At 48.4% G+C, this 1,065,137-nt stretch overlaps 294 protein-coding genes and 5 non-coding genes across 299 annotated transcripts; 157 read left to right on the forward strand and 142 right to left on the reverse strand.

Moving 5' to 3' along the window:
* Positions 1–8,037: 8,037 nt before the first annotated feature.
* On the forward strand, positions 8,038–8,841 carry J7337_002278 (uncharacterized protein; the record flags this gene model as incomplete). The annotated part of the gene is made up of 1 exon (XM_044820010.1): positions 8,038–8,841. One exon carries the CDS (start codon positions 8,038–8,040, stop codon positions 8,839–8,841), a length of 804 nt encoding a protein of 267 aa, XP_044684310.1.
* Positions 8,842–9,405: 564 nt separating this feature from the next.
* On the forward strand, positions 9,406–9,639 carry J7337_002279 (uncharacterized protein; the record flags this gene model as incomplete). Its single annotated transcript, XM_044820011.1, has 1 exon — positions 9,406–9,639. The coding sequence occupies one exon, from the start codon at positions 9,406–9,408 to the stop codon at positions 9,637–9,639; it is 234 nt and encodes a 77-aa protein (XP_044684311.1).
* A 1,489-nt stretch (positions 9,640–11,128) lies between these two features.
* Positions 11,129–11,545, reverse strand: J7337_002280 (uncharacterized protein; the record flags this gene model as incomplete). Its single annotated transcript, XM_044820012.1, has 2 exons — positions 11,129–11,390; positions 11,436–11,545. 2 exons carry the CDS (start codon positions 11,543–11,545, stop codon positions 11,129–11,131), a joined length of 372 nt encoding a protein of 123 aa, XP_044684312.1.
* Positions 11,546–12,599: 1,054 nt separating this feature from the next.
* J7337_002281 (uncharacterized protein) lies at positions 12,600–13,616 on the forward strand (the record flags this gene model as incomplete). The annotated part of the gene is made up of 1 exon (XM_044820013.1): positions 12,600–13,616. One exon carries the CDS (start codon positions 12,600–12,602, stop codon positions 13,614–13,616), a length of 1,017 nt encoding a protein of 338 aa, XP_044684313.1.
* Positions 13,617–13,753: 137 nt separating this feature from the next.
* J7337_002282 (uncharacterized protein) lies at positions 13,754–14,294 on the reverse strand (the record flags this gene model as incomplete). Its single annotated transcript, XM_044820014.1, has 2 exons — positions 13,754–14,185; positions 14,241–14,294. 2 exons carry the CDS (start codon positions 14,292–14,294, stop codon positions 13,754–13,756), a joined length of 486 nt encoding a protein of 161 aa, XP_044684314.1.
* Positions 14,295–15,265: 971 nt separating this feature from the next.
* J7337_002283 (uncharacterized protein) lies at positions 15,266–17,779 on the reverse strand (the record flags this gene model as incomplete). The annotated part of the gene is made up of 2 exons (XM_044820015.1): positions 15,266–15,478; positions 15,728–17,779. 2 exons carry the CDS (start codon positions 17,777–17,779, stop codon positions 15,266–15,268), a joined length of 2,265 nt encoding a protein of 754 aa, XP_044684315.1.
* A 4,023-nt stretch (positions 17,780–21,802) lies between these two features.
* Positions 21,803–22,888, reverse strand: J7337_002284 (uncharacterized protein; the record flags this gene model as incomplete). Its single annotated transcript, XM_044820016.1, has 1 exon — positions 21,803–22,888. One exon carries the CDS (start codon positions 22,886–22,888, stop codon positions 21,803–21,805), a length of 1,086 nt encoding a protein of 361 aa, XP_044684316.1.
* Positions 22,889–24,924: 2,036 nt separating this feature from the next.
* Positions 24,925–26,021, reverse strand: J7337_002285 (uncharacterized protein; the record flags this gene model as incomplete). Its single annotated transcript, XM_044820017.1, has 4 exons — positions 24,925–25,454; positions 25,510–25,622; positions 25,854–25,925; positions 26,008–26,021. 4 exons carry the CDS (start codon positions 26,019–26,021, stop codon positions 24,925–24,927), a joined length of 729 nt encoding a protein of 242 aa, XP_044684317.1.
* Positions 26,022–26,611: 590 nt separating this feature from the next.
* Positions 26,612–29,045, forward strand: DRS1 (nucleolar DEAD-box protein required for synthesis of 60S ribosomal subunit; the record flags this gene model as incomplete). Its single annotated transcript, XM_044820018.1, has 2 exons — positions 26,612–28,225; positions 28,275–29,045. The coding sequence occupies 2 exons, from the start codon at positions 26,612–26,614 to the stop codon at positions 29,043–29,045; spliced, it is 2,385 nt and encodes a 794-aa protein (XP_044684318.1).
* A 461-nt stretch (positions 29,046–29,506) lies between these two features.
* Positions 29,507–30,192, reverse strand: J7337_002287 (uncharacterized protein; the record flags this gene model as incomplete). The annotated part of the gene is made up of 2 exons (XM_044820019.1): positions 29,507–30,000; positions 30,054–30,192. The coding sequence occupies 2 exons, from the start codon at positions 30,190–30,192 to the stop codon at positions 29,507–29,509; spliced, it is 633 nt and encodes a 210-aa protein (XP_044684319.1).
* A 3,189-nt stretch (positions 30,193–33,381) lies between these two features.
* J7337_002288 (uncharacterized protein) lies at positions 33,382–35,506 on the reverse strand (the record flags this gene model as incomplete). Its single annotated transcript, XM_044820020.1, has 6 exons — positions 33,382–33,492; positions 33,544–35,130; positions 35,188–35,230; positions 35,286–35,350; positions 35,403–35,439; positions 35,499–35,506. 6 exons carry the CDS (start codon positions 35,504–35,506, stop codon positions 33,382–33,384), a joined length of 1,851 nt encoding a protein of 616 aa, XP_044684320.1.
* Positions 35,507–36,187: 681 nt separating this feature from the next.
* J7337_002289 (uncharacterized protein) lies at positions 36,188–39,639 on the forward strand (the record flags this gene model as incomplete). The annotated part of the gene is made up of 2 exons (XM_044820021.1): positions 36,188–36,330; positions 36,810–39,639. The coding sequence occupies 2 exons, from the start codon at positions 36,188–36,190 to the stop codon at positions 39,637–39,639; spliced, it is 2,973 nt and encodes a 990-aa protein (XP_044684321.1).
* Positions 39,640–39,811: 172 nt separating this feature from the next.
* Positions 39,812–39,893, forward strand: J7337_002290. The gene has a single exon. It is a non-coding gene; the product is annotated as a tRNA-Ser (tRNA).
* A 373-nt stretch (positions 39,894–40,266) lies between these two features.
* J7337_002291 (putative NRPS-like protein biosynthetic cluster) lies at positions 40,267–46,074 on the reverse strand (the record flags this gene model as incomplete). The annotated part of the gene is made up of 3 exons (XM_044820022.1): positions 40,267–41,107; positions 41,157–45,757; positions 46,015–46,074. The coding sequence occupies 3 exons, from the start codon at positions 46,072–46,074 to the stop codon at positions 40,267–40,269; spliced, it is 5,502 nt and encodes a 1,833-aa protein (XP_044684322.1).
* A 1,804-nt stretch (positions 46,075–47,878) lies between these two features.
* Positions 47,879–50,389, forward strand: J7337_002292 (uncharacterized protein; the record flags this gene model as incomplete). The annotated part of the gene is made up of 3 exons (XM_044820023.1): positions 47,879–48,423; positions 48,478–48,637; positions 48,695–50,389. The coding sequence occupies 3 exons, from the start codon at positions 47,879–47,881 to the stop codon at positions 50,387–50,389; spliced, it is 2,400 nt and encodes a 799-aa protein (XP_044684323.1).
* Positions 50,390–52,357: 1,968 nt separating this feature from the next.
* J7337_002293 (uncharacterized protein) lies at positions 52,358–54,156 on the forward strand (the record flags this gene model as incomplete). Its single annotated transcript, XM_044820024.1, has 2 exons — positions 52,358–52,399; positions 52,684–54,156. The coding sequence occupies 2 exons, from the start codon at positions 52,358–52,360 to the stop codon at positions 54,154–54,156; spliced, it is 1,515 nt and encodes a 504-aa protein (XP_044684324.1).
* A 316-nt stretch (positions 54,157–54,472) lies between these two features.
* J7337_002294 (uncharacterized protein) lies at positions 54,473–55,336 on the reverse strand (the record flags this gene model as incomplete). Its single annotated transcript, XM_044820025.1, has 1 exon — positions 54,473–55,336. One exon carries the CDS (start codon positions 55,334–55,336, stop codon positions 54,473–54,475), a length of 864 nt encoding a protein of 287 aa, XP_044684325.1.
* A 1,249-nt stretch (positions 55,337–56,585) lies between these two features.
* Positions 56,586–59,105, forward strand: J7337_002295 (uncharacterized protein; the record flags this gene model as incomplete). Its single annotated transcript, XM_044820026.1, has 1 exon — positions 56,586–59,105. The coding sequence occupies one exon, from the start codon at positions 56,586–56,588 to the stop codon at positions 59,103–59,105; it is 2,520 nt and encodes an 839-aa protein (XP_044684326.1).
* Positions 59,106–59,627: 522 nt separating this feature from the next.
* On the forward strand, positions 59,628–59,717 carry J7337_002296. Its single transcript has one exon. It is a non-coding gene; the product is annotated as a tRNA-Arg (tRNA).
* Positions 59,718–60,395: 678 nt separating this feature from the next.
* J7337_002297 (uncharacterized protein) lies at positions 60,396–61,591 on the forward strand (the record flags this gene model as incomplete). Its single annotated transcript, XM_044820027.1, has 3 exons — positions 60,396–60,499; positions 60,574–60,707; positions 60,768–61,591. 3 exons carry the CDS (start codon positions 60,396–60,398, stop codon positions 61,589–61,591), a joined length of 1,062 nt encoding a protein of 353 aa, XP_044684327.1.
* Positions 61,592–66,586: 4,995 nt separating this feature from the next.
* Positions 66,587–68,959, forward strand: J7337_002298 (uncharacterized protein; the record flags this gene model as incomplete). The annotated part of the gene is made up of 6 exons (XM_044820028.1): positions 66,587–67,495; positions 67,555–67,636; positions 67,685–68,032; positions 68,085–68,547; positions 68,598–68,685; positions 68,735–68,959. 6 exons carry the CDS (start codon positions 66,587–66,589, stop codon positions 68,957–68,959), a joined length of 2,115 nt encoding a protein of 704 aa, XP_044684328.1.
* A 924-nt stretch (positions 68,960–69,883) lies between these two features.
* Positions 69,884–71,743, forward strand: J7337_002299 (uncharacterized protein; the record flags this gene model as incomplete). The annotated part of the gene is made up of 1 exon (XM_044820029.1): positions 69,884–71,743. One exon carries the CDS (start codon positions 69,884–69,886, stop codon positions 71,741–71,743), a length of 1,860 nt encoding a protein of 619 aa, XP_044684329.1.
* Positions 71,744–72,568: 825 nt separating this feature from the next.
* J7337_002300 (uncharacterized protein) lies at positions 72,569–74,341 on the forward strand (the record flags this gene model as incomplete). The annotated part of the gene is made up of 1 exon (XM_044820030.1): positions 72,569–74,341. One exon carries the CDS (start codon positions 72,569–72,571, stop codon positions 74,339–74,341), a length of 1,773 nt encoding a protein of 590 aa, XP_044684330.1.
* A 419-nt stretch (positions 74,342–74,760) lies between these two features.
* Positions 74,761–74,992, forward strand: ARL2 (ADP-ribosylation factor-like protein 2; the record flags this gene model as incomplete). The annotated part of the gene is made up of 2 exons (XM_044820031.1): positions 74,761–74,819; positions 74,878–74,992. The coding sequence occupies 2 exons, from the start codon at positions 74,761–74,763 to the stop codon at positions 74,990–74,992; spliced, it is 174 nt and encodes a 57-aa protein (XP_044684331.1).
* A 1,752-nt stretch (positions 74,993–76,744) lies between these two features.
* Positions 76,745–81,762, forward strand: J7337_002302 (uncharacterized protein; the record flags this gene model as incomplete). Its single annotated transcript, XM_044820032.1, has 3 exons — positions 76,745–76,880; positions 77,178–81,337; positions 81,388–81,762. The coding sequence occupies 3 exons, from the start codon at positions 76,745–76,747 to the stop codon at positions 81,760–81,762; spliced, it is 4,671 nt and encodes a 1,556-aa protein (XP_044684332.1).
* A 641-nt stretch (positions 81,763–82,403) lies between these two features.
* Positions 82,404–83,364, reverse strand: J7337_002303 (uncharacterized protein; the record flags this gene model as incomplete). The annotated part of the gene is made up of 2 exons (XM_044820033.1): positions 82,404–82,600; positions 82,650–83,364. 2 exons carry the CDS (start codon positions 83,362–83,364, stop codon positions 82,404–82,406), a joined length of 912 nt encoding a protein of 303 aa, XP_044684333.1.
* Positions 83,365–85,199: 1,835 nt separating this feature from the next.
* Positions 85,200–87,157, forward strand: J7337_002304 (uncharacterized protein; the record flags this gene model as incomplete). Its single annotated transcript, XM_044820034.1, has 3 exons — positions 85,200–85,594; positions 85,650–85,909; positions 86,049–87,157. The coding sequence occupies 3 exons, from the start codon at positions 85,200–85,202 to the stop codon at positions 87,155–87,157; spliced, it is 1,764 nt and encodes a 587-aa protein (XP_044684334.1).
* Positions 87,158–87,800: 643 nt separating this feature from the next.
* On the reverse strand, positions 87,801–90,059 carry J7337_002305 (uncharacterized protein; the record flags this gene model as incomplete). The annotated part of the gene is made up of 4 exons (XM_044820035.1): positions 87,801–87,952; positions 88,007–89,606; positions 89,665–89,976; positions 90,030–90,059. 4 exons carry the CDS (start codon positions 90,057–90,059, stop codon positions 87,801–87,803), a joined length of 2,094 nt encoding a protein of 697 aa, XP_044684335.1.
* An 852-nt stretch (positions 90,060–90,911) lies between these two features.
* J7337_002306 (uncharacterized protein) lies at positions 90,912–93,274 on the reverse strand (the record flags this gene model as incomplete). The annotated part of the gene is made up of 2 exons (XM_044820036.1): positions 90,912–92,245; positions 92,296–93,274. The coding sequence occupies 2 exons, from the start codon at positions 93,272–93,274 to the stop codon at positions 90,912–90,914; spliced, it is 2,313 nt and encodes a 770-aa protein (XP_044684336.1).
* Positions 93,275–94,010: 736 nt separating this feature from the next.
* SAR1 (COPII coat GTPase) lies at positions 94,011–94,861 on the reverse strand (the record flags this gene model as incomplete). Its single annotated transcript, XM_044820037.1, has 5 exons — positions 94,011–94,351; positions 94,407–94,472; positions 94,525–94,564; positions 94,676–94,779; positions 94,843–94,861. The coding sequence occupies 5 exons, from the start codon at positions 94,859–94,861 to the stop codon at positions 94,011–94,013; spliced, it is 570 nt and encodes a 189-aa protein (XP_044684337.1).
* A 942-nt stretch (positions 94,862–95,803) lies between these two features.
* Positions 95,804–97,957, reverse strand: J7337_002308 (uncharacterized protein; the record flags this gene model as incomplete). Its single annotated transcript, XM_044820038.1, has 1 exon — positions 95,804–97,957. One exon carries the CDS (start codon positions 97,955–97,957, stop codon positions 95,804–95,806), a length of 2,154 nt encoding a protein of 717 aa, XP_044684338.1.
* A 7,981-nt stretch (positions 97,958–105,938) lies between these two features.
* On the forward strand, positions 105,939–106,418 carry J7337_002309 (uncharacterized protein; the record flags this gene model as incomplete). The annotated part of the gene is made up of 1 exon (XM_044820039.1): positions 105,939–106,418. One exon carries the CDS (start codon positions 105,939–105,941, stop codon positions 106,416–106,418), a length of 480 nt encoding a protein of 159 aa, XP_044684339.1.
* Positions 106,419–106,595: 177 nt separating this feature from the next.
* J7337_002310 (uncharacterized protein) lies at positions 106,596–107,153 on the forward strand (the record flags this gene model as incomplete). Its single annotated transcript, XM_044820040.1, has 1 exon — positions 106,596–107,153. One exon carries the CDS (start codon positions 106,596–106,598, stop codon positions 107,151–107,153), a length of 558 nt encoding a protein of 185 aa, XP_044684340.1.
* Positions 107,154–107,315: 162 nt separating this feature from the next.
* On the forward strand, positions 107,316–108,263 carry J7337_002311 (uncharacterized protein; the record flags this gene model as incomplete). The annotated part of the gene is made up of 1 exon (XM_044820041.1): positions 107,316–108,263. The coding sequence occupies one exon, from the start codon at positions 107,316–107,318 to the stop codon at positions 108,261–108,263; it is 948 nt and encodes a 315-aa protein (XP_044684341.1).
* A 372-nt stretch (positions 108,264–108,635) lies between these two features.
* On the forward strand, positions 108,636–109,454 carry J7337_002312 (uncharacterized protein; the record flags this gene model as incomplete). Its single annotated transcript, XM_044820042.1, has 5 exons — positions 108,636–108,755; positions 108,811–108,840; positions 108,956–109,109; positions 109,188–109,366; positions 109,422–109,454. 5 exons carry the CDS (start codon positions 108,636–108,638, stop codon positions 109,452–109,454), a joined length of 516 nt encoding a protein of 171 aa, XP_044684342.1.
* Positions 109,455–111,323: 1,869 nt separating this feature from the next.
* J7337_002313 (uncharacterized protein) lies at positions 111,324–112,484 on the forward strand (the record flags this gene model as incomplete). The annotated part of the gene is made up of 2 exons (XM_044820043.1): positions 111,324–111,975; positions 112,120–112,484. The coding sequence occupies 2 exons, from the start codon at positions 111,324–111,326 to the stop codon at positions 112,482–112,484; spliced, it is 1,017 nt and encodes a 338-aa protein (XP_044684343.1).
* Positions 112,485–114,643: 2,159 nt separating this feature from the next.
* J7337_002314 (uncharacterized protein) lies at positions 114,644–115,653 on the reverse strand (the record flags this gene model as incomplete). The annotated part of the gene is made up of 2 exons (XM_044820044.1): positions 114,644–115,125; positions 115,230–115,653. 2 exons carry the CDS (start codon positions 115,651–115,653, stop codon positions 114,644–114,646), a joined length of 906 nt encoding a protein of 301 aa, XP_044684344.1.
* An 8,529-nt stretch (positions 115,654–124,182) lies between these two features.
* On the forward strand, positions 124,183–125,046 carry J7337_002315 (uncharacterized protein; the record flags this gene model as incomplete). Its single annotated transcript, XM_044820045.1, has 1 exon — positions 124,183–125,046. The coding sequence occupies one exon, from the start codon at positions 124,183–124,185 to the stop codon at positions 125,044–125,046; it is 864 nt and encodes a 287-aa protein (XP_044684345.1).
* A 4,132-nt stretch (positions 125,047–129,178) lies between these two features.
* J7337_002316 (uncharacterized protein) lies at positions 129,179–131,025 on the forward strand (the record flags this gene model as incomplete). The annotated part of the gene is made up of 2 exons (XM_044820046.1): positions 129,179–129,316; positions 129,376–131,025. The coding sequence occupies 2 exons, from the start codon at positions 129,179–129,181 to the stop codon at positions 131,023–131,025; spliced, it is 1,788 nt and encodes a 595-aa protein (XP_044684346.1).
* Positions 131,026–142,003: 10,978 nt separating this feature from the next.
* Positions 142,004–146,461, forward strand: J7337_002317 (uncharacterized protein; the record flags this gene model as incomplete). The annotated part of the gene is made up of 4 exons (XM_044820047.1): positions 142,004–142,023; positions 142,073–142,175; positions 142,226–145,024; positions 145,076–146,461. 4 exons carry the CDS (start codon positions 142,004–142,006, stop codon positions 146,459–146,461), a joined length of 4,308 nt encoding a protein of 1,435 aa, XP_044684347.1.
* A 1,370-nt stretch (positions 146,462–147,831) lies between these two features.
* J7337_002318 (uncharacterized protein) lies at positions 147,832–148,587 on the forward strand (the record flags this gene model as incomplete). Its single annotated transcript, XM_044820048.1, has 3 exons — positions 147,832–148,047; positions 148,114–148,281; positions 148,336–148,587. The coding sequence occupies 3 exons, from the start codon at positions 147,832–147,834 to the stop codon at positions 148,585–148,587; spliced, it is 636 nt and encodes a 211-aa protein (XP_044684348.1).
* A 457-nt stretch (positions 148,588–149,044) lies between these two features.
* J7337_002319 (uncharacterized protein) lies at positions 149,045–150,577 on the reverse strand (the record flags this gene model as incomplete). Its single annotated transcript, XM_044820049.1, has 2 exons — positions 149,045–150,468; positions 150,520–150,577. The coding sequence occupies 2 exons, from the start codon at positions 150,575–150,577 to the stop codon at positions 149,045–149,047; spliced, it is 1,482 nt and encodes a 493-aa protein (XP_044684349.1).
* Positions 150,578–151,541: 964 nt separating this feature from the next.
* Positions 151,542–152,495, reverse strand: J7337_002320 (uncharacterized protein; the record flags this gene model as incomplete). The annotated part of the gene is made up of 2 exons (XM_044820050.1): positions 151,542–152,134; positions 152,192–152,495. 2 exons carry the CDS (start codon positions 152,493–152,495, stop codon positions 151,542–151,544), a joined length of 897 nt encoding a protein of 298 aa, XP_044684350.1.
* Positions 152,496–156,203: 3,708 nt separating this feature from the next.
* Positions 156,204–157,860, reverse strand: J7337_002321 (uncharacterized protein; the record flags this gene model as incomplete). The annotated part of the gene is made up of 4 exons (XM_044820051.1): positions 156,204–156,665; positions 156,722–157,302; positions 157,357–157,618; positions 157,678–157,860. The coding sequence occupies 4 exons, from the start codon at positions 157,858–157,860 to the stop codon at positions 156,204–156,206; spliced, it is 1,488 nt and encodes a 495-aa protein (XP_044684351.1).
* A 2,533-nt stretch (positions 157,861–160,393) lies between these two features.
* J7337_002322 (uncharacterized protein) lies at positions 160,394–161,481 on the reverse strand (the record flags this gene model as incomplete). Its single annotated transcript, XM_044820052.1, has 2 exons — positions 160,394–160,493; positions 160,544–161,481. The coding sequence occupies 2 exons, from the start codon at positions 161,479–161,481 to the stop codon at positions 160,394–160,396; spliced, it is 1,038 nt and encodes a 345-aa protein (XP_044684352.1).
* Positions 161,482–166,611: 5,130 nt separating this feature from the next.
* Positions 166,612–169,730, forward strand: LOS1 (pre-tRNA nuclear export protein; the record flags this gene model as incomplete). The annotated part of the gene is made up of 2 exons (XM_044820053.1): positions 166,612–168,160; positions 168,211–169,730. The coding sequence occupies 2 exons, from the start codon at positions 166,612–166,614 to the stop codon at positions 169,728–169,730; spliced, it is 3,069 nt and encodes a 1,022-aa protein (XP_044684353.1).
* Positions 169,731–171,968: 2,238 nt separating this feature from the next.
* Positions 171,969–175,721, reverse strand: J7337_002324 (uncharacterized protein; the record flags this gene model as incomplete). The annotated part of the gene is made up of 4 exons (XM_044820054.1): positions 171,969–172,550; positions 172,607–175,479; positions 175,537–175,648; positions 175,716–175,721. 4 exons carry the CDS (start codon positions 175,719–175,721, stop codon positions 171,969–171,971), a joined length of 3,573 nt encoding a protein of 1,190 aa, XP_044684354.1.
* Positions 175,722–176,430: 709 nt separating this feature from the next.
* J7337_002325 (uncharacterized protein) lies at positions 176,431–178,767 on the forward strand (the record flags this gene model as incomplete). Its single annotated transcript, XM_044820055.1, has 2 exons — positions 176,431–176,772; positions 176,821–178,767. 2 exons carry the CDS (start codon positions 176,431–176,433, stop codon positions 178,765–178,767), a joined length of 2,289 nt encoding a protein of 762 aa, XP_044684355.1.
* Positions 178,768–179,010: 243 nt separating this feature from the next.
* On the reverse strand, positions 179,011–179,850 carry J7337_002326 (uncharacterized protein; the record flags this gene model as incomplete). The annotated part of the gene is made up of 1 exon (XM_044820056.1): positions 179,011–179,850. One exon carries the CDS (start codon positions 179,848–179,850, stop codon positions 179,011–179,013), a length of 840 nt encoding a protein of 279 aa, XP_044684356.1.
* Positions 179,851–180,744: 894 nt separating this feature from the next.
* J7337_002327 (uncharacterized protein) lies at positions 180,745–181,235 on the forward strand (the record flags this gene model as incomplete). Its single annotated transcript, XM_044820057.1, has 2 exons — positions 180,745–180,764; positions 180,788–181,235. 2 exons carry the CDS (start codon positions 180,745–180,747, stop codon positions 181,233–181,235), a joined length of 468 nt encoding a protein of 155 aa, XP_044684357.1.
* A 1,968-nt stretch (positions 181,236–183,203) lies between these two features.
* On the reverse strand, positions 183,204–184,741 carry J7337_002328 (uncharacterized protein; the record flags this gene model as incomplete). Its single annotated transcript, XM_044820058.1, has 3 exons — positions 183,204–183,529; positions 183,573–184,299; positions 184,532–184,741. 3 exons carry the CDS (start codon positions 184,739–184,741, stop codon positions 183,204–183,206), a joined length of 1,263 nt encoding a protein of 420 aa, XP_044684358.1.
* A 12,391-nt stretch (positions 184,742–197,132) lies between these two features.
* Positions 197,133–199,364, forward strand: J7337_002329 (uncharacterized protein; the record flags this gene model as incomplete). Its single annotated transcript, XM_044820059.1, has 2 exons — positions 197,133–197,186; positions 197,247–199,364. 2 exons carry the CDS (start codon positions 197,133–197,135, stop codon positions 199,362–199,364), a joined length of 2,172 nt encoding a protein of 723 aa, XP_044684359.1.
* A 1,067-nt stretch (positions 199,365–200,431) lies between these two features.
* J7337_002330 (uncharacterized protein) lies at positions 200,432–201,573 on the forward strand (the record flags this gene model as incomplete). Its single annotated transcript, XM_044820060.1, has 3 exons — positions 200,432–200,447; positions 200,473–200,609; positions 200,659–201,573. The coding sequence occupies 3 exons, from the start codon at positions 200,432–200,434 to the stop codon at positions 201,571–201,573; spliced, it is 1,068 nt and encodes a 355-aa protein (XP_044684360.1).
* A 1,787-nt stretch (positions 201,574–203,360) lies between these two features.
* J7337_002331 (uncharacterized protein) lies at positions 203,361–204,826 on the forward strand (the record flags this gene model as incomplete). Its single annotated transcript, XM_044820061.1, has 6 exons — positions 203,361–203,432; positions 203,607–203,625; positions 203,754–203,909; positions 203,965–204,069; positions 204,122–204,185; positions 204,238–204,826. 6 exons carry the CDS (start codon positions 203,361–203,363, stop codon positions 204,824–204,826), a joined length of 1,005 nt encoding a protein of 334 aa, XP_044684361.1.
* Positions 204,827–206,402: 1,576 nt separating this feature from the next.
* J7337_002332 (uncharacterized protein) lies at positions 206,403–206,751 on the forward strand (the record flags this gene model as incomplete). The annotated part of the gene is made up of 2 exons (XM_044820062.1): positions 206,403–206,616; positions 206,726–206,751. The coding sequence occupies 2 exons, from the start codon at positions 206,403–206,405 to the stop codon at positions 206,749–206,751; spliced, it is 240 nt and encodes a 79-aa protein (XP_044684362.1).
* A 223-nt stretch (positions 206,752–206,974) lies between these two features.
* Positions 206,975–208,801, reverse strand: J7337_002333 (uncharacterized protein; the record flags this gene model as incomplete). The annotated part of the gene is made up of 3 exons (XM_044820063.1): positions 206,975–207,820; positions 207,866–208,325; positions 208,428–208,801. 3 exons carry the CDS (start codon positions 208,799–208,801, stop codon positions 206,975–206,977), a joined length of 1,680 nt encoding a protein of 559 aa, XP_044684363.1.
* A 644-nt stretch (positions 208,802–209,445) lies between these two features.
* On the reverse strand, positions 209,446–211,793 carry J7337_002334 (uncharacterized protein; the record flags this gene model as incomplete). The annotated part of the gene is made up of 3 exons (XM_044820064.1): positions 209,446–211,552; positions 211,602–211,680; positions 211,754–211,793. The coding sequence occupies 3 exons, from the start codon at positions 211,791–211,793 to the stop codon at positions 209,446–209,448; spliced, it is 2,226 nt and encodes a 741-aa protein (XP_044684364.1).
* A 985-nt stretch (positions 211,794–212,778) lies between these two features.
* On the forward strand, positions 212,779–214,317 carry J7337_002335 (uncharacterized protein; the record flags this gene model as incomplete). The annotated part of the gene is made up of 5 exons (XM_044820065.1): positions 212,779–213,084; positions 213,166–213,242; positions 213,294–213,323; positions 213,377–213,853; positions 213,912–214,317. The coding sequence occupies 5 exons, from the start codon at positions 212,779–212,781 to the stop codon at positions 214,315–214,317; spliced, it is 1,296 nt and encodes a 431-aa protein (XP_044684365.1).
* An 899-nt stretch (positions 214,318–215,216) lies between these two features.
* J7337_002336 (uncharacterized protein) lies at positions 215,217–215,945 on the forward strand (the record flags this gene model as incomplete). The annotated part of the gene is made up of 1 exon (XM_044820066.1): positions 215,217–215,945. One exon carries the CDS (start codon positions 215,217–215,219, stop codon positions 215,943–215,945), a length of 729 nt encoding a protein of 242 aa, XP_044684366.1.
* A 4,543-nt stretch (positions 215,946–220,488) lies between these two features.
* On the forward strand, positions 220,489–222,414 carry J7337_002337 (uncharacterized protein; the record flags this gene model as incomplete). Its single annotated transcript, XM_044820067.1, has 3 exons — positions 220,489–220,741; positions 220,790–222,066; positions 222,115–222,414. 3 exons carry the CDS (start codon positions 220,489–220,491, stop codon positions 222,412–222,414), a joined length of 1,830 nt encoding a protein of 609 aa, XP_044684367.1.
* Positions 222,415–227,910: 5,496 nt separating this feature from the next.
* Positions 227,911–230,061, forward strand: J7337_002338 (uncharacterized protein; the record flags this gene model as incomplete). The annotated part of the gene is made up of 1 exon (XM_044820068.1): positions 227,911–230,061. One exon carries the CDS (start codon positions 227,911–227,913, stop codon positions 230,059–230,061), a length of 2,151 nt encoding a protein of 716 aa, XP_044684368.1.
* Positions 230,062–231,081: 1,020 nt separating this feature from the next.
* J7337_002339 (uncharacterized protein) lies at positions 231,082–231,436 on the reverse strand (the record flags this gene model as incomplete). The annotated part of the gene is made up of 2 exons (XM_044820069.1): positions 231,082–231,101; positions 231,181–231,436. The coding sequence occupies 2 exons, from the start codon at positions 231,434–231,436 to the stop codon at positions 231,082–231,084; spliced, it is 276 nt and encodes a 91-aa protein (XP_044684369.1).
* A 5,789-nt stretch (positions 231,437–237,225) lies between these two features.
* On the forward strand, positions 237,226–238,713 carry J7337_002340 (uncharacterized protein; the record flags this gene model as incomplete). The annotated part of the gene is made up of 2 exons (XM_044820070.1): positions 237,226–237,476; positions 237,528–238,713. 2 exons carry the CDS (start codon positions 237,226–237,228, stop codon positions 238,711–238,713), a joined length of 1,437 nt encoding a protein of 478 aa, XP_044684370.1.
* A 1,012-nt stretch (positions 238,714–239,725) lies between these two features.
* On the reverse strand, positions 239,726–240,912 carry J7337_002341 (uncharacterized protein; the record flags this gene model as incomplete). Its single annotated transcript, XM_044820071.1, has 3 exons — positions 239,726–239,991; positions 240,047–240,719; positions 240,781–240,912. 3 exons carry the CDS (start codon positions 240,910–240,912, stop codon positions 239,726–239,728), a joined length of 1,071 nt encoding a protein of 356 aa, XP_044684371.1.
* A 48-nt stretch (positions 240,913–240,960) lies between these two features.
* On the reverse strand, positions 240,961–242,133 carry J7337_002342 (uncharacterized protein; the record flags this gene model as incomplete). The annotated part of the gene is made up of 2 exons (XM_044820072.1): positions 240,961–241,837; positions 241,898–242,133. The coding sequence occupies 2 exons, from the start codon at positions 242,131–242,133 to the stop codon at positions 240,961–240,963; spliced, it is 1,113 nt and encodes a 370-aa protein (XP_044684372.1).
* Positions 242,134–242,496: 363 nt separating this feature from the next.
* On the reverse strand, positions 242,497–242,995 carry J7337_002343 (uncharacterized protein; the record flags this gene model as incomplete). Its single annotated transcript, XM_044820073.1, has 2 exons — positions 242,497–242,724; positions 242,807–242,995. The coding sequence occupies 2 exons, from the start codon at positions 242,993–242,995 to the stop codon at positions 242,497–242,499; spliced, it is 417 nt and encodes a 138-aa protein (XP_044684373.1).
* Positions 242,996–244,824: 1,829 nt separating this feature from the next.
* Positions 244,825–245,429, forward strand: J7337_002344 (uncharacterized protein; the record flags this gene model as incomplete). Its single annotated transcript, XM_044820074.1, has 3 exons — positions 244,825–244,864; positions 244,915–245,017; positions 245,069–245,429. The coding sequence occupies 3 exons, from the start codon at positions 244,825–244,827 to the stop codon at positions 245,427–245,429; spliced, it is 504 nt and encodes a 167-aa protein (XP_044684374.1).
* Positions 245,430–245,957: 528 nt separating this feature from the next.
* On the reverse strand, positions 245,958–248,564 carry J7337_002345 (uncharacterized protein; the record flags this gene model as incomplete). The annotated part of the gene is made up of 4 exons (XM_044820075.1): positions 245,958–246,325; positions 246,347–246,591; positions 246,644–247,811; positions 247,904–248,564. 4 exons carry the CDS (start codon positions 248,562–248,564, stop codon positions 245,958–245,960), a joined length of 2,442 nt encoding a protein of 813 aa, XP_044684375.1.
* Positions 248,565–251,613: 3,049 nt separating this feature from the next.
* Positions 251,614–252,609, reverse strand: J7337_002346 (uncharacterized protein; the record flags this gene model as incomplete). The annotated part of the gene is made up of 3 exons (XM_044820076.1): positions 251,614–252,044; positions 252,098–252,539; positions 252,607–252,609. 3 exons carry the CDS (start codon positions 252,607–252,609, stop codon positions 251,614–251,616), a joined length of 876 nt encoding a protein of 291 aa, XP_044684376.1.
* Positions 252,610–253,997: 1,388 nt separating this feature from the next.
* On the forward strand, positions 253,998–256,645 carry J7337_002347 (uncharacterized protein; the record flags this gene model as incomplete). Its single annotated transcript, XM_044820077.1, has 3 exons — positions 253,998–254,822; positions 254,935–256,176; positions 256,226–256,645. The coding sequence occupies 3 exons, from the start codon at positions 253,998–254,000 to the stop codon at positions 256,643–256,645; spliced, it is 2,487 nt and encodes an 828-aa protein (XP_044684377.1).
* Positions 256,646–257,076: 431 nt separating this feature from the next.
* On the reverse strand, positions 257,077–258,041 carry J7337_002348 (uncharacterized protein; the record flags this gene model as incomplete). The annotated part of the gene is made up of 3 exons (XM_044820078.1): positions 257,077–257,160; positions 257,209–257,313; positions 257,373–258,041. The coding sequence occupies 3 exons, from the start codon at positions 258,039–258,041 to the stop codon at positions 257,077–257,079; spliced, it is 858 nt and encodes a 285-aa protein (XP_044684378.1).
* A 9,138-nt stretch (positions 258,042–267,179) lies between these two features.
* J7337_002349 (uncharacterized protein) lies at positions 267,180–267,713 on the reverse strand (the record flags this gene model as incomplete). Its single annotated transcript, XM_044820079.1, has 3 exons — positions 267,180–267,300; positions 267,354–267,620; positions 267,673–267,713. The coding sequence occupies 3 exons, from the start codon at positions 267,711–267,713 to the stop codon at positions 267,180–267,182; spliced, it is 429 nt and encodes a 142-aa protein (XP_044684379.1).
* A 347-nt stretch (positions 267,714–268,060) lies between these two features.
* J7337_002350 (uncharacterized protein) lies at positions 268,061–269,622 on the forward strand (the record flags this gene model as incomplete). The annotated part of the gene is made up of 2 exons (XM_044820080.1): positions 268,061–268,142; positions 268,202–269,622. 2 exons carry the CDS (start codon positions 268,061–268,063, stop codon positions 269,620–269,622), a joined length of 1,503 nt encoding a protein of 500 aa, XP_044684380.1.
* Positions 269,623–270,054: 432 nt separating this feature from the next.
* On the reverse strand, positions 270,055–271,781 carry J7337_002351 (uncharacterized protein; the record flags this gene model as incomplete). Its single annotated transcript, XM_044820081.1, has 3 exons — positions 270,055–271,461; positions 271,509–271,639; positions 271,706–271,781. 3 exons carry the CDS (start codon positions 271,779–271,781, stop codon positions 270,055–270,057), a joined length of 1,614 nt encoding a protein of 537 aa, XP_044684381.1.
* Positions 271,782–273,589: 1,808 nt separating this feature from the next.
* J7337_002352 (uncharacterized protein) lies at positions 273,590–274,630 on the forward strand (the record flags this gene model as incomplete). The annotated part of the gene is made up of 1 exon (XM_044820082.1): positions 273,590–274,630. The coding sequence occupies one exon, from the start codon at positions 273,590–273,592 to the stop codon at positions 274,628–274,630; it is 1,041 nt and encodes a 346-aa protein (XP_044684382.1).
* Positions 274,631–275,010: 380 nt separating this feature from the next.
* PFS2 (pre-mRNA cleavage and polyadenylation factor (CPF) complex subunit) lies at positions 275,011–277,215 on the reverse strand (the record flags this gene model as incomplete). Its single annotated transcript, XM_044820083.1, has 3 exons — positions 275,011–276,672; positions 276,723–276,838; positions 277,140–277,215. The coding sequence occupies 3 exons, from the start codon at positions 277,213–277,215 to the stop codon at positions 275,011–275,013; spliced, it is 1,854 nt and encodes a 617-aa protein (XP_044684383.1).
* Positions 277,216–278,542: 1,327 nt separating this feature from the next.
* Positions 278,543–280,255, forward strand: J7337_002354 (uncharacterized protein; the record flags this gene model as incomplete). The annotated part of the gene is made up of 3 exons (XM_044820084.1): positions 278,543–278,816; positions 279,025–279,987; positions 280,035–280,255. 3 exons carry the CDS (start codon positions 278,543–278,545, stop codon positions 280,253–280,255), a joined length of 1,458 nt encoding a protein of 485 aa, XP_044684384.1.
* Positions 280,256–280,445: 190 nt separating this feature from the next.
* Positions 280,446–281,294, reverse strand: J7337_002355 (uncharacterized protein; the record flags this gene model as incomplete). The annotated part of the gene is made up of 1 exon (XM_044820085.1): positions 280,446–281,294. One exon carries the CDS (start codon positions 281,292–281,294, stop codon positions 280,446–280,448), a length of 849 nt encoding a protein of 282 aa, XP_044684385.1.
* Positions 281,295–283,334: 2,040 nt separating this feature from the next.
* Positions 283,335–285,392, forward strand: J7337_002356 (uncharacterized protein; the record flags this gene model as incomplete). The annotated part of the gene is made up of 1 exon (XM_044820086.1): positions 283,335–285,392. One exon carries the CDS (start codon positions 283,335–283,337, stop codon positions 285,390–285,392), a length of 2,058 nt encoding a protein of 685 aa, XP_044684386.1.
* Positions 285,393–287,547: 2,155 nt separating this feature from the next.
* Positions 287,548–288,584, forward strand: J7337_002357 (uncharacterized protein; the record flags this gene model as incomplete). The annotated part of the gene is made up of 5 exons (XM_044820087.1): positions 287,548–287,577; positions 287,629–287,706; positions 287,762–287,839; positions 287,888–288,052; positions 288,105–288,584. The coding sequence occupies 5 exons, from the start codon at positions 287,548–287,550 to the stop codon at positions 288,582–288,584; spliced, it is 831 nt and encodes a 276-aa protein (XP_044684387.1).
* Positions 288,585–288,977: 393 nt separating this feature from the next.
* On the reverse strand, positions 288,978–290,953 carry J7337_002358 (uncharacterized protein; the record flags this gene model as incomplete). Its single annotated transcript, XM_044820088.1, has 2 exons — positions 288,978–289,474; positions 289,531–290,953. 2 exons carry the CDS (start codon positions 290,951–290,953, stop codon positions 288,978–288,980), a joined length of 1,920 nt encoding a protein of 639 aa, XP_044684388.1.
* Positions 290,954–292,997: 2,044 nt separating this feature from the next.
* J7337_002359 (uncharacterized protein) lies at positions 292,998–296,413 on the reverse strand (the record flags this gene model as incomplete). The annotated part of the gene is made up of 2 exons (XM_044820089.1): positions 292,998–293,547; positions 293,598–296,413. 2 exons carry the CDS (start codon positions 296,411–296,413, stop codon positions 292,998–293,000), a joined length of 3,366 nt encoding a protein of 1,121 aa, XP_044684389.1.
* A 789-nt stretch (positions 296,414–297,202) lies between these two features.
* On the forward strand, positions 297,203–298,366 carry J7337_002360 (uncharacterized protein; the record flags this gene model as incomplete). The annotated part of the gene is made up of 3 exons (XM_044820090.1): positions 297,203–297,319; positions 297,389–297,520; positions 297,575–298,366. 3 exons carry the CDS (start codon positions 297,203–297,205, stop codon positions 298,364–298,366), a joined length of 1,041 nt encoding a protein of 346 aa, XP_044684390.1.
* Positions 298,367–298,506: 140 nt separating this feature from the next.
* J7337_002361 (uncharacterized protein) lies at positions 298,507–302,694 on the reverse strand (the record flags this gene model as incomplete). The annotated part of the gene is made up of 3 exons (XM_044820091.1): positions 298,507–299,267; positions 299,315–302,588; positions 302,644–302,694. 3 exons carry the CDS (start codon positions 302,692–302,694, stop codon positions 298,507–298,509), a joined length of 4,086 nt encoding a protein of 1,361 aa, XP_044684391.1.
* A 345-nt stretch (positions 302,695–303,039) lies between these two features.
* On the forward strand, positions 303,040–303,381 carry MIC10 (Mitochondrial inner membrane organizing system component; the record flags this gene model as incomplete). Its single annotated transcript, XM_044820092.1, has 2 exons — positions 303,040–303,117; positions 303,184–303,381. The coding sequence occupies 2 exons, from the start codon at positions 303,040–303,042 to the stop codon at positions 303,379–303,381; spliced, it is 276 nt and encodes a 91-aa protein (XP_044684392.1).
* A 4,997-nt stretch (positions 303,382–308,378) lies between these two features.
* Positions 308,379–310,912, reverse strand: J7337_002363 (uncharacterized protein; the record flags this gene model as incomplete). The annotated part of the gene is made up of 3 exons (XM_044820093.1): positions 308,379–308,536; positions 308,623–309,139; positions 309,272–310,912. The coding sequence occupies 3 exons, from the start codon at positions 310,910–310,912 to the stop codon at positions 308,379–308,381; spliced, it is 2,316 nt and encodes a 771-aa protein (XP_044684393.1).
* A 2,043-nt stretch (positions 310,913–312,955) lies between these two features.
* Positions 312,956–314,080, reverse strand: J7337_002364 (uncharacterized protein; the record flags this gene model as incomplete). The annotated part of the gene is made up of 2 exons (XM_044820094.1): positions 312,956–313,964; positions 314,049–314,080. 2 exons carry the CDS (start codon positions 314,078–314,080, stop codon positions 312,956–312,958), a joined length of 1,041 nt encoding a protein of 346 aa, XP_044684394.1.
* Positions 314,081–319,780: 5,700 nt separating this feature from the next.
* Positions 319,781–320,449, forward strand: J7337_002365 (uncharacterized protein; the record flags this gene model as incomplete). The annotated part of the gene is made up of 1 exon (XM_044820095.1): positions 319,781–320,449. The coding sequence occupies one exon, from the start codon at positions 319,781–319,783 to the stop codon at positions 320,447–320,449; it is 669 nt and encodes a 222-aa protein (XP_044684395.1).
* A 3,632-nt stretch (positions 320,450–324,081) lies between these two features.
* J7337_002366 (uncharacterized protein) lies at positions 324,082–325,400 on the forward strand (the record flags this gene model as incomplete). Its single annotated transcript, XM_044820096.1, has 3 exons — positions 324,082–324,455; positions 324,519–324,764; positions 324,815–325,400. 3 exons carry the CDS (start codon positions 324,082–324,084, stop codon positions 325,398–325,400), a joined length of 1,206 nt encoding a protein of 401 aa, XP_044684396.1.
* A 1,811-nt stretch (positions 325,401–327,211) lies between these two features.
* Positions 327,212–328,255, forward strand: TPI1 (triosephosphate isomerase; the record flags this gene model as incomplete). The annotated part of the gene is made up of 4 exons (XM_044820097.1): positions 327,212–327,249; positions 327,397–327,467; positions 327,569–328,171; positions 328,224–328,255. 4 exons carry the CDS (start codon positions 327,212–327,214, stop codon positions 328,253–328,255), a joined length of 744 nt encoding a protein of 247 aa, XP_044684397.1.
* A 376-nt stretch (positions 328,256–328,631) lies between these two features.
* Positions 328,632–329,153, reverse strand: J7337_002368 (uncharacterized protein; the record flags this gene model as incomplete). The annotated part of the gene is made up of 3 exons (XM_044820098.1): positions 328,632–328,923; positions 328,982–329,064; positions 329,115–329,153. The coding sequence occupies 3 exons, from the start codon at positions 329,151–329,153 to the stop codon at positions 328,632–328,634; spliced, it is 414 nt and encodes a 137-aa protein (XP_044684398.1).
* A 348-nt stretch (positions 329,154–329,501) lies between these two features.
* On the forward strand, positions 329,502–331,002 carry J7337_002369 (uncharacterized protein; the record flags this gene model as incomplete). Its single annotated transcript, XM_044820099.1, has 4 exons — positions 329,502–329,763; positions 329,816–329,943; positions 329,996–330,101; positions 330,335–331,002. 4 exons carry the CDS (start codon positions 329,502–329,504, stop codon positions 331,000–331,002), a joined length of 1,164 nt encoding a protein of 387 aa, XP_044684399.1.
* Positions 331,003–331,686: 684 nt separating this feature from the next.
* MRT4 (mRNA turnover and ribosome assembly protein) lies at positions 331,687–332,532 on the reverse strand (the record flags this gene model as incomplete). The annotated part of the gene is made up of 3 exons (XM_044820100.1): positions 331,687–331,750; positions 331,814–332,293; positions 332,342–332,532. The coding sequence occupies 3 exons, from the start codon at positions 332,530–332,532 to the stop codon at positions 331,687–331,689; spliced, it is 735 nt and encodes a 244-aa protein (XP_044684400.1).
* Positions 332,533–334,390: 1,858 nt separating this feature from the next.
* On the forward strand, positions 334,391–336,124 carry J7337_002371 (uncharacterized protein; the record flags this gene model as incomplete). The annotated part of the gene is made up of 4 exons (XM_044820101.1): positions 334,391–334,594; positions 334,647–334,721; positions 334,774–335,790; positions 335,843–336,124. 4 exons carry the CDS (start codon positions 334,391–334,393, stop codon positions 336,122–336,124), a joined length of 1,578 nt encoding a protein of 525 aa, XP_044684401.1.
* Positions 336,125–340,969: 4,845 nt separating this feature from the next.
* Positions 340,970–342,280, forward strand: J7337_002372 (uncharacterized protein; the record flags this gene model as incomplete). The annotated part of the gene is made up of 2 exons (XM_044820102.1): positions 340,970–341,544; positions 341,593–342,280. The coding sequence occupies 2 exons, from the start codon at positions 340,970–340,972 to the stop codon at positions 342,278–342,280; spliced, it is 1,263 nt and encodes a 420-aa protein (XP_044684402.1).
* A 741-nt stretch (positions 342,281–343,021) lies between these two features.
* Positions 343,022–343,871, reverse strand: J7337_002373 (uncharacterized protein; the record flags this gene model as incomplete). Its single annotated transcript, XM_044820103.1, has 2 exons — positions 343,022–343,316; positions 343,549–343,871. The coding sequence occupies 2 exons, from the start codon at positions 343,869–343,871 to the stop codon at positions 343,022–343,024; spliced, it is 618 nt and encodes a 205-aa protein (XP_044684403.1).
* Positions 343,872–344,362: 491 nt separating this feature from the next.
* J7337_002374 (uncharacterized protein) lies at positions 344,363–345,609 on the reverse strand (the record flags this gene model as incomplete). Its single annotated transcript, XM_044820104.1, has 3 exons — positions 344,363–344,641; positions 344,693–344,923; positions 344,977–345,609. The coding sequence occupies 3 exons, from the start codon at positions 345,607–345,609 to the stop codon at positions 344,363–344,365; spliced, it is 1,143 nt and encodes a 380-aa protein (XP_044684404.1).
* A 1,019-nt stretch (positions 345,610–346,628) lies between these two features.
* Positions 346,629–349,063, reverse strand: J7337_002375 (uncharacterized protein; the record flags this gene model as incomplete). The annotated part of the gene is made up of 4 exons (XM_044820105.1): positions 346,629–346,960; positions 347,010–347,565; positions 347,614–348,884; positions 348,949–349,063. 4 exons carry the CDS (start codon positions 349,061–349,063, stop codon positions 346,629–346,631), a joined length of 2,274 nt encoding a protein of 757 aa, XP_044684405.1.
* A 6,551-nt stretch (positions 349,064–355,614) lies between these two features.
* J7337_002376 (uncharacterized protein) lies at positions 355,615–356,196 on the forward strand (the record flags this gene model as incomplete). The annotated part of the gene is made up of 1 exon (XM_044820106.1): positions 355,615–356,196. One exon carries the CDS (start codon positions 355,615–355,617, stop codon positions 356,194–356,196), a length of 582 nt encoding a protein of 193 aa, XP_044684406.1.
* A 1,253-nt stretch (positions 356,197–357,449) lies between these two features.
* J7337_002377 (uncharacterized protein) lies at positions 357,450–357,872 on the reverse strand (the record flags this gene model as incomplete). Its single annotated transcript, XM_044820107.1, has 1 exon — positions 357,450–357,872. One exon carries the CDS (start codon positions 357,870–357,872, stop codon positions 357,450–357,452), a length of 423 nt encoding a protein of 140 aa, XP_044684407.1.
* A 2,003-nt stretch (positions 357,873–359,875) lies between these two features.
* Positions 359,876–361,893, reverse strand: J7337_002378 (uncharacterized protein; the record flags this gene model as incomplete). Its single annotated transcript, XM_044820108.1, has 3 exons — positions 359,876–361,342; positions 361,403–361,606; positions 361,657–361,893. 3 exons carry the CDS (start codon positions 361,891–361,893, stop codon positions 359,876–359,878), a joined length of 1,908 nt encoding a protein of 635 aa, XP_044684408.1.
* A 4,619-nt stretch (positions 361,894–366,512) lies between these two features.
* J7337_002379 (uncharacterized protein) lies at positions 366,513–367,568 on the reverse strand (the record flags this gene model as incomplete). The annotated part of the gene is made up of 1 exon (XM_044820109.1): positions 366,513–367,568. The coding sequence occupies one exon, from the start codon at positions 367,566–367,568 to the stop codon at positions 366,513–366,515; it is 1,056 nt and encodes a 351-aa protein (XP_044684409.1).
* Positions 367,569–371,750: 4,182 nt separating this feature from the next.
* J7337_002380 (uncharacterized protein) lies at positions 371,751–373,758 on the reverse strand (the record flags this gene model as incomplete). Its single annotated transcript, XM_044820110.1, has 4 exons — positions 371,751–371,780; positions 371,838–373,150; positions 373,198–373,367; positions 373,418–373,758. The coding sequence occupies 4 exons, from the start codon at positions 373,756–373,758 to the stop codon at positions 371,751–371,753; spliced, it is 1,854 nt and encodes a 617-aa protein (XP_044684410.1).
* Positions 373,759–374,677: 919 nt separating this feature from the next.
* On the forward strand, positions 374,678–375,897 carry J7337_002381 (uncharacterized protein; the record flags this gene model as incomplete). The annotated part of the gene is made up of 3 exons (XM_044820111.1): positions 374,678–375,037; positions 375,217–375,430; positions 375,479–375,897. The coding sequence occupies 3 exons, from the start codon at positions 374,678–374,680 to the stop codon at positions 375,895–375,897; spliced, it is 993 nt and encodes a 330-aa protein (XP_044684411.1).
* A 155-nt stretch (positions 375,898–376,052) lies between these two features.
* J7337_002382 (uncharacterized protein) lies at positions 376,053–377,126 on the reverse strand (the record flags this gene model as incomplete). The annotated part of the gene is made up of 3 exons (XM_044820112.1): positions 376,053–376,819; positions 376,869–376,962; positions 377,058–377,126. The coding sequence occupies 3 exons, from the start codon at positions 377,124–377,126 to the stop codon at positions 376,053–376,055; spliced, it is 930 nt and encodes a 309-aa protein (XP_044684412.1).
* Positions 377,127–378,594: 1,468 nt separating this feature from the next.
* Positions 378,595–378,957, forward strand: J7337_002383 (uncharacterized protein; the record flags this gene model as incomplete). The annotated part of the gene is made up of 1 exon (XM_044820113.1): positions 378,595–378,957. One exon carries the CDS (start codon positions 378,595–378,597, stop codon positions 378,955–378,957), a length of 363 nt encoding a protein of 120 aa, XP_044684413.1.
* A 249-nt stretch (positions 378,958–379,206) lies between these two features.
* J7337_002384 (uncharacterized protein) lies at positions 379,207–379,942 on the reverse strand (the record flags this gene model as incomplete). The annotated part of the gene is made up of 4 exons (XM_044820114.1): positions 379,207–379,391; positions 379,442–379,739; positions 379,789–379,822; positions 379,887–379,942. 4 exons carry the CDS (start codon positions 379,940–379,942, stop codon positions 379,207–379,209), a joined length of 573 nt encoding a protein of 190 aa, XP_044684414.1.
* Positions 379,943–380,534: 592 nt separating this feature from the next.
* On the forward strand, positions 380,535–382,975 carry J7337_002385 (uncharacterized protein; the record flags this gene model as incomplete). Its single annotated transcript, XM_044820115.1, has 7 exons — positions 380,535–381,022; positions 381,067–381,127; positions 381,174–381,689; positions 381,740–382,131; positions 382,182–382,393; positions 382,447–382,910; positions 382,958–382,975. 7 exons carry the CDS (start codon positions 380,535–380,537, stop codon positions 382,973–382,975), a joined length of 2,151 nt encoding a protein of 716 aa, XP_044684415.1.
* A 462-nt stretch (positions 382,976–383,437) lies between these two features.
* J7337_002386 (uncharacterized protein) lies at positions 383,438–385,072 on the forward strand (the record flags this gene model as incomplete). The annotated part of the gene is made up of 3 exons (XM_044820116.1): positions 383,438–383,916; positions 383,962–384,636; positions 384,685–385,072. The coding sequence occupies 3 exons, from the start codon at positions 383,438–383,440 to the stop codon at positions 385,070–385,072; spliced, it is 1,542 nt and encodes a 513-aa protein (XP_044684416.1).
* A 424-nt stretch (positions 385,073–385,496) lies between these two features.
* On the reverse strand, positions 385,497–385,917 carry PAM18 (mitochondrial import inner membrane translocase subunit TIM14; the record flags this gene model as incomplete). Its single annotated transcript, XM_044820117.1, has 3 exons — positions 385,497–385,635; positions 385,686–385,813; positions 385,867–385,917. 3 exons carry the CDS (start codon positions 385,915–385,917, stop codon positions 385,497–385,499), a joined length of 318 nt encoding a protein of 105 aa, XP_044684417.1.
* A 268-nt stretch (positions 385,918–386,185) lies between these two features.
* Positions 386,186–387,057, forward strand: RLP24 (ATPase-activating ribosome biosynthesis protein; the record flags this gene model as incomplete). The annotated part of the gene is made up of 3 exons (XM_044820118.1): positions 386,186–386,190; positions 386,360–386,447; positions 386,506–387,057. The coding sequence occupies 3 exons, from the start codon at positions 386,186–386,188 to the stop codon at positions 387,055–387,057; spliced, it is 645 nt and encodes a 214-aa protein (XP_044684418.1).
* Positions 387,058–388,300: 1,243 nt separating this feature from the next.
* Positions 388,301–390,139, forward strand: J7337_002389 (uncharacterized protein; the record flags this gene model as incomplete). The annotated part of the gene is made up of 6 exons (XM_044820119.1): positions 388,301–388,408; positions 388,584–388,611; positions 388,666–389,001; positions 389,051–389,689; positions 389,796–389,878; positions 389,921–390,139. The coding sequence occupies 6 exons, from the start codon at positions 388,301–388,303 to the stop codon at positions 390,137–390,139; spliced, it is 1,413 nt and encodes a 470-aa protein (XP_044684419.1).
* A 217-nt stretch (positions 390,140–390,356) lies between these two features.
* On the reverse strand, positions 390,357–390,877 carry J7337_002390 (uncharacterized protein; the record flags this gene model as incomplete). The annotated part of the gene is made up of 2 exons (XM_044820120.1): positions 390,357–390,746; positions 390,794–390,877. The coding sequence occupies 2 exons, from the start codon at positions 390,875–390,877 to the stop codon at positions 390,357–390,359; spliced, it is 474 nt and encodes a 157-aa protein (XP_044684420.1).
* A 7,757-nt stretch (positions 390,878–398,634) lies between these two features.
* On the forward strand, positions 398,635–400,102 carry J7337_002391 (uncharacterized protein; the record flags this gene model as incomplete). Its single annotated transcript, XM_044820121.1, has 3 exons — positions 398,635–399,103; positions 399,318–399,335; positions 399,435–400,102. The coding sequence occupies 3 exons, from the start codon at positions 398,635–398,637 to the stop codon at positions 400,100–400,102; spliced, it is 1,155 nt and encodes a 384-aa protein (XP_044684421.1).
* Positions 400,103–401,218: 1,116 nt separating this feature from the next.
* On the forward strand, positions 401,219–402,349 carry J7337_002392 (uncharacterized protein; the record flags this gene model as incomplete). The annotated part of the gene is made up of 3 exons (XM_044820122.1): positions 401,219–401,487; positions 401,538–401,619; positions 401,678–402,349. The coding sequence occupies 3 exons, from the start codon at positions 401,219–401,221 to the stop codon at positions 402,347–402,349; spliced, it is 1,023 nt and encodes a 340-aa protein (XP_044684422.1).
* Positions 402,350–404,012: 1,663 nt separating this feature from the next.
* Positions 404,013–404,613, forward strand: J7337_002393 (uncharacterized protein; the record flags this gene model as incomplete). The annotated part of the gene is made up of 3 exons (XM_044820123.1): positions 404,013–404,233; positions 404,284–404,433; positions 404,481–404,613. The coding sequence occupies 3 exons, from the start codon at positions 404,013–404,015 to the stop codon at positions 404,611–404,613; spliced, it is 504 nt and encodes a 167-aa protein (XP_044684423.1).
* Positions 404,614–405,644: 1,031 nt separating this feature from the next.
* J7337_002394 (uncharacterized protein) lies at positions 405,645–408,377 on the forward strand (the record flags this gene model as incomplete). Its single annotated transcript, XM_044820124.1, has 1 exon — positions 405,645–408,377. The coding sequence occupies one exon, from the start codon at positions 405,645–405,647 to the stop codon at positions 408,375–408,377; it is 2,733 nt and encodes a 910-aa protein (XP_044684424.1).
* A 244-nt stretch (positions 408,378–408,621) lies between these two features.
* Positions 408,622–408,703, forward strand: J7337_002395. The gene has a single exon. It is a non-coding gene; the product is annotated as a tRNA-Gly (tRNA).
* Positions 408,704–409,899: 1,196 nt separating this feature from the next.
* Positions 409,900–410,410, forward strand: J7337_002396 (uncharacterized protein; the record flags this gene model as incomplete). The annotated part of the gene is made up of 2 exons (XM_044820125.1): positions 409,900–410,095; positions 410,160–410,410. The coding sequence occupies 2 exons, from the start codon at positions 409,900–409,902 to the stop codon at positions 410,408–410,410; spliced, it is 447 nt and encodes a 148-aa protein (XP_044684425.1).
* A 2,072-nt stretch (positions 410,411–412,482) lies between these two features.
* On the forward strand, positions 412,483–415,964 carry J7337_002397 (uncharacterized protein; the record flags this gene model as incomplete). Its single annotated transcript, XM_044820126.1, has 2 exons — positions 412,483–412,580; positions 412,658–415,964. 2 exons carry the CDS (start codon positions 412,483–412,485, stop codon positions 415,962–415,964), a joined length of 3,405 nt encoding a protein of 1,134 aa, XP_044684426.1.
* Positions 415,965–416,409: 445 nt separating this feature from the next.
* Positions 416,410–416,904, reverse strand: J7337_002398 (uncharacterized protein; the record flags this gene model as incomplete). The annotated part of the gene is made up of 3 exons (XM_044820127.1): positions 416,410–416,595; positions 416,699–416,779; positions 416,902–416,904. 3 exons carry the CDS (start codon positions 416,902–416,904, stop codon positions 416,410–416,412), a joined length of 270 nt encoding a protein of 89 aa, XP_044684427.1.
* A 404-nt stretch (positions 416,905–417,308) lies between these two features.
* Positions 417,309–419,915, forward strand: CWC22 (pre-mRNA-splicing factor cwc22; the record flags this gene model as incomplete). Its single annotated transcript, XM_044820128.1, has 1 exon — positions 417,309–419,915. The coding sequence occupies one exon, from the start codon at positions 417,309–417,311 to the stop codon at positions 419,913–419,915; it is 2,607 nt and encodes an 868-aa protein (XP_044684428.1).
* Positions 419,916–422,579: 2,664 nt separating this feature from the next.
* J7337_002400 (uncharacterized protein) lies at positions 422,580–424,155 on the reverse strand (the record flags this gene model as incomplete). Its single annotated transcript, XM_044820129.1, has 4 exons — positions 422,580–422,885; positions 422,941–423,387; positions 423,444–423,553; positions 424,086–424,155. 4 exons carry the CDS (start codon positions 424,153–424,155, stop codon positions 422,580–422,582), a joined length of 933 nt encoding a protein of 310 aa, XP_044684429.1.
* A 516-nt stretch (positions 424,156–424,671) lies between these two features.
* J7337_002401 (uncharacterized protein) lies at positions 424,672–425,105 on the reverse strand (the record flags this gene model as incomplete). The annotated part of the gene is made up of 2 exons (XM_044820130.1): positions 424,672–424,961; positions 425,012–425,105. 2 exons carry the CDS (start codon positions 425,103–425,105, stop codon positions 424,672–424,674), a joined length of 384 nt encoding a protein of 127 aa, XP_044684430.1.
* A 3,373-nt stretch (positions 425,106–428,478) lies between these two features.
* J7337_002402 (uncharacterized protein) lies at positions 428,479–430,053 on the reverse strand (the record flags this gene model as incomplete). Its single annotated transcript, XM_044820131.1, has 2 exons — positions 428,479–429,876; positions 429,925–430,053. 2 exons carry the CDS (start codon positions 430,051–430,053, stop codon positions 428,479–428,481), a joined length of 1,527 nt encoding a protein of 508 aa, XP_044684431.1.
* Positions 430,054–431,173: 1,120 nt separating this feature from the next.
* On the reverse strand, positions 431,174–433,597 carry J7337_002403 (uncharacterized protein; the record flags this gene model as incomplete). The annotated part of the gene is made up of 4 exons (XM_044820132.1): positions 431,174–431,221; positions 431,280–431,668; positions 431,716–432,631; positions 432,749–433,597. 4 exons carry the CDS (start codon positions 433,595–433,597, stop codon positions 431,174–431,176), a joined length of 2,202 nt encoding a protein of 733 aa, XP_044684432.1.
* Positions 433,598–440,258: 6,661 nt separating this feature from the next.
* On the forward strand, positions 440,259–440,963 carry J7337_002404 (uncharacterized protein; the record flags this gene model as incomplete). Its single annotated transcript, XM_044820133.1, has 1 exon — positions 440,259–440,963. One exon carries the CDS (start codon positions 440,259–440,261, stop codon positions 440,961–440,963), a length of 705 nt encoding a protein of 234 aa, XP_044684433.1.
* A 4,819-nt stretch (positions 440,964–445,782) lies between these two features.
* On the forward strand, positions 445,783–446,122 carry J7337_002405 (uncharacterized protein; the record flags this gene model as incomplete). Its single annotated transcript, XM_044820134.1, has 2 exons — positions 445,783–445,869; positions 445,925–446,122. 2 exons carry the CDS (start codon positions 445,783–445,785, stop codon positions 446,120–446,122), a joined length of 285 nt encoding a protein of 94 aa, XP_044684434.1.
* Positions 446,123–448,019: 1,897 nt separating this feature from the next.
* On the forward strand, positions 448,020–452,918 carry J7337_002406 (uncharacterized protein; the record flags this gene model as incomplete). The annotated part of the gene is made up of 3 exons (XM_044820135.1): positions 448,020–450,878; positions 450,925–451,200; positions 451,248–452,918. The coding sequence occupies 3 exons, from the start codon at positions 448,020–448,022 to the stop codon at positions 452,916–452,918; spliced, it is 4,806 nt and encodes a 1,601-aa protein (XP_044684435.1).
* Positions 452,919–453,208: 290 nt separating this feature from the next.
* J7337_002407 (uncharacterized protein) lies at positions 453,209–454,293 on the reverse strand (the record flags this gene model as incomplete). The annotated part of the gene is made up of 4 exons (XM_044820136.1): positions 453,209–453,526; positions 453,575–453,901; positions 453,953–454,146; positions 454,200–454,293. 4 exons carry the CDS (start codon positions 454,291–454,293, stop codon positions 453,209–453,211), a joined length of 933 nt encoding a protein of 310 aa, XP_044684436.1.
* A 328-nt stretch (positions 454,294–454,621) lies between these two features.
* J7337_002408 (uncharacterized protein) lies at positions 454,622–455,524 on the forward strand (the record flags this gene model as incomplete). The annotated part of the gene is made up of 5 exons (XM_044820137.1): positions 454,622–454,655; positions 454,726–454,783; positions 454,833–454,873; positions 454,922–455,402; positions 455,452–455,524. 5 exons carry the CDS (start codon positions 454,622–454,624, stop codon positions 455,522–455,524), a joined length of 687 nt encoding a protein of 228 aa, XP_044684437.1.
* Positions 455,525–455,882: 358 nt separating this feature from the next.
* On the forward strand, positions 455,883–456,539 carry J7337_002409 (uncharacterized protein; the record flags this gene model as incomplete). The annotated part of the gene is made up of 2 exons (XM_044820138.1): positions 455,883–455,975; positions 456,072–456,539. The coding sequence occupies 2 exons, from the start codon at positions 455,883–455,885 to the stop codon at positions 456,537–456,539; spliced, it is 561 nt and encodes a 186-aa protein (XP_044684438.1).
* A 199-nt stretch (positions 456,540–456,738) lies between these two features.
* J7337_002410 (uncharacterized protein) lies at positions 456,739–457,713 on the reverse strand (the record flags this gene model as incomplete). The annotated part of the gene is made up of 2 exons (XM_044820139.1): positions 456,739–457,304; positions 457,356–457,713. The coding sequence occupies 2 exons, from the start codon at positions 457,711–457,713 to the stop codon at positions 456,739–456,741; spliced, it is 924 nt and encodes a 307-aa protein (XP_044684439.1).
* A 79-nt stretch (positions 457,714–457,792) lies between these two features.
* J7337_002411 (uncharacterized protein) lies at positions 457,793–459,367 on the reverse strand (the record flags this gene model as incomplete). The annotated part of the gene is made up of 4 exons (XM_044820140.1): positions 457,793–457,809; positions 458,023–458,146; positions 458,195–458,917; positions 458,966–459,367. The coding sequence occupies 4 exons, from the start codon at positions 459,365–459,367 to the stop codon at positions 457,793–457,795; spliced, it is 1,266 nt and encodes a 421-aa protein (XP_044684440.1).
* Positions 459,368–460,174: 807 nt separating this feature from the next.
* On the forward strand, positions 460,175–462,969 carry J7337_002412 (uncharacterized protein; the record flags this gene model as incomplete). The annotated part of the gene is made up of 6 exons (XM_044820141.1): positions 460,175–461,021; positions 461,158–461,326; positions 461,526–461,591; positions 461,639–461,834; positions 462,024–462,094; positions 462,231–462,969. The coding sequence occupies 6 exons, from the start codon at positions 460,175–460,177 to the stop codon at positions 462,967–462,969; spliced, it is 2,088 nt and encodes a 695-aa protein (XP_044684441.1).
* A 6,943-nt stretch (positions 462,970–469,912) lies between these two features.
* Positions 469,913–471,082, reverse strand: J7337_002413 (uncharacterized protein; the record flags this gene model as incomplete). The annotated part of the gene is made up of 1 exon (XM_044820142.1): positions 469,913–471,082. The coding sequence occupies one exon, from the start codon at positions 471,080–471,082 to the stop codon at positions 469,913–469,915; it is 1,170 nt and encodes a 389-aa protein (XP_044684442.1).
* Positions 471,083–471,838: 756 nt separating this feature from the next.
* J7337_002414 (uncharacterized protein) lies at positions 471,839–472,732 on the forward strand (the record flags this gene model as incomplete). Its single annotated transcript, XM_044820143.1, has 1 exon — positions 471,839–472,732. The coding sequence occupies one exon, from the start codon at positions 471,839–471,841 to the stop codon at positions 472,730–472,732; it is 894 nt and encodes a 297-aa protein (XP_044684443.1).
* An 8,848-nt stretch (positions 472,733–481,580) lies between these two features.
* On the forward strand, positions 481,581–484,183 carry J7337_002415 (uncharacterized protein; the record flags this gene model as incomplete). Its single annotated transcript, XM_044820144.1, has 2 exons — positions 481,581–481,613; positions 481,673–484,183. The coding sequence occupies 2 exons, from the start codon at positions 481,581–481,583 to the stop codon at positions 484,181–484,183; spliced, it is 2,544 nt and encodes an 847-aa protein (XP_044684444.1).
* A 3,123-nt stretch (positions 484,184–487,306) lies between these two features.
* J7337_002416 (uncharacterized protein) lies at positions 487,307–490,884 on the forward strand (the record flags this gene model as incomplete). Its single annotated transcript, XM_044820145.1, has 3 exons — positions 487,307–488,755; positions 488,807–489,834; positions 489,885–490,884. 3 exons carry the CDS (start codon positions 487,307–487,309, stop codon positions 490,882–490,884), a joined length of 3,477 nt encoding a protein of 1,158 aa, XP_044684445.1.
* A 3,713-nt stretch (positions 490,885–494,597) lies between these two features.
* On the forward strand, positions 494,598–495,810 carry J7337_002417 (uncharacterized protein; the record flags this gene model as incomplete). The annotated part of the gene is made up of 4 exons (XM_044820146.1): positions 494,598–494,777; positions 494,901–495,302; positions 495,373–495,672; positions 495,727–495,810. 4 exons carry the CDS (start codon positions 494,598–494,600, stop codon positions 495,808–495,810), a joined length of 966 nt encoding a protein of 321 aa, XP_044684446.1.
* Positions 495,811–498,943: 3,133 nt separating this feature from the next.
* GNG1 (Guanine nucleotide-binding protein subunit gamma) lies at positions 498,944–499,280 on the reverse strand (the record flags this gene model as incomplete). The annotated part of the gene is made up of 2 exons (XM_044820147.1): positions 498,944–499,064; positions 499,120–499,280. 2 exons carry the CDS (start codon positions 499,278–499,280, stop codon positions 498,944–498,946), a joined length of 282 nt encoding a protein of 93 aa, XP_044684447.1.
* Positions 499,281–503,302: 4,022 nt separating this feature from the next.
* On the forward strand, positions 503,303–506,657 carry TIF32 (eukaryotic translation initiation factor 3 subunit A; the record flags this gene model as incomplete). Its single annotated transcript, XM_044820148.1, has 3 exons — positions 503,303–503,305; positions 503,431–503,694; positions 503,757–506,657. The coding sequence occupies 3 exons, from the start codon at positions 503,303–503,305 to the stop codon at positions 506,655–506,657; spliced, it is 3,168 nt and encodes a 1,055-aa protein (XP_044684448.1).
* Positions 506,658–509,430: 2,773 nt separating this feature from the next.
* Positions 509,431–511,464, forward strand: J7337_002420 (uncharacterized protein; the record flags this gene model as incomplete). The annotated part of the gene is made up of 1 exon (XM_044820149.1): positions 509,431–511,464. The coding sequence occupies one exon, from the start codon at positions 509,431–509,433 to the stop codon at positions 511,462–511,464; it is 2,034 nt and encodes a 677-aa protein (XP_044684449.1).
* Positions 511,465–512,523: 1,059 nt separating this feature from the next.
* Positions 512,524–513,536, forward strand: J7337_002421 (uncharacterized protein; the record flags this gene model as incomplete). The annotated part of the gene is made up of 2 exons (XM_044820150.1): positions 512,524–513,094; positions 513,145–513,536. 2 exons carry the CDS (start codon positions 512,524–512,526, stop codon positions 513,534–513,536), a joined length of 963 nt encoding a protein of 320 aa, XP_044684450.1.
* Positions 513,537–513,559: 23 nt separating this feature from the next.
* On the reverse strand, positions 513,560–514,095 carry J7337_002422 (uncharacterized protein; the record flags this gene model as incomplete). Its single annotated transcript, XM_044820151.1, has 2 exons — positions 513,560–513,925; positions 513,967–514,095. 2 exons carry the CDS (start codon positions 514,093–514,095, stop codon positions 513,560–513,562), a joined length of 495 nt encoding a protein of 164 aa, XP_044684451.1.
* Positions 514,096–516,041: 1,946 nt separating this feature from the next.
* Positions 516,042–520,728, forward strand: J7337_002423 (uncharacterized protein; the record flags this gene model as incomplete). Its single annotated transcript, XM_044820152.1, has 3 exons — positions 516,042–519,843; positions 519,895–520,121; positions 520,174–520,728. 3 exons carry the CDS (start codon positions 516,042–516,044, stop codon positions 520,726–520,728), a joined length of 4,584 nt encoding a protein of 1,527 aa, XP_044684452.1.
* An 818-nt stretch (positions 520,729–521,546) lies between these two features.
* On the forward strand, positions 521,547–523,295 carry RBG1 (GTP-binding protein rbg1; the record flags this gene model as incomplete). The annotated part of the gene is made up of 6 exons (XM_044820153.1): positions 521,547–521,567; positions 521,635–521,655; positions 521,782–522,064; positions 522,276–522,666; positions 522,752–522,998; positions 523,110–523,295. 6 exons carry the CDS (start codon positions 521,547–521,549, stop codon positions 523,293–523,295), a joined length of 1,149 nt encoding a protein of 382 aa, XP_044684453.1.
* Positions 523,296–531,636: 8,341 nt separating this feature from the next.
* On the forward strand, positions 531,637–533,000 carry J7337_002425 (uncharacterized protein; the record flags this gene model as incomplete). Its single annotated transcript, XM_044820154.1, has 2 exons — positions 531,637–531,809; positions 531,872–533,000. The coding sequence occupies 2 exons, from the start codon at positions 531,637–531,639 to the stop codon at positions 532,998–533,000; spliced, it is 1,302 nt and encodes a 433-aa protein (XP_044684454.1).
* Positions 533,001–534,152: 1,152 nt separating this feature from the next.
* Positions 534,153–534,829, reverse strand: J7337_002426 (uncharacterized protein; the record flags this gene model as incomplete). Its single annotated transcript, XM_044820155.1, has 2 exons — positions 534,153–534,579; positions 534,795–534,829. The coding sequence occupies 2 exons, from the start codon at positions 534,827–534,829 to the stop codon at positions 534,153–534,155; spliced, it is 462 nt and encodes a 153-aa protein (XP_044684455.1).
* Positions 534,830–535,836: 1,007 nt separating this feature from the next.
* On the reverse strand, positions 535,837–537,149 carry J7337_002427 (uncharacterized protein; the record flags this gene model as incomplete). The annotated part of the gene is made up of 2 exons (XM_044820156.1): positions 535,837–536,609; positions 536,657–537,149. The coding sequence occupies 2 exons, from the start codon at positions 537,147–537,149 to the stop codon at positions 535,837–535,839; spliced, it is 1,266 nt and encodes a 421-aa protein (XP_044684456.1).
* Positions 537,150–537,846: 697 nt separating this feature from the next.
* On the reverse strand, positions 537,847–539,241 carry J7337_002428 (uncharacterized protein; the record flags this gene model as incomplete). Its single annotated transcript, XM_044820157.1, has 3 exons — positions 537,847–537,874; positions 537,931–538,588; positions 538,641–539,241. The coding sequence occupies 3 exons, from the start codon at positions 539,239–539,241 to the stop codon at positions 537,847–537,849; spliced, it is 1,287 nt and encodes a 428-aa protein (XP_044684457.1).
* Positions 539,242–539,731: 490 nt separating this feature from the next.
* On the forward strand, positions 539,732–543,741 carry MSP5_2 (Pre-mRNA-splicing factor rse1; the record flags this gene model as incomplete). The annotated part of the gene is made up of 4 exons (XM_044820158.1): positions 539,732–539,975; positions 540,111–542,190; positions 542,371–543,658; positions 543,715–543,741. The coding sequence occupies 4 exons, from the start codon at positions 539,732–539,734 to the stop codon at positions 543,739–543,741; spliced, it is 3,639 nt and encodes a 1,212-aa protein (XP_044684458.1).
* A 199-nt stretch (positions 543,742–543,940) lies between these two features.
* J7337_002430 (uncharacterized protein) lies at positions 543,941–544,786 on the reverse strand (the record flags this gene model as incomplete). The annotated part of the gene is made up of 2 exons (XM_044820159.1): positions 543,941–544,594; positions 544,658–544,786. 2 exons carry the CDS (start codon positions 544,784–544,786, stop codon positions 543,941–543,943), a joined length of 783 nt encoding a protein of 260 aa, XP_044684459.1.
* Positions 544,787–545,334: 548 nt separating this feature from the next.
* J7337_002431 (uncharacterized protein) lies at positions 545,335–546,537 on the forward strand (the record flags this gene model as incomplete). The annotated part of the gene is made up of 1 exon (XM_044820160.1): positions 545,335–546,537. The coding sequence occupies one exon, from the start codon at positions 545,335–545,337 to the stop codon at positions 546,535–546,537; it is 1,203 nt and encodes a 400-aa protein (XP_044684460.1).
* Positions 546,538–546,784: 247 nt separating this feature from the next.
* On the reverse strand, positions 546,785–547,100 carry TIM13 (protein translocase subunit; the record flags this gene model as incomplete). Its single annotated transcript, XM_044820161.1, has 2 exons — positions 546,785–546,958; positions 547,017–547,100. The coding sequence occupies 2 exons, from the start codon at positions 547,098–547,100 to the stop codon at positions 546,785–546,787; spliced, it is 258 nt and encodes an 85-aa protein (XP_044684461.1).
* Positions 547,101–550,898: 3,798 nt separating this feature from the next.
* J7337_002433 (uncharacterized protein) lies at positions 550,899–552,060 on the forward strand (the record flags this gene model as incomplete). Its single annotated transcript, XM_044820162.1, has 3 exons — positions 550,899–550,991; positions 551,150–551,220; positions 551,280–552,060. 3 exons carry the CDS (start codon positions 550,899–550,901, stop codon positions 552,058–552,060), a joined length of 945 nt encoding a protein of 314 aa, XP_044684462.1.
* Positions 552,061–555,355: 3,295 nt separating this feature from the next.
* Positions 555,356–557,236, forward strand: J7337_002434 (uncharacterized protein; the record flags this gene model as incomplete). Its single annotated transcript, XM_044820163.1, has 4 exons — positions 555,356–556,411; positions 556,469–556,722; positions 556,780–557,157; positions 557,209–557,236. The coding sequence occupies 4 exons, from the start codon at positions 555,356–555,358 to the stop codon at positions 557,234–557,236; spliced, it is 1,716 nt and encodes a 571-aa protein (XP_044684463.1).
* A 1,789-nt stretch (positions 557,237–559,025) lies between these two features.
* J7337_002435 (uncharacterized protein) lies at positions 559,026–560,360 on the forward strand (the record flags this gene model as incomplete). The annotated part of the gene is made up of 4 exons (XM_044820164.1): positions 559,026–559,131; positions 559,189–559,826; positions 559,875–560,064; positions 560,116–560,360. 4 exons carry the CDS (start codon positions 559,026–559,028, stop codon positions 560,358–560,360), a joined length of 1,179 nt encoding a protein of 392 aa, XP_044684464.1.
* A 470-nt stretch (positions 560,361–560,830) lies between these two features.
* Positions 560,831–562,432, reverse strand: J7337_002436 (uncharacterized protein; the record flags this gene model as incomplete). The annotated part of the gene is made up of 1 exon (XM_044820165.1): positions 560,831–562,432. One exon carries the CDS (start codon positions 562,430–562,432, stop codon positions 560,831–560,833), a length of 1,602 nt encoding a protein of 533 aa, XP_044684465.1.
* A 1,017-nt stretch (positions 562,433–563,449) lies between these two features.
* HAT1 (histone acetyltransferase 1) lies at positions 563,450–564,991 on the forward strand (the record flags this gene model as incomplete). The annotated part of the gene is made up of 3 exons (XM_044820166.1): positions 563,450–563,468; positions 563,522–563,803; positions 563,853–564,991. 3 exons carry the CDS (start codon positions 563,450–563,452, stop codon positions 564,989–564,991), a joined length of 1,440 nt encoding a protein of 479 aa, XP_044684466.1.
* Positions 564,992–565,532: 541 nt separating this feature from the next.
* Positions 565,533–566,666, reverse strand: P5CR (Pyrroline-5-carboxylate reductase; the record flags this gene model as incomplete). The annotated part of the gene is made up of 2 exons (XM_044820167.1): positions 565,533–566,485; positions 566,603–566,666. 2 exons carry the CDS (start codon positions 566,664–566,666, stop codon positions 565,533–565,535), a joined length of 1,017 nt encoding a protein of 338 aa, XP_044684467.1.
* A 1,157-nt stretch (positions 566,667–567,823) lies between these two features.
* J7337_002439 (uncharacterized protein) lies at positions 567,824–568,720 on the forward strand (the record flags this gene model as incomplete). The annotated part of the gene is made up of 3 exons (XM_044820168.1): positions 567,824–567,979; positions 568,032–568,208; positions 568,280–568,720. The coding sequence occupies 3 exons, from the start codon at positions 567,824–567,826 to the stop codon at positions 568,718–568,720; spliced, it is 774 nt and encodes a 257-aa protein (XP_044684468.1).
* A 334-nt stretch (positions 568,721–569,054) lies between these two features.
* Positions 569,055–569,687, reverse strand: J7337_002440 (uncharacterized protein; the record flags this gene model as incomplete). Its single annotated transcript, XM_044820169.1, has 2 exons — positions 569,055–569,381; positions 569,469–569,687. 2 exons carry the CDS (start codon positions 569,685–569,687, stop codon positions 569,055–569,057), a joined length of 546 nt encoding a protein of 181 aa, XP_044684469.1.
* Positions 569,688–570,370: 683 nt separating this feature from the next.
* Positions 570,371–585,145, forward strand: J7337_002441 (uncharacterized protein; the record flags this gene model as incomplete). The annotated part of the gene is made up of 1 exon (XM_044820170.1): positions 570,371–585,145. One exon carries the CDS (start codon positions 570,371–570,373, stop codon positions 585,143–585,145), a length of 14,775 nt encoding a protein of 4,924 aa, XP_044684470.1.
* Positions 585,146–585,958: 813 nt separating this feature from the next.
* On the forward strand, positions 585,959–586,737 carry J7337_002442 (uncharacterized protein; the record flags this gene model as incomplete). The annotated part of the gene is made up of 2 exons (XM_044820171.1): positions 585,959–585,992; positions 586,181–586,737. The coding sequence occupies 2 exons, from the start codon at positions 585,959–585,961 to the stop codon at positions 586,735–586,737; spliced, it is 591 nt and encodes a 196-aa protein (XP_044684471.1).
* Positions 586,738–587,085: 348 nt separating this feature from the next.
* Positions 587,086–588,946, reverse strand: J7337_002443 (uncharacterized protein; the record flags this gene model as incomplete). The annotated part of the gene is made up of 2 exons (XM_044820172.1): positions 587,086–588,752; positions 588,802–588,946. The coding sequence occupies 2 exons, from the start codon at positions 588,944–588,946 to the stop codon at positions 587,086–587,088; spliced, it is 1,812 nt and encodes a 603-aa protein (XP_044684472.1).
* A 2,088-nt stretch (positions 588,947–591,034) lies between these two features.
* Positions 591,035–592,000, reverse strand: J7337_002444 (uncharacterized protein; the record flags this gene model as incomplete). The annotated part of the gene is made up of 3 exons (XM_044820173.1): positions 591,035–591,616; positions 591,667–591,791; positions 591,829–592,000. 3 exons carry the CDS (start codon positions 591,998–592,000, stop codon positions 591,035–591,037), a joined length of 879 nt encoding a protein of 292 aa, XP_044684473.1.
* A 1,159-nt stretch (positions 592,001–593,159) lies between these two features.
* On the forward strand, positions 593,160–598,683 carry J7337_002445 (uncharacterized protein; the record flags this gene model as incomplete). Its single annotated transcript, XM_044820174.1, has 3 exons — positions 593,160–593,536; positions 593,590–597,730; positions 597,778–598,683. The coding sequence occupies 3 exons, from the start codon at positions 593,160–593,162 to the stop codon at positions 598,681–598,683; spliced, it is 5,424 nt and encodes a 1,807-aa protein (XP_044684474.1).
* A 1,212-nt stretch (positions 598,684–599,895) lies between these two features.
* J7337_002446 (uncharacterized protein) lies at positions 599,896–601,266 on the forward strand (the record flags this gene model as incomplete). Its single annotated transcript, XM_044820175.1, has 1 exon — positions 599,896–601,266. One exon carries the CDS (start codon positions 599,896–599,898, stop codon positions 601,264–601,266), a length of 1,371 nt encoding a protein of 456 aa, XP_044684475.1.
* A 584-nt stretch (positions 601,267–601,850) lies between these two features.
* On the forward strand, positions 601,851–603,607 carry J7337_002447 (uncharacterized protein; the record flags this gene model as incomplete). Its single annotated transcript, XM_044820176.1, has 5 exons — positions 601,851–602,136; positions 602,204–602,339; positions 602,397–602,715; positions 602,773–602,984; positions 603,034–603,607. 5 exons carry the CDS (start codon positions 601,851–601,853, stop codon positions 603,605–603,607), a joined length of 1,527 nt encoding a protein of 508 aa, XP_044684476.1.
* Positions 603,608–603,795: 188 nt separating this feature from the next.
* Positions 603,796–604,618, reverse strand: J7337_002448 (uncharacterized protein; the record flags this gene model as incomplete). The annotated part of the gene is made up of 2 exons (XM_044820177.1): positions 603,796–604,442; positions 604,498–604,618. 2 exons carry the CDS (start codon positions 604,616–604,618, stop codon positions 603,796–603,798), a joined length of 768 nt encoding a protein of 255 aa, XP_044684477.1.
* A 1,876-nt stretch (positions 604,619–606,494) lies between these two features.
* ALV1 (5-aminolevulinate synthase, mitochondrial) lies at positions 606,495–608,424 on the reverse strand (the record flags this gene model as incomplete). Its single annotated transcript, XM_044820178.1, has 2 exons — positions 606,495–608,026; positions 608,097–608,424. The coding sequence occupies 2 exons, from the start codon at positions 608,422–608,424 to the stop codon at positions 606,495–606,497; spliced, it is 1,860 nt and encodes a 619-aa protein (XP_044684478.1).
* Positions 608,425–610,292: 1,868 nt separating this feature from the next.
* Positions 610,293–616,110, reverse strand: J7337_002450 (uncharacterized protein; the record flags this gene model as incomplete). The annotated part of the gene is made up of 3 exons (XM_044820179.1): positions 610,293–610,520; positions 610,637–611,191; positions 611,260–616,110. The coding sequence occupies 3 exons, from the start codon at positions 616,108–616,110 to the stop codon at positions 610,293–610,295; spliced, it is 5,634 nt and encodes a 1,877-aa protein (XP_044684479.1).
* Positions 616,111–618,128: 2,018 nt separating this feature from the next.
* Positions 618,129–619,832, forward strand: J7337_002451 (uncharacterized protein; the record flags this gene model as incomplete). The annotated part of the gene is made up of 4 exons (XM_044820180.1): positions 618,129–618,430; positions 618,478–618,559; positions 618,603–618,751; positions 618,809–619,832. The coding sequence occupies 4 exons, from the start codon at positions 618,129–618,131 to the stop codon at positions 619,830–619,832; spliced, it is 1,557 nt and encodes a 518-aa protein (XP_044684480.1).
* Positions 619,833–620,323: 491 nt separating this feature from the next.
* On the reverse strand, positions 620,324–620,847 carry J7337_002452 (uncharacterized protein; the record flags this gene model as incomplete). Its single annotated transcript, XM_044820181.1, has 3 exons — positions 620,324–620,373; positions 620,422–620,510; positions 620,570–620,847. The coding sequence occupies 3 exons, from the start codon at positions 620,845–620,847 to the stop codon at positions 620,324–620,326; spliced, it is 417 nt and encodes a 138-aa protein (XP_044684481.1).
* Positions 620,848–622,232: 1,385 nt separating this feature from the next.
* J7337_002453 (uncharacterized protein) lies at positions 622,233–624,029 on the forward strand (the record flags this gene model as incomplete). The annotated part of the gene is made up of 3 exons (XM_044820182.1): positions 622,233–622,854; positions 622,918–623,416; positions 623,468–624,029. 3 exons carry the CDS (start codon positions 622,233–622,235, stop codon positions 624,027–624,029), a joined length of 1,683 nt encoding a protein of 560 aa, XP_044684482.1.
* A 587-nt stretch (positions 624,030–624,616) lies between these two features.
* Positions 624,617–628,013, reverse strand: J7337_002454 (uncharacterized protein; the record flags this gene model as incomplete). Its single annotated transcript, XM_044820183.1, has 2 exons — positions 624,617–627,615; positions 627,665–628,013. 2 exons carry the CDS (start codon positions 628,011–628,013, stop codon positions 624,617–624,619), a joined length of 3,348 nt encoding a protein of 1,115 aa, XP_044684483.1.
* A 4,908-nt stretch (positions 628,014–632,921) lies between these two features.
* Positions 632,922–634,458, reverse strand: J7337_002455 (uncharacterized protein; the record flags this gene model as incomplete). Its single annotated transcript, XM_044820184.1, has 2 exons — positions 632,922–633,942; positions 634,007–634,458. The coding sequence occupies 2 exons, from the start codon at positions 634,456–634,458 to the stop codon at positions 632,922–632,924; spliced, it is 1,473 nt and encodes a 490-aa protein (XP_044684484.1).
* Positions 634,459–637,123: 2,665 nt separating this feature from the next.
* Positions 637,124–639,188, forward strand: J7337_002456 (uncharacterized protein; the record flags this gene model as incomplete). Its single annotated transcript, XM_044820185.1, has 3 exons — positions 637,124–637,564; positions 637,627–639,024; positions 639,081–639,188. The coding sequence occupies 3 exons, from the start codon at positions 637,124–637,126 to the stop codon at positions 639,186–639,188; spliced, it is 1,947 nt and encodes a 648-aa protein (XP_044684485.1).
* A 2,675-nt stretch (positions 639,189–641,863) lies between these two features.
* On the reverse strand, positions 641,864–643,393 carry J7337_002457 (uncharacterized protein; the record flags this gene model as incomplete). The annotated part of the gene is made up of 2 exons (XM_044820186.1): positions 641,864–643,292; positions 643,350–643,393. 2 exons carry the CDS (start codon positions 643,391–643,393, stop codon positions 641,864–641,866), a joined length of 1,473 nt encoding a protein of 490 aa, XP_044684486.1.
* A 1,730-nt stretch (positions 643,394–645,123) lies between these two features.
* J7337_002458 (uncharacterized protein) lies at positions 645,124–645,915 on the reverse strand (the record flags this gene model as incomplete). The annotated part of the gene is made up of 2 exons (XM_044820187.1): positions 645,124–645,725; positions 645,795–645,915. The coding sequence occupies 2 exons, from the start codon at positions 645,913–645,915 to the stop codon at positions 645,124–645,126; spliced, it is 723 nt and encodes a 240-aa protein (XP_044684487.1).
* A 1,156-nt stretch (positions 645,916–647,071) lies between these two features.
* On the forward strand, positions 647,072–648,024 carry J7337_002459 (uncharacterized protein; the record flags this gene model as incomplete). Its single annotated transcript, XM_044820188.1, has 2 exons — positions 647,072–647,626; positions 647,710–648,024. The coding sequence occupies 2 exons, from the start codon at positions 647,072–647,074 to the stop codon at positions 648,022–648,024; spliced, it is 870 nt and encodes a 289-aa protein (XP_044684488.1).
* Positions 648,025–648,210: 186 nt separating this feature from the next.
* J7337_002460 (uncharacterized protein) lies at positions 648,211–650,144 on the reverse strand (the record flags this gene model as incomplete). Its single annotated transcript, XM_044820189.1, has 4 exons — positions 648,211–648,869; positions 648,925–648,967; positions 649,026–649,272; positions 649,327–650,144. The coding sequence occupies 4 exons, from the start codon at positions 650,142–650,144 to the stop codon at positions 648,211–648,213; spliced, it is 1,767 nt and encodes a 588-aa protein (XP_044684489.1).
* A 1,779-nt stretch (positions 650,145–651,923) lies between these two features.
* Positions 651,924–654,165, forward strand: J7337_002461 (uncharacterized protein; the record flags this gene model as incomplete). The annotated part of the gene is made up of 3 exons (XM_044820190.1): positions 651,924–652,210; positions 652,270–653,923; positions 653,980–654,165. The coding sequence occupies 3 exons, from the start codon at positions 651,924–651,926 to the stop codon at positions 654,163–654,165; spliced, it is 2,127 nt and encodes a 708-aa protein (XP_044684490.1).
* A 592-nt stretch (positions 654,166–654,757) lies between these two features.
* J7337_002462 (uncharacterized protein) lies at positions 654,758–657,765 on the reverse strand (the record flags this gene model as incomplete). The annotated part of the gene is made up of 3 exons (XM_044820191.1): positions 654,758–655,720; positions 655,771–657,521; positions 657,666–657,765. 3 exons carry the CDS (start codon positions 657,763–657,765, stop codon positions 654,758–654,760), a joined length of 2,814 nt encoding a protein of 937 aa, XP_044684491.1.
* A 3,736-nt stretch (positions 657,766–661,501) lies between these two features.
* PTR8_1 (transcription factor TFIIH complex ERCC-3 subunit) lies at positions 661,502–663,979 on the reverse strand (the record flags this gene model as incomplete). Its single annotated transcript, XM_044820192.1, has 1 exon — positions 661,502–663,979. One exon carries the CDS (start codon positions 663,977–663,979, stop codon positions 661,502–661,504), a length of 2,478 nt encoding a protein of 825 aa, XP_044684492.1.
* Positions 663,980–664,456: 477 nt separating this feature from the next.
* On the forward strand, positions 664,457–664,909 carry J7337_002464 (uncharacterized protein; the record flags this gene model as incomplete). The annotated part of the gene is made up of 2 exons (XM_044820193.1): positions 664,457–664,508; positions 664,590–664,909. 2 exons carry the CDS (start codon positions 664,457–664,459, stop codon positions 664,907–664,909), a joined length of 372 nt encoding a protein of 123 aa, XP_044684493.1.
* A 189-nt stretch (positions 664,910–665,098) lies between these two features.
* Positions 665,099–666,130, reverse strand: PRE6 (Proteasome subunit alpha type-4; the record flags this gene model as incomplete). The annotated part of the gene is made up of 5 exons (XM_044820194.1): positions 665,099–665,429; positions 665,490–665,877; positions 665,933–665,985; positions 666,034–666,040; positions 666,100–666,130. The coding sequence occupies 5 exons, from the start codon at positions 666,128–666,130 to the stop codon at positions 665,099–665,101; spliced, it is 810 nt and encodes a 269-aa protein (XP_044684494.1).
* A 3,710-nt stretch (positions 666,131–669,840) lies between these two features.
* J7337_002466 (uncharacterized protein) lies at positions 669,841–671,529 on the reverse strand (the record flags this gene model as incomplete). Its single annotated transcript, XM_044820195.1, has 1 exon — positions 669,841–671,529. One exon carries the CDS (start codon positions 671,527–671,529, stop codon positions 669,841–669,843), a length of 1,689 nt encoding a protein of 562 aa, XP_044684495.1.
* A 3,073-nt stretch (positions 671,530–674,602) lies between these two features.
* J7337_002467 (uncharacterized protein) lies at positions 674,603–676,735 on the reverse strand (the record flags this gene model as incomplete). Its single annotated transcript, XM_044820196.1, has 4 exons — positions 674,603–675,464; positions 675,525–676,504; positions 676,558–676,624; positions 676,677–676,735. The coding sequence occupies 4 exons, from the start codon at positions 676,733–676,735 to the stop codon at positions 674,603–674,605; spliced, it is 1,968 nt and encodes a 655-aa protein (XP_044684496.1).
* Positions 676,736–679,150: 2,415 nt separating this feature from the next.
* J7337_002468 (uncharacterized protein) lies at positions 679,151–679,898 on the reverse strand (the record flags this gene model as incomplete). Its single annotated transcript, XM_044820197.1, has 2 exons — positions 679,151–679,689; positions 679,748–679,898. 2 exons carry the CDS (start codon positions 679,896–679,898, stop codon positions 679,151–679,153), a joined length of 690 nt encoding a protein of 229 aa, XP_044684497.1.
* A 133-nt stretch (positions 679,899–680,031) lies between these two features.
* J7337_002469 (uncharacterized protein) lies at positions 680,032–681,436 on the forward strand (the record flags this gene model as incomplete). Its single annotated transcript, XM_044820198.1, has 3 exons — positions 680,032–680,047; positions 680,132–680,261; positions 680,332–681,436. The coding sequence occupies 3 exons, from the start codon at positions 680,032–680,034 to the stop codon at positions 681,434–681,436; spliced, it is 1,251 nt and encodes a 416-aa protein (XP_044684498.1).
* A 126-nt stretch (positions 681,437–681,562) lies between these two features.
* Positions 681,563–682,734, reverse strand: CYS17 (Cysteine synthase 1; the record flags this gene model as incomplete). The annotated part of the gene is made up of 2 exons (XM_044820199.1): positions 681,563–682,560; positions 682,617–682,734. The coding sequence occupies 2 exons, from the start codon at positions 682,732–682,734 to the stop codon at positions 681,563–681,565; spliced, it is 1,116 nt and encodes a 371-aa protein (XP_044684499.1).
* Positions 682,735–684,227: 1,493 nt separating this feature from the next.
* Positions 684,228–685,646, reverse strand: J7337_002471 (uncharacterized protein; the record flags this gene model as incomplete). Its single annotated transcript, XM_044820200.1, has 3 exons — positions 684,228–684,317; positions 684,338–685,578; positions 685,634–685,646. 3 exons carry the CDS (start codon positions 685,644–685,646, stop codon positions 684,228–684,230), a joined length of 1,344 nt encoding a protein of 447 aa, XP_044684500.1.
* Positions 685,647–686,731: 1,085 nt separating this feature from the next.
* J7337_002472 (uncharacterized protein) lies at positions 686,732–687,676 on the reverse strand (the record flags this gene model as incomplete). Its single annotated transcript, XM_044820201.1, has 2 exons — positions 686,732–687,462; positions 687,535–687,676. 2 exons carry the CDS (start codon positions 687,674–687,676, stop codon positions 686,732–686,734), a joined length of 873 nt encoding a protein of 290 aa, XP_044684501.1.
* A 1,152-nt stretch (positions 687,677–688,828) lies between these two features.
* On the forward strand, positions 688,829–689,560 carry RER1 (retention in endoplasmic reticulum protein 1; the record flags this gene model as incomplete). The annotated part of the gene is made up of 4 exons (XM_044820202.1): positions 688,829–688,897; positions 688,952–689,069; positions 689,125–689,424; positions 689,475–689,560. 4 exons carry the CDS (start codon positions 688,829–688,831, stop codon positions 689,558–689,560), a joined length of 573 nt encoding a protein of 190 aa, XP_044684502.1.
* A 731-nt stretch (positions 689,561–690,291) lies between these two features.
* J7337_002474 (uncharacterized protein) lies at positions 690,292–691,768 on the forward strand (the record flags this gene model as incomplete). The annotated part of the gene is made up of 2 exons (XM_044820203.1): positions 690,292–690,562; positions 690,615–691,768. The coding sequence occupies 2 exons, from the start codon at positions 690,292–690,294 to the stop codon at positions 691,766–691,768; spliced, it is 1,425 nt and encodes a 474-aa protein (XP_044684503.1).
* A 380-nt stretch (positions 691,769–692,148) lies between these two features.
* On the reverse strand, positions 692,149–694,239 carry J7337_002475 (uncharacterized protein; the record flags this gene model as incomplete). Its single annotated transcript, XM_044820204.1, has 3 exons — positions 692,149–692,236; positions 692,296–693,931; positions 694,206–694,239. The coding sequence occupies 3 exons, from the start codon at positions 694,237–694,239 to the stop codon at positions 692,149–692,151; spliced, it is 1,758 nt and encodes a 585-aa protein (XP_044684504.1).
* Positions 694,240–694,797: 558 nt separating this feature from the next.
* On the reverse strand, positions 694,798–695,476 carry CRP27 (40S ribosomal protein S22; the record flags this gene model as incomplete). Its single annotated transcript, XM_044820205.1, has 2 exons — positions 694,798–695,057; positions 695,344–695,476. The coding sequence occupies 2 exons, from the start codon at positions 695,474–695,476 to the stop codon at positions 694,798–694,800; spliced, it is 393 nt and encodes a 130-aa protein (XP_044684505.1).
* A 697-nt stretch (positions 695,477–696,173) lies between these two features.
* RPS12 (40S ribosomal protein S12) lies at positions 696,174–696,699 on the forward strand (the record flags this gene model as incomplete). Its single annotated transcript, XM_044820206.1, has 2 exons — positions 696,174–696,513; positions 696,575–696,699. 2 exons carry the CDS (start codon positions 696,174–696,176, stop codon positions 696,697–696,699), a joined length of 465 nt encoding a protein of 154 aa, XP_044684506.1.
* A 290-nt stretch (positions 696,700–696,989) lies between these two features.
* On the reverse strand, positions 696,990–697,450 carry PIN4 (Peptidyl-prolyl cis-trans isomerase pin4; the record flags this gene model as incomplete). Its single annotated transcript, XM_044820207.1, has 2 exons — positions 696,990–697,271; positions 697,325–697,450. 2 exons carry the CDS (start codon positions 697,448–697,450, stop codon positions 696,990–696,992), a joined length of 408 nt encoding a protein of 135 aa, XP_044684507.1.
* Positions 697,451–698,492: 1,042 nt separating this feature from the next.
* On the reverse strand, positions 698,493–699,400 carry J7337_002479 (uncharacterized protein; the record flags this gene model as incomplete). The annotated part of the gene is made up of 3 exons (XM_044820208.1): positions 698,493–699,037; positions 699,090–699,186; positions 699,359–699,400. The coding sequence occupies 3 exons, from the start codon at positions 699,398–699,400 to the stop codon at positions 698,493–698,495; spliced, it is 684 nt and encodes a 227-aa protein (XP_044684508.1).
* Positions 699,401–701,186: 1,786 nt separating this feature from the next.
* J7337_002480 (uncharacterized protein) lies at positions 701,187–703,389 on the forward strand (the record flags this gene model as incomplete). Its single annotated transcript, XM_044820209.1, has 2 exons — positions 701,187–701,312; positions 701,368–703,389. 2 exons carry the CDS (start codon positions 701,187–701,189, stop codon positions 703,387–703,389), a joined length of 2,148 nt encoding a protein of 715 aa, XP_044684509.1.
* A 627-nt stretch (positions 703,390–704,016) lies between these two features.
* J7337_002481 (uncharacterized protein) lies at positions 704,017–705,753 on the reverse strand (the record flags this gene model as incomplete). Its single annotated transcript, XM_044820210.1, has 4 exons — positions 704,017–704,161; positions 704,216–704,877; positions 704,926–705,654; positions 705,709–705,753. 4 exons carry the CDS (start codon positions 705,751–705,753, stop codon positions 704,017–704,019), a joined length of 1,581 nt encoding a protein of 526 aa, XP_044684510.1.
* A 2,558-nt stretch (positions 705,754–708,311) lies between these two features.
* Positions 708,312–709,931, forward strand: DBP8 (putative RNA helicase; the record flags this gene model as incomplete). The annotated part of the gene is made up of 1 exon (XM_044820211.1): positions 708,312–709,931. The coding sequence occupies one exon, from the start codon at positions 708,312–708,314 to the stop codon at positions 709,929–709,931; it is 1,620 nt and encodes a 539-aa protein (XP_044684511.1).
* Positions 709,932–710,168: 237 nt separating this feature from the next.
* J7337_002483 lies at positions 710,169–710,263 on the reverse strand. The gene has a single exon. It is a non-coding gene; the product is annotated as a tRNA-Ile (tRNA).
* A 5,407-nt stretch (positions 710,264–715,670) lies between these two features.
* J7337_002484 (uncharacterized protein) lies at positions 715,671–716,423 on the forward strand (the record flags this gene model as incomplete). Its single annotated transcript, XM_044820212.1, has 1 exon — positions 715,671–716,423. One exon carries the CDS (start codon positions 715,671–715,673, stop codon positions 716,421–716,423), a length of 753 nt encoding a protein of 250 aa, XP_044684512.1.
* A 3,102-nt stretch (positions 716,424–719,525) lies between these two features.
* J7337_002485 (uncharacterized protein) lies at positions 719,526–720,713 on the forward strand (the record flags this gene model as incomplete). Its single annotated transcript, XM_044820213.1, has 1 exon — positions 719,526–720,713. The coding sequence occupies one exon, from the start codon at positions 719,526–719,528 to the stop codon at positions 720,711–720,713; it is 1,188 nt and encodes a 395-aa protein (XP_044684513.1).
* A 1,278-nt stretch (positions 720,714–721,991) lies between these two features.
* J7337_002486 (uncharacterized protein) lies at positions 721,992–722,755 on the forward strand (the record flags this gene model as incomplete). The annotated part of the gene is made up of 2 exons (XM_044820214.1): positions 721,992–722,267; positions 722,321–722,755. 2 exons carry the CDS (start codon positions 721,992–721,994, stop codon positions 722,753–722,755), a joined length of 711 nt encoding a protein of 236 aa, XP_044684514.1.
* A 1,498-nt stretch (positions 722,756–724,253) lies between these two features.
* On the forward strand, positions 724,254–725,102 carry J7337_002487 (uncharacterized protein; the record flags this gene model as incomplete). Its single annotated transcript, XM_044820215.1, has 1 exon — positions 724,254–725,102. The coding sequence occupies one exon, from the start codon at positions 724,254–724,256 to the stop codon at positions 725,100–725,102; it is 849 nt and encodes a 282-aa protein (XP_044684515.1).
* Positions 725,103–725,189: 87 nt separating this feature from the next.
* J7337_002488 (uncharacterized protein) lies at positions 725,190–726,326 on the reverse strand (the record flags this gene model as incomplete). The annotated part of the gene is made up of 1 exon (XM_044820216.1): positions 725,190–726,326. One exon carries the CDS (start codon positions 726,324–726,326, stop codon positions 725,190–725,192), a length of 1,137 nt encoding a protein of 378 aa, XP_044684516.1.
* Positions 726,327–726,901: 575 nt separating this feature from the next.
* On the forward strand, positions 726,902–727,885 carry J7337_002489 (uncharacterized protein; the record flags this gene model as incomplete). Its single annotated transcript, XM_044820217.1, has 3 exons — positions 726,902–726,946; positions 727,007–727,609; positions 727,655–727,885. 3 exons carry the CDS (start codon positions 726,902–726,904, stop codon positions 727,883–727,885), a joined length of 879 nt encoding a protein of 292 aa, XP_044684517.1.
* Positions 727,886–728,554: 669 nt separating this feature from the next.
* J7337_002490 (uncharacterized protein) lies at positions 728,555–729,339 on the forward strand (the record flags this gene model as incomplete). The annotated part of the gene is made up of 3 exons (XM_044820218.1): positions 728,555–728,789; positions 728,854–729,204; positions 729,254–729,339. The coding sequence occupies 3 exons, from the start codon at positions 728,555–728,557 to the stop codon at positions 729,337–729,339; spliced, it is 672 nt and encodes a 223-aa protein (XP_044684518.1).
* A 148-nt stretch (positions 729,340–729,487) lies between these two features.
* Positions 729,488–730,912, reverse strand: J7337_002491 (uncharacterized protein; the record flags this gene model as incomplete). Its single annotated transcript, XM_044820219.1, has 4 exons — positions 729,488–729,675; positions 729,725–730,563; positions 730,626–730,783; positions 730,871–730,912. 4 exons carry the CDS (start codon positions 730,910–730,912, stop codon positions 729,488–729,490), a joined length of 1,227 nt encoding a protein of 408 aa, XP_044684519.1.
* A 606-nt stretch (positions 730,913–731,518) lies between these two features.
* On the reverse strand, positions 731,519–735,914 carry J7337_002492 (uncharacterized protein; the record flags this gene model as incomplete). Its single annotated transcript, XM_044820220.1, has 3 exons — positions 731,519–731,722; positions 731,773–735,741; positions 735,822–735,914. 3 exons carry the CDS (start codon positions 735,912–735,914, stop codon positions 731,519–731,521), a joined length of 4,266 nt encoding a protein of 1,421 aa, XP_044684520.1.
* A 1,304-nt stretch (positions 735,915–737,218) lies between these two features.
* Positions 737,219–738,925, reverse strand: J7337_002493 (uncharacterized protein; the record flags this gene model as incomplete). Its single annotated transcript, XM_044820221.1, has 1 exon — positions 737,219–738,925. The coding sequence occupies one exon, from the start codon at positions 738,923–738,925 to the stop codon at positions 737,219–737,221; it is 1,707 nt and encodes a 568-aa protein (XP_044684521.1).
* Positions 738,926–739,835: 910 nt separating this feature from the next.
* Positions 739,836–740,852, forward strand: SWC5 (swr complex subunit; the record flags this gene model as incomplete). The annotated part of the gene is made up of 2 exons (XM_044820222.1): positions 739,836–740,167; positions 740,195–740,852. The coding sequence occupies 2 exons, from the start codon at positions 739,836–739,838 to the stop codon at positions 740,850–740,852; spliced, it is 990 nt and encodes a 329-aa protein (XP_044684522.1).
* A 514-nt stretch (positions 740,853–741,366) lies between these two features.
* On the forward strand, positions 741,367–742,318 carry J7337_002495 (uncharacterized protein; the record flags this gene model as incomplete). The annotated part of the gene is made up of 2 exons (XM_044820223.1): positions 741,367–741,717; positions 741,776–742,318. The coding sequence occupies 2 exons, from the start codon at positions 741,367–741,369 to the stop codon at positions 742,316–742,318; spliced, it is 894 nt and encodes a 297-aa protein (XP_044684523.1).
* Positions 742,319–742,800: 482 nt separating this feature from the next.
* On the reverse strand, positions 742,801–745,083 carry J7337_002496 (uncharacterized protein; the record flags this gene model as incomplete). The annotated part of the gene is made up of 4 exons (XM_044820224.1): positions 742,801–743,083; positions 743,274–744,779; positions 744,834–744,933; positions 744,987–745,083. The coding sequence occupies 4 exons, from the start codon at positions 745,081–745,083 to the stop codon at positions 742,801–742,803; spliced, it is 1,986 nt and encodes a 661-aa protein (XP_044684524.1).
* An 8,063-nt stretch (positions 745,084–753,146) lies between these two features.
* On the reverse strand, positions 753,147–755,367 carry CRN1 (Coronin-like protein crn1; the record flags this gene model as incomplete). The annotated part of the gene is made up of 8 exons (XM_044820225.1): positions 753,147–753,965; positions 754,016–754,130; positions 754,182–754,218; positions 754,276–754,697; positions 754,749–754,895; positions 754,952–755,094; positions 755,187–755,275; positions 755,334–755,367. The coding sequence occupies 8 exons, from the start codon at positions 755,365–755,367 to the stop codon at positions 753,147–753,149; spliced, it is 1,806 nt and encodes a 601-aa protein (XP_044684525.1).
* A 778-nt stretch (positions 755,368–756,145) lies between these two features.
* J7337_002498 (uncharacterized protein) lies at positions 756,146–760,519 on the reverse strand (the record flags this gene model as incomplete). Its single annotated transcript, XM_044820226.1, has 4 exons — positions 756,146–756,604; positions 756,657–757,393; positions 757,435–760,366; positions 760,421–760,519. 4 exons carry the CDS (start codon positions 760,517–760,519, stop codon positions 756,146–756,148), a joined length of 4,227 nt encoding a protein of 1,408 aa, XP_044684526.1.
* A 2,009-nt stretch (positions 760,520–762,528) lies between these two features.
* Positions 762,529–763,405, reverse strand: HIS7 (Histidine biosynthesis bifunctional protein hisB; the record flags this gene model as incomplete). Its single annotated transcript, XM_044820227.1, has 3 exons — positions 762,529–762,818; positions 762,870–763,059; positions 763,106–763,405. The coding sequence occupies 3 exons, from the start codon at positions 763,403–763,405 to the stop codon at positions 762,529–762,531; spliced, it is 780 nt and encodes a 259-aa protein (XP_044684527.1).
* A 690-nt stretch (positions 763,406–764,095) lies between these two features.
* On the reverse strand, positions 764,096–764,986 carry J7337_002500 (uncharacterized protein; the record flags this gene model as incomplete). The annotated part of the gene is made up of 1 exon (XM_044820228.1): positions 764,096–764,986. The coding sequence occupies one exon, from the start codon at positions 764,984–764,986 to the stop codon at positions 764,096–764,098; it is 891 nt and encodes a 296-aa protein (XP_044684528.1).
* A 215-nt stretch (positions 764,987–765,201) lies between these two features.
* Positions 765,202–765,290, forward strand: J7337_002501. Its single transcript has one exon. It is a non-coding gene; the product is annotated as a tRNA-Val (tRNA).
* A 674-nt stretch (positions 765,291–765,964) lies between these two features.
* On the forward strand, positions 765,965–768,211 carry J7337_002502 (uncharacterized protein; the record flags this gene model as incomplete). The annotated part of the gene is made up of 1 exon (XM_044820229.1): positions 765,965–768,211. One exon carries the CDS (start codon positions 765,965–765,967, stop codon positions 768,209–768,211), a length of 2,247 nt encoding a protein of 748 aa, XP_044684529.1.
* A 3,120-nt stretch (positions 768,212–771,331) lies between these two features.
* J7337_002503 (uncharacterized protein) lies at positions 771,332–772,767 on the forward strand (the record flags this gene model as incomplete). Its single annotated transcript, XM_044820230.1, has 2 exons — positions 771,332–771,525; positions 771,579–772,767. 2 exons carry the CDS (start codon positions 771,332–771,334, stop codon positions 772,765–772,767), a joined length of 1,383 nt encoding a protein of 460 aa, XP_044684530.1.
* Positions 772,768–773,115: 348 nt separating this feature from the next.
* Positions 773,116–774,717, reverse strand: J7337_002504 (uncharacterized protein; the record flags this gene model as incomplete). Its single annotated transcript, XM_044820231.1, has 4 exons — positions 773,116–773,149; positions 773,211–774,048; positions 774,109–774,381; positions 774,432–774,717. 4 exons carry the CDS (start codon positions 774,715–774,717, stop codon positions 773,116–773,118), a joined length of 1,431 nt encoding a protein of 476 aa, XP_044684531.1.
* Positions 774,718–780,170: 5,453 nt separating this feature from the next.
* MDM34 (ERMES complex subunit) lies at positions 780,171–782,172 on the forward strand (the record flags this gene model as incomplete). The annotated part of the gene is made up of 2 exons (XM_044820232.1): positions 780,171–780,437; positions 780,814–782,172. The coding sequence occupies 2 exons, from the start codon at positions 780,171–780,173 to the stop codon at positions 782,170–782,172; spliced, it is 1,626 nt and encodes a 541-aa protein (XP_044684532.1).
* A 901-nt stretch (positions 782,173–783,073) lies between these two features.
* Positions 783,074–783,927, reverse strand: YAF9 (NuA4 histone H4 acetyltransferase complex and the SWR1 complex subunit; the record flags this gene model as incomplete). Its single annotated transcript, XM_044820233.1, has 2 exons — positions 783,074–783,642; positions 783,690–783,927. 2 exons carry the CDS (start codon positions 783,925–783,927, stop codon positions 783,074–783,076), a joined length of 807 nt encoding a protein of 268 aa, XP_044684533.1.
* Positions 783,928–784,367: 440 nt separating this feature from the next.
* J7337_002507 (uncharacterized protein) lies at positions 784,368–785,290 on the forward strand (the record flags this gene model as incomplete). The annotated part of the gene is made up of 2 exons (XM_044820234.1): positions 784,368–784,471; positions 784,525–785,290. 2 exons carry the CDS (start codon positions 784,368–784,370, stop codon positions 785,288–785,290), a joined length of 870 nt encoding a protein of 289 aa, XP_044684534.1.
* Positions 785,291–785,378: 88 nt separating this feature from the next.
* SYF2 (pre-mRNA-splicing factor syf2) lies at positions 785,379–786,173 on the reverse strand (the record flags this gene model as incomplete). The annotated part of the gene is made up of 1 exon (XM_044820235.1): positions 785,379–786,173. The coding sequence occupies one exon, from the start codon at positions 786,171–786,173 to the stop codon at positions 785,379–785,381; it is 795 nt and encodes a 264-aa protein (XP_044684535.1).
* A 4,130-nt stretch (positions 786,174–790,303) lies between these two features.
* On the forward strand, positions 790,304–792,172 carry J7337_002509 (uncharacterized protein; the record flags this gene model as incomplete). The annotated part of the gene is made up of 2 exons (XM_044820236.1): positions 790,304–791,022; positions 791,074–792,172. The coding sequence occupies 2 exons, from the start codon at positions 790,304–790,306 to the stop codon at positions 792,170–792,172; spliced, it is 1,818 nt and encodes a 605-aa protein (XP_044684536.1).
* An 11,745-nt stretch (positions 792,173–803,917) lies between these two features.
* Positions 803,918–808,119, reverse strand: DRS2 (aminophospholipid translocase; the record flags this gene model as incomplete). Its single annotated transcript, XM_044820237.1, has 3 exons — positions 803,918–804,098; positions 804,151–804,818; positions 804,874–808,119. 3 exons carry the CDS (start codon positions 808,117–808,119, stop codon positions 803,918–803,920), a joined length of 4,095 nt encoding a protein of 1,364 aa, XP_044684537.1.
* A 1,780-nt stretch (positions 808,120–809,899) lies between these two features.
* J7337_002511 (uncharacterized protein) lies at positions 809,900–811,593 on the forward strand (the record flags this gene model as incomplete). The annotated part of the gene is made up of 2 exons (XM_044820238.1): positions 809,900–810,859; positions 810,913–811,593. 2 exons carry the CDS (start codon positions 809,900–809,902, stop codon positions 811,591–811,593), a joined length of 1,641 nt encoding a protein of 546 aa, XP_044684538.1.
* Positions 811,594–813,256: 1,663 nt separating this feature from the next.
* On the forward strand, positions 813,257–816,880 carry J7337_002512 (uncharacterized protein; the record flags this gene model as incomplete). The annotated part of the gene is made up of 5 exons (XM_044820239.1): positions 813,257–813,744; positions 813,794–814,676; positions 815,033–815,472; positions 815,908–816,385; positions 816,617–816,880. 5 exons carry the CDS (start codon positions 813,257–813,259, stop codon positions 816,878–816,880), a joined length of 2,553 nt encoding a protein of 850 aa, XP_044684539.1.
* A 673-nt stretch (positions 816,881–817,553) lies between these two features.
* Positions 817,554–818,764, forward strand: J7337_002513 (uncharacterized protein; the record flags this gene model as incomplete). The annotated part of the gene is made up of 2 exons (XM_044820240.1): positions 817,554–817,577; positions 817,694–818,764. 2 exons carry the CDS (start codon positions 817,554–817,556, stop codon positions 818,762–818,764), a joined length of 1,095 nt encoding a protein of 364 aa, XP_044684540.1.
* An 842-nt stretch (positions 818,765–819,606) lies between these two features.
* On the forward strand, positions 819,607–821,011 carry J7337_002514 (uncharacterized protein; the record flags this gene model as incomplete). Its single annotated transcript, XM_044820241.1, has 2 exons — positions 819,607–819,673; positions 819,777–821,011. The coding sequence occupies 2 exons, from the start codon at positions 819,607–819,609 to the stop codon at positions 821,009–821,011; spliced, it is 1,302 nt and encodes a 433-aa protein (XP_044684541.1).
* Positions 821,012–821,948: 937 nt separating this feature from the next.
* Positions 821,949–824,282, reverse strand: J7337_002515 (uncharacterized protein; the record flags this gene model as incomplete). The annotated part of the gene is made up of 5 exons (XM_044820242.1): positions 821,949–822,897; positions 822,954–823,121; positions 823,172–823,794; positions 823,848–823,927; positions 823,985–824,282. 5 exons carry the CDS (start codon positions 824,280–824,282, stop codon positions 821,949–821,951), a joined length of 2,118 nt encoding a protein of 705 aa, XP_044684542.1.
* Positions 824,283–828,871: 4,589 nt separating this feature from the next.
* Positions 828,872–830,304, reverse strand: J7337_002516 (uncharacterized protein; the record flags this gene model as incomplete). The annotated part of the gene is made up of 2 exons (XM_044820243.1): positions 828,872–830,111; positions 830,165–830,304. The coding sequence occupies 2 exons, from the start codon at positions 830,302–830,304 to the stop codon at positions 828,872–828,874; spliced, it is 1,380 nt and encodes a 459-aa protein (XP_044684543.1).
* A 1,479-nt stretch (positions 830,305–831,783) lies between these two features.
* On the forward strand, positions 831,784–833,471 carry J7337_002517 (uncharacterized protein; the record flags this gene model as incomplete). The annotated part of the gene is made up of 4 exons (XM_044820244.1): positions 831,784–831,798; positions 831,890–831,977; positions 832,050–833,291; positions 833,344–833,471. 4 exons carry the CDS (start codon positions 831,784–831,786, stop codon positions 833,469–833,471), a joined length of 1,473 nt encoding a protein of 490 aa, XP_044684544.1.
* A 2,266-nt stretch (positions 833,472–835,737) lies between these two features.
* Positions 835,738–836,354, reverse strand: J7337_002518 (uncharacterized protein; the record flags this gene model as incomplete). The annotated part of the gene is made up of 4 exons (XM_044820245.1): positions 835,738–835,813; positions 835,892–835,994; positions 836,088–836,193; positions 836,262–836,354. The coding sequence occupies 4 exons, from the start codon at positions 836,352–836,354 to the stop codon at positions 835,738–835,740; spliced, it is 378 nt and encodes a 125-aa protein (XP_044684545.1).
* A 542-nt stretch (positions 836,355–836,896) lies between these two features.
* Positions 836,897–837,823, reverse strand: J7337_002519 (uncharacterized protein; the record flags this gene model as incomplete). The annotated part of the gene is made up of 1 exon (XM_044820246.1): positions 836,897–837,823. The coding sequence occupies one exon, from the start codon at positions 837,821–837,823 to the stop codon at positions 836,897–836,899; it is 927 nt and encodes a 308-aa protein (XP_044684546.1).
* Positions 837,824–839,543: 1,720 nt separating this feature from the next.
* Positions 839,544–841,096, reverse strand: J7337_002520 (uncharacterized protein; the record flags this gene model as incomplete). The annotated part of the gene is made up of 3 exons (XM_044820247.1): positions 839,544–839,669; positions 839,730–841,022; positions 841,073–841,096. The coding sequence occupies 3 exons, from the start codon at positions 841,094–841,096 to the stop codon at positions 839,544–839,546; spliced, it is 1,443 nt and encodes a 480-aa protein (XP_044684547.1).
* A 519-nt stretch (positions 841,097–841,615) lies between these two features.
* Positions 841,616–847,471, reverse strand: MOT1 (TATA-binding protein-associated factor mot1; the record flags this gene model as incomplete). Its single annotated transcript, XM_044820248.1, has 2 exons — positions 841,616–847,274; positions 847,461–847,471. The coding sequence occupies 2 exons, from the start codon at positions 847,469–847,471 to the stop codon at positions 841,616–841,618; spliced, it is 5,670 nt and encodes a 1,889-aa protein (XP_044684548.1).
* Positions 847,472–849,735: 2,264 nt separating this feature from the next.
* On the forward strand, positions 849,736–853,502 carry J7337_002522 (uncharacterized protein; the record flags this gene model as incomplete). The annotated part of the gene is made up of 4 exons (XM_044820249.1): positions 849,736–849,773; positions 849,845–852,668; positions 852,720–853,155; positions 853,204–853,502. 4 exons carry the CDS (start codon positions 849,736–849,738, stop codon positions 853,500–853,502), a joined length of 3,597 nt encoding a protein of 1,198 aa, XP_044684549.1.
* Positions 853,503–853,929: 427 nt separating this feature from the next.
* J7337_002523 (uncharacterized protein) lies at positions 853,930–855,102 on the reverse strand (the record flags this gene model as incomplete). Its single annotated transcript, XM_044820250.1, has 3 exons — positions 853,930–854,223; positions 854,274–854,962; positions 855,054–855,102. 3 exons carry the CDS (start codon positions 855,100–855,102, stop codon positions 853,930–853,932), a joined length of 1,032 nt encoding a protein of 343 aa, XP_044684550.1.
* A 945-nt stretch (positions 855,103–856,047) lies between these two features.
* J7337_002524 (uncharacterized protein) lies at positions 856,048–858,133 on the reverse strand (the record flags this gene model as incomplete). Its single annotated transcript, XM_044820251.1, has 2 exons — positions 856,048–857,723; positions 857,788–858,133. 2 exons carry the CDS (start codon positions 858,131–858,133, stop codon positions 856,048–856,050), a joined length of 2,022 nt encoding a protein of 673 aa, XP_044684551.1.
* A 2,436-nt stretch (positions 858,134–860,569) lies between these two features.
* On the reverse strand, positions 860,570–861,236 carry J7337_002525 (uncharacterized protein; the record flags this gene model as incomplete). The annotated part of the gene is made up of 3 exons (XM_044820252.1): positions 860,570–861,098; positions 861,132–861,149; positions 861,205–861,236. 3 exons carry the CDS (start codon positions 861,234–861,236, stop codon positions 860,570–860,572), a joined length of 579 nt encoding a protein of 192 aa, XP_044684552.1.
* Positions 861,237–862,035: 799 nt separating this feature from the next.
* Positions 862,036–863,539, forward strand: J7337_002526 (uncharacterized protein; the record flags this gene model as incomplete). Its single annotated transcript, XM_044820253.1, has 4 exons — positions 862,036–862,093; positions 862,364–862,709; positions 862,765–863,327; positions 863,382–863,539. The coding sequence occupies 4 exons, from the start codon at positions 862,036–862,038 to the stop codon at positions 863,537–863,539; spliced, it is 1,125 nt and encodes a 374-aa protein (XP_044684553.1).
* Positions 863,540–864,481: 942 nt separating this feature from the next.
* On the forward strand, positions 864,482–866,171 carry J7337_002527 (uncharacterized protein; the record flags this gene model as incomplete). The annotated part of the gene is made up of 3 exons (XM_044820254.1): positions 864,482–865,639; positions 865,695–866,046; positions 866,098–866,171. The coding sequence occupies 3 exons, from the start codon at positions 864,482–864,484 to the stop codon at positions 866,169–866,171; spliced, it is 1,584 nt and encodes a 527-aa protein (XP_044684554.1).
* Positions 866,172–866,530: 359 nt separating this feature from the next.
* On the reverse strand, positions 866,531–867,509 carry J7337_002528 (uncharacterized protein; the record flags this gene model as incomplete). The annotated part of the gene is made up of 2 exons (XM_044820255.1): positions 866,531–867,091; positions 867,213–867,509. The coding sequence occupies 2 exons, from the start codon at positions 867,507–867,509 to the stop codon at positions 866,531–866,533; spliced, it is 858 nt and encodes a 285-aa protein (XP_044684555.1).
* A 1,289-nt stretch (positions 867,510–868,798) lies between these two features.
* Positions 868,799–870,683, forward strand: CCT8 (T-complex protein 1 subunit theta; the record flags this gene model as incomplete). Its single annotated transcript, XM_044820256.1, has 4 exons — positions 868,799–868,857; positions 868,996–870,388; positions 870,438–870,611; positions 870,666–870,683. The coding sequence occupies 4 exons, from the start codon at positions 868,799–868,801 to the stop codon at positions 870,681–870,683; spliced, it is 1,644 nt and encodes a 547-aa protein (XP_044684556.1).
* An 835-nt stretch (positions 870,684–871,518) lies between these two features.
* On the reverse strand, positions 871,519–875,045 carry J7337_002530 (uncharacterized protein; the record flags this gene model as incomplete). Its single annotated transcript, XM_044820257.1, has 3 exons — positions 871,519–873,694; positions 873,769–874,462; positions 874,514–875,045. 3 exons carry the CDS (start codon positions 875,043–875,045, stop codon positions 871,519–871,521), a joined length of 3,402 nt encoding a protein of 1,133 aa, XP_044684557.1.
* A 7,659-nt stretch (positions 875,046–882,704) lies between these two features.
* On the reverse strand, positions 882,705–883,580 carry J7337_002531 (uncharacterized protein; the record flags this gene model as incomplete). The annotated part of the gene is made up of 2 exons (XM_044820258.1): positions 882,705–883,176; positions 883,231–883,580. 2 exons carry the CDS (start codon positions 883,578–883,580, stop codon positions 882,705–882,707), a joined length of 822 nt encoding a protein of 273 aa, XP_044684558.1.
* A 949-nt stretch (positions 883,581–884,529) lies between these two features.
* On the forward strand, positions 884,530–885,111 carry J7337_002532 (uncharacterized protein; the record flags this gene model as incomplete). Its single annotated transcript, XM_044820259.1, has 1 exon — positions 884,530–885,111. The coding sequence occupies one exon, from the start codon at positions 884,530–884,532 to the stop codon at positions 885,109–885,111; it is 582 nt and encodes a 193-aa protein (XP_044684559.1).
* Positions 885,112–885,282: 171 nt separating this feature from the next.
* J7337_002533 (uncharacterized protein) lies at positions 885,283–887,257 on the reverse strand (the record flags this gene model as incomplete). Its single annotated transcript, XM_044820260.1, has 2 exons — positions 885,283–887,026; positions 887,088–887,257. 2 exons carry the CDS (start codon positions 887,255–887,257, stop codon positions 885,283–885,285), a joined length of 1,914 nt encoding a protein of 637 aa, XP_044684560.1.
* Positions 887,258–893,524: 6,267 nt separating this feature from the next.
* On the forward strand, positions 893,525–894,940 carry J7337_002534 (uncharacterized protein; the record flags this gene model as incomplete). The annotated part of the gene is made up of 1 exon (XM_044820261.1): positions 893,525–894,940. The coding sequence occupies one exon, from the start codon at positions 893,525–893,527 to the stop codon at positions 894,938–894,940; it is 1,416 nt and encodes a 471-aa protein (XP_044684561.1).
* Positions 894,941–896,218: 1,278 nt separating this feature from the next.
* Positions 896,219–897,769, forward strand: J7337_002535 (uncharacterized protein; the record flags this gene model as incomplete). The annotated part of the gene is made up of 7 exons (XM_044820262.1): positions 896,219–896,236; positions 896,333–896,380; positions 896,450–896,522; positions 896,575–896,654; positions 896,704–897,033; positions 897,093–897,581; positions 897,635–897,769. The coding sequence occupies 7 exons, from the start codon at positions 896,219–896,221 to the stop codon at positions 897,767–897,769; spliced, it is 1,173 nt and encodes a 390-aa protein (XP_044684562.1).
* Positions 897,770–899,249: 1,480 nt separating this feature from the next.
* J7337_002536 (uncharacterized protein) lies at positions 899,250–900,983 on the reverse strand (the record flags this gene model as incomplete). Its single annotated transcript, XM_044820263.1, has 1 exon — positions 899,250–900,983. One exon carries the CDS (start codon positions 900,981–900,983, stop codon positions 899,250–899,252), a length of 1,734 nt encoding a protein of 577 aa, XP_044684563.1.
* Positions 900,984–901,520: 537 nt separating this feature from the next.
* Positions 901,521–904,105, forward strand: BRE1 (E3 ubiquitin-protein ligase bre1; the record flags this gene model as incomplete). Its single annotated transcript, XM_044820264.1, has 5 exons — positions 901,521–901,649; positions 901,956–902,099; positions 902,158–902,215; positions 902,272–903,875; positions 903,932–904,105. The coding sequence occupies 5 exons, from the start codon at positions 901,521–901,523 to the stop codon at positions 904,103–904,105; spliced, it is 2,109 nt and encodes a 702-aa protein (XP_044684564.1).
* Positions 904,106–904,553: 448 nt separating this feature from the next.
* Positions 904,554–905,441, reverse strand: J7337_002538 (uncharacterized protein; the record flags this gene model as incomplete). The annotated part of the gene is made up of 1 exon (XM_044820265.1): positions 904,554–905,441. The coding sequence occupies one exon, from the start codon at positions 905,439–905,441 to the stop codon at positions 904,554–904,556; it is 888 nt and encodes a 295-aa protein (XP_044684565.1).
* Positions 905,442–909,097: 3,656 nt separating this feature from the next.
* Positions 909,098–913,651, forward strand: J7337_002539 (uncharacterized protein; the record flags this gene model as incomplete). Its single annotated transcript, XM_044820266.1, has 5 exons — positions 909,098–910,139; positions 910,262–910,419; positions 910,543–911,161; positions 911,367–911,933; positions 911,988–913,651. 5 exons carry the CDS (start codon positions 909,098–909,100, stop codon positions 913,649–913,651), a joined length of 4,050 nt encoding a protein of 1,349 aa, XP_044684566.1.
* Positions 913,652–917,216: 3,565 nt separating this feature from the next.
* On the forward strand, positions 917,217–918,229 carry J7337_002540 (uncharacterized protein; the record flags this gene model as incomplete). The annotated part of the gene is made up of 3 exons (XM_044820267.1): positions 917,217–917,242; positions 917,301–917,580; positions 917,636–918,229. 3 exons carry the CDS (start codon positions 917,217–917,219, stop codon positions 918,227–918,229), a joined length of 900 nt encoding a protein of 299 aa, XP_044684567.1.
* Positions 918,230–923,644: 5,415 nt separating this feature from the next.
* On the forward strand, positions 923,645–925,027 carry J7337_002541 (uncharacterized protein; the record flags this gene model as incomplete). The annotated part of the gene is made up of 1 exon (XM_044820268.1): positions 923,645–925,027. One exon carries the CDS (start codon positions 923,645–923,647, stop codon positions 925,025–925,027), a length of 1,383 nt encoding a protein of 460 aa, XP_044684568.1.
* Positions 925,028–931,904: 6,877 nt separating this feature from the next.
* Positions 931,905–933,564, forward strand: J7337_002542 (uncharacterized protein; the record flags this gene model as incomplete). Its single annotated transcript, XM_044820269.1, has 2 exons — positions 931,905–932,251; positions 932,343–933,564. The coding sequence occupies 2 exons, from the start codon at positions 931,905–931,907 to the stop codon at positions 933,562–933,564; spliced, it is 1,569 nt and encodes a 522-aa protein (XP_044684569.1).
* Positions 933,565–934,312: 748 nt separating this feature from the next.
* On the forward strand, positions 934,313–936,197 carry J7337_002543 (uncharacterized protein; the record flags this gene model as incomplete). The annotated part of the gene is made up of 2 exons (XM_044820270.1): positions 934,313–934,513; positions 934,572–936,197. The coding sequence occupies 2 exons, from the start codon at positions 934,313–934,315 to the stop codon at positions 936,195–936,197; spliced, it is 1,827 nt and encodes a 608-aa protein (XP_044684570.1).
* A 2,987-nt stretch (positions 936,198–939,184) lies between these two features.
* Positions 939,185–941,508, reverse strand: MCM5 (minichromosome maintenance protein 5; the record flags this gene model as incomplete). Its single annotated transcript, XM_044820271.1, has 4 exons — positions 939,185–939,677; positions 939,734–941,142; positions 941,191–941,317; positions 941,372–941,508. The coding sequence occupies 4 exons, from the start codon at positions 941,506–941,508 to the stop codon at positions 939,185–939,187; spliced, it is 2,166 nt and encodes a 721-aa protein (XP_044684571.1).
* A 554-nt stretch (positions 941,509–942,062) lies between these two features.
* On the forward strand, positions 942,063–945,533 carry J7337_002545 (uncharacterized protein; the record flags this gene model as incomplete). Its single annotated transcript, XM_044820272.1, has 4 exons — positions 942,063–942,154; positions 942,209–942,351; positions 942,400–945,268; positions 945,317–945,533. 4 exons carry the CDS (start codon positions 942,063–942,065, stop codon positions 945,531–945,533), a joined length of 3,321 nt encoding a protein of 1,106 aa, XP_044684572.1.
* A 2,289-nt stretch (positions 945,534–947,822) lies between these two features.
* Positions 947,823–948,323, reverse strand: J7337_002546 (uncharacterized protein; the record flags this gene model as incomplete). Its single annotated transcript, XM_044820273.1, has 1 exon — positions 947,823–948,323. One exon carries the CDS (start codon positions 948,321–948,323, stop codon positions 947,823–947,825), a length of 501 nt encoding a protein of 166 aa, XP_044684573.1.
* Positions 948,324–954,495: 6,172 nt separating this feature from the next.
* Positions 954,496–954,903, forward strand: J7337_002547 (uncharacterized protein; the record flags this gene model as incomplete). The annotated part of the gene is made up of 1 exon (XM_044820274.1): positions 954,496–954,903. The coding sequence occupies one exon, from the start codon at positions 954,496–954,498 to the stop codon at positions 954,901–954,903; it is 408 nt and encodes a 135-aa protein (XP_044684574.1).
* Positions 954,904–955,728: 825 nt separating this feature from the next.
* Positions 955,729–957,887, reverse strand: J7337_002548 (uncharacterized protein; the record flags this gene model as incomplete). Its single annotated transcript, XM_044820275.1, has 4 exons — positions 955,729–956,919; positions 957,004–957,136; positions 957,189–957,734; positions 957,808–957,887. 4 exons carry the CDS (start codon positions 957,885–957,887, stop codon positions 955,729–955,731), a joined length of 1,950 nt encoding a protein of 649 aa, XP_044684575.1.
* Positions 957,888–961,361: 3,474 nt separating this feature from the next.
* Positions 961,362–962,476, forward strand: J7337_002549 (uncharacterized protein; the record flags this gene model as incomplete). The annotated part of the gene is made up of 2 exons (XM_044820276.1): positions 961,362–961,481; positions 961,553–962,476. 2 exons carry the CDS (start codon positions 961,362–961,364, stop codon positions 962,474–962,476), a joined length of 1,044 nt encoding a protein of 347 aa, XP_044684576.1.
* Positions 962,477–963,051: 575 nt separating this feature from the next.
* On the reverse strand, positions 963,052–966,360 carry J7337_002550 (uncharacterized protein; the record flags this gene model as incomplete). Its single annotated transcript, XM_044820277.1, has 2 exons — positions 963,052–964,890; positions 964,954–966,360. 2 exons carry the CDS (start codon positions 966,358–966,360, stop codon positions 963,052–963,054), a joined length of 3,246 nt encoding a protein of 1,081 aa, XP_044684577.1.
* A 1,401-nt stretch (positions 966,361–967,761) lies between these two features.
* On the reverse strand, positions 967,762–968,960 carry J7337_002551 (uncharacterized protein; the record flags this gene model as incomplete). Its single annotated transcript, XM_044820278.1, has 3 exons — positions 967,762–968,126; positions 968,186–968,638; positions 968,693–968,960. The coding sequence occupies 3 exons, from the start codon at positions 968,958–968,960 to the stop codon at positions 967,762–967,764; spliced, it is 1,086 nt and encodes a 361-aa protein (XP_044684578.1).
* A 2,874-nt stretch (positions 968,961–971,834) lies between these two features.
* On the reverse strand, positions 971,835–972,301 carry J7337_002552 (uncharacterized protein; the record flags this gene model as incomplete). The annotated part of the gene is made up of 2 exons (XM_044820279.1): positions 971,835–972,206; positions 972,266–972,301. The coding sequence occupies 2 exons, from the start codon at positions 972,299–972,301 to the stop codon at positions 971,835–971,837; spliced, it is 408 nt and encodes a 135-aa protein (XP_044684579.1).
* A 372-nt stretch (positions 972,302–972,673) lies between these two features.
* J7337_002553 (uncharacterized protein) lies at positions 972,674–975,498 on the forward strand (the record flags this gene model as incomplete). Its single annotated transcript, XM_044820280.1, has 2 exons — positions 972,674–972,848; positions 972,977–975,498. The coding sequence occupies 2 exons, from the start codon at positions 972,674–972,676 to the stop codon at positions 975,496–975,498; spliced, it is 2,697 nt and encodes an 898-aa protein (XP_044684580.1).
* Positions 975,499–976,105: 607 nt separating this feature from the next.
* J7337_002554 (uncharacterized protein) lies at positions 976,106–977,722 on the forward strand (the record flags this gene model as incomplete). Its single annotated transcript, XM_044820281.1, has 1 exon — positions 976,106–977,722. The coding sequence occupies one exon, from the start codon at positions 976,106–976,108 to the stop codon at positions 977,720–977,722; it is 1,617 nt and encodes a 538-aa protein (XP_044684581.1).
* Positions 977,723–978,186: 464 nt separating this feature from the next.
* J7337_002555 (uncharacterized protein) lies at positions 978,187–979,319 on the reverse strand (the record flags this gene model as incomplete). The annotated part of the gene is made up of 3 exons (XM_044820282.1): positions 978,187–978,376; positions 978,433–979,233; positions 979,285–979,319. 3 exons carry the CDS (start codon positions 979,317–979,319, stop codon positions 978,187–978,189), a joined length of 1,026 nt encoding a protein of 341 aa, XP_044684582.1.
* Positions 979,320–981,313: 1,994 nt separating this feature from the next.
* On the forward strand, positions 981,314–981,957 carry J7337_002556 (uncharacterized protein; the record flags this gene model as incomplete). The annotated part of the gene is made up of 2 exons (XM_044820283.1): positions 981,314–981,613; positions 981,670–981,957. 2 exons carry the CDS (start codon positions 981,314–981,316, stop codon positions 981,955–981,957), a joined length of 588 nt encoding a protein of 195 aa, XP_044684583.1.
* A 343-nt stretch (positions 981,958–982,300) lies between these two features.
* Positions 982,301–983,878, reverse strand: J7337_002557 (uncharacterized protein; the record flags this gene model as incomplete). The annotated part of the gene is made up of 6 exons (XM_044820284.1): positions 982,301–982,444; positions 982,494–982,622; positions 982,682–982,796; positions 982,841–982,955; positions 983,010–983,157; positions 983,327–983,878. The coding sequence occupies 6 exons, from the start codon at positions 983,876–983,878 to the stop codon at positions 982,301–982,303; spliced, it is 1,203 nt and encodes a 400-aa protein (XP_044684584.1).
* A 4,292-nt stretch (positions 983,879–988,170) lies between these two features.
* J7337_002558 (uncharacterized protein) lies at positions 988,171–990,018 on the forward strand (the record flags this gene model as incomplete). Its single annotated transcript, XM_044820285.1, has 2 exons — positions 988,171–989,720; positions 989,775–990,018. The coding sequence occupies 2 exons, from the start codon at positions 988,171–988,173 to the stop codon at positions 990,016–990,018; spliced, it is 1,794 nt and encodes a 597-aa protein (XP_044684585.1).
* A 902-nt stretch (positions 990,019–990,920) lies between these two features.
* J7337_002559 (uncharacterized protein) lies at positions 990,921–992,435 on the reverse strand (the record flags this gene model as incomplete). Its single annotated transcript, XM_044820286.1, has 1 exon — positions 990,921–992,435. The coding sequence occupies one exon, from the start codon at positions 992,433–992,435 to the stop codon at positions 990,921–990,923; it is 1,515 nt and encodes a 504-aa protein (XP_044684586.1).
* A 1,992-nt stretch (positions 992,436–994,427) lies between these two features.
* J7337_002560 (uncharacterized protein) lies at positions 994,428–994,820 on the reverse strand (the record flags this gene model as incomplete). The annotated part of the gene is made up of 2 exons (XM_044820287.1): positions 994,428–994,627; positions 994,676–994,820. The coding sequence occupies 2 exons, from the start codon at positions 994,818–994,820 to the stop codon at positions 994,428–994,430; spliced, it is 345 nt and encodes a 114-aa protein (XP_044684587.1).
* A 3,916-nt stretch (positions 994,821–998,736) lies between these two features.
* Positions 998,737–1,001,013, forward strand: J7337_002561 (uncharacterized protein; the record flags this gene model as incomplete). Its single annotated transcript, XM_044820288.1, has 4 exons — positions 998,737–998,892; positions 999,024–999,081; positions 999,232–999,938; positions 1,000,033–1,001,013. 4 exons carry the CDS (start codon positions 998,737–998,739, stop codon positions 1,001,011–1,001,013), a joined length of 1,902 nt encoding a protein of 633 aa, XP_044684588.1.
* Positions 1,001,014–1,002,410: 1,397 nt separating this feature from the next.
* J7337_002562 (uncharacterized protein) lies at positions 1,002,411–1,004,507 on the reverse strand (the record flags this gene model as incomplete). The annotated part of the gene is made up of 1 exon (XM_044820289.1): positions 1,002,411–1,004,507. The coding sequence occupies one exon, from the start codon at positions 1,004,505–1,004,507 to the stop codon at positions 1,002,411–1,002,413; it is 2,097 nt and encodes a 698-aa protein (XP_044684589.1).
* A 490-nt stretch (positions 1,004,508–1,004,997) lies between these two features.
* On the reverse strand, positions 1,004,998–1,006,616 carry HAT2 (Histone acetyltransferase type B subunit 2; the record flags this gene model as incomplete). The annotated part of the gene is made up of 6 exons (XM_044820290.1): positions 1,004,998–1,005,172; positions 1,005,226–1,005,711; positions 1,005,764–1,006,279; positions 1,006,356–1,006,389; positions 1,006,443–1,006,520; positions 1,006,580–1,006,616. 6 exons carry the CDS (start codon positions 1,006,614–1,006,616, stop codon positions 1,004,998–1,005,000), a joined length of 1,326 nt encoding a protein of 441 aa, XP_044684590.1.
* Positions 1,006,617–1,007,757: 1,141 nt separating this feature from the next.
* Positions 1,007,758–1,011,993, forward strand: J7337_002564 (uncharacterized protein; the record flags this gene model as incomplete). Its single annotated transcript, XM_044820291.1, has 3 exons — positions 1,007,758–1,008,061; positions 1,008,111–1,009,421; positions 1,009,469–1,011,993. 3 exons carry the CDS (start codon positions 1,007,758–1,007,760, stop codon positions 1,011,991–1,011,993), a joined length of 4,140 nt encoding a protein of 1,379 aa, XP_044684591.1.
* A 308-nt stretch (positions 1,011,994–1,012,301) lies between these two features.
* Positions 1,012,302–1,013,085, reverse strand: J7337_002565 (uncharacterized protein; the record flags this gene model as incomplete). The annotated part of the gene is made up of 3 exons (XM_044820292.1): positions 1,012,302–1,012,548; positions 1,012,619–1,012,882; positions 1,012,940–1,013,085. 3 exons carry the CDS (start codon positions 1,013,083–1,013,085, stop codon positions 1,012,302–1,012,304), a joined length of 657 nt encoding a protein of 218 aa, XP_044684592.1.
* Positions 1,013,086–1,014,312: 1,227 nt separating this feature from the next.
* Positions 1,014,313–1,017,529, forward strand: J7337_002566 (uncharacterized protein; the record flags this gene model as incomplete). The annotated part of the gene is made up of 2 exons (XM_044820293.1): positions 1,014,313–1,015,403; positions 1,015,459–1,017,529. 2 exons carry the CDS (start codon positions 1,014,313–1,014,315, stop codon positions 1,017,527–1,017,529), a joined length of 3,162 nt encoding a protein of 1,053 aa, XP_044684593.1.
* Positions 1,017,530–1,017,928: 399 nt separating this feature from the next.
* On the reverse strand, positions 1,017,929–1,019,677 carry J7337_002567 (uncharacterized protein; the record flags this gene model as incomplete). Its single annotated transcript, XM_044820294.1, has 1 exon — positions 1,017,929–1,019,677. The coding sequence occupies one exon, from the start codon at positions 1,019,675–1,019,677 to the stop codon at positions 1,017,929–1,017,931; it is 1,749 nt and encodes a 582-aa protein (XP_044684594.1).
* A 498-nt stretch (positions 1,019,678–1,020,175) lies between these two features.
* Positions 1,020,176–1,020,866, forward strand: PCB4 (putative proteasome subunit beta type-4; the record flags this gene model as incomplete). Its single annotated transcript, XM_044820295.1, has 3 exons — positions 1,020,176–1,020,272; positions 1,020,336–1,020,585; positions 1,020,665–1,020,866. The coding sequence occupies 3 exons, from the start codon at positions 1,020,176–1,020,178 to the stop codon at positions 1,020,864–1,020,866; spliced, it is 549 nt and encodes a 182-aa protein (XP_044684595.1).
* Positions 1,020,867–1,023,984: 3,118 nt separating this feature from the next.
* Positions 1,023,985–1,026,108, forward strand: DED1 (DEAD-box ATP-dependent RNA helicase; the record flags this gene model as incomplete). The annotated part of the gene is made up of 3 exons (XM_044820296.1): positions 1,023,985–1,024,184; positions 1,024,243–1,025,552; positions 1,025,606–1,026,108. The coding sequence occupies 3 exons, from the start codon at positions 1,023,985–1,023,987 to the stop codon at positions 1,026,106–1,026,108; spliced, it is 2,013 nt and encodes a 670-aa protein (XP_044684596.1).
* Positions 1,026,109–1,027,584: 1,476 nt separating this feature from the next.
* J7337_002570 (uncharacterized protein) lies at positions 1,027,585–1,029,370 on the forward strand (the record flags this gene model as incomplete). The annotated part of the gene is made up of 3 exons (XM_044820297.1): positions 1,027,585–1,027,987; positions 1,028,037–1,029,226; positions 1,029,278–1,029,370. 3 exons carry the CDS (start codon positions 1,027,585–1,027,587, stop codon positions 1,029,368–1,029,370), a joined length of 1,686 nt encoding a protein of 561 aa, XP_044684597.1.
* A 2,599-nt stretch (positions 1,029,371–1,031,969) lies between these two features.
* Positions 1,031,970–1,034,297, forward strand: J7337_002571 (uncharacterized protein; the record flags this gene model as incomplete). The annotated part of the gene is made up of 1 exon (XM_044820298.1): positions 1,031,970–1,034,297. One exon carries the CDS (start codon positions 1,031,970–1,031,972, stop codon positions 1,034,295–1,034,297), a length of 2,328 nt encoding a protein of 775 aa, XP_044684598.1.
* A 1,091-nt stretch (positions 1,034,298–1,035,388) lies between these two features.
* Positions 1,035,389–1,037,813, forward strand: J7337_002572 (uncharacterized protein; the record flags this gene model as incomplete). Its single annotated transcript, XM_044820299.1, has 2 exons — positions 1,035,389–1,035,937; positions 1,035,990–1,037,813. The coding sequence occupies 2 exons, from the start codon at positions 1,035,389–1,035,391 to the stop codon at positions 1,037,811–1,037,813; spliced, it is 2,373 nt and encodes a 790-aa protein (XP_044684599.1).
* A 3,843-nt stretch (positions 1,037,814–1,041,656) lies between these two features.
* J7337_002573 (uncharacterized protein) lies at positions 1,041,657–1,043,872 on the forward strand (the record flags this gene model as incomplete). Its single annotated transcript, XM_044820300.1, has 2 exons — positions 1,041,657–1,042,653; positions 1,042,731–1,043,872. The coding sequence occupies 2 exons, from the start codon at positions 1,041,657–1,041,659 to the stop codon at positions 1,043,870–1,043,872; spliced, it is 2,139 nt and encodes a 712-aa protein (XP_044684600.1).
* Positions 1,043,873–1,047,446: 3,574 nt separating this feature from the next.
* J7337_002574 (uncharacterized protein) lies at positions 1,047,447–1,050,411 on the forward strand (the record flags this gene model as incomplete). The annotated part of the gene is made up of 6 exons (XM_044820301.1): positions 1,047,447–1,047,629; positions 1,047,703–1,047,830; positions 1,047,883–1,047,947; positions 1,048,011–1,048,373; positions 1,048,422–1,049,658; positions 1,049,709–1,050,411. 6 exons carry the CDS (start codon positions 1,047,447–1,047,449, stop codon positions 1,050,409–1,050,411), a joined length of 2,679 nt encoding a protein of 892 aa, XP_044684601.1.
* A 1,892-nt stretch (positions 1,050,412–1,052,303) lies between these two features.
* On the reverse strand, positions 1,052,304–1,053,338 carry J7337_002575 (uncharacterized protein; the record flags this gene model as incomplete). The annotated part of the gene is made up of 1 exon (XM_044820302.1): positions 1,052,304–1,053,338. The coding sequence occupies one exon, from the start codon at positions 1,053,336–1,053,338 to the stop codon at positions 1,052,304–1,052,306; it is 1,035 nt and encodes a 344-aa protein (XP_044684602.1).
* Positions 1,053,339–1,056,617: 3,279 nt separating this feature from the next.
* Positions 1,056,618–1,058,237, reverse strand: J7337_002576 (uncharacterized protein; the record flags this gene model as incomplete). The annotated part of the gene is made up of 3 exons (XM_044820303.1): positions 1,056,618–1,057,350; positions 1,057,401–1,057,538; positions 1,057,585–1,058,237. The coding sequence occupies 3 exons, from the start codon at positions 1,058,235–1,058,237 to the stop codon at positions 1,056,618–1,056,620; spliced, it is 1,524 nt and encodes a 507-aa protein (XP_044684603.1).
* Between the last annotated feature and the right edge of the window lie 6,900 nt (positions 1,058,238–1,065,137).

Consider the following 1,065,137-nt stretch of genomic DNA (forward strand, 5'->3'; position numbering starts at 1 on the left):
AAAAATAGTAAATTATTAAAATAATATATATAGTTTAGCCTAAGTATTAATTAGCTATATTTACTTTTAATTTATATTCTTTATATTACTTTATATTACCTTATAATCTAATTTAATCTATTACTAACTTACTAAGCTAGCTTTAGCTTACTAATATTTATAGTTTTTTCTTTAATACTAAAACTTTTATTTTATAATTTACTTTTTTATTTCTTTTTTTCTTTTTATTTCCTTTCCTTTACTTTATAATAGCCTTTAATTCCTATAATATAATATTTATATTATTAATTTAACTACTTTAATTATATATTTTAACTTTATAAATTATATCTAGTATTAGCTATTATTATTACTTAATTTAATAGCTATAATAAAGGCCTATTACTTTATTAATAAATCTTAATTTTACTTTAAGTAATTAGCTAAGTCTTTTAAAGCCTTTAATTTACTTATAATAATTAATATAATAAATATATTTTATATATTTAAAAGCCTTATAATATAATTAAAGATTATAAGATTAACTTACTATATTAATATTAATTTATTAATATATAGTAAGTTTTTACTTATAATATTTAAATACTAAAAAAAAGTATATAAATTACAGATATTATTAATATTAGTTAAATTACTATTTATATAAGTATTAACTACTATAATAAGATAGTTATAGCTATTAATACTAATTATATAATATAATATCTTTAAATAGTTTTTATAGTTTCTAGCTTATTTAAAATTAGGCTTTTAAAATTAAAGCTTTAATATTAATTACTTTAACTAGGTAATAATAAAGAAAGCCTTTAGCTTACTAAAGCTAAGGAAAATATCTTTTTATACTTATAAATTAAAGCTACTTATTTAATTAAATTATAAGGTTAAAGGCAGTGCTATATAACCTTAATACTTACTTTTAAAGTTATTATATTTTTTAATATTATATATAATACCTTATATATAATATATTAAAAAATAAGTATTATATTATATTATTTTTATTATAAGACCTTATTAGCTATACTTTATATATTATTATAAAGATATTTTATCTTTTTAATATATAGTTTAAGTTTAAAGTATTTTTAATATTACTAAAATTACTTTTATAAAGATTTTTCTATAAATTAGCTAAAGGCCTAGATATAAAAAAAGGTAATAAATTAGTAAATAAAGCCTTTATTAAAATATAAGTAAGTAATTATATTTTATTTAATATAGTATTCTTAGTAAGAATACTATAATATAAAATATATATAAGTATTTAATAAAAGACTTAAAGTTAAAAGAGTTAAAAAAGCCTAGCTAACTTTAAGAACTTATTAAAAAAAAAGAGCTTACTTTAGCCTTTAAACTAATTTAGTATAAAAAAGCAGGAGATTTAAAAAGATAAAATAAGCTTTATATTAAATAAGGAAAAGGAGCCTTTTATTAATATATATTAAAAGCTTTTAAAAAGGCTTTTTAGCTTATATATTAATATAAAGAGTTATCTATATTAAGATATAATTTAAGATATAGAAAAAATATACCTAAAGAGTTATAAACTTTCTTAATTATAAGTAAAAGTAGCTAAAATTATAGTAAAGGGTTATTAAATCTTTAAGTATTACTAAATATATATTTATAAGTTAGATAAATATAAAAGATTCTTAAAGATTAAAGTAAGGCTAGTAATTTAAAAAGATTAATAAGTAAAAGATAGCTAAAATACCTATATAGCTACCTTAATAAAGATATTATTTAAAGTATTAATAGTAATTATAACTAGGTTTAATTATAAAATACTTTAATATAATATAATTAATATATTTATATAGTTAATATTAAATAAAGAAATATATATAGAAATACTAATAAGTTACTAAAAGCTTAATATAGTCTTAAAATTATAAAAAGCATTATATAGATTAAAAAAGTTACCTTTCTTATAGTAAAAGCATTTTAAAAAAAGCCTTTTATAAATAGGCTTTTACTAAGTTTTTAATAAAGATTACTATTAGATTTAGGATAATATAATATTTTTTTTTTATATAAATAACTATATTTTATATTATCTAAAGAAATAAGAAAATAAAGTAAAAAGCTATATAAAGAAGCTATAAGATATATATTATATTAAAAGAAAAAAGACCTTATAATAGTTTTTAGGAATTAAAGTAGTAAAAGATAAGCTAAATTATTACTTATAGCTCTCTTAAGGTATATATATTAATAAAATATAATAATTATTCTTAGAAACTTTACTAAAATATAAAATACTAATCCTTATAATATAAAAAGAGTTATTACCTTATATAGAATTATTAAGCCTAAAAAGTATTAATAGTTATTAATAAAAAGTAAAGACTATTATATATATAGTAGTAATAACTTAGCTAAATATTGCCTTTATAATAAGCTAATTAGCTAGATTTAATTAAAACCCTAAATTATAATATTATAAAACTATAAATAAAATAATTTAATACTTTACTTAAATTAAAGACTTAATTTTATAATTTAAAAGTAATAATAGCTCTCCTTTTAATAGATTACTAGTAGCTTTAAATATAAGCTTTACTAATAACTTACTAAATAAGTAAAGCTTATAAGCTTATATTATATAATTATTTAAAGGAATAATAAGTTAGTAAGTAAATAAGTAAAATATAATAATAATATTAACTATAGAAGCTAAATTACTTACTTTATTATAAGTAATAAAAAAAGCTATATTTATAAGCTAATTTATATCTTTATTATAAATTAACTTAAATGTAAAAATACTTTAATAAAAGCCTATTAAACTATTAAAAGTAATTATATAATATAATAACTTATAGATAATTTAATTAATTAAAAAGGAATTAGTTAAGCTATATATAAAGCTATAATATATATAAATCTATAACTATTAACTAAAATAGAAAATAGTAAATAGAATAGTAAATATAATATATATTTTATTAGCTTAGCTAATAGCTAATAGCTTAACTAAAAGCTTTATAAATAAGAAATTCTAAAACTTTTTTAAGTAGCTAAAGCTTACTAATATTTTTATAATAAAATACTAATAAGAGGATTTAAAAATAGTTATATAAAAAAGAAATAAAATATATATTAAAAAGATATTTAATTTTTTATTTATATATTTATTAAATATAAAAAAAGTAAAGCCTTAATAAGATATTATTAACTTAATAATTATATTACTTAAAAATCTATTAAATATAAAAAAGATAAAGCCTTAATAAGCTATTATTAACTTAATGCTTATATTTTTAAAAAGAAACTAATTATAAAACTTTTAATTTACTATTTAAAAGTTTAGGGATAGTTAGTAATAGTAAAGTAATAGTTAAGTATAAACTAATTAAGATAGTTAATAGAAGTAATACTAATAAAAGTAATAAAAATATTAAAAATAGGATTTTCTAAATACTTATTAAAAAGAATATAAAGTAATAGCTTAGCTATATAAGAAAATATAAAAAGAAGATTATTATAAGTCCTTTTACTATTAATAAAGATATCCTTATAAATACTTAAGTAAAAGATTATTAAATAAAGGTAAGTTATAGTAATAATATTTTAAGTATAAAAAGATATAATAAAAGTAACTTAAGTAATAACCTCTTTAAGTATAAATTAGATATTACTTTAAAAAAAGGTTAGCTAATAAATTAATAAAGATTTAATAAAAATATATAAAAATAAAATACTAAAAAGTCTAAAAATCTTAAAAAGATATAATATTTTAAGCTTAAAGAGTAATAGCTAGATTAATACTATTACTAGAAATAAGATTATATATATATTTAATAACTATTTATTAAACTATATTATAAGATTTAATTATAATATAGGCCTACTAAACTTAAATAATATTAAATACTTTATTAATAAAATAATCTTAAATATATTTAATACTTAAGTAATAAGCTTAAATAGTATTAAAGAATTTATAAAGAATTAGTAAAATATTAATAAAAGCTAATATTAAAAGTAAAAAATATATTAAGCTATATTTTTTTTAATTATTATTATAAAAAATATAGTATTTTAGTAAAGTATTAATATAATATTAAAAAGAAAGGTTATAATAAATATTATAAATATAATAAAAATATAAAATCTTACTAATAGCTTAATTAATAAACTAAACTTCTAGGTTATAAGTAAACTTTTAAAGAATATTTATATAAAAGGAAATATAAAATATAATAAAAAAAATTAGTAAAAAGTTAAATAAAGTATTAATAAAAGCTTAATAAAGTAATAGAAAAATTAATAAAAGATTTTAATAAAAACTAAATAAAATATTAGTAAGAGCTTAATAAAAACTAAAATATTTTAAAGCTATAAAAAATAAATATAAGAAATTAATTATTAAAGTAATATAAGTATAAACTACTTTTAATCTTTTAGTAATACCTTAATAAAAATATACTTAATATAATACTTATTATAAAGAAACTAGTATATAATATTATTAATTTTTATATATTAAAGAGGGGTATTAGATTAAAATAATAAAATAATTACTTATATTTAGGTAATACCTTAGCTAGTTATTAATAAGCTAAGGAATATAGATATAGAACTTCCCCTCTTTTTAAGAAAGGGAATAGATAACGAGCTTTTTAATAAAAGGAAGAAGGTCAATATAGCTGCTAAAGGACCTACAGGCAGTACTTATACTGCTTAATTAAGGCAGTAATTACGCTACTTAAGGCAGATAAACCTTAACTAATATTAACTCCTATAATTCTAGCCTATTATAGGGGCCTTACTGTTTAAGCTATTATATAAAAAGTTAAAAGCTTAATAGCTTTAAATAAAGCTAATAGTAATTAAAAAAAAAAAAAGAGTTAATAGTATTAATTTAATAATAGTTAAGTAAGGTATTAGTATATATATATATATATATATATATATATTAACTACTTATAGAAGTATTTTAAAAGAATTATAGCTAATAAGTATTTTTTTATTAATTTTATTTTAAATTAAATTACTATTTTATATCTTTTTATATTAATTATATATATAAAGCTTTTTAAATTTATATATATATAAAATATATATTATATTTATAAATAATATAATAAGTTATATATTTTTTTTAATTAGCTTTAAGTCTTATATTATTAGCTAGAAATTTATAAAATAAGGAGTTATATTTATTTAATACTATTTAATTAATTATAGCTTTTTAAAAAGCTTTTTAAATATAATAATATTAATCTTAATACCTATTTACTTTAAGATATAATTATAATATATAAAAAGATTCTTAAAAAGCAGATTTTTTTTAAAAATATTTTTAAAAACTTAAAGCTTTTTATATACTTATTTTTATAAGTATAATTAAAAGTATATATATTTAGTAAAAAATAATTAACTATTAGTTTTTTAAAAATACCTATAAGTAAAATTAATTATATATAGTCTTATTTAGTTATATATAATATTAATATATAGTTACTTAATTAAAAGACTTAAAGTAATATTAATTAAAATAAGATTAATTATAAGGTAAAAAGTTAGCTTTATATTATTCCTTAAACTTTTATAATAAGGTCTTTAATTATAAAAAGCGCTTTTTAGTCTTTTCTTATAATATAACTTAATCTTATTTTTTTTTATTTTCCTTATTTTTTTAATCTTTATTTAATATTATAAATTAAAGAAATACTTTAAATATATTTAAATCTTTATATTATCTTTTTTCTTTACTTTTTATCTTTTTAGCCTTAACTATAGCTTTAATTTTAAGTTTAATTTTATTTTCTTTCTTTTTATATTATATAGCTTTTTTTTATTTTTTATTTTTTTTTTAAGCTTTATTATATACTTTAAAGTAAGTATTTTAGTTTTTACTTTAGCTTTTATTTATTTAATTACTTACTTATTAAAATATTAAGTATTACTTTTTTTTAAATTATTTTATATATTAAAGTATAAAAGTATAAGAAAAACTAAAACTTTAGCTTTTATAAAAAGTATAATACTTACTACTTTAAAGAAATCTTTTAGCTATATAATTTTATAAATAGTATTACTATATTAAAAAAGATAAAATATCTTTATAGTAATATATAAAATATAGCTAATAAGGTCTTATAATAAAAATAATATAATATAATACTTATTTTTTAATATATTATATATAAAGTATTATATATAATACTAAAAAATATAATAACTTTAAAAGTAAGTCTTAAAGTTATATAATATTACCTTTAACCTTATAATTTAATTAAATAAATAGCCTTAATTTATAAGTATAAAAAGATATTTTCCCTAGCTTTAATAAGTTAAAGGCCTTTTTTATTATTACCTAATTAAAGTAATTAATATTAAAGCTTTAACTTTAAAGGCTTAATTCTAAATAAGCTAGAAACTATAAAGACTATTTAAAAATACTATACTATATAATTAGTATTAATAGCTATAATTATCTTATTATAGTAATTAATACTTATATAAATAGTAATTTAATTAATATTAATAATCTTAATATTAATAATATCTCTAATTTATATACTTTCCTTTAATATTTAAATATTATAAGTAAAAACTTACTATATATTAATAAATTAATATTAATATAGTAAGTTAATTTTATAATTTTTAATTATACTATAAGGCTTTTAAATATATAAAATATATTTATTATATTAATTATTATAAGTAAATTAAAGGCCTTAAAAGACCTAGCTAATTACTTAAAGTAGGATTAAGACCTATTAATAAAGTAATAGGCCTTTATTATAGCTATTAAATTAAGTAGTAGTAATAGCTAATATTAAGTATAGTTTATAGAGTTAAAATATATAGTTAAAGTAATTAAATTAATAGTATAAATATTATATTATAGGAATTAAAAGCTATTATAAAATAAAAGAAAGAAAGTAAAAAAGAAAAAAGAGGTAAAAAAATAAATTATAAAATAAAGGTTTTAGTATTAAAAGAAAAACTATAAATATTAGTAAGCTAAAGCTAGCTTAATAAGTTAGTAATAGATTAAATTAAGTTATAAAGTAATATAAAGTAATATAAGGAATATAAATTAAGAGTAAATATAGCTAATTAATACTTAAGAGTATTACTATATATAATAAGTCTATTTAAATATATATTAATAATATAACTATTAATAAGCTTTTATTTTATTAATAAGAACTCTTTATAATAGCTTAATATAATAAAATAAACTATTTTATTATAAAATAAAAATATAAAGCTTAATAAGGCTATAATTTTACTTTTAATATTTTTACTTTTAACTTTTTTATTATATTTTAATATAAAAATACTTAAAATAACTTCCTTAAAGTATCTTAAAGTAATATAAAATATAGCCTTTAGTTTAATAGTAATTATACTTTTATAGCTTATTATTATAATATTATACTATTAACTTTTAGTAATTATATTAATAATATTAATATATATAATAAAGATTAATTATATTTATTTAATTTAAATTATTATTAAACTAGGCTTTAAAAGGCTACTTAAAGTAAAGTTAATAACTTTAATAGCTTTAGTAAGTTATTATTAATAAAATAAGTAAAAAATAGCTTTTTTAAAGGCTTTTAATTTTATATAAAGTTTATTATAACTATAGCTAGTTTTAAAGTAAAATTTAATATAATTTATAGTAATAAAAAATAAAAGTAAATATTTTAAAGCTAAATAGTATATTATAAGCTTATAAAGATATATATAAAATAGAGCTATAGCCTTTTTTCTTTAGTATTATATTATAGTAATAATATTTAATATAATAATATTATATTACTTAAAAGCCTAATAGGGCTTTTAGTATTATATTAAAGTAAATATAATAAAAAAAATCCCTTAAGATAAATTTTAGTATAGATATTAATTTAGCCTTCTGTACTATCAGGTAAAAGCAATTCCCTTGGCCCAGTGAGATTTGGCGGTTAAATCCAAATCTGATATTCTCGCAACTTCAAACTCAGCTCTTATGATTCCTTTGTACCTCAAGCGGAAATCAGAGACAGCCATAACAGCACACAAGCCATGTCAACATCTCCTAAAAAGAACCAAATCTCTGCTCAATATCTTGAAGCCGACAAAAGATGGACGGAGGGTCTGATCCTTGCGCAAAGCCCCTTTTGGGTCATCGCCGTGGCATTCGTAATGATGAGTGGTATCATCAACACCTGGAACGACGTTGATTATATGCTCTTCTCTATCACCGTCGCCTCACCCACGATACTTCTCCCAGCGCTCTTATCGAAGCCTGGTGGTCGTCCATGGTACCGCCGATACTGGGTAAAGCTCAACTTATGGGTATCAATCATAGTCTTCACGGGGACATACTTCATCTCACACTATTTCTTCGATCTCATGGGCATGCGATACATGTTCAACAACAAAGTGAATTTCAGCTCTGCAGTTGCTGGTCGAACGGGCGGCGAAGTTCCTTTGTTCTTGTATCCGCTTACGCATGCATACTTTATGAGTTACTTCACTTTCTTGCTGGTTGCAGAGCGCAAAATCGTTCGTCGACTACAGCTTGGAAGTATTGGACGTGTCTTTGTGGTGCTCGCGCTTTCATATGTCGTCGCGCTCGGAGAAACATTCTTCATGGCTAGCCCTCTTCTCTCAGACGTGTTCCTCTATGAGAAGAGAGATCGTATGATGAAAGTAGGAACTTTTGGGTACATGATATTCTTCGTCACTGGCTTGCCTATGCTCGGACGCGTCGATAGCCATGGCGAAGATTGGTCTCTCAGCAGAGTAGTCACCGAAGCCCCGGCTGCATTCACGTGTATAATTTTGTTGTTTGAGCTTTGGGCAAAGATAATTGGGCCTCTTTAATGGAGTTTTTATTAGCTGAGATGTTGGACAAACTGAACTCTGGGGGCAATATGGGGATACGGGGTGAGATCGGGGAAGTGGAGGAGCCGGTTCGACCAACAGACAGGGATTTATTACCATAGATTGCTGGCCAAAACTATATTCATCCTGTTCAACTTGTTGATGGTTACTCGGTTTAGTCTACAGCTTCAACAGCTCTTGGTTCAAAATAATTAGGAGGTGCGTTGGGGCATCTAAATACTAGCCGGAACAAGGCCAGCTTGTTACAATTTGGTGAATGTGTTACAATCCATCTAATAGCCAAAGTACCAGAACCACGCATGTTGATGAAGTGATGCTGTATTTAAACCCCACGCTACCACGGCCCAGGAACCGAAAAATATGTTTCCGAACCGATTCCCCGGGACGGGAGTGTGGGGGAACAACGCCATCCAACTTGGTCCAGATTCCCCCGATCAACGGACCTATTTACTAAGAATCACCAGCCAAGCCCTCTAACCTCTCACCTCATAAAGAGCCTCAATGAGCCTCAATCTCAGCCTCTAAGCCAACTTCAACGTCACCATGGCCGAGAAGTCAGATTTCCCAGATCTCGCAACAATCGCCTCAGCAGGCCACATCGAGGACGAGAAGAAGGCACACACAGCACACGATGGTGGTCACATTGAGGGAAACGCTCTTCTCGTTAACAGGCAGGGCGAGATTCGGAAGATTCCCGTGCCGTCGTCGGATCCTAATGATCCGTTACATTTCAAGCCGTGGGAGAAATATGGCCGGAAACCCTGCTCAGCATATTGAGCGCAAGGCATACGTTGAGCGTCTCCGACCTTGGTCTACGCCATCTTCTCAACCACTGCGTGTTATTCTGTTGAGCTGGAAGTACATGCTCGCGTCATTCTCGTCACCAGGTATCTTATACGCCGTCCTCACATCCTCAATCGCTCTTGGCTGTGGTGTTGGTATGTCCTTGACTTATAACCAAGTCCTCATGCAGTATTATCACTGGGAGGTTGTTCTTTGATCGGCCGAGGTAAAGAATGGAGTAGTCAACGCCAGCCTCTTTCGCAGCTTCGGCCATTGGTATGATCGGTGTGATTCCAATACCCCCCGCGATGAATATTGTCTTGCCAGGCCCAAACTCGAGACTGAAGTGGTTGCGTGGTCCCCGAATTAACACCTGGCTCCCCTTAACAGTGTTCTTGTGTATCCAATTCGAAGCACCAGTATCGTTTTGTCGAAGTACCGCTATTTGTAGGTGCTGAGCTTCAGAATGTTTTGAGCAGATGGAATATTGGCGATAACCAATAGTACCAGCCTGAATGTCGATATGTGATCCAGGAGACCACTTCGGGACCTTCCCACCATCCTTGGGATATAGCATCAGGCGGATGATCCTCTCTGTAACTCTTTCGACATTTTTAACGACCATCTCCAACTCTTCTGTCTTTGCAGAAGCTCGAAGCGTGGAATTGGCATTGGCTTGTCCAACATTGGCACGCATCTCATCCAAAGACGGCACATCCCATCAGATCTCGACTCTTTCTGGCCCACGACCAGCATGAACCTTACAATATTGAATCTCTTCGTATGGTGTCGTGGGCCTCAAGTTTGGTAGTCTCTCTTTCAGCACTGCAAGCTCAGTTCGTAAAAGAAGTCATGCAAAAGGTGCACCAAGACAAGCATGAATACCTCGTCCAAAACCAAGGTTCTGGTACTTATGCTGTCTATTAAAGTTCGGTTTGTCGGTGTTCTCGAATTTCGTAGTGTCTCGACTTCCGGAATTATATGCAACGAAGAGCTTCTCACCAGGTTGGACAGCGTGATCTCCGATCTTGGACTCTTCTTTGACGAGGCGCTCCATTCCGGTAATGGCAGGCTCATATCGAAGAAGTTCTTCAATCTCAGTGTTTCTTAATTTTTCATCTTTTGTGGCGGCGTCTCATAGATCGTGGTGTAATAGATGCGATATCCCCATTGAGAGGAGGTTGGTGGTTGTTTCGTGTCCAGCCAAGAGAAGTCCTGGGATCATGCTGAGATGCTCATAATCTGTCATCTCTACGACTCCAGCGTCTCTTTCATTCCAAATATGACTGATTAGATCGTCTCTCCGGTCTTTTTTGCGCTCTTGGATGACTTGGGCGACGTATTCGTGCAGATCCAATACGTCTTAAACTCGCTGCTCAATGCTCAACTCCTTGTTCATCTCAGTAATTCCTCCAAATAGAGATAGACATCTTCCAATCCATTGCCATCTCGATGGATCAAGGCCAGCAACTATAACGATAGTCTATAGGGGTAATGGAAGTGCAAAGTTGCTCTTGATATCAGCACAACCCTTTTCCACAAACCCGTCTATCAGATCATGCGCTGTTGCTCTCAACAAAGGCTCAAAACGCTCTAGTCTTCTAGGCATAAAGAATAATGCTACGCTCTTTCGCAGTCTATCGTGATCAGGGTTGTCATACGCGAGCAATGTCCCCCTTTCCGGGACCTTGTTTGCAAAGATTTGCTTGACTTGTGGTGGGAAATCGGGTACCGTGGGCCTTGAGCTGAAAACACTGGGTTTGTATAGAACTGAGACTATATCGTCGTACCGAGAGATGGCATAGCCTCCTAGTTTCTCGCTGTATTCTATACTTTGTGTTTCTCGGGCTATGGCGAGGTCCTTGAAGAGGTTTCTCGGGTTGCTGAAAGGGCACGTCATCGTGAGAATTAGAAATACTAACTTACCATTTCTTTAACTTATATATTATACAGTACTTTCTTATCAAACTATCTTATATGATTGACAGCGCCGATACTAAGGTATCTTCTCGTCCCGATCAGTTCGGCCGGAGCTATTCGTCGGAGTAGAGATGTGGGGCCGATTCCGAGAGTGTCGACCGAACTGAAGCCAACCGAACAATAGATATTGAGACTGGTGAATATCTTTTAAGTTCCAGTATCTATTCTGTTCTCTTATACGTTAAAGGTCGTTCTGTGGGTTCCTTAGCTCGATCTGTCGCCTGAAAATCTTCCTTAAAGAACTGTCAATGATCTCCGTATAACCAAGCTCTGTGGAGGTCTCGGCCAAGGTGTACTCCGACAAACGAGACTCGTAAGATATAATAGTCTCTTTTTCCCTTGATATTCAGGTGATAGATAAAGACTCTAGAGGAGGAAGAGTGGTTGCTAATTGGTAAGGAACCAAGCTTCCCAAGCTAACCACGCTGTCTTATCTCAGTTGAGAGTGTGTGTGTGTGTCAGTGAGTAAACTCACCATGCCCAACAGCGCTTCTAAATGTCTTCAATGCTCGTTCTTTGCGGCGGATATCTCCTCTTACTGAAACCCATCTCTCACTAGCAATGCATTGAGGCTGTAATTGGCTAACGTAACAATGTCGAAGTGTCTCTGAGGCACAGAGCTCTCCTACGTACTAAAGCTACATAGAAACATCGTTATCTCCATTGTTACCGATCGTCTACCTAGGGCTGAATCTTGTTGCATGAGTACCTGCGTCTATCAAATGTCTGTGGTCTTGGCGGCGTCTACGGATTTTGGGCAACTTATATCCGATGTCGTACATTCATCCATCCTGCGCTAACCTCGTCTCGTATTCACTCATATAAACCCAACTACACCATCGTCATGGACATATTCATCAATATTTCGAGTGTTTATAATCTAACAAAGAATATTTTTTTTATAAAAGAATATGATATCCGTAGTCTGTAGACATTAATCCAGTACCGTCAAACAATTACCTCTCAAAGCCATCATGACTGCAAACAACGCTGCATATCTCGTCGCCGAAAAAGCACCTCTCGAGGTGAAGCCAGCACCATACCCAGAGCCAAAAGATGACGAGATCATCATCGAGAACCATGCAGTAGCTCTCAATCCTGTCGATTCAGCTCAGCAGAGACTTGGGCCCTCCATCTTCCCATGGCTCAAGTTCCCAGCTATTCTCGGCTGCGATGTCGCGGGACGTGTCGCAGCTGTTGGCTCTGGCATCACCAAGTACAAGCTCGGCGACCGGGTTATTGGATATAACATGGGTACCTTTCAGGAGTATGTTCCTGCGAAAGAGTATCTATGTGCCAAACTCCCAGATAACATTGGCTTCGCAGAAGCAGCTGTGCTTCCGCTTTGTTTGAGCGTTGCTGTCAAGACTTTGTTCCATCCTGACTACCTTGCGCTTGACCTCCCTACCACAGAGACTAAAGCCAATGGAAAAGTCGTTCTCATATGGGGTGGATCTACCAGTGTTGGCTGTAACATCATCCAACTTGCAAAAGCAGCCGGTTTCGAGGTCATAACCACCGCGTCGCCCAAGAACTTTGACTACCTCAAGAAGCTCGGGGCCAGCCAGACCTTCGACTACAACTCTCCAACCATTAAAGATGATCTTCTCGCTGCAGTCAAAGGAAAGGCCGTGGCCGGAACTATAGCCAATGGCGGCTTGAACGTCTCAGTCTATCCTTCAATCGTGGAAGCCTGTGCAGCTGTAGCCCTGAGCTCACCAGACAATTGTAAGCTTGTTCCTCTTACAATGGTACCCCGATTTCCAGTCCCTGATAGTGTTGAGACCAAGTTTGTCATTCCCCTGGCGACTGATAAAGACCTTGCTTCGTGGATCTTTAATGATTACATCTCGGAGGCGTTGGCAAATGGAAGTTTTGTGCCGGCCCCTGAGGCAGAGATTGTTGGCCATGGGCTTGGAGGTCTCCAGTCTGCTTTGGACACTCTTGATGCTGGTGTGTCGGCCAAGAAGATCGTTGTTACTATGAAATGAGTAGTTGAAGAAAGTGCGGGAAGTGGCCTATCATTTGGTAGCAATGGAAAATAGTGCGATGCTTCATCATCAACTCTTTACTTGAGCCAGTATCTTCCCGTGACGTTCAACATGTTGACCTACACCCCTCAGGTCGATCACTTCTCACTAGCCAAAGCCTTAACAACAGCCTCAAGCGCCCCCCGATCCGCGCCCCTAATCCTATCAACCCTCCCATCCTTCGTAAACGCAACAGCCCTGCTCTTCACCCCCTCAACCTGCACACCCTTCGCAACGCCATTCTCAAAGAACACAAAAGTCGGCATAGCACTAATGCCATACTTGGCTGCAACGTCCTTCACATGGTCAGTGTTGACCTTGGCAAAAGCAAGTTGTCCCTCTGAGGCGTGAGCGTCTGCTAGGTTTGAGAACACAGGCGCGATGGCGCGGCATGGCGGACACCAGTCTGCGTAGAAATCTACCACGACGTGTGTGTTTGATGCGAGGACTGAGTCGAGCTCTGATGGGGCGGAGATCTTGTAGACTTTGCCGGATGTCTCGGGGATGGGTGAACGATCCGCGAACACGGCCTGAAGATGAGTGAGTTTTGGTGGTTACAATTGATTAGTGAGCTGGTTTACTTACCTGAGCAATCATGAAGAGAGCCAAAAGGCCGAAGACGATATAAATTGTCTCCATTTCGTTCCAAGACTTCGGTTACTACGTTGTTGAAGGATCACAATGAGACTCATCATGAGGTTGTGTTGTTCACTAAGGTAGCTATGAACAGGCATGACAAAGGTCGTATCACATGACCAACTTGGCACGCCATCAGCCAACGTCCAACAAGCAGCATCCCCATCGTGGTACGTAACATACATGGATAGAAATATTTCTACTTTACAAAGAGCTAGAATATTAACAATTGTTATTTGTCTCTTATGACAACATTGAGAAATAGTCAATTGTGTTTGTTTGGTGCATTGAGTGGTCTTAATTAGACAGCATTCCAAAGACTCGAAGACGATAACAGCGCAAGAATTTGCACACAACGGCAAATAATGTTGACATACAACCGATCTTGAAATGAAAGGACTTAATCCATGAGAAAACACAGTACTTACTCTAAGCTATACTTCTATCGCCTGCTGCAATTAAAATTGGATGTCATACGGCAGAGAGGAAAGGATTACCTTATAGAGATAACATTTGTCACTTGTTGACACGCAACTTGAAAATTGAGAAATTAAAGTCCTTTTATTATGGTCATGTCTTTCATCGTAAAGTCTATCCTTGATCCAATTTTTCAAAGATGCCAAAGGGGTATGATGAACAGAATCAGAATGCTCGCAACAAAACATAAACGCCTGGGCCGACCTCGAGCAGACGCACTCGCAGAGTTGGTAGTTGGCCAGCACAGTCAGTCAAACCCAGATCCGCATTGCCCCGTACTCCTGTCTTGCTATGCAATTCACTGACATTCCAACAACCATGTCGCCCCAAATGCTGCACTCCATCGTTTTTCACCCAGGTAACCGCTGGTTTTCCTGGCTCCCCATAAATCCTTGCGCTGTCCACCACTTTCTACATTTCTATTCTTCCTTCTGTATTGGTACCGTCTGACCCAAAAGTTATGTACCGAAGCGGGTATGTACTCCGGAAAGGTCTCATTAGGCCCAGCCCAGCATCTCGAGAGTTCCTCGAGCGTCCGAAGCCGCCATGCCACTGACTGCAAGCTGCTGGGCAAGAGGGCTCTTTCGAAGGCGCTGGAGCCCGGTGGATATCTTCCAGCTCTCCGTCTCATCGATAACGAACAGGTATCGCTTTCCTTCTCGGTTCGTGGCCCGTAGTAGGTGAAGGCCTTTGGATTTCCACTCTCCAGTCTGGCCAGTCGAAGACGTAATGTTAGTATCTCGAAATGTACGATTGCATAAACCAAGACGACAACAAGTTTTGCATGCGCGCAGCATCTCGGTCAGGTAAACGTCGGCTTCTTCACCTACGAGAGGTTGAGTTGCTCCACGATCGCGTGCCCGAGACGAGGCCATTTTGTAAAGCAAAGGGTTCGGTTTGGTACCGGGGGCGGGGGAGGAAGCAGCAGGCGATTTCAAGCAATGCGGGGGGCACCATACCTCTACTTGTTTCAGCGTCCAAGTTTTGACGTCCCATTCCCGCTGTGGTACATTTCGGACGTCATCATCGATGAAAAGACCTTCGGTTGTCACACGGAGGATCAGTCCGTCGGTTACAGTTCCAACACCCGAGATAAGTTGGCTGGCGGGCGTCTTGGAGAATTGGTTCATGAAAAGGTAAACACCTGAGATGACAATCTTGTCAGGATCCTTGGTTGAATAGGGACCAGCACGTGTCGAAAGGGGCGGTGTTGTTCGACCAGTAGTCTGCGATGCCGCCCACGACGACTCAGAACCAAGCGAAGACACAGAGCCTCTACGCTTCGGTTGCTGCTTGGGCTTGTCGTAGGGTCGATACGAGTTCTCCGTGCTGACACCAGAAACATTGGACTTGGCGGCTGAGGGAACAGGGCCAGGCTTTCGTTGAGAAGAAGCGGCGCTTGGAGGAGGCTTGGAAGTAGAAGAGGTTGTAGACTTGGGTGCAGCTGGTGGGCGACCGTTGGGCCACATGCTGATCTTCTCGCCAACGCCTGAGTAGGCATAGCTCATACGTTGTCGATCAGCAGTTTCCCGTGCAGCTCGTTCTCTTTCAGCCTGCTCCTTCTCAGCCTTTTCTTTCTCGGCCTTTTCCCTCTCGATCCTCTCCTTCTCAGCCTTCTCCTTTTCTAATCTCTCCTGCTCTCGCTGTTTCTCCAGCTCCTTTTGTTTCTTCTCTTCTTCTCGTCGCTTGGCCTCCTCGGCTTCCTTCTTCCTCAAAGCCTCTCGTTCAGCGGCAAACTTCTTGCGTCTTGCTTCGCGCTCTTCGGCTTCCTTTTTCTTCTTCTCCTCAAGTTCGCGAGCCTCCTTTTCTCGTTGTGCTTCTCGCTCACGGGCTTCCTTAGCTTCCTTCTCCAGGCGTTCCCGTTCTCGTCGCTCTTCCTCGAGCTTGATGGCAAGTTCCTTGGCCCGCTGTTCAGCTTCGAGGCGCTCCTTCTTATCACGGGCCTCTTGCTCCTTGCGCTGCCTCTCCTTCTCTCTTTCTTGTCGTTCCTTAGCGTCCTTCGCCCTCAGCTCAGCAAGTCTCTTTGCGGCCTCTTCACGTCGCTTTTGCTCAGCTTCCCTGACTTTGCGCTCTTCCTCCTTCTTCCTCATCTCCTCGCGAGCCTTTTCCCACGAACCCTTTTGCTTTTCACGCTCAGACTTTTCAGCTTTGGGTACAGGAGCCGGCTCTGGTTCTGCCTCTGGCTCTGGTTTGGGTTCAGGTTTGGGTTCCGGTTTAGCCTTGGGCTTTGGTGGAGGAGGGGGGGTCTCAGCGCGAGGCTTTGGTGGAGGTGACGGCTCTCTTGGAGGATCTCTTGGAGGGTCTCTTGGTTTGGATTTGGACTTCTTCGATTTCGGTTTCGGGGGTGGCGTTTCAGGAGGCGTCTGTGGTTGAGGAGGTCGAGCCTGGGGAGGTGGTCGAGGTGGCTCGGGTTCATCTCGCGAAGTGGGTTGAGGCTCTGGTTGCGGAGGAGGAGGGGGCCGTTCTGAATGTGGCGAGCCATGCCAAGATGTCTTGGGACCATCATGAGGCGGTGGCCTTGGGGGGGTATCATGATGAGGCGGTGGAGGAGGAGTGCCATGAGGAGGAGGGGGAGGGGGCGCTCCAGCATTTGCTGAACGGAAGCCCGAACTCCATCCGCCTTGATTATCACGGCCAGAATTTCCCGGACCGCTAAAACCACCTCCACTACCTGGAAACCCCTTATCCTGATTTTGGAAACGACCAAGAGCCCACGCACCGAAGCCAACACCCACAACCAGCATTGCCATTGCCATGTTTCCTAATCCATGGAAGCCTTCCCACCACGTACGGAAAGCAGGCGCCAAAGTCTGGCCAAGGACCACGAGGATCAGAGCTGAAGCGAATCCAGCTGCGAAACTGTTCACATTCGGCTGCATAGATGGTAGGTACAAGAATCCGCCTCCAGAGGAGTGCTCGGGAATAACAAAAATGTCATATTTTCCCGGAGGCAAGCCAGAGCCCTTTGGCACTCCGCCATGAGGCGGAGGCGGCGGAGGGGGACCGCTCATTCTCGACTGTCAGCTCGAGTAGGTTTTGTTCTAATATTGGCTCCTCGGACTATGGAATTTTTGGAGTCGCGAACGCAGACGAAATCGATTGTTTAGGGGAGTCTCGAGGAAGCCATTAAGGCTATTCAGTGTGATTGGAACTACGAACAGGTCAGCCAACGCCATCCACATGTTTCGACACAATGAGCGGCAACCTCTCAAAGCGACTGAAGTCGAGAAGAGAGGATTGAGAGTCGACAAAGACTTCCGTTCCCGAGTGGCTGGGGCTGGGTTACGGCAAATGAAAACGAGGTTGGACAAGACAGGACTCACGCAAGACAAAATCGGGAGTGCAGGGGATTGGATCTACTCGAGGATCCTGAGTACAAAAAACCGGACGTTGCAAAAAGTATCGGACAAAGAGCAACGAAACAGAAGCGACCGCTTGTGATACAAAACGACAAAGCCCTACTTGCTCCAACTTCGTGCAGGTACTGAAGGTTTGTACGGCGAGTCGGTCAGGTCAGGAACGGACAAGCGAGGCGAGGGAAAAAAAAACCAGGATGTCGAGAGTTACGAGGAAAGGAGGAAGACACAGGAGGGAAATGGCTCGGCGGTCGTTGGTGGAGATGAAGATGGAGAGCGGAGGCGGAGGCAAAGGCAGAGAAGACAAGGTCGAGGTAGCGAACAAGAAGGAGTGAGTGCAAGGAAGCACCATGAGGTGCCACCTCCCCAATTGTTTACTTCCACTTTGGGGAAAGCTGGCTGTGGCCCCGGGCGGGACGGGTGATGGGCCTGAAGGTATGAGAGTACATTGTAGGTACTTTCAGCCCCTGCTGCAGTTAGTCCAGGGCCACGAGACGCTTGAATGCTAGCCCAGCCGCGCTAAATTTCACCCCGCCAGCGGTGCACGTCTTCATCAGCCCCACCTTCTGGACATCGTCACTCACTGGTGGTTTTTAACTGGTGATGTCTTAACCTATCAGTTGGGAGAGACTAGGAACCAGGATCCAATGCCGCGGTTTTCAACGACTCGAAAGGTGGCTTTTCTGTCCACGCAATTTGGCGAGGCCACTCGTTCGTGGTACGATGTTTGAACTGGGCTGAGTGGACAGTACAATGACATGAGTTTGATCTGTCAGGTCAACTCTATCTTAATGGGCAAACCGGCCAGGTTCTGTCTTTGTTTGATCTTGAAGAATCTCATGATATCTCGCTTCTTACCCAGGGCGAAACGATCTCAATATCTGATTTACGTATTGAAGCTCGATAGCCGAGAGGTATTCCTCACAGGAGTTGAGAGGTATACCCGTAATCCATGAACTTTGAACATGCTTTTTCCATGGTCATTTCCGTTACTTCCACTGGTCCAACGGTCAAGCGGCCTTTTAGCCCCCAGCGTTCCTCGTCTTCATTTCCCCTCAGAACATGACACCATTCAAAGCTGGGTCTCCCCTGCTTGTCAACCTCTCAACATCTTCTATTCTCAAGTCTATTCCTTCGCACAGTTCCTTGTGCAACTCCTGTGGCTTACTTTCACGAGAAGCATTGACTGGACCCTGTGGATCAAAGGTACGAACAGAACAGAGCTCGAACGTAGAACAAGCGAGAGCCCAGGATCAAGAAAGAGGGGAAGTTGAAGATATCTGGCGTCTGGCTCCTTCGTAACTCTGTGGCCAATTCGCGCTGCAGCAAACGGGATTGTCCCCGCCTGCCGATCTCATCAGCAACAGTATCGTGATAGGCATCCAAGCTCTATGATTTGAAACGATTGGGCTGCCATTGATATCGCTCTCTTGTTCTGCAGCAGTGGTGCACCTTTCTTCCCACAGCATGTACGCGTGTTTTGCCTCAATGTTTTGACCAAAAAACCACTGCAGGATCTCGTATGTATCCCCCGCCTCAACGCAGATATCTGTCGTCGAGCAACATCCGTGATATCTCCCGCATCGGCAACTAGGCACTTGATACAAGTTCCACAGCTCGTGGGTAAAGAGTCCAAGCTTCGGTACCGCCTGTCAACCCACATGTGCAAAGTTTGCACATCGTCACCGACAAAACGCAGCAAAGAGACTTCAAACTAGCAATGTCGGCATTTTCACCGCTCTGAATGTTGAGGTAACTGATATCCGCATTGGTGGTCTAGGCCTCACGATACCCTTGTTACGGCTTAGATGCGATGTCGCGGCCTCCTCTTTTTTTTGCCGACTGCCTGTCCACGGTTACATAGAGATTGTACCACTGGGTACTACAGCACCAATGCCACGGATGCGGTGCTTGTTCTTGTGGAAGTGGTAAAGCCAACAAATATACTTCCACTTCCCCGATTCCCGCGGTAGTAACAAAGTCTACAGTACGGTGTAGAGTTTCGTCCCTGAAGCCGGCAAACTCTCTTGGAGGCGACCAATTGCCGACGTCATGCCGCTTGGATGCAACCCAGAGGGTTTGCTTTCTTCAGAGGCTAAAATAGCTGTTACGAAAGGTCTCAGTGCTCACCAGTTTCAGTGCCTAGTGATCAAAATATTTAGGTAAATTTAGCTTAAGCTTAGGGGACTCTTTGCTAGATTTATTTTGACACCCTATATCAAGGTTCGGTGTTTTCTTGCCCTGGTCTCAGTGCTCAGAGTGCATTTCTTTCGGGGCACGATTTGTGAAAGAGGAACAATGCATTGTGAAATGTCCGCAGCTTCCGCAGTGCCAAGCAAAAAGAGGAGTGGCTGTCCGTTCATCGCCTCACCGCTGAGGCCCTCTATCCACCACCACCCACCTCATTTTTTTTCTCTCTCTGTATCTTCAGACATAATTTCCCAGCCACTTCTAAATGCAAGTAATCAATTTTACGAGAGGATGCATTGTTCACTGCGTGGCTCCAATCATGACTTGTAATTCGTTCAGTTCGGATCGAGTCCTTTTGTGCAACCAATTGGTGACTGACTCGAAAGCGTTCAGTTGACCACGTTTATTTCGCCGTTGCCTGGCAACCAGAGATCAGCAAAATACAACACTGTTGAACCCAAGAAAAAGAAAAGAGAAACGCGCTAAGCTCGTGACGACGTCGGCTAGTGACGTAGCTACGCCACTAAAAAATTGAGCCTAAAGGACCGGTGGGACGGTCTGAGTCTCAGTTATTCCGCTGTATCTGAGCATGAAGTCAGATCTCATCAGACTTCGCCAATTCATGCGAAGAGACCAAGGAAGAGGGAAAAAGATGATAGTATTTGTTGTTTACTCATTTCTCTCTCATGTGATGCTCATCTCATAGAGCGGCAGACATCACTCAGTCACTATCACTCAAAGGTTGTCACCCTGTTCGTTTTGGTTAGGTGGGCTGAAGTGACAGGCTCAAGTCACCATGATGTACCTCTGTCGTACCCTCTGCAACCCAACCCAGGCCCATCCTCATGCAACGTGGAACGGTCCGGCGCGCCAAGGAGAGCTTGACTTGTCCATTCTGATTACCCGTCGAGTCGGATCATCTCCTTACGAAGCAAGCTTTGTGAATTTTTGTTTTCACTGTGACGGTGATACTGCGATGTGAAGTGGTTGAGTACTACTAAAAAAGCACGAGATGTGATGAGAAACAATGGCTTTGAGATTAAGACAAACTCGCGCTTCAAGGAGGAGACACACGGCTGTCTATGGAGAAAGGGTCCTGGTGGCATTAGCTCAACATAATCTGCTGTAGACAAGGAACAAGGTTTCACTTCACATGCTGCGTCCTGTAAACTTCCATGTGCTCTCAACGGTGATGCATTCAGCCTTCATTGCCTGTCAATCTATTATTACTTTACTTTACAAACACCAGTTCGGTTTATAAAGCACCCTACAAATCAGAGCCCCAATTCAATCCAATTCAATCCAAAGCCACACAAGACGCCTTGCATGCCCATATCAAACGTTCCCCCATCGATTCTGTACCAGGAATGTCGCAATGTCTGCAACCCATGATAGCCCATTAGATAATACCCTTAGAATCCAAAGCCACCAAACGGCGACTTGTACCACAAATAGAACCAGCTTTACCAGTAGTAGGAGAGGTAGCTGTCACATTTTCTTGATCCGGTTGTTCGCGACCTTCAGTTTGGCCCCTGTGCGATCGGTGTCCTGGTCCAGTTCATCCAGTAGACGGATCTGATCTTCGACCTCTTCATGGATTCGCTCGCCCATCTCTCTTTGTCGTCGAATAACTGCAGTGAGCTGTTCAACAGCAAGATCTTGGTTCTGCATTTCCTCCTTTTGTAGTTGTAGCACTCCCTCGTTGCCCAATTCTCGTGTCTTATCAGTCTCTGGCAAAGGAGCACCAAGAACACGACCAGCAGGACGACCTCCCTTCAGTAGTCCAGCTTTGTCGGTTGCTGAGGCCTGGCCTTGACTTAAGCCGCCTCTTCCTGAAGCTGATGTGGAATTGGGCATGCTGTTGGAAAGCTTATCTAAGCCCTCGCGTTCCATTCGAGCTTGGGAAACTAGATCCCGGCGGCGCCGCAGCTCACCCTCGCCGAGTCGTTTTGCCTCTTGTATCTTTCGTAGCCCATCCGCAAGTGTTGCGATCAACGTTCCACTTCGGACGAGAACCCTTTTGGCCGCTGCGCCTGCTTCTGCGGCGACTGTTGAATTGCCATTATCTACAGCAGCATCTCGTCGCGATAGACATTGTCTAGCCTCGTGAAGATTCTGCTTCAGGTCTCGGTGAATATCCAGCCATGTTCCTGGATCAGCAGCACCAGCGACGGCACTCTTAATCATACCGCCCGCTGATATCGCCGAGTTGGTGGTGCTCGAGCTTGGCAGGTTCAGGAAGGCTCTCCAAGCTGATGTGTCGCGCCATCGTCGATCGGGTGACTCCGCAATGGCTCGTAGATATTTCTCAAGTCCTGCCTGGCGGTCTCGGGTCAATTCGACTGAGTTGACAGTCGACTTCAACCAGTGTTTCGCTGGTAGGGGTTCCGGTGGCGGAGCTCCAACTTGTTGCGTCAGAGCCTGATGGAGGGCATCGAAGTCTGAGTATCGCTTTTGGACGACAAAGGAGCGCAGAGGTAGTCGAAGAGTGATATTGTAGAGTGTGTAAGGTTTCTTGGAGCCTTCGTCGGAAACGCTCGTTGAAGGAATGGCGATTTCTGGCGGCGGTGCCATGTTGATTGAAGCTTGGTTGTGGTGATGATTCTCGGAACTGTAGAGTGGTTCTCGATTCAAATAAAATGTATGAAAGAAAATGATACTGATGCTCGGCTGTTACGTGGTTAAACGGCGAATGTTGTTGATTGTGTGAATTAAGACATGAAAGACGATAAATGCGTCATGGTCATGGCGTCTAAAAAGAAGCTGCCTGACGTATTCGTACAGCTTATTATGCATTGGATGCCCGGGCCCAGAATGTGTTTTAGTTAGTCCTGGTGGCTGACCGTCGGTGAAGGTCACGGCGCTCGGCAATTGGCAGCACTAAACTACAATTGGCTGCGCATGCGACCTGTTGCCAGAGTGATCCACATCTAAAGTGAAGGCCTTTGAGCCTCAAAATGCAATGTGAACAAGGTCATGTGAGAACCCATGATGACCTATCATGGTGATAGCAATGATGAAGAAGACTTTAGTTCTCATTTTATTATACGTGGTCTTGTGCAAAGAGTTGTGGATGCTCCAAGCTTTACTTTTATACCTGTGATTTGACAAATTGGTATTGAACATGAGCTAAAACAACCACCATCTCCGCGCCAATAGTGTCCGATGCCCTTCAGTGGTTATTTCTGCAATAATGACGAATCTTGGAGTACCTCCGGCTGAGGTATGTGAGTCATATCTACATCTAGAGCAGAGGGCATAGATACTCCTGTTAATCACATTTACAGACAAATACGTTGACTGTGTGAGTCAAATAATGTTTCAATTGAGCGGCCATGGTCGAAACTCATGAGCTATCAATGCCATTATATGCTTCAATCAGTAATAGCCGAGCTGTATATGCCAGTTTTGTGATTGTAACTATCTGAACTAAATTCTTTGATAATGTAATCTGACATTGAGCAATGTTCTCGTGATCGACTGATACAGCACAATCATACACAACACCCAAACCGGTTTCGAATCATGCACTTATCTTCAACTACAATCATTCTGATGTTAGATACCTGATCATAGGTGATATGAAAGGATTTCTGATTACGAAACATTGCGCTTGAAGAATCACTTCATAGTTTCATAACAAATCGCTTCGCATCCTGCCATTGTTCTCAGGCTCTAATTTACATATCATACGATGGTCCCTCTTTGGTGGCCTTGATAGAACACCCAAAAGAGACTTGGTTTCTCTCGGATCCGTTCTTCAGTATAGATCGTGAAATTACATCAATCAACATACCTTAAGATCGAATGGTCGTGGCAATACCCGAGAGACCTACATGAATGATAATAGGACTTGGAGGAGCAAAGACAATTTGAAGTCTGTACAAGTGGATAGACTGATCTCACTCATATCATGGCCTTACAGGAATATCCTGCATTTATCGCATTTTCCCAGGGTTCTGGTGGCATACATAACGAGCGTGGCTTGTAATGGGCAACTGTCCTGTGCTTCAACGTGTTCTTCGTCTTTGTAAACGATTCTATAGCTCTGACAATCTGAAATTGGGCAGAACTCTTTGGGGCAATCGTTCACCTTGCGCTCAAAATGTATTGGTAGCATATTATTCCACAGGCTGTCAGCTTGAATATCATTTATATCACACTCCAGCCCAAATAATGCTTACTTTGGGTATCTCGACAGTTTATGTACAAAGTCATCACATTACGCTAACAAGTCAGATCAGCCATGCTTGTTTCTATACTTCCCCAGTTTGACTTTGACTTTCATGGTCTCGGCTCGTCCCGCTCCCAGTTGCTGGCCACAACGTTACCCGTAACACGGCGACACAAGCTCGAGTGTCCAACAAGATCAATTTTTACGCTCATTCTCGAGTACTCTATGTGAGTCCCGGAACAAGTACAGACACAACCTTCGCTTCTAGAGCCAAATGCTGTCCTCCATCAGCTCAGCGAACTCCTTTCCCAAAGGGTTTGGGTCACAACTCCATATCCATGTCCTGTTTAACTCGTGCCAGAGAAACCAGTGTCACCCCAGCCCAAATCGTGGTCGCGTTAAGTACATCTTCCAGCCTTCGATGCCATCAACAAGTCTAAAAGGTCTCTTGGTCATCGAGACCCTCGCCCTCAGCAGGAATCTCGAATCCTTCCTCTGTTGAGTAAAGGATAGTTTGGATCTGCTTTACGAGGCCATCCTCTTGCTTCTCCAGCTCAGGGTCCTCGTCAACGGCCTGTTGAACAAGTAGCTCAATATCCCGCAACTTGCTGAAATAGAAATCTCGTTCCCTCTCCAGACCTGTGACGGTCTCCTTCAATGTGGCATTTTCTTGCTGAAGAGCTGCGGTAGCGGGTCCAGCGGCCTTTGCAACTCGGGGTCCACCACTGGGGGTACCGCTTCCCACGCGGCGAGCGGCGCCAGTGCTAGCAGCAGGTCGGGGTGCGGCGGCTGCGGGAGGCATTGAGCCACCTTTTCGGCGGGCAACGGCATCGTACTCGTGGTCGGGGAAGTTAAGATCCCAAAATCGCTTTGTCCACTGGAGGAACTCGAGGTTGTCCTGCATCTTGCACTTGATAAGTGCGGAGACAGGAATAGGCTTGTCAATTTGGTGCTTGGTAAAGGTGTCTAAAGACACGTCAGCATGTTGTTTGTTGGCAAAAGTGTAAAACGAATGACTGACTTTGCAAGACCTTGAAATTTTGAATATACAAGTATTCAGAGTTCACATTGAACTTGACCTTTGACATGGGGACGTCCATGTAGATACTGTCAAAGACCTGGCAGAGGGCAGCACTAGAAAGGCGGTGTTAGAAAGTGTCATGATGTAGATGATGATGCGTGCTTGTGTGGTGGTTGATATATCAGGATCGACATCCATACGAATCTCCCCGGTAGTGGTCGTGATAGTGATCGCGGGGTTGTTTGGTGTTGTTGATAATCCCTTGCTTCGATCATGGCATGGTGCAACACGACGCAACGATCCGTGACGAGGGGGCGGGGCAAACAAAAGATGGATGGACTCACCCAGTACCGCATTGCTCAACCTTCGTAATGTTAAGCTGAAGGAGGCTGTTGAGCCATGCAACTAGCTCTTGTCTGTGGCATTATGTATTAGTATGTAAACAATATTTGGAGGTAGCTAGCTGTCTTGTAAACAGCTCCAGATGGCATCACCAACCTCGACTCGCCCATTTTGATCTGATTGTTTATTTGTTGTAGGGTGTAGTGTATTATTCGAATTCGCGAGAGCGCAAACAAGCGACGTAGGAGAAGGGCGAAAGGCGTTCGTTTCTAGAGGATATCGAGTCGAGAAAAGAAAACAAACTGAACGAGGGCGCAAAAGGGAAGCTAAGGAGATTGCGTTCGTCGGGTTAAGTTGGGGAGAAATTAAAAGCAACCGTCCTCGCGCTGATTCCACGAAGTTGTTCATGGGTAGCCTGTCGCCCAATCAACCAACCGGTCGTTGGTGGGGGGTACCCAGAGGGACCAGCGCATCCGCTGTGTTATTGCTGATTGTGTTTGGCACAGAAGGTACCGCCACGTACCGCAACGCTAGAACCCCTCCTAACCCCCGCTACGTCCCCTAGAGCTTGCTCCAGTCAGTGAAGTCACGTGTCGAGCCGTCCATCGACGCTTAGGAAAGTAGCAAGCTCTCACCGCCAAAATTTCGAAAAGCGGCAGAAAAAAAAGTTCGAGATTTACTGCGAAAGGTGCCCCACTGCTTCTGTCGCGTCTGCAAATCTTGATAGAAGAGCTGTACGAGTGCCTTTTAGTCCGACAAGATGGCGCCCTCACAGAAGCGAAAACCTGCGCAAGACGATTTCATCTTTACAATTGACGACAATGACGATATTCCCGTCGAGGAGGAGGAAGTGACCGTGGAACCTCCCAAGAAGAAGGCCAAGACCAGCAAAAAGTCAAAGAAGTCAAAGCGTGCAGCCAGTCCTGAAGATGACGAGGAGGAGAATGGTGTAGAGGGTATTTGGGGATTCAATGATGACGACGATGGTGCTATGGACTCCGAATTCGAGTTTGGCGCTGAAGAAGCTGCCGACCTTGGTACAGTAGAATTCGAGGGATGGGGTTTCGATGGCGCAAAGAAGGGTATGGCTGTTGAAAAGAAGGGCGTTGATCTGGATGAGATTATTCGAAGGCGTCGCGAAAAGAAGCTTGGCAAATCTGACCCCGAGGAGACTGCCGATGCTGAAGAAAACGAGGCCATGGATGTTGATCTGGACGACGATGATGACGAGGTTCTCGCAGACGACGCATTCGGTATGAACGTTGCTTCTGATGTTGAGGAATCTGGTGACGAGGAGGACGAAGATGATCAGGATGAATCTGGAGCCGAAGACAAGGATGAGGAAGACGACGAGGAAGACGATGATGCTGCATCAGACAACGACTCTGTCGCTACTCCCACAGGTCACCCAGATGACGATGCTTCCGACGATAGCGACGATGGGGAGGACGCCGAGGAGGAAGCTAAGCGAAAGGCTTTCTTCGCCCCGGAGGAAGAGGAGGCATCTGGCAAGAAGAATGCCTCGTCTTTCCAGGCCATGTCTCTGTCACGTCCAATTCTCCGTGGTCTTGCTACAGTAGGCTTCTCCAAGCCTACGCCCATTCAAGCCAAGGCAATCCCTATAGCACTGATGGGTAAAGATCTTGTTGGTGGTGCTGTCACTGGTTCCGGAAAGACTGGTGCCTTTATTGTTCCTATTCTGGAGCGTTTGCTATACCGACCCAAGAAGATTCCCACCACTCGCGTTGTTGTTCTCACTCCTACTCGTGAATTGGCTATCCAATGTCACGCTGTCGCCACAAAGCTTGCTGCCTTCACTGATATCAAGTTCACTCTTGCCGTCGGTGGTCTGAGTCTCAAGGCTCAGGAGGTTGAGCTGAAGTTGCGCCCAGATGTCATTATTGCTACTCCTGGTCGTTTCATTGATCACATGCGAAACTCTGCCAGCTTCAACGTTGACACTGTTGAGATTATGGTCCTTGATGAAGCTGATCGTATGCTTGAGGACGGTTTCGCCGACGAACTTAACGAAATTCTCACAACGCTCCCCAAGTCACGTCAAACCATGCTCTTCTCCGCTACCATGACATCCACCGTCGATCGCCTCATCAAGGTCGGTCTTAACAAACCTGCCAGGGTTATGGTGGACTCTCAGAAGAAGACTGTTACTACACTGGTGCAAGAATTCGTTCGCCTGCGCCCTGGCCGAGAGGAGAAGCGAATGGGTTACCTGGCACACGTCTGCAAGAACATCTACAAGGAGCGAGTTATTATCTTCTTCCGACAAAAGAAGGAAGCTCATCGAGCTCGAATTATCTTTGGCTTGCTTGGTCTCTCATGTGCTGAGCTTCACGGTAGCATGAACCAAACACAGGTTAGTCTTATTCTGTCTCGCAGCTATGACCATCACTAACACTATTTAGCGTATCTCAAGTGTTGAAGACTTCCGAGACGGCAAGGTGGCGTACCTATTAGCCACCGATCTTGCTTCCCGTGGTCTTGATATCAAGGGCGTCGATACCGTCATCAACTACGAAGCGCCTCAATCACTAGAGATCTACGTCCACAGAGTTGGTCGAACAGCTCGTGCTGGTCGTAAGGGTACTGCCTTGACATTAGCTTCTGAGAATGACCGCAAGGTCGTCAAGGCTGCTGTGAAGTCTGGCAAGGCCCAGGGCGCCAAGATTGTCAGCCGACAGATTGAGGCCGCCGAAGTTGATGCTCTTCAAGCTCAGATCGACGAGATGAATGATGAAATCGAGGAGATCATGCAAGAAGAGAAGGAAGAGAAGCAGCTCGCCCATGTCGAGATGCAAGTCAAGAAGGGTGAGAACCTGATACAGCATGAGGCTGAAATCAAGGGGCGACCTAGGCGAACATGGTTCGAGTCTGAACACGACAAGAAGCAGTCCAAGCAAGCCGGCAAAGATGAGCTCAACGGCATGAGAGAGGCGATGAAGAAGAAGACGGGCAAGCTAAGCAACAAGGATAAGAAGCGCCTTGACAACAAGCAACTACGTGCCGAGGGTGGCGGAGAGTGGAGGAAGGGCAAGTCGTCAGAGGCTGACATGAAGGCCCGACATAAGGAACAGGCCAAAGCAAGGGCCAAGGGCCGGGCGACTAAGGAGGGAGGCAAAGATGCCGCCCCCAGCAGACCCAAGGGAAAGGGAAGAGGCGGTGGTAAGAGGAGATGAGCTAAAAGTCTAGAGGAGTTTATTGGCAGCGATGTATAGGTAGTTTTAGGTTAATTATATCCATGACCATACACAATCCGTCTTCCTCTTCCTCTTTCGAGGGGTACCTAGCCTGATTCGGCGCCTGTGAGGAATGTTGCAATAAGGTTTGAAGGGACTGGACGTGCCTGTAGATCTATGCAACCCTGATCGGCAATCTGACGTTTACTTGACGCTAAGAGGTTGACGAATCCGTCCAACACTCGCACTTTTCAGGGCCGTACATTACGTATTATCACAATTCATTGGTTGAGAAAGTTCATAAACAAAATTTACTATATTAAGTAAGTATCAAGGAGTGTGTAATCGCTCGCTATAGCGCTAGCACCATTGCTTTTGTCGTAAGAAGCACGGTTGATATTGCTTTCATCATTTGTAAAAAGAATGTCCTCATAACTTCATTCGTAAAAGGGGGTCCAAACTTAGAGACTAAGGGCAGGAATGCCGATGGACGCCGCGACCTCGCTTTGGACTCTGAAGAGGTTGACAATGGCATTGTCGAGGCCAGTGATAGTGGCACTGCCGCCAATATTCGCAGCCCGCACAGCAGCCGCGAGGAGGAGAACAGGGCTAACAAAGGGATTGATGGCAGCCTTGACAGCGTTGATCTCAGACTGGAAAGCAGCTCTTAGAGCGGGAGTCAGGTCTGTGACCGTGATGGAGATAGTGGCTCCGAGGTTCTCAAGGATGCCGATAACAACGAGGATAGAGGCAGTGAGTGTGACGATCTGTTGGTTGGCGAGGCCAATGGCTTGGGCCGCAACACCACCAGCTGCTCCTGTAGTGACGCTGACAATCGTGGTTGTGGAAGTGGTCAGACCTTGGGCGATGGCTTGGTAGTTGGCTTTGAGAAGAGCCTGAGCTTCTACGATGACTTGGGCATCGACGTTGTTGCTGATCAAGGCGACATTATCGTCTATAAGCTTGTTAGTAAAGAGAAGGTTTGAATTATGAGGAGAAATGACTTACTGATCTGGTTGAGAGTTACCAAAGAGGCGTCATTTACAGTGTCGACTGAAGACTTGATGGTTCCTGTGACGGTTTGTTGCCGACGGAAAGGAGAGGCCGTGGCGAAGGAAGCAAGAGTGAGGAGGCTGAGAAACTTCATGTTGATTGTGGGAGTTGGAGGGACTAAGGTAAGTCTTAATTATGTGATGAGTTAATGAGTTGTGAGTGAAGTGATGATAATGATGATATTTCCATGCGCCAGACCAAGCAGGTTATATAGACTTCGCTTCGACACCAGGTCCAGAAGCCATCGTATAACTCGCCACCTCGATCTCAACAACCATCCCAAACTAACAGGTTTTGGGCAACCCTCCGGAGCAACATTCCAAAGCCCGGACACGCATTGCAGCTCTAGACTGGACCCCATTACAGCACCTCAAAGTTGATTGATTGATTCGAAGCCATCATCTTCCCGCCGCTCGGTGAAATAGATCTAGGCGACTCGGTAAAAATAACACATTAGCTTTTCCTCCTCCAGGCACAATAGACTCTATTCGCCTTGTGTCCAATATCAACTCCCAATAAATAAGCCACCTAATCATTAGTCAACCATTCCGTATACTCAGCGCCTCATAGTTAACTTTGACAGTTTCCTCCGATGACTCCTGGGACCACGCCGTTGCCATCGGGCCGCTACCAGGAGGCGCTTGTCCAGGGGAGGGAGGGAGATGTGCATGCGGTAATACCCTTTTGAAAGAAACACGCATGTTGGTGAGGAACAAATTGACGTCTGGAACGGTCGATCGTGTCTTGGTTCTCTTGAGTTGGGTGGGAGGCGGCCTTGGAGAAGAGAGGAATTCCCCCATGCCTGAGACAAAAGTGATAAAGCAGAGAAGGTGGCTTGGGTTTGGGAAAGGCTGTTACAAAAGTGCTCCGGCACTACCTTAGTTCCTGGGGTTAGTTCAAGACGTGCCGTGTTATCTCCCGGAACTAATGTCTACATGTAGAGAGTTGGATTAGCCTGAACTCGTGGTTTCTCAAATCAACACTTCGATTCTAAGCATAAGTTCAGCCGCCTCGATCGAAAACCCCATCTCTCTGCTTCGTGTCTCGGAGAAAAGATGTTAGGTCATGCTCTTTCAGCCACTTGACTAATAAACACAATAATCTTCAAGGTCTCGAAACTTGGAGCACCTGTGCAATCTTGGCGCTGCACAAGATCGCAAATCGGATATCTAGATTGTGAATACTGCTGCAGCTCTAGATATGTGATGAATACCCTGATGCCACCTGTAAAGGCAGGGTTAAAAGAACCAGTCGGCTCCCGAGTTGTCGTGAGGGCTGCCTGTGTGTCTTCCACAACCGTCACTTTGCCGTTATTTGACAACCGGGAAATATTCCGGAACTTTCCATTGTCTCACATATAAGCTATCTTCGCGGTTGTTTCACTACTTGTGGAATATGTTGCATCACAGACCTGGACCAGAACAACTGCAGCTTCACGGCGCAGTGTGTTCTAGGCCACGGATGGAGAGTCTGACTTACATATAACACCTTGATCATATCTGAGACAATTCTCTCACTCCAATAGATCTGGGAAAAGTCAGATCCAAGTAGTCAAGCTGTAAGAATTCGGAGATATGTTTGAGGGTGTTCAGCTTCGTCTTGTGATCGATAGATCGGTGAGATCGAGATGTGATATCGAGTCTAGGCTTCATACATATATGTTGGCTGCATATGCCACATCTGAAGATCCGCAAATAATATACGGATGGGCGATATCTCTGTTTGAGACTGCATAACCTGTGAACTGTAGGCTCATGCAGGGCAGACATAGTCCCTATTCAGTAATGGCCAGAAGCTTGAGGTCTGGCGCTCGTAACTCATCCAATCTACGTAGCTTGGCCTTCAGCAGCATGTGTATGATAAACATTCATAATTATTCCGGTTTCTATTGCTTAGAGTCGGGCTGAGTTCGTCTCTTGGTGGTGCATATCGACTTGGCCTACCAAGAGTTGTGCTGCATGTTGACTTACATACTTGGTCACTCCAAATTACTCTGATCCCTCAGCAGCATTGACTTTAAAAACACTTCCCACTAATTAGCCACATTGTTCAACGGGTACTGTTTATCTGAATGGGCAGAGAGTCCGCAGGAAACCTACAGGTAGTCTTCAAGCCGTGAATTCAACGTGTCTACCTCGTTAATCGACGGAGAGTTACGCATGAATCGGGAAACAGTATGTGAATCGTCAGCCAAAGTCTCTATGTGATCTGCCAAGAAAAATTGCATCTATGTTTTATCTCCCTGCGTCAAGCTGAGCAATAGTGCACAGTAAAGGGGGTGGGAGCTCCTTTTCAGCCATCTCGGAGTGTACACACCATAAGCTCGATCAACTCGATGAAGAGTACCGATGTCAGTTTGTCTTAATCCTTAGCAATTAGAGTCTCTCGGGATGTTATACTTCAACTTCCTAATCACCGGCTGGCATTCCAATGGCCTGAATAAGCTCATGCCTCGTAGATCCAGATCTTAAACCTAAACTCTATTGCAGTGAGATCGACATTGCCACCACATCACATTCTCAGCGGTCAACCAAGCCTCCAAGCCTCTCTTGTCTTGATAGGCTTCCTTGGAATCTTGATGCTCAGCTGATGAGTGTTTGAGACAGGTTCTGGATCAGCTACTAGGAACGGTATAGAAGCGTTGACCACTTTCGGCCGTTTTGATGTGGTGGCGGATAAGAATCTTGATCTATCAGGCCAAACCACAACCCTACTATTGAACGTAGAGAGTACTATGTTTCATTGCATTGGTCACTGCCTCTGAAGTTGGATGTCCATGGTGGCAGTTGCGTTCAAGAGGCGGGGGCATCGTCACTTGTTCCAGCCCCTTTAGCACAACGGGCAAAGATACTCGGGGGCCATCAGAGACACCACTGGGCTTTTGCTGTAACGTGACATGCGCCGCCGTCATTCAGTAGCTTACTTACGTTTGAGAAGTTTTTGGAGATTATCGAGCACGATTGAATCGAAGACATATGATGATGAAGCATGATGCAGGAATCAAAGCAGGGTACGGACCAAGAAAACAGGAAGAGACACATGGCGTAAATTCCATCTAGCATGACGATATCGAACCTTTGATCAAGTCAATTATCTTCAATCTTTGACTAACTCCTCAAGATGACAAAGCTTTTCAGCACCCGCGCCCCCTCATTCATATGAACAACATGAGCTAACTGTACAAAAATGCCAAGCGGTTCGCGGCAGATCGAGAGCCAAGCCCCCTTTTCAATTTTTCTTTGCTTTTCTTTTCGTTTCTTTTCTTTCTTCGGTTTCATTCACTTTACATGCCATTGGCCTTCTCCTCCAGAATAGACACCACACTAGGGGTCTCTTGAGGAGCAGGAGCATCAGTGGCCTTCTGAACAGGACTGGCGGGTCTGCTAGTGACGAACTGCATATCACGTCAGTATTGATTTCCTGATAGAGGTTGTTTAAGACTTACGTTGCTAGCTGCGCTCAGGAGAGCGATCAGAGAACTCTGTACCACATCCTCGTGGATGCCAACACCCCATACTGACTGCTTGCTACCAACGGGCTTGCACTCGATGTATGAGGCAGCCTTGACACCGCGTCCCTCGCCAATGGCGTGCTCCTTGTAGTCATTGACATCAAACTCGATGTTAAGCTCCTTGAGGGCGGAAACCATGCTGGAAATGGGACCGTTACCACGGCCACGCAGCTTCAACTCCTTGCCATTCACCAGCAGGACGCCATCAAAAATACGGATAAAGTCCTTGGTGTCTTGGGTCCTGCCGTGGGCTGCGGGGGCAGGAGATCGTGATCGGTCAGGGGTGATGCTGTAGTCCACCAGGCTGAAATGAGGGTTGTTGTTGAGGAAGTATGTGTTCTCAAACAGAGAAGTGATCTCGCTGGCTAGCAGCTCGCGTCCGACCTCCTCGCTCTTCTTCTGGACGACCTTGGAGAAAGCGACTTGGAGACCACGGGGCAGATCAAGCTGGAGCTTGGTGTGCACGATGAAAGCGCTTCCTCCCTTTCCAGACTGAGAGTTGACACGGATGATGGCCTCGTAGTTGCGACCGATATCTCGAGGGTCCAGGGGTAGGTAGGGCATACCGTTCCAGGGGTCCTCGTGGCCCAGACCCTTGGCCTTGCGGTCCTGGAAACCCTTCTTGATGGCATCTTGGTGGCTGCCAGAGAAAGCAGCGCATACCAGGCTGCCGCCGTAAGGAGCACGTTGGTGGACGGGGATCTTGGTGCATGACTCGACCATGTCGATGACTGAGTTCAGGTCGGAGAAGTCAATGTTAGGGCTGACACCTTGTGTGTACAGGTTAAGAGCCAGAGTGACGAGATCGACGTTTCCGGTTCGCTCGCCGTTACCGAACAGACAACCCTCTACTCGGTCAGCGCCGGCCATTTGAGCAAGCTCAGCAGCAGCAATACTGCATCCACGGTCGTTGTGGGGATGCAGAGAGATACAAACATCCTGTCTGTCGCCAATGTTGTTGCAGAAGTATTCGATCAGATCGGCGTAGACGTTGGGTGTCGCCAGTTCCACTGTGGCGGGGAGGTTCAGGATGATCTGGTCGCCCTTGGTCGCATCAGGTCCCCAAGCAGCCTTGACAGCCTGGCAGACTCTCACAGCGTAGTCAGGGTCTGTGTCTGAGAAGCACTCAGGAGAGAACTCGAATTGCCAGTTGGTGCCAGAAGCCTCGGGGTTATCCTTTGTCAGAGATCTGACCAGCTTGGTGCACTCTACAGCAAGCTCCAGGGTCTGCTCCTCAGTGTAGCCAAAGACTACTTGACGGAAGCATGCGCTTGTGGCAAGGTAGATGTGAATGATGGCGTTCTTAGCTCCGCGGACAGACTCGACGGTTCTGCGAATGAGATCGGGTCGGCAGGGAGACAGGACTTGTAGGAAGACGTCGTCGGGGACAGCTCCTGGGGTCTGGATCAGGCGCTGGGTGAAGTCGAAGTCGGTTTGGGAGGCAGAAGGGAAAGAGACCTCAATCTCCTTGTAGCCTAGATCGCAGAGCATCTTGAAGTATCGCCACTTCTCCTCGCCGTTCTATCATGAGAGGTCAGTCTCGTGTCGCAATTGGGCGCGTGGATGGGGAGAACGTACCATGGGATCGGGCAGACTCTGGTTACCATCGCGCAGACAGCTTCTTTAAGGAAATTAGTATTATTCAAGGGTCTCATGAGTGTCAATTAGCGACGTACGAAAGCCATCGAGGGGCCTTTTCGATGGTCTTGTCAGGCCATGTTCGATTTGGCAGTTTAGGAGGCTGAGCACGTTAATTAAAACATCACCTGAGATTGATTGAAAACAAAACTCACATTGAACGGCTTGTATTTCTTCCAGGGTTCCTTGAGCCTGGTAAGGAAAAAATGTTAGTATCATGGCATGTCTGAAAGGCCGAGATCGCAACGTACATAGTCATATTGGCGATGGGATGTTGAAGAGCAACTTGATCTCAATTCCAAGCAGAGTGTGTCTGTCAAAAGTATGGGTAAAATTAAGGAAGAAGCTCGAATACAAATAGTTTCTGAGAATGAGACGTCAAAAAAAAGATTGAGTCAGTCAAAGTCAAAAAGTTTGAGTCACGGTAGCGGAGGCGGGGTAGTACGGAGTTACAGTAGGTAGATTTGATTTGGAGGCGCGCCCTGAGGTGGGTGGGAGGTTACAGCGAGTGAAAGGCAAGGTAATTGACATTTTTGGAGGGGCATTCCCTTGCAAGATGATACAATTGCTCTGCAGCTCTGCTTGTTGGTTTGCCTGTACCTTGTTTGCCCGCTGTTATCCGAATCCGGAGTCGGAGGAGGACCCATCAAAGGTTTACTAGTGAAGACTGGAGAAGAGGAATCCTTGTCATATTGAAGATAAACACGATTATTTGTATGTAAGTAACTGTAGAGAATTCATAGACTGGAGAATGAATTCATTGGAGGTGTTTTCAAGTTGAATGAGTGTTCTGTAAAGAAACAGCTGAGGTATAGTCTAAAGACTGACATTGTTTGAAAGGCTGTTCTTTTTGTTTTACTGATACTCAGAAGCAATATACTGGTTGGTATCCATCCATACTTGAAGCAAGTACACGGCTACAATTAGCCCTATTAAAGTCATGGTAACACCGATCAACGGCATCGGCCTCAAGAAGACGGTCCGGTCGGTATCTACCTCAAATTCTCGGGGCTCAAAACTGGATCTCGGCATATTATGGATACCTCCGATTTTATCACGGGAGCCCGGTCTCACTGTCATCAGGTACGTACCTACAGCTATCTACCTTACCTTACAGGCCCCATCTCATTAAATGGCCATGACTGATGACGTAAGGTCTGATCGGCACAGAAGAACTGCAACTGAGCTTGCAAGGTCTAGACTAGACAAGACTACCTAGACTAGACTAGGGTCACGAGCTACACTGTCTCTCTCTGTTGTGTCTCGGTCGGTATCTGAGAGCAGCAAAGTGAGCAAACCATCTTCAAATACACTGAGACTCGTCCAAATCATGTGCTGCCGTCATCATCTCCGCCGTTAACTGACAGCCCTGCCAGTGCCAGTGTCAGGCTGAGCAACCCCCCATCAGAAGACTCAGCCGCCTGAGATCTGTCCCTACCTCCACTCCAATAAATACATACCCCAACTTCCACTGTCAGCTGCCATCGCAACCTCGAGAGAGCCTCGTCTGACTCTACCATAGCCCAATTCGCATATAAAGTCGACAAGCTGGCGCCGTTCAGATTCTTCGGCCCCTATCGCCCTCATCCGCGTCACAAGCAGAGCCTCGCACGCTTCCTGTTCCCTCGCGCCGTAAGAGACCGATACCGTGAACGACTGCTCAATTTCCACCTCAACACTCTTCCGCGTCTCAAGCACAGGTTCCAGTCCCGAGTTTACCGATACATTCTTGAGCGCCAACGGAGGCGCGCGGATCAATCGCGCATTTTGGATATCGTGAAGCGGCAAGGGAAACAGCTCTGGCTAGGATCACAAGCGAATCGCCCCGTCAAGCATGCAAGGACCCGATCCAAGGGTTCAGTGGCGCACAAAACGCCCCAGACAGCAGGAATCATGATGGGATATGGCTCTGGCCGGGCTACGAGCCCTGGTGATGGCGAGAGAGGTTATAGGAGGAAGCGCTTGGCAGCTATGGCAGGAAATTTGTACAGAAGCGGCCAGGCCGCAGTGTCCGAAATCAAGGAGTCATATGCCCAGACCAGGGCAGGGCCTGCGGCTTCAGGACACGAGAACCACGGACGGATACACATCCCCGGCGCATTTCCAGATGTTGCGATCACAGTAAAAGGCGACTGCCAGATGGTACTGTTTCCCTCGTATGCGAAACAGCACACCAAACGTGATTGGGGCGAGATGGTGATGCACGACTCGGATGCGCCACATGGAAGCATCAGAGATGAAGGCTTTTGGCGAAATGAATGGGAACGGAACGAAGATGAAAGAGCAATCGTTGATGTCGACGTCCGAGGCTGGATCTATACACCTCACAGTGGTCCAATGACAAGGAGAAACAGAGTTCTCATCGGCCTGGCACGGCAGCTCAGTGGCATCCCCGCGCCAAGGGCAGACCAAACATATAATCCAGAGACTGGACTTCCACGTACACATCATCAGATACACGAAGAGCAAAAAGAGCAAGAGAAGATCAACTCTGAAGCTCGGCGCATTGAAAGAGTAGGACAGCGAGAGAAGCAGGTTGCATACCAGGGAGGCTTTAGTGAGAAGACGCCTGACAACGATGATCCTCTCACGGACAGTTTCTACTATCCTTCTCGTCAGGGTAACCAATCTCCAGATTCAGCCCCTTCCAGTCCAACGATGCCAGCCAAAACTATGACATCGAATACCACTACCAGCGAGATGAGCGAGAGTGATCTCATTCTGGCCAATGCCAATCTCATGGCTCGAATCGCCCCTTTCATGACAAATCCCTCTGTTGCTCTACCAGTCACTTTCTTCTTCTACAACAGCGAGAAGTCTCAATCAAAGACCGTCATGACCAACGATGCGGGCCATTTCGTCATTCGTGCTGCTCTTGACTTTGTCCCAACACATGTTAGAGTTCTGGCGGATGAAGACCTGTCAGCTATCCAAGAGATCAAAGTCATTGAACCATATGGAGTCAGTCTTATTAGCGACATTGACGATACAGTCAAGAAGTCCAATATTTCTGCGGGCGCCAAAGAGATCTTCCGCAACACGTTCATCCGAGATCTTGGTGAGCTCTCTGTTGAAGGTGTCAAGGAGTGGTATAATCGCATGGCCGACATGGGCGTAAGCATCCATTACTGTTCAAACAGTCCGTGGCAGCTTTTCCCAGTCCTAGCCAGTTTCTTCAAGATGCATGGCCTGCCACCAGGATCTCTTCATCTAAAACAATACAGCGGTATGTTGCAGGGTATATTTGAGCCAGTGGCAGAAAGAAAGCGATCTACACTTACTCGCCTACTACGAGATTTCCCTGAGAGGATGTTTATTCTTGTGGGTGACAGCGGAGAAGCTGATTTGGAGGTTTACACGGAACTTGCTCTTGCGAACCCAGGACGGATTCTCGCTGTCTTCATTCGAGATGTCACAACACCAGAGGAGACAGCATTCTTCAACTCCAACTCAGGATATGACTTTGGCCGACCAAAGACCCCAGCCACTTCTAGCAACGCTTCAAGAAACGTCTCAAGAAACCCTTCATACCAGAACCTCGGGCCTGGTGGACACCGGGGAGAAAACAAACCTCCTCCAGGCCCTACTATGGGAACTCTGATTGACTTCTCAGACGAGCCAGGAGAGACCAAGATCGATCGCAATGCGGCTCTCTCTCAAGTTCGAAATGCCAGTGCCAATGCTAACTCCAAGAGTGCCAGTACGACTGATCTACTTGGCGGACGTAAGCCACCTCCGCCCAGACCAGCAAAACCGGTTGCGTTGAGGAGTGCCAAGTCGATCACCGAGTTGAACAAGGGTCTCAGCAGGCAGAATTCTGATGAGATACCCCCACCGCCTCCGCCTCGAAGGCCAGCAGTGCAGGTTCGAGAGCCATCAGTGCCTCATCCTCTGAAGCAGATTCACAACTCCTCGCAGCAGAGCTCAGGTAGCAGCAATGGCGGTTTCAAAATCCCAGCGCGCTCTAATTCGGGAGATCGTCCTCCTCCACCTCCGCCACGACGACGCGGTACGCCCTCAAGCATCACCGAGTCAAACCAAAACCCACGTCTTCCACCACGACCACCTCAAAACATGGCCAATCTAGACGTAGACTACGATCCGCTCCCACCACCATCATCAAACCCCCCTCCGTCATTTGGTTCAGGAAGATCAGGGTATCAATCAGACGGCGGCAACACATCAACAGCAGGCTCGCCGACACTGGGTCCACAAGCAGTAAACAAGAAATTAGAATTATGGAGGAGGAGATTAGCACGAGCACACGAACAGTTAGACGGGCTAGGTGTGGCCCTGTATACATGGCGACGAGGAAACGATGTCATTGCAGAAGCAGAGGGGATAGTCAAACGAGCCCTCGCAGATATGGAGAGAAAGAGAAGGATGAGATAATAGCGACTCGGATATATATACCAAGCATTTGCTATTCTCGATTCAACTTACACCGTTGTATACTACTATACTAGCGTTAGGATAGATGGGGAACTGGAGTTGGGATATCCACCACACTACGGATGCATCCACAACCAGAACTAGACACGACGATCACTATTCAATCAGCTAAGGCGCAGTGGCAGAGTGGTCTAATGCGATAGACTAGAAATCTATTCTCTTCGGAGGCGTCTGTTCGAATCAGGCCTGCGTCGATTGGTTTATCTTTTGTCCTTGTGCTGTACAAGGAATCATTTTTACTCCAGTCCCTGTTTTTCCCAGATGTTTTGCCACTCAACACTTAAGACAGATAAATCCCAATACATCTCATCTCCGTAGCTGATTCCTGGCCACCAGGCTCATCATGGTCTTTCAAACACAGTCGCTTATGCATGTAATGCTTCTCGCTATATACTGCAAAGTTTCAAATCAAGTAGTAGACTCTCTCTAGATATTTAGACTGAGACGATGTTCTGATGAAAGCAAATAGATGACGGCCAGAGGCCAATAAGTACAATTGTCTGCTATATTCGTTTCTAGATGAATCCAAACTCCAACTCCGCTTCATCACGTTGCATGTCGTAATTATCATCGAGGGTTCATATCACCTGCCAGATTCATATGCATGATGGCTTCAGCTGTCCAGTCCTCCTCGCTCTTCTCTCCCTTATTCTGCTGTTGCCAAAAGCTCACCTCTTCACGCCCGTCCACGCCTGGTAGCCGAATCTGGGGCGGCGCTTGACCGTTCCCTGGGATGGGCTCAGGTGGTGGAGGTGGTGCGTGGCCAGGAACAGGACGTCTGTGAACAAGGCCCTGCCCTTGCTCGGCACCAGTATACCGTGAAAAGTCAGGGATGTCGAATCCTTGGTCAGGCTGGTGAGAAAGATTCAGCTGCGTCGGTGGTCCAGAGCCTGCAGATTGAGGTGGGTGCTCAAACTGTGCGTGCTGGAACCCTGTCGGTGTCTCTTGATCTGGAAGCTCAGAGACCATCGTCTGTGTTGGCTCATATTCATGACGAGGAGTTGCCTGGTCATATTCCTCCTGCTCCAAGATCTGAGGAGCTGGCTCGACGTTTCTCAAGCTGGAAGATCCTGGTGCTGCACCGCCTCCGCTTCGTACGCTGACCATGGATGCCCTAGCCTGGTCCATAACGTCACCTGCAGTAGATTCCGCATCCATATCGCGGATGGAGAACTGTGCGAGGGTTCTAAGCTTTCGGCTGACCCAGCCGCCAAGAATCTTGCCGCGCTGTTTCTCTCCTAGTCGAGATCGTGGGAAGTCTCCCTTGTTCACAAATGCGACAATATCAACAATGATCTGATGCTCATTCAGGATGGCATTGACGATAACAGGGACAATTGATGCCAAGTACGGCTTGCGGTTGACTTCAACGAGAACGACCACTAGACCACCAGCTTGGAATACAGCACTGTGTTTTGTCAGCAGGTTTATTCATTGTTAAGAGCTTCATAACTTACCAGCCATTCTGCACAATATTTCTGTGGCATCGCTCCACGGAGTTCTCGATATCCATCGGGAAATGGCTCAAACCATTGATCTCGAAAGTCTCACCGATATTTCCGAGAACAAACAGAACCTGCATATCCACCAGAGCGCCGTTGGGTCCAATGGGTCGGCTAACATTGTGAAGGAATCCCAAGTCGCCTGTACGGATGTACTGAATGTTCGGATCTCCATCAACAGCTCGGCCGTCAAAGCGCTCAGCATCGAAAGCATCCTTGGAACCGTAGAAGGACTTGACACAGGCTTCAGAGTCAACCCAGATCTCACCATACTCGCCATCGAGACAGTGGACTCTGCTCTCAGGGTTGATGATGGCGATTTGTGTCGATACAGGAACCATACCACTGTCCTGTACCAGCAAGGCAAGAGGATCTGATTCAGGGTCCACAGGAATAACCAAGCCACGACGAAGGGCTTGTGTATCAAGCCACAGTTCGATCGGCTCAATGCACATGTAAGATCGCGATGCAACCATGGGGTTCAGGACGTGCGAATACACTGTGTTGATAGCGGTTCTGTCCAGACCAGCTCCAGCAAAGTGAAGCCTGACCTTTTGGAAGACATCAACTCTTGGTCGGCTCTCCGCAGTGATCATCATATTCTTGAGTTCGTGCAGCGTGAAACCCTTGGCTTGCATAGCAGCCATGGCATGGTCAAGCATCTGCGGTGTCGCATAAGTATCCTTAATCTTATATCTGGACAATGTGACAAAGAGAGACATGGGATTAGCCGCAAATTCCACTGGTGATAGGAGGTAGGTCGGTGTTCCGATGTAAATGCCCATTAACGCTGTATGGATGAAACCGAGACCAGTCGAGCTTCGTACACATCCGAGCACAGGCCTTGAACTGGTCATTTGGCAGGTTTCCTTCTGGACCTTGCACATGCCCATGATGGTGTCATGACCAAGCTGAACTGAAATACGTCGTTGGTCAGGGGTCCAGTATGTCCAAACAATAACAGGATAGCCCGGCCGGATCCAGGCTGGGTCAATGGTGAATCTCAAATCCCTCAGTCCACTGCTCTGCTTCGGCGGCTTGGTTGTGTTGTAGACCGAAGGGCTGGTGATTTTCAGAACCTGCGCTGATTGCTTGATATGACTGGCCACAGGCTTGACCTTGATAAGATGGTCCACCTCGGAGTTGACCAACACAGCCTTGACGTTGTAATCCGCCACGATATGGAGGAAAGCAGGAACATCCTCATTCAGTCGGTTCTGGTCGAGGGGCGCAATGGGAATGATGATGGCGCCCAAGCAGATACACGCATGGATGGCAAAAACAAACTCCTCTGAATGCGTATACATAAGGATGATATGGTCTCCAGGTCTCACCTTGACCTTGTTCTTCAGATACATAGCAACGGAGGCAACCTTGGTATCAAACTTCTTCCATGTAACGCCCTTACCTTCTCGACCTCTGCCGTCGATTGTGCAGTAGGCCAATTCTTCTGGCTGGCGGGCTACACGCCATTGAACAAGGTCAGAGATGCAGGAGAAGTTGTTCAATGGAGTTGATGTCCGGTCGTCAATAACCACTTCTCTTCTATCGACACCCGAGTATTGTTTGTCTGCTGGCAACAGAAACTCGGCACGCGAGTCTGAGGCCAATGGTGACCAAATACCACCCATAGGGTCCACGCCAATAGGAAGGTTAAGAACTGCATGTTCCACGCCAAACTTGACGTGCACACATGGAAGGTTGCCGAGATCGAATTCTCGGCGACAAAGCATGTTTCCAATTTCGCGTCGTCCATTTTTGACAACACGTGGCAACGTATTCGGTGCTGTGATCATAACGCAGTACAGTCTAAGATGATGCTCTCCAATGAGGACCTCCATACAACGCTCGGCCAACGACTCCAGGAGGGCAGTATCCGGTTGTCGTGGAGGCCCTCCAGAGGTCAACGGTGCCGTCGAGGCGGCTGCCGATTCCAACACCACAACTGGCAGGTGTTCATCATTGACAAAGACGTCAAATGCTGAACAGTCGTAGATCTTTGGAACATTCTTGACTATGCTCACAACGATATGTTGAACAAAGAAATACCGGTATTCGGCCAGTTCGTGCCCATGCTCAACCCACTCAACCTTTTGTCGAATGCGGTCTTCGTAGAGGCCTAGAACAAAGATTTTACCCTCAATAACGGTACCCAACAGACCAGTTCGAAGGAACTCGGGCTCCACAGGCTGGGGCGTGGGGTCACCTGGGTCGAACTTGTAAGGGCGGGCGTGGAAAATGAGCTCAGTGTTCTTTGGCTGTGCCCAGAAACCACCAGATAGAGAGGGAGAGTCTACCCAGATCTCACCCACAGAGTGGGGTGAAGCCAGTAAACCTGTTTCAGGATCGACCACACAGAGTGTGGCATCTGGTATGGGATATCCAAAGGCACCAACTCGAACCAACCTTGGATCTTCCGTCACCCTCTTGCGGGCCTCGTTTCCAATGGCCACTACCACAACTTCATTTGTTTTTAGAGCCTCGCGGTCCAAAAGAACCTCGCCAAGCTCATTCTTTGCTCTTTCTTCCGTTGTGGTGGTGCCTCCGCCACTCAGAAGGCTGCCAAAGCCATTGGAAACTGTGGGCTTCTCGGTTTCTTCCTTCTCTTCGCCATCTGAATCTGTCTCGTCTTCTAAGTCGAGCTTCAAAGGACAGCCCATGCGTTCTTCTCCTCCTAACCAGTCACGCACACTAATAACCATACCTCCATGCTCAGGCAGACAAAGCATGGGAGCAACAACCTCGCGAGCACGAGGGTTTCTTAATGGTCTGAGCCATCGATCAGCGAGAACTTCGTGAAACTGGCTATCTACTGTCAGGGTATCGATCAAGCAGAGTTTGATCATCTGGAAGTTTGGTTCCATTCCCTTCTTGAAGTTTCGGGTTATCAACGGCTCTTGCTGGTAATTATAAGCGGCTCGTTTCAGGCCAGGGTAGTCTGCGATCATGATGGTCGATTTGTACTTTGTAAGTAGATGGGCGTAGAGTCCGGGAACATCAACGGCTTTGTTGTCGAACCAAACAGTAGTATGGCCACCATACACCGTCAGCAGCACGCTCAGAATCATACCAATGCCCTGACGGGGGTCAAGGTATGAGACCAGAATCTCGCTACTTGCGCCACCACCAATCAGTCGGCCGTTCTTATCCCGCAGAGACGGATTGAAGGTATCCCCTGGACCGTTGCCTGGAATTGTAGAGATAATGGCGCTAAGACAAGCCATTTGGTGCATGATGGTTCGGTGGCTGAGAACAACGCCTCTCAAATCTCCAGTTGGTGCCCTCGAAAACTCGATGTATGCCAGATCGGGGACGACCAAGGGCGGGACGTCATCTTTCTTCTTAGGGTGATAACTACCGAACTCGTTCGTCTTCCACCACTCGACACCCTTTGGCCATGTCAACTTTTGAGTTGTGATATCTCGCTGGAAGGCTTTGAGGTTGTTGTCGGTGGTTAGGGCCAGATGGGCTTGTGTTGTGGTAAGAATGTGATTCAAGCGTTGGTAGTCCTGCAAGTCGTTGATGGGCACAGCAACAACTCCGGCGATGAAGCATCCCAGCAAGGCAATTGCAAAGTCAATGACTTCAGAATCGCGATAGATAAGCGCAACTCGATCGCCACGGTATAAAGAGCTCTTGTCTCTGATAACTTGTGCCACCTTCTCGGCTCTGGACGCCAGCTTGTCCCACGTAATTGATGCAATTTCCTTGCCCTTGCTGTCCAGTACCCAATATGCTGGTTTCTTGGCGATAGTTCGGCCTCTATGTCGAAGGACAGCTGCGATATTATCGAACTTTGACATTGGCGTTGAATCGTCATGGGGGTCTTGAATAGCGAAGGGGACCTCGCGAGGGTCTAGTGGTAGTTGGTATTCGAGGGCCTCGGGAGGTGGGAGATCGTTGGTTGTGAGCATTGGCGGCGCCATGGCGGCAGTAGGAGAAAAGGCATCGCTGGAAGAGTATCGCTGCTGAGGTCCTCCATACTCGATAGTTTGGCCCTGATCATAATGCTGCTGTCCCGCGAAGTCCGAGAAATATCCTTGCGAGTCGAGTAGCGTGGTTGTTCGTCCATCAGGTTGCTGCTGCGGTGGTTGTTGATACTGTTGCTGCTGATACTGCTGATCAGGGTATGCGCCTTGCTGCTCTGGTCTGAAAGCGTAGTCCCCCGATCTCATGGTACCGGTTCGGGTTTCAGGCTCAACGACGTGAGAGGGGGAGAAGAAGAGGGAGTCTCGGTGGGCAGCCGTTGATCCCGCAGCCATGGGACCTCCCGGTCGCAAAAGCGACGCCGGTGCCTGCTCCGGCGGAGGTCTCGGTGATTCTGAAGACGGGGCATAGCCAGAATGTGGTCGGTATATGGGTGAGTCTGGTGTATCGGGGATCGGGCCGCTGCTGGCGCCGAGAGAGGCATATGCAGCGGCGCGGTGGCCATCACCTGAAGGATGGGCCGAGTCATCGGGAGAGTGTATGCGTAGGCCAGACTGAGGTTCGGCGAGAGCAGCAATTTGAGGTGGAGGAGAACCGAGGAATTGAGAGAAGAGCTGAGTTCGTCGCTTCTGGTAGCTTTGGGCGCGTTAGTTTGAACGGTAAAGGTTAATGCCCGAGTCGCAGAGTTACTTGCCCCTTCTGTGTAATATCACCTTCCTACAGAGAACTCAAAGTTAGCCATGATATCTCGAAAAGATGATTGTTGATCGCATGCGACATCAACAAATGACCTTGAACCAAGCTCCAATGGCGTGCCGAAGCGTCCAAGCCAATGATTGGAATAAAGGTAGGAATTTGGTGAGCAATCAAGTGGCAGTTTACATACCTCAAGCTCGCGATCCAACTCTTCAAGGCGTTCTTGAAGCTCTGGATTGACTTCAGCCATGATGGATGGCGGTGTCGGGCGATGTGGCCGCTGCAAAGATGAAGGTTGGTGGGTTTATTTGAGGTTAGCCACGGACCTGAGTCTCACAGGTCCAGTGCCAGTCCGTCCAGTTGAAGGGACCCGACGGGATAGCAGAGTCTCGTGACGTAGTCTCAACTCAAGCCTTGGAGGGCGGGCAAGAGATTGCTCTTATTGGTTCTGTGACAGGGCCCGTTGGATAAAAGGGCGGGGTGCCCCTGGACTGTTTTGGCTGTATCACCATTCTTACCAGTTTTTTTAGCTGAGAATACGGTCCCTTGCGGGTTCATCCTCCCGTTGCCCCTCCTCTCTTGCAGCTCCAAGCATATGTTGGCCGCTAAATTTAGTGGCTGGTCACTGTTTTAGCGTGGCATTGGTTGCAGGAAGCAAGATATATATCCTTGAACTGAAGCTCCTCTTCTCAACAGGGTCGCAATCGTGGTATTCGGCAGGCTCGGTGCTTTAGCCAGTATCGTATCACTGAATCTAATATCCGTTTAGGAAATGCGCGCCGTTGTATATGTCATTCTCTTGGCCACATCTACTCCGTAATAGCTGTTACTTTTTGTATGGAGTATTCTATTTTAAGAAACCTGAGTTGGCTGTGATAGACCGCCTATGACTGCGTCGCATCAACCACACAAAGCAAAGTCCAGAATGTGTGAAACTGGACCTTATCTTCCTGATAGATCACCGCGATGTCAACAGATATGCAAATACTATATGTGCATTTTCATTTTACGACACTCGGATCCCCCAGAGCTCAGATGTAGGGTAAGCTATTTGAAGATCGGATGTCGGTGGTTCGAATCTCCGGGTCCACATTACACCTCTTCCCTCTCAAAAGCTCAAAATTTCCTTCCATTTTACTATTCTCACCATTCAACATGTCTTGCACTTCAACACAACCAGTCGAGTGCAGCGAACTTAAAACCTCTTGAGGGACTCTGAGGCATTTGCTAGACACCATGAAGTCATGTGTTATCTGGGTCAGCCTGGCTGATATGAACCGCGACATTTGCTGAAATGCAATCGAATCACCTACATGCTCATCACAATAGTATTTTCATTGGCATCGAACTTGCTTAATGACCTAGTCTCATGGTATGTCTATTGTTTATTTCTTTCATCGCAATTCTATTTCCATATGATGAGACACACATAACACAGACCTGTTCTGAACACTTGTGTAGAAAAACATGTTTTTAATCTGATCAAACCCTTTAAAATTCTCTTTGGCACTTGTTCTATTTCAGAGATCCAGTACTAACAAGGCCTCAGGATCTAAAATTGATAGAACATAGAAACCAAAATGGAGTCAGGCTTCGAAGCTTCGACTCTACTGGTTTGTTCTTCTTTTGTTCGCGGCTCCAAGTCGGGTCTCTTTGAGACAAAGACGGTTGAACGTCGAACACACCCCCTCCTCTAGTGAGGAGATGTCCTTGTTCAACTAAGAACCGCCCATCTTTTACGATTTACTCATGTTCGGGGCCTCGTTCTTTCGCATTGAACAAAGCCCTCGACGAAGACAATGTGCTGTTCCAGCTCTTACTGTATCTAAACTATCTTGTAGTAATAATATAAAGGATGCCACAGACTCGTTTCCTTAGTTCATCTTTCGTCCTCACCCAAGCAATTATCTGCTCCTGAACGCTCTTCCGCATAGCTTGAACAAATCGTCAGTTCTGGCAACAACGCATATCGATACCACTTCGCCAGTCCCAACAAGATCTGAACAGTCACCATAAAGCCTAGTAGTACCCGGCAAGTCTCAGGACATTTCCAGATGGATAATCTGTACAGTTCTGCCCCAGAGTATATGGGCAACACCTTAGCAGATATCAACCAACAGGTTTTGAATGGTATGGGTGATGACTACGACTACGACGGACTTTTCAACGAACAGTTCTCATCCGAAGATTTCATCAACTCGTGGGACTTTGGGGCAACCCAGGGCGTGGCTCCGAATACAGTCAAGGAAGACGCTCAGCTTCCAGTTGATCCTAAGCTCGAATCGACCGCCGACATTCCCGCCCCATCCGACCTAAACTCCATGTCGAATATGCCCAATGACATAGTAGCTCCTAAGCCTCATCAGCTACAGGATCCAGTTCCCATGCCAAAGACATCTTTGGCGCAGCAGCCCCGAACAGTACGCCAGCCTCTGGCACTACCCGTGCCTGTACCGGGAAATGCGTCCTCAGTTCATCAGCCTTTGGCACTACCTGTGCCTGTGATGGGAAATGCGGCCTCCAGTAGAGTTTCTCAAAGCGTTGATCTCGCAGCAAATGATCAATTTTCACTCTTTGACACTCGTGAACAAACAAACTCGTACTTATTATCCCCTTGCACGTCTTGTGAGAAGCACCAGCTAACCCGAACAAGGCACATTCCTCCCAATTATAACGCTTACAATTCCTATCAACCGAGTTATCATTACCCGGACAATGGTATCCAAGGGATCTACGGCCCTCAGGGCATGGCACAGTATCCCCTTCAACCTTCAGCCGCAATCAAATCTCAGTCTATGCACAAGATAATCCAAGTAAGCAAATGCGCAAATTGTCGTCAGGACCCTCATCCTGGCCCATGCTTTTCACAGACAGCTCCCCAGACTCCTCCCCAGGCTCGTCGGCCACCTCAACAAAGACTTCAGCAAGAACCACCCCAAGCGCCATCCCAAGAAACAGATGGACGACCAATTTGGTTGCAGACACCTCCTAAGCGCAAGCGAAATGTTGCATTTGACAACGATGAGGATGACGACTCCGACCTGGAAGGTCCCCGGAAGAAGCCTGGTAGAAAGGGACGGACCCTCAAGACTAAACGCGGAAGGGATAAAGATTTCGAGATTGGAATCAAGATGTATGGAATGTTCCGATTCCCGGAAATGGACTGGGTTTCGCACAGAAGGTTCAAATTTCTGTACTTGCCCACGGGACAGTTGGAGAAGAAGATTCTATTCTCGGCTGAGGACTTGAAGGACTATGTCTACAACTGTCCTCGAAACCCAAGGCTTTGGATCCAGCAAAATCCAGCGCAGTGCACAGAACGAACTATCGATGCTGATACTATGTGTCGATACGAGAACTGCCCTGATTCAAACAACACGATAAGACCTGGCTGGGTGCGCGTGGCGTTCGACGAGTTCCATCAGCTTACCTCTTGTGGTCAGAAGGATCCTTTCAAGATGGCTGGTGTTATGCACCTTTGGTGCTTCGAGCAGTGCATCGACCCCGTAGAGGTAATGGCAAATGGGAAGATGATGCCAGATGATCGCGACGACGAGCATCTCATCAAGGAAAAGTCGAACAAGATGGCCATCACTCGGGATTCTGACACAACGATCGTTAAGCATACGATCAGACCTTGGTTCAAAAAGCATGCAGGTCAACCACTACAAGCTCCTTACGCGAACTATACGGAGTCTCTCTCCTACGCGCTTGTCAAGCACCATCTGGATCATCAAGTCGGTGCTCGTGCCAGGAGCCGCGGTGGTCGCAACAAGGATAGACCGGAAAGCGAGCTGAAGACCATTGACGTTCACATGGGCCGCCTCGACTTCTGGGCCGCTCGCGACACTGCTTCCAGGAAGAAGAGGTCGGCGAAGCATTCTCGTGCTGCTGAACCTGAGCAGTTATATATTCCGGCGACCTCCAATGGACTTCCCCCGACACAAAAATCTGCTGAACTGACGCCATATGGCTCGACGAAGAACTTCAGCGATGTGCTAGAGAGTATTTCCGTTGCCAATAACTATGAGTTTGATTATAACGGAGTCATGCCGGAGGTGAAGAAGGAGGAGGAGCCAGTCAAGGTCGAGGATAGCTCAAAGTGGTCTGAGCCTGCCCCAGGGATCCAAAGAGTATCGATATCAATCAGCGATATTCTATCTCCCAGTGTTCTCCTAGAGCAGGAGGACGTTGTGCAGCCGAGCCCCAAAGCAGAGACTGGTCGCAAAGATCAGCCCATCTCGCCACTACGACGAAGCCCCCGCCTCTCAGCTGGGAACATTTCTGATTCTGTTCAGACCGAGACCAAGGCTACCACTTCCCCAGAAAAGGCGCAAGCCTCCGGCTTGGCTTTCCCTACGGCCCCTAAGAAAGTATCCGTGGCTCTGCCCTCTACACCAGAGGGCCAGAGAGCTGCTTCGTTGAGTGATAGTCTTTCCGAATCGCCATCCGCCCGACCAGTCAAAAACAAATCCCCTCGAGAAGGGTCTGGTCACGCTGGTGAGGAGACTCAGGGCTCACCTTTGAGGAGAAGCAGCCGAGTGAGCCCTAAGAAGAAGCTTTGAGGCAGCAGGTGGTGATGATCAAGGACTATTGAAAGTTGCTGGAGTCATGGAGTGGATGTAATAGTACGGTATCCCTGCTGGTTAGAGGACTACACAGGATATGGAGTTTTTATTGGGTTTAGAGGGTATGAATCAAAATCTATGGAGCCATGGGATGTGTCGTGTTTCTGCAATACCCCATTTCTCATGGTTCAGGATAACAGCATAACATAGCAATCAGTGCATTAGACTTGGCTTAGTATTCAGTCCGGAGTTTGGAGTTTATGTTCACCTTCCTGTTTTAGTATTAGAGAATCAAATTGTATACACGAATGAATAAGCTATGAGTTGCAGTGAGTGAAGTCGAGTGATCATGGAGATATCGAGAGAGTTAGTCTTGGTCGAAGAACCAGTTGTGTCGAGAGAGAACTTTGATCACCTTGACAAAAGGCTCTATAGATAGAACATTGCTCTTTATATTAAAGGCTCAATTCTTTGTGAATGGTTCGAGTATCGGGTCGAGTCTCTTTGTTTCTTCAACAATAACGACACCAGCATCATAGGACCTCTCTTTCAAGCCACAAGCTATAAGCGACAAAACGCACGGCTCAACTCAAGGTCCAGTCCCGATCTTCAAAGAAACCCAAGCCAAGCCAGGTCAAGTCAAGTCAAGGACAATCAAATCGTCTATCAGGCAAAAGGGGCCCAAGCTTCAACAAAGAACCTCGAGCTCCCCCAGGCTCCAGCTCGCCCGTTATAGCAGTGACGTTGTCCCCATCTGGTGGGGGAAGGGGAAGTAAGGGAACGACCCGTCCGTTGAGAGGGGTCGTCGGGGGGAGGGGGGTACGGGAACGCCGATGCAGGCTTACAAGCTAAACAAGGTTGAGGGCTGCTAGGACAGATCTGCGGCCTTGTAGCTGAGCCGGCATCTGTAGCTGTGAGTTGTTCGATATTGCTCTTTTGGGGGAGGAGGGAGAACGGGACTTGAGAGGGTGGCATGGATGCCAAGAGAGGAGAGTTGCGTTTCGGCGAGTGCGAGAACAATAAGTCGTGTGCTATATTTGAAGCTCACGTCTCTTGTCTTTGGGGCATATTCTTGACCTTCTTTGTTCAGATTCTTCAGTTCTACAAGTGACAGAATCATAAATATCGCTCTGCATCGCCCATACCCTGCCAAGCAGGATCAGAGCAAGGATCAACGTGGTCAAGTTCAGTCTATCGACAGGCGATATTCGGCGAGAGCGAAGCTATATCAGCACATCCCACTGCAATACATACATAGTCTGTCTACCTACTGTATCAGCTTTGGTAGCACACGGCATTGAGAGAGAAACGTTTTACGGCACAACGATAAATCCAATCACGTGTGCCATACCTTTCTTCCCTTTTGTTATTTTTCCGGTTTCCTCCAAGAGCTCGCCTGAGCTGTCGGTATTTGCATCACACATTCCACACATACCAGAGCAGAGCAGAGCAGGCCAAAAGAAGGGTTGCATCCCTTATCTGTCGGAGAATAACAGAGAGCTATCAGTGGTTAATTCTCGAATCAACTACTGCAAGTTAAACAGCTTCAGGTTCGTGGATCAACTAGATCCATCCAATTCCATCTCTCATTCCGGAATTTGTGGTCGGTCCTAACTTATTCTACTAGTTACAGCGGCTATAGCAGTGACGGAGACGGCGCGCAACAGGAACAGGTCCACCGTTTTTACTTTGCAGCTTGAACCTTTCAGGCGGTACCTTACAGGGCTTTTAGTGGGGCGACCACCTAAACCATCCCATTCTCCAAGCATCTCCATCTCCATCTCCATCTCATCCCGTCTCCCAGGGCCCTCCACATCCACATCCACATCCTAGATTCCAGGGCAGGCATCAAATCGGCCGAGTTCCATTGATACAACTGTCGTCGCTCAATTGTCTCTCTCTCCTTCTCTCTCTCTCATCTCTACTCTCTTCTTTATCTTCTTTCTCTTCTCCCAAAGGCAAATCATGGGAGCCGAAGTCAAGCCTGCTTTGCAGGTGATTGTATTGGTACGTATCATCAAACGGTTAACAGCCTATCCCGATCCCTCGTTTGTTTACATGTGCACCGTTACATCTCCAAAAACCAACCAACACCCACTGAGGTTCACCTGTGATATCAGAACGGTTTTTGGTGCATGACGACCAGAAACACAACACAACACACCGGATCATGTCGTGATTCGTGGTGGCGTTTGCCTTGCCGCATCCTAATACCCTATTTCATAATTCGGCTTCTCTCCACTCACTCATATGAATAATTCAGCTGAACTCTAGCTAACCTTCTATCACAGGGCTCAGGAGGTGGTCCTCAAGAATCAAACACCACTGCTTTTCTAGTCCGATCTGTTGCCCAAAAATGGCATCGTGGCTCTATCGTCGCCGTCGATGCTGGCGTCCATCTCTCTGCCATCACACGTATCATGGAAGAATCGATACCTTCTCCGCCACCTCCTCCTCCCTTCACACTCACCACTGGCCCCTTTGCAGGTCTTGAGCTACCTTACTCGTCACCTTCTGCTAATGCATCCCACATCACTCGATCTCTTGTCGACACATATCTCATCACTCACCCTCACCTTGATCACATCTCTGGCTTTGTAGTCAATACTGCTGGCTTCCCAGGCACAAGGCCAAAGAAACTGGCTGCTCTACCAAGCACAATCCAAGCTTTCAAGAATCACATCTTCAATAATGTGATATGGCCAAACCTGAGTGATGAGAACAACGGAGCTGGTCTGGTGACTTATATGCGATTGGTTGAAGGTGGTAGTCCGACACTCGGCGACGGTGAAAGTAGGGGTTACATCGAAGTTGCAGACGGACTCCTTATCAAGGTTTGGAGCGTAAGCCATGGGCATTGCCTCGAGAAGCATAGCCACAGGGGCTCGACGTCAAGTGCATCTACTCGCTTCAGCAGCCATGATGCATCCATGCCACAGGGCCCCATCGCGCGCTCAGCATCTTACTACCCGGGATCTATTTCCCTGCATCGAGGGTCACTCATGATCCCCCAAAACAGCTTCAGCCCTGTAACCAATGTATCGGAACAGGAGCAAATTTGCGTCTACAACTCAAGCGCCTACTTCATCCAGGACCCCACCACCCACCGCGAAGTCCTGATTTTCGGAGACGTTGAGCCTGATAGTATATCGCTAAGCCCGCGGAATCTGCATATTTGGCAACAAGCTGCCCCAAAGATCGCCGCTGGTAATCTCAAGGCTATCTTCATCGAGTGCAGCTACGACGAGTCGCAGGCCGAGGATCGTCTGTACGGGCACCTGAAGCCCCGTTATGTCATCGAGGAGCTGCGTGCCCTGGCTCATGAGGTCGAAATCGAACGCAAGTCGCATTACTCCGAACCTAAGAAGCGCAAGCGCATGGGCAGCACGACTGACGAGACTCCACGACGAAATCCTTCTATCGCGAATCTCACCTCTGAAGACCCCGTGTCTCCCAGGACCATCAAGGCTTCGACACCGGATTACGTTCACCCTGGTATTGAAACACCTCCTACACCGCATCTCGCTTCGCCGACGGCTGAGTTGACGCTCAACCCATCTGATTCCTTCACATCTGTGCCCAAGATAAAACGGCCCCTCGAAGGTCTCAAGGTTGTCATCATCCATGTCAAGGATCGACTTGATGATGGACCTAATGTTGGAAACACCATTCTGAAACAGCTGCATAATTTTGAGAGCGAAACGGAGTCGCCCTTGGGATGCGAATTTATCATCTCCCATTCTGGTCAGAGCATCTATCTCTGAGCACTTCATCTACAGGCGTTTGCACTTTTTTGCTTTCTCTGGCATTTAGCCATATATGATTTCTTCTGTTCTATAGCACCTGGCTATAAGCTCCGTGGGCTTGTGCTACTGTTTGGGTTTATGTTTGTTAAATATTTTGCTTATTTGAGGCGACGGTTTGGTTTATGAGTATAGCTCAGGGAATGAAAGGTGGGCATGTATCACTCCTAGGGAATTGTATTGCATGATTGTCATTTTGTTATTAAGCCTGGTTTCCGGGCTAGTTTATTCTATGTATTTGGTGTTTGGTCATGAATGAATATATACCAAGTCTGGCTTAGTTCTTTTGCTTTTGTATCCTTTCAACTCCCTCTTGGCCACCGACGTCCTTATCAAAATCTGTTCTGGGGATCTCAAACGCCTCAGTAACCCTCGCATATGTGATTCCTCCTAACCGGCTGACTGGCTTCAATACGCCAGGATCAACCATATTCTTATCCTCATTCAACGCATCCTCTCGAACCCAGAAGCGAGTTCCCTCGAAAACGGCCATGCAGCCCGACTTGTTTCCAGGTCGTGCCTTGCTGTCGAACTCCTTGAGCATGTCGAGCTTGCACTCAATGCTGACAATAGCCTCGCCCACTCGAGCACACTTGACGGTCTCACAGTCGTACTTGGGTGTCAGGCCTGAGATATCCCACTCGGATACATCAGCAGGGGCGTTGACACTAGCTGAGTTTGCGGCTTCGATGAAGTGCTCTGAGATGATGTTGATAACACACTCGCCGGAGTCGGAGACGTTGCGAAGTGTATCCTTCGCATTTTCTAGTCCAGAGGCGAAACCAACAACAAACATGGGCGGGTCGTGGTTCATCATGTTGAAGTAACTGAATGGAGCGAGGTTCTTCTTTGTACCGTCGGGAGCTTGGCTGCTCACAAAAGCGATAGGACGCGGTACAATAGCAGAGATGAGAAGCTTGTAGTTGAACCCCGCAGGGCGACCCTCCTCGTGGGGATCTATGGTGACATGTTTCTTATCGCCATCATCCTTGCCCAACTTATTCGCACCCTCACCAAAAGTCCAATCCGCGTCAACAGTCTTGGTGTAGCGAAACTGAGACTTGGCATCCAGCTCCGGTCTCGAAGCCTCGACCCCCTTAAAATCCGGGTGAGGATTGCGCTTGATGATTGCGTCACCCATGATGAATCGAGAGGTTGGAAATATCCGCGATGAGTGAGTTGTGAGCGGTTTAAAGATGCGACGCATGGGAAACTTGGCTTGGGTTAAAATAAAAGTATGGGGATATTCGGAGGGGCTCGGGGTTAGATGTTGATTCCGGGGTATCTTTTCTATGGAAGTTCATTGGTAATGTTGCTTGCTAAGATCGTTTGTAATGCGTGATAAAGCAAGTGGATTGTCTGTTTTCTCCACTGGTACTGGCTTTGAGTGAGGTAATTGATTGAGTACATTTCGAGTCAGGTATAGAGCCTTAGTTCTTAACTATGATTCGAAGGGAGCTTACTAGTTTCGGAAATACGGAATAAGAGATGTGCTCTTATAAGTGGTGGTTACTTTAATAAGAGAAGATCACTTCCTTGATACATGATGTATGATGTAAGTCAATCATTGTTGCTCGTGGATATTCTCCTGCAACGGATGAAGCCAATACTGCAATACCGTCGAGATTGCTCACAACCTGACTAATTACTAACTTTGGACCACCATCAAGATTCTTGTGATCAATCATCATTGGCTATCAACTCCAACTGTCCTACTGTGTGGTGTGCGATGGATAGTACTTTGAGCTGACATCAGAACTCAATATGGATGACTAGATATCACCTACATGCTTAAGAGCCAGATAATAACAAAGGTATACGAACTCCAATAACAACATAAAGAGAGAGTGATACCATATCAACCATATCTATTTAGGGGATCATAATCTATTCATATTGATAGATTCGCAAGATTATGGTGTTCCAAGTGTAGGGTAGCCACCTTACATAATGCAATCACTGTAACCATTTCATGTGACAGCGCGAGCTAGTGTAACGCGGAAAGAGGAGTCATTCGCCGCGTCTGACTCTAGAGAAAAAAAAAGTTGATGGTAGATTTCAAGCCGAAATATTATATCGATTACCTATGACTTAAGCAGATGATGCATTTTTGTATCACGCCGAATTCCCTCTTAACTCTTTAAAACTCTCTCATGCAAACATGGGGCACTCGACGCCTCGCACATTTATTCAATTCTTGTAGCCGTCCATTACCACCCACTTTTTCATCAACTTCACCTGGACTTTATTTCTGCAGACGAGCCTGGAACGGTTCAAAGCCAAAAGTAAAGTCTCGAGCTTTCAGAAAACCCCGCCTATTCTCTGAACCTATCGTGATACCAAAACCAACCCCAAATCCAAATCTAAGCGAGAATTCTGCTGGTGCTCCAATGACGACTACGGTTGAGATCGCTTCGGCGCCCACCGTGGATACTCCCGGAACTTGTCTCTTTGTCCACAGCGATAAACGGGCGTATCTGTTTGGCCGACCCGAAGAAGGGACTCAGCGCGCTTTCCAGAGCAGGAGACTTGGAATGGGAGCAACAGAGCAGGTCTTTCTCAGCGGCAGTGTCTCGTGGGAATTGGTTGGAGGTCTCTTCGGCTATGTTCTCACAGTTGGTGGCGCTCTAGAGGCGAGTAGGGAACAGACGGCATTGATCAATGAGGAAAGAAAGAGCAAGGGCCAAAAGTTGACGAAGCAAGCTGCTTTCGAAACCATTCACATCCATGGTGGCGAGAATCTAAACCACACTCTCGCCGCATGCCGTCCCGTCATTTTACGTCAACCGATCTCTGTGCGCACGCATGAGCATAGAGAAAACACTCGGCTTGAGACAATCGAGAGCATAGAACCCGACTGGAAAGACGACGTGCTCCGTGTGTGGAAGATTCCGATTCAACGAGATCGCTCCAGCAGCCCAAAGAAGCGTCGCAGGTCGAGCGCCATCGCCATCAGTGAAGACCAAGAGGAAGCACAGTTCAAAGAGTGGTCACCACTTTCAGACCCTGAATATGCGACCACTCTTGTTGAGAAAGTCATGTTCAATGGAAGACTCAAAGGAAACGGCATGCTCATCCCTGTCAAGCTGAGCGAGGTCAAGCCCAAGGATACTACTATCTTTATACGGGAGGAAGGCAAAGCAAAGCTTTACAAGGGTCCTAGACCTGGCGATGGGTCAAAATTGACAGAGCCGGATCAAATTGTTTGGGTATTCCCCGAGAAGGAGACTCAAATCGATCGCAGCGGGGATATCCTCAACGTGACACATCGACCACTGCCCCCAACAATCTACAGCCAAAGCTCCATGTGCTACATCGTCAAATGCCTCGACCGCCGCGGAAAATTCAATCCTCAGAAGGCGAAAGAGCTTGGAGTACAGGTCACTGACTTCAAGCAACTGACTGCGGGCAATACTGTAGTGACAAAAGATGGCGTTACTGTAACCCCTGAGCAGGTCCTTGGCGAGACTCAGCCCGGACAAGGATTCATTCTCGCCGACATCGAATCTCACGACCTCATTGACTCATTCATGGAGCGACCTGAATGGTCTAACACGGAATTGATGTCTCATGTGGCTATTGTGTATTGGATTCTCGGCCCAGGAATGGCAGACGATGCTAGAATCCAGAAGTTTGTGGATGAGCACCCCACGATGAAGCACTTCTTCTGCGCTCAAGACACATGCCCCAATATGATCTCTCTGGCTGGACCTGGGCAGTTACAGACCAAGCTACGTAGGGTCGACCCTGAGAGATTCACTCTCCTCAAATTCGATAACGATGTCAAGGGAGCCATGCCAAATGGATCACAGGTTGAGTCTGGCCGGACAGGAACCAAAATTGCGCTCATGCCCCGACTCAAATTCGGCGAGGGCGAGATTGCCCCGTTTCCTGATCTCATGGAGGCAGCTCAGTCTGTCAGTGATGAGATTCTAGAACTGGCACGAAAGGCTCGTGAAGAGACATCTGATCCCGAGTTCTTGCGAAAATTGGAAGAGGACGAACAAGATATTCCCAATCGTGATGCTGAAATCATCCCCCTTGGGACTGGCTCTTCAATTCCAGGCAAATATCGCAATGTTTCGTCAACACTGATTCGGGTACCTGGTATTGGAAACTATCTTCTCGATGTTGGTGAGGGCACCTTGGGTCAAATCCGACGGCTCTTTGGAGAGGAGGAAACTGGAAATATACTCCGAGATCTCAGGTGCATTGTCATCAGCCATCTTCACGCTGATCATCACCTCGGTACTCCCAATATGATCAAAGCCTGGTACGAGCACACCATCGAGGACACCAATGCCAAGCTAGCTATATCCTGTATATCAAGATACAAGGCGCTCTTGGAAGAGGTCTCTCAAGTCGAGGATATTGGTTTCCACAGACTCCATTTCCCCCATTGCAGCAGCACCAAGCCCGATAAGTACAACACCGGCCCCTTCATGATCGATAACGGAGACTTTGGGCTCCGTGTTATCAAGCGCATCCCAGTTCCTCACTGCTGGCTCTCCTACGGAACAGAACTCGAGCTCACATCCGGTCTCCGCATCGCATACTCAGGTGACTGCCGTCCCTCAAACGAGTTCGCTCGGGAGTGCGAAGGTGCCCACCTCCTTATCCACGAGTGCACGTTCGACGATGACATGCTGGCTCACGCTAAGAAAAAGGGCCACTCTACAATGGGCGAGGCACTAGAGGTTGCGCGCAAGATGAAGGCTCGAAGGACGCTGCTCACGCATTTCTCGCAACGCTATGTCAAGGCTGATTCTTTGAAGAGAGATGAGAGAGGTCAGGCTGGTGAGGCACTCATGGCTCTTGATCTTATGAGTGTTAAGCTGGGCGATTTCAGGAAGGCTGCTGCTTTCCAGCCTGCTATTGCTATGCTCATGGCGGATGCAGGTGACAAATAAGGTCCTCGGTATGAATAGACTTGTATGATAAGGGAAAGTATAGAGTTGTAACGCTATATATGACCTGTTGATGATGACTGCTTATTGTTCGAAGTAACTCGGGCTGTTCATGTCTGCAGAGCCTTAGGAACAGAATAGATGCGAGTTTCTACTATAGGAACATGTCTCGAACTGTTCACAGCCGTCAACACAACACAAACTTTGAATGTACAATAATAGCTTTGTAAATTAGAAGCTCACTAGATGTTGATTGATAACTAATACCAATTATACGTTCTATCCATATCGAGGCATCTCCTCTAGGGTGGCCGCATATGCGACTGAACACAGAACATTCAGCATCACCACAACTCCACCCTCGAAACAAGCTTTCAGCCAACTCACAACTCAAACAATCGTTCATCAACAACATATCCAAGACATTCCTACCATTCAAACATCAACAACAATGATCTTACACGTCACTGTGCAAATCTTGGAAGAGAATAGTGATCCCGCTCCTCATCGGAAATAAAAGGTTCCGGCCGCGTGGCCTAATGGCTAAGGCGCTAGATTTCGGTCTCCAGCTTCCGAACTCTCTAGAGATTCCAGGTTCGAATCCTGGCGTGGTCGCTTACTTGCTGGAATTCATCTTTTGCTGAATGGAAACTCGTCGGCATTGTATTTTTGCAGATCCGGTACTCAGAGTTGGGGACTCGGGATATCAACCCGCCAATCGCGGCTTGTTGATTTGCTGCTTAGGATTTTGGTATCTCTTGGGTGACTGATATCATTGCTCCGATAAGGGACCGACCCCGATACAGATTGACCCTGATATGTCTTTTGGACTTCAAGCTGTGTCTATTATACAACAATTTCTACCAGAAATTCTATGTTAATTCTAGAGATATTCAGAGATATTCATCTCTACTCGGGACTCGTCCCGATTCTCCTTATGCGTAACCCCACGATTTATAGCCCGGGCCGGGGTTGTATGTACGTAAATTAAGCCATGTGCCGGCTCCGAAAGCGGGGACTCTCCTGCGGCTACGTTAGCTTATCGTCGCGTTTATTCAGAGCAATCCCCCTCCACCGGATTTTTTTGTCCCACGAAGTGGTCATTCGGGCATTTCTAGTCCACAAGAACCCCTCTAGCGGTCAATTAATAGTTTACCTTTGCCTCGCCTTGCTTTGCTTCAGGTCAGGTAGAGCCTTGTCTGTTTTCCCCTCCCGCCGCCCTCTTGCTCGCGAGCAACTCCCCTCGTTATCTCGAATCCGACAAAGACTCCGTCCCGTATCTACACACAGAACATGTCGGCCTCGCTACCAGGCGCGCGGGAGCTTCCCGCTTCCCAATATGACCTTGAAACATACATGGGACGGGTACGCCATACAATGGGCATTACAGACCCTACGTAAGTCCAATTGCTGAAACCCTGAGCCTCCAACCTCAAATATAATGAGCTGACCGTGCTGGCGCATTCTCCAGGACCCTGTTCGCGGGCAAGACCGGACTCGAGGCGGCCAAGAAGCTGGTGACGGATTACAAGACGGGAAAGATCGAGCACATGTCCCCATCTTTGTGGCATGCCAAGAAGGTTGTTGACTCTACGCTGCACCCTGGTATATATGGCCCTGGCAGAGTGCAATCGTGACGCCAGCTGACGAGATACTGTGCAACAGACACCGGCGAGCCCGTCTTCTTTCCCTTTCGAATGTCCTGCTATGTCCTGACCAACCTCGTCGTGACCGCCGGTATGCTTCAACCTGGCATGGGTACAGTCGGCATTGTTGGATGGCAAGTCTTCAACCAGTCCCTCAATGTCGCATTCAACACTGCCAATGGCAACAAGTCCTCCCCCATGTCGACCGAAGTCATGATCAAGTCATACCTCTCCGCCGTGGGAGCTTCTTGCTCTGTCGCTCTTGGTCTTAACGCCATTGTGCCTCGACTCAAAGTCACACCCTCCACCCGCCAAATCCTCGGTCGATTGATTCCCTTCGCTGCCGTTGCTACAGCCGCTGGCCTCAACACCTATCTCATGCGCCGGGACGAGATCGTCAAGGGCATCGATGTTCGACCTGTACTGTCGGATGATGACAAGCAGAAGCTCATCGCCGAAGGCAAGTCGGAACGAGACGTACCCTCGCTGGGCAAGTCTCAATCTGCTGCCAAACTCGCTGTGTATCAAACCGCAGCCAGTCGAGTCTTCACAGCGTCTCCTATCATGGTTCTTCCTCCTATGGTCTTGTACCATATCGAGAGTAGGCAAGCTTGGTACAAGAACCTTATGCAAAAGGAGTGGGTGCGCTCACGACCAGCACTCGTCAAGGGTATTCCCCTGGGTATCAACTTGAGCTTGATTGCCCTCACCTCCTTCGCCGTCCTTCCTTTCGCTCTGGCTGTCTTCCCACAGCAACAAGAAGTGAGCGCTGAGTCACTCGAGCCTGAGTTCCATGGCAAGGGAGGTAAGAATGGCAAGGTTGTTTTCAACCGTGGCCTGTAAACAGCCTCTGTTGCATAGCGCAGAAACCCCTTTAGCATGATGGTCGTGAGAACGATTGCACATGATGCCCAATCTCTCGTGACACCATGCTGTTTGAACAACAGTAGAGAGGTTTCCCTGAGATCTTGTTGAGAAGGCAAGTTGTCGCTGGTTAACAAACCAGAATAGCCTCAAACTTGCACGAAAGAATAAAAGGGTGAAACAGCTTGTCCCCTGGTTGGTTTGAAAATACAAGAGACAACGAGAACCGTACAGGCGGCGTTTATAGTGTAGATAGAGATTCTTTGCAACTTTGAGAGCGTGCTAGGTCTGAAATGTTATGCAGGAAACACAAGTAAAGGAGCTTCTCAGAGCCAAAAGTTGCTCGCTTTAGCCACTAGAGCTAGACTTGACTGTATCATTAGATATTAGATGAATGGATTCATACAACACCCATTATAAAGAGCGCAATATGTTGTAAACTATACACTTCTTGACCTAGATCTTACGACCTATGCTGACTGGCCCTCTTGATGAACATAGACAGCTGTTGAAGTCTAGGGTTAGCTATAAGGGTGCAGTCGGCAGCCTAAGGTTGCTCTTTTTACCTGTCATATTAGAATAAGACAAAATGATTCTGTTGAAACACAGCCAATAAAGTATTGGTGTAAAGTTCACCAAACCAATATCATCAATGCCGGAGAAGAGCCTTTGAAGTCTAGTGATTGCACATTTCGGTCAGACAGTCAAACTATCGCCACCGGGATCGACAAGGCTAGCCCAGGCTAGATGCTGAGCCGACGCGTCGCGCCTGTTGAAGGAATGTAGCCAAGCAAATGGCAGGACTACATATCTTGTGATAACCAAAAAAAGAGAGGGGTAAAATCTCTTTGCTTTCATGTCGACAAGAACAAAACACACTCATGTTTGAGATAGGACTCCACAGGAATATTCGTGAACTGTCTAGATAAGGGCTATTCAAAGTGACATGGCCATGGAAGTTGGTGACGATTCTTGGTGGGGCGTATTGGTTGGTAGGTTGGCAATAACGGAGTGGCAGTGGCCTTGGATGGGGCAGAAGTGACCACTGCTGAGACTGTTAACACAAGGCGAAGCAGGAAACGCCGAGTCAAAAGCTCATCCCGTTCGTTGTCTTCTGGGTTTGATGAAACGGGGGTGCCTAATACTAATTTGATGAGGAGGATTTGGTCAAGTACCGTAGCGTCTCGGTTCGGCAAGGACCACCTATGAATAGCAACGGAATGATGGCCGTGATGAGACTGAGGATGCGAAGTTTGATGTCCTCATAATAGACCTATCGCCGTCAGTAAGGAAATGAGACCCAGCCAACAGGAAACCGTATATTGAGAACCCCAATCAGGTTCGTGGCGCACAGTGGGGTGCCCTTGGGCTGAGAGTAGCAAGGAACGCCCTCCGCCAGAGTTGTCACAGTTAATTCAAGACATACATAGAAGATGCACACTGTTGGTTCATCTCTAGAGATAACGCAGTAACGAGAGAAAATATACCTGAGATGCAGTTCACTATCACGGTACAGAGAATCATTGGCAGCCCACCAAGGGCAACAAAGTCCTTGGAAAGAATGCATTTGGGGTTGTTGGCCTCCATAACTATGCTCGAATCTGTAATTGGAGGGTCCAAGTCAAACATTCTGGAGCCGGGGAATAGTGACTGGCGGATAGGAGGGATCCATCGCCGAGGCGGGAGACGGGCTAGACGGGCATGTGCCGCAAGAGTGGACGAGCGTGTGCACCTGAGTGAAATGGTACGAATAAGTTCTCGAACACATTGTTCAGTAACCAAGTCCAGCCAAGGTTGTGAGTATGCTCGTGCTTCCCCCGAACAAGACTCGGGAAGTGACATGATCAATTTTAACGCTATTGTTTGTTGTATGAGCTCCCTTCAGGCTCCTCTCAATATGCGGCTGGCTGCGACGAATGATGTCGGAGGCCGTGGGCTGACTGAACCTCTCATCAGCCCAAGACATTGGGTCAGCAAAAGTCCGGACGGTGTCCACTGTCGACTGATCACTGGTGGTTATGCTGAAGTGTGGTGCAGCGAGGCTCTGGAATTGTAACGGCTGCATGCCCGGAACGATTCGAGACAGAATTGGTGGCATCCGTCCCCTCTCTGCAAGTGTGGGGTGCCTTGTCCGGGGTCTTCAAGGGCTGAGACGACGGACAATTGTACTTTCAGAGCCATGGATAGCAGGCATACAGCCAAGCTGAAGGTGAAATAGGGGGGCTATAGTGACACAGAGCACTGCTTGTCATGTAATGGATATACATACCAATGCCAACAACCTTGGCCTCAGACAGTTCTTTCCGACATCAACAAGTGTCAGCAAAGAGCGAGCACTTCGACATGCACCAGAAAAGGCACGGGGTTGTTGGAGGGTCTTGGGTTGGCTAAAAAGGCCCACCGCCAGCGTCACCCTGCCCTGGGGCGAAATGCGTACCAGATCTGATGCTCTTTAAGGTGCGCAAAGAGTGAAAGTACAGAGTGCTAGATTCTTCGAGACGATTAAAGTTGAACTCTCTTTCAAGCGGTAAAGAGGTACCAACGGGCAAACCGAACCGTATTTGCAATTGTCCCTGACTTGCCTGTAAAGGGGTTCTTTTCCCCGTCATCAAGCAGTCAAATTCCAAATCCTGCACGAAGGAATTGTATGAACAGACACCTGTGTGATTGTTCTTGGTCACCTTTAGGTTAAGTGATAGTAGGTACTGTATGGATACTGTTTGGTGTGCATGCTCCGTAGGGTGTGGGTTCTGTGTGTGTTTCTGTGCAGTAGGGTCGCGTTTATGGCTGCCCTGTGAATGGATCTCTCATGACGTATATCCGATATGTTATTAACTGCTTGTTCCCATCAAATCGTCGAGATAAGAAGAAGAAATTGTTGATTTTGAAGACCGTGGGTGGATGAACACAAGTCGAGTTTTGTTTCTCGGCAAACTCTGTACAAGCTCAAACGAATGATGATGATGAAAAGTCCCAGTGTCGGTCCAGGCACAACCAATTTTTCTTTCGGAACACAGTCTGAGTGTCGGGAGGGAGCGTTGTGTACTTCCATCATGAAACCTTGGAGGTACCGAGGCGTTTAGACGCATGCCAGAACCATACGTGTGATACAGTAGTAGTACTTTGTGGGCCACACCTTTGTTGTACCTAAGGCATCCGTCACAGAACGGGCTCTCTTTCCAGCCTCTCAGGTCATCCTCACACCTGCCATCATGACACGAAAAGCCAATGACAAGGCACGTCAAGTAACGATGAGGATCTACCTGAAATACTAAAGCGATCAAGGGATCAAACTGGTTTGTTTGTTATGTTTATTAAAGTACCGAGATCTGTACGTGTCATATCGTCATCTGGACTGATTTTAGTGGCATCCAATGTTTCTGTTCACACGATGGTCCCTGCTCTTCCTCACATATGTTTGAAAGATTTATTCCAGATTGCCTAATAAGCAAGACAGCCGAGGATATTCTAGCGACATTGCAACGAATCTCATCTCAGATGATATAGAGAGTACTCTTGTTTTTATTTCTTTTCAGATACGGGATACCTCTTCGAGGTCAAGATTAGATATTACTCGTTGTTCTTCCACAGCTGAAGTTACCTATCATTCCGCAGCCTCAACCTCAGGAGCAGACCTTGGCAGAGGATGGCGTTATAAAGTTTTAAAATATCATTCTGAATTTTTCACACTTTACCTAAGTCTTTCTCTCTTTTATGATCAATACCCTAACTTGTGGCCTTTCGTTTACCTCGAGAATTTGAGCCAAAGTGATGAATCAAGTATCCGAGCTTTGTCACTCACTGACAAGCACAAGCGTTTAGCACTTTGCCTCACTTGGCCGGGCATCTTCCCCAAAACAACCCTTTCCACTCAAGCCCTGTAAGTGATGGACCCTGGTTTTCCGACTGAGGTGCCCTGGGCCTGGAGAGCCGAATCGCGACGTCGCCACGGTACGATAAAGTACCTCTGTACTCTGTATTTCCTGCCCAGTTCCACTGGAATTCCGCCTCTTCTTCTTCTTCTTCTTCTTAACCCCAAAGTCGTAACCCGAGAGGAGAAGAGGAGAGGAGATAGAGCACAACACAAGCATCCATGAGTGACAAATCCCACACACTCCTTGATGGGGACTGAGCCCAGTCCAGGTGTTGAGGATGACGCCAAAAATACATGCTACCACTAGACGTCACCGCCTGTAGGAAATGTACTCACCAGCAAATCTTTATCTGACCAACGTCACCCAAAATGGATCCCCTCAAATCTGCCCCGGCCACCCGTAACTTTGGCCAACGCTTTTTCCAAGACAAATGGGATGCCCGTGACGCCTTCAATCGGGCTTGGATGGACTCTTCAAGTCACTCCACTGTCTGCCTGCCTTTTGGCTATGACCCTCGCCTCGCCCATTTCATCCCCACACATTAGTCTCAGTTCTCGAGAGAAAAGCAAGAATATTCTAAACCCAACGAGACGTGACCTGCGATAAGCTGAACTTAAGTGGACTGCCCGGGCTCCTGCTACAGTGCCCCTTCGTAACCTTGACCCCTAAATCACACGCTGAGGCCACTGTACCTAGGTCACTGGCCTTCGCTGGACGAGCGCTTTTTTCCCACCCTTCGCCCTTGGTTTCTCTATTCCGTCTGGGCACACCTACCTATCCTATCCTGTCCTATCCAATCCTCCACCCTCACCACCAAAACGATTCACCAAACTAGGAGGTGCGCCCCCCCGGGTCCTTCCCCAGTCCCGTTCCATCTCGCCTTTCTTCGCTCATCGGTTGTGTCCTTCTCCTCTTCACTCACGATTCCTCCATCGTACATACATGAACCTCGAGAAGGCCTACACATACGAATCGACGCGACGATTTGATCGGTCGGCTGTACCGTTCGATACAGCGAAACTGCACCTCTCTCGTTTTTGTTTTTCGTGATCGCTACTGCCGTCTCTAAAGCCCTTGGGTGGCTTTGGCTTTCCCCATCATGTCAACACCAACTACAGCGACGGCTACGCTTCCACACTACAATCCTCACCATTACCAGCCCTCCTATGCCCATTCGCACACGCATCATCAGACCTATCAGTCGAACCCCAGCGCCAATTTTCGTTCTACTGTCTCGAACCAGAATATCCTACCTCCTCCCGTCTCTTCGGCTGTGTCGCCTTCCCACAGTGCCATTCTGCCGCCCCCCTACCAGCTGTCGCCTTTGGGATACTCTTCATCGGGTTCGAATGGAATAAGTTTGACCAACTCTAACTCTCGCTCTGCACACCACGCTCAGGAACCCAGCCCGCGACACGACGCGGCATACTCTACAGGAAGTATGACGGAGCGTGCCCCTGCCACTCGCGCTGAGCAACCTTCGAGAAAGCGTAGACGCTCCAGAGAGCCCGATTGGGGCACCTTCTACAAGAATGGCCTGCCAAAGGAAATCATCGTCATTGACGACACACCCGAGCCTGAAGCAAACACTAGCCGGAAAATTACGAATGGTACTGCTGCTGCGCCCAGCGATAACACGAGCAGTCAGGTGGCTAAGAAGAGGAGACGAGAAGACGAGTCCGGCACTGTCCAGGCCTCGGGTTATCACATCAAATACCTCGAATCACAACACAGCACTCCTTTGCAGGTGTCAACACCAGCGGGCTCGTCCAATTCCAGCAGTGACCGCACCAATTCGGCACTTAACACCACCGCCCCGACATCACTCTCATCCAACGGCCAGTATGAGGAGGGACTGGCTCCCCTTAAGCGAAAACGCACCCGTCAACAGGTGGCGAATGAAGCCAAACGCCGCGATGTAGATGGCCTCGGGGACTTCTTCACATACAAGCCTCCGCCCTTTCCTCCAAAGAAGGCCTCTGAGGTTAACGTACAAGTTATCCATGACGTGAGTTTTGACGCCACATCACTTAGCAGATTGAGATGAGATTATTAACAAATTGGTAGCGACATTACAACAAAAATGTCAAGGTTGATGATGACGATGGCCATTACATTGTCGTCCCTGATGCTGAACTCACAGAAAAATGTAGGTTTATCATATTCTCCTTTGAGACTCATCTAACCCAGTCCACAGACCAGATTGTCCGCCTACTGGGCCAGGGAACCTTCGGCAAGGTCGTTGAAGCCCACGATCGAAAACGTAACAAGGCCGTGGCGGTCAAGATCATTCGATCAGTTCAGAAATACAGAGATGCTTCGCGGATAGAACTTCGTGTTCTCGAAACCCTCAAACGAAACGATGCAGAGAACCGTAACCGATGCATCCATCTACGAGACTGTTTCGATTATCGCGGTCACATTTGTATCGTCATGGACTTGCTCGATCAGAGCGTTTTCGATTTTCTCAAGGGCAATGGATTCGTTCCCTTTCCCAACAGCCAGATTCAGAGTTTTGCCCGACAACTCTTCACCAGTGTTGCCTGTAAGTTGGACTAATGAACAACCTTGCTTGGCAGTATATTGATTTGACTTAGTTCTGCACGACCTCAACTTGATCCATACTGACCTCAAGCCTGAGAATATCTTGCTGTGTAATCACGCCTACCAGACCTTCACATATAACCGCAAGATCCCTTCGTCCTCTTCAACTATCAGCCGCCAAGCTACACAGCGGCGTGTTCTACTGGACACAGAGATTCGGCTCATCGACTTTGGCTCTGCCACATTCCAAGACGAGTACCACTCCTCGGTGGTTTCAACACGCCACTACCGTGCCCCAGAAATCATCCTTGGACTTGGGTGGTCGTTCCCTTGCGACATTTGGAGCATAGGATGCATCCTTGTCGAGTTCTTTACGGGTGATGCTCTCTTCCAGACACACGATAACTTGGAACACCTGGCCATGATGGAGGCTGTCGTCGGATCAAGAATCGATAGTCATCTTGTCCAGGCTGTCAACAAGATGTCTACAAGAAGTGGTGGTAATGCCGCCTCAAAGTCAGTCTCCCCTTGAAATGTTCCCTGATTTACATGCTGACACCTTTCAGATACTTCAAGAGACTCAAGCTTGATTATCCTACGCCAGACACAACACGCGGCTCCCGTCGCTTTGTGAAGGCGATGAAGCACCTCGATGTAAGAACCTTTTGCATGACTTGACATTGCTCGTGTTAACAGATAGTAGCAAATTATTCCCGGAAACAACACTTTCCTCAAGAACTTTGTCGATCTGCTAAAGAAGATATTCGTTTACGACCCTGCCCATCGTATTACTGCAAAGCAAGCCTTGCAGCATCCTTGGCTCAAGGAGATGGCCCAACCTGACGACGGCACCGAGGCGGCTAAGATCCGCATGGAGCGGATACGCATGGAACAACAGGCTCAGAGACATGGATATGTCCGAAGTTGATGACCTAAGTCTGATACCCCTCACTAACGACATATGAGCATGATCACGGAGTTCTGGTTTTCCAAGGCGTTGCATTGAAGGATAGGTATCAACGCAAGGAGAGGAATGCTTGATGCCGATTCAATTTGCTCTTGTATTCTAGTGCCACAGCCATCGTATTTTCGTCGCCCTTTCTGTTTACTAGGAGTTATCTCTGGCAGTTGGTTTGTTACGCAACGCTACGACTGGAAGGACTGGTGCATTTTCGATGGACAGCGTTGATGAGCCCAATACGGCTCCAGCAGTATGTGAACAACTTAACTGTTCATCTCGTTCCCTTTGTCAGAAGAAATATAAATCGGACAAATGTTCCACGAGAACCTTGTTTTCAACTCGATCGAACGACAAGCGGATTCACCTATTCATCCATAGCACTATGTTTGTTGGTAGCCTGTGGCTTCTCCGGGTTGCCTCCACACCTTGGCTCCTCTCAACAGTTGATCTTGGGAGCCATAGGTAGGTGTGCAGAACAACACAGCAAGATTTCAGCCCTATCTAACACTTTGTTTGAGAGATAGTCCAAATCGGTACCTTGTTCGCACAAAGCCATTCACTTCGAGAACAGCAGATCCATTCCACTGGTACGGAGTACTCCATTTTGTTGAAGAATTTGTTACCGCACTGTTCGCACTGAGGACGTGCGTCGCGACTAAGGAACACATTGACGATGCCCTCGAGTCACTGTCTGTGTTCGCCATTCAAGATTTTTTATATAAGGCGTGTGGTGCCAGTGAAGGAAGCAAGCAACCAGGATCTACGGTTTTCTACGGAGCAAATTGATGGTGATTTTGCTTCCTCTTGAACAAACCTTTTGAAAAAATTGATGCGGCAGCCTTGTGTTGAACTTCTTGTCTTCTACTAAGAACAAATCTCATAGTGTTCATAATGGTACCCCATCGTACATATCATGACCCTGATGAGGAGATCAGGCATATCCCACTACCTGATATATCAAACCATCAGCTTGACGAACTCACGGACCTGTTGTGGATGGATCCAGGAGTCAACATAGCTGTGCCAAATAAAGAGTGGTTGCTAGACCAGCAAGCTCGTGTAGCTAAGCTCGACAAGTCAAACCGTCGTTCCACCAAACTCTTGGCCCGTCTTTCTGCCAAACTTGAGAGCCTGTCTTATAGACTTGGTGCCGACGGTTCGCCGACAGCATGTCTGTGCTCAGCCCATCATGGTCTTCACCCTAAGCTGATCCGGCGACTTATGCTCTTGATCATCGCCGAATGTACAGAGCGTATCCAGACTCTGCGCACTTGGCGACAGCGTATCGCTTATCCCAATGCTGTTATTGCATGGCTGGATCGCATTGATGCCGTGACAGGACTTTGGATCGGTCGTAAAGCTTTCAATGCCACCTTTGGCTACGAACGTGTTTCGCCCACAAACCTCGTGGTAAAAAGCAAGTGCGAAGCTTGCATCATGTCGGTCATTGGTGGTAGACCTCAGGTGCTGAGCGATCTGCGAGCGACATTGACCACGCGAAGGGATCGCCATATCGAGCAAGGTGGTAGAGATCCAAGACTTCTCCGAGTTGTTGAGTCTTGGATATCACACCAGCATCCTAATAGTCGTAGGGCTATCTACACAGGAAGTGCTGAGATCAGTGAAGAACTTACCAATCTGATCAATGCCATTAACTCCCTGAGAGGGCAACGTCCAGAATCTCATATATCTCGATCTTCATCTCGATCAGTATATGGCCACCCATATAGAGTGTATGAAGAAGACGGTAGCCGCGGCCGTGCTCGTGCTCGGCAATCGATTCCTGAACACTCGTCTCGGCCAAGCTACAGCAACCACAGCCAGGAGGACAGAAGCATGTTTCTTCGTCCAGAATCAAGATCCAGTTACTTGAGTGCTCCGTTGCAAGAGGGCGAGCAAAATTGGATGGATGAGGACGTAGACTGCCAAGCGTTGCTGTGGATGGATTGTCAGATGCAACAGCAAGGACTTACGGCCGATGAACGAAGACAACTCTTTGAGGACGATGTGCATCCCGCCTTCAGCGACTATGCAGAGAGTGTTCGGAACATGTCTCTCGATAATCGACTGCAGAGGGACTTTGCACCTGAGCAGCAGAGGAGAGACTCGACCGCTACTGTCACGAGACAGAGTGTTATGTCAAACCAACAAAGAGACTCTGCTTACAATGGAAAGAGAGCAAGCATCGTGCCAAATGAGCAGATGGAAATTTCATCTGTCTACAGTAACCCAAGTGCCGTGCCACCTCCTCTCAGCTTCAGCAGAGGACCGACACCCCCTGATACTACTGCCAGTAATAGCCCTACGGAAACTGAGTGGGAGCCTGCATCGGTATTTTCTCCCCCAGAAAGTGCTGCAGGGAGTTCAACTCCTCGTCCAGACACTGTAGAGCCGACCAGTGGAGGTACTCGAGAGTCTACCATAAACGCTCAACTTCAAGCACATATAGATTTTTGTCGGCAATACGGATTCAAGACGGGCATCCCATCTATTGATGGGGAGCCGTCAACACCTCGGCCAGCACGGGGCGGTAAGCAAAGAGCCTCGGCCGCCCCGTCAATTGCAGCGTCGAGCATTTACTCTTCGCATCCTGGGTTTAGACGCTCACAAGAGAACGTGGGTTCATTGGCTCCAGGGGGTCAGACGAGCCGTCGAACATCACGTATGTCGAATCAGGGGCAGCCCCAGAAGAGTCTGTTTGATCACGTGCGGGAGAATAGACAACTGATGGAGGACAGTGATGAGGAGTAGTTGGAGTTGATGCATTCCATGGAGTATGGGGTTGATGTTTTGTTGTTAGTTTAGATATACCATGGGAAACAAGCTTGTAGGACAACACACGGCAGAGCTCTGCAAATATAATTCCATTTGTTTATTAGATTCATTTGTTGATGTTATTATTCATATCCTAATTGTTAACTTGTCACACCCGAACCGCTGCAGCCACAGGTCCTATTTGTGTTGAACCACAGAAAATGCTGTTGATCTTGTTGAAGATATGCACGTAGCCGTGGTTTGCGCGAGTATTGCCTCATCCTTCAGTAGTAGGTAGGTATCTGGTATGTTTAGTAGGTATTGGCACAGAGCCCTGTCAGTGCTGTAGGTGCTATCTGCTGCCACTGTTGACAACTGGCAGTGGCCTCTGATTCATTTCACTCAACTCTCTCGTTGCCAGGCAAGAGCTGACCGCGTGCTTCTCTTCTTCACACGGTACCTTACTTTGTCTAACCTTTGGCCACTCGCCTTCATCTCCTCTCTCTATCACAACAAACAAAAGCTCGAGTTTCTCCCCTTCCTCAACACAACCGAGTCTCAATATTTACTCGCCGGCCGAGAAGATCGTTGATATTCTTTCACTCTCTCCTCTTCCTTTGTATTGTTTTTCTTCATATTACTTTTCGAACTCTGTTGTCACGCGCCGTCCTTCGCGCTGTTGCTTGCACCGCTGTTTCTACGCATCACTGTGTTTCTAGTAGTACATCTGCTTGTTTCGCCTTTATACTGGTTCGTCTTCATTTGCTGCATTTCCTCCCATTATCCGCAAGAACTAACAATGGAAAGTCGACTTTGTAAGCCATGTCGTGGGCCCCCAGCAGTCGAGGCGGCGGGGGCAGCACGCCTTCGCCTTCGCCAAATCTCAATAACTCGCTGCAGCGCATCCAAGGCATGGGTAAACTCGTTGGGATCCAAAACCAAAACCAGCAGCTCCTGCCTGCGGGCGCCGTTAAACAGCGATTCCTCGGGTCTCAGGGGGCATCGAGTAATGGACATCCCACTCCTATCCAGCAAAGCTATTGGAATAGGGAGAAGGGTCTTCGCTCTCCTCTCCCTCTCCAAGAAAGTGCGAAAGAGGCGGTTCGTATTCCTCCGCATCGAAGGCTTTCTACAAATGTCGTGCATTCTTCTCCTGCTCCGTATCAGACGCCCGTGCAGGAAGTTGTTCGCGCATCCTTTCACCAAACACCTGAAATCGTGGATTCCGAAGGGACAGACGACTTTGAGCACAGCTCTGCCGGCACCTGGAACTCACCTAAGGAGCAGTCAATCGGCAACAACTCGTCGGAATTTGAAGGTGCTCCTTTGCCAGCACCCCTGCATATCATCCAAGCTGCTACACCTTCAACCGCCCTCGTTCTCCGACAACGATCCTTAAGCACCGCCTCCATGGCGCTTAGTGCTGGCCCAATGCCTTCAGATGAAATGCCCGCATGGAACAGTCCTAGACCACCTGATCACGAAAATGATGATGATATGGCCCTTGTCCAGGTCGATCCGAATTTATTGACAGCCGTGGGGAAGTGGGAGACACAACACGAGAGCTATCCCATCGTCAACCTTACCGCAAACCGTCACCCCCGGGTGGATGATTGCGATATCGACCCTGCGACAGGTAAACTCATCCCTCCACCACGATATATCAAAATTCAGAAGGACTCCCAAGCAAAGCACAACTGGCGCCGCGCGATGACCAATTCTGAAGGCTATATCGCCCGCGAGCTGGATCTACGCAAATCGAAAAAGGAAGAGATTGAGCGTAAGATAGAAGAACAGAAGTATGCCAACATTACGAAGGAGGAAGACAAGTGGCCCGATGCAGATTGTACTCTCCGGCCCGTTCAGCCCGAGGACTTCCAGGGCATCGCAAACATCATCAATAATGAAGTGCAACGACAAGATTCGCAGGTGTACCTACCCAAAATCGACAGTGCACAAATTGCAGAACTTTACAGCGCTTGCACATTGAAGCGTCGCCCTTTTATTGTGGCGATTGAGTCTTCTTGCGAGATAGCCGACCGTTCTGGATGGTCCAAGGTCGATGAAAAGCGCTATCAGAAGCTCATTGGAATTATGAAATCCCATGGAGTTTCAGAGAGCCCAACCATCCTTGGCTTCGCCTTTGTCGATGATTCTCGACAGGACTTTCTAGGCCACGCATGCCAGGGAGCCAGATTCTCTGGGAAAATCAAGCTCATCGTTGACCCAGAACATCGCCAAATGCTAGTCGGGTCGGCACTGCTGGACAGAATTATGTTGTCCACGTCCATCTACCATCGTAGTCTTGTTGACTACACCTGGAAGTGCTCGGAGACCCGAAAGACATACGAAGTGATTCCTGCACACAATGAACGAAAATACAGCAAGCTGTACTTGGAGACATTCTTTGATGGCGAGGACGATTCTCGGATTGAGTGGATCACTCGTCTCCTCGAGAAGTACGATTTTGACAAGGTTGCGACTTTCAAGGAAGCTGTTAAGCATGGGAAAACCCCAGGCGTCTGGAAAGACCTAGTCGTATGGGAACATGAGGCGCGCCCAGCGTCAGAAATGGTGGAGGAAGTGAAGAATTGATGTACTGGAGCCCTGGCTATTGAGTTTTGAGTGTTTATCGCAATGGCAATTACATGGCAGGGAATGTTTAGGCCAAGTTTGAGTGTATGGACATGTAAAGTAGCGCATGTAAGCAAAAATTTCGATAGGATTCACAATGTCCATGGGAGTCAGATTATGTAGATTATCCATCAATAGTGGCGGCTGAGGCATAGCATATGAGAGTGGTGAAGCTGGAGGGGTGAAGGAGATCAAGCGAGCACCAATCACGTGGAGTCATGAGAGCCGCAGGCAACTGAATTCAACGACCTCCATTGTTTGGTGATGAAGAAAGAAATCCTCTAAAGACCAAAAAACCGGCCAAACTGCTGAAGAGAGAACTTAAAGTGCTTTGCTTGTCCTACTATCGAGTCAATTCGACACACAACTTGTGAATCAAAATGTTGTCAATCCTGCGAAAAGCCCGACTCAAGGACAAAGAAATGCGAATCCTTATGCTGTGAGTATTTGGCGTTGCATGACCTGCTCCATGAAGTATTCTTACTAACTCTTCATAGCGGACTGGATAATGCTGGAAAAACCACAATCGTCAAGAAGGTTATGGGAGAGGATGTCAACACCGTAAGCCCAACATTAGGTTTCATCATCAAGACGATTGACTACGAGGGGTAAGAAGGACTTTATTCGTCATGGAACTCCGCTGACAGGCCTTACAGATACAAATTGAACATCTGTGTGTGACCTAAATATACCAAGTCCATGAGATGAGCTGACTCCCTCAGGGGACGTGGGTGGGCAGAAAACGTTGCGGTCATACTGGAGAAACTATTTCGAAAAGACAGATGCTTTGATCTGGGTTGTTGACGCAACAGACCGTTTACGCATCCAAGACTGTAGAGACGAGCTTCAAGGTTTGCTCTTAGAAGAGGTGCGTGATATGACACGGCAACGGTCGGATAGCTACTGACAAGCGGTACAGCGTCTTGCGGGGGCAAGTCTGCTTGTTTTTGCCAACAAAACAGATGTCGAGGGATGTATGGCGGAAGAAGAGATTCTCTCAGTATGTTCACGTCACGCCATGCCATGTGAATATGACCAACCGAGCTCACCACAACAATATCTAGGAGCTACAGCTGGAATCGATACGGACACATCGATGGCACATCCTGCCATGCAGCGCTATGACTGGAACCAACCTTAAAGAAGGCCTATCATGGGTTGTGGAGGATGCAAAGAAGCGACTATTTCTCTACTAAACGAGACTGGCTCAACCAAATAGTTCCTGTTGGCCTCACAACAGGAAGTCCTTTTGCAAAAGCAACAAACAAACCACAGAGTGTGGATAGCCGTGAGACTTGGAAGCAAGCAACTAGCCGTATCGCATAAGAAAGTCAGCTAGCTTAAACGTTGAAACCCGATACAATAAACTCGTTACGCCGGGCAACGTAAAACGTCCCGCAAAACTCTCCAGCACGCAATCTTTACAGGCCTCTCGCCTAGCGAAGCGCAGGGGAGCGGGAGAGCATCACCAAGTGCCGCGTGCAGCTTGTGTTAACCTTACAAGGTCGTATTGTCGATCGGGAAATCTGAGATAACCTGCTTCTGTGGTCTGAGGCATGAGAAGAGCAAGATACGTACTGCTCACTTTGGTAGACGAACCAAGATGTGACAAGGTTTAACGGATTCAAGCCATGGTTTGGGTTTGTTGTTGTAGTGGATCGCCCGTGGGGAAAAGTTGAAAGTAAACAAAGGATGACGTTTGATATTGGTTCTTTTGTTTATAGCGCATAGGAACACAACATGTGAGCTGGGTGAGGCTGAGTTCAGGCTGCCTGTGATAGTAATTGAATCTTCACCGTTCCGATTCTGCATCATGCAAGTGATGAGACGAGGTTCATGCATATCTTTGCATGAGATCGAGCTCTGATATGCACCAAGATTCAAGACAATTCATGGCCGCATTTGGGCCGGAATCTGTCAAGCAGTCCCTCCCTCCCTAGCGAGCGGGAACGATTGCCCCCTGAGCCTTCGGGTTGCATGGGCGCTACAGCGGCCCCCTCTCATGGCGGGTTTTAGAGACAGACACACCTGGGGGCGGTCATGAACCAATAAGATCGCAGAAGCGCCATGTGAAATTTCCACTGCAGCTAACAGACATGATCCCATCCCAGTCGAGTGACCCATTATCAACTTCCCACCAGCACCACATCCATCTCAAGGCTACGTTAGGCTCTTGGGAGATAGCAGCAAAGCAGTCTATAACACCTGCTGCAACCTTGTGCGTAGGATTGCATTGTGTATTTTCCTGCTCGCGCTTACTGTGTGTGCTAGCTACTATCCAACAAAGCCAAGGGCCCACGCTGCGCCGTCTTTCTTCTAAAACATCCACCCCCTTCCGTGTCATGTCCCCAAGGCCCCAGAGCCATGTCCGACGAAGTCTCCCAGTTTCTCGAGCAGGTCGAGCGCCTGCGTGGTCAACAGATCGAAGAAGACGAAACGAGAGCTCGTGAGCTTGAAGAATACTTGGCCGCCAAGCGAGAAAGACAGGCCCGTCGTGAAGGTGAGAAAAATAACCAAAAAAACAAAGAAGAAAGAGAGAGAGAGAGGGAGCTTGGGCGTCCATTGTTGCTTGCAGCTTGACTCCCACCCGAGAGGCTTTGTTGCTTGCATTGATGGCGTTCCCTCCTCCAATTTCCAGGGCAACGTCCTCCGTCGTACAGCCGTTGTTTACTTTCCCTTGCTGTATTCTTATTTTACTGGCTTATTCATGGTCTGGTCTTGGCTTTGGGATGCATTGATGCTGAAATCACATAATCACTGATGGTGTCCTCTTGCTAACCACAATCACCACTGACAGAACGTGCACGATCAATCTCACCACAAAAGTCCTCCCCTGCAAACACTCCCTCACCGCGCTCGAGTCGTCGTAGCGTTCATCTATCCGAGGCATTGAGGCTCGACTCCCCCGGTTTGTCCAAGGACGACGCTGCCTCGCCATCATCTGAGCCTGAAGCAAAGCCCGAAGCTCCAATGGATGTCAGCTCCTCTCCGACCAAGGAGAACGAGTCTCCTGTTGGTGTCGATACCAAGCCCGCGACTACACCCACCCGTTACTCTACATTATCATGGCAGCGGCGGCCCAACTCCCGCAGCGGCTCTGCACGCCCATTGAGCATGCTCGCAACCCAAAATGCGACCCAGCGGTCGTTCATTGGGTCGCAGGAGTCTTCCCCAGCTCCAGCCTCCGCCACTGAGCAGACTTTCTCGAAGGACCAGATTGCTCATGCCCTTGGATCCAAAGACCCTTCCTGGTTTCGCCAAACAGCCGACCGTGGAGCTAATTCAGCTGCTTACCGAAAGAACCAAGTCGAGGATACTGATCGGTTGGACATGGCTTCTGTCAAGGCGCAATTACCAGGCATGACAGCCGAACAACCAAAACCAAGCCCACCTGCTGAGGAACCCGTTAAGGAACCTGCTACTCCTACTAAGATGAGGTTGGCAAGTCCCCCAACGCTGAATCCGCCAGCCTTTGACGCCGGTGAGGATAAGTCTGTGGGAGACCGCTTCGGAAGTATGTCAGGGCGTGTATCTCCTATTCGATCCAACTCACGATCCAATTCGCCCACCAAGGGTATGGGCGGATTCGTCCAGAGTGCCATGATGAAGAGATCAGATAGCGTTAAGCGATGGAGCGTTACGAGCCCTCCTGGTCTGAATCGCGTCAATTCGATCCAGTCGAACCAAGGGGGCGGTCTATCTGTCAACGCGCGACCCCAGAGCAAGGGACGGCCTGAATCAACAACGCCAAACTCGAGCCGACCAACGTCTCGACATGGAGAGTCTGATAACGAGGTTACACCAAAGGCTCCTACGATTGACACTGCCATGGAGGGAGCACCAATTCCTACCAGCCCTTCTAAGACTATGGATCCTCGAAGGTGGAGCCCTACCAAGTCAAGTTGGCTTGAGAGTGCTTTGAATAAGCCGCCTGAGTCACCCAAGACTCACCACAAATCGAGTTCATCGCAGCCAGCTTGGATGGCAGAGCTGAACAAGAACAAGGGAGGTTTTCCTGGCGCTGAAGGAACCACACGGCCTCGCCCAGGGTCTATTTCTCATAAGCACCAAGTTAGTATCGGAGGACTTATGAGGTCTACGCCTATGGGAACCGCTACAAAGACCAATACTACTGGCCTTGGCGGCATCTATTCTCCTCCACCTGGTGGTAACCGACCCTACAACCACGGTGCCAGTTCGAGCATTTCCAAGAGTGCCCCTAAGCTTGAGCCTGGGACTCCAACTGAGGACAAGGCTGCCAAGGTTGAGGCCGAACCTGTTCCTGATCCTGAGCCAGTCCCGGATCCCGAACTCACCGAAGAGGAGAAGAAGGCGCCGGGGCCTGCCAAGGATGAGCCGGTCATAAGCCCCAGAGAAGTAAAACCCTTTGCGCCTGTGCCTAAGCCTAAGCCCGAAACACCCCCAAAGAAGGATTTCCGTAGCTCCTTGAGGCATCGGCCAACAGGGTCAGAAGCGCCAAAGGCCCAAGAACCCGAGTTCAAGAACGTTTTTGGTACTCTTCGCAGAACCAAGACACAGAACTATGTGGCTCCTGATGAGCTGAAAGATAACATTCTTAAGGGCAAAGCTTCCCTCAGCCAGACAGGTGGTCCACAGAAGACAGAGAGAGTGGATGAATTCAAGGAGGCTATTCTGAAGAAGAAGGATGACTTTAAGAAAGCTCAGGTCGAGGGTAAGGGTATCTCAAGAAGCAACACTCCCACGAATGATTCGCCACTACCAGAGGGCCTTGCCAGAAGGGCTGAGATGGCAAAGAGAAAGTCAATGGCTGAACTGAAGTCACCATCTACCCCGAGTAAGCCAAGTTCGCCCAAGCCGACACCAGGCCCCAAGAGGATACCCAGCCAGACCCTTTCTTCGCCCAAGCCCGCTCCTGAATCCGCCCTAGAACCCGCTGACGAGGGTCTAAAGCGAGTAGTTACCGAATCTAGCGCGAAACCGGAGGAATCGCGGGCCTTGCCAAGCCTGCAAAAGGGAACGAGCTCACCTGCTAGACTACAGGGACGTGTAGGAGGTAAGCTCGCCGGACGGTTCAACCCAGCCCTCGCCGGCATGCTTGCACGAGGACCGCCGCCCATGACTGCCAATGGGGGAAAGACTTCGGATGAGTCTGATTCAAAGGGAGCTTCCATCGAAACAGTTACAGAACCTTCTGCTCCGGGCCCGCAGCTGACACATATGACTAAGGGTCGAGCACGAGGTCCCAGAAGAAAGGCCCCTACTTCAGCTGCCTCTAAAGCCGCCTCTGCAGCACCTGCAGCCGAACAAAAACCTGTCCAAGAAAAGCCCAAGCCTGCTACACCGAAACCCGTTGAACATGTCAAGGAGGAGGTAGCGGAACAAACACATCCTGCACAGAAGGTAGAGGAGTCAACCACTGCCCCTTTTTCTATTCAACAGCAAGTTGCTGCCAAGGCTGCCGTACGAGGAAAGCCTACACCCATAAAACCCACCTCTATCAAGCCTCAAGAGGATGAGCCTCGACGACTTCAGACTCGAGATGAGAAAACATCATCGTTCTCTTCCAGACAAACTCCCAAGAGTGAATTCCTCCCAAGTGATTATCCCTCGCCACTGAGGATCCAAAAGACCGGTGACGCCGCTTCACAGCCTGGCTCACCTAAGAAACTTGACAACAACCGCATGTCTCGATTCATGGACCGCCCGTCATCAAACGGCACATCAGAACCTGCCAAGGAGCCAATCCGTCTAACACATCAGCGAACAGGCTCTCGGTCTCCTGTCAAGATGTTCCAAAGGCCACTGCCTGAGCCTGAGCCCTCGTCCTCAACAAAGGTTGACAGTGACCCTGTTGTCTCTGTAAAGAATGCGAAGGCCATGTTTGGCGGTGCTACTCAAGCCCCACCTCTGGTAGCGAAGCCCTCGTGGGACAGAATAGAGGCATCAGGAGTACATACACCACCAAGAGCTTCTCCTCGCCCCCTTCCCGACCCCGGACGATCTTCCCCTCTACAAATCAACAAGACTCCATCTCGAGCGGCCACCCGTCCCTTGCCTACACCCTCTTCGAAGGAGCCTCAGACTCCTCAGGCCCCAGAGACTCCCAAGCCTCAACAAACAGCTTCGACCGCACCACCAAAGACCCCCAGCCAGGGCAGCGATGTTGCTAGTCTATTAACAGACTTCTTTGGGCCAAAGCCCTCAAGGTCTGAGTACAAGGTAGATGCTGCAGAGCTTCTTGCAAACCGACCACCCACAGGCCCCCTGAAAATTCAGAGCCTCAGCTTCCAGGTGTTCCAAATATCCGCAGAGGGCAAGAAGACGCCTGTTTCGGCTCACAACGAGCGCACATTGTTTGAGCGAGAGATGTACATTGCTCCCCACAGCTTCACAAATGAGGCTGGGTGGAAGCGCTTGGAGATCTATTTCTGGGTTGGTGACCAGGTTCCTGAGTCGGCTGCTGACGATGCCCTTCTTTTCGTGCAGAAGGAAGCCAAGGCATTGGGCGGTAAGCTTGTCAAGATGCAGCAAGGCAAGGAGACAACGGAGTTTTTGCAAGCACTCGGTGGAGTTGTTTTGATTAGACGCGGCTCAAGCAACAAGTACGACTCACTGGCACCCAACATGCTCTGCGGCCGGCGCTATCAGGGCCAGGTCGCTTTCGATGAGTGTGATTTCAGCCCGTCGAGTCTCTGCGCAGGATTCGTCTATGTTCTCACCAGTCAGGGTAAGGCCTATATCTGGAAGGGACGAGGATGCGATGTAACAGAGCTGAGTGCGGCGAAGCTCATCGCCATTGAGCTTACACTCACTGGAGAACTAATCGAGGCCGACGATGGCGATGAGTCTGAGTCATTTTGGAAACTTTTTGAGAGCGGATCAAAGCCTCACTCGGCTGACCATTGGAGGCTCAAGCCCAACTATGCCAAGTACTGCAGCAGACTCTTCTGCTCGGATGCAGACACACGGCAACAGGTATGTTGATTCACATTGGCTCAAGCTGTCGGCGTACTAATAAGCACCAGGTTTTTGAGATCGCCCCCTTCAACCAGCATGACCTTTCTCCTGAGCACATCTATGTTCTTGACGCATTTTTTGAGATGTACATCATTGTTGGCGCCCGTGCTCAGTCACAATACTCGTCTTTCCGCAACGCTCTCGACTTTGCTCAAGAATATGCTATCCTTGCCGCGGGCATGGAGGACCGTCCTTTTGTGCCCATCTCAACGGTCGTATTGGAAGGTATTCCTCGGGATCTGAAGCGTGTCTTCCGTTTCTGGCGAGATGACTTGAGCCCTACAGCAACACACACGAGCTCGGCTGCTATGGGAACACCGAGACGGGGTCGAAGTCTGAGGGTCGTGTCTCTGACGCAAGCACTGCAGGCGCTTAGAGAGTAAGCCTGTCGGTGCATTTGCTATATACAAAAGCTGGGCTTCATTGATTTCTTGTGTGGTTTTTAGTATAGCGATATTTCCTTGTAATTGGTCGGCCTCGGAGCATGGCGGAATATAAGGGCAGGTCGGGTCTGGCGATCTGGGAGTTGAATCTCGTTTCTGGTTCTCCGGTTTTGGCGTGCAGATGATGATAGACGATACCGAATGAAACTCGAGAAGTGTACAAGTTACATACAGATCTGTATGCATGTGAATTCCTGTGACACTTGGAGGGGAGTGATCGACATCCGCATATGCAACGTATATACGTCTATTCATTCCGTCATGTGACTAAATTTTGAAAACATCTTGTGAGCCCGCCTCATGAACCTAATCTAGGTAAAACAAACAGGCGCAAATCCGCCAGCAAGCAAGCTGCAGTAACGAAAAAGCAGAAACAGTACACCAAAACAGTTGGGCTGAGCTCAAGCCCGTAAACCTAGCGAGCACAAGCCGCCTCATGCATGCGTCTATGGGGGTATCAAAAGGCTGCCTCAAGTCTTTGCATCCGACGTGACTCCCCGTATGGCAAACTCCTTATCCCTATCCTATCCTACCCAATCCTCCTCCTCCTCAATGATTTCTTTTTGTTCAGTGAGATGCGCTTAGTGCGCTGAGCCATTTGTATCGATGGCCGAGCTCTTGCCAGTTGTTGAGTCAAGCGAAGCGGGAACAGCCATGGGTTGGCCGCGGGCCTTTGCTGTGAGAGTGACGAGTTCGTTGAGCATGAGCTCCCGCGTTGTGCGGGTAAGCTCGTCAACGTCGGCGGCGGTCAAGTTCTTGGTGGGAATAGGCTTGAGAACTTCACACTGTTAGATATTTGAGCAGCTGAACAGATGAGTTATACATACCCTTGACGGGGATCTTTCCAGATTTGAAGGTGAGAGTCTTTGGGTGCATGATATGGCTGTAATTTGCGACGACGCAGGGAACAATGGGCACGCCGGCCTGGATAGCAAGGTGGAAAGCACCCTTCTTGAAAGGCAGCAGCATGGGCTCCTTGGCATAACTTCGAGTACCCTCGGGGAACATGTAGACGCTCTGACGCTTGGACTGGATCTCACTAGCAGCGCCCTTCATAGCCTCGCGGGCATCCTTGCTGTTCTTGCGATCGATGAAAATGGAACCGCTCAACGACATGAACCAGCCGAGGAAAGGTACCTTCTTCAGCGAGGCCTTGGCAGTAACACTGCAGTACTTGGGGAACACGATTCCGAGCATGAGAACATCGAGTTCCGTCTGGTGGTTTCCGATGAAGATGGCCGGGCGCGTAGTACCGAGGACGTTATCAGGGTCCTCGACGACGAACTCAACGCCAGTGGTGTAGCGCATAACATGGTGAAAACAGCGGCCGACAGCCCATTGCGCGATCTGCTGCTTTCCGACAACGGTGAGGAAGATGGAGGCGAGGACTCCGTAGGCTGCGACGGCGAGGAGAGAGATGTAGGAGGCGAGACCGCGGGCGGCGAAGGCGGCTTTTGGAACGACGAGGGACATGGCATAGAAGAAGATTATTAGGGCGGCGTAGCCAAGGAGGAAGTAGAGCAGGATATTGGAGATGGACATGATGGGCGACAAACGGAGACTCTACTGAGGAGAAGAGAGGAGAAGAGAGGAAAAGAAAAGACAGGTGATGAGACAGAGTGAGACACCAGTAGAGGAGAAGTAGGTAGAGTTTGTAGGTTAAAGACTATGGGTAGGTCAGCTGGGTTATGGATATTGGAATGGATGGATCTGGTGGATTGTACTGTATGGGTTTAGGTTCGGGTCTGGTTTGGTTTGGCGGGGGTTGGTTTGTTGAGTGGATATCGATATCAAGTGTCAATTCTAGCGATGGATGATGGCGGGGTCTTTTTTTCTTTCTGTCTGTCTTTCTGTCCGTTTTTCTTTGTCTTTCCATGTCTTTAGACACTGAATAGACTTACATCATTGTTCTTTACAGAGGATGAGGGATTAATGTACAGATATAGGTACTGATCAGATCACATTCACTTCTACAGACGCAACTGAGTTGTTTAACTAGGTAATTAATGCTCTTCAACAGGCGTAGACACGGGACGGGAACGTCTTTGATTGGGAGGTTGTCATTGGTTGGGTGATGTCACAGGCACCTAGGCTAGGTACAGTACAGGGTGCTCGTTTTTATGGCTTGTGAAAGTCGGCACCGAGGATGAGGAACAGATGATGGCATCCAGTGGCATGGCCTAGCATGGATCATGCCTGACTCAGCGGATTATATGGGTGCTAACTCACTTATATCCGGTTGGGACAGTAATAGTTGGGGATACCGACTTATATCCATAACTCACACCATATAAAGAATTAAATGATATGATCAAAACACCTGTAGAGTTCTTCTTTTTTCTTCTTCATGTCTTGACTGTTGATTCGACTTGTATTGTATCCAAAGCCAAGAGTGATCTCGTCGAGTATAAGAACAAGCTGATTGTTGCTCTCAGCTAATCTAGATTCATTTGAATGTTGCACCACTGCCTTCAAAAATCTCTACTTTAGGAAGTGTCAACTTGATCGTTGTTGTTATCTTTTCATGTGCTCTGAAGCATCTGAATCTCCGTCATACTTTATGGGATCGAACTACACGGGACAATATGTCAGCTTCATATAGAGTATGTGGCAGCCTAGAATAACCAGACTTGTTCATTTGAATACTTGTTCCACAGTCAATGGCCAAGTATCATCACCCCTCGATTTCAAGCGGCCACTCCAACAATGCAAAATAGATTCATTATATAGAGACACAAAATAACTGTATCTTGGCCTTGATCACGGGATTGTCCGACCACACTCTTCTTGGCTCCCTTCCGTGTAGTACAGTACCATCTGAGTCTGAGACACGAAACTGACAGAAAACGCTTTCTTTCTATAATAGCATACTTATGTCTTGTCAAGGTAAAATCTCATATTAAACATGGATGCATATCAACTTGAACACGCCGTATCACGTGGGCCCTATCGGATAGTCTACCGGGTTTCGATAGCTACCTGGAGCTAGGGTACCTTAGCGAGCTAGTTCAGGTAGGTAGGTAGGCACCTAATGTAACCGCTGTAAGCCAGACCAGACCCAAACTCAACTCCACCACGATCTATCATCACCATTCATTCATCCTCTTGTTCTCCTTGGAATCTTTCATCCCATTGTAGCAATCGCTGGCTTCTGATTTCTGCCTCGATTACTCCATTAAAGTTCCGTACAAGTCGTAACAATCTCTGGCTCGACTTTCGAAACTCGCTTCAATTCGCTTGTCATTTGCTTGCTTGCTCGCCTATCTCCTCTCTTGACTCTGTTCTCCCCTCCTAAACTCATTTTAAGCGCACTCTGCCTGCGCCTTTGCAAGTGTTCCAGCCGTCATATGATGCGCCCATCTCGATAATCAATCGCCATGGCTTCCTCCCGCCGAGGACAACCGTCTCTTTCCGTCCACATGCCTTCGAACCAACCTCTCGATCGTCCTCCCATCGATGCTCTCTTCCTCATCCACTTCGACGTCAAGGCCGGTTATACAATTCTCTGGAAACAGAATGCTCCTGGTGTCGACCTCGAAGGTCTTGTCGAATACAAATCTCTGCCTTCCGGGCTACACACGGTCTCCGAAGATCTCATCTACTTCGTTCACGACAGCGCCCATGCCGGACTCAGCGCCTTTGTTAACATGCCCTGCGATGAAGAGGAGGCAAGGAACGCGAGAATGTTCGCCGTCGGAGTTCTAGTTCCCCTGAGTTATGGTCGTCTGGGGCGCGCTTGGAGGCATGCTGAAGGACTGAAGGAGATGGCTGCGTACGCAATCCAACGTTACCCCATTCACAATGGACGTGGCTGACGTGTTGAACAGGAAACTGGCCGAGGATCGCAAAAACACAAGCATACTCGAGGAATATTGGGTTGCCAATCGCGAAAAGTCTGGAAATGGCAATCGTCGACTCTCAGGAGAGACCCCCGTGTGCTCTCCGTCTCTCAACTCATCACCTTTCCCCCGCAAAACCCACAGCCGCAACCGATCAGCTTCCGACGGTGCCTCTCTAATACCTCCCGGTAACAAGCTCTCACCGTATCACCCTGCTTGGAGTTTGACTAGCCTCCTGGACAAGTTTGGTCCGCTCATCTTTCCCATACATCGCGCAGCCTTACTGCGGAAGCGTATTCTAATATCATGTCATGCACCAGTCCATGAAGTTTGTGATTTTGGTAGGTCATATCCCTTCCGTTCGTAGCTTTTCATTAATGTTTCCAGTATATAACCTCTCTGTTCTTTCCAATATTCCCCTATCTGTCACCGATATACTCCCTGGATCAGCTTCAACACAGCGTTTAAGACCGCTTTTCTCTATTGGTGTTCATGATATACCTTTTCTCATGGACGACTTTGAGGCGTCCAAGAGACCCCGCAATGACGAAGATGCGATAGATGACGAATCAGGCTCTGGTTGGATTGCGTGCACCACTGACAGCATTCTCGCTATGAAGGACACACTATGGGATATGCTCGTCACTTTGCCTCCCGACTACTCCTCTAATGCTACGGAGCGAATCTGGCCCGTGGTCGAATGCCCTCGCGGACAGCCTATCAAGGCGACCCAGCGAGATCTTCGTCGTTTTACCACTTTAAAGAACGGTCTTGCCCGTCTTGCAGCTGCTAGCCAGGTCCCTAGCGCGGTCCCAGAGTCTCCTGAAGAGGAGCGTGCTGCGCGTAGATTTTCTACCCAGTCAAGTCATATCGTCCGTGACCCACGAGACGACGCAGTGGAAAAAGTCGTCGAACCGCTGACATGGGCAGCTTTTGCCTATAATGGTTACATGTGGTGGGCCAGTGCCGGTGAACAATTGCGTCAGGAACAGCAAGAGGAGGCAGCTCACGATGCCTCTCTGCTCGCCGATTTTGGACCCTCTATGACTATGCCACGACCAGGTTCTCGCTCTGGGCAATTATCAGACTCACTTGGGTCTCTCAATACCAGCAATCGTGCCCCTGATGGTTCTGGCGAAGCCCGATTCGAGCTTGCTATCATTGCCTACTTCCACCGTCTCACCACACAAATACTATCAGTGTTAGCTGATCTGGCTGACAGCCAGGACGAGCCATATACTGACCGTGACGATGATGACGAAGGCCTGTCACAAGCTTCGGGCGAAAGAGCACCGCTTCGTCCATCAGACTCTGAGCTCGAACCTGACGATGCTGATGCTATCCGTGTAGATAGTCACGCCGTGGAAAGCATGGGCCTCGACGTCTGGAGCGATACCGATGCTTTGTTCATTCGTGAATTGTCCATCCTGTACTTTGGTCGTCCCGCTCGTATTGAGGGCAAGGGTGTCGAAGTCTGCGGTGTAAGAGTATGCTAAGAAATCAACCCCACTCACTGTTCGAAAGATATGTACAAGCAAGACGAAAGCTGGTCTTGCGTCTTTGGAACCCTATATATATACGCATAGTCTATATCCCGAAAGGTCCTGAGAGAATCTGAAAGAAGCGATACAAGAGGTGTACATAATGTATGGAAACAAGAACGTCGCCTCACGGGCAACTGTTTCAAAGGGGATGAAGAATGTTAATACGGGCGCTTGTTATATTATACAATGGTTGCTCGAATACAAGGGTTTTTGCTCACTGGAGGCTGAGATGGAAACTGGAAAAGGTGTCTCGGTGCTTGAACGAAACAAGCCGGCTGTGGAAATAATTTGAAGTTGAATGAGAATAAGCACAACAAGAAAGAGTTATATACTGAGTGTATGTGTGTGTGTACCTTAAAGAAACCCCTAAACTCCCAACTTGTTTCTCGATCTCGATAGAGAAACAAATGCCCAAGCTTTAAATTGTTTGTCATCCTCCTCCAGACTCCCCCCCTCCCGTCCTAATACATACATACACAGGGATTATATCGCTTCCGTACACACACATCATGCTCCTGAGAAGGGCAGGGTTTCGTTCATGATTTAGTGATTACAGTACTTTTTTTTAAATCCACAAAGAGAGACTGGTAGGCCGTTATGACTCGTCCTCAGTATCGGTATTTGTTGCGCTGGTGTCATCCTCCTCCTCATCTGTTCCACTCTCATCCTCAGAGTCGTCAGAATCCCTTCTGCGGGTCTTGGGAGTTTGGCCAGTCTTGAGAACGTGCATCTGTCCAGCGAGGGAATCTGAAAGGTTGTTAGCAGAAACTTTCGATAGTTCGGTTTGCAATTGAGACTTACCCTCTTCGGGCTCGCTGATCTCGTCCTCGGCTTGCATCTCGGCTGCCTTGCTTGCTTCCTCAACTACCAAGGTTACTTCCATCTTGGTATCGAAGCCGACATAGGAGTCGCAGATGACGTGCAAAACAAAGGTGTAGTGACCAGCTTGAGGAGGTGCGGCGAATTGAGCCTTGAGAGTCTGCATGTTGAAAGTAGGCTTGCCCTCATCATCGATAATAGGCTGGTCGAACTTGGCGAAGTGGAATGGAGGAACAGCCATCTTGCCTTGCTTGGAGTCGCTAAGGAAAGCGTGCCATTGAGGAGAGTGATCACGGGCATAGTAGGGGGCGTGTGTCAGAGGGGGCAGGATTGACTCCTCCTCGATAGGAATGAGCTTGCCATCAGGGCCCTTGATAGTCTTCTTCTTGCGTCCGTTGATAGCCTCGATATCGTCCTCAGCCGGGTCAATGTCCTCGAGATCCAGCTCGTTGACAGGAGGAATGTTCTCAGTACCAGGAGGAATGAAGCGGCCCTTGATGACAAGAGAAACCAGTGACGAGGGGATAATAAAGCGCTCGCCAGTAACCTTGAAGAAAGCCCTGGATACACGGAAGAAGGGAATCTGCTTAGCGACACCAATCGCGGTCTGGTATTGCTCCTCGGTCAGGAGGCCCTTTCCAACAGCAAGCTGTCTGCGCTGAGCGTCTGGTCGATCCATAAATCGGTGGACAGGCATGTGCGTCTTGGAGTCACCTTCGATAGCACGAGCAATCTCGGGAGTGATGTGGGGAAGCTGGAGGAGAGGAGAGGCATGGGGTGCAACAGCTTGAATGAGGTTCTGGCTGGTGTAGAACGAGTTGGCAATAGGACCAATGTTTCCGTAAGCGAGAGTGATGGCGTTGAAGGACTGGTTGAGGGCGCGGGCGATAGGGCCAACCTGGAACTTGGCCTTGGTTAGAGCAGGGTCGTCGAGCTCAACACGGCCGAGGTAAGCCCAGAGAAGGGCGAGGGCCTTTCGACGAACACCGTTATCAAGATCCTCCAGAGCCTCCTTGTCCTTGAGCGACATGCCAGAAGCAGTGGGCCCGACCTCGCTTTCAGCTGTAATTCGTGACTCGATCTTGGAAAGACCAGATTCGCCCTTGTCGCCCTTCAGAATGTCCTCGAACTCCTTGCCAGCACTGAGGGCAGTGATGATGCCGCCCTCCTCGATTTCGTCGTCGTATTGTCGGAACAGGTTGTTGGCGCTCTCCATCAGGACACCTTCCTTTGACATTCTCTTTGTGCCGTACCACCATGATCCAACAAGCCAGGGTAGAAGAACTCCAAGAAGCATAGTGTACAGAAGAACGACATACTTGCCGTTGCCATCGGAGACCATGAATTGAGGAAGAGCAATCCCCATACTAAAGCTCTGCTTTCCATCGGGGTGACCATATTGGATGTAGTTGTTGCGCACGTCTTCGTCGGTGAGCGCTTGGTAGGCCTTGGTGAGTTCGACGTAGAAGTTGTTGAGGGATTCAACAGTCTCGTTCTTTGCTGGGTCAGGTCGAACCTTGTCGGGATGGAACTTGAGGGAGAGTCGCTTGTAGTGCGACTTGATTTGCTTCTCATTGAGAGACTGTAGTGATTGTGTCAGCAATGTCACTTGAGAATGATATAGCCGTCACGAAGCTTACCTCTGAGATGCCAAGAATATCGTAAGGGTTCCAAAGCTTGGGGACAGTTCGCTGGGTGACCATGATCAGGTAGGCCATGCCAGCCATGAGGGACCAGCCGATTATCACGAAGATGACCCGCTTGACCCTCCATTGGCTACGTTTCTGCGCTGACTTGAGCGACTCGACAGTAGCTGCATGCTCTGACTTGTAGTTGGTCTTGATCCGTGGCGCAAGCGCATCTTGGTCGCGATTCGGGCGAAGGAGTGTGTAGGTAAGGGGAACAGTGACGATGCCGGTGAGGGTCAGGATAAAGAAGGGGAAGAATTGGCCCTGGTTATTCGAGTTAGCCGGTGTCGAAGCATAGAGACAATGCCCATTCTTACCTGCTCGTCATAAGAATAGTCGGAACTCATCTTGACGGGTTGAAGAGAGCCCCAGGGCTACTCTCAAAGCAAGCTCGAGGGGAAACGTAGCCCACAAGTCGAGGCGATCTATCGATGTAATAGAAGACAGATAGAAACAAAGACACACAAAAGGGCTCTAATGAAATAAAGAGAAGGCTCTTTGCAAAATCAAGTTCAAGTTCTCTGCCCCAAAAGAGTGTATTTTACTGGCAGATAATATTGTGCTTGATTGTTTGGGGAGGGGGGGGGGGGAAGGTGAAGTTGAAGAAAAGTGCTGGTGTCGTCTACTACCTTAGTTACGGCCACGCAGCGCATTTCCCATGGTCGACTCTGGGTTGGTTGGAGTACCTAGGAAGCGGGCGGGTTGACGGCTGCCGGTGATCGGATTATCTGTCACTCCCCACTTTCACTGCCGCCTGCACTGACTGAATGGCTCCTTTTGCCGTACGCGCCACCGTGTTCTCAGTTTCAGAGGACCCAGACCCTACCTAAACAATTTTAGAAAGGAACAGCCACTGTTTCTTAGTGTACTCAGCCCTGCAGTCTTTGACCTTCTCCACTAGCGCCAACCCCAACTCTATTCTATTTCGAGCCCGGCTAAGGTACAGCACCTCCTCAGAACGGAGCAAGTGAATTCTATTACCTAAATAGGAACGAGACCATCTGGCCATATAATTTGACAAATGGAACGCTTGATGTATATTAAAGACGCTTATAATGATAAATGATCTACTTGTTCCTCCCAGTCCTAATTCAATTTTTAACCCCAAACTTATAAAGCAACCTTAGAGATATGTAGAGACAGACATTCAGTGCTGCTCGTATTATATCCACCCCCATCCATCTTACACGATACTCAGCTCAACTGCTAACCTCCGAGTCACTCTTCTCTCCGGGCTCCTCGTAAAGAGTATTCTCGTCGAGGGTGGTCATACCAAGACCAAGACCACTGAGATCTTCCACATCGGTCTCGTCCTCTGTGGTGGCACCATTGCCCATCTCCTCCGCCAGAATGTTTCTGATATCCTCCTCGCTGAGAATAGTTTGAATGCTGCCCCGACGCACCCACGGTCTTGAGTCAGAGCGTCCGCGTTCCACCAGTCGTTCAATCTTCAGTCTGTTCTCAATGAACTTGAGTTTGGGGAAAGCACTTTGCTTTCCTTCGTGAATCATACGGGATAGTCGATGAGGGTCAGGATCTGATAGAATACGCCAGAAGTCTGAAATTCTCGACTTTGGCCAAATCGTAATAGTACCGCTGAATTGTTGAAGCCAAAGCTGACTCCAGTCTTGACCAAGAGGCCGGGGCAACAACTCGGCATGACGGATGAACTTAAGCCACTTATTCATGTCCAATTTGAGATAATGCTCAAACGCAGACATCAGGTAGCCGCCTCGCCACCCACGCCCCTTGCGATGTGTGACTGGGTGACCAACTGAGCCTCGAGAAGAGAAAAAGAAAAGGTTGATATGTGGGTTGACTTGGCTGACAATTGTAAAGTTGACGTTAAAGTGTGTGTTCAAGGCCTTGATAGGAATATCCGTTCGTAAACTGCCATCCTTCCACTTGTGTCCAAAGGAGTACGGCTCTAGAGAACCGTCTCGAGTCTTCATCATGAGAACGACGGGGTTAATAATTCCAGGTACAGCGGCCGATGCTAATACCGCCGACCAGATAACACAATCGGGGCTTGTGAGGTAGTTACAAAGAATCGTCGGCGAATGGGGGTCGGCTGGCACACAGGTAACATTGAGAATGCGACCTGTTCGTTCATAAGCTTCTCGGAATGTCAAGGAGCCATGTGTCCACCAGCCGCATCGTCGCGCCCAGTCAACGGAGTCAAATCGAGCTCCAGTCTTCCACCATCGAGGAATCCAGACTGTAAAGGGTTCGCGGCAGGCGTTGATCCGCTCAGAAAGTGCTGGCACAAGAAGTTGCTTGAGCTCATCATTCGTTCGCGTGGCCACCAAAGCAGCTACCAAAGCACCACCACTGGTGCCTGTAATGACATCTGGTAGGAGATCCGCATCGAGCAAAGCTCGGACAACACCAATGTGGTAGTAGGCAAAGGCTGCGCCTCCGGAGAGACAGAGAGCTGTTCTTCCGTAGTTCGCATAGACGTGTTTGAATAGCACTCGCTTCTGCTCCATCTCGAGCTGTTTGGTATTTATCAGAAATTTGATGCACTTCTCCTCTGCTTGCAGTTAGAATGTTCGAGTATCTAAATAGGGCAATGAGACTCACCTTCATCGAGGAAACTCTGTACCAGATTCTTGGTTCCAAAGTACGTTTGGCTGTATAACCTCGCGTTCTCAATGCCAACAAAATTATTCTTGACGCAAGCTTCAATCAAGGTCTTCAGCTCATCCACCGCTTTACCTCCATCACCCTTCTCGCCCTTGCTTTCTTGCTCTTCAGCGCGCAGTCTTGTCTTCTTCATCTGCTCCCAAACTCTTCGAACAGTCTTGGAATCGTAGTATGCGAAATCGTTCTCTTCCCTCCATGTTTGTCGACCCAGATAGTTGTCGAGCTCCTTTGCGGCACTTACCCAGTCCTCATACTTCGAGGCATTTCGCAAATTCCTTCGAAGTCTTTCTCGCTGGCCGCGCCATGTGAAGAAGTGCTCATACACCCAGATATATAGCCTCGTCGACAGATATGCAACGGCAAGTCCACCGAGCCATGCAAACACGAAGAAAAGCAGAGGCCACTTTGAAAGTTGGTATAGATATCCCTCTCGAGTCTCATCTTTGGTGCGGGTCCCTAGAAGGCCTTCAACAGCCCCCTTTCCACCCCTGCGCTTTCTCTTGCTTCGCCTCGAGCCACGGCGACGGCTATAGATCTTCTCGTTAACAGGCGCCCAATCGTTCTGCGCCGTGATAAATGTCCCTTGACTCGGTGTTGGTGGAATAGGAAGATCTCCAGAAGCAGCGTCCGCAGCGGCGGCGACAGCAGCGACATCATCCGCAAGGCCAGATTCGACCTGCGAAGGCCTCTTTGTCACACTGAACGAGCTCGGGCTGCGTGGCGACCGAGCGCCGTTTTCATCGGCCGGACTCTGAAGCGGATCAGGAGCCTGGAGCGCCTTCTCAAAGGCTTCCAAGTCTTGCGCATCGACGAATTCAGTGTCGACATCAGGGAGAAGGGAGGGGTCGAAAGATTCCGGTGGAAATCCGTAGACTGGATCGCGAGGCAGTAGTGAGGAATAAGGCGAGGACGACATTGCGATCGATTTTATGCTGTAATCTCTAACCCATTGCTGGCAGAAGAGAGAAATAAGCAAGTCAGATTTCTCAGAATCGTGAGATGTTGCAGCGGGTTAAGGGAGAAATTGATTACTATGATGCGAAGCTCTGTTGGGTTGCCTTGTGACGATTCTAGTAACATGACGTAGATTCCGTTGGGGAAACAGTACCTCAGAGGTACATTTCCCGGGGATCCATACCACTCCCAGGTCCGTCTTGGCGAACCGAGGCCTCTATCGAACACCTGGTATCACCACCTACAGCGACTAGAATGAGCCCACGAGCACTAATCATGAGATGTGATGAGCATAATCTCTCTCTAATTCTTGCCACCTTCTCTTTTAGCTACATTTAAAGTTTAAACTAGTCGCATCACGCATCATGATGTGTATGTGTTCCGACGATGCCTAGGCACAATAATGTCGTTCATGAGCATCCAGCAGCCCCTTGTAAAACACCCTAGCACATAACACCAGGGGTCTGATTTTTCCATCTTCAGGAGCATTCCCCAATATGAGGCTCGGCTAGATTTCGTAGCAAGTAAATATAGTAGAATTGCAGGACCAATGTTCGCCTAAGGGAGAATTCTGAGTCTCATAAAACAGGAAATCACTTGTCCTCTCTACCTCTCCCCAAAAGGACTCGACGTAAGGTATACCTCTCTAGCTCCATGCCTCACTTCTTTCAATCTCATCCCATCTTCCCTACTCCTCTTTATACGTACTGCGACAACCAGCGTATACCTTCGCCGTAGCCTTGTCGCATAACCACTGAGCACATGAAGAGCTCGATGGGTCGGATGCCCTCGAGAGGGACCTTGCCCTTGCCGGTTGTCTGGTAGAGGCCGAGCTGGTGTCTCATCTCATCCTCAGAGATGGCATCGGGGTGGTCGATCTTGTTGCCGAGAATGACGAAAGGAACCTTAGAGAGCTCCTCCATGGAGAGGAGGGCATCGAGCTCGGCCTTGGCCTCACCGAATCGCTCGTGGTCCTTGGCGTCGACAAGGAAGACAACGCCGTTGACCTCGGGGAAGTAGTCGCGCCAGATACGTCGGGCTACAGAAGTTGTTAGATATGTTTGCGGGGTTGACGGGGTGGTATATCTGCGTACCCTGCTGGTGACCGCCGAGATCGAAGGTGGTGAATCGAACGTTGCCGATGGCAAGCTCCTCGGATGCTGTGATGTCTCAGTATAATCGCATTGTTGATGCTTTCAAAGAATATCTTACTGGGGTGGAGAGTGGGCTGGAGGATAGCAACACGGTCGTTCTGTGAATCCATCATCAGTCGTCATATATCCCCAAAACCGCCACCGCTGGTAACAAGTATCCCAGCTGACAACCATCCATCCAACAATCCAGCAGCCTTGTGTCGACGCACCTTCAGCATATGAAGCAGAGTAGTCTTTCCGGCATTGTCGAGACCCAAGAAGAGCAGCTTTGCGTGCTTGTTGAGCAGTCCCAAGGAGGACAGCACATCATAGACTATACGCAGCACGTGTCAGCCCATTCAAGTTTCCAATTATTTAATCGTAACCGGTTACATACACCAGTTGACAATCCACATGTTGTGTGAGTATTAAAGTTGAGTATTAGGCTGAAATAAAAGGCTGTGGTGTTATTATCTTGCACTGGAGAAAAAGAGTCGTCGTTATCGTTGGCGTCGTGGAATGTAGCTGCTGGTGGGTTGTTAGGAGGCGTTGCATTGAACCAAAAGCTGGCAAGAAAGGGACGCCGAAGTGATGCCTGAATTACAAGGCATTGTCATCGTGCATCTCGCGCCGTACTGTTCCGTCCATCGATTTCCGAGCTGCAGGTCAGCTGGCACAAAGAACCATAGGGGCTAAAATTTGTAATCTACGCAGAAGAAAGGTATTTGTTTGCTTGCTTTTATTCCGGAGTATTCACGATCCCATCGCCAGATTGTGGTGAGTCGAAGCCCGTCTCCAAGACTCACTTACACCAAAGTGACCGGCTAGTGACAACCCCAATGGTCAACGAGACTTAAATCACACTTGCTAATCAAATCAAATGACTGTGTGTAGCTTAATTCATCCAAATACTCTACATCACGGGAAGCGAACAATATATGGCAGATAATCATTGTCGTGATTGATATTCCGCTAAATGCATTTATGTCATGATAGCCTCTCATCCAACGCCGAGCATGTAACCCAGTAATACCAAATGCTGTATCGGGTATCCAAGCAGTTCAAAATAGGCTCCTTTCCGCCAGTAGCGAGCGTTGTCCGGCCGCTTTATGCAGTATGACAAAGAAAAATAGAAGAAAGAAATATGTACAGGAAATCCCGAACATTGCGAGCATCCAGGGTCCATTACCAGTATATACAGTAAAACAATCTCGGAGACCTGGCCGAGAAGGTGTAAGAAGAAAGGACATTTGAGTCGTCAAGTAAAATCGTGTAAGATGTATCATCTTCGTCGTAACGTGTCTCGCAGTCTAAATTGGAAAGCATCGATGTTCTCTTGTAAAGACAATCAAGCGTGCTTAGATGGAAAGGACATAGTTGGTCTGATCCTTCTTGCCAGCCATGAGAAGGCCTAGTTCCCTCATGCGTTCCGTGCCGCGACCGGGAACAGGCTTACGCTCGGGGATCTGGCCTCGTCGAGCGCGGTTGCAGTACTTTTGGTGGAATTTCTCTTTGCGTCGCTGACGCTTACTCTCCAGGCCCTTGACAATATCGATAGCGCCACGAATATGGGTATCGTTATCGTATTTGACCTTGTGTCGAGCCTGCTTTCGCTGGTGGCACATAGCGCCACCACGAGGAAGAGACTTGGTGTGAGTGAGTCCAGGACGACCAGCCAGGTTGAAGTTGACTTGGCCGCAGCGAGGAGATCCAAGAGGGGTAGTGATGGGCTTGCGCATAGGAGCTGGGGACTTGGCCTTTCGAGGTGATTGACGGTCAAACAGAGGCTTGGGTGATCGGCCTCGGACCTTAGGAGGGGGTGAGTGATGACGCTTGGGGGGAGGAGAGCGGAATCGCTTGGGAGATGCATGCTCGCTCTTGCGGCGGCGACGAGGGCGATCACGCTCCTGATGAAGGTCCTCCATTTTGCCTTGGAAGAACTCATCATCCTCGTCACTCGAGTGGTGAACAGGGTTGAAGATCTCACCCTCGTTTTCCTCCTCAGGCTCGGAGGCAGGGAAACTGGGATCGATGTCCTGAGGAATGACGCGAAGCTTCTCATTTCGTCGAGCTGCGAGGCAGGAAAGGTAAGCTTCCTCAAGAGGACGATCCTCGTCCAATGTGCCGCAGACAAAGTCAGTGCTGTCGGGAAGATCAGGAGCTTCCTCGGCATATCTGACGCGCTTTGAGCGACGGTTGGCACGCTGGTTGTCCACGGTAGTGATAGAAGAGTCAGACTGTAACTCGTGAAGAGAAGGGCGGCGCATGAGAGTAGCACCGGATCCGATATGAACGACAGATTTGGCTCCAGGAGTCCAGAGACGCATGTCATCATCCTCATCATCCTCATCCGAGTCGGCGAATCCGGTCTCTTCATCGGTGTGATAGCCATCGGAGTCGTCATCGTCCTCTTCGTCCTCCTCATCATCCTCGTCGAGCTCAACATCGAGTTCATCGTCTTCATCCTCATCTTCATCCCCTTCCTCATCATCCTCGTCGTCGTCAACGTCGGCGTCCTCCTCATCCTCAAGCTCGTCTTCTTCCTCTTGCGCCTCTTCCTCTGCCTCGGTAGCCAGACGTCGAATGTTGTTCTCTTTGGTCAGAGTGTCATTGATTGTCAGTTTAGTTGCAACAGCATTGCTATCACGTCGGATCCAATCGTCCTCTCGGGTGATACCACTAGCAAACTCGTGGAACTGTGAACTGTCCGTGACAAGGTCAGAGGAGTTGGCGCGGAGAAATTTGGGACGAGACATGGAGTGTCGGCGAGGTGTGACCTGGCGAGGTGCGGCAAATGCCAGGGCTGAGGTTCGCTTAGGGGTTGAGGGAGATTCGGCCTTTGGTGTTGCGTCCTTCTTAGCGCTCTCGGTGTACCGGGGAGGAGTGTTCTGGGTAGAGGCGGGTCGAGCTGGGCATGCAAACTTGATGCACGACTTGCGAGGAGCTTCCTGAGCAGAAGGTGCCTTGACCATAGGTTGGGATCGAGGGGGTTGTTCCTGGACCACGGGCTTGCCACCGCATGCAAACTGAATGCTTCGCTTGCGAGGCTCCTCAGTTTTGCCCTGCTGTAACTTGACAGCAGCACCTAGCAAAGAAACATGCGTAGGCTCTGCAGCACGTCCATCATGCAAGCGCAGCATGGCCATTTCAGGAAGAGGAGGGCTTGGTGTGTTCGGTCTCGAGGGGCTAGTAAAACCAGTATCGCTCGTGAGGTCGGCTGTCGAAGCGAAGCTGATGTTGCTGGCAAGGGAGCGACGTCGCTGGGTGTTGGCCATGGGTCGTGAGATAGTTTGGGGAGTGTAGAGGTCGTCGTCTGAGTTTCCATTGATAGCCTTGGTTAACAGAGAGGACTTCTCAGTGGGAGGTCGGATGGTAGTTCGCTGGAAATCGTTGGCAGTAAACTGCTGTTTCTTGAGGGTCATCTCAGGCGGTTCGTCGGCCTCCTCGAGCTCTTCTGAACCGTGAGCCACCCATAGGGTGTCTGGGTTGTTGGTAGTCATGTTGGTCGTCATATTGGTAGGTAGAGTTCTTCGACTTTGGGGTGGAAGTGTGGGGATTGAGCTGGATCCAAACAGGAATTTCGAATCGTGATCAGGAGATTAGGATAGTAGTCGTTGAAGTAGTCGAGAAGGCGTGTAGTTGTGTGTGTCGTATAGTAATTGAGGTGTAAGACGTTGCGGTTGTGTTATTGCCTGAGCAATAGCAGCGTCGAAGGAGGTGTAAAAGTGTCCCTGAGGACAGTGGTGCTATAACAGCAAGACAAACATCGTCAACTGCAATAGAGTAGAGTAGGTTGTTGGTAGGGGTGGTTGCTTTGTGCGTGAGGGTGCTTTGATATGGGTCGATGGCAGAAGTGAGATGTAATGCAGGCCCGGGCCGGACTGGGCTTTTGAGTAGAAGCTAGAAGAGGAGTAGAAAAGGCGGCTGATTCCCAAGTTGCAGGATTTCCCCAATCTCAATTCAGGGTGGCGTCTGTGCTGTGTAGGTGGGTGTATGGATTGTTGTGGGTGTGTGAGTGTGAGCCGCTGTACTGTTTATTGCGCGTGGAGACTGCTGCATATGACGTTCTCCGAGGGCGGGCACGAGTACGGCACCGTTTTGTAGTGTAACTCTATGTACGGAGTGCAGTACAGTACAGATCAAGGTCTGAGACAAAGTTGCTCGACAGGGACAAGGGTGGGAGGGATAATGGCTAGGCGGATGCTTTGTAGATTGTTTTAGAAGAAACAACTAAGGACACTGAGCAGAATAGAACAAAACAAAACAAAACAAAGAAAGGGCGGGAGAAGGGCGAGGCAATTATTTGAGGGAGCAGAGAGAAAAAAGAGAGGGTGGCCTCGGGTCCCGTCTTTTTGATTTATTAATAAGGTAAGCCTTGTTAATCGGCGCGAAGCAACGAGAATGGAAAGAAAAATGCAGGTGGAAATGAACGAAAATCGACGGGAATACCTGACGCTACAAAGAAGACGTGAGCGAAAAAAGGTACCGGCCGACACTGGGCGGAGGTCACTCTCAGGTTGGGGCCAACGACGACAAGGAACGGGATGAAATTTAGGGGGGCCCGTTCCCTGAGATACCCTAAATTAAGAGGACGATGGGCGATTTGCCGTGCCAGGAGCGGGTAAAAAATGGAGTCCTGTTGACCTGGGCCAAAAGAAATTTTACTAGCACGGGTCAGAAGCAGAGGAATTGACTGGCCTGACTGACTGGCTTGTTACATTTCACAGGGCGCCATGGGCTAAGGGCTCAGGGCAGGGCTCCAGGTAATACGCTATCACCAATTGATGCTGAGGTGTGAGTGGACATGACTGACTTTGTTACTGACTGAGTGACTGACTGACTTGAAATGACTGACTGATGGAAGCCAAGTTTCGAGTAAGCCCCAGCCTTAGCCTTCTGAGGAAGATGAATTTCTGGTTCACGGCATATTTTTGCGCCCTTTTTTTTCGTGTCCTCCTGGGGCTAGGCATTTCGATGCCTAGATCGATCCATGGCTTTTTTCCCCTGCTGGCTGGCTGACTGTCTTGTCGCTGCAAGCACCTCGAGGGAGTAAATCATAGTGCCAAAATAAACTGACCTGAACTTTCGCTGAGACACACTAAGCTTACCTAGTCCTTTTTGTCGCTTCCCATCAGGTACTGAGTTGCTAGTAACTTTTCTCGTCTCCCCTAGCCGCGAAAAAAAAATAAAAAACCATGCCCTGTAAGTGACTGCTCCGCTGCTGACGCTCCGAATCGAGTCCGCTTTTCCACAGCGCCGAGAAAACAGAGCAGCCGTATAGGATCCATTCCGATTCAAAATTACAGATCCAATTCTTGAGGCGAGCATTTACGTTCCGAGGTCCTAATTTCGGTACGCAGACCGCTCTCAAGTCCTTCAGCCAAGTGCATTTCTCCCTTTTCTCTACAGTACAGTACAGTACGTGGTCGACACATCCCTCAGAGGCTTTGTCCAGTCAGGGTCATTTCAATTGACCAGTGGCGCCTGTCAGCGACGGCCAAAGTGAGATAGAGCGTAGATCCACGCTGTTCAATAGCCGAAAACAGCTCGCCCTGATCTACTGTGTGTCACACCGTCCTGACTCTGTTTTGACTCTGAGAGGCCTGAGGGTTGTCGGGCAGTTTCAGGGTCACGACTCGCCGCTTCGTATACCGTGTGAAGATGACTAGAGAGGCGCTACTTGCACTGCCCTCCTCCAAGCCTCATGCTCGCATAATCGCCCGCAACAAAATACGGTACATTAAAGTTCTGCATCTTCTTTTCCAGAAGCAAACCGCCACAGAATTCTTGACCGTTGATTCATCATCCACCCTCGGCAAGGCCCACAATGGAATCGTCGCTTGTATGTATGTACTTGTAAACCTCCACTTCCCACCAGTTACGAAGCGTGGTTTTGGTCGTACTAAGCAAACACCAGCCGCTTTCATATTCGAGGCGGTGTATCTGTAAATCGCATAGCACAGCATTAGCTGTTGTTGATGTTGATGTATGTTTGCTGTCGTGTTGTGTTGGTCATTTGAAGGCTTGTGACTGACAATCAGTCACTTTGCCAACCAAATCCTCAGATGATAGACATTGACTTGACAGACAACTTGCTTGTTCCAGTACGCAGTCACCACGCGCAAGGGACCCATTAGCCTATCTATGCAAGAAGGGTTGATACGCAAGATGCGCCACAGGCCGCTTTGTTGATCTTTTGGCTGGAGGTTTGGGCTGTCTGTTACAGGCGTATGTAGAGGCGTCGGCAAAGCCTTGTCTCCCTTTGTCAGTGCAACCAAGCACAATGCACAAAGAACAGCAACACGAGTTGAGTTGCCTTCCATCGCCTACCTACTTTCTTTGCCTTCTCAATCAGGCTTTGTTGCACTGAATATTGCACGTTTCTACTCTTGGCTAACCCCAAGCCGTGGGGGTACAGGCCACAGAGCACGTACAGCAGAGCAACAACTGATCCAGACCTGATGCTCGCCTCGTCGCTCTTCAACTTCTCCACAATCACCTGTTCCGTTCATGACAGGACTGCCTTTCTACTGGTGCCATTTCCGCTCTCGCAAGCTAAGCTGCCGTCTGCGTCTTTGTCTGCGATCTACCCTTGCTACAGGGACGCACGCAGTAGCCGCCTTAGGTGCCATGTTGTCTCTCCAATCTGCATCAACAGCAACCCCTTCGTCCATCCACCAATTGAACTCTTCTCTTGCAACCAGGCTCGTGAGCTCTCCCACGCCTGGCCCACTTGCATATGTGCAGAAATGCATGCAATGCAAGCCAGAAATCCCCCGATGACGACAGTTTGGCATGGACATGGATGTCTCTTACTGCTAGCTACATAGCCTATCAAGCCTATCCATGTGCCCGCGGAATCAATCAATGGACGCATGAAATCAGAGTCAAGAATCCTTTCAGATCCTAAAAGATCATCTCTCAGGTGTATTAAAAAGGACCCTGAAACCGACTAATATAGCAAACCGAAACAATCGTCTCTCTCTCCTATCTCTCAAGTTAACAGATGAAACGACTGAAGGGTCCTTGTACGACCTAAGCTGCGCGATATCCCCAGCTTCTCGTGACTCGCATCACTTCGTTTAATACTGCGACGATCATGGAAGGTGTCTGAAACTGTCCAATCTTATCTGGCGCTGTTTACTGATCACCAATTGCCTCGGTCTCTTCCCGTGAGTTGGAGCTGCATGCAGGCAGTGCAACCCCCCCTTGAACTTGCTCGAGCAACCTGCAACCAAGGAATGACAGTCGGGGTCTCGGTCTTTGCGATAACGGACCTGTCTGATTTGATATCAGTTCTCTACTGGCGGCTATGTCAATTGGTACGCGTAGTATCGTACATACAACAGCACATTGGCCAAGACTGGACAAGCTGGGCTCACTCTTACTCTCTGGCTTCCTTGAACATTGACGCTCCTCGTCACGTTGACCCGTCCTGCTGGGCACTAACCCCGCGTTGTGAAGTCAAACCCCGCATCTTAAAACAATATGACAGTCAACGCGGTATCAGCGCGTAGCTGTTAAATTCGCATGTTACTCTGCTGTGCTTATGCTTGTTTGAGAGGGTGTCTTCTGTGCTCTCGCTCATGCAGCCCAGATAGCCTTCTGAAGTTGACTGTCCAGTGTCCTTCACCCACAGCCCACCCACTCTTTGGACAGGGCTCTGACAACGCAAGACTCCGGCGGTGAACATGCTATTTCTTTACGTTGTTGAAATTACGGCTGGGATCACGAACAAGAAAACATCGAGCTACAAAGAGGATAATGATCACGAGATGACCGCCATCATGGCAACAATGGAGTCAGCTCTGTGCATTCAAGTTGCTCAGCATATTACCGCTAAGCAGTATATGGGATAGCGATAGCCATTAACAGGATATCCTGAGAAGTCGTTTCGATACACTTCTCGAATTCTAACTGCATCCAACATACCTACCTACATAGACTTTGATCTAGCTGGTTTGGAGACCGAGCACATGGGTCTCAAAAGTATCGCATTGTGACACTGGTGAACGCTGAAGAGGGTGCAGATGCATTTATCTACGGGAGATACATTGATCAACTAATGCTCATCAAAGCAATGTCACCACCGTGTAAGTCCTTACCCGCACCTCGCATATCGACCCGCATGCCGCAAAGCTCCATCTCTCTGCATCGTCAAACAGACGCAGGTCTCGGCCGGTTATACCACTGGACTGGCCCGACTTGAGGACCCATCATCTCATTGATTTTACGCCGAAAACAGAGAAGACAGGTGCGCGGTTTTTTGGCAAAGGAGGTGTGGACTGCTGCATGATGGGTTGTACAGCATTCGATGGAGTCTGAGGAGGTGGACTGAACTCTCATCTCATTTTCCCTTGCCGTTCTCCCTAGCCGGTTCCTTTCATCCTGAGAAGAGCCGACCGCCCGTGAGATGACTTGATGTTGATACAGCCGCGGGATATGGGTGCCCATCAGAAGCCACATCTACAGATTGAGGAACAAGCATTCTTCGTCATGCAAGATGCATCCTCTATGACGATGACGGTACCGGTCTTGTTGCCGGTTTTGAATCTTTGCTTCCGTAGTCAAGTTGCCGATCAGGGACGGGACTTGTCTTGACATGCCCTCCTAGATCTCTGCCAAGAGATTGATTTTCTCCGAATGGGGCCAGAGCTTTTACAACCTCAGCTATAACTCTCTCGATACGGCGGCTGATGAGGCTGAATACCGACGGACAGACAATAAATTACTTTTGAAAAGTCTAACGGTCATTCATTAACTACTCTAGCTACTGTACTTGGGCGCCGGAAACTTCCTTGTTCTCCCTGCTCGAGGATGAAGCCATAGTGGGTTCCTGAAAATTTGCTTCCCGTCCAGACTTTTCTAGACCAACAACAGCTTCAAGCTTGAACCTTTTTTTGATTGACTCTCTTCATCATTCTCGGTCCGCTAGTGTCGCGATGAGAATTGGCTTGAGTACTTTACGATACCTCCCCAAGCCCAAGGCTTCCTCCACTTACCGACAAACCGTCGAGGCAGAGCTCGTAAAATGCTAATGAAAGTCAATCGTAATTTCTCACCAAGAATGAGGTTCAGCCACAGTCTGACCGCGAATTACGGTCTCGTCAGTGGAGACCTCATCACTTTTTTCCAGCTTTCAGCCTTCTTCTTCGAGCTCTGTAACTGTTGTTGAGTTCCCACACCCGCTTAAAGGTTCAAGTTCTGGCTTTGCACACTTTGGTCTCCTCCCATATTTCCCTGTTAACATGGCTGAGACTGTGATGCAATTCACTGCTCAGAGTGTCTTGGCAGGGGCTGGGTTTGAGAAACGTTGATTCCACTGCAGGTACTGTACGGTAACATGCTGTAACAATACAATACCGTACTGTATGTATTGGATACGGGCTGAGGTGTGTTTGCCAAGAAGGAATTACGCAGTAAGGTGAGATAAGCACAGCTGAACTTGTTTATGCTGCGCCAGGTTGATGATGGAAAGTGAGGATCCGTGACGCCATGAGCCACTCCTGTTGTCACGACGATGCCCAAAAAGCTACGTGTATTCCGTGGCAAAGGACAACTCTGCGAGTTTCACTTCTCGCCCATCACCGCGCAAAGACGCACATGGAAGATCTCGGGCCTCACGGATCCCGGGGATCGTCAACTGCCAGCGGACTCTCGAAGGCCCGAAAGTCCATGGAGTACGGAGTACGTACGAATGGCGGGTTCCAGCGCATTTGATGGGTTGGATGAAAGCAGGCACAAGAAAGCATAAACGTTACCTAGCCGACTTGTTTCTGCGACGTGTGAGGTCATGACAGCTCAGGTGATCGGCAATCGTACAGTACGCGTTTGAGTGCCGAGTCAGCGAGTCCAGATTTTTCCTGTTTATTTGAGCTTTTGCTTTGGTGATGTCTGAGAGGGAGAACCCGGTTCCTCCGAGTCATATCCGGCTCGGTTATACTTTCCAGACGGAAATATCTGGATTTATGGTCGATTCGACATATTGTCGTCATGGACGGAGGGGAATTCGAGGGGTTGTCTAGTGGATGAAAACGACAGAAACTGAGAGACCTATTCTTGGGTACAGGGTAACCTGTTTGTCACAAATGCTTCACATCACACAGGAAAGGTCATTCACCAAGTTGGATGATTTGTGCACCGTCTACTAATGTCACAGTCAATTGGATCATCTCATAAGACCCTTATGATAGATCTCTTTCGTATTACGTGAGACTCATGAACGTTCAGGGTCCATATTCGTATCACATGAATGCTGTGCTTATTCTCGAGCGTTCAAGGCATATGGTCAGACACAACTGACTCTGTTGCTCCAAAAAGATATCGTTGGGGGTTGAACGGAAAAAGTAACAAACACATGAAATATATTTCCATATGGTGAATAGACACAACTACGATACCATATTGATCTTATCTCGGATGAAAGAAGCTTTATGTTTCTGGATTATTCACTGCAGAGAAACCAAAGAGTTCAAGCATAGAAAAGCTCATGCTCTACGTATTCAGTATATAATATCACCACAACTGACGTCTCACCTGTGAACCCAAGACTGGAATCGACGTTGCCTTTGTTTTCGAGCAACTTCATACTCACAAAGCGAGCCACAATGGTAAGGAATGAGTGAGATATCCCAGGCAGTATGACAGGGTCGCCATAAGTACTTACTAGTTGATTCACATAACTTGGTATCCATGAGATTGTCATTGAGCGTGTTCTTCAAAGCATAACACCACCAATGTTAAGAGGGAAAGGCCTGAACCAACTTCCGTCGACATACGGCATCGGATACTGTCACTATTACTAACTTCCTGCCTACAGTGAGATTAAGTACGCCAAGAGAAGACGGCTCGGAGTGAAGTGCCAACACGAGTGAACATTCTTAGTATTGGTGGTTGTGTGCATGGCAGTCTTAGACAATCTCATGTCAGCACCCTCACCATGAGATACAGCATGCCTAAGAGAACGAGCTTGCCCTGATGCACATCATTGAAAGATGTCGAGAACATAACAGGCAACAGACTGTTCACTCAAAGATCGGTTGCTTCTTAGCTAATTAGTATTGATTCTCTATCAGTAGTTGCCACTTTGCTATATTGATCACACGTGCATGATGGGACGTTACAGCATGCAAAGCATTGTGATCTAAGAAAGATTCCTTAAAAAAGAAAGCATTGTCATTGCACTTGATACAACCTTTGATTGAACCAAAGAAACCCTGGTTGACTATACTGGAGTTTGTGTTATGGCTTACTTATTGGTTGTACTAAGATCTACTAGAGGTTACACCAATATCTTTGCTTCTCCTAGGCTTAAGCCACATGCAACTAAAGCTTGTACCTACAGACAGGCTCCCCCTCACCAACTGGACTCCGTGACTCCCTTGAGAAACAAGTCACAATTATGATAAGGGTCACCAGAATTTGAGCAGTACATCATTGGTACCATTGTCACCTTCGAGTCTGAGATCAGTCACACAGAACGAATCGCGCGCCATGGTGTCAATGGAGACCCTTCCGATTGAGGCAATCTACAACATTGCAGACCTCGTCATAGAAGAGGCATTTGATGAAAACGTCTTCGCAAAACCCCAATTGGCTCTAGCCCAAACAAATCATCATTTCTATGATATCGTCAACCATCGACTTCGTGCAGCAAGCTATTGCTGGGCAGCTCAAGAGGGGAGAATAGATATCCTCAAGAAGGCACATGAGCATGGCGCCAATCTAAGCGGGACTGGGACGATGAGGCCTGAAGAGAGAGCAACACCTTTGCACTATGCCATCAAGCATGGGCATCGTGATATCGTCGAGTACCTCGCTGAGATTGGCGTGGATCCCCATGTGCCAACGAGAGAAATCTGCCATTGCTGGAGCGATACTGAGCCCGTAAGGCCTTATGCCCTTCACATGGCCATCCGACATAGTGGTTTTGAAGGGGCTGAGAAAATACTGGTCAAGAAGCTAGGAGCATAGTGGACATTTCAGGGAACACCAGCTTTGGACCATGTTGATCCCCAATATATCAGTGACAGGGAAATCATTGACTTGCTCGCTGGGCTGCCTGGATCAAGACATGCTGCTGATGCATTACGATACGCTCTCAAGTGGAACGAGCCTGAGCTTGTGAGCCGTCTGCTTTAGAGGTCTGACATGGACGCCTCTGTGCCTGATTCTGAAGGCCAAACTCCTCTTCTCTGGGCGATTCAGTACAAACGAGTGGATATTGTCAAGTTACTGCTCCAGCGTCAAGATGCCAATCCCGGAACACCTAGCAGGAGCGGCGTCACCCCCTTACAGGTGTCCGTTGGCGTGAGAAGCTTACCACTTGTCGAATTGCTCCTCCAACGCGAAGAAGTCAATGCTCGCTTGACTGACGCAGGAAAAGCCAGTGCCCTTCACATTGCTGCCGCGCGTGGGGAACTAGAGATCGTGGATCTCCTCTTGGAGCAAAACGGTCTTGATGTAGCATCCCCTGATTCAACAGGGAACACTCCTCTACACTGGGCTGTCAGAAGTCGTGACAAAAAGTACCATCCAAGTTTGGTTCCGATATACGATGATGATGATGATGAAAATAACGACGGCAATGGAGACGACGACGACGATAGTTATACTTTCGACGAGCCACCCGGGTACAGAGAAGAAAGCCTCGACATCATCAAACGATTACTAGCCAGACAAGAGGTCAACGCGGGAGGCTACGATTGAGATGGACTCACCCCTTTACATCACACTTGCTTGACAGTAGATTACGAAGTTGTGGCGCTCTTGCTTCAACGTCAAGATGTTGACCCCAAAGCTCGAGCTGTAAATGGGCAGACACCTCTCCATCTGGCAGCATCGCGTCATCAGCGAAGTGCAAAGAGGATAATGGATTTGCTTCTCGAACAGTCAGATGTTGAGATAACCGAGGTCGATCACGATGGTCGGACTATCCTGCACTACATATGTGGCGGGCTCGACAAAGAGTACCCAGTCCTCGATCTGATCGAGACCGTGCTTCAAGCAGGCGTCCCGCTTGACCAGGAATCTGCGACTGGTTTGACGGCTTTCCACCAAGTACTCTGCAGTGGGTATTGGAGCGTCGCCCTGTTTCTACTCGACCGCGGTGCAGATCCCATGATTTCAAAGCGTTTCAAGTACAATCACAGCCTGCTGCATATCATCTTGAAACATTCTGACAGCCACGATGGAAAATGCGAACTAGTCGGCAGGCTCATCGAGAAAGGCATTGAGGTCGATACTTACACTGACTCGCCTGTTTTCGATCCCCGGTTCAATGAGGACGACAAGATCGAAAACGTCATAGGTATACGATCCCCAGATACTCTTGTCAGCTCAGATTGTACTCCGCTCTTGTTGGCATCAACGCGCGAGTACAGCCTCAACAACATGAAGATGCTCCTTGCGGCGGGAGCAGACCCGAGTGCGCACGTCATCATCAGAGATGTAGAGTTTGAGGGCAAGACAAATGGTAATCGTCAGGTGTTTCTATCCGGAGTGTTTCGCCATGTCTGGGAGCCTCTTAGCCAAGGCGAAGGTGAACTCCTGGAACATGTAGATCCCATCGAGGTGTTGCTCCAATTTGGTTCACGGCTAGATTTTGATGGCCCAGCGGATAGTCCGCTCCAGGAAGCCTGCAAAGTAGCAGAAAAGGGACAGTTTGCTTTGTTGAAGATTTTGCTGGGCCTTTCCGAGGCAAGGAATGTTAGCGAAAGCCATGTTGATAAGTTAATCTCCGCGTACAAGGACAAGACGGAGTACACTAAGATTCACGAGAGGCTGGAAATTTTTAAGAAAAGGGAATTCATCGATTAGTGTTGTACTTTGGCTGTTTGAAGTCGTTAGTGTTAGTTAGCCATTGAAGTACCGGCACTTTATTGACGTTATGTAATATATATATCAGTATAGCAAGAAATAGGATAGTAAATCTGGCAAGAAATGTTATAGTTAGATAACTTTGTTTCACTTCAAATCTATAGAGAGAGAGTAGCTGCTCTCTGTCGAAGGACTCTCTTGGGTCGGTTGCAAGGATAAAGGGTGTCATGTGACATAGCACGTGCCCATCATGGAGATCGGATTTTCCCGCTAGCCGAATCGCGAATTGCTGCTCCGGCAAAGATTCGTGCCAGCGACCGACCTCATTTGAGCTCACCCAAGCAACAACCTCATCCACCAGCTCAGCCCATCATGAACTCCTTCCGCGTTGCCCGTGCGGCTCTCCGAGCTCGCCCCTCCGCCATCCGAGTCCCTCTCCAGCGAAGAACCTACGCCGAGGCCGTCCCCGACAAGGCAAGATTCAGCGAACCCGTGCCCCGGCTACGACTGGGTTTTGCGTACCGAGCCCGACTGACCGTTATCGCAGATCAAGCTGAGCCTTGCCCTCCCTCACCAGGTATGACACCGCCCGCGCGATATCCGGATCGACGAATACGATTGCAATTGGACCCTTACGATGATGGCACCGTCGCCAATTGATTGATGCATGGGAGCTAATTGCCGCAACGCAGTCTATCTACAAGTCCCAGGATGTCGTCCAAGTCAACATCCCCGCCGAGTCTGGAGAGATGGGTGTCCTCGCCAACCACGTTCCTTCCATTGAGCAGCTGAAGCCTGGTCTGGTTGAGGTTGTCGAGGAGTCCGCTGGCTCCAAGCAGTTCTTCCGTACGTCATAACTTACAGATCCAGATCCAATATCCAATTGCTCGAGGTCGACAAATCGCTGATGGAATTTTGTCTTAGTCTCTGGTGGTTTCGCTACCGTTCAGCCCAACTCCGTCCTCAGCATCAACGCCGTTGAGGGATACCCCCTTGAGGACTTCAGCGCCGAGGCCATCCGAGCCCAGATCGCTGAGGCCCAGAAAGTTGCCAACGGCAGCGGAAGCGAGCAGGATATTGCTGAGGCCAAGATCGAGCTGGAGGTGGGTTTTAGACGACGACATACGCTTGCAATCGAGTTTACTGACGAGGGAACAGGTTCTCGAGACCCTGTCTGCGCACGTGAAATAAGTGTACAGCTAGTTTGTTGTGACGGAGGCCCTTGTACATCAATATTCTACCCATATTTAGCACGAAAAGCTGTGACAATTGATACCAGTTCTGGTTGTGCTCCTCCTAAATTACATGGACCACTTTTCCCTGTTCAGTGACTCCTTCCTTCTGGATTATCTACCATTCAGTGACGTTGATAGGCAATGAATACAATAATTAGTTGACCCAGCGCTGTAAGGAATTCCACAACTTCCACTCCTGCAATTGCGAGGTAGGATGGACTTTTCTCTCCCTGCCATTCACCTTATGCTCCTGATTTGTGACTCCTACCTACAACATGCCACCCCTTTCCGCACCTCGCATATTGATACTCTATACCGACTACTCGAACTTGTGGGCTATCGTCAGTCGCCGTCTTTCTGCTTCGTAGCAGTGTCGCATGGCTTCTGAGGCGATTAGCCAATATCTTGAATAGCATCACTTCCCTAAACTCAACAACACGTTATGATCCCTCCGGGAGTCGTCGGTGATCGTGTTCGCCAGCTCCAGACACTTACCGAAACGCAAACCGCGAGTGGGCGACCTTCTGGCACTTCTAAGCGATCGAGTAGAAGCACTACGATCGGTTAGGGACCAGGAGTGGCCAGTGAGAACAAGACTCGCACATCGAGAGACACACTTCCGAGACAAATATCCTCAACTCTATCGCAGAAAGATAATCCAAGGCTCAGTGCTGTCAGGGGCTCCAGGGGAAGAAATGGATCAACGAAACCAAGTGTTGCTGGCTTCCGGCCTAGGACGAGCTATGGACGAACTACCTCGAATCGGCCGAGCCAGGCTCTTCGTTACTCAGCTAGTACAGACATGCTTCCTTCAGAATCTTTCATGTCCTCATACCTTGACTCGACAAACCGCTCTCGTACTGCAAGCTCCACAGAGAAATGCCAAGATGCGATGGACATCCTTGAGCAGTATGGAATCTCTAGACCCTCTGGATGGTTCTCAGATGGCGATGCAGGCACGCCCGATCAAATCAAACATACGAAATCGATGCTCTCGCAAATCTGTCACTCGTGCGGTAACCCTCTCGCTTTTGAACGGTACTGCCCTCACTGCGGCCACGATTCTTGTATGAAGTGTACGGGACAGACCCCTGGACAACCCCTTGGCCACAGGGTTCTCAACAGTTCAGTACAGTATCAAGAACACTCTTTCATAGGCAAGATACCTGAGCTGCCAACACAAGGTGAACACCCCGAAAGCGAACACAGTCACGCTGCACGTACTACAGTTGATACTACTCATCGTCGTAAGCTCTCAAGGTTCGCATCAGAGCCAGATACACCAAGGGCATCCTTTAGAACCAAGAAGCAATCTCGCCAAAGACCGAAAACTGATCACAACACCTTGAAGCCCACTCGGAAGAAGACGATTGCGGCACCAACAGAGATCTCTAGCTCTGTGAAGAACAACCCCTTTTTTGTGGCAGACAGGGGAATGAAGAAAGAAGCCCCAGAACCTGAAATCACGACGAGATCAGTACAAGTGGAACGTAAACCCAGGCCCTCAGACTGTGTACCTAATCGTCTCAAGTCCAGCTCGCCCCGTGTTTCTCACATAGAGGAACAATGTCCCGACCCTGGTTGTAGAGCTACACACGATGGCCACCATCCAACGCGGCATAGCATCGGTTGTGCGACCCGGCGTAGTCAAGGAGCACAAGTGGTTGACGGCAACGATTTGGATATGATTGATACAGATAAACATAACCCTGAAGATAAGGAGCACACACAGTCACTGAGGGACTCACCATCCCGAAGCAAGTTACAGATGAAAATTGACCAACTCTATCACCACGGACAAGATCTCCATCACTCACAGCATATCATGGAGCATCTATCAGCTGGCGTGCAGACTCTTGAGTCTTCTACGGATGAGAAACTCACGAACGGGCAAGACGGGCGCATGCGGGCGGATGGCTATGGGTTGAGGGTACAGAGTCAACCTGGCATTGGCATTGATCACTCCTTGAGTAGAGACGAGACTGTCACAGTGGTAAAAGACACTATCGAACACAATCTGAACAAAGAACCGGCAGTGCCTGACGAGATTGAGCCACAGCCACCTAATCTTACCGATTATCACAAGGGGGATCGGCATCCGAGCCCAAAGTCTCATGAACCCCATGACGATACCCAACCTAAGGATGCCCATTGGATAAAGCATCCTATCAACAATAACAAGACCCATGACGCGCCGAGTGACCACACGAGAATAATGAACTCACAAACCGCTAGTGAAAAGCCTGTCTCTCAGTCCAAAGGACCGGAGAAAGGCCTCAAGACCTCGCCAGAGGCAAATGAAAGGATTGCGCCACATGCTCAAAACAAGGCCTTGTCAGAAAAGGGCCATTATACTGATCTCAACTCCAAGAAAAGGCTTGGCAAACTTGACGAACCCGTTCTTGAGGGTAAAATAATGCCCAAACCAGCTCCACGTATCAACAATGACACTGAAAGGCCGAAAGCCGAGGCTACCGGTATCTCGTCATAGAGGACGCAGTTAAGGAAGGTCGATAGGTCTTCAGAACAGCCACGAAGTCAGCAACTAACCCTTTCCCATGTCGAGAACTGGAGGCGTGAACTCAGCAGTGTAAATAGTCGTACGCCACTACCTGAAAAAGACAGGAAGGATAGTTGCTTCAACTGCAATCCTACTCAGTCATCATCACCTAAACAAACAGAGGGTGGTTTTCAGATCTTCATTGAAGATGAGTCACATAACAAGACTGAGAATGAATTGAGTGCTGCCTTCGAGTCACCTATGCCTCGACTCAAGGTAACAGACATTGAGCATTCCCTGGCTCGCGAGAGCGTCGAGGAATTGTTGGCCAAGAGTCCACAGCCACAAGAGATAGCAGCAGCAGAAGAGCCAAAGAGTACGAGACTCCCGAGCATAACAGAGGATCGATCTCGCAACGACTCTGAGATGTCAACATTGATCTATGACCCTAGACCTGTGATGCCTTACAACCACATGTGTGCTTAGCGAGCTCGCTACATGGACCTCAAGAGCCAAGTTGACGAGCTTGGGCTCGAATCAGGTCGCCCGTCGCCAGCGAAACAAGCCCAGGGCGTGTGTTCCCGCTCCAATGGCGATGTTGACATTGAGGGCCTCACAGTAGTGATGCATCTCAGAGGCAAGGATGACTTGGTTATCAATACAGACTTGAAAGGTGGTCTACAGGAACACATGAGGCCGCGATAGAGCAGAGCTCCGCAAGCGTAGGAAGGCTAGAATGGTCAGCATAGACCAGACCGGACTGGACGGAGACGGAGAAAGTATTGCTTCTTTGATAGTTTATTTGTTATTAACTTCAGTATTGATACACATTGACCTATAAAGTTGGAACCATCGGTCTTCATTGGCCTTGAGGCTTCTTCACAATCACATCGTGACTTGAGCACATGAGAGCAGTTCGTTCGTATGTCAAAAGCCACGACAGCGCACTGACAACAAGTCAAGGACGCTATCGGCGGAACAACATCCTTCTGCTCCATCCTTCAACCTCAACGGCGTCACAGTCCAACGTCAGCAACCGTAGCGAAACTCTAACTGTCAGTAGCAGTCAGCCAACAGGGACGATTCCACGGCTTCCCGGTCTAAGCCCCGGGCCCTACTGCAGCCTCCCCTCTTCCCCGGTTTGCCAGGCTCTGATGCTGAGAGGATGTGCCAGGGGGTGGCCCGGAGCAAAAATCCTCTAGGTTCTGAGAAGCGGTGACAGGGGGGTGCTGGTGTTCTTTTGGGGTTTTTTTTGTATGCATAGGTAGGGCTAGGGTGTTGAACCTAGGGCAAATCGACCTTTTGGTTTTTGACGTGATAGACCCCTATGTAACGGAGACAGGATTTGGAATGTGACTGTTGTCTTGTGCGTGAGGCGAGAGCAGGGTGTAACCTAGAACAGGATCGACCTGTGCTGCGTTTTGGCGAGCATGTTTGGAGATAGGATGCTGCCTGTTTGACCAACTAGGGGCATACACGAGATGTCAAAAAAGCAGTGTGATCTCACTTGGGAGTAGGGATGAAGCGGATTTCGTCATGTTCGAACGAAACGAACCATTATAGCAAGACCTCCCATCAATTCCACTGTCGCCATGAGTGAATACTTCATTTGAAGCGGTGAGAGAAAGAGAGAGAGACAGGAGCTGAGTTGTCGGTGAAACCCCTTCATTGTCTTTCCTTGCGTGCTGTTAGCGAAAAACCCAACCTCATGCAATGCGTGCTCGCTATGTGCAGGAGAACTTGTAGTACATATGCAGCCGTCAAAGGCACAGATGCCAGCATCGAATTCCAAACTGCATCTGCATCCTTTGCCAGGGGGTCCCATGTTTGCTATACACCTAGCCATCACATATACTTCTCTTATGCACGTAACAACGCAACAGGCATGGGAAAAAGTTCCGACCACACAGAGCTTCACAATGTGAGTGAAAGCGGTCAAGGCGTTGAGGGTGACAGCGGTGTAAGGGAGAACTACGTACACGCGAGTCATGCCCTGGAAGTGTTACTCGGTAAACAATACACTTGTAAGAGTTAGTGGACCTTGGATCCGGCAGTTGATAGAGCTAAGCAGCTCTGTGTCTCATGATAGGTACTCAATCCATCGTGCGGCGTTCAATAGTCAGAAAGAGAGAGCAAGAGGAAATGAAATTGGGTTCGCAAACATCACAAGACCCCCCGGATGTGCTCCATGGATCTCATATGTAGGCAAACATTGGCGAGAGCCACGGTTCATAAGCACTGTGTAGCATCCATCCCAACGAGCAAGCAAACAAGGTTGCCTGCCCAGAAATACGGATGTCATGGAACGACCCAAGCGCCAGGGACATGGTCCGTCTGGGTCCGTGGTTCAAGTTCCGAGTAGGCCCAGAGCTTGAACCACAACGATAGAAAAACAGAAGCGAGGATAGAACATGTCCATGAGAGGAAGATCCGGGCGCTAGCAGATTATCAACCTGGATGGGGTACAGAGGTACGTATGTATGATTGTCAAAGCCTCAGGGACTTTTAGTGTGCGTTAATCCAAACCTCCTCAGGCATTGCACAGGTCTGTGCTTTCGTTGCTCTGCCTCTGCGTCTATAGTCGGGGATGAGCTGTAACAAACGATTCGATGCCTCTCAGCATTTGTCGCTGTCAAGATCGAGTTCTATAGCTTGAAATCGTTGAGCCTCAATCCCCGGATTCCGACGTCCACCTTGAACACATGACCACCGTTCTCGCGGCTCGATCCCTCGCCCTCGTCGTCCTCGGCAGTTGTTATGACAAGCTCAGTACCGACAAAGTGCACGCAAGTGGTGTTCTTGGTCGGCACTTTTACCTCTCCAACAATCTTGGCTGTGCTGGGATCGATTCTAATGACACGACCCTCTCCATATACAGCTTGCCAAAGGAACCCGTCTACATCTACACGGAACCCGTCGGGCTCGCCTGAACCATCATGGTTGTAGAAAACGCGCTTGTTGGAAATTTCCCCAGACTCGGTATCAAAGTCAAAGGCATAAATCTCTCTGGCGTTTGAGTGTGTAACATATAGTGTCTTTCCATCAGGAGACCAGCCTGGCGTGTTAGGAATTGTCATGTTAGGTAGCTTGACCTCTCGTGACTTGGCGTCCATTAGATAGACCGCTCCTAGATCCAATGTGTCAGACTTGATGAACAAGAGATGCAACGTAGAGTAAGTAGACAGGGTCCTGATGTTGGTGCATCGTTTTGCTTTGGGCAGGGTAGAGTACCTTCGGGCTTAAAGGGACCGAGTCCAAAGTCAGTCATTGTACCCAGCCAAAATCGACCAAGAGGATCCACGCCGCCATCGTTACTTCGCATACGCTCATTAGCGGGTTCTTCGAAAGGCTGAATAAGTTCGTATGTCTCCTTCTTAACATCGAGAATAGCCAGTCCATACTTGACACCAATGGCGATGCGTTCCTGGGGATCAACCCCAGCAATGTTTGCTGTGACAGTAGGGCATACGTCTAGTTGGATGGTTTTGAGAGACGACGGGCCTTCAGCCACCTTCACATAATGCAGCCTCTTATTGCGGATATCGACAAAGCGCAGATTGCCCGTTGCTTCCTCATAGAAAGGTCCTTCGCCCAGCAGACAGTGTGTCTCAAGCCAAGGCTTCTCAGCTGTCCATTGCTGAATATTGGCACTCATTGTCAGCAGGCTCTGTACGGGTCTGGTATCCTGTTAGTTTTTACGGCAGATTCACTTGGAAATAAGGCTTTATACCAATCAGTAATGGCCAATGGTGGGCGGGGTTGAGGTCAGGATGATGCTCTATGATGTATGTATATATGAGGGGAAATCGAGCGGGCCAGAGCAAGCGAAGTTGAGAGTGGGGAGCTCTCGTAATGTGTTTGGATATACTCCGTAGAGGACTAAAAAAGCATTTGCGAGCGTATCAAATTTAGGAGAGGGAGGAAACAAATTGAAAGTGAAGCAACTCCAAAAGTGAAGATAGATTATCTTTACGGATAAATCGAATGAAAGGCCCTCATCCGGTTCGGCACGGATGCCGTTGAGTGTGCTCCGAAATCAACTCCGGGCCCGCCGGGCCTCAGATCCGGTCTTTATGTATGTTCTTTAAATTGCCATATGCAGACAGCCTGCATCGATTTTATATCTCGCAGAGTATGGATCTTGGTTCCTGCTGCAGTGGAATTCCACTTTCAGTCTCTGGAAGGGCCGTAGTGCCTGTATGTCACTGAGGTGAACAACATGGAAACGAATATGGAATGGACTCGGCCACACAAGTGGTCCAACCAAAATGTTGGCTTATTGTGGCGTTGTCTGACCAACACGCTGTAACAGTCGATCTTGCTTGGTGAAAGCCGCGAACCAGACTGTCGGGACGTATGGTGTCGCGCAAGAAACATAATTGGGCAGCAGAACTCGATTAAATTGTGCACAATCGTGGTGCGCGCTTGCGGCCGTGTGTGTCGGGTCTCAAAGGCGGCCGCAGAATGCATACATAGGTACGGAGTAGTCGTAGGTATTAGACGCGGATTCTCGAGTGCGGCAGCTTGGTTAAATTGCGGGGCTCATCACTGGACAGTAGAACGATAAATACTCAGTATGGTAGCGAAACCAACCATCGCCTCGACTGTTCACTCTTTCTTAGACTCGAGCCTTCGTCCAGCAAGCCTCAGTTTTACTGTGGGCTCTGGAATTCTGGTGTTATTCTTCTTCGAGTTGTTGCGCGTGGGGCATCATCAAGATCGTCATGGCCAACCCCCACGCTCTTCAATACTGCAACATAGTCATACTCGAACCTTTCCCAGGACGAATACCGAAACTCCTTTGCATCCTACTTCAATGAATGACTCCTTTCACCAGTATAGGTAGCTTGGTCAGGATTGTAAGCGAGCATGACCAATGAAGGCCTTCTACTCCAGTTGAAAACCTTCTCGCATCCTCACATATGCACGCCAACAACGTACTGACGTGGTCCAATTCACCCGATTCGAACAGAAAACACACATTCGCAAAGCATCGTGAGTTGAAACCAAGAACGCGTTCAAAGGCTTGTCAGATCTTCCCTCCGGTCGCGGAACCATCAGGTCGTCATCGGGCAGCAACACCACCCTCGTGGCGAGCAAACTGGAACGTCAAAGGACAACGCATCAAGTACAGCTCAACCCGCAGTTCTCACGCATCTGTCGGCCGGTCAAATGTATGCAAGCGAGACACACACTCACACCGCCCTGCTTTGAAGCAGCAAAGATGCTGCAGCAGTGAAAAGGAGTGAAGCGGACGCGGCACCGTTGGCTGACAGATGCCTGCCAACTTTGTTACCCGCATTCACTAGCTATGCAGTGTGTGTGCAGTCGTTGGTTAGTGGTGCATCGATGCTGTGCTGCTGCATGTCGTAGATGGAAGAGTGGGCTTCTGCATGAACCAGGCCCAAGCCATATACAACTTACTGTGAACTATTTGGCCTCGGCTATATGACACCTCTACCTGCTTGGCCTTCAGTTGTTAGGGTCGTGTGGGTAAACTCCAAGAAATACCACGCTGCCAGCACATCCTGGGCCACGACAAGACGCAACGCACGACAGGGCAGGGCAAATTAGCTGCAGATGCAAATGCATGCCATAGCTGTGTACAGATGTTCGTTGATTAGCTAGAAACGTTTTGCCTGGCTCTTTGACCCCTGGCTGCTTTCCCTGACCGCTCGTGGTCACGGGGGGCGTCGTGGGTCCACGATCGCCGCTGCTAGGCCGGGGAGAGTTGTCGAGGCTGAAGGGCCAGAACATTGATCTCCTCTGCACCCTCTTCCCTCCTTCTCAGCACAAGCGCGAAGCGGTATAGAGTTTCGGGGAATAAGGCCACGTCTGCAGCGTCTCAGCATGGGTTATGATGTCGTCGGACTTTAACGAGGTGATAGCTCGAAAGGACAAAAAGGTTGGTCATCGCACCAAGGCAGGGGTAGGGAGCGCAAAGTAAATGGCGGCGACTTCATGAGAAATAAACCTAGGATGCCATCATTAGCTTTTGGAGATGGGCGGAGGCCATATCATACGAACCAAAGACAACTAAAGTAATTACTAGGGACGGGCCGGTGTAAGAATGGGGAGGGCATTAACATGGGACGTCTGACATAGCAATTGACAAACATGCGTTTCGGGCTGATTGTAGAAGCCGTCTAGGCCGCCCATAGGCATCAAGGGATGGGGGCTGATCCTGATCCTGGCGACACACTTGACTTGTTTCATGCCTTCTCTTCAGCCTCGCAGCTTGAGTCGTCCTTGTGGGCTCTACTGGCCTAGTAGCCAAGCCACTACTTGATCGAGTCCTGCAGGTTGATATTGACGGTGACAGCCACGCAGATGTCTGTAGTCTAAATGTCGAACTTCATCTGAATCTGTGTATAATTACACAACAATCCGAGGAAGTGATAAGATTTCACCAAGAATCCTACCCCGCACTGATGAGACCGCCACCTCATAAACTTTTTAATTATCGCGTCTTGTTGATTTTCAAGGCTTTCGGCTACCTATTCTTTTCAACGATGTCTCACACCGTGATCGACACCATGATCGAATTTGAAGTTGTTGTAATACCCCACGTCGTGCGGTACGTATCTATGGCCATGAAAATGAACGAAAACAGAAGTCATGCCGGAATGGTTGACATAAGCACTTTTCAGTAGTCAGGCTGAAGGATCAAACTGATGTAGCAAGACTTGAGCCAGAGACTCCAGTCTGGCCAGGGCGCTTGGCCAGACGGCATTCACACGATACCAGACGCTAAATACGCCCCGTCCCGAGCCTCTCAGCGCTGCATCGTGCCGCTGAGCAGAATTTTGCTGCTCAGTGTGATAGCGTTTCAAGCCAACCTTTGTCCAACATTATTGACGTCTAGTCCACCTCATTTCGCTTTCGAGGCGGATTCATTTCCTGAGGAGTCTGAAATAAATCACCATGGGCGCAATCACAGCGACGTCACACCATCCCTGGGCCGCACGCATCTGTGCGAGTTATGCTAATCTGAGATCAGCTAGGTAAAGCCAGCCATGTCAATATCTCTGATTGTTTGCTTTTTGTCTATTCTCATGACTAGTCAAAGGATGTTGGAGTGAGTTGTGCACGCTAGTGCTTCACTTGGTAGTCTTGTGCTTGCAGGCGAGGGCCCAACTAGGTATTCTGAATTGTCTGATGGTCCACAGGTTTGTTTTTGCCGCGGCAGCGCTGAAAAAGTCTGGCTTAAGCCTGCGGTGACTTGTAATGATGACCTAGCATTCTTGACTGCGGCACGATCTAATCCGCCCGTCCTGCGCGTGACATTGTCGATAGGTACGTAATATCGCGTCTGATCGTGGAAGCTTGCTAGACTCCAACCATTGCCCCGGTACGCGCGCCTGTGCCAGTAAGAGCTCCGACATCCACTCAACGCAGATTGGCTCTTTCCACTAGAGACAACTGTCATGGATGGTTGCATCTGCACGCTGGCGGGCCTTGCAGCTCTGGACCAGGACCCCTTCCCCGGTAGAGCCCCTGGCTATGCCTGTCGTCGTGCGCAATGCCAGTGCATCCAGGGCCCCTCGTTGCACCCACACCCACCCCTCGGCCAATGTACCGTATATCAACGCTCCAGGGGTTTTGGGGGAAGAATATCGTGAGCACGGAACGGTCAACAAATATCAAGAAGTTCGCATGGCCTCTGCCATGATGGGAGGAAGATAGTGAAAGCCCTCACGGCATTATGAGCGCAGTCTTTGAGGCATCCTATAAATGAGGTCCAGGAGAGGGGAAGGACCGTAGACGAGTTTTGGTCTGTGAAGACATGAAATGCGTATTGGAATCAGTCTTGGCGATGCCAACAACACGGCGTCGGAGTGTTTATCGTAGAAATGGACAGTCACAAGAGTCCAGGGGGGTTCCGTCTTTCCGCGCAAGAATTGGTGCAAGACATGGCATGTCGTGGCGTGAGACGCGTGCAACTTTGAGTTAGAAGAGCTGAAGTTGAATTGTCGTTTGCTGGGGATAATGATTGAGATGCTCGGAAAGGGTTTTCCATGATTGAATGCATGGAGTACGTAGGCGAGTAGATCTTGAAGAGGTGAGGTTGAGGGGAATTGCTAATTACGGCACGAATGTACCTGCTCTTCTCATTTCATTGATGCCTGTACCACCTAAAGGTACACAAGGTAACGACAGCTCTTGCGTGACTGCCAATTTAGTAGACAGCGGCTATAGACGAGTTGCCTACCGTAACGGGTTCCTTCCTTCCCTCAACCAAGCTCAATTGATTGACGATTTGCTTCCTCCCAATCGAATTTCTATCTCACATCTGTTTTCGTTGATTGATTCTTCGGCAGATGAATACCTTGGGAGGCATTTTCGCTTTTGATACCATCGTCATCGTCAATATGGAACGGCAAATTATCAACTGAGTCGACTTCTCTTCCCTCACCTCAAGGAGTGTCTCTAAGAATGCTTACAGTACGGCCTTGCCTCCATCTGCAGCCCTGCCCTACCTTGGCTTCCAACGTCTCTTTTATGTCTCAGTCACACATCTTAGGGCAAGCAAGACAATGCAAGTGACTGCTGTCTTGTGCGAATTCATGGGTCTCTGTTATTCCGGTTTGGGTTTTGGTGGGAGACCCTATATGCAATGCCATGTCATCATGAACGACAATGATCTACTTTGTATGCGAGCTTGCAACGTCTGCATCCCATTCGAGGCCTGCAAAGCTTGCCCACATCAGTTCGAACTCCGTGGATAATAACAGTTTGCACTTTTGCGCACTTTGGCTTTGGGTCATGAGGAAGAAAAAAGGAAAACATGTCGACTAATGTAACACCAGTTAATTAGAACGCAATCAACCGCTCAAGGAACCAAGACCTTGCAACGACTAGCCAGGGTCAGTTAGACTAAGGTCCGCACCACCCAAAACCACGGACACGGGGCGCAACGACGATCTTTTGTTTCTTTGTCCCATGCGGGCCTGGGTATTCCCGTACTGTACTGCAAGTATGTACACTGTATCTTGGCTAACATAGCGGTATCTGTACAGGTGGGCTCGCCCTTGTCGTCTCTTTTCCCGCCTGCTTTGCAACTCATGCCCAGCGTTGCTTTTTGGATTTACACAAGGCGCGTTACTGTTACCGCGTCTATGTACTACGACTTTATCTTGGCCAAGAATCTCGTCCTCAGACTGACTTACAGCAGATCCATGGTCCACTTCTTGCATTGACTAGTCGCCCACCAGAACTGACAATGGGACCTTGCCATCCTGTCACTCACTTCATGTCTACTATGTCTCCTGGCATATATACATCTATCTTCATCGGAACCTGAGAAACAAGATACGTATAGAAGATGCTGATGGCGCTTGGGCTTGGATATAGACGGGCCGCAGTTGATCTTGCACGGGATCGATGCAGTGCTCTGATCGGAACATCACAATCACAACCGTGCCCACAGCTACCGCACATACTGCGGATACGTACACATGGCATTCCCGTTGACCGCTCTAGCTTCCCTTGGTCTCCGGATGCTTGGGTTGCTAGCCCGCCAGCCAGTTTCTAAGCTAACTATCCGTAGACTGATGGCGGTGTCCAGCGAGTTCAGTTTAGTTAGCTGCCTTTGCTTTGGGATGATGCGAAGCATCCAGAATTTTTCGACTGAGGCCTGCCTATTTTCCCAGCCTTGGTGGCCTCGTATGGTTCTGCGACCATTGAGCCTGCAGTAGAGATTTTAACATTTATTGATACATCCGCAACCTTCCAGATATCATCAGTTGCAGATATTAAGATCCGAGAAAGCATGAATTGAGCTCAATTCGCTTGTAGACTACACCGACTACCCTGACAGAGAGACCGAAGGATTGAAAAAAATTGACATGACGGCAAAGCTACCGGCAGCTCCCCGTCTTTAGGGACCCCCAGTCTCCTAAGCCTTGCTGAGGACCTGATGTCGCGGAGTCTTGGTACGTACACACTACTCTTAGTCTTCATGAACCCCCCTGGTCAAAACGCTCCCCGGCATTAGCACCATTTCATCTCATGAGAGCTTGGTTAGCTTGGTCACAGTTGGGCCCTAGCTCTGAACCCCAGCTTAGTCTCAAAAGCTAAGCACGGCTTCTTTCGCTAATGTGTTGACCGTGGTCATTGCGGGACTTCTACTTTGGATGCCCGGGCCAGTTCTGGGGGCTTGATAAGGGCTTGTTACCGTACCAGGACCAGCTCAAGGCTTACATGGTTCGTACCAGAGCAAATAAAGAAATACCACACAGTGTGGCCCTGGATTACAATAGCCCCATCCTAGGACAGACTCGCTTCTCGTACCTAGATGTTTTCTCTTGCTGGCGCCGAACAGACACCTTACATCACTAGAACTTCCCTGTGCCTGACACTGCTCTGTTCTTCCTCCATCTTCATTACTCTTTTTCCTTTTTCTATTCTTACGGCCTTACGATACCAAGCTATACAGCTCACTCACAGTCTTCCCATCCACCGGCAAGGCTTGTTCTTCGTTGTTTAAGCCACGAAACTACCGTCTGCATCTGTCCAAGTTCTTCGCATTTCATCTCAAGCAGCTGTAAGATCCTCTCCAGAAGAGGTGACGTGGGCGACGAAATACAGTACAGCATAGCCAATAATTGGAATTGCAAGGCGAGAGGATTGCTTGAGACCTTGGCTCCATCCATAGCCACACAGCATCGGCCATTCAGAACCGGAAGTTGCCTTTGAGGTGTATGATTTGCTGGCAGGCCTGTACATTTGAGATATATCCCTGCCCCCAGTATTGGCTTTCGGCAAGCACACTTGCGTGGTTCATCTTCACCTGCAACCTACTTGCGAGTGTGCTGAGTTGGCTTTCCTTGAATCAAGCAAAAGTTCAGACATCGCGTTGTGCGGTTCATGGTCAGGACTTGTTGCTGATTTCATCCCGGGTGACGTATTGGCTTTTCTATTCTCAGTACCAATCCCCTGTTTTAACTCTGCTTGCGCAAGAGTGTTGATTATAGGAGGATTCTCAAAACTCTTATAGCATTGCGACTCGCTTGCTTCCCCTCTGAAGCTCTGAAGAGTCTGCCTTTGGTATTGCTTCAAGAGAGGACTGTTTGGGTTATCTTCCCATCCCGTCCGCATCAACAAACCATCCAATCTGGCGATTCAATCGACAAGCCTGTGGTCGCAGGCACAAACATCTCAGAGCAGACCCGGATCTGCCGCAACAGATTCGACCGGCGCATCGCCTAACTCTCCACGGACACCATCGACACCAACCTGGCCTTCCAGAGACTTTAGTCTATCGAAACAGGCTGCCAGCCAGGACAATAAACTACCATCTTTAGAAAGGCTCGGGGAGGGTCAATGTGCCGGCCCTCGTGGCCAGGTGTGCACAGGCGGTCTAGTCTCAATGTCGCATACTGGACCAGCATCTCAACATGCGTCACGTCGTTCTTCGAGGTCCCCCTTGGGAGATGACCAAGTCTCGCCTTCCTCAGTTCGACACAGACAGCTCAGTGACCGCGATCTGCGCCAAGATGTGAGCAACGTTCCTTATACAAATGGCGACGAAAGATTACAGCAGGTTCCCCAAAAGACCCTTGGTGTCCATAACATACTCAACCCTATGGAGCCACGACTACTGGCTTCAGGGGGTAATGGCCATCTTGCTCCAGCAGCTCGTCCTTCTGAATCCGTGATACCAGTCCAGGCAGTTGGCTCAGTCTCTGGGTCTTTTGCCGGCGCACGAGCTTTCCCGCCAGCCCACCCTGCATCAATTTCTCTTCCAGGTACGCCCTTAGGGCCGATGACACCTATCGGAGGACCTTCGTCAGGACGCAATTCCCCAACAGCTTTCCCATTTCCTGCCGTGAATAGTGCAAGACCAAGGGCGAGCCCGACACAGCATCCCCGAGCCATAAGTGTTAGTCATGTGCCATCTCATGAAGCTGATGGGCGGCAGTCTTTACACAGCTTTTCATCTGCCAAGCGGCCGTTTGAGGACATAACTCCGGAAGACGCCAGAACTCAATATCCCCATCTACATCCTCTGACAGGAACACCCACTGGTCCTCCCTCAGCAATGTCGGATCATGGTAGGATGCATTCACAGCCGCTCGCTTCTCCTGGGACACAAGCCTCTCTCTCTACTTTCCCCTCCAGCCATGCGCCGGGTCGCACGCAACCGTCTCTGGGACATTCTCAGTCTTCATATTCTCCTAATATGCAGGCTGGTCGGCCTTTCCCGAGTCCGGGGCCCCCAAGCGAGTCTGCCTCGCCATGGTCAGAAACACTGCGGAGACATGGGATGGGAGGGTCCCTCTTTGGCGTCGAAGGACAGCAAGCCATGTTGGCACTTCCGGGAAGCGAGGCACCTATCCCTGTGCATATGGACTTTTCGCAAGCGTCCAAGAAAGCAGACGAGAAGAGACAGAGAAATGCAGTGGCTTCGACAAGGCACAGGAGGAAGAAGAAGATCATGCAGGAGGAGAACTCAAAACAGCTACAAGAGCTTCGGGATGAAAGGCGTCTCATGGAGATACGGATCGACGAGTTGACTCAACAGCGGGACTTCTACCGTGAAGACCGTAACCGTTTACGAGACATTGTCGCACAAACGCCATCAATAAGTAACCTTGCTGCTGGACTTCCTAGTCCTACTATTTCAACAAGCAATTCTTATGCAGAAACCGGGTCGTTAGCATCAGGGCCATCTGGATCCATGAGTTACGGAGATGTCCTATCGAACGAAAGACCAGCCCAACGCCGTCGAACCGATGACCACCCTGAATATTCGCTTCCACCATACGGGTCCCCTGCGAGCGGCCACCCGAGTGCATCTCCTAGTGGACTACCTCCGATGCCCATGCCAGGTTATGGCGGGCCATCACGGCCATCATCTGCGGCATCCTCAGCGAGCGGTGAAAGGCTGCCGCCGCTGAGAGTAATGGAAGGTCGACCTCCTACTGGCCCACCCCCCGGGCCAGGTGTTCAAGAGCAGGATCCGCGAACTGGTCAGTGGGTTCCCGTTCAGCCTCGAGTTCCAGAGACTGGGTGGGCAACAAGGGACACTCACCGCAGACCTTGATACAATGGGATTTGAGATTTGAGACTTGCAAGCGTTTGGTTACGCATCACAGTTATTGAGACACAGTGTTCTCGTCTATTATATAATATCGGAGTGGTTCAGGTTTTTGGCATGATTTTGGTAACTCGCGGGTGGGACTTTTGGAAGACGCATCTGTTGGGCAACCGACGAATTTATTGCAACTTGTAATGTTGTCTTGTCTTATCTTGTTTCCTTGTTCTCCGTTCTGATTACGTGTTTTCTGTTGTCGAGTTCAGCATTGTTTGCATACATGGAGTGCTCATGACAGTTGTGTTGGTGTAAGCATGTATCTTTACACTATGGACATGTTTTCACTGTTGTTATTCCGTGTTTCTTCTCCAGACATGGGACGAACTGGACTTCAGTATTGAGGTATCAGTCGAAGCTGGGGTTTCTGTCTGCTTTTACTCCTTTCTACTTGCTTCAGACTCCAGTTGTCTTGAGCTGGGTGATGAGGCTGGGCTCTTCTGCGACCGGATACCCCTGGAGCCTTTGCTCCTCAAACAGTACATCGTCTCGAAGGCGATGGTATACTTGATCAATAAGTACAGGCAGCTGCGCTTGGCAAAAGCACGCGGCAGAGGAATACCTTGAATTACAGTTATTTGGGGGCTTGCAGCTCAAACCGATGTCTTGAGTAATGGCATAGGTGCGAGTATGGACGAGGACCCATTTTCATTTTGTTGTTTCCTTTGTGATTTATGAATGGTAGCTTGTTTGTTTGTTTGTTTGTTTGCCTGGTTGTTTTGTTGTTAGCAAGTCATTTGATACCAGATTGGAATTGTGAATTTAGCTTTGTATCCAATATTTATCTAGCGGGAAGTGGTTTGGGATGAGGCAGGAGTTTCCTCGGCTCTTCTTTGGCTTTCCTTTGTTGTGGGAGAGTGCTTTGGTGAGTGTTACCTGATACCCCGGATCTTTCTAAGGATCGAAAAGCTCTTGAGTTACATAGTATAGTATAGGATAGAGTGAGAAACACTAGAAATAAGCGTTTATGCAAGAAGTATTTCCTGCACATAATTACAACTTGGGTACTTGGTCCCTGTGAGAATGAATGACTTTGCTATCTGTCGAGGTGCTATGGCTGTTACAAGCAGGTTGCATACAGCGAGGTATCGAGATGGAGAACAGAGACAACAACGTATGTGAGTGAGAATGAATGGCCGTGATATTGTCATGCGTACGGATACTAACTATGTCAGAGATTTCTATACTGGGATACACAAGTGACGTGTCCGAAACACTTGATGGTCTCTTTTGTTGTCTCGCTCCCACCCCTCTCACTCTCTGACTCGCCTTACCTTGGGCAGTGGACAACGGGCAAAGCCACCTCATGCAAACATATGGCGTTGGTGCTGTCCGTGACGGTTGTTGCATGCTCCGAAGTTAGCGGCAGTTAAGCCAACGGGAATGTTCCCAGGGACAGGGGTGTTGCAGTACATACATGCATACATGCAGCTACACTACGTGCATATACCTACCTACATACAGTACGTACAACATGCGTGTGCTTACACCCATATTAGCTTTAGTTAGTAGATGCATGTGCTTGGTCTTTTGTTGCCTCTGGTCGTGTTACAGTGTGTGTAGTCTGCTGTCGTCACATCCTCCAATCTCGGCTCTTGGCCAGGGGTGCAACGAGTAAAAGAGGGTTTGACTTTTTATTTTATTTTTTGGCATTGGGCGGCTAGCGGCTAAGGCACATTAGTTTCCTATTCTGTCATATTATGTGCATGGAGATGGGTGGTGATTCACATTAGATCACACTTCTTCAGGCAGGGGTTGTTATTAGTCGCACTTTTACAAGATTGTCGTAGTGAGAGTGTGTGAGAGTACGTATACATGCAATTGGGCACCTACAGGGCGGGCAGTACCTACCTCTTCGGATTAGGTATCACTCAGTGCCCAATCTCTAATGTAAGGTAGGATCATGCTGTAATCTCGGTTCAGTGTCTGATAGACCATGGACTCGATAATCTGTGATAGAGTTGATCTTCATCAACATACCTCACTAACGCAACTTTTAGGTACGTAATCCCGTGGTATTATCATCTTGTCATACCCGGCCCCCACACTGTGATCGCGCTATCCCGCGTTATCGGGTCATGTCATCTGCTTTAGCTGAGCGAGATATCTGATTTCCTGCCTGTATTTCCAGCATCATCCTGGCAGTCATCAACACCATCTCAGCCCGCACTGTGCGCTATAGTCCAGGTATTGTACTAACTACAATTTGGGATCAAGGGGGAGATGCGGACTTGGCGATAGGTGCATCTGGTTTTGTTTTCAAGTTGCAACATTGCCAACTTCTGGAGTAAATATCACATTCAGTGACCTCAGTTCACCGATGCACCATGGCCCAGATGCCGATTGTTCATCATACCTAAGGTAGCTCAAGTAAGGTAGACTAAAGATCAGGCGATTTACGGAGTACTTGTATAGAGAGTATACAATTTACAGTATCTCATGGGAGATTACAGTGCTTATCAGGCGGACTCGTTCTGCATACCTAGGTACTGTGGCGCCAGGTACTAGATTGCGCAAACACCCATTAGTTAGTTTATAGGCTATACTGTAGAGAATTGATTGCCCGATGACACCAATACTCATCGATTAATGACAGAGGGAGGCCTCGTATGCAAACATTGCTTACATATCTTACGTATTCATGTTGCTTTTCCATTTCCTTTCTTTGTTGTCTTCCTTTTCTTCTCCTCTGCCTCACAATCTGCGGTCCGTCGTTGACATGTCACTTATATATATGCACAACGCAAGGAAGGCTTGCAGCTAGCCGCAGTCGACTGACACCGAAGCCATGGCTGCGAGAACAACGCTAATAAAGCAGCCAAATCGGAGAACACGCGGAGATTCCTTTCCAAGTGTAACTTAACTTAGCCTGCTTGTCTCGCTCCTCATCTGGCCTCCCCTGGCGCTGGCACAAGGGGTAAAGAGAAATGGGATGGGATGGGATGGTTGTTTACTTGACGCCTCGCTCATGCTCAATGTTCCGAGTCACTGTGATCAGCCAATCGAGGAACTGCCCTGGATTTATGCCTCGCCGTGATGCTTATTCCCATTGACCGTGTCTGAATACGGGAATTCGGACTAAATCACCTTCTATAATGAGGACCTTGGCATCAGGCTTTCTCGCCACTGGGTAGGGAACGGTATGTATCATTCTCGTATAAACAGATTGTACTCATTGCTACTGTGACATGCATGATCTACAGGCATGAACTTCAAGGTTCCCATGTCATGTCTTGCTGATTACTGTGCCATGTTCTTTTGGTTTATAGATGTACGCCTTGGAGTTGTGCATCTAATCTTCCGCGGCTTACAGTATGTCAATAGCGTTGTATCTTGTCGCGCAATGTATCTTTGCAACAAGCTTACCTTGCAAAGTCTTATGTTACGTCTAATTAATATTACACCCTCTGATGAGATGAAGCAGTTAAATTCTGAAGCCACAAAACCAGTTTCAATAACATGTCGATCCGTACTAGATAACCCGATATAGCTTTGACCAGATGATAAACGATTCGCCAAGAATACAGATTTCAGAGAGATTGAAATCAAGCACAACTAATCCATGAGCTAGCTACTCAATTCAAATAACAGTCACTATCAATCTCTCGAAGGACATCATGACTGAGTCGTGCTCACTTTATGCTTGATGAATATCAAACCTCGCCTAAGTGGCCATGTTTTATCGAAATCCGATGCTGTCAAGAGCTAACAGAGATCAGCTGCTTCCAGATACTTATGCAGATATCTGATCAAGATGCGAAAACTGTCCCTCTAGCTTTAGTTTACAGCTATATTAATTAAACCCCCTGGTTAATTCAAAATCCGTTGATCTGAAAATGAGTCTCAAGATTGTGTAGGTCAAGCCACACCATGTGGCCGCCACGTGTGGCTGGAACCTGTCCTGGCCAACCAGAAAGCTCCAAGCTCGACATCTGGCCTTGAGCGTCACCTCAACACCAAACACCCCGCGATCAACATCACGTCAACGCCTGTCAGGCGCATTGCGAATTTGGCTTCATTGAAGACGCTACCTCTCTCCGCAAACCCCCAGATATCATAAGAGAGGCATTGCCTCATCGCCACCATGGCCTCACCATTCCCTCGGTCGAGCATCCAGCTCGATTACCCCATCTACACCATCGACTTTGACCCTGAGGACTCGACTCGAGTGGTTGTAGGTGGTGGAGGTGGTGCTGGTCGCTCTGGTGTCGGAAACAAAATTGTGAGTCGGGGTCTAGAGGTGGTGACTGGCGCAAAGCAATAGACTAACAAGATGCGCAGACTGTCCTCGAAAGTGTTTCTCAAACAGAACTCCGAACAGCTGGAGAGATCAATCTTTCACGTGATGAAGACAGCGTCATGTCCCTGGCAGTTGGCCCTCACAAGGGAAAGACAACATATCTCTACGCCGGCGTCAACTCCAGCCCAGATAGCATCGCAAAGGGCAAGAATGAACACCTCCGAATCCTAAGCGTCGACCCTTCGAAGCTGCGCACTGCCGTTGGGGCTAAGACACCCGATGCCAACATCTCAGAGGTCGCGCGTACCTCTCTCTTTGAAAACCCCGACCTCGATACATATCAGCGACTATTGCGCATTGCGGGATCGACTGGTGCCGCGGCTACAGCGATGGGCAAGGAGCCCCAATTGGCTATCTTTGACGTTGCAGGTGCTACAGCCAAACTACGAAGTGTGCTGAAACTCGATAAGGAGGCCGAGGATTTGGATATTGTGCAAACAGGAGAGACTGAGTTTCAGGTTGCTTACTGCTACAAGTACGAATTATATCTTGTCAAGGTCAGCGCAAAGGAGACCAGCGAGCCACAGCGGGTATACGTTATGCCAGACGACCATGGTGAACGGCCTGCTTTCAGAGCAATTCGTTATCTAAGCCCTCACTTCCTCGTTGCTGCCTCCAATTTACCCAAGCGAAGTGGAGTTGTGATACAGGCTTTGAGGTTACCCAAGGACGGCCAGCCAGATGCACGCCTGTCCATCAACGCCAGGATACCAAGGAAGATTTCTGCCACTGCTCTTGCTGTCGCGAACCTATCACCTCCAGCTTCTCCTCTGAACGCCCTCGGCGATACACAGTTCATCATTGCTGTTGCCGGCCACGATTCATCCGTTTCACTCTATACATTGGAGCACACAACAGGCGGCACTGTTGAGCTGCTTGCCAAACTGTGGCACCTACATACTCTCAAGGATGTTCACGGAACAGACAATATCACTGGAGTGGCATTCTCTCACTTCCAGACACCCAAGAACAACCTTCGCCAACAGTACATCAAACTCGCCAGCACATCTTTACAAAAAACCGTGGCTGTCCATAGCATTCCTCTTGCGAAGCACGTCGATAAGTCTCCCCGCAATCCGAAGGGACCTCCTCGTCCTGTTCGCTACGTCACAGCTATGAAGTCTCGTGGTGTTTCTTCTCGTGGTCTTGGTATCACGATGGCCATCATGGCCCTTATCATGGCCCTCGTTGCGCAGACTATTCTCGAGCTCTTTGGCCGATCTCGCCCAGTTCTTGGTGCGCAAGAGATATTCCCATCATGGTATGGCAGTCTGCGCAGCCCCGATCACCCACCCGCCGCATTCTTAGCCGACGAATTCCTTGCCAAACTTGCAGGTCGCGATATCGCCAAGACTGCCACTGGTGAAACTCTGGTTGTTTACGAGGGTGATGTGCCTCCTGCAACTACTGGTGAAGACGGCCAAGCCCCGGGGCTCAAGCTTGATATCCACGAGCCATCCGTCCATGGCCCAGGCAGGACTTGGGAGGAGTTGGGTGAGGAGCAGAAGGAGGCCTGGAAGGCTCGTCTCAAGGAGGCTGGCGCCTGGACTCAGACCATGGGCGAGAACGTGTTCAAGGGCATTCTGTTCGGCGAGATTGCTGGTGCTGTCGGCCGAGCTGTTGCCGGTTGATATAGCATCACTAGCAGTTCTAGAAAGAGACGACTTTGAATCTTGTATTGTATCATAAGTTTGTGCTTTATTTACATGTTCTATATGATGGCGAGGGAGTACTCTGGGAACTGGTTTGCCGTTTTAAGCTGATCATGAAAGGGGCGGTAGCGCATACTGAAAGCCTGTTACGTAATTAGGAAGATAATGTACATGTGTAGTTATAGTTATAGTTATTGTTATTGGTAATGTATCCTCTGCATCCATGTTCTTCCCATCGTGTGTCGTGTGACTGGTCATGACTTTCCATCCATATCACTAAGCGTGAGTGATGTTCACGGAGTAAGAGATATCGAAAGATCGGGGATATGCTCCAAAAGATCCGGTTGATAATTAATGACCACCTCAGGTACCACTGTCTCGGTATGCTTACACTCTGTGTAGTCTTCTTGAATGAGAAGCACGTAGGAGTGCGACTATTATCCTCTTGTTCGTCCCGCTAGGTCACCACGGCCTGGCACATTGAGGCTGCCAATGATCGTTTGCTCACTACTGATGAATCGTCACTCATTAGCAGTTCAGCTCTGGCTTGAACGTAGAACATCAGAACCTAAAACCCTCAAGTCAGCATTTGGTGGTATTCGAATTGCTGTCTGTAGAGGTTGAAGAGGCCCATGGAATGCCAACTACAATATGCGTTAAGATTAGCATATGCATTATCCTCTCCTACTTGTCCTTATGTATCTGTGTGTTCCATTTAAAGCCCTATTTGACAATGTCAAGGCAATACGACTTGAACTCTACACGTAGAGTCTGGCTATGCAACGCTTGCATACGCATAAGCTTCCTTGAAACACACGTCGAATCTTTTTTTTTCCACGCAACGTAGCAGATATGAGATCAGCTCAACTATCCTGGCTAGCTTCTATGGCTATATCTACGGCAGTTATGTCGCTTTCGTGTAGATCCTATGTCAACCGAAACCAGCGATTATCTTAGACGAGCGTCACAGCAACTTGACAACAGTCAGTAGATATTACACACTTTTAGCATATTAAAGTTCCCCTCGACGATAGTATACATCGGAGCAATATATATCTGTGCATGTGCATGAGTTGAGCGCCTTTGAGGAGTAAAACTTCGAGGGAGTTCCTGCTCTCAGCATGCCCCGGCCATATCAAAACTGGGATGAGTTCGTTACCAGCTCAGCATCAGATTCAACAAGCCGGCCTTTTCTCATAAGCAAACAGACCAAGCATTTCAATACCAGGGCCATGTTACCCGCGTATTGGCTGGTGGTAATCGAAGCTGGCTGTCCCTCTGAAGTCCTCGATGTTTTAACGGGAATCCCTTGTAGTCCCCTTTACAACACAACATCACCTATGCACGTTTGGGCGCCTACTGCTGTCAGAATATAGTTTTCTTGCGTACCTCTGCGCAGATCGATTTCGTTTACCTCATGTCTACCAAAGATATCTCAATGCTCAATGGCTGTAAAAGGTATTGTCATCCCAAACAACAACTTATGTAGTCAACGGAACTTTGGTCCCGCAAACGTACCAGCTTGACAAGTCTAATAAAACGTTTCGGAATGTTCCACAATTCTTAGAGAAGTTAGGCGATCATGGTATCAGGAACGAGCGACACTATCGGGCTCCCGCATTCCAGTCAAGCCGATCATTTCGATAATGTCTCTAGAGGCCATCGCAAGTCAAAGGATATGCGGGCGTTGGGAAAGCCACCTAAGTTGATAGACCGAAGGATCACTTGAGTCTCAAAATCGCCAAGAGGGAGCTTGAGAAGCATCGTGGTCCCTCATTCTCACACAGCAGTACCTGTTGCACCAGTGTCGACAGCACAAACACCTGGGCATCGCAAGTTCAGGCCATAGCCAGGTCTAGCCCAGGAACTGAATTGCTTCACGCCGTTCAGACCGGCCCAGCCGATGAAGGCCCCTTGCAGAACCATTCAGGGACTCGAACTCTTCAACGTCCGTCTACAAAACTTTCGGTAAAGGGCTTGACAGACGAGAACCAACGGTGCTCATGATTGGTACAACGTCAGTGATGGCTTTGCCGTGATCAGTCCAAGGTTTGGTCCAAAACCTGTGGCGCTCCCGGATTCGGTCGAATCTTGGAAACTGGCTTGTTTAGTGATGTCAGGTTCTCGTCCATTGCAAGTCGAATCTGTATGATAAGCTGATATTGATGTAGATTGTGTTTGTGAAACCTTGGCTCGGTCTTGATGTTACAGAGAGAGACCAGACACCGCGAGATCACGACTGAGGGTTGACAGATGACACTGTTACAATGTCGACAGTGATGCGTTACAGGATCAAAGCGTTGTCTATTACAAGATGAGTTGTGCTTTTGCAAAGTTTACTGCAGACATGAGACAAGGGCTCTCCTTTTAGACAGTACTACTTGTACTATCATGGTCAAAACGTGGCAGACCAAAGAGGTTGACAGGCATGGAAATAACAGGAGAATGGACAGACCAGGCAAACAAACAAAGTCGGCCTCTGAAACGAAGAATGCTGAACACTGTGGCAATTGCAGCTATTGAGCCCTCTGCCTCTCTCTCTCTACTGCTACTGCTACTGCTACTGCTACTGCTGTGCCCCTTTTGAGATGAAATGTTGTCTGTGGCTCAATTTGATTGAAAATGGAGCCCCCATTGATTGATTGACAGATGCTCATGGCGTCTACAGGGTTGTTCCCTGTCACGGAACCCTGATTTTCGCTTCTTGGCGACACACCCAGCTACAGCGATAGCTCCCAACACGTGTGAGAGGCTCGTTCGTTGTCTCTAAAACATCCTCCGTATGTGCCGTTTGTCAAACAAACTCTCTTTTGTGGGTGAGCCTTTTCTTTTCTTTTTATCTACAACATCGCAACCGCTTGAAACAAAGAGCCCAACTCTGTCTGCTTGAATCATGTGAATGCGTCTCGATGGAACTTGTTAAGATGCAGCACGACAAAAGAGGAAAAGCAAACAGCTAAATCGACATGGATTGGCCTGCCCCTGTCTGTGGCAATATTTTGGAGTTCCATCCACATTCCATCTCCATTCCCACAGGCTTAGAGGCTCCCGGCTAGCTGGGTCGATCGTTGAATGCAATTAGACTCTTTGTTATATTCAACGTTGACTATAGCCTCTCATTTGCAAAGCACAGTACAATGCCTTGAAATGAATGCTCTTCATACACTCACTAACTTTAGGTCTGCAACATCCCCTGATTCAAAAGATCAGCCTGAAGCCGGAAGAAACATGTCAGGGGCATCAGCCACGTTGGTGCCCCCAACATACGTAGTTGGCTGACGTGATCGATTCGGCATTCATGCTTCTATCGTGACTCGACCATCAACTCGGGTCCTGAGCCTGACCATAGTAATAAGTGAGAAACGATATTTGCTGGGCTGAAAGTCCACTGTACATTTACGAGTCCTTGTTGTTCGTCCTCGTCCTGTTCAGGCAGGTCTCCCAAAAAGGGCGAGAAAAATATTTGGAGACAATAGCTCCAAAAGCCTCCCGGCGCCAAACGGCATCGTCTCTGTCTAGGACAAGACCATCGCGAACTAGGCCACGAACTATTCCGTCCGTGGGCGTCGCCAACCGGTCGGGGCGTGATTACAGGCGAGTCAAGATGTTTACGCATACGCAGATCAATAATAATAGGTAGATCTCGTCGATCTGGAGAGACATTGATGTTACAGAGAGAGAAAAAGAAACAGACACATCCAGCTGAAGAAACACGAACGAACACGGATTTGTCCGGACATGGGTCGATGTCAAAGCGCACGGCACAGGCTGATTCTAGGACCAGCTGCAGGGGCATGGCATAGATAACATGGCATGGCATGGCATGGCATAACATGGCTGAGCGGCAGCGGACAAAGCAGGGCAAGACGAGGCGAATGAAGGGGAAGGGCAGAGGACTCTTCAAGCAGAGAGGAGCTGCAGTGAGACATTCTCCTCCATAACTTTTGGGGCACACACGCAATTCATTCAATTCAGGCAGCGGCTTGAAACTGGGGTAGCACGAGTGATATTCTTGGTGATGAGGCAGCCATAGACTGATATGGTGAGATTACCACAAGGTATGCCATTGAGCTGAGATACCAAAGTTTAATAACGGAGCTCAGCTAAGACCAACAAGAGTAACGTTTCGTCGTGAGAAACAAGAATCATCCGAATCTCTTCAATAGAGTTTCTTAGGGCCAAAAGTCTCCATTTGGGGGAAATGGTGGGGTTGGCTACGTTGGTTGTCAGATCTCACCAGCCACATGTTGATGCGGGAGCTAAAGCGGATCGTCGCTGGGCAGAGAGGGACAGAGAGAGGAAGAAGATGGCAGTAAATACAGCCTATACTCTGTAGGTTTGTGTTTCTGCAGTCAAAGTACTGCGAAGAATCATAACGCCTCTGCTTCTGATCATGGCGATCATACGAGTCCAAGGCTGTAAAGCCACCTTATCGAGGCGGTGATGGTTGATGGACGGCACTTGTCAGGGCATGCGAGTCGCGTGAAGAGGACAACATCGCTCGGTGAATTCTGACTGGATATTCGAGATATTTGCCCCTGCCCGTACCAAGAGCTTGGGTTAACGCAAGGAGCATCTGTACATCAGCTACACAATAATCGTATTACGAGGCAAGACGAACGCCCAAGAGTCCAGCTCTCTTCACCCAAGCCAAGATCTCTCTCTCTCAAATTGTCCATCCGTCTTGGCAGCGTCAATCAAACAATGTCGGATGCAGGGTAGATGCCATCCACTGGATTCAGTGTGTCGGTACCTTGCAGCATACTCTGTGGCCCTCTCAAAAGAAAGGAGGAAAATACCCGCGAGAACATATATTCCTATTGGATGGTTCGCGATCAAAGAGACACGACACGATCTGGTTCTGTGTAGAGACAGAACCGCTGATAGGATTCCCGGGTGATGTGTGTCTCGGGAGATGCAGCTGGATCATGTGTTTGGACTGGTTTGATCTTTTACGGGGTGGATGGTTCATCAGCTGGGCGCTAAAAAAAGGTTGCAGTGGGCTATCTATCAATCAATCAATCAATCACTTGCGAGGAAAAGGACACAATAGAGGAGAAAAAGGAAGGTGAACCAAGACTTGCATACATATACATATACATATACATATACATATACATACACATGAATGACAGCCAAGTTAATTCGACTTCAGTTGTGTCTTAACTAGGTATTCATTCACCACTGTAACAACCGCAGTTGATGATGAGAAGACAGAGAGAAAGAGATACGCCACAACGGTTGGATCGCAAGCGGGACGATCTAGAATCCCATTTCGAGTCCCGTCTGTCTGGGTCTTGGTCTTGGGAGGGCCGGCCCCCAGTTCATCAAAGTCAAGCCAGACCAGATCAGAAGTGCCAGGGTCTGGGCGATTTTAGAATTCGACGCTACCAGAGTTATTCCCTTTGATGGTCAGCAAGGGGAGCAATACACCATGCAAAGTTTGACATTATTGGACTGAGGCTGAAAAGAGACATCCATCGAACGACGCAATTCAGGTGTAAAGCTGACAGACGAAGAGGAGAAAGAGGAGAGAAAGAGAAAGAGATTCGTGAGTGAGTGACTAAGGATGAGATGAGATCAGACCAGAGATCCACATTCAGTGGTGCTCCAGCGGTTGAAACTCGATTTGGAGTACTCTGTACAGTGACAGCTGCACCGAGGACCTCTCCGCCTCGAGTGAGTGGATGGGCTTCCTCACCTCGTGAGGAGAGCGAGTTGGGCAGGGCTGAGGTGCCCAACTCAATCTGACAAGTCATTGACATCCATATCTAACTATCTAGGTACTGTACCCATCTGTCAAGACATTCATGATAAGGGTGAGACAAAAACATGGTGGTATTGCTGCTGATACCATATCACATTATCACTGTAAAACATCCATCACAGATCAAGCACAGCAATCAGTATCAGTCAGAACTGACTGACTGACTGACTGAAGGAAGATTGATTCATGAGGACCCCTCGACTGCCCTGGTTTTTCTTCATCTGGCCAATTGACCTGAAGCTAAAGCGGTGGCACTAAGCCCAGCCAAGCTTAGGACCCAGGAGCCACCATTTACCACCAGAACGTGAATGAATGAATGATTTGGTGGTGGTGGTGACGGCATTAAGCCAGCCTGACCAGGGACCCTCCCACCTTTTTGATCCTCCTCGATGTCAAGTTTTTCTCATCTCAAAGGGCCAAACACACAAGATATCTCCAATTTTGAAAGTGAGAGCAATATAGATCGTCGATTTTCTTCACAATCGTCTAGTAAATCACGCGCCGACAATTCACACTATCACATCCATCCATCGAGAGCAACAACACTGAGAGCGCGCTTCCAAAAAAGGTGTGAGCGGACGGGGGTCTTCCCAGATCCACATGGGGGCATGTGCAGGGGTTCTAGGACCACGCTCCCTGCTGAGGTGACCAAGGGCGGGAAGAAGAGGGAAGCTCAAGAGACTTCAAAGACTTCAAAGACTTGAAAGATTGATGAGAATGGATTGACTTTGCATGGTCTGGGATATATATTCACATTGCCTGTGCTGTCGGCATACACATACTTTTATAGGTGATGGAGAGAAAGGGTCTTTCATGCCCCTTTATTGATGAAATGAAAGGAGATGAAAGAAATGACTTGCTGATGCTCAGTCAATATGTCTGTCAGTGCCCGGTGTGAGTGAGTGTATGTGACGATGACATCCCGGGCCTCGTGGCATCTCCGCATCCAACTCTTTTTTTTCCAAGGAACCGTAGCATTAGCAGCATATGCTCATAGATTCATGAAGAGTCCGGGGAATTGGTATGATCATGATGTATCTCACTGAGAGTATATTTCCAAGCCATAGTATCCTTCAAGCTCTTTCTCTGGAAACTGTTTCGTGTTGGAGTCTCTGGCTTGACGGACGGTGTGTCGTCGAGGTCGTTGATGAGGTGGAGTTTGGACTATGAGATCCCTTGACAAGAATGGGTCCCCTTATTGTTTACCCCCGTCAATCTCTCTCCATTCACAAGCACCACTGTAAACAAGATGCTGAATAATGAATACCTCATTCAATTGCCCTCTGGGCATCAGGAACTCTCCCATCTTTCGACCGTCATTTACTGGCGATTCATTATCTGGTCAGAAGTCGCACCATGTCCTGCTGAGGTGACGGATGATCCACGAGCCAAGGCCAGTGACTGACAGCCCACCACCACCACTAACTATCAATCCCACCACCTTCAAACGCTTCCCTCCTGCAAGGCAAAGTACGTGGAAGTGAAAGTGGAAGTGCAAGTCTTCCATACATTGGACCCGGGTGGGCCGCCTCTCTCTTTTTTTACCTTGCCTTGCATTTCAGACATGCCGCTGCAGCCTGTTGAAAGTGCATCTTGATTGATCATACTCAGACTGTCCCTGTCCTTGGAAGCCAGTTGAAATGAATCAGACCCTATAATAGAACTGTGTGTATGTGCATGCAAGAAACACAATGCAATGTGCTCAAGGACTGACTGACTGGCTTCAAACATGAGAGACCAAGAACAAATAGAGATCCTCTGTCAATGCTGGCGCCCATCAAAGTACCTGGTACCGTACCTGGGCGCCCTCACAATTCCCCAACCAGACTAGGGGAACAGGGATGTCTGCCCTTTTCAAACAACCAGGACTTCTCCAGTCCCCATCCCAGTCCCGGGGGGTGCAATGAGACTTGTCCTCGACCTTTGATATGATAAGGAGAACAAAAAACGTTCAGTCAGGGCCTTCGCTTTGCCCAAGCTAAATTGTCGAGATATTTCTTTCAACTTCGATTAGGTCTTCTTTCATTCTTCCTCTCTCCGACTCGACGGGGGGACTCGGCCAATGACAGGGCCGTCGATATGTGAATGTGCCTCTTGTTCTTGTCCCGTCGTGCAAGCGTGTCACCTTTGTCTCCAATGCTTTGCCGCAGGTTCTCCCTCCTCTTCACTTCCGTTTGAGATTCAACGTCTTGTCTACCCCACTGATGTGCGGTACATCCTTGACCAACACCTTGTTTGGCGATATAAGGTTGATCAACGTTGAGTGAGAGATAGAGAGGGAGAGAGAGAGTTTATGAATTGAAATTGAGCAATGCCATGGGTTGTTATTTTGACATTGTTGCAAACCGTTTTGCTAGACCGTGCATCGTTGAGATCAAGGGTCGTCGTTACTCTGATGCTCGGTGCCATTTGTTTCAACTGTCGCCAATCCCAGACACCACAGGTATCCGTGGGTAGGAAAGACAACACAGCACAGCACGCAACAGCGCGCACGGCAGAGACTTTCATCATACTGTTCTCTACTTGCTGTACTGTACCTTTGCGTCCATTGATTTGGAGAAATGATTCTAGCGGCCGTCCAACGACGCATAGACGCCGCCCATTAGCTCATGCGACCGACGCCTCGAATTTTGGTGGATATGGATACTCAAGGGAAATACCTACTAGTAGGCCTCGGTAGAGTGGAGGATGAGTTGGAGGGGTCGCCCACAAAAAACCTACATGCCACACTGGGCTGAACATCTGTGAAACAGACAGCAGACGTTGAAGAGAAACAGGTTGTAAGCTGAGAATGAATGCCGCATACACCTGAAGAAGCGGCGGCAGCGGCAGCGGCAGCAGCAGCAGGCAGTCGACATGCGTGGTTCAGATGGCGGTATGGTTACGTACCTGGACGAGGCCATCTCCAAGGCTGTGCAGTGTGAGATTTCCTCCAAAGCCTCAGGGTTCTCTCTCTCTTTGGGTCTGTCCTCGAGAGAGACAGACACAAGAGACAAGAGACAGACGGTCAGGTACTGGGACCGCACACCAACGGAACCAGGCCAACTCAGGGATAGCCTCCCTCTAGGCTCAGGCCCAGGCGCCCTGCCGACGCTTGTCCATGCCCCCCCCGTCGTCTCTTCTTGGCTCTAGTGCGACTCTGCCTTATCCACCATGACCTTGGAAGTTCCATCGACCTCGTTTTCTGTCTACGTACGTGGTTGAAGAGCTGCTCCTCTCGATTTGCGCGTGTGAGTGAGAAGGAAGATGGAGATAGGACAAGAGAGCTGAATATTTGAAACATCTGATGAGTGAAGAGGAGGTATCTACGGGGGGTTGAGGGCACACATGGGGGGCGTTTCTTGGGGTTAGAGTTTGATAGTGGACTCGTGCCTGGAATTGGAATTCGTTTTGGCAGCAGTGCCGTAACCGTGAGGACAAGACAGACAGGCAGTGGAGGCACAGACAGGACAGGAAGAGGCGAGGAGAGACAAGAAAAGTTGAGACCTTTATCCCAAGAGACAAAAAGACTCGGGTAAATGTAGTATTGTGTAGTAGTTATTCAGATTAGTTGTTTTTTGACAGTTCAGTTCAAGGGCATAGGTTTTATTTCTCCCTGCGGCGGCAGGTCCCTTGGAAGCAGGCACGGCCTTGTCGAATATTGGATCATTCACTCCCGTCCGTCAGTGAATGAGCATCCACCCCAAAGAGGAATTCTCTCGCTGCCACTTCTGTATCGTCCATCACATGGTCATTTTTTCTTATCTCTCCGTCTGTATTCATGGCCTCTACTGCTTCTGAGCTCTTGAAATACAGTGATTGACTTGACTCATTGCTACCGTCATCAGTATCGAGATCAAGTCGTCGTCATTCCCCAGTCAAGCTCAGCAGTCCAGTCCAGTCAGTTCCATAAAAGTGAATTGCTCCAACTCGGCAGTCGCCCTGACCCTGTATCTCCTCTGGCCTATCACACTCACAGCAGATTGACAGAGTGGGAAAAGGTATCAGATACATCCCATACACCAGACTTGACCGGGATGGCTTGCGCGACCAGGATCCCTTGGTAGTAAGGCAAGGTAAGGTAAGGTAGTGCTAGTGGCCCGGCGCCGCCCAAATTCCACAGCCCACACCTCACCCACCTCACTAAGGTCCATGCCTAGGTCTTGCTCTGGTGCTGCTGCCATCTTGGAACCCCCAACTCGAGGCGCTTGCGACCTTTTTCACCAAAACAACACCAAAACCGTTGACCATCACCGCCCTAGGTCGATCGGCGAACTCGACTCTTTCTTCCTTCTCTCCTCTCCTCTCCTCCCGCTGGGCTTCAACTGTCACGGCGTTTGTCGTTTGTTTGCTTGACGACCATCGCAAACACCCACTTCAGCGATCCTTCTTTTTCTTATTCGACTTTATTTGGTTACTTTGCATTTTCTAGACGCTTCACATCACCATCCTCGAATACCGCGAGTCGATCCGCTCCGCTCCGCCAGTTTCGACGATAAATCCTTGACTGAATCACGCCTCGCCTGGCAGTCTTCCACCGCCTGTTACGCCTTGTGCGAAAGATAAATTTCTTTAATACTTGAGAGTAATTCCGCCGTCGCCATCTCCCGAAACGCTTCGTTCGCGACGTCACAAATTCGACCCGGCTTTGGCACTGAATGCACGGCGACGTTCGACGAAAACCCGATACTCGAACAGATTTTCGACACGCGTAACATATTTCATTTTTGGCCAATTTCAAGGGTGAACAACTGCCTTGTTGCACAAACGACCGCCTTTTTATGGATCGCCTTGTGTTCTCGTAGGCTCCTTTGACACAACCTCCGCCCGTTCGTCAACCACTGTCCAAACGGACCCCCCGGCCAATAACTTTGCACCGCCTTGCCCGACATACTTTTGTATCTTTTTGATCTTGTGATCTACCTCAACTTTTAACCTTCGCTACCTCACCTTGGCCAACTTACTTCTCAAACGACGAAATTACCAGTCGAGATACCTACTGCTTGCTAGCCTGGGTCTTGTTCCCTCAACTTGAAAGCGGCCATGGCGGCCAATATGCAGCACATGGCTGGGGCCGGGCAGATGATGCAGCAGCCGATGCGCAAGCCGACCCCCAATCAGCTGCAGCAGATAGTATACCAAAACCTTGTCCAACATACACAGCCATTCACTGGCATATGTTGGCAAGCCAATGTTGCCATCAGTGATCGCATGGGTAAGACCATGAACTTGTATGGCCCTACTTAAACCCTGCTCACGAACCTTACTGACTTATCAAAGGATAACTAACATTTCTCTGGCCATGAACGGAGGAGACTACATGAAAGGGGCTGAATGGGGCTGCAACTTTGAGCGTGAAGCATTTCACAAATCTGCTACAAAGGTACGCACATTTGATTTTCTCTTCTCCGAACCCTAAACATCTTCCTCCAGACAGGTTACTCACAACCATTCCAGGAAATTTACGACCAGGAGATGGGTAATAAGATCATGGAATTCTTTAAGAGACGCCAGGCCAATGAACCCACACTCCAGAACAGTATCAATGTCAGCGCTCAAGCGCAGGCACAAGCACAAGCACAAGCGATGATGAACATGCAGATGGGACGCGGCATAGGCCAAGGCCCACAGCAAGGCTTCCAGTCTATGCAGCACCCGATGCAAGGTGGCCAGATGAACCAAGCACAACAACAGTTGCCGATGAATGCCGGAATGAACATGGGCATGCCGAACCAAGCTGGTCGTGGGATGGGCCCCGGCCAGCAGATGGTAGGTATGGCTGGAGGTCAGAACCGACCTCAAGCAACTTCATTCCCTTCGGACATGGCACGGCTTTCGCAACAAGACAGACTCAAGGTTAGCGAGCTTGCACAAAAGATGTTTAACACTGCCTCGGAGCAGCAGAAACAAAACACCCGAGTGCAACTTTCTCAAAGGATATCCCCCACGCAGATGAACGAACTCACTGCCTCAGGCAAAGATCCTTTGATGTGGTTTTATCAGAACCAAGCCTTCCAAGTTCTTAAAGCGAATATGGCCCGAATTCAACAGGGCCAGCAGCCGCAAGGGATGGGACAGAATCCCAACAATAATCAAGCTCCCATGATGCAACAGCAGGCAAGTCAGCAAGGACTTCGCCAGCAGCAGGGTCAGATGCCTCAACAAGGACAGCAGCAGCATAGTATGATGAATGGCAATCAGGGTAACAACGACTATAACTCCTTTGCGCCCAATATGGATAGCATCGAGAAACAGCAGATGAATGGTTTGATGGCTCAGCAAGCCGGTCAGATGGTAGTACCTGCCAGTGCCGGACCGAATCGAAACGCAACCCCCCAACCGCCGATGGGCCAGAACGCACCCAACCAGCAAGGTCCTAATCAAGGCCAGCGACCGCCGCAACAACAGCAGCAGAACATGAATCTTCAGCAAATGAAGATGTCGAACCAAGTCTCGCAGCAGTCACAGGCACAACTGCAGGCACAGCAGATCAAGCAGATGCAAAACCAGGCCGGCATGGCTGCCAACATGCAGCCTTCCCAAAGTCCTGCAATGAACACCCTCAACACACCTGTTTCTCGGCCTGGCAACATGAACCAGGGTGCTGGACAGGGCGGTGTTCAGTTTGGGGACCAGCGTTTCAACCAAGGAGCACAACGGCCTAACAACCAGACTTTCCAGAACATGCTGGCAAGTCTACCGCAAGAGCAACGGCAGATTGTGAGCGGTCTGACTCCAGATAAGTTGAATGAGGTAATGCAACGTTGGCAGTCAAAGCGCAATGAGCAAATGGGCCTAAATAATGGTGGACAACTTCCTCCAGGGCAAATGGGGAACCGACCTCCAAGCCAAATGAACCAGATGAACCCTAACGGCGCTGGACAAATGCCAGTCAACATGCAGCAGCAGCAAAATGGAATGCCTATGAATGGCAACCCGCAGCAAATACAGATGCCTCGGATGGCCGCGAACCAGCAGCTGGCTATGATGGACTCTATGGATTTACCTCCTCAAGTCCTCAGTCAGCTCCAGAACCAGATCCCCCCAGAGGTCAAGAAATGGGCACAGCTCAAGATGTGGCTTCAGCAAAACAACATTCCCCAGCAACTACGGACGCAACTGGTAACCGTTCAGCAAAGGCAGTTCCAAATTGCCCTTCAGCGACGCGCTAGTGCCATGCAACAGCAGCAACCGGGCCAGCCAGGACAGCAGCTTTCACCTCAACAGCAAGGCCAACCGCAGCAGCCAGGACAAAACAATGTCAACCCTGGCATGCAAGCGCCAGGTGGACCTGGACCCAATCCTCTCCAAGCAGGACGACCACAGATGCCAGTCAATATACCAGCACACATCCTGCAGGTTTCTCCGCACGAAATAGCCACACTTCGGAATAGACCTCAGTTCGCTCAAGCATCTGAAGAACAATTACGCAATGCGATTCTCCAGATGAAGAGGAGTTCCTGGGCGAGCCAGCAGGCACAGCAAATGCGAAATCAACAAGCCCAGGCTCAGATGGTGCAAGCTCGTAATGGTCAAGGCCAGCAAGGTATGCAGACACAGATGGGTGTTCCCCCGACACAAATGCAGCTTCAACAACCACCCCAGCCAAACCAAGCACCGCAGGCCCAGAACATTTCAGGAGCCAGCAACATGGGGCCGAATAATACTGCTCAACAAGCGGCCCAGAAACAACCAAGCGTGACTCCAGAGCAAGCACGAAATGCTCGCCCGCAGCCTACCAACAACCGAGCACAGCCTCCAAACCCATCGCCAGCATCCGCCCCGAAGAATCTCAAGCGCCCGAGCAGCGACGATGCCATCGATGTACCCGAGACCGCAAAGGCAGCGCCCGCGAGACCAGCGTCACAGCCCAACCAGCCACAGCAGGCACAAGGCCCAAGAATGTTGACTCCTCAGCAAATTGCACAGCTCACACCAGAGCAGCGAGCCAAATATGAAGCGATGATGAGGGCACAGATGAACAAGGCAGGCCAGATCCCTCCTCAAGGTGCAAGCGAGATACTGTCGCGTCTTAAGTTACTCGGACAAGAGGAGCAACGACAATCTGTGAAAGAGAACGATCCTGAGATTCCGATGTCACAGCAGGAATACCAGGAGACAGCTGAGAAGCTCAAGAAAATTGTGGTTGATATGAGCAAGATCGGCCGTGGTTTGAGCAGATGGTATGGTCTCACGCGTGATGACCAAAGAGCGAAGATGTTCTTCCGAACTGTAAGTCTACGTCCAGATATATCATGGATGGCATGCACTAACTCAAAACAGCGATGGAGGATTCTCAAGCAGTTCTCCGATGGCGAGAAGATGTCCGTGCCTAAAAGCGTGTTCACGATGCGAGCCGTGGAAATCGATCAGGCTCGAAATATGCTGGAGAGCATGGCGAAGGATCTCGCGGCGAGCGTGTATGCTAGAGGCCTGAATCCTGCTAACAGACAAGCCACACCCCAAAATCAGAATGCCCAGGCTGTCCAACAACAACAACCATTCTCTCAACAGCAGCAGTCTCAGCCCCAACCTGACCAGCCAACGCAACCTCCAGGAGGACAAGCAGCTCCCGCCAACGCCGAAAACGGTCGTCGCAACTCTCAAGCTCAGAATACTACTCCTAAGGGAGGCAACAAGGGCTCGCGGGCCCCAGAAGCTCCTACAAGCGCTCGGCCCCCCTTCCAGTTGGCTCCTCATGGCAACCCAACTTATGTCACACCGTCAAGGGATATCAACCTGCAGCTACCCACAGGACGCAAGAAGCAAAAGACTGGACAGACTCCCCAGGGCGCTACCCCTTCGCCTAAAATTAGCAAGAAAGGATCCCCTGAGCTTCGAAGGACGTCCGAAACACAGTTGCCACCTAAGCCAGTCTTTCTTTGCAAGGAACCCGAGTGCGAGTTTTCCACCACTGGCTACAGCACTGAGCAAGCTCTTCAGCAGCATGTCTACGAGGAGCACACGAAGCCTCGAGAAGATCCTCTCAAGTTTGCCCAGGAGAACCTGGCCTTGGCCCTCGGACTCGAGCCCGATGGCACTATCAAGCGGGAGCCAGGTACTGAAGCCGCTGCAATGAGCTTGACCAACTCCAAGCAAGGCCAGACACCTGTCACTATGGCGGCAACACCTGTGTCTATCACGGATGCCGGCATGAAGCGATCAGCCAGCAGCATGGGTAAACCTCAAGACAAGGCCGGCCTCAAAGCTGGTACAACCCCCAAGATGGCGGATATCAAGCCGGTTGAATCGACAACAGTTGATCCTTGGGCCAACGCGACTATCGACACTGAGATGCTGGTGAGCAACCTTGGAGTTGAGCGCGGGTACGGATTTTACGATAACCCCTACTATGACCTCAACGCTCTTAGCTACTTGACACCCAGAGATACACCTGACTCGGTCAAGGATAATGGTAGCAGCGAGCCTAACAGCGATCTTCCAGAAGGTGCAGCCATCGACATGAATGCGGATTGGCATAACATGGATACAGATCTGCTTCTGAACATGACCAACACTTTGGACGCAAGCGGTGTAATGGGTATCGACCCTTCGGCCTTATTCGACCCGCCATCGTTGCAAGAACCGGACTGGGAAGATGTGAAGATGGACTTTTCGAAACCTTTCCAATTCGACACTAGCCAACATTACTATATGGCAACCTCATAATAATGGCAGCCGTTGAACGGCATTATACTACAGACGAATTGATTACCTAGCCACCACAAATCGGCCGGTAATTAGGGCTTTCAGGTCCGGGAGATATACCCCACGCATGATGTTTTGTTTTTGTTTTGTCACCACGACCCGTGGTAGTTTTTGTTAATCGCATTTTGTTATTGGATAACACTTTAGGGATGCGGATCGAAGCCAGGTGACGGCAGTAAAAGGTGGACGCGGCTGAAAGCATCATGGAGGGCGCTTTGTTCTGGACCTAGGACGAAAGGCAGGGTGTGATTTGGCAGAGGATACACAGGAGTTCGACTGGTAGGAGGCTTTGTTTGTTAATGCATGATGCTTGGATTTATGATGTTATTCGAAGCGCGTTGTGGTTGTTTTAGTGTTTCTAGTTGAAGCTATCAGATGCTTCTTTTTTTGCAAAGTCGGAATTAGTGGCTAGGGCTTATGAGATTCATAGACATGGACTCTGAGCAAATGATACCCAGCATTTTGCTACTTGACAGTTCTCGCACGAGTGAATGAGTGATACTCCTTATATGAGCATATATTCGCCTGTGTTATGTTAGATTGACTTAAGGTCCGGCCAACACCCGTTCCTGCATCCGGGCCGCACCGGGAATTATGCCCCACAAGGCACGCTCCTCCCGTGTCCGGAGGCACAGGCGCTAGGCCATCTTTGGCATAGACTGATGGATCCTCCGACACGGCATGCGAATCTGCAGTGTTGACGGCTGGGGAAGATTATGTAAGTGTCGCTAGACCGTTTCGGGAAATAAGTAAATATGGGCGAGGTTGGCCGAGATTTAAGACAAGGATATAAAGCGCGACCGTGTCGGGCGTAAGAGGCTGGGTTGGGGTTACAGACGTGACGGCGGGTGAGGTCAATTAAACGATGAGTATAATGCTACACCGTCTGGGGTTTGTTGCTAGTGGGGGATGATATATCGATGAGTGTCAGTAGTGCTGAGGGAGAGAGAGAGAGTCATTAATGTCAATAATTGAATATAAAGAATCGAGGAACAACAGTATGTTTCAAAGTGTTGATCTCCTTGCATAATATTTACTGTTGTCGTGTTTCGTTGACCAGAAACGACGCCATCTAGACCAAACTACCCATCCCATCCCATTCATTTTCCGTTTTCTCCAATCCAAAAAAGCCACCCCACCTTATCTTATCGCCCGCGTCCCTTTAACAAAACTACCACTTTACTTGGCTCGACTTTACCATTTCCCATCCCAACGTCTTCCCACTAACACGCATTGACACGCGACTAAATCATACAAACTTGAGGCTCCATCTTGCTCATCCTTTCGTTTCTCCCTCTCTCGTGTATACATAGGCAGTGCTTCAGCTTGCAATGGAGCAATCAGCTACATCATCCTCTACATCATCACCTACGAAGCGACGCGCCCTGGCTCCCTTGGATTCTAACGCGCTTGCTGCACCAAAGAACTTGTTCAAGCCTGCATTGGGTCATAGTCCTGTAAAGATGGCTATCGAGGGGCGCAAGAGGTTGCTCGATATCGAGGGTAGCGCGCCTGCTCCTAAGAAGGCGTGTCTGGGACGTGATGAGGTATGCTCTATTACTTCCAAGATAACATGATGGGATATGAACATATATCTAACATTGATTGTGTAGGACGCGTCTGAGAGGAGTGCCAGTCCTGATGTTAGCTCTGTCTTCGACACGTCTGCCAACGATAATTCATGGGCCACTGCTGCAACCGAGCATGATACAGCTGCAGCTCCTACAACAGTACAACCTACACAGCAGACTGCAACACTTACACGCCAACAAATAAGACAAGTCAGTTTTTAAACCCTCTCCACTTACCAAGATATATATGCTAATATCATACAGAGAGCAGAAACACTTCGTCTCCGTCTGTCCCTCGCAAACTACAAAGTCCGCACAGGCCAAACAACCGTGCCCCTCTCCGAACTACAACATCGACCGTTACCCCGCGAGTCACCACGCGTCGTCCGCGTACAAAGCCCCGAGTCCGCCAGCGAGTCCAAGCCAGAGGAAGAGTCAGAGACAAGATTGCGAAGAGACTCGATAGATTCACAGCAGACGGAGATCATGGAGGAGGAAGACGAGGAGCAAAGTTGATGAGATATCGGGATGTATAAAAAAGGGAAAGATATGATGGTGTTGGGGAGTTCTTGATGGCTTTCTTGCTTTTTATGAGCGGGGCATGGCGGGCATGTGAAGGGAGATATGTACGATGGAAAGGCATTTGCTTGGGAAAGCATTATTTGATTTGACGATCATGGGCGGTAACTGGATAAGATTCATCAGAGATATCCTAAGGCGCTATAGAGGAGTTACATTGCACAGACTGAGGTTGCAATGTCTGGATATGGTCTTTCACACAAGGACAAATCCAAGCCCAGTTTCAATGATAAAGTGACATTGCTCATTCATCTATCAAGCTATATACAAGTGAGACTACGTCCAACCCATGGCTGTAATGTTGCCCGGTATTTAATCATTCATTCATCCACTCCACGCTTCTACACCCAACTCCAATGACACCCGACGTCATATGATGCTCCACTTCTAATGTTTAATCGATGAGAATCTTGGGCTCCAGGGATCCATAGTTCTCAAAGAATCCCTTGAACAGCTTGATACCGTAGGCGACATCGGCAGTACCCCCCGTCTCACGAATGCTGTGCATGCTGAGCTGTGGGTTTCCGAGGTCCAGAGTCCTCATACCAAGGGCGGCAGCGAGACCGGGTCCGATGGTGCTACCGCAAGGCGAATCGTTGCGGACGACAAAGAGCTGGAGAGGAACGCCAGCTGCACGAGCACACTCCTGAAGGAGCACTATTCCTGGGGAGTTGGTAGCGTAGCGCTGGTTGGCGTTGATCTTGATAACAGTTCCGCCGTTCATGGCTGGCTGATGCGAAGACTCGTATTTGCCAGCATAGTTGGGATGCACAGAGTGGGCCATATCAGCAGATACGAGGAAAGATCGTGATAGAGTCTGCTCGTATGCTGTAGCCTCCTCGTTATCGTGGTGGACAGCCTCATAGCTACCTTCACTGGCCGTGTCCTTTCCAGGAAGAACAGACAGACGGCGGATGACTGATGGCAACAGGTTGGAGTTGGCACCCTGTGCTGAGGTCGAGCCGATCTCTTCGTGATCAAAGCAAACGATCAATCGAATGGTGCTGTCTTCCTCGAGCGAGGACTCATCCTTGACGGACTCGATAAGTCCCTCTACGGAGCAGTATGTCATGCCAAGGTTATCGAGACGAGGAGAAAAGATAAACTCGTCGCTAAGACCACCGATGCATGACTTTTGAGTATCGTAGAGAATCAGTTCAAAGTCTACAATCGCAGAGACCTCGACTCCTGCCTCAGCTGCAATAACGTCAAGGACCTGAGGGTGGTGTCTCTCAGTGATGACCTTGAGTGGCCTGAACTCCTCATCTTCCTCATTGTCATCCTTCTTCTCCTCGGGCTTCTCATCCTTTGTTCCCTTGTTAAGCTCAGCTGCAACAAGACCTGCAATGGGGAAAAGCTCGGTCTCCTTGTTGGGGTCGAAGTTGGTCTGTCGGTGGAGGTGAATGGCGAGGGTTGGGATTCTGACCAAAGGCTTGTCAACCTTGACGAGCTTTGAAACAAAGTTGTCACCCTCCTTGACCAGGACACGGCCGGCAATACTCAAGTCACGGTCGAACCACGAGGTCCAGATACCACCGCCATATGTCTCAACGCCAATCTGGAGGTAACCGACGTTGCTCTTCTTGGATACGGGCTTCAGTCGTAGACAGGGAGAGTCGGTATGGGCTCCAATGATGGCGACAGGGTTTCCAGGGCGCCACTTTCGACCGATAGTGAAGGCTACGATAGTCGAAGCATTGCGGGTGAGGTAGTATTTGCCGCCAGGTCGGAGGGTGGAAGCCCAAGAGTCGCGCTCACGGATAAGCTTGAAACCGGCCTTTTCGAAGCGAGCCGAGGCGGACTGAACGGCATGATAAGCTGTAGTATGTTAGCAGGTATTAGCATTGTAGTGACATTGGGGTGACGGACGAGTTGGCGACTCATTGACAAACTCAATAAAGTCGAGAGCTTCTTGAGGAGGTGCCATGATGGACGAAGAAGTCGAGAATGAAGCTGCGAATAGACGCGGGGTAGTATCAATTGAGGTTCTGAAAGGCGATGCTCGACGTGAAGAGATGCGAAAGAGCGCGAGCATCTGTTGACGAGATGGTGAAGGAGTCGAGAAAGCGGTGACTAACTAAGGCAAAGTTAAATAAGTAGAGAGATCAACGAAGGACGTCCTTTTAGTGAGTGAGTGAGTGAGTGGTCGGTCATGTGGTGTTTGCTTTGGTTAGTCGTCATCTGCATTCAATCCGCACCTGATGCCGTTAGTAGTGGGGCTTATCTTATCGTCCATAGCATGCATGGGCTTCCTATTGCGGAACCAAGTGAATGAGACACGAAGATGTTAATTATCATTATCATGATGCTCAAACTTGGTGTTCTTGCTAAAAGTGTATAAGAAAATATGCAAGTCTGCACAGCCTGGTACATAAGCAACTGTAGCTCACCATCATTGGTCAATCTCAAATGCAGGCTGCGCTGTGTGTCCAACATATACCAATACCATTCGCTATCCTGGCTCGTGACATCCAGGCCAATTGGTTGACATTTCACCAGAAGTTGCACTTTCAGACAACCAATCAAGATATATCATCAAGAAGGATGAGAAGTAGCGCTGCACTTGTTCATATCCTGGGTTGCGGACTGATGGAAAACAAAGCATTGTTCAGAGTATTTCTATTTCTAAATGTCCAATCATATGGCATATACCATCCATCTATCCCATTCTGAAATCGTTCAATAACTCATCTAAAGCTCGATGGCAAGCCCTCATATCGCCAGAGCTACAAGGTATCCAATATTCCTATTCTATCAAGCCCAAACACAAGCAAAAGGGAATCGAAATCAAAAAGTGACAACCACATCGCTATCCGCTGAACAAAAGAAAACACCTTCGACAATCATAGACCAGAAGTCCCAATTTTTGGAGAGTGTGAGTGACTGGTAGCTTAGTTGTTGCTTTCAGAGCCGGAAACAACACCCTTCTCAACCTGAGAGACAGAAGTGGTGACTTGAGGCTTGTTAAAGACAAGACCAGGGTGACCGAAGCAGAGAGCCACTGCAGCAAGAATGATGACAATACCCTCAAGGATGATGAAAGGGATCTCGTGCTTGATCAGATCACCATCATAACCCTCACGGAGCTCAGCAACACGGTAGATGCATCGAGTGAGGACAAGGATGATGGCACTAGAGAGACCAGCAAAGAAGGCAGTCTCTCGCCAGCCGAAGGCCTTGGCATGACCAGATCGCCAGTATCGAATCATGTAGTCAGAGAAGGCGGCGATGAAGACGACAAGGACGACAACCTGGAGGACAAGACCGGCCATAGAGACATCAACACCAACATTGCTATCAGACTCGGTAGACATGGCACCACCAGCAGCCTGGAGGATAAGGCAGACGATATCGAAGGGGATAAAGATCCAGTAGAACAATGCTGGTCTAAAGCGAGAGAGCTCGGGGCCGAAGAAGTTGATTGTCTTGGAGAGTGTGACATAGATGGAAGCGGTATAGAAGACGGGAGCGATCGTGAGGCAAACTAAGACAAGCTGTCAGATTGTGGTTATAAAGTTGGATGAGAAGGATAGAGACTAACCAATTTGGATCATGAAAGCGTTGAAAGAGAAGGGGTTGTACCACATCATGATACGGCCGACATAGCCAACAATCTCAGAGACGCAGCCAAAAAGCATACCAGTCATGAATCCCCAACTCTTCCATCGGAAGCCAAGATATGCGTGGACAAGACCAATGAGACTGAAGAGAACGACGAAGACAATGTTGGCAGCAAGAGATGGTCGGTAGCTGTAGATACTCCACTCAACGGGGCAAGTATCCAAGTTACAGGGCGAGTCGGAGCCGAAGGCATCTTCGGGTCGGATGGTGTAATTGTAAGGCATTTTGTTGGTTGATGTGTGTTGTTTTATACGTCGATATAAGCGTATAAGTCGTGATGGCCGAGCAGAAGCGAGTGGTGTATTTGTATTTGTTCTCGACCGGACAAAAGTAATCTTATTTATATGTTACAAATAGGCTTTGTTTGTGGATTACAGTAGATGAGATTGTAGGAATGTAGATGCTGATGTGTGTGTGAATGATGATGAGAAAGAGGTGTTGTTGGAGGGGAGGACGGGCCATTGATATAGACATGACGAGAGCTGCAGAAATATGCAGATTGATATGTGAGAATGGCTATGATGACAGCGATCAAGTCGGACTCGGACTCTCAAACTGCAGCAGACACGGGGTAGCAATGAATGCAGTGCATTTGCAGGGTAGTCTACCTAGGTAGTCTGGCACTAAAACACAAGGAGGCTCATCTGCTAAGCAAGCATATCTTAGTGGGTAGCGGGTAGGCTTTGCTGTTGCTGTCGCTCTCGCTCTTTTTAGCGCGAAGGGCAGCCGATGCGAAGGTCGATCATTGAGACCAATAAGACGAAGGATCATGGGCATCTTTAGTGGATGGATGGGATAGCATAGCATCAGCCTCGAAAACGGGGCAGTGTCAGCAGTAACAAAGCCGCATGTAGATCCACGCTCTGGATGGTATTGCCGGTACCTTGGGCGTCTATCAAGGTCTGTAAGAATATACGAACTGTATATTGGCTTACACAGCAATACTCGAGATCCTCAGGACTTACAGAAAAGTGAATTAATATGTCCTTATTCAGTATCTTTTTGTGACCATGCCTTCTGACGCTTACAGCTGAAACAGCATCAAAAACAAATAATAGTTCCCTGCAAGGATCAATCCAAAGGAATGGTCAACGGGGCAGATCAGCCTATCACATCACAGCCCAAAGATAAAGATAGCGCGGGAGAACCACGCACGCTAATAAAAAGTCAAAGTGCGAGAAGCGAGTCCGAGTGAGATTGATCACCACGATCCGACCAATCATCAATCCCGGCCACGGAAATGAGCGCTGCGAAGGACTCGAACCCGTTAAGTGAAGTTAATGATGCGTCATTCAGCCCTTTTTCTTTTCGAATCGTTTTCTCTTTCAGTCTTGCCCGTGGAGGCTTGGAGAGAATATCCTTGACTTTACAGCCTGACTTGCGTCACATTTCTTGAAACAACACAAGTTCAGGATAATGACGAATGGGACTAATGTCGATTTACCTTTAGGCCTATTTTTCTTTATTTCCTGTAAGATTTGTGGAATTGACCCGGCTTACACCCGCCATTAGCTCAGCACTCGAGACTCACTCCCCTACTTCTCCTGACATTTGATGTGTGCCTTGTACGAAGCTCACGTTGCATATTCAGCTCTACAAACTCTGCATTGTGATTTACAGAAACTGGTCCTCGAAATAACACCTTGTCTCTACAAGATATTTATCTGCAGTACAGTGCAGTGCAGGTTGAAACAGTTATCTAAACGCCAGCCCATCAACATCCACAATCCACCAAGCTATTATCTTACCACCCACTCAAGCAACTTGAACCTCGCTGACTTCAACACGTGTACGCGTAATGATTCGTACTTCAGCCCAATCTCCTTGAAACAATGCATACAATCACAAAGATTTATCGTAAGATGTCTTCTCTCCGCATTCTTACGTGGTACGGGCCACGCGGTTTAAACTGGTCAGATTCCTGAACACGAAGCTTAAGAATCTGACGAGGCTTGGCTTATTGGTAGGGGAACCGCCTACTAGTGAAATTCTTTCATTCACTAGTTGCAGGCGATTTGCTTGTACGACTGTATTCCGTACGGAGTAAGATGCATGTCACTTGGTCCGAACTCCGTGTCCGTACCGGTGGGTTAAATGCAGCCTGGTCGTTTTATAGCTCCGATCCGGCTGTGAACAGAGCCTCACACTTCCGTCTCAACGTTGTTTACCTAATCATACTCTTCAATGAACGTTATCATCTCTTGTCCCGCAGTCAACACTCTGGGAGCCTTGCCCCTCCCAAGTTCACAGTAAACAGCCTTCTCCAACGGCAGTCGGTCAAACTCCACCGCAACTAAAGACAGCTCTGCTACCACATTCCCGCCGCCGTGCTGAGAGTCTGATGTGCATATCTCGTGTATGCCAAATTCATCTACTCCATGGTACCATGGGGGAGTTTATAAATGGTAAAACAGTCTTCGCAACTTCACAACCCACATACTATCAGTAGCTTTACAAATATTAAGAAAGCTGCCAGTCATGGCAAATCGGCATCTAAGCTTAAAACTTGGGTACCAATACGACCCTCGATCGAATTCTTCAACAGGCAATTCCGCTGTCCAACTGCCATCGGGTCTCTCCAAGTACCACGCTGCCATTTCTCCTAACGAGGCATTATCAGGGAAACATTGCTAATACAACACCCCAGATCCAATGCAAGATAAATAGAAACACAAGAAGTCTATGTAATATCTCCAACTCAATTGGCCGTGGCTGATGCTCGGCCCGATCTCGCACAACGTTCTCGTAACTCAAGCCTTTCCCCGCGAGAATATCCCGAAGACTATTGGATGCCGCCAATCTCAGGGTTAAGACAGTTCTCACAAACTGCAGTGTCCAAGTCTGAAATAGATACACAAATTCAAGCCAAAAGACTATCCTACCATCTTCCCTACCGTCTTAAGCCCCTTATACGAATACAGCTGGAATAACAACCCCAACTACGATGAGACACTGCATAAACTCAGCTGGTCTGATCCCCAAGAGCGTCCTCGGCCCTACGGCCCTCACCGAGATCTTTAGCCGTGGCGATACGGGCATTGCTTCAGTGGCAGGCTCATCGTCAAGTCATCTCGGCCCTATAGCTTGGACTCGTGACGGAAACTGAGTTTTCGGCTTTGATATTCGGCCAGTATGATAGCTGAAGAGATTAGAATCTTCTCCAGCCTCATAATCTCTCATGGTAGCGCCCAAACACAAAAGGGATATATACTTTTCCTCTCCTCCACAGGGAGTCTTCGATGGGCTTCATGTTGACGCCCGACGACGATGGAGGTTTAACGTTTATGCAAATAATTAAATGTAAGTAGATAGCCAAGAGTGTAATCATCCATGTCACTGTGCCAAGGTCTTGGCTGAACCCCAGCAGATCTTGAGATGCCTATTCGGGAATCTCGCACCTACCTAATGATCGATGCACCCCTGCCAAGTAGCATCAAGTGTCGGAGAATACATGATTGGTCACTGGCACTTAGTTAAGCTTAAATTTAGATCAGAGCAAACCAACATGGCTTTGGGGGGGCAAGAAAACAGCGAACCTTAATCTAGGGTGCTAAAATAAACTCATTAAAAGCTTTCCTAACCTTAGACTATATTACCTAAATCTTTCTGTCATTTAGGATCGAGGTTCTGTGTTTTCTTTCCTCGCCTAGCATGGCCAAAGACCTCATTCTCGATGACCCGGGTATTCCTCTTCGAGCATGCAACCACAAAACTCAATTGTAGCCTATCTTTCTAAGAGGTAACATGGATTCTACTGCAGGGAATGTCTGCTTGTCACGAGGGCAAGCAAGTTCCAGAAGTTACGTTCTGCAATGGAACCAGAGTTTGAGAAGTGAGATTTTATCTGCAGTTTCCTCCAAGCCATACGCATACAGAATATCCTATGATGTATACTATCAATGTGAGAAGAGGGAAAAGAGAGCTAGCCATGCTTAGGGAGTGGCCGTTGAGGTGGTGCTGGCTGTCAAGTTCACGAGCTGAGGGCCAGGCCTAGAGTTGTCCGCGCAACCCCAAGCTGCGCCATGTCCATTAGTAGTGGCAATGATAAGGCCTTCAACAGAGCCAAATGTACCGCCAATCATGAGGAAGGTGCCAATAATAATGATGAATATGCTCCAGGCGAACTTTCCTCTCCACCTGAGGCTACGGTTCCGGGATCTCCAGTTGTCGTGCAGCCACATGCATCCGAAGGGCTGGAAGCAAAGGAAGACACCGAAAGATGCACCAATTAATGACACAAGAGGATCAAACACGGGGATAGCGCTGGCTATGATGTAGGCGAGGATAGTAATGCCGGCAGTGCAGCCAAGCCAAGTACCCCAGTGAACAAGACTGTTGCGGTGGAGGTGATCAGAGCCGCGGAGGACACGGAGGAAGATGTACTTGGCAGGTAACTATGATTGTTGTTAATAATCAAATGACGAGGTGCTGGGTTTTTGGCAAGCCTTACATGAGTGACAATCATGGCACTGACTAAAAGGCCCGGCAGAGCAAATCCGTAGCTGACCTTCTTCATGATTTCACCTGCAGAACCCAGAGCAGGAGAGGCAACATTGGAGCCGACGAAGCAGTATATAACAACACCAATCACAACGTAGACAGCAGTCATAATAACCTGCGACCAGATGAGCGCTGATGTGTAATGCTCCGGCTGTTGCATCTCGGCGATGATGGGAAAGTAGGCGGGCACCCCGGCGTAGGCGAAGATGTGGCTAGAGACTGCTGCCATGGCGTCGGCAAATGGAGGGTTGTTGATGGCCCTGAACGCCGTGGAGTTTCCCGAAACAAGCGCCGGGCTTCCTCTTCTCTCGACTCCAACAGCGATGGTTACAGAGAAGATGGCGATCATGATACCGGTAATGCCAACCCATGCAATCCATCCTATATTGCCCAGGGTTCGGATGCTAGCCAGGAGACCCGTGCTGACAGCGGCGATAATGACCCAAGACCAGGTGCAAAGGGCGTGGTCTGATACAGCATTGAGCCCAACCGAGATACCGAGCATGGCTGATGCAGAGATGAAGACCCAGTCTGTATAATATTAGCAGCGTAGCCTTAGTATCTATGGGGAAGAGATATGTTTACTCAGCATCAAGATCGCAGCAAAGATTTCGCGGCCAATCCTGCCAAACATCACTCGTCCAGCATCATCTATGGCATACACTTCTCGGTGTCTGAGCTTGAAAGTACCAACAATGTAACCCGACCAAGATGTCATGCCACCGATGGCTACGAGGCAAAAGACGCCGGGGAGGAGGCCGAGGGTATGGAACGTTTTGGGAATAGCCAGGACACCGAGACCGACTTGGGTTTTCGTCATGAGGGCGATGGTACCTATCCACGAAAGCTATGGATGCATACCTACATTAGCGCCAAAAGAAAATCATGGTAGAGAGGGCTAAATACGCCGCGATAGTTGGGGCCTGCTTCGCCTGGGCCAACATGACCAAAGACCTCATCCTCGACGACCTGGGTATTCCTCCTGGAGGACCAATTCGAGTTGCTCGCGGCAAGAGTGATTTTCTTCTTCTCGCTTTTAGAGTTGGAATCGTTTGCTTCTTCGATAACTGCGATTTCGTCTGAGGGCATTCTGAAGTTGTGAGTGTATACTTGATAGGGTATACGGATGGATAAGAGTACAGAACGAACGTGTCGGAGCAGATGAGATATTGAACAAAGATAGAACGATGAAATCAAGGCCAGGGGGGAGAATTCTGCTCTTTATCCTTTGCGGATTGACTTTGTGGCAGGTCATACCTTGACTGTGGCATTCGTCAACCACGCTCGAAGGGTACCTAAGGTAAGGTAAGGTAAGGTACCTACCTTACCTTAGGGAACCTTATTCAATACATCGTGACAAGGCCCACAGTAAATGCCAAAGTTGGATCTCGCGATGACGAGATGGATTTTGTTGATGCAGTTGCGTGATGCGAGACTCCCTATTTGACATTCTTCACTACTAGGTACCTACCTTATCTAGAGCTGCACACAGAGTGGCCCCTTCTTGTTTCCATACACTCTAATCCTTTACACAAATCAAGAATAGGTAAAGACTTATTGAATACTCCTTTTATCATCAGATTGGCTAAACTTAAGAGCATCATATCACTAGATAAGAATGTTACAAACTGTTCTAAGCATACCCCTGGCCTTATAGCCAGCATTGTCTCTAGATTCCTCTCAATCCCGAGTTTAGGTTTCTCTCCTCAAGTTTCAAGCCCAATCTCTAATAAAGACTAGCTTATAACTAGCCAAGAGCCTTTAACATACTCGTCAAGCTCATTCTGAAAGGGGCGTGCTCGAATGGCTTGGAACTTCTATCTCCTGGAGTAGGTTGTGATATCTGTGGTACGTACTTTTGTTGTGGCGTCGAGCTTCCCCAACTTCTCCAAGAATTCAAAGACATCCATCCATCCATAATTGGTTGCCTGTGCTAATTCGGAGACACCCGTCTTACTGTACATGACGACTTAGAACAAGAAGCCGAACTAAGGCCAGGCACTCACGCAGTTGGTACGTGAGGGCAGACCCTTGTAAGTGTTGATTGCTGCGAAATGCCGATATTTAGAAATACAGTTCGATTGGGTGGTTTTCCATCTTACACAAGTACAGCATGCTTCAGAGAAGTATTACACAATATTCTCAATGACAACGGGCAAGACCCACAACACTCTGAACGGCCATATATAATATGGTTGTACTTCTTTATAACTTCGTATTATTTGTTGCCTTTAGTATACCCTTCTTTCTGTTATGACCGCCTAGATGCGCTCTCACCCAGTTTTTGTTCTATATCCCCCATCCCTAAGTGACAAGACCCAGCACTGTGGCTTGATAACTGTCGCGAACACTCTGGTGACCATGGGATAGGGTAAAGGGTTGGTGTATCGTTAATTTATCGGAACGCAGTACTTTTTTCTTATCATTTTTCTTCTTCTGACTTGACTAACTGGCACCACTAGCATGCCGTAGATTGTGATGCTTGGTCATATTATCAAGCAACGGCTCTAGAAGACGCTGGGCTCCGGAATTGAGGATTATCCAGATCAATTTTGCTTGATAAAGCAACCATTGATGAAGGTAAAAGTAGTAATAGATTGCATAAGAATACATGTTTTTGTTATCATAAAATGGTCTCGACGGATATTCAAGAGTTGAGAATACAGGGTAAGTACCAGTTCTTGACTTCTTATGATATGAGAACCTTACCATGCTAGTAATTCCCACGGTACTGAAATGCCAGATAAAATAACTAACAAAGCACCATCCTTACGATTTATTCGAGTGGCACTTAGTATAGTAAAGCCAGAAAGCCCCGAATACTACGGAGTAATACACATCAAAGGGCTTCACTGTCTTGCTAGTCTGCTCACTGAACTAATTCTCTAAATATGGAGGTTTGGACGAAAATCGACCCCAGGTACATATCAATTCACTCTCTTGCTCATCTAATCAGTTCAATTCCAGCAGACACCAGTATAGACACCTTGTAGCAAACAAAATGAACTTCCCTTCAAGAGTCCATGTCAAGCAAACCATCTGACCCAAATCACATGCCACGCCAAATCTAGACCGAGCGATCTTCCTGTTTGATCGAGATGCATTGAAGACGAGTTCCCTGAAGCGACATTTGGCAATTTGCCTCTTCCCATTTGGATAATCGACGCCGTTGCTTCAGATCCCAAGTGGTCAAGGTTGGGAAATTAGATGGGTGGAGCATGTGCATTGGCGAACCCTTCACCCCGGATTTGCCAGGGTCCAGAATCGGGTGGCTTGATAACACTCCTTGGCGCCAAACTAGTGTCCGCCCCAATACAACGACATTCACTTTGAGAATTCATGAGTTGCGAGCAAGTTGAATCACAAAGTTCCCAAAGACTGCCATATAGAGATATCATGTCAGAATTAAACAATAGCAAATAAGTTCCAATCGCATATCCCAGACTGCGGATCAGATATATCCAAGTACATAGAAGTAAGCCAAAAAAAAAAAAAAAGAAGCAATGTATTCAAAAGTCTACTCGAGTACTATACATTCCAGCAAGACCATTAAACACAGAAGAGTTCATAAGTTGCCATAGCCTGCAGGCTTCAACAGATGCTAGGAGAAAGGGGAATAGTTTTAGACCAGGGTGAAAGCGGCGAGACCAGCAACGGCAGCGAAGAAAGCAGAGCCGGCGAAGGTAGCAGCGCCAGCAGTGACGGCAGGAGGAGTAGGAACGCTTGAGGAAAGTCAGTAAATTATACAAGTCGGGATATTCGAGTTACTCACGTCTGGTTACCTCCGCCAATGGGGGTGGTGGCAGGAGGAGGAACAGCAGGTCCGGTAGGAGACTCAGGCTGGCCGGGGTTGCTAGGGTTGCCGGGAGTGGTGCCAGTAGCGCAAGGAACCTGGATGGTAGAGTACTCAACGCTGGTGAGGACGGTGGTGTACTCCTTGGTGATGGCAGTCACAGACTGAGAGGGAACGCACTGCTCAGGGTTGCCGGGGTTGCTGGGGACGGGAACAGGAGTGGGAGGAACAACGGGCTTCTCACCACTCTGAGTAGCGGGAGGGTTGGGGTAGACGGGGACGGTGCCGTTACCGGGGTGCTGAGGCTGTCCAGGGACAACGGGCTTGCTAGGCTGAGCAGGCTTAGTCTCGGCAGGAGGGGCAGGAGCGGAAGGCTGCTCGTAGCCGGGCTTGGTCTCGACGGGCTTGGTCTCAGCGGGAGGAGCGGGGCCGGAAGGCTGCTCGTAACCGGGCGAGCTGGGCTTTTCAGGCTTGCCAGGCTGCTCAGGCTGCTCAGGCTTTCCAGGCTTCTCGCTGCCACCAGTAGGCTCAACGGGGCAGATGGTGGTGGAGACAGCAATGGTCTCGGTGACAACGACGGGAGTACCAGATCGGGCAGGGCAGTCAGGAACCTCGGGGGCGCAAGAGGTGATAGTCCTGATGTTGGTAGAGTAGATGGTAGAGGTGGTCAAGGGAGCCTCAGTGGTCTCAGGAACTTCAGGGACCTCCTCGGTGGTCTCGCTGCCCTGCTCAGCAGAGGTGACCTGGGGAGGGACAGGGTAAACGGTGTTGCTGGTGACAGTAGATCGAGCAGGGCAGTTGGTGACCTCAGGACCGCAAGAGGTGATGGTAACTCGCTTGGTCTCGTAGACCTTGGAGATCTCGGTGGCCATGGCACCAGAGGCCAGGAGAGCGGCGGCAGCAGTAGAGTAACGCATCTTGAAGAATTGGAAGTTGGTATGTAAAGAAAGGCTGAAGCTATAAGCTTAAAAATATGTTGTTATATCGAAAGTGGTGAAAGAATGGACGACCGAGGTCAAAAGTTTCTGAAACTGGCAGCTTAGAAATGGCTTGTTGGGCTGAAGAAGAAAGAGAAGAAAAGTCGAGTTTGAGGCCGCAGGATGGTCGCATATTAATACCGATGTCCATCGACACAAAGAGCATCAACTCCTATGTACGGAGATTACGTACCAGATCATCCAGGAGGTCAACCTTTCTGGGCCCAAGGGGGTTCCGTAAAGGCAACAAACATGGGATGAAGTGTGCGGCCCTAGCAGATGGTCCATCAAAGCTGGGGGAAGCCATGTCGCTGCCCCGGTCTTTCAAAGTCGGTCGACCACCCATGGGCGTTTCTGAGGTCCGTGGATCCGAGACCCATATCATCCTTGAAAGATGGCGGTTGGATCACCATTGAATCTGGGTCACGGACAGTTGTCCATGACTGGGAGCACCGTAGATGTCACCAATGCATTTTCGTACTGTGGTCTCGGACCGCCGAGTTCAGCCTTCAAAACAAGAGCGTGGTGAGGCTTTCTCTGAACTCTCAAGAGAATCTCTGTCCGAGAAGCAAAGACGCTCCGAGATCAGACCGTTTTGGGAAGAACGTATGGTTCCTGGTATCAACTCCGAAATGTCAGTGGCCAACTGGTGGTCGGAAACAAGGTGTGGACCAGTCGAACGCCGTCCTTTCACCCTCTCTTCATCTCGGTCGTCTAAAGTGGATTCCGCCACACCCATCGATCGCCAGGTATGTTTTGACTTCTGAGTGGCCGTTTTGAAAGAGGGGGGTACTTCTGCGGCGCCAAGTCTAGCGAACAGTTTGTTGAGGCTTTGATACAGGCTGTATCTTTAAGCTTGTTAATCTGTCGCATGACAGCTCGACGAGAGGCTTCTACGACGCATGAATAGTCGGGGTGGTTGTCGAAGCAATATCCAACACTGTGTCTCTCGAGTGTCCTTCCATTGTGTCTAGTCGGCCTCACCTTAGAGCGCGGCATATGAGGATCGATGCTTGGTGCATGCTGATCAGGGATAGGTAATGAAAGGCGAAACCAGGGTGTATTCTATTCCCTGGATTACGGATAGAGCAAAGGTAACTGGCCCCGACGGAAGTTGGTGCTGCGTTACTACCTAATGCGGTAGGTAGCCTCTAGTCTCCCTGGCCTGCCTGCTGATTTGGAGACCGACCGCTAAGATACAAGGACTTGTGCAAGTGTATAAAAACTTTTATGCAGGGGCTCAGAATCCTTTGTCCGCCCTTGCCTCACTGAAAAGGTCGGATTTGCATAAACGTTCTATGAGCTAGGGATTGTCGATAGGTTCCATCTTGATAGGAGGCCAAGACATGTCTTGTTTCGCCTTGTGTGCAACCTGGTATGCGGCATATAGATGGTTTTAGTATTATCTTGAAGCTTATTTCTTGTATTTTATAGCTACAACGTTTTTCGAAGTGTCTGGGTCACGTTGGCTCTACATCAAAAGACGGAACATGATGTCTCAAAGCGCAAGTTGTAACAACCAATGAATTCTAGAAATTCATCTTGGATCAGCACTGCGCCATTGTGACTTTATCCAGGGCTTGCATGATTCATTTGATTGGCTTCATCTTCCTTGCACAAAATCTGATACAACACTAAACGCTTCGTGGGGCAGTGTTCCCAGCGCCACTCCTCTAATGCAGGAACCCACAGAGTATGTACTGCAACCACCCTCTAAAATTCCGCCTCGGAAATGGATGCCATGAGCATCTCATCTCTTGTAGAAACTTGGCATTGATTTAACTATTGCGTACTTCAGATTGAGCTGAGGCTATCGGAACACTATGTTGAACAAGCAATCCCCAAGATAGAAACACCATCTGACGTTCGTCACCAGATGCGTGAGCTAGTTAGGCTTATCAACAACCATGTGGGTATGAGGGAGGGCCAAAAGTGCAACATCACAATATAACCAGAACCGAGATCAGAAGTTCTAATTCTGGATGAAATGGACAGCGATAGACCCCGAATTGCAGGCCTTTAAAAGACATATCTCGGTTACTTCACTGGGATCGATTTGGAGAGATTAATGCTACATAATGATTGTAAATACGAAAATGTGAGACAAAAAGAAAATTGAGAAGATTATCGAGTTGTTTCGGTGAGTACCTTTGTATTCAGCTTCTCGAGAGAGTGTTTTCGAGGCGGTAACGGTAATATCACATGGATTGTAACATTGCATCATCACAAAACTGTAAAGAGGCCTCAAAACTCAAGAAGCATGGATGATGTCGCTATGGTCATTTAACTCACAAGCGCAAATTCAATCTCGTCCAATCTTGGGCTTTGGATGAATGCTTATTCCCGCGATGCTCGTGCCTTGTCACACCATTAGTAGCTAGGTAGATACGTACAACACTGTAGTTTGCTGGTGTTGATGAAAAAACAACATTTCAAACTCATGACGTCGATTTGATTTGAAACAAAGGACCACAATATTGGCATCTTTACGCGGCTCGCTATCTTAAAGGTCCACTATCAACGATATGATCGGACTGTCCGTATTCGATCGCCGATTACAATCACAGCTAGAGATGCTTCTATTCTTGTTCGATATGCTGTGGGCGCTGTACTCTCTGCTTGCGTAACAACAAAGATACATCCTAAAGATTCTTGCGTATAGAACACCCCTGCTGGACCCTTGCTTCTCCTTGGTTGGGTGTTGGCTGGTTGTGAGCCAATGCCCCAGCCGGTAGTGGCTTGCCGCCTCCTCCTGACAATCATGCCGCCTGTCATGGAAGCTTGGCAACGAATCGTTAGTTGCAGCGAGAGCCCGCGTATCAAAAAACACCCGCATTTCAGAAACAGCATAGCCTATACCAAGGTATAATAAACCTCTCCGCTATAGGAGACTTGCGACACTTGCTCTTGTTAAATAATGCAAGATAAAGAGTGGATTCTCAATGTTTGGCAATCATACACAGCTCCAACTTGGCACCAACAAGGAGGGTACAATACAGATGGGGAAATGAAGCTGACGACTCTTCTCTGTCTTGGGCAACCTAATCCATTGATAATCGCCCTCATGCCCACCAAAGAAGGCTTTGCACGTGTGTAGCGCCGAGCGCCTGTCGATCTCTGTTGTTTCAGCGCTTGAGTTGACGATCGTCACTATTTCCCAGGAACTATCGAGAAACAAAGCACACGGCCCACAGACGCTGGGTCCCGAATTCACGTCATGCGGTCTCGTAATGGACCAGCGATGCTTGTCGTCGAGCAAGAGATTCGTTGTTCCAAGTTTCAGAGGGCGGCCATGCCGACTTATTCTCCGAACGAAACATCGGTTATTTGATCGGCCCTCCGAATCAGTTTTCATGTCAAAAGTTCAAACCGAGTGTTGCCATGCGAAGCGCTGACCACCATGAGTTGGCAATATCGCTGGTAATAAGCCTTTCCAGACTCTCATGTTCCGGCCTCTTACCCAACCATTATTTCAACTTATCATACGATGAGACTCGTTGTTTTTGCGATCAGCACTATGCAAGTTGTTGACGCTGTCCATTTACCGCGGGGTTTAATCGGTCTTCAAGAGATTTTTATTGACATCCATTTCAGGTCTCGAGGGTCTTATACCTGATCATTTTGAGCTTTCGGAAATGCTGTTATAGCGTTGACACAACCTTATCGATACCTAACCTTATGACAACTAACAGACTCATATACTCTACTTCCATTGAAATACAGTTGAAACGGCTGGAGCTTGAGGTATATGAGTGTTTGTCTCACAGCCACTCACGCTCGTAATGCGAGTTTACTGGCATCAACATATGGCTTTTTGGTATAAAAAACACCTCGATGTCTAGAGCGTGTTGAGAATTCGGGCGTATCTGACATCCAAGTGGTTGGTGCTAATGAGTAGAAGTCTGACGCACAAGTTTGGCAACACCTTGATCGATTCAAACAAACATGGCTGGGTGTACGAAGGTCTAGTTCGTGCTTCACTGAAACCTTGAAGAATCGCTTCTATCTGATCTGGGTACAGAAGAAGATGGAGATTCAGTTACAGCTTGCCTCGATTGCCCTACTCCACTAGTAGGGCTCACGTAGCATGTTTGACCTGACATGTCGAATCTTGGAAGGTTTCATCATGGCTCACATCTGCTCAGAGGATGCTATTCGATATATGTTTAACTCACGAAATAGAATTGTCAGAGCGTTGAATTCTTCTGCGTCGAATAGTGTTTGGGTTCAAAAGTAGCTCAAGCTGTCAAGACTGTCGGCATATGTATGCGTTTCCAAGCAAGGTTAAGTGCTGCATCGCCATAGAACTAATGCAGTATCTCGTTACATGAGATGTCAACGAGGGTTTAGATAGGGTGGTACCTTGCAGCTGATGAGCTTGGTGATGGAGGTTCCTGAGATGGTGATGGGGGAGACCCTTTTACCGAACATGTGCCGAGGGAGTTACCCCACATCGACCCAAGAAGTTCAGCGCACCGACTTTTAGAAATAGCACGTCTCGATAAAAACGCAGTCTTCACACGCTATCCAATCCAAAATCAGCATCAACGTCTCAAATCGCCTGTTTTTGTGCACATTTCGGCTCTCTTTGAAGCTCCTGCCGTTGGGATAGCTCCAGATCCATAACCTATACCCCTGCCTGTTGCACAGGCTCCTTTTCCCCAGCTTTCAATACCAACCACGTTTAGGCATGACCCCTCGGTAGCCTTGTTCACCTTGTCCGTTTATTTTCTATCATAACTATGCTGGATGCTGTATATCTGAGGCTGCCCGAGTTATAGCAGCATCGTCCATACTTGGAATACCTCTCACTCTAGCGTTTTCCACAACCTGAATCTTTGATCATGGAAGCTCAGGTGAGTTGATGCGTTGTTCTTCCATCATCTTCCTTCGTCTTTGTCCCATGACGCTCGCTGGGGTGCTCTCGTGCCCCGCCATTTCAACTGTCACTTTTGGATGGCCAAGCCGCATCGGCCCAATGTCCACACTTCCCAGGCCCGACCCGACGGAATGGTTGTTATCTGAAGCTTATGAATACATGATATCGTCTCTTTGCTAACTCTGGTCCCAATGGCTCAGGTCGAGAATGCCGTCGGGATTCTCTCGAACCCCACCTCCGATCAATCTCTCAAGGAGCAAGCTTTCGAATACCTAAACCAACTACGAAACGATCCCTCAGGATGGCAAGCTTGCACTACCCTCTTCGCTCGAACCCCCCAAACCTCAGAAGTCGTCCGCATGGTCTGTCTCGAAGTGGTCAACTATGCGGTGCACACTCAAGGTCTCGACCAGGCAAGCCTGGCTTTCCTCAAAGACACCCTTCTCCAATACTGTCGCCAAACATACGGTCCTAACGCCCAGCAAGAAGCCGACCCTTATCACCTTCAGAACAAGCTCACACAAACATTGACGTACTTGTTTGTCTTTCTTTACCAAGACGGATGGCAGAGCTTCCTCGACGACCAACTTGAGTTGACCGGCCTCTCCACAAATACCGACAACGTCCCAGGCGTCGTTTTTTATCTTCGAACTCTGGGATCCATCCATGACGAGATTGCAGATATGCTTCTGTCACGGCAGAGCAACGAGACCAAGCGAAATACCGAGCTCAAGGACCAACTTCGAGCTCAGGATATGCACAAGGTGTCTGAGTCGTGGAAGCAGCTCCTAACACGATACTCGAACAACGATACCGTCGTAGAACTTGTTCTCAAAGTCTTGGGCAAGTGGGTTAGCTGGATGGACATCTCCTTGGTTATCAGCCAGGATATGCTCGGGCTGCTGCTGCCGGTAGTTGGCCGACCAAGCACTAATGTACAAGACAAGGTCCGCGACACCGCCATTGATACCTTGAATGAGATATGCGGCAAGAAGATGCGTTCGGCAGACAAGATGGAGATGATCTCCTTCATTAACCTCAGGGAGATTGTTGAACAATTAGTTGCTAGCCCCCCGTTGAGCGAGTACAAGGGAACCTCTCGTTACGATACGGACCTGGCCGAAGCAGTGGCCAAGTTAGTTAACACCGTACTCTCCGATATCGTACGGGCCCTTGAGGACAACCAGATCAGTGATGACACTCGCGCTAGAGCTAATCAGCACCTCCAAGGGTTCCTCCCTTTCCTTCTGCGCTTCTTCTCTGACGAATATGATGAGGTCTGCTCGTCTGTCATTCCCGCCCTGACAGACCTTCTCACTTTCCTCCGTAAACTCACTGTTGTTCACCAAGACTACGGCGGTATGCTTGCGCCAATTCTAGATGCCATCATCCACAAAATGAGATACGATGAGACTACCACCTGGGGTGATGAAGATGAGCTCACAGATGAAGCTGAATTTCAAGAGCTACGTCGCAAGCTACAGAATCTGCAAAAGTCAATTGCAGCCATTGACCAGCCTTTGTACATGGATATGCTCAGCAACTTGGTTGCCACCACTTTTCAAACTCTTGATCAGCAGGGCTCGCAAATGGACTGGCGAGATCTTGATCTTGCGTTGTATGAGATGTACCTCTTTGGCGAGCTTGCACTTCCCAATCAAGGACTGGGCACCAAAAACCAGCCTTCTACTGAGGCCTCGGAGAGGTTGGTGGTTATGATGCAGAAGATGGTTGAATCTGGTGAGTACTTCAGTGAATCCGTTACAGTTTGGTGATGCTAACCAATGTAGGTATTGCCAACTTCTCTCATCCCGCCATCCTTCTGCAGTACATGGAGATTTGTGTGAGGTATTGCGTGGTTTTCGAGAACCATCTCTCACAGTACATCCCTCAAGTTCTAGAGAACTTTGTGCGATTGGTTCACCATGACCACGTTCGGATAAAGACGCGATCGTGGTACTTGTTCCACCGCTTCATCAAGCAGCTGCGTGCTCAGGTTGGCAATGTTGCAGAGACAGTCATCCAGTCGATCGGAGATCTCTTGCCCATCAAGGCCGAGGTCCCTGGTGATGATGCCGACGATGATATGTCATCAGACGAATCTGACCACTCCGCGGATGCTCTCTTTACAAGCCAACTGTACCTTTTCGAGGCCATTGGCTGTATTTCCTCGACCCAAAGTACACCTGCTGATAAGCAGGCCTTGTACGCTCGATCTGTTATGGACCCCCTATTCACCGACATGGAAGGACACCTCCCACGAGCCAAGTCTGGAGATGCGCAGGCTACCCTTCAAGTGCACCACATTGTTATGGCATTGGGCACATTGGCCCACGGGTTCTCTGACTGGACTCCGGGTATCACCTCCGCTAATGCTCATGGACCTCCTGACAAGGCTGTCTCGGATGAGTTTTCTCGCGCAGCCGAAGCCATTCTCATTGCCCTCAACCAGCTGAACTCGTCTTCTGAGATCCGAACTGCTTGCCGATCAGCCTTTTCTAAGCTGTTGGGTGTCCTTGGTGCTGCCGTGCTGCCCCAATTGCCCCAGTGGATTGAAGGACTGCTGTCTCAGAGCTCATCTAAGGACGAGATGGCCATGTTTCTTCGTCTGCTGGATCAAGTGGTGTTTGGCTTCAAGGCTGAAATTTACGAGGTCTTGAACATGCTCTTGACGCCTTTACTTCAACGTATCTTCGGTGGGCTTACGGAGCCCATTGCTGGTACCGATGATGAGATTCAGCTGGCCGAGCTGAGGAGGGAATACCTCTCTTTTCTCCAGATTATTCTGAACAATGGATTGGATGGTGTTCTCGTCAGTGAATCTAACCAGGGCTTCTTTGAGCCTATGATTTCCTCTATCATTGAGCTCGCCAAGACTCTCGAGGGGAACATCGGTGGTAGCCGTCTGGCTTTCACTCTGATGACAAGGATGGCAGCCATATGGGGAGGACCTGACGTTGCCACTATTTCGCAGAACCCAACGGCTCCCTCTGGAAGCCCCAACCCCGCATTTCCTGGCTTTGACCATTTCATGATTCAAAGGTTCCACTCGACTTGCTGGGAGGTTATGAAGAACCCCAGCTTCCGGCCTTACCAGGACGCTCAGACTAAGCAAATTCTCACAGAGATTGCAGGTCTAGAGCAGACCATTTACACCAAGACGGGCGAGTCTTTTATCCAGGAACTCCAAAACAACATCTTCCCTAGCCTTGGGGTTAACGGTGATGACTTTTTACGATCTCTTACGACGTCGACGGACAAGAGGCAGTTTGCTTCATACCTGCACAACCTGCTCAAGTCCCGACAGTAAGTACTGAAGGAGAACATACGATTGCAATTTAAAGGGGACACCATGTCTGGAAAGCATGCATGGTGAGGTTGAACTCATGATGACGACGATTGGAGACCAGGGCGGATGTATGGATGGATGTATGTATGGATGGGAGCCTCACGGCGCATGTTCAGGGAGTTTTGCGGACAAACATATTAGAGCTAAAAAGAATCGTCTTCTTTGTCATTCGCAGTCAAAACAAATATTCCCCCTTTTTTAGTTATTTGATTTGGGCGACTGGATCTTATGGAATGTGGAGAGCTGTTGGGAGGAGGATAAGGGCGTAGAGAGGCTTGGACAAGGATGAAAATAAATGAACTTCTACATAAGCACATGAATTGTTTGTTCTGGTTGATTAGTTCCTCGTGATGATATTGTTTGACATTTCTCGGAGTCCCTCGACTCTCGGCTGAAAGTAATAAAAGTGTTCATCTGATAAAGGTACCCCTGACTTGAGGCACGTCGTCTACAGTGGACTAAGATATGGCGAGAATGAGGCCGTGAATCACTTTCCTGATCTGATGATGAGCTTTGGTGTTTCCGTTTCCTCGTTTCTTGGTCGCTACTCCTTCACAAGGTAGCGAGGCGAGTAGCACTTTCTACATGGCAACTTGAATCTATGAAAAGGGCTAGTCCCTACCTACCTACAGTAGAGCGTCACCTAATAAGGTACGATATCTCCTCCTGATCCCTGGCCTTCTTCTAGCGTCATCAGCTTCACAGATACTACCATCATCATTCGATTCCCATTCTATTCTGCTACACCTTCACTCACTATTATCTTTCTTGAACATCTTCATGATTGCAAGTTTAGAGCAACGCACCTCAATTTTCCCTGCTTCACACGAAATGAACGCCTCCACGATGGCATCGAAGTCGCTTTCTATTTACTCTCAAAGTCTTCCAGCCTTTGCTGAGCAGGCCACGTGCATCAACCCATATTGGTCCATAAGTTCAGATCTCCTACCGCAGATGTCGTCCTCGGCTCGACCACCCAACGAGGGAACCCCCCAAAGAATTTTTGAAGATGAAATTCAGGCCCTCCTTGAACGTATCGACAACAGCATCTACGAATAGCGTTCAGACGATGGTACGAACCAAAACATCGGTACTGAAGAAGTCATTAATGTCCCATATGCGCCCGTTATCCTCGCTGAAGAAAACGCAGAGGCTGATACGCTATTCAGTGGGACACAACCAACAACTGCCTGGTCAAAACAAATGGATTGTCTGGCATTTTACCTACGGAGAGGGCGTGACAGTTTGACGGCCATCTCAAATTGCTTACCCGATATCATGTGGATAATTAACATGGACAACAACGTGGAAGAAAACAATAGCAGCGGTGATCCTTCCGGCGAGTCATTCCAATCAAATGGTACAAGTAGTGGCCCATATCAGCAAATGGGACAAAACAGAAGCAATCCGACAACTAAGAGCCGAACTATCATCTTGATAAAGGCCATGCTCATGCTCATCGATGAACGGTAGCTCCCCTTAGCTTGGTCAAGGCAATTGTCTTCCGCCACTTACTTGCCCTCTTCCTCTTTGGTCTCTGCCTAAGCATGGTCTGTTGTACAACAGCCATTATACTCCATGTACCGCCTCTCAAAAAGCGGGCACCCATCTCTACTTCTTCTGTTCATGCTTGCTTTCACGAGGTGCTTCAGGTTCGGAGCTTGAATGGCACACAGAAGGAATCGAAGGGAAGCGAAGACAAATGCGAAACGTCAAAAAGCAAAAGGATTCTGCTTGGCTTGATCTGTTCTCTTCGTCAGCAAACAATTTTTAGTCCGAGCAGCGATAACATAGCGATATACTGAATCAATTCAATTAATAGGGTTGAACAAGAAGCGTATTCAGAGTACAACCAGCTCCTGAACACTATTATCCAGACTTCTCGAGTAGGAAGAGATGGATTCCATCAGCCGGGTCGAAGCTTGTGACTAGCTTATGCTTAAATAGCCCCCTAAGTTCTAGAAGTGACAAGATCTTGTTAAAAGTCTATGAGGCAGTGTCTGCTGAGTGTTTGCACGAGGTCCACAAAGTAAATTATTCAGAGTGTTTGTATCGAAGAGAAGAGAAGAGAAGAGTTATAAGCGCAGTGCCACTCCATGTAGCACAGTATAAACGGCTGAGAAACGAGCAACATAGGCCATTGTTACTTTTCTCCATTCAAAGATCCTAATGGATATTGTCTGAGCCCTTTGGGGCTCATCAAATAATGTAACCTCCCCCAGTCAAGCAGCGCCAATCCCGAACACCAGTCCCCTCTTCAAGTTCCACACACCACCAAAGCACCTCCTTTGCTTTGTCAGGCTGGCCACTCTCTTCGTAGGCGCGGCCCAGTGTGAACCACGCCTCAGATGAGTTCCAGCCGGAACCGAGCTTGGTGAGTGTAGAAAGGAGCGCATAAGCACGATCACGAGCCGCAAGACGGTCGACAAGTGGTAGACGGGTGGCCTTGTACGCAGCAGGAAGTTCGTCGTCATCCATGGGTTCCTTGGGAGTAAATTGAGTTTCTGGTGAAGGGCCCAGACCGAGAGGTGTCGAAGGCAGGGGAGAGACTGCTTGACTGTCTGAACTTGGCTTTGAGCTGCTTCCTATGTTGAGGTTGAGCAAAGCATCCTCCAGAGGCGGAATCGGAGGTGGCGGGAGGAGATCTTCACTGTAAATATCGAGCAGAATGTTAGAAAGGCCGACGATTGCAGTGGGATGGTTTGGCGTATGTGTGAGGGCGGTTTCAAAGTCGTTGCGAGCTGCATAGGGGGCTCCTCTCGACAGAGACAGTTGACCAAGCTACGAAGAACATTAATACACATCACATAAATTGCAGTTAGGGGTCGGTATCTTACCTCTGCGTATAGATCACTCCATAAATTCTCTACGGTCTTCTTTTCGGCCCAGCTGGGAGGCCTGAGAGCACCTGAACCAGATGGATCCCTGGCCAAGTCGGCCTCCAGGCTCTGAATAAGTCGCTGTGCTTCTGTGATAGCTCCCTTGGCGTCCTCCCTCATACCTGCTCTGCGGTAGAAACCAGCAATCGTGAGCCAGACTCTTATCAGAAGGACCACTCGTTGAGCCCTCTCCTTATCCTTGGGGAAATGGACAAGTGGTAAGATGCAGGTGGACGCGTAAGCGTTGTCAACTGATAGCTCAGAGTAGTCGGTTGACTTCGTTTGCGTCGAGAGATACGAGTTAAGGTGTCCTATAGGCCGCCTTGAGAAAGGTGAGCCTCTCGTCGCGGAGTGTCGTTTACTCGAGTAGGTAAAGAAGTCCGATTGCTGCTCGTTTTCTTCAACCTCGCCGTTTGGACCAGCTGGTGTGAAAAAAACATCTCCATCGACAACTGTAGGTCCATGGGCAGATGAGATAGCCCCGATGCTGGAGGATCGCTGTCGGCTATGGCTCCGATCGCGCTTCTTTAGACTATTGCTTCTACCCGTAGCGCTTCTATTGCGACGCACCGAAGATGCTGATGTCCTTGGTCGCGACTCTGCTAAGGATCCATTATCTCCCGTAACCTGAATCGTCGGTGCACTGCTGCGCATGGTCGCTGCAGTTTGAGGTCTGGGGTTCCTGTCACCCGCAGCAGTGTAGACCTGCCTCGTAGGTGGTCTGGATCGATCATTGCCGCCAAAGATGGTTCCCCTGATGCTCCTAAGCGTGCCAGAAGTTTTTGGTGGTTCCACGGCCTTGGGAGGGTTTAGAGTAGGTTGGGCTGCAACGTTGCCAAACAGTCTCGAGAAGAGAGTCAGCAATTCGAAGCTGGCATTTACAGCCACGTCTGGGCCTTCGAGTAGCTCGACCAATGCAAGTTGTGTCATCTTCACCTCCAGGATGCTCTCCTTTTCACCATCATCCATATCGTCGACGAGGCCATGTTTGTCTTCTGAAGTATCTTTTTCCGCCTCGTTGAGGTGCTCGCTTCTATAAGCTTGGTCGGCCTTACCAAACAAAACTGTAGTATCTTTAAATTGTTCCAAAGCACCCTCGCAAGCCCTCGCGGCCATGCTATAATCTTGCCTAGCACTGAGCAGGAGAGCGAGCAGATGCCAAACAGGAATAAGAGAACGCTCTTGCCAATATGGCCCATATACCAGATCGTAATTCTCTTCCTGATCCTTGCTTGCTGTCAGGGCAGTTCTGACAGTCTCAATTGCAGCAGTCAATTCTCTTCGCTCAGCCAATAGGAGGCCAAGAGCATAAAAGCTCCTAATATCTTTTGAGCGTCCAAGCTCAGCTGCAAGAGACTTTCTTAGACAGCGAATAGCCTTTTGTTGAATTTCGGTTCTAGCCGAGGCTTCATATGTGATTCTTGACCAATGAGCCTGGGACAGGCCAATAGCTTGCCATGCAAGGGCAATAGTATGCGGTGCCACGGGCGGATGTGAAGCGCTAAGCTCATTGTGTTCCGAAATTACAGGCGTGGGGTTGTCTTGCGAGGTGATCTGCGGTAACTTTGCCAACCAGTCTTCGAGCTCGGATCCAAGCTGGTGCGCTTTTTCGGCTGCAGATCGTTGGCCATATCGACAGAGGGCTAAAATACACTGCGAGATTGTTTCGAGGACGGTCGCATCGTCGTCCAGGCTAGGTTCAACAAGCCCGGTTTTGTCAACACGAGCCTTGCCCTTTTTGACAATCTCAAGGTAGGAGTCGAAGGCCTTGAAAGCGAGGTCGAATTCGGCAACAGAAAGGTGAACAAGGAAGAGAGACCGAAGAATAGATGTCGAATGGTAGGTCTTCATAGCCGCACTGTAAAGAATATCGAGAACTCCACGGCTCAGGCTGCTGCGCCCACCCTGGCCAAGGTCCTTTTCACTCCATCCTCGTCCACAGAGAATAGACCAGTTTCGTAGTACCTGATTGACAAACGCTTCGACTTCCTCACGCTCCTCGTCGGCTCTGGGGAAGGATGTCTCGCCTAGCAAAAGTGTCTGGTACGTAGCCTCGGCATGCTTGAGCTCAATGCGCAGCTGATTCCGAGGTGAGAGGTCGCCCGCTGTGTTGCTCACAAACCCGGTAGGGAAAGGTTGATCGGTATCGACAATGGATGAGAGGGCAAAGTAGTATTCTCTCCATACCGTTCTTCGAGGTACGGAACCCTTGAAGCCGTATCCTCCTGTGACAGGAGTAGACATAGTATCCCAGAATCTTGCCCACGCTCGATAACCCGCCATAGAATCGGCGTCGACCTGTGTGATTTCGTTGCTTCGGTATGCTTCGCCTGAGAGCATGCAATATTCTGTGAGGAACAGCTCTGACCAGTAACGGAGCTGTCTTCCCATGCCTTGTTCTGCCCAAACTCGTCCAAGTGATGGAAGACCAGCTCGGTAGGCAGAGAGTGCCTGCTTCAACTCGCCGCTGCGCGCAAGGCAGTTAGCTTTGAGATACGCAGCTTTAAGTGAGCAAACACTCGTCCATTCAGCACTTCTGTCAGCTGGGTTGATCTCGCTTTCCTCCAAGTTGTTCTCGGGTAGTCGACTGACACAGAGATTATAGTCTCCTAATGTCCAGTGCAACCAACCCGCGCATACCTCAGCCTGGAATCGGTCGTTCTCGTGGGCGGCTTCCTCGTCAATTGCCGCTTCGAGCTTTGGTAGTTGATCCGTAACATTGACATCGCCTGTGTTCACAGCAGTTGTTGGCCGACCTTCGGTGTTAGTGTGAGCTGCAGCTCCCGTCGTTTTAGCAATGGCGCATTCGGTTTCGGCCGTCAATGCGAGACCTAATTGAACAGTATTAGCTTTGTGGCTGATACGAAGCTATTCGGAGAATGACGTACAAGCTCTGTCGGGAGCATGTTTGCGGACTTTGCGAACAAGCTCCGGGACCAGATCCCAGTTGCCGTCGCAGCGGGCATGGTCCAGCTGATTAATGTATTGCACGGCCTTGGGCTATAGAGCAGCAGCAATGCAGAGTCAGCTTCGTTATAATCGGCGAGGGCGTTTTGTTTCGTCTTACACCCATGGTTCGTTGGAAACCTATTTCAGGGTTTCAGGAGATCGGTCTCGGACTTAGACTAGCAAATAGATGGCGCCAAGCGCATGGCGAGGAAGATTAATCGCTAAATAGATTTTAATCCTCTGACGAGAGGCTTAGGAGAGTTACAATAGAGAATATAACGGTCACAAAAGTCAATCGTGATGTTTCAGAGGCCGCCTGAGGTGAATGGTATAATTGCGGTCTCTGCCCGGACTTTCAAGGTGGTCAAGGTTGGGTCGTATTTGCTGGAGATGAGAGCTGCTGGGACGACGTAACTCAGCTCACCAGCCAATCAGTGCCATTCAATACAGCACGGTTGGATCCACCGTCAGGGGTCTTCCCGCCAGTCAAGCTAGCCCGCCTTTGGTATGCTTGTTGCTAGGGACCTACTGGGCTGAGAGCAGAAAAAAAGTTTCAAATGGAGTCTTTCTTGATGAATCTACAGCTTCATCATAGTTCGAGGTTACAAGCCGAGATTTCCAGTTGAGCAACAGAATTAGATACGGAATCTTCGTCCAAACATACCTGAACCTCTTCTGCGACTGCTGTACTCGCATTTCACACGTGACGGCTCAGTATCAACCTTGAGTTGATCTACTTTTATCTCGGCCAATATCTTCAAGCTTCAACTTGTCGCAAAGCATCTGAGACCTCGCAAACTATCCCAGAAACCCTCATATAGAATCCATTACTCATGGCTGCCTCACTACCACCCGATCTGCGGGTTCTATGCCGCAAACTCACCTCAATTCCCCCAACTCAGCTCCCTCATGCGCTGCCATCTCTCATCAACCACATCCTACACTGCAAAGAACCATTGTCAGCGCCTTCGGACCGTAAGGTCAAGGATAGCTCCTCGGAAGGCGCTCAGCTTGTCCATAAGCTCAAGGCCAGCATTACTACTCATCTCAATGGTCGAAGCCGTGAGGCTAGGTTTGCTGCAGTTGCTCTAATCAAGACTGTGGTTGACGTTGGTGGATGGGAAATCCTACGAGGTTGTCAACCATGGGTCACTGGACTCCTGTCTGTAGTTGAGGTAAGTCAACGCATCCATATCTATAGGCTCACTACTCACAAATCTCAGAAAAGTGACCCCGTTGCTTCAAAGGAGTTGGCCATTGTGACTCTCACACGCATTTACATCTCAGTCCAGCCATATCAGACCCTTGTCCGAGAGATTGCCACACCAACAATCCCAACATTTGTTACAGCTTGCATAAAGCTCATCAGCTTGCCCAAGAACGGCGAGAAGCTCCAAACACCACTGTCTGTCATTGAGACTATTTGCGACGCCTTATCGGCCTTGATTCCTCTTTACCCAACAACCATTCGGCCTTCAAACTCCAAGCTCAGAACAGCAGTCAAGCCTTATCTTGTTCCTACACAATCAGATGAGAATGTCATTCCACAAAGTCTTCAGCGAGCTTCGCGAAAACTCGTTATCTCGCTTCACCAAGTTGCTGCCAAGTCAGGAGGTAGTGATGAGTGGGCCAGGCTGATTGACACTCTCCTGAAGGAGCTACACTCTACGGCGGACCAAGTGCTCAGAGCCGTCGAGGAATCATGGGAGGGAACAAGCGGCTTCACTCGATCGCAAGTTGAACTCGATAATGAGCCGAATGGCGGTGGCTCATCTGCGGAAGAGCTCCCAGCATGGGCAGGAATCAACGCTGGAGCTGATCGTTTAATTGGCCTATTCCAGTATCTGTCTGATTGTCTGCGATATCCTACCAAGGCTCCCGTCACGATACCTACAAGCGCCCTTGTCGACGCCGCATCTAGGTTACTTCTCATAGCCAGACTCTCGCCCAAGTCCCAAACTTGGGATCAAGCGCTTCAGACCAACGCTGCGATTGCCAGGGAAGAGAAGGATGAGCTTTGGGCTGCGCTACCAGATATTCACATCGCTGCTCTGCACCTCATTGAAGCCTTGTTCCAGCGTCTGGGTCAGAACGCTGTGTCTATTGCCCCAGAGGTCCTTGACCACCTTGTCCGAGTATTCAAATCAGGAATCAACCTTCCCATAGTCCGAACGACTGGATACACTGTCCTCAAAGAGATCTTGCTTATCTCTGGCCCAACACTATCCAAGCCTTCAGTTGGTAGCTTGGATCCTGTGTTTGGCGCTTGTTGTCGTGACTTGCAACAAGATGCGGGCCACCTTAAAGAGGCTGAGAAGCCAGCGGCAACTGGCACCGATAGTAAGAAGAACAGCATCGCTGCCAACGCTGATCTTTTCCTTCAGCCCCAAGCCGCTGCCGTTGTCTCAAACCCGTCCCTAGAGCCCAAGCACAGGGCCGCTGCTGCCAACCTCTTGCCCGTTATTTTGTCAAAAGTACCACAGCGACATCTCAAGGCCTCTTTGCGTGGTCTCGTTGACCAGACAGCTATCTTGACAAATAGCCGTGACGCTATGCTGGCAAGTGTTCTCAACCCATACAAGGACCAACGTGGGCGAGTGTATCCTAGCATTCTTCCCCATCTTACTCAACAATTCCCCGATGATAAAGATCTTGAGATTCTGCGTACCAACATTCGTGCGGTTGCTCAGAGTCTCGCTGAGGGTGAAGAGTCATTAGAGTCTCTCCCTATCGAAGAGGAGGGAGAGGAAGAGGAGCAAGATGAGGAGATGAAGGATGGTGGTGTCGAGGAGCAAGATGCAGTGCCTGAAAAGAAGGGTGACTTGTTCAAGCCAGGAGCACTGCCCACAATTTCACATGCGGAGAAGAATCTCCCCATTCAGAGCAATCCATTTGCTCCTATTGAGAAAGCTGCTCCCTCAACTGAGAATGCCTTCGCACGGGCATCCTCACCACCAAAGCGAAAGCACGAAGGTTCAGATTCTGCACCTCCGAAGAGACAGGTTCTGGAAAAGTCGTCTTCTCCTGATCGTGTTCTCCCGGCGCCCATACCAAAGGCCCCAGTTGTGGCCAAGGAACCCGAAGAGGATGACGATGACGATGACGACGATGATGAGAGCGTTCATCTCAATATGGAACTGGACGATGATGAAGACGAAGATGAGGACTAGCCATTTCACGAGACATACAAAAGTAATTTTTAAGAGATTTATTGGGGTATAAATACATATGAACCGGTCCTTAGCCTTCTAGCCTTCATCGACCTTCTTAATGCACGATAGCACGTCTACATCCAAAGTGGCCGTTGTCTCTTCAAGTAAATCCAGAAACGGCCCACCAACTCCTTCCTACCATAAGAACGCCTGGAGCAATGATGTCACCTAGTATACGAAATAGAAAAGGTTCCGCCAGGCTCAGTCCCTGAGCCAAGCGCGACGCTTTTCCTCCTTGCGAGCCCTTCGCTTCTCTTTGAACTGCTTCAGTTCGGCCTTGGAAGGCTTCTTCCCAGAACGCTCTGCCTTCAAGCTTCGGCCGTCATGGGCATTAGCTGCGGCCTCAACGTCAAAGAAGGCGTTCATCTGGCGCTTTGACTTGGCTTCATCACTATGACGCTCAGGCCCTTGGCCAGCTGCTTGGAACTGGCCTGTGAAGCGGTTGAACGTTGCTGTTGCGGCGTATATCTCTGAAGGGTCAGCGATCCCAGTGCTTGTAGTCGCAAATTGGTCTTCTTCCTGTGTGCCTTTTGCGTACCAGGCGTTGGGATCGTAATCGCCATGGATTGCCGGGTTGTAGCCTCCAGCGATAGGTTTCTCTGAGACTGGAGGTTGAGGAACGCCTGGGGCGGTGCCTGGGGCGGCGGGTACAGGAGCGCTCGTGGCAATACGAGGGTTATCCCACTGAGACTTTCCCGTGAAACGATTCACAAAGAACCAAGCCTGCGTGTTTGGGTCCCATTGACAGTCCCAGCCATCATCCTCTTGTTGCGGCGCAGGCTCGTTGGGCAACGGAGGGCCACCAGGTATAGGTTCGCTTGGCAAAGGTGGTCCATCTGGTGTTGGCTCTTTCGGAAGAGGAGGCGCATCCTTATCATTGGGGCCGCTGTTTGAGTCCTTAGGAGACTCAGAAGCCTCTCCGTCTTCGCGATCAGAACTCTCCTTCACCGGTTCGATTGCGCCGTCACGCTTTGGCGATTCTGGCTTTGGCGACTGGGCTGCGGGCTCCTCTACGCCTGCGGATGGCTTAGGCGACGACATGGCGATTATGGCGGTTGTTGTTGCGATGTTGAAGCGTCTATCATCCCAAAAATGAGTTTACGAAAATCGACAGTGTCATCATGATACTTATGCACCTGGAGTTTGTCTTAGCAAAGATGAGCGAATGTGGTTGTTGTCATCCAGTGAATGGAGTCGCAGGCTACGCTTCACATAGCAATAGTGCCTTATACACGCCGTCGAGAAACGAATCGTTGTTGGTGACGACGTAGGATCTAAAGAGATGGTAAATGCAGATGCGAATAATAATGAAGAATGAATCAGAGGCGCCTGTAATGATGCATAAATTAGGCGGGGCCTTCCCGGTAAAGCGGATAGCTCTAATCACGTGACCGGTTCAAACTCCAAGCTTGTCAGTCTGGAATGTCCTGGAAATACAACTTATAACCTTGCATCTCAGTGCTGTACAACCATATAGTATCTGACCCCGATGAGTCTACCTATTCCGCGAAATTCATCATATCAGCCAATGCAGATTTAACTGCCGTTGTCGTAGGATGTCGTCTTACTTGTCCAAGGCCTCCCACGAGGGAATGAGGCTAAGCAAAGCCTCGACCGTTCTGAATGGGCAAAGACCTCCAGGAGGCCCATCAGCCAATTCAATAGGTAGCTTTCAGCTCTTAATGGCAATGTATTCGTTAATGTTTTGTCTCTGCTTCTGTAGTTTTGTGGTTGATTAGTTCACAGCTATGCTTTGGCCAAGTCGCTTGTTTTATATACATCTCACTGTGTTAGTAGCCACAGCTCATGGCTCACCAAATGATGAGTGTGACTGCTATCTCACTAATGGCACCAACTCTGCATATTACTCACGACACAGTTTCTATGACTACCGAAACCTTGGGGACTATACGGGAGTTCCCAGTCCTATCCAAAATGCATCCAGAAAAGCAGGTGTAACAAGCGACTATTTCAACAGCGATACTTGGGATGACAGCTGGAGCATTCAAGACTGGAGCAACCGTGGGAAAGGCGTCAGTCTCTCAGGCGATGCAACTGTCCTAACGATCAACTCTCCCATCAACATCTGCATTGAAAAGAATGACGACAAAGACGCGGCCTCGGATACGTTCCTCACTATGCGAACCATGCGGCTGCCCGGTTTCCAGAGCGCTGCAGAGTTCGACTCTGTGTCGACATATCACTACGTCTCAGTACGGATGCTCGCTCGTGTCACCGGCAGCGCGGGTGCATGCATGGCTGTCTTAACGTACCTTGGGGGTGAAGAGCTAGCAGATGTACAAGAAGCTGATATCGAGATCATGACCCGCGATCCCAAGAACCGGGTTCAGTACACAAATCAGCCTTCATTCACGGAGGATGGCGATGATATCCTCAAAGCTACTCGTAACGGCACCCTGCCCTAGGGTGTTGAGTGGGATGATTGGGTTGTGCACCGATTGGATTGGACACCTAAGCGCTCAACTTGGTATGCTAATGGTCAACAAGTTGCCAGTATAGAATTACAGACACCGAAGGACCCGGCACAGATCATTCTCATCGCGTGGAGCGACGGTGGCTCGTGGAGCGGGAATATGAGCCTCAATGGTGCAGCATATATGCAGATCCAGTGGATCGATATGGTGTATAATGTTACAAAAGACAACGAGAAGAAGAGAAGTTTAGATGGCAGGGTGTTGAAGAGAGATGCTGAGCAAGACGGTGAGCTGATACGACGAGATGATAGTAAGGGTGCATGTAAGGTCGTATGTAGCATCGATGAGGCGGATGAGGCTGGAGAGACCCAGATCCTTTCGAAAAGTGCGGCGTCTCACATGCTGGATATGCGATACTGGACAGGGACAATTGCGTTTGGAATCATGCTTTTTGGCGTATATTTAAAGCGTTACAACGTTAGAGCATATTTCTGGGTTTATACAAGTGTGCGTGGAATCGTTTTACGTGATTGAGTTCATGAAAGACAGGTATTTAGTTTTCAAGGTAGAATATCCCCATGCTATGTTCTTCAGTTCATCATGTCTGACCTTGCCTCTGTCCTCAAAGACAATGGCTTCAACGTTAACAATAGGGGTTCCAGAACATCGCCGTCTTCTCCCGCAACTCCCCAGCCTTTCCCCTTTCCTCACACTCTCATCAGCCAAACTCACACTATCGTCGATCATCTAAAGTAACAAGTCCCACTGATTATCCCGCATCCGTTCCGACCCGCCTCCGACTTCAGATCACAGGCCTCGCCCCAGTGTCAACTAACAACTGGGGACTGAAGCAGTGAAGCCATTAATAACACTTACATTTCGCATAACAAGCCTCGTGGGTATTCGGCACTACGCCAAGATTCACCTTAACTTGCTTGGCCTTGTCCCACATCGTGTAGCATCTTCCCCAGTTCAAGTCTTGCTTAGTTCCTTGTTGGCTCCAATTTGCTGTGTCCATGATCGTGCAATTCTGGGTAATGTTATTGATTAGAGATTCAGAAGTTGTTCCACTCGGTGAGATCGACGATAGACAATGATCAAGAGTTGATGGAGAGCGACACATATTTCAAAAGATGGTATTCAATGCGTGCTTCGTTACGCAATTGCTATGTGTAAGTCCCATGTCCCGTTATAACCAATTATTGTATGATTTGATATCTCAAGAATAAACACCGCTTTCAACAGATCCTTTGTCTGATCATAAAACTTTTAGAAATCCTCAAACATTGCGTCTTCTGTCAAACCAAATCCCGTCATCGTAATATAATGCTTGTTTTCTTTTTTCCAGTGTCCTTTCTGCGCCACTGTCCTATCGACTGTTTTAAGCCGACAGGTAAATCTCGCTCTTGAAATGATTTGTCGTTCAAAGTTGTAATAAGCGATAACTAAGTGCTTTTGTATATAGTAGTAGTGCTAGAGCTGTTCAACACGATATAATCTCTATGCCGAATTGTTCTGTCTTTGCTTGTAGTCGTCAAGTCCTTCGACGTGTCTTGCCATCAGGATACTACCATAGCCCTGCTCATCCCCAGCGGGATACGACATGGAGAATGGGTACGACTATAGGCCTCGCTGTGGTGAGCCTGTTGCTCAAGTCTGTTGCGGTGGGATATATCTATCGCACATCCCGCAGAAGAATCAACAAGTCAATCGCGTCGAAATTGCCTTTCAATCAAGTGCGACCGTTAAGTGTTATCTTCATGAAGCATGCCAATGGTGCGCGAGGTTGATGTTAAGGAGTGGTTGGTTTCTCAACCCCCCAAATTCTCGACCATGGATTTCAAGACTTGAGCGAGCTGACGGGAGTATAGAGTCTCCCATGATAGCAGCTCTTCAGGCGTCCGTCGGTGAATGGACCCTCTAGGTGACCAGTTCCAGAGGTTTGTTCGAGCAACATGTTCACCTCATATTGGCTTGTTCGAACTGAAACTGTTGCCCATTGGGGAATGCCATGCTGGCACTCAATCCAAAAGGGTCCCAGTCCAAGCCATTCTGGTCTAAAAGCTGCGTCATTGATGGATATTGCGAGTGCGAGGTTTGTGGCTGCTGGACGGGTTCATGGGATGGTGTCATCTGGTGTCCAGGTCCACTAGAGGCAGGCGACATCATCATAGGCTGCTGGTTCTCTCCATTGTAGCCTGAGGGGTATCCTCCGTGACCAGCTGGTGTTTCGATTTCAGGCTCGTCAATCATACCGTCTTGTTCATATTCTTGCTCTAGAAGATCTATTAGGACGTGTTATCAATGAGCTGACATGAGAAAACTTACCAAGCTGTTCGATATGGTTTTGGAAGGCAGGAGTAGGGTAGTAAGAAGCTCCGGATCCTGTTTGGCCTCCACGTCCACCATTCTGCATCATCGATGATCGAGGGACTTGTGTGTTCTGAGGCATCTGTTGCTGTTGCTGCTGGGGCATCTGCTGGCGCGACATGCTAGTCATCGAACCTCTCATCGACATGTTATCCGAGGCCGCAGGAGAGAACGCGGAGCCGGTATTACTCGGCGAGTTGGAATGAGACGATGGTGTGGGTCGATTCTTGGGTGAAGTAGCGTTCGAATGAGGTTGCAGCGGAGGTGGCAGTACTGGCACAGGCTCAGCCTTGGGGGCGATGTTCGAGTTTGATCGTCGAGACTGGTGGTGCCGGTTCATAATCGCACGCTGGATAGGAGGAGGCTGAACGAGGTTCTGAGGCATGTGGGTTGGTCCCAAGTTGGGACTACCCGTCTTCGCGCGAAGCTCAGCCTGGACATCGATTCCCTTTTCGAGGAGAATACGCTCGAGAAGCGAGTTCTTGTATCGAAGCATCAGACACTCATCGGCAGCAGTGCGGTGAGCCGCCTGGAGGTTGTGTAGGTTGGACTCATGGACGCGGATGGTCTCTTCGAGTTGCTTTATGTATTCAGTTCGGCGTTCACGAAAAGCAGCTTGAGCCTGTCGGTTCCTCTGCTTTCGCTCTTCGGAAGTCGCATAAATCTTTTCGTCTTCTGTTAGTCGCTGTTCGAGGGCGGATGTATATGTGCGTCATGTTGTCTTGGGGAGAGACACCTGGGTAAGACCCGAGGTGAGAGCGGGGAAGCTGAGTTGTCGAGGTAATGTCTTGATCTATCCCAAGTTCCCGCATCGTGTTGTTTTACAAAAAGCTATCCATCCTTGTAGAAAGACGAGAAGCAGTGTGTAATGTAGAGTGCATATGGTGTAAGTAAAAGGAAAGAAAGACAAGACTTACAGGCTTGCGGCCGCCCTTCCTCTTGGGCTGCTGAGGCTCTTGGGTGGCATTGGCAGCAGAGGTTATCACAGGGTGATGATCGCCCTCAGGGCTGGAGCCAACGAGAGAGTCGGTCTCTTCCCGAGAATGACCGTTTAGGCCGTTGAGATGATTGTTGTTGTTTTGGTGTTGCGCAGGATCCGCCTTATCGATTGACATCTTGTCTGCCATTACCCAGACCGGGCTACTAGACGATTTGCCGCGCAGCGGCAAACGCCCCAGAGACGCAAAACGGGAATTCTGTTACGTGACGAGATGGGACGTCAAGACGACGACGGGCGCAAAGAATCGAGACAGGCAAGTGTGCGCCCGTTGGGTTTTTGCTTTGCGGTTGCGGGCGTAAGGAGAGCGGGCGCAAGAGATAGGAAATGCAGCCCGGATTGGGGGTCGTACGGGGGTCAAGAGCGTACTGGAGTGTCAAAAGGGCCCTTATCAGACGCAGAAACGCAGACAAAACCAAAAACGCTTGGCTATCAGAGACAGTACTGGCTGAGCGACAATGATACGCGCTGCGTCTAACAAGCGCCTATCAGTTGTAGGTCGCAGGTAAGGGTCTTTGCAAAACGTAAGAAATTCTACCAAGAGATAAAAGACGGGCTGTAATTCGCGTCGAGTTCTTGGGGGGGGACAGTTGCGATAACAGAGAAGGGGATCACTCAGGCCGCAAGGGAATACGGTTTTATGTAATGTAAATTAAGAGGAGGGAGCAGCCTAGGAAACTCCGTCTTTTCTCTGTCGACTCGAGGGCCTTAGCCCTTGAGCCAATCAAGGCCTCGTATTCGAGGGATGAGAGTGGGCTTCCAAGGCCCATAGGTGGAGCAAGGAGACATCCACTAAAAAAACCAGTCCATCTCAATCTTCACCTTAAATTCTTCAGCATGGCCCCTTCACTTCAACCCATCCATTAATCCATTGGTTTCGACATGGACATCCATCGTCAAACCATGCCGAGTGCACGGTCCCATCGTGATCTCTTTTTAAACATTTCACATGAGGCATAAAATCGTGAAGCGTGCAATCAGTCGCCAACAAACAGTATGTGCACGCAGCGTCACTTGCAAGGGGCGAGTGAGAATCGAGTCTACCGTAGCAGAACAGAACAGACCAGCCCACCCGCACTCCCACAAGACGCTGCAGCCATGCATGCCCTGGCACACTCACATCCCACTCAACCTTGGAACTAACTCTTCTCGCCCATGCTCTTTACGGTCGAGCTGAACCCAGGGTGGAAAAGACCAACCTGGCCCTGATGTGAGACAGTGGGATGCCAGAGATACGCTCCCTGATAAGCATACAAATGATCTTTTCGAGGCTCGAGGTTTGAAGATATACAAATCCTTCAGCCCCTCAACCGTCATCATCAAGGCTTTGTTTGTTTTTCGCTCATGTGTCGTGTGGCCGCCGGCTGAATGTTCGCTCGGCCGCCGGGCCACTCTCTCTGTTGGCTGAAATGATCGGCAGCTGTAACATCGGAGCCCCCGCTCTCGCTCCAGCCCTCTCTCACCGGAAACGCTTCAGTCACTGGGCGGCTTTCAAGACACCAGCAAGGCCGGCTTTCGGTTTTCCTAGTGGTGTTCAACGGTACGCGGTGCACCTTGGTGGCGGAGGGCATGTGCCAGAATGCGTTTCTCGTCTTTTATGACAGACAGCCCCAAATCTAGCACCCACTCCCTTGACCCAATCATCGATCTGTTATCCCGTGATGGTTGTTGTTAAACCGGTGGTACTATATAATTAAGAGGGATTATATAAGCCTGTAAATGGTTTAACCTAAATAAGCCTTAGATATTAAGAATACTAATTATATAACTAAAGGAAAACTAAAAGAAAGGTAATAGAATACTAGAAGTTAAATAGAATAGGGAATATATAAAAATTCAGTTTAATAATTAAAAGTCTTAAAGCTATACTTTTAAAAGGTAGCTATAATTATAAGAAAGAAAAGTAAATTACTAAAATAAACCTTAAGTACTACCTCCTATATATAATATAATATTTTATAATATAAATATAAAGTCCTATTTACTTAATAATTCTAATAATTAAGATTCCTTTAAATAATTATATATTATAAAAATAACTATAAAAAGGGTATATAAGCTAGGCTAACTTTTAAATCTAATATATTTTATAAATCTATAAATTAAAAAGCTATAAAGGCTTAAGATTAAAGACTATTAAATAATACTATATATTAAGTTATTCCTAAATAGCTTAAATACTAAATATAAAAAATAATATATAAATAGATATAGTAACTTACTTCTTATATAATAAAAGGCCTATAAGGCTAAAATAAATATTTATTATATAAACTTTAACTAATATAATAAATAAGTAAATAGTATTTATAATATATTAAATTAAATAATTAAGAAAATAAGCTCTTATTTTATTAAAATATATTTACTTACTATAAATAAATTAAGTAAATATAATAATATATTATAATTCTTTTTTAATTTTAAAGCTATATATAGTATTAATAATACTATAAAAAGGAAATAAGCTTAAAAATACTATTTTAAAGTACTAAAAAGCGCTTTAAACCCTAGAACTAATTAGGAAAAGTAGATTATAAAATAGGAAATAGTAATTTAAGTTAAAAAGCTTAGAAGTATTACTAAGGCTTAATATCTAAATACCTAGTTTAAAGACCTATAATAGGCTTTAAATTAATACTTTAAGATTTTCTTATAAATTAAATAGAGTTAAAATAAAAAAGAAATTAAAAATAGATCCTATTTTTTATTAAACTTTTCTATATAATTTAGATAAGAAATTTAAGATAGTAAGAGAAAAGGTAATAAATTATAGACTAATTAAGTTATAAAGGGGAGCTTTAGATTAATATTTAGAGCCTTAAACTTAAAGGATTAAAGCTTATTATTAAGAGATAAGAAATAAAATAAGTTAGTTATTAATAAATCTAAAGAAGGCTTAGTAAAGTAAGCCTAGCTAAGTATTAAGATTTTAGAGAGATATATATTATATAAGAAAAGTTATAAATATTTTAATAATATATTATATTAAGTAGCTTTCCTTAAATTAGTATTTAAAAAGTTCTAGCTAAATTAAAAATAATTAGACCTATTTAAATAATACTTAAAAAGAAATAAAGAAATTAAAGAACTATATTAAAGACTTTAAACTAAAAATAAAGCCTTAAAAGAGAGGTTAAGTTAACTATTTCTAGTAAGGCCCTTAATCTTAAAAAAGGCAGTTACTTTCCTAGCTTTAAGTAGTAAATACTTATTATATAACTTATCTATCCTAAACTCTAGAACTATAATCTATATATTTAATAACTTAAAATAATTTAAGTTAATAAAAACTATATAATATAAAGAAAAAGTATTTATAAAGTCTAAATAGCTACTAATATTTAAATATAAAGATATAAAAGTCTAAGTTATAAACCTATAAAATAAGCCTTAAATAATAATTCTAAATTATATAGCTTACTACTTAAAAATAGGCACTAATCTAATATTACTATAAAAATTATAATAAATAGGATATTAGTAAGACTAATAGAATAGGGCTAATATATTAAGATATATAAATAGCTAAGTATTATATAAGCTTAAATAGAAATATAACTAGTATATACTTAATTACTTTATTAAAATAAGTAAATAAGCCTTATTTACTATAAGGCACTTATATTATAACTCCTAAACTATAAATAAGCCTAATAAAGCTTTAGCTAGGATATAATACTATTAACTAAGATATCTAGGACTAAGGAGCCTAGAATACTTAATAAATTATACCTTTAAAGCTAAGATTAAAGGTCTAATAATAGTAAAATATAATATATATAGGTTAGCTAAGTTAAAGTATTAAAAGTACTATAAACCTTAAAAATAACCCTTAAAAGCTAGGGAAAGAGTTTTAATAGATTTCTATAACTATTTAGTTAGAATTAATAGTTATATATTATATATAATTATTATAAATTACTATTTAAAAATATATTAAGATTACTATTTTATAAATTACTATAATAATAATCTACTAGTAATACTTAAGTATTTTACTTAAATACTTAAGATAATATATAAAGTTAAACTGTAAGTTATAGAGATAGATAATAAGCTTTAAAAGGGGTATTTAACTTATATATAGCTTTTAAGAAAGGGGATTAAAGTAAATAAAAGTATATTAAGAACTTAATAATAAAACAGCTCTAGAAAGCATTTTAAGAAAGTAGTAAAAAAGAAAGTAAGATTACTAATAATTAATAGTAATCTCCCTTTAAGTCTTTAGCTTAAAATAGTAAGAATAATAGTATATATCTTAAATTAAATACTAAAGTAATACCTAAAGTAAAAAACCCTATATAAGAGCTTCTTTTTAAATATTCTAATTATAAAAGAAAGTAACTAGCTTTAAATTAGTTATATAAAAAGTATTAAATATAAGGTATTCTTATTAATAAAAAAGGTATAGAAAAAGGAAAAGTACTTTTAATTAAAAATAAGTTTAAAAGTATAGATAGGATATCTAGTTAAATATAATTCTTTAAATATCTTTAGAATATAAAACCTTATTATAAATAAGATTTATATAACTTAAAATATTATTTTTAATAAAAAGGAATTCTTTAGTACTAATAAGGTATAAATAAGGGATACTATTAGGGAATAGACTCTTAAAGAATTATAATAGTAATTATAAGCTCTTTTAAGCTTTAAGTAAATTAATTAAGTAATAGACTTAATTTAAAGTATTAATAAAAAGAAGATATAGGAAATATACTTTAAAAGCCTAATTAAAGACTTACCTACCTAGGAAGTAAAGTTAAAAAATAAAAAAAGTATAATATTAGTAAAGTATACTTAAGTAAGATTTAAACTACTTTTAATATTATTAAAAAGCCTACCTTTAAGCTTCTTTATTAAATTAAAGATCTAAATAAGTTAAAATATAAAGGCTAGAAAAGTAATAGAAGAAGATCTTTATATACTAAACTAAGCTTTTAGCACTAGCTTAATAGCTACCTTTATTATAAAAAAAGAAAGGAAGCTAATAACTAAGGTAATAAGGAGTAAATATATTAGTAAAAGACTAAAGCCTAGGTATAAGATATAAATAACTTAAATAAGCCTCTTTCCTAATAGATAAAAATATTATAAGAAGAATCTGCCTCTAGCTCTAAGTTCTTATAGTAATTTATTAAGATATAAATTAAAAATAGAGTTTAGAAAAGTATAGGAAGATTACTTAAAGAGTTATAAGTAAATAGGATTTTAGATTAAGATTATAAGGTATAATCTATATATTAATAACTTAAAAATACTTAACTATATATAAGTATTTACTTATAAATTTAATAAATATAGCTACTTATAAAAGTATAAGGTAAGACTTATTATCTAAAGAGATTAATAAATAAGATTAATTACTAATAAAATATATACTATAACCCTTATTAAAAAGTTATTTAGAACCTTACTTATAATTACTATAAAGTATAATCTTAAGCTAGTATAATATAATATAGTTAATATATTTATAAATATAAAACTACTAAGTAATATATTTATAAAATTACTTCTAGGCTTTAAAAAGAGTAAGAAAGAAAACTAAGTATTATTTCTATATAAAGCGCTATATAGATTATAAAATATATCGCTTTTATAGTAAAAGGAGCTTAAAAATATACTATAAACTTTAAACTATAAGCTAGTATTAAATAAAAGCTATTACTATTAAAAAGGAAACTTACTAATTATCTTTTATATAAATAATATAGTCTTTATATTTAAGAAAGAAAATAAAGAATTTATATTATAACTTATATAATCTTTTTAAGAAAAATATAAATTAATTAAAGGAAATAAGTTATAGTAGTTTCTTAATATATAGGTTATATAAGATTATATATTAAAATAGATTTAAGTAACTTAAATTATATATCTTAAGAAGATATATAAAATATATACTATAGATACTATAAATACTTTTTTAATAAGAAAGGAAGAACTCTTTCTTAATTAAGGAAAAGTAAATAAATATATAGCTAACTAATATAAGAAGGTAATTAAATTAATCTTATATATAAGTATTATTAGTTAACTAGATATTATATTTATAATCTTAAGACTATCTTAATTTATAAATAATCTAAGCAAGATATATATAAAAGCTACTAACTATATACTTAACTACCTATATATAACTTATTTTTACAGTTTACAGTTTAGTCTTAAAAGAGAATTTATAGTATATAGTAATATATTATTTACTAATAATACCCTTAATTAAAAAAGCTTATAAGGTTATATAATAAAGATCTATAAAAGACTTATAAGATAGTAAGTAAATAAGTAAGATATAGTAACTATATTAATAACTAAAGTAGAGCTACTTGCTTTCTTATAAGCTATAAAAGAAGGGCTATTTTAATAAAGGCTACTCTAGAGCCTATAGGATAAGCTTTAAAATATTAATTTATATTTTATTTATAATAACTAATAGATAATTTATCTTTTAAAAAGTCTTCTATAAAAGCTAAAGACTAAACTTTAATATATTAATATTTATAATTATTAGTTATAAGAATATATTTAAAAAAAAATAATTTCTTTAAGTTATAAAATAAGCTTAAAGCTACTAGTAGATATACTTATAAAAGTATTATAAGGGATAAAGCTAAAAGAGAGTTATAAGCTATTTAGCCTTATAGATATTAAAAAATATATTTAAGATTATTAAAATATAGATCTTATAGAAAGATTAATTAAAAAGATTTTAGATAAATTAGATATTTAATAAATAAGTTACCTTTTACTATTTTATAACTCTTTTAAGTTATCTTAAATATAAGATCTCTTTTAATATATTAAATATAAGATCTCTTTTAATATATTAAATATAAGATCTTTTTTAATATATTAAATATAAGATCTCTTTTAATATATTAAATATAAGATCTCTTTTAATATTATTTAAAATACCCTAGACTTTATTTATATATTTTAAGCTTTATTTATATATTTTATACTTTAGAATATATAAAGTTATTTTAAAATATAGAAAATATTTTAAAAAGGAAATAAATAATTTAAAATTAGTAAATAAAAGCTTAAAAAGTAAGACTTTCCTTTATAAAGAAAATAAAAATTACTAGCTATAATATAAAAGAAAAAAATAAGCCTTACTTAAATAAAGGCTAGATAGGAATTACTAGATAAAGGGAAAGTATAAGACTAGATACCCTTTAAGATAACCTTAACTATAATATAATACTTATTCTTCTTTTAAAAATTTCCTAAAATATTAATATAATTTAAAATAATAAAATAAGCTATAAAAGTATTTACTAATTTTTTAATAAGAGACTTATCCTGCTAAATATAATCTAGAAAAAAGAGAGCAGTAAGTAATATATTAAAAAGACTATATAGTTTAAATTAGCTAAATATAGCTTAAAGTTATAATATATACTACTTATATTAAGTAATAAGAGCTACTAGGGTTATATTACTTATAATAAAAGACCTTTAGCTTAGCCTAATACTTACTAATACTCTAACTAGCAGTAGTATTATTAAGGTAAGCTAAGTATAGGATATAGCGCTACTTAGAGTTATTAAGAAAATTAGAAAATTAAAATATAACTTAAAATAAAGAAATAAAGTATTAAGAGACTTATATTTAATAATTTACTATATTAGTAATAGTAACTTATACTATTTACTTAGTATATTAAACCTTAGTATAAGATAGGTAAAAAAGGGTATCTTTTTTACTAAATATAAGTTAATAAAGTATTTTAATAATTTAAAGCTTAAAAGGAAAAGTAACTTACTTAACTAAAAGGAGTATAAAAAAAGGAGATTTACTATTTAAAGTTAGCTAATAAGTATTAAATAAATATTTTAAAGTATAAAAGAATATATAATATAATATTAAAAATAATATAAAAAAATTTAAAAATTTATATTAGGTTTTATAAAGAAAAATAATTAGCTAATATACTATAAAAGTAGAAAATAAAGCTTAAAGAGGCAGTTAAGTAGCTAAAAAAGAGAGGTATATACTAAATATAATATTAATACTTAAGGAAAAGAAAAAAAGATTAGATTTTATAATAAAGAAAGGCTTATATATTTTAAAAATAAAAGGCCTATTATTTAAAGTAATTTAAAAATCTATCTATTATTTATAAGACCTATCTATTATTAATATATAATAATAGTTTAATTATTAATTAACTATTTAAAAAAGTAAAGAATAATTTAAATTATAATAAGAAGTATTATATAATAAGATATAATTAATAACTTTAGATAACTTCTAGTATACTAATAAAAAGAACTTAAAAGATAGTACTTTAAGCTATTAAAGTATTATAATAATTCTACTCTAGGGGGGTATATTAAACTAGTAATACTATATAATTAAAAGGGATTATATAAGCCTATAAATAGTTTAACTTAAATAAGCCTTAGATATTAAGAATACTAATTATATAACTAAAGGAAAACTAAAAGAGAGGTAATAGAATACTAGAAGTTAAATAGAATAGGGAATATATAAAAATTCGGTTTAATAGTTATTGAAATTTTCAGCACTTGTCGCAATCTCTAACAGATGTCCTCCCTTGTCGACGGAATTTGAAGAATCTGAGCTAGAGCTCACAGTGAGATCCCGTTGTGCCAGCATTCTGGTCCGTCATTTCGCTCTGTGCGGTCGATCATCCTGTCATGCTTAATTACACTGTTTGTTTTGGCTGTGACCCTGGCAGTTCTAGAAAACTCGGGGAACTACTATGAGCCATCATTCTGGCGCTATCTCTCAGCAGGGATCTGTTTATCTTCAACCCCCGCTGTGCACCCCAACCTTTCTGGCTATCATTCATATCTGGTTGATGGAGGCTGCATCGAAGCCTTCAGCTCTTGTGGTCATCTGGTTCAATATTGAATAGTTGCGGCGCCGCTGGCTTCATATGTACATACACAGTAGGTGAATTCGGCCGCCGTCACGACCGATAACCGGACCCTACACAATCACATTTGGCTTACGCTGCCAGGTCATTCAGACTGGCAAAGCACCAGGTGGAGCTGTCAGCGGCATGAATGTCCAATAGTCGACTTATTTTGCTTAGCGCCTTTCCTTGAGACATCTTGATCCTGGTTTCTCGAGGTCCTCCGAATCCTCCGAACCGAGTAAATTATCCACAGCTTATCCCTGCTGCATCATGTGTTCCAACTACACGAAGCTCCCAAAATGATTTGCGCATCTGGCTGTTGTACTATTTGAATAGCAGTGCACCGGGTGCAGCAAGTGGTTGACGTAGTACTCTATTCTCAGAGACAAATTCCAGAGACCTTGAGGTCAACTCAGGGCACGCTTTTTGGTCTATTTTAGCCTGAGCAATGGTCAAAAGGCATACCACGACATGTTCAAGTTATCTCTGCGCCTGATGCTGTGTAGTAACCTGGGAAATTCTTACAGCATGTAACAAAGTCCGTCAAACCTTGAGAGATAAGCGAAACAAGCTGCCTGAGCTTGTTGCATATCAATCTGATATGCGGTTGCTCATCCTTTCGAAAGACAACAGACAAGCTACGTTAGCGCATGGTATGACGGCATATCCCAACATCCCGGCATAAAACCTTAGCACAAAGTTTGCCAGGCAGGAACGGAAACGCTTCTTCAGAACTGATGAGCTTTACTACGGCGTACATGCCATTGTGTTAAAACAGACTTCAGAAATACCGTTTCATCAAACCCAAAACCCAACGCCTCGATGGAACCTTGTGTCGAAGGCTCTCGCCTCTCCCCCAACAACCATAAGCTGAGGACATATCATGAGCAAAGATCTGACCATGTACCCCCGGCCATCGGCAACCAACAATCCTAGGTAATAGTTCATGCTCAAATGCTTGCGACGATGCATCCCATCAGCGTTTACACATGTGCCATGAGTCGCAACCATGGATAACCATCCCAGTCCGTTGTCTTTTAGGGACGGACGTGCATACGTAGGCCCCAGGCCATGTTGTATGCGGTGGTTTAGTGGTGGAGCCTCACATGATGGAAGAAACCTTGGGGTTCCATGTCTTTTTCCAGAAGCGAGTCCATGTCTGATGAAAACTCTGCTCAGTTGATTGTTCATCTCCTGTTGGTCCATGGCTTGCGGCTTGTTTGACTTTGATCTGAGCCACAGATCTCAAGTCCCTTTTTGGTAGGCGATAATTGCTAGTTCTGACGGTGGATTCACAAGTCAAAATTACGACTCCTGCTACCCCGGATCACCCATCCACATTTCGTGGAATTCATGAGGAGTTGTGATGCCCATCTTGTCTTTTGACGGTGAGAGAGAGCTTATCAAATTTTAGCTTTGATATAAGTTGGAGCTCAAGCTGTCGTCTTGACTCTATAGTCCTCACAGTGTTGATGCTCTGATATGGTATCAGTGAACGCAATATCAACCGATAATTGTGAATGAAGACTCTCAAGGTTGATGATGAGAGCACGTACCATGCAATCACTTAAATGGTTGTCAAGCACGCCCTATCGAGTTCTATGGGTTGGTTTCAATGGCTGAGGCCAGGCACACACAATGCAACCCTGTCTGCCTGCCTTGATAAATGAGAATCAGAGAGGCTCTGCCAAGTAGGGTCGAAAATGACGGTTCGTCTCGCTTGACCTAGCGAACCCGCTTGACCAGCATCTCCCGAAGTGCGCCAGTCTCCTGTCGTAACTCAGTTGGGCCTTAGCTTCCGCCCTTGGGTAACAACTTGAGGGTCTTCTCGGTGACGTTGTTCTCATGTTAATGAGCTTCAAGATCGGCATCTTGTCAGAGAAGATCATAATGCTACTCGATCAAGAAGGTAAATATGTTTCATCATTGCCGTTGGTCACAAATCGCCTGGGCTGTGTAAGAGAGAGTTCTCAGGTTATGTTCCTCAGACATTCCTCGCATTAGCATGGTCTTCACGGCCCTTGGCAATCCCTAGCCAAAGCCACGCAACGTCGGTTGAATTTACCGGAACTCTCATTCACCTTCCTCACCGAGCAAGAAAAACGCTTTCGCCTCAGCTGACTCCCACTGAGTTGACTAGGCTTCGCCGGGATTGTCGGGTCGCGCCATGGTGCCCAGGCGGGCTGTTCTCTTCGGGGCATGGGGTGTTGCTTCTGGAAATTTTCTAGCGCGGCTCGGGTTACAGCCACTGTGAGATCCGAGCAGGAACATCACCCCATGAACCGTGAACGTGATGTGAGTCGATTTGGTCTCGATTTCACGTCGATCACACATGTGTGAACAGCAGCTGAGACAGGGCGGAGCAAGTGATAGAATCTCCAGGAAGGAGAGTATGGATAAGTCCTGTTTGGGAAGTTTACGGGCACGAGATCGAGCAGGACGTATTCGGCGATGGACTTTTGTTGAGTGAAACCTTTCGACTATCATCTTACGCTTCTCCACGCCTTCTCTTGGCATCTCGCTCGTCGACACTGGCAAAATCTCGTGACAAAATATGATATTTCGCAAGAGGAGGACTCAACATGAGACTGTTGGGAAGCTCTCGTGACAGGCACCAGATCGCGGTGGCATGATATCCGATTTGGGTATTACTTGCATGCGATAGGTAACGGATGAGAGCCGGTAGATCATATCATAGGCATATTGGAGCCGGCATAGGGATCGGTCTATCATAGGATGTGCTTTCGACAAATTCAGTTGTGTATTGATGGCATTGTGAAGTATACCGTCTGGACTTGAGCTCATTAAGACTCGTGCCCGAGCAGTAACACTGGCATCGACCTTGGGCTAAGTACAGACTTGAGTATTCTAGTGATTTTATTTGGCTTTTGGGTATGTCTTTTATTAGAAGACTTGCTTACGACTTAGAATGGCATGTTGTTTTCGTTGATCCATCAAAGATCAACTGCTGATGTTCTGTGCTTTGGTCTCGTGATACATGAAACAACGTTATTCTCAATTATCGTAGTCGTGATCTACGACTGGTTGGGCCATAGTGAGCGTCGAAAGTCTGAGTGCTGAGAGCATAAACCTGTGCGTTGGCAACTCGTGATGAATTCAACGGGTCTATTGATTTTGCGAAGGTTCAAAGTTACAGGAGGTTTACTATATTATGAGTTAAGGTTAGTATCAGTAACACAAGCTACACATTGATTTTGTAGCAAGAGTCAGACACGGCAAAGGGACCTTCAAGACATGTATCGCTATTGAGACATGTCTCTTCAGTTCGATGGACTTCAACTTGTAAACCTTATGTGATGTGCCACAGGGTAAGGTGAACGATGACGATGCACAGTGCCAGGTTGATGCCTCGTGCAAAATACTGTGATTGACACTGTGCATGGATACCCGTTGTTATGGAGCTTGGACCATGTAAACAAACCGCAAGCCCCCGCCACTCACAACGTTGGAATTCACGCGCCATCTGGATCGAGAGAGATTTGACATCATACCAGAGACCCCCAAAGACATCACCCACGGGGATCACGACCCTTAATTATTGAAATTACCTGTCCAGTACTTGCATAGCCTGGAGTCTTGACCACATTCTTATTATACGCAATGTCTCCTCCGCGCCGTCGCTCGGCCCGGTTGGCCTCTGGTACTACCCCTAAGGTGAGCTCCGTGATGGCATCATGCAATTTTCAAAGACAAGCATCCTGACAGTTGTGACAGAAACCTGCGACATCCAACTTGACCTCTGTTGTTGAAGATGCCGAGTCGCCTGAGCGGCTTCCACAGCCGAAAAGTCGCAGCAAAGCCAAAGGCAAAAACAATGCCGTTCCAGCCTCACCAGCTCCTGCGCCTTCGACGCCAGCGTCATCGGCCATGAAGCCTCCTCATGAAGAAATGCACCCGAGCAAAGCTCATCACAATATGGGCGAACCCTCCTCCGCGATGAGACTGGGCTTCACCGATATCAAGGACACCACCCTCCCTGGCGTCCCACCTGACACACCGTCCAAGATTGGCGTTCCTGCTTCCGATTTCACGTTTCGATTCACGCGCGACACTACCGATTCCACCCTCAGTGGTGATGCGCAACGTCTGATGGAGGAGCTTCGCGGACAGGCTGCCAAGATCAAGGCTGATATGATCGCAAAGCGTGATGCAGAGGATGCTGAGGAAGACGCTCTTGGCCGCAAGATTGCTAAGCCTAAGGGCAAGACAAGTCGTTATAGCGCGGCGCATATGGCGGAGTTTAAGAAGATGGACTCTATCGAGAACCATGCGTCTGCTTGGAGAGCCCAAAACGGACGATTCCAGCCTGTTGTCCAGTCGCTGAAGCGCACACCTTCGAAGGCTAACCTGGAAACGACACCAACTTCTTCTCCTGACAAGTCTGGTCTCAAGCGATCACCCTCAAAGGCCGAACTCGATGTTCCTACACCGTCGACACCTCGTATTACACAGAGCCTGAAGCGCAAGTCGTCGCGTGCTAACCTTGATGAATACCAACAGTCGCCTTCGCCTAAGAAGTCCACTATGCCTCCGTCCAACCTCCCTACCGCCATTGGCGCATCCTCCAAGAAGACACAGTTGTTCCCTAATGTACACCAACGCGTTCCTTCGAAGAGACTCAAGCAGCGAATGGAGGATGACGCGACAACAAACCGACCTCCATCACGCGATGACTCCTCGATTCCTCGACCCAAGTCTAGCGGAAGTGGTTCAACCAAGTTGCCTGCTTCGAGCTCAAGCCTGGCACGACTCATGAGCCCTACCAAGGCATCTCTGGCTCACACAAGCAAACCCACCATTTCTCTGATCAAGTCTCCTTCCAAAGTCGACCTGAAGAGTGGTCTGCCGAAATCCACCAGTACTTCTCATCTCATGCCTGGCAAACCGACTACGCCTAGATCTCGAGTCATTAGCCCAGGCCGCTTCGATAGAGTCAAGTCGATTTTGCGCGGGAACCGAACACCTTCGGGCAATGTTCAGACTGCGATCCCTCAACCCATGATCTCACAGACACCTGCTCCCCCCAAGGCCGATAAGGACAAAGCTTTGCCTCCTCTTCCGTTGACTACTCCTCGACGAAAGGTAACAAAGCACGTCGCTTTCACCCCAGAGGCCACGCGCATTGCATTTGAGCAGAACTCGCCTTCCCCGCAGAAGTCTTGCCTCAAGGCTCAGTCAACACGAGCTTTGGTGGACGAGCAGTTCCAAGGCATTGACGGGACACTTGCGAAGGCGGACTCTGGTGATGTAGTGTACCCCGACCTCAGTGGATTTAGACCACTGCCCGAACCTCCCAGCAAACAGAAGGATAATGCACCTCAGTCTGTCCCCGGCAAGTTCACATTCCGCAGTGATCATACGATCGAGTTTGCCGACGTTCCTGTGCTAGGCTTTGGAGCATCCCCCGGCCAGTCGAGTGTCCGCCAAGTCCGACAGTCACTCAAGCCTAATGCGAAGATGCCCGGTAGCTTCCCTGGTCCTACTTCCCCAATTGGCCTCAACAAGGAGAACAAGGAGCCTGGCTCGGCCAAGATCCTGGTTGGAGCGCCTCATGGCATGTCCAACAAGAAGCGACACCGAACCAGTTGGGACGAGGAAGAAGAGGAGCAGAAGAGTGCCGAGCGTGCAGCCAAGAAGCGTAAGGCTGAGCATGTCCCCGAAGGTGAGGCCCTTCTTGCTCCCCGTCTTGTCGGCGGCACTCCCAGCGCAAAGAAGGTCCGCTTCGGTAGCACGACACCGCGTACCCCTGCTTCTGCCAGCCCTACAAAGAAGCGCGCAGTTCTCAGCTTGAGTCGGCTTAACATGCTTGCTCGTCCTAAGAATCGAGCTTAAGTTTCCACATGGTTGGAATTCACCAAAGAGCAGCTATAGCTGCGAACTTTCTGAAAATTGAATGTCTAATACGACTTTATGTGTCTGTCGTATTCTGGAGATTGTCACGGCAGATGTTATAGAGTCACTATTATTTGCTTCGTCTTGTAGCATGTTGGTCACTCGACTCTGCTGACACCCAGAGCTTGACACATGAAGCTAATGATGAAGCGTGCTTTGATTAAGCTGGAGTTTCGAGATTGTTTTTACCTGGCTTTTTATGTTGACAAAGTCAATGACATGCTGGTTTTTTGTCTCTTTTTTTGCTACACAGGACAAAGGATTTGGGTCACTCAAGGATTAGGTAGGGGGTTTACGGGGCGTTATGGCAAAATGCATCAGGTTCTGAGATAAAAATTCAGATGAGAATAGTTCATCATTGTATTTGATTGTATAGGGTTGTGTATAAACTTAGTACATATCTCTCCCTCTCCCTAGGACTCCTTTGTTGGTTCCGTCTGATATGATGCGTTTTCCCCTGATATGACCTGCACTTTCCTGAATCTAATGTGTTATGTCTTTGCTGTGGGTAGTCTTCCGCTCTCATATCCTTACCTGATGTCTAACATCCGATCCTAACTATGACGCTCCTTCAGGGCACGATCTGGAGATCACCAAGCCACGGTCTCGGTCTTCGGTTGCTCGACCATACGTTCTTTCATCACAATACCTAACATATCATCAAACGCATGTCTTTCCTTTTATGCTTCTACGATGCCAAACCATATTCAGACCAACATATTCACCTGCACGTTCTGCTTCCACGTCTTTCAAGGTATCCCTCAAATCATTGGCCGTACCGGACGTCTAGCATGTGCAACGTGCCACGCAGCGCTCCTCAACCTAGCCATCTGCTGGGTTTGTGGAGAGCTCATATACCGAGGGGATGAATGTGTCAGTTTCGGTTGGTGTTTCTGGCATCGAGCGTATTACGGATGTCTACTCTACGGGAGCAGATCAATTCATCAGGGGGTTTCAGTACATGATCTCTTTCAAGAGAGTGGAGCAGAAGATCGTGTAAAGGAAGGATGTGGAGGGAGAGAGGTGACTGAGGTACCGCTTTGTGCAGCTTGTGTTGTGGAGGTCGAGGTTGACGGTGTCAAGGAGGATAATGTTGTGAAAAGGGGGCTGAGGAGAGTCGAGAAAGTGGATGGGGGCTTGACCAGGAAGAGATGGGAGGCCAAAAACAGCGAGAAGAACTTGAAGGTAAGTTGCAAGATTTGCCTCTGTGATTCTTTCTAATATTCATGTGCAGCAGTTCTCCCCAAGCCAGCAGAGAATCCACGAGAACGAATACGGTGTCGAGGCCGAGGACCTCACGGTCAACAAGGTCTTAACCGACTTCAAGGACAACTCAGAGTCAGTGATATGGGTCGACATCTTTGATCCTATCAACGGTCCTTCCTTTAAACCAAGCCCCCTGAAGCCTATACCGTTGTTTATGCAACGGCCACCGAGTCCAACCATCCACCAGCGCCAGCGCAGGTCAACTGCTGCTGATACATACCTCCAGCCTCCTCACGATCTGAGAAAACAGCATTCTGCTCCTTGTTCAGTCTGTCCCTCGGAGTCGCCTGTGAGAAGTCGATCACCAGAACATCGTCCTCCGCGTCAACCATCACCAACTTTACCTAAAACCCCACCCTCTTCGCCGACTCGCAGCCACAACTCTCAAAAGATTCCAGAGAACGACTTCCTCGACATGAATGATGGGCTTGAAGTGCGGCACAAACAAGCTGTTAGCTGGGTCAGCGTTGAGCCCTTGAAACGACCATCGTCTCGACTCGCTCCGTCACGTCGCGCAGAGGCCAATCGATCAGAGGCAGAGTCATCGGCATACAGAACACCCCCAGAGTATCCAGATCAGGTATTGCGGACGCCGTATCCGCTTCCATTGTCAAACATCAAGACGGCTAGCCCCTTGCCCGCGCAGCTCACGTCGCACTCGCAACGAACTGTGCATGCTACTCCGCAATCATCAGAGTATCTCGACCGTTACCAGCCCGCGACGACGAGATCAACGCAGAACCGGGAGGTGAGAAGACTGAGGAGGATAGATGCAAGTGTGAGTGAGGAGGGCATCGCGAGGACGAAGGCGGGACAATCTGAGGGAGGAGAATGGGGGAGCAAAGTTGGGTCTGAGTTGAGACGGTTCTTTACAGGACGATAGAGGATTGTTACACGGCAGTATGTATCAAGGAAGCAGGACCCTATTCACATGCGAATTGTGTATCAAGTTTAAGAGAAGTTTGTTTACATTCGATAGGTCCTCAAGCATACAGTGAAATCGGACTTGCAGGGCAGTATGAAGAAGCTATACTGGATGAACCTCTGAGCTTAGTGATCACCAAGAGGGAGACAATTACAGTTTCAGCAAACCAAGGAAATGGCTGTATTATCATGATCATCAGGACAAAGCCCGAGACGGATGAGGCGGAGGTTAGAGGTACGTAACTATCAGAGCGTTCATATCGGTTCGGCACCGGAAACGGACGGCCGAGGCACGGAGCCAAGCGAGATCTTACCGGGCGCCATAAGAACTGTTACAGGGAGGGAGCTTTGTTGGTACTCAATTGAGCTGGAGATTGATAACGCGGGCGTTGAATTGAGCAGATTGAACGTTTTGCGATAAACTCAATGAACGACCGACTCTGTTTAACCTTGGAACGTGATCACATTGACTTTGAGGAGCCCAGCCATAGCTACTAACTTGGTAAGTCCGCTCTGGCGGGGTAATTGAGTGGTAGAGGCGGGTGAGTTAAGCCTCAGTAGTAATATTGAACTCTGCTTGATTTAGAGCTTGATGCATTGGATTGGATTTATAACAGCATTATTACCGAGTAATTGAGTCAATTCAATGGCTTTAATCACGAGCATATATATACACTGCATCCGGGCATAGATCGTAGTCATATGAGCAACATCATCCTTTGGAGCTCAACCGCGGGGTCAATTGGCCTGTGCTAATTAAGGTACCTTACCTTACCTAGGTAGCTCTGAAGATCCAATCCAGTTGTCAAAAGTACCCATTTTCATGCCCTAAATTCCACTCACAAAATTCAATTTTGATTGCACAAATCGTTAAGCGAGAACAAGGTTCCTAGCGCTTTGCGTGTGCGTCAGAGTTCCCTCAGCGTCCCACCCGATGACCAGTAATAACAGCTGTGTCAGGGCATGTTGTGCGCTGTATGTACGGGCTCTGAGAGAGTTGTCAATACCGGACCGCACTTAGATCAGGTAAAATACAAAGACGCAGACGAAGTGGGAGTGGGAAAAAAAAGAGGCTGGTCCAATTAATAATTGTATTAGTACCTAAATTTGTTACCAGTAACATTAGACTATGATTTGAGTCTTGATCGTGGGCACCATTAGGTCTCAAGAGTGAAAAAAAAAAAAAACCCCAAAAAAGGTCGAGAGGACCACACCACACCAATAGAAGCCAAAAATACTTACAGTGCCTAAACCTTACGAGAGACTGACTGCCCTCTCTCTTGACTTTGCCTCGACTCGACTCGACTCAGCCAAACCTGACTGAGCCCTCCACTCCTACAAGTACAATCCCAATACTCGCTTCGGACCCCCCCCCCCCCTCTGCTGGCTGGAGTCTCTACGTACGTACCTCACTCAACCAAACCCAACCCAAACCCAAACAAAACCACCAAAAGCTCTTCCTCTTACAAGGTCATGCGACCGTAGACCACTCTTCGTCGCCCTCAAGATTTGAATTACGCCCCGGACGGAAGGCGATAAGCCCAAGGCGACGACCAAAGATGTCGGTTGTCACAAAGGTACGACTCGATTTATCTCTGCTCTTCTGGTGTTTCCCTCTCTATTGTATGCAGTGTACCCCCTGCGATCTCGACTCCCGTCGAGTTTTGATTTAGGGCGCTGCGGGTTGGCAATTTTGCACCACAACGCCGTTAATCGAACTCTCTTGTATGAGAACGTTCACTCTCGATGGCTTCAGCAGTCACATTTGCTTCTGCTCCTCCTCGCCTCCTCTACGCCTCTGCTATTTCTTGTCGCATCGTCCGTCCTCTCGCCCATGATCCAAAACAAGCCCCTCATTCCCTTCACTTGTCATCGCCCATCAGGTTGTTTGCCCTAACCTAACGCGACGGCCTGTTCCCTCATACTAAAACACCACAAATATGATACCGCAATAGCCAAATAACCATGCAATCATGCTAACGCTCCGTCCAGAACCCTTTTGCCTACCTCGGTACGATTCCTCCTCTCCCCGCTTTCCCCGCGAGAAAGAAAAATCCAAAATCTATGCTTCATCGACTCCGATGCCCAATGCCCAATTCAATCACGATCATTCGTACTGACATATCGACTCCTCCACAGGCAACGACAGTGACGGCGAGGAGAAACCCGTCGTTCCTGTCAAGACCGTTGACAAGAACACTGCTCGTACTACTAAGCGTAATGTCGAGCCCCAGGCTCCCGTAAGGGCCGGTGGTGCTGGCGGTAACCGCCGTGGTCCCGGTGGTAACGAGGGTGGTGAGTTTCAAGCACTGGAAATTGAGTCCATGGTCAAAATACTGACTCGGAATAGCTTTCCGGGATCGTGGTGCTGGCAGCAACCGAAACCAGAACCGATCCACTGAGGAGGCTCCTCGTGATGGTCCCCGAGGCGGTGCCGGTGCTCGTGTCCGTGGTGGTGAGTAGGCCGAGAATCTTGGACATGGCGAGCAAAAGCTGATAATCTGTAGGACGTGGCGCTAGACACGCCCGTGAGCGCGATGACCGACACCCTTCCAAGTTCGGCGGCCACGGGTATGCTTGACTGAATTCCTTAGATCTTGTTCGACATGCTGACAGAATATAGTGGCTCTGACAAGCAGGCTGCCCAATCCTGGGGTGCTAACGAGGGTACTGCTGAGCTTAAGGACGAGCAGGCCGGTGAAGCTATCGCTAAGGACGAGCAAAAGGATGCCGTTGCTGAGGACGCTGCCGCTGAGGCTGCCGCCGCCGAGGAGGAGGCCGAGAAGCAGGTCTCTTACGAGGAATATCTCGCCCAGCAGGCTGAGAAGAAGGCCGCTCTCGACTCCGGTCTCAAGGTCCGTGAGGCCAACGAGGGCAGCAAGCTCGACAAGAAGTGGGCCAACGCCAAGCCCCTCGAGAACGAGGAGGAGGAGTACTTCGCCCCTACCGGAGGCAAGGCCCAGCGCCAGCGCGAGCGCAAGGTCAAGCAGACCATTGACTTCGACCCTCGCTTCGTCGAGCCTGAGCGCACCCGAGGTGGTGCTCGCGGAGGCCGAGGCGGCCGTGGAGGTCGTGGCGGAGAGCGTGGTGGTGATCGTGGCCGTGGAGGTAACCGCGGCGGTCGCGGCGGTGCTCCTCAGGGATCTGCTAAGGGCAATGCTGCTATCAACACCAGCGACCAGTCTGCTTTCCCCAGCCTCGGCGGCAACTAGATTGCCCAAGCCAAAGCCTGCGCGCCTCGCACAAGAGAGCGCCCCCCAAAAAATCCCCTGCTTGCACCCTCTCACAGCATAAGGCAAGGCAAACACGGGTCAACGTTCATGCATGTCCCACGCCCTCCCCCCTTTTTTCCTTTTCCCCCATCAACTCGTCCCGATTATAAGAAGGGGATGGAAAGGATGCCATATTCGTTGTTCTTCGACAGGTTGAAATGAAAAAAATAAGTTGACCATTGGTTTTTTGTGTCTGGCTGGATGGTCTGCGTCCAACGGGCAAAGTGCTGCGTGATATAGGGAAGATTTGAGCTCAGATCTCACTAGCTCTGCTGCACCCAGAAATATTTCTGTCCTCTAGGTCTTCTCGAAGGTTTCCGTACAAAATTCATTTGAAATTCTCTTATATCTTTGCTGTCTGATGTGTGATTCACCATAAGATGAATGAACTGGGTTACAAACAACGAGTAACCTCGACGCCCTTACTGTAAAGTATTATAATTACATATTAGCGCCTTGTAGAAAGAGTCTACTCATTCGTTGTTGTGCATTACTCGATTGGCTTACTGGCTGTCGTCGTCTGTAAGCCAACATACCTCACCCCCCCTTTCTACACTAATAACAGGCACTCAACCTTTGCAGTGCAAATGAGCTTAAGGAACTCCCTGGGATTGTCAAGTCCTTTGTTCTTACCGTATAGATGCTTACTATACAAGCTCACAAGCCAATGAAAGGACGCAGGCAGAATCTGATATATCACATAGCACCTGTCAGGGGTATGGGCAGATATCATATTGCGAACGAAGCACTTGATATCCTAACAAAAGGAATGCTTTAGTTCTCTTAAGAGAACTCACAAAATGTTTACGGCCTGAGATATTGTTCTTCCCAATGAGCTAGTCGTGCGATGAAGTCATCCCTGGAACCAGCCTCCAAATCAGCCTTGCGAGGCGCCTTGAAGCCACAACTGCACCCAACTGACACCTCGAACACTCTTCAGTGTTCTCTAGAGCTGGTGAAAGTAGTCCTTGTTCGCTGGCAGTTACGTCGTGCTCGCAATCGCAGCTCTTAGTCAGATGGGCTGGAGCGACCTTAACTTGAGGCGTAACTCGATCAAACTTCGGTCTTTAAAGCGCGTGTGAGCTCCTACAAACTCCATAAGCTGACGTAGGACTCGATTCTATGAGGTAAATACTAAAACATGCTTGATTCTGCATTTTGATGGCCCCTTTAGCCTCAACATCGTTGAACGCGCTCTTTCTTGCCTAAGCCCCTTTCCCATCAACCACATCATTTAGGAAGTATTAAACGGCTGTAGAACAAGTGAACAGAATAAGATGATTGTTCAGTAGCCATATATGGTGCTTCTAGAGATTTCGAGTATAAAAAGCCCGTCCCTAAGTAATAAGAGGCTCTCCTTTTTTTCTCGCTCACCTCAGTGTCAAACAACCTTTTGAGAATACCTCAGTAAGCCTGCAACAATACCAAAAACAACTTAGAAGTATCCTTTGTCACCACTCCACGCTCAGAGCACTGCCTATTGCCAGTAGTAGCCAAGCAACCACAAACCACCAAAATGAAGTATTACCAACCTATCGACCCTGAAGACCAGGAGAACGAGGCGGATAATATCTTCGAGAAGTACCTTGAGCGCTTCTGCCTCAATATGGAGTACCACAAAGACAACTTCAAGGCCGACTGCAGGGAGGTCCGTGATGGACTCCGAGAAAAGCTCCGCTGCAAGCTCAAGCAGCTCCGGGGGTCCAGGCGTCGTCGTATTGAACGTCGACGTTAGGCCAACATTCCCCTTGACTTCGATCCGTAAGTTTGATCGCAGAACTGACGCAAAAGGAGACGAGACATCATGGTGAGACCGAAGAACACTTGTGGAGGTATTAGAAACCTGGGCTGAGATCCAGGTGTAGTACATATTTGACAACTTTCAGCACTGATATCTGGTACGGTTTAGAATAGCAGTCTCAATAAATTTGTATACGCCTCATATCATGTTCCTTTTTTAAGTAAGCGATGTTTTGCTATGATACTAACGCTAAACTGGTGACCCTTGTAAGATCTAATGAAAGGAGAGAAGAACGCTTTTCATATATTTCGTATCTAGTTACAAGAAGACAGAGCCGCTAAAATATATTACACCCGATGTGAAAATGTGTGCGAAGCATCCATTCCAAGAGAGAATGCCAGCAAAACAGCGTTAAAAATGGCCATCATGTAGAAAGGCGCCCCGTTGGAGAGCTTGTCAAAGAGGAAGCCCCCTAGCTTCGTAAGCAGCAAGATGGCAAAGCCGCCATACAAAGAATACACGCCTGCAATAGAGCCTTTGAGGCGGGTGCGAGGGACTGACTCTTGGTCTGTCGTAATGCTAATGAGAGGCCGGCTCTCGTCGTTGGCTGATTCGTACTCTTCTGGCTGGAGTAGGCTTTCTGGGCGGGCGGTTCGAGGCAGCTCAACTGCAAGAACACCACGGCCGAGAGAACCAAGACTGCAAACGATAGCGCCGATCTGGCTGATACCAAGGAGTGAAACAATAAAGAAGATTACGGGACTACCGCCTCGGCCATCTACGTCCTTGATTTCAGGACTGGAGAGCTGTGGAAGGGCGATGTAGCCAACGATACCAAAAACGGTAGACACGACGATGGGGTAGTTGATGCGACCAGTTCGACTGGCAAGGTATCCGAAGATGGGAGCGCAAATAAGGCCCATGAGTTGCGCCACACCAGTAAGAATAGAAGACAGGACATATGCAGCCCTGCACTCCTCCTTGAGTTCGGGTGACGAATCGTGAGGTGAGCCTTTACAGAACCCGTTGCTTATGTAGAATGTGTTGACGTAAAGAGGGATGAAGAGTGAGATAGCAACGCTTGAAGCTCGGGCAACAAAACCGCCAACATAGCCAAGTCCGATTCGTGAATCAACGAAGCCAAGGAAAACTGAGTCTTTCATGAGGTGGAGATACGGCGCAAGCTTGTATATCTTGTCAGTGGGAGTTCAACCGAAATCGAAATGTGCCGGACTTACACGTCGCTCACGACCGTTTCCATCACTCGATTCGTCATCGTTCTTCAGTCCCAAGAGCATTCGCCAACCCTTGCCCTCCTCACCTTTGATGTTGCGCAGGCCGATCGCAACAAAAATAGACACGGCCAATGCGACACCCGCAACAACGTAGAAGCTATACGATACCGCCTCAGCGGGGGTAGTGCCTTTATTCTCGCCAAATCGCGCTGGGAGTGGGAGGAACAGCGTCAGTGCGACAAGTGCACCACATCCCGTAAACAATCCAACGAATCCCGCTAGCTTGGATGGCCTTCCTGCAGCAGTATCGGCGGTATCTGTTGTGCTTGGCTCAGAAATAGACTGCGTGTATCGTTCCTGGGTGATTGTCGCTTCGGATTCGACAGAGAAGGCAATGCTGCTTCGGGCTGTCGCATTGTGGAGAGCTTTAATTCTGGCTTGGGCTTCATCCTCCTCGTTGTTGCTATCGTCCGTCAAGGATGGGAGTATCGCAGTAACCATTGTGGCCCTTCCCTAGTTAGCAATGCTCGTTCATGTAAGCTATACTCTCTCTGCCTCAACTCACGCTGCAGATGCGCCGATTGCGAATAACACGCGAGCCAGCAACAATTGGGGATATACGGTCTTGGCCTGCACAAACAGAGCCAGCGAGACGCCGATTATCCCGTACCCAATGACAGCAACCCATCTAACACCCAGACGATCCGACACAAGACCCCATCCTGGACAAGCAACGAGCGCAACGAGCTCATCGACGAAGCCCAGAGTCCCCACGACATCACCAACGCCCTCCTTCTGCCCAATCAGGTCGGTGATAACAAAAGAAACAGAGCTGTTCAAGAAGACAAGAAAGGAGATCGAGAAGAGCGATATGCCGAGAAGGTACGTCAGTGCCTGGAGAGGCGTCGTCGACGGCGCAAATGGTAGATATCGCAACATGGCGGGGTTCTTTCGGAAAGATTGCTGTTTTGGCAAAGAGGAGGGATAATCACATTGCAGACGCAAAAACAAAACTGGTATTTGGGGCACGTGGAATGTTGACGTAGTGGTTTGTTCTAAGCGCGATGTGTGTAGACTGTGATGAAATGCCACAAACAATAATAGTCGGGTGCTAAACAATAAGGGCGGATGACCGGGGAGCTACCGTCCGTACCTAATTCCAGCTTGAAGCTCGGATATCGCATGACGGGGCCATTACATAATCTTCACGCATCATGTATGTATGCACCCGATATCACTCTTTGATCCTAAGATATTGATTGATTCAGTCTTGGAACACGAACTTTGTAGCTGATGCTGAAAAGTGAGTCTCAATATCGCGTGGCGTTCAAGTTGTTACACCGTAAGCACGATTCGCTAAGATCAAGCTAGCTCCATACAAGTCATGTCTCCATGTCCAAGTCAAGTTTACCATATGAATAAACATAAACATGCATATATCTAGCGGCTTTTCAACCCCTTCCTATAAGCTTCTGTCTACGACTGCCTTCATAATCGGCTCCATGCTGCATTCCAGTGATACAAGAGACAAGTTACCCATACTCCATGCCCGTGCCCAAACTCCATTAGTCCATTATCTTGTTTTACCAGGCCCAGAGCACCTTGTGGTGAAGAGTCCTGGCACCTAGCCTCTCGAATTCGAAAGGTGTAATCCATGAGTCGTTGGTCGACAACTTAGCAAACACACTGGCACCCTTCCAGGTGACAACTTGTTCGTCCATGTCTCTCGCGCTTCGACTCACGAGGATCCGATCGCTGAGTTCGGGTCGTCGGGCCTTGATCTTCTCCTCCAGGACAACCGTAAAGTGAGGAATCTTGGCACCACCACCAATAACCATGATGCTTCCAAGTAAGTCTCGCAGCTTCTTCTCATCGCCCTTAGCGGCGTTCTGAATACTTGTGAGAATGGCAATGTCGAGAGGAGCGACCGGTAACACGGCGTCTCGCTCAGCGGCCATGGATTTGGCGGTTCGGGCAGCAGCGTCGACAAACATGCCAGCTGGTGGTTGTGTTTGTCCGGGATTAGGAGTGCCTCCAGCACGAGAACCATTGGGCGCTGGGCTACCTCCATTCACACCCTCCCTGTCCTTGCCAAAGACATATGGAAGCGGCGTGTTAGCGCCCTCCGGTGCAGGGGATCCGGCATGAGAGCCCATGGGTGTTCCGTTGGTCATGCTCTCCTTTGCTCCAAGGAAGTTGAATTGTTTGTTCTCTTTGATAGGAGTTGAGATATCTGGCTGTGACAGTGTGAAGCCATTTGCGTTGGACGTTATCGAAGGTTGGACAAGTGCTAGAATAGCTAATTGGGCGGCAGAGGTTGGATCGTCTGGAATATCAACGTCGTAGGCGTTGTAAGATCTCTCAACCAGCTTACGACGTCCTCTTAGCTTGGCGCTGTTGTCAAAGATGGCTGGGTCATACACTCCCATCGGAGCCAGGATGACCTCATCGTATGTCTTGAAAGCGTATTTCCGCGTTGGTTGGTTAGGAGCCCGGACATGGAAGTTGAAGAGTTGGACAGAGATATCTGCTTGCGACATGGTGCAGTGCTTAATCTTCAGCTCTTCAGCCAGAAGGAAATCATATCGCCGTCGTAGGTTCATGTCCTGGTAAGGAAAGTTGTCGTAAAGCATCATTTTGAGGAATGTATCCGTGATATCGTAGCCTCCATATTTCAGGTTGATCCTTGAATCCTCGATGACAAGACCGTCTTCCACACAGGTGACAGCCGTCTTCTGAGCTCCCACATCGACGACACAGGCTTGTGTGTACCCGGCACCAAAAGTTGCAGCCATTCCTTCCTGGACAAAACACACCCTGGAGAATTCGAACCAGGTCATGCACGACCGCAGGATTTGCTCCACGTATTTCTTATCGTATAAGTCGGGAATGACAAAAACGCAGCTGTACTGTTGCCATTCGCTGTTTGTCTTCAGTCCAAGCTCTTGCCTCAATGCCTTATCGAGTAATGTTTCAAAATCATCATACATATGCTCCTGGCTTGTGTACCCATCTTCATTCCACTGTCCATGTTGTATAGGCCACCAAAGCTTGAATTTGGGATTCGAGTCGTCGGGAACACGCTCTGCTTGGTGTCCAATAAAGCATGAAGCTAATGAGTCGGGGTCATCAAGCGTTTCAATATCAGTCCATTCGATCTCAAGGGGGTCATTGTGCTTCTGAATAACTTCGGGTTCCGTACGGCGGTTGAAAGTCTGAACAAGTTCCTTCGAGTTGGGCAAGACTTTGCGCTTATTGGCTCGCATCTCGACCTTGAGGTCATTGCACATCTTGTTGTATTTCTTTGACCACTCTTCACCATATTGTTGATCGGGTGTCTTGGCCTCGAATTGTCGTCGTGGTAGGGCCTCGTACATCTCGGACTCGGTCTGAGGGAACTTGGTCGCTAGTGTCATCGGAATTGTCTTGGGGAGGGCGTCGCTCGCAAAGCCTATTCGAAGATTTTGACTGCCGGGGTGGATCACGATGACCCTGGAGGGATCCAGGCCAGCCGAAGGTATTGTAGCACCATCTTCGTCAGGGAGATCTGCGACAGGAAGTGGTAGCTCCCCATTGGCAGTCTTGGATAGAGCGCGATCTCGGTCCCGAGCGCTTTGTACGAGTCGATCTCGGGTGGCATCGCTCTGGAGGCGGAGGGCGAGGATTTGGTCATCGCGCTTCATGTAATCACTAACAAAGCATCAGCATAAACGCCGCTTATGCGAAAGAGTCATCGTACGTATAATAGTTTTTCTGATTAATCGGAGTGACATCAGGCCATGTCGTCAGCTTCATGCCATTGTCAGTTCTCTCGAGACCTAAGGCAATCTGTCAGTACATGTGTCTAGAACGACAGCCGAGTCGCTATCGACAAGTGATAATGAAGCATACCTTCCCGTAGGAGGACTCTTTCGCTGACTTTTCCAACCATGATGATGGATTGGCCTTGGCCTTTCTAATGTTGCGGTGGAGATTGCGCTGAGCAAGCTCACATTGATAGTGAGTTGATTGAAGAAGCTTCCAGCGCGCGCTCAACAAGCTCTCAAAAACACCAGGAGCGCATTCATGGTCTGGATCGCGGCACCGAATTGGGTTTAGCGCAAACTAGGCGGACTTTCAATGACCCGGACCTCGAACAAACATTGGCAATTGGGTCCGTGAAGCGTCTCTTCCCCACAAAGAGGCCATTCGATGGAGTTGCGGAGTACAGCTTGAATCGGCGGCGGGAGTATTCTATTTCAACCACTATATCCGTAACCAATGCTTTGGACAATACCCTGTCGTTCCAATCACTTGTTTCTCCCGCGATGATGGAGGATTTGTTTGATCTGGAGTTACACGAGCCATGACCCAGAAACTGGAGGCGATATTGACATGTGCAAATGTCGGAGATCACTACTAAAAGGCTCCTGGTCAACACTGCTGTTCCCTCTGCTACTGCTATTGGACATCTGTTTCCTCCTCACTTCCGGCCGGCATTCAGTAAATGAACATATAAAGATTTGTACCTTTGGGGCTTGCCAAACTGCTGCGAATTTAAGTTATAGGGTTGTCAGCTTATCTGTTTCAGCTGCCTAAGTAACCAGCTTAAAGCCAACACTATTTCTAGACTTCGGAATAGTTGCGTCAGCCTCAAAAGGCCTCTGTCTCACACCATTGGTACACTAGCTGCTTGCAACTTTTGGTCTACAAGAAAAGCCATTGCCAACGCCCCTCATCCGATAGGGCCAGTGGGGTTCTGCATCATGGATCTAGCACGTTTAAACACTCCCAACTCGGGTTGAAGGCCGCACGTCTTGCAAGGGTTCCATAAATATGTACACATTCCTTTCTTGGCTCTCGTAGATCTTGCTTCTCCTTTGTCTTTTGCGCTGTTTCCCCCCTCAGTAAATCTGTAGGAGCTCATCAACACAGCCATGAATGCAGCAAAGCCAAGTTTGAAGGCTTCAGCTTCTGAGAGCTCTCAATCGGAGTTGTTGACCAGTTTTGCACCCACTTCTTGGTCAGGTGCAATCATTCTTGGGGCTCTTCTTGGTTATGTCGTACTCTGTTCTCTCCTGCGTTTCTCCAGAATTAACTCGCTTCGGTCCAAGTTGAGGTTTCACGACCGCGTTTCGTTGAGTCGCATGACAAATCAAGATGCTTTTCAAGTCGTTCAGAATATCGCTAGATTCGAGTTCCCGTTATTCTATGACCTTGCGGTTCGATTGGCTCTCTTTGAGGTATGTTTAGCTAACTACTAAGTTAGTTGCCGAGTTAGTGTCAACATTTAAAGCTTGTATATTAACGACGTCAATACATAGACATATGCTGTGCAAACCGTCGCTCATGTTCTCTATGGCGGCAGCGATCTAGCTAATCGAAAGAAGGCGCCCAAAAGGTATCTAGATAAGTATCTTGGGCTCTTGTAACTTCTACTAACAATTACTAGATATGCAGATACTGAAGCCGTTTATGTCTGGTGAGTTTACTTGGGCTACATTGCTAGAGTTATGAAGACTAACATGATGACAGCTTCGCAAACTTTCCCCCTACGTCGCCTGTTCTTCATAAAGCGGTGGCGCGCACAAACTTCCTTCATGCTCCATATATCAAGAGCGGCAAGATCAAGCAAGACGATCTGCTATATGTGCTTTACGCCTCTTTTGCTGAGCCTGTTCGGTTCCTCAACATCTATGAGTACCGCAAACTCACTGACATGGAAGTTGCTAGCCTGTCAACTCTGTGGAAGTATGTTGCAGATATGATGGATATCGACTACAGGACTGTGCTCGGGAAGAATGAGTGGACGGATGGTCTCGAATTCTTCGAGGACATGACACGCTTTGGAGGAGACTACGAGGACAAACATCTGCGCCCTACACCGGAAATCCAGAAACTAGGCCATGTTCTTATGGAGATGCTGTTGGATTCGTATCCCAAGATTGCCTCTCCGCTTGGATACCCGGCAGCTTGTGTCCTTATGGGACCTCGCTTGAGACGAGCATTTGGGTAAGTCTTTGTTTCATACTATTTCCAATTCTCCAATCAGATACTTACATGAGAACAGTTTCCCTGAGCCGGGTTTGGCTATTACAGTTCTGACATACAGTCTCTTGCTTGTTCGAAAACTCGTCGTCCGCTATCTCTGCCTCCCTCGCTTAGCACCCTCCATATACCTTTCCGATCCTGACGAACAGACCGGGCGTATCAAGTCATATCATTACATGAAAGAGCCGTTCTATGTTCCTCCCACTTTCTGGCAACGCTGGAACCCCGAAGCAATTATCACATGGCTATCTGGTGGGTTGCTTCCTGGCGATGGTGGCCCTAGTATGAAGTCCGAAGGTTTCCTTTTTGAGGATTTGGGTCCTGATAAGGTTGTTGGAAAGGGTGTTGAAGAGACGAAGGGTTTCGAAGAGGTTGCCAGGACGAAAGCGTTTGCGGGTTGTCCTTATAAGTCGTCCAAGAACTAGACTGTTTCTTGGGTGACTGGAAAGAAATATGTAGCATATGACACGGAAGATCAAGCTCTTAATTGGTTGTATGTATATACAGATAGATGGCACCATATACTGGCCAGCATTCAGCAATCTCAGGATATCTCCGCCAGCTTGCTGTATGTAGTTTTTGAATTAGGTGTTCTATTGGAACTTGGAAGTCCATACAGTACTCGGTCATCTCCAAGGCTCACAGCATTTTGCAAGCTCATAAATATATCATTAGGCCAAGCCATCCGATTTCTTCTATAATGAGCCATCTGTCCCTTTCTCGTCGCCGAAAAGTGTTGTTACATCAACTTCCATCGTTCAACATCAGACCCAATCTTTTCCTCCGTCACAACGTTGCTTTTTCAATTCAGAGGTTTCCCACCATGTTGATGTATTGGATACTCTACTAAAACTAGACCATTACATGGCCTTCGTATTGTTTATGAAGAGGAAGAAAAAGAAGCTCCAGCGCCGTGCAACCTTAGGGTAGTTGTGTATCCAATAAGAGCCTTACGTCACTCTATCGCAAAATCCAAGTTGAGAGGATAGGTTCCGTTTGCCCAATAATCAATTCTCGTGTTCCGCATTTGGAAATAGGAGGACGACACGGAACTATCGACGGGAATCTGATCGGCATTTCCCCGCTGACTGCAGGTAACCGCATGCTAGGCACCAAGAGCAGATCACATGACGTAGTTGGCATCCATCGCCACTCTCTTATTCAGACAACATCTCATCACACTCAATGTTTTAGGACAAGTACTTTACAAGATTCAAAACCTTGGGGTAACACGAAATCTTACCTTGGAAGAACACAAGCGCTCGGAACGCAGGAGAGTCTACCAAACACCTTCATACGGGATCAACGTCCAGAACCCACCAATATGCCTCCAATTCCTATTCACACCTCAAGCCCTATCACGGCAGCAAAGGCGTCAGGAATCACCCCAAAGACGGCGCATTCAGATGACCCAGTGGCGCCAGCCGAAGTACCTGCAAGCAATGAAGTGCCGACGTCCACTTACCCGGCAGCTCAGCCAGGCGCTCGCCCGTCTATGCCAGCTCCAACTGGGGTACCTCAACCTTCCGCCAACATCCAGCCAACTCCAACACGGGCAGTTGTAGATTCGCGCCCCCCGGCCCCGCAGCCGGGAGCTGTACCGGAGCCGCAAAATGGAGCGTATTTACCACCACCTCCAAAGGCCGGCGAGACTCTGCGCGAGACACAAACACAGTTTACACCAGCACAAGTGCCCTATGCGCCTATATCCAGTGGGTCAGAGTTCGCCGCTACCCGTTCAGCGACGACTGCAGCTCCTCTTCCTGGCCCATCCCCTATGGCTGGCTTGGGCCCAACCGGCGTACTAGGCGGAGGCTCCGGAAGCGACCTATCTCATCCACCTGGTTATCACCAAAACGTGCACGCGTCCGAGTTCTCCAGCGCCCAGCGTGCGGCTCACGAAGCATCAGTCTCCCAGGAGCGCAGGCCATCTCTGATAGGAGACAACGATGAGGAGGGAGTCTGGTCGGCCGCCAAGAAGTGGGCTTCGGCTGCAGGCGAGAGTCTTGCTGCAGCCGAGCATGAAGTGTGGAAGAGGATCAACAAGGAGTAACTGTTGCATCGCGCGAGCAACAGCCAACAGCAAAGGCTAAGGTAGGGAACGGAAGACCGGTTCGGCATGATAGGGCTATGACCGGGATACGATAACATTAACGTTTCCCTCAGAGTTTGTTAAATATATTAATGTTTTAAGGGGATCGGACCCGTTGTGGGCGATGTTTCTACTGTTCTATTTCCAGAATCTCCAAGCGCTGGGAGAAAGGCGGAAACGTTGTGACAGATACAGAGTACAGAGGTCAAGGCAGAGGCCTTCCAGAACTTGTCTTTTCCAGGGTGCTAGGTATGTAACGTAGCAAGAAAATGAAAGAAGTTCATTGCGGGGAGATTAAAGTCTCACAATTGGTTCATGTTGTCCATTTTGAGGGAATCGACAAGGCCTGAATCATGCTCACTCCCAAAAGGTGGTGGTGTAATTTCCCATTTGAGTAGTGATTCAGGAACGGATGTATGAGGCCCTGGCCACAAAACGGCCTTACCGGGCGACCCATAGAAGAATTATGGAACGCTCGAGGAAGATGAGCAAAGAAATTCTGTTGGAGTTAGTGCACGGCAGATTATCCTGCAACTTCCTCTTTACGATACAGCTTATCTCGAAGCGGAAACGGGCAGAGCATCCTCTAGCCGTCCTGAGGTTGACGGCCGCAGGGTGCAGCACATGCCATCAAGATCAAGATCACGATATCGTCACTATCGGAGCACTTCAACAAACCTTCAACAGCTTGAGCATTGACGCGTTTATAAACGATTATGCAAGTCTATTGTTAGTTATCACGTCAATTGACAGCCTCGTTTATGTTCCGAGCTGTCGGGCGTCAACCCAAGTCTGTGGAAGAAACCACCGTGCTCACTGTGGAGAGTCATCAAAGCTCCAGGCACAGGTTAGGCTCAGGAACCGGCTCAGGCACAAGCTCAGGCACGGAAATCTCAGGAAACAGCTCGTAACACACTGACAAATAGATGACGCGTTGCGCTGGAATAAATTCTTGCGTGTAAAACTGAATATGCGAATGAGACTCTACAGACGGTCCCTCCCTACATAACTAGCTATGGACATGAGACGAGGGGAAGCACTGGTCGGATGATATGGATGCAAAGGAAAACAACGGAGTCTCAACGCGATGTAACAGTATCAACTGGGCTATTCCCTGACCCCTAGAGAGGATCCGGCACTTGTTGTGAGATGCGAAGATGATCTGAAGGCTTGAAGACGGTGGATTTCTAAGTACACTAGTCGTGATAGCAGCGGATTCCCGTTCTATGAAGGAATCGTGGTGTCGTTCGACGTTCAGACGTATCGATCTTGGTAGGAACGGATCTTCAGGTGTAGCAAATTTAGTAGCTGAGCTGAGAGCTGAAGGAAGAATCGACTAAAACATTAGAGATGAAAACAAATCGAGATCGGTTGCGGACTGAGCGATAGATTGTCAAGATGAAAGGACCGGCTGTTTGAAGATGCTCTTGTCTACCGTAAGAGAAAGTGAACGCCATCTGCTATTCATAGCCTAAACGATCCACAACAATTAATTGAAATCCCCATCTACTAAGGTAATGTAAATGTGCTCGGATTGAGCTCTGACGTGGTCCTCGCCTAACCGACTCGCCTGTAAGATGTGGCTTTCCAGGCGCAAAGCCGCTGTTGGTGAGCTTGTTCCAGTGAGCTTCTAGTGGACTGGGTTTAAACATGAGCCACGAAATCAGGCTGTGGGTTTTGAGTGGATATTGTTCGACGTATCAGTGGACCTCATCCATTAACCCCTGGTCTTGACACAGATCTGAGACACGCCGGTCTCCCTGCTAGCAGCTGAGACATGTCGCTGTTATCCAATCAGATACCCTGAATAACGGCTTCTACGCCAAAACGGTAGGAACAAGATACTCGTCCCGCTTCTTGCCCCAAAACCCCTGTCCTGCCGCTGCAAATCAGATGGCTTTTCCTGACCCACTCTCTTGGAACTTCAAACACGCGCTTGTCCTCATCTTGCTACGCTTGCAACCTCTACTTTGGCTCTCCAGCGCATCTCGAATGTGATCACAGCATTTGGATAAACATCAGCCAAGAGAAAGCAAATAGCAGCCTCAGCTATGCTTCTGTGTCTCAGTCGAATATACCCTCCCTCAGCCTAGCGGGAGGAGATTGAGAGCCTCGAAGTTACTTTAAATTGGATAGCTCATAATTCAGTCTATATCAGCGCCTGAGGATACAGATGCCACAGGTCGACTGTGCCTGTGATTCGCTCTCCGCCTCCACAATGCCACACCTGCTTTCGAAATCGACTGGTCAAGCCCAGAATTCAGGGCGCATCGCCCACTGTCTCGATGCGAATGGTGTTGCTTTGTTCCAAGCAAGATGCATGCTGAGCCACCAGTCTGCGGATGACCCATCATTCAAGAAAAGATACCGACGTTGCCGTGAGGAGCTGCCGCTTCGCCTATACGGCTGTCGCCGACTTTGCTACCTCAGAAAACCCGATCAAATCTTCCGTCAAGCTCCCTAAGGGACATCCGCCGTACGATGGTGACAAAAGTTCTGGCATCTCGCCATCTAAGTGCCCCTCATGCGGGGGATCAGAGGACGGGGTCTTTGACATATGTACGATATTGCCATATTGCCGTGAGTGCAGGTATATCGAGAGGGCTGCGCTCAGGCGGTAGGCGATCCCGCTGCAACTCGGTTCGGTTCCTGAATTGCCTTGATCGAGCAATTAGCCTTAGCACCCGGACTTTAGTGGTTTCAACTGTTGTGAAAAATAGCATACTGCATCTGCTATGCCCTGGCCTGTCTCGACTCTAGAGGGTATTGTCCCTCTTCCGGGGTTGGCAGGGGGCGTGCCGGTCGATTTTAGGGGTGTGTCGAGAAGAACGGCCGAGGTGAGGCATCAAGTTATCGCACCCAAGGTCTGGGTGTCGGTCAACAGATGTGGCGTGCCTACAGCTTGAATCCGCTGTCGTCGGAAGTTTTGTCAACCCCAGACGGGTCTAACGTGGCTCAGTTTGAGTCGACACACTGAATTTCGACCTCGTCGACTCACTAGCCCGCCCGTCCATCCACACGTCCCTCGTCGCCTCTTGTTTCTTCAGAGGATGAGACAAGCCACCTCCGTCGAGTTGCTGTTGTGCAGCCCGACTGGACGGTCCAGTGGCCCGATCGAGCCCCTTGTCGATACACTCTTGAAGCCTGCGCCACTCTTGGTCGTCTTGGAGTCGGTTTGGAATCATCAATTGGTATTATACAGGACCATCGTCTTGCAGCTTCATCTTCTACGGTTTGGCTCTCGATATTACCGTTATCCTCTTCACGCCCTCTTGCGGGATCTAACTTTCTTTTAGTACAACTTCTAGCCCTGCTGACTGGAAGCTGTGGCCTTATTGTCCCCTAGTCCGGGGTCATGAGAATCCCTGCTCATACCCCTGCCCTCTCGCTCCACCGGCTTCTCAACTTCCTTGACTCTTACAGACGAACTTTCCTACTGTACTCGCAACCTGCTAGGCCCCATCCTATCCCAGGAGCGCTGCGACTCTGCTTTGCACCGGATAGCCCCCTCCTCTGCTATGTATCCGCTTTCTCTTGTACCAGTTCATAGATCGGTCTGTGTTGCGTGTTGGAATCCACTCGGTCCAGCCCCTCCCGTCTATCCAAACCTCTCCCCTGGTGACCGTCCCTGACTTGCGGAGCTTCTTTGCCTCCATGGATGATGCCTCTTGCCCATCGTACACGTCTTCTCTTATACCTCCAGGTTCCGGCTCCGCTACCCTTTCGCTTCTTCCGCAAATCTACCAGCTCATTAACTTTGTTCGTCCATTTTGCCTCCAGTCATTCCTTAACACAAACGCTTGCATGTCATCAAACCGTATAATATAGCAAGCCCACCCACCGCTATCCAAGTCCAGGTCTAGCTATCCTTTCCTTCATAAACAGGGCTTAAACCAACTACGCCACTTTCTTTATAAAAGACAAACAATCGATTCACTCTCTACGCGTCAGTCTCCGCTGTCATCAGTCCAAGGGATCCTGTTCACTTGATAGTATATTTTACTATACCCTAACCGCCTGACGTCCCCCAAATCGACTGTGATCGTTCCTTACAACACATCCATTCCTTACAACGCATGTCGACTGCCCGGAAATTACTCCCACATTCGACTTGGCCATTGCTCTCTTAGTTGACCAGGTAAGCTCGAGATGTCCCGCGGCACTCCCGAAGATCCAGATATGATGTGGACCTGGGCTTGCCAGTTTACCATGATCGTCCACCATCTCATCGAGGATTCATGCTGACCACCCTGCCCTTGCCAGATAGATTCTGCATAATAGTTTAACGGCTCGCTCCTGTAAGGACTCTTGGGTTCCTGCTTTTACCACCACCCTACCTGTATGCTTCATACTTTCTTGTCCTTCCTTTGAGCCATATGCACGAAATACTTACACGCCATTCACGCAGCAACACCAAAGTTGACACTCAACTTTTCTTTCCTATCTGTGATAGTATTTATACAGCTGGCTTGCATACCTATCTGGGCCTACGCCTATAATTAACATGAACTCAAACGAATTTATCGAAAACGAATCCGTGCTGGGCTCGGACGAGATGTGGCCAACACCAGCCACTCAGTCTAAGCCTCGCCCTATGCCCATCTATCAGGGATTCTCTTTCTGCGGTGCCGAGAACTTCTCATCAGTACCATCTTGGGACTCGTCTTCAGTTTCATTCCAGCAAACCCCCAGTGAGACCATGTCACGTCCCGGATCTATGCATCAAGACTTCTACCCTCCTACCACTATGGATAACTGTAAGTAAAATCGAGCCTCACTATATCACTCACACTAATCTGAAGCAGCATCGTGGATGGAAAAGCAAGTCGAAGATCAATTTGATCTTCATGGCATGGACTACGATATGACCATGGGAATGAGCTCTTTCACAAACGACGAAGCCATCCCTGTTCTTGACCTGAAGCAGGGAACACTTGCAGAGGAAGATCTGATGGCCATTGATGACGGTTCAAAACAACGTCGAATGTCCGGCTCTTCCTTTTCGATGTCCACCTCTGGAGCCTTCTCCGACATGCCTCTCGATGATTTCTCAGCAGCGCTCTCTGAAGCGCCCTCCTTCAGCTCTGATTATCCACCGCTTTCTAACCGCACTTCTATGATGTCTTCCACCCAGCTTTCGCCCGTTGCCTCGCCACGAATGACTCCTCAGTCGAGGACCGATCTTGTGAGGACTCAGAGTCGTGGCCGCGGTGCTTCTCCATCTCCCCGACCCAGCAACGTTCGATCTGCTCCCTACAGCGTCGAGGGGCCAAGACTCAAACGATGGTCTACTGGTACTTACAACACCTCTGCTAGCCGCAAGCCTGCCCAGTACGTTTACCATGCCTGCCCGGATGTCTACAATAGCCACCAGCACATGTACTCCGGCCACTCTTCTCCTGCCATCGGTACCACTCCTCTGCCTCTCAACTACGGCAACCTCCAGGCCATGCAGCAAGCACCTTTCGTTGTCCCCAGCACTCCCGCCTACCAGAGAAACAGCATGCTGCTTCCTACTCAGCTTCCGTCTCAGATGGCCCAGCAGCAGCCCTGGCAAACCGACGTCAACCATTTCGCCCCACCTCAGCCACTTCTGTCTCACGGCCTTTTCAGAATGCTTCAGAGCAACGGAGATGCCGCTTGCCTCAACGGGCACTACACCGACCTTTCTGACCCTCCTGAGCTGTACGCCGCTCTCCGAGAAGAGCAGATACCTCCACCCCCCGAGGACATGAATCCCGAGGATCCCGACATGATTCCCCGCGAGCAGGAGTTGCGATTTGAGGGCGACCTTTACACCCCTAGATGGGTTCGAGGCCACGGCAACAAGCGAGAGGGCTGGTGTGGAATCTGCAAGCCTGGACGATGGCTCGTGCTGAAGAACTCTGCCTTCTGGTATGACAAGTCTTTCTCTCACGGCATTAGTGCTGCCACCGGAAGCTCGTTCCAGGAACCTCAACAGAAGCGACGTATGGATGGAAACCCTGATGTTTGGGAGGGTCTCTGTGGTAGCTGTGAGCAGTGGATTGCCCTTGTCAGCAGCAAAAAGAAGGGAACCACCTGGTTCAGACACGCGTACAAGGTAAGTCGGACTAACCCACCAAGAGGGGCCTTGACTAACAATTCCCAGTGTCACACACATCTCAAGGTGAAAGACACACCTAAGCGTCGCCGCGAAAGCAGCAACGCCAGGGCGCTAGCCATGTCGACCATGGCAAAGCCCAAGACTGAAGTTCAACATCAACGACCCATGACGCCCCAGATGCCTGTCTCCTCGATGGAGCTTGCCACTACGCCTAGACCCTCTACTATGTCCCAGATCACGTCTCACCCTCAAGTCACCTCTGTTCTCGCTCCTCAGGAGCACTATACCATTGATCCGATGTCTGGAAACGTCCTTACGACTGAGCCATTTCCGAACATGATTTAACTCGATACGACTCTGCTTTTTACAGTTTAGACTTTTTCCTTTTGATTTCCGCCGTACCACGACAGCACATGTATTGTCGTGGATGGCACCACACTCGTTACGTTACGAAAAGATCTTTGAGATGATGTTTGATACCAGTTGAAGCCAGGGATAAGTTTGTTGATCCCTGTGCTTAAAGTTTTCTGTTTAATTTCTGTTCCTTGTCTTGCCTTTGAGGGCCTGCTTATGCTATTTAGGAGGAGGAAACGATCAGTTCCGAGAGGGATCACCACGTGGACTAGACCATCCCGTACTTGAAGCTGGGAGGAATTTGGAAAAAGTACATGTCTGAAAGGGAACCAGGGAAAAAAGTGGAGGATTCACCATATCATTTTTTACTTCTTCTTTTACTTCTTATCTTCTTTTTCTACATCTGCTCACTTTGAGAGATACCCAGGAGTTTTTGCTTTTACTGCACTAGATAGAATGGTCGGTTTAGGATTAGGAGCCTTCCTTTGGGGAAGAGCCTGATGAATGAAACGAGCAAGATGGACGATGCTGCTGGCCAGTCGAAGTCAAAGGCATGGATTTACATAGATAGAAATAGCTACGCAACGGTCACCCAATATCACTGTTATTGATTTTGTCTGTATCTGCACCTTGGCTCATATCATATGGGTGGCGGAGACTTGTGCTCCGTAGTTGACAGCGACAAACGGAAGTCTCCGTGAAACGCCTTATGAAAAGGGACCGTCGGATCCGTATTGTTTCGAGGGCGAAAAGCACGATGTGACATGAATTAATTACAGCACAAGGACTGGCTTGTCAGCCCGTTGCAACTATGCAATGTTGCTTTGCAGAAGGAAAAGTGGTACCACGAGGGGCTGGCAGGATGTTCGGCGGTTCTTGATAGGGCATTATTCGTCTTGGAGGAAGAGAGAGTAGCAGTATAAGTGATGGCTATTAAGGCCAGGGATCTTTTGGCCAGGGGAGATCGGCAAGTGTTCTGCCACTCCCAGGGGAGTATTGCAACGCTGGGGAGAATGTTTGGTGTTTTCCGCTGTATCGTTAATTGGACGAGATCTCAAATAACCAAGGCTGACAAGTCTGTGAGCGGGAAGCGGAGATCCTATGTTGATCGTGCCAACGGTCTAGTGATTCTAGCCAAGGCAGCCAGATTCCGTTTCAGGAACTCATATGCGAGCCTTGCGAGGGGACTTTGCAGAAATTGGTATGTGCTAACTACCAAGTTCAAGTAACGTAGGCGAATTGGCCGGTTTTCCTTAACAGATTTCTTGTAATATTATACTGAAGTTAAGCGAGAAGAGGCACAGCGTAAGACATCGTCACATGTTGTTTCTGCTATTATTGACGTGACGTGACGTGACGTGACAGCATCAGCATCAGCATCAGGATCGGTCACGGCTTTGACTAGGCAGGTTCTGATACAGGTACCCGAAGCCGAGGAGAGCCAGGGTCATGAACCCGGTGTTTGTGCGTACGGATACTCACAATGGAAACATAATAACGCGTTAGTTGACTGGTACAAGTCTCAGACGGAACAATTCGGTGTAGATTTCGTAACTTGGCCGAAGCAACACAACACAGGCGTGGGTCTCTCAATAAATTTACTCTTTCGCTTCTGAAACGAACTTTGAACCCTGAAATGTCAGTTAAACTTTTGTCAAGGCATCTCTCACTTTGCGGGGGGCAGACGAAGCGAGGCTGGGAATTGAACAACGCATCGTCAACGAACAAGGCCATTCCCGGCAGTCAACAAGCATTTTATCCTTGTAGTTAACAGAGTTTTTGTATTGAGGCAAAACGGGTGTTGACAGGAGACAGGACTGGACTGGACTCTCGATCGCGGGGGGGTGTAAAGGTGTGAATAGAGTAGAGACGAAACAAATGCTTAATCTCCCATATTCATGCGTTGGCGGAGGAGACTCCGGATGGGGCCGGTTCGGGGAGCGGCATCCGGATGGAGGAAACGTTTAAGCCGGCCAAGGGTGATGAATAAAGTTGATAGACGGTAGTGGCATAGTGTCGTACAGTATAACCTTAGGGCAGGCAGTCAACTAGGTTGTGTTATACGGGGTTTATGTTCATCAGGGTGATGTGATGTGATGTGCAAAGACCACATAGTATAGGATACACATAATATTTTATACCCACTGCAGGCATCGGTGCGCGTTTGTTCGGATAAGAGGACAGATTTGGCTCTCGGTAGATATTCACGGCAGGCTCCGTCAAAGTCACGATAACCTCGCTTGTAAAAGAGACTATGATGAATTGAGAAACTGACAAATACATGTGTAAGAAGCCCACCATCTGTGAAATCTCGTGATACAAAGCAGAAGCACAGAAAGATGCTTGCAATTAAGCAACATATATTTAGTAGCACACGTGAGAAAGACAATGCCTATCAGAATGACTACCAGTATGAATAAAGTTGGAATGTCTGGTGGAATGGAGATGCAAGCACTTTAAAACCCCGGTCGAGAAAGGTCTATTTCCAGAAGACACACACCATCTTGTCGATCCTGGGCGGCCAATCATGAGCCACTCTGCTTCTTCACCTTACCATCTGGCTGGAATTGAGAGCGGGTTCACTGTGAGAGGCACGTGAAAGTCATCTAAACCTCAGAAAAGTTGTATAAAAGACAAATGCCGATTGATGTTGTAGAATCAAGTTGCATATGTACCGCGACTGTGTCTGAGAAAGTGGTGAGTACATAGTAGCATGTATGAAACTCTCAAAACCTCCAAAGTTTCATTGTGATTACTGAGCCAATACTTCCGCGCCCGTTATAGGAGTGTCCATACTAGTTTACTCGTATTGAGTTTGTCACCATTCACAGTCTTTACCGTTCGATCCGTCCCGTTTGAACCTTATTGACAAAGAAAGTTGCTAATATAATGGCTCTTGGCAGCTTGTTGGCTCTAAGAAGCAGCCACGAGAATTGTCAAGTCAATGTCTCACTCATCATCGTTAGTTGGAACATGTGAAGTTGAAGGTAGACCAGGAAGACAGTGGTATGTCCATACTATCCCCGGTGGATATTGAGCCACCTCGGGGTGTTCCTGTCTGACAAGATAGGAGAAGCTGAGCAGACAAACATTGCATCATATGGCCATACTCTATAAATAAAGTAATTGGAGGAATAGCTCGAATGCCATGGACATGAGGCTTAAAAAAGAAAATATCAACAACCTATAAGGTTGCCGGTTCCCCGACTAGTTAGTATGGGAGAGCCCCGACAACCAGAACAATGATGACGAGTGCAAAGCCATCAGACCCAGAATATACCAAAATACTTCTCTTAATTACTGACAAGTCTCAATATGTGACGTGATACACAACCTGTTTCTCAAGCAACGTCTGGGTCTGATGCTCACGTCTCAAGACAGGCTTGCCAAGTTGATTACTGCCCTTTCAAGACATGCGGCTGAATCAGTTTTCTTTGGCTGACAGTTACAGTAGCAATAGCCGATGATGACAAAGTGGTGAGCTGATTGTGGTTTCGGGAACTTGTTGGTTGGCTGTCAGCAGTCGGTGAGAGATGCAGTTACAGGGTATTTGTATCCGTGGTTGGAGAAGTGCAGTCAGTTGCCTTTTCCATCCATGGATGTTTGAGGGGGAAACCTGTCCTTATCATAATAGTCATCATCATGATCAGTCAATACGGCGTTCCACGGATTCATATAGTACTATCAAACCATATCGGGATGTATCGCCTATTTCAGGTAGCTAAATATCTATGACGGGAGTCATAGCGTGCAACCATGATGAGATAGTTTCATTACAACCCCTTCAGCTGCTGAGCTCATCACAACTCAAGAGTAACCAGTCACAGTTTATTTAGAGGATAGCAACTCTCAGTGACAGAATCAACGGCTATCGCGTTGAATACCTAAATAGTCAGTGTTCTTGTTATCTTCTCAGCTCACGAGCTGAGCTATTGGCTTCGGGCAGTGCCTCTTCTAGTACAAGTTAGGACTGTTCCAGCGGTTGGCTAGCAGAGGCCCGTAGCGCACTGAAGCCCCCTGAAGAGCGTTACCGGCGTTTGCCCAACAACGGCTAAGTTGAGGAGGAAGAGGGCGCTGATGCGCCACCAAGCTTGCGATCTCGAAGCTGTAGATTCATTTTAATAAATGTTCATAGCTTTTATTTATTTGCCCAGCCCTATCTAACTGTTGTCTGTCTCACAGTTGTTTGTATCTTCTCTCTTTCTGCACCACGATATATACAGTATCTGCTAAGTTCCCGCCTGCAAACAGCTCAGTTCAACTGTCGAGTTCAGCTCAGGTGTAGTTTGCAAATAGGAAGGTCGGGCACGTACTGTATCCACTGCATCCATCCCGTGCAGTCTTATCCTATCCAATCCATCCAATCCATTCCCATCGAGAATTTACCGACTCGAAGCGAGCAAAAGAACGGACCGCTTCAACCTCCTTCTGCCTAAACTGAAGAGGGTATCCTCGACGTCGGCACCCGCGAGATCACGACATCATCACATACGAGAGTTGAGAAGGAGAAGACTCGAGACGTAACGACACAAGACGAGGCGAGACCAGACGAGACAAATTTGCGAACCGATGAAATAACTCTCTTTAAAATTAAAGTCAAGGTACGAGCAATCTGATAGTCTAGTCTGTTTCTCTGCTTTTAGTTCTGCATCTGTTCAGCTCTGGCCTCGGTATCCCCATCAACATGCAGCTCCCATCATCCCACTCAACAACATCCTCTATCTCCATTGACGACGAGACAAGGCACAAGCCCAGTCTCAATCTCTACGCTCAAACGTTCTATCTTTCTTCCTATTTATTCGTTTGCTCTGGCGTCATTTGGCGGGGGTTTCTACTTTTCTCCCTGCTTTAACTGTCGTCTCCCTTTCTTTAACCTGGTCCTTCTTCCCTGCCCCTCCTCTTTTTTTATCGGGGCTTACCTATCCATCCCGTATTCCATCCCGACTTCATTCCTCCCTTTGCACCACATTTGCTCTTTTTATCATCAGTGGCTTACAATCATGCTTGTCCAAGCAAAACAGTCTTAGACCTTAATGCCTTTCTTCCGTCCTTCCATGATCGTTCACGACCTTGTATAATGCCCCACGAGCACCGACCGACCTGCGACATCTAAATAGACTTTCTCTCTCTATCTTTCTCTACCTGTCACAGCCTGCCCACGCCGAGCTCGACATTCTACCTGACACGATTCCGATCAACGAACTGCAATCTTTCGACCTTGTTTTTCTTATTTCAAACTTTTCTCGAGTACGAATCTCCAGCTTTTTGCATAAACTTCAGCTCTTGCTAGTGCTCTGCCACGGCAACGTAACCGACCGTGCACATCATCAACCTCGAACTCGAAGCATCCCTTCGGCCTGCAACTGAGTTGGCCTTTATGATAAGCAATTAGATTTGCTATGAACGGGGATCAACTGGCTTCAAGGCAAGCTCAATTCACAGCATTGCCCAATTCTTTCCCTCATCATCAACCGATCTATCATCAACATGGCATCCGTATCAAATTCACTAACCAATCCGGGGTTGTACAGTTTTGCCAATTCGAACTACCGCCCTCCAACTTCCGCAGAAACACCTGTCTCCGACTCCTTTCCCAGTCCCGTTTTCGAGACCCCCAAACCCGGGCAAGGTTCAGTCACCGACGCCGGGGGCTGGACTCCGCATTTTGCTGAAGAATATTCCGTCTTCAACTCGACTCCTGGAAATCTCCGTGGATCTCAAAATTCTTTCGTTGACTTTCGTGCTGCCACACCTTCCAGCAACCACAAGAGGCTGCTATCCAACGACACTTTTGCTACTGAAATTGCAACTCATGTGAATCACTTTTCGGACCAAAGTCTACCACTGCCGCCGGTCGAGCCATCACGTCGCTTGGCCTCATCCCCATATTCAGTAACTGCACCTCAAGAATACATAACCGATACGACACCCCTGCCCAGTCCTGATCCGGCCAAACACCCTCAAACCTCCAAGAAGGCTAGGAAAGCCGGAGTTCAGGGTGCAGAGCCCTCGCAGACAGCGACGCCGCCACCCACTGGACGTAGGGGAGCGCGGAAGCTCGCCGACAAGCTCAATATGCAAAATGATCAGTACTTCGGCCAGCCCGACTTCACTGGCAACTCTCAACAGCAACAGCAACATGATATTGCTGCCTTGATGGCTTCCTCTGGTGACATGTTTGCATATCCCATGACAGCACCTGCTGCCACGCCTAACACTTTCTGGGATCCTTCGATGGGTATGGACTTTGACTTTAGTGCATCGCCTTCCAATGTCTTTCAGACGACGCCTGTTCAGCATGGTGGCCATCACCGCCACACAGGTTCCTTCGACTGGAATAGCGAGGTACCACTCTTTCAAGACCCTAATGCACCATTTGCTTCCGCAGGTTCAGACCCTATGCAAACCATGCAACGTGACCGTCCTCTTGCACCAAAGCCTATGGGTTCGGCAGGTGTTACTACAGCAAGTGCTGCCATGTCTGCTGCCCTTTCCGCTCCTCTAGATGACCCTTTTGGACTTGGACAGTCCATGAATGGAGTAAACCCGGGATTGCTGTTTGAACCTCCACACAATTCTGTTTTGGATAACCCTGCCCTCATCCCAGTGACACAGGCTGGCTCCGCTGAAGCCACCATTTTCCAATCGAGATCAAGAACACCTTTGGGTGAAAACATCCGCCAATCAACGAGCATGAAGGACCTGAGAGCTACAAAGGCACCCGATCGTGCACTTGCACCATCCCCTGTCAAGGCAAACCCTCGGCCCGGAATGGGTAGGAGTTTCAGCGAAAACCGTGGCAAGAGAGCCCAACCACAGAACCGACCTGTACTACCCAAACTTGCACCGGCACGGCCAGTCTCACAAGCCAGCAATGGCTCCAATAGCGACAGTGCGCCCCCAAATCGGCCTATAGCCAAACCAACCGGAAGGTTGTCTCCAATGAAGAGCCAACACCGCCTTTCGGGCTTGGCCTCCATCCCTGAGGGGCCAGCACTGCAACACCAATCCACTCGAACAGCTGTGAAATTCACCATCGACTCGAGGGGCAGAGCTCGTGCAGAGACAACGATCGTGCCTAATGAATGGGAATGGGAGCCCAGTGCCAATCATCCGGGACTCACTCGTGATAGGAGTCGAACACCGCGAGACCTGGGTCCTTCGGACGATGACGAATCATCCTCGGACGACGAGCCTATCATTATTCCTAGCCGGAACAACTCGTTCAATGCGTCCTTTGCTTTACCTGATCCACTGAGACCAGTTGGGTCCATCTTTCACTCTTCGCGACGTAGTATTAGTGACAGGAGCACGGGTAGCATACACGATACTATTGGAGGATCGCAGCACGACGCGGATAGTGAGAATGAGACGATGATGTATGAGCGCAAGGACAAGATTGGGGATGCTGCTAGTGAGCTTCGTAAGGTCATGGAGGACCGAAGAAAGCGATCGAATCCAATGGGACAGGGTGGACAACACCGCTCGTTTCAGGGTGGACACTTTGGCCCTTTTCGAGGTGACAGCAACTCGCCGTCGACCCTTACCGAGTCAAGCCTTATAACAGATAGACACGTCAGATGTCTCTGTAGCCGAAAGGGGGCTGACGAGGGAGACGGCGCCATGATCCAGTGGTAAGTTTTGCCAGCCTTTTGGCCACCAGAGCAAATAGCAATGGTTAAAGTGAACGGAGCTGACACTCAATATAGCGAGTCCTGTGAAATGTGGCTCCACGGAAAATGTATCAATCTCGACCTCAGGACTCAACCAAGAGTGTATGTCTGCTCATTCTGTGCTAACACACCGAACATGCGAGGAGGCCGGATGCGAGATACGGGACGAGGAAACTTGATGGGAAGTGTACCCGTAGCGTCTCCATTGGCGAGCAAATCATTTAGGGCGTTTCGATAAGGCAACAGGTTGTATGAGCATTTCTTGAAGGAGTAGACTGGATGAAAGGAGTACTGGATAACGAATGCATTTGATCGAGTACATACATAAATATTGGCATTTCAGACAAAAATATCACATTCAGGGTTCAAGTAATCTGCAGTTTCTTAGAAGGCGACCTACCTTAGTTAAGTGAGCACATGCCATCAAGGTCGTCGTGTAGGGGCCAACACGGCCAACATATAGTCCACGCGAGATGGTCACAACAGGAATGGAATAGTCAAGAATCATGAGCTACGATCGAGTCCTCGAAACATGGAGAACTCTAGAGCTTCCGATTACTACCCAAAATGATCTTGACGTCTCCTCTCGTTGGCCAATGCCGTGAATACCCACTTCCGTTAGCTCTGCCGTAAAGCCCGAGCGGGACTACGGACCATATGGCCCCCGATCTCGGAATGGCGGGGAAGAGTGTTAGTGAGGCGGGGCAGCAACAGAGCTTCAGTTCAGCAAACAAGGTCCAACAATCGATTCTTCTGTTTATCTTGTTTGTTGTGGCCTCTCATTGTCGATTAATTCAATAGGTCAACACCAATCCAAAATGGTCAAATACAACTTTGTCGTGCTTGCTGGTGATCACTGCAATCTCGAGCTTCGGAGTTGAAAGCCTGAACGCGTGCGAACTACGAACAGATTGTTCCTGAAGGCATTCGGGCAAGGAAACGTATGCTACAGCTTGCAGAAAGAGCATTATAACTAACTGAATGATCAATCAGGCTCTCGAGAGTCTTGGAGGGTTAGCAAGTTCAACCTCTAGAAGCATCGCATGGGTGGTGTAAGTCCTGACCACACGTTACATGCACACACCCAGCTCTGCCAGTCTCAGTGCTCCATCGATGCCAAAAGTGCCCCTCTCACCGACGAGACCCTCGCCGCCGCAAAGAATGCTGATGCCGTCCTCCTCGGCGGTCCCGGATGGGGGACCGGCGCTGACCGACCCGAGCAGGGCCTTCTGAAGCTTCGCATAGGCATGGGCACATGCGGCAACCTGCAGCTTTGTTTCTTTGTGTCCAACTCTCCGGTCGACGCCTCTCTCTGTGTACCGCGGCATAGACTTTGGCATTGTTCTCAGCAAACTGTGATAGATAAAGAGGAAAGGCTTGATAGAATTAACTCCAGCCTAGAAGAAAGAGGACTATTTATACTAGTCCCTGAGATGATTGCCTCTATAGGTATCATCAGTTTGTCCTTGCTGCCTAGATAGGCTATATACATATCAGGTAGCAAGGTAAACAGCAAATAACTACAAACATAGGTATAGGCAAACCTAAACAACAAACTGGCGGTATTGACTTTGGCGCAAGGTCATGACGGAGATGTTTAAGAAGGAGTTCCTGATCTCAAGGGTGAGCACCAGTTGGTTAGCAGCGCTTCCATGATCATGGTTTGGAGCCCTACTTGCCTTGACTGTGTTGTTGTGACGAGCAACCGATTTGGTGATATCATCAATGATGAGCTTGGTATTATGCTTGTTAGTACTGGCCTCCTACCTAGTGTTAACTTGAGCCGCACTCCTGATTGAAAGGGCGTCCCCAAACCACTTGGTACACTTCTTTCTGTGGCCACGATTTTCCAATATCCCTTCGACCTACGCGTGCAGCTCTTGATGATGGCAGTGGCTTCGAAGCTTCAATATGCGCTGGGTCGAAAAGCGATATGTTTGTGTTTGGCAAGTATGATATAAGCTTCAGATTGTATTTATCTAATGATATGGCATGTTTATGACTTATGAATACAAGACAGCAAACTAATAGCAAACTTATGGTCATGAGACTTACACACGTAGAGTGACACGGCAAGGTATACCTCATATACGATGGAGTATGGTTACCCTAGAGAGGTACCATTGAGAAACGTGGGATATGGCCAGAATCCATGGACATAAAGTCGGTGACAGCGTGATTTCTGTGGAAGACACGGATGTTCTTGATATGCTGGAAGCTCAACAGCGACGAAGAAACGAGATGCACAGATGTGTAGCAGGTCCAATAGGGTAACATCCGATCCAACTTTCAACCCAAAGTTCTACCACCTCTAAGCCAGTGATTCAGACGTATGACAACGCCCGGGCTACAGGGCTGTGCTAAGCCTTGGAAATGCATGCATCACGAATTTTCTGCGGCTGTTTAGTGGGTGTTAAGGCAGGCCTGCATGTTGTAAGCAGAATACAGGCTGTTCATCCATAGTCAATCGTGATCAGGCCTTGCCCAGGTTTAAACTACCCATGTGAACCAACTATTTTCTTATGGCCATGTGGTTATGCAATAAACATGTTTCCACGTGCAGCTAGTCCATATCCTTGCTATGTGTAAGTCTGCTGTACTTGGTGCGTTCACTTATTACCAACACCAACACGAGGTTTGCTTTCATTGGGGTCCAAAACGCAACCATTTATCGGAACGGAAACTACCGAAAGGAGCAGAGAAGTAAGAAGTCATTGGCTTGGCGAGGGACAAGCAATTCAGTGGGAGACCGAGTCAGCAAAGTTTTTCCCACAATGTTTAAAAAAGTTAGCAGACACTGGTGACATTTCCTAGACAACAGCTCAATCAAGGGCGGAGACATCAGAAGAGGGAGGCTAACAAGGGGCAGGAAAAAGCAAAAAAAAGTCATGACGTTTGAGACTTGAGGGAAATAAGCTTGAAGCCTTATGCTGATACTATAACTCTAAAAGATATAATTCATCAAATCGCTTTGTTCGTTTCAATATGACTATGGGTCTGTGCCGCTGTGGAGGGATGGGATGGATATCAGAAAAAGTGACGAGGTTGACCATTGGTGGAGCCTGCATGACCTTGCATGAGAAGTCATGATACGACTGGTTCTTGTCTTAGGGCGGTAACTCTATTGTTTTTGAGTAATACATTGCTAAAGGGATGCTCTCTCTATCCAATTCAGGGCCTCATAATGTCCCTCTTGTCTTTGCTCACTGCAAGTGATGAGACATGATCAGCTATCACAGCGCAGCACAAATACAACACAACAACGCCTGAGCTGTTCTGTTCCGTCTGTGCTCTCGTCCTGCTGTAAGGTACAAACAGCTCACCTGTGCCTGATTTGCTAGTTGCATGGAGGGAGGGGAAAAGAAAGCATGGCATGTGAGACCAGCCAATGATGAGTCTATGGAGCACAACAACTTGAGCTCTCACTGCAGTAGCTCTATCTACTAACTAATCGACAGAGTGGGCACACCCACACGTGCATGTTGGGGATACAAGCGGACACGAAAGTTGGGTAGAGGTCCAAGCAAGAGTTGGAAGAAATCACAGTAAACTTGTTAGTAATGTGCTTGGCCATGCTCAGCTATCCTTGGCCTGAGAGCTCTCCCCGCCGATCTTAGCCCGGTCAACTCGGACAGAGCGGCATCGACTCTGTTCGATTTCGAGGAGCTGCCGTAGGAGTATTGATGAGGTTGTATTGGCAACTCGTGAGGTTACAAGATGTGGCTGGTATAGCAGAACAGGCTACAGTAGTGACCACACCACCTGGATAGGATACGAAGAGCGCCAATCTAGGTACAGCTCTTTAGTGAGTCCTTCTGCTACACTACACATTGATTGCCGTGCAACCTGATATGATCTTGATTAGTTCGTTTCGTGTTGGAATTCCTTTCACTGAATTGTCCAAGCTTAAGTTATAACAGCTTTGATCGTTAAGATAGTCTTCATATCTGATGTCATGAAGGCCTCATCCTCGTGGCAACCATTCCCGGAGAGGGGATAAGTTCACCCTCCGGTCACTAGCGTCGTGTAACTCGAGTGTGCAAAGACACAGAGCATCAGTTAGATATTTTCTTACTGCAGATAACTGAGTTGAAGAGCGGTGGCTGGTTCGTCAGTGTTGGATCATGGCTGATTTGGCGTCATGCATGTACGGGTTGAGAGCTGCGAAATGCCGAGACTAAGTATGTCTCTGCCTGTAACTCTTTCCCCCTAACTTGAGTACCTACTGTTGGTGCTTTTTGTTGCTTGGGAGATTTTGAATTTAAGGCCTTGAGATATAGCGAGGTTGAATGATGAAATTACCACTTATACCGGCAACAGTCAGTGAGGTTGGTGGGTAGGTTGGTACTTGCCCGTATTGGACCACTGTTAGTGAGGTGGTGTTCAGTTCCTCAGGCTACCACAACCACAACCGTTACCTCTTGTTACTCAAAAAACTTAATCCCTCCAAGGGAAGCATTCTCTCGTATTCAACGCCCTACTGCTCCACACCACTACCGCACGCCGAGACAACTATGGCGGCATCTAGCTCAGCATCGGTTGTTTCGTCTCATTATGGTGCGCGCTAATGACACGGGACCGATACGCTAGGGGCCATGTTATGATGCGACATTGACCTCCATCCCTTCGATTCACCCAGGGAAGAAACCACTGGTTCCATGGCCAACAGCTCTTCTTCCTCCCTGCCCTTATGCATCTGCCAGTGGGCACCAGGTGAAAGAGCAAAACAGGCTTTCACAAGCACAAGGCGTGGTGGCTGCAGCTCTTGAGTGCATTCTTTCATGCTGTGCTATCAAACTGGCTGCTCGTGCTTGTCCTTGGCTAATCCTCCGTTCTCTGTCAGACCTGACTTGTCCATTGGTTCCGACCCGCAGTTCTATCTCGTAATGGCCAGTAATCGACGAAAATGCTGTGCTTCGCTTGCAAAAGGCGCCCGCATTCCATGTCCTCGCTGTCCGACCTCTGAACCACATGGCCGTCCGTAGAACCCGGCCATCGCGAAGACCAGTTTCAAAGCCCCCCGCCAGTTCTCTTTTCTCCAAGCTCGTGTATCGTGAACTTCTAGGTAGCCATTCAGTCAATTTCCAGCCATGGACTTGGTTATCGAATCTATCTCCCGACCTCCGGGAGCTTCGATTAACACAACAGCCATGTGCCAGAGCAACCACATGTGGCTTATATCAACGCGGTTATGATGGCCGGTGTGCCTAAGGTTCTCTGGCCACTCCGCTCGACAATTCCAATATTGGAAAAGATAGCACAGGAAACCAAGCCATTGCTTTATCCCGACCGCCCCCTTTCTCGGCCCATTGATCCGGCTGCCAAGTCTGCCTGGGCATTCACAATCGAACAATGCCATAGTTATGTACAACGGGAATATTCACTAACAAATCCCCGGAGGCTCCAACCAAGGTGCTCAGTGGACTCCACTCCCCCCCGAAACCAAGGCACTTCTTTGGCCTCATCATCACGAGCAAATCGTCGATTGGCGACATATACATACATGGGGTGGACGATCCTCACTAGCCATCTCAAGCAAGGCGTTCCTGCTGGTTAAGCGAAAACTCTCCTCATGAGGCTTGCTGACATTACATGCTGCCTCTGTTCACCCTATCTTAACTTTACAGTTATCTCTATGGTTACAATGCTAACCACAACCACCTTACTCATACCCTTTTGCTATCACGACAAGCAGGTTTCTGCGTCTTTGTTGTGCCATGGCTAACATGGCGCCAAGTCTCCCGTCCACGTAGCGATGCCAGGTTCCTGGACTGCCCTAGCTCCAAGAGGCTCCAGAGTTTGTTGGCTGCTGCTGGGCACTAAACGTCCAAGATGCCGATTCTTTGCGTACGATACCAAACTTAACGGAGTGACCGCTTTTGCAGTTTGCATCGACGACAAGCTGCTCGTACCGTGATTTGGTATAGTACAGCTTCGGTTACCGTATACTTTGCTAGGTGCATATTGGCAGAGTGAGTTTGGCTCGACCTGCATCGTCGACGCTGGCTGATGTTGTCATCCAGCCCAAGTTGCATTGTTTCCGCCTCTTTTGTTTACACGAGTTTCTCTCCTCTGACCGAGCTTGTTCTCCCCGCCGCTATAGGTCACCGAGTGCTACGCAGTTCCGTTGAGATACAGTCCCCGTTCCCACCATTTGCTGTCTTTTACACAGAGATATCGCAGGTTCCCTCGTGTCCAGGTCTCATTCTAGCTGCTCATGCCGTCTCCCGTCTTACTAGGTTCCCCAGACTGAATGCAGGCTGATCTAGTGATCAATTGATTAAGTGAATGGCCAAACCAAGCTGGTCAATATGGCCTGGCCTTACACAACCTGACAACCTGGTAGCTTCGTCCACTGAGAAGGGCAGGATCTTTTGTTGAGCTTGGAGGGAGGCCGACACTTCGGCCCTGTTGTTGCGGATCTGCCTAGCTAGGGGGAGCTTTCGAAACCTTACGCAAAGCAGCTCCCAATTGTCTTGGCCATTAACCAACACAGAATCGCTGACCTCCGTGCTTGATATTGACATCACGTCTTGGTTCACCATCGGCCCAGGCTCCCGCTGCAGGAAACCCATTGCCCTTCCTGGCCGATTGCTAGCCAGCCAGCTAGTCCTCTCGATTGCATCCCTCCCGCATCACGGTTGCTCCAGTGAGCTCCAGCCACATCCTCTGATCCCTCTGACAGTGGTTGGACTCACAATGCCCGTATCACATCCTGCCAATATTCGCACCCCTCCCTCATGATGATTATCGTCCCTCGCAGGTAGAGTCAGACTAATGCAACCAAGGGTGGAGTTTGAGAAGTGAGGTCTCTTGGGTGACTTGACCTGGAAAGTTTGGAGGTTGTCAAGGCCAACTCGGCCAACCTCTCTCATCTAAGGTAGGCTCCGGTTCGACAAGTTACAGATATAAGTCTGCAACCTTCTCAGGTTTTCCTTCCATCTCTTCAACCCATCTCAGCCTCTCTCACTTCTCGATCAGCCTCGATTGGATTTGTGTATACACAAGTAACCAACTCGTTCAGGTTACTTCTACCTTCGCTCAATCAAATCACCATCGCTTGCTCAAAGCTTGCACTCGCTTTATAACACCTTCGTTGACATCACAAATCCTCTCAACCTTCTTCATCATGAAGTTCGGTGCTGCCCTTCTGGTCTTAGCCACCTCGGCCTTGGCTAACAACGTCCGACGGGGAGGAGATGAGTACGAGAGCCCAGGCTCTGAGAGCGGAAAGGACTACGAGACTGGCGAGAACGAGTACGGACAAGACGAAGGATACGGAAAGAAGGGCCACTACGAGCACGAGGTTAAGGAGGTCGCTGTGACCTACACCACTACAACCGTCTGCCCTGTCACCTATACTCATTACAAGGAGGGAACGTGAGTTTTTCAACGCCTACCAAGGGACTGCAGCATTCTAACAATATACAGCACCTACTGCGAGACCAAGCTCACAACCTCGACGCTCGTTGTTGCTGAGACCAAGACTGTCGATGTCACAGTCAAGGAGCCTGATGTCACCAAGCACTACACTGATGTTGACTACGTTACCAGAACAACAGTGTGCCCTGTGACCCAGACCAAGACTATTGCTGGGGAGGTTATTACCGAGGTCTACACGACCACCAGCATCATCTACGACATTGTCAAGTCTACCGACTATGAGCACGTTAAGCAGCCCGATGTCACCAAGCATGAGACCGATGTCGTCTACAAGACACGAACTACTGTCTGCCCTGTGACAGTCACCAAGACCATCGCCGGTGAGGTTGTCACTCAGACATACACCACCACCAGCATCATCGAGGAGGTCGTCAAGTCCACTGACTACGAGCACGTCAAGCAACCCGACGTTACTAAGTATGCTACTGATGTCGAATACGTTCATAAGACCAAGGTCTACCCCGTCACCGTCACCAAGACCATTGCTGGTGAGGTCGTCTGCGAGACTTACACCACCACCAAGGTCATCGAGGAGAAGGTTGCTACAACCGAGTATGAGCAAGTCAAGCAGCCTGATGTGACCAAGTACGAGACCGATGTTGTCTATGTCACCAAGACCAATGTCTACCCAGTCACCGTCACCAACACTATTGCCGGCGAGGTCATCACCAAGGTCTACACCTCTACAGAGTACGTTGTTGAGAAGGTCCACACCACTGTCTACGACCAGGTCAAGCAGCCCGATGTTACCAAGCACGAGACAGATATTGTCTACCACACCAAGTACGAGGTTTATCCCGTCACCGTCACTAAGACCGTTGAGGGCGAGGTTATCACCAACGTTTACACTTCCACTTCCGTCATTGTCGAAAAGGTTGTCACCACTGTGCCCGCTGTTGAGACCATCGTCAAGACCATTGGCAAGGGCGAGGTCGTCACTCAGTACTCCAAGGTTTACCACACCGTCGGTGGCGGTACCGTCTACGAGACTGTCGCTCCTCAGCCCACCACTGTCCAGGCTCCCGAGACCGAGGTTGTCACCCAGCCTGAGGTCACCGTCCCTGCCACTCCCACCATTGCCCCTGAACCCGTCGCTACTGGCGCTGCCGCCGCCAACAAGGCTCCCGTCTTTGCCTTCATGGCTGGTATCCTCGGTGCCGTCGCTCTCATCTAAAAAGCATGAGTCATTCACCTCAAAGCCCAATAGCGCCGCCAGATTGGTTCTTGTTTTATTCTTTTTCACCCCTTTACTTCTCGTAAAAATTGGTTGTCCCTGGGAGCAGGGCACAGACTATTTAATTCATCGCGAGCCGTTGGAATCGCATACATACACTCCTTTGCAGAACATGGCGAGGTAGAATTGGGAGGATGCTTATATCTGGGGTATTTAATGTCGCGGAAGAGGGTGGTTTGTTATTCCTTATCTTCACTTCTAATGTATATATTAATCTCTTGGCTTATATGAGGGGTATATGGAGGGCACGAGATAGTCTAAGATAGGATAGGATATGTAGTTAATCTGAAGACGTGTTGTTGGACTGACGACTATGCCTTCTCTAATGCTTCCTTGTGATATCTGACTGTGACTACCCATGGCGATCACTACTGAATACGACAATGGCTTAAAGTGTACGTTTAGACTTAAGGACGATTAGGTTCACCCGAAAACTTTAGTTTGATAACTCGTACTACCTATAAATCGAAAGGCTGGAAAGGCGTTGAGGCTTGACGCCTTTGTGCTCTATTAATGGATCTTTCGATGGTGCTCCGAACGCATGTGAGAACAAATCAACCTCCGACCTTGATCTTTCTTGCCAAGATCCAATGAAGATATTCTAGAAATACCCCCTTTGCCTATACTGAGGCAATCACCCAGCCTCCCTCATTTCACCAAATCTCTGTCTACACCTGTCCATGTCTGAGGTCCAAATAACCTCGCCCCGAGAGTAAGAGAAGCTCTAACCACCTCAAAGCAAGGTACTAGGAAGAATTAGTCGCGACCTGCCTTTATGCAGTACCGAACTTACCTGAGTTTTTTTTTTTTTTTTTCTTTCTTTTTTCGTTTATAGTGCGTCCCAAGCGTTTTGCTTCCTCTAGCCTGGATCATTTAAACCCAAAGGTCTTTTGTGTATACCCTGGGTGATGAAGAAATCTCTAGTGTAGGTAGAAGTGGGCAACCGGTGGCTTCAAGAAGATAGTCGGCTTTGGAGATCTTCGAGGTCCTCCAGTGCCATCTCAACATCATAGTCATCGACGGTGTTCACGTCCGCTGGTACCTTGAAAGTACTTGTGACGAGGGGGATGGATAGAGGTTCATCGGGGTTGTAGACGATGCCAAAATACTCTTTCCCCAAGATGCAATCCTTGATGCAGTGTCGTCGGAAATCCTGTGTGATGAAAACCCTCTCGATGTGGCATGTGTCGTTGATGCAGGTGAGGCTTATGGGGAGGACTATATATCTGTTAGCTTGTTTTACCTGCGAAGGGAAGGAGTTTGCTTGACTGACTGTCTCGAACCAGAACAGCGTCCTGGCGATCTCGACATGTTTCTGTCTGATGCAGCTGGACATGATAGTTCGAGATATTCCAGGAAGAAAACGTAGTCTCCCAAGAGACATTTGCCAAGTTGGCTTCTGAACCAGGCTCAAAGTTCAAATTCAGCATCTTAGAGTTCACCACCTCCCGGGCATAGTGCGTAAGCCTCTCCATCGCGGTGGTTTTGTATCGGTCAAAGGATTCTTTGTCAATAGCGACCTGCTTGAGAACGAGATGAAGCAGGATGCTCGTAACTGACATCATCAAATTTGCCAGTAACTCATCACCTCCCAGAATGTCATGAATGAGCCCCAAGTTTTCAAGATCGAGCCACTTGTTGGGTACTCTGACGACATTATCATCGACTAAAACAGTCCAATGAGGAAGACCTCGTGCGTCGAAAAACTTGACGCTGAGAGTTTCTGTATGCTTGCTTGCAGATAGACAGGACCGGAGAGCATTGCTGACGAAGGTGGCAAGTACTGTGTCTGGGATAGAAGCCGGGTTTGCGTTTAGCACTCGAGGGATGTACTGGTACAGTTTTCTATTGACCATTTTGTAGGGCGTTAAGATGGAATAGTACGTGTCTCGCAATTCTAATGCCTGTCGACCAAAGTTCGAGAGATTCTTCAAGCATTCGGAGTCCTGTTCACAAAGATTGTTAGCAAGCATACCAAGTCGAAAGTCTTCGCAGTCCATGACATACCGGTCTGGAGGCGGTGGGATAGTACCACTTGGAGCGATCAAGAAATAGATAATCCCCGAGAAGAGAAATGGTGTCCTTCTTGATGAACTGCGCCGCCAGCTCAACATCTCCCCAGCCCCAGTCGTCGAGCATGCTGCTGAGGTGTCCTACGAGATTCGGTCTCTGCTTCAAAGCCAGATCCTAGATGGACATGATAGCTCGACACTCTTCCTCTAGCGAACTCATGTGCTTCATCATCTCATCTGGAGTTCCGTAGAGGATGTTGTAACCGAATCTGAGGGGTCTCTCGGACAAGCTAGCATAGCCCCTGCGGGTCGTGTCACTCAGGAGAAAGCTCTTGAAGTAGATTTTGCCACGAGACTTGGGATCGAGGATCAGGTCACCCAACTCAGTCTTGACTATATCGTCGTCCTTGATGCCCTGTAGAAACAAAGCGCATTCGCACCAGATGTTGAACTCTCTGGGGGTGACCGTGGAACGGTATATGTATTTGCCACGCCCGCTTCTCCCCACCTCCTTGTCAGGACCGATGCTGAAGATGGAGTCAGTCTCCGGATGCGGCTGAAAAGGGACATATTTACTGCCCTGTGGGACTGTCGATCGTCGAAACTTGTTGATAGTGTCGTGGTCCATGATTGCCACGATGGCCATGAGCTGGCCCTCTTTGCCATAGTTGAACCTGTATCTGTGACCTCCCGTTCTGCAGGTAACAGCATGATTCGTACCGGCTCCCAAGAAGTTGAGAACGGCCCTTCCTAAGCCGAGTTCTGAGCGGTGGGTGAATCGGACATCTTGAGGTTCTTTAAACCGCTCTTCGTCAGGGACTACCATGGAGGGCTGCAGAGGAGTCACGTCTCGTACAGCGACTGTAACGGTGCCGCCCTTGCCATCTCTTTTGTTCATGAAGTGAACATAACCAAGAGGCTTTCCAGATCCATCTTGCGCAGTGAAAGCTATCTCTGCGGGGATCTTTTCATCGTAGTGGTTTGCACGCTTTTTCATGACGACGTCAAAGTCAGTCAGCTGCATGCCAGCAGACTCCATGATTTTGTCTTTCCTATAAGACGCCATGTCAGCCTCAGTGATATGATCAGGGTCAGGTATAATTGTGACTTACCACCAACGAAGTAGCTCGCAGAATGACTCTTGAGCCGTCAAGCGGGGGGTCAGAGGTGTGAGCCCAGTAGCCAAGACGCATCTCGCTGCAAGTTTGTCAAGTGTAGGCATTTCACTCGCCTTTAACTTTCTCTTTTCTTTTTTTCTGCATGGAGCAGCATCTATCATCACTTCATCCTGCGCGAGTGTATCGTCGAGTGTTGGGTCACTCTCGGAACTGTTGTTCTGGCCCGACATCTTGAGAGTATGGTCGATGAACTAGGATGCCAGATACAAAAGAAGGACAAGAAAAGGATTATAAAAAGGGGAGGAGATTATGGCATATTTGAGCAGTCCCAAAGACTGCTCTCTTTGGTCGGCCACGGATGTTGATGTAGGTAGGAATAGTACGAGGGGGCGGGAACCCGCTTGAGGGAGCGGGAAAGGAAACGCAGACTCCCACTGAGAAGGCCTGGGCCACCCGCCCTAACTAGCACGCAATTGCACTTTATGTAATACCGTCCCCAAAGAACAGAATAGAAGCATAAACAGAACCCCAAAACCCGTCATTACTCCACTGCCGCCAAGTATCAAGCCATTATCATACTACTCCGAGTACAGCTACTCGAACTCCTTGGCAACTGAAGAAACCATCTTCACGTCCCTTTTCCAAATGTCTTGATAAAACATTCTGCCAAAAGTATCCTTGACATTCCTAGAGCACCAGCGCATGCGTTCATGCAAGAATATGGCCCTGCAACCGGCCTTGCCATACTCATCTGCAATGTTATTAAAGAATCTGACGACCTCTTCTTTGCTGACATGCCACTGCTTGCCTGAAGTCACTGGCTAAGGCACTTGGTATACTACAGGCTATGGTGAAGGTATCGTCAGTCATGCTATAGAAACAAGAGCGTAGTCTGTTACTTACAAGCCCTTCTTCCAGTCCAGATTTGTCTATCGCCTTCCACTTGGAGTTGCAGCGCCCCCAAGCCTCCAGGGGATGGATCTCAACATCGTCTCCGCCATCGCTTTCCGATTCTGAGCTAGACTCGGAGTCAGAGTCAGGCTCAGGCTCAGGCTTAGGCTTCTGGGGAATAGGCTTCTCCTGCTGGTTCATCATAAGAGTCAAGCACGATAACGTGAACAGGACAATCACAGACCTTGAATCGGGCCGCCTCCGCTTTCTTCGCTGCCTCCACCGCATCTCGAAACTTCTGCGAAGCATCCTCCGGCTCCTTATCGAAATCAGTGGCCTTGTGTTGATAGCACAGAAGGAGCTTCACAGCCTCTTCAAGGTGCGGGTGGTCCGCCCGCTGATCAAGGGGCACACTATTTAACCTCGCCATGAGGTGTTCATGCTCCCTTACCTTGACACTCTCAATGACTCTATTGCACTGCCGCCCTTGGGACTTGCGAACCCAATACACTTGGGTCCTTCCCCGTAACTGTGTGGAAACACAGTCTGTGAGTCCAGGTTCTGGTCTGAGGATAAGGACATGATGGCGTTGAGGGAAGGACAAGGGCTGTAATGAATGATAGACTGGTAAGATGACTGATGAGGATTATGATTACAAGTTTAAACGTGACTAGGTATTGCTTAGCATCAAGGTTATGTCGAGTGACCAGAGACTCAGGGGCATGCCCTTTACTTTATACCAGGGACTCAATACACCAAAGCAAGGATATTCTTTGAGACTCTGGTATCAGTCATCCATGATCCTCCAAACAGCATACTGCCGGCTTCCATGACATGGCCCAGACATGTCGTCTAATGAACAAAGACCCTGCAACCTCATGTCTGCTTTAGAGTCTGCAGCTAACATGTCCACAAGGGATATCTGATGGAGCTTATCTTTCAAGAGAAGCAAAGTCTACGGGGACTTGGTTTGTATTCACTAGAAATACTGTTGCTAATTAAAATCTACCAATAGAACGACTCAACGAAACGGATGCCATTACGATCAGACGGTGCCCCCCCCCGGCGGCAGCCTGCAGGCACTTTACCAGGTTCCCGATTGTCACATTCATGCATGTTAAGGGTACTGTGACCACCGCAAAGCAAAAATTTCACTGAAACAATTATCCAACCGACTTGTCCACAGCCATGAATGAACAAGTGGCATTAGAATGATGGTAGCTTGCAAGTCAGCGTGTCCAACATGCAAGTGTCTGCCGCATGTATATACAGCTTGTCCCACACGAAGCGCAAAGACGATATGGTTATTTATCAGGTCTTCCAACCTGAGAAACGGTACTGAAGCCAATACTTTGCTACATTCATTGAGAATATGCCCATCTTGGATAAAATGGCTCGCATGCCGGCGGTGAGAATCGATCAGTTCTTTGCCACCCTTTATGCCATGATTGCTGAGTGACAGTTTACTAGGTCAAAGAACTTAGACTATACCAAACCAGTTATCATTTAAGTTGTATGGCTAAGGTATTAGTCCTATGAGCCTCACCGCTTGATGAGCATCTGCAAGCATAGCTTTCAGTGATATCCCGATAGACTGTGTCACCAAATGATGGCTGGTCACATTTCAGGCAGTTACCCTTGACTTGTTGGCTAGGCTAGGCCAGGGATATTGGACAAGTGAAATAATAGGGCAAGATATAATAAGTCCCTAACCGTAGCCCTAACAAGAGGAATCAAGCTCCTCACAGAGAAGACGGTCATTAATGAGTGGACAGTTGTTTAAGTCCAAGCTTGATGTCGTTGCGAGAGGCTCATGTCACTCACTGATAAGAAAGATACCCCACCTGACCACCCCCACCTTTCCATACCCCACTTCCCGCTCGTAGCAGGGATCCGGAGTAGTAATTAGTCCGCCATACACTTTACTCATGAAGCTTAGATTCCCTTAGACAAAGCGTCGCAAAGCATTCAGAGTATCTTATCTTTAACCCGCCAAGGCTCGTCCAATCCGTACTCACGACACCTTCATCATGGCGCCTGTCGATCGCGTAGACCACAATGCCCTTGAGCGTAGGTATCATGATATTCCGAATTGTCAACGTGTGTTGACCCCATCATAGAACAGCTCAAGGACATCATCCAAGATCTCTACCAAATAATGGTACAAGTCTCAACCTACGACTCCGTCGGCCGATCCAGCAGGGAGGTTCTCATCAACGAAATGTAACATAGCTTGCTACTCCTACCTTTGAAGTCCTAACTAAAGACTCACAGCAAAACCCTCTCCGACTCCCTTCGCACCGTTCATTCCTCCGCCTCTCCCCCAAACAATTTACCTTCAGTGCCCCCAGAACTTGTCGAGTATGTCGAGCACGGCCGTAATCCAGATATCTACACCCGAGAATTCGTCGAGCTGGTGCGCCGAGGTAATCAGCTTATGCGCGGCAAGCTCAACGCCTTTGGAACCTTTCGCGACATCTTGGCGGAGAACATCACCTCGGCTATGCCTGAGTTGCGTGACGATGTGGCCCAGGTCGTCGAGGCCACTGGGGGCGTGCCGCCTGGGAGGAGAAACGGTGAGCAGCCGCAACAAAACGGCAATGCTACCAACCATGCATCATCGTCTGCTGCTTGAGAGGCTGGCGGAATTGGATGACTATGATGATTCACCATGTTGCTCAGGCTACGAGCACGTTTATTTCAAGCGGTTGCGGCTAAGGAACCGCAAATTTTATGATACCCTAAGCGCGCGTAATACCGCGCAACCTAATGCAATATTTCAGGTGCCAGCAGCATTAAATGCCGTGATTCAGTATTTTTCGGACAACTGGTATGTAGAGGAGTTCATATCAATATTGACAAGCAAGCTCACACAATGACGAGGATCATTAGCATTGAAATTATCATAGATATGTTGTATGAGCAGAACTTTTGTGGACAACCATCTATTATGCCAAGATGCGACATTATATGCGTGAAACACCCCAGGAACCGATCTAAAAGGTCGGCGTCCATCCTAGGCCCTCAAACCCTAACGACAAGCAACTCGCTAACCTCTAGCATTGCTCTGCATTCATTGATGTCTATCCCTAAAATAAACGCCCCAATGGTATGTTGTGTGGCATAGGATGAGTGAAAAGTGCCCATTATATGTGAAAGCCGTTCACAACGATAACGGCTTTTTCCTGCCAAAGAATGGAATGTGCTTCATGCATATATATGCTGAACCAACCAGCGTCAAAATGAGTATCACCACTTGCCAAGGGAGCAAGACAGCTGCCGCCATGAAGAACTTGCCGTATCGTCGTACAGCATCTACCAGCCGGCCATGGGCATCTTGGCGGCGCTGTTCGATATCATCTCGGAGCTTACCGTTCCGGGGGGACTGTGGGTGAAGGTCCTCATCGCTGGTGGTTGCATAGTCGTCGTTTTCCTCTTCTTCGCCATCCTCATCCTCGTCTTCTTCGTCATAGAAGTCCGCATCTTCATCCTCACTATCCCATGGGTCGTCATCGTCATCATTCGCGCCGGCTGGTCATGAAAAGTTGAAACCGCCGGGGAATCCTCCACGCTGCCTGGGGTCAGCACCACCAAAGTTGAAGTGTGCGCCGCCGCCACCACCGCCGGGGAAGCCTCCAGCAGATCGGAAACCGCCGCCGCCGAAACCGCCCTGCTGGCCCATCATGCTGAAGAGGATCTCCGGGTCGATGCCACCCATGCCTCCTCCCATGCCACCACCGCCGAACATATCGTTGGGGTCCATAAGATCATCGCCGTTATCGTAAGCAGCACGCTTCCTAAAGTGGTATTAGTAACTTATTTAGTCGGTATGTTTCAGAGATTACTTACTGAGGGTCGCTCAAGCACTCGTAAGCCTCCTGCAAGTCCTTGAACTTCTCCTCGGCGTGAGGGTCGCCCGGGTTCTTGTCGGGGTGGAGCTTAACGGCCATCTTGCGATATGCCTTCTTGATCTCGTCACCTGTAGCGGTTTTCTCAACACCAACGATCTTATAGTAGTCCTTGCGTTGGGCCTTCTTGAGCTCAAGCTCCGCTTTGCGGATCTCACGCATGATGGTTCGGTCCTCTGGATCGAGCTCCTGGATGGCCTTCCACTCCTTAACAGCATCCTCCCATCTCTCGGCACCACCCAAAGCATTGGCCTTGGTCTTGCGGGCCTTTGTGTAACCAGGGTCAAGGTTAATGGCCCGCTCACAGTCAGCGATGGCATCGTCGTACTGCTTGAGCTTGATCTTGCATTGTGCCCGGTTCTGCAACAGCTTCGAGTTCATACTCTTATTGGAAGGGTCAATTTCCAGAGCATTGGTATACTTCTCGATGGCTTGTTGTAGACGACCTGCCTTGAAGTCGGTGTTGCCCTCCTCCTTCATGCGGTCAAGTCTTTGGACAATCCTGAGCCACTTGACGGCATCACGGAAATCAGGATCACAGTTAATAGCCATACGGAAGAACTGGATAGCCTTGTCGTTCTCGCCCTGACCATAGAGAACACGTCCTCGGAGAACAAGAGCCTCTGGGTCCTGGCTGTTGTTTCGGAGGAGGTTCATAGCAATGTTTTGCGCCTCTCCTAGTGAGTTTTCCCGTCCCATTAATAGATAAGCCTCTCCACGCATGAGCTGCCACTTGCGGGGCTTGGTGACACCAGGGCCCAGGCCGCGCTCCGCCAGATCAAGAGCATGAAGCACCATGGACATGCCAGATCCAGATCCACGTGCAAGAATATCACGGGCTGACTGAATATGATGCAACATCTCCTTCGCAGGGGCCATGTCCTTAGCAGATGGTGGGGGTTCAATGCGGTTGAAGGTTGTCATGGCTTCCTCGGGTCGGCCCATAGCAGTATAGATACGGGCCAAGCGCAGAAGAATCTTGGCATTCTGAGGATCATAATCGGCAGCTCTGGAGCAGTCTTCGAGAGCATGCTCATATTGGCCATTAGACATATAAGCAGCAGCTCGGTTGCCTAGATAAGTAGAGGAGAAGGGGAAGAGGTCGACAGCTGCGATTAGGTGTCAGCATTTGGAGATGCATTTAGCCAGGCTGAGAAATCCTGGAAGTAAGAAGAGTCTGATGGCAGATGGCGATGCATACCTTTGCTATACTGCTCGATAGCCTTATAGTAGTTCTTCTCCTTGAAGAACCGGTTACCAGCAGCCTTGTAGGCTTCGGCATCTTCCTCAGGCGTAATAGTTGGGCTTCCAGGGTTGGATTTGTGAGGAGGTGGCGGAGGGGCGCCGTCATCATGACTGGAGCCGTTGGGAATAGGAACGGAAAAGTTGGTCTGGGCTTTCGGGTTGGGAGGAGTAGTTGAACGAGCGCCATTAACAGGCTCGCTGTCGACATCCATGGAGTTACCGTTCATTGCAGCGGCGAGAGCGGATAATCGCTTTCGTTCTTCGGGAGGGAGGTTGAGCGGATGGGTATCTGGCTCGTATTTGTGCCGACGAGAGGAAGAATGGGAGTGAGAGTGGCCCGGGTCTGTAGATTGCCTCGACAGTCTAGAAGAGCGCGAGGAAGATTTTGTGGACTCGGCGGCGTAAGAAGCGGGCCGAGATAGTCTCTTTGAAGACTTTGAAGGCGACTTTGCTCTCGCAGGAGAAGAAGGCTCCGAGTATGCGGGAGGTTGTTCGGCCGGGTCGTAGTTCTCACGGTCGCGCTCCTCGAAAGTGGCGGACTTCCTAGTAGAGGAAAGAGGAGGAGGAGGAGTGGAGGAGGACGTTGGCTTCTTGCCGCTACCAAAGAAGTTCTTCATTTGAGCCAAACAAAGTTTGGTTCAGACAGATAGAAAACTAATACTTTTAGGTAGACGGGATGGAAGAATCCCCAAGAATCCCCGTAAGAAGCTTATGCCGGATACTTTACTGGACCGAGTTGATGCCCTAAACGGGCGTTAAGGAAAAAACCGAGTTTTTTTTTCGGGGCCGGTCGACTTCCAGTTCCTGGCTGGACTGGACTAAGAACTGGACTTTATTACTGGTGGCTCCGGGAACGGTCGTGCGGCTCTGAGCCTAAAAGGGGTCGAGTCAAGTTAAGTGTAGTGGGAAATACCGAATGCCTTACTAGAGGGACGGAGGAGGATCGGAGCAGTGATGAGAGATGACTGCAAGAGTCAAGGCACAGATAGATAGGAATACAGATACAAGGAAGAAGTAAAAGAGTCACAAAACTCAGGCAGATGACAAAAAGCGATCCAGAGGAAAGAAGAAGAAAAGAAAAAACAATCCGGGGGCAGGGAAGAGGAAAGTGATGAGATGATGAAGGAAAAGAACCCTTGTTGATCCAATACGCAGAGCACAGCCTGAACCAGCATTCAGCTGCTAACTTAGGTCGTAGTCAATTAGTTTGAGTCCTCCAGTTAATATGAGATGAGCGAACCGGGCTATGACAGTGACGAGTGACAAGCGACAACGGCCATGTCAATCCCATGGAGCCCAGCCCAGCCCAGCCCAGCCCAGCAGATTTATCAGCCGCTCTCTCTCTCAACAGAGAGAGGCCAAATGCCCGAACTAGGATGGGCAGGACTATGTGTCAAAATCGACACAAACTGCCTGATTTCCTAGTGCAGTTACCCGTTTTCCAAATCTCAGCCTGTCGGATCACTCCAAACGTGAAAAGAATGGCTGGGTTCTGCAGGCAAGTAGGTGTCTACGGAGTAGACGTACAATATGTACATAGTTGCCGGCTCACCACGGGAGCCTGAGCGTTTAAGTTAGGTTGACCACTGAGACATAGCCTGGTCTGGCCTGGATAAGTCTGATGAGAATAAAATTGTGTATCGTACTGTACTGCCGGAATCACGTCAATGTCAGTGTATGACTGTCATTTCATTCCATCGGTTCTCGGAGACTTTGGCAACACAGGACATGTTTGCCTGCTGTGCGAGTATCTTGTACTTCGTTCCCCAGTGACATTGACAGTTGCAGTGACAGATTTCAGTTCATTCACATCCATTCAGTATGCCTGGTCGCCACGCGCTTTCAACCCCCACCGCGGAAGGGACCTTGTCTGTCTGGAATTATCACGGGCCACAGGTCAGAACCAATTAAGCAAGGACCATGTGTAATGACAATTCAATTGACAGAAAATATGATAGGGGTTCTGAGTCTAAATCTGCATGTTAGTTTAGTAGTGAGTTGTCCTCATTAATGGTTGAGCCAACCAGGCTAGTCCGTACAAGAGGTTGGGAATAATAGTCCATCAATCTCAAACTACCGCCTATGACAGCATCACAAGCATCAAAGCTTGTCTTTACAGCATTGCCCAAATGACAGGCTCCGCAATCACCGATCAATGACAGAATGTCACAACCGAAGACCAAGACCAAGGCACAGAGCAAAAAACAAAGAGATAGACACAATAATCCGTCAATCAATCTGCAGCTGTCAACGTCTCACCCCGCGTAAACTCAACTGATCGTTTTAGTGTCCGTGGCCAGGCCCCGGCCCGCAAATGACTAACCTAATATCGAGGACTTGCGCTTATCCAAACGTCATCTATTCTAGAAGGTTCAGTGGGGCCGAGGACCCTTGACAACGTTTCTCCAGCCATCCTCGATTCTAACAGGTCGCTTTTAGGCGCTCTCACAAGGCTTTCCTGGTCCTCGCCAAACTGCTCAACGCCAGTCACTTTTCCGCTGTCTCATCAGTCTCCATCTCATTCAAGAGGAGCCCGAGGAGGTGGCGGGTCGATTGCCTGCTCTCTTGCATCCTTGAGGGGCTTGTTTCGCTTGGCTGCAAATCATTGCAGTCCACGGTTATGGATCCGGGGCTGCATTTTTCTATACGCAGATACAGCCCAGCACAGCAAGCTAGTAGGCAGGCAGGCAGTCGTCCAACACATTTGTTTTACACGGACTGGATGGTTGGATGCCTCCAGATTTCTCACTGACCCATCATTAACACAACTCTTCCACGTGCAACCAAATCATCCTGGCGGGATGTTGTACAACTTCGGAAAACGCCTAACATTACACAACGATAGTAATATCAATGTTTGCTGCCGTCGACATGACACAAAGTCAAAGCCTCAAGGTGGACAGTGTTGACTCGGCAGGAAATGTCCGCGTAGCCGAGGACATTGACATAAATACTATACAAAGCCGTGTCACTCAAGGGGTGACACAAATTCATTGTATATCTAGGGATACTCCGTTTTAGCTCTCGCTTTGGCTCTTGATATGTAATACTCACAATGTTTTCGAGATCCTCATCATCTTGCTTGACCTGATTCATGATGTAACCTTCGCAGATAGAAAGGCCATATATGTCCCGAGGCTCTTTTCATTCTTTGCATTCTTCGTGCTCACATGGCCCTTGACTATTTGAATGGGAATTAAGCAAGTCGTTTAAGATTCCTAGTCTTGAACCCCTTCTATCTGGAGAGGTTTGTAGCTGACCATGAAGCTATGAGAGTAAAAGCCGAGTCCTCATTGAATTTGTTTGAGAGTGTAAAAGGCCATTGCTATACTCTTGGAATAAGAAATCTCAATATTGAGTAATTAATCGTGTTCTCATTCGATGCCCTATGTTGTTACCAAGTGCTATCCCAACCATAAACCATACCCATCCAGCCAAGCACCCTTTTCCGTTACAAAAGCCGCCATATAGTTACATAAAGTAAACCCGGAATAGCTACACTGACTCCTGCCAACCTCTGTGTCCCACAGACCTTATGGTACCCTTGGGTATCCTCAGAGCTACGCTAGAGGAAACGCGAGTTGATATCGACGGCATCAACACCTGACTGCCTCGAACTGAACGAGTTGCTTCTGAGCGAGCTTGTCATTACAGAGGAGGAATTCTTTACACGAAAACTTCATCATCCTCATTATCATGAGACTGGTTATCCGAACCGTTATTGGAGCCCATGATAGAGCCAACAAATTCCTGGTACTTGAACACCTCACCTCTTTTTGCACCAAGGTGAGCGTTCATGTTGCGGTTGAAAGCTCGTCGTCCAGTGAACCCATTCATGATCTTATCAACTTCACTGGCAGTTAGAGCCTTCTCACCGGGCTCGGGTGCTGTGTCAAGAAGTGCTTTTCGCAGCTCGACCAAGTCGACCTGGCCGCTATCGTCGTCATCAAAGGCAGAGAAGGCAGACAGCAGCTCGGCGCTTGGTGAAAGTGCTGCAAGTGCGTCGGCAAGCGAGTTGAGGAAAACTGCGAGAGTGATTGTCTGGGGTGCTGATGGAGGAAAGAACTTGGATACGTCAGCTGGGTTTGAAGGCAGACCTGTTGAGATTGTTAGCTAGTGTTATCTCATTCATCATTTTCTTCGTTCATACCCAGCTGGTTGAGCATATCAGTAACATCCTCGCGGTTTACGACACCATCGCAATCTCGGTCCATGATCTGGAAAGCATCTCTCAATGTTCGGACCTGGGTTGCTTGCAGTTGCGATAGAGCATTGCCATTGCCAAGCGACTTTGATACTGGAGTCCTTGGGGCCACGGCCACTGGAGACATACGCGAAGGCGAAGAATTCATCTCGTCTCTAACAGGAGTCTTGGCCTTTGGTGTCCAACTGGGTTGTGTGCTTGTGGGAGTTGTAGGTCTAGCAAAGCGCGAAGTCGAGCCGAAAGGTCCTGCCTTTGTCGGTGATCCGGTGGGAGTAGTGTGTCTTAGGGGAGAGGGCGATGCAGGAGATTCGGCGCGACGAAATGGAGAGCTTCGAGTAGGTGAAGAGCCATAGCCCAGAGGAGAAGGCTTGTATGTTACCGGCACAGACTGAAAACAACGGCGTTAGCTGGGACGGGCGTCACTTGTCAGGGATTCTCCGTCATGGAAGAAGTACCATTGTGCTCAACGTGGGTCCGGCGAGCGGAGATGGACAATAAACAGGTCTATGAGAAGACGAGGAGGAGAAAGGCGACAATTTGGGGTTGATTAGTGAAAATTTAGAAGGGAAATGTATCGTGAAAATGATCAATTGACCGTGGGATAGATATAGATAACTGTTGTCGTCATTGGGCAAGAATTGAGGTTGTAATGCGCCTTAACGAGGTGTGATCCAAAGTAAACAATGAAAGTGGTTCCCAGGGAGATGCATGATAGACGCCACGAATCGAGTGCCACAGAGAGTTGAGCCACATGTGAAAGCCAAGATTGGAGAGTCATGGCACTCGCCTGGCGCTAATGGGCATGGGGGGTCGGGGGAGGTGTGCTCCAACCACAAGCTGAGAGCTGCATGCAATTCAGGGGACGCAAGGGAACGAGACGACCCTTTTTCTTAGTGGGGAGCATTCTGAGTGGACGAGGGTTGTGTTCTGCTGACACTTTTTCAGCTTGAAGATTTTCTACTGAATGGTTATGGTCCAATGACTTGGTAGAGATAATGTTGCTATCAGGAGAAATTCCAATTAGAGGGATCAGCCGGAAACATATTTGGGCGTCACTTAAACTTGACCAACCGTTTTCAGTTTCAGGGGTTAGCAGCTATTAAATGGGAATGAGGGGGAAGAAAGGCTGGACCCGACATAGTGGATAGAATGGGTAGGGAGGGAGTTTGGTAGGTGATTGAACCCTTTGTCCAGTATTTTCTGAGATCACAACACCACTTTACTCAGATATACAGCATATTGATCTATCGTCGGATAATTGATAATTGATTGACTTGCTGGATACTTCCATCCTCATCTGTCTCCACCTACAAGGAAGTCAAGCCTCGTTGCGCAAGTAGACGCCCACTTGTATGTACTTACTTTGTGGCGGGAACATGTCTCGGTTACAACACTCTCTTTAAAGCTGTCTCTAGTTCTGTTACATATTCGATAACAAAGTGGTACTGGCTGGTGCTGTACATGCTGTCACAGCTGCTTGCTTTCGATCGAGGAGAATTGTTTAATTCTGTCAATTCCTCCAGCTACTGTAACGTCCAAAGTGGAACAGAGCATACACAGCAGAGCGTCGATCCCACTGCCTTGCATTACATTGCATGCATTCACCGCATCCTTTCACTCGAACCCTCCCTCTCGGACCCCCCGAGCTCGAAAACGAACCCCAACGCAACGCAACGCAGCGCAGCGCAGCGCAACATCACCCGATCCGGAGCCTACGAGGGTTCTAAATCGTGAGGGACTCGTGTTTCGTGTCTCGGAACCCCGGCCTCGATCCGCCTTCGGCACTGTCTTGTCTTAGCCTGTCTTGCATTGCTTTGTCTTGTCTTGTCTCGTCTCCTCCATCATTATGGCTTCTTCGTTCCAGTCAACGTTGCCATTCTTGACCAAAACAACCAGCAACAGCGGCGCAAACAACCACCACGGTCACGGTCATAAACACAGCCTCAGCAATTTCTCCAATGCTTCAGTCTCCAACCGAAGAACCTCCCTGGCTTCGTTTCACTCTTCGCGCCCCGAATCGCAAATGTCACAGGCCTCGCCGCCTCCCTCGAGGTCACCTCTTCCTCCTGCAGAGATCGATCGCATTTCCGATCCCAATTCGCAGTCAAAGACGCCTTCGACGGGCCTGTCCTCGCAGCATTCATCACTTTCCGCTCCTCGAAGGATCAACCATCATGCACGACCATCGAGAAAGCTTCGCTCCCAATACCCGCGAAGCTCCACGGAAAACCATGTCGAATACATCCTTGTCGCATCTTTCGATATCGATCGAGGTCCTGTCATGGAGCATCAATACCCAGTTGCGATCACAGGGGACGAAAATATGCTGGCAGAGCTCATGTTGCCCGATCAAGCCCACGCCCGCAACCAGGACTGGACAATCTTCTTTCTTCACAAGGATACAAGTCAGGAAGAGGAGGACGAGGAGCGCAAACTTAAAGAAAATCGAAAACAAAGGCGAAAGAGGAGGCGTGATAGAGCAGCCGGTACAATAGACGAGGAGGATGAAGAAAACGAAGAGGATCTACCAGAGGACGAATGGGAGGACGGTGATGAAGACGACACCGAATCTACTGATAGCGAACCTGAGGGCGGAGAGGGCCCTCCCCTAATTTATGTGCTTAATCTGGTCAATACCAAACATGACAAGTCGGTCAAGAGAGGGGCCATTGTCAAAGCCATGGCCATCTGCACGCGGCATCCCTTCTTGCATATCTACAAGGCAAGTAGCCTTGATCCACGCACGATCCTTGTGCTCGCGCACTTGCTAACCGTTTCAATAGCCACTGTTACTGTTGGCTCTGGAAGAATACTTCAAAGCACCTGTTCCAGAGACATTGGCCATGCTATACGATTCAGTAAACGCCATGGATTTGTCTCTGATGCCTAAACTCAGTCTTCTCGAGCGCCACTTATTACAAGCAAGTGACAACAAGGATCTCTTTGTGGAGAAATTCGAGCAGATGATTCAAATGCGGATAGCCGAAGACCAGCTCGAGGAGGCAGCAGACCAGTCATTGGATGCGACAAGGAGTCCGACAAAACTGACTGGTATCTCAAGAGCTGGTACAAAGGCCCATGTCGAGGGCGGCCAGTCGATTTACTCTGTTCCCCGCGACACGCATGAGTTTGAGAGCAAGGTCATGTACAAGGGCATACCGATCCCTATCAAAGTGCCTGTTGCTGTCATGCCAGAAACCGTCGGTGACTTTTCACTCATCAAACTCATTCAAAACTTTTCAGATTCTCACCAAAAGTCGCCCCAACCATTTGCGCTGCACCCTCACCTCACAACGAACGGAGTCAATACGCACCCTATCATTGTGCTGGCAAATGCACTCTTGACACAAAAGAGAATCATCTTTCTAGGGTACAACATGCCCTCGGGCGAGGTCGCAGAAGCTGTCTTAGCCGCGTGTGCGTTGGCATCGGGTGGTATACTTCGTGGGTTTACACGACATGCTTTTCCTTACACCGACTTGACCAAAATCGACGACCTGCTCAACGTACCCGGTTTTATCGCTGGTGTAACGAATCCCACCTTCGAGCTTCACCCCGAGTGGTGGGACGTCTTGTGCGATTTACCAAGTGGAAGGGTCAAGATCAGTACAAAGATCGACCCTGCCCCTGTGACAGAGGGCCTGCTGTACTTCCAGCAACAAAATGCAGCTTTTGCTGCCATTGCAAGCGGTACCACGAACACAAGCCAGGACTATACGGGCGATAATGCCTTCATGGCTGATGTTCTTAGGAGCATAGCTGCGAGACATGGCGAACGTGTGATCCGAGCAAAGTGGCGCGACTGGGTCGGCAAGTTTACTCAAATCGCAGCCAAATTCGAGGAAAGCGTTTATGGAGCTAGTGCCTTGTACATTGGAGGCGAAGATCAGGACTTGATGCCGCCAGGGGCCAATGGGCATGGTTATGTCTGGGCGGATGATACAGCTAAGCATAAGGAGCTTGCTGGTAATGTGACAAGAATCGAAGGATGGCGCAATACTCGAAGTTATTACAGCTTCATCCAAGTAAGACACCGCACTAAGAAAAGGGACGATCAAAGCTGACATCTTGCAGGATCTGGCACAGATATATACCATCAGGCCCCTGAAGGGTCTTGACTTGGCCCATCTTCACGACCGTTTGCGAATGCAACGCTTGACCCCTGCGCAGAGCAGAGATATTTATCTTACCATCTCCAAACACGTCCACACATACGATGAGATTTGTCTACTGCTTAGTGTGGCCCCTGAGTCACACGCTGGATTGTTCTACCTTGCACTTGGTCTATTCCACAAGGACCGCGAAGTCCGTCTGAGAACAGCAGATCTCTTGGAGCGTATATCCGATCATGAAGCCGGACAGCATTGGTGGAGGAGTCTCAGTCGCTTCGAGAAGCTAGCTTATATGCGGCTACGTCGAGAGGTGGATGCTGAGATGCAAGCAAAGCTTGAAAAGGAAGGTATAAGCGCTGAAATTGAGAGAATAGTAAGCTGAACGTTTGAATTGGAGTTTCCATGTGGGCGGGCTTGTAGGAGTTTATTTATGGGTTGGAGTAACTTTGACGGGTCCTCCAGGAGGTGTCATGTCTGGGTTCGCATCATATACCTTTCAGCACTCATATAGGCGGCGTTTTTCAAAGACATTAGAGGAATACAATTGCACGTTACATACGACAATCAATGTAATTTTGAAGAGTCATATTGTTTAACTTGCTTTTCAATTCCTTGGTTGGTGGATTTATGACCTCCCTTATGCTATCGTTCAGACCATAGAATTATTGAGAACATTTGCTGCTCGAGCATTCCATGTACACAACTTGAAGACACAAACTGATTCGTTTACCCAGAATGGCGCCGTAAATACACCCAACCGACTTTTGTCAAAGAACTGCTGGTTTCACCCTCTTACAGCGCACTGCGTGGTAGTCACAAGAGTCCGAGAGCCTTGGCGGCGTGCTTGACGTGGTCTTCGCCGAAGGTAGAGATGAAGAAGTAAGAGTGGTCATAGCCCTGAAGACGGGTTAGCATTGTCGTTTGATGGGAATGAGAAATACCTACATCCTGGTAGCGGAGAGTCAAGCCCTCAATGCCGGCATCCTTGACAGCCTTCTCAAGGTTCTCGGGGAGAAGCTGGCCTTGCTTGTAGAAGTTGTCACCAGTGCCCTGGTCTATTAGCATGATGTACTCAACAAGCGTGAGGGAGGGAGAGGCTCGGAACTTACAACATCAATGAGAGCAGGGAAGTTGCCCTTCCAGCTCTTGATGAGCTCAGTGGCATCGTGCTTCTTCCACTCCTCCTTGTCCTCACCCAAGTAACCCTTGAAGGCCTTGTCACCCCAAGGGCACTGAGAAGGGTTGGAGATAGGAGCCCAGGCGCTGACACTCTTGTACTTGCCGGGGTTCTTGAGGAACAGAGTCAGTGCACCATGTCCACCCATAGAGTGGCCAGAGATAGAAACTCGCGAGGAGTCAACCTCCTTAAACTCCTTGAAGATGAGGTCGGGAAGCTCGTTGGTGATATACGACTCCATCTTGTAGTGCTTGCTGTAAGGGTCCTTCTTGGCATCGATGTAGAAGCCAGCTCCGCTGCCAAAGTCATATGAGTCGTGCTCACCGGGTAAGTCCAGCTCGCGGGGAGATGTGTCTGGGTAGAGAAGAGCAAGACCGAGCTTGGAGGCGTGAGCATGGAGGAAGCCCTTCTCTGTGACGTTGTCGGGCGTGCATGTGAGGCCGGAGAGGTAGATGAGAAGAGGAGCTGGCTTAGAAGATGATGCTGAGCCTGGGAGGTAGAGAGTTGCGTTCATGGGTGTGCCGGTGACGGCAGACTTGTGGGAGAGCTTGAGGAAGCGTCCGCCGAAGCTGTTGATAGTAGCATTCGTAGTGAAAGCCATGATGTCACTGTATCTGAGGATTGCTTTGGGTTAGACAGAAGCAATTGGGGGGTATAAAGTTGAAAACGGTTTCAAGAATAAAGAGAAGATAAAGTGAAAGAGGAGAAATCTCAGCAGTTTATGGTTATGTTGCTATGAAATAGCTGAGCTTTATCCCAAGGAGGGGAAGCTTCCAGTCAATGGCGAGGTCTGGGGTAACCTTAACCCCACCATCGGTACCCGGATGCCTTCATCAACATGACGAATGCCGAATTATCTCCCCGGCTCCGGAATACGGAACCCCCTCCGTGTCACGGGTCGGAGACAAGATAAGAACAGTATATACACTGGGGGTAGCAGAAGAGTAGAGTCCCAAGTGACAAGTATGTTAAGACAGTATAAGGATATCTTCTAATCGTTTGTGATGAACTTGGTATGCTCTGTGACTAGATTATTTTCTCAGCATGCATTACTATTCCAATAGAACGTGACGTTGAGATAGTATGAGTGATTGATTGTTTCATGTCTTGTCTGAAACTGATAATCATCATTCATTAGAGCTGTATCTATCTCTGCTTGTATACTTTGACTGAATGCCAAAGAACTAAAAGACCATCGCTAATATCGCTAACTCCAATTACTCCGTAGCCCGGTGAAATGCCCATTACCCCGTCACCAAGTTTACCATTCCATTGTAATGCCAAAAAAAAAAGAGTACTCAATCGACTTAAGGCAGTCGACGGTAGAAGGCATAAAAGATGCCACCAAAAACAACCATGTTCGTGGATATATAGAACCACCCAGGTGCACATATTGGCTTTTCCTGTAACATCCTCACAGGCTTCTCCTAATCGAACAAGTTCTCGCTCCTTGTGGTCTTTTTCAGTGAACAGTCAAAGCTGTTGAAGAGTTTGGGCCAGCCGACCCGGCTGAAATTGAATTTGTATTCGTAATTGAAATCGATCGCGCCTATTGTGCAACCCGTAGGGCTCATACAAGTATCGTTGCAGCCGGTTGTACGAGGGTAACAGTTGAAGTGTTCGCCATCAGGTGCGAATGTTGTGACGTTGCGAAGGAAGGGTTCAGAAAGTTGATGGCACTTGTTAAGTGTATATACCTCGTGGGTGCATGTACCTGTGGAGTTGGCGCCAGTGCATATCAAAAGCTGTGGCGATGAGATGTCAATACCACAGAAAAGAGACAGCATGTAAAATAGGGAAGAGAGTCAACTTACACCCCCGACTGCCCGCTCATTCAATATGGGCACAGCAGAGATGCTGACGGCAGAAATGATAGTTGCAATAAGAGTGAAGAATTTCATTGTAGCGGTTGGGACTTGTCTCGGCTGATAATGATAGTGCGAACGAAAGTGTTAGATTGGCGAGTGTTGATGTCTGAGATGAAAGAGTATGAATCAGAGAGATTCTTCGCAGAGGCTGGATTTTAGTAAAATATATACTGAAGGCAGTTACGAATATCGGTTGGTCTTTTCAATTGTTAGCTGTTTCTGTATACCAACCTCCCGGCCTCAAAACACCACAAGTGCGACCAACCTCTTATAAGAAATGGAGTAGGATAATAAGCTTCCAATAGCACAACAGCTTCACTACATTCGTCTAATCCCTCCTGCATAAGAGCGCACGACTCGTACGATCAACACTAGACGTAACCTTTGATCATCGCCCCAAGTTCAATTCGGTTCAGTCAAGGGAGTGCGTATCCGCCGACGTCATGAAGGTCCCCGCCAAGAGGGAGATCATCCTGTCACCAAACGTCTAAATACCTTCAGGACCTTACCTGGCTGCCTGGGTAAGATAACACAGCAAACAAACAAGCAGAATTAAAGCCGACTTGGCCGAGGCTGCATGAAAACTTTACTTGCATGATCTGCAAAGCTACGGCTGTCACGGCCTTTCCCTTCCCATCGATACCCGTTTCCGGACCTGTGTGGCACAACGTTGGAGGCTGGAAAGAATATTCTGGACTTGTGGTTGGTTGGACGATTCATCTAACCTGCGAGGACCCTTTCCAATATGCAAGAAGCCACAGACGCTGCAGGAGTCATTTCTTTGTACTTGAGGTTGATAATCTATGTCAAGCCCAGATTGCGTGGTATGAGAAGATGCTCTCTTGCCTGGATTGATTGACTGTTTATCAGACTTTGTGACGTATGAAAAGGCCACTGCGCTTTTGAGGTTGCGTCCAAACACCACAAGATGCCGTCATGTCTCGCGCCGGTGTTTCAGTGAAACACAATCTGGCCCGACGTATTCGGCCCATCAGATCCAAAACAAGCCATCTACGGAAGGCCAAATCGATATCTGTGCTAAAATTCATCTTAAGGGATTTTTTTTATTATATCTACCCTAATATAGCATTAAAGGCCCTATTAAGCTTTTAAGTAATATAATATTATTATATTAGATATTATTACTATAATATAGTATTAAAGAAAAAGGGCTATAGCTCTATTTTATATATACCTTTATAAGCTTATAATATACTATTTAGCTTTAAAATATTTACTTTTATTTTTTATTACTATAAATTATACTAAATTCTGCCCTAAAACTAGCTATAGCTATAATAAACTTTATATAGAATTAAAGGCTTTTAAAAAAGCTACTTTTTACTTATTTTATTAATAATAACTTACTAAAGCTATTAAAGTTATTAACTTTACTTTAAGTAGCCTTTTAAGGCCTAGTTTAATAATAATTTAAATTAAATAAATATAACTAATCTTTATTATATATACTAATACTATTAATATAGCTATTAAAAGTTAATAATATAGTATTATAGTAATAAGCTATAAAAGTATAATTACTATTAAACTAAAGGCTATATTTTATATTACTTTAAGATATTTTAAGGAAGTTATTTTAGGTATTTTTATATTAAAATATAATAAAAGAGTTAAAAGTAAAAATATTAAAAGTAAGATTATAGCCTTACTAGGCTTTATATTTTTATCTTATAATAAAATAATTTATTTTATTATATTAAGCTATTATAAAGAGTTCTTATTAATAAAATAAAAACTTATTAGTAGTTATATTATTAATATATATTTAAATAGACTTATTATATATAGTAATACTATTTATAAAACTATATAGCTAAAGGATTTCTTTAAAGTAGTAAGTATTATACTCCCTATAAGGGCTAAAGTTCTAGTTTCCTTTATACTTTTATACTTTAATATATAAAATAATTTAAAAGAAAGTAATATTTTATACTTTAATAAGTAAGTAATTAAGTAAGTAAAGGCTAAAGTAGAAACTAAAATACTTACTTTAAAGTATATAATAAAGCTTAAAAAAGAAATAAAAAATAAAAAAGAAGCTATATAATATAAAAAGAAAGAAAATAAAGTTAAAGCTAAAATTAAAGCTATAATTAAGGCTAAGAAAATAAAAGGTAAAAAAGAAAGATAATATAAAGATTTAAATATATTTAAAGTATTTCTTTAATTTATAATATTAAATAAGGATTAAGGGAGTAAGGAAAATAAAAAGGAATAAAATTAGGTTATATTATAAGAAAAGACTAAAGGGCACCTTTTATAATTAAAAACCTTATTATAAAGGTTTAAGAAATAATATAAAGCTAGCTCTTAACCTTATAATTAATCTTATTTTAATTAATATTACTTTAAGTCTTTTAATTAAGTAATTATATATTAATATTATATATAGCTAAATAAGACTATATATAATTAATCTTACTTATAGGTATTTCTAGAAGACTAATAGCTAGCTATTTTTTATTAAGTATATATACTTTTAATTATACTTATAGAAATAAGTATATAGAAAGCTTTAAGTTCTTAAGGGTATTTTAAGGAAAGATTTGCCTTTTAAGAATCTTTTTATATATTATAATTATATTTTAAGGCAGATAGGTATTAAGATTAATATTATTATATTTAAAAAGCTTTTTAAGAAGCTATAGTTAATTAAATAATATTAGATAAGTATAACTCTTTATTTTATAAATCTCTAGCTAATAATATAAGACTTAAGGCTAACTAGAAAGAATATATAGCCTATTATACTATTTATAAATATAATATATATTTTATATATATATAAATTTAGAGAGCTCTATATATATAATTAGTATAAAAAGATATAAAATAGTAATTTAATTTAAAATAGAATTAATAAAGAAATACTTATTAGCTATAATTCTTCTAAAATATTCCTATAAGCAGTTAATATATATATATATATATATATATATATATAAATATATATATACTAGTACCTTACTTAACTATTACTAAGTTAGTGCTATTAACTTTTAATCTTTTTATTATATATACTTTTACTATATATTTAATAATTATAGAATTATATTTACTAAACTGTAGTATCCTATAGGGGGCTTTATATTTATAAAAAGTAGAAATAAGCCTTAGCTATTATAAGAGTCTTATTATTATAATTTAATTAAATAATAAGTAGTATACTCTTTTAACTTTCTAAGATATAAAGGTATTATTTAAGTATACTTTATAACATATTAGCTAATATACTAATATATAGCTATATAATATACTATAAGTATATATTAATTAATATATATATTTTAATCCTTTAAGCCTTTAACTTATTATAAGTATTAATTAACTAAATAAAGTTAAGCCTAGGTACTATTTATTTAGTTTAATAGTATTATATTATATTTTATTAATTAGTTATATTTATAAATATAAAGTCTTAAAATACTTTATATAGTATATATTAATTTAAAGATAGCTATTTTTACTAAATATAAATATAGAAATATATTTAATTAAATAACTAAAGCTTAGTATTTAATAAGGTATTATTTTTAAAGAAATAGTATAATTTAATAAGTTATTTTTCTTTTTACTTAGGAGTTTAATGCTATAAAAAGCTAAGGCTTTATTATATTTTAATTAGCTTTTTATTAGTTACTATAAAGCCTTTTTTTTATAACTATAAAAAGATATTTTTATCTTTAAGAATATTTTTAAAGAAAAGCTTTTTAATATAATTATATAATACCTTAGTATTTTCTATTTAGGCCTAGGTATTATTAGGTATTATTTAATTTAACTATTAAGTCTACAAATATTAATATAATACTTTATAAGAAGTAGAAATATTAAATTTAGTTAAAATATACTATATAATATTATCTATAGTTATTTAGTTATAATACTTCTATTATTTAATTTAAATATAAAAAGTATTAAAATTAATAAGAAAGTAGCCTTTAAAGCTTATTATAAGATATAAAAAAGATAAATATAAAATAAAAAAAAGAATTTATAATAAAAGGCTTAAAATAAGGCTTTAGAAGATAATATATAGCCTTATACTATAATATATAGCCTTATAATATTATATATAAGTATATTATATTAATTATACTTAGTAATACTTAAAAAAAACTTAAAAAATAAATATTATAATTACTTATTATAAAATACTATAAGATATTATAAGATATTATAAAATACTATATAGGTATATATCTATTTATAGATATATAATTATATTTTAAAGATATTTTTAAATAATAAAGTAAGTTAATAAAAATATTAAACTTTTATTATTAAGTATTATAATTTTTTATTTTTATTTTTTTTTTTTTTTTTAATTACTATTAGCCTTATTTAGGGCTATTAACCTTTTAACTTTTTATATAATAGCTTAAATAGTAAGGCCCCTATAGTAAGTTAAAATTATAGAAGTTAAGATTAGTTAAGGTTTATCTGCCTTAAGTAGTATAATTACTGCCTTAATTAAGTAATATAAGTACTGCCTGTAGGGCTACCTTTAGTAGCTATATTAACTTTCTTCCTTTACCCTAGCTAAAAGATCTTTAATTAACCCTTATAATATACTAGGCCTAGTATACCTATTATACTTCTAAAGTATATTCCCTAACCTAACTTTCCCTATTAGTTACAGTTACTAATATTAATTATAGCTACTAGTATAATACCTGCTATATAAAATAGCCTATAGCTATATAATTAGGCTTACTATATAACTAGCTATAACCTTAATATAGCTATTAGGCCTATCTTATAAGTAGCTAATAAAGAAGATCTAGAAGATATTTATATAATAGTAGTTACTATTAAGAAAAACTTCTTATTAAGGTATTAATTTAACCTTATTAAAATAGCTATCTTTAACTATAGGTTAATAAAGTTAATTAGTTATATAGATTATTTAGCTTATTTTAATATAATTAACTTAAGCTAGGTTAATAATAAGCTTATAAGCCTCTTAAACTTAGAGAGAGTTTTAAAGGAAGGTTATCCTTTTTAATTAAACTAAGCAGCCTTCCTTACTACCTTTATAAGCTTAAATATATATAAAAAGTAGCTTTATAATATAACTAAAAGGGTTATTACTATAAAAAGGGTCCTATTATTAATATAAGGATAAAGGCAAGGTAATAGCAAGGTTTAAAGGTTTAAAGGAAAAAGGTTAACTTTTATATAAGTTAGTTAGTAAAAGTTAAATTAACTTAAAGTTAATAATAACTCTATTAATTAATTATATATACTTAGGTATATAACTAATTGCCCTTATATTTAAGAATTGCAGATAATATAAAATTAATAATAAAATAGTAGTTTAAACTAAAGATAATTCTTTATAATACTTTATAATACTTTATATATTTTATAATATTAGTTATAAGTTATAAACTATAAGCTATATCTTTATAAAAATAAAAACTTAAAAACTAAATATAAGTAGCTAGAAAAAGTTAGTATTATTTTAAATAGTTATATATAGAATTAAAATACTTTATTTTTTACCTTTTACTTTTTTAGATTTACTTTTAAATTTCTTTTTTTTCTTATAATTAATAACTTTATAGAAAAATTAAAAGAGTTTTAAGTATTACTTTTAGTTAAAGTCTTTAAATATATTTATAAGGTTTTCTTTATTATTAAATAAAAAGCTATTACTATTACTAAAAATAGAGATAGTATTAGATTAAGCTTTATATTTTTTAAGATAAGTTATTAAATAAGTTAATATAAAGATATATTAAGTATTATAAGTATATATACTTAATATAACTATAGCTTACTTTTAAATAGTTTTAGAGGTAGTTAGTATAGCTTTTAAATAGATTTATAATATAATAATAAATAAAAGTACTATTACTAGCTTAATACTTAATATATAGAAGTAATTAAAATAGTATACTTTTATATATATAATAAAGTATAGTATTAGTATTTTATTATAAGAAGTTAAATATATACTTAGCCTTAAAGTTTTTATTTTTCTTTTTATATAAAAAGAGTATATTAGGCTTTTTAAGTAATTATATAAGTTAGTATAATATAATATAAAATAAAAAGTAATTAAATAACTTATTTTATTATTATTAAACTTAATATATTTAAGGCCTTTATAAAAATACTTTTTTAATATATTTATATATACTTAAATAGTTAATTATAAGTTTATAGGAAAGTATTTAGCTTTATAATTAAAAGTAAAAGTAAGAATTCTATTAACTTTTTTAATTAAATACTTAAAAGTATAGTTATTAAAGTTATATTATAAGGCTTTTTTTATAGCTTTATAGTCTATATTTTTATTATATTAAAGGATATATAGCTAATACTTAAGTTACTTTTTTTTTTTAATATAATCCTTTTTAAGCTTTTTATCTTTTTCTTTTTTTTTAATTTTAGTAATTATAGTTATAAGTTTATTATAATATTATTATATTTTAGCTTACTTTACTTTAAGCTCTTTAATAATAATATAATCTACTTTAGCTTTTTTTTTTTAAGTAGTAATATAATTTATTTTAGCCTTTTTTTTTTAAGTAATAATAAACTTAGCTTTAAGTTTTTTTTTATAAGTAATATAATTAGCTTTAGCCTTTTTTTTAATAATAATATAGTTAGCTTTAGCTTGCTTTTTAGTAATATAGGCTTTTTTAGCTTTTTTAACTTTATATATTTCTTATATTTTTTAAGTTTTTATACTTTTATATACTATAATATTATAAAATAATATAAGTATTTATAATATTTAAATAGGTTTTTTAATTAAATATTAGCCTAAAGCTATTTATATAATATATTAAAATATAAAAAATAGAAAATAAAAAAGATATTAAAATAAAGTATTTAATTATATAACTTTAATTAATATAGTATAAAAATATAAAAAGATATTAAAGTAAAGTAAAAAAAGGGTTAATATAAGCTAAAGCCTAGTACTTTAGTAATTAGACTTTAGATATAAAATAAAGAAAGAAATATACTTTAAATTACTTAAAAGTAAAATAAAAATAAAGCTCTAGAGTATATAAGTTTAATAAAGTATATATTAAGTTATAAAAGGAAATTATAAGTAAATATAATATATTAAAAGTAAGGATTTCTTATTTTATAAAATATAATAGATTTAAAAGATAAAAATAAAGCTAAGTTTAAGATTAATAATAACTATTATAAAGTTATATAAGGTTATATAATTTAGCTAAATAAAGGATTTTAATTAGCTAGATTTACCTATACTTTACTTATATTATATTATAGGAAATATTAACTATAGAATTATATAGTATAGGGTTGGCTTACTAAGAGATGAATTTTAGTATAGATGTCGATTTGGCCTTCTATACTATCTATCTGCCTTTTCCCACTTGATATCATTCTCCCATGAAAATCTACCGAACACTTCCGTATTGGCAGCGATGTGACGGGAGCATCTGTCAACAGTGTTGCTGTTGGGAATTTCTTTGTCCATCTTCATCACAGACGGCGTCAAGAGACAATCAACACACTCGTGCACCAAGACACAGAAACAAAGTAGATTTCCTTCTTGTTTTTTTTGTCTAGTTCCTGTGTAAATCAATCTCAATCTCAAACGCCGCGCTTATACATGATTAATTAACCTCCTGATACACTATACAACATGTCAAGCCAGAAGGGAGCACACAACGTTCCAGCTCGATTGTATCTAAGGAGGGTCGCATGGGTATATACACCTCGGGGGCAATCGGTTGTTTCGCGACGTGCTAGTCCTTCGGTCGCTTACTGCAGCAGTTCCTCGCAGGTCCAATCCTCGTAGCTGTACCACACGCGTAAGTAGGGCATCTTCGAACTGCCTCAACAAGCATCACTTACTAGCCATCGGGCATGTATCGCCGCACGATCAAGGGGATCTTCTTTTCCCGCATCTCCTTGATCGCGATTTGAAGCGGATCAGTCTCGCCCTCGAGATCAACTAGCACAGGCGCATTCATGCTGTATCCAGTTAGTTTCCTGAAGTTGCTACAGTTCAGCAAGGTAATGCGGACCTGATCTGCAGAGCGCGTGTACCGAGGATGCGTGCCCTTTCGTACTTGGTCATGTAGGGTGTGGTAGTTCGCTCGTTCTCGGGAATCTTCTTGTCTTTGAGTAGCTTGTCGCCGCCCTTCAGCGCGTTGGCAGCTGCAGAAGGATCTCCTGAGACTACGACATTGTCCTGGTCTTGTCCGTTTTGTTGCTGGTCACCATCCTCCTCCTCGAGGACCTCGGGGTCGTAGTACTCGGTGATCTCCTCCTCCTCGTACATGGGCTCGTCGCTGCCTACGAGTTAGATTCGCGTGCGCCTGCAAAGATCGCGAAGCAACTTACCCGCCAGCGCCGCCAACATCGTCATCGCCGAAATCAGACATGGTCAGTGTCGTTTATTATGAACTTGATGGAGAATGAATGTGAGGGTGTTCTTAGTCCAGAGTTGCTTTCGCAATGGATGGTTTTAGAATGGCCCAGGCCAACCTCGTAAAAAAGTTCTAGAGAAGAACAAGTAAAACCTGGTCAGGCCGATGTTTTTCCGGCGCACCTTCCGTACCTTCGTACAAAGAAAATCAGCGAAGAAGCTTTCAGGTGGATCGCTTTTGACTCTCATCCCTGCAATCCCCACACAAAAATATAGTCACCGCCTTAAATTGAAATCAATTCTGCCACTTCCAAGCTTGCTTCGACATTTACAACACTCAAGGGTCCTCGGCATGACAGCATTATGAGTAAACGAGAAGCTGCTGAGGCAGCCTTTGATATCCCTCCAGCCAAGAGACTCTATCGTGGAGGCCCAGATGACTTATGTACGGTTTCTTACCCTTCCTGAGCTCTGAAGATGCATCTGCTGATATTGCAAACTTAGATATTGATGATGCTGAGGACGACTTAACTAGTGCTCATACTCCATATTCCACCCAGGACCCTGATTCACCGCAGACAGTTAACACTGCTGCTACGACCCCCCGGGCTAAATTTCCTTCTGATCTCAAAACTCTTGCTTGTACATGGCCTGGCTGCCCCAAGACCTTCAATCGACCTGCCCGATTGCGAGATCACCTCAATTCTCACACCAACTCCCGACCATTCAAGTGCCCTTATGATAGTTGCGATAAGGACTATATAGAGGACAAGCACTTGAAGCAGCATATCAAGGCTGTCCATACCCTTGAGCGAAAACATGTCTGTCAAAAGGAAGGCTGCGGCAAGAGCTTTGTGACGGGCACTCGACTTAAACGACACCAGGCCGTTCATGAAGGCGAAGAGAGATTCCGTTGCCAAGATTGTGGGCAAAGCTTCAGAAAGAAGGAGACATTGAGCAAGCACGTTCGAAAAGATCACCAGGGCCTGCCTGCACTCCAATGCCCAGAGCAAGGGTGCCGTCATGCTTTTGAGTCCAAGGCGGCCTTGAAGCGACACCGCGATAAGGATCATGGCGAAGCAAAGTTCTGGTGCGGCGAATGTGGTTTGAAGAGAATGCCCGATGGTACAGAACAGCGTGTAGGATTCACCACTGAAGTGCTGCTTCAGGCCCATATCCGCCAGGAACATCAAAACTGCATTTTCTGCGAATTCAAATCTGCTTCACGATGGGAGCTAGAGAAACATGTCGAAATGCACCATTCCGGCCAGTCCGTTGAGGATCGAAAGAATATCGCCTGCCCATATGACGACTGCACCAAGAAGTTCACCAAGAAGTCCAATCTCAACGCTCATATTCGTACAGCGCATGAAGGATTCCGCTTCGTTTGCGGTCAGGTTGACCTCACTAGTTCTGGCCTGCAGGGCTGGAAAAACGATCAAGGCTGTGGTGATAAGTTCAGCACCAAAAGTCGACTAGAAGATCATATCCGATATAAGCACCTCGGCCACGAACGCCCCAAGCTCTCGAAGCCTGAGCCGTCTCAAGAAATCAATCTTATCGATGAACTCTCCGGTGCTGCAAACCAGGCCGAGAGAACGATCTCTTGTCTCCACTGCCATGAAGCCTTCATTCGCTACCACGACCGGGATGCACATGTTGAGCTGTATCACCCACCGGCTACTGACCCATCTCTTATCCTAACTGGAGACCAGCTTGACCCTGCCCAGTTCTTCTTCGATGGGAGTTTCTCCAACGAAACAAATTGGCCTGGCATTTTGCCGGAGGATGACATCTTTGCCGCTACAATGGACTATGGCCCTCCGCGAGATGACTGGCCGGAGGACGAAACCAATATACTACTACTGGCAAGAGATCCAGCAGTACAGGATCCTCTTATTGACCCCGCTCTTGGTACCCTCTGAGGCAAAGAAAAGAAATGTGGAGTTAAAATGTTCTGGTTTTTAAAAGGTGAAAATAAAATAGATACCCGGCCGCAAGGCTTGACGGTGGTCAACATATGAGCGGCTGGCTATGACACCGTCACGATGTATGAAGAATGAATCGCAATGTCACAAAAGAGATGAGGATGGTTATGATGAAAAAAATAAAGTTGTTTGGTCGAGTTTACCCAGTTCTCGCGTATAGTGAAATTGGTTCCTTTCTATCAGTCTACCGGATGCCGAAACCCAGAATGATTTTTATGCCCTTCCCAATGAAACCCTATTGCACCCCATACCAACACCGCGCAAGAAAAGGAGCCAAGGAATGACAGGAACGAATGTCAAAGCGGCAGCACGTCCCAGCATAGAAAGATACTGGCTAAGTATTTATATATCTCGTATGAGGCCGGAAATCTAGTGAGAGCCCACCAAGGCGTTACTGAATCCTAGTAAAGCCATGCCAAGGAAGCCAAAGAAGATGCAGAGGTTACGGCTATGGTTGAGGCTCAGACTCTCCACAAACAACTGCAATGCGACACTAACCATGATGCCGGAAGTGATAGCGAAGAGACATCCGTAAGCAACTGCGTTGGGTTGCATATTGGTCTTATCGGCGAGCTTGAACCATAGTGCAGCAATGCCTGCACCGATGGGTTGAGACAGACCACCGAGGAAGGCCGACCATGCCATGGCGCGCCAGCGAGAACCCAGAGCCATGTATAGCGGCAGACACATGGCGAAGCCTTCAGTGATGTTATGGACAAATAGTGCCATGAAAACATTGAAACCTAGAGATGGGTTTACGTGGTTGGTAGCGTAGGTGATGAATCCTTCGGGAAACTTGTGCAGGGCAATGGCAATGGAGGTCTGGAGGCCAATGGACAAGAATGCGTTTGTTGGAACGTGATGATGATGTTGAGCTTCGACATCTTCGTCCTCTCCTGCGGATGAGCATGAGCTGTCGTGTTCAGAGAGTTCCTCCGGGACTATCGGATCCAATGGCTCTCGCGACTTGGCCCTGCTGGTTCGATATGTTGGTCTCGCAAAGGGCTCAACAGAGTCCTCACATCCATTCTCATGCTCATGCTCATGATCGTGGTGAGCATGAGAATGTTCAGGAGCGCGGTTCAGGAATGATCCCGTGGTCGTGCGCAGAATCTGGGTCTGTCTTCCAGGTCTGCTTGGTAGACTGGTTCGGCTACTTAGATGTTTGAAGCACTCTTGTCCACAAGGGTCTGTGAATCCGTAGCAGGAGTTCGACTCGTCGCAGTTGCACTTTGTATCTTGTACAAAGGACATGACTCGCTTGTGAACTTCTCGCATGGACTTCCTTCTCTCAGGGAAGCCATCCGTAAGTCCTGTGGCGGTGCGGCTTCGTGCTGGACTAGCAGGGCGTCGGAATCCATCACGAGCAGACGCTTGTCTCTTGAGAGTCTGCGTAGGGCTATCCAAAGTGGATTCTAGCAGAGGTGTGGACTCGGTCGCTGCATTTTGTCCGTTACCGTTGGTTAACTTGGCAAGCGACTTGTTGACAGGTGCTTGTTCAGGCGGAGGATGGGAAGATTGGCGACGACGGGCGCGAGACTGTCTCCTCTCGTGGTGACATGAGGTGTCTTTGGTTGCATTCTCATCGTGTGTGTGATCGCATTCGACGACGTGGGTAGGCATGAACTGGTGAAGCAATCGCGAAACTCCTTGAATGCCGATGAAACCACCAGCAAAACAGGACATCATAACCAGGCCAGCAGCTTGAGTAGACCATTTGGCCTGCTGGAAATATTCTTTTGACTCCGGTAGCATACTATACAATGCGGAAAATAGCTGTTCTTTGTTAGCAGAAGAGATAGATGCTGTCAGAGGGACCTTACCATGACACCAAAACTCAAGCTGAGAGAGCAAGCTAAGAAGACATTGCTATCCTGGATACGAAAGTTTCTCTTGCCAGGAAACAATCGAACGATAACGTCAACGCATACTATGGAGGCGCCAACAACGCAAGCTGAGAAAGGTTGTTAGAACTGTACCACGAAGCGCATTGGGGTCTTGGAGACGAGGAGCAACTCACCAATGCCGCTGACAACACACATGATCCAGCCGCGAGTATCATTGTCGAGGCTGCTCTGGCCCACGGATGTGGCCATGCTGCTTAGTTAAGTGTGTTTATTGTATTGGCTGTGTATGAACTGATGTTGCGCCTAGGAACGAGCTCTGGTGACAAGGCTAAGTGTGATTTCCGAGAGGGATCAAGACTTGACGTCGAGGTTGTGTGATGGGCGCAAAGAGGCAAGAGCAAAGAAGCTGTACTGTAGATCTTTTTGGTTCTAGGTCTGACGTAGCGAACGAGCAGGGGAATATCGATGCGGTTTTGTTTAGCGCAGTGGGCGGGGACCTTGTTAGTCTAGGTTCGACTCAAGTATCTACCTAGGTAATCAATGACAACAAGAGTCTTCAGTGACAAAGAAGAGGACAAAGGGGTTGATAAAAATGGGTTGCATGCGGCAGAAGAGAAGATATATAAGTTTGAGGCTGAATGTGAGTTTCAAGGGCCTTGCAGAGGCGTCAATGACAAGAAGGATGGGGCTTTGTTAATGCGCATCACCTTAGCCTGGCTCTGACGGTAATGGATGGATCATGATAGAACAAGGAAACCACGTCTAGGCCCTAACATGAGGAATTGTGCTTTTAAGAGAGATTTCCTATGTATTTCAACCTATAAATAATTAGCCCCTTAGAAACCCTTTTAGAGGATCGAGTTGGGGGTCAACTTACACCATCATGAGGCCGTGCGTCTCCATCAAAACTGTCCCTCAAGGTTCTCACGTCTCAGCATCTGCGCATCATTGGATCACGGCGTCTCGTTGACCGCCTGGCTTACGAATTACCATGCCTCTTTTGATTGTAGTAGCTGTAACGAGTAGTAAAACAGTGAGACATCAGTTGATAGTGCGTTGTTAATGATAGCAATCCCCATAACTGCCCAGGTATCGTGGGGGTTGTATTATTTGTGACTTAAGTAACTATTCCCATGATACAGTAGAGTCAGTGGTTCCTTAATAACAAGCCTAGTTCTATAGAAGTCTTCCTACAGCTATGCAAGCCAAGCATATAAGAGTTATAACTCCTCTCATCATGACGCCTCATACCTTGTCTGAGCTAAAGTTTCAAGATGCGATTTGCGCGCGAATCAATTTCTCGTCTTTGTCATCCCCCACATCATAGATAATGCTACCCATGATATTCGCTACGGTCCACGCTAACACGAACCTAGACTGCATAATGTGATCTTCCACTGAGCCTCAACCCCGAAATGCGTCTCCAAGTTAGAAGACCTCGAGAATTACAATTCCTCGTGGAGGGCTCTCGATGTACTCGTGTCTTGTCATACACGGCAACTTACATTCTCAAGTCTCACAAGCCACGCACCTTGATGAATCAATCTAAATCATACAGTGTCTAGAACAATCCCTACATGATTCATATCCTGCCTTGCCTCGAATCCATGCTATGCGTAAGGCAAGCACACGCTCAGTATCTGTCACTCTTATGCATTTCCCTGGTGTTCAAGTAGCGGGATCTAACGATATTCTAAATTTGACTGTTCCATTAAGGTACCCTCAAACTTCGAACTACCGCCTAGTGACGTCAAATCATAGGCCCCGAGACCCCTAAAATCTGCGCGATAACGGCAAAACAACGGCCCCCCCCCCACGTTCCGTTCCCGAGCTCAGCTCCCAAAATTTCTACGGATCGGCTCGAAAGCTCTCTCAAACCCTGTGATCGATCTCAATATCACGAGGCACTGCAACTCAACACCATTGGGCAAAGATCGCGCGTGATCTGACTCCCAGGCATTGGTTTCTCATTGACTGTTGTCCGTCCGCTCACTAAGGTCAAACTTTATTCTACCTTCTTTTTTCGTAGCCTCGTTTGTTCTTAAGGAATAATAATCATGTCCAAGACTACTCTCGCTACTATGGCCTGCCTAGGCGCAGGAGGTGGTGCTGCTATCACTGCCGCCATCTACTCCATTCGAGGCGGTAAACGTGTCGAGGAGACCAATACTCTAGCTACGCCTCCTCCGTCAACCTCAAACTCCTTCGCCGCTCTTCCTGCTACCACCGCCTCTCCCGCCGTTCCTCCCACCCAAGTCTTCGGACCTCCAGCCACTGCGCCCTCCGGTTTGCCAATCGACCCAAGCGCAATCGTCAACCCTGGGGGCCTCTTCGACTACGGCTTTCCAGGCCCTATCGCCGATGTCGCCAACCGCTCTGGCCTCGTCTCTTCCTACGATCGTCGTACACGAAACCCTCACTGGGTCGTCGAACATATCACACCTGCTTCTCTTGCCATTCGCGATGGTGATCGAAAGCACAGCAGCTTTCTTGAGGATGATTCTGTGCCACAAAAGTTCCGGGCTCTGCTGAAGGACTACTACCGCAGCGGTTACGATCGTGGCCATCAGGTCCCTGCTGCCGACTGCAAATGGTCTCAGAAGGCCATGGACGACACTTTTTACCTCACAAACATGTGCCCTCAGGTCGGCGATGGCTTCAACCGTGACTACTGGGCTCACTTTGAGGACTTCTGCCGTCGTTTGACAGTCAAGTATCCCTCAGTTCGCATTGTCACAGGCCCTCTCTATCTTCCCAAGAAGGAGGCAGATGGCAAGTGGTACGTCAAGTACGAGATGATCGGCACTCCCCCTTCAGTTGCTGTGCCCACACACTTCTACAAGGTGATCTTTGCTGAGGATGGTCGCGTTGGTGGAAACGTCGCGCTGGGCGCTTTCGTTCTCCCCAACGCCCCCATCTCTAACTCTAAGCCTATCACCGATTTTGAGGTTCCCCTCGAGGCTGTTGAGCGTGCTAGCGGTCTCGAATTTGCTACTAAGCTACCACCTCAGCGAAGACGACGTCTGTGTTCTGACCACACCTGTGCGCTTGTGATTCGAGACTTCGCGGATAAGCAAAAGGCGTTCCCTAAGAAATAGATGGCTACCAAGCATTTGTATAGTGGAAAGGGGAATATTTGGTCTCTGCATACAGGAATAAATGGCATGAGGTGCTCTATTGCCAGGCTCAATGGATTTATAACATATACGGCTGCATGAGAGCGTCACAATTATGTTACATGTTTTAGCATTTAGAATTATATGCACCACCGATAGCATGTGCATCTTGCCTACGGGCTCAAATGAATGATGGGTATACAAAAGTTTTCGATTGACATGTACATTACAGTTTTTGAAATCTGTGCCATATTCCCTAAGGATACAGTGTATGCTTGCTTTAGTTGCAAACAGTCAGCATTACGTAGACCACCAGCGCCAGAGGGTATCGAATCATCGACGTTTCTTTTTCTTTATTCCCTCTATCTCGCTCTCGTGTATTTCCCTTGTCGTTGTTCGTGGCGCAAACTCTCCTCTTGACTGGGAAGAGGAGCTCTCCGTCGGGCATCTGCCTTGTCGGCATCGAATCCCGGCATGGGAGGTGGTGGGACCGGCATGGCAAAGCTCCCGGGCGGAGGAGGCATGCTGCCCGGTGGTGGGATAAGTCCAGGGGGTAAGGCTCCTGGTGGTAGAGCTCCTGGTGGCGGGAGAGGCACGCCGGCCTTCTTCATAAGCTCGAGGAGTTGAGCTGGATCTGGAGGATTATTGGGATCCAGTCCAGGTAAGGGAGGCGGAGGCGGACCGCCATTGAGTCCAGGTAAGGGGAATGGTAGAGGCGGTGGAGGAGCTCCTGAGCCAGCACCGACACCAGGAATGGGAGGAGGTGGAATACTTGAGCCAAGGCCGGGTAGGCCTCCACCAAGAGGCAGTCCAGGAATACCAGGTAGTCCAGGAACAGCAGCTTTCGGTGCGTCTTGATCAACAAGAGCGTCCATCTCGTCTTCCATCTCTTGTTGTTCCTCCTCCTGGCGCTGCCGACGATTACCACGGCGGTCCCAGGTTCCTTGGGCCTCGGCCGCTGCTTCACCGATATGGTAGCGATCCTGGAAAACATCTGTATCACCAGGTCTAGCACGGCTCCAGAAACGCGTAATTCGGTCATTGGATCCTGATGCCAGAATGTGTCCGAGAGGATGCCAGTCGAGGGACCAAATAGCATAATCATGAGCAAAGGGCACCTTGTGCATTGGCCATACCGACTGGGCGGCTACTGACGACGGGTCAGGGCTGTCGTAAGGAGCAACAGTGAAAGATTGGCCAGGAGGCGGGTTTGGTGAATCGAGTAGATAGTGGAATAGCGAGCCGTCCATACCACCAGTACTGAGAAGATTAGGGTGGATAGGGTGCCATGTGAGAGTGGAAATATCCTTCTCGTGGCCTTTGAGAAGGCAGATATCACGCATCATGCGAAGATCGAAAACACGAGCGGTCTGGTCTCTTGCAGATGTGGCGAGACAAGCACCACGGACCTTTTCAAACAGTACTTTTGTTATAGTACTCTTGTGACCGTGTAGAGTCGTTAGACAGCGGCTAGTACGAGGGTCCCAAAGCTTGACAAGATGGTCCTTGGAACCAGATACGAGTAGTCCCTTGGTAGGATGCCAATCCACACTTTTTGCATCCCATCCGTGGCCTTCAAGCTTGGATTCCATTTGTCCCAGAGCGAAGTCAAAGATCTTGAGGGTCGAATCGTCGCTTGCGGTGACAAACTTGGAATCACTTGGACTAAAAGCAAGGTCTCGAATAGGGTCAGTATGGGCGTTGATGCTCTGAACATTGTTGAAGTTTGGCTGCCAGTACTTGATAACTCCATCGTGATCCGCCGAGATAAGCCAGTCGTCACTATGTGAATATTCCAAAGCACGAATGGCAGAATCGTGAGCCTGCATAATGGTTTCGAAATTGAAGCCTGTTCCGTTCCATAGTGTGAACTCGCCACTGGTCGACGCTGTTAATAATCTTCGACCTTCTGGTGTCCACCGCACTACGTTGATGGGATGCTTAATCTTATTGAGAGAAGAGTGAAGGTGCTTGATAGGGATACTGTCGGCAGCTTTTGTGACACGCGCTGCAGGGGGAAGCATCTATTTTGGTGTCAGTCAGGGAGAAGTTGTTCATATAGAACGCTACTCACATCAACGATATAGCTAACGCTAGGTCGCTCAGCTTCGCCAGTATATCCTCCCTTATAGCTGGGGGCACGATCATGTTGCCAATGTGTTATAGTGGCGCCATAGTCAGTCACAGGTCCTGGAGTTGAAGCGTCAGTTTGAAATCAGTTGCGATTTAAGTCTTCAGGTTATGATGTATGTGTATTCGAATGCCTCTTTCACAGCCCCAGAAAGAACCCCTGCTTTTAAGCATGAGATTGGCCGAAATCAAAAACCTCGATTGCTCGTCTAAACAACAATCATCCCTTGAAAATACATGGGACAGAGACAGTGGATGTAGTTGCATCTCTCCCACAGCTTTCATATTTTTCTGCCACCGAGCAGCTTGGCAATGCAAACACGACAGGAGAAATGTCACAGAGTATGATGGGTAAACTTACGCCTGCCTCGGACCTTGACAAATGCCCCATCCTGGCCCTGGCCACCACCATGATCACCACGAGGCTCATAGGCCATCGTGACGGATTTTCTTTGGCGTATCAAGCATGCACAATAGCTTTGAGAAGCGCGTCGAAGGGAGTGGGTCCTTCAAGATGGAAACGAACAAGCAACGCAGGTATCAAGTCCCTGTTGGGTAATCTCTGAGTAGTTGATCAGACGGAATTTCTATATGGTGATACTGAAAATTTTGATTCCTGTGATAAGACGTCGGGGGCGGCGATTTGCTTTGATAGAAGATGAACAAAGACGATGCTGTTACTTGAGGCGCGTGAGCTTCAGTTGAAGTTCAGAGCTGCGAAGCGCCGATTCAAGCGATGATTAACCGGCCAGCCTCAGTTTTGGAGTCAGGCCTTTCTCCAAAAACTCCAAGTCACATGACCTCTCACTCTCCAAAACTTTGAGACTCTCAACGGTTAGATCTGATGAGATAAAGTGCCTCTGCTAAAAAGGACATGCACATGCGTGAATATCCTCTCGTATACCGAATTGTTGGGGCGCAGATTCGTCACCCACGGGCTCTACCCGAGCTTAGGTACTGCGTTAGTTCGCTCATGCTATGACTGTTGCATCTCACCAACAGCATGCAATACAACCGCACTTTCACATGCTTTCACATTGATTGATCCAATATCAGTCGCAAAGTTGCAAGCCTTCTGGGGCCTGTGCAACCTGTTGCCGCATAGGTATCTTCCCCCCTGCAGCGCCACAAGCCAGTGGCTCGGGGAGTTCGTCGATCCATTAAAACGCTCAGAATGCAGCGGAAGCCAGGGGTGTTTTGCTCCCGGCCCCCCCTTTAGCGTTGATGATTGTCTTTAGCCTCACTGTAAAAGTCCCTGAGCTACTGCTAAAAATGACCAGAGCGAAAAAGCTCAAACAGCCCCGCCAGAAGAGACGCCAGGCCAGAACGGTTACTCTGCATAATACCTTAGTACTAACTTACCTATAGGTAATGGACTTGGCGAGATGGGATAACTCAGGCAGAAAGTGAGGAGAGAGGCCGTTGCAAAAGAAACTCAATTGATTGTTTGTCTTTAACTGGAATGTCTCCTTCGCCTCGTTTTTTTGTCCGACCCTTTATCTCCTACATTCCTGTGGTTTGATAAACTCTTTAACGCGCTTTATCTCGAAGCTGTAGGTGGTTCATTCACTGCGACAGTGGCGCCCTCGGTATCTTATCATCCTTGTAACAAACGCCGCCACCCAAACAACTTGACGTTGACAAGGTCGTCGTATCTCCGTCGGCTACTCTGCTCAATTCTTTCTTTTATTTTCTTCTCGCCTAGTTTCTTGAGCTTCTCCATTTTGCGCGATTAGTCTGCCGCCTAGGCAAGGCTCTTGCAAGATGAATTCGGCTACAGCTACGAGCATAGAAACCTCGAATGGCTCGGCCTCTGTCTCCCGGCGCAGCGGCCACGACGTCACACAGAACGAACCCAACAATCGTACCAGCGGAAACGGTAACGGAACTGCCACGACCAAACCCCCAAAGAAACCTGGTCAGAAGTACAGACACGTCGCTGCGGTTCACAAACAGACGAGGCCTTCATGTCTGAGTCACGATTCCGATGCTGCTCCCAGCTTTATTGGGTTCCGTAACCTCATGGTCATTGTGCTTGGTATGAGAGCTTCGATGCCCCTCATCATGATGTTATCTGTTGGGTTATTAATGCTTGGCAGTTGTTGGAAACTTGCGATTGATGATTGAGAACATCCAAAAGGTATGCTTCATCTCCTGTCCATCAATTATGCCTTCGGCAGCCAGCTAATACAGTCTATAGTATGGAGTATTGATCTGCGTGAGGTGTCATGATTACAGCCGTCAAGATATTTACTTGGGTCTACTCCTTTACTTCCTCATCCCATGCCATCTTCTCGCCGCTTACTTGATTGAGCTGGCTGCTGCTCAGCAGGCTCGAGGATCTCTCAAGCGTGTCAATGATTCACCTTCTGGTGGCCCCTCAGAGCAGGAGCGCAAGCGGTTTCATAAGACCTGGGTTGTTGTCGCGTGGGCTCACCTTTTCAACATCACTCTTGCCCTTGTTCTCACCACCTGGGTCGTGTACTTCAAGATTCATCATCCTCTCATTGGCACCTTCACCGAGATGCATGCCATTGCTGTTTGGCTCAAGACTGCATCATATGCTTTCACCAACCGAGACTTGCGACATGCCTACCTGCACCCCGTGGAAGGAGAGCGCGAACTGGTACCTGAGCTGTACACGCAATGCCCGTATCCCCAGAATATCACCTTCAGCAACCTGGTATACTTCTGGTGGGCACCCACGCTCGTATACCAGCCCGTGTATCCTCGCACAGATAAAATCAGATGGGTCTTTGTGGCCAAGCGAGTTGGAGAAATTTTCGGCCTCAGTGTATTCATGTGGGTTGCGAGCGCTCAGTATGCTGCACCAGTCCTTCGGAACTCGCTCGACAAGATCGCTTCCCTTGACCTGATGTCTATTCTGGAACGGTTACTCAAGCTTTCGACCATCTCCCTAGTCATCTGGCTTGCCGGTTTCTTCGCACTCTTCCAGTCGTTCCTCAACGCCCTAGCTGAGGTTTTGAGGTTTGGCGACAGGTCATTCTATGACGATTGGTGGAACAGTGAGAGCTTGGGAGCATACTGGCGGACGTGGAACAAGCCTGTTTACACATATTTCAAGCGTCATCTGTACATGCCCATGATCGGGCGTGGTTGGAGTCCTCAAGCAGCCAGCTTCGTAGTCTTCCTAGTATCGGCTATTCTTCACGAGATCCTTGTCGGTGTCCCTACGCATAACATCATTGGTAAGTTTACATATTCTGAATCATAGTTACACAACTGACGATCGCAGGCGTCGCTTTCCTGGGCATGTTTCTTCAACTGCCACTTATTGCATTGACCAAGCCTCTTGAAAACATGAAACTTGGGCACACTGGCAAAATAGTTGGGAACACTATCTTTTGGGTATCATTCACCATATTTGGACAACCCTTTGCAGCACTGATGTACTTCTACGCTTGGCAAGCAAAGTATGGAAGTGTGAGCAAACAGATGACGACAGTATCGAATTAGAGTGCCTTGGCTATGGACAAAGTTTCTGGATACTGTTTGGTATTGCTCAGCTAGCATATCTACCGTATTGGTACGATACATATTTGATAAACTACTATTAAGAACTCGATTGCCTATCTTCGTACAGTTCTAGTATTACTGTATTTACATGCGCCTATGGCTAGATCGTCCCCCTCTTCTCTTACATCTTCTAAGCAATGAAAGGAATCTTTGTTCCCACTCTCTTCCGATATTGTACATAGTCATCTTGGAAGAACTCGATCAATTTGGCCTCCTCGTGTTTAATTCGCTTGCTGAAGAACATCCAGAGAACAGCCGCATAGGCAAAAAAGCACAGAATGTTGCCCATTACTAGCTGTGTTCCCAGTCCCCAGTAAAAGAATCCAAAGTAGCTTGGGTGGCGGAAGATTGAGTAAATGCCTGAAGTCACCAGCTCGTGGGAATCCTTCTTCCTGGTCTGGACATGATGGTTGAAACTGGCTCCAGCTTGCAACATGGCCACTGAGCGGACGTACTGTCCAGCGGTGACCATGACAAGGCCGAGGAGCAGAAGGATAGGACCGGTACCATAGGGTGCCCAGTGTCGATTAGGGAAGAAGAGGTTAACAATGGCACATTCGGTGAACGCAGCTGAATGGGCGATGGCGTATCCTGGCCAGTTTGCGGTCAGAAGAAAACTTCCAATGCTAGCCACAAGGGTATTCTTCTCAGCCGTAGTCCAAAACTCGAGAAAGTGAAAAGCCGAGAGTGCAAACAGGAAGAACGGAACACGCCAAGCAGGGCTAGAAGTCAAGAACAGAATAGCCCCCATAGAGATAGCACTACAAGTCAAGGTAATTCCGAGGCAGAAAGCTCGAAGAGCGATACCGGAGAGTGACTTGGGCTGGCCGGCGAAGTAGGGCTTCAGGATCATGAGTTCGTCCAGAGAGCGAGAGTTGCCGGAGTAGGAGTCATGATGAGTAGGCGATGCTCGATGATGAGCAGCTGAAGGGCTGAAGTTGACAGGTCTAGCACCCGCATTTTGCGTGGTTTCAGACATGGTTTTCTTTAATGAAAAGTCAGAAAATAGTCTATACGATCTCATGAGGTCTTCAGGGGTTGATGAGAAGCTTGATGAAAGATTAGGCGATCAGATGAACGTACAAATTCTGAGAAGAGTCGTGAAGAGAAGAGAAGGACTTGAAAGGCGGTCTTTGGCACTGAAATGAAGAAATGAAAAGTTATTAATCAGAAGGCGTGTTGGCCCTCGTCCCCAAATGGCGTCTGCAGTCTTGGATTGTAAGGCAGAGAACAATATCAAGGTTGTCGGCCTTAGCTCATGAGTTTGGAGGATCTGAGCTTAGGTAGTGGACCTCTCCACCCAAGCGTTGGCTCCAGGGTGGCCAGGAAGTCAAAGTACCTACCGATGAGCTGTACATGAAGATGCTATCTGGTCAGTATCAAAAACGCCAAAAATGATCTCAAGTAAGTAATCAGGTACTGGGCCAGTTCCGGATAACACTGGCGGTCTTTGAGATTACTTTCTATGTCATTTTATGATTTGGTGGCTCTTTTTGTCTTCTCGTCGGCGCTGATTTTCGAGGCTGGGAGAATCGAACTCGGAATCTGAGGTAGCTTTGAATAAGGGGTACTTTGGAGATGTCAGTTTGCTCAAGACAAAGTGACCGCCGAAACCGACATCACAAAGGAGATCACATGGATGTTAGGAAGGAAGACGCCTTTTCACGCACAGATAAGCTACCTATCTATGTTGGTAGCACTTATTCGGGCTTGACCTTCAAAGGCTCATGTGTGGATCACGATATCTATGTGGAATTGCTTCTAGAAACAACAATGGGTATAGTAGATTGTAAACAAAGATACTGGTATGCACCGATGCCCTGAGCTCTACTTTCTTCCAAAGATTTCCACCTGCTAATGCTTCCGTACCTGGTATATGATCATAATTCCAATGCCCAAAAACCACACTCGACAGAGCACAATTTGAAGTCAACGCAGCTTACTCTAGGCCGGCCTTTGGACAAATACGTAGTGTGGAATTGCTGGCCTTTCCACACGCCCAAAAGCGAGAACGTAGCCCTCCTTGTGTAGAGAATGAAGCGCAAAATGGCCACCTTCGTGACGTCGCAAGGTATCGGTGGTTTGCGATAGATCTGCGATAGATCGAAGCTGGTATCCAGTCCGAGGTAGAATATTATGTGAAAGGCAATCCTACCTCAAAGTCCGCCTTGGATTGAGAAAGAGGAAATAATGAGTACCAATACGTTGATGAACCCCCAGGTACAAGGAATCCAGGTGTTCATCTCGTAGTATCCAGCAGAGTAAACAGCTCCCAACCTAATAATTCGTTAGCCAAGGTACTGTGCAAGACTAACACGACTTACACTAAGCCAACAATACTCCCGGCCATGACAGCCTCAAGCCCAGCAATAACGAGATAGATGACAGGTACTGCCCATAGATATCTCCAAGACGACTTCTTCCAACCGTGGGTAAACATGGCAATCAGAACTGCCCCCATGTGGAAGCATGCATATATAATGAGCGTCCATAGTAAAGTAAATCGCCAAACATCTAAGACATAGTAGAGGGTATATCGTTTGTCTGTGGTGGTGTCATATAGAGTCTGGACGTTCAGGGATGGGAAGCGCGGCGTCTGATAATCTGCTGGAGGAGTATTTGGCAGGGCCATCTATCGTTTGTATTGGTTAGCGCTTTGCTTGCAAGAAGGATGGAACTCAGGCTGAACATACCCTGCCATCATGAAGGCTGCAACAGCTCTCAACTTGGCCGATTTCTGCTGTGTCGTTGGGAATAGGATTGAATATGATTAGGTATGATTATTAGGTGTTGGAATTAGCAGTGACAGGGGGCAGGGGTGCCAAGGTGCCTACTACTAAGGTTTTGATGGAGCTGAAAGTGCCCCCCGGAACGTCATCCCCAGGCCTCGGCAAAAGCCTGTGAAGTCGGCATGCGCAACCGCAACCGCGACCTCGGACTTGTCAACCTCCACTAGATCCATCATCAACTCTTCATCGATAACTCCCTCTCATTCACCATACAATCCGAATGCGTCGATATGTCCTCCGATAGACTCCTCAGAACAGTCTTGCAGCATTACCCAGACGTCCACGATGCTGCAAAGACCGAGCAGATCATCGGGTCGACAACACATCTCCTCACGGAGCTCACAAACCCTCTAAATCTTGGCCTTCTCACATCACAATTGTTAACGGCCCCTGCGATATGGTTTCAGTCAGGCGGCATTCGCACTTCGGTTCGAGTTATCAGCATATACAATACCGCGGCCGCGCGCATTCATAATTATGAAGTCGCTAATCGCGATCGGAAAGAACCCCATGAGGGTGGTGGACTGAGCTGTGAAGAGTGGACGCGCGCCGTTGTTAAAGGAGCAGACGATCGATCGAGGCGATGGCAGCATCTTTTGGTTCTGACTGGTGTTCTTATGGGAATGGAGTCTAGCAATCGGCAATCTTTGTCGCGTGGCATGAGGAATACTCTTGAAGAGGCGGTAGTGATGGCGGCAAATCTGGCACTCGAGAGTCGCGAGGAAGATGGTCCGGTTGCAGGCGCATCGGTTGTCATGGCACTTAACTTTGCCTTTCCGCTACTGTCTGACTTCCATCGAAGCCTCATCAACTGCAATGCGCTGTTGCCTCTTATTGTATGGACGGTAACAGCTGAGGAGGGCCTCGACCACGGCCAGTTCTTGGCGGTAGTGAGCTCCGAGGTTGTCGAATCACCAAACCACCTCCTCGCATGGTCACCAAATACACCCTCGTTTCGATTCATCCAAGAGCTGGATAGGCGACCTACTCTAGCCAACATGGGGCCGTTGGCGAAGCTTGCTGGGTATGCTGTTCAACAGGCTACAGACACAGAGGCTGTGATCGCCGCACAAGATACTCTTCTTGCCTTTAGCCGCCAGGTATTGGGGATGTGGCGGTTGAATCGTTTGAGCGACATAGATCCAGCGCTTGAGGGCAATGTGCTGACCCAGGAGACCATTACAAGCACCTGGCCAGTTTTATGGAACCTGCTGAGGAAGCTCATGTTTGGGACGGTTGCTATTCTGCAGGCGATTGTCTCACGAAGTCTCCTCGACCCGCGCATGCTCAACGATATGGCTGCTCCTGTCATTGCGTCAAAATCTCTTCGCATACTACGCAACATCTTCTTTATCTCTTCAAGGAACGGCAACAACGCGTTCCAAGTGTACAACTTCACATACCTCACTTCTATCGACTCGATCTCTCGGAGTGCCCCTGCTTGCCACAGCTTCCTCCAGGAATTCCGACCATCTGAAGATGCATCAACGTCAACGACATATCTACAGAGAACCTTGGACCTATTCTACCTTAACATCTCTGAACACTTACCACTCACTCTGCCAACCGATGCATGCGATGCTCTTATAATCAAACCAGCAATTGCATATATCTCACACGAAGGACCTACGACACAAAATATGGTTGAGATCTTCGAATCCGCACATAGCGCTATTCTATCAACCATATCTTGCCCTCAGCATAGCCCTCTCACCATTGAACTCACACCTTTCTATATCGCTCTGCTTTTCAACTCATTCCCGCAGCATATTTCATCCCGTCAATTTAGAGTGGCCTTCAAGACTGTAATGCAGATCGTATCGCCTCCCTTCCCCATTGCAGAGCTGGAGCCGCAGCTATCGGAGACACTTCTAGAGATGCTCCGAGCTTCAATCTCCACGGCATCGACGAGTCTGCTGCCACCAACAGCAGATATTGTCGCACAAGCTGCGATGGAAGAGACTCAGGAGGAGCGTCATTCTCAGCAGAGTTCACTTGCTTTAGCTCTAGTTGATTCACTTCCATACCTCCCTCTCCCTCTGGTGGAAGAATGGTTTACGATTGCTGCTCAAGCCATGAACGAAATTGAGGATCCCGTACTAAGGGAACCAGTCAAGCAACGGTTCTTGCAGATTCTCGTTAGTGGAGAGCTAGACGTGGAACGAGCAGCTATTGGGGTAGCTTGGTGGGGAACTCGAGGAGGTCGAACACTGATTCTCGGCGCAAGCGCGGAACCTGCCATGATGAGCGGCGCGCTTCCTGGGCCTGACAGGTCTAGCCATCTGTAAAGATGACATCCCTCGGCACAATGTTGCCATAGTGTGCATGCACTGTTCTGGATGAATTCTTGACCTTGCCGGGTCAGAAAGTGTATGTTTGCCGCAAAGTCAAAGACAAGCTTGTTGCACGTTACATTAAGGATGTAATAAAGTAGCTCAAGCGGCAGTTATTGGCAACTTTAGTTACGCCCTGGAATGATGACGTTGTGAAACATTTCAAAGGGGTTTCGGTTTGTTGGGCTGATCATCTGGCTATCGTGGGAAACCCCGCAGGAAGCATGTGGGCGTTACTGGTGTTGGGCTTGTTACAGCGAGTCTTGATGCAACTGTGTCATTTGTGCTTGAGTATCTAGCCTCAATGGGCGATTTGTGCTCGAGGCAGATCGAGATCTGCTAGGAATTGGGTATGTCTCCGTTGAAGAAGCCGGACACGCCGGACGACGATAGTTTGCTGAGAATGGGCAATCACCACACGTGGGGAGACAGAGTATTGGACAGGGCACGAACTGGATGCCCAGAAGTTTGACTTAGCTTGGATGTCTTTGTTGGTGTGGTGGTATGAGGAATACATACCGAACAGCGAGGCGTGTTGGCCTGCCACCAACCCAGACGCTCGTGAACTTGTTTGGGAACAGAGATTGCAAGTCATACCCGGCTCTTATAAGATAATACGATATTAATAGATATGAAAATCTGGGAATGCACTCATCAATATCAAGGAAGCAAGCTACGATAAGCAATCGAAGCATCAATTGCCAAGGCAAGGGTCCTGGTGAAGCGGGGTTGCTATTGCTTTGCTGCAGCACCCATTCTCTCTCTATCAAGAGTGAGCAGTTGTTCTGGAACTTGAGCGGGGAGTCAAGACAAGGTTGCTAGGCCCGATTCCGGGCGCGATCTTGACTTAGACCCCGTCTTGGCAAATGAGGGGAGGGAATGTCACTCAGACAATTTCATCCTCTGATGCCGATTCTTCCTCTCAAGCGTCCTTTACTGCTTCACCTTGTCTCTCATGGCCAAGCTTCAGGCCAAAGTTCATGTCCGTTGCTCCTCGGCTTTGATCTGAGTCGATCATCCGGGCCCTGAAGATCTGGACTCTTCTTATTAGACCGCAACTTGGTTCTCGATGCCGATAGCTTGGTACCGATACAGCTCAGAGCTGGCATAGCCACAGTCCGTGGAGCCTACAGGTCAGCTCGTCCAGGTTCTGGGACCTGGTTTGGACCCTGCAAAGCTGGGTCGCGGAGGGTCCGTTCATTGCTTGTTTGGCCTAGCGTTTCCCTGTTAGATCAAGGCTAATGCGCTTTTCAGGCAGATCAATGGCCTGAGAGGTTTCAATACGTACCTTGCCTGAGCTATCTCATCACAGACAAGAAACATGACGACACCAGACAAGACAAGCTGAGACGTGCTGATCGTGCCAGTTGCTTGCAGAAGAGGCTGATTCGTGGGAATGTCGCACTCACTGGCTAGGCAATGCACAAACAACAGGTTTTTACCGAAAAGTAAATATAGTACAAAATGATAGAGGGGTTGGAGGGGCATCAAGGGACCCAAGTATCGTGAAAGATATCTACGTTCGATTTCTTGGCAGGGTCTATCATGGAGAGCTTATTCCAAGGACATCCGGGTTACAGCGAGCCCAAGAATTTGATCATCGGCTTCGAATTCCCAGGCTAAACTTAGCTTTGGGCTGGGTACATGTACCTCATGGCACGACAGCTACAGCATGTAGCTCAGTCAACGCGCGTTCCCTGTGGGACATGATCACATCGTCTCAAGATTCTGATATCCATCTACCAAGTCTCGCAGGTTGCAGGGTACGTACTGTACATGGGGTGTTCCGAAGCTAAAACATTCTGCTAGCTAGTCCATGCAGCTTCAGCTTTCTAAGACAAGGTCTATGCCGCAATGGAACAGCGGCACGTCATTCCTCCCTGTGATGGATGAGGGAGGAGGGGGAGCTTGTTGATCCACATGATGAAGATTGGGAGCTCCAAGTTAGCTTGGAGGGGGAGGCAGGGAGGGAGCTTCTCTCACATAGGTATTAAACAGAAGCTTGCCCTCTCATGCTCGAACTATTTCCCAATCATACTATTGCACCATCTATCTATCTACATCATCAACTATCTATCCTCTCTCAAACCAAACCCCCCCTATAATCAACATGTCTGACAGCTACGGTGACAACAGCTACGTATGTTCTCTCAGCTCTATCTACCCTCTCATGAAGCTAACTCTCCCTCAGGGCTCCAGCCGCCGCGACAACGACAACGACAACAGCTACGGCTCTTCCAACCGTGACGACGACAACGACAACAGCTACGTACGTTCTTCACATCTTATAACTTTTCCCATCAACCCTCACTCATACGTAACAGGGCTCTAGCCGTCGTGACAACGATAACGACAACTCTTATGGCTCTGGCAACAACAACAACAACAACAGCAGCAGCTACGTGAGTGCATACTAGTCTTCTATACTCGCACATACTAACGTAGCTCAGGGCTCATCTGGCCGCGACAACAGCGATTCGTATGGCTCTAGCAACAACGATTCATACGGATCCAGCAACAATGACTCTTATGGCTCAAGCCGTCGTGACAATGATAACGACAACTCTTATGGCTCGTCCGGTAACTCTGGTCTGAGCGGCGGCAATGACAGCTACGTAAGTGAATTACCATGCCAAGTAAATACTTCATAACTAACATGAATACTAGGGCTCCAGCCGTCGTGACAATGACAACGACAACTCCTACGGCTCCAGCAACAAGGACAGCGATTCTTATGGATCCAGCAACAATGACTCTTACGGCTCCAGCCGCCGTGACAACGATAATGACAACTCTTATGGCTCCAGCAACACCGACTCCTACGGTTCCGGTAACAAGAGCAGCGACTCTTACGGCACCAGCACCAGCAACACATACGGCTCTAGCAACAATGACAGCTACGGCTCTAGCAACAATGATAGCTACGGCTCTAGCAACAATGATAGCTACGGCTCTAGCAACAATGATAGCTACGGCTCTAGCAACAACGACTCTTATGGTTCCAGCAACACATACGGATCTGGCCGTGACAATGACAACGACAACGACAACGACAACAACCGATCAGGTGGTTTCCTCGACAAGGTCAAGGACAAGGTTGAGGACAAGCTCAGGGGAAACAAGAACAGTGGTGACAACGACTACTAAGAATGAATGTTTGAGAGAGATCCTAGCGTGTTAGTGTTAGCTACTTATTGAGTGAGATGATACATTCCTCGCTCCTGAATTTCATTTCATTTGTGTCTATGTGTTTTCAACCAGATGTCTCGTGACGTAATTGTTATAGGATTCCTCATGTAAGCCAATTCAAAGAACAAGGTAGTGAGTGCTATAGTTTGCCATTTCAACCATATAATAATACCTGTCACTATCTTGACACCTTGGCGACACTGACATGTCACGTCTTTTCGGGCCCAGCCGCCGCTGATTCGAATTGAATAAGTAGTATTACCTACCCTTGGTGAAAATCGCTCTCATTGTATGCATATGCAGGATAAATAGAACACAAAATCACATCATCGTTATGCCGCTTCGTCCCAGCTAAACCAACTTCTTATCAACCTTGATAAAAATCGCACCATCCGTGATGCGACCCTCACAATCCATGAGATGCACAAACCGATACCCACTACCCAGCCTATCAAGTCTCATACAAGCCCAAGCCGCCAAGTCATCCCTTCCAATCTCATCATCACGCACTGTAAATCGCACCCATGAGAGTTCGTCGAGGACATGAGGCACAGGGGGAAATTCGAGACGTTCACCAGCAAAGTCAACCATGTTGCCACGGTGTGTCTTTGTGCGGGCCTTGTATTCACCCTCGCGCTCGTGTCCTTCGTTAGGGACAGGGCCGCCGTGGAATTCATCAGGTCCTTCGACGTGAAGCTCGACTTTGACGTAGGGCTCAAAGCCTCTGGTAGAGGTGTCGCCTGGCGGGAGTGGGATGTTTTGAGCTGCGAGGACTGTGATTGTGAGATGGAGTGATTTCCGGGTCATGGTGTTTTCGGTTTCTTCGTCGTTGCGGTTTGGACGGTAGCCTAATAGAAGTTAGATGGATGGTTCGTGAGACGGCTTAGAATGATTATGTATGTACCTTGGGGTTTGAGGACATATCCTCCTGTTCCAGCAAACATGCCTTCGTTGAGCATCATGCCCTCATCCCACCTCTGCCAATTGAGCGCAACGATCTGAATACCCTTGCGCCAGAAAACAGAAGGATCGAGATTGGACGATCCTATTCGCAAGCCCCAAGGATAAGTTCTCATGAGGAAGTGTCGATTGTGGTTGAACAGATCCGATGCTTGCTTCTCGTGCACATCGATGACCTTCTTCTCTGACAGCGAAAATATGTGTGTGGGCATGCCAGCTTCTGGCTGAGTCAAGCTCTTGAAAGACACACCTCGGGCATGGAAACCCATACGACTCAGCTCTTGTATTATCTTTGCCGGCTTCTTTGGCGGAGCATCGCCAGCCTGAGCACCAGGGGCTGGCGCCCTGTCCTCCTCCTCACTCTCCTCTTGAGTGGCATCTGCACCGGGTGGTGCATACTTAACCTTGACGATGAGCTTTCGACGCAATTCATCTGGGCTGGGCAGAGCATCAGGTTCGTTCTCGGGCTCGGGGACGAGAAGATCGCCCCAGACTTCCTTCATAATGCGGACCATGGCAAGTTGCTGATCCGGTTTGCAGTGGACTTCAAGAGAGACAATAACGGGCAAGTCGCTAACAACAAATGCGCTCTCACGAATGGCCTCACAGACAGCTCGGAAGGAAATCTCCTTGGTTAGGGTGTAGCCGTGGAGCACACGGGGCTCAACGATAGCAGCTTCGGGCTCCGTGAACTCGGGATCGGCGCCGGGAGCGGGAGCGGGAGCGGGAGCGGGAGCGGGTTGTTGGCCGGAGGCGGGGTTGGGATCGGAGGACTCATCCTTATCACGGAGACTCGTCTTTGCGAGCTTTTCTTTGAGTTTTCCAAAAGTGCTTCTCTTTTTCGTCTTTTTTACGACTTTCTTTACACCTCTCTCCTCGTCGCTGCTGGAAGGACTACTCGTGCCCTCAGGGTCAGACTCATCGCCGTCCCAGACATCGATCTCGATACAGCGCCCGCCCCGCAGCAGAGTTTCGGTGTAAGGCCTGGTCGAGCTGTCGCTCGAGAGTTGGTTTCCGGTGAGATAAGTGTTGTGGCTGGAGCTGATGAAGTATGAAGCAAGGGGATATGAGAGGTCTTGGGGTTTAGGCGGGGTTGTAGCAGCTGCATGAGACGACGTCATCCAGGCCATGAAGCCATCCAGATCGAGGTGGTCTCTGGCGAGAAGTTCCTGGACAGCGGGTGAAGAGGCATCTTGTTGAACATCTGTGATGAAGGAGGCAAGTCTCTCCTTGCTCCAGGTCTTGTCTTGTCTATCGGCCAGAGACTGGAAAAGCTTGACGAGTTGGCCGCTGATGACGGGGTCGACGTTGGAGAGGGAGCGAGTAACTTCGCTGGCGCCTCCGCCAGCTTTGAGCTCATGAGCCATGTTTTGGGTTTGGGTTTGGGTTGTGGTTTTGGTTTTGGTTTTGGTTTTGTGGTGATGTTTATGTTTCCCACCTTTTGAAGAGGCGAGAGAGCGGAGAGAGCGGAGAAAGGAGAGGGCGATCAAGTGATGTTGGATTCGTGAAGTTATTCGCTGTCTTTGAGTCTGGCCTTGACCCAGATCCAGAGCCAAAACTTGGCTTTCACTGGCGTCTCCAGCTGTAACTGGGCCCTGCATGTTCTAGACTCGCAGCATTAATTAAGGTGATTACCGCAAGGAAACAGGAATCTGAGTTAGAATAGGTGATGAACAGTGAATTAATCAACACCTGGCGGCCTCTTCTTTGCTTCAGCTATTACAGGATCTATCTATCGAGGCCTCCCTTTTCTTCTCCCCTTCATTTTAAATCTCACATGCAATCAATGGATGGCCTCATAATCAATCAAGCTTGGGCCCAAGACAGCCCACGACAGCTTCAGCTTCAGCTTCAGCGCTAGATCCGCTATAAAGGCTGCCCAGGCTCCAAGACCCCTAAAAGCCCCTGTTCTGTCTCCACCAGACAGCACAGCACAGCACAGCACAGCACAGCCATGACGCAGTATCAAAGAAAGGTACACAGTCGTGCTTCTATTACATACATAAATTCGGTCTTTGTTTCAATATCATCACAAACTTCAATACTTTTGCTATCAAGGAAGATAAACCCCCAGTAAAGACAACGGCATATGTAGTATGTAGTGTAGTTATGGTGTTCAGGGTGTGCTGTTTTTAGTATTCCTGGACTAGGTTCACCTTGTGAATCGCACTCACTGTTCGATCCTGTGATTCATTCTCTCAAGTCAATAAGGTCCTAAGGGACCTTACTATGCAGGGTTACGTACAGATGGTTTTGCGACTTTGCTTTCACGTACATAGTAGGGAGACTCATGTTTGGCGTGTCTGGGATGATTCATCATACTGGCATCTCTACCTAGGTAGCCATGGCTCTCCTTTAGAATCTTTCGAGTAACGTTTGGTCGTAAATTGCGCCAAACTCCTATCCAACCAAAACAGCCCTCGAAACAACATAGGTACGCTCACAATATATCGCGAAAATTACATTGTCCGCCCTGCTGGCTTACCGAGTACCCAGCCCAGAAGAGTCAGGTATTTGGCCCACTCGGCCAGCAAACCTTTGTGGAAAGTAACAAGAGGCGATTTACGTATCTCGATACTCCCCGTCTCTGCATCCAGAAGCACTGGGACACCCGAACAGTCCTGTACGAGCCAGTAATGAGGGTCACCTATCCAAGTAACTCATGTCAGCGGAGGAGAAAAAGAATTCGAGGTAGTGCCGTACCGGTATTAGCTTGTGCTTCTGCCAAGTAGCCTCGAGGGCTGTGTCAGTCGCCATGAGTAGCAAGGTGGTGAGTTCGCTGGTTCATCCGCAATGCATCTCCAGAGACCCTCGATGGTATTCGCATGCAAGAAACAGCCCAGATGGCGGCATGGATAGCCCAAGACCCTCCAGCTCGCAGCGTTCGAAGAGTACCCAAGGATTTATTTCTCGAGATGAACGAGTATGGCCCGTTCTTCGTCAAAGACTCCGAGCACCTGAAGCAGTTGGGAACGATCCGTCTGGCCGTCTCGATTCAAGGCGGCTTATAGTGCGTGTGCTTCTTCGCCAGGCCCACAGCTTTTGTTCAAGATGATGATTTCGACCCCATCAGATAGACAGTTTGGCGATGACCTCTCCAGCGTGCAAGGCGTATTAGGCTACCGGTGTTAAGGGCGTAACTCCTACGATGAACTGCTCTTGGCTATCTTATCATAAGCACTCCTGAACATGTAGGTTCCCTATAGCAATTGCTTTAATAAATTCACAAAGTCGGTCTAATCTTGCGCTCAATCATTTTTGGCGTTTATTGCTGGACTTGCAGGATGGGATAACATGTAAACCCGATGGAAACTACGATTGATTCGAGTTATCACTCGGCCTGTTTATCACTCTACCGTCAATCGGGGTGAGGTTTTCACTGAAGTGCCAAAGTGCAGTTTGCTCATAGACTCACTGGCTCTTCGCCACTCGTTCCGCATCTTTCCTTTTATCCAAAAAATCATCCAGATCAACATGAATCCTCAAACCCTTTGAAGTCATGGTCTCAAAGATACCCTTGAGTTCCGAAGAATCCATCTCGCTGTTCAAAGTGAGGAAAGCCTCCATCATGACATCCTTAGACCAGGGACAATGCCTCAAGGCCCTGAACAAGATATCCTTAGCTTTCGGTCGCAACTCTCTGTGTGAGCTGCAGAATTTGATGAAATGTATCCACAAAGATGTATTAAACTTGCAATTGTCGCTTGAAACGGCGTGCTCGAAAGCTGCTTTCGTTGTGTTGACGTTTCCCCGTTCAATCTCGTGATGGACGGCAAATATTCGACTGCTCAGGCAATCCTGTGCTGGAGTCAAGACTGTTTCGTGCAGAAGCGTTCTTGTTTCGTCGATAACGCGAAGACTGGAGTCGGCCCATTCAAAAAGTGATAAGAATATGGTGTTTATCGGGAAGTACATTAGGAACTGTTTCAGCTGCTCCAGCAGATATGCGCGGCGAAAAGGTCTTGGCTTTGTTAGCAATAATATCTGACAATCTTTTGGATTGGGACTTACCCTCGGCTTGCGTGCAAGTACAGTAGCCTCGACGCAAACTGTAGTAATCGCTCATGAGCGCGAGATGCTTGGTAGCCTCGAGACTTGAACTCGAGAGACATTCGGTGCACTGTCTCTATCGCAGCCGAAACACTTCCTTGTGATGCCGACATCGGTTCTGCACAGCTCTCAGAAGTCAAGTACGACAACAGGACTAAGCACTCGGCAGTAGTACTGGCATTCTCGAGGTTCGCGCTGGAAATAAAGTCACTCGTTAAAGAGGAGAAAGTTCGGTGGGCTTTGAGAATATGTGTTGATGATACTTCAGGGGTTCCAGCCGACCTTCGAAGAGCATCGTCTACAGAGGAGCATAATCTTCGAACTGCTAGCTGTTTATCACCCCCCTGAAATTCCATCCACGACCAAGTTCTCCATAGGGCAAACACATCTGCTGTTGGTGAGTTCTGCAATAACTCCTTAGCATGGCGACGAGTCAAAATCGGAGAGGACAGATTACTCACCGACGCGAACTCAGTTGCTGATGACAAGACCTTGGCTGCAACTTCTTGATTTTCATTTGCATACTCAGCAATAGCGTATGCTCGGTAAAGACCAAAGTTCGTCGGATAGCGCTTCAGCAAAGCCTTTGCCGCTTTCTTGACACTAGAGCTATCTTGAACATGAGACAATGCCAAATGATATGTGGCCAAACCCTCAAAGTTGACATTGTGAACCAGTTGCTTCGTTGCGTTGACCATAAATCCAAGCTCAAGGCTGTTCATTCTATTCCTTGAGGGCAGATAGGAGAACCATTCTGAGTGAGGGAAAAGGACGTCGAGCGTTTCCGAGCCGCAAAGAGGGTTCTGGTGGAAAGAAGGGGGCTTCCTCTGGACCTCAGTCGGATCCTCGTCTCCCGATAGTGGCCTGGGGGCACTCGACTCTGTGTGTAATGTGAAAGCTGCAAGGAACTGATCATGGTACGCCTCTTCGGTCCAGTGGCCAGACCAGAATGTTGGAGGGAATCCCTGGAATATGAGAAATGCGTCCAGCACTTGCTCCTGCACAGCAGGCAGGATACTCTGCGGAACGAAAAGGAAAAGTGGCTCGATGTCAGAGAACATCACCACTCTAAATGGGTCGTCTTCTGTTCCTTCGTCCATGGTCCTAGCGGGAATTCGAGCCTGATCAGCTTGTGAGCTCTCTAGGATTGCCCATCGTTTGTAGTCATCTCGAGACTGGTATTCGGGCCCTCTGATATCTTGCAGTGGTTCAGGAGCACTGCCTATTCCACCATCTGCTACAAATTTCGCCCAGCCTTGAGCGTCTGCTTCTCCTATCCTCGGAACTTCACTCTCCCAGAAGTCACGGAGTGATTCGAAGGCTGCACTCTGGTCGTCCAATTGCGGGGGCCGGAAGAAGTTGAGCTCTAGAAAAGCTTGCCAGGCTGCGGCTGCAAGCTCCTTATAACCGGAGTCATGGATGAACCTGGTAAGTCTTAGAAAGACATAGATAGCTTCCCTCAAGTCTTCAGGCTCAATGTTCAGTTGTGATCGAGACATAACATGCCGTATTCTATCCAGGTGCATTTGCTTGAGGGTGTCAAAATGGAAAGCAGAAATATTGGACATGGCAAAATCAAGATGCGTCTTCCACAGAGTGAAGCTCTTATCCTCATCCTCACGCAAATCGAGCCACTTCTTAGCGGCGACTTTGCTATTCCATACTCTTACGCCTTCCCGCATCAGAGGAATCAGCACCCTAATGCGATCCTGGTGGTTTGACACATTAGACAAGGCTGATTCAAGCATATGCAGCTTGATTTCCGCAAAACTGTGCACCTCAGCTTCAAGCGCCCTGTGACCAATATCCTCGCCTGCTCTCAAAAGAGCATCTTGATGATTTGCCAACTCGAGCCATGCATCTATATCATCTGGCTGGTCTTTGACACGTCTCGAGAGCTGAATTGACTTCCACTTCAGGGGATTATTCTGATCGAGATTGATATCGTCTGCAACCGCATCTGACTCGGATTCCAAGTCGCTGTCATCGTACTGGCGTGGTTTCGCCTTTCCCTCTATGGATCGATAAGTCGGCTGTTCCTCATCTTCTGAAGAATCAGAGGCTTGATGCAAGTGTGCACGCTTCTTAGACGAGCTTATTGCCAAAAAGTCTCCGTCTTCTTCACCTTGGCCATCGTTCTCCTGTTTCCTGATTCTCAACGGCGTAGGTCTTATACGCCAGTTTCTGGAGCGCAGACCATCCCTGTCTTTCAAGGCATATGAACCTTCACCAGGCATACGTAGACTGAACTGATCTCTTGGTCCATCGCGATGAATTACAAGACGACCCCGTGTGCCAAGGACCTTTCCGTATCCATCACGATAGTAAACAGGAATCTGAGACCGGTCGAGACCTCCATAGCGAATGATTAACGGGTCCCCTTTAGTATCAATGATGTACAGACGCGATGGATCATCACTGCTGCGTGTAACTTTAGTGAGTGGGCGGTGCTCAAGTGCTTCAGAGTTACCAGTTCGCGAGTTCTCACGGTGTCGGCCACGAGAGTCTGTGCGATGCTTTTTGGGCCGGCGATGGTCGCGATGTGAGTCAGAATGGTGATGACTCCGTTTCCTCCTGGAATCTCGTTCGCGTTCTCGCCCTCGCTCTCGTCCCTCGTCCTTAGCACTAGAGCCTGTGGGCGTGTCCTTATGCTTATCCTTGTCCTTTGGTTTGAAAGAAGAAAATTTGGGTGCTTTCAAGTCGGAAGTACCGGATTTCGGCTTAAAAGATGCAAATTTAGGTACCGTAGCCTTGGTGTCCTCATCCTTGCTGGACATTGTGCTGGTAGATCGACAGAGTTTTCGTCATATCCTCATTATTTTTAAGATTGTTTGTTCGAGTTTGAACAAGGATGTGTGAGTGTTTTGCTGAAATGAGGGTTGATGACAAGTTCAACAGAAACAAACAAAACACAATTAGGTATCTTGTATCCGTTGTATGTAAGTTGACTGCGGAAGTGAGTGAGAGCGCGTCAGCCTCGACTTTCAGCCACAGCGAAATGAAATACAGTGCGATATCAGTTTCTATACTATAAGCATCGACCTCAATAAGACCCTCCTCTAATATTCCTATGCCGTATATATCTTCTCTTGTAGCAGAAACAGAATTACCACAGCATCTCATTTATTAAAATATTTCTCATCACGCCCTTGTACCTGAAAGAATCATCACACGGGCACCATCTTGGACAGCAACCCCTGAATTAATCCCGTCCATGCCCGTCTTACAGTTTGAAGAATCCGATCGCATAGAGCTAAAAAACGAAGCTAATAATGGTTGATCAGATTGTAATCATTCAATGTGTCAGCCCTAGGGACAGGCTGTCCATCCATCCTACAAGCCAGGGGTTGCATCCATTCAATTGAAGCATTGGAGTGAGTCCATATTATCGAGTGGAAGCTTAACGGCCCGTGGCGTCCACTTTCGAGGACCTGAATAAGCGGGGATGACACTGTATCTTAGCGGTCTTAGCAGGGGTCGTATTACAGCTCAAAAACTCCGTGCTTTCTGCCCCTCGCTAGCTAGCTACAAGTTTATCTACACTCCTGTCCCGTCCCTCTCGAGCCATGGATCTCTTCCCATCGACACTCGTTACATACATTGCTATCTCCGTCGTGACTCTTCTTGTCGGCTGGCTCATCATGGGTCTCTTCGGAGGCAACAAATTCCCCGTCGAGGGCAAAGTATGACCCATCATGATACGTCTCATGATCAGTCCCTTTCTGCCACAGCACGACTAACAATGCCCGTAGACGGTCCTCATCACCGGCGCATCCGAAGGCATGGGCCTCAGCGCAGCCACTCAATTGTCTGCCAAGGGCGCAAATGTTGTTCTCGTCTCTCGAAGCGCCAGTAAACTCGAAGCTGCACTCTTCACCGTCAAGGTATGCTGCTATCACTCCATGTTCTTTCACAATTACATGCTGACTTGACCTAAGGCCGCAGCCAAGAACCCCCAAAACCAACGCTTCCACTACATCGCCGCCGACGTCTCTGCCGAATCATACGCCAAGCCCCTCCTCGAAGAAGTCATCAGCTGGAACAATGGCCAAGCCCCCGATATCGTCTGGACCATTGCTGGATTCTCGTTCCCCGAACTGTTCGTCGATATGGAAATGAAGTCAATGCGACAGCACATGGACGTCAACTTCTGGGGCACAGCTGAGATGGTACATGCCGTTATGCGCGAGTGGCTTGCTGTGGACAAGCCTGTCGAAAAGGAGCCCAAGCACTTCATCATGACTGGAAGTGTCTGTGCCTGCTATTCTCCTCCAGGATACACTCCCTACACCCCCTCCAAGTACGCAATGAAAGGTCTGGCCGAATGTATCCAGCAAGAAGTCATGCTGTATCCTCAGAATGTTCAAGTCCATCTGGTTTTGCCTGGCACCATTCTCTCTCCTGGTAATGTCCGCGAGAACGAGCATAAGCCCGAGATCACCAAGATCATTGAGAAGGACGATCCCAAGCAAACCCCAGATGAAGTTGCTGCGGTAGCTATCAAGGGCCTGGAAGCTGGACAGCACCATATTACTGTCAACTTCCTTGGTTCACTCATGAAGTGGGCATCTTTTGGTGGCACTCCCAAGAACAGCTTCATTGATGTTCTTGGAGCTCTGCTTGCTACAATTGTGTGGGTCTTTGTTCGTCCTATTCTTGACCACCAGATCAAGAGCCACGCAAAGAAGTACGGCCACCCAAGCTTGCACAAGAAAGCCCCAAGCGCTTAATATTAATAATGCATTGTCGGGTTCCAAAAAATCCAAGTAATGATTAGAGATACCCATTTAATAATAATAATGACCAAGCCTGCTATGCTTTTCTGATATCTATCTATGTGGTGGTATCTATCAATATCTATAGTCCCCGTTTATACGCCGCTCCATTTACCAAACTTGGTATATGACTTGAACATTTCCTTTACAATAGCACGTCCGCTTCCATCCATGGCGTCGTTCAGAATCTTCCTCACCTCAGGGGGTGTGATATCGAAGATGGAGTTCATGGCTGGCTCGAGAGCTTCTCTCACTCGGCGGGGCACATCAGCTTCAAGCTGTAACTTGACGTACTGCATCATGACCAGGTACATATGTCGTCCAGCTGAACGCTTCGCTGCATCTGTAGCTGAGTCAAGAGAACTCTGGTGCTGAGATCGAGATACAGCACCGGCTGTTGGCTCGCAGATAAGAGTAACAAGACGGGCATAGCGATGAGCCTTTGTCTCGTGCGAGCTTTGGTGTAAGATATCAGTAGTACTGTGGTTGATGATGAGGTTGCGGAGAAGAGCCTGCATTGCTGACAAGAGAAGGTGGTGGTGGCCTTCAAGCCGGAGACGGTGTTTCTTGATGATAACTTCCATCAAATTGCACAACAGTGCAAAGGGTACTCTTTCATTGGACACCTGTTCGTCAAGCGGCTTCGTTGACAGGCTCAAGTCAGAGATGGTGTTGAGCACCAACTCGATGTTCCATTGGGTCATCGACTGGGGCTTCTTCTCCAGGAGTGTGCAGAGAATACGACACACTCGGGTACAAACGGACTGGCTCTTGAGTGTCAACAGGGTTGAGGTCAGCTCACTGTGAGCGGCCGCTAGGTCAAAGCCGGAACTTTTCCCTTGTAGATCAGGGCATGCTACTCTGTGTTAGTTGACACAACTTCAATGGCTTCAGTTGTCTTACCTAGGAGCTGGTTCACAACGGTGTAGATAGCCGATACTTGACCTTCCGAGTCCGAACCTTGCACAAACATATGAACGAGGTCCCTCAAGTACGCCATCTTAGCGGAGGTGTCCATCTCCTTTGTGACCGAAGCAACATTTCTCTGAAAGAAAGGCTCGCGAAGTTCCTGTGGTACCTGGCTGATGCTGTAAAACGTTGTTGGTCGGGATTCTTCCAAATGCGTAGAGAAGTATGTCCTGAGGAACGTTTGTATTTGCCATCCCCGGAGATCTCCTGCCGCCATGGCTGCATGGCTGCTCTTTTCCGCCTTTCTGATGTCCGATTCCTTTAGTTTGGAAGCCCCTGAAAGACTCGTAAGCGAGTCTGCGGCATCGACTGCAGCAAGAAGCCTGAGATCGGCAATGACATTGTGAGTCTCAAATGCCTTCTTCGTTCTCAAAAAGTAGCCAGTCGCTGCAATTACACATTTCCCCAACGCATCCTTTGCTGCATCAGACACTGTGTTTAGCTCAGGATGGCTAGCGAAGCTTGGCGACTTCTCAACTTCAGTGATTAACGCTTTCAAAAGGGTCATGCGGCAAGGCGACAAATCCCCAGCTTCTTCACAGTCAGAAATGAAACTACGGCTCTCCTCAAAGTACTTGTTACTTCGCTCGTCCAAATGCTCCGCCATCTGCCGGATAGTGGCCGCTGCCATCATATAATATGCTTCGATCAGATCGATTAAAGTGCCGTCTTGAGTAGGTGTTGAGCTAGAGATGTCTGACATGACATCCGCAATATCAACTAGATGGGAGAATTCCATCCCTTCGTAGAAAGTCGCTCGGCCCATCAACTTGGTGGACAGCCCGAGGATGTATCTCCACCCCTCGATCGATACCCTTTTTGTCGTCTTTGCTCTGTGGGCATTGAGCAATTCCATAATACGTTCTCTCTGAGGTCGAGTAAAGGCATCTGTATGAGTACTGCTCAAGCTCCGTATCCAGGTCTGGCTGCTCTCTGCAGGCCATCGCTTCTCCTTTCCATCCTCTTCCAACGACTTGATCAATCGGTCGATAAGGTCGCCAGCGACTTTGACTTTGTTCATGTTGTTTTCGTTCTCAAGGAGGCATGCCCAAATATCCCTCAACTGAGTAACTTCACTGCTGGGTAAAGATAACGCATTCTGCAATGCTTGCGGGAGGGTAGCTTTGGTGCCATAAACGAATCGACTTAAACGACCAGAACCCTGCAAAAACCAGGCCAAATAATGCTCTGGGGCAGCTTCTTCGAGGAAAGCTGGCTTAGGGTCATGCTGTAAGAATGATGAAAGGTCTCTCCCCTTCAAGGACTTTGATGAGAGCAGATCCTTTGACAGTCGAGTGGTGAAAGCATCTACTAGGTTTGCGGGCTCTCTGATATGTGCGTCATCAGGGCTCATGGAAACCCAAGCTTGACAACAGCATTTGAAGGCCTCATACGTTTCCTTAGACTCAAGAGGTGACTCGGACAAAATCTTGGTCAGTTGTCCTTGGACAGAGGCCCAAATTTCAGCTCGTGACTCAGGGGTCACCCATGAAATAGTCTTCGACACAACTCCCCACTTCAGTGCTGTCAAGGTAGACGACGTCTTTTTCACTTGGCTTACCAAATCAAATAGCTTACTGCCAACAGCATCCACGTATGTCTCGCTTCGAATGCCCTGAGCAATGCAGTCCAAGAAGAGGCAGAGTGCCCGGGAGTGTAGTTTCTCTTCCTTGACCCACTCCAAACCCTCTAGAAGCTGCTGTGGTGACATCTCCTTTTCAATCAAGCTCTCGAATGAAGTATTTCCATGTTGCCTTTGACCAACCTGGAGCCATGGCGATGTAATCTTAGTCTTCTGCTTCTCAACCTTACAAAGCTGCTGAAACCATAGTTTCAAGAACCCAGCAAAATCTCGTCCAGTTCGGTATACTTGGGCGATGGCTTGAATAATCTTGGACACTGATTCTAGATCCTGTGGTTTAAGCTCTGGGGAGACGCTTCGCTCGCAGACGGTCTCTAGCAGGCTTTCGCCTTCAGGGAGCTTGAACACATCAAAATCACAATCAGCAATGACCGCGGTCAAATGCCAGTTTGTGCTATCCTCCTGTAGGGCATACTCTCGACAAATAGAACGCAGATCATTTGTGTCGATTGCCATCGACTTCTCAGCTGCTCGCTCTAGAACAGCCTGCACAAGCTTATCTCGGTTCTCTTGTCCTTTTAGCGAGGCTTCTACAACTTTGAAGATCTGCTTCATCCAGTCGATATTTCCCTTCCGTAACCTTCCTTCACTGAGTGCATCTGTCACACTTGAAGCTAAGAAGTACAGCGCAGGAGCTGCTGTATCAAGATGTTTCTCGGCTGCATGAAGTGCTCTGGCGACGGGTTCCATATCTTGTCGGTTAATGAAGGCGGCTCGTGCGGGGAATATCAAACTGCGATGCATGAAACTTTCCAAATCGATCGTCCATTTCGCCCGTAAGGGCTCTCGTGTAACCCTGTCGTGTGATCCATCGATACCCTCAAGTTTGCTGAAGATGGCAGCGGACGGTGTGAATAGCTGCGCTGCGACCTCCAATGTATCATCGGTTCCTTGCAAGTGGAAATCCCAAATGGATGATATCGTCTCGATCCAGGATTCCCTCCCTTCTTGCTCTTCACCGCCAGTAAGCGCAACATTGCACAGCATTAGGAACAGTGATGTCAAGGTCGCTGCATCGGCTGCTGAGTTACAGAACAGAGATCGGATATGCTCTGCGCCGATCTTGTCGTGGGAGGATTGCGTGGCAGATGAACGAAGGCGGTCCAGTAATGCCTTTAGGGCACTGAGTAAAGCATCTCCACTCATAAGACACCCTTCAGTATCTCGCAGAGCTTCCAGGTCGAAGCTTTTCTTTAGCGACCGCTTTCTCTTGGAGGAACTGGATGATGAGTTCGTAGCTGGTTGTGAGATATCTTTTAGGGTTTGCTGCAGCACTGCAACGAATCGTCTATCTGCAAGAGACTTTGCGAGTGAGAATAAAGGAATGCGCTGAAAGACGCATTCAAGGATAGTCCAGGTCAAGGGCCAGCGTCGCAAAGTCTCAGCATCCTTTGATGCGCCGTTCATCGACTTTAGCAGCCATCGCAAGCTGCTCTCCTCTGCAGCATGGAATTGGCTATCTGCTGATACCGTCAAACTCTTCCATAGTTTTTCTAGATTCTTTCCATCTTCGCCCGGACCATTTTGGTCAAGACCTCTCACAGTCTTAATCAGGGCCATCTTTTGCTGTAGCACGTGTAAGCATTCACGATTGGGAAGCCGCAGCAAGACAGATACATACGAGGGTTGAAGAATGTTCTTGTGCGGAATCTTCCGCCATTTCCACGTCCATAGCGACAGTTTTATAAAGGAATAATTAAAGAAATGGTAGAGAAAAAAAGCTATACAAACCTCGATCTTTGAATGCGCCCCGCGACTTTTCCTGAGTTCCACCCAAAATTTCCAAAGTTCTGCCATAACACTAAACCATTACCGGCCAACCATTCTCACCGCCTACAGCCCGGCTCTTGTCACCCGGCTTGTTCCATATTCAAGCTTGACATCACATCCATAGATAAAGCTCGTTGCAGCTCTTAATTTCGCTCGTCACGACCGATTGCACGACCCAAGTATGCCAATTCCTTTTGTTTTATTAATCTTCAATCATTGAAACTGACGCGATACTTGACAGTTCAAAATGGCCGATTCCACTGTAGCCCGTCCTCCTCCCAGCGCCATTTCCCGGCCGCTCAGCGAGTCTCTTCTCAATGAGAAGGTAATCACGAGACCCGAATACTTCAAACACTTTCTGTATAAAATTTCAGTACTGACTTAACTCTAGTGGGATCGCTGCCTCTCCAACCTCCTTGTCAAGTCCTCCCTCGGTCTCGGTTTCGGTGTCGTCTTCTCCGTCCTTCTGTTCAAGCGAAGAGCATGGCCCGCATTCGTTGGTGTCGGCTTCGGTGCTGGCCGTGCCTATGAGGAGTGCAACTTCAGCCTGAAGCAGGCTGCGCGAGAACTCAAGAAGCAGTCCGCATAAGGTGTTGCAGTGGTGGGCGCCAATGAAGAGAAACGAGTCGTTTATTTTGTACCAGCAACGAACACACCAGAAAATGGCGATGTATTAAGGGATGACACAGGGAACTTTGCCGCAGGCTTCACGAAGGGCCAATGTCAGAGTAGGATGGGTTTTTCAGATTCAATAGAGGTATCATGTACAACAACCTGCCATTCCTGACCTTTCACCAGTCTTCGACCCCGTTGTCCCTATACCTAGTCTACAGTAAGGGACTGCCCTACTGTTGCGCCTCCTCATATGTCGCTGCGTTCATCGTTGGTTGAATCTGCCTTCTCTGTGCCCCCATATTGTCCTCATCCCTTCCTGTTGCGGACAGCGGGGAGTCCAGGTACTCATAGCAGCTCTCACAGTCTATGACTAATTCTGAGCTATTCGTGGAGAAACTCAGTAACTGGTCAATGCTAAATCTTCGCGCTTCATTTGTGTTGGTGTTTTCCAACCGGCTCCTCGAGGGGATTGTAAGCAAAGATAGGTTGCGTTTTAGGTTAATCAGCTCCAAGCGGAGCTCTTCAGCCAAAGACTGGCTTCGCCTCCGGACACTCTTGATGAACGAAGCCTCATGGTCATGATATGTTCCATCTCCTTGACCTGGCTGGTGCAACGTATTCCAGTGCGTCTCACGCTGTCCGTTCTTAGCATCTCGGGTCCCTCGAGGTGTTCTGTAGCTGGCGCCAATTACGATGAAGACAGCGAGGAGCAAGACGAGTACGAAGACCACAATGGCGATGAGTATGATTTCCAACCTATCCGAGTCGACAGATCGCTTAACGTCGGGCATCCTTCTTTCTAGTTGAGTCGCACAATGTTGGCTACACTGCAGACGATCCGGTTCCAGGCCGTACGGATCCGGGCGGCACTGACGGCTCGTCGAAGGTAGGGTTAAGCGAAGAGGAGGTTATCTTTGCTTTCGATCTTTTTAGTGATGCACAGGAATTTGTATGCAGTGTACAATGGGTGCAGTGCATAGGAAGGTAGTAATAGGAGCAGGAGAATCGTGGAGGTTTGATGTCCATCTAACATGCTAATCTCCTGTAGGCATACTCATAATTGCGATCTAAGTCGAGCATTGAGTTCCATTCTTGGAGCCCCCTCAGACAAGGCCTCAGTCCCTAGAGCCGGCAGGTCGCACTTGTAGTCGCACCTTCATTGGGCCCTTGGGAATAACAGCTCGGGAAGTCACGACCTCCGAGCGTACGAACCCCATACACAACATACGCAGTTTTTACTTCTCCAAATCAACTCCAACAAAACAAACTCCCCTGTAGCTCAATGGCCTGCAGTCATCGAGACACCATTCTTCTGAGCGTCATTATAGTGAACGATAAGCAATCGGTATGTCTCATATCTTGCTTCACGGTCGGTTACAGAACTTGTGCATAGGCATTGACAGCAAGCTCTAGTAACCAAACCTCTGTCGCTATGAACTGATTCCCTCATAAACATCCGATATGCCTTTACACCAGTGTTACCGCGCTCGTACGATCAACGTCCTCGTTTTCGAACTCTTTCCTTTGATCCTCCGCCACAACGGTGGCATTCGGAACTCAATTCGTGGCCGCACATTCCACTGTTCTCTCTTTTCGCATCTCGCGTCTCGAGTCATACTGTTGGGATACACCATAGTGTGATGTTGGCCTGCACAAGCCCTGTCAGAGCACACAGCGCGGTTTGCTATTACGCACAATGTGCACAAGAAGAATGGCTGAAGGCAACGGTACCGTGCAATTGATCATCTATGAAAGCAAATAAAGCAAGTTACTGAAATGAAGGTTTGACCACCGCCCCAGTCTTCGATCTCTCCTTACCAAACTGGCCGTCACTCCTTCCCTTCGTATACTCCATATCAGGCCATCGCGGTTCCTCCTCTACGCTATGCATTGCAGTATAGTGCCCAATGCATAGCGAATGGATAGGAAATTACTTTCCATTGGCTGTGGGTTTGTGTTAGCAATATGCCCAATCGGAGAAACACTGATTCTGCAGCATGAACAAGCGTTCGCTGCAGCGATACCATGACACGGCGCAAGGCATTCAACCACATATTATGTGAGTCATTATCCAAGACACCGCTGGATACGCAAGAGAAAACAGGAAGGAATCTTCCACTCACTGGGGTCCCTGGGCCAGGGGCTGGGAGTGGGAGGAGGAGGCGGAGGGTTTCTTCCAAAGTTGGCACGAACAACGTTTTCGGTAGAGAACGCCATGGTTGCTTTGATGTTGTTTGTTGGAGAAAACTGAAGGGGCTTTGACTTTGAGTTAAAGAGAACTTTCTGGATTGAATGCAGAAGCTAAGCTTGTTTACACTCGTGTGTGAATTGTCTTGATGTGCTGAGAAGAAGAGAAGCAATCCACGGGGTCAGTGCAGCCTCTTATACTTGACTTGTGTTGGACAAACACATTGCTTCCATCATTAGTTTTTCAGAAGAAGTTCAAGAATAAGACCATCCTGGCGAAGTATCAAAGAGGACCTCGGGGCGCTACAAGCTGTACAACCCCCGAAATGAGGCAATTCATTGTCGCTCAAGGTCGTTTCTCTGCGCCATATTGTCGTCAGCTTTCCACTTCGACTACACTCGCCGTATGCAAGTTACCGCTTGCTTAACCTTCAAGACAAGAAGACAGGAGAAGACCGTACCGCAAGTCGACGTTCCGTTGCCTATTGTGGAAACAGCTGTTGTTGGACAAGACACGGTTCGGGAGTCAGAGATATCCGAATATGGGTCCTGTGTATGTATTGATGCAAACTGTAGGACAGCGAGGCCAGTTCGAGAGCAGTGAAACAGTTTCGATGTCCAGTTATAGACTTGTACTCCGTTCAAGTTGACAGAATCTCGTGTTCAAGAGTCACCATCAAGGCATCGCCGAGCTGGCCCTCACTGGAACAGCTTGATCTCAACCCTAAGCTTGGCGATGTCCTCACACTAATGTCATTCCGCAGGCATATTTGGACTCTGTCCAACCATATGTCGAGCTCTCTTGCTTCGTCAATTGATTGACGTTGCGCAAACCATGTAACGCTCGCCGCACAAAGAGATGGGCTCTGTGTACAGGGGTTTGGCCATAACCTCTCCTTTGCTTTGAGAAGAAGAGGTGGGTGCAAGGGTAACGTGGAGGTTGTACATATTGGGTCTGTGAAGACAGGATTGAGTATTTCGTTAAAAATGATTGGTCCCATGGGGCTGGATCCAACGCATTTACCACGCTTGCAACCGTTTGGACACGGCGACGGATAGCTACAGTGATGTTCCAAATGATTTACGTCCAGGCTCGCAAGTAATGCGTATCTTGTGCCAGTCGGAGAGCTGGTTTGAGGTATGTACTCCTCAAATGTACCATGCCGGTTTAAGATAACCTTGGGTGGGTAGGTAGAGTTAAGAGACACAGCATCATGTAACATATGCTAAAAGTAGAGAGGCGCTGGAGACACAAAAATGTGGTGATGCGGGATCAACAAGTGCCTGGTGTTGATCCCTTTAAGGCGCAGGATCTTCGACACACAATACACGAAGGTCCTATACCAGTCTCGTTCGAGATTATGCATTTGCAGTGTGGCGGCAAGAGTTCAGTTGGTACTTAGATAGATTAGCAAGCAATTGACGTATCGGAGCTTCTGCCGGGGTCGGGGAGACAATTGAAACGTGTCTCTCGACGCAGTATGACAGCAGAAGATGGCCCTGTCCCTCTTGCACTGAATATGACCGACTCCGAGTGTAAAAGACATCGAGGTCGGTTGATTTTATCGTGCGTAAAAAGTGTAAGGAGGAGAAAAGAGAATTTCACAGGCTGCGACAGGGTATGATAGCTTAGCTCCTCCAGCACCTCAGGCTTGTCTCGTGTCACGTGCAGTGTGGATCTGTGTCCCCCTACCACGACCTACCTCTTTAAAAACTCTTCTTCTCACGTTAATTCAATCCAAACTTCTACAACAACGCCTCTTTTCTTTTCTTTGTTTGACCTCAGCTTCGCCTCTCCAAGGTTCAGAGGCGCCATTTGCCATCTCCGATGTGACATCCTCGGCTGCAATTTCTCTTGCACTTATTCGCTCACGGTCAACGCCGATGAAGCGCCCGTTTTGTGTTCAGCTCTCACCAAGTCTTGGTTTCGGACTTGACATTCATTCATGCAATGCAGGATGCAGTCCTCCTCGAAAGTTGTTGAACGCCCGAATGACGAGACACTGTTCTGAGCCAAAGAGCTTAACAGGGTCTTGCGTTTGACAGTTTGTTTTTCGAGGCTGGTTTGGTGTGACGATGTCTCACCGTTGCTATTGCCCATGCTTTGCTTTACGACTTACCTATTTCTACAGCATTTTCCTCGATTGTTCTTCAAAGTCCGCTCAGCGGCACCCACGAATTGCCTACACCTCGCGCTTCCAATGCGCATGTGTGTCAACTTTATATTTATCGTTCGAGTGGGAGATTAAAACCACGGTCTAGACAACCGGTCCGCTCCACCCTGATACCATAGAAGCAGTGTGGCATCAGGACTAAAATCGGGCAAACATATCCAGCGTGAATAACTGTGTTGTATTTTCACATGTTTTTGAGTGACGGGTGACTCGAGGCAGGGCCCCGGACGCTGCACCAAGTATCGCGTTACACGCAATGTCTTGCCCGTCATGAGAAACATTGTTGGCTCACGTCATGTAATGCCATGGCATGCTCAGCCTATTGATACTACCATAAGCTTCGAACGAAAACATGCTCTCTCAAACTCACTCTGAGACACTGTTGTTACTCTAAACTTTTGCACACAATGTGGCTCTTTCAGCCTCGTGTGCCGTCTGCGTGTCCCCTCGGTCATATCATTCAAGAAATCCAATACCCCGTACAAGGTGTTCGTGTCCCATTAACCGTTATACCAAGCAAAGCCTCGCATGCGCCATGTCTTTCAAAACAACGTTGATCGCCATAATTTCGCCGTTCCGTCAGCACATGTCTCAGGCAAATAGCCTTCGCTCAGACAAGGTCCTCGAAAATACTTCTCTCGTCCTGGAACGATATGAGAAACCTGGCCACGAGGCGCCCTGTATACAATGTCTGCGGATCCATGGGGAAAGGATGAGTCGACGTGTTGGGTATCATGTCGGTGGCTGCTAGAAACTGCAACTCTTGCCCTGAATGTAACAGACAATATTAGCTTTTGTGACTCTTTCCAGAACATACTTGTCAGTCCGTTAGCAGGGTCTGAGGTCGTACTTACAGCTGTCGCCGAACAATAGTTCTCGCAGTTGAGCCGAGAACCTGACAGCCGGTCCGTCCAGCTCGCCCTTTTCGGCAAAGCTGCTGTCAAGCACAGGGTTGAAACCTTTCGAGTTGGCCTCCTTGCTGTGCGTCTGATAAACTTGGTGGAACTGGTAAGCGAACTGCTTGAAAGGCATGTTCTCGACCTCAGCACAGGTATTCAGCGCAAGGCTTCTTTCGTACTCCGGTCTGGCGCTGTTCCTCATGTTGATTTCGTTCTGGGCGAGCACAAACGTGTCAGCTGCCGTCTCTACAGCCTCCATGAAAAGGCAGAGGACGAGAAAGGCGGCGGTGCAGGGTGCCCACTCGCGTCGGGACTTCGGCTTGAGCGATCGGTTGAAGAGTTCGAATAGTGATTGTACCTCGCGATGCATCAGCTCATCTACGATGGACTTGATCTGTCGTGCGAGGACTCGTGCGGTGGCATAGTTGGGGCCCTGCTCGATCATACCGACGGATCGAAGGGAGTCGGTCGTCTGTTGAGTGAGGCACAACTGTCTTGTCATGATGTAATGCATACAGTAGATCGACAAAGCACGATTGACCATGAGGGACTATAGTATGACTGTCAGCTCGGTTAATGATACGTCTGGCAATGTTTCACTCACCTCGGTCTCGTCAGCATACTCCTTGACGATCCGCAGCAGTTTCGCCGGCAGGTATGTGCTTGTGATGCTATCTGTGACCTGGGCGACAAATTCTGGCTCATTCAGGAGGTCTTGGATGTATCTCTTGGTCCGTTTCCTGAGGTTGTCCCTCTCGGCGGACTTCTCGAGGTCGACACCAAGGTTGGCTGCCTTGTTGGCCCTCAGCTCAACCTTATTCTGTCCCAAGTTGTGCAGCTGCCAGTGATTCTGCACCTCGGCGTTGGTAGGGGTAAAGAACTTGGCTTGTAGGGCCAACACTGTGCTGAATCGGGGTCCCGAGAATAGTTCAACAGAGCATACCTGCTCTACCCCCTGAATATGGAATCCCGCAATGTTCTCTCTGGTGAACTTGGCCATCTCTTTGCTTTCCAGATGACCGCGAATGTATACGGGAAATAGAATGGTTACGAAGTCACTGAACTGCCAACAGACCACCTGAGGAACTTGAACCATTAGTTTCTTGCAGCTCTTGCACGGACGTTCCAGGTCGCATTTGACCTTGCGACTGTGGCAGCAGAAACAAGCACCCTGTCTCCTGACTTGCAGGGCATTCTCCTTTGTGGCATTTGCCAAAGGTCCTTTACGTCCTCGCTGACTTGTCCGGTTCATAGCTTCGAAGCACTCGAACGGGTTCTCGCGACCAGCGTGGGCTGAGATGGAGTTAGGAGTCACAATGACAAACTTGCCAGATTGTTCTGCCTTCTTCTTCTTCTCGACCTTCCCGACCTTCACCTTTCGAATCGGTATCGATACCGGAGACTTGCTGCCGCCGGGGCTTGCTTTTGAACTGTTCATCGAGCTCGGAGAGTAATTGCTCACGGGTGATGGGGAGTTGTTGAAGTCATCCATGATGAAGATAGCATCATTACCCCTTGTGTTCGTAGGGTTCCATGGCGGAACATTAGGATCTGACTGTAGTGGCTGCTGCATGTTAAAGTTGACTTGGGGTACCTGAACCTGTTCGTTCGTGTCTATCGAGAACATGTCGGCTGTGAAGTTTTGCATGAGAGCCATGTCTGCAGCAGCATCAGTATCCTGCCCTTGAGGGGAGGCCGTCCTCCGCTTCAGCATACCATTCAAGCCCTGAGGTTGGAACTGGTTCGCATTTTGCTGTGAGAAGAGATACTGCTGCGGTGTCAAGAAGTCTTGCGGCTGAGTGAATCCACCGTCTGTTGTGGAAGCAAATATGTCTGTATTGGTATTGCTTGCTTGAGGCTGGAATGAAGAGGCATTGGTGGCAAAGAATGCGCTTGGGTCCATCTCTTCTAGTAACAGGGGAGAGGCAGCTGTTGGTGAAGGTGTGTTTCCAAGCATAAAGGGCGATGAATTGTTCGTAGAGGTATATGGTGGAGGAGTGTTGCCGGCAGCATAGGGTGAGGGTGTATTGCCTGGCATGAAGGGAGATGGCGTTCCATGGACATTTCCAACCATGGCGAAGCTTCCTAGGCTTCCACTGGCGGGATCAGAAAGAAACCCAATAGATGATGGGCCAGAGCCCGTTGCTGTGTAGTCGATGTACTGCCATGATTCGTCATCGGGGACAGACTCGAATTCGTAGGAGGATGAGGAGTTCGGTGACGGCCGGGAGTGTACGGAAGCCATTTTAATAGGTGTTGTATGATGCCAAAGGATATATACTGTTGTCTTGATAGATACAACTTGGATTGTAGATACTGCTCAGTGATATCCTCGCCAGATATGAGATGATAAGGGATAATAGTCCAAGCAATGAGCTCGAATGTATATACGGCCAAGTTGGGTCCTTTAGATGATATCGTATACCACTTCTTCACTCTTTGTAAGTTGAACTCGTCAAATGTCGTGATGTTGATCGTTACTCAGTGAGTGAATCCTAGTTCTTCAAGTCGTGTAGTCGTAAAGGCTCCAGTCCACTACCACTTTCACCTTTTCAGCGCGGGAGGGAGCGCGAGATATAAGTCAAAGAGAATCGCACTTTTACCAAAGCCAGACCGAAACGAACAAACAAACAAACAAATAGAAAGAGGAATAAGAAAAGTCAAGTCGTCCGTCTGCTTCACTTTTCCCTCTCGGTCAACCTACTCGGACGTCTCAACACTTCCCACGCTAAACCCAAACAGCTACCGAGCCTCTGGTACTTCATTTTCTATGAGGTTTGCACCCAGATTTAAGTATCTCAGAGTGCAGGGTAAGGCCTATCGCAACCAGTCATTTATGCACATGCTCAGCTGCACTATTCCCAATCAAGTATTCAGTCAAGTGATGGATTTGTATGTATTTGTATGTATTTTGGCAGATAGTGCATCTTCTTTGCTTTGACTGTCAGGCGGTCAGTAGAACGATTCTATCATAGAAGTGCGAGCTGTCATTCGGGATCGTACAGCAGCAACGGTAGCATTATCGATCTGTGTCTGTGACTCTCCGATTGGTAAGTTACGTACGATTTCGTGCATCACAGCATGAAGGCCTCAAGCCATCGTACAGTATCGGAGCCTCAATATCAGATGACATGTGGCCTCGAAAGCTTCATCCTCTTCTAGTGATCTCGGCAATGCCATGATTTACATGAATATTCCACATCAGTTCTGGATGAATCGCTATTGAAGTTCTGGCATGCCGTGCATAGACACACAATGTTTAGCTACCCTAGGACAAGAAGATGAATCGTGAGCTAGCTACCATGCTAAGGTTGTAATATATAGCACCTTCATTCATGCTGGGTTTCACTGAAACGGCCAAGGACAATGTCAGATTATACGTACCATATCAGGTCATATTGTGTTCGTAATACAATGCGATCTTGAAACCATATCTCCATCATGTCGTCCCGCAGCGCCCGTCAGCCTCCAAAGACCACGGTTGCTAGATTCCCAACCCTCACAGGGATCACACGCCCAATACATGCATGCCCAATGATCAACAGTGAAAATAAAGTTGAGATGCCTGCTCCCGAGAGATCATCATCATCACGGCCTTAACCCCCAAATCGTAATCCTGGCCAACCCAACCGATGCCCAACACCACCACCTTCACACTCGTAACCCAACGCCACCAACGGCTCGAACAGTTGAAATGACAGGCATAATGATGTGCCATAAGCTCTTCGAATCAGCTCTTGGTATCTCAAATACACAGTGATTTCATCATTGTGAGTCCTGTCTGTTCTGTATTGGAGCACTCTTCTTCAAATCGAGTTAAAAAAAGATAAGTATAAACATGTGCTAGAAACAAAAAAAAAAAAAAAAAAAAAAAAAAAAAAAAAAAAAAAAAAAAAAAAAAAAAAAAAAAAAAAAAAAAAAGCATGACTCGTTCATATGCGAAACAAAATTCCAGAGAAAACAAAGTGCCATAAAATAAACTCCAACACGCTCAGACATTAGCCTCCCAACCAGAAAGACGGTTGCTGGGAAGGACTGGTGCGATCCTGGCACGCCGGCCCCCTATTGACCCCTAGAGAGCATCGTCCGTATATGATAAACATTATCGTCCACAATGTCAAATTGTGCTTGTGGCCCCGAAACCTTTTCTGCCAGGGCCACATCCCTGTTTCTGATTCGTGCCGTTGTCGTCACCGGCAGGCATCATGCCTCCTGTTGTAGGAGAGCATATAAACGTATATCATTAGAGTCGATCGCTTTGAAGACTCGTGTGCTCAAGCTTGGATTCTTAAGCTCGGTACCGCGCTGCGGCACGATCCTGGATCTGCTTGTCTGTAGAAACGTATAGTCGGTCTAGGTAGTCCATAGCCGACGCATCCTTCAGGATCTTGGCCACCTGAATACCGGCCGAGATCAGCTGAAGGATGTTGCGGTCGTCCTTGAGAGGGCGACTCTGGTGCTTAGCAGCGTGTCTCATCTCGAGTGAGTTCTCGAGGATGGTGACAAACTGCTTGATCTGCCCATTGTAGAGCACTCGCGCTGGGATGCGTCGCTTCGTTGCGAGACGCTTGAGGAGGTAAACCCACTCGGTCCATTCTCGATCCTGAGGTCGCTCAACAGGCCTCATGTCCTGAGTGAGAGGAATGGGGAACTGGTACTTGGCAACGAAATCGTATGCGCATTGCGAAAGTCGGTCATTGACCTGGCTCAAAACACTGTCCTGCTCTTGGACATGAAGGTTCGTAGGTAGGTGAGGAAGTTCACGTTCCTGCATAGCAATGACATCGGGAGGTGGTCGCTGCAAGAACTGATGAGGACCGTCAAACTCGTCACGGTTTGAGGGACGTCTTTGCGATCGACCTTTGCCTGATGACTTTGACTTTCCTCCGGGAGCAGAGTTGCTCATCCCATTTTCCAGGGAGTAGTCGGACAGGTTAGGCGATGCGATAATATCGTCCACCGAGTCGGTAGGTGAGTATCGATCATGGTTCTCCCAGGACTGGGAGGTAGCTCCCTTGTATGAGCCATGGACGACAGGCTTTCCGTATGATCCTGAAGCAGGACGGGCGCCGTATGATGGAGCAGCGGGATAGGCTGACTCGGGTCGCGACATATGGCCGCCAGTACCAATGGGCAGACCGCCAGCTAGGTTATAGTTGCTAGCTGAGTAGTTGACACTTGAAGCGGCCGATGTTACTAATGAGTCCGAGCTGGTATTGTTCCGAGAAGTACCATACCTTTGTGCTGAGTAAAAGCCATTGTCGAAACTGCCATGTACCGAGGGATCGGTAAATGAGCTGCTGGTGAGTTAGCCAACCATGATCCTTTCATACGTACAGAGACGGTCAGCAGAGGGGGGGGGGGGGGGGGGGGGGGCTCACCTGCGAGTTGGATTCCAGGGACTGTTGGACATTGTTGAAGAGTTGTAGGCATGATCTGGTTGTGCCATAGTGTACTGGCTCATCATTGTAAAAACCGCAAATAAGTGTTAATTTGGACGAGACCAGACGAGACTTGCGGCTGATAAAGAAAGAATCCACCGGCGTGAAGAAGCAACAGAATGGATCCACGTTCCCAAGTCCACGCCTTGGGTTCCAATTAAAAAAAAAAAAAAAGAGAACAAGACAGGCTACCGGTAAACCGATGTTAATGGAGATGAACAGCGGACAGCTTGTACACTAGTTATGGATCCCCTTGGGTCTTGAGGGGTCCCTTGGGCAGTGAATGATCCTGGGCCTGGGTTCCCTTTCTTCCAAAAGACAGGCTGGGCTGGGCTAAGTATCCTCTCCAGGGTCATCCACGACGGTCGACTAGGGTTTTCCTTTTTTTTTTTTATGGTGGTGAAATTCCCTGGGTCCTGGGTTCTGGGTCCTCCTGCTGGGCTGGACTGGGTTGGCGGCTGTACAGTACAGTAGAATGTAACTTGTAGTCTAGGCGGTGTGACCTGTGTGACCTGTGGTCTGTGGTAAGGTATAGACGGATGTGGTCCAGGCAGATGGATCACTCTGCTGAGATGGCCGTTTCTAGGAAGAGCAGGAAAAAAAAGAAACTAGGTAAACTTCGCGGGATGATAGTGAAGAAGCACTAAGACAGTAGTGCAAGATCCTTGGAGGCGCTTCTGAGCGAACCAGTTGCGGGTGAAGCTGTTGAACAAGCTGATCTGAACCGAACTGGTACAGAATTGGAAGAGAATCGAGAGGAGTGAAGCTCGGAACGGGGACGATTTATGTTCGTCCGTGAGGCTGCAAGGGATCAAGGTAAGGTACAGACAGAGACGGGGACGACGCATGTCATGAAGCGAAACCCTTGTCGTGAGAGATGGATGGCGATGGAAAAAAGCGATGCCCCATTCACTAGCGAGTGACTTGGTTAGTCTAGTTAGTCGAGTTGAGCAGTGAGTAGCCTGTAGTAGTGCGCTGTAGGTAGTGGGAGGTAGTGGGCAGTGACAGGGACCAGGCGTGAAGCAAGTCAGTGATGAGATGGCCCAAATCAATCCTTTTTCTGCTAAGATTTGCAGTGGAATTCGCCCCAGAATCCTATTCCTTTGATCTTTTGGAGGGTGTCAATCCGGCGATTCGGAGGTTGTTGTTTGTACTGTAGCTGAAGAGAGTGTCAATTTAATTAACATCGGCAAATATCTTGACTTTTTGGATGGCGCAAGCAACCTAACTACCAAGCGAACAGAACCCACGAGCGAACCCTGTCTTTGATCCAAAGCCAGCCAGGGTGGGTGACGTCTTGTGTGCCAGTTTAACCATCAACGTTCAGTATGGAACACCTTACCTATCCCACGACGATACCTACTGGACATATTGTGTAGCCAGAGAACCGAGTAGGGAGTGGAGAGGTATCGTCAGTGGGAGTACTGACACTGAGTGCCGGGTTACCCCAGAGTGCCTAAACAAAGTAAACCGAAAGAGTCACTGCCTCAACCGTGACAAATTGAGAGTGACTGGGTGACCGAGTACATTGGCATTGGCATTGGGCGCTCAAGCATTGTTGCCCAAGCAAGCGAGGCGCGTTGGCATCCATCCATCGCTGGCTGACCTCATACTTGTAAGAGAGTGACAGAGTGAGTGAGCGAGTGCTGTACTGTACATACTGTCTGTATGTACAAACAGGGTAGTACCTGGAATCGTTGAGGAGCGGTCAATCAATATCAACCAACGATGGGACTCGCGAGATAGGACGGTTAGAGACTAACGTTCAGGTAACTAAAACGTCCAGGTCAGGCACCAAGGCGTGTTGTCTTGCGTATGTAAGTGAACCCGACAGGGCTTCGATTGATGCCCACTGACCACCTCTATCTTGAATCACGGGACGGGAGCCCGAGCGATGATGGGCAATGGATGGTTGGGTATTGGCTTTTGAATTGTTTGGGCTCTGTTCCTTGTTTGTTGCTGCTCAGGATTATGTATGATACCATACCCATACATACACAACTTGACCCCCACCAACTCATCGATTAATTGACTGCCAGCAGACCACCCTCAGCAAGGCGGAATTGTCGAATCTGGGGGTTGATCGTTAATAGGGCGGTCGGTGATTGGGTCTGCGTTGTTAATCGAGGAACGATATGAATAAAGGCTGACAGTATTTGACGAACTGCGATCATCATGGACCATCATCATCAGTTGCAGCCATTACCTAGGAGTCTGTGATTCTTGGGTAAATGCAATCTCCTTGCTCAGTAACTCACACCGCACCCTCACGCACACATACAACAAGAAGACCTCCTCGATTCGGAAGAGGGCGACACAGTGGTCTGACGCTGATGCAAATGCCAACAACCGACAACGTCAATGATTACTCCACAGCCCTGTCGTGGCCCTTGAAGCTCGTGGCATCTCGGCAGCTGGCAACGGGACGAAGAAAGGGTCTGCCCGCCTCAACCGGCCGAGTTCAGGCTTCAGCTCTGTTGATTGTGAGGCGGATGTACGTATGCAATATCAACTCTGTGGATGAAAGATAACTATCGGATAAATTCTCGGTTCTGGAGTCCACAACTTCAAAGGCTGAGAGGGAGTAGATATTGACCGCCTCGTGGACAGCGGCATCTGCTCACGTCGATTCCCCATATTCCATTAGCCGAAGCAGGGCTGCCCACTGGAAAGATGCCAGATCATTAGTTAGCATGACATGGGCAAATGCATGTGACCCGATCTGCGGAACCCAGGCCAAATGTTCCATGTTAAGTCAATTGTCGCTTCTTTGATTGACGTGGAGGAGATGAGGTGGCACAGCCAAAGTGTACGACAATGTCTTTTATCATGCCGACTTTTCTCAGCCACTCAGAATAACCTTATTCTTTCGACGAGTCGGTAAATTCTTTCCTTCTTTCTTATTTTCCTCGGCTTTGCTCAAAACACTCGCTCTCCCGTGTCCGCGTCCGCGTCCCTGCATCGCAATCGCTTGCCTCACTGCTGATCAGCACCTATCACCACAGCCTCAATCAGAATCTCGGCCCATCCGCTCGAGTTAGCTCAGCTCTGATAAGAGACATATTTTGTTCAGCTTACCTTCTCAATCACTGATAGGCCACTGAATTCCTCAATCTTTTTCTGGATACGACATGGCGAGCTTCGACTGTTTCACCCATCATCCTCGATACCCTGGACTCATCTAGCCCTAGGCCTTCAACACGAGGTTCACCAGCCTCTCTGATTCCAGATATCTAAAGTAATTTCAGGACACGAGACAATCCTCCCTTGCTGAGAAGACAAACTGCGTCATTGTCTCTCCTATCTAAGGCTGAACAAGACTGTGTCTCGCGCCGCCGCTTACTAGCACGTGGTCCATGGCTGAAAGAACACGAGCTATTCTCTTGGTACCAGGCGTTCGTCAATGCAGTCTCCCCTGTTGACATCTGGAAAGGCCCAAAATAGACATCGATCCCCACACTTTGTTCACTAACAGTTGAGCGAGGGACACTTTAACAGTCAGCTCCGAGAGGCGGGCCCCCACACCGACGCCTCAACCGCTCCGCTCCGAGTTGGAGATTCGGCCGCTTTCGGTATCGCGAGAACCTCCTTTGCTATTTCGTGGTACGAGACAATGAAAGAGAAGCCGCCAGCTGGGAATAATTGGCTTGTATAGAGAATCGCCTCCTTCCAGGGGGCGTCGGATCGGTTTCGTGTTAGTCCATGCCATCGGGTCGTATGCCGAGCATGATATCCTCGTCTTCGCGTTTACTTCCAACAGCCAACGGCTAGGTATCCAAAAGTTTGAGCCATCACTATCATCCTGCTCCTGTCGCGATGAGGCTACGATTTGGAATAGCTGTCGCCGTGCGTATTTTATGTGACGTAGCAGCTTCTCAAGGACGTAAAGTCTAGGTCCACCGGAAAACGAGACATTTTATTCTAGCCCATTTTCTCTCCAGGCGGCCGACTTTTCTCTCAGTATGGCCTCACTGATCTCATCAACCCCGGGCGAAAATGAAGCCTCTACGGGTTTTGTGAACAAGCCCCCGCCACTGGGGACCTAGCGAGTCATGGGGCTAAGAGAATCAGTGATATTTGATTGGGTAGAGACCCTGCAGCCTTCGTCTAGGAAAACGAGCTTTGCTCCCTTGAAATCTATTTGGGGATATCCCGCCTACTGGCGTGGATTGTATCGGGCAAAGGCTGGTCCTCAATACGAAGGAATTCTTGAATTGCCTGCCTCTGATTTCTTTGAACCGTGTCAGCCGTGCTTCAAGACCACGCTTCTCGTGGAATATTTCCTCTCGACTGCCCCGAGTCATTGGCGAGGCACCTGGTGATATACGGAGCCTACATTAGCAACATGTAGACGAAGCCACTGTTGTCCATAATCAGTCCCAGAAAAGATATACCGCATAGCCACTGAGGAATGCCAAGATAACATCATGGCGCCGCCAAAGGACAAAGAACGAAAGAGAAAGTTTCATCGGAGAAGCAAAAACGGATGCACTCGATGCAAGGCAAGGCATGTGAGGTGCGACGAGCAAAAGCCGCTTTGGTATGTTAAACTTCCCGGTCTTACTCGTGGAACAACCGATGCTTTCCCCTCGTTTTCTTGTCGTTGCTGCATGGCTATGCGAGGCTCCGGCGTGGGATAGACGAGCTTTGCATGAGGCTCCGGTCGGTTGAGTCGTAAGCCTTGTAGGACTGACTAACAAATATTGCCAACACAGCACCAATTGCCTTCAGACGGGGAGTGAATGCATATATCCAACTCCAGAACAGCCGCTCCCATCCAATGATTCGTCACCTTCACCATCATCGGCGTCCAGCAATGTTGCTCTGGGGAATTTTGGGTCCCAAATGGCACTTACCGAGTCAGCGGCACCAGCCTCGCCAGGGATGAGCAATGCCCTCAACAATTACGTTGGAGGGTCCTTCGATGCTCTTCCGGAGCACTCCAAACGCCTTCTGCGACATTGTAAGTCACTTTACCGAGAGAAATACTCTTCCCACAGGGCTAACATTTTGTACCAGTTTCACAGTACACGGTCTGGGGCTCGAGGCCTGTTGCTCGGGAGCTGGAATCTTCAGCGTGCGTCAACCCGGTAGTTGGGTCGATATGACTTGCTAAACACCTTGAGCTGACAGCCTGCTAGAATACAAAAATCGTTCGAGAACCCTGGCTACATGCACATGTGCCTCATGTTATCAGCATGTCAGTGGGCATGGGTTACCGGTTCGATGGACGAGGTCAGGATCCCATTCCTGTACCATAAAGCAGCAACCTATCAATTCGCGAGAGAACAGCTCCAGAGTCCTGAATTGGCACAGAGCGGAGACACTATGTTGGCTATATCTGCGCTTGCGCTGACTGAGGTATGGATATCCTTGGTTAATGATCCGACCCGCTAGTCAATCGTCACTAACAACCAGTGATCCAGGGCGCGATAGGAGAACTGGACGCTTCCTCAAGACACTTGAAGGGTATACAATCCGCCGTAAAGGAGTGGAATAGGGTTGTCGACCCAGTGCCGACGTTGCCCCAGAGAATGCTCAAAATGTCAGTTCTATTCAGGGATCACAGTGCTAACAATGGTGTTTGCTGATATTTGTTCAGGGTCGGAGAAGGACTACGAACCGGAAAAGCAGGCCAGCTCGTGAACGTGCCCGAATACCAACCAACCTTTATGGCTCTCCTATTTGCGTCGATATGGGATATCACAGCGCTGCCGCCGCGCGAAGCTCCGAGATATGGCTGGTGGGAAGATCTCGAAACACCAGCGGCCAGACTTTGGCAAAATCATACCAGAGACCTCAACCTCAACTATGAGATTTCAAGAGGTTTCAGCGCGAGTCAATATGTACCACGAATCTTGAACGGTGACCCTAAAAGTAGTCGAACAAGTTTCATAGCGACCTTCTTCTATCTTTGTTCTGAGCTGGGCGACAGATACTTCGACGTAACCATGATCGATTGGCTTCTTGAACAACTGATAGATGATGTTAATGCAGGCGAAGAACATCTGAGGATGAGTGAATGGACACAGTCACTCTGGTTATTTTGCGTACTGTTTGGAGCGTCCATAGCGTTCACTGGCCGGGCCAATAATGTAATCGAAGAAAGACAACTGAGCAAATGGCGAGGCGTTTACGGCGACAAAATGAAACTGGCCAGTCGAGAGCTGGGAATCAAAAGCTGGCAGTCAGCCCGGGCGATGCTGGCTGAGGTGGTGGGAGGGATAGACGGCGAATTAGAAAAGGGTCTAGAGGAGTTATGGAATGAGGGGATATCAGGAGAGACATCGGGCGAGAGCAGTGCAAGTCCAGCAGTGGTAGAGCTGTCAGAATCCGACTAAGCCATGAATGCTTCGTTACCTTGGCTGAGTTGGCGTCTGACTGCTTGAAAACAGAGTGGGAGCAAGCCAGGTGATGCGTGGATGCGAGCTATCATATATTTGGTGTTGGCATGTTGTGGTTCAAGGCCAATAAGAAGGGTCCATGAGATACCCGCAAGATAGATATCGGCTGAGCTGACGGTAGAATGAGAGGACATCAACTCATAGAATACATATAGTTTTCCCTGGAGGAAGAGATGAAATTCAGATAGGCATGTAGTGTTCAACAAGAGACTCAAAGAGCCACAGACGATAACAAGCTGAGGCGGTTACACCATCACGTGGAGTTGCGGGCCGCTTCCCGTTTTCTCCTTTCGTTCCATTGTTCCTTCTAGCAACTTTCCCAGGTAGGAAATACGGGGAATAGACGGGGTGGAGGGGAAGGAAGGCACGGAACGGCGCTCCCGTTGAAGAAGGGAAGGAATGTACGGTACGGTAAACTCAAAATCGCGGGTGGCTCGGACTTATCAGGGTCCATCAATCAAACATCAACAACGCATCGAATCGAGATGATTTTGCCCGAACTTCATCTCCTTTCTACCTATGCTCACGAGTCACCTGTGTCAGTCAGTATCGGTAGACGCCGACCTGGTCAGTGTTTCCAGCGACAATGCTTTATCACCAACCATTTCTGGGACTGGGCCATCTTATGACTTGGTTGTTTGGGCTTGTCTCGCCATCTTTTCTCACTCGATCATCGTGCCCCAGTCGCCTGATTTTGTATTTGCATGTGCATTTCACACACTCTTGACCGCAGTTATGTGTCATATGCATGCCACGAGCGATTTGCTGGCCCATCCTGTAGCCCGCCTGGCCGCTCTCATCATTCTAACGGACGTCTTAAAAACAGACCAAGGCCTACCCCGCCTGTTGCGGTCTGCTACATGAGCAATCACAGGTCGTAGATAAAGCACCTGGGTGATAAGCGGCATGCTCGGTGTGCCGTCTGTTGCATATTGGCTCACAGGATGTGGCCTGGTTGGCAATGGTTGCTTTGTTTTATCCACCCATGCTGACTTGGCCGCAGGACTTGAGAGTAAAGGAGGGCCACTTCTGACAATAGCGCAGCGGGCCACGGCCAAGAAAACATGGCCAAACCCTGACAGAGAGACGAGAATGACAGAGTCTCTCGTTGACTAGCGACTTGTAAATCCTCGAGGCGGTGGTGGAAGTGATCGTCAGGAGCCCGGCTCTGAGATACTTTGCGGTCCAATACGGAGGCTGCTGTATCCGACACTAGTTTTCATCCCAAGGACGAATGCCTCAATGATCAGCCTCAGTAATTAATCGTTCGCAACACAGGCGAGATGACCATCTGGACGCAATCTCGGCCAACCTCTCATTTTTCCTTCCGTCGACCATGTTTCCTCACATCTTTTCGCACCGCATCCGTGTCCAACTTGGTTTTGCGCTCACGCAGATGCAGTGATGCGTTGTCCAACAGCCATTATCCCTTCCTCTCATAGGTTAATGCTAGGTGATAGGATGCAGACCAGGCCTTATCTCCACTCTGACCCATCCTAAATCAGGGAAGTTAACCAGTCGCTCGTCGCTTTGGCCCATCCCTTCTCTGCTGATCCTTGCAATAGTCCAACACACCGGTTTCTGCACTCTGAAATCACAAACGCCAACTCACTCCTGCGACCAGACAATGGCCGCGTTTTGCGGCAGTTACATGGATAGTGGAACCCTGTCGCGGTAGCAGGTCAGGCTTCTATGACAATAAAACCCGCAGGATCCCTCGTGGCCCAACGTCTTCCTTCTGTTCCTCAATTTTCCTGCCCAACTCTCGCCTCTTACTACCCAACCAACCATTCAGTCTCATCCTTCAAAGACTACCAAGCCTTTCTTACCCTTCTTTCATACACAACTATCAAAGTTTTCAATCTTCCATCTGGAATTGAAAGCAACCCAATCAGCCTAAGGATCCATCCTGTCGCGCAACAACAACAACTCGACAGATTGCCACTGGTCTGAACGTGCAAGACAACGCCCCAACGTTGTTCTTTGCTGATCCACGAGCTCAATTTTGCTCTTCATTCCGAGGATACAATGACTGTTACTCTTGTGACACAGCCTGCTACCATGCACGCTTTCAAGAACTCTGACCTCGATGAGGTTCACTCGTTGTCCAGGTACTGTTTTTCTTACTCTTCCCTGGGAGGTTAGCATTTGCTTTTTCAATCATGTTGCTCGCAAATCATGTACAACGACAATCTTGCTTCACTCTGCCCAAGGATACCAAGCCAGGAAACTTGTTTCAACTCTCGACCCAAGGACATTTCCCGGAACATCCTTTTCTGGATCTCAATGGACCTTGACATACCCATGAATAATCACGACAACAAGCCCTGGACTCATTGACTGGATCTGTCCGTCCGGACATGAAACAATAATATTGTATACTGGCCATGAGCCCCGTGAGTATTGCCCGCTTTCAAATTGAATCAGCAGCTCTTCGCCCGGAGGTCAAACCTGGACTATTCATGGACCACAAGGATTTCTCTTCCGGATATCAGGAGTCGACCCAAGGACAATGGACCTTTTCCTCTGATTCTCGTTTTCTGGATATGGACCTTGGGCGGATGGTATTTCGACAGGACATCACACGACCCATGGAACTTCGCCTGGACTCTGCTCCTTCTGTACCGCTTAGCGGTGTTAGACATCAAGGTAGCATCTGGCTTGATGGCCTGCAATCCAATTTGATTGCTTCTTCGTGCAGCCGCACTGGACTTCCATTCATGGACACCAATTATGCTTTCCACTGGACGTTCTTGCTACCAGGCCCCAATGGACACCGAGGATCTCATTGTTCTGCTCAATCGACACTGGACTTCCACAACGACAATACATGATGCTATGCCAACTTGTTTTTCTGCGAATACTTAGATTGAAGGCCTGGACTTTGCGACAATACTCAACATTTCCTACCTGCCACTGGAATACTGCCGGATTCAATGTGATTTGATTACTGTATTGACGACCTTGCCTGGCTACAACAATAATCCATGGATGACCTAAAGGATTCCGACAGAATGCAAGATCTAATCCTAGGCTATGCTTCACACTGTCATACTTGGTCTGTAAACTAATACCACGTTAACCCCATCTCGAATGCTAACCTAGTAACAGATTCAAAGTTGATTCCGAGTCATGATTTAGTCTTGTTTCATGTTTCATTTTTGGTTTTATTTGCTTTCACATTGCGAAGAACGGGACACTGACCCTTCCCCAGCGATTATAGCTACTCTCAGCCAACATTGGCCCCCAACACTGGTCTCTTTTCTTTTTCTTCTCAAACAGAACCATCAGCGGACCTGTTGACAGGTTCGTCATGGGCCACGACAGTAGAAGGACCACAGAACTTTCAAGATTTCCCAGACAATGGATCCGCCCATTCCGGAGAAGCCGAGGAGTTCATTTTCACATCTGGCCATGCTACGCCCCGAGGAACCAGGGTGCCTTCCCAAGGAAACTGGTCCACATCCAGGACTACCGCTTCTGTGACCCAAGGTGGACAAGCCATGTCCAGGGTGAGCTCAAGCAGGTCTAGCGGCTCTTCGCTGTCACAATCATCACATCTGTCCAACATGGACTTTACAGGTAATACTTCCGCTCTCCAGACTGGAACCCAGACCGGCGCTACCTTGCATGGAATTGATACTTGCCTCCTGGACCCTACCGATGGTATCACGAACCAGATGTACTGGCCCGGTTATTCCCTTGACGGTGGACTGAACGGTGATGCCACCTTTTCTCTTCCCGATGCCAACCCTCTGCATGTTGTCCCTTCTCATATGCAGCTCGGCCCTGATGTTTCCCTGGTCGAGAACTCTCCTCCCAGCCCTTGGGATTGCTTTTCTAGCTCTATCTCTCGATCATCTTCTCCCAACACTATTGAGGATTTGTGGTTTCCTAACCAGAGCCCAAACTCATCCCCTGAGATTCAGTGCCAGTCACCAAGGTACGTAGCCCCCAACCGCATAGTGACCAATGATCCGGTTTCTTACCAAGTCGACTGTTTTAGCCTGGACCGGAACATTCCCTTGATCTCTGAAGATGCCAATGGAAAAGCCATGCCCACATTCGATGAGCTTCCTGCTGCTACCTCTGCCTTCACTGGTCCACGACGACAGAACAGCGATGGTGAGTCCGCTCGGGACCATGACCTATACAAGAAGGCCGCTCCATACGAGGATGGACTTTACCACTGCCCATGGGAAGGACAACCAAGCTGCAACCACCGACCCGAGAAGCTCAAGTGCAACTATGAGTAAGAAATCATCAGTCAATCAATGAGATAATGTATACTGACTGAGCTAGCAAATTCGTGGACTCTCACTTGAAGCCCTACCGCTGCAAGGCTGAGTCGTGCGAGGGCGCCCGCTTCTCGTCGACTGCTTGCCTCCTCCGCCATGAACGTGAGGCCCACGGACTCCACGGTCATGGCGACAAGCCTTTCCTTTGTGTTTATGAGGGCTGTGAGCGTGCCGTTCCTGGAAATGGATTCCCTCGCCAGTGGAACTTGCGTGACCACATGAAACGTGTTCACAACGATCACGGAAGCTCCAGCGGCTCACCTACAACTGGATCTGCTCAGCCTGCTAAGGGACGTAAACGCAAGACTGAGACTGCCGAGGCTCAGACTTCCCACAGCCGCAAGGCGACTGTCAAGTCAATACCTCCTCCCCCGGAGCCCAAGGAGGACATGACCCAGCCCCTCATTGACCAGTGGATGGAGCACCGCAAGGCTGTGGAGAGCCTCATGCGAAACCTCGTCAAGCCTGAGGACACCCAGAACCTCCAGCACATCGGAACTCTCCAGAACCGCCTGAGCTCCATGATGAAGCTCACCAACGACCTCAATGCCATCAACAACCCAGGAAACACCCTGGTTGGCACTGGCTGAATGATTTGTAAGTAGTTGTCTGGATGTATATACATGGGTCAAACTAACTATCTTTCAAGACATGCGAGTCTTGTCTGCTACCAAAAAAAACACCGAAATTGATTTGTGCAAGTGCACAGGCAGAGAAAAGAAGTCCGTCTAATATAGAGACAAATTCTGAATCTCGAAGACGTCCCAAGAACCGGGCGATGATGCCACAGATCTACGGCAAGAAGGACATGTCCAGCCGAGTAGACTCTTTCCTAGGAACGGATTCACTTCATTACTACCGGAATCCATCAATCCAAGGACAAGGACCACGGATGTCAACCCATGGATTGCGCTATTGCTGCGCCAGGATGATAACGGAGTTCCTGTGACGGGAGAAACACCAAGGACTTTAGAGTCGAGCTGAGGAGGAAAAAGGGGGACGTCGCGAAGATGACAACAGATACACTGATCATTCTCATATGAGTTTGATACAGATTTCACAGAGCAAGTACAACAACAACAGATGGCCCTTGACAACAGGAAAGGGTAGCAGATTTAGACACTTTGTTTGGGAGGAATTTTGATATTGATAGCATCACTACACATAGGATTTGAGTTCAATCGAGTTTTTTTTTAGAAGAGTTTCACAACATGCGGGTGTAGCTCCGTAAACGCTTTTGAGAATGGCCTGACATGGTTGTCGTGTATGGGTCGACAGTAGCGATGGCCCGACTCAGTGACATTGTTAGATGGACCAGGGCCTTTTCCTTATCCAAGCTATGGGTGCAGAGTCCTAGATTCATTACATATACATTTTAGATGCGGCATCAAAGGGCGAGAAACAAGTCAAGATCAGCGGTGAAACCTGTAGTTTTTCGGGAGAATCAGGGCCATGGTCTCCGGGACCAGATCGTGGGATAGTGAATGCAGCAGCTCTTCTGTTTCGGGATTGTTTTCACCACTGCCTCTGTGCCTGAGACTTCCCTTGCTCACCCCACGTCACCGGAACTGTAGAGATTATGCTTTACTGAGGTCAAGGTCGATAAATAACACGACAACTGCGCTGAGTAGCTCCGAGATGTCGGCTCGGTCACAGTCTCGGTGGTTTCAGTAGCATCCAATCCAATCCATCTCGTAGTCGAGGTTGTTAATTACCTACCTAGTGGAGGCCAATGATGGCTGTTAGGGTCCTTGAGCCTCCACTATGACGCTACTGCGTTGGATCATCCAAAAAGAAAAACGGCATGGCAGAGAAACGTCTGGAAGTCTTTTGGTTTTAGAATGTATGTATGTCATATCAAATTACGCTGCTGGGCAGTGATTGACGGACAAGTGGATGAAGGAGAGAAACGGGAGGGCAGCGTATAATGAACGGTAATAAGCTCCGAGCTCTGCCGTAAGTAAGAGAGCGAGCATGTCAATGTGTTCTTGTAAGTGCTATCTGGGTGTTGAGCTACCTACACATAAAGTTGAGAGGGAATATGAATGAACTGGCTATTCTCACCAGAATTGTAATCAATTCTCCCCCTAACAATCTACTAAACCCAGAACTGAACCCATTGATCCATGTCCTGGTCGTCTGTCGATAATTCATGACCTGACTTGGTCGGCCCAACCTCAAGTACAACCTACCCACCATGAGACGTGGGCGCGGGTAGCTTAGTACCTAGCTGATGAGCTACTAACGAATATCCATTACTGAGGGACTATTTACATAAGATACCTACTAGCTTTCCCCAACTCAACTCAAAACACCACTTTCATTCTACTTCATCTGCCTCAATTTTTGCTCACCTAGTTTCATCTCCTCTAAAACATCATTCCACATTAATACCATCATCATGGCTCGCAAGTTCTTCGTCGGCGGCAACTTCAAGATGTAAGTTTCTACCCCGCCATAGCAATCTGCTTCCGCTCTGCTCTTCTCAGCTCGATCGATTTTCTTGCTGCCCCTCCCCCTCCATGAAGCAAAAAGGCCGCAGATATTTCTTAGAGCTACCCAGAAGCTTACCTTAATTCTTTATAGGAACGGCTCCAAGTCGTCCATCAAGGAGATTGTCGATAACCTCAACAACGCTGATCTCGACAAGAACGCTGGTACGTCGTTCTACTGTCCCCATGCCCCGCGCATCATCCCAGTTTCTCAACAGAACCCCTCCCTCCTTTTGCTAGAGCGACATCAACTAACAGGCTCTCAGAGGTTGTTGTCTCTCCTCCCGCCATCTACCTCCCTCTCGTCCGCGAGACCCTCCGCAAGGACATCGAGGTCGCCGCCCAGAACGTCTTCAACAAGCCCAACGGTGCCTTCACCGGCGAGATCTCCGTCTCCCAGCTCAAGGACAGCAACATCAACTGGGTCATCCTCGGCCACTCTGAGCGTCGTGAGATTCTCGGCGAGTCTGACGAGACCATCTCCTCCAAGACCAAGTACGCCACTGAGAACGGTCTCAAGGTCATCTGGTGCTGCGGCGAGACCCTCGAGACTCGTGAGGCTGGCAAGACCATCGACTTCGTCTCTAAGCAGCTCGAGTCCCTCAAGTCCCAGATCTCCGACTGGTCCAACATTGTCATTGCCTACGAGCCCATCTGGGCTATCGGCACTGGCAAGGTTGCTACCACTGAGCAGGCCCAGGAGGTCCACAAGGCTATTCGTGACCTCCTCCGTGGTATCAGCGACAAGGTTGCTGACGAGACCCGAATCCTCTACGGCGGCAGTGTCAACGAGAAGAACTGCGGCGAGCTCTCCAAGCAGCCAGACATTGACGGTTTCCTCGTTGGCGGTGCTTCTCTCAAGCCTGCTTGTAAGTCCTGTTCATATGCTTTCAATGGCACTGTGTTAACTGATACCTCTAGTCGTCGACATCATCAACGCTACCAAGCAGTAAATGCATGAATTCAAAAGTACAAAGTCTTGCTCCGTTGAGGTCTTTTATACCTTGACAAAGGGGTAGATAGGTAGATAGATGATGAATGAAACAAAAATGATTATACCCACGAATAATTTGTCATTTTATGCGAGAAACACTCTCATTGAGTGATTCTGTAACTTTTGACTATCACATGAAACGGAAATAAGATCTTGCTAGAGCATAGGTGTTCAACCAGCGGTAAAGACGAGAAGCAGTTGTCATTCATGCCCCAAACATCATGGAGATCTCTATAAATCGTACAAATTTCCTCGCAACCCAATGCTATAAGCAGCCCCAATATTGTTTACAAAACACATAAATGTACAGAAAACCCAATTTTAGAAGCCAGCTTTCAAACAACCATTCCCTTGCCGTGGTATGGGGACCAGACGCCACGCACACTTGGTTGAGCGCTGTTGACGGCTTTGTTGTAACGTTTCAGCTTCTCTCCACTGGCATCACGCAATAACTCGGCCTTCTGAAGGATCTCGTATGGTGATAGGTTTCGTACGCAGATGGGCTTAGTTCGACCATTGATATAATGACCGACAACGACGGGGTGCTTTCCGGGTCGAGGGGAGATGGAGAATTCGACTTGAGGGTTGGCGGCGGCGAACTTGGGGAGAAGAGACTTGATGAAGCCACTGCTATCAGGTTAGACAATTCTGAGAAGATCTGGGATGTTTGATTTGTTTCACATACTTCATACCCTTGGAACTACCGGCCCAGTCACAGTAGTAGAAGTCTAACTTCTTGCACTGGAGGATAAATGCACCGAGGCCATTCTGTAGAGTTCAGCACTTATGCCTCCAAGACATCGTCGCATTCAACATACCTGGCCTTTTGCTATTTGTCTTATCGCCTTAACTGTCATTTTTGTGTGGCCGTATCAAGTGACAAAATGGTCCGATAACAGCTAGAAAGAATTGACGTGCTGAGAGGCTATCGCCAGAAAATCAGCTCTCGGTGGAGGATGTCCCATTTGGGTTTAGTATATGTCGGCAGAATATCGGTTGGCAGGAAGCCTCAGCCACTGCAAGGCACCCCTCGAGTCCAAAGCAGGCTCAAGGATTAATTTCCCCCACGAACGAACGCGCGACAGCTTCAATCAAATTCCGCCCATTATCGGCTTTTCTGTCTGTCCTTCATCACGCTCGCCTATTCGTTCTCGGTTAATAACTTCATTTATCGCTCCTTTCATCCCGTTCAATTAGGTAGTGCGATGACCGACAAGCTCCCCCCCAACCTGCTCGCGCTCTTCGCGGCGCGACCACCTCTGCGATTCATCGATCCGCCCGATCATGCGCCTCAGCATCGCAGGACAGTACCCATCACCGGTGTCGCACAGTTTCTCCCGGAGCTTCAGAAGTATAAGGAGACCGATGTTTACAACCCCACTGAGAGTTGGTTGCAGGCCCGCGATCGCAAGAAGCGAGAGAAGAAGGAGAAACTGGAGACGCTCCTCAGAGAAGCGCCCGATCATCGTCAGGATACCTGGGGATTCCACTACAAAACAAACGCTAACTTGGTTGACAGATAAGCCAAATGAAGACCCCAACGTTCGCGGCGATGCCTTCAAGACTTTGATGGTCGCGCGTCTCAGTTACGACGCTGATGAGAGGGATCTTGAGAAGGAATTTGGTCGCTACGGTCCCATCGAGCGTGTATGCAATGGTCATCAAAACATCTCACAGCCAGTGACTGACACCACCGCAGATTCGTATCGTTGTCGATACTCACGCTCATGAGAAGCCAAACAAGAAAAAGAAGCCCCATCGCGGCTATGCTTTCGTCGTATTCGAACGAGAGAAAGATATGCGAGGTAAATATGAACCCTTCCCCTTCTGACTAGCCATTTGTATTCTTCCCTGGATGTATCTTTCGAGTTGTGGCCCTCAAGCTTGCCCTTCTCATGGAGTATATGCGAGACACCAAAGGGCCCTCAAGCTTGCCCGTCTCTACTTCTTCCTTTTCTTTTGTCATATCCGTCAGCACAAGGTACCATTTAGGGTAAGATTGACTGACACCTGCGCCATTCGGCGCAACCATGAGCAGCGGCTTTAGATGCCTGTGATGGTATGCGCATCAAGGACCGACGTATCAAGGTAGACGTCGAACGCGGCAGAACTGTCAAGGGCTGGAAACCTCGCCGACTTGGTGGTGGCCTCGGAGGCCGAGGCTATACTCGGGCTATGGCTGCTCGTCCCATGGGTCCCGGTGGCTTTAGCGGCGGTGGCGGTTTCCGTGGTGGTTTCAAGGGTTTCGACGGAGGACGCGGCCGTGGAGGTTTTAGAGGAGGATTCGGCGGCCGTGGAGGAGGATTCCGAAGCGGCGACCGGGGAGGTGATCGAGGCGGCTATGGCGCCCCTAGTGATGCCCCATCTGGCCCTGGATTCGACCGCAGAAACGGCGGCGGCAATGGTGACCGGGACCGTGGCGACCGAAGGGGTGGTGACCGAGGCCCCGGTGGGTATGATTCTCGTAGCGGCGGTCGCTCATTTGACGACAGACACGGCGGCGGCCATCGTGACGGTGGCCGATACGGCGGAGAACGCGAGAACCGACGCACCGGCAGCAACATGGAACCCATCGGAGGTCGACGAGAAGGTGGGTATCGCGAACAACGGGACCGAGACTACGACAGACCCCGTGATGACGATGGTGGCCGAAAGCGTGGCTATGACGGCGGCTATGAGGATCCTCGAAAGCTTCGTCGTTATTAGCGGAGTAATTCTCCATGACCTTGTGTGGTGGGTTGCCGATCTTCTTTCAGTCATTAATCCAGACCCCTTTTCCACGAAAGGAAGGGTAAGCACACCATTATCGCCAAACCTCCGATATTGGGTATTCCCGATTATACTATACGCCTCTGTCCGATAACGCTCGTCGGATTTCACTTTTCTGCTGTCATTATTTAACCAGCCGACATGATACTCAACTCGATTTGAGGTATCATCCTCTGGTACATCCATATGGACTCAAGTTTACGCAACGTGTCAGGTAACCTTTCTATGTATTCTATTTGCTTTTTGGGAGTCGGGGGTAAAATTTGGAGGATAGGTCGATGGTGAACTGGCTACTTTATGCTACATAAGGGTAAGACTCGGTGACCTACTCCGTACTGACCCTCGAGATGTTGCCTAGGCTGGCTAAGAAGGCCGACTCTGATGTATCACTTAGGAGTTTTCATGTTCAATAACAGTTCAGAAAAGAAGCGAATTTTGTGAATGTTGTGAAGTACGTATTGTCATTCGGGCGGGCCTATTGGTAAAACATGATGCCCTTCCATATCCCATGGCCCTCAACGCCGAGATCCCATAAAAATTTCATGCTGGTATCAGTCATTCAAACAGAAGATGTTAAACCCAACGTCTAGCACCATATTCTATGCCTTATCCTAGGCTCATCTAATTCTCATCCATAGCATTGGGGTTAACCTCTGTCACCTCAGAGGTAGCAGCGTTCCAGTATCTAGACCATGTTAGTTTTTTGTTCTTGTGCTGAGTTGATACTTTTGGAAGAGCTTTAACGTACGCTAACACCTTGACCTTGAATTCGCTCAAGCACACGTCGAAAAGCTTAAGCAATCTTGTCTGTCGTGAATCCAAAACATCGCCCTCCTTGCAAACAACATACTCCTCGCCCTGACCATCCTCATCACCGAGAACGACACGACCCTTGACCATACGGGTAGGGACACCAAGACGTCGCAGCTCCGGCTCGATGGTGTGCTCGAGAGGAACATCGTGCTCAGCGGGAACCTCACCAGCGGTAGCATAGACAACGCCGGTAGGAATAGAGAAATCGCGGGTGGCCACAGCGCCAGCGCGGGCAAAGTCGACAGGAGCAAGGTTCTCAAAGTAGGAGAGGATTTCTTCGACAGGGCGGTTGGTCAAGATCAGGCCGACAGTACCAGTCAAATAACGGCTGAGGTCCTCAATTCCAGAGGCGATTGCCTCCTCGGGTGTCTGGCCAAGAGCCTTTGCCATGAGCTTTGTCTTTCCGAAGAAGAGACTATAGAGAATTAGTTGCGATCAGGAGGCTTACACACAGAGGCATTACCGGCAATCGGACAGCTCACGTCGAACGTCCTTGAGGTGGTTGTTTCGCATGTTATCGACGCTGAAGACAAAGCAGTTCTGGTACTCGGGGACAGAATCGCGGATATTCTGGAAAAGCTTGTCCTTGTTCTCGCGCGTCTTCTTGGAGACCTGTGTGAGGTGGACGACCTTTGCGCGCTTCGACTTGGGCATTTTGGCGGTATTATTTGTTGATAAAAGGGCTCAAAGGTGATTCTAAATGGGGTGAGGTCGAGGGGGGATTGAGAATCGAAAGCTTTAGTTGGTGGTTGTGGTTTGAATGGGACTTGAGATCTCAATGCCTGCTACAGAAGGCGGCTGTCCACCGGATTTTTTTGCTTTCTGCGATAAAAATTTCGAATGGGTGAGCTATCTTATCAGTTGACCCCGCAATTTTACTCACCGAGGCAGGGGTCCAATCGCTCACCTAGGGTGTACTAACCCGGTAATGTCTGGCAGGATCAATACAATAGCATTGAAGTAAGGAGGCAGATCAGGCCTAAGTAATCGATTCAGCTTCTTTGTTTGCCACTTTCTTGTTTTTAACTACCTAACTCGAAAACAGAAACTCTCAAGGACCAAGATTGATTACCTTACCTAAACCAAGACACTGACTGTGTATGGGCGAGGGAGGAAAGAAAACTTGGGAGTTTGATCCTGAACGAAAAAAAAGACTTAGGTGACTTACTATAAGTTTAACATGAGTTTAGAATACCTTTTGTGACGTTAATTTTATCACTCTCTATCCAGGTCTGATGCTTTCTTGCTCCCTGAGGGTGGGCTATGTTGAAGAGACTGTACCAACGTGATGAGATGTAATAAAAGCAGACAACGAACATTGTTTCCGGTCAATGCTGTTAGAGCCATCTTCTTTCAAGCACTACAATGTAAGCTTACAGTATACTCTTACTTGGGGTCAGTTGTTCAAATGAATACAGATGTCATACGTGCAGCTGGGCTAATAAAATGAGGTACGGGAGTAAGGTCGTTATAATCTTCAATCTGTCTATATTCAATTGACAGTCGGTGTTTAATATGCATACTATGTATATAGTGAATATTCGGGATGAAGCGATCGCCAAAAAGCAAAGCGATGTGAATTGCCATGGGGAGCCCTATAACGTCAGATAGTCCACCACACCAATTATCTTCGAGTCTGCAATACTGCAATGACAGGGTTGTATGCTAGAACGCTACATAATGGTGACATAAAGATCCCTGGAAACTTAGCGATATAGTTGAGATATCCCGGAAAGTTTAGGTGAGTTTGATCTGACTCGGTACTGCAAGCGTATATGATACCTTTCGTACCTATTGAGTTAACATAAGAATTCATTGTTTTGCAGCTCAGCTGATGCTTGCGGTCGAGTCTCGTCGAGACTTGGCGTCTTTCGGGAAAACTATTACACACTTCCCGTTCCGAGGACAGAATCGTGAAAAAAGAGGGAAAGAGAACAAGACAGATGACGCACAGACCACCTTCTAGTTGGAGCAGCCAGGAGCTCTGAAGTCGTTTTCTTACTGGAGCCACACAAACACATCACACATTGTCCAAACATCTCTTTCATCCCAATTGCAGAGCCCCGTAAACAATTCGACTCCTCCTTCTCCATCTCGGTTTCTAGCTAATTGAAGCTCTACCTCCCTCCACTATCTTTTCCATTTCCCACCTTCCAAGTCCCGTAACTCTCGATCTCTTGTCCGATCCCGAAGTTTGACCTTGCCACCCCTCACGGCTTTGCCTTCCAACCACGAACCCACGACTCCATTTTGTCATCAGGCTTGCCCTATTCTGCTTGCTTGCTTCGACTCGATTCAACCCAACTCCTGCCCCATCACTTCAATCTCGACCGAACACGATTTTCGTCTTGAGCCTGAACCCGTCACATCAGGCTCTGTGTCTTCGACGTTTTCATACCCTCGTTCGACCCGTTTCCGCGACACTGAGAGCTCGCCGGTTGCGCACCCAGCCTAATTTTCGCTCCGAATCACACTCATCATATCAAACTTCACATCACAACACACAGCCACCATGGCCTCCAACGGTAACTTCACCCAACAGGATCAGTACAAGGAACCTGCCGACCAACAACCAACAGCTCCTACTACCTCTGCTGCCGATGGCTCTGCCACCGCTGCCGCTTCTGCCACCAACAGCCATTCCAAGGATGAGGTTGGCTGGTATTTCGTGGAACAATTCTACACCACCCTAAGCAAGTTTCCTGAGAAGCTTCACGTATGTTAACTCCGTTGCCGGTGCGCTTTCTTCATACTAACGACCTTGATAGCTTTTCTACGGCAAGCGCTCGCAATTCGTCTGTGGTCGCGAAGCTGAGGTTGCCAAGGTCTCTGTTGGCCGACCGGTAAGTTGAGATAGAAAAGGAACATCTGGATTGGTTACTAACAGTATAACAGGACATTCAAGAACGCATCAAGAACCTAGACTTCCACGACTGCAAGGTCAGGATATCCAATGTTGACTCCCAGGCTTCCTTTGAGAACATCGTCATCCAAGTGATTGGCGAGACTTGCAACAACAACAAAGCACCCAAGAAGTTTGTCCAAACCTTTGTCCTTGCCCAGCAACCCTCCGGCTACTTTGTTCTCAATGATATCCTGCGATATATCGATGATGAGAGCGATGACGAGTCTGCTGCTGCTTCTGAGGAGCCTGCCGCTCCCGCTACGGAGGAACCTGTTGCCGCTGTCGAGCCCGAGGCTCCCCAGTCTGTCGAGGAAACCAAGGATGAGGCCCCTACCCTCGACCCCGAAGTTGTTGATCAGAAGCTTGAAGAGGTTTCCACTTCTAAGGATAGTGTGACCCTCAACGGCGACACCTCCGAGGAGTCTGTGACTAAGGATCCTGAGACGAAGCCCGAGGAGCCCGCCGAGACCGCTGATGAGGCTGCTAAGGAGCTTGCCGAGGAAGACGTGAAGGAGCCCGAGAAGCCTAAGGATCCTAGCCCTACACCCGTTTCCAAGCCTGTCGCTCCTCCTCCTGCAGCTCCCGAGAAGCCTGCAGCTCCTCCTAAGCCCATGACATGGGCCAGCCGAGCTGCCGCTGCCCTTCCTAAGCCTGTTGTTCCTCTCCCCAAGACTACTACTCCTCCTGTGAGCCAGAGCCGTGCTCCCGCTCCTGCTGCTGCTGCTGCTGCTGCTTCTGCCGCTACTTCTCAACCCGCTGCTGCTCCTGCTGCCAGCTCTACCGCGCCCGCCACTGAGTCCGCTGGTAAGGATGCGGCTGGATGGCAGACTGCAGGCAGTGACTCTAAGCGACAGAACCGACCTCAGTCTGTTTCCGGACCTCCTGCTGATAAGGAAAGCACCACCGTATACGTCAAGTTCGTCACGGATAAGGTCCAGGACGCAGACCTCAGGAACGCCTTGACTGCTTTTGGCGAGCTGAAGAGCCTTGATATCATACGCCAGAAGGTAAGATCAGATTCTCTACTGTGACACTGTCGTCAAAGCTAACATGGTATAGAACTGCGCATTCGTTGAGTTCAAGACCCCCGAAGCCTCCAAGGCTGCGGTTGCTGCTAACCCTCACACCATTAACGGCGAGACTATCATGGTCGAGTCCCGTCGCAACAAGCCCGGTGCCAATAACGCTGGTGGCCGAGGCCCCGTTTCTGGACGTGGCCGTGGTGGCGCTGAGGGCGGACGATCTGGTGGCCAGGGCCCCCGAGGCAACTTTTCTGGTCAAAACCGTGGCCGTGGTGGCGCTCCCCGCGGCCGTGGTGGTGCCCAGTCCCATAACGCTTAAGCAATAGCGACTGGTATATATAAAGTGGCAACGATCAGACATTGACACCAGTAGTCAGTCAGTCTTGGTTTGCTATCTAGGTCCCGGAACGACTGGGACCCCAAATCGAAGCAATCACAACTAATCTACGTGATATACATAACCATTCAAACATCAACACGAGGGGACGACAACAGAAAACAAGCTCAGCAGATGGTCAGGGGGAGCGGTAAGGGAGCGGAGTTTGGTATTCCCTTTCGGAGGAAGGATGGAGTTGGGAATTTGGAGTCATAATTGTTCGTTTTCATTCCGGTGGTTTGCGCGCTGCATCTGCATCTGATCCTCTCAGCTGGCGATTGGGTTACGGATTTCAGCGAAAACAGGGGAAAGGTCATAGGCTGGGAGCTTTGGTTTGGCATCATTACTTTCTAATGACCGTGTACATTCTTACAAAAGCGAACGGACGGGCGATAGAGGTGGCAGTACTCGGATGGGCAGAAGGACGTCGACGGGTATACATACTCACGAATCAGTGACAGTTGATGATGGTGGACGAGAGTCCAGGCCTGTGATGAATGAATGGGCCTGGAGGGACCGTGTTCTGTACCTTTTACTGTGCAAGTAGTAATGATCAGTACCTCTTTGGTTTCCATTGCTTGAGTCGAGCTACCAGACCAGACCAGATCAGATCAGCAAGTGAATGCAAAATTTTCATATCAAGTCAACGTTTTCATGCCATGTCATGTGAGGCAGGTAACGTAGCATGCTGAAGATCCAGGACAGGAGGGGCATGACGGCCATGATATCCAGTATCGGTCTAGAAGGTCCCGTAGAAGCAATGGTGCTGTTGCTTGTCTTCTACATGCGATGATATCCGAAGTTAAGCTTGCAGAGCCAGCCTCGTGGATCAAAGAGGTCGAACGGTTCGTCGCATGAGAAATTGTTGTTAATGATGGACGTTGGTCAAGGTTCTTTTGTAACAGGGAAAAGCATTGACAAAAGGCCAAGCCAGTTACTGGGGGGCTTTTGAACGAGAGAGGATACCCACGCGTAATAGTTACTATGCAGAAAGGCAAAGAGAACTTGATTTTGAATCTATCGACGGTCAAAGTTGCACGTGTTCGTGTAGTAGACACCGCGATTTGATTCTATCCATTCTGTTCGTCGGAGACTATCCCGAATAGCCAGGGCGTGTCCTATTATTGTACATACATGAGGTAAGGTAGGGTAGCTTATTCCGGACACGCCGCACAATGAATGACATGGGGAAACAAAAGGTTCCCCGGGTATTTTTGCGACCTTCTAAAAGCAGACCGCAAGGAGAAGAAAAGAGCAGCCAATATTATGTGAGGGAGAATTACTGGCGATGGGACGATGCAAGCAAGGTCCTTGCCGAGAGATCCGGGGAGTATCGTTATTATTATCCTGAACGATCAGTTCAGTTCAGTTCAGTTCAGTTTACTCCGTAGTTTGCTATGGAAATATCTGAGACAGCGGCTTGAGCTCATCACAAGTTCGTTGGGATTGTTTTAGGAGTAAAGGTTGCAGCCAAGACGGGAGAGGATCATCCATGGGATGCTTGTTCTGCAAGCTTGCAGGCTTGGTTTACGATACATGAATCACGTAGGTAGTACGTATATTATAACTATGTATACCTCTCTGTTACTCCGTAAGTCAAAGGTAATTAATCAACTCGTGGATGGAATGCGAGAGCCTCGACTTAAAACTCCGTCGACGGTACTTTTTAGGATCATGTTCCTTGCAAGATGAGACAAGGAAAGGATCGACATAGAGCCTGAACTCTCCAGACTTCCGACTTCCTTGCTTACAGGTCTCTCGGAGGAATAATTACCGTGCGATTTGCGTGATCGTCAAGAAGCAATTCGACTGCCGGTGTCACGGACGGAATTAGCAGCAATACAAGCCCAAGCAAATCAAACAATCTCACTGCATGATGAATTGATTGATTATCTTGATGATCAAACGTCACGTCACACCAAGAAAAAGTGCTTGCGTGTTCTCTCCCCCGCAAAAAAACCAGGCTCCTACATACATGCCTAGGCAATGCATGCAGCATACTCCGTACATAGGTCGTGATTGTACTAGTTATCAATCGGCCCTGCTCCAGGTTCTTGTGCTTAATAGTGTCGTGCACCCAGATTGGGAACCCAATGGACAGCAAGACGGGAAGTTTCTGACGGAGATGGTCCGGAAATGTTGTGCAACCCGCGCGGGCCGCTATAAGATTTACTATTGACAATGTCTATTCACTCTATTGGGTCCTTCGTAGAAGAAGAGAGGGGTTTTCGGTGTGGTCCGTGTAGGTAGGTATTAATTAGATTCATTCCTTGTCTTGTGCGAGTGAGTTGGCGACCTAGGTAGGTATTGATGTTCCTTCTTCGCATTCATCGAGTCCGAGGATGGATGAGTCGATCAATTCATCCGTGATTCGTCCAGGCAGCTCGCATGAAACATGAAAAATGATTTACCTGTTACAGGGAATCAAAATGTCACGATGGCTGACGATGATTAATAGAATAACTGGAAATACTCACATAGAATATTAGTGTGGGGCTATTATTTATGATTCGAAAAAGAGACGCCGAGTAGAAGGGCCTGACCCCAGACATAGAAGAGGGGCCACTATCAAAGGTGCCAGTGCTAGTATCAAAAGTTCCTTTGACGAGCGCAACGCTTCCAAAGCGATGAGGTAAGCTGTCCTGGAGAAAAAGGATACAGTACTCGGTACGTACTCCGGAAAGTTCCCAGGAGTCTGGCTCGCTTTTGACGGGCGAATCAGCTTTCAGATTGAATCGTTATTCATCGAAACGGTGAAGGGCACTTTTGTAACGGAACAAGGTGCCGTTTTTCTATGTTGGTTGGCTCATGCTGTTGCGCCTGCAATGCGGCGTCTCGGATTGATGAAATGAGGGCCGGCCGAAAATATCTTCACTGTGGAAAGGACTTTTGTGCGAGTTGACGCCCTATCAAGTAACAGAATGAATGACTTGCAGGACAGGTCTCGTGTTTAATAAGGGCTTTAAGCGATGATCACGACCTGAGGCTCCGGATATTGAAGTCGAGACCCGGCCGAGAAATCGATTGTGGCTTATGTACGTTGAACAGATTAGTCCGTATCGAGGCTTGAACTCTATCGGGTGCCTCCATCGATTTACTGGCATGGCTTTTTGGATGTTAACTAGTATGGCAATTGCCCTTGTAGCAGAACTGTGAGGACTATGGGGTGAACGCCCAAAGAGGGTTGGGTGAGTATCATATCGCCAAAAACATATAATTCAAGGTTAAAATGCATACTCGAAGCAGAGCTTCCATTGGCAGTGGAGAGAAACTCTCCTAGGCAAGTCCTGTGCCGGTTATCCGTCACCCTTTTGTGACCTCCCCGACCGGGACTAGCGAGGCAAGGTGGGGCCGTGTGCTGCAACTTCCTCGTGCGGTTCTGTCTGTGAGTGTGGGCTTGTGAGACCCTAGTTCGCGGGACCTTTTGGCGGGAAGGTGGTCCTTTTGAACCTGCAACATGCGGCTGCCACTGACAGTCCACCACCGAGAGACAGCGCCAGGCAGGCGCAGGCACAGAACAGGTCAAGCAAGCCATGCCATGCCATGCTATGTGTCGTGCTTTCCCGGGACCGGGGCTTTTTTAACGATCAGGGTGCTCTTTCCCCGACATCTACCTGACCTACAGTACAATCTCACTGCCCAGCTCCTGCGGAGTCAAATCGAGTCGACAACCAGGCCTTGGAAGGAAGAGGAGAACCCTGGACTTGGCACCACCAACGACATCTTGCACTCTTCATCATCGCGACATACTCGAGGTCAACCATAGCACCTCTGGAACAAAGATACAGAGCCCTACACCAAATCTGAAAAAGATATCCACTAGCAGAGGCGAGATCGGCAGTCAGCGCGGAAATCCGGCGCATTTAGTACAGTAAACTCTGCTGCACTTTGATGCGCCTTTCAAAAGTGCGGATCGCATCACATCCGCGCATCCCACAACCCGGCCGAGACAAAAGGCCAATCAAGACTCTGTCGCATCAGATCCAATTGTGATTGTCCTGACTTGCTCGATTTAGGCGAAATCGCTTTTCTCGAAAAAGTACGGTAGCGTCCACTGCAACAGCGCGCCAGCAGCCTCATCTCGCCACTCTGAGCCTGAGCCTGTGCCTGTGCCAGCGTTTTGGTCCACGCTCCCCAATACCATTCCCACACCCTCACGTTTCTACGACTTCTGGCTGCCACTCCACTCTCTCATCTGAATCCTCCTCAAAGCTCGGTTCAACGTGGGCCCTTTTGAAACGGCTGACGTCGCTTTGCTCTGGTCTGGCTGCTCCGGTTTGGTCACCGTTTCCCTGATCTTACCATCGATCCTAGTCACCCCGAGCAAAAGAGCCGCCGCATTTCCATTCCTCTTCCATACCCCATCGAAGCTGGACGGAGGCACGCCTGGTTTGGGCCCTACCGACATCCCGTTGAACCCCGTCTTCCAGCTCGGCTCACACCCCCCTTCGATCCACGATTCTCTCCTCAAACTTACGAACCCCTGCGTGCGACCTTCTTCCACGACAGATGCTTCTCTTCGTGGATCCATGCTGACTGTTCTGATCCTTTCACCTACGACTTCTGTTGGCTCGCTCCAGTGTCTTCTTCCAAACCTCTCCCCACAACCTCAGAGCGGGTCGGAATGATCAACCTCCTCAGTTTACCGTCCTCTATGGAGACTCCTATGGCCAATGCTCGTTGAGGTTCACGCCCCCAGACGACAGAGTCACCCTGTGAGCCTTTTCCGTTCCGTATCGGCCGGTCGTGGGGCCCTCTCCGACTTCATATAAGTCCCATCTCCCTCCAATGGACCTACGCAGGGCCACGGCCGAGGACGATGTATCATCCACGACCGCTCCTACGTCGCCGCCCCTCAGGCGGCGTGTATCGATGGAGGAGGACCTCTACTACCAGCGTGTCATGACAAGTCCGCGCCGACCCTCCCAGCCGCCTCCGTACCAGCCAGAGCGAGATCCGCCGCCGACAACGTCGAATGTCTCCCATGATGGGGATCGTTTGGAGAAGGGGAAGGAGCTCACGACTGGTGGGGGCGGCGAAACTCAGCTTCATCCAGATACAGGAAAAGAAAGCCTACCCGACTATAAGAACTCAATATTACTGGAAGGTGTATTTGACAAGAAACACGAAATCGAAAACTTGATAAAGAGGGCCGAAGACCGCCAATGGTATCCCGTTCATGTCTGTTTGAATGGAACAGCGCTTAGCATATATGGTACCAAGAAGGCATGGAGTTGGGGTAGAACACGCAGTGACGGGCCATCGGTCGACCCAGATAACCCTCCATGGGTGAAGAGGGGCAAGCTTGAGAAGACATATAGCCTTTTGTATGCGGATGTCGGTATTGCCGCTGACTATACGAAGTAAGCTATCAAAGTCAAGGCCTAGGATTTGTTATTAACAAGATACAGGAGGCGATATACCATCCGTATTCGAGCCGAGACAGACCAATTTCTACTATGCTGTATCGAGCTGAGTACATTTAACAAATGGCTCGAAGGTCTGTTCGCAGCTATCGATATTGCTCTGCCTCTGGAAGACCGAGATTTCCCGCGTGATATGTCTATTCCCCGAATACAACGAATTCGTTGGTTCCATGGCCAAACGCCGACGGCTACAGCTATTGATTTGTCAGAACTAGGCATTGAAGGAGGATCTGAAGAAGTCTCTGTGACAACAAATGAGGCTCGTCCATCAGCGCCACCTTTGCGATTAGCTCCAGAATCTCAAACCAGGCTAGAACCTGAAATTGAGGTTGAAGGAGATGAAGAAGAAATGGTTGAACCCCATCCGCGAATAGACCTTGCCCGTCGTCTCAGCACAACGTCATACAACAACATGGGCATTGACCCTGTCGATGGAAAATGGATACCAGAACATCAGTGGTCGAGTGCTCATGACTTGCTGTATGCCAAGCTCTGTTACAGCAACCTACTCTTTAGAAGTCCCCGCAAAACACCATACATCATCAGCAAGGGCAAGAAGTTCTATGTTGATTGGACGACAGGCCGAATGGTCAGGGTCCTCCCGCCTGCCTACGGTGAGATCGACTACTTTGGGGCTTGGCAAACGGTTCATACCGAAAACAGACTTATCTGAGTTCTTGGCCAAACGGATACACCCTCCTGCCACCACTATATCATCTATCATCTACCTCATCATTACTACATACACATACTCACTGGAGTCGACAACTATTCTCTTACGACAGACACCACCGCGACCAGTCATACTTCCTTCAAGATGGCGCACATTTAACCTGTCATGGGTTCATTCTACGACGTATACAACTAGGTCACCTGTCATATTTTGTCACATACGGAGCTAGATATTCTTCTCATCTCTTTCTTCACAGTACATATTTTCTCTGCATATCTGGCGCATGGAAGGCTGCGGATGCATCAGCCGATGATGACAGGGGCTTACGATCATGGAACGGAGTTTGCATTTCATTTATTGTTTGCTTAGATCCTCGCGCTTTCTGCATTTGAGGACGCTACACGGCATTGGGTTGTGGTGAGTCGCGCCCTCGGCCATTTGGTTTTCAGTATGAGTGGCCATGGCTGCTTTTCCATATCAGCAATTCATACACATTTGCATGCATGGATTGCGATGCCTGTACATAGAAAACATCGAAAGAAACATTTTGAAGATGGCGTTGCATCTAAATGCTTGATTAACTGTGACCGTGGCTTCGTAAATGCTGTTATACAAGACAAAACAAAACATTGGTATAATAACGCCCGTTACTCCCAGATCCATTGTATGACCACAGCATACGTTCAGCTTCATGCTATCTAGATGCATCTTTCTCACCGTTCATAGTCATGATGATGCTCCTTATTGCCTACCACCATTGGCTGCGTCAACAGCTGCTATGCCCTGTCTCGTCTCAGCAGCAACATCGTCCACAACCGGGCGCAGCGCGTCATTTGCGCCCCGGACATCGGCGACGACAGCTTCGAGGGTATCAAGAAGTGCACGAATTTCTTCTCTTTGACGACGAACTTCGTCGTACAAAAGAGCGTTCTGCGATTGTGTCGTTTGTAGACGAGCATTGAGTTGCGATTGGTGCGCCGTGAGGGCGGGCGTGAGATGTGCGGCGAGGATTGCTGATGGGGGTAGAAGATGAGGACTATACATATGTTAGTGGATGGCGATTATAGATAATAGCGAGAAGGGAACATGCGGTATTGGCTCTTCTGTTGTTGACTCTGCGCGTCGGCGGGAGGCATCGCTAATGAGGCTCTCTAGGTCATTGAGCTTAGGAACGACCTGTCTCGATACCATAATATTATCAAACTCTTTCTGTCCGCCCCGTATCAGCATTGTCCTTATTTACCGCTTGATTCTGTCATACCTCGCACTTCTCACCAAGCTTATCAACCATTTGTCCCTGAACCTGCCTCAACACACCCTCCGCCCTCCTCGCAACCGTAGGGTAGCAGCCGGCGACATTGTCCCATCCAATCTTGCCCAGCGTCTTCTTTAGCGATCGCGCGTAGAGTTCTTGAAGACGCGCGGCGCGGGGACCAGGCGTGACGGCTGTGTGTCGCTGAGGGAGGGGCGGTGATGCGGGAGGGTCTTGCTCTGATTCCGGATGTTGCCCTGCTTCCTGTGGTTGAGACTGAGTTGTTTCTTGGGCTGTTTCGGCTTGCGCGGGTTGTTCGGGCTGCGGATCGGGCGCCATGACGATAAATATGGCACTGATGTTGGAGATGTTTGGCCTTGGTGGTTGAGAGACGCGACTGATAAGGCGGCGCGTGGGGTAAAGTGCTGTACATACCTCTTATCGCACGTGGTCAATCATGATCACTATAACTCCAGACCCTCAAGGACTACAAAGGAAATCCAGAGTCAATCTGGTCTTAAATATCCATAATATCTATATACGTCTATGAAAACAAGCTTGTCAAAGCCAATTGTATGTCGTGTTTGTATGTACGATGTGTATCCATTCATGCCTAGCCCATCATAACCAAGGCTCATCAGCTCATGAAACTTGCAAAAGTCCTCATGACGCAGCCTTTTGTCTGTTGCAACACCGTGTTGTAGTTCCAAGTAGAAAATCTATAGGGTATCGATTTAAAAATACCAAGGAAAAAGTGCTCGTTCGTCTGTATGCTGTTGATGTTGTGCCTCCCACGCTCTTCTTCTTCTTCTTCGTATGTCTCTCCGTGTTTAGTTGGCTGCCAGAATTGCAATTGCGTCAGCATCCGTAGCGCGATCCTGCTTTCCGCCGTTTCTTCGCTTCTCTTCCTCTTCTTTCTTGATACGATCTGCTTCTCTTTGTCGCTCGTGGCTAACATATGTGGCATATCGAAGTGTACCAAGCGTCAAAACAGCCATGAACAGTATTCCCAGAACAGAGCGACGGATAAGAATCCATCTTACTGCCTCAATTTCTGATTTAGCATCGCTACTGAGAACAATGCTGATCTTGTAGTTGATTTGTTGAATCTGTGAGACGGTCAGTCACCAAATCTTGCCGATATCGGAAAGGATTCTTACAGAGCTCTCAACACTTTTCTGTTCTTCCCTGACGGCCATTTTGCGATCGTTGAACGAACCTCGAACATTATCATTAAGTGTATGAACCTCCTGATTGAGCGATTGCGTTAAGATGTCGACCTCGTGCTGCAGGTGTGTTCGCTGTTGTCGTAGCTGCTCTTCTTCAAGCCGTCGGTTATTCTTAATCTCAGTACTCAACTCTGAACAAGCCGCTGTGAAAAGGTATGTTTCCTGAGGAAGCTGTTAGTCAATGTTGCTTAGACCTCTATCGACCAAGACCTCACATTTTCCACATCGCTCTTGCTGACAAGAGTTGACTGCGCCATGTCGAGATTCTCGGCAAGTAATGTTCGAATCGCCTTCATTGACGTTGTGGCTTGCTCCTGTGTGTAGCCCCCTTCTTGTAATTGCTTCACGAGCGAGTAGGTATCGAAATGGTGGACGTAGGGTGGTGGGCACATGGCCGGCCCTGATCTTGTCGTTGTTGTATTCTTGGTTGCTTCTGGTGGTTGCATATGCAGTACTGCTTCAAGGGGGCCGCTTTGTTTTGCCTCTTCCCGGGCTGTTCTGGCTTGTTGTTCCTCCTTCAATGTCTCGTTCTCTTTAGGTTGTTGCTTACTGCTCGTCGATGCAGCAGCCTCGTTCGTAGGCACTGACTTATCTGGCATCGCCTGTACCGACTCTTGTGCCGTACTGCTCTCGGGCTCGGGACGAGTGGGAGTTTCGCCAGTGAGCGGGTGCGAGGCATTAAGCTTGGCGGTCGTATCTGCCCTTGGGGGCTGAGGCTCAACGGCTTTTCCTCTCCTTCGCGCGAAAGTACCTCTATGTCGAGCAAACCCAGCAGCAGAACGGGGCGTCGCACGCAGACCTCGCAGGACCTGCGGGCTCAAGAAGGTCAACCGAGCAGCGGCCGTCATAGTAGGCAAAAGATGACCCCGCGGATAGAAAAGGAGTGAGCAGCGATCGATAGATTCGGGACGTAGAATTAGCGATGGCTAACGAGTTCCAAGTAATTCAATCATGGAAACAAGGGTCCCTCTAGAACAATATCGTCGTGTTTCAAGAAGTGCTTGTTGAGGTTTGATATGGTGCAGTCCAAAAGAGGTAGCATGTTGAGGAAGTACTATAGGTAGGTACCTACTAAAGATACAGAGGGTCCCGTCGGAGAGGAACCGGCAATCGGCGTGCGTACCTGCTTAAATGACTTGGCCCCAATGGATCTCACCCTCATATGTCATTTCTCCAAAACTGGTTTAGTGCTCAGTAGCTTGTTGCGAATTGCCGTTCATAGCCGCAGGGGTCCAATCTAATAGTAGATACTTAGTTATGTACTTAAAAATCACCCTTCAGCAACTTATTAGACTATTTTTTTTTTTTTTTAATTAAGTAAATACTCAATCTACAGAAATAAGCAAGGTACCTGGCTATGGCCGTGTCTTGGCTTTGCTGGGGCTAATGAGACACACGCTTTGTTCATAAATCAAGGGTACTTCGACAGCGCCTCATAAGAGTCGTCTCATTTTCCCCTTTTCATTCCAACCCACCTCCCCCGCATCAAGGGAGACCCTCAGTAAGATTGTAATGCTGTCATGTTCTTTTCGTTTACTACCCCAGAAACCAAACAAGCTGCTGTAAGACATGAATAAGCCCAATGACAAATACAAAACACCCATCATCCTACCAAACTCCAAGCGGCACCTCACTGTATTGAGTGCACTGTCTGTACCTCGTGATGGCATAATTCCTATGATCAAGTGCCTGCCTTGTTCTTTTGTCCGTATGTTCACCTCGACGGAGGGCTTTCCGCAACGAGGTTTATCTCTTATTAACCAAGACATCCAAATCTATGTGTAATACAACGTATGAAGTAAGATTCTCTCTGTGTTTGCAAGCATGAAGGTGAGTCCGCTGCCGCTGCCAGTCGTTGTATGGCTGTTTACGCCTCATCGCTATGGACGCGAACAGCCACCTCTGGCTTCCTGATGCCGGCAGATGGGACTCCAATGGCACTGCCGTTGGCACTTGGTAGCCCATCACTTTGGGGGCTATTCGTTTCATTGGTCAACATTGGAGTTGGTTCCGCCGAGTCAACTTCGATTTTGAGACTGATAGACATATTGTCGACAACCAAGATCTTCTCCACCACTTGACTCAAACTGTGCGATGGCTTTGGAAGGGGTGCACTCTTCTTCATTGTTTCAAGGTGCGTATGGATCTTTTGTGCCAGCTGCTGCTGCCCGGGACCTTTGGTGTTGTGAACCAGGCTTTCTACCTTGTGTCAGCCATCATCGCATGTATAAACAGAGTAACCACTTACTAATAACATAGTTTGCAAACTGGTCGTTGATCAGCTCAAACAAAGTGTCCTTCCCATTCGCACTGACAGTACAGAGCTGTTCGCGGATTTGCGTTCGTTGTTCATCCGAGCCAAAGGCGATGCACTTCTCGACTACATTGGACGAAATCTTGTTCTTGGAGAAGTACAACAGTTTGTTGACGACCATCTCAACAATTCGATCCCTGTCACTGCCGGGTCGGTGCTCGATGATAGCCTGAACGACATAGTTGCCGAATTGGTTTGTGGCAAGCATCTCCATCGATGGGTAAAGCGGATCCAAGACCTTTCTGATGTCGTCCTCCTGGCACACCTCCAGAAGTCGTTGAATAACCCGGCATCCATGCGAATCCTGGCTGAGTTCCAAGGCATGTTCTTCAGCAACCCTAACAAAGGAGGTGAGATGTGCTAAAGGGAGCTCTTGGACGAACTTCTGGATAACATGGTTTCCAGTCTCGTGCTTCATCAAATCAAGTAGATGGGGTTGGATCTCCTGGACAAGTTCGAGATTTTGGTCGACAAGGAAGTGCTCTATAGCCTGCTTAAATTAGAAATTTGGAGATGAACGAGAAATGATAGTGCGTACCTTTTGGACTACACGGCAACCGTGCTTGTTCCGTGCTAGATCATTGACGTGGCCTTTCATTTGTTGAAGAATGTGAAATTTCTCTCCCTGTCCTGTATATTCGATCAAATTCTGCATTACGTAGTTGCCAAAAGAGCAGATCATCACGGTGCGAGCGTCATCTGCTATCTCTAGCAAGATTCGAGTCTTCTCTTCATTGGTCGCATTGGCCAGCTTCGTTTGAAGCCACCTTGACGATTCCTGCTCTCCGCTGGCATCGACCATGTGGCCATAAGCTTCACAAAGCTCTGGTTGAGGACCAGACCTCTTCGTTAACCGTCCACAGAACTCTTTCACCCATTGGTTTTTGTAGATCTTTGGCCCAGGGCCATTGTTCTGGTTATGATACGGGTACGGTGCTCCATACCCAGAATTGTTGTGCCCCAGGTGGTGATAGCGCTGGGGGTACTGGTCAAGTCCGATGGCATACGAAGCGTTGTGTTCAGAGAATATCGCCAGCTGGGGACCATAGTAGGGTATAGACTGTGCTTGCAGTTGGTTGACTTGGTTCGTCATGCGGAGACCTTGATCCCCTGGTCGAGCAGAATACACTTGACTCCAAATTTGCGGGTTCGCTCTGGGGTTGGGTCCTTGTTCTGTGAGGTTCGAGAGCCGGTCGATGGAACCCCGGTGCATCGCGGAGGCTTGTACGTTCATCATTTCAGAACTCAGATCCAGGCTGTTACCGTTGACACGTTGTCCGCTCGCGTCGTTGCTCCAGGGCTGGCAATTAGGATCCAAAACAAATGCACCTGGCATGTTTCCCAGAAAATTCAAGGATGTTGCATCCAGACTCTGGCTGTTATTATGATTAAATGCTTTTTGATTGAGAGCCTGGTGGTTGCTGCCTTGGCTCATGTGATTGGGGAATTGTTGCTGGGACTGTGTCGATTTGCTTGCAGTATGGGTAGCACGGTAGGAGGGGGAAGATTGAGATTGTCGTGAAGAGTTGGAGCGGTGGTCCTGTGTCCGGCCGAAGCCATTGACATTGAAAGTTTCTGAATCGTAACGAAATGCGTTGCCATATATAGCAGTGCTCCTTTCTTTCGAAATGCCCATTTGGGAGAAGTGTCCCGCCAAGTTTTGGTCATTCCCTAGGTCGCTGTTGGGAATGTGTTCTTGTGCCATCCTACTCGGCGATGTACTGGGCGATCGTGTTGCGAGAGATGTTGTCCAGAAGGCGGCGCTAGTGGGTACGTTGAAGGCATTGGATCCGCGTCGCTCGCCATTCTCTTTGATAAGAGTGAGTATATGCACAATGGAGTAGATTGGGTAGAAAGAGCGATATTCACATACCATTTGCGAACAGGTTACGAGTGTGCAAAGTATCCCAAGGCGTAGCATTTGTGCTGCTGTTGGTCTGGGCATGCATGGGCTGCCGTTGCGATTGATCGAAGGCTCCCGTGGCCATGTTGTTGGAATTGATAGGCCTGGCTGGTTGACGACGCTATTGAGGTAATAGATATATAAGCATGAATCGAGAAAAGGATAAATTGATTGGGGTCTGGATATGGAAGATGATGTTGATGTTGATGTTGATGTTAAAAGAATGTGTGTTTTGTCCGGGCAGCGCTTGGTCGGTTTGGTATCGAATGCATGGGGTAGGTTGAGGCAAGGTAGACGAGACGAGACAAGGCAAGACGAATTATGGGGGACCGATTTTTTGTGTTGCAGATGTTATAAGGCACATAATGGTAGGCAAGGCAAGGCAAAAGGCAAGGTGCAAGGTGCCAGCGGCAGCGAATCCCGTGGTGCGCTAGCTATTCGTAGTTGGAATCTGACGCATTTGGGACAAGTCGAGACACACGAGCATCCATCTCTGACGTCGCACTCCCTGGAACGTGGGCCATGGGGGCAAGCACCTTGAAAAAAAAAAGGACCCTCAATGTTTGGGGGCAGACCAAGAAAGGTGTAGATGGATTGGTGGCCGGAGTTAAGGTAGCAATAGAAATCAGTCAACTTACCGAGCCAGTCGGGTGGTTGGTCATTATGTCTCGCTGTAACGATTCGAATATAATACTGTTTGTTGTGGTTGCTGCTGTACTTATGCCCAGGCCGTATGGAGGCTGTTGATTGTTTGTGTGGAATATGTTTAGGAATGTTCCAGGATCCTAGAAAGCGAGGAATAGGTATGGAGGGTTGATTATGTAGACTAACGGGGCAGGGGCGATAATGGATGATCTTTGTAGGGGTCCACGGGTCCTTGGGCAAGTTAAAAAGTGACAACCGTGGCAATCGGAGGTACCTTTGGTATGGATGGGTATTGATTGATATGTGACGGTTCGTCCTGGATGTGACTGGGTATTGTCGTCGAGATGAATATTTAATAAGAAAGAAAGAAAAATAGACAGTCCAGATATTTGAGGGTTGAGAAAGCTCGAAAGAAATATAGACAAGGTACGGAGTGGTGAGTGGGTAGATATAATGAGATCCCTCCCGCTCCCGGATTAATTGTTTTTGTTGGTGATATTTGCGAGCATGTCCCGCGTGTAATGATAATAAGGGGTGGGCAAAAGAAAAAGAAAAAAGAGTTTTGACAGGAGAAAGATAAATTAAAGTATTAAGAAAATGTGTTGGTTCAGTATTTGCTGAAGAAACCCCAAGCTCAAGCCCAATGTTAAAGTGAGTAAGGTTGGAGCTCAAGTCAGTTTGGACAAAGAAGATGTGGCAAGCGACAACTCGAAGCAAGCGGGTGTAGAGCGGTTTTACATGAAATGCAGTCTCCCGTGGACCAGTGAAAGGAAACAAGGGCAAACTAAATCAATGTAAGGTTGCACGGAATGTGCGGGCCCCAAACAGAATTAAACTGATAGAACTTTTGGGCTTTTGGTGCTCCTATTCAGGGCTCGTAGCAAAGGGAGGGAGGGGGGAAGAGGAGTTGTTTGTGCTGCCTGGCTGTCTTGTCGTGTCTTGCCTTGCTTTGCTTTGTGGGCAGAGGAATGATGTGCGTGTCTGCGTGTCTGGCTCTGGCGTTGGCTCTGGCGCTGGCTCTCCGCCTTTTTGCTGTATCAGAAAGAGGGGAGGACGGATATGCTTAATGAGGGTTGTTGACAAGGGTCTTCCTTGGTGCAGGGAGGGATCGTATTGCTCAAGGTGGATCAGGGAGGTTGATGAAATTCAGAACCCCTCGATAAGTAGTCGATTCAGGAGATGGAAATAGTTTGTCAAAAGAGGGGAAATCAAGGGCTCTCTAGGCTCTTTATTGTTGCCGGTCGACAGCCTGGATATCCTTCCCAATGGAATTGTCGGCGTATGAAATTGTCACCACTCAGCCAACGACCCTCCAGTCCCATAACGCCATTCATTCTTTAGTCGGTGTATGTAGGTAGGTATCTTGTGTAAGCCAAACCATGATTGCACAGCTAAGACATCAAGTTTTTTTTTGGCCTCCGATAACCCACACACTGATAACTACCTACCTATCAGTCCATCTATCGCTCCGCCGACCATCTCACCGTTGTGACAGCCTCCTTTGTTCATTGTTGAACCAGAGGCCGGGCTGCAACCCACAGGGACCGCTCCAGAGTTTGGCTGGCTGTTTCCATATCTCTGTATTACCTCGCTACATGGCACAATGAGGAGGCCTCGCATCTCCCGACGGTTGCACGAACTGTGCTTTTGCAAGCGAGTGACATCAAAATGGATCGTGACTTGCGACTCAGATCTGAGATACTTTGGTTGAAAGGAGGGTCCAACAACCAAAATTTCCTTCATCCATCAAGTCCAGTTTTCCAGCTGTTCAAATTTCATAGTATGCTTTTCTTTCGTGCATCGACTGGTTGATAAGTTGGCCTTGTGAACATCACGAAAAAGGTCGTTATTTGCCTTGATATCTTCAACTTTGGAGATTAATGTCCCGTGGCTTAAAAGCCTCACAGGGAAAGCCAAGACGGGCGCTCGGGCGGCCCCTGAGGGCTAGACCAAGATCGTCTTTCAACCCGTTAAACTAGCCCCAACGTAGCTTAGCTCGCAAATCACCCGCAGAATCAAATCCCAATCAGGGAGGAAGCTCTGTGAGTTTGACTTTGGGTGAGGCTTCTGTGTCAACAAGACAGTTCATATTCGTAACTCCTTCTTGATTTGTGGCCTCTCTTTTTTTTTTTCGGCGCGTGTCACTCAAGCATGTGGGTTCACAAGTCATCTCAAGTTTCGACAACAACCTTCGCACCTTTTGTATGACGCATAGACTCACAAAGCGCCTGAGCATGCTTACCTACCTTAAGGAACCTAGGTACCTAGGTACCTAGGGTATGTGTTCTCACGATAGATGCAAGTACACGAATGAGAACGATAGTTGGTTCTTTCAAAATTGTCATCCACTAGCCATGGACAATAAATGCCCTTTACATGATTTTCGGTTCAAATACATCCAAAGGGAGCATCATAGTCTCCTATAAGCAGCCGTCTGACTAGGTCCATTTTACTGATACTCCCCCTCAACCACGGCAAATGACTGCTGACCGAAGCTCCGTGACTGTAACTATACTTCCAACCTTCACCCGTCCAAAGTTTCAGCATCGCGTTGCCTGGTGGAATTCACTGGTACTAATCGAGCATTTGTTTCTCCCCCAAGTCACACAGCTTCAGCACAATCGAGCAAACGCCCCACAGTAGAGATGAGTGTAGGTCTATTCCCCTGTCAAATGGGTCGATAGAAAGAGTCTGAGGCCTTTGAACCTTCATGAAAGGGGGAGATCTAGATACGAGACCTTAGTATTTTCGTATATTGGCAACAAGCATCTTTATACATAGTTGATTTGACTCCGCAAACACTTGCGTAAGTTCATCGGGCATATGCAACTGATGATATTCTAATGTTCTCACTAAGCTGGATCACCCAGGTATTACACAAACTCCGCTCGGCAATGATGGCACCGACCGTTAACTATACTTCATTTCGATCATAAATATTTAGAGCTTCGTATAGTCACTGTTGCTGTCTAGAACTTCTGCGATGGGTGGTTAGCCCATGGCACATTGTGTAGACCTTTAGCAACTCCTCACTGGGCAAAAATCCCCACCGCAAATAAGACCGGCTCACTGACTATCCCTCTCAGTAGCTAAATGAGCTCATGTGGAATCCAGAAAAGACATATTGTGCTATTCTTGGCCTAACTTCGTGAATCGTGACCAGTCTATTTGTTTGTTGTGGTGCAGAAATGTTTCACCCTGTGCTTAGAGCATCGCCATGTTGCATTCCATGAACCCGATAATAGCGGCTCAGAATATGCTGCTCTTCTGACCCAGCAACTATCCCTCTCGCATGAGGCTGTTGAAAACATAATGTTCACAGGCTTCGGAGATAGTCGAGGTGTTCATGCGTCGAAGCGTTGTTGTCAGATGGTTACCATGGCTAAGGGGGCCGTCATTCGATGCACAGAGACACCTGTTTTGGTATCGCTGGACAACGGTGTGCTTGAAAGAAACGAGTGTAGGGTTTGCCAATCAGTATTTCATGACTGTATCCTCGAGCACATTGCATGTCGTGCATGGTGCTGTCTGCCAAAGAAATAACACTGGTGAGGTGACTAATCAAGCGAGATAAACAAATGATATTTACTTCCCTACCTGAGGATGGCGGCACTTGGACGAAATAGAAAGACAAAGCCGAGGGAGCTACGGATACCGGTCCGAAACTTTGGGATCCAATCTTAAGACAACTATAGTAAACATGCTAATAGCGTAACTAAGAGATGAGACTATTTGATCGATTGACCGCGCGTCCTTATGATTGTGCCTGTGTTTGTTAACTATTTCGTCACAATACTGCAAATAAACGAGAACAAGTTTACGTCTTTACGTGAGGGATATACGCAGTTATGTCACGCAACCGTTTTCTGTGACAGCTTCCGCTTGGCAAACAAACATCCAGGTTGGTGTGTTGAAAACAATGAGAGACACCAGGGTAATTATGTTTCTGTCTACCAGCTTGTTGACAGGACACTGGAGTACTCCGTAATATCCTTAAAATCAAAGCCATTGCAACAGTCCTCAAACCCAAACCCCAGTCGAAGCTCAAGGTAAATGGCAAGTGCACGAGAAGGAGAAAGGAGAGCTATATGTCTCCTGATCAAATCAGGTATCGTTGCTAAGTAAAAGCACAGATACCGGTGCCACTTCAGAGGGCCTACCAAAATGAAGGCGGACAAGCGGCCAGAAGAAACGAAATGCAAGGAACAATCGATTGCGTGCCCGGCCGTGTCCCCCAAGCATGGATATGGCTTGCAGCTGGATGCAGAGCTCGGCCGATTGCCTTTTGCGATCGTCTTCCTGTAAATAGAAGCATGAACGCGTATGTTGCGTTGCTTAATATATGCCCGTATTCATTGAAGGAAGACGACGAAAGAAGAGTGGCTATGCGTGCGTTATTCCAACAAAGTCATCACGCATTCGGCTGAGGCGTCTCGCTCCATCATTGCAAGCGTCGTGGCATTGGGTTAGCTTAGGATTGTGGGCTTGGACTTGTCCCTTTTGTGTGTGATAACTGTTCGTACCTTGCATTGGCGTCCAAAACGATGGATCCATCGCTTGCCACACTCGCGTGAAATTCTAAGCTCTTTTCAGCATCGTTTGGATGAGCACAAAGAGTCCAGTCCAATCCAGCAGCAGGAGAGGCATTCGGTTCCTTGCTCCTCTCTATCGATAAGGACATCAGTCAGAGCTGGCTCTTTGTTGTCGTCTGCCCTTCAGCGAGGAAAAGAACTCCAGGACTGGCTTGGCAGGGGGAGGACAACGGGCTCGACCAATGAACCGGGCGGCTACAAGGAACATGTGGGTGTCGAGTACAACGAATCCCAGCGAGTATCCAGTCACTAGAAAAGCCAAGTTGAAGAATTTCAAGGGCCCGCTGGTCATGGTCAGCATCGCCGAGGAGCAAGAGGATGAACCTGGAGCCAACAGGTCACATCTCCTGTTGAAAAAGCCGAATTAAATGATGGAAGCGGGACCTTAGCAGAGTTCTTATTGGATGGACTAGCCAACCAAACTGCGGTGACCGCACGTCCTTTGGAAAGGAAGGTGGCCCAGCACACCACGACAGATGGCTTAGCGGCCAATTGCAGCGACTGTGCCCCTGAGAGGACCAAGAAAACAGTGGTTCCTTGGCTGTCTAGCCCCTCAGAGCGCCTAGCGGCCCCTACCATGGACAGCACCTGGGCCCAAATCTCATTTCCGGGGCAGGGGCCCCTGTCGTGATCAAGTGTAGCTCAGGACAGGCTCCGAGCCAAAAACCCTCTCCCTCTGCTGTTGTGGTTGCTTTTCTCTTTCCCAACCCAATCCTCGCGGGCCAAGTTTGTGAATATCGTCGTCGGCATCGTTTTTCGCTCCCAGTACATCTTGTTCTCAACCACTTTTTGGATCTTCAGCTTCACTCTTTCAGCTGATTTCCGTCCGGTCTTTCCAACCCCCCTCTCTCTCCCTTCGTTCTACCCACTATCTTAGGCCCATCACCAACCACCTCGGTTTTCGGTACTCGCCAGGCATTCATTGACGAACTATTGGCGATATCTTCTCCCTGGCGTACGTTATCCTGTCCCATCTGACCCTCCACCTGCCACCTGTATTTCATCGAGCCGTCTGTTTGGGTTACCATTCTGCAACACGTCATGGCATGCATTGAATTGGTGGGATCGCCATGGCTTCGAATTGGCCAATCCTCCAACACAAGTCTACTTTGGAGTCTAGATGGGCTCTTCCGGCCTTGATGTGGAATGGCAGTTGGCTGCAAATATTGGAGGCTGCGTTGCAGATGACTATGCACTTGACAACCGCCACAGACAGGCTCGGTCGCTCTCGCCGGGTGACATTTCTGTCATGACCATGAGATGATGGCTTGCTAACGCGATGATGAATAGACGTTGCTGGCTTTACATTCGTTTTCTCTACTCGGAGCACCCATCGTTATTGCGAACTCAAAATCCGTTGCTACACCTACGCAACATTCAACCACAAACTCTATTCACGATGCCTTCTATTTTGAACCTCGTTACCCGATCTGATATGCCTGCCGATTCTGATGGCTCAAACGACAACATGATCAACCTCATGCTTGGCCTCCTCGGTCTTGTTTTCCTCAGCCTCATTCTGGTCGCCATCCTTTTCCTGTTCCGCCGCGCTCGTCGTCAGAAGCAGCAAACCATCCAGTCCGAGGAGGATGGTCTGCCTTCTTACTACGACAGCAACAGCAAGCGATTCACCAACCACCGCGGCCTCACCATCGAGACAACTCATAACGGCCGCTCCAGCGTCTTCGTCGTCAACCAGGACGGCCGTCCTATGCTTGCCAACCCCAACTCACCTCCTTACTCCCCCGATAACGTTCCCGAGATTCACATCACCTTCCCCGATGAGAAGGACGAGCAAGGCCGACAGCAGAGCGGCCGTGTGCTCGTCGTCCGCGTTGGTGATAACTCGACCGTCGGACTGGAACCCATGAACGAGGAGCAACTGCCCGCCTACGAGAAGGAGGCCAAGGGCCAGTTCTACTCTATCGACATGGACCAAATTGGCGGCCTCAAGGAGAAGGACCGTGCTCAATTCCAATAAAGAGATGCCTCTCCTTGACGCTTCCCTTTCCTTTCGTTCGTCGCCGGCGATGCATCTTAAGAGCCGTCTGGACGACCTTGTCACGACAAAGCTTTGAATACGATTCTTCATTTTTGGGGCTTTTCTCCCCACCAAAAATTAGCGAACTAACCCGCCTACCATGGCTCGACCTTGCCATTGCAACCGGAGAGTCAACGGCACTATTCATGACCCGTTACTATATATATACCCGTTTACGCTGCGGTCTAATTTTCGCATTGCTACCCATCAAGTGGTCGCCCCTCCCCCATCATACTTTTGCATATAGATCCCTCACCTTCCCCGTCAAGCGGCTTGAACAGTCAAAAACAAACTGCCATGGTCCAAGGTCCTAGGAAAGACAGGGTTTAATCAATGGATTTAAAAAAAAACATGAGGCGGAGAGGGGTGGCAGTGACGCACCCCGTGGAGAGGCCTTGGATCACTCTGGCAGTTGATGGGTAACATGGGCCGAAGCAAAACACTTTTACTTTGAGTAAAACAATTTCCTATTTTCCATGGGGTTGAGTCTTGGGATACGACACGGAGCACTTTGGAGTAGCAACTAACTATATCTATCTGTAGTTGATAGTGTATAATTTCTTATCCTAACAATTTTGAGTAACCTTAGTGACCAACGAATAAGTCTTCGTGATGTTTCGTAGACTGGCTCAGAGGCAGGTTTGAAGGGAGGTTGGCAGGTTCGGAAGGCATGTGACCGGATCGTAATCCTGTAGATCTGCATTCCTTGTACTCCGTATGTATTACCTCTTACATCGAATGTCTTAGTATGTAGATTCTGATTGGCCATCCGTCTCTCCGGCTTACACTACCCTTTGACGTTGAGTTGAACGGCTGCTAAATCAGATTGGGCCAATGATTTAGTTAGTTAAAAGATAGATAGCTCTTTATTAGGCTTGACTATTTTTTGTTCAGTCTGGGTCGAGGAGAGTGCCAGGCTCTCTTTACAGTATTGATCCGGGAGCTCCGGACAGTATCACGATTCAAGACCTCTTTCAATTTGGAGACAAGGAAGCATGCTATTGATTGATAATGCTCGGTTATCTTGCAGGACTCTCTCGGGATACTCATACTTGGTCCATTCTGGTACTCCTCCATGCTTTGCTATGCCAACTGAAATCAAAACCGAAGCCCTAGGGATGTACATCAAGAAGCGAAGAGTTGAAACAAGTTGCGGCTTCAAGTGAAGAGCAACATCTTTTCAAGTTTATTCCCTATTTGCCCGTCTCCATGGCAGCCGAATAAACCGTCAAGGTCGATGCATCAACGGGACACATCACCATAGGGCAAATACACGAGTTATCCTCGCCTTCGGCACGCACGGTACAGACGATGGCGTTCTTTGACGGGTCGCAGCAACAGCAAGGGGGTCCAGCAGGGGCAGGTGTCTTTTCCTCGCGCTTAACGGGAGCGGCTGTGGTGGTGGTTGCAGGAGAAGTCGAAGAGGTAGCCCAGATGGTAGGGGCACCAGCGGGACACACGACGGCGGCGCAGAAACAGTCTTCGGGCTTGACATCTTTCTTACAGACTGTGGCGGGCTTGGAGATATCGCAGCAGCAGCATGTGCCGTCGGCCTTGTCGTAGGCTGGTGCAGCGAGGGCGACGCTTAGGAGAGCTGCGACGGCGAAGAAACGCATATTGAGTTGTTGATCTTGGTTTGGACAGGAGTAGATGGATTTGGTGGGAGACTTGTAGATAGGTCAGAGGAAGAGGATGGATATATGTTGAGGCTGTATGTAGGTGAACAAGTTTGCTTGCTTGTTGGTGAATCACTTGGAAGAGAGGAATAGAAAATAGAGGCACTGAACAGGAGGACAAGGCAGGACACGAGGCATAAATAGAGACCTAAAGCATTGAACTGAATTACACGAGGAACAAGGGGATCAGGCTCCTTAAAATAAGGTATCCATCCTTTCTCAACTGCAACGGAACAGACCAGACCAGACCAGACCAGACAGAACAAACAAAAAATGGGTAAGCGTCACCGGCTGATGAAACGGTCCCCGTCCCTTCCCTTTTTCCCTGGTCGAAGATCAAGTAAAGGATCCATCGACTGCCATTTGCCGTTTATTTTGCGTACTTTATGTGGCTTATGTAGCTTACGTGTGACAATCACAATTAACCTTCTGATCCTCCCGAATCCTTCACCAACAGAATCAGCCTCAGACCAGATTAAAAGAGGAGTAAGTTACTATACGCCCAAAATCCTGTAAGACCTAGGGAACTCACGATAAGCTTAGTAGGTACTAGGTACTCGGCCATGACTTCATCTAGATGAGACTCTCGGGCGCATCCTAACTTTGGTGGTCTAATTCTTCCTCTTGGTGTGTTTTCTCTTTCTGTGCATGCAAGTGCCGTCATTCATTTCCCGGCGTGTTTCAGGACCTGGACTGACATTGAAGCCTCGCGTTTGACAAAGTCCAAGCGGGAAAAACACGCCGATTTAGGCTGTTTTTGGAGTCGGTAGGTAGATTTAACTTCAGAAGGCTGTTTGATCGATGAATTAAGGTATGCATATACTCCGTAAGCTGTGTTAACTTAGACTGAAAGGGCATGCTCTATCTTACATGCTAAATACTATCTTATATATGCTAAATGTTATGAATCCTTAGATGCAACACTACCTAGGTATTCACAGACTAGGTAATTACTTTATATGCTAAATGAATTATATGCTAAATACTATACATGCTAAATGCTAGACCAATATCGTTCCAACTCATCCGCATGCAACAAACACTATCATGCATCACAACCACGTTATATCTATGAAACAACAAACACCATCCGCAAACAAGAATGCGTTCATCTATCGTAAACTAGTTGGTTCGCTCTTCTTAATCACAACATCTTACAAAGTGACGTTTGTCCTCTCACAGCCTCACGGTGATCGACACAGCACGGCCGTCCTTGGCTGTATCCCGCGACAGAGATCGCTGCTTCAGCCCTCGGTGTCAGCACGGGACTCGCTACAGGGATCGACTTTTTTGGGTTGGAATGGAGACGACGACGTATCGAAGAATACTCGTCCTACATTGTTTCTTTGACCGTGGAGTGCATGTGTCCTTGCGTTAGGTACTTGGTGCGTAATCTGTGTGGCTTGTCGGTCATATTCAGAGACCGTCATCACGATGCTTCGTATTGATTGAGTAACATGTCTCGTAAACAAATGCAAGCAATGACATCAGACATAATGTTTGCGAGAGTCAAGATGGTCTTGGACGATTGTTCAGCACTTTTTTATATTGTTCTCATTGATAGTACTCGATAACTCAGAATCCCTGCTACGTCATCTCAAAAACCGAGCCACCTTTTTGCCTATATCATTCATAACCCGTCATTGATTGGCTACAAGATTGTCAAGCAGCAGCTGACAAGAGAAGAAAAACGAAAAAGAAATCCCGACTCAAGGTCCATTGCATCGCATCTGTCCTTATATTTCACCAACTAAACAATATGCCCTTCCCAGCCGCTATTGTGGGAGGCTCAATACAGAGCACCCGAGAACCAAATGGTTCAGACTTCATATCAACATTGAGACCGCGTGAACATAACATTCCGCATTGCTTTGATGCGGAGAAAATGATAAGACGATAATAGTACACGTACAGCCAAACCAGCAGCTGACTCAAGGACTGACCTAAGCGCCAGGCATGCGAAGGATAGGGTACAGAGAGGATCCCTCTCGGGGAGTACCCAGTTCTCTGGGAGGAGCTTGAGGGCTCTTGGGGTCAACATCCATAGCGTCAGAGTGGCTAGATTGTGGTGATTCGTTGTCTTCCACGAACTCCTTGCGCTCCAGGCGTCCACGGACATACTCGCGAAGAGTCTCGATGACTCGCATGTTCTCGAGCCAGCGGTCATACTGCTCCTCACGCTCACGGGTGGCATCACTGACATCGGACTCTGAAGAGGGAGAGCCAACAGACAAAGCAGACTCGCTAGCCTTGGGAGTGGAAGCACCACTGGTGTCCTCGTGAGGCAGAGGCAGAGGGCCAGCACGAGCTCGCTGGAGCATACCACCGGAGTAGCGGCGACGCTCGCTGCCGTCAAAGCTTGGGCCAAGAGTGGTTGTAGCAGAGTGGCCGAAACCCTGGCTAACAGCAGGGAGGCTTGTGGGGAGAGTGGGGTACATGACTGAGGCAGTCGAGCCGTGGCGGGACTGAGGAGACATGGCAGAGGATGATGGGCTTGGTGAGTGACCAGATGTGTATGACATGGAGCTGGAGGGCGGTGTAACAGCAGGAGTGCCGGTAGATGAGATGGCCGTCATAGGCGAGGCCATGCTAGCGGCAGACACAGGCTGGTAGCCGTCAGCTCCGACATGCATGCCGGTAGGAGACCTGTGAGAGGTAGGAGGCGAAGGAGTGTTGCGGTAACCGTTGAAGCCGTTTTCAGCGTGGTGGATGTGGACACCAGCAGTAGCGTGGTTGGCATTCTCATAGATAGTGTCTTGCATCTGGCCAAGAATGGTGTCGATGTGAATGAGATCCTTCTGAGTTCGTGCGCTGGGCATTGGCAGGTAGTATTGCTGAGCCAAGGGGTTCTGGCTAGGGGTAGGACCAGCGTGGACCGGGGCGGGAGCAGGCTGAGGCATGTACTGCTCGGTAGCAGTCATAGGACCGTTGGGGACTGAGAGGTTGCCATGGAGGGGCATCAAGGAACGGCCAATCTGGGCATAGGACGAAGGATCGATCTGTCGACGCTTGGCGCTGCCGAAGAAGTCGTCAACCATGTCGTAGGTGCGCTTTCGGTCATAACCGCCAGCAGCAGCGCTGTATCCAAGGTGCTCGGTACGGGCATTGTTGATTGGAGGCTGGTTGAAGTAGAGACCATAGTTGGTAGAGGGCTGGGGAGCATAGTAACCGCCACTAGGATGGCCTGCCTGATGAGCAAAGGCAGCTGCGTTAGTTCGCATCTGACCAGTGTGATCATAATAGCTAGAGGGGCCTGGAGGCGGATTAGCCTCGAGGGAAGGAAAACCGGAGGACCACAGCCGTGGACTAGAGTCGAGATGAGACATACCCTTTGGAGGCTGTGGCCTGTAGTTGAGTCCACCTTGAGGATCCTGGGATGGGCGAACAAGTACAGAGTCATCGGCATGGGTCTGGTATGCGTGTGAGCTTAAGTGTAATTCATAGATGTGGGTTATAGTTGTGGTTCTTACCTTGACATGCTTCTTCAAGTCCTGAGGACGCTTGAAAGACTTGCCGCAGAACTCACACTTGTGAGGCTTGAGAGGAACATGGACACGGATGTGCGAGGTGATGTGATCTCGCTTGACCGTGGTAGTTCGGCAAGAGTTCCACTGGCAAGTCAAGTTGAGGTTGTTTGTGCTCTTGCGACCAACATGGCGCTCACAAATATGCTCCTGTAAGAGGTCAGTTTTTGAGGCTCGTGGGTGATGTTTCAGTATCTTACGTAGAGAGCCTCGGGAGCAGGGAACTTTTGGTTGCAAGCATTCCATCGGCAGATAAGGTTATCGTCGCTTGATGTCGAGGGAGCAGTGCTGCTCTGGGATGTATTAGATGTTGCGCTAGGCGCAGGCGTTACAGACTTTGAGTCATTGGCACTGCCAGAAGATGAATCTCCTGATGATGAGCCCTGCTGTTGTTGTTGTTGAAGCTGAGGCTTCTGCTCTGGAGCCGGAGGAGACATGACGGCAATACAAGGAAAATGATTGTAATAATGGGATAGATATCTGATCAAGCCCACTGAGTGGCGATGCTGTATAACTGACTGACTGACTGACTGAGACTAAGTCAGCGTGTAGAGGGTCTTGCTTTAGTTCAACAAGGGTACGATGGGTGTCTCTCAGGGTAGGGTCAATCAAAACTTGTCGAAAGGAAACAAGTTGAAGATTGATTGATAAAGACGGATGATTACAGATGAATGAGATGTTGAAAAGAGAGTTCGTTCTTGATAAATGAGTGACGGGGGGAGTGAGCTCCCTTTACATTCACCCAAAACTCTTGGACAAGAGAATGAAGACGGCGGGATTCTTGGCGGGTCTTGGCAAAAGTCTTGGCAAGAATCAGAGGTACTGACAACTGACAGGTACACGATCGGCCATACCGGCGTGGTGGTGGTGGAGAGTAGCTCTTGGCGCGAGCTACACCCAGTTTGATGGCAGATTGAGAGTGCCAAGCCTTGGCACTCTTGGCATTCTGGGCACTGCCCCTCATGTGCGTCGTTCTATTGGTCTTGTCCACATTGGCCTCACACAAAGCTGGCCACCTACTGCGTCAAGCGTTTTGTCGTTCCGTCACCTGAGCCATTGGGATTTCGGCCCTGACCTGACACCCTTTCACTCTCACTCACCTTGTACATACATAATACTCTTCACCTCACCCAGGGAGTCTTTTTCGGCGGGGGCCAAATCCGAGCGAGAAGAGACAAATGTTGTACGAGAATTGAAAATGCTGGGGTTGCACGAATGTGCGGGCATGGAATACGCTGCATGCGGAGTTATTTTAAGCAGGGGACAAGCAGTTGATTGATTGATTGAGTTCGTAAGCCCAGGAGAGTTCCGGGTCTATCGGGGAACTGTTATCCCCCGTAGTCTAACGTTAATATCAACTAAATTTGACAAAATCTGCCGGAAGTGTAGTTAGTAGGCTCTTTCAGGCTCTGTTATACCCAGGGCAGGTTGTGGTATCGGATAGTGTGGAATTGACCTCTTCCGATAGATGAGTCAAGAGCACGAGACAACAAAGCACGCAACATTGATAATACGTGATAACTCCTGACAATAGAGAAAGAGGCGTTCAAAACATACCAGACTCTAGCAAACACATAACTCGATCAACAACTGACCTGACTCAGGGAACCCTTCTCTCTGCTCGATAACCTCATGTCATCAGCCAAGCCAGACTCCCACACAACCAAGCTTTCCGCCCATCTGCTCTGCCCAAGCACCAAGTCCAGCGTCTCGTCTCTCCCATTTCACTCTTGTTTGTCCTTATTTTCTTCGCCGAGACATTTAGCCAAGACAATATTCTCCATTTCTTGTCAAGCTTGGCCCCATACTGCCAAGACCCTCTTGGCATCTCCTTGCCAAGACAAGTGCTCTTGGTCGTTCGCCTTCTCCTCTTTTCATGTACAGTACCTTAGGTACCTTATTAGCTAAGTACGTACATACGCCAAGAAATGTTGAGCCAAGCACACGTTTTCCCCTTGTTCACTCACTACTACTACGTAGGTTAGAATGTGATTATGCTTCTTTTCCCTGCCGTTTACTGCCTGCCTGTCTGGGCTCAGATTTAGTCGATCGCACTAAACTTTGATCATGTATGTACAGTGTGATGCTTCGGTTCAGAATAAGTGAGAATGTTCTCTGCATGTGTGTATGTATGTGGTAGCCAATAAGTTACCTACTGTAGCTACTGTGTAAGACTGTTCGAAATCAGCTCCGATTCATGTTTTTCACCTGGGCATCTGACCGGTTGGCGGGTCGGGTCACATAGTCAACGCTTCCCCATATTCATTCTCCATGTTGACATGCCTAGCATGCATCTTTAAACAAGATATCACGTCTCCAAACATCCGAGATCTCTTAATCTGTCCAGTTGCAGCACAGTATGGTAAAATAGTAAACAACGGGGTTGATAACGCTCAGCAGCATCTCCATTATTTGCCGTTGAAATAACCTGTTCCTCCAAGCTCGACCAGGAAAAGAAGGACGCCGAGGATCTAAAACCATCGTTGCCGCAATGGGGAATCGGAGATGAAGATACGTCCGTGAAATGCCCAGAGAAATACGACGCAGCCTCGTAGACCTGCAGGTTTTGCCCTGGGCCATCGTCATCCAGTCAAGTCAATATCGTTCAACCTTCCAAGCGCTCTTACACAGTCCTCTCCACCGAGTATCAAAATTACATCAACAATCACTAAACAAATCCCGCACTGAAGATTGTATGTATATTCTCCTCCGTCCTCCGCAGGAACAGTTCCCTATTCCCCGAACTATTACCCCAGACCAAGCACCACTATCAGGCCAAGCGAAAGCCCAGGGAGCGCCCAGATAATGCCCAGAACTCGAGCATCCCACTCCTTCTGATGCCAAGGTCTTGGTGATGACGACAAACGGTGGCAGTGCAGGCCAAGAAATGTCCGAGGTCTTCTCGTTCTTGTCTTGTGAACATAAGCCTGCTCAAGCTTTGTAGCCAAGATCAAAAGTGCTTTGGTAATCACCTCATCGAATGTCAAAGCCAAGATGCCAGCGGCAGCATAAACCAAGATGATCGTCTATTTTGCTATTACCGGCTATCAATGCTTGTTGTTTCCTTGGCGTGACGATACTGCTTTGTGATTGAGGGAAAGAGTCCGACTGGTGAGCGGTCTTGGTGTTCAGTGCAACAGGCTTGATATCAGCTCCACCGAACTCGAGAATCATATTGGCTCATAATATCCCAACTTCATACACTGAACAAGTACATACCATACATAGCGACGAGTTCAAGAGGCCTCCAGTTCGAATTGTTCAACCGTGAGGCAGATGATGAAATTGTTTAGGGTAGGCAACAACAATGTCGATTGTATCAAACCCCTGCCCTGTCTGCGTCGTTATTCATGGCATCGACATACATAGACTCTCTCTCGGTTTGTTTCTTATCCTGGTGCATGCATGATGGGCTTGAGCAATAGTTGACTCTATTGTCATTGTTCTTTGAGAATTAAAAACCTGTGCTGTACTCTACAAGCCCACCCATCACCGATCGGGAGTAAACACCACTTACACGGGTTGCCATTCATCATACTCACTTCGTTTTGCTCAGTCATAGCAGCTTAACAAGAGAAAAGGATTGAAAACACAGAAAAGACATGTCCCAGCTTGCTGCTTCACCGCGAACCAGCATACCACACACACGAAAGGACGATTACGAAATAAACTCAAAAACATGACCATTCACGTGACTGCAGATTATCGCTGTCCCCATCGATCGAATGACTTCACTTCTCTCCGTCGCAAAACTCTTTCATTATAGTTTCCTTCAACCTTTCCAATATGGAACATGATTGATAAACACACTGGCTGAACACGAGTTTCTTATTTATAAACTCTGATCTCGCCATTCTATGAAGGTATTATCACATGATTTGTTTCTTCAATTTTTTTCAACACCACAATACAATTCCCAACCAATTACGAGATTGATGCCATATTCCCCATCGGCCTCGACCGACCAACCCCCTCATCTTCGCGTCAACATCAACATTCACATGTGCAATGCTACAGACACTCCATGTGGAAACAAAGATCAGAACTTCCATTGGTAAGCTCAAGAGGCTTCAGATACTAACGATCAGGAAGCTATCTAATCCATCGCTCCAATATGATTTTACTCCTTTTTTCAGTCTTTGTGCCCCCGGCAAACAAAAGACGCGAGGGGCGAGCGTGTAGCGTTCGAGCCCAACTGGTTCCAGCCATGATATCATATCCCTATATGTTGTGTCAAGGGTTCATTCATGATGCCCCTTTCTGTCCCTTTTCCTCCTCTATCTGTTGATGATGATGCGTTCCCCACATCAGATGCCCATAAAAGTTGATTAAACAAAGATTCGAGAAAGTTGCAAAACGAGGACCAAAAAAAATTGGCCACAACTGCCCACGAATGGTATAAAATAATCGTCGTCATAATCCTCCACATGATGTTGAAGTGGTAGGATCTGGTAATGATGCAAAGCCAAACTTGGGTGACCGGGTATTGTAAAACAAATACCCCAAGGAGACGACTCAACATCGGAGACCAGCCCTGCCCGTCAAGGGTGTTGTCGTGTCGCTCAGAAGCCAAAGCTCCCGGCATAAATATGCGCCTCGGGGCCAGAATGGAACAGCCCCCATGGAGCGACAGGAATATCAAGTGACGGAAGCGAACGCCCCAACAACTTGTGTCCCCTCAATAATAAGAAATAAGACCCGGGTGTTAGAATATTCCATCTCTGGGCAACCGAAAAGTTTCGGGAGACACCCAATCATGGGAATATTACCCGTATGCTGACCTTCCACAGCCGACGATGATTCACCTGTCGTGTAGACAGATGCCGCCGAGTACCAAGACGCCAAAAACCAAGCCCCTATTAAGAAAGCGAATAGCCCGAAGAAAAACGTTAAGAGAACCGTGTCATCGTGATAATAATAACGATCCAGAGGTCGCCGCCTCGGTCATTGGTGTGGGCCGACACGGCCTCTCCTTAAGCCAACCAGCCCCCTGCCCCGAATCGATCGCCTTCAGAAATCCCGAAAGCCCAAAAAACGCCGTGCATGCAGGGAGGTATTATACAGAACCGAGTTGGAGGAGGGCCTCGACGGCCTCCCGCTCCTGTGCGTCAGAGGTGCGCGCCAACGCCGAGAAGTCGATGTTGAGTGTTTGAGGTGGACGAGCCATGCCGGAGCTGGCAGAGAACGAACGAAGTCCACCTGGTGCATATGCAGAGGAGGATCGGAAACCATGGTCCGTCTGAGCTGCCGCCTGGTTGGGGTAAGACTCGGCTCGAAGAGCAGCAGCCCCCATGGTAGCCCAATCCTCGTCGTCCGTCGCGTCCTCAGGATCATCGTTCATAACGACATCATCATCCGGAGCCTCGGAGCACGAAGCGGATCCAGATCCATCCATGGACATTTTGTCGGCCTCGTGCTCCATCATGTAAATGTCGTTATCATCATGAGAATACTGCACCGAATCCCCGTTGCTTGACGCAATGCTAAGTCTGGGCCGGTCCTGACCCCTACCGCCGATGTTGCCGATGGGGATGCCTGCGCCGTAGGATGAAGGAGGAGTTCCTTGTCGGTTTCGAGAAGGCTGTCCTCGCTTACGAGCATCCCATCGGCCCCATCCCACCTTTTCAAATTCCACCTCTCCATCCAGTCCGCCTCCTTCTCCTCCTCGTCCCTCCAAAGCTCCCACGACTAGTCTCCGCGCCTTTGTTGGGGGGATTCCAGAAAACCCGGGTACCGAAGTGGTTAGGTACCCCATGATGTGTCTGATAGCCAGGGGGCCATGGTTGAGCAGGATCTCTGGCAGGTGGTATTTGGCGAGAAGAGAGCCAGTGATGGCACCCGAAGCCTCGAGACCAGGCGAGATCGAACGTCGTCGATCCGACGGCTCATGAAGGTCCAGGTCTGAGTCAATAGGCTCAAGCTTGGCCTTCTGGAGCTGCGCCTTGAGGCCATGAGGCGGCAGGTTGGGAGAGATGGAGTTGGGGGGAGTAGGAAGGGGTTGTTGAGATCGTGTCACAGTCGCAGGGACACTCCGAGCCGCTACAGCAGTTAAGTTGTCTCGGCTCAAGGAGGCCTGGGAGATATCACGAGCAGCCGCTGCCATGGTAGCCATGTTTACCGAGTTTCGGTCTTGATTGTATGCGCTTCCGAACGAGCAAGTCTGAAAATGGGAAACTTTGGTCAGCGATTTTTATCTTGAGAAGGAGATAAAATTTGCGACGCGATCTCTGTGAAGAGAACGAGGTACTGCTGCCCTGTGGGAGCGGTAAAGAGTTGCGGTCATGAGAAATGGAGCCCGGCTCGCTCTCGAGTCACCGCGGTCGGTCGGTGCACTGCGTCAGGCTAAGGTGAACAAGCAAGGTACGTACCTATTCAGAAGCCTGGTGCAAGGAGAGCTTGCAAGACGATGTTGCTGAATGGCTGGTATATGGCTAAGTAGGGCAGAGCTGGCGCGATAATCTGGACTGTGACAAGAGACTCTTGTACGAATCTTGTGGTTCTTCTGGTAGTGTTGTTGTGTTTGATGAAAGGAACATCCAGGGAAGGGGAGGGAGATAAGTAGGTTATGTATATGAGTGTGTGACTGACTGACTGACTGACTGACTGACTGTGACTGAGCATGAGCAACCGTGTGTGCCCTGCCCAGCGAGTTTGAGGCCGGTACGTACTTGGGCTTGCACTTACATACACCTCTGTACTGTAGGGTTTGGTGCATTCAGCACCTATCGCGAGGTCAATGTGCCCTGTCTCTGCCTGTTGGAAGGCAATCCTCACCTCAAAACAACCTAAGCACTCGGGGTCGGGTTGGCGGGTGCCATTTTTGTGGCCTGTACGTGCTAGAAGCACACCACCCTGAACTGACAAATCACAGCGCAATCGCAGGCCACAGCCCCCAAACGGGTTAAAACCTAGAATTCATTCGTCTGCACCCCCATGTTTGGCCAACTTTTTTGGAGGTGCCTTTATTTTTAGGGGGCGTGTCCCTCCGGCGTTGGATGATAAGGTTGATTGGGAGGATAAGGCGCCTTGAGATAGGCACTCACAATCACAATCAATCATCCATACATTTGCTAGCAATCTTGCACTTGCACTCGGAGGCTGGCTGATAGTTGAGACATGCAACCCAAAGCCATAGAAGAAGCCTGGAACCCAGCAAACCTTCCCCTTTCCCTCTGATTCTTCCACGCTTCTTTTCTTCATTCCCTGCCAAAAGTGGCACTCTCCTTTCTTTCTGCTGGTCCATGTGAAATTGTTTTTTTCTGTTTTTCATTTGCTTCTAATTCCCAAGCATCTGGTAGTCTAGGGAAACGAGAGGATCCGGGCCACAGCGCAAACGGGGAAGCGATCCGGCCCAGCCAAACGAAATAAATCGCCCGTTTCATGCCCTAGTGAACTCCAGCTTGGTTCAGCGCAGAGCCCACGATATGGCTCGCGCTTTTTTCGCTATTGACTCCCTTTTCCAGTCTCGTGGGCTCTGTAAGGATGCTTAGTAGGGCATGGCCACCATGGATGGCGCAACATCAAATGTCGGCTCAGCTTCCGGATGACACAGATCAATTCTCATCATGAAAGAAAAGCAACAGGGAGGGATAATACAGTCACACTTTGGACGGGCCCGGCTCCGGTGCTCTGCTCTAGTTCCGGACCTCGGGGCTTTACGGCGCACGGAGACGAGGGCATAAATTCACTCCACCATCATCATGTGCGGCATGTTGAAAGGCTACTGGAGACTTGAGACGGAGGGAGTCGGGCATTTGGCATCTCTTCTCAGATTTCCGAGGCTGCGCGTCTAACTAAGCGGCATAGGTATCGATCGTCATACTGCTTTTCTAGCTTGAAGCAGGGCCTAGCAATGAACCCCGTGTTTGCGACGGCTGGCTCTGGTTTCTCGGCAGGATGGGGCTCGCTTCTCTCTGGGCAGGTATCTGTCATGTCAAGTTATGCTACTGTCTCCAATTTTTGCAGAGTCTGGGGATTCATTAATTAGTCGCAGCTCTATTACTGAGCCGGTGTCAGTCTTAGCGTGTAAGGGACACCACAGTGCTCCCTTTTGGCCAACACCTTAGGCCACGGGGCCCAGGAGATTGGGGTAAGGTTGTTGGAGTTTATCGATGTTAGTCACTCGTCCAAGGTTGTGGCTGTTCGCGATTCAACATCAGCCACCAGATTATAGTCGCCAACATTCCATCCCTCCATCGCCGTCGACGCGACTTGACTGGATCGACTTGCTTGTGCGGTTTATTCATCGGAATGGTGACTCAACAGAAGGGGAAAGTCATCGGCGTCATGGTTTTCTATTCTTGCTTGTGGAAACGTGGTCGTCATGACATGCATCGCAGGGACACCCATGGAAGCAATGCTGATCGTAGAAAATACCTGCACTCATCAGGCTCATGCAAGAATAATGCAGGCACCCTTTAGTATAATTCTGCAACAAAGGCATGTAAGTCTTTGTGTCCAACTCACCTCTGTATGAGTTTCTTTGGTCCTCTCACGGAATCAGCGGGCCCTGTTAGCATTCATCGACAGGGGTAAGGGTCCCTCCTTTCTTGGGAACGTGAAGAAGTCATGACAAGCACCAGCAACGGATCAAATTTCCATCATCATGCCCTAATTTCGTCCGGCTGTTGTTAGTGAGCCCTTGGTGCTTGAAAAGGAGGACTGAGATAGGGCATCAAACTTGAATTTCTGGAATATTGTTGTGTGCCTAATTTGACACGTACCTGCGTGATCCAAAATCTTTGTTCGTAAGTTTGTAGGGCTAGAAGCATGAGAGAGGCACGCTCCCGGCGAACCCAAAGCCACCCGTGTTCCAGCTGTGGCATCCCGTGCGTATCGCGATGGGGGTGTGTTTCTAAAACCGTATCCAAGGCGTAGGCACACCTGCCACTGCTCCCGTGGTACTGTTTTTGAGATATTGTTCATACGGTCCTCTTTTTGGCTTGGCTTTGTGCAGTCACTTCATATCAAGACTCGCCTCCCTTGTGACCTCGCGGGCGCCTGGTGCTGGCGTTATTTGTGGTGAATAACCAGCCCTAATCATGAATTCCAAAGATACGACACTGCCATCGAGTTTACCGGCTTGACCGAAGTACTCATGTATTCACTTGAAAGCCATACCAGCGTCCCACCCACCATGTCCGCATTCTCAAGTTGTTCCTTGGCCAATCCCACGTAATCATAGCCATTCTCGGAGCCTTCGTATTGATGTCGATGGCAGTGTCCAAGTTCGTACATAGATGCACTCGCGTACTTTCTCCATTTGCAAATTAAGGCAATTTGTTGTGTCAGATGTACTGGAATTCGAGTACTAACACATCATCTAAGGAAGCCATCCTTGATGTGTTACTATCACGTTGCCAAGGTCCTTTTCTGTGATTGGACTCACGATGCCGTCAGTATTACCGACTCAAGTTCGTCACCTTTCTAGATGCCGGTATCGTCGTCCAACAGCGAGCCTGCTTCAGATAGTGGAGGCACCGACCAGCCGATGGATCATGGCGACAAAGCCTCCCCCCTCTCGATGCTTCATTAAACCAAGGAAAATCATCCTTGGGCGCCAGTGTGACCCGTCATCCATTGATAAAACCCCACGTTGGACAACGCTGCGCCGTGGGCACCTCATAAAAAAGCCTCTTCCCCGCGCATCGATAGGGAAGAACGGAAGGGATGCGGACTCAATCCATCAATCCCGTTGCCCCGCGCTCTTGAAGCCCGAGGCTACGATATCGCGTCGTGCGGGGGCCGGTGGCTCCTGTGCCGTTGGCGATCCCGTTCTATCCCGCCCCGAAGACCTCCACATTGAGTGACCTCGTCCATTCGTTCCCAACCAGGTGGTTGACGCACAAAGCTTCCTTGTCTCGCCTGTCTATTACCGAGTTCAGCAGACTCGTCACTGCCATGCTTACACCACTGTGACTCTTTCGGACATGGTTACAGCTCCAACTGAGCCAACCCCGCCGCCGCCAAGTACATCTCAACTGAGGGGTGGTTTGATACATATGCCGCCGCCATGTTTCGAGGCCATCGTTGACGATACCCAAATCACATCATTCAGATCGTACGTGTGCATGATCCACCTGCTGATAGGCTCCCAAGTCGGATTTGAATCTCACAACTTCACAAGTCTAGCGACCCACAAACGAGACAATGGGGGTGCAGGTAGGCTCGTAATGTCGTCAACTTCCAAGGTTGGCAGCTCAACCCCAGATATCTTGAAGATTGCCCGAGTTCTGAGTTGTGAGTGTGGCATCAACTAAGGGTTTACATGCCCTGAATGCCGAAAGCCCGAATCTCACGAACCAAAGACAAACTCGCGGCATGCCTAATTGATCAGGTCAGTGACACGATGGACCGAGTTTGAGCAGCATATGGGACATACCGTTCGTAGGACTCCTAGTTTCTGTTGGGACTGCTCGAATACTTGCTTGTACTGAGCGAGGCTTTCCCGTAAGACGACTTCCTTGTTCGTTCGACCTTCGCAGATAGCTTTCATCTTTATTTCCATCTCCTTCCGGAGGAATGGTTTACCAAGGCTGGTTTCGAAGTTCATTCGATCAAAGCCTAGGATTAGAGCCACTCCAAGCTGTGTGGGGACAAAGACTTTCAAGCCGCCTCGGCCACCAGATGATGATGAACCACCGCGTCCACCTCTGGCACCTCGACCGCCACGTCCACGTCCACGACCTCTTGTGGACGTACTTGTGTCCGCATCCTCATCATCTGCCGATGTTGGACCTGATCGGCTGATCGTAGCGACATATTCCCTGTCCTGGATCTTCTGGATATGCTCGGCCATGGTAGCATCTGTGCCGATCCCATTCGCATCCATGAGAGCGATCAAATCGGCTTCCGTCAGGTAACCAGGCGCTGTGGTCTTCCCTTCCGTCATCATAGCCTCCGTTGGCTGAAAGCGCTCACCTTCTGTGAACTTCGGAAGTTCCACTGTGTTATTCCATTTTTCGTAAATGAACACATCAAGGTAGTTTCTCTCTAGTACAATGACTCCATGAGCATTAAAACGCTCCTCTCCAAATTCGAGCTCAACATCAGTCGCCATACCGTGGGCATCATCTGAGCAGCAAGCAAGAAATCTGCGAGCGACATACTCATATAAACGAGCCTCGTCGCGACTTAGGACGGAAGGCGAGGCATATGTGATAGGGTGAATAGGAGGATGTGCTTTGTCGTCATGTCGTCCCTCTCTTGGTTGTTTGAAAGCACCACTGGCGAGATTCTGTGCAAATGGGCCCCATCTCTGATCGCTGGTTTGCTTCTCAACCAGAGCACGGAGATTCATCCCTTTATCGAACCGGTCTGTTTCCGTTCGGGGGTAGCTGATGAACCCTTTGTTATATAGACCTTCAGCAATGGTCATGGCCTGCTGTCCGCTCATCTGGAGTAACCTCGTCGCAGCCTTTTGTAGTTCAACGGTTGTCAGAGGCAATGGTTTGAACTTTCGAGTTGGTTTCTGCTGAACTTTGGTCACTGTCGCTGTTTTGGCTGCAAGGCATCTCTCATAGAGAATCACTGTGGACATTCGATCGAACAGCCTGTTCCGTAGCCAGATGAAATCGACTTTTTTACCGTCTCGGGTGTGCATTAGTTTTATGCTCCAGAACGGCTCAGGAACAAAGTTTTTCACACGAAAGTAACGATCCACGACAAACCCAAGGGTTGGGAACTGGCATGATCCTGAAAAATCAGCAACATGTCTAGAGGGCGGTGGCCAAGGTACAAACCATAACTCAGAGTCAGCTTCTCCATAGGTCCCCCAAGAGGCCGTAAGTTGTTTGTGAGAAAACGGGTGAATGCATATCCAATACGAAGATCCAGCTCGATTCTTGCAGATACAGCATGGACCTGCCTCTCATCCAAAGTCGCAAGGTTCTTGGCTGCTGAGATAACATGACTGTTATTGTTAGTAGGTACCCCATAGAATAGGAAGACACGGCGACGTACGCTCGCTCGACATTGCTGAACCTTGCTCGTAAAACCTGGATACCAGGTTTGCCCTTTCGTGCGGCTTCCACGATTTCATTACCGATGTGTTCTCCTTCACGATCACAATCTGTCCAGATCACCAGAGCTTGGGCATATCTTGCTTGGGATTCTAAATTCTGGGCAATTGTCTTCTTGTCCTTTGAAAGGTCAATACCGTTTGCCTCCGGATCAAGATAGGAACTCTTACTTCGCTGATGGTCGTGACAATAGGGGCGGTGAACAATGACTCTGGAGGTGGCTGATACCAGTTTTTGTGAGCTGGAGTAAAGTCGACGTTGGTTAAGTGTCCAGTGACACATGTCATGGTAACGGAGCAATTGCCCAATTGACGACCAAAGTCGAAATCGAACGAGTAGTTCTTGATGTATTTGTTTCTTGTATTGTTCTATAATTTCGTTAGCGAGGGGTTATTGTTGTTGCGCGTTGGATGGTTTCTACCGTTTCAATACGACCCCCAGAGAGATGTGTAGCCACAGCTTTGGATATAGAGGGCTTCTCAGCCACACAAAGGACTCTCATCTTGGAGGAACACAAGTCTTTGTAACTGTTTTATATCTCTGATGCAATTTTCCCATCAGTCGTGGCGATTAAGGTACAGGAAGCGAGTGGAGAGTTGCCTCAGGCTGCCCGGGAGTGCAGACGAAGTTTTGCGTTGAGGCAAGCACGATCGATGTGCATAACAAGCACGGTCAACTAGGCGCGTTTGCAGCAGAAATAATTTGCTGCCATAATCTCTCAACAATAAGATTTCAGCAGTTATTGGAATTGTTTACCGGTTACCATGATAAACTGTTTGCTGAAGCACCTGTAGCCTCGATGTTTACGCCAACGCTCTGAAGCTCATTTTTGATATTCACGGTGAGGAGGGAAACTTGAGGTAGGACCAAGGTTTGTTTGACGTTGAAAATTGAGTTCCAGCTCCGGGATTAAGCCTCTTCAGTGGCTTACAGGCGGGTAACCACTAGCCACAGCGGCTGAATCCGTTTAATCTAGGGGAGTGTCACCTAGAAGCTTAGTGGTCCCACAGACAAGGCGGGAACCAGGCAACGGGAGGTGTCCTTCCAGGCTCTGGTCTAAAGTAGTTTCCACCTGGAATTGACATCTATGACGCTATTGAAGCTGTGCATCGCTATAAGTAAGTATTAAACCAGCTGTGCTGCTATCATATCGAAGTTTCCAAATCTGAGATCAACCCTCGTCTCATCAAGATCAAGCATCATGTCTCTCCCATTCGTCAAGTCCATTGAGGACTGCGGCGAGTATGCCAAAACAGTCCAACCTTACATTCCGGAGCTCTATGCTCTTCCTCGACAGATTCTTGACAACATTGCCAGTCCTGATGGGCTGAGGCAGATTTATGTTGATACAAACCCTCTCATATCAGGCTTTGCCATTTCTATTGCTCTCGGCTTTGTCTTCCTCGTTGTCTCCGAGATCAACAGAAACTACTCTCAAGTTGATCGAATGTGGTCGATTCTCCCAAACTTATACGTCGTCCACCTCTCAGTCTGGGCGCGTTTTGCTGGTATTCCTTCTTCGCGAGTTGACCTTATTGCTGCTGCTACAACCCTTTGGAGTGTATGTGTCCTCAGATCTCATTCGTTCAGTCATCGCTAATGCTATGTAACAGTGCCGCTTAACATATAATTACTGGCGTAAGGGGGGTTACAATAAAGGATCTGAAGATTATCGATGGTAAGTAGATCGTCCACTCATAACTCTTCAGTCAGCTCATATCATGCAGGGCTATTCTACAGCAATATGTGCCCCGATTTGTCTGGTTCCTCTTTAACGTCACCTTCATTTCTTTCTACCAGAGCGTTCTGCTCTTCAGCTTCTCATGCGTGCCTGCGTATGCCATTCTCTGTTCTACCAAGTTCGAGCAGGATGTGACCTCTGCCGATATTGTCTTTGCTCTGATCATGGTCGGTCTCGTCTACAGCGAGTGGGTTAGCGATGGTCAGCAGTGGGGTGAGTATTTCGTGTGCTTTGATGTTTAGCAGCCTAACCATTGCATAGACTACCACGCGGCCAAGCATCAGTACCAGGCCGAGGCCAAGGTCCCCAAGCAGTTCAAGTACTCCCAAGCGGAGCTTAACCGTGGCTTCAACACTTCTGGCCTCTGGGCTTACAGCAGACATCCCAACTTTGCTGCAGAGCAAATGATTTGGTTTGTGCTATACCAGTGGAGTTGCTTCGCAACCAAGAACATGTACAGCTACACTTTCACCGGCGCTGCTGCCTTGATCCTCCTCTTCCAGGGTTCAACTTGGCTCACTGAGCTCATCACAGCTGGTAAGTATACTGAGTATCCCTCATACCAGGAACAGGTTGGCATGTTTTTGCCCAAGTCCCTTACCCCCTACAAGACTCCTGGGCCAAAGATCATTCGGACTAGCGATATTGCTAAGAGGATGGAGAATAAGAAGCAAGCTTAAGTTTGCGCCTAGATACATTGCCTATTGCCCTTTAGTCAAGAGCGCTGGCTGCGGGGTTTTGGCCAGCATAAGGCAATGTCCAATTTCATCATAGTCTAGGTAGAGGAGTCAGTTGCATAGTTAGTCTATACTCTATATCATGGTCTATCGTCTGTCTATTGCTTCTCTGCCAGTCTAAGATCGCTGAACTTGTCAGCGTAATGAGAGGGCACAGCAATGGCATCGGCCTTCTCCCAGTCTTGCTTCTTGTTCACACCAGTCAGGACATGCAGGGTTCCACCTAGTCGTCCCTCGATGCCGAACTTAATATCAGTGTTGAGTCGGTCACCAACCATACAAGTTCGAGAGCGATCGAGCTGGAACTTGCCCTCAACAGCGTCCATCATAGCTTGACTAGGCTTACCGAGGGCCAGGGGTTGCTTTCCTGTGGCGTGAACCACAGGTATATGGCAGGATCCAGCTCCGAGGAAGAAATCGTGGTGCATCGGCAAGGTTGAGTCGACGTTGGTAGCAAGGAAGATAGCTCCCCGCTTGATGTAGTGCATGGCATGGGCATACTTTAGGTAGTTTACGTGATAATCAAGACCGCAGAGAACTACTCCGACCTCGGGGTCAAGTAGTGAGCCATCAGCAATACCCTTGAAATCGTCATTTGTGATGTCTCGTCGGAACGCTTCATCTGTGCCTCCGATATGAGGAACACCTTCAGAATCAAGTTCGTGCTCGATCCCAGCTTCTCCGATAATGAAGACCTTGCGCTTGTTCTCGGGTAGCTTCAAGATGCGTGAGATGTAGATCGCAGCAGAGTAGCTTGAACCGAACACATCATCCTTCTCACTAGGGATACCAAGGTTGGTGAGTTTATTTAGGTATTCATCACGAGACTTTGTTGAGTTGTTCGTCACGAAAACTGTTCTCTTTCCTGTGTCGATGTAAGCCTCATTTTCAGATCGTGAGGATAGTAAGCGAACCCTTTGATCTTAGATATTTGATGGTCTCAGGGACTCCTTCATACACATGATCACCAGACCATAGGACACCTGGATGAGTCAGCTTCTGGTTCAGCTACAAATCGTGGTTATGTACCATCGCAATCAAGCAGGAAGACCTATTCATCAGTGTCAGTTGAGGCTCGAGAGGTACACGAGTAAATGACTCACGTCGAATTTGTCGATGAACTCGCTAACAGCAGCAGCATCTCCGCTGATGTACTTTGGTGACGATGCCATATTGTATGTAAAATGGCCAAATGAGGACAATGATTAAATGATCGACAATATGTTCTGTTGGTTGATTCAAGATAGGTCATCAATCATTATCAACAGTCTGACTGACTCGGCCAATTGCTTAGTCATAGCCACTTACTCGTGGAGTTTCTTGTGATGTAATTCTTCGGGAGGTGGAAAGCGTGCGGGTCTACTAATAAAGAAGGTTACTGTACCTATCATGGTCGATCATGACGATGTATCCATTTTCTCAATTTATTTAATCGCTGTAGTCTTCTTGTAAGGATCAATGTCGAGTGAATGATATAGGGTAGCATGCCATGAAAATCCAGTCATTTTTGTAGTCTCCCTGATTCACTGTTTATCTTTTTGCTATGTCGCTAGAGGAGGTAAGACAATCTAAAGTGTTAATACTAATTAATAAGAGACTTGGGTAAGTTTTTACAACCTTGGGGTGCTTCTTCCGTATACATAAGAAGGAGCATCATTTCTTTCTCAATGTCTGGAGTCTTTGCTCTTTGAGGATACCTACGTTAGGCATGCAAAGATAACAACTCTGTATCATCTGCATCTCCGACCTCACTTCTGAAGGCACCAAAACCGATTAATTGGTCCAAAGCTACTAAGAGCCGCGAGCCCGTTCCGTGTGGCGACCGAATCTCCAAAATTGAAATATTTCCAGCAACCACTTCATTGACTTTCAACGACCAGAACCGATCTATTATTGGCTCGTCAACTCCGCCCTGAGTAATGGACCAAATGGACCACCCTAATCGTCATCGGTGGATTTTCTACAGTTCCACGTTTTTTAATGGAGACTTTTTTCTGACCTGGAGATAACGGGCTACATCCGTCTTCGGTTTACCTTACCTTGTGAATTTTTTTTTCTTCACTCGCTTGCTCCGAAGCGGCGAGATTAGAGTCTCCTTACTCGTCAGCTGGACTTACAGACCGACAAACGTAACCGAATCCGTGGAATACAACATCCATTCACCGCTCTACTCTCCCTGCCCTGGCTGCCTGGTTGCTTCCGTATCAGAGAGTGGCGCCCGTGCCCGTGGACCCTGAAGCTAGGAGACTCTAAGGGTCCCACAGCATTTCTGATCGACGACAGGAGTTTCCACTTGGTTCAGAAAGAGAAAGAATTGATAACAGACCCAGATGGATACCTACGTAATTATAAATATCTACAAAAACCGTGTCGAGCTGCCTTTATCTTGACTCTTGATTTTAAAACTTTTCATCATCTCGTATAATTTGTGCTGTTATTTTGAGCAAACAAGCGCAAAGTATCCTCCGAAACCAGTCACAAGACCTCGTCACGATATCACAGCTATCAGGATATCTATCCCCTAAAAACTTATATAAAGACTGTCTCACTCAAACATTTTCTTGACCGCACTCATCACACAAAAATAATTAATGTTTTGAGACCCAAGCCAAATCATATCTCACTCAAATATCTCACAAAATGAATCCCACCGCGCCAACAACCGCAGCTCCTACCTCTGGCAACGCCAACAGCTACTTTAGCATTCACAAGACACAATCCACAGAGACAACTCCTGTGTCAACCCCTGGATTCAAGAGCGAGGAGTTCGACCAAGCTGGTCACAAGATTCCTGCCCTCAACCGCGAGTTCCCCAAGCCTACAGAGGAACTCGACATCCAAAGCATGCTTGATCGTCAACCTGGCCGGTGGACCACCAAGGGACAAATCGAGGCCAACCAGCGCCGAGCTCAACATGCCCGCAACGAGGAAGAGATCAAGGCTCAGCGTATGCGAGACTTTGAGAAAGCCAAGGAAGAACTCCGTTCTTCATGGAGGTTCTAAGCCACCTGCCCCAAACTTCACCCATGGAGGACTTTAAAGCTGTATCGGTTTACATAATATGAGAGACCAACTGGCGCATTGTTTTCAGGGCTATACCAAGAGTTCAACGATTTACGACACTACGAATAGACATTAGAGATCGGGGTTGTACGATTGAGAATACAGGACATATAGATTAGACGGAGAAGAGCATTTGCATTTCTAGCAATTAGAGTTTCAATATGAATTCACTTTTGAATAGTGCAATATTCAAGCTAGGTCTGCAACGGACAGAACACGTCCACCAAGAGTGAAACCGTAACCAACAGCAGCAGCAAAAGTGATGAGGTTGAACAAGGATGAGATACCGTGAAGCATGCCAAACTTCTTGTTCAGGGCCTTCATTTGATCACTTTGAGGTCCATCAGCATACCACTCCTTGCCATCTCGCTTGACTATAAATTATTAGTAGTGTCTCAAATCGACCCCGTGAAGATCAACGCACCTTGCCCACGTCGCTGCTTCATGACTTCGACTGTCAAAGGCAAGAAGACAAGCAGATTGACAGCACCAGTCAAGGCCATTACACTGATAGGTAGCAGGGAGTGCCAGCGGGCAAACTCCGATACCAAGCCAGCAGGACCATTTGACAGACCAATCAATGTGTTTCCGGGATAGGTTAAAGCTAGAACACCGGGCAAGACAGTCTGGAGGCCGAAGTAAATGGGGAAGAGCTTCTGCTGGATGGCAGAGAAGCTAGGACGGTCGACCGTCCTGAACATAACGATACCATTGATGAAGGTCTGCTCGTCTGTTAGAATTGAAATGTTTGTAGCCTTGGGAGATACGTACATGGAAGAAAGTCGTTCCAAGTAGAGTTCCATAGCTGCCGTAGGGTTAGCGATGCTTTTCCTTACTGCAATTGACTTCACAAACTCATAGAAACTTACGTGATGATATGGTAAGGAGCCGGCGAGAAGGCCACTGCCTTTGCTGTGCTTGCCATTGTTGCAATTCCTCACTTGTGAGTGTTTGATGAATTGTATCAGATCTAACTTGCCGAGACACTGAGGTGTTTCGATAGTCATGATATCACATCTAGTCACGTGATCGTACAAGCTCCATATTGCGTTGCAGTCTCCATGATCTTCATGATCTTCATGATTCAAGAGATCATATGCATGTAGGTAGGTACTGGAGTTTTCTTTTTAATTACCCGGTGCCTGCTCTTCTCTTGCATTTCTGGTGGCTTAATAGACTCATCCAAATAACGGTGTTCTATCAGGCATCAGTTGCACGTGATCTCGCGCGTCTTGTCGTGAGAGGGTCGGCAGGAGCTTTGACCCGTCAGACGCGATGGGTCACCAGCCTTAGTACATCTTGGGTTTGTTCTGCCTAACGATTACAAGGATTCGTTGTGAGACGTTTCTTTTGGTTGCCATTCATTCAAAAGCGCGACTGGCCTTATGAAAGTGTCTCTCCCTCTTTTCGAGTTTCTTTCATTCTAGCGAGATTTGATTGACTTCAAACTCTTGACCCCGTCTTCCGTATCTGACATTCTTTCCGTATCAAAGGATTTCATACAAACCATCTCCACCATGGCTGAGAAGGAAGCGACCGTTTTCATATTGGACCTTGGGTCGACTATGGCCCAAACTCACAGTGGAAGATCAGAATCTGATCTAGAATACAGTATGCAATACGTATGGGACAAAATCATAGACACCGTGGCAGCAAACAGGAAAACGCTATGCGTTGGCGTGTTGGGCCTGAGGACAGATGAGACTGACAACAAGCTACAAGACGATGATGGGTATGAGAACATCGCAGTATTGCAGGAGCTGGGACCGATGACAATGTCGTCTCTGAGGAATCTTCAATCACTTGTCAAGCCGAGCAATACGTGGTCTGGAGATGCTGTTTCAGCCATTGTGTTGGCTGTTGATATGATCGATACATTCACAAAGAAGCTCAAGTGGAACAGAAAAATCTTCTTGGTCACGGACGGCCAAGGTCCAATGGATACGGATGACTTGGGTGACATTTCTAAGAAGATGAATGATTCCAACATCCAGCTCACTGTCCTGTAAGTTAAATGGAAATCTTGACGACTCTTTTAACATGATACAGGGGAGTAGACTTTGATGACTCGGAATATGGCTTCAAGGAAGAGGATAAGCCGAGCACAAAGGTTAGTATGACGAGACGCAGTGGGGACTATAGCTAAAAGTTCACAGAAAGAGAATGAGCAAGCATTGAGATCGCTTGTCAATGACTGTCAAGATGGAGTCATTGCGAACATTACAGAGGCCATCGATGAGTTAGATACCCCACGAATCAAGGCAGTGAAGCCTTACAAGACTTATGATGGTCCTCTTACCCTCGGAGACCCCGAAAAATTTCCTGCCGCGTTGAACATCAACGTGGAAAGATATTTCAAGACGAAGCTGGCGCGACCTTTGACTGCAAGCACAGTCGTTGTCAAGTCAGAAGGTGCACCGGATTCTGAACCCACGCAAGTTGATGCTGACGATATGGAGGGAATTGAGTTCTCTGCTGTGAAGCAAGCCCGTTCTTACAAAGTCAATGACCCAGATGCACCAGGAGGAAAACGAGACGTTGAGTTTGATGATCTTGCCAAGGGCTATGAATATGGCCGAACTGCAGTGCATATCAGCGAGTCGGAATACAACATCACCAAGCTTGATACACAAAAGAGCTTTTCAATCGTTGGCTTCATTCCATGCTCCAAGGTACGCCTATCACCGGATATCCTGTCCTTTATAGTGCTGATGGTCTCCAGTACGAGCCTTTCCTTAACCTCGGCGAGACTTGCGTGACAGTCGCGCGTAAGTTCGACGCCAAATCTGCTCTGGCCCTTTCGTCCCTTGTATGGGCCCTCTCGGAGCTTGAGTCTTATGCAATCGCCCGAATTGTGACCAAAGATGGCAAAGACCCATTGTTGGTATTGCTCGCACCTGGCGTGGAGCCAGACATGGAATGCTTGTACGATATTCCGCTACCATTTGCAGAAGACATCCGAAGCTACCAGTTTCCTCCTTTGGACAAGGTGATCACGGTTACTGGCCAGACCCTTACAACACACAGGCTATTGCCCACAGATGAGCTGAACGATGCGATGAGCGACTATGTCGATGCAATGGACCTGTCGACATACGGATTAGATGACAAGGGGTATGTTCCGTGCTAGGTATCTTGGACCTTTTGGCAACTGACTCCCGTAGCGAAACAGATGAATATGTCTCCATTGACGAGACTTTCAACCCTACAGTTCACAGGGTAAACCATGCCGTGAAATCACGAGCACTGCACCCAGACAGACCAGTCCCAGATGTTCCTTCCATTTTGTTGCGATTTTCTCACCCGACTGAAGATCTGATTGAAACAGTTCAGAGGAAGGTGGATGCTCTTATTGAAGCAGCAGATGTCAAGAAAGGTTTGTTATAGTCATTTTAGTGATTGCGTGCCATGGCTAACAAAAAGCACCAGTTCCGCCCAAGGCCAAAGGAAAACGTGGCCGAGAAACCGTCAAACCCATTTCTGGTCTCGATGTGGATGCTCTACTGGGCGAAGAGGAGAAGGGCGACATTAGCCTTGATAACGCAGTACCCGAGTTCAAGCAGATGCTTGCTGCAACTGAGGAGCTTTCTCAAATCGAAGAGGCAGCAAAACAGATGGGCGCAATCATCTCTACGTTTGTCACGGAGAGCTTCGGCGATGCCAAATATCAACGTGCTCTTGAATGTCTTGGCGTCATGAGGGAGGAACTCATCAACCTCGAAGAACCAGGCCTGTACAACACTTTCATGCAAGACATGAAGAAGCAGCTAATCTCCGGAGCACTTGGAGGCGACAGACGAGACTTCTGGTTTAAGGTCCGATGGGGTCGTCTTGGTCTCATTGATAAGCAGCAGTCAGAGGTGTCCGATGTGTCACAAGAAGATGCAGACGAGGTACGTTCTTCGAATCAGACGATGTAATATGCACTGACATTGAACAGTTCTACAAATTAAAGTAAGGTAGTCTTGTAAGTGCAAATGTATCTATTGTTTGTAAAAGGGGTGGGCGTTTGTGTACCAATGTATTGATTGGCTGATGTGAGGTTTATCCTTCTCATGTAACGGGCCGTGTGCAAGCAGTGGCATTTCATCTACCACCTGCCTAACGAGTTTCTGTTTGACTCAATAAAACCTTCTACTTACTTTTAATACCTTTTCGGAGTGAATCATAGGGCCTTGGGCGCAAAAATCGAGACTGTGCTTTTCGCTGCCTTTTTTTTTAATCCTACCCCTTCGTATTTCCTTCCTTCTAACGCCACTGTCTTTCAACCTTCACCACATCCATCCTTCACTTTAACTCATCAGCACCACCATCTCTCCATTTCCATCTCACAACAACATTATTCAACACTGCTCCCCTAGTTGAACTCTCACTATTTCTTGTTTGATTTTTAATTTCATTCCTTCTATTTTCATCTGACATGTCGGTTCTTGATGCCCAGCTAGCCAAACTGCAGCAACTTCTAGGCAACGGTGTGAAGCTGGAGGAGAGACCGAGAGACCAAGAAGAGGACTACGACGAAACTTCAGACAACTCAGTCGGCGAGGGAGCTGACAACAACTACGCCGAGATGATGGAGCGTCAGAGACAAGCTACCAGAGAACAGATCTCTCAAACTGTTCAGCAACAAGAGGTCAACACTTATGCTGCCAGACGGCTCGAACTTGCCGAGAAGAAGAAAAAGGCGTTTGATAACTCCAAGTTTCGCATCTTTCAGTCGGTCTCCAAGGACTTCACCTTCTGCCCATTCAAAGTTGTGGTCTCGTATCCTGAACGCTTCGTGGGCAAGGCCAACAAGCCTCGTGTACGTATTACTGTTTTAACAACTCCCCGCAAGCTCACCATTCTACAGACAAAGCCATTTTTCACCAGAATCCTCTTCGAGAAAACCTGGGACTTGTAGGTCAATCTGATCAATGCTATGTATAGTGCTAACTTAACAAGCTTCTATCTTCATAATCCAGAGGAGCCGGCTAGAGACCCCTACCTTTTGATTCCAACAGCTCAGTTCGAAGTCTTCCTTGAAGAAATCAACCTCGAGCTCGACACTTCACTCAAGATCCCCCCCGGAGTGAACATGGAAAAGTTCTACCTCAAATTCGGCGAACATGGTACCCCACGCCCTCGATACTTGAAACGATCGGAGGAAGAGACATCTCTAGATGCTCGGCCATGGCCCGCTATTGACCAAGATGACATCAAAGGCTTCAAGGCGGCCACTCCAAAACAGCAACTGGCCTGGAAAGCAAAGTTTCGAATTGTCAAATCTGGGTTTCCACCCAGAAACAGGTCAGATCCTGACAAGGCAGCAAGAAAGAAGAGCCACCGAGAGCGAATGCTTCGCAACACCCAGAGATGTCTTGGTCTTCTAGGAGATCCCGATGGCTATGACGTTGTTTTCATTTGCGTCGATGTTGAGGCCATTGAAAGAAAACCCAACCCCGTCTCTGAAATTGGTATCGCTATCCTCGACACACGAGACACCGAAGGCGTCGATCCTAAGATTGTCGGCCGTGGCTGGTGGCCCCTAATCAAGACTCACCATCTTCGAGTCTATGAGTTTGCTGGTTTGCGAAACTACCAGTTCGTCAAGGGATGCCCTGACGATTTTGACTTTGGGTAAGGACGTCGTCTTTAGACTCCAACAAGCTACTAACTGTAACACAGGACGAGCATATTCCCAACAAATGCAACAGTTGCAGACTCCATCATGGAAATTTTCAACCCTTGGCTTAACGATCAACGAAACATCGTCATCGTTGGACATGATGTGAAACAGGACATCGCCTACTTCACTGAATTGGGCTTAGACCTAAGATTCCTCGGGGGGCTGGCAGAACCGGTGGACACTCAGGACATTCACCAAGCCTGGCGTGGTTCAACCAATGGACGAAGTCTCGGGGCCGTACTGAACGATCTTGATATCGCCCATAAGCACCTGCACAATGCAGGAAACGACGCGCACTACACACTTTGTGCCATGCTTGGTATTGCACTGGAAGACTTTCGGAAGGAAGAAGAGTTGAGCAATAAGATGCTCAACAAGGTTGACTGAAGGATGTTTTCGAAACTCGGAGTGATGGAAGACATGCATCCCGAAAATGCTCCAGGTGAGCAAGTTGGCAATTCCCAGAACGAAACGGGACCTGAAAGAGGGTAGATGATATTTCGAGACAGATGTAAAGTAACATCAGAACAAACAAAAACAGGGGTGAGAAGAGAACGGGTCTTTAGGACCCTTTATTCATACAGCGTCGAGCCTTGATAGCTTTTAACAAAGGCATATACCTTCACCTTGCTCCAAAGAGCTTCCTCTAAACCCAACAAACGCCATCGCTATGGAAACAACTAGTGTACAATATACACACGCGGCAAGACGCCCACGCTTAGACCCAGCCATTGATGATTCTGATAACAGCTTCGGCGACTGGTTCGTGAATCGAATACCGAACTTGGGGGAGTAATTTTCATGATCGTAATTAACTGTTCTTGTCCAAGAACTCCTTGGCCTCGTTGACTTTGGTCGCAAGGTAGGGGCTGCCACCTCGATCGGGATGGTTGAGAAGCATGAGAGTTCGGTGAGCCTTTCGGACCTTGTCCTTGGTGACAGCTCGCTCGCTAGAAGATGTTAGTGGGCTGGGTATGAGAAGAAGAGGACTGCGACGTACTTGAGAGACAGGATCAGAGTAGCCTCCTTCTTGGTCATCTTGGGCTCAAAACCGCCCTTGTAGAAGGCCTTGCCCATGGCTCCAACGCCGCCTCGAGATCGCCTCCATGCGACAAGTCCAGCCCGGCCCTGTAAGAGATATTAGTACCCGTAGTCACTGCCTGGAACCACTTCAAACATACCAAAAAGGCCGCGACGGCAGCGCCAGCACCTATAGCCATAACAGAAGCCATTTTGTAGAGCGATTGCGATTGACAACAAGTTCAGTGACGCAGAGTTATTCGGAACTCGAGATCGGAGTCACTTGATTTTTCCAGCCGGCGCGGACCGGAGGTAGAGGGGCGCGGGGACAAAAGTTTGTCCGGGATGCAACTGTTATCGATAAGACAGTTTGAGCAAAAAGTTTTTTGACTGACCGCGGAAAAGAGAAGGCTGTTCAAACCAGTGGGGTGGAAGTTGAATTGAAGTTGTTTTGGTCTTTCAGACCACCACTCAGGCAAAATGAGGTATGTCTTTATTGCTGAAGGGTTTTATATCGGGTGTTCGCTCTTGCAAAGGTGGAATGCTTGAAGTTCGCTCCCTGTGAGCGCGAGCATCTGTCATATAGCGACTCAAGCTCTACCATGAACTTTCTCTAACAAAATGCTTTAGAATCGAAACCTGTTACTTTTGCAGTCGCCCTGCTTATCCCAGCAAGGGAATCACCTTTGTGCGAAACGATGCTAGAGTCTTTCGCTTCTGTCGCAGCAAATGCCACAAGAACGTACGTCTACACATCATCTCAACCTACCAAAGATCTCGCCGCTGATACAGTTTTACAGTTCAAGATGAAGCGTAACCCTCGCAAGCTGAAGTGGACAAAGGCTTTCCGCAAGGCCGCCGGCAAGGAGATGACTGTCGACTCAACACTGCAGTTCGCCGCCCGCCGCAACGTTCCCGTTCGCTACGACCGAGACCTCATGGCCAAGACCCTCAAGGCTATGGAGCGTGTGTCCGAGATCCGCCAACGCCGTGAGCGCGTCTTCTACAAGAAGCGCATGGCTGGCAAGCGTGAGCGTGAGCTTGCCCTCGCCCGCAAGCTGGTTGCTGAGAACGAGCACCTCCTGCCCCGCATGCGCGGCAGCGAGAAGAAGCGCCTGCGCGATCTGGGCATGACTGAGGAGGAGATCGAGGAGATGGAGCCTGACCGTGAGAAGACCAAGGCCTTCGGCGGCGAGAAGAAGAAGGTCGCCATTGCGCTCGAGGTTGACGAAGATGACGATGACGATGACGATGAGGAGGGCAACAGCGGCATGTTCGACGATGAAGACGATGAGGACGAGGATGGTGATGAGGACGATGAGATGGATGATATCGATATGGATGCCTATTGAGTGGGAAAAGTCATGGGGGAAAGAATCTGAAAGAGAAAAGTTTTACATGGCAGAGACAGCGAGAGGTCTACGAGACAGGGCGTTATGGGTGTTTTTGATTCGAAGGCATACCACGGCGTTGGGATACTATAGAAAAGCCATTTTTCTTCGTCATGAGTTACACACCGACACCAATTGATTTGCGATGTGACTTTGGCGGGAATCATTGATGTTCCAGTATCCCAAGCCTTAGAAGCCCAAGTTGTTCTTTATCGTTGCCGCTCTACACACTTTTGACCAAACACTGTTGGTTCCGAAGCTTTTCAGACGGGAGTAGGAATGATTGGACAGTTATTTTATCTAAGACCAACCGTTGAGGAGAAAAACAGCTGCTGAGCCGGAACATGCGGGGAACTAGGTAGATTAGGAAGACATTGAAGATCAAGAATGAGATCTCATGACCCATGCCAAATTAGGTGATTGGAATAAACTGCCGTCTGATAGGACGACGTAAGCAGAACTCTGAGCGTCGCAGTTGCAAGGAGAAGCCTAGCAGAGGCCCTAGACAGACTCTCAAGGCGGGCTGAAAGGCCATGTTTTACTTTGCTGGGTTAGTAGCATGCTCGCCCGGCTGACGATCTCTTATCGAGCCGCTGCATGTCTTGGGCAAAAGGCTTTAATTCGTAACTGGGAGGTGTCCAACCGACACAAGTCAAGGGTCCAATTCCTTCTTCTCTGCCCTTTTTGTTTTCCTTGGTTTTATCTCTACATCTATTCTTTTTCTCTTCTGTGATTTTTGCGTTTGCGAGTAGTGTTTTGTATTCTTGATTTGCTTGAAGCGAGTAACCTTGAATGATCTGACCGTGCTCTGGCTGGCTGGCTTTGTTACTATGAGTGAAAAGGCGACCGTAGAGGCAACGCCTCTCATACGAGGACGACTTCAACAACGACCACGAAAGTCACCTCATTCCACCATCTTAGGCCTTTTGGCCGCTGTTTGTCTTGTCACATTCTTCCACCGCCGGCCTTTTCCTTACCCAGTGAACATCGAGGATCCAGCAGACAAGCCATGGACTTGGAGCGATGTAAGCATACGTAAACTATGGATAAGATATCTAAAAGGCAGACTAACAAAGAAAATAGGTCAAGCCAAGCCGAAAACTTCATTGGGAACCGTGCTATGAGAACTTTGAGTGTGCAAGACTTGACGTTGGTAATTCACCATCTCTTACTGTTGTATATACTGACTTGGACATAGGTCCCAATGGACTGGCTTGCGCCCTCGGACGATAAGAGAGTTGTCCTTGGTGTTATCAAGCTACCGGCCAAGACAAATGACAACCCTGTTTCTCCGCTCTTTGTGAATCCTGGAGTATGATGTCTTTGTCCCTGAGGCTTCTGGAGCTGACTTATGGACGTAGGGACCTGGCGGATCGGGAGTTAACTTTGTAAGAAAAGAGGGACATATCCTGCAAGCAGCTGTCGGTAACAACCATGTAAGTTGAAAAGTCGGAAACTCTGGTCAAGCTTTATGTTTATAATTCCAGGACGTTATCAGCTTCGATCCTCGTGGAGGTGAGTTATACCAGTCCTTACCAAGCACCGCTGTTATCACCTAACACTTCACAGTCGGCGTCTCTACACCTCGAGTTGAATGCTGGGGCTCTTCTCAAAAGAGAAAGCTATGGAGTCTCCAAGACACACCCGTTGCCGACGAACACCCAGGTCTTATCTACGATGCCTATGCCCGAGCATCTGCCTACTCGGGAACTTGTGAGCAGGCTATGGAGGAAACTGGTCTTCTGCCGTTCCTCGGTAGTGCATCCATCGCTCGAGACATGCTAGAGATTCTTGACAAGACAGGTAGTGAGAAGCTACGATACTGGGGATTCAGTTATGGCACTATTCTTGGTGGCGTTTTTGCTGGACTATACCCTGAGCGTGTTGAGAGACTGGTCAGCGATGGTAAGTTTACGATATATATGCCATTGTAGTTCTGACTGACTTGAGCCAGGAAACGTTGACTATCACGACTGGTTCAACTTGGATCACGGCAACTTTGTCTCTGACACAGATATGATCTTCGATGGATTCGACAAAGCGTGCCATAAATCCGGGCCCCTCAAATGTGCCTTCTATGCAGACTCGCCAAAAGCAATTGAGGAACGTCGAAGCAATCTCCTCGCCCATCTCAAAAAGTCGCCTGTTCTCGTTCCAGCCTGGACTCACGATTCTGGCCCTGAACTACCTCTCCTCGTCACCTATTCCCATATTCAACGCCTTATCCAAACATCCATTTATTCTCCGCTAAAGAAGTTCCCTCAACTTGCTCGTGTATTCGCTTCCTTAGAGCAGGGCGATGGAATCCCCTATTATGAGATGGTGATGGAGGGTAAAAACAAGAGCCTCAATGGAGATATGTGCGAACTGGGGGAAACTCCTGCAACTATGCCCCTCGAGACCTCTATGGGGCTTGACGCTTTCCCTGCTATCATGTGTCTGGACTCAAAGCCTGTGACAGAAACACCACAGGAGATTGCAGAATATTTCGACAGAATCACACACAAGAGTCGTTGGGCGGGGGCAGTCAACTCCAATTTCCGAGTGTCCTGTGTTGGAAGAAAGACAAGACCAAAGTGGAAGTTTACAGATGGTGAATCACCACTAATACCCACGATAGGAGATATGAGACTAACTTTGAGAAGCCGACTTTAGGGGTGATACAGCCCATCCAATTCTATACATTGGCAATATGGCAGATAACGTGACGCCTTTGCAGAGTGCGTTTAACAACTCTGCCAAATTCCCCAGCTCAGTTGTCCTCAAGCAGAACTCCTACGGTGTAAGTCTCATCCTATTTCTGTGTCACTCTGTCTAACTTCAGCCAAAGCATTGTTCGCTGGCGGCGCCTTCAGCATGCTCCCTTACCTATATCCGAGAATACTTCCAGAAGGGCACATTGCCTCCTGCTGGTGCCGAGTGTGATTCCGATTATGACCTTTTCGAGATGCCTGGGTTGGAAGAAGATGTGACTGGTTTGGATGAGCTCAGGTCGATTGCGCTCAAGCTGTCAAAGGAGGTTGAGCTTCCCAAGGCCTTCTGAGAAGGTAATTGTTTCCTTGCCCTCAGACTTACGAGCCTCGGGAAGGTTCAGTGCAACGAGATGAAGCATTAGTTCTCTCAAGCGGAGAGTTGTGGACATGACTAGAAAGATATGAAAGACGCGAGATTTAAATCAAGAAAGTAACTAGTAAGATCAACCCATATAGCTCTAAGCCTTCTAACCCCAATCCCAAACGTCCCGCTGTCATTGTCAAGCCTTATTGTTCGTTATGCTTAACATGATACCCGTGATGGGCCTTTTCGGGCATTCTTAGACCCTGATCAACCTCCTCCTTCACCTTCTTGGCCAATTGCTCACCTCTCAATCTTTCTTCTTCTCTCATCCTCTCCTCTTCTTCAAACGAAATAGCATGCTTCCAGTTTCCGGCTCCACCTCTGCCACCAAGTCCTCCCCTCGCAACGTGATTCTTCTTGAGGCTTGCATTCACAGCAGCCGCTGTCTTCTGAGCCATCTCGTCTTGCTCTTTGGCATCTGGTAGTTCCTCTGGATTGACGTAATTGCCGAAGCCACCACGGCCAGCTCGTGATGGACCGTTGACGGATGGCTGGGCCTCATCTGTGGCTAGGTTCTGTGCTTCAAGATCGGCCTGAGAGTGTGAGATACTGAGCAGATGATTGAGCAAGGTCAGCTTACGTTGGCGGCATCATCAGGTTTGCTTGATACGAAATTGCCGGCACCACCTCGACCGACTTTGCGATATACGTCCTGATCAGGCATTTTGTGATGTTGTTTAGATTGTGTGAGGCTTAGATATGCGCGTCGATTGCTCGGAAACTATGTGGTCGCAGTAACAACAGATTTGGCTTTTACTCTCCAAAAGAAAAGAAAAAGCATAGAACAAAGTATTTCCCTCACTCTTTAAGTCTCACAAATTATTAAAAATACAGTCGTCACTACGCCACTGGCCAGCGTGGGGGGTGGTCTTGTAAGGTACAGTTCTGTTACAAGTGGCCTCAGAAGTGTTACGCATCTCGCTATCTTGACTCTCTTTTCCGTGTGTCAACGCATTTGGACATGGGAAAGGCTCCAGCGCCCGCCGGAAATCGAAACTAACGTTGTTTTAATTAATCTGGGGTACATGAGCTAGGCTGTAGATCTTGCGGCGCGGCTATGTTCCGTCTCCTGTGTGTGACTTTGCCTTAAATACAGGCAGAAAACAAGATATTATAATAATTATTTGTTTTCAGGATATGTTTATCTTTGCTGATTAACACGAGATGTCTCTGGAAAAGCCTCTGATTTCGTTGCTGTGGCTGATGAGCGAGTTGATGTCATGATCGGCGTCTCTCCAGGAACAGGGCAGATATCAGGTATGAAGGCTTCTGCCACAGATTTTGGACTTTCGCCGTTGCCGGCCAGAAATACAAGAATTTTTAAGACCAAAATCCTCTGTAGGTCGTTCACTGAAGTACAGAAGCTTCTTACAATACCCTCACGCTTTCACAAGACAAAAAGGTGCTCTGACAATTCGAAGCTAGGGCTCCGATATCGGCAATGACTGTTCGTCACCAATTTATGACTATACTTGCGAAACTACAGGCCATAGACCTTATTTGCTGACGAAACTTACAGTGAATTGCAAATGATAACCTTTTTGAGCTCATATCTTCAGATTAGCACGCCATGACTTGCCTGAATTTGCATTTTAGGGCAATACGTGGCCTCCATCCATAGAATCCAGTCAAGCCTCGTCAACAACTTAACTTATAGCCAACAATAGTCAAGCCACAGAGCTTAATTAGTAAGAAAAAGGTTATCGCGTTTCTGGAATAAGAATCAAAGAACCAAGGAATTCGGGTACCCGTCGTAGGGCTCATCGTAGGGCTCGTCGCCGAGGCAGGGTCCCCTCCCAAGATTCCTTCGTCCCATGTTCTAAACTGGCCGAGCCCGATAAGCATTGCTGATCTACGGGAGTTGGCAGACTAGACCATGGCATTGGGAACGTCTGTAGCAGTTAATGGTTGATCGCAGTGATGGGAATCCTTGTCATGTCTTCGTGTTGGGCCGGATGTGAGGGAGATCCAAAAGACAATGATATGATTCCACGTGGACGGAGCTTCCATGTCATGCAGGAACAGCTCAGGAACATAATAACCCTCAACATGCCTACGTTGCCCTTGACTCTTGTAACATGTCAAGTAGCATCGTCCAGGCATCCTTCAAACACTCTCTGTCAGTGTTCCAGTATTAGACTGAGGCATGAATTTCCCCATTCTTATCAAGACGGATACTGAGAGGAATATCCACATTCTCATTAGAATCCCTGCTGTGATGCAAGTGTTAAAGCACGCACACCCCTGTGTGTATGGTCGACGCTATATGTGCGAGTCCCGCTCAACCATATCCATATCAGCGGCCGCGTCGTGATAGAGGGGTAACAGTAGGTAAATCCAGTGAAGGCGGGGGAAGCCTCGGCGACAGTACAGGACAGCAAATAGGTTCTCACAGAGACGGAGCTTCGGGCTTCACTGCCGCTCTGAACCGACAGCAATAGGCGGCATCATGTTCTAAGTGCCGGTGGTACGAGTTAAGCCGCGGTACGGTATGTGATGTACAAATCGGCTGTCTGTTGTCCGTGACCGCCGTACCGTACCGTGCAGCACTGAGTACGCTGAGTTCCCTTACATAGGAGTGGATTCAAAGGTCCGAATAGGGTCTGGGTCGTTGCAGCTCATACATATTATACCATCCATGAATAACTCTGTATCATCCACTTTCAACACGCTCAATGTTGCCCTGTAGACCAAAGGTCGTGACCGAACATTCCATCTGCATCGAACCCTTTTGGATTAGTGTTAGGTCTTCTGCCCCCGGGGAAGAGGTTATTGTTGGGTTGGTGAACTGGACTGAACTGCGTGTTTCTGGCGTATCACACACCCGGGTCCCAACTGTCATGAAGCCCATACTCCAATAGGGAAAAGCCTATGAACCGGGCAGCGGGTCATGGGAGAGCCGGTCTTTGTTTGGTGCTGGTGCTTGTGCCTTATCAAGCACCCCGGATCGCCATAGTGCAGGCGGCTGGCCAGTGATTTGCATCGCAGAACAGACATCCAGGACGAGAGGGAGCACTGGACTCAGGCCATTGTTGCGCTACAATGCACTGTACTGTACAGCAGGCATTCTCGACGCCTTCGTGCCAATGTCTCAGAGTTGGCCAATGACCGGCATACTCGCACGGCAGTGAGGGAGTTTTTCTCTTCAATCCTTTGCCTACCTTAGCCAAGACAGGATCGAAGATCGAGATTGGTAAACTGTGGAGGAATGTTTGCTGAGTCTGATTGGCTTTGCCCAGGTAAGCTCAGAAGCTCCCAATGCGTCCCAGAATTCCACTCTGAGGCTCTGATGGAGTCTTTGCTATAGGGAATCCATCTTTTTTCCCACACCAATTTGAGCATGTTTTTTTATGTATTTTGTTGGTTGTTCGCTTTAATGTTAGAGTTACATCATATGTCAGAAAAATCAAAAAGTCAATGAGCAATCGACCAGAGAAGAAATGGTCAAGAATCCACGGCATGATGGCCTTCGACAAGGGGGCCATGGCAAGGGGAGACCATCTGATGGCGTCATTGTATCACAAACTTGAAATAAGAAAAAAAGAAGAAAAAAAGTTGAAATCTTGTTACCAATTGTCAAAGCTACTAGACTTCGGCATTGTTTGTGTAAGAAAGACACTGTACAGAGCCACCGAGGAGTAATGCGACCATTCCAATCAATGCTCCAGATCATTAGCTCCATGTGTCAAAGCCCAATCGTTGCCAAAAATTGGCATTGAAGGGCATAGCTTCATTGGCAGTTTTTTTCCGACGTGAGCTGGGATTCAAATTGATCGTCGAAGCCCTATCTCAAGAGAGTAGTGGTCTCGGAGGATAGTCAGGAACATGTTGTAAATCTTGAGTGCTAAAGATGGATTTTGTGCCTTGGTTTGCTTTTGATCGAGTCAACATTCCAATTCATGTCTTGCGAAATTCAATAAACAATTACAGAAACAAGAGAGATCTCGATAGGCTGGACTAAGAAACCCGGCAGTCCAATATTTGATGTTGCACCTTTCCACAACTACCTATCACCAGCACTGTACGTACTGGATGTGTACTTACATACTTATGCATGCGCACAACAGGAATACCGGTAGATATGTCAAGGTTTCTTCCCCACGATGTGATGCCTCCTCCTGATGGTCCTTGTGACCAACAATTGGTAGGCTTGTCAGGTGAGACCGGTCAATCATCCAGGACAGGTTTAGAACATAGACGGGATGATCTTAGCCATTTGAGGGGTAACAAACAAAGTGTACTGTACAGTATCTCTACAATCCTGGCTGAATATCACAAACCTATCCTATCGAACAGCGAATGTAAAATGCAACTGCGACTAGAGAGAGCTCTAGGATTCGACGTTACGTGCAGCTAATTGCCGCAAAGCATTGGCCATTGGGACGACACTGCGACAGCTTCTCCTCCCTCTGAGGTATCATCATCCATCGCTCGGGTTGTTTGCTACGTTGGCATATACACCCCCGCATCCCTTTTGCCTCTCTGCCTCTTCCCTTATTACGTGAGAATCTGGTTAATCTGGCTTCTTTCTTCAAGAGGTACAGTGCATTGCGTGTCGTCAAAGAGACCATACCATCTTTCAACTGAGCAATACGCCGACCGACTTCTTTTACCCTGCTGAGCACGGTTCCCTTTTCAGCTCTCCCCTCTACTAATTAGTGATGCCTGGAGCCTCCGCGCTGCGCCTTAGTTGCGCTCTAGAGGCTAAAGATTGCGGTGGCAGCTAAACTCAGGGCATCTCCTTTTACTGTTCCCACAGAGTTCAGACTCGAGATGACAGCGCCACAGTGTAGTGGGCGTAGCTGACGAGACGCCCATGAAAAGGACAAGCAGCTAAAACTTCTGGGCGCTTGTTATAGACACGCCCCATGTCCATTTCGGGGAAACGCAATCAAGTGACTGATGATGAGCATGGAGACGATATCTCGTACTCGAAATGCGAGAATATTCTCTGCGAGGTTTTAATATAGAGTAATAGTAATACGTTCCTACGCATTCAAATAAATACGTTTTGAGGTTACATGGAAACAAACTGTGGTTCTGGCAAATAGCTGTCATTGCTTTCAGACAACCAAAAAAAAAAAAAAAAAAAAAAGAGTTGGAAAAGAAGGGGTCTTAAACTTTTTTTCCTTGGATCGCCGTGGAATCAGCCATTGCCGAATAAGAACTCCTGTCCAACGAGCTTTTGCCCGACAACAAGAGACACAAAAACCATGTCCGGGCCGGGCTATATTAAAACATCAGCCCAGTCCAGCGATCAGTTGACCGAAGAAACAGGGTTATCTGATCAGATCAGGGCTCCTCACCTTGGCTTGAGTTGGGACGTTAAACCAAAAAGGAGTAGGGTCAAGGGTTAGGTCAAGGGTTTAGGTCTGAAGCGACGGGGATCATCACCACGTGTAAGTGGTACGCAGTACGGATACTGACACTGATAGAGGAGTCATTCAACGGATGTCAGGTCAGGACGTTAATGTAATGAGCCGGTTTGGTACCGTCTCCTGTTGGCATTTGAGAATGCTTCTTGCAAGTCATTCATGAATGACTGGTTGTGAATGCTCGATTTATCGCGGGACTCTAATCTCTCGTACCTGGATACGGCTGATGTGAGCCGCTTGCGTTTAAACTCTACGTAACATCCAGTCCATTCAGGTACACAATTCTAACTGCACAATTAAACTCAAAACATAAAAACTTCATGCAGCGGCCCATGGGAAAGGATTATGTACATACGTGTAAAAGGTCACTGAAACAGGTTTTCCAAACCTCCACACAAAAGGGCTCGAAACAAACCCATCCCTCCTTGGTCCGACGTGTTATTAGACGCGTCTCAAGCTGGTACAGCTAGCGAGAGACACGAGAGCCTCGTTACATTCTCTGGTCCTTGACCTGAAGGGCTAGGTACTATCTCACTTATCTATTTACTGAAGCCCTCTTCCAGAAACGGAATCGAGGCTTTCATTGTATCGTGGGGGAACTCAAGCCACAAGAAGACGGAAGAGCTTATTCCATGAGGGCAGTAAAAAGTTTCGATGCAGGGCAAATCGATCCCTAGGAGTAAGATTCTCGGTTAAGATTCTCGGCTCGCTTCTAAAATATCCGATGCAAGATGAGTCGGTCACTGGGTCGAGATGAAGAAAAGCTAAACAACTCTCGAATCAAATCGAGCACCGAGAAGGATACCTGGACCTTGGAAGCATAATCTGAGACACGTTCGCTATCACCGCATAGAAACGTATGTACGGAGTACTGTACTGTCATTTCCAGGTAAGCTATCGACATGCATCGAACTATTGTTTTCGATGGTTAAAGTGGCTCGCGCATCGAGACACATCGAGCAGCCCAGCAGCCCTCTTCTGTGCGACCTGTGCTTGGGTATCTGAAAACCTAAGACCATGGATCAGGGCGAAACATAGTCTATACAAAGAGTCCACTAGTTGTATGGAATCTCCCCAAGATAATCCTAAGATATCATAAATATTTTGTCACCTAAGTCTGGTCTCAAGTTGTCAGCCATCGCCTTCTAGCCAGGCTTGGCTTCAGCGAAGTAAATGAAAGAGAGTGAGCGCGCACCTTTGCAGTACAGTACGGAGACACACCGTACGAGTGTACAGCCCCTCTTTCGATTCCCCAGGCTTCAACACCACCCCACTCCATGTCCATCTCCAAATCAGTCCTCCATCGTTCATTTCATCAACACCCTCTCCGCCCAGTGCGAGCTTTCCATTGCCCATCTCGATTAAGCCTGGAGCGGACGTCGGATGGGCTCGCCAAGCTAGACCACGGGGCCACTGTCCACTCTACCCGTCTCGGAAGTTGGGGAAATGGAGAGCGAGCAGGCAGAGTAGGCAGAAGTTCTAGTGCTGTGGCCTGTGGGTGAGTGAGGTGAGTGAGTGAACTGTACAAAATCGTGTACTGTATCATGTACGACGAGAGGATGAGAACATGGACGCGTCGGGTGACGAATCAGCCCAGAATCGTCCATGGCAGAGGCGATTTGACTGCTGATGATTCCCAACAAGAAAAACGGACGATGAGAACCCGAACGCGACCCGGTACGTCTCCCTTGCTATCGCACTTGGTCGACATGCTCCCGCTGAACTCTTCTTCCATCTCGACCGGCAACGTTTGTCCAGGCCAGACGGGCCCTGCTGATGAGTTGAGTGAGATACAGCTGCTCCAGGGAAACGGTTAGTTTCATCCCCTGGCCACAACGTTGTGCAGCGGACGAGAGGACCCTGGCACGTCTGCACTTCTTTTTATGATGGTGCACAAAGAGAACCATCACCCATTTCATACCTTATCGAGAAAAGCCTATCCAAGGATCCAATCACGGGCACAGCGCAAAGCACAGCGCCTCATGCACCACGAGGAGGGGAATGAGGGGATACGTACCTCGGATTTCCGCCCGTCTCCCTCGCCCGTCGTTGTTTCTCGCTGGTAGATGGTACCTGAAAGTCAACAATGAAGTTTATACACTTGCAGCTGCCTCTTCATAAAAGGAGTCAGGCACTATCGTGTCGTATCTCCTTCTCACATATCTATCTATTCAGGTCGCCAACAAGGGGAAGATGGCTCAGCCCCTGTTTGCCGTCCGATTGCGACGTTCTCTCTGGCCAGTTCCTTAATAGGGCGCATCGTACGCCCACTGTTTACAAAGGACACGCCCCCCACGAGCCAGGTCAGGCGCTCTCCCACTCCTCTTCCTTGCTGCACCTCAGTTCGGGCAACAGAGCCAACCAATTGGCTCGTCTTACACTCTCCACCTGTCGCCATTGAATGGATGGATGCCCCTGGGCTTAGGGGAGAAGGCGTTGGAACCGGTGGCCGCTCCAGGCTTGTTTGGCTACTTGGTTCATTCAAGTAGAGCCATAGAGGGAGGCCCCTCTCATACTTTCAAGGCCAAGGTCATGTTCAGTGATTCCTCAATGGGTACTAGCGAGGTGATAAAATCACACAGCCAGATATCTATTCAGAGCCAAGATACACTCCCCCGCACCTTCTGCCACACACCTTGGCTGGTCTCCCAAAATATTATTTCTCGTTTGTCTCTGGGACTTTACTTCTCCTTCTTCAACACTTGACACTTGACAACCTCACTTTGCAAACTTTCAAGCCCAAGAGCAACTAACAACACGAATCCAAACACATAGTTCGAGATCGACACGACTGAAGTCGGTCGAATCCTGAACATCCATCCCAAGTTGCCGGCAATGGCCTCATCCAAAGTACGCTGCCCTCAATCCTCAGAGGGAAACCGACCCGAGCCCTGCCTCATACCCCGATCTTGCCCTGTCATGATCTCTCCGTGCACGACCTGCCAGATGGCAGAACAACCTTCCAAGGCCCAGATTTGCTGATCTCCTTCATCCACTTCAGGAAATGCAGCAGTCCTCGAGGCCATTGACTCAGAATCGTTCTCCGATGTCGTCCACGTCGTCGGCCCTGCCTGGCCGTCAATCCCACGCTCGGACGAGCTCGCACTCGCTGCTAACAGGTGCTCTGAACGCCAACCACCGAGTGACTCGACGCAAGTCTGTCACCAACCCGAATGCCAATGTGACCGCGATCGCCGCCGCTCTTCGGGAAAGTGAGCGTTCTTCCGCCTTGCCTATCGGTAGTGGTGGACGCCGGATGTCCAAGAGCGCTGCTGCCCGGGCCGCTCTCGTCGGCAGCCTTCCCTCTCCCCCCGCTAGTCTCCCGAACCACAAGTCGATACCCGAAACGAAGCAAGAACTCAATGGTAGCGCCATTGAGGACGATGTGAATGAGGGCTCGGCTGACGAGGGAGCTACCAAGTTCCAGAAGGCTCGTCAACGCCGTGCCAGCGATGGCCAGACTCTCAAAGAGAGCAAGAAGAGCAACAGGGTTGAGGTTCGCTGTGACAAGTGCGGTAAAGGCTACAAGCATAGCAGTTGCTTGACTAAGCACTTGTTGGTCCCCCTCCTCCCAATGACTTGCCCCAGCACAGCAGCTCTTATCTTGAGATGAGAGCTGTTTTTTTTTTTTTTTTTTTTTTTTTTTTTTTTTTTTTTTTTTTTTTTTTTTTTTTTTTTTTTGGCGTGTAACGTTTCGTATCCATGATCGGTGTCACTGACTGTGTCTAGGTGGGAACATACACCTGAGTGGGCTTTGACCTCGAAGCTGCTCATTTCCAAGCATCAGCAGGTTCAACTGCTTGAGGCTGCTTCTGTTCTGGTAACCATGAACGGCGTTGAAAACAGCGCTGACACCCCCCCCCGAGTCCACCAAGGACTTCCAGAGTGAAGCTGGTTCATCCTCGCCTGCTGCGTCTGGATACTCCGATCCCGCTGAGCGACAAAGCTCTGCCGACACTACCCCACCTCCGTTTGCTGAAGGGGTCAATGTTGACGGCACTTCGTACCGAAACAAGCGCTTCAGCAGCAATGGCGGATACGCGACCAGCTTCCAGTCTGCTTCGGCTGCCTCCTTCGGAGCAGGAAGTATGCCGTACGGTTCAGGATTTGGTCACTACCGCCAGCCAAGCCATGAACACCGCCCAGGATCTTCCGGGCGTAACGCTACAGGCGAGGACGATCGGGACCTGGCTGCTGCTGTTGAGCTTCTTAGCTGCAGCTTTGGGAGCAACAACGGATCCCGACCTGCCATGGTTCCTGCTGATGCCCCTCCCGTTCCTCCGCTGCCAGCTCAATACCTTGATCAGGCAGCATCTCTGTCTGCAAGCTTCATTAACAGCTTTCCAAGTCGACAGCCTGAGAGCTTCACTCGTGGTGAGATGAGACGCCCCAGCGACGACGTCAGAATGGAGGGTAGCGGTGATTCGGTCATGGATGATGACGACTTCGAGATGCGTTCGCGCGGTCGTAGTGAAGATGATGACGATGGTGTTTTTGGTCGCATGGAGGAATGAAAGATTTTGTATGCATCACTAATGGGTTAACGATTGGGACGGAGTATATGTCTTGGGTCGGGCATGTTGGCTCTGGAGTTGGATTATATATGGGATGACGTCGATGGACATACACGTTATTCCTTCTTATTTATATGTACACATACCTATACAGCGTGTTGGTTGAGGTGGACCAAGCTCCGCCACGGATCTTTAGCACCGATGAGTTGGAAAGGCCCTTCTTTGCTTCGCCCAGGTTATTTGGGGATACAAGGAGCTAGATGAGATTGCATTGCCACGAGGTTAAAGTGAGGATTCGGATAGGCGTCGAGTTGGCACCCAAATAAAGACCTATCTATCAAATGGATCAAATATTGAGAATCACATTGTCGTGTTCTAACATTGACTCACCATGAGATGTGAATAGGAATGAAGAAGCATCAAATTGGGAAGAATGAGAGAGGTGATGAGACATCACGCAGTTCTTCAAAGTCACACCGGCGCAGAAGAAGATGCAGACTCTTCTGTTAGAGGACTGTTGAGGGAAGGGAGATAGCAAGATGGGAGAAAGCGAGCAGCTTCCTCCTCTTGACCACACTTGATTGAAGCGCGAATGATGGATCTTCAATTGGAAAAGAAGAAAGAGAAGAAGAAGCTCATCATCTTGAGGAAGAAAATTCATCTTAGTCGGCTGGTGAAGCGATCCCGGGGGACAAGAAAACTTTTGACGTTGAGCCATGATGTCAAAATTAAATGGTAGGAGTGCCTGCTAAGATATGCGAAGTCTAGACGAGTCTTTTGTATCACCTACGATGAGTGTCCTAAGTTTTTCTTGTCTCCTCTACGCGACTAACCCATTGTCATCTTAGTTTTGAGTGTGGAGAAAATGAAGTCAGTTACCCTTGACGACGACGGGAACGACGTCAACGTCACATCTATTGGATCACCCCCACTCTGTCGCTCCAGCTGTCGCTATATTCCCTGACGCACAAGAAATACCGACCTACACTGCTACTTTACCTACTTCGGATACATAAACATCACCAACTATCAGCGCCCTGCTGTCTCTCCATCGCGACGCTCTCATACCTAGTATATATTTGTCCTAGACAAGTGGCGTGTCTCAACTCGGAGACGATGACTTCGCGACGAATCGCCGCAGCTGGCGATGATGACACAGCCCTGACGACAATTCCATCCTCGCCAAAGGAGGTCCAACAACCTCCGCGCACCTTTCGCGACGTGGTCCCCCGCCAGGCGCAGTTCCCTATCGCTGTTGCGACAAGCTTCGCGATGGCTTCGCTTGGATACAGCTTGCTGGGCGAGCTTACCAATGGCGAGCTTGCTGCTCTGAGCCGAAGCCAGGATACTTGGGCAGAGGTTTCGCTTCTTGCCGGATGGAGAGTGTGAGTCGGATGCGCTTGGGACTTGGAAGAAATACTAACGGTGATGCTAGGATTGAATTGACATTGGGATGGTATGGCAAGCTTGACAGCCTGGATGCTGCGATGCTGAATCTTCTCGCCCATGGCCCTCACGTCAGTTGACTCCACCCGTCGCAAAATATGGACCAGCAAAAAACTGACTGATAAACAGTACTACCTCCTCTCAACCTTTTATGAACTCAACTGGACTATTTCGGCTTCGGCTCTTGCTATTGATATTCTCTCAATCGCTGTGCCTTTCTTCCTGCTTCGCCCGCTCTCTACTATCCATACACCTTCGGCTGCTGCTGCTGCAGGTCTGCCCAACCGCGAGCTTCTCGATCTTCCTCTCCAGACGTACACGGCCGCTCTATCAACGGGCATCTACACCGTTGTCCTCGTCCTGTCGCTTCGATTCATTCTGCCTCGTATTCTGGTTGTCAACTACTCAGGAGTGCCAACATTGGAGCCCGCCTACAATGCTTCATATGCTGCCATTCTCCCCGTGACGACTCTTTTCGGCATCGCCGCCAGCACTTTCATCTTTGCGCCTTTCGCCACGACCGCACGTGCCCAAGAGGACGACAAGCTTAACGAGTTTGATCCCGTGGCTGCATCTCTCCGGGAGACCGTCTGGTGGAATGTGTGGGGTTACACTGTCAAGACCAAGGTTGTTATCCGTCGAACAATCGTCGTTGCCCTTGTCACCGCGGTAAACACGTTCCTCACCTCGTCCAAGACCCTGTATCGTGTCGATGCCTCTGGAGCTGCCGTGTATGCGGGCGTCTGGGCATTTGCTGCCATCTGCAGCGGTATTGGTCTGGGTTTCGTGGGCGGAGATTAAATGGCCGAGATATTATATTCTGGAAGGCTATATCAGCCTTACAAAGACGAACTTGGTGGGGAGCAAGGAAAGGGTGTCGAGAATATCCTTGATTTGAGATGGAGGGATCAATACCCTGGTTTCATTTATCGATCGGAGTCAGAAGGATTCAAGGCGTGGTTACTTGACGATGTTGTCATTGTCAAGACCCTGGGTTTTGATATTTATTGCCTTTTCTATGTAATTTTACCAGGTCTTTTCTTTTTCTGTTACTATGCTATCGTATGAATACCATTTTTAGGAGTTCTTCTCTAAAGTCGTCGATTCATTTCTTACGAAGTGATATTTAGGCAGATATGAAACACTGCATTCATCGCAGCTGAGACTGTCGAGATATCGCACAGGTGCCTTGACTGCTTATTAGGCAACGATCGGGCATCCTGGGCAACGGCTTGGCGTCTTCTAGAAGGAAACAGGGTGGTGTGCGCCTCTAAACGGGGATACTCCAGCATCAGCGAATTAACAACAAGGAGAGGTCAGTCATAGGGCTGAGGCGCAGATCCAACTGGGGACAAGTCGATGTAAACTAGCGGAACTAAGAGACTGTACAGCCTCGGGCGATTCTTGACGAGAACAAGGGTTTCAACGTTAAAATTGCCTGCAGCGCGATACGATACAGTACAAACACTAGACTACGCCCGAGAATCAAGGCAGCAGAATTGGGTGCAGACTGATCGACAATTCGGTATACTCAAGGGGATGTCTACCCAGGCAAACACCAGTAAAACGAGTCCTAAGCTTACAGGCCCTGCTGAGCTGGCTCCCCCATTTCTGGGTCTTTTATGACGCATTGGGCATGTGAATGCAAGAAATGAAGTTTGTCAGTCATGGTTCACTGTCGAGATTGTGAAATGGTGGTGTTCGTGGGACAGAATGAGGCGTTGGTCCTGGTCTCGGTCCTGGATATAGGACGATTTGATACACCCCTGTTAGACATTTCTAGGCTGGGGGGACTCCACAAAGAGTGCCTTGAGTGTCTCTTCCAGACTCATGAGCCTGAACAATATGGTAATTATGTCAATTTAGAAGAGAGATAACATAAGAGTAGTGTTATCTTGGAATGAATGAATCAGTCACGGTAAAGTTGAAATGCCTATCAAGAGTCTGATGCCTGGTCACCCGGTGTATGTAGGTAGGTTCAAGATGAATCACAAACTACTGCTAGTCCTCCCATCCCTTTCTAGACCTGCATATCTCCATTGGCTAGCCCGATAAGCCTCTACTCTATTGCTCCAACCTGCATAAGGCGTCACGCCTTTTTGCTGCAGTGCCCGGCATCTCGGTATCCATCTACGGGTCCCGTGCCTGGCTTGAGTAATAAGGGTCCCCATATCGTCCTGCAAGATATGCCTTATGGCTGGGGCTAACAGAGCAAGGGGTTGTTTGTATGGACGTGAGTCTCTTGAGGCTCCAGTGTGCCTATGTGTAGTTTCAACCTCTTTGCGCAAACGGGTTGAAAACATGAAGTATAAGAAGAACGGCCTTGTTCCTAAGGACAGTATTTCACAATTCCATCTTCACTCACATCTTTGCACAACATCTTACAATCACTACCGCTATAACAACAATTGCAATCTTCTGAGAGAACACCTAAAGCAAAGAAACACACCCAAAAGTCTTTAACATGGCTAGCTACTACAACACTACCGCCTCTTACGCTAGCCCCCCGGCTTTCAAGAGATCTCGAAGCATCAAGAGTGACCATGAGATCGATCTCAATGGACCCATTGAGGTTGTCGGATCCGTCAAGTCTGGAAGCAGCATCAGTCTGAACGGCGATGTGATTGTTCGAGAGAAGGTTGACGCCTATGGAAGCCTTGGTCTGAACGGAAGCATCAGATGCGAGTGAGTATGACCCTTCTCCTGAGTGGATTCCGAGACTGACAAAGAAACAGTGGCAAGGTCAAGGCCTATGGAAACATCTTGGTGAACGGATACACCGTTGCCAACGACAAGATCAAGGGTTGTGGAAAACTCCGAGTCGTGGGAACACTCGAGGCCACAGAATTGGAGATTTATGGAAACGTGAGCATTACAGGACTATTGTAAGTATACTCGTAGCTATGACCATGACTCAACTAACAAGATAAAGGAAATGCCGACGTCTTGTTGTCTACGGAACTCTGACATTGATCGGAAGCGACTCAAGCTACTATGTCACAGAGTCTGAGCAAGTGGCCGGAGCTGTCATGATGAGGGAGACTGAGCCCGACTGGGACTGGTAACTGGATGTTATGATGTGACGGAATTGTGAATAAGGAGTCACTTGTATGGTCAGGAGGCTATGGTTGGGGCTTGTTGTATTACTAGATTGGAAATTGTGTCTTGGGTTTACTTTTGGGAATGTATTTCGGTCGTTTTGCTTGGCGTTGGATACTTAGATTCATCATGGATTCAGTTCTATCTTAGAGGAGGAAGTCTTTCACAAGAACAAGATTGCAACAGGAGATATTTAGATTGGAATACACAGTTACAAGGGAACGTAAAGTGCCATCACGACTAAGACAGCCAAAGAAATGCCCTTGGATTTCTCATGGACATGTCCAGTAACCCCCTGCTCAATGACCTCGAAGCCTTTCAGTCACCTCTGAGTTTTGTAATTCCGATGTTGAAGCACACTCAGCTTGAAAATCGCCAATATCCAAGTGATAATCTCCCATGAAAACAACGCATCCTTGAAAATCATTCTCGGTAATCGGTACAAGTGTTGCCGAGTTTCAAGGTGACTCCAAGTTTCTACGGCCGAGGCATACTGCGCTAGAGGTTCCATGATCTATCATGACTCCTTCGGCAAGGCGTTCCGCTAGATCACGGGGACGCCTTGGGCTCCGACTAGACACCGGAATCATACAAAATATTTTCTGTTCGCATATGCGCAGATTCTAGATCGCAAAGGCACAAAATCATTTCCACGGCTGGAAGTTCCAAGTTGCAGTGCAGCCTGGCGTACCTAGGTTAGTAGGTAGGCAGCTTCCAGGTTGGTTCTGGAACTCGAACTTACAGCACTGTACCTAAAATCGATGAGTCAGCTTCGCGGGGTGCTCATATGGGGCTAAGTCTTTTCGGGGCAAGCGCACCAAGGCCACTATTGACGTCGCCAACGAGCTCCCGTCGCGTTAGCTCTAGACGCGCAATAACCCACATCGACAAATGGCTTCATCAGTTTATCCATCGTTATAACGTCCTGATTTGCGCTTCACACACGATCGCTTTTGTCTTTTTCTCCTTTCGGGCGCGTCAAACCCAGACTGCGATGATGGGTGAAGCAACAGATCTCGATGGCGACACAAACATGGAGGCCATCTCTCCAACGACCCGGACTTTACCTCTGAAAGCGCCTTCGCTTGAGCGCATCGACAGTCTCGCATCTATGGAATCGCGCGTGGATCCTGATGCCCAGACCACTGTGACAGACTTCCTCGATTTCACCGATTATCTACCTTCCGACATCGTGCGATCCCTTACCCTTATCGGCCAACTCGACCAAACCTATGCGAATGCTTCCCACAAGATTCACGATCTGACAGCAATATGGGGTCGATTACCAACACTTCCCCAAGAGGAGCGCCCCGCGCCGGTTCAACTGAGGGCAGATATTTCTGAACAGCTGGAGCAAGCCATCAATTCTCGCACTTTCGCCCATGCTGAAGCTATCCGAATGTCTGAGAACATAAATCGGCACTACGCCAAGGCCAAAATTTTACTCTCCAAACTACGCAAGATGAGAGACAACTATCCAACAGAAGAGCCCAAGAGCCCTGTTCAGTCGAAATCGCCACAATTATCAAGGAGCAAGGCCCCGAATAAAGCTGCTGGTGATGGCCAGAAGCCTCGGCGTCCACAAGTTCCTAGGATTATTGTACCCGGCGAGATACAGGCGCCGTACGATCTTGACTATGACTCTTACACCGATGAAAGCGAAGTAAGCTCAGACGAAGACTCTGATACGCCAGCGCCAAATCGAAGAACGCCTGCTCCTGGGGCGCGAATCAAGGTCGTTACTACTAAACCACCCAAGACGCCAAACCGGCTTGCTCGTCCAGTCACATATGCTACGCCAGCTCTGAGCCAAGCGGCTGCTGCTAATAACGCCGCTCTCCTTCAGCCTCCGCCTGAAGATGCCGTTGTGGGCAGTCCTGATGCCCCATGGCTACAGCTCACCCAATATGAGTTGGCCAAGTTGCGGAAACGTATGAAGAAGAATGCAACATGGACTCCCAGCGAGACCATGATCGCTCGCGAGCTCAAAGCTCTAGGACGTGGTCCTGATGCATATCATGAGGCCAAAAAAAAGGCCGAAGATGAAGGAGAGTCCTTCGAACCCCCAGTCCCCAAGCCGGTTATAGATTCCGAATCTGGGGAGAAACAACTTCCGGCCGGCGCTATGAGTGTCGAGGTACTCGAGGCTGAAGAGGTCCCGACCATCAACAGGGGCATGAAACTAAACGAGGCCAAGAAATTAAAGAGGGATAATCTCGCAAAGATGGCAGTAGAGGAAGCAGAGGAATCTGCGAGGAAGATGAACGAGGCTGCAAAGGCGCTTCTCAGGGACGGAAACAATAACAACAGTAACAACAATGGAAACCAAGCAACTCCAAAAACGCCAACATCTGAGACCCCCAAAGAGACTCCAAAGCCTGCAAAAACCCGGGCTGCATCGCGGTCGACCAAGCGAAAAAGGGAGCCAGAGCCAGAGGAACCCAACAACAGCAACGAGAGTGCTGAAAAGACGGAAAGCCAGTCCCTACGGCCTCAGGCCAAGCGAGCCAAAACCGAGACGCCAGTCCCGCCGCCTCCCCAGCTTACTTTGAATAAGGGCCCAAGTCCTGAGCAGGCATCGTCCGCGCCTACAGCGCCCGGCGGCCCGGCTGCGGTGCAACACACACAAACCCCTGTTCCCATACCTATCCCTGGCAGGACCACAAGAGGGTCGGTAAAATCTCCAACACCAACACCCGCTACCGCGTCGGCTACAGGACCTTCAAAACCCCCTCAACAGACTCCAGTTCCTCTACCGTTGACAGAAACTAGAAAGTCTGTGACTCCTGTGCTACCTCCAGTGAGAGAGAATAGTAAAAGAGAGACCCGAGGTGAAGCAGCAAAGCGAACACAGCAGGCACAACAGCAAGCAGAATTACCGCCGCCTCAAGTGATCCCGCCAATTCCGGAGATATCTGAAGAGGAGCCTCTCAAAACTGAGCAGAACTCATCCCCCGCCCCTCAGCTCCAACATGTACAGATTGCCCTTGCTCCCCCAACATCTCCCCCTCCCCCTCCTCCACCCTCACTCTCTCAACTTGCTCACGAAGCAGCAAGTAAGACAGCAAACAAGCAAGTTGCTTCTCGAGCGCCTACTCCTGGATTGACTACTGGCCCCGAAGGTCTTGCCATACGCCGGCCCAGCTCTCGAGGTAAAGCTGCGAGTCAAGAGCCGCAGCCTTCGTTAGCTGCGGATCGACCACGACGAGCGAGCACCGCTCGCAACACACCGGCTCCTGAGCCTCGACCACTGAAGCGAACCAAACGGCCTGCTCCTGGAATTGTTAGTACCACCAAAAGCGGCGGTAACAGCGCTGTGGGTAAACGAAAGGCGCCACCGAAGAAGAAGGCTCGCGCGAAGAAGGATAAGGGGTCTGTCGAGGTCGAGCTGGAGGATGTTGACGATGATGGAAACCCGATTGACCCAGACGAGCCGAGGTATTGTCTCTGTAACAGAGTCAGCTTTGGCACAATGATTGCTTGCGAAAATGCCGACTACGTAAGCGACTCTACCGCCTCAAAAACCTACCTTTCTTCCTCAACGGCACGCATGAAGCAAAAAGACATGAAACTGACAAACCAACAGTGTAAGCAGGAATGGTTTCACCTCGAATGCGTCGGCCTCGAAGAGGTACCTGCCCGAACGACTAAGTGGTACTGTCCTGAGTGCCGAATTAAGCTCAACATCGGCGAGAAGGGCGAGGTCAGCGCCCGTGGTGTCAAGAAGTAGGCAGTCGTGACGGTAACGGGTGTCCTGGGGCCCATAAGAACCAGTGGGGATTTGCGTACGATGGAGGACGGATTTCAATGTTTTCAAGCTCCTTTTGAGCTCACGGAGATAATACCCTTCTGTTTATATAGAATCATGCTTGAATGTAGCCATCGACAACAGACATGCGCAAGGGACGGTTTTCTCGTCAATGCTGTCCAAGAAGGCTCCATAGGACTCAATATCAACTCATTCCTTCAACAAAGCGTAATTGGTTTAGTGGTAAAATTCTCCGTTGCCATTCGAGCAGCGTCGGGGAGCCCAGGGTTCGATTCCCTGATTACGCATTGGAACATCTCCTTTTGCTCTAATGAGCTCTTAATTCTCTTTTGGTCGATATCGCGATTTTGGATCTTGGTGTTTTGGCTGGTGGTTGTCGCACTAAGGTAAAGATGGCAGTTTTGAGTTTAGGGAGTGCCTGCTTGGAAACGATGTTTTTAAGTTAAAACCTATTTTACTTGACGGGAAGCAGCTCTTTCCTGAATCTACAGGCTACCAGTCTGCGCAGTGTTCCCTGGTTGGGAGGGTTTAAAGGAAGGAAGAAGGAACTCAATGGTATGTTCACACAAACTGCTCCATTCTCTATTGGGGTTGCAACTACGCGTGGTTTGTATGCATATCAGTCATGCCAAAGGACCACCAACTAAGTCGATTCCGCTAAAGACCTAACAGTGACGATTATAGTTGACTGATCTGATCTCTTTCTCAGACCCTTATAGGGTAGGTAGTTATGAATATAACTTGGGATGGACAGTGACATATATATCCATCAGCGGTGATGAGAATGCTAGCTAGTAATATAAAGAATACGTTGGAGGTAAACATTATATACCATAACCACCCGATTTTGGATCATTACACTGTGACTTCAACTGAATCCACCATTGAGATACATCTTTGTATTGAAAACAACGTGTAAGCGGTTGTTTTTGATCGTCGTTGGTGCTGTCATGACAATCATATATCCACAGTTGCTGGCGTAGCACACATGATATCTCAACCTCATTCTTCTCACAATGATGTACATACCTTGGCTAGGGGAGGAAAGAAAACTTAGGACCTTGATCCCAAATGACAAAAAGACTTAGGTAAACTTCCATAAATTTAGGGTATCCTTACTAAGTTTAGGATATCTTTTACTGAGTTTACTTTGACCCCATTTCAAGGTTCGGTATTATCTTGCTCCTTGAGGGCTTGGGTTGGCCAAAAAATCCCCGAAGAAGGATAGAAAGAACAACTTCATTTCCTTCCAGAAAGAATTGGAGAGGAGCTTGAACGGCAACTTTCCGAAACAAAGTTTGCTACTAATAAGTCATGACGATCCACTCGGATGGAGAACAATTGCATCATGCTCTCCATATATGTCCCCAAGTTAAGAAATCATGAAAGAACTGATTTCTCGTCCTTGATCATCGCTCAAAGAAATTTCTTCAAAATTGTTCCTTCAAATTTTCAGAGACAGAAATCATAACACATACTCACCATGGCTCAGAACGCCCCAGAGAACTACGTGCCACTCTATGCTACCCAGGACGAATGGCAGGACAAAGAGCTTCAACAATTTGCGATTGACTTCTACCGCATCTCGGACAACCCTGAAGAGAATCAGCGTTGGGTAGACTCCTTCACGGAAGACGCAAGCGTGCAGATTGGCGCTGACAAGGCGCGCGGCTCAAAAGGTATTTCGATGCTTTCATCACCACCTTCATTCTGTTGGGGATAATAAGCTGATAAGGGCCATAGATCTGGTCGAATTCCGAAGTCGGATGTGGAAGCACATCAAAGAGCGCAAACACACGGTTCACAAAGTCTTTCCTGGGCGTTTCTCAGACTCAAATGAGTGCATGATCCTGGGAGACGTCAGCGTTACCACGACAGATGGACGGCTCAAAGAGGCTGCTTGGTCGGCACATGCAGTCGTCAGGAAGGTTGATGGACAGTGGAAGTTTAGCCAATACCGCGTCTGGCTGCAGACTGATGGACATCTGCTGTGAAAGTCAGGTTCTACAAAGATGATGGAACCAGCCGGAAAAAAAAAAAAAAAAAACAAGCAAAAATAAATTTGTGCATAGCCCTTTAGTTATTCAATGTCAAGCAGCTCGCTCAGAGAGCAACTGTAAAACAGCTTCACCCAACCGGATACGTCATCATAGGCTCGTGGCAGATGTTGACTGTTGCGGAGTAGAATCGATAAATGCCGAAGAATACCGTTGTCGAATGGCAAAGCCGGGATCAACACACGCCGATTGACGGGAGCTCTGGCAGGGAGAGCCCAAGGATAGAAATACTAACGACACACCCAAGAGGCCATTCAGGTGCCCATCTAATCCTCACTGTAGCAGCGCAGCGTTTCCTGAGCTAAGCCAAGGTTCACCGTCCCTTGCTTTGAGTGCTAAATCTGGGATATCAGCGTGTCGCCCCCTGGTGATTAGAGAGGCACGGCCATGCTGATGGCGTAAATGGCATAGCTCACCTGACCCATGATCACGGCGTAGAATCATGTGGCTTAGCTGGGTCGGATGGATGGGGCATGATCTATTGAGCCTTGAGAGGAATGGATGAACGATGACAGGTATCGAGACAATAAAGACTGCATAAGATCGAAGATTCAGTCGTCATCGTTGTGACCTTCTCAAGATAGCCGAGTATACTGCCCAGTATCATGGAAGCCTGTCAAACCTGTTATGATGGTGGATGACAAGGCAAGGTATCGAATCGAAAACCGATTCAAGGTGTAACTGAGGCGCTGTAACCTCCGGATTTGTACCCTCCCATTCACTCTCTGGCCAGCGCATGAACTCAACCCCGCGCAGGCCGGATGGACCTTGTTCCATTAAAGGCTTGTTCTCGTCATTTATCCAGAAACTGTCGAGGTCAACAGAATCGCGAACTACAGTATGTGCATATGCGCTTGCGCGCTATAACCGCGCGTACTGGATGTGTCAATCATGCCTCCCTATCCAGTTGTTTGGTACGAAAAAGAAACCTTTGATCTTCCGGTTGAGCTAGAAATGCGGGCTGTTTGGTTTGGTTCCTGACAGGCCGAGGCGTGGGCGTGGGTAGTGGCAGATCCGCCAATGCCATGGATTTGCCCGTCAAGATGATGTTCGGGTGAAAGTGGAGGTGGAGGTGGAGGGTCGAAGGGGGCGTCTTATCAACCCTTCAGTACAAGAACCACTTCCTTATCGCTTACAGTGCATGTGGTGGTGATGCCCACTACCAGCCTCCACTGCCATACTGCCTACTGCCCTCCCTAGGCCACCCGACCCCTCTATTACACCCCACGTCACATTGGAACAGAGGTGTGAATCTAGGCCCCATACATGGATGGGTTGGATGGGATGGGATCTATCAGAGAGTGACTCTTCGGCCAGCTCCCATCAGTCCTTTGAGCTCTCTTCCTTCACTTACAACTGTGAATGACTATACGATACAAACTTCAACAAAGCGTCTGAATATTTCCTTGGTTTCCAACTCTATAACGATCTTTCCCTTTCTCATCTATACCTGCATCTGCATCTGTTCTATATTGCATCGACTCAACTCAAGTCAACTTGATAGACGCGACGAGCTGGTCTACGCCGCTAACCCAACGATCCCGAGCACTTCGCCGTTCTTTCACGATAATAACTCAACTCAGCTCAACTCGCTCTGGCCGATATTGATCTGCATTACCTTTCCTTCGCCTCCCATATCCGATAGTAGCTACTGCGAATCGACCCCCGATCTGTGCGAGCGAAGCGAAATACATAGGAACACAGACTTCGAGCCTAGACAAGTGCCGGCGTCACCTCGACTGCAAGAGAATCGACTTGACGCCTCATTTATAACAAACGCGCTCTGCAGAAACGCGGGCGCAGCGTTCTAGTTTTAGGGGTAGGAAACTGCTCCGACACTTGTCCAAATCTGCATATGCCTTGTAAGTGCCTCTCTACTGGGAACTCTATTCCCACCTTAATACCCCTCCATCTGTGTATGACCTATCAGCCGCTGGCACTCACTGGGATCCCCAATCCCGAACCGCTTGCGCAACCGCGCTCCTCTTTAACAAACAGGAGAGCTGACCATGACCCTCTCGACAGCTTCTAAGAAGGAGAGGAAACATGCCAGAGAAAGTGGCGGCATCGCCGCGGCCGTGACAAAGCAAACAGCTGGTAAATTCGCGTGAGCCTCCCTGTCCGCATGACTCCTCTGGGCTATCATGGACCACTTTAAGTACCTAGCTGACCGCAGTCACACAGCACTGTCGCTGTCAATAACGGTAACGCCAACACCAACACCAACAAGGATAACGTGAATACAAATATTAGCAGCAGCGGAGATAATAAGAGCTCATCTACTTCGGTCGCTTCCACGCCCCCCGTCGACACGCCCGAGATTAAGCCTTCTTCTGGCCCTGACAATGTCAACCCTGCTGTCTCCCCTATGCTGGCTGCTTTGTCCACAACTCCAGCTTCCGTGAGCACAGCACCGAGTATGAACAATGAATGGATGAGGAACGGCATGGCCGGCTCTCCAGGAAACTTGATCAGTATCATGGGCGATTCACCTCCTACTCAACCGTCTTCTTATGAGGACTCAGGTCGACTGCAACAAGGATGGCCCGTACAGCGTCATTTCATGAGTCCCTCGCCTTCATCTCTATCCCCACCAAACCACAGCCGACGTCCTTTGAGCTTCCAGATGGACGCCCAATATCAATCGCCAGAAACACCACCTCCGAGTGTCCCCTACCGACGCAGTTCGGTCAACTCCCCGTTCCCAGGCTCGAGGATGGGAAACCATCCGCCTCTGCCTCATCAGCCCCAGCCACACTTCTATGGTGTACCAGATATCGACCTCAACATGACTAACAACTCGGGCATGAAAGCCGGCGAACGAGGCTATTTCTTTGGCTTCGACAAGTTACCCGAGTGCCCCGATTTCCCATTTGGTCCAAGCAACGTCGTCATCGCGGGGTATGAAGGCGGTTTGGATGTATACGCTGTGGGTAAGAGAGGTCTTGAGCCTGTTGCCAGTCTAAAGGGACTACGAGGAGGCGTTCACCATGCCAAGATCCTCCCTTGGACGCTTGGCAACAGTAACAAAGCTCTGTTCCCTCTTGTGGCGGTGGTATTGCATGGACCAGTTCTACCCTCAGCTGTACCTGGCTCTGTACAGGACGAGGGACCAAGCCCCAGGCTTGATGGGGCAGCAAGCCCTCGATCCGTCTTCACACACCACGATGGCTTCCAAGGGCGACAGACCATCGACTCATATCAAACGTCTGTAGAGGTGTACTCACTCAGGACCAACCAACTCGTTGATGGTTTACTTCAAGCCCCAAAGATCCCGATCAACCCTGAAATATCCGTCACGAACCCAATCTTCAGACCTCCTTCACCTAGTGGCTCCTTCACGATTCGAGCGGACTCGGGTACACTTGCAGTTTGCTCAGGCGTTACCGGCGAATGCTGGGTCTACTTGCAATTGTTGGAAGATCAAAATGGCCATATATTTACATGTGTCGGAAAGATCTGGACCAGACTCCAGCAAAGCCCCCGAGGTGAGGTGCCAGAGGAGGCTGGTAAGACACAGTCTTCGACCGCACCACCGCGCTCAAACCCGCAAATACCGATTCTCGCAGTTAGGGGACGATGGATCGCTTACTGTCCTGCGACGCCTTCTTCACAAGTCTCGTTGAGAGCTCACGTACCACTTCCCATTCGTGGCAAAGCACCTGGGCTCGCCACTGTGACGCCGCCGCAGCTCCCTTCGTCTTCTGCATCGGTAGATCTTCCTATTTCCGATAGTGTCGTTAATAAGATCATGCGAGAGACGACCCAGGAACTCATTCAAGGCGCTAAGTGGGTTGGACAGCAAGGCCTGCAAGCTTGGAATTCATACTGGAACAAGTCGTCAACCCCCCAAACGCAAACTCAACAAGCCCGCTCGCCTCCCCAGAACTGGGCTGGTACTCGATCTCCTCGTGGCGATCCTGTCAACTTTCCTCCAACTCATGGTCCTGCCGGCCCGGTTGGAGCGAAAGACCCAGGGCTTGTGTCGATTATTGATGCAGAGTCGCTCACTAATTCATCTACCATTCATCCGATTACTACGTTCTCGCCGCCTTTGGGCTGCAGTTTTCTTTCATTTTCGCCATCGTCTTTATCCCTGTTCACTGCCAGCAGCAAAGGCGATGTGCAAACAGTCTGGGATCTGTTCCGTATTCAACATACACGATCATCCCCTCTCCAGACCACTGTCACGCCAAATGCAAGCACAGGACCTCAGGTCCGCCAAATTGCACAATTTTCACGAATGACTGTCGCACGCATTGTCGATGTCGCTTGGACGCAATCGCAGGGGGAGCGATTAGCTATGGTGACTGAGCGTGGCACTGTTCATCTACTTGATATGCCCTCAAGTGCCTTCATGTGGCCTGCACCTCGCCGTCGCCAGGCTGTCCAGGAAAGTGGCACTGCAACACCAGAGCAGTCGAACACTGCTGTTTCTTTAGCTACTGGAGCTTTTGGTGCAGCCTATCAAGCTGCAAAACCCTTTGTCTCCCGACCTCGTCGCAGCAGTGGTAACGTGCAAAACGTGACTGGCAATAGCCTAAAAGACTCAGCGGCTATGGGTGGGCGAGTGATTGCTGCTAGTATCAGCAGTTCACTTGGCAAGACAGGAACCGCCATCAACCAGCTTCGGCATACTGGTGAAAACCGAGTGTCCTTGCCGCTTAGCTCAGGCCTTCCTTCGGCATCCTGCGTGACCTGGGTCAAAAGCAGAAAGCATCAAGGACTCTTTGTGGTTGGCAACGGTCTAGTCCGAGGTTTCTCCTGTCGAAGTCGCCGATCTAGCGTACAGGCTGGCAGGCGAGTCACACGGGCTAGCAGGTATCACGATTACAATGTGCCAATTTTACCCAGCGACTTGGTTGCTCCAGCTGTACGGCAGATGGTTGACCTGGGAGCTCAGGATGAAATCCTCGACCTCTCGGACCGTGATATGGACGCAGGAAACACGCTGACACTGAACCCCCGACCTCGAGTTGCGGCAACAGATCAGACTATGGAATCGTCAATCCCTCAAGCTGAGATAGAGTCTAGTGCGCCTTACCAACCTTTCCACACGGATCGACGAGTAACTCTGTGCGAGTACCGGAGAGGAACAGCTGACCAGCTCGAAGTTGTCTCAGCTATACTAGCCGAGACAAGTCTAGACGAAAACGCTACTTCCAAGAAAAAGAAAAAGAAGGGGCAACCCATGGAACTAAATTCATCCAATGAATTCTCGAACACGATGGCTTGGGCTTTTGGTCAGGATATTCCAGTGGTTCGACTGGATTTAGGCTTGGCAACAGTTGCTGAGGAGGAGTACGACGGTCCCGAAGACCATATTGCATTGCCCCCTTCAGCCATGGAGCGCGTGATGCAGTATGGCGACCAGGAGCAGATCGTGGTGACTACGAGAAGGCGACGTGGAGCGCAAGGTGGAAGTCAAGGTGAGGATGGCTTTTTTGAGGATGACTGTGAAGTCCTTGACTTTGCAGATCAGAGAGTGTGAGAAGAACTCTCAGACAGACAACGTGCGCTTGAGGTTGGCGTCTAGGTCCTTGACTTTGCTTGATTATATGCATACGAAGCTGGAATGGCAACTCATTGCTTAAGCTGTTTGGCGGTATGGAGCAAAGTTTGTATCTTTTCGTGTGAAGCATGATTAGTTACGCTCAACCCAACTCTTGGTCCGGTTTGTTGGAGTTTGATTCTGATATGTGGGCATTTTGCTTGTACGGAAGAAACACTCTTTAGCACGGTCGTTTAGCAGGTCATAATGCCTTATTATAAATAGAAAAAGATTAGATACCCATTCCCTGTAGTGCTCATCTCTTCTGCATTAAGACATTGCTGGCCTGAAGCTTCAAAGTCCCGTAGTGTGATTAGGTCTTGGGCGAAACAACGCCATTAAAAGACACTGGATGATTACAAGTATATAATCGACATGTCGTCGTCTAGTTGGCCTTCTTCGCGGCAGCCTTTGCCTTTGCAGCCTTCTTCTGGTTGCTCCGAATCATAACCATGCCGAGGAATGAGCCAACAACAGCGGAACCGAGGAGGATGATAATGACGGGGATGCGAATGGCCCAAACGCGAGGGGGGAAGAAGTTCTGAAGAGGGTGATCGTCGTCGACAAAGGGCTAACCAATTGTTAGTTGACCATGTGTTCAATACCTAAGCTGGTGTCTATGGATCGGTAGGGGTGTACAGTCGCATCGAGCTGAGAAATGAGGGGCATCTTACCATGAGCAGAGTCCAGATGGTGTAGTAGGTGAAGACGACGGAAGCGGCCACGAGCATGGCGAGACCGACGATTTTGTCCAACTGTAACAAGAATTATTATGTTAGTAAAGTTGAAGCACCACGAGGGGCTGCCACGATGCCCCGGTCTGAAGCGCGTAAGGGGACAGCGTGTAAATCAGGCCTGGACAGATGATGCTGCTTACCATTGTCAAAGATGCGCAAAGCGAGCGAGTGTAGTCTTTGTTGAGCGGAGATGAAGATTGAGGCCGAGAAGCAGAAATAAAGGAGTGTCGTGGCAATATCTCTTGGTGGTGAAATGGTTGCCGTCAAAAAGTCCAGTTGGCTTTAGGGACAAGCTTCAGGAGACGTGACGACTAAAGGTGGGGCGCCACAAATGCACAGCCACATTATCTCGAAGCTCCAAACGTGGCTGAACATCTTTTTTCAAAGTTAACATTACTTCGCGCGCGACGAAGCTAACAACGACATCTTTCTCGAGTCGCAAAGAATTTCACTTTCTTGCCCCCACGCCATCGAAATTCAGGACGCAGTAATCGATACGGTAGAATAAATCGATCGCGACTGTAACTGCGAGTGTAATTTCCTGACGATGGCTTCCGCCGAGGTCGATCTCCCGCGTCGGGACCGCGATCGCAGCGACAAGCGTGATGGCGATTCATATCGTCCTGCGAGAGACCAGCGATCAGCCTCTCCCAGGCAAAAACGAGAAGCTCCGCCTGTGCGAACCGAAGAGGAGAAACAAGCGGCTGCAAAGGCAGAGTACGAGAAGCTTCTCACAATGCGATCCGGCGGTACATATATTCCACCCGCTCGACTGCGCGCGCTCCAGGCCCAGATCACGGATAAGACGAGCAAGGAGTATCAGCGCATGGCATGGGAGGCGCTCAAGAAGAGTATCAATGGTCTGATCAACAAGGTCAACACTGCGAACATCAAGTTCATCGTTCCCGAGCTTTTTGGAGAGAATCTTATCCGAGGCCGCGGTTTGTTTTGTCGGTCGATCATGAAGGCCCAGGCTGCCAGTTTACCGTTCACACCGATTTATGCCGCCATGGCTGCTATCGTCAACACCAAGCTACCCCAGGTCGGCGAGCTCCTGATTCGCCGTTTGGTTATGCAGTTCCGAAAGGGATTCAAGCGAAACGACAAGGCTGTTTGCCTTTCCTCGACTACCTTCCTGGCACATCTTATCAACCAGCAGGTTCAACATGAAATGCTCGCTGGTCAGATTCTACTTCTCCTGCTTCATAAGCCGACCGACGATAGTGTTGAGATTGCGGTTGGTTTCTGTCGAGAGGTTGGGCAATACCTGGAGGAGATGCAGCCATCTATTGCCATGGCTGTATTTGACCAATTTCGAAACATTCTGCACGAAGCCGATATCGACAAACGAACACAGTACATGATCGAAGTGTTGTTCCAGGTGCGCAAGGACAAATTCAAGGATAACCCAGCTGTCAAGGAGGAGTTGGACTTGGTGGAAGAGGAGGATCAAATCACACATCGAATCGAGCTGGAGGGTGAAATTGATGTGCAAGATGGACTCAACATTTTCAAATTCGACCCGGAGTGGGAGGAGCACGAAGAGGCGTACAAGAAGCTGAAGGCTGAGATCCTAGGCGAAGGTAGCGACGACGAGGATGACGAGGATGAATACGAGAGTTCCTCCGAAGACGAGGAGGACGAGAAGACGAAAGCCATGGAGATCAAGGACCAGTCTAATGCCGATCTGGTCAATCTACGAAGGACTATCTACCTCACTATCATGTCTAGTGCTGATCCTGAGGAAGCTGTCCACAAGCTCATGAAGATCAACCTCCCTGCCGGCCAGGAACCTGAACTTCCCTCCATGATCGTGGAGTGCTGTTCACAAGAAAAGACGTACACCAAGTTCTTTGGCATGATTGGTGAGCGCTTCGCCAAGATCAACCGACTGTGGTGCGACCTGTTTGAGCAGGCTTTTGCCAAGTACTACGACACGATTCATCGATACGAGAACAACAAATTGCGCAATATTGCGATGCTGTTTGGTCACATGTTTGCTTCAGATGCCCTGGGCTGGCACTGTCTATCCGTCATTCACTTGAACGAGGACGAGACCACATCCAGTAGCCGTATCTTTATCAAGATCCTGTTTCAGTTCATCGCAGAGGAAACCGGCATGCCCAAGCTGAGGGCACGTATGACAGACGAAACCCTGCGCCCCAACCTGGAAGGCCTCTTCCCCAAGGACAACCCCCGCAACATCAGATTCTCCATCAACTACTTTACAAGTATTGGTATGGGTGCTCTCACAGAAGAGATGCGAACCTACCTACAGAACATGCCCAAACCTGCTTTACCTGCACCCCCTGCGGCTGGTTCAGACTCTGATTCAGTTTCAAGCTACTCGTCGTACACGGGCTCTTCTTACTCGCGATCTCGATCTAGATCGCGAACACCACGTAAGGCCGCTGATCGAGGAAGAACTCTTTCTCGGTCTCCTGATCGAAGAAGCCGGGGACGTTCATACAGTTCGTCGCGATCAAGGTCTTACTCAAGATCTGTGTCTGCACGAGGAAGGGCGCGCAGCGACTCTCGCTCTGCCAGCCCTCCCCGACGAGGACGTCGTTACGACAGTGAGAGCCGCTCACGATCCCCTGCCCCACGAAACGGCAAGGGTCGGGCTCGCAGCGCCTCATACTCATCTCGAAGTCGTTCCCGCACGCCTCCACGTCAAGCACGTGGGCGCAAGGACTCCTTTGCTTCGGAAGGACGGTCGCCGCTCCCTCCAGCTCGAGATGGGCGAAGCCGCTCATATGATTCCCAGAGCCGATCTCCTTCTCCTGTGAGAAAACGGGAGAGGTCATACTCTGGCAGCCCACCTCGACGAGGCCGACCGCGCGGAAACGCCGGCCCAGCCACACATCGGCGCAACAGCTCTTCCGTCAGTGATGGACCGCGAGATGCTGGCAAGCAATATAGTCGCTCTCCTTCATACGATTCGCGATCCCCGCCTCCAAGAAGAGCCAGGCCAGACAGCGTATCGCCATCACCTGCGCGCAATGGTCGCCAAGCCTCTTACTCGCGGTCACCTAGCCCCCCGCGCCGTGGAGCAAAGAAATCTTTGAGCCCTGTGCCTCCAAAGAGGAGACGTTATAGCGATAGTGTTTCTCGATCACCGCCACCGATGAAGCGAGGGCGAAGGGGAAGTTGAATGGACGGAGAATAAGGAGCTGGAAATAACGAAAGACAGGGCTTGTTTATAATTAGAAGACCAGGTTAAGGAGTTGCATCATCAGCGGGACTACCAAAATTGTAAGCTTTTGAGACCCAGCTTCATTGTCCGTAGAATTTCTTCAATGGTGAATTTCATGTTCTTTGTCGGATGCATCATGAGAAAGTGAATAGTTTCATCCTTCATAAAGGGGAGGCTCTGGTTGGAGAATAGCAGCTTTTCTATGAATATAAATACCGTTGATCTCTGGAAACATATCTCAGATCCTCAGCTATCCCGCTTCTCCTATTCTTTCCATCTGGTAAAATCGACACAGTTATCAGTATGGAAACTTCCAAGGAACCGCCCAAGGCCAGCAACAACGTCACTGCATTTGGCATCTGTATTATCATGATGAGCTCAAAGACGAGAAACACTAATACTTGTATCGGCCCTATGGCTCTTGGTATCGTCGCGATTGGCGTTGGTATGTCTATCAGGCATGTTTTGCGCCAACAGAGTGGTTGACCTGTTTTTAGGAAGCGCTGGCTTGGAAAATCTGGACGTTGACGTGACTGTGCTCGCGACCAGACTCTCAACAGTTTTGAACATGTAGCATTCAAGCGTCGAGACTACAAATCCCTTTGAGGGTTGAGTTGGGGACTGGGACATGGAGATGTGATGGATGCATACTGACCATGCTCAACTAAAAAGGAGTCTTGTCCTTTTCGTATCATTGGTATATTGAAGAAGTAGATGGTTCTCTGAGAGCATAGATTTGAATATCTGAACATCTAGGCCAAGAACAAGAAGAGAACAGAATGTATTATCCTCAAGTTACCTCTGCATCGGAGAGATACGGCAGTCAACACTTCTTGAAACCATACACTTCTCAAAGTGTCCTGACTTGAACAAGAGCTTCTTGAAACCTACCAATATTGGTATACCTGGTGATGGTCTGATATCGACGTTTTATTACCTAAAATCTGCAACCACCCGATAGCTATGTTTCTGAGCTTTGTTTGTTAAAGCCTTGCATGTTGTTGGCTACAGCATAACAAAGGAAATTCTACAATGAATAACACTAAAAGCCATTCTTTGTTTATACTGATGAGTGATGTGTGGGAATGACATAAGCTATTGATTCTCAATGCTATGTATTTATTCTTCTTTGTAGGAAAGCTATCTGTTTAATAACACACTCTCAAACTTACATCATGGAGCTCACCACCATCTGCCTTACCGTTCTTATCATAACTTTCCTTCTGATTGGAAACTCACCAATCCAGATGCCACAAGAGGCCTGGGGCTATACTCTTGCTACGGTATTCTTTGCCGTTATAGGAGGTAGATCGGCCATCATAACCACACGACCCCTGGCACTGACTATGATTAGGCGCATCATTCTTTGGCCAGATCATCCATACGGCCCTCCCAGAGCTTCATAGAACACATAACAACCCTGAGGACTACTTTGAGCATCTATCAAAGATCTTGCGTCAGGGCCAAGTCAAGTTCAGTGCACATGATCACCGCAAGTACGGCATCTGTTGTGACCAAGAGGGGCACTGTATATTTTGTCTCGATCTTCAGGATAGAGAAGATGAGGAAATGCTAGCCTTTCTGAGAATGTTGCACAGTGGATTTGACAGGAGAATGAAAAGAGTTCTTGCGAAAAAAAAAGAGGAGCGAAGAGTCGATTCTTAGGGGATATGGTAGAAAAGACAGCTAGATGTGTACCCTACAGAGATCAAAATGTCTACTCAACATAAAGATCGTTATATGAATGCAGACTAGTAGATGGTTTATTAATAGAGGTTAATTAAAACTGAACGAAATCATTGACTACGTACTTACGCAAAGCAATAACCTTGCTTCCTACCGACCTCGGCTCCATAATTCTCCTGGCATGCTTTCTCCAGGCGACAACTTAACTAAAAGTTTATAGATGCGATACCCGGATGCAATATGCATGGCTGGTCTTGGCTTCGCCGAGGTAAGCATCTTAAGATAAGGCAATGATGTCGGGGACAATGCGAGTTACTTATGCTACATAGCATAGGGGCATCGAGTTTCATCGGAGCCATGTAGGTCGATATCTCTGTTGCCCTGCACGGAAGCATACCGTTAGCCATATAGTCGAGCTTGGTTCTAGCATCTGTCCAGGTATCAAACTCACAAATAGTGCAATCACATTGACACTGCACAACTGGCTGGTCTTAGCTTCCAGAGGAAATACCATCTGTAATGACCCAGATCACCACGTGAAGGTGCCAGCCATCGATCTGGTGCCTCCACTTGGGTTGCGAAACCACAAGCTTCTCAGGCGTTCTCAAGGTCCCAATTCTGGGAAGAAGAAGGTTGGGTAGCTCGCGCCAAGAAAATAAGAAGGGTAGCTCACGCTAAAGAAGAAGGAGGGTGGTTCACGCCAAAGAAGTTGTAAGGTGAAGCGTGTCAGGCCTCAGACAGAGGAAGAAGGGTGGCTCGCGCCAAAGAAAGAAGAATGTTGAAGAAGTTGTGGCTCACACCAGAAGAAGAATTGCTGACTGGCGCGAAAGAAGCTGCTTAATGGTTTGAGGTGTTGACCAGCAGGAGGAGAAGACTGTCACTAAAGAAGAAATGATGATGGTAATGGTGATGATGATGGGCGCGGCCGAAGACAGCTTAACGCGATTCAGATGCAGAATCGCCATCATCCAGGCCCAGCTCGGTGCCCCCGAGCCTGGTCCCCTTATATTGGTTTTTGAAAGAGATCTCACGAAGCATCATCTTCAAGAGACCGCTTGAGTACGTCTTAGGCTTGGGACCCTTGCGTTTGCGTCTGGGAGACACAGGAGGTTTGGGAAAGATTTTGTCTTGAACATATGAATAATGGCTAAGATCCCCCAGAGCCTCGAAACGTTGGACTGGTTCACCAGTACGACTGGACTCAAGCATGTCTATGAGGTCAACACGGATTGGACGCATAACCTGATTTTATCGTAAGTCATCAGTTGGGATAGCTGGGGTCAAGTATTTTACTCACTGTGTATGCTTCGCTGAGAGAAGTTGGCTCAGGCAAGCCAATGGTTTTGAACATCTTCTGCCAGTTCAACAGGTTGCGCTCGTTCTCTCCAAAGACGTAGGTGAACTCTTGTACAAGAGCGATGAGGAAATTATGCCAGGGCTCAGTGGCCTCGGCATCAGACCAGCCGAAGTGATCGCACATGCGATAGAACTCGTCATAAAAGGGCTTGGTTCGCTGATGATCGAACCCTTTGAAGTTGGCGAAGAAGAGATCCACAGGGTGATCGCTAAATTCACGGCCGGGCAGTTCCCATGGCACGAAATGGAATTTGTCGCAGGATGCACCTCGGGGGCAATGCCCGTTATAGTGAAATTGACGGCACTCCTGCGTGAACTCACGTTGGCGCCTGGGAGCCTTGGGCTCTTCCTTGACTACAGGCGCAGACCGAAAGAAGTCGTCTTTAAGCTGGAGTACGTTGTCAATAATAGAATTTGGTAAGATGCTGATTTGTGATATCTTACCCAGCGAAATCGCATCAGCTCACGCTCAACCCGACTCTGCGGGATTTCACCCTCACCCTCACCCTCACAATTGGGCTTATTGTCGTCCTCTGGCGACAAGGAAGCGATACCTTTTTGTTGGTCATTCTATGACGTCGACATGTTGGATACTTCTAGTAGGTATGTTTTGTGTGTTGTGCTGTTGTGTTGTGTTAGAAAAGAAGAGGAGAGAAGGAGAGTCCAAGACGAGGATCAAAATAAGAAACAGGGCGGAGATTTAAGGCAGAGAAAGGTGCCTAAGGCAGGGCACGAGGTGTAACAGTGGCAGGCAGTGTGACGGTGATTCAGTGACAACTTAAGCGGGCAGGCAGTAAGGCAGCATCTACTAAGGTATTCTTCACAGTGGCACTGCATAACACGAAATGGCTAAGGTAAACGGGTGCAGAAGGACTCCAGCTGTCTACGATATGTTCACTTTTGAAGTGCACATGGCTGGGGTGAAAGAAGGATAGGGGTTGTTTCATGATGCACAGCCTTCAGATCAGCGCAATCAGCATAAAACATAAAGAATACTGGGACTCTATTCCCTAAGGGCAGAGCTAGGTAAGTATACAGAATACCTATATATATAAGAATACATAAAATTGAGAAGGTTGAGAAAACCGGAAGTGTCCAACTGATAGCCACCAGCGCGACCAACAACAACTACTTCTAGCAACAAACCTGAAATCATGAAAGGATATAAGAAAATCTGACTTACCGTAGTCTCTTGCTACAATTATAAAACTGGTGATTATACACCCAGTTTCCCTTAATGCTCGAGTATTCTGCAACACTGTCATCCTACAGTCTGCCTACAACACCAAGCATCCCAACTACTAATAGAACGAATCATAGAGGCCAAGTACTACACAAGCATTTACAACTCAATCAAGGTAAAGACCCCGGTAATCTTAGACATGGCGGTAGAGCCAGAATCGCTAGCCTTCGTTCCTGTGGTCCAAACAGGTAAAAGAAACGCACAGCAGTTTACTTATTCGGATTTGAGATGATAGTGTTAGAAAATAGGTTCGTGTATCTTTATTGGAGAGGAGAATCATCCACTGTCCTCTATCAAACTAACAGCCATCTAGAATGAAAAGATATCCAGGCCATTACCGAACTTTGTGCAGACAGTCGATCGAGGTAAGGTGTTTACAACCAATATCGTTCAGTGCCCAGACGTATACTTGTCCCCTAGTACGCCTCCTCAGTTTTTCTTCGACTTAGAAACCATTTCCTCAGTATCGTCTCCCTTGTGGATTCCATCGGTTTCTTCCTGATCTCCGTTTGCGCTGTGCTCATCACCCTGGCCCTTGAGCTTGCCCTTGAGCTTGGCAGCAAGACCACCAGCACCGACAACGACGGCTCCCGAGACCTGAACAATACCGTTGACAACAGCAAGGCCGGCGCCCCCAGCACCAGCACTCTGAAGAGTGGCGAAGGCGCTACCAGCTGCGACGCTGCCGATGCCGCTCTGGATACCAGCGGCAGCCGAGCCTAAGATATGAATTTGAGTGTAAATCAGATATAAGAGCAGCTAGACTAACCGGCAGCAATACCGCCAGCACCAAATCCAAGAATACCCAAGATGGGCGTAACGACAAGACCAGGGACTACAACTAGTACTGCTCCAGTCGCCATCATGGCTGTTGAGGATGCATTCTGAAGAAGTTGCATTTTCCGAGTGGGAGACTATATATCATGGTTAGCAGGCGTCCAGAGTCGATTGTGGTATCACTCACTCACAAGATAGAAAGAAGATAAGTAGTCTATAGTCCAAACTGTGTCGGTGTTGGGTTCTTCTGGCTCCTGGGGTGTTCGGGATGAGAAAAGAAAAAGAATCAGCGATGCAGGCTGTGGAGGGATAGTGTTATACCTAGACACAACCAGCTGGCAGGCAGCTGTACTGTTGGTTCATCGACCACCACCGAGTTTGGTAGCCCAATCCGCGGCCTACCGGGGGCTGTTCAAATAAAAGGCCAAGTGAATGCGGCCTCAGGTGAGTGAGATTCTTTGCAACCAACGCAAAGCAAGTAGTTCATGACGCTCTCTTATTGGTGGTATGTCCAACTCGAACAAGGAGCCCGGCTGACCCATCAGCTGGAACAAGTAACCACCGATTCAGCCTTTCAATACCTAGCATAACTTGGGAACAAACTGAAACATATTAACTAGGTACTTATCCCAAATCATGAACCAGGTCTCTAACGGTTTCGTGGTCTTGAAGAATAAACACCGCCTCGGTTGCAAGCCCTGTTCCTCTTGCTCAGCCAAGCATTCACTGACACTTATCAAGCTGTTTTAAAAGATTTTATTGCTAATTTGGTTAGATAATCTAGAGGCCTTTCATAGACATAAGATGAAGGTCCAGCGTCATATCATCAAGAAACACTGCAGAGGAGGGAGAGAGAAATCTATCATCCTTTCTCAACCGGCATAAGTGCCATTCTCAGTTCCTCTCGCTTGGCCAAAAGATGAGCACACGAAACGCCCAGACGCGTAAGTCGGTATGGCAGAAAACATATTGACTACATTTCCCAAGATCTCGACTCCGTAGCCACCCATGGCAGCACTCTAAAAGATTGCAAAGAGGCTTCTAGGTGCAACATTGCCTATCCAGCTCTGAGCCCAAGACGCGAACGATCCTTAGTAAGCCTAAGTCATCATAGTAAATTCTTCATTTGAGAGTATTTGCTAACCGAATAGCGGGCCGGTTGGCGTAAAACCAAAAGCCTGAAGGATGATAGTGAACCATGCCATTGTGAAAATGTTGAGTTAGTGGTCAAGAAGGAGTCAAACAATCTGACGTGAGGGACAACGAGGCGGTTGTGAGATTTGTCTTTTGAAGGCTCTGGCTAGTTTCTTGCTGTATGTGTTTGAGATGAAGGAGTTGTAAGTAAGAAGAGAGATTCAAGCTGGTGCTGGGGTTACGAAGGGGCTCATACCTCACTCAAGTCAGGCAGTGACGTTTACATTGGCACTATTACCTAGCTTGTTTGGCTAAAGGTGACTTATTTCAGTTGTTGTAGTCGTAGTTTTTTGTTTCTGTTTCTTTGTATGCCTAGGCAAGCGCCATACAAAGATCATGTTGAATTTGCACAAATCTAAGATGCATCAAGACTGCAGTCCTACCTCAATGCACCAAGAAACAAAACAAATCAGAGAAACAAACAGCAAGGTCCAAAACACTTTCAGTTTATCCAAATCCGCTCGAAGGTAGTCATTCACGTGTTGAAATTCAAAGTTAACAAAGATGTTTATAAACAGTATTCAACACCCCATATGTTACCAACAAAGAATGTCACAACAGATATCATATCAAAGATTTAAGGAGAGCAGCAGATAGAGTCAAGTATCTTATTTTCAGGGACTCGTTCGGGCACAATCCAAGCTAAAGACGAGATATCAATGACTTTCCAAGGGTCAAGGATATTAGTAACATAAGGAAGCCCAAATCTGATATGACGGTCTCATACTACCTATTCTTGGCATCTCAAACAGGGCATGAATACTTGACATTGCGAAAAATGAAGAAAGCCGGTTTCTCTAGGGGATGGCAAGTCCCATGCTGATCGCAGAAAATCACACAGTTACACACCATGGCAGCTCTAAGAAACCCGAAAAGGTCGCTTCCAAATAAACCATGGTTCACCGGACTCCCGGCCCAAGGCGAAAGTAAACCTAAGTGATATATGATTAGTAGATTCCGTAGTACAGGCCGCAAGTCTCTACTAACTTTTGAATACATCAGTGGTAATCAAGCCGGCAGAATACATGGCCTTCAGCAGAGACCAAATTTGCGCTGGAAGCGCCGGTATGTTGTCCATAGTCCAGACTCAGGGGATGACGGAACTTGGAATACGGGACGGTGGACGGTGTTATGGTAGAGATAATGTCTTGTGAATCAAGACTTGTTTCTGTTGCACAGATAGTGTTCTTGTGTGGATGATAGAAGATGAAGAAGAGAAGAGGGACAGGAGATGGTGGGAAGTCGAATAAGGGGCAAGTCAAGGCAACTTTCGAACAGGCACCTACTATAATACCTCACTACCTCACCTTGGTAGTGCATCTTGTTGTGATACCTTGCCGTCTGTTTGTTGCAAACAAATCTCAACATGTATGTAGTTACCCATGCCGTGTACTCCTTTCTTCTCACTTGCACTTCTTAATACACGGCAACAAACATGGTAACAAAGAACCAAACAACCCAATTTTCTATCCTGGGATTCTAAAGAGGCCACTGATGGACTTACAGCACTCTCTATGGCAGATCCATCTTGAGTGACGTTGAAGATAGATAAACCTATAGATGCTTTTGCTGACATTCCATCTCCTATGAGACAGGCAGCGCTGCAGTTATGCCTAGATATGTAATCCCTCTCTTCACTCATCATGTTACACAACATGCTTCATCCCGATGTGAATAGATGAATTTTACTTTGAATACCCATGGTCTAGGTATATGTTTGAAGAGAAGTTTCTCAAAGTCTTGGTACCAAAATATTGAGTACTCTCTCTTGTATACTCTTCTACATATAAACACAAATAATATCCTTGCGTTCAAGGGGCAGCAAGGCCGGCTTGTACATATGAGACACTTACTCCATGTAAGTTCATTGAGGAAGGCCAAATATATATTTGTCCTCGATCCTTCTTAGGTCTGCTTGTATAGTGGACATATTAGTATGATTTCTGAGCATGAAGCAATCTGGAATGAATGTAGGTAAGACACCGGCATCGTAACGTAGACAGCCATGCTGATAGTTTGTCCAGATATATACTTTACATCACAACCTTGGGCTACAGCTCCTGTTCCACATCTCGAAATCATCGAGATCACACCTCTTACACCCAAACCCTTTCATGTTTGTTCAGTTCTACTTCCTCATCCGCCCTGCATTTTGAAAGAGATAAATGGATTCCAAATCATTATTGTGAGAAGCTATATCTTTTGATCTATTCTAAGTATTTCACTCCCATACGCCATCTATATAAACTCATCGCAATCATAACTTTATCCCGCCAAAGCCTCATCTCGAGCCTTGATATCTTCCTTTTTACCCTTCTCCTCCTGTTTCTGTTCCTGCGCCTTGACTTTGTCCTTCTTGCTCATAGTCAAAGCTCCCTTCTTGAACGCCTCGTTGGGTAGAGGTCGAATAATCGGTTGAACCACCCACCAAGGTCTTCGGCACCGCCTTTGTGTGCCTATTGAGCTTTCAGTCTCGGGAGGGTCCTCCTCGCCCTCGGCCAGTGGTGTCTCCGCAACGCTCTCACCATTGGTGCGCTCGTACTCGATGAGGCCTTCTGCAACCTTGCGTTCCACCGCAGATAGAACGCGCTCATAGGCTTCCATGTCGCCTGCTCGGCTCTTGGCCAGCATATCTCGCACGTCGGTGTGCTTGGAGACAAAGTGTCGCAATAGATGGAAAAGATGAGGCTGCATGGCTGACATGTTGGGGCCCTGTTCTCCCTTCTTGCCTAAATCCTTTCTTCGCTTCTTAGACGGTGGCTCATCCTCAACTGTCTCGCTCTCGTTCATCCATTCAGTATCGTCACCAGGCATGAAGAGTGGTCGGCGCTCGATGTGCTTCTCTCCAAAAACGTGTTCATGGAGGATGTCCATATATCGTCTGAACACAGCATCAACTCTGTATCCCCCTTTTCCATCCTTTCCTCTCCAGTATTCTCGTCCCTCCTCTCCGACGGGTGGTGGCTTTGAGAAGATAGCTGGATCACTGAGGTTGCCCTCAGCACTCATCACACCATCAGCTCCTGTAGCTTCGAGGCACTTCTCGATATCTCCCTCTTGAAGGATGTTTCCATTCGCGAAGATGACTGTCTCCTTGGGCAGGCTATCTCTCAAAAATCGAATCATCTTCCACTCAGCCAGGCCTGTTAAATGTCCCTTCTGCTCCCTTCGTCGACCGTGGACAGTGAGGATGGATGCGCCAGCCTTGAGAACATTCTGCGCGTATGCCAGTGTCTCCTCCTTCGTGTCCAGAATCCGAATCTTGGCTGTCACGGGCACAGGCAGCTCCTTGTGCAAGATATTGATCAAGCGGAAGATAAGGTCCTGGTCTTCCTGGAGGAAAGCACCATACTTTCCCTTTCGCGCGATACCTTGAGGACATCCGAGGTTCAGGTCAACAGCATCGCAGTAAGGGGCGACTTGCTTGGCGGCAGAAAGGAGCGCTTCGGGGTCGTTGGCGCAGAACTGGACGAATAGCGGTCGGTCGATAGAAGGGTTTCCGTCAAGCCAGGGAGTTTCGCCGTCAGGTTTGAGTGATTGGAAGTGTGCCTTGCGATACTTCTCGTCCTGCGAAAAGAGTCGAGCGTGGAGCATGGGTGTATAGGCAAGAAGACTCTTTTGCTCAGAGGGTGAGATGAAACTTCGAGTCAACATGCGCCAGGCCTGAGTTGTCAGTCAATTCACACATGGCGAGTTCGAGCAATAACTTACAAATTCAGACTGATCTACCATCGGCGCAACAATGAACTTGGGGCTTCCAATAGACTCGTAGAAAGCTCGTCCTTGCAGCTTAGTAGGGCGCTCCCCCGCGCTGGTGGGGTTCTCCTCTGTGGTCGTCATTGTAGACATGCGCTGTGCGAAACAGATAAACCGGGGGCTTGGAACAGAAAGATGTAGATATCCCGGACTCTTCAAGAGCCAGGCTCGTCCTGTTAATCGATCCAGAGTGTTCAACGAGACGTGGCGCAAAGTGGTTAAGAGGGAGTGCTCACTAGCTTTGTATGACCACCAAAATAATTTTTTTCCCAATGTTTTACCTCCGAGTAGTGTTACGGCCCGGATGTGGGGGTGGGGGGTAGTTGTGGCTGAAGAGATCGCGGGGACCTTGAGGCTTAAGCCTTATTTCCGAGAGATCCAATGAGTGGGTAGAGAGTACAGAGTACATGTACATGTACATGTACCGTTTCATTCTTCTCATGTACCTCCAATAGTGGGTCCGCCACTTTAAAGGTGCCAAGCAACCACCTACACCACAAATCATGTACAGTACTGTGTCCTCAAAGTACACCATACCCTCCCCTTATCTATAAATTGATTCGATCCCCTGAATCAAAATGAAGATCGAACAAAATCTGAAGTGTACACGCAATCGAGATTAATGATCATGTTAAGCCCCTGATGCCTGGATCAAGAAAGCCAACTCGGAACAAACCTGAGCATGGCACTTATACGGATACTGATGAGCTCAAAACAAGGTAAAGTATTGTCTCAAACATTCACAGGGCAACGAAAAATGATCCGGCCAGGCAATTCAAACTTAATGATGTATCCATTCCATTGATTTTTTTGGGTTCATGTCGACAAGACTAACAAATGACGTTCTGTGAGTTAACGCGGTGTCCCCGTTTCGATGGTTACACTGCTGCAAGCCCAGAAATATGTATGTATGTATGTAATTTCCATTACGCTCCATTCCTCGTCGGTCCCAGATGAAAAGAAAAGAGAGATGAAGAAAAGCAAGATTAAAGAAATGTATGACTCTTTGGTCTAAATTCCACATGACATGTAGAGACTGGTTAGAGTGATCAACACCATTAACACCGTACAATGCTGTCCCAAACGCCCAAGCGGTTAATATGGTTGCTTGCAATACAAGATTCCGGCTTGATCTCCGGTATCAGTCAAGGAAACAAAACACTGCGCTAACAAGCTTCGCTCCTCGTGGTGGGCATTGCCATCATCAGAAAAAGTGCGTGTAAATCTTTGAGTTTTCGTGAACCTCCATTTCCTATAACCCGTTAGTAACTGCTGTGCCGTTGAGGTTGTTAATGTTCTATAAAACGTACCATCTTGAAGGTATTCAGCTCCTCCTTGATCTGCTGCGCAAGCATGGGAGTCAATCGGTTGCAGGTAGCAATCTCACCGCGACGATCGTACTCCTGACTAGGCCAAGTATCGTGGAAGACGATACGGGGCGAGAAAGTAGCGTTACGCTTGGTAGATCCGTGGGGGGTGTTTGGTGCGCTCTTGCTGTCCTGTCGTAGCCTCAAAGCGGACATGAAGTAGTCTTCGCTGCCAATAGCAATCGAGCCTGTTCGGCGATGGCCCTGAGACTCGTCGTTGGGAGTGCTAGGGGCACTGGAGTTAGGGGAATCGGTGACAGCAGGAACGCTGGGGAGGTCAAGGCCAGGAGAGGAATCAGCAGGGCGGATAGAAGGGCTGGCTGAGCCGGGGCCTACAGACTGTTAGCAGGAGAATTCGTACTAAAATCTTTAGACTTACGCTTCAAAATTCCCTTGCGGACGGCAGCAAGCACCTCCGCACGTTCCCTGTCGCCTCCAACAATACTCTTACGCGAATTCGAGTTGTCAGTTCCAGAGCTCCCAAGACGCTCAGCAATCTCAGCACCCAGATTGGTATCGATCGAATTGCGCTCGAGGTGGGGAAAGGTATCTGTCTGTCTGGGATCGGCCGACACGTTAACTCGTTGAGTCTCAGCCTCGACAGTGACCATCGATACAGCAGCTTGGCTAGCCTCGGGCTTCATAGGTCCATCAGCAGGAGCAACTCCAATCACTGACTTGGGTCGGAAAATTCCAACAAAAGATCGACCACCCTTCTTCATACCTCGGCCCATCTTTCGAATCATGATGGAAGCTGATGACGCTGTCGAGGAGATGGAGAGGTTATCGGTTGAGCCACCAAAGAATCGGCCACCATAGATACTGTGTCCGAGGCCTGCAGCCTCCTGCGCTTCCGCGATACGTGCTTGCTCGGCATCGTAGGCTTCATCGGCCGTTGGGTCCTTGTGGAGTTTGGAGGGTTCTGTCTTATCAGTTCCCTCACCCTCATCAGCATTGCGGAAATCGGCAGCGCTTCCAAACGAGAAAGCGCGTCGCAGTCTGGAGGTCTTGCTCTTGGATTTGCGTCCTTTATCCTTGATAGCAGCAAGCTGTTTAGCCGCAGGTGACTCTACTTTACCCGCACCTGACGCATTGGAAGATCTGTCTTCAGCGACCTCGCTAGCCATGGTAGCTGGTCTAGAGAGAGGTGAAGGGTTTGTAGTGCGTTTAATCGCATCGGAAGATGATCCTCGAGCTGGGATGTTGACCTTGGCGTGATCTTGCTTAGAAGTGACTTCGCTGTTTGCCTGGGAAGAGGGGTTTCCAGTGGGGGCAGACACATTACGGTTGGCAGACTGCAGAACATCCCTGTTAGCATTCAAGTTTTACCACCCATTGCTGATTGGATAGTGTTTCAAGGATCGTCAACTTACCGAGGATGGTCGAGAGTGGCTGCTGCGGCTGGAACTTACACTCTCAGAACTTCCGTTGCGCGAGTGTGCGGCGGCGTTAGTAACAACACGCAGTGTTTGAGAATTTCCGTCTGCTTTGCTCTTTTCAAGCGTAGCAGGCTTCGACAGGTCAGAATCGGCACGAAGACTTCGACGACGGGATCGGTTTGAATCATCCATGGGAGATTGAAGAAGTTGCATATCATCCATAGATGTGCCAGGCATAGCGTTATAGAAGCTGTTCGGTCTGTTTGGAATCGCCGAGCGGCTAGGATTGGGGCCATTATAGAGTTGAGTAGCAGTAGGCATTCCATTCACTGGGACAGCTGTGCTCTGAGAACGCCCGTGCTGGTTTTGTTGAGGAGTAAGTGACCGTCTATACCTGTCAGGTGCAGCTTTGCTTGAAGAAGTTGGAGAGGTTGGTTGTGTAGGGCCAGCGAGGAAAGCGGAATGAGGTCGAGGAGCGGGTACAATGTTTCGTCGCTGAGGAATGGCAGAGTCATCACGAGCACCCGTTTGGCCAACGCCCATGGCATTGTATTGCACGTTGGTAGCTGAGGAGCTAAACTGGCGACCGCCGTAGTTGGCGTTGTGGTTATAGTTCCGCGTCGGTTGACCTTGCGGTTGCCAAGATTGTGTGTGGTTCAGGGTCGGTGTGCTAGTGAAAGCGTATTGCTGGACAGGAGTCGAACTACCCCGGTAGCCAGTGGGAGAGGGAACAGCATATCTTGGGGCTTGAGCCGCTGCCGCATACTGAAGGCCAGCCTGGCCTTGGTTGTTGGGTATCATGCTTGTTGAAGAAGACGGTCGGGTCTGGAGCATTGTAACCGTTGCAGTTTGCTGGGGAAAGGTCTGAACCAGAGCAGCCATAGTTTGCGTTGACGTATAACAAGCAGTAAAGCAGCCGTCAACAAGCGTGACAACGAGAGTGCCTGTTGAATACCTTCGGTCTTGATTCGAAGGGATCGGACGAGGTCGGTTCGAGGTGCAGTATGTTTGCACTTAACAGAAGAGTAACTGGCCAAGATTCATGTTAGCACAGCTTCCACTAGATACGGCTTGCAAAGACCGAAGAAAGATTGAACAATCCGGATATCCCTTCTTGGGTCGCCTTCCTGCAGAGAGCCGGGAGAGATTTGCGTTACCACCTACCTACTTTTTTTTTCCTGTTATAATTTTATGACAAACGAAAGAAGATAAGGAGGCTGTGATTAAGGACGCCAGCGACCAGAAACAAAGGGAATTGATCGTGCTGAGGAAGCAGCTCACTATTACCGTGAGCAGACTTTGACTCTGCTACGAGACGAGATATGCTAATGGAGATTGGGGACAAGATCAAGAGTCGTGACAGACAGCTTGAATCTCGACCTAGTTGTAACGGAACATGAGAGGATCGTCGAGAGTTCGGGGCAATAGAACGGTGAAGTAGACGAGTGAGGCGAGGAAACAAAGTATTACGGAGTTCGCTCGCGAGATGAGGGCTATGATCGACAGGGCAGGCAAGATTTCCAGTGGTCGAGAATCGTCACAGGGGTCTGGAGAGAGCAGAAGCGAATGGCTAAGCAAATGCAACTGCGGATAGAATGCTACAAGTGTCGAGGTCTGAGGCCAAACGATCGATCACAGGAGACGATGGATGTAGAATGTGCAAGATCGAAAGATCGAGAGCGTTCCAAGGGTTCTGGGAGATTCGGGGCAAGCGACGGCCGAGAGAAAGGGGTACGGCAATCTGGAGAAAGTCGAGCCGGGGAGACGAGGGGCAGAGAAGGCCAAAATGGCGATGGATTGCGGTGATGGCGATAATGAGGAGGAGAATAGAAAGGAAAGGGAAGAAAAGACCTGAACAAGGAGAAAGAACGAGACGATGAGATGAGATGGTGAAGAAGTCAATCTGTTGTTCAGAAAGTGAGGTGAGGTGATTGAGAAACCTCAAGAGCCCAGGTGGGTACGTAACTCGTGTTATCCACACGCTAATAATGCATGGGATGGTCCTAGTCGGACTTGCAGAAAAGGGACCCCGTGGTGCAGAAGCTCACTATGTACAGTGGACTGCCAAAGTTTGTTTCTACAGGGCACAGACAGCAGTGAAGTCCCTATAATTTAGCGGTCCAAGACCCAAATTCCGGGTACACTCCCACCACGCGGCCCATCGTGGGAGTGATCTCGGACATGCAACCCTTTCGACATGAGCGTGACAGCAGTGTGGTTGCAATCTAACGCCTATTCAGAAAATAGCCTCGAACGAGGATTGATCGCTAGGAAGGAAGAGGCAAGTGACTGCCGCGATTCATCTGTCTCACTCAAACATCCATCGGCTCTTGGGTCTTGTTCAGCTTGATCACGACAATGATAACACAACCTCACGCGTTCAAAGACAACGTATCAGGCTGGTAACCGTTCCGTAGTCCTGGAGACACATAAAGTATTGTCAGCATGCAGGGGACAAGGGGCAAGACGTCGTAAGCCAATTCTCTCCGTCCGTCTGGTCTGGTCTGGTCTGGTTGCTGTTGGCATCTCGAGATGGTCGATATTCACACATGCCTCTCATGCACCCGCACTCGTCCTAAACACGAGGTGCTCGTGGAGCCATCCCAGGGATTCCCCAAGTGAAAATCCCACAACTCCCAGGAGACTTGAGCGGGTCTTGTCAATGCCAGAAGGGCCAGTACGTCCACCATTGGTCACCGCTGCACGGAGCTAGCAGGGAGCCTGGTTCGGTAGAGTGACCACGTCGAGAGTCTCTCATCTCTCACTCTGTTTCTGTTGTGCTTTCTAGGCTGTCGCGAAAGAGGCAGAGAGCATTGATCCAGGAACAAACTCCTGTCCGTGCTAGTTTGATGGCTTTTGCCTGTGCTCTCTTTGCTGCATTACCCAGTGACCAGCTGACGGGACCGGGAAGGGCTCAAACATTGGTGCTGTCTCTGTGCGAGGTTATATTGGTGCTTGAGATGAAGTCCCTGAATTTCTTTCCTTTCCGTCCCGTCGTCGCTTGTCGGCGGTCCTTTGTTTGTTGCCGTCTCAAACTAGAGAAGACCGAAACGGATTTCGGGGTCTTGAGAAGAAAAAAACCACCTCACAGCAGACAGCGACTACGGGATACATACTCAGGGGTCTGGACGTTTTTCGGCCGCTGCACAAAATACTTGCGTGTACAGTACAGTACAAGACATACATACACATCCATGAATTGAATCAAAGCAAGGGACATTCAGGGGATAAGCCTGGCTTAGTAACTGATCCACGTCGGACGTGCCAATCACCAATGAGCATCATAGACGTTGAGAGGATCAACATTGAGATACGATTGATTTTCACGCTTTAGCTCCTTTAGGGGTTCGCGCTTGTGTGTGTGTCTCGTCTGGAAAGGGTCATGGCTTTTCTCGGCTGTTTCTTTCAGGTTGTGACTTTTGAGCCGGACAATTGATAGCGGCTAACGTTAGATCAAGCCAAACAGTCTGGTATCGCTTGGCGTTGTGTTTAACCTAATCAACAGCTCTTGAAGCTATTCTGGCGATATTAACAAATGTGTAATCAATGTGACAATGACTCGCCGTTTCCAGGAAGGAAACAAATATCTCAATCTTCCAGTAAACAAGACTACCCAGTCGATATGTGTGTGAACCGACTCAGCTGCTGAATGAACTTCTTTTTAACTCGGCCAAGTTTCTGCAACTCAACTCTTATTGTCCGCGCTGCAAGATACGAAAACACCAATTACTCCTTAAGCCGCAGCCATTCTTTTCAAGTACCCGCAGTTCTGGGATTCCTCTGGCATATGATCGAGGCCGTTGGGCTCGATGTCGGCAGAGAGAAGCGTCTCATGGCTTGCAGTCTGCAGTAGCTTCTGCAGGATGCGTGGGATCTGACACCAAACATCCGATAAGTCCAACTGGTCCAGCCAGTACTTTTAACGGCCACAGCGGGACACTCAAAAAGAGCCCCCATGGGCCGAAGACGCGAGTCCAGTGGATCTCGAAGCAGAAAAAGAGGCCAATCTCATGCATGATGAAATCGTAGACGGGCCCTCAACTTCTGATAGGAGGGGATTTGACAAGACATGTTTTACAAGACGACACCATCTTCTATCACTTTGACCCTGAGAGACATTCCTATGCTTGACTCTTGCTGCCATGGAGTCTCTTTCAGCTCACCACAATTGCTGACCCTTACATATCATAGGTATTCTCCCCGGCCTTGGTTATCCTGTTTCTGTATTATCATAACAACAGCTCATCTAGCTCATGCATGGTACTGGAATTTTCCATGACAGCATGATATGGCACTCCAGTCTCCTCGCCTCTTCCAAGTCCACAAGAATAGTAGTTATCCGCGTATTTTTAGAATGGGTCCCCAGGTCGTCAATCGCGTACCCACTGAGGAACTTAATTGTGCGTGTATTTTTGCTTAATGGATGTGTATAGAATAGGTGCTAAACCAAGAAAGTCCCGTCAGAACTTGGAAAGATCAAGTTTCTAGCCTGTTCATCTTGGTGCAGAAAGGGAATGAATACCGAAGGCACAAAACTTTAACAGAGAAACTATTACTGACGAGAAACCTGATCATGGATGGTTTGCCCTCACCGACAAAACACCGTCATTTGCATACCAGTCTTTGTCTGACTCAATTTACGGGTCTGGGGTAGGTAGAGAATGACAATGGAGGAGATATCCTGGACATTTCCAGGGTTGAAACAAGCTTGCAGGCTGGGGTCTCAATCTACATTCTGAGACAGGCACATTAAATTCTGGCGATATTTTAGATTGCTTCATCATGCTCATTGCTGTATATTGAACTCTGCTATAGAAACTGCGCCTCATGGAGCAGAAGCAAGGCATGCTATCCAGATCTCCATTGACCAGAGATATAGAAAGAACTGAGATGAACTCAAATCTCGGCTCTGCAACAGGCCAAATGTGTGTTGTTGAGGTCTTGGCTGCCGAGGTTGGTGTACACATCCCATTACAGCACTGCTTCAAGCCTTACGAGCAGTTGCTTGTAAGGGAAACTGAGCGTGGTCCCTGAAGCAGAGTTCATACTATGTAAATATATTGCTCAGTTTGCCACTGTAACTTGTAGTTTCTTGCTCTGGCTGTCGCGGCTGATTACTTTTTTTTTTTTTTTTTAAATCAGCCTCAACTCAACTAACCATACAAGCAGACTCTCCCGCCTTTGCCGTTGAACAACCCTATGCCCCGTCTGGACCGACTAGATTCCAGGTTCGACCAACAATTTAGACAACTAGCTTGGCTATCGCATTAATCTAAAACTCATTAAAGTGCTCGTCTCCTCATTCGGCGTCTCTAGCTCGATATACGCAATCCAACACACACGCACAGGCTAATATGCGATCCGTCCTTCGGTACTCCAAAGAAAAAGCGAAACTGCTTGGGTAATGCAGATCAATCTCTCATCATCCACGATTTAATTACTGGGCGCATGTAACAGCGTCTCAGCTCATGGATGATGGGCCACAGCGGCCAACTGCGTTGAGGCTGGGGCCGTTCCCCTATGTTCAGATAGATTACACAGGGATATGAATTCATTTCAGTCCTCAGGACGAGTTGAATACCTTCCAGGGGTTCTCTGAAAACCTCCTAGCGTCGTTCCAACAGAGTAATTCCCGCAGCTAATTGCCGGAGAATACTGTGCATAGTCCACTGTCCCCATGGGCTGGTTACGCTGGTAGGCCGCCCGCAATTGTCTATTCTTCAATTTCGGTGAAGTTGTCCTAACTGAGCTTTCTGAGAGGGAGACCGAGGATATGTTACAGATACATCAAGTGATCGACATTGATAAGAGAGATTGATTGAATGCAACACCACCGAGCCTCGGGCCAGCTTGTAAAGTGGTCCTGGTGGAATTCGATCACAGTTTCTCCAGATCTTTGAACAAATCCATTCGTGACAGGCTGGATAGACTAGACCTCGATACTACATAATCCTCTCAAGGTAGCAGTACTGTGCGTGATCCGCGTTGTCAGATTTGCGAGAGGCGTGGTAGCTGTTCTGGGGCTGATTTCCATATGGAGGAATAGGTAGCGCTGAATCCCTTGTTGATTAACTTAAAACTCTACAATACTAGCACACACTGCCTCCGGAGAATACTTACTGTACATACATACATACATACATCCATCCATCCTTAATAACACGACATAGAAACCCCGCGAAGACAGATGGTCTCTAAAGGCCCGATCCGACAGCGCAAATCATCTCCCTTCCCCGCCTGCACGAGCATATTCATCACAATCCCCTCAACGTCGCCGGCCGCTTCGGGAAGTTAAACCGCTGGGGGTTCATGTCGATCTGATCCGACCCCGATAGCGGCACAGATGATTAGTTAAGAACCGGCGGTGAGCCCTTGATTAACCTTGTCATGGTTGGGGTTCCGAGAAGCACTGGATGCCGACTTTGCAGAACCAGGAAGGTCAAATGTGATACCCTCAAGCCGTCCTGCGGCAACTGCATCAAATATGGAGCAGAGTGTCCAGGTTATTCTCGTGGCCTGAAGTTTGTCGATGAGAAGCATCAGATTCGTCAACGCAGCAGACGACAGGGCAAAAGCCAAGAAGTGTCGACTACTGGTAGTTCCGCTTCCAGTACAACGGGCTCTGATATCGCTGCATTAGACTCAGAATCATGGTCTTTGGTAAGGCCCTCACCAACCCTGCTGAGGCTGGAATTGCCAAGAGGGCCACTGCTACTCAACATGATAGAGTCGTCCACTAACTACACTCGGTCCACTGATGTCTTTATACTCTTATCATGGTTGAATATTGATCGTCTAGGAAAGCGGGCTCTGCTCGACGGGGCTATCTGTTCTTTTGCTCTCCATCTGACTGGCAAAGCAAACTCCAATGCCGACCTGGTCGCCAAAAGCAGAACCATATATGGCTTGGCACTCAATGAGTTACAGGCCGCTCTGCAACACTCCACAGAGTGGAAGGCATCTGAGACCCTATGCGCTGCTATACTATTATGCTACTTCGAGGTATTCCTGCCACCAATATTTTTAATTCAAAGCTTACGCCCCATAGCTGTTTGCTGGGACAGCAGTCCCAGATACTTGGATTCAACATGCCAAAGGCATTGGAACTCTAATGGAGCAGCGAGGACCAGCAGCTCACGCTGAAGGCTGGGACGCAGCCATGCTGCTCTCATGCCGTGGTATTCTTGTATGTCCTATGTTTCTCCTTGACTACATGAACAAGGCAAAGGATAAGGAACTCGCATTATCTCCAGGTCAAGTGACGTGACGGAGCCTTGCGAATGTCTTCCAGTAAGAACCAATCGCTGTTTGGGGAGCACAATGCGTTGGATCCTGTCTCTGTTTCGTCACCGGCAGGGTTACTCTGCATTGCTGCATTGAGATGGCGCGATATAGCATCTCACATATCACCCATCCAGTCCAAGTGGACTTGTCATCCTAGCCCTTCACCTTGAGTGGATCTTTCGTCCCTTTGCAACGGCTTTGACAATATTACCCTAGCGGGGTCACCACTAACACGGTCCCATGCCAGACTATAAGCGATATGTTCTATCCCGGAAAGGACCAATTGTTCCTGTCGAGGCCAGCATGGAGGCATGTCACGTCTGATGGCGGTAGACGTCTCATCTATGCTCCTGACGCCCCCATTGAGCACATCCGCGTCGGTGATGGCTTCCTTGCAAACCTGGCCCAGCTCACGCCTATTTTGCATGGGGCTTATCTTCTGAGAGAAGCTAACAAGGCTGGCATGTTTGTCAAGCCTGACAAAATCTCCGCCTTGGCCCACCTAGCCACCGTGGAACATGCGAGATTGGCGCGATGGTTCGACGATTTCGACGCACTTGAGTTTCCAAGACCGGTCGAGGTTCTGCCAACCGACCCGGATAATTCGTTGTTCGAGACAGTGCTGGAACACAAGTCGGCAGCAGCCGGGTCCTTACTCATGGGGTACTGGGCAAGTATGCTCATCCTAGAAGAGACATTGGTCGAATGCGGGACACCGCGAGCTAATTCGGAGATATCCATCCGGTATTTCGTGGAACAAATATTGCGGTCGGTAGAATCTGTGGGACGAGACACCATGGGGCCATATCGAATTGGGTTCGCCATACGGATCGTGTATGAATTCGCTACTGGGCAAGAACAGAGGTGGATTGCCAGCATGTTGGATAAGTTCTCACAAGGGTATGCTGCAATTGACAAGAAGACATACCCTAAGCCTAAAGACGATGACACTCAGCCAACGTAGTTTATTCAGTCTACAGCTTAGGGTAGATTGTGACCTTCCGAGGTGGTGATAGTTAGGAGTTGGAGTATGTTTGATGACTTGGAAGATCCCCCAAGATGATGCTTGATGTCATAGGTAGACGCTGTTTATTAGTTTCCTGAGGAGTTTCCCGCAAGTCAATTGATATCCAAACCTTTACAAATCTTTACACCAGTGCTGAATCTATTGATCGAGGTTGATAAGTGCGTTCTTCCCTTTCAACTAATTGGCGACAGATAGCCAGTCCTCTTATACCATAAATACCTTGAATGTCACAAGTATTCGTCTTGATTAGTTACCTGGAATGATGTAGCTGGAAGAGTTACCCTATCTGACAAGGTCATTGAGACTTGACGGTTTGCTCAAATAACATATTCTTACTTATACTTCTACAGTTGTTACTGGAGTGGCTGAATCTCAATTTCTGATTGCCACTAAGCTAGATATGTGAGACATGTAATTGTTGTCTTGTGTCATTATATGATAGGAGCTCACTATGGTGAGTTTGAAGCTTGAACATAACTACGTCGAGATTCTGTCAGTTGTATATGAAACTCGGTGGGAAAGCGTTACAAGTCAGTAGAGGTTTTGATGGTCCGCAGTGACCTTTATTCGCTGAAAGATGTCTCGTTTGTTAGACAAATGTGACTCGAGAGTGCCAACTTGAGGAATACATAGCTCCCTTTGAGGTCGCTCACACTCATTTAGTAAGCTGAATCGCTCTGTTATGAGGGCCAGATCCTGCAGATCCTGGAAAGAAATCCCCATATACAAGAAGCTTATGAGTGATGTTACCTAAGCGTACACACAGTTTGGTCTGGGTTGAGGTTCTGCATAGAGAGAAGTTACGAGCGATGGCTCAGGAAGAACCAGTACATTTTCTCCATCAGCGTGTACAGCAATGGATTGTATCACCCTAGGGGACTGACCCAGACCCGCGGCGAGGGTATGCTTGTACCTCGAATGTTTGATCAAGTTTGTACGAGTGATAAACAAACAGTGTAGCAAGTAGTACAAACTTGCCGTCCAATATCAATCAGGAGCCACTGCCTTTCATTGGAACTCTACTAGCCATAGCAAGTGACAGATATAGTATCATGGGAGTTTCGATATCATAGTGAGGCTTTTTTTCTTCAAACGAATAACCATGTGTAGTTGAAGCCAATCCTATTATGAGCTGTGTTATTTACGTGTACTCCTGTCACTCATCAAAAGTCTTGCCACCTCAACAAAACCGCTCAGTTGGACCTAGAAAATAAATGAACTATGCTTGAAACAAAATGACAGCAAGTTTTAAGCTTGTAATTCCAGGAATCAAATGTCTTCCTTTGGAACAAGCCGCCAATGTCAATAGGTCGCTTGACTTCAGCAATACAAATTACCAGAATCTATAATTGAATACATTCTGACTGTTCATGCTATTGATAACACTATGGTAGTATCTCTGTGCCAAATGTCCGATGAACATGAATTTTCATATGGTGTATTCACATGCCACACTGCTTCTGATCAATATGTGCGAATTATACCACAACGTCGCATCGATTGCACAGTCAATCACATGTGAATCGATACGAATACTTGCAGATAGGTCTGCAAAAGGGTATTCTTATCCGCCCCCAACGACATCCCAATCAGGCGGTCTGTATCTGGACCTCGGGGTGAGGAAAAACAGCGGAATGCCTTAAACCAAAATTCGCTGATCTCCCACCAAAGCCCATCCGCTGTATTTCCTCACCCCCTAGCTAGATACGGTCTCCTTTCTCAAGATGCAGGTTTGAGTCCACTTCCGGAGCGTTGTGTAACGACGGGCTCAAGAGGTAAGCAGCTAGAGTAGCCAAAATAAAGCTTATCAGCTCTGTCATATCTCAATTCAAACAGTGTTTGCTCATTCACTTTAAGCAACTTAGAAATGGATGTCAATTGGATCGCTCACTGGTTCGATGTCTGGCTTCCTCACAGGGTTACGAGGAAATACCCGGAGAGATATAGACTGGGTACGTTTACCATGGCGAGTCTTACGTTACACAGTAGCTGATATTTACTGGAATGATATGCTCTTTAATGATTATCAAGACACTGAATGGTTTGGCCTGGAGAACTCGCCAGAGTACAATGCGAGGGAGGACTTGTCTACGGCTGCTTGATTTACTACGAAGAATTTACCAACAACTATCCAAACTTTCGGTGCGGTTCTAACGCCAGATATACGTTAAGGTGCAGTATATAATAAAGTTTAGTCAAAAGACCCATACCTGTAGGTGACAACATGTTCATAGCTCGCATCACTCATAAGTTTCATTCTAGATCTAGCAAGATATCTCCACTCACCTAGTTCGAGCAAAGAAACCACAAGACACTCGCATTCATTGGCAAAGATAATACCATACTGATCCAATGACAAAACCTCATAGCAACAATTGTGATGCTTACCTCACGGAAGTTCCCTTCGGTGCTACTTAGATGAGGCCTGTTCATCTCTTCAATGAAGAGAGAACTGGCTACTCCACTGAATGACAAAGAGAAAAAAAAATCGTACCACAAAAGTACCAAGATTAAACTAGATAGGCCATAATAATATCCACCTCTCAGCACGTCCCGAAGATCTGAGACTCCCGGTACGCAAAATAGGGCTGATATAGGCAGGTACAAAGTCGGGATGGATCATGGGCCGAAACCTTGATCTCAAAATTGCCGTGAATACTCCAACAGGCAAGAAGTTGTCAATAAGAGATGAAAACCAAGGATAAAACGGCATCTTAGTTCCAACAAAGAAGATGTTGCCAAGATGACGAACGCCTCTTGGTAGAGACTGATGAGAGTTTCTTTAGCTACCTTACCTTTGAAGCAGATGCTACCATTGTGGGATGCAACCTATCGACGTAATTGACGGCGTGGCCGTTAGAGCAAACGATGCAACGGTCTAAGAGCTCATCGCTGCTTTGTCCCTTGGAGAAGAGTCATCGCAGGGTCTAGAACCCGTCAACTAAAAGGCACCAACCTGATAAAGCAAGGTCAATCGGATCAGAACCTCCTCACTGGAAAGTGCCGTTTGACACTTGCAACTGTGGCTTTCAGCTCAAGGCCACATCGTCATCCCTTGCCATAGTTTCACTAAAAATAAGAGCTTGGGCTTATGTGGCTGCGGCTCGTCAGTCTGCCCTACGCTCTAGACCGTGTCTTTTGTTTAAGGTTCTCAGTAGTGGAAGACGCCGCGATGCAACGTTCCCACACTATCTCTAGGTTAGAGAGAGTTCTCGCATAGCTATTTTGAGTTCCTGGACTCTTGATTGCTTGGTGCGTACCGACACAAAGGTTCGCAGATAATTGAGTTTATTTGGCGAAATCGAGCTTGGGGTAAGCCACTTTTGACTATAGTAAGGCTGACTGACATCAGGCGAAGTTGCCAACAGTTGCTGCGTACGTGTGCAACCAAATCAGCCAATGTGCAGATCTGAATCAGTCAGTTGCTTGCACGATTAAGCATCTGACGTGGAACCCTCAAATATGCTTGCTATGACAATCTACCCTACCCCAAAAGCCATCAGGCAGCAAAATAATGCATACGCTAAAAATGCCAATATTCAATTGACCAACGAGATCCCAGGCCGCGTATCTCATGATAATTCCCCATGACTTCACCAAGCCAGAATGAGGTTGCATCGGAGATATGAGAAGCCCCCCGCCAAGCAATAGTTTGTTCTCTCGGCCCAAGGCTGAGAGAACGCCCGGGTTCGGTGTGACAGACCTTGATCTTATCTCGACATTATCTGATACAGATGGGCGAATCATTACCCAGACCGTCAATCTTACATGCATAGAACTCCTTCTAGCGAGCTTCTGGAAATGGAGCTTTGGTGGAGACGTGGTCACGAGGTTGTTGTTTTCTCTCTTGGCGGGAAGGATAAACGGTGCCGATGCTTCGGTGCTTCCGACTATGGGGAAATCGGTCTCCACCCGGCGGATGACGGTCCGGGGTTATGTCAGCATCTCGGCCGACCAGTGCCGTCCGTAAGCTCCACATGTTGTCACTGGAATTCCGCTGGATGGGAAGTGAGGGGAGAAGAGATAAGGGGAACCAAGGGATGTGCTTTGTGGGCAAAAGTAAGGGACTTGCCTACGGTTGAGCTATTTACTGCTCATCACAATAAATGCCGAATAACTGTATCACGGCAGTGTCTGACTCCCTTATCATACGACTTTCCGATTGACCCTATCGTAATATTTACCGTATCACTCGTACTCAGCACTGACTCCTTGTTGACACCTGAATGGCTACCTGCACGGCGATCAATGTCAAAGGTGAGCCACAAGGTCGCATCGTATCTTCAATTGGACCCCGCGGAATCCATAAGCTATCCAAGCCGGCACGTCATACCCAAGAACAGCCAAGCTAGCCAAGCCTTCGTCTGACTACAGGCATTTTTAGCGTCGCTCCATAGGGCGGCATCTGCTACGTAGCAACTATGGTTGGCGTGGTCTTGGACTCTTGGTACAGCTTGGGGTAGATCAGCCGCAGGAGCATTGTTGACAAGAACTTTTATTTAAGGGAGTCTTTCCCCCCTTGATGATTCTATCTTATCCTCCTCATCATCATCATCAATCAGTTCCTTCGTCAACAAACAAACTCTCCTTGAACATCTTTTAGATTGCACCAGGAGTGCCTTGAACACAGCTACAGTACCTTGAAGGTTACTAGACGATACATCTACGATACCCATACTCAGCAGACTAAAGACAGTCGAGCAATTACTTCAACTATACACACCACATACAACTCTTCAACTTCACAAAGATCACAATGGCTTTCGGATCTTCTCGCACCAGAACCTCTTCTGAGGAGCAGCGTGGACGAAGCACTGAGCCAATTCCCCTCATGGAGTCTAAGGTATGTGACACTGAACTCAGACTTAGCCTGGACCCCACTAACAAAGCTATTTCAGCAACGAACAAACTCATACTCCAGCGAGTTCTCGACCCGGTCTACGGCATCTTCCACGACCAAAGCTTCCCGCTCTTGGTTCAAGGCTGCTCCCCAGCCAGTCAACAATGTCACCTACTGCGGCCGCCATTCAAGCCAGTTCCTCTTTGGCGGCCCTTCTCTGGCTGATCTCGCCCGGGCGATGTTGGGCAAGGATTGAAGTGTCAGCTGTACGAGCACATACGAACAAGAACAAAGAAACCCTGCTCTGTCTGCAGCATCACCAGCACTATAGCATGACCGCCTAATCACGCCAAAGCAACATAACACTGCGCTGGTAGTTTCACACTCACTCGTCGTCACTGGCTGGTACGGGACGGACACTCTCATTCTCTGGGAAGCGTGGCGTCTTTGGTATGGTTACAGACACTTGTCCATCCAACCAGGCGCAATTAGGGAACTTTTTTAGGAGTCGGGGTGGGAATGACTGTACCACAAGAGACCATGATACCAATTTCGTGTAACAATACCTATTAACTACAATGAGTCCATGAATTCGATACAATTTTTAACAAAATCCGCTAAAACCTGTTTCTAAATTTGGTGTAATGTTCAGCAAGAAAAAGAAAGAAAAAAGTCTGATCAGGCCGTGTTTTCCGTTTCACGAATCGTGAAGATCCTCGCATTCGGAACGATCTTCGCATTGCGTGGCTAGTCTTGGCGATTATGAGCCAAGACCTGGGCCGCGTAATGTTTGGCCGAGCATCCGACTATGAGGGTATTCAGGGTCCGGGAATATTACGATGAAAATATGGCTATTCCCGGTGTAGTCCTGGAAACACTAGGGTAGGTCGGTTCATCATCCGAGCAAAGATCTAGACCAGCTGATTATACGCGGTGTCCAATAGATAAGGGCTGGCGTTTCTTACGATCCCCTCATCTCCTGTGTTACGGATAATTTCTATTTATTCTCTGTGATATGTTTGGAGTATAGCTCATCATATTCGATCGATAGCTTCGGGGGGGTTTTGGACGTCACCCCCTCACAATTAGAATAAAGTGTCAGTCAATCAAGTGTATACAATAGGTCAAGTTGAACATACCAAGCACAGATTTCACGAACTCTAACTTCTAATAATCATTACCCAGTGAAGCGCACGTAGTCATACATAAATCCCTCTCAATAGTTTATTGATGATCATGTGTGATCTATTGTGTGTCGGGAGATCCTCTTGTGGTGCTGCCTAAATCATAAGGCAAACATTTTCTGGGGTGATGCGCATGCACCATGCTGTCAACGTCTTCAGCCCTACAACGATACCGAGCTGTAAATCAAGCTGACTACCGGGGACGAGCTGGGATAGATCGAATTTATATGTGAGCATGTTGGAAAATATGATCAAGAATTGAAAGTGCAGATGGGCTTGAGAACGGTCAAAAATGCGAGGAAAACGAATTTGAGGCCGAAACTGACCCTATAGACAAAAAAAGAGACCCGAAAGCCATTAAACAAGTCATGTTGAGAATTCGTCCTTTTGTTCTCGTCATGAGAGCTTCGCAGATCAAGCTACAATTAAACTGCGATCACATTGAAATTGGTGGTGACCCACCAATCAGAGACCGGGACCACAACTGCCTGAATGAAAGTGGGTCTATATTGCTAACCTGTCGTTTGGTATCCGTAACTAAACCTTCACTTCACGCGGCGAACCCCCAAATTCCATCTCCTATTTTGTCCGCGTTTGCTTCGAATATACCATCAGCATCAGTCAGTTCAATCATCGACATTGTGCGGTTTGGTTGTTCGGCTTGTTTTCTACTTGATGTCTTTGCGCCGATCTTGAGTGCCACAAGCTCAACCGCGACTTAGGCCGCGCCCATGCATGCTTTGACGTGAAATCATATCTAGACGCGCATATAGGTGAGTTTACCCCCCAAAAATCATCAAAAGGAACGCGACGATTCGATGATTGCAATGCAAGGTCCGCGCTTATGGCTGTGACTGTTGCGACCCTATTGGCATCCCTTGGCTGACCTCCCTTTGCGTACAGAACCGCCAAAGTTCAATTATACCGGTCGCCGATAACCTCCTTCCATCATATTTACGCGCAAACACCATGGTTAGCAAACGCAAAAGAGTCCTCGAGGACTTTGATCCCAACAAGTCTGATCCCGAAGACGAGAATTTCGACCCTTCGGAAGCTGGACCCCCCCGAAAAAGCACAAAGAAGCACTCCCGTTCACGTAGCGGAAAACCCAGCCGCCGACGCAGGAACGGTTACCTGGGTTCGGACATCGATGATGACGAGGATGAAGTCTCTGATAGCAACGAAGACGATTTCTTCGATGACGAAGAAGAAGAGGATGATGCTGCTCCTGTGAATGCCGCTGGTCGTCGCGCCAGAAAAGCTGCCACGCAGCCACGCAACTACGCAGAGAGCAGCGAAGGAGAAGAAGCATCGGCTACCGGCGACGAATCTGACAAGCCAGACGATGAGGACATCAAAGTTGACGAAGATGTCAAAGAAGACGACGCCGAAGGCGAGCCCGTAGAGGAGCCTGCCAGGTCAACTAGATCCAGAGTTGTCAAGCTGAAACTCACCAACTCCAAGTTGCCTGCGCCTCGTAGGACTACTCGAGCTCATACAGAGGAAGCTGAAGAGTTCCTTGAACTATCCAACTCTGGAAAACACGCCGTCCCTTCACGCGATTCGCGAAGTAGAAGCCCTGAGACATTCGCTCGGAGCACAAGAGCTACACGTGGGTTTAAAGGCCTCAAGAAAGCCCCGGAGACGATTCAAGAGGCCACACAGGAAAGCAGCTTTAAGGAAGTCAGAGAAGCCGACCAGCCCGACGAATTATCTCAAGATCCCGAAGAGATTGAAAAGAAAGAGGTGGCTGATCAAGAAATGCTAGATGCTGCTGATCAAGATGCACCTGGAGAAGATGCGCCTGTGCAGACGGTAGAGGACGAGGACGATGAGGATGATGTGCCTGTTACTCGCCGAACCCGTGGATCCCGCGCCAACGCCTCCGCAGCACCGGAAGAAGCTGAATCGGATTCTGGACCTAGAAAGACGCGCCGACTTACCCGCAAATCGAGCAAAAAGTCTCAAGAAGTCAGCAGTGATTTCGAACCAGGCGACGAATCTGACGACGCAGAAGGCTCCGGTGCAGAAAAGCCCCTACCTCAAGATGACGATGACGTCGATAGCCCAGTTCCCCGCGGCCGACGTTCCCAACCCGCCAGATCTCGCCGTGGTGGGGACTCTGGAGACGAGGAACCCGAATTCGACTTGGACGAGCTGAATGAAGAGGCACGAGAACTTAGGCAGGACTCGCGCTCTCGTCGCCGTCGCCCAAGAAAAGAATCGCCCATTGTGTACCAGGAAAGCACTCGGCGAGCGAGAACACGGGTGAATTATTACATGCCCCCTCTCACCTCGGCCAATATTGAAGAGGAAGAAGTTGAGGCTCCTGCTGCGCAATCGCGCTCGCGCCGAGGACGTGGCGGTGCCAGTCAAGGCTGGGAACGCAGCCTCAACACTACATTTGGACCCTTTGGAGGCGGCGGCGGAGCTGGATCCCTTCTTAATGGGCCCTGGGGTACTGGCGCAGCTGGCGGGGTCGATTCAGACAGCAGCGACGATGAGATGGTGCATCGCTCTAGTGTAGCTGGTAATGTCGGTATGACGCCGACCGCAGCGACTCACGGTGGGCTTCTTCCCGGTGTTCCTGGACTAAACCCTGATGCTGGCGCTCCCAACGTTGGCAAGATCAAGGACCGTAAAGCTCTTGCGGATGCTGATCCTCTGGGTGTTGACCTGAACGTTGACTTCAGCAAGGTTGGTGGTCTTCAGGGACATATCGATCAGTTGAAGGAAATGGTACAGCTTCCTTTGCTCTATCCTGAACTCTTCACACGATTCCACGTCACTCCACCTCGTGGTGTTTTGTTCCACGGTCCTCCTGGAACAGGTAAAACGCTACTTGCTCGTGCTCTGGCCAACTCAGTTGGCTCCGGTGGCCGTAAGATCTCATTCTATATGCGCAAGGGTGCCGATGCCCTGAGCAAGTGGGTGGGTGAAGCTGAGAAACAGCTTCGATTACTCTTCGAGGAAGCGCGCAGAACTCAGCCTAGTATCATTTTCTTTGATGAAATTGATGGTCTTGCGCCGGTCCGTTCCAGCAAGCAGGAACAGATCCATGCTTCCATTGTATCAACCCTGTTAGCATTGATGGATGGTATGGACGGTCGTGGTCAAGTCATTGTTATTGGAGCTACCAATCGACCTGACAATATCGACCCCGCTCTTCGTCGACCTGGTCGATTCGACCGAGAGTTTTACTTCCCGTTGCCTGACATCGAAGGGCGAAAGTCAATCCTCAACATTCACACAGCAGACTGGGGACTATCAGAGAAGTTCAAAGATTCCCTAGCCGAGAACACAAAGGGCTATGGTGGTGCTGATTTACGAGCTCTCTGTACTGAAGCAGCTCTCAATGCCATTCAGCGAACTTACCCCCAAATTTACGCCTCCAAGGAAAAGCTTGTGGTCGACCCCGAGAAGATTGGCGTTCATGCCACTGACTTTATGCTGTCCATCAAGAAGCTTATTCCCTCCTCTGAACGATCGGCGACATCTGGTGCTAAACCACTTCCCAAATCGATAGAGCCGCTATTGCGCAAACAGTTCAGCGAAGCCAAGAATGCCCTCGATGACCTGTTGCCTCGTAGGAAGAAGATGACAGCTCTCGAAGAAGCCATGTACGAGCAATTCGATGACGATGATCATGGCTTTGGTAGAGAAACCATGCACCAGGAGTTTGAACGATCCAGAGTGTTCCGCCCTCGCTTCATCATATATGGTGTTAGCGGTATGGGACAGAGTTATATTGCTTCTGCCATTCTTCACCATTTCGAGGGTGTTCATGTTCAGAATTTTGATCTTCCCAGCATCTTGGGTGATGGAAGAGTAAGTTTGTGCACTTACACGGGAAACTACAGACTAACATCGGCAGGCTATGGAGCAGGTCATTGTCGGTCTCTTTACGGAAGTCAGGCGACACAAACCTAGCGTTATTTATATCCCTAACATCGAAGCTTGGTACATGGCACTACACAACACTCTGGCTCTTACAACTTTCAAGACTATGTTACGATCTATTCCTCCTACAGATCCAGTTCTTCTTCTCGCCACAGCAGAGGGTGATAGAGACGAGCTTCCCAGTGAACTCTTCCGCGATTTCTTTGGATTCGCAAAGAAGAACCAAATGAAAATTGAGAAACCTGATCTGGTAAGTCAGAGAGTTGTGGAATGGGGCTCCTGTGCTAACCTTTGTAGCATTCTCGAATGGAATACTTCAGCACAACGTTGCAATATGTTAAGAAGAAACCCCGCGAGTTCCCCGACCCTGAAAACCGGAAGAAGAGGGTCCTTGAGGAGCTTCCTGTGGCTCCTCCAATCGAACCACCGCCCCCTACCAAGGCTGATATGAAGGCTGCACAGAAGAAAGACCACCAGCTTCTCAATGCTCTCAAGATTCAGCTTCAACCCATCATGGATCAGATCAATCGAAAGTACAAGAAGTTCAGGCAGCCTGTCATACCTCAAACTCAGATCGACTATCTTTTCGCCGAGTCGGACCCCAATTATGTGCGTCCAGACCTTGAAGCTGGACAACTTCGACCATATGAAATCGTCAAGGACAAGTATGACAACGATGTTCTCAGAGATACCACATCTGGGAAGTGTTATTATAATCTTGAGACAACCACCATCGAGGAGCGCCTGTCAAATGGTTTCTATGCCCGTCCAAAGGACTTTCTTTTTGACATCAAGGCTCTTGCAAAAGACGCCAAAAATATTGGAGACAAGGAGCGAACTCTCAAGGCCAATGAACTCCTCAGCAACGTCGAGGTTGATGTCGCTAGTATCGAAAACCAAACCTCTCAAGTTGACTGGGAGGCGCTGTACAGACGCCAAGTCCAGCGTGCCAAGGATGCTGCGGAGAAGGAGAGAAAGCGAAAAGCAATGCAGTCTGTCATAGACCGTGTGCAATCTGATCTGGGAGGGAATGACAGCGACTCTCAAGGCCCTGTTACTCTGGGAGAAGCCGTGCCAGGATCGAGGACAACTGCCAGGTTCCAAGTTAGAAGCCCACTTTCAAATGGTCATGGCACCTCTGGTCAGGAGTCATCACACCCCTTGAGCAATGGCATCACCCACCCATTAGGAGAAGATGTACAGATGAGTGGTGTCCAAGATGATACGCAGGCTATGTCTGACATGGGACCTCCACCAAAGTCTCATGACCCCAGCGTGGCTCATACTGGCATGACCCAGATTTCACAGAAGTCAGTAGTGACTACTCTTCCACCAGGAGTTTCACCATCAGCTGTTATCAACGAGGCTTCAACAACTAAAACCTCTGACCCATCAACCCACCAATCCTCAAACTTTAGTCAAATGACAAATGGTGGCCATGCTGAGAACCGAGGTGTTGAGGATGATAGCCAAGTCGACATCCCAGACACGTTACTCGTAGCCGGGCACAATACTTCTGGAGATGACTCTTGGTTGCACTCTCAAGCTCAGGCTGCTGCAGCAGGGGGTAACCTCATGCAAGGATCGGGCATTTCTGGTAGCCCACCTTCGCAGCGATCATCCGGTTTCAAGGCTCAGAGTGTGGGCGGAATGGCCAACATCCTCAATGATCAGACTTCTGATGAATATCAGTCGGTTCGAAACTCAGGTTCATCCACTTCGGCTTCTCAACCTTTCGCTGGAGGCGAGATAGATACAGTCCTTCAGCACCTAACGGACGCGACAAGCGGCTGTACTATTGAGCAACTTGAGCAAATTAACCGTGAGCTCATGGATGCTATATGGCGCACAAGAAATGAGTGGAATCGCAGCAGAGTCGTTGACCAAATCATGCACGTATTCAACGGTGTAATGGACGACATTGATGGCATGCAAGGAGTTGGACCAGGTAGCCAAGTCCCTTATTGATGGCTGGCGCACCACAAAATCTCAGCAGATACGTGTTTTTGTAAAATGACAGGGAAAGGAAAGGAAACGAATGGAATGGAAAGGAGGGGTTTCAAAGAGTCGGGTGTACGTTTATAATCATGTCTAGGAGTTTGGTGAACGCAGCTTCCATGGCCAAGGAGGTATTAGATGTGTGTTCTAGAGGATATCATGGCTGCTCAGGTTGATTTTCCCCGTGCCAGTAGCTAGCTACCTGTACTACGGTCTCTTTTTTCCTACATATATTGAAACAATAGCGATCTTCAATAATTCTATAGCTTGGGTTTATCCTTTGTGCTGTCGTAGCGCTTGCCCTCATCTGCTTGCTCTGCTACAGTCAAGTCTGGGAGACTTTGAGGCATGATCCTCCGTGGTGAGGCACCTGGGACTACATTGTATTTGGAGAAGTCGGTTATTCCCGCATGTTGGCGGAGGAAGTCTTCATCTAGTAGGAGCTCACCGTTCACAAGGCTTGGAGAAGCTTTGAGAATCTCGAGGATAGCGTCGGAGAAGATGGTTGCCTTTCGTAAATCATTGGCTTCTTCCGGGTTTTTGCTTGTGAATTTCTCTGTAGCCGCCGACTCGATGGCCTAATATGTCAGTTGTTAGAGCAACTCAAGGTGTCAGATTCAACATACCACAGCTGGCCAAATCGATGTGATGGCCATATCCTTCTTCCCCTCGCGCTCAAAGTCCATGGCAAGACCCTTTGTGAGAACACTCATACCAACCTTGCCCATAGCATATGCGGTCTTGCCACGGAAGAAACGACTATAGATAGGCGGGCTAACAACAACTATCCGACCCGAAGAAGAAATATGAGGAAGAACAGCTTGGACTGTTGCGTAGAGTCCTTCTGGATTGACGCGCTGCATGAGTTGGAAGCGCTTTACGGGAGTCGACGATACAGGGGCCCAGAAGATGGCGCCTGAGTTGTAGATGAGAACATCCAGACGGCCATAAGTCTGGTGTTATTAGTAGGAGAGTTAAAAGGGAGAGCAGTTTGGTAAACTCACGGAGATAGTATTCGATACAAGAGCATCTATACTTTCGGGATAGCGGACGTCGACCTGAATAGCAGTAGCGTCGCCTCCCTCAGAAGTAATCTCACGAGCAACTGTCGTGATGGTAGAAGCGGAAGAGTTGGGATTTGGAGGAAAGGGTTTTGGTAGATTGGAGGGATCACTGATAGTCTTTGCAGCAACAACAACTTTAGAGCGTTAGTTTCATAAGTTACAGTACCTATAGTGAAGCTTGACATACCAGCGTAGCCATTGCGGGCGAGGTCAACGGCGACTTGACGGCCGATGCCTCTGGAGGCGCCTACAACAAGGGCAACAGGTTTCTTGGATACCATTGTGAATAGTTGTTTTACAGGTTTCAGAGTCTGTATAGATAAATACTGACGATCTGTTTATAGATCCGATCAAGCCAAATCAAATCAAATCAAATGTCCTGAAAGGTCCAAGTCCGATGCACCCCAACCCCAACCTCCACCTCCACCTTCCCCGAGCCTCGGCACGGGGAAAGACCCCACATCGACCGGGGCCGAGATCCGTTTAATACCTTAGAGCACTCTCCCTCTCCACCTTGGAATTGTATATACAGTATCCGTACCTGCAAAGTCCGGATACAGATCTCGTCATTTACTCATCAAATAACGTCAGAAACAAGTGCCGTCTAAGATGGGTGGATGTATCGACTGCTACCTAGACATTGGTGAGACGCTTGACATCTCTGTTTCCTGGACAGCACTGATATGTAACAGTGTCATTCTACAGCTATGTAGGATATGCGGACTTGAGGCAGAACATGAGCAAACTTGCTGCTCATGGGGTTCAAGTAAAGTATGTTCATGGATATCCATATCTTTAAGCAAGTCGCTGACTTTTATAGCTTCATCCCTGTCTTTTTGGGCGGCATTATGCAGACATCAGGTAACTATACTGAACCGAATACCACGACTTCTTCTTACATAGACTTAGGAAACCGTCCTCCATGGGTTCTCAAGGCCAAGGGGAAATATCTTGCTAGAGATTCATTCCGCGCTGCTGAGCGTCTTGGAGTTCCCTATCAAGGCTCACCACCCGATATCTTTGCCATCGCAAAGACCGTGTCACCTCTCCGCGCCCTACACTTTATCAAGGACAACTACTCAGAGTCAACTTATCTCGCTGCAATCCGGTTCCTGTTCCACAAGATCTGGCTGCCTCCTCATGTCAATCTTGCAGAGGATGAGAAGCTTATTGCAGCTCTCAAGGAAGCAACGGATGAGCTAGATGGAGGGTCTGGCAAGAAACTGTTCTCTGATGAGGATGTTGAGAAGATCATGAATGGAAGAGAGAGCATGAAGGAGAGGGTCAAAGATCTTACTGGTGAAGCGGTTCAGAAGGGCGCTTTTGGAGCTCCTTGGTTGATCGTGACCCGTGATGATGGCAAGTCTGAGGCGTTCTTTGGAAGTGACAGGTAAGTCGTCAATGTGGCAAAGGAAAGAAAACAGAAACTGACTTTGCAGATTTAACCATATTTACCGGTTTTTGGGGGTTCCTTTCAAGGATGTTGAGATTTTGCCTCCATCAAAATTGTGAGGATAGTCTCACTCGATACCTAGATACCTTTACCTAACCTTGGGCGGTTAACAGAAGGAATTCATAAGCCTGGGACTGGAATTGTACCAACAACGACGACAGAATTTAATATAAATGAAACGAAACACGATCTATTAATTAAAAGCCTAAGAACAGTTGAAGATGTAGAATAAATACGTGATACGTCGTCATTCCATGTCTCAGGCGTCATTAGTCCCATCACCGTTACACACAAACAAACCCACTCAACTTAAGCATCATCAAACCTCCACCTCAAACTAACCTCACAGATTCATCATCAACGTCTTGAGCAATGCAGTCTCTCGAACTGAATCTCATAGTCGCGGCCACGCGCAACATGGGAATTGGCCTCCATGGAACAATGCCATGGCAAGGTCTACGCAAAGAGATGAAGTACTTTGCGCGCGTCACAACTCGGGTGCCACCACAGGTATATATATTGCTCTTCCTTACTTTGCCATCTGTATATCGCTGTGTTGTCGCTTTATTGAACAGACCATGGGAGCCATGTACTGACTCGACCAAGGCTCGCTCATCCTCTATCAACGCAGTCATCATGGGCCGAAAAACCTGGGACTCAATCCCCACCAAATTCCGCCCTCTCAAAGACCGTCTCAACATTGTCATATCCCGCTCCGCGCCCTCAAAGCTCCCCGAAACAGTCGAGCCTTCTGAACCCGTTAGAGTTCAGTCTCTTGAACTTGCTCTCCAATACGCCCGTACTCATAACGATGTCGGTCGAATTTTCGTCATCGGTGGTGCGCAAATCTATGACGCCGCTCTCAAACTGCCAGAAGCACGACGGATCCTTCTCACGAGTATTGAGCGTGATTTTGACTGCGATACTTTCTTTCCTGTCGACCTGAAAGATGGATCATGGGAGAGAAAGTCTAGAGATGAGCTGCAGGAGTGGACAGGTGAAGAAATTGAAGAGGGTGGCCAAGAAGAGGCTGGCACAAAATATGAGTTTCAAATGTGGGAGAAGCGTGCTTAGTTAACTAGGCTATACAAATACAATCACAACAAAAGAACATATATATGAGGTGGAATATCATCAGGGAATCATTCATATACAACCGCCATGCCTAGGAAAATCCCTTCGTCCAGTGCCCTATTCATACAGCCTGCCCGTTCTATTTTTTTGTCATGTAACCCATACATCCATCTGATAGTACAAATATTCCTTCCGCATTCTAGTTCGCTGAAACCTTGGCTGTCTCCTCTGTTGATACATGCTCCCCGTTCACCTCCTTAGCAGGAAGACTATCCTCCTGCTGTCCGCCAAGTTGCTTCTCCAATCTCGTCCAGAACACATCCACCGGCTTGGCCATAATCGCTGGTAATTGCGCAGCAAGGTTATTGTCCGAAACAGCCTCGAACTGCAACAGTGTCGACCTCATCCAGCCCACGATAGCGAGAAGAGCTCTAGGATCTGCATCAGCAGAACCCTTGAACAGGTTTCGCCAGATGGCGCTTGCTAGCATCGCATCGCCCTTGATAAGACCCTCGTCGTATGCTAGCAGGAGACCACGCCACTGAACGAAAATGTCCTTGAGGTATCGCTGGCGGAGGGCGCTCGATGTGATGTGGTGGTCGATGTGCATCTTCTTCTCGCATTCGAAGAAAAAGTGGTCTGTGAGCTGGTGCTGCCAGTTTTGGAAGCCCTCGCGGTCGAAGCAGCGTATTCGGGTATTGATTAGGTAGAGGTGAAGCATGGTTACGTGGGACCAGGTGCTGAAGGTTGGAGGAAGTTTAAAGGCTGTGGAAGTTAGCATGATACAGGTACTTTGAGGTTTGCTGAGAGACATACTGTGATGCCAGGGACTATCAGGGTTCAGAGAATGCCCAATCTCTTCACCATCCTCCGCAAGCTGCACCTGATCATCCTTTCTCTCCTTCTCAGTGATATGATAGTCCGCCGCCTTCGCTGAAGCCTTGAAAAGCTGCTCCGTCGCACCCAACACACGATACGGCTCGGCCATAGACTTTCCAATACCCTTTAGGAGGCTTCTCGAGCTCGTGTTGCTGAAATGTCGTCGAGTAACAACCGCAGCGGGTGGAAGGAAATTCCTTGTCGTCGGTGCAGCGGCTCGTGATGCGCCGGCTCGCATCGCAGCCCGGAGGAGGGTCCGGGCCTGGATTCTACATGTCTCGCAGGCCATGCTCATTGTGAGAGTATGTTCAGTAGGGAAATTCGGCGTGAAGGGCCTGGGCAAGGCGGGATGAGAGGCACTTGGAGTGTTATCGTCATGGACCCTTGGATACTAAGCTAGTAAGTTGAATCTGAAATTTTGTGACTGGTTCGGCTGTCGGTAATATAGTGCGAAATGCACTGTGTCTACTGTGCTATATATCAACCATGCGATCACTTGAGAATAAAGAGGAATTTGATCAGCAGAAATACAGTAGTATACAGCTATTTTACATTTTACGTTAGCATCATCGATATCTGGAAAATAACAATGAGCTATTTGTACCACCGAAGCCAAAGCTATTGGATACGGCTACATCAACCGTCTTCTCTTGTGCTTCATTTGGCACAAAATTAAAGCCAGCTTCAACATCTGGCTTCTGTAGGTTTAATGTTGCTGGCACAACTCCCTGGGAATACTTAGTGAATGCGTCTTCACGGCTTTGGAATCCACATACCTCATGAATGGCTAGGATGCAAAACAAAGCCTCAACAGCTCCAGCTGCTCCCAGCAAATGCCCGACTGCGCCCTTGGTGCTGCTGACTGTAACATCTGACTCTTTCTGATGTCCCTCTTCGCCCAGCATGATCCGTTTGATGGCCGACGTTTCCGCTACATCCCCAACATGAGTTGCTGTCGCGTGTGCGTTGATGTAGTCGACCTGTGAAGGCTTGATGCCTGCACTTTTGAGTGCTTTCTTCATAGCAAGGTATGCGCCATGGCCATCTTCCCGCGGTGCTGTCATATGGTGAGCATCACCGCTGCAGCCGTAGCCCTTGATTTCAGCATATATATGGGCTCCCCGTGCTTTGGCGTGCTCTAATTCCTCGAGAACCAACACTGCAGCACCTTCAGAAACAACGAAGCCATTGCGGTCAGCATCAAACGGACGACAGCTTGCTGTGGGATTGTCGTTATATGCTGTTGACAAAGATCTTGCTCTGCCAAAGCCAGCGAAAGTCAAGGGATGGATACATGATTCTGAACCTCCGGCGACCATTACATCGGCGTCTCCCATGGTGATAAACCGTGCTGCATCTCCGATCGAGTGTGCACCAGTCGTGCAAGCCGTGGTAGCCGTGTGGTTGGGACCCTGGAAGCCGTATTTCATAGCCACATGGCCGGCGGCCATATTGATAAGAATCTTGGGGACAAATAACGGAGACACCTTCTTGTAGCCCTGTCACATATTTAGCATAGGTTCGACAATAACCGGATGGCTTCTCACGTCTTGATGGTGCACTAAACTGGTCTCGTAAATCTCGTCTAGATTTCCAATACCGCTTCCCAAGCAAACACCTGTTGTCTCCTGCTGCTCTTCGTTCTTCGGCTCCCACCCAGAGTCCCTGAGAGCCATGTCGCTAGCTGCGATGGCATATTGTGTAAATTTCGACATTCGTCTTTGCTCATTTGCATTGACCCATTCTGATGCCCTCCATCGTCCTTCTCCATCACCACCGGGCACTAACCCAGAGACTGTGCTCTTCAACTCTTTCCATCGCGCCTGAGGCTCGAGATCTGCGACGCTGACGATTCCGCATTCGTTGTTAATAAGACGAGCCCATGTTCGCCCTACGCCAACTCCCAAGGGCGTGATGGCTCCCAGGCCTGTCACTACCACGCGACGCATCATAAACCCATTCCGAGGAGCAGGATCCGAATGCGTGCCACAAGGGAATAGCTGAATCGTATAGAAATCTTGACACAAATCAAGGGAATCTATACAGGTCCAAGTGATTACGGGACGGTGGAGCTGATGTTGTATAAAATCGATGGACTATTTGATCCCAACCGAAGTGGAATTTCCGTGTCAGGCTTAGTGCCATCTTGATACAGGGCGTGTCTGAGGTACCTCTCATAAGTTCAATGGGAATCCTCCCGAACCTTAACTTGAACAGCATCCTCCTGAGTAGATCTCTTACCGTCTTCGGATTATCTGGAGGATTTGTCCTTTTCATTGTTCGATGCTGAACCAACAGCTTATATTATTGTCAATTATTGTTTGTTGACAGGCTTATAAAAAGACCCGAGCCTCAATAGACGCCACAAAGTAGTACAAACAAAAGGACACTTGCCTCATATAACGACACGACTTCAACGACACCTTGAGTCTCGAGCATTCAAAAACTTTTGTACTCAGCTCAGAGACGTCTTTATTTTGCAAGAGTAGGAAAGAATACATGTCATAGCTTCGTCTCAACCACGTCTGTTCTCTGTCTAGGGCTTTAGGCCACCCTCACCTCAGACCGCGTGTCCTATACCGGATGAGATGCAAACCGATTTCACTCAAAATAGTGAGTTCATGCCAAAGATTGCAATGCCTTTGAGATACTAATGTGGTATTTAGACTCTCTGAATTATCCAAAGAACTAGATGAGCTGCAGATCACTGTAGCCCACTTACCGATAATCCCGGGTGAGAAGAGCCAAATCTCATAATGCCAAAAAACAAGAAGTTAGGGTCGGTCTTGCCAGCCGAAGCCGTTGGCCAGAGTATAGGAGGTCCTAGCGGACGCTTGTCCACGTCTCTTGAGATTGAGGACTCATCAAATGAGAACCTCAAGCATCGCCTCCATGAGTGGGCAACCTCAGCGCGAAATGACGACGAGGCAGGTTCGGAATACGAGATGCTTATGGACCCAAATCTACCTGATGAGTATGAGACACGACGAAAGGGCTCAGGAGAGTCTGGTGATGAAGCAGCGCTGCTCAGTGGTGATGCAGACGACGAAGAGGAAGAAAACTCCCCTTATCCTGAAGTTCGAGCTGCGGTAAGAAACTTCGACGAAGATCTTCCATGCAATACAGTGAGAGCTTGGACTATAGGGATGACGCTGGTGGTGCTAGGTGCTAGTACGAACACGCTCTTGTCTCTCCGCCAACCGTCCATCAGTATTGGGCCTCTCATCGCTCAAATCGTTGCGTGGCCTATGGGTCATGGCTGGGCAAAGATTGTTACTAACAGGGAGTTCACCACTTTTGGTATTACGTGGACTCTGAATCCTGGCCCCTTTAATGTCAAGGAACACGCAATCATCGTTGTCATGGCCAGTGTGTCATTCTCTGTCGCGTATGCTACAGATATCATCCTTGCACAGGTTGTCTTCTACAAGCAGGACTTTGGTATTGTGTTCCAGCTTCTCCTGACTATCTCAACGCAATCTGTGGGATATGGCATTGCGGGGATGCTACGCAAGTTCTTAGGCAAGTTGTCCCTATGTCACCGTGATCCCGCAACTAACCCTAAAAGTCTATCCCGCGTCCATGATCTGGCCCGAGAATCTTGTTGGTGTAACTCTTATGAATGCCATGTACGAGACAAACGATACACCAGATCCTACCATTATAGGAGGAAGAATGCACAGGTACAAGTGGTTCGCCATTGTAACTGCATGTTCCTTCGTATACTACTTCATTCCAGGGTTTCTGGCGCAATTTCTGAGTATCTTTGCTGTTGCCACATGGATGGCACCTCAGAATCCTATTGTGAACCAGCTATTTGGAGGACAGACGGGTGTTTCGCTTCTTCCTATCACCTTTGACTGGACTCAAGTAGCAGGATACGTTGGCTCGCCGCTCATTCCACCGTGGTATGTTTGAAAGAAACTCTTCATAGGAGTAGCTAACGAAGAAAAGGCACGCCATCGCCAATACTGTCATCGGAGTTGTTCTGTTTTTCGTTATAGGATCATCCTTTCTTCACTACGGCGGAGCTTGGTATGCTGAGTATTTGCCCATGAGTGACTCTGGGACTTACGATAATACCGGCGCTTCCTATAATACCTCCAGGATTCTCACGAAGAACTTTGATTTGGATGAAGAAGAGTACAAGAACTACTCCCCTCTTTTTATTAGGTATGATAAGCAGTTCGTACAACCATAATCAAGACTAACATGGAGAGCACCACTTTTGCCATCTCTTACGGCTTGTCGTTCGCTGCTATATCGTCACTCGTTGTCTACACCTATCTGCATAACGGAAAGCAGATCTGGCAACAATGGAGAAACAGCACAAACGAGAAGCCTGACATTCATATGAAACTCATGAGAAAGTATAAGGAGGCTCCTACCTGGTGGTATATGTCCCTATTTGCTGTTGTATGTCATGATGCTGAGGGCCTCTTTTTGTATAGTCGACTGACAATGAAGTAGATGCTACTTATAGGGCTCTATACAGTACTGGCCTACCCAACCAATCTCTCCTGGTGGGCTTTCTTGCTTGCTATAGCCATCTCTTTTGGTTTTGCTCTGCCTATAGGCATTATCCAAGCCGTTACAAACACCCAGATTGGCTTGAATGTCTTGACCGAGTTCATCTATGGATATCTTCAGCCAGGTCGACCTCTAGCGCTCATGATGTACGTTCAGCCTCCACTTCAATAACACTTGTGTGCTAACCCATTAAGCTTTAAAACCCTGGGATACATCTCAATGAAAGTATCATGGACACCCTCGAAATGACGAAAGAGCGAGACTAGCTAACACTCACCCCAGGGCGCAATCGCTTCGTTTTGTCTCGGACTTGAAGTTCGGACATTACATGAAGATCCCCCCTCGAACCATGTTCCTGTCTCAAGTCGTTGCCACTACATGCTCATGCTTCATACAGATCGTCGTTCTAAACCTATCCCTGAAAAGCATACCTGGAGTCTGTGAGCAACCACCCTTCACGTGCCCTGGTGGCCGTGTCTTCTTTGCCGGTAAGTCACGCAATCCATCGCCTACAGCTCTCCCTAATTGGCTAGCATCTGTGATCTGGGGCCTCCTGGGTCCTGCACGCATGTTTTCCCCTGGTCAGGTATACTCTGGCCTCTTCGTCTTCTTTGTCTTGGGTGCCATTACACCAATAGTCATCTATGTCTTAGCCAAACGATGGCCGAGGTCTCCGGTGCGATATCTTATGGCACCCCTCATATTCGGAGGCGCAGGGGCGATCCCGCCTGCAACGCCGCTGAATTATCTCTCATGGGGCATTGTTGGCTTCGTCTTCCAGTTCTGGATCAAGAAGCGCCACTTCAGGTGGTGGACCAGACTCAACTTCCTGACGTCGTCAGCTCTCGATCTAGGTCTCGCCCTATCGACTTTGTTCATCTTCTTTGCTTTTACGCTGCACGGTGTAGATCCGCCAAGCTGGTGGGGGAACAATGTTGTCACCTCGACGATGGATGTCCAGGGGACCGCGATACAAGCTCACGTACCAGATGGAGAGCGATTCGGGCCCGAGAGCTGGTGATGTAAGAGGTGCATACGAGAGGAACTATTGTATCTAGAGTTGCATAGGTATTCTAGGCAAATTTGTTGGTGGCTGATGCATCTGCAGAACCGAACTATTGGATGCAACATATCATTCAGAGATATCTTGACTCTTGATGTTTAGAGTTATCTCATAGTATTCACTCAGCAGCCAGTCAGACTCAACGTGGCGCATGTCGCGCAGATGGACAATAAGCCCGCCGCCCGCAGAGTCGAGAAGCTGAGACATATGCAAGACTGTACTGCATTGCATTGCCTGCCGGGAAAAGGTGCCGCAGCCTCAGGGGGCAAGAAAACACCGAGCCTTGATATAAGGTATCAAAATAAACTTAGCAAAGAATGCCCTAAGCTTAGGCTAAGTTTACCTAATATTTTCATCGCTTATGGTCAAGGTCCCTGAGTTTTCTTTCCTCCCCAAGCGCAGTATTGTCATTTTGTGTGTACATGCGTTTGTTATGGCTTGAAGAAGGGATATATCCATGTACCGGGAACCGAAACTAATCCAAACATTGCCTCTTTTGTTGCATCGCATGATTCGTTGCGAATCCTGTAGTCTACATACTAACTTAGTACCTAGCGAGCAAACCTGCATGCAATACTGCGCAAGCATGTCACTTTAGCCTAGGGCGGGCATAACAAATTGCAGTCTAGAATCGTTGAAGGAATATGATGTATCAAGCAAACATTATGCAAAAATATGTATCCATGCGCCATGCAATGCAGAAGATCACTTAAGTTAGCTGAAACGAAATAGCGTCTTGGTACTGTATTAGCTGCATTGCATGCCCAAGGTACAGTACATTTAGAGCTGGACAGCGACCAGTCATTTTTTAACTCACCGGGTTTCACCTTTATGACCGGTATTGGTGAGCGGTTCTGAAGATCATATGTTCTTCTTGTTGTTGTCTCTTATCTCTTCTCAGGCATCTGTCTGATTTGCAGTTGATCACTACGTACCTTGTGCAGTGGACTGACTCCAACATAATCAAATACCTAGCACAAGGCAGTTGATGCTACTACAGTACGATAAAGAAGCAAAATGGTAGCTACAAAGACAAAAATCATAGTTGCAAAAGTCTCAAACTAGGGGCAGATCACTTCTAGCCCATATGTTGCCATTGTATGGGTCAAGAGCGGAGTTCAGTCAATGCTGGGCCAATGGTCACTGCTTAACTTGGAGTTTCTATGGTATTGAGTGACACATCAACTATCCAGACATGATTTCAATTGACACGTGTGGCATATGTTCCTGGATTGCGTCTCAAAACTCTCTTCTAGGACTAAATTGACATACCGTATTTGACATCTGTCTCTCAATCCAGCACACCAACTATCCTTCCTCCTACGCCAAGTGCTAGGCTCATCCGCTTCTACCGAGCTATTTTCATTTACCCGCCTGATCCCTCGTCCATCAAGTTCTCCTTTTCTCTCAGTTGCTTGGCTGCGTAGAACTATTGTGTATCCTGCAAATGGACTGTTTGGAATGACCCATTGTATGTCTGGGCTGCCAGGTCATCGAGGACGTCCCAATTTGAACCTTGAAGAAAACGTCATGGCAGACTAATCCATGTCGATGCTGTGGTCACTGAAATGTGAACTTTGTGAATACTCAGCAAAAGACAGAGATTGATCCATATTGCAGTCGGTAGGCGAGAATAGGGGCCTTGATGTCAAGGGGCCCGAGTGCCCACCAGCTTCTTGCTTGATCATGATGTGGTTTGCAGTCCCTGACACGCGACGGCTATCGCACGGGGATACCAAACTACCACGAGGCATTTGCTGGAATGGAGAGCGATACTGACTAGGCTCGTAAGTTGTCACCGGATCGCGTTCGACTTTGTGAGCCTGTCTCCTCGAAGCCTGTCTTATAGCTTTCACTTGTTCTTGGCGTTCGACCTCATGCCGAAACAAGTCCAACTTGGAAGCGAACTGCTCTGCGTAAGGGCTCGAGGCGTGCCATGTTTTCAAGATGAATATTGCGTCTTCAACCAACAACAAGTGTTCCTTTTGAGCGTAGATGTCTGCATAGGTACTGCTAAGCAAGACAAGTGCCGCTTCAAATAAAACATAGCTGTGCCTTTATGAGCGAATATTCAAGGTCGACAATATGCAGCAGACTTACAGAGCTAAGGGGTCAGAATGGCGCAAGAGGTTGGCATGAAAACCCCCTTTCACCATTTCAACCGCTTGAAGTGATTGAGATACGCATCTTTCAGACAGTCTATTGATCTGTGTCTGGATGCCATCTGAGGCGTTCGTCCCCATGAAAGATAAAAGGAAAAAGGGGCGACAAAGGAGGATGTTGGCGTAAAACCCAAGTAAATGCACATGAATTTGAGACACCGTGGGCATTAAGCTGCTTGTCGTAAAGAATTCATCTTCTTGGAAACTTGGGTGAGCTTCTAGATACCCCAGCATTTGATTCGGGATCTCGATCGCAACTTTGTCACATGAGTAAATGTTGTTCACGATATGACCAATCATTTTACATGCATCAATAGGGGGGTCGAGCATGTCCCTTTTCGGAACTTTGTTGGGACTGCTTGGTTGGTTGGGTGGCATAAGGGAGGATTCGGAGTATTCGTTGTCAGAGATGGCGAACGGTCTTCCTAACGTTGCAGCCAGGAATCTGTCTAGGACAAACAAACTTCTCCAAACGTTTCTTCGTAAAACTCTGAGTTCCTCGTTGGCGGGGAACTGGCTGATCTCAGACTCATGACCTCGATGAATCCCCAGGGCATACGCAACTCGAACAGCTCGCCCTGAACCATTGTTAGCTTCGATGGTTCGCACAAAAATACGGTGAGACTTGCCGCAGTATTCATAGGCAGTGTTCCTCATGGAAACAGACATCATAAAAAACGACATCAGAGCGAGAGCTTGGAGGGGCCAGAGGACGTCATCGTGGTACTGGGACTTTTCGAATGTACGGGTTGGGTGAGCCAGCCCCTCAGCTATATCAAATAGCTGGTGTTTAAGTTCCGGGCTCGGTGAGTGTGCTGAATCACCAAAATCCAAGGCGAGTGCAACTGCTAGAACCAAGTAGAAAATGCACCGATCGGGTCCCTGAACCTCATTCGGATTATTCTGGAATTGATACAAGGTTAAGCTCACAGCTTCTGGGTTGACAATATCGATGAAGCTCCGTACCTAATGAGTAATTAGTTCTGTTCTTCTCTCTCGAGTAGCCCAACGACTTACGTGGTTGAAATAGAATCCGATCAAACTCGCAGTTGCACTTGGAGAGGGAAACGGCTGCATCCTAGGGGCCACGGGGAGTCTTTCTGGTAGACCGCTCCAATTACTATCTGCCGTGAATTCCGAAGGGCCATCACGTTTCTCGATCGTGTTCCTGATATGGTGCATGAACGAGTGAGCAGTAGAACGCCCAACAAAGGCTAGGGTTATTAGTAGCAGCTCTAAGATCACTCCGGAATAGCGAGCGGGCTTACAGAGACGATTCTGGCAATCTAGTAGCATGCAAGTGTGCGCCGGTACCTGGATCTCTTCGGATCCAGGAACCCGAACAAGTCGAAACCTGAAATCAAATTCGGGAGTGGCTGATCTCGCGAGGTTCTGTTGGATAGATGCATCATGGACCATGTCCAACGTACCGGAAAGCTCAGGCGGGTTAGAGCGCTCTCTATAAAGGCTTTGCCTCGATGACGGACGAGGAGACTCGCTCGATGATACTGAGTCTGTACGACTCCTGTATTCACATTCCACTCTTCGTTTTCGACAATATGGACAAGGACGACGGCCATCACACTGTATGATAGAGTAGGTGTTAGTAAACGCATTTTTGTCCAGTTATTTGCGGACCAGGCCGCCGATCTAACAGACTAGATAGTTCGGGGTAAGATCATATAGGGAAACCCTCCCAGGAGTAGCTGCTCATTAGCAAGGCCACGCTTCCTGTGATTAGGATACAGGAGTCGCTTGTGGCTAGGAGTGAAGGATATCATGAGGTCCTCTGATAGAATGAAAAGAAAGGACATTGGTAAAGACAACTGTTTATGAATCAGTGGGGAATAGACTCCTGTCTTACACGTTGTTTACGCTGCCTGCATGCGTTACAGGCCTGCGCAACCCGTCTGCGCTTATCTGCTGGGACTCTCAGTCGCGTCATTCCAGATACAACTGTCAAGGTGTACGCTTCGAAGATAATCTTTGTGTCGTTTTATACAGAGGGGATTGTTTCCGCAAAACAGTCCCGTGGTGTTGATGTAAGCTCAAGCGTGTTGCAAAAGCGACTGGATAGCTGGTGACTTGACTGTTCAAGATACGAAACTGGAAGACATGGAGGGCTCCCACAACTGCAAATTCACTCCGGGGGGGGTCTTGCTCGGTTGGTGGTCGTCTTGGTCAATATTGGATCCGCAGATGCTGGAGGCCAGAGCTTCATATAAATAGGGCTCTACCTTGGCAGGAGGCTTCTAGAGAAACAGCCTTGGATTTTACAAATGGGATGCAACGACAATGCAGTAGAGCAATGACACTTAGCATCAACGGGACGGCACAGCGGGACGGCAGACACTTTCTACCCATCTTGCCAGCGATGGAGCCTCAAGTCATCCAACTAGAAGCCTTACCAACAGCTCGGAACCAGGCTGTATGATGTTATGTGACCAGATGAAAGCAGGGCCGCTGGTGGGAGAGGTATAGCAGACAATTGTGGCGTCCCATGGGCGTTCCATGGCGCATGGCCGCAGGAGCTGAGAGGGAGGAGGGGTCCTGAGACGTACACAGTAGACATGGAGCGATTGGAAGGTCCTCCTTGTCTTAGTGATCATCCTGGAACTTCTGGCTGCGAAGCCATATCATTGGCTTCAGGCTGGGGTCGCAAGGTCCTGTAGTAAAGGGGAGGGGCAGATCTGAGACCAGAAGAAGCAAGTATATGCTATTGGAAGGGCCTCCTGGAATGAGAAGAACCCTGTCTCTATAGTCCTAATGCGAAAGTCCAACATAATGGCTCCTCTAAGCTCGCGACGCGAGGTAGTTTGAAGCCCTGGGTGGGGGACATGTCGCTCTAGATGATGGATCGATCCTGGGGGTGTGAATTTCTCAATCGGAACTCAGAAAGTCTTGGTATTTCTGTTGGTTGGTTGTTTCTATCATACTATGTCGAGGACAAGACTAGCGGTCTTTTCTCTCCTCTCTGGCCAGGTTGTTCATCGTGAAGAAGTTCAACTTGCTGGTCCACTCAGAGGAAAGAGAGAAGTCTATTCACTTTGCTTCTTCCACGTGACGACCATTAGCTGCCGGTGAAGTCGCTTCGTGTAACCGGCCTTCCTTCACTTACATGCGGCCCGGGACGCCTTAGTCATCCATCAACTTGCTTACCCTGAAACTCAAGGCTCAACCTGGCAAGGATCTCAACATCATCTTCATCTACGAGCATTCCGATCCCGCCTTGTCCTTCTCTTGCCTTACCATGTCTTAGCTCAAGCGTATCAACAAACAGGGGTGATTCATCGCCACTAGCATCGGTCGAATGGGCAACTCCAGCCAGTATTAATACGCTCCTGCAGATAGCCGCTTGCTTGTTTTTTCCTCACCAATCGAGACCTTCACTGGTAACTTTTATCGTGATACGTCTCGAGGCTACGGCACTTTCCAGCTGTTTTCCATGTATCATGACCTTGTCCGCCGACCGGGTTCGCGGATTCTGTCTTATTTCCCGAGACACACCCACAGCCACTTCAGTCAACCAATTCATAGATTACAGTCCTAGTCTTGCCCACTTCCTTCAGTTGAGGCATCACTAATGCAAGTCGACAAAAAAGGTCAGCCTTCCCAGGGCGGCTTTCGACTGTTTCATCCTTCTGCATAAGTTTGCTGATCACGATTCCTCACGATCCTTCCATTAAAGACACTACTATGGGCCATGACACATTTGAAAACAACAATAGCTTAGCTGGCGTTGGTAAGTGACTGATACATCCAATACATGCAGGCATATGGAGATGCATTCACAATCTAGACAACCCAAGTTGGGCCTTGGCATCTCGGTATTTCCCGTTCAACTCCGCAATAAAGCTGGATTAATTTCATGGTCTCGCCTTCAGCCGAATGCCGATCAATTACTCAAGATTGGAGGATGTCTAGGGACTTATGTGGGTTTTCTTGACCTTGCAGACGGGAACTACTTCTCCGTTCGATCTAATGCTCCGATGGTGTGGACCAGATCGAAGGGATGGTTTTTGAATACGTTCACTACAAATGAGCTCAAGATGAATAGAGAGAGAGGAAATGATTGTATACAACACTACGCACTGATCTCGTATCTTGAAGCTACCTAGTTACTCCTTTGCTAAAAGACGATGATTTTCTTGGATACATAGTGAACAAGACAACCACATGGAAGCGATATGAAACAAGTTATATTAGACTATTGGAGTACCTAGTATAGTCAGATGGAATTGTATATAAGCATAATGATGAGAATAATGCCATGGACACATGATTGTCATGCTGTCATACTGGGATACACATCATCAAGGCGACAGACAGAAAGACTCGTTACCTTAGTAGATACGAGGGTTTCAGTTCAGGCAGGTGGTACTTCACAGTTTCGTTTTCAAAGCACTTCTTTATCTGTGGCACTGTTCATCTTGGGAAATCGACTTACCAAAGTATCAACCTAGGCAGAGGAGATGCAAAGACTGGTTATGTTCTAATTTTGAGGGCTTCTTCAACACAGCATGAACAACACGATACTCTAAACTTAAATGGCACAAAGAACTAGTTTATTAGAGATGTTCTGGCATCAAACATGTTTCATCATTGGATTGTAGTTCTGACTATCTGGCAAAACACCACTGAAAGGCGTAGACATAATACCAAGAGTGCGTTCCAAGCGCAATTACTAGCCATTGTCTATAACAAAAAATATCGATATATTACAGGGAATCTTTGTAAGCTCACAACACCAGTCGTCCTGGCTCCTCCTCCAGAATCACCTTGCAACGCTCAAGGAAGATTTGTGCTCTCTCCTCCTCTGCCTTGGGGACCACAAGAGTAAAAACATTGGTGCCGCTGGACAGACCAGGGACGGTCTGAATGGTAGTGGGCTTAGGAGCTGACTTCTTCGGCGCGGCGAGGATGTCAATGATGTCAGTCTGCTTTCGGGTGGGAGAGAAAGGAGTGAGTAGAGAGGTGGGAGGGACAGCAGAGATCTGGGGTAGGTAGACACCGCGAGAACCCTTAGCAGCCTTGATCTTATCGAGACCAAGAACCTGGTCAAAAAGCTCGTTGGCGTTAGGGGCACGCTTGGTAGGAGGGAGGTCGTCGTTGGCAACCTCAGCAGCGCGGCCGACAAAGGTCGAGATGGGCAGGAAGACACCGAGGGTCTCGTGAATCCGGTTCTGGACCTCAACGACCTTGGACAAAGTAATGGGGATGGAAACTTCGAGGTTTTCAACCGCAGGGGCCTTAGGGGCCTCAGCCTTAGCCTCCTCAACAGGCTTAGAAGGAGGGGCGGGCTTGGTAGCCACCTTGATGTTGCTCAGGTCGAGGTGGAACAGGTTGTTGAAGTTGACCTCGTTGGCAGCGGGAGTCTCGGGATTGATGCTTCCAAGGTAGGCAAGGATATCACCCTTGAGCAATCGGCCGTGAGGACCAGTGCCCTTGATCTTCTTGAGCTCGGCCTCACTGATGCCCTTCTCCTTGATCAGATGTCCAACTGAGGGCAGCAGAGGGTACTTGTGTTCGTAGGTATCGTTTCCAGTAGGCTTTGCGATCTTCTTCTCAACGGGGTTCGACTCGGAGGGGGCGGTGTTCTCCTTGGGGGCCTGGGCGCTGGACTGTTCCTTCGGTTGCTCCTTGGCCTGCTCATCGGCGGGGATTTCGAGGGAGTTGATATCATCACCGGCCTCAGCAATAACGCCAATGCGTGATCCAACCTGAACAGCCTTGCTTCCATCACCAGCCATGATCTTAACCATGATACCATCATCCTGGGCCTCAACATCCATGCTAGCCTTGTCGGTCTCGATCTCGAGCAGCACATCACCGGCACTGAAAGCCTCTCCTTCCTTGACCTTCCATGAAGCAATGTTACCCTCGGTCATAGTGGGCGAGAGGGCGGGCATGGTGAAGTTCTGAGCGGCGAGGCATCGCGTCGAGGTGGTGAAGCCTACAGCAGAGGATGATGTGTTAGTCGGTGCGCGACAAAAGGGTCCGAGGGGCTTTTCCAGCATCAGAAAATGGACAGAACGTACCACGAGCAATAGCGGACCGAGCAGTAACAGCTCGGGCAGATGCCCTACATGCTGCTGTAAGAGAGGCCATTGCACAGCTCAATTGAGGGTGAAGAAGTCGAGATGAGGCGGTTGAGGGAGATTTTCGGTGCACGTAAGAGCGACCTCGGGGTGTTGAGGGATTGAGCTGTTGAGATATCCTTATTAGTGGGTCCTCCAGTTTGGAAATTTTTGGCGCGACTTGTACATGAGAGCTTTAATGTTTATTCTTTACTACGATCGCAGGAGATGAATAAATACTAATAACAGTTGATCAAATTCAAGGAGCTCATCATTTACTTAGAGTAAATATTTCATTCGCATATGAGTTCGTCTCAAAGCTCATGCCATGATCAAAGACCATCTCAACCGTTGAATTTGGCTATCTCCTCGGTTTGCGGCGAAAAGTTGTCCGATCAGGAACTAACTATTGCCGGTTTATTGCCGATAAGAATTTCCAAATAGCTTCATTTTTGAAAGTTCAGCCCACTATCATTTAGCAATGTCAACTGGATGTCACCACCGAACAACCCGAAACATTCCTACCATCCGTGAAACTTCTAGGTGTCTCTTCTCTTAAGGTCACGTTCGAGGAGCTCAATTCCCGCAATGGCTGGCCTCGCAAGAGGCTTCTGCCTCCCTGGCCTCCGGCCCCTCCTTGCACCTCGTGCCGAGTCCGTCCTCCTCCGATCCCGTTTCTTCAGCACCTCCGTTCTCCGGTTCGCTGGACCTGCTATGAAAACAGCTCGAACTCCTACGGCCTCGAGGGCTGCTGCCGCTGCCTCCGCCGCCCAAATGGCACCCAGTAAATACGCCTTCATCAAGAGTCTCGCTTCAAAACCAACCCCAACTGTCCTCTACGAAGGTCCCTCGCATTTTTGGTTCTACTTTGGCTGCTGGTCGAGTGGGCTATTCTTACTTGCTTGGACTGGATCTACTACGCATCTGGTAGTAAAGCAGCCTGAAGGTGTACCACAATGGATCGGCATTGTGTTTGGAACAGCATATCTCCTACTCGCTTCCATGGGAACATTCATGATCGCAAAGACTCCAAACATTGTTGGACAGATCCGCGTTCTTCCTTACCAGGCATCCAAGATCGCTCCCACCACACCGTTGCAGTTAGAAATCACTGTTAAGAGAATGGTGCCATTTCTCAAACCCAAGGTCATTGTCGCTCCGGTCAGCAATATTGCTCTCAAGACGCGCTTCTCGCTGCCAGAGGAGTATGTGCCTCAACTGAGGCGCATAACGTTGGAAGCGAAGGCGAAGGAGCAGCAAAAGGCCCTACATGAGTTCGACATGCAGCACATCTTCACAATGCCTTTCCGAAGAATGGGTCGAACCCTGGCAGCCATGTTTAACGGTGTCAAATCTGCGTGGACTGATATGGGCTTTGGGTTCATCATAGTTGACGGCAAGAACTACAAGGTGGACGTGACCAAGGGCTTTGCTCATGACGGCTTCAGGACGCTAGAGAAGCTTGTGGATATCAAGTCATGATGCGTCTACCCTAGAGGATCATGGTGAAGACCTCAACCAAAATCCACCCACTCTTCTCCGGGGGTTGGGGGTGTCTCATTAGCCTGTACTTTTATTGTATACAACATTTATGAAGAACATATGATTTATGGGCTGAGAATATCATAGTACTGTATGACAGTTCAGCATCTCAACTTGAGATATCATTGGATCACGATGGAAACAAGTAAGTTTGGACAACTAGAGTACTGGTGAAAGGGAAATATTCACACCTCGTGATAAAATCGACCGATCTGTCAGGCACACAAGCCTCAAGCTGCTCAACCAAGCGGGACTGTTGCAAGAAAGCAACGTTCCTAGTCACTACAAGGTGTTGCCATATACGAATCGCTCAAGTTGACACCACTGCACCGGCTGAGACCGAGGCGGACGAGAACACAACACGTACATTCGAGGCTGATTGCATTATCACATATCCACTGTTCCAGGTGCGGGTACATACTGCTTTCGAAATCAAGTAGATAATACAAGACACTGTCCTGTAGGCCTACGTGCAGAACATGAGATCTGAAGATATCCACATGCCGTTTTGAAGATCCATGGAACACTCCTTGCAAGCGAGTGACATTCTAAAATCTGTCTTCCCTCGTGATATCTGAGACTTGTAAATCGACTTGCAATAAATATCGATGAGACACCATCAGAAGGAGTATGTTAGTTGAAGTCGATATACAAATGTTTATAAATACAAGGAACTTGACAGCACCAGAGAGCACCTGACGTCTGCCTGTCAAATCCCCCCACAAGAAGATAGTTAGCACATAACCCATGGACCATTCACGACTTTTGGAGTGAATTTCTAGATGGAATTACCATCAAGTCGGACATTGCACGTAAGCTAGGCGCGTATGCACAGCTAGACAAGCGACTTGGAAGAGGGACTCTGGGTCTGAGCGGATCGAACACAACCCAGTTTCGAGAATATCGTGGAGTTGGAACATTCCCCATGGATCTCTAGAAACCTGGAAAAAGACGAGAAACTTACCCCTCCAAATCAATGTCGTCCAATCTCGTTGTAAGCGGTCAGCCAGCCTCAGCTTTGATAGAAACGAGGCTATCCTTGACAAAGCCACAAGCGCCAGATGCACCATATCCATACATCTTCGAGATCCACTGACGTGCGCAGGCGGGGGGAACCTGGCGGGGTCGTTCTTTTACACAAAGTATTTGCTTTGTCTAGAGTGTTTTTCAAAGTTCAACAGGCGATGAATATCACTCGATTTTGACCGTAGATCATGCCATACCAATTCCCGTCGCGCATCTTGTCTTTGGATAAGACGATGTTTCATGATACTGCTAGACCGTAAGATCAGCAACCGATCCCCTGTATATCAGAGCCCGATCTATCAGGGAGTGCGAGTTAGAGTTCGAGTTGCACTGGCGCTCTTAATCCTCGCTCTGGACCCTGAAGGATACAGCCGACGTCTAACTGCCGATGCATCAGCCCAATATCAGCATCCATCCATGCTTGTCAACAGCATCTGTTTGACGTCATAAAGCCAAGGGCTCGCTGGTTGGCTCAGCTTGGATGTGGGTTATGGTGAAGTTGAAGCGTCCCACCGCTGGCATCAGATGCAGAACGAGACGGAGGGGACCCTTGTTCTTCATTAGCGCGTTAAATGATGCGGGCGATAATCTTGGAAACTTTTTTTTACTGTCGAGATGAAGATCAACCCCAAATCTGGACTCCAACTTGGAGGCTTTGTCCTCTTCATGAAGGGTCCATTGGTGCCCGCCACTAAACGTCTGACAGTTTTGACTAAAATATGAGATTCCGTGAACTAAAGGAGCCACAGAAGGGCCGTGCCATCCATCTTCTCGAGTCAATAAGCTTGGTGTAAGCGGTATGGTATATAGGGATGTACACTAAACATCTCGATGCCGCAACTCCATATCCGATACTTGCTCGGTTTTGTAACTCGGGATAAATCGCGGACACCCGACTTGGATTAACTAACCTCGATAAATGTTGATGGTTACCTCTCGTTGCACAAACTATGTATGCATACGCACGCCTTGGTTCGATACCAGAAGGCCATCGTACCGTACGTAGTCTTCGACGACAGTGACCCGCACTAAATGTAACATGTCGCCGCCCATCTTCTTTGTCTTTCAGTTACGGGTCGCTATACTATCCATTTAGATGTTTGTCCCAGGCGCTGGTGAAACATGGTCACACGCAATCATCCCCCCTACTGAGCCTCTGACGGGACCGAAAAAAGATGATGTGTGTTGTACAGGCTACCACGCCAGCGGGGCGGCTCAGAGCAAAAGATAAGTAGTCTAAGTACTAGATAGAACTTGGAGTAATTGTATGTATGTATCATCACCAACTTACACACTACTTGCTTTTGTAGATGCCAGATCTCCAACAAAAAATGGTCTATCATTTGGTGGACCGTGGGCCTTTCGTCATTGAAGCCGGGGCTCGTCCATTGAGATGCAAAGGTGGCATGTCGTCAAAGGAGATTGGACAATTCCCCACCAGATCGAGGGGTATTGTGCAGACGCTCTTACATACATACATACAGAGGAATCTCGGTGTGTGGCTGGGTGTGATGACATGTGCCGGAGGCTTCATCCATTCGAGCGATGTCCGATGTCACTGGAATTGCAGCCCCAAATGCATTTCAAAGGGTATAAAGGAACATATATAGAAGATGCTTCTCATCTTTGTCGCCAAACTAATGTGAGGCCTCTGCAAAACACACTCAGTGAACCAGTGATAATTTAAATGTCGTTCTTCTGGCGTCATGTATGTCATCTTGAACTCTGGGGGGATGAGCATTTGACCCTAGAAGTCGTGGGGGTAGAGCAGCGGTGAGAGAATATGATGGGCGAAGGAAGGAATATCGATCGTTTTAGCACGGTCATCGACCGAGCTGCCACTCTGCCACCCCAAATCAAGAGTGAGGAATGCGAGATTGTTGTGCATCATGTGCTCTTTGTTTCAATCTGGGCATGGCGGTCTCTTTTCCACCATTGGTTGGCTGCCATCCCTTGATTTCTAGAATATCCGCCGGTAGCGCAAAGAGTCAGACGAGATGAGGGTGCAAAGTCGCCGATTCAATTACATGGCAAAGAGCACCATGTAATTGAGGCACACTGGAGGGACAGAAACTTCTGTTATTTTCCAGAAGAGTGATGTAAGTATCTCTAACACACTCTCTGAGTTAGATCCTCTGTCCGCTAGCATCTGAGTAGATCGTCTCCAGTCTCCGTAGTGGCGTGTGTTCAACATAAACAAGTTCGAGACGGGCGATACTATAATGGAGCGATTGTTTCGCTTGTTGATCCATAAGGGTATGGGCGAGTCGCGGCAGAACACACCATATGAAACCAATGTAAACTGCTGCTGGGTTCTAGGAATGAGTGAGACAATTCAAAGCCATGCATTCATTGCAAGTTTGAGAATGGCTTCTTTTTGTCTGCTTCCAAGGACACTAGCTTCACTAGGCCGCGTCCAAGAGCCTTAAATATGGAACGTGGCATGAGATGCGATATGAGGAATTTATAGCTGACTCACAGTTTAAACTGTTTCCCCAGACTGAGGCTGTATGGAACACGGTTCCTCAAGAATGTCTATCATCGGAAAAAGCAATTTTGAGACAACATGACTCGGACCAACAGTGTATGTATGTATACTCCGTCCAGATGGCTACACCAAGATCATGGTCAGTGCACGATAAGCATATCCTGGCTCTTAGACGCTGAACCCTTGTTTGTGTTGCTGGATCTTCCTACCAGAAGGAGAGCGACATTTCCGAAAAGCGTTGAGATCTCGGCATGTAGAGTTTAGGGCACAGATTTGTACGAATACATGCCTCACGATTTTTTCTCGAAATTATGACCAAGCATGGCCATCTCAGATAGCTGCATTTGACGGCTGCATACTGCTCAAACGCCGTCTGTGACCATGACTGCAGAAGGATATTCTCCTGCAGCAACGGCTTATATGTCAAACGTATTATGCCCACCCAAGACATATTGCCGAATTGGGCAGGAAGACTGATGTTGACTTGGGTTTTAATGGTCTAGACCTTTTCTCTGGCCGCAGACTCATCAGACCTATGTTCAGGATATCTGAGCCTCGAGATGGGCATAACTGTTCCGTGGTATTATTGGAGTCCCTTTCGACTTTGCCTGTTTTAATATTCAATATCCAACCAGCCCCTAATGTAACGGACCGTGTTACGACTCTTGTAAGCGGCACAGGATTTACTGGCGTCTGACGGAGTAGCAAACACAGCCATGCCGCCCAAGTTCCACAGAGACTTGGCTTGCGTTTATTGCGTAACGACACCATATTTGTTCCAGCCCCTGACATCGTAGGGTACCTACCACTGTAATGTGTATGCCGAACAATGCAATACATACAGCGAAGATTTTGAAAGAGATCGGCCTGTGTAGTTGTGGGTATTATAAGGGTTTTTTTTTTTTTTTTTTTTTTTTTTTTTTTTTTTTTTTTTTTTTTTTTTTTTTTTTTTTTTTTTTTTTTTTTTTAGCAAGCTGATACGACAAGAATAAAGCCGCAGTAGTGATGATATAACACTGACCAACTCTTTTATTGTAGTTACGGTGATGCTCGCTGGCTTTGACTTTGTCTTGGCAAGTGTTGAGATTGTTCAAAGACCATCGTGAGTTTGAGCATTTTGAAACGGTTCAGCGGAGCGGGATGAGCATCCACTAATGGGCAGGGATAAAGAGAGCTAGCTCAACAGCCTGCAGGCCAAAAGTATCCGCTACTTAACATCGGGAGTGGAACTTCAACAAGGTATCCGTACTCTCGAGGCCCTTCAAGCAAGATGACATTCGACTCCCAATCAGAGAATGATGTTAATGGGTTTTAGTGGAGGTATGACATAACCGCAGCGAAAACGCCAAGAGAAAAGGAAATAGCCAGAGGCTCCGCAAGCTTCAAAGGCGCAGCAGAGATGTAGAGGCGAGGATACATAGTCGTGATGGACCATAACCTCGACAGATGAACCGCAAATCTTCGGAGAAACAAGGGGTGATTTGGTGGCAGAGGAACCGTTTTGACAGAGAGAAAGCGTCCGTTCCCGCATGCTTAAACCTCATGACGGAGATGCGCGTGTTAGAAGCATAAGATATTGAGGGAACTGTCCAGAATGTAGTCCGAGGTCTCGTGGCAGCGCATAGCTGTGCTGCGTGACGGCCGTGTCTCAGATGTGCCATCGATAGTCGTGACAGCCATCTGACCGTGACGCGTAGGGTTGCAGGTGGGTTCGGTGTTGATCTTGCGTGTGATAGTACTGCTGATAGCTACTGAATCAAGAAATGATGAAGCCGTGGAATGGTCGAGTCGCTCGGTGGTGTGGGTGGTTGATCATCATGGTATTCCGGTGTTTGAAGTTGACAGCATTCTGAACGAGTGGCTAGTCATTGCGAGATCCATTCAATGTTATTATGTATGGACAGTATGTTGCTCCTTGTACAATGTAAAAGTCACATTCGCCAGCAATATTGCTTGCTTGCTGTAACAGTGGCCCAGTACTCCGTATATATATCGATATCGGGACTCTTGCTTATTAAGGAGCCGGTAGACATGGCGGTAATTCAACGTGATGTGCGACGTCTTGTATCGACCAGACAAGAGAGAAACACGCGAATCACTGTAATCAAGCGCTGCATGTCATTCTTCTCCAGATGCTCGATGCATCGTCTCTATCAAATGCCGGTGCTCCACTGGCAGGGAACCCCAAAATTTCGGTTGTCAAGGAACCATGATGCCATGCTGCAAAGAGAAAACGAAAAGTGCAGTACTTCGTAGTGTATCATGAAGTTTCTGTTTATCTTGCGGCTTTCTCATCTCTCTCTCGGGTAATACTTTGCAAGTTAAATTTGAGGGCACCGCCGATATGAACACAAGCTGTGCTGGAGGACGGCGTGCCTGTCGCTAAGTAAACAAACAACGAAAACAACACAAAATCATGGTGTTGCTGAGCCTCGTGGTCAATGCCCATGGCCATGGTCCGTGAGACATTGGTCTTTGGTATGGAACCCTGGGCACAAGCAGTGGCTGATGCTCGTGCACGTCCTCGATCTTTATCCTGAGCGGACTGGCCAGTGTCCCTCTTATATCGTCATAATATTATTATCATGGTGGTTTGTTTACTACTGAAGGGATTCAAGCCTGGACTGGTCCGGGCGGGCTGCTGGAAATGAAGGTCCAGCACTAAGAGCCCATCAGGGACTGGAGTCCCGATGCTGCAACGTCCCTAGCCTCTCCTAGGGGAAATAAGCGGCTTGCGACTATCGCTGAAGTGGTTATTTCAGCGGAACGGTTATCACCAATCTCAAGCGCAGCACTCGGATTCTCGCTTGTGACTCGTCCAAGTCCCTGTGCCTCTAGCCATGTCCTCCCTTATCCTGGTCAAACGCCAAGCACCCCCACCAATGATAACCCCACTAAGACCTCCGAAGACTTGGCGGCGCGACTCGGTGATGCGTGCTGTCTTCTGTCATTCACCACAAGATATCATGAGCTCGCGGCGTGCCCGGTACATCAACCTGACAGTCCTTATCCAGCCAGGTTCTTCAGCCACTCCTGAACCTCAGCTAGAGAAGGTATCAGATGAGGGGAGGTTTCAATGATGTCTTGCTCAGCTCTTATGACGAACCTCCAATACGAAGGTGGCGGGGTTGAGTCGAACCTGAGGCCAGTCTAGCATTGTTGAAAATCGGACATGCTGTCATTCGATGCCCGTGAAGTCGGACATGGTATAACTACGAGTCTTTCAGCTTGACCGACTTTGGCGACGAAGCTTGTCAAGTATGAATGAGGTATGCGTAGTTGAGGTCAGTGAGCGCAAAATTCCCGAGGAGAAAAGAGATGAAGTTGATATGTGGTGGCACAGGGAATGGATTGGCTGAAAACACCATTATAGACAGGCGAAAGGCCCTAAAGGCACGGACGGTGAGTGAAGATTGATGCGAGGGAAGCTAAACAGGGTGTTGCAGAGGAAAGCCACGGCCGTTTTTTAGTCGATGTCGTTATCGTCGTTCGCGTTGTAACCGGTATTATTTTCTCCATTTCAACCACTGCCGTATCCGTAGACTTCAATGCACAAGATCGATCGCTGATGACCTCACCTGCCACCGCGTGCTGCGACTATACCTGTGAATAATGCATTCCCTCTATAAATCTGCACGAGATAAGGTGCCAGAGCGCTGCATGCTGGAAACCTTTCAGGAACTGCTACTGGGCGATTCTTTGCTGAATGTGAATCCGTCGTCGCCGGCCTGGACCCTCGCTGGGATAAGTTGCAGAAGATCCATTCAAGGGTCCACCTCAATGGTCCACATCAACCAGAGAGGTCGCGATGTATAGGATACTTGCGCCCTTGAACCAGTCAGCCGCTGTACGAGCCAGCCAGGGTACCGACCAGGGTGGTTAGAGGACAAACCCATCCTACGAGAGGGTGTCCTGACTCCTGGGGTGGTGGACGAAGGGTGTGCTGTGCTGCCCGCTGTACGTAGCATAGTATGTCCATCCGCTCCGCTATTAACGCTACCGAGAGTGAACCTGTGAGGTGAGGTGAGCGTGAGCCTCCCGTCGTGATGGAAATTGAAAACCCGGCCCCGTTCAATTGGCAACGAAAATCAGTGGGCGGGCGAGGTCGTGAGGACGAGATTCCCATCTGATACCCCCCTGTTTTTAGTTTCTATGGGTCTCTTCGCAGCACCCACACTTCACACTTACAAGGTACTTAGTTCTTAGACTCCCCTTCGTCTGCTTCTCCTCTTACTTTCTTGGGTTCACGTCGACTTCCTTCCTCTACAACCTCGACCATTTCGTCGGTCCTTCGAATCCTCGAAGGTTATCGGACTCGCACTCGGATATCTCGAGTCGTAATAATCACCCCGTGTCTTTGGTTCGCCGGATTCCATTTCAACTGCTGCTGCTGTGCTTGCGGCCGGTTCTCCTACATCAAACGAGGTGAGTATTGATGCTCCTGTGCCGGCTTTTTATTTTTGATCGCATTCCCATTGTGCCGATATTTGCATCTTGATTTCGCTCGGCGGTCTTTTGCGTTTGAATTCTCCTGCTGTTCTGCGACAGTGATGGAGAGGAAAACGTGACGGTGATGAAAATGCGTCGCGGTTGCCTATCTTCCTCTGCATCATCCCAACCGCAACTACCAACCTACCTACCTGAGACAACCATCACTCCATCCATGGATATTTGCATGGAACCTCCCGCCCGCCTGGCCCCTTCTGCACGCTTGCATCCACATCAATCCGCGCGTTCTAGTGCCTTGCTACAATTTACGACAAAACTCTGTGTCTTCATCCAAATCGATTCCATAATCGCTCCTTTGGCCGTCACCTCCCGCCTCATTGCGTGATTACTGCCACTAGCGATTTCTCAAATGCGTGTGACCATTCAGGCTGCGACAGTGATCACGCTTAGCATTGCTACTACGACGAGTGAAGAACGCGGCTGTGCTCAATCATCATCTGGCCTTCATGCTAAACACAAACCTCATTTCTCCTTTACGCCACTGACTGTTGTCTTCCTGCTCGCTTGCATTTCACATCGAGTGATCGAGGAAGACCGGCATTGTGTTCCGTTGCCTCACATCTGCTTTGCATTTTGTACTTGGCCAACTTTTCAAGCTTGACAAGCCACTAACTCGTTTATGAAATAGGTCGACATCACAGTCCCTCGATATAATAGAAGTCGTGCCTTTCCCGTTTGGCATTGCTGATTCCACTTCTTCGTCCTCCAAACATATACTTATCTTTCTCGGGTCGAATTCCCTTTCATGTGTCGTGGGCAATAATCATGGATTCAGAAGACGGAGAACTGTTCATAAAGGTGGGCATTTAGCATGTTTTGTATTCTTGTTGATCACGTTAACTGATAGGCAATGATAGCAACTTGCCGGCTATGTTCGGACGCACGAGAAGGCTTTGGCCAACGCTCTTCAACTGCGCCGCCAAGTCCGCCATAAGCCATCTCAGAGTACAGGCTCAGCGGCCCTCCTCTCCCAAACTTCCACTTCGCTTCCCGAACGACCATCTACCTCCGCTTCCACATCGAGTTCGCTCGCAGCTGCATTGTCGCTTGGAACCTTAAACTTCACATCACATAATGCCAAATCCGTAAAATTGGCTCTCACGCCTCATCACCTATTCTACCTACTCTCCCGCTTCGAAGAACTCAGCATCAACGTCGGTCCTATGAAAGTCCGGCTTGAAAACCTCCACGACAGTTCATCCTCCGCCAACTATGTTTCTTTCCTCAGTAATACCCAGCGATCGAGAAGCAAAGGCTCGGATATTGATTCAATACACTCTGTCTCGAGTATACGAAGTGTCATGTCGGGCATGTCTGCATTATGGTCGAGTTTCGGCATTGGAGCCAGCATATCCGCTGCTCGAACCGAACGCCAAAAAGCCGCTCTGGAAGCTGACATGAAATACCTCTATTCTGCTTTTACCAAGGTTCCTTGCTTGAGGTTGGCTCCAGATTGGCGTGCCCGCCTGATTCGTGGTTATGAAGAGTTTCCATTTGATTCAGCTGTACCCCTATACGTTTTCAAGAACCTGCAGGCTCTCGAAGTTAGCAGCATCGACTTCCGACAATTCTTTGGCTGGGATCGTTTAGCTGATCAGCTGCGTTCTCTTACCCTGAAACGTGCCGGTATTGAGGACCCCGCGGACATATTGATTGACATCGTCTTGGATGATATGGACAAACGCCGTCGACGAGTCTCCAAATCCCAGTCCTCGCCCACTTCAGTTTGGACGGGTAGCGGCAGTCCTCGTCGTAATATTGCTCACCCCGAACTTCACCGAGCCGTGTCTGCTCCAAGCTCTCCTGGTGCACACGTCGACATGCGGGTCGGTTCGTTGACCCCAAGTGAACATGCTATCGAAGAGAGCAGCCGTAGGCAGTCTTTGAGCAAGGATGACGAGCAAGATGACACCCCACAAACTGTGCACAAGTCTTCTCGTCCCAGGAGCAACTCACCTCCGCGCCCTACCAGCTCTCGAACGCAATCACATCCTGTTCGAGGTAACCATCATCGCATGAGGCGATCGGGATCTGGCAGTTCTCATTCCAGCCTTTCTGATTCTTGGACTGGTCATCACCATTCTCGAGGCAGCTCTGGTAACTTACTTGCTATGGGCGTCCTCCCCACTTCAAAGTGGCGCTTTTTGCGACATCTGAGTCTGGCTGACAATTCCATGACTTCCATTCCGCAAAATAGTCTGGCACCCCTATCCAACACACTTTACTCTCTGGATATTTCCTCCAACCTCTTCAGCCAGGTCCCAGACAGTCTGGCTACTCTGACCGCCCTTAGAGCTCTGAACTTGTCTCACTGCATGATCGACTCTCTCCAGTCCTTGACCCGCAACCCTCTTCCTGCCATCACAGCTCTCAACCTTCGAGCAAACAGGCTCCAGAGCCTTGCTGGCGTTGAGAAGCTGGTTCCTCTTGAGAGACTCGACTTGAGAGATAACCGTCTAGTCGACCCAATGGAATTGGCGAGATTGACAGGTATCCCCGACATCCACGAGATTTGGGTTGAGGGCAATCCCTTCACTCGTACCCACAAGGATTATCGCATCACCATCTTCAATCTCTTCCGCAAAGCTCCAGGCTATACTGATGACGTGATTATTGATGGCAGTGGTCCAAGTTACGTTGAAAGACGATCACTGGTTGACCGCCCCCCTATCCCGGACTCAATCCCTGTCGTCAAGCCACAGGCTCCTGAGGTGCCTACTGTTGATGTCAGCAAGCCTGCCATTATTTTCAACCCTCCCAAAGAGCCAGCTGTCCTCCGAAAGGAACGGCCTACGCCTAAGGCTGTCATGAGTGAAATTAACACCAGCTCGACACGTCGGCGAAAAACTCCAAAGAGGCGAATCGTGGATTTGGCCACTTCTGATACCCCATCCTTCCCATCCCCAGTCGAGGTTCAAGTGGCGAAGCCGGCTGGCAAGCAGCCCAAGTCTCCGCTCACTAACGACGGAAACTACCGGATATCCCAGCAACCTGAAGGCCAGGTTTTGCCGCCGTCCACATTATCGTCCGAGTCGCAAGTTGTCAGCTCACCTGAAGTACCACGAGTTGACACCAACATCTTCACCGACATCCCAGCTGCTTACTCATCTAACGATGATGCTTCCACTTGGAAGGAATCCCAGGACTGGGATGCCGGTGGTGAAATATACCGTCAGAAGATTGAAGCCTTGCGGAATACTGTTGGCAATAGCTACCTTTCTGTCTTGAGCGAAGAGACTTGGGCTCCCAGCCGCCCGGCAGACTTTTCCACGCCTAATGTCCCATCCGGTACAGCCATGCGCACAGCACACACTCCTATCCACGCCCCTCAGGCTCAAGCCATACATAGTGGTCGGACCTTGGGCTGAAATCGAAGATGCGATACCAGCAGAGTTAGACTTGGAAAACGACATCCATATGATACCCATATACCCTCTCTACTGTGGGAGCATGCTGGACTCCTCGGTATGATTCAATTCTTCTGTTGAGCTGAGTCTGAAGATTCAAGCTCGAACACTTCGTATTTTATTTTTTATTGGCATTTGCAACGATATCATGGAGCATAGCGAGGCGGCGTTTTGGGCAGATGACACATCTACATTTGTGTGAGTATAGGAACTCATCTTTACTTTTCATGGCTGCTTCTCCTTTCTGGAACCTGCATGTTTCTCTCGCCCTTGTTCTAGAGATATCACATCTTTCAGCGGTTTCTGATAGAGAGAGGGTTTCATCTAAAGGATGCCTGTTATTCACATTCGAAATGAGATTGAACATGTACTGTTTTTTGCTTTCACGTAGGAGTCTGGACATGGCGTTGGAAGGTCAAGGGCGTTTACCCATATGCATTTTGATTTTACGGTACGGTTGGAAGAAAAAAAAATACTTCATTTGGCTTGAAGGTTATGTGGTCTGAGGCAGCTATGCTGAAGAATTGGAGATTGTTGTAATACATGATATGCCTTATCTGTTCAAACCCTTGGTGGTTCTAGTTGCCCTCTTGTAATACTGTCGTGACATCCTAATAATCATGGATTGCCACCGTCCCAGAATATCCTCATTGTGAGCGTGCACAGATCGCACCGCCAACAAGAATCGTTTCAGAGGTCACTCGTCGTGGCTTATGAACCCCAGGAGGGAAATGATCCTGTTGCGTTCCGATGATGCTGTCATGGAAGAAGCCAAGAGACGAACCAGACTATTGGTTGACGTGACCAGGTCAGCCGGCTTTAGCCTGATGCTTTAAGTCGCAGAAGGACCAAAGAGGCTTGGGGTTAGGAGTATTGAAAGAGACATGACCAGATGGTTATGGACGCTTTGTTCCTGACACAGCTAGAACATTGAGATGGTGGGCTGGCTAAGCCGCTGGTATAAGGTACATGGGGGCCTCTGTTGGTGATGATTGATGGAGGGGCGGGCTGAGTGACAGATTGAAGGGTTGGGAGGGTAAGTTTAAGGCTTGGCCAATATCTGAGCCATGAGGGGGCGTCATCATTCCTGGGCGAGGTGAAACATCGAACTTCTGGTGAAGATGGCACCATTGGTGAAGCTAGTGTTGGATGGCTGAGTCAATACCCCAGATTCGAGGTCATTCGCATTTGCAGTTGCCATGGCAGTATCACGGTGGCGACGAAGGTAGTGCCAGCCTTCGAATTGGAGATTTTCAGACTGTGGCTAATGGATTAGTTAGTAGTAAAGTCCCGGCTATCTATTTATGGTATTTCTCTCAGACCTTTGGTATTGGTAGCGCATGTGATTATGCTTTCAGTTTAACGCTTCATGCTTCCCGCAACCCATGAGAAACGAAGGCATATGCTGAAATGGCACGTAAGATGATGTACATGACATTGTTCCGGTGCGGTCAGAGGCTTTGATTTGATATGGACTATCTATTAAGTTAGGTACTTATATATGCATCCACAGCCACTTGAATTACCTGACATGGAAATGCCGTACTTTTTTGATGACATTTTGCAATGCTGCCACTGTTACATGGTTGGAAGCTATTGAGCTCAGAGCCACCGAGAGCCATATAACGACACCACGACTGACGATACATCGTTAGTCATTGACCGCTCAGAAGAATCGCCAGCACCTGGATCCGCCCGGAAGTCGTGCCCGTTCTGGGGCCGCCGAGGCAACGGAGTGGATCGAAGCGGATGGCCCCGCGGCCAGGGACAGGTACTAGGGTCATTAGATCTGAGGCCATCGTGCATATGGATAAGCTCTCATGCACCTCAAGCGTCGGAGTAGTTCTGTGGGTGCTCAAATCTAGCTTCTGTATTGCTATCGGCGATGTTGATATGGTGATATGGATGTCGCCAGGTGATGGATATTGTTTTTCAACAATTAGACATCTCGCAATTCTTTGACAACCGATCGTGAATGATAGATACTGTCATTGCATTGCATGTGCAGGAAAAGGCGGTAATGAGCTGTTGCACTGTCGACCCAGTTCGCTTACACAGGTGTCAAAGTGTCAACAAGAGTGGGCATGAGGGGAGGATATGATAGGATCACAAATTAACCCCTGGGCAGATCTCTAGATCTTGCTTCGGCATCTCTTCCACGATTTGCGGAGCCAAGGAGTCATATGCAAACAATCGTTAAATACGATTGGAATCAAATAACAAGTCGTCCCTGGTCGGGTGGGCGTAAGAGAGAGACAACGCATTACCAACTGATGACTGATCCCCTTGAAAGTCCTCAACCAAACAGTTGCAGGTGCAGACAAGCGTAGGGCCTGATAATATACATATGCTTATCACAAGGTCAGGAGATTTCGAATGGCATGGCTAAGTAGGTAGGTAGGCAGAAAGCGCCAGCAACCTGAAGCAACTGTGATCTGCGAATTGGGGAAACAAATCTTGGCAGTACTTGTAGTCAAAAACAAGGGCCTTTTCCTTGGGGAGATCCTACGTCACTGGAGGGCAGCAATGCCAGGCACAATAAGTCGTGTCAGATCTGATCAAGCAATTCTATCAAAATACTAGATCTGCTTCCCCACGTTGCAGATGCGGCCCATGAGCTTAAGCCAGAAAGAGACAGATTTGACAGATGAGTTGCATAAACAAGTAACGCCGTTGAAACATACTGAAAGTTTAATCTGAGCAACTCGTCGCTTGTATTGCCTTGAAAATATCTCAAAGTCTGGTGACCTTTTTATGTCAGCCTTTTCCCTGGTTGCCGCTGACTAAACGGGGACCGTGCACGCCAACTTCACGCGTCCCTTGCCCGAGGCAGAACATCACTTCCTCTGCAGTCACGAGTTCCATCAATTTGTTCACTGAACAAGTCTTCCTTTGGCCATCAATCCTACGGAATAGTAAAGAAAGCTCTCCTGGTGTGTATGGCGCCTTTCAAATGATTGGTGAAATCGCCAAGCTTCGGACCGAGCCTGCGCGCCACCTCCCCCTTGACGCGATTATCCATCTCGAGCTTGCGCCAGCGACGCTCAGAGCTTCAAGTTTATATCGCCATTAGTTTCGCTCAAGATGGCTCCGGCATCCCCGACTCCCAGGCGACCCGTTACCGGAAGACGTCGGGGTCGTCCTCCGGGTTCGACCAATGCTGCTCGTGCTGCAAGAGCAGCCCTCGCGGCAGCCTCCGCAACCGAACCACCGCCGAAACGACGTCGATATATTCCAGGAGGGGCCGGTGGTGGTGGTCGCTTCGCTGATGCTGAATTGCTGACCACGCCGAATACCACTGGGCCTTCAACAGTATCGAGGTCAAGAGCAGCTGCGCGCGAGGCTATCAATGGCCCTTCTCCATCCATAATGCCTCGACGAGAAAGAGGCGCTCGCACGCGAGCTGCTGGTAATGATGACCTAGAGGAAATGCAATGGGGTTCAGCTGCAGCTATGGCGACTGCAGTGAAACAGGCTGAAGATTACAAGCCCCGCGAGGAGCGCAGCTGGGAAGACTTCCACCCTAACCTAGATATTGATGCTACATTCATGATCCTGCCATCTGAACAAGTTGACGGTATAACTCGAGAACAACCAGATTTATCAGTGGTTCAGGCATTCGGAACACCTTTGGACGAAACCCGAACCCCATCGAGACAACCGAACCCCGCATCAACTGGAAACACACCAAACCCTCAAGGTCGCTCAGACTCGAATGTAGCCGATGTTCTCAGCGAAACACCTTTACGGCGTCCTCGTCGACCGACCCGAGATGTGGTCAGCTTTTACAGCAGCAAGCCCCTGGACTTTCTCACAACACCGAAAACACCTAAAATCCTACCCATCCAGAACCAGACACCGAAAGAGAAACTGGATCTTAAACTACCGTCATACCGCAAAACTAACAGCATTGAATTATATGAGAGCAAAACCTTTGGTCAGGCTCGCTTTGTCGACAAGTCAATGAGTAATGTCGGCTATCAGGAGAGTGATCACTACCTGCGCCCGGAGCAAGCTTTAATCAAGTCTTCTGATCTTACCATGGAAGATGACGCAGAATTGACCGATGCTGCTATGGCAGCATCTGACGGGCCGGTTCACCGTACCCGAATCGGTCGTGTCGAATATGATATGGATGAACAAGATGATATTTGGCTTGGACGATACAATACCCACCGCAAGCAAAACGACGTTCCAGCTATAACCCGAGAAATTTTTGAAATCACTATGACAAAGATCGAAAAGGAGTGGCATGTGCTCGAGAAGAGAATTCCAAAACCGAACCCGAAGCCTCCACAAACACATCGTCCACGATCAAGCTCTGCCGCCGCTGTAAATGGTGAGCCGCAAGGGGGTGAAGAGCCTGACTCAAAATGCGCCATTTGCGACGACGGCGATTGCGAAAACACCAACGCAATTGTGTTCTGTGATGGCTGCAACCTTGCAGTTCATCAAGAATGTTATGGTGTCCCATTTATCCCAGAAGGCCAGTGGCTCTGCCGCAAATGCCAGCTCTGCGGGCCTTCCGTTCCCGTAAGTCTAGCTCAGAACACTTTTTCGAGTTGCTGTACTGACCCAAAGCAGACTTGCATCTTCTGCCCCAATACCGACGGCGCATTCAAGCAAACCAATTCTTCAAAGTGGGCACATCTGCTTTGCGCAATGTGGATTCCTGAGGTTTCCTTGGGTAACCACACGTTCATGGAACCAGTCATGGACGTAGAAAAGGTCCCGAAAAACCGTTGGAAATTGACGTGTTACATTTGTCGACAGCGAATGGGCGCATGCATACAATGCGGAAACAAGAATTGCTATCAAGCATTTCATGTCACCTGTGCGCGGAGATCCCGCCTGTTTCTTAAGATGAAGACTAGCCAGGGTGCTCTCGCTGTGTTGGATGGCGGCATGGTGCTCAAGGCCTTTTGCGACAAGCATTGCCCCCCTGACTATGTGCAAGAGCATAGTGTTCAACAGGCCACAAAAGCAGCCAAGAAATTCTATAAGAGAACTATGAAGAATCGTATCTGGGCTGATAACACCGCTGTTGCGAATGCTATTGCAGAGCAGCAGCGCAATGCCCTTTCGGAACAGCCGTCGGATGAAACACAACTTACTGGGACAAAGTCTGCAGCGGTTGGTGACAAAAAAAGAGGCCAGAATCCGAAGAACGTCTGGAAAACCCCTGCAGGTGCACCTATTATACCGCAGGCCGTGTTTGAAGTCGTGGACGCTTCGATCCAAAGATTCGCATTTCCTAAACGCAAGGAGTTCTTAAGCCAGGCATGCCGCTACTGGACCCTGAAGCGCGAGAATCGTCGAGGAGCAGCACTTCTAAAGCGTCTGCAACTTCAGATGGAGTCCTTTTCCTCGATGGAGCTTACGCGGCGTGACTTCGCAGCCATGGGACCGAGCGGAAAGATCAGGCTTGCCAGACGCATTGAATTCGCTGAGAATTTGATTGTTGAGCTTGAGCAGCTCAAAGATCTTGCAGCCGAGCTTGTGGAACGGGAGCAGATCAAAGTTGCCGCTGGTGAACTTGAACAAGAATTTGTGGATGAGTGTTACTTCCCTGTTGCGAAACTTCTCAACCCTGCTGTTGACAGGGCAATATCGTAAGTGCATGTATTGTTCCGCTGATCTTCACTTGGACTAATTTTTTCAGACTTGATAAGGATCTCTTCAAGGCCGGTCTTGACAAGCTTCAAAGCCGCGTTAATGCCCGCTTTTATGTGACAGTCATGTCCTTTGCCTTAGATCTTTGCGATGTAATCAGTACTGGCATTTCTACAGCACCGCCTGAGTCATCTACGGCTGCAACTCAAACTGAAGCTGTCGACGCACCGCCTGCTAAAACCACTTTCTCGGATATACGAGAGCGCCGAAAATTGGGAAAACGCATATTGAAGGCTGTTCAGCCACACCTCGAGACAGCCTTGCGAATCGAGTCGGAGATCTCCCAGAAGCCTTTCGAGGGCTTAAATAAGGCGTTGGAGAACATCATTGACAGAAGCGTGGACGTCCGACCACTGACTGCGATGAGCCAAGATAAATCAACTGACCTCAGTGATGAAGTCAACGACACCATTATGGTTGATGCCGAGCTTCAAATTACTGTTAAGGCCAGTTCCACCGAAGGTGGAGATGCGATGGACACTACTTCAGAAAATGGAAATATTGAGGTCAGCACTAATATTGATGTCGATACATCTGATCTTGCAGAGGCGGGTGCTGTCGAAAAACACGAGTCTCTCCACAACGCTGTCAACTCATCCAATACACCCCCCGACACAGATGGTTATATGTCGAAGCCTCAGCCGGCACAACCGGGGCCTCCCACACCGCCACAATCCAACGGCAGTCTTGGGTTGGAGCCCACGGATCCTCTCACAGATGGAGGGATACTTTGGTACCTCAAGGGTCATGACCCCAAAGGAACATCTGTTCTTGAGGAGCGCTGGGCCGGGAGAGATGCCATCCGCATGCTCAGCGAGGACCTTACAGATTTAGATGACGAAGAGTTCAAAGGCTTGGGTATGGATGTTGACCACGCTGCAGCAACTGCCACAGTTGAGGCCGATGTGAAGGAGGAGGTAGAACCCGCGGGTGGTAAGACCAGAGCGAGTAAAGCAAAGAAGCGGAGGACATCAACAAGGAGAAGATGATCCTCAACGTACAGGCACATACCAAGCAAACGCTCACCACAACCGGCGCATTTTGATTGCTTGCCATTTTTTGCGGGTTCATTTCACAGAGTATAAAGGGCCACACAGATGCACTAATGAGCTTGGCGTTCTAGGGAAGGATGGGAAACAAGTATTGCAGGGTCAATACCTTTGAGAAGGAATTTATGGGATGAAAAAGGCGTTGGCGAAGGATTCCCAGATGGATTATGGGAACGAAAGGACTTAGCTCAGCGATGGATTGTGGCTTGAGAATGTGTACGGTTAGTGGGATACTATACAAATGTATAAACTTAATGATCGTGGAATCTGAACCGAATAGTATGACTCCTGGTGCGTAGTTTCCATCGAATACAGAGTTCAGTAATAACTCGACCATGCTTTGATTGCTCCATGACGGCCCCTATGGAACCCCTGACGATCAAGTGAAACCCGGAGCGGATATATGGAACTCGGTGACATAATTCGATCATGATATGATGGAGAATATCTGTCATGGTGTTGGGAAGCATTATCTGATAACTCTCTTTTAGTGGCGGTGACGGTTTGGGATGTCACGTGAATTACGGCCTGGATGTATGATGATGTAGCCACCTTCGTCCATTCGTTTTGCTTGCATCACCGTTTGTATTTGTACACCGGCTCCTGCGCGTCCTAGCGGGGCACGCGTCCTGACGCAATAGACGAGAGAGAAATGAATGGTCGGTGAATAAATTGAGGTCATTTTCTTCACAAGACGAGGCTTGGGTAGCACAAAGATAGGTGTCTTGCTGCCTTTTCTGATATCTGGCTCGTCTAATTAAGGTATTGAACAATAAAGCTGTGGTGCACACATTGTTAGCCGACATGTCCGTCGAGCTTACGTGGGATGAAATGGTTAAATCGGAGCATCCAATGCAGAATTCTTTTCTCTCTTGGATGGAGCTGAGCTTAGCTTAGCTCTGCAGAGCTAGTTCTCCGTATGCACCAGGTTCTTGATTTTTGGTTGGTGTTTTTCGATCCTCCATACAGAGACCTCGAAAGGGATCAGCATTATGCAGCAGAGGAAGGACATGTGCCGTTGTGTGTTGCCTTGGGCATGAGTGGCAAGTTTCTTGCATGCGCAACTGAAATCCCATGGGGGCTTATTATGGAGGAGTTGCTGAACAGTGGATGAGGCGACTTTTTTTGAAGTCTGAGGTCGGAGAGGAAGCTCTGCCGTAGAGTGGATGCTACGTACTCGATCGCAATACGACTTTGCAGGCCTGTCTATCTTTGTATCATATCCTGGTATTAAAGGAATCCCTGTTCTCGATGCGCTTCATGTCGAACGAATCAGCTTCTCACATCCGCAACCTATACACACGCGACAACGTCTTCCTCATTCGCATGTACTTTAGGGTGATGAACTAATAAGGAAAGAGACTCTTCTCTGGGACTGACTTGGGGACCGATGCTAAGAGAGCCGAGAGAGGCTGAGCCAGATGAAACTGATGTGTGCTCAATCTGGGCTCTATCACCTGGTGCTCTAGTCTAAGCGCCGACGAATCCGGTCGCCAAAGCTATGTCGGAGCCTTTAGAGTCCAGACGCCCCCCTTTTTTTTAATTCCTAGTGACAGGAAAGGAGCAATTTTCCCTGGCGAAGCTGGCTTGTCAGAAAACATCAAGGGTTTGTTTAGTAGTTAGGGCTTCTTTAAGGCGCGATATGACGTGAGGGTATCCATACCTGGGCACCCAACGGGCAGCAAGCAAATGAGACTTACAGCGAGAAGGAAATGAGACGGTGATTTGAGCCAAGCAAGCGAGACAAGAAACAAAGTAACCCAGGACGACAAGAAATAATTGAAGAGGGGCTCCGAAATGTCAAGGTGAGTTACGTTCCAGTCTCTATTGTTGTATGGGTATGCAGATGCTATGTAGACACTGGATCAATGAGAAGAGCCAAGATTCTGTCTCTGTCCATCACTGGATCTGTCTTGTCGGGCCAGTTAGAACGAGGCATCCATGGGCAGGTGAGGTCGGGTGAGGATCCAATGCAATTTATAGCGGCTTCTCACTAAAAATATAGCTATCCTCAGCAGCCCCAACCCCGGAGTGCCACTGAGGGCCAGCTCCCCGAGTCCCGTACTTGTCCCAGCTCCATCCATTCCAGGTTCACATCCGGGCCCTGTACTAGCGCTTTTCCAGACCAGGGCAGGTACCGTTTAGTGTAGGCAGCCCAAAGCCCAAGCGTAGGTCCCGTCCCGGGTCAGCTCTGTTTGGTGGTTGTGACGAGTCCACCTTCTCAGCGAGCGAGTGAGTGAGTGAGTGTGAAAGCCCGGGCAGGAAAAATTGGAAAACTTCCCCCCTTCCGTTCCCCCAGGTCAGAGGATAAACTTCAACCCTTCAACTCAACCCGACGACGACGAGACGAAGATTCTATCCACGTGTTAGCCACATCGCCGACACTCTCTGCGAATATATTACAAACCGCTCGTCTCTGTGAAGAGCTGCTTTGCTTGTTACTTGATCCGCCATTTTCTTTTGGCCCCAGACGACGACTGACGAACCACCGTGTTCCGTCCCTCAACTCCAAATTCCCTGATCGCGCCCACTTTGGCAGCCCCAACAGACCAGACGGCGATAACATAAATAAATACAAAAAAGGCGAAGAGAACATCGTTTCTCATATCTCAAAGGAAAAGCATCAAAGCCGACGATACAGAGGCCCTTTGCTGCACTCTGCTTATACATCCTACAAAGGCGACGAAGCGTCACATATTTGTCGACGCAATATCTACTCTTGCTTGACCAGAAGAAGAGGACCGCGAAAACTCGCAGGCGCTGACGGTGTTCTGTCTTCCCCCTTCTGGCTTCTAGCATCTTGCTCGCCCCTCATTTTCTGACGCCCTGTACCTACCTGTCTCTTTCTGGTACAGCTATCAACACCCAAAGTCGGTGGCCCACTGCGGCAACCACGACGACGACTGTTTTCTCCCCAGATTCAACGTGATCCGATTGCTTCTTTTTTGCAATTCAATATCGAACGGCGACACAATTTGCTATTGCTGATCAACTTGCTCTTCTGCGCCTTCGATCTCTCGAAACGCAAAATCCTCCAATCGCTCGCTCTATTAGGGACGTGATCCCTTCACGGGTAAGTTACCATTTGGCGTTGGTACTGGCGTGCGCCCCATTCAATTCATTGCTCGCCCGCGCCGCGCCGTCTCGTCTCCCCTCTTGTTCCCCTCCCGTACCCATTTCGCGCTCACAGCCCTCTCTTCATGCTTGTTAGGCTGCTTCCCCTCCAATTTTTCTAGACTCCTCTCGTTTCGTTGTTCCACCATCGCAACGCAACGCAACTCACCCGCAAAGCAAAGCAACGCATCCTAACCCAACCTTGTCTTTTGCCCATATTTATCCATCCATTCATTGTCAAATTTTCACCCTCTTGTCGGTCGCGGCGTTTGCAAGTTTGTTCGGAGGACACATTTTTCTTCGACTTGTCTCTTTTCCCACGTCTCTCTTTTTTTTATTGCCTTGTATCTTGTTGCTTCCCGGTTCACCGGCTGACTCGGCCAGGTTTTTGTGAAGTTTATTATCTGGTATCATATTTCAGTCGAGAAAGTTGCCCCAGCAGTTGTTCTAATTAGCGATCTTGTCTGCCGCCCTCCTCCCCCACGCGACCCTCCCTTAACTCTACTGCGGGCATCCTCTCGCCAGCAAATTCTCTCAAAATGGCAGACCAACACGAGGTCGATCTCGACTCTATAATCGACAGGCTACTCGAGGTACGAGGCAGCCGACCCGGCAAGCAAGTTCAGCTTCTCGAGGCTGAGATCCGTTATCTCTGCACCAAGGCTCGTGAGATCTTCATCTCTCAGCCCATCCTTCTCGAACTCGAGGCTCCAATTAAGGTATGTTTTTGGCCATTTTTCGTACTGCTTCGGTCTGAGAATTGGTGCTTGCTACGGGCGCTTCTGCTCTGGGTTTTTGGCAGTCAAGAAAATCCCTTTGCTTACTTGCCCGTGCCCTGATAGATCTGCGGTGATATCCACGGACAGTACTACGATCTTCTCCGACTCTTTGAGTACGGTGGCTTCCCTCCCGAGGCCAACTACCTCTTCCTCGGTGACTACGTCGACCGAGGCAAGCAGTCTCTTGAGACCATTTGCTTGCTCCTTGCCTACAAGATCAAGTACCCCGAAAACTTCTTCATCCTCCGAGGTAACCACGAGTGCGCCTCTATCAACCGAATCTATGGCTTTTACGACGAGTGCAAGCGTCGCTACAACATCAAGCTTTGGAAGACGTTCACCGATTGCTTCAACTGCCTTCCTATCGCCGCTATCATCGACGAGAAGATTTTCACCATGCACGGTGGCCTCAGCCCTGACCTCAACTCTATGGAGCAAATTCGCCGTGTCATGCGACCTACTGATGTGAGTAGCCTGGACTGCGCGAGATGGAGGCGCAGATTGTTCCGAGTGAGAGATACTGACAGATTTCTAGATCCCTGACTGCGGTCTTCTTTGCGATCTCTTGTGGTCTGATCCAGATAAGGATATTACTGGCTGGAGCGAAAACGACCGAGGTGTCTCGTTCACATTTGGTCCCGATGTTGTCTCGCGCTTCCTGCAGAAACATGATATGGACCTGATCTGCCGAGCTCATCAGGTTGTTGAGGACGGCTATGAATTCTTTTCCAAGCGCCAGCTGGTCACGCTATTCAGTGCGCCCAACTACTGTGGTGAATTTGACAATGCCGGTGCGATGATGAGTGTCGACGAGAGCTTGCTGTGTTCTTTCCAGGTGAGATTTTACAATGCTTACTATGATACAAACATGCTGATTATTTTTTTCTAGATCTTGAAACCCGCTGAAAAGAAGCAAAAGTATGTTCCAACCACTCTTGGCAGCACTAGCACGCCTATCAACTCCCCCCGCTAGAAGAATATTTGAAGAATTTATACCAACAATGTGCTTTCAACAGGTTCGGCCGACGTTAAACAATCATCCCACCTCCTCGACTAAGGTGAATGACAACCGCGACGAAGAACGAACGACTCGACTCGGGACTTGTCTCGATCGAAGTGCACTCCCAATCTCCGCTGTCTCGCAGCTAGCCTTGCCACCGTTGGTGGCAGGGAATGTTGGTCCACTGGGAGGGTGACGGAACTTAAGAGGCGCCGGACGCGACGCTGACCTTTGCGAAACCCGAATCGTCTCTAATGCCTATATGCGAACTTGATAACGACAAACGGCTGTTTCTTAGCTCCACACACAGATAAAACATTGACAAAACTGTTTTTTTGAGTTGCACAAGCGCATATACAGTTCTCGGATTCCATGCACACATGATCCACGGGACAGACGATCTTGCCATATCTGCTCTGCGTAGGCTGGCCCGTGGACATACGCAGTTCGAGAGGCTGGTATTCTCTCACTTGATTTCTTGTGATGACAAGGATAAGATACTCCATCCATTGCTAATCTGTCTGGCTGGGAGCGTTTTCTTTTGCGGCCATGTTGCATTTCGTGGACGAGCTTTGTGTGGCCTTATTCGTTGCTCAAGAGCGACCCCTGTATACGTTTTGTGCTTTTAGATGGGTTTAGGGAGAGTGGGCAGGAGGGCAAAGCGTTGCTTGATTTTGGTAAGGGATAGCGAAGGTAGTGCACATCAGGAGAGGAAATAAGTTGCTAGAGCGAAAAGTAACAGCTGCACGAATTGTGACGAAGATGGTGTCGTAGTATCTGGTTAATAGTAGTCATAACTCGACCTACGCCGAAGGTGAGGATGAGTACGGAGTGGCTGATATGAAATCACAAAAATACTCATCTCCTCAGACAACCACCACATAGGCGTGTAAGTCTAACTATGCCTATTCATATCTATATGAGGGAAGATTCTCCTTGGGCAGCAAGCGGGGCTATCAATACGAATGCCATACGTGAAGGGGCATCATTAAACCTGTCATAGGCCAGCCAGGTCATGACCCCAAATGCTTGAGAAACGTTACTGGCAATCGTCGCATTTCTCTTTGTCAACTGGCTTGTCTTTCGCTGCCTCCTCCTTCTTCCCATGATCCCTATCAACATGGCCTAGGTCTCTTCCTGGTTCGATGACATCTCTCACCCTCCTCTTGAGCTCCTTCGTCTCAGGAAAGCCCCCATCTTCCCGACGATCCCAGAGGGTCTTTGTAAAAGCAATTTCTGCACCAGGAGCTTGATGCGTGATGGTCACGATGAAAGTCCCGCCTGTAGAAGGCTGAAGAGCGACCTCCCCGATGCCTGTTGAGAATGTGGAGAGGAGTTCTTGAGCATACTGAGGGGTGTGAGCTTCTGGTCACATGCCAACATACCTACCTAGCAGGCTGCGAATTCGGTCAACTTACATAGGCAGCTCGTAACATCCACTTACACTGCGTGCAAAACTGGATAGAAACGCGGGGAAGAGGCGTTTGCGTCGATGCCTGGCTTGTCATGATTTTCTCTCGCTGACTCTCAGTTGCTGGTTTTGCTTTGCTATGCTATGCAGTCGTTTCCGGGAACGTCGTGGTCTATTCTTGGCTTGGCCGGGCTGGGCTTTTGAGTTTTTAAACTCTGGGGCGTTGAGGGTTGAGAGCTTGAGTTCGGCAACGAAATCTTTCCAGTAAGATAACCTTATCATTGAGGTTTGAAGGGAACAATTGAAATAGTACGGGAATCTTGCCCTAATGGCTTGAGATGCCCAAGATCGATTGATACTTGTAGGGGATTAGTAGTATATACTACTAACTAAGGTACTAAGGTATACTGTATGAGGGGATATTCTTTGCCCCTCCACCTACAGCTAATGTGAATGCCCAGTCATTTCTCTGTATGCAAGCCCCGCGGTCGAGAACGCCTCAAATCGACCCAGGTGATCCACTTTATAATTTCTGCTTAGGCACATCAGGTGCCCCCGATAATGTACTGACATGCTGAGGAAGAGAATTAGTTCTGCTGAAGACCACGCCATAAGATGTGATAAATGGCTGTTACAGGTTAGAAGCGGAAGTGGCAGCACTCTCTACGTCGTAGCCAAAGTGAATGGGTAGTGTATAATCATATTCAAGACCTGCTCCAGGTCGGGACGTTATGTACTCTGTAATACTCGTAGAATCCCGAGTACCTCTACCAGCAAAAGGCTGCAAGGAAGAATTGCCCGGGTCGGGTTGGGCGGGCGTAAGATTGAGTCCTTAAACCCTCAAAGTCTGCACTATGTGAAATAGTGATTTGTCCTATGGACAGAAATGACTGAGTGGAAATCACGAGTTATAAAACCGAGTATAAGCACGATTGAGACTCATATCTCAAAGCCTCCAGATCAACAGGTGTAAGGATTAAAGTCATCAAATCATAGATAAAAAGTATATTTGCTGGGGGAACGTACACGACATTGGATGGAAATGACACCGAGATGATAACAAAAAAATGATGATAAAAAGGAGAATTATTACATTCGCGCAAGAGCCCGATCCATAAACCGTTTTCTAAGGCCCAGACTCAGACCCGGACTCGTCGTAGTGGTTCTTCAACCTCTCCCCTTATCGTTGGTCTCATAGCAACATCCATGTCTCTTCCAGCGGGAAGAAAAACAAACGTGCGGAGACAGAAATATTAAATCGCTGTAGTCCAGTCCAGCCTCCTCATAAACCATGGCTCCATTGCTCTCGCTGTTGGTTTTCGTGACCCGCTCAAATAGTATGGTATCTTGGGTATCTTGATCTGGGTCCTTCTGGTACAGCTGGATCTTGTGTATGGGCTTTCTCCCTCTTTCTCGCGCTTCGCGTCGCTTCGTCAATAGGGCAAGTCGTTCCTGGTAGCTTCCCAAGTAGCCGTCGTGGTAGTGCTAGCAAGAGCTTTGGTATCCAGGGCCTAATTCGCCTCCATCATCCGAGTATCCCATACTCAGTTCTCCTTGGTTTACTCCCCTTAGATGCGTCACAAACATATCGAAACCGACTGCGGCCCACCCCCTAATCGCTGAATCATTGCCGACATTGCGTAATTGTTGATTTTGGTAACCAGTAATAAGGAAAAATTATTATCACGGGTGGCATTACATGACCACACAGCAGCCGCCAGATTGTTGCGGCGCATAAGGGTCCTCGCCCTTGGGTACAGCGCCCCAGACGGAGGGAACCATGTAGTCGCGAGTGCCATTGCAGTAGGCAATGATGCTAATACGATATTAGTTACTGGCGCATTGGGGCGGGATCAACACGATCAACTCACCTCTTTGATGCTGTGCTGACGGGAATACGCTCTCGCTCAAGATCCTCGCGCAGACGGTTGTTGAGCTCGGTTAGCCGTCGGAGCTTGAGATCGGCCATCGACTGCTTGTTCTTCTTGATTTGCGAAGGGTCGCCGACATCGCGAGAAGTGTACTGAGGCATCTTGGAACGGGGTGCCGAGGTGGGCGAGTGAGAGCGGTTTTGGAGGGAGAGTCACGGCGATGAGGCGCGCGAATAGGTTGAGAACTGTTAATCTTCAATATTAGCGAGGTGCTGGAATGACATCGATGAGTTCGCAGTGTAAATCGAGACATCGCGAGATGGGCAAAAGACGGATCAGGGAAGGTCGGCGAGTCGCGTCAATCGAGTTTTGTCTCGGGCAAATGTCATCGCAATCGGAACGAATGAGTCCAAGGGAGCATCGTCCGTCATTTGATTGATTCTGTCGATGCCCATTTCCATGTTGTAGCACCTATATGGAATGGAATTGTCGCTTGCCCCTGGTTGATGGCGACGAGGATTTTATCACTAATAGGATATGACTTACGGAGCGTCGGACTGGAGTCAATAAATGACAGTCGGAGCTTGCGAGGCGATTCAGTACCTTACGCAGACAAGAATGAGAGAATCGACGGTCGGGAGGGTATTCGGAAGGTGATGATGGTTGGAACGGGCGTGTGAAGGAGAAGAAAAAAGGGTCCGTCGCGAGAGGCCAGGGAAAGTGGAAGTGCAAGTGCAAGTGGAAAGGAAGGTAAGGTTTGGTGAAGTTGGTGGCAGAGAGCAGAGCAGGAGCGAGAATGTGATGGGAAAGACCTGGCCTGGCTTGGCCCGGGGGCCATGGTAGGGGGGGAAACTGCACTGCAGTGGAAACTCTCGAGCTAGGTAGGTAGGTACGACCGTACGGCCTACACCTACCTAACCCAAAGCCAACAGCAGGTCCAAGTTGCGGGAAGCACCAGCACCAGCATTAGGACAAGCTGGGTTTAGATCGCATAGTGGAGCCACTTTTCCACGGAAATGAGCCACTGAGTGCTCGATAAGTCTTTGTGCGTCTGGGGACATCCTTAGGCGGATTTGCCTGGTGGCTCGTGCACCTGAAGCTGTGGCTCTTCCTTCTGTTCCTGTGCTGCGGGAGCCCTGGCATTGAAATTGGGGGGTAGGGGGGAGCTGCTGGGGGCCCCCGTTGAGGGACCTTAGACCTTGCTAGGGGTTGATGTGATGATCAACGGGATAAGGAGACGAGACATTATCTTCAGGACGTTGAATGGAGCCAATTGATTCAGAAAGGAACATACCAACAGCCGATTTCTACAGCATCAGAATTAGCTTTGAGTTCAAACCTCCTCAACAACCCGTTGAAGACAGCGAGTTCAGCCTGGCCCGGCCCAGCCCCTGACCTGCCTGATGTGTTATGCTCATAGCTAACGAGTTAATTATGCTCCTCTTATTGCAGCAGACAAGCATCCATGGCAAAAAGGACTTTCAATCGAGCCATAGAACGCTTGTGGTTGGCTTTGGTGGGGCCTGCGGAACCGTATTTGGCCCCGAAGCCATCTTAGCTGCAAAGCTACAGGCACTTGATATTGCCTTTCAAATTATGAGGGGAGGAACCTGAATCAGCAACCCTCCAAAGCCAAGAAGCCGGAGCGAGTGAGAGAACCTCGTCAATCTCTTCGATTTTTGTTGATAGGGGAGGTTGAATGACATTGACTTCAAACGTCTTGCGTCAATACTGCTCTTATTTAGTACCTACCTACGGAGTAGGTATAGATGTTTACTGACCTTGGTTACGAGGCTTATCTACCAGGTCTTCCATGAGATCATGCAAAGCCACCAAAGACGGATTTTATCAAACTTTGATCAATCGGTAAAAGCGGGAAGATCTACTACCAGAACGCGAGAGTTTTAAGCAATACGCCATTCATCTCAACAATGGGGCAGTGAGGAAGTCAGGTTAATCAAGTCCAAGCTCGAAAAGCACAGATCCAACTAGGAAAACATTGCCCAAGCTCGTTCGTTCTTGGTCACCCAAAGCTCGTCTCGTCTCGGCTGCTCGCAAGCTTATAGAACCGAATACCACTACTCCGTCCAAAAGCTTGCGACACCACGTAGGTAACGTTCCCAGATTTTGTGAGCCCCTTCCTCAATGCACCTACTGCATCACTCTCAAGTTTCCGTGGAGTTCGAGACGCTCAGAGTCTCTGTTTCTGCTAGGTACTGTCGCTTCCCGCTCTCGGAACGCTGCAGTAGCGGCATGCATACATAAAGGAGTTCCTTTTCCTGGGCTGAGAGAAACGTGTGATTCTCGAGTCCATCCAAGAAGTCGATAACGTGAGCAAGCGCATCAAACAGAAATGGCATGTTGCCTTCAGAAACAAACAATAACGGCATACTTTGGGTTGTTTATTCATGATTTCTGTGTTTTATTAAATTATTAACTCTTTTATTACGGAGTATACTTATGGTCTACTACGGAGCAATGAAGCCAGGACTCTACAGAGTACTATGTAAGAGGAACCAACGAGATCCACCAATGCTGCTAGTCATTAAGATGAGACCCGTCTTGGCGACACAGACTCTCTGCAAATGGTTGGGGTAACGGCGCAGCAGTCACGATACCTTGCTTTCTTTCTCGGTTGCAGCCTCAAAAAGGGCTATGTTGCCCTGTATGAAGTTGTTTCTGTTTCGTATTGTTATGAACTGTTGCATTGAAGCTGGGGCTTACGATAGCATCGAATGCTCACCAGAGGGTGAAACAATTCTGCATCAAGAGTGTACTTCGCCTTCTAGCCTCTACAATTCCGGCACAGAGAGTAATTGTCTTGACAAGTCCTCATACAATCCCCTCTGGCTCTCTATTCTCAGGTCCAACACCAACCAAGTTCCGCTTGTTGTGGGCTGATAATTGCAAGTTACGCAGCTCTCCTATTGACATGGTTCAAGCCTGGTGTGCCGGCATTTTTTCCCACACGATCCCCGGCTCAGGTACCTGTTTTTAGTACCCCTGACCAGATTGCCAACCCATCTGTTCATTATGTGCAGCCGTACTCCGTACTGTTTGATGACTTCCGAGATGTCAGAACTCGTGAAACGAATGATCAACGCCATCCAGCTGGGACCAACTGACGCCATTCGCAAGGATATACACGGATTGGATTATTGTAATCTGTGACCGAAAAACCAGAATCTCAGCTTTGTGTATGAGCAATGCTCATACATACCGGCCCTGCAAGCCGTTGGAGGAGGGCTGAGCATATTATGCTCTTTTGCAAATAGTCGGAGTAAATCTTATCTTTTGACTTGCTCGTGAAATGCAATCGAACCACGAACCAAATAGAACCTTCTTATCAAGAAGAAGCTTGAGCACAATTTACCACTTTAACTACTATGCTCAGATGTCGGATGTCCGGTGTCAATTGCATTCGAGTTCCAATGGGATCCCCAGTTTGCAAAGGACACAAGACATACTCCGTACTTCTCGTTATTCTCTGGATGACTGGCCGCCTGACTGCTGCTATCAATCAAGTTGGACAGCAACATGGGTCTCGAGAGATCTCTAACATATATCTTGATCATGCTTCAAAGTTTGTCACTTTGAGACGATGGTCTTCTTAAACTTGACAACTCGTAACGGGCAGGCTATCAGCTGGTACACCAATTCTCTTCACTGTCAATGTCAACGGGCTGCGAATAAACCTTTGATCGAGTCGAGTCTGCTAACTGTATAACAAGGTCAGCCCTTCAACTACTTGTCCTCAGAGTTGAACAGATCTCCAAGAAGCGATGGCTTATCATGCCTTTTTATAGAGAAGCCAAACAGAAATAACACCACACGATCTCATTCTATTCCAGCGATGAGCGTCATTTACAACTTACCTCGACCAGTTCAATTTCTGGCTGGGTCACCCAACCAACGAGAGAAAGTATGTGGCTGGGATCGTGCACGGCCACCAAACTTAGGTACCGCCACACCACAATCATAACAGCTGATGTAAGCAGAGATAGCCCCTCCTAACCGTAGCGGCCACACACGAAAATCGAAAAATTCAACCTACGTCGTCGCAACACCATCACGAGTGCCGGGCGAATACCTCAGCGCACCTCCCCACCGGCTGATCGATCTCGGATCATCATAAATAAATCTCCTCTCTTAGTCAAGTCATATACAGAGGAGGTTGCCCAGCATGGTACGTTGAATACCTATCTTTCTTTGTCCCGGTTGTCGTGAACTCTAGCCCTATCTCTCTATTCGAACTTTACCCCTCCTCCACACTAAATCCGCATTTGATGTTGACTTGAAGTCTTTTGATAGCCTCCTCCGCCGCACCAAAAGCCTGAGAATGTTCTCAAGAGGGCTCACGAACTCATCGGAGTCGGCCAGGCTCCCGCCGCCTTGACTCTGCTCCATGAGCACATCACCAACAAGCGCTCCCGAAATGTCCCAATTATGTCGCTGGAGCCTGTGATGCTCCTCCTCGTCGAGCTTTCCGTCGAACAGAAGAAGGGCAAGCTTGCCAAGGACGCCCTTTACCAATACAAGAATATTTCCCAGAACACAAATATTGCTACCATCGAGGTGCGTACATCATAGCAGAGTCGATGCTGTTGGGATTTTCGATATTAACATATACATTACAGCTGGTCCTTAAGAAGTTCATTGAGCTCGCGGTTGAGAAGGTCACTGCCGCCCAGCAAAAGGCCGACGAAGTTCAGGAGAGCATTGACGCTACTGCCGGCACCTCCAACATCGAGGATCTCGAGGCCACCGAGACCCCGGAGTCTATCCTCCTTGCTACTGTCTCCGGTGAGCAGTCCCGAGACCGTACCGATCGAGCTATCGTCACTCCTTGGCTCAAGTTCCTCTGGGAGGCCTACCGAACTGTCCTCGACATTCTCCGAAACAATGCTCGTCTCGAGATCCTCTACCAGAGCACCGCTACCCAGGCATTTGACTTCTGTCTCAAGTACACTCGCAAGACCGAGTTCCGTCGCCTCTGCGAGCTCCTCCGAAACCATGTGCAGACCGCTGCCAAGTACTCCTCTCAGATGCACGCCATCAATCTGAGCGACCCCGACACTCTCCAGCGACACCTTGAGACACGTTTCCAACAGCTCAATGTCGCTGTAGAGCTCGAGCTCTGGCAGGAGGCTTTCCGAAGTGTCGAGGACGTTCACACTCTTCTTAGCCTCAGCAAGCGACCTCCCAAGAATATCATGATGGCCAACTACTACGAGAAGCTTACCCGAATTTTCCTTGTCGGCGAGAACTACCTCTTCCACGCTGCTGCTTGGTCGCGATACTACACTCTTCTTCGTCAGTCCTCTGTCCTGGTAGCCACTGGCCAGGGCAAGAAGGCTGACAACCCCCCTGCCTCCGATGCTGAGCTTCAAAAGGCCGCCTCTTTCGTTGTACTCTCCGCCCTTGCCATCCCTGTCATCAGTACGTCCCGATCTCGAGGTGCCATGGTTGACTTCGACGAGGCCAGAAAGAACAAGAACTCTCGCTTGACTCACCTCCTTGGAATGTCTCAAGCACCTACTCGTGCCAGACTGTTCCGGGACGCTCTCTCAAAGTCCCTTCTTCAGCGCGCTCGCCCTGAGATTCGGGAGCTTTACGAGATCCTTGAGGTCGACTTCCATCCTCTGTCCATTTGCCAAAAGATCTCTCCTATCCTGACCAAGATTGGAGCCGATTCTGAGATGGAGAAATACATTCTCCCCCTGCAGCAGGTCATCCTTACCCGTCTGTTCCAGCAGCTTTCCCAGGTCTACGAAACTGTCGACCTGTCTTTCGTCGAGAGCCTGGCTCAATTCCCGGAGCCTTACCAGGTCACTCGTGGGACTATTGAGAAATTCATCATGAATGGTAACAAGAAGGGTGATCTCTCTGTCCGCATGGCCCATGCCACAGGTGTTCTGAGTTTCGATAACGATGTCTTCTCTTCCTCCAAGGCTAGCCACGGCGGGTCCTCTGCTGGTTCTGCAGAGTCTGAGACCGGTACCGTCCAACGTCTTCAGAGCACTCCCTCTGAGATTGTCCGCTCCCAGCTTACCCGACTCGCCAAGTCTCTCTTTACCACATGCCATTACGTTGACCCTGGCTTTAACAAGGAGCGCCTCGAGGCTCGTGAAGCTGCTCTCGCTCGCGCCAAGGCTGGTGCTGAGGAGGAACATCTGGCTATTCTTTCACGAAAGGACCTCATCCAGAAGCGCAAGGAGGTTGCTTCTGAGATTCAAGCCAAGAAGGAGAAGGAGAATGCCCGCCAGAAGAGGCTTCGTGAGCAAGCTCTTCAAGAAGCTGAGGATCTTCGTCTCGCCAATGAGCAAAAGGAGCGCGAGGCCAAGCGTCTCAAGGCTGAGCGCGACCGAGTTCGCAAGGAGGAACTCAAGAAGCAGATCGCCGATCTCAAAATGGGCGACAAGGCTATCGATATTGATCTGGAGGATCTTGACAACCTTGACAGCAACCGCCTACGCGCAATGAAGCTGGCTCAGCTTGAGCGTGAAAAGAATGATGTTAACGAGCGCCTCCGCATCACTGGCAAGCGTCTCGATCATCTTGAACGTGCTTTCCGTAAGGAGGAAGCCAAGAAACTGCACGAGGACTATGCCAAGCAAAATGAGCAGGACCGCAAGATCTATGAGACTGTTAAGGCCCAAACCCTCAAAGATGCTGAGCAGAAACACAAGGAGAGTGTTGAACTCAAGCACCGACTTAGTCGACTGGTGCCTCAGTACGAGGAGTTCCGTGACTCCCTGCATGAACGCCGTCGTGATGAGTTCGAGAAGCGCCGTCGCGACGCTGAGCGTGAGCTTGAGAAGCAGATCGCACAGCGCAAGAAGGAGGTCCGAGACCGACGTCTTCGTGAGAAGCGTGAGCGCGAGGAGAAAGAGCGCGAGCTACGTGAGGCTGAAGAGCGCGCTGCTCGCGAGAAGGAGGAGCAGCGCATTCGGGATGAAGCTCGTAAGGAAGAGCTTGCCAAGCTCAAAGAGCAGCGGGAGAAGGAACGTCAAGAGATGCTGGAGAAGGCTGCCCTTCAACAGCGACGCGAAGAAGAAGCACTGGCTCGTCGCAAGGCGGAGAAGGCCCAAGGGGCTGGTGGCTTCTCTCGTGGGCCAGAGCGCACAGATTCGTCCGAGGGCCGAAGACCACCTATCTTTGGTGCCGGCAAATGGCGAGAACGTGAGGCGGCCACCCGTGACGCTGGCGATGCTCCTCCTCCTTCTCGAGCACCTCCTGCCGAGAGGTCTGATTCCAATGACCGACCTTCTGCTGGTGGTCCTCCCAAGCTCAACCTTGCTGGTTCCAAGCCCAGCTGGCGAGAGCGTGAGGCTGCAAAGCAGGCCGCTAGTGGTGGAGCTGATGTTGGATCTTCCGCCCCTCCCCCTCGCTTCGCGCCTCGGGGTGGTGCGCCGCCTATGGACCGAAGCGGCTCTGGCCGTGCTGATGAGGATCGAAAGCAGTCTCCAGCTCCTCCTGCGGAATCCCTGCCTGCCTCACGAGGCAAGTGGGTTCCTCCTCACATGAGGAACAAATAAGAGATGCAGATAAGGGGAAGAGATCGCAGTCAGGCATGCATAGTTTGCGATTCAGGCGTTCAGGATTTGGTTTCTTGTTCTCCGTAGCATGGAAGGAAAAGTAGTAGTAGTATGAATCAATTCAAGACTAAGCGCATACGAGCACCATGTTACAACCGTTTTCTTCCAAGAGTCAAGCTCATTGGTTATCTAAGGGACAGGATAGATCATGAGGTAGACGAATGTTGACTTCCTACAACTTTAACAAACAATTAAATGCCACAGCCTTTCTAGAACTGTTGTTTATTAGTCTGCATTCCTCGTCCCTGGACAAATTTTGTCGGTGGTCAAGGTGGCTGTCAAGTTCAAAAACTCAACTAGCGTTGCAGACGGGCTTCTGTCTTTGCCCAGTGAGTCACTGTTTCGTCATATGGTGTCCTGTCACTTGATGCCTGTAGGCTTGCAAAGTCTGCTACGTAATATATATCTTTGTTCACGAGTCAGTTGAGGGAGGGCATCTATTGCCTCAGAAGGCAGGATTAGGTTAGACGGTTAAGACTAGGTGGACTTATTTGAGACAGAAACATGATATGAGGAGTATGCTTTTGAAGTCATGATACTTCATCGATCGGTAAGATTCCATATCCGCTCTCTCCGAACGAATGACTTTTAGTCTTGAACTGAGTTTGGTTCCTGGATCGTCGGGGATCGTTTAGTAAATCCCAACGGTTGGCTCTGAAACTGTAATGCCAGATTCGAGACCAATCTTCTCTAACAGGTCGGAGGTTTCACTAATGGAGACTTGTTGAACGTGATCAGCAAAGTTTATTAGAGGTGCATACGGTAGTGGTGCTCTCATGAGGCGTCAGGCTGTTTGTCAATGGAAGAAAGTCGAATGACCATCACGAGTGGTGGGTGTGATTGAATAGACTCAAGAACTCCGGCAACTTTGGATTCTAATAATGTGAGCCCCGACTTATTATCTAATATCTTTGAACACTTTTATTTGCAAGTTTTAATGTTCTGGGTTCTGCGTTTGTCACCCAGGTTGTTGGTTGATGATGATACCTGTACCTTAGTTTGAGGTACCTACCTAAGTAGTCATGTCTTTAACGATCACGTGCAAACGAACTAGTACTGGGAGCAACAACTTCAACTTCACGATTGGCGACAAGTTTTTTCTGTACAATACCAGACACCAATGGTTTTTTACTTTCTTTCTGCTTTTCCTGTAACTAGAAAAGTGATGGTATGTTCAACCCTCTCGTGGATGAACGACTAAACAAGATCGTTCCCTGAATCTGCCAAACTAGAGCTGTTCAATATCCTTCCATCTTGGCCAAATCCGGCGATCAGAGAGGACGGCGAGACCGGACCTCAGCCATCTAGATTCTCACGACACGGATCTTCTGGTAATCAAGAATGGATTAGGATCCAATTGTGGCTTTACATAGCAAAGGCTAGTAGCGCTAAAGAGGCCTATTGTGCGAATATGATCGACCAACACAGCACCAGCAAGTGCTGAATCCACATGAAGAACCAGCTAGCCACAGGTATGCTGGGCCAGAGCCACGATACCACTATTGTGTTGTTTGTCCTCCATCGTGGATCCGATCGAAAAGTAAAGCTTTATTGGGGGATTTGGAATATGACCTTGTTGTAGATCCAGTGTTATCTGGTTTGGGGGGTGGAGATTTCCCACAAGGACAAACTGGAATCTTCTCAAGATACACCCCTTGGATATTCTGTCAGATTTACTCCTGCTCTATTCATGTTAGACTCTACATGTTCTGTCATTCAAGATTGACATGTCACAAGTTAATGGGAATTTGGGATCTGTGTCAACACCTTCATGGTCACAGGTGGTATGAGTGGGTAATACTCGGCCTCGCCTCGTTACTGACTCTTCAACTAGGACCTAGACCTCTGTTGTACCTGCATCAGAAGCTGCAGTAACAGGCGGGAGAGCTACAGGCCCCTTAACGCCTCCAAATCCATTCCGAGAGCCAACCGCCATCGGTCGCGTCTGGACCCTTGGCGTCCCCGCGTGTATCAAGATTCACCTCTGAGAGTCTGTTACGCTCCATTGATTGTCGTAAGATCGGCCTCCCGCGCCTCTTCGTCTCTCACTCTGCCGACTAGACTCAAAAGATCAATCCACTATAAGGGACTCAACTCGTCCACTTCTCGATCTACGCCCGAATCAGCGAACGAGGAACTTACCCGTCTGAGCTGTTTGAATAGTCTCCTCCTTAGCAGAACTGGCCGATTGAGACTACCTTCGAGTTCGGCGTGTGTTAGGCGCTCAGTGGCGTCTGTCTACGACTCTGCTTTGGGAAGGGTTGTTCTTGTTGTGCCACGAGCTCCTGGGTGCACTGGCGTCTCTTGCATCATGATGTTATTCAGTAGATTTGTGGCATTTTGTATGGGCACGGGGCTTCCGGTTCCTGGGACTATGGCTGACTTGGCTGAGTTTGTTAAGCTGATCGAGAGGCGAGGAGATTTTGCCTTGGCGGCCATGGAACCATCGCAAAGGATAAATATCCTCGAAACTCCCGTTCCGTAACCAGGCTTTTCTCATCATCTAACAGCAGCTTCTCAAGTAATCAGCTTACTCTCACACTCTCTTCTTCGGATCACATTCTTTCTTGTATTTGCCCTGGGGCACCACTCTCTTTAAACATCAAGACTGCTTGCAACGACACTGAGGCACCAGATACCCGATCTCACTTACAACAGCCTCGACAGCTATTTGCAACTTTCTATCCTCTCATTTGATAACAATAACAGAATCATGTTCTCTTTTAGAACCATTGTCGCTGGTGCGACTATCGCCTTGGCTGGCATGGCCCAGGCCACCCACATCGACTACCCACCTTGTCTTGACCCTTTTCAGCCCTATGTTTCATCTGGATGTTACATGGATGGCGTTGAGGGTCATATGGGTGGTGCACTCATCTACCGCTCCGGTCAAAACCAGTACAACATGACTGTCGAGAAGTGTGTTGCCGAGTGCAAGGGTAACGGCTTCCGGTACGCTGGTCTCAAGTACTATGGTGTCTGTTACTGCGGTTCCACCGTTGGTGGCATTCAGCTTCCTGATAGCCAGTGCAACTATCCTTGCACCGGTGATAAGACCGAAACTTGCGGTAGTGACAATGCCTTCTCCATCTGGCAGGATCCCACTTTCAAGCTCACCAACCTTGGAGGAGTTGTTACTCAACTCCAAGGAACTGTCCAGTCTATCGCCGGTTATAAGCCCAACGGTTGCTACACTGACAACTCCTCCAAGGGCCGCGCTCTGACATGGCCCATGGATATTGATGGTTCTCAGATGACCCCTACTAGTTGCTTGACTGCCTGCGCTGACCAGGGCTTCCCTTTTGCTGGTCTTGAATATGGTGGTGAATGCTACTGCGGTAACGTCCTGGCCAACGACACGGTCAAGGCAGATGTTGGTGACTGCAACGTTCCTTGCAACGGTGACAAGACCCTGCTCTGCGGTGGACCTAGTCGTTTGAGTGTCTACGTTGCTGAGGATCTGCTTTCTCTTCAGCCATGTGGCTGGAAGCCCAGCAACTCTGCCTCTGCCTCGGCTTCCGTTTCTCTCTGGTCATCTACCTCTACCACTTCCGCTACTACCTCAAGTGTTGCTACTTCCAGTTCTTCAAGCACCATTCCTGTCATTAGCTCCGAATCGATTGTCACTAGCTCTTCCACAACATTGAGCACTTTGACCAGCACTACTGCAAATGGACAGTCTTCTACCACGGGTCAGCCTTCTGGTCCCTCTGGTCCCTCTGGTCCCTCTGGTCCCTCTGGTCCTTCTGGTCCTTCTTCCACTACCAACAAACCTCCGGGTCCCTCCAACCCTTCTTCCACCAACGGTAATGGCCAGTCTACCACCAACAAGCCTTCCACTACATCCTGCAGCACCACTACTGGTCCAGCTATGTGTACTTCTACCGTTGTCGTACCCAACACCTGCGAGTACAAGTGTGGTAACTGGTGTGCGCCGTCTGTCCCTGACTTCCAGGATCAAAACAGTTGCCAGACCGCCTACAACAACTGCGCCAAGAACATTGCTGCTTGCTTCCAGAACGCTGGCTGGCCCGGCGCTCTGAACTGCTTCGATTTCTCTAAGTGGTGTGATGGTGTCCAGGGCTATTGTGCTTCTTCTTGCTCCCGTGGTCGTAGCTGCAACAAGCTTGGCTGCATTAAGAACAACGCTCCCACTGGCGGAAACAGTGCCTCGACCACTACCAGCGTCTATCCCTGCGCCGTCACCAGCACTTCCACGACTTCTTCGGCTGCTGTCACCTCTTGTGCTCCTCAGCCCACCAACATTTGCCAGCAGCCCAGCTCCAACATCTGGGGCTATGGTCCCGGCAACCCTGTCGGTGGCATTGAGCTGCCTCTGGTTGCCTGTAACGACTTGAAGAGCGACTTTTCTCAGAACCCCTTCAAGCTTTACACCAATACCAACTCCAATTCTTGCTCTTCTTATCGCCGCAACCAGCAGTCCAGCGCTTGTGCCGACGCCTGCAAGGCTCAGTACAACGCTTGTGTCGGTACCTATGTCCAGAGCTGCAAGAAGCTTAACACTCGCAGTGATAGCAGTAACTACTTCGACAAGCGATCTCACTCCCACTTCCACAAGCGTGCACTCGAGAAGTCTGGTATCGAGCCTCGCTTCTTCAACCTATTCGGTAACGACCAGTGGCAGAGCGCTCAGAATAAGTGCTCCATCCAGTATGCTGACTGTCTCTGGGAGAACGCCAATGTCAATTTCAGCAGCCGCTGCCAGAACTTCGGCTCTGGTTTGTAAGGGATGTTCGCTCAGTAATCTGGAGTTTCGGAGATTGGTGGCCAAAAGCGGTGGTGGTGTTTAGGTTTGAGCATGGGATGGGAGATATGGTTTGCTTTTCGGTTTGGTGTTTACTGCTGTTTCCACATACACTCGCTTGGTTGTCGTTTTATTGATTAGACTATCGTTCGCTAAACAGAAGCTGCTTTGTTTTGATATGCCAACCCCTTCTCTTCTCCTTACTTTTGTGAACTTGATCATAACTCTCAGCAAAATTCTATGTCTGTCCTCGGCATCTTCATTGTCACAAGCTTTGAGAGTCTATGTGTCTGACTGAATTAAGAGACTACCTTTGCCATGACTTGATGAAGTGGATAAGTGCCCTTTGGGTATAAAACAGGATGTCAGAGGTAACTTTTAGCACTCTCGTCACTCGATTTATAACTTTTTTTTTATGATAAAAGAATATCCAATGTACCGTTTTTACCAATACGGTATAGACATTCACCCAAACCTGTGAAGCTCAGATTTCGTCTCTCTAGGGTAAACTGTGACAATTCCTGAGGGTCACTCATCGTTGGTTTCATACTAAATTGACGGAAACTGCACCATCGAGAACAAATAGGTTTCTCTATATGGCCTCCGGAACGAGAAGAACTTCTCGGTTGAATAACGTTTCCATTCCGTGCAGACATCATTGTTTCAAAAACCGAATGTGTTCGACCTCAGCTAAGAAATCAAAGACCAAAGCAAAATCCAAACAGGGACGAGTCAACCATTGGCGTATTACTTCATAAAATGGCTTCACCCCGGTTTGTGATATAGAGTAATGGAGCAACAATGAGAACTACCTTACTTAAGGTAAGTAAGTACCTGGGCTGCTGAGGTGAGGTATATTCAACGTGAGATATACACACAGTGTAAAATATATACTTGAGGGAAATTGATACTGTACAAAAACACGCGCCAGGGAATGAGAGGTACCAACTTAAGCCAAGACCCAACAAACGTGTTTTTAAGAACCTCATCTTGTCCTTCCAGTTCAAAAATATCAGCGACATGAAAATACCACAAAAGGTAATGGAGGAGATTCTGAATAAAGTGGTAGATCTGTTATCAACATTATCTCCAGCTCAATGGTGCCAGGGTTTCTTCACACTTTCTGCCGCTCTCGTTTCAGCTCTACAAGTTCTCCCCCAAGATGTCCGTAGGGCTATGATGGACTATGGTCCTCGAAGACCTAAAGCCGGAAAGTCTAAGAGCAAGAAAGGAGACGATGAAAAGCAAAACTTCGCAGGATTGAGATCATTATTGAAAAACCTAACAGAATATGGACAAGTGCCTCACTCGTGGTTTATGCACTTCTACATCATCTCAGTATCTCTGTCAGGCTTCTGGGCTTGGCAATATCTGACGAGGGGATCGGTGTTGAGGAGTATTGCTACTTGGCAGGACAGGGCTGGCAGATCATCGATGAGCCTAGAGCAAACATATATCGCATGGCTGCTCATGGCGTTGCAGGGTTCAAGGCGGTTATATGAGAGTCTGTTTGTGTTCAAGCCAGGCTCGTCACCTATGTGGTTCATTCATTGGGCACTCGGTGTTGCATTCTATGCCGTTATAAGCCTCGCTGTCTGGATCGAGGGTTCCGGTACGCTACAAACCCGCCACAAGTGGTCACCAGACACTGACAAGTCATAGGTGCAATTTTGTCATGTTGGGATTCTCCTAACCAGTCTCTTGAAATCCCACGGAGGTTGCTCTCGGCTGTCCTATTCTATTCCGTTGCATACTTCAAGCAGAATCAATGCCACAGACATCTGGCCAGCCTCAAGAAGTACACACTTCCAACAGAAGGGTGGTTCAAATATCTCGTTTGCCCTCACTATACTGCCGAGTGCATTCTGTATCTTGCAATTGCCTGGATCGCTGCGCCTCCAGGCGAGCTATTCAACAAGAGCATCCTGACTGCTGTGGCGTTTGTGGCCGTGAACCTGGGCGCGACGGCGAAGGGCACAAAAGCATGGTATGAGAACAAGTTCGGCTCCGACAAGGTAGCCGACCGATGGATCATGATCCCGCCTGTCTACTAGCTTTCTAGTCACACCCGAATCCTTTATCGTTTGAGGAAGATGCCGAGCTTGTTCGCGACTTTTGATACCTGAAGAACATCTCGATAAGTCAGGCTTGTGCGAGTTTGACGAATATTCCGGCCGTTGGCGTATACACCGGGAGAACCGAGCAGATCCCAGTTGGCAACAGTTTCGGCACTCAAGTCAACATCTTCTTCGATATCAGCAATCCCATGGAGATAGTCGGTATACAGCTCGCTAGTTGTAATGAGTAAACTACGGGGTTCCTGGAGGATTCTCCAAGCAGGTTCAGGATCAAGAGCGCCGTCCTCCTTGCTGCGATGCAGGTTCAGGCACAAGCTAGCTCCAAGGCTGACGGTCGCTACAACCGGCCAGTATGCTGCACCATCCTGTATGATATAAGTACGAAAGAGAAAAGAGGGTGTATCACTTGGTGAACACTCAACTTATGTGGCATGATACCAATACCAGGTGGATACTCATTGATGAGGACATGGTTCGGCTTCTTGTGAGGACTTCTTTCGAATATGTTGGCTGATGAGGAGTCATGGGATGGCATCGAGAGCAGACGGGATATGACTGGGTCTTGAAGCCAGAGAGGGAGGGGAGCTTCAAGGAGTTTGTTGTTGACGAGATTTGAAGGCCAGGTCTGAAGACGTCGTTTTGTAAGCTGTTTCCACCTGGGTTTGGGAGCGCTTGAGATCTAGAGATGGTTGAGTCGTGATCGGCTATCATTTGTATTGCTGGATGCAAACCTTGTCCAAAATGTTCTGTTCTTCTTGCTCGGTTATGAAGTTAGGAATATAGTACGCCGTCTCCGGTAGAGTGTTAATCCTGGCGTGTTGCAGAGAAGAAGGCAGTAAGGCAGAGCTTGATGAATCCATCACGATCTTCTTGTCATTACAGCACGTAAAAGGTCAGGTGCGATTCTTTGACATCGATGAGCTGTGATGTGGTTCCACACGTCGAGAGCTCGATGTTGTGCTAGGGCCAAGATCAGCGAGGGAGAGAATTGTTAGTGGTTGAAGTTGCATCCAGGTAGAGACAGTGGAGATCCCCGGTACAGTTAAATATGGGGCACAGGGACTGATGAAACCAAAAGCCTAAGGTAGGTAGCTTCAGTAAAGACTCCATGCACGGAACCTTGAATAAATACGAATTATTGATTGCCCAGAGGCATAGTCACAAGGTGGGTTGCATAAACAAGACACCGGAATCTATAACCCAAGCAGTCAATCCCGAGCGAGTAAAATTATGAAGAGGGATTCAACATTATGCGCTACTGATCCAGCAGGCTAACGTTACAAGTCTTTACTGGTATCCGTACATAAGTCATCGTATCAAGGTGTCATCTTGGAGTTTCCTGACTGCAGGGGGGGGGGGGGGGGTAGACGAGCTAAACTACAATAGGTGTCTGTCTACCTTGGGTTCCTTGCCTTTACGGTAAGTGGATGATTAATTACATTGGATGCAAAGTACTAACGTACGGACACTGTTATAGGTACCAATGTCCTTAACATAGGAGAGCAAGAGAGTGGCTTCGTATTAGGTACACTACGCACAGACTCAATATACCTGTCACACGGTTCAAAAGAAAAGCGTGAAGTATCTATTTTCTGTCATGTTCAAATTAAATAAAACCAGTCGGTTCTTTTTGGCTGTGCTAGTTCAAATTGCGGTCTGGGTCTTTATGTCTGACCGGATAAGACTAAGAGACAGAGACTCGGCCAATCATGATTCATCTTGGAGACCGGGAGCCTTGCTCGGGCATTTGCTTTGGAGTATCCAAATCCAATGCTTCCACTCTTCTCTTCCACTTCGCACTCATCCTCCCGTCCCCGTTTCAATCTCAATCTGGGTAGAAGGCCCGCCCAAAGACGCTGTGGTCCATCATCATTCATTTCTCCCAAAACCACCATTATTACTCCGTACACTGTAACTATCCCCATTAACAGGTTTTCTGGTCAGACTCAGCACAGGCTAGGTGCCTACAATTCATTATCCATCTCCCATTCTGAACCGATGAATACAATCTCAACTTCTATTGGACTTAAACTCAACCGGGCTTAATCTAACCAACCTGAGCTGAGCCTCCACTCCCACTCCCAATTCTATCTCCAATCCGAAACCAACCACTCACTCACTCGCTCGCTCGCTCTCTCTCTTTTCACCTTTACTCACCTACCGTACTCCGTATTCTATTGCTCAACGCCTCCGACCGCCCGATTTCCAGACACTCCAAATCGCCCCTACGAATCAATCCTTCGCCTTTTCGCGTAGCCTTGTTTTTCTTCTTTCTTTTTGCCCCCATATTACCTCTCCTGGTTGACTGCGCTCTTATTCGCCTCTTTGGTTCTTGTCTTTCTCGCGCCCGACCGTTGCTTTTCCTCTTGGCTAAGTTCATAGGCATCAACGCCAGCGCGAGTCCATCGCCCCTTCAACTTCTGCCTATACCATCATCACCAGAATGGTGGTAGTCGCTAGTCGTCCTCGCAGGTAAATGTCATGGATGCGCAGAATGCTGCCCAGTCCGACCAGACGAGGCCTGCTGGCGACACACCTCAGCGGCCTGACTCGAAACCCGACACTTCAAAGTCGACTCCCCCGCCAGTAAGCCCCAAGCCTTCTGAGCCCGTTGACAAGGAGAAGGAAAAAGACAAGGATAAAGACACACGACGGAATGCGAATTCTTCATCTGCTGTCGACCAAGATGCGTTGGAAGACCGCGATTCAGACGCCGAAACCATCGTATTGCCTGGCAAGGATGGCCATTCCCCTTCAAAGGCGCGGAAGGTAAGACAGGAGGATAGAAGCGACGGTGATGCCGATGGTGATAACGATGGCGACGCACCCAAATCTTCAATCAAGGCTGCTGGTTATCGTCCAGAGCTTGAAAAGAGTTCGTCGTCAATCCACGCTCGCGGTGACCCTGTCAAGAAGAAGCGCATTTCTTCGGCCCACATCGAACGCGAGAAGCTGTCACGGGGTAAAGATGCAGCTGCCTCCAGTGGCTTGAGCTCTGCACCAGCGTCTCCACCTCATCACCGGCAGCAGCAGCGTCGCCGATTTGCGGATGACACGCATTCATCTTCCGACTCTGAACATTCCCATCCCCGACCCGCCAAGTCTATTCGCGAGAAATTGAAATCGGGTGAAAACACGGCATCACATAAGCGCAAGAGTCTCAAAGTCGAGTCCGACGACGAAGGCGAGATCCGCAAAGTCAGGCGGCAACGAACGACCAGCGCTAGCATCGATTCAGGTCGTCCGCAGAAGGAGCACAAGCCTCTCTCAGCAAAGTCACACCATGATTCACAGAACCGATCCATCTCACCACAGGCTCGATCTCACCGAAGGAGTGCATCCTCCCAGTTACCTGTCTATTCCTCCAACGGCCTCGGCCACAAGAAGAGGCGACTGCCTCCCCCGTTGCACGCCACTGACTATCACTCTGACGACTCATCAGCAAGTGGCAGTCCTCATCCTCGCAGTTCTAAACTACGTAATTTGGCAACGCCTGCCGCCGACACAAATGCCTCCCCTGCAAGGATGGCTCCTCATAAGAAGCATCTCGATGCCCACGGTCAGACACTACTTGCTCGCGCCTGTGCTCGAGGAGAGTACGAAGGGGCCAAGACACGTCTTACTGAGAGACCTGAAGATCTGAATGTAGCTGACTACGCTGGAAACACACCTCTTCAGATTGCAGCAATTAATGGATGCGAAGACATCGTCAAACTTCTGATCGACGCTGGATGCAATTTGGATTGTGTCAATTACGACAAGGACACACCACTTCTCGATGCGGTCGACAACGGCCATCTGGGCGTTGTCAAGTTACTACTAGACGCAGGCGTCAATCCTAGAAAGGCCAACGTGAACGGCGAAGAGCCAATAGATCGGGTGAGCGACGAAACAGATAACGCCGAGGAGATTCGAGCCGCACTCATGGCTGCAAGGAAGCGAGCAGGAGATCGGAGGCGCACCTCAGAAGAACATCACTCCCACCAAGATCAAGATACGAGGGACTCGCATGCGCCTGATAGCCCACGCCATTCCCCGGCTACAAATTCCGGAACAAGTCGAAGAACAGGAACTGTGCGCGCAACAAAGACGAGAAACGATCTATTGTATATGCCCCTCGATGATAAGACACTTCGACAGGCTGCGGGGCGAGGAGATGAGGAAACTGTCGCACGCATCTTGCAGGTAAAGGAAGGATATAATGACCCCGCTGCCATGGTTGCTGCGGCTCGAGGTGGCCATGACTTGGTGATTCAGCTACTCCTAGGCCTTGGAGGCGCTAATCCTGATCCCCGGCCTATTTTCAACGCTCAGCCCGAATTCGCGACGCCAATACTAGCAGCAATTGGGCAAGAGAATATCAAAGTCATAGAGTTACTTTTGGAACAAGCTGGATTCGATCCCACACGAAGGTACAGAGGAGAAACATACTACGAGATTGCCCGACACCGGGCAGGTCCAAACTGGAAGGACGAAGAGCATATGCTGAAGAACGCCTACGATGAGTTTAAGAGGAGCGGAAAGAAGACAAACTCTCGCCAGGAACAACAAGACGAAGCTTTGCGTGCCCGACGAGCAAAGGAGGAGGCCAGACAGCATAAAAGGAGCCTCTCTAGTCCCGAGCCAAAGAAGAAGTCAACCACCTCCAAGCTTACCAGCCCCAAAGAGAAACGAAGATCCAACTCTATTACAAACCAGGGAGATGAGGGTTCAAAGCGTGGCCCAGGACGACCCCGTAAAGATGATCCCGTTCCGTCGATTAATATCTCGGACCGTGAACAATCCCCGATTATCTCGCAGAAACAGCTCAAAGCTAAACATGCTGATTCAGATGCTGCCGGCGTATCGTCAGATGGGGAAACACATAAACCGAGGAGGAAGCTTGTGTCGAAGGGGGAGCTCCGAGGGGAACGGGAGCGGCAACGACGCGCCAGTATGGCTTCGAACGCTTCATCTTTCAAAGATCACCCAAGTAGCCCCCATGAGTCGAGGCATGAGGAGTCAGGCGACAAACACGAAAAGAACAGAGTCGAGAAATTATCCGAAAAGTACCATGATCGTACCAAGGCTCTCAAAAGAGACGAATCCCGGGATCGCTTGTCGGTGTCTGGCGATGGGTCGACTAAGAGACATCGTGCCAGCACCACACCTGACCGACCCAGTAATGGTGACAAGGACGATAGTGAGGTTCCACCTAAGCGACGACGACTCGATAGCGAGACAAAGGAGAAAAGGCCCAAACAACCTTTATCATCTGACGAGAGACCTCGAAAATCCAGCAATCTTCAAGACTCTTCTAAATCATCCTCAAAACCTAGTCATAAGAAGCACGATGAGGAGAAACGCGATAGGCGCGCTGACTCTCACCGTGCAGACACCGACCGAGCCAGTAGTGTCGAAAAACAGATTCATGTCAAGTCAGAGGAGACTGACGTGGAGATGAAAGACGCCGATTCTATCAAGGCTGTGTCTGAGTCGGAACTGCAAGCGGCTCGAGCTAAGGAAGCCGAACAAGAGAAGCAAAAGCAAGCCGATGAGGAAGCCAAGAAGAAGGACGAGCTTCGGAAGAAGCATGAAGCACGCAAGAAAGAAGAAGAACGCAAGCGAGCTGAGGCTGAAGCCGTGAGGAAGCGTGAAGAGGAAGAAAAGAAGCGAAAGGAGGAGGCTGCCGAAGAGGAGAGACTGCAAAAGGAATTAGAGGAGCGTGAAGCCGAGCGCAAACGCAAGGAGGAAGAAGAGCGCCAGCGACGAGAGGAGGAGGAGAAGAAGCAACGGCGCGAAGCCGAGGAGATGGCACGTCGAGAAGAGGCAGAAAAGCAACGCATCGAAGAAGAGAGAAAGAAGAAGGAGGCGGAGGAGGAGGAGGAGCAGAAACAGCGAGAGGAAGAGGAGAGGCTGCATCGTGAGCAACTCGAGCGAGAAGCCGCCGAGGAAGCTCGCCGTCAACGCGAGGAAGAAGAGCGACGAGAACGTGAGCGACGAGAACGTGCGCATCGTGAGGATATGGAACGCAAACGAGCGGCACGGGAAGCTGAACAGCGACGATTCCGTGAGGAGCAAGAACGCATCCGCCTCGATAAACTGCCTCCCCTCCTACGATGGTTCGATACATGTCCAAACCCCAAGCTTCCGGTCCTTGCCGAGAAATTCAAGCGGATTCAAGGCTGCCGATACGACACAATTCGCCACGAAGCTAATGGCACAGCCGAAGGTCGTGAGCAGTGGGTACTTAACACGCATGTAGCTCTCCTTCTTGGCGAGAAGGATCTTGACCTCTCCCGGTGTAAGTCCATTAATCAAACTTATTGGGGTAGCCACTGATTATTTTTCACAGATACTGCTTGGGAACGGGCTCCTGTGACTGAACTAGCAAAGTTGTCTTTGTGGCGCGTTGAATGGCGTCTTTACTCTCTTCTCGATGACAGGCTGTGGGATCTCGGTCGACAACTCCCTGAATACTACGGTGACGAGGATCCCTCCGAACTAGGTTATGGGATGAAGCAACGACTAAAAGCAGAGGCTTGGGAGAAATTCCTCAATATGGACATGTTCTTTGTTAAGGTGACTACCAGCCACTCGAATATGCAAAAATGCGAAAAGCTAACATGATCAGGTGTCGGATCTTATGTATACTGTCCCCAACATACCACATCTTCGTAATATTCGTCTCGAAGTTGAATACCGGGAACTTCTGGAGACAGAAGCACAAAGCCGGGGATGGGGAACATGTCAGAAGTGGAAGCAGGATCCGGATTCTGCTCGGTACAACAGGCTTGCTCCACGATGCAAGTACTATCACAATGGCGTTTTCGTTGGCGAGGATAAACCCCAACTCGCACAAACAAGCAGTACACCTTTTCTCGACAAGAAAGTTCCTCGACGCGGACTGGTGCAAGTGCTGCCAGACGACCCAGATTATACTAGAATATGCCTAGAACAAGGTCTAGAGCATCTCGTCAACGGTCACCTCAGCCCGCCTCTTGTCAATGGCATTCATTCATCACCAATGAGCCAGAAATCAATGACGTCGGGAGGACCCCCTATGAATGGGATGATCAAAGCTTTGACGCCTGGTTTGACTTCAGAAAGCTTGACAATACCGAATGCTGGGCACGAGACTCTTGTAAACGGCATCAACGGGAACACAAACGGAAACACAGCCCACTGACAGTTAATGTCTCCAACAAGCAGCTGAACATACTTTGTTACATTATCGCGCCGAGTTTTCTTTGTTAGCATAATGATCATGGGTGGCGCAGAGACAGTGTAGGGCTATGGTATGGATTGTTACTTTTCTCAATAACTGGGAATGGTTGTTAGATGGTAAAGTTTTCCTCATGAGCATTGGATCGGAATACTATACAGGCCTATTGCACAAAGAGTTGGCCAGCGGCCGGTTGGATGATTATCTTTGAAAGATTAGCAAATGACGTTGGGAGGTGTGCAAGGTGTATTGCGTTGTTGCTGTTATGAATGAAGCATGACTGATATCTTTATAGAGAAGCAAGGGGAGGGATACTCGGGGTAAAGTCAAGTCTTGTCTTGTTGGTAGACAGACTCTGGCCACTGCATCTGATAAGTTGTACGCAACAATCAACAAAACTTTTTAAAAATACCAAAAACTAAACCTTTTTTTTTTTTTTTTTTTTTTTGTTATGAGAAGAATGTCGATAGACTAATCTATCCCATTCCCTCAAAACCCAAGCACCTTATTAGGTCGCTGATACGGTACTGACCTGAGTGTTCAACATAAACGGTGGAGGCAACTACTAAATCAATTACTTATGTGATTGGCTGTGTGAGGGCCAAACGGGCTGACGTAGGTGTGGAGCAGGTTTTTCTGTCGTGCCCCGCCATTTTCAACTTTCTTTGCAATTTATCACCAAAAGTGCTTTACACAACGAATTGAGCCACGAACTCAAGATCTGAGGCCAGACAACAACCGAATATCGACTCGAGACAGCTTCTGTAACCGCAACCGCAATCATGGCGACCACGGTGGACAAGGTATGTAGCTCTCCCACTAGAAAGACTATGCCTGCCACGATTTGGCTAACCCCGGTTCCCCTACCAGATCAAAGATATTGAGGCCGAAGTACGTGATATTCCAATCGAACCCTTCCGTAAACGATGCTATCGGAGAAGATGATTGCCGAAGACCCAAGATGGGGGACTCTTTATCGTATAGATAGCCGGGATCAGCTCTGACATGTGTAACCAGATGGCCAAAACCCAGAAGAACAAGGCGACTTCTTACCATTTGGGTCAGCTTAAGGCCAAGCTGGCCAAGCTCAAGCGCGAACTGTTGACTCCCAGCGGCGGAGGTGGTGGCGGAGGTGCTGGTTTCGATGTGGCCAGAACAGGCGTAGCCAGCATTGGCTTCATCGGCTTCCCTTCAGTGGGCAAGAGTACGCTCATGAGCAGACTCACAGGCCAACACTCGGAGGCTGCAGCCTACGAATTCACCACCTTGACCTCTGTGCCTGGTCAAGTTGTCTATAATGGTTAGTCATTTGTGATATCCCTCCCCCCTCGCCTTCTCCATCCCCACCTCCACTTCGATCAACGGATGCGGTGCGGCGCGGCTATTTTCTTGTTCTCGGCTTGATGCCCAATCTCCAATTCCACCACCACCACCACCACCACCACCATCATCATCATCAGAAGGCGGCTCCTTTGTGCGTCAAACATCGTGGCTGACATGTATTTCTCCAGGTGCCCCCTTGCAGATTATTGACCTTCCTGGTATCATTGAGGGTGCCAAGGATGGTCGAGGTCGAGGTCGACAAGTCATCGCCGTCGCTAAGACATGCCATCTGATCTTCATTGTGCTGGATGTCAACAAGCCTCTGACGGATAAGCGGGTGATTGAGGCGGAACTCGAGGGTTTCGGAATCCGCATCAATAAGGAACCCCCCAACATCACCTTCAGGAAGAAGGACAAGGGTGGCCTCAATATCACCAGCACTGTACCCCTGACACATATCGACCACGGCGAGATTAAGGCTGTCATGAGCGAATATCGCATCAATTCTGCGGACATTACAATCCGGTGTGACGCTACCGTTGATGACCTGATCGACGTTCTTGAAGCAAAGAGCAGAAGGTAAGGCTGAAGTGTAGAAGTGTGGCAAATACAGCTGCTTTCAAAGTCGAGATAACTTCAGTTTGCTAACTATCCAACTCTTCAGTTATATCCCAGTTGTCTACTGCCTGAACAAGATTGATTCCATCAGCATTGAGGAGCTTGACCTTCTCTATCGAATTCCCAATGCTGTCCCCATCAGTTCCGAGCATGGATGGAACATTGATGAGCTGATGGAGGCCATGTGGGACAAGCTAAACCTTGTCCGCGTGTACACAAAGCCCAAGGGCAAGCAGCCTGATTACTCTCAGCCTGTCGTGCTCCGATCTACGCGCTGCACTGTTGAAGATTTCGTAAGTCAGATCAGTTTCATGTGGCGGGCGCCCTTTTGGCTGTCCCCTGCGGAGCCTCATGCCCAAAATCCACATTAGGAATCCTGGATTGCTAATCGAGCTACCACATAGTGTAACGCCATTCACCGAAGCATTACGGAGGTGTTCAAGACGGCCATCGTTTATGGCAAGTCAGTCAAGCATCAGCCTCAACGCGTGGGCCTGGCTCACGAACTGTGTGATGAGGATGTTGGTAGGTTACCCCCGGAGTCTCCGACAACAACCCTCGACCCCAGCAGCAGCCTAATGACAGATTGAGAATGGGGGAGACAAGTACTTAGTTAGGCCGCAGTGAGCTTGATCTACCCGATGCAGTCGGGATCTTGCTTCGTTGATGAGCCAGGGCGCCCATGATCCCAGTCTCAGTCTGATCCGTTGCACCAAGGCGGCTAGGGTTGCATTGTATTAAGCTCAGAGCAACGCTAACCATTGTAACAGTAACTATTGTCAAGCGATGAAGAGAAACCTTGGAGAGATTGAAGGGGATGATCCCGCGGCAACGCCAGAGGCTTGGGGAGCGAGCGAGACATTGCCAGATAACTTGGACCGCCGCTTCGCATCAGACTGTTACTGCAGCCATGCCAGCCAGCCACCAGTTTGCGACTCTGATTTAGCTTCGAGTGTCTGACGGAGAGATGGAGAGAGAGAGAGAGAGAGAGAGAGAAAACTTCACAGACCAGGGGAGCCCTGAGTGGGATGGATGGGATGCTGAATACTACTACGACAACAATAGCACCAGCAGCACAAATGTTCAACATGAACAGGGCTGACAATGGATGCACGGCTACGAGCACGTCTGGTTGACAAGAAGCATCGACTTGGCTCGACCAGGCACGATAATGATCGGCACAATAGTTTCCGGGGGAAGTCAGAAGTGGCGTGCACACTTACATGGTAGGCTGATGGGTCTAGAGCAGGGGAGAGAAATTTTGGGTCAACGGCAGACGACGATGAACAAGGAAGGGCGAGATTTAAGATGAAGATGGAGAGCAACACGGAACGGAGTAACTACGGATGTGGATTTTATACGAAAGCCTATGTCCGGGTTAGTTTTCCGGGATAAAAGAAAAAGCAACGTTGGGTATCACGCAAGCAGAAGTAAGCCTAGCAGTTACTATTGTTGGCTATCCAGTACGGAGTACACAAGGAGTTGCAATCAGTTTGCTCGAAAGATGAAACAAAATGAATGATTATCGATGATAAAAGTGCAGTCAGTCATCATCAATTAATGGATAGTTACAACAACTTGGCGGGTTGCCATTCATCCCGGCGGCTGAAATGCACAAAGGCTTGACCGAGCGGAGATATTTCCAATAACAAACCCAAGCAAGGTTTATGATACCGATTGTCGTAACATGAGAGAGCTGACAGATAATAAATCAGCACTGCTCCTGGGGGCGAGACTCAGCCGAATTGAAAGCTATTGCTACAGCAGCAACAGGTCAATTGACGGGTATAGTTGCGGTAACGGTGACATTCAAATGGACGAAACGCCACCATCTGATGTCAACGAGCAGAAGCAGAGCGGGAATGGGATGCAGTTGGGAGTGGTTCGACCTGCATAGCCGAGGGCCTCTTGATCTGCGGCCGGATTGCCCAGCAGATGCGTGGGATATGCAGCTGCAGCTGCAGCTACTGTACAGACGCAGACGCAGGGGTTTGAGGCCTACGAATCAGGTTATGCGTAGATTCTTCCACGGCGCTTAAAGTCGAGAGGTGGGACGAGACAGAGAGACAAAGAGTAAGAAAAGAGCGGTTGACTTTTAGGGCATTTCTAGGAGATTGTTCAACTTTATCGAGACAAGTGAAACAGACCATTAGTTGCCAAGGCGATTAGCTGTACCTGAACCAGCCAAGGTAAGGTACCTAGTATCTACTAAAGGCGAAAGGTGCTTACAGAATAATGTGTGTGTGAGAGAGAGAGAGAGAGAGAGAGAGAGAGAGGAGGTATGGAGTAGCATCAGAGGGTACTGTACACCTACACCTACCTACCTACCTACACTAGCTACAGTAGAGCATCAAACATGCGCTCCGTTCCGTCCACACCCCAGCTAGCTTACTTCTTACTGATTAAGGGAACTTAGTTCTGCACCCGACCCTTAGCCTTTCTTGATGGCGGCGGTAAGAGACGATTCGTGAAAGGCGGAGAGCTCAAGCCTCTTTGGCGAGAAAAACGTCCCGAAGCCCACACCAGACCCAAACAAGGTTAGCGGGGAGCAAAAGGCCAGGGGGAGTTGAGCAGTAAACCAACAGCCAACAGTCCCTTCTTACTACCTACCTACCTAAGTTCTCCATAATACAATAAACCAAGGTAAGGTACCTAACAAGTTAGTGCACTCCATGAAAGTCACCACCATACCTAACATCAGCAGCAGCAGCAGCAGCAGCAGCAGCAGCAGCAGCAGCAGCAGCAGGTAGAGTGGCTGCAGAACAGGGGAAGCCATCTTTAAACTTTTTTCTTTCAATGAAGCATGATGAGATTCAAGGATCATGGGCCATATTTACCCCACAAGTATCTGTGTTATTCAATTTTTGTAGTGTTGTCTGCCTTAGTCCCTACGGTAGGTAGGTACAGATCTGGTGAATACAGCCTACTGCGGATATGGATATAAGTCGCAGCTTAGGCAGTAGGTAGTTGTTCGCGGCAGCAAGCTCAACAAATCCCAGATAAGGTTGAACCGGCTATAAAAGCACAACATTAAGTTTAATAGTTACCTACCTGTGGCATCACTACATGTGAAAGGATTATAAGCATCATCATGTGCAGAACAACTGCAGTGTTGATAAGATCTAACTACCTAGGTACCTAAATCGAAATACAAGGGGTATATGGCGCCTAGGAATAGTCCATTCATCCTCAAACCGACAACATGAACAAGGAACACCCCTGAGAGGGCATCAATTGATTGATTGATGAATTGATTGACTGACTGAATAAACGACCCCTGACAGCGCCTGACTAGCAAACATTTGACCAAACACTATGCGAGGCACACGATTAATATCGACATCAAAGCAGAGAATTGCAGAGCGATTGGTTGGTTTCGGCCACTTATACGCGAGTTTCTACACCGGGCGTTCAGTCTATACATGGCTATGGATGATATTGGATGCTAAGTTAGCGCACCGGCATGATACTTCTGTCATGAGATGAGATGAAATGAGACTGCGCGAGTAGGCATACATCGTGCCTAGGTAACCTTGTAGATCTCTCCCGAGCGGCCGCGATCCTTTCTCGTCATCATCTTCCCACTTGGAAGGCCTCGTTTTTTCTTTTCTGTGTGTGTTTTGTCTGCTTACGGTCAAGCTTGGCAGCTTCATACAGGGGCACCCGGAGCTCAGAATTCCCTGGTGAGTCCAGATCGATGTGGGCATATGAGGCAGGCAGGCAGGTCATACCTGCCTTGATTATTCATTCAGGTACCTTTGCAATTGCCCGTCCCATCTGGATGTTGCGAGTTACTGGTTGGTACCTTCCATGCTTCAATTTCTCATAACTCGATATCTCAAGGCAAGATAGTAGGTACATATTGAGATGGGCTAACGAGCCTCAGGACATCAGATGCATCCTCCTTTCTGTCTAGCTGCATCGTCGACTCCTCCCTCACTGTTGTCTTCCATTATCAACTGTGTCAAAGTGAACCTCAAAGCAAACAACATATGTTGGACACCATTAGATTACATTCGGCCTACCTACATAAGTACTAAAGCCCGGCGCCAGGGATCTTGATCAAACTGGCCAACTGGAACAACACCCGGAAGACGGATTGGACCGTCTATGGCGCGCCACAGCTTTTCTCCCCCTCCTTCACTACATACTGTACATACTGGTACAAAGTACGGAGTGCCTCTGCATCTTCTTCTGCCCGTTCATCATCAATGCATTCATTTCATCTGTCGCATCGCATCGCATCGCATCGCAGGTCTGATCGGGATTCATAACCAGGGACAATCAAACATTGACACAATACAGCAGAACAGGTACGGACACCTTTGCTGCCCAATGACAAAATGTCTGGGGCAAGCTTATGTATAATGGTGGCCGTATCTGCATGTCCATTGATTGAACCCTCCGGAGATTGCGCTAACCGTCCCCATCAGGATCCAGCCAAGATGTTGATCCCTCATCCCGACTCTGTTACTTGGATACGAACGTTGAAGAAATGAGAATGCTACTCGAGCAATCACCATCCCTCTCACAACTTACCATCACTCGCTCAGAAAAGCAGGACCACGACAAAAGACCGTAACGTGGACAAGGTAACGTACTCCAGTGCCATGGATGTCGGACATGGATGCTGATGGGATGGACTAGGGGCGGAATGGTAACTGGCCATGCCATGCCATGGGCGGCGGCAGGCGGCGGCTGTCAAACTGGCTCCAGAAAGGGCCGTCCCACTAGCCTGCCTCTGTCCTTGACCTGACCTGGCCTGTCCTGTCCATACCTACCTAGTGCCTGGCAAGCCCCAGTTCAACCTTGCTCAGAGTAGCGGTCGATCTTCGTCTTCCATCCACAGTGAAGCCATGGCAAAGCAACGCGACGCATCAAAATGCTACTGGGCACCGTACCATGGCACCTTCAGTCCATCTATGTATGTCCTTCAAGATACAGGATAGGATGGCATGGCTAGAAATTTTTGACCCACCGACATTCCAGTTGCGGCATCCCGAGCACAATGTCATCATGGTGCCGAGTAAGGTCTGAAAGAAGAAGGGGGTTTGATAGTGGTGGTAGAGGTAGTCTTCATTCGACATGGTTGCTCGTCCGCATAAAGCGAACAAGACACACGAAACTATCAGCGATATGAACTAAACTACAATCGATAAGGTCAAACAGAAAGGAGCATCGTGAACAGGATTCACAATCAACATTGCAACCGGCCAGGATGAACTCAGCATGCATCTGACATCTTTTTGTCGACTCCCTCTCCACCTGATACGTCGAGATGAGGAAGAAAGAAAGAAAAAAAAAATTTCAACGTCAGGTGGACCACGTGCACCGGTTTGTTACAGTGAGATAGTCAGCATGAATTCTCGCTTCTTCCTCCTGGTTTGGACTGGGCTTGCAAGTTTACAATGTGCCGTATCTCCACGGCTACGATATTCGTCTGCACTAGACCTTGACCCATAAGCCATGCCGCCCAATGGCTTCGGCCTGAGGGCTTGGAGGAGCAAGCAGATGCAAAAGACAAGGGTGCTTCGATGAAGCTTCGGGCCCATGTCTCTCCTCGTTAGCGATGAGGACCCTTAACATCCTGAGGCACTTGCTTTATTACACAAGTTATGGCTGTGCCATCCTGGGACCACGAGGCAAGCAAGTAAGGCGAGGCGAGGAGACGCGAGAGGCAAGGGAGAAAGTCATGGGCTGGGGCATAAGATGAGGAACAAGGCTGAGCGAATCAAACAACTAAAGCCTTGTTCATCAGTCCCCTCCCTTCTCACTCACCCCATCTCCGCCCCGTCTTCCCTTTGAGACAGTCTGAGCTCCCGGATCTCGCTTTCCGGTCGGGCTTTGACCTTGAAGTGCTCCGTGTATCAGAGCTACATGCTCGGGAAGGCAAGAAGAGTGTGCATCAGTCTATAGGAGAGAAAGAGATGAGGCCGCGGGCTGATCCGCTCGAGGCTGAAGCTGAACGATTGTTGTGTTTCGGGCTAATAAGCTGAACTGATATCCTCGCTGCCACCCATACCTCGGTGTCATTTTCACTTTCCATCGATGGAGCAGACCCCAAAGTTAATGTCAACCAGCCCATGGTCGGCGATAATCATCCTTGGTCATTGGAATTTCCTTTACATCAAGCACAAGGGTCATCGTATACCCCTGCTCTCGAGTGGCCGGGCATGCCGCTGCAATTGCATTTTGCTGCATGCTCTGTATCTAATCCGTGTCCCGTCAGTCGATCTTACTTTGTGCCATTTCGATTCCTTGTTACCACTCTCCCGTCCGGGACTGAATATTATACTAGAACCAGCATGTTAATATTACGATTCGGAGCTTGGGCTCCCAAGCCTGGCCTGACCAGGTTTCGTCTGGGGGGGATCTGTTCTAACAGGTGACCAACTGTCGAAGTGGACTCCTTTCGGGAGAAAAGTCTGACCTATTACAACTCTCTCTCAACCTTCTCCAGTTTAGACCGAGCCTAGTTAGCCACTTCCCATCAAAGTGCATGGATTTTGGCGCGCCGCGCTTTCTAGATTAGACAGAGATGCCCTATGAAAGCTGCAAGTCGATGGTTTTCAGATGGGCTATCTCTCTAGCTCGGGCGCGACATTTTCTTCCTTCTCCTCTTTACAGTACCCGGCAGTGGACACTGATACGGGACGCCCCATCTTCTGACCTCATCCTCACGAGCTCTGAGCCCTCCCATTGCTCAACCTTCATGAGGGCATGGCCAATCTTCTACTACACAACATAGCAGGAGCGGGATAAGAGGGTGAAATAGGCTGACAGGTCTGAAAACAAAACCAGCCCTTCCGGAAAGGTAAAGTCAAAGGTAAAGGGAGGGGGATACGAGGAAACCCTATTACCTTCAGAGGAACAACATGACAGAGATAGAGAGGACTTCCCTGGTCTTATCCCACGACCCATTATGCTTTACTCGTTGCTTCTTCCGCTTCCCGTTCCGTTGATCAGAAGCTTGTGTCTATGGGAATGGGTTTGATTGAAAACCCTTTCCTGAGACAGTCTTCACCTATCAGATGGCTACGGGCCAGGGCTTTTGTGCCTACCCACGTCTTCTTTCAACGGCTGACGGTTCTCTTGCTTTTCCCGACCTGGCAATGACCTGGCCAGGATCAACGACAAGAAGAAGAGTCGGCTGAGAGCTCCATAGTACTATACCCTAGCTCACCGGTCTATCCCCGAATCCGAAAGCGTCCATCCCATTACCTCAAGGTCTGTTTTCTACCATTTCAGATTCTGAATAATTTGCTGCGCTTGTTGGCGGGTGAGTATCTGTCTGTTTGTGAGCCTCTGTCTTGCCTACCCGCGTGAAGTCTCCCGCTGAGCGTTCAACGTCCTGTCATACACGGTTTGAGCCACTCTCCGTCTTTATCAGCTTCATCCACACCCTAAATGCCCATGTACTGTACACACATTTCAACGGCGTCTTCAGAATTCATCAGTTGTCTACTCTGTACATACAGCTTTCTGGCTTTTACCCACTACCCTCCCACACACACCACTCCTTGATCGCTCGCAGTCACAGGAGACACCCCTCCCCCCCTTGCGAGGGAAACCCCCCACACCCTCGTCGGTATTCCTCGTGCATTCTGCATATGTATATGGAGAAGGTCGACCTCTGGGGTCTCATCTTTACATATGTAGCGATGCGAATGGCTTTAGGTCTCGCTTCTTTGCACTAGCTATACTGCACTACACATCTTGAAAACGATATACTCCTAACGGCCTGGCCTCGTGTTGGAACGTCCGCCTCAAGTTTTGCGGTCCACCATCAAAACTCTGTCTCGAGATTGCCGTCCGGATCGAGCTACTGGCGGTCCTTTCTAGGCATCGTTACGGCTCGCTGCCCTGTGGCTTTCTCATCCGCCGGCCCACCCTCCACCGACTCAATCCGTTCTTGTCTTACCTTTGTACATTGCCCTGCCGCGTTTATCCTGAGTCGGTTCTGCTGTCTCCGCAATCTCCACGAGCTCAACGAGGAAAAAGCAAGTAAAAGAAACTTCCCGCCGTGTCTCACTTTGGTGTGTTTGCGTGTTGAAAGACAAGCCCTTTCCTGTCGGAGAAAAAGAGGGCTCACAAACAAACAACCGGCTCGAAGTTGAGAAGTTGAGGTCAACTTTCTGCGACCTGACGAGTTCTAAACTCCACTACACCGTCGTTAAGGCTGAGTCTGCTGCGGGTTTGAGTGGCTGCGTTGTTCGTGTGCCTCGTTGGGCTGCGCAAAAGGTTTGCTGCAATATAATCAACTCTTGTCTAACACGGAACAAATTGCCCTGAGCTGGAACTGGAGGGATCTACGGTAAACGTGGATTCACTTCACTTTTGCATTTTAGGAACCAATTCGGGCAAGACGATGCATCTCTTTATCGACTGGTGTCAAATGTGAGCAACATCACACCAAGTCTTTTCGTCCCCTCCAACACTGCTTCCAGCTTCCAGGAACTCGGCCCCAATCGTTTCGCCTCTTGTTCCCCGAGGATTCTTGCAGACGAGACTGTTGGATCTATCAGTATATGAAACGGCTGCAAAGCCTCCTTTTCTTTATCCAGTGCCAGTTAGGCAGCACATACAACAATGAACAACCCCAATGGGACAACTGCAATGGGACATGATAGCACCATGGCCCAGAGTAATGGGTATGGGAGCGATGCCTGGACAAGCATGAGCCCTTACAGTCAAAGCCCATATAGCGCAAGCCCCTTGACTGAATATCCATCCTTTGGCGCCTTTGTCAATCATGGACTGCCCTCGGAGTCAATAAATCGAATGCCTCCTCCACCACCCCAAACACATCAGATGCTACAGCCATCTCCAACACCTATGGCTCATCATCAACTGCCCCTTCTGAATACAACTTGGCCGAGCCAACTGACAAACCCGGCTCCGCCACAGAGTTACTCGGCACCACCCTTATCAATGACACCAGCTACCAGCGCACCGCCCGTGGAGCCCCCTAGGTTACCGACACAGCACGAGAAATCGAGGAAGACTCTTACCACGGAACAGAAACGAGCCATGTGCCAATTCCATGAAGATAACCCTGGTACCCGACAAGCCGATATTGGAGCCCGATTCGGCGTTGAAAGAAGGTAGGCATTTTTGGATCCAAAGTTACAATTCGCCATCGAGAATCTGACAAACTTGACAACAGCACAGTTTCCAAGGTTTTGAGGCATAAAGATCAGTACCTAAAGCGAGACCAAGAGCCAGAAAATGCCGCTGTCAAGCGTGGCAAGGGTAAACATCCAGATTTCGACCGCACACTCAGCAACTACGTCAGGAGACAGCAACAGCGAGGTTTCCAAGTCAGCGACGAGGAGATTATGGAACAGGCCAGGCTTTTTGCTCATGCGAGTGGAAACCAGGAGAGTGTCCTGAATAATTTGAATAGCAGCTGGCTGCAGAAGTTTAAACAAAAGCACGGAATTGGACCAGGCAAGTTGATGCGGCGGGCTTCAGAGGCAAATATTCCGGATAGTGCAAGACTCTCGACACTTGCCTCGAAGTCCAGCGATCTGTCGCCTTCGCCAACGGGCCAGCTTTCACCGCTTTCAGGAAGTCGAAGCGATGAGGAGGCACACGCTGATGGAATAGACTTTGACTTTGGGTATAAGCATCCCGAGTCCCAGTCAACAACCTCACTTTCGAGCGACTTTCGAGATAATACGGCCTCTTCATTCTCTGGCACCATGAGCCCAACTGGAACTTTTACTTTCTCCCCCGACCCCAATGTGGGAGGATTCCCTATGGATCAACTTCGAGGTACCGATTACCAGCACAGAGAGAAAAGAAGCAACACATTCCCGTCACTCAACATTGACTATGTGAATCAAGTCTCATCGTCAACGGAACCAATAACTCCTCGTCATCCTCCATCTTCCACCGCACCGTCTTCGGCTTTAGAATCGCCGCAGCATGAACTTCAGGCGCCATTTAGCATCGATACCAACGTCAACTCACCCCCTCCAATGCTACGCCGCAGCAGCAGCAACTCAAGTATAAATCGATCCACAGCAGCGACAAGTGCTACCTCATCCACACCTGTTGATTCTTCTCCAGTCTCGCCCTCCCAGGAGGACGCCCGCCGGGCCGCACAGACACTCCTGAATTACATCCAGACTGCTGGCACTTTCGATTCCAACGACTATATGTCAATCGTTCAGCTGACCAAAAAGCTCAAGATCCACCAAGGTAGACCGTCGATAGGAGGACTCTCTCGAATCCCGGAAGGCGATGTTGAAGCCCCTGTCCTCCTGTCGACCAAGATGGAATCGGCTTGAAGTCGGGCCATGCTCATAGCATTGACTGTGTGTTTCTTTTTCGTACTGATGTCTTATCAATCAAGTCTCTGTTCAAATGGGATTTTCCTGAGGGCATAAGGGTGCTTAGAATATCGTGGTTGGGGCCATTTTGGGTCAGCGCCCTGCTCACGCGGGTAACGGACAATAAGAGCATTCAAAACGATGGCACTGGCCACGATTTGAAGTGTTTGTTGAGTCTGTTTTGCATTTCCACCGCACTTTGGCCGACTATTCTTTTTTCATTAAAAAAAAACCCCTGAAATCAAAATGACAGAAAACCCAGGTTAACGGGAGCGAACTTTTTCTTATACTCGATACCATCCTTGGAAAGTTTATTCTGCCGCTCGCGCGAGCCCGAAGAACCATATAAAAACAGTCGTCCACACGAAGTTACAATTGAAAACTGCTCGTTTCACAAACGAGGTGCGAAGGAAGAGGCAAATGATCGGAAATAGGTGGAAATTATGGGGTCAAGGACTACATGGTAGCAGGGAAGGGGTACACATCAGGGCGACGATCTCGGCAACAACAGTTTAAGGGGCAACGCAACATGCTGCGTTTGTCAGTGTTTGTTTCCTTTTTGAATGTTCTTCATTTCCCATATACATCTTTTCGTTTTTCCTGGTTGCATTTTACGGCATTGACGTGGAGGGGTTAATTGTCTGCGCATACGCTCGTTTCTTTATATCATTATCATTTCTTGTCTATATTCTGTTCGAAGATGAGAAGGTATCTGCTGCGAGGCACGGCACGACACGGCGTGGTATGGCATGATATGTCACAGGGAACGAGGTGGTACATGGTTCACAAAGCGCCTTGTTGAAGTCGCTATGGTTTTCAGGACGGCAATGGAAAAGAGGCCGAAGAGGCTCTTTGGTTGAGGGAATGAGTGCTGATGCTAGTTGAGTGTAGCCCACGAGCAGCTCGAGGGTGCACTGGAGGTGGTCAAATGCCTGGCAGTCGAGGGCATCCCTTCTTTAGTTGAATGGGCGGCATTTGTGCATTTTGGAATGTCCTTGCTCTTGACTCTTATCGTTCCATATTGCTGTGATTTCCCCAAACTCTGGTTATGCATTATTAACTTGTCAACAAAGGGGTATCATTAGTCTAAAAGAGCGTCTACAGATCTATTCAGCCAAGTCTTTCTTCCCAAAGCTCCGTCACGCTTTTCTCCGTCAGCTCAGGCATCAGGCGAGCAAGTAGCAGCTCCAGAATGCTGTACATCAGATGCTTGTTGCAGTACTCATCGTCTAGCACAAGAAGCAGCCTCTCCATTTCATCTACCAGATCCTCGTCATCTGATAAATCACCCTCGCTCTCCGCACTTCGCCGCCATAAGCGACCACCAAAATAAAGCCTTCCCACACCCTTCGGTAGCAACCCCCAAAGAGACTTAGCGGCTCTACGACGCAGGGCTTGCAGCTCGGACTCGGACGATGGTGGGAACAAGGTCGTCTTACCAGGGGCGTTATTGGGAAAGAGGACACCGCGAAGGGTACGCAGAAGAGGGGGCAGATTCGAGGGAGAGAAGAGGGAATTGATGTGATGCGAGAGGAGTCTGCGAGGGAGATAGGTTAGCATGTATTGGCCTTAATCTGTATTTGAGGTAGTACAACGTGGGGGGTTCAATGATCGGAGACGTTATATGCAATAAGGGGCATGTCGAGTGTATGTCGGGCTAGCCGATGTGATGCGATGCGCTGCAATGCAGTGTGAGAGTGAGCAACAAAGCTCAAGGCGAGACGAGGTAGTTATTAGCCTATTGGCTTTCACTCTCTCTGGGCTGGCGCATAAAGTGGTGTCTCCATGTTGATCCGTCCCACGTTAGATGGATATGGACCTAATGGGGACCAGGGAGAGCTCTACAAGATGAGGCTTGCAAGGTGCGGGGAAATGGATGAGGAAGCGCATTCGTCGTCCATGTTGGTATAGGTCTCTCATGCAGATAGAGATGTGAGATTACACAACAGGTTTACAATCAGGCCGTGGGTGAGTGTGGGTAGCATATGACCAGTCAGCCCTGTTCTCGAACCACTGCTTCGTCGTCAAGGATCGTGTAAACAGCTCTGCGTGGAGGGTGTAAAAGACTCTGATGGGTCCGACATGTCTCGGGCTCTGAGAAAGAGCTGAGACCGACCGGTCAGACCAGCCCGGTCAAGCCAGACCGCTCCTGGAAGGTTCGCGAGTGTTGTGGCCAAGACTGCGGTGAAAATCTTGAGTATGGTTCCACAGGCCAGTATAGCATAACCTCGCCGGAAATGACAAAGGTAGTCTTATGACGGGTGGCGCGGCACGGAGCGAGAGTCAATTCAAGCTCATTGCTGCATCGTCAAAGAGCGGGTAGTCCCCTTGGAGAAGCTGACATGGGCAGGGCGCGTAATCTTGACATTTCGCTGGATGAAAAGGCCTAGCTTCGTGCACCATGTCAAGCAATCAGGTGTCAAAGACAGCGCTATGTCTTTCAATTGGCTGAAAGCCCAAATCCCAAGACCCATATCAAACATGATCGCGACACCGAGGAAAATGACAAGAAAAAAGGTGTTGCCTTGGTTTGATAGTCCTCGTGTTGAAATTGTGGGCTGTGGGTTGTGGGTTGCCTGGGCGTGCGAAGATGGCGGTTTAGACGAGGTCATAGACGGCATGGGCCGCTCCCAAGACAAGGCGGGTCGTTTGACCATACCTGTGCCGCGGAAGAAGTCATTGTCCTGAAAGCTCACTGGAGCTTCAGGAGGTCCAGTGACTTCAGGCTCATGCGAGGTGAATACTGTCTGGTGACGGTGTAGGTGTGAGGAAGTGGAATAGAGACGTTCATATCTTACCTGTCAATAGGGCCATCGTGGCCAGCGATTCGTCCAGGTCCGTTGACTGCGCCGTACTGTAAAAGTGATAGAAATCCATCCAGCCAAGGCATGCGCAAGCTGAGCTCAAACAGATTTCCAAGACATGTCCATACTCGACACGACAGGATCGGCGCCTTAACAGGGTCGAATGACCTCGGCGGAGACTTGTCGTGATCCAGCAAAGCTTCTTTCTCATCCAAGGGCGTGGCCCTAGCAGGGAGGGACGATGCCATCACCAGGGCAGTCGTGATAAACCGGAGCGAGGCAACTACCAGCATCCCAAGCTGAATAACCGCAAGGAACACAGACCTTACAGACCAGCTGCGACGGCCTTTTACGTCAACCTTGGGCCCACCGGCATCGTTTTGGGTCTCTGTAACCACTACCCCTTGGTCTTTTCTCTGTCGCAAGACCCTGGCCGTGATGCAGATGCCCTCATACAGTATCCATGGCTGAGCGGCCTTATTGGCTATGACGTTACCAATTATAAGCTCTGAAAAGATCTGTTCAACGAGAGACGTAAGACAAGGGTTCTCGAGGTCTTCCGTGGGCAATAGGATCGCGAGGACGCCCTGAACCAGCAATTGGCGATACAGTGCTTCATTCTCCTTCTGGTCGGATATCGTGTCTGGGTAATCTGGGTGGGGGACTGGTGCGAGGTGTGGCAGAGGGCACATGGCATGGTAGGCCTCTCGAGGATCGACCTCAACAGGCTGTCTGGTGATAGGGCTATGAGAGATACGGTATGCTGGTCACCGTTAGACAGGAATGGCGTCGTAGAGTTCTAGTCCTCACATGTTATGTGCTTGTCCAGCAAGTCAGGCATCTCATCCAATACTAGGCTCTCTAGATCAACCTTACGGAACCGCTGTTCCAAGGCTCGGGAACAGTGGGCGATAATGTGCAATATCTCTGATACAAAGTGTTCATCCGTAGTGATTTTGCTATACCAGCTCTGCACGAATTCTCTCATGACAATAGCGAGCAGGGCGTACAACTGAAGGTCGACATCGTTGCGACTAGTCAATGGTGGAAGTAGCTCGTCTATAGGCACTTGCGAATCGCGGCTCTTCTCCCCCAACTGAGGGGAGCAGAGGGTACGACGTATCAGAAGCGAAGTCGCTCGGTCGGACAAGGGATCGGTAGCATTAGAGCGTAAAGGGCGGCGAGTAGGAGAGGCCATATCGGCAGAGGTCGGCGACTCGGTATCAAAGGCAACCGATTTGGGGCGTGGGCCTGGCGGACGGGCAGGAGGCACGGCAGGAGCCTTAGAGGGAGTAGCGGTCATGACCGAAGTGATTGGCGAGTCTCCAGTATCATGGCCTGGTCAGTAAGCGGGAGGGGGATGGCGATGGCGATGGCGATAGCGAGTTTGAAGGATGTTCGATTTCGAGGTTTGGGGTTGAAGTCAAGTTAACATCGGGTCGCAGGGCAGGCCGCATACATCCATTCCATGTTAAGCTCCTGGCTCCTGGCTCCTGCCCGCGCACGGCACGGCTTGGCCCGTTACCTGAACCGTGCGCTGCATGCGCGGGGAGTCCGCATGCATGAGATAGACACCTTACCTTAGTACGGAGTAGTTATCATACCCATGCTGTAACTTGCCGAGTAGCAGAAATGAGCATTCCAAACAGCCCGATTAAAGTGGTATAAATTGATTGAATACAGTTCAAGCCATCGAATGATCAATACAGTACCTACCGAGCCTACCTACCTACCAACCAACTAACCAACCAACCAACCAAGGGAGCTGGTAACCCTGAGCTGGGGGTAATCTTCAGTGACGGAAACGTAGAGATTCTGTTTCAGGAGATGTTCTTTTTCTGCTACCGCTCATCCTTGAAGATGTTCAACTCGGAGGGATGAGAAATGCTTCCGGTACTATGAATTCTGCCAGCCGGCACCTAGGTATACTACAGATTCTGTACATTATTGGTACAACTGCCTCCTCCTCCTCGTTTCTATCTACCCACACAAGGCTATATTCAGGCGTCCCTTGTGGCCGTCTCATATCTGCAATTGTACGATCAGTTCAGCTCCTTTTCAACAACGGATTGACAACAACATACCTCTTGCCACGGAATGCCCACACCCCCCAGTTACCACAGCTGACATCCTGGGGGTCCATGTCGTTCAGATCCCATCGAAGACTCCTGAAAACATTCTCTCCAGGCTGCAGAAGAATATCAAATTCGCCCTTCGACTTCTTGTTCACCCACTCGACGTCGCGTTCCATGTCAAACTGGGTATAGCCTGTACTGATAACAGGGATCTTAGTCTCAAGGAGAAGGGGTAGGGTTTCTTCCCACTCGTGGCTGCTTGCAGGATGACCCAAACCAGGGTGAAATAACACAAAGCAGTCGAAGTAAGGATCGTATGGTGCAAAGTGTTGCGTCTGGTGGACTGTGTGGTAGTAATCCACAATTGTACTTATCTTCATCTTGTACCAGACGCGATCCTCTACCACGGCTCCAAAGGGGTTTGAAGGGGTACGTTCTGGCAACGGAAACTCGTCGTCACGGTTGGCCATGCTTTCAGGCCCAACAAAGATGAGGTGTAGCCTGGCTTCGGGGAACATATGTGCCAGCTGAACCCAGGCAGGTCGAGGGAGAGAAGATTCAGCACGTGCTCCCAGAATGAAAATTCTAACAGCTGGTGCCTCGGGTTTCAGTTCACCAACGCCAGTTCCTCGACCTGACTTAGGAGGATGCAAGTTGTATCTCAATGCTAGTATCATCAATCAGTTCATGGCTATTCTCTGGTCAGTCGTTGCACTAACCGCTGAAACTCTTCAGTCCCTCTGTGGTCATTCGCTCTCCAGCCTTGATGCTGTAAGGGCTAAGCTCATGGAGAATACTGCCAATGGTTACGGGATAAGTCAAGAGCCGGGTAATCTGTCTCATCTGACGATCAGAGTTGACAGCATCGAACTCTCTTGTATACATGAAAGTATCCCAGTTTGTCATGTTGATCGCTGCATGTTCCATCTGAAGATCTGGGAGGTTGCCTTCTTCGAATACTCGCCCTGAGCGCAAATCGTGGTCATCTTCGTTGATTTGTCTAAGAGTGTCGCAAACTTCCAAGTGCTTTTCGTAATCATCCATCCAATGCTCCTCGCAGCAATAAACTGGTAAGCCACAGTCTGGGCATTCGAAATTGACATGCTGGGGCGGCTGGGTGCCTTTCGCAGCCTCGAGGTCCTCAGGTTTCGGCGCAATGGTAGGAAGCTTCGTTTGCTGGTGGTCGGGGTGAGGGCAGTAGGCATGCTGTCGCATAAAAGCAGCTCGTTGCCGGAACTCTGGTACTGGCGACTTTGAAAACGGGTGAAAGAGGTTGTCTTGGCTCAGGCGCAATGGTGATGGAGACGACTTATTGGTCATAGGTGCGGCGGCCTCGGATTTTGCCACTGAGGAAGTGGAAAAGTCTCGGTCCTTGGGCGTAGGCGTAGCTCTTCTTTGGTCCTTGGTCGTTGAATGTCTGCGGATATGATGGGCTGATATCCTCATCCATGGCCTACCTGCCGCTCCAGAGACCAATTGCCTCCGAACAGTTGCAGAACATTGCCCACAGATGCTCGAGGCTGCTTTCCTCAGAGTAGGCTCCATCTTATAGACAAAACCAGCCAGATCCCGGACACAGTTCAAGTACCTAGATTTCTGCGGCAGGCCTGATATCACTGAAGTGGGATAATTCAAAGAGCTCGGACCACAATTATCTGCGCCGCAAAATAGTTCCTCCGAAGCGCGCCAAACTTTTGGCATCAAAGCTCGCTCGAGTTTCAAAAGCTCCAACCACCAGCTTCGACGCGACATAATCAGACCTGCCTTTGTCTTTGAAGCCGCGCAGGCTCATCTGCGCCTAGCCGCAAACATGGCGACCACGTCGAACATGTTCTTGTACTCGCTGACGGTTCAGCCGCCGACAAACGTTACGCAAGCGGTCCTGGGCCAGTTCGCAGGCACTAGAGAACAGCTTATCATCACTGCTGCTGGCTCGCAGCTCTCCCTCCTACGACCCGATCCATCCCAGGGAAAGGTAATTACCCTCTTATCACATGATGTCTTTGGCATCATCCGTTCCCTCGCCGCTTTTCGGTTAGCTGGTAGCAATAAGGGTAAGTCAATCCAATACCCCTCTCAGGAAAATCACTTAGTGATATTCGAAAGCGATGCCACAGACGCGTCGACCATAGCGCTACCGAGTACTTGATGTCCTGTTACAAGAATCCCAAAGCTAACAAATCTTCCAGACTACTTGATCATTGCGTCCGACTCTGGTCGTATCACAATCATTGAGTACCTCCCTGCACAGAACCGCTTTCACCGTTTACATCTCGAAACTTTTGGCAAATCCGGTGTACGGAGAGTCATCCCTGGCGAGTATCTAGCCTGCGACCCTAAAGGTAGAGCATGCTTGATCGCTTCAACTGAGAAGAACAAACTTGTCTATGTTCTCAACCGTAACTCACAAGCCGAGCTCACAATCTCGTCACCGCTTGAGGCCCACAAACCTGGCGTCCTGGTCATCTCTATGGTTGCGCTTGATGTTGGCTACTCGAACCCGGTATTTGCCGCGCTCGAGATTGACTACTCCGAGATTGATCAAGACTCGACCGGCCAGGCAATGGAAGAGTTGGACACTCAACTGGTCTATTACGAGCTTGATTTAGGACTCAACCACGTTGTGCGTAAGTGGTCAGACCCTGTTGACCCAACAGCCTCAATTCTGTTCCAGGTCCCTGGTGGAAATGATGGACCTAGTGGTGTGCTCGTGTGCGGTGAAGAAAATATTACATATCGACACTCAAATCAGGAAGCATTCCGTGTTGCCATCCCTCGTCGACGCGGTGCCACTGAGGATCCGAACCGCAAGCGTACGATCGTGTCTGGTATCATGCACAAGCTGAAAGGCAGTGCAGGTGCGTTTTTCTTCCTCCTTCAAACAGATGACGGCGATCTCTTCAAACTCTCGATCGATATGATTGAGGATGAGGAAGGCAATCCCACTGGAGAAGTCAAAAGACTCAAGATCAAGTATTTTGACACTGTTCCGGTTGCCTCAAGTCTCTGCATCTTGAAGAGCGGTTTCCTCTACGTTGCTTCTCAGTTTGGCAATTACTCATTCTACCAATTTGAAAAGCTCGGTGATGACGACGAGGAACTAGAGTTTTATAGTGATGACTTCCCAGCGGATCCCAGGGCTACTTACGAACCAGTTTACTTTCACCCTCGGCCAACTGAAAACTTGGCCCTGGTAGAGAGCATCCCTGCCATGAACCCCCTCCTAGATTGCAAGGTCGCAAATCTCACTGGAGAAGACGCACCTCAAATCTATACCATTTGTGGCAATGGTCCCCGAAGTAGCTTCAGGATGATCAAGCATGGCTTGGAAGTCAACGAGATTGTTGCCTCTGAATTGCCTGGAATTCCTTCTGCTGTTTGGACGCTGAAACTGAATCGTTCAGAACAGTACGATGCTTACATCGTACTGTCATTTACGAACGGTACGCTAGTTCTCAGTATTGGCGAGACTGTTGAGGAAGTCAGTGACTCCGGTTTTCTCACAAGCGTTCCAACGCTGGCTGCCCAGCTCCTAGGTGACGATGGACTGATCCAGGTTCATCCCAAGGGCATTCGACATGTGCGTAATGGTCATGTCAATGAGTGGGCTGCCCCTCAACATCGCTCCATTGTTGCTGCTACAGCCAATGCTCATCAAGTCGCTGTCGCTCTCAGCTCTGGTGAGATAGTTTACTTTGAGATGGATGCGGACGGCTCACTGGCTGAGTATGATGAAAAGAAGGAGATGTCCGGTACTGTTACTTGCCTAAGTCTGGGTGACGTCCCCGAGGGACGATTAAGAAGTTCGTTCTTAGCCGTCGGTTGTGACGATTGCACTGTCCGCATACTCAGCCTGGATCCAGAATCGACTTTGGAAAATAAGTCAGTTCAGGCTCTTACCGCCGCGCCAACATCGCTGGCAATTATCGCAATGGATGACTCGTCGTCGGGCGGTTCTACCCTCTATCTCCACATCGGTCTACACTCCGGTGTCTATCTCAGGACAGTTCTTGACGAAGTCACTGGTGAGTTGACAGACACGCGCCAAAAATTCCTCGGTCCCAAAGAAGTTCGACTTTTTCAAGTCACAGTTCAAGGCAAGACGTGCGTGCTTGGTCTAAGCTCCAGGCCTTGGCTTGGTTACGCAGACCCGATCACAAAAGGTTTTGTAGTGACGCCCCTAAACTATGTCGACCTTGAGTGGGGTTGGAACTTCAGTAGTGAGCAGTGCGAAGAAGGCATTGTTGGTATACAAGGTCAATCGTTACGGTACGTTACTATTCCTTTTTGTTACTCCTGATATCCAGTTGCATATGATGAGAAAACGGGATCCTATGCTTTAAGCAATGAGGCCTATTACGCATTTTTTCCAATTGTTCCTACTGAAGCAACACATTCCTACCATGTTCTTGTGTCATCGCAAATCGAGGCGTGCGCTAACGCTGGCAGAATTTTTAATATCGATCGGCTTGGCGATACACTCATCCAGAAATCAATTCCTCTAACTTATACCCCGAAGAAACTCGTAAAGCACCCTGACCAGCCCCTCTTCTACACTATCGAGGCAGACAACAACACTTTACCACCTGAGTTACGTGCACAACTTTTGGCAGACCCTAAAATCGTCAACGGTGATTCTAGAGTGCTCCCACCTGAAGATTTTGGCTATCCCAAAGGTACACGTCGATGGGCATCTTGCATCAATGTGATAGATCCGCTTTCCGAGGAAGGACAGGTTGTGCAAACGATTGATCTAGAGAACAATGAAGCGGCAGTCAGTGCAGCAATCGTGTCTTTTTCAAGCCAAGATAACGAGAGCTTTTTAGTGGTTGGCACCGGCAAAGACATGGTCGTCAATCCTCGCAGCTACAGCGAAGGATATCTACACATTTATCGATTTCAAGATGGGGGCCGAGAGCTTGAGTTCATTCACAAGACCAAGATTGAAGAACCACCTCTAGCTCTTTTGGCTTTTCAAGGAAGAGTGGCTGTTGCAGTTGGAACACAGTTGCGTATATATGATCTCGGCATGAGACAGATGCTCCGCAAATCTCAGGCTGAAGTAGCAGCGCAGCAAATCGTGTCGCTGAACACCCAAGGCAGTCGAATTATTGTTGGTGATGTCCAACAGGGCGTAACCTACGTGGTATACAAACCTGCATCGAACAAACTCATTCCATTTGTTGATGATACCATCGCAAGGTGGACCACATGCACAACCATGGTAGATTACGAGTCGGTGGCGGGCGGCGACAAGTTCGGAAATATGTTCATTGTCCGCTGCCCTGAGAAGGCTAGTGAAGAGGCTGACGAGGAGCAAACGGGCTTGCATCTTATTAATGCGCGAGAATATCTTCACGGCACACCTCACAGAGTGAGTCTGATGTGCCATTTCTATACACAGGATATACCAACCAGTATCACCAAAACGAGTCTGGTAGTTGGTGGGCAGGAAATTTTACTATGGAGCGGTATCATGGGCACTATCGGAGTTTTCATACCATTTGTCAGCCGTGAAGATGCGGACTTCTTCCAGAATCTCGAACAACACCTAAGGACAGAGGACCCCCCGCTAGCCGGACGAGATCATCTTATGTATCGCGGCTATTATGCTCCTGTCAAGGGGGTCATTGATGGCGATCTATGCGAGCGGTACAACCTCTTGCCCAACGACAAGAAGCTTATGATTGCCGGCGAATTGGACCGGTCGGTCCGAGAGATAGAACGGAAAATTTCTGTAAGTTCTCCTTGGCTCGACATTTGTATCCTCGCAGTGTGCTGACTACATTTTAGGATATTCGTACACGGTCTGCATTCTGATGAAGGAAAAGTGGTATCTTTAGTATATCCTATGAAGCTATTGTACAAAACTTGAAGTGTTTGGGTTGTCAGCGGCGTTAACGTACGGGGCTAAAAGTCCCTGTCTTGGAAGAAAATAGGTAATCAACGAACCGAGCCGTGTGTTGAGAACCGCAACGCGGTACGGACCATGAATCTAATTATCCAACCGGAAGCTCGATCAGAGTCCTCTCCAGAACGGGCCACGGTTCTTATATTTGTCGGCCTTCTTACCCTTGCCAGAGGCTGGATTTTCTTGCTCCCATTTTTCATCGTCCAAATATGCTGTAACAGCGGTCTCAAGATCATAACTAGATTGTTCCAAGTACAGCACAGCAATGTCATAGTCGGAGACTTTGCAGGATGTCATGAAGCGGCGAATCTTGCCCTTCCTCAGCTCTTCATCTTCGCCCTCGATGGGACGTGGTGAGAGGCTAACTCCGCCCCTGTAATACTCGCCAGGAATCAACACGGTTCGTCTTCCGAGGAGCAAGTGGTCGCTCGTGATGTTATTACTTCGTCGCAGAGCATGAGCGGGCACGCCGTATCGAAGAGATAAGGAGTTGACGCTGTCATGGCGATGGTCAAGGAAATGCAGGATATCTGGAGCATCTTCTTTGATAGCATCCTGCGCCAATGCAGCCTTCTCATCGTCGACATTCGGCGTAGGTGAGGCAAAGGAGTATGGTGGTGGCGCGCCGGAGATCTGTGCAGTCCTTGAACTGGACGATGGCAGCGATGTATAAGCCGGCGGTTCCCTCAACCCTTGCGGCAGAGACGTCGGCCCTGTCGAAACCTGACAGTATGGACAATAGTCGGCAAATCGCTCGTTATTCTACCAAGCAAGAGTATTAGTTTCAGGCTGGGTAAAAGACGATTATTTAGATAGATGACGAACATGGATACATTTGCCACAGATGATTCTCGCACAGCATGCGACCCGACGATCTTGCGGAAGAGATAGCTTCTCTTTCGTGTACGCTGGTGTTGAGGAGAGGATGGTTGCACACGTCGAGCAAGACTCCATGATATTGTGAATATTGAAGTCAGTTTGTTAGGTCAAGGTTTAAGAAAATAGATCCGCATCTACCTAAGGATTCTAGGTACAGTTCATTTGAAGGTTGCACGGGCACCTATCCTCTTCCCATGAAGGTCGTGGTTGTCCAATCACGTCATGGGGACGCTAGTGGCCTGTATAGACGCCACCCGACTGTAAAACGGGGGGTTGCATTTGTATCGATCATATCCACGCGATTCAAAAAGGCGTTATCATAAGCAGAAATGCACAGAAAGAAAATAATGAACTATATCTTGACTGCTGAACCTAAAAGTTTCCTCTTACTATCGGCCCTGCACATGTTGCTATCCTTCCGTTTTGTCCCAATCAAATGTGACCTTGAGTCTCAGGTGTCTCCGCTGAGCCTTTCACCTTCGTCGCAATCCCCAGCCAAGACTCTCTAACCTTAACCTTTTCAACTCACCAAGTCCACCGTTCCCAACATCGCATTTCGTCTATACGTATTCAACCTACACTTAGCCCAAGTCATATTACAACGATCTATAAGAGCACCCAACATGAGCAAACCATTGGCCTTCGGCCTCAACCTTAGCAAGAAGCCAGGCGCGTCGAAGCCCCCTCCACCAAAACGAAGACCGATGTTTGGTGACGATGATGATTCCGACAACGAAGGCACAGTCAGGGAGGGCAAAGCTGAAGAAATTGGAGAGTTCGATAACCTTAGTAGCGCTCAAACCGCAAAAGCCAACATCACCAAATTAGGCAAACCGAAGAGTGGTCCTCCGACTCAACCCCCGAAGCTCAAATCCAAGGGCCAGCCAAACATAGTGTTTGGTGATCTCTCTAGCTCTCTGGCGTCACGAAGAAACGCTGAGGCTGCCACGGAAGTCGATGCTAGCGTCTACGAGTACGATTCTGTTTACGATTCTCTCAAACCAAAGAAACTGGTCACGAAGGAGGATCAAGAAAAACAGCCAAAATATATGAAAAACATCCTGCAGGCAGCCGACGTACGGAAGCGCGACGCATTGATTGCAGAGGAGAAGAAATTGGCGCGGGAACGAGAGGCCGAAGGAGAGGAATTCGCCGACAAGGAAAAGTTTGTCACGGAAGCATATCGTAAACAACAGGAGGAGAATAAGAGGCTCGAAGAGGAGGAGAGGAGACGGGAAGAGGAAGAGGCAAAGAAGAACAAGGGTGGTGGCATGTCTGCCTTCTACAGAAAGCTCCTCGATAAAGATGAGCAAAGGCATTCGGACGCTGTCAGGGCGGCTGAGGAAAAGGCTAAGCACGGCGCACCCGAGGACGAGAATGCAGACGACTACGAGCAAGAGAAAGAGAAGACAGAGGCCGATATCGCCAAAGAGCTTAACGAGAAGGGTGCCGCAGTTGCCATCAACGAAGACGGTCAAGTAGTGGACAAGCGCCAGCTTCTCAGGGGTGGTTTAAACGTTGGCGTAAAGAAGAAAGAATCAGTCCAACGCGAGGCGGAACGACAAGCTGAGCGGCCGCGGAAGGATGTGGCAAATCATCACTTTGGAAGAAAACAAGCTCAACGAGAACGACAGTCACGCATGATCGAGCAGCAGCTTGAGCAATCAATGAAGCGATCACGGGATGACGAAGCGGCACAAAGGGAAGAAGTCGAGCGAGCTTCGAAGAGCCGGAAGACAGAGGGCGAGATCTCAAGTGCGAAGGAACGATACCTAGCTCGAAAACGAGCGGCCGAGGAAGCGAAGAAGGCTGCTGGGGGAACTTAGATACCCAAACTCAGAAATTGAAGAAGGCTGTATACAACGACATGGCATGGCTATTGACACAGCATCCCACTCATATCTCCTCCGGTTCGTCTATTGCCCTGTTCTATCCTTAATCGATTCTTCGTACATGATAATATCTCCTCCTGGGCGTCATCCGGCCCGTGTTGTCACAATATGTTACAATCTTGCGCTTTCATAAAAATTGTCGCAAGCCGTTGGTTTTTTTATTTTGAGAATCTTCGCCTCTTCAATTTTGCAAGCTAGCAGACTCCTGCCTTAATCGGGCAATGTATGCTGCGTTGACCATGTTCCAAGCGGCCATGTACTTCTCCATGCAGCTGGTCATGCAAGTCGTCTCGCCGCTCGATAGAGAAGTTCCGGGCTTGGGGACGCACTTCTCAAAGCAAGTTTCTTGGAGTTTCTGTCGTAGGCTATTGTTAGTCTTTGGTAGAAGGTAAGGAATTGCGAAATGGACGAACCTCAATGAGAGTACGGGCGTTAACCAAGTTGGCCTCCTGCTGGACCTGCTTGATGACAGCAGCCTTGACTTGTGTGGAATCCATGGCTGTGATGTTCGTTTGACAGTCGTGACGTTAGGTTGTCTGCGAAGCTTGGGTGACGGTCTATCGCAAAAACGTAGCGGGCTGGAAAAACTATCGGTCCGGGGCAGTGCTCATCAGCTTCACCTGGTTTAAATCAAGCCTAGAACTAAAATCAACTTCATTGACTTCCAAAAGCTCCTGGATTTGGTAGCTAATAGTCGTTTCACACCCAACCGCTTAACCTCGGATTGCTATGGTTTCTAGCTAAGTCTCTGTGTTTCTCATGATCACATATCGTGATAGGTGTCAATATACAGACATGACTTGTTTGCAACCTGGAGGTAAGCCAATAACAGCACCATTTATAACAAGCAGAAAGTATTTGTTATGTGTTAAGGGCCTTGGTTGTAGTCGAGGCCTGTTTTCTGGACTACAAAACACCCTACGGTTTTCCCTACGAGATACCGCATTGGTATCCTAAATGTTGGCCTGCTTATATGTAAGGATAATAGACTCCCTCGGCCTTGAGACCCAACATCCAACTAAGGCGTCGGTCGGAAGTAGTGTCTCTGGGAGTCTAGATAGCAAGGGTAGACATGTTATTCCTGGTGCTGACTTGGGGCGTGGGGCTTTCCACCATCGTCGGTTCATTTCTTCTTCGCCCTGCAGCGAACAGAAACTGCGTCACTTTACGCTGAGGGAGGTCTTGGGGTTTTCACCCCTGACCAGTGCCCGAAGTGGTCAACTTTCTTTCTATGTCATCCAGGGATGTTCGAATAGGAATCTCGTCAGTCACGGTGATACGACCGAGTTCTTGCTTGTATGGGAAACCGAAAAATGTGTGCTCCTATCGAATCCGGGAGATAGACCCATCTCGTCCCTCCGGTTACCTCAGCTTCATTGCGATCTCCCACCCTCCGTACACTTATCCCAGTGCGGGACCCGATCCTGTTGCCATCCTCATCGAAATATACGTTTCCGTTATCCGCTATGGCCCAACCGCTGCTGCTAGGCATGGATGTGACAGGAGGGAATAGACCGCCACCTCTAGCACCGCGCAGAATGCAGAACGCCTTTAAAACCCACAATACCTGGGGCTCGTTACTGTCCCTGAGGAGTGGGACTTGAGCCAGCTCTTGGAGAAGCGGTCTCCAGCGGACGGTGCCATTGTTATAAAAACGGCCACATGAGAGTGTTGGACAAAGAATACAGAGACTTGGAGGAAGTGCCAGGCAAGATGTAAGTTGCAGATAGCAGTATTTCGAGGACCTCAGCTAATGTTCCAGTTCAAAGAATGTTGATAAACCTGGGCCATGCCTATGCGGTCTATCACAGCTGAAGATCTTGAAATATCCAATGACAGACAAGTTCTTTCCTACCCGAAACCTGCAAAGAACGGCTGTCTTCAACCCAGTGTCGCTGCAGAAGTATCTGACCATCGTATTTGGACCGCCAATCGGATTCACGACTTCAAGCCCTTCTTGCATATTGGTATAAGGACCTGTTACTTTCCCGATTCCGTTCAAGAAGCCAGGCTACACATTATTCGTCACCTTCAGTCATCAGTCCGCGTCGAGTTAGACACGATGTGAACTCGAATTTTCCGTTCTCTGTTGTTAACTGCCCAACGCCATCGCACTTGATTACGGTCCACATACCCATGGCTTCTATTTCAGCAATCACTAGTTTGCAGGGCCTGCTATATCTACAGAGGATGTTTTAGAAGTACGGGCGAGTGTCCATTGTACCATTGCCGATGCATCTATGAGTCTGTTTTGTCTAGCTTTGTCGCATCTCACAGCAAATACATACATGAAGGGGTTTCGACGGAGCTTGACGCCTGTACTATCCTGGCTAACAGCTAAATCTACTGGAAATCGTATTTGAAGAGCTCAAATTCAAATCGTAACTCTAGGGGCACTGCCTCACTGGGTAAACTCTCCAGTCCATTATGGACAAGATTGGGGTTTTCTTCTTCAAGACCAAGCATAAAGCCCAGAAATCAATGAAAAAAAAGAGATGTTGCGAGACTAAAAGTCAAGCGTGAGGTTTCGAAAAATTGTTCACATGGATAGCCCGAAGCCCGAAGGATACAACAGACAGACCCTTGGCAGAAGAAGCTACTCAAGACTACCATGCAAGAGAAGCAGAGCCATAGGTTCCAAAAATTGTGATATCTTGAAGAAAGGGTCCCCCCCGGTTTGACCCGGGGTAAACCACCCTCATCAAGAGAAGCATGAGAAGAGAAGAGAAGAAAAGTACCTATCAACGGACGGAAGCCCAGGATTTTATAGTGCCCCAGTTTCTGCCACTGGTCTGGCAGGCAGGTGGAGGTTCCTTCCCTCGCTCTACTGTTAATCTCTGACGGGCAGCTGGCGGACAGGTTCCTTCCCTTTCAACGCTGGTCTTCTGGCTCTCGCCATCAAATCGGAAGGAATTTGGTCTCCATCTACCTACCCAGGTACCTACCGTACTGGCGAGCTTCATTTTGGGCAAGTACGACATAGGAATTTCTAATCGTGCAAGGTAACAAGGCCGTCCCCCTACCTAAGTATTGCTAGAAGGCAGTGGGATGATCTTTCCGTTGTATCCCCTTCCTTGTGGATGACCGGCATACAGCCTTGTTTGGCTTCAGCCTTGACCCAGGCACATGTTATGGCTTAGGTGTTGCGGGTATATATATCAAATTAACAACATGACAGGAATCTTCGGGCTGGTGGCACACTCATCAAGAGAAGCGTGATACTTGAAGAACACCGCCTTTTTTGGACAGAGGTTTCATTGTTCGAACCCCGCCTAAGGTAATGACAGTGTTTTCCTTTGCTTTTCTTTACATGTCACCCTTTCCTTCTGTTTCTTTGAAACGGTACAGAAGCTGCAGACTATAGGTACCTAGTTAAATAGCCAGGGAGGCTAATTTTTGGGGACGAGGTCCCATCATCAAAAATGGGTCAGTCAGAGCACCCCATGGAACCACCAACACCAAGTAAAAGCTGGTAACAAACAGTATATATGAGTGAGGTTACCGCCGTATGTTTGTCAGTATCGTTTTCAACAGAGATATCCAGTACAATAAGACTCGTTCTCTTGTGAGTACCTCGATTACACCGGTGGCGAGACTGGCAGCATCATATAGTAGGCAAGCGAAGACGAACACAAGCTTGGTACCGAATTCAACTATTAGCTTCCTGTGTGGATTGAGGACAAGATCAAGCCTAACAAAACAAAACAAGAATTATCCCTGGTGTGCTGGACGCTGTTGTGCAATTGTTTCAGGTTTAGGGATACCAGATTTCCTTAATGACTTGTGTATGAACTCGGATTTCCTTTTGATTAACGGTAACTCATGAATGCCTTATGACGCTGTAGTATGATCGTGGTCGTTAGCAAATACATGGTTCACAGTGGAGGGCTGAGGTCTTAAATAAAGCAATACATGTGAAAGACAATGTGGCTACTGTGGCTTGAGAGTTTCATCGAGGGTCGAGTGGGAGGGGTTCCAGCATCCAGAGGGGGAAAGTACCTACAGTGGGGACCACTCACCTAAAATCGTTTCGACCACAGGCAGAGTCTAGAGGAAGAGGACACTTGTGCTAGCTCCTTATCCCGATTAACAACCCCCTACATTTATCCGCAACGTCACAACGACTTTGACAACGACCACTGTGGTCAATTTCTTCCTGCTCCAGCACCAAACCTCACGACTTTGTTGCCGCATCCCAGAGCGGTTTGCGCCCATATTGAGCCACCTCTAATTGGCCCTGTACGAGAGAGAGAGAAGAGAGCAGGGAAGAGACACCATCATAATATAGCTTCATCATGCGGTTGCCCTCACTATCAGCAGCGCTCCTTGGTGCGCTCGCATGGACTGCCCGCGCTGATGATCTTGATGATAACATCAGGAGTATTTCGGTATGTGCCCCTGCCTTCTTCTGGCCGATCAACTGGAGCTTCTTTGCTAACATTCTTCACTCTCTAGCTCAGGACACATTCCTTGACCCAGGTTAGTTGCGGCGCACGCGAGCAGTCATTCACGGATCGACAGATCAATTAACTCTTTTACTCGGCAGCCCTACCTGGACTCGGACATGCAAAGCCGCTGGTACGACTTCGGCGGAGATACCATTATTCGAACCGATTCGTATGCATCCTCAATTCGCTGACAACGTTATACTTCGGATGTGGGTTGACTTGTTATAGGTATATTCGACTTACTTCGGATCGTCCATCGCAGTCAGGGTGGATGTACTCACGAGTTCCCCTCACCGCGACAAACTGGCAGGTCGAGGTTGAATTCAAGATCTCGGGCAAGAACCAGCTCTATGGAGACGGCTTTGCTATGTGGATTACCCGCCAACGTGCGCAACAGGGTACTGTCTTTGGAGGACCCGATAACTTCGAAGGCCTCGGAGTCTTCATCGACACTTACAAGAACAACCGTCCCGGCGTTGTCTTCCCCTATGTCATGGCCATGTATGGCGATGGCAAGACCTCTTACGACAAATCCAACGATGGAAAGCACACCGAGCTCGCTGGCTGCTCTGCGCGTGGTATTCGACATGCGAGTGTCCCTACCAAGATGCGCCTCACCTACTTCCAGGACAAACAACTCAAGCTAGAGCTCCAGTACAAGGTTGAGGATGAGTGGCAGACATGCTTCGACCTCGAGGATCCCCCAGCCATTCCTAACATTGCCTATGTTGGTTTCACTGCTGAGACTGGTGAGCTCAGCGACAACCACGATATCATTTCGGTGGCGGCCAAGAACCTTTACACTCAGCCTGGCACCAGCAACACTGGTAAGTCATCTGGCACTAAGAATAAGGGACGCAAGGGCACCGGTAAGACCACCAACGGAAACAAGCAGGGTGGTAGCTGGACATGGTTCTTTACCAAAATCATACTGTTCATCATTGTTGCTGGCGGTGCTTATGTTGGCTACACTGCCTACCGAGCCAGGGCCAAATCGCACAGGTTCTAGACGGGATCGTCGAGTATGAATGGGGCCAGCGCCTGAAATGAAGTGACGGAAACAAGTTGGTGAGATAAAAAGGTCTCCGCTTAGACAGCATCGTTCAGCTTTCCTTGAATCTCTTGTATCTGTGTTTTGAGTAAGGGAGAGGCGACGAGAAGGGTACAAGTCGGTGAGCATTGTGACGCACCTTTGATACGGCGGAAAAAACAATCTACTATTTTGCTGAGTTATGACTTCGTGTTCCTGGTTCGACTGTTCCTGCTTTTAAAAATTGACTTTTTTTTTTTTTTTTTTGAGGTAGAGTTGTTAGTAGAGGGGAAGCCTCGTACTACGTAGGGCGTTAAGAAACACAGCCCTCGTATCATAAACCATGGACAAACGTACCGCCTGTGGTCCTATAGAAGCATATCGATCGAGCCTTTGCCGGCAATATTATACATGTACAAGGATTTCTATATGAATAACACTAAAACAGAACCTGTAAATACACAGCAAATGATCAATTGATATGAAAATTCAAATTAGCTTGACGGATAATCGTTGATGGTTTCTGAAAACAGCGAACTTCAGGGTAACTAATTTTGCTATGAGACAGGTTACGCACAGAGGCAAAGATAATCACAAGATATGACATATAAAGAAATCGTGTTAGGCCCTGTAGAAAAGAGGTAATTGATCAAATTGGTGTATATCCGAGCCATTGGGGTAGGTGAATATGTTGAGCTAACGGCTATGAATGAAAAAGGGTTGGCTTTACTATATACTCACAACAGGTTGAGCACTAATTCTACAAAATGCTGGAAGTCGACCTAGCATGTATGAAATACCAAGGAAGCAGTAGTGTTCACCGGATTTGATAGAAAAGGCACAGCCTCTTTTGTACATAAGGTACAGAATAAGAGCAAACCTAAGATAATACATAGAGATGCAATTCGGCCTCAACCTCATGCAAGGCGCAGTGCAACACCAGATTATATTAATCTACCCTATGTATGTTCAGATAACCTACTCCGTACTTTACATAGGTAGTCTCCAATCCCCAAACTATTAGTGATCAAACTGAGCACAAAGGATAGACGGCATTCCACTGCATTCAAGTACGCGAGCAATTCATCTCATCTAATCACTCCACGTTCCAGCGGGCGCACTAATCCTGAGCCGGGAGCTTGACTGAGTTATGACTGATCACAAGGAAGCTTTCGTGAGTCGGTGTTGGTCTAGTTGATCATCCACTCATACAAAAGCCCTCTCTCACATCCTTTCTAGATCTAAGTAGTAACTTCAACACAGGAAGCTCCCGTCGGCTCATGGATCGGATATCCACCCCGCCTTTGACTCGAGACAGTCCACTTTCTCTCTGTATCTAACTTAGCAGTGACGCCAAGCGCCGAATCTCGTCCAATGTCGAGATAGTAGTCTCATCAGGTCTATGGCTTACAGTACTTCATTGTGCTGAGCTGTTCTTCTTTTCGCTGTAGCTCCTGATGTCAGCTTTTGAAACACCCAATAAACGGCCCGGATACTACTTGTGTCTTTTGTCTTTGCTGAGCTCTCTCCCTTCCATTCCAATCTGACCTAGGTAGGTAGTTAGTGAGATACCTCTCATACAGGCCGCCAAACCCTCCCACCAGTCTCGACTTTTCCTCACTCAGCCCGTCATGCTTGGATCTACTCAATCTACGTCTTGTTCCTTTCATCTCACTTGAATTTGATCTTCTACATATTTCATGTCCCTCCCTCAACGTCACCCTCATCGTCAGCCAATCCCACCTCATTGCCTAACTCAATTGTCGTCACTCGTGTACTATTTGGTCCTGTGCAAGCTACTACACGTCTCGCCCACTTTCACCCAAGTCTATTAGAACTATCGACAGCATTGCATTGCTCTCTATGCTCTGACCCAGCCCGTGTCATTCTTGCCATCCTCGCGGCTGCTATAAGCTACTAGTTACATGCTAGAGCTGCAGCAGTTAACCAATTGCCGCTAAAGAGATATCGTCTTGACAAGTTGGCGCCTCCTTTTGGACACGAAACCACACAAGGCACCGCAAGCGAGCTCACAAGAGGGAAGAAGCCCACGGCAATAGCAACTCGCGGCATCATTTTGTGCCCATCAGTACCAGTACCAGCTCCCGCTCGTGTGCAATCGTTGATCCGATCTGAAAGAGGGGCAACTTTCGTTGTGGGCGGAGCTCCAACCACTACATCATCACCAGCCTGCTTAAACCTTGTACCGTTACTAGCTTGCTTAAGGTGCCTTGTTCTGGCTTGCCCTGCCTTCACAATCATTCATATCACCTTCTCTTGTGCAAAAGTTTTGGTCACTCGCAATTAGACGGGCTCAGTTTTGGCATGGCTGTTTAAACGGCGAAAAATCAAAGCCAAAAGCTCTTTCAAGGCACGGAAAGTCTCAAACGAGGGCTCTTTGGCTAGGTAGGTATTCGTATCCTATCCCTCCACCTGTGCCAGCCACCAGAGAGCCAAGGAATAGTATCAGCCATCCAATTGCCGGCCTCGGGTGGAATGCGCCAAGAGTCCAAATCCTTTGTTCACTTACGAAACCAAAAAGAAGGAAAAAACAAAGCCCAGGTTCTCACCACCGAGCATTGTCTTTATTCTCACTGTCCTGTCCACGCATGCTTGTTAAGCCCATAGCCCTGGATACCGTTGTTTACTACCTAACCTAACCTAACCTCTGAGGGAGCTGAAAGAGAGCTTCCCCACAGAAAGACAAGTCGATCTTGAACAGACCAGACCGAGACCAGCACGTCACGTCAGCCTCCAGCCTCTCCCCACCATTACGTTGCTGTACCTGAACTTGAAAGAGCTGCAATTGCAAGGTTAGCTCGGGCTAGTAGGTTGCACCAGGCGAGCTCACTGACCTCTTGCTGGTCCAGGAGAAGCAAACGTACTCAAATCCCTCCAACTTTGCTGTTTCATCCATCTGTCCCTCTCTCTATTATCTCTTGCGTATCTGTCATCCTGTTGTCAATCAATCGGAGAGCTCTCAGTAAGGCATATTTCAACCGATTATCCCACAATTGGATCCATCCACATCCACCACAAGCCCACCACAAACCAAGCTGAGAAGCTGGGCTGGGTAAACTGACCTGTTCCGCTCCGTTCGATCGATCTGCACAGAGTGTTTCCTCATCTTTGGGTCCATTCTACCGTAACCACCACCACTCCTACACACTAACTACGACTACCTACCTTACCTACCTATCTGATCCCCTCCCCGCTTCCCGTCTCTTGCAATTCTCTCCCCCCTCTCTTTCTGTCGTCACACTATTACTACCCTATGCCTTCACTGGGGTTTCTCAAGAAAAAGCGGACCAGAGAGGGCAACTCTGACCCTTCTGCTTCAAGTCCAACTAGTCCAGTTACTCCTACCACTTCCAGGTCCAAGTCCATCTCCAAAGCTTTTCACCTGCCTCGAACAAGCAGGCAATCCACCTCAGCACCAAATTCCCAACCAACCAACGGCCAGAACCAGCAACAGCAACAGCAGCAGCAGCCCGACCAGATTCAGGAAGGTGCCGTGTCTCAATCGAATCAATCGTCTGCGCCGAATGAGCAGACGACAGCAGCTACGGGCGGACAGCAACAAGAAGATATGAGCGCAATTAACCTCCATCAACCCTCATACGGTGCGGGCAGTCCTATGAATCACGATCATCAAAACCTACCCAGCATCAATAACCTCATCAACCCGCCCCAGCAGCAGCACAATGCCCAGGGCAATTCCTACAACAACGGCCAGACCAACCCGCAGTACCTAGCCGCCACGATAGACAGCCATCGACCGCAGACCGTCAGTCCCGGAACTGATCCCGCAGCCCTCCAACAGCAGCAGCAGCAAGCTCTGCCACAGCCAAGTATGCCTCCGCAACAGCAACAGTCGCAGGCGCAGCAACAACATCAGCAGCCATCTCAGCAGTTCCAACAACAGCAGAACCAGAGTCAGAATCAAGCGCAACAGCAACAACAGTACCAACACCAGCCGCACCATCAACAGAACGCTAGCACTGGTTCAGTCATGCGCGTAACAAAAGGAAAATACTCGTTGGGTGACTTCGATATCTTGAGGACGCTTGGAACTGGTAGCTTCGGTCGAGTACATTTAGTCCAATCGAAGCACAACCAGCGTTTCTATGCGGTCAAGGTGCTCAAGAAGGCCCAGGTGGTCAAAATGAAGCAAGTCGAACATACCAATGACGAACGTCGCATGCTAGCTGACGTCAAACACCCTTTCCTTATCACCCTCTGGGGCACGTTCCAGGACCCCAAGAACCTCTACATGGTGATGGATTTTGTTGAAGGTGGAGAGCTGTTTTCACTTCTGAGGAAGTCGGGAGTAAGTTTTATATGATACTCTCCGAAAAACCCAATTGACCTGACTAACACACTGCAGCGTTTTCCTAACCCCGTTGCCAAATTCTACGCCGCCGAGGTCACTTTAGCTTTGGAATACCTCCATTCAAAGAACATTATATACCGCGATCTCAAGCCGGAAAATTTGCTGCTCGATCGGCATGGCCATCTGAAGATCACAGATTTCGGTTTCGCGAAGCGTGTGCCTGATAAGACGTGGACTTTGTGTGGCACTCCGGATTACCTAGCGCCTGAAGTGGTCTCTAACAAAGGCTACAACAAATCCGTGGATTGGTAGGTTCTTGCGACTGGCGAAAGAACAGAAATGGACTAACATGTTTGGCGCACCAGGTGGTCCCTGGGCATCCTGATATACGAAATGCTTTGCGGTTATACCCCCTTCTGGGATAGTGGATCTCCCATGAAGATCTACGAAAACATTCTCAAAGGCAAAGTGAAATATCCGGCATACGTCAACGCGGACGCTCAAAATCTTCTTGAGCGTCTGATCACAGCCGACCTCACAAAGCGATTAGGTAATCTCTACGGAGGCCCAGATGACGTGAAGACCCATCCTTGGTTCGCTGAAGTCACCTGGGATCGATTAGCCAGGAAGGACATTGACGCACCTTACACGCCACCAGTCAAGGCGGGTGCTGGAGACGCGAGTCAATTCGATCGTTACCCTGAAGATCCCGAGAAGTACGGAGTGGTTACCGCACCAGATGAGTGAGTGATGATTTGCAATCTCCACTGATTGACCAAACTAACCCTTTCCAGGTACGGTCACATGTTTACGGAGTTTTAAGAAAGTGCTTGAGAGCGAGTTATGGATGCACTTTGTATGATTAGGTTGGAAACAAACCTCTCTTGGTGCAGTCAACTTTGGGTGGGCGTTCATGCTGGTGCGCTTTCCTCTTGGATATGAGATGCTGGAACTGTGTTATTTGTCGTTGGTTCATGTTTCACGCAATTGCAGGAAAGGGTTGATGAAAAAGACGGCTCCCGGGAATCTCTGGTTGGAGAGTTGGTTGGCTGTTGGCTGTTGGCTGTTGGTTGATGAGCTCAGTTTGGAAAGCCAGGTGAACATAGCCTATGCAAGTAGCCCAGGCCACAGAATACCTAGCCTTGAACGAATATCCGTACTACGGCATCCTTATACTCAAGTACCCATAGTATATCTAGTCCGTCTTGGTGACCAATTGATGAATATGCGCAATTCCATCAATGTTTTCAGTCTACCAACGTTGCTATGACGTTTCCTTTATAATTCTTGTCAGAAGCTATAGTAGATAGAATCCCCAGCTGATAGAAATTCTGCTTCATCTTCCACCGCTGTGATTGAATGGCTGGCTCCACTCAGCCACTAAAGAGCGGGTTCGGGTTCCTCTTTTAAGTGGCGCTAAGTAAAGCTGGGGTTGGGATTTTGGGAGCGGCCGCCATCAATCTCCGAAGGGACGGACCGCCGTTATGAAAGAATGTGCTTGTCGTTGCTATCTATACTTTGCAGTTTGCACACAAAATACCTATCCAAAAAATCGCGGGGTTGGGTTGTGATCTAATGACAAGGTAGGTAGGTAGGTAGGTAGGTAGGTAATACTGGCTTTGATTGACAAGACCAGCGAAGGCTTTTTCCTTTCAATTAATTCAATTAATCATTGATTTTATGGTTGACAGGCCAGAACCGATGCCCATTTCTCGGTGCTTTTTTCATTCAATGAATGGATGTCACCCTGTCTGACATTTGATTCAGCCTCATCCAATACCTGGGTAAGATGCCTAGGTAGTCACAATCCCTACTAGCCCTGTGTCTTATAAACTCACCGATTCTTTTGCTTCTACATACGTTTTCTTCTCTCTTATATCAAGTCCAACATTTACCTCTTGGTCGGGTCCTCCAAAAAGCCCACAGCCAAGCTTTGACTAGCGACCTGCAAGGACCAAGACGGGCAGCGAATCCGGTGGAGGTGGCTTGCTCTTTTTTAGGACATTGGATCCAATGTGAGAGATCTTAAAGACACCCGCCTTCTGGATACCTCCCTACCATATATACAGAAGAGATACTTTTACGTCTGTCGCACACGCAGCATCTGAGCTCGGATTCTTGCATCGCAGTCGCAATGGAAGACTATTTGTTTCGACATTACGTTGACCAGTGTCGCGTTGTCAAAGAAGAGACCAGCTATATCCAGGTCTTCAATTACTCGGCAAGTTATTTGTCGAATGGACTTTGTCTAAAGAACAACGCTTGCTAATGCGCTCACTAGGATCCGTTCTATGATGTCTGCGAGGAGCACCCCTTGCCCGACGATGAATTTGACAACTTTCTTCATCAAAGGGTAAGTCAATACCTTGAACTGCAAAGCATCTCATCGCAGGACTCAATTGACAAGGATAGGGTGCCTTTGCGCCGCCAGATCATCTGAGGTCTGGCACTAAGCTTCTCAGCGGTGTACGAATAATGTGAGATCCAACGTTGCAAAACATCGAGATAGAGTCCACTAACACCGCCGCTGCCAAGAGTTCAAAAGAACGCCAAGCATCCCGATACGTTTCTCCCAAAGGTCATCTCACTTCCGCCGGATAGATACAGCTCCATGGTTCGGACCTTGAACTTGCCATATCGGGGAATCGAGACGACTTCAGTAGTTGGCCCCTTTTTCTGGTCTGCTCACGACCAGGATGAAGACGAGCCTCATTTGCGTGAGTTTCTTTCCCCCCCGCTGGACTCCTGAACTGGACCACCTGACCTCTTACCAGAAATTGTCCACCGTAAATCAGATGTTCTCAAGAAAGGGAGAACACGAGGCTGGGAGATGCTTCTCTCACACTCCCTCAAGACCGGGGTCACCACCGGTTTTATCAAAGGCACTCCCAGCTCAGAAGTTGAAAAGTCCTTGACCCATCTCAAAGCATGTGCTTACCAAGTTGGACACCCCATGTTACTCCCCATCATCATCCTCACGTATGATCTGTCCCCCGAAAATGACGAGAAACAGCGAAAGGCTCGGCACTGGCTTCGCCGTCTCGAAAATGCCGTGAGTTTGCGCAATGAAGTTGAGGAGCAGGAACAGTACTTTCAAAATGGATTTATCGATATCGACGGTCTGAGTCGTGATCTGGTTGAGTGTCATGGCAATGTCATGTGGAAACGACCTCAAGCATATGAAGCACTGGTCAAAGAGATGGAAAAGGCCATGGAGACCTTCCGTTTTGCTTGGATGACACTGGCTCCTGCGGCCGAGGAGCAAAACGAAGCCGAAAGAAAGCACCGTAAGGAAATTCAAAAATTGCATCTCAGTATGGCATCTCGTTTGGACTTTTACAAAGTCAAGCTCAAGGGCTTGGAGAACTACATTCATACAACTCTCGAGAGACTCAAGGTTCAGCGGGAAGCGGTCAGTCACCCTCAAACCTGTCGCATGCTGTTACTGATTTCTGGATAGCTCTACAACATCATGTCACAGCGTGAAGCAAGACTGAATCTTGAAATTGCAGGAGAGCAGAGGCGAATAGCCCATGCTAGCAAGCGAGACAGTACGGCTATGAAGACATTGTCGCTCATGGGTGCCCTATTCTTACCTGGAACATATCTCGCATCCGTATTCAGCATGACATTCTTCGACTTCGGAAAAGGTTTGCTATGGCTCTCGATTATCTATTGGCGTTGCTAATCCGCTGATGCAGATGCCGACCCTGTCATTTCTGTTGAGCTTTGGGTATACTTTGCCATAACGGTTCCCGTAACGGCGCTGATAGTCGGTGCCTGGACGTTCATTGACAAACGCCGCCAAGAGCAGCACAAAAAGGACGACGCAGACCTTGAGAAGAATATCGACAAGATGGAAAAGGAGATCATGTTTGCCCTTAGGAAGCGGACGATGAGTAAAGCCAATACCTGGAACACTGTCAGCCCACCCCCGAAGCCATGAGGAGGAGGAAAGGAAGATATTGCTCGGAGATTTGATAACATTGTGGAAATTCTGGGTTTACCACGCGATTTACGACTTATGAACACATTGACGCCAGTTGTGATGATATGGACGACTTCACTTCAAAGTCAAAACCAAATTTGACGAATACGATGCATTACATGTATATTTGCGTACAAAAATACGATACGTTAAAATGTGAGCGTCTCATGACGGTATCAATAGCTGTCTCCATGATATCCAGGTAGCACCAAGTCCGTTTCCTCGAGTCTGTCCGACTTATATAAGAAACGACTCACCCATGAACATGTCAATCAAACCCCAATCAGTCCTTCAACTCCACGACGGTTTATTATTACCGACTCTAGCAAGGAAGATAGGACAGCACAAAGGCATAGTACAAAATCAAAGAGTCCTTGCTTTTCCCCGAAAGACCTTGCGCCGCCCATGTATAGAAATGATGTGTGTGGCTAGATACGAATCTGGCCTTCGCTAGAACCACCAAACCATCTACGGAAATCAGGTGCCGAGTTCGATGATCCAGCACCTGCAGTATCATCGCCGCCACCCATCCACTTTGGTTTCTTGATATCGTTAAACCATTTAGGGGCTTCGATACCATCCATGGTGTTTTTCATACGGTGACCGATGATGGTAAAGAGGTTATCGTCTTCGGGCGGCTCGTCGTTCCAATTTGCACCATAGCGATGCTCTGGGCCACGGCGGGCATTCGCAGCTGGAGCTCGAGCTGGTGACCGAGCTGGTGAAGAAGCGGCGCCATGGGCGGATGGTATAGACAAAATTGGAGCAGATCTGCCACCAAGTGTTCCAGCAGCCCCTATTCTAGCAAGTGCATCTTCTCTGCGATGAAAGAGGGTGTTCCCACCTAGTTCACGAGAGATGAGATCTCGGCCTTCCCGCCAGGAGCCAGTACCATAAGTGGTGCCATTCTCCTCTTCGTCGTCCATCACATCCATACCTACAAATATTCGTTTGACCCGACCGTAAATGCCAAAAAGAGTAGCAAAGACAGGGAATAGTACGACTACGGGGAATAGGTCGTCAAAATAACGACCCAATGGTGTAAAGTCGATGAGTTGTCCGAGAAAGTGATAAAATACAGTCTTGTTATAGACCTGGCTCGAAAGGAAGGTGATGAAGTTGTAAGAGATAGGAATAGTCAGTTTGGCCACCTGCATTGCATACCAAAAAGCGGACTCATGAGCGGTGTTTCGTCGAACGAGGGCTCGACCTCGCCAGACTTTGACCTCGGTCATCGAAATGAGCGCCGCTGCACACATGTAGCAGATCCAGAATGACGAGATGGCCTGTCCAGCGAAGCCGACTTCAGGCTTATCGCCAACCCAATGATGAACCACAGTTAGCCTGATGATAGAAAGCTTGGGGAATGCAAACTTGACGACCTCGGACCAGACAATACAAGCCGACGCTGCTGCCAAGAATAAACCGAGAAGGACTTGAGCATAAGGCAAGATTTGGTAATAGTAGAGATATCGAGTATATGGCGTCAGGATGGCGGTCTTTTCCCAAAAGGTTGCATGAGGTGACACCTCACCAAACTCGAGCTTTTTCGATGCTGCCGAGTCCAGGATCGCTTGCGTTTCAGCAGCTTCTTGAACGAGGTCACTCCAAGCATTGACATATCGAGATCGAGCGTGTCTGGCGCGCACATACTTCCTAGTGAGATCGGCGAGATACTTTTCGGTGATGACATGTGGAATAATATTGTTATCGGTGCTGGAACCAAACCGGGTGCCTCGGGGTTGCGACTCGGGAAGATTGGCCATCTCTTGCAGTTCTTCTATCCAGTCTCGGTATGTGTTTGCGCTTCCTGTCTTGCGTCGCCCAAGCTCGGCAACCTGAACCTCAATGTCCTCAAGTTTGGTAATCGAGTCCTCCATTTCTTCGTAAACCTTGGGCGCCTTGCTCTGGAGTCGTCGTAGTCGTCCGCTGATGCTTGCGCCGCGCATGAGTCGTCTAGGTATCGACACCAAGCCGTGGCCCATGAGATAGATGGCGAGAATTAATCCCCAACAATATGCGAGAGCCATGATAGTACCCTTAATAACGTCGACTTTGAAGGAGAAGCCGGAGGAGATGACATAGTAAATGAGCCCTACAAAACCAAAACCTAAGACGATGGCGTGAAACTGGGCATTGCTACGAACAGAGTACATGAACTTGTCGTATGGCTCTCGATATCCAGAGTCGGAGTATTCGGCAAGGATTGGAAGAATAAACCTGTGTATGCTGATTAGCCTCCACCACGATGCAGTACACCAAATAATCATACCATGTCAATGCGAATGTCAACCAATATGAAATGCGCCATGAAACGAGTATGACTCGCTCAGGGAGCCATATGCCCCTTGAATCTTCATCGTCAGTAACTGCGCTCGAGGCAAGATCGACCGGAACGAGGATCACGACAATGGTTGGTAGCCATAAGGCGAAGAAGATGGGAATGAGATAAAAGGCTGGTGTCGTCCGTAACGGGAGATAGTATCGTAGAATAAGGAGAACGACGAGGGATATGACAACTAAAGCGATGCACGAGAAGATGGCAGAGCCAACCGGGGACGAACTGCTTGTTATGTGTAACATTTCAAAGAGTCGAAGCGCATGGCGCACAAATTTGTAAGGATAAGGTTGAAGCGAAAGTCCGAGTTCTAAAGACGGTTCGGTTTGATTGACTGAGACTTGAGTGAGTGACATGCGATAGCCAGGGGTACGAGGACCGTTCGGACTTAGCCTGGGTGTACGTACTGGCTGTCCCTTACGTCATTTTCTCTATGAGGCACACACGCAGTTTTGGGGTAATTTGGCCTGGAAAATTGGGCGCGAAGACTGACTGGTGTTGGCGTCCTGGCTCACTCAGGCGCATGGATTTAATTGAATCGCGTAAAGTCGCGTTTCGGTGGACCCCTTCACCCAGACAACGACAACCATTCACAACTCGAGCGCATCGCGGCTTGGGTTCAATCTTTTTCAGGACTTCGTTGCACCAGGTCGCATTGTGTTTCTGATCGGTGATTTACTCTCACTGTCGTTAAGAGCAAGCAGAAAAAATGGCAAACATCGAGGAGTGTAAGTCTGGCGTCTGCCACGGCTTGATTTCCCAAATACTGACATTTATTAAGGGCTTGCCAACGCCAACGAGGCGATTCATATCAGCCTGGTGTCTCCCTCCGAATCTGGCCTTCAACATCTGGCTACATTTAACCCTCGACACACATACTCGATTTTTGGCGAGGAAGAACAGATCTTTGGGTACAAAGATCTTAAGGTCAGCCTGCGGTTTCGCGCGAACGACATGCGACCGCACTTGAAGACATCCTACAGCAAGAAATTCAACCTTGATGGAGGCCCTGAGCCTACTGATGTGGCTGCTGTTCTTAAAGAAGGCAATCATTTGCCTAAAAGTATGTTCCCCTCCTTGAGCGCGCAACAAGCAATACTAACAGCACCTAGTCGCCTTTGTCACAGGAAGCGATTTCGAAGAGAGCTCCAAGCTAATTGGCGATAACTGGGTACCGCCTGGAACCCTCCATGCGACCTTCGATAGTCCTGATGGCGAGTACGAAATTTGGCGTGGAAACCTCGCCGATCCAGCTATCCAGCAACTCAACAGCCGCCTACAGATATTTGTTCCTCTTTTCATCGAAGGCGGCACTTATATCGGCCAAGATCCTGAGATGGTCTCCACAGAGCTTGATCTCTCTGATGCCGATCGATGGACTTTCTTTGCCCTTTACCAGAAGCGAAAGGTGGCGGACAAGACCTCATATGTGTTTGTAGGCTACTCAACCATCTACCGATTTTACTATTTCCAACCGCCCACGCCCCCAGCGTCGCCTCGAAGCGATGAGTGGGAGCTGCCAAATGGTGAGGTGGACCTCGCCGAGTTGCCCTCCCGAACAAGACTATCTCAATTCGTTATTTTGCCCCCTTTCCAGGGCAAAGGTAACGGAGCACGACTCTACAAGACCATCTTCGAGCACTACCATAAGATTTCACAGACGTATGAGTTCACTGTGGAGGACCCAAACGAAGCCTTCGATGACTTGCGAGACATCTGTGATTTGCAATTCCTCCGCACGATGCCTGACTTCAATGACCTGCGGCTTGATACGAGCGTTACCCTTCCTAAGAAGGGAACTCTGCCAAAACTGATTGTTGGCAGTGACAAGCTTGAGACTATCCGACTTCAGGCTAAGATTGCACCTCGCCAGTTCGGTCGAGTCCTAGAAATGCATCTCATGTCTCAACTTCCCAAATCAGTACGGCCGACAATGGACATTGATGGAGACAAGCCAGAAGCTACACAGGCCGACAAGCTCCAGAGCAAGATCTGGAGCTTGATTGTTAAACAGCGACTGTACCGTCACAACAAAGATGTCCTGTCTCAAATCGAACCTCATGAGCGCGTTGACAAGCTTGATGATACTCTGCAGGGTGTTGGACTAGAGTATGCGCGTATCCTCGCTGCCTTGGAACGTTCAGCGAAGCACTCTCAAAGCCAATCAGTAGCGAATGGCAAGCGAAAGATAGGTGCAGAGGAGACCGAACAGGATCCGGGTAGCAAGAAAGCTCGCGTTGAGGATTCTTAGGTGTTTATGTATTTTAATTTCTTGACGCTTAACCGAATGAACGGATTAGCTGGGCGTTGGGAATAATGGACGAAGGAAAATGTACTATCTTGTGTATAAATCAAACCATTACACCTACATGCAGTGAAACCTAGACTATGCTATACCATGCCACGCCACGCCACGCCATGCAAACAAACAAGCCGGCCATATTTACCGAGGCGAGAATAATTAACTCCCAAAGGTCTGCAGCGAGAATTGCTGGGTCCTATCGAATCCAAGATAGAAGGCCATACTAGGATTTTGTCTTCTTTCCCATACCGTATCCTTATTAGTCAGTCATATACCATAGGAAGACTTTGCTATAGCAAGGAGTTCCCGGAGCCTTTGGCTTGGTCTAACAATCCTCGACCTCTTTAGGCTCTGTTTTCGGTTCGTAGGCTGATTCTAGTCATTGGAAGTCCGATACTACTTCGGGGTCTGAGATAGGTGGGGAACATGAATATGATGGTTGCCGGGACTTTCTGGGAAGACCTGGCCGGTCATCGTGGCCATGATCCATTCATTCGTAGCGTGCACCGGGAAATCTGGTGCCATTTACACCGTCAGCCCCCTTTCCAATCTGACCGGCCACAACAGCGGCCTCACGTACAGCTCTCGAGACGGAGCCACGGACTCTGCCCTCCTCAAGAATCAAGACACCACCAATAGTGCAGCCACCGGATGTGCAAACCTTCTCCCGAAGAAGAGCAGGATGCTCGCCATTTTGGACAAGGCCAGCAGTGCCCCTCATAGACTGAGTAGCCATGCGCTGAGCATCGGCACGGGGAATGCCCATAGCAACAGCGCCATCGATGGCAGCTTCCAGCACCAGGGCGAAGAAAGCGGGACCTGAAGCACACAGAGCTGTCGAGGCATCCATATGTCGTGTGGGAAGGTAGACAACGTCACCAATGCGCCTGAAGATCCATGTAACGAGGCTCTCGGTGGCATGGTCGAGGGGAGAACTAGGAGAAGCGATAACAGTCATCGATTCACGGATCACGGCAGCTGTATTGCACATGGCCCGGACAATGCGGCATCGACCATCCTCTTCTGGGTCCTTGGAAGGGACAGCGCCGTGGAGAGCGATTTCAATGTCCTCGACTGTGATACCAGCACAAACGCTGATTAGAAGTTTGCCGTGCAGAGCTTTTGAAATGCCAGGCTCGCTCAGGATCTCTTTAACCATCCATGGCTTGCAAGTTAGCAGAACAACCTCAGCCTGCTGAACAGCACCAATGTTGTCGCTATGGACAACCTTGAGAATGGAGGAATGCTCCCAGAGAGCGCCCTTGACGCGTTTAGCGCCTGCAGCAGTAGCAACACTGGCAACGAAGCGTGAAGGTAGTCGTTCAGGCACCTCGTCGCCAGGAGTTGAGGTTCCTGATCTGGGGAGGGACTGGAGGGGCTTTGGTCCTTGCATCTCAGCGAGTGAGTTCAAGATACCACTGAGAATAGCAACTCCCATGGTTCCTTGGATTTGTTAGCAGATGAGAACTGTATAATAAAAACACCCGCAGAAGTTTATAGCATCGCCCTCAAAATAACGACGATTTGCATCTGGTACGACGGGTATTTCTTTCGACTTACCACAACCAAGAACAGCCATGGTGAGGTCTGTACTGCCGTTTGAGCCATAAGGCGTGAGAGCCATTGTGTTGGGAGACATGATGTTTTGCAGTTGATGAAAGGGAAAAGCCACTTGTTATTTAAAAGTTTTATATGGAGGGGAAAACTTTGGCATAGAGGAGATGCTTGGTACCTGAGTCAAGGACGGGGCCCGAGTGGTTAAGTGGAGGAAGCAATGGGGGAAAACGGGACTGAAAATAAGAAGGATAATTAAAAAAGGGAAGGGAAAAAAAGCACTGGGGAAATGGAGGAAGAGAGCATACTTATGTGGGAAAATTCTACTTATAAACAAATGCTATTACCAGTTTACTGAGAAGCAAATGCACGCAAAAGGCTGAACTTTACCGGGTAACGTAAAGGAAAGTGCTTTTGCTGCCCAATGCGCATCCTGGCCACACAGTCAAGACGAAGCAAAAACGGAATACGTCAAAAATAAGGGGTAAGTTGGCGACTCACGCCCGTTGATACTTCTATGTACAAGCTCTCCAAACGGGTGCTATTCACCGAGAAGAGTGACGAAGCAAATTACCGACAGGCAAAGTCTCACCATGTCAGGAGACAGGAACCATTCAATACCCTCCCATTGGGTTCCGACTTCTTCCAGACAAGTTCAAAGTCTAGCCTGGGCCGTGTAAGTGAACCCCTGTGAAGTGAGGTAATTCGTGAATCTGACGCCCCTGAGCATGCTTCAGGGCTTCACCAGAAGCCCTTTCACGCGACAAGCCTTCACCGGAACCCTCTTATGGTTAGACTGATGCGTTACACCTTCGGCCTGTCCGGGCCGGATCGATTCCTTTCGTGTGGAGGAGGGATGAAGCTGGACAAGAAAAAGAAATGTTGCGGGAACGGTGAGACCTGGTTATTCCCGCCGGTTTCATATCAAACTCGCTTCTTCGCACGGCCACAACGTGGCACAATTCCTTTCCCCTTGCAGACCCACTATCAACCTCATCGACAAATTATCCGGGCTTCTCACCTACCACCTAATTCAGCTAAACAATTCATACTCGCTATAGCTAGGTAGGTACTTTATACCAAAGTTTTCTGTTGTTCTCTCTCCCTACCTCTGCCTTGGCTCTGATACTCTCAAACCGTGGTTTGTGTTTCAACTTATTCGGTCTTCTGATAATAAATCGTTTTGAGAATTTCCACTTTGCACAACCAACTCACAACTTTCTCAACATGGCCGACCCATTTGAAGTGCGAATGCGCTTCACCTCCCAGCTTCAACATCTCAACGCGTCGGTTTCATCTGCTCAGAAAGCAGCACAGTATGCGCTTAGATTCAGAGATATGGACGAGGACTTGCATTCGTGCATCCTGGAACAGCTTGAACGGGTGAGTCGGGCCATTTCATCTCAGCGGACTCGGCATTGACACAAGATAGCAGAACAATATGAACATACGTGCCAATATAATGTACTTTATCGAGCATTTCCTAGATATGGCGCAACGTGACGGACATCCCGACTACATTCGGATGATGCAACGGGACATTATCCGTGTCGTCGATGCTGTTGCCCCGGATGATGGGTCAGGTGCTGCCAACGTCAAAGTGGTCCGAAAGGTGAGTTGATCCCCGCGTCGTGGCGCAACCCCAGATTTGTTCTAGAACCTGTCGCTCACATGTCGGTGCAGGTGTTGCAGGGTCTTCAAGGAAAAGGGTACCTCGAGTCGCAAGCAGTCAGTCAGATCGAAGATGTCATCAAAGAACGTGAGACAAATGTCGAAGACCTAGGCCTAGCTTCACCAAATGGAGATGTCGAGATGACAGACATGCCCCCCTCACAAACCATACCTAAAGCAGGTCGACGAAGCACGTCACACCAGCTTGACAAACGTCAAATTGAGCAACGAATTGAGGAGGACCGCGAGCGCCACAAGCGTGAGCGTGAAAGCATTTGGGCAGTCCCCAAAGTCGAGAATGCTGAGATGGACAGACTGTGGGAGGAGACGAGTGACTTTGGAGAAGACGACGACCGTCTGCTCACCGAAGAGCTGGATGACTTTCACAAAGAGATGGAGATACAGTCTAGTTGCCAGCACAATCATGGAGCAGCGAACGGCAACCGTCACTAAATGGAACCGAATCATCTTGCATTTTTATGGATATTGGTTGGCGTTCGGTCCTGGGCTCGCATTGGGATTGAGAGAAAAGTATTGATACCCGTTGTTTTCGGCATGGCTGGCTAGAGTAGCGAAGTTTCAGATCGACCTGCCATGAGAATTCAGGTCGCATGTAGATGAACAATACATTGTTCAATATGATATCATAATTAAAAAGAACCCACCACTGAATGGGCCTTTCTAAGGGTACATATTGTTAGATACTAGTACAGATGTTTATACACATGCAATCCAGCCATCTATCGTGCCAAGTCGCCAGTCGTTGTGTCCCAGAGATCCAACAATTTTACTCCATAACCACAGTGGCGCCCAACTCCTTCATGGCGGCGATAATCTTCTCAGCATCTTCTTTCGGGACGTTCTCCTTCATCATCTTGGGCGCACTCTCGACGAACTTCTTGCTATCCACCAAGCTCAGACCGAGCATGTTCTTGATCTCCTTGATGACCTTGGCTTTGGATGGGGCATCGAACCCTTGCAACTTGAGGGTGAAGAGCGTCTTCTCGGCGGCAGCAGGAGCAGCCTCCTCAGCTTCTTCGGCGGCGGCAGGAGCAGCAGCGGGAGCAGCAGCAGCGAAGCCGCCTATGGGCATATCAGGAATGTTGAGCTTGGTCTATTGAAAGGTTCCAGTTAACAATTATACAGCGACAAAATAAACCCTCCATGGTTCAATTGAAGCCGGATGGTTATCTTTACTAACCTTGAGGCTTAAAACAAGGTCAGCAGTCTCCAAGAGAGTAAGCTGGCTGATCTGATCGACAATGGCTTCGATCTTGGGGTTGGCGGGAGCGGCATCGGTTGAGTTCCATCTCCTCGAGGCAGCTGAGACTTTGACGAGCTGTGTGGGTGCCCGGGTAGCGCGAGCGGATCGGAGGTGGCGAGCACAGCTCTGGGCAGCGTACCGACAAGACATGGCCATTTTTGTGATTGCGGTTGGCTGAGGATTGCTCAATTCAAAGAGTCGTCGCGGGCGGGCGTCTGAGGAAGCGTCTTGAAGATTTTCGAGCTGTCTCGATGGTTTGGCGGGCTAGCGGCTGTATCACGTGTATAATTGGGCCTTCACTTACATCGAACCATTGCATCCTTGGGTTGAAGCATACCATCCGACTATGCCCATTTTTGAAACTTGCATAGGTTGGGGCATGGAAGAAGTAAATGTTATAAGCGGCCAAGTATATATGATCACACGATATGATGTGGTTGTTGCAATGCTATTATTGATTGACCCCGCCTGGGAAGCAAAGGACGTTAGCATCCGCGGAAGGATATAGGCGAAATAGGTACCTAGGCGAGAGGATCGACGGAATTATATGTCGATAAATTACGAGCAATCTCGGAAAGACGCAATGCACATCTTCTGAGATTACCATTTTTTACTGCAAATATATCAAGAAGAATTGACGTTCAGGTGGATTGATTCTTGAATCAAGTGTAAGTTCAATCCACATACGACAGGTTAAGAACTAAAACAGATTAGCGTACTGACCTGTTCGTGAGTGATAAGATAACGAAAAAAAAGTTCAAGAGAGCAGCTCTCAGGTTTAAGCTTGGAAGCACCACAAACCATCAACAGCCGAAATTTCGTCAACAGAGAACACAATCATGGCAATGATTGATGTCTCACGGCAGAGGAGGTCGCTCCTTGCGGATGCGACTGTATTGGAACATCTGCCAGCAGAAATACTGGCCATTATTCAAGACCAGTCCTCGACGAAACTGCTAGATGCTGTTGCAGAGGCGGCTCTTTGCCCGCCACTTACAGAGCGTATCTTTGCGCATTTCGAGCATCTTTTCCCAGACGTTTGTGCTCGATGGATCCTCAACCCCGGAAATGAACAACAGCGCATACGAATATACTCAGCGTTAGCTCGAATTCTACCCTTTGCTCCTTACCTTTCAACATTTATTGAATACGCCTCCTCTACTCCCGAACAAACAACGAACTCACCTTCTCTCCGACTCCCACCCTTACGGTTAGACCAAAATGCCATGGAACAGGATGGAGAGATCCTCTTACAGAGCCTCCTTGTCGTTTGGAGGTTAATCAGTTTCGATTCTCGCAATTTTGGCCCATTGACATCCGCTGCCTTGATGCAGACCTTGTTTAAGCATGAGAGCAGAGCTGTGCGTTATCTTGCGACTCGAATTTTTATCCAACTCCTCCATGGTTCCGACTGGAAGCTTGAATCTCTTATCCAGGAACATATTGGCAAGAGTGAGGCCATACTCGCAGACTTCGACGGTCGATCGATCGATTATGGATTCCTTTCGCTGTACGAGCAGTCTCGAGTGAAGTCTTTTCTGGCCCTGCGCGAAGAAGTGCAGGCCGCTCACGAAGCCGCAACAGATGATTCTCCGCTCACGCAGACCCTCACTCCCTACGTTGTGTGTTATGGCAACGTTATTCTGCCCAGACCCCTAGGTCCAACCGGGGAACCCTCCAGCCTTGTCCTTACCCCCACAACCGTCTCAAATCTGGAGCGATTGGCGACTATGCTCCGCGAATCTGATCCAGTCATGTTATATGGCCTTCCTGGCGTTGGAAAGACGGCCCTTGTTCACGAAGTCGCCAAGCAACTCGGCATGTATTCTAACATGGTCACATTGCACCTTAATGAACAAACGGACGCGAAAATGCTTATTGGACTATACTCGACTGATTCGAAGCCCGGCAGCTTTCAATGGAGGCCCGGTGTGCTGACAACAGCCGTGAAAGAAGGCCGATGGGTATTGGTGGAAGACCTTGATAGGGCACCGACTGAGGTCTTGAGCACGCTGCTACCCCTGATCGAAAGAAAGGAACTACTCATCCCAAGCCGAGGCGAAAGAATACGAGCAGCCAGCACTTTCCGACTTTTTGCAACTGTGCGAACGTCTAGGGGGATGAATGGCCGAGAGAATCTGCCAAGTCTGGTTGGCATTCGTTTCTGGCAAAGTCTGAGTACACAAGCCCTCGCAGCCTCTGAACTCGAGGATGTTGTGGGCCAGACTTACCCCATCTTGCGAAAGTTCATCCCTAGCATTCTGGCAGTGTATGCTCGTTTGTGTCGCCTTGGCTCCACGCCTGGCGCTTTAGCTCGAGGCCGAAATATTATGGACCGTCAAGTGACATTGCGAGATCTGCTCAAATGGTGCCGAAGGTTGCACGAATGCTTGGTCGCTGCTGGATCAAAGACGGGAGAAGAGCCAATCACTAAGACAACGAGCGATCAGATGTTCTTGGAAGCTGTTGATTGCTTTGTTGGAAGCTGCCCCGATCCTGAAATTGGCAGGCAGCTCATTGTTGCGATTGCTGAGGAGATGCAATTACCCAAGGAATTAGCAGAGCACTACTTCACTACACACATACCCAATCTGAACGAGAGTGATAACCAGTTCAGCATTGGACGTGCTGTGTTACGGAAGAAGAAGCAATCGAACCGAATTCAGAAATCCAAACGACCCTTCGCTAGTACAGCGCACGCCAAGAAGCTGTTGGAACAGATTGCTGTAGCTGTCAAGCTCAATGAACCTGTCCTCCTTGTCGGAGAAACTGGTATCGGCAAAACAACTGTAGTACAGCAATTGGCCGAGTCTTTGGGCCATAAGCTTATTGCTGTCAACTTGTCCCAGCAGAGTGAAGTCGGTGATCTTCTGGGTGGCTTCAAGCCAGTCAATACACGGACCTTGGCGATGCCTCTGAAGGAAGAGTTTGAAGATCTTTTCTCGGCAACAGGTATTTCCGCTTCAAAGAACCAGAAGTATCTTGAACAAGTTGGCAAGTGTTTTGCCAAGGGGCAGTGGTCAAGGGTGTCAAAGCTGTGGAAGGAAGCTCCCAAAATGTTCAACAAGATCGTCAAAGAGCTCGAAAGAGTTCATACTGAACAAGCAGAGACCAGAAATGGTGACGAGCAACCGACAAAACGTCGAAAAACCCAGTCAAAGCTCCAAACCCTGCTCGACCTACGTCCAAGATGGGATATGTTTGCTCGTAATCTTGAGCAATTTGATGTACAGATCTCTGGAGGTTCTGGAAGTTTTGCTTTCTCTTTCATGGAGGGAAATTTAGTCAAGGCCGTGCGTAACGGTGACTGGGTTCTTCTTGATGAGATAAATCTCGCATCGCCTGACACGCTTGAGAGCATCGCGGATCTCCTGACTGGACCTGCTGAACGACCATCCATTTTACTCTCCGAAACTGGCGAGATTGAGAAAATTGAAGCACACCCGAACTTCCGCATTTTCGGTGCGATGAATCCTGCGACCGATATTGGAAAACGCGACCTCCCAGTGGGCATTCGCTCCAGATTTACTGAAGTCTATGTTTCCAGTCCTGATAAAGACCTGAAGGATCTTCTCACAATCATCAAGACATATCTGGGAAGTAGCAACAGCAAGAATGATCAAGCGGCAGATGATATTGCCCGTCTATATATCAACACCAAGCGACTGGCCGAGGAAAAACGATTAGTCGATGGCGCGAACGAAGTACCTCATTTCAGTCTTCGGACCCTCACACGAGTGCTCAGCTATGTGAACACTATCGCTCCCTACTATGGTGTTAGAAGGGCTTTGTATGAGGGGTTTTCAATGGGCTTCCTTACTCTCCTTGACCGAGAGTCCGAAAAGATGCTTGTTCCCCTAATATCGCACCACCTTTTCGAGAAGCATGGAAACCCTCAGTCTTTACTTTCACAGGCCCCGAAACACCCAAATGACGGAAAGCAATATGTTCGTTTCAAGAATAAGAACAGAGACAGACAGTACTGGCTGTTCCAGGGCAGCGAAACTCCTATTGAGCGGGAAGACTATATCATTACCCCTTACGTTGAACGCAATCTTCTGAACCTTGTCCGAGCCACTTCTACAAGACGTTTCCCCATACTGATTCAAGGCCCTACTTCTGCCGGAAAGACGAGTATGATCGAGTACCTCGCAAACTTCACTGGTAACAAGTTCGTGCGAATCAACAACCACGAACACACCGATCTTCAAGAATACCTGGGCACCTATATTTCGGGTTCTGATGGCAAGCTCAGTTTCCAAGAAGGCATTCTGGTTCAAGCAATGCGCCAAGGTCACTGGATCGTACTCGATGAGCTGAATTTAGCACCGACTGATGTCCTCGAGGCCCTGAATCGTCTTCTGGACGACAACCGAGAACTTCTGATCCCCGAAACACAAGAAATTGTCAAACCCCACGAGAACTTCATCTTGTTTGCTACTCAAAACCCCCCTGGTCTTTATGGCGGAAGAAAGGTGCTCTCAAGAGCGTTCCGTAATCGATTCTTGGAATTACACTTTGATGATATTCCCGAAGACGAGCTGGAGTTTATCCTCCAGCAACGAAGCCGCAACACCTCTCCTCCGGATTGCCGCAGAATTGTCAATGTCTATAAGGAACTCTCCAGGCTTCGCCAAACCAGTCGATTATTCGAGAAGAAGGACAGTTTTGCGACACTTCGTGATTTGTTTCGCTGGGCATTGCGAGAGGCTGATACCCGCGAGGAGATTGCTGCTCATGGATTTATGCTATTGGCCGAAAGAGTCCGTAATGAAGAGGAGCGTATCGCAGTTAAGGAGGTCATCGAAAAGGTTTTTAAAGTGAAGATCAATCCCCAAAACCTGTATTCCGCTACAGTGGCCCCTGAACTGAAACACTTCACCAGCGAACCCAACAGTCAAGGCGTGATATGGACGCATGCGATGCGCCGACTCTACGTCCTTGTCTCTCGGGCGTTGCGCAACAATGAGCCCGTCCTTCTGGTTGGTGAGACAGGCTGTGGAAAGACAACAGTTGTTCAATTGCTTGCGGAGGCATTGAAGAAACAGCTTCATATTGTCAACGCTCACCAGAATACTGAGACGGGTGATTTGATTGGTTCACAAAGACCTGTCCGTAATCGCGGAGCTATTGTCGATGCTTTGGATGCCGATTTGAAGTGGGTGCTGCAAAGCCTCTGTTTGGATGTCTCTGGCTCCGTAGAAGATCGCCTCGATCGTTACAAAGCACTGGATCCTTCAGTCACCAGCGAAATTTCTCAGGAGGTCAAAGAACGCATCACTGCAAATGAGACGCGAAGCAAGGCTCTGTTCGAATGGACCGACGGAAGCTTAGTTGAGGCCATGCGAGAAGGCCATTTCTTCCTCCTGGATGAAATTTCCTTGGCTGATGACTCAGTACTGGAGCGTCTGAACTCTGTACTCGAGCCCTCGAGGACACTTCTTTTAGCCGAGAAGGGCATTGACAACTCTTTTGTAGTCGGAGCAGATGGCTTTCAGTTCTTCGCTACTATGAATCCTGGCGGCGACTTCGGAAAGAAGGAACTGTCGCCCGCGCTACGAAACCGATTCACCGAGATCTGGGTTCCAGCTTTGTCTCAGACCGAGGATATCTATGAGATTGTTAAGACAAAGCTTCATGGCGACTCCAAGCAACTGGTTGAAATTGTGGTCAAATTCGCTGCTTGGTTCGGCGATACCTTCAGATCTATGGCCTCAGCACCATTCTCCGTGAGAGAAATTCTCGTCTGGGTACAATTTATTAATACTTTTCAGTCCGACGAGCCTGTTGTTTCATTGGTCCATGGTGCCTCTACAATCTTTATTGACAGCATAGGTGCAAACCCTTCTGCTCTTCTAGCCACAGATCCCAAGTCTCTGGGTCAACAGCGCCAGAAGTGCCTTGACAAGCTAAGCGAACTCATCGGCAAGGATGTGTCTGGTGTTTACGAAACTCATCCGGAGCTCTCCATGGATGGTAGTTCTCTGACAATCGGGCACTTCAGCATACCCCGTGCTTCCGCAGGCGTCGCTGATCCTGGTTTCGCTTTTCATGCACCCACCACTCGTCTGAACGCTATGCGAGTTCTTCGTGCACTGCAAATGCAGAAACCAATTCTTCTCGAAGGCAGCCCTGGTGTAGGAAAGACGACTCTGGTTGCCGCTCTTTCTCAGGCATGTGGGCAGCCATTGACCAGAATCAATCTGTCTGACCAAACCGATTTGATGGATCTGTTTGGTACAGACGTCCCAGTCGAAGGAGCAGAAGCTGGTAATTTCGCTTGGAGAGACGCGCCTTTCCTGCAGGCTATGCAGAAGGGTGAATGGGTACTCTTGGATGAAATGAATCTTGCATCTCAGTCTGTCCTGGAAGGGTTGAACGCCTGCCTCGATCATCGAGGTGAAGTTTACATCTCCGAGCTAGACCAAGTATTCAAACGCCACCCAGACTTCCGCCTATTTGCAGCCCAAAACCCTCACCACCAAGGCGGCGGTCGAAAAGGATTGCCCGCCTCCTTCGTTAATCGTTTTATCGTTGTATACGCTGACGTCTTCTCGGACGATGATCTGAACTTGATCGCAGCACACAACCACCCCAAGATCTCTCCATCAGTGATCAGCCAACTTATCCAATTTGTATCTCAGCTGGATCATAAGCTTGCAGTTGAGAAGTCATTCGGAACTCAAGGGAGCCCTTGGGAATTCAACTTGCGCGATGTGCTTCGCTGGTTAAGACTTCTAGACTCGTCTGATCCACTGCTTCAGAACGCCTACGCTGATGACTTCCTCGATATTATTGTGCGACAGCGTTTTAGAACGGAGCGAGATCGTAAGGAGGTCAACGACCTCTTTACTCTCATCTCTGGGTCTGTGCCAAGACAACATAGCTTGCATCATGATATCAGTCCATTGTTTGGACAAGTCGGTTTGGCATTGCTTGATAGACACCCCCATTCGCAGCCAGAACGACTGCCCAATATTGATATTGTCCCTCGGTTGTCTGAGCTTGAGTCAATCATGATTTGCGTCAAACAGAATATTCCCTGTATCTTGAGCAGTCCGTCAGGCTATGGTAAAACCGTTCTTCTGGAACATGTTGCGGCTTTGGCTGGAAAGTCACTTGTGGTGTTTCCAATGAACGCTGACATCGACACGATGGATCTTGTCGGTGGCTTTGAGCAGGCGGACCCTATCCGGGAGGTCAACGCGGCACTCCGGGCCCTTCGGCGGGATCTTCAGAATATTATCCTGTCGGCCGTGCCTGATGATATTCCAATCGAAGCCCTTCATCTACTTCATTTGCTCGATGGATTTACTGGCGACATTGACTCCCTCCCCCCGATAGCCACCTCTGTAAAACACCTACTTGGCAGTGTACCTGCAGACTCTGAGGTGGCAATTGTATTATCGAAGGCGCTCAACCCCCTCCAGCATTCTTTAGTGCTAGAGAATCCCCGTTTCGAATGGTTAGATGGCGTTATCGTCAAGGCCCTACAGCTAGGTCAATGGTTGGTTCTTGACAACGCGAACATGTGTAACGCCTCAGTACTGGATCGATTGAATTCTCTCCTTGAACCGAATGGATTTCTGAGTATCAATGAGCATTGCGGTCCTGGTGGAGAGCCAAGAGTCGTACGCCCTCATCCAGACTTCAGGATCTTTTTGACGATGGACCCACGCTACGGCGAGCTCTCTCGTGCGATGAGAAACCGCGCTGTCGAAATTCACATTCACACACCACCACCATCCCTTGACCGATCTTACCACCGTGTTGTGAGTGTGGAGAGTAGCCTTCAAAGATACAACACTTCCCACCAGATTTCCCATACTGTTCTCAACACTGGGGGATCTGTTGAGGTCATCGAGCGGGCTCTCGAGACACTCTCGATTGCTGATTTGCCTCTTCTGCCTCAGTTTACGGGCACTCTATCTAACCATGACACTCACAGCAGGGCATTAAGCTTTGCAGTGACCGAATTGCTCGGATTCCTGAATTCGAGTAATGGGGCTGATGGTGTCAATGGGATTTCTCATTTATATAGCTCTTTACCCATCCCTGAGGGACTCAAACCTGCGCAACCATTGCATCCTCTTAACAACTTCCCTATCTCCCAGCTTTTATCTGCACCAGACCAAGCACGATGGCTTGGTGCATGCTTGGGGTTTTATCATGAACTCAATCGTCTGCAGAATTCAATTGAGGACCAGCGATGTCAGGCTCAGGTCAACAAGTTGACTGCTCTCAACCGACTCCAAAGATCACTGATAAGTGACCGCGTCGCTGCCGTGTCCAAAGATGCCACCGTCAAGCTGGCTTCCTTCTCGCTGTTTGTAATCAACACGGTAAAGGAATGGCTCGGCATTAAATTTGAGTCTCTCGAAAAATGGACGGAGCGAGTCCGCGTTTTGAGGGGCATCGTGTGCTATCTCAAGAGGACCATCCGCCTTGGTATTGAATCCGACTTTGACGAAGCAAAATTTCAAGCACACCTTGCTCAAGGTGCAAACTTCCTTCAGAAACATTTGGATACATCGACTGGGTCTCAAGAAAAAGAATTCATCTCTCTGCTAATCGAGCGGCTGGGCAAAGACTTTACTGCTGGTTTTAAATTATCAACTGGTCTAAGCATGGAGTTGCTTTGGCACATTTTCAGACCCACTCCTTTGCCTACAAAGATGATCCTGGATCGCACAATAGAACTCGAGAAACTAGGCTCAAGATTCGATTCATTGCGATGGAAGGCTGGAGCATCAATTTCCGATCTCACAAAAGCTATGGCTACGCTGGAAAAGGCTTCTGGAATTCTTCGTGAGGACGCTCCTAATGTCGACAGCCTCCTACAGGACCTTGCTACTGAAATCCAGTCCCTGGAGAGTCGGATCGGGGTCGACGAGGTTGAACGTAAGCCTTTTATGATGGACGAGTTTGAAGCACTCCGCCAGGTTTCAATGCTCAAATCTCTACCCTCGGGTGACACAGAGCTTCAAGTGTTGTCCGATATACCTACACAGGCAGGGATGATGTTGGCCAGCTCTAATCTCCAAGCCGCGCTTCTTCAATCGGTGGAGAACCTGGTCTACCAGAACAAATTCTCTTGGGATGGCAAATTTGTTTCTTGTTTCTGGAAGAAGCTGCAAAACCTAGGATCTGTCAATCTTGGCTCGTTGGCTCTTCTTGAAGCCGAGCTTCCAATCGCTGGACGACAAATCATGAAACTGAGTGCGGATGTGGTGGCAAACCCCTTGACACGGCTCAACAATGTTCTGTCTCAGCTTGTGCTCGAAGTATTCGGCGCCCATAACCAGAGTCTCAAGGATGCTGTCATTGAGGCCGCCCAGCTGGCTTCCCAAGACCTTGCCCGCAGCTCTCGTGCTTTCGATGATCTGGCGCCCCGGATCGAGACAGAACACTTCCGCGAAATTGTCGTCGAGCATCTCATCCCGGCTCTTAAGGCTCTTACAACTCTACAATACGATATTCAACGAGAGGCCCAACTCTCAGCTTTTGCATGGATTCATTTCAGCATCGGAGCCGTCAAGCTGTACGTTCCGGATCGCGTTTTTGATCCGCAAAGTCGACCCAAGATGGAGCGCGAATTCCTTCAAGAGATGCATACTGCTCTCAATGTGGAAGCAGACTCGCTGAGGACATTTGAGAAGCATTTTACTGGACAAGACACGAATGAACGCATTCGATTGCTTGAAGCAGAGTCTGCTGTCTTGGGCCCTCTTCCTGAAGAGGTCCGCGCTATCTACAGACCAGATCAATCAGAGCTCAACCGCATCCACGCTGAATTCTCAAACGTTTTAAAAGCAGTCACAGGTCCTACATTGTCCGCGGCACTTCAGATTCTCGACATAGATCCGGCCCGAGCAACCGAGGAGTTGCAGCTTGTCAAGGAAAACGTTCTAAGACTCTTGGATCGACTTTCTTCTCGGTTTGAGGCATATCAAGACATGACTCGGCCTACGTCGAACCTGCTTCGTTGCCTCATGATAGGGCTCTCCCTTTGTGACGCTGCTTCAGCCCGTAACCTGGCACCTGCTTCTTACCAGCTTCTCGAGGTTACTCCTTTCCTTGGTGGTAGTATGTGGAATCAACTGGATGGGCAATTTTCGTCCAGAACATTTGAGTTTCTCAACTACATGTCAGTGGTTGCTAGCATTGAAGGCATCGGCAATATTCAACAACAAGCCCGCGAGATGGTGTTCAGAAGTTTCCACAATTTGTTTGACGAATGGACCAAGCGACTCGAAGCTGACCGCAAAGAACAAACCGCCAAGGGGAGCCTGTATCGCTTTCGAGGTTCTTTGGAAGATGAGGAGCAAGTTGATGCTGAGGAGTTCAATGAGCTGTTCCCGACTTTCGACGAAGACGAAGCCGCAGATGTCCCAACCAACAAGAAGCCGGACGAAGTCCGGGATCAGTCGCTTCGAGTGGCTGAAATTCACAAGAGCCTTTTCCTCAACCCGCCGCAATTTACTACGGCTTTAAAGGACGCCTGCAAATCCGTGGGAGACAGGATTACTTCAGAAACCATCGATCACAAGAACATTGATCGTAGCCTGACAAGCAAGATGTTGGCCGGAACCATGTTTTTCCTGAATGACAAACTTGATTCTCTCGTATCATCCACTGTGGACAAATCCTACAACTTCTACACAGATGCCAATGTTCCTGAAGCCCGTCAGCTCGTTGTCCTCATGCACAAAATAAAGTCTCGGTTCCGGGAGCTGCAAATGGTCGACGAAATCGGACATATGCAGCCCTTAGCTGATGTCATTCATGCTTGCGAACAGGTCCTCGAACTTGTTCATACTGAACCTTTGGCTAAGATTCTTCCCAAGGTTGAACACCTCCACAGCCATGTATACGAATGGCAATTCGGCGGCTGGGCTAGTAAAATATATGGTGTTCTTACTCTTCATAACCTGCTTACGGATACGGTCATCCGCTGGCGGCGATTGGAACTCTCAACTTGGGCCAATCTCTTTGATATGGAACAGAAGAAGTGTCAAGATGATGCCTACTCTTGGTGGTTCGTTGCTTATCAAGTTGTTATCGCTGTGCCTCTGTCTTTGGTCGAGGTTACCGACGAGTTGGAGGAATACGCTTCTTCTCTCATCTCAAGTCTGGAGATGTACTTCTCGACAGCAATAATTGGGCAATATGGAGCTCGGTTGGCATTGCTGCGTCAGCTTCAGAGCCATCTCAAGCTATTGACTGAAGATTACCCAGTACTTCAACTTATTCTGCATGCGTTGTCCAACTTCATCCAGTACTATTCACGCTATGAGAAGATTATGGATGAAACTATCTGCAAAGGACGCCTTCCCATCGAGAAGAAGATGAAGGACGTACTGCTAATGGCTAGCTGGAAAGACACAAATATCAATGCACTCCGGGAAAGTGCTCGCAAGTCTCACCAGAAACTTTTCCGAATTATCAGAAAGTTCCGCGGTGTTCTTGGTCAGGAAGCAAAACAAATTATTGAACAAGGTTTACCTGATCAAAACGTCCACCACGCAAATTATGTAGGAGATAAGTCTCCTATTATGGATGTTCCTGCGGACGTGTTTTCTAAGCTTAACAACGCGCTGCCGGGGTGGACCGATGGCCACAAGCGCCTTGCTAACGTCTCTAAAACTGTCTCTGTCATGCGAAAGATCTCAGACAATCCAGAGATGACAAGTCAGGTACCTCAAATTGTTGATGACTACGTCTCTAGCCTGAGCGACTCAATGGCGGAACTTCGCAAAGAGACACCGCCGTTTTTGACCGATGAGAACAAGGACCAAGTCAAGCATCTGAAGACAAGAAAGAGGAAACTGTTTGCAGATACCTTACGCGATCTTCGGCAAATGGGTTTCAAGCACAACCTAGGACAGGACAAGCTTGCGGAGCAAGCATCACTATCAGTTGTGCTGTCGTCAATACAGCCTGTGCAACTTCCTTCGGACAATTCTACTGAAGCCATGGACTATCACTTGCACAAGATTCTCGATCTAATCCCCAAGGTCAGGGCTGCTTCTCGAGACCATTCTGAGGATCTTACCAGTGCCGAGGTTGCGAGAAGTGCTGGATTTGTTGAAGGAATGCTCAACCTTTTACTGACTCAGAGATATTCCATCACATCTGGTGCCTCCTCCTTATCCCTTCTCGAACAATCCATAAAACAATTCAGCCGCCTTGGACTTTCCCATGAGCATGGATTGCTCATCCGTAAGACAGCAGTCTCTGACTGGAAACGTCTTCTCCCTTGGCTTGTTCAGATTCTCCAGCATGCCATTCGTTTGATTGAAATCCATGGGAAGTTGGGGGGAATGAAGCACACGGCGGCGATAGAACAGCTGAAGTCGTGGCATGGGCGATTCGAATCTCTCCATGCTCTGAATGCTGGGTTCGGCCAGCTTCCAGATGGTGTGTCTTCCGAAGCAGCTGCTCATGCTGAGGCAAATTTGTCGAGTGAATTGGCTAGTTTCCGCGCCGACCTCGAAGAATTGAATAGCGAACAGCCGGAACTCTCCTTCATTCTACTTCAGATTGTTGGCTGGACCAAGATTACAAGAGAAGCCGCGCCAAGCCTTACATCTGATGACATGGAAATCGCCACTTTTGCAAATTCTATCTCGACACTTTGCGACAAAATCCTGGTCGCAATTGAGAGCGTGAAGAAAGCCGCAAAGGGAGCTGATTATAGAGAGGACGAACCTGCCTGGCTCATCGGTCACGCCAACAGTTTCGTAAATCTCTTTACAAAGCTTCGTACTGCCGAGATTGAAAGGAGCGTGGCCAGCTGTATCAAGATGTTGAAGCATATTCATCTCGAAGAACCGAATCTCAGCCAAGCGGCGATGAGTCTCATGACGATCGCATATCCTGTCCTGAATGAGTATATTCATTTCGCTCAGCAGACCTTGATGCAGGTTGTCGACATCCACAGTGCCATAGCACATATGTCCTATAACATGACCAAGACGTTCACTCAAATTTCCTCTCAAGGGTTTTGTACACCACAAGAAAAGTCTGATGAAACTTCTGGCGAATCTGGTAAAGTCGAGTCTGGAACTGGTCTTGGTGACGGTGAAGGGGCCGAAGACATCAGCAAGGACATCCAGCCTGATGAGGACTTGTCCGAGCTTGCCCAAGAAGCCAACAAGGAGGAGAATGGTGAAATGGAAGACGAAAAAGATGCGGTGGATATGGCTGATGAAGAGCTTGAAGGAGACATGGGCAGTGTCGATGGGGCCGATGATGATGATACGGGGTCGAAGAATGGAGACGAAGAGGAGGAGGAGAACGATATGGATGAAGAAGCTGGAGAGGTCGATGACCTAGATCCCACTGCCGTTGACGAGAAGATGTGGGATGGAGAGGACGAAGAAAAGGCCGATAAAGACCAGCAGGGTGAGAAGGCCAAGGGCCAGAAGAAGGATGACGAGCAAATGGCAGCAGATGAAGATGCGAAGAAACAAGAGAGTGAGGAGCAGCCAGATGTTGACGACTCTGGTGAACAAGACGCAGAGGAAGAGGAAGCTGGTGCCGAAGAAGAAGAAGTCAAAGCCCAGGAGGAAATGAACAAGCAAGATCAAACTGCCCAAGAGAATGATACACTGGCGCTTCCTGATGATATGGAGTTGGATCTCGATGACGATCATGAGTCAGCGTCAGATAGCGATGACTTGGATGGTCTTTCAGATATTGAAGAAGAGAACAGGGAGGGAGAGGACCAGGAGATGAATAACGAGGAGGAAGATGGATCAGATGACGCTGCGGCCCAAGCCCAGCTTCAAGAAGAGGCTGGAGAAGAGGCCGAAATCCAGGAAGACGAAGAGATGCCAGAAGAAAAGGCCGGTGGCAAGGATGAAGTCGATGAAGAGGCCAAGCCTGAGGAAGACGAAAAGGACAGGGATCAGGAGGATGCTACAGATGAGAATCAATCGCCTCAAGATAACGCTACCGCTGATACCGACAACGCTGCACCAAGCGATGTCAAGAGTTCTGGCCAGGATCAGAATGCTGATTCAATGGATATCGATGATAACTTCCAAAGCAACGCTGCCCAGCAGGAGGATGGCGAGATGGGAGAGGGAGCTGCGGATCAGGACACAAGCGCAGGGAACAAGGGATCAACTTCGCAGTCAAAGGAGATTATGGACAGGGCAGAACAGGAACAGGAAAAGGCGGATTCGGCACGCAGTGATCCTTTCAAGAAGCTCGGCGATGCACTTGAACGCTGGCATCGACAGCAGGAAGACATCAAGGACGCTGAGCCTTCAGACACCAATGAACAAAACGCCCCACAAGACCCGAGCGCCGATCAAGGCCGTAAGGAATTCCAGCACTTACAGGACGATGAGACTGCTACAGACACTCAGGCCATGGGAACTGCGGATGATGAGCAAGTACAGCCCATCGACGAGTCGATGGCTATCGATGAAGAGAGGCAAGATCCTACAAGCCGCCTTGTGGATGATGATACAGAAGAGACCGAGCAAAATCCAGATAAGATGGACACAGCTGATCCAGGAGAGGCGCCGGATGCCAGTAAGCAAGATGCAAATAATGATCAGGACGAAACGCGCTCAGGGGTCAAGACCCGCCAAGGCAACTATGACCGTGAGTTCAGTCCTTCAGATCAGGAGGCGCAATTGGATGAACAAGAAGATGAGGTCGAGATTCAGGAGACATCGACTCAGCTCTCTTCAACTCACATCTCGGATGAAGAAAGGCCACTCCGAGATTTCGGCGAGTCGATGCAACAGTGGACTGAATTCCAGACCAAAACACATTCACTCTCTCTGGCTTTGACATCCCAACTCCGACTTATCCTTACACCTTCACAATCGACCAAACTCTCGGGAGCTTTCCGTACCGGAAAACGACTCAACATCAAACGCATCATCCCTTACATTGCATCGAGCTATAAGCGGGACAAAATCTGGATGCGACGCAGCATCCCGACCAAACGTACCTACCAGATACTGCTTTGTGTGGATGATAGTAAGAGTATGGGTGAAACATCATCAGGCACTCTGGCCATGGAGTCTCTCGTCATGGTATCGCGATCTCTTACCATGCTGGAAGCTGGCCAGGTTGGCGTCATGGGCTTTGGAAGTGACGTTTTCACAGCCCATGGCTTAACCGAGCCTTTTGCTGCAGATGCTGGGGCCAAGGTGTTGCAGAAGTTTAACTTTTCTCAAGATCGTACCGATATTGCACTTCTCATCCAACGGACCATTGAAACGTTCAGACTTGCACGGCAACAGGGCAGCAGCAACTCGGATCTCTGGCAGCTGGCACTGATTCTCTCTGACGGCCTTACGCCTTCATCAGCCCACGAGGGCATCCGGCGAATGCTGCGGGAAGCGATGGAGGAACGCATCATGATTGTGTTTATCATCATGGATGATACGGGCAAGAAGAAGGGCGACAGCGTACTTGAGCTGAAGGAGGCCAAGTTTGTTCGGGACGGCGGAGAAAGCAAAGTCGTCATCGAAAGATACTTGGACACGTTCCCATTCCAGTACTACCTAATCGTCCATCATCTTGAAGAGCTACCAAGCGCCCTGGCTGGTCTCTTGCGAACATGGTTTGCTGAAGTCAACGCTTAGGAGAAAGATGGTTTCTCTGAACAGGTAGTTAGGTTGGGGGAAAGGCATTGGTAGGCGATAGATGGTTGCATATACTGGCGTTCGGGGAGTACATAATCTGATGCAGCAGTAATAATTCTCTATAGAACAGGGGCAAGCTTTGATTGTTTAGACTAGGCTGTGGACAGAATTACTTCACTTTAGAGATATTTAGTAGCTTGAGTCGATTATTCAGACAAGTCATTTATTGCCCAGCACCAAATTGTGAATGCAATGGATATGATAAGAGACAATTGACATTATCGTCAGTGACTGACTCTCCATGGTATTTGAGGCCTGAGGTGGGTACAGCGGGTCAAACTGCGAATGAACCTACCTACCTAATGCAACGACAGCCCGTCGATCACCCCCACTTTCCACTGCCGTTCCCCCGCGCTGAGGCTAACTTCTATCCCGCAGGTCCCTCGCCTCAGTCACCTTCTTCGAACTCAACCACCTCCAAATGTCTCAGATCCCGGTTTTATTTTATTTTATTTTTCTCGGAATTGAGGTCTGAACCACCATAGTCTGGAACTTACTTAATCTGTACGTTCCTCTATGCCATTCATTCTCTTGGTTTGACGAGTCCTCCCTCGATCTTAGCCTTACGATCTCGGCATGCAAGTTCTCTCGACTGTCATTTCTCGACGTGGGTTATCTCGGTTGGCTATAGGTTCGCGGGCTGCGGCAGCAAGTATCGGTAATTCGGCAACATTGAGATTGGCCAGTACATCTCTAGAAGGCACTGCCGTATCTCGTCCTACTCCTGGCTCTTCGTTACACCAGATTCGCGCCATGTCTTCACCTGCGCAAAACGAGCTGCGGTTCAGTAAGTGTCCATCCTACCTATTGCTAAGATCTGATAGAGATGCTGACTTGTGGCGGTCAGAGAACCCAAGAATCTTGTATGTATATCATTACTTTCGATCTGACAGAAACGCCTAATCAAAGAGTGGTGTGGTATAGCGTTTGCGATATTCAAGAAAAATTCCGCCATGTCATTCACGAATTCGATAGCATGTATGGCAGCCCCCAGTTCATTTGACGCCACTCAGCTAATCAACCTCAGCGTCCTCACCACTCAAAAGCTCCTCAAGTTCGCAAACACTCTCTCCGTTCCCGTCGTAACCACGACCCAAACCTCAGCAAAGCTTGGTCCCACAGTTTCAGCTCTAGCACAGCTCCTCCCCTCGTCACCACACGACAAGACACGCTTCTCCATGTCCATTCCCTCCATCACCGTCGATCTACCTCACAGCTCAGAAATCGCTCTTGTCGGCATTGAGTCTCATATCTGCATTACCCAGACAGCCCTCGATTTGCGCGACGCAGGACATAAGGTATATGTCATTGCCGATGGAGTATCGAGCTGTAATCCTCGCGAAGTCGACATTGCCCTCGATCGATTGCGTGCCGAGCCCGGAATCACGGTCACGTCGAGCGAGAGCTGGATGTACGAATGCGTGGGAGATTCGCAACATCCTGCTTTCAAGGGACTAATTGGTGTTGTCAAGGAGTCAATTGCAGACACCAGAAAGGTTTGGCAGGCCTTGCCTCCTGGATCTAAGATCTAGGCGTAGTGGCATACTTATTTAATGATAGATTAGACATACATTTGCATAGTACAAACATCATTGCTGTCAATTTCTCTTCCTTTCTTTTCTAGCAAAGCATCAAACCGCCTTTGCCTCTATTGTTTTCTGTTTGGTTTTGTTGGGTTTTGTTACATCAAGTCGCAATCGTCTTTATCAATCATAGCTATCTAAGAAACCCAAATGACCGGGTCATTGCGATTCTGCATTTCTTCGAGTCCGCCCATTTATGGTCTCCACAGACTAACTTAGAGAATAAACTTCAAGGGACCTGAAAGTCTACACGGCTGATAAAGAAAGGAATGGCTACTGGCAAGCCATTCAATCACATTACTCTGAGCCCGCGGTTGTTTTGGCTTTGGATGTTGGTGTCATCCATGAGAACGCTGACGCCACTCCGACGGGGTTGGCAGACCTAGGCAGGGAATTGTTGCTATTGGCGTTGGCGTTGGCGCTGCGACCATCACGACTTGGAGGTGGGAGCGACTGTGACTGCGATTGCGTTTTGTGTTCGCTGCTCATGCTCACCGCACGCTTAGCCTCCCATCTATTGGCAGGAGTACCACTGTTCTCCCCAACGCTGACTTGACTCTTGCGTCGACCATCTCCCAGGCCTTTAGACGAAGAGGCATCATAAGAAGAAACTGTCCTCGAGGCCGACTTCTGGGGCTTCAGAACTTTCATGTTGCGGCCTCGACCGGCAGGTTGATATCCACTCAGTGAACCATCTCTGTGCGGACCGTCCACTCCATTCCCTGATCCATGGCGCCATGAGCCCCAAATCCCTGAAAGGGGTTCTCGCCTGGAGCCCTCGGTGGTAGACTGCTCAGCAGTACGCTCCTTAGGGCCTAGTTGGTCTCCGTTGATGAGTCCACGAGACCTTCTCTCACTCTCCGCACCGGATACACTGCCTCTGGAGCTGGGTCGCTTATTGAGAACCGCGTCAGTTGCCATCGGCGACATTTCGCTTCGAGACTCATAGTCCTGCTGAGGAGCCTCCGTGTCAGGGATACTTTCCTGGCTAGCCTGGCTGAAATCCCCGGAGACGAAGGGAGGAGCATTTGCATTCAACTTGGGCTTTTCTGGGACCATGTTGGTTGTGCAGATATTCCGAAACACGTTTTCGTCCTCTGGTCGGACAAAGGGGACCTGGAGCCGCTCTCGCTCGTCGCCACGAAGTGTCATAGTATTCTGGGAAAATAGAATATCTGCGGAATGGGCTCTGAGAGCATCGCTGCCCAAGTAGATTCGAATGGCTTTGCGATCTGCAGCCTGGATAGGCTGCTCTGCCACTCCAAAGACCTCGAAAAAGACAGTGATCGAAGGAACAGGCCCATGAGGACTACTAGAGCGACTGCCATGATGTGTTACCACAGCCTCTGCAAAGTAGACATTTAACCTAACGCGATATGAACCGTCAACCTCACGATGGATCTGATCGATAAGGTCCAACTCTCTGAGGAGAGAGTACTCAACGGTGGACTTTTGCGAGCCACTGCAAACGTCGGCGTAGAGGAGTGTTGAGTGGCCAAAGTTAGGGGTTAACCAACATCGAACGATCGAAGGGACCGTCCCGAGTACATAAAACGCCGCAGGGGGGCCAGGAATGTCGAACGAATCGTCGTCGTCGTCGCCAACAGCAAAGTTGTTATCAAGGCCTAAGCTGCTAGCCCGACCAGAAGCAACGGAGTGGTGAGAGTGAACTGAATGTCCAGCAGAGCTGTGTCGCCCATCCGACTTGTGAGATAATGAGCGCTCCATCATAAGGCCACTTCCAGGACGAACAGGGCCAAAATCTCCCGAGTGACGATTACTTGGGCCTCCCCAGCTGGATCCGTGCAGGGCGCTTTCGTCGAATCGAACACTATTAGCCCGCGAAGCAGCGCCTCGGCGAACCGGTTCTTCCTCTGCTGGTCCAAGATGAAGAGATCCTAGAAGCTCCTCACCTTGCTCATCCAAGTCATCAAACATGTCATTGTGTGGAATGGAAACAGGTCCTAAAATTTGTAAGGGAATGATCCACAAGTCAACAGGCTGAGAACTCACCTGTTTGAGGTGTGCCACTCAAGACACCTGGAAAGGGAGAGTTCCAGACAGACTTCAATGCGGCATCATCTGCCTGTTTCTTTTCCAATCGAAGAAGCCGTTCAGCATGATTGCTCTGGGTATATTGTACTTGCTTCACTTCCATCTGCAGACTGTACAGATCTTCGCGAGAGACTGGAAATCTGGGATCCATCCCCAGGTCAGGTCTGATTAGACAACAAGGCTCCAATTCTAGGTGTAGAGAACGCCGATTGACTGCAGATCGAGGGCTGGTGGCTCGACTAAAGGATAGGAAGAGAGAGATCTAGAGACGGGGGGATTTGGAGGCGCTCGTAGAGAAGGGCGGAACGTCTAGACAATGGCTTCAATCGTACAGCATGAGCTTTGATCCAGCACAACTTTCTCGACAATAAAAACAATTGGTCCTTCCGACCTCGATCCCCAGTTAAGATTTAGTTCACGAGGTCCTCCCTCCCCGCCGCATCGCCTAGTGTAGACCAAAGGGCCCTCGACAAGCAGAGTGCGATCTCGGGAATCGCCTGGTCGTCGTGAGTAGTGGCTTCAAATCGAGCGGCTGGTGAGTAGCTTGGCGTATAATTGGTACTTGAAGATCGATTGGAAGGGTGCCAGGTCGGGAGTGCGACTTGGACTCGTGATAGGTGTGGACGTGAGGATCGGCAAGGCGTGCTCGTTTATTGGCGAATGTTGCGAGGCAACCTACTGATGGAAGAAACTATCGTATCTGAAGAGGGCTAAGAATATAGGCTTCACAGTTGATGGGCTATAGAAAGTAGAGATTGACCAGGTTTGACATAGGCCGGTCCTGATATGAACGATAGGGGTCGGAGTTGGATGTAAATGAATGGTGCAAAGCGGGCAAGAAGTTCAAAGCAACTGGGATCGTGGGTGGCTTCTGCGGAGGGGTTACGGTCGATTTCGTGTGTTCGTAAGTTTGAGGGGAATCTTGGAGGCGTGTTCGAGGTCGTAGAGGTACGTCAGGAGTTGGGAATAGGGTAATCATCAAAGAGTGAAGACCGAAATGATGTTCAGATGGCACAGGTGTGGATTGAATTTAACAACCAGACGGGAGCAACTTGAGGCCTGAGTACGTAGGTAGGTAGGTAGGTAGGTAGGCGTAGGCTGGCGCGCTAACGTGGCGGTTCTTCTAGCGCCTGTGGCGTGTTAAAGTAACCCACTGTAAGCATTAAACGTCAGGGGAGGCTAGCCACTCGAGGGAATACGATTAAAGGTTCCAGTGCCTTGAACTGCCGTCACCCATGCAATCCATACTACCCACCTTAGGTAGCCTCGGGGGGCAAGAAAACACTAAACCTGGATATAAGGTGTCAAAAGAGACTTAGTGAAGAGTCCTCTAAGTTTATATTAAATTTACTTCAATATTTTTATTACTTAGGGTTAAGGTCTTGAGTTTTCTTTCCTCCCCTACGGTAAGAGGTACCTTAGCTTTCATCAGGGAGCAACAGCTGGAGAACTTCTGGTCCAGAACCAAGATGCCAAAAATATTAGTGACTTACATACTTGCCCAGAGACTTATCGACATAGGTAGTTAGATTATACTACAAGTAAGACCCTTCGTCGTTTAGGATAAGAGATCTCGAGGTTTCTGGCCCCTAGATTTAGTTCCTTGCAACTATCCATCAGAGGTAGGCAGATGAGGTACCTTAGGTTATGCCAATTCGAATTATACAGCATGTACCAATTTGTTGAATGACACAGTCAGGATTCTCATATTTCACACAAGTGTCCTCTGGAATGCAGCACCCATATCCATCCCGTTTCCTGGGACAGAGGGGTTAGAGGGTTACATTTCTGTCCCTACCTACTAGGTAAGGTACCTACTGTAGGTGAGGAAATAAAACTCAGGACCTTGAACCTAACTGATAAAAAAGATTTAGGTAACTTAGTATAAGTACAAGATGAGTTTAGGATACATTTTATACAGTTCATTTTGTCACCTTAAACTTAGGTCTTGTGTTTTCTGGCTACTGTAGGTAGTAGGCAGGTAGGTAAGGTACCTACCTACCTTAAGTTGGTGCTACCTTAAGGTAAGATGGTGGGGTGAAATTGTCTTGACATACCTCAAGCCACGCTCACACCTCATTGCTGCAAAACATCGAGTCAAGGACACAAGAAACTCTGCACAGCGCGTATATTTTGGCATCTTATTCTCAATCAGTGCCTCCAATATCGAATACCATAATCTGCATCCCATCTAATCGCCAGTGTTCAGATTGGGCTTGAGCTCCAGCAGTTCTCGCCAATCTGGGATCACAAATCCCTTGCGATCATCGTCCGCGAGGCCGTGCCACTCCTTACCAATAAATGGCTTAAGGCTCTCATAGAATACCTGATAGCCAGATCCGCTCATATGAAGCCCGTCGTGAAGGAGAGTGTCCAGGCCACCCTGCTTACCGTTCTCGGGGTCGCCTAGCCATGGTCCACCAGGGGTGTAATCGTCAGGAGTAAGGGAGATGGCCTTGTCCATCTGGGCCTTCCAGAGGTCGACCAGAATAACCCCAGGATTTTCGCGCGCTACCTCACGAGCCACCTCGGAGTAGGCAGCGCTAATAGCAGACTTGCGGACTGCTCCTTGGTGGCCATTCTCGATGGAGCGAGGGGTCGTCTTGATCTCATCCAGGGGAGGCGGCGTCACCAGCAGAATCTGGGGCTTGTGGGCAGCGATGCGTGGGTGGTTGATAATTTTGGTGAGGTTTTCCTTGTACCGATCTATAGGAACATGCTGCTTGGTGATAGCACCAGGAAGCACAGCATCATTTGCGCCAAACAGGAGAACCTAATCATTTTTAGCTACACAGTCTTCACTCCATATGGCGGGTACCGTACTAGATAGTCCATCTTGGGGGATGAGGCTGTACGCTCCGGGAAGATTTCAGGCAGGTATCTCAGAGCGATGTCGGTGTTGAAGCCCGAGTATCCCCGGTTCACGATATCCAGACGCCGAATGAAATCTGCAGAAGTCAGGCCGTTTCCTATGCGGTCACTTACGTTGGATTCTCACCAGACTGGAGAGCAGCTTGAAAAGAGAAACCGTCTTGTATATCTGAGCATTGTTGGAACAAAGAATCTCCGAAGAGAACGACCTGAGGAACTGTCGACTGTGACGTGTGAGCTTTTTCTTTTTGGCATTGACTGTAAGTTGAGCGTTGCTTACAGCCATGTTGGGACGTGGTGAAGGTGTTTTGACTTCGTTGAGGCTCTCGTCGTCACGGAAAACGTCAGGTTTAAGCTCTATCAGATAGGGAGACTTTGCGACCCTAACAGCCTCAATTGTGCGGTTAAATAGATTGGCAAGTCACCAGAAACCTGCGGCTTAAATGTTCGTTTCTAACGGGTATTGTCCCACCCGTTTCTCATTGCTCCTCTGCGCATTGTGGGGGTTCCGAGCCAATAACATAGTATCATTTTAAGTCGAACAATTCACATTGGACTGAGACATGCGTATCTACATATGAACAAGATTCGGAAGTCTCAGCGAGCTGAATAGGTATCTTTCAGAGCATTATTCACCTAGGGTATTTATTGTTTCTCGAACTGGAAATTATTTACTTACTACCAACTTCAAGTCTTACCGAGTTGTGCCCCATAAGCGGCGTGCTTGACAACTGTTACAAGATAATCCATCGAGATGCTGTAAAGACTCAAATCAGAACCATTTGGCGACTTTTTAGGCCCTCGGTAATTATAGGTATCTACGGTACGCGTATAGAATCTGATATCATGTCAAGGAGAAGCAGAAACACTTGGTACTTCGTATCTAAGTAATGAAAACATTTAGATAAGTTCAATATAACTTAGTGGATGTTTAGACCAGTTTACTTTGGCACCGCGATATATTAATCTCGGAAGTTTCCCTCTCCCTGAGACATATGGGAAAGGAGCCCACTGTTGATACTGACCCCGATTGTCGAGTCAATGTTCTTCTGGGTAGTCAATACAGCCAGCTGGGTGGCGGGGACCAGAAGGATATGGCTCCAACTTTAGGACAGGGAGCTATGGGACCAACTCCGCCGATAGTTAGTATATCGGTCTTCCCAAGACAGTAGTGATGATGATGATAATCATACTTGCAATTCATATGTACCTTGCGCAGCGAAGGTCCAGATAGGAATATTCCTCTATTGTCTTCACGTCCCGATAAGGTAAGGTGCATATGTGGGGTGCCTGTGGAACCCATACGTTTCTTATCGATAACAAAGTTCTTTTTGTAGTCGCCAAAATATTTTCAAACCTGCTGCACTCTAATGCTGCCAGTGACCATTTCATCGACATCCTTACGCCATCTACCGCCCAGAGCCTGAGTCGCAGCCTTTTCAATCATGGCGACTGCTCTCGCTGCTCAATTGGCGCAGGTGGCTGCCAATTCGAAGTCCACTCTCAACGTTAAGGCGCAAAAGGCTGCACATTCCAAGTCGTTGATATGGGAACCTCGAGTCGCTGCTACTCAGAGCTACCAAACTCTTTATACAACATGCTTCCAGGGCTTTGAGGAGCTCTGCCAACTCGATGCTCGATTCGCGCCCTTCCAGTCTACCATCTTCAGCGAAGAGAGTCAGAACCAAGATCGTACCCAGCTCACAGCTCCTGAGAATGAAGAACTGGACCGCCGGGTTGAAGCCTTCTTGCGCCTGGCGGGCAGTCGACTTAGGCTGATGCCTGCGATCAAGTCTATCGAGTGGCTCATTCGAAGATTCAGGTAAGGCTATGTATTTTGCGATTGGTGCGGGAAAGCAAACTAACACTGCGAAGAATTCATGAGGAAAACACACAAGCACTGTTACTCACTTTCCTGCCTTACCATTCTATACCAGCCTTCGCTACCCTCCTTTCGATTCTTCCGAGCAAGATCCCCCACAACTTCCGCTTCCTCGACCCTTACATTCGCTCCGTCACATCGCCTCCCCGACATGTCTTGGTTCGTGAGGCAATTCAGCACCCTTCATTTTTGACTCTCATATCCGAGTACACCCTCGAATCATGTCGGATACAGTACAACTATCCTGCCTTGGTCTCATTCTGGGCCGGAATCATGACAGAGGCCGTCAGTGGTATCCTAGACAAGACGAGATCAGGCCGAGCTGCAGTTCAGAGCGAGAATGACCAGGCTTTGCTTCATCGACTGGGACCTGTCTTTGCTGAGTCCTTGGTCATGAAGAAAGTCCCTAGTATTCAGATTGCTTCATACATGGCGATCGCAGTGTTTGTCGCCAAGGGCAACCTTGAGGATAACGCTGTCACTGCATTCATGGACCAGACGGTTTATGGCTGGACTAACGACACGGTGCGGCCTGCTCTTGTTTGTCTGGCTATCTTGGCGCAATACCGTTCTGCGAAGCAAATGAGCAGCAAGACTACAAAGGCGCTTATGAAAGTCACAGATATTGGAAAGTTACTTGTAGAGATCGGCCAAGAGCGGCGGGTGGACAAATTAGCAAATGGTCTCTGTCTCGCATTGATAGAGAGACTTACCAAGAAGGGCGACGCTCGAGGTTTGGCGACTATTATCACTATTCTCAGCAGCTCGGTCCTCAAGGACAAACAAATCGCTGTCATCTTCAAGTCTCTTATTTTGACCGCGCACCGACTTAGCGATGATAATGATGAGGATGGCGCACTTCGACGGGAACTCGGTTCAGCACTGATTGCTCTGTCTCAGAGCGCCGGCAAATCTGGCGCCACTATCCAGTCCGTTATCGAAGAAGTCAAGTTCGATATTGAGGAGCTTGAGATGAAGCTCGACCTTTCATTCCGCTCTCGACGACTCCCCGACTCGACCAAAGACGATACAGAGATGAGTAATGGCAATAATGAAAAGAATGTACCCCAGGATCTGAGTTCGTTACTCGAGGAACTTTCCAGCCGGTCCGAAACGCTCTCTCCTTGTCTCGTGCCTCAACCCGGCGAGATCTTTGACGAATTCAGTCATATTTTCTTTTCTGTTGTTTCTAATAGCTCGCAAAATGAGGGCCTGCTTTCCGAATTCGATCTCAACCCCAAGCTTCACCGACAGACCGCTTTCAAGGACTGCACGTACTTCAGTTTCTTCATTCGTATCTGGAGCGGTCCCTATCCAGCCCTCGCTCGTGTCGCAGCTCTGGACATGACTAAGAAAAGGTTAAAAGTTGGTGATGCCGGAAAAGCCGATCTCCAGGCTCTTCTTCCCTACTGTATCTCAGCGCTCAGCGATCCTTCGAAGCGCGTCCGACAAGCCGCGGCCGATCTAATCACTGTCCTCACTGGTCTATACACTCCTCCAGTTCCTTCTACGGGACTCGACCTCTGGGGTCAACAGAGCCTTTATGGAAAGTCCAAAGAAATAATGTCACTACCCTCTGATGTTGTCGCCAAAGTCCTACATCTTCAGATTCTTCCTACCGTTGAGGAGTGTGTTATGGACCCTGAACATATCACTGCCGTCCTTCGTACCGCAATTGAGCAAGGCAAATACCAGTCCAAGCCGAGCCCTGCATTAGATAAAAAGGACCACTTGTCTCAGCCTGGAAGACTATCTTTCCTTCAGTTTCTGGCCTCACACATCGTCAACACACCATTGATTCTGGTAAAGAGTAGGTTGCTGAAGACCGTCAACGAAGTCCGAGGCGTCAGCACCACGACAAGAACGCAACTTCTACTCCCTGTTTTGCAATGGTGGGCAAATATAAGCGAGGATGAGGCAGCTAAGCTCTGCAGCGCAGAACGTCTAGAAAAGTCAGATATGGACAACTGTTTTGTTGATGTTGTGGTGCCAAACGACGTCGCGGGCTTAGAGTTTTTCCTGGAGTTTCTCAGAGATCCAGACCAAAGAGAAAAGGCTGATCTTATTCGTGCAACTTTCACTCGCATGAAGAAGATGTGGTCTTCCATGAAGCCTAATGTCAAGTCAACGGCTGCCGATCAGTTGCTGGAAATCTCCCAGGAATCGGCAGTCTCAACTGACAGCAAATCAGTTGTTTCTGCAGAGGCGGCTGACTTTTTGAGGAACGTGCGACTCACCACCGATATCCTTCATGACTTCCTTCAGTCGATACAGACTGGAACGAAGATGGTCACTGAGCCTCCACCCAACAAGCGCCGCCGAACTAGCTCATCTGGAGCTGACCGTGGTCTCATCACTCGGGTTACTCCCGAACTCAGCCAGTCGCTGCGAAAGATCACATTCGTTCTGCAGCTGGTCGAGAACTCGGACCCCGTTGAGCATCCCGAGCTCCTGGATGGCCTGTTTACTGCCCTATCTGAGCTCCAGCACTTTAGAACAGTGGTCGGATCTGAGCTGGGCTATCTACAGAACCTCATTCTCCGAAGCCTCTTGGCCATGATGCCAGCTTACAAGGCGAATAAGAAACTCATTATTGACAGCTCTGGTGGGTACGGAGATTTGCTTGTGAACTGCATCCAAAGATCTTCGAGCCCCGTTGTTCAGAATGCTGCCCTTCTCCTGATTGCCAGTCTGGCCACGACCGCGCCGAACTTGGTCCTGCATAGTGTCATGCCCATCTTCACCTTCATGGGTACTTCGGTACTTCGCCAAAGCGACGACTACTCTGCCCATGTTGTGTCTCAGACTATCAAGGAAGTTATACCTCCACTGATCGACTCTTTGCGTCAAGGGCAGAAGAGCCCCATCGCTGGTGCTTCTGATATTCTTGTCAGCTTCACAACGGCATACGAGCACATCCCCGCTCATCGACGACAGGGGCTATTTGTGGCCCTCGTCGAGACTCTTGGCCCACAAGACTTCCTCCACGCTCTTATCAGTATGTTGGTTGATCGGTACGGTGCTAGTGACGCTCTGCTGCAATTTATTATCGAGTTATTGAATCACTTCAGCATCCCAACACAGCTCGAATCGCTCGTCAAGCAGCTCGATCTTATTGCTGACCTGTTCAAGGCAAAGCCTGGCATCTCTCTCGTCCTCCTTGGTGTCACTGACGAGACTGAAGACAAAAATAAAGATGTCGAAGCCATTGCCTTCCGACAACTATCGGCCTTCCCTAGCTTCTTAGCTAATAAGAAACTCAGAGCGCAGATCGGAGGCTTGATGGAGAAGGATGATATGGAAGCATCGAGATTGAGGGAGCTCTATGCCACACTTCTTGAAAACATCCTTGTTCTGGCTGATACGGTCAAGGCGAATAAAACTCTCCATGGCCGCTGCGGACAGGCTCTCTCCAATCATCTCAACTTATTGTCCATTGGAGAGTTTATCAAGGCTGTTGAGAACCTGCTCGATAGACCTGACATGGGACTGCGCCAAAAGGTCCTACGAGCTCTTGAGGTTCGGGTGGAACAGGAGAGCAATACCGACCCAGCATCAAGAACCGTCTTGCTTGCTTTCCTTCCGCAGCTCACAGCCGGTATCAGAGAGTCGACCGATATGCGCTACAAGCACACCGCTGTCACATGCGTTGACAAGATTGCCGAAAAGTATGGAAAGAAGGATATCGAGGCTGTTGTGGGAGCAGCTACAACAATTGCTGGCCAGCACTGCTTGGGGCAGTCTGAGGAGCGGCTCCGAGTTATGGCTCTCTTGTGCCTTACCTCGCTCGTAGATGTACTGCAAGACGCCATCGTACCCGTTCTGCCGAGGGCAATCCCGCAGGCTGTCGAATACCTGGCCGAAAGCTTGAGGGATGATGCTCGCGATGAGGAACTTCATGTTGCTTGTTACGGATTCATCAGCGCTCTGGCTCAGCACCTTCCCTACATGCTTTCAACATATGTTGATCGCATTCTGGAAATCTCCAACCGATCGGCCGAGATCGAATTGGATGATGATACGAAGGAAAGCCGTGTTGATTGTCTTCACTTCCTGGCTAAGCAACTTGAGGCGAAAGAGATCTTCTCGGCTCTGGACCGAAACTGGAATAGTGCCAGAAGTGCCGGCTTCTCTGTAAGTTTGATGATCACAGTGTGTACGAGAGTTGCTGACTTTTACAGGCTGTTGCTGAATATCTTGATGTTCTCGGCTTGGCCATTGACAAGCACTCTAAGTCTGGCATTTCTAAGAATGCCTCGCTGCTATCGAGCATTCTCACAAATGTCTTTGATCTGCGACGACAGGAGCGCGCTAAGGGTGAGATTGCTGAGCAAGACCTCTTGAGGCTCAGTGCTCTTGACGCCAGCACCAACGACAAAGCGTTGAAGATGATCTACAAGCTCAACGATGCGGCATTCCGGCCTGTCTTTGTTCAGCTCATGGAGTGGTCAAGCTCCGGGTTGTCGAAAAGCGACCGAGTGGGACGCTCGCTACGTCAATACAGTGTCTATGGATTCCTTGAGGCATTCTTTGGCACTCTTAAATCGATCGTTACCAACTACGCTACATACATTGTCGAGGATGCAGTTAGGATCTTGAAGTCGGTGGATCTTAAGAGCCCAGAGGAGAGACAACTCTGGTCAAGGGTACTACGGACCCTGGCCAACTGCTTCGAGCACGACCAGGATGACTTCTGGCAGGCTCCGGCCCACTTTAGCGCCGTTGGACCGGTCCTGATGGAGCAGTTCTCACATGCTGGTACGGTGGAAGTGACGGAAGAGCTCATCCCAACAACTGTGGAGCTGGCCTCGGCGGCAGATTCACAGGCTCACCAGAAGGAGCTCAACTCCGCCCTCCTGAAGCACCTGCGATCCGAGTCTGCGGCAGTGAGACTTGCCGCGGTCAAGTGTGAGCAGGCACTGACAGATCGTCTTGGCGAAGAGTGGCTGTCTATGCTGCATGAGATGCTTCCTCGCATTAGCGAGTTGCAAGAGGACGATGACGAGGTAGTTGAACGGGAGACACACCGATGGATATTCAAGATTGAGGGAGTGTTAGGAGAGAGTTTGGATGCCATGTTACAATAAGATAAAAGGAGAGAGATGATTAACAGCAGCATGAGGCGGGGGGGGGCTGGGAATAAGCATGCCACGACGTAGAAAGTTTACACTAGCATGAGCTATTAGAAGTTTACTATGTATGTAAAATGGAGAAGCTTGATTTGTTAGCCTTAAGTTACCATGAGGCTGAAATGCTATGTGCGACATGTGATGGTATCTACAACCCAACTCGTTTAGGGGTATATTCGGAGCGTGCTGTGTAGCAAGGGCATGTGAGTCAGCTGGTATATTCGGAGCAGTAGAAATTTCTATAGTATCGGACAGCCGGGTCTTGGGTATCACAGATTCCGGAGACACGGATCAGTCCGTGACCGTGAGCCCAAGCTCGTGAGTGAAAAACTTTCAAGGTGAGCAAGAAGTTGTAAGGGTCGGCTCCGGTGAATTATCGTTGGCGGAGTGCTCACCGGGAGGACCGGGGGGGTCCCAGGCGCAAGTACCGGCTACAGGGAACTCCCCCCCAGTGGTAGATCGCCCGGAAGGGGTATCAGGTACCTACAAACCAGGCTTAGTACCTAAGGTTAGTAGCTATGACATCGAGTAAAACACTAGGTACGTACGTAGCTGAAGATAGTGACGATGGATTGATATAGATACCTTAGGTAAGGTAGGTAGGTAGGTAGGTAGGTAGGTAGGTAGTCTAGAAGTAGCTACTTAAATAGCACCAACTCCCGCTTAGTTACGGCTTTTATAACACATTCAGTAGATCCCAGACAACGTCTGTTGACTACATACTCACTCACTCACTTATCATCACTCTATCTCGGTTCTTTTTATCCTAGTGGAGGCAGCTAGAGAAACGACCCTGCCAAAACACCCACTTACACGGCGAGACTTGCGGCACCGCATACCCACGGTCTAATAAGTTAGATATTCTGTTCTTATACTGTTTACAAATCTGCATCATCAAGGACCCCGTGGTACTGTACGACGGGTTTTCTAGTCACGTGAAACTATGAGATACGCTATGATCGGACTTGGTCTGGGGCGTAGGGGGGCGGAACAGCGTTTGTTGGTGAAGTTGGGACGAGTCACTTGCAAGAGACTGGCCAGTACAGTGACTCAAGAAGGTGAGTGCGGTAGCTTGTTATGGGGGTCAATTGGCGTGTGCTTTTGCCTCTGCGCCTTAAGAGACCTGAATGGCCTCGGAGCATCTCATCTCCTGTCACCACCCTAACTAACATGAGTTTTCTCTCAGGACCGAAGGAGCGCATCGTCGTTCTAGGCTCGGGCTGGGCTGGATACGCTCTGGCAAAAACAATATCTCCCTCTCAAGCCTCTCGGATTCTCATCTCACCTCGCTCTCACTTCGTCTTCACTCCCCTTATCGCCTCAACCGCTGTTGGTACTCTCGAGTTCCGTGCTGCTGTTGAACCCTGTCGTAAACTCGGTCTTACAGAGTTCCACCAGGCTTGGGCTTCTGATATTGACTTTGTCAACAAGACCATCACCGTTGAAGCTAACCAGCGTGATGGAGTCACAGCCCGCTCGGGCAAGGATCTGTTGAAGGGCCTCGAATTCCAGGTCCCGTATGATAAGCTTGTAGTGGCTGTCGGGTGCTACAGTCAGACTTTTGGTGTTGTGGGTGTCAAGGAGCATGCATGTTTTCTGAGAGATGCCACAGATGCTCGAACAGTGCGTCTAAAAGTGCTGCAGAAGTTCGAGCAGGCTTCTCTGCCTAGTACGAGCGCGGCTCAGAGGAAGCGACTACTTCATTTTGCTGTTGTAGGTGGCGGCCCTACAGGTATCGAATACGCGGCTGAGCTTCACGATCTTATACACGAAGACTTATCCAAGCTGTATCCCGAACTGATGCCTCACGTTGCCATCACCATCTACGACATTGCACCAAAGGTTCTCCCTATGTTTGACCGCAATCTGGCCGCATACGCCACAAACATCTTCAGCCGTGCAGGCATTAAAGTCAAGACCGAGCATCACCTTGAGGGCATTCGACGAGACGACGATGTTCTCCTGATGCGTATCAAGGAGGAACCTCAAGAAGTCGCAGCAGGCGTTGTCGTCTGGAGCACGGGTCTCATGCAGAACCCTCTGGTAGGCAACTTAGTTGGGCGAGAGGTGGAGGGAATGGGAAAGATCGCAAAGAACTGCAAAACAGGCGGCTTCGCTGTTGATTCTCACCTTCGTGTCCAGGTCGAAGCCCAAGACTCCAACGGCAAACAAATCACAAAGACACTTCCGGACGTCTACGCAATTGGTGACTGCGCCAATATCCAAGGCGAATCACTTCCTGCCACTGCACAAGTTGCAAGTCAACAGGCTACATATCTCGGCAAGAGATTCAACGCTGGGACGTCCTCTCAGGGGCATCCAACTGCTCCCTTTCACTTCCGCAACTGGGGTACAATGGCGTACCTTGGGGGTTGGAGGGCCATTCATCAGAAGGGTACTGACGAGCTCAAAGGTCGAGCCGCGTGGATTCTGTGGCGGACGGCGTATTTGACCAAGAGTATGAGTCTAAAGAATAAGCTCATGATTCCGTTCTACTGGTTGGTTACATGGATTTTTGGTCGAGATATCTCGAGGTTCTAGGGTGGTAGGTCGATCATTGGAAGAATCCATTGGTTGGATAGGTAGTTGAGATAATTCCCTTCCCAACAATAAAAGTAAAGGCTTCAGGTTGCTCTGCTCAACATCCCAAGCAGATGCATTGTTTTCACTAGTCAATTGTTGGAAACCCTTGGAGCCATAGGAGTAATTCGAGAAAATACCAATTCTAGTAACCTTATTACCTTATCAATAACTTATATGAGTTAGTAGGTACGCAGGTTAGTACGAAGCATAACCGAAGTGAGGTACTGCCCAGTCTTGAGCTTAGGTACAGTTGTGCAACTCCTTGTCCTACCTACCCTATGTCATTCTAACTCATCAATCTCCTCATCACTTGCAATATCGCTCACTCCACCCTTGCCCTTCCAAATATCTTTCCTTTTTGCAAAAAATAAAGAGAAAAAAACACAACTCTGATTGGAAAATAGCAACAGAGGCACAACATAAGCCAAAAAGAGTTAGTTGTATGCAAGTTTCCACTCCCAACTATGTCATCAATTGCCAGGCACTAACCCCGCCAAAAGCCGTCCACCTGATTCATCACCATCAGCCATCAACCTTCAACCATGGCCAAGCCCGCAGTCAACTACGGCCTATACCTGGTCACAGACTCAACACCAGAGATTCTTGGTGATCGCAGCCTAGAACAAGTAGTTGAGGCTTCTTTGCGAGGCGGTGTCACCCTCCTTCAATATCGAGACAAGCACAGTGAGCGCCCAGTCGCTGTAGACACAGCCAGGAAGCTACACGCCATTGCCCGTCGTTACAATGTCCCCCTCCTCATCAATGATCGTGTGGACATTGCCGCTGAGATAGACTGCGAGGGTGTTCATATTGGACAGGATGATATGGGTATGTTATGTTGATATCTCTCACTGCCTGGGTACCCATCAAGATGTGATCTGATCATTTGGTACAGCATACGAAGAAGCAAGAAATCTTCTTGGTCCCAACAAAATCATTGGCGTGACCGCAAGTTCAAAAGAAGAAGCGCTCAAGGCTTGCGAAGCCGGTGCTGACTACCTTGGTATCGGAACTGTCTACTCAACTCAGACGTGAGTGATATCCAAGCATCATGTGTGATTCACATCAGGCCCTGACCATGCCCTCAGGAAAAAGGACACAAAATCTATCATCGGTCCCTCGGGAGTCCGGGATATTCTCTCAGCCTTATATCATGCTGGCTATGATTCCGTCCCTACTGTTTGTATAGGCGGTATCAACGCCAGCAACACTGCCCCTGTTCTCGCTGCAGCCAGGTCCCCCTCCAAGTCTCTCGATGGAGTTGCTGTGGTGAGCGCCCTCATCGCCGCTCCCGAGCCAGCTACCGTTGCCCGTGATCTCCTCGGTAAAGTCATCGTCGCCAAAATCCCCGAAGTTATCAGAGCCGTAGCCGACAAGACGCCCCTTTCTCATAACATGACCAACTTGGTGAGTACAGCTCGGTTCATGTGATGATCGTGTTAAATTCTCATGCTAGAAATCCAGGTCGTTCAAAACTTTGCCGCCAATGTGGCTCTCTGTGTTGGGGCAAGCCCCATCATGGCCAACTATGCGGAAGAAGCTGCTGATCTCGCCAAACTTGGTGGTGCTCTTGTGGTCAACATGGGCACCGTCACTCCTGATGGACTTAAGAACTATATCCAAGCCATCAAGGCCTACAATGAAGCTGACAGACCCATAATCCTTGATCCTGTCGGGTAAGCCTCCAAAATCCCATCAATTAATCAGCTTTGCTCATGTTTTCAGCGCTGGTGCTACCACCGTTCGTCGCAATGCTGTCAAGACTCTTCTCGATGCTGGGCATTTTACCGTCATCAAGGGCAATGAGGGCGAGATTCAGACTGTAGCGGGCGCCACAATTACGCAACGGGGCGTCGACTCAACCTCTTCCCTCACTTTTCCCCAAAAGGCGTCCCTTGTACGCTCCATCGCCTTGCATCGGCACACCGTCGTCATACTCACGGGCGCCACCGACCTCGTAAGTGACGGAACTCGTACTATAGCCATCAGCAATGGACATCCCTATCTTGGCGAAGTCACAGGCACTGGGTGTACTCTTGGCACAACAGTCAGCGCCATGGTTGCTGCGTACGACACTGACCCTCTTCTCGCTGCTGTCGCCGCAACTGTCATGTTTGGACTCGCTGCTGAGCTCGCCGCTGAGAGGAACGAAGTCCGTGGACCAGGCTCATTTGTGCCGACATTCCTTGATGAGCTGTACAATATCCAAAAGTCAACTGCCAAGGGCGACCTGCGGTGGCTGAATATGGCCAAGGTCAAGGCAGTTGAAGTGGATATCAATGCCATCCCTGGTGAATAAAGCTCGTCAGACAGGAAACGAAAACGGCTGAATAGATAAAAAAATAAAAAATAAATAAAAAATAAATAAACTCCATATCTTGGACAAGCTTGCTTTACATCACGTAAAAGAGAAAGAGCACTGCTGAGTGACACAACGACCTAATGCTAAGATGTTGATCCAACCTTCTTCACCGACTTCGTAAGGCGTCAAGTCGACTCATTCAGGACACCAGGGTCACCAATAATGTTCCATACATTATAGCCTCTCGTAGCCGCCGCTTGCCAAAAGTCCGTTCCTGAATCATCCATCAAGAAGTCTTGACTGAAGTCTACGAGATCAGCGTTACCAGTTCCCGTAAGTAGACGCTGTCTCTCAGCCTTGACCAAATCTCTCACTGACTTCAGCTGCTTCACAAGTCTCTCGAAAGGATCTGGTGGAGGCGCGGGTGTAGCTGCTGTCGTTCCCCCGGGGGTCGGTGTACCTAGCATGTTGCCGTGTTTGCGGCGCCCCACGATGATGTCCAGATCCTGGGCTTGCTGGCTCATCACCTCTACCATGTCAAGCTCTGCATGTATCTGGGCAAGGTTCCACCCGGGTAATTGAAGTGTTACGACCTTGATACCAACAATGATAGTGTACACAAGTTCAGACGCACTCATACACAGGAAACGTGGGCGTTCCATTTCTCGATGATCGAACCGGATGTCGAAAAATGTCTTTAAAGATCGGACACAAGCCCATAGAAGTTGGAGTCGGTCAGTTAGAGGAAGATAGGATGTTGCAGAGTGTTGGTCCGAGACAGCGATCTCATAGAGGAGCACCTCGGCTACGTTGACATGTGTCTTGAGATTATCTAAACCATGGTGAGCGCTAGACGATCGGAATGGGGTGAAACAAATTGTACATACCGTTATCAGCGAACCGTGGGCCAAGGTTATCTTTGTACAGCTGTAACTGCTCCTCAAACGATTGCACTACCATTGTCAATGGTAGTTTGCTGGCGGTCTGACTTAGGTTCTCCGCGGACATTGTGACAGATATGGATTGTGCCAGCTGCTGAATGCGCACCAGCTTTATCAAGTACTCATCAGAGGGGTGCTGCATAGTTCTTTCCAGAACTCTGCAGCACATTTCAAGATGGCTGGTGTTCATAAGGACATCAGGCCGCTTGTTCGCTGTGAACACTCTAATCCATGTCAGAAAACCTCAGACTGAAGGCAGGTAGTTCTTACAAAGTGTTAAGGTAATAAGTGCCAGCATAAACTCTCATATGATCAAGATTGCGATCAGATTCTTCTCCTTGAAGGCTCGTATCTTCCGTGAACCTCAAATTTACGCATATAGCTCTAGCAAGGAACAGCAGATTTGTCACTTGAGAGCCCTTCAACGCATAGTGAAACCTGCGGAAAGTCAGGGGCATGCTAACAAAACGGTTGCCACATCAATACATACCATGCCACCAGCATTTGCAAGCTCTGGAGTAGATCCAGACTGTTCAGGCCATCTACGACAGCTGCTCGCCCAATCTCAGCTAGTAACTCTTGGCCAAGCTTAACCTGCCTAGCTCCATCAAGAAACAGCCCTACCATCATGACAGCCTTCCACAGGAATGGCCGATGCTCACGTAGCTCCAGGGCTGTCATGTGCCCAGGAACACATACAAACGGAAATAGACATGAGTGGATTGTCCTATAGCTGTTGAGAAGTAGCTCCGCTTCACGGGGCGTGGGCCACCAGGAGTCCCATGGCCGTGTCTTGTCCGGAGCTGATGATGGAGGATGTTGACCGGGGGTACTTTTAATCCCCGGCTTTGAGGGAAACAAGTGATTGAAACCCCAGGCGTCAGATTTGGACAACAGCTCTGAGCGTTTCTCACTCGTCGAAGGTGGAGGCGAAGAGTGCTCCTCTTCTGAAGACTCACGCCTCACGTGCGAGGACAGCTCTTCAAGACGTTTCTCCAAAGCAGCTATCTTAGATAGCTTTGGGCTTCTACGGGGTCGGGCCGGAGCCGGAGTTTGGTTAACACATGGCTTGTCTAGTCGATGGCACCTTGAAAGTTGAGACTCTGATGTCAGCAGCTGTACCTAACCACAAACTTACATGTGTGTATGCACGCAAGCAGACGGGGTTGGGGACAAAAGCACCCAACACAAGCCATGAACAACACCATCCTCAAAAGAACCAATTATTGTAACTTACCTGTCGCATTTGAGGCTCCCTAGAGGCCCAGCGACACACCTTGCCTTAGCTTTAGCGCATGTTGTACAGGCCTTGGGTCCCTTGTTCTTAGCCTGAGTAGAGTTGGGGCTCATGTTGTCATTACTGAGTTATATGATTGTTGTTAGCCTCACAGAAGCAGAAAATGCGGTTTGCAAAAGGAGACGGAGTTGAAAACGGCGTCGATATCCCAGACACTGAACGATATCGTCTGGACCCCTGTCATTTGGGTTGTCGTTTGACTGGTCTAAGGCTGGCGGGATGCAGGGATCTTGTCACCAAGACGGAGACGGACCACGAAATCTCACCGGGCCTCCGCCTTGTGGACAAGGCATCACCATTCAGCTCCGCCAACCTATTATTCAGAAACTTCGGTACAACATTGTTCCGAATTGCCGTCATATCATGACCTGATTTACGTAGCATAAATTATCCGTCATAACTGTGTGGTCATGATAATCACAATTCGTAAAAACAAGTCTACAAATGTTTGCGAAACAATGGTATGTGTTTACTCCATTTCACAAGATGTGGTAATGGGGAATAAATCAATTTGCATGCCCAGAGGGCAGCATAAATGGTAAAAGATATCTCAAAACGAGTGTTGCATCTCGCATAGAAGTGAATTTGAATACTGCCCATCATCCATCCATTGACAATGTCAGTGCGCTTAGGTTCCTCCCGTCGCTTAAGCAGCAGTAGCGGCCTGAGAGGTCTGCTTGATCTCAAGCTCAAGAAGAGCTTCGGTAACGCTGTTAACAGCTTGACCGGTAGCTTTAATATCCTTGGTAGCCTGCTCGATGTTGAGCTGCTTATCAGTCCACAGAGGCTCCTGTACATTGTCCTGCTCGCCAACACCAATGAAGCCACCCTCAGCAGCCCAATCAGAGGTTCGCTTGATATCGAGACGAGTCCAGATCTCATCGATAGCCTCAACAAGCTGGTCACGGTACTCCTTGATGTGTCCGGGAGTTGGGGTTACGCGGAGCCGCTCCTGGCCAACAGGGACCGTCGGGTAATTGATAGCCTGGACGTAGATTCCGTAGTCATTGAGGAGCATGTCGGAGGCCTCCTTTGCGGTCTCGGCGTTGCCAACAAGGATAGGTACAATGTGAGAAGGATTGGGGATGACGGGGATGTCTCGAGCATTCATAGCTTCCTTGACAGCGCGAGTGTGTAGCTGCTGGAGTCGTCGATCACCATCATAGTCCATCTGGTACTCGATGGAAGCCTGAGCACCGGCCATTGTGGCAGGGGGGAGAGAAGTAGTGAAAATGAAGCCAGGGGCCAATGATCGGATCATATCAATGAATTTGGCGCTGCCTGCGATGTAGCCACCAACGCAACCATAAGCTTTGCCCAGAGTGCCAGTAATAATGTCAATTCGGTCCATGATGGTCCCGCGAGGGGCGCCATTGGCGTGTGCCTCCCAGTCAAGGTGCTCAGCGACACCAGCACCGTGAGGTCCGTACATACCGACGGCATGTACCTCATCGAGAAAAGTAATGGCACCGTACTTTTCGGCGAGATCACAGATCTCCTCGATAGGACCAATAGAGCCGCACATACTATAGACTGACTCGAAGGCGATGATCTTGGGCACATGCAGAGGAAGGGATGCCAGCTTAGCCTCGAGATCTTGCACATCGTTATGCTTGAAAACAATCTTCTTGGTGCCGGAATGGCGAATACCCTGAATCATGGATGCGTGATTCAGGCTGTCGGAGAGAATGACACAATCGGGCATCTTGCTGCCGAGCGTGGCGAGAGTCGCATCATTGGCGACATAGCAGGAACTGAAGACAAGAGCACCCTCCTTAGCGTGCAGCTTTGCCAAGGTACTCTCGAGCTCAACGGCGTGCCTGTTATGGCCAGAGATGTTTCGAGTTCCACCAGCGCCAGCGCCATACTCCTCCAATGTTTCATGCATCTTTCGGAGGACATGAGGGTTGCGGCCCATTCCTAGATAATCGTTGGCGCACCATACAGTTACTCGATCCTCCTTGTCAGACATATGCGCACGGGGAAACTCTTTGGCCAAACGGTTGATGTTGTTGAAATAGCGGTATGATTTGTCCTTGTGCTTCTTCTCGAGCTCGGCATTGTAGAATCCTTCGTAATCGAATTTACCAGGAGAGTGGAAGCCGGCGGCAGCGGCAGCAGCGGTCGGAGAAGTAGAAGTAGGCTTTCGGGTTGCGTGAACACTAGGAGGCGCGGGAGCTGAGGGGTAAGAATTAGAATAAGAATAGACGGCATTACCCAGAACACTTCTAGCTGAAAGAAAACTTACCATTCTCACGGCCATCAAAGAGCGGGCGGTCGACAGCGCGAGCCTCTTTATTGCGGGTAGTGTGAATCTTGGCCTTACCAGTCTTAGAGTGGCCAGAGAAAGCACGAACAGAACCAGAAGCGCGACTCTTGGCGGTCTGAACGGCCATGGCCTTTCCCATGACAGGGCATCGCTGGCCAAGCAGCTGAAGCTTTGACATGGTGCCGCCGCATGGAGAGGCGGGAGCCGGAAGGGCACGAGTCGAGGTGGACAGGGCACGCAGAGTGGCAGGCGTGGCCGTCTTCATAAAAGGGCACATGGCCTTGGACTGACGAAGGACGGCATCCATTGTTGCGTGTATTCGACAATATTCGTAGAATTGGGAGGACAATGCCTTCGTCGAGTAAATCGGAGGGGCAAAACGTGGTGTTTTTGGACTTGGAGGGGCAAAGATGCGAGACTTGCGAAAAAAAACGAACAAGGGCTTACAGTCAGCCGCAAGAAGCGAGGCAATCCACAGCAATTGAGCCTTTAGCAGCTAACTGGGGAAAAGCGAGGTCGGCGGTGTCGAAATGTGAGGAGAGAGAAACGGAAGAAGACAGTGGAAAATATAGCGGCTATGTACTAAGTGAGTGTGACTGAGGTAGGATTGGAATCAATAATAAGTCGGCGGTGGTTCGGCAAGAACGGTCGGTCATTGACCCACTGAATGCTTCCGTTTCGGTTCCGTCCTTTTTCTTCGTTCTCTCCACCTCTGACAAGCGCTCAACGAGTTCAACTCCGCACAAATTTCCCTATTCGGGCAAGTGAGCTGTGCATTCTTCTACCGATGCATGGCATTTCCTGTAGACTTACCTTAGTAGTCTAGGTGTATGTATACTCGTACAGGTTGCCTTAGTTTGACACGTGAATTGTTTGAGCCACTCTAGGCAGTCAGCTTGGCAATATGAATAAGGTACCGAGATGAGAGGTACTTTATTACCTGTATCAACGTCCCTACAACAGATACTCACCGAAAGTACTTACCTACCAGGTGTTCTTCACCAGTTGTGAAGAATATGAACAGCGGCCTACAGCGGCCCGCAGCCTCAAAAGGCGAAAGCCCGCACATGCCGGTATTGGTACGTACAGGGGAGACAGCGCCCGAGTCAAACTCAGGGACAGCCGTAACGAAATACCTCGTTCGTGATTGGCTGGTTCTTTTTGCACTCTAGATCCCAGCAAGGGCTAGATCTGTCCATCGCTGAAGTGTCATTGAAAGGCGGACACGATGAGGTTCATCAACCGAAAGACTTCCATCATTCCGAAGAAAGAAAATTAGTAACCAACGTAATAAGGGTTCCGAATGCCCTAACTTGTTATTAGTTCGGCATGCAGCAACTTTGTCAGACATGATAATGATACTACATACTAAAGAATTGCATGTCAGGCCAGATCCCCGATTCTGAAATTAACCACCCTCGGCCTCGTACTAAATGTCTCGTACGATGCATACCCACTGCTCAACCATTGAGTTGTCCCGTCTTCTTCCTCCCAAGTATGGATGGCTAGGTATGGATGTAGGTAGAGTGGTGAAAAGCTACCTACGCTAAGGCATTTTCGCCCATCCCCGAAACCGGTGGTTTTGCACGTACTCATTAAACGCACTAGTTATAAGGCAAGATTTTCCTTGTTGAACAAATTGAGGCATAATTGCCGAAGTCTATCGTCTATAGTTCTTTGTAACTTCAACAACAAGAGAGAATCCTTTCTTATGGCTGAAGATATCCTGGGAACATAATTACTGCTTCACCGAACTGTCCAGATGTTGATCATGTCGGTCGGAACTCTTGAAGCAACAGAAAACATCGAATGCGTCCAAACATGGCAGAGGAAAGAAATGCTTGCAGAATACATCTCTCGACCTACAATGCAAATCATCTAGCTAGTTTCCAACTCTCAGACCACGGATTACTTGCTGCGTGAAGTTTATTATCGATAGATTCCTGCCGGGGGACTAAATATGGGCTTGACAATTGAACCCACTTGCCGCTCTAAACAGATCTGCATATTCATGCGTCCTCAAAAAGGGTATCATCTGGCTCAATGCTATGCCATGCCGTAAACGCCATCGAAACCTATCTTCCCGTAGACACCATACTATCACCATTCCCATCTGCATAATCCCGTGAACTCCAATCCTCAATCGAAACGAACGATATTATAAGATCTCTCAAGTTAGAGACCAGGCGTAACATCCCTGAAACCGAACTGTCCTTCTCGAGTGCCCATTGCAGGTGATGTTCGGGTTTTCTCTTCAAAAAGGGCCTCATTTGCCCATGGTGGTAGACGGAATGCTCGGTTTCTCCTATTGTCCGCCGCTTCCCGCATTACTTTCATATCATCTGTAGCCCGGGATCGCTTCTCACCCTGGTGTGAGCTTCGACGCCTGATGTTCTGCAAATTCTTTGAAATAACAAATTAGTGAAGGTGCACAAAAAGGGAAAGATGAGGAGAAAAAGGAGGTTGGAGAGTGGCAGAAAAGAGGGCTGTCCAGAGCTGGGGTTTGATGAGCATCATACATTTGGGTCGGGAGAACTGGTCTTTTCAAGTGCCCGAGTAGCGATCTCCGTTTCGGTGAGTGCATTGATGGCTTCGAGTCGCTTTTCGAGATCTTTCTCTTCCGCTTGAGCCAAGTATTCTGGCGCTATAAGGCCTGTGGCAATTGCAATCACCCATTTTTCGTGCGACAGAAGCTGAATGAGTACCCTCCAATGCTTTGTGTCTGGGAGCAACCCATACTGGCCCTTCCTACGGACCTCGTTCACACGTATGGTTGTGGACTTGGCTATCTCACCAGGTTTACCTTTTTTTTGTAGCACATTGCGTTGTTGCATTTTTTCAAGGCTTTCCCGCAGACAGCCCTCGAACTCGACCATAGCAGGGTTCTCGGTTACGTTGAAGACTCCACCTTGCTTAAAGATGGGACTCGCGCGCGACTGTGCAGGAATGGCCGGGGTCGATTGCGGCTCAATCAATGGCACAGAATGATTAATTTCTCCGAAAAAGGTGTTCGCACCAGCCATTGGCATTGGTGCTGGGCCATGGCTAGAAGCTGCAGGTTGCTGGGCCATAGGCTGGCTTGTCTTATTGTATGTGTAAGCAGGGAACCCAAAAGCATGCCAAGAGGGGGAGGGGGACTTACAGGTGAGCTCGTTTCGTGAGATATTTTCTCGGTGCCTGAGACATCCTGTTCAAGAGACGGAGCGGTTGCTGGAGGCGAAAATCGTACCTGGTGAAGCATACCCGAAGTATCACCAGTTGATCGAGAAGCAAGCTGTTGAGGTACCGAACTCGCACGAAGAAGTTCAGCTTGTTCTCCATACAACCTAGCCTGCTCCTTCAAATCCACTCGGTCTTTCGCCCTCAAATACTCCTCTGGGTTGGTTTCTCGAAGACGATTCAGCTCGATCATTTGAGCTACTTGCTTCTTCTCATCTTCAGTAAGCGCAGCGCCAAGATCTTCCTCTTCGAAAGTGTCCGTTGTCACAATGGATCGGATGCTCTCGCCGTTCTGGCGATGATTTATCAGTTTGTCCAGAATTCTGTCTTTGCCCAGATAAGGGGTGAGATCGCTTGGCGGACAATCTCTGATCACCGACACTACGTCGCCTTTGCGCTTTGACCAGCTGATGGGATTCTTGTTGTCAACAACTCGCGATGCCAGCTGCATCTTGAAAACTTGTCTGTTGTGAAGATTATCTTCGAAAGTCCCTGCGACCATGAAACGGTAAACGAATACAGGTTTTTGCTGACCGATACGATAAGCTCGGCCCACCGCTTGTTGCTCATCCGATGGGTTATATCTGACATCAAAAATGACAACCCTGTTAGCTCCCTGAATGTTGAGTCCTACACCACCAGCAGTTGTAGATATCAGAAACACCTCTTTGCTACCCTCATTGAAGTCTTTTGTCTGCCGCTGTCGACTCGGAACTGGTGTGCTGCCATCTAGGCGAGAAACTGTCCTTCTCTGCATTCTGCACATGTTTTCGATATAATTCAATGTTTGCAAGGACTGACTGAAAATGAGCACCTTGTCTTTGACTTGACGCGCCTCGTCGAGTATGATTGTCAGTAGTTCTGTCTTTAATGAAAGCGTTGGCGTGTCTAAGTCCCTAAAAGAATGCAACGTTTTCAAGAACTCTGGAATCATAGACTTGGGGAAGGACTTGTCTTCATTGTCATTGTTCGAGCGGATGCCCTTTTGAATTGCTTTCACCTTTGCTTCAAAGCATCGTGGGTGGCTGCAAATCAATCCAAGATGGTTGATGGCAGCAAAAGTCTCAGCTTGCGAGTCCGTGCCTTCTCTTCCTACACCCCTGATGTACAATTGGTACAACTGCTTCTGAGGTATCGTCGGAGGCACGAATATGATGAACTCCTGCTTTGGTGGCAAGTCGTTTTTTAGGGCGGCGATCGTGTGGCGATTGATCTTCGGTGCCACAAGTTGCTCAAGCGCCTTCAGCCTCATTTGTGCCCTCCTTTTTTCAGCTGGTGTGCTGTCGTTATAGAGGCCTCGCTCGACTGGGGTGGCATATATGTGGCTAAACTCGGAGAACGGGCCAAGGAAGTTGGGGGCAACCCAGTCTATCATGGCAAAATACTCCAGTACACTGTTGGACAGTGGTGACCCTGTAAGTGCAATGCGACTCTTTGTCCTGAAGCGCGAGCAAGCCAGGTTAGTTTGCGACTCCCGATTCTTCATCTTATGCGCCTCGTCGGCAATGACCACGTCCGGACGATTTGTCAGAAGATCGGCTAGCTCATCTGACATGTTCATGATTATCTTGAACATTTCGTAGCCAAGTGTAAGGACGCCTCTGCCGGAAGCCCACGACGACACCACCGCAGCCCTTTCCTCGACCGGTGTATTAGATGAGACCTTGCGTAGCTCACCCAGTAGATCCGCTGGTGCCCATTTGAGAAGCTCATCCATCCAGTTGTCCACCAAGGCAGCTGGACAAAGAACCAGAATCCGCGGTTCCCTCAGATCTGCGGGTATTTGAGCCACTACAGATGGATCTTTGGACTGTGCGGCCTCTGCCAAAGCCACGAGGACAGTGATGACTTGCATCGTTTTGCCGAGTCCCATTGTGTGGGCTAGCAAACAACCTTGTCGAACACTGGGGTCTCGCACAATCTGGTTCCAAATGAAACGGACGCCGTCGATCTGGTGATCCTTGATGCGACGACCAATATCCTCGTGGATGTAGATAAGACCTTGGTCTTCTTCTTTGCTTTCGTTTATGATGAGGCGAGTCCCATCCCGTGACACTGAGCCATCCAGAGCGAGGGTCTCCCTCAATTTCTTTCTGCGAGCCTCTTGTTCCCTAAGCCTTTGATTCTCGCGTTCTCGAAGATCCACGGCTGCTTTATCACGGATGATTTCTTTTTCTTTTGGTCTTCGACGCCCCGCACGCCCTTCCTCGAACACATTGTCAAGGCCATCCATCTCATCCTGTTCCTCTGGGAAAAGGTCATCGAGAATATCCATGTCTTGTCTATAGATTTGACTATCCTGAGGGAAGTGAGGCTTAAGAGCCGCTATGAACAGACAGAGAGGTTCGAAGAATTTGACTCGTGCCTGGTTCAATGTTTTCCTCAACTTTCCCATTTTATAGGAAAGCATTTGTTCTTCTGTTGTGTGTTGACAAACGAAGAAGCAGCGACAAAGACGTACAACGTCAAAAAGAACCACCTTTACGTTGTCCTGTGGTAGCTGTTCAGGATCTTCAAGGGGTTCAAATAAATATGGCTGGATATGCCCCCCCCATACATTATTGGGGTGATCTGATAATATCAGATCAACTGCTGACTTCCGCCGGGCATGTTCCATGTGCCACATCTCACCGATCAACAATCGCCAGCGATCGTTGCGCTTGACGTAATTTTTAAGCGGTTGAGATGCAAGCTTCTGAAGATCGCCAAAACTCTCAATGGGTGGGAGCTGAAAGTCGCCAACTGGACGTGGAGAACGTCGCTTTTCTGGGCTGGTCTCTTGCCTTTGGTTTTCGTCGGGAACCTTTTTAGAGACATGGTTAATGGGAGCCTGGCAATCGACAACATCGGGTTCAAGTGGGTTGTTTTGGACGTTAGCAAAGTCGCCCTTTGCCAAGCTCTCTCCATTGGTGGTGGTTGCATCAGAAGGGCCTGCATCGAGAGTTTCTTTTACAAAAAGATTCTTTCCGAGAGGGATGGCGTTTCCTCGATCTCCATTCAAGGGACTATTCGCTTGCTTGGCAGGACTAGTCAAATCGATGGGATTAGTCATGTCATAACCCAAGCCTTGGGGTTCATCTATGTCATCCTGAGTTAAATCCATGAAGTCAGTTTCCAAGTCTTCCCATTCCTGCTTCATAGGGAGAGGCGTTGAATCCCGATCAGTCGTCAACCCATTTTCAATTGCAGCCACGTGGTTGTCAGGAACGACGAAATCTTCCTCTTCGGAGCTAGTCAGAATCTCGTCTTCCATAAGGGCCAGAGTGTCCAGCTGCCGCGCGGTGCGTGGTTTCGGACGAGCCACTGTTTGTGGTTTTGGGGGTGGCCTTGACGATTCAAGCAACTTAATCAACCACTCCTGATACTTCTTGTCTTCCAAACTTTGCTCAAGGCTCTTGGCTGCATCTCGGTAATGTGCCTCGGAGGCTGAGTCAATCTTCTGGATTTCTAGACAGAGTTTCTGGAGTCGGTCGAAAAGATGCTTAGCCATTTTGTAAGCATTCTGAATTTGTACGCCCTTAATGCCAAGGCGGCGAGATTTCTGCCATAGATTATAAGCTTTCCGTTCATACTTTGGGAGCTTCTTCTCAGTCCACTTTTCCTCAATAGCTGTTATGGCCTCGTTCAATATCTCTGCGATTCGCTCAGCTGTGACAAAAGGATAAGGTTGGGTATTGTTGTCAAGAGCATCAAGTCTCTCGTTCTCGGCCTCTTCTTCCTTTATCTCCCTCAAGGTCTCAGCGTCCAGTTCTTTGTCAAGGTCGGTGAGTTCGAGGATCTCGTCAGACTCGTTGGAAAGATGACTTGGCGACCTAGAGGAATGGATAGGTATGCGATAGCGGCCTGTGAGAAGCCGCTTGAGCATGTTGTTTGCCGCGAGTCTTCTTCCAGGTGGGATTGCATTGATGCTGAATGAAGTAAAGGAATCGTCGCTCTCATTGAGGAGAGAACTCAACATGCCATCTGGGGTCAGCATATCCTCTCTTGAAATCTTGCCCTTGCCTAGGTAGGCATACGAGGGTGCATTATCCCACGGAAAGTCTGCAGAGTCATCGTCTGCAAACTCCACCCCGGCCTTAGTGATCGCGTAGTCTAGCACATCAGCTTCCGTAGGGAGGAAAGCGGAATCAGCGTTCCTTGGTATGTCTGTCAACAGCATGGGCGCCACCCGCCTGCGTTTACTAGACCTCTCATGAAACTCGGGAAGTTGGTCTGGAGGCTCATGAATGGGCGGCTGGCGAGAATGCGTCGAGAGTTGAAGCTGGCCATTTGCTTCGTGTGTGTGCGTGTGGTTTTGATTATCTGACTCCTCCTGCAATGGGTCCCCTGCAGCATGAGGAATCGTTCCATTGGTGTCAGAAACGGAAACGGGCGTCTCCTTTCCTTTACAATGATCACGGTTCAGAAGATTCAAGGGTTGCTGCTGTTCCGTGGCATGTGTTGAAGTTTCGGTTTCCTCGCCAGGGAATCCAGATTGTTTTCGCCTGAAGTCGGCTTGCCATTCCCAATACCCTTTGCTTTTAGAACGGAGAGTAACGATAGCTTCTGCGAGGGCAGCTTTGTGGCGGGCGATCCTAATGCCGAGACAGTCCATCAACTCTTGACGCGAACACACATGTTCAAAGGTCAATAGAGTCTTGCCATCAAACTCCTCCTCCAGGATACGTGTGGCAAGGAATGCAGGATCTCGACTCCATGGAACCCCAGGAGCGCAGAGTCGATTAACAACCACGTCGATATCCCAGGAATAGGGATCATCCACAATCTCATCCATTTGGCGACACACGTGCTGAGAAGCGCACAGATAATTCTTCTATCGAACTTGTTAGTAAACATCAATTAAGAGAATTAACTATGAAGGGGAAGATACATACGTGAAAACCCTTATTATACTTCAAAGCATGCGCTTTTGTGACAGGCCTGCTGAGTAAAGGCCCAGCGACTAGAATATGTGTGGGAGGAAATGTGCATAGCCGCCGCCACTTGGCCGTGTTTGACAAGGACCACTCAAGGCTGAATCCCCGTTGGGTTATGGCGCTAAATAAGATCCCAAATGCTCAAAAAAGATGAAGACTTGGGTATCAAAGGCTTGGAAGGAAAGTATGAGGTGAAGTGATAGTGCAAGCAGAGCGCAAGAGAGGTGAAACCGTGCGAAGGGGAAAAGAAAATCTCCAGACTGGCTTCTCTATGAGTTCTATGAGATCATTAGAGTGAAGAAAAATAGAAGAAAAAAAAGCAATCGAGTTTCGCAGAAATTATAGGTGCAAAGTTGAGCGATGTTGGAGAGAGTGCCTTCTTTTCCATTCAGAGCGAGCGCGTTTGATGCACAGTACCCAAAGGCAAGGCCGGTACTGTGCGTGTGAAAGTGGCTACCACCTCCACTCAGGCACCCAGGACCGGGAATGGCAGCTTGTGTCTGTCTGTCACGTGACTCGCGAGTTCCAACAAGCAAGGAAGGTGCACTTGGTATTGGCCTTGGAGGCAATTGACTACTATACCTAGGTAGGTACGGTATAGTAGGTAAAAAGCTTAAGAAGGAAGAAGAGAATGGCAATATTTGAAAAAGGAGAATGAAGCGCGTGGGAAAGAGAAGACAATGGCAAAAGGTAGCAGCCTTTTCCATCTATTCTACTCTGCAATACTACAGGTACTTATTTTGTGTCTAGTATTTACTCAGGTACTGGGTAAGCTACCTCACTAAGAAGGTAGGTAACCTCGGAGAGAAAAGAAAACACGAGAGCTTGGTCCTAAGTGACGAAGAGGCTTGGGTAATTTACAGAAGTGTGGATGCCTTTTGCTGAATTCATTTTGATATCCGATATGAAGGTACGGCGTTTTCTTGCTCCCTGAGGGTAAGGTACAAGTGGGTTCCGATCACATCACTCCGTATCCCAGGTACATCACATCCATTTACTCTATTGTGACGGATCCATTGTCTTCGGTTTCATCTTGTTCATGCATACTCGAGATCGACCAGTATACGCTGCTGTGTTTGGCGGGGCCCCAAGATATCAATACAAGGTAGAATGGCAATCCCGCTGGAAGTGAAGAGCAAAACAGGATGCCTACCTACCCGGGTGAGGGGGGGTCTGGGTCAGCCGCGCCTGCTGGCATAATAGTATTGCACTTAGGAAGAAGGCATTATTACCTAAGATAATAGATTTTAAATCTACCAGTCTACTATAAGTCTTTTATTTCTGTTATTACTCTGTTTATCTTAAAATCTCTTTTCTTCTAAAAGTCTAGATTTCTAGCATAATGGCTTTACTAAATTATAGTAGCAAGTCTTAAGAAGGCCAAATTCCCTGTCAACAGTCTACTGTAGCTATGACCTAGACCCCCCCTCACCCGGGTAGGTACCTATTACCTTACTCGATAATACATGTATGAAATTCACAATCTGCTACCCCGCTATCGTAAATGCCCCTCATAAAACACCCAAATAAAGTACTACGCCAAGATAGGTACGCAGAGTCCTTTGAGTCCAATTGCTGTCAAAAGGGTGAACCAATTCGCCGTGGGTCTCGCAAATGGTCTATCGCCTAAAATTAGGCATTTGAACATGAGGACGAGCCTTTTATCTTCAGGTATTTCGCGCCCCGCATCCACTATAATTATTAAGCCACCCGTTCAGCTAAGCTCACAAGCCAGCGTCTTGACTAATACACCAAGGACTTTTCATACTTCTCTTCCATACCTACCTTGACTAAGGTATTCTGTCATCAACAGTATCTCTCGATTCCTGTCACTCGGTGGACATCTCATTGCAAAGCCTAGGTCAGTTCCAGCATAATGGCTTCTCTGACAGACGGGAGATACCCACCCACTCTCAAGACCGAAGAAAAGGACGCCCTCATCGAGACCGTCAAGGACTGGTCAATAGGTAATGGCCTCGCAGTCAGGCCTCCTCCCACAGTCATACCCGCCGAGGCAGACCCCAAAAGCATCGTTGCTATCAACGTTCCTGTGACCCTCTTCCCAAGTCCATTTCCCAAGCAATGCTTCGCGCAGGGTAAGGCAGTTCAAAAGACCTACAACGAGCTGTATGCCTCAGTGAGCAGGGATGAAGAGTTCTTGGCTCAGGTTGTGAAGGAGTCAGTACACCTCCGCTTTGCAAGCTATCATTTCTAAATTAGTTTAGGGTCTCAGATGGTGATGAGTTTATTCGAAACTTATGGGACGTTCATACCAAGGTTAAGGCTGAGGGATATACACAGGCAAGTGTTTCTTGGTCCCATTGAAGACATCTCATTGACAAGACAATAGGCCCTGTCTCTAGGCTTGTTCCGCTCAGACTACATGGTGCATCAGGATACCGAAGCCTCAAAGTCTTCTTTGCAAGTCAAGCAGGTTGAGTTCAATACCATTGCGTCTTCTTTTGGCGGCCTCTCGACGCACACCTCTGCTCTCCATAAGTAATTCGACTCCTTTCTTAAGCTATCCATTTAATAAATCGAGCCTAATGAGAACAGGTATCTTGCTACAGCCGAGTACCCGATTTTGGACAACTCTATTACCCAAGGATCACTAGACCTGCCCGAGAACGCCAGCACTCGTGGCTTAGCAGCAGGTATCGTGAAAGCGTACAACATTTATCCCGACTCCGAACTCGGCCACCAGAAGTGCGTCATCTTTCTCGTACAAGATGGTGAGAGGAATATCTTCGACCAGCGCCATCTTGAATACCAAATCTCTAGCTCTTCCCCATCTATCCCTGTGTTCCGACTACCTTATTCCCAAATCCTACAGCACAGCAAGATTGCAGACACCTCTAAACGCCAGCTTCTATACCTCCTTCCAAGAAACCCTTCCAAGATTTACGAAGTTGCTGTGATCTACATGCGATCTGGATATGGGCCTTCTGACTACCCTGATCAACAAGCTTGGGAGGCTCGTTATCACCTGGAGAGGTCGAATGCTATCAAATGCCCCAGTGTCCTGACTCAATTAGCTGGAACGAAGAAGGTTCAACAAATTCTTGCAACACCACGCCCTTCCACAGAGTCCTCGGCTCTTAGTAGGTTCATTCGCGATGACACGGATGAGGCAGCTGAGCTATGGCGCACATTCACCAACATCTACCCGATGGACGGCAGTGATGCCGGCCTTGAGGCCCGGAAGAAGGCCCTCGACCCCAAGATTTGTCAAAATTATGTGTTGAAGCCCCAGCGCGAAGGTGGTGGCAACAACATCTATCGGGGGGCTATTCCAGACTTCCTCAAATCAGTTCCCGAATCCCACTGGGGGTCTTATATTCTCATGGAGCTCATCACTCCCCCACCTGTCAATAACATCATTCTTCGCAATGGCAATCTAGAGCACGGCGGTGTCATCTGCGAGCTGGGCATTTATGGCACTTGCATCTGGGACCAGAGCACAGGCAAAGTTCACCACAATGAGGAAGCCGGGTATCTTTTGCGTACAAAGGGCGATAAGAGCGAGGAAGGTGGGGTTGCAGCTGGTTTCGGATGTATGGACAGTTGTGCGTTGGTGTAGATGCTCTTAGATTCCAGGCATAGCTCTTTCAGCATCCATAAGGTATCAACACCATACAATTTCTTGTTGACAACCGGCCCACCTTCCTAGAGGAATCCTTCCTTGCTGTAATAGAAACTTGCCCAAACGGAGGAGAATCCGCCGTGCGTCTAAAGAGCTGAGATCACACATAGGTATTTATGACCACAAGGCAGTCTAGGTACGGACCAGTGCTTTGACAACCCTTCCTAATCCATGGGCTCTATTCTGTAGCCTGTATAAGGGAACACACGATGAAGGAATAAGTGCGTGATCAACAAAGTTTATTGCATCGTGATATCATACAGATCCTCCTAAGGTTGCGCACAACGCTCATCGTACATTACATCCATACATTAACATCCAACAAAAGAAACGTGTCATAGTGAGAGAGGAGAACAGACAGGCAGAAAACTACGGCCAGACGATTTATTTGCGAACATGTTACAAGGAATTCGGTTGATATTTGCTGCTTACTCGCCCTGCTCAGGAGCCTGAGGACGTCGGAGAACCTCGAGTGTGCCTCAAGAATGGTTAGCTGTGGTAAATACCTAGGAAGGAGTAAACATACGCTGGACGACATTGAAGCTGGTGCGGTTCTGACCATTGGAGTCGGTGTAGGTGCTCAAGGAGGCATCACCCTCGACGTAGACGCTGGCACTATGTAACAGTCAGCACAAAACACCACGTGTCGCAATTGAATTTATAAGTTATCGCACCCTTTAGGAAGGTTCATGAGGTAATCGCGCTGAGGGCCCTCGGCGAAGCTAGTGACTCGGAACCAACTGGTCTTGCGGTTGTCTCGGGTGCCGCTGTTGCTGGCCACAGCGTAGCGGAGGACTTCGCGACCGGTGCTGGTGGAGTGGACCTCGGGGGTGTCGGCGAGATTACCAATGATGGTGATCTTGGCCAGAGGTCGAGGGGTGGTGGTGCTAAAGGCCCGGGCAGCAGAGGCAGGGGCGACAGCGGCGCGTCGGAAGACGGAGGAGAAAGACATGTTTGCTTGTTTGTGTGATGCGTTGTTGGTGAAGAGCTGAAGCTGGAAATTGGGGCGGCGAGGGTATGGGTGGTGTTGATAAGGTGGACACTGGACGACTGAGCTTTGGTGTGCTTGTCGCGTCAAGACGGTTTGTTTCGAAACCCTGATACGCGATAGGGTGGGCAAGCTGAGATTGGAATTAGGGATGCTCCCTCAATGCGCTATTTGATTGGCTCAGATTGCTGGTGTTGTGCGACCCGGTAGATGGGTGCCGCTTAGTATCGAGTGCTGGATAACTGCATATCTGCGACCGGAACTAGGTACCTAGGTAGGTAGGTACGGTACACTGGGATTTGAATACGACCTCGCATTTATGCGCATTAACGGTAAACCTATGTACTAGCTTACCATTACCTACCTAGGTAGTATGTAGACATCTAATGGATGTCTTGAAAGCATAATCAAACCCGTCCAACTTCCGCGTGGCCAAGCAGTGGTCCATTCCAAAAGCAGACTTCGCTTCTCGGTAAATCGGAAGAAACGAATCTCTTCCTCCAGCATAGACTGTCTAAATTATTCACTAGCGGACTGTAATGGCGGTCCTTGTTCATCCTCCCATCTAGGTTAGTTAGTACTTTAGACCACGGTGCTGAGTGCTCTGGATCACTCCCAATAAATGATCCAGTCGGTCGGTATATGCTACTGAGAAATGGCCATGCTCTACGGCTCAGACTTTAGCATCGCCGATTTCCTTATCGGCTTTACTAGATCGAACAGACCTGTTTCTATGTATGTGCTTTGTAAATGAGCTTGGAAGCATCCATGTATTGTAGCCTATTGAGCCTTAAGGTACTCAGTGGTCTTGCTCGCTTACCCCTGCCGGATCCACTTACCCGATCGGGTTGTCAATAGACGCCCACAATAGCCGCGCCTTATACAAGCAGACATGACAGTAACGCCAAAATCCAAATGGAGGCGGAGATTCCAGCTTCTTCCTTATTGAAAGGGGGAGTAGGGGGCTAATGATAGTTCCCCGATCGAAAATATGCTGCTAATTAGGGACCCAGGAACGCCAATTGGCATGCCGCCCCTTCATCTCATCTCATGTCTAAGTGACGGTGTTGCCACCTTATTGAGCCCTCCACCATGACACCTCTAGCTGCTATTGACTTGCTTCTTCCTTTCATTATATACTATTTAAGTCCTGCCCGGAATAGCCAACAGAGCCATTGCTCCCTGTGTGAGGTCCTTGCGCTTCCCGCATTGATCAACCGTTGAGCCAAGACGTAAACGTCGGGAGCCATCTTGCATCTATCACCATCACCAAAAACTCCAAGTTTCTTTGACCTTGACAGATCTTGAGATATATTCACTCCTTCTTTCCCTACTAATTCGCTATCGTCATGATCGACTCAGCTCACCTGTTTGGTCGTGACGACTTGTCTATCATCGTTGCACCTGGACCTGGGACCATCACCACTCCATCTCTCACAGCCAACCTTGTTTGCAGAGTTCTCTTCGGGCTCATCGCCAATATTGCCTGTATAGTCCCTCTGAAAAACCTCTACCGTAATGGTGAATTCGCAGCTGTTGTCTTTATTGCCAACATCGAATGGTCAAATCTCGACACAATAATCAACGCCCTCGTTTGGCGGAACGACGACACTAGCAAGTGGTGGAATGGCGAGGTATTCTGCGATGTCAATGCCTACTACGTCAACTTCACTGGCGCCTTATTCGGAACTTGCCTCCTGGCCATCATGCGGAATCTTGCCCAGCAAGTCGGCCTCCTTCGTGCCAATGCCCTCACAGTTCGGGAGAGACGCCGGCGTAACCTGGTCCAGGCACTCATCATGTTTCCTCTCCCAGTTATCCAGGTCGCATGGGTCTGGCCTTTGACTACTCAACGATACGCAGTAGCTACACTGGCTGGATGCAGCTGGATTGCATGGCCTTCGTGGCCATATATGGTCTTCTTCGTCCTGGCCCCTGTTACAGTCGCACTGGTCACATCCGGATATGCGAGTGAGTCTATGCCTCCCTTATCACCTGGCCATACATAAGTCTAAGTTAGTTAACATCACACAGTCCTTGTCTATATACGTTTTCGTGACATTGCAAGAACCACTCGTTCGGCGGTCAACAGCAGCAGGTCTGCTAACCAACGCGCTCAGAGGACGAAGCGTCGTCTTTACCTGATGGTCTTGGCCATCTTAGTCCCTTATCTACCTCTTGTGGTGACCCTTGCTGTTCTAAACATGCTGAAGGCATTTCCTCTTCAACCCTTTGATTACGACCTCATCCATAATCGAGTGATCCCTTATCCATGGTCGGCAGTCATTTTTGTCCCTTCCAATGGTGTCAACTTCGGGTATCTGAACAACTGCTATATCCACATCCTTTCCGCCATTCCTGTCGTTATCTTTTTCGGCATGACCAAGGACGCCATGAATAGTTATCGTCGCGGCTTGCTATGTCTTGGCTTTGGATGTATCTTCCCCAAGCTTCACGAGGAGTATGACCCTAACAGGACAATTGGTGGGAGCGGTTCTGGACACTCTCGCTTTATGAGCTCCACGACTTCAACGTGAGTAAATAACTTGGGGAGTTTTTTGTTTGTATAACTAACTTTACATAGTACCTCTTCGATATCGAGCAAGATCAGGAGTCTTCTGTCTCAGCGCAATTTGAGCACGGCGTCCTCTGCAAGCCTCAACCCAATATCTTTACAGTCCACCGACGCTCCAGCCGTGACTGGTGAATACGAGTTAGGACCTCGAGTGGGTGGATTGCAAGTATCACCTTCACCTTTACGAGAGATTTCCTATCCTCCCCCAACTATCCCGACTTTCTCGGAACCCATCAACCCACCTCCTCGTAACCCTTTCCTCTTCCGGACGCGCTTCGATAGGCCCGCCATTCCATTCCGTCCACTGTCGTCGTTTCGCTTTGGCAAGAAGAAGGATAAACGACCCCCGCTTGATCGCAGTCTGCCTCTTGACTCTCTCCCCTCCGTCGTCAACAACCAGTTGTGGGAGAACAGCTCCGCTATGCAGCCCTGCAACCAGACACTTGTTTGGGCTGATAGAGAGATCACCCCAAGTCCCGGTATTTTTACTACGGAGTCCAGTCTGTTGGTTCCCATGTCGTCGACGTATTCTGTTACAACTGAACCACTGCAGGAAACATATCGGCGCTAGGAGCGAACGTATGACTGGGCGAGATGATAAACACTATACATTCGGTTGATGCAATGGGATCCCTGTCTTTTATCTTCTTTATCGCCATTTTGTTTTCTCATATAGCTCGTATTACCCGGGCTCGGTATCATTGCAGGCGATGGCGTAGGTATGAAAAGCTTTTACTCTGGTTTAGATGTACATCGTCAAGTACTTTTACAAGTCTTGATAATTCACCTTTCATGGACTCCTTCTCTCCTTTTACTGCTGATTAGTGGGCTATTGAGCTTAGGCGAGACTAAATTTGGATTTTGCTATCGATTTAAGCGTGAAAGAGGCACTAGATTAATCCCTACGCTTTCATCTAGTATATATATTGTAATGAGGAGCTTTCCGAGCTCCAGTGTCATATTTTACCCATACTTCATAACCACCCCACCCCGACTTTTAATAGTGACCGTGAAACCCATTGGTATCATAATAATCAAAAAAGATTGAAGAAAAAAATTGTGTAGGTGAAATGGCTTCTTGGTAAATAGAAAGGAATGAGAGAAAAGGAAAGTAATTCGGAGTACAATGGATTCAGAAAAAGTTGCGGAGGTCATTGGTTACATGTCTTTGGCGTGCCTCTGAAGCTTACGCATAGCCTCACGATGAACGTCAAGAAGGTCACCGTTTCGCATTCGGTCGTCAAAGGCTTTGTCAGCCCATTCCCTTTCCCGCTGCTGTGTCTCGCGGCGCTGGGCTTCGGCTTGCTTTTGACTCAAAAGGATGTTGCGACTCATGTCTACACTGCGCTGGACCTCAACTTCTCTGCTGGCTAAGAGGGACGATGGGGTGAAGGGTGTCTCACGGCCAGAACTGCTGATGACAGGGGTACCTGCGCGTAACTCATGCTGAACTGACTGTCGGAATGTCGCAAGTGCAGCCTCACGGGCTGCAGAAGTGGGAAGAGTTGACACCCGTTTCGGTTGGTGGGTGTTCAATAGTGCTTCTGAACTATTGAAACCGTTGCTGTTGCTGCCGCCACTGAGCCTCTGCAAAGATGGTGTTGAGGCAGAAGGGCTTAAACTGCTCTGTCGCAAGAGTTCCTTCCTCTGATTTAGTGGCAAGTCGTCCACATCAACACCAATAGCGGCGGCGTACATCGGATAATTGTTGAGTGATCCTGCGTCGCTCGAAGCTCTGTGGCGTGTAGGAAGGTTCATGTCAGATGAGCTGAGCACTAGGTTCCCGGCCGATTTATTGCGGAGGTACATCTCTCGTTGACCAAGGAGAGTCTGGGGGCTCGAATAAGATACAACGCCTGGTGTCGAAGTGCGTTGACTTTCATTTGCCGCTGGAGCAGTCATGTTTTGCACCTCCATGGTTTCCTCCTCAGCAATTGGTGGAGTCAGGCTTGGAACAGTTTGTTCTTCTGCAATTGGAGCAATTCCGCCTGAGGCTATTCGCAAGCCTCCCGAAGAAGTTCGTGCCATAAGGCTACTAGTTGGAGTGGTCCCAGGGCTTCGGCTCTGACTCTCGCCTGTGAGTAGAGCGAGAGCGGCTGGGACGTGTTGCTTTATGTTGCGCCTTGAGGCAGTGTGCGAGTAATTGGACGCCTGAGAGTCCGGTCTTGGAATCATGGGTGCAGGGGTTCCTTCGGCTGACGATTTTCGAAGCTCGTCGACATGTACTGGCGCGGGCGCCTCGATGGTCGGAACTGCTGGGTTTTGAGATACTTCGAAGTGGATTTGATCAACTTCGGGAGCTTCAGCATTGCTCAGATGCTTCGCCCACTCGTTGGTCCTATAGGAAAGTGCTACCCGCGAGAGTGACCTAGGTAGACGATCTTTAGTCAAACTAACACGGGCTGATGAGCCAGAAGTTGCGGATCTGGTCTTTCCCACTTCGTCCAAGGCAGGCTCTTCGGCCTTGATGGCTTCGTTTCCATCAGCACGCATGAACGCCTCCTGGTCGATTGGAGGCGGACTCGGTTTGCCCTTATCGTCCTTCTCAGAGAGCTCGGCGTTAATCTCTATGCTCTTTGGGCGCTCTAAAATAGGACGGGACTGGCGACCATCACCACTCATGCTGTCGTCATCAATTGTCGCCGCAACTGAACCGTCATCGTCTCGTGGTCGCGATCGTGGAACCACTAACTCATCAGTACTTTCGCCATGTTCGTTTTCTTGATAGTCTCCAAAGACACGACTAGATCGGTGTGAAATGTTGCCAAGAAGCTCCATTGATCCCCGGGACAGGCGAGAAAGTCGCTTAGCAAACGAGTGTCGTTGGTCCGAAGTATGAATTCCAGTATCTTCTTCTTCATCGGCGAAGGTCGCCACCGAAGAACGATCACCGTTCGTCAGCGCATCATCATTATCAACAGCGACAGGGATGGTGAATGGGAGAGGAACAACAGGAGGTATAGCAGATTTGGCAACAGATGGCCGTGTCGAAGTGCGATCAACCTCTTCGCTTTTGAGGGGGGGATTTTGCATAGCAGTTCCAGTATCCAGTTGCTGATAGCCTCTCTGGATGGCTGGTTGTACTGTATCGTCCGTGGCAACGCGAACTGTGACCCTGCCGTCTTCATCTTGGCCAGAAGACATTAATGTTACGGTGGGTTGTTTTTTGGTTTGAGCAGCATCTGGCATCTCCGACATTTCGATGACCTCGACGATCGAGGTCGAGCGTGTTTTAGAGGAGTCCGTTTGGCTGCTGCGATTCTTTTTTTCGTTTGTGGGCTCTGCATCGTCCGAGTCACGCGAGGCTGTCAAGCTTCCGACATCTCCATCACCATATATTCTCTCCCATTGGCGCCTTTCTCGAGCGTTCGCTTCTTCGATGTTCCGGCCTACTTGCTCCTCTTCCTCGCGGAGGTTGCGCTCTCCTTCAGCAGCTTCCTCTGCCTTCTTTTCACGTTTCTCCCGGACAATTTTCCATAGTTTGATCTGTGAGATAATACCAAAGAGAAAGATGATCATGATGGCTGCAGTTTCCACGCGGATACCCTTAGTAACCGGGTATGTATTTGCACCAAGAGGGAATAAATCATCGTTCAGTTCCCAAACCCAGGCCCAAAATTCCTTCAGTCCGGCCCGGCTGAAGCAGTCTATTCCCAAGACTGTAATAGTGGCCCCAGAAAAGGCGATCATAAGGATAAGCGCCCAGTCCCGAGTATAATGGCTGAAGTAGAATGCAAACCCACCTAAGGTGAAGCAAGCAATGAAGATGGCTTTCGCAACCACAGGCCCGAGTAACCCTCCGGGAACTAAGCAAAGAAGCCACATGCTAATGCAGAAGCCACCCAGGGCACAGCCTAGACCTTCGGTGATCTCCCGAAAAAACATAGAGGCTCCGCCGAGGACGCACCCGGAGATGACAGCGGCAACCACATAGCCCCCCTGTAGAGCATCGCTGACTTCGGATTTCATGACATAAACAATGAGGACGGCAACTCCCAATGATGCAGCGAAAGCTGTGGAAAAGAAAGTATGGATCATTCGGTTCTTGATCCCGACAAGGCCATATGCGAGGCCAGTAATAAGTAAGATAGTTCCTGCAACGCCCCAGCCCGGGGTGAGCCTAGGCTCGATGGGCAGCTGTCCAGCGGGTATCGTAGCTAGAAAATGTCAGTTGATGTCCCAATCAATGTTTCTGTCTATCAATACCATTGTAGTACGAGGAATCATCAAGTCCGCTTTCGAGGGAGCCATCTGTGCTGGTTGATGAAGGGTCCGAACTTTGTGTTTTCTCCGTCTCAGTAGCAGTCACCGAGATAGACTCGGTTTGAGACTGAGATTCTGAGGCATCGGATAGTTCTGTCTGCCTCGCGGAAACTTTGCTAGTCTTGGTGGCAGTACTGGGCCCATGTGTTGACGTCGTGCTAGAATCGATTGCCGTTGTCTTCTCTGGGTTGTCGTCCGCTCTCGGGACTATCCTAAAAACCTCTCCGCTAACATGCTGCACAATCAAAAGTAGACAGAACAATGCCCACAGCCGAGGCCACCAAGAGTGCATTGTAGGCTGATGGAATAAGCGATATATAAGATATCGATGATATGTCACCAAAAAAAAGTCGCCGCAATAGTATGAGATTATGCAAGCATCATCAAGTGCTAAGCTCAAGGTGTTCAAACGAGATTTGAAATAAGAAAAGAAGCAAGAGAGAATGACAGAAGCCTAGATCGAAAGCAGCTGAGAAGTGATCCTGTTGCGTGAGATTCTGATCGGATTAGATTTGGTTCATTAAGGTTTTAGTTGGTAACGGAGGCGATGTCAGGGCAGCAGGTGATAAAAGGCAGAAATGAAAAAATAACGTATGACCAAGGCGCTTTTGGTGTAATCTCAACCGCCACTATGTTCGAACAATTGGATGTGATAATATCGACGTCGAATGGGCAGCACAGCGCGGGACGTCAGAGAAGCAGAGCAAGCCCTCAAATCAAGGTCTGACACCTCCAGAGGAAACAAGCGTGGCTATAAAAGAGAGAGGAAGAGGTGACAGGAAATGGTTCAGCGACCAAGAACCCGGAAGGGTGTGGCATCATTAGTAGTTATCAGCTGCTGAGTGGGTGTGTTCTCACTTTCAAGATCCGATGGTGGGCGATGGAGTCGAGACGGATGCGATAGGATGGAGACGCGGAGAGCGGCTGGGTATACCCTTGTTAGCATGGCCCAAGATTAGCAATGACTGGACGAAGCAGTAGCAAATGGCGCGGCCGTTGAGAACAGCCTCTTGGGCCAATTTCCCAAGGGCCTCCTGGGACGCTGTGGTGTCGTGATGGATGGTCAACGAACGACTTACAGGACATCGCGGTCCACCGTCTTCCTGGTCCTTGGCTTGCACCGGCTTGCAATTGCCCACTTTTCAGGTTACCCTGTTCGGGATTAGCCGGTGGAGATCACGCCTCAAGCACTCCAAGGTACCTTACTTAGCGGCCCACCCCTCATCGAGTTGAAAGGCAACCAATGGCAGCCAAGAGGTACCTGTTTCGAGTACTTTCAGGTACGAGCTCGCCCAATTAGACCAAAGCCGACCTTGTTTCATTCAACAGGCTTGCCTCTAGTACCTTACCTACCTTAGGTACTAGTGGGGCTCTTCGCGTTGACAGCCTAGTCGCCACTAAAACGTTGCCTCTATCAATTGCTCCATTAAAGACTCAAGAGTGAGCAAAATTCAATTCCCCTCTGACAATGACCCTTCATCTGATAGATCAGTACGGAGTAAGGCTGCTACAATATTTGAATCATCTTCGCCTCACAACCTGGTCGTGTCTTTCTGAGACGGAACGCATAAGAGCCGCGCCTTTCTCTCCACTTCCCACTCAGACATGCTTTTTCTCAGATTGCACATTACAGGGATTCTGCTGAGCGGCTGATTAGTAGCGGGCTTTGTGAGAGCATGCAGTCTCTGCTGGGGGCTGCCACTGGGTCTCCATTTCCATCCCTGTACTCTGTATCCGTAAGGCATCTAGATCCATGTGAATGAGGCCTTTTGGATGGACACAACATGGTAATAATTACCACACATATACCTGTCACCGCTGGTCTTGTGCTCTCAGCTTGGGAGGTGCTCTTCCTGTTGGCAGGTTCCGTTCAACCAAACGAATGGCGTGATTTCATTCACGAGAGGCCTTTGGTCAAAACATTCGAAGAGAGAATATTGCCTTGTAAACGGGTTTCCCCCTCACGATCTTCTGAGAGCAAACCCTTGTCTCCCCTTCGATGCACACATACTAGAAGCTGGCAGACTAGCAGGCTGGTTATGTTGCAAGCCATCAACGATGCTGCAGGCAAACTCTGCCTCCAACCGATGCCATGGTCACACGTAGCTCAATTGGAGTCACTTCTGCATCATCACCACTCGGAGTCCACGAAATTATTGGTCTTGTGAATGGGCCAATCTACGTTGCCTTATACCCCAGTCTGTCTCAACAGATCTTTCTTTGCCCTTGGACTCATTATCAAGGGGCATTGCCTTCTTCAGCTGCGCCTCGAAAGCCCCCATCAATGCCGTGTCTGATGACAAAAGTATGTGTTGGCTGCGATACTATGGACAAGTCACCCATGGCGCGGCACACCAACTCACCAATAAACTCTGCCGTGTCTCAGGAGACGACAATGCTATGTATTGTATGTCTGCCAGCCACTCAGCCCCTCGTTATTTCATAGAGATTCTCCTCTACCAACGAACCTGAGCTTCAAACCGCAACAAAAAAAGGTCACGCCTTGACTTGTGTAAAATTTTCGGGCTATCATCCGAGCTTCTAGTTAATTTAAGTCTCGTGCAACGTGCAATAACGCCCATGGCGGCATTAGCCCATCATCCAGGGTTCCATTTCGAGTCTCAGAGTACTGTACGGAGTAAGGAGAATGAATTCTCTTCTTTGCTGGAGGCCCAAGCGTTGCCTTGATTGTTCTGGAACATTTTGGTTTCTCATTGAAGTGTTCTCATATACGTTTCTGGCATATGATTGAGGGCTTTGCTTGCATATGCACATCAAATCAAAGCAAAGACCTCCGAGTGACCTTTGGATTTGCTGCAAATACGTGGACGTGATATGTGTGATTGGCCGTTGAGGCGCGGGCATCACTTGTTCCTGGAGTTTCATTAGCAGTCAGATGTCTTGCAGATTTGCTGTATGCTAGGTGGTCAACCGTTGGCTTCTATCGCCCGTTCCGACCCTGGCAAGAACTTATGTTAACACTGGAGGGTTCTTAAGTTCATGTGTATTTAGATTGTTGAGTAGTCGAACTTGGGTTGGTCTCTCCCTTATACACATTCAACCAATGACGGTGAGCTACAAACGTTGCGACATATTAGCTTCCCCATCAACATGCAAAAACAGATATCTATGGCAAGCGTCCAGCGATGGCATTTAGGGCTGTCCAAGGCAAGCGATGGTCGCATGGACGAAATGCCAAACTTGCCGGTGCATATGTATGCCAGCAAACAAAGACAACCTCATTATCCAACAACGGGTCAGATAATAGCTCAGAATAATACTAGCTCTCGATCAGTCGCTGAGCGAATCGGCAACAGCTTGATCAGTTACAAGGCTACGCCAGCTTCTTATCTCATCGGTAGAACTTATGGTTCACTAGCCCCGCAAGGTCATATTTCATGATCAAAGGTTGATACAATCGGGAGATTTGGCTTGGACTGGATGTACCAGCCGATACTTTCATAGATCCTCGTCTCTTTACTCTTTTGGAACATGCACTACTGTACCTGGACACCAGCGCCGAGCGGTACGACGCGTCTGGAAATTAAGGTGATTAAAGCGCTCCACTCTTTTTGTTTATTGTTGGCAAGCTTCAGCTGAACACAAGCTTATAGCCGGCCAGATCATGGGTGCGTTCACCATGGGTGCCATCGCATCCAGCTTGTCCTCTTCTCGCCAATCTTGTCACGGGAAGATCATTAGCCAAAGTAGAGACGCGCACCCCCTGTCAACCTTGTTTCCCACCATGAGAATGGGAGAAGCAGTGGTGAGTGTCGTGAACAAGACTTATCACGAACAACGCTGGGTTAATACTGATTTTCAACATAGCGAATGTAAAAATGGGTCTAACGTTAGCTTGTGGTCTATGAGAGATTGCACGTCTCTCGTCATCCTCAACATCTACTTGGTTGATCGACGTGTTCTATCGTCTGCAAGCGAGGTGTGCAACGACTGCATGGCCTCACTCGTGTATTCTGTTCCACCAGTTGAAGGGCCCAGTGTTCTGGGTGAAGGATGTTGATCCAGTTGCAGTCTCTTGGAGTATCACTCATTGCTGCTGGGATGTTCTTGATACCAAACCAATAATAATATCCTAAGACCCGTTGCACGCATACGAAGCGCAGAACATCTGTCATACTCTCATCATCTTACAGAGCCAGCGTGTTCCTAAGCGCAGCTTAATCATGTCTTTGACTTCCGGTCCAAGGCTTGGTACGGAGTATAGTGCCTAATACCTAGCTTTAAGTTGAATAATTGGCAAGGCCTTACATACTCACAGCAAACCCATGCTGGTAGACCTCACCGGCTTACTGGCGATGGGATTCCCGGCCACGTGCTGTACTGGGCTTGATGGACCGAAGAAACAAGGGCTGATGCGATCGATGATCTAGCAATCTGGTTGAATTTTCTCTATCCCTGTCCATCCTTGTCAAGCTTAGCGCTATCACCGTGGCATCCGGATGTGTGACACGGAAAACTCATTTCCTAGCTCCGACCACCTCTACCAGTCGAAACCCCGCTCCATCATAAGCTCATTGCCTCGAGCTGTATATAGACCGAGTTGAGTTCATGCAGGGAAATGTGTACAAGTTGGACAACCAATATTTCTATATCACCAACTCGAAACTAGCTTATCCTAAATCACGGACATATCTTCCTGGCTCGCATCGATTTTGGCGAGAGTGGCGCTCATTAGATTCATCCTGTGACAAGGACCAACTTACACGAGCTGGCGTATCGTTGATTGCTGAATCACCCGCAATGCTGGATGGACATCGACCGTCGTGTGCTGATGACCTCAGCTTGGCTTCGTCAGTTGTGAGAAGCCGTTTCTTTGTTACAAGACCCATTTTGTGAGCTCATTGTTGCGCTGGATTCATCTACCTCGAATCCACTCACTCCAGCCAAGAAGTTTAAGTCCCCCTGCCAATGGTTCGGTCACAAGTATGCATGCAGTATATGGTTGCTATTTAGGAAACCTTGTAAGTCAAAGCCATTAAAAGACAGCTTCTAGATATATATATAAACAAATAAAAGATTAGCAAGTGTAAATGTAAACATTCAATACGAGGTCATGTTCAGTATGTGTCTCGAAAGGTGTTCACCGCCGATGAAGCTACTTGCTGTGAATCATTCTTGAGAGTTGAGATAAAGAATATCATTTTAGGCCTGTTACACAATGCGCCCTAGCAACGCTCCATTATCGCTTGGTAACTCTGGATGGAACTCTATCACCGTTATATCTCGGTTGCACAGACGCCTTCCCGTTCCTAGTGCTGCGCGGCATCTTTGACGAAGGAGGGCTCTTCTTTTTGCTCTTATTCGTGAGCGCTAAGAGTGTGCTCAGAGGTAAAAGCATGATTCTTAACAGTGTTTTGAACGGGAGGATGATCACGGCGGTGAGTGCTTCCACCGTCCACACAAACATGTTCTTATGTGATGCACTATTCTTCGCAGCACTCGCAGCAAGGGCGATAGCATCATCCAGTCTCGCATCGACCCCTGAGAAGCGCGACTCTGTCTGAAATTGGAGAAGTGTCGCCTTCTTCTCATAACGACGAACAGCCCTATTGAGCGCGTCCAACTCCGGTTGAATCGCGTTACGCACATCGCGTGCCACAACGCTGTCTTTCTGCTTTGCTTTGCTAATTTCCTGCTTTGTTTCTTGGGCAGACATGTTTTCTTCTGCTGCGAAACGTGACTCGAGTCTTTCCAGACGCGCAAGTACGGATTCCAATTGTCCCGAATTCTCACTACCTTTCTGGAATCTGGATGGTCCTCCTTGAACTACCCGTTGTAGGTGAAGCGTCCTCGACTGAACCAGCTTTATCATGTGGGACAGAACCCGAAGCTCGGCTACGAGAAGGAAGATTGTCAAATTATAATTGGAAACAAGACCCTCAGAGGGGCGACTGAGCTGTGATCGGATGGCATGCAAGAGGTATGCGCCGAGGAGTGGAAGAATGAAGCACGAGACTAGGGCGATTATTTCGTAATAGTAAAGTTCCGCAAGAGCTTCCCGTTGCTGGCCTGACGGTTTTGTATCCTGCAATTCCTCAGTCGATTCAGCCTGGATTTCTTGATACTCCGGTACGTGATCAAGCGGCGAGTGAGGCGTTGGCATGTGGTTGCTCGAGTCGAGATCGCTATCATCGTCGATAACACTATCGGTTATTGACTCGTGCTGTATCCGTACCTCCTGTGCTGAGTGATACCATGCCCTGTCCAGAATAAGTACAGATGCTCGAAAGTTGTGGTAGGGGAAAGCAAATGATAGGAGCTTACCATGGCTGTGTCACTGACCAGTGAAGGAAAATGCCAGCCAAGCCTAACAACATAACATCCGTTACCACAGCGTTCCCGTTCTTGAATAGAACACCAGATATAGCTGGAAGAAGAGCAAAAGCCAATGATAACGATGCTAGGGAAGATGTCTCTCCAGGAGAAGAATGCTCAGTACTGCTAGGATCTCGAAGCTGGGGATTAAGAAGATCTCGAGCTTCGCTGAGACTATACTCTGAAAAGTTTGAGCTGCGGCGTGGCGGTATCGTGTCGAGACCAGGCGGTGACATATGTTGACGCCGAGAAGCAGCATCCTCAGCGACCGAGACGGTCACGGCACGGCGGAGTCCATGGCCGGGAGGCGGGGCACTGAAGCTGGAGCTGGTGCTGGTGCTGGTGCTTGTCCCGGTAGCGGGTCTCCCGGTGGCGGACGACGCTGTATTGTCGTCCGTCATGGCCGAAGCTCAATTGCTGAAACCGCTATAGCCGTTTGTGCAGAGCGGCGCTCAGCGTTGATGAAGGGCCGAGCTTAAACTACCTTATGTCCAAAGTTAGGGAAAGAAAGGCAGTGCATTGGGCCAAGTCACGCGACAAAGCTCCCTTGAGACACGGAGAATGAGGGGGCCAAGGAAGACGAGGGAAGACAAGGGCAGCGGTTGAGGGAACGAAAAGGGAGGTAGGTGATGAAAACGTGCGTTGTGCAACACTTGGAGCAATCGGAATGTGGTGGCGATGAGTTCATCTAGAGAGTGTGACGATATGAGTTGTCTTTAAAGACGTCACTTACTAAGAAGGTAAAGTGACCTACGGCATTGGAGAGTGAGACCGACGAGAAGGAAGCTCTTTGCTGTTTTCTGTGCTTTCTCCAGCACTTTATACTGGACCTAGGTAATTTAGCGCTGGTACTGGTACTGGTCCCAAAGCTGAAGCTGGGCTGGCCATCGAATTCATTACATGGAACAATTCGAGGTTTGCCTTGGCCAGGTTCCCTTCGTTCAGCTGGGAAAACTGGCCAGTTGTAGCTAACTTATAATACATATGTCAAGTTGATGTGGAAGAATGGCTGGGCTAGTGGGTGGCATGGCTTTGTTGTGATTTGACAGTCATCTGGATACGTCTTGAGCTAGGTCTTTGGGCCGTGTCGATCAGCATGCACGGGAAGCGGGAGATCGAATTGAAATGTGCTTGAAGGTGTCATATTTGGTATGTTATGAGCCGACTGCTCTGCATGAGGGAAGATCTTTTTTATCAGGGTGTATGCATTTGGAAGGATTGGGAGAACCCCTTATCAATTATAAGGCCTTTGGATGGCTGTGAGCGGATCTTGTGCCCTGTCTGATGTAAAGCTGTAAGGATAACTAACGCACCTCATGCTGAGATTCATGTAGGTGCCCTAGGTGCCCAGCTGTTGATAGCAAAAAATGCTCCGGACCGTCCAGCATCTCTATTGCTGGGATAATACGGAATAGTTCCGTATCAATTTGAGTGCTTTATGCAAGAGTCCATTCAGGCCCGGAAGTCGGTATGTCCGTTCAGGAGTTCTGTTTAGAACCAGGAGACGATAGAATCGAAGGCCGTTCGTTTTTACAGCAATGTGACGTCAACGTTCAGCTGATGTCAATGATGTCGGGTAGTTCCAGAGGTTCAGGGGTGCAGAAGATCAACTCCATCACAAGAGTAGATGTGCAGCACGTCTTAATGATAACAACCTACTATCCGTACGTACATTAGATCATGCAAGCGAGGCTGACTAGGGTAGCAAATCTCTCTTCCGTCGTAACGATCTCGAAAATTTGCAAGGGTAACTAAATTCGAGACGTTCGTCCCAACTTGAGACAGGGGCTATCTCAGGTGGAATGACTCTAACAACTACAAGAAATATGGCATGTGTCATGTTCTTTGAGTAAAGTAACTACAATAATTGCTCCCAAGATCTACAAATGCTCTTAAGATTATGTGTATGCAAGTATAGACGATGAGGAAAGCGAAAAACGGCCTCGCAGTTGAGGCCATCACTACTATGTACACTGCATGAATATTCTGCAGCCATGAACTATGTATGAAGATGCCTCGGAACTCAGCTCAAGGCCAACCATCAATTCTCTGGACAAGGATTCCCAACGCCCGCAAACATTGACACCCAGCATGGCGTCACCCAAGGGACTGCGTAAACCCCGTGTAATGAAGCCGTCGCCTGTCAAAGAAAAAAAGACCTTTTCAGGGGGTGGAGACTAGTTTGCCGGAGCCCAGAAGCTCGGGAGCCCCCCGTTCCAGGTTTTCAAGATTCAAGTTGAAGATTTGATGACGAGAGCAGAGCGCCAGATACTAATTAGCACACACCCTGCATGCTTAAACGACTTACTGGATGTCAGAGATAGCCCAGATAGGAAGGGGAAAGGAAACTGGAGAGGTTTAGGCTCCTATTTTTTGCATGGCCAGATGTTTCGATGTACTTTTTACAGTAGATCTGGTTTTGAGTAATGAGACTCGCTTGCAATAAAGTAGCTGTATTCCCCCGTCTCGCTCGTCCGCCCGTTGCTTGAACTTGGAAGACACCGTTGCAGAATAGGTAAAAGAGCCTCATCTATCGATATCATCAGAACCACTCAAGAACTTAAAGGAGCCGGATTGTAAGCTAACAGCACAACTACCGTCCGTTATATGAGGCTAATTCATCTAAGGCTTCAAGCGAGCGCAAATCTCCGCCTGTTGACCAAGAATTCCAACCCTTAGACCGTCCGGTGATACCGGCCAGGGAAGAGAAGAAAAAGGAAAAGGAAACACGATCAACCTTATAAAGGTCAAAGGGGCTTGCAAAGCCTTCTTTTTCACCCCTTCATTAGGCCTCTCCTGGTTTGCTCAAGTACGACGAGCAGCCGTCGACTTCGAGGGTCAACCATCCAATAGTGTTACGACAACTAGTCGCAAACTCCGGAAGCCCTACTGATAACCCATCCGTCTCTAACAAAGTCTTCTGCAAGATTTTATGAGATCCAAATCCTTCATAACAGAACACATCCACATGTCGAGCAAGGCGAGCTGAGAGGTCTCAAAGTCACTTTCGTCTGAGGTAGCCCTACAGGGGATCTCCTCCACTTAGGCTGCAGTTCAGCACTGAGGATGGTGGCTCCCAGGGCATCCAGCAACCCATCGTCCACTAAACCCCCTGTCAACCTCTTCCCAGCCCCCTTCCGCAGCCGTCATTGGCCCACCGTCAGCGAATTTCCCCTGGTCGACGTTTGGTCCCTTTATTGCTTCTTTTCTTGCTCGCTCTCCCCTTTGCCTCCAGTCAACGACTCGAGCAATTCTCTTGCCCGCTGCCGCTCGACAATCCATTACTACGAGATCGAGGCCGATACCGTACACAACGACAATTTCACAGACGCCACTGCCTTCAATCCTCCTTTTTCTCCTAGCGCTCCCGATTTGAGTCTAGCAACCGCTGCGACGCGCAGTTGTCGCATTCCTTCGTTCTCTTTCTCCGCGTTTATCTTCCGCCAACACCGGCTCCGTGCACAGGCAATTAGCGCCCAGCCTCACTACCCAGAACGTAGCCAACAAGTCGACGACTGCTTCGGTCTCAACCTCGCCCTCGATCTCCATCTCCATCTCACTCACGTCAGCGTGAGAAGGACCTCGCCATTTCTAGGGAGCGCGGTCGTCCTGGCGGCCGTGCCGACAACCTGTTTCCAACGGATCCCCATCTCGCCCGACCTTCTCCCCTCAACCCCATACCGGCCGCCGTAGATGCCCACGGCAACCCTGTAATACTGAGCCTCGAACCCCCAAGGTCCGCCTATCCCGGAACCGGCTCATCTTCTGGACAAGCCGCTGTTGTTGCTGCTGCCTCGAATATTCAGCGCCAGCCAGCTCGACCCTTTGACGGTTACCAAGCAACAACCTTGCATCCTTCGCCATTTCGACCCCAAAAGGCTGCTGGAGCTGCTAATCGACCTCATCGGTTATCGGCTGTCCGTCTCTGGAATCCTACAAATTCGACGCCTAGGCCTCATACCAAGCCCGAATCCTCGCGTAAACGTCGTCCCTCGACCCCTCCACCACCATCCATTCCCCTCAAGCACCCGACATTCGACACCCGAGCACCGACCGATCCCATAGGTTCTGGACCTAGTGATTATCCTCTTCTTACGCTTTCCGAACAGCATCAGATAAGGCATTCTTTGACGCCTCGTGCAAGCCTTCAAGTTGATACGGCCGGCAGTAGTGACAGGCGCATAAGCCTACCGAATTCTGTGCGCGCTTCTTACGACGAGAAAGGGTCTCGCAGGGGTGCAGTGTCAGCCGAAGAACCTCGCCTGAGCAGGGACCTGTTTGCTCAGGAGACCGTGGTGGAAGATCCAATTGTCAAGATTGACAAGGGCAAAGGGAAGGCTGTGATGATGCCAGAGACCGACGATCCCATGCCGTCTTATGGCAAGGATCTGGAGCGTGGTCCTGACATCATGGACCCGCGGATCTCTAACGTCTCGGCTGGCGATGGAATAGGATCCGCTCTGTCGACGACAAACTCTTCTATAATGGGCGAAGATGTCGAGCCCGATGCAGCCGGCGAATGGGGCCCTCAGCACCCTTGCTATCCTCACCTCAACCCTCATGTTCCCGTTGACTCACCTGAATACGTCAACACGCGCATCATTCGAATTCGACGCGACTGGTTGATCAAGGGCGATTTAGCACCGACGTTTTCCAACCTATACCCAGAGATTCTGGACCCTGCTGGTCTATCCGAGCAAGAATTCCGTCGAATTATCGAGAAGCTTAACGGCGAATTGATTCCTGCTTTCGACCCTTACGGCTTGCGGAACATAATTGATACCCTCCTTGGACTCGTCACTGGTTGGATCTGGGATGACATTGGTCTCACTGGAATCAAGTCTCGATTGAACAGTCTCGAAAAGTGGATTGAACAATGGAATCTTGAGATGGAAAAAACCATTGGCACTGAAGATGGTACTATTCCACCCAAGATCTTGCCGCTGCGGCAAACGGGCTACATGACTGTATGTAAAGCTACTTTTTTCTCATCGTACTAGGGAAGTTACTAACATGTTAATAGCTCGATATCCAGATTCCTGATCCAGAGATTGCACCAGCTCCCAGTACCACGAACCCCAATGATTCCAGAACCGCCCTGCCTTTGGAGCCACCATCTGCTGTTGTTTAAACAGATCAACTGTCGCTTTGTGACGCCTTTCTTCAACCGACTGACAGACCGACTCTTGGTCAATTCCCTTTGAACTTACTTTCTTTAATTCCTTGACGACGAATGAGACAGCTCCTTTTATGAACAGGACGTCTCTTAACGAGTTGCAGCAAGCAGTCTATACCCTCAGACTTGCGAGATGTTATTCCCTTTTATCCATCTTGATACCACTACACATCGCGCGGCGTTTTTTTTTCGGAATTGTTTGTCTTACATGAGAAGCCAGCTACTCATTTCTAAGGATTGGTTTGAGTGTTTCCATCTCATCTTGGAGAGATGATGGGTAGAAAAGTTGAGGCGATATTGTCCAGACAAACCAGGATCAGATCCAGGACCTACCTCTCGCTTGGCATGACTCGCTCGAGAGATGAGAATGAGAGTGTTGTCTGCCTGGGAGGCAATTGTTTTATTATGCGTAATCATATTATCATGTACTTCGATATCATACAGATACAGTATCTGTCTAAATGCTACTAATGTAGCCCCCAATTGCTTCCTACATGTTTTATCGGTGGATGGTGTAGTAACAACCTCGGATATCCGTTTTTGCCCGCCTTCCGAGGACAATTCAAAGTCCGCCCTCTTTGACCATTTCGTGATGCCGGTAATAACGCGGGCGGTCTTTGAGGCTGCCAAGCTATGTACCAGGACCCAACCCATAGACTAACACTTTGACGAATGATACCATTACTGCCCATGTCGTTACAAGAAGCAGCATTTGGTATATAACCGACAATCGGCACCGCACGTACTCTGGCACCTGATCCTTCTTCCTAGGGACGAAAAATGGCGGAAAAGCCGTCAAGACTGGAGAATGTCGATTGAGGAAAGGCACAAGCCTCCAAGAGGAGCAACTGGCTGGTTTAAGAAAGTTCTCAATCTCATACTGGCACAATATTTGGTCATTGGCTTCGCCACTGCTTGTGTTTTTGGATATTTTTTCCCATGCAAGTTATGGTTCTCTCTCGCCGCCAAGACAAGTGCTAACACCCTGTTCACAGCTGTTGCTCAGCATGGAGGCGTCATTCGTTCAGAGTATAGCATCCTATACGGGGCGGTCGCATTCATTTTTCTCGTTAGTGGGCTGCAACTATCACCAGGGAAGCTCCGGGAGAATGTGACAAATTGGAGATTACATATTCTGGTCCATGGGATTAGTTTTGCCGTTATACCGACCATTGTCCTTGGTGAGTTGTGTCTCTGCCGTAAAAGATTATAACCCGAGCTCATATCTCTAGCAATTGTTCATATCTCTATCGCAGCCGGGGCCCTCAGGTCTCAAACACCTTCGCCTCCGATCCTCATCGGCCTTCTTACCACTGCCTGTCTTCCAACCACTATTGCCTCTAATGTCGTAATGACACGGGCGTCAGGCGGAGACGAAGCCGCTGCCATTATCTCTGTTGTTATCGGCAACGTTGCTGGATCGTTTCTATCTCCTCTGCTCATATACGGATTCTTTCCAACTGGACATCCTGAAGCATTCGACAGCTGGCGCCCTGCAGATCCGTCCACCCTAGGACATATGTATGCAGATGTAGCCAAGCAGCTATGTCTCAGTGTAGTCTTGCCCCTTATTGTTGGTCAGGCTGTACGTTGGATGTGGGAGGATCGCACCGTCAAAGTTCTCAATGCTCTCAAACTGGCCAAGGTCTCAACACTGTGCCTTATTCTGCTCGTATGGACGACCTTTTCTGGAGCTTTCGGCACCGGAGCGTTGAAAGACTTATCTACAAGCAACGTCCTCTTTCTTGTCTTTATAAACGTTGCGTTATATGCTCTGTTCACAATTATCTGCTTCTTTCTCGCCAGACCACCCGGGCGCGTTGTCAGAACAGTGTCTTCATCCTGGCTAAGGCATGTCTTCAAGCGCATGTCTAAAGAGCAGACAATCGCCGTATGCTTTTGCGGGGCGGCCAAAACAACGAGCTTGGGTATACCGCTAGCAAGTTCAATGTGGGCGCGTGCGGATGATCTAACAAGAGCCTATATACAAATACCTGTACTGCTGTACACCATCGAACAAGTGTTCATGGCTCAGGGGCTAGTATACGTCTTTCGCTACTACATGCGGAGAGGAAACAAGGAACGTGGTACCGAGGAAGTAGAGCAGGGTACTTCTCAAGAGCAATGTTCTATGGAAGTTCAAATGCAACCTGATGAACTCTCGAGGCAGGCCATTGATGAGGATGTGGAACAGAAAAGGCATCAATGTCAGTAAGGAATTCCAAATGTGCTAATTTGGTGCAACGTTAGCCAGAGCTATAGAAAATAGATTTCAGTATTTTCCACGCCACATAATAGACGTCGATATCGGCTGTCGTCTACCAGTCCCAGAATACAGATCAAGATAATATATAATACAACCCCGTGTCAAGATTCAGGTCCAAATAACCTTATATATCAAGGTTGCTTTTTTTTAACCCGCATATGCCGAGTTAACTCTAATATGGATACCACCATGCGTAAAGAGAGTAGTAAACCAACTCTGATGAAAAATATTCTACACGTGAAGGGAACAAGTCGCACGTTTTTATTCATCTTCTATTTTTCAAATTTAATTGCAATAAATTTATTGGAGTATCATGTTCGGGAAATCGTAACAATAATCATGATCATTTTCGATTCGACCATTCTCAGGTCTGTCCGGCCTTGACACCATTCCCATTTACGACATGCTCCTCGTGCTTGATGAGACTATCAAATAGGGGCTTTAGATGTTGAGCGCTCTTCTTGGCGTAACGCTTTTGGTCATTCTCGTAGTCGACATAAGTTACGCCGAATCGAGTCTCGTAACCCTCAGCCCACTCAAAATTGTCCAGCAAAGACCAGGCAAAGTAGCCATGGACATCCACGCCATCGAGCCTAGAAGCATCGGCCATGGCTCTCACGTAATCGTCATAGTACTTGACGCGGAAATCATCTTGCAGGATCTTCTCTCGCGGCATGTCATTCTCACCCTTGATGCTGGTGCCGTTCTCGGTAACATAGATTCTGGGGAAGCCATAACGCTTGGAAATCCAGACTAGTAGATCACGGAAGCCTAGGGCGCATGGTCGCAACCAAGTAGACTGGGTCTCCTCGCCAATACAATCACCGCGGTAGTTCCAGAAATGCAGTTCAAGATTACCGACATAGTCTTCAGGAGCAGCCTCTCCCTCCCGATGCTTAACATAGTTGGCAGTGTAGTGGTTCATGCCGTAGAAGTCATTGGATCCCAAAACAAGAGCCTTTTCCTCGGAGGTAAAAGTGGGAAGGCGGTCACCGAGCTGGGCGCGCATTGAGGCTGGGTAATCTCCGAAGTAGATAGGGTCCGCGAACCACGAGATAGCAAACTCGATCTTGCGTTCGGCAGCCTCGACATCTCTCGGGTCCTTGGGGTCCCACGGATATGTGGCGTCGCCATTGAGGGTGATACCAATCTCACCACCGTTCTTGGGCTTGAATTCCTCACGATAAATCTTTACAGCACGGCCGTGGGCAACAAGAAGGTTGTGACCAACGATCCAAGGCTCGGTAGAAGAGTCGCCAACTTCGGATTTCTTGCGGTCAGAACAGCGACCGGGTGCGTTAGATCCTGTGCTGTAACCCAGAATGGCTGAGCACCAGGGCTCATTGTGAGTGATCCAGTTCTTGCAGCGAGGGATAGACTCGAAAACAACACGAGCATATCGCTCATAGTCAAGAGGAAACTCCTCTCGGTTCAGGAGACCGCCGTAGCGGCGGTCCAACTCATCGGGTACATCCCAATGGAAAAGGGTAATGAAAGGGGTAATTCCAGCTTCGAGGAGATCATCGACAAACTTGCGATAATGGTCAACTCCGGCCTGGTTGATAGGATCATTTCGACCACCGAGAGGAATGATGCGAGACCAGCAGAGGGAGAATCGGTAAGCCTTAGCGCCTACTGATTTAAGAAGAGCAATATCCTCAGCAGTACGGTTGTAAGAATCACAGGCGGTCACACCAGAACTGCCGTCTGCGATCTTGCCAGGCTTAGCGCAGAAGGTATCCCAGTTCGCAGGGCCACGGCCATCCTTATCGACAGCACCTTCAATCTGATACCTATCTTGAGGGTCAACTTCAACGTCACTCGGCGGTTCTGGGAGTTGAATTACTTACGAGGCGGTGGCGAAGCCCCATTGGAAGTCCTTGGGGAGAGACATTGTGAATCAGGCTGGCTACTAGCCCTTCAAGTGTGGACTGATCTGAGTCGTGGTTCGAGAGAGCTAGTTATCAGGCCAGCTGAAACGAAAGAAACAAGAGTTGAAGGCCACAGGTTACGGGTGAGTAGAGGAGGAGGATGTTGGATTGGAAGAGAGGAAGGAGAATATCATGTTTCCCTAGCATCACAGGACGCTCTTATATACCCCAACCTAGAACATGGGTTGTCGCTTTTCGTTCCACTCATAGCTTAGACTCTCTCCTCTCGTGTCAGCTACAATGCACGGTGAAACTGATGAATACCTTGGGTAGGTAGGTAGAAGGGATATGCCTCTCAATGGCCGTGTTTGTACTTCGGACCGTCATATCCGCGGCTAGATCATCTGCCACAAAAGCTGGGGTGGGGTTGACAAAAGCTGTTCTTTGACGACACGAAAAGACACGAACGCCAAGGTAGGGTACCTTCCTCAGTCGAATTGGTGGGTTTATCAAGCACAGCGAGTGCCAGGGATCCATTACTCAGGGCCATGCCTGTCTACGCCTGCAGCTCGCTGATGGATGTGTCTCCCTCAACTCAACCGCCCTGGCACCCTCCTCCACTCCCGCTTAAAGGGTAAAAGGCAACCCCAGCCAATCTCCAATGTGATTGCCCCCATGGGGGGATTGGTTTCAGGACCCTTCCTGATTCTCTTGCTGCTTGTTTCCTCCTTTTCTCCTCTTTTCTTTTCTTTTCTTTTCTTTTCCTCCTCTTGTTCTCCTTTTTCTTCATCTCATTATGATTTTCCGGAAACTTACAATTGCTCAATTCTCGACAAAAGGTCTGGTAAAAAAAAACAGATCGCTTGGACACTTAGCTCTTCTTGTCCAACCTGGACCTCCGTTTTCGTCAGACGATTCCCGCTCATATGTGCCTACTCGAGCCTTCGGCCCGCCTCTCCGGCGCCACGACAGCCCGCCATCGCCAGAACTTCGGCACGCTCTATAATGACCGCGACAAACTTCGCCTCACCGGATGAATCAAATGCAGGAGGAATTGGTTGATTCTCGAGATCTTATGCTCTGCACGTGGTGTCTCGGCCTCGAGATCCAAGGGTCCTCCCACCCATCGTTTACCATTTTTTAGGCTGCATTGTGTTTCGGATGCTGTGCTGTAACTGTGATCCTCATTGCTTCTCTAGTTTGCATGTGCCCGCCCTGTCGCACTCTCCCGGTTCCTGTTCCCACTCTATCAAACGGTCCGGACTGCATTGCCCCGAATTTCCCGGGCTGCCATGGCTGCTAGGCCCGAAACACCAGTCAAAGGTATTTGTACTAACAGAACGGTTCAGATATCCGGACTCCCCATGCGGCTCAATGACAGATGTCGTCTTTTCGCTATCACCATGCGTATATCCATGCATATCTGCTTATGGTTTGGTTTCCTTAAACTGGTGGCTTCTCGTAATTCATCAGCATACAAGGATAATGGCTCAGATATTATTTCATATGATAACGCAGTTTCAGAAAGCATGGCAGTACAATTTTTTCACAAACTATATAATGTGACGACCGAGATTGAGCCAACATGTCATCCAAGTGCCATGTGGTTGTTGAAATCGCTGCGAATATGCATTTGTCAACGCCTCTCGTCGTCGGAATTTTAGCAGGGGCCGCTCATCATTATCCCATCAGTCGTCAGCTTTCTCGATATTACACAAGGCACAACTGAGCCCAATTCAGTCAGCAATACTTCCTAGTTCCCAACAGCACCTGCCTCCAAATCGTCCCTATCCTGTAGCTTTCGCTTTCCAGGGTTCGACATCTCCACATCGTTATCTTCTTCCGTCGGGACCGTCAACTCGTCGCCATTGGAATATTCGACAATCTCCCACTCGACCTTGACCTGGCCATCATGAGATTGTTTGACACCTTGACTGCGGCGCATGTTACCTAGGCGCGTTCCTTCGACCATGCCATCAAACCACGGAACTCCATACGACTGGCGCAATGCAGTGTTCCTACCAACCACTGCTGGTGACTGGCCTGCCGAGGCTTTGCCATCTTCCTCTTCTGGAATCAGTCCCATGTCTTCCAGATCTCGCAGGTCCTCCCTCAGCAAGCTTCCGAGCGTCAGGTTGATAAATTCGGCCTCGGTATGCGGGTTTTCGGACCAGTAGGACAGTGGTGTGCCACAGTAGCCGCAGAAGTGACGTTTTGAGTATTGTTGGCTAGGGTGTGTATAAACTCGTCGAATCAAGGCGTGTGTCTCGTCCGGGAAGAAAGAGTAGGTGGTACTATGATACCATGAAAGCGGAACTCGGATGTAGGCGGCCAGTGGAGTTGCAAGAGGTATCTCTGTAGGCGGATGTCAGATCATATCCTCGATACTCGCGGGTGTGTCTCTGAAGGACATCATCAACTTACGATGTGCAGACTCTGTGTTGAAGAGAACCTGTGCCTCATTGATGCCATTCTGGGGAACAGCGATTATGTAACGGTTGCGGCCGCATTGGCAGCCACCGCGCAACGGCCTGAGAGTGCTCATGGTCGACAGAGAGGTCACCCGTTGACTCTGTAAAGTGTGTATCAGTCACGTCTATCAAGACAGGAAGCACGTATGGATGTTTATGTTTGGAGGGAGGGGAAAGTTTGGGTGATGAAGTCGAAGTGGTTGGAGTGCAAGGATGGAATTTGTTTGGTGATTAGCAGTTCCCGCCCACCTTCTCACCTCACCTCCGTACGCTGCCGGCACACGGGAAGAGCTCCAGGTGGCAGGCAGGACCCAGTAGGTGGACAGGCAGTGACGACATATTCCAGCGAGTTCCCGCTAAACGTAGAGTTTCTACGGCTCTCTAGCGCTTCGTGGGGGTTTCTAGAATTCTGCCAGCCCCACTGAACAGCTGAATGCCCCTCTTTTGACGAACGTACGATTAGCAAGATGGGCATCGGTCTACCCTATAAACTTTGAACAGTAAGTTGAGTATACTGGTGTTTAGAAAAAGGTTTGGAGATAAACTTATTCAGGGGCCATTTAACGTATTCTTCTTGTTGGGGTATTTTTTTCTTGCCAATCTCCTTCGAGTTGTTTTACGTTGGTGAGTATGTATTCTAGTTTGCTAATCAAGGTGGCATTTAATCATCAGCAAACGTTCCAGCATAATGCCGACACCTAAAAAGAGCCATGCGCAATCCTCGACTTTGCATACATGAAAATGATGAATGAATGAGGGGAGGACTGTGCTTAAATTTCAAGACACGCCTAAACACTTTATCTTTACTTTAAAGAATATTGAATATAAGCTTAATATATGTTATCTAAAGGAGGAAAGACAACCTACAGACTATCAACATTCAGAGGATCAGGCAAATGTAGTTTAGGTAGGTTCAGGAAAAGATCTATAATGTAGTGATTGTTGGCGCCTTGTTGTAGTTTAATGCCCCTTGAGGTAAGGGTTTGACGAGAGAATTTTATACATGGTAAGGTAAGGTCAACCCATTCATGAAACTAAATTTCCCCAAGGCTTATTAAAAACAAAAGAGCTAGCGAGATAAACAAGGCTTCCACCTCGTCACTTACTACCAGGTACCTTAATCCTACCTATTTGTTACATCATGTTTTTCATATCTCAATGAAAGTGAGCGAAGTGAGGTATCGAGACTCCTGCACACTGCACTATTCGAATAGTCAGCTTTTACCTACTATGACGCAGCTAAATCACATAGCAACATCTGCCACGACCACCTCATTAGTAGCCCAAGACTGCCTCAGTCTCCGAAACACGACAACCAGTATTCCTCTTCTCGGGTTCGGCACCTACAAAATTCGCGGTCAAACATGCACTACCGCAGTTTTGGCAGCACTTTCAGCGGGCTACAGCCACATTGACTCAGCTGCGTTATATCGCAATGAGGTGTGCGTCTACGAGGCCATCGAACAGTCTGGTGTGCCTCGTGAAGCGATTTTCCTTACTACGAAAGTCGGGAGTCCACGAAGGATGTCAGGCCAGGGTGACGTGTATCAAGATGTTGTCAAAACTGTGGACCGTATCGCTGGAGTAGACGGATACGTAGACTTACTGTTGATGCACGTTCCTGGACCATCCACAGATTACCGTCAGAGATTATGGGCAGCGATGGAAATGGTTAAGAGCAGGGGGAGAGCCAAAAGTATTGGTGTCAGCAACTTTCGAGTCCGGCATCTCGAAGAACTGAAGGAGTATGCCACTGAATGGCCTCCAAGTGCGAACCAAATCGAGGTGAGCTAGACTCTCCGCTGCAGTCTTGGAAGAAATCTAATGTTACGGTGCCTGTGTAATATCAGCTACACCCCTGGTGCCAGCAACGAGATGTCGTGACTTACTGTCAGGACAACGGTATTGTTATCGAGGCATACAGCCCGCTTGCAACTGGTACTCGGCTTGATGACCCAGAAGTACAAAGGGTAGCATCAAAGCATGACAAGACTCCAGCAAAGATCCTTATCCGGTATTCACTCCAGAAAGGCTGGATACCTCTACCCAAGAGCTCATATCCGGATCGCATTCAAGAGAATATTATGGTTTTTGATTTTGCTCTCGACACAGATGACATGGTAGCTTTGGATGCGCTAGACGAAGGGCCCGCAGGTGCTGTTTTTCGAATGAATGTTGATTAACCACATAACACGTCACCAAATAATGATTTGGAAGCAAACCTATCCGTCAACTTCGCAACGCTTGAGTGGCTTCACTATGATGTTGGGTGTATTATGTGATATTACAAGATTGCTAAAGAAATCGTTCCCGGCTACTCGAGTAAGTTCTATGCCGTTCTTTTCCCCACAAAGTCCCAAGCGACTCTCCTATTCCCTTCCATGCTTGGCCCACTCCCTAAGTACGTTCTTCTTGATTTTGCCTGTGCTGGTCTTGGGGAGCTCATCTACAACCTCGACTTCTCTAGGAACCATGAACTTGCTAATATCACTCTGATGCTTTGCCCACGAGATGACCTCTTCTCCTTTTACAGTCTTGCCATCCTTGACTGTGATGTACACCTTGGGTCGTTCACCCCAGTGTGAGTCCGGGACAGCTACAGCGCCAGCTTCGAGGATGTCTGGGTGCTGGGCGAGCATACTCTCGAGAGCAACAGATGATATGTTCTCACCCCCAGAAATGATGATGTCCTTCGCACGATCCTGAATCTGAGCGCTACCATCAGGATGCCATACTGCTAGGTCTCCAGAGTGAAGTACGCCCCCAGCAAAGAGCTGCCGTGTAGCTTCAGGATCCTTGTAATATCCTTTGGCGCAAATGTTTCCGGTGAAAACAATCTCACCAACCTCGTTACCGTCCCTGGCGACGTCAAGAAGCACGCCTTGTGGTTGGTCTGGCTTGATAACCCGGATAGGCTGACTTGTGATGAAGCCATGGCCTTGCCGGGACATCTTGGCAAACTTTTCTTGGGGAGGTAGATTATCCCATTCAGGAAGAATGTAGCATTTCGTAATAGGTCCGTATGTTTCTATAAAAATGAGCGTCAGCAATTGCCTGTACCGATGATTCTTCTTGTTGCGCACCTGTCATCCCATAAACATGAACGGGCATGAGATTAAGCTTAGTCTATATATCATAGTCAGTTTTGGATGATTGTGAGACCCGAACATATAGGAAAACATACCATTTGCTCAAACAGGTATCCAGTGGGTGGACTAGCGGCTACAGTAACCTTGACCTCTTGCGGTAGCCTTTCAGCTTCCTTGGCCGCTACTAGCAGTGTGTTGACTGTAGGAGCGGCGTTAAAGTGAGTGATGTCCTCTTCCTTTAGCAGTTTCCAAATAAGAGGGTAGTCAATCTTTCTCAAGCAAACATTTGTGCCGCGAACAGCGACGACTGACCAAGGAAACGTCCATCCAATCGCGTGGAACCTGTATATGGTCAGCCAGTCATGATTACACGGTGAGCAAGTTATCTTCACTTACATGGGAAGCGTCCACAGGTACTTGCATCGTCCAATGTTGAGGCCCGACTCAATAATATTGGCCAGAGAAGCAAGATAGGCACCTCGATGCGTGTATACAACGCCCTTGGGACGTGATGTTGTTCCAGAGGTGAAAGGGATGGCAAGCATATCGTCCTCACTTCGTGCCTGAGCATGAAGGCCAGCCCAGCCATGACTACCTTGGTCAATGTCATGCTTTAATCCCTCCAAGACGGCTTCGTCAAAAGGACCAGATAGTTGTCCTTCAGTTGCATCAGTATCCTGAGGGGCAAGGTTAGCAACAACTTCGAGACAAGAATGCACATGCGCGCAAGGGGGTGTACCAACCATATCAACGATCAAGGGCACACTCTGGTGTTTCTCCTTATAGGCATCGAGCAAGCCAACAAACTCATTATCAACAATAATGCAGTCCACCTCTGCAAAGTCAAAGATATAGGCAATGTCATCCTGCTTCAGGCGGTAATTCGCTGGCACGATGACAGCACCCGCCGCAACAATGCCGTAAATAGACTCCAGAAAAGCTGGTGTGTTGGGTGCGAGTATGCCTACGCGTCGGTAGCCATGCTTCAGGAAGTAGTAAGCAAGACCTCGGGCGCGATCAGCAAACTCAGCGTAGGAGCGCCTTAGCACAGCACCATTCACTGTAATATGGAAGATGGCTTCCGCATCTGGTTCAATGGAAGCAGCACGCTCAAGAAATGTAGTTGGTGATAGAGTGTGGAAGTTGACAGGCGCCGTGGGATGAGGGCGGAGATGGTTGAGAATAGAGCGGATGCGAGATGGAGGATCTGACATTGTGAAGGGTCGCGGATAAGGGTATTGCTTAAAGACTTTAGAGCAATGATAGATAACCAATGATTAGGTGCTGGACGAGACCCAAGATAAGGGGATCATAGGCCCTTTCATAGCTGTATCTCGGTGGGTGTCTCGGTTCAGCCCGGCAAACGCGGTACCAGCTCGGTTTCTCATATCCCAATTGCCCGGGCCATTCAATAGCGACGGATATTTGATTACTCGAAGCAGCTTAGCTCGCAGTGAGCCAATGATGAGTTACAGTTCCAGGCTGATCTATCTAGTGTCTCTGTAAAGGCGGGGACCCCGCAAAATTAGGTGCGGTCGGGACCCAGGGAAGCAGGGGAGAGACCCTTATTGTCCACTGTTCAGGGTAGGAGGTGGTCTACTAACTGAAGTACAATCTCAGCATAAGCATGCCGTGAGGATTTGACAATCTACAATTGTTCGAAATACATGTATGTTTAGGGCTTTGGCTGATATTGGCGAATAGTTACATGAAACCGGTTGGAGTGAAACATTCACAATAAAGCAGCACTCTAACATGTAGGTCAAATATCAACGCTGCATGAAGATAATGTGGAAAAGGTGCAAAGAACTGAAGCTTGGTGAGAGTTTTGATCTCAAATATAAGCTTGCATATCGATACTGCACTACGGATATGCACCATATGTGTCTGAAGTTGGGCGGTAAAGGCGGAATGCAATGAAATACCACTTCATGTGCTGCGTACATACAGTAGAATAGCCCAGTTCATTTCCAACCGTTGTGGGGTAATCATAGTTCATCGGGGCGGGGAATTGGCCTCGTGTAAGTGGGTGGCCATACTCATCAAGGACAATGAATCGGAAACAATGGGGAAATGAGTAGAGCTGATGAGAAAGGAAACCATTCATTGGCAGTTAAAAAATATAAGCCTGGAGTCCATAGAAGTTGAAGCATGAGATGCTGCAGTGCAGCACTGCCTTACACAAGTACATGTGTGCCAAAAGCGATCGACGAAAGACCTCATATCGGAGCATTGGCGTATATTGAAATAATATCAGGATGGTATCGATAAGTAGTCTCTCATACCAAAAGTGGAATCAGGGGTAAGTTATCCCGTTTATAGGTATACTACCTTAGGTACTATAGGTATAGTAGTCTGATACCTACCTACCTTAGGTAGACTGCCTCAGTCAACCTAAGGTACCTATGTACAAGTACCTAGTAAATGAACATCGTGCGTGTGGCGGAAGTGGCTGGCATTGTGGCTGGCATTGTGGCTGCGTAGGTTAGTAGTTTCTCGAGCTCTCCACTCCTCCTGCATGTCAATCCTTAGAACCGGGGGGGTTCATCTTCATATGATTTGCTTATCATTTCTTTATCCATCGTCACTGTGTTGCGTGTAATAGAAGCCCTCCATCATCCCTTTCACTGTATAGATATCTACTTGACATTCGCTTCTACTATATCGGAATTGCCTCTTTGTTTTCTCCCCATTAACTAGTACCTTATTTAATACAAGTGGCAGCACGGACAGAAGGAGCAATTGTCCCGTTCTCTGTTACGTCTCGGTCTCAGCCAGCATCGGCTCCTTGAGACACGCTCTCTGTTGCATCGACATCATTTGTTCATGCTAACCTCTCACTCGAGCTATTGACATCCGCGGTATGTACTACGAGGCTCTAGGCGACGAGTTTGAACCCTCTTCCCGTGTTCGTTCTTTTCCACACACTCCATAGTATCCCCGGAACATTGTGGAAGCTCATGATGATTGTCTATAGCTCAAACCAACGACTCATGGCGTCTCGCGATGCCTCCGAGGGCCCCTCGGCTCGTCCCTCTTCCATACGCACTGCTTCCCACACGCACACTCCTAAAACAACTGCTTCTGGCAGCGACGATCGATTAAAAGTCCCCAAAAGAGCTCATACGTTTGCAAACACCACTCCGGCGAAAGACGGCACTGCATCTCCTGATGCCTTCGACACTGCCGAGCATAGCGATTCAGACGATGGAATTGAAATAACTCGGGCTTCCATCGAGCTAGACATCCTTCCCATCGAACTTATAACCTTGACGGATAGGTATGCACACCGAGAAATGCTAGATCCTGACTGCACCATGCTAAGCTATGTATAAACAGCTTCATCGAGTCTCTGAATGCAAAAGTCCATCCGACTCCTCCCAACATTGAGAGATTATCGCAGAAGTTTCAAGAGTTTTATACGCAAGCCTCTGCTAACATAAACACCCATATCAACGCCCTTGCCTCAAGACAAAGCCGCGACGTCTCTCCCGCACCATCCACCTCTTCAATATCCTCTGCCGCCAGTCGCCTTCGATCAAAGGCCAGTGCGCTTACCAAGGCTGAACCAGAGCAGCAAATGATCACATCAGAAGAGCTAGCAAGCCGTAAGAGAACAAGGAAAGCCCTTGAAGCCAAGAGGTCTCTGCTGGAAGAGGCCGTCGAGCGTAGACTGTGTGAAGGTATCTACGACAAGATTTACAGGCACCGAAGCACGCAGGATGAGGCTCAAGATGACAAACTACGCTCCAAGACTGCCGCCTTGGCCTTGGTCGGTATTGGGCCTGCTGACCTAGGCATTGACCTCACCGGCGAGACAGATGAATCTGAGGGAAAAGCTGGCCCGACAGTGGAAGATATTAAAGAGAAGCTGGAGCCCGCCAGACGAGATATTGCCATGATGACGCAGAAGCGATATCCACTGGGTAAGCTGAATCATCTCAAAGCTGCCCATCGAAGTATCGTCGACACCCTCGCTCATTTTCATCCTTCGGCATCCGCTGACGAGATTATGCCTATGCTTATCTACACCCTTATAACTCTGCCGCCAGAGAACCTACATGTCATTAGTGATGTTCACTTTATACAGTATTTTCGATGGGAGCCGAAGCTTACAGGCGAGGCTGCTTACTGTTTGACAAACCTTGAGGCTGCTATCAGCTTTCTGCAGACAGTGGATCTTACAACACTTAGGGCGGATGAACAGCTTTCCGGTCCAGCAAAGAGCACAAGCCCAAGGACCGATACTTTTCCTCCCGCTTACCAGCAAGGAGAAATGCCCTCATCGGCAAATATGCCCGAAACAAGCAAGACCAAGGCTGAGGGGGGAAAGACCTCAGCCTCCGATGTTAAAGCATCTGTGGCGTTGCGAAACCGTCGTCTGAGCGATCTTGTGAACGGGCCTGCACAGGCTTTCGGGGCTGCCAGCGATGCGGTCTTTAACACAGCCGACCAGAGCTTGAAAAACATATCGAACAGCCTGGGAGATAGTTACAAATTCCTCGTAGGGAAATTAAGGGAGCATCAGGATAGCCCCCGAGAGTCTATCACAGTACCTAGGACTCTAGATGATGCCCGAAAACTTGTCAGCACGCCCTCCCCGGATGAGGAGGACAGCAGCGGGCTCAACAGACTCCTTGCACCTGACGACAATGATCTTTCGAAGCGCCCAGCCTCTCGCGAAGAACGAGTCCTGAACCTGATAGGAGGCCGCCGCGACCGCAGTGCTGATAGTGCTCGAAGTGGTCGCAGTGCGAGCTCTTCAAAGAAAGTATTGTTCGCTTCTGACGAGCCTAAGACAGCCAACCAAATTCCGGGGCAGAACCCTGCCGTTCTGGACCAGATGCGCAACTTAGGCAATTCTTTTAATCCTATGGCTCGACTTCCCAGCATCAGCATGATCCGTGGATTTGGGCGCAACACCCCATCAGCCCCTTCAACCCCAGCTGCTAAGGAGCCGGTGAAGCCCGCAGACGGTGGAGATTTAGGAACAGTACGTTGAAGACACGAAAGTCAGACTGCCAGTAACTAAGGCTAACGAACATCCAGGCATTCCCTGACATCGCCGCAGCTCTTCCACCAAAAGAGATTCCTAGAATTGCTCCGCCTAACAAACGCTTCATGGAGATACAGACTCCTGGGGAACTTAAGCTGGGTGAAGTTCTTGACTTATTGCGAGATTACCGTCGTTTGGCTGGCGCATTGAAGGATATTGGTGCTTTTGAGACCAAGTGAGCAGGCCATCATAAAATACAGACCTATGCATAGATTCTCTAGACTTAATTAAACTTGGATGAAGTAACTGTATAGGAGCAGTGGATATGCTATATGAATAGCAAAAGTGTAGTTATTGTACTTGATGCAAAGAATGATTAAATGGCCATGGTTTGCACCTAGGGCGGGATCGCCTTCTATTGGGCATGAATACTCTAACGAAGACCATGATGATATGCAAGTCCCTGGACAAGATGAAACGCCAGTGTGGTCTGGAACTTGCTACGCTACATAAAAGGCCATGAATATGAAAACACCTTGGTCTAGCCTCTAGAACCATCATAAATTTGCGACATTCGTTCGGCTCGACATGAAACAAAAGCTTGCGCTATGACTATCGCCTTCCAAAAGCTCTATTCTTAAAACCCTGATGCTGAACGCCGTAAACCCTTTTGACATTTGAAATCGCTTTTTGTCCGGAAAATATGTAGTTTGCGAAATGATGCATGAACGGAAGACCCCTCTCAGAAGGACAATGAAGCCATGTAACAGAGTATAATGCCGTATCTGTCGCATGATCTGCAAAAGAAAAGCTTTGATTGTTGCCGGCTGTTTAGGGCATCGGGTTGGCCTCTGCACGACGAGGACCACCACTATGAGACTCAATGGTTCGAAGAGGAGGAACATCGTCCTTTTCCTCTTCGAACACTGGCTCGGTATTGAATCGCGGGAAATCCCGCAGGTTGTTAGAGTTGTTTGATGTTGCGCGTTTGTGACCGTGTATCTCGTTGCTGGGGATTACGGGACCAGGATATAAAAATTGGGAAATGATGCGACTATTTGTTCGCTCGCGTATACGGCCTATACTGCCACGCCGATCAGGTAAACCTGGACTAGTAGGCGGTTCCATACCTGAGGCGGTGGCCATTGAGGCATTTGTCCTGGTGCGAACAAGAATTGGTTGGTTCTCCTCTGCTTCCTTCTGGAAACGTGCCTCACTGGGTAACAGAACAGCACGATCCAACCCATAAGGCAGACCGCGATGACGGCCACGGATTTGCATGGCAACGATGATGAGTTTCCCAACAACGGTGAACTGAGAGCACAGAGAAGCATTGACGTTGGATACACCCATACTCAAACCCACAGTTCCGTACGCACTGATAACTTCGAAAAGAACATCAAACAAATTGAAGTCTTTTGCCTTGAGACTTTCACCTTCACTGATGGCGAGAAAGAAGAACCCCACAAAAACGTACCACAAGTCGAAAGAAAGTTGGCGTCGCAGATGGGTACCAACATAGTTTAGAGCGCTGGCTGATTCCTCTTCATCTTCGTCTTTCTTGTTGTGGTAAACTCCAAGAGACTTTTCTTCGTAGACGTTCGTTCGGCGGATGGAGATTGCGATTGGGAAGATCGAAATGTACATCATGATCATGTACAATACTGGGACGGCTGGGTGAAGGTCGCTAAGGCTGAAACACGAGAAGCCTGCCGTTCTTGTAGAGGCAGCTTGAAATAGACCATCGGCAATTCGAGTATGAACCGGTAGTTCAGCGACTGGACCTGAGTTGAGCTGATGAAGGTTAGCATGATATAAACGAGAGGGGCTGACGAGCTGCATACATCTAAGACCACAAAGAAAAGCAAGTCTATGGCATTCAATGCGGCAAGGATCCAAAATAGCCACCAATTGGCGCTCGAGGGGAATAGGAGGGTGAAACACCGGCGAGGATGGTCAAGAAGAAATCTGAGCTCTTCCCACAGGCCGGTCCCCTTAGGAACAATCTGAGCAAGAACCCAAATGACAAAACGTAGCATGACAGGAAACCCCGTGTTTCCAATGATAATGAAGAACCACATGGTCATCATTACATACTCTGAGGTATTGAAAGAGTTCATACTATCAGGGGTTAGGGTCAGACCCAAGTCGTTGAATGCCGAGTTGGCCGTCCAAAATCCCCACCAGGTTCTTGAGATAGCGTTCCCTTCAACAATTCTCCCGTATTTCTCATTATGAAGAATGAAAGGCAAAAGGAAGGTTACAGCAATGAGCTGGAACCCCCAAAAATAGGACATTAAAATCAATGCTAAAGTCCTCAGGGATCGATATTCGATACCGCCAAGTTCCTCTCGCTGTTCCAGGGTCAATCCCACAAAGTTAGAGTTTCGACCTATAGTCGGGGTGTAACTGAGGTAGGGCATATCTTTCGTGTGGTCGTTTGACAAGGCCGACTTGATAGTATCGATTGTGCGTGTTCGGAAAGCACGACCCATAGTGCTCTCATTGTCATCGTGCACTTCCTTCTGACCACGGTTGAACACACGAGGCTTGCGCACTCTAAGGGCATTAAGAGTGCCGCCAACGGCTTTGGCATCATCAGTCAGTTCGTGTTTGAGGGGACGTTTCGGCTCGGCAATAACAATGGTTGGTCTGCGGCCTGTTGGTGCCCTGTGGTCTAGTGTTGCGTTGTCTGGCCTCGACTCCACAGTTCTTGTCATAGCAATGGTGTTGTTGTCATCATCGCCGTCCTGGGTATCATCATTGTCAAGCCTTCGAGGTCCCATCCCCCGCTCGGTTTCTCGGGGACCAGGAATCCTCAGAATTTCGTTGTCCTGGTTTCTTTGACGCTCTAGAATAGCGATATGCTCCGCATGGCTTCTTCTCTGGGGGAATTTGGTCAAGTCGTCGTCGACTCCGTCACTTCGCTTGACCGTCTCAGCAAACTTGATACCTGTCGGCGCATTCTGTGACCTGCTCTGCCCCTCATTCACTTCCCCGCCCTCTCCAAAGCCCTGATCAGATTTCTCCAAAGGACTTAGCTCTATGCTGTTAGAACGGCCGGCTGAGACTGTGTCGCTTTCATCGCTGCTCGCAGGTGGTGGTTTATGTGGTAGATTTTCATCCTCATCATCGTCGGCGATCGCTTGAGATTGAATAACGTCATTTCCATCAAGAAGTATGCCGTCGTTCGTGATACGTGGAGGTCTCCCCTGGTAAGGCACAACCGTAATATGCCGACCATTGACTCCTTCTTCAGCTTCACGGGCTTCACTTCGTGGACGAGTCTTGGCCTTAGAGAGTGTAGCACGGCGCTGTCTGGCGTCCGTAACCCACCCTTGAAACCTCTTCTCGAACCAGTAAAGACGTAAGAAGACCACTGAAGTATGTAGCGTGATTGGGTTAGACGTTATAGTAAAGAGGTAAACGACAATTTGTTGAAAGGTGTTGAGAAGGTTGACGTCGATTGGGTTCAGTCCAGCTTGTGTATTGGCTCCGCTGGCGAACATAAGAGAATCGACATATGACGTCTGACCGCGACCAGCACCATATATAATGACGGAAGCTACCAAGGTTGCGCCAATGATCCATGTATCTAAGGGGAAATGGTCAGACAGAGACTTGGCATTTGAAATTCGATACCTGATGGGAAGCGAAGGTGTATAAGAGATGATCGCGTGGGGGTTGCGCTCAAGAAGGAAGCATGGGGGGTTATCAAAGACCAATGGATGTGACTTACAATGAACGGAAATAAAGTTGAAGTGTGGTTTTTTGGACACAAACGGCGGCTTGACAGCTTTGAGCCGCGCCCATACAGAGGCGCGCGTCTCATCGAGCATGTCTTCCAAAGAAAGCAGAAGTCCGTTGGCAACTTGTGATGTTAAGGAAGATGAGAAGGCAGAAACCCAGAAACAGGGAGAGAGAGGGCTTCCTGCGCTATTTGGATTAAAGTTAGTCGCTGAGCTTAGGGACTAGACTGTGCCATGGCTAAGGGCAATTATAGTTATGGCGTAAGAAGGCGGAGACTGGAGACTGAATAACGGAGGGGCGCGGGAACTGAACTGGAGATTTCCTAACACACCACTCCCATTCAGCACAGAAAGAGCAAGGTTTTCTTGCAATGCGTCGAGTACTCCGTATAAGAAATAGGAATGACCCGGCGACCTTGGTGCGGAATGAGTCTCTGGGGCACTGCCAGTGGCTAGGTGATTTTGATGTCGGGAAAACAGGGTGTGGCCTGGGCTAGACCTTGGTTAGAAACAACCTGGACTAGCTAAACATTCTCGGAATTGAAGACCCGAATTGTTGAATTTGGAAATAAAGAAGCATAGTGCTTTGATCGAGTCCTTTCAATAGATGGTGGGGATGAAGTTGGAAGAGGCAGACGAAGAACTTTTCAATTAGCACCGAAGTGTACATGGACTGGACTTTAAGGTACCTACCTAGCCGCTAGGGTGTCAGGAAATTCTCTAGAGATAAGGAAGGAGGAAGGCAACAAAACGACGGGAACCATGAAAGTAGTCCTGGCAGCGGAAATGGAAGAAAGATAGTGGGAAAAGCCCCTGGCATTATCAACGCGCTACCTGAAATTCAAGGAAATGGAACGGACACCAAAAATAATCCAAAACTTTTATCAGTGCACTGCAGTGCTACGGCAACAACAGTAGCAACCGAGGAAAACAAAGACAAACGGCGGCGACTCGGAGTTCGCGATCCAACCACGAGGGACCTGTCGATGATTTCAAGGGGCCTGATATCCATGTCGTGATTGATCAGCCACAACCATGCATGCATGCTCGCTCCCGACACTTGGCCCTTCCGTTATCTACATACACACGGAAGAAGAATGGAAACGAGAAGCCTCAATGTTACTCCGGGGGTTTTCACGAGACAGCCGACTCAACAAACTTGGATCATGGATGTGAGGTGAGCCAAGCCATGGACCGAGATACCGGGTCCATAAACGACCCAGGCACAGCAGAGCACACACGCGGCATTGGCAGGGCTTGGGCCAGGACAGGGGTTGTTGGAAGCCCAGATGCTTGCAGATGGGGACACGGCGACGACGAGAAACCTATACGGAGCAGACAGACTGCAGATGCCACCGCGCGGGACATGTTCCCCGGTACCGGTAGGCGTTCTCCCGTCTGGTCTTTACATTAGTGGCTCCATTCTGAAGCTGAGTTTGTTGTCTCCAGTCATCGGTACTAACTAGGCTAGCTAGAGCACTTAAACACATACATATGTATGTATGTATAAACGGGCTGGAGGGAAGGGATACGGCGAAGCAGTGCGAAAACCAGTACATACGCATCAGTGTGTGAAAAGCTACTGAGAATACGCATGTGCTCCGTACAAACACTCTTTACCTACCTACTCAGAGCGCCCATCGATTTATGGGCAGAGGAGCGGGAAGTGTGGCAAAAACCGTTAAAACGCCCGTTGATCCCGCGACGGTTGGGTACCTCCAACCTCTCATGATCAAGTAAAGCACCGTTGATGAGGTCGATAAACAATATGATACTGCATCGGAAGTACTAACATACCCTTTTCCCATAGATCCTAACGATCATCGTGTTCACACCACCAACGCATCACCCGATTAGTTATCCTTGTAACAAAGCTAACAACGTCACCACGATTTGGGGCCGTCGAAGCATTGAAACGGCGCAATCTATGTAATTTGAGACCTCAATTCTAATGGCAGGAATACTAACAACAGCTCAACGCAAACTGGGCAATTCACTGATTGGACCAGATAGATTCCTGCGCTGGTTGAGCATCTCAAATTTCATTGTACCCTACGGAGTACGGGCGTGAGCTTCGCCTGCGGGTAACAAAAGCCTGTCCTTGTCTGCTGTCTGTGTGATGCACTATTATCGGGCCAATGGCACGCTGGGCACGTCCCCCTAAGCAATCTCCAATTCCATGGAAGCCAAGAAAATTCGGAGATCTGAGAGATGGTTCTACATGTAGATATGGTGAAACCACTGACACGTGCTTTGCCCGAGTCAAACAAATGGATAAAGTGGAAGAAAGGGGTTTGGACTCGGCAATTGGGGACACAGTTAGTCAAAACCAGTATGGGGAGGGAAGTAGGCCTCTCTCTATCCGCAGTCAGGGGGCATTGCTCATACTGCAATTGAGCTATTATTCTTGACCGGCACCCGGGCAATGCATCAAATATCGGGGCCGTTTCTCATGAGAGTTGGCAAACAGAGGTGGCGAGCTATCGATTGTGATCCATTGGCTACCACAAAGCCGAGGAAATGAAAAGTCTCCCACCTGTTGATTACCACATACCTGACTACCTAAGTACTAAGGTAGTACCCAGGGTGGTACGTTATGCTGTTGTCACCATATTCAAATACGATACATACCCTCTCATAAATACCGTTCCGCCCTTCTGACACTACCCTGGGATGAACTCCTCTAACAAGGTGATGTCACCGCTCTTTAATCGCATGTCCACAGACCACTACCCGATCCCACGTTCACGGGCTACTGAACACTGGCATGGCTGAGACAAAAACCTCTGCAGGCGTACATGAGTGTGCGGCGCATTAATCAATGGGGTTTCCGGAAGAACGAAACCTTTGATTTAACCTAACTTCCATGAGGATGGACACCAGGTACGTACAAACTACAAACAAGCCAATGCCTAATGTAATATCCTGCAGCCTCTTTTCAAGCAGGTCATGCAAATGAAATATGAGCAAGTTGCACCATGCCACACCACCCACTCTCGCCGTCAAATCCGGAAAGTACTAATTGGAAAACACCACAACACCAAAATACATGGCAGAGTGCAGTTAGAATAAGCATCGCCAATTCTTTGTGTGAGGTTGCAGCCAGGAATAGATATCCAAAACCCTAGTACTGCCAAGCTTTTCTCCCCGTAAACTAAGGCAGCACTACGGAGTAGTTTATTAAAGAACCCCTCCCTACCTGGGACCTCGTAGCTCTGACTCTAAAAAGCAATTGCTACTGCAGGTATTTGTCAATAATGGTCATTGGTGAGGTCGCATGGGGCCTTCGACTCACCCATAAACCATCCTTCACATGGCATCATATCTGAAAGCCGTGTCACACAACTAATACGTGGTGCGATGCATGTCACCCTCCGATGCCTAATCCGTTTATGAGACCTGTATAGGCTGGATTCTGCCTGTTGGCTAGTGTTCTTATCTTGCCATACGCTGATACATTCCTGTGTCACCTGGATCTTTCACCCCATGCACCGTAGGCGTCTTAAGTTACGTGGAGTCAGTCAATTTACTCCAATGAGTCATCGCTTGCCTACTCCCAGAAATCTGATTGAATACGGTACCTGGTGTGCGATGTGATCGGCTATGGCCGTGTTGTACCAAGTGGTTTTTCCTGAACGCCGAATCTTTCCCGTCCTTGCGCCCTAAAAGCATTATTATGCGTTCTACAGATACGTGGTCTGCCGCTGCGTATTCTTATACATATGACATTTTGTATTTAACCGTGATTCCGGTCCCCTGGCTCATCATTCTATGGCTCTTTCAATGTACCTTCACGTCCATTGTGCCGATTCCAATTGTCTTTCGATTACTGTGCTGCTGCTCGCCTGGCATTCTCGCGTCCAATTTTCTTGAAGAAGGCATTGCTGTCAGCCTTCTTCCGCTTCGCTGATAACTTCTTATTCTGCTCGATATACGCCATGTCCTGGCCACCACTAAGCTCGCCGAGAGTTCCCGCTGTTCGTCGAGCTCCCTTCTTTTTCTTGCGCCCCATAGTGCCCTGATGGAACATGTCGTCGTTCGGGTCATCCTCCTCCATGCTCTCATTCTCCACAAGAACTTTCTGCAACAGTTCACGCCGCTCGGATACATCTGCAAATGCTAGTCCGGGTGTCTTCTCGATGTTTGCTAATTGTGTGATGACCTTGAAAGCATATCCCTGATCGACGAGGAAAGCTTGACGTTTGGAGGAAAAATACATTTCTTGCGTGTCTTTCGACACCAGAGAGTAGAAAAAGGCATTGAAACCCTCATCATTACGCCTTTTAGCCCTAAGAATTCGTCCTAAACGCTGCGCTTCCTGTCGACGTGAACCATAGTGGGATGAAATTTGGATGAGGCAGGTAGCCTCGGGCAAATCGAGGGACGTGTCTCCAATCTTCGATAAAAAGAGCGTGTTGACATTCGGGTTGTGCTGAAAGTTCTCCAACACTTGCAGACGTTCTGCTTGACCAGTGCCACCATAGATAAACGCTTTTTGAAGCTTTAGTGCATATGCTTTGAGCGCATACACGTTGTCTGAGAATACTATAATCTTGTCTCCTCTTGATTCGTGGTAATTAATGAGATATTGACAAGCCTGAAATTTCCGGGGGTTCATGATATAAAGCAAACCCTTCTTCCGGCTTGGTGCTTTGAGATACTGGTCGTAGAACTCTGTAGGCATTGGGCACCATACTTCGGCGCACTGAACTCTAGCAATATGCCCTTGCTTTGAAAGCTCCATCCAATTGGCTTCAAATAGCTTGGGTCCGATAAGAAAGTTCAAATCAGAAATCTTGTCATCTTCTCTAAGAAGTGTAGCTGTGAGACCAAGCTTTGAATGAGTCTTGATCGAAGACGTGACTTTTCGGAAGATGTTGGCGGGCACAACGTGCACCTCGTCCAGCAGCATCAGACCCCATTCTCGACCTGTCAAGAACTTCATCATCTTCTCTGCATCGTAAGATCGGGCCCGCGATTGTGTGACCATTGCATAGGTTGTGACGATGATCCCGGTGCTTCCGGTGAAGACGTTGTTCTTGGAATCGGATGTGAAGGCAACAATGTCATCGGGATTAATGTTGGACCATTTCAAAAATTCATTCCTCCATTGCACAACGGACATTGAACTCGTGCATAGGACAATGACACCCTTCTTGATAGTACACGCTGCTGTGATACCCACAAGTGTCTTTCCAGCACCACATGGCAGAACGATTAGTCCACTCTTGGCTCGGCCGTTGCCAAACATCTTGCTTAAGCTTTTTTCCTGATAAGGCCGAATCTGAGTACCAGGCTTCAGATCGATATCCAAATTTGCGTTGGCTTCATCTCTCCGAAAGTCATACTCCTCCAGAACTGGGTATCCTAGATTCAGGCATTCTTTCTGTACCGTTTCGACATCCTTGTCTGCAATTTCAAAAGAATGCGTCACTTCCTGGTCCTCGTCATCCTCCTCGTTGAGCGTGGCATAGACTTCACCCTCCTGGACGGGTTGTCCATCTTTGCTTTGTTCGCCTGCTTGGCCGAGGCCATTGGCCTGCTTCACTCCGGCGGCATTCTGTGTTCCGGGAATGACAAGGCCGCCAATCTTAGGCGCAACTGATGTTGTGATCTCTTCCGTTCCTTGGACGCGTAAAGGACCAATTTTGGGGTTCTTGAGGAGAGTCTGGAGCATGTTTGGATCAGGACTTTCCACGTAGTACTTTGTATTCTTGAGAACCAGCTTCACCTTGCCGTAACTCTGAGTGCAACTCGTAATGAAATTTCGAATCTCGTCGGGCAGAGGTGTCTTAAGAAATCGATCTAGTGTATTGATGATGTCCTCTGGTGACAACCCAACAGAGACGGCAGCGTACAGGCTGTGTGTTGTAAGGGCGTATTCGTGCATGAAAGTCGGTCGAGACAGGGGTTCAGAAATAGTGATGAGGAAATCCTGAGCCTGCTCCGCGAGTGGATTAAAACTCTCTAGAATGATGCGGCCTTTTTGAGGGTCTATCCAGAGAGGTCGATTCTGATGGTCTTTCTTCAAGACCAGGTATGAAAAATCACGGTCGCCAAAGATGTGTGGTAGGGGATCCCGGATCGCATGTCTCTTCTGGTAGCGATCCAAAGAAAAGATGTCTATATTCTTGTTCAAATCACGTTCCAAGGCCTCGTCGACGGGGCCCTCCTCCTCATCCGGCATGTCCTCATTGCTATCGATCGTTCGTGGTGTTGCAGCTCCAGGTGTTGACATGCGCGAAGACCTTCCCACTTTTCCCCCACCCTGGACGGCAGCACCTGCTTTCCTCTTGGGCGGCATTGTTTTTGAATTTCCGGACCGGACAATCAGGGCGTGGTTGGCGGCGGTCGTATAAATGCTGATGAAGGAAAGGAGAACGTGAAGGTTGTTTGGTGTGAATAAGCGCTGCTAAGAGCGTCACTGAATGATAATGACTAACCGAGTACTTAAGTGGGCCCATGTTTCTCGAAGTGCCTGCTCTAGTAAGCAACAGAAGGTAGGTACCTACGGACGGAGTACAACTACTCCGTACTTTATTAGCACCTGTGGCAGGGGGCTGTAAAGTGCATCCCTAAAGCCTGATTATTAGGTACCCCACCAAAACTCTACCGACATTGATCTGAACCCAACCTGCAACTATTCTCAGACACCACAATCCAGCTGTGAACACTTCTCTCAACGACGCAGACTATATTGCACAACCTCAGGGGATCACTTATCACTTACTACCATGTGGTAAATATATCTCGATTCTGTTCATTATCCTGCGACTAATCAATGTCTAGCAAACACATTCTCAACGCCCAAGTTTCCGTTCGGTCGCCTTGTTGTACGTGCAAAGTTTATTGAAGCCAGTCTCCGCGGTTTTTAGCTGTTACCCGCTCAGCTTACCAACTCACTTTAACTACAGGTCGAAAATGGTTCGACTGTGTCGAATGCCACAGCGAACAGGAGTCACACCCTCTTAAGGAAAGCTTCGAGATGATTTTCGCGTGTAAGAAGTGCAGAAAGTGCTTCAGAAAGGATGTGAAGGAGTTCGAAGAGGCCGACGAGTTTTGCCCTCATTGCGACAACCATTTTGTTATCGACGCAAAGACCCCTCAAGCAGCTCTTTCGATTGAAAGCGACGACGTACGAATGGACAACAAGATGCTCAAGGACGACAGACAAAAGACAAAAGGACTCAGGTCCATCTTCGACCCGACAGAGGAAGCCGACAAGCTGGGTTAATTCAGAACACAAGATCAGATAAAAAGAGGAAAGTCGTGGCGTTTAGGATACATAGCGATTTGTCACTTTCACGGGGATACGCTCTGAGAGAACTTAGGCGTGCATCATTAGTTGTGTTAATACAATGGCACAGGGTCCCGGCTTTAGAGACCCGTGCCTTGTCTATGTAAACTCTTCCCATACGCCTCTCTATTCCGCAGCGGAGTCATCCTGAGATCGAGTCAGGATGGCAGCACTGCCGGTTCCAGGGGTCCGTCCCGTCTTCTTCTTAGCAGCTTCTTCCTGCTTCTCCTGCTCAATTTCCTTGACGTAGCCTTCAATCTCGGACGTAGGTAGTGTTTCGATGGTGGCGCCAGGTGCCATGAGAGAAATCTCGATGTTCTTGGCTCCGGTCTGGACAACCTCGAGCAGCGACTTGATGGCAAGCCGGATGGTAGCCTCTCGGTCCATGTCCTCCTTGTAGTTTCGCTCGAGGAACTCACGAACAGTCTTGCTTGAGCGGCCGATAGCGTTTGCCTTCCTGTTGGATCATTAGTTTCGAGGCTTGGCCTGATATTTTTTATCATTTTGAATAACGCACCAGGCAGAGTAGATGCCAGAGGGCTCCGTCTGGTACAGCCGAGGGACATCGCTGCCGTTGTCGAACCCAACAATCAGAGTGCTAATGCCAAATGGTCGGACGCCACCAGCCTGTGTGTACCGTTGCTGGACGCCAGCGACATATTTGGTAATGTAGTCGATAGTAACAGGGTCTTCAACTGACAACCGATGGGACTGTGCCTCTAATCGAGCTTTGTCAACGAGGATACGAGCATCCGCATTTAGGCCAGCGAAGGCGAGGGCGACGTGGTGATCGAGGAGCTGGATCTTGGAAGGGGTGATGCGAGTATCTTGCAGCTTCATGGCGGAGCGCTTCTCACATCCTAGCACCACAACATCGGCACCCTTGACACCGACAGCACAAGTTCCTATTGAAGGTATAAGCAACCGCAACAAAGCTGTTGACCAAAACCTGATGTTTACCTCGCTTGACAGCTTCGCCGGCATATTCGACCTGGAAAACGTGGCCGTCGGGACTATCCAGATGTTAGGGAGCTTGTCGTGAGTGTTGTTATGGTACTGACCTGAATACTGCACTTATTGTTAGCGATGGATATATCATTGAACACGGGCCCGTTGTGTGAACTCACCCGACAGAGCTCTGTCGTAGCCGGATGCCATGGTGTCGGATTAAAGAAGAGTTGTTGCAAAATCGCTATGTTTGGGAGTAGACAGTGTGCTTTTTTGGTGTATGGAGGCGAAACGTGGAGTCGTTGTGAGGCTCAAGGAGTGTTGACGTTGATGTACAAGTATTGGGGTGCTCAGCTTCGTCAGAACGGCAGCCTGCCTGGTACCTACGGAAGGCTGAGAGCTGTAGCTCCCCAGTTAGCAACGGGCCGGAAAAACACCGTCGCGTTTTCCATAGTGGGCACGGACCTCTAATTACTGCTGGCTCTCTTCTACATGCTTATATCGACTTCATAGCCGCACAAGCAGTCAACTGCCCCTGGAAACAATTAATCACATCACGGCTTCATATACTCCGCTTCGTGCTTGCATACTGAAAACCGCTACCACAGCCTCATTGATTCAGCTTTGCAGTTTTGCAGTCTCGCAGTCCACATAGGTCTCTCAGATCCCTACTTCAACTATGTGCGAAGCTGGCTGTTTACACATGAAAAGAATGGATTTAATATTTCTCATGAGGCCATGAAAATAGGAGAACGGTACAAGGTAAACGCACGACTAATGTTTGCGAATAAGAGACATGTCAACTATCCCCGAGGTTAGAAAGTCGCCACTTCGGACCATGTTTGACTCTGCAAAATACCGGCAACATGTTGACCTTTCTCAATGAGCCTCGATCGAAAGCTGTCGATCCACATGATCTCCATGAGTCCATCCTGCGAAACCGAATTGATATCTCTGTACAAATCCATCGCTACGGTCATCGGCATAATCAGCATGTCAGGTTGAGCAGTGTCATGCAAGACTGAATCGAGTCCACGGCAGATATCTGCCGCAAACATGCGCCCATGCTGATATCGATTGAGGTCGATCTGCAAGTCGAATGGCAAGTCAGGCCACATATTTGGGTACGCATCGATGACTGGCTGGTAGATGGATTGGTGCAAGCTTTCAATGCATTGGTGAAATAGGATTTGTGTCATCCAGTAATATAGGAAGGCAAGTCCGGTGTTTGCGTCCCTGAAAGCGTACGAATTCGTGAAAGGAATAAGACCTCCGGGGCTGATCAGCTCCTCAGTCCAGTAGGCCACGGGCTGTTCAAAGCTGGAACGGTTGGCCATTTGAAACCAAGCATCAAGGTGTCTCTCAAGGGAAAGGCAATCCCGGAGAAGCTGCTGAGCGCTATGCCGTCGATGAAGGGTTGGTTCTGACGGAACAATCTGATCAACTTGAGAAAGGATGGCAGGCAGCAGAAGAACAAGATCCAGGAGATGGTCCAGGAGAGACTTCGGATGTCTCTGCCATGGGACAGTCTTCCAATCTGGAGATGATACAAATGTATCTTGTCGCCTCAGGAGAGCGAAGCCGGTCTATCTTGCACTCAGCAGAACGAAATAACCATGGATCGTTGAACGCTACTTACAGCTAGAGGTCGATACACCCGCACAAAGAAATGATGATTGGGAAAGTGACTAAAGTAGGCCGGTCCCATTCGTCGCATCCGCTGGGATCCTGATTCGCCAAATGCATATGCTGTTTCATGCTAGCTAATTGTTAGCAGTCATTTGGAATCTGTAAGGGTATTGCACAAACCTCGAAGAAGAAGATGCAGTAACTTTGTGCCGAGTCGTCTTGCTCATATACGCTCGGTAAACGTGCTAAGCATTGTGCTCTTACACCAAATTCTCCTCCACCCAGTAATGACTGTAAGTCTGTCGGCGTATATGGCGGGAAGGTAATGCGGAAAGGTGTGGAGTTATCAGCTGAATGATCTGGGAGAGTGTATGGAAGCCTAGTGTGCAGGGCCGAGACGAGAACCGAATACTCCACTCCCTGATCTGAGACAAGTGTGTGGTCGTCCCAGGCTGAGGTGAGAGGATGGACTGGCGTGATACCGAGAGTTCTAGGAGGCTCCTCGTACAGAGGCGAGCTCTCCTTCTTGGAGGATGAGCCTTTTTTTGGATGGGAGGCTACTCTGCCTTTATTCTGCGGCGTCCCGGTAATGAAGACTCGTTCTCGTTCATAGCCTTCACATTGCCTTCCACTCGATATACACTTCTGGCAATAAGGCCTCTCGTTGCTGCACTGTTCGAGAATGTGAACTTGGAGGGCAGAGTTGCGATGAGATGATAGAGACTTACCTTGACTCTTCTACGCCGGCAAGTTTCGCAGCCTTTGTATTTCCCAGGAACGCCAACCATGTTTATCTTGGTAAGGAGGTTGAGTTGCAGGATGTCATCTTGACAAGTTGTGTTCGGGCAGCTTCTATTATACCGAAGGAACTACGGGATGGCCAGGATTTCGGCTACCCCGTCTGCGATGCTGCACCTCAACTGTCACCGGCATCTGTTGCAATGAGGCATCCTGTCAACTGTCTATCACCCCACACATTGCGGAAGTCCATCTTGCACATAGTCGTTAGGGCCACCTTGACAGGGAGATGCAAAGATGACTCCTTGTATGGTAATCACCTGGTGAAGTTTCATTGCGGTAAAAAGGGCCACCATGTACGACGAATAAGGAGTGTTAAGAGCACTCGTTCGACCTGACCTAGTTGGCGACGGCCGCTGACAACACAACATCCACCGGGTGTAAAGCTCTCTGGGGCCATGGCTCGGCACATGCTAGGTATGACGAAACAATCCAATTGGAATCGATTGGGGCTGGCGACGTAACGGTCAGGGACCCACGACAGGGACTTTGGACTGAGATAGGAATATGCGAACGAGCAAGTCTTCACTTAGAGGGAACTTTTGGCCTAGCGCATCGGCTTCCTGTGGAGAAGCTGCAGCATCCGCCCCATAAGGCTGACAGGGAGGTGTGTGAGGAAGGGCGACATTGGCTCCTCGTTGGCTATCAAGTTTAAGAGCTGAAGCTGGCTATTTGACAAACAACTTGGAGTGGAGGGCAGCTCCGTTACTCCTGTTTGACAGATTCAAATGACGAGGACGTAGGCATGGGCACAGGCACAGGCACAGGCAGGGGGCCTTTGAGATGCAATGAGACACAACCAACTCGTTACGAAGTGTCAACATTAACCGGTCGAGTCATGTTTCTGACCTCCAGTCGTATTGACTTGCGCCTTGCGAATACTTAGGCCTTAATTTACCTGATAATGTGCTGGCTGAAAATAAGCAGTGACCTGCACGTTTCGCAAGATGACGGAGATAGTTCCGCCCTGTGGATTGATTGACTACCACCAACGCTATCCAAATCGGCTAACGACTTTATCTAAGCATGTCTGCGTATGTATGCAGACGTACTTTGGTCCCTGAGGGATATGGCTGGTTTTTTTTTTCTTTTTCTTTTTTTCTTTTCTTTTCTTTTTTTTTTCAAATGGCTGTACACAAAACAGCCATAGCTGCAATGTGCACAGCACTTTTGCTTATACAACGCTTTCGGCCTCATTTTTCCAATTTTTGCTCACACTCGCTTAGGTCAGCGGGGCTATCGAGGTCGGTTTGGCCAGCCACAGCTGGAATTACTGAGCAGTACGAATGACGCTGCAGCATACCCCAATGAAGGGAAGGGGGGTCACATATGCTGTCACTCGGGTACGAGCCCAAGAGACCGGGGTATCAAATATACTTGTAGGGGTTCATGATGCCATTCTGGGTCAGGTGTCAGCCCTAATGCCGGGGAGTTGTAACAGAGGATTGAGGTGAAAATAGAGTTCCACGACGCAGCGTTCGATGGACGGTGGTTCACCCAAGCTTGAAAGGTGGACGGGGCGAGGGGAGCAAACTTACGGGATCAAAGAGATTCTTAATCTGCTTCATCAGACCAATCGTCGTGTCGTCTCGGCTGTAACCGATAAACTTCTTTTTCGCAATTCCCAACCCATGCTCAGCACTGATACTTCCACTACGCTTCTGAATCCATTCGTATACCCAAGGCTCCAGGGCCTTCTCAACTGCAGGATCGTAACGGCGCACCGGAATGTTGAGGTGCAGATTGGAATCACCCATATGGCCATAGCCAAGTACGTCAACAACCGGGTGGTCACACGTGTCACCCAGAAGACCCAGATCGATCAGACGAGCCTTGGTATCTTCAACAATGGTATACATCTCGTCGAGGGGAATAGAGATATCGTACTTGTAGGTGCCGCCCCAATGTCCAAGGCACTCGGTGATGCCCTCACGCCAGCCCCACAGGTTGCGAAGCTGCGTCTCGTCCTGAGCGACGACACCATCGGCAATGACTTCTCGGGTCATGACATCCTCCAGGAAAGTCTCTAGTTTTGCGTAGTCATGCTCGCCGTTGGAACCGCTCGTCTCAATCAGGCAGTAGAAAGGGTATTCTCCTTCAAGGGGATGCTCCTGACCCTTAACCTCTGAGACGATTCTCTGGCTGCGGCCGTCCATTAGCTCAAATGCAGATAGAATTTCTGATAGCTGCTTCTTAGCCTCACGGAAGGCAAGTTGAGCTTTATCATATGACTCTATGCCAAACACAGCAACATTGACAGCGGGAGATCGCTGAGGACATTGAATAGCGATCTTTGTGATAATCCCCAAAGTTCCCTCTGCACCAATGAAGAGCTGCTTCACATCGTAGCCGGTGTTGTTCTTTCGCAGGGTACACAGGTCATTGATGACGGTACCATTAGGCAGAACAGCCTCAACACCGAGGACGGTGCCATGTAAGCTCCCATAACGGAGCAATCGCAGACCGCCAGCATTTGTGGCGACGTTTCCGCCGACGTGGCACGAGCCCTTGGCGCCGAGGTCGAGAGGAAAGATATAACCCTTTTGGGCAAGGTATGAGTCGACAGTCTCGAGCACACAGCCGGCGTCAATAACAAGTGAACCACTGACTTCGTCGAATGAACGAATCTCGTTCATGCGAGCCATGCTAATGACGATCTCGTCGAAAACGGGAATGGAGCCTCCCACAAGGCCCGTGTTTCCCCCCTGGGGTACCACGGCCAAATGCTGTTCATTGCAGTATTTGAGGATGCCGCTAACTTCGTCAGTGGTGCCTGGACGTAGCACCAACTTAGACTGGCCCTTGTACTTGTGCATCCAGTCCTCATTATACGTTTCAAAGTCGGCCGCATCGACGCCCGCTCCGCCGCCCGTGATTCCGTCAATAATGGCCGAGGGGTTGTCACCCAAGATCTCACGGAACCTCGCAACGTGCTCGGGGGTCACCTGGGCGAACCGGGCGTCACGCTCGAGCTGCGGGTACGTCTCGGATGTCAGCTTGCTTTGCTGTGCCCGAGTCTGGGATATGAGCCTCGGGGCTGTAGTCGCGATGCATCGCGTGGGCGTCTTTGAGTGAGCAAGGCTTCTCTCGAGGATGTTGGTCCTTAAGGAAACAGTCCTCCGGCCACCGGGGCTGGAGGCGGATCCTCTCAAGGCACGGAGGAGCTGTGAACGACACGACATGCTGGGAAAATCGACTCTGGATCGAATAGACCGTGCAGATCTTGAAGCCGGTATCCCAATTGTCTATCTAGAGGTAGAATTATAAGAGAGGAAGAGAATCTGAAGCCGTAGTCCATATCGCCCCAGTAACATTTTATCTATTGCACAAGGCTAAGAAACTGCGGAGCCCACCTTTCATCCCTCTCACGCAATCCGAGCCGGCTATGCATAAGGTACCTAACTACCTAGGTACTAATCTAATTGAACAAAGTCCGACAACCTACCTCTTCGCCCATCTACAGAAGACGCCGATATAGTTGCCGCCATCCGGCGCCGCCCTATGATGCCTATCACTTTGCTTTCTAAACGGTTCAAAGGTGTGTATGTTCAACCGTAAGGTAGTTATTCCGCTCTATCAATGTAATTCGGCGGTATTGACTTTATGCCGAATCAAAATACCCAGCTCAACGTCGGTTAACCCACTCTTTTGCCGTAAACTTCTCCCACTCTTGTGGGCATATCCGTACATACATCATAAGCTTCCGTCCAATAAAATCCTCCCCTCCACCCTCGATGAACAAGCCCAATAAGACGAACCCCAGAACGCCCGGTTCGTCAACACCTCAGTCTACCCACACAACTATGAATTTACACTGAATTCCATCGAACGTAAGCCTCCGATCCTCAGGGTAAAGCCATGCAGAGCTTCGAGAGTTGCAAGGACAGCACTCTTGCGTCGAGTTTCATTGGACGCCGGATAGTATGATACTACCTCGGTGCAACGGTCACAACAACTCAAGTCAGCTTGTTCAATTCAAGCCCAACCCCCTGACTTGCAAGTCAGGAAAAAAAGCCACAAATCAAGTCTACCTAGGTCCTGACTTGGAAGTCAGTAAGTCAGCTAGTAAAGTTGGTAATTGATACCAAATCACAGGTATATATACATATGAGGGTATTCAGAAGGGTATTGCAGGTCAATTCTGAGAGTAGGCCTTAGTGTTATGGGATAAACACCAAGACCCGGATTAACTATAACCCGCTATTCGGGAGGGCTATAATTCTCACGCATCAGTAATATATACCCGTTGGTTCGAGCCGCGGGGGGACCAACTAAGCAAGCTTAGTTGGGCACAAAACCGTGAGACGCGCACAAAACCGTGAGACATATCTTGATTGGTGTAATTTACCTCCTTTGATGTTATCTGGAGATTGAACATGGAAATAACCGGAAATAATATACTGTAAATCATACTAACAAACTTACACTAAGTTTACTAGTTATCAAGATTGTCTCACGGTTTTGTGCCGAACTAAGCTTGCTTAGTTGGTCCCCCCGTGGCTCGAACCAACGGGTAGGTAACTATCTTTTACCTCTTTTTTTAAGGAATTTCTTAAGACCTAAGGTAGGTTTTCTTATCTTATCTTAGCTTATTAATTAGTAAAAAAAAGCTTCCTATAGGGCCTTCCGTACCTAATTAAGCTAGACTAGGGATCTACAAGTCAACTTGTTTAATTCAATCCTAATTAGCTGACTTGGCTAGGGGAGGAAAGAAAACTCAGGACTTTACCCCCAAGTAATAAAAATATTTAGGTAAATCTACCCTAAATTTAGGAGGCTCTTTACTAAGTTTATTTCGACAGCCTGTGTCAAGGTTCGGTGTTTTCTTGCCCCCCGAGGCTTGGCTACAATTCAAGCCCGACCCCCCCTAAGTCAAGCCCCTGAAAAAGCCGGCTTGACATGACTTGTTGCGAGCGTTGCCTCGGTGGCTGATTGCTAAATTTCTTTGGCGCCCGCAGCCTTGAGGAATGTCGAGTTGAGTCCTTGCCTAGGTACCTAAGTAATGCAGACTTTCTACGGGCTCATGTTCCTAGGGAGAAGGCAAGTTTGATGAGTGAAAGAAAATAAGAGAAGGCGAATGTTAGGCCCTGATCCAATCGATACGTACGGCGCACTCGATACGTTACAGTCAACCGGGCCTACCTTTTCAATCCGTATACTAATACATTCGGATCATAGGTCATGTGACTAGCCTGTCTCGCTAGGTCGGGCCCCACAGCCTGCACAACTGACCTAATAGGCCTAGCTCGGTACCTATAGGTTATGTAAAGTCACTGTAAATTGTACGGAACGTATCGAGGTGCGCCGTACGTATCGATTGGATCAGGGCCTTACGTTGATGTGCTTCCGCTTAAGGTCTGCAATTGCACGACACGTTAAACCCATCCATCTTCTGTCTTCCTCGCGGCCAGGCTGAAACCTTTGGATCGCTCCAACAGAGGCGAACGGGCCACGAGCTTGGTAACATTCTGGAAGACTGATCGTTGGCCAGTGTTTTCCAACTGTTATCTCATGTTCTATGACCGTGGGGGGGCAACATGTCACTCAAAGCATCGAATATAGCTACCTGAAGGAGCAGTGGCCTATAGTCTGTGCAAACACACTCGAGATCAATAATGAATGTGCTGTGAGGGTTGTAACGCAACTTCCGAACAGAGGAAGTCGAGGATTCTGCGATAAATTTGGCCTCGTAGCACGATCCGGCTCTTTCTCTATATGAAGAGTCATCCCTCTTGTATCTCTCACAGCTTGACTACCTATAGAAATAGGCACGTAGAGGTGGTTTCTCAAGTCCACGCATGAGTGTATGGCGGAGCAACAAAAAAAAACAAACACAGAAAGCTTCGACATGCCGAGTATTTGATTCTTGGTGGTATTAACTTAAAAGGAGAATATAAAAAAGAGCACATTCCTACGACGGATGCCCCCAAGAAAGCTGGGTTGGACGCCTAACGTATGGTTATCCTGATCGCCGTCCATTCGCTCCCACCACATAGTCATCTCCTCTCTGGTATAATTTAATGGGATATTTCTTTTACTGTAAGCCGAAATGCACCCTCCATCTTCGCCAGCACAAGGTGAAACACCACTAGGCGATGCATCGTTAAGGGACATAAAAGTATACTGTATCTCACCAGCGTTCCTCTCTATATTTTACCCCTCCCTCCTTTTCTGACTCGTGATGCCAAGTCTCATACTCAGTTCCATTTGAACTGATGCGTGCATCTCCAGCCATGGGTCTTCACCCTGTTTCTCCTAGACCCCATTTGTGTGAGGGCTTTGTGGCTCAGCGTCGCTCCTATTCTGTTGTGTCGCTTCTGAGTTCCCTTGCTGGCTGTTTTGATCGTTGATCAGCTTCTCCATGAAGGAAATGTAGTCGTACTGTGGCATTCCTCTATCCTCCGACATGTCTGGTCCACTGTGAGGCGGCATGATCTCGATAAGTTGGTCAATCACTTCGTCGGGCACCAAGCTGTGTCGTAAGTCCATCTCTGTCACGTATGGTTTGCCGTCAGCCACCTCGCGGAACGACTGGAAGACTTGTTCTGCCGTGTTCTGATCTTCTGTCACATCCACCATGAACCGAATAAACTGTTCAAACGTTACGTAGTCGCGCCCACCAGATGTTTCGAAAAAGTATTCGTGCATTTCATCCTCGGAGAAAACAAGCCCCAGTGACGCAAGCGCCGCACTGAATTCGAGTTCCTGTAAAGAGTTTGTATCGTCACGATCGAAGTGACGAAAAACACTCTCAAACTCTTCCAGCTGGATAGGGGTCAGGTTTGTCATACTTCGTGCTACCATCTGGTTCTCCAAAAACGCAAGCTTCTTCTGCACTGAAGTTTTAACAAGACCAAGCTCGTATGAGAGTTCGTCGTATGTGTAGGTAGTAAAGTCGTTTTCCTCAATATTGGCCTCTTGACACTTCTGATCCAGCTCTGAAATTTTGTCCAAGTATTGGTCTAAGGGAGAAAGGCTCTCACTCAGCTTCCTTACATGGTGCAATTGATCTTCCACATCACCGTCAAGGCCAGAGATGGCCAACTGCATGGTATTGAGAGCCATTGCGAAATCATTTGCCTTGTCAGCAAAGGATTTGCGGAGTGCGTTTTTGATACTATAACAATGTTAATGGAAGAAAAGAAGGAGGGGGCATCTATTGAAAGAGTCAACTTACTCTCGGATCGTCTCGTTTATTAGCTGGGCACGTGTCATCTCGTTTGATGCTAACTCTGCCCACCGTCTCTCGAGAGCATCCAGGCTCAACTCCGTGGGTGGATCGTATGGCCGGAGGCGATAAGTCCCCAATTTGGTCTTGATGTTTCCGAGCAACGTTGCGAGGTCGCTCTTCTCGGCGACCCATTGTCTTTTTTTACCCTTTTTATACTCAAAGAACTCGTTTGATTGAGCTTTGGCATCGGCGTATGTTCCTTCGAAAGTAGCTTGCTTCCACACCTCGATCTGCTCTTGAATGGCTTGTAGGAGCGCCCGCATCCGTCTTTCGTAGGCACTTTGCATCTCCCAAGCCCCTTGCATGTTATTGACAAACTTTTCAACACGACGTCCAGCATTCTCGACCTTTTCCATTTGCGAGAATGCATGAAACCAATAGGCAATATAAGTCATCAGAGATCGTTCATCGGGCTTGGCCACATCGCACACATCTTCCACATCAAGCAGCTTAGGAATACCAATCTCCTTATGTGCGATATCGAATGCTAGTTGCATGTTGCCTCGATGATCCTTCTTGTCCAGGGCGTCATAGTCGATGAGGTCGGGTCGGTGGATATCCAATAGAGCACAGAACGCCAAACCATCGTTCCAGCTGGCGCTAAAGTCTCGCACCTCGACCTCGTCATAACACGCCGTCTTCCGTTGACACCACAGCAGGAGGCCCTCCTTTGCTGACATGCCCTCCTCGTTAATATCACTGATGGTAAATCGAAGAATTAAGGTCCAGATGAGACCAAGAACAATCTTTTGGTTGCCATCAACCACATCCTCAGCGCCGATATTGGTCATCTGAATACCCCTGGATTTAACGAAGTCGAGTGCCAGGTTCGCATTCTCAAATTTTTGTACTCGAAGCTTGGGTTTTGAGGCATAACGGCCGAGCGATTCGTGTGAAAGACATTCGAGGAGATGAATCAGCATGACCTATGCATAGAGGTCAGTGACAGTCAGGCAAATTCTACAGAAAGTACACTTACACCATCGCTAAGATCTTTTACGAGGTCTTTAACCTCAAGGTTTCGAGCCTCGATCTTCGTGTTGAGCCTGGGAAAAAAATGTGAGCATACTGCAGGCCAGGAATTCAAGACATAGATACCATTTTGTGAATGTCTTCTGTTGGACCGTAACCCATCTTTGCTGCTCTGCAAAAGCCATTCTCGTCAACCTTTGGTCATGCGGAGGCTCAACGGCAGCAAGAGCGTCTGCAGGATTAGATGCGCTGGGAGGGAACCTTCGCGAATTGGTTGACTTTTTTCCTTTTCTGAAGGCCTAGAAGAAATGCTGTATCTGTAGTTTTGCTGCCTGACCGCTGCACTCGAGCCGCATGCAGCTGTAACTTGTCCCGCCTCGTGCGCGGGGTCGGTGAAGATGGTGGAGAGTATGAGAGCGAACAAGAATTATGTGTGAATGTTCGATGACGGGCGATGAATCCAGTTACAGGCGAGGAGAGTCTGTTAGACAAAGAGCGAGGAGAGTGTGGGGAGGCCTCGAATACGGAAATTGGGGTAATAGGAAGTGACTCGAATGAAGCGTTGTAGATCCTTGAGGATGAAGATGAAGCCGAGGCCGAGACGGTGGAGATGTACGATAAGCGAGATGACGCCGATATTGAAGCAGACGGAGAATTGTGGAAATGTTGATGATGCTGATTACAATTGCTGTTGTTGTTGATGCTGAGATCTGTGTGGTAGGCGTAGTAGTCTTCTTTGTTCTCTTGGTAGCGCTGTTGCTGGTTGCAGTAGCAGTCGTCGCGGGATTGGGCGTCCGCATGTAAACAAAAATTGGAGAACTTCTCGTTGCCCTCCACGTTGCCGGGTTGCAGTGGAAGCATCCCCTGAAGGCTTGGGCGGAAACCTTCGTAACGTCCATTTTTAGCTGTTTTTCAGCGTTTGCTAGGAGGCTAACGTTTGGGTAGTTAGTGGATCCAACTGTTGATGGACCGGGGTTTTATCGATTTGAATTGATGTTGAATATCCGTTCCCTGCAAGAAATTTCGACCTGAAATTTTATGACCACACGGTAACTAAAAAGATAGGTAATTAGCTATAAATAAGTTACACTGCCAAATGGTGAGGCGGTCATCATATTTATACATGGGCGTTGGGTTCTATCAGTTGATCCCAAGCGCATCCTGCACCTCCTCGCATAAGAGCGTACCGTGGATTTCCCCTGAATATATCCTCGAGACACCGCACAGCGTGATATAAATAGACTTGGGACTAATTTGATATACTGTATCTTTCTGGCCTTCTCCTTTTTGTTTGTTGGCTCATTGGAAACTACCTAGTAGTTACATAGGTACATAAGTAAAGTACTGTAAGCAGTTGGATTTAGAGTGTTTGGTTATTTTGGCTATAGGTACCCCCTCGGGGGCAAGAAAACAGCGAACCTCAATAGGGTGTCAAAATAAACTCAGTAAAAGCTATCCTAAGCTTAGGCTATATTACTTAAGTCTTTTTATTATCTAGAGTTAAGGTCTTGTGTTTTCTTTCCTCCCCTAGGTACCTACGTGTAGGAGGGGGTCTGTGGTCATCATTCTAGCACGCTTAGGCCAGTAACTATACCTAGTATGTTCCGTTTAATGAGGGTGGATGCCCCGGTCCCTGCGCGAGGAACGAAACGCTGGAGCCGATCAACCGGCTGTAAATCCCGATGCGTGGCGCTGGGCTATCTCAATTGCCTATCATTGGGGGAGGTCAAACTAATAAGCTTCAAATGCGTATACAGAGTGAATGGCCAGGCAAACGGTTATCAATTAACGTCTTGTGAAACCTTCTGTGAAACCCTGGGTAATTTCATGCAACCAGCTTAGTACATACATTACATTGGTAGTTGAGTAATTCAATAGTTGCTGCTGCAACTGAGTTTGAACCAGGAACTGGCAAAATTATCTAGCGCTTTACATGAATCGAAGAGTCAGAGCAAATTGAATAATCTTATATCATTTTGACGATACCATTATACGTCTTCTACAAGGCTCATCGTATTCGAACACCTTATAGCACCTGTAGGGATTCAGACAAATAAAGCGTGTAACATGCATGGTTCACATAAGTAATTAACATCAGACCAGACCTGTTTCGATCTTCCACACTTAAATAAGCTTGCAGAACATATATTGTAAGGCTCAAATAATAAGATATCAAGAGAAGTCCGCCATATCACTGGACGAAAACCTCCCAGCTTCTATCGATAACTGGCTGCGATTTTGTTTGCGATGAAACATAGTTATACCCTGACCCTGTACAACAGATAGATCGTCAAGAACAGGCTACTGTTAACGAACGATAATATGAACAGCCTTTGGGATTCGTCATGGCTTGGAATCTGTACAAAGAGCCATGTGTTTGGCGACCTGGCTATTGAAACAACAGTCTAATCAAGATCTGACGCTAGAGTGGTAGCTACAGGTTCCTATGCTTTATTGTAAACCCGTCAACATTAGTGAGGACCATCATTTCATCATTTGTTTACTGGCATGATGAATGTAGATTCGAGCAAATGATTTTATGTCTCAATAAGTTCTTATACACAATATATCATACAGCCACGTTCCGTGCATCCTTCCGCCTATTTCTTCTTCTGTCCAAGAATCTTGGCATGCTGTCTTCCAGAAGGTTTTCCAGACTGAGTTGCTCGTGACCGTAGAGTATATCTCTCCTTCTTCCATGCAAACACCATTTGATCCACACTACCCATGTCGTGCTTGGGCTTCCGCATGTACGTGAGGCGTGCTCGTCGTGCCCTCTTGGGCCGTCGCCAGATAATATCAATACCCGTCACAGTCGGGCTGTAGATCTTGAACCACATCTCCACACCAACCTTCATCATCTGTCCACGCAATTGGATCGCTGTATCCTGGCCTCGGCGTCGAATTTGTAAAAAAGCGCCGGCAAAGGGCTCCCCACCCTTTGTCGTCACCATCAGAACGTCGCCAACCTTAGCGCTGTCGGCGTGCTCTCTTGAGAACAATCGTGTGCGTGCGCCAGTCGGATCGAGTTTCGCGAGTTGCTTTTGCAGAAGGGCAGGCATAGGATCGGGGTGGGTGGTACGAATACTCGGGACTCGAGGGTAGATATGAAATTTGCTAACCTTGGCGAGATCCGCCCCTGGTCTCAATGTCAGCGATGTTGTTTTTGCAATATTGCGGATCGTAAAGATACATACGTTGTTCAGCGCTGAAGGCGCTCGGTATCGACTTGGGCACAGGCTCAACGGCTGCTGAAGAAACCCTCCTTTCGAAAGTCCTCAGGAATCTTGCCCGTCTAAGAGCAGATTTGAGACAGCCAACTGGCCGTCCCACGACGGTGACGTTCATCGTAAATTGAACTATTGCGATTATACAAGTAGTTGAGGTTGAGACAGGCGTTAGAATTTCTGGAGCTACTCGCAATACTTCCAATTCTCATTGCTGATTGGCTCGGATTACAGTTCATCCGGTGCCTTTTTCCATGGGACGCAGAATAGGTAGGTACCTTCCTATGAACCCACCTACTACCTTACGATTTAGTAGGCATTGCCCAAGCTTTGAAACCTCAAAAGTTATCACAGCACTGTGGGACAGTCAGCGCAATGCTGAACAGATCCTTGACTTTGGGCTTCAGGCCTGTGGCCAACCCGTGGACATCCCTGGCACTGCGTGGCATCCAGTACAAATGCTTCAGTGTATCTTCTGCACGCAGTAAGTGAAAAAGGAAAAAAAAGAGTGCAACATTCAGAATACAGGAAGTTGACAATCGACAAGGTTTTAGTGCTGTGTTCGCCGAGACTAAAAATCCTCAGTTGAACGAAATTCTCACAGAAATTCAAGAGAAGATCATTCTCCCTGCCCACCTACCAGAGAAAGCGAGGAAGCTCGTTTTCAATCCCAAAAAGAGCGACTACATCCTGCGAAACCCCGTCACCATCGAAGTCGATGGGCTCGAGCACACTTTCAAGACTATTGATCGATTCCACGATGTCCCAAACTCGATGAAGGCTTTTGCAGAGGCAACAAAGCTCATGAAAACCAAAGAGGAATGGGATAACATAAGCACCCTGCTTGCCGGCTATAAGAAAGCTGGAATTAGACTCAAACGCTGGCATGCCGACGCTGTGACTCGACGTGCAGGCCATGATAGGCAGCCGTATGTGGTCATTGAATGCGCTCAGCAAGTTGAAAAGACAGGACTCAGTTTACAGCGCGACAGTACTGTCATCCTGCTGTTGGGATCCATTAACCGTAAGATCATATCCCCGAAAGGAGAGGAGAGCGAGACTCAACAGGCTCTGAAGTGGAATAAAATGGTCTGGGATATCATTCAGCGCCCTGAGCATCTTGCTAAGAACACACCCCCTCGCCGTCAGCCTCATATGAACCCCATTATTCGGGGTATGATTCTCTTCTCCCAAGCATCTGCAGTCAAGGAGCAGCAGGCAGCCGAAGCTCCTGTGGATGGCCTGATCCGAGAGCTTCGAGACAATGTTGAGTTTATCACCAGCGCATGGGCTGAACGAGAATCCGATGACTTAACAAGCTCGCCCTATCTGAATTCTATCAACAGCCGAGTCAAGCCCAACAGCGACAACTATGTCCGCGAAAGGCAACACATTTCTCCTTTCAACTACATTTGGGCTATTGCCCAGAACATAAGGGCGATAGAACTAGCACAGGACATCATCGGTCAAGATGCCAAAGACCTGCAGCCTGTCCACGATCTAATGGAAAAACACATCGAAGATTTTGTGATGATGAGTCCGGATAATAACTCCTTTGGCTGGGACATTGCGTATGAAAGAGTCACAGGCCGACAGCCCAGCTGGAAACAGCATTTGCCTGCTGCGCCCCGCTTTAGGAACGATGTAGAGGATAACTAGACACAAATATTCATGCACTTTGAGAAGACCTGGAGTCTACATGTGGACAATCTGTCACGAATAGTGGGGGAATTATCATGTAATATATTGTAACAACGAGATTCTTTTTATATGGGATGCCTCTTTCTAAGGCAAAACGATGTACTTCTCCAGGTGGCTGGGAATAGCGCCCAGCAGCTTCTTGTCTGTCAACCATTTTCGCGAGAACAGTCGATCAGCGTATCTGTAAGCCCCATCGCAGAGGACAGTGACAACAGTATGACCTTTGCCCAGCTTCTCAGCGACCTCCTTGGCAGCTACAACGTTGAGAGAGGAGCTGGCACCGAGGTACAACCCCTCCTCATCCAAGCATCGGTAGACCATTTCGATGCTCTTCTCATCTGAAATGTGCAGCGAACCGTCCACCAGGCTAATATCAGGCTGGAGATTGTCGGTAATACGACCTTGTCCAATACCCTCGGTGATGCTGGAGCCCGTGCGCTCGGTAAGCTTGCCGCCAGAGGACACATAAGAATGAAGCACACTGCCAGGAGGGTCGGCAAGGAAGCTCTTGACCCGGCCATCAGAGACGTCCTTCAGATACCTTGTAATGCCGGCTAGAGTACCAGCGGTGCCAGTAGCGCACGTGAAAGCGTCAACCTTACCATCTGTCTGCGCCCAGATCTCAGGGCCGGTCGTCTCGATATGTGCACGGCGATTGGCTGTGTTGTCGAATTGGTTCGTCCAAACAGCATTGTCAAGTCGCTCAGCGTGTCGACGGGCCTGGTGGTTGTAGTTCTCGGGATTATCGAACGCGACAGCAGGGACCGGGTAGACCTCAGCGCCGAGGAGCCGCAAAAGATCGATCTTGCCCTGAGACTGGGTGTTTGGCATGTATATAACGAGCTTATAGCCGCGCGAACGGCAGACGTGAGCGAGACCGATTCCGGTGTTTCCTGCAGTCCCTTCGACAACAGTGCCTCCAGGTTTGAGGAGACCGCGCTCCTCGGCGTCCTTAACAACGTACAGCGCTGCGCGGTCCTTGACGGAGCCACCAGGGTTCATGAACTCTGCCTTGCCGAGGATCTCACAGCCGGTCTCCTCGGAGAGGTGATTCAGACGGATGAGAGGGGTATTTCCAATAGCTATTGTAGGTCAGATTCCCTTTCAAGGACCGGGATCATATTGATGATAGGCGCACCTCCTGTCAAACCTCTGGAGACACCTTGAGCTCGAGACACACTGAGGGTATGAGAGCTGGGAGCCGCCGCAGCTTTGGCAGCGGCAGCTGCAAGCCGCCTAACGCTGGGACGGAGCATGGTTTAGTGAGACGTGGGCACGCGGCGCAATCTTGAACAGATCAATTGACAGTCACCAGGTCGGGGTTTTGCTACAAAAGGAATAAGTTGAGCTTATAAGAGATGAAAGGGCAATGTATTTTGGATGGTGGGGCCGCAATCGGCAATGGCGCAATACCGGCCTGTCGGTGTCGGATGACCAACTCCCGCACCGACTTCCATACGGCTTGAAGCCTGAATACCAACAAATCACTAACGCAGCCATTATATAAATAAATGCGTATTGAATTCTTGCGTATCTGTCACGGCGTCGTCAGCTCTTGCATTTTTAGGCATCCTGTTCTAACCGCACATATGGCGCTGGGAACAAGCCCCGAGTACCCATATATGCTCCAAAAAACCATTCTCCGTTCACATCCTCGATCTCTTTGATCTCCGCTCCTTTTGGGAAGAGAAGCTCGTCGTCAGCTCCCGGTCTGGGGTACCATCCAAACCTCGCAGTTGCCTTCAGCCCGACTCCGCCATCAGGTGGTAAGCTCTTTGCGAAACCGCTCTCACTCGGCGCCGTTTCTGACACGTCTTTGGTGACAAGCCGGGCTAGATCTTGACCATTTTCGTGCCAAACCCATTTTTGAAGTCCTTTCTCGCGGTGTTCTGACTTTTCAGCCACCTCTGGCTTTAGTCCTTGGCCTCCTACCAAATCCTGGGCTATATATCTCCATCGCCCACTCTTCCCATCCGTAAATGCGATGACTACCATTCTATGCCCGTTGAGGCATCTCCTCCAACCCGAATGGCCATTTTCAGGGCTAATTTGCCTTTGTATAATCAAGTTCCCATAACATGAAGAACATATATCGTAATCACCTGGTGCAGCATCTGATACCAAAGAGCTTGTGCACTGATAGCAGTGGTATCGTGCTTGATTCGGTTGAATGGGCTCCTGACACAAGTCGCATCTTGTGGTGAATGACAAGTATTCGAATGGTTTGATGCTGGATGCATTAGGGCCTTTAAATATTGTTGCTGCGGTGGGTCGACCGGGCGATCTGGGAGGACTTCCAGCCCTGTGCTGATTAGACTGGGTGGCTTCGTGAGCCATTGGAAGTAAGGGATGCGTGCATGATCTTCCCTGATTTACACAGTCATTGCAGAAACCCCAGTCGCCTTCATTACATACATCGCACCGCCAATAGCACTCGTTCGTCCAAGCAGAGCATTTGGCACAGAAAGTGCCGCTTTCCAAACGATGTCGAGGATCGTCCGTTGTTAGTGTTTTTCGTCCGTCTGCCCCGCCAGGAGATGAGCGGGGAGGACGGTAACGGAGAGCGGTCAGTGTATGTGGCTGTGGTAGTGAAGCATCCCCTTTCTGCTGACGAATCTTTTCCCATTTTGAAAAAGCACCATGGCCGAACCCGAACCAGTGATGACAGCCTTTGCCAGCCCGATAACAGTTGAGGCATACATTCCACTGTCCATTGGCGCAAATGGAGCAATTGTAATGGAGCTCATATTCAATGTGCTGTTTGTTGCATCGTGAGCAGCTGACTGAAGGTTCCGGGTAGAGCTGAGACCTGGTCCTCTGGTGTCCAGAGACAGTGGGACTACTGATCGGGCTGGTCACAGTCTGATGAACAATGGCCAGATCAACCGGACGAGGTCTGTTTGCCCGACCGGCTGCTGCATCATGATGGGAGAATAGAGGAGGGACGGATGCACTTTGAGAGGTTCCTTGACGAATAGCAAACGACATATTCCCTGTATTGTTGCTGAATGAAGCCGCTTCTGTTGGGTTGGGAAACGGCACGGTGTGGATGGGTGTGCTGGTGCTGCGTCCCTCGCTGAAGCTAGGTCGGGACTGTGTTATATCGGAAGCCTGTGGCCTCGATCCCAGGTCCGTAGAGGACCGAGCAGCAGGCCTGGGCTCAGCAGTGGTCGGAAATACTGGAGTGGTAGAGCTTCGACCTCCGCTAGCAGTCCGTCTCCTAGGCCTTCGGACTGGCTCCTGGACTTCTAAGTTTGCTGAGGTTGTAGAGGTTGGGGGACGACTCCGTTCCTCTGTCTGACTCGCAGCACTGGCAGCACTTGTAGCGCTAGCAGACCGAGAATGTGGTCGAGATCTTTCTCTTGGTCGACCTCCTTCTGGGGCCAACATGCGAGGATCCCCAGCTGCTGTATTCTCGGCATATCGTGTCAATGGAGGATAGTTATTTCCGTTGTTCCTCCTCGTTTCTTGGCGTGTTCGATCCCTCTGACGGCGCCTGTATGCTTCTGTGATCCTCCTGCTGAGCTCGTCGTCGCGACTCAAATCGATGTTGTCCAAATCGAGCCCATCGAGGAGACCTTCTTCCTGGATCTGTCTGGCAAAGGACTCTATTTCTCGTTCGATATCCCTCTCACTCATATCTCCCGAGCTGATTAGTGACCGAATCGATGACTGGTGCTCAATCTGGCGCTGCCTCGACTCGCTTCGTCGACGTCGTCGCTCGCCTTCGACATGGAGTTGATCAGAGCTATGCCGACCTCCCTCGTCAACTCGTGGGCGACGGCTTCCTCGTGGTTGATGGCGGCTATCGACGCTTCTATCTCTACCCCGGTCCCTTTCCCTGTCTCTGCTTGTCCTTCTGTTGTCCGCGGATCGGCTCTCACGCCTCCGCCGTGTCCTTGGTGGCCCCGAAGATACTCCCGCCTCTTGTAAACTCAGTTCTCGAACCTCCTCCATCAACCTTCTGTCTTCAGCGTCGATGCGCCGCTCATCCGCTGTTCGATGTGTATTTATCGTTGGAAGGACTTGGTCGCCGGGTTTATACTTCTTTGCCATCTCTTCCTTCTCTGCTGCTGAACGATCCTTGCCAGGGCTTGCTGCTATAAACATATCCAAGAGAGTGACGACGGTCGCATTATGTTGGGTCGTTCGTACAGTAGCCCGACATGATGGGCATGTAAAAATATTTGTACCGGGAGCAGGCGGGTTTGGCCCCCGCTCGGCCGTCGCAGCCTGGAAAGTAAACCATTCCTTCAGACAGGCACCGCAAAAGGTGTGAAGGCAATCAAGAAGAGTCAAAGGTTGGTATAGGAGCTCCGTGCAGATCTACACACAAGGTCAGACTTTGGAGACAAAAAGGCGGGGAGATTTACAGAGCACGTCAGCTCCTTTTCCAAGTCCAAGCCAGCGTTCGTGGGCTCCATTCATGATATTTGGTTAGTCCCGGCCCATGATTGGGATGAAAATAGCATGCGTGTGAAGAAAAAAGGTTGTGCCGAAGAAAATATGTTGATCGAAGGTAAAGGGATCACTGATGTTGGTTTGTTGGCTAGGAAAGCTACCATCCATCCAATACGCCAGCTACCTGTACCATGTTACTAACTACCTTACCTTACTCCTATGCCTTACCGTAGTTAGTACCTAGTGACCTCCATTAGGTGCCTGTCCCTGTCTGCCTGTCTAGCCTGTTAGTACTAACCTCCATATTAGTACTCTGTAGGTGTGAGTGGGTGGCGGGGCCGGTCAAGGCGTTAAGACTCTCTGCCAGGGATTACCAGAAATAGCTGTTCACGACAACACACGGTTTTTGGTACAGGCTGTATCTAAAGATATGTTGGCTGTTGGGCCACAGCATACCCTAAAAAGGGAAGAAAAATCTGCAAATGAGGGCGAGCATATATGTATAGGTGCTTGCGGGGGTGTTTTAAGACATCCACGGATCCATTGGATTGTTGCATTATCATCGCACAAAGCCGTCCCGAACCTTTGATGCATTGCAACCCCATGTGAACCGCGAATATTTTTCTACTTTATTCTTTCTTTTGGTTATAGTCGGCTCAAGTATGTTCCGTACCGCAAATTACGGCCAGCTCCCTAGGCAACTGGTATCTGTACCTGTGAACAACTATCTCAATCTCACACTTGTTAGTAAACAAATGGACGTCGTGGCGGTTTTCATATATACAGGAGCCTTTTGCATTCCTATTTTTATATAATCGCCGCAAAGGCACATTGTTAAATTACATATAGCGCTTATGAGTGGCTCCACTCAGCCTTCTTCTTTTCTGCGAATGCCTTCATGCCAATCTTCTGATCTTGACTACCAAACAAGCTGTGGAAGACCCGCCTCTCATACTCGACACCGTCACGCAGAGCCAAATCCTGGCTCTTGTTAACAACCTCCTTGGCGGCTTGAACAGCCACCTTGGAGTAGCCAGCAATTGTCTCGGCTGTCTTGAGCGTCTCTTCCATCAGAGCCTCATGCGTGGGAAAGACCCTGGCAGCTAGTCCCCATTTCTCGGCATCGACACCAGAAAGCGACTTTCCGGTCAGAATGAGTTCCATTGCCTTTGACTTGCCGATGGCACGAGTAAGGCGCTGACTACCACCAGCTCCGGGAACAGTCCCGAGCTTGATCTCTGGTTGGCCGAAGTTCGCATTCTCTGTACAATAGATGAGATCACACATCATGGCGAGCTCGCAGCCTCCACCAAGGGCATGCCCTGAGACTGCAGCGATTATTGGCTTTTTCACCTGAGTGGTGAGGTCTGACCAGGACTCGATGAAGGACTTGGTGTAAGCTTCGGCGAAGGTAAGAGGGGCCATCTCCTTGATATCAGCACCAGCTGCAAACGCCTTTTGGGAGCCGGTTAAAATGATGACTGACGTATCGTCGGCCACATTAAATTCAAGAAGAGCCTGGTTGAGCTCTTTGATAAGGGGCGTGCACAGGGCGTTGAGGGCCTTGGGACGGTTCAAGGTAACTAGGTAATCATCGTCAGATACTGTTTGATATACCAACCCGAGAAATTGCATTGTTTCAGTATCATTCATACCTTGTCCAACACCGGGCTTGGGTTGAGAAACCTGGATATACTCATAAGTCCCCGAGCTGTAAGCTCGAGCAACGCGAGGAAGAGTAGGCCTTTGGAAGGCCACCCGACCTGCCACTGGTCTCATGCAGCGGAAAGCGTTCATTGTGATACTAGAGAATGGATATAATGAGAAAGAGAGTGAATGATCAATGTTATAATGTAAACCCGTTATCTGTTGGTTCCACAACTGAAGGAGTTGGTACGGTTACTATTGTATAAGTTAAGAATCTGATCAGTGAGGAGCTATAATAAGTATTGGGTCTGCACTGATAACCGGGAGCTTAAGCTTCCCCAGTGACGCAACAGAGCCGAGGATAACATAGGCCGCCCATACCCATGGCAAAGCCGACAGCCAGATTTATGATTGAGCGTCACGTGAGAGGTCGATCTAAGCACCTTGACAACTCGTGGTTAAGATGGGAACTCCTCCAACTCGACTCGTTGATAGTCTCTTCCACAAATAGTCTATTGATGATGCAACGGAGGTAGTGGCCAAGCCACGCCCTGCAAGTTTCTGTTCGCTAATGGTAGGTAGAGGAGCAAACGGAATGATATTGCCTTCGGTAAGTATCTAGATACGGAGTACAGTATCTAGAATAAAGCATAAATCGCAGCTTTTAGATAGATCTGTCATCCAGGTAGCGCTGACGAATTAAACTGTGCCTCTGTGCAGAGTACCTAGGTAGTAGATAAGTAATATGGAGTTGAACCTCTCCTCCGTACTCTGTATCCGTACGCTGAGTACATACAGTATGAGCTTTCTTACAGGGAGGGGTAGGCAACTCGACGCGACGCGACGATAGCCCGATGATTAGAGACTGCGCCACATTAGCATGTGGGGTCAAGGGGCTCTTCTCAGATCGCTCAGCAGCTATCCGGCTGAATCACCAATAAGATCATAGGCTAACTACCAGTTTCAGGGAGGCCACCAAACAAAACTGCCTGTCAACGGTTCGTCAAGTCCTCCTTTGTCCGGTAAAGGACCGGGGAATTGATTAGCCTTGCCTAGGTACCAAAAGCTTAACAAACCTTACGTGGCTGCATCGCCAGAAGTCCAAAGTTGGAAGTCCTGGCCCCCCAATCGCAAATTCGCCATCACTTCTTTTTTTCTCTTCCCGTCAACTTCGGCCTTTGTCACGGCATCGTACTCATTGTCCCACACAATTGCACTTGATTATTCCATTCGAATAATTTGCGCCCCCTCCCCATTATATATCCCGATTGACAACGGTCGACCGATCCTCTTCTTCACAAGATGAATGCGCCAGAGCCTGAGCAGACCCCTTTCGAGGCTGTCAGCGTCCATACCTCGAGACTTCAGCGAGTATGTCCCTCGAAATAGACTGCGATGCATTGCGACCCTCTGACACCGGATTAGAAATACCAAGCTTTGCTGGACCAGTCGACCCCTTTCGTCCTCTACCGATGGGTCGGTACTGTCGTCTGTCTCCTCCTCTTCTTTCTTCGAATCCTTCTTGCGCAAGGCTGGTATATCGGTAGGCTCGAACCTGCAAATCACACCCCTGGATCATCTTACTTACAACTGCGCAGTTGCCTATGCGCTCGGTATTTATCTTTTAAACCTGTTTCTGGCTTTCCTGCAGCCCAAGTTCGACCCCTCCAACGAAGAGGCCGACAACGAGATGGAGGACGGCTCTGTGGGCACTCTTCCCACTAAGCAGGACGAGGAATTCAAGCCCTTCATTCGCCGACTTCCTGAGTTCAAGTTCTGGTACTGGGCCACCCGAGCTATCATCATCAGCTTCTTCTGCAGTTGGTTTGAGATCTTTAATGTGCCAGTTTTCTGGCCCGTTCTGGTCATGTACTGGTTCATCCTCTTCTTCCTGACCAGTAAGTTCTTTATGATATGGGATGAAATTCCCTATATTAATTGTTTCTAGTGCGCAAGCAAATTCAGCACATGATCAAGTACCGCTACGTACCCTTTACTGTCGGTAAGAAGAACTACGCCAAGAACAACTCGTAAACAGACGCCACTTCCGGGATACTTTTCTTCAGCACAGCGGGCATCTCCGCTGAATGAGTGCCCGTGTGCGTTGTATAAACAAGACGGCCAGCTTTATTAAGCGACACAATAATGCGATGCGTGTTCCAGGGCGTGTATTTCAATTACGAGGGGAAATTAACTGGTGACAACTCACATAGGGGATTGGCAATAAAGAAAGGAAATTGGGTCGTGTGATACCAACGAACCTTAGCTATAGACTTGGACGGATCTGGGGGGCCATGACAAACAGAGCAGATGAATTATTTAATGAAAATGACCATCATATGAATAACAGAGTATGACCGAGCTCTTCAGTATAACGCTTTGTGCAGGTTGATCGTGGCATTATGGCTAAACTAATTAGGTGAGAACACGTTAAGGATGTTTGTCCTCCCCAAAAACCGTTTTTCTGCATTATTAATTCTTTTTCTGGGTTTCATTGCTGTCTACTGTTTAAGCATTTGGAGTAAGTTTCATGAGGAAGCCTTAATTAGTGGCTACGCCAAACGTGGAGCCTGGCTGGACAAGGCCAGCCTCGCGCCGCAATTCTGATCCAATATCTTTAACCTCGAAACTCAGCCGCGCTCGCGCTTAAGCTTCTCCATCAAGCCGAACTCACAAAAGGATCGCGCGCCGACACCCTTCAAATACATCACGACTTCACACACTCACCAAACTCTTCCTCGGCGCGCCTTGTCAGTTCGACCAGCATGTCATCTTCTGCGCCTCGCACAGGCGAGCGCATGGTTCACCAGGACTTCATCGCACGCATCCGATTCTCCAATGCGCTCCCTCCACCACCCCATCCTCCTAAGCTGCTCGACATACCTAATACCGGCCTTGCTAGCGGTCAATATACGACGCCGGGCTTTGCTTCGCGCCTCGCAAGGGAGCAGCCGCTCAATATTGAGGCAGATGCTGAACTGGGAATGCCCCTTGACTTGGTCGGCATGCCTGGAGTTTTCGACGGCGATGAGCGATGTAGGTTGGCTGTTCATCGTGTTTTGACCTCACAAAGCTGACGCCTCCCCAGCTATTCAGGCCCCTCCTCATCCACCCGCTCTTCATCCTCATGATCGACCCCTTCTAAGACCCATCGCCGCTCTGGGAAAACACAAGGTCGCAGAAGCCAATGTTTCCTTCCTTCGCCGGACAGAATACATATCTTCCACGGTCACAAAGCGACAGGATGGCGCTGTACCCCGTGCTCTACTCACTAAAGCCAACAAGAATCGACGCATCCCGGAGCCTGCAGCCGATGCTCCTCACGTCATTAAGCGAAAGATTGACAAGGGCTTCGATATTGCTGAGCAGGAGTTTAAAGACCCCAAACGCGCCAAACACCCAAGCAAAAGAAATCTCAAGGTTGTCGATGTGTCGCCTTTCATCCCAGATCTTGAGGCTTTCCCCGACTCGGGCGCGTACGTTACGATCAAATTTCACCAGAACCCTGTGGTCAGCACCAAGGATTATGACAGACGTCTCCTCAGTGGTTTGTTCCGGCCCATTGATCGGACTGCCGAGGAGGAGGAAGCGTACGAGGCAGCTGTGGCAGCTCACGAGCAAGATCCTGAAAACAACCCCAAGCCTCAGAACTGGATGAATTTTGACTATTACTTGGCGGCAACTCCTGACGTGGGGGATCGTTTCCGTCGCAAGTTCGATGTCGAGGATGCCGACCACAACGAAGACGAACTCTACACTCATGACTCCGTCAATGGTGGATGCTTCCAATACAACCGGCTCAGAGCGTACGAGACAGCTCAGGAGACCAATTACGACCATGAGACCAAGTTCGACGCAGAAGTTCTCCTGGCTTACAACGAAGACACTTTCTATCCCAACCAGAAGGCTGTATACTACTATCCTGTTATGCAAAAATCTGTGATTCGACCCCAGCGAACCAAGAACATTGCGCGAAACATTGGTATTACCGATGAGGAGCAAGTTGTTGACCAGCTTGACGTCACCGTCGAAGATCCAAGAGAGGATATCCGCGACATGATCAAGACACATCGCGACCACCCCCTCGGCACTGGACAGGCCGATGAGGAAGAAGGAAATGAGGAGCAGCACGACGGCCAGGATGCTGAAGGCGAGGAAGAAGGAGAACACCACAGCCCAGCAGCCCGTCGTTCGAGGTCGGCCTCTGAAGAACATGATGCCGAAGGAGAAGACGAGGAGTAAACGGTATTTGGTCGTGATGCATATAACTAAGACGAAAGCGGTGTGCTCTTCAGCAAGTGAGATCAAAAGCATATGTCCTTCATGCGGCATTTGCCTCGAGATGATTGAGAGTTGCGAGGACAGAAATGGCATGTATTTGGTGAACAAGGTCATCGTGGCGTACAGTTTGCAATTTTTAATCGTGAATCTGAGGCGTAATAAAATTATACCATATTCAAAATAATATACACACGTATGATTCCCTCACTCCTTTGAAACACCAGTACCTGTGGTGGTAATATGAACATTGATGCCGTTTCCAGTGGTATAAGTGCCTTTCGCTATGCTCCGAGCCCATATGCGTATATGTCATTCACGCAGCCTATTCATTCATTCATTCATCAACTCTCAGCCTTTGGTAGCTTCATATTGGCGCTACGGCTATCATAACCAATTACTTCTCTCTTATCATCTATCACTCGAGCATACCTGTGTCCTGTTAGCATCAAAATGGAAATGATCAAAGTATACGCTACTATTGCACTTACTCAAGCATGAGGCGGAAGAACCATGCTTCCATGTCAACCTGACGAAGAGCCTGGTTGGCCCATTCTCGACTAGCAGCCGCAATACGCTCGCCTTCTTCACGGCCAGCTCCCTCGCTCTCAAGGAATCGAACTGTCTCAAGCCAGTCATCTCCCTGAATACTCAGAGGCACATAGTGTGCCCACGGCTTGAGCCACTCAGCGTGCCACTCGCGGAATACCGCGAGTTTGAATGTGAGGCTGCGACTGCGAAGGAAGGCAGTGAAGCGACCGGAAAAGGCGTTTCCATCCATATCAAGGAGATACTTGTATGACCAAGCATCTTGCTGATCTACAGCCTCGGTGACATTGAAAAAAGCCCGCTGCGCCTCGCAGTCACCTTGGTCACATTGTCCAATGTGAGAAAAGTGCACATCCATCATCTCGTTGTAGTCGCCGCGCGGGACCTCCCTGGTCGCCCAGGAACGGTCGTCTTGCTTAGTGAGGATATGAGCCTGGTCGCGCGCGTTAATTTTCTGTACAAGACGTTGACGGTGCTGGTGTCTCCAACGGCCATTGCGGCTGTACCCTCCGGTGGTCGAGCCGCGCCAGTATAGCTTGCTCTCCTTCTTAACCCACTCCATGTCCATTTCCTCATCGTATTTTACCATGCCGGCCCAGTCCCAGGGAGACGGGTATACAAGGTCGCTGTAAGAAGAAATCTTAGACTGGGAGAATATGGGAAACAAATCCTGGACAATTCTATATGTATTGGGTCCACCGAAGAAGCCAAAGTTGGATTTGAGGCTGGGCGATAGGCAGATGTCTGACATGGCTGTCGTATTGTAAACAAAGCCAAGATCACTCATGCCGTACCTATTTCTATAGTCCACAGCCTCTTCCTCCTCGAGACATCGAGCTGGAGTATCTGGCGGACATGACAGGCGAGAATGAGACCAGGTTGATTGATGGGCAAAAGAGTTGAAGCGTGTGTGACTTATCTCGTCGAAAGACTTTCCATCAAATAACTCCGAGTTCGTTTGAGTGAAGTCGTTGGCAAGTTGTGGTTTCGCTAACGCTGCGGGCATGTTCTGCTCTTTGGCTATTTTCACTAACCTCGTCAGGTCCTCATGTGTAAGGATAACGCGGGACTCGTCGTGGAAGTTGAATGCCAGGTCCATATCTGGAAGGTACTTGAGAAATTTGCCCATCATCCTCTTGGTGGCATTTTGCTGCCATTCAACGCCATTTTGAATATAAGTGATCCTGTGGTCTCGAATAGATACTCCAATCAACCCGTTATCAAACCCCAATGCCTCTCTGGCTCGAGCCCGGATAGTCTTGGGTTTTAGTCCCCAGAATGGAGTGATCAGATCATGAATTGTGTTGAACTCGTCTATCAATTTGACGTCGTTATCTTTTGCAAATCGAAACCACTCGTCGAAAAGAGGTGGCGGTGGAATACCATATCGACGACGGTACTCCTGAACAGCCTCTTCAAGCGTCTTGGACTGTCGGCCCCTGGTTTTTCTAAACTCCTCTTGAGCATTCCTTGCAAGATATCCTATAGGATGCACTCCTGGAGTGGAAACCTTTCTTGGTTCGGCGCTTCCTTGAACAAGTTCATCCTGTGGCGCTGATCCTGGAGTTGTTGATGGCTCTATGGGTATTCGAGTTTGAGTTTGGATTTGAATTTCTTTTGTGTGTTTTTGTGATATTCCCAAGAGACTATACGCGCAGAAACAAAATAATGTTAGAGCAGTGATAGACAGGAGTTGACGCCGTTGAGAGGCGCGAAACGTCAAGAGGGGGATCATGTTTATAGTTGGCTTCTCGGTCAAACAGAAAGCTAAATCGTCATGGTAAGAAGTATGTTGAAAAGTTCCATCGGCTCGATGATACAAAAGTATCTGCTGCTAAAAGAATTCAATTACGAAGTCTGGCAGTCATGAACTCATTACCAGTCATTATGTCGTCTCAGCGCGAAGCGGCAGATTGACATTGACCTTGAGACAAAGTACGGAGTAGTGGATTGGTGTTGGCTGCATCCATTTTAATTGGTTGACCGTCCAGAAAGAAAACAATAGCTCGACAGGGACGTTGTTGGCACAACGACTTAACTACCTAAGTAGGTATTGGATCACCATGCCGAGGAAAAAATGGACAATAATTTTCCAGACATAACCAATATGGAATTATCAGGCCGCATTCCAAAGGCATGCCTCTTGTCACTAATAAAATTTCATTACTGGAATTATAACCAGAGCAGTATTATGGGTGGATTGTACCGCCCAAAGTGGGTACAACGTCAGGCAGGAGCATGGGCACATTTGTCTTTACTTTCACATCATGTGTAGGGAGTCTTGAGTCTGAGCATCTCGCATAGGTTCAATTCTTGTGCTCGCGTGTGCGATAAGCGACGTTGCTATCAATCGCATCGGTCATAGTCATCATCATCCTGCCTCAACGCCGAGAATGCCCTGTGTAGTTTGTAGAAATCACTTTTTGATTGGTATCCCGTCCCATTTAGTAGAAGAAGCCAATGATCTTGCCAGAAACGTGCTTGCGTCGGGCCTCCTCGTGGTCCATGATACCAGCCGAGGTTGTGAGGATGACATAGCCGAACTGACGGGCAGGGAGCAGCTTGACAACCCACTTCTCGAGCTCAGAGAGGCGGACGTTGTAGCGGGGGGAGATGACACCAGTCTTGTTCAGGCGGCCGTTGAGCTGGACGACAATCTTGCCGGATCGGTGGTCGTCGACCTCCTCGAACTCTCCGATATATCCTGGTGATCGAGTCAGTAATGTTTCGAGAGACTAAACGTTAGACATCATGGGTATAAAGAATCCGAAAAACGTGTAAGATCTCCGAGTTTGAATCTATCGGCAACTTATAGGGGCTGGGTCGTGGTGCAGTATCGACCGTCGCCCTAGTTATCATGCCGAACAAGGAGATCGAGAGTTGTCGACGACTCATGGTAGTTGGATCATGGTCAAGAGCCACTACCAAATATTGTCATATGGAATGGCGAATGATACAAAAAATGGGAAAAAAATAATTCCGAGACATACCGTGGCGCTGCATGACCTGGAGGAACTTGATAATGACCTTGGAAGAAGGTCGGATCAGGACCTGGCGCTTGCCAGCCTTCTCGGCGTTGTTGATGGCGTTGAGCGCATCGTGGAGGACGGAAGTGCGAACCATTTTGGTGGAGTTTTGAGGAGATTCTCAAGTCGGGACGGGAAATGAGGTATCTGGAATGAAATATGGTTGTTAGCCTTTCCAAGGCTCAAGAGCGAGGAGAGTGCCCTCAACGATCGATCGCGAGGGTTCTGCCGCCCAGTGCTGAAGAGGAGAAGCGTATCGTGGACCTGTCGCCAGCCGTGAATAGAACCCGGCCATTGTTGAAAGATCGGCTCACGTATAACGACGCCCTCGATTGCTCTCCCTTGCCACGGTGAATAGCATCATCCTTCTGGATTCGAATCGCTGCGAGCCAGTTTCGTAGGATACATACCTCGAAGATTTACTTGGTCGATTTGATGAGGACTACAAAGTAAAGGAGCGCGGATAAGAAAGAAAAAAAAAGGGAAGGTGTAGCGTGTGGATAGTGGGTCCGTGCACTTGCCCTAAGTGCACACTCGGTCGTTTAGATTTCGGCAAATCGACGTGGAACTAAACGAAGACATTTCCAGATCACGACTCTACCCCCCCTTCCAACTTTTCCTTGATACACATAGAAATCTTCGAGGATCGCCCGACAAGAAAATACTATCCAAGATGGTGAGTTTTTGAAGTCTTGCCGCCCCTTGTCGCCAATTGCGCTGTAGAGGCCTTGCAACTGCAACCTCGAACGGATGCCAATTCGTGATGGTGGGGGAAACACCGAAAATCGAAAAAGATGTTGGCTAACGTTTTCTCGTGGCAGTCGGACGTAGAAGACAACACCCCCGAGGTCGCCGATGTTGTTGAGGTTTCCGGCGATGCCCCCAAGGGCCAGATGTCCATTCTCGACGCTCTCAAGGGTGTCCTGAAGCTCTCTCTTATGCACGACGGTCTCGCTCGTGGTCTCCGTGAGGCTTCCAAGGCCCTCGATCGCCGACAGGCACACATGTGTGTCTTGAACGAGAACTGCGAGGAGGAGGCCTACAAGAAGCTTGTTGTCGCTCTCTGCAACGAGCACAACATCCCCTTGATCCAGATCCCCGACGGAAAGCAGCTCGGCGAGTGGGCCGGTCTCTGTAGGTTTTGCCTTGTGGAATCAACTTTGGTCTAGATTGATTTACTAACGAATACATATAGGCGTTCTTGACCGTGAGGGTAACGCCCGCAAGGTCGTCAACTGCTCTTGCGTCGTCGTCAAGGACTGGGGTGAGGAGTCTCAGGAGCGATCTATCCTTCTCAACTATTTCCAGACTGAGCAGTAAGGGCTTTTAAACGGTGTAGGATGTGAAGGGAGAGGATTAGAGGTGCGGACTTGACTTTATTTCGAGACCGCTCGACATGACTTTTCGCTTGTACTCTAGCCACTTCGGTTGGCATCTAAAACGGTTTAGGCCTCATATCTCATGGCCATGTTGCATTTGAGAGGAATAAAAAAAAATTGGGCATCAAATTAGATTCTCAACCTGTCTCTTGTGTTGCTGTTGTAACGGTCATACCGGATTGACGTGACTATGCTCTGCCGTCTACTTTCGTCCCTCGACCTCCCATAATGTTAATCTCGGATCAATACTTGTGCAATAGGTCGTGAGCTTACCATGATGATATGATATCCAAACTCGGTCTTGCACTCTACAAATTTTGGACAGGCGGTCGTGCTGGGCTCAAGAGCAAAAGCCACCTCCTCAAACTTGGGGTCCAAGCTACCCTTGGTCTTCCACCCCAGTGAACCACCTTGCCTTGCCTTGTCTTCTGAGTACTCCCTTGCAACCTCATCGAATTTGAGGCCGTCGTTCAACTTTGTCAGAGCCTCCTCCTTCTTGGCGTGTTTCTCGCACTATGCACTCCTCGGTCAGTATGTCAATTGGGCAACACTTGTGTGAAACGCACCAGAATGTGACGGACGTTGATGCTCTGTGCACCTTTAGATTTGCCGCCAGAGTCTTTTGCATCTTTACCCTTGTCTGCCTTGCCCTTGCCTCCCTTGTCGGCACCTTTCTTGTCGTTTTTGCCCATGTTGTTTGCGAGGATGTCATGTAAGAGGAGCAAGGTACCACAGCTGTAGTGGCGGCGGTGGGTTGGAACTTAAGGTACTGTAGATGACATGCCCCGCTGTACCTACCTAGGTCAACCCCTTGAAAGCTTTCCTTCCATATTGTCTTGTGTCGACGCGGGACCCCTCCATCAGTTGAGGCACTCAATGAACTCATTCCAACACCTCCAAAACTACCTAATACCTAGGTGGGTGGGAATGGAACTGACAATGTCAGAGGTCTCTAATTAAACGTTACCATTATAATGCTATGAACTAGTCTTGTAAGCCAATTGATGCAGCGTAGCCTTCACCCCAAATCAACAAAGGCCTGCTTTCTTGATCTGATAACCCAACGAGTTTCGGAAGTCATGCGACCTCTGATACTCCTCCCGGTCGACTTTCTCTTGTGCCATTTCTAACTTCTAGTCGAGAAGAGCCTTGTTTCCCTTGTGCTTTTTGATCGCCTCGCCCTCGTATTTCTCATAAAGCTCCCAGTCATCCATCTCAGATGGGCGGGGTACATGCAAAATATCCTCTATTGGTACCTGATCCTCAACTCTTTCCAAAGTGAGCATCATATGGTGCCGGTCGCTGACTTCATTAAACCATTGACTATATCGGCGTATCGTATATCTGGCGCCTTATTAGCGAGTAGGAGCCGTAGGAAAGGCCATGATAACCTACAAACCATCATAACGAATGCCGACCTTTGGTGCATATGGGCTTCTAAGGTGATGGCCTCGCAGGATTCGAAAGGTAGCTCCCACTTGAGATATGAGTGACACATGTATGTCAGTAATTCTTCCCTGTCTGACATATTTCAGAGTTCCGTCCCCTTCATTGATTTTCTCTTGCCCTGTGAGCAACGGTAATGCGGCAACTCCATATTTGCCCTTGGTAGGTCTCTCGCGAGCACTACCAACGATACCATCCCGATGCGCGCAAGCCAAGTTGAGCCACCAACTGCATTTCTAGCGTGAGTAATCTTCAAAAAGTTTCGACTGCTACGGGGGTCGGGTCTTCTTACTGCCCAGGCTCGATTTCCAGATTACCCTCCAGCTCTGACAAGGTCTTGCCTTCTTTGGCTTGCCAGCGTTCCTCTGAATTGTCTGCATTGGGGTTCAGAGCCACATCCCTGAGTCGTCCCGTTTTGGGGAGATCTCGGTAGCGGTTTTGCTCCATATTGAAGTAGGGACCCCGAAACCTTTCAACCCATTTCCGTTCCAATGCCTCTGCTCTTTCGACGTCTTTTGAAAATCTAATAGGTACCCTTGGGTGGCGATATTTGGGATCGATGAGATCTGATATAAGCTTGTCAAGGTGCGTGTCTCGTATAGTCTCGAATTCTATTGCGCGATTGTAGTGCTCCTCGTCTCTTAGCAGTGCCGCGAGAAACCCCATGGCTTCTTCCCACCTGTCCTCGGGACGTCCTTCATGCAGGCTAATGCGAATGGTGTCGCACAAGTCAAGAAGCACAGCTGTATCGTAACCAGCTCTAGATGGAAGACGGTGAGGCTCAGGTTGTTTCCCTTTTGCGAACTCAGAAGGCTCATGGCTGGGCTCTTCGTCTACGTGCTGTAAGTAGATCCGCATCATATAGCAGTGTCCGGGTTAGCTCACCTTGGTGGGGAGGCATGAAGTCACCCGGGTCTTCACCTCGACTCCAGCGTTTACGATGCTCACGACCGTGGCGACGAAATACGGCAGACAAGGGTGCCTGTAAGCAATGAAATTAGCGTTATGGATGAATGGGGAAGCGTTTAGTAATATGGCCGAGAGGTGCCATGCAAAATAAAACGAATTGGCGCAATATTGAAGCATTCAGTAGGATGTAGTGGACGAATTGTTTGTGACGGCCCATACAAAAATGGATATCCGTTGGTCCTTACCTTGTAAATGTCCCGTGTTGAACCGCTTCTTATTACAGGCATCTTGATCGTGGATCGTTCCTGGGTCACTCTTCAGTTGCACTTGCGTTATGATGACAGACAGAACAGATGATCTTTCGAAGCTGCGTACGACAGAGTCTTTCCCGATCTTTGTCTTTACGGCTCATGATTGACATGTCAATTGCGGGCCCAATGCAGTCAACCGTAGAAGCGAGAAGTGGTTGGAAGAGAACTCGAGCAGAGAGGAGAAATGGGAATAGACAATTCGGGATGATAAAAATAACCAAAAAACCAGCAAAGAGTGTGTTGGTGTTGCTCCTCACTCTTCCCCTCGATAATAACTCAGGGAGATTTTTCAAAGTGGCCGAAATTTGGAGGAGGGGAGGTTGGATCACGCCTTGTCGTGTGCAAACGATCCTTGCAGCTAGCAATAGACCAATAAGTGACTATCATCACCGATCAGCCGGGGAGGTCTCACAGTAAAGTAAGTGGTCTAAGTCATAGCAGCTAGGTAAGTACTTGGGTAGGTAGGTAGTTAGGTGCAGAGAGAAAAGGTTAGTTGAACTTGTCATGCGGGCTAGGTAGTTACTCACCAAGCGTCTACTTAGTGACTCGTACAAGGGAGGGGTTCCTGAGATGATGAGGAGGCATGTTTGTTAGTGATCTCTTAGGGTAGGTAGGTAGCTATGATTGTCCGCTCTTCCAAGGCGGCAATCAGGATGCAGCATAAGTAACAGAATACCGGAGTGCTCCATGCCACATGAACTGTTCGTCCTGAAAAGCTGCTTATAATTTGTCAACCTCCAGCATGAATCGCTAGACTGCCTCATGTTGTTCGCGGGTTAGAGATATGAATTCCAACACTACTAACCTAGGCCTTTACGTTGTAATTATCTACGTGTTCCCCTAAAGAAAGCCGTGGCTACCTTCAGCCTACCTCATTGTCGCGCACATCCTCCAGTGTCGCTACAATGAAATGTTGAGTCCGCGACAAGCTACCTAGGTTGGTAATATGGTAGATCAAAGTTATGTGCTTCTTAAAATCCAAGGTAGATGTAAAGAATAGAAATATTAGCTACAAGTTCCACCCCTCAGGGAACATGAAAATTCCGAACTTAAGTTAAGTAGTACAAAACGATTGGTCTTAAGACCTATTATATCAAGTCTACATCACCTTAATAAAATTACTTGAGCCTTTTTGCTGCTCGCAATAGGGTTGGGATACAGGTGACGATTCTTCATGCCTCACCTTGCCTCCACCATATGCATACTACTAAGCTGGTCTTGCTTGAGACGGAAGTCGAGAAAACTTATGATAAGCATCAACCTGCCATGATAAAACCAGAAATAGCCATATTAAGATAGCGCATAATTTCTTGATATCTGTCCTCTCGCCTGTTCGACTTTTCGGCAGCCTGGTAAACAACCAGTTTTCAACAAGAGCCTGCCCTCTGTTAGTTTGATAAATACTCATCTTCGACCGCCTGCCTTTTGAGGCGCCGCGCCATATTCTGGCTGGCAAGATAAGACTCACCGCCTTCTGGTTCGAGTATAAGATGAAATACTGCCGGGGAAAAAATTACAGCTCGCATAGGTGCCCCCACCAGTTGATTCAACCACCAAGCGAAAGCAAACACATCTGTCGCAAGCTTTCCCCAGGATTGATATACGTCTAGATTGCAGTCAAAGTATCTGCAATGGCGGAGCAGTCTCATCACGCGGTGCGTGGTACTGCGTCTTATACACGATCCATAGGAATTAGCCAGCGTGTGACGCCACTCGCGACACAATGGACTGGTGAAATGCGCACAAGGTGAACATTGAAGTCATGGTCATGCCAGCAATTGAGAGACTAATGCGATTCAGGTTCTCGGACTTTCAAGTCAATGAGATCAAGGAAGATGGGGCAGTCCTGCACCTACAACAAGTCGGCCTGGCAGATGAAGAAGCACCGGTAAACAGAAACGGACTCTACAGCTTTCCTCGCGCAGCCGCTAATTTATTCTCAGGCGATTGGAGTGAAGAAAGAGTTTAACGGCGAGTCTACAGCCCAGGAAACGAAAACAGATGAGCATGCGATAGACGCCTTGAGGCAACCATCCAGCGAGACCACTACGAGACCCGAGTCGGCACCTCAGCCTGAGACGGTCAACGACGTCTCACCTGAGGATGCGACCATACTTGAGGGTCTGACTGATCAGCGGTTCTCTCAGGAGCTGATTGGAGTATATCGGTCTGGTCATGGCGCCGATTACGAGAAGAAGAAGTCTGTTACATCGGAGCCCATGGACGACAGGGCAAAGCGTGGTCAAGTTCACCAAGAGATCCGGCGCATCTTTAAGTCTCGGATAGATACCAACACAACTGACGAAGGTGCTATTGTCGCAACTCTAATTCCCCCACGAAAAGCCAACAGCAAGAAGCGCGGCCGCGGTGGCCGGGGTGGTGGCCGTGAGGAAAAGCCTGCTGGTGAATACCTGCATTTTACTCTGTTCAAGGAGAACCGCGACACCATGGATGCCGTGAATCAGATTGCTCGTTTCCTCAAGGTCAAGCCCCAGGTAATTGGATACGCTGGTACCAAAGACCGCAGAGCTTCTACAGTGCAACGATGCTCGGTGCGATACATGCGGCCACGAAACCTCGCCGGTATCAATGGGAGGATCTGGGGTGTTTCTACGGGAGATTACGACTACAAAGACAAGCCAGTTTATCTCGGACAGCTTCTCGGCAACGAGTTCGTGATTGCGATCAAGAGTTGTCAAATAGTTGGCGAGTCCAGCGACCAGCCCATTGCTCAGCGAGTGAAAGTACTGAAGAAGAACGTTGATTCGGCTCTGAATCATATGAATGAACACGGCTGGATTAACTATTTTGGTCACCAGCGCTTCGGAACTCACGAAGTCGGTACACACCAGATTGGGCAACTCATCCTCGGGGACAAGTACGAGGAGGCAGTCATGTCACTGCTCCATTACGATGATAAGATTGCACAGAGGGCTGAGGCGGGTGATATTCCTGACGAACCTTCCAAGAGAGACGAGTATTTGCGAAACCAGGCCTGCATGCTCTTCCTTACAGACAAAGATGTCGACCGAGCCATCAAGCTCATGCCTCGTCGATTTTCTGCCGAGAACAGCATTTTCAGACATCTGAACCGGCAGGGCGCTCAGTCTAGACGCGATTTCATTGGCTCTCTGGTTCACATCACTCGTGGCTTGCGCTCCATGTATCTTCATGCCTATCAGTCCTATATCTGGAACCACGCCGCCAGTCGTCGCTGGGAGCTTCACGGCGAGAATGTGATTGCAGGCGATCTCATCATCGCTCCGACGGAGAGTGTGCCTCTTGTCAGTGGCCAGGACCAAGACGGTGATGACATTATCAACCCTGTCGAAGACGATGAAGATGCTCCCGTTCGCGCTCGTCCTCTTACCGCTGAAGAAGCCATCAGTGGTAATTACACCATTTTCGACGTTGTGCTGCCAACACCAGGCTACGATGTCGTATATCCCGAGAACGATATCGGGGAATTCTACAAGGACTTTATGAGTCGCGACGAGAATGGTAACCTTGACCCCTACAAAATGCGCCGTATGCGCCGCGAGTTCAGTCTGCCTGGCCGATACCGCAAAATCATGAACCGATTCCTTGCTACGCCCTCCGCTGAGATCCGCGCCTACTCAGATGATGCAGAGCAAATGCACCCAACTGACTTGGACAATATCAAGGCTTCGAAGGGCCCTAGCAGGAAGCGTTCTCATGAGGACGCTGAGTCCGGCTCAACAGTCAAGAAAACGAAGGTTGAAAATGGTACGCCCGCTTCTGCAGAGGTTGAGATGACATATGTCCAAGCAGAGACAGCAGACAATGGCTCTGCCCCTGAAGCGGCTCCTGCTTCTCAAGAACCCACAAAGGTTGCGGTGGTAGTTAAGTTTCAACTTGGACGCAGTGCATACGCAACTATTGCGTTACGCGAGCTCATGGGTGACCCCACTGAGGATACCGAGACCGTTGCAAGGGACACTTGAAATGCAGGTGTTGAATACCTAGGATAGTAAAGTGTAGAGGACCATCGACAGGAATTTGATACCCATGTATTTAAGTGGGGGATACAATAAAACTGAGGCGCTTGGATTCCAGATATCAAGTATATCTATCTAATGCGGAGGTCGCTATATTCTGGCAGCACTCAGCTTGATGGCTGGAGCAATTGCACTAATATTAAACATCCACTACTGCAGAGGACATAATAATACCCCAAGAGGGTCTCCTGAAGCTACCTACTGCAGGCTGGAGGTCCTTTGTCCGCACGCATTCTTGAGCCTATCATTTTGTATCATGAAACAAACATCAGTGACGATGTATTTAAAGAGATATGCTCACGACGAAGCCCGCAAGCTCTGTTCACATAATCGTGGGCGTAGTGTAAATGGCTGATGAGGAATGTGGCCTTTTCTGGTTCATTCATGGTCTTTGTGAAGCGTTCATGATGCATGGGCATTTCTCCGATTTGCTTCTTCCGAGGCCTGTTTCACCAATTCTTCTGCTTCTGCGAGAACTTGTGTCGTCTTGATCTTCTTCCATTTGACATCCTGTGCTGTTTGGGCTGCTTTGACAATTTGCTGCTCCGAAGCTTGAGCTCGTTGTATATCTTTCTAAGAGTCCTTAGGTTGTTCATCCCAACCCCAGACAAAAGAAAGATATTTCACCATGTTGACACGCTTGGAGCGCATCTCAACCATCCATGGGTGCTCCATCATCTTCCAAGGACTGGCTCGTCTGTTGGGTTGCTTTTCCAAACTTAGACAATGTTAGCACACGCTCCTGAAGAAGGGGTGGGGGTAGAAGACTTACCAGCACTCGATAAAATATTTAAAGTTGTCACTCCAATACACATCCATTTCAGGTTCGTCCTTCAGTTTGGGCACGTTCTGTCTTACGATGTATGTGAGTAAATCTATAAGACCAGCCCGCGGTTGCATTTCTGTGCCGTCTGCGGGAAACGGGAAACGATGCTGCGCAACCTCGAGAAGGGTAACTCCGGTTGACCAAACATCCGAAGTAATAGTATAGGACTGGCCGGTGATACGCTCGGGTGCCATATAATAGCTGGTGCCGATAAAAGTATTGGCCTCTCCCTTAGTACCAAAATCGCCAGAGACGCCAAAATCGCAAAGTTTCACGGCACCATCTCGGCAGAGCAGGATGTTCGAAGGTTTGATGTCACGGTGAATGATGCGTCGAGTATGCAGGTACGTCAGGCCGCCCAGAACACCCTCAGCAATCTTTCCTAAGACCTTTTCTCCTGTTCTGCCCCCCAAACGCTTGACCTCCTTATAAATGCTATCAAGCGAACCGCCTTCACAAAACTCCATTGCAATTGAGATTGTGGCCGTAGCCGGGTCGACAAAGGCTCCATAGTACTTGCATATGTGGTCTGAAGCGCACTCTTTGTTGAATCCCAGCTCTCTGAGAATCTGCTTCTTGACGTCGGGGTCCGGATTCGTAGTGATGACCTTGAAACATCAGTATTCAAACTTTGGTTTATGGTCGAAACAACTCACCTTGAGGGCAAAAACAGTGTTACCACCCTTGAGCTTGCATCTTGTGACAGCACCACCAGCACCTTCACCTAGATTCCCAATCTCGACAATTCTCTTCTCCAAGCTTGCAATTCTCCAACCCTCTTCGTCAAGTTCATCAACGTCCAGAGTCCTGGCCTTCTCAAGGCTTAGTTTATCGAATGCCTCCAAGCCTTGAAGACTTCCATCTCGCTCCATGGATACCCCACCCTCGCTTCTCTCGGAGTACATAGATCCCACAGCAGATACCGGATCCGGAGTACCTTGAGGTCTTGATACACCTATACCATACTGCGAAGCAAAGGACAAAGCGGAATATTGAGATCCTGCAGAAGTGGGGTTGCTTGCCCGTCCATCTAGAGGGCCGAAACTGCCAGACCTTGAGTGAGCCGCGCTACTTTCACTACCGCCACCTGCCGATGCTTGGGTCGCACATTGGGATCGTGGTAATTGTTCATGGGGTGTGACTTGACTACCCATAGGGGTAGCTAGGTGTAGTGTCGGCAAAGGGGGCCTTGAGGGTGCAGCCGCGGCTGCTCCTTGATTGCCTACAGCTTTGGCATTGGGTGACGGTGGGATAGCGAGACCAAGTCTGGGTGTACGAGCTCCACCACTTCTGGCGCCAGGAATGGCGGGTCGGAGGAGGGGCACAGGAGAAGGGCCCGAGTTATGTGTTGGCAGAGAAATGGGAGTTGGAGCAGCAGGCTGTTGCTATAATTCGTGAGCTAGACATTAAGACAAGGAAGAGCAATCATGAGAGCGTACGGGTAGTGGAGTCGAATCAGAACTTTGAGGCTGTTGGTCGGCCATATTCGCTGTTGCGCTGGTGACACGGGTTCCAACAGTGTATACACAACAATGAGGTCTTGTTGGGGATCAGATGGAAAGTGATTTCTTTGTTCTCACAAGAAGTCTCTCCCAGGGACGATCGTGATAGTCAGATGTGAGGAGTAAGCGTCGTCGAGCGGCCAGCGTCGTCGTAAGTAGGAATACGGATGAAAGGATGAAACTAATTCAACGTCGAGTGTTTTGCAATAGCAGCAATAGCGAATGTTGGGAATCGGTGAAGCCGACTGCTTAGTTGAGAGTGATCAAGGTACAAATGTCGTCGTCAAAGAACCAAGTAAGGGAGTAGGAGTAACAACAGCCCACGCAAAAGAGCGGGGAAAGTATGGTTGGCGGCGTTTAGGTGTATGGAGGTAAGTACTAGAGGTAGTAGATGGTAGGCTTCGTAAATATACTAATGTTGTTACGCCCAAGAAAACGTCGCAAAGCAGGGCCTAAGCTGACAAAAAAAAAAGGCGTGGCAACGAACGACACGTCGTCGAGTGAATCCGAAACGGCAGGAGGAAAAGATGAGAAAGGACGTGAGATCATATGAGAGGGCGAGAACTGGAGAAAAGAGGACGTGTAAGCTGGGAATGGCGTCCACCATAGATGCATTGATTGGATCGGGTCTGGGTGGGCGGGCTTGTGACTGTGACTGCCACTGAGACTAGGAAAGGCGGGGCGCTTGGGCATCTGTGACCCCTACCTAGGCTACTAGGTAGGTACAGTAGAGCTCAGTGGAAGATGCACAGGGCCCTTAGGGGTAGTGCACAGTACATACATAGGTAGGTATTTTAATGGATCTGAGGTACGGGCGGGGAGCTCTCCATGTTGTTTGCGGCGCGGGGCCGTTGAGTGATTGATTGGGCTTCCTAGTGCTCCATCAGCATTGAGCGCTATGTAGCCAGCCTGATATTTCGCCTTAGAGGTACGGAGTACCTATTGCCTAGGTAGGTATCAACTAAGGAACTTTAAATAGACTTGAGAAGAGGGACGGGAAGCTGGCGGGCTTTCCAGGTATTGGTGGTTTTGAGACATGTCTCAGATTCTCGCCAAACTCATCTACTAAAGTGGTTTAGGAACTTGCTCAATACAACACGCGCTCGATTACTTCTTCTAGGCGGGCTATAACCACAACGCAGACCGAATTAAGTTAAGTCATAGGTAGGTAGGTGTATCAGGATAGGGATGGGCCAGTTACTTGACTATCTATCTATATAGATATGAGTGTGTTTACTCTGTGATACCACTGGTCTGAAGTCTGGCAGGCCAAACCAGCCCGATACAGAGGCCAAGGGTTGCCATCAGTTCAGCCAGTGGGATGAATGGTGGGATGAATCTATTGTTGGTGTGATTCGGCATTTCCTTCTTTCATCTGCAGTTTGTCATGCCGGGAGCTAAATACACCTATCGTGAAATGATGAACATCAATATTGGACATGGGCTTTCGAGAGACAATGGATCCAGGGAAATAAAGCCATAAGCCCATGATGAAGTTGTAGCTGGGTTGCACATCCATCGTCATTCTTGTCGTCACACTCTGCAGTATTTCAGGATTTTTCCCTATGGCCCCCAACCGTCGGTGTACCAACGGGAGTGCAGTTTGACTTGGTCTCATTCATATTCCGAAGAGCCGAGTTAACCTCCACATTCTCGTTTCGAAATTGAGAGTCAGGCTACGGTACTTCATGGCATCAAGCCAAGGTAGTGGAGCTATTAATTCGCACCATCATGGGCCAGTTGCATCGAAGCGCTTGTCCCATATCAACGTGGTCCAACCGCAATTCAAGGCTGGGTAGGAATGAGGAGATCCTTCAAGCACTCGGTCAGCATCTAATTCGTAAAGCTTTCGAGAACAACATGCAATATTGTTGTCGTAAGACAAGATAGACTACTTCTTAGGTGACAAGTCAAAATGCCACCCTAGGAAGCCCCTGAGCTACGTATTTGGAAAAAAACACCAGGACCCCGGACGTGTTTGTGAAATGGATTGACAATCAAAACACTGCCTACTACAAACCCAATCAGATAGCGAAACATAATGACTGTCACATCACCTAGCTACGTCGCAGCTGAACACATCCCAGGCATGTCTCCCCATTCGTCAAAGGAACCCCTGTGATATTACGGGCGATCTTACAGGTTTGCAGGCGCCCGAGTGCCGGCTTCAAATGCGTTTTCTATCATTATCGGAGTTCCAAGACTAGTCATGATTAGTACATAACTAGATGATCCAAGATGAAAACAATAGAATCAGTCATCAGTTTATTCGCGATAGGTGAGCGTCGTAGGGATCGTTAGATACCTACCTTTTGAGAGCGCCTTTTTAGTGGCATGCCCCATTACTGTAGTTAAGCGCGCGTTTAGGTGACCATCTGCGTGTGGCGCCGAAAGTGGATCAAGGGTCCCTATCCCCCCATTTTGCGACGCCTGTCACCGCCAAAATTTTCCAGTCAGATCCAACTTTGCATACCTACCTTAGTTTGGAAGGTTGTTCTTTGAAAGGATCAAATTGACTACTGCTATTATAAACCCGAATAATGGTGTCGCCTGTCGATCTCGAATGTGCGACTGCTGTGTCAGACGACGAAATCTTGTCTGGTGCCGCTTCATCCTCTGAAGAATCTGACTACCTCGACAGCGCCACATCTCGAAAACGCCGGAGGACAACAGAAGTGCCCCAGACTGAAGGTAACAAGATCGAAGACGAGGATGAGGTAGACGACGAGGTGAAAAGAGTTCTCTCTACTGTCAAGGTCCCGTCTCGAATCAAGCGAGCCGTTCAAGTCGACCAGGAGGAGGCTCAAACTAAAGCCTTGAACACACCCAAGAACTCGATTCAGGCTCCTACCGACCCAAATACCACCTTTTCTTCCCTCAACGTGCGACCATGGCTGGTACAGTCACTAGCAAATATGGCTATCAAACGGCCGACGGGGATTCAAAAGGGCTGTATTCCCGAGATCTTGAAAGGCAGGGATTGTATTGGCGGCAGTCGAACAGGTTCCGGTAAAACAGTAGCATTCGCTGTGCCTATCTTGCAGAAATGGTCAGAGGATCCTACTGCCATCTTTGCTATCGTCTTAACACCAACAAGAGAACTAGCGCTGCAGATTTTTGAGCAGTTCAAAGCCATCTCTTCTCCTCAGAGCCTCAAGGCGATCTTGGTGACAGGAGGCTCAGATATGCGCACACAGGCCATTGAGATCGGAAAGCGGCCGCATGTGATAATTGCAACCCCTGGTCGTCTGGCGGATCATATTCGAACTTCCGGAGAGGATACCATTTGCGGATTGAGGAGAGTTCGATACGTGGTTCTTGATGAAGCTGATCGCCTTCTCAACGCCAATGGGCCTGGCAGTATGCTTCCTGACGTGGAAGAGTGCCTCTCTGTTCTTCCCCCAGCTACCGAGAGACAGACGCTTCTGTTTACTGCTACTATTACTCCCGAAGTTCGAGCTCTCAAGGACATGCCAATCAAGCCTGGAAAGCAACCAGTATTCGTGTGTGAGGTTGACACGCAGACATTGGCTATACCTACAACGTTGAAACAGATGTACCTCAAGACACCCGTCACTCATAAGGAGCACTACCTCCACGTCTTTTTGCTCACCGAAGCAAATGTCGACAAAACTGTTATCCTATTCTGCAACCGAACCTCGACCGCCGACTACCTTCACCACCTTCTTCGAATGCTTGATCATCGAGTGACCTCTCTGCACTCTAAGCTTCCTCAAAGACAGCGAATCGACAACTTGGCTCGATTCCGCGCTTCAGCGGCACGTATCCTTGTAGCAACCGACGTTGCCGCTCGTGGTTTGGATATTCCTGAAGTCAGCCTTGTTATCAACTACGATCTCCCACGCGACCCCGATGACTACATCCATCGGGTCGGTCGTACAGCCCGCGCGGGTCGTAAAGGTGAGGCGGTCAGCTTTGTGGGTCAGCGTGACGTTGAACTGGCCCTTACAATCGAGAAGCGTGTCGGTCGTGATATGGAATCTTGGGAGGAAGAGGGCGTCAATCTCGAGACTCGTGTGGTTCGCGATGCCCTCAAGATCGTGTCTGAGAAGAAACGCGAGGCTTTATTGGAGGTAGAGGAAGGGAGGGAAGTCGGTGGCAAGCGAAAGCGCACAAAGCAAAAGTTGCGAGCGGAATAAACCATTGGGTTCTCTGGATCAAACGGATAGACAAAAGCGTATTCTTAATATTGATTGCAAGAGGCTAACGATCCATCTCATGTAGACGTACATTTGCGTAACATGCAGAGCTCCACCGACCTGCACATGCCTAAAGCCATTCCAAAAGCACAACCAGGTATCTCATATCAACTGTTTGTATAGAATTCACGTCATGCGCAATTGACGTCTAAAAGAAGTGCAAAAAAAGTAAATTGGTGCCCCCAGCGAGGATTGAACTCGCGACCTCAGCATACCTCCATGAAATCTTGGACATATAAGAGCTGCGTGATAAACCACTACACCATGGGGGCTCACGGCCGACGGTGGAAATTTACAGTATATAAGGCTCTTGACTATTTCACCGAGAAGTAAGTGCCAACTCCCTACTTCCTACTATACTATTTTATAATCTTAAGATCTTTTAATATTTTTATTATAAGTAGTAATTAAAATTAAGTAAGGTTAGTTATATATCTTATTTAATTATTTTAATAATATATAATATAAGTTATACTTAAGTTTATATAAGCTTTTATTTAATACTATTACATTACTTCAGTCTTAAGCACATGTCTTAGATACAGAATCATGTCTAATAATGATGTGGGCGCCAGTTTATCATTAATGCTTTATAAATCTATATAGAGTTATATACCCAATGTTGTTATGCTGTGGTTCCCCAACCTAATTGCCAACACAATCCGTAAGCTTCTGTTGTCGATCATCCGCGCCCGTTGCGAGAACTAGAAACTACTAGGTAGGTATGTTGAGCTTGTGATGATTCTCGGCAACTTCGAGCAGAACCGGCTACTTCTCCAAGTCAGGCCTATGTATCTCTGTCGTAAGTGCCATCATCGCGAGATACCAGTGTATAGTAGGCACTGCTGGAAATGGCAATGTGCGCCGAAGTCGTACCAGTTTGCTGATAATTGCCCGACATTGCCGTTTTATCCTCAACCGCGAACGTGTCTCCGGGATTTACTCGCAAGCTTTGCATATCAGGTCGGACTCGCTGAATAAGCTTACAGAAATGCCAATTGACATGGAACTATGGAGTACTCTCCCGCGTCATTGTTATCGATCCGATCTTCAATGCAGTGTTAACTACCTAGAGTGGTCTTGATGATCGGGAAATTTCGTCGATCAATGTGTATTCTGGAGTGACGTAGGTTAGGACAACCTGAGCCAATGCCGGATGGCAAAGTCCTCGAATTGCCTTCTCGATTGCTTTGCTGTCAAGCGAATTATGTGATCGATATGTTGTTAGTCTCTACCGGGTAAGAGATGCGACAGCGCCAGATCGCGTGGTACCTATTACTATTACACTTGTCGTTGACGACGTAACTTGTGGCGTTGTTCCTGAGGTTGACGCCGTCTGGCCTGGTAGGACGATCAATCTTGGTGTGTAAATGACATGCTCAACTACCTACATCCCCAAACGTTCACGTCATCGACTTCGACGTCAACACTGGACCCGATTTCGGAATCATCGACATACTTTAAATATCGTCTGAGGAATAGATTCATGAGACCTCACAAATCAATACATATGATAATTGACATTGTCAAGCAAATCGGAATTTACGGGTTTGTCTAGAACTGCGATAGTGGATGATGGATCCGTCGGAGCTAGGATGTATCAATGTAAACACCAGCGCCGGGGTTTTGCTGCTCTTGCTGCTCTTGATAAAGAACGAGAACTAAATATCATGCCAGCCGCGTTCCTAGTCTGGTTCCCCACGTTCTCGGTAGATCGGTCTCTACGAAATCCGTGAGCTGCGAAAGATTGTCGTGAGCGTCCCCCCCGCTGATCTGATCGGATTGATACGTAGGTGCTTGTCTGGGTGTGCATGTGGGCTCGGCATGTTTCGTGCACCCGAAAGCGAAAATTGTCCGCCAGAAAGTCAGTCACAAGGACAAAAAACTTAACCAACCTTACTTCGCGGCAGATACCCTCGCACAACCATATTTTCAAGATAATTTGAATTGAGTAGTTTGTTCACAATCTTAGATCCACCAAGAGAGAGCAAGTAAACGGATGCCCCGTAGCTTGTAGAAGCTTCTCACTCAGCAATGATATTATCAATACTCAGATTAGGAATCAGGTTCGCAGGGTTTTCAGCGATGATAGGCACACACCCATGATCAACCTCGGCCGAGAAGAGGAGATGGTGGTGGAATTGACTGACAAAGCAGATTAGGGACCATCCGCTTAATGAGCCAAATTCGGCATGGGCCTGGAAAGCTTCCACGCTAACGCATATGTCCCTGACCGAAAGCCTGAGCCTCAGACGGGCGCTGGCTGGCGGGCTTCTTTGAGCCTGAGATCGTGACTCTCACCAATCTTCGCTCTTCGAAGTTGTGATGCTGACTGTGTTGTGGGCAACCTTAACCAGACCAGCGGTCAATTGTCCGCACACGACCGATGAGTCCTCGCCAATGACGGTCCTCTGCGTGAAGCACAATCTGCGCCTTGTGTTTTTATTTAATTTACAGCCACTGTTGCGATGTGTCACATCGGCATGGCAATACGCGGACTTTAGTCGGTGTTAAACCCTTTTGAGAATGAGTTACGATGTACCTGTTCTGAGGCTTGATGAGTCAAATGATATCAAATCATCCAAACCAGGATCCATGCAGAAGAAAATGCTTCGAACATCGGCTGAAGCCGAGTTGATGGACGTATTGCGATCATTTCCCAACCTGCATCACATCCATAGCTGGAACTTCCAGTGGAAACATGAATCGAAGAAATCTGCATCCAATGAACATCCCAAGGAGTTGTCCGACACTAACAGAGACCCATTCTTTAAATCCGCGATTTGAGTACCGCCGAGCTGGCTGATGTTGATTAGCGAGGCACCGTACAGCGTGCGACCCATCGTGGAGCCTCCTTCGGCGATGGAAGCGAAAAAGAGCGAAAAATATTTCCAGAAAAGCGGAGTTTGGAAAATCTGTGACTCTTGTCAATCCCGTCGTTAGACCGCCCAACGGACAGTCACGGACGATTAGTGGTCGGCGACCTCGGGATTCAGGATAGACCGGCCTAGTCCGGCAATAACATGGCTTCTTCTAAGTCGGCATCATCTTGGACCGATTAAGATGCCGTCTTAAGGCTAGCCGTATAGCCGAGTTAAGAGTGTTACAACAAGAAAGAGGGAATTTAAAGCTGATACCGGACTCCCTTTACGGATATTCGGGTTAGATGATGTAATAAACTTGCTGACTTCGCATGAGTATACGCACAACAAGGATGCTACTGTCAACCTTCTATGGAATACCTATGATGTGTTTGGCGGAGAAATAACTGCGAGAAAAGAGTTGCCTAAGTTTTGAAGATATGAAATCATAGTACACAAACATCCTAGACATCCTGGATGCTAGCTACTAATACAACAGGCTGGTGCTGACTTAAGATGTCCAAACGAAAAAAGCGAGAACAGATCTACAGTTGCCTGGCAGCCTGGTAAAAACTTAATTAAGTGGCCATGAGGCATAGGTAGTATTGGGATTTGGATTACTTCTTGCTCGTTATCATTGAACATAACATAACGGTGGTGATTGGCAGGTCTGCTGGCTATCATTGGCTCGTATACCGTAATTCGGTCTTTAACAACAAAGCCGACATCCATGCATGGATTAGATGGCGGCCGACTGAGCTCAGCCCTACGATTGATTACAGTAATACGTGGACAAGGACGTATGTTCCCCGCGGACTGGGCCAGGCCCGGGCACAGTGAGCATCGTGCGTTGTTACTGGACGATGCCCTCCCATTATGCCCTCTCGCTTTCGCTTACCAGTATGCTCGCTGTTTGGAACAGCTACCCCTTTTCCTATGATCCCTTGGCTGCTGACGACAAGCACACGAGGCGGAGTTATGCCCCAGGGTACATAGACGATGGGGAGTGGAATACGCAATCTGGACTGATCAATCAGCCACTACGTGAAACTCGCCAACATCGACGTGGAGCATATTCAAACAGTCGTTACGAATTTGGTTTTGGCGAGTCGTCGGTTAAAAAGCATCAAATTGAACTGGCTCAGCGGGCATTCACTATAGGGGGACTGGAAAGCATGTAGCCCGGTCATCCTACCTATCATCGTGACGGGAACTCAACTTTAGGTAGGCACGGGATGCAAAACGTTGTCTTGCATTTGGTCTTGATGGATGCATGGAGATAATACAAATTCACGTCCATCAGTATGTTGTTGCTGAGCCAGCATGCAGCGTTTGTAAATCAGCGTCACACCTGGATCTCTGCCTATCCCATCTAGGAAATCGACTCTGCAGCAAGAGTCATCGCCGTATCGGAGTCAGACATGATCGCGACACCGATAGGGCGCAAGGAACGAATAAGGTTCGCTCAATGCTGAGAAATGCATCTGCCTTAGGTAAGGTTCCTGAAGAGCAGGCTTGTAAATCCATCCTCGGATTTGTCGTGGTTCTAGCGGAGCTAGACGGACATGGTCAGATTAACGACTGTGGTAGGCTGAAGAGTCAACGCTACTGGCACCGGGTTTCTAATCAAAGGCGCATTTGTAGGCTGCTTACGGACCTCGAAAGCCAGCCTGTGATTATGAATCGCCCACGACAGCCCTGTGTGAAATTGCGACTCGATGCGTGTGCTGGCAGTGCTTACCTTACAGTTGAGCATGTTTCGATCTGAGTTATGGTGAAAGCAATGGGTTTGTTGCGCCATTGAGGAGAGGATTACCGTTGCTACCGCGTAATGCTGCTAGTAGGACTGACTCGACTGAGATTGGTACTGGAAGCCGGTATTGATAGCCGGAAGATGCAGTCGCTGTGATAACTCTAACAAAGGACTGAGGGACACGGCATGGAAGAATCCAGGGCAGTGAACCTCCGCCTGCCCAGTTCGGGTACACATAATACAGCAGGTACCTGCGCCGGGGCCGTCAAGTAGCGGCCTGACTGAGGTACCCAAGCCCGAGGATTGACATGGACTTCCGTAACGTCCGCCCGCTACATCGGGGCCGCGGACGGGGATGTTTCGCTGCCGGATAGAAGAGACGTGTCGGTCAGTCATCCATGTCATCCATGTCATCCATGTCATCCAGCAAAAGACAGAAAGGTACAGGGGCCATGTGCAAATCGATGTGCTGTAGGAGCCTTTTGGGTGGATCTTTCTAAGCTTCGCGGCTTCGCGGTGTCTAAGAGTCATCCGTCCACACACACCCATATCCATGTCAATCATCACTAAGCCACACACCCTTCGAACCTTGGCCCTTGCTTCGCAATGGGGACTGTGGACATTTCTCGCACTCCTCGGGTCCGCGTGCGCAAAGTCCGCTTAGCGGCGTGTCGGGCATAACTCATAATCCCATGCCACACCCGTGAGACAACATGAAAAGTCCGTAAAGGATCACTGGAGTTAAAAGATTCGGATCCCCCCCGTTCCAAGATCCATCTCTCTCACAACATCAATCAGATAAACACAACATCACCACAACAACTACTAATCAGCCTCAAAAGCTTCTATCAAGGTCGACTATCCCCACATTCGTCTCAGACAAACCCACGGACTCGACTAGCACCTTATCACCTAATCCCACAAGTCATTGTCACCACAGCCGACATCCCTGCCGCTAACTTCAAGCCTGCCGCAATCGGGATCGCTGCCTTGACTCACAACATCAAACCGCCATTATATACATAGGACAAAGACCCCTACCTTTTCTGGGTCCTCTTTTTCAACATGTCGACTACAACAACAACCACCACTTCTATTCATAGGCCAACTGCCTCCAAGACTTCTTCTCTCCGACAGTCCACGCTCAAGAAGAACATGTCTATCACACAAACTTACTACCTCGCCCACAAGGCCCGAGCCAAGCTCTCGCGTGAGGCTGCTCAGCCCGATCATGATCTCCGACTGCTTGTCGGCCACGCCAACCTCCTCGATTCTCTGATGCTCGAGCTAGCCGACGCTGAGCGAGAACAAGAACGATGGTTTAACCAATCTGTACGAGGAGCAACCAATGCCCAGCAAGAACGAAGGGTGCAGTGGGCCGACAACGTTGTCGAAGAAGAGGATGAGGATGACTACGACTCAGACTCCTCGGATTCCGACGACTACGATTCAGAGGATGACGATATTGAGATGGCCAATACTTCTCTTCCCGTCAAGCCCATGAGCCCACGAATCACACATGTCGAGCTCGACGAAGACATGGAGGAGGATGATCTTGAGGAGGACTATGCTCAGCTAGAGCTTGTTCGAACACTATCTCACTCCAACTCACCCCCCGAGCTTGTCGACCACGACTCAGATTCATCTGATGATGACTCAATGCCCCCATCGCCACCTCAGTCCATCCTCACCTTCGATGAGAAGGATGTCAAGGAGCAGTCGCAACAAGAACAAGAATCCAATTCACTCTACGATGAGGACTACTACCTGCCACCTCGAAACCCTGCGAGGCTTGTGTCGGCCATCTCGGTCTACTGAGCAGGAACTCATTTGATGATTGATTTGTGATTTTAGCGACTTGTTTCATGTACAAAGCGATGTCGGCATTGCATGGCGTTTACTATACAAAGGGATACCACACGGATTTGGATACAACAAAAAGCATTTTTGCATTTTCTTTTAGTTACAAAGCATATGACTTGACGGATCTCATTGTGTTATTACATACAAGGATTACACCACTCTACGAAGGACAAAGAAGGACTGTACCAGGCAGATGGGAATTGGATATTATCATGATTGGCTCCGCTCCCACACGGTTGAGTGGCAGCCTTCGATAGGCTTCGCCCCAATGGTAGATAGCCAGAAGAGGCTTTCGATAGCCCCAAAAATAAATAAGAAAAAACATTGAAAACTCTCATATCATTCTTGAATCTCCTATGTAAAGTGCGAGCGCTATGCTATGCTATGCCTCGGTCAGCAGCCGGCTATCATGAATGGTAACCGGCATTGACGCCATACTCGCCGGTCGATATCCTTATCAGCGGTAAGAATTTCGTGATAACTGAGAGTATCGGGATCGGTCGCAAGCCCAAGTCCGATCGGGGTCTCTTTGGACCAACAGGCGGTGCCCGTGAGATCCGTCAAGGGCGTGCGGAATCTTGGCAGTACTACACCGACTCCTCCAATGCACTCCCCTTTTGCTCTAGAGAATTTTCCCCTTCGATTGCGGTGAATGATTCATCAGCCAGGCCCGCCCATCATGAAAGACCTTGACGTCCCAACCATCAGGGTCTGTGATACCCAATCACGATACATAAACTGTGCACATTGGGGCGTCTGTAACGGTCGGGTTTTGTCAGCGGAGACATTCAATTCTCCATTGTTGCTATGTCAGCGACACAGTATCTACGTAACAGTCGAAGCAAAGCTCGTTTGACATCAATCATGGCAATGACTATCAGCGGACATCACCAAACCCCGATGTCCTGTGACGACAACAAAAAGAAAAGAAGAGGCACAGGCAAAAATTACAGACGGGCAAAACCGCCCAGGCCGCATATGTAGCCCGCCCGCCATTTCGATCCCTTGACTGAACAAGAAGAAGGACTTACGAACACAGGCTTGGCGAAACTATCAAAGCATCCCTGAGAAGTCATTCAATGCCCAATATTACAATCTTTTTATGCTTGGATCTCCCACTAACAGTAGTTTTTAATCATCCCCCACCAGCCATCGCCGCATCGAGCCTCAAATGGGTCCGACTGGATCCAGCGTTCCACAGATGGTGGTTTTCTTCAGACTTTTTCCAAAGATTTTACGAAACGTCAACATAGACAACTCAATCGTGAACAAGGATAGAACCATGCACAAAATTTGCGTCCGCGGGTCGTCTCCGCTTTGGAGTCGAAATCTTTGAAAACCTTACATACGTACAGCCGGGTCAGGGCTCCATTACTTACCTTGGGCAGAGACAAGCCCAATAACTTATGAGTTATCCTGTCCGATGGATCACGATGAGTCGGTCCTGGGAAAGAAGGGATGCGAGTTTTCTTTCTTATTCCTCAAATTCATGAACACGTCTCCCGGCCACTCGATCTCGCTACCCACTAATATCGTCTTGTTGCCTTCTTGGCTTTCTTAGCCGAGAGGCTCGCGGCCCCATAATCTCAGGTACATACCATACACCATGCAAGGGCCCAGGGCGTGTCTTGCTCAAGCAAGTTGAGCTGACCGCTTCTGGGCCTCTCGACGACGGCTGACCTGGCAGGACAGCACTGGACAGGTACTATGCACCTTTATCGACTCGGGTTGCGAATGAATGAGCCCAGCTAACCCCTTACTGGGCTGGACAGAGGCGGTAAAGGAGAATTGACTGCTTCATTCTGAAGCAAAGTGTTTGGACTGTTTGCCACGGCATTGTGTATGATTATGCACGGTCTTCTTCACAATAGCCACGTAGCTGAGAAGAAGGGGAACCTTGAGCCTTCGTGTCTGGAAGCATTGTCCGTTGAGCTAAAAGTCGATCTCTAGAAGGAGTTGGGGGGGGACGGGGTTCGATGGAAGATCACAGATCATGAGATCGATAAGACAAGATAGGCCCTGTTCACTGCTTATCGCTCGTTATGTATACGCGTATGCTACAATACTCAGCATTAGAATGCAAGAATCGTCACATACACAAAGTTTATCAATATATAGATTCTTCATGCAATATGATGCGTTTGGGCCTGTATTGCGCGTTCTCTGTACTCTGTAAGTCTTTGCGCAAGCCAGACTGCCCCACCTATCGATAAAATTAACACAAGGTCCGATACTTGGAGCCACGGCGTCGTATCAGCCGGCGCTGGTCGGTCACAGGACCTGAATATGGTTCACATCTTTCCGTTTTCCTCTCCGAGCAATCCCGGCCGGAAATCGGACATCAGGACCGCGTTTCATTGGCCATGGAGGTCTGGACGACTCCGGGGAAGTGGCCTTTGACCGAGATAGACTTGATCTCAAGCCGAAACACCTAGGTAGGTAATAGACCTTCTGTTATCGGGACTGCGGGAGCAAGCTAGGCGGGTTTGATAAGCGTTACTAGTTGATGCCGAGTCTATGTAACATAGGGGTCTGCTGATCAACAGCACTCTACTTGATTGTTATCTATAGCCAGTCTTGAGGGTGAGCTGCTGATCTACTGGGGCCAGCCAGTCAACGGGCTAGCATTCACGATATGTTTTGGACTAGAGTATCGTCTAAGCACCATCACTTGGCTATTAATTTCATTGTTGGTCTCAGACTTCTCGTGAATATCGCTGACAGCATAAGTTGCTCACGACTAATGCTGACCGTTGTGACGATACACCCACGATATTATTCAAGAGCGATTAGTTTGATCATGACTAGAGACTATTCCCTGAAACTCGGGAATAAGGATAAGCAGTAAACTCCTCCGCATTTAAACTTCGGACTTGGAGAATTTGTATGTCGATCTTGTTCTCGTGGCTTGCCAAAGTCCGAAGTCCGCGAGCGAGCCAAATGCACGGACCAAGCGCTCTCAGTACGTCATTCTGTAGCTTTTCGCAAATCAAATCAGTTGCCGCCTTTTCAGTGTAAAACATGTCGACGTCTTGATAAAACCGCACACTTGCTATCATGCGACTTCCCCCGAGGCGAGCCCTCGCTCACGATCTTTCTTCGGGCCTCAAATGCCGTACGTACCGGCTGCAACGGCGCCAATACGCGACTTCGCTTTCTCCTCCCCCACCGCCTCTTTCCGGATACACATCGTTGACTTCACGAAGGCTCATATCCGTCACCGGCCCAGACTCAGCAAAGTTTCTACAGGGAATTGTGACTGCCAACGTGACCACGAAAGACGGAAACCTGAGGAGTGATGGGTTCTATGCCGCTTTTTTGACCGCGACTGGCAGGGTACTTTACGATGTGTTTATCTACCCCAATCACAATACTTTGGGAGCATCGGCCGAGGAGCCAGGGTATCTGATTGAAGTTGATGCAGACCAAGCATCAACGCTCGCGAAACATATTAAGCGTTACAAGCTTAGAGCGAAGCTAGCTGTTCGCTTATTGGAAAATGATGAGGCAACAGTTTGGCATGCATGGGACGACTCAAATTCTGCGAACTCGAGCTCAATCGTCAAGTCGGCCAACTTTCCTCTCCAGGATCCAAGAGCCCCCGGTCTGGGGTATCGGCTACTGCAACTGGATCAGCACCCTCCCCAGATCGATCTCGAACCAAGCACCCAGGAAGCTTATACAATAAGGAGATACCTAAATGGTATTCCTGAAGGTCAAGATGAGATATCTCGAGAGCACGCTCTTCCTCAGGAAACGAACATCGATATTATGAAAGGAATCGATTTCCACAAAGGCTGCTATGTTGGTCAGGAACTTACCATCCGCACTAGACATCGTGGTGTAGTTCGCAAACGAATTCTGCCCTGTGTAATCTACGAAAAAGAGCATGCACCGCCAACAACACTTCAGTATCACGCAGACGACATAACGTCTTCTCTCGAGAGTGTGACAGCAGACATGATACCACGAGACACAAGCATCGGACGATTTGAGAAAAGAGGTCGAAGCGCCGGCAAGTGGCTTAAGGGTGTGGGAAACATTGGGCTCGGGCTGTGCCGCCTGGAGATCATGACCGATGTGACACTGCCGGGAGATGCGGCGTCGGGGGCTTTCAACCCCGAGGACGAGTTTGTCCTAGATTGGGGCGAGGAGGAAAGCCGCAATAGAGTAAAGGTCAAGGCTTTCGTGCCGGAGTGGTTGAGAGAAGGCCTCGATGCTGAGAATCAGAGAAATGAAAAGTAGAGCAGTAAGATTGAAGTTGTGCTGTAAAACACTGTATAGATACAATACTTGTATGTCTTGAATAGGGACATATCTAAATATTCATTAAGCTTCTTTCTCGGTCATCGCCAAACTGTACTTTGTTATTGACGCAGAACCTTTTGTCAGTGATTACACCGCACCATGAAAATACGGACCATGACAGTATCAAATTATTCTAGTTGTACGGCGGAATAATCAGATTATGCGATCCTCCTGACTAGAATTCCTGGACAAAGCAACAGCCGAACAATCCATTAGAATGTATTCTATAATATATTGGTCCTTGCAGGACGTCGAGGCCTTGTCCCAATATACTATATATCTCAGGGAGTTAAAAGAGAAGTTGTGACGCATGGCGAAAGCTGACACTGCCACCAGTCATGAGTCCTTTAATGGATCATCGTCTTCAAGCCTGCGGAGTACAGACCTTCTTTCAAGGTGTTGTGGTTGTGCACAGACTTCTAGTTGAGGCGAAAACTGAACGAACGTATCTAAGAATGCTGACCAACAAGACTGAAGACTGAGGTTATATTAGCCAGTGAGAAGGCTGACCTGGGCTAGTTTGACGTAGACTCAGGGATAAGATGATAGTGAAGTTAATCACTGAAATACGTAGCAAATTACTCCATAGCCCTGAACTTTTGAAGCATTGGGTGGGTCGGCATCTTGTTGGACAAGGGGTTCGTTCAAGTCGCAGTGTTTGCCCCCTTTAGCAGGTAACCAGGCAGTAAGCAACAGCTTGCATTGCTGCGGACCCCAACTGTGTGCCACGACTATGTCCTCAGCTCCTGTACCACAAAGGCCGGGCTGCAAGAGCCCATTCGCGTACTTTTTGATTAAGGTAGTCTTGGGAATTGAATTAAACCAGTGACATCGAATTAAGTACTTTTGCTGCGACCTTGGCTTACATACGGACTACAGGATGGTTGAAATTAACTATTGGATCGTCGTCTGACTGTACTACCTAGGTATGTAATCTCGCGAGCCTCAGCCCTGTGGTTGGGACCGGGGATAGTCTTGGCCTGTCGCTTAATTTATCTCATGGATGGTGAAGCTCTCAGGAGCCGACATTTGACGGCTCGGTGATGCATTTGCCAGTCTTCAGCCTTCGTCATTGTTTTCTGCCGTTCTGGCCTTATTTAATGGTCGAGGCTGCTGCACTGAACTTCTGCATCGTATACACCGGTTAACGATACCTCCTCTCATTATTTTCTTGGCGTCTGAAACACAGGGTCCCACGGCGTTTGTATCTCTACGATGGTGACTGAGACTGCTCCTAAGACCATCAAGCGGTTAATCGCCTGTTGCGATGGCACCTGGATGGATAGTGACAATGGCTACGAAGAACCCGGCTTACTAAGAAAAGAAGGTTCTCTTCAGATACCTTCCAACGTTACTCGAATATCCCGTTGCTTTGAGAAGAGGTGCAGCGATGGCAAGCTTCAAGTGGTCAACTATGAGTCAGGTGTTGGTACAGGTAGCAACGTACTCGACAGCATTACTGGCGGTGCTTTTGGTATGGGACTCGCAGAGGTGAGGGTGTCGGAGCATCATGATGAGGGTTGTTGGCTGACCATTTCTTCTAGCGTATGCGGGAAACATATTCGTTTTTATGTTCCAACTATATGGATGGCGATGAGATAATACTCGTTGGTTTCTCCAGAGGCGCTTTCACAGTCCGTTCTGTGGCAGGCATGATTGGCAATATAGGCCTACTCACGCGTGAGGGTGTTGAGTTCTTCTACCCTATCTTCAAAGATATGCAGCATTGGATGGACGATGATTATGAAGATCCATTCCCCAACATTCCATTCCCTAACAAACCTAAAGGGAAGGACGCTGCAGAAGTTTACCGGACTCGCTTGGAGCAACTCGGCTACACACGTGTGAGGCGGAGTGAAGGAGAAGGCGACATCATCACCATCAAAGCAGTGGGCGTCTGGGATACCGTGGGTAGCCTCGGGATTCCCAGAGTCTTGTGGCTGGAGAAACTGGGAATTCGTGCTGACAATGATGAATAAGTCTCACCTCCAAATCTTCAATAACTCGGGTTACTAACCAGCTTCTTACGTTTAAGTGGCATGACACAAATCTGTCAGATAGAATCGAACATGCGTTCCAGGCCCTTGCTCTGGACGAAACAAGGCCCCCCTTCACACCAGCAGTCTGGGAGAGGCTCCCGGAGAACAAATACACGACGGATCTCAGGCAGGTATGGTTTCCTGGGAATCATGGTAACTGCGGTGGCGGGTGGGAAGACCAAGGCATGTCAAACATCACACTTGCATGTGAGAATTCCAAACAGCTTATGCACAGCAACCTTGTACTTAGAGACTGACTTCGAAATAGGGATGATGGACCAACTGGCTTCAATTGGGGTTGAGTTCGACCTCCCTGCACTAGAACGATGTTTCTTCCAGAACTTCAAATTCTATCACAAAGCTCCTTCAAAACTCAGCATAAAGTCGAGGAAGAGGAGAGAGAAAACAAAGAAACGCCAGTGGGCGATAAACCCAATCTACGAGAATAACCGCCCATTTAGACCTTGGGGGCTTGGGACAATAAGCAAAGCTCCAGGACTCCTCTACAAACTCTCTGGCCAGACAGTTCGTACACCAGGTCTGTATAGGCCAACTGACCGCCAATCGAAATGCGATAGGTCAAGATACCTTCTTGATACAAACGAGCGAATACACAGCTCCGTACGAATCAGGCTTGTTTGCAAAGGCCTCGGCTTGAATGATGACCACGTCTGGGACTGCCGAGCTTTGCTCAGTAACTGGAAACTCAAACGAACGAGTGAGAAATATACTGATCCAGTTCCATTCCAGCCTGGTTGGTGTCCGAACCGTGGAAAAGATCATATGGGCCATCCTAACGATTGGTCGAAGGGGCGATGGGTTTGGGAATACGTCGGCAACGAGAATGATGGCCCCAAAGAGGCAAGACAACGGATAATGGTTGAAGAGCCTTTGGGGCCCTACGAGCGATACTTACTCAGCTTGTCAGCAGGATCACCGAATGTGTATCATTTTGCGGATACGATAAATAGTTGAAGTCTCTGGCTTGATAGCTAGGTAGGAGGCGGCAGAAGTCTTCTGACTACAGCCCGAAGGGATAAAAGACTTAGATAACACTACATTACTATATGATATCTTATGATGAGTTTAACATACTATGTGAAGATATTGTCTTCTCACCTTTCTAAAGACTGTGTTAAGTCTTCCGGTGTATATGATGAGTACATGTTTCGGGCCATGCGAGGCGTCAACGCCTCGCATTTGGGAGGTCCATCATAATAAATGAATTGTTTGAGACATGAGATTTTTTTACCATTTTATTAATTAATAGTCTCTTATCAAATTCGGAGTACAGTTCCATCCCAAAGGCTTGGATGGCTCTAAGGTCACGTGCTTTCGTGATTCTTCAACCAAGCCTTGGCTACTGTCTAAAAGCTTCTGCTTTTCTCCACACTCGAACAGTTATTTACGAGTGGCATATGGTTCAGGAGACCCCAACATGTCTGACGCAAAAGCCGCCGATTTGCTGCAATTCGCTCAAGAATATGCCTCCAAAGATGTAGATCTCTATGAACTCCTTGGTATCGATGCCCTCACACCCAAGGAAGACATCCATCGCGCGTGGCGCAAGCGATCTCTGAAATATCATCCCGACAAAGCAGGCGACAATTTTGATGCGGAAAAATGGCAGCTTTTCGAACGCGCCCGCGACATCCTATCCGAAGCAGGGGCGCGCGGCGCTTACGACGGCGCCATCAAGGCTGCCCTGCTACGAAAACAAGAGCGTGAGACCATGGACAAGCAGCGTAAAGCTTTTGTTGACGACCTCGAGGCGCGAGAGAATGCTTGGAAGGTACAGAGAGCGGAAAAGGAGCAGCGGGAGAAACAAGAGATCGAGAAGGAGAGGTCACGATTAGTTGAACAGAGGCGCATGCGCGAGGAAGAGGAAAGGCGCCAAGCCGCTGCTGCGCAGGAAGTCGAAGACCTTGCGGAAGCACGCCGACGACTGAAGGAGAAAAAAGAGAAGAAGAAACAGGACGAGGCGAGAGAGAAGTTTCTGCGCAAGTCACGAAAGGCCGCGGAGGCTTCAGACGGCAAGCCTGCACCAGGACCAATTAATGGCGTCATGGATGTACCAGGTGACTTCTCTGTTGACTTTGGTGCTGACCAAAAGTTTTACTGGGAGCTTGTTTGCGATAAACTCCGCGCGGTTCAGGCAGTCAGGGATTTACGGCAGAAAGAAGGGACCCCTGAAGAGTACCAACAAGCGGAGCAAGGTTTACTTGATGCCAAAACGAGAATACACCAGGCAGAAGTTCGATTTGCGGAGCATGCACCTGTTTCGTAAAGGTCTTTTTAGAGAGAGGATTCGAAACAAGGTTGGTAGCTATGTCTATACGGAGTGGCTCATCTCACGCTAATATATCCCTTAGAATCACGATTCAGTGTCGAGCCGCAATATTTTGACAGCGTTCATCCCCATAACGTTCTTGAAGTCTCCCGTGTCTTGTCCCACTGCAAGAGCAACGGCCTCCGCATTCAGGCTCACGCTCTCCCATTCCCCCTGTTCATCAGTCGAAAGTGGTGGAAAGAAGGGGTGATCTGTGCCAAACATAAGCCTGTCAGCACCGCTAGCTTGAACAGCTGCCTTGAGCCCAACTTCTGAGTAAATAACAGCGTCAAGATAAACCTGCTCCCTCAACACCTCCCACACTGTTCGACGGCCCTTGTTAAGCTTGCCTTCACGAAGCAGCTGCCCGTCATGCATGATGCAGCTTTCGATCCTCCCAGCAAGGAAAGGCAGGGTTCCGCCACTGTGGGCGAGGATCATGCGCAGTTCTGGGGCTTTGTCGAAAACGCCAGCCAAGTACATCCTGGCGACAGCGATTGTTGTCTCCATAGGGAAGCCGAGGGCCAAAGGAAGCACATGCCCGTATTCGACGCTCGCTCGAGGTCCCCAGACGTCATTCGGGAGACCGTAGTGAGGATGTAGGAAGACAGTCAGTCCTGTTGTTGCGAGAGCCTCGAATATGGGGAGAAGATCAGGGTCGTCTAGGCCTTTCCCGAGTCCTGAAGTGCCCAGAATGACCCCGCGACAGTATCTGAGGATCCGAAGATGTTCTATAGAGGCGAGGACAGTCTCGAGAGTTGCTGTCAAAGGAAGTGTTCCGAAGAAAAAGAGTCTTCCAGGGTGTTCGCTGCACATGCGCGAGAATTCTTCATTGACGGACTGCGCGATTGCGCCTGACTCTGATGGGCTTAGAAAGTCTAGCCATGGATTCGCCAGGGAAATGACAGATATATCAATCCTGTGCGTATCCATGAAGTGCAACTTTTGCGCAAGCGATGCGTAATGCGATGTTAGAGGCCGCCCAGGTGGTTTTGCCTCGGGGTTGTGTGTCGCATCTTCCAATGCTTTGACCTCAGCCTCCAGAAGGATGAGTCTTGGATCAGGTGCTTGAGAAAACTTGCGGACGAGGGGGATTTGGGAACGCGATTCCAGGATATGGATATATGAGGGAGGGTACATGTGTGTGTGTATGTCCACCACGCGGGAGGTAGAGGACGACATGGTGTTTCGAATTCTGAGAATAGAGGCAATCAATGGTGGAAGTGTGAGGTTGGAAATTGGACAAAGCTTCGAGTGAGTAAAGAAGCAAGCTAGAATGTCTGGATGAGGCACAGCCAGCACACACACTCGCTATCAACTCTTGCGGGCCAAGCTGCAGCAACGTTGCAGATCAACAAATCGGGTTACCCAAGTTGAGAGACACGCATAATAAGATGCTACTTGGCCTGCTTGGGAGCGATTGAGATCGATACTAACCCCGCATGGCTGTTATCACTACAACCTTGCGATGCCCTATCACCTGCTTATCAGTAACCGTTGAGGGGTTAGGCGTTGGCCGCCGGCAAGCCTCTTTCGTTTCTAATTGCCAAGTGGAGGAATGTGCCGTTCACGCTTATCGGTTTGTATCAGAGTAGAGGTGCTGTGCCAATGTATATATATGTAGCTAGCAGATGCCAGCAAACTTAAGGACATCCCTCACCACTCATTTTCTATGCAACCTGTTTTGAAATACCTACTGCAGTTCCTTTTCATCCATTTATCTTGCCGACTATATTGCCTCTACGGATACCATTGCCATGGCCTCGGGTTTAGCTGTGAGCAAGGAGGGCCTCTTAATTCCCGTCAGTAATCCAATGCCCAGCAGGCTGTAACTCTTACCAACTAAGCTTCTCCTGTTTAAGCTCATTGACTTCTCACGCTTCCTCAGCGGAACTCCTGTGGAGCGCAATGAAACGGCCAATGCCATTCTTGACGGGTTCAAAACAGCTGGATTCATCTATCTCAAAAACCATCCCATCCTTCCAGAAGACTTACAGCATGCATTTGATCTATCAGCCCGTTTCTTCAATGAACCTTTGGAGAAGAAGATGGAGGTAGTCTGGACAACTCCAGAGGCAAACCGAGGCTATTCAGCCCCTGGACGCGAGAAAGTCAGTCAGCTCAAGGATATTCAGGAGGTTGAGAAAGTGCGTGCTGCTTTGCCGGACTTGAAAGAGAGTCTTGAGATTGGCCGTGAAGATGAGCCCGGACATCCGAATAGATGGCTTGAAGAAACCGGCGACCTTGTTGGGTTTCGAAAGGATATGCTTGGATTCTTTGAGAAGTGCCGCCAACTGCATGTGGAAGTCATGAAAGCTATTGCTGTTGGAATGGGGCTCGATGATAGATTCTTCGATTCTTTTGTCGATGTCGGAGACAATACGCTGCGGCTATTGCATTATCCAGCCGTTGAGTCCAATATCTTCAAAACGAAGCCAGGCACAGTTCGAGCTGGTGCACATAGCGTAAGTTCTTCTGATCCTACGAGTTTCGCCCTGACCCCAGAATAGGACTATGGATCCATCACCCTTCTCTTCCAAGATGCTCGAGGGGGGCTCCAAGTCAAGAGCCCAACAGGGCAATTTGTCGATGCGACACCAATCGAAGGCACAGTCGTCGTCAATGCTGGCGACTTGCTTGCGAGATGGAGTAACGACACCATCAAGAGCACTATCCATAGAGTTGTTGAGCCACCGCAGAAGCAAGCTGAATCTTACCCACCTCGATACAGCATTGCGTGAGTATAGTAGTGTTTTATTGTGGTGTTGTCAGACTAACTTGGTGGCAGATACTTTTGTAACCCCAACTTCAAAAGCTATATTGAGGCGATTCCGGGGACGTTCATTACGGAGAAAGATAAGAAGTATGAAGGCATCAATAGTGGTGATTACTTGGTCCAGAGACTGACTGCGACGTATTGAGAGTCGGCTTTGTTGAGAACATCATGGTCAGCGCACACAGACCTCGCTCTTTGAGTAACTCTGCATTCAAGTGGCGTAGCAGTAGTACGAGACTAGCCAAGTTATGATTTAAAAAAAAAAAAAAAGGATTTTCTTTGCCCCAAGGTGAAGTATTGTGATAATGTTGTCTCATAGAGCAACCTAGAGTGTATGTAGATTTTGGTTAGCATTCATCCAATGGATGTGAATCTGGATCGAAGTGGGTTAGGCAACTCGCCAAGTTACTCCGTGAGTTATCCCCACCAAAAACATCCAACACCGAAGCGCTAAACCTAATGAAGAAATTCGAGGTTTCTTCCTTAAATGGCATCCTCAACATCTGTTTTCCATCGTCAGCGCTCACACTAACACTAGGCTCCAACTTTGCCTTTGACTCGCAATCACTCATTTGATGAACCTATAGTCTGCTGCTCGAATTTTGAAGTTTTCGGCTTCCAAGTCTTAGCAGCAATGGATTCCAATACTGCGGCCGCAAAACGACCCCTGAAACAGGAGGCTTCAACAGCAAACAAGGCCTATCTGATCTTCTACAACTTCATCTCAGCTGTGCAATGGTCTATTGTGCTCGGCCGCACCGCCATGCTTGCCAGTGCCCACGGGCCTGAGCACGTATATCCTAATATTGGCCAATATACAAAATGGACACAGACTTTGGCTGGGTTGGAGATCCTGCATTCGATGCTTGGTATGATTCCCCTGCTCCTTGACATTGCACTGTGGTATATATTAACATAGAATGTCCCCTGAAGGCGTCGTTCGCGCTTCCTTTGTCACCACTCTTATGCAGGTCGCCTCGCGTTTCCTGCTCGTCTGGGCCATCGTCGACGTCTTTCCCTTCCTCGCCCTCTCGCCCTTTTATTCGTCCATGCTCATCGCTTGGTCCGTCACCGAGATTATCCGCTATTCCTTCTTCGCTCTCTCGCTGTCCGGCTACCAGCCCAAGTTTCTTACTTGGTTGCGTTACAACACTTTCTTTGTGCTCTACCCCATTGGTATATTCAGTGAATGCATCCTCATCTGGTTCGCAACTGAGCCTGCAGGCAACTCCAACGAGCTCTACAAGTGGGCACTTTACGCCATCTTGGTTATCTACGTTCCCGGTAAGCTAAAAGAGACCGAATGTGCGACCGCAATCCTAACTCTGCATAGGATCTTACGTCCTGTACACACACTTGATGAGCCAGAGGCGCAAGGTCATGCGAAATCTGAAAGCCCACGGTCAGAAGGCTCAATAAAAGGAATATAGACGGTAAAGAAAAGAGGAGAGGCGCGTTCCATTGGATGGCATACAACTGAAAGACTTTGGGGAACCAAGAACTATCTCGATATGATCCATATATAGTCTAGGGGCAGATATATCTAAAGAAACAGAAGTTCAGCAGGTCAAACATTTTTTTCGACCTGTCGAGTCTCGGGCGAAAGGCCGTCCTCAGTCAATGGGGCGTCTTCCAACAGGAGTGGTTCTTCAGCACTCGTCTCATACCAGCTGTTCTGTAACCAACCACGAATCATCTCAGTGGCATCCTGTGCCAGTTTGTTGTACCCAGGATTTTCTCTCGGCGTAAACATATCTAGAAACAGTCTCAGTATAGCGATTGTCTCTCGAGCGGCTTGACTTACTCATATGTGCTCCAGCCTCGTCCGTCGCCTTGTTGTTGATGGCTTCTATCCACACCCCTCCGGGCTGCTTCTTGGGAAGGTTGCAGAATGTCCTGTCCTGCCCCAATACGGTACCAACGACGTTGATCTGCTTCGACGGCGCTGCCTTACCAAGACGAGTATATATGTTGGCGAAACCCACGTCTAACTCTTCTCGCAACTGAAGCAGACACGCCACTCGTTTGCGCAATTCTTCTCCTCTAGCAAGGCATCCAACGAATTCGAGATGCGACGACGCCCAAGACCAACCTTCGCCCAGTTGGTCGCGTTTCATCCATGCTGCAGCACCCCCAGCTGCTACCGCTCCAGCTGCACCAGCGTACATGGCCATTTTGCCCCATTTTTGCCATGAATTGCCACCAGATGCGGAGGGAGCTGGTAACGCTCCAGCTATCTTCGGGGGAGCGGGCGATGTTGAAGGAGAGCCTGCTGTTTTGGCGCCCCAGAGTGATGCTCCGAGGCCGCTCAGCTGCGATATTGCACCTACAGCCTGTGTAGCGTTTTGGTACTGATCCTCTGCGCCGTGAGCTACCACACCAGGAGATATGCCAAGATAAGGAGTATCAAAGGCGAGAACACCTTGGATGTAGGGAAACATGAGGGAATTGAAAGTTGGTTTCTCGGGCTTTTGAATCCCGTCTTCTGTGTAGATAGGCTTCTCGGAAGCTAAGCCGATGAGCATCTCGGCCGCCACGATGCCACCCATTGAATGGCCGACGAGTATGGTTCGTACCGAAGGCTCTATCGTTGGCGACGGCGTGCCAGCTGCAACCTCCATATCGATGACCTTGTTCTGAAGCCTATAGTAATCGCTTTTAGCTAACACTCTGGGAACAGCAGCAGTCCAGCAAGGAATACTCACCAGTCGCGGAAGCGACTCACACAACTGCCCAAATCCCCACGAGTCTCATATTTGGGATAAACAGCCACTTCAACATCAACCTTTGGCAAAGCCTGCCCTACCAAATCGCGTAGGTCCTTGGTGAATTGATAATCAACACCGAACGTGTCCTCGCCGCCCTTGAGAAAATTAGTATTATGGCTGACACTAACTATGACGGCAGACGAGGTAGCGAGAGGTGGAGGCAAAGTATGGGGTGTGCATACCTTGAAACCATGAATAAAACAAAGAAGCAGAGTCTTCTTCATTATGAGGTTTTGTCCATCAAGATCGACCTAACGGAAAACAGACGTTGACGAAGGTCCAGCTAAGACTGTCTGCGTGTCGGGGGTTGTGGCGAATGAAGACAAGTCTAGGCTCGTTGCATAGAGAGAGAGCTGAGCTGAGTTGGGTTGAGGAAGCATTAAATTCTAAAGACACCTGACCTGACCTGTACTATCAAACTCAGAATGCTATCGCATCAAATGATCAATCACCACCGCTGTCGTCGTTATAGATAGAAAGGTGAATCAAAGTTACTGCATGTAAGGCTTCTAATTAAAATACATCCTACTATTTATCTAAACACGCAGTGCAAGTTCGCCATCCCCTTGCGGGTTTGACTCACTCCAGAGTTGTCCATTGGGAGGTCCATGAAACGACTTCCGTCAATGCGTCGTCTGTGTATGGTATTTTGGTCCTCGGTTCCCTTCGCTTTCTCTTACCCTGATCGCATGTTGTTTATTGACACCTGTCCTGCCGAACGCCATTGCATATATCATCAAACAATCGCCGCTTTGGTCGATACAACTTTACGGGCTATCGTGCGGCCCGATCTTTACCGATCAAGTGCCCTCCCTTGGCAGCCGCATTTGTCATTCCTCGTCGCTTTGAGCAGCAGTGCTACCACCGTTTGCTTCTTTCGAGCCACTAGAAATCAATTTGATCCGGGTGCCACTGGGCTGCGGTGTGCCGCCACCTCCAGAGGGCGCCACTGAACTGTCCTTTACCCCTTCTTCAAGTTCTTGAAGTTCAGGATGCGCAACCAATTCTTCTTGGTACTTGGAGTTAAAGAATTCCTATAACACGTTAGCGACAAATCAGACGGAGAACCACAGAGTATGCTTACGTTCATGACCTTAGCATCTTGATACAGTATGCTTCCATCCTCGTTGTAAGTCTGACAGTTGCGAATCATTAATTCGATATCCTTTCGCAGTCCAGTTAATGATGTGTATTCCTCCTTCTTGATCCGAGTCTGTATCTGGTTCATGCAGATAGGGTTCTGAATGATGACATAGTAATCGGCGTAATCGCGCTTGGGAGGCAGTTTGACGAAGGGTCCGATGATGAGGCGCTTGCCAGGATCCGACTCGTCATCCTCAGGGGGTTCAATATCGTCCACCTCCAAAGTCATTAGAGCATCGTACAAGTTACGGAGACTCTTTTGTAAGACTTCCCGCTGATGTGGTGGAAGACGTGACTCCAGACTGACTTTGCTGGGGCGTCCTTGTGGCCCACGTCGCTTTTTGGGGGGAGGCTCATCATTACCGTCTTCAGCCTTGCGCTTCTCGTTCTTGCTGCCTGGTTTACGACCCCGTTTCTTGGGGGTTTCAATCTCCTCAGTGCTTGCTCTACTACCTGATGGCGATTCATCCACCGAGTTGGAGATTCCAGACTTCTTTAACCTGTTGTTCTCTCGCCTATCCTTTCGGGCTTGCTTGCGAGCCGCAGCTGCCTCTGGAGAGTCATCATCGTCATCCACAGCCATAAGCCATTGCTCTTCAGTGAGACCATCGTCGTATTTGACTTTGGTGCGTTCACGCGCACCACGGCCCAGCACAACATCCTCCGTCTCATCCGAAATAGGATTACCCTCATTCAAATAGATATCTGGCAATTCATCCTCACCCATAAGTCGAGGTTTGCTGCCTGGTCCATTGCCATAGGGCGAATTTCTCTGTCTCTCCTCGTCAATCTTCTGGAACACAGCTATCTCATCATCATTGCGCGCAAGGAGCATGTTGAGTTCTTCATCCTCCATCTCATCTTGCTCACCGGATTCCGCCATATCAGCAGTCTCCAATAATGTTCGAAGCATAGCGTCACGGTCGGTCTCAGATGACTTGTTGTCAAAACGACCGGCCTGAATGACCTTGCCATCCATATCCAGTTTGAATCTTGCTCGCTCGAGAATCTTCTCTTCTACCGAGTTGGAGCTGATGAGTCGGAGGATTCGGACTTCATTCTTCTGGCCAATACGGTGAGCACGATCCTGAGCCTGAAGATCCTGATGAGGGTTCCAATCGGAATCGTAGATAATGACGGTATCAGCGGTCTGCAAGTTGAGACCAAGACCACCTGCGCGTGTGGATAGCAAGAACATAAAGTATTTAGAGTCAGGGGCGTTGAACTCTCGAAGCAAGTCGGAGCGCTCATCGGATTTGGTCGTACCATCCAATCGGAGATACTCAAATCGCTTGTAACGCAGATAATCTTCCATGATATCCATGATCGCAGTCATCTGGAAGAACATCAAGACTCGATGGCCAGTTGCTTGATATTTAGGGAGAATTCTGTCAAGCAGCTCGAATTTTCCTGCTGTCCTCCACAAGAGATCATTGCTGATATTCATAGGATTCATGACATTTTCCACAACATCGAAGACGAACGGGTGGTTGCAAAGCTTTCGGAGCTGCATAATCATGTTGCTCAAACCGCGAGCACCAGTCTTTCCGCCCTTGCCATCACTAACGACAAGTCTGTTGTGGGTGACCATCTGTTTGTACAACTTGGACTGAAGGGCAGAGAACTTGCACTTGATGACCTTCTCTGTCTTGTCGGGAAGGTCCTTTTCGACATCCTTTTTCAAACGACGGAGAAGGAAGGGTCGCAAGACCTTGTGAAGGCGCCTAATGACGAGAATTTGCTCTTCTTCAGTGAGTTCCATTTTGTCCTGGCCGCCAGTGTTCGCGAAGGGGGTATTGAACCACTCATCAAAAGTCGTTGCAGATTTGAAAATGTTCGGCAGAACAAAATTGAGCATGGCCCAGAGTTCAGAGAGGTTGTTTTGTAAAGGAGTGCCGGTGAGAATGAGTCGAAAACGGGTATGATAGTATTGCTGAATGGTAAAGCTCAATTTGGAGTTTGAGTTCTTCATTCGATGACCCTCATCAATAATCATGTGGAACCACTTAATTTTGCTTAGAATAGGGCGATCCTTAATGATGTACTCATAAGTCGTAAGTAATACTTGGAACCCTCCTTGCCGAATCTTATCTTGCTGCTGTTTGCGAGCATTGGGAGGTCCCTTGTAGACAATACGGCTCACAGAAGGAGCCCATCTTTCGAATTCCAAGTTCCAGTTTGTCAACGTACTCAAAGGCACGATGACAAGGTATGGTCCAGCCTGTTGTTTCCTCTCAATCAGGTAAGTGATTAGGCTGATAGTTTGAATAGTCTTTCCGAGACCCATCTCATCAGCCAAGATGCCGTTCAGATTGTTGTTGTAGAGTGAGATCATCCATTGGAGACCCTTGACTTGATACTCCTTGAGCTTACCGCCCACGAGCATGTTGGCTTGCTCAGTAACCTCCTCACGAATGCGATGTGCCACAGCATAGTAATCGATCTTCTTGCTGCTTTCGTCATCCTCGTCGTAATCACTGGCATCATCCATCTGCGGATCATCCCCGTCACCATAGCGCTCGGCAGCCTGGCGTTGTTGGGCCTTGACCGATGACGCGAGTTGATGCAAGAAGCCATCAGTTTGCTTGAGCAAGTGTGTGATACGGGTATCCTTGGCCTGGTCAAGAAGCTTAAGGTAAGCTTCTTCGTCGTTGGCCTTCAGAGCCTGGAGACGCTGTTTGGCCGTTCTTTCGATACGCTTCTGTTCCTCCTTTTCGATGTTAAAGTGTTGCTGGTACATAAGACGAGAGAGCTTGTGCGACTTCGTACGTTGAGAAGAAGCAGATTCTTGAATTTCTTGACGGTGGGTGTAGATAGCTCGAAGGAAATCGGTGTGCTTCTTCTTCTCTCGGTTCTCGCGGGCATCGCGTTGCTGCTTCTCGAGCTTTTCGGTAATACGAGCCTCACGGACGTTCTGCTTCTTCATTCGGCGGAAACCGGATCGATTTGTGGTCATGGCGAGGTTATCATAATGCATCATTTGACGTCCGATCTTATCCCGAAGAGCCCGTTGCTTGGCGTAGAGAGCTATGCTTTTCATCTCAATTATTGCTTTTCGCTTGAGAGAGTCATCGGCCTCTAGTGTCTCCTTGGAAGAGTCCCAGTGAGCCAAATCGCCAGGTAGGTTCTTTAACTCGGTATACCGCTGTCTCATTCTGTTCGAGACAACAACTTCTCGTTCGTATCGCAAGTGATCAAAATCAATACCAGTAGGGAATACACCAGGAATGAACCAGCGATTCTTCCGTTGGGAATGATCAAAGTACTTGATTTCGGGGCGAATCATGCTGGTGCCATAGGGAGACTTTACTGTCTTGAATGTATGCGCCTTGGGAATCTCCGAGGCCTCATCTTCCGTCACAGCTCCAGGTCCGTTCTGTCCATCTTTAGTGGATTCAGATTCTGCCTGGTTTGATTTAGTCGTTTGGATCACCTGTGCAGCATCGGCGATGGCGGCCTGTCTACGATGGCGCTGGTTGAATATAGCCTGCTGCAGCTGCAGAGAGACTCCGGCGTTTTTCCCTAGCAGTTTGAAGGCATGGATCTGCTGTCGAAGTAGGCCGAGCTGCTGCTGCGTAAAATGGTTTGAAGATGGTGCAGTCGATGGAGACGTTCCAGTGGATGCAGGAGTAGGAGTTGTTTGGCTTGGCATTGCGGAGGCACCGAGCGGATTAGAAGGGGTTTGAGTCGATTGGGGCGAGGCTTGCTGCATAGAACGTCCAGGCATAACACCGTTAGCAGGCGTACCGTTTGTTGCATTTTGCATCTGTTGCTTTTGTTGCTGCTGCAAGAATTGCTGCTGGTTACGTCGCATGTTGTGTTGCTGCTGGAAACTCATCAAGAACTGTGAAGCCTTAATGAATTCAGGGTCCGACGGTGGCACGCCTTGCTCCTTCATCTGCCTAAGTTTCTATATGACGTATCAGCATGATAGTCCGAAGCAATGAAAGTGTCAAAGAAGAAGAAAAAGAGTCCATAATGAGAGCATACCCTGAAAACTTCTTCTGCCTGTTGCTTGGTCGCGCCAGCAGGCATTGGCGCGCCTGGGTGCTGAACAGCATGTGGTGCATGCACCGACGCCATGATGAATCAAGTGTACAGCGCGTTGACTTTTTGATAGTCAAATCGATTAATTAGTTGCGAAGATGCAGCTACCTATGTGGCATGTCGCGCAAGATGGGGCGTGCCTCGGCGTCGCGAAAACGAATGCTTGACGCAGAAAATAATTAAGGGATAAGGAACGCGTCGGAATCAAAGCAAGAAGGACAATGTTCAAGAACACGTTGGAAGGAGTTGTCAAGAAAATGGCGACACGTCGGAGATGGCGCGTGGGATATCCTTGGCGTGGAGCAATCTTCAAGTTTCGAACGCGGCGGTTGCAGTGAGTTGCTAGAGGCACGGGAATGGGCACTCGATGGTCCGAAGGTCAAATACTGAAGGGAAAGTGTGTGATGTGGCGACAAGGCGCGTGTTGAATCGTTACTGGGGATCGGGGCGGCGTAAAAATCGCGTGCAACACGGATTCGGTGGTTTCTCTCGATGAGAGCCGATGGTTTAAAAGGGCCCTGGCGATTTTTGGATGCGCGCGCTCGCCGGTTGATGATGGGGAGTGGTGAAGGCACAACTGAACAAGATGCAGCGTGATGGTTGGTGCGGTCTTGAGTCGGCCAGCCAGAGTATTTTTCAGCACGGCCCCCCGTCGGAACCTACCTAAGCAACCCCAACCTGGCAATTTACAAATTGCGCCTGAGGCAGTCAAGAAAGAGTATTAGGTAATGGATTTGCTAGTCTGCATTGGCTGGCTTGGATCTTCTAGTGCAATCACAGTGGAGAGAACAAAGCAGTCTTTTTATATCCCTTAGGACACCTCCGAGGTATCTTTTTAGGGTCTATGCAATAAAAGTGACAGTATCAGGAATATCTCTCTTCTCTTATCTATACCTGTATGGAATAAAGTACAATTGATAATGCAAATTGCAGGCTGTGACCTTGACTTATGCTGCTGTGCCTCCTTTCAAGGCTTGTTGGTATTTATGGTGAAAATATCAGCAGCCAATCTAGGTAACAATTGTTGTCAGACCCATATAAATGCATAAGACCAATGAGCATAAGGATTGGTTGACTCATGATAAAAGCATATTAAATGTCTTTTATTGAGAGTTGATACTGGGTAGAAGAGTAATAGAGTCTATTCCGGAAGAGGGGCAAAAAGCTAATGTGTCATGTTACTGAGATGCCTAGATCTATCTCACCATGGCTTCAAATCGATCAATCACAATGTAACACGAGCTAGGAGGCTTAGGGACGTAGTAGGCTCTTACTGGGCTTTTGTATGTTTTAAAAGACACGATCTTAAGCCCCATAACCCCCAGCATGTGTTAGTGGTCTCACCTCTTGAGCCTTTTCTTCTCGGGGCCATCTTCCTCGTCGCTCAGCTCCGCGTATTGGGTTTGTGGCTGCGTCTTGCTCCAGGCTTTGGTAAACATAGGGTCACTCTGGGCCTTGTCTGCGTATTTCAGTAGAGCTTCTCGCGGATCTTCGTGCAGCATGCGCGCAAGAGGAATATTCTCTGCAATGAGCTTCTCGTCCGGCTGGTTCTTCTGGAATGGTGTCTGTTGGGGGATGTGGGGGCGTCGAGGATCTTTCGAGCGGCCTGATACTGTAACTCCAGATGGCTTTGAGCTTCTCGTTGCACCTGGCACTACAATCGCATCACCAGATACGCCAACAGACTGGTCCATTGTTAATTCAGGATTGTCGTCAATATGTCGCTTCTTCGGTGCTCGTGACATGACGTCAACAGCGCCTCTACTCGACATCTGCGGGTTGTACAAGACATGTGTCTCGGCATTAGCTGAACCTGTCACGATCTGATTAATCTTTGGATGCCAATCCACTGTAATTAGTGGCGACCCAGGTGTTATTTCAGTGACATGCTCTGCGCGCAGATTGCCAGGATTCAGAATGTGGAGATGGCCGGTCGCGGAGCCCGTGATGATGCTTGTCGAGTTTGGCGCATACTTGATGTTGCTCGTAGGGAAATGGTCTGAGGTTGAGGTATGTGCGACTGTGACGAGAGGCTTCGTGAATTTGCGGGCGTCCCAGAGTTTGATCAAATCGTCGCCTCCCCTTGTGACTACCATGCGACCGTCGGACGATATATCAATGCCACTGGTCCACGATTGCGGTTTATGTGCGTCGCGAATTTCTCCTGCAGGTCGTGAGAAAGGACTATTGCCACTGTACATGACCAGCGAGCCATCCAAGGCTGCTGCGACAAGGACGTTGCTGTTTCCTTGGGGTGAAGATCCCCATGCAACCGCGGTCATCTTGGTTCGACCAGCAGAGCCAGCGGCTTTGGACTTGAACACAACGACGTCTCTCTGCGTCCGTTTGTTGTTGATATCCCAAATTCTCAGTGTGCTATCTGTACCCGCAGTTACGCACAAGTTCTTCTCAGTTGGGTGCCAGGTGCCAGTCGTGATTTCGGATATGTGGCCCTTGGTGTTGTGCATGTCACGAAGGTACATGTCTCCCTTGACGAATTCTGTAACAATATCGCCGTCCCGGGACAGTATCTTCGCTTGGGGATGCGCTGAAACACAAAGTAGGACACCTCCTGCTAGAGGGTTGAATTCTATGTGGTGGATAGGATGCGATTGCGAGTTAACGTCGGATGCCTTCGTTTCGTAAGGGTCGACGGATCGGAAAGATCTCAGCGTGCTGGGAGTCATAGAAGTAAAATCATGCAACTTGACAGTACAGTCTGTGGAAGCAGTTGCTAGGCGTCCTCCTGCTGGATCTAGCGAGACTGTGGTGACTGCGCGATCGTGGGTTTTAAGAACAAGCTCGTGTGATACAGGGAATTCATCTTGGTCGGAATCGTCGCTGTTGTCGCTGTCGGAGTCATCACTAGAACCTTGCCTTTTCTTTCCACCACTGACTTCCGCGGCTTTTCTGCGACTTCTTTCGATTTGGGCTGTGACATCGGCCTCTTTCGATTTCTTCCCAAAGGATGTGGGCAAGAAAGATCTCATAGGATCGTCTGCTGCCAGTTCGGAAACTTCAATCTCGAAATCATCGTCGGAACTCATGGCAAACAGGATGGTTATTAATTGCCAAATAGGAGGAAGAGAAAGAAAGACGAAGTTACGTGGGGCTGAGAAGGTCACGGTGGGAGTTATTTAAGGTAAGTAGGTAGTCAGGCAGGCGGGCAGGCGGTCTGATCTGGTTGAAGTTTGCCTGGGCGGCGCTGGTTGGATTTGTCGACCGCCCCGGTTCTTTTCCTCCTCTTGAGCAGGACAATGAATACCTAAGTAGCTAGGGACATGAATTGATACCTCGTCTCACCCATTGCTATTACGAATGCCACCGTGCTCGTTGGTACTGGCCAATCTGCGTTATTCTTATATTTCTATGGTCCATAACAGTTTTCATTCTCGTTAGGGCGAGTAACCAGTTGTAACTGAAGTGTCATTACTCCTTGGGCTTCGTTTGGTATATCACTATGGTGAAGTTTAGTCTAATACCGTTTTTCATTTACCAACAGACAAACTGTCAGGTAGTCTACTTGATACGCATCCCTACGAAAGAAAGACATCAATCATCTATTCTTGCTACGGAGTACTCCGTAGAATTGGCCCGAAATACTCGGTTTCCGGTAGCTTTTTCCATCCGGAAGCACCCTGCTCCCTTATTCGTTTGCATACACTCTCTAATGAAAGGGCCTTGCACGTGTGTTTTCTTTTACCTAAACAATAGACCTAATTCACGATATCGTTCTTGGATGAAATTGCCGAGTAGATACGGTTTAGAACAAACCTTCCACAAGGAGTATATTTCGTGCCTTCCATCACCGAGTGATGAAAGCAATTCATATTGATTGATTGGCTGACTCCCACGACCCACTTCTTGACCCAGAGCTAACCTTCACCTCGCTGAGTTATGTCATCTTAACGCAACAAGAATAACAGGGCACCAAGCTCCAACAGCACAGTTGCCAGAATGCCTCCAGATTCTCTATTAGACGATGATGGATCATATGTATCCTCAGAAGACTCAGACTTCGCTCTGGATGATTCGCCGGACCAGACTTCCGATCACTCTGACGCAGAAGATTCCGGCGACAAAACAGCTAACAAAAGAAGTCACCCACAAGATGAAGCCGATGCAGGATATGATAACTCGGGTGATGAGGCGATCATCAAAAGGGGTGAGAAGCGTCGTAAGAAAACGCAAGCAAAAGGCATACGCAACCCAGACGAGGGCGAGGGCGGTCTGATCAAGACTCGTAGACAGCGTGCCGCTGAGTATGTCTCTGATGTTCGTATCCCTCGGTGTGTTTTACTGACAAGAACTACCAGGAAGGAAGAGCGTCAATATGCGACAAACAACGAGCCAGTCACTATCGATGTCGATGCGCTATGGGCGCAAATGATATCCAAACCACGAACTCCAGGGAACAAGGACGAGCGACCCAACGACGCAGAAACAAGTACCAACTTCATTGACAAGCCAGACGACTCAGCTGAGAAAAACTCACATTCAACAGTATCCGACCAGTCATCAACAATGATTCGAATCAAACGTACGTATAACTTTGCTGGTCGAATACACATAGAGGAAAAGCTGGTTCCGCGTGACTCAGCCGAAGCAAAGCTTTATCTTGCCTCACAAGGTCAGGAGGCACCCAAGAATAGCCCCGAAAAGAACGTTACCAGAAAGGCGTTTCGATCATCTTTCGAGCCTCAGGTGGATCTTCTTCCCCATCGGGTCGATCTGAATCTCGGAATGGCCGCCCGGATCAAGGCTGGCAAAGAGGCACAAGCCAAGAAACTCAATGTTGTCGAGAAGAGTCGTATGGACTGGGCTGGTTACGTGGACAAGGAAGGCATCAAGGATGAGCTTGAGTTGGCTGGCAAGTCCAAAGATTCATACATGGCGAGAGAAGACTTTTTGGCAAAGAGCGAGGCCCTTAGAGAAGAGGATTCGAGAAGGGCAAGGCTCGCTGGGAAAGCTTGATCCGCCTGTGGTCTTTTTTTTTTTTTTTTTTTTTTTTTTTTTTTTTTTTTTTTTTTTTTTGGCGTTTCGGCGTTTCGGCACGATACCATGGGACTGGGTATCACTTTCAATCAATATCTGGCGTTCACAAGGTCGGTAGGTAGGTATATCGACCTGCCATTCCATGGGACCAGGTATGTGTAAGGTAGGTAATCAATATTGGGAACATCAAAAGGTCTCCCAAATACTACCAGCTCTTCCTGATTCTTAAATATCACATACCAAGCGTTTGTTTTGTTCGTAATGTTTACGCTGATCATAGATTACTCTGCACCCTAGGCACTTACCTAATTACGTAGGTACCTAGGTAGTATACCTTACCACCCAAATCAATCACAGAGCGGGGCAGCCTTGTTGTAGTGGGATGTGAGGCTGAAAATTACTCGGTACCTTGGCAGTAGCCAAAATTTCCTTTCAGCCTCATAATCCCAGCCCAGTGCTTACCATTGTTGACCTTGAATCAAATCCGCCCGCAATGGCTATCTTAGGCAAGCGCAAGGCTGAGCCTGAGCCTTTAGTATCCCGAGAAGACGCTGCAGCCATTTTCAGACGACATTTCGAGGCAGAATTTGCACCCCTGCCAGAGGCGGAAACCGCTAGATCGGATTTCAAGAAGACCAAACATGAGGGAAGCAGCAACGACATCGAGAGCAAGGAAGAGGAGGATAACAATAATAGTGACGGGGACGATGGCGAATGGGGTGGGCTCTCCGACGAGGACTCTGTCACAGAAGAACAAAATCAAACAATACAGGTCGTAGACCACTCGAGCAAGCAACCGCCGAAACCAGCATCAATGTCAAAACGAGAGCTCAAAGCTTTCATGGTATGGATTGCGTCGTATTGATCACTCCAGGACATGGCACTAACGGGAAACTCCACAGTCATCACGACCTCCAGAGCAAACAATACCCAAGACCGAGCAGTCTCTGTCAGCGACTTCATCGTCCTCAAACACTCTCCCCGAAGACGCACCCTCCCTTCTAGCCCAAGACCTTGAACTCCGACGACTCCTTGCAGAATCGCATCTTCTCGCGCCGGCCATCTCAGCATCGGGTACCACTATTGCACCCAAGGCTTTTGCTACAGGCCGCACTCGTCAAAAGGCTACGGACTTGCGCGTCCAGGCTCTAGGGTCCAAAGTGTCGATTCACAAGCAAGAAAAGATGCCCATGAACATGCGCAAGGGTATTGTTGCTGCGGCAGACGCACGAGAAGCGAAGCGCCGGAGAGAAGCTAAGGAGAATGGAGTGATCCTCGAACGAGAGACTGGTAAGAAGAAAGGGCGTAGAGATAGGGGAAGGGATGTTGCTGTTGACCGACCGGGAGTTGGTAGACTCAAGGGGGCAGAACTACGCTTGAGCGACAAGGATATCAAGAGCATAGAGGGTGGAAGAGATGCGTTTGGTAGGAGAAGCCGGCGTTAGGATGGTATTTGGAACCCACTTTCGTCCGCGCAGCAAGACCTCATTATCACTTCAAGCGACAGCCTTCGAAATGCCATGTAAAAAAGCAACAGTCTCTTCTTTTGATCTACTCCATGTAACCATTCCCAGTCAGCAGTCTCCCTAGCATAATGCCTAGGAATACAGTCTTATTCAAGGAATAGAAACCGTATATATACAGATATTTCCCTAATCCATTTCGGCTTAACACGTTCGTAATGTTCTGAGCTACGTGAAAATCTTCCCAGAAGCTACAAGAGTATGAATCTATTGGGGCCATATTTTAAGCACATGTAGGCGCTTCCAGGTACAAAAAAAAGAAATTTAAAATATAAACAAAGGAAAGGTCAAGGACAGCGCGCGCATATAACCATTGCAAATTTCCACCAAATTTGAAGCCATAAATCCCTTAAAGTCATGATCTGAGCGCAACTAAAATGACAAATTCGTACGCAGGTTTGCCGTTACATCATACCGCTGGCGTTGATAGCAGCCGGTTGACTCATTGTCATGGGCATGCTGAGAGTCTCGAGACTATTATATGATGGCGTGGGTGCCATACTTGAAGGTGGGGTTGAGCCATGCGCAGCAGCGTTGAGGGAGCCGGTCACATAGGCGCTATCAGAGTGTGGGGAAGCTTCTTCGAGTGAGCCAAGGTGGTCGTCACCAGAGAAATCCTCATCTTCCTCGCCTGACAGGTTCAAGGAACCATCTCCGCCATCTTCACGGCCATGAGTACGCTTGTGTCTAGTGTTGAGTATTAGTGACAGCTCCGTTACATGGTTGGGTGTGCAACATACTGCGCCAGGTTATCAGATCTTGAGAATGCTTTACTGCAGTGAGGACAGATGTAAGGTCTTTCTTGCGTATGTGTTCGCACGTGTCTATACATCCTTCAGTTTAGTCTCTATACCTTAATATGAGATGGCGAACTTACCGCTTGAGATGTTCCAAACGCTTGAAAAGACGGCCACAGGTGGGGATGGGGCAAGAGTGCGACTTCTGAGGATATGGACCGACTTCCATGACGGTTGCGGAGCGAGCACGTCTGACAGCGCCATTGGGAGCAGGAACAGAACGCCGCTGATCATTGACATCGCCAGAAAATTCCTCGCCAGCAAGATGGGGAAACTCTTGCTGGTGCATACCCATTGAGTGAGCAGCAGGGCTTCCTTCCACAGCAGACAGGGGGGTTCCGTGCCTTGACATGTTCTGGTGGTGTTGGGTGTTAACAGAAACTGCGGAGGTGCTGTAGGAGAGGCCGGGGGGTGAGTTGTCTGCCGACTCATCACCTTCAGCTACAGGGCCAACTGAAGCAGAAATTGATCGGCGAAGCTCAGAAGGCCGGTGGGTGTGTGTGTGAGAGACTGCTTGGGCAGTAGCAGCGGGGGTCGAAATTGCCGACATAGATGGAGGAATGGATGAACGCCGTCTTCTCTGCTTATATGTCGGTGAACCTTCGATCACAGAGTAGACGTTGTTTGTACCGTAAGGACGAGAGAACTGAGGGCCCGCCAAGTTGGAAGGTGGTAGTTGAACCATGCCGTTAAGACCGTTCATGCTAGCCATATGGTCAGGAATGGCCGAGTACAGGCCTGTCTCTTCATTGGCGATATATGCGGGCTCAGCCGAGATACCCAAAGCCTGTTGAGGGGGGGTGATGGGTTCAAAAGATATTCCTCGGTTGCTGTAATCCTCATACTGAGACGACACGAATGAAGGGGCAGGCGAATACTCGAGACCATAGGCAGGCATGGAGGCATGACGCTGGTGCCCTTGAGTGATTGGGACACCATTATGGTTGTACTGAACACGGGTGAAATCAGGTTCCCTCTTGACAGGGACGGCTTGGGCCATTGGGTGAGGCACCGCCATCGTCCCGTAAGGTACCATTGCGTCCATCCCCTCCGCCAAAGGGGGCATGGACTGGGGCATCATTGTCGGGGGAGGAGGCATCGAGTCCATCGCACGCATAACTGGGGAGGTGGACTGGCTCTGAGAGAAAGCAGACTGCTGAGCGCTGAAAGAGGATGAGTTGGCCTGTTGCGCTTTAGTCAGTTGCTCATAGAGCGACTGAGATGAGTCGTATTGAAAAGACAGAGCCGGTTCGCTGACAGCAACGGTGGTGGCTTCCTGACCCATCTTCTCACGCTTAAGATCGCGTTCCAGCGCGTCAAGAAACAGACGGTCGTGTGGGACACTGTACCAGTAAAAGACTTTTTGCTTCTTTTGTGTTCGGATGCAGTTGTTCTTGTAGAGAAAGTCGAGGAAGGCGCTCTTTGGCTCCTCCAGAGAAGCGTCCGTTCCAGACTTGAGATTTCGCAAGTCGGAGAAGATACCCTCCTCAAACTTCTTGGAGTTTTTGACAGGACGGCCAAAAGCCTGGAATCGGAACGACAAGCATCTCACGATATCTGTACCAGAAATGTGAAAAAGATTGTTCCTGAGGTCAAGTTAGTGACCAAACTCGTGATTGACACCGTCACTCTCATCTTACCAGAGAATGCAAGAGACGTATTCGCCAGTTGGCAGCAAGAATCGGCGAATGTACTGATCGGGCTGCCAGTCGACAGGGGCTGAGATGAGGAAGTACTTCACTGAAAAAATGTGTCAGAACACCAGAGACAATTTTCTCGCACCGAGGACTTACAGTTGTCAACTTGCTGCAGGGCGACTTGAGCATCATGAGGCAGAGCTTGCTGAGCCTCAGTACTCAGCATGAAAGTTTCGGGCTTCTGAGGCGCCATTGTGGAGTGTTGCGGATACATCTTGCCGGGCTCTGATAGTGTTGTCTATAGTGACGTGACCGTGGTTGGTCAGTCGAGTCGATGGCGCTCAACGGCCGGGAGTCGTTGCGAAGCGAACCGAAAAGTCTGGCAGATGGCAGTCGAAACTTGTGGCGAGCAAGTGATGAAGGTGCAATCAACAGTTTTTAGCCAGATTCAATGAGAATGAAATGGTCGAGGCGCAGCCTGGATCCGAGTATAAATAACGATGGGAATGATGCTTGTTGACCAAAATTCGAGACCAGCCCGGAATGATGGAATCGCTGCGCAATGCGATTCGAGACTCAGCAACCGCGTCAAGCGAATGTGACTGAGAGGCGTCTGGAGTGCAACCGTCAAGGCGTAGGCGATGGTGGGGGATCGAAGTCGAAGTTTCGCGCGAAACAAGAAATCGAACCAGATTAAAGCTATAAGCAAGCAACAACGGAGAAGCAAGAAGCGAAAAGATATCAACAGAGCCGTAGAGCAATGTTCATCAAGAGCGAGCAGTGGCCTCGTGAAGGAAAACGAAGGACAGCTGAAAGCGTAGCGGCGCGTTGAGGATGAACTTGAGACGTCGGGGGAGAAGGCGGCTTCTATTGAGTTGGAAAGAGAAACGAGTTTGAGGGCAACTCCGGAATGGATCCGCGGAGTGTGGAGCGAGGGGAGAGGGGAGGAGGGAGGAGTGCAAAATGAAGGGAAAACAAAACGACAAGAGGAAAAGATTTCGGAAGGGAAATCTGAGCGGGCGAGCGAGGATATACGGGGGTTTAATGAGATGTTGTGTGGGAGAGTGTCGCGCCGATGGGTCTGGGTAGCAAGTAAGGCAGAGGAAGAACAAGGCAAGTAAGTGAGTGAGTGAAGAGACGGAGACCCATGGAAAGGAGAACAGAGTAACCCAAGGGCAAGTACCTGGGTGCTGGGCCTGGCATGGCAGGTGAGGTGCGCGCGGACACATGGGGTGGGTTCCAATCAGGTTGGGATTGGACTTCCAGAGCACGCGCCAACCTGAAAAGTGAACGACAGTGTTGCGAGGGCGGGAGAGCAGCCACATACCACGCACGGTGCTTTTGGGGAGGAGCCAAGTGGGATGGAGGGTGGAGAGCCTAAGGGCTTCCTCCTCATCAGCAACGGGAGCAGCGGAGTCAATGTCAGAGCATCATTCAGCGTCCCAATCAGAGACAACAGGTGGAGGCTCATCGTTCTGCGTTCTGCTTGTACTAGAGCCAGCACAGTGTGGCTTCCTTTCTGCCTCCATTCCTACCTACCTACCTATGCACTGCAACGAATAAACTAATCCTACCTATAGATGGGAACGATAACGGGCAATGGATGGGTTCAGGTCACCTTTGATGGAACCTGCAATAGCTCTCTATTCCATGTCATTAATCCTCTTCTGCTTCTTGTCTTTCACTTATACATACGCCTCTACCCTGTCACTTAGCAACTACCCAAACACTTTTTGGTCTTTAGTTTATTCTAGATTAGAAACCCCTGGAAGACCAAAAACTGGACTACGCACTCCATTTTAGCAGTCCGATTAGGAACCCAGGCTAATAACAGACTCGCAGGGAGATGTGAGCCATTCTATCCCTACGGTAATGGATTGTACATACTGTACAGTATGGCGTGCTATAATAGTATCACAACAGAAGTCTTATGAAGTTGATACACTTACGTTCAATACGGTGCCTCCGCATAGAGTACTCCAGTTCCGATAACAGAGCCAGGCTTGGAGCCTTGCTACATACTAGTTTCTGCGCGCCCTCATTCTTTAATATCAATTACCGGTATGGAGTTGGTTGCAAGGCGCCGTGGAGCTGACTCTCCAGTAAGTGGCTTTTGTATGGGCTCCAACTTAAACCCAGCGCAAACGGCGATATTACCGCGTACAATGTAGGTGAAGAAACAATAGAATGGGAAGATTGCCTGACAGCTTGCAAAGAAAAGACGGGGACGCCAACAACGCCAACAACGCCAACAAAGTCATTCACTATTGGCTCCCTTGACTACCAGGGATACAGAATTCGACAGGTTGATTCCACGCCCCTGCTTCAAAACAAACCCACGCTCCCTTCCGCGTCGGACGAGACTGCAGAATAGGGTTGAGGCCGAAAAGATCGACAAGGGTCGCGGAAACAAATCCAGAGTTGCATTTGCAGCTAAGCAACGTGGGTAACGGCCCTCGTTCTTGTCTTTTGATTGCTGTCTTACCAGTACAACCATTATACCAAGTAATTCACAAAGAAAATGACTGGGGACATGTACACAACAAAGCCCCAAAGACTGAAACGTAAAACACAGTCGGTTCATGGCCTGGCCGCATCGTGCCGCTTGTCTCAGTCTAATAATTGGATCTCAAAGGCCTCTCCCAAGTCTAGCCTAAAGGTTTGTGAGCTAATCTCGAAATTGCGACACACACATCGCCTGGTCATGATGCTAGTGGGATTCAATCAGTAACATCTCAACTTCAAGTGACTAGTACCTTAGGCAAGGTATGCCTCTACTTCAGAATCCCTTCGATGGTCGGACAGCCTAGTTATTGATTTAAATTTTCAGTGGGTTTGAACACTTGCAGGAAGAATAGGGCGTTTTCAGAGATGGGCACAACGACTAACTAACTACCTTACCTATTATTATTACTGGTATTACCTACACGTAGTACGGAGTAAGAAAGCCTCAACCATCAGAGGCTTTAGCGCTGTCAGCCAACCATGCTTGGTTTTGGTTTACTGTTTACCATCAGCTTTGAAGCCAAAAGTTTCCCACGGAAGCCAACCCATAATGTGGCTTTTGTCCAAGCGAGTGTCGCAATCTCATCGTATTTTCCAGAGTCAATCTCGGAGATCACTATCATACCATGCACTATAGTGTTCCTGCTAAAACAAATGGGGCCAATTCATGTTCAATACGGAGTACCTCGGCCGACGCTCTCCTCGCAAACAGCAATTCCTGATATTACCAGGCACCACATTATCAATATGCAGGAACAGTCCGGTTACAACGTGGGTGGCCGGCCGGTATAAGCTACGATCATAATGAAAGCAATAGTTAATTGATGGCTTAAGGCCATCCCTTGGATGTCAAGAAAAGGGGCTGATAATGTCTTCAAAGGTTGGAGGCCATCTATATGTTTGATTACAGCCGAGCACACAACGAGCAATCTACATATGAGCAGATTGAAGCGAGATGGGTCCATTCTCCCTCGAGATTCCCCCAACCGAACACAGTCGCAGATTGCTCATCTTGTCACTTTCGAGCCTTCTAGGGATAGGTACATAATCTCACCAGGTTCGTACAGTAGATCGCTCGTTGTATATGCACGACACAGCATTCACTATTTATGCTTGTTGAACAAAACAAAACTTTATTCATTTGTGTGGGGAAACTGTGGTGTATTAAAATGCTCATCGAATCCATAGGTAGCATGGATTATTTGCCATGTTTTCCCTGGCCTGGCCAATACTTCGTACAGTCAATAACTACATCGCATAAAACTATCAAATGTAGTTCGAGAACTAGACATTATGAATAACAATCGTTAATAAGAATATTATATCGCAGACATCGATATCGGCAGAACTTAATTTTTAAAGATCATCACACAAGTCGCAATGTAGTTTGCAAGACTACCTACGGAGTACATACTACGTAATAGCTGGACTATCGCTTAGCCTTCGTAGAGAAAGCATCATATCATCGGGGAGGGAGATGTTCCCAAGGGTAAGGCCCAGGAAGAGGGTTCGATAAACAATGCCCAGCTATTGACGAATCCTTGAGCTGGATTCCACTAAGCAACGTCTGCGCCATCTTCTTTTGATCCCATCCTCCGCTTCGCTTTTGATCAGAAATGCCGATGTGTTCCGCTGGTCAGTTGTAAGTCCGAATGCAAGACAAGGATATCCTTTCGGCTTACAGGATCAATTGTCTCTACACATCCCTGCCAGGGCTGTGTTAAGACAACGTCTTCATCGAGGTGAAACGTACCCGCTGGACTGCATCAGAGACCATATCCTCGCCTAGATGCTTGTGCACCAGTGATGCAGAACATCTGAAACCATCACACCCCTTCAATGTACCTGGGTTGTGATCAAGAGGGTAGCTGGACTAGCTGGGTCGTTGGGTCACTCTGTTTTACGATTCTACCAAACATGATCAAATCATCTTCACACTTTGCACCTACTACCCACCCGTTTGTACATTCGACCTATTAATTATTTTTTCATATTGATTGGATAAAAGCGTGTTATTTTATGGGCCAGTACTTTTCTGTAGACTAACAGTTTGGTTCAATGGTTGAGAACTCTGCACTTGACATTCAAGTGTGAAGTAGCAGGGAGCATGTTGAGCTGCTTCTCAAAAGAGTTTGGGTTATTTGGCTACCAGAACTCCATGTTTTGTCTCGAATCATATTATTTACTAATTACCAACTCCGATCATCACAGCTTTATAGTAACACTAGACAAGTGAGCCTCCATAGTATCGCGTTGTTGTCGTGGATTAGAATACTGTACAATCTGCGCGCCATCATGATCTCTCGCATTCGCAGCCAATCAGCCAAGCAACTAACAAGCTCGTTCTGGATACGAGTAAGACTTTCTTTTGTTTTTCTCAAATTTTGACTGGGCCTGGGTTTGACTCAACATTGACAAGTCATAATGAATTATCTAAACCGGAACCATTATGTCTGGCTTGCAGTCAGTGGCCTTGACTTGATCAAATCCTTGGAAACACCATCGATAAGCCAACACGATCGAGTACCAGTGGCTGGAAAGTGTGGTTGCATTGACTGCCATGGTCAACATTACCCCTGAGTAATTTTAAAATTACATACAACCAGATGCGCGACTTCATGTGAGCCTGTGACCTCTGATTCGCGCTATTGCGGGCCACTACAAGTCTTGAATGTCATGGCCTCAGCTGTTACTGCGAACTGTGCCTAATTTGTCACTTTGTTCCAAGTAACACGAGTCACTTCCCGGTGGCCCAGTGACTTGCCTGTCCACATACCAAAAGGTGCGTCAACCACATCTTGGGGTTAAAAATTCCTGACCGCAAGCCAACAATCGAGCGTCTATCCTACCAATCCTACATCAAACCCACGAGAAAATGGCAACGGCTTGCATTTACTGGGCCTCATTCCGTTTGACCTGGTTTAGCACTTGCTAGCCAAGGACTTCGCCGAACGGGCCGCCACACATCTTTTAACGCTGGTGTTTCAAAAGCTGGTGTGTGCCCGAGTTTAAGTTGAGCGTCTGAAAGCAACCAATCACAAAATCGGCAACATCCCCTGTCGGCATCACCCAAGATTTCTCTGGTCAAGTCCAGCAAGGGGTCCAGTTTGAGGTGCGTCTCGGCGGCTCCATTGGCTGTATCAAGTCGTCGCCCCAGCATCATCTTTATGCTTCATCTTCGTTCCAGCCTCTCGTGTTTCTGTTACAAGCCAGAAATAGCATCAATACCATGTTCATCAAACCTGCTGGCAGGGGATGGCCGCCGATCGGGCTGTTTCCCGGCGGTGGACCAATTCTTACGAGTTTGTTCTTTTTTTCTCTCACGGTATGTCAAGGATGGATTAAGCTGATGGTTATCTCCCAGTCATCATTGTCACCTCCTCATCAACCCAGCGCTAACTTGTGAAGCTTCTCAGTCGAAGCCTGAAGGGTCAGAATTGTGTTAATCATGAATTTTCGATACTAATACAAACCTACGGGGCTTATAATGCATCATTCCGAAAAATTGACCGGTGGTTGACCAAGAATACACTCATAAACTACACCCGTTTGTACCAGTATAATCGACCCGCCTTTCAGTTGATATACCACTGCCGCAACCCGAATGAATGTTCTATTCAGCTGAGAACCAAATTTGTTTGGCTAGGTCTCTTCCCTGCTACCTCGAAGACAGGATTCTGTATTAGCACTGGCGGATCTGGCTTGCATTATCTCAACCGTAGAACAGACTAATGACCTGAAACAGCCCAAGCCCCAAGCAGCGATCATATATTCACGATACGCTGTCCTGATATCAGCTTTGCTGCGATATGTACAAGTAGGTCCGTGTCAAACTATTCGCCGTAACCGAGATCTGTGTGTTCATCAAACTGAACTCGTTGGTTCTCTGGTTCATCGACAACAGTACTTTTGTGACCCAAAACCTCCTTTCACATCATGTTGCCGAGATCGTGAAACGGACCCTGTTCTCTGCTTCAAATACTTGAAACACGAAACGTCCAGCCACCAGCTTTCCCAGAAGATTTTGAAGCAGGCTCTTTGCGTTGTCGGTCATCAGGCCCGTCCCTTCACGCTTCGTACTCCTGTTTCCGGGGCATCAGGGGTCCATGTCCGCTTGTTCCTGCATACGACCTCTCCGTACAGAGTACAGCCATGTGCGATGCCCTCCCTTGAGTCATGTTACCCGTGGGTTATGAATTGAGGTAGTGGCTGAGTGGGCATCCTTCTTCTCTCCCTTGTTGAAGCGAGCCAGGTCTGCAAAGTTTCACCACACTTGGCACGCTATTCTCGTGAACCTGGCTGAACTGACTTCCCCATATGGATATAGGTATCTGTGAATGCAACGTCATTCAAACTAACGGGGTATGTCAAACCCTTTTACGCCATTTGATTGTTTGATCAGCAGCTTCTCTGTCCCTGATCTCGGTCGTGATCTAGATCCGAACGTTGGCCTCGAAGCGAGGTGGCTCTCACGATGGCGGAGACAATGATCAATGCTGTAGCAGAACACTTGGCTCGAGTATTCTACCAGTATTGTTGGGTCTCGTGTCGCCACTCTATCATTATTCAGCATGTAATTGACCCGGTCACTCTGCCAAGAAGGTATTGTTTGCTGCTATGTACCTACACAGTAGTGGTTTGTCAGAAGCTCTTCTCATTGTCAAGACAGATCTAAGTCTGGAGTCTGGACCATGCGCCCCATCAGTGCTCCTTGTTGTGAAACAATGCCACTATCAGAGCTTACCTCGCTGAGAGGCCCAACTGTGATGGCATAATGTGACGACAAACCCACAGCTCTGCTTCCTCCCGAGTGGTTGCTTTCCGGCGGTCGATACACAGAAGGTCGTCAGACTAATCGGACTGTCACTCGTTAACCTTGCCCAGACTTGCCAGGACCAGAGGATCGCCACTATCTCTGGCTGAGCAGAATTCTCAGCCCCTCCAGTTGGATGTGTTGGTTGATCTGGCAGCCACAGTGTGCGCGTGCTGAAGACTTGCTTGCTGATGTGCTTGTTTCGAGCAAGCTCAGCTACCTATCTTGGGCTTCTTCCGAAGCGACCGGTCAAAACACCACGTATGTGTCTTAAGGCGCGTAGATGTAAGTAACCCAAATAGTCACTATATAAATAGTAGTGTTCCTTATTTGATTTATTGTTTTGTTTTTGAAACGCTCCATTGTCGCCCGTCGAAAGTGGCCCGGTATGCGAATGGTCGGCCTGCAGCCGAATCAAAGAGTAAGCGCATATTGAAACGCGGCCATAAGACAACCCAAGGATGATATGCGCCGGTCTGATCATTGTGAGGGACATGAGAAGAATGACATTCATTGTTTGTGGTGTTGGCAAAGTTGTGTGAGATAGTGTAGGGTAGACTCGAGCTCACCGTGCATTCGTATACTCAATTTAGGAACAACTTATCTTTGGTTATGATGCTGTTCCTCAGCTGCGTTGCGCAGATACCTTTGGTTCAGAGTAAATCATGTAGCGGCAGTTAGAAGCCACCCAAAGTATGCACCATCGGTTAGCTTCCTGGAGTAATGAAGCGACCAAGATGACCTAGGCACCAGGTATGCGAAAATAACAGCACACAAAGGTTAAAGAAATGTATACTTTAACACTCCTGCATCATATCGCTGAAAAATCTCGACGAATGCGCTTGGCTCGTAGACTATCAGCGGGTCAACAAAGAAAAATCTTTAGAAACCCTATCTAACTATATATACAAATTCGCTACAGCTACAATCCATTCCCATGGCTTTCAAGGCCTGGGACGAGGTCACTATTCAGATCCCACAAGAGTTCGAAGAGCTCTTCAAGATCTTGCCTCCTCTAACTCGAGCTCAAGCTGGCGGATACGCTCGCTCTGATCCTGGGAGCCAGAGCTAACCTTTCGCTTGAGAGCCTCGACTTCAGCGGTGAGCAATGTGATAAGCTTCGTCTGGCCTTCAATTAATTGCTTGATTTCCGCAAGAGAAGAGTCGCTACCGCTGGGGGCGGAGGAGACAGCTCGGGGGGCTGGAGATGTGAGTGGCGGAGCCGCGGACGCCGCGGCAGCAGTAGTCTTGACTGGAGAAGATGGCTTTGCGACGATGGCAGGAGAAGGAGCGGGGGCAGTTTGCGGTTGAGCAGGAGGAGTAAATTTTGCAGGGACAGCTTGACGCTGAGCAGGTCGCGAAACCTCCTCGAAGCTGGAGGCGTCATCATCCTCCTCCTCCTCCTCCTGCTTATCCTGGTATTTGGAAGCCATAGCAGAGATTGATCCCTTCTGTTCACTCATACTGGGAGGAGGAGATCGCAGTGCCGGCGCTGGCTTGGCTTCTTCCTTCTTGGGCTCTTCCATCTTTGTTGCAGGCTTCTCAATGACAGCAGACGGGGCTGCAGGAGCCTTGAAGTCAGAGGTGATCTCCTTGGGCGCAGTGCCGTCGTAGACGCTCTCAAGGTCAATCTTGTTAGGAATAGCAGTCTTGCCATCGAACCATTCCTGGGCAGTTGCAGCGGGCTTAGTACCAGTGGCAGGAGGGAAGATATCAGCCTGGAAGGTCTCAGCGCGTCGTGGTACGGTGAATGAGATAGGCTCAATATAAGCGTCGTTGACTGTTTTGTAAGCCCTCATGACCTCATTCTCGTGGGTCTAGAACTGTCAGTAAACGTGACACTATATTTGATACAAGGAAACCGTACATTGATGCCTCGTCGAGGCATAAAGGCAATGCCGCGTTGAGGGTCGCCCGATTTGTACTCGCTAAGGAATTCGAACTTATCGTTCTCGTATTCAAAGTATCGAATGTTGCCATCGCTGGAGCAGCGTCAGTAGCGTCGCGAAACATGCGTACATATGAGAACTTACCCCTTGCCAGCAAGGTACAGGCAGTTTGAACCATCATCTATCACGTATTTCTTTTAGCACTGGCGTAGCCCGAACATTCGAGGATAAACCTTACCCCAGAAAGGCATGCAGACACCAGAGATGGAATCCAGCATGGTAAAGCCGCCAATGGGCTCCGTCCTGCCAGGCTCCCAGAGAGCTATTTGTCGTTCACTCATACGCGAGAAACCAGTCGTCGCGAAGCGATTGTGCTCTCCCAGCCAGACAGCGCGACTATTCTTGGCACCACTATGGCCAGGCGCTTCATGAACGGGCTTCTCCTGTCGGACATCCCACACCCGAATCTTCTTATCTCGCGAGGTAGTAACGAGCATGCTGCCACTAGCATTCCATGACAGGCTCTGGACGATATCGTTGTGCTTGAGAGCAAGAGGCGACTGACCGGTGCCAATGTCCCAGAGTTTGACCGTGAAGTCGCCAGATGCAGAGGCGAGAATATTTTCGGCCGCAGGATTGAAAAGGACCTGTCCGACCTTTCTGATCGGGGATTAGTGACTTGACTGACAAGCGACAATATATGAGACCAACCTGGGGTGGCCAGCAAGCTTGCTCACAGGTGCGACATCTGTAATTTCCTCGGCGTCGGTATGTAGCGTAAAGCCTTCAGGAACCTCCCAAATAAAAACCTTGCCATCATCGGATGCAGAGGCAACAATATTGTCGTGAAACGGGTTCCTTGAATTATCGTAAGCGCCAACGCAGCTCGGGGGCCTAACAATGGGAATGCATACCAGTCAGTGTCGAGTACCGCAGCAGTATGGCCACGAAACAGTGGAATCTGGTCAGGAAGTTTTCCACGCTCGTTCAGAGGAACAACAGCGAATGCGCCGCCACCGGAGGCATCCCAGTTGACTGAGAGATACTCGGGATTGACCTAAACGAAACCAACCACCCCCTAAATCAGCGCGTTGAACTCTCTCGTTGAAAGACTGATTGCATCACGCGCGGCGATGTAGTACGACGCACCTTGACCAAGTTTGTGTCCCAAGCATTACGACTAATATGAAGGTTGTCGTAGCAAAATTCCTTTCTCGTGGACTTTCCAAAGACGTGTCCTGGTGAGCAACGTCAGCATAACGAATCTCGGCGCGGTTCGTTTGCGCCAGCACGTACGATACTTGGACGCCCGCACAAAACGGCCAGCCATGGTAGTTTATAGTTAATCAAGAGTGAATTTAATGAGAACGGAATGACAGTGTATGCGGTCACAAGACGTCGTTATATCGAGGATTGATTGAGTCGCTAATGGGTCAACTTGGCAACGACGCCGTGGTTGTAGTAGGGGAGGTAAGATGTACTAACTAATACGGGGTGAGGTCCTGTACCTAGCTACCTAGGTAGTACCTACCCACCTGAGGTGTGAGCCACAGAAATTGCGCTGCGCCTCATAAGCTCCCTGCTGGGCTAGGATATCGAGGTGGGTCATACCGCCCAACACCGCTCCCATGAACCTGGATACGTGTTGTTCGTAGATTGTCACGTGCAATCATCATAGTGTCACTATAAAAAAGATCTGGCCAAACACTTGTTTCTACACTTAGTGACATTTTAGACGATTCATTATAATCCCATGCTATAAACTGAAATCCCTTGGCGCGCAAGCGCCTATTACCCCAAGAAACAAGTGAAACAACCATAAGCAATGTCCTCGCCGACGCCTTGTAAGTGCATAAACGGCCAATGCTCCCGATTTCCTCGCCCAAGGATACAACAGCCCCCCAACTCCAATCGTATTACAACATCAAGGTAGTACCCCATCAACCGTCAACCATATAAACCAATGCCAGAAGAATGGAGAACAGAGACATCTATCATGAATATCCTGCTGGTCCTGAACGCCTGGTCCAGGTAGTAGTGTTACGGCGCCCAGCACCTTGTCTCATTTTCGTCTCCGTCATAAGAGCTTGCCTGAGTGACATCGTGTCTTAGAGGAACATGCTCTTAGGTCGTGAGTTCACTCGGCGACCTGATGCTCGGCGACGTAGTTGCTCTTCTCGTCGAAGAACCAACTGACACCACTTAGCCTTTGCTCGCTGATTTGAAGAGTCATCATCTGGATTGTCACGTCCAACAACGTCAGTGAGGACCTTCATCCAGCCTTCCTTGTCTGCAGCTGTGTCTGCGTAGAAGTCAATGAGCTCGCCGTTGTTGAATCGGATACGGAATCCTTCCTCGACAAACATGTAGCCTTCTTCATCTTCCGCAAAAGCAGATCGACGTCGTCGGCCGCCTCTACCTGTCGTCTCCTTTTCTGTTAACGCTCGACGATCGTCAATTAACCGTTTGGCGTTGGCCAAGTTGATGGTAGCTCGAGGTTGACGAGTTGCCTCATGATAAGCAGTGAGCTTGGTACCCACAAGCTTAAAATACCTGCGTCGCCAGTACTAGATCGACGTTAGTTTTGGAGAGAGAATAAGAGCCGGTGAATGAACTTACAGGGCAATCACCACCTTGCTGACTAAGGTGACCCTCCCAGTTGCGAGACATCCTTTCTTCTGCTGCCTTGAGCTCCCGGATGCATGAGTTCATACTCTTGGGCATATCATCGTCTGTAGCATTCTTAGGGCGAGGAACGAAGAGAAGCTGAAGCTCCAGCTTGCCCACTTTGTAGGGTGCACGTCGGACAACGGCCGTGTTACCACGCTTGCTCTTGACACTGGACGCAAATCCAGCCTCCTCTGTAGCCCATTCATTGAAGCAAGCAACTTCAGCCATATAAGGCCGACCAAAGCACCGACTCTCATGTTCCCGGAGACAAACATAGGCGCGACCAAAGCTACCGTCCTCCGCAGCCAGAGGAGATAGAAGCTCGTAAGCTGTGGGGGGTCCGGTACGCTGCTTGGCCTGGGCGTCCTTTTGTTGCTGCACAGCTCGCTCCTCTTCTTCCCGCTGGCGGAGCTCTAGTTCTTTGCGTTTTTTGGGTGATGCGAATACCCTGCTGAAGGTCGAAGTTTTGTGCTTATGTGTCTTGACTGTAGGAGGAGGCGGCTTAGCACGCTCAATAGGTTTCTCCAGTTTGACGTTGAGGGTCAGTTGAAACTCAAGGTCATTAGGTACGACGAGTTCAAACTCCTGGCCAATTGGAGCATTGCGTGCTAGCTCAAGCCATGCTGTAGTCACACAATGTACACCATTATCGAGGGTGAGACTGAACCAAGTTCGCTCATCTGCTTCTATTAGACATACTCTTGACGATTTAATGACTGAAACTCACTTCTTGGAAGAGGCAGGTCAAGATCTTTAACCCCCATAACCTTGACAAATAGGCGGCCTCTCTCTCCGCTTTCTGGCGTTGCCATTTCAAGTGTCAGGTCCTCGTCGACGGGAGTATGACTGACGGCTGTTGCATTACTTTCTTGACCGGGCATAGGTGGCACAGGTCCAGTGCTGCCGCCAACACGCTTCCGCACACTTCTCTGGCGAGGCTTACCGTTCCATGGCTCAACAATACATGAGATGGGCCTATCCTCCTTAACAGGAGAGTTTCCAACGGATCTGGCAACTCGAAAGTCCTCGGTATCCTTGTCACTGGCAGTAACAACTTTCGTATTTTGTCGCATGAGATAACCGCGCTGACGACGAGATGTTACGTTAGCATTCAGTCCTTCAGCAATTTCTTGTTGGGCTTTTGCTGCAGACACTTGTCTACTGGGGTTGTTGTGGGCTGGGGATTGAGTAAAGAGATCGTTGTAAGCCACCTTTTGTGCCTCGATGACTCGCTCAAAGTCTTGGTCGAGGCTGAGACCTAAGTCAAGATCCAATGTCAAGCTGCGATTCTTGAAACTAGGATGACGGTTAATGAATTCGTCACCAGTAAGCAAGAGTCCGTTATTGTCCTTCGAGAGGCGCTTGCTATGCTTGTCGGGAATCGGAGGGACATCGGGAACCTCCATGCTCACTTGTCGACGAGCCTCTCGCATAGCACTAATGTCGGATGGAGTATTTGAGAGACGAGTCTTAAGCTTCGAACCTGGGGCCTTGATGGTGGCAGATCGCTCAGGAATAGTGGCTTGCTCAGGTTCTTCCGCACGGACTGGAGCTGGGTGGTGAATAACCGAGTCTGGTGTGCTGGGGCAGTCATCGTCATATTCGTCTTCAGGATCACCCCATCCAGTGCCATCATACTCAGGCTTGGAGAGATGCTCAGGAGTGAATGGGCGCTGAAGGTAAGTATGGGCATCAGCCATTTTTGGAGCCTCGATCTCCTTGACTTCCTTCACAGGCTCTTCAATCACCTTGGGCTCCTCAGGCTCGGGCAGCATGTAAGACTCGAAATCTCTAGAGAAGGAGACATCTTTGTCGCCTGAAGCGAAGTCTGGCAACGATGAGACGCTTTCGTTTTGTGTATGAGTAGGTCTAGGTGTCATGACCTCCTCTCGGAGGTCATCACGCTCTAAGCTTTCCTCTCTTGCCTCCTCCTTGAATTCTTCAGGTTTGGCTTGTGTCGGTATAGGTTCCTGCGACGAATAGTGGCTTTCACTATCACTGTCAGCTGGTAGCTCCAGCTTGGACTCCTCTTCATCAAAATCGACGTCCGAGTCCTCGTAAAACTCGATCTCGCTCTCAGGCATTCTTCTGATGATGACACTACCTTCCTCTTCCTCTTCCTCCTCATCGGACATACCCTGCAAAGAATCCTCGGTAGACGGAATAGGCACATCAGGGTCTGCAGGAACCTGCCGTTCGGGGCTCCTGCTTGGACTTCTTGAGGTGGGAGGGGAAGAGAAAATGCAGTCCTTTTCTTGATCAGATGTCTTGTTGTTACCGTTGACCTTTCGCATGATGGAGTCCCGGGAAATACGCGGAGGTAATTGATAATCATCAAGAGCCGACATGTCACCCACAACGTCATCATGCTCTTGAAGAGCATCGTTGAGGCTTGTTGCTGACTCAGGCTCAGAAATTGGGCTGCTCAATCGTTCGCGGCCATTAGCTCTACGAAGGCGACGCTCACGCTGCTGCTCAGCCGCGGTCTTGCCATCACCATCGTCTGACAACATCATGAGTCTCAATCGCTCCTCAAGCGACATCTTGGCATTGCCAATGCTATGGATGTCTGACTTGCTTGTGGCAGAGGCTTGAGGAGGAGATGGAAGATTTCTGTTAGACCCAAGCATTCTTTCTGCAGTTGCTGACAGACTTGGCGATGCGGGTGAAGACGGCGCAGAATTGTTGCGGGAATGGCTCATAAAACCAGGAAGAGGTGGTAGAGGCCGATGCTCCCCGTTTGAAGTCGTAGAGTCACTTCGAATATGTAAAGGACGACCAGCCGTGGCAGCGGAAGGTGTACCCTCAGGCATGGGACTGTCACTGTATTCACGAGGCCCATTACGATTCACCATGGGACTGTCGCCTCTCCAGTCATCAGGCCCAACAACGGGAGTTTTGTCTGTGTCTTCCAAGGAAGCGTCAAAGCTATCACCCTCGAGATCAACGTGACCAGGATCATACAGGGCGTCATCCTCATCTTCATCATACTCAATTGACTCATAACTCCCCTCACGAGAGTTGGTGCCAATAGACGACAGATCGGGAGTTGCCATCTCATATTCGTTGATCTGAGGGGGCGCAGCATCAAAAGTCACACTTTTTGCGTGGCGACGTCCCATCGGATGATCATCATCCTCTTCGGGTGAGCCAAACGACCAAGTGTTCGTCTCCATGTCAAAGCTGTTCTTGAACCTTGAGTGTGAAAGGGAGGACTTTGTAGGTGATACTTGATCTCGGCTGGGCGTCAGAGGACGATTCGGTGAACCGGCTGTCTGGGTAGACGACTTTGGACTGACGGCGGGAATAGTCATCGCGCTGTCACTTCGAGAATGGCCAAAGATTGGGCGCTCGATAGTCGAAGAGCGGAAGGATCCAGTCGACCCAAAGGCGTTCCCTTGGACCTTAGCGAGGGGTCTTTCGATCTGAGGGATTCGAGTGGGATCATATTCCTGCTTCTGTTCGAGTGCAAGGATGTTGCTGTTCCTCACCCGGGAGGCTTTCTGAAGACGCTCAATCGAAGAGCGGCGGTTAGGTGATGGTGACCCAGATCCGTATAGGTTTTCAGAGTTGCGGTTTTGCCAAAACAAACGAGGAGATGTCACTGATTCCACAGGCGAAGGTTGGAATGGTGACGAGTCGGGGTTTCCAGGGGACTTCTACGTGCTATCAATACGGAAGGTCAAACATGAGTTGGCAGTCAGCCGACGTACCTTGGGAGAACCAGTGGATTGTCTATGCCAGCTGGGAGAGTTCCTTCTCATCTCTGTCGGCGAGAGCTCCGACAGCGGGCGAGGGATTCCACTCGCCATGATGGATGGACCTTTGGTTGGTGTAGTTGTCTTGTTGATTCGTAAGGGATGCACCTGAGATCTAGTCAGAGACATTTTGCCCGAGCATCAGGGCGAGTGGCGCGGTCTACATACCGATTCAGTAGCCATGCTACAGTAGTGATGGGTAATTTGGTCGCGAGTTGAAGTAAGCGACTATCAACGCATTGGTATGCGAGTCCACTATACACAAGGAAATGAAGCAGAGGAATGTTGCGACTCGGTGTGAAGCACAGCACCAAATGTGAATGAATGCAAGTAAGAAATACGACCAATGTCTGCTGATAGAAGAAAGAAATACGCCTTGAACGGGCAATCAGACGACAGCTCTATCAAAGGCTAGACGACTCAACTCGACACAACTTGCACGAACTGATGTTATGTTATGAAAGTCAGAGGTTAGAAGAGCGTCTTTGGCGAGTTGATGTGTTTAAGGGAAGCACATAAAGCAGCCCAAGGAATGCGTTTGATTGGACGTTGGGAAAACAAACATGGCAGGCGTTGCCTAGGAGACAGTTGTCAGAACCGAGCTAAAGTCGGACGTTGGAGACGCTAGCCGCCATCTTGCTACAATACAGCAGGGTGCTATGGACTTACCCCGCCCCTGTTATAGCGGCTCTATCCCCTCCAAGGACGATCCAGAGCTTCTCTCCACTACATGGCAAGCCAGCCCAGCCTAGGGGAGGAAAGAAAACACAGGACCTTGACTCTAGATAACAAAAAGACTTAGGTAATATAGCCTAAGCTTAGGATAGCTTTTACTGAGTTTATTTTGACACCCTATATTGAGGTTCGCTGTTTTCTTGCCCCCGAGGGCCAGCATCCCTTACGGCGTTGCAACAGGAGCACAGCTCATAGTCGCCATGGCAGCAGCGCAGCCAGCCGCACTTCAAAAGCAAACAATTGGTTGCTTGGCCCAGCATCATCCTTGACAACTTCTGCAACCCAATGTTTACCTGATGCTTGTTGTTTTCCCCAACTGAGCTCTTCATGACGTTGGGTTTTATTCTCTCCGATTTCGTTTCACCCCTGGACATGGGGGGGAAACTCAACGAGATCTGCTGCATCAAACTGCGAGTTCCTGCAGGTTTTCTGCAAGTTTCCAATTGTGTAGCAAATATGAGACGGATTCTCCTAGTGGTGATCTCGCACCCGAATTTCCTTTTTACCCTCCTATGCCATATCCGTCCCCCACCCCGTCGAGCATCCACCAGTCTAAGAAGATGCCTCTGCCCTGTCTTGCATCACGATCTTCCCGAGCACCACTTGAGGCTATTCTGGCACTAGACCCGGCATTGCATCGCTCATCAGAAAATATATCCACATACCTATAGTTCTCTGTGCGCATGTTTGTTTCTCACTAAACCTTGTTGTTTACCTACAATAGAGAGTCTGACATGGTCTTGCCTATCTCATCCGCACTGACCCTTCGCTTAGCCACGGGCCAGGTCTGGATCTTTTGTTTTTGCTATTTGATCATTCTTGTACATGTTCCGAATCAATAATATGATGGACCTGCATTACTTTGATCGATGAATACGACGTAATCAGCCTTAGTTCCTAGCTGGCCGTAGCTTCTTCTCCATAGCCCGCGAGGTTCTAAATTCCCAGTTGCCAACTTCCATGTGGGCATAGGAGGTATAAAAATGTATTATCACTAACTTTGATTCAATATGGTCTATTTATGCTGGAACCCTGGGCAGAGCTACATAATATTTCCTGTCATCACTTAGAGTAATGCCAGGTAAATATCCATTAGTAGGTAAAACCCGACTGCTTTTTCAATTGTCGTCACGGGCGCACCTTAGTACCTAGGCATGTAGGCATCTCACACATTGTTGAATTATCGTCCACGTATAGATGTTACAGGGTAAGGTGGCCGACAGCTATGGATGTTAGCTCTGTTCGTCGCGAATACACTGGTCCAAGGTTTACGTATCAATATCATAAAGCTGCATGCAGCGGCTTAAAAAAGTCAATGTATTTTCCTCCTAAACGTTTTGTTTCTTATTCCAAGCAACGCAATCATCGAACTTGACACCTGAGCCTCCGAAACAGTCCAATGCACTTCCGATTGTGAGATCCACCCTACCGTTGCTGAGTCTCTTCACATTGTCCAAGTCTTCAAGATGTCTACCACCTCCAGCATAAGTCACTGGAATCGAACACCATTCAGAAAGACGCTGCACAAGATTCTCATCAACTCCCCTTTGTAGACCCTCATTATCTGCAGCATGGATCAAGAATTCCGAGCAGTAAGGCTCCAAAGACTTGATAGATTCTGTGCCTGGTGAGTGATTGATTTTGAGCATATTTGCTGGGGGTTACTTACCTTGGTTGACTTCCATATCTGTGATGGTTTGCCATTTGTTCATTGCAACGAACCAAGAATCATCTCCTCGGCGTCGGCAACTTAGGTCAATAACAAGTTTGTTTCTATCACCGCCAAGAGCTTGCAACACTGCATCAAGCCTCGCTTGACTGAAGCGGCCCTCGGGGAAAAGGTACGATGTAATGATGACCTATTGGATATTAGATCGCTCATATGTGGTTCATCCTTCACTATACCTTCTCTGCTCCCGCATTCAGCCATTCCTTTGCGTTCTTGTCATTGATACCACCTCCGACCTGAAGACCACCAGGCCAGGCCTCAAGCGCCTCTTTAGCAGGCCCCTCATTTCCTGGACCTAACATGATGACATGTGCACCAGTGAGATCATTGTCGCGGTATAATTGAGCAAAGTGAGCCGGAGGATGTTGCGAGACATAGTTGGTTTGAAGAGCTGACGATGTGCTGTCAAGAGTACCGCCGACAATCTGCTTGACCTGTCCTGCATGAAGGTCAATGCAGGGCCGGAATTTGGTCATGATGAAGATGACTTTGGGTGATTAATTCAGGTTAGAGATCAAACTACCTTGTGTAGTCTTCGTCCCAGCCAGGAAAGGCGGGGCAGTTCTGAAGAATTGGATAAGAGTAGGTATTGGTTACAGAATTCAATCTCAGAATGTAGGTACCTAGGTATACTTCGATGTCTAAAACTGTTCTACAGAGAAAGGTGAAGAAGATCATCAGATGCATCTAATGAAGTGTCATTCTGAATTAATGCCCAGTGTGTCTATCCAGCGTTATGTCATATTTTCAGCGTTCGTGGCTTCCATGGAGCCAAGTCGTAGAGTCCCCCGCAACGTACCCTACCCTATGCCCATTGACCAACACCCCTCTTCTCAGGCACTAAGGTAGGTATGAAAGGGACCGTGTTCTCTCCTTCAGCCATCATTCATTCATTCTTTATTTTCAACACAAGCTTCATTAAACTTCAAATGAATGTATGACCACACGTACCGGCCGAGTCCTAGATTTGCTTTATACCAGTTTCCAGCCAACATGAAAGTAGCCTGCTCATCAACAAATCATCTCTCCCATGTGACTTAATTCTTTCTCACAGTAAACCCATATCTATCGCCTCGATCCAGAAGAACTACTCGATTCTCCATCCCGGCTTCCTTGGCGGCAGTATCAAAGTTTTTGCGAGGAGACAGAAATATGTCGTAGTCATCTTAATGAATTGGAATCGTGATCTCCGGATCCATCATTTTCATCAATTCAACGCCTTGCTTCGCATCGAGTGTGACCATGATCAATGGCGCAGATGGCCCGGGGATAGTGGTACCTCCCAGGTGAATGAGCATCAGATCGATGCGCTCTTCTCGAAGGCACTTAGGAATTTCCTTGAGCTCATCCACTAGAAGAGTATTTCCAGAGATGTAAATCCGATAGCCAGTTTGGAGCTTGCCCGTTTCAACCTTGCGGTAACCCAGTTCGAGCATCCAGCCATTTGTTGGCGGAACAGCACCCAGCAGGTCGTTGACTGCAGCCAGGGGTCCCGGGTGAACATGTTTGCCAGGCATACCTGTGACTTTGATGACAGGGAGAGCCTCGCCAGCCTTCGAATCTTCGTTTCTGAGCTCCAAGTTGTCGAAAAAATCGAGTGGTTCGACATTGCGAAACGGCGCATTCTTAGATGTCAAACATCTATGCGCATGAGGCGTTGTGAGAATTAAGAAATCTCTATTGAGGGAGTCTTCTACCAATCGATCGAAGTGATCTTCGTGGTAATGCGATAAAAGAATTGCGTCTAGTGATGGCAGCTCATGTAGGTCAACCGCTGGGTTAGTTTGCCTCTCAGCAGTAACTCCAGGACCAAGATGGACGTGGTCACCGGCATGGAGGAAGTTGGGATCTGTGAGTAGTCGAAACCCTTCCCATTCGAGTATGGTAGTGGCCGTGCCGATGAAATAGACATTCGCATTTTCATCGCCTTCACTCCCTCCAGGATGAGTCTTGATTGCCTTTGGAGGGAGAGATTGGTCGTCGCCACGAGCTAATTTACCCTGTAGAAGAGGTTGTCTCTTAGACGATCCTAAGCCAATTGATCCCTTATCAGACATAATAAAGCTTTATAAACAGAGTAGTTTGTTCTTATTACTTATGTTTAAAGTTTTCTATTCATTATATACTCTTGGTCTTACTTAGTCATACAGATTCACTTTGACAACGCTTGCCTGGCGTATTTTCTTATAAAGTATGATAGCAATAAAACTTGTCTTCTATTATATCTTGAATATATATATACTTGAAAGTGAGTAGCACTTCACAATCTCAGGGTCGAGTGGTGTAGTGGTTATCACGTCTGCCTCACACTATCATAATAGTGTACGCAGAAGGTCTCGAGTTCAATCCTCGGTTCGACCTTTCTTTCAATACTTTTTATCTTTAAACTTAGAAAGTTTATATATTTTATTTTATAAAACATACTTAAATCTAGTACTTTATTACTTTTTCTATATAGTAGCTTTAGTAACTTAATATGTATATAGCTAATATATTTCTATTATCCATACTCCTAAGTCTTTTACTACCGTTGCTGGGATGACGTTGTTCAACTCATTTGTTTGTGCATAGGTCTCACGAGCCAATAAGATCTCAGCGCTGTCCATCCAGGCCGCGAAAGCTGAGGGGCTTTGACCAACATATAGACTTATGATGACCAATTCTCGGGCATCAACATGAGATTTTTCGAACCCCAGCCAATTTGATCCTTCATCAATCTCTAGGAAGACCTTGAGGTAATATTGCGACAACAATTGTGGTATGCGCCAACGCGACGTCTTCTGCTACTTGCTATAGACCTGTAACCTTGACCGACAATGCCAGACCGCAGTCCTTCGCATGACTCCCGCGATGAAAGCTCTCCTGAGCCAGAACATGACCGCGACAGACCACGCGACCGTGATAGGGATAGGGATAGGGATAGAGATAGAGACAGAGAAAGAGACAGGGATAGAGACCGAGAAAGGGACCGAGAAAGGGACCGGGAAAGAGACCGGGAAAGAGATCACGACCGCGACTTGGAGCGAGACCTGGATATGGATGGGGCTGTCGATCGGGATCTGGATCGTATCAAAGACCGCGACAGAGATCGTGACTACGACAGGGACAAAGACAGAGAAAGAGATCGAGACAGAGATAGAGATCGCGACAGACCATTAGACGATGCAAGAGACAGAGATCGCGACAACGGGAGAGACCGAGATGATGATCACGGAAGAGACAGGGACTATGCAAATGGGAAGGACAGAGACAGAGTCAAGGATAGGGATGTCGACAGAGATAGGCGTCGCGAGAGCCGTGTCCCTCCGCGTGTTCCCCGGGAACCCCGCGATAGAGACCATCCTCCACATTCTAGCAAGCGAAACAGTATTACTGACCGCCTGCTTGGATCGTTTAGGTCAGTTCGTGGTGAAAAGGAGAAGGAGATCGCAATGCCAGCTGTCGCTTCCTCAATTCAACGCCGGGCATCTTCCGCTGTTACCAAGGGTGGCCCAGTTCTTCGCATTCGTGAGTGGCTTGATGCTTGTAACGCGGATCACCACCACCACTGCGCCGTCTCTTCTGATATTGATATCACCACATGGCGCCCTGCCTGGCTTGTTGATGTCGTTGAGCGGCGCTTAGTCAAGGCAACAACCAAGGACCGTTATTTGGCTCTCAGCTATGTCAACGGTACCCAGCGCAACGGAGCACCGATGTTTACACATCTGCTTCAATCTAATGTGGAAACTTTCCAAGATCGTCTGCCCAATCTCGACATGCCTCAGACTTATCTGGACGCCATGTGGCTTGCTAAGAAACTTGGAATTCGACACATTTGGATCGACCGTATTTGTATAACCCAGGATAATCGGGAAGAGATGGATGATCATATTAAGCACATGGCATACGTCTTTTCTAATTCTTACCTGACTATTGTTGCCGCTACTGGCGATGTTTATACAGGGCTGCCTTCACTTGATCCAAAGCGATCAACGCGCGGCCTTCGAACGACTGGTCGTACTCACCAGGAGTTGGTTGCAGCCTCGCCATGGTATACGAGGGGCTGGACTCTGGTTGAGCGCATTTATTCTCGACGTTCGGTCTTTTTCTTTGAAGACTCAATAACCTGGGAATGTCACTGCGAGACATGGCAGGGGAGCCCAAACAGTGTGATGAAGAAGCTGAGAGGAGGCCGTCAAGAGTGTACGGGTGCTGTCCCTGATGCTGCGTTTGCGTTTCAGCACCCGCCGTGGCCTGATCTTGATGAGTATGCCCGCTATGCGATGGAATACAGCGCACGGAAATTGACGCTTGTCGACGACACGCTGCCTGCTTTTGCGGGAATCACACACGTACTATCTCGTTCTTTTCCCGGTGGGTTTATTTATGGCATGCCAATCGCGTTCTTGGACATTGCTTTGCTGTGGCGCCCGCATGCGTCCATTCGACGAAGAGCTCTTTCTCGCCCACCATTTCTCCCATCTTGGTCTTGGATGGGCTGGTGGTTTGATAACATTCCGGTCGACTTGACTTTGTGGAGAGCCGCTGCAGACTATGTTGAAGAGGCTCGCACTGGGAAACGTGGTCAAGAGACCAAACGATACCGGTCCGCTCACCCTTTCCGGATCAAACCTACCGTTACCTGGAGCTTGACGGACCGAGCCGCAACCGTCCCCGTTATGAATACCGGCCTTCAGTACCGTGATCTTCGGGGTCGTCGGAGCCCGAGTTCGGAGCTCCCTCCAGGATGGTCTCGCAGCGGTTCGTATTATGTCCATGATAGTGATGACTCTGCGTTGTTCAAATATCCCATCCCTGTCGAAGATCCTCCCGAGACCGGTGGTTATGAGCCACCTGTAGGCGAGCAAGCCTACCCCGGCCCATTACTGTCATTCAAAACAACAACTGGTTTCTTTGAGGTCGAGTTCCACACAACTCTCGCTCATCGTGACCGAACCAATCCACCCCTTGCCGTAGGTACTATTTGGAACAAAGCAAACCGATGGGCAGGTCAATTTCGTGCTCACGACGCATGGCTGGGTATTCAATCTTCCAACTACGATGGTGAAGAGCGCCTGGAGTTTATCGCCATATCAACAGCCACAGAGCGTCGCGGTTCGCATGTATTTGATAATGAGAAATTTGAGGAGCATATGGATGCAGATGAAATGATTGACTTTGTCAATGTCCTTTGGATCGAGCGCATTGGAGATATTGCGTACCGAAGGGGTGTCGGCCAGATCTTACTCAAGACCTGGGAGGCACAAGCCAAAGATGAGGTAGGAATTCTGCTCGGTTAGGATGACACTTGGTCAGCACGGAGTTGGAGTTTACGTTGAAATCTTGAAAATATGCCCTGATCTGGAGTTGTAGGAATTTGTCTTAATCTGTTGCACTATCAATCTGAGGACAGGGCTCGATTACTTCAGCATCTTAGCTGAGAAGATTTTCATGGCATGTTGTAATCGATGTCTTGAGCTGCATTTCTTTTTCTCTTGTGATGCTGCCAATTGAATCGACTTTGACGATACATGACTCAGTACGGGACTCTTAATAATCAAATCACAGCAGCCTCTACATTCCTTGTCCTCTGACATGGCCTCTATATGATCCTCGAAGTTGTCCAGAACCAGTAGCCTCGGACGTTTGTGATGACATCCATGTCTTGTGAACATACCCACACAGGTGGAGGCACAGAGCTGCCAAAAGCGTAACTAAACTCCGAAAGTTGAATTGGATGCGTTCGATGTCCCTGAGATCATTCCGAGGAGTATCTTTGCAACGCTTGGGTTCACTTCGTCACCTAGTTACCAGAGACCGAGCAGGCCAAGGCTAATTGCTTTCGTCATACATAGCTCGTTCATAATCTTGTCGATCCAAGCCTTGCCGTAGTCATCTCGGGATTGACTTTGTCGATGATTCGTTTTTACTGTCGAGACTCACCTGGGTTGTCATGGTGGCTCCGATTTCGAACAGGCCTCCATCAACTGACCTTTTCTATGATACACAACCGCGATGATTCTGCCGCCAAAATTTTGTCCCATCAGAACACAAGTTCCTCTAAGTTATACGGCATGGTGCCTGGTGCCAGAGGCCTGACTAATACTCACGGGAGTTTTAGCAAGGGCAGTTCTACCCAGACAAATCAGACACAAGAAGGGCCTTCTCTTCTCTTGCTGGCCTTGAATTCTTAACAAGCTTATGCACACCAGAGTATCTACTTCCTGACCTTTAGAGCTAGCGACGACTGATCTGTTTGTAACTTATCAAGAAAAGCTTAACGGCCGTTACTTACCAACTCTGTCTGATTTTGAAACCAGGCGAACTTATGAAAAGAACCTGACGGGAAGAATGTCCTGTAGGAGCCGACAAAGACCAGACATGAAATTGCTGTCAAAGTCTTTCGTTTGACCTCTAACCCTTAAGTTTTGACCAACATTTTATGGCAACACATCACCCTTAAGATTTTCATATCCAGAGCAAAGCATCCAACTACTGATATACTTACTACATGCGTTACGGCCTTCTGAAATAAAGAAGATGATAGATCCGACCAAAGCTACCAAGCCTGCCTGCGTTGTAGATAAGACACTTCCAGCAGTTATTGGGGGAGCCCGGGAAGAGGATAGAAATTGCCTTTGGTGTGTAGATAGTTGCCGATCTGATGATGTTGTTCCAGCGGTGAGTGAGTCTCTTCTGCACGATGCGATGAAGTCGGCGCTTTTCCCTCCTGGGCGTCTGATTAATCTGTCGTGGACACCTACAATTGAAGTAAGCCCGATTGACTTATCAAACGTTGCTGGCTAATCTTTCGAGAGACGCGAAAGACTTTGTGGATAGTATTTGGGGGCATATTAGTTACGTTTTAGATTCACTGACCAATTCCCTCTCTACGAAGTCAAAGTTTGCAGGGTCCAACCATTTTCTGGTAAGCATAGGTACATAGATTTAAATACAACATTCAGCTTTCGGTGTCAAGTGGCGATGTATCGAAAAAAGGAAAAAAGGTAAACTCCACCGTATCTGTTTCCGCAACATTGGTCATCCACAATGCATCGAGGTTCAAAAGTCATGAGGATTAAGAAACCTTCGTATTATGAGAACTTGGAAATTCTGAGCCTCATGTCGGGCTCATGAATACTAGAGTGCATTGTATAGCTAGATCCGTACAGCCCAAATACTAATGAGCATGTGATACCATTCGTAGTTTTATAGATATGTGGACATTGCAACCTCTCTTCCGCCATAGAACTATGGCAAATCTGACTCAGTATTCTGATGGGTCGCGAATAAGATATCTGCATCGTATAACTAAGATTTTCAAAAAGACTCGCATGGCAACAGAAGGGGTTGTCGCTTGTGTACCTAGATCATGGTTCCCCATCAGACATTGGATTAACCTTTTCTTGTGTTTTTAGCCATACGGTCACAAGGTGTCTCAGGCCCACATGTGATACGGAACGCTCATGCATTAGTGATTCATGAATTTGCGAGCTACCCTTCCTTTTGTGTATTATTCTTTTAGACGCTTTTACTTTTGTAATAGTTACTCCATTGCGTTATGGCTCCTTTGTTAACGAGCATTTCGCCTCATTCGAAGACAAGTTCACCTTCAAAAATCGATATTTCAATGAAATTCATATCTTAATAGGCAAGGGAGATGCCGTGCGACTTATGTATTAGTTGTACGATCTATAAAATACAAACAGCCCAGGTTCCTAGGTCTTTCGCGCAACACGTACTTTCCGAGGACATCAAGGAAATACCTGAAATCCTATAGTATCCATGTTAACCACGGACTTACTTACGTGCTTCCAGTTCCGGGTCTCGAAAAATGAGGAAACTCTGGCTATTGTCAGCAACTTTAGGAGTGTCAAGAAATAACGACTGGGGTTTACTTGGGGGCTGATATACTCCGTACTGGATTGACTGTTGGGTGGCTCATTGTGATTGGCTCATCCCCCCTGTGATTCAGCCGCCCAGTGTCTCCCGCCTGACCCTGGCATGAGACCCCTAACCGTCCCGTTCCCGTTCAAGATCGGATCTTATATCCCTTCAACAAGTAAGGGAATTCAACGTCATCATCTCGCTGCCCCCACCACCTGGAGCCCTCCATCCACCTCGAGTTCCATCCCACTCATTGTGAGTCGCTGCGACGTTCCTCTCTACGTTGTCAGGCGAGCAAGTGACCACGCGACTCGAACTTCACAAGCTCAAGTGCTTGATGATTCGGGCTATACGGAACTACCTATCCAACGCGTACGCATACGCTCCCTGAGCGGCTCAACAGTCCTGAGCTGCAGCTATATTTGATGACCTCCCACTGTCCAAAGTGACGTCTATTGTTTTACGTACGCCACCTGCTCAAGGCTTCCCCACGACGGACGACCTGTAACGAACAACGTTGATACGCAGACATTATGGAACGCGTTCGCAAAGCATTAGGCCGTCAACACTCATCCACATCAACATCAGAATACGAGCCCCTGACCGGTACTGAGGAAGCCACTCCTCTAGAAGGCTCAACAGTACTCGAGGGCCAACATGAGTTGCCGTTCTCGTGGATAGAATATGGTATCTTTGCCCTCCTGGGTGTCGCTATGCTCTGGGCCTGGTGGGTTTCTCTCTCTCTCGTATCCGGTAAATATTGTAGTTGACGTAAGATAGGAATATGTTCCTTGCTGCAGCTCCATACTTCACAGCTCGCTTTGCCGGCGATGCTTGGATTCAGTCTCACTTTCAGTCTGCGATATTGACCGTCTCTACTGTTACCAACCTCGGCGCAATGCTTGTTCTCACTAGTATACAGTACTCAGCATCGTACCCTTTTCGAATCAACCTGGCACTTGTTATCAATGTTTTCACTTTCGGTCTCTTGACTGCATCTACCGTCTTCGGACTAAGCGCTTCCCCAACTCTATATCTCGTGTTTCTGCTTGCTACAGTCGCGGCTGCTGCCTGGGCAGCTGGTCTCATTCAGAATGGAGCATTTGCTTTCGCAGCCAGTTTCGGACGCCCAGAATATATGCAAGCCATCATGGCTGGACAGGGTATTGCCGGCGTCCTGCCCCCGATCGCGCAAGTTTTTACTGTGCTTGCCTTCCCCCCCGAGAAGGACCAGAACACTTCTATCAAAGAGCCATCCCCTGAGGATGGACAGACATCAGCTTTCGTCTATTTCCTCACCGCCGTAGTCGTGTCAGTTGCTGCTCTGCTGTCCTTCGTCCCGCTGGTTCGCCGCCATAACCATATCATCGAGAATCGCATGGTTGAGCAAATGAACGAGTCCATGCACAGCATTGAAGAGGCCGAACGTGCCGCTCGCAAGGTCACATCGCTTTGGAGGCTCTTCACTAAACTTCACTGGCTTGCTATTGGTGTTGCCCTCACTTTCATTGCAACAATGTTCATGCCCGTTTTCACTGCCAAGATCCATTCCGTGAAAGAAAACTCCGGTGCTCTCTACCAGCCTTCCGCCTTTATTCCTCTTGGGTTCTTCTTTTGGAATTTGGGTGACTTGAGTGGTCGGGTGGCCACGATATTACCTTTCACCCTACGGCACCGCCCCTTTGCTCTCTTTGTTCTCTCTATTGTCCGTTTTGGTATACTCCCGCTATATTTACTCTGTAATATTGACGGACGGGGGGCCATTATTTCCAGCGATTTCTTTTATCTCTTCATTGTCCAGTTGATATTTGGTCTCACCAACGGCTGGCTTGGTTCTAGTTTCATGATGGCATCGGGCGAGTGGGTAGATGAAGGTGAGCGTGAAGCTGCTGGCGGCTTCATGGGGTTGTGTCTAGTGGCTGGATTGTCCATTGGCAGCCTTTTGAGTTTCAGCGCAGCTGGTGTCTAAAACGGGCTACACAATATTACGTTAGAATTGGGGTTTGGCGTTCGAGTTATGAGCCGTAATTGAGAAATGATAGATGTCGAATGTTGTCCTTCCTATATCTGGGTATCGGATGCAGCCAATCATAAATATACGCCATATATCAAACCGGAAACCGTACCCTTCCTTACAACAACCTTGTACCTAACGCCGCGCCCCCTGATTGATGCAACCAACCATGCCCATACCCATGCTATGCTATGCGAGCCCGCCATTGTTGAGATGCACCGATGCAACCTTGTAATGCAAAAATAGAAAGAGAACTCCGATTCCTGTACGCAGATTTGCAAGTGAGATCTCAGGGACGTCTGCTTATGGCCTAACAGGCAACCATTTCCTCAGATTGCTGTAGTGTGTTAGCAGGGATGAACCAGCTGGCATCTGAAGACATGACGTGTAAGACTTACGGAGGCTCATTCCGAAATGGGCACACCTCGGTCTTTGGCTTATCCTTCCTGCCTGGCTCCAGCAGCCCCGTGAGCTTGCTAGAATGTGTTGTCATCCAGTAGACCACGGCTTGCTTGGTCATGGCCTCTGTAGGGAAATGTGCTGTTTTATTGGGGGGTGGGTGAAGGTAAGGATCTTTGTCCTTAATACCGATAATCTTTACGAACCGATCCCGCCGACGGGCCCATTCGAGAAGGCACTTGGTAGGAGGGTGGTAGTACTGCCCGTTACACATGATCCAGTCAGCCGTGTAGCACCCGGAATCGATAAGATCTTTCTCGGCTGACGTCCATCGTTTGAACTTTATGTCGGTATCCTTGAGATCGAAATCACCGAGTCTTACGCGAAGCCGTTGTTCGGGAGGCACATCATGACCCAAATTCATCTGGACGAAACATGTGCAATCGCGAACTGTCATAGCCAAGCTAAACATTGGATCACCCTTCTCAGCACGCAGAGGCCCCCTGGTGTCAGAAAGATTCTGAAGCCACCGAAGATCACGAATAACTTGATGATCGGCAGTCTTTGCAAGGAGTTCTCGAACCATAGGATTGTTGGACTGTGCAGCAAGTTTGGGGGCGAAACGGAATGGCGAACTGATTTCGGGGGGAGCATCGGGGTTTGCGAGTGTAAGGGGGCATGGCTTTTGCTCTGGCATATGTCTTGAAGGACTCGGATCCCGCAGGAAATTGAATAGTTCCATGGCGCATTGCCGACATCGTATGGCTCCTTGGGGAGCACTTGGAGATTGATTCAACCACTTTGGCTTGAACTCAATAAGGATGCTGTTTTTGGGTTCTATCAGCAATGGTAAGCGGCTTGATAATAATAGACTCCTGTATTGAAGACAAATCGTACCAGATACTCGCATATCTTCCACCAGAAGGCCCCAGTTAGACTCCGAGATGAATGATCCTCTGAACTTTTCTTTGCGCAGATGATCTATTGACCGAAGGAAGGCGTTGAGCTGAGGAATAATATTGGTATGACGGAGTACCACGAGCCGTTGCTGGATGGCATGTGTCTTGAGAAATGGAATGATTTGCTTTGCGTAGAATTCTTGCTGTTTTAGGTAGTTGAACCTGGCTGGCTGACCACTCGCAGGAGCTTTGGCAACACGAAGGAGCCAACCTGAGCAACACATCAGCACATATGTTGTGTATAACATTGTATTAGCCAACCTTTGAAATCATTTACCCACATATTCCCTTCTGGAATGCCCAATTCGAACACGACATTGGCAGCACCCTCACCAACCATCTTTATTGGACGAGTTCCCGTTGGGAGTCTTTTGAGACTTTCCCGGGTCCAGGAAAGGGGGACCGCACTGCCATTAAGCATAATGGACATTTCGACAACATCTTGAGGAGTTGGCCAAACATGGTCATCTTCTGATGAAGAGAAGCAAAGGTCGGGATCGGTATCAGTCGGCGTGAGCTGTCCATCGGACAGAGATGGAGTCGACATGGTGTTGATTGATGACCAGGATTGTGCAGGTAGTCTGCAAGGTACCTTCAAGCCACCGATGTCGCGCGTTTGCTGGTGGGGAAGGGAGGGGAACGTTATCAACGAGGAGGGTTGGGCTGGGCTTTAAATGGAGGCCAAGAGGACGAGGCCAAACTCGACAAGAGGTGAATTGGGGCAAAACAGAGCAGATATGAATAAGATGGATTTAGTGAATAAGGAGAGAGGGAAGGAGATGAGGAGGGGTGTGTGAATATGTACAAGAAGGAGCCTTGAATCGGTGATGGCTTAACATGGAACCTAGAAAGAGACCGGGTCACAGCCACTTGCTTGGGCTTGCAGTTGCAGCTGCGCTGGCGTTGACTCGTCGGCTTCTGCCTTCTTTTCTGCTTCCAGATGGTCACGGTCTACAAATGTGTATGCATCTGCATCTGCGCCTGGACCAATGTTTCTGCCTCGAGTCGTGTATATGAGTGATTGCTCTTCTAAGCTCGTTTAGGTGCCTTGCTTCTCCCAGTTTGTAAGTGGTATAGGAACAAAAGCTCAAGGTCGTTGAGATACGGATGACAGCTGGGAAGTCGAGTCGATCGTGGCCAAACAAATTTGGGATAACCACCGCCGAGAGCTATAACCGTTAAAACCAAGTTAGGTTTTACTTCAACCCGCTCGGTCAAAGTCTAACAAGGCAACACGGTTGTTTCTGTCGCCTTGTGTACGTGCAGCACATATGCATGAGACCACAAGCGATAGTGCAGTTGATGTAAATGAGATATGATGCCTCGGGTTACACAGCGATAGAAGCTGGGACAACGTCATGTAAGGTAGGTATGTAGTAAGGCAAAGGCAGGGTACTTACTGTATGTGTCGAGCTGCGCTTCTTTCGACAAGGATCGCAGAATTGACAACGGCAGGTGGTGTCTGGGAGGGGTGTGTTGAATAAGATGTTGTAAGGGTTTCTGTTGTAAGACTGGATTGGCAACAATGTCTTGTCTTCATTGACGCGACTGGTTTGGCTCTCTATCAGAGTAGCATCACCACGATGGTTTGCTTGCAGAGATGAATGCAAGAGTAACAATAATAAGTCGAGTCTGACGTTAGGACAGCAAATGAACAGATGATATGACGAAGCTCGTTACCCCTTTCCCTTGACCCTCTTGTTATGAAAGTGCCGCTGTTGGCATGATTCCTGTTGGCAGATATCTCCACCGTAACAAGACCATCTACAACTAGAGTACGGGCAAGCAAGCGGATTGGATTGGATTGGATTGGATAGCAAGTGAGCAGGAGTCTACCAGCAAGAAGCAAAGAGAACAAAACCCCGCCAGAAGCACAGGTTTAAGACGGACTGTCCAGGGTCTTTTGTTCGCCAGCGGCGGTGCAGATTGAAGTGGGTGCTCGCCCACCGTCTAACGTACAAGCCGGAGCCTTTGGTGTCGCCTAGAAAAGTCGACGATCCAATTTGATCTGGGATGGTGACGCACAGGTTTTTAGGACCCCTCCACCCATGGGGCCGGACCCGGACTAGAGTGAGCGCCAATGCCAGTCATCGTCTCTGGCAGCAACCATGGCGAACAAGCACCGGGACAGCTCTAGCGAATCACAACCCACCGTCACAAGACACCCAAGCTATTGATCCAGGCCCTTTGGTCTTTTTAGGACGCTTCCCTTGAGCACCGCCTGCAGGCTACATCTGCGTCTGCATCTGCACCTGCACCTGATGAGATACGGTCTTGGGGGTCACTTCACTGTTCGTGGCGCCCTCTAACGTTAGTTCATGGGCTGGGGCTGCGATGATTGTCGATTAAACGCCGAGGCTTCGTGGGGTTTGAATGTCTTTTAAGTTGAGGCCCGCTGGCATCAACGCATTGCAGGACACAAGGAGCAATACAGTGACCTTTTTTATTTTATTTTAGTAGGTATACCCTAGATACTCCAGGGCCTGATTCACAACGGTCAAGGCTCAATAGTGGCCAAACAAGGCACGCACGTCCAATTCGATCGCCCATTTTAGTCAAAGTGGCATCGTGCCCTCTTGCAACTTTCCTTGCCCCAGCCGTACGAGGTCACGATGTGTGTCCACGATTAGGGCCCTGGTCCTGGTCCCTTGCACTCTGACGCTCCGCTATCAAAAGGCAATGTGGAACACCCTGGATTTCTATTTCCATTCGTGCAGAACAACGAAACGGAATGACACCAGCGCTGACAACGGGCTGCCGACAGCGCAGGATATGGAGAATATCGGCAGCGTGGCACGCCTATGGATGTCGCTGAGCCGCCGCCATGGATGACTCAAACCGCGCTGTTCAGGCCTCCGTTGCCGCAACTGGCTGATGAACCATCGACGACTTTGGGGCTCAAGCACACACGCATCGGTCTCACCGGCTGATGATGTCACTCGACCTGGCGGTGATGCATTCTTACCCTGATTGTGTTCTGTCGTTGGCAGTTGAGAAATTCGACAAGACACTACTGCTGGCGACGATCACGGGACCGTGTGCATGCTAAATGACTGCATTCCTTCTCCCAGTTCTGTTTCTGTTCGGGCGTACCACGAATAAGCGTCGCTGAAGACAATGCCGGGCTACTGGGATCATCAGCGTGGAGTAGCTAACTAGTGCATGCCCTAAGGAGATCGTCCAACGTTTCTACCCACGCTGTTAGGCTCGCACGTGGAGATCCAACTCGAATTGTTTGAGCTTTGATCCTATCAATGGACCAAACTTTGAGATGAATCTGGGCTAGCACGAGCAAGTAGGCAAATAAGGGAACAGACTAAGCTTGCACTTGTGAGTCCGTTAATCGTGAATGCTCGACTATTGCATTCATCTTTACTTACGGGGAGGAGGGTTCTCGTTTCGTGTGCCGCCGTTGTTCATGGTTACATGTGTGACAGCCTATCGAACCATGTTTGCGACTGAAGGGAGGGAGACAGATTCGGAGAATATCGAATGTGGAGGCTGGGGTTACACAAAGCCTCAGCTTGTGAAACCCCAGCGATGAGGTCCGACCAAGGTACAGCACCACAGAAGTACCCTTTTGAGCTGAGTTGATATGAAAACAACCAATATGTATCCTGGTCGGCTGTCAGGTGGACAAGATCTGTAGTCTCACCAAACTGGTCCCTTGCATGACAGTGGAAGTTGAGTGGTCCTGGTCCTTTGTTTCTGGCTGTGATGATGTGAGGTGCCAGATCATACAAATTCCAGGTCATGAGGTGGTATTGGCAGAATACCAAGATAATCACTCTGTAACAAAACGTTCACGATAGAAGAAGAGGAAGAAGAGATCGATTACTTGAAATGAATGTCAGGGCAATTCGCCTGCTGATGAGGGTAGTCTGTCATTGAGAGCACTCATCAAGTGAGGTACCAAATTCTTTGACTAAACATGCTCATGTAAGTCTGAGACAAATTTCCATATCTGGATCCAAGTGTCTCTTGGTTTGCGAGCATCGCATCGTGGGGAAAGCTATGCGGCATATCACACATGAACAGATAACACTTGGAAGCCCATCTCCATAGTGATTAGGGCATGGCTCCGCTAATCTCTGCCGACACTCAAACGCAGAGATACATGCCACTCATGTTTGCCCTTCCGTTCCTACCCGGCCTTATCACCCTTTTACTCCCCTTCCGGTCACCCTTCTCGAGGCTGGCTGTTGGAAATGCTTGCATAATGGAGGCCTGGGGGAGAGGAAACAAAAAATAAGTTGATGCTTTGCTTAAAGGCAGCCTTTCCAGGAATGTATATATCAATAAACGATTCAAGGCGAAGTGTTATATCGATCTTAAATCGCTTCATTTACAGCCTCTAACGACGGTATTCATACCAAGTGTTGGGTAGCATTTGTCTTTCCTACCTTAATGAGGGGGAGGGGTCGGCATTAAGGTCAGTTTGGTAGGTATCCAGCCGGTGGGTTCGGAGGACTCCGGGAAGAGCCGCTGGTCCGTGTTTTCGTGAGGATAGAATCAACATGCAGTAGGTGAACGTTTTGGGCGACACTCGAAGGCACAGTATTACTACAAGGAGACGACTTTTGTTCTTCCAAGGGTCCTTGGTCAGCAAGATGCTCGCTTCCCCAGAAAGTTAGGATGAACATCGAACCACCTGATGCAGAGGTCGTTCCACAAGGCATCTTTCCCAGAGCGCAGGATATGATCATCTGATTGTGACGACCTTTTGGCGGAAACATTTTTTTTTTCTGTTGCGTGCTTGCATGAAGAGCATGGGGTAGACAGCGCATCAGGAATTATACAAAGTTGGCACATCTGCGCGTTTCTTCAAGGTGGCAGTACACAAATCATCCCTCGAACAGACCAATTGATGCCCCCCCTATATTGCATTGAAGCTACCAGCTAGCCTCACGCTGCTTTTGGCTTTATATTGTTTTATATGCCTCTGCATTAACTGGCATCTCAACTATTATAACCTCGGAAGTCACGCAACTTCTTCGGATACTGTGGATCTGATATCGATATTCCTTGGTTTAACAGTACTCCCGGACTCCGTTCTCCCTCCGTACGGGGATACGGACGAATCTTTCGGATCGTAGCTGAGGCAGCTTGGACCATCTGAAACTCGACCTACAGTAGTCACACATTCTGCTGCATTAACAACTCACAATGCAATAGACTCCATATTATCAAACCAGCCTACACCGAATTTTGCATCTCACCGCCAGAGTATTTTTATTACCCCGGCCACCTACAAATATCCATCACAAACTACCTGATATTGTACATTTTGCGACCCGACCTGACGTGTTCTTCTCCGTACAACGGTTAGAAATACCGGGTCAGAAACCGTCTCTTACTCCCACAGCCGATTAACGAGCCAACCGGATTGCACTTAATACAGGGTTGCCAACTGTTTCGCTTCGCTTCAGCTCCTCTAGGTCCAGATCGAGGGCGTCTCAGCATTGGGCTTTATCAGTGGTTTCGCTGCCATTACCCACTAAATTCTGCCTTGGACACCAGTCAAATTTGAAGCCTTTAAGCCCTTAGAAGAAGAAAAAAATTGCAGCAGTGCAGCTCCGAGCTCCCCACTTCGGACATCCTCTCCCAATCATCCTGAAGCTGTTTGCCCGGGGAATCCTGTAGCGTCATCCCCACGATCCGCACTCCTGGGAAATCCTATCCTGCTTGTCCAACCGTCTCAATTTCTTCTCGCTATTTCTCCAGATCCTTCTAAGCCTCACGTCGCTGCTGCCGCCCTGGGTGCTATCGACAGTTTCCTTGAAGTGCACTCCTTCCTTGAGCATTTCTGGCAACTGATTACGCCGACCGACGAGACCCGAAGCTATCCCACACTCGCTCATTGTTTTCGCCTCCCAATACCCATCACGCACGCGCCTCAGTCCCTTCTTCCCGCCGTCCTCGAGCTTTCGTCACAGCTGCCGATTTGCCGGCACTTCAGTACTTCCTCCATGATCACGGGGAGGTGATTGCCATTTCAACATGGCCTTCAACTTCAACTGGTCGCCGCTAACTGCGGACGCCGACTTCTACCGTCGCGCGCGCGACCTTTTGACCAAGGCCCTAAACAAGAGTCCGAAGCCGCCCATCATTGTGGATGATATTCTTGTCAGCGAATTCAATCTTGGGACCGTACCCCCTGATCTTGAAATATTGGAAATTGGTGATCTTGCGGAGGATAGGTTCCGGGGCATCTTCAAAATGACATATTCTGGTGATGCGTTCCTGACCCTCAAGACAAGAGTTCAAGTAAGTGATCATTTTACTTCCGTCATGGAGGAACCTACTCATTTTCTGCGGCTCAATTCTTTCCTGAGCTTTGGGGAAAATTGCCGAAGCTATGTTCCGCTCATTGCACGGGTTTCCCATAGTATGCCCATTGTTGAGCTTGACGTGGATCGCCATCCTTTGATCTCGCAGCTATCACAACATCAACAACAGCCCACTATTCCTTTCCAAGTCTCAACCTGCACACTGCTTTATTGCATTGTCGATGCAACCTTCTTTTATTGCGACAATGCGCATTAAACCCCTCCATCCCCCTGCCAAAATCTCTTGGTCTAAGCGCCCTACCGATGATTTCATCATCATTGCAATCCCATTGACACTAATATCGCAACCTTAGGCAAATCCTTTGAATACATACCTCTACTCTAAACCGACTTTCACATCTCCTCAACCGTTGGCCGCCGCTTCTGGCCTAACCATTCCACTCTCGATCACATTGTCTGATTTCAAGCTTTCTGCTTTCATCATACTGGTATTCTCAAAACAAAAAGGGCTTACCCTCGTCTTCCGAAATGACCCACTCGAATCCCTCAAGGTATCCTCTACCTTCGACTCGATACAATTCGTTCGCGATTACTTGCAGAGAACAATTGAGCAACAACTACGCAACTTGATGATGGATGAATTACCGGCAATTATTCACCGACTGTCTCTTCAATTGTGGTGTCCTGACCAGGCCAACAAGGGCACCGAAACACCAGCTGCGAAAGAAGACGAAGCCGGTGTCGACCCTTTGGCTAGCCCTCCCTTGGATCCCGTGGATGCCAATGGCAATCTTCTCGACCCCAATGCTATTTCTGAGCTCACGTTGAATGGAAGTGGAGAAGTCCAATCATTGTTTTCTCAGAAGAATTTGTTGCGTCTTGCAGCCTTGACCGATTCGCATCGCACCTTATCACTCTTTACTCCTGGTATTCGAGATGTCGTCTTCCGTGCTTGGACAGGTTATGGAGAACGATCGGAAACGTCTACGCCCCTGCTTTCGACACCCACTCTCACCAAGACCATGTCATTCCACGCAGGAAACTCGACAACATACACCTTTTCAGATACAGCGAGCAACGCACACGGCCATCTCCCATCTCGCCCTTCACTCATTAGTATGAATTCGGCAATGAACGGGAGATCACTTGGGGCAGGTCGATCACGGACAGGGCGCAAGAAGAAGACACGCGTGGTGAATCTGAGACGTACCAAATCAGAAGTTACCACCCCAGAGACTGGCAGTGAAGCGTCGGATACGGCATCTGTAGATGTCCCCCTATCTGAGCCCATGATCGACGAATCAATTCCTGAGGAGACTGAGTCGTCTATCATTGCTGAGGCATCCACACCGAATAAAGTTCGCTTTAGAAGCGCGGGTGAGGCAGGGCGTCCCTCAATCATGGCCACTCTTGAGGAAGCACGAAGGATGGGCTCCCCGCTCAAGAACGCCGTTCAACCCCCAGAATCTCAGAACTATCCATTGAGTGCTTCTATCACTTCTGAACCGAAGTCTGAGAAGGGCAAATTTCCTGGATTGGAAAACCAAAGCATTAGCTCGGAGACCTCTTCTGTCATCCTTGAACAAGCTTGGATTATGAAGATGGCTGGCGAAATTGCCAAGCGAGTTTATGACGAGAAGAACAGGCAACGTAGGCCTTGGGATGAGCGTGAGGACGCACCACCACCAGCATACGAAGCTGCTACTCAGTAGCGGAGGAGCCACACACATTGACACATGAAATTCAGTACTCTCGTTAGCATTCTATTTGTTCATTCATTTTAGGCAGGCGCTGGAGTTTGGAAACCTCAGGTTGAGGAAACGGCCTGGAGGAAGCAATTCTTTATGTTTTTTGTGGCGTTGGAAGAGACGGGCCGAAGGGTAAAATAGGGTGTGCCTGGTCATGAGTTCTGGCCAGGCAAGTTTCAGAGGGTTGGTACTGTTATTCGTTCTCTATTTCTATGCCACGACACAGTTGTCTGTTTGGACTGGTCAATAGCCCCAGGGGGGTTGACTCATGGCAATGTCAGAGTCTTAGCAATGTTATTCACAAAATCATAGGCGAGGTGGGCGGGTTTTAGACGGTCAGAGAGATCGTTGGGGTATCTAGAAGATATCATGGTATCAGGACTAAGGAACGAGGCTAGTTTTGGTTTTATATAACCGTGTAGTACTCGCAAAACAACTCCAATTCACATCCAGAGACAGATTGTGGCTTCTTAATCATTAAATGATAATTTGTTTGAACTACAATGTGTCATAGAAGATGTGCTTACAATCAAATTGGTATCAATACGCTTCGTGGCGAGTCAAGGGCTGTCTTATCTGAGCCCCATCGTCCCTATTATACACGTGCTTAGCTTGATCCTCTGACATGGCTACGCCGCGCTCTATGGCGAGCCTACTGCAGTTCAGTTAAAACCATGAAGAACTGGCTGCTTGTGAATGGTGGCCAGCCTCGCCCTGAAGCTACACATAGTTCCTTCGTACCCAAGTGTCTGGGGTAATTCGCTGTACTTGAAGCCTCGTCTTAGCTGTACTGTTCGCTTTCGCTCTGCTTGCGAGACTTGATTCTCTTCCGTCTTGATTTATTGTGCGTGACTCGGCCATCATGCTATGACTTGGCTGCAGCTGCAGCTGCCTGATTCTCGCCCTTTAGTTTCGCAAGTAGTTCTTCCTTGGCTTTGAGCTCAGCAAGTATCCTTTTGGCCATATCCTCAGCTTGAGTCTGCGCATCTGCTAGCTTGCGTATCTCGGCTGCTTCAGTTTCTAGACTGAAAGGCTGCCCCGGTCGGTTGTGCGCTGGTATCATCGCCGAATGCTCCCAAACCTCGTTGCTGTCAGTTGGGATAGGCGGTGGTGCGCGCGTCTTCCCTTTGCCTTTGCCACCGCTCGGCTTCCATCCCTTGGGTACGGCGCCTTGGGTGAGGAGGTTATAGAAGACTTCGTAGGGTTCGTTGAAGAGCTGTTCTTCGTAGCTCCATGCGCGGATCTCGCCATTCGAGGCGATCATAGCTTGCTTTTCTTCTTCGTTCCGGCCGTAGGGATGTAGACGCAGATAATGGTATAGTGTCTGGGGTTTTTCCCCCGAGTCGTTGACATAGTAGAGTTTGATCGTTATGTCAAACTCACCCCAGCCTGTCTCTTCGACTAAAAAAGGTTTTCCGGGTTCGCCCTCAACCACTGTTTTCCGTTAGCATCAGCATGTGCAAAGGAAGGCCATTTCCTACTTCGTACATAATTAGGGATAGACTCATGAAGTTTGAATTGAACCCGACGCAGCCAGTAGGTAATGTCGGTATCGTCGAGACCTTTGACGAAAACCTGCCATGAGTGCGTATGGGTGTCAGGGACACCCGCTGGTCGCGGGTTCGTGTCGGAAAAAGGCTTCGCTGTGCTCCCAACGATAAAAGGCCGACGGACTTGCGTAAGCTTAACACGCTTCCCAAGTTGATTTTGGGGCGCCATGCTATTTTCGTACGGTTTTGGTTATTTCTACCGAGGTTTTCGTTACCGTGAGAGTATTTTGATGGTGAGAACATTACCAGAAAATACCCAAAGGACGTAGGTGAAGTGTCGCAAAGAGTGGCGAGGTGTCAGCCTCGTAAGACTTGATCAACTTACGCCGTAGTGGCGTAGCCAATAATCGTAATGCAGCCACATCGGGTCTTCAGCCTTGCTATTTCGATGATGATTTCATTGATTCCACCTTACCATCGATAGCTGCACAGCAGGCTGCCAGTAATTGAACTGGAAATTCGATTATGCACCACAAAAACATCCTCCTCTGTTTTTCCTATCACTGAATTCGCAGCTTTCCTTTCTTCATTCCTCGATCTAACTATCACATTCCACTATAGCTCTGAAGAGCTTTGACATCACACGATTTTTACGCGAGCATCATCACGATGTCGGCCTCAAAGAAGCTTGTTGTTTGTGGTGGAACCGGTTTCTTGGGCTCTCGTATCTGCAAATATGCTGTTGCTCGAGGATGGGATGTAACCTCCATCAGGTATAACCCACATCTATCATAATGTTAAGAGACAAACTCATCTTGTTGTACAGCCGTTCTGGTGACCCTCGATGGGACACTATCAGTGCCTCGGCTACACCTCCATCTTGGGCACATAAAGTGAGCTGGGAGCGTGGTGATATTCTTCGTCCGGCTACGTATGCTCCATTACTCAATGGCGCTGACTTCGTAGTGCACAGCATGGGGATCCTCCTAGAGGCTGATTACAAGGGCGCCATCTCAGGCAAGGAATCCCCCATTGCTGGTCTTCAGAAAGCTTTTGCTCCCGTCCGTGATCGAGGTGTGGACCCTTTGGCTAAAGGACAAGGGGAGGACATCAAGCCTCCAAACCCCAAGGATCAATTCACATATGAGATTATGAACCGCGACAGTGCAGTCACACTGGCTAAGCACGCGGTTGCTGCTAAAGTGAACGCCTTCTGCTACATCTCTGCTGCAGCAGGTGCTCCTGTTCTCCCCCAACGATACATATCGACCAAGCGAGAGGCCGAGATCACCATTGCCAACAAGTTCCCAGAACTCAGAGGACTTTTCATCCGCCCTTCTTTCATGTTTGATAGCTCACGCCCGGTAACAATGCCTCTGGCTGCAATGGTTGGCCTTGGCACAGCCTTCAACGGTCTTACAGGCAACTACTTTAGGACTTTCATCGGTGCGGCGGGAGTTAAGCCTCTAAAGGTCGAGACTGTGGCGGAGGCGGCGGTTGAGGCCCTGGGTGATGAGACCATCAAGGGTGCCATCGACGTGCCTGAAATTGAGGAGTTGGCGAGCAAAGCGTGGAGGAAAACCATGCTGTAGGATATTGTGTAGTACTGTATTAAAAGCAAAGGCGCTAAACCGTATGATAATCGACTGGACCAAAACCTAACTTAACATCTTGTTTGTTTCAAATCATTGTTCCTCGTTCAAAGCTATCCCTGATCTCTGCGGTATACTTGTTGTAGAACCGCGAGAGCTTCTGGTTGAATTGCTTATTCTTTTCGTTGATGTACGTCACATCGCCATCGTCCCCGTTCTGTGCCATCCTCTCCTTTCGCTTCTTCAGCCTTTGTTCTTCTGCTCTCTGCAGGTCTGCCACCAAGCGGTCGACTGCTGCCTTGTCTGGCTTATTTTCAGCAAACGTCGTGGAGTCGGCGGTAGAGTAGAAGGAGCCATCCTTATCCACCGCAATGAGCTCGCCATCCTCGGTCTCAACAATGTCTAGACCGCCCGATGCCGCTGCTTTCTCAATGAGAGCCTTTTTGTCTTTCTCGTATTGCTCCATATTCATATTGATGTTCTTGAGCTGCCGCTTATATATCTTGTTCGCTTCTTGTGTATGATCGGCAAAAGCGTTGTTGTCGCGACGAGTCGTCTTCTTCTTGAGGCGTTTGTCCCACTTCTCGCTCTCATCGACAGTCCAGTCCCATGCGCGCTTTCGCTCGAAATCCCCGCCCGCTTCCTCCACGTCTGCCTTGAGTAGTTTGTGAGATGCGATCGCATGTTTCCGATGTAGGGCGGTAAGTTGGCTGGGATCTGTGGCTAGCCTTTGTGATTCGAGTGTCGCCTCTTTCAGGTTTTTCTCCGACGAAGTCTTTGCTCGCGCCTGAAGGGCCTTGAACCGAGCCATGCGATCTTGGGCTTTGGACATATTATCAATCTGTTGCGCCTCCTCCTTCTCTTCAGTAGGAGAGGGAGCCATGGTATGATTTGCTTCGAGACAGTGTGGGTACAACTGATGCCAGGATCGGCAGAAGAGTACCTAGCCTTGCAGGTTGATTGAAGAAAGAAAAGCTGAGGGCGGTATTAGTGCTGCTTGGTCAAGCAATCGCGCCACAAGGCAGATAAACCTTCTCTGATTTTGACTTCCGATATACTGGCTTACTATCGGGGCATCACTGTTGAAGTCTTTGTTATAAAGTCAAAAGCTCGATAGCATAGTACAAGGCTAATGGCAAAGGGGGTTGGTTGACAAGTCTTGTCTGATTTTGACCGCTGTTGTGTCAAAGAGTATATCCGGAGAGGCCCTGTTGTTTGTAATATTAAAGTTGAAACCCATTTCAGAGCACTTGATTTCGTTCTTCGTATCCTCATACGTAAGGCTAATGGGTCACGTGCCCCACATTGCTTCCATTGTTTAGCTAGACAGGTGCCCTTCGGTGAGTAAGAAAATGTAAGACTTTAGAAGAGAACAAACTGAATAAAGACTCCCTAAACTTGTATTAGGTTTCATAAGTCTTTTTATTGCTTAGGACCATTTATTCCTATTTAGTCAGCAAGTTCAAGATCTTGCAAGATAGATCCAAACTACCTAATTACTTAAATTTTCTCGCATTTCTTTAGTACTATAGTAATAGTCAAGCTTGGAGAACTTTATAAAAAGCTACTTGCTTTATGAAGTAAAAAAGAAACTTTTTATCATTCAGGACCGAGGTTCCGAGTGTCCTTCCTCCACAAGCTCCCCTATCTAGGTACTTAACTAGTACCAAGTCTAGTTAACCGCACCAAAATAAAGGCTGGGCCGTTAACAGCAGGGGTCCTTCTCACTTTGCGGGGGAGGTAGGATTACGTCGCCAGGACATTGAAAACATCACCCTTCTTGCTGAAGAAATAAATCACCATCTCTCTCTCTTGCATCGATATTCAACTCAAGTCACGCGCAGCGGCTCACAATCATTCCGCCGTCGATAACGAGCTAAGGTACCTTAGTACCCATCTTAGTCGCATCTTTGTTAGACTCTGGTACCTTGGCAAAATGCAACGTCGAGCAGCTTCGACCGCGCTTGATGTTGGGAAAGCGCTTGATGCTGGGAAGACAAAAAGCAAGATGTTTTTGAAAAAGGAAACGAGGTGGGGAGAGACATACTATATTGTTAACAGGTGGCCCGATACTCCCAAGCTACCCGAAGAACACGAATACTTTCGGATCAACGACCTCCTTCTTGATCTAGACGATATGCTCAGCAAACACGTCCGGCCATCTTCAGAAGAGGACGAAGAGCGGGCACTCAGGAAATGGTCTCGAGATAGCAAGCGAGATGATGTTCGATGGAAGCTTCACAAAATGGAAACTTCTCTCACCTGGTCACGGATAAAGGCTTCTGAAATACGCTCAGAACCATCTAGTTCATGGCGACTCGGAAGCCATGACCTTTTCTCAGCAGCTCTCCAAGCCCCAACGCCAGCTCCACTGATCGACTCCTCAAAGAAACAACAAGGGCCTCCCAATAATGCGACTGCGGAGAGAGAGCCCAACAACCTTCACCTCATCAGCTCAAACAACGGCATTCCAAAACAGGCCTTGGAAGACGATTCATTACTCTTGCGCTGGTTTCAATCGCGGGCGCAATCGTCATGGTCTGGGGAATACCAAGCCATCTCTCCGTCTCATTCAGCTCAGCTGTCAGCAGCGCTGAGGAAGCAAGACTCACTCACTAACCTCCGTAGGCTAGTATCACAATACTTGTCAGTTGAAACCAGCGCCACCTCATTTCATCAACTCAAAAGCCCGGGCCAAGAAAAATCGACAGAAGATTTATCTTCAGATCTTCGCAATACCTGTGAGAACCTCTTGAAGCAAGACACTCTACAGAATAAGCATGATGTTCTGGTGTTCCTCGGTAATCTTAGTCAACGATTGACAGCTAGGGGAGATCACTTGGGCGGCCCTTTATGCGGGCTTGGATTGAGACTCTCAGCGGAAATCTGCAAGCCCACAGCCTCCAAGAGATACTTTCAAATTGGTCTTCAAAATGGTTACTGGACCGGCAGTTACCAAGGGTCAATGGACATCCTCCACTGCCTCGAAACCTACCAACGTCACCTCAACAGTGTTTCGCAACCTGACGGCCTTGACCTGTGTGGGCGGCAGGAACTCCTAGAGTTATTACTCGGTCGCAGCAGGACTCACAACCATTCCGCTCTGTCTCTTATCAATGCTTGTCTACATGGACGTGAACAGGAGACTGCATTCGAGTCTTATCGAGCATCCATCATCCTGATTGGTCATTTGGGGATGATCGAGTGGCTTAATCAAGAACAACGGACATCAGCAGCAATAATTCAGAGACTGGCCCGGCGCAGCGATTCGAAAGATAAGAAACGTCAACTAGAGGCAATCCTAAGCGAAGCTTTTAGGTCTGCAAAGAGTATAGCCGGTAGTTCAGTTGTGGCACAGAGCCATGATGCAGTTTTAACAGATCCCAGCCAGGCTGGCGATGTGTGCGAAGAAAAAGACAGGAATCAGTATTGTCCACCGTAGAGGCACTTACATATTATTATCTTAATACCTGGGTACTCTGTCCTATACGGTAAATTAGACCCCTGAGGAGGTACAACTGACAGCTGCATGAAAACTTTATTTAAATTGTATGATGTTCTAATATGAGTGTTGGCCTTTTTATTCCCTGATTTAAAACTCTATCACTTTCTGAAAGAAACGGGTGGATGGCAAAATCCGTGTAGGACCGGAAATTCCACTTGGACGACGGCTTGTGCCTCATCCTGAAAGATGGTTCCCGGTGAGTGGAAGGGTGAGACGAGGCAATAAGGGATCACCAGTGGAACCGCGAATTGGCTACTGAGCTGGCAGTATCCTCCTCCATTCTACAGTACTACAGGTACCTTTACCAAGGTAAATGTATGCATATTATCAGCCCAGATTGGCCCCGCAGAAATAGGACTCGTCTCCAAGTCTGGTCATCCAGATCATCGGGAAGTCATTAATGGTCCGTACTGAGTACGGAGGAGATTCGAAACAAAGTGACGAGCTCTGGTAAAATGGGAAGTGGGTGGCACCCTGTTCAGCCCTAGGAGCCCTCCTTAACTGTGTGTTCCGAGTCTACGGAGTACATCTGAGCTGAAATGCAAGCCCGTCGCACAACTGGATGTTCCTATCGTTTTGACTTCTCTAGCTGCATCCGGCTCCTTGGTTCGTGCGAATCATGATCCGCGCTTGCTGTGCTAGCAACGCCCGCCCCTACCACCAGCAGGTTGGGCGCATCCGTCGTCTCACCACCAAAGACCAGCTGGCCAGCAGGAACATCAGAGTTCTGTGCTCTGAATGGTGTCCGTAAACCTTGCTCCCGCATGGACAACCCGCTACTTGGGCTGTCCTTGACGCTGAGGATGCGTTTGAGGCGTCGACCTGAAAAGTCTAGACCTTGCAACAAGGTCAGCCCCGGATATCGCCTCAGCCACCCTCATCTACCGTTACGCTTATTTGGCAGTGGAAAGAAAAACACGAGATTGGTTTCGCTGCCTTGTACAGCCTTCACCAGTCCGTGTATTTCTGGCCCCCATTGATTCGGCCAGGCCCCTTGCTCATGATCAGCAAGTGTTGTCTGCCTTAAGACTGCTCGGAGCAGGCGAAACGAGACGAGACTTAGCAGTTAGCACTGGCGCTGCCGACTTTTCCTTCCTCTTCGTCAGCTCTGCGATTGCTCTACTTCTTGACGACGATTGCCCAGGTCTCAATACCTCTTCGTTCCTCGCGGTTCGTGATCATCCAACAGGCCGGGAGAGAGTGAGTAAATGTAGCATCAAGGTGGCCGCCATGATGTGGATCTCAATCTCTCCAGCCAGCCAAATTCGCCAGGGCTTGGTCCTTCTATTCTTCTTGTTCTTTTGCGTCAACCTCACAGTGCAACAACGAGATCCCATATCAAATTTCTGTCGAAGATGGGGCCATCAGAGTGCTGTGGTTGACGACAAACTTTACATTGGCGGTGGATTGGTTACCTATGATGGTAGTTCTGGAACACCACAAAACTTCTCCAGTATGCGAACCCTACTCAGTCTCTCACATTTGAGTGGCGAGATTCCGTCGAAGTAATGTCGACGGCCGGTTTATTGACCAATACTCCTATAGACCCCTACTTTATTTACCATGATCTCAGCAACGTAGCCAGTTCAGGCATGCCCCAACCATACGCGAACCTGAGCAAGAACTCCACGGTTCCCGATGTAAGTGGTGGAATCTTTTGGCCTGATACTATCAACAAGAAAATTTATCTCTTTGGCGGCGAATTCAATGGCGTCACCCCTTGGGACTTCGACCTTTATGCTTACGATATCATAAATGATGAGTGGGACAACATGGGAGTTTCTAGAACAGACGATGTTGTCGGGCTCAGTTATGGAGCTGGTTTGTCCATTCCGGATCGCGGAGAGGCCTACTACTATGGCGGATGGATGAACAATGCGACCGATGCGGATTGGGGTGACGCTCCCCAGATACCAACATCATACCTACTACGATATGAGATGGACACGAACAGTTGGTCCAACGACACTGGTCCTGATGACATTGGCCGCGCCGAGGGTGTGATGGTTCATATCCCTGCCGGAGACGGTGGTATGCTTGTTTACTTTGGCGGAATCAGAGCCGCCGAACATGGTGGTTGGGAAGGTCAACCAATGGATCAGATTATTCTCTATGATGTCCTGAGCGGTAAAAGTTATTTCCAAAATGCAACGGGTGATATTCCGGAATCACGTCGACGGTTTTGCGCAGGCGCTACGTGGACCAAGGACCAGTCTTCTTACAATATGTGAGTGCATCATTATCAACTTAAGTGCCATCATATATTGACTATGCTCAGTTATTTATATGGGGGAGCTGGTGAAGAGCAAGGAAGTTCTGGATTTGATGACATTTATATCCTGACACTCCCTACCTTCACATGGATCAAGATGTATCCCGAAGGAAACGGAACTGGGGATTACCCTCATCACAGTTTTACCTGCAACGTTGTGAACGAGGCACAGATGTTGATTCATGGTGGTTTCTTCCCCCTGACAAATGACTGCGATGTTCCGGACCAATGGGGTTTACACGACATGTCCCTGGGGCGACAAAACAAGGACAAGTCGCCCTGGATGCTTTACGATCCCGAATTGACCAAATATGCCGTCCCCACTGACATTATTTCAGTTGTGGGAGGAAATTCTAACGGCGGAGCTACCAAGACAGCACCAGCCGATGGTTTCGACCACCAAGATCTGAAAGCCCTCATGACACGGACGGCATCGGCAGGATCAAGGACTGCAACCCGAGATGTATCTGGCCCTACTGAGACTGGAGATCATGAAAGTGGAGCAACGTTATCGACTGGTGCCATTGCAGGTATCGCAGCTGGCGGAGCTGTAGCTCTTATTGCCGTGCTCGTGACATGCTTCTGCCTCATCCGAAAGCATCGACGTCGGCGAGAACGTGTTGGGTCACAGCAGCCGATGACTCAATCCTATGACTACCATCATCCCCAACATCCATCTTTCGCCTCGAACCAACCGTCCGCTAGCCCCTGGAGTCCACAGTCATCAAACTTCACCACTTCAAGCCCTGTGGGCTATACGGGCCCGCAACTTGCCCAGTCACATTCAGGACCGCCAGTGGAACTACCATCTGGGCATCTCGAAGATTCATCTTACGTTTCACCACGTACAGAGCCGATTTCGGCGGTTGAACCCAAATATGATGCAAATGGAAACCTATGGGTTCCCCAAGTGAGCATGATGCAGATCCCGGACCAAGGCCATTCCCCCGGAAGTCCTCCATACTATGACGGCACAATAGCTTCTAACTCATCGAAGAATGGACCAGAGTATTTTCCTCCCGGTGCACCGCAGGAACTTGCGGCAGACCGTCGCACTTCGTACGCACCTGGACAACCAGTCCACCAGACGTATTATCATCCATGACTGGTGTTTCATAAAGAGAAAACAGAACAAAAAACTCTCCTTTTGCCGAGGACATAGGCTGAATGTATTGGATTTTCTTAATGTCGGATTACGAGAGCAGGGGTTAGGAGTATTGGGAGGGAACAGCATAATCAAGCAAGCGGGATATTTGATGGTACACCAACTTCGGCATTCCAGGGTCATATTCACTCCCTCATAGGTCATAAATATAAGTAATCGTCTTCTTAAATAATCAGTTATTTTCGTTCAAAAGTCCTATGCTTACATAGTAACATGCAAGCTATAGCCAATGCCCCAAGGTAATAGAATAGAATAAAGTAACTGTTCCAAATCCAAGATAATATAAGACATCATATACTGTGTCAATATGTATATACAATTGAAAATTGGTCTCATACGATTGTTTAGCTACTGCCCTGAACCTTGATATTCAACCAGTGATCAGGTCGCAAGATAATGCAATGGGAGAAACACAAGCTGAGGATAAACACGGCTGAGTACTTCTTTTTCAGAAGAAATAAAGACAAGATGAATCCATCATCAGAACTTAGGTTTTTTTCATCATGCACCTCGACCTCGATGTCTTGGTTGTTGATTGTGATGGGAATGTCTCGTTTTTGTACTGACAGTAAGGTAAGGTAGCTTGAGGTACTATCACCAACCTGGTTCCAACCCGTAAAACTCTGTGCAAGTGAAAGAGCACTCAATCACGGAGTCTGATTCGGCTTATGGCGGATCACTGGATATCAGTGGAAGGGGCTTTGACATTGTTATCTAGTAGCCCCATGTCTATACAGTTTTGTTCTACGATCAAGTCATCAAGCCCTTCATTAGTAAGGCCGTCCTGTTAAGATCAATGATCTTCCCTGGCCTGTTTGCCTTCACAGATTCGTAAGACCTCATCATCGGGACTCGGCATTTATGCTACCACAACGGAATCGCATAAGACTTACCAATGATTGCTGCTCCAGACACGAAGTCACTCAGCTGAGAGGAAAGAACATGAGACTTGGAGAGTAAGAAGTGAGTCGTGGCGTGTTTGCGTCAAATGGAAGGCCATGTACAATCAGAAACCCAGCTATGACGGCCTCTTAATCTTCATTCACCGCCTCGTTAACAGTCACAGCTGTCATGGCTTCTCAAGGTCTCGGCTGATCCTGTCGCATCATGGCAGATGGTGCAATTGTGATCCACCCAGCTGTGGCAGTCTCTTTGAAATTCGCAAGATTGTGTGCTCTACAGGTCTCAATTTATTTCATCATGACTGGATTGTGAGGATTGTCTCCCGATCACTTAACCCTTGAATGGAAACACCGGATGAGAACCTGAAGCTCCCGATTTATGCTGCATTTGTCTTGAAAAGAGCGGCTCTCGTGGTTTATTAGTTCCCGTCTTGTACAATGTTTATTCGAGAAAGGAGGCTCAACTGACAAACCCGCAAACCGAAAGCTGAGTTGAATCCCTTCCCCAATATCGATAGCAAGCCAACCGGCGAGATATCAGCCTGACAAAGACCCATCGCTATTATCTCAGGTATCACTCATACTTTCTATATTCGAGGTGTGGTACACTCATAAGCTACTGCTTCGAGACTTAGCACAATTCACCGTCGACGAACCTCTCTGGTTGTGTGATATCATCACTCTCTGGCGTATTAAATGATGCCATGGTAAAATCCCTACTCTGTACAATGACCCTGTATTAGGTTTTGTCTTCGGGCCGCCGAAGCGTTGAACCTACATACGTATAGTGAGTGAGCCAGAGCATTGTGTGACATGGCGTGATGGGTTAATGTTGTCATAACATAGCGACTCATAGATTTACATCAGCGAAGTACCAAATCTCGCCATTTGATAACATGGGGGCTCATGCTTCGGTTGTGCACCATGGCACCGAAGTGACGATAGGTTGTGATCTACATTGAAGACTAGAATAAGGGTGCAGAGTTTCCCGCCCGCCCATTCCCGTCATCGATAAAGGTAAGATCAACGGTTAGGCTACCGCCCTAACAGCTTCACCCCCATCATGAATTTTACTTAGGAAGGGAGACATTGACAGGTAAGAAATAGGCAAGCAATGGAGTCCAGATACATGCGGATCGATAGGTAGTTGTAAGCTCGTCATACACAGAGTGTACTTGTTATGAGCGTGAGCCGCGTGGCTACTGGGGACAAAACCCTGACCACGGGGACAGTTGAACCATTACCTATTAATGAAAGCAGATAACCTTGGCACGCTGCGACACCAGAAGATCTTAGTGTGGCTGGACTGTCCGTATCAAACACAGGCAGGCCTCTAGTCAGCAAGAAGTGATATAAATCTCAATGCATCATCACTAACATCCATAGCATGATCACACGGTAACAAACCCTCTAGCCCAGCAACCGTTAGTATAGTAGGCCAAGATTAGCAGCATTTCGCTACACAGCGCAGATCACGCCTTGTGTTTGACCAAGAGCGGTCAATCGCGTACGATATTATTAAACTCGAATCCTCATATATACCTCAAACAAAACCTCAGATAATGTCGATAAAAGCCCGAGCCATGCAGAGTAGTATCACATCTAATGCTTGAACACTCACCCGATGCCTGGACTTACACAGCATTGCCTCGAGAGAGTACTGATAAGAGGCACTAAATTTGAGCTCTTCTCCAGTCGCCTTTGTCGGCGGCTCAGGGTGCATGGCTGCGCTTTTAACACGAATGGTTATCTACTATGAATGGCCGTTGGCTGAAGAGGTTTTTTTTTTTTTTCCACGACTAACCTTCCGTACAGGCAGACTGGATCATCCCGTTTGCGCCGAAGCTATCCGACTGAGCTTGAACGGTTGAACCAGTGTGCGAGAACGACTGGCCCGTGTGTCAAATAATGCGATCAAACCGTGACTGGGATCATGGGTCTTTGATAAACCGCTCTGGATTGGGCGGCAATGAATCTGCCATAGTGAAGCAGCAGCTTGGTTGGAGAAACTCGTACAAATAAAGACACAGAAGAGGAAGAAAAGGATTACCTATGTCATTGCTTCGTGGTGTATCTATTGGCTTTGATACAGTTGCGAAGGGGGCTGCTAATAATTAAGCGAGTCCGCAAAACCGAAGCATCGTGGGCTGTTTGTTGGTGAGCCTCAAGTGGAGACTCTTGACCTTGAAGGTGAAAAAAGAGGCGGGTCCTTACATGAAATGCTCCATTGGATGCAAGGAAAGGAAAGCGAAAAATACCTGCCTCAAAGGTGAGAAGCACCAAACAAATAAGCTAAGGTAATTGGCTTGCCATGGTACGCTTGAACCCTAGTGAACATAAAATACGACCCTGACCTATGGCCCCCATGCAAGGTTCCATGCTCTCATCGTTATCAGTGGCAGCTGTGGATGCATTATTTTGGCTGCAACATTCAAGCTGTGCCCAGATTTTGACTGGCCGTTACAATCAGGGCTCATAGAGATCTGGCACTGATGGGCCTCATTTTGACAGGATTGTTGCATCTGATCCTCCCTATCATGCAATTGCAGTCACAAGCCCCGGATTAGCGGGAGTTGTTGACAGGAGCCGGCCAACAGAATCAGTTCCTGGGCCAAGACGAAACGCACGATGTGAGGTCAATGGAGCCCGGACATGCTGGCATCCATGGATTGAAGTTCCCCACATCCCACGCGGCTTCTCAAGCCTAGATGCCCTGGTGCCTCTCTGGTTGTCGTGCACAGCGGTTAAAGATGCAGTGTGACAAAAAGCCCTTTAAGCATCGAAATGCTCGATTGTATCCAATGCAACGAAGTAAGAGTTTCGAGGCCGAGTTCGCTGGAGCGAACAGTTAACTTGGGCTGCGTAATAATTCAATCAATTTTTAGTCTGATATAGCTCCATAAACTGATTCGGCTTAGTATCTCATCAACCCTCCAGATAGAGCTCTAGTTGCGGCGTCCATAGACTGGACCCCACAGACTAACTCCTCCATACCGGGGAAACAGCTTCATACAATTAGGCACTTCGCCAAGCTGGTGAACCGTTCACTCAGAGAGCGGATCAGGGCAGTACTGCTAATGGCCCGCGACCAGCCGATAGCGGATGGTCAAGGGGCGAGGCAACGACAAGAGTCAAGCCCCTTGCGAGAGACCATGAAGAGGGGAAGCTGATGAATTTGTAACCTCAGTGTCTGTCCATCACGGCGGGGCTCTAGGCTCGGTCGTTGCAGACAATGTTTGGAGAATACAGCATAGCATGACAATTTTGCCTCATCGACTTGATGCGACCTATATGCGCTTGCTTCAATGCGTGGTCACGTAGCGTATGATAGAGCGAATCGACAAGATCGACCCGGGCTTCGTGAACTTCCATTCAGGTAGGTCCTCCTACAAGTGAGTTTGTATTTGGGTAGTGGAGTCCTTGGCTTAGACATGACAGAAGCTTGGAGCGGTGGACTAACTTAGTGCGAATCTAACGATGGTGCTACTATCCAGTAATCGTCAGACACCTTGAAGGCTCCGAGTAGATACGACCACATGGGTTGGAATACTCATCATGGCAGCCATGGGCACAACGAACTACGTAATCTCCACTTGTGTCAAATATTCGCCAGGTTAGCCATGCGAGGACCATACTGTAGATCGACGACTGCCACACAATCACACATGTTTCCCTCTGGGAGCACCACATGGGTTGTCTGGTAGGCAGTCTAGGCAGTTTGATCAATAGGTACTTTCTGCCTCTTTCTCGGGGGCTTTTCTCACGCGTGCATCGCTCATTGGATGTTAGGGATGCACATCATCAAGACAGCTATGTACCAGTATAGAACTCACGCCCCTCCTTGGCTTAGCGGCCTTCTTCCCGCACATACAAGATGTGCCGGCCCGCGAAGCTCTCGGGAGAATCACTTGGGAAGAACGTCATTTAGGGTGGGCGCCAGGAAACTGGATTAGCGGTATGTCAGGAACCAGACTGACTTCTGTTGCGTAATTGATGGAGCGTTACGATGCAATTGCACCCAGAGTCCGACAAGACACATACCGAGACGGCGAAACGTGCCTCGTACGGTGGACAGGAGCTACTAAGTTCCGTATCATGGGAGCTACCTATTGTGGGCTTCAGGTTGTGGCTGGTGCCTGAAGCTACGGTACAGATAGCCCAGCAACAATTCATGGGTGGATAGTCCCCTACTTGGCCCTTCATTGGGACTCCAATATTGGATGACAGAAATATTTTGACGGCTTTAGAACATGTTTACCTTCATTTATATATTATCTCATCTCTGCCGCCTGCTTATGTCTTTTCTGTCCCTCACTCCAGGGTTTCATTCTCTTCGGTACTTAGTAGGTAGGATATAGACGGTGACCTGAAAGTTTAGATAAGTACCTAGTACCTACTAATCCAGATACCTTCCTGGTAGCTACCTTACCTTAGGTAGTACGGATAGGTAAGGTACCTACGTATCTTCAGGGGTCAACCATCCTGGGCCAGTTTCCTCAGTTCAACTCGCTCAGGCAAGAAAACCTAGGTAAGTACTTGCCTCAGTTAGACTCGATCCTGACTTGGTCACCACGTAATGATTTTTTTCAAGACGCTTTGCCTTATTGTGAGGTTTGTACTATCGTGACGGAGTACCGATTGTGCCATCGTCAGCTGGCCCGCATCCTGGCAGCCGAGACACAATGACAATCAAAGCGGGCTATGAATTGCTCTCAACTTTCCGCGAGCGATTCCACTTTTTGAACCCTTGGAAAAAGACCGTTTGGAAGGATGCCAATGCCAATGGAAGATAACGAGTACTTCTCTAACGCAGACGCCCCCCGCCCGCTTAAAGATACCTCCTTACTCCGTGAGGTAACTCCACCAGCCGGCTTCACTTTCACCCAGAAGTGTTCGAACAGATAGACGTGTGCCTGGCATTCGCCCATCCGCGATTCAACACAAGGACAAGCAGAGCCTTCCTTATTGAGGTGCGGCATGGCTTTCTGTGGTGATGACGAGATATGGCTGATTGATTCTGTCAAGAAGGTCATCATGTGCCGTTCTTGCACTAGATGCGCTACAATGACCTATTCTGTTGCTCTATTGCCAATGCACATTGACAAGTCCCTGGTTCGCAGCTGATAATGCAACCCTATTGCCGTTCCCCCATCATCGCTGGAGGTTGTTTATCTACCTAGGCACCTAACAACTACATACCTACCTACAGAGGTACCTAAGCAAAGCGACCACATACAAGAGAGCCCTCTTCCCCAGAGATAGCTGAGCTGGCAACCCCAACATCCTTTGTTGAATCTGAGCCTTCCACTTTCATTCATAATCTCACCAACCTACCTGTGAGACGGCTGGTCAGCATCCATCATTCAGTCTACAGACAATACTAAGCGTTCATTCCCTCCTCCCTCATTAATCGTTGTTTCCGGGCATAATATCACGTTTGCTGAAAGTGTGACGACGTCTGCAGACATCATATCAGTCCGCCTGAGACAGACGGTACATCCTCCGGCCTTTTTACTAAACACTCACGCATTGCGTCTGTCTCGCGACTTACGCATACGTCTCCATACCTAGGGATTGCTTAGTAGTTCCTATATCGTGCCTTATTATCCCAGCTGTCGCGCAATCCGATAGTCGCAGCTTTCCGGGTCGATTGCGGCAGGTTATTGGCTGACTTATTGCGGGCGTTGCATCTCCGCTTTCGGCTCCTCGCTCACTCATACATTCAATCAATCACGACAACCAAGGCCCGAGTCACCAGGTGTCTCCAACTCTGTCCTATTTATTAGCATCGTGTGCCCCGACCTCGCCCACCTGAAAGAAACCAACATCCCGCCTGTTCCATTGAGACCACAAGCTGTCTCTCGGATTCATCGAGCCAGTTATACCCACCTTGTCACTCTTCTGTATGCCTTCAAGCTTCGCAAGGAACAAACTCAGCAATAAACGCTATTAATAAAGCGGCTCTTTCTCAAACTGCCCATCAACTACTGGCTATTAATCCGGCTAAAATTGGCTTACATGACACTTACACGCCCTGGTTCCTGTTGTTTGGCTTTACGAATCGACATCCGATTTATACATACCGCCTTCTTCCGTGACCGAACAAATTACAGCACGGTATCTACCCCACGCGGCGGATCTTTCGTCAACGTTCCGGTTCCTAGGCGGTAACGAATTATTGAGTCAAACTCTCATCCGTGGATTTTCACCAGGAGGAAATTTTCGTCTCATCGAGATCTAAACTGCCCAGACTTTCCCAACTTGATCTCGAACAGAAAAGAAAACTGATATTGAGCCATTCGTCTTTCACCTACCGGACATTCTTTTCATTGAGGAAATTCTGCTCTACTTCGAGTCAGTTGGTCTCAGCTTGTTCAACCATTGTTCGTCTCCATCTACAACACTACTAGGCACTCGGGGAATTTATCGCCCTGTCGTCCTTGCACATGCCCATGCGCGTTTTCGACCACAATTTGCCACTTTGTTGCACCCTGCTATCACACAATTCTGGAATTTCTCCAGACGCGGTCAAGCTCAAAGGAAAATTTTGCAACCTTTTCCCTTTTTCTACCCCTTGTTGATCGAATCAAGGAGTAGGTTAAGGGGATCTTTGGAGCCTAGTGCCTCGATAAGACCCCCCCGCAGTCGAACCACACTGAAGGGGCGTTTCTCAACCTGACCGCAGCAGCCCCAACTGCCCTAAATATCTACACTCTCCACTGATTTACAGTGGTACCGAGTACCGACGGTGAAGGCTATACTGGTGCTGTACTCATATCATATCACCTGGCCCCCCCCATCTCTCAGGATCCTTTGAGGATTGTTTTTTTCTCTTAACCAAGTTCTCCATCCTTATCCCTTCATATTTTGTTTGTTCAATTACACGCGATGCATCACAGCCGAAAAAAGTCGGGCCACGGTCTGCCCAATTCATCTGCGACCGATGTCCGAAAAGCAGTCACCGCAACCGATCCTGCGAAGTACAAGAGGCCCGTCATGACACGAAGGCACACACCACAAAAGCTCGGTCGCAGTCAGCGTGAACGTGAACGGGAATGGACAGAGTCTTGGGAAGATGAAAGGGAGAGTTTCCCACAATTTTGGTAGGTCTTTATGTTACCCCATAGTATTTCTAAATGCTTTCCATGAGCATCATGAGGCTTCTTTGCTTCTGGCCCAATGCAGTGCTGTCATGTCCAGAAATTATACAACAAACGACCATTTCAACCATGGCGCCTCATCAATTCATATAGATGAGTAAGAGTTTTGCTGACATGGTTGTTAGTATGACGTGCGAAAAGCAGTTCATCCCTCATGACGACATGTTTCTTTACTGCTCCGACAAGTAAGTTCTATTTCCATGAGTGGTGGGCCTTGCCCTTCCTGCCTGGTTGAACCGCTCTGGTCCAGAACGATGCTAATGATACACTGCAGCTGTCGCAGAGTTGATCAGACAGCATCGTCACAGCCCACCTCTTCGGTCCGTCATTACGCGTCCTCAAACTATCCTTTCCATTCTGCGGGAAACTCGGAGCCCAAAGACATCATCCCTCGAGCATCTCCTTCACGGCCCAGCTCCATGATTTCGAGTTCTCCACCAGCCACTCCGGGAACCGGAGCACCGAACTTCCAACACACTTCGGCCATTTCGGCTCTCCGTTCTCTCAATGTCCGCCCCCCAAGCCCTCCGTCGCCTACAGGCAGCTCCAACAACCTGTGGCCTTTTAGCCGCAGTGCAGCAACCAGCCCATATAGCTCGTACAGCCGTCCTTCGGCCCCATATCTGTCATCGACATATGACGGGGGTTACTACGGCGCTGGAGGTAGTGGATACAACTACGAGGCAACATCAGGCGGCATGGATCGGCCACTCCCTTCTCGCCATCCCAGCACCTACTCTCGGCCCAGAAGCATTGAACTGGTGACACCCATGGTCAGTAGATGACTGGTGCGCTCCGCTCTCTAGCCATGGGCGCCTACTACCCAACAAAAGTCTGTACAAACTTCAGTACATTGCGGAACTCGAGAACAGCTCGGAAGGGCTAGTAGCACAGAGTGTTCTGCTGGATGGGCGGTGTCTCACTTCACGGCCGGAGCTTCGGTCATGAACCCCGGCGAGTTTGGCCTATCCAAACAGGACCGCAAAAGTCTAATTTTGCGGGGTTTGCATCAAGCTCACAGGGGTATTCAGCGCCCTTGCAACAGGGGCTAAAAGTTGAGCAAGCTGGACCTTCAGAAGACAAGGTCCAGGCCCTCATTTCGTACTCGGTACCGAATAGAGTACAGCACGCAGTACGGGCGTCGGTATATTGTCGAGATTTATTGTTTCTTTTTCACATTGCATATTCGGGGACGGTATGGCTACCGACCGTCTTCCTGGCGCTCAAAAGTTTCTCTCTTTCGCATCTCCAGCATTTATCAATCTCAGAATGGGATGGATTTTACCATGTTAGTTTTCCATTTTGATATCCTCCATATAATCTTTGCTGTTGGACCCTCTTTGGGATTGTTGGTTATTTTGCACACTCGAAAAGTTGTTGCCTCATCGATCTGTTCTGGAAACACTTCTCCGCAGACAGATAACTCATCAGTCCCAATTTGAAGCAGAGTATGGGTTAAGGGCCCCGGTTTCTGCGACAAGTTAGGTGTAAGACAACGGCTGCTTGGGCTAAGCTGGGGTTCTGGCGTTTCTTCTTATCTGTATATTGATTTCAATTACCATGAGGGTGAGTTCACGCTCTGGCACGGCAAAGCAAAGTAAACAAGGCACGAGACGAGATTACACGGCATCCCTACGAAATTATTAGCATGAGCAACGGCATTTGGGAAGCGGGTACGGCGTACCTGGGCAATTGTATAACTTGAACATTTTCTATTCTTGGCAGGCTTTCTTGTGGACTCAGCGAGGGATCTTTGAGCATAAACATACAAGCATGTCTGATCATGTCTGTCTATATGTACCTGGTCAGCAACGGAGGCTCAACAGCCGCGTGGTTTCCATTTTCTTCTTCTTCTTCTTCTTCTTCTACTAGCATCCATATACACATACATTTAATATAGAACAACGAATAAATCTAATGACTCAATGAGGCACCGTCACTTCACTCATTGTTTACCTGTTGCTTCATGACCTTGACCTTGATATCTCCTGTAACTAGATTAGTCTGGGCGACCCCTCAAACCATGAAAAGTCTCGTCCAGTTCCCCCTGTCTTTCTCCACGCTCTGATCCCCGGATTTTCATTCTCCACCCCACGCCGTGTCAACACTAATGCCAATGCAATCAGCCGGCCCCAGCCCCGACGATGGAATTTGTCAAGCTTCTGTGTAACATGGAACAGTCAGTTTCTTGTGATGTATGGCGCGGCCGCGGGTGTAGAACGTGCGTCATGCGCTCCAAAACCCGAGGTCTCGCGAACATTTGCCGACATGATCGTTCTCAGGCTTGGGTGTGCAGCAGATTGAGGAGAGCTGAAGGCGAGAAAGCAAGACGAATCACAATGCGTAATCGCAGAATGTTCAGACAGCATGCTGTAAGCTATGCCTGGCTGATGATACGAGATCTCACCGAGAGTATCCAGAGCACCTTTTGTTCACGCAATCAACTGAGCGCCTTGGTGACGCTCATCTCTACATAGTATCTGCTAGAAAACCACTCCCATACCAGCAGCTTCCCCGTGGCTTATTCCAACATTCATCTACTGCAGCCTGGTGCATCCAAAGTCGCTTCCGATTTCGTCATCCTCATTGGCCTCAAACACTCAAACTAGTCGATCACTCTACCATCCTTATGGGATACTTTTTGACAGCGCATCAAGGCCAGGTACGTGACACCTCATATGCAGATCACTGTCAAAGGACAGTCGTGTCTCAGATCTTATTGCGCTATTTGTGATATGGTCTGCATCTGCCACCTGTTCAAGGTGCATCACACTTGAATGTGACTTAACTACTATGTACCTTGGGCAACTTCAGCCGGCCGAATGTGAATTGTGTACACCTCTGTATGAGAAAAGGCGAACAATAAATGTTGATATATACCCTCTGTGGATCAATGGGTCTGATCATCATTGCTGATTCAATAAGGACGCCTGGTCATATGCACATGTGTATGTAGCTACAATAGACGCCGAGTGTCATGCTCTCAGACACATGGTTCCGTAAATAACATAATCTTTCATATGTATTTGCTGTGACATGGGTGGTACACATGTGAAGTGCTCGTTACGAAGTACACTTTGATCCTACATGTTGAGAATGATAGTCTCACAAAGTCGAGGCGATGGGCTCGAAGTCAGAGTTGGAGATATGTTTTTGCATGTTAATAACTTTCGCAGTTGAAAGATGGTGTGGCTGGTTACAGTGACGAAGTGTGACTAAAACATACATCTCTAGCCTCCACGAAAGAGGCAACGCAATAAATAGTACCTCTCATGTTTAACGCATAATTTAACATACCAGTCTCCTTTCGTAAAGCCTAGATCTCCTCTCGTATCCTCGTTCCCGCTTGTTTGAAAGGTGTTCAGGCACTTCTCCGAGATGTCCAAACGCATATATGCATCATGCAAATTTCTATTCATCGAGCCAACGACGCGCAGCTCTCAGCATCGATAATTGGATAGTACAAGAAAAATTGACTGAGCAGAACGACCGCCCGGTGCTTCGAAATAAATGGCAATCCAACTCCTGAGTAAACCCTCCAATATTTTGTATTCGTCACGCAAACCACACAGGTATTCTCAAAAGACCTGCTCACAATCCATCTCCCCTTCTGCCCCCGCCGGTTACCTGCCCGCTGGCCTTGAGCTGGCCATCTCACCATATCGTCCACGATGCTTCGTGGTATCGTATGCTTGGAGCACACGTGTTTGACTCTCATCCGCTTGCGAGAAGGCATATCCGCGTTGTTTACGCATGCGTTGCACTTGCCGCACTTTCCGAATTGCTTTCTGAAACTGCTCCATTCTGAAATACGTTAGTCTTGGGAGTTCCATGGCGTGGCGAAGAATCAACTAACCTGGGCCGATAGTCCTGAATATTGTACTTCTGGATTTCCTGGATGTGATGGTATGTTTGTGGTCGGTACATACGCTTCGCATACTTCCAGACAAAGTCACGCAAGAGGCACATGATGGCGAGGCAGACCGTTTGAAGCCAAAACACAGGGCTTTCGTAGATCCTTGGTATGGTACCGAAGTACTCCATGGACACGCCTGCCATAGGCGCTACGATACCATAGACGGCAGTAAGCACGTACCAAATGGCCATGCTTCCAGGTATGGCGAGGACATGGTACTTAGTCCAGTTGTTGGTGACTAGAGCAGCCTTACCTAGGACGGTGAGGAGAGTGGCACCGTAGAGCGCCGTACCCCACACCCAATGACCAGCAATCTTGCCATCTCCTTGGATAAGGTCACCATACCAGAAGAGCTGCGCCCAAATGTACAACACAATGGAATGGTAGATAGCGTTGCCTATCCACTGTGTAAAAACTTTAAATCGGAAGAAATAGTTCTGTTGGCCCATCATGTAAAGCTGGGGGTATCGATCCAGCAGGCGAGCCGAGATGAACTGATCCAGAATACCGAGCGCCAGAGGGGGCAGAACGGTGTAAAAAACGTTGTAGAAAGATAGTGTCCATGACTCATAGATAACCTGACCAGAGAATACGTTTTGGAATGTGTACTGCCGCCAGTATTAGCCATGGTTACACACACTCGGGGTTTCGTGCCATACTTACCCAGAATTGGGTCATATATAACGCGATGTTCTTATAGAATGAGAACAAAATCGTCTTCGTGACACGCTGATAACTCCATGCACCATGAACCAACAATAACTTTCGGAGAAAGCGGAATTGAGCGATAGCAACATCCGCACTTCGTGCGGCCTGAAGACCTTCCTCACCACTGATACCAATGCCAATATGTGCAGCCTGAATCATGGAGACGTCATTTGCTCCGTCGCCAATAGCAAGAAGAATGGACTCCTTTTGATACTTCTTGACCAGCTTCACAACAAGGGCCTTTTGAAGAGGAGACACGCGGCAGCAAATGACAGCCTTGCACATAATGGCTAAGTCAAGGAACAGTTTTTCCAAATCCTTTTCGAGAGCGAATGTCAAAGATTTTCCATCGATGATCAAAGCTAATGTTTCTGTTTCGATTGTGCCATCTCCCTGCGTCCTGATGGCATCCATCTTCTTTTGGATGTTGTCTCGTGTAGCAGCTGCCGTTTCCTCGTTGACGATCAGAAGCATCATATCTTCGCTGAGCAGCTTGCAACTCATCCCGATGTTAATGGCGGTTTCTTGGCGATCTCCAGTCAAAACCCAGACTTTAATATTGGCCTGTTGTAAGGTGTGAATTGTCTCTGGGACGCCATCCTGAAGGCGATCCTCGATGGCAGTTGCGCCGAGCAAAAAGAAGTCTTTCTCGATAATTTCCGAAGCCTTGTCCACCTCTTCAGCACGGTTGCCGCCAACAGTCATCTGGGCCGTATCGTAAATCTTGTACCATTCCTGGAACTCATTCTCTGGGATTTCTCGCATAGCCAAACATAGCGTTCGCAAACCTTCAGAGGCGTACTCCTCAAGATGTCGGAGCGTAACCTCCACATGCGGGTTCTGATCATTGAGTCGTTCGAGAATAACGGTATCGGCCCCCTTACAATAGCATCTAATCTTCCCATCCGGGCATCGGTAAATAGTTGACATTCGTTTTCGAGTTGAGTTAAATTCGCAAACAGCAAGAAGTTCATATTCAAGTTCGCGGCCGTTGGCATCGATGATGACCGACTTTGGCTTTCGGGCAGTGAACTTGAACCCGAGATCCAGGGCACCGGCCACCAAAGCGCCTTCATCAGGAGAAGCAGCTTGGTACTTGATACCTCCTTTCTCATCCATCTCCGGGATGACAGTATGGCAAGTTGCGAGCAATGACAAGAAGTGATCGATGGCAGGGGCAGTCTCGTGTCCGTTGGCGAGATTAGATTTGAGCGCCTTGTAATCGAAAAGGCCGACTTCAACACCGTCAACCATAGTTGGGCGACGATCCTCAGGTACATCTTCTGAGTATTGAATTCCGGCAATTGAACATTGTTTGAACTCCATCTGATTACAGGTGAGGGTTCCAGTCTTGTCTGAGAATACGTATTCAACCATGCCAAGTTCCTCGACCAAGCTTGACGTTCGGCAAGTAGCAGGTGTATCGTTTTTATCGTAGTACATGTCGAGATCATCGTTGATTAGGATTCCGTGCCAATATTTCACCAGCTCCACGGTAACGAAGAGAGAAATGGGAACCAGTGCCGAAAACAGAACCCAGTATGTAACCATGTCCTTGAGAAATGTTTGAGTGATTTGTCCAGCAGTGTTGGTAGGATCCAGGAAGAGATAAGAGAGAGCATCGCCTTCGACCTTTCGCTGGATCAAATCTCCAACAGTACACACAATACTCAGAACCAGTAAGATACCTACTAGTAAGAGGACAAGCATGTTGAGTTTCCTCTCAACCTTGGTGCGCTTAATAGGAGCAGCAGTAGCATTTCGCATGAGTTTCGTTTCGTGGCCAGTAAACACTACAACACCGTGAACCCAAGGCGTGTTTCGTAAAGTAGCACCTCTGAGAAGGAGTTGCTCTGGATTGAGAGCAAATTCCTTTTCTCCACCTCCAGTCTGCATTGTCAAAGTTGCCTCATATGTGTAAAGACTACTATTTGGCTGTTCCGACTTGATACGTCCCCCCAGCCTGCTAAGCTCATTGGGTGAAACCATTGTGGAAGTTTCTGGCAGCCCTTGTTTGATCTTGAGGTTTGTTTCGCCATCAAGGTTTGCTGTTTCGATATAACAGAGACCTTCGGGCTCAGAACTAGCCAAAAGAACTAGATCCGAAGGGAAAGGCTCTTCCGATTCCACTCGTATTATGTCTCCGACGGCCACATTGATCCACTTCGTTTCCTGGAAAGTTGAGCCTCGTAGGACCCGCGCTTTGGAAGTATTAAGAGCATTATCGGCTTGCTTTCTGCGGTAGTCCTCAACCAATTCCTTGACAGCAGATATAATAAGCACCACTATGAGAGGTGCAATAGTTGTGTAGGGGTTCGTTGGCGACAAATTGGGGATCTGCTGAAGCGCGGCAGTAAACAAGAAGAAGATGTTGGCAAACTTTGAGAATTGTTCGTACAGAAATTTCGGGAGAAAGGTTGCGACGTTGTATTTCGCAGTCGAGATATGGTTATCGACATACTTGTTGGCGGCATTGGCTGGCGGATTATTGAGGTATATGAGTCGAGGACCAAGGGTTGATGGATCCGGCTTCGATCGGCCAAATCCAAACTTGAAGTTGCCCATATCAAACCTGCCCTTCTGAGCCTGCTGCGTTGGCTGATGAGAGTTCCCTCCAACGGAATCGCCTCGTTCATGGCCGGGTTCTGTCAGAGGCAGATCCATCTCTGAATATCCTTGACCAAGGCCTAACCTATTCTTGACTTTACCAATAAAACCTCCACCTAGACCCAAGACGCTGTTTCGATTCCGCGCGTTGTTCCTACCAAGGCCCGGGGTAGTCTCGTCAACTCTTGCCCCTCCATCTTGATGATAGTACGAGTCGCCTTCGACGGGATAATCATCGAAATCATCAGCGTAGCGTTGGTAATTGCCGAGTTCGGAAGTTTGGCTATACTGTCTCGTAAGGTAGGGAGTTGAACCTGGACCAGATCTGGGCGGTACACCTAACCCGCCGGCAGGTTGTGCGGTCGAAGCATGATTCGCGTCTCGAGCCCCGACGAAGTCGTCATAGGACACAGAGGTACGACCTGGCGGGGGGTCTTGGTTTTGTTCGTGAAAGCGCATCAGGTCATCATCGTTGAGATTGGAGCGCTGTCCGCCATTGTAAACAGGTTGGTCATTGTCGAGGTCAAGTAACAGATCGTCGCGATTATTCGACTGTCCCGTATCGAAACCTCCTCCAGGCGGTCGCCCAGCCATAGTGGCGGACAGTTGAAGGCTGGACTATCGACTAGCAAAGGCGGCTGCCAGCATGCGGATTTAATGAAATAACGTTGCGCGATGGAAGGTTCGATCGAGCAAGCAAAAACTCGGTTATTTGATGTCGATAAGATGCGATGAGGTCGAGCGACGTGGGAGGGTGCCAAGCGACAAGCTGACAGCCAAGGCAACGGGGGATGAAGACGGTGTCGTGTCGTCAAATCGTTAACTCCAATCGAATAGTCAAGTGGTCAGGTAAAGTAACCACTGTAAGCTTGCCCCGTCCTCCGCAGGATAAGTGTCTGTGAATCCAGTCCTTCTATGGCTGGGGTTCGGTTGAGTGCCGTGGTGACCGGATTGCACATACACAGCCTCCTTTTACCATGCGCAAGCTTTCTATTAGACGACTCGATTGGAGACCGTGCGGCGGGACGTTGGACGAGGCTCAAAAGACTGGGCTGTGGCCAGCTTTCAGTCTTTGATTGGCTAAATCGACTCCTGTCAAAGGGTCTTTGAAGTGTTTGGACACTCTGCCTACCTTAGCTAAAGCCGATGCGTCGAGTCAATAAAAGCCAATGGATCTTCCCTCTTTTGTCTTTTAAAGGTATGTAGTGATTAGGAAAGGTGTTAGGTAGAGACCAGAGGAAAAGAAAGATTTTGAAATATGACAAAGCGGGTTACTGTCGAGAGCTCCAACTTGGGCTGGTGCTGTCAGATCCAGCTAGAGTTAGTGGATGTTCACAGTGCCAAAGAAATGACACTCAGGGGAACGTCTCCCATAGAAGAGCCCTGCCAGTATGATAAAAAAGATCAGCAACTCTCCATACCTAGGTAGTAATTCGGCTCGCTAGCGATTCAACGTTTAAAGGATGTTTGTTCTGTCCACAGACAGCTACTTCTCGCATTCTGTCTTTGGCGCGGAAGGGTCCTTCGGCTAGCAAACGTCTCTTCGCAAGTGCTACTCCACGTCTGCTTATGAGCTCTAGTTCGTCGTCTTGTTTCTATTCATGGCTACTGGGGACGGAGTAGGTATGCTGTCAGCATCAACGGGCAAGAAACGAGCCACGATCCATTAATATGCCGCCCACATGCCGGGTCCGCAGTTACAGAGGAGACTGCTAGACTAACAGAGCATCCATCTAATAGATATTCACATGGAACACCATTGGACAGTGCATTCCCTAGCCATTAGTTTCATGCCAGGATACCAGTACATTCACAGAGAACGCATCTACCAAGCCCCTTTACGTCGTCACCTCGACGGATCCAGCAAGTGTGTAGTGTCATGTCCCACTTTCTTCAAGGCCCACGCTAGCCACGGTTGCTCATTCGTTTCAATGTGAGGCTGGGTGCTAGCTATCGTCTTTACTTGTATAGAGTATCTATGTGTTCTGGCATAGCTATATCTCATTTCCTTGTTTTATATCCACTGGAGATGTTTGATACAAAGCCATTGTGCCAGTGAAAATCTCAAGAGAGTACCTGGGGCCCTTCAGTACTGACCTTTACCTAGGCACCTAGGCTACCTACTAAGGTAGTTGAGGCAAGGTTCCTAAGTCAGTTCTTCCACTAAAGCTGCAGTATCTAAGTAAGGTAGGTACCGTCGTACTGTCCTCCACTGGTACCTACATCACCTATGAGTGGGCCCGTTGCCTCACCAACCAATCTTTCTGGTTGAAGATGTTTATATCGTGCATGACTGGTCCTTGATTACTGACTACCTGCGTATCTTGATAATAACACCTTATTGGGACTTTTTTTTCTTGGTTTAAGCATCGAAATGACGAGGAGTACTGCGGTCAAGAAATATGGAAAACCGGCAAAACGGTCAAAAGCTGAACGTTTATTCGCCGAGCTACCACAAAGCCCAGTACGGCCCCAACAAGAACCAAACAGGAAAAAGGACTCTGTCTCTTTTATAACAAATAAAGTCTCGTCGATTCATCTCGATGAGAAACCAGCTACCAAGCCAAAGGCCAAATTGCCGAAAGAGACCATAGAGCCTGTCCCGGAGAAGATAAGCGAGGCTATCAACATCAAGAAGGACACAACCCTCAAGATCTCAGAGAACAGAGGCACTGCTGAGGCTAAAGGGTCAATCTCAGGTCCGCCAGATGATGAGGATGACTCCGTCGATTTTCAAAGATTATTGGAGGCTCAGATAACCTCAGAGGCGGCCGCGCAGCAAACACAGCTCAGAACCCTCACGTGGGAGGATGTCTGTCCACCAGAAGATAGAATTGAGAAGATCGCTGAAGCATCTTACGCCGAGGTATATCGCGTTACCAATGAGCGTGGCACAAGTATAATAAAGGTCATTCGGCTCCCGTCGCCCATAAAGCCACAGACCAAAGCCCAGGTTCGCTCTGGCTTGGTCGACGAAGAGCCTCATCCTGAAGAGGATGTACAGGGCGAGTTGCAAATCTCGGAATGGCTGGCAGATATTCCAGGTTTCGTTGTATACAAGGAGCGATATGTCGTTCAGGGTAAAACAACCCGTCAGCTTCTCGAGACACATCAGTCGTTCCAAAAGAAGATGAAACGACAAGACCCGGACCGAGCACAGTTTTATCCTTCACCGAGTCGATATCTGGAAGATACGCGGTTCTTGGTTGTTGAGCTGGGCGATGCTGGAACGTCGCTAGAAGACTGGAAATTGACGAGTGAGAGCCAATTATGGGATATATTTCTCTTGGAGGCTATTGCTTTAGCGAGAGCCGAGGACCTTGTGATGTTTGAGGTAGCCCTTCCTGCAAAGCACACAACTTGATTAAACCCACTAACTTTGAGTAGCATCGTGATCTTCACGAGGGTAACTTATGTATCCGGCAAGTCAAGCCACCTCGAGACATGGGTCCTCCTTCAGCGGGCTTCTTTGGATTCTCAGGCTTGGATATTACGATTTTGGACTACGGCCTGTCTCGTGGCGAAGATATTTCCATTGAAAATGCGAAACCTGTGGCCTTTGATCTCGAAAGAGACCTCAGCCTGTTTACAAGTACTCATGCAGCACAATGCAAAGTTTATCGCCGAATGAGGTCATTCCTTCTCCGTGCTGACCGTACATGTCTCCCTCCAGAAGCTCACAACACGCCCTACGCTAGGGGCATTGACGGACAACTCTCATGGGACGCATATGCTCCATACTCGAATGTGCTTTGGCTGGCATACCTCTACGAATATTTGACAAGTCACTTCAAGGGTGATAAGAAGGAGCTTGCAAGATTCAAGGAAGAGACACGAGAGATGTGGAATTACCTGGATCCAGATGCCGGAGATGAGTTGCCCTGCTTCAGCTGTGCTGCAGACGTGGTATGCTTCGCAGTTGAGGCGGGGTGGGTTCGTCAGGAACAACTCAATGGTGTTGATGAGTCACTGATTGAAAGAGAAGACAGTATTATCGGCGTGCGAGATGATATCAAGGACGTGAAGCAAGAGACCGCACCAGCCAGGAGGTCAACTCGAAGGCAATGAGTTGGGGGGGGGGGGGGGGGGGCCATGTGTGGGATAGATTAGGCAATGAGTTGGGGGGGGGGGGGGCCATGTGTGGGATAGATTAGACGATAGAATGGGCGGTGTTCTGAAGATTGGTTTAGGGTGGAGTTCATAATACCAATGAGTTTTTTTATTTAAAAAATTTTCATTTGCAGTGTGTCTTTGTCTCTACTTTAAAAGCCAATTAAGCCAGAGTTTTTGCTAATATTCCATTATATTGCCATGAAAACCTGATGTTGCTGAACATGGTAAATAATCATTAAGACCAATATACATTCTTGGGAGTGTACAGATATGATTGACCGCGTAAGATGCTCTTCCTCGCAAGATCTTGTTTACTTACATTTTGTTCGTTTGGTCAATTTTAGAAAGTTTGTAACTGTCTCAGATAATATTGTAATACCAAGCGGACGTGAACGCACCGTGGTGCTAGGGAACTCAAAATGCCGATCACGTGAGAGGCTTCACTGGACATTATTGGATTACATGCTATTCACATAAGACTAATAGGAGTAGTAGGAGTAATAAACAAGAGTAGATATTGAAAATCGCTCACTGGTATTTGATCATGGTACATTCAACTCTGCTACAAGTCACTACCTCATATTTAATGTATCCTGCCGAGCCTGCCCAGGAGAGGCAAGAAAACACTGCATCTCGATTCTATAAGTGACAAAAAGTCTCGGGAAAGTTGTCGTAAGCTTAGGACGCTTTTATTTTGATATCATCTATCAAGGTCTGAAGTCCTCCTGTTCCTTGATTAATAAGACATACCTTGGTACTATGGTAGGTCATTGGATCAAATGGGAAATGAAGACACCCGTTTAGACAACAACAACAACATACAACAAGCGGAGTAGGTGCCGAGCTTATTTAGCCTTTCAGAAAGTTCGGAGCGAATTACCCTTGAGCTGCATCATGATCAATGATCAGATTCCGTGTGTTCACTCAGTTATTGAGAAAATCCATACGATATATCGTTATTGTATCTAGGTAGGTAAGGAAGTCTTGCCTACCTGAATATTTGCTTATAATTCCTTACTTTATGTCTAATAAATGTCGGATGTTTGAGCTGTCAACCTCGGCCGCGCTTCAGCCGTTGTCGGCTCCTCTTGATCGGAACTGGGGGATGCGCTGGAAATGGAGTCTTGCCCCCACCTGGAAGTCAAGAAGTAGGTGCCAGGTGCCCGTACCGAGGCTAAAATTACTGGATTGTTTTCCAACCGTTGACCTGGTTGGCTGATCAGCTTTCCCAGCTTTCCCAGCTTCCCAATTGTTATGTTGCTCCTACAAACCACATGTCACGGCCTTCTTGACTGAATTCGGCCCTGACGCGTGAGTCCCGAAATTGGCCCTTTGCCTGCGTTCCTGAGTCCCCGTACCTCTCCTGTTAATCCGACGATGCTTAATTGAACCATGAATCTGGGGTGATTCAACACATTTGCCCTGTTTCTCCTTTTGTCGCATAGTCTTCCACCCAGCTCCGTTTCCGCCACATACCGCCTGTCCTCTATACGATCCGAACTTCAACTCTCTGCTACCTCCAAAGGACCATTACCGCCTTTTATGTGTAGATGATCCTAAGCCTCAGCAGCTTCCGTGCTAGCGATCCTGACCCCATTGCTCTCAAACAACTGTCAGCATGTCTTTTAACAACCACGCCGCCTACAGTCCGACCGCGATGTCATCTTCAACTGCACCTTCTGGCCTGCCAAACAGCCTCCTATCGACATCTATATCCTCTCTAGCTTCTTCTACCTCCTCACGGCATCCTTCCCAGATTTCGAAGACCTATCGACAGGCTTCTACCTTGTTCCTCACGCGTCGTTTGCCCGAAGCGCTGACGACACTACTCCCGTTGATTACTCCACCCGAACATGTTGACGACGGCGAACCTGCGCCAGTTGCTCGAGCATCAAGAACGACTCGCATTAAGGTCTGGAGCCTGTATCTCACCATCCTTAATGGTATTGTCGAGTTAGAGCCCGAAGAGGGCAAGGATGCTTTTGGAAACCAAGAATGGAGAGCCTTGTGTACCAAAGTTCGCGAAGGAGAAATATGGGACGAGGTAGTCATGAATGGCTACCATGGAGTGGAGGGCGATGTTGACTCCGACGTAGTCATTAATCTGTAAGTCGTTTGGAATGCGCCGAATTAAGACATGAACTGACTCGAGCAGCGCGACAATATTGTTGGCACATGCCCGTGACCAGAAGCTTAACCAGCACAAACTCGAGGCCTATCTGGCCGCCTCCAACACACCGAATCTTGATGTCGCCGGGCGGCTCGCTGAATCAACGAGCTCGCCTATGTCGAATCGATATCGATCTCCTGCGAAGGGGGCGAGTGGCGCCAACACTCCTAGAGACCTAAATGCTCGTGTCAAGATTCTGGAGTTATACACCCTCCATGTCCTCTTACGCAATAACGAATGGGATTATGCTCGTGAATTCATCAGCGTCAGCTCAGTCCTAGACGAAGAGCGCCGCGAAGCCTTCCTACAGGCACTGCAAAGCCTCCACGATGAACAGCAAGAACAGGAAAGACTTGAGAATGAGGAGCGCCAACGACAGGAGAATGAGCTGAAGAGAGAAATAGAGGAGGCAAAGAGGCTACGCGCCGAGAATGAAGAGAAGGAAAGAAAGCGGATAGAAGAGGAGCGTCTGAAGCGCGAAGGGAGCGAGGTTGATTACGGGATTGACGATACAGCTAGCCATACTGGGTCAACTCGGCCTCGGAAGGCCAGAGCTCCATCATCTTCGTCGTCGAGGCAGTCAAGGTCTCGAGGGACGAATCAAGCAGGCCCCAAGGCAAATGGCAAAGCAGTCTCGCAGGCCCCAAACCTTACATCACGCGCTTCCGTGGTTATCACGCAACTGCGGACTATTATCGAACATTTGGGCTCTTCACTAAACTCTAACCCAATGTTCCTATTCAAATTTCTGGCGTTTGTTATGGGTTTGATTCTCATGTTGAGTAACACCAACATTCGGGAGAGAGTGAAGAGAATGATGGCGGTCTTTTGGTCTAAGGTCAAGGGCACAGCTGGAATGGGGGTGAAGGTCAGTTACATTTAATCAATTCTTTCCATTGTACTATTTATTAGTATCTCATGTGTTACGAGGAGTCTCTGGGTAGAACCTTTCTTTTTCAGCCGTAGTGTATTTCTCATGGGCGAGTTCTGGCAAATTTGAATAAGGAATAAGCTAGTCAATTGTAAGTAATTACTAGGTAGCTGCCGCTCAATCCAAAAAGAAAAAGAAGAGAAAAACACGCGTTTTCATATTCCCTTTTGCGCCTAAACACCTGTGATGACAGATCTAAGTTGACCATAAATCAACCAAACACCATACTGCACGGCCAGCCCAGGCCACAACTCAGCTAGTATTGCGTTGTACGATTCGTTTTCTTTTGGTAGAATAACTGGGAGGAGTATTGTCAGCAACCTGCTGCCAAGCCAGAATACAATCGTCCAGGGACTACTCACATCTGTTCTCGAACTGCCAAGGTTTATAATCTTAGGACATCCGTCGCGATCCTTTTCAAGGCGTGTACATTCGAAACAGTAGAACGCGTCCGAGATGCCTTCACCACCGCACACAACGCACTTATTCTGATAGTTGCCGAAACTGCATTCGTCACAAATGCGCACGAGTGTCGTGGGCCGAACGTAGGAGTCGCAAACTGGGCATTTTCCATCGCACTTGTCACAGAGACGACCGATGGCGATACCGGCCTGTTTGCGACACATAACAAGATCGCTGCGCGACAGTCAGTTGAGCTGCTATCACAAAGACAGAACCAATGGTTACTTACGGATGATGGCGAGACATGGCTATGGCAATGTGGGGAAACAATGTATGAAATATTGTTATGAGACGCAAGGTCAGAATTAGTGATATGTTGAGGAAGAGAGAAGGGCGTAAAATTCGTGTGCAATGTTGTGAAGTTCAAGATTGGAGATTTCTCAGCCTTGTGAAAGCGTTTCTGACAGCTTCGAGGGGCGCGACAGGGCCACTACCTAGCCAATCAAAACGGTGGGGCGCTGTACCTCTTGCCACTTCCCACGACATCACAATCCCCACCTTTCTCAGCCTTGACAAGGGACATCGCCAGGCTTCAGCCAACCTACGTTTCTTTTCCATCCTGTCTGGTACTGCTAAATAGGCTGGCTCTATGTCTAACTATACGCGAATAGCTAGGTTTTTATAACCATGATCAAAGATGGAAACCAGAAATGAGTGCTTTTGAACTGAAATCCTTCTTCTCTGTACCTTACTAACTTCACTCTAGGCTCCATGCCTTGGATGATACCAAAGCAGACCACGAGCAACAGAACGATACACTGTCCGAGTATGCACCGGAAAAAGACTCCATGAAAAGAAAGGCTTCAATAAACGCCGGCGAACTCTCCCCGAAAAGAACGAAACATGACGAATATTTTCGCGAAGCACCAAGCGAACCACGGAAGAGGAACTCATCTACAAACCGCCACAATTCATATGGAGATCCTCCAGACATCGACATAGATCGCCGTAAAAACGCGACGCAAGAAGAGAAGAGACGCGGGAAGCGGTTATTCGGGGGTCTTCTCAGCACTCTGAGCCAGACAAGTGGCAGTGTACAGCAGAAGCGCCGTTTGGAGATAGAACGCAGACAACAGGACCGGTTACAAAAGCAGAATATTGAGGAAGATAGGCTGCGTGAGGAGAAACGACTACGACTCACTGAGATTCGAAGAGGCGAACAACTGACGTTTGATGAGGAGGTTGTAAGTTGGCCCCTGGTTCGCCAAATAATGCACTGTTGAGTTGACAAGATCGCATAGATGCATAACAAGCATGCCAAAATGTTCGCGATGGCTCCGTACCTACGCACAAAATCAAGGCCGCATATCGTATGTTGACTAAAACACCTATTACTTTGAGCTTGGTATTGACACATCGAGTACTATCTCCCTTGGAAGCTCACAGCAGAACAAGAAGATATAATAGATGATCAGATCCGGCAAACGAAGGTCACAATAGAACGCGAAATTGAAAGTTTGAACGCAAGAAAAGGGCGACAGGCGAAAGGAGGAAGACAACCGTTAGAGACAACAGCACCGTCAAGGGAGGACATAGATCACGACTCCGCAGACACGAATGGGCCTGGAAAATTGCCACATGCTCAAGAGAAGCCGATTCAGGCGTCTAATCATGACCATCATCACGATGAGTCGGTAGATGTATTGGAGGAAGCTGAAGAAGATATGGTGATTTACTGATTATTGTCACTGGAGTGGTTAATTTGGATGCAGTGCACAGACTGCTGTCTTGTTTTGACTTGTTAACCTGGAGGAGGAAGTCTTCTTAGGTTTTATTCTGCACAACTTACCTATGTTCGGAATCGCGAGAGAATGTTGAGATCTCATGTTCATGAAATAAGGCGCCTTCTGTTGGATCTTTATTATCAAGCCAGATTGCTTTACTAATAATAAAATTTGATACCCCATGGAAGTTGTGTCGGGGTTGTCTTCTTATTATTTTGTTATCTCGTTGTCTACCTACTCGATCTCGGACTCGGACTCGGACAGACCGTCAGCGCCTCCGCCGTCAACCCACCATTGACCTACACTACCTTACGTTATGTAACATGCCGAGGACGAACGTATGCCTCGTTGGTTGGTGTAACGCAACAGCAACAGTGGGAAGATATGTATCTCTTAGCCGCGATTCGCATCCCAATTATCCTAAATTAGGAAGTCCTCCCGTTCATGCCTCGGTTTACTCGGACTCCACCCTACAACACATTCAGAGCTGGCCAGGATCAAACTTGTGCTATATAGACTGACCTTGCGCCGTGAAGTCTCAAGTTAAAAGAAATTCTCATGCATCTGCGATTTCGGTCCTTACAGGTGACTGGTACTTTCTTTGTAAGAATTCGGCTGAACAAGGCATATGCGAGTCATTGACAACCCGAAAGTGAGTACCGTATTCCAGCATGATGTAATTCAACACCAGCTGGTTTCCCCACGCGGACAGGCAACTTTATTTAAACCCAAAGTTTCACAACATCCCATCATTAACAATCTTAACAGACCGCACAAAGAACACGGGACGGCAAGTTATTCGGTATGGCTCCTGATAAGCTTGTGCCAAACGACTCTCGGGTCAAGACCGAAACTGCCCAGATTCGGGGTAAAAACTACAAGTACATTGTTGGGGAGCCTGAGGGTACCCCTCTGGAGACAATAGTTCTCATTCATGGCTTTCCGGATCTTGGATTTGGCTGGCGCTATCAGGTTCCCTACCTCATGTCCCTGGGATTTCGGGTCATTGTCCCCGACATGGTGGGATATGGCGGTACTGATGCTCCAGAGTCGCTTGAGGAGTACACATACAAGAGCCTTTCAGCTGACATTAACGAGTTGGCTCGAAAGTACGTCGGAGAGGATGGACAGATCATTCTTGGTGGACACGATTGGGGTGGTGCTATTGTATGGAAGGCCGCCTGCTGGTATCCTCAATTGATTAAGAGTGTCTTCAGTGTCTGCACACCCTACATGCAGCCCAAAGAGACGTTTGTCCCCCTCGAAGCTATCATTCAGAGTGGCCATCTGCTCAATTTTAGCTACCAGCTGCAGTTCAAGGGCCCCGAGGTTCAATCGCGTCTCCAAGGAGAGGAAAAGATCCGGCAGTTCTTGAATGCCCTCTATGGCGGCCGTACACCCAGTGGTGATCTTGGGTTCTCTGCCAAGGACGGTATCTACTTCGATAAGCTACCGGAACTCGGTCCCTCGCCACTTGTCAGTAAGGAAGAGTTGGACTACTACGCCAAAGAGTATGCCTCGAAAGAGCCACCTGAGCTGCGTGGCCCTCTAAACTATTATCGCATGCAGGAGCTCAACCACCGCGACGATGCAGAGGTGGCCAAGAAGGGTGGCCACAAGTTCGAGATGCCAGCTTTGTTTATCACTGCAACTGACGATTCGGCTCTCCCGCCGTCTATGTCCAAGGGAATGGACTCGGCTTTTGCTAACTTAACTCGGGAGGAAGTCAAAGCGTCTCACTGGGCGCTATGGCAGGCTTCTGAGGCCGTGAACCAACATATCACGAAATGGCTCGATGGGGTGTTGGATGGTGCGTTGAAGGCAAAGGCATCTCTATGAGCAGAGATCAGATATTCGACCTCTGCTTTACATGATCTCAATAGATTTAATGCGCACGCACTGAGTGACTTTCTGGACAATGAGTATACGCCATTCTTATGTGTCCGAACCTAAGCAATGGAAATGCATTTCACAGTTTTCCTTGGCTTCTTAATATCTGTAATAATGCAAAACTACTGTCACAAGACACGACGTCTAACTTTTGGTAGCCTCACACAAAGAAGTTTTCAGTCTGTCACTCCAAACTTTAGAGAGCCGGAGGCTTTTTGAAAAGCTATTTGCTTGCCGGACGGGCTTCATTGAAGTACAGAAGAATCCATAGAAGCAAGGCATGAATGATATGACCAAGAACTATCCACGAAAACGTAAAATGACGAGTAAATTGATGATAAAATACCAGGAATTTCGCAATTTGGTTCCCTGCAACTGTCAATGTATAGCTAGCATTCATTTGGCATGGTGCATGCCAACTTTCCTGCTACTGGGGCTTCACTCTACTTTACTGGGTATTCAAGTAGATCGTTCACACCGGGATTATCATTCCTCTTTCTCTTTGTCTTGATACAAGTTTAGCGCTCTGGTGATAATTCAATTCGGGGTAATAAGAAAAACCCACCAAGAAGCTAATCAATAATTGAGCTCAGATGCCCTTTAAAGCTTAGCTTCAAGATGCCATCAGTTGGGTTCGTCTCCACCTTGCCAAGCTATTGGAAGGTAAGCTCTCCGCATCACCCACATCGCCTATTTCTTTGCCTCCTTAAGCCGTGGCCTCTTGCTAACTTCGCTTCGCTTCTTCCCCTCCTCAGCCACGACCTCATAATCCCCTTGTCCAAGACTCGAAAATGGCATCTTTCTTGAAGAACGCCTTTGGAGGTGCAAAGGCCCCCGAGCCTGCGAATCCAGATCCCGGTTAGTATCACCAAATACTCCAAGTATTTGTCAATTGCGCAATATTGCGACGCGCAAAGAGTGGAATTGAATATCATGACTGACACGCGACATCCTCCTCTAGATTTTGCAGACTTCGCCGAGGCTCCCAATCCAGCTCCTGAGGCCGCTACCCAGGATGCGACAGCTGGGAGTGGTGGTGGTGCTGCTGCTGCTGCTACGGCCGTTCCATACACCAAGTGGTACAATGTCCACGAGCGTCACTCCCTTTCCGAGTTCAGGCTTGAAGGCATCATTCTCCTCATCTCGAGTTTTATCTTCTTCCTTCATATGATTGGCGCTCGTCGCAATCGCTCCAGGGCCAAGGCTTGGATTCGCGCTCACGCACCCGTTCTCCAGAAGGAGTATGCTCTTGTTGGCTTTGGTGGTGTACCCACCTTGGATAGCGAAGATGTCAATCCCGATACACTCATTAGAGAGAAGTCCCTCTTTGAATTTGCAACGTACGCTACTGGTCGTCAGAACACGGCTTTCACCGACTTCAAGCTCACTCTGACCAAGAAGTTCAACCCAATTGTCAACGGCTTTGAGCATGTCGCAAGCTTTTTCGTCGAGACTGTTGATGCGCCTAAGGATGCCATTGAGGTTCTGACCTACCCCTTTGATGGTAAGGAGAGTCTTACAGTCCCCTCTGCTCCTGGTGCTTCCGAAATCCGTGCCAAGGATGCTAAGAGCACCTACGACGGTTTTGTTTGGGGCGTTGTGCACAAAGACGTCATGCGTCGCGTCCGCGACGACCGATATGATGTGTCTCTCACCTTCACCAAAGATAACCCTAAGCTTCCCGCTTGGCTAACTGTCATGAGCGAGAGCGCCGAGATCACTGATACGCTCCTTACTCCTGAGCTCATTGCCGCTGTTCAAGCCGCTGGCGACCTGTTCGAGTACATAATTATCTCCGATCAACCTGTTGATAAGCCTGCGACCCTCGAGGAGACGACTCCCCGCAAGCGACTCTTCTTGAAGTACGCCCTCCCTTCCAATGGCAATTACGATAACCTTCTCCCTCTCTTCTCGCACTTTATCCAGCTTCCCGATGTTCTTGTTAAGGTTGCCCATTTCCGCCCTGAGGTTTCCAAAAAGATCCGCAGCACCCGCGAGCATGCCATCAGTGAGCTTAAGAAGACCGCTGAGAGCCAACGTCAAGAGGAACTCCTCCTTGAGAGGGAAAAGGCCCGCAAGGCTAAGCGCGATGCCGAGCTCAAGGGTCTTGATGCCAAGGCGCAAAAGCGATACCTCGAGAAGGAGAGAGAGAAGGAGATGCGCAGGTCTCAGAAGCGACAGACACAGCGTGCCTAGAGCAGTCCTTTCCTTGTATAACTGGGCTGGTTCAAAGAGCCCACAGTGAAAAGATGCATATTAATGGCGGTTTCGTGTACGGGTACGGAATTTGTAACAGTAGTTTATTTATCAGCCTAATCTATGATGGTGCTTGCCTCGTCGCCATAAACATTTCCTTCTTTTTTTTCTCCTTCTAGTCATTAGGCTTTGGGTGCTGTTCGATACAGAGGCACCTTGTCGGATTTGAACGATGTTGAATGGTATCGGTGCAAATAACTAGAGTATTCACTTTGGTATGTGAAAACGTGTATTGACTTTTCGCCGGGTTGATGTCCTTCTTTTGTGGCATGTGCTAATACAGACCGTCGTTCACCATCGTTGAGTTTGACGTTCTTAGTCAAAGACCTCTCGTGGCAGTTGCTTGTAAGTACTCAAGGCGATTGAGAAATCCAACGAGTTTTAGATCAAAACCAGTGGTATTGGTTAATTAAGAAAGAAAGAAAAATACGATTGTGTTTCCTCATACTTTCCAAGCCGTGGCGTTCTGTGTGTTTGCTATTGCAATATTCGTTCTCTTGAAGCCGCCTTGGCAGGACAAAACAGCTGATGAGGCCATGGCGCCCGAAGAGTGAGGCAACGGCCTTATGTTTCATAATGTCCAAGGGAGCCAAGATTGCTTCAATAATGCGAGCAAACGCCGGAAGTTATGCTGTACCTCAACCCAGCACTCCTGTTATTATCCGGGCCCTCCGCAGAATATTGTTCCGTAGCATGGCTATGCTGACACTGGGTACATGGGTTGGGCAAGTCTGATATGATACTCTGATGGTATGCTTTCTCGACATCTCAGCCGAACAGCCACAGTGATGGAACATGCCGCAACCATTTGTGATATATCCTTCATTCTCCTTTAAGAACGTGGAGTAATCAACTTAAAAGAGGTATGCGTGGAATTTCATGGGCCCATCCACATGCCCCCGTTAGCTGTGCCAGCCATACTGTCAGGACTAGGACCGAAACCGTATCCAAAGAGCGTAGAAAACTCGTCCATAACCTGGGGTACCGATGGAAAATTGGTATCCATTCCCACAAAAGGGCTCGGAGCCTGCATCGTTGGCATACCAGGTCGAGCAGTCGTACCTGTGCTTCCTCTCCAAAATGTATTTGGATTTTGAGGTAGCGGTAAGGAAGTCTCGGGTGATTCTTCTTGCCTGAAATCCTGGAGAGGCACGTCATTCTTCCAAAGCAATTCCCATTTCTTGAACCGCGAGTAGTCAGTTTCTCGGCCGGAGGGATCAGCTGTGGCATCAAGTCGTGAGATAGCACGTTCAAAAACTTCGATCAGGGATGCTTCAGAACGGGCCGACTCTCCACCTGCTGACATCTCCTTGATCATAGCCATACCAGTCCGCAGAGCGTCACGTAGCCTATCCGTTTTCTTTTGCAGGCACTGAGTGATGATGACCAGGAGAGCGGCACGACAGGAACTGAATTCCGTGTATGATGCCCGTGCAAGACCAATCGTGCTTTGAAGAAGATGGCATGTGTCGATTATAGTCAATGCAGCCTCCACACAATCCGCAACCAGGATCGACCGAGGATTGGACTTATGAGGAGTGTTGGGTCGTTGGTTATTTGAATCAGCGGGTGAACTCGACGTGCTCGCGTTACCACGCACGACTTCGCGAGGTAAGATGAAGGGCCGCCCAGCGTACATTCGCAGCAGGCAATACTCTAGTTTGAGATGCGTATCTGCACGTGTAACAGGGTTTTGTGGATTAACTTCTTCGTGAAACGCGGTTTCGGGTAGTGCGTCCCACCACCTTCGAAGTTCCTCCTTCATATCGATGACCCGTTGCAAGCCTTCATTCATCTCATGTTTCTGTGCGGTTCGAAGAACAGAGCTGCCAATGATGATTAGCTTCTTGAGAACACGGCTCAGAATAGTGCAAGTGCATACATCTCATGCGCAATCTTACCAAGCGCCTGATTCAGACGTAACGTTGCAAGCATGTGCGCAACATTTGTAGGGCTTGATGGCATAATGTCTGGTCGATCAGTGGGCATCTCTGCGTCGACATCTTTACTCAGAATAGATAAAGGCCGCCCGTGGTAGATACCGACCCGTCTACAGCGGTCAGCTTCCAGGAATTCAAAATTACGGTCAGTAAAACATACTTCTCTGTCGTATAGGCTGTCCACCATACGCGGTTCCGGGTTTCACGAACGTAAGGATCAAGTCCCCCAGCAGGCCACTTCCTATGCATGCCATTCTGGATGGCGAGCTTTACCGCGAGATTAAGATAAATGTACGATAACCCTGAGGCGTCAAGTGGCAGGGTATAGATGCCGATGAGAAGAATGGCCTGGACACTCTCCAGTGATGCGACAGTAATGACATCGGGAACGAGCTTGCAGGCTTGTTGATAGAACATAACACCTATTGTATCCTCAGAGAAAGGGCTTGAATCGTTTGACTTGCCGTGGACATCTCTTCCTGAGATCGAATCGAGATATGCGTACTGAGTTCCAATCGCAAAGATGATCCAAATCATGCAAAGCGTCCCCACTTCACGACGGGATAAAGCCCCGGGGTTTTGGTAAATTAGGTCGATCTGTTCGGCGAGCCATCCACGTTCAACATAGAAGTAGTTGGTCTCGGCATGCTTATAGAAAGCCTGGACCAGGAACTCGGCGACATATCGAGGAGGCAGTGCAGAAAGTGATGCCTGCGTGTTATTCGCTGACTGGAGCTCCTCGGCTCGATAATACTCTTTGAAACTGAGGGGGCCTGGTGCATCCTAGCGAAGGTCTAAGTTATTCGTTCTGACAAAACAAGGCTGGAGCAACATACATGGCGCTCTGGTACGCATTGTTCGATCCATTGTTTGATTCTCATTGAGAAATTCCAGTGAGAGAACTCGCCTGAGTAGTCTATGGGCGATATTGGTTAGTTACTTGTGGATGTTGAATACCAGTAGTCGGTCTTACGAGTAGTGTTATTATCCAGTGGCTGGACAGTATAGTTCTCATCTTCTGCCCCCAAAAAGTCAGAGCCTGGAGAATCCATAATCGGAGCTTGTCGTTTAACTTGATGAGCGTCGAAATTCTTGTTATCGATGGACTCGGCCATAGCCTTCAATGATTCCGTATCAAGAGAGACACTTCCAGCATAGTGGGTGATAATCTTCTCCATATAAGAAGCGCGCTGAAGGAGCTCAGCGTTCCCTGGGCCGGAGCGGTTCCTAAGCTCATATGCGTCAGCAAGCTTGAAAACGTTGCACGGCATGCGGCGATGCTATTGCGAATTACCTCGATGCGCCATCACCTCCTTCGGCATCTCTGGCAGTCGGACCTAGGAACTCGCATTGGCGATGCAGGCGCGTACATCTTCGGCATGGTACACCACCGTCGCATTTCTCCTTCTGTCGTCGGCAGCCGTCGCAGCTACAGAACACGATCAATCAGCATTTGGAGACCAGAACAGTCAATGAGGGCAAAAGATAAGCGGGAGGCAAGTGATTCAGAGCTGGTGACATCCGGAATCTGATGGGAAGGACGGGGCCTTGGAAGCAGATACTCCGGTCTGTCTGCGCCGGAGAGGACGCACAGTGGCGGAGTGAATCAAGGGTTTAGTGGACGTACGCTCGGAGTGCTCGCTTGCGTTCTCTCTCGGCTTCCCGGCGCTGCCGGCTCTTCTGCACAGTCTGTTGTTGCTTGTCCATCTCCCGTTCTTCGGATTGCGCGAGTCGGCGCGGGGCCGGTTTGCGGCGGCGGAGCGGATGGACTCCTGCTCCTGGGACCTCAAGCAGCGGGAAGCCCGTAGACCCCAGCAAAATGCTTGGGAGGCCGTGAGGTGCGGCGAAGCAATTGTGTTAAGGAACTTGCTTAGTTCAAAGGGTCGGTAATAGTTTGGGGGTAGGATTGATGGTTCAAATTGGCGGATCGAACTTGAAGTGGTTTTATGGCCCACGTACAGGTAGATCGAGGCTTGAAAAGCGACTTGGTGGCTCCATCCAGGACCCTGCTGGTGGATGCACAGAAATGGTAAATAGCGGCTAGGTGGGTGTCAACAGCCAGTCTTCCTGGAGAACCTATTGCAGGCTACAGCGATGCAAGCAAGAGTTTGTTTTGAGCTTCGGCAGTTTAGGGCGAGGTACCTATCGTGTCTTTCGCTTGCTGCAATTCGAGAAACCACGCGCCTGAGAGGTGCTTTGTAGTTGAACTTTTTAAGGGAACGCCATGCTAATTGCTGAACAAACAAGGTGGAAGCTCAAAGTCAAGCAGAAGAGAGAAACTGAAGAGTTCAAGTAAGGCAAGACGCGGGGAGCTAGCGTCTATTTTAGTGCAGTTGGCGGAACCGCAGAATGTAATTCGCTTGCCCACGCTTTTGAGTCTGAGACGATAGTACCTAACGTTAGGAGACAGAAGCAGAATAGGCCAAGTACTAACTACCTTACCTAGGTAGTTAAATAAGCTCACAATTCGACGATTTATTTACAGCGCAATGATACAAGGGCATTAGCCCAACAACTCAGCAACCTGCATGACGGACTCTAGATAAAAGGAGAGGGTGCATGTTTTATAACATGTGATAAAGGGCATTTACTTCGCCTGAGACTAAAGCAAAGACCTTCAAGGCCTGATGTTGGAAGATAGCGCTAACATGGAAATTATACACGCACAGTCACCCTGGCTTGACGCTCCATGCCACTGTACTCCACGATAGTTGACGAGACAAGCTGGTTGGCGCGCAACGGCAATTGATTACAGTGAGTGAAGAGGCATCAACATTGCTTTTTCTTTTACACAACACGCACGCACCATAGTACGCACAAGAAGGTCTCGGCCAGCTCCTTAGCAGCTTGAGTACTTTGCTGTGTATTATGCCGTTGGCGGTCGATCCCGGTACATTGAAGTACGTAGTATCAGAGTGGCATTGTCGACCGACAGGTACCTCTTCGTGAAAGGGATAAATCATATGGCGGCTTCCATCTTAGTTCAGTACGTTAGTATCAACCTACCGAGGTTCTATTTGTGTCATCCGTATGCAAAAGGCACATATTGAAACATTTCGCCTGTCTGTCTATCAGAGGACCTGCCAGCCTGTCTTGCCTGCTAGCTACCTGCCCATGTGTCACCCCGTATGTGGGCCTATCTCGACGGTAGATGTGGTGGTCAGGGAAGAACTAGAGCCCATATGGAGAAAAAGCAACGCAAAAGGTGATGCAGAGACACGACCTTTCACCTTGTGCACATGACAATATATTTTATGTACGGGACACTTGCAAGAACTATAGGTTATGCCTCAAGCTGATTGAGTATCACGACTCGGTACACAAAGTGTACCTAACTTGCGGCTTTGAAGCATACGACAGCGGGGCGGGGCGGAGCGGGGCGCCGGATCGCCGTCAGGGCCAATTTCAAAGTGAGCTATAATGTCAAGTCCTTGATAACTGACGACCACTCTCGGCAATGCGTGCATTGCAAGTAACGATCACGGGATGCTTTCCTCTTGCTGAGGAGCAGGGAAATTACATACGAACAAAACTGAAGCGTTCTAATCGGCCCCCACACTACCCTCAGCTAGGCGAATGATGCCACCACAAAGCTGGGGGAAGATGCCATACGGAACAGACATGGGTCAAGTTACGGAGAGTCTCTTCAACCAAGCTATGGTACTGGCTACCAATAGGTAGTCTACATCGGCAACTACCTCAGTATGGTTAGACTAGTTCTGATAATTTTAGGTATGTAGTTTGCTCATAGTTATTGATGATATATCGAGAGAGAGCGCGCTGGACGCGGCTATCTATATATGATCTGGGCATGTTTTCAACAGCATACCTCATCAGTAAATTCACCGAGATTTGTGGCAGGTTCAGACTTAGCAAAAAGCACTCAATGACCAGCATTAATTTGTCAGCCGTCTTCCATTGCCATTAATGGGTAGAGCTTGCGCCGCTTTGATCGACAAGCCAGCCTTGATCCCTCAGGACCCATGGATGTCTCGCAGGTACACAGACTGCACAGACCACCAACGCCCTACGTTTGTTTTTTTAGACTGGCTGACAATCAGAAACACTCACTGACCATGCCTCGAGTTTGCGGGGTTGACAGCTTTTGATCCGATGAGATGAGCACGGTGACGAATCGGCGGGATCTTGCAGGCTGTCAACCCCTAATCACAACTCATTGGTGTAGATGTCATATGTAGATCTTCTTCCACACGGCTAAGACCAACACCATCGTCCATTTCTATGCTCCATACGTTATTTCTCATACAATGTACAACGGATGCCACTCTTTTTCCATGTACATAACAAGCTAACAGATTTAGGCGGCAGGATACCATCGGGTCCGAACAAAGCACTGATGGCCCTCGCTACTCAACTTCGTCAGGTCTATCAGCGGCCCGGACCAACATGCTCGGCTGCTCGTTCTGGCAATCCAAGACTTGTCAATCCAAATTCTGTAAGTGATATTGTCACAATTGGCCTTTTTCAACGGGAATGACTGCGCCTGCTAATGGCTCGCATAAATGATCTACTGTATATTCCTCGCCTCCCTTTTTGCGGCTACCTCGGACCTGCAGAGCTACCCATGTAGAGACCAGCTCCTATTGCGAATAGCAGGCCTGATTCCAAGCCAGAAGATCCTACAACCAATGAGTCGTTATGGTGACTCTCTCGAAGGATCAATGGCTGGGGCTGAGAAAAAGAAACTTGGATCTTGAGATTGCATCTTGCATTACCAGCCTCCCAACACTTGGTCGAAGCTCTCCCTCAGCCGGCATAAACCGACATGAAGGTCTTCTCACTGCTTCAGTATCGAGTATCGGACTTTCCCGATCACTCTGGTGCTTGTATGCAGCCACCGAACTACCGCTTTCATGACTGCAACTATACATACTTCTGTTACCTATTACTGCAAGCCACCACATGCATCTGAACAATTCATCCCTGGTCCGGTGACATGCTGCAGTAACACACCTGGTCCACTGAGGAGAGCTCTGGATGATCCTAGAGCGAGACTGAGCCAGTGTCAATTACCCAGCGGCCATCATGTCGTTAAAACTGAGCAAGATGATGGCAGGTGTTAGGTGCCAAAGAATACGGTGAAATTATAGTAAACATCATAACCCTGAAAATTCTCCAGTGAAGTTGGCCCCAGAACTTCCAAAGCTCTGGCCAAATTTTCTCAACTATTGCCGAATTACATGGCGGTGTCAATACCATTCGTCTAAGCGTATCCCATGTGACAGGTCACCTCGCCACTTGGCGGGTGTTATCCAAAGGGACGACACACAGAGAATCAGAAATGAAAGATATAGAGCTTGCCGAGAGACGCGTGGTATATCGGTTAAGGTCGGTATTCAAGGTGACGTGAGATATGCAACAGATTGCAGCTCGTTATGGCCCAATGGCTCACCTCAGGGTTACGGCCTCCTCTATCTGACGTTCACACGATCCTCTATATGGTTGTAAACCGGGCCTGGTCTTTTGGTGGCTTCGAGAAGTTGGGTTCTCAATTCAACAGGCCTTGTTGTATCTTCAAGACACTATAGTGTAACATTTCCGTTTTTTTACATCACTTTTTTTTTCATGGTTAATGCGGCCAAAGGCCCCTGTTGAAGTAGTCGTAATTCTTTTGAAGTTCCAGTAACCTTGGTAAACGCCCTGTGTGATCCATTTCCGTTTGGAAAGAAACCTATCTGTTTGCACATCTAGTGTATTACCAGTATGATATCTTTTTTCTTTCCCCCCGGATCCTCAGAAAAACCGTTTTGACAAATGTAAACAATAATCAATGCAGCGCTAGTAGAAGGCATGATGCGTAGAAACCCAATCCCATTTCAATGTTCCTGCTGAATTCAGCTCACAGAGCAGCAATAACCTTATCAAAGGCATTGATGAGGATAGGAATGTGCTCCTCTTGGAAAATGAGCATAGGTCGGAGGCGGACGGTGTTCTTGCCACACGTTCCAATGTTCACACCAATATGGCGCATGGAGCGAACGAGACCAGCAGGGTCCTTGGTATCGAAAGCAATGAAAGTGCCCTGGTCTTTTCCACGGAGGTTCTGGATGTGATCAGGGTATTTGGCAGCAAGGCGTGCAAGCTCGGCATAAAGGTGAGTACCCACGCGGGCTGTCTGCTCAACAAGCTTCTTGTCAAGAATCTCCTGAATGACAGCCTTGCACATGATGACACGGGCAGGGTCGCCGATCCAGGTGTTGAACTGACGATAAGCCTTATCAGGGATAAGCATCTCGTTGCCAAAGAAGTATCCAGCAGTCTGCGCCTTCTTGGAGAAGGTGACCATGTCTGGTGGAGAGGTCAGGTTCCAGTGATCATGTCCCCAGAAGGAACCAGTGGCGCCGAAACCGGTCTGTACCTCGTCGGCAATGAGAACGGATCCGTGCTTCTTGGTAATGTCACGGAGACCCTGGAAGAAAGCCGGGGAAGCGTGGTTGTCACCACCCTCGGACTGAATGGGCTCAACAATGAGACCGGCAACGGGGCAATGCCATGTGGTCATGATGCGCTCAACTTCTTCAAGGCATCGCTTCTCCTCGGCCGCGTTCTCCTCGACATGCTCCTCAAGAGGGTACTTGAGAGCAGGAAAGGGGGCCTGGGGCCAGTTGAAGCTAGGGATATCGAGCTTGTGAACAGCCTTGGAGCGGGTGGTAGAGAGGGAGCCGAAACCACGGCCGTGGAAAGAGTTCTTGAAACTCATGATGGCGAGTTCAGGAGAGCCAGGTTTGGAGTTCTCAAGGCAGGAGTTGATCTCCTCCTCATTCCAGTCAGCGTTACCACGCTTGCGACGACTGTAGAGCATGAAAGCAGCCTTGTAGGCAAGCTCGTTGGCCTCAGATCCAGACTGAGCAGTGAAGATGTAGCTGAGGCCCTTGGGGGCGACCTTCATAAGGCCGTTACGGAGAATATCGACCCATTGGTCGGAAGGAAAGTTGCCAATCGCAGGACGGTTGACGAGAGCGGAGATCATTTCGGGGGACTTGGCAGCTTCGATCAGAGTGTCGTTGTTGTATCCCACAGGGATGGAAGCAATCTGAGCGTAGACATCGAGGTACTTGTTGCCATCAACATCGACAATGCTTCAAAGCGTTAGCTCGTACATCGCCATATTCTTTGGGGAATAAGATCTTACTAATTATCGTGAGACTTGTCGTAGTCGACAACGAAGTGAACGGCACGGGCGTCGAAAATGGCATCCAGACGCTTGGAGCTGGCCTTGGATACAGGGCCAGGAATCTCCGTGCGAACGGGGGACTCGACGAAGGAAGGCATTGTGAAGCTTGCAAAGATCTCTGAATTAAGTTGAAATTTCCTCTGGGTATCCTGTGTTTGTGAGAGAGGAAAGTGAGATAAGATGTCCTGGAGAAATTGGAAGTGAAGTTCGAAGCTGGGGGAGGAGCTATTATAGCATTTGGCAACGGTATCGGAGGTGGCACTAATAGGTCACCAAACATGGTCAAAAAAGTTCATGGAGGGCCTCGATATGCCCACCCCTGCCAATTGAAAGGTATTGCCTGCGGCTCGTGGACGACACGATGCGCAGAGTTGGGGATGCATCGTGGGGCCGGAGTCGAGAGGCCGGCCGGCACAGAGCCGGAGAGGAGAGGGATGTCTCACGGGACCTGACCTTGGACGCCACCGCTGCACCTTGGATTTTGTAGCGGAGGTCATGACGGATTTTATCCTGTGCTTGCTTGTTCAGCGCGGAAAGAATGCTGCCGTCTCGGGGGTGCTGATTACTACTACAGAGATCGTACGTCAATTAATGAGAAACATTAACTTAATTTCGTAGTAAGTCTTGTTCACTGGCATCGACCACAAACATCAAAATCGAAAGAATCACTACCCCAACATTTAGTGAAAGTCTTCCCCGGACATACAATTTCTCGGTGACGAGACCGGGGATGCCACGCTTTTTGCTTTACATAAAAATAAAAATAAAAGTCTACGTACTACCAACCTACCTACCTACCTACCTACCTATCTACAGTACCTAAGGTAAGCAAGGTGACGGGAGTCGTTGAACGATCAAAGCGCCTGAAGCTTCCCATTCTTTACTGGTGCCTCTGGGGTTTAGTTCGTCGGCTCCCAAGGCCCCCACCTACACCGGTTCTCGTATTTGAGGGCACTCTCGGTTCCGAAGGCTGGAGCTACGCTCACGTGCACCCTACCCGTGACAATATTTCCCCATCCGCTCCTTCTCCAACTCAATACTGTACCTGAGGCACTTGTAGACTTCTGCTACGTACTCCGTAGATTCTAAACCACACGCCCTTCTCGGAACTGGGCTAACGACACTCCTGTTCTTGCCGCATTTCCTCATGCTTTTCCATCATAAACACCCTTCTAGTCATCATATACACCCTGCCGGTCCGGTTCCCAATCGGTGCCGTGTATTGCAAAATGGATCACCAAGCATCAAAGGTTCACCGAAACAGGTCTCATGGCCATTGCCATATTGTGATTTAGCAAGACTTGTAGCTAGGAGGCCGGTCGCTGCCGTGTTTTAGGACAGGTTTGTTCTTGCTTGGTCAATATACATGGCAGGAAACAGGAAGCGTCCGGAAGCGATGCGGAGGTCCGAGATAGTCGTGAGCAAAAATATCTACTAAGGTATGTAAAGAAGGGACTTCATAGATAGGAATTGATTCTCGTCTACTCTGCTATAAACTCCTCTCTGCCATCCAAAGTCTCAGCCGTGTTTAGCATACGTCTTCTCCATCGAACAAACGCGATTCGCCAAAAAGCATCATGGCAGCTCCAAAGGTGTGTCATATTCCCGCTCGCTCGCACTTCCCGTGCAACTACTCTTCATGGAGAGGTTATCGAAAATACTAAACATATTGCTTCGCTGCAGCTTACCGATCCTACCCTCATCAAAAACGCATGTTACGTCAATGGTGAATGGGTAGCTGCAAAGTCTGGGAAGCACTTTGCTGTCGAAAGTAAGTGCTCCCGCAAACCCCCATGTCCGTGAAATCCGATATCATTTACTAACGCTACCTACCTTTATGCAGACCCTTCAACCCTTGAAAAGATTGGGAATTGTCCCGAGTTCGACGCCAGGGACACCGAAGCCGCTATCGCCGCCGCCGATGCCGCATTCAAGACATACCGTAAAACCCCGGCTCGCCAGCGGGCCCGGTACCTCCGCCGCTGGTATGATCTCATGATGGAGAACTCGGAGGACATTGCACGACTCATCACCCTTGAGAACGGCAAGCCTCTGGCAGATGGCAGGACAGAGTCCAACTATGCAGCAGCTTTCTTTGAATGGTTTTCAGAGGAGGCCCCTAGAATTTATGGTGAGACCATTGAGGCAACAAACCCATCATGTCGTCTGTCCACCATCAAACAGCCTGTAGGTGTCTGCGGCCTCATTGCACCATGGAACTTTCCCGCTGCCATGATTACCCGAAAGGCCGGGCCTGCGCTCGCTGCTGGCTGTACTGTTGTCATTAAAGCTCCCGCTGAGGCTCCTCTGACAGCTCTTGCTCTGGCTGAACTGGCGCATCGTGCTGGAATTCCTGCCGGCGTTGTCAACGTTATCACAGCTTTGGATAACACTGCTGAAGTGGGCAAAGTCTTGACTACGCACCCAAAGGTCAAGAAAGTCTCTTTTACAGGGTCAACTGGTGTGGGCAGACTCCTTATGAATCAATCGTCTTCAACAATCAAGAAATTGTCCTTTGAATTGGGAGGAAACGCTCCTTTCATCGTTTTCGAAGACGCGGACCTTGTTAAGGCTGTTAAGGGTGTGATCGCTTGCAAATTCCGCAACTCGGGTCAAACTTGCGTCTGCGCCAACCGAATTCTGGTGCACCGCAGTATCTATGACAAATTTATCCAAATGGTCCTTGATGTTGTCAAGACCTTCGTTGTTGGCGACGGCTTTGGTGAGGAGACAACTCATGGTCCTCTCATCCATGGGCGTGCCGTAGACAAGGCTGCTGAGCATGTTGAAGATGCTCTTTCCAAGGGAGCCAAGCTTATTCACGGTGGCGAGCGTCTACCACACCTCGGCCCTAACTACTTTGACCTCACAATGTTGACTGGTATGAAGCCTGGCATGAAGATCTGTAGCGAAGAGACTTTCGGACCTGTTGCTGCTTTCTTTGCATTCGACAACGAGGACGAAGCTATTGAGCTTGCGAACGACAGTGATGTTGGTCTTGGAGGCTATTTCTTCAGCAACAATGTGAACCGATGTTATCGCGTGGCTGAAGCCTTAGAGGTTGGTATGGTTGGTGTCAATTGCGGTAAGTTTCCCAAGCACAAGAATACTGCATATTACTGACAGCAAAACCTCAGGCGTTCTGAGCGACCCTGCCGCTCCTTTCGGTGGCATTAAGCAGAGTGGTTTTGGAAGAGAAGGAAGCAAGTATGGTATCGACGAGTTTACAATCACCAAGATGGTTATGACAAACATTGATCCATAAGTTTCGGTTGAGTTGAGACATGAAAAATGATGGCTATAGACAAAATAATACCCACTGGACGGTTATAGAGACGGAGTGCTATTAGGTGAACAAAATTGCTATACTGATAGGCCAGCGGAGTTCGCGTGTAAATGAAGAGTACACTATTCTAAGCGATCATATTTAGACGTCCAGGCCCTTGACTTGCAGGCCGGCTCATCTTGACCAAATGGGAATGCATCGCTGTGGCATGAGGGCCCTACGAGTAAGGTTCATCTGGATACCTAATTAGGATATCGTGAAGTGCTGCCGTTTGTATTACAGACGTGGGTATGCCAGTAACATTGAGGCAGGGTCGTTCCAGGTATGATAAATGCGACAAGTTGCTCATCAACACTTGATAGATATGCCGTTTTGTAGACACGATCAGTAAGCACGAGATTGTCAATCAGAGCAGTTCAGTAAAGGACCCGAAGCGTTTTGTCGCCAATTGGTTTATTGATTGTCAGAGTCCATATTTCAGCAACACTCCTCCGTATTCAATACTGAATCTATGAGGCTATCGCCACAATCAAAAAGCCAGTTCAGCGACGGGCCTATGGTGTTCTCCATTATTTCCAAGCGGGGCCCGCTCCGCTGCAAATACAGGGCATTTGAGATCTTGGATCGGGCTGTTCGCGTTCGGCATTTGAACGGTCAAGATGCAATGGCCGGGAATGTTTATTATGCATTCTACAAGTCCCCGGTCCGGTCCGGTCATATCTCGTCTTCTTGAAGATAACTAGGTACCTAGGAAGCGGAGCAGATAAGGATGAATTGGCAGAATGTGGGGAAGCGGGCAGAGGCGCATCGACCGGGAACAAATGCCGGCCCCATATGAGTATAGGTACTCCAACAGTTCATGACGATAAGCAGATGGTAGGATGATGGATATTTAAAAATATGCCCTCATTGTTATGTTTATGCTCACCACTGAGTTCTCGATTTTTCCTCCATCATGGACAATATTTATATAGATTCTAACATGAGTTCCCGAGCCTGTCATATCCGCCAGATAGTTCTTATTAGGACAAAGTATCTGTCATCTCGATCAATGAGAGATAGCATGAATACTCTCAGCGGTACCTGTTACTCTAGGTTATCATGCACTACTAGATGCATGGTTACAGGTTGGGTATCATCGTTTGTATGGAAGATCATGTCCGGTACGACATTGTAGGCGAGATGCGTGGTAGCTGAACTCTGTATGTAGGAGGACAAAGGTGTGTCCAAACGAATCACATTGCCCTCCTTGCACCTCCTAACTACCTAATAGTGACCAACCCCATAGGCTATATTTGAAGTGACCGACATCTGAAGTTAGCATACCTGGATACCATCCTCTCTAATCTGGCCACCGGAACCGAGATCTCGGCTCCAAGAGCCGTTGATCCAAATATGCAAAAATTTTACCCAGGACTGCCTAGCTCGTCTGATTCACCAGAGATCCCGGGTCCATGGAGTACTGTACCAGACTTTATTAGCATGTCTTTATTTAAACGAGGCTCGTTTTCAGAAACGTCATATGATTCACGATTGATGATGACTATGTCTCTACATGCTGCTATAGGGTACTTGGGGAATTAGGTGTTTTCATAGGGCAGTGGCGTTGTGCAGCACTACCTAGGTTGTTCTCATGTCTGCAGTTTTGGCTTCAGTATTTCATTGTTATATTATTAAATTACGTGGGCTGGGCATATCTCTTGTAACCTGTGTTACTCTAGATGCTGTCCGTAGCACCGGGTAAGGCGAAAGACGGATCGGCTAGCTCTCATCTAGTCAACCTGTTAGTCATGGCCAGTGCAATTTTCTTGACACCATGATCTGATCCCAATAACAGCATTTTAAAATTAGCTAGTTGATGATAATGGTCAGAAATATGAGAGACATATAAAACACAGAGGCGTGTTAGAAAGCTCTATAAGATATTAATGGTATAGAAATCCCTGTAACCATTTCCATGTCTTACGTGGGACAGCTACCTATGCATTTTTGTTGGCTTCAAGACACAGACTGGCTGTCGAGGCTATTTGGAACCAGCCTACACTTACCACTGGGCTTCAGAAGCACATGCAGATAGAACACCGTCTGTTCTGCCATACCCTCTGTCTAGTAATGTGTTCACAGCTATGATCAACCACCCGAGAAGGCGTCTAGATAAGGTCATATAGAGATTATACTGATAAAATAAGCTTCATATCTCTCGTTTGTATGCGTCCCATCCCAAATGTAGTCACCAGTGACATGTCTACTTAGATTCGTCTTTGGCCAGCAGGTTTTCCACTCTCTTGACCTTGTCCTCCGCCGTCTGTTTCTTATCCGTTCTATGATGAGACCATGATTAGCATGCAACCACACAAGACAATATGTAAATAATGGATATGAAGGGCGGTTGAACTTACCGACTACCGACCCTCATCGACGACTGAATCCTGACTACACCACGGCGGTGCACAACAGCATGTGCTTTTCCTACAGCCGCCATTACCTCGTTCCACGATCCCTCTACAGAGGACTTGTTAGCTTTATGTCACTGGAGCTGTGAAGTGTGCTGCAGCAAGTAAAGGATAATATTGGTGCAGGGCAGAAATAACGCACCCACGGTTGTACCAGCAGAGTGAAGAGTATACTTCAAACCACTCGCCTTGAGGACCTTTTGGACCTCAGCAATATCTTCGGCAACGGACACAGTTCCAGTTCCGATCTTTTCGTTGTCAGTATTAGAATATCTGCATTCCCGAGACTTCGAGGGACATAGAAACCAAGACTCACGGGAAGAAGGCAAAAGTCGACATAGCACGACTCTGGCGTAGCAATACTCTCGTAATCCATAGTCAAAATCCCGGGTTCCGATTTGGGTGGCATGAAATGTGATTGAGAGTGAAGGTGGAAAAAAATAAGGGTAATATAATATATTGATGGTATTCCAGGCTTCTGGGTCTCGAACTTGGTCTAAATCGCTGCTAATTGGCTGACATGACGTTGCACTCATCAACGACTTCATGATGTTGAAAATGCTGATAATGTTGCTGACGAGGGGCACAGCTGTGCGTTGTTCATGCATCAAATACATATGATCATTCTCAGAGCAATTTTCAGTCAGTACAACATCTTTATGCATTTCTGTTGAGAGTCTATTATCGAGGTAAATGCATACCATCTGTCTAACAGGCCAATCTTATGTTACCAAATCGCTACAAAGTTATCGACCAATCCCTTATCCCTGGTCGTAATTCAATCTATGAAGATGCAAGCTTGCTATCCCAAACGCCTCGCTGTATGCCCATGTGACCGAACCGGATTAAACGGCAGGTCTTATCAAACCTGTGTAAATAAAGTGGGGAGAAGAATGAAGACAAAGCAATTGTGTTTGAATGCTGAATTGCATTCAAGCCCTGAGAGACTTTTTATACCAAGAGTACTGCGGCAGCAACGAAGGCAGTCAGGGCAACCATCCCGACTTGCCTGTCAGTGGTGCTGCCGATTGACTCATCCGAGACCTCTTCACGCCCAGTGGCGTCAGAGATGGCGTTCATCGTGTCTGTCGCTGCGAGAACCTGACCCTTCTCGAAGAAATCTACCAGCACGAAGTTGGGCACAGCACCCCAGTCCTGTCGACATTGCTGGAGGTGCTTTCCCAGCTGACCATCCTCGCTGGTACCATCACTGTTGACAGTATCAATGTTCTCAGTGTCAGGGACGAACAAGTCACTGTTGTCTGAAAGACTCTGGTACTTGAAATGGTTGACGAGACCCATATAGTTACTAGCCATGGCTGTAGCACCATCCTTAATCTTTGAGGGGCGGTCGACAGTGCAGTTGAAGCCGGTGAGAGAGGGAACCTCAAACGCTGTCTCAAATACATAGTCGAACTCTGGCATCAGGTACGGGTACTGGGTCGAAGCATCAATGTTGGTGACGAAAGTTACGAGGCGTGTGCTGTTATCGATCATGGACTTGAGAGTAGGCCACTCGCTGGTTGGTTCTTGGGTAGCGGGTGCGTAAGCCAGCTCAGCAATGCCGGAACCGTTGATGGCTTGACCAAACTCATCAGGTTTGGCATCGTCGGAGTTGACAAGCAAGAGAGTGACAACCTCATTCTTGTTCGCCTTCATCCACACGTTGATTTTAGTCAGCCAGTCCTCGAGTGGGCCAGCATCGAGAATGCCACAGGAAGTGTGACAAAGGCGGAGGGTGTTGTTTTCTTTGTGTACCTGGGCCTGAAGCAGACGAAGACCAGCGTCGAGAGCATCCGTGGCGTTGAAGTTCTGGTTACCTGCGGCGGCGAGTCCGTTGTTGCCATCGCGTAGAAAAGAGCTTCCGTGAGCCCCCATGTGTGTGATGTTGTTATAACTGCGGCTGCAGAGGTCCGGAGAATTGTTGCATGCTATTGAAGAGCCTGACCCTGACCCTGACCCTGAATTTGATTGTGGGAGAGCGTAGACGGTGGACGTAGCAGCGAGAACTGCGGCCACGACGGACAGAAGTGAGCACTGGAGCATGTCGATTGGTTTCTGATGTGTGTCGGTCTTATCGAGATTCTATGTGTTGAACGGGGCAGAAGAAAAATATGATGATACAGAAGATAGACAGGAAGTAAGAAACAAATCTAAAGAAGGACATATGAGGTTAATAAACTATGAAACAAAGAAAACAATATTTGCCATGGAGTATGTCATGAGGTAGGCTGTAGGTCCCCGTAGGCATAGGGGATGCTGAGATGTTGCTGTCCGTGCTTTCGAGCTGACGTCGCCCCGGTCCAATTTTCTTCATTTTTTTGTTAGAGGCTGGGAGTTGGCGGCTCACTGAGAGCCATGGGAGCGAACCAAAAGAGGGATATCCACTGAATACCTACCCACCCACTGCCCGGAACACTGGAGTGATCGCCAAACGACCGAAAAGCCAAGACGTTGAAGGTTGGGGCTGAGGCCGGGTCAGGTCTCGAGTGGTCGATGCTGCGCCCCTTGAGACGTCAGCAGTGGATATGCCCTATAAGTGTTGTGTTGCACTTCAAACGCCAATGAGACAAATTAAGAATACCGAGTCAACGTCGTAAACAGAGCGGATATCTGTTTGAGATACAGTTTGAGATTGTACCTGTTGAGCCAGCCCTAGGTATGATTTCTAAAGCATAAAGCATGAATAAGGCATTTACGGATACTGCATCCGCAAAGCGATGTTACTTCATGCTCGATACACGTCACGCCTGGTTGGCCAGTGTTATCATACGGTGCAGATCAACATGAACCGTTTATCCATCCTGCCATCCTGCCATCCAAGGCTCCAACCGCCGCGGTTTACGATGCTGCTCAGCGAGCAGCCACATATGTATCACACGTGTAATGACCTATTCTACGATGCCAAGAAAATATCCTGCATGTATGTACCTTACAATGCGGGAGCCGAGACGTTGTCTCGGCTGCAGCCATTTACCCCTCCACATTCCGGACATTTGAGAACGCCTCGCCGCCAGCGAGATTGGATCTCGTTTGTCTCTCGTATCTAATATTAAACCCTTTTGACTCAACACAATGGATTTTCTCATGTATACCGACAAGTTTGTGTCACCATTTAACTACAAACACATCTAACCTCAGCTTGTTATACATACTACGATAACCAGCCTACCAGGCCATTCCTCGTGAAGGAGGAGGTGGTGGCGGCTGGGAGGCTGAGTAAACAACGTTTTTTGAGGGGCATGGTCTATTTTTATCTGTTTCATGCCATTAGCCTCCGCAGGCGGCGACCTAGGTACAGTACATTAACGTGGCGGCTCAAAATGTTGACCAAGCATGGAGGACCTCACTTTCAGTGCATTAAACACGACGGCATGATAGTTGGTTCATATGTAGGTTATACTCTGTTTTTTTATGGCGATCAAACGCATTTCTTTCATCCGGCTAAGATAGACTTCAATAACCCCTCAATGCATGTTCGGTAACCTTTTTCTCGCATAGGTACTTAGCCATTAACAAAGCAATGTGGGGGGGCCCCGTTGCAAGACTGCATATGTATATCTATACTGAGCAAGTTCTTGTCCTTGCGTGCTATTACTTACTCAGGATCACCGTATTCTTCTTTCTTGTCGACAGAAGCAGCGGCTTCAATTTCTTTCAACTGCTGTTTTCCCTTCTCTGTTGTGGCGTCAATGATTTCTTCTTCCAGGCTCAAAATGTTGGCCTATCAAGCGCTTCGTTAGCTTATGAATTATAACGTTATCGGCAAGAGTTGGTGGCTTACCTCGCCAAAGAGACCCACGAGTTCTTCAGCCTCGTCAATCTTCATCTCACCCAGCACTTTATTTACTTCGTCCAAGTTGCCTGTCTCCAAGGCCTTGCGCATCTCAGGCTTGAAACTTTCGAAGATCTTCCGCGCTTCCTGCTCTTCAGGGTCCTCACTGTCCGCTGAGGGGACCTTGATGTTGATGACTGTGCCAGGCTCCACGGCATGTAGCTGAATTTGCTCGATACCTTCAGCTTGCCCTTCTTTAGCTCGCTCGGCTAATATCTCCCTCGAACGTGTTCGAATTTTCATATATGTGTCTTGCACATCCTTATAGAATACGTCCTGTGCTTGGTGCCCCTTGGTTGTGATGCGTTTGAAGAAAAGCCCGACACCATCCTTGCCAAGAGCTCTGCAGTATTGTAGAAGCAGGGCCTGATGCACTAATTGTCGCGACAACTCATCCTTGTTCTCCAGTGCAGCATCGAAAGCCTGAACCAGAAGGCCATCTGTCTCCCTCTCAACCAACAACTGAGGATTCTGCGACAGGAACTGGAGACTAGCCGCATAGTCATTTGCCTTGATGGTGCCAAATTTCTTTCCAGCCGGGGAAGATTCGATATCGCTGTCATCGTCCACCTTGACGTCTTGGCTTCCGAGTGCCGAGCTGGAAGAGGCTTCAGCGAAACTAGGATTCAGAAGCTCTACCTGTGTAGAGTCCTTCTTCTCTTCTGGCTTTGACTTGGCGACATGCGAGCTATCAAAACCTGTGTGAATGCCCTCACTTGTAATCTTTCGCCCTTCCTCCTTCTGCAACTCCTCCAACTTAGCTACTAGCTGTTTCTGCAGGTCCATTACCTTATCCTCGTGTGACTGAATCTCGGAAATCATAGCTTCGTATCTGTTTTCCGGTTTCTTCTCATCCAAAGCCTTGTTGACTTGGTCCAGGAGCGTTGCCATCATCTTAGTGTATGACGGTTGTTCCTTTTCCTGGGTATGAACACCCTCGGGCGGTGAAGGCGGCTTGTCATCTTTTGGATCTCCGGCTGATTCCATCACGGCTTGAAAGGCAACTTCTGCTGGGTTCCTGGTGACAGCCTCAGAGGCATGGGCTCGCAGCGATGCTAGAAGCCCAGAAATTCGCTTCAGCAATCCATCGTTGACCACACGCTCATACTTGTAGGTCTCGATTTGTAACTTTCGTTGCTGTCTCTCCTGGTGAATCTGATTCTGTTTCGCGCGGATAAACGATCGCTTGTCGACATTAGGATGCACTTCAATATCGGAGTCGTCACTGAGTTCCAGTGCGTCCTACGAAGACTATTAGGTTCGGGATCAAGCAAACAGGTTCCAAAACTTACCCATTTACTATAATCGACCGGCATTTTGTGGACTTTGATATGTATAAGTTACCGCCTTACAAGTGGTCGCGAGATGAGTTTAGTAAGGAGTGCTGATGTTGAATAAGGCCGCAGGAATGGAAGTTTCTGGACCTTACTCCAGAGCTCTACCATGGTAGCGGGGTGATTATGAGCGACCCCACTAGTATGGCTGTGGCGGACTGTGGCTGTTGTTAGTAGTACCATAACCAGCCACAATACGGAGAACGAAGGTGGACAAGCTATCCGTACTGAGTCGATCAAACCAGACGAAGAATCCTAACATGGATACTAAATAAGCTCTCATTGCACAGCAGCCAATCAGACAACTAATGCGGAGCAGTATCCTTAGCAATTATTCCACAAGCAAAAGTGCGCCTTCGCTAAATGAACGATCTAGACTATTGTACATATCAACATTGACGGTGTTGAATACGATATTCTAGTGGACCACCGTCTCGTCCAAAACTCGTCAATCAAATACTTCACCATGTTTTCAGCAAGCCTAGCAAGTCGGCCTATTGCCTACGACATCGTCTTCATGAAGTCATCCAGGTCAAAACTCTCCTCATACTGCTTGTTATCCCAAAGATCCCCCAAATCATCCAGCCATGCCTTCTTGCCTGGTACACGCACATCACCTGTCTCGATATCGACCATATCCTCTTCTCTTCCTTCGATGTTGTTCTTCTCCTTATCAGCTAGGAGGTTTGGTGCGGCGTCTCCAACATTGAATAGATCAAGAATCTGATCTGTGTCCATCGTTGAGAGGCCAGCGTTCTGTTGATTTACGACTGTTGATGCGACATCAATCTTGAAACGTTGGAGGTTCAGAATTTTCTCCTCGAGAGTTCCACGTGTAATTAGACGGTACACGTTCACCACTTTCTTTTGACCGATGCGATGGGCTCGATCCATAGCCTGGAGATCCTTCTGGGGGTTCCAATCGTGCTCCACGAAGATGACAGTATCGGCTCCTGTCAAATTTAGTCCAAGACCTCCCACGCTCGTTGTTAACAGAAGCACGTCATACGACGGGTCACTGTTAAACTTGTTGACGATATCCTGTCTCTTGTTGGCTTCGACCGAGCCGTCAAGTCGTAGGTGAGACACTGAGGGCAATAACTCCTTCAATACCTTGTTTTGCACCATATCGAGCATCTCCTTCATTTGACAGAAGATCAGAGCGCGGTGGGGCTTAATAGGTTGGTAAAGGGGATCATTCGAATCATTGCCTTCAACGCCAATGCCGCAATCCACCAGTAGATCTCTCAGAGCGGTCAATTTGGGTGCGTGCTGCGCATCCTCAATGGAGGTTCCTTGCTTGGCGAGAATTTTCTGCGTCTCGTCGTAAAGAGTGCTTCCTGGTTTCATTACCATGGCAGGTGAGTTGCACAACTTTCGCATATACTGTAGCGCCTGGAAAATGTGTTGCTTGGCTTCTTTATCTTCACGGCCCGCTTCGGCCTGGATCTTCTTGCCCTGTTTCTTCGTGAAGTCCTCGAATAGTTTTTGCTGTAGGTCGCTCAGGTCGCAATAGTAGTTCTGCAAGATCTTTGGAGGAAGATCGTTCAAAACCTCTTCTTTGAGGCGTCGCAGCAGGAACGGAAGCACTTGTTTGTGGAGCGCTTCAATCGCCAAGGCACCCGCTTCCTGTTCCTTTGATGATGCCTTGCTAAATCGACTTGCAGCTATAGGTTTCGCAAAGCGATCCAGAAAGACCTTTTCAGCGCCCAAGAATCCAGGCATCAAAAAGTCAAACAGAGACCAAAGCTCCAAGACATTATTCTGAATAGGGGTACCGGTGAGGATAAGACGATGGTTACTTGCCAACCTCTTGACCGCCTGTGTGATCTTGGCCTTAGGGTTCTTGATCAGATGGCCCTCGTCGAGCACAACATAGTTCCAACTATGTTTATCGAGAACTTCTGCGTCGTTGCGGCAGACATCGTAGGATGTGACTACGATGTCAGTCTCGCCAAGTCTGGCTTTCATAGCCTTTCTCTCCGCTGGCGGTCCAACGTAGGCGGTCACACTCAAGAATGGTGCATAAGTCTCGATTTCTTGTTGCCAGTGACCTGAAAGTGTCGGTGGGCAGACAATTAGTGACGGCAGCTTGCGGACATCCGGTGCCCCTGTCTTAGCAAACTCTTCAGCACGCTGATGATGATCACTGGCTACGATACAGAGGGTCTGTAGGGTCTTGCCTAGACCCATATCGTCACAAAGAATACCATGAAGGTGGTATTTGTTGAGGAAGTTGAGCCAGTTGACGCCTTCCTGTTGATACGACCGTAGCTCAGCTTTGATGGCTACGGGAATCTGAAATTGCTCTACCTTCTTTGGGTCCAGCAGTTGAGCAATGAAGGTTCTCTCGCGGTCCCGTCCTTTCAGCAATTCGTCGGATAATCCGGGCGGGTCAGGAATTCCAGCTTCAAGAGGAACAAGTTTAACCAACGTGGCAAAGGATGTTGTTGCGATGAGGCGAATTTCGTTGTCGGAATCGCTCATTCGTCCTAAAACTGGCACAATCAAAAAGATGACGTATGGCAAGATGGCATCTCCCATAACAGCAATTAGGTGGTAGATAGCTTCGATGGCTCCTTGTCGGAAATTGAGGTCAACTGGATTGTTGATCGATGGGAGAACCTTCTCAACAAGTGCAGTCATACCGTCCACGGTCATGACACTGCAGATTGTGGCCATACACTTGGCAGCCATGTACCGGAAGACTGAAAGTTCCGAGTGTAAAGCTTTTATGACAAGAGGCATCATTTGCATGATGAAAGGCTGCAAGGCCTTATCCAGAGTTGGGGTCATGGTGCGAATGACAGACATGGCGTCGACAATCTCTTGCCCAAACGTCTGTTCGGGATCTTTAGCCTCTCCAGGCAGAGTGTCAAGCGTGAAAGCTCGAACAAGAGGATCTTCCATGAAGGTGCGGAGGCTGGGGACAGTTTCAAGTAGGCTGGCGCCGTAAGTTCTGGAGAGAATTTCAAGGGCTTCTTTTGCACCTCGTCTGGTAATGCGAGCAGCTTTAGCTTCGCGGGCCCATTTAGCAGCATCTGGGTGATCGACACGGTCCTCTTCCTTCTGCATGGACAGAACACAATCAGTCTTACTGGCGTGAACTGGAAATTCAGGAGTCTCTGCAACTTCGACACAAGAGAACTTGACCAGGTTGGATACCACTTTATCGGCTGGTCCCTTTCTACCCTTTTCAGTGAAAAGCTGCACGAGTCTCGCAATTGTGTCAGCAGACCGAATTTGAAGTTGCTGGTTCTCTTCGGTTTTGACAGAGTCCATGATGCCCTTGATCAGTGGGCTAGGTTTCTTTGGAAGTACTTTCATACCAACCATTGCACACGCTGCTGCTGCCTTGACGCGGACATCACGAGCTGTCTTGACAGTCTTGGCTTCTTCAATGGCCAAGATGGTCATATCACGAGCGTCGGACAGCTGTTGGCTCGCTATCAGACGTTGACCGGGAGGCATGGCCTTCTTTAATTTCTCGTAGTCGTCGCCGATACATTTCTCTGCGGTGGCAATAGAAAAAGCACTCGGGCCAGCTTCTGCTTCTCCTTGGACAACGACAGGCAGTGTCGGAAGTTTGCTGTGCGAAACCTTACCATGGTCTCTGAACAGATGAATGAGCTGCTGGCATTGTGTCCTGACTCGCTGGATGTAGTTGACAAGATCCCTGTATGCCGTTGGACGTTCTGAATCAATGATACGTTGTAAATTCTCGAGGTAACGAGGAGAATCGCCCAAGTGTTGGCTGTTCATGGCAAACTCGTCGATGATCACGCATGCTGTCATCTGGCTGGATGAAAATGCTGACCCTAGGCCAGGAATCAACAATGCATCATAATCGTCAAGGCTTGCGACAGGGACTCGAGACATGATGAACCCCATTGCCTTAGCAGCTGAAACACGGGAGCGAATCAGCACATCCATGCCAACGAGGTCAACGTCGCCTTGCATCATGTGGCCATCAACATCATGCGTCAGGCTGGCTGTGGGGGTATCGTCGATCTTTGTGGATTTCCGGCGACGCTTGGGGGCACGATCAGACCCATCAGGAGATGACGGCTTCCGCGGTGTGTGCTGAGTAACTCCGGGCATGGTATACGTGCCACCTGATGGTTTCTGGAAGAGTGAGGCGTTCATTGGAATCGGGTTTCTCGAAACACCGATAGGGTGTAGAGTCAGTTGCATCATAGAATCGATGTGAGCAGTGAACTCGTCCGCAAGCACAGCAGGTTTGCTGGCTAGGCTCTCGACCAGAGACGTCCACAGGTCCAAAGACATATTGAGGGCGTCTCTATCTCTTTCAACGAGAATATTTTGAAAGATTAATCGAAGAATTCTACCGTTGAGCCAGCCCTGTGAGGTCTCTGCATCAAGTTTTGCAAACGTCGACAATGCTTTCAACACAGCCACCCTCACCGACGTGATGGTATGTCGTAAAAAGGGGTAGAGTCTAGGGACAAGCAGGGTAAAGGAACGTTCTTCATCTTGAGCGGCCGATGCCTTCATTGCTTCGAGTACCTCAGGGAAACCACACAGAGTCGCGAGAAGATCCATGATTCGTCCAGTACTGGCGCTCAGATCATCACCAAGATTTGAGAGACTCTCCCAGATTATGTTGACAAGTCCCTCGAGTTGTGTGGGCCGCAAAGTGACAAACTCCTTAGCCATCGGGATGAGCGTAGCGGCACTGACAGAACGAACATCGTCATCCATATCACCCAGGCCTTTCATCACAGTCTTTATTATGCCATCAATCATGTCGCTGTCCTGGAGGAGGAGGTCTTTCCTGACCGCGACGACATATCTCAGGCCAATCATCCCGCCATGGCAAACTGACCAAATTGGCCTATCAAGCTTGAGATCTTCTTGCATAACCATTCTGTAGAGAATTTTGAAGGTGCTGTAAACAGATGCCGATGGCAGATGTTTCAGAACAGATCCGAGAGACTGTCCAATTGTTTCCCGAATAGGTGCAACAGATGTATCAGAGCTGTAGTCAGTGAAGCGATCAAGCATTAGTACACAGCACAGCCGGCAGGCCATATCATCAAGCCATTTCTGATTGAGGACATCATTCTCCTTCCTTGTCTTGTTGCGTAGCTTCCCCGCACCTCCACCATGTACTCGGATAACTTCACGAAGACCCATGGCAGCTCCGTGTCGGGTTTCCCAGGAAGGGTCAAACAAGTCCACTTTGAGGAAGTCACATAATCGGTCATATGGCCACTCGGCACCCTCCATAGTCTCCTCCGCCTCCAGCTCGGATTTTATGGGTATCACCGGTCCTTTGAACTCGCTCACAACCTTGGTGTCCTCATCAACATCGGCAGGACGATCGAGATTGAAGTAGTCGTTGACTTTGCTGTTCTTCTTGGTGTCTCCATCTGGCATAGCCATGTCATCGACCAGGGTATCGGATCCAGATGTCATTGAGCGCCTGACAGAAAGATCTCCGAATCCTCCCTTACCTTGAGATGCTTTCATTGCCTCTCTTTTGCGTTTTCGTTTTAATACATTGAGCTGTCGAGAACTCAGTTGAGATTCTTCAGGCGCTTGTGATTGAGCACCAGATCCGTCAGGACGAGCGTGTCCATTCCCATTTGTGGTGTCCATTGGGGTCATGGGCGCAGTAAGGTTGTCGCCACCTGTGTATGCGATTTCGTCATCTTCATACTTCCTTCCAAGTAGCCCTAATCGCCCATTGAGTGTCTTCTTTTGATGTGTCAGTCGCGCTTGCGGATCAAGCGCTGCTAGTCCATATTCGATGCCACCGCCACGCAGTAGTTCTTTGCCGTATTTGAGGATCATCTCAACATTGAGAGACTCCAATTTGAAGAAACCATCATCGGAAGGTAGCTTTTTTGTATCATCTTCCTCTTCTTTCTTGACATGTCCGTTTTCGGGCACAGGCTCCTCCTTCTTCCCTTCCTCGGGCGCATCTTCGGAATTTGGGTCGTAAACAGGAGCATGCTCTACAATTTTTCCAATAGCAGAAGCTGCGGTTCTCCTTGTCTCCCAGTCTTTGTGCCTCAGATAAGGGACGACACGGGAGAGGAGATTGAATAATTCATCAGGGTGTTGCTTTTGCCAATCAGCAAGTTGATTAACAGCAGTATCACGGATGAGTCTCGTACTACCCGTTTCGAGGATACTACAATTCTGTCAGTTTTGATCTCATGTAACAGAAAAAAACAGCGCTTTAGACGACACTTGACCGAGATTTCATAGATCCCGGGGTCAGTAAATAATGAAGAACACTTACGTGACTAATCTGTCCAGTCTAGATGGAGTGTCAGTACATTGGAACTATGTGAATATGATGTTTGGGAAAACTTACCTCGAAGCCATTGTGTGTAGTAGTTGATTGTAATATTAAGCGCGTGTCATGGCATCTCGGTCGCTGTACCACAGTTGTCAGTTTTGCGCACTTCCGAGTCAGGCCTTCCACGGAAACCAATGATATGAAGATTGTGTCGATATAGCTAGTACCCGGCGTGGCGGAATCGTGTAGCGCGACGCGACGAATGCAGTGGGTCGTCGGATGTGAGATGCATGCATCCGGTAGACGAGACCGAAGGCACAGGAAGATATGGGAACTTGTTTCAACAAGCGTCACTCTCGACTTCGTTCGAGTGATAGAGATTCTGGGAAGATTACAGATAGACTTTGAAGGAGTGCAGCCAATGTGGTGCGAAATATTGATAAACGGTGAGGGAAATCAACTGTGCATGACGCAGTGTTGGGGATATAGCAAGGTATCATAATATATACCATAGTAGGACGAAAAGAATGGATAACGATCGAAGAAGGGAAATTTTAAGAGTGAGGGCATCGGACCACTTACCGATTGAATTGGTCGTAAAAGGGTATTTCGGCGTCAAGCCTTAAGAGCCAAAGCGCACCACCTTGATTCAGTTTGTAAACCTCAGCAAAGCTGTCAACACCAGTTGTTGCCTGCCGAAGGTCCCGGCCAAAACGAACTGCTAAGGTAGTTAAGGTATCCCAATCCCCTGTCTACACTGCATGCAGCATCGGCACTTAAAAGTCAGATTAGAGTGGATGTGGTGATGTTATGCAGAGGAATATGCTGCAATGAGACGTAGCCGATCAGTCGTGACGATGGTCGGCAGTTTTAAGTCTTCAAATGGCTCTGGTTGGCCGGGCTGCAGGCGCTTGGAAAGGCTGGGGTTGTTGGTGTAAGTTCTATGTGACTTGTATTGGATTGGATGGCCAAGTGTCCGCTCGCTGTATATAACGGCAATCAATAGGGGAAATCAGCCGGGGTTAAGGGATGATTGAAAATTAAAGTGGGTGCAGCTTGAATTTGTTGTCGTACTGGAAGTTTGCGATTGCCCGAGTAGGCAGGAGTGGTGCCTTTCCTTGGTTGCTGTTACCGCTTGCGCAAGCTGCTGCTGTGGTTCCGGGTGGCCAGCTGGGAAAATCGGGGTGGAGGGCAGGCCGGGTCTTCTATAAGTGAGTGCTTGTATTTTTATACACGCGGCGCGGCTTTGAGGAGCACGGCCAACGGTTTCTTTCGTTGCGCTCGCTTAATTTCCCTCTTGCCTGCTAGCGTCATCATTGGGCCCCTGCTCTTTTTCTTGTCTCTTGATGCCTTTGGCCAACTTCAGCCCAGTGCACCCACTTAGAGCCCATCTCGACTGGCTGGCCCACTTAAGGTGTGGCCCATCCGTGCTAAGCACAATAAGACAACACCAGCCTCATGTCGATCCTTTGCAGACATGTGTACGGAGTAGAGTATGACATTGAGAAGAAGGTCAATCCTGCGGTTTAATAATTAATCCGGGGCTATCTGTTCGGGAGAAAAAAAAGTTGGCCCAATATTGAAAACCGCATTGCACTTACCCTATATGATAAATGAAGCCGAATCTGAATGCAGTACTATCTCGAAGCTGGCATAGACAAAACTTGTTATGCTAATGATTCGTATAATAATTACACTTCAAGCTTACTCGTAGAGTGTACATGGTAATATCATGGCTCAGTGAGTTATTATAAAATCTAGCCTGGACAAGCCAAGCCGTTAGTAACCTCTACTAATTGCGGAAGTAGAGAAATATGGGTTAAATTGGCTGCACTGAGATCCTGGAGCCTGGAGCCTGGGCCGCTACTAACATTGTACATAGTCAAATATACTCTTAGTTGCTGTAGCTTAGTTATCTAGGTTATATACTTATATCCGAGGTAATTACTCCGCAGGTAAGGTACTAAGTTATCATTTTCCACATCGAAAGTCACAAAATAATACAGATCGCTGACAAGGATGCCTTGAGCAGATGACCAAAACGAAGAAGACAGGTAAAACCAACCTGGTCAGGCACATTTGGTACTGAGCTTATCAGACAGCACAGACCTCCGAACGCAGAACAGAAAGGAAGTGTTGCCTGGAAAGCCAGGCAGAAACCGCGCTCCAGCTTAACGACGCGCCAATGCCAACCACTTTGATCGCGGTCTAGATTACAACGACGCGTCAAATCGCATCAAAGTGGCACGCAACCACACCGATCGCATACTTTGTCAAGACTGGACAGTCTTTTGCAATAAAGCCGTCTTGACCTTTCGCATGTCGCGCAGGAGCGTCCGCGCAGTTAAACATGTACATCAAGCAAATAATCATCCAGGGCTTTAAAAGGTATGTGCATTGGCATCACTGCCACCCTCGCGTTCACCTAACAGTCCGGTTCATTGCTAACACTGCCATAGCTACAAGGATCAGACTGTAATCGAACCGTTCTCCCCAAAGACCAATGTGATTGTCGGTCGCAATGGCTCCGGAAAAAGTAACTTCTTCGCCGCTATTCGCTTCGTTTTGAGCGATGCGTATACACAAATGAGTCGCGAGGAGCGGCAAGGCCTTCTCCACGAGGGCTCAGGCTCAGCCGTCATGTCGGCTTACGTGGAGATCATATTCGACAACAGCGATGACCGATTTCCAACTGGCAACAAAGAGGTTATTCTACGCCGCACAATCGGACTGAAGAAGGACGAATACTCTGTTGATCGAAAGGTTGTCACTAAAGCCGATGTCATGAATCTGCTTGAAGCGGCCGGATTTTCACGATCAAACCCCTATTACATCGTACCTCAGGGACGAGTCACTGCCTTGACCAACATGAAAGAGTCCGACAGGCTGAACTTATTAAAAGAAGTAGCGGGAACACATGTGTACGAAACGCGTCGCGCAGAGTCACTCAAGATCATGAACGAGACCAACAACAAGAGAGAAAAAATCGATGAACTGCTGGAATACATCAAGGAAAGGCTTAGCGAACTCGAAGAAGAAAAAGAAGAACTCAGAGCGTTTCAGGACAAGGACAGAGAGAGACGATGCCTTGAATATGCCTACTACCACAATATCCAGCTCGGGATTCAAGCAAGTCTGGACGAGCTTGATAACGCCCGGCAAGACGGAATTGACAGTTCTGATACCAGCCGAACGGAGTATGCCGAGGGCGAGAAGGCGATATCAAGGCTTGATTCAGAAATACACAAGTTGCAGAGAGAAATGGAGCTTCTGCAGATCGAAAGGCGACAAGTCGAGGAAGATCGTCGTGACGGCGCGAAAGCCTTGGCCAAGGCTGAGATGAAGGTTAAGAACCTGAGAGAAGGCCAATCTGCACAGGAACAAGCCCGAGCACAACATGCAGCTGAACTTGAGTCCGTTCAAAATGAGATCGCTTCCAAGGAGCAGCAGCTTTCAACCATCAATCCGGCCTATAACCAAAAAAAGCAGGAGGAAGACGAAATCCGACGACAACTTGATCATGCTGAGTCTACGCGTAATCGCTTGTTCGCCAAACAAGGCCGAGGTTCCCAGTTCAGAAACAAGTCTGAGCGCGACGCATGGTTACGGAAAGAGATACAAGAACTCGAACTCAACATAAGCACCCAAAAAGCCAACAAGATTGATGCAGACGAAGAAGTTGAAAGGGTCCAGAAATATATAGCACAGGCAGAGCAAGACGTTGCTGACTTACGGAACCGTTTGGCCAATTTCCCCGACGAGAGAATATCACTCGAAGAGGAGGTTGCCAAGGCCCGCGACATCATAGACAAGCTCAACGATGAACGAAAGCTTATTCGTCGTGAGGATGACAAACTCAACTCAGTGATAGCCAATGCTCGGCAGGAGAAGGAGACAGCTGAACGTGAGTTGGCTCATGCAATGGATGGATCGACTGCACGTGGTTTGGCGACGATCCGACAATTGAAGCAAGAGCGAGATATTCCAGGAGCATATGGGACATTGGCTGAGCTGCTTGAAGTTAGTGACGCTTACAGACTTCCCGTCGAGCAGATTGCCGGCGCAAGTCTGTTTCACTATGTCGTTAACAACGCAGATACAGCCACTTATCTCGCAGACACCCTATACAGACAACAGGGGGGCCGAGTTACATTTATGCCTCTCGCCCAATTACGGCCCCGACAAATCAAGCTTCCCAGATCTAATGATGCCGTACCTCTCCTAAGCAAGATCAACTATAACGAAGAATACGAGAAGGCGTTCCAGCAGGTCTTTGGAAAAGCTGTCGTATGTCCAAACCTTACAGTAGCAAGCCAATATGCAAGAAGCCACGGCGTCGACGGCATCACTCCAGAAGGTGACACAACCAACAAGAGGGGTGCCATGACAGGTGGGTACATCGACCCCCGAAAGTCGCGCTTACACGCCGTGCAAGCTGTGAATAAATGGAGGGATGAATACGAAAGGTTGTTGGCGCTATCTCGTGATATCCGAAAACAGACAGAACGCAAGGATCAAGAGATCACAGCTGCGATGTCAGACCTGCAAAAGGCCAACGAAAGACTACGACAGGCTGTTGATGGGGTTGAGCCATTGAATCATGAACTGTTTAATAAGTCAAAGCATCTGAACAAAGAACAGAGTCACCTCGAGGCCGCCAAGAAACGACGAGATGCAGTCGAGAAGAACATGAACAGCTTCTTGGAGGATCTTGCAGCACATGAGGCCGAACTTGGATCTGACTTTAAGAAAACCTTGACCGCCGCTGAAGAACGCCAGCTGGAGGAACTCGGGACAAGCACACAGGAGCTTCAAAAGCAGTGGAATGAACTCAGCCGAGCCCGGCGTGATCTGGAAAGGCAAAAGCAACTTCTCGAAGTGGACCTTCGCCAAAACCTGCAGATGAAGCTTGACCAACTCAACAGCCAGGCTTTTGAAGACTCGACTGGATCCTCGGGTGGTGGGCTGAAAGATGCCCAAAGGGAACTCAAGAAGGCGCAAAAAGCACAGAAAGCTGTTGAGGCAAGCCTCGAGGAACTTGAAACCAAAATGGATAATACACAAGCGCGGCTCGAAGAACTGGCAAATGAGAAGGCTCAACTAGAGCAAGCACAGAATGAGATATCCGCGAGGATCGAGAGACAGCAGAAGAAGATGGACAAGAGTCTGCGAAAGAAAGCCGTTATGTCAACACAAGCAGCCGAATGTGCACAGACTATTCGCGACCTAGGTGTGCTTCCCGAAGAAGCCTTCGACAAATATGAAAACATGGACCCTAATCAGGTAAGTCATGTACCGATCTACCCCAATCAGAACCGACTAACGTGTTGGCAGGTCTCTACCAAGATCAAGAAAGTGAATGAAGCATTGAAGAAATACAAGCACGTGAACAAGAAAGCCTTCGAACAGTACAACAACTTCACAACTCAACAAGATCAGCTGATGAAACGTCGTAAAGAGTTGGATGATTCTCAGGAGTCAATTGAGGAACTAGTTGAGCATCTCGACCGCCGAAAGGACGAGGCAATTGAGCGGACTTTTAAACAGGTTTCCAAAGAATTCACAACTATCTTTGGCAAGTTGGTACCTGCGGGCCATGGCCGCCTCCTCATCCAACGACGGGCGGATCGTCGTCAAGAACCCGTCGACGAATCAGACGGAGAGGTACGCGGTGTTGAAAACTACACTGGCGTTGGCATCAGTGTGTCATTCAACTCAAAACACCTCGATGAGCAGCAGAAGATCCAGCAACTCAGTGGTGGACAGAAGAGTAAGTCATATGATTCCCTTTGCTGTGTTCAGTCATTAACAGAAGCAGGTTTGTGTGCCCTTTGCCTTATATTCGCCCTCCAGGCTACTGAGAGCAGTCCCATGGTGATTTTTGACGAGGTGGATGCCAATCTGGATGCCCAATATCGTACAGCTGTCGCGGCCCTCCTCGAGTCCATCTCTAACGAAATTGGTACTCAATTCATTTGCACCACATTCCGACCTGAGATTGTGCATGTCGCCGACAGATGTTATGGTGTGACGTTCCGTAACAAGACAAGTTCAATCGACTGTGTCAGTACGGAGCAGGCTCTTGAGTTCGTAGAGGGTCAAGCGAAGCCTACTTGACAGGATGCAAATGGGGAACTGTAATCAGAGGGGCTTGTGAAGACTATACCTGGGGACGACGGAATGGCGTTGGGCGGCTTAAGACTTATTCCTTATGCGATTACGATGAAGCTGAGACTTTCTGGGCTGTTGTTAGATGGAAAGAAATTCGGCGTGAAGCCTTTACCAATCTCAACGAGACGACTAAACTTCTTGAGTCCCAGAATACCCATATGAACATTTTCAGTGACTTCATGAATACGATGTATCGCTCTTTACCTACTCTTATGGTATCCTGGCTGGGCACGAGATTGTCGCAGCCTAGGACAAATGTGCAGGAATAAACCCAAGTGACATGTTTTGACATATTGATTCTTCTGTACAGCAAGTATACATGATAATTATACACGCAGCATCGTCACTGCCATTTCTACCCAACCTCTACCGGTTACCGATCAGTCATCATGTTTCGTACGCCCTTCCAGTAATCCTTTGGCAACTCCTTTTCCAGCTCCTCACGAGTCAGCCACTTAAACTCGGTGTAGCCATAGGGGTTGTCCTTAAGATCAGCCTGACCAGCCATTATCCTGCCCTTGATGAAGAAAGTCTTCTCACCCTTCTTCTCGACGACGCCGTCGGCAGTCGTCTTGGGTCGTGAGACGACATGGGCAACTGGTACGCGGCTGACAATCCATGTGTTCATGTTGACGCCAGCAGCCTGGTCGAGGACTCGCTTGGCGGACTATTGGAATATTTAGCACTATCCAACAACCCTATGCGAACATGGCTTACCTCATGAAGATTTTCATCCTTAGGGATCACATCAGCGGGGAAGCCCCAGCCGTCTTTACCCTTGACCACAAGATACAGGGTTCGATCGAGTTGGCGATCCAGTCTTTGAACATCACCCTTGCGATCTGCTTCAGTCACACGATCCGCAGGAGGCTCAACAGGGATGACATCCTCAGGAGCAATAATCTCAGCATCATCACTGACACGTGCCTCAGCATCCCTGAGTAAGGATTTGACAATAGTCTCCTGGTTGCTAAGCTCATCGCCAACCTTAAGTTCGTCGTCCCACGCCTTGGAACTCTTTCCATTGTAGACACCCAGCTCCTTGGCCACGGTGCCCTTGCGCTCTTGGACCTTGATGTTCCAGTCTAGACGGCGAGCCGTATCAGGTTTGAAGTAAATACCGGTGATAAAAGGGGTGTTGAGACGTTCTTCCAGGCGTTTCTGGTAGAAAAAGAATGCATTTTCAAAAGGATGGAGTTTCCGTGTCACCAGAGGTGGTCGCGTGAGAATAACACCAGAGCGGACGTCGTAGGGCGACGGAGAGCTAGTGGGTGTAGGAGTAGAGGTATCGGTGGGGGTTTTCGCTACGGCTGCGGCGAGAGATGAGTAGAGCCGTGCTGGGTATCTAGACATAGAAGAAGAGGAAGCACATCGCGCGCACAGATTAGGAGAAGCTGAGATGTTTCCTGTTAGTTACATGAGCCTTGGAGTGGGTTTTTAAGACGATCAATTGTTGAGCATAGAGCAGGACAAAAGGAGGGAATTGTATGGACTCACTAGATAGCACAGCCTGAGCGGCCTTCGAACCCCGGCTTGAAGCTGTCATGCTGTCTGTCTTCGCTCCGTGGGTTGTGACTCCCGAACGTTGCGACTCGGTGATCGAAGCTGGATGGGGATATTCAACAGCGACTTCACGAACTTTTCGTCTGGGCCCTGGATGGTACGTACCGCGGAGCGACAGGCCCGACCTACCTAAGGTACCTTACCTACCTTACCTACCACCTTAGTACGTAGGTACCTAGTAGGCATAGTGGAGGGCCCCGGGCAGACGGGAGTCAATGGATTATTAGCGCCTGAGGCAACAAGACATATATCATTAAAATAAATTTCCCAGCATCTGGCTAATCTTCTTCTTTCTTTTCCTCTCAAGGCACCATTTCCTTATCGTCAAGACCTGTTTCCACCTCCAGAACGTCTCGATCATTTACGTGTGCCGAGAAGAAATCCGCAGTCTTTTTCGCTAGCGGGGCCTGCAAGAAAAATTCTTTATCCTACCGGGTTCTGTTAGATAGATACTGCTGACATTTCGTGCCATATCAATATGATTTGATAGCCGATAACAATACCACTCCTACTAACGGAGTCGTGCCAAGCACTTGTAATTATGCCGTTAGAAACAAAGGCCGCACATGTGGTAGGCTTTGTATCCAAGCCGATCACGCTGTCAGCTAAAGGTGAACAATGTTGATGACATTGACAAAAAAACAAGTGGCATACGCCAATGAGAAGGTCGTATTGGAACATGAGACTACCTAGTGACAAAAGAGGCATATGCAAACATGACCCAAACTACCTTGAATAATATCTGTACACATATCGAACTCGCGTTGATACCCGATCTCAACTCCGTTGTGACACCACGCTATCAAAATGCAATGAATCATGCCCGCCTTTCGAAAGATGCTGGGTATCAAACCACATGGATCTCCTTGATGATGCCTGAACGCCTGCTTAACTCTTGGTTCCCGCCTTGATTCATTTTATCATTAAGCTAAGCAGACAATTCTGCAACTGCTTGAGCAACCTCCTTAGTTGCTCTGTTTTCCCATTGCCGTCGGGCTTCATCGCTCAATGACGCCGCGCCTTTCACCTCGTCATAAAGCTTTCTTGAAATATCTCTGTTAATAACTGAGTATTGTTCCGTCGTTAGTTTTCTAGACCGCCAGTGTGGTCGTAATGCGCCCTTGACGATCTCATTTATGCTGATCTTATCTTCCTGGGTGATATTGGAGTCTGCTGACGGTTGGTCCTCTTTTTGAGCTGGTACCTCAGATGGACGGCGTGGCCGTGGTTGTCGTAGTTCTAACGGTCGGCTTTCTGGGACCTTCACCAAGCGTGTCTCTGAATCGGACTGTTCATTGCTTGTATGAGTCGGGGAATAGTTTGAATGGGGTCTTGTTGGACGTGTCTCTGAGTCGCTGTGGTCACGATTTGAACGAGTCGGTGAATAATTCGCGGGGGCGTAACGAGGTTGAATAGTACTGCTGAGCGAGAGCGTTGGCGAAGTTGGTCGGCCGTTAAAGTTTGGCATAGGAGGAGGGGTAAGTGAAAGAGCCCGTGGGCTACTGTAATTTGATGGGGACGGAGATATCGCCGGTGAGAGGGCTGGGGATGAAGCCTCTGGTGCATGCCGCCATCCATTGGTAGTCATTGTCTCGTCCTCAGACATGATACTAGGCTCGAGTTCTTTCAGTAGTGAGGAAACCAAGGGAGGATCGATACTGCTATGGTCGACATTACCATTTCTGGATGACGATCCATTGGGAATAGGTCGTGTTGATGAGGGTCCAGCCGGCGCTGGAGAAGATACAGAGCTTGAACCTTCACCATTCTGGGTGGGCAAGCGACGTGTTCGAGGGCGCTTAAGTTTCCTTTCGGGTTCTTGAACGGGTTCGCGCGGAGAAGCAGTCACAGACCGTGCTTTGCGCTTGCGAGAAGTGGTGCTGGGTTCATCCGTTTCACGAGCACGTTCCAAAGCGCCCCAAGCTCGTCTTTCGTCGGCCGTTTCTTGTACTGGCTCTGGTGCTGACTGAAGCCGTTCGCTGATAGCAGAAGGTATGTTGTTTATAAATACGTCACGAGCGCCCAGGCGGCGGGCAATATCCATTCTTTGCTGCCAGCGTTCGAGTTCGCGTCGCCCAAGTTCCTGGAATCTCCTGTATTGCTCTAATTCCTCATCTTCATCATCGTGGTTGTCCAAATCCAAGTCGCTCATCTCGTAGAACCGCCCAGAAAACTGACCCCAGGCGCCTTGCCACTCAACATTTCTAGCTTGCCGACGGGCTCGCCTTAATCGTGCTCGAGTTCGTACATGGTAACCACGAACGTTTCGGGGGTTCGGACGTCGCACGTATGATGGACGAGGAGATTGTTCGCCAGATTCAGTGGTCCTTGGCTCTTCCACCAGCTGAAAAAGGTGAGAGCACTCCATACAATACCAATCACCGTCTGGAATGGCCTCAAGACCAATACAATGCGTATGGTAGGCTGCATCGCAGCTGTCGCATAGGAGAAGAACATCCTCCCTCTCTGAAGAGTTGCAAATGGGACATGGGTTGCCTTGCTCTTCCTCCTCTTCGTCTTCGGGGTTTTCGCCAAGCCACTGTCTTACATCGAATTCAGCAACCTGTTTTTTATCCTGGACATCGTATTTCGAAATGGCGGTACCTGCACAAAGGGAAGGGTTAGTAAATGGACACATGTGAAGTAGAAGAATAAGCTTCCAACATACCATCGACCCCGTTGTACACTCGAACTGAATGGAAGGGATTACGACAAATGGGACATGTGTTTGTCTTTTGCGCCCAGGAACGAATACATGCATCATGAATAATGTGATTGCACCCGTCAAGTGATGCAACTATGTTCAGATAATTGGAGTCGTTCTCAAGAACATCTGAGGCTGTGGAGGTTGTGGTAGGAACAGGCGCGGACTCGGGTGCGGATGCGGGCTCGCCGCCAGAAACACCACCAGCAGCATCACTCGCAGCTACAGTGAGGGCAGCTGGAGCTTGGAGGGCAGCCGCGGGACGTGGCAGAGGATCCAGGCATATAATGCACTGCTCCGCTTCAGACATGATGTCGAAATTGATAACACAGATCGTATCTTGATGAAAACATGTAAAATAAGATCGAGTGAATTAAAGTCGATTCGTGCCGTCGATTCGAGCAGGCGGTGATGGTGGTAAAAGGGAATGGGATGGGATGGGTGGATGGAGATGTCCCGTCGTGATCGATTAGGCGGGATGGCTCGTTTTTGGGGGGGCAAAGTACCGTCCGTAACTTAGCAGGCTGGCTTAGGTTGACACCCGAATGGTGATGCATTAGTGGACAGGAGCCCTGTAGGCAAAGGCAGAGGAAAATAAGAGAAAGAGATCCAGCTGTAGTGGAATGGCTGTTTTCAAGGATCCTAGGAGCCTGGCAGGGACGTGATCAGGGCCAATGAGCGCTCCCCCGTCCTGGATCAGCGCCACGCCTGGAAGAAATAAATGTTATGTTATGTGCCTGCGGAGCAAAACAAATGCACGGTGGGGAGACCCTGATGACGGATGACTCTTGTTCGCGTCAGGCTTGATTACCGGTACCGTGCCTCAAGGTAGCCATTTTGAACACAGGCGCGGTAGAACGCACAAGGTTTAGGAGTAGGTAAGGTAGGTAGACAATTCTTAGTACTTTCTGTGAAGGCCTTTTTATCCTATTCCCGTGTTGTGTAGAAGAACATCACGCCTTCTAATCTTCGACTTCCCCTCACCTGTTTCCCGAGTCCCGGACTCGATAACGTCCGTCCTTGGTCATTCGGGGCAGCAAATGGTGTCTTTTTTACTACAAGCTGGCGAGACCGACTGAGGGCGCATGGCCTAAGTTAGGTAGCCTCGGGGGGCAGGAAAACACCGAACCTTGATATAGGGTGTTAAAATAAAGTAAGTAAAGAGTCCCCTAAGCTTAGGCTAAATTTACCTAAAGACTTTTATCACTTAGGGTCAAGGTCCTGAGTTTTCTTTCCTCCCCTAGGGTAGATACCAGTTAATAGTTCTACTTACTTGGGACAGGGGTAGGTAAGGAAGGTATGCACAAGACCATAGGTAGCCGGCCAGCATCCTCTATCAGATACATTATTTTAAAAATTTCATGTTGAAGGAGGCAGCTCATAAATGTTTTTTCCCTCCTTATAATAAAAAAAAAAGAGCAAGAAGTGCTTTATTGCAGCTAAGTATAACAACCGAGGGACACTGTGCCTCTGCCTGAAGTTGATTTTGAACGCCTGCCAAGATACAACGGAGCTTGAGTCAATATATTAAGAGTGGAAGAACTGACGTGAATTTGTCGACGATGTACCCCGTAGAAGCTGAACCTTATCGAGAGAGAACGAATCTCAGGAAGGAGCCAAACTGTTCGATACAGACCTACCAGGGGAGAACTTGCCGTGCCTGCTGGCACGCGGGTAGATACAGAATACCTACCTATTGCTTTAGAGGTAGACCAGGGAGATTCACGAGTGACTGCACAACAACACAACACATTTAATGAGCGAAATATACATACACATAGATATTGTCGAGGATGACAGTATCCTGAGTCACAACTGGAGACCATCACTGGTACGGCAGGCACCCAAATTTAGTGCAATAGGGAAGCCTAGAAAGCTATGATGCAAACTTGCCATAACCTACGAAGTCAGAACCCATCTCACAAGCCAAACTTGACCGTCAGATCTCGTGGTTACATACTGTCCATGTTGAGTATTTACGACTTCCACTTATCATACTGCACCCCACAAAACGTTTTGCTAAGCTGCTTCGAAAATGTCCCAGTGTATTAACCAGACGTGGTTTATCGTCGAAAACCGCGTGAATCATATTTGCCCGCAACAACATGTGTCTTTTGCCAACCATGTCTTGTTGAGAGTTGAGAAGTTCATACTACAGAAAAGAATGGGCCCAATCAAGGTCGTACGAGGTTTAAGGGGGTTTAAATAACTAGGTTGATCCGAGTCGGGAAGAGACCTCGCAGCTCATATCCTTCGAGATAATTCGGATCGGGCATAAATGTTGTCGAAATCGGCTCTGATTACTTCAGAGAGAATATTCTACCACACTCGTGAGCCCCACTGTACACAGTCGAGAGTGACGAAGGACCTGCTGCGGCGTAAGATAGGGTCCTGACATGGAGCTCATGACTTAGACACTTGAGGGCTGGCCAAGAAGAACATCAGCGTGTTGGCATAGGACCTGTTCGTATCGACCGGTCCAGTTCCTGGCGACAGTAGAATCCTGCGATGACTGAAAGATGACAATAGTTCTGTTAATTTATAATTGCACGGGGCGGGAGAGTTGTTGAATGGGTCTGAAGCCTGCAATTCTTTTTTGTTCATTGCTAATCGATCGGCTTCTATGTGATCGAATATCGGGTGTTGACGTCCAGATCGTCAACTCGTAGTGTAGGCACGAAATCCATATCCCCCGTACACCATACCGAAAAGCAAAGCCGTTTTCTTCTTCCGCTAGAGTCCATCCTTAAACCTCAGCAATCTCTCGGAGACGTCGCAGAGTCGATCGCATGGCGGCGGCAGCAGGTGTGCTATTCCTGGTTAGTGGTCCATCCTGACATGCATCACTCGATAGAGTTGGGAGTACGAACGCAACGGTGTAAGCACCACCAGCAACGGTGCGCTTGCAAGACTTGCAATCCCAGATGCCGGTAGCCTGTCGCTTGACGGTGACCTTTCCGCAGAAAGTGCAGGTGTACTTGGCGTGCTGGGTAACTTCCATCTTCTTGACCTGCTTTCGCAGGGAAGCACCGTAACTAAAGACCATGATGTTAGTATCGGTCGTATCAATATACCCAGTCACTGCATATCTAAGGTCCCATCCTGCCTCGTGCCGCCCTTGGTCTACTCGTGGAACTTTCTGTCTGTATCTGTGGGCTAGCTTGTGCGAACCAAATCCACCACCTGCCTCTGAAACAGTTGTCGGGACCATAAAGAGAGCCACAGGCAGCGGAGGAGTCGTTACGGATGCGAGGAAGGGAATCGGTGTCGACATGCTTCGGGTATGGGATTTTCGTCGTGAAACTTACCGGGTACCGTATTTACCGCTGCGAACTTGTTAGCTATCGTCGCTCTGATGCTGAGCAGAAGGATAATACATACGTAACACCGACCTTCTTTGTTCGCTTGGTCATCTTGAAGGATATGTGTCGGACGTCTTGGAAGTAATAAAGACGGCGGAGGTGAATGTTGCTCGACTGTTGGAGGCTGATACTGAATGTTGCAGAGGAAAACTTGTGGTCCTTAGGGCAAGCCCATTCAGGAAGCGAGTGGGTCCCACTTTCTTGAATTTTTTCGATGCTCGATCGGAAGAACCTCGGCGAAGAGAAGCCTGGACTCACGTGCTTCGATCCGGCGAGACTGAGAAATGGTTCGAACATGACTCGTGATCTCTTTAAGTTCTATGTGAAGGCCTACCTACTACTGTACCTACTAGGGTATTACTAGAAGCCTAGGGCCTTCAATTCTCGGGGTGTAAACAAACTTTCTATAAAATTCCTTGTGAGTTAACTTGAGGAGCATATGCTCCAACAAAGGAGTGAAGCTCTTTTGCTACGCTCCCTCGCTCAAGTTCAAATTCTATCACGTCGACTTAGCCCATGTGAAGACATCATCAAATCTCATTCGTTCAAGACCAAGCTTGTTGATGAGTGCCACCTTATCGAGATAAAGATCCTAATGTTAGGAGCGGAATGAACGCTCTGAGTACCTACAAGGGTGCCTGATCACTGGGCGCCACCAAACTGATCGTCCCTCGGCATCATGATACCAAAGAAACCCCAACTTGACCGTCTCGAACGCAACCCTCCACAGCACCTCGTCTTTATCGACTCACATTGACTATATAAAATTTTGGTTCTTATCTATTTTCAATCGACCTTGATATCAAGTTTCACTTAATTCTTTCTCGAATCTTTCAATTGCCGATTGAAAATGCCCCTTGTTAAGGACCATGGCCGCCAATACGACATCGTTGTCCTTGGGGCAACTGGTGAGTTCTTATCTCCAGTTGGGCCATTGAGTAAGGCTATGGCCGAATTCTGACTGTATCCAAGGTTACACAGGAAAATTAACGGCTGAATATATCTCGATGCATCTTGCAACTGACCTAAAATGGGCGGTGGCTGGCCGAAACAATGGCAAGTTAACGGCTGTGGTTGAAGAGTGTCAGAAGCTCAACTCTGATCGACTGCCACCAGGTACCGCCCAACATCATTCCTTGTTGATCCTTTATAGTCTACAGGCTGATGATTAAAATTAGCCATTGAGGTCGTAGACCTGGTCGACTCCGACTTGAGTGTTCTAGCAAAGAAGACGTGTATTATTCTAACCACCATTGGACCATATAGCCTGTACGGTGAACATGCTTATAAGGCTTGTGCCAAGGCCGGAACCCACTATGTAGATGTCACCGGTGAAGCTGCTTGGGTTCATAAGATGATTAAGAAATATGAAGCAACTGCCAAACAGACAGGTGCTATCTTGATTCCACAAGCTGGAATTGAGTCCGCTCCCGCTGATCTCATCACATGGACCATGGCCAAGGCTATTCGTACCAATCTAGGCTCTCAGACAAGAGATGTGGTGGTTTCTCTCCACAAAATCAAGTGAGTACAGCTCTTCAACAAGAAGGCATAGTTCAAACAACTAACTGAGCCATAGCTCGGCACCATCCGGTGGCACACTCGCTACGGCCTTGAGTATCTGGGATGTCTTCTCGCTTCAGGAGATCAAGGAGGCTAGTAGCCCGTATGCCCAGTCACCTGTCAAACATAAAGATCCAACACGGCCCAAGAGCTCAATTCTCCAAATGATTTTTGGCGTTCGGACCGTACCAAATCTTGGGCTCCAGACCACGGCGGTCACGAATTCAACTGATGTTGCAGTTGTTGAACGTACTTGGGGTCTTCTCTCCAGTACGCCCTCCCGCAAAGATGAGTTTTATGGCCCCAATTTCGTTTGGGTAGAACACATGAAAGCCCGCAACTGGCTCCATGGGATCTTTATTCATTGGCTTCTTATTGTCGGCGGGGTCCTACTCGTATCAGTTGCACCGTTGAGGAACTTTCTCAAGAAGCGTGTATGTCAGCCCGGGGAAGGTGCTAAACGTGAGGACACGGACAAAGATGAAATTGAGTATCGCGGCATCGCATATCCTGATTCGGAGAAGGCCGCAGGCAAAGCAGCTCTCTGCCGTATGTGGTATCATGGTGGCATGTACTTCTGTAAGTTTAAAATACCGACAGGTCATAAACTCTTACTGACAGTTGTGCCCATAGTGACAGGAATGCTCCTTGCCGAGATTGCCGCAACAATTCTTGAAGACGAAATTGAGCTCGATGGCGGATCTTATACACCAGCGTGCCTAGGTCAAGGCTTAGTTGACCGCTTGGACAAGTCTGGTTTCAGGACAGACGTCAGGATTATTGATGCTTGAACCTGATTAGCAACGTAAAAACAAGGCGTTTGCACATGATGGGAAAGCAATGTCACAACAGGGCTACATCACCTTCGCACAGACAAAGATCATTTGACCCCATACCAATAATGAGCATCATCTCCTAGATAAATATGTTGCCAACCGGCAGTTTCATACTCTTACGTCGCTGGCCCTTCATACACTACCTTGGCCTAGCTAGGCTTGCTCTCGATTAGGCATTCAGTGGTACTCAGTGGCAGAGGCTTCATTATATCGAAATTCGAACCTCTTTTATTCTCAGAAAACCGTTTTTGGTAATTTGCCAAGCTTAGTGTACTATTGGCTTCTTTGTCACTGATATTTGTGCCGTCAAAATGGCATGAAGTCTTCCTCTTATAGACAATGATCGAAGAAACTTTGGGAACTCGATCTGAGGCGACAAAAACACATTCGTAGATTAAGAATTTCTTAGTATAACGTTAGGGAGTTCTTGAAGCAGCTTTCCTGCTCTTGTACACAGCCAGTCTCGAGTCTTTTGACGTCCAAAAGCTCATCTTATATCAAGATAAGAAAAATATGTAAAGTTAGTAGTATGCTGAAAAGAGAAATGCGAGATGCCCCACAAAGAGCTTTCAAGCATGGTGGATCATTAGGTAGGTACTTGCGGAGTACCTAAGGTAGGTAGGTTGCTCTTCGCGTCAGGTCGCGGAAGTTTGGCAGACGTCATTAGCAACCTACAGTACCTAACATCAAACCCGGGAAAGTTCTTCACCTCAACACCCCAACCGCAATCCATCCTTCGACGTTCAAACCGACCACGCTCTTGGTATCATTTCAATTGATCTTTACGACCCTTAGCGAACTGGGGTGCAGTACTAGTAATTCACATGCGCCCTAAAAGGTTCGAATCTACTTATCTTGCCGACTCCATCATTTCAACCTTCACTGGCTTAAACCGAAATGGATCCCCATAGCACTTCATCAGACGCTGTATCTAATGAGTCGTCGCCATTACTCCCTACCACAGAGAACAGACCCAAAGGAACACGATCAGTTACCTTCAGCGACAACCCTGTTACAAAAACCTTTGAACCTACTCGTCAACAATTCCAGCATCGATCCCCCGGGCATCATGCTGCTGGCTCCGTCAGCGGCGCCGCTGGCGGCCCTCCCATGCTCACAGCTTTGAACAATAGGCTCAGGAGACGGAATAGCCAAGGGTCGGTACCTGCAGTTGCTAATCTATCTTTTGGGTCCAAAATTGGACCTCAACGCAGTACGAAGAAAACGGAGAAGCTGAAGCTGCTTCCCAACACCGACCTGGACGACCCTGAGGATGAGGAGAGTGGCAGAGATGTCTATTCCCAGTATACACGTATCAAGGATCCCGCTGCGCGGAGAGATGCAGCGAAACTTGGAAAAGCGGATCGAGACCGACTGCCGCGTGTCACGGCATATTGCACTGCAAACCGATACGAGATGGAAGCCCTGATGAGATTTCTAAAGGGAAGAGGAAAAACCCGAAGCGCAAATCCCAAGCTCATCGACGAATGCATATATACACCGTATAATTATACCTCCAAGAACGCGCGCAGTCGCGATCCAGTTCAGAATTATGAACGCCGGCATTCAACTGGAGGTGACGCCATTGATGTCGCGCAACAGCGGAGCGACTTAGCTGACTTACCTTTAGAAGAGGCCGGTTCAGAGACTCTTGACCACAATGGCCACGCCCATAGCGATGCTAATGGTAACGGTAATGGCTCCCACATTGACAGCGCAGATCTGCTGGGCTCGGCAGTAGAAGATCACGACTCGATAAGCGAGACCAATCCCGATTTTGATACCCAGGTGCATACACCCGAGGTGTTTCTCTTTGATTATGGAGTGGTTGTCATCTGGGGAATGACCGAAGCTCAAGAAGCCCGGTTCTTGAAAGAGATCGCCAAGTTTGAGACAGAGAAGCTTGCCCCAGATGATGTCGAGACTGAGTTGTTCAACTTTTACTACACAAAGGATTATCAGGCCCGTATCTATAATGACTTTATCACTCTCCGCGACAAGAACAACTACATGACGAAATTAGCTATTTCTCATGCACTGGCACAAAGTGTTAAAGTAAGCTAACCTGCTAATAAGGGTTGTATCGGGACGATTTGCTAAGAGCTTGCAGACTTCACTCTTCGAAGAGTTGATTGCATCAACAGTTGACACATGCAAAGATATTCCCACACAAATAGCCACAACGGGGAAAATTGCACTTCGGCGATCACAGATCAACATGCAAATTGGAGAGCTTTTTATTCTTCGCATCAACATCCACCTTAACGGCTCAGTACTGGATACACCTGAGCTCTTCTGGGTAGAGCCCCAACTTGAGCCCGTGTACCAAGCCGTGAGGAGTTATTTAGAGATGGATCAGCGCGTTGGACTTCTGACAGAACGTCTCGATGTCATAGCAGATTTGTTGGCTGTGCTAAAAGGAGAGCTCAGCCATGGCCATGACGAGAAGCTTGAATGGATCGGTATGCTAAGCGCCGTTCTATGACATAAACAGTATACTAACCACTCACCAGTAATTGTTCTTATTGCGGCAGAAATTCTCGTTGCAGCTGTCAATATTGTAGTAGACTTATATGTCGGCGAATAAGTTCTTGTTCAACCTTGGTATCTCACCCATTCCAATATTGGAGAAGGAAGAAGAAGAAGTAACAACCAGTTCGGCTAATGGAGGTTCATCTTGTCAGTCTGTGTTATAATTTGGTATAAACCCACAAACGAAGCAACCAGGAGTACGTGTACAACTTACAGATATTAGATAGATGACTCCGCGTCCAGGTCGCAGAGCGATGCGCGCGAAGAAAACCTGTTTCTTAATATATTGAGTCCGTTCTCGGAACTTAGTTCTTTATTGTGAAAAGCATCTAATTACTAGTACAAGGGTTGATGTCATGACATGCGAAATCGTATACCCGCCAAAACGCCTCTATAGACATTCAATGGATGTCCTCATTCCTCGACTTTCTCGCCAGCCTGTGTATCTTGATCCTCAGTGTCATCACCCATCTCTATGTCCTCGTCCTGAACGAGTTGCTTTGGCTCAGCAGGCTTATCATCCTTCTTGTCAGATGCGGGGCTTTTCTTCGACTCATCGTTCTTGGCCATTGCAAGCTCGAATTTTGCCTCGTATTCATCTTTCTCACCAGCTGAGAGACCCTTCCAGACACGAGAAAGCTCATCCTCCACGTTCACAGGGATCTCGTTGTCCTTTTCCTTGCTCTCGAGACCAGGCCGTGTTTCCAAGCAAAACAGCTCGAATGCACTGGTGGGCTCCTTAGAATCGCTCGCAGAGATACCGTTGGCATGAGCCGGCTTAGATTGGCTTTCTGGAGGGTGTGAGAAGGTTTCGGAGGTTGGGGAGCCGGCGGTATTGGTAAAAGATGCAGCAACTGGTGCCTTCGAGTCGGAATCAGGCATCATCGACTTTCGGTGGCCTCTCTTTGTACGCAGAGGCTTATCTTTGGGCTTCTGGTGGTTAGCTAACTCACTTGGTATGGTGAATTGGTAGTCCTAATCCAAGCGCAAAAGCATCAACATTGAACCGGGCGCCGTAAGTAGTAGAGGCGCGGCAGGCCGGTAGAGGATTGCCAGGCAAAGGGAGAAGAGGGGCGGGAAGAAAATGATAGCATACCGTAGGGGGTGGGCTTGGGCTGCCGTCCGAATCCTCAACATTTGCGCTCGTGCGCTTTGCGAGCTGTTCGAGGAGAAATGCACGCTCTATTCTCAGCTTTTCAACCTGGCGCTTGATACGAGCAAGACGAAGTCGAGCGGCATCATTGGCGTCTTCAACCTCATTGGTGCGGTTCTTCAGCTGAACACATTTTCGACGATAGGCCTCCTCCACGGAAGGAGGGAGTGTAGAGGGAATCGCTGGTGTGCGAGGAGGTAGGTCAGCTTCTGATGCCTTGCGCTTGAGTGTTATGGGCATGCTGGGCGTTTGATCTGGAGGTGAGGTGATGATGCAAGGGCCGTGAAAACAATACAAGAACGCGCGACAATGAGAAGAGTGTGGTTGTGAAGTGCAGGGCAAATGAAGATCGTGTGGTAGATGGCGTAAGGGGTGCCTTGGCCTTGACTTGAGCAGTGAGTTTGAAGGTTGGAGCAACCAACAGAGCCCAGCAGGCGCGATCATTGACACTGAGCGATTCTGTTACGGGCGTATGACTTACCAGGCATGGTTGGTCTAGCTAAGGTACCCAGGCAGGTATGAATCACAGCTAATAATACTGTCTCTACGATTGGTATGTATCTTTCTGGAAAAGGTTCGATTATGAGACGATGGAAGATAGGTAATTGCGACGTCGACTGTCGAAGTTCGCTGTGAGTTTAGGGGTGATTGCTTGACGCGCGTGACGATTCGCTAGGTAGGTAGGCGTAGGTAAGTCAGGTCGTCAAGCTCACTGAATCACTGGTGGGCGGTGTCCACTTGAATCTGCAATTGATGAACCGCTGAAACCGAACAGGCAAAAAGACAAAGAAGAAGTTTCGTCACCAAGGCGAGAGAGAGGAGCTAGTACCTATGGCGCTGGTCGTGGGTATCAGGATGGAAAGGTGTTAGAAGTAAGTGTGTCAATCAGCAGCCATCACGAGTCGCAAACCTGGACGGTGTCAGCTTGTTCCCGTCACCAAAGCTTCGCGGGTGTGCTCGTCAGCCACAACGGCATGCAAGGCTGAAAGACTCTTTCAGGGGGTGTGGCGGAGACCATATCTGATTGGGCAGCTAGACCCTTGGAACTGCCCCTCAAATTGAGGCTGTTATCAGCAAGAATGCTTATATGTAAGGCACCTAGGCTGCTACCTAGGTTTTCACTACCTGAGGTGAAGTTGCTGATCCGGGATTCTCAAGTCTATATAGTAATACGAGGGATTCTTGTTTGCCTTTTTAAACCCCACACACTTAGTAGTCATTCATTCCCAATCAACTGTATTCATCACCGCCCGCCCGTAAGGTAGTACCTTAGGTAGAGAGGTAGAGTACCGCGCTGGCAGGAGTGAGCTCAGTGCAGGCAGCCGGGTACGTACCTGTCACCTACCTTACCCACTAAATCACCCCGTGGAAGTTTTTCAGACTTGGGGTGGTGGGACATTGAAGCTAGTGGGCGAAATCTATCCATCAACTGGTATCACCTCGACGTTCAAACCAAACACATTGTTGACGACATATCTTATACAGCCACAACCAAGAACATCGCCTCCTGAGCGCTGTGGCCGTCAAATATGTCACTCAATATCCCCAACGCCCCCAACGCGGGCTTATTCAAGCAAGGTTACAACAAGTGAGTTGCTCCCCTCCTTGTCTTGGTAGCTCCCCGCCTCTTTACTTGCCTCCTTACCAATGCCACTTTCATGATCACAACAATCAGTGAATGGCCTTTTCATGAATCCGACTAACAAATCTATCTCTTTCTCAATAGCTACGACTCCGAAGATGGTGCTGTACTTCGCAATATCGACGCCTGCAGAGCGATTGCGTCCACGGTTCAGACCTCGCTTGGCCCCTATGGCCGCAACAAGATTGTCATCAACCATTTGCAAAAAATGATTCTTACATCTGACGCTGCGACCATCCTACGCGAACTCGACGTTGTCCACCCCGCAGCCAAACTCCTCGTCATGGCTAGTCAGCAACAAGAAGCCGAGATGGGCGATGCCACCAACCTTGTCATTGTCCTCGCTGGCGAGCTGCTTCGAAAGGCGGAGGATCTGCTGCGCATGGGCCTCAAGACATCAGATATCGTCATCGGTTACGAGAAGGCCCAGAAGTTTGCTCTTGAGACCCTTGAAGAGCTGGCTGTTGACAAAGTGGAGGATATGCGGGATCAGGAAGAGCTGAGCAAGGCCATCAGCACGGTTATTGCCAGCAAGCAAAACGGAAACGAGGCATTCCTTGCCGATCTTGTTGCCGAGGCTGTTCTCAATGTTCTCCCCAAGAACCCTGCCAACTTCAATGTCGACAATATCCGCGTGGTCAAGATCATGGGTGGAAGCCTGGAGCAGAGCAGAGTTGTCAAGGGCATGGTTTTCCCTAAGGAGCCTGACGGTTCGGTCAAAAAGGCCAGCCGCGCCAAGGTTGGTGTCTTCACCTGTCCGATCGACGCTGGTCAAACCGAGACCAAGGGTACTGTTCTTCTGCACAACGCCAAAGAGATGATGGATTTCACAAAGGGTGAGGAATCTCAACTTGAGACTTCCATCAAGGAACTTTACGACTCCGGCCTCCGGGTTGTTGTTTGTGGTGAACGTGTCGGCGATTTGGCGATGCACTACCTGAATCGATTCGGAATTTTGTGCATCCGAATTCTGAGCAAGTTCGAACTTCGAAGAGTCTGCCGTGTTGTCGGTGCCACCCCCCTGGCGAGGTTGGGGGCTCCTATGCCCGATGAGATGGGAAGCATCGATGTCGTTGAGACCCTTGAGATTGGTGGTGACCGAGTTACAGTCTTCCGACAGGAGGATGAGGTTACTCGAACCGCTACCCTTGTGCTTCGAGGAGCAACTCAGAACCATCTTGATGATATTGAGCGCGCCGTCGATGATGGTGTCAACGTCGTCAAAGCCATTACCCGCGACCCGCGGTTGGTTCCTGGTGCCGGTGCTACAGAAGTCGAGTTGGTTGAAAGGATACAAGCTCACGGTGAGAAGACTCCTGGACTTAGCCAGTACGCGATCAAGAAGTATGGCGAGGCTTTTGAGGTTGTTCCCCGCACCATTGCTGAGAGCGCCGGACTTGACGCCACTGAGGTTCTCAGCCGCCTTTACGCTGCCCATGCCAACAGTGACGCTTGGGATATTGGCGTTGATATTGAGGTTCGTCTTGATCCATCCATGATGAATCCGTCTCTAACCCATGCCACAGAACGATGATAACACTGGTACTATCGATGCCAAGGACGAAGGTATTCTGGATCTTCTCATCTCCAAGCAGTGGGCCATCAAACTTGCTACAGAAGCCGCACGCACCGTCTTGTCTGTTGACCAGATCATCGTGGCACGACAAGCTGGAGGACCCAAGCCCCCCGGACCCAACCCTGTATGTTCACTTCCCCTTTCCCATAAGAAGCTTTGACTGACTCAACCCCCACAGAACTGGGACGAGGACTAAATGGATAAAACTAAAAAGTTCAAAATGGGCAATGGATTTGATATGTGTGACAATCACCTGGTGTCGTGATTGATTAGATATCCTTCAGATAACAGGGTCAAAGCATGGGCATATATTTATTCAGATTGTTCAGTATCCCGTTGTAAATTCTGCTGTGACTTGGATCACTCAGTTCTGTCTAACTTGGTACCGCGATTATGGACTTCAAATTTCGATAGCCAGTTCAGATGCTGTAACAAAGTTGTTAAGTATTTTTCATGCATCGACTTCGTTAAGTCCCTTCCCGCTTAAGACTATCTATAGGCGCAGATAATCCAGAAACGCAGTATATATAAGGCAGGAAAAGGTTGTCCAGCACATCAATAACCCCCATTATGCAAAAGGATCAGCAGAATACAGGAGCATGACAAGCTGTTTCCAAAATACTCCATAAGTAGATGCGAACCATAGAACGTCAGCGAGGCAATATCGCAGGACAGATAGAGCTGGATTGAACCGATTGCGGTGAGTCAGAAAAAGATCTATTAATGCATGATGAAGCAGGTATATACTACGAGCATAAGGTCGAATGTGCGCCAGATAGTTGGTAGATTCCAGGGGTATCGAACAATTCAGAGGGGGGGCCGGAAGAGATAATGCATCCCTTCATCGATTGAAGAAAGCAAATAGCGAGCATAAAGTAGCAATAGCAATAAATGCATGTGTAATAGCGTGGGAAGCATCTGAATGGTTTGGTCATGATCGGTCGTTAGTCAAGCTGAAAATATAGCCAGAGCGCTATTTCAGCCATGACAGTAAATGAAAAAGAGGAAATCGGCGAAAGTCATTATGAAGATCAAGATTCTTCTGTGATTCCGCCCTCACCGCCACCATCCTCACGCCATTCTCGACTCCTCTCCGTGAGCTTCTTGACGCCGCTAACGCGGCAAGCCCATAGCCCCTCGATAGGGGTGCGGTACGTGAAAGCTCGCTGGGAGCTTATTACGCCGATTGCCTGCAGGACGGCCTTTCTGCTGTCCCGACTAAAAACAGCAGGATGGTTGATCCACTCCAGACTACTCTCTAATTCAGTATCAAGGGCTGCGACAGTATTGGCGTCAATTCCGGCACCAAGACCAAGGCCATCGTTGGATCGGCTACGGCCCAATTGCGAGGAAGGGAGACCATTTGCACCGGAGATTGCCGAAGCAGGTGGTGAAGGGCTGCGTTTGCGATCGGGAGTGGTTGATTGGCCCGGCGAAGCGTCGTTCGCGGGATGGGGAGTAGAGGGAGCCGAAGGGGTCGACTTGCTTGGAGGGGGGATGGGGGGAAGTCCACCTTTTCCGAGACCCTTCAGAATTGATCGAGTCTCATTCAACAGTGTATGGGCACGGTCGTGTTGGCCACGGCTGACGAGAGTCAGAGCACGGGTAAGCATGTCAGAAGTGAGGAGCTCCATGCGGCGTTGAACAATACTCGGGTGAGGAGGAATAGGAGGGGAGTTCTGCCATGTCTTCTTGGATCCTCCACTGACTGGAAGCATGGTGATGGCCAGAAGAGATGGCCGAGGCATATGCGTGACAGTGCCCTCGCGTAGGATATCCCCCCAGCTAAGGTCTGCTTGGATCAATGGAACCTCTTCGACAGAGAGAGTTCTTTCGTTATCGTTGTCCATAGGACCGCCGAGTGCTTCGAGACCTGAGACAATATTATCCCAGGGGTCTTGAGGAAGTTGTTCCTGGGAAGAATTGTCAGGAAGAATGACAAGTTGTACAAGAACATCACGCTTGTCCCCAAATCGAAGATCACCGAGGGATGCTTCCGCATCTCTACCCGTAGCTCGCTTCGTAATTTGCAGGGCACCACTAATCTTGTGGAATTTGGCAGGAGAACCCTCGGGCAGCTTGAGCTTCAGCTTAACATTCTGATGAGACAGGGTCTGCATGCTCCCTAGACATCCAGCGAGGCATTCTCGAAGCATCATCCAGTCCTTAACATAAGTATAAGAAGCTTTTGTTCTTGTTGACAATTCGATCATGGTGTCCGGCTTGTGTGTCATCCCAAGGCCAAACGAGTGGATGGTGATTTTGGCAGCTTCAGCTCGAGACACGACGAAATCAACGCTATCCGCGTCTGAGGTAGACGCATCGCTTATCAACATGATAGACGCGATAGGGTTGTTGTACTTTCTTTGCATGAGCAGATCCATCGCAACATTGGCGCCCTCGACGACATCAGCGCGATGACTCTTTTGGCCAACCGGCTTGATGGATGTCAGGATATTACTCCAACCTGGCCAAGCCTTGGTAGTCATGCCAACGATTGGCACGCCGCCGCCACCTGAACCAAAAGTGACCAACCCCATACGGTCACGCTCGCCAAGTGTGTTTACCATAAATTTCAGGGCATCTCGGACGAGGTTGATCTTGACACCCTGCATAGAAGAAGAAATAGGCACCACCACCACGACATCGATGGGTACATGAACCGACTTCGCCATGGCAGGACTTCTGGGGAAATTCGTGTAGTCAGTGGGTGCTGTCGTCGTTGATCTCGCGCCACCCCAGGAGGATGCAACCGAAGAGACTCTCTGTGGGCGCGTACGTTGCCATTCAAGTTCCTCATCAGTTTCTGACTCGCCGCGATCATATTCGGGGCTGCGTACAGGAGATGTCTCAACGGCGTTAAGGTCAAGAAGAGCTTGCTGCCACAACTTCAATTGATTGCGGTTCTCGAAACGAAGATGGAACTGTGGTAGTTCAGCAACGGAGAGGCTGAGCGTCAGGATATTCTCGTCGATATTTCCCGTCTCTGACACTTCATTCAGGTGCTTCTTAATAAGAATTGAGCCCTTGAGAGTGCATCGAGTTGTTTTGCGTGGAGCGCCGTTCTCATCCCACTGTTGTGCTTGAGGGATCTTCTTCTCCTTGACGCAAATAAGCATCTCAGCGAAGAGGAAACATTCCAACTCCTGCCATGAGACTTTATCCTTACCCACCCTAAGAGTACCATAGAGCCTCAATTTTCCGAATCTGTAGAAAAATTAGCCTTTTCGTTCATACTGACCATGATCGCCAACTAATGAAAGTCAAGCGCCGCCACTGACCTGCTAAAGTCGAGCCCGTGCCAATTATCAACGCGGTTGCGCAGACTATCGGTCATCTCTTCCAAAACCTCCGTAGATTCGTATGGGTAGAAGCGAGGCGCACTACGAGCTGGAGATGGCGGGCGGCCATATGCCTCCTCAGCACGGTTGGTGGTAGCAGGAGGCAGAGGGGCTGCGGCACCTAAATCTTCAGGATCCGGCCTCCAATTATTATCAGGAACCTCAACAGTAACCAGACATGTAAGTGTCTGTTGTTGTCGCGAGCGGTTCAATGTAGGGAACTCTGAGCGAACAGTGACAATCGGCGCCGGAATAGGGTTGCGTGTCATTGGTCTAGGGCTTGCAGGTGTCGTCTCCATCGCTTGGACATCGTAGTCATGGCGTCTGGCAGGTCCGCTTTGTGTTGTCTCGGGATATCCGCCGGATGAAGCAACTCCCGTGGCTTCACTGTCACTTCGAGCATGCCTTGAAGGGCCATACCGATCTGATAGTGGCGCATCTCGACTATCCCTCATACTACCCCGAGCAACGCTGTCACGGCCTCCGACGTGTTGTTGCTGCATAGGGCGTCTTTGATTGCTCTCGACACTGGGAGCTCGAGCTGGCTGGTTATCCCAAGGGGTTGCGGTTGGTGTTGGCGTCATAGCGGACCTCGAATCGGTACCGACGGAACGCACCATGTTGCTAATCTTCTCTATACATATGTCAGTATGTCGCTCTGATTATACCAGAACAGGTAGCAAACCAATATCTATAACGTTTCCTCCTCGACTTGTGTCCAGGTGGAGGGGTGCGTCACATGTCGGGCAATATTGTGACTCGAATTCGCGAATGAATTCATAGAAGCATGCCTCGTGGGAGACATGAGAGCAAGAAAATTGTAGGATGCGCTCGCCGCGTAGGGTGTGTTCAAGCGGCTCTTCACAAACTGCGCATTCGCTTCCCACGAATGTGCGCTCTCGTCGTGAGCGACTTCTATCAGCGTTGGTAGCCATGACGTTGTTGTCGATACTGCCAACTCGACGGGAAGCGTTGCTAACGCCTGACCTTACTGAGCCAGCGGAGGAGATTGAGTCTTGCCCGCGGAGAGATTTGGTTTTAACGGAATGTCCTTCAGTAAACGGTTTAGAGTCTGTGCCAGTTCGGGGTCTTCGACTGGAGGCGCGTGAGCCAACCAAGCCAAGTTCTCGAAGATTTGTGGCAATTGCCTTGTCGTCGTCCCGTCCTTGACTCGATGAAGTGTTGTGATCCTGATTTTTCCGTAGTCTGCGAAACATTTAAGTAAGACACCTTTTCTTCGCGGTGTCTACTTATTGTGTTATAAGACGAGCACTGTTTCGACGGTTCTGGGTGATCGAGCAATTGCTGGTCAAAGGCGGCTGAACTTAGAAGAGTAAGGGGCGGGAATCCATGCGCCGTCAAAAATTTCCAGAACTGGAGATCGAGGTTAAGACTCCGTGATCGTAAGAGGCTATGTGATATGGTCAAGCACGGTTGACTGCAAGAACAAAATCAAGACCAATGAGAAGATGGAGATAACAGGATGTCGGCGCGAAAAGGGTGAAGAGACAATTATGCGGCACCGCTTTTCTGAAGAATAAGCGTTTTAACTATGCGAGGTCGCTTGCGACAGGTCGGTTGTAATGTTTCTAACTTTGCTTTTTAGCAATGCGCGATGTGATGCTGGCCCTTGGTCATCACTCACTTTGGCTAAGTTGGCCCAGAATCACTTCTCCACAGGTTTAACCAAAAGTCACAATCGTCTCACAACGACAATCTTCGAGCAATGCAATTGCTTTTGCTTTCTGGGCGCTCGTAAGCTGGAGATTTTCGTTGAATGAAGAAACAACCAATTCGGCGGGTGATATCCGGAGTCGTTGAGGCGATAAGGCTCGTCTATCTTGCGCTCGCTCGCTCGCTGATAGGCAGATTCGTTTCTTTTTATTACGATAGACGATCCCACTGTCTGTGTGTCTCTAGGAGGTTGACTCCTGATAGATGAAAGGAGAGGAAAGGGAAAGATTTGAGACGAGAAAAGAAAAGAAATTACTAAAGCATCAAAAGCAAGAGCTAAAGTGGAAGGGAGCAACTTCAGTTATGGGCATGGTGGGCTATATGAGAAAGAAATGGAAAAGAGAAATGGATGGATGGATGTTTGATTTGCACCGTACGACCAGGCCATTAACCTTGAGTGGCACCAAATCCAATCCAATCCAGGACTCCTGTGCTTGGTACTAAGATGCTTGGTGCCAGGTACCGCCTATTAAGAGACGGAGGACCTCCCTTTCAGAGCTTGGCCTGTTCTTTAGGACCTTCTTGCAGGGGGGCGCCTTGAATGACTTTGCACCGGTCACTAGGTAGGTACGCTACCAACCGTCAACTTCCACTCTGTACCCCTCCTCCTGGGACTAGGATTGCTGATTTTTAGTTTGTCGCTCTCGCGGTGGCCGGACAGGACAGTGGATCTCCCATTAAGCGTGCAGGGGAGGTCCCCTGCACAACCACAAAAAAAGGCCCGGGCTTCTGACAGGGGTCCCCAGGGCTCAGAGCCTGGGCTGCGCTCAGAGCCGAACAGTCACCACCACCACAGAACATGGATGTATCAAGCCAAGCTGGGGGCTTGTATCGATTCCCCGGTGGCCTCCCCTCAGGCACCTACCCGGCATTTCATCTCTAACGCTTTTATGCCCCTGGCTTTCCAGCTTTCAGGTCCCAGGTCCCAGGTCCCATACGGAGTAAATAGAGGTTGTGTCTTTTTCGGCACCCAGCTGCCCGGCCTCGAGAAAGGATGGAGGGAGCCTGCCGATGAGGCGGGCTAACCATAACTGCTATACAATATGTCCAAGGGTCAAAATTCATGGAGCTGTGAGCTTTAAGGAAAGAAACGAGCTTCCCTTACAGGTCAACTCCACTCGTAGGGTCTCTTGACTCGAGCCTTCAGAGAATTTCGACTCGGTCGGTATCGTATCCAAAAATCAAGGGCCTTCCTGAAAACCGCGAGGGCATGGGCTCTGTCGGGGCCTGAGCTCCATCCAAGCGTTTGGTTATCCAGGCTACCTAGCGAGGGACTTGCCCCATCCAGGGAAGCCACCTTCCTATGGGAGCGGAGATCACTGATGTGCCTATCCGCGCTGCTTGACTCTAGCCTGGTACCACCGCGCAGTCAGTGCAATTGATGTCCCTTTAGGTAGGGACATCAATCGCATCCAGATCTGAAGACACCTTCCACCAGAGCTACCAGGGGCACAACTCAGGGGTCCTGAAAATCAACTCGGGCGGTACTTGATTCACGTGGCTTGGTCAAGCTGATGATCGCCGTTAAACTCACGGTCGAATTAGCAAATCTCCAAGTTCAACATCATGGTGTAAGTCAGGAGGGCACGCGCACGAGCATCGGGTCTCTTTGCCAGACCCTAGGTCATATGCTGTCTCACTTGCTTCTCCACATGCGAATGTCTTCATCCATAACGTACCTGCCATAGACAGGAGGTTTACGTGCAGTCAACGTCGAGAACCAGCGTTTACCTTACTGTTCTACATGCACTTGCGTTCACTTCACCAAGGCCGTGTGAGCCGGGATGTAGGTAGCATGGCCTAGCAACATCAGTCTGATTGGCAAGCCAAGCTACCATGGTCAAATAGGTACAGCATCGCGAAATCACACAGGGCTTTCATTCATATGTCAAAATTCTTCGAGTCTGCAGGTATTCGGCCCCGGTATGTCATAAGGTAGTCACTCGGCATACAATAATCCATCTGGAACTCAATTTAATACCGGAGACTGGAGTCTCCGCAGCATATGCTCACTCAAGTGAGAAGTTGGCAACTGATTCCGTGTAGAATGGCAGTGCAGCATGAAACAATTTACTGACAATTTGCGATGACTATAACACGGCAAACGAACAACACTTGATACAAACGAGCGACTTGAAACTGGTGAACTACTATGTAGGCTGGCCAAATTTGGAGAATAAAATACTGAGCACAGAGTCTGAGAGCCTGCATCAATGGGTATGACTTCGAGGAGACAGGTTCAAGGCCAGGGGTGTACGTCTGTAGGAAGAGAAACAAATTGATAACCACAATGCACACTGTATGGTAGTCAGTCAAGCAAGGGTATTCGAGAATCATCATAAACCCCTCAGGTTCGTTGGACTTGCACCCCTGCGGGGTTTCGCCAGACTCTTCGACTAATTCGGAACGTAGCCACAAGCGATACAGTCTATGACTTGTGTATGTACAATGTATCAAAGACAGGGTAGACGGGAAGTTGACTGACGAAATCCGAGTTGGTGCAGGTCTACCGAAACAGTCGCACACAACTGCAAGATGGGGGCAAACATGACAGAACAAAACGAAGTCATGCCTTGTGTGTTTCAGAATGCCACCATTTCTTCGTAACGGAGAAGTTCGTTTCTATTATGAAACGCACGTATTCCGAGACACATAGGAAACGATCCTCAGCTCTGCTGGTGGCTTGTGGCTGGTGGCTGGGCTTCTAGAAGGCCTTGAGCTTCAAATCAGGCCTGCTGGTGCTGTTACGTCACCACCACCACGTCACGGAGATAGGCTGAAGGGAACGAAGAAAAGTTTCTCAAGGCTATGGGGGAGATTCCTGCCAGCTGTGAAGGTGTTACCATCGTGGCGTTGACGTTGCGGGTTGGAGACAGCGTCCTTCTGTTAACCTTGATAACGTTGTCTTGCATCCCTTGAATGTTGCCCGTCAGGGTTACCCATGCTGAGTCTCAATCCAGCCGTTTGATTGGATGGGGATCCCCCGGCAGCTATCCGCGACGGATAAGTGCCTGCAGCATTCTTCGAGGAACCTCAATCCTGGTGTTGAAGAAAGGCCTAAAACATAGTACAGTATCAGTGAGGGGGTTTGGAATCGTAGGCCTCTGACCAAGGGGCATTGCAGACTACACATGACAAGATGCTACGAGTGCAGAAGCCTCAACATTGACACTCAACCACCTCCTGACTATGGAGTAACAAGTAATAAATAGGACAGTGATGCTGCAATGACCGAAAGACAGTGACTGTAGCCCAGTCTCAGAGAAAACGCAATGATGGAGGCCTTGCTCAAAATACATCAGAACTAACCCCTACTAACTTTGATTCGCAAAGGGACATGGCGCCATCAATGACAATCCTCCGCTTCCCACCCCGAAATCTAGATATGGGAAAGCTTCACTCGACGCTGCGGTCCCGCGTACCTTATCTAGGAAATGCTTCCATAGTGATGATGATATGGTCTTGTTCACCCCAATCATCATCCCGCCTTTATTCAGTGCTGTTTTCCCACGGCTTTGGCTTTAGATCCTACGAGACGCGAGCCGTAAATGCGGATTCTTTATGATACCCGGTACGGTTTGATCTCGCCTAGGTAGGTACACTCTAAGGGCAGATGATCCACAGCATGGGGTTGGTCGCAGGAATATATACATAGTATGTACGGAAATTGATTTTTGTGTTGCTGATCATGCCAACCGCAAAGTCGTCAATTTAGAGATATGTACTGAATGGTTAGGTTATGTACCGAATTACAATGGCGGTCAGGCATGAGATCACAGCATCATATCATATTGGCTTGCATATGGATGTATCTACAGGTTAGCGCGCTTCGATGGTGCTTCCACCGAATTTTCTATCCGCTAATAAGCTACCTACATAAGGTAAGTTAATTGATGGTGTTGATGGGTTGCTGACTGCTGGGATGGGGCGAACCGGTCGGTGCGACAGCCAACTGGAACATGCAGACACGAGCTAATAAGTTAGTGGACAAGGACGAGCAACTTGTCTAGCTTGTCACAGGAAACTGCTGAGGGATGAGGCAGAAGGGAGGGGATGGGCTGGACCCTGGGGTTGACACATCCCTTACAGAGGACTCCGGCTCAAAGTAACGGTGGATGCTTTTTCAGACAACCGCGATTCAGCTGATTCATTGTGAGATCATCAGCGGCAGCCCGTGTTCCAAGGCCAAGGATGAGTTGCCCTCTTTTATTCCCCCATACAGAAAGGCTCATCCTGCAGCCTTCTTCAGCTGGATGAAATACTACAAGCAAACAACAGAAGCCATTCGTGACTCTGGACAGGACGAGGCAGTACATCAACAAAGCCCGGTGAACCATGCGAGTCTGGAATCTGGCATAAATGGCAATAATCAGCTCACCGTTAATAATGAGATGGATTTCAGGTATCGTGGGTCATCAATGCTCTTATGGTGGCATATCCATTGCAATAAGCACAACACAACACAACGGAACCAACTCCGACCTTTTCTAATTGTACAGTTGCTCACGACAGAAGCCCCTTGCAGAAAATCATCGTTCTCGAAGTTTACAAGTCGGGCAACCATATCGCCTGGACCCAACTAAAACGCCACACAGCCCTTCAGATCGTTTTCCAACGACTCGTGATCTTTAGATAGGTGCTTGGCATTGGCATTGATTTTGGCACGGACCCCTTGCGCCTGTGCCCATAGCGGCCTGCCTGCTTGTGGCTTGGCTAGCTCGCAGAGGAACAAATCGCAAATCGTGCTCGGAATGCCCTACAGCTCTCGGCTCCTCTTTCAGCCTGGCATGCTATCTCGTCTGTAGATTCGATTCGCGGGAAGCGTTTGCTTTTGCCGTCACGCACATACATGTACTGTGTCCAGTCAAGGGCAACAATGAGGACTTCTCTACTCCGTAAGGACGGCTGATGTCTTCATCCTCCCCCTTTTCAACCTGATTTCTTGTTCTGTTATATTCTATATATCTCTCTCAGTTCTACCAATACTTATATGTTCGAACTTGGCAGCTATTATGAATGGTAACTCTCCGTATCAAACCTACCTGCATGTGGGCACCGTAGTCTTGCTACCTAGGTACCTACCTACTAAGGTAGGTACATGACAGTTGCTGTCACGTTTCTCCCACGTGGCCAACTGCCTGCTGTGTTCCCGGTCTGGGGTTAGTCCAGAAACAAACTAGCCAATATCAGTTGAGCTCTTGACTGGTCGAAGTCTTCTTCCATGGATTTCTGAACATGACCAACTGGTGTGAAAATGGGCAAATTGCTGGATTTCTGAAGACATGACTCAGTACGCTGAAATAATTCGCGTCGATCTCCCGAACCCATCAGACCTACTACACGAGAGAGCGGGTAAGTAAATCAATGTCAATGATTTTCAGTACACATGTAAAACATTAGCTGCGAATCACTCCTCAGTTTATATATGCACGACCACAGGGTAAATCCATGCTGGGAAAGCATCACAATTGTATCAAACTTTAATTATGTTCACAATCCTAGTGAGAAACACAAAATATTATGTTTTGATGACCCGCCCTGCTTTCACTCGCCTAAGAGGCGAAGGTCACTATTCTGCGTCGTATTGCAGTCGTCAACGTCGCCTCGTCCAGAACTACTCTTGGGCTTAGTCGTGCTGAATGAAGAGGCTATATGTGCCGTATTATATGCTTTAAGTGCAGGGACATTGAAACTATTGCCTCGGACCCATCAGGTGTTTCTTCCACAGTACTCCGTACTCCGTACATCCCCAAGGTTCCTTTGGGAAGCGAGTGACCAGGTGTAGGACCTGCAGGAGCTGTGATGGGCAACCGGCGAGAAGCAAACATATATGATGCCACATCGCGCAACTTGAAGGCCACTGGTTCACATTTCATGTCGTATCGGTTGCGCTCTTTCTCTGCGGTAGTTCATCCTCCCATCATCGCTATCGAAACTCAACGTCTGCATTTACCGCATGTTTCTGACCTTCAACGTTTCATCCCTTCTTCCCCGGTAGGGACGCTACTTGAGCATATCTCCCAATTCCGAAGGAGCAGACATGGACCAGGGCCTTTAAACAAAGTGCCTCGAGCGCTTCGCCAGATGTAGCGTTTCCACTGAAGATGTGCCATTTCACTCCACTCTCGTGCGGAGAGTCAACTCATTTGGACCGCCTGGCTGAGACTTGCTGGACTTGATCGAATCGTTCCCTTCCGTGCCTGAGATGCAGCCCACTCGCCAGGTACTGGGTTCGGATGACAGGACAAGATACTAAGCTGATTTGTCGAAAGATCCCGATATCACCCCAATCTGCTTCGGAATGGTCAGTGTCTCAATGCAATCAGCGTGCCTGTATTGAGTTAGTGTCAACGGCACTGCGGCGGATGCTATAGTTATTCTCTGTTATACCTTCGTCGAAGGTGTGTTCGATTCAGTGCCGACACCAATGTACCAGTTGTATTGGGTATCACAGATGTCGCGTACCTCGCATACCCAAAATCTCGCTTGCCGATCCAAATACTTCGCGCAAATCGGGCAGTAACAACCTGTGGGTAACTGAGCACAAGCATGCCTACCTAGATATCTCCAATTTAGGTACTCCATAGGTATGTCGATCTAACCCATACGCCGTTTTGGTCCAGATGTATGTAGATTGTGACTGTACATACCAAGCATAGACGTCTTGACCTTGTCGGCCAAGCTCATCAAGTGTCCACATGTTGGTTAGTTACAGTTTAATGAAAGATATTACTTCAATGCAGCCCTGGCTTTGGCTCGCAGGTCTCGTATTAGAATTCGCACTATGGCCATGGTCCAGGCATTAAGCATTTCGAGGCAAATGGTATCAGACGATGTATGGGGTTCGCCTTGTTACAATGACTGTTAGCGATAGTACGGATACCTGTTTCGCCGAGCAAAGTGATATTCGAATACATGTAAAACTGTAGATCTCGATGGTATGGCAATCAAAGACAACGATTCGTTTGAGAACTATGCTTTATATTATTGATGGACATGTCGTGACTACTGCCGGTAGAGAACAAGTAAATGAATCGCTAGTTCTGAAATAGACGACTGTAGTGTTTTGAGCAGAATGACTCCTGGCTGTGGTAGTATGGTATTGAGCTGAAGTGACAAAGAAATGATACCTGATTATTCCTCTACCGGACGAAGAAACCAGGCCGTTGCTTCGTGACACTTCTGTTTCTCTTCAAGAGAATATCTTTAGAGCTCTTTGCATGCTTCTTCAACTTAGGTGCCATCCTCTCATCCGTCTTTTTAGCAACGCGGTAGACAGTTGACCCTACCCGCTCATCCCTAGGTCCCCTTTCCTGGCGGGCCAGGCTTCTTTCGACAGTGGCAACACGGCGTTTCCTTGGACGTTCCTCTGGTTGATCGTTAATCTCATCAGCCTCATCCTCGCTGGAATCTGCCAAAAACTCGGCGGGTAACAGGTTCACCGCGTTCTCTGCTTTGCTTCGTTGTATGAGCGACTGCGCCGGCCCCTCTTCAACGGACGCTTCTTCATTTGTCCCGGCCTTCTCTTGCTCCTCCAACTTTTTGCGCTCTTCAGCTTGTTGCTTGAAAAAACCATCCCTTTCCCGACGCTTGCGCTTCTGTGCAGCAGCTTCCCTGGGCGCAGGTTAGAGAGTCCAAAATATGAATTAATAAGACCGGCGAACTCACTCCTGTGCTGCTTTCTGAGCTGCTTGGTTGGATTTCTTGATATCAGACGCCATTTTAGAAGTTGATACGGCCTCAGGCGCTTCATCGTCACTACCATCCTCATCTTCCTCTACCTGCGCAGCAGGTTTTGGGACCAACACAGGGGGAGGCGCCGGGTTGTCATTGTCGTCGTCTCCAAAGATCACCTTGGTGCCCTTTAATTCCGTTAAAGTTGGCATTGCACCGTCACTGGAGTCACCGTCTTTGGCTCTTACAGGCAGCTTGCGCTTTTCTTCCGGTGTCGGTTTCTCCATAGATGTATTTTTCGTTGCATTCTGGTTGTAGTTTCTCTTGCGCGTTTGAGGTGCCATCTTCGAGTATTTGTAGCTGATGAACAGCTTGTGGCAAATGTAAAGAAATGTGACTTGTGATGCTGATGCTCTTCAGCTGCAGGAAAATAAAATGTCAGAAATCAAGACAATGCGGTATTACAATACTTCAAGCTTTTCAGTGAGTATGAATTTAGCACCCTGAGCTGAATTTGTTTGTAAAATGTTGTTGATGAAGCTCTTCAAGATGTATGAAAATTCAGTTTGGGATGGGTTTTTTGACGGGCATTTCACCAATGCAAGATATGATTGGACACTGGCGCCCCACACATTAAGTAGTGGCAGAATCTCACTTCACTCACCTACTACATGCGACTACTGGCGAAAAGGATTCTTTTGGTATAATAGGTAGCCAGATTGTCTCTTATTTATTGAGTACCTGACCCAAAATATGTCGACTGCAAAGCTTCCTATAAAACCTAGTAATGTCTACCAATTGCTACGTGGTGACTTTACATTACCAGGTGGACTTGTCGCACAGTCAACTCATCATGCTACCCTGAGCGCCTCGAGCAATTTGATTAGGTGTCAGACTCGCTCATATTCTGCTCCTAAAGGCGCAAGGAAACCTCTTCGTCCACCTCCTCGGGCGCCCAAGCTTGTTAAAGTTCAGCCAAGCTCTAGCAACCAGACTGATTTTGACCTCAGTCAAATTTCACCTATGGACTTCGAACTGGCTATGCGAGCGTCCGAGAATCAAGTTGGTACTCTCAGACCAGACGAATATTACGAATATGCATCAAGGTTTTCAAATGCCATAAGAAACGGGGCACTTCCTTCTAGTGCCAACCTCTCTGGCAAGTTCCCCTCGGAAGAGCATCTAAGGGCCCACTAACAACGTGCAGAGAATCAGATCCCAGTCGAGGTTGCACATGAGATGGCATGCTTATTATGGTTGCTCCGGAGAACGAAAGCCCACAGTTCATTCTCGATGGCATTGTGGGCTTCGGCTTCAGAACTCGACTATATTCCTGCGGTCGTCTCCCTGGCGAGCCAGCTTTTCGCCAGTGGATCATGGCGGAAAACAACTGCATTCGCAAATGCTGAAAATCGGTTCATGAAGCTTGTAGCTGAAGCGAAGAACTGCAATGCTCTTACAGTCTATGGCGAATACCTGTTCCAAGATGGAAAATATCACGAAGCAGTTGCGATGTTAAACCAGGCCCTCAACGTTGACGATGGAGTCTTTGAGTGGAAGCGGAAGTGTCTGATATGTCTCGCAAAGACTTATGCCAAGCTTGGGAGAGCGCATGAGGCAAAGATAACACTTGAGTTGCTAGGAGACCCAGAAGCAGACGCTGAGCTTGACCAGTTGCTTCGATCAAGCGATGCTGAGATGACACGTCAACGATTGTACACAGATGCTGTCAAGGGCAAGCATGATTTGTTCTCACAGCTGGCCGAAGTGGAATTTGAGAGAGAAGCCAAGGAGACGGATGTCGAACTGAAGAAGAACCACCATCTATGGGGTTTGGAGTGGTCGAGACTGGCAGACCCAGGTGCTAAGTTTTAATGTCCTGGATATACATCAAGGTAAGACACGGAGGTTGCCCCAAGCCTCGTAAATTTCATTATGTCATATCGGAATAACAATTTGAGCGCCTCTGTAGTGTATATCAAGGAACTGACGTTACGGTCTCGAACAACCCCCTTCTGTCTTATATAACCTAGACGGTATCGACGCTCATGTCTTCTGCCTTTTTGTGGTATTCTCGCTGCTGTGCCGTCTACTGCTCCGTTTACTCATTGCTCGATCCCCATTTTCGATAGACTTTATTCCTTCGCCTTTCTCCTTCGCCTCATTATCTTCACGACCCCCTTCATCGTCTCCATAACCAGCGTGCTCGTCACCATCACTCTCAATATCGCCTTGAATCTCCCCACGGTCGGTAGGAAACAGTTTGCGCCAGGTTCCATCAAGCGCCTGGCCATCATTCCCATGAAGGCCAACCTGATATGCAGTCTTCATAGCAGAGATGCACACATCACGTCTTTTTGCAAAGTCAAACATTGGTTTTGGATATGTTCCCTCCTCAATACTGTTCAATCCATCGCCCTTTATGCGGACACCTGCCTTCTTCTGATCCGGGAGGGGGGCTTTCCACGGTTCATAGATGTACTTGGAGTCCATGTTTTTGAGCTCTGGCACATAACGACGGATGAAAATTCCTTCCTTGTCCCACTTCTGGCCAAAGGCTATCGGGCTATAGCAGCGGAAGTACTGTGAAAAGAAGGCCGTGCAAGACAACCACTGCCAGTTGCCAGCATTGCAAGCCGGCTCATGGTCTATGAGCCATTCCTCGAAGACCTCGCAACCTCGCTCCCAGTCAATATAGCAACCGCCCCTTGTCAGAAAGCAGGCAACCGCATGCCGTCCCAGGTGATGGATCCAGCCTTCGTCTTTTAGCTGTCTCATTAAAGCATCTATCCAGGGGAACCCGGTCATTCCAACTCTCCATCTTCTGAACCAGATATCTGCCTCCTCGGAGTCAATGTGATACTCTCCAGTAATAAGTCCCGTTTCTGAATCTCTCTTAGAGGGCAAGTGCCAGGGAATGAAACGACAATACGGATTGTTCGCCGTCTGCGAGAAGACATAACCCAAAGCAGCTTGAGCAGCGAAGTACATGTCTCTGAAGAGTAGTTGGCCAAGAAGGCTTTCTGGGGGGGTTGAAGCACCCTTTCCATACGAATCGACGATTTCCCTTACTCGCCAATAGAACAAACGCACAGAAAGCGCCCCGAAGTGCAAATATGGCGAGAGGAGAGTGGTAGCTTGTGGCTCGAATTGAGCTGGATTCGTTTTGGGTTTCTGAAAAGTTGCAGTGTATTTCTCATCTGCAATCAACTTGTTTAGTTCTTTCAATGCCAGTGTTTCTCCTCCACGATGGGGTGTGGTCGCTGGTGGGAAGCCCAGTTCCTCCATTGTTTCAATGGCAAAGTCATCGTTTGGCCCTGCTATCCTGGTATAAGATTTATCTCCTTCGGTCCGAAACCCTGCATTGAAATCTGGTTTGGTATTCGGTTCGTCCTGCTCAAAGTTGACAGGCATGTCTCCTGGATCTGGAAGATGTTTGGGAGCAGGAATGGGTTTCCGGATCTCACCAAGCTTGCTCCCGGCGGTTTGAAGCTGCGTGATAGACATTGTTGGCTTTCCGCCATGCTTCTCGACTATCTGGTCACTATCCCATAACGTCCTGCCTGAACGGACAAGGACTTCGACACCGGCATCTTTAGCCGCCTGAACGACAACGCTATCTCTCTCGCGACCATAACTGTCTGTGTCTTTTTCGAAAACCAAGTGGGTGACCTTCCATGCCTTGAAGAGCTTTGGAAACAGAGTCTGTGGTGCTTCTCTGAGAACAAAGAGTTTTGACTTAGGGTTCACCTGTGAAATAGACTGGGAGAGGTCATTCTGGCAATCCAGGCTTTACTTCGTCAGAATAACTTCAGATCAAGGAGCAACTTTTCTCTCTCTCTCTTTCTTACAGAAACTGCCATCTATTGAGGCCTCCTCTTGCTCGGTATACGTAATGCGGATCCCACGTAAAGATGGGCCAAAGAACAGCTGGATCAAGGTCGAGGGCCGCTTTGAGAGCAGGTGAATCGTGAAGTCGCAAATCTGTTCGGAACCAATAAACCACACGAGGTTTTGCCATCTTCAAAATTTGATGCAATACTGTCGCAATAGGAAGCCGAGATCATTGAGAAGTTTGGCATATCACTTTCAGATGTACTTCTTAGTCGAAAAGTCATGATGTCAACACTTGTCAGACCCCAGCCACCAGCTTTATGGCCAGTCAGGACACTCAGCTAACTTAGGTATCTAATGTTTGGGACAATCAGAAAGAGCACATTAATTAGCTACGCATTATGGCAACATTTTCCAACCATATGTTTAGTTCGTTTACTAACGCAAGTTGCGATGCTTTATGAAGTCCTTCAAAGCAGACACAGGTTCCAAATAGAGTTAAATAACTTTGCTGCTCTTGCAGTAACTTAAAGGTACGGAGTAATGTGACCGAACATCAAGAATAAGACATACTCAGATGAGTCTTGACATAAACCCATGCAGCTTCACATTAATCGGAAAGACTATCAATTGTCTACCTGTTTATTGTTTAGCTACTCAAAGGAGAGATCTTCAGCTATTTTGCCTGCCAATCAATACCCCCCATATTAAGTCTAATGTCTATGCTAAGATTTTAACTGAATTCGCTACGGCAGAGGTTATTGTTCGATTGCATCTTGTCAACCAGGCAGTAATGGAATCGGTAAACAATATCCCGGAATTAGACAACGAGCACATGCAATATCGGCCACTTCACCATTAAAATTAGCATTTGGTAAAGCGCAGTGACTACACAGGCATGATCGGAAAAATGAGACCGTGAGACGTCCTCTGTACACGGTGAGACATTAGCCAGACCTACAATTACGTCTCCAGTGCAAAGAGTTCGGTTTATCAATAGTCTCGCCAATAGTCTTCCTTTGGTGAGTGCCAAGACCATTCTAGGCGGACAGGGCGGAACCTACATTTAGAGATCGTGGTTGTGTAGTTATCCATTCGCTGAAGAAAGAGCCCATCCCTTCTCAAGGGAGTCGTCACGGCAGCCATAATACAGCTCGTGGGCGATGTTAAGGACTTTCAGCTGTAGGTGAGACACAAATGTCTTATCCCTGAGCCCCAACTCTCACATACGTATCCCGTGTCTCACTTGCAGCACAATCGCTTGAGCATTCGCGTGGCTCAAGTTTCCATTGTTTTCTTCGTCTACAAGTCCAATTCAAGACGACTATGTAATTGTACCAGGTATTAGCACGTAGCATCTTGATCAACTTAGTTAGCAACGGATCTGGAAGTGTACCGTATCTACTACTGATATTCATCACGACTAACTTAATGGCTAAGCTGTTGTAGATAAGGTAACCTAGCTGACCGAGCAAAGCTAATGCTAATAAATTAAGATATATAAAGATGCTCAGAAAAGCCTCCTTTTACCTCTATGAAGATTATACGCCTATACAGTATCGTTCTACTGTATCTAAGTGTAAGGCTTGCAGTAACTTGTAAAATACCAAGCTAGCCGTGATGAATTTTAACAGTAGATACAGTACATCTGCGGGTCTTACACATGCAGGCAATATTTGAATTAGCATTCATTTCCCATAAACAGCAAGTATTAGCTCAGTGCTGAGTGCTGATGCGGCTCAAGTTCTATGGTATTGGCGTGTCTAACGAGTGCCCCGTCGACTATTGAGAACGGCGGCAATGGACAATGCAGCCACATGTAAGCGGCATCATTTGCATCCATATGAAAATCATAGCTCTGTCAAAATGCATATTCATCATGTAAGTCAACTGCAAGTCTCCCCGCAGGTTGAAGGTGGAGACCAAAGTAAACAACAAACCAAACAAACAATGACAAAAAAAAAACAAGTCAACACGAGTTCCTGAGCCCTGTTACAGCACACGCCAGTCTAACATTAAGATCTGCTAATGTTAGTATAGGTCATTGATTCTCTTCGACATCAATACGATTTCCACTGAAGAGAAGACTGCGACGACTCTTTCCTCAAATCAATAAGACCGAAAGAGTTGTGGTTTAACCATCAATGTACTTCGGAGAGCCCATTATTATACGGCATAGGACAACGAAAGCATGCCCTGTCAAGTCTAGGAGTGTGCTCGGCGGATCCAATCGAAAACCCGTGTTGTTTTCCACATTGTGATTACGATGCTAAAAAGGCCCGAGACAGTCCAGTTCAGTTATCCAGATTTAGTACGAACTACTGATACAATAGACACCCGATAGGACACGATGCGGTTATTGGTAAGCCACCACCGGAGCCTACAAACTGACTAACACAAGTCCAGGATAGACGGCTAACCTGAGTTGAATTCATCATAGTCTGCGGGCGTAGTAGTCCAGACCACGATAGCAGTTGGAGATGTGGGTGTGGACGCGGAATCATAAAGCAATACTGGTAGTGATCAGATATAGATTCAAGCATCCTGAACAAGAAAGAGAAGAAAATCTTTTGTGTCCATCGCAAGCCAATGTTACATAACATTGGGTTGTGAGGCAAGATGCTTCACTCCCCTACTCCCCTACTCCCCTACCCGAATGAGCGAGTGTGTAAGAGGTTGATGGTACCCTATTATTAGAACTTTTGAATATCAAATGCAATGCGGGGCTGGAGCAAGCGAGCGAGTGATCGACGGCCAGTTACCAGGCCTGCATCATCATGAACTGGTCTCCATGATGGTTTAGATGCAGAATGAAGGGTTCCTATATAGGACATCTGGCTGTTATTACTGTTACATTCACAAACTTTAGAACTACATCACAGGGCACAGGTCATCGGTAGCAATGGGAAACTCTGATGAACGAACGCCCTGGATGAAAAGAAGAAACAGGATGATCCGCGTTCGCCAATCATACATGGCTTTGGCCCTGTTGAGATTTCCCCGGAAATACCGCGACGAGGGTCACCCTGCATCCAGGTTTTCGTCATATGTACCACAGAAACACACCATGGCGCAAGGGATGCATCCCCTGCTTCCAGAGCACCTTGCTTGCGAAATACTTTGTTCGGCGTACAGATGAAGGGCCATCATGCTAACTAAAGTAACTAGTAGAATCCAGACACTGAAAGTGGCCTTAGCGAAAAGGCTCGGTAAACCCGGAAGATCCGCTAGGAGCAAATTAAGGCTGAATAACACTGGAATTCACAGTCAAGCAAGTCTATGAATGTGCCGCCCAGCAGCTTGGAAAAGCAAGGGCCAGATTCAATTTCATTGGCAGTCAGACACGGGTCGGATGGAAATGGGCTATCTGAAAAAAGGAATTAATAAATATGTTCTGAGTGATTTGTATTGAGCGGTTTGATGTCGCAGATAAGTAGGTGAGGTAGTATGACTATGAGCATGGGGACAATAGGTAAGGCTAGGAAAAGTAACATGCCCGACGCGAACTTGAAACTAAGACAAGGGCAGTATTAATAAGACTTAGAAAAAAACAGTCTCGCACTGAGTCGTATGAGATGTCTTTCAGCAAACTAGTAAGGAGGGCCAATGCCAAACAACAAACAATGGGCAGGAGAACAAAGGCATTTTCGTTGAAAAGAGTGTTTGATGACCTCAGCGGGGCTTTTTTCAGGGTCTGGTCTATCAGAGACAAAGCAAGGAACTTCTGGAAGCAAGGGAGACAAGAGCATGGAGGTCAAAGTGTCTCATGAGGTGGTTGCGATATAGCAACCAGAGCGAAACGAGCAGAATAATCAGGGCCGCAGCAGGTGATTCCGAGTCACTGAACAGGCCCGTGCTGGGTCCCAACTCTGAGCTTCAAAGTCATTTCTTTGTTTTTCCTGCATCGTCTTTCAAAACCAAGGCGTCATTTGCTTGTACTGACATGTATGTATTGCTGTGCATGAGGGAGCCAGCCACTGATGGAGGTAGGGGTCTGTCACTTTGAGATCCATACCTTGGTACTTTACCTGACGTCGAAAAAAAGAAGGGTACCGGCAGCGCACCTTAAAGTTACATGTATCTTGACTTCCACATCCTCTGAAATCTCGGTGTAGAAGCCTCACAACTAACAACGAGTGCCAACTTTGTCTGCCGCGTTTGTCCCTCCCATGTCATCGGGGACGAAGAGGGATTTCCAAGTGGCTGACTCAAAAATGTATGGGGAACCAGGATATAAGCGGAAAGAAGATGAAACAGTAACCGGGATCTGGGATGCTCGTGCTTTCGTGGCATGCGTCCATGCTCGGTATTTGCTGCGAATTCCAAAATATTCAGCTGCTTATTGACCTCCTTCATTTTCAGCCCAGACAGCCAATCTAATTATTGCCATGCTGTCCTGGTCGGTTCATCACAATTGGAGAGTCATTCCTTGACCTCAGGACCTATCCCCTGTCTGAGTACGCTTTCATCGATCATGAGTGACCGCTCTGACAAGATTTCACAGTTTACGTTGAGAACGCCAGAGTGAATGATTCGCCGTTGCTATTTACTCTTGTCAATGCCGACTCTCCAATACAACCTCATGTCAACAAATAACAAACTTGGTCTCACAACTCAAAATTTATCATCTTGGATTAGATCGATGAATCTAATGCCAATAAGGTTAGAGTCAGGTACCCGATCCCAGTGTCCAATGAAGGCGTCAGCAGTTAGATTAAAAGAGGGCTTCTCGGCTCTTAATGGCACACGCTTTACAGTGTGGTTGCGTGGAGGCAGCGGGGAAGACAGAGGCTTCATTGGCATGACTAGGCCTCAATCATACTAGCCAGAAGAAATAGGGCTTGAGGGCTTGAGTTTTTTGTCCTATGGGCTAGGCGATCGATGCCCATTCGGGAGTTGAGTTTTGGAAACCGTTGGACTTTGCTTGTAGTGGAAGCTGGGAGAGAGACCAGGACATGCCAGAAGGACAAGTAAGCTTGCGAGAGTAGCTAAGGTGGTGAAATCACAATGTCATCTCCTTGTGTGTATGGCTCCGGTGAAACCCTCTCTGCAAAGGGCACAGCCAAGTAATGCTGGCATTTACTTATGTCTGCCGACATACTACCTAATATTTAGAATAATGCGAGAATTGAAAACTCATCCAGACATCCAACTCCTACAGTATTAACAAAACCAGCTGTTTAACCCACTTTGACCAGCTTCTCCACCCGTCACTCCATCACTAGGCCCAGGGCATTAGATTCGGAGATACTTGGAGTAAAGAAGAAGCGAAAGGAAGAATGGGCTTACTGTACAAGGTCAGGCTGGCTCCATGACTTGCATAAGAGAAGTCAGCCACGTTGGCGAGCCTCTTCCTCATAATCTCAATCTCACACAGCCTTCGGGCATCGAATTGTGGAGGGGAAGGGTTCCTAGTCAAACTGCCCCCTTCCTCAGGTAAACCTGACCAACGAGCATCCAAACAGGGCTTGAAAACGAAAGGTTGCGCGGTGCGATGCTATTCTTGCGGGTGCGCCGTGTCTGAGAGTCGCCAGCTTGTAAGAGAGTTGACGGGGGTATGTATAAGACACCCATGTCTAGGGCCGGCCACTTGCTAACGACACGGAACACAGCCTATGGTCAGTTAGTAAGGTGAATCCACTCAGAGCATCATTCCCGGCTTGCTTTTTCACCAAGTCTCCATCGTGTGAGTGAATGCAGTGCCTCTTCTTAGCGGTGTCCTGTGCTGCTGGCCTGCACTCTCTTCGACTCAGACGGGTCTGCCACACCAGACCAGCCAACGTCGGCATCCACAAGTTCGTTTTACTTTTACTTTTACTTTTACTTTTATTCTTGGCCTTTGCTCGTTTCTCTTCGTTACTTCTTTCCCACCTTCAGGTCTTCACCCGCTCGTTTCAATATCGTCCATCCTTGACTTATACCGACCGAAGTCTCGTGATTATTGCTTCAATACTCAGGCTAATAATTGCAAAACAAGACAGACTGCAATATATTACCTAGAGTAATACACTCTTTCGGACCCGATTTTATATCACTTACATTCTTTCGCCAACCCGTGGTGTTGGTTCGGTTTACTGGCTTGGTTCGATTCATACCGAGCAAGCTTGGATATCAGCAACGAAATATCCCATAACTAACAAGCACTTACCAAAGTGACTTAGACGCTCCTCTCTCTGGTTCGCAAATTAGTGCCGTTCAACATATATACCGCCGTCTATTATCGTTTATCAACAACCATATCATAGTCGCACTGTCGAACCAAGGTCGATGAAGCATAGCCAATCCAGATTATGCAGTGCCACTCAACGTTGCGAGCATTACGAGAAACAAGATTAATCTTCAACGATCTACGGGAAGCAAAGAACGCTTGCTTAGTTCGAGGTTAGCCACCTACCAGCTGTCGTACTGGGGCTTTGCAACTACGCAACATCGTCTTCGCCAACGTTCAGGAACAATGCGGCGCACCCTATCAATCGTTCTGGGCTCATTGGCCCTACTCGTTACAGTGGCCGTGATAGCAGTCCTTATTGTTCTCACTATTCATACACCCAAAGAATCAAGTGGCCGAACACTCTCGAGAGTTTCTGTTGCCCTCGAGGTTGTGATTCTTGTTATTCTCTGTTGGTTCGCTTCCACATATGTTTCAACTTCCTTCCGACGATGGTCAACACGATGCCTGGGTGTTGACTTTGGCGCTTGTCTTTTGTCAATACTATTTGCTACTGTTGCGACAGTGGCTACTCTCATTCAATTCAGCAAATCTAAATTCGAAAATGAGGATCGGTTCACAGGCTCGAGTAAGAGCAGTCTTCTCGTGGGCCTGTCCGCTAGTCTTGGGGTGTGCTTCTTCCTTCAAGCCGGCTTCTTAGCTGTTCATTTCTTCCTTACGCGGCAAAGCGACCAGAAGGCATTTTCACTCCACACTCTAGAGGAGGACCGAGGCCTGCCATCATTCCGATCCAAGACGTCTCTGAAGTCGATCCCCTATAGTCACACAGCTTCAGATCATGAGACAGCCCCCAGGATGATGAACTCGATGGACTCTCAAACACCCACCCCATCTATACGCGGACGTTCCAGGTCCGGTACTTCAACTTCAATCAAGGTTCAGCTTTCAAATGCCATTCGGTCTGCGACTGTCAGAAGTCACGTGTCGTCAAGTGAGTTTCGACGACCTATATCGACCGACTCGACAATATATCAGTCGAGTGAAGATGTTTTTGACACCTGGGACACATCATCTGTTGATACAAACAACCGCCAAGTGGTTATGGAAGCTGCAACTCCTCCTCAGCAAACCCAAGGCCATTTTCTCGAGACAATTCCTGGTAGCCCTTCACCAAGCAGGACGTCCACACCGAACAACGATATGCCTCTGGAGCCGCCGAGGATCCGCATACGAAGCCGAAGCTTCAGTCCGGTAACTATAACACGTGAGCAAATGAGCGCTCAAACGTCGAGGACCGATCTCCCTGAGCCGTCCCTGAGTGAATCTCATATCCACCCGCTCTTCCGATCCGACTCGCCTACGCCGCCCCCAATGGCTACGCCTGGCACGGTTGTCTTGGCCTCACCCAACGCTGGACAAGTCATCGCACATCGCCAGAGTGTACGGTCTCTGCGGTCTGCCTCTGTAACAGTGGGCCCAAGCCCCCTCAGCCATCGGGATGAGCATGAGAGCATTAGGGAGGAGCAAGAGTCCGAGACAGACTCCCTAACGACAATTGACCGGCCACTCACCCCTCCCATCCCCGAGTGGGTTATGGGCGCTGGCGCTCGATCAAGTTGGTCGGACTATAAGAACCGCAAGTCAAAAATTGACAATGACAATGAAGATGATGGAGAAAGTACGAAGCAGGAGAAGAACTAACGATGTCACTCTGACTGAGTGACAGTATAATGATAAAATGAGCAGGGGCATGTGAAAACAGCGGGCACTATGATATGGACAGACTCCATTTTCTTATCTTTTTTTATCCTTTCAGACGCCACCGGATGGTGGACTCAAGAGTTCCGTACAGACCTGGTGGAACAGACTGAGAAGGATTTGTTGTATATCAATGAAAATAGCGAGGCGCTTTTATGACTTGACCAATTGCGCTAGAGGCGCCAGGATGGACGACGGAGATGCATTGTAAGGTAGAACAAAAGCTACAAAGCTTAGAAGCAATATCAAACACTTGTTAAAAGAACCAGAGGATATTCATCTTGGATAATGTGAGGAATCCTTCCATGCAGGTATTGGAGTCAAGAGGCAGAGACGGGAATCTCATAAAGGCTCCAGTCTTTGTTCTTCAAGCTTTTTAAAGCATAACAGGTTTTTACATCTCGAATCACTGGGATGTAGTGCAAGACTGTCTCAAAGAAAATCCCGGTGTTCCTCCACGTGGCGAGGTTATTTGTGTGGGATATCTAATAGAATTCTCTGTTACGTGTTACAAACTTCCATCACTGGCTCGGTCCCCGAAAAAGCTTTTCCTATAGCAATGCCTAGACATTAAGTTGGGCGACGTCAAACCCAGAGCATGCACGATAGGTGTATTTCAGGGACGGCCATGTCTTTGGCTCTCATCAACAGAAGGGCGCTCCAACCTAATTTCAAAATGAAGAACTCTAGGCGTAATTTTGCATACGGGTGTTCCAAGCAGAAACTCTGCTTCTGTGCCTACCTAGTACTGGCTCTCTCTCTCTCTCTCTCTCTTGCTCACAGTCTACTGATCAACACAGCCCTAGAGCCTCTGATAAAGGTAGCTCTTATTCTCAGGCAGCAGGACGCGCGCCTTCTAGCCATTTGGTAGCCTGGAGTGGCTGACAAAGGTACACTAGACTGCTTTTGGTGGTGGCTGGCTTGAAAGCAACTCAGAGACTCATGCCCCACCTTTTCCCTCAGCCAAACGTCAACTTCGTCCAGGCTGTGAACTACTAAGCTTTCCTCCAACACACTTCTATATCTACGTCGACGATTTTATTTTCTCCTACCCGACCTCTCTCCCACATATTCTCCCCCTCAGCAACAAATCTTCGATCTTGACTCATCGACTCAACTCTACTGCTGCTGCTGCACCGAGCGAGACGACTCTATCTAAATCATCAGGTCGCACTTTGCCTCCCACCTCCCCACCTCAAAGCGACAGAGTCTTCGCCCATCATGAAGGTCACCTTCAAGGTACGTCATGATTCATGCGCCTCTGAATCTGCGTTAATGAGCTTGATTTCTCGAGCTCGTTTTCATTCTCTTGGAAGTTGACTAAACGAATTTCAGGATCTCAAGCAACAAAAGTTTACACTCGACGTCGAGCCTTCTGAGCTGGTATGCCTGCCCCGCGTTGGCACTTGTAATATATGCGCAAATCATTTAGCCAGCTAATACACCCGATAGATTTCTGCCGTTAAAGAAAAGATCTCAGCTGAGAAAGGATGGGAGCCCAAGTTGCAGAAGCTGATCTACTCTGGTACTTTGTTAACTCTTCTGTCGCACTACATGGTCGCTGACGTTATGCCAAGGCAAGATTCTGAAGGATGAAGAGACTGTTGGCTCCTACAACATTGAGGAGAAGGGCTTTGTGGTCTGCATGGTGAATAAGGTATGGGATAATGACTCCTTGGTAGGAGCTTACTGACAGCTCGCAATAGCCTAAGCCCAAACCCGAACCCAAGGCGGCCGAATCCAGTGCTCCTCCTGCCACACCCGCACAACCTGTTGCCAACACACCTGCGGCCCCTGCGGCACCTGCGCAATCTTCATCTCATCAGGCTGCTGTCCCCGCGACACCTACTCCTCAGCGCTCTACGGATGCTGGAACTGGTGCTCAAGCTGAGGAGCCTTCTGGCCTTGCTATGGGATCCCAACGCTCCGAGGCGATCGCAAACATGGAGGCCATGGGCTTTGAAAGAAGCCAGATCGAAGCGGCCATGCGCGCTGCCTTCAACAACCCTGACCGTGCTGTCGAGTATCTTCTTAATGTTCGTCTTGAATATTCCGGGCTGTCGTGAGCGACGATTGCTTACTTGGTTTATATTAGGGCATTCCCGACAATATCCGACAAGAGCAGCAGCAGCGCGAGGCTGCTCCTCAGGCTCTTGCTTCACAACCAGCTCAACCCGCTGCTTCCGCCCAAGGTGCCTCTGATGAGGGTGGCGTGAATTTGTTCGATCTTGCTGCTCAACGTGGAGGTTCTGGTGGCCGAGGAGGAAGTGGAGGGCACCAGGCGGCGGCTGCCGCAGCGGCTGCAGCAGCAGCTGGACAAGGTGGCGATTTGGGTAACCTCGACTTTCTGCGACACAATGCTCAATTCCAGCAACTCCGCCAGGTTGTTCAGCAACAACCGCAGATGCTCGAGCCAATTCTCCAGCAGCTCGGAGCGGGCAATCCTCAATTGGCCGAGTTGATTGCTACAAATCCAGACCAATTTCTCCAGCTTCTCGGTGAATATGCTGATGATGACACCCCCCTACCCCCTGGGGCTCAGGCCATTTCGGTGACAGAGGAGGAACGAGATGCTATCGAGAGGGTGAGCTTCTCATTTCGATACGGCCCTGAAACTGAATCACTGACATACATTAGTTGTGCCGCCTAGGATTCGATAGAGATCAGGCCATACAGGCCTATTTTGCCTGCGACAAGAACGAAGAACTGGCTGCTAACTTCCTCTTTGACCAACCGGAGGACGACGAGCCTGCCCCTAACAACAACAACTAAGAGCAGATGAGCTGTGCAGAACAATACGCGTTACGATTATGAACCGAAGGAGAGGGGACAAAACCAGGCATTCTCTGTGGAATAATCATCTGGCGACGGCGACGGACCAGGGATAGGACAACAGAAGAGGATCATGAAAAGAATGCAGCCATTGGTCCTAGCTAATAGAGCAGGCATAAGTGGTGGTTTTGATCTTAGAAAGCTCCTATTTTATTACACTGTGAAAATCAACACCTGATGTGAGGTGGGTAGGCAACTGAGGATTGTTCAGCTATCTCTTTCCGTACCGTATCGTGTTATAGTGATTACCTTGATTGAATAGTATGATGGGGCGTAAAATTCAGAGAATACGAATTATGCTGAATCTTACTGCTGTTCATAGGATAACAACTCAAGCTTCATAGCCTAAACACCAGAATAATTCGAGCCTCTGCACCAAGAGGGGGAGGGATAAATTAGGCCTGGTGATCAAAGGGTATCATAAGTTTGTTCTATAAGCCCAAAAATATTCTAAGCCTTGATTGGATATCTTTCCAAACCTCAAACCTCAAGTACCTATCCAGCTATCGTTTCTGAAATGGCACAACTCACAAGCTGTGTCACCCATTTTTGTCTAACGTTCAAACAATCCGATGAGTGTCAGATGGTATTCCATATCTTGAGTATTGTTGGGGGTAGTTTTATGCCCTTGGTACTATAGCATGAGTGATGCGCTCTGGAGCCGCCGTTGCGCAGTCAGTCATCGACATGTCTAGCCCCAGGCACTAGGAACTCTCATGTCTCTGGCCACACAAGAAGATTCTTTCTCCTTCTTTTGTTTACTTTCTGTGCTTTCCAGCCTTTGAACCGTCTAGGTTGCCTTGTACAGAGATAACCACGAGACTGACTAGCCTTGTACGATCCATGGCCAGGAGTAACTGGCCCCCCTTAGTATTAGTTATTAACATGAGTATACCCCTAATCCCGCTAGTCAAGCTCACACATCTTGCTGAAAGAGTCCTGCTGAGATTTTTTATATCTAGTCACTGATCATCCCTTGGAAGTCTGATCATTACTCCTGTTTTCAAATCCCGCAAGTCTGCATATAATTGCCAGTACTCTTGGTGACCCTGCTACCCCTATTTTTGGATCGCCAACTTTGACTTGACACGGCCCACGGTCTTGTGTTTACGCCCGTTGAAGGTACGAAGCTCCAATCTGTTGAGACGAGAGGCAGGCGTCACTTATCATGATGATATATTTGTTAAGCGGGTTTAAGATTTCACATTGTGTACCTTGCACCAGGAGAATTATTATTCTGCAGAGACTGCTCTCGAAGCTAATTCCGTGTAACCCTTTCTTTCATTCGTGAGCAAATAAAATAAAATAAAAAAAACCCTATGGGTATCATGCCTGTCCCCGTTACGCCGCCCGAATCATGTCCCCGGTTTTGGACGTACTCTTGATCCTGATTTCGGCCTGATTTATGTCCTCTCCCAGCTCAAGCCTCTTGAGCAATGGGTTCACCGTTTAGCCCGTAGGTTACTGCCTGCTTCTTTTTCCTCTTCTTTTTCTTCGCGTCACCTTCGTCGTCGTCCTTGAACAGCTCCTCACGTCTCTTGCGCATGATCTCGGCCTGCTCGTCAGCTCGGCGTTTCTCCTCGGCCTCATATTCTTCCTGGATCTTGCGTTGTTCAGCCTCGATGTCTGCCACTGGCTCAAACTCACTACCGGTGAAAGCCTTATACTCTTCAAGATCGATCTTTACCGTCTTCTCGCCAATGAGAGCAGCGTTGACGCGTTGTGGGCAGTGGCGCTCCTCCCGATTGAATTTGAGTTTGACATGACGCCGCTGCTTGCCCGGGAACATTTTGGAAATCATCTCAAAGTCCGTACCGAGCATACGCAGACCGCGATAGAAGAGTTCTGTCTCTGCGTCGGTCCAGATATTGGGACCCTTAAGTTTGGAGGTGTTCATGAATGAGTTGCTGGTGATGAGGCGCGTGAAGTCGTTTTCTTCGACTGTTTCCATGTCTCCAGCTGCCGCGGCTGCTCGAGCATGTCTATCCACAGCCAACGAGCTTTGGTCGATCACGATCTGCCCATCAACAATACGGAATTGAGGTCCTGAAGGTGCAACCGGAGCTGAAACTGAAGGAGCTGGCGAGGATGCAGCGGGGCTTCCAACCTTCCCTCCTTGGCCACCGTCTTCGGGGGTTGCTGAGCTATCACGTTCGCCGTCAACTCCGAGTTTGATCTTCATTCTTGCCCGCCTCTCTCGTTCTCGTAGCTCATCATGTCTGCTGAATTTCTTTCCAATGTGAAGATCCTTGGTTAAATCAGCCATCTTAAGCTTCTGTAAGTCCACCAGTTGAGATTCTGAATCTTCTGGCGTAACTGAGCGCGCCCGTCTGCTTTTAGGTGTACTTGTACCGCTCTGTGTTGTCCTGCGTTTTCTGGGCTGTCTGGATGCCGTGCCTTGTTCATCGGTTTTCCTCTGACGTTTCTTCGTTTTCGAGCCTCCCTCTTTCTCGGCCTCATCCTGGGGTGCCTGGTTAACCTGCTTCCTGGTTCGTGGTCTACGCGTTGACTCGGGTGCATTCTGCGGTTCTCCTGAGGTCTCTTCAGGTGTATCATTCAAGTCAGTAGCCGGGAGAGATGGTGTATTTGAAAGATCAGTTCCACTTGGGCCTTCCGAATCATCTGGAGTTGGTGTTTGCAGAACAGGAGATGGAACATCATCGGTGATACTTGGGTGAATCTCATTATACTGCGCAGGGGGCGGTTGACTTTGTTCTTGCTCGCTCGAGGTTGTCGCTTGGGCAGCCGTGGTGGGCACTCCGATCGTTTCAGGGTTGCGCTCGGTATTTCGGTTCAATAGCTCACTTTGCTTTTCTTCTGGAGACTTCTCTTGGGCAGACCCTTCAGTTGCAGCATGTTCGTCCGGCTTTGCAGGCTCCTGAATTGTTGATGGTGGGGTAGAAGATTGGCGACCAAGTTCACGAGAATCTTGAATCTGTGATTCAATCGGTGATCTCACGGGTTCCTTCGCCGACGGTGTTTCTAAAGACTGACGGGGCGCATCCTGGTCTTCTGAGTCCCTTAAGTTGTGCGGAAGAGAAGCAGTCGGTGGTGTTTTGAGAGGTTGAGAGGGTACTGGTGCCGCGGGGCGTCGAGCGGCGGGGATCTTGGGTTTGAAGGCAGGCCCTCCTTTCTTTTTGAAAATGGAACTCATAGCGCAAGCGTCTAATCATGCATGTAATGTATGCGATATCCGATATGTTATCTGTGTTGACATTTCCGAACGAATTGCGACAAGAGAACGATTCAGAAACTAAAAAGTACTCGTAGCAAGCAGCCCAGAAAAAGGCAGAGAAAATAAAATGCGGGATGGTGGAGATGCAGTGGGCGAGAATTATCCGCCCATGCAAATCGATAAGAAGAGCTCCACTTTCCGAACGAAGTTAGACTGATACTAATCCCCTTTGAGGTGGAGACGCCGCGCTTCTTGCTCTGCGACTACTCAACTTCGAAATTTCAAACTCCTTACCCGAAGAAACGTTCCATCATCATAACACTCTTCCCCGCGCCATCACTTGATGATCGCTCGCACGTCTTTGCTCGCCACGGGAATTGGCTTGAAAGCGCTCGCACGACCGACCCGTCGCTTTTCTTTGGGAACGCGTCCGCCTTTTTGCCCTATGCCACGCGACTTCTGATGCCTCTCACAACCACGCCCTCTGCTTCCCCTCGTCCATCCACAGTCTCAAAGATGGAGGATCGGAAACGGCCTGCTATCAGCAGTGCCGATGAAATAGCCCCTCCGAGCAAGCGAGTTGCTGTCAATGGCTCCAAGGCTAAAGATGACTCTTCCGACATGAAGGAGGAGAGTTGGATTGAGGTAAGTCACACGACGACATCTCCTATTGCCAACGCTTGAGTATCCGACCATATGTTCCCCCCCCGCACTTTGCCTATCATGCAGACTTCTGTTTCCGGCTTCGTGCCATTCTGTTGGGATGGTCCTGGACGGCATTGCTCACCAAGCCAGTGATGATGCTCGCCTGCTTCTTGCGACAGCGCAATAGTCGGCTCGGAAGTGCATTCGTCATGCACCCAAATGAGAAGCGCCTCCGCACAACCCAAGAAAACATCACGCAACTTGCTCGACGTATGGAGGTGGAAATGTCGCTGACCCAATCATCAGGCCTACACAAAGGGCGCCATCTACCGGCAGATGCAAGAATATAGTCGAAAGGCTTCTACGTACGAGTCGCGCCTCGAGGAACTTCACAAACGATCTGTCCATCACGACGACCATTTGAGACTTATCGATGCTTGGTGGCGACAGGTTTGTCCCACCCTTCTCCAGTCTCCACTATCTGTGGTATAGCTAAACAAAGAAACAGGTGCTTGAGGAAATGGAGCTTCTTTCAGACTCGGAGATCACTTCTACGACACCATCCGGTATGAGATCCTTTGTTCTATTTTGTCAGCCTTGCTTTTTCTAACCCTATTCGCAGATCCTCCATATCTGAGTGGCGTGACTTTCAAGGATCTTCATGAATTCCAGAAACATCTATCCGACAAAGGCAAAACGATCAAATCCAGAGCTGAGGCACTCCTCGGACGATTGGCCTCTTCACGAGGCAAGATTGACCCCGACGCTGCTGTGCTGGAGAATAAGGTTGCAAGTCTGCTGGCAACTCAAAAGGAATACTTGTTCAAATTGGACCGTTTGAAGAGTGAAAAGGACCAGCTCTCTGAACAACTGAATGCCGCGACTTTGCGGTACTTCAAAGCGGAGAAGAAACTAGACCGTGCCAAAAGCTTTCAGGTGCAGAAGCTCGAACAACAAGCATTTGCTAATGCCACCCGCCCTTCTGCATCTGGCGATGGGAGTGCTGAGGCCGGCGAAACAAATGGCAATGCGGGTGAACTGTTGCTCAAGTATGAAGAGGCAACTGCAGCTGCTACCAAGCAAAAGGAACAACTCGATGTCATTTTGGCTGAAATCAAGACCCTTCAGGACGAGAACTCGACTCTTAAAGCGAAGAGAGAGACCTTAACTGATGAAGACTTCATTCGGACCGACGTTTTCAAACAGTTCAAAAACCAGAACGAGGATCTCATCAAACGTATCAACACCCTCGAAGCTACAAACAAACAGCTACGGGAAGAAGCCGAAAAACTACAAGCAGAGCGATCGATGTTCAGAACCCAGCTTGAAGCAGACGCGAATCAGGTGACACAAGAACTTGAAGCGGAGATCATTTCCAGAGATCAAGATCTTGCCCGAGTGCGATCGGCGCGCGATGAATTGCTGGCCGAAACTACGCAGCATAAGGCAAGATTAGAACAGGACCGGGCATCAATCGATCAAGTCAAGGCTCTGGCGTCTGCCAAAGAGGATAGAATTACGGCTTTGGAAGCAAAACTTTCACGCCTTCAACCAAGCGAGGACCAGCAAGCTATTCGCCCGGATATCGAGGCATTGACAATTGATGAACTTCGTCTGCAATACACAAAATTGGAGCGAGATTTCAACTCTATCAACACTGAATTCCCGGCTATGGAAAAGGCATACAAGAAAATAATTCAAATTGCTCAAAAGAAAGCGATGGATACCAGTGCTGTAGAGGAACGCATGGCAATACTAATTGCAGAGAAGAGTAAAGCTGACCAGAAATACTTTGCCGCGCGAAAGGATGCAGACACTCGCAACAACGAGATTCGATCATTACGGCACCAAAACAGCAAGAGCTCGGAAATCATCGCCCAGCTGAAGGACCTCGAATCGCAGAACCGTACCCTACTGGGTAATTTGGATAAACAGTTGACGGATTTCAAACAAGCAAATGCAGCCCTTATGACAGAGAACAAGAAGATGGAAACAGCAAGCCTCGATGCTCTCCGCCGTACTGAGTCTCTGAACAAGCAAGTTGCTGATCTGACAAACCTGGTCAAGTCTAAAGATGCGGCTTCTGCTGTGGTTCGTGAGCGCAATACTATGCAGGAGACTGAGGTGGAGAAGATGAAGGTACGCCTCGAGCATACACAGAAAGATCGCGACAACTGGAAGAATAAGGCATTGAGCAATGCGTCTGAAGAAGAGGAAATGTTACGGGTGAGTGATACAAGAAAAGGAGCCTGTTGTTTTGAACTATTCTAACGCGCTTTCAGACGTTCGCTCTATGCACTATTTGTCGTATCAATTTCAAGAATACGGCGTTGAAGACGTGTGGCCATTTATTCTGCAACCAATGTGTGGATGATCGCATCAGCAACCGCATGCGAAAATGTCCTACATGTTCCCGAGCATTTGACAAGATGGACGTTATGCCCGTCCATCATTGAACGAACGCACCGAGACCGCAATGGAAACAACCTATCTTGCATCTTACTTCTGTTTCTTATATATGCGATACCTCTTTTTCTACTTCTTTAATTGCTTGCGTCAAGCATTGAGCATCCATCCTATTCCTTCAACCATTTGGGGGTGGCTGTTTATGTCCACATTCACCGGACTATGTTGGGCCACTATGATCTGGACAGCGCATCTTGACGGTTTCCTTCTCTGGGCTAGGTGGCTACTCTTGGAAAGTCATCCATGTATTTCTAAACCACTCAGCGGAACACTTGACGAGCCGCTGTATGCATGTATATACTCTTTGTAAAGAAAGGCGGGGGTTGGGGGTTGGGGGTTGGGGGTTGGGGAGATTCTGAGTCAGTGTATGGAATAGCAGGATAAATGGAATGCGTCAAAATTTGTAACTCTGTTACATGTCTCTAGTGGGATAGTTATCTATCGACGACTGGTAGAACCGAAACCAGTGCTCTCATGACGATTTGAATTGTTGGATCCAGATGACGATCCAGAACGACCACCCCATCCAGAACCTCCACGTCCGATGCTGCCATACCCATCGTTGTGGTGATTATGATGGTTTTGCTGATTACGGCTACCAGCCCAATATCCTGCTGCGGCTCCTCCTGCGGCACCACTCCAGAACCCGGGTCTCCAAGTGTCAGATTGCGAAGAAGGCTTAGAACCGGGATATGGAGGTGGAGGGTCATCGCCGTCGGGACCCCATCCTCCAGGTGACCATCCGTCGCGACGGCGACGTGGTCGGTTGGGGTTGCTGCCAGCCTCTTGTGCTCTGTAACACGCTGAGACAAGGATCCAGCCGAGAATAGAGAAAAAAAGAATCGTGAAGAGCAGAGCCCCCCAGTCAGTACCACCTCTGCCGTCATTAAACCATCCTCCGTTGGCGATATTTGGATAACGGCGTTCGCCCTTCCTTGTCAAGGCGACTCTGTATTCGACGCCGCAACTACCCTTTAGAACATAGGGGTCGTCGGGAGAGTTATAACCCTCACAGATTACATCCGTAGTGACAAGCTTGAGCTCTTCTGGAAGTGAAGCAGTACAGCTCCATTGAATATCCTCATCACCCCAGCCGGAGCCTTCATTGGTGCAGCGCATCACATCAACGTCGTAAAGTTCACAGAGCGCCTTCTTGGAGACACAACGCAACTGGGGGATGGCGCCAACACGGCGATGATTGGTCATTGCTCCATTACCGCGGAGGGTGAGAGATCGCACATCAGAAAGCTTGATGGCATCCTTGGGGCGGGCGGCTAGCGCAAAGGCCGGCAGTGCAAGTAGCCAGGCGAGAGAGCCAGGTATCATGGTGTTTTGGGGGGCTATGACACTAAAGTATCGAATATGTGCCCGTATGCTTATCGTGAGATTCTGGTATGGAGAAGGTGGTGAGGTTTTGGGAGTGGTAGGAGTTTGGTTCTGATCTTGGACAGAAGTAGACGTGTTAAGTTGGACACGTGCCGTGGCGATAAGAAGTCTAAAGATGGGCTTGAATGAGATGATGTGGCGATCTGCAGTGAGCTCTGATGATTTGCTCAGAGTCTGTGGTAGCATCCAATGAAAAGACGAGTAGACGATTGTTGCCTAAGGCTTGAAGTAGCAGCCATGAGGGCAAAGCTGGCAAGACTTGTTATTGACAGCCGTAAAGAGCCCTGGCCGCCCGTCATACCAATACAGTTTCGTTTTCGCGAGTCCAGTGTACTCGGTCATTTCGCTAACTATGAACCTCTAATGTCGCCATCATGACATCCAATTTTTCCTAGAACAAAGCCTCACGTTAGCATCTTTCGTTCGAGCGACTTCGGATATAGCAACCTAAATGTAGTGTCGAGTAAAATAGAATAACTAATAGTAATACGTTTTCTATCGCGTTTTATATAGTAATAAGGCACAAAATCCATAACTCTACTTATCCAAAAAGTCACCCGTATCGTGCTCCTGTTCTGTGTTCGTAACCACGGTCCGACAATGTAAGTTTCAACCTTTAACAGAAATCAAGGTAATTTTTTAAATTTTACAGCGTTATGGCATCCGTTATGTATCTTATGTTAAAAATCTTAGAATTAGATGATCATTTACCCATTTGCTGTAACAGCTTCGCTGAACCAATGTATACTCCTATATAAGAACCTACTTCACATATGGTCAGTTCCAGAGCCTCCAGGGTAGATGCGATCCGAACAGGGAGCATCCTCGTTTATCGCCCCATGGCAATGAAACAATCCTTTAATGCGAAACTGTGGAACCTTAACTGAACTTACCTACCAGTATGTAGGCGTTCTCAGGCGTTATAAGAAATATATTATTCATATGCCCTGGGAAACCAGAAAACCTCAGATCTTGAGTTTAGATACAGAGGATGCCCAAGATAAACTTACTAAAGGCTCCCCCAACTCTACGATAGTTTACCTAAATGTTATTATTATTTAGGGTTGAAGCCCATAGTTTTCTTGTTTCCTCTAGAGTTGTGATCAACCTGACGGTTAGAGCGCAATACGAGGAAGCACTGTCATGCTTTATCTCACACGAGTACCCCTTAAGAATACTCGATAGAACGGCTATGGGGTCAACTCGAATGCACCCATTATTGTGTTCAAGTCGATCTGAAACATTCATTGATCAAAGTCAAGTTAGGAATAGCTCTACTGACAAAAGCGGCAGCAGGATGAACCATGCTAGCACAAGCCCCCGGGCAAGGATGTTGATAGCACATGGCCGAGGATGCAAGATCCTTCGCTCTAATGTTAGCCTTGCGCGGGACGTGGAGGGTTTAAATACCCTCATGCAAAAAGAATTCTCAACAACTCAGCCTCCTAGATGATCAGCATTGAGGGTGACATTACAAACCGACAGTGATTTGGTGACTTGGGAATTTACTTTAAAGAATAAGGGGACTGCCCGAGCAGCTTCCCACGCTCCACAGTATCTGTTCTTTCAACAGGAGGTTATTCTGTAGTTGATGAGCAATACCGAGTTGCAGCCACCCATCTTTGCGAATGCGAGAATTGCGAAGCTGTTGGTTATGCCCCGCCATCATAACCAGCCACGCAATCTAGAATTTATCGGATTTAGCAACTAACACCAGTAACGGATAATGACCGGGGTTCGGATTCGGGAGCTCCCGATCACCTCCTAACTCTCATTCTATGCTGACAGTCGGGAACCGGCATCAAGAACTCACCGACCCCCGATGATCATCATCCTGCAATATTGTAACTTTACCCGACGCTTCTGAGGACCACAATCGCTATTGAACGTGATTGTTACTGCTCTTCTCGTTATTATTGTGCAGCATACAGACCCATCTGTGTACCAAAGTGCTACCATACTCGAACCTCAATACCTCATCGAGGTGACATGAATCTGATGCACAACGGCCTGTGCATTGCAATGCTTGCTCCCTGTGATACGGCGCTGGGACATTCAAGATCACTCTGGAACCTGTTGCTTGTGCTCACTGACTACCTATGTATGGCATACCTGAAGCTCGCTTGTGGGACTCTTATTGAAATAACATGATGACATTTGCCTAATCGTGACTACGAGGCGTGCCGAAGTCCCGTGCTTATTATTTACCCGGCTCCGGTTTTCGACTGTCTTTGAAGAAAAGCTCCGAAGACTGGAGGTAATAATAAAAGTGAACCAATAGTGGCAGATTGAAGCGAGCCCGGCGCTGTCCGAAAGCAGCAACCGTTTCGACGGCGCAGAAATGCTCCACAGAAGCTCGGCCGCCTAACCGGTCTCTGTAATGAATAATCTGACTGTCGGTTGGCTGGCGGGAAAAGGCAGGAGATATAAATGTGGGGTAGAGAGTTACAGTACCTATAGCCAACTCAGATAGACGACGAAGTATGTTTGTTTAGTTATTCTATAGAACAATCATCGGGTCCAAAATAAGGCATTTTTTGCTTTGAAAATGTACATCAAAAGAATCAGGACGTAGAGCAATATACAGTTCATATAATTATAGTTATTATTCCCATACTGATAACTTCCAGATGCGAAAGACCTAGTTCCTTGTCATTCCTTTTCAACCTAACCGAGTTGAAGAAGACCTTGAGTAAGCGTTGGATGCATTTTCGCTCCGTAGGATTGATTACCCACCACGGGTTGTCGGACTACTGCGGGAGTCCGAGGGCAGATCCAATGATTCAAGATGTTCAGAGACAGGCAACCAGAGACAATATACGCGGTGAGATGACTCAAACAATCGGTACATATGCAGCTTTTTGACCGGGAGGATTGTACAGTCTCCATCGCAACGGGGTTCTCTGACTCCCAAGACATTGGATGCTGAGATCACACACAGATCAGAGATCCCTGTACTGGACCGGCTTACGGGGTCCTGAATACACCTGAGCATGAGTGACAAGTGACAATGGAACATTCTTCACCCAAGGATGCTCGCCCCCAGGCCCCAATATGCAAGAACCCCATACCGGAGCCGCCAATGAATGGTTAGCGGATCAGACATTCGTTAAGCTGAAAAGGGAAACGAAGCGTAATCATCGATCTCTGGACCAGGCGACTTTTTGTGTCCCGGACCCGCGCCAGTCAAGGGTGTGTAGATGTGTTAGCCCAAGCTCACATATTTAAATAAATTGTCCATTCATCTCGAGTCGCATTTTCTTGTGTTCTCGATCGAGAAATAAACCAGACCCTTCGCACACTGTTTATCACCAACCAACCCAGTCCGTACTGACAGGAGACTGGCAGGAGACTGCTCACCTGGGGCCTCATCGTTACCCGTGCTGCAGCGCATTCGACTTCGACTCTCTATACGAAAATAGATCAACGCTCAATACGCATGATTCGCTAATCTCGACGACAACCATATCAACTCAACACCCACTGGTGTTTCCTTTTCATCCAAGGGTGTTTTTTCACCCCGCCAATAACTTGCTGTACACCTATTCTTCTTGACCACTGTTACGGTCTGGTTCTTCAATAACCACATCATCGTCATGACCAAAATTTCGGAAAGAGCAGCCGCTGCAACAAGCAGCAGCAATCCCTCGCGACCATCGTCGTCAAGCCACAGCGGGAGTGGTTCAACCGACAAAGATACAGCTCGCCCACACTTGAAATCTTCGAGCGACCCCAACAACGAAAAGTTGGACTTGACAAAGGCCGATTCAGCAGTCATTGTGCCTCCCAAGGCAGAGAATATCGAGGATCACTATCGACACTTGCCACCTGACGAAGCCGAGGTGTTGCGACGCCAAGTCGTGAGCCCCGAAGTCAAGCAGGGCGTAGCTGTACTATACAGATATGCCTCCCGCAACGACATATTAATTATTCTCATCTCAGCCCTATGCTCCATTGCTGGTGGCGCGGCGCTTCCTCTAATGACGGTAGTGTTTGGCCGCCTCCAAGCGATTTTCGAGGAATTTTTTGTGAATCGTACCTTAACGAGCAGCGCCTTCAACGACAAATTGGTGGAATTCGTCTTGTACTTTGTCTATTTAGGCATTGGCGAATTCATTGTCGTATACATATCGACTGTTGGGTTTATCTATACTGGAGAGCATCTGGCCGCAAAGATTCGTGAGCATTACCTTGAAAGCTGTTTGAGACAAAATATCGGTTTCTTCGATCAAATTGGTGCTGGCGAAGTGGTCACAAGAATTACATCCGACACGAATCTCATTCAAGACGGCATTTCGGAGAAGGTGTCTCTCACTCTTGCAGCTGTGGCTACGTTCGTCTCGGCCTTCATCATCGGTTTCATCAAGTATTGGAAACTGACTCTGATCCTTTTTTCTACCGTTGTTGCTCTCCTGATCAATATGGGCGGTGGCTCATCCTTCATATTAAAGTATAATCGACAAAGTCTTGAAGCCTATGCCCATGGAGGAAGTCTTGCAGACGAGGTCATCAGTTCAATTCGAAATGCTGTCGCATTTGGGACGCAGGAACGCCTAGCCAGGCAATACGATGCCCATCTCAAGAATGCGGAATATTTCGGGTTTCGTGTCAAAGGCGCTGTCGCTTGCATGATTGCAGGTATGTGTTTCTCCAGGGTGCTGAAGATGCATGCGAATGGCTTCAACCACAACCCACCCATCTTCCACCAACTACTCGAATCTCCAATTACCTTGTATAGAATGAGTTTCTGATCAATTCAGGTATGATGATGGTCCTGTATCTCAACTATGGTCTGGCCTTTTGGCAAGGTAGCAAGATGCTTGTAGACGGTGAAACTTCACTTTCCAACATTCTTACTATCCTTATGGCAGTAATGATAGGCGCCTTCAACTTGGGTAACGTGGCTCCTAATATTCAGGTATGTTGATTCTAGTTTCCCCTAGCCGGGACCTGGCTCTTGTTTGCGGCCTTTCCTGTCGTCAGATTGCGTCTTTGAACATGTACCGCGTGTGCACTATTAAGAAGCTAATCTTGTTCACAGGCTTTTACGAATGCAGTTGCTGCTGCTGCCAAGATCTTCAATACAATCGATCGTGTTTCTCCCCTCGATTCCTCTAGCAATGAGGGTGAGAAGCTAGAGAATATCCAAGGCTCTATCCGGCTCTCAAAAATAAAGCACATCTACCCTTCTCGCCCGGAAGTCACAGTTATGGATGATGTGAGTCTCGAAATTCCGGCCGGCAAGGTGACGGCTCTCGTTGGGGCATCAGGCTCAGGCAAATCTACGATTGTGGGCTTGGTTGAACGATTCTACGATCCTGTGCAAGGCACAGTTTACCTGGATGGACACGATATCTCTAAGCTTAATCTCCGGTGGCTACGACAGCAAATGGCTCTTGTCAGCCAAGAACCCACGCTCTTTGGCACCACTATCTTCAACAACATTCGTCACGGTTTGATCGGCACCAAGTATGAAGATGCGAGCGAGGAAAAGCAGCATGAGTTGGTTATCGAAGCTGCCAAGAAGGCCAACGCGCATGACTTTGTTTCTTCTCTTCCCGAAAAATACGAAACCAACGTCGGAGAACGAGGGTTTCTCCTCTCAGGTGGCCAGAAGCAGCGTATTGCCATCGCTCGCGCCATTGTTTCCGATCCCAAGAGTAAGTCGACTAACTAAAAACACGAGATCCTTGATCAAAGTCCAAGAGACTCTTGGAGTTTGTCCTAAGGTACTCTAGTCTTGCCTAAGTTAAGAAAACCTAAACTTGATACTTAGGCAAGTTTATGGTATCTTAGGATGAACCCAGAACCACTGCCCCCCTCTCCCCGGCGTAGTCGGTGTTCTCTGAACTAACATGATTCTAGTTCTCCTCCTTGACGAAGCAACGAGCGCTCTCGATACCAAGTCAGAAGGTGTTGTGCAGGCTGCCCTTGAGAACGCCTCTGAAGGTCGTACAACTATTACCATTGCTCATCGTCTCTCAACTATTAGAGATGCCCACAACATCGTTGTGATGTCTGATGGACGAATCGTCGAACAAGGGACTCATAACGAACTCCTGGAGAACATGGGCCCATATTCAAAGCTCGTTTCGGCACAGAAAATTGCCGCTGCTGAGACAATGACCCCTGAGGAGCAAGCTGCCATTGATGAGGAGGAGGTATCACTTATGCGGAAGATGACGAGCGAGAAACAGGCTGCAAATATCGCTGACCCTAACGACGATATCGCGGCCAGGCTAGACCGCACGAGCACCACAAAATCCGCATCGAGTCTGGCTCTTCAAGGTCGCAAAGCCGAGGCCGAACAAAAGTATGGCTTGTGGACACTTATCAAACTCATTGCGTCTTTCAACAAGAAGGAATTGGGTTTCATGCTTGTGGGACTGGTGTTCTCTGCTATTTGTGGCGGAGGAAACCCTACGCAAGCTGGTAAGCTGCTAGGTATTCCTTTCAAGTAATGCGTCGTGACTAACTCTGTTCCAGTTTTCTTTGCCAAGCAGATCACAACTCTATCAGCACCCGTGACGGATCAAACCAAGCACCAGATCAAGAAAGATTCTGATTTCTGGAGCGCCATGTATCTCATGCTCGCCTTTGTTCAGCTGTTCGCATTCGTCATTCAAGGTATTTTGTTTGCGAAATGTTCTGAGCGACTAGTCCACAGAGTAAGAGACCGAGCTTTCCGAGCCATGCTTCGTCAAGACGTTGCCTTCTTTGACCGCGATGAGAACACTGCAGGAGCCCTCACTTCATTTCTCTCTACTGAAACAACTCACGTCGCTGGACTGAGCGGCGTGACTCTGGGTACACTGTTAATGGTTGCCACGACACTCATAGCTGCCATTACTCTATCCCTAGCAATTCAGTGGAAGCTTTCACTCGTTTGTATTTCAATGATCCCCGTCCTCTTGGGATGTGGTTTTTTCCGCTTCTGGATCCTCGCTCAATTTCAGCGCCGCTCCAAGGCTGCCTACGACAGCTCTGCTGGGTTTGCCTCCGAGGCAATCTCCGCCATCCGTACCGTCGCCAGTTTGACCCGCGAAGAGGATGTCTTGAAGCAGTACAGACACTCTCTGGCTATACAACAGCGGAAGAGTCTAATCTCTGTCCTGAAGTCCTCTACCCTCTACGCCGCCTCCCAGAGCCTCTTATTCGCATGCTTCGCACTCGCATTCTGGTATGGAGGCAGCCTCCTCTCCAAGTTTGAACTGAGCATGTTCCAATTCTTCCTCTGCATAATGGCAATTATCTTTGGCAGTCAGAGCGCGGGCACTATATTCAGTTTCGCGCCAGATATGGGTAAAGCACATCATGCTGCTGGTGAGCTGAAGAAGTTGTTCGACAGACAGCCTGTTGTTGATACGTGGTCGGATAACGGAGAGCATCTACCTCATGTCGAAGGTACCCTAGAGTTCCGGGACGTCCACTTCCGATATCCTACAAGACCAGAACAGCCTGTCCTTCGTGGCCTGAACCTGACTGTTCGTCCGGGCCAATATATTGCCCTTGTGGGAGCATCAGGCTGCGGCAAATCTACCACCATTGCACTCTTGGAACGATTTTACGATCCCCTTTCTGGCGGCGTGTTCATTGATGGACACGAAATCAGCACATTGAACGTGAATGATTATCGATCACACATCGCGCTTGTCAGTCAGGAACCTACACTTTACCAAGGAACCATCAGGGACAACATCCTTTTGGGTACTGCTCGTGAGGATGTCTCGGATAAAGATATTGAGCATGCGACTCGTGAAGCCAACATCTATGATTTTATTGTGTCGCTTCCCGACGGCTTCAACACCGTTGTTGGTAGTAAGGGCGCGTTATTGTCTGGTGGACAGAAGCAGCGGATTGCCATTGCACGAGCCTTGATCCGAGATCCCAAGATCCTGCTCCTTGACGAAGCCACTTCAGCTTTGGACTCAGAGTCAGAACATGTGGTACAGGCTGCACTAGACAAGGCGGCCAAGGGCCGAACTACTATAGCTGTTGCTCATCGTCTGAGCACCATCCAGAAGGCTGATATTATTTATGTCTTCGACCAAGGGCGTATCGTTGAGGAAGGAACACATTCGGAGCTGATGAAGAAGAATGGACGTTACGCTGAGTTAGTCAACTTGCAGAGCCTCGAGAAGCAGAGTTAAACTGAGGTGGAATTGCGAGACTTTGGTGCATGGTGTCGGCGTTTGGGCGATCTTTTATTAACAGGGACATCCCCCTCTTGAAGAAAGGAGGGCATTTTCTCATTATTATTTGTAATATTTCTGATGTATACCATCTGATCAACCAACTCTTTTCAAAAATTCAAATGCCATACTACAGACGTGCGTCAGAAAACAAGATAACTCCAACACTAAATTCATCAAGGAACCCGCTAAGACTTTAGTAGTTTACCTAAGTATTTGTATAATTAAGATCGATATCCTAAGACTCATTGCATCTCATCGAGGAGCGTTCAGAAAGCCGCCACATGGCTGTCGCGTGCAACAGCACATCCAAGACAGGGAGGAACAATAGGGAATGAAAAAGGTCTCGAGCATGACAGCTGGAACTATAAACTCTCGGCGGTTGGATGAACCATACTGGGAGTTCTGGAAAGATGATGATGGCTGACGGGTACAAACAGCGGATAACCGCATTGTTTACCTATGTTCTCTAACCTCACTAGCGGTAGACGCGGCCACAAATAACCAGCCACTCGTTTATGTTTATGTCCCGCGGTAGCGGTGAATGTGGTGATGATGGGTCCCTGATTGTTTTAGACACAATTGTCTCTGCTAACTTTAGACATGGCACGGTAGCCAACAGCTGAAAGTGCGGGAATGGAAAACTCGATATGGTATTGGGTCTGACACACTTTTGGATAGAAGTCATCTTTGTAATATTTAGACAAGATACCAATGAATCGCGTTATTCATCTTTGAGAGTCGCTTGATGACCAAGACCCAACACATCTCACATCGCATCAGAGGCTAGAGTTTAGCTAGGGCAGGGATTCCTTGGCAGGGGAGCAAAGCTGTTCATTGGAGAAGGCTAAGAAGCCAAGGAAATTACTTTAGGCGTTGCAGAAACCATGCAAGGTACGCGAGAAGCTATATCTGGTCACGGTGGAGATTGAGGCGACGTTTAGAGGAATTCAACTTGGCCTCAGGGAGTAAGAAAACTTGCGACCGTTAACCAAGCAGTCAGGGTGCAAAAAATAAAAATGAAACCAAGAATTCTTGTCTAAAGTACCAAGTTATACTCATCGCTCAGGGGGCCTGTCTTAGCTTTGGGCCAGAGAATCGCTGATTAAATCAACATCACCTGAGTATCCGGCAACGGGTAGAACCATTCCGGCACTGGCCTGAAGCTGACGAGGGCCATCTCAGTTGAGGAAACGAAACATTACGACGGAATGAAACGAAACGGTGAGAATGAATGAACAATCTTGCAAGTTTTCAGTCGCGTGCATGCATGTATGCGTGAACTGAACTTCAACTGAGAGACCTGATCGAGAATGGATAGTCCCTCCGGAGCACCCACTCAGCGCCCACCATCCACCAATAAACCTTGGAATGAGGTGATGTCCTGAAGCGATCCCACCTACGCTAGAAATCGGTTGTAGATGCTATTTTTTGCCTTGTTGTGGCTGGATCCATGCCTCGGGGAGCAAGAAAACTCAAGACTTGAAAAGAGTGTGCTAAAATAAACTCAGTAAAGAGCCACCTAAGTTTAGGCTAGATTTACCTAAATATATTTTATCACCTCGTGTCAAAGTCCTGAGTTTTCTTTCCTCCCCTGGCCATGGTAATGGTGGCTGGCTGGCCCGTTATGGGGAAGCGAGATTTGACCCTCCCCTTTTCTACGGAGTAGGTAGTCGCCTTTCCTAAGCCTTGCCATCTTTAGCTCGATGTCCGTTTCAACCTGAGAATACCCGTACATGCGGGAACATGCATTTTGGCTTGCGAACAATCAATCGTGTAACCCGGAGAATATGAGAGTGTTGTATCCTTATTACAGTACATGCGCATGCAATACCGCTCGGAGAATGGAGGTCTCCTCTAGGATGGATGCCGGTAGTAAGCGGGCCGGCCGGCTTGAAACATAATTGAGCCCTAGTAACCTAAGAATGTGAATGCCGTGGACGCGTAAGGCGACGAAGGGGGTTTCTCTTCTACAATTGATGTTTTGTGGTTTGTCTGTGTATCAGGAGAGCTCTAGTTATCAGAATGAGTGGCAGTGCATACATACATGGAGCTGGGGGATGGATTATTGGCACACTTTTCACTATACCCTCCTGAACAGTATCGTCGTGCAGCATTCTTTAAACAGTTTCTCTCATTTATACGTACTTGTATTATATAAACTTCGCATTATTATCCAGTTACAGTACACACTCTACACTTTACGTGACACGGTACGGAGTACAGCACACTGCTTCATCAGGCCCAGTCAATAAACCGTCGCGCTAACAGACACTACTGCAAGCCTCAAAGGAGGGTTTAATTATCCTTGCTTTTTCCCGGGTTCAAGCCATGGGTCTCTCTGCTCTTGAATTTGATTGATTCATCAATGCCTGCTCGATCCTGGTCAAAATTGACAAGCATCAAAAGCAAGGCAGGGCCTGGGCTGGAATCGTTTGTCTCCCCTCCGACTTGGCCCGCTAGAGTCAACTCGGCTGTCCTTCTAGGGGTTGTTGCTTTCTTGTCCGGCATCACTGATCCCATTTCCCGTGATATCCACTTAGAATTCTATGCTGGCATCTCTAATCAACTGGTGGGCGCCCTCTTCCTTTCCTTCGTTCTCTTTTTGCTTGCGCAGCAGTTGAGTTACAGACCTCCCTCTACTTCAGGTGCTGTTAGAGCCGCCGCCGATCACTCGTTTCTCGACCCGCCATTCATTCGTTAAACTTGCATCTGTGCTCGTCAACTCCAATACTCCTTTTCGACTTACTCACGACGATCATTTTCAACCCCAGACTCACCTTCAGCTCCAACTGTAACTGCAATATACAGTCACTCGTTCTTTCTTACATTCTGTTCTGTTCCTTTTTGTAAGCACTTGGCCACATCAACCGCTGCCAAATTTGTGCAAGTCTCGAGCACCCAATAGCAATTCTACGGTCATCTCATCTCCCCCCCTGGCAACCAATCCCATCTCGCATTTGGTATATCACGCACCGCATTACACTCGTTCTCGACCATCGAAGCTGCAAAGGACCCCCCGCGAAGGATTCTCATTTATCAATTGACTTCCCACGCATCGGAAGTGTCATCCGACTTGGAACCTTGCAATTGCGCCATGCAACGATATCAATAACAACCCTTCACCGAGAAATTGTTAAATATTGGCTTTCAGCACCAGTCGATTAACTCACTACCGCTACAACTATCGCTTCAGCGTGTGCTTCACTATCCAATACTGACCTACCATCGCCTTTTATCGTGTCAAATTGGGCCCATCGTGGTGAAACGCATTCAATCTTGTGTGATTGTTCTGTGTTGCCAATCCACTTAAAAGGTTGTACACATCGCCATCCATTCGATTGCTGCACATATTTGGGATACGATTTATTACATCTTTGGCGTCCTTCGCCTCGTCGCTCGTTACCATGGTTTCAACATCGTGGCCTCCCTCAACAACAACAACTTGCAGTAGGCCGAAGTCCACCAGCTGCTACCGCGCGCCCCGCTTGCGAAAAGCCTTATCAATTCTCCTACTCTTAGCATGTCTTACTTCTACGGTCCTAGCGGGTACTGAGACATCATCTTCGCTACGACATCGACGACACCATACACCTACTATCAACAGATACGAGCTACACCGACGCAAGGATGAAGATGAGGTCAAGGAGATCGTCAATAAGGAAACCGCTTCCAAAACTGAGGGCAAATCCAAGGCAACAACTGTCACCATCCAACGTGCTGCAAAGACTGCTGCTGCGACAAACACACCTTTACCCGAAGCTTTTGACGGAAATTTGTCAGCCGAACTTTCGACCACTTCAGATAGCAACTGCCCCGCGTTTCTGAATGGCATCCTTTCCGACCCTTCTTACGAGACTTGCTACCCCCTCTCTATGATGATCCAGGTAAGCTCCAGTCAAGGGATGGGCAGGCCGGTCATAAATATTGACAAAATCACAGACGTCCCGTGGCTTCTTCGAAGCCCAGAAACAGCTCTTGAGCATAGTCCGAGTACTCGATGCAACCTGTGCTGCAAACGTCACGTACTGCACTGACTTTTTCGATGCTGCAGCGCGCAACCTCACTGCATCAGAAAACTGCAAACAAGAATGGGAATCGGGCAACACTATCGTCAAGCAGTTCCTTTATGGTATGAAGGCCTACGAGATGATGTACAAGGCTACCTGTCTTCAAACACCTGAGGATGATATGTATTGTTACGCCAATGCCGTCACAAATACCACGACCGCCGCCAACGCCTACTTCTACTACCTACCGTATAACCTTACGTTGCCTGGTAGCACCAATCCTTCATGCAGCTGGTGCATACAAGAAACTATGAACATCTTCCACGCAGCCGCTGAAGACCGTTCTCAGCCTGTGGCACTCACCTATGAAAGCGCAGCTCGACAAGTGAACACTCTCTGTGGCCCAGATTTTGTCAATAGCACTTTGCCTCCAGAAGAGACCAACCTGGCTCCTGTGTTTGCCCCGTCATGGGTTGGCTTAGTACTTTCCCTCGGCACTGCAGCACTAGTCAATGCTGTGTTATAGAATATCGACCCTGAAAAGGACCACCTCAGCTATACTTCTTTCGCTTCTCAGTTTTCGACTATTGCTCTTTTAATATGTTATGATTACAGATCCATATACGGGGTTTGTGTTTTCTCTTCAGATACGATGCACTTGGCATATCTTCATGACTTGATACCCTTACCAACTTCTTTTTCTTCTTATTTGTTGAACCGATTCAACCTTTCAACCCTGCGAGGGTGGAAGCAGACCGACATGCAAAACAATGCTATAATATTATACTACGAAGTTACATACATACTTTCTGCCAAAGCTGACATGGCACTTTTATACTTGGTTTCGGGGCGGGTTGATTTGGAAAAGCGAGCACAGCCTGGAGTTTCTTCACAGCGGCATTCGGTTGGGCATGGGTTTTATGCTTTGTATTTTTTATTTTTTTTTTAAATAGGTTTCAATGGATGAGGGAGCTTGGGACATGATAGATCGGTGGACTTCCAAAAGCGCGATGGACTACAAATGGGAAATGATGGGATATAGTATCTATGTATTACTTGGAGGAGCTATAGGGACTGAGCACTTTACTGCTAATAGCTGGTATTGAATATATTTTTTTAATATGAGGAGCCTAGTAAATAACTGAGAGGAATATAGGCAGATGGAATAGAGACCTAAGATGTTTGCTCATGCCTCATGTTCGTATCTTGACACTTCCCTTCGCTATTCAACCAGGCTCGATTATGCATGTGCGAAGGGTATTCATACGCAAGCAGACGTTCTCCTCCTCAAAGCCTAAGATTGTATACAACAAACTGGACAAGTCGTTGCCCAGCTCCTAGCGTTGACGACTCAACCATCTCATCGTGTAAAGAAAAGGTCGATCGGATTTTACGACGGTTTGACAAGGCACTGGCCGAGATATCTGTTCCCAATACATAATAACCTAAAATCACAATTAAGAATCTACACAAATATTGAAGCTAACAAAGTAATAAGGCTGGCAATCTAAGTGGGATAACTCAGTACCGCCTCTCATGGTAAGAGATTTGTTATCAAGCTAGCTTTAACGATGCAGTTATATCGTTTCAATTTTTGAATGAATAGATCTCAAATGGTTCATAAGATCAATTGGGAAGGTGCCAGACCAAGCTGTAAAATAATAATAATAATAATAAGTGAGCATCAGTGCTGGGTAGAGTAAGACTTATAGCAATGGCTATCTGTCTCTTGTAAGCCCAAACATGCATGTGCAATGCAGGAGAGACTAGCATGGTCACTGGCCGACTTGACTGGATTAGAGCTCGTCTTCAAGCTGTTGTGGAACGTAGCCAAGCTTGATGGTAGGTAGGCCGCAGTGAGGAGATGGTGTTAATGTGAAACTGTTCCAATGCCATGGAACTGGATATGCACGCATGCAAGCAAGCAAGCAAGCAAGCAAAGAAGGCGCTTCAATAACATACAGTGTCACCTTGGCATGTACTTCGGATAAAATATGGTGTTTACTGTCGAAGGCCGGAATGGTGAGATGCATGACGTGCAACCCTGCCAATAACAGCTGGGCATATAACGAGAACGGTCGGTCGTTTCCCAACAGAGAGGAGAAGAATAAGGAAATCAATACCCAATAATCTTATCATTGAATTGTTCTGTAGGTGTCATGCCAATTTCAAGAAGCCCATAGCTGGATTTCTTGAAGCTCATGACCTGCTATCACCAAAAAGGTGCATTCCCCTTCAAGCGTAGGAGCTAACCGCGCGGTAGCTTTGACAGACAAGCTGCAAGGTGGTCTATCAGGCATGTAACGACTAGTAAATCATTCAATCTGGTTGTTTGGGTCTGTTGTGTGTCATAGACTTGGTTGAAGGTCCGAGCCTGTGTCCGTACAAAAAAGAGTCTGCTAGCCTGGTCACAGGCTAGCAGAGCCAGGCGAGAGCTCCAGAGATGGCGTCTTGGTTCGCGTATCTTAACGAATAACATTGTGCATGATGTTGTGACCGAAATGTAGCCAGCAGAATCGAAAGTTCAAAGCTGAATGGCGTGGAAATGACGAATTACCAGACGCGTCCTAGCTTGCTTGTTTGCCCACGCTCCGGGTCTGTGGAGCACCGTAGCCACGGATCGAGCAGACGAAACCTATCACTTTACATGTCCGATATTGTGAACATCATGGAGGAGGCGGAGGTATGCCGCCGGTTTTCCGTCTTGAGGTTATACTGTAGTCTTTGATGGCCAGTGACGATTATGGGTTGCACTTTGAAGGGAGAAAGAGAACCTTTAGCCCCACGTCTAACTTGAGGAGTGGAGGCGACTATGTTGGGGTCATCTTGGATCGGTGAGTGCTGATACCTACCGTAGAATGCTCCAATGTACATAGGTACTCGTACTGTACCGGTAGTAGGTAGGTAGGTAGGTAATCTCACAGGTCTGGCTCTTGCCACTCGGACGACATGCATGCCTCCTTGCGGGGAGGGGTGAGGGCCTAGTTCCAGATATGCATGTGCAGTCACCAGGCTTAGTTCGATGTAACAATATCGTCCCTGCAGGGAAACTTATCCGCAATGTTGAAGTAGCTTGGGATTTTATACTCAAGACGCCCAGATTGTTATACATCATGTCGACGCACATATCTGCGCTCAACTACAGCATCGAACTCAGCTTTTGTACATGCCAGGAATGAACCACTGGAACGAATCAGCAACCTCCGGGGGATCTCCCAGAGAAGAGGCCAATGAAATTTATTCCCGTTAGAGAAATGGCACGAAACGCAGTACAAGGGAAGCCAGCCTGGTTTTTGTTACCTGATCTCAACAAAAGCCTGACGAAGGGCGGTGGCGCTGAAACCAGTTCAACGCCCATACACCCAAAGATCAGAAAGCAATCTGATCTGGCCAGCACATTGACTCGTTCCCTTTTCGAATGTTGAACTGGATACGAATGGGCAGCATTCGACATAAGACACCGCCAGGAGAGTCGAGAGCCTGCGCCATCACTTTGATAGCAGAAGGAGGAAGCTTAAAGGCACGGATACCGAAACTCAAGATAGATGTAACCAACGACTCCAGCTAGAGTCTTTGACTACTGGTGTGGACGAGTGACACAGTTGACGGTTGCTGGCTAATGGAAGAGATGCTGGGTTAGTAGTTAACTACCTTAATACGACATCGAAGAGTCTAACAAACATGGTTGGGATTCCTCGATAAGATGAAATTTGCCGATCTCTCTTCTCACTTTCTTATTCGGCTTCTTCGATCTGAGTCAGGCATATTTATTGGGTTGGTAGCTTACCCGAGCTTGTGAAGGGCACAGACCTAAATCGATCTCGTTAACATCTTATCCCCACGGGTGCCTTTAGCCAGCCAGATTCAGCCCTGGAATATCCTTTAAGCTACCTGAGGTTAGCAAGTCAAACTAAAGGATGTGGTTCACGATATTTCCATCTGCTGATCTCCATCCCCTTGTGTGTTTCTGATGCCCTACAGGGAATCCAGTGTTTCGACGATGATCGACCCGCCAAGGTCCACATATACCCATCAGGAGCTGGCGTGAGACGCCCACTTGAGAGCCAAGATCCCTGGACTGGCACTTTGCTGGCGGAGGCTGCATTCGCTAGCGTGCACTCAAGATCAAGCAAGTAGCTTGAGAGGTCATAAATACGATGATTTCGATGGTGGCCTATGATAGAGAACGTTTGCGCGACCCATAGCTAGGACAACGAAATGAACAAGAGAGATCTGTTTCCCCGGCTGCCCGGCCGGTTTCTGGTGGTTTGCACAAGCCCCTGTTTCTTTTAGGCCTCCTTTCCATTTATGCTTGTAGATGCGCGACTGAGGTGCTGCCGGCGGCACTTCCATTGATTGAGGCAAGATGGGGCTTCATGCCTCTATCTGCGGCCGCATGGCAGGTCAATCCCCCTCACTCACCTACCTACATGCCGACCTACCCTAGTACTTTGCTTGTACTGCATGTAGCAACGCAATTTTTTCTTATTACATACATACTTTACCTGACCACGGATGCTCCATTTGCATCTCGTGCCTAGTATTGGCTGTGATCCGAGGTCAGGTAGGGAGAGGCGAGTGCCAATGGGTGCTTTTTGGGTTTTATGCCCAAGACCTTTTCATGTTTGTTAGTAGGCCAGGCAATGGCAAATATTTATTAACAATCTCACCTCCCCCTGTCATACTCAATTATATCTAGCTTTTCTTGCCATCATCACCTTAGAACCTGTGCTTGCGAGGTCTCATTTTGTACTATATCTTCAACAACTGTCACTGATCAGCCATTTCGTTTTCTGACATCCGCATTTGGAAATCGTCGAAATCGGCGATTTGGGCTTGATCTTACGAGGCAATTTCACTCGATTTACGGAGTACTGCCTCTCAAAGCTCAACGATATCTCTTCTGCCATTGGTCCTCCGCCAACAATACACAGGAGGGAATCTTGGTGGTTTCCTGATTCTCCAGTCCTTTGGGAGTTTCCTGCGTTTTGACTTTTGCCTTAGCCGTCTGAAACCTTTGGACTCGAACCATTTTATTCCGCTCTCGGCTGAGGCTGGAACGGCTTTACGCTTGGGGTCGTCGTCCCTTCAGCTACTTGACCTCGGGGTCCTTATTTTCTATTCCATACCTAGGTATGGTGTTTGCATTGTGACGCTAAACAGCTCTATACTCTCGCGTTCTGACCTATATTCATTCATTTGCCCGCACGTTAGTGCTGCTATCCCTTTCCCTCACCCAAAGTCTTGAGTTCACCACAGCCGTCATATTCCCGTTAGGACCAGGCTTAGCAGAGACCAAATCCGGCTTCTTGGTGCGTGTGGTTGCGAGCTCGCCCACATCCCTCACGGTTTCCATCAGTACACAGCAGAAACACGGCTGACCACGGCCTCATTCTACGGCCCTCTTCCTCCAAGTCTTTTGCTGCATATGGGCCTGTTTCCTTTGCTACCTCTCTTCAACCCGGATATTGTCGTGGGCTTGGCCGAGATTCTCCCGCTTCCCCCGGCCGTTAGCCAACCTGCTATTCTCACCCAAAGAAAGGCTTTAATCGATCTGAGTCAATAGCGTCTTTTCAGACCGCTAGGAGCCCATTGAGGCTACACGCCTTTGACTACACCAGCCTTCATCCACTCCCCCCATCGTCTATCTGGTCAGTGGAACCGCCCGCATTCCGTCTTACAGCCGACTCTCTGGAAGTAGTGGACTACTGGGCCCTTCCCGCTCTTTTCTTCCCTTCGGCCTGGCTGATCCTGATTCTCTTATTGGACGCTACCGAAAGGGTTCTGCACTTGAGTGCCTGAGTATAAGTTAGCTGTTGATGCAACCGATCTAAGCCGCCACTGATCTTCCACTAATAAGCTCGACACTGGCGTCTCTCTTTCCCATCCATCTATGTTGATTAGTTCTTCTTGACTAAACCAGAAATATTTTACAACATTCATGTCTCTGACAGCTGTTGAGACCGCCGCGGGAACATCACAGCGGCTAAACGCGATGCCACAGACCATGCCGGAGGCCATGCCACATCCACACGCGACGACAATAATGAAATGGGCACCGGACACACATTATCCTCCTCAGGGTCCAGTTCACTCTTACTATGACCAACACCTGTATTCCCCGACCGGCCAACTCATCGTAGGGCCCGATCATCGTCGTCCTTCACAGCTGCAGCAGCATCAACACCCTCGAACTGGCCATGGTTACCAATTGAATGGGATGCCAGGCTCTGTGCCTCAGAACCAACCTCATCCTCCTCATTCTCATCCACAATCGGGGCTATATGCTACTGACCACACAGCTGGACAGCAAGCCGGTCCTCCCCAAGCTCCATCTGCCATTCTTCAACGGAATAGCGAAATGCTGGACCACGCGCAGGGCCGCCATCCAGTGTATGCGCCGAGATCGCACTCGGTGTCAGAGGATCAACCGCCCACCTCTGTACATGGTCAGCATAGGCCATCAATTGACATGTGTGCCGTGCCGCCCTTCACAGAGTATCACTTCAATCCGCCTGTTACAACCAATGGTAGACCGCCTGATTCGAATAGTCCTATGGTATCCCCAACCGGACTGCGGCCTGATCCTATGAGGATAGCCGACATTCTTACTACTGGCGAGAGAAGTCGCAGTAGGACGAGCGTGGACAATCGCTTATCCGACAACCGCTTCAACCTCCAGATACGACAACAACCGATTGCGGCTCGATCATGTGGATTTGGGGAGAGAGACCGGAGAGTTATCGATCCGCCGCCAATCGTTCAGCTTCTCATCAAAGACGACAGTCTCACGAAAGAAGAGATAGCAAAGCATCTGCGCTATCCCCACTACGTGATGAGCTGCTCTATTTTCGATGAATCTGGGTCTTGTGATGCCTCATTCATGCCTGAGGAGTATCGGCAACAGCGCCGACTCATGGGCTTATTAGTCAGTGCCCCGTTTGTCGGCAAGGATGAACATGGCGAGGAGGGTTGCTTCTTCTGCTTTCCAGACTTATCCTGCAGAACTCCTGGCTCATTTCGCCTTCATTTCACCTTAGTCAAAATTGACCCAATCCGTGCAAAAGAGGTGAAGCGCTTTCCGACTTTGGTCACCGCCCAGAGCGAAGTTTTCACTGTTTATACAGCAAAGGACTTTCCTGGGATGCAGGCCAGCACAAAGTTGACTAAGCGACTTAAAGAGCAAGGCTGTATTATTTCTATCAAGAAGGGAAATGACCGGTCCAAAAACACCAGGAGTCACGACGATTCAAGCGATGGAGAGCAAGATGAGGGCGAAGCTACGTTGCAAGGAAAGCGGCGACGCCGTTCGGCACGACAGTGAACACGCAGCATATAATATACAGGGCGTTCAATGTGTTTTCAAGGCAGGCAAGGTCTGGGTCATATACGAACACGGATGGGACAACATGGCGCTATATTGATTGATGATGCTACCTGGGTGTTCATATACTGCGCTACAAGATGAAAGCTGTTCTGATGTGCTTATTATACCATTGGTTTACCTTTGTTTCAGCAAAGCATGCTTCAATTAAAAGAGTTTCAGTATATAAGCTGATGTTGAGAAAGAGCACTGTTCCCCTTATCACAACTTGTAGAATAAGGAGAACGGTTGTTCTCTCTCTCTTCTTGCATGTTCCCTTGTTGTCGCTAAGTACCCTGAATGCCCGTTACAAATCGCGACTCTTCTTCAGAATAGTCATACGTAGCTCAACGGACCAGATCACACTCGTCCGCCGAGGCATGATAGTAAAGACGTCAAACCCCAACTTATAGGGTTTGTATATCACGCTTCTGTGAACAGCAACCTTAGCAATAACCGGTTGCCTTGTTCCTTGTAGTCAGGATGATACTCTCGTTGCTGCAGGTACATGACTGTTACTCCTTTTCATGGCCTCTGTCTGTCCCAACACCTCCTCGGGTCATGGCCAGATTGGGATGATTGAGGAATAGTAGTGTTAAACCAAACCACTGTGCCATTGGACCCTACACTAGGGGCCTAAGGCAACAGGGCTTATATTTTGTACAACAAGTAGTTTACAGGTCTTAAGCCGTATAGCGTTTGGGCCCCAGCCAAAGGTTTCCATAGGCGTCCAAGATGAAAGTTACCCAATACTTTATTTCTAATCAACGTTCAAATGCATGACCGCTCGCTAGGAGGTTTTATGTTTCTAATGCAAGCTCTGGATCAAGGAGCCTTGTGTAGATGTGGCAAAATGCGTGCAACTTGTTGAATGTGATCGGTCAAGTTAACTGACTAGTACTTGTTAGGATGCCAAAGTGAGATTTCGTGAACAAGGAAAAATCTGACGATGAAAATTTTGTGACCTGGCAGCGTTATCTTTTGTCGTTAAGCTCAAAGTTCTTTGATCGCCCAACTGACTACTAGAATGGCATCCAGAAGATTGACACCACACCACTTCGCTGAGTTGATCGACAACTAGTCTAGCATCATGCTGAACCATCTCAGAAGAGTAGAGTTGGTCGCACTAAAAGTAAGCTATCTAGCTCACGTTCACAGATGTCAAAATTGGTGTATCAGCTTTTTTTTTTTTTTTTTTTTTTTTTTTTTTTTTTTTTTTTTTTTTTCAGACGGTTGTCCTTGCTAAATGCACATCTACTCGGTTAGCGGATGTTAGATAGAACCTTGATTAAACATTCTAAACATTCTCAGTCGCTGCTCGTCCATCGTTGTTAGAATGCCACTAGGCCTCATACTACCAACTTCTGCTACTATTCTGTCTCCCAGATCATGTACTCCAGAAATAGGCTCTGCTGTTAAGCGATGGCTTGGGACTACCCGCCTTAGACTGGGATGAGACTACGACCCGTGACGATATATACAGTACATACAAACATAGCCACCACCAAAAAGTGGTTGAGTCTGGTGCGGGAACTACGCAAGCTCCCGCATCTACTGGATATCTTGAAGGCTCCGTTATCTGATCTCGTGTGAGCCAGTCGACTAGTTACTTCGGAGAACGCTTGTCATTACAAGTCTATAAGAGTACTGCATTGCTTCATTGAGGGAAAATATCATACGGCACTCGGTCTCGTACCTTGGCGATGGATGTCAAAATAAATTCCAAAAGTGAGGCATTAAGACTTGTTTCTAAGAAAACGGCTCTTACGAACAATTTTCGTTGTTTCCAGCTCAGGCTGCACCGGAGAAAGGCATTGGAGATAAGTCTCCGGAGCAATCTTTGCTATAACATTCCACTGATCGATGATATGTGAGTGACAAACAGAGGCAAATCTGACATGTGCTTTCTGAATCACTGTCGTTGCCGATCATGCCAAGACCCGGAGTAAGACGCAAGGTTTTAAGACACATCTTTGATCCAGCAACTCATCCCTCTTGTCGCCGCCCCTCGCCATGCAAGCCTCAGCTCAACATGGTACATACAGTAGACGTGTCTCTCTTGCACATGACTAGCATGGTACTGTCCCGTTTCTGGCATTGCCGACTTTCAGGGATTTCTAACGGTGTCTTGGTCGATTTTGTGACGAATCGAGCTCACTAGCAACAACAAATTTGTTGTCAACATTGCGTTAGCCGACATCAACTTATCAACCCTTGATATGTCAGAGCCTAAGATACTCTCAGAGTCCTACTGCTGAAGCCTAGAACTCGATTCATTCTCTTCCCCTTTCTAACTTCTCCTACCTTGGCCCTGTTTACGGAGTGGATGCTGGATCAGATCATGAAGCTTGGCATGCGAGCAAAGCGGTGGTCTTTTTCAAAGAGCCTGGAAGTTATAACGACTTACTTCGTACATGCTTGACGGTGAAAAAGGCCAACACACCATTCCTAGCTATTGGCTCAGCCTCCTGACATATCTTATGGGTCCACTGGGCAAAGCATGTAAGGTAAGATTGTGTTTATCATGTTACCACAAGGCTTAGTCTTCCGCATGCAACGTCACAAGCAAACCCATTTGGAATAAACCGGCAGCGCCAGTATCCCTCCCGTACGCCACGAATTACCGATTACGTGCTTCTGACCTTGTTAACTGAAGTTGTCTCAGAATGCATTGTAAATTTGGCTGTCCGTTTTGATGGGAGCGGCTTCATATCGAGATTTCCCACAGCCTTTGCTTCTATGCACAGCGTCTCAAAAATTACTTCTGGCAAGCGTTTGGTTGTGCCCATGAGACGATTTGTCCTTGGAAGTTGGTGCCGATCTGCAACCTCCGCATAACAATGAGAGAAGGCCTCGTATGAAACATCAGATAACTCTCGAGAGAGCTTATACAGAAAACGGCAGATATCGCCCGTCAGCCGTAGAAAACCAACAGGTCACAAGCATATCTCCGAAGCATGTAAACTTACATGAGAACGTAGCCAACAGATGTTTAGGGGTTCATACCATTGAAACGCTCTTCCAGCAAAACATATGTGCAGATTAAACCTCGTGTGGGCTCATAACTCGTCCAGTACTACACAGGGAATCTCTGTGTTTCCAATGCCATGAATTAGTGTGTTGGTTGGTGGCTTGGATTATGTTCTCACTTGTCAAACGGACAGAACAAAACCTTTGAACTGGAAATCCTGATAAAATTGGGAGGGGAGATCACAGGTTTTCTAGGTGTCGCTTGATCTTTCAAGCATCAATCCTGGTTTCGTGGCTAACTGTTTATGAACTTGGCACAGAAGAACATGTTCCCGATGATGATGACAATGTCTACTGAAGGAGCAGACTTTATGAAGCTAGGTAGGGTGGAGTTGATCTTGGAAAACACGATTACGGATCTATTCTCATAGCAGAGTTTGAACTCATAACAACCCAGCACAGTTTGAGGTGCTCGCTATTTATGGTGACAAGGCCAGCTCTCACATTCTACCAACAGCAAAACTTGAAAACACCCTCTCTGCAATAATCAGAGTTTTATTCTGATGCACTCTGGACTTGAATCTTCAGCATCATTGCTGTATACAGGGTAGTTAGTACTCAGTATCGGACACATGAACATTGAAACCTTTTTGAGGGACACAGACATAACCATTCAATGCAGAACATTGGTGTTCACGCTGGGCTACAAAAATACATGTGTGGTTGATCAGAAAGATGTACTGTTCGATCTCTTCTCCGAATTTCCTTCTGGACTTGATGTGGGCGCAGGGTTGAATACAGTGGCTTAACTACTTTCTGGTCAATTAAAGATCGAGAAGCAAGGTGGCGGCTACCTGCATCCATTTGCCTAGCATGTGTAACTTTCGTACACCTTGGAGCATGTGTAGAATGACGATCAAGTCACGGCTCCAGTTGCCTTCTTTGAGGTACAGTATCTGGACGACGAATTGACATATGACCTATTATGAAAGCCCACACATTGGTAAACGGGCCTAGTGGTTTGCGACATCTTGAAAGGATCAATCAGAGACTTAAGATACTAATAAACAACCGGGTGACCGCCATCGAGTATTTTTTCCAGCCAAGAATCAAGAAAAACTGTAGATATAGGGAGGGCTCATCAGATAGGTGAACGGCGAGTTGGATCCCAGTGCCTCCATTCTCACATTTGTGTGAAGACCGGTGATTTAACGGATGCTCCTTCAGGTTGATATCTCTAAGCAGAGGTATTGAATTTTCTTCCGAAGCTGATTTGGTCATGGCTGAGCATATTGGTAATACATTTCCACTGCTTCAACTGAATAAAGTCCATAACGCTAACCAGTGGATGGTTACTGACTTCTCAACGCACCTGGAGATAAACAAATTTGATATAACTGAGGAGCAAAACCTCACATTCACCTATGGGATAGTCGGATGTTCCATGGCACACATTGCGCTCATAAAGGAGATTAGGAAAAGAGACATTAATTCCCAAGTGGCAGCTGGTGTTGAGGGTGAAGAGTGGGCTACAGAAGGAATGTACGCATTAACCAATAGGAGCCAGCTAAATAGTTGGCATAGCCTGATGTTTGATTCAACAAATCGAGGAGTTGAAGAGACGCTGGCCGTTGATAAAGCTCCCTTGATGGAAAAACAGGGAGAATCCTGGCGCGTTTCAGGTCATTCTGGTGGAGCTTATGTACCTTAGTCAGCATTCAAGAGATTGAGAAAGGTAGAAGCCACTGCGAGATGCTCTATAAAAACTTAGATCAATCCCACGGTGTTCGACCTCTTGCTAGGAGTTAGCGGCGCAACCCATAACACGCGATTTATAAGTCATATTCGGATACCGCTTGGGCTCAACGGAGGGAAACGATAACGAAAAGGTCTTTGAGTGAAGGCAAGGATAAACTGTTTGTTTGTCTGACCCCAGTCCAGGTTGCTCCAGGGTTGAAACACCCGCTCCGTTTCGCGGCCACAAGTAATAGTACAAGGATCAGCCTGAGGTTTCCTGTGTTGCTCAGAACAGCCTGTACTACGGATTAAAGGTTGACAAATTGTGAACCTTGCTGTTTAGAATGAGATGGTAGCAACATATAAAAGACTATCGAATTCTCATCAAGTGAACTAACCTAACCGTCAATGGTTATAGTCGTTGATCGCCCAAGGACCATCTCGATCATCCAGATTAAGCCCATGGCCTTGCCCCTGCAACACTAGTTAGATCCCTGTTGTTTCAGACCAGGTCACGATCTGCAGGCACTTTAGGGTGTGACCCTGTAATCTCCAAGATCTGGCGGGCTGGTCCTCATTATTCTGAACCTTTTCTGTTCTTTGTGTGTAGAAAACGAGGAGTAACGGTTGCGCAGCTTGAATCGCGACTATAGTTCTAGCGCGTGATCATTTGAAGCAAACATCTACATGATCAATGTATCACAGCAGATGAAGCCGGAGTGCAGAAATACGGACTTCAGCTCATCAATTTCACCACTACCAATCAAACATGACTGCGGCGGAACCATGGAAGTCACACCGACCGCCAGCGCATATCTGTTGTACACTGCTTGCAGTCGTTACCGCCTATCTGCCTTACCTTACCTCTAGGTATGTACCTATGAAGAACATTCACTTATTAGGTAGTGAGCCGTTATTTTCCTATTACATGCGAATACCTAGGGGCGAACTGTGATTCACGGTCCCTGCCAATTTCCCCTGTCCATCATCGAGGTACTAACCCGGGCGCCAGCCGCCATCCATGAATGAGGTTTTTCGATGCAGGTACGCATATGTATGGGTTGCAATAGATTCTGCCCAACCCTATGAAAAACAAGAACACACATCCAATGGTATTTCTGGACATTAGCGCTCATTGCTGATGCAGCTCTTGCCTGTTTCATCCGACATAACTCCTATCATGACAATGTCGAGCCCAAAAATCAAGGTTAGGTTCCAAGCATTAATTTACACATGGCCGCTAGATGTGGCTTGAGTCGCTGTAGCCAATCCTCTTTCACCATTTTGCTACACTAGAAAGTTCCGAAAACGCCTGGCGGCTTGGGCGACCCCTGAATTAGGCCCGGCCGTTAATAAAAACGGGGGAATAGTAGCTCGCCACGCCTATAGGCTCCATCACCATAATCCTTTGATCAAATAGACAGCCTCAATGACGAGAAGGCCAAGAAAACAATGATGGACGTGCACGCGCTTAGAGCATGTCCAAGTGGCTGCAGTGACAAGGCCAGTGCAGTGCTGATTATAGCATAGGTACTGGTACGCTGTGCACCAGTGCAGTGTTGGCAGCTGCGGCGAATGAATGAACGGATGGATCCTAAAGGATTCAGCCCAGGTCGGCCCTCGTTCACACAAAGACCTTCACCTCTGATCCTCGTCCAACATGCTTCTTTCTCTTCATCCTTCCACACGCTCCTTTTCTTATTTATCTTATTTTCCCTCGTACACTGCACTGCTGGGCACGTCCTCTCATTTTTCTACTCACTCACTCATTCATTCTTCAGAGCAGCTTCAGACCTTTCTTTTTTCTGAACTGTTTGTTACCCTCCTTTTTCACTGTCAACCACCACGATCTATCCGTCATCTCTGATTCTCTTGCACTCAACGTAGTGACTGGACGGTTGCGAAACATTCTTTCTTCTCACAGGTGCTCCGGTATCACCTTCGTGCCCCCCCGCTTTACACTTGTCTGCTTCTTCTTGAAGAAGAAGCAGGTTTCATTCTCAGCGCACAGAATCCCAGAGATCTCAACGCTAGCATTTACATCGTTTCCTACTCCGCCGTCGAAGATCTTTCTGTGCGGTTAAAATATTAGCTCGATACTTTTAAACACCATTTGCCATTGTCAATCACCATGAAGTCCGCTTTCGCTACCGCCGCTGCGGTCCTCGCCGGCGCCGCTTCTGCTGCTCACGAGACGGGCACCTTCGCCGTCTTGCGCTTCACCAACGATCAGCTCACTAGAGGTCGTATGGATCCCATCCTCTTCCCTGGCCAGACTTCCACTCATGTCCACCACATCATGGGTGGCAGTGGCTTCAGCACCAAGGCGACCGGAAAGGATCTCCAGAAGTCAAAGTGCAGCAATGCGCTTGTCAAGGGCGACAACAGTAACTACTGGTTTCCCACTCTTTACTTTCATGACCCCAAATCTGGAGAGTTTGAAGATGTAGAGTTCGACTACTTCAATGCCTACTACTTGTAAGAGCACTGCCTTGTCTCATTGCGCCACTCAAGCCCTTCACTTGCCCAATTAGCGGATTGTCTTGCGCACATTACTGATAAAGAATAGCTTCGAGAAGACACACGATGATATCAAGCCTTTCCCGGTTGGTCTCCAGATCGTTGCTGGTGATGCTATGACCCGTACCATGCCGAAGGCTGGCAGCAAGCCTAACCTTGACCCTTCAAAAGGTCCTGTCAATCCTGCCAGAATGACTTGCCCCCGCTTGAACAACGATTACACGCTCCCATCTTGGGATGCCAAGTCTGATGGCAAGATGGCTGGTGTAGGTGATCCTGTCAACAAGGGTGAGGGTGTCGGGTTCCCTGATCGAACTTGTGATGGCAAATATTCTCCCCTCCGAGCTGATGTCCACTTCCCCTCATGTTACAATCCTGAGGCTGGCCTCACCGACTTCAAGAACAACATGGCCTACCCCGAGGACAATGACGGCTATCTCGACTGCCCTAAGGGTTGGATTCACGTTCCTCACCTTTTCTACGAGGCTTATTGGCGCACCGACAAATTTACTGGCCGTTGGACTGAGGGTGAGGGCAAGCAGCCCTTCGTCTTCTCCAATGGCGACGTTACTGGATACAGCAGCCATGCCGACTTCATGGCCGGTTGGGACGAAGACCTCCTCCAGCATATCATTGACACATGTAACGCCGGTACCGAGGGTATGGACCACTGCCCAGGCCTGACTTACGGCCTCAACAAAGGCGACTGCACCATTGAGTCCGAGGTCGATGAAAAGATTACTGGCACCTTGAGCAAGCTTCCTGGAAACAACCCTTTGAGTGGATTTTCTTATGGCGATAAGGCCCCTTCAATGCCCTCCGTCGGCGACAAGGAGAGTAGCCCCAGCAAGCCCTCTGCCCAATCCCCCGCCAGCAAGCCGGCTTCTGGGGAGAAGACCACTGCCGCTGAACTCCCCGGCTACACCAAGCCAGCTTCTGATCCCACTGATGTCCATGAGGAACCAGTTGCTCCTAAGCCTACTTTACCTCCCAACCCTGCAGTTGTGTCTGAGGCGGCTGCTCAAGCAACCGATGTTCTCTCCAGTGTCCCCAAGCCGACCGACATCTTCGACAAGCCCGAAAAGCCCAAGAAGTGTAAGACTAGAGTTCATACAGTCTGGAACACCGTGACAGTCACACAGACAGCCAGTGTGCCTGTCCAGACTGAGGCTGGCACTCCTAGCTACAAGAGAGATCATGTTCGACGACATGCTCACCACCATGGCAGTGGACACAACCATCTCCGCCGCCGTAGCCACCTCCGCCGCTAATCATTGCTTACTGGCGAACTCGATCTGCTAATAGCCTACTTTGAATGGTAGGCCTAGGTGGCACAAAGCTTTTCTCTCATTTCTTGTGATGGTGCATCTACGGAGCATCTTGTATAGGGGTCCAGTGACCACTTCGCTTCCTTGGACCGGAGAATATAAGGCTGGCGAATTTCATGGACATGTATTTTGATTCAAGTTGCGTGGTGCAAGGGAATGGAATTAAGGGGAAGGAAGGAAGTTGTTGGATGATTCGCTTCTACACGTGTACATTTATGGAGGACATACCTTGCTTGCCAAGGACCCAAAGCGCTCGAGCGCACATCTTTTGCCCGTCATGAATCCAGGGCATACGCAAAATACATTCAACCGCAGCACACAAAAGTGATCAAGAATATCATCGGCATAGTAGCCACGCCCGTTTCTAATCCTACTAGTGACCATGTTGCTCGATTACAGAATCTGTTATCAGCCTAGGAGTTTGGACTCTGAACTTAACAATACTACAACAGACTCCGTATATCCTCAATTGCTCTAAGCTATCATTGTGCCATATTGTATTTTTACTTTCGTCCAGTCGCATTCCGAAAACCCTTCCTCCAAGCAGACCAGATACAATAGTACACTTATAACTAATAACTTTGTTGGTCGGCTAAAGTTCGGTTGGAAATTGGACGAACGTCCAGCCTTTCTCTCTTTTACATTTTCTTCTTCACCACACGACTCTTGGTCTCCCAAAACTACATTGAAAATGTCTCTTTATCATGAGGCAGCAGAGGTCCTAGCGGGATCGTCGTCTGAAGGTGGCAGTCTCAAGTCGCGTGTTTTTAAGAAGAAAAACCTTAAATCCGCACCAAACCAAGTTTACGCCTTGGTGTTGGAGAGTTGCAAATGGAGCATCATTCTGAAAGAAGTGATTGAGAGATCAGAACTTCTGAAACTTGAGCGCAAGGTTTGCATCCCGACCCTACATAAGACTATGGAACGCCTATACTGAATCATGCACGCAGCTGACCCCGACGTTGTCATTACTTCTTGTACATGACCTTTTATTGGCCAAGAAGGGAATTGCTCTTCCACAAGGTCATGGGCTTCGTGCATCAATTGAGAGGCACAAAGGACGCATCAGCTCAGAGTTCAAGCTCGCGCGGCTTCGGAGAAAGATGCCAACGCTCGAGGCTTTGAGAGAGCAAGTTGAGAGACAATGCGCTGGCGAAGAAGCGAATTACCCTCGCTGGGTTCGTGTCAATTCTGTAAAGAGTACACTAGAAGAACAGTTGGAGACGACGTTCTCCAAGTACACTAGAGCCACATCCATCAAGGAGGTCGTCACGAACACTGGAAGGCTCATATACATCGACCCACATGTGCCAAACCTTTTGGCCATCACTGCAGGGACAGATCTCACAAAATCCGAGGCGTATACAACAGGCAAAATCATTCTACAAGATAAAGCCTCTTGTTTCCCTGCTTATCTTTTAGATCCCAGAGTAGAGGATGGTGACCTGATCGACGCATGCTCTGCTCCTGGCAATAAGACAACTCACTTGGCGGCAATCCTCAAAGAACATAGACCTGAATCCAGTCCGCCAGAGCAGACAATCTATGCATTCGAAAAAGACTCTCGACGAGCACAAACTTTGGAGAAAATGGTCAAAATTGCAGGTTCAAAGCCCATGACAAAGATTGGATTCGGACAAGACTTCCTACAAGTCGACCCTATGGCAGAGAAGTACAAGTCCGTCGGAGCTTTGCTACTGGACCCAAGTTGCTCAGGGAGTGGAATCGTCGGACGAGATTCGATGCCGGACCTTCACCTGCCAGAAGGTATCAGTAGCACAGGAAAGGGTTCGACAGCGAAGCAAAACGGACGCAAAAGGAAACATGAGCAGACAGAGGCAGCTGAGGACAGAATCATGATAGATGATGACGGTAACGAGACAGCCATCAAGTCGGAGAAGGATTTAGAAACACGCTTGGAGGCGCTTTCTTCTTTTCAACTAACGCTTCTATTACACGCCTTCAAATTTCCGTCAGCAAAACGAATTACATACTCTACTTGTTCAGTCCACACGCAAGAAAACGAGCGTGTTGTCATGAGAGCTCTCGAATCCGACATTGCGAAGCAAAGGGGTTGGCGCATTCTGTTGCGGAAAGATCAAGTATCTGGTCTGAGAGAATGGCCCGTCCGAGGACTCCCTGAAGCATGTGGACGTGACGAAGATATAGCAGAAGCTTGCATTCGCTCCTATAAAGATGACGGGCAAGGTGTTATGGGCTTTTTTGTGGCTGGTTTCGTGAGGCCTGATGTACAAAGGTTCGGGACCAGCGGCAACGAGGGTCCTTACATGCGAGACGATAACGGTGTGATCATTCGTGACATGCTCGGTATGCCAGTCTTGAAAACAACTGGTGAGCATGTCTCTTTAACGGCAAGAGATGATAACAGTGGTAATAGAAAGGAAGAAGAAGAGGGTGTGGATGTGGATGTGGATGTGGATGAGGATGAGGAGGAAGATGAGGATTCACAAAGCGAGAGTACTGCAGCACATGATCTCAATGCTCGTCAGATCGCGTTCGATGCACGTCAAGGAACTTGCACGGACGAAGATGAGTGGGAAGGCCTTGAAGATTAAACCGGCAGCTCTGGAAAGTGCAGGGTATTTCTTTCGGCAGGTCGCAAGACGTCGTGTCACAGGCCACTGAGATCTGATCCATAACGACAAACGGCTCCTAGCGGATTGTATCTGCACCTCCTCAATCAAGGACGAAAAATAGGGGTATAACTTAAAGGACGAAAGACAGCGTGGTATCAGGTGATTCCATCCATCCTACGTGAATATGCCTCCACGTTGCAACCATCACATTGCGGCGCACTCTGCCGCCAAAAGCATCTCATCTATCTTCTCGACTTGATCTGATGAACTGAGATCAACCCGGAGGCACGGTTGGATTTACTAGGCGTAATAGTTCGAGAAACTATCAAACGGTATCGTTGAGTCCAGGCCTCGAGTTGAGTTTCCGTCTCCTTGATCAGAATTATATAATGGGGCTCAAAAGAATACACCGGCTCGTTCGAGTCCGAATCGCGGACAACAGAACGGATGTTGAAGATGCTGAGTGACGATGATAAACTAATATACTACAATTTTATAGCATGACCGAGTGGCAGAAGTCGATGGCATCATCAGTCAAACATTATTATAGCAAAACTTTAACTGCTTTTCATCAGTCAAATAGGGTCGGAAGGGTTCGGCTCCATTGATTTACGATTGATAGCCTACCTCTATGTGTTCATCAAAGTCAGCCTGATATCTCCCGGTGGGGTCGAGACGTGTTCAATAGAGTGCCATCGCCGAAATAGTCTATAGGCGATCAGAAGCGCCGGAAGGGAACGACATTGTCGGTTATCGTATGTTGGGCCCCCAGTCCTCAGCTCAAGGCTGGCCCAATTGCTAGACAAAATGTTACACGAGCGGGTGCAGCTACAAAAAAAAAAAAAAAAAGAGCTTGGGGATGGGATTCAAAAGCATATATGGAAGTTTCACGAGATAGGGATCTGAGCTTTAACACATCTGATGGCCATTGCCACCCGACCTGTAGAAAGCAGCATCAAGGTTGGTAAGATTTGGATTTCTCTGTCCGCAGTGTTGGTCCAGACGTGTGTTTGCTTCCAAAAAGGAATCGATATAGGGGCAAAAAGTCTTGTCTGGTCCAATTGCACGATAGGATCATATGCATTCTAATAGCAGCTCTGAGCAGGAATAATAGTAACGTTGATAAGTTAAACCTCGCACCGCATGTGATCATGGCTGGGTTCTGTCCAAACCAAGATCTGAACTTGTTATGGCCCCCCTCCCCTTTCGTTGCGCCTCTGTCAGTTCTGCTGGATTTGTGATTTCTCTTAAGACAGAATTCGGATAATTAGATCGGCCAATATGCGGCCATCGTAGTGAGATCTCGGTAAGCGATTGTTGAATTGATATTTTTCTTTGAACACCTGGGCTTCTCAGGGTGGCACACAGGTTTCCACGTCCGGGCCATTCCCCTAACACCTGGCTCAATGACCAAGATCGCCTCATGATGCTCATAAACTAGTCCTACGACAAGTTTTTGATGCGGCATACCGGGTTGACCATGGTCTTCACCATCTGCATGATATTGATCATGCAAATCCCTGTTGCCGAACCTAGCACGCCTATCTTCAACGCTGTGATCATTCTAGTGGGGTTGGGCTGTAGACTCTGACGGGATCGAGGGTACCTCTATTGGGGGCGATGGCATCCTCTGCTTGGGCAAAGCTACCATCACCAGTTCGATGACATTTGCGATAGCTTTGATGATTTTAGTGGCTCGTCAGGCTCAGTTGAGCCAGGGTAATAGATTGGCTTCATTCTGTAGAAAGCATATTCCTCGTGAACGCTTTGTATATACTCCGCAAGCCTCGGGTAAACAGTAGTGATCCTCCCAGACACCCTTGATTTTTTTATAAGCATTGGTCATATCTGCATCTGCAGAACAACATGTTAGAACAAACTTAGTAAAGAGTCCTCTAAGCTTAGGTTAGGATTACCTAAATGTTCTCATAACTTAGGATAGAAGTCTCGAGTATTCTTGCCTCCCCTATCTGCTTCAACCTCCCCGCCATTGTCACAGCCAGGCTGGCACGGCAAACACGGGCCTTATGACCACATCTTTGACACTATGAATTGACATAAATTAGTATTGTATCTTTCAAAGCGAAAGAGCAAGAGAAAAGAAAAAGGCAGTAGAGAAATGAATATACTTTCGTAGTTGCATCGCAAGCGGCGCCTACCACCAGCGACCCCACCAACATTGCTAGTGATATTCTGATTCTATATATGTGTATTAGCATGTAGCTCCCAAGTCTGCAGCAAGCTTCTCACGGTCATGTCAACTTGAACGTGTGATTTCGATGGGTGCTTTGTCGACTGGGATGATGGCAGGCTTGTGGCGGCCAAGCGTTCGTAGCGACGTCGCTCTTCTGTGATGCAGATGGATGTTTCAATTCAGAAGAATGGAAGCTGGGAGCGGGATAACACGTAAGCGCACGTGATTCTTTCAGGCGTGTTTTCATGAATACCTACCGAGAACATTTTGGCAGGAGCGACAGCTACGTCATGGTATGTTGTAGCAGATCAATAATAAGGTACTGTAAGCAATAGCTTTTAACTAAGTACCTATATATAGCACTTTTTCTGAACTTCTGCTTAATTTCTTAGGTGCTTGGTCAAAGGAGAATGCTTCCCGTAGAGAATTATAGTAATACGATCGCTGTTAAATGTAGTTATCACGAGTTTATATGTTGGTGTTTTGAGCTTTCTACGTAAGTTTCGGACATTGAATCTTAATAGTGGAATGACAGGGTCTAATGCTGTGGAGATGTGCCGCTAAACATCATTCATGCAAGGTACCAACTCTTAATGCGCACCCAAGGGTGTTACTGGAATAGATTTTTGATCCATATCATTTCTATAACGTAATTTGCCCATATACAACAGTCATAATGATCTCGCCTCATTACTCATTAACACAGTCTACCACCAAGACATCTGTCGAAATTGACAAACAAGCCATTACATTACCCGTGATTATCGCCACATTAAGCTCCATTTCTATACACCTGAGCACCTTGGTTTCTAAACATGATCGTGTCTCTCCGTTGAAGAACCATCAACGCTCGGTTCAACGCTTGTTCGCTGTATCCTTTGCCCTCGACCATTTCCCTCCTAAGTGTAGATAGGCTAGTACTCCAACCAATAGGCAGGCGACGTTTGAGCTCCGTCTCAAGGCGGTTAACTTCATCGTTCAACTCGCGACTCCCCTGATTGCTGCCCTGGTTGACGGCATCCATTGTAGAGCACAGGAACAGTCGAATGGCCTCGTCGACATGTACTTCGGTGGCGATGGGTGAAAGGGTGAGCTTAGCAAGAGACTCGGTGATACGAACGATAGCCTCAAGTTGACGGACTGTGATGGGAATAGAGGAACGTGTGTTTGCTTCCATCTCAGCAGCATGGACCTGGCGTCGGATAGAGACGAAGTGAGAAGAAAGCTTTTCAGCAGCCTCGGAACTCAGTCTGGGTGCACAGCGTCTGTCGGATATCAGTATAAAAAACCAAAGATTGTAAAGGTTGGAATTGCAACTCACGTCTTGCAGTAGGTGATGTATCGTCGCATCTTGTCGATGGGAATTTCGGTTTCAGTCATGTCCTCGGCGCCTCTACCATTCATCTGGATACTGAGAACGTGCTTGGCCATAGTCTCATCCTTCTCGCGGCTATGGTCATCCTTGACAATGAAGATCATATCAAAACGTGACAGAATAGTAGTCTGAAAGTCGATGTTTTCTCCAGGAGTCTTCATATCATCATACCGACCAAAGATAGGATTGGCAGCAGCCAAGACTGATGTTCGCGCATTCAGAATAGTGGTGATACCGGCCTTTGCGATGGAAATAGTCTGCTGTTCCATAGCCTCATGAATCGCAACTCGATCTTCGTCTCTCATCTTGTCGAATTCATCAATACACACAACTCCTCCGTCAGCTAAAACCATGGCACCGCCCTCGAGATAGAATTCCCGAGTGGATTGATCACGCTGAACAGATGCTGTCAGACCTGCAGCGGAGGAGCCCTTTCCCGAGGTGTATATAGAGATAGGAGCCGCTTTCTCAACAAATTTCAGAAGCTGTGACTTGGCTGTACCGGGGTCACCAAGAAGCAATACGTTGATATCGCCTCTCAATTTCATTCCATCGGGAAGGATTTTCTTTGAGCCACCTAACAGCAAACAAAGAATTGCCTTCTTGATATCGCGGTTACCGTAAATAGAGGGCGCAATGCAGTCGGCCATCACGTTGTATATATCGGGCCGTCTGCTGAGCTCCAGAAATTCTTGCTCCTCTTCCTCTGAGAAAGTCGCATTTCCCTTGGCTGCTTGATCGATATCTGTCTGGATCCCAACCGCTCTGAGATAAGGGGTACGGATGGCTACAGCACCACCATTGGAGGAGTTCTTAGAAGCCTTGTTTTGGTAGATTGAGAAGATGCCCATAACAGTACATCTCGATCCGGGAACAACCCTGTTTGTGAGGTATCTATCAGCTGAGATGAGAACGTGTCGAGGCAGTTCTCCGACAGGGACTTGATCGGGAGCCTCTTGAAGCTTGATGATCTGCTGATCAACAAAGCCAGACTTTTCGTGAACAACAAAGTAGGGATCCAAAGGACATTTCGGAGTTGGATCGTTGGGAACTCGGCTACGAGCACATTGCCGAGGCAGAGTGACGCCTGTGAAGCCACCTAGAACTGGAATGTTTTGTGTGTGCCCGCAGTTGCGGCATTGAATATGGAGTCCTGTCGCCTTGGATGACATAACAGAGGCGCCAATGACAATACCCGGGACTCGCACCAGTCGCGCGATGGTCACGGAATCGAGGTTACGGATCGAGACGTCGTCGGCATTCGAGTGAAGGAGAAGTTGGTGATCAGGGATCTCGGCCTTGGGCTCATGAGGGAAAACGATACGGTGTGTGCATTTTTTTAGTGCATTTTCAAACTATTGATTTGTTAGAGATTTATATATTGCGCGCTGCGTGGTCCCTACCAGAGGGATAATCTCTGCAGGCTCAGATGTCAATCGGTGGGCGAGCTCTTCGTTAAAGCTGATCAAGTCATTGATGTTGACATCACAGAAGTATCTCTTGAGGAGGGCATTCTCTCGGAGTTGATCTCTACAGCACCGTTATTATGAAGAACTGTCGAAGGCTAGATATCTGGGGGCAAACCTGTAGACGAAGTTGTTATCAAGTCGAAAATCAAGGATGAATGTTTCAAGCTGTGTCTGGAGCTGCATTCGAGTATCGCCGTTTTCAGCGTAGCTCGGCTCATAGACATGAGCCGAGTAGATTGATCCGCGGTCCATTGTGTGTCTGCGTGATGTTGAATAATTTGGTGAATCACTCCTTTCCTTACGTTGCAATCCTCAAAGTTGACCAGGAAGTTTGGAGATCTTGTTTGTGGATCGATGGAGGGGCTTCACTCCGCAAGTTGGAAGGGTAACCTTAGGTCAATTTACGCGAAAACGCGCAGTCCCTCGAGACGCGACGCGTGTATAGTGGTTGCAGCTCTACCCCGTACCTTAAGGGACAGTTATCAAAAGCTCAGCGTTTATCATCACGTGCTGACGCCAAGGCAATAATCGGTTTAGGGGGGGAAGTTGCGTAACTTACAAGGTGTCTAGACGGCGAGATACTGAAGGTAATTCAAGACCCTTTTGGTGATGACGGCGCATTCTTGATACCGATCCTCTCTTTTTTTCTCTTTACTTAACTGTCCTTTCAAATCTTACCTATCATATACATCTGATGGTGCACATTTTGTTTGCAATCCTTTGAGCGATGATACCCTACTAATACACCATCTACATCCCACATTCGCCTCGGAAGCTGTCCTTGCTTATCCGGATCTCCATTGATCATGTTTTCTCCCAGCTCTCCCAACGCTACCAAGTCTGCGGACAACCTTGCAGCATTGTCGCCTATAAGTCGCGGGGAGCTTCCCTTTCACAGGTAGTCTTAGGTGCTTTTATTGCATACTAACAAACGAGACTAACTTGGTCGCAGCAACAGTCACAGACATGCTCAAATGCATCCCCACCCGTCATCAAGACGTGGCTCTACAGCGAGCTCTATTCATTCAGTAGGAGGTATTCTTGACAGTGCCCCCAGTAATTTGGCAGCTTCAGTATACGAGTCAAGTCAGAATGGTTCGTTTTGCTTCACATATCTTTCATCGTAAAGCTAACTTCTCGAAGCTATCTCAACCCTTCTTCAACCCCCAATTGTACGAACTGGTCTTCAGCCTCACACCTCAGCACCGGCCTCAACCGCGCATAAACCCCCGACGGCCCGGGACATCCCCCCAGTAACGTTGACAAACATCACAAAAGTCGACGCTGAAGAATTCAAGCCCTATTTGTCACAGATTGGAACCCTATACGAACAGCTGCAGCGCTTGAAAGAGAGCGACGAGGATGCCAACAAAGAGCAGCGCACTGGCCGGCAAGATACCCCGACCGAATCCAGTGGTGATGGATACTTACGGCCGGGGCCTAAGCCTCGTCCAACTCGGAAAGGCTCGACTGCATCACTTTCTTCGATGAACTCGAATGATGGCCACAGCCCTGTGAGAAGACCAAGTGCTGGCTTCGTTCGAAGGTCTACCCATGGACCTCCTCCGTTATCAACGATCCCAACTGTGTACTTTGACGATGAATTCCATCTCGAGAATCCCCGAACTTTTGACATTGTGAGCGAACGATCCGAGGTTATCCGACCCGCCAATGCCACTGACGGGCAAAGCTCACTCAACGGAAGCGCTGCCGCGCCAAGGAAGGCTCTTGCAACCAATGCAATTTTGCAAGAGAAGCTGTCTTGGTACATGGACACTATCGAGGTTCATCTAATCAATTCCATCTCCACCGCATCAACAACGTTTTTTACTGCCCTGGGATCGTTGAAGGAACTCCATTCAGAAGCCGCAGAATCTGTTGGGAGAATTAAAACACTCCGAAAAGAGCTGAAAGCTTTGGACGAAGAGATTGCAACCAGAGGCCTCCAGATTGTCTACCAGCGAAGGCGCCAAGAAAATCTACGTCAACTTAACGATGCTGTGCTTCAGCTGAGGCAGATTGCGGACGGCCTTGCGAGGTGCGAGACGCTAGTGGACGAAGGGGAAGTTGATAAGGCACTGGCGAACATCGACTCTCTTGAAAAGCTTATTGCAGGCGAAGGGGACGCTACTACTGCAAATGAACCTGACATTCAGTTGCGGGACCTACGTTCAGCTTCGGCTTTACAAGGCGTCAACGCGGATCTAACAGCTTTGCGGTCTCGTATAGGAAAGGCATACGAAACCAACTTTCAGAATATTCTAATACGTGATCTACGACGACACGTCGAATCTGTGTCATCCCAAGAGATTCTTCTCAGGTGGAGTCACGCAGCGAGTCGATCCAAAGGTAGCCATGCCAGGTCTCCTTCAGTGTTTCCAACCTATCTCACAAATACCGATGAATTGAAGACTGAGCTGCTGCCCAATATGATCAGTCTGCATCGAGCAAGACATATCGCAGAAGCGACTGTCGCATACCGAGAGTCTGTCTTGCGTGAAATCCGAAACTTGATCAGACGCCCCCTGCCCAGTTCTACAGATGATGACAATGAGTCGATGATGTCAGTCTCTACTGCAAGTGGTGGTCGTCATCTATCAAATCAGGAAAAGTCTTCCATTTTGGCACGGAATCTTCGCTCTTTGGATCCCGAGGATGGTGAAGATCTTCTGATCAAGATCTACATCGGAGTCACAGAGACACTCAGGAGGCTTACGACACAAGTCAAGGTCTTGTTGGAGATTACCAGCTCCCTCACTGAGAGCCCACAAGGGGAAGGGTTGATGTCTCCCACAGCCAGATCACCGATATCCAGTCCCAGGCCAGATAGATTCCCAAGCAATCCTATGAACAGTGCAACATTCGAGGTTCAGGAGGAGCTCCACAAGAGCCTTGATGTTACTAATCTCCTTGGCCAAGCTGTCGACGTGGCAATTGAGAAAATTGTCAAGGTCTTGAAGGTTCGAGCAGAACAGACTGCACAGTTACCTCTAACCCTCTTCCTCCGTTACTTTACACTCAACCTCTATTTTGCCACCGAATGCGAGTCGATCTCTGGCCGAAGCGGCACGTCACTCAAGAATGTGGTTAATGGACACATCAAGGACTTCGTGCAACGGAATCGCGATGCCGAAATGCAGAAGCTGGCTCAGGGTATGGAATCTGATCAGTGGAATGCCAAAGACTTTACTGAGAAGAACACCGAGTTGCTCAATACCATCCTGGGGAGCAGCACGCATGATCCCCATGAGTGGACAGACAGTACTAAGATTTGGATACCTAGTTCGGAATTAGAGCCTGTCAACGAGGACGATGCAATCGAAACAAACGGAACCGGCAAGGAAAAGACCAGGACTGCTACAATCGATTCAGAGACATTCATGTTACCAAAGTCAGCCATTTTATGTTTGGATGGAATCGCCAAGTTCTCTCATCTGATCAGCGGCATACCGTCTATGACTGTTGATATTGCGACCTCATTAATCGCGTATCTTCAGCTTTTTAACTCAAGATGCACACAACTTATTCTTGGTGCCGGGGCAACGCGGTCAGCTGGGCTAAAGAACATCACCACCAAGCATTTGGCCTTGGCCTCCCAGGCGCTCTCATTCACAGCAACTTTGATCCCGCATGTTAGGGAATTTGTGCGACGTCACGCTGGGTCCGGAGCGAGCGTATCAAATCTCATGGGTGAGTTCGACAAGATTAGACGACTACTGCAAGAGCACCAAGATAGTATCTACCAGAAACTGGTTGAGATCATGGGCGGCCGAGCAGCCATCCACTCACGGACGATCAAGACGATCGACTGGGACGCAGATGGAGACAAGGGCGTCCATTCATACATGGAAACACTGGCGAAGGAGACAACTACTCTGCATCGCGTCCTAACGAAACATCTCCCTGAGACATCAATTCAGATGATCATGCTTCCTGTGTTTGCTAGTTATAGGGATCAGCTTGGGTCAAGTTTTAGAGAAGCAGATCCCAAGACTGAAACTGGCCTGAAAAGGTACGTTCTGTTTAGTTTTAATTAAGCAATCCAACTGACCATCTCCAGTATGAACAACGACATTGAATTCCTCACGACAAAACTCGGAAAGCTGGATGGCTTTGGGGAAACGGGAGAGTACCTACAAAAGATCATCAAGTCTAAGCAGGTCAAGGTAGTAGAGCCGATAACAGAAACGCCCGCAGATGAAAAAAGAGACGATGAGTCCAAGGAGAGTGAGGCGGTCCCTGCATCGGAATCCACGGCGGAGAAGGAAGAGAAGTAGATATTATGACAACTTAACTTAGAGCACCTTTCTTTCGGGCGAATGATCAAGACAGAGTCTGGTTGAACGAAGCGCCTCCATGCAGGACAAGCACCAGTAACTAGTTGCATTGCTGACGTTCACTCAATCCCGACTCGCCTTTGATGAGCGGAGACGTAGACATCGAGTTAATGTAAAAGATCCGCGGGGCGTCGAGTTCACATCATAAATACTCTCTCACAGTTGAGAGTTAATATTGTAGTTCCGAGTTATACTATTGTGAGCTAGATTGGTACTGGTAGTTCTCAAGACTGGCGTCAAGCTTCTCGTTTTTTCCCGCAACCCGCATTCCAAACGAATTGCATTCCAGTCTCTCAAGCTGCCTCCGAGCGCCCAACCTGTCTTCCGACAAGCAACTACGGAGTAAGTTAGGCTTGAATACCCGACGGGAGGAAGCTGTCAAGACTTGGCGAGAACCGCTTGCTCGGGTTTCCGAGATCTCGGCACGGTCCTCAATGGCGCAACGCCACCTCTTCATGCCGTAGAAGCTGGCATCTCAGCATTTATATTACACTGACGATAGTGCTTAGCGTCTTTTTACAGGTTAAAAGGCCAGCTCTTTTCTTTCCATTTTCCATTCTCAAAGCTTGGTTAATCTGGGGTTTGCTTGTCAGCAAAAATTCCCCAGTACTATTATCCCCTTGTGCTCATTCACAACGCCAAGGCACAAGCCAGGAAGGGAGAAAAAAAAAAAAAGACCTTTGTCCTAGGTATTGGAAAATACTTAGGCAATTTAATCTAAGTTTAGGAGAGTCTGTACTGAGTTTATTTTGGCATCCTCTTCTAAAGTCTTATATTTTCTTGCTCCCTGAGAAAACCTAACAGGTTTAGTTAATTACACCAGGTACAGTCAGTGAGCTTTTATATACAACTCACATGTTTGTGGGACAGATGATCCCGAAGTCGCACAAGTACGGGCGCGGAATAACACCAACACTGACACTCCCGAGACCGAGTCTGTCCGGTTTTCTCATAAACAGAAAGTTTTGGTTGAAGCGTGGGTTCAGTGTTGGTATTGATCTTACTTCGCAGGGGTACATGATCTGCAATCAGGGTGATTGATCAAACAGCAACGCGATCGGTCAAAACTCAATTCAGTAGTGGCTATGTCTTGCTACTTTGTTTGCTTTCCGTACTGTAAGGACAAACATTAAGCAGCGCAACCTCATCTTTTGCCATAGCTCTTTAATACACGCCCGATTAACAACGGTGTCCAAGTCAGCGCCAACTTGAACAACATCGCGCAACTCACCGACGGCTTACCTCGTGTTGGTCACTGTACTGTCCTGTACCTACGTTAGATCAGAGACTCGCATGTAGGCCACGTTACATTCCGGCCAGGGCCAGGCACAACCTTGTTCCTGCAGACACAACATCAGGCCGTGATGCGCAACTGACGTGTCCTCTCTCCTCTTTTGTCAGGCGACGGTGAGAAACTAAAGAACAGTCAGTAGTCGACACTCGGCGGGCTTCCAAATCACGAGGTCGTCCCAGAAATAGAGCTAGGTAGTCAGCGTTCCGCCAAACAAGGTTCAGGCCAGGGGCGGTAATTTGTTTCAAGTCTACATGTTGCTGTGGCTTCGTCACCCAATTACGCACACAACACAACCTCAACTCTTTTTTCACATGGCGGGATCAAACAATATTGGATGCACAGGTCAAAACTCTATGATTTCATGTCTATATGTCCAGGTCTAAAGTCTAAAAGTTTGTTGTCCCAAAGGGAGAACCTCATCTTTTTGTAAAGGAGCTTTTGTGCCCCGAGTCAAGTATGTACAAAGAAGTATATGTAAAAGTCTCCAGACATGGTCCAGATTCCAACGAGTGTAAGATGATGTTCATAGAATGAAGAACGAGTGCCAGCCTCAATTCTCTTGCTGATACAAGAGACATCAAGCCTGTGATGCTACGCGAGCACGGAAAGAATGACGCTGCTCCGTATTCAAGAATCTCAAAAGGGTGTGACTCAAGTACTGTTTTGACCCTGTCCTGTCTTGCCTGTGTAATCCATACATCCATCCATAAGCGCCACCTGCTCCAGCCCAAAGGTCTATGAAGAAAGGCCTCGGTTTTTGCAACACACGAGGGGTATCTTTCGAGGTATGTAAAACGAAAATCGTGTAGTGTAATGTAGAAAGGGATTCATATCATCGTCAACGCGGTGTTCAACGCCGCAGCGTGAAAGTGTAAAAGAGGGGTGGTGAAGAAGTGAAGTCAAGGGCCGTCCGGTGAGTTGGCGACATGGACAGTTTAGTTAGACTGGGCCTGGTAGGGGCTGGCGCCGTCTCCAAGAGTGGTGATGAGGTCAACCTCGTCAGTGACCTTGGTCTGGACATCATCAGGGAGCCAGTAGCAGTTGTCACAAGGGAAGGTCTCGCAGCCAGACATGGGGGTGGCAGCAGACTTGGGCCACATCTGCTTGACGTTGTGCTTGTCGTTAGGGTCCACGATAGCAGAGACATCGAAATAAGTCTTGCCGTTCCAGCCACCGAAGGTGACCTCACCAAGCATGCCGGGTTGATCAGCCTCGCCCTTCTGGACAGCATAGAAGTTGCCAATGTACTTGTCAGGGAAGTCAACAGTAACCTCCTTGGCCGAGCTAACAGTGACAGATTCGGGGCCTTCGTAACCAGGGTCAGGGGTGAAGATGATGGTCCGCTCCTTGTCGTCAAGAGTGACAAAGGTGACCGAGGCGGCGGCAGCATAGGTAGCAGAGGCGACGAGGCCGACGAGAGCAGTAGCGAACTTCATGTTGGCGGTATGATTTGGGTATTGTAAGGGGGATGGGTTTGTAGGGAGAATTCTCGATTGTCGTCAAGACAAGAGTATTGATTTGATGCAGCGTCTGATAAAGGACTGAATCAGAACTTGTGATACTCCTAAGTGATGGAGTAAGTTGGTGGTCGAGAACTAGCTCGTTCAAAGTTGATCAGGGATCGTGATAGACTGTGCTTCCAAAAGGAATGAGAAGCTTTGAGTCAAAGGAATGATCGTCCGAAGACAAGAGTGTAATCTGAAACGGAAGGACTGTGTGTGTTGATCAGAACAAACATCTGGAGAAAGGAGAGAGGAGGGCCCGTTTTATAAACAATATCTGGACACGACAGAACCCAAAGACCTGGCCGTACTATACGGAGGATGCTAGGGTTGCCGAAGTCAGATTTGTCAAGGAAAACGCTCAAGCGCCTCAGTGGAGTCAACACACAAGGAGGGTGAGGCTAGGATGTCTTGTCTTGTCTTGAGTTTGACTTGTCCCGACGGGCTTTGCAAAAGCCTTCCCGATGGTGTTGTGGGGGTAAGCTATAAGTGTGGATGTGACTTCGATGTGAACGGAACCACTTTATCGGCCAACAGTTCACAACACAAAGCTGAAATGAACTATCCGTACACTGTGCTCTACCCAGAGCAACCCAACTTGCCTATGCATCGGTAGGTCAGGCCCTGTGATACCAACAAAGTCTCTCCTACCAGCACTTCTGCAGTGATTCCATTGCGGGCACCTTTCATCTGCCCCAGCACATACATTGTATGTACGGAGTATCATACGGTCAATTGCGTGTCCCTTTGGTGGTGTGGGTGTGGGCTCATTCGGCTGCTCCTGAGTGGTCCGGGGGATGCTTGTTGAGTGCGGGCCGTTTCTATGTTTAAGCTTTCAGAACAAAGGGAGGCCAGGCCGTTGTTTCAACGCTTTCCTTTGTGGCTTTTTTCATCTTGTCTTTGGCTTGAGAAAACAACCGCTCCTGGTCGCTCATTCGTTATCTCCAAATGAAACAATTTGCGTCAATTGGGACTTCATCTCAATTGTTATTTTGTGACTTGGGGGTATTGTTTCACTGCACAGTAAGCGCGCGACAACAAAGGAAGCATCCAAAAAATAGACACATACAGTACTGTACTGTACAGCTAGAGGGGCTCCAGCCATCTAGAGGAAATCCGGTTCGAAGGACAAGCTTCTGGGCCCTCTTTCACATGGGGCTAAGACAATGCTGTCTCTACCAGTTTAGGCCAAGAGGCCGGCAGACAAGAGACAAGAGGCGTCTGTCAGCGACTCATCGTATGTAGCCGCTCCCACCCAGTTCCGCGGCTACACTACCGGTACTGTACAGTACTGTGCCCTCTAAGCCTGCAAGGGAGGGGCCAGGTCCCATAATATCGCTCTATTTTTTCTTCTAGCTGCAGCTTGGCTTGATTTGACTAGCAGCTTCTGGCCTCCCATTGGCTCGCTGTTTCCCACCGGTGCCTGGTACCTGACAGGCGTCCATGTGGTTGGACTGGGAAGGATTGTTTCGAAATCTGCTCTACGCAAAGAGGGTGTGAGGAACCTTTCTCTTTCAGGTTGTCGGATAACGGGAGCAAACGTACCGTACAGGGGTCCAACGGTTGGGCAGGGCGGCTCATTGCAACTTTGCAAGCTGACCGGTGTGCACGTCAGCAAAGTCTGCAGGACCAGAACACAATTTTCTTACAGTTGAAATTATGGACTCTGCTGGTACTCTGCCGGGAATAGTCTGGTCCCATGCAAGCACTTAGCTTCGCTTGTTGGCATCATCAATGACTTGAGACTTCGATGAAAATTCTGAGATCCTGGTACGGCTGGCTGGGCCACTGACGCCAATGTGGCTTTCCCTCAAACTTACGTGTCCATTACCGACACGTGGAGACTGAATCAATAACCGTGGCCACTGCGGCTTTTCTGAGTCTGCAAAAGCGAACAAACTTTTCGCGGTGTGGACACTAACGACTCGACATTCCTAGCCAATACACGGTTGAAGGATGCCAGGAAGTGTTGGAAAATATGAGAGAGAAAAGCACGCGAGCGCCATGATCTGTTCCCTCGTTCACTATCTTTTGGTTCTCCTGGGCCTAGTCGCAGAGTCGAGACCTTCAAAAGATCATGATTCAGTTCTTGACGATGTTCCGGTTTTGATGAATAAGAAAACCCCGGTATACATATGTTGCCACGTCGCGACGACAACAAAGCAAACCAAGAATTTTCTGACACTTTTTGCTGTGCCTGGCGATCAATTGCCCCGAGTCTGCCACGCTCTTGGCCCTGTTTATGTACAGTAACCCATAGACCGATATACTCCGTAACATCCATCTCAATGGGGATCAGGGTAGGGCTGTCGCGTCACCAATGATTAACTCCAGTTAATTCTGAAGAAGCCTGCATCCTTGCCATTTGCGATTCAGGTACGGAGTACTGGGAAAACGATTCGTCACATTCCTCGAAGGATACCGCTGGAACAATGGGGTACTTCGTCGGCACGAGATGGCAAGGTGGGAGTCGACCCGATGATAGTTGACGTCCCAATGCCCCTAATGCTTGCTGGAGCCTGAGTATTCGCGAGGATGATTTGTTGATAGCTGCGCCATGATGCTAGGTTGCGTTGGCCGAGGAGACGAGCAAAATAGGATTATGGGTCAGGGTTGTGCCTGAGGCCCCTACACTAGACAAGCATGGAACTTAAACGGATTTTTATGAACGGAGTGGGAACAAAAGAAAAAATCGCTTACTTGGTGCTTTCAAAACGTCGCGGACTTTCTTCCGTCTTGGTGGTCTAGGCCGTCGCCCACAGTACGAAACTGTCATGAAAGGTTTTGCGCCGCGCGGTTTTTGGCTTCCCTCTCAAATTGTTGGCCTAGCCCGAGAAGGTTCCGTTCTGCACGTTCTGCAGCCAAGAAGCGAGTGAGTGTACCACGGTGTGCAAGTGTGTTAAGACTGCCTGTTATAGGTCCGTGGAGTTCCATTTTGAGGTCTGACGTTCACATCACCAATCTTTGTTGTTTGTCGATCCCACTGCCCTTGAGCAGGTTTGACAGCATGTGAAGGATTTTGCAAAATCAAAACGAGCTTTTGGTTACCGATCAGACACGATCGAGTGTATCTTGCCCCATGTACTTCGTCGATGAGATGTCCTCGTCTCGCCAAATTCGAACCAAATCTAGTGTCTAGTCAGCGATGTCGGCAGAGAGTTCGTCGTTGCGAGCCATCGTAGCTGCCAGACCAATTCTTGCTGTATGCAGAAGAGGCTAGGCCCATGTCACTACCACTTGATCGTTCCTTTAACAATAGTTGTCAGAAGTCCGCTCTCCTGCACACACATATACTTCTTAGTCTCGTGTGCCGGATTGTAGAAACGCAGGCGTTCTTCCAGTGAGCGGTGAATCGTCTTCAAAAAGCGGTTCAAAACTTCAACTCCGTCAAAAACTTCGATCAGATGCACGAACCTGCATGCACTACTTTGATTTGGCTGATGTGCGAAGTTCAGATTCTGGGACAACATTGCAGTGAGTGGAAAGATCCACAATTTCGGAGACCGGCCGGCAACCCGGTGATCCTTGAAGTGAGGCCGAAGGTGGTACTTGATCTGATCCGTTACCGAACAGCACGTCTCCACTCCGAGCTCAAGTCTGTCCGCACACATCGGCCGGCAAGTCTCCCTCTCTCGTGTTGGTTTTGAGGTCTAGAACAAGGTTTCATGGCCAAGAAAGTAGTAGAGTGTGCAAGAAATGCCTCATCTGGAGGCGCGGTGATTGTTAAGAAAGTTTAGAGACACTGGAATGTTCAAGTCCCAGGTGATGGGAAGGGCTTGTGATGATGATGTTTGGCCTCATCTCAATAGCGCCCAATGATGGTCGGGGAGATTTGTAGACTCTGGTTGAGCTCATGGGATTTTGGCAGCTCAGGGTCAAAGAGTCGCCTTCTGCGGCTTGACTTCTGCTGGGCCAGTCGAAGAGATCAAGCGTGCTTTTCCCTCACGTCCGAACTTGGCTGGAGAGGAGATGGCACATAGCCATGTGCTTTGCTGGTCAGTTTCAACGTGCCAGGAAAGTTCATTGCGCGGTCTTGTCACCTTACGCTAGGCTCTAACCACCCGCGGTGAATGGTGGGAGCATAGAGTCTTGGGACTTCAAACAGCAGAAGAATCTCTCATCTTTCCGTTCTGACACCCTTAAACTAGTTCAAATTCCGTTCGAAATCGAGCAGAGTTGCGGGCCATATCAGACGCTTGGCTTGACTTGTCAACACTCTTTGATTCAGGTAGGAGTGGCGTGCTGAGTACGAAGTGAAGAAGTTGTGACATGCCTCTTCCAGAGATTCATACTCGGTGTTCGTTGAAGTGTAATATAGAAGCTTCCCTTGATCTACATGATTATTAAGAATAAGAATTTGCGAAGAGTTCACTGTGAGGTCGTGGATATGAAGATGAAGTGCTCGTCGAGGTGGGGTGAATTGAATCTTGTGACGACTTCCGTTTGCTTCATGAACCGACACGTGACCTTGACTGATGAACTCCGTTCTACGGCTGGGGCTCCTTGAAAGTTGTTGATGGGCCATTAATAAGTTCATCTGTGTGGTAGTGTGTTTTTTGTTTTTTATTCTTGATAGCTTTATACTACTAGTTTATCCTCACCTATACGCATAGTTTGTTTTCATTTCTGTGCCTGAGTCTTATGATTAAGGAACTTTTAAACACACGACGCCATCAAGATTCCTCGAAAGAATTACCTGGGGGTACAAACTCATGAAAACAAGAAGGTTAGATGATTATTTATACAGATATACTGATGTAAATGTTAGTGCGAATGACACGTTTCCTTGACTACCTACATAGGTATCTCATCCATGGTCGTTTTACCCTATTGCTCGTAGCCTTCCCCCTAACACTAGGTATCATCACACAACATGACTTGACTATATAGAATTGAAGACGTACATGAATTGAGAAGTTCTTAACTGTTGCGTATGATACCTTCTGTGTTAGTGGCAGTTATGCTACTACGCCCATTTCCCAATACCAATTTCTTAGCTTGTAACATCAAAAGTATTGCGTTTGTGTTATCTAAAGCTCTTACTCAAACAAACACTTGAAATTCAGAAGGATATTTGAACGGACGGACTCGCCGCTCATTGCAATATTATGCAGTCGAAAGAGGCGCACACCGATGCCGAAGGTACTGACATCGCCCAATAACGAGATATGATATCATGACTTTGAATACTTCGTCGCCGCCCCAATGAGACTTGGCTCGCCCACAAAACATCTGTATAACATCTGGTGTAGGCTTGAGATATATTTGAGTTACCCTGAGTGTGATTATATCAATAACTTGTTTATATGATTCCTTATCTTGTGTAAGTGAAAGCCAAGCAAGCTCTGTGACGGAAACTGTCGAATAACTTCCATATAATTGTCCCATCCTCTACATCGAGAGCCATCTTCAGCCCTACAATCACATCGGGGTCTCCCGTCGTTCACGTATACCGGTATTCGGAAACCCCGTAGCTTCTTGATTTAGAAGGTTGCTCTGTGGTTTCCATATGCGCTCACATGTCAGTTTGTGAAGTATAAATGCTGCCTGGTTATCTTCAACAATCCAGTGTTTAACATTTCTTGACTTCCTCATATCTTCCCCAAATACCATCCTTGGCCTCTATACTCAGACACAAACTTAACGGCAGAGATGAAGATCTACAAGGCTTTCTCAGCGGTCGTGCTCATTAGGGGTATTACTGCTGGCTCTGTTCCGGTGATGTCGCCCATCCCGAAACCGCCCTTCAAAAATGAAACGGACCACAGCACGGCCGCGACTTTCGTGACCACCATCACGTCTGGCTACTCATTTTATTGCCCTGTGAGTCTGAACTAGAATATGAGCTGAGTTCAACTTGACTAAGAATATAATAGGAACCTACCACGTTTCACCATAAAAATCTCACCTACACGGCCACGGAGCCAACTTATTTGACCATCACGAGTGAGTAATGATGACTGCCTACTCGTTCCTGGATTTCCGTTGACATATGAAACAGACTGCCCCTGTACTGTCACCTACACGCAGGACACAAAGTCACCTGGGACAGTTGTCTATCCCACAGCCCCCCCCTGGCCAGCCAATGTCCCCCACGCCTCCAGCAATGTCCTCATCTGCTCCTGCGCCACCGCTGCCTCCTACCAAGGCTACAGTCCCATACTATGAGCCTTCTCTTCCACCAGCGAAGCCCAAGCCCACTGTTCCTATACCAGAAGCTCCCCCTTCTCCCCCTCCTCCTGCACCTGAGCCCTCTCTACCAGAAACTACAGTTCCAGCTGCTGGAACCCTGCCACTTCCTCCGCCCCCCGAGGTTTCGGTTCCTGCCCCAGGGTCTCCTCCTCCTTCTCCCTCTATTCCCGGGCAACCGGCTGTTCCTCCATCTCGAGCTGCCCCGCCCCCGGTCAACCCTACTGGTACTATCGAGGCTTCTGTACCTTCGGCCGCTGCTAACAAGGTGTCTGGAAGCTTTGGGGCTTTCGTGTTGGCTGGTATTGCAGCTTTGGCTATGTGATCAATCCTGGGGAAAGAAAAGTTAAACCAAACTGTATTATCGACACTAAATGAGGTGGGAGAATGCTCACGGAAGGACATGGCATCTCGGTAGATTGCAATAGGAAGATAATACGGAGATATTGGGTTGCTATCTTGCATAGAGGTCTTTGTATTACGACTAGCCAGAATAATGTTAGTTCTTGACTTGCTTTCATAATCGTCACGATCTATAGTCAGTCATATACCAATGGAGGATCTTGCTATAGCAAGGGGTTCCCGAGCTTTGGGCTTGGTTCATGAAGATTCCCGCGATTATCATTCAATAAGGCAAGTTCGAGTACTGAAATGTGCATTGCTTGGGACCTTGCCGGACCCTAAGCGATGAAAATATTTAGGTAAATTCAGCTTAAGCTTAGGGGGCTTTTTGCTGAGTTTGTTTTAAGACCCTGTATCAATGATATTTTCTTACTCCTTGAGGCTGACCTATGTAAATGTCCAGACTTCAGTGTCAATGGTGCATGCATAAACTTCAATCATCGGCCCGACCTCAACTCTCATCACGGGAGTACCATTTACGAGGACAGCTTTCAGGAGAATGATCGATGATGCAATCGGCGGTAGATCTGGAGAAGCTTTAAATAGGTACATAGTAGATCACTACTGCTAGCGTGTTCTGGAATGGCTACCCGTGGAGAATGTATTCTCTGCAATAACATCATTTACTAGCCATCTTTATTTGAACATTGCATGAGCAACGTGATGCATGTTCGCATCAACCAAAGATATCCTTGGCTGCACACTTTAGAATACACGATTAGGCATGTACTTGTCCTTGCTGATATTGCTAACTCAGCGGGTCGAGCATTCCCGTCGCTTCCATTCGAGACCGAACTTCTCTCACAAGTGCTTTTGCTTCCTCCACTTCAACACCATCCTGACACAACTCTCCCGCAAGTCGAGAGGCCGTTATGTAATCTCCAGTGCGCATTGAGAACTTTGCCAGCCACATGCGCGCTTTGCTTGTCGCCGCCGTGACCCCGGTTCCCTCATTCCCTGGGTTCTCGTTGCCCCCGGCTCCATTATCTGAGCCGGGTGGAGAGTCGTTGTGAATAGCAATGGACTCAGCCGGATCAGCTTCTGCAGCTCCACCACCATCTTCCTGGGCCACGCATAATTCCATGTATGACCTGGCTTCTTCCTCTTCACCAAGTTGGTCGTACATCATCGCAATCTGCAGAAGGATGTCGGGGTCCATATGACCCGTGGCGCTCCGGCTGCCAAGGAGATCACCGCTACCAAAACTGCTTCCCACGTCATAGTAAGCGTCAGCTAGTAAAGCTCGCTTTAAGGCTTTGATGCCATCTCGTTCTCGGCCCATCTTTTGTAGACATGAGCCTACAGCCATCCACATCTTTCCGTCCCATGGTCGTAGACCAGCAGCCTTCTTGTAGTACCATAATGAGTATGTATGCATCTCCAACATCTCGTATGTTTGACCAAGACCATACCAGGCCCGATAGTCCCGGCGGTTCACGTCAACTGCACGGCGGTACGACTCGATTGCCGCATGGGTGTTTTTAAGTTCAACATATTCGTGACCCATTAGCGTCCATGCTGACAAGCATGACCGGTCCAGCGTTAACGCACGACGGAAATATTGGACAGCCTTCTCATGCATCGATAGTAAAGAGTAATAATTTCCAATCACCACGCAAGACTCGGGCCTGAATTTGTCCACGCTGGAACATAGGTGTGCCAGGAAAGCCAGTTTTGGACGAAGATTGAGAACGTAGAGAATGTTAGAATAATGGTCGAGAGAATCTAGCCGATGTGGATGGAGTGCCAGCAGTCGAGTAAAGTGCTGTTCAGCAGCCATCAAGTCCTTGGCGTGATATGCTAGGAGTGCATTGCATGTGAGAAGGAAAGAGGATGTTGGGAATATCGAGAGAAGTTGTTCAAGAGAATTGGCCAGACCGGGCCCTTGTTGGTAGAGTTCTAGAGAGGTGTGCAGGTGGAACATGTAAGAGACAATATTCTGAGGACAATGTCTGGATATCCGATTCAACTTGGAAGGTGTTAGCGATTGAAAAGAAGCGATGACACTACATGGGAGACTCACATCTTCAACTCGAGATATTAACGACGTCATTTCCAACCAGCAGCCCCAATTCATGGTGTACTTGTGCACGCTTCGAATAAAATATTCCAGTGCCTTGTCATCGTTCTTCTCTTTGGCTAGCACCATGCCATACCTGTAAGTTGTGATTAGTCGATCAACACTAAATCAACAAGAATAGCACCCACAAATATTCGAGCCATCCCTGGCTTCCCAATACCTCATCGTCTTCCGTTGTCCTCTCCTCGAACCAAGTTGCTAAGAATCGACCGATTACAAGTAATTGCTTATTGGCCACTGTACCAAGATCCTGAGGGCCCATAACCATCTCGGAGTCTTCGTTCCTGCGCTTCTCCCCGGACATGAACTTGGCGTATAGTGCTAAGAACAGGCTCTTCTGACTGAGCTTTGGTAGTGGCATCACAGATGAAGCGCTGGACGCCTTCCCCTTCCCCTTTACAGCGGTGGTGGATGCTGAAGTGTTGTCTACACGCGAGGCAAGAACACTTGAAAGGAGGGAGTCGGGCAGAAACACAGCAGCGCAACGATCATATTCTCGACAGTCAAAGAGAGATTTGGCTAAGAGATATTTGCTAAGCTCTTTGGCTTCCAGAATTGCTTCCTCTGGATCGCTGTTCGCAGCGAATATCGGAGAGGTGTGTCCGGGGTCTGAAGGGTTGATGTTTTCTTCGTCTTCTTCGATCTCGGGGAGCGCATTGAGCAGTTCAGCAGCCCTGACAACGTTAGTTTATGCGCCATGATTAATTACAGTTTGGTGAAACTGATCACCATTTTGACGACTGATACAAGCATCTTTCTGAACATTTGACGACGGCATCTTGCAAGGCAGCACGTAACTGGGAGATCTCGTGGACGCTGAGTGCCATCTTTTGCTGTTTTGTTCGTTGGTGGGGTAGCTATTGACAGAAGGGAGCCGGTCGCGGCACGAAGTTGGGAACGCCTGTGCTCTACCAGCGAGTATTCACTGAATTGAGATTTACTAAGGCCGCTACCTGGTGAGTAGTTATAGCAAGGTTACGGGCGTTGTTGGCGGTCCCAATGCGAAGTTGGGAGGTGTCATGAGCATGACCACGAAGCATTGACAACCCATCATGTCAACAACTTGGGTCGCGCATCATAGACAGTGCTTTCCCCAAAGGATACTGTAGATCCGCACTATGCATGATGGGTACAGCAAAGGCAACACAAAAGAATATCGCCAGGTATGGATCAGAACCGTTGAACTTGTTACACACAATTTAAATTTTGAATCCGTCAAGGGCATGGTTGTATCTTACGATGTGCGAGAATTTCTTTTGGACGTGGACCATGGAACCAATATTGCAGCCACCTCCCTTCCATCCACTTACACTCATTTTAAACGTTGGATGCTGTACGACAGCAGCGCCAGTAGAAAGTAAGATCAGTCAATACTCCGAAATCTCGGTGCAACCACTCGAGTTTTTTTTATCAAGGCATTGTATGAATACAGAGTTTTATTCATATCTGTGTGGAATTGTTTGCTAGCTTAACCGATTGAGATATATTAGAAGACATGGGTGAAGTTGAAGGATAAAAACCAGGCTTTATCCCCGTTAATATGACCAGATTCTCCTTACTTATATCAATCGAGTCTATAAAGACGATGAATACTTCATTTACCATATGAACATCTTGCTTCGCATCTTTCGGACCTTTGACAACCTTCCCTGAGAATTGCTCAAACTTGAGATCAATCTTCTAGGGTCACTCGGAGGAGTACAATGAATATCAACAGAGCTATTCGGATATTCCCTTGCATCTTGTGTTGGACACCAGAAGTCAAGTGCCCCAACTATGTGTTCCTCAAGAAAAGCATATGCATTGACTGCGAGGTAAGGACAATCCATCCATGGGCACTCACCCCACAGTGCCGCTACAAGAGTTTCACGTTCTAATTGACTCTCAAGAGAATGGGTAGGCAGTTTGGAGACAATGAGGTGAAGGCATCAGATCTCCACATCGAGTTTGCGCAATACTTACTCGACAAATATCGTGAGATGGATGGCATCACGTACGAACGGGTCAACAAGTACATCGAAAAGGCAAAGAAAAGGTACAACGTGGACAATCTTCTTACTGCTGCACTTGACTACATTTTTCGTAATTTCGGTGAAGTCTACCACGCGGTTTGCGACGCACTTGAGGCGGCGCGGGATAGGGGACCTATGCATTGGACGCACAATAATTTGACGGAACGACTTGAGAGACTGAGGGAAGAAAAGTTGGACAAGAACTGGGAGCCAAGGATGAAATAAACATGTAGGCTGTTGTACCCGAGCTTAGTGTGGCATGATGAGTTGAAGAGGCATCCGGGGCTTAGGAGGAGGTGAATACTGTGTATATGCTGTTGAGGATGCCGGCTCAAGCTTATGGGAGTGCTAAATCTGTAATAAATGTTCTAAAGCAGTCTATAAGACGACTCCCGCACCGTTATGCTTCAAACATAGGTTCCAGTGAGCAACGTTTGAACTGTCAACTCTATTCCGGGACTCAACCACCCATCTCCTCTGAGTAGGCTTCGGCAGCCAGACCTGGCAGCGCCTTGATAATCGAGTCGGCGTCGAATAGTTCACAGCTTACTGCTGCTCACACTTTGCCCTTCAAAGAGAGTGCAGGGCCATTGCGGTGTTTCCGCACATCTTCGCCTTCGTCAAAAGCCACAGATCCAGCACTTGACTCTCTTTCCACAGGTGCATTAGCTAGCTTTTCCAGTCAACGGACATGCATCACAGCATTCGAACGGCTTCGCATATCAGCGAAGTCTCACACAATGAGTGTCCGACACAACCTCGCACAATCCTCTGCAGCACGTGCGAACCGAATCATTACCGTGTCGAGCTTCGTCACCGAGCGAAATATAGTATAAGAGCGAGTGCACACGGCATTTATTCGACAAGTGAACTGAATTTCTAGCTGAGCAAACATCAAGAGGACAGTGAACTCGTTAACAATACCGACGTATCAAATATTCCGGTTGAGACACGAAAGAAGAAGGCTTCACAAACCAAGATGCATTGGCCTTGCAGCCATCGTTGGGGTAGTAGGAAGTGTAACAACTATGTCAATTCCGTGGGAGCGAGGTGCCAGGACTGCCAGGTATGTACATGTGCAGATTGCTCTATCCGATGCATGCCAGCAGCCGTCATCGATGAGACGTTATTGATAATCTACGCCAATCCAGAAGTGTAGAGAATTGGACAGTACGCCGACGCATACTCGACTCGCGCATATGTACGATGTGGAAAACTTTGTCCGAGGGTTTCGCAACGCAGAGCTCAACACAGCTTGCATCGTGGTGATGATGAGGGATGGTGCATCAGAGAGAGCGCTGCTGGATGCATTGGCCGTGATTCAAGAGAATGATACGGAGTGGTATGATCGGATCAAGCATGTTGTGCCACAAGGGATCAGTCAATACAAAGAAGAAGCCAGCCGTCAGGCTTGATCTAGGCACCTATGGAATTGCATGGCGTTAAGAGTTCAAGGATTTAGATAATACTTCGAATGTAGGACCCATGGACATTGTTTGTAGGAAGGATATAGTAGTTTCAGAAGCAGATACCTCCCGTCTGGTCAAAAACTCTGACCCTCCAATAACAACAGCATCCAACTTCAGACAACCAATAACTTCGTACTAGTCTGTCGTTTCTTGCCTAGCTACCTTATTGGATTTCTGCCAGATACGGTACTATCAATAACCTCAACGGATCCTTTGCCATTGAGGTTTCTTGGGGTTTCACGGTTGAGCCATCCTTTTAAGATTAGATACATATATCAGCCTCGGTAGTTGCACGCCATATTGTAAATCTTCCAAGGTTGAGCTCTATGTTTGCTTCCTTCGTCAACCACCGACCTAAGGTATCTTCCATCTAAGATTGGTAGTAGCCCAGTAAGGTAAAATCTAAGGTACCTTAATCAAGCTGCTCTCACCGCCCAGCAACCCCACCTACCTAAGGTACCTTAGTACTGGTCTAGCTGGTCTAGTCAGTGCCCCACCCCTTCACTGGTCCCTGTGAACCGGTGTCTTTCTTTGTTTGGCTTCACCGAGCAAATCAAAGCGTCCACAGTCCTCCTGCTCCAATTCGCAAATAAGGGAAGAGGGGCACTGAGCAACCCCCCCCCCTAAAAAAGACCCCGCTAGTCTATTGAGATTAATAGATAGCTGCCCGGTAATTATCGTACATGTTCCGGAGATCAGTTTGTCATTCTCACTTCTGAGTTTCATTTTTCTTCTTCGTCTCCTTTCCAAAGAAGGACTCTCCAAGTTACTTTTCCTTTCAAGCGCGCACACGTAGTTCACTTGACACAATTCAGCAAAGATGGCTCAACAAACCACCCTTGAGGAGTTCAACTCCGTTTACCCCAAGCTTGAGGAGGCTCTTCTCGACCATGCCCGCTCCTACAAGCTGCCTCAAGAGCAGCTCGACTGGTACAAAAGAGTAAGGATAAAATGAAAGCTGTTCATCAGTATCGATCGAGTTCTAAGTTGGACTGACACATTGCTTCATAGTCTCTCGAAGTCAACCCTCTCGGTGGAAAATGCAACCGCGGCATGTCCGTCCCCGACTCGGTCTCCCTCCTCCTCGAGAAGCCTCTTACCGAAGAGCAGTACTTCCAAGCTGCTACGCTTGGCTGGATGACAGAGCTCCTTCAGGCCTTCTTTCTCGTCTCCGACGACATCATGGATTCGAGCATTACCCGCCGTGGCCAGCCCTGTTGGTATCGTCAGGAGGGTGTTGGCATGATAGCTATCAACGACGCTTTCATGCTGGAATCCGCCATTTACACACTTCTCAAGAAGTACTTCCGCTCTCACCCCGCCTACGTCGATCTTATCGAGCTTTTCCACGAGACCACCTTTCAGACCGAGCTCGGCCAGCTGTGCGACCTCCTCACCGCTCCTGAAGACAATGTCAACCTCGACAACTTCTCTCTTGAGAAGTATAGTTTCATCGTCATTTATAAGACCGCCTATTACTCATTCTACCTTCCCGTCGCCCTCGCCCTTCACCAGCTCAACCTCGCCACTCCCAGCAATCTCAAGCAAGCTGAGGATATCCTCATTCCTCTCGGGGAGTACTTCCAAATTCAAGATGATTATCTTGACAACTTTGGCAAGCCTGAGCATATAGGCAAGATCGGCACTGACATCAAAGATAACAAGTGCTCTTGGCTCGTCAACCAGGCCCTAGCCGTAGCAACCCCTGAGCAGCGAAAGATTCTTGAGGAAAACTATGGCCGTAAGGACGATGACAAGGAGAAGGTCGTCAAAAAGCTTTACGATGACCTCAATCTCGAGCAGCGTTATCTTGACTATGAGGAAAAGGTTGTCGGCCAGATTCGTGAGCGCATTGCTAACATCGATGAGAACGATGGTCTCAAGAAAACTGTTTTCGAGGCCTTCCTTGCCAAGATCTACAAGCGCAGCAAGTAAATTAAAAGCTCTGAATTGAATCATATCCATACATTGGTGCAAAAGAAAGGGTACGATAGACGACCAAATTCCAAAGGTTGCTTTCAATTCGAAAGTGGCAGATGTGTCACCTCCGTATAGACCAGCGGCCCGTACGATGAACCCAGTAATCAGATTAAGAAGATATGAAGAAGAAAGCTGATATCATAAACGTATGGTGAACCCACTCTTCAAGGTAAGGATGGAACCCGCCATCTTGTACCAATATGAGCTTCTGCTCTTGGATATATAGAAGATCAAGAAACAAGGCATGCAAAACAAAAACTCCGGGAAAACGCCAAAAAAGGAACACAATGTGGCATAATCAGACATAACTCGCAAGCCCCTGCCCAAACCCGGCACTACTTTCCCTTTAGCGCTTCCACTTCTATTCACTCAAACCGGTACTATGAAATATTCTGATTCGTCAAGAAGGTCACAAAGTCATGATTGAGGGATGTTTGTTCTTTGGACATGATGGACATGACTGCATAATCCTTTGATATCATCTTTAATAACTCGTCGTTTGCGAAAGGAAGTAAGGTTCCGGCCTCTGTTTAATTCCTTGATGAGGAGCCCGTCGTCCCGGCTCGATTGATCAACGGCTCTCGCGGACGAGGATCACGGCCACGAGACTGTTCGAGCGGCGCAGTGTTCTCTCGACGTAACGATCGGATTGGCAAAGGAGGAACAGGAGGAGCATGGCTAGGCGATTGTTGAGTTCCTGCAATAGACCGACTCCGAGGACGGCTACCAACCGTCATAGACGAAGAGGTCAGAGGTCGAGACTGCCCAACAAGACCAGAGGCGCTCCGAGTTTTGAATGAATTGTTTGTCGATCCCCCGGTAGCGAGACTGATTAAGGGACCGCCGGCTGGTGCTTTTATACCATGACCCTTATTCTCGCGCCAGCGAGGCGGCTCAGGGAAGCTGTTGGTAAGATTGACTAGCGGCTGGGGCATATCTGGGACCTTCTCAGACGTGGTAGGACGCCTGTTGGAATCTCGGACAGATCGGCTACGGTAGCGTGGCTGAGAAGACTGATCTGTTCCCAAAGGAAACCATGATTTTGAATCTGCCATACTCTCATTAGGAGACGTTGGCGAGACAACACCACCGTTGAGAAGTGAAGGACCCTCTGTGAAACCGGCATTCGTTGAAGGAACACTGTTATTGACAGGCGCTCGCTCAGAAATCTTGCGCTTTTGCTCATAACCTTGACCCAGGAGCGAGGCTCCTTTTGTGAAAGCCGCGTTGGTGGGAGGGGGGCTGATGACAGGCGCCCGTTCAGCTATCTTGCGTTTCTCTTCATATACTTGACCCAAAAGCCCCGTAGAAGAGAATTGCGCCTCATCCCGAGGCGTTGGCGGTGATCTATGCTTTTGATGTATTGATTTAGACTTTGTTAAGACGTTTGGCTGTTTGCAGGTCGCGTTCCGGACGAGTCCACTTCTAAACTCAGTATCGGGATCCCCATGTTTTTGTTTGTCCTGTTCTGGATCTTTGCCGAACTCCTCCAGGGGTTTATCAAAGCGGTCCATATCAAGAAGTGGCTGGAAAGCGCCGATGGTGTATGGCGTCTCGTCAACGGAAACCTGCGTACTATGCCCTTTATATGCGGCAGAACTCTTCGATCTGGAAATGGCTTTGCGAACCGTGTCGTTTTCTAGAGGCATGGCAAGTTGTGGAGGCTTGTCCTTCTTCCCGAAGTCAACCTGCTTATTGACCAGATACCAGCTTCGCCAACGTTGCACAAGTTCAAGAAAACGCCTGGCAAGTTTTCCGTCTTCAGCGCAGAAGAAATGAACAAAATTCTCGCCATTTGGGAAAACGAACGTCTTCTGTTGGCTCTTAACAGCATAGCAAAAGCGCCGGGGGGCCTTTAGATGACGCCTGGCCTCACTCTCTCTTGGGGTATAGATGTCAAAATCTGATAAATGACACAGGACAGTACTATCTTTGTCCGAAGCCTTTGAATCAGGCTTCTTGGAAGCAAACATCTGACCGGATTCCAGCAAGGTGATCCATCGCTTGTTCCATTTGCCTGGCCTGGAAGAGTGGTACATCTGCAGCGTGAAGCCTGGGGGAGGGTTTGGTGTTCGTGGCACAGACTTCATATCGAGATCAGGATCATCGGTTTGTGAGATATCATTGGTGACAACAAGAAGAGAGTTCTGCTGGTCACGATCCCAAGAATTCATAACGTCACGAATTCTTTCGTAACGGCGAAGGCGCCGTTCGAGACCCAGTTCAACGTAGCATTCTATCAGTACGCTGGCCTTGGGATCGATATCATGGCTGGTCAGGTTGGCGGTGGAGTAGAGGATATCAACAGGAGAGGTATCAGTGTTGACAGGAAGATTGATGACTGATGATAGGCATCGCACGCACACGCGCTGCAGCGAAAAGCCATGTCAGAATCTGAATGAGCACACTCAAGGATTAGGGATACAACTTACTCTCTCACCTCCATTGCTGGCCGAAGTTGGGGCGTCAGTGCCTGGCACGATACCTTTACCACCTTGTTCTATAAAACTCATTTTTCCTGGTGATGAAGATTCGTCAGGACTGGTAGACCGGCTGAGATCAAGAGAAAAGACAGTTGGTGCCCCTGGGCTTGGCGTCCCGGCTTGGCTTGTCAGAGCATTCGATCGCCGAGTACGATAGAGAAATGAAAACTTGTCAAGAACAAGAAACCGTGGAAATTTAGGGGACGGAGTCGGCAGTGGCGCCCGGCGGCGGGCTAGGTCGCGTTTCTTCTGCTCGGCGAGGATACGATCAGTCTCAGCTTCAAGACGGGCAACTATGTTGGCTAGGCGTTCAGACTCGTCTTCCTCGCGCTCAAGGTCCTCTCGTTCGATCTTTGCAGCGCGTTCAGCAGTTTCAGTATTAATTCGCAAGGCGTGTAGATTGCGACGTTTAAATCTGGCAATATCGCTCGCAGATGGCACGGTACGAAGTATAGGTGATTCTGGAGCTGGCAGATCAAAGGCATATGTCGGTGGAAGGGGTTTGAATAAGTCTGGGCCTCGGGGACGACTGCGGCTGCGACTTCGACTGCGGCTGCGGCTGCGGTCACGACCAGTAAGATGCGCAGTGCTGCGGGAGAATTCTTGGTTCAAATTTGGTGATCGTAGAGGTAGAGGTTTCGAAGCTAAGTTCGAAAGGAATGGTGGGATGTTCGTAGTTTTAGGCTTTAGAACATATAACGGGCTTGCCAGGGGGCTACTGGGGCCGGGCGGGACAGCGGGCGACGGCGCGGTCTGAGACTCTGCTGGAGCTGAGTTTAAATTGCCTGATGCGCCAGCGAAGCTTTGTGCACACGGTGACACCAATACTGACGGAACCGGGGAGCGAATGATCGAAGGCACAGAACACAACGAATCCTGACGGTGCCTATTGGGCTCATTGTCATTATCAGCGCTGGCCGCAATTCGTGGAGAGAGGCTACCAATGACCCCTGTAACACTCTCCGCGAGACCTTTCAAGAATTCGACTCCACGATTGCCAACTGAAACCGAGACTGAGGGGGACGGCAGCGCTGGGACCACCGGCTCAATAAATTTTCGTTGGCGAGATAGAGCTAATAACGAAGTCACACTCTTGGACCGGCGTCGAATGCTTCGCGGGACTAATGTTGGTGAGTCAAGTCGTGGATAGCAATCCCCCTCCGCAAGATGAGCCCCTTCTGATGGCGGGTCGGCATAAACCTCAAATGTTTTTCGAGATTCAGCACACACACTTTTCCCACGTAAATTTCTATGTTTTGAGAAGTCCGGTATTGGTGATTTTGTATCATTGATTGGGAATTGCAAGTAGTCATGAAATTGCAATGGGGCAGTCGCGACCGCCACTGACGACGACATATTAATGGTGCTGCCGCTAACGAACTTGTTCCTGCAGTGGTGAATGCACCCTTGATTAGCACTGATGCAGCCCTATCGGACCCTTTGAGGACCTGAAGCGTCCAACAAGGTTTTCGGATCGATCCGTTGTTGCAAGAAGATTGGGCAGGCCGTCGTTTAAGATCGCCAACAGGGTTGATCTTAGGTAGGAGGGCGTTTTCGCATTAGGTATGTCTACTCCAAGGAGGCTGAGAAATGATAGGAAACGACGACCGAGAAGAAAAGCCGATGGATTTTAATAGCATCCATCAATTCGATGATTAGAAAACGATTGCTTCGTTTGTAGATAATACGCGACCGAAACTCAAAAAGCGTTCACACCAGGTGAACAATGCTGATTGCTGATATTGGAATAAGAGCTTGAGTTAAGTTGATCGTGTAAGTTTTTCAAAGAAGATGCTGTAAGGAGAGCAACCAGCGGCTACAATTTTGCAATTTGAAGTTTGAACAAGCAGTCGACGAGAATCCAAGGCGAGGGCGCCGAAGGGGGCGGGAGTCGGCATTCATAATAACAGAAGCAAGCACCACATGACTTGACGAGAAAGTGCAGACCAGCTATTTCAGACTCATCCCTAGACAAAGCTCTATTTTCGTCAATGTAACGAAAGCCCGCTCAATTTCAGCAATGGCATGTGGCCAGGTGCAGGAGGCGAGTCTCTGGTATGAGGCCAGGCTTTTAAGGGCCGAGGTGCAACTTGCTCCCTTTAGACACTCATTCCAGCAGTATTACCTAGGGCGCAAAGATACTTCCCAGAATGGGGACAGATTTACAGAGAGAAAAAATTACCGATTTCAATGAAGATAGCGCTTTTAGACATGGCGGCTTGCGATCGTGTGAACGCCAGCTCTGTTTTATCCGCCGAAAAACGTATTTTAGAGTCCTACTAGCAGCTACATAGTGCAAGGGGAGTTGCATGTCTCAATAAATTACTTAGCGACCTATGGTAGGTAAATAGTCATACCTAGGCACCTGGTTAAGGTTGATAGATGCTTTAAACACTGCCTACCTACTCTGTAGGTAGGTACTATATACGCAGTTAGATGCTTCCAAAAGAGTTCCCAACAATAGAAACGTGCTCAGTTGATATCCCGCTATGATCTGACAAAGACATGACCAAGCCGTGACTTTTCTATAGTCGTCTTTTATCATTCTTCAGTTCAGCGAATGAAATAATGAAGTGATAGTTTCGCGGTCTGGTTTCTTCATACGTCGTGTCTCCAGTCATATTCTGCGCCCAAGACATGCTCCCTTTTTCCACCGAGCACGACTCAAGGGAACCCATCGTCTCATCTGAAACTTTTGCTCTTAAGAATACATGTCTCACACCGGAATGCAGCGATCCTTGCTGGCAGTGCTCCCTATTACTTGCGAAATGCGCGAACCTCACGTCTCCACCAGCCTTTGAAGTCGCAGGTTGAAACATCAATTCCCAGATCTTTTAGCGCCTTTGTGCTCAAGTGGCAGTCATAAGGTCGCTGTACACTGGCATTTGGGTCATTCCCTTCCGTGTTGGGCTTAATCCCTTCCGTTGACAGGCCCATTATCTCACCAAATAGTGTCACTATCTCATACTTCGTCATTCGATCCTCTGAGGAAAACTGGAGAACTCGGGGAAGACAAGATCGCTCCTTAGTTGGAGCATCGAGGTACTTGACGGAAATATCTGTGCTTAATGTCAGCAGAATATTCTCGCGCACTTGTTTGCCCTCAAGGAGTTTTGGCAAGACTAGTTCAAATGGCACCGTGGTTTGGAAACCTGGTGGTTAAAAGCAGAGTGAGACATACCGTGGCATACCCTACCGATGTCTTCTGTGTTCGTAGGATAGCGTATTGCCCAGTGGTCCATGCTAATTTCAGCTCCCTGTGTCTGTGCCTTCCATAGTGCATCCATAAGAACATTGACCGCACTCTCGGCTGGCGTCTCAGCGTTCCCATAGAGGACAGGAACTCGAAGAACGACACCCAGGCCCTCCTTTCCAACCTGCTTCAGCGTGTCTAAGACGGCTCGCTCACCATCCAGCTTCGTTTGGCCGTAAAGATTGGTAGGCTGAGGCTTGGCATCGGCTTCATAGGGAGCATCCCCCGGCGTACCGGGGAACACGTAGTCGGTTGATATATATATGACAAATATGTCTCTATCCGCGGCCATCTTAGCGAGTGCCTTGCTCGCAGCGACGTTGAGTTCACGGGCACTTTCGGGGTCTTTATCGACCTTGTCTGGGAACCTTTGAGCAGCGCCTTTCGGCGTCATTGGTTAGTCTCTGTACGAATGAAACATGCCAGGTAGCTTACAATGGACAATAACCTGTGGTCTGGAGGTAGATAGTAACGTCAGTCTACTGGCACAGCATCGATAGAGGGTAGGGACTGCAAACTTGGTCTCATCCAGAAACTCTCCCACTTCCGTCTCATTGCTTAGATTGATCTTGAAGGTGTTGACTCCATCTGCGCGAGAATAGCCCGTGCCTTTGACATTCCAGTTCTTGAGGCCGAAAGTTGTAGCGACCTCACGACCCAGCAGGCCGGTAGCGCCGGTTATAAGGACAGTGCGCTCAGACATTACTCAGTAATTTGCGGGACAATTGATGTTCTTGAAGTGAATTTTCAGTTATAGGGTTCGGGTGGTTGCTAATAAGGTTGGTTTGGAAATTGAAGTAGCAGTTGAAACGTCATCATCAAAAAGAGTCAAGGTGGGGTTTAACATGATCATGAGGGGCAAGAAATGACGGAAGCTACACGGCTATAGACATGAATTTTAAACCAGCATCTACGACAAGGGAATTAGTGAGCATTATTGTTGGATAACTGATGCCCTTGTTTGTATGTATTTACTATTTGCCTTAGATGCCTATATGCAGGAAGCTTATCTAGGCAGCTATAGGCAATCTAGCTTAGGTGAATGCCTTAGGCCTATTATAAATAGTCCTCTCTTTCTGTAGCTAACTTAGAAGAATCAAGCCTTTTCCTTTCACTAAGTATTATATGGAATAAGTTGTACCGCATCTGCATCGTATTATTGTGCTAGCTTTGGTGCTTGTCTACTATTGAGTACAATCGAGGCTCAGTGCTACGCCGGTTAGAAGCACCCCGATTTATAAGTGATACAGATTGTACCACTTTCCTCTGACTATAAGTATGTATTTAAATCATAATCGGATATTCTAGTTATGTACGCTGTATACAGCTCCTCTAAAACCACTCACTGGTCCTGTTCTGGAACTTAGAGCTCTTTGTTTCCTCCCAGTCCTCGGTGAGCAAGAAAATACCAGACCTTGATACAAAGTGTTAAAATAACCCAGTAAAAGGTATCTTAAACTTATGTTGTATTGTCTAAATCTTTTTATCTATTTAGGATCGGTGTCTTGGGTTTTCTTTCCTCCCTAGACGGTCTATCCGTACCGAGATAAGTCAATGCTCACAATAACCCCCCCCCCCCCCCCCCCGGCATAAGTTTTCCCCCCCCCCCCCGGCATAAGTTTTTTTGCTGTGCCAGTCTGGAATGATTTTGTTGGTTCTCGTTGAATAACTTTGCAATTGATACTTATAACAGTAACTCCATGATATGAGCAGATTGAAGGAATTGTTTATGAGACTAATCTAAGAAAGGTGTGATGGTTTTCACACTACCTTATATTGCTGTGTAACATGTCAGACGATAGTATGTGACTTATTGTAACGCATCAGATAGCAAGGTTCCTTTCACAATGCATCCATATTTAACGCCCTTCTCCCAGTATCTTAGCCTCTGCGTGCATCCCTATTATGCAGCGCATCAAGCGGGTTGTTCAGCCATAGTCGCGTAGGCTTTCAGTCAGGCATGGGAGTTGTTTTTGAAACATCCATGCATCACGTTTCCTTAGCCAGTCCAAGGCTGCAACGCAAGGTCTCATGCAAACATTTAGGCTTTCTTTTCATGACACACGTTTTTGAGGGCTTGACGGTAACAATTGGGACAAAGAAATCCATCCAATGCCAAGCCAGTTCCCCAGATAGGTCAGGAAGACCCTGGTTGAGAGCATCAGAGAACGCAAGTAAGTCGATATGGAAACCACGCAGTGTTGACCAAACATGTGGAATTCATGGTCAAGTCGTTCATATTGGACAGTTGCATTCTGATATATGCTGTGCGGCACGAAGACCTGGAGTTATCGGGTCTCGGCTAAACATTCTCATCTATCCAATCTTGTCTTTTCTCCTGGTCCTCGGCTTCGGCCTCCCGCCACTCGTCAGGGGTTGTGTGTAAGACTGTGGCCACTGTCGTGAAGGCTGCCCAAACCTCTCCACATAAAGCTAAGTGCAGCACTTGAGTACTCAAAAAGTTGACAGCGAATGTCAAATCGACATGACTGAGAATATTAATTTCACAAAAGTCATGAGTTGGGAGGTTAAACCGTTGACGGAGACTATGGGCCATCAACCGCAGGGCGGTTGCTTCCCACGGTGCAGTCACCAATCTCAAAACGGCATCAGTAAAGATATGTGAGGCAATTAAAGGGGGCAGCTGCGTCAGCATTGTATCGCAGTAGGTGGTTGTAGGCAGAAGTGCTCCCCTTGCTTCGACGCTTGGTCTTAGTTCAGCGCTCCAGAGTCCAGGAGGTGCTTCGCTGGTTTCAGCTGTGGCTTCAACATCAAAGCTGATCAAAGTGGCACTAAGGCCTTCGTTATCTTCTTCGTCAGTTGCATAGTCATCTCCACGTGCTGAGAAAGTACTTGGCCGCCGAACAGCTTCTACTGGGCCCGTATCGTTGGGCATTTGTCCATCGATCGGCCGTATAGGCGAAACATCATCGATCGTGCTCCGAGCACGCCGGTGCTCTGATCTGTCACCAGACCTGTCGGCTTGCATCCAGCTGTTAGTCACGCCAGGGAGAGAACCAGTGTTCGGTAGCCACCGAAATATCCTCGCCCAAATTTGGGGTCTCCAGTCACGGATAAGTCTCTGAGACATTATCCAGACGAGAAACGGCGTCGAACATATGCACAGGCCTCCAACCCATTGTAAAACAGACTGGAAAGACAGGTCCTTCGCTGGTGGGGGGGGCGGAATTGGTGAATCTTGAGTAAATGGGACGAAGAAGGATAGGCTTGGGAGCCAGTTAGTGCTTGAGGCCAGGCCAAGCCGTTTCAGAGCAATGTATAGCTCTAGATGAACCCGAATGTATGACCAGGCTTCATGGGCTCTACTGCTTGTAAGCTGCGAAATTTAATGATTGGCTTTGGGGGAAAAGGCTTACAGTCGACGAGCAAACACCCTGTCGGGCCTGTCACGCCACAATAGAGCAATTTGTCGGTCGATGTAATTGCTGAAAAGGCTGACAGACGCACCAGGCAGAAGATCTTGGGAGATAGAAAAGGTACTTCGGGATTGTGCATACAAATCCCAAAACGGGATGTGAGAATAGCGTTTGTAAATCTGTCATGGCAAGGCACCTAGTTAGTATATGGGACATAAAGGGTCTGCAAAACATACCAAAACTCGCTGACGGAAGCCATCTAGCCCAAAGGCACCGGCAGCGTCCACGCAACGAAGGGCTGAGAAGGCAAGATTAGTGCCCACGTCATCCTCATACATGGCATGACGTTTATCAGACTCGGCCTCTGGATTTGTAGTTGGATTCTCTTGCTCAGCGACCCCAATAACTAGCATAACTTCATTATGGGAACGAATGATGTCTCTGTTGACTCTTTTGGTTTCAGGGTTGATTGGACGGCCTCGATGGTCATATTGTTGGCCAGAGTCGTTGGTATTTGGTGGCTCGTCATGATCATCATCCCATTCAACAACATCGTCATAAGGAGACCGGCCCTGACAGTGTCAGTAATTCGAGAGCAACAATCGACGGCTCCAGCTAAAGGATGTCTTACAAGCGCTTGGGCAGTTAAGGGGCCCTGCATTCCCATGATGAAGGTACGTACGCACTCATCAAACTCAAGGCGGGCATATGTCGCTTCATGGACAGTTTATGATATGGCTTAAGTCGCCCTCGTCCTATGAGTTCTGTGCGTGAGCTCTTCCTGCGTGTCGACGATCTGCTGAATGAATTTACTTTGGCTGCAATGAATAACGGTCGTTCAACTGAAGTCATGACGGCTAACCCGATGAACGAAGATGTGGCGTTTCATGTGGCTGGTGTAGATGAGCTAATGCGCCCGAAAGCCAATCAAATGTATGTCTCTAACAGGCGCCAAAAAAAAATTACTAGGAAACCTCATGCGCAGACCCATGATATTCTTTACATCGAATATTTGTTAACTCAAAATCACAACAATACAATGGCAAATAAGCAGCCGTTGAAGACCACGTTTGACGTAAACCATGTCATACGTCCCATATTCACAGGAGGCTCAGTAGCTATTGACAATAGCGCACGTATTCTAGCCACAGTTCTTGGCGAGGATGCAGTTCTCACAGATCCTACAAACGGGAAGCATTTGGCTCAAATTGAGGGTGTAAGGACCACGTGCAATCACATTAGACCGTGACTGACTTTCTCAGGATGGAGAGCTCATTTCCACATTAACATGTCAGTCTCCAAAAGATCGCTCAAACGTGCAAGCAACTGATACTGATTATAGTAACACCCTCTGGATCTCACCTTATCATATGCTCTCGCTCTTTATCCATGAGAATATACACCTTGAGAGTATCACAAGAAGACGGAACTATTGACGCTACACTCACAAGGACAGTGAAAGCACACACTACCCCAGTCGTCGTTATGGCAGTTGATAGGACCAGCACCCTGTTGGCCACCGGAGGAACCGATGGAGCTGTCAAGGTTTGGGATATCATCGGTGGCTTTGTTACTCACACTTTCCGTGGTTCTTCTGTTTTGGTATCAGCGCTCCTGTTCTTCGAAGCTGCCCCTCGGCCAAGCGACAGTCATTCAAGGAAGGGCATGAAAACCAAGCGTCAAGAAGAGCCCGATGAAGAAGAGGAGGAGTCAAGCACTGTCAATTTCCGGCTGTCATGCGGCCAACAAGATGGAAAGGTCCGCGTATGGGACCTGCACAAGCGTAGTTGCGTTGCCAATTTGGACTCGCACGTCTCGGATATCCAAGGTCTTGACTACTCCCCAGAACAAAACGCTCTTGTTACCGCAGGCAGAGACAAGACCATAACCTGGTGGGACGCCAGATCCTGGAAGATTCGCAAAGTTGTTCCTTGCCTCGAACTGGTCGAGGCGGCTGGCTTTATCGAAAATGGAAGCTTGACTTATTCCGCTGGTGCCAATGGTTCGCTTCGCATCTGGGATACGGATATGGGCAAGGAAATCACTCCCCAGCAATCTGCGAAGAGTGAAGAGGAAGGGATTGTGTCTGGCATTTACCGCCCTGGTCTCCCTTTTATTCTTCTTGTCCAGGTTGATCATACTCTTGCACTATATAGACCTCCCCGAAAGGCAGAGACCACCTCCCTCCCTGCTCCAGAACCCTTCCGAAGGATATCAGGCACACACGACGACATAATCGATCTCGGATATTTGCTTCCGGACCGCTCTATGGTTGCTTTGGCCACAAACTCGGAGGACATCAGGATTGTCTCAGTCACCGAGGCTCAAGATAGGGACGCCGACTGGGATTCGAATCTAAACCCCTACTTTGGTCAAGATGTTGCTCTACTGAAAGGTCACGATGAAATTGTCATCTCACTCGATATCGACTGGTCAGGCCACTGGATTGCTACCGGAGCGAAAGACAACACCGCCCGTCTTTGGCGCATCGATCCAACAAGCAACTCCTATATCTGCTGGGCTGTTTTCTCCGGTCATGCTGAATCATTGGGTGCTGTCGCCTTGCCCAAGGGCGTACCTCCAGAGTCCTCGCCAGCTCGGTCAGACCCCCTTAACCATCCTCCTTCATTCCTCATCACAGGGTCTCAAGACCAGACAGTCAAGAAATGGGATATTCCCCGCACGGCTCAGCAGAAGGGTCAAAAGGGTGGCTCTCGGGCCATCTTCACTCGCAAGGCTCACGAAAAAGACATCAACGCCATTAATGTTCACCACTCGGGCCAACTTTTTGCTTCCGCATCTCAAGACAAAACTGTCAAGATTTGGTCAGTGGAGGAGGGTGAAGTTCAGGGCATCCTACGTGGTCACAGGCGTGGTGTCTGGACAGTTCAGTTCTCTCCTGTCAATATGCCGGCGATCCAAGGCGAGGATGGGCCTGTTACTGGAAAGGGCGCTGTCCTCACTGGCAGTGGCGACAAGACCATCAAGTTATGGAATCTTGCCAGCTATACTTGCGTAAGGACTTTCGAGGGCCATTCTAACAGTGTATTGAAAGTTGCATGGTTGAACATGCCCGCTGGTCCAGAACAGTCCAAGAAGCGAGTCCAGTTCACAAGCGCCGGCGGTGATGGCCTTGTCAAGGTTTGGGATGCCAATTCAGGCGAAGCTGACTGCACACTTGATAATCATGAGGATCGTGTTTGGGCTGTAGCTGTTCACCCCGAGGATAACACGATAGTGTCCGGAAGTGGTGACTCAACTGTCACTTTCTGGAAGGATACCTCATCAGAGACTCAAGCTGCCGCGTCCCAGGCTGCTCTCAAACTGATTGAGCAGGAACAGGAGCTTGAGAACCACATACACGCTGGCTCGTTCCGCGAGGCCATCATTCTTGCATTGCAGCTTAATCACCCTGGGAGGCTTCTCAACTTATTCACATCAGTCATTACAACCAACAACCCCGATAAGGGCAGCCTGAGTGGCTTAAGTGCTGTGGACGAGGTACTGGGCAGCCTATCCGATGAACAGATCTTCATGCTGCTTCTGAGGCTGCGGGATTGGAATACAAACGCGCGCACAGCTCCTGTGGCACAGAGAATCTTGTGGACTCTGATTCGCAGCTATCCTGCCTCAAAGTTCTCGAATTTGTCTGTCAAGGGGGCTAAGGGACAGAAGAGCCTGAAGGACGTTTTGCACGCCATTCGTGTTTACACTGAGAGGCACTACAAGCGTACCGAGGAGTTGGTTGATGAGAGTTATCTGGTGGAATATACCCTGCAGGAGATGGATGACCTTGCGCCATTGCTAGCAGATGGAAATGGCCCAATTAAGGATGCGGGTAACGATGTTGTTATGGCAGGATAGACCAAACCCAATAACTGTTTTCTTTCCTTCATGTTCGTTCATTTGGCTAGGTAATTAGGTATGGTCATTCTGGCATATTCCGGAGTACAAAGGTTATAGACAAAATGTTGCTCATCTACCTGTATTGTGGCTACATACTACCAAGGCAGTAGGTAATCTAAGACGTATTGCTTTGGGAGCAAGAAAACATAAGATCTAAGTTTAGGGTGATAAAATAAACTCTATAAAAGGTATCCTAAACTCATCCTAAATTTATACTAAGTTACTCAAATCTTTTTATTAGTTACCTAGGCTCAAGGTCCCGAGTTTTATTTCCTCCCCTAGGTATTTTACCCATATATACTCCGTATATCAATGTCATCTGTTGTGACAGGGATATTTAGGTAGCCTCCACGGCCGGAGTGGGCCTGGACCTGACGGGAGCTTCAAGGCTCCACCCAATAACCACAATCATACTCCGTACTTGGATCTTGAATCTTTCTTCCCTGGCCTCAAGCCTCAACTACAATCACGTCAACGCGACCACGGCCACGGTCGCGAATACTCATTGTATCGTAACCCCGCACACAGAAGCGAGCTACATCCATCAGACTGTCTGATATAAACAATGGCAAAGCGCCAGGCCTCCGAGGCCCTCGACGATCTTGTTGGTGTAGCCTCGCCAGCTTCCAAGAGATCTCGATTGGATGACATTGATTCACCTGAACCGAACGGTACTTCGAACGAACTCATCGACGAGTCTAATACCAGTGGAATGGCGCAAGAAGACGACGCAAACGAAGACGACGACCAAGACCCCACTGCCGCAGCACCTATAAGACAATCAGCGCCTACTGACGGGTATGATGACCTTTACCTCGATACTATCGATCGCAACGTGCTCGACTTCGACTTCGAGAAGTTATGCTCCGTTTCCCTTTCGAACATCAACGTTTACGCATGCCTCGTCTGCGGAAAGTATTTCCAAGGTCGTGGTCCGAAATCCCATGCTTACTTCCACTCGCTTGATGAGGATCACCACGTCTATATAAATCTGGAAACACAGCGTGTCTATGTCCTTCCTGAAGGGTACGAGGTCAAGAGCCGCTCGCTCGATGACATCAAGTACGTGTCGGATCCGCGATATAGTAAGAAGGAGGTTATCGAGATGGACCGCACACCACGCACCAGCTACACTCTTGATAGAAAAGTGTACATCCCTGGATTTGTGGGAATGAACAACATCAAGGAGAATGACTATCTCAACGTCATAGTACAGGCTCTTGCGCATGTCGCGCCATTGCGTAACTACCTGCTTCTCGAGGATTTTTCGAAAAAGACGGAGCTTGTCAAGCGATGCAGCATTCTGATCCGCAAGATCTGGAATCCGAGGGCGTTCAAGGCTCACGTTTCTCCTCATGAACTTCTCCAGGAGATATCACTGCGCTCGAACAAGCGCTTTACCCTCACAACTCAGTCGGATCCTGTCGATTTTCTATCCTGGTTCTTGAACAACCTCCACCTTGGGCTCGGTGGCAGCAAGACCAAACCTGGCAGTTCCATGATCCAGCGTACATTCCAGGGTAAGATGAAGGTTGAATCCCAGGCCATCACAGCTCGTGCCGACGCTACTGATCGACTGCGCTTTGAAGATGCGGATGTCAAAGTGGACATTGTGCGCTTCCTCCTTCTGACGCTGGACCTCCCGTCAGCGCCACTCTTTCAGGACGAACTCGAAAAGAACATCATCCCTCAAGTTCCCCTGACAACCATTCTCACAAAATATGACGGTCAGAGGGCTCAAGAGCACCACGCTCAACGCAAGCGTTACCGACTCATGCACCCTCTCCCCCCATTTCTTGCCTTTCACGTCAAGCGCTTCTCCCAGAACAAGTTTGTTTCTGAGCGCAACCCAACAATCGTCACTTTTGACGCCCGTAATCTCGACATGTCACCATACGTTGAGCCAAACCCCAAGGAGTGGCCCCCAGGTGAGCCCATCTGGTATGATCTGGTAGCCAATGTCATTCACGAAGCTGTTCGAGTACGAGAGGACGTTGTTGACAGCGGCGAGGAACGTAAGATATGGAAGGTTCAGCTGAAAAACAAGGCGACGGGTGAATGGGTGGTTTGTCAAGATTTATATGTTGATAAAGTACAGAGCGAGCTGTTATATCTTGGTGAGGCATATCTCCAGATCTGGGAACGGAGGAGAGATCCCAGGGGCAAAGGCAAGGCCCCATGACGGCAAATACCGCCAATAGTGAGCCTCTATCCGTGCATACACAATATATTTTAATACCACAACTTGACGATCCGATTTGCTCGTTCCTGGGAGAGAAATATCAGCTCCCTAAGCTCGCTCTTTTGACTGTAGCTCTCACTGAAATACGCTATGGCAAACCGTACCCGATCATACGCAGCTAGTAATACATCGTTCATAAACAAGGTCATCACCGCGACCTCGCCTGTCGTGCGCAGCCGATGTCTCATATCTAGTTGTCCAGTCCACCTACCCTAAGCCTCATAAACACGGTATCACAGCCCCTTCCAGAAAAATTCTCCAACTCCGCCCAAAGGTGATTGTGGAAACAAAGGAACAGATCGAGCAAAAATAATATGCCCCTCAACGTTGACGTTTGAAGGCACTCATGATATACAATACAAAGACTACACCGAGATGGGTTTCCAAGAGCGCACTCCAATCTCCTAAGGGTGGGACTGTTCAGCGGCCTGCTTCGAGGGTCCACCTGTGTGGCGCTTGTCGTGGTGGTGATGTTGGCTAGCCTTTTCACGGCGCTGCTCCTCGATGGCTGTTCGTTGTTGAATGCTAGAATCGTGGCTCTTGAATTCGATGCGAGTGCTTGCTGGAAAGTTAAGGACATGCTTCATCGTCTCGCTGTTCACCATTTAGCTAAACCCAGAGAAAGTCGATCACACACCATTGAAACTTACCGAATCTTGATGACTCGGCCACCGTCAGTGCGAGTCCAGATGCTGAGAATGTCCTCACCATTGCGAACACTTAGAACAGCACCACAAACATCATCGCTAGCATCGGCAAACTGATCACCAATGAGGCTGAGAATGAGATCTTCCCAGTACCTGTCTGCTACGCCCTTCTTCATCCGAACCACCCACTTTCCTCCCTTCTTATTAACATCATCCTCCCATATTGGGCGAATGCCTTTCTTGAAAAGGTGAAAATCAGAGACAACGGGGAGTGTAGAGGGACGTTTCAGGTGACGATAAATCTCCCAGAACTCTTCTCCAGTCCGTACAGTTGCGATCTCGTGTAGCGTCTTCTCATATTCGATGAAGCCGTGTGCCTTCGAGATCGGTGGTCGATACCAAAATGTCCATGAATCGACTAACGCATGCGAAGGATTTGCCGTGGATACCCCAGACTGGTTGTTCTCAGAAATCGCAGTCATGCTGGCTCCTTTACCCGCACTCTTGGATGGGTCCTTCGTGCCGGACTTGACTACCGCTGATGCCATGGCAGTATCGAAAGGATTGGCTGAAGTCTTCGGGGTTTTAGCCGACCCAAACGAAGCAAACGCTCCAGAGCCTAGGCCAAAGGCACTGGAGGCACCGCTCGTGGGCGACACTAGACCTCCAGGTGTGGTATTAAAAGGGTTCGGTTTAGTCGACGAAGGAGTATCGCCACCCTGGCGCTTGGGGAATGAGGCATTGCGATTGAAGGAGTCACCACTGGACCCTTGTCCGGGCGTTGAGAGGGAAAGCTTGCCGGTGCTAAGAAGGCATTGGTGAGAACTCCATATTGTAGGTGAATGTGCAACTTACTTTGTGCGGCGGGACCAGAGGTTGCTAGTATCCATCAAGACCGAATGGGACAGGTCCGTCGACAAATCAATAGAGGGCGGGGACGACCTGGTAAGGATGCCTTGGATAGACCAGGGAAAGAATCGGAGAAATCGTGTGCAACGTCGATACGCTTATAGATTGCGGCTGGTAGTGTCGGTGTCGATTTAGTAGAAATAGTGGTCGATATTCGTGATGGTGGCCGTTGGGAGTTACACTGTCTCAAGGTTGGGGGGGGGGGGGGGGGGGGGGGGGGGGGTAATCAGTAGATTCACGGCGAGATTTGTTCAAGGTCGAAAGATATTGTAAGGTGATATGGTCATAGACGAATTCGTGACGTTGTGGTATTTCGCAGTGTCGTAGAACGTATTGAAGAAAAGAGCCGAAGAGATTGGAACGTCAAAGGTGAAGTTGTTGGATGTTTGGGAATTTTGATTTGGAAGAGTTGCAAGTGGGAAAGATGGTATGTTAGAGGTACCTACCTACCTTAGGTATGGAAGAATTTCTGACAGCCCACCTACTAAGGTAACCTAACGTTCCCTTCCATGGTACTAAAAAAATCCGAGCAGTACTGACAGGCCTGTGTACTTTTTATGTAGCCTCGCTTCTTCTTCTTGTGATCATGTACTTAAAAGTTACTCACAATGGCCCCTGTCGGATCGCAAGCCCTGGAAGCTAGTACCCATCTCGCTGGAAAACTCTCCAGTCATTGAGGCTGCGAAAAGCCTGTCCAACCTGCTTGATTAAGGTAGGTTGCCCCCAGCCCCATCTGCATATCCATTGAAATCATGACCCATTTCATAGAGCAGCAGTACAATGAATACCGTGGCGATCTAGGTACCTACCTAAGGTACCTACCTTACGTTAGAAGTCGCCCCAACAAAATAAACCAAAAAAAAAAACCGACGACAGTGACCACGCAGTGTGACTGGAGATTATTGTCAACTGAGATAGCCTGAGAAGTTGAGGCTCATACAAGTAGCTACTCCGTAATGGTCGAGGTGATAAAAAATTGTGGAATAGTGGAATTACCTTTCCCGCAAGCCGGATCAGAATTTCGAAACCAACAATTATACACAAGTGAGTAACACAATGGCGATATGTCTTTCAATTTCATCCAAGACACCCGTCAGTCGTTTTCTCATGACAAGCACTGATGAACCGAACTCCCGTGCCTTAATTATGCGATCTGCTGTGAAAGGTTAAAGCCGTTTCCTTTTCGGCATAATAGTACTATGAGGTACGATGAGGTTTATTAGTGTCTTCAAAAGATCTTGGTAAATCGACTTTTATATATTCCCTTGGAACTGACAGTGGCATTCGGCTCTGAACAGTGAGGTAAACCAAAGAAACCAGGGTTTGATATATTGTGCAAATCTCTACCCACGGCCGAGGGGATGATCATGACTTGTAGGTCGGTGGCATCATGAATCTCCTATGAGTCTTGATTCGCTTGTCCTGGATAGGAGAATAGAGCACTGGCAGGTCAGGCATCAATGCCGTTCAAGTACAGTTTTGCAACAGGTATGGTTACACTTGTATTCGTCGAATAATAGAAATCTTGTAATATAATTGACAAAAGTACGTTAGCAGTTTCCTAGAGGCTCTTATCCGACATTGATTGGGTAAGGCATTTTCAGATCTCCTATCACCTGACTTCTCCTAATTAGCGTGTGAGTAAGGCAGGTAACAAGAGGTTGCAGACTACGGAGAATAGCTCCTTTCTATGAATGCTGCGTCTTTACCATATCCTACCTACCTACCTACCTACCTGTGCAGCCTTCGTACCTGCGAGCTGTATGAGTTCCCGTCGAGTTTCATCGAAGCTGAGACGAGACCAATCGCCCCTTCTAGGCTCACCCACTCGGCCCCACTTCACAGCCCAAAAGTTTCTTATCGTGACCTCTTATCATATTGCTCCAGGAAAAAAATATTCCAAGACTTAGAACAAACACTCGAACCTTGAGGTACCGCGGATAAATCTCAAGCGCACGCCTCCACCACTGTCGCAATGGGTGTCACACGAACAAAGACCATCAAGAACAAGCACGCCGCTGCTCCTGGTGTTGCAAAAACTTCCAAACGCTCCGCCACCGATGGCATTGCTAAGTCCAAGAAGTCAAAGGGCCCCACGCTGAGCAAGCAGGTCAAAGACAAGGGTCGCGAGGCGCTTCTGCAAAAGTTCAAGAACCCTAAGAAGAAGAAGTATACGGACCAACAGCTTGGGATTCCCGAACTCAACACTGTCACGCCCGTAGGCGTTATCAAACCTCGTGGGAAGAAGAAAGGCAAGGTTTTTGCTGATGATCAGGTAAGAAGTTATGGTACCGAACATGCTTGCGCAATTCTAACCTACTATCCCTCTAGGAAAGTATGAGTACTATCATGGCGCTTGTCCAAGCGGAGAAGGATGGTCTGATCGAGTCCAAGATGATCAAACAACGTCAGATGGAAGAAATTCGCGAAGCGCGCAAGGCCGAGGCCGAGAAGAAAGAACAAGAAAAGCAGTCGAAACTTGAGGATACCAAAGACTCTCTCCGAAAGAGAAGAAAGCGCAAGAGCACGGGTAACGAAGAGGACAATATCAAGGAGTTCACTACCAGCGGTAGCAAGGGGACAAAAGCAAAGAGCAAGAAGCGAGTATCTTTCGCCTAGGCCCTCGACCGATAATATGGCAAAAGTTTTCGGAGTTTTTGCATTGTTTGGCGCATGGAGTTTGATAGATACTGAAGTCATACCATGATTTCTCGTGGTTTCTGGAGGTTCAGCGGTACAAAAGCACAAGACTGAATTCGAACCATGGTTGTCTGCGGATACAGATCCCCTCATCTAGATGGAATGATAGAATTCATTTTCAGCTCTTAGCTATGAACATTCTGTGTCATATCTATGATATATAAACGCGCTTCTATAAATGTCTATACTGTGCTAATCTACTTGTGGCCATCAATTGCGTCAAAGGGGGCCTTCTAAGAGTTCTTGGGAGTAAATCTGCTACTTAGTCTTCCACAATGACTAGCTTACGTCGCATAGGGATATAGCCATGTCCGTCAGCTAAATGATCATTGTTGTTGGGGTTAACGAGAGGCCTGAGATCATCGAGATCGGCCTTGAAAGCAAGATGGTTTAAGAAATTGGCAACCTATAAATGTTAATTTGATGTCTAGCGATTATCACTAACAAAAACTTACAGGTTTTGTAAACCACCGACCGCCCGAGGTTTCAAACCAACACAGATGTCCTCCCAGGCTAGAGGTGAGAAGGACAGTGTTGGGGTTCTGTTTGAATTCTTCATATGGAATAGCTTCCTTGACGGCAATCTTGCGACCGTTAGAAATGACTGGGAAGTTATAATAGAGCAGAAAACAGGAGTCCTTACCGGATCATCAGTTGAGTGGACAGCCAGGAAAGGAATCTCAATGGAAAGTATGGAATCCACTGATGAAGCATCGCGGTAGTATGCACTCTCCGTCGGATACCCCCAAGAAGGGCACCTGGCAAAGTCAATTTTTGGCCGAAGTAGAGCGAAACGACTTACTGGATAAGGCGATCAAACTCATACAGATACGTGATGTTCATCACGGCCTCAACATCGATTTTGCTGTACTTTTCCAACTCGGTTCTATGCGTGGCAGCGAGTTCTTTCAGAGCACCTTGATAATATCAGCAAGCACATTAATGAACTACGTATGAATATATCGACTCACTGCCCATGACTCGAAGATAAACTTCTTTGCCGATGTAGCTGTTCTGTAGGATCTTGCTGGAGACGTCTAGATTGAATGGGTTGCTGCATACAACTGCTCCCTTGAGGACACAGCTGGGGCCCTCCTCGCCACAGTAGTTTGTGTTAGACTGAGCCAAAATTCGGAGAAGTAATACTTATATAGTTGGTGAGCATGTTCGCTCCGAGGGAGAACCCTAGACCGAACAAAGGTCGGTTGGGGAAAGTTTTCTGTAGCCACTTTATGGTCTTGGAGGAATGTTAGTGGGGTGTTTTCCTTGAGGCACGTGTATCCTTTACCTGACGAATATCCCATGTCGCTCGGGCGTTGTACAAGACACCACTGGTGATCTTGCTGCGCGCACAACCTCGCGAGTTAACCACGCAGACTTCCCAGCCGCCCTCGCCAATCAATGGCGCAATAGTATGTCGAAGGTAGATCTCGTGAGAACCACCTGAAAGACCATGCAGAACCACAAGCATGGGCTTGCAGTCGTCTGACCCGATATGATCGAACTCTTCTGGAGTGAAGTAAGCCGTTCGTCGAGACAATGAAGGGTCCTCAGGGGCCTCAAAAGGCTCAACAGCAAAGTCCACGGCGAACGTTCCATGGTAGATCTTGTGGTCAGCGTCGAAAATCTTGCGCTTATAGTAAATCTTTGGTCCAGCAGGTTTGGTCGCTGTCCACATCGTCTGCAGATGGCCATTGAAGAGCAGTGGGTTCAGCCGGCATGGCGGTGTTGCCTTTTCGCAGATGGATAAGAGATCGGTGGCATTGCCATCTTTCTCTTGCACCTTTCGTGGTGAAGGCGCATGAGTGAAGTTGAGTTCTGCGTGTCCAAGCCACTCCATGATGAGATCCGTACAGGCCGTGACCGATGTACGCGAACCAGTTTCGGATCCGCGTGAAGAGAAGAGAAGAGTCGACCACAAGCGAAGACGGATACAACTGAAAGGGGGTGAGGGTAGAGACGTATTAAGAAATTTTTGGCATTTATCAACCAGCAAATTGCCCCTCTATCCTCCGGACGACAAAACGGAAGACTTGCATGCCCTGGCTACTAAGGTAACCTAAGGTACCAGTTCTAGTTGATCCTACGGTGGATATACCCGTTCCGGTGGCCGAAACAACCACCACTGGCATCCAGGATAGATCTGTACCTGCTCTGGCTGCTATCATTTACTGTTGTAATTTGTTTGTATTTCATACTTACTTGAAGATTTTCTTTGTTATTAGTAAAGATCCCACCAGGAAAGAAATTAAAGTATCTAGTGTGCTACAAGTGCTTTTACTATTTCAGTCAAGAAAGTCACAATATCGATCTAATTCCCGCCTCACTTCTAGGTTAACGGCCCTACGAAAGGCTTTGTTGAAGACTTTTACTGTATAGGTCTTATTACGCAGCGTTGCTCTCCTCCATCTGAGACTTGCATTTTAACTTCTTACCTGGCGCTCGGCAAGTGGGGCCACAATTGTCAAAGAACCGAGGCACGATTTTAGGCAATTTTATACGGAGTACTCTGTACTACCTACCTATAGGTAGTTACCCGGCCTCGGGGGGCAAGAAAACAGCGAACCTTGATATGGGGTATCAAAATAAACTCATCAAAAGTTACCCTAAACTTATACTATATTACCTAAGTCTTTTTGTCATTTAGGATCGAGGTTCTGTGTTTTATTTCCTCCCCATGCCCGGTGAGCAACGAGCCTCCTAAAGATCAACTAATTGACTTGATTGCCATAATTTCTCGCCACTCGGTGAGATAGATCTCGGAACGAGCCTGCGAGCCTCCTAGAATGTACCTTGTTCGCGCAGCTGAGGGCATAGCTGACAGTTATTATCCATACTACGGATAATACTTGATGGTATTGATGTATAATATATGATGAACCAATGTAAAGGTTGGAGCTTGAAACAGGGTTACATTGAAAGAAACAAAGCTCAATCTCTTCCCAATTATGTACGGATACGTACTGTGAAATATACTATAACTACTTAGTTACCTACGGTATATGGTCTTTTCACCAGTCCCATTGCAATTAGAGACAACCTATACCCAGACACCTAAGTACAATGATAATTTTCTCCAAGACGTATCCTTGATATTCTCCAATCCACCATCCGTTTGGTGGTGGTTCAGCTTCTTTCCAGGTTGTGATAAAGAGAAGGCCACGTGCATCTGTGTTTTCACGTGACCAAGACGCTTGCTCTTCCCGGCGCTCTGGAATTCCCACAACGAGGATACAACCAACAACCTACACCCAGTCACAATCGCCAGATGATGACCACATGGCTGCTGTTCTGATACTGTGATAATAGGCGACACCTGGACGATAGTCTCAAAATGGCTTGCAATTTCCATTTGGCCAGGCTGGCCACGAGATGAAATGAACCGTCTATCGACCGAGCGCACTATATAGTGCTCCCATCCCCTTCCGACCACCCGAGCCATCATAAGCATACCCTTGAACCTCGTCACTATTCCATACGCCTCGTTTTGATGAACCAGAAACTATGCAGCTTGCTTAGACGCATTCGAGAATCTCCACATGTACTGGAACTTCATTCATAAAACTGAAGCCCCGGAAAACCCGCTCCTACTTCAGTTTGGTCTGCCAAGATGGATGCAGGTTGAAACTATCACTGCCTTGTCCGTTTTGCACCAGTTTCTCATTCTCCTGCATCGTTTCACTGCGATCTGCTTCGTACCCTGAAGCCTTTTAACACTTGGTTCTCATTTTTTAACATTGGTCCCTCATTGCCGCGGGCATAGGGAACCTCTGCCTTGCAACCAACCAATGTTACGCATTGATTTGGGCATCACTTAACTGGCTGAAGGGGTAATTCGTCTCATGATCCAATCTTGATTTACCACGACGGCAGCAAAAAGTGTTAATATGGTCTCGGATGACCTCCGAATTGAGTCATCTGATAAGGGTCGATAATCTATGGCAGCATGACTCTTTTATCAGAATTTGGCAGGCTTATTGGCTCTTGTTCTTGTTCGAGACCATGAATCACTATTTCAGACGCAGCGGGTGGATTTTGCGTCGCCATGGTGTGTCTTTATGCTCGAAGTCCCGGATGGCTTAGCTGGATGAGCATTGACGTGTTAAGAGGAAGTCACAGTCATGATTTGGACTGTCGTAAATTATCCACATGGATTCGTATATAGTTCATTTGCTCTTTTGAGAGCAGCGATACGATGCGATCATGCTGTCTCTCACCTGGTGGAACCATTGGGGGTTAACCCAAGCGATCCAACCATCAACAGCTAACACCAAGGCGCTTGATATTGGCAAAGATCTCTAGACGGAAGCCGCACTATAGCCAGTGCATAGGCAAAAGAATAACGCCTAGAGAGCTAGAAGAGCGTGCAAGTGCATGTATGCTGGAGATTCATCTAGCTTGTTAAGAGCCTGAGATTTCTGCCCCTTTCGATCATTTCTGCGCCTATCACCAGCTTCTGGTGCTTTAGGACATGAGTTTACTCGGGGCAGGCTTGAACTATCAACAAATCCTGACAAGGCAACTCCCGCGCAAAACTTACATTACCCTAATCCTTGGCCTCATCATTCCTTTTTCTTTCCTCTTTCTTTCCCCTTTCTTGTTCTTCTCTCTTTTTTTTTTTTTTTTTTTTTTTTTTTTTTTTTTTTTTTTTTTTTTTTTTTTTTTTGGGCGTCAATCGCGCTGATTCTGCAGATGACAAAAAATTCCCCGACCTGCATTGGGCCAAAAAGCCTACATGTTAAATTCCCCGCGACCATCGGGGGCCACTGATTGTGAGCGGGTCACCGACGTCAAGGCTCAAGGTAGGTAGGTACCTGGTCATTCCCACCGGTTAAGGTGCGGCCCCTAAGTAACCACTGAAAACTCGACGCCGCCCAGGTGCACTCATGGAGACCGCATCCAAACCTCCACGTCGACGTCGACATGCTGCCATGAGAGACGAGCGAGAACTTAATGACCAAGGAGAAGGGGCTCGACATGAGCGAGGAATGAAACCCTCACAGAGATCAAGGTCTCCCCGTCAAATTCGCGATTCTCGCCACGATTCCGACGCACGCCGCAACCGCCCACTCACAAGACCAGAACCTCATTCATCTCGCCGTCGTCGCCATTCACACGATCGTAATCGTGATCGCGCTTCTCGTCTAACGCCTGAAGCGTCACGTCGAGTACCAGAAGTTGAAGATCTTATTCCGCGTTACCGAGAACGCCATCGCGAAATCGAGGAGAAGCCTCCACGGCGCAGCCAGAGCCGAAGCCCAGGCCACGACTATATCAGCAGGGCATCGCCCTCGGCAGCCAAACGACATCGAAGTCGGAGCCCTTCTTTGACCATTTCCAATCGAAAGAGATCCAGAAGAAACAGGAGCCCCAGGCCAAGGACAAGGGACATCAGCCTGGAGTCTCCATCTAGGAAGCACACCAGGCACTCCTCACGCGACCGACGTAAACCATCGCCTCGCCAAGAAGCACGATCTTCTAAATCCCCCACACGTTCACGACCTAGATCTCCAGCAAAGTCGGACTCGGGTTCGCGACGTGCAGACCGAGATACTCAGTCCCAATTGGACCGACCTTTGCCACGGTCACGAAGCCGATCGCTTACATCAGAGCATCACTTGGCTTCATCCCGACGAGCTCGTGCATCATCTCGCGAGGATCAACGGACGTCGGGTCTTGGGCGGACTTCCTCACGGCGACAGCTTCCACCACGATCACCTCAAGCAAGTAGGGGACGGAGATCTCGAGAAGGGTCGCCCGGTTGGCGTCATTCTTCGAGGTCCGATATTGACGAAGATATGGCCTCGAGAAACAATCTTCGTGGAGGCTATAACCCGAAGTATCACCAAAAATCACATATCAGTAATGATCCATATTCCCCATCACCACAACACGTTTCGTACCATAACTCGCCTTCTCGATCACCCTATGCACCTTCGCGTGGTGGATGGAATGGTCATCAGTAAGTAAACCCTGGCAACAAGCACAAATTTGATCGATTGTTGACGCCATTCTAGGCCCTACCCACCTCAGCATCCTCAGGGGAGTAGTTACGGTCCCCCAAGTGGCCCTTCTAGCCATTATCATTCCAATACTACACGGTCACCGCCATACGCCGCTCCGACCGGCCCGATGCAGCAGTACCCTCAGGGGGGGAGCTACCGCGGTGGCTACAGAGGTGGCGGTTTTCGAGGTCGTGGGAGAGGTGGCTTCAAGAATTCTCATTGGAACTCAGGCCTTCCTTCAAGAGGACACCACGACGATTTAGGCAATGAACGCTTCAGCAATGTGGACGACCACGGAAATACAGGCCCTGAGCCTATGGGTGTTCAGGAAGGAGTATTCCAATCTCACGATGAATTGGGCGAAGACAGCAGCCAGAGTGTTGAAGACAGAGCAAACCCATTGACTACCCCCAACAGACCGCCCCCATCTGGTCCAGGAGGGTCATCTGGTAGCAAGTTCAGTTTTGCCTTTAAACCTTCATCAAAGCCAGTGGTCACTGCCCCAAAGCCTGAGATATCACAAAAGTTGAATGCTGCACCTCGACGAGAACCTCAGCCTGAGAATCGAGAGAGAGATCGGGCCCGAGATCAAGAGCGCGAACCTCCCCGAAGTGCACCGACAGAGCCAGCTTCCTCACGGTCACGCCACGAGCGTCGCCATCCTCCCGAAGGCCCTAAAGTTGCGCCCCGTATGCGTAAGGTGATGAAAATCATGAAGCGACCAAAGCCAAGACCGACTCTACCAGCTGATCTAGTGGACTCGGAATCTGTCTTCTTCAGAAAACCCGGAAACGAGTCAGTCGTTGGCTCTGGTACTTATGGCAAAGTTTTCAAGGGCCTGAATGTTTACACAAAGGGGATGGTCGCCCTCAAACGAATTCGAATGGAAGGCGAGCGTGATGGGTTTCCCGTCACAGCTATCCGAGAAATCAAGCTTCTCCAGTCTCTCAGACATGTCAATATCGTCAATCTTCAGGAGGTCATGGTCGAAAAAAATGATTGTTTTATGGTGTTTGAATACCTGTCGCATGACCTCACGGGGCTGCTGAATCACCCTACATTCAAACTGGAGACGGCTCAAAAGAAAGACCTCGCCAAACAGATGTTCGAGGGCTTGGATTATCTCCATACGCGAGGGGTACTCCATCGCGATATAAAGGCTGCAAATATACTCGTCAGTAACGAAGGAGTCCTCAAGATTGCTGATTTTGGCCTCGCCCGATTCTACGCCAAGCGTCACCAGCTGGACTACACCAATCGAGTCATCACCATCTGGTATCGCTCGCCAGAGCTATTACTTGGCGAGACTAAGTACACTGCTGCTGTTGATGTATGGAGTGCAGCATGCGTCATGGTTGAGATTTTTGATCGAAATGCCATCTTCCCAGGGGACGGGACCGAGCTAAGCCAACTGGAAAAGATCTATAACATGATGGGCACGCCGAACTTGAAAGACTGGCCCAATCTCATTGATATGGCTTGGTTTGAACTTTTGCGCCCAACTGTGAAGAGAAGGAATGTCTTCGCAGAGAAGTACCGTGATAAAATGTCACCAGCCGCCTTCGACCTGCTCTCCGCCATGTTCCATTACGACCCCGCAAAACGGCCCAGCGCTGCACAGGTACTCCAACATGCATACTTTACGGAAGAAGCACCAGTAGCCCGCCAGGCTACAGAGTAAGTTGATCAAGCTTGCATTATGATAAACATCACCAACTAACCAATCCGTAGACTCGCAACACATAATGACTGGCATGAATTCGAGTCTAAAGCCCTGAGAAAGGAGAACGATCGACGCGAGAGAGAAGCCAGAAAGCTGGCTAAAGAGACTGCCGGGCGGGACAAAGAGAAAGACAAGAAGCGCTTTAACGAAGGGACCGACCAGCGCGACACAAAGCGGTTGCAGGTTGATAAGAATGGTGGAAACAAGCCCATGCCGGCAGTCGCACCACCGAACTCGACCGCTGAGCCGTAATATTCATGATACCTTGATTTATACACTCGAAACGATCACTCCTCGGCTACACATTTGGTACTTTCGAACCCAGACGGCATTACCCAATCTGCAGAAGTCTTCTAGGCAATCAGACATTCCTCGTCCTCGTCCTCTTGCTGGGCGTTTCCCCATAGGCCAAGGGGACCAAATCAGCGGACTGGCGTTTTTGTTTCAATGTATCATCATTCGTTTCTTTTGAGTCTCGGTGGCTTCATAACCTCTCATGTTGGAACCTGAAGCATTGCTAATGCATGGGCGCGGGCACGGGTTTTTGTTTGTTTTGCTGGCTTCATGGTCTCCTTTTTTGCATCCTGCCTATTGGCGCTCCAGTGTTCACAGAGCGGGGACGGATTTTTTCTTTTTGACGAAGGCATGGCAAAGTATTGTTGCTATATAGAAATGACCAAGACAGTGAATCAAAGACAAGGGGCGACAATTAGACAGCGAAAGCCCATTAATATGTATTAAGCCATCCTCGGGAAGACAGTCGCCGCCAGCCAAGTGCATCATTGACGTCTATTTATACGCGGCGAGTCCTAGGACTCCAGTCAAAGATATTGCAGGTACCTGTTATCTTGGGTTGTCGTTGAAGAAGTCCCATCATACAAATGTTGCTTGCTGCTGTTGCCGACCCGTTTTTGGAGTTTCGATATGCAGCTCGATCTGAGAAAACCAGATGATCTCATACTTTTGACTTCTCTGTATCTGTCCCATCCATAATCATATCATTATTGGCTTCGTGAAATCGTGAGTAATTCGTTACATCATTGCTGGGCGTTGAATTCTGGGTGATTACCCAACCCAACTGCCCTTTTAAAGTATGCGGGTATGTCTTTGAACAAGAGTGCTGTGTTCCTCTTGTTTGAGCTTCGTCTTTTTCTTTACTGATACGCCGTTGCCTCGACACCTTTTCCTTTGATATCTCGGTTTTTCAGAAGCTCACGTAGACTAACCTCCGCCCGGCCCTTAGTCGTCGGCAAAGTATCAGACGAATGCCAAGTCATCCAACCACTAAGCGTAGACATCAAATTGCTCCTCTGGTTAGATGTCTCGATTGCAGATATAGAGCCATGGACAACTGGCTGGTCAAGTCCTTCTGTGGCTGCGAGGCCCTTCTTTGGCAAACCAGGGAGATGCTCTTTGTTTGTTACCTCAGGTGCTGTTCGGATTTCAAGTTGGCTGCTTGATGTTTTAGGTAAGGCAGGCTCACTGACAAGACCGGCAGCCGTGGGTCGACTTGAATCCAAATCATGGAGGTGCATGCTCAACCGATTACCATCAATAAGGGCCAATGAACCGGACCGTTTTTGGCGAGGTGGCCGTTGTTTTACATCCTCCTCTTCCAGAAACACATTCTCACTGGCTCCTCCTTCAGACGAGACCGGTGATCCGTGTTTGCTGGACCCTTTTTGTGCGGCTCTGCCGCGAACGTCCTCGGCAATCTCTGCAGCGGACTTCTTCTTTGATTTATCCTCATCCGATGATCTGCTCGATGACATTATGGTCTCCAATGTTCCCATGGCTCTGCTGTTCCTCCTCACGCCCATCGGTCGTTTTCTAGATTGTTTGATATTTCTCTCATCGTCGGATGACACCGCTTGAAGGGTGGGTCCATGAGCCTCCTGGCTCTCAATAGCTGGAGCCATAAACGACGAACCTGAGCCATGGGGAGCATAATGAACTTCATACTGGTTGCTAAGAGAGTATCGCGATTTAGCACAGATCTCTGCGATACGATCCAGATCAGCATTTATATCAGTACCGCCACTCTGGTCTTCTAGATTAGCCATAAAGCTCTTGAAGCGGAAGGCTTCGACGGATGGAAGTTTTGGCTCCTCTGGTTCATTCTCGAGTCGTTTCTTTGTTCGATTTCTCGCCATTGTGCCCATAATTCCATTCCGGACCGAGGCAGAACCCGTACCGAAAGGCAGCACTCGTCGTACGAAAGCTGAAGGACCGCTACTCTCTGAGAGTGCTGAGCGGTGCCCTCGGCCGTTGACAACAATGACTCCTCTGTCCGCGGGCTGCGCTGGTACAGGAGCGTAGTAGCTTCGCACGATCACAGGCTGCGAATAGGTACTGCTCTGGGCACCAGTAGACTGTGCGTATCGATGGCGAGTGGGGAAATTGGTATTCAACTCTCGAAGAGCCGACGTTCGATGCTCAGCAGTTGAATTGTCAACGGGGATGGGTCTTCCCTCAGCAGTTGAGGGCACCAGGCTCGTCGATGAGGCGTTCGTCTGGAACAGGGGTGGGAAGGAGAATTGAAGAGAATGTGGACGTTGTTTGCTGAGAGCCGGTGTTGATGAGGTTGACGTAGAGGCGTGGTGTCGAGATGATTTGTGTTGATGGATTTGGGGCGGCTGGAGGACATCCTCTGGAGAAGGAGGTTGCATAATGGTGAATTGGGACCTGACTCCGTATATATATAGTATGAGTGTGGTGTGTGTGTGTGTTGTGCTTGTTTTTGTGTACAACTGTGGGATCTGGAGGCGATAGAGCGAGGTATTGATTCGGGTCGAACGCAAATGTCACCCCAGGTGTACACCAATTGGGGCGGGCATTGGCTGCTCCGAAGCGGCAGGGCGATAGCGTAGTATACTCGAGCTTTGCATATGGCCTTGTAGCTAGTATCTGTGCAGACGTGTACACTTGAGGGTGGCAAGCGAACGCTGGAATGGGGAAGATGTTGGGATGATGATTGTCGTGGTCAACAGTCGGTCTAGGATACCTATGCAAGGTGTCCCGGGGAAAGGCAGCGGTAAAGAAGCTTAGTACTTTGGGCTAGCTCCCAGGCAGGTAGTATGTAGCAAGGTACCTGACGGATGTTAGGAACGATGTGCTCCGAACAATTCATCGACCCAGAGGCTGTGTGGATTGGCCAGCTAGAACAATGAATACCTACCTTAATGAGGTATGGAAACCAGCAAGGCGCCGAAACGTAAAACCATGGATTCTGTTATATTAATTCTGTCTTGGCTGAGGGTCAAGCCGTTGATGCAAGACTCGGTGCAATGGGTCGATGGATGCAGGAGATGCGACAGTAGCAAAAAGAACAGTATGGCACTCTTCGGCTACAAATACGGCGTAGTCGGTAAGGCAAGGGTTTTAGTTTGTTCTTGGTGGAAATGTGAGATGCGAGTCGATAGATGATAGATGATGAGATCGCAGGAGGAGGAGAGGAGAGGCAATAAGTCAGGTTGAGAGCCTGTCCAGTTGGTACCTCCAATCTTGCAGAGGATGCTAGCTGTACAGTCAGGCCTTGAACATGAAGCTACCTAGCTCCACTTACTTCATATCACTGTATCTGAGACCGCAAGCTGCAAGAGTAAAGGTGTCTCTGAGAATAAAGGAAAGAAAGAGGGGCAAAGGTGTTATTTTCTCTCACATGCGTTTCGTTGCTTTTCCCTCCAAGTCCATTGATATTAATTCTTGAGGCTGATAGGAAGTAGCGAAGCCAATCGGGACAATCCAAATTTGGCCCTTATGCAAGAGTGTCGTGGCTGTCGATAATTAGGCACTCAGTTAAAGGATCGAGCTCGTCTCACACAACATCCCCGCATTGTCTTTCATTGGCTTCCATGCATGCTTCTGCAATAAAGCTCCCGGCAACATATCCCTACCCAAGGTACGGAGTACCCTACCTAGGTAGGTACTTACCCTGAACCACCTTGATATGAACAATCATTGCTCACGAATGTCCAGCCTGTTGGAAACGGGGGTTCTCAACTTTGGCGAAACGAACAGATAGTAAACATACGAACCAAGATCTTCCCATTAAATCGTTTGTTGGTGTGTGTTATATTTGACATCATTCCTGTCAACTACCAAATACATTAGCACGACATATGTATTGGGATACATTCGTAGTTTTGCTGTGGGCATAGACACATATCAATGCACATGCCGGGATAGCCAAGGCGGACAACTCACACCTCCAAGCCATTACGCAGCAAAGCTTGTGCATCTAGTTCCCAGTACGTTTCTAAAGTTATTTGATTTACATGCAGGGATATTCAACAACACGGATACATGAAGACGTTGTGTTGTCCTCTCTCTCTAATTGGATTTTCAACCCCTTCCCTCACCAGCATGAACTAATATCGAAATCTAACTTGAATTCAACACTCTCTAGCGTGTACTACATGTCATTTGACACTAGTGTAACAATATCATGTTGATCCTGCGTCGCCGTTCTCACACCAGACTACTTTAGGGTACCTAGGTAGTTGGCCTCTGTAATCCTAAGGTTGGGCATTGGCTCCTTGCACGCCTTTATCCAAGCCGATGCCGGCGAATATGCAACACATAGTTGATGCAAACAGCTTCGCCTGAGTTCGAATATACAGCCCAAAACTAGAGTCGATTGCCACCAACGTCTATTCGTTTTATGCTGCGCGCCCCATTGTTCCATAGCCCTGTCCTCCAGTCTGCACGTTGTCGGAGTAAATGCCAGGCGCAGGTCCTGTCGCAAAACGGCCCTCGCGCGCCTGTTCTCGTCGATCGTAGTAGATGTACTCAAGGTAGAAGGCGTGGATATGACCTGGAAGGAAGCCAAGAAGAGTCAGGCAGATGTTGATGAACAGATCTGAGAAGGTTAGCATTGAGTGCAGCCCGATAGAGAGATGTTGCATACCCATTCCACATCCTGCAACGGCCCAGACGCCGATGGGAGGGACTGCGACCACATTAGTTCTACTCTGCATTATACGATCAGGTGGAGTCTGCGACTGACAGAAAATTGTAATAAGGATCAGGAAGACGGCAGAAATAGCACCCATAGTCGCGACTCGATGATGCAAGGTTGAGAAAAGGTTTGGAGGTAGTTTTGTCGGTGACTCAAAATGTCGCGAGTTCGCGTTCTGTTAGCTGAGAGGATATGTAGCTGACGGAGGGAGAAAATAAACAAGCAAGGTCGTCGCGGAAGCCGTCTGAAAATGTGCGCCACGTGAATAATTCCAAGTAACGTGAGGCCTTCGCTACTAACCTGTCACGCATATCTACCTTGGGTATTCTTGATTGTAACGCCATGGAAAGCTATGACGTAGGCCACGTTGGCATACACTTCGCCGTGACAAATCCCAGGAAACCATCTTGTGGCGAAGCAGCTCATGCCCTGGTAGTAATAGTGATATTTTCTACGAAAAAGGATCAACCCTGATCTTGACATCCGGGTCAAGGAGATCAACCTTAGCATGACACTGAACGAGGGATACCATACAACGTAATTCCCATGCACTATTATCAGAAGTGTGTAAGATCTTTGGCATGAGGAACCTATTGTCACTGGCCTATTGAATCATTCACCAGTGAATTCTGTCCAATTACATCCAGGGATAACAACAATACAAGAGGCTAGGATACTGTAGACCACCACTAACGTGACAATGCTCAGAACGTCACTATCACCTGCATCATGTTGTTCATATCACAGCGCTTCCTCTCTTGATTAGCACTCCACTGGAACGTAGAGTTGCAGTGATTCTTACGTACCCATCCCCTCTAGCCAGTGCCGCGTTGCAAAGGTGCATCGATGAGCGAACATGTGATTGATGAGCTACCTATCAGAAGGTTTTTGTGGCTAATAGGTACGAGCTGCGAAAGTCCGGTTTCCAAGACGAAGGATGTGGCTGAGCTCCATGGGACAGTTCTTTTACATCGGACGAGCTGCTCGTCACTCATCGACCATTGTGGAAGTCGAAAACTTACCCAGGTACCAAGTCCCACCGCGGGCTAAGATCGAAGGAGTAGAGACAGATTCTCTCCATGATCAAAAGTATCCTTCTGTCACCTGGCCATCTTCATATTGAGAAAGAAGGGGAGAAAACCCAAAGAATGAGAAAATATGGCTTAACTGTATGCTACAGCACAGTCGAATGTAGATAAGAAATGGTTTTGCTCAGATGTTATATTATCGTGTCTTCGCTTTTTGTTGGGAAGAATGAGCAGCCTTTCTCAGAGTGTTCGATTCGTACACCTCTGTCTTCACGCCAAGCTGAACATCGTACCCTTTCAGGAGGAGGCAAGAAAACTTGAGACCTTTATCCTAACTGATGAAAAAGGCAATTTAGTCTAAGTTTAGGGGTCTTTGCTGAGTTTATTTTGATATATTCTTCTTAAGTCTTATGTTTTCTTGCTCCCTGAGACCTTTCTAAAGATGAACCTGAGCTACTGATCCGAGGTAAACCCGTATTCTAGCTAAATGCTGTTGACTATTGCAATCCTTGTTGGCCTCCAGCCGAAACTCATGTCTGGCATGGTGATACTCTGGTATGACATAGTGACTGACCTTATAGCCCCGTATCCGTAGTCCTGAAAGAAAAGAACAAGTTAATTAACATTGACGGAGGCTCTATTTATAGCTGAGATAGTATTGGTTAAGGCGATCAGATAATCTCGCTACTCTAGAAGTTTGAACGGGATTCATTTGCGTCCTGGCCTCATACCTGCTCAGACCATATGATGATATGAACTACGAAGACTTGCGGCCTGTTTCGGTGAACTTCTTGGCTATCAGCCCTCGCCCTGGGATTTAGAACATGAATTGTAATCCCCAACTCATGATAAGCGCTGTTGCCCATCCTGTACATCGTAAAGCCGCTCTACGTTTATCCAAAAAAGTTGGCTCATCAATCGACCTTGTATAATATTACATTCACAACGCAGCAGACGTCATGTGCAGACATAATTCGCTGGCAAGCTGGGAACTCAGTATTATGAAGATCCAAAATCAAGTGGCAGCAGAAAAGAGAAGAGGTGAGGGGGTCTACATCATTGTGGACTGACTGATGTAGTTGGAGCGAGGTTGATGACGCCTCACCTCAGGCGGTAAATAATGGATGTGTCCGCGCACGGTGGAAATCTCGCCTGACTGATAATGTATTTCTGCTATTCTTATAGTACCTGTTTGGGTAACTATTAAAATGTCACAAAGTGTAAGCCAGATGAGTGTGAACCAATATATTAGCGTTTGAAGAGCGTCTTGTCTTGTTGAATCAGTGGCAGCACAACGGAATCGGGGTCTGGAGCAGGCTCCGATAATGAGGCTGGCACTGTCCTGTTGCAACAGCTTTCGCCCTGCCTGACCGGAGATTGCTGTTAGTCGACCGGCTACAACAGTGTCTGCGGTTGACAGGTAGTCACTTTAGATTACTATTATGAATCTGTTAGCCTGTTCATATGTAACTTAAACCTCAGCGGGATTGAATTGAGTTGCTGGAACATTATTATCAAACGCCTTGAACCCAGCACAGCAACTTCGCATCCAATCCTTTCCCTCGGCACCTCAGTCATGCATACGCATCGTGAAATGTGGTTGGCAATGATAATTACGCGTGGTCGCTGCGAGAAATCAGCGGGTTGGGAGAACGAATTACCAACTGTCAAAAACGTGGAGTATGGGCGGTAGGGTTACTTGTAGTCTTGGGCCTCTTGGCAAAGGTGCCTTACCTTAGTAGTACCTTATTCGTGACGATATTGATGTGCTGAGAACTTGGGCGGAATGGCAAAATTTCGAATTATCAACCCGAGTTTGAGATGGTAGGATTCGGACCCATCGGAAAGTGAAGATTTTCAAGCCGGCTTCCAAACTATCCCAACTCAAGAGCGGCTGCGTCAGGTTCTTTTGACTGCATTATCACACGTTGAGGAGGTACAAGCCGGAGCATATTTATTTTGTTGATAAAAAAGTTTGGTGAGGCACTTAGGTAAAGAAATACCGAGAGCAGCTTTTCGATGCCAAGGGCTTGAACACCCAGAAATTATAATCAGGCCAAGAAACGTTTACGGAACATTGGTCCGTTAAACGTTGCCTTCGTCAATTGACTTCAACGGTCAATAGGTAGCTTAGGTAAGTATACCTATCTATGGTTTATCAGAACACCTTATTCTGAGCCATGAAGGTGTCTGGATCACAAGAGTATCCGGATCTGGACATTATGAGATAGCTTGCGTTTATAGTCCGCTATTTCAAGTACTGTACCTTAGGTATTGAAGCCGCATTTCTCCTTGCAGGTGACCGTGGCTCCCCATTCTCAACACAAAGCTGTCTGAGTGCGCCAACAGCGGACGTTAATAGTAGAGCTTACTTGATAGTTTGAGCTTCGATAGCAATAGACAATTTTTCAACGCCTCCAAGAGCAATAGCTGCCAACTTTTTGCAGAACCCACCTTCCACAGCTAATCTCTTATGACCTAACGATAATATGATAAGTTATGCTGCCCATGAAGTTGAACAATCGCCCTTCATTCGTGGCCGGCTCTTTAAATAGCCTGGTAGCCTGTGCTGACATTCTCCACAACATTACCTACGGGGCCTGATCCCCTGGGAGAGAAAGCACCCGCCTCAGGCCCATTTCGTGTTTGGCACCAACTCCCCTGAAGGCTGGACCTTGGAAGCTGCCATTTCAACTACTGGCCACATCCACATCCGTTCCGCTTCCCGTAAACTTCCCGCTCACTCACCTCACGTATACCTTTCTACCTCTTTCATCGCGAGCTGGCCGGGCCACGGGCTAGTTGCACATAATATTTCTTTGCCTTTCGATTGTTTATCACTACGACGATCTCAAGGAATCTACGAGATCCCCTCGTAGTTCGCCGCTGCCGCCTCGTCCGCGCTGCCAGCAAATCAGATACTGATTCTTCTCACCTCCCAAACTCGCAGCCGACCCTCGTCCGAGCGATTTCGTAGCGAATATGGCCTCACAGCAACTTCCCCAGCTTAACATCGATCGATATGTTGTCATCCATGTTGCGACTACCTGCGACGAGCACGGCGTTTATGTGACAAAAGACTCGGCCGAAGTAATTGAGCTTGGTTGGATCCTGGTCGACGCAAACTCACTTGAGGAGGTGAGAAACACCATCCTGTCCCGGCCAAAACCCTCCCCCCAAAATTTTCCATGTGTTCCAGATTCTTCCCCCAGAAGCATTCAATGCCTCCGTATAGCACACCGATTGCTGACTAGCCTTGTCACTACCAGATTACGCATGAGAGCGTCCTTGTCAAACCCGTCAATACTCCAATTACGCCCCTCTGTAGTAAGTTTTCTTACGCTAATAGCTCCTTTTCCATCACATATACTCCATGCCGCACTCTTTCGTCCAGACAATTGCCCAAATGCCGAAACCCAGTATTGCTAGACTTTCATGTCGAGGTAAAATATTTTAGCTAACCCACTGTTTTCGCAGCCAGCCTGACAACCTTGACTTGGGAGCATGTTCGAAACGCTGGTACCTTTAGAGACGCTATCACCCGATTCGATACATTCGCTACCGAGTATTTAACCTCGAAGAACCTCGATTTCGTCTTCGTCACTCTTGACGCATGGGACCTCCGTGTTCAGCTGCCTCGTGAGGCCCGCGACAAGGCTGTGGTTCTCCCTCCTTACTTGCAGCACTCACGCACTTTCGATCTCCGCACCGAGTATCAGCGATGGCAGCAACACCACCCCGAGTCTCTGCCATTCGGACCTTCGATGCTCTCCAACATTTGCGCCGCTCTCGAGGTTGAGCCCGTTCAGTCGAGTGCTCCGATTAAGCACAACCTTCCATTTCACCTCCAGGCTCTTGCCCCTGCCTCGCCACGACGTGCAATGGAAGAGGCTGTCACTCTTGCCCGAGTCCTCCGGGGGTTGATTCGTAAGTCGCAACCTCCCCAGGAGCATCCCGATGTCTTGACTCGGCCCATGGATGCCCGGGCCGATGTTCGAGCTTTTCTTTCGGAGAGGAGCAAGGTTCTTCACATGTCGGGACTTCCACACGATACCACTCAGTCAGAGCTCGAGAGTTGGTTCACTCAGTTCGGTGGTCGACCCATTGCATTCTGGACTCTTCGAACCCCTGAACAGCATAAACCTACTGGTACCGGATTTGCCGTATTCTCTTCCCATGAGGAGGTAAGTCTAATAGCCCCCTCACCAAGTCTCCTTTTGCGCCATTTCCATCTTCTTGTCGCCAACATCCGTTATCTGTTATGCTAATCAGTTATAGGCCGCTGAGAGCCTTTGTATGAATGGTCGTGCCCTTAATGAGAAGGCCATTGAGGTCTCGCCCTCCTCTAGCCGTGTCCTCGACCGTGCTCAGGACATACTGACTCCTTTCCCTCCTAGCAAGAACCGCCCTAGGCCTGGTGACTGGACCTGTCCATCTTGCGGGTTCTCCAACTTCCAGCGTCGAACTGCTTGCTTCCGATGCTCGTTCCCTGCTGTCGGTGCTGGCCCTTCGAACGATATGGGTAGCGGCAATAACAATTACGGTGGCGGATATGGTTACGGACCCCCTGCTATGATGCCCCCCCCTCCTCACGGTGGCCACCATGGGCCTATGGGTCATGGCGGTGGTCGTATGGGCGGCAGCGGTGTGGTACCTTTCCGTGCTGGTGATTGGAAGTGTGGTAACGAGGTCTGTGGCTACCATAACTTCGCGAAGAACGTATGCTGTCTTCGATGTGGTGCCAGCCGCGCAGGCGCAGCTGTTGTTGCTGATTCTGGATACCCTTCTCCCATGGACAATGCCTCTCAGTACGGTATGAACCAAGGATCCATGGGAGGTGCTCCAGGACCCGGCCCATTCGGCTCTGGTACCTCCTTCGGCGGCTCTGGTGGTAGTTATAACCAACAACACTTTGGAGGCCCGCCCAGCCACTACCTTCCCTCTGGCCTCGGAGGTGGCGCTGCCGCCTATCCTAGCTCGCTGAACACCCACGGCAGTTTTGGATCCGGACCTGCTTCCCATGCGGCTGGCCCTTTCGATAGTCGTGCTGCTGAGGCTGCCTTCCAGTCAGCCACCAATGGGCCTGCATCTGGTGGACCATCAAACAACTTTTATAACAATAACGCCAACAACAACGGTGGCAATACTGAGAACGACCCCTTTGCTTTCCTCTCCAGCGGCATTGGAGGGCTTTCAGTTAGTGGAGGAGATGGCCGCCAGAATGGTGGTTCTGCCCCTCCTAACAAGTCGCCTGCTTAAACAGTAAAAGATTGTTACAGCCCATCCGCTGTGTGTTTCCTGGGTCAACCCTCCATGTATATGGACCCGGGTGATACGTGCCGCTTTATTTTTTCGCGAATTTTTCTTTGATGATGAACATAGATCATTTGCGACTGCAAACTCTGTGCTATCAGATCTATCAGAGGGAAGGTGGAACGGTGTGTGTATTGGTTTGGCAGGTCTGGTCGGAGTGACGGATAATTGATTATAAGGTGGGATGTGTTACAAAATTTCAAAGGTTGGGAAGACAAAAGTGACTTGCTTACTTTACTGGGACCAGGGCCTCCTTTCTCTGGTGTTGCCGGTTGAGTCCATATGGTACGGACTTTGCTTACTGGGGCCGCTGTCTGTTTTATGTTTTGCAAGACTGGAGACGGCATGTTGCGGCTCTTCTTTCCTTTTGCCATGAGGGCAAAGGAAGATCTGTAGAGCTGTTGTGGTCTCTAGGGGCTTCAGGGGCTGGTGGTGGTATTGCTGGAAAACGGTTACGGGGTTGGGTGCATAGCGAAGGGGAGTGTGTACGGATATTTCTTGGCCTTTGTCTGACTCAGTTATCCCAGTTCACACAAAGTCGGCGGCTCATTACCCGACAAACTAACTGTTTTTCTCTATTGCCTGTCTCTCATATCTACCCTTATCTTCTGGTTTTTGCCGTTGTCACTCATTCTCTCCCATATGAGTCCGACGTTGTCTTTCTGACGTTGCTCAGTTGTCTTGATAATCTCTGCATCTTCCTATCTTCATCTGATTTTTCTTTGGACGCGCAGGAGCTGGGGAGCTGGATGGGGTGGCTAATAGGAACCTAAGCCACGGTATGGAGGAGTCGGGGTGTCAAAATGGATGTTTTGTCCCATGGTCTGGCCAAAGCTGCATCTTTGCTGTTCATAAGAGCTGTCGATGTGGGAGCATGTGGCCAGTCCTACATAGGTACTATCTGGATTCCTTGCAGTTCTACTAGGGACTATGACTTTGTCTACACAATAGGGTTCAGGAACTTGGCTAGGCAAGATCGATTAGGCCGGCTGGCTGTTGGAGGTTGTCGTTTATTTCGTCTACATACTGTATTTCTTCCTCTCATTGAACTACCCTCATATGATCGATAGGTAATTCCTTAGACATCAACTCTCCCTGCTTTTCACATTATGTCTTGCATACTAGATTAATATAGGATGCTCAAGAAGTACTTTGACTTATAATCTCTTCTCCTTTTTGCTCCGTTGGAGGCCAGCCAATGATGTGTGTGGAAACACAACAAGGTTTCGGATCAAGAGTAGTACAAGGATTTGCTACACGCCTGCTGTCTGAACAGGGCGATCTTATGCCATGCGTTTTGAAGTTGCACGTATCTTTTGTACCTTTATTCCTCCATAGCCCTATTAACCATTGTTGTTCAAATCGTTACCGGTGGCCTGGTTCTGGAAACCCATCGTATTGGGTGTGGTGGTGAAAGGGGGTGGACCAGAGCTTCCATTGGTAAACCAGATGTTCCAAGTCCTGGCCACTTCGTAATCGTCGTCATTCACTTCGGGGGTTGAGTTGCTGAAGAGTTCGCTGAGCGTGGTATTCCAGGCCTCAATCTCCTCTCTTTGAACGGGGACGCCCATGGCTCCCACCATCTCAGCGACTTCGTCAGCAGAAATTTCTTGATTCCCTACGCGAATTGCCTCTCCACCAGCTGGTATGTCGTTCATGCTCCCGCCAGGTGATGTGTTTTCGTTACGTGCTGCAGGCATGCGATATCCACGGTTGATCTCGGTATTGATGTCGTATTCGCCGTCGCTCTCGTCGTCAGCGTCGTCGGATTCCCTGTCCCAGTCTAGGTCCTCATGGTCAACTGATGACCAGGCCATAGCACGGAGGTGTTCGTCCAGATCATCGTCCTTAATCTCCTGTTGCTGTTCAGGGGTTAATTCATTCCAGCGTTTCTTGAGAGCGTGCTTGCGCTGCCAATGGTGAGTGTTGTCGGCTCTGTTGAGTTTCTTATCTTCCTCTGAGATGTACATCTCATCTTCAGTCGGGACGAGGTTCTCTCCCGTCTCAAAGTCAATATAGCCCCATAACATCATTTGAGTGACGTGGTCGTCTAGATGTAGTCCACGGGACGCTGCCTCGATCGGCAATATCTCATCAGGGCGCCCAAGATGAAGGACACCTTTCCCCCAGCCTTCCAGGTGACCAAGGCCAACGTCTTGGATAGGAACGCCATAAGCTGAGGGGTATCTTTCTCTCTGAATAAGCCCCCAAACAGTTGTAGGGAGAAGCAAGTCATAGCGAGCCTTGAGTTCCATGCATTCCGACATAGTTCTGTAGTTCTGTCGCATGAGGCATTGCCACAGAGGATATAGCCCTTTTTGGCCCATCATGAGCTGAACCATGTCAATGCTGATGGGGCTGAAAAAGGGGTGTGTAAAGGCCATTGAAAGTTTGATGATGAAGAAATACGCGTTGTAGAGGTGAATATTGGTCCAGTGCTTTCTACTCCTCAGAAATAGTTGTCTCTGGCGCGTAGTAGGGATCTCAAGGAGGACCCAGAGTCGGAGAAGGGTGCTGTGCATTGTGCGTGGCATGCGAAAACCCATGCGAGCCATCATTGCGATGATCTCGCGACAGTACCGATCACGGCCGATGACCAACTCAAGGTACTTAAAACCAGGAATCAGTCGAATCTGGCTGGGGTTTGTCTTCGCGGTTTCCCAGCGGCCCTCAAGGAACCGAGCATCATCAGTACTTGAATTGCGGTCCGCTGGATCTTTGATGAGGGCTCTGCCATAGAGCTTCCAGTGGAAGACTTTCCCAGCCTCGGGCGCATTGGTGTCAATCCACATACGAATGCAGGAGAGCATATGTCCCGTAATTGCATTTCGAAATGCAGGACTGGCAATGTACAGGCTCACGATGTCTCTGGGAGAGAGGTGCTTACCAATCTCAATGGCAAGCTCAAGGTTACAGCAGAGAGCCGTGATAAGATCGAGACTGGTGTGCTTGAGACTCAGGGTGAGATGATCAACCTCGTTCTCAATTTCATATGGATTATGCCCTCCAAATAGACCATGGGAGTAAGCTTTCGAGAACTTGACCCTCTTCGCGATGCTTAGTTGGCTGTCAGGCTCTTTGATTTCGATATCAGGGCCCGAATCGATGTTTGTGTCTATGTATTCGTTCCCGTGTTCGTAACAGCCTTCAGGATCGATGCCCATTGCGGCCAGCTCTTCGTTTGTGCGGGATTCGCGAGCTACTGCTTCCTCGAGTCGACGTCGCATGCCATCTGTTAGGAGTTCAAATTGCCACTCTGGATGTGTGAGGAGCTCATCTGGTGACTGGACTTGGTCTTCGCCTTGGTCCTGGGGAGTGGTTTGAGAGTTGACACTGGACTGAGCCGTGTTACTCGCGGCTGGCTGCATGCTGAAAATATCATGAGGGACATTGTTTGGCGCAGATGGTCCCGCATCTAGTTGAGATGAGTCGGAAGCCATAGAGATTGTGAAGAAGGGATAGACGAAAGCTCAGAGGAGCTGAATGATGTTCACAGATTTGCGGCGGTGTGATTGTAGAGCTGAAGTCGAAAGTCGTATCCGTAGTGCAAAGATACTTGGCTGTGCTTCGTGGGGCATGATTCAAGAAACAATGGCCAGGCAGCTGGCCTAGGTAGAGAAAAGAAAGGTGCTGCCAGGTGCTGCCAGTGTCAACTGTGCCAAGCGCCCGTGAGAAATTGGCGACACTGCTAAGAGCTGGGGTACTGAAGCACAAAAAGCATTTTATTTGATCCAGGGAGATACGTGAATAATTTGTTTGTTATCTTCTTTACGCCTCAAGCCCCTCTTGAGTGCTTGTACACCTGGCACTAGGATAACTATCTCGCCCCTCGATGCTGGTGGCATCTGTCTCTTGAAGCCAGCGCCTCCAGAGCTGCTGCGTCTCCTCATCCTATGAAGACCGGAACTTCTCCACGAACTTCCACCTCACCTATCGGTCGAGCTCATCGACAGGCAAGTCGCCGTCGTCCTTACCGACAATGGACTCGGCTACCTTCCAGATCTGCAGCAGATTGTCTTCCGCAGCGCTTGCTACAAGCCAAGGCTCGTTGAGATTCCAGCTGAAGTCAGCCAAATGGTTTGTATGACCGCCGTGCATGAAAAGTCTAGACTTGTTAGCTTTTGAATATAATTAAGCCTTGGCAGTTTCTGGGCGTACAATTCAGGGGGCCCGTCATCCTGGTCGTCAGGCAATACCTCCTCGCCAACCCGCGAAAGATCCCAAAAGATGATTCTTCGATCATAGCTGGCACTTCCCAGGATACCGGCCTCAGTCGGGTGCCAGGCTAGGGATGTAACAGCATCGTTGTGACCTTCCAAAGTGTGGACCTTCTCCTTGACATTTCTGAGGTCCCAGATGCCGATTGTCTTGTCGGCTGACGCAGTGGCCACGAGCACTTCCGAGTTGGGGTTGAACGCCAGAGCATTGATCGCATCAAGATGGCCGCGCTTAGCAGCAACAGCTGCCTTAGCGGTCTCGCTGTGACGTACGTCAACGATTTGGAGGGTCTGATCGTCGGACACGGAACCGATGAAGTTCTTTGAGATTGGATGATACTGAACATCGTTGACGATCTGAGTGTGATGAGTGTACTTGCGAGAAGGATTGAGGATTCTCGAATCACCCTTAAGGGTCTTCAAGTCCCTGAGTACAGTATGTGAGTAGAGCATTCTGAGTACCAGTGTTCAGTACTTACCAAAGACACATTGTGGTATCCTCGCTACCAGACGCTAAACACCCCTCCTCATGAGGATTCCAGTTCAGGCCGAAACCTTCGGCCTTGTGTCCAACAAGCTCAATCTGAGCGTTGACCTTTCCAAGGGAAGTGGGCTGGAGAGGGTGCTTCGTTCGGTCGAAGATAAGAATCTTGCCATCCACACAAAGAGTGGCGATAATGTCAGGATTCTGAGGTTGGTATCGAGCCTTGTTGACTTCTCCGGGGTGCTCGATCTTCTGAACGATCTCGCACTTGATAGCAGCGACATCACCAGACTTACCATAGCCACCAATCTCGCCTCGCTCGTCATCATAGTCCTTGGGATTGGGCGTTACAGCCTTTGGAATCTGAACATTGGCAATTTGAAGAAAGTTGGGGCTCTCATCTGAAGTGTGAGTGCCAAGTAGGAGGCGGTGAACTGAGTAATTCTTGCCTTCTGGCTCCTTGACGTCGGGAAACCATTGGACGGTCAGAGTAGGCCAAGTCAAAGCCGTTCTGGAAGATGAAAGTTAGATTAAGAATCCGTGGTAGTGATCAAAGACCTATGACTTGCCCGAGAATCATGTCATACAAGAACGGGCTGTTTTTCTTCCATGTCTTGTACTCTGTTTAGCGTCAGTACGGTTAGTGCATATTCTTGTCATTATATGCTCAATACCTTCATTAATCATGCGCTCGCCCTGGTCATCATCATCCTCGTGAGTCATCTCGACTGCGTTAATGTCAGTAACCATGTCTGTGCAGGTTTGCGGTTACGGGCAAGTTTAATTGCTTGCTTGTGAAGCGCAAACTCACTGTCCACATCGCGCTCTGCAGATTGAGCAGGTGCCATGATAACTTTTCTTATTTGCCGAGTTGACTATTTTGAGGTTGCTTAGAAGTAGAAAGAAATGTGTAAGATAACGATAAAAGCAAAGTAGGTACCTAGCAATTCGTTGGTGGAAAGAAATTGCGTGCACGGCTGAGGACGATGATTGTAGTTGACCAGGAAGGCTGAAAAGTGCCCCGGGTCGCGTCGCGCGTAAAGTGACAGACAGTACGGAGTACCTAGCAACGGTGAGCCACAGCGAGTGGAAGATCATTGTGGCTACCTCCTACCTTGGGTAGAGTACCCCACAACCACCACGGGGATTTGACTCACCCGACAGCGGGGGTAGCAATAAAGGCACCCTCAAGGAGCAAGAAAACACCGAACCTTGATACAGGGTGTCAAAATAAACTCAGTAATAAATCCACTAAATTTAGGCTCAATTTACCAAAATATTTTTATCACTTAGAGTTAAGGTCCTGAGTTTTCTTTCCTTCACTAGGGTACATAGGCAATAACTCCAAGCGCCGCACAAAACAGAGGAGTCTATAAGTACTTCAGAAGTAGACCGAGCCCCTCCATCACAGGTCTAGAGCCCCACCATCTCGCCGTAGGTACTGGGTTCCCTCAATGACTCTTGGACTTCACCTTCACCCTTCTACCTCATAAACCCTCACGGAACTCGACGGTACCCTACGATACGGCACATCTTGCGGAGTGTTGTGCAGTATCACTTGCTGAGGTCTGACTGCGCAGCTATAACACCATTCCGCTCGCAGATTGTTTGGCGCCACGTTGACTTACTCTCCTATCTCGCGATCCTGTTTTTACAGGACTTTCTACGTTTCCCGCCCAATTTCTTAGGGGTGTTTTCCCAATAAAACATCAAGTTGAATACATTTGACATTTTGTGTGGACTGAAAACTGTCTACGACCCGTCAAAATGGGGTGCGTACCTCTCGTTGCTCCTCATTCCTACCTCCAACAGCTGATTCTTTTCGTCGCAGTGTCCCCAAGTTCTTCAGATGGCTCTCAGAACGATATCCTGCCATTTCTCAACTCATCGCCGAAAATAGAATACCCGAATTCGACTGCCTTTATGTTCGTCGTCCGGTGCCTCCTGCCATCCCTCTACGCATACATGCTGACCGTCGCCTAGCTCGACATGAATGGTATCATACATAACTGTACCCACAAGGATGCGGGTGAGGATGTATCATTCCGCCTCAGCGAGGAGGAAATGTTCATTCGTATATTCAACTACATTGAGCATTTGTTCGGAAAGATCAAGCCCAAACAACTCTTTTTCATGGCTATTGACGGTGTTGCGCCGCGAGCCAAGATGAACCAGCAACGTTCTCGGCGTTTTAGGACTGCCCTCGATGCTGAAAAGGCCCGTGAAAAGGCCATCAAGGAAGGTGTCGAGCTTCCCAAAGAGGAGCCTTTTGACAGTAACTGCATCACCCCCGGTATGTTGAATTTACCAGGAATATCAATGACAAAATCTGATAAGCGCAGGCACGGAGTTCATGGCAAAATTATCCCAGCAATTGAGGTATTTCGTCAACAAGAAGGTGTCCGAGGACACAGATTGGCAGGGTTGTGAAATTGTGCTATCCGGCCACGAAGTTCCTGGCGAGGGAGAGCACAAGATCATGGAATATATTCGAAATGCTAAAGCCCAGCCAAACTACAACCAGAACGTCAGGCACTGCCTGTATGGTCTTGATGCTGATCTGATCATGCTCGGTCTGCTCAGCCACGACCCTCATTTCTGTCTTCTCCGAGAAGAGGTTACATTCGGACGGGCTTCAAAGACCAAGTCCAAAGAACTCGAGCATCAAAACTTCTATCTGCTTCATCTTTGCATAGTCAGAGAATATTTGGAGATGGAATTTCAAGAGCTTCAAAAGGATGGGACCCTGAGCTTTCCCTTTAATCTTGAAAGAGTCATTGATGACTTTATTTTGATGGCGTTCTTCGTGGGGAACGATTTCTTGCCCAACTTACCCAGTTTGCACATTAACGAAGGTGCTTTGGCAAAAATGTTTAGAATCTACAAATCTATCCTCCCGAAATGCGACGGATACATCAACGAGAATGGAGTTATCAATATGGAGCGACTACAGCGCCTCCTCGGCGAACTTTCCAAGACCGAAATCGATGCTTTCGAGAACGACGTATCTGATGAAAAGTGGTTCGCGTCAAAACAGATGGAAAAGAAACTTGAAAACAAAAACGCCGAAGCGAAAGCGCCCAAAGGGGGTCAGCTGGTGATCACCTCAGCGCAGCGCGATTTATGGAAACAAAAGATTCGACCCTATATTTCGAAACGCTCCGAACATCCTTTGGACCTCGGTACAAGTCTAAAGGCCGCTGATCGTAAGTTTGTTCAGGACTTGGCCGATTCAATGCACCTCCAGTGGTCCACTAAGGAGGACGATGAGGGGCACCGTCATCTGATTGTATCTTTCCCCCCCAAGGTCAAGGATAATGCCGACGACGAGGAGGATGATGATGACGACGAGGAGGGTAATCTAGCTGCCTACCGAGTAATGAAGACGTACGACAAGGCGATGGTGATCGACTTGACTCCCGAAGATGCCCAGAAGCATTACGAGAAGCTCTACCAAGACAAATACCAAGGCTGGAAGACAAAATACTATCTCCAGAAGTTTGAAGAGTGGGCACCTGACAATTACGACAAGGAGCTCACAGCGCTTTGCGAGAACTACGTCCAGGGTCTCCAGTGGGTCTTGTACTACTACTATCAAGGAATTGCATCATGGCCTTGGTTCTACGGGTACCATTATGCACCACTTATTTCCGGTACGTAACATGGCGGTATATGCATTCTTGTAGCTGACAATTTGTAGATGTCGTCAAGGGTGTCGGTGCGGACCTCAACTTCAAAAAAGGCCAACCTTTTTTGCCATACGAACAACTCATGGGTGTGTTACCGGACCGGAGTAAGAAGATCGTCCCTAAGGTTTACCATGACCTGATGACGAATCCTGACTCTCCAATCATTGACTTCTATCCACGAGACTTCGAACTCGACATGAATGGCAAGAAAATGGACTGGGAAGCAGTTGTCAAGATTCCCTTCATCGACGAAAAACGCTTATTGACCGCGATGGCCCCCAAAAACGAGTTGCTGGAACCTGATGAGAAGGCTCGCAACGGGTTTGGGGTTCCTCTGAAGTTCACCTATTCCCCTGAAGTCGATTTTGTGTATCCTTCACCACTACCTGGCGTTTTCCCAGAGATCCAGAACTGTCGCTGTATTGAGAATATCTTCGACCTTCCGGACATGGAGGGACTTGAATACTTGTCAGGCTTGACTAACGGTGCTTTGCTAAGTGTCGATGCACTGGCCGGCTTCCCTTCGCTGCACACTCTTCCGTATACCGCCCAACTCGTTGAAGGGTACGGTGTCAATGTATTCCAGGCTGACAGCAGAAACCCGAGCATCTGTGTCACACTGACTGAAACGGAGAATCGTACCAAGATAGAAACTTGGAAGGCCAAAATAGGCCAACGATGCTTCGTTGGATACCCATTCCTTCAGGAAGCCAAAGTCATCAAGGTGCAAGACGAACTTTTCAGCTACGAAATGGCCGACAATGGTAAAGATATTGTGACGAAGGACCACAATAACAGGGAGGCTGCCGATTGGGCCAAAGAGGCTGATTATCTGGAGAACTGGCATGCCAAACGCTTGGCAATTACCATCGGACAGGTTGAGTGTTTGGTATATGTCCATATGCTGAAGGGTCTCATTCGTACGGAGGAGGGAGCCCTGATTAAAGAGTATGCTGAGAATCCCAGTCTGAGAAGCACCTATGCTGCGCAGACCATTGTTGACGAAGTCGTCAACGAAGATGAACGCTTCATTGAAAAAGAGGCGTTGCCAATCGATGAAGAATTCCCTCGGGGTACGCGTGCGTTTTTCCTGGGAGAGTACGCATACGGACGCCCCCTTGAAGTTGCTGCCCACGCCAATAACAAGGCTGAGATCGTTGTTTCGATGCTGAAGAATAAGGAACCGGACTTTGCGAAGCAAATTATCCACCAGGCAGAACGCTCCAACCCCTACACCCCTTCTTTTGCTGTTGCCAAGCAGTTGGGAATTCATCCTCTTGTTCTGAGCAAGATTACATCTTCGTATCAAATTATCAATTCTGCTGGACTTCGACTGAATTTGGGACTGAATTTGAAATTTGAAGGACGAAAACTCAAGGTTCTGGGCTACTCAAGGAAGTCTCACACGGGCTGGGAATTCAGTGGCATGGCAATCAAGTTGATTGCTGACTACATGGTTGCCTTCCCCGATTTCTTTGCGGCCATCCAGAGGGAACCTCAGAAGAGCGAGGTTCTCGAAACCGATCTTTGGAACGACCCCAGTGTTGCTTCACAGAGAGTCAAGGAGATCGTAGCCTGGCTCAAGAAGCAGGAGACCAGCAAATTCGAGCGTGTTCCTTTGGAAGCTGAGCAACTCGACTCCGAGGTTGTTAAGGCCCTGGCTAATGTCGGAGAACAAATTCATGCTGCTTCTCAAGATATTGAAATTAAAAAGCTGCGTAGTGTTCCTCGTTCAGCGCTTCTCAAGCCGTCTGATGCTGAGATGGTGCTCGGCAGTCAGAACTTTGCCCTGGGAGATCGGGTGACTTACGTCTCTGCCGCTGGAAAAGTTCCTATCGCGACCCGTGGAACTGTTGCTGGTATCAGCCGCACAGCTACCGCTCTGCTTTTAGATGTTGTCTGGGACACATCGTTCATGAGTGGCACTACGCTTAACGAGAGAGCTCCGATGTTCCGTGGACAAACTGTGGCATCTTCTTCGGTCCTGAATACCACGAACAAACAAGTAATCTCAACCACAAGCAAGTCACAACAGCGACGACCGGTCCCCGCCGCCCACGGTGGATATGCGAATGTGGGTGTCACACAATATAAGGATGCTCCGGCACCTGGTCCGCTTCGTGGTGGATGGCGCGGAGCCTTGAATGGCTCCAACTCACCTGGGCGCAACTCCCCTGGACGAGGACGAGGCAACGGCGCTCGTGGAGGTGCTCCTAACCTCATGCACAGCACCTTGGTTTACCGGAATGGCCCTCCCGACGGCGCATCTCAAGGCCAGGACGCTAATGGGCACGGAACTCAAGGTAGAGGAGGTCGTGGTCGCGCACGCGGTACCCATCATAGTCCCCCCGGTCCTGAGAGGCACCAAGGGGTCGAGCCCCCGCAAGAACAGAAATATGGCAATGTTCCTCCACCAGCCAGCCTTGACTCATCCCGAGGCAGGGGCCGTGGACGTGGACGTGGTGGAAGAGGGCGAGGCGGAGCCAGCCGCGGACGAGGCAACGGAGGAGCTGCTGGTGGTGGAACCCAAGGCTAGATGCCTCGCAGTTCTGATTCATACTTGTACGGGCGATGACTGATGGATTGTTCATGATGCCGTGTTACAGCATGCTGTTAAAACACTTGGATTGTTTAAGACATAGCCAGCGCTGAGATAAAAGTTGTGGATGTGAAAATGTACGATAGATAAAAGCTGGATACTTGTATCACGTAGTCACGAATGCAAACAGATCTTGTCAGAGGGACCATTCCCGCATAGAGTTACAATTATGGCTTTGTCAAAGACTCGGGGGCCATATTACACCACGAATGCAATTTCAAGAACACAAACGTATTTGTCTATCATTAGTAGCTCTTCTTATGACCATCTTTCTTCTTAGGCTTGAGAGCAGGAAGTTGGAACTTAGGCGACTCTCCCCATTTCAAAGCCCTCCAGTGACCGATATCCCGGGACTGGTCCCAAGTTAGAAACCCGACCCACGGCTGAACATTGTAATGGAGCTTGAGCTTCACGTCATCTATCTCGGCGACCTTCCCACTGGGGTGGGTGATCTGATACTTTGGCTTCTGATTTTTGAGGCCGATAAAGCCACTATAATATCTTTAGTTTATGTGTAAATACTTGCGGATGCAGAGAGACTTGCCGTTCAGGATCGATGGACTTGCCCTCAGCGCTACGCTTTAGCTTCTTCATCGCAACAGGTCCAATGTTCTGGAGATGGTCGGCGCTGGGGTTGGTAATGATTTTATCCCAGATAACAGCCTCATTAGTCGAATTCTTGGGGCCAGGCCACTCAGCAGTGACATAGACAAAAACCTGCTTGGTATTCCATGTAAAGAGGCTCCTCAAGTCAGCATCGAGGTTGAATCGAATGATGGCGTATTCCTCCTTCTTAGAGCTGTAGTAGTGTGGTCGGCCCTTTACACTGCAAGACAGAAGATAGTCAGTATATAATGTTCGGTTCTAGAAGGAGAAGACATACACTTGAGCGCTTGTCTTCTGGAATATGCCAGCATCGGGCGCCCGTGGGGCCAAGAGGTCAGACACAGCGATAAAAGCTGCGACCACAAATGCGACAGTGGTAAAGAAACCAAAGGTGTTTTGAATACGTGTGAGAGAATTGTACATGGTGAGCTTTTGATTAGCTGCAGTTGCAGCTTTTGCTCTCGAAGTGTTGTACAAAAAGCAAAGGAGAGCTTGAAGGAGAAACGTTGACAATGTCGCGTCTTGGTGTTCGAGTTGTTGGAGCTACTGGCCACGTTTTGGGACGGACGAGACGTGCAGTCTAAGGTAAGTTAGGTGAACGCTGGAGCTTTGAGATTTCGGCCTTGTGATTGGACCGCTGTGTGTTCTCTGAACTCCACTGCCCAATTGGACTGGATTCAGTAAAGATGATCTCATTGAAGAGGTATCACATAGAAAATCCAATTATTGATCAATGTGGACACGGGAATCCCTCATATTCCAACATCCACACAGGACTTGCAGTGCTTCATGTTGAAATAGTGTAGGTACCCAAATCAATATGTAGAACCTGTTGGACGTGTTCAACCCCCATTAGATTGGATCCTGGGAGGCTAACATTTTGACAGCTCAGTAATCCTACCTTACCAGCTTACCTAAAGTACTAAGGTAAGGTAGGCGTCTACCTAAGGTACCTACGTAGGTACCTAGTCATGGATCACTATCTGGGCTCCAAGTCTCTGCCGAAGCCGCACTAATTGGAGCGTAGCCCCACTGGAAGCCAGCCAAGCCAGTGGAGCGTCTAGTGGTCTCGCTTGGACCGTCCATGCAAACTTGCATTCAGCAACTCAGGGAAGACAATATACTCGATTCAAGAAGTCACCGTTCTTTGCTCATGAAAGTTTGTGCTCTTCATACTCGACGGCCCTGCATGTAACTCAGGGAGCCTCTTATATCTGCTATACGAACATCTGGCGGCTGCTGATGACCGCCTCATAGCCTGCCGCATCGTGAACTGCCAGGGTGAAAAGCTGGAGGCCCACGCACAGTCTTCGTCAATAGGTGATCAGTGGAGGAAAAAGGCTCGATGGGAGTGCGCATTGCTCTTCTTCTTTCCTTTCAATACTGCTGCGTATTCCGCTGAGCTTCGCTCTAATTCGTTTTAGCCCTCTCGCACGCTATTACTCCGCCGCCAACTCTTTCCCGGACTATGGGTAGGCTCCTTGTCTACTCTTCGTGGAATGTTCCTGCTGACACCTTTTGCAGAGCTCCGGGTGAAGAATCGAAGATGAAATCACGGATTGTCAGTCTCTCGCTGCACTTGCAAAGATACATCCTAGTTACTGATATTCAGAGCAGAGAGCGATCAATGACCAGAAACCACGAAGCTCGATGGGTGGCGGGCAATCTACTCAAGCAAGAAGTTACTCCAGCGAACCCCTATATGATCGACCGAGCAAGCGAGTCAAGCCATCCGGGCCTGAACTATCCAACACGAATTTGTCCCGCTTCTTCCCTCCCCCGAGTTCTATCCACCAGCCGCTAGAAGCAATCGAAGACGAAGAAACGCAAAGCTCGCCGCAAAAGTATCACGATTTGACCCGAGAAGACTCTATGGTCGAAACTATCGATGGCTCAAGCATCATCAGTTTCGGTAGGACTGCAGGAGCTACGAGCAACCAGCAAGAGTACCGCAATGTTCACCGTCACAACAGCGTGAAACGTCCCCGACGGCGGCGCAGACAGGAATCCAAAATATCCTCATCACCTATCGAAATTGATGATACGAGTGCCGTTGCGCACCGAAACCTTGCTCCTCAAACTTCACACCCCCCTACAAGCCCAGACCAATTAGCTGGGGAAAATGAGGATGGTCCGCCACCCGCCAACGTCACGTCTGATGTCGTTTCTCATCCAAAGCGGCCAGCAACAGAATATAATCAGAGCGCGCCAAAGCGGTTCAAGGTGCACTCGCAGCAGTCTGATGATGAGCTTACGCCTAGAGCTCCCGGGCCCCGTGAGACAGCCAAGAAACCTAGCTTCCCGAAGCTAATTTCACAACCGCGAATCCAACGGGGTGACATACAGTCTACCACATTCAAAGCAACAAAAGCCATGCCGGGGCGCGAAAACCTGGCTAACAAGGCATTACCGTCGAAAGAGGTTCCCTTAGAGGCTGCAGTCTGTGGGAAGTACTCATTCTCTCCAGCAGACAGTATTGAGCCAGTCACCCTTCGACTTGGTCCCCACGCTGCTGAGCCCATGCATGAGAATATCGGAGATCTCTCCTGGCTTCAAATTTCGCGGTCTTCAATCCAAGATGTCAAACACAGTAACACCAATAGCCCCATTGTCCTCATAGGTCGCTCAGCCAGAGCATCTTTTTCCTGCGGTAAACTCGCACTGAAGTTTCTGACCGATGCAGACGCCTCATTCTTCATCCACTGGTTGCAAGGCTTGCCATGCCTCTCTGAGTGCAGCACGTAAGTGCTTGTCGAAACTTCATGGCTTTCTAGAGATAAACTAACAATTCCCCAGAAGCAAGCTGGATGCAACATTTCATTGCGCAAAGAAAGAGGCCGACGGTTACAGGACAAACTCAGCGAAGGCATCTGGTATATTCTTACCGTATGAAAGTCATAGAGCCCACGGTTTCAGATCCCAGCAGCACCACAGAGATCCTTTCTTAGGTGATCCTGTCTCGCCTGGCCTTCCTGTTTCGAAACAAAAGAAGCTCAGGGATGGGATGCAAAGCATCCTTGAGCCAAACGATGTTGTGCAAATGGAACCACCCGTCACCGATGATGTGTTTACAGGGTTGGCTCGCAACCAAAGGCTCGGGACTCGGCAATCAACCAGGGAATCTCCGCAATCTCAACATGGAAGAACCCCGAAACCATGGACGGCTTGCAATCCTGGTTGGGAGAAAAAATGGCACAGATCTTTGGTGTGGCCTCCAACAGGAAAGAACCGGGCAACAGTCGATAAAGATGATATTCAACGGCTGGATGAAGGCGAATTTCTCAACGACAATATTATCAGCTTTTATCTTCGCTATCTACAAGCCCAGCTTGAGAAAGAGCGGCCAGAGGTCCTCAAGAAGGTGTACATTTTTAGTACATTTTTCTTCGAGAAGCTCAGGTCAAATCGCGGCAAGATCAACTATGATGGGGTCAAAGCCTGGACTGCCCGCGTCGAACTGCTGTCATACGAGTTCATTGTTGTTCCCGTTAACGAAAACGCGCACTGGTACCTGGCCATCATATACAATGCACCTCGGCTTCTGCAACAAGAGGTGAAAGCGGAACCAAGCATCGAGAAGGAGTCTTGGAATACACAAGATGCAATAATTGTTGAGGATAATGACGCAGTAATGAATCGTGCGGAGAGTCTTCCTGCTGCAACAAAGCCTCCCATTGTGTCTATAGATGTGGAAGTTGCCCGCTCAACCAGAAGCCGGGCGATTAATGACAGCAACCATTTTCTAATTGATGACAAGCATACGCCGAGCATAGTGACTCCTGGCAGAACAAGCAAACGACAGTCAACTGGAGGAAACCAGAAGTTCAGCCTTGACGATTCAAAAATCATTACACTCGACTCGCTAGGCTCATCGCATGCACCAACCTGCAGGTGTCTAAAGGACTATCTCTTTGAGGAAGCAAGGCACAAGAAGGGCCTCGAGATCAATAGTCTACCCAGCGGCATGACTGCTCGAGGCATTCCGATGCAAGACAATTTCTGCGACTGTGGTGTGTACGTCCTGGGTTACATGGAAAATTTCCTGAAGGACCCAGATGAGGCTGTTCGAAGACTCCTTCACAAAGAAGACACCGAATGGAAAATCAACGCCCCTGAGATCCGTGCCAAGGTGAGGGATCTTCTCTTCGAATGTCAAGAGAAGCAGCATGAGCGTCTAGAAAAAGAAAAGGAGATAAAGAGACAGCGGAGGGCAACAAGGGGTCCCGTCTCCTCACCACAGATACCTGCCTCTTCACCACAGGTGCCCCGAAGAGAACCAGAGACACCACAAGTTAGCCGTTATCTAACGAACCCGTCAGTAAACGGCGCCAGTGGCTCGCCCATTGAGGCGGATAGACAAACAGGGACCACTTCTTCATATTTTGCAGTCGCTTCTGCCGAGAGGCCAGGCCAGTCCCCAACGTCCAAAAGAATTGATGAGCCACCCCTCGTCCAACCTCTCAGAGAGGACTCGGGCAATGAGTCTAAGGCCTCTAGCTCAGGAGATGTGTATCATTCGGCTCGATCATCGCCTATCAACAGCGTACCACCTGTCCCTCCTGGGTTGACCACAGAAGTCTTGCGCGACGAGCGGCCGCTTAAGCAGCCTTCAACTCCTGAATTCGTACACAAGTTACCTGACTCACCTGATGACATGGCCCCAACAGCCACTTCATCTACTGTGAAGAGGGCTAGTTCGCCGCTGCTCTCTCTAGTAACAAGACAGCATCCCTCGCCAGGATCTCAAGGCAGCCAGCGAGCTGTTCTGCTCGAACAGACTGTTGTGAGAAGCATAGAGGACGACATGTCACCTCCAAAAGGGCCACAATATGACGGAGTTGATCAGTCTATCGACTTGACAGTATAAAATTATTTTCTGTCTTCGTCGGTGATGGCACGACGAGTTTGTCTGTGGGAACAGGGTGTCCGGGGATTTAGCCCTTACAGCTATGTATGATTAAGATAGTTTCAGGCGCTATAGCATGTTATCACTCCAGGTCCCTAGGTTCCGGCTGCTCGGGGCACGAAATCGGAAGGGAAAGAGTTGACATAACGAAAGAGAGACATTAGAGGTGTAGAAAGACGATCAAAGTTTATACCCATCACAAAGGCTTTTTCCTATTTAACACCCAACTCCTGAAGCATCATCGGTCCCCAGACCTATTCATCCCCAATATGCATGCTAATGATATATAACATGTGGTGTGAGTTGCAGTCTCCTCCACGTCTATTGAGTGGTTGGTTGTCAAGTATCTATTATGCTTTTTTATTCATCTTGCTCGTCTCCATTCGAGCTCTCATTCGTGCCGTTTACCGCCGGCCGCTGTATCCTTGGAATCTCGAAAATAAAACCTCCATTGCGTCCAGCCTTTGCGGGAGGGTTCCATCTGCCAAGGCGATGTTCGTTTCCGATAGCTACAGCCACGCAAAGGCCATCTTTGCCTCTATCGCCACGCTCAAATATGTCGATATCGTTTACAACACCATGAAGAGGGCCATGAACATTCTGGTCATGTGACGTCTTCTCTCCGTCTTCATGCTTGGCGAGGACCCCACGGAACTCAATCTTGCGCTTATCCTCACTGAGTTGCCAGATTCGGATATGACCATCCCAACTGCCAGTCAGAATAACGTCAGAGTAGGGAATGGTTCGGATAGCGGTGATCCAGCGGGGTGTGGGAGGTGGCACGATCTTGGAGTCTGGGTTCACCTCGGCCGATGCCTCCTCGGGCTCCAGGGGCGGGTCGATACCATGTGCAATGGGCTCTATGTACACAGGCTTCTTCTTCTGCACACTCCATAGAGCAATAGCACCGTTGTCGCTCCCCGTGACAAAGAGATCGTCGTCGATCATGGCTACTCGGTCCATGCTACCTTCGTGAAGGAGAGATCGAGGGTGAACACCCGTAGGACGTGACTTCTTGTCTACAGCACCACCGCGGAAGACAAGCTGTGTCTCCTCAGCGACCTTCCAGAGACGCGCAGTACGGTCTCGTGCGCCAACGCTAACACATCGCTCTTGCGCAAGGGCATCGACATCGAGAATTTCGTCCTGGTGACCAAACAGCGTTTCAACGTAGGCCATTTCATCTAAGCTCCAGACCTTTACCGTGCGGTCCTTGGAGCATGAGTAAAGCTGATTCGTTCCTCTTCGGAAGACGAGTCCAGTAACAGCGTCTCTGTGATGTGTGAAAACCTTGATGGGCTTGAGGGCATGGGCGTCGTAGATAATAAGCTTCCGGTCTGCACCACCAGTGGCTACATATTTACCATCGGGAGAGGCTGCAACAGCAAGAATACGGTCTGTATGGCGCTGATAGTTCTTTTCTTTTGACTTTGTCGTATTTCCCTTTAGCCACGCCTCCAGCACAGGCCGCTTCCTCGGAGGTGCTGGGGGCTTTTTTGGCTTCCGCTTGGTTGTCTGCGGGTACTGGTGTTGTGGGAGATCTTGGGTCTTCCATTTCTGTAGATATAGATCCTTCGTTGTGGTGTAGATGTAGGGGGCGCATGTAGCGATGGCAGTGACAGTGTTGGTGTTGCTTCGGAAGAAGGTACGCGAAGCGTCGTCAAATCCTAATTCCGAGGCCAATTGGCGATACACCCGACCTTTGCCCTCTGCTACATCCTCCTGCAGTCGCTCGGCAATCAGATCCCGGTCAATATCGGCAGCATCAAAACCAGTAACGTCCACGCGCTCCTTGATGTTCTCGAGGTATCGCTCTGCTAGCCGCCGTCTTCGCTCAGCGGCAGTCTCGCCCTCCTCCTCATCAGACCCGCTGTCATCCATTTCAACGTCACTCGCGACTGAGGCGCTATCGTGGCTCTCGTCATCGTCAGAATCGCTCCCAGAGATAGACTCGTCGTCTCGCTCGACTCGCTTGTTGGTGGGGCCGGCATTCTTCGAATTTATCTTGCCAGCAGATTTTGAAGGCGCAACTCTTTTCTTTGGTTGTTCTGAAGTCTCAGTACGCTTTCGCTTCTTCTGTGCACCTGGAACCGTAAAAAAGGACGACATTGTGGCAACGTCGTGAACTAGGCTGTCTGTTCACGACCTTTGACCCGCCTCGAAGATAAATTTCTAGACTCAGAAAAAAAAAAAGATGAGCGACAGTGGATCGCGGAAAATCTAGCTGACAATCGAGCATTCAACTGGCCAGCCAGAGCCTGGCAAGTGGGTCTGGTTTTTCCGTTTCAGGCGGTCGAGAGAGGCACAAACGAACCTGGTATGGGAAGCTTCCCGGGCAAGTGTTGACGCGCAGCGCTACAGCCTAAGGAGAGCTTGCTTGCTTGGTTGCTACTACTGGACCTTGAAGAAGGCTGAACAACTACTTGGACCAACTCCTCCACAACAACATATCGGCTTTTCCTCCACTACATTCAAATCATCGTCAACATGTAGGCCCCCCACAAGCTGCGTCTACTGCTCCAGACTTTCCTGACATTGATCAACAGGGAGGTGCTTTTGGGAATCACTGGAAAGGACTTCACTATCATTGCAGCATCCAAGGCTGCGATGCGGGGCGCCACTATCCTCAAGGCATCCGATGACAAGACCAGAGCTCTTAACAAGCATACACTCCTCGCATTCTCTGGAGAGGCCGGCGACACAGGTACTTGAATTAGGTTCACGTTGACAGGCTCCGCGATGACGACAGCTAACGCTCACTCCGCAGTGCAATTTGCCGAATACATTCAACGAAATGCCCAGCTCTACTCGATGCGAAACGAGTCCGATCTTTCTCCGTCTGGCCTGGCTCACTTCGTTCGTGGAGAGCTAGCCACTAGTCTGCGATCTCGAAAGCCCTACAATGTTAACCTCCTCATGGGTGGTGTTGACCCCATCACTGGCAAGCCTTCGCTCTACTGGCTCGACTATCTAGCGTCGCTAGCAGATGTTCCTTATGCTGCGCATGGATACGCACAGTACGTTGTTGCGAGGACTATGTTCTCAGAACAAATTATGTGAATGGACCTGGACTGGTGCTGATTCGTAACGTCACAGATACTACTGCCTGTCTATCCTCGATAAGCACCATCACCCCGATATCACACTCCACCAGGGCATCAAGATCCTGACAATGTGCACTGACGAACTGAAGCGCCGATTACCAATCGACTTCAAGGGTATGGTAGTGAAGGCGGTCAAGGCGGATGGGATCGTCGACATAGAGTTTGATGATGATAAGGTTGTCAAGTGTGCTTGAGACCAGCGACAGACTGAAGGAAACATGACTTTGTACTACTAGATCGGTATTAGAGGCTAATACTGGCATCGTGAAGGTTTCCCAGCTTCGTCCTGACGATTTGTTCAGAAGCCAGGTCAGCGTGAATTGAGGGCCGTTTCGTTACAGCAGAGCTCAGTCTATCCCAGGCCACCCATCTCGGCATGAATGTTACATATCATCGTGTCTCCAGCAACTCTCTGGTGAGTCAGGCATCTCTACTCCTAGCAGTACCTACCTCCAACACTCGAGGATCAGCCGGAGTGCAATTAGATTGCCTTTGATCTTTCCGCGGCTACAAGTGTCGGTTTTCATAATATCGTGATTAATAATAGGTTGGTGACTTGTATTCTCGTATTGTGTCGTAAAATCTGTATATGCTTTGGAAACAAGGGTCTTGTGCTTTCATGATCGAGGTTTTCGCATCATGGCTGGCTTCGTACACGCGTAGTATCACTGCTTCATACCATAGGTAGTATCTCGTCGGAATAGGGAGATACAATGAAGCAACTGTAACCGCGTCTGGCATTGATATCTTTGAATGAGAACCGTATCTGGCCATGTTCTGTAGGAGTCACACAGCAGTGTCATTCGACATAGTGCTTTGGGCATAGCTCTACTTGATCTTGATCATTAATAGGCAAACAATACGATAGATCCAGCACCAACTAGTCAAGTCCAGTTCACCCAGTATCTTATGCCCAATATCCAGATTATGTCTCCTGATAAGCATGGATAGCACGACCGTGGAGCCTCGGTGAGGTTGGTCAAGAAACATCCAATTCTTAAAGGCAACCTTGTCCTACCAGTGGGCTTGCTATACGCCCCAGCCCAGGTCCTGGCCCCAGGCCACATCTCATGCGAGGCTGGTGAGAAATAATCGGTATGGAGGGCAGTGTTACTGACCACGTGGATGAAGGGCTATATAGTACCTAGTCATCTGGATTTTGATCATGCAATCGGCCATCATATAATGGTTACAACGAGCAGCAGATTCTTTCCAGATTTTAAGGATTAGAGAATCTCCCGGGATGTGTCTGGTCTAACTACTGGTCTCATCCCCATACTCACCCTTGGTAGCTGCGAAGTACAGTTACGTATCTGGATTCGCCATGAGGTATCTTACTTACAAGCATATGTCAGGTACCTAGGCAGTTTTTAGTGATAGGTCTAAGAAAACGAACCATTCCTAGTCTGTTGAACTTGGTTCACGTCTTTTATCTTATAATTTATCATCGATTTGATCGTTTTCGCTTGATATTCTTCCACTTTTGTTTGCATTATATACAGGCTAGATAGAGATATGCCTAAGATGGCAAAATCATACTCGTCAGGCGTCAAAAATTGGTGAGCTGCATGTCTGGTACAGAGTACTGAATCATAGTGTTCCTACTCGGTCGTTGTCAGATCGCTTATCGGAGATTTTCAGGCTGCCGCGATCCAACCTACTCTATTTTACAGGATGTTCAGCTGTTGCAACGCAGCCAAACCAGGGCCGACGGGACAAGCTCAGGGTCCTTGCATATCCCTGTACGTTCCTGTGTTACACAGTCTTTCTAGCAGTCTTTGTCAAGATTGGTCAAACGAAAAAAACAAAACTGACGCATTTGCTGTGTCTTGATTGTTCCCTTCGAAGCATTTACCGAGACATGCCGAGTCGCAAGTATTGTAGTTAGATCCGAGTTCTGACGCCAGATCCGGTAGAGGGGAGGACTTTCGACATTGTCACCAGTGCCTCAAATCAATTTACCTGCATGCATATTAGTAGTGGTCGGTCAATTGTTCATGTACCACTTTATCTTCATAGCCTGTTATATAACTGCGTCCCCTATGGTCTTTGTTGACCTCACGGTCCTGTTACCATTTCATACTTGGCAATCAAAGTCAACTTTGTACCTACGCCTAATATTGAGTACGGAGTAGATGGCATCAAAATAAACCTATCACTGGGCGACAATCGTCATCGCCTGTGTTTGCCAGGAGTCCCCTATTAATCCACTTTGCCCCAGCCCATCTGGTCTGTTAGCCCGCCCCAGAATCTGGCTTACCTCCTAGCCTCCATAGTATCGAGGTACTGGTCAAGTACCAAAGGTTCCGGTTACTGAGTGCTGCCCCTTGCCTCGAGTCACTCAACGTGTGCTTTCGCCTGAATTCTTTGCCCTTCTGCATTTGCCTCCCTTCCATACTGCTCACGCAATTTCTAGGCTTTTAAGAAAAAACAGATTAGGTATGTAGAGTCAAGGAGTGCCCGCCATTTGGCCAAGGTAAGCCACAGCAAGTACAGGGTCCTCAAGATTCTGACGTCTGCACCATTAACAGCGATTCAGGACAATTCTTTTGCCCACTTAGAAGGGTCTACGGCTATGCTAGTGCGCTATTCGTCATAAGTAGCAGGTTAGTCACTTTTCTTTTTTCCTACCCAGCCACTTCAAGCCTCTTGACAGGCAAGTTCGAGGTCTCTCCACCAAACTCCGAACTTCCACTGGCTGCATCAGCCGTGAGCGGTGGCCAAAAGATACTTCTCGGAGACCTCAAGGCTCGCCTCGCCCACTCACGGCCCTCCCTGACCCACTCTCACTCTCAAATCCTCCCACTCGCCTTCACCGCAGAGCAACCCCCCCAAAAAATCTTGAACTCGACAGATGCCCGCACTAAGCCTATTTGATCACATCAACCAATTTTTTTTCCCACTCTTCTTTCGCCGCTCTCTTCTCAACTCTGTCCCTTTTCTTTTCTTCCTCCCACAACAAACCCTTCATCCCACAAACCTCCTCCATCCCCCCTCCATCCGTGTTATTTTCAAGACTCTTGTCTTTCCTTCGTCTCTCCTTTGAAGATTCTGCGTGTTCTTCGAGGGAATAATTGCATAGCACTGACATTTGTTTGTGCTCAAAAGTAATCTATTTCGGGAAATTATTGGAAGCGTTGGTCTTCCGTTTCTTTCTCTCGTCTTTCCTGTCTTTTCTTCCGACGGGAATTTCACAACACTATCACTCTCTTTCGCATCTGAGAGTGTTATTCGCCAGTTCCGGATCCTTACGCGTCTTTACGACCCAACTATCTTTCTACGTCTATTCCGATCCGAATCACGACTGTCATCATGGCTGATCAAATCAACATGGGAGGTCTCTCCCTCAACGATGGCGCCCAGCAGGGCCCTCCTCAGGGTCAGCGATCCTACATTCCCCCTCATATGCGTCGCCAGGGCGGCGCTCCCCAAGGTGGTCCTCCTGCTATGAACGGAGGTCCTCCTCCCGCTGGACCTGGTCCCAACGGTCTTGGCAACAGTGCATGGGCTAAGTAAGCGTTTCTTTTTTTTGTATATGGACTTGATCGAACAGTCATTAACAACTCGCAGCCAAAACTATGGTGCCCGTCAATCCAACTGGGGCAACGACGTTCCTACCTATCAGAACAACAACAACAACCGCCGGGGCGGCTGGGGCGGTCGAGGTGGTTACAGCGGCGGTGGCGGCAATGTGGATGGTCACTCTGGAGGCGGTGGTGGTTACACTGCACGCGGCTCTGGTGATGGCCAGTGGCGCGATGGAAAGCACGTTCCTGGCCCGGCTAACCCCCGTGTCGAGCGCGAGCTTTTTGGTACCCCCGATGACCCTTCCAAGCAGCACACCGGTATCAACTTCGAGAAGTACGATGACATTCCCGTCGAGGCTTCTGGTCAAGATGTTCCTGAGCCTGTCCACCAGTTCACCACTCCTCCTCTGGATGAGCATCTTTGCCGCAACATCGAGCTTGCTCACTACAAGGTTCCCACTCCTGTCCAGAAATACTCGATCCCCATCGTTATGGGTGGTCGTGATCTGATGGCCTGTGCTCAGACTGGTTCCGGAAAGACGGGTGGTTTCTTGTTCCCCATCCTCTCCCAGGCCTTCATCAACGGCCCTTCTCCTGTGCCCGCTAATGCCGCTGGCCAGTTCGGCCGTCAGCGCAAGGCTTACCCTACCTCCTTGATTCTGGCCCCTACACGCGAACTTGTCTCCCAGATTTTTGATGAGTCTCGAAAGTTCGCCTACCGATCTTGGGTCCGACCTTGCGTTGTCTACGGTGGTGCCGATATTGGTTCTCAGCTCCGACAGATTGAGCGTGGCTGCGATTTGCTTGTTGCTACTCCTGGTCGATTGGTCGATCTCATAGAGCGAGGCCGTATCTCCCTGCAGAACATCAAGTACCTGGTCCTTGATGAGGCCGATCGTATGCTTGACATGGGTTTCGAGCCCCAGATTCGCCGCATTGTGGAGGGTGAAGACATGCCCCAAGTTCAGGACCGTCAGACTCTCATGTTCTCGGCTACCTTCCCCCGCGATATTCAGATGCTTGCCCGCGATTTCCTCAAGGACTACATCTTCCTTTCTGTCGGTCGTGTTGGTTCTACTTCCGAGAACATCACCCAGAAGGTCGAGTATGTTGAGGATGTCGACAAGCGCTCCGTTCTGCTGGATATTCTTCACTCCAACGCCAATGGTCTGACTCTGATTTTTGTCGAGACCAAGCGTATGGCCGATTCGCTTTCGGATTTTCTTATCAACCAGAACTTCCCAGCTACTTCCATTCACGGTGATCGTACTCAGCGTGAGCGTGAGCGCGCTCTTGAGTTTTTCCGCAACGGTCGATGCCCGATTTTGGTCGCTACCGCTGTCGCTGCTCGAGGTAAGTTTATAATCATGATACAAAAACAGGATAAGAACTAACTCCGTTCTAAGGATTGGATATACCGAACGTCCTGCATGTTATCAACTACGATCTTCCTACTGATGTTGATGACTACGTTCACCGAATTGGTCGAACCGGTCGTGCCGGAAACACCGGTATTGCGACCGCTTTCTTCAACCGAGGCAACCGTGGAATTGTCCGGGAGCTTATGGATCTCCTGAAGGAAGCTAACCAAGAGGTTCCTGCTTTCCTCGAGACCATTGCCCGCGAGTCTTCGTTCGGTGGTCGTGGTGGTCGTTCTCGTGGTGGTGGTGGCCGTGGTGGTGCAACACGTGACTTCCGTAAGTTCGGCGGAGGCGGCGGCGGCGGCTTCGGCGGCAACAACGGCGGTGGCGGCGGTTTCAATGCTCCTTCCCAGGGCGCAGGCTATGGTGGAGGCGGTTTCAGTGGCTCCGGCGGCTACGGAGGTGGTGGCTACAGCGGCGGCGGTGGCTATGGAGGTGGTGGTTATGGAAACCCCAGTGGCCCCGGAGCTCAGTCTTCTTGGTGGTAAACATTTCGACACCATCGATAAATGCGCACCCGACAAGGTGTGGAACGATGCTAGCAGGCGCATTCTGCAGCATCACCCGTTTGCGATTTTCTTTTATGTTTTTTCTCGATGTTATCTGGTTGCATGCACGACTTGCATTTGGACGACACGGCGACACCATGACCTGTGGCAGACGAATGCCATCGCTACTGGCAACTGGCAGTATTGGGTTCGGTCCAGGGACTTCACGAAGCATCTGATAGATTGCGTTTCTTTGATTTCGGCGTACTCGTCGCTTGATACCCTTAGACCGAGATGTGGGGAGCTTTCAGACGTTGGCAGCACGCTGTGATGCAGACGGATCTAGGCTTATGAGCCAACAGATCTGACACAGCATTACGAATATTATGTTTCCGCCGTCTACCTGGGGTTATCCCCTTTACCCCAAGGGCATTTTTCACGCATTCACGATAGAGGGTCATGTTTTCGCCGTGCACACACATAGACAAAAGTGGATTTCTCGGTTCTCTGGTCACGAATTGCTCGCTGGTCCCTGTTGGGAACGGGGACCAGAGGGAGAGCAATCAGCACAGCTGGAGGGAACAAAGGTTAATGGTCAACAGGACGGTTATGTCTGTTTTGATATCTAAGCAGATCGGAGAGCACGAGCGTTGCCGCGCGACGCCCACAGGTTATGGATTTTGGTTTGGGCGGCACGGCATGGAAAGGGAAATAAAAGCTCTTGCTCTTTGCAAGTCAGGAGGACACGACGAAGGCTTTGACTCCCATGGGATATGAATGGGTCATGAGGCTTCTGAAGACGGGACCATGAATGCATGGGCTCAGTTCCCGTAGTAGAACAGATAACCAGACTGGACTGAGGAGTCCTGATTAAAAAAACGCCTTGTTTTATATTGATGCCCCATGATTGTCACTGTGTGTATCAGTAGTGGATGAGTGCGCATACTTCTGATAAGCGAGGCGCGGTGTGTTTCTTACCTTGCTGAATCAATCATGTTGCGCAGAGCAGCTTGACACCAGTGAGCTTAAGACTTCTGACCCTAAACTTAGACCCTAAAATACCTAAGGATCCTAAAGATGTACTAAGTCTATCCTAAAGATGTACTAATAAATCTATCTTACAAACTTCTTTAACTTTAGAAAAGAGGTCCGGATTTTTCTTGCGTCCTGTCCTCTGGATAAGGTAGTAAGTAGGTGGGTAGGTAGCCAGCCAGAGGCAGCCAGCCAAGAGAGCCCCGTGAGTGACGTGAAGCTCTCAACTCAGCCCCCAACTTTCCCCACATCCATTCCATCAATGCCGCCTCATGCTCTTCCCCGCCCAAAACCTGAGACCTTCATTATAATACTACACCCAAGTCCACACTAGGCGAATGATTCTTAAATCTGCATGGCTGATTTGCCCCAGCTTCAACTATAATAGAGTCCCGGAATATCTGTCGCATTGCAACACACGATAAGCGAGGCACACAACCGATCATGGGCGTCTTTGACAGCCTCGACGCAGGCGTCACCAACCTGTTCGGTCAATGGAACGTCTATTCGACTGGTCTGGTGACCCTCCTGCTGGCTGTTGTCTCATATCGAGTTATCTCGACCCGCGATCCCGATGTGCATCCCATGCTCCTGGCTCGCCAAGCCGTCCCGTCTTCAGTCCGAAATGAAGGAGAGAGTCCTATTTATCGATCCCAGGCTGCCCCTCATGGCATGCCGCTCAATACTGGCCTTAATGTGAAGGATTCTGGAGCTTCTAAGTGGTCTCGCGGTCGTGATGGCGACTTGAGAGATGTCTGGAAGAGGGCGGCTGAGGGCGGCGAGAACGGGGCCAAGGGAAGGATTCTGACTGTCCTCGGTTCCCAGAACGTCGTGGATCATAAGCTCGGTATGGTTGGGACCTGTCAGCGAAAAAGGACAATGCTAACAAAACAAAGATGATATCACTCGTCAGATTAATCTTATTGGTCAGCACATTGCCGAGACTGGTGGTATTAGGGTTGCCGTTTACCTCCCGAACTCAGTTGAACTCTTGGTAACGCTTCTCGCCTGCAGCTTTTATCAAAACCTCACAACGGTTCTGATCCCTTTTGATGTGTCCAATGATGAGCTTGTTTCTATGTTACGCCGCTCTGCTGCTGATACCTTGATTACCGCTCCTGGCGCATTCCCTTTCGATGCTGTAATCCAGGCCTACCCATCTCTTCGACAGCTCATTTGGGTCACAGACGAAGGAAGTAGCCACATGGACTGGAATGAGATCCCTGAAGGTACTGGCGGCAACATCAACGTCGCTACTTGGCAGGATATTCTTCGCGACTCCCCCGCCCATGCCGGCACAGAGCTCCCGACTATTGACCCCTCGAAGACTCCCTCCGATATCGTCACCTTTTGGCAGACTGAGCCTGGCGAGGTTGAGGAAATGGTGCGCTTCAGTCAAGCCAACCTTGTCTCTGCTATTTCTGCTCAACTCGCTGCTATCCCAACCAAGGAGCGCATCAACGCATCGGATCTTTTTTTGCCCGCTGATTCTCTTGCCAACGTCTATACACTCGTTCTTACACTTGGCGCTCTCTATTCGAATGCTTCCATTGCGCTGAACTCGGTCGCCGGCAAGTCACCAGACCTGGTTCTAGCAACTCAGGGAGTTGCTCCCACTGTTTTGGTTGCTAGTCCCGAGACACTTCTCAAGACTCATAAGGAGTCCACTTCTAGGCTGACATCTTCTTTGGCCAACGCCTCTCATGTCATGGCAACTCGTTCTCTGGCCCTGGAGGGAGTTCATGCCACCTCCAACTTGCTTTCTGGTTTCTCTTCTGGCGCAGCCCCGGCCCTTGGCACAACACCTGGCAAACTTCGTCTGGTGTTAGTTGCAGAGCGTGCAGGTTCTGATACCCCTCTCCTCCCGGCCAACGTTTTGTCGGATCTACGTATCTTTACTGGGGCGAGGGTTGTGTACGCTTTAACCGCAGCCAAAGTGGCTGGAGCTATTTGCCAGACCGCTCTTTACGACTATCGACTCCCGGTTGATGCCAAGACACACTTCGGTCCTCCATTGACCAGTGTCGAGCTATATCTCAAGGACGCCGGCGCTCACAAGACTACTGATGAGAAAATCGAAGGCCACGTAAGTTATCCACCAGTACCCAAATCCCTTGACATGCTAACACATTCGTAGATTGTCGTGAGAGGACCTTCCGTGGCTGGAGGAGAAGTCAACGTTGGGATTCCCGGAAAAATTCGACATGACAATACCCTTGCTTATGCCTGAATTTATAGAGCTGGGTGTGGAATAGAGAGGCGATGTCAGAGGAGATGGAGACAGCAAGATATACAGATTGATCGAACTTGGCCTCTCAGTCCATGGAAAATTCTATCTAGCATTTATGATCTTTTCGTGGTTCGCTCGAAACCGAGAGAATACGATATACAAAAGTATGGCGTTCCCTTATTCTTGTCCAATACCATGCATTAGATATCAACCGAGTTGGATCAGGCTATTTCTTTTATGTCTATATTGCCCTGATCTAATGTGACTACGGCAATCCCGTTTCACAAACAATCCGAAAAAATAAATAAACAAACACACTTATATACTACCAAAAGGCCCTGGAATCTTTGTGCTATGAACAAGGTCACGCGACCAGTTGTAGTTCAAGAATCTGTGCCCATTAACACTACCCTATACCAAAAATGTTGCGCAAGGGTCCTTGTTGTTATGACGTCGAGTCGCACGGACATGGGGCTGAAATGACAGCTGTGCCGCTTGAACACCTGTAGATCACAATAATAGTTAATCGAGTGTCAGATCAAAGACTCTGTGCGGGATTCAGACTGAGAATTATTGCTTAAAGGGAGTCTACTAAAAACGCTAGTAAGGTGGATGTCTCGGAAGTACAAGTTGCACGTGGGATCGGCCGAGATGATTGCACCAGCAAACACATGTTATCTAGTGCTTGACTGAACTGAATAGTTTCAGAAGATGAATAACTTAAACCTTTACGGGTATCAAAAGAGTATCAGTCTCACGATGCATCATAGACAATTCAACCAACGAGTTACATAACTTCCCATGATCAGGGTTCTTATATGAACGATCCGGAGGAGCTCTCATGCCAAGCCAACGGGAAAAAAGGCAGAAGCCCATGCATTGAAATGCAGCCCAAGACCAAAAAACCCCTGTCCCGACTTGCGAGACCCCTGGCCCCTGCATGACGAAATGTATGTGCTCTATTGTTTATTCCCGGCATTGGCTAAATTGTCAGTTCTTTCAGGGTCTTTGAGGAAGCGAGAAGGAAAGTCAACACAACATGGCAAATGCAGCTGCATATTTCGCCTTTTAGTGTAGCGATTGGATCAGGTAGACAAATGCATTCCCAGAAAGGGATGTAATACAGTCTTGCCAAGGAAATATTAGCTATTGACCTTGTTGTGACCTGTCCATTGGAGACAATTCAAGCAGATTTGCGGCGTGAATTCAATGGACCCATCATTCATCAGAGCCTAGAATTGGCTAGCGGAAGCAAGAACACGTAGGGCCTCTGTCCTAAACTTAGGGGGCTTTTTATGAAGCTTATTCTAGCATTCTCTTCCCAAGTCTCACGTTTTGTTGCTCTCTGAGGCTTACTCAGCTTAAATGGGCTTCAGCCGTAACTAATTTCAAGGGTCCATTCAAGCTTTGCTTTTGCTGAACCAAGCCTAGCTAACAAGCCAAGGAGCTCCTCCAACCAACTGTAAGACGATAGATAAAACATGCCGCATCCAATGGGATGCGAAGGAAATTTCACCAAAGATCAACGAAGCGGCCACTGTCGCAAACAAACCTTGTCTCTTCATCCCTTACCGGATAAGAGGTGATCTGCTACAGTCCCCAGGGGTTACAAATGTGCATTTCCGCGATTTAAATAGGTATTTTTTGCCACAATAGAATTAAAGAAGACCAATAAGAGATAATTATTCTTATATATAGATAGAGATAATACTGGAGTGATTAGCATAGATTGGCTACTGAGAATAACTAATCTAAGTACCTGTAATAACATTTGTAACCCCCGGGGACTGTATCATGTTTGCTGATGCCCCAGGCCCCAGATGTACGTACGACATGCCGGCATTGCAGACCTGCATCCGCTTTTGGGTTATGATTGACAAGCTAATATGTAAGAGCTTCCTCAAACTGAAGTTTGTGCTTGACAGAAACAATAGGAGCATATATGTAGCATTCGGTGATGTGATACCAATATGGTCAAGTAAGGACAGAAACTTGACCCTGTATAGACAACTCCACACATTGAATGTGGAAGAATCCAGTTACTTTTATCATCAATAAGCTAGGCAAGGTACCTTATCTGGTATTATATTGGCTCGTTTCTTGATTACTCCTACGTCGGGGCCTTCGGCCATACCAAACATGAACATACCACATCCTCGTGCCGCATTAGGGGAATTTGCCTATTCCATAATTTAGGGTACCTATTCCTTCTCGTTCCCCTGTTTCACTACAACCACAGCGCCCTCAGTCTCCCCAGAAGATTGCCTTTTGACAACTGAATCGACAAACATGAGTTGGAGCTGAAGGGGGGAAGCAAGATTGATATATCATGGGCATATATTTTCCTACCTTCTCCTTTCCTCAACCCCCGCTGCTCGACCCCTTTCGGCGACGCCGTCACTTTTAGCCCCGCGTGTGCATTGCACTAAGGTACCGAAATCAAATCAACTACTAAGCTAAACCACCAAACGCTCGTTGAAATTCCGTATATTTATTTTACGACTATCATAGCCATCACTGCCCCTTCGCATGTCGTAAACCGCCAACGCTGTCGCGTCAACCCACGCAAAGGAAGCTCCCTAAACGATCGAATAGCCCAATGAGCCAGAATGGCACGGCGGCAGCCAAACCCTCCGCGGGTCAAAATACAGCTGCTCGTGCTGGGATGAAGAAGATATCGAGGCTCTTTGCCTTTACACGACTTGGGCGCGGTCGCCCAGAGAGCGCCAATGGGCACCACCAGACCGAAGATTCCGCTTCTACACGAGAGAGCTCCCCCGATGTTCACCAACTTACATCACGACGTCGCCGCGGCGCAGCGCCGGAGCATAGAAAACCTGCAAGAAATGGCCTTAGTAGACTTATTGCCGATGAAGAGAACCAGCCCTGTGCCATCTGCGCGACAATCGATTTTCCATCACTGCTCAATTGGCGCCCAGGACAGCCGCGGCCTTGGATTCCCCTGGCTCACACCCTCGCCGAGCTATCAGCTTGCCCATATTGCATTTTCTTTCAAGCCCTAGTAGGCGCTGAGCCGGACATAACACGCAAGTTCACGCCTTATCTGCGCATTCGCCAGGCATTTGAGCGCCTCGGAGTTGGAGAGAAACATGAACTTGGAGGTGCGGTCATATTTGAGGTCACTACAAAGAGCAAGGTGCTACCGTGGGGTTATATCGTGCGCATCGTGGATGGGGATGACGATATGGCTGGGTACAGCGAGACTACACCTGTGATCCGGGGCCGTGTGATACCCCCCAAGCTTGACATTGCGTTACCTCGGACCTGGCTGGAATTTTGCCGGTCCAGCCATTCTCATACCAAATGCGCTTCATCTGGGCCCCCGATCCGAGGTCTCAAGCTCGTGGACTGCCAGGACAACCAGGTGGTGTTTGTGGACGACCTCAACGTGGAGGCACTCGAGTATGTCACACTGAGCTATGTGCGAGGCAGCCCGACCGATGAAGAATGGGATCATAATGGCTTGCCTGAGGTGCTACCTCCGCTGCTTACCGATGCCATAGCTGTGACCAAGTCTCTTGGTTTTCGATATCTCTGGGTTGACCGTTTTTGCTTTCCCCAATATAACGCGCACGAGCGGCGACGACAATTGGAAAAAATGGGAGATATTTATGCTCGCTCTGCATTAACCATCATTGTCGCAGCTGGCCAAGGCGTGCAAGACGGTATTCCTGGTATCAGTATGGTGCGTGAAGAGCAGCTATCGCTGCAGACCGAGGCTGGATGTTTCACCACATCACTGACGAGACCTGATGTTGAAGTGGCCAGCTCTAAGTGGGCATCCCGTGGCTGGACATATCAGGAAGGGCTTCTATCATGTCGTCGTCTGGTCTTTACTCCATCGCAAATCTACTTTCAGTGCCAAACCTTCCACTGTCATGAGTCCATATCTTTCCCTTTGCAGACAAAACCTGCCCTCAACCTCGGCCGCGTATTCCCTGATAACGGTGCTGGCGGTTGTACAGGCGATTTTAGGAACATCGTCAGCGGCTACGTCAGTCGTGAATTCTCATTCCCAGAAGACCGCTTGGACGCCTTCAGAGGTATATTGGACAGGTATGCCCAGATGGACAATGCTCTGGAAACCGTTCTTGGGCTCCCTCTCTTCCATGAAAAGGACTTCAAAAACGTGTCTAGTCCCACACGAACTGATCGGCTAGTTGTCGGTCTCAGCTGGATGTACGACCCCCCAGGCAATGCCGACATATCGACACACCCTTTGCAGCTTCAGGGCCCATTCCCTTCATGGAGTTGGCTTGGTTGGAAGCTCCGCCCTGAGTATACTGGACATGGGCCAAATCTGAGCTTTTACCAAGTTGGCGAGGAAACTCCTGTTGTCGACAACATTTCGGCAGTTCCCAACATGACAATTTCTATTGGCTTCAAGGATGATAAGGTTCTCTGTTGGGAAACAGAGGGGAAAGAAATTGCCGCTCGCTCAACACCCATCACCTTTCTCCGCCTCACTACGTATTGCTTCGAAATCCGTCTTATGGTGCCTTCTCCTGCTACGTCCTCCGCTTCTACGTCCTCAAGCGCAGCAGCAATCACACTTACGTCGCCCGACCTCCTCGACGCCTTTCATTCTCCCATCGCAGCTTTACTCCTCCGCGCAGCCCAACCGTCCCCCGAGTCCCCCACCGAACTCCCGCCAGGCGAGCATGAGCTTATCGGCGCTTTTATTTCTGGCCGCGATTGGAAGGTCGACGAGTCCTACGATTCTGCCAGCGTTCTTATTTGTGGCCGGCGCAACTGGAACGCTGAGGACGTTTTGGTTCGTCTTGGTATACTTGAGCTTGGTGCAGGTGGCTTGCTTGGTGTGGACGAGGATACAGCTGTTGTCAAGGGGGCGATGAACAACGAGAGGAGGCTAGACGTGCAGCTGAGGGAGCTCGATATCTATTGATAATCGCCTTCATGTATGCATGCACCTGCGTGCTATAAGTCCCATTTTCATGGCACGCTTAATTTTCATTTATCCTTCTCTGGGTTTTCTGATCGGCCATAAAGGATGATATTGATAGCCATATATGTAATGAGTATCTGGATAGATCCGGAAGTGTATAACAGATGGATAAGTATTGCATGGATGGCCAAATGGTTGGTACGGTGTTCGTCGGATGTCTTACTTAGATACCATCTCATATGTATACGGAATATCATAGTATAGAATATAATGATTAATATCTGCAAAGTCTATTACGAGAGAAAGAGGCACAGGGCGACTGGCTTGAGCTAACAGGTACCTACCTAGGTACCCAGGGGGGCAAGACAACTTAGGTTGGAGATCCCTGAACGATGGAAAGACTCAGGTAACTTAGCCTAAGCTTAGGGGACTCCTTATTAAGTTTATTTTAGCATCATCTTTGGACGAAGGTCCTCGTCTATTAATATTGCTATTCTGCCAGATGTTGTCTCTAGCGAACACTACATCATTTAGGTTTCAGTGCGAAGGAAATGGCAGTGATGTAACTTAGGTATGATCTGTGTTCCAGGACCCCCCACCTTTTACTTAGCGACCTTGACATCCCTACCTGATGATCAGAACCAGAAGCTACCTACTAACCTAGAAATACAGTAACAAGACCAGACTAGAAAGGGCTGTAATTACTTGAAAGTTGGTACATACATCGCTGTTGATCTTGGCACCGTCGACATCATTCTGTGTTTCAGAATCCCCCGTTTATGGAAGGCCAGTCACATGGAACCTGAGGCAAATCTGATCAATTCGTTGTACATGAGATGAGGCACAGCCTCTTCAAGGCCTAACGACTGACACCCCACACTCATCACTATCTGAATCCGAATTCAACGCCTTTTCACCTCTATATAACAACACTGACTCACCAATGTTTGCCAAGCTCAGCCGTTAAGCCGCTGAAAAATCAGATGAGTGAACCGCGAGCAGAGACACTGTAACGTTTGAGGCTTGTTCAAACCCCTGCCATTTATTCTATCATTCGCTCCACGACATCTCTCATGAATCTGATAGATATCATGGACCCCTCATCACCACCACCACCACCACCGGCCTACTCAGAAAGGCCTCCAATACCTCCCCGAAAGCCAGTCAACCCCTCAACTTCAGCGGTTCACCAGACAACACCTTCTGCTGCGTCTTCGTCGACATCAACTCCTGGACCATATATGCATGCTCTTTCTGCTGGACCATGGCTTGGCCCAGATCCGCGATCTTCGTCCACACAGTCTCTCCTACCCGACACTTCACGAGATGGCCAGGCTACAAACCCTGCTGATTACTTAGGTCGGCGCAAACTTCTGATCGTCTACATTCATGGTTTCTTAGGAAACGACCAGTCTTTTCAATCGTTTCCCGCCCATGTTCATGCTCTGCTGGCCAACCTCCTCGCCGAGTCTCATGTCATTCACTCTAAGATTTACCCGCGGTACAAGACATATCGCTCAGTAGGCGTCGCACGAGATAACTTCAGCGAGTGGCTTCGTCCCCACGAGTCCCCAAATACTGATGTAGTTCTTGTTGGGCATTCGATGGGAGGTATCCTGGCTGCCGACGTTGTGCTTATGGTTCGTCAACTTAAATCGTTGTATACATGGATATTGCTAAACTCAACGACAGCCCAACCCAAGTCCATATGGTTTATACCCTTTCAAGCACCGAATTATAGGACATGTATCTCTGGATTGCCCATTCATTGGCCTTCATCCTGGTATCGTTGTGTCTGGTATAACTAGCTTATTCAAACCCGCAGCTACACCACCACAAGATAGCAACAAGAGAGGTACCAGTGACACAACTCCCACGAGCCCTGAGGCGTCAATTCCCGGTGATCCCAGTGTCTCCTCACTATATCTCACCAACTCTCAAAGCACTGATCCGGCATCATCCGCAAGTCTTCCGTCAATTGCATCCTCGTCTCAACCGCAATCCGATCCCTTCGCTAACCAACCCTATTTCAACCAACCTTTCTTCAATGACTCGGGCTTGCAAGAACGCCCTTTTGTACAACGAATGCTTCACTTCGCCAACAAGTATCGATCCGAGGGTCTGATACAGGCTGCCGCCAAACACATATTCTCATACCTTGAGTTTGGCAGCTGCCTTGCTGACCCGACAGGACTTGAGTCCCGGTATCGCAAGATACGCGCCCTGGAAGACCTTGATGATCTTCAACCAGAAGCGATGAAACAGAGCTCAGGCAGACCTTTGACGAGAGTTCGCTTTGTAAACTACTACACTCTGTGCACGGGGCGCCCAAAATCACCCAAAGCAAGCCCTGATGTTAGTAGCCCCCAGCTTAGTACAGCTAACACAGCTCACCCCGAAACGAGATATGCTCAATCGAACAGTTCAGCATCTTCGTCTTCCGTGGAGTTGGACTTTTTACCAACCAAGACAAATGCCAACGAACAGATCCAACCGCATACCCGCCAGGAGAGTCCTTTGCCTATCATCACCTTGGAGCATCGTGATACCCTCGGGAATTTTCGAGATCACCAAACTATACTAGATTCATATGTAAAAGCTCGGGCGTCGGATACCACAATAAAAGACAATCAAGTCGATGATTACGAGGCTTTAGCTTCTGATGTTAACCGGTTGTCAATGCAGAGCATTGATCCCACGCCAATTGACGAGGAATTTCCTGCTCATCCTCTGCCCGAAACTGCCACCCTTAGCTTCCAGGACGAAACGCCTGCTGAGTCCGATGTAACGAACAATTTGTTACCAGGAAAAGAAGAGGCAGATCTGCCTCCTCTCCCTGACCCCCCAACAACCCCGGATATGCCCGACCCCAGTTTGTACATGGAAAAAGATGAGCGCAAGCAAGTTGAACGCGAGGCCAAGCGCATTAGACGTGCCCATGAGAATGCTCTGAAAGACCATGCTAAGGCAGTACGAGAGCGTGACAAACTCATCGAAAAGCGCCAGAAGCGTTCACAAAAAGAGGCAGAAAAGGCCCTGAAAGAGGCAGCTCGGCGGAAAAAGGAAGCTCTCAAGGAATCGCAGAGGAAAGAGAAGGAATCGCAAAAAGAAGAGCAACGCCTTGTCAAGGAAGCTTCCGAGCACGAAAATGAGGCCCATAAGGTGCAAGACCATGAAGATACCCAGGGAAACAATAACCTTGAGAGCCAATACAAACTTGAGGCTGAAGCCGAAGCCGAAGCCATCACGAAGGCTGGTAGCCTTAAGCCATCAAAACCTCGGAAACTCCGAAAATTCTGTAATCTACCTACCAAGGGTGGCAGAATAGATGATCCAACCTGGGTCGACATCTACATGGCAGACGTGGACGAAGTTGGTGCACACTGTGGTCTTTTCTTCGCGGGACAACATTACGAGAAGCTTGTTGGTGATGTTGGCAACCGAATTATGGGGTGGGTGCAAGATGACATGACCAGGAGGACGATTCAGGACATGGAAAAGGGATCATTTAAGTGAAAGAGGGTTGAATACATGCTGTAAGTTAGATCGGGACAACACAGATACCCATATGTGCGAGTAGCATAAAGCGATACCCAAGCATTGGGGAGGAGCCAGAACCAAGATCAAGAACTTTCGGGTAACTAACCAAACATATTTAAGCAAAAGCTTCCGAAAAATAAATATCCAGTGAAGTAGCCTAAGTAGGTAGTTTCTTACTTCTAATTATTTTTATTGATTAATATTACAACTAAAGTCTTCTCCCTAACTACGGAGTAGAGGATTAATAATTACATTGTAATATGGCGACTTGAAAGACAGATGAAGAAAATGTCAGACCTTTCAATGGGTTCTTAAAATAAACTCAGCAAAAGGTATCCTAAACTTAGGTATCTTAAACTTATCCTAAGCTTACCTACCATTGGATACAAAGTTACCTATAAGCGTCTTTACCATTTTGGATCGAGGCCCTGGGTTTTCCTTTCCTCTCCTAGACACGCATGATGGAAGTACAGCAGATCCACTGTTGCAGGCGGGCCTAGGCTCAGGTCATCACGGACCAGGGACCCATATCTATACGGACCAGGCCTTTAGTTTACGTGGTGGAAGGGTCCGGGTATTTTTGGAATATTCTTAGGTCTCAGGAATTGGAATGTCACTGGGGGTAGAAGTGTTTCTACTGATTGTACCAAAAGAGAAGAAGAATGAGGGAGGTAACCACTGGGAGAAAAACAAGTAAAATTTTAAATGCACAAATCACTGGGGTTTAATACAATATCGAGAATAAGAAATATTGTTATGCCTAGGGCCCGAAACTGGCTGGATGTCGATCTTCCCAATGATTTACATCAGATTGGTTGATCAACTTGCAGCTCGGAACAATATTGATCATTACCTGAGTTAGGTAAAGTCTCCTACGGATACAAATACTAATTTTCCTTACTGGCATGTGCTGGCAATGATGGTTAACGTCCTATTTATTTAGAACTCCTTTTTGCAACTTCCGACTTCTAATAATACTGCAAAACCCCTCGGGCTATGAGGCCATGGCAGTCTATCAATAAACGCCAAGCTTTGAATCGAATCTCAGCTGTTAGCCCCGATTCGTCAAGTCTTCCGTGACACATGCGTGCTCAGTGACCCCGGTTTAATTTCCCCGATTGCGTTGCTTCTTCCGTTGTTTGAATGAGAACCATACTTCGGGGCCTGGGCCACACCCACCCATGTGGACCACCGATTTCTCCTACCAAACCCACCACTTTGGTCCTAGCAACATCTAGAGAATAGCTTAAGACAATGCCTAGTATAGTACTCCGTACGTAAGACTATTGAGCCGGGAACATGGATTCAATTATGCGTCTTAGTGGGTTTGGACTGTTGAATGAGATGGCGTTGAACGACTCCTGTTTCTACGCGCTAAAGGGGCAGAGGGGGTTGTTGATTATTTTTGTTAAGGTATTATTCTCATCAACTCATCGATTCCCTCGAATCCACAGTCATAGAAGCAAAGAGAATAGCAGCTAGTTTTTGGCAGGGGAGTAAAAAGACTTAGGTCTCGACTTCTACACATCCCAAGGTAATAAAAATAATTAGGTAGGTTTAGGTAAACTTAGTATAGACTTAGGAAGCATTTAGACCAGTTATTTTTATCATTTGGGGGAAATCTTTGGCTCTTGCTTGTTCCCTAGGGTCCAGTACATATAATTATACTGTGCACATCAGACCCTGGCTTCTAAGTGCAGTTGTGGCTCCTGTGGGCTGCATGTTTCTTGTTCGCTGATTGCTTTGCATTCTGCAAGGGGCTACCTGATGTTGAGGGTGACCTTGACGAGTATTACCTAGATCTGGCCCAACGTTGTGCCGCACCGTGGTTCAAGTTCTGTACAACGTGACCGCTGTATTTGAACAGTCCATCCATGAGATTGGATGTTGTTGGTTGACCACCAATTCTGGATTACACCAACCAGAGCACGACTCAACCGTGGTGTGGCCCCTGCGGCTCTAAATACCCCCGAATCATGTTTCTTGTCGTATTTCGTGGGCATTGGCTAATAAAGTGATGGCCCTACTGATCCCACCCATGTCGTTATGTCGTACGGCTGCTCCACGTTGATTGGCCTGACTCTTTGAAGCGAGATTATCTCCATCTCGGACCTCTTGTCCATGACCCTTAGCTCATTCATAACCGCGCATCGTCCAGTTTAACCTAGGCATGATCACCGAATATCGACAGGGGAGAGGCACGCAATTCACAAGGAACAGAGAGGGAAAAGGGAAAGACTGAGAGAAGAATGGGAATAGCTCCAGGTACCAGTACAACAGACTAAGTAGGGACCCCCGTGGATCCATGCACCACACACACGCATGACCTAGAGGAACGCTCTCCGAAGGTCGCCATCAACAGTATGGAGTACCCTGAGGAAAGGTCGTGTTTGGCTTGTGTTCTCGGCCTGTTCCTGTTTCCTTGTCCCGCATCGCATCAATTTTAGTATAGGCGCCTCCCGTCGTGTCGTGTCTTGTCTTGCCTTGCCTTGACCTTGTCTCTCTTGTTTCCTGTCTCTCTCTTTTTTTGCTCTACTAGGACTTCTATCTTTGCTCTTGCTACCCTTTGTCACCGACCGTAATACTCTCATTCTTTTGCTCTGTTGTCTTCACTAGTCACTCTCTTTATTCTTTTTCCTTGAACGACATCGCTCTTTTTGTACCATCCCTTCTGAGACGAATCTGGACGACCAAAAATCACGACGTTGACGACGACTACTCAACTAGCGCTCCTGTTTGTGCCTGTCGCCATACAATTGTCGATAATAGTAATTGGAAATTGAGATTGAAAGGGAGGAATAACCAACATCAAAGAACCCGGGAGGACCATTGTTGCTTGTGCACATCTACCTACGCAAACAAGAAAAAACGGGAACAAAGCAAGCTCATATCATCAGAGCCATCACTCACCACGCAATACAACATCACCAATCACGATAGACCTACCGCTCGTTACCTCTAGGGATTGTATTCATCAGATCAGCGCTGCCGGAAGGGCTTCAAGACCAAGGCATTATCCATTTACTTGTGGTCGTATCTCGACTTTTTGTGCCGTATTGACCTGGAAATACGGCTCAAATCAAGGAGTCAAAGGACCAAACAACGACGGAGCAAGATTGCATAGGGGCGAAAATATCTCCTAGATTCAGCTTGGACCCGTCCTTTGTCTCTGCATGAAAATCATACCCACATCAGTCCAATTCTTTGCCTGTTTGTGCGTGTTGATTAGTGCTTGCGCGTCATTGTTGGAGCTGTTGCCATTCCTCTTCGAGTCGAGTGCTCCAACGACCGATCATGTGCTTTGTTGACGGAAGCTGATACGATTTGCACTCTGTTTGATTCTAGAACTGACGCAACAAACCAGTCTCTCCTGGGAAACTAACACTTATGCAAAGAAAGAAGAAAGCAGAAACACTTCTTTCTCGAAGCACGCACTAGCGAATACGATCACCGCATCGTGTTTCGCATTGGGGTCAAATTCGTCTGTCCTTGTCACACTTCAGCTCAAGGAGCCACTTAGGTCAAAGTCGTGCTGTTATTTTAGGTATCCGCCTCTGAAACCGGTTGGTGCACGTCCCCTGCGTTAGGTACCTAGTTAGCACCTAGGTAGGCCGGGCTACAACAACGGGCCACCTTTACGCAGCACTACAGGGCCACCGAAAGTTGGCATTGGCACTCTCGTCACCTGGATTGCAAGTACTGTAGTGTACTTACTTATAGTACCTACTAACCTAAGTACCTTAGGTACCTTACTTCAGGTTCATCGCCACGTTCTCAACGGGCCACGCCCGCTGCCGCGACGCATCCATATCCAATCCAATGACTTACTCATCCAGCGGGCCTTCACTCGCTCAGGCCCTGGATATGGGTAAGGAAAGCAACAATGGGAATATGGATACGGATGTCGATCATTTGCATTCAAACTTGGATCCTTCAAAGTCACATTCCCTTCCTACTTCGGATCTGTCCGTTCTGAGTGAATCTGACCCTGGCTCTATTCAACAATCTCGCTCTTCTTCGCAACCTCGCTTCCTACGTTCCAGCGAAAGTGAAAACGACATCTCTCCAAACCATCTCCACCACGCTCATCTCCAATTACACCAGCTCGAAACCGTTGATGACAGAATCGTTGACGAAGCAGCCGAACAGAGCCATCTGCAGCTCCACAAGACCGGCCACCACTCCCACCACTCCCACCACCGTTTGCATCGCAGCAAGTCGCCCGCCAACCTCCATCTTCGTGCTGCCCAGCCCAACCACGCACACGCCATCGCCGAAGCCAATGCTCTAAAACCTCGCGCTGAACAAGATCTCGTTACTCAAGTTGTTCAGACTGTGTCTGTTGTTCAGGTCGTCGATTCAGTCGGATCGCCAATCGAAGTACAAACCTATTACGCACCACCTGCTACCGTCGTCGTGGATTCTGCCTCGGGCATCACCGTCGCCGCCATTTCTGACCCGGAACCCAAGATCTCCGTGGCGGCCGTGGCGTCGGATCCGGCTGCGAGCTACAATGTTCCGTTACCTCCGTCCGCTCCAGCCGCGACCGCCGTGGAAACACCTGGGTTGACCGACCCATCACCGTCTGCGCCTGTCCCAGATGCGACCATATCTGATTCAGTGCCCAAGCCCGTCAATGACACGACGTTGCTACCCACTGCCGATTTACCATCTAACACGGTTCCTCCAACAAATGAGACTAATGGACCTGTGACGTCGACAGATCCTGATACTGCGAGTCACGAAACAACGTTACCAGCTGCTCCTACTACTGCCTCGGATGTTAGTGGGTCGGGGACTGCCCTCGTAACTACCGGTACGAATATTCGCCCCTCCTATTTATAGTTTGAGTTTATGACCAGGTCATGTGCTGACTGACATCGCTTGCTTCAGATGACCTGACCGCGACAACAACCGATATCCCTACTTTAATAGAGACTACATCCGACTTGACCTCGGAAGCGACGCAAGATGTTGCATCAGAAGTGACGTCTAATGAAACCTTAACAGCTACTACCGACGTGACTCGTGCAGAGTCCAAGCCTTCCACAACCACGACACCGCCAACGACGAACACAGCTTCAAGGACCCGCACTTCTTCCACTGTCCTGGTGGTATCTTCGACCTTCGTCACCTCTTCCATCAACCCTAGCGACACTTCGACGTACAGCTACTCTGACTCGGTGTACTCGAGCATTTCGGCTCAGGAAACTTGGTCTTCTGGTTCGTGGGGAGACGAAGATAATGAAGGAGGTAGCGGTGCCGCAACAGCTGATAACCAACCACCAGCGGCGACGACCACTTCGAACTCCAACAACACCGATACTGGCACACTCTCGCCTCAGCAGAAGCAAGTAATAGGTGGTGTCGTAGGAAGCATTGCGGGCGTGGCGTTCTTGGCGTTCTTCGTCCTGTTTGCTCTCAGGTATAAGAAGAAGCATCCTGGAGGTGGCATACTCGGTGGGAGTCAGTCTGGAACGCGCTCAATTGGTGGCCCAACATCTGGGCCTGACGGTGATAGTGGCGCATCGATGGCTGAACGTGCTGGGGCATCTGCTGCCATCACTGCCGCGTTTGCGGGACTGATGGGCAAAAAGCAACGAAAAACCCCCGAACTGGAGCCTGTCAGCGAGAGAGGGTTCTACCGAGTTTCAGGGAAAAAGCTTCCTTCTGTTCTTCAGGTTGGTGGTGATGGTTATTCTGATCCGCGGGCCGAACCCCCCTCGACCGGCCGGGCAAATCGAGAAAGCGTCATGAGTGGTAACTCTGACTACTGGAGAGGCTCTATGGCATTTGATCCGAGTGACCGGGACTCACCTCATCTTGCTCTTGGATCACCAATGCGGCCAATAAGCGGCGTGCCTGTAATTCGATCCGGCCCAGCTCGAACGCCTGTCACAGAGTCGAATCCTTTTACGGACCCGTCACGACCAAGACCGGATTCTGATGCTCTGGGGGGCTCAACAGGTGGTGGCTCAATTGCATCTCGTGATGGATCATTTGGCTCACCATCACGGTTCCAGGAGAGAATCTGATTATATCACGATCCGCATTTGCGTATTACTTTGATTATCCTTGATACCTGAGCGCTCTGTACCTGCTCTGTATCATGAGCGATCTTACCATATGTTTTATCCTCCACTGCTGCTATATTAACCAGCTGCAACCTCGAGCTCACGGTCATCATATACTTTTTTTCCTCATTATAAACTTGGTCGCCGCCACTTGTATCAAGTGGCGCACGAAGCATATTGTTTGGCGTTTAACGGTGGTCGTCGCACCACTGCGGATCTCTTTGGACATACAAAAGCTGAAGATATGGGTATTAGAGATGGAGTCACATGTATAAAGAGGAGGACGATTTTGCCACAAAACGGAGGAAGCTGGACTGATTCACCTGAAAATTATATACTTTGCGACACTTGATTGTCCATTCTCTTCTTGACTCTCATTAACGACATTTTTGCAACTATCTTGCTGTTTTCTTCGCTTCCGACATTACGACCTCTACCGGGAAGGGGGTATATCCTGGATGGATTTGCAAGCTGTAGACAAAGGATTAGAAAAGGTTGAGAGAAAGAAATAGTCTATATAATAGGCTTGCGAGCCATGATTTGAATAAGATACAAAGGCCTGGAAGGCGTACTGTGAGAGACGATTGCCGTTCTTCGTGCCTTGCTCAAATTACATCTCATGATGCAAGCTATAAAATCTCGATTCTTGAGTACATGGGATTAGTTAGTCTCTTATAGGCTCAGAGCTCTTCCTTACACCTGGGCTAGGGGAGGAAAGAAACTCAGGACCTTGATATGTAACTTATGATAAGTTTAGGATACCTTGTGCTACTGATCCTAAAGATATGAAGATTTGGGTAACTTATTATAAGTTTAGGATAAGTTTACGGAGTAGGATCTAATGCATTTTGCTGAGTTTATTTCTTGCTCTCCAAGGCTGGGGCAGTCTCATTAGACTTTTGGTGTGCATTGGCTGGCTGCATATCAAACACTACCCGCGGCGAATCCGAAACAACAAAAGGTTGGGACCCTGAAAGAAAGACGAGGTGAGTTCTTACGGATGACGGATTCGCAAGAAACATTCGACTGCCTTCATGTAGGTAGGCACCACGGTGTTATAAGGAATTCAAGTGATGGCCTCGAAATCCATCTTCAATTTAAGCAATAAGGTATATATTTTGACGTGGGCAACGGCGGCTCTGGCTCCACGATAATGAATGCTATTCTTTAATACAGCGGCTAGATGAACCTGAATTGCCCGCGCCTTCTACCAAGAATTGGCTGCTTTGTCTAATACTGTTACGAGTCAAGAAGGAAGTGTTTCGGGATGCACAGCCCCCCTTGGGTTCGGACGAAGCGACGTATTCGGGATGGACGATCTCTTTCCAATTGAAATTGAATCCACTAAGTTGCCAGGTGTTTAGAGAGCCGTTGACACTGACTAGTTAGGCTAGTAGGCTGACACAAGTTGGCATGGGTGGCTAGACACTAGATAAAGTATAGGTAGTTTAGTTAGGTTCCAACGGTTGTCTGTGTGTTTTAAGTCTGAGACACGTCATCAGGGGATCTAGGTCGCATACAGATTCTCTGCAAGATCGGGGGCCAGGAGAGACGACCGATAACAAGGCTTTCCGGTCTTGACACAAAGATCAATATTGAAGCCCGTCAGAGAGGTATTGATTGATCATAGAGTTGGCTTAGTACCTAGGTATCCTGGTAGCCCCGACGGTCACTTGACGGATATAAACCACGAGATGAACAGCAAGCTTTTGTTTAACGCCAGTGTCGCTACATAGTACTTTGACTGTCAATATTTAGCAAGGTCTACTAGGCTGAAGCCATACTATTTGCGGAAGAGTGGCTTGGCTAGGTACGTTGGAAAGAGTAGTAGAATCTATTAACCGACCTACCGATCGAGCAATGCCCGAGTTCAGAATTGCGTTATAGTAAGATATACGTAGCACCTACCTACATTACCTAGTAGGTAGCATGTAAGTAAAGGGTGTATACATGGAGACTTGATCCATCCAGAGAAGGATTCCGGGTCATGTACCCTGTTCTATAAACAGTTGGCTATTCTCAGCGACCCATTGCCAAGAGCAGAGACGAATTACAGTGGAGGCCTTCAGCAGTTAAGATTGACTGCCGTAGAATCAGGGGTCCCTATAACGATCATTTGCTGGAGAGGTGGAAGATGAGTTTACAAATCTATACATCATATCGTTGCTTGCGGCAGAGAGCTACCAGTAGGTAACTTAGTACTATGTATGGATACCAACATATTGTTTATTCAACTGATCTGCGGCTACAGTAGGGCATCTCACATCGTCAATTCTATTCTAGGATAATTGACTGACACGATTGGCTGAAGCCAATGACACCGCTATGAGCTATTGAAGGGAGCGTCTATTGACGACTGCCGGCGGCCTCGCCCTGATGCTCAATGGCAGTTAAATAGTACCTAAGGTACCTCACCTACTACCTAGGTAAGTACTAATGTAGCAGTTAGAAGTCTCGAGACCTCATTCGCAGTGAAAGAAATACTCGGACAAGCCCAGGATGATTTGCGACAAACCTTAGCACACTCTTTTGTCGGTTATTTTTTCAGCACCCTCCCCTCCACTGATTAAGGGTTGAGGGTCTCAATGAAAGGTCTTGATGCACCAGGAGTGGCAGGTACCTTAGGTAGGTAGGTAGTAGGTACGGAGTACCTGCCTTCTTTCCTCGTTCCCGGATTCGAAACAAATACCCGCGCATTGAGTCCTTGCCTTCCCCTGCAACTTCTCTTGTCTCACCGGTCCAAGTTGAGGTTAGCAAGGTACCAATTGGTAACTGAAGCAGGTTCCAGTTGCAGTTGCAAATGCTAACGGATACTTGACTTGCCGGTTTATGCTTTGAATTTGTCATTATCGGTTGACACGGATGAATGTAAATTTCGTCAACACCACGATCTGGCGACATAGACTTGAATTCCAATTCCATCATTAACTTCAACTTCATCGCCGTCGTGTCTTGAAAGTCGACTACTATACCCACCAGAGTACACACCAAGACAAAACCAACCAAACTCCGCCACCCCACTTCACCTCCGCCTCAGTCTGACAGTGATAGTCATAGAGTCGGGTCTTAACCAAGCTAACGTTAGTCGACCGCAGACTTGACCTGGTCTGGGAGCTTTTTAGCCCACCGGCGCCTCCAAATCACCCACCTCGGCTTCTTCCTTTTCGACTCCGTCTCCTTGCTCCTTGTCTGAATTATCATACCTTAATAACTATTAGTGATCCGTGGGTTCCGATCTGCGATTTACCCCAACCAACAAAATATTCTTCACTCCACAGCTCCGGCTTCAGCTCCAGCTCCAGCTCCAGCTCCCACTCTCCGTATCGCACAGATGATCTCACAGTGACTGAGACTCTCACAGCCCAGCCTATCGCACTATAACGGTTGATTTGTCGCATTCCAACTCTCGTGTCGCAAGGCGACGACTCATTACCTCTGAATTGACCCACGGGACTGCCGCTTTGCGAACCTCGAAACGCGATACTCCCACTTCAACCGACTGCTCTAATCAGAAAACCCTCCCACTACGAACAGGATGGACCATATGGGCTTTCAGGTCCCGGGCATGGCCCCGCCGATCATGAATCAGCCGCCACAGGTTTTTGGTGGCTACGATGGCATACCGCAGTTGCCCCCAGAGATTGCTGCGCAGATGTTCAATGATTCGGCTATGTTGCTTGAAGATGCAAACGATCCCAAGAGAAGGAGGATTGCTAGGGTATGGGACCTAAGATAGACCCCCGGCGCAGCCGGCTTTAGAGAGTATTGTGTGCTGATCGGAACTCCAACAGGCCTGTGATATGTGCCGGAAGAAAAAGATCAAGTGTGATGGCAAGATGCCTTCTTGTACTCACTGTATCAACTATAAGACCGAGTGTGTCTTCACGCAAGTTGAGAAGAAGCGTGCTCCTCCTAAAGGGTATGGCATTCAACCTCATTGCGACATCATGTGCTTACTGACAGGTATCAAGTGCCAAGTATATCGAGGGGCTCGAGAACCGGCTGAACCGTATGGAGCATCTTTTGAGACTTTCTGGTAAGTGGTTTGAAGAATTTTCCTTACTGACACGACCTCTTTGTACTGACCTTCTATATACAGGCCTCCTTGACGAAGATGATGATGACCTTGGCGCGTTAGAGAAAAGGTTACTGGAAAGACAAGAGAAGTCGAGACAGGTGTCAATGCCTGTGGTATCCAACCCTAATTCACCATCTCAATCGACATCCGGCCCATCGGCTGCCGCAGATGGCGGCGAGATGACCCCTCAAAGTTCACTTACCTCGCCCAAGGATGATAAACGCAAATCAGCAACACCAGCTCCCTCGACAGCTCCATCAACAGCTCCGGCACCAGCTGCTAATGTGGATGATATCAAAAAGGAAGATCAGGAAGAAGTGGAGGCTCTTTCAGAGTTGATGTGTTCTTTAGTAACAAATAATTTTGGAGAGACCAGATACATTGGTAAGTTACTGCTGTATCTGTGTGAACACCGTTACTGACATGCTGTAGGATCGTCATCTGGCTTCTCCATATTTTCACCAAAGGGAGTGTCGTGGGTGAATTCGAAAACAGGGGATGATTCCTTTCAACGGACCATATCAGATATATCTGTCGATGACCACAAATGGACTAATTGGAAACCTGAAGTATTTGGCGACTTATTCCAACGGCCGATCTTCCGGCCTCTGCCCCCCAAACCTGAGGCACTTTCACTTCTCCAGGACTTCTTTGACAACTTCAATTGCATCTTCCCTCTATTTCATCGGCCGACATTCATGCACCTAGTACATCTTCAATACTCATCAGACCCTTACCAAGGCTCTGGATGGTGGGCCAGTCTCAACTGTGCGCTCGCGATTGCCCATCGTTTGCGAGTTATGAGCAATCTGGTACCACAGGATGAGGACGAAAAGGCATGGGGTCACTTGAAGAATGCCATCGGAGTATTTCCCGAGCTGACCATGCGCAACACCGATTTGTTGAGTGTTCAAGCCCTCCTTGGTATGGCTTTGTTCTTGCAAGGAACGCCAAACCCTCAGCCCACTTTGCTACTAGTCTCAGCAGCCATGCGCCTGGCACACAGTATCGGTCTCCATAAGCGCGGGACTGGTTTCAACCTGAACCCTATAGAGATCGAGCAACGGAAAAGAGTCTTCTGGATCGCATATATGTTAGACAAAGATCTCTGCCTCCGAGCGGGTCGTCCACCTGCCCAGGACGATGACGACATGAACGTTGAGCTCCCGGATGCTGACCCGGAGGACAACATTGGCAATATCCCCTTGGCAGATGGCAAGGGTAAGATGAATCTCTTCCGGGTTATGTGTGAGTTTGCCACTATCGAAAGTGAAGTATATAAGAGGCTGTACTCTGTTCAAGCTACAAAGCAATCAGATGGTGAACTACTACACACCATCGGCGAGCTGGATCACAAGTTGGAAGAATGGAAGGATCGCATCCCGATTGACTATCGGCCCGAGCACGACATCAATGCCTCGCACACTCCTCTGATTCTTCACGTTGTCATGTTGCATCTTACCTATTATAACTGCCTGACAACCATTCACCGCATGTCAGTTGCCCATGGACTCTGGACCAGCCGACTGGCCAATTATGCCATTCAGGGTCTCAATGCCCGACCACTAAACCCGCGGGTGTTTTCTTCTGCAGCACTATGCACGGCTGCAGCCCGAGCTTCAGTCTCGTTGCTAAAATATGTGCCTCAAGGCGATTTTGCCTGCGTTTGGTAGGTTACGAACTCTCATCATACTGGCGATACACTAACATCACTGTCAGGATGATTCTCTATTTTCCTGTTTCTGCACTGGTGACGCTGTTTGGAAATATCTTACAGAACCCACTCGATCCCCGAGCAAAGTCAGACACTCGACTCATGAACATTGTGGTAACCTTCCTCTCCATGCTTGGACAGGAGGCTGAACAGGGCGGTGTGCATCGAATGCTCGGTATATGTGCCGAGTTTGAGCGTATAGCCAAGGCTGTAATCGACAAGGCTGAAAAAGAACAGTCTTCTCGACGCAAGCGTAAGAACCACGATACCAATAAATCATCTACCAACGCTACTACGGCCACGGCTCGACAGCCTAGCACTGCAGAACCAGCAACAACTACTTCAGCGTCTTCTAATTCTCAGAGAAGATCATCACAAGCCCAGTTATCGCCTCCCCAGAACGGTGCCTCAATGGGACAGTTCTCCATGGGTAGTCCAATGAACGACCCTTCTCCTTCAGCAATGTCAGCTGGCTGGCCTCAAGAGTTCCCGGTGCCTCAGTCAGGCGACTTTGACTCAATGAATTATGGCGACACAAACATGAATTCATCCCCGCAGATTCCAGTAGCAGCATTCCAGCAGCCGCTTCTTCCGCAAGACCTCTTTTCTTTGCCAATGACGCTAGATTGGAGCTGGGCTGAGATGACTACTGGCGCATACCCAACAGTCGAGAACGGCAACTTTGGAGAGGACTGTAACAATTGTTGAAAGATATGAGCGCAGCGGGTGGCAATTCATTCTGAGATGCATGTAGACCATGGGGTGAGAGGATGTAATGGCTGGATATAACGAGATATGCGCAATGATACTACATACAAGGCTTGGAAGATGAGCGAGTATCGGTTTTTGTCCCTTTCAAGTAACTATCTAGATCTGTTTTTTTTTATTTGCGCGGGATACATACGAAGATTAGCAAGCGATAAGTGTCAATGGTCAAATATCTTTGCGTATGGTCAACCGGATGAGACACGACTCCTGGCTTGAAGCTTGGCCCATCCTCCGCACTCCCGTCGCCCTCTAAGTTGAGGTCTTCTTCCTTCTTATCACCCTCTGCATCGTAACTGAAGATATTTCTACGGAGTAAGTGATCTAAGTTTTGCTACTACCGGTGAGTCGTCTTTTTGGGTTTCTTCTTTCCCCCTTTTTTAGTATTGATGATGAGGCCCCAATCTGTACCAAGATGAGCGTTGATTATTGCGGTTCGCGTGGAAATGTTGCTACCTCCTCGTCCTTTCCCGGGTCTCGCCTTTGATAAAACCGTTTAGCTCTTCGATGTCTTCTTTACATAAAACCCCACGGTAGCGCCGTAGCTGTATCTGTTTGGTCGACAGCATGCTGTTACCTGAGAGGCCATTCATTGGTTATCAGTGGGAATGCGAAGAAGTAATTCTTATAAGCCTCTCTCTGTGCTTTTGCTAACAAAGCCAATCTCATGAGCGCGAGTCTTCTTTTGCTCTGAGACCTGGCGTATCGAAGGAGATGTTGCTCTCTGAGGTCCAGACACTGAGTCTTTCTTACTGGGGCGTATCAGACTGACTAGAAACAGGGCTGTCGACAAAGCTCACTGGGAGTGGCATGAGCTGGCCAGCGATGCTGTACTATGTGTTGAAAACAGGTGCTCCGGTGAGCATGAATGCATGCCCGTACTTCTACTGACGAATGGCTTGGTTGAGTTGTGTATCCTCCTTCTTTGCCGCATGTGAGTCGGCGATGATGGCTGTTGATATCATCTTGTCTTCTTCCTTGTAGAGGTCAGAGTGTTGAGGTAGATGCCCATTGTAGCTAGCGTTGGGCAACCTCGAGCCACGAAGGCGAGGTAGCGACCAATGAAATCTTGGAGTTAAATCGAACCTATCATAAATATTCTAACGCATCCTAAGCATATCCTAAACTCATCAAAGAAGTTCATCCCACAGGAACATCTCCTGTGCCAAGCAGCGGCATACTCCGATGTGGATTACCTAGCTACCTATGATGCTCAACTAATCTATGTACCTGTTTTCATCTTTTTCTTCTGGCGTTATGCTTCATGCACGCCATATAATATGTTCAATACCTATTGCGTTATTGTTGCAGTGCATGCCTTACTTCACTGTTGCATCCGTCCATTGATGTTGGGATAGTCAACAACTTGATTTGGTACAAGGTGAGATGGCATAAATAGGTCAAAAATTATACCTCAACCTTCTAGTAACTTGCCCAAGCCCTGACTATTGTTATCACCACTACCCAGTGTCCGCGCCCCTTGTGCTAGGCCGTGTCGTCTTTTGAGAGAAATAAGAAACGTAGAAACATGCCTCCCCTACCCCCGAGTGACCGGCCAACCTTACCCATATGCCGCCTCTCTCCTTTGCCCAAACGCCATGCTCGTTGGGACGCACATCGTGTGTCCGTCCCCTCAGAATGCAGAAAAAAAAAATTGAAAACCCAAGATTGAAGATTAAAAGCCGAGGAGGCTGTCAAAGCAAGTTGCATCGAGATTTTTTTGTTTGTGTAGCGTATACGAGACCCAGGGGACAAATACCTGTTGGAATCGTTTCATAGTGTGTATACAAGTCGTGAAACATGAGACATGACTGGGCATCTACCGTCGAGATATTTCATGCGCCCACCATGCCAGGGCCGTAGCTTTGCTGGCGCATAGCACTCGGGTATGGCGAGGTGCTTCCCGGATTCTTCTTGCGTCGCTTCTGGCCGCCCTCTCCCTCTCCCGTTGAGTAGCCCCCTTCCGCAGCTGTGTCATCGTCAGGGTAGCCTTCGCCATAGCCCTCGAAACTGCTATCACCATATGTTCGCTTCTTCACGTTACGCTTTGGTCGGTTTGGATCGTTTGCTGAGGGCCCCTGAGCCTTTAGTCGTCCTACTGCGCCGGGTACGTTGAGCGGAGTGTTGGGAGCGGTAGGTCTCGCTGACGAAGTTTGCTTTGAATCCAGGCCGGGTGACTGAAGTCCTAATCTTGAAGTGTCCCAGTCCTTCTTGCCTATAGGTCCTTTGGCCATGGTTACTGCTCGTCCGAGGGCGGAGAGACTTGCTTGTGATAGCCCGTGTTTGATGTTTTGACCCTTGACTATCGTGTTATCCCAATCCTCATCGGGCATATGCAGGATGTCGAAGAAGTCGGGTTTCTCGGCGTTAGAGTCCTTGTCTGTTACTCGCACTTTCCAGTTGCCAGCAATACCTAAGTTCTTCATATGGCCTGTGTAAGATGAACGTAATGCGTTCTTTTCTCCGTTTGGCTTCTCCCGAGCTACTTCGGCGGCGAGCCCACTGAGGTTGAACATGTCATAAAGATCTTCCGAGACGCGTGGTAATGACTCCGGATGAGGAGTCTGGCAAAGAAGGTATTTCTTCCCTACATCGAGATGCAGGTCCTCAATGCCCAGCTTGCTTTCCTCAGTGTGGACTTTCTTCTGCTCGCGGTCGCCACTGTCATCCACAGAGCGCTTCCGCTTGTGGGGGGAGTCGTCGGTCATTGCAAGGTCGTGATGGGCGCTTCCAGTGACGCTGTGGGCAGGAGTCGGCAAGGTGGTTGGCGTGGCTGTGGAGGTCATTGAGGTTGTCACGCTTAACACGGGCTCCGAGGTCCCGGAGGAGAATTGCGATGGGCTCTGGGGAGTCTGAGGATGGAACGACATCGTGGACGACTCCGCGAGGGAGATTTGTGGGCGAGAGTCGCGCCGGTCGTCGACCGAGAGTCGCTGCGCTCCGCTTCTCTCTTCAGCCGAACGTCATGCACTGCACTGGGTTTTCCTCGGGACTCGGTGAGCGGAGCCGGCGCGGCGCGAGCAGATAGCAGTCTTGTAGTGGTCTTTGCGGAGTTCGAGGGAAAGTAATCGACGATATTTAGGGGAAATGGGCGAATGTCGCTGGCGCAGAGCGAGGGTTTGTCGTCGAATAGGGCGATGTTAGGTTAGGATGTCAGAGGTTGAATCAGGGTCGGGGGCGAGAGGTGAGGTGTGGACTGTGTGGAGTGTTTGGAATGAGGGAGAGGCAGAGGGTGATTTGAGCCTGAAAGACAAGGCATTTTGGTGAGGTGGGTCTGCCGGTTGTCAGTGGAGTTCCGTCAGAGACAGGAACCTGCCTACATAGGCCTGCCAGGCGGCTGTTCACTGGCTACACGAGGGGGCCCTTTCAGTGGCCTTTCGGCTTACTGACCACTTCTCGGTACTGTCCTCCGCTAATCTGAGTGGCTGGCTTGGACCTGGCAGCCGGGCAGAACAAAGACAAGAGAACCAACGTACGTACTGTGACAGTCTTCCTGCCCGAGTGATCGCAACCATTCATTGGCTTGACTTCTGCACTCACTGTCGCATTCAGCTCCACAAAGACGGTGACACCGAATCACGTCTCGGCCTGTGAACTGTGTCGGAGCATATGTATCAATCTTGAGTTCTAATATCAGACTATTAGTTCTCTACCTTAGTTCATATGAACTTGAACAAAGCAATATCATCCTGACAGGTTTGTGCTCCCTTTGGCCTTTCTCTCAGTGTCATGTTCTTTCTTTGGTCAACACTGTCAAGGTAGCGGTGACAAGCAGGTAAGAGTTTGGACCAAAGCAGCTCAATAGTAAATACATACATCAGTAATAGGTGTCTGGACAAAATCTTAAGTCCGAGATAATTGAACCGTCCGTCTTGATCGGGTCCAATGAGTGCAAGCATATCGTATGCCCGCCCAGCTAAAGAGCTTGAGGCTCTCTTACTTGAGTAGATGTGCATGAGCCAAATTTTTGCCACGCCGCACAAAAGCCTTTTCGCTGATAATGCATCAGCCAGTTGAAAGAGGCTCTACTTAATTAAGCAGAAATCATCTTTATACTAAAGAACATGCTATAATTAGTAATTAATGAACTGATATCCTAAGCGATAAAGACTTGGGGAACTACTATATAACTGAATAGGTCTTTAGACAGTTAGTTATTGTTAGTAGTACCGCGATAATATAGACGCCAGAAGTTCCCCTGCTCCCTGGAGCTTCGTAACGTTTAGGGAACCAATAGCTAGACATTTTGAATGGCTTTTGGTATTGTTCGAGATGATGATGCTGTCGGTTCTCCACTCCAGCCCGTCGCCCAGCAAGATGCTGGTGGGTAACCACATCACGTGACTAAGTCGCGTCGATAAGATCTGATCCAAACCGCCAAATTTTTTCCCTCTTCTTTCATACAAACAAGACCATCACCATCCCTCAACAACTGTCAGCTTGCTCGATCCTACTCTGCTGTAACATCTTGGGATACGTGGCCGAGAGCACACTTCAGTAACCTTGCCTAAAACCATCATCACGAGGGCCCCTTGTGCGGCTACCATGATGCGATGATGACCTGATGCAAGTGACATATCCTCACCCTTTTGGGCCATTTGTTGCTTTGTTTCAAAGACAACAAGAAAGGCTCATTTATTGGTTTATTGACCGTGATATCGTGTGCGGCGTGAATCACTCTGTATCTATTTACCCTCAACTACTTCTATGTAAGTTCCGATAATGATCTGGTTCATGCTCTCGGTACCGTGATGACGCCCAACATCTGGTAAACCTAGTAGTCTTGTCTGTTGTTTTCAGCTTGATGTATACCACAACTGATAACCGCCTGGCTGCTGTTAGGAAAACTGGCTTGTCTGACTCTGAAGAGCTTGCATTGGTCTCGAGGATTCAGTCCAGAAATTGAAGGAAGGCTAATTGTCAGCATCTGCTAGATCTCAGATCATCACTACATATTAGTACAGGATGTTGTAAATATAAGACATTTCTTTTTATATGTTATTGCTTTAAGGTATTGCTATTTATTAGCTATCGACACCGCCCTCAAGGATCAAGCAAGAAACCCTCGGATCTTAACAAAGGATGCCAGCAACAAACTCGCGAAAGACTCTGATGAACTCGCAATAGTTTTTCTGGGCCTCGTTGTTATGCAGGAATGTGATTGTCTCGCCTTAGCAGTCAGAATGCCACTGGTCTGAATTTACTAGAAAGTGTTTGTGACTGAAATGTAAATTCTAAAAAATAACATATACTAGTCTGTAGTTAATAGGGTTCTGAGCGATGTCTCATTGCATAAACAGGACATTGATCAGATATCGTTATAATAACATTGGATAAATATTCCTTGAATTTTGTTTATATTCTTTATAGCAGGCTGTAGTTAAACAGTTGTATCTAACATAATAACTACCCAACCTAAGGTATTTAACCTATCTTCAGGGATCAAGAAAACATCGCACCTTAGGTAGTGAAGGGTTTAAAATAAATTTATCAAAGGGTATCCTAAACTTAGTAAAAGATATCCTAAATTTATGCCAAGTCACCTAAATCTTTAGGATAAAGGTCCTGAGTTTCTTTTCCCTCCCTAGCCTTAGTTACTAATAATACTAGTACCGTATCAACTTGCTCAACTCAACCAACCTCGAAAGGGGACAGAAACCAGTCTGCCCAAACCCAAACCAGAACAACAATTGCGCCGATTGCCACCACTTTTCACTAAATCCCAGCTTTAGATGTTTATCGTCATGCTATCTGACTTACTCCCTGAACATAAGAAAGAGTCATGATCGTTACCAGATACCCAAATCATAAATTCTAGATAAAACATTACACGCCCTGATGCACCCGGTGCACTTCGCAATGCAAACTAGACCAAAAAGAAAAAGCAAAGAGATCCAAAGAGATGAAAGGACTAAACAACGAACAGTAGGTTCTGAAAGTAAAAGGAGTAAAGGCCAAATCGAACAGTATGAAGAAGAAACATATAATATTCCCCTATGAAGGATCCCAGACGGCATATGGGCCAGGCATAGAGGAACAACATCCTCTAGAATTTGTCCACAAGCTGCTTGAAGCGTCGGTAACTTGATACTGCCAGACTAAGGCTTGGCTATGGGGTACACTGGTCACGGGCTCCCCATCAATGGACATCAGATTTCTGTTCTGTGGATTTGGTTCTCGGGAGGGGCCCTGGAGCCGGGAACTGAGTTTGCATCGTAGCCACTCATGGCGACAGAGGGGTTGCTGAGTGGCGCAGGGTGGTAGATAGATGGGTGTCGGTCTGAGAAGCTCGGGCTTGTGTTCGTCCCCCTGTAGGAGTAGTCAACCGCATCGCCTTTCCATGGAATATTGGGTCGCAACGGCGACTGCGAGGATTCTGATCTGGCCCTGCAGAGGGGGTCGCGAAGTAGAGGAGGCGGGATGGGCTGAGGGCTCGATCGATGGATTTCAACAGGAGTTCCAAGCCCATGGTTTTGTGCGAATGGGTGCGATGTTCTCGGGCTGCCAGTTAGAGGGGCTGTGAAGTGACCGCCATAGGGATATCGGTCACTCAGAGCTGGTGAAAGCGGTGATGCAAGACCTGAGCTTGTCAGACTGCCGGCGGGGCTGTAACCCATCCCACCAAATCCCGGGGTCATGGCGGTCGGAGAAGCATGTTCGCTTGTATCATGCCTTCGTCCATCGACGATCAAGGGTCTTATCATGTGTTGGGCATACGATTGTGTATTGAAATGTCCTGGTGATGGCATAGGAGCATTCATGCCATGGACTGCCCCGTAGGGAGAATGAAGGGCCTGCACATTGTCGAATCCCTCAGGGACTGCTCTCATCTTTATCATACGATCACGGTCGTCAGCATTCAGGCGCTTGATTTTGGCACGTCTGTCACACGGGTTAGCGACGATTATGTTGACCATTAATGTGATGAATACCTGTTCTGGAACCAAACTTGGACCTGGCGCGAACTGAGGCCAGGAATCTCCCGTGAGAGCCGTTCACGGTGTGCCGCATCTGGGTGAGGCTGTTTTGCGAACTCACTCATGAGAAACCGTGTTTGCTGGTGGGTAAGTCTAAAACAATAAGCTCTTGCCTTGAACGAGCAACGCGTACACTGACCTGAATCGCTTCATCTTGCGTCGAGCAGCCGCCCTTTCTGCTGGAGTCTGGGCTGAAAGCTCTCCCTCTCCGTCAAGCATATCGTCATCATCGAGGTCGTCCTCCTCTTCATCCTGTGGCGAGTCGATTCTTGCTCTTTGACTGGATTGAGTGGACGAGAGGTCGTTTGTTTGGCGACTCTGTGGCATGAAAGTACTGTTAGTGGCTGTTTTTGGGGTACCAATCAGCCCTGAGTTAATCATGTCCTCCATATCTGCGGTACTGGGTTTCATCCCGTAGCCATCATTCTGAAGGAGCGAGTCCCTGGGCCCTGGCAACGACATCCCACCTCGGTCTATCGTCTGGAGATGGGGTGAGTACATCTGAGTCGCCCCGTGTCTCATGTGAATTCCCAGAGCATTGCCTCTGTTTTCTGCTGGGTGGCGCATTAGGGAAAGTCTTGAGGCTCCGTCTCGTGATTGATGTTGCTGTGCAGGTCCACTGCCACTATGGGAAGTAGTTGGACTGTGCGCTTGCCAGCTCGAAGGGGCCGGCAGCTCGACATTGACATCGTAAGGATTAGACATGCGAGGGCTTGTTGAAGTAAGAGATGTTTTGTATCTGCTGAATGGCCAACGGCTATGCTCTGTTTCGTACTGCCTTGTGACAAGCATTTGGACGATTTGTTGAAGGGGGACAAGCCCAACTTAAATGAGAAGAATAGTTGTGAGACCGACGAGTGTAGCTAGACAGGTACACCAACACAGTGCACCTCCAATTTTTCTGTCTTGCTTCCAGGGACGGGTCGGCCTGCTGCAGAAACGTTGAAACCACTTCCGAGATGGCAACGGAAGGACGAACAAGGGCGTGATAGTTTAGCGGCGAGTCAGCATAGAGCAGAGTATCACTGGATTAGAAGAGAACGAATGTGAAGAAGAGGTGATCCTGAAGTAGGGACGACGAAGCAGATATCGTATCCTAGGGGCGAAACGAAACGAAATGATGGTGATGATTTAAACGAAAGACTCTGGGACCTGTGGTCTGGGGAAATAAAAAGAATGAACAAGAACATAAACCGCAACCTGGAGAGTTGATATGTCTTGGGTAGGAAGGAGTGATATCCAGAATGTTAACAGTACACATTGGCGCTGGGCTTGGGACGGATATATGAATCCAAGCTGGTAAGTCAGAACACGCCTTGTGGTGGAGTCAGACGAATGAAGCCGTCACTGCCATGTCCTTGCCCAGGGGGCCGAGCAAGGTCATCACATTTCGAGGACTTCCCCTGTCATGGAAGGTGTAGAATAAGAAAGCAAAAAGTGTGGTGCTTGCCCACGCACCCATGGGCCGGTCTGCACCAGGAGTGAACACCAACGACTAACAAGAGGTGGGGTTAATGTCTGATGCTGTCTGGCGGAGAGTTGGACGAGCGATCCGTTGCATGCCTGAGCTCTCTGGTGCTGCATATTCACGGGGCCAGGGTTCCAAATCGGAGATACTTATCCCAGTCTTCAATACTACATACGTATGCTAGGACGGCAGAAACGAGCTTTCGACCTGATTCATGAGCTTGCCTATGGCATATTGGCGACGAACCGGGCCTGGCAAGTCTGTACTATGGCGATGGACAGTGATGTGTGTCGAGAACGAAACCAGATTGGAGCATTTACAAGATATCTGTTGAGGCGCTGAGGCATCAATGCTGTTGTTCGTGATCGGGCCTGGACGTAATATCCGGTACAGTCAGCAAAGATGCAAGTGACAAAGAACCACAAGGATGAACCAAGGGTACAGTGCCGGGCTAGGTTTCCTCTGAACTTGTTACTGAATTTTCTGAATCTGAGTCGACGTTGCGGCTTTAGTGCATGTTGCGCATAACCGTTGTCGCGGCTTGTGCGGGAACGAGCCAATAGAGTCTTAACAGGGGTGTAGAGGGGTGCAATGCTGCACCGTGGGTAGCGTGTACATACGTACATGTAATCTTCTCCAGGATCTGGCTGGCCTCCAAGATTGCAGGGGTATTTCATGGGAAAGCATATTTGGGCGGGAGGCAAGGACGTGTGTTGAATGAAAGACATGGTCAAGATGAGATGAGGACCTATTGGCCAAGAAGGCTGATTTGTATTGTTACAGGAAGAAGGTGGATGAATGATGGGGAGATCGTAAGGATGATCGTCCTCTACCCTGTGAGATATGTAACAAGGCACGTGCAAGGCTGGACCGTGGGATGGTATGAAGCGAGGTGAGGCGAGACAAGGTATCAAAACGACGCATCCATTGCTGGTCTGACCAGATCAGAGATAAGAGTTAAGACATTGTCGGGAAGGCGATTGAAATGGCCGCCTCGGAGGCAATTCGCAAGCAGGTCGAGAATCAGGTAGAGGCTGTCATATGTGGTTTGTAGCTGGGCTTGTTTCAACCTTCTCCAACCAAGTCTGACAGATGACTGAACTGAACCCCTTGTGCTTCTGTTCCAAGTTCGAGATTGTGGGGACGACGAGCAACAAAAGTTCAGAAACTCCGCCAAACAATCCATGGAAACGTTATTGTTAGGACGGCACCTGGAGTCCTGGCCAGGGGCGAAAGCAGAATGGCAAGATCAATTTAGAAATTACTGCGTACGTATACATGCAGTGCGGTGTAGGGCTAGCCTGATGAGAGAGCGGTGGCACTCACAGACAATGACAAATGTTACAGGCATATGGAAGTCTCCGGTGCTCCAAGGGAGACAACAGTAAAGCCATGTGATGTCGCGGGTAACGGAGCCTCTCTTGAGCCTTGGGGATCCTGTCGAAAGGCCCAGGAAGATTCTCTTTTTGTTGGCTAACGATCAACTCCTGAGTGACTTGTGGATTGTGCGGGTAGGACCGGTGGGATGTTTTATCGCTCCTCTGGTTGTCACAGGCGATCATCTGTGCTGCTAAAGGAATGTGGGAGTGACAGTGGTTGCATTGACTCGTGGGTATCCGTAGACTACATGGAACGACTTCATTGTTGGTGCCCGTTCCGTCATGCGCTCGAGCAGACATGGGCGCGTTGACAAGCCACTGCAAATGATAGACGACCTATATATCTACCGACCGCAAGATCCGCGATGCAGATTTTGTGCTTCATATGAGCCGGGTCCGAATCTGCGGTGGATATCAGCGTCGTTGTCCGGGCGCCGCCGCTGGTTGTTGGCATCATTTGATCTTGAGATGGACTGTGACGCGACAGTGCTTTGTTGAAGATTTGTTGGTGGTGTGGCGCGATAGGAAGGGAAGCCTGGAAAGGCGCATTGCCGATCAATTGGGCCGTTCCTGCCTCGATCCTGACAATCTAAGTTTAGCAGGCAACATGTTTTGGATTCTGACAGACATTGGATCAATTCAAATGCACTTGCTTTTACTCCGTATCCGACTCGAGCACTCATCAAACCTGAGGTGGGCAGGGTAAGGTACTGAGGTAAATAGGTACTTAGTACCTAAGGTTGGCTTGATTGATTGATTATCTTGGTACCTACCTATTCCGCACCTTTCCCAGATACCAACTTTGCCTTCTATTAGGCACATACGTACGGGCAAACCCAGACGGGATGAACAGGAATTGTAGCACTGTCCCTGCCCGTACCTTACCTTAGGTTAGTACCTAGGCTATCAGTTGTCATCTGCTCCTAAAGAACATCACAACCCGAGAGCATGCCTTACCTTAGGTTCTCAGCGCTTAGTGTACCTTATTTCATGCGATGCCAGATGTCCACTCCGCCAACGGGTAGTAGTGCTGTCCAGGATCAGGGATTATGGCTAGCCTTGTGAGCCCGGATCTAGACGTTTCATCCTTCGACTGGGCTTGAGCTTTTACACATCCGCCATGGATTGACGCTGTTCCCGGTGTGATTAATACTGTACATACTTGCTCAACAGCATTGATGACGACTCTAGCAACCACTGAAACGACCCTTTTTCCTGCGGCATAGAAACACGGGCCGTATTATGAGCCTCAATCTTCCGTCTCTAGCTCCAACAAAAGGTCAGGCTAGGGACTTTCAGATCTCAAGCCCCAAGATTTCTCAAGAATGTCTTCGCCGTCCCCATTTATTGCCTGACATGGGGTACTGCAATTACCGTTGGTGCCAAGGTCCCAAAGCTTAGGAACAGTTCTAATTTGCCGAATACCACATGATTCTCACACTGCCGCTTTTCCTTCCTGTGTCAAACGGGGTAAGACGAAGAGAAGAGGTCACCTTGCTAACAAGAAGGCTTTGCTTGTTGTCTCATTTCTTCTGAGATGAGCCTCTTATATTCGCAAGGAAAGCTGACCAACCCGAGTCAGGTTGGGATTGCACAGCATCATCAAAACTAGCATTGACCAACTACAGTTGAGATATTGCTGTGAGACAAAATTTGAGTCTTGACTTGCCCATAGCGCAGCATGGGGAATCAGAGAACAAGCTAACATCTCGTAATACAACGGAATCTTGCTGATCATAGTACTATTGCGATCGCATATAGGTACGGTTCAGTGTTCTGTCAGTAGCCGAATCAGGGTACAAGCTTGATCATAAGCGAACACAAAATGCAGGATAGGCAACACTAACATTGGAAATGTCGTTGCTCGCACTACATTACGAAAAAAATCGTTCTCTTGCTAAAGTGCCCATCCCGTTCGCACGGTATCCAGTCGGCTCCAGGCATGGAGAGAGCTTTGAGTCGTTTCACAAACTAATCACTTGGCTACTGTCGGGCAAATCTACCTATGTTAGGAAGCAGTTATAACGCCCATTCCGCCAGTCCACCCATCGTTCTGTGCGGCTGCAGAACATGAATATTCATGGGTATGGAGACACAACGATGCACCTGGTTCAAAACAGCAAAGCTCTGAGCTTCATTGTGGTAGGGTCTTCCGGAAATATTCGTCCATCAACCAAACTTCAACGGCCACCTCAAAAGGGCGATTGATTTGCAGCTTTCCGTACATATACAAACGAATATGTTACAGCCACCCCTCTTTTTGTCCCCAGATTTCAGGAGTGCCTGCTCCGCCTTCGATGAATGGGCCCTGGGACTTTCAAGACATGGATGTTTGAGTACCGAAGCTGACTATCTTCTTGAAAACAGAAAACCTTCATTATTAGGGACTCTAAGGCAGTTCTCGGGGAGCAAATATAAGACTTTACGGCAGAATATGATGCTAAAATAAAACTTAGGCAATCAAACCTAAGCTTAGGAGCGCTCCTTCTTAAGTCTTTTCGTCACCTAGTATAAAGGTCCTAAGTTTTCTGAACCCCCCCTCTGGCAGTATATGATCTCACAGGATATGATAAATCATACCTCGAATCTAACGAACCTGATCAAGCACAGCACGTATTTTCTTCTGCATTCACAATTCGTATAAGCGCCTATGCGTCGTTATTGAAGTACAAGACTTTGAAGAGGTGAGCCTCCTACTACTGTTTGCGAAGAAGGGGGGGGGGGGGGGGGTAGCCATGGCTCGGTCTTGAATTTGCCAATCACTCGTCACTCCATGTCGTTTACCGTGATTGAGAACCCCGAGTGGGATCTTCTGTTAGTTCCACTAGCGTTTTGGCCAGGATGCCAACGTTCTTTTTTCTTCGAGAACCTTATCCTAGGTATACTTTGGGGCCCCCTGCCCGTAATCACCTGCTCTGATTTTAAACTGTTATTGTAATTCTTCTTGTAGGCAAGTTTGCGAGGACAGATCCTCAGCAGGTTAAGAGAACTTGCTTTGGGGATCTCTGGAAACCGTATGTCTTGGAAGTCTCTGGATTCTCCTAAATTTACAGAGCCTTTACTTAACCGTACGAAACTCATGTCCAATTCATTAAACTTATAGTTCGCTGTACGTTTCTTTATAGTAGGTTGATCTTCTTGTTGTAAGGGAATACCAATCCAAACAGAGTTGTCGTAACTCTTGAATACCACTAGTCCAAGTATCTTCTACGCTGCGCACATGTGATTTAACTCTGCTTCTTATTAGCAGCCGTCTACTGATACTGATCGGGCACTAACCGTATTTCCCGTGTATATGTACGCTTCTATTACATTATGTTACCAAGGCATCTGGTGAAGGAACATAGCAGAGTCTTGATGGTCCCAAGACCTTGTTCTGGGACAGGAGGTGTACACCCTTCAATCTGATTAACCACTCGCATTCGTTTCTGGGCAGGCCGGCCATACTCATCAACAAAGGGTTTTGGCAAGAATGAAACCGGCATGCCCTCTTGGCCGAGATGTGGAAGACAAGTGCCCAACTCTGCGATCTTTGGTTCCATATGCTATCAATGAGCGGTGATATTCTAATTCCTACCTGTAGTGATGGAACTTGCGAGGGGGAAAGGAGAGAACCCGCTTGTTTCTCATTTATGGAAGTATCATTAGAAATCTCTATGATCGTTACGGTACGGGTATAAACCTGAATTGCTCCAGCATAATCTTGTCGGAGTTCCTGGTTCTGTAGGTATTATATGGAGGATCATCTCTCCCCCATGTCTGCTGGCACTTTCTTCGTCCCCTTGATCTAGCGGGTCACAAGTATAAATACGGAGAGTTCCCAAGTGGCCTGTTTAATATGGAGACGATGAGGTTTCAAGATGAAGCTTGTGGCAATCCAATGGCCACAGCCTAGTCAGCTGGAATCGTTCGGGTGATCCCTGTTTGCTGAAGCCCAAGCATGAAACACTCGACCGCCGGGTCGTAACATCATGTAACAAGCATGGGATCTTAACACCATTCGAGAGTCTGCCTCGGAGCCTAGTTGTGCTATTATGCTATCATAACTCAAGATTGACCACAGCCTGTGGTCGCAGGTATCAATGTGATGGATGTCATATAAGCTAATAGTGACAACAAGTTTGGCTTCCGTCACCCTCTCATGTCTGGAATATAGTCCATAGAAGTCAGCTGTATTCGCGCCACTGCCGTATATATACCCTGGCAGAAGATCGAGTGTCTTGTCCATACTGGAGAAGACACAGCCTAGAAACATGTCAATTAAGCTTGATGGTGTGTTTCGTTTTCGAGGCAAGCTCGAGCCAACCTGCCTGCTCTATGGTTGCATCTTATCAGTGATATCAAACCGATCTCTGGCATCTTTATCAGGGCTCGGGTTTCCTCTATTAAAACATGCAATCCTGGTTGATGGGACATGTGGATCGGATGACGGCATAGAATATATCTCGTTATATCGAAGTCGAAAGCTCGCACAGAACCACGGCTATGTATTTCCTCATTTCTCGATATAGTCTGTCACTGTGCTATTCTGAACGGTTTCATCATTGAGATTTCCTTTTTCCTCTCGTGGTGAATAAATAAATCTGTCGTGGTAAACAGAAAGAAGCAAATGCCGAGGGAGAAAAAATTATGAATTTGTTTCAGAGTCTTGATGCAGGCTAAGTGACTATTTCACGACCAGGAGGACTTCTGTCACTTCGCAAATCTATCCCCAACTGTCGCTTGATGCGAAACGGGTGATTCTCTTGGCTGCATGTTCGACACGTAGAGCTAAAGCATGCCTTTCCAGAGAAGCTATGCCTGTCTTCTGCTCAATTTTGATCAGCGCCCTCCTGTTCTCACAAA

Source organism: Fusarium musae, chromosome 2 (assembly GCF_019915245.1).
Source record: "Fusarium musae strain F31 chromosome 2, whole genome shotgun sequence".
Classification (NCBI taxonomy): Eukaryota; Fungi; Ascomycota; class Sordariomycetes; order Hypocreales; family Nectriaceae; genus Fusarium; species Fusarium musae.